This window comes from Tiliqua scincoides, chromosome 3, assembly GCF_035046505.1.
Source record: "Tiliqua scincoides isolate rTilSci1 chromosome 3, rTilSci1.hap2, whole genome shotgun sequence".
In the NCBI taxonomy this organism is placed as follows: domain Eukaryota; kingdom Metazoa; phylum Chordata; class Lepidosauria; order Squamata; family Scincidae; genus Tiliqua; species Tiliqua scincoides.
In genome coordinates this window covers 32114392-33267824 of record NC_089823.1, presented here as the reverse complement: position 1 = coordinate 33267824, position 1153433 = coordinate 32114392, and the positions used below count along the sequence as shown (strand labels likewise).

Here is a 1153433-nt window from a genome sequence, read left to right as displayed (position 1 = left end):
CCATAGAGCTTGCACAGTCCATTGTAAGTCAAGCCCAGACAGGTTGTCAAGGTCTTAACCTTTTTCGCTAGCTGAGCTCTCAGCACTCCGCCCCCCTCTCCCCCAGTTTCTCACAGCAGGTGGCTCATCAGCCATCCTTCCACAATGGATAGTAGTACTTCGTCAGCTTGGCTTTGCATCTCTCTTCCAAGGGCACAACCTGAGTTGCTCCTTCTTAGGTCTTTGATCAGTATGACAGTTCAACCAGTGGACCACACCTCCTGGACCACCACCACCAAATGAAGTTGCCTCAGACCACTGGTCCAATTAGTTTGGTTAGTTTAGAATCTGAATCTCTTCCAGATTAGTTTTATTATTTAGTGTGTATGCTGCAATCTGCAAATAAGAGGCAGATATTGAGGTACGAGTATTATGTGGTCACGAAGACTAAGCAAAGTTCTGAGAGACAGAATATATGTATCTAGGTCTAACACAAATCTCACTAAGCATGTTTGTTACTTTCAGCCAAACCTATTGGGCTGCCCCCTGGCAGAACAAGCAGAAGCAGGACGGGGCAGGGTGTAGGGCAGAATAGGTGGCAACATGGCAGGGGGAGGGTTGAATGGGGAGGCAATGGGATGGGGGAGTGGAAATGGGGAGGGGGAGCGGATAGAGTCTGGGAAGGGGGCGGGTTTGGAGGTTCAAACAGACCCCTCCACACTACAGAGGCATACCCCCAGGTAAAGGCACAAATGTTCTCTTAATCAGAGGAGACTCCACAACTGCCCCCTACAGGATGCAGCAGTGGCCATTTTGGTATCACTGCATCCGCAGAGTGGGGGGGGGGGAGAATAGGATTGAACGTTTTATTTACTAGTGTTACCTGCTTCTTCATGTAAAACAGAAATCACACTCTGCACACAGAATGCGTACAGTGTTGATTTAAACAGTTGCCGTAGCAGCATCCAAGGGCTTGAATATTCCTAGTAGGACTTTTTATTCCTATTTTCTTTGAATAGGAGACCCCACGCTGTATCACAATCTGCTTTTGAAAGTTTGGCTTGAGGTAAAATTTAGGCTAGATCTACACATGCATTAGAATGAAGTGACAGAATGGATTCTACCAATTCAGGTTGCAGGTAGGGAATTACTTTTTTAATGCTCCACCAAATAAAAATAAAATCTCCATGCAAGTAGAAGACTATCACTTAAGTAGGGAGAGTCCACCTCAATCATTTGCTTGGTGTGTTGCTTTCCTACTGGAAGCATGTTTTTAGCTCAGGAGATAATTCTAAAATGTGATTCCTCACATTCTGTGATTTCGATCTGTGATCACAGATTCCCCACAATCCCAACACATTATTCCCCTTCTGAACGTTGTCAGAAGTGATACAGCCCATTCTACTACAATATTCTTTTGCACATAAATACAAAATCTACAGGCCTAAGAATTATTCTTCATAATGTGCAATCTGATATGGGAGACTAAGGCAGCAGTCACAAAATGGTGGGTCGTGATTCACCAGGGGAACAAGAAAGGGTGCACTGACAGTGCCGCAGTGATCACGGTCCTGCAGGGACCCAGGGGCATTTTATCATACCTGTGGAGTCCTGGAGCCTCCTTGAGGGTCCTGGAGGCTTGCAGGCCCTTCTCCGATCTTCCATGTGGCTGACCTGAGTTCCAATAGCTGATCAGAGCTCACTTCCAGTATGTGTGATCTCAATGCCCCTAGACTGCTGCAGCACTGTTGGGGGCCCCCCACTCCCTTAACAACTCAGAGCATTCCCAATTCCCTTAGAGAAGTTCTGGAATCACTGGACTAAGGTGATGGAATTCTGAACCAGAGAACCTCAGGCTGGTAAGGGTGTTGTGTGTGTCATTTTTTGACGATTTCCTTACATTTAAAAAAAAACAAAAAACCACCCTCTTTTCTAGTGACTGTTTGCTGGTGGTATTTTGCGTTTTTTTAGATTGTGAGCCCTCTGGGGACTTTGGGAGCCACTTAGTTATTTGATTTTCTCTATAAACCTTTTTGTGAACTTTTTTGTTGAAAAGTGAACTCAATGGGGTTTACTTCTGAGTAGACATGTATAGGTTTGTACTTTCAGAAAACCTATATGCTACTTTTTCGTCAAGGAAGCATTCAAGAGGGCACATATTGGGGTAGAAGCTTCAGTATGGCCCTCTGTCTGATGTTGTAGTTTACAAGCAGCTGTTTAAGTAGGCAGAGCATTCCTAAATATTATGTATGCACACCTGCCACAATTTGAAAATACACAATATAGAATTCTACAATCTCACTCTAATATGTAGAACAGCTCTTAGTTCATGCATTCACCCCACACCAGAGAAAGAAGATTCTGGTAAACTCACAAAGGAAATGGATGTAGCTCAGTGGAAGATATCTTTGCATGAAGGTGTTCTTGGATTCAGTCTCCACAGAATACTGTGTTCTGGGTGTTGTGAACAAATATCATCACCTTTCACTCCCCCTCACAGCAGTGCAACGTCACAATGGTTTTTGTCAGAAGGAACATGAAATCCCTCTCCCAAATCCTTTCCTTTGCTTGTTCTCTCTCTCTGGCACTACCTTTCCCTACACTGTAGGCAAGAACACCTCATGACAGAGAGAAGGAAGGAAGGAGGGAAAATAAGACAGCAGGGATTTCCTTGTTCCTTCTGGCAAGAACCAGGGAAACACTGCGGGGGGGGGGGAACAAAAGCGACGGCTGAAGTTCTTCCCTTGACCAGAGACTACGGGGAGAAGAAATCCAGAAAGCAGTCTCTAGATGTAAACCAGTGAACACTACAGCTATGTGAGCTTTGTGAAGCTCCTTTCCACATGGTGAGGTGAATGCATGAAGCAATAGGCACTAGCTCCCTGCAATTCTGCATGGTAAATAAGCTACTGAGAGTTCTACAAAAGCTTTCAATTTTTCATGAATCTGGCAGGTAATCTCAAACACCACAATCTGGAATACAATTACAGACCCATTATCACTTCAGATTAAAATCATGGTGGGAGAAAGAATGCCTTTTATTTAATATATTTACTGCTCAATCCTATTCCCTAGCATGTTGTAGCACACATTCACACCAATGGAGAGTGCACTGTATGTTATGGTGGTGGGAGCAAGCAGAGATAAGTGAAAAGCTTTTCTTTTTTTTCTTTTTTTACTTTCAATTACATAAGCTTACAGGCCATCTACAGGTCTCCTTGAACATATGCCAGCCATTTTGGTGGCTTATGGTCAAGGAGAGAAAAGGGGCAGGGAAGTTGTGAAGGGGATAAGGGGATATTATCCCCTAAAGAGGGGATAAGATCCAGTATGCATGACTCTTGCCAGGTCCATCCCCTCCCTTTGCCCTAGGGCTTTCCCCCAACATGCCCCATTACTCACCCTCCTGTCCACAGCCCATCTCTTGCTGACTTACCAGTGCCTGCAGAGCCTCCTGGGACCACTACCATGCCTCTCACCTTTTACAGTAGCAGACTAGCAGCATGTGATAGCAGCCCAGTTTCTGGAGTGCTAGTTCCAGCAGAGCAAGGTCGCAAGAAGATTGAGTCCCAGTTTCAGTCCCTAACATCTCAAGTTTGAAAAAACCTCAGGAAGCATGAGAAGAAACATAGCAAGACCCCTCTCTGTGACTTTGAAGAGCCAATGCCAGTCAGAGCTGACATTATTGCTGATGGACCAATGTTCTAACTCAGTATAAGAGAGCTTCATATGTGTGTGCGCGCATATGTATGGTTTATGATTGTGGGACTCTTTGAATGGCTCTTCCCTCCTTATAGTGAAATGCATAAAACATTAGATGACAGTCAGAAAAAGGCTGACTATCTGCATAGTACTATCTGCAAAGTACATGGATATTTTGACAGATTTGTATTTTATTAATGCCCTCAAAAGATAAATACTGGCAAACAAGAACAGTTAAGAGTATTTGAGATCCCTCTCCTTGTTTTAGGTAGACATCCCTATTGGGGGACAGAAAAATAATTATCTTTAAAAAGCACAGTACACAATGTCTGCATCGGTATAATTAATGACAGTCTTCCCCTTCTCCTTCTTATACAGAAAATCATATAACACATAAAGACAGCTTCCCACAATGTCAAATAACTCTTGTCTCATATCAGGAGTTCTTTTGTTCATTCAATGAGTGTCTTTGATGTTCTTCAGTAATATTTCACGTAAATCCAAAAAGTGGTATATAGTACAAGTCAACACTAATTTTGTGAAAATCTGTCTGAATTAACAAAAACAACATTGTGATGGCTATGTCATTGGTGGGTCTAAGACAAAAACACTTGCCAATATGACACTGACAGCTATCTGATGGGGACTTACACTTGTCTCTCCCAAATATTCCCTTTTCAATTACCACAAGAAAAAAAGCCAGCCATATTGGTGTAACTGACACAGTGCAGCCAAAGAGAAGTAGTAAGAGAAACAGTGATATTTTACACAAAGTGGTTTCTAATGATCAAATAAACAAGGTTACGTCTATATTTTCTATTCTAATCTAGGACATAAATATAGAGAATGACCAGACAACTCCATCAGGGTGCATGTTAGCAGTAATCATTAATCCTCACTGTGCATGCAGTGAAGTGAAGAGAGCTGAACTTTAACTCACTAAATGGGCAAAGGGAATAAGATGTGTCTTGCTCACAATAGTAAAGAGCTTGAAAACTAAATGAGCATCAAACAAAGGGTGAACTAGGCATAGGGCTGTTATGCACAAGATAAACTCAAATCCTCTCTCAAATTCATCCATTGAAGATGTCACTGCCTATTTCCGAGTCCCCATAACTTTGTAAAGTGCCATGTACGTTGATACTGCGCTATAATTTTTTTAAATTTAAATAACAGTGTCCAATATAAACAGAAATAATATGTTCTGTGAACAAATCTTCTCCAAAATCTGTCTATCTTGACAGAGACACCGGTTCAACAAATAATGGAACATATTTGTCTGTCCTCGAATGTAAGCTCCTTAGGGACCTTGTGCCATATAACACTGTAAGGTGCCATGTAAGGTGCACACTACTGACACTATATAAATAACAAATTATAACAACAAATATCAACAATAGTAATAACAATAATGCCTTTGACATCCTGGAAAAATGCATACAGATGAGTTATACCATTCACAACTGTCTGAAACAAAATCAGTCAAGCAATCATTACTTAACATTACTGGCTAACTGTATTCTCCCAATGGTCCATGTGGAATGCAATATTTGATGTTCTACAGGGATCTGCCTTGGATCCAGTATTACAGTGAATTCTCACTTTAACAGACTAATGGAGATGGGGTGTCAATCTTGAAAACCAGTTAAATTTGAATGCACTGAAGTCAACGGAGACGCACATGTGCAAAACAGATATGAATAGTTTTTAATAAAGCAGAAAACTTCCATTGTTCTGAAGCCTGTTAAATTGAGGGTTTACTGTACTCTGCATTTTCATTAATAGCATGAAAGAACGGAATGAAGAATATCATTATCAAATCTATAGATGATATAAGTCTAGGAGTAGTATGACCACTACATAGAGAAGATTAAAAATCAAAACGATGATAAATGGGATACAAGTATTTCAGCAACCCAGTTAAGAGACAAATACAAAAAAGGAACAATTGACTAGGTTCCATCACAGTTGAAAAGGATCTAGAAATTATAATGGATCATAACCTCCATATGAAATCAGTAATTTGTGTCAGTTACAATAAATAGTATGCACCTCAAAGACTAGTATTACTAGAAGGAATAAACAGGACACAACCTGTTCATGTGGCATAAGCCTCAGCTAGAATACATTACAATTCCAGTCAATATTTTTAGGAGACAGAGTGAATCAAGTCAGAGAGGATTCTATGGGAAGCAGCATGGGATTCTATGGGATTCTATGGGATTCTATGGGAAGCAGTACTAAGAGATTTGGATCGAGTGACAGATTAGAAATGACACAAATAGTATATCAGAAAATGCTGAAGAACAGAACATTTTGGACAAAATGCAATGGATTCAGGATGCAGTAAACCAGACTTGTGGTCAACGTCACAAAACACAGTCTAACTACAAATGGAACAAGATGAACAGGGAAGTCGTTGAACATTCTTATTCAATAGAGCAGGGGTGTCCAAACTTTTTGGTAGGAGGGCCACATCATCTCTCTGACAGCGTGTCAGGGGTCAGGGAAAAAAAGAATTTACATTTCAATTTTGAATAAATTTACATAAATGAATATATTAGAGATGTAACTTATATGAATGAATGAAGGTCCTGCAATAGTTCAAAGCCTATAAAAGGCCTTGCACAAAGCAAGGCCAGCCTTTCCTTTGCTACTGCTGCATCCCAGGTGTGAAACAGCAAGCAGTGGAGGAAGTTCTCATCCCACAGCTAACGCAAAAGGTCAAACAGTGGGCTGTCAAGCTGAGAGCAGTTGCATCAGGCCAGCGCGGGTTCCAGCAAGTTTCCGGAGGGCCAGAGCTCATTGGAGACTGGGGGCTCCCTGAGGGCCAGATTATGAGTCCTTGAGGGCCGCAAGTGGCCCCAGGGCCAGGGTTTGGGCAACCCTGCAATAGAGGATAATATGATCATCTAGCAGGTAAAGTTCTATCTTCAATATTCTGCTTCAATATTTTTCAATTAAAAACTGAAGCAAATTGAAAAAGCATTATTCTGCTTAAGACCCTCACTTCCATCAAACGTTCTGTGACTAAAGTCATTTATTTCACTTATGGCATAGACTGTCCCTCCTTAAATCCCTTCATTGACTTCCTGTCTGATCCAGCATAAGCTCTTTGTCCATGCAATCAAACCTCTACCTGGCCTTGTGTGTCCTATCTCTCATATTCCACTACACTTCTGCCTGTGACCTTCACTGTTGAAAATAAATCCCACCTAAAAATGCACATTTTGGTAGAAGCCTTTGGCATCTTAGTCAATTCTTTGCCATTCAGACATACAGGTTCAGCCTATTTATACACGGATTTTTTATACACAGATTTGACTCAACATGAATGGCCCCTGCAAATGAGAAGGAATCCCTGGAGAAGGGAGAAGAGGAAAAATGCTGATCCCTGGAGAAGGGGAAAGATGCATCCCTTTAAAAGTTTTAAAAACTGAACAGTCCTTTAACAATAGCCTCCTTAAAGAGAGAGAGAGAGAGAGAGGGCAGCTGACTGACAATTCATCAATCCTTCTCTCACCTGTGGACCCCTCCCTTCCCCCAGCACATGAAAGAAAGGTGATCATTTTGCATTGGTGAAAGGAGGGGCTGAGTGAAGTGCTGATGAATTGTCTTCTTAATGACTCTTACCTTAGAATCAAAAGGTCAGCAAGGCTGTTTTTCAATCACTGGTGTAAGAAACTTTGTTTTTTAAATTGATTTGCTATAGTGCGTTTTTTTGTTATCCAAACAAAAGTGCTTGGAAGGGAATTAGTCTTAACCTGTACAGAATGTCATTTGCCATTAACAGCTTAAATACATGGAACTGAATTGTATATGCTTCCCCTGTTTATAACCTTTCCTCCATTTCTTTCCTATGCTGTCTCCATTGTGTCAATTTCTAGATTACAATTTCTTTGGTACAGATATGTCTTCTTTTTTTTAAGTCCATATCATTCTCATGCACATGATATGGACTTTTTAAAAGTCTGTATCATTCTCTAGGCCCAGGGCCTCCTAGAGGAATTTTATCAGGAGATACAAAGTTTATTTTGGGCTCCTTCCCTCAGGGAGAGGGGAAGGGATAAACCAGAGCACGGGGGAGGGTAGTGAAAGCCCAGATCTACCAGGCTTCCCAATGCACAACCCAGATCTACCCACCTGCACAGCGCTGACAGCTAGAAAATTAGTATCATATTTAGGCTCACACTAGAATGCAAAGTGTCCTGTGTGTACCAAAACATACTTCTGCAGCAGCTGTAGTCCTGCAGCTGTGCTACTCCTTTATGGTAAGTGGATCACAAGGCAATGAGCTACTGCAGCAGGCCAATTTCCTCCAGATTTGACACTGTGTTAAGGAGTGTTATATATGCATTGCTCAGCCCAATGCGTACGGCTTTCCACAGCAGCAGTCACCATGCACCTGCGGACGTGCCCCAAGCATCCCCCACGGGCAGCAAGTTCAGGTGAGATGGGAAAATGTAAGATCCCAGGAAATTTCCGGGCCCCCTCCCTTGGCACCTGGGCCTCCTTTCTGACCCTGTGTCCAGGAACAAATTATCTCCTATATCCCCTTCTCATGGGCCCTATTGATGGCACTATATACATAAATAAATAAATGTGAGGTTAGAGGAAAAGTCATTACTACTCTATAATTGATCCTAACAGAAAACCTTTCACACAAAGAAAAGTGTACTGCACGTTTGTTAAGTAAGTGCTGTAAATAGACATACTACACCAGGAGCACATTTTGAAAAGGCCTAACAGTGCCACATCTGAACATTCTTGCTTAGTATAGCTAGAGAACTCGTGCAAGGAAAGCGCCCTACAGGTAGACCACAGCTGCGATACAAGGACATCTGCAAGAGGGATCTGAAGGCCTTAGGGATGGACCTCAACAAGTGGGAAACCCTGGCCTCTGAGCAGCCCGCTTGGAGGCAGGCTGTGCAGCATGGCCTTTCCCAGTTTGAAGAGACACTTGGCCAACAGTCTGAGGCAAAGAGGCAAAGAAGGAAGGCCCATAGCCAGGGAGACAGACCAGGGACAGACTGCACTTGCTCCTGGTGTGGACGGGATTGTTACTCCCGGATTGGCCTTTTCAGCCACACTAGACGCTGTGCCAGAACCACCTTTCAGAGCGCGATACCATAGTCTTTTGAGACTGAAGGTTGCCAATATCAATATCAATATGCCTTTTATACTTGAAATAATTCCTAACTCATTCTCACCAAAGAAAGTCCTACTGATTTTGGAAGCACTGATTTCCAAATATACATGTGGAACTGTGATGTTTATTTATTTATTTATTTATTTATTTATTTATTTATTGGATTTGTATTCCGCCTTTCTCCCCGAAGGGCACCCAAGGCGGCTAACAATCAAGTTAAAAAATACAGATAAACATTAAAAATACAAAACACTTAAAAACAATTAAAGCAAGATAAAATGCATAGCAGCAGACTGAAGCACACAATAAAAGACATAAGTTATAAAAACAGCCCTTATGGTGCTTCTAAGGTTTTCTTGAATAAAAAAGTCTTCAGGCCCCGCTGGAACGTTAATAATGAGGGAGCTGCTCTCAATTCAAAGGGGAGGGAATTCCATAGTGCATGTGCCACCACCGAAAAGGCCCTGTTTCTGGTCGCCATTCCCTTCACCACTCTCAATGACGGCACAACCAACAGGGCCCCTGCTGATGACCTTAGAGAACGGACTGGATTATACGGAAGAAGGCGGTCTCTCAAATACGCTGGTCCCAAGCCGTTTAGGGCTTTAAAGGTCATAACCAGTACCTTGAATTCATCCCAGAAACGGATGGGCAGCCAGTGCAGCAGCCAGAGTAGCGGCGTGACAGAATCAAACCGCCAATCCCCAGTAACTACCCGAGCCGCCACATTCTGCACTAGTTGTAGCTCCCGGACCATCTTCAGGGGCAGCCCCACACAGAGTGCGTTATTATAATCTAATCTTGATGTCACTATGGCATGTACCACCGTGGCCAGATCCGCCTGAGACAGGTACGGCCGCAGCTGGCGCACCAGCCAAAGCTGGGCAAAGGCACCCCTGACCACAGCTGACACCTGGACATCCAGGAGGAGCTGCGAGTCCAGGAGAACCCCCAAACTGCGAACCTGCTCTTTCAGGGGGAGTGCAACTCCATTCAGAGCAGGGCGATAGTCCAGCACCCGCATCGTGGATTTCTGCACCAGGAGGACCTCTGTCTTGTCCAGATTTAATCTCAGCTTATTCGCCCTCATCCAGATCCCAACTGCCTCCAGGCAATGCGACTGCCTCCAGGCAACGTGTATATATATACACACATGTGATGGTCTTAAGCACAGTAAACATTTAGAATTAGATATGTTTGGGTAAATGAATCATTACATAAGCCTATGAAAACAGAACTATTTAGGAAGTATTTTAACAACTCTGTTTTACAAAGAGGGAATCTGAGTTACACTGGGACTTTACTCATGGACTCTTTGAAAAACCTGTTCTGAAAAGCCAGGTTGTGTGAGTTTTGTTCTCTAGTTCCTAAAAACCTATTTTCATAACTAAAGCATAATTCATAATCTTCCATTCTGCGTATATTACTGTCACAAAAGACAGGACAGATGAAATTTTCATGATTTTTGCTGCAAAGTTTTCCATTCTGGGACTTCAAAAATATTTCAGCAAAATCCACTACCTTTCATTTCTTTTACACATTTGTTCACACCTATTCACAACCATCGTTACCCCTGTACATTGTTCTTCCAAGGGAGGGAGAGTTCACAAACATTACCAACCTTGATCTCACTGTAGTTACACATTATTAGTTGGGGTACATGGTAGATGTAGTCATGCACTTGGCTGTGCACAAATGTGCACATATGCACGTTTTATTGTAACTAGTGCAGAACAAAGAGGTCTGTGTTCAAATGCAAATGTCATCAATCACACTACTACACTATTCACAATGGTGTGTGAAAGTAGATGTACATTCATACACGTCACTCACATTCTGCCCCACATAGCCAACTAACTGTGACTGAATAAGGGAAAGGAGCATCAGTTGCCTCACGAAAACAGATGTGGTCCTTCTTGCCCCCCATCCTGCTCATCTGCCCCAATGCAAACAGTTTTACATGCTTTGTCAAAGAGTTGTGGCAAAAATCGCCCCAATGGCTGTGCATGTATATTATCTGGGTGGGTGCGTGGGTATGAGAAAACATTTCCAAAATGTACATTCCATTTTGACTCAGAGTTAATAAATAGACCTTTGCAAAAGACCAGCTATGACGTCCTTTTGTTTGCTGACTGTATGAACTATCAGAGCTTCTTTCCGGACAAATACACACAAAAACAAAAGCCTTGAGATTACTTCACAGCGATTACAATTTATTTCTGGAAGCCAGAAGTATAATGTGTTTTTAAAAAAAACATTCATAATATTTTTTTTTCCCTTGTGCTCCATTTTGTGTATCAATAGTGATGGTGGTTTAAATTAGGTGGAGAGGCAGCTATGCATGAGAGACTGCACTCAGCAGGCTCTATCAGTCAGAAGTCAAGGATACATGTCCATGATTTATCATGCTTTTCATGGTAATTAGCCAGAGTGCCATTTTGCTCCAACTAGCATCACTCTGCTCTTTTTTTTTTTTTTTTTACACCTTTGGTCTCTTTTTTTCCCAGCATCACATTTAAATATTTCTTAGCCTCTCATCCCATAGTATGTTTTATTTATGAATACAGACTTCCTGATCATACCTTTAATGTAAAGGAGACTGTAATTAGTGTGTCTGTCAGCTAGGTTAATCCCTTTCCTACATTATATGCAAAGAAGTTAAGGGTAAGTAACAGTTTACAGTCAATATTAGGTTTAATTATGCTTAATGACAGTTACTATCTCTCTTTACTAAGTGCACCTAGGAGTGCAACTCCTAGAGGAGTTTCCCTTCCAACCACATTCTGGTACCTTGTGCCACTGAGCATGGCATATAAAGTACTTTAATCTGTAAAACTTCTTCAGGTGCACCAAATAAGCGAGACACCTGTTCAGCCGAACTGCTGTAGAACTGGTACAGCATCAAACAATGCCATCCTTGTGTGAGGAGAGGAAAGTTCTCTTATCTGCCACATTCTTGTACACAGTGTTACTAAGAAAAATGTGTCCTTCCAGCCTGTGTAGATACTCCCTAAGAAAATCCTGTGTGAGAGATAATCCACACATTGTTAGCTAAATTCTTCCACCATATAATAGTGCTTTTCACCCTGCCTGTCTATAACATTATCTGAAACATAAGTTAGGCCTCCCAGCACTTATTCAGGGAAAGTCAAAGTCATATCCCTGCAGTAGGTTTTGGCCTGTTGTAGAGATGCAACAATGGTATTCTTACTGGAATTCTCTCTTAGCATTCATTTACTGGTGCAAGAAGTTCTAGGACAGTGATGGCAAACCTTTTAGAGACCGAGTGCCCAAACTGTAACCCAGAACCCACTTATTTACCGCAAAGTGCCAACACGACAATTTAACCTGAATACTGAGGTTTCAGTTTAGAAAAAACAATTTGTACATTAACATCTTTTACCTACTATTACTTGTAACCCGTAATGAACTTTTCCTCTAGAAATTTGTCCAATCCCTTCTTAAAGGCAACTAGGCAAGTTGTCATCACTGCTTCCTGTGGCAAAGAGTCCCACAGACTAATTATATGCTGGGTAAAGAAATACTGGCAGGGAGGGGGTGGCTGCAAGACCTTGCCACTGCTCATTTTCTCAAACAAGAAAAAAAATTTTTTTAAAAAGCCCCACCCACAGAAGAGGGTTCTAAGGCTGCAATCCCAGCCACTCTTTCCTAGGAGTAAACCTCATTGACTCTAATGGGGCTTACTTCTGAGTAGACATGCATAGGATTGGGCTCTCAGGCTGCAATCCTAGCTATGCTTTCCTGGGAGCAAGCCCTAATGGCTTTAATGAGACTTACTTCTTAGTAAGTCAGGACCAGCACCATGTGCAGAGCTGGCACCCCAAAGCCTACAGCAGCAGCTTCGCTGTGCCCGCCCAAGGCATCGCACCCTCACACCGCATGTGAGCCACCCGCCTTACCCCAGACAGGAGAGGGAGGAAGCGCTCCAATTAGGCTGCTGGGAAGAGGGGCGGGTAATGTGAGAAACGTCCCCTCACAGAGCCTCTCAGCCGTCCTCCTCCCGGGGTGACCTGGCTAGATGGGGCACCTTGGGAGCACGCCTGGGTCTTTGGTGTCAGCCCCCCCCCCCGCCTGATCTCCCTCTTCCCCCTGCTGTCCATTTCTTTCCCCCCCTTGGCCTCGTCCCTCCCTCCTTTGTCCCGGCTGCTGCCAAGCAGGAGGAGGCTGGTCTTGTGGCTGCGCAGGCTCCTCAGCCTTCCACGGCAGATGCGCTGCAGCTGCTGGCACCTCCCGGGGCTGTGAGCCTATAGGCTCGCACCTGGCAGCTGGGGCAATGGCACGCGTGCCCACAGAGAGGGTTCTGCGTTCCCTCTCTGGCATGCATGCCATAGGTTAGCCACCACTGTTCTAGGATTACCAGTTAAGGTAAAGCTTATTCATCTGATCCTATATTGTTGTCAACTAATTCTAAGACACTGTTTCTTATGTTTCTAAGACACTGTAAATTCATCACCCTCCACACCTGCTTATTCCACCTCAGACTGCCTTTACCCTTGCTGCCTTAGTAAACAGTGATTCTTCAGGTTAACTGAGAGAAGGGTGAAAGGCATGAAAATGAGATAATTATACTTATGTCTTTTATTAAAATATACCAGAGGGGATCATAGGATATGGATTTACCAGAAGACCCACAACTAAACACAACTCAGACTTTGTACACAATTTGAGGGCTATATGTTAAATGATGAAATTTTTTGCTCATTTAAAAGATTTGGAGAGTGTTTTAAGATTTGGAGACTATAAAGTCAAAACCTATAATCATAGGCTGTACTCCCCTTTAGCATTTTTTGTTAGCTTCAAGTTAACACAATGTTGTTTTTTTGTTATGACCCTTCAAAACTATAAGTGTTGTCTTCTTAAGCCCATTGGCCTTTCAGACTGCTCTATGTTCACTATAAGAGAGGAAGCCAGGATATAAAAAATGATCTCTCAATGGCAAGATAAACTGAGTGTGAGAAAATAATCTTAACATAACAGTATATACAAGGTGTGTGTTGCAGAATGGCAAGGACAAAAAAAGAATTCATCAAGTTACTTGGTCATTGAACCTCAAGAGCATAGTGGATACAACAGCCTCAAATACTTTTGATAATCCCAAGTGCATTTACAGTTCAAAACTGTACATTTCCTGGACCCTAAACGAAGGATGCACAACATGCCCAGAACAATAATGAAGATACTGCCTGCTGGGCCTCATCACTAACTTTCACTACAAGTGATCCCAAGCCAAGAGAGGTAACTACTTCCTGTTTTATTCTACACCACAGATCACTGAGGAGTATTTCTCAACTGCTCCAAAACTTGGCATTAGGTTCATGCAGTCAGAGTCCTAACCCATTAGTTACTTTAGACTTTCAATATTGGAAAGACAGAATGCTAGCACTCCTACATTCCTTGACTTGAAACTTTGCAAATTAATTGGCTGCTAGGAAGATACTCTGGGCAGCACTACAACTATGCATATCCTTGAATTCACTCCTGGGGGGAACAAACCTGTTTAAATTGAAATAGAGATTAAGGGAGAGAAAATGTTAACTTCTCTGCACAGTATGTGACATACAAGTTGACTCTTCTGGAACACAATGAAAGAGAACATAAAGGATCTAACAAATAAACTATGACTAGATGAAAAACATTTGCTCCTCCTTTTAGTATTTGCATCCAGCAACTTTATCCAATGACTCCCTCAGTCTTATACACATTATATGCCAGCCAGAGAGTACTAGGTGCATGCTCTTTTGTCAGTCCAGTACTTCCAACATTATCAGCACAAACCTATGCATCTCTACTCAGAAGTAAGTCCCTTTGTGTTCAATGGTACCTACTCCCAGGAAAGTATAGGACTAAAAGCCTGTGTCACACTTTCCTTATGGCCACATTGCCCATCTACCCTATCATGAGCACCAGATGGGCAGTTATTAAGAGCGGACAAATTTCAAGAGTGAGAGATAGAACCACAGTAGCCTGGAGCAGTAAAAATGTGGAAATTATTCATATTGCAAAGTTGTTCATTCCAGTATGTGTCCCAAAGGTCTCAGACACCATATGAGCCAGTGCAACAGACTCCCCACCGCCATCCCAGTCAAATTCCTGACTCACTCAAGAGTGATTCATGTGCTCTTCTCTGGTTTTTCTAACTGGTAACCCGGAATGAGCCATGCTACACTAGTAGATAACAAGTGCAAGGAGGTAGACCAATAACAGAAAAAGTTAAGCAGCTAGAGCAGGGGTTCCCAAACCCAGACCCAGGGGCCATTTGCTGCCTTTGGGGACCCCCAATCTGGCTCATGGGGAGCCCCCAGTCTCCAATGAGCCTATGGCCCTCAAGAGACTTGCTGGAGCCTGTACTGGCCCAACGCAAGTACTCTCAGCGCGAGGGCTGACTGTTCGACTTCTCATGCAAGCTGCAGGCAGAGGGTTCCCTCCGCTGCTTGCCATTTCACATCTGTGAAGCAGCAGCAAAGGAAAGGCCGGCCTTGCTTTGCACAAGGTCTTCTATAGGCCTTGCAATATTGCAAGGCCTTCATTCATTCGTACAAGTTCCATCTCTAATATATTCATTTATGTAAATATATTCAAATTTTAAATGTAAATTAATTCTTTTTCCCAGCACCCAACACAGTATCAGAGAGATTATGTGGCCCTCCTACCAAAAAGTATGGACAACCCTGAGCTAGGGAGTGCCTTAAGCCTGAGAGATTCTATCACTGGGGTTTAGAATCAAGCAACTAGGGATTATCAGCTGGTTGGAGACAGGATGCTCTCTGTTTATGTACTGGGTTGCTATACTCAATGTAAAAATAGAGACTATTGAGTACTGTGCCTATGAATTGCTCATATGTAATCAATGTAATTGCTCATATGTAATCAATTAACCCCTGCTAATTGGGTAAGAGGCACTTTTTCAAGTGGGTGCTCCTTTTTTTAGCAGGGGGAGAGTAATTGGCCCACCTCACCCCAGCACTGACTGTTCTAGTGGCTGTCTGCTGGTATTCATTTGCATTTTTTAGATTGTGAGCCCTTTTGGGACAGGGAGCCATTTAGTTATTTGATTTTTCTCTATAAACCGCTTTGTGAACTTTTAGTTGAAAAGCGGTATATAAATACTGTTAATAATAATAATAATAATAATAATAATAATAATAATGAATGACTAAAACAGAAGAAGGGGTTGGAACTAGAGAATGGGTAGGACGTCAATGATTTATTTTGAGTTAACAAATCATGGTTGTAGAATATCCTCCCCAACCTATCAAGTCAATGAGGCTTTTAAACTCTTGAATTTTAATAATATTAAAACTTTTTCAGTAGGAATTTGGGATTTTCAGGTGTGGCTACAGTATTTTTAAAGTAGATTTTAATAAATGCGAGTTTCTGCAGTTGCAGTCTTACAACAAAGTCACATGTATTTGAAACATACCCAATTTCTAACCTTACAATTGTTCAATCCTTTGCATTCGAGTGAATGCCACTGTAGTTAAGTGTCTAATTTCACACACAGTCCGTGATTACATATTCAAGTAATTGCTCACTGTTTTCTTGAATCCCAGTTATAACAATCCTGTTCGAATCAGATAATAATGCAAAATCACGTGCAGCAGATTAGATAGACACCCAGGAAATCTTTGCCAAGCAACATGGCTAAGGGGGCAATCCATAATATCTACTGCTATGACTGCAGTAAGTGTCTTCTTTTATTTTTATTTTTCAGTTTGACAAAATAAAAAAGCCCCACTATGATACTTTTATAAACAGATGAAACAGTTTTACATCAGACACAGGAGGTGGGTGTCGTTTTTTAAATCAACATAGGAAGTGATTTGTTTCGTTCTGTTAGCTTTACTGGAAAAAGTGCTGAAAAATGTTGTTTATGTGCATATGAATATATACAAATACATTCACACAATGTTGAACTTTGTGACGGCAGTTTGCAAATGGTCGCCCACACTGCCTGAGCAATGGTCAGCTTTGTAACGGTTTCCCATTTCCTCAATGTAATGATTAACTAGCCTACTGGGCTATTATTGTACTGTTCTACTGGGCTTTTATTGTGCTGTTCTACTTGTTGCAGCAGCCACAGCAGCAACACTAGCGGACTCTTCCCATCAAGCAACCCTGCCAATTCTGGCTCAACGTTCAAAAAAAAAAAAAAACAAGCCAAGAGGATCCTTTGCAATAAAAAGCAAAATTATGATCATTCTCTGCAAAGTTTGTCGTACTAGAAACATATTTTGCAGTGGTGAGCATACAGACTAGCTTGCATCATGTTTACAGGATGTTTACATGATAATATTACTCTGTATGTACTATACATAGCAATGTTATTGACACTGCCTTTCTAGAATTACTCAGTACTGCTGCAAGTAATTTACTTTTAACTGTAGTTGAACAGTACTGAAGTTGATACTGCTACTACTTAAAAAAGATGGATACAGAGCCTCTGCTCAGCTGAAGGTGTAATCTATGGATGCTTCCACGCTACATACTGGCTTTAAGCAAAATTCGAGAGGCCCCAGCTTAGGCAGATATATAAAGTAAGTGTTTTGCTTAGAACTGTCATTGAGTAGATATCACAGATCAGCAAAAAGAGTCACCCTGGCTTATTTGTCTGCAGTCTGTGAAAGAGAAGGAAAGTGGTCCAAATGGCAGGATGTTGTAGTGGTTCAGGAGTCAGACTTAGACCTAGAAAGCCCAGGTTCAAATCCTCACTTAGCCATGAAGCTTCCTGGATGACTTTAGGCCAGTCACTATCTCTCCACCTCATCTACTTCACGAGATTGTTGTGAGGACAAAAGGAGGAGAGGAACTATGTTCACCATTCTGAGTTCCTCAGCGGGAGGGAAGTATAACATGAAAATAAATGTAATAGCGCATGGCTTGGCCCTACGTGGAAGAGCTGTGAAGGGACATTCAGGTTTGTGCACTAACTCTTCTCCTTTCACTGTCACTCCATCCCTCCTTTCCCAGTTTCCAGCAAGCCAGAGTAAGTCTTCTTCAACATTTTCCTACGTAATGAGCCATGATGTTTTTAGAAAGTCTCTAGAAATTTTGAAAGGCTAAACTGAAATAAAATAGTATATATCAATCCTAATTTATATAAATTAAAATATTCTCCACGGTGTTTCTGTATGTTTGTCCTCCACCATATCACTTAACATGGTCAACCTTTTCAAAGTACCACCAGAAGTAACTAGTGATGACATCACTAGCACATACTTCTGGGTTGGGAGGTCAGATGCAATGTGACAAACACCAGTAAGATTCTCAGTGTGGACAGGAGGGCTTTTTTGAGCATGGAAAAGCATGCTTTGGAGCCTCCTACCACTGTTTCTTGTTTCATGTTCCTGGTCTCTCTAATGGGCGGCAGGTGTCCAGAGGTCCCATGGTCCCAGGCACCACCACCAACCACTGGTTGAGAAACACTGTTGTACGAGGAAAAGCAGTGATAATGTGATAAGAATAGACATGATACTTCCAAAAGTAACCAGTAGTCTCTTTGATTTCAATGGGTGAGTTAAATGGGCAGGAGGTCTGGTCTAGAGGGTAGAGCCTCTGTTAGCCCAAAGATAACAACAGAAGGTCGCCAGTTTGAGGACACCGGCAGCTCCCTGATCGGCTAAGAATGGCAAGAACTTGAAGCAGTTGACAAGCCCAGCTGAGTGATTCCACCTGCTCTTGGTGTGAGTAAGAAGCGTCTTGGCTGCCCTCCATGGAGAGATGGAGCTGCCTGTCAGCCTGCGTGGGAGAACTGGAGGCCAGAAGTGAGACCAAACCAGGAAGACCCATTCTGAAATGTTGTTGGTTCTTGAAAGAGAGAACCTCTATGATTGTAAAAATCCCCTTGAGAAATTTAGAAACACCTGCCTATGTAAACCACCTTGAATAAAGTCAGAGGAGTAATCCAATGACCAGAAAGGCGGTATATAAATACCAAGTTGTTGTTGTTGTTATTATTTACTACTACTACTATTATTATTAAATACTTGCTGAAATATCTGCCTTTAAAATGAGTACCACAGAACGGTTCTTATCCTTGGCTGGATAATGCCCACACTGTACAAATTACAGCAATCAATTTGTTTCCTACTATTCCCACTAAGATTCTTACTATTAAGGATCTGTTTCTTGACAGTTTGCTTTCAGGCAGACAGTTTGCTAGCTGCGAGTGACAGGCAATGAAGCCCTACCACACATCCTAAAGGTCAGAACCAGCCAGGTAACTCCAATAGAAATCATTGCACGTCAATACAGCAAAGAAGAAAATCTGTCTTCGATAAAGGAGCATACAAGGGAGCAAATGCACTACAGGTTAAGGGCCCAATCCTATCCAATTTTCCAGTGCTGGTGCAAATGTGCTAATGGGGTGTGCACTGTATCCTGTGGTGGGGAGGCACACACAGAGACCTCCTCTGTGAGCTACTGAGGACCTCCTCAAGGAATGGGAACATTTGTTCCCTTACCTCGGGGCTGCATTATAGCTGCACTGCTGCTAGAAAGTTGGACCCTAAGTCTTGCTATTCGCAAGGGTTCTGTTCCCAGAACTCATACTGATGGCAAAAATCACATTAAAGCAAATCCATTTAAAAGACAATGTCCCTTTACCAGGCAATTTAAAAACAGCCTTGCTGACTTTTGTGATGTAAGACAGAGTCATTAGGCAGACAATCCATCTATCAGTCTCTCTCCAGGTGCTTAGAAAGGCTTCACTCCGAGCCAGTGACCACTCCCTTCACCCAGAGTGCAGCACTGAGAAAGAATGCAAAGTGATTATCTTTCTGTCATGTGCATGACAGAAAGTGATTATCTTTCTGTCATGTGCTCAGAAGGAAGGAAGGGGTCGCTTGCCTTGGAGTGAAACTGTTCTAAGTGCCTGAAGGGAGAATGATTGATGGACTGTCAGCCCGCTGCACTATCTCGCATTAACAAGGCTATTGTTAAACAACTTTTTTCCTTTAATTTAAAGGGCTCCTCATTGCGTTGAGATAAAACCGCAGGTGAAAAATCCGTGGATAATTAGGTTATACCTGTATAAGCAATGTAAATTAAAACCACATAAAATATAACTGGCAATTTTTGGAGCACAAACACACTTGACAGAAAGTTACAGGAAAACACAGCACAGAAACATGTGATCAAAATTAGAATACATTTGATACAATTCACCAATTTTGCTATTTCTTTCAGTTTTGCCTGCAGCCCCAGTTGTTTATTATATTTGGTTTATGCATTATATAAGTTAACATGTACATACATCGCCAATCCCTCCTTATAAATGGATTGGTAGAAACCGAAAAATTCTAAAACCAAAAGAAAACGAATTGAGAATGGTTGATATTAGGGGTTTATTGTTTTAAACACTGTTTGCGAAGAGTAGAAAATGTGTCTGACGTCGTACGCCAGACTTTAAAAATACCATTTGTTTTGAGAGCAGAGCTGTAAAAAGCTCTGGTCTGACAATCCAATTGTACTCATCAAGGCTCCTTCAATTAGCTGTATAGGAAATTAAACACCAAGTAAGCCCCATAAAAATTAAACTAAAAAACCATGTGGAATTAGGAGTTTGCATTTTCCATCCCTGCAGGCATACAGAGCTTCAAAGTCATGGGGAAGGTTGATTAGAAGAGGCTGGAAAACTAGAAGCCTTCTTCCCCAACCACTCACATGACAGCTATCGCCTAGTATTCAGTATACACTGCAGCTCAGTTTTAGGATTTATGGTTTGCTCTCTCTGCTTCTTTTAGCATATATTACTTACAAGCAGTATAAGTACCATGGCACCATTCCTGTAATTACAAGTAAATTAAGGAAGAGGAATGAAAGATGAGAAAGCAGGCTGACAGTTCTACATTGTCTTGACCCAACCTGGTACCTACTGTGCGCACCAGTAGTTTCAGAGACATGGGACTTCAGGACTTTGATTCTATGTCAGTTTTGATATTAGGAACTTGAAAGTAATGTTGATGGCTCCAAAACAACTGGAGTCTCTTAAATGCACAGACAAATCAGAACACGGTTATTTATTTAGTACAATGGTTCCCAACCTGGGGCACGTGTATCCCCCAGGGGTACTTACCAGGTACCAAAAAAGGATAGAATCAAAAAAAGTATTGAATAATGGTGGGAAAAGGCAGGTTTGTATTTGAACGTCTTGTGGGGTTGGAAAAGCAGGAAGGAAGGCAGCTAACATGGCTGCAAAATCCCCACCAACAGCTAGTTTTTGGTCATCAAATCATGTATTATCAGATATGGATCAGCAGTTGAAAACATAAATTTGAAATAACAGCAATTATTAATTACAATACAATTGTAATTTGGCTAATATGACGGGTACAATTTATGGAAATAGGCTCCCAAGGGCCATGCAAGTGAAAAAAAGTTAGGAACCACTGATTTAGTACAACTAAACAGAAAAGCCTGGGATTCAGACTACTAAGAAATTATGAATAAGATTCCCATTCTGTGTGCATGAACACAAAAATTGTAGTAGCAAGCTTTTAAAATTGGGCCAATGCCTAAAATAAAACAAAATCATATTTTAAAGGAAAGAACTGTTACACCAGAAAAATTTACTCCGAGGGCTACATTTTCAGGCATAAGCCTATAATAAAGGACAGTACAGCATAATTTGTGTACAGAAGATCACACAGCAAGGTTTCCCAAAGTGTGCATCATGATGTCTTAGGGCAGAGGTTCCCAAACTGGGAAAATACAATGCCACAGCCAGAGAAGCCAAGTCTCTGCCCCCTTAAGGGGTAGAGTGATAGGGAAGGCAGTGACATGACTGCCAGGATTACACTACTGCCAAGGACAAGGTGGGTTTTTTTTCAACTTAATATTAGCAGCCAGCCACCTGGGGAGGTCTGGGGAGCACATGGATGCCTCAGCAGGGCTCTCCAAGGTTTGGAATATCTAAAAATATCACTCCCAGTTTTGCTACTGCAAACTGAAAGTGGGTTGCAATAGCTATAGATATTCCAAGCCTTGGGGAGCCCTGCTGAGGCATCTGTGGGCTTCAGCAACCTCCAGGAGGCTGGAGCTGCTAATGGTAAGTTGAAAAAAGCCTCCCTTGCCACCAGCAGCAGCACAATCCTTGTGATTGTATGGATGCCTTCACCCCTGCCCCGCAGCAACTTACCCTGGTTCCCAAACTCTTGGAGAGTTTGGGAATTGCTACCTTAGGGCACTGTGGCATACTCACAGGTGTGCTGCAGGATATCCCCAGTGGCCTCTCCTACCTGTTCCCCTGGGCACCGCCACCTTGGATCTTGTGAATCTTGTGAAAGATCTTGTGAAAGATCTTGTGAAATCTCATGAGATTTGGGCATTATCATTTTGCAAGAGAACCAAGATATCAGCAGCCAGATGAACCAGGAAGAAGAGGCTGCGGGGGCATTTTGACCTAGGTAACTCTGGGAACCACTGTCCTACAGTCATTACTTTAGCTGATCTGTGTCTTCTTCTGCACTTCAAAGAATAGGCAAAAGGAAAGGAAAAAGGGAGAGAGACTACTTTCCTCCCCCCATGGCAAAATGGGAGATTATTATTTTAGATATTTAAGACAACTTTCATTCTCCTAACCACCTATAAATTGATTGTGTGCCTATGAACACTGACTATAATCTTGCATTATGTTTTCACTAATGAATAGGGAGATTATTACTTTGGCTTTCAGTTGTTCAGCTTGCAATATTGTAAAGATGGGCACACTTGAGGGCAGGGACCCAATTTCCTATACTGAAGGAGTTCCACACATTATGCTAAGATAATTCTTAAGGTAACTTACTAAAAATGATTAAAAAAAATTAAGACCCCCTATTGATTACAGTGGTTCTTGGTTTGGCCAGCATAACATACATTAGATTTTCAACACAAATTCTCAGGCTATTTCAAAAGTAGTATTCTCATTACCTCCCTCATACCTCTCTCAATGTAAATACTCTCATTACTAAAATAGAGGCTTTCAACATTCATTCCTATCAGTAAACAATTCTATAAAAAAGGAAACAGAAATCTAACGCTTAAAAACTGAAGCAAAGCAGTATGGGATATATTTCACAATATTTTGCAACATCACATATACTAATCACCTGCCAAAGGCACAGTGCTTCAGCCAGGTTCTAAAATATGTATTATTACAACACACACAGGAAACTATTCTGCTGCTTTCAATTCAGTGTTATATTCAGAACTGCAATCCAATACATAATCATATATGCTCAAGGCCCGCAGATGTCAAATACATGCCTATTATAAGGAGTATTACAACAACATGGATTCTCTTTGGACAAATATAATCTTGGAATTGTTTTTTTCCTAACTTTATTTGAAGAAGCTGCTTTGAACAACCTGCATTTAATGAGAACTTTCATTAATTGACCAATATCCTGAAGATGTTAAGCACTCCAATTCAGTACGCATGTTGGTAACATACTATTTCTTATAGTGTCTTATTTCAAAGAATGCTCTTGAGATTTGCTAAGTTGTCAGAAAGTTCTCTTGGTGTTTGTGTACTCTTGGCCCATCCTTGGCATACCGGAATGTCTCTGTCCGCAACATTTTAAAATTAAAATCGAACTGCTCTATATAACTTCTTAAAATGTTTAAGCTTTACTATCCCCCTTAAATACTGCCAGAATTTAATTCATGTTACCTTTCTTCTTCGGATTCCAAAAGGATTAAAAGCAGTTCCTAACACTTCTTTTCTGTGCTTCTGTAAAAGAGAAAGAAAGACTTGTGTTTAGGGATCATCTCAAGCATTTTGTTTTCATAACATTCAAATGACTACACATTTAACTGGAAGCAGACGCCTCACTGTGTATGAGTGTGTGGTTGGTCTGTGGAACTCCTTACCACAGGATGTGGTGATTGCACCTGGCCTGGACGCCTTTAAAAGGGGACTGGAGAAGTTTCTGGAGGAAAAATCCATTATGGGTTACAAGCCATGATGTGTATGTGCAACCTCCTGATTTTAGAAATGGGCTATGTCAGATGCAAGGGAGGGCACCAGGATGAAGGGTTTCTTGTTATCTGGTGTGCTCCCTGGGGCATTTGGTGGGCCGCTGTGAGATATAGGAAGCTGGACTAGATGGGCCTATGGCCTGATCCAGTGGGGTTGTTCTTATGTATTTACAAATCAACATATAGCCATCTGTCTAAATAACAAAACAAAGCTGTACTTGTTCACATTTACTCTGTAGGTGATCAACAGGTAAATATGAAGCCCTAATAGTCACCATACCAGATATATAAAATATACAGGAACACACACACATGCACACCCCCATGTTATGACATTGTCAGAAGACCCATAGTTAAAATTACCACTTATTTTTCCGGAGAAGCGAGATCTTTTTCTCTATTATGAAAAAAGTAATTGCTTGTGATAATGAAAATTATACCACTCACTCTAAGTCTAAAGATGCATTTATGAGAAAAGTTACAAGTAAATACTTTTAATAATTTAGGAGCTAAAAACTGCATATTTTTAAAAATCTGAAAATCTAGTATGTGATGCTTTTAGAATATCCTCAAATTACAAGTTGTTTTGAATTAACAAGTGAAACTTTATGAGCATTTCAACATTTTTTTAATATATAAAGGATGATTATTTTAAAAGCATACAGCCAAAGCAAAAGGATAAAGTATTTTTTAAAATACTTACCCCAGAACTCACTTTCCAGAAAAAGACTATGAGCCTAATCTGCACTTTCTTTTGAAATTTTAAATAAATTCTAAGTCACTTCTGCAAAAAAACCCTGCAGTCAGAAACTCAGAATTAAGGACCAGAATCAGCCTGCCTGTTCCAGCACAAGTCAGGATTGCACCCTAAGAAGGATACTGTGCTTGATAGTAACAAAACCCAAAGATAGGTCCAACAGAATCAGTAGTGTTAATTTCTGCCAGAGATGGTTCCACAGGTGGAGCACATGCCTGGGGCTCACTCATGCAAAGACCCTTGCCTGGCCAACCTCTGCAGCAGCAAGGATCTGCTCTGCTGCTGCCCTCTACCACTGCTCACTGACAGCCCAATCCTGAGCTTCCCCACTGCCTTCTGGACCAGTGGTGCCAAAGCAGCTACAGCTGTATCCAGCGGGCAACGGAATGCAGTTGGAGGTCTCTTTGTCCCCTTCCTCCAGGGTAAGCCCCAAGCCCTGCAATGGGGCTTCTTAAGTATGAGTCGGCTATTTTGCCAACGCAGACTTGTGAGACTTGTTGGACCCTTCCAGCCCAACAAAGAGTTCAGGATATGGTCCGCTGATTCCACCCCCTCCTGCCCAGTTCCTCCCCCATCCCACCCTCATTCTGCCTGCCTCCTGCCCCATCCCCCCCCCCAGAGGCCACACTCACTGGTGTGGGCCCAGCACCAGCACTCCTTACTTGCCGGGTGCCATAAACATGCTTTACTGCACATTTACAGCACCCAGCACCAGCTCCAGGGCTCAGCGCTGGGCCACTTTAGGATTGGGCCCTAAGAAGGAGGCCAGTGAGGACAGGCAGTAGCAATGGACAGAAGTTCTTCTTCAAGTTGTTGAAAAACTTCCCTGTAACTGCTTCCCCCATCATTTTTCCTCTTAAGGTCATTCAAGGCAGTTGCCATTCCAAACCCAGGTCAGAAATGACTAGTTATTTTAAAGCACAAGTATAAGAAAACAGAAGTGTAACTATGCTCACTCAGGTAGTAACAAGAACATTACTTTTCTTTAAAAGTGTGCATACGCAGAACATCTGAATTCACATTAAACATCTGAATGCTTCAACTTAACAAATTCTGAGATGGCTGATCACACCCAACTTCCACCACAGTGTATATGCAGTATATATTATAAGGCATGTGTACAGTACTGGGTATGTTACAGAGATAAAAAATGGATCTTCATGAAAAGACATAAGCACACATGGAAACTAACAGCCTGAAGTTATTGTCAACATAAACAGGTTACGTAATGGTACAGCCTACTATTTACACCAGTCATATGTTAGAATAAAAACCAGTGGGAGCCAAAGAGCTATTTTAGGTACAAAATAAGCCCTGTGTTTTTTCCTATGGACAGCTGACGTATCTAACACCAGCTACTTATCAGTGCACAAACTATTTTTGAAAATCCCTCAATTTCAAAAAGAGTTTGCCATGCTGCACTGGAGTTACAGCTTGAGAAAGACATAAATAAGGCTGAAATCCTACACATAATTACCTGGGTCTAAACTCCACCAGGTGGAAGTTACATCTTCCATGTGATCACACTGCACCACTCCTGTGGGTGCACAGAACAAGTTGCATAGTTCTTTAGTTCTGGCAGTTTCCCACTATCATTAGCACACTATAGCTGTTAGTGCCATGAGAGATGCTTTTGGCTCAGCAACAGTGGTTATGCCTTTTTATTTTTCTTTCAACAACAGGAAAATCTGCTGCCATTTTTATTTCTTTATTTTTTTAAATCTATAACCTACTTTGGAGCCGGAGTCCCTGAGGCAGTTCATGGCTGAACACAGTCATGTTCTGGCAACTCCTGCGATGCCGCTGGAACCAACCGTATTGGCTTCTGCCTTTCCATTGGACCATTTCAGCGACGTGGAGAGGGGGGATTTGCTGCATGGGTAACAGCCTATCCTCCATACCTACTTTACCCAGGCTTCGCGCTCTGGAGAGGACACTCTGTTCCAGAACCACCATTCAGAGCGTGACACCATAGTCTTTCGAGACTGAAGGATGCCAACAACATAACCTACTTTGGAGCAAGGCCATCTAAACAAGGGGAGGCGTTAATACTTGCAGAAAAGCTCTCTTAGATATGCCGGTCCTAAATTATTTCAAAAATAGTTTTACTGACTTTTAATATATTTTAATTTCATATTGCTTTATACTTATTATTGCTTTATTATGTTACCTACCCTGAGGGTTTCACAGCGCGTGATCACATATATTTTTAAATAAAAAACAGTTTGTTTCAAAAACTACCATTTAAGAAACAAAAGCCCCAAATCTGTGTTGCTTCACCAAAAGTGAAATGGAAAATGGAACAAGTTGTACTTCTTTAAAAAAAAAAAAATCCTTGTCTGTATATCCTTATGTAATTTAGATTTTTTTTCGTTTACTATTGCCAAAAATAAAGTTGAGTGGCATAATTAAATTGCAAGTATTTATGACCTTTACTTGCAGTACTGATAAAAAGTTTTCTCAACGTATTGCAATTTGACCAGGAGAGATGGAGATAAGCTTAACCTTTCACTTCAAGTATTGCTGTGTTATTTAATTTGCCCTAATATAAGTAAGATATTACTACAGTTGCAAAAAAGTATCTCTGCTCTCCCTTGCCTCCATCATCACCCCAATGAGAACATGAAACATTCTGTATACCAACACTGTATAGGAACTGTATTGGAATAGTCAGAGTCATATTCTTGAAAAATATTCACAAAACTCAAATTGGGTTGTACTCAATACACTGAATAGACAAGCAACTACATATGACTGTAGTCAGAAACTCACTAGTAGTAATGAGTTACTTACTAGTAATTACTAGTGCTATGGACACAATTCAGTACAAGTCACACTTAGGACCTGATCCAATTCCAGGCCAGTCTCCCACATGCTGCCCCGGAGATGGCTGTCATAAGGCACTTTGTGGCAGCTAGAACAATGGAGGCACAGGTGGGGAGGCCAGCGCAGGTGGGTGCTGGGCCTCCATGCCAGTCAGAGGAACCCTGGGAGCCATCAGGTGAGTATCCTGCCAAGCAGCAAGGAGGTGTTCTGAGGCGGGGGGGGGGAAGCAGAGGGAAGGCAGTATGGGAATAAAACTGAGCAAGGGGAGAGTGGGGAAGAAAGCTGTTCAGGCCCAGGTGGGGTGCAGAGATGGTGAAGGAGGCTGCCAACAGATCCTATCCCTCCTCTAGCGCCTGAAAGCAATTGTGTCAGTCCAGATACAAATACAGGTCCAGGCTTGTTATACACAGATTTTTTATACATGGATTTGACTCAACATGAATGGCCACTGCAAATGAGAAGGAATGTGCTGATCCCTGGAGAAGGGAAAAAATGCATCCCTTTAAAATCAGTTTTAAAAATCTCTTTTCTTACTGTTGTAGAGAGAGAGAGAGAGTCATGCAAGCCATTACAGGTATAACCTAATCATCCATAGATTTTTCTCTCTCAATGCAATGAGAAGCACCGTTTAAATTAAAGGAAAACAGCTGTTTAACAATGAGAGAGAGAGAGAGTGCAGCAGGCTGACAATCCATCAATCATTCTCTCTTCAGGCAGCTTCAGCCCAAAACCCCTCCCTTCCCCCTGAGCACTGGAAAGAAAGATACTTTGCATTGGTGAAGGAAGGGGTCGGAGCAAAGCCTTTCTAAGCACCTTGAGATATACTGATTGTTGGATTGTCGTTACTGTATCTTAACATCACAAAGATCAGCAAGGCTGTTTTAAAATCACTGGAGCAAAGAAACTTTGTTTTCTAAATTGATTTGCTATAGTTCGTTTTTTGCCATCCATGTGAGTTCTGGGAATGAAACCCATGCAAATAATGAGACTCAACCTGTACACCCATAGAGGCTGCCAGGTCTCAAAACGAGGTAAGGGGAAAATGTTGCTTTACCTCAAGGTGACCTCCAGCTGCCTCCCTGGCCCATCCAGATACAGCGGTGGGCATTTCTGCACCACTATATGGCAGATCAGGCAGCCGGAATAGGACTGGGCTGTTAAACACATCTATCTGGTGTGCTTAACCCATTTCTACCCATATATGCAACCCATTTATGCAACACTGGGCAGAAATGGCTTAACTAACAGTTAAACCTAACTGGTTAAATTGTGGCCTGTTAAATTAACCATCATGCTAATTGGTATTCGATAAGACCTAGTGGTCCGAAACACAGCCCGTGAGACCAGTTCTAACTTACTCTAGGGTAGCATCCAACCTCTTTGGGGAAGGAAGCTCACACGAAGTTGGCCAGCCTCGTGGGAGCTGTCCCAGCATGCCCCACTTTACTCCAGCTGACAAGCTTGATGGCACTCCAGCACCTTTGCACTTATCAGCTGGAGTGGGGCAAGACATGCTGGCAGCTTTTCTGGACTTCCTGCTGCACTGTTCTGGCTTCTCCTCCTTCCAAATTTCAAAGTCTGCCAAATGATTTCAGCAGGCTTAGATTGTGGAAGTAATTAGGGGTGACTTCATCATGTCACCCTCAATTATTTCCAAGTTGGCCTGCTCTGGCCCAGCCAGGGATCATGCAAGGCTGTCCAAATTTGGGCAGCCTTGAGATCAGGCAACACTATGTGCAAGACTCAAATATAACTGTGATGGGTTTTCTAGTCATAAACTACTGTACTTTAAACTTGGAATACACTGATGAAACACTCAGTCCCCAGGTTGATTTAATTGCTTTGGTTGAGTTACCATCTCTAATTGCTGCCAAATTGACCAGAGATTTCTCAAACACTTTTCAAGAGACATAAAAGGTAGAATGGCAAATGAAAGTTTCTGAAGTTACAACTTCTACCAAGAACACAACAGTTATATGAAATTATTTGTGAACTTCAATGATATATCAATTAAAGAAATGTCCTGGTGGATGTTTGGAAGTAAAGACTCACTGATAAAGCAAGTAATTGGACATTGACTGTGATAAGGTCTCCAAGTTTAGATATCTACTTTTGTTCTTTCCATGCCATCTTTAAAAAGTGTCTGAAGACTTGTTTTGTTTTTGTTCACAAAATTTTTCTGAAAATTCACCTCTGGCACCCTTAGATTATACTGTCTATGTTTCCCTGTTTCCCACTCCTTCAAAGAAAATGAAAGAAAAGAAAGGGTATTTTCCTTTATTTGTATTATTTCTGTCTAAAGCAGCTATACACCGTTTGTGGGCTAACTATATTTATGCAATTAATATTCATTAATTTACTGCTTAAATCAATGCAGAATAGGCTGCAATTTTAGCTAGAAAGTTTGAAAGAGGGGGTACAAATATTTCTACCTTGCAAACTGGGAGTTCATATTCAGTCTATGTCAACAGTAACTGAAAGTTATTAGGTGCTACATATCAAATTAGTTCAGTTTATCTATGTCTAGTTACTAGGAAAAAAAGTATTTACCTGGGAAAAACAAACTGGCCTTGGTTGACCCACTGTATTTGCAGATACAGCATACAGACCAAGTATTAAATGGAGTATACAGAACAAACTACCTTTCAGGCGAGCTCTGCCCTCTCAAACAGTGTGCCAAGTTGCCACTGAGAGAGGCACATGCTACAACTTTTGTTCATGAGGGGGTATCACTCACCCAAGCTATCAGTCCAGGATTACCTCAGCATGCCAAGAAGGGACAAAGAGAGAATATTCTATTACCCCAGTACCTTCTTGAAACCTTAATCCAGTATCTAAATACCAAAAGTGATAAGACACACAATTCTGACTCTATTAAGATTAACAGGATTTATTTTTTTTAATTGCTTTCATTGGGATAGTATTTCACTTATTTGTTACATTAGTAACATGTGCTGCTTTTTAGGAACTCAGTGTAGCGCACATCAAGTTCCTGGCACCCAGATACAGAAGAGGCCTGGTCCTGCTTGGTTTCAATATGAAGGCACCAAAAGAAATTGTACATAATATATTCTTACTTTTTAAATGTATTTAAAATGTGCATGGACCTATAAAAGGTGCAAGTACCTTTCACTGAAAAATTATCTTTAAGGTTTTTATGTGGTATGCTACTTGTTCATAACATATTAAAAATAACATTCACATGCAGAAATTTTTTTATACATGTGTATTATTAATTTAAACTCTGTTTTCCTAGGAACCTCTTTTGCCCTTGAATCTGACCACACAAATGTTCTAACACTTCCCATTCAAGGTAAATGAAGGAAAAAATAAGGCAACTGAACTATTGGGGTTCAATTCTTTATATTCCACTTTTTATTCTGAGTCTCTTCTTAATACCAAGAAGGAATCTTCATTAAGTTAAAAATCAGCACACATGAACCAGAAATAAATAAATAAAAACTCTAAAGTCTATAAAAAGTACACAGACCAACCTGCTTAATTATTAACAGGTAAACACGTCGCATCCTGAATTATTTACTTAATCTTTTTCAACTACAAACCTCAGACTTTTAGAGCATGAAATACGTGCTTTTTTTAAGAATGCAGAAAAATTCCTTTAGAAAGCATTTTTAGAAAGAATACCGGATTTTAGTTAACCCCATGCTGCCATTGTCCAAGCTGCAAGGGGACGAAAGAGGGGGGGAAGAGAACTGAAGCACAGTATTGTTCAGAATCAAATGTTTGCAAGTGCCATTGGGTTTACACATCAAACTTGTTTTGCAAGTGCATAAATTATTTCAGTACAGTCACCCCTTACACTGCATTTGTCCTGAATGCAAAAAGTCTTTTGAAGAAGTGATTTCTTTAAGAGGCCATATAGAAGAAAAGCTTGTCAGAGAGAAATGCTGCAGAATTCAAGGGGACATGAGTTGTGAAAGGGCAATGCTGTATTAATTATTCCAATACGGTAATAATAATTGTATAACTGGAGGGGCCCTTACTAAAGTTCTAGAAGTTTTGTTTTGAAAAACGACTGAATGCTTTTTAAGCTTGTCCAGTTCTATTATGACAAAAGAGAAGAAACCTTATTGTCAATTTTTTTTCTCTATTACAGAGGGTGAATTTTTTTAATCTGTTTGAATTGTGTCAATTTTTTATCAAAAGAAAAGGACCACCTCTCTCTCCCCCTCTTTCTCAGAACCAGACAGAAAGTATAAATGCAACCCTACTTTCTCAACATAGTAGGAAGATATCTTTAGAGAGAGAAAAACCTGAAAGGGCCTGAAACATGCCAGGTTGTTTTTAAGAATTAATCCTTTGATTCTTTTCCTCTTGTTATTGTTGACAACTGATGCAATTGTTCACTGTTGAATATGCCACCTAACTCACCCCCTTTCCCAGATTCTTCACCCTCCTCCCCAGTCCCATTGCCACCCCATTTTATCCATCCCCACCACATTCCGCTTCTTCGCCACCTCCCTCCTGGCCCCTGTGCAGCTTTACCTGAGGTAGTGACCATCCGGTGGACATCTCTGCATCATCCCAGCCGCTCACTGCTTCCAGCAGCGGCCATGCTATCCTCTCAGTGGAGCCACGTTTGTAGCAGCTGCAAAGCGTGCTATGCCAGCGGAATGTGCATTCCACCAGCATCGTGCATGGTTGAGATTGCACCTTCTCTTAGATGAGCTGCCTTTCCAGGCTGATGAGGCTCATCTACCCGTTGGAGAGAGAGAGAGCAGTGTTCAGACACTGCTGAGACAAACCCCTCTCTTCCCCCCTCCCCCCTGCATCCCGTTTGTCTCACCACTACACAGGTCATGGTTCAGGATGTGGACTCACCTCCCTGCATTACAATCTCTGCACATGAACTGGATGTTGTCCATGACTTTGTGTACCTTGGCTCAACGATCTCCGACACTCTTTCTCTCGATACCGAGCTAAACAAATGCATCGGTAAAGCAGCTACCACATTTTCCAGACTCACAAAGAGAGTCTGGTCCAACAAGAAGCTGACGGAACATACCAAGATCCAGGTCTACAGAGCTTGCATCCTGAGTACACTTCTGTACTGCAGCGAGTCATGGACTCTTTGCTCACAACAAGAGAGGAAACTGAATGCTTTCCACATGCGCTGCCTCCGACGCATTCTCGGCATCACCTGGCAGGACAAAGTTCCAAACAACACAGTCCTGGAACGTGCTGGAATCCCTAGCATGTATTCACTGCTGAAACAGAGACGCCTGCGTTGGCTCGGTCATGTCATGAGAATGGATGATGGCCGGATCCCAAAGGATCTCCTCTATGGAGAACTCGTGCAAGGAAAGCGCCCTACAGGTAGACCACAGCTGAGATACAAGGACATCTGCAAGAGGGATCTGAAGGCCTTAGTAGTGGACCTCAACAAGTGGGAAACCCTGGCCTCTGAGCAGCCCGCTTAGAGGCAGGCTGTGCAGCATGGCCTTTCCCAGTTTGAAGAGACACTTGGCCAACAGTCTGAGGCTAAGAGGCAAAGAAGGAAGGCCCATAGCCAGGGAGAAAGACCAGGGACAGACTGCACTTGCTCCCGGTGTGGAAGGGATTGTCACTCCCGAATTGGCCTTTTCAACCACAATAGACACTGTTCCAGAACCACCTTTCAGAGCGCGATACCATAGTCTTTTGAGACTGAAGGTTGCCAACACTAGAGATTGCACCCTACCACACAAACTTAGAGGAAACATTTTGAATGCAGCAGTGTTATCCACAGCTCAAGCAACTTTTGGAAAGGGCTAAGAAGGAATCACTGAGGGCCAAACCACATGTGATGTGGAGTGACATCATCATACCACAGTTTGATGCAATCAATGCATGGGTAATCGTAGTCGGGTCTGAATGAGCAAGAAAAGTACATTGTTTGTACACCAGCAGTGCTTTTAGCTGGGCAAAGGCATCCCAGGGGAACACAGTCTCCACCTACTTTGCCTTTTGATGGGCGGGATGTGTTCTGAGAAAAAATGGTCAATATGAGCTAATATTTATTCTTCAGGGTTCAAACCCCTTTCCCAGTTAAATGTCACAGTGATGGGAAAATGCGTTTTAACTTTAGTACATATGAATGAAAATGCATGCACACAGACATAAAATGTGGGCTGTTTCACTTCCATCTCCTATTCAGTAAACACTGCTGAATGTGTTTGATAAGATTTTCGATAACAATAAGTACAGTCATATGACTGTGAGATTCAGTATTTAAAATATATGAACAGTTATGGTCAGTCGAGCAAGCACAACCTGCTTTAGAAGGCTGTGTAAGACAGGTCATTGAATACAATGTCAATGAAGACAATGGATAGCAGGCAGAGACAATGTATAAAAAGGGAGGGGGACTCCAATTGTATTCCCATTGTGAGAACTGTCCATGTTTTTCTCTCTGAAAAGTTGGATGGTATGACACATTCTTCAAGAAAATAGGGCTTTTCAGGAAAAATTCACAGCACTAGTTTGCTGCACATCAAAGGGACCAATATCCTTCCCTCTGCAGTCGGAAAAGCAGTTTGGGAGCTTGATTTTATGTGGACAAGTGGTAGGGGAAGGGTTAATCAGCCCCCTTTCAAACCTGCCAATGCAGCACATGGCATATACATGACAAGCCTGAAAGTTTTCCATTATTTTTCTTGACAATGTTATAAAGTGAGATATTCCAACAGGTGAAAAGATAAGGTCTTCCCTCTGTTGCTCTCACTATCTACATGCAATTTATACACATACTACAAAACAAGTTTCATTTTTTTTCTTTTTCTTCATTTATTGTCTAAGTGGACAATAGTACTTACAGAAAACAAATCAGTTTCTCATTGCTGAAAAAAAAAATGCCAGTCAATATTTCCTATCATAGATCTATAGGATTGCCTAAATGCCCGTGTGATTACTAAAAGACTTGATCTCGAGTGAAAGAATTCACCAGTATGACTCTCCTCTAATTTCACAGAGTTGAGTGTTCTTATGATTACATAGAATTTATTATTATTATTATTATTATTATTATTATTATTATATTTGTATCCCACCTCTCCCTGTGTGACGTATAATCATTTTATAATCCAAAAACAAATTAATTTTAAAACAACTAAAGTGCAGAAAAATTTGTTTGCAAAGAAAACAAACTGATCAGATTGTCAATCCTGCCAAAGTCAGAACTTAATAACTTGCCCTTCCTGTCCAAATACATGAATATATAGGTGGGAACTCTTATTTGCAGATTCAGCATCCATGGGTTTGACTCCCCGTGGGTTCTGAAACCACAAATTGTCCCATGAAAACTTCCCAGACATAACTGGAACCTCATTCAGGTTGTATCTGGGAGGTTTTCTGAACTTCAGAGAGGCCATACGTAGTAGCAAAGGTCCAGTGGGCCCCCAAACCTCTGATTTTATTATCTGCAATTTTTAGTATCCATGGGGGGGGGCGCGTCTGGGAACAGGACCCCCATGGATAACGAGGTCCCACCTGTATGAAGATGCAGCAAAATTTACTTTAAAAATTTACCTGTATAACTCAAAAAGGGTTTTATAAATTTACTTCATGGTATTACGTACATATATGGCATGAGGAACTCCCTTCTACATTTATCAGTACATGTGCATATTGAAAAAGCACTGCCAATTAAAATATAATAACTGACATGGCAGTACTTACTGCTGTATCAAGATTCTTTTTGTGTCTTACCAATATGCAGGAGTGCATACAGGAGAGTAAAACTCTACAGAAGAACTTTGATGCAACCATATTACAGTTACATCAAGGTTAGGTACAGGGTTTTGTCATTGCAAATGGGTACATTGGAAATATGGGGAGAGAGAGATGCAAATATACTGAAAGATGAGCTGAGGCCACATGACTATGTATACACCAATTCTCAAAGTAAATTTTAGTTATTTTTCTAGTTAAATCAGAATTCAGGAGTGAAGCACGGAACAGAGTAAGCAGAGGAATAATAAGGAATAAAACAGGGAACTCATGTCACAAATGCTATTTGCCACAATAAATGTGTCAGTTTTTAAGATGCTATGAGACCCTTTCTTGTCTTTTGCTACAACGCACTAACACAATATGGCTGCAATCCTAACCTCACTTTCCTGGGAGTAAGTTCCATTGAACACAATAGGACTTACTTAGACCACAATAGGTCTGAGTAGACCTGGTTAGGATTGTGCCCTACCTCTCTGAATGCTGTAAGCAATTAGTTAATTGCAAAGATGCAGTACTTACATTTTGGTGACTGATGGTCACAATGACTGCAATCCCACACACTGCAATCCCACACACACTTAAATAGGAGCAAACGCCATTGGTATCAGTGGTGCTTAATATGCACAGGATTGTGTCGTCCCTTTAATTAATTCACTTTGTAATTCACTTTGATGTCAATTAAGTTTTTAAAGGATGTTTTGATTGCGTTCCAGTATCATCACAGTTAAACTTTTATTTTAAAGTGAACAACTATTGAGACCACACATATTAGACATTTTGGAAAAACAGATGATCAAAAAAAGCTTGCCTTACAACTAGGCAGGGGAAAAAGAAAATATGAACAAACACCACGATAAAAATTAGAAACACTGAACAGTCTTAAAAGTAGAATTTCAATAATGTCTTCAGTCAAACCACTTGCCCTTTAATAACCTAACATTAAAGCAATTACTTAATTATGTGAATATTTTTCATACACTTACTCCTTTTTTTAGTGCAAGTGAGGGAAGTCTCGGCTATTCCTGAAACTTCGCTTCAAACAAATTTAGAGCTGGATAATACATTTTAGTACTCTTGCCACATACGTCATGGGAAACAGTTCACCGAGGAACACACAATGGTATACTGCAGCTTTCACTCACAATAAGCCATTTTCTCACTTCTAAAGGGGATCTATTTGTCCTTCTAGACATGAGCAAACTATTATTCCTGAAGTGCCAAACTCTGAGTGCATGTGCAAAGCTCTCTCCTCCACTCAATTGTTGGCAAAAAGCAACGGTTAGATACATGCTCAAAGCATTCAGGTCAGGGATTACAGAAAAGCCATTGAGCGTGCTGCATTAACTTGGACTTCATGTTCTTGTCACAAGCCTGTTACTAACTGGAGTTGAGCAAAGCCACTTCAAGCTGCCTCACATGATACTCTTTCTATTAAACATAATTTTTTAAAATTTCCAGGTTTAGATATTGGTCGCTCCACAGACATTACCATCACGTCAGAAATTACAGCAAGTATAAAAGGATGATCTCCATTGTTTACATGGGAAGATTTCATTCTACTCTATGGTTCATACAACACCTTTTCATTGCCACAGAATGCTCAAAACAGACTACTTTGAAAAGAATTATCTTTACATACCGGAAGAGTGACATCTTTAAAAAGAAATGAAAAACAACAATACAGTATCAGAACCATATATTAAGAAAATCCTTATTATGGATCTGGATTAAAATACAAAGACAGATGTATGGGAAAATCCCCCAATGGGTGGCACCATTGGAAGCATATACCCGACCAAGTTTATTAGAGACAACAAAAATGATCAGATATGAAAATTTAGTGAAGAAAGATGGAAAATTAAAGACAAAAGAAGAATTGTCAAGGCAAGGTGTGGAGATGGATTGGTGGACTCGCCTATAATTAGATTCAAGATTTGGGAGAGATAAACAAGAAGGTTTTTATATGGAACAGGTGCCATTTGATAGACTATTGCTAGAAACAAACGAAAAATATATCAAAAAAAATGTATGTTTTTATTAGACTGTGAGATGCAAGAAGAAACAGTAAAACAATGTATGATAAAATGGGTGCAAAACATAGGCTATAACAGGGGTGCTCACACTTTTGTGGCTTGAGAGCTACTTTGAAACCCAGCAAGGCCCAGAGATCTACCAGAGTTTTTTTACAATGTTCGTGCCATGATAACATATAACATTTATGTGTACAATGTATGTTGGTGTACCTTGCATAACCGCATGAGCCAATATTGCACAACACAACATAATTAACTATAAACATTTTTTGTAATTACTTGAGTTTACTTTGATGACTTGCACTGAAGTGAATCAGCCAAGGATGCATAGCCCGGACAGTAGCTGCTGACAACCAGCTTCAAGCACACTTCCAAATGTTCATCAGTCATGGTGGAATGGTACTTGGACTTAATGATCTTCGTGTAGGAAAAGGCTGACTCACATAAATAAGTGGAGCCCTTCCTGCCTCAGGTGCTCTTATATCCCTGAGGGCCCTATTGCCTTCAAGTGGCTGCAGCTGTGCAGCACTCTGCTGGATGCCCAGGCCTTACCCTTAAAGGGGCCACTGATGACACCACATCTACCTCCTCACCAGATCTTCCTCGATTCCAATACAAGTGAGGGGGGAGCAGATCTCTATACAGACCAGTGCAAAAACAAGGGAAAGGTGTGGGGGAGGGAAGATCTCTATATAGACATCACAGCAAGACCAGTGCAAAACCCCTTGCACACAGGACCAACTGATGGAAGTTGGGGGTGGGGGCAGATCTCCATACATACCAGTGCAAAAACGGGAAAGGTAAGTCATCCCCAGGAGAGTCAATGTGGCTTACTCCCAGGGATGCGTGGATGGGAGAGAAGCCTGCCAGCGGCTCCTCTCCAGCACTACTCATGAGTCAGCCCCAGTAGAGTCAATGGGGCTCACTCCCAGGGATGCTTCACTCCCAGGGCGGGGCTCACTCCCAGGAATGCGTGGACGGGAGAGAAGCCTTCGATCGACTCATTTTGCCTGGCGATCGACTGGTAGATCGGGATCGACTTATTGAGCACCCCTGGGCTATAATATCACAATAGATCAATGGGAACAGATCTGGAAGTATAATATCAAACTTACTAGAGCAACAAATTTCAAAGAAAATGTAAATAAAATGTTTTATAGATGGTACATGACACCAACAAGATTGGTAAAAATGAAAGAATATATCAAATAGTTGTTGGAAATGTAAATGTACAGAAGGAACGTTTTATCATATGTGGTGGAAATGTAAAAAAACCCAAATTTATTGCAGGCTGGTAAGAAATCTAATACAAGAGATTGTTGGATTTACTATCCCGCTGAAACCTGAATTATTTTTGCTCAATATTACTTTAGATGTTATAGATAAAGAAAATGATGTGTACCTAGTTATTATGATTTTAACTGTGGCAAGGATCTTATAAGCTAGATATTGGAAGAACTTTAGAATACCAATCAAAGATGAATTAATGGAGAAAATAATGAATGTGGTGGAAATGGACAGACTGTCAGAAATTTTGGACCAACAACAAAAACCGACACAAATGGAGCAATGGAAACCCTTCTATGCTTGGTTGAAAATGAAGTTTTAGAAATACAGTGGTACCTCGCATAACGAATGCCCCGCGCAGTGAAAAACCCGCAGAACAAAAGCGGTGTGCGAAGTTTGGTAATTCGCATAACGAATTTTTATGACTTATGCTTCGCATAACGAATTTTTTTTTTATTGTCCTGGTTTGTCTTAAGGGGGGGATCTTCATGTCCCTTTATGATCCCGTTCACCCTAGTAAGGGGAGGATCTTCATGTCAGCTTGCTCCCAGGAAAGTGTGCACAGGATTACAGCCTTCAAACTCCCCACTCAGCATCCCCCCCATTGCTCATTCACCCTCTCACTGCCCCATTTCCTTCACGTTTCCCCCCATGATCACGGCAAAAGCAAGCAATTGAGTGCAGCTGCTCTGTTCTCCCCAGCTTAGAGCACAATCCTGTGCGTGTCTCCTCAGAAGTAAGTCCCATTGTGCTTACTCCCAGGAAAGTGTGCACAGGATTACAGCCTTCAAGCTCTCCACTCAGCATCCCCCCCCCTTTTTGAAATCCTCTGTACAGTATGTATGCCTTTAAAGAGCACTTAATAAACACTTTGTAAACCAAATTTGACTTTGTTCTGACTTTTCTTGCCCATAGGAACGCATTAATTAAATTTCAATGCATTCCTATGGGAAAACACGCTTCGCAAAACGAAAAACTCGCATAACGAAAGGACTCGCGGAATGGAATTTCGTTATGCGAGGCACCACTGTATATGACAGGGCATTTAGATGATTGTATTATATATATACATTATATTTGATATGATATGATAGATGAATGACAAATGAAAAATGATATTAAGAGGTAAATTTAGAAGAGGAACTTGCTTAGGAGATATGTAACGATTATTAATTTTAGTGATATATAATGATATATGATTTCCTGCAGCCTTTTTTGTGTATGTAGTGAAGTGTGTTATTTTTTTTCATGTTATGTGTTATGTGTGTGTTTTTGTATTTGTTTTTGGAAATTAAGAAAAAAACACAATACAGTATCAGTTAGCAACTTCCTTCCCTGCCATATGCTTAATTGTGCATTTATATACTATTATGATATCCATAAGGGAAGAATTTGTTCAAATAAAAATAACTAGAAAATTATTATACTCACTAATTTACAACCTGATCTTACATTTTAAAATAAAATGATCTTTAATAGGGAATGTGCTACTGCTATATATTTGTGAGGATCAAATCTGTATGCTTCTGTACATTTCAAGTTTTTTTTTCAGAAATTTGATCTACAAAAAGGAGGAGTACATGAGATCCTTTCTTGCTTCAAATTTCATATTTTCTGTTAGAATTTCAGAAAGTAAGTTGCAGATGGTTGAAAGTAGGTTACACAAATCTGATGAAGGTATAAACTGAATTACTCTATCATCATAATTTCTTGATATTATATTAGAAACCATTTTCTTATGTAGCTACAGTATTTTCATTTTGTCTGCAATCTATTATTCAGACCTATGTATTTGAAAAGCAAATCTCTCTCAAGGTAACTCAAACTCTACAGCAAGAAAAGCAGGATTTAGCAATCTGAATAAACAGTCCAATTCTATGCATGTATACAGAGCAAGCCCCAATTAGTGGGGCCACCACTAAGTTCAATGGGATTTACTCCAAGGTACATATGTATAGGACTGCACCCTTAAATACATTCTATTCTCTATAATGAGCAGCCTGATCCTATGCTGCTCGCCCAACCCACAGCACAGTGCCACTGTATCCAGTGGGGCAGGAGAAGCAGCCGGAAGTCTCCCTTACCCTGTATAGGTTTCCTTATTTCCTTACCCTGCAAAGGTTCCCTTACCCTGCATAGCACCCCTGCAGCCCCTATGGGTCTACTTTGATCGGCACCAGTGAAATGATGGTACAGATTTGAGTAACCCATGTAGGGTTTTTAGGTGCAGGGCTTTCAGCCTCTGCCACCATTCCCACGCCCCCTCCTGAGCCTGAACCACCACCCCCAGACTGCCCTCCCCCACCCAGTGTTGCCCGCTCCCTGCCTTCTCCCTGCCCAGGAACGCCTCCCTGCCTGCCAGACTATAACTTACTGCCCGTTGCTCCTGTTAGTTGTCCTGCAGGCATGGAGGCCCACTGCCCACTGGCGCTGGCCTCTCCACCAGCACAGTTCCTCTCCTAGCTGCTGTGAGGAGCCTTACAGCACTTTTGAGACAGCCATTGCTGAGGCAGCGTGGGGGCCACCGGCGCTGCCCCAGCATAGAATTGGGCCCCAAAATTATGCCAGGAGAAGGGCAATGAGCGATGCATAGCATGGAAACCCCATCCTCCAGCCACCCATAATCTGAAATTCACCAGGTATTTCATTCATACAACAAAATAAGTATTTGAAATAATTTTCACAGTCATATGTCCTAGGAACTTGTTTGAGGAATCTCTCCCTCCTCCACATGTTGAATTCTAAGCATAACACCAAATTTCCATGCTTGTATAGCATAAATGAATAATCTGAGGCTGTTCTTCACAGATAATTGTACTAAGATGTAGAGTACATCTTTAAAGAACAATCCAGTTTTGTGCATGGCATAATGTTCTCCCAGATCGCCCTCAGAAATAAGGTGACAACAGAGGAAAGAACAAAGGTAAATTATATTCAATACGCACATTTGTATTCAGTGTTTTGCACACAAACCTCACAGTAAACATGGCCAAGGCACTGAACACCAGATGAGGAACACACCCATTGCGGGAATGCAAAATTTGAACAGTAAACCACAAACATAAGATAAGGTTTTCCCTCACAATGCAATGTAAATTTAAAATTCATGGATACAAAGGGCAGGAAAAACAAAGGAAGTGAGGGACACAAAAACTTATTCACCTTTTTGTCACCATGGGGATCTAAATGAACAGGCACATACATCTTTATTATCAAACAAAGCAACTATCCACAGGAAAATTGCAGTTAGCTTCAGTTCATGTGTGTACTAAATTGCAAAACTGCAATACTGGGGCACAAAGTGAATATAAGAACTTATTGGTTTATTCCGAGAAATATTTCCTAGTTTTATCAATTGGAATTTAATGGTTTTCTTCAATGGCAACAAGCTCCAGTCTCAGATACTCTTCACAGCAAGTCATCTGCCTCTGTAAATCTCAGGCCTCAACTGCATGGGAGGAAACCAAACAGCCCACAGTTGAAATGTGGTTGCGATAGTGTGGTTAAAAAGCTTTTGCTGGGATTTAATGCTGTAACTGTATCTCTACATCTGGTCCCACACATGCCAATTACTTAAGATTGTCTGTGAGATACTTACGTGGATTATTAAATGGCCTTTTAGTAGCAGAGGTGGATTCAGGACACTGCCACTTCTGAACTCTGTATATGCAGTTGGACTCTGACATTTCATTTGGATATTTTAAGCACTAGATGTCATTGTACTTTGCAGACCTATATTAACATGTTTAATGTAACAGATGGGGTTTGTTTACTAAAGTAAACAGGCAGTTAGAGAGCAGGTTTGCCCAGAAACGGTGCTTTCCATTGGGACCCAGACATAAATCATCTTTGTGCCCTCCAGAATAAACGTAATCTGAAGCAGGAACATGCAAAAGAACCTGTGTGAAATTTGAGTACAAGCCAAAGGGTCAAAACTGAGAAGATGCAGCTCCTTGATAGAATCCCACCCAGAGGCATTTCCTTCATGCATGGAAAACACATGCTGTGTGCCTTATTATCCCTGGAATCAGTTCCTTTCTTGCTTCTTTCCCCTCCTCTTCACTTAACTGAGCAGCCAAGAAGAATCTCTCACTGTGTGCTGCTGCCTAGGTTTTGTAGGGAGACTGGCACTGGAGCGTCCATTCACAGCACTGAATCTGAATCTTTGAAGTATGAAACCTTAGCCTTAGCCTAAGAACTGTTATCCCATAAATTCATTGATAAGCTAGTATTAAACAGAGGGCTGTAATGAGCACAGAAGTAAATACTTCCCTATGTCATGATTCCTCCATTCCCTCCAAAGTAAATTACCTTCTCCTGGCCATTACTCCTTCTATGCATTCCAAGGCTATAATCCAGCAAGCAGACCTTCAGACAGCAGTTTGTAGGGGATTAGCACTGGGCAACTGTGCATCTCTTAATGAGACATTGAGGAGGATGGAGAGTAGAACAATTCCTATGGTCTTGCAAAATAAGCATGAAGTGGGCTCATCTATCATTGGCTAGACACTGTAATAATACACTCTCACTGTAATGGCAGCTCAAAACAATCACCAACAGAAAACTGCTTATTTTATTAGCTACTTTCTGTTACAGGGGCTTTTAAATCTAATTTCCATGACATAAGTGGTAGTAGGAAGATCAAGGCTTAATTTGAGCCAAGCTCCAAAACCTGTGAAAAAGTGATAAACAGTACCTGTGAGGATCATCTAGCCAAGTATCTCTATTCCCACAGAAGCTCAACAGCTTCCATTGGGAAGCCCACAATTAGTACAGAAATGCATACTTCTCTCTCACCATTGCTAGCCTGCAACTTGTGCTCAGAAGCAAACTGCTGCAGAACCTGAAGGTAACACTCCACCATCAGGACTAGTAGCTGTTGAACTATTCTCCATAGATTTGTACAGTTGCCTTTTAAGTCATCAAAGCCAGTTGCCATCAACACACCTAGTGGCTTCAAATTCCACAGGTGAATTATATAGGGTATGAAGAAGTACTTCCAGTGGATGCCTGGTTCTAGTATTGTGAGGGAGGGAGAAAAAATTTTCCATCTTCACACCATGCATAATTTTCTCTCAATAATGCTCCCAATCACCTTTTTGTAAGTTAAAAAGTTGCAAACGTTGCACCTCTTCTTTATAAGGAAAGATGGCTCCAGACCTCTGATGATCGGGTGACCTTGTTTTGTACTTTTTCAAGCATCTTGAGGAGTAGTAAGGTTTTGTTTTTTTTTTAATTTCAGCAAGGTTTTCCTTTCGATCTGAAATTGGTTTGCAATGTCAGAGCTAAGGAATATTATGAAACAATCACGGAAACACCCTGCCTCCGAGTATGGACAGTGTTCTTAAACTCAAAATTGTGGGGTTTCAGAGCTTGGGGGTTAGTGAATGAGGAACTCACTGGGACAAGAGAGGCTATCTGGATTTTCAACTTTCTCAACAGAAAAAGACCAGTTAGAAGCTACTCCTACTCCTTTCACACTGTTGCAATAGTCGAGCCCTGCCAAACTTTGGGTAATTCCCCAAAAAGCAGGTTTCTTTTATTACAGATTTCAAGTGTTTTCCCACCATATACCACTGGAGGAGTGAGGCAGATCACTCTGTGCCTGTTAAGACAGGGAGGTCAAATATAGGGAATCAAATATGAGGTAAATGACATGACTGCAGGTTTACATATAGAGTTTAGTTCTGAGGCTCTGAGGAGGAAGAGGGTTCAAGAATTAAGCAGCCAGGCTAAATTAAGGGACGCAAACAATCACGAAGTATTTTTACAGAAGTATAACTTTGAACTTTTTGGAATTCTCATACAGTTCCAGCATCAGAAATCACACTAAGCCAATGGTTCCCAACGTCCTCCGTGGGAGGAAGGAACCATGTTAAATTTTTGTGGGGGCTCCAACAGCAATATGATCTCCAGGACTGCACGGCTGCTGGGACAGGTTTTATTTCACTTACCTGAGGTAGCACCGGCCACTGGGGAGCATACAGGAAGCCCTACAGAAGACTTCGCTTCTGGTTTCCAATCACTATTCTTAGTTGATCAGAGGCTTGGGGAGACAAGTGGAGGCTTCTGCAGGGCCCCTGCAGGCACACACCCTGAAGGCCCACACTACATAAGGTAAATGAAGGAAAACCTCTTTCTGGCCTGGCAGGGGCACCATCCTGGGGATCGTGTTGATGCCTTTCCTCGTCCACGCCCCTTAAAGGGGCATTGGCCAACTTTTCCCCTTACCTCCGGGTAAGGCACATTTGCCCCAATGGGTCTCCTTGGACTTGCACCACCTCCTGAGGTGACACAAGTACAAGGAGAGCAGAGCTGTTTCAGGTCGCTCCAAATTCCCTGGGAATGAGGGTTGGGGTCCAACATAACTGCTCCGCCTCCCACTCCCCCGTCCACCCTCAGGGCCGTCCACCACCCACCCTCCCCCACCCAGGAACATCCCTCCCACCTTCTCCCCACCTCTTCCCCACCCACCCCAGAGGCCAAGCCGAGGAAGCCGGCACAGAGGCTTGTGTCAGCCTCCACAGGCTGGCGCACCTCTGAGCGTCGGCCCGGCTTCCCCCAGGAGGCGCAAACGTGCCTTATGGGGACTTGTGCCAGCTCATGGATGCCTCAGAATTGCGCCTAAATTGCTTCATAGGAGATGATCATTACTTATCAATCAATATTATGTAACACCAGTATTAAATATCAATCATCATAGTAACAGAGATTGAATATTGCAGTTGGTGAATATATAAATTGACGCACATAATTGTATTTTCTAAATTGTAGGCTGCTCACTCTCATCACTCTTGGGGGAACATTGCATAACAACATTTATGGAATTCCATTGCTATAGTATTTGGGGATTATTATTAGTTTAGATCAGTGGTTCTCACACTTTTAGCACTGGGACCCACTTTTTAGAATGAAAATCTGTCAGGGCCCACCAAAAGCGATGTCATGACTTGAAGTGACATCATTAAGCAGGAAAATTTTTAACAATCCAAGGCTGCAATCCTACCCACACTTATCCAGGAGTAAGTCCCATTGACTATCATTGTTAAAAGCATATACAGAGTAGCCTGTTAAAAGTACTGATCTGTCACATTTCCCCAATGCAGCCACATGCCATGGTCAAATAAAATCTAATATATAAAAAATTATTGAAATGAATGGGAACCCACCTGAAATCAGTTCACGACCCATCTAGTGGGTCCCGACCCACAGTTTGAGAAATACTGGTTTAAATGATTAGAATTTAAACCTAGAAGAGGGTTAAGGTTTGGGTCATTCCATGGATAGTAAATTGACTTTATGTAGACTCCTTGTCTGCAGAAACATGCCTTTGAATGTCAGTTGCTGCAGCGTGAAGGGATTCTGGCCTTCAAGCACTATTTGTGGTCTTCCCTGCCGCGCAGCAAGATGCTGGACTGTATGGGCTATTGGTTTGATCTAGCAGCGCTCATGTTGATTTCCTAGAACAGTGAATCCCAAGGGGTACTCAAAAAAGAATTTAATAATGGCAGAAAAAGGGAGGTCTGTATTAAAATGCCTTGTGGGGCTGGCAAGGCTGGAAGGAAGGGAACTAGCTGACTGTGAAAGCCCCACCAGCAGCTAGTTTCTGGTCATCACTCTGTGTGTCATCAGATATAGATCAGTAGTTGAAAACATATACATTTGAAGCTACTACAATAATTACAGACATTTTGCTAGTATGAGGGACACAATTTATTGAAATAGGCTGCCAAAGGGTCTGCAAGTGAAAAAACTTTGGAAACCACTGCCCTTAAACTATGAAAGTTTCATCTACTTGCTGTATATCAGATCTGCTGTACTGATCCTCATGACCAAGGTTATAGACCGAAACAGCTAATTCAGTCAGTCTCACTGTCAAATAACATAAAAAAGGAATATTTGAAGGTATATGGGCAAAATAGCATTAGTTAAAATGCAGTTCTTCAGTATTTCTGTCTATCAACTGGGAATTTATGACAGGTGAGCCATTTCTCCCCTTTAAAGATAACAAACCATGTTTTCACCAGCTGCCAGTTGCAAGGCTGCTACCATTACTGGGAAGAAAAGGCCACTGGAGATCCTGAGTACTTTATATAAGCTGCGTCCAAGACCCTGCAATATAATTGAGTGCATTTGCAGGAGGATAAAGACAGTAATAACCACTGTGCGATAGGTTAAGCCTTAAGGTAGTGTTTAACATTATCATTATTTAGAAATAGCTTAATAATTAAAATAAAATTAGTTCACACTGGCCAGTAAAACCAGTCTAACTGTGTTGATTGCAGGAAAGATACCAAGATATTAACACACCACCAAGCACAAGTTTGCAGGAGTATAAAAATGCCTGCCTCTTCATATGCTGCTGAGCCGAAGAGGAATAACTTAGTGAAAAGCAATGCCCAAATTTGTGCCTGCTATTGTTATTTTCAATAGTAAATTCTTCCATAGTTGTCTTATGCTATCTTTTTAATCTGCCTTTTCTTCAGAATTTTCAGCAGTAATAAGTCCTACACCTTTTTAATTGTACAGTTTCCTGCTAACTGAACAAACTTCCATTCAAGTACTTTTAATGATTTTCACATATTATTTTTCCAACATTTAGTAGCTCATGTGATTTTATTTCCATAAAATCTCTCTCTCTCTCTCTCTCTCTCTGTTTGCAAGGAACACAAACAATTGAAAGGTATGATGGATATAGATTTATGCAGCCTTGATGCTTGCCTACACTGCTACTCATTGCAGCTTACCCTATATTTTGGTAGGGCTTACATTTTACCATCTACTCCCTTAATGAGCATGGCATGACAGAGAAATGGATGTCTTGTATCAGGAGAAGGTTAGCTCTAACCCTCTACAAAACACGTGGTGGTTCTTGAATGATGGCACCAGAAGAGATGGCTGACAACACTGGGCTAGACAGGAGCACAAAACATTGTACACGAGTTCATTGTACACGAGTTCATCATTTCCGTGCTGTCAAGTTCTAAAATTCTGTGGTACTGAGTTATCCTTCACCATTAAGTGTGTTGACTGTTGTGGAAACCACTACATTTATTTCAAATCTGATCTACTGATTATTTATTTATATACCACTGTCACAGTCCATGGCACTTCACAATACAAGAGAGGACAGGTCCCTGCCCCAAAAGGTTCACAATCTAAAATAAATACAATGGGGACAAAAGAGGAAGAGGATGGAAATGGTTCTGGGAACAATATGTGTTGATTTTAGCTATACGCATTCAAGCTTAGTTCAGGAAGGTAGAGGAACTAAGGCAGTAGTATTCAGACTGGGGTGTCGCGATGCCACCCCCGCTACCTCCCTCCCCTCCCTTGCAAGAACTTATTGCGCTTACCACAGAACTAGGGGATATGTGCCAAAGGTTTCAGGGGAAAAAATGTTTTGAAGAGGAGCTTGAAGGAAGTAAGACAAAGGACAATCCTTAGGTTCTATCAGAAGGAGTTCCATTCATATAGCATCCCACAGATACATTTTCTTCCTCCTAGTTAATGAGAATGGAATTGAGACTATTACGCTTGATGTTTTATTAGATATCAGTAACCTTGTGTGCCCCACCACATTTAATTCTTTTCCATCCTCTCCAACTTAAATACAACTTAATGTGGAGAATAGGATGGAAAATTGAATTTAGATTTTCATGAATGCTAAAGTCATAAAGGTACACCTGTTATTACCTAGTCTGTTACTATGATTAAGGAGGAAACCATTGTAGCTTTTATTCCATTCAGAACATGTTGATTGACCAGTTCACTCCCATCTCAAACAGTCCCTTTATCATACCAGTATAGTCAGCGCACATCTTGCACACATAGACTTGTGGGTTTTCGACTTCACACAGTTGAAAAACCAAAATAAAATAACTAGCAGTTTAAATAGTAGAGACAATTCTGCTCACCATTCTATTAACTAAATACGTGCCCTAAGGGTAGCCTAAGATGAGAAAATGAAGCTGCTGTTGTCTCTGTGCCCAGTGGTGTATCGTCATTTTTAAGGAGACAGTATACATTTTTCAGATGTGACGAGTTTTCACGACAGTTTTGAGTATATGCAAATTTAGCTATATGCACGAACTCTGGAATATCACCTTCGTGCAACATGCAGGTTGACTGTAGTTTCATTCAACATTCAGCTTCTGCATTAGAAATACTCACAAAGCCATTTAGCAATGACAATTAAACAAGTCCTTTAGGTTCAGAATGAACTTCTGTGAAGTAGCTTTGCCCAACTATGGACAAGACAATTTTCCAAGTGTTGTCTGAACAGACTGAAACAACTAAAGCGGTGGGGAAAGAAAATGTGTGTCTATTTGGCAGTGTTGGAAGAACATTAGTATGAGTGGGTGGATTTGAACGGGATTAACCAACTGCTTTGGTTTCTAGTTGGGTACTGGTGATGTTTTGCTTTTCTACAGATCACAATCTCACAATATGGAGCTTTGTATTTAAAAAATTAAACACAAAAAGATAGAGCATACATTCAAAAGTAGATCAATTGCCTTTACAATACAAAATTCTAGGGACAAAATGTTCCACCAGCAAATCAGATAAGAACCAAAGCCAAAAAAAATTGAATACATTCTCAAGCAATTTACTGCAGTCACCCATAAACTATTACAAGAACATTATGTATTGGGGTTCAAGCCAGCAAGCTATTAAAGAGGACTGCACTGATGTCCTCACTGCAAGGCTACTGAAGCATTTATAAGTCCTCAGGGCATTGCATTCATGATGAAAAGAGCCATCATCTAATCATGTTGCAAAAAATGGTTTTGTGAAGGGTCTATGTGCCTTTCTTCTCTCCACTGATTAGTTACATCTACAAAGAACACTATCTTTTCATGATTCTGTTTAGCCCTCCCCCCCCCCCGCTGCAATTCTATAAACACTTTCCTGGGAGTAAGACCCACTGAACACAATGGAACTTACTTCTGAGTAGACGTGCATAATATTGGGTAGTGTCTCTCTCTGCATCTCACTCTCTCTCTCATGCACACACACACACCCCAAGGTTCATGATGCTAACCAACATTGTTTTGCAGGAACAGGATGTACGGATTGTATTTCCATCCTAATATCTTGCTCTCTGTCTAAACAAAGAGTACATGCAATGTGTACAGACTAACAGAATATGTTCAAAGGGGGTATTTTGAAGTGTTTGGAGGCAGGGTGTTGATTCTTATAAGTATAAAAAGTAACGCAGTGAGCAGGGAATTACTTTAGCAGCATGTTTAAACATATTAGCGTGCAGGATAAAACATGTTAAACGTTTAAATATATAAATAAAGGTATATGCAAAAAGCAATGCCCAAAAGTTAAATTCCACCCATAGGGACATTTTTTAATTTACAAAAGAAGTTCCTCACTCATTTAAAAGGCATTCAATGCTAAATACCAGTCAGCTAATACTCTCACCTCAGCAACCAATATTCTCACTTGGGTGATGAAAAACTAGAATTAATGGCATGTGCCAATCACACCCTAAATGATGCAGCACATGGATGCAAACTCTCTATGGTCTGTACATATATAACAAAGCCAAATTGTCCTACTGGAGGTGTCTATATCGTGGGAAACAGCAAACACACACACACAACTCTTAGCAGTGAATGCAAGGATTCAGTTTGGGTTAAGTCACACAAAAACAGGCTTGATGTTCTATCCCTGGAGAATATAGTATCTGTCCTCATTATAACAAATAAATAATCAGTTAATAGTTCTTAATCACTAAGAGCTAGGTACATTTTTTCCTGTTATATAACCTCCTTCCATGCACATATTCCAATCCAATTTGGAAGGAAAGGAATACTGGGGACCGGCACAAAATTGCACCAGCAAAATATTTTTTCAAGTTTACAATTTGGTTCTGCAGCAAAGGAGAAGTCTTTGAATGGCTGGAATGGCTACAGCATACCAACATTTCTTCAAATAAGAAATTCACTTTTTTGTAGTCATGTATAACGTTTGTGTGTCCTGAATCAACATTAACACCACAATTTTTCAAACAATTTCTGTTAATAGCAAGATTTTTTTGAATATATTATTGAACATTGGACAAACTTAATTCTCCTGATTAAAGTACAGTTTGTAAAATGAGTTTTGAAGGTTGCAATCCTGTTAACCAACAAACACTTCAAGCCACAGAAGAAAGTGGGCAACAGAGGTACTTGGAACCATTTTGGATAAGTCCCTCTGCTTATGGGTGGAAAAAAAATATAACTAATGCATCCCTGAGGTAGCTCCAATCAAGTCCACTGTGTTTTTTCTATAATCTCTTGATTAATGGATGTGTGGTATATTGCTTTTTAAATAGCCGTGCTTATGCATTGTTGTTGTGTTACTTTACCTTGTGTGTAATTAGTTACATTCCAATCAAACTTACATTAAAAGCAATAAGCAGTAATTTCTACCTGTGCTGGTACACAGAACACCTGGGAGTCATTTTGCAGCAACTAAACAGCATCTACAACTAAATCTCTCTTCATACTTTGCAATTTCACAGCAGGGTCCTAGGCTTTGCTGACATCATAGCCGCCAATAAGGTTTTCAGAGAAATGGGTCCCTTTTGACTCTTCCAAGAAGACTGTAACACAAGCTGGCACTACAGAATGTCAGGAAGTTGTTTTATGGAGACCTACAGCACAATGGCGCATCTTTCTCTCCCCACCTCTGAGAACTGGAAAGAAAATGCTCCTGCAGAAACATGCTGCATCCCCAAAACATACTTTGTATTGCTGTGTAGTCCTGAGAGGAGAGTCTAGATCAGGGGAGTCAAACATAAGGCCCAGGGGCCGGATGCGGCCCCTGGAAGCTTTTTATCCGGCCCTTAGGCTCTCAGCTGCTGAGCAGTACTGGGGTGTTACCACTGAAACAGCAGCCCACATGAAAATTGGACTTTCCCATATCTTGAAATAGTATGATCAAGATTTGCGTATTTTCTCTTCTGTCATTTGCAGTTAATGAACTTCTATATGAGAGTAAGGTGCTGATTTCTGGCCATCAGCTGCTTAATAATGTCACTTTCTGCTTGATGACATCATTTCCAGCCCTCAGCAGGCACCCTGAATGCTGACTTCGGCCGGCTATATGAAACTAGTTTGGCACCCCTGGTCTAGACCACCCATGGGCTTTTGCATGCTGAATTATCTGAGTTATCTTCTGCTTACAGCCTGTCACTGTTCACATACATACAAGCACAGGCACACATGCTAGGCATTTCAGCTGCAACCCTTCTAAAAAATTTTCCTCTGCTAACAGGCCTGAACCAATTTTGCTGTCAAGAACAGAAGTGCTCATAAAAATGGACGACAGAACAACACAACAGTCTCACAAGTGAGAAAAGCTTCACTTTTAGGATTGGGGTAAATGAAATTCCTCTCCATCTGCTGTGTATATAGGTCATTTCAATAAGTAACAAAGAGGTCTAAGAACTTCCTGCTACCAGCAAAGTTATTTAGACATCTGTTAAAAATCTGACTTGTTACAATGGGAGAAAAAGAATGGAAATGTCCTGCATTTTCTATCTAAATTAATGCTACTCTTGTTTTTACCGGTCATTTTAGAAAGGCATCACCATTAATAAAAACATTATATTAATCTAGTATTTTGTTATAATGCTCTAGTAATGAGTAAAGGTGGTGGTGGGAAGGGAAACATTCTTGCTACAACAGCTTCGTTTAAACTTTGGCAGGCAGGGACACATTGGCAGAACACAACATGAAAAGAGTAAATATGTTTCATGGCATGTATATAATTGAACATTCTTCAGATTCCTCAAATGGAAATGTCAATACCATGGAAATCCTTGAATCGTGGATAGATAAGATAGATAACTAAGTAAACCCAAACCCTTTCTCCCATGACTTCTTTAAAATGGAAAAAAAAGAAAACGTACTGAACTAAAACATTTTTTGATATTCACTCAACAGAACATTCTTCCGGGGGGGGGGGTGAGAGACCCCCGCGAAATATCTTAGCTGGGCAATTGGAGCTGGCTCAGCAAAAACTACTTCCTCAGCTCCTATAATGTTGGGGTGCCTTGCTGCAGGGATGAAGGATCCTGCTTCCTATAACAGAATCCTGTTCACTTTTAAAAATCAGATGAAAGTTTTGGTGCTTTGATATGCCAAGGACACAAAAAGTAAAAAGCAAGGAACAAATGAGGGTTAAGGAGCACATGAAATGGCATAGTATTCCTGTGCGGATAGCAGTAAGTAACCTTCCTAGTATCTGCTCACTTTCCAGGATTTATTTAAAACAAAACTAAGTACTGCCCTGTTGTAGTAGTGCACTGAGAGGGGGTGCTCCTGGGCCTTTAAAGGTCAACATTATATCAACATTAGAGAGTTCGCAGAAGAGCTTAAGTCCTGGAGGAGTTGTGTCCGTTATTACTCATGACATCATAAATACTAGCCAACAGATTCCAATGACACTTGCACAATCCCATTTTGTACAGCACTTTCACATTTTCTGGGAAACTCAGTATCGCTCCTTGAGTACAAGGAATATGCAATTCTGCAATTAATGTTCTTACTAGGAAGCAACCCCTAGGTCATTTATAACAATCACATTGTCTGGAAGGACTGAGAACCAGAAGTGGACACTTTCAGTTGACAGCTGTAATTTAGGCATAGATAGCGAAATCAAGTACTGCTTCCACAGATGTCAAAATACTACCAGCAGTCTATCAAAAACTCCATCCCCCAATTATTTCATATGAACATAAGAACAGCCCCACTGGATCAGGCCATAGGCCCATCTAGTCCAGCTTCCTGTATCTCACAGCGGCCCACCAAATGCCCCAGGGAGCACACCAGATAACAAGAGACCTCATCCTGGTGCCCTCCCCTACATCTGGCATTCTGACTTAACCCATTCCTAAAATCAGGAGGTTGCGCATACTCATCATGGCTTGTACCCCATAATGGATTTTTCCTCCAGAAACTCGTCCAATCCCCTTTTAAAGGCGTCTAGGCTAGACGCCAGCACCACATCCTGTGGCAAGGAGTTCCACAGACCGACCACACGCTGAGTAAAGAAATATTTTCTTTTGTCTGTCCTAACCCGCCCAACACTCAATTTTAGTGGATGTCCCCTGGTTCTGGTATTATGTGAGAGTGTAAAGAGCATCTCCCTATCCACTCTGTCCACCCCCTGCATAATTTTGTATGTCTCAATCATGTCCCCCCTCAAGCGTCTCTTTTCTAGGCTGAAGAGGCCCAAACGCCGTAGCCTTTCCTCATAAGGAAGGTGCCCCAGCCCCGTAATCATCTTAGTCGCTCTCTTTTGCACCTTTTCCATTTCCACTATGTCTTTTTTGAGATGCGGCGACCAGAACTGGACACAATACTCCAGGTGTGGCCTTACCATCGATTTGTACAACGGCATTATAATACTAGCCATTTTGTTCTCAATACCCTTTCTAATGATCCCAAGCATAGAATTGGCCTTCTTCACTGCATATGCATATGGTTTGCATATTATCCTCTTCTCTGAACACAATTCTATTATTTCTTTCAAAACCTCTACCTGAGCAGGACAACTGAACATAGTTCTTTATAAGTCCTGATAGCAGAATGACAGTAGCAGGGCTACACTAATATCTTGGTGAACAACTGTAGCAAACAACAGGCAAGTAAGAAGAGGCACAACTTCTCCTTCCTCTGTTGTCTCCTCATGTTCAATTTCATATATTAAGATTCTCTGCATCGGGAGGTGTGCCCTTCTGCTTTGTAAGGAACTGTGCACATGGACAGTGCTATTGAATTAAATAACTATGCCTCTATGATAAATGGAATGTTTTGCACACATGAGTCCACTAATTCAATCCACAAATACCTAGGAAGCTAAGGCAAAGCTACTGCTGATAATTCATTTCCGGATGCATAGTCATTTGCCTGACAAAAGTATAGGGCAGCTTCTTACATCTTTGAAGACTATTTGCATTGGCAAGTAAAGGTATTTAGTAACATCCTATTTCTATTCTTTTATTCCTTCAGAAGCTACTGTCACTATAGCTTTCGAATTTTCATTTTCAATTTGTGTTCCAATTTCATGTCTCAGTATGATTTCTTAAAGTTGATTTCCGGTGACTTATAACTTGGGAGTATCTATATAAAATTTAATGACGAAACAGCTAGAGGACCTAGATTTTGGATTCCATATGACTCCAATCCAGCAAAATGTCAGTCTTTATGACAGGTAAAAGCATGTTGAGGTAGGGGTACTGCATGATGCAAGGACGTTAGGGCAAGCTCCATATACAGAATGCACATCATGATGATGATGATGATGAGTTTCGCAGAGTCAGGTAGTTGTTACTGACTCGTTTGTTTTATTCAGACATCGAGTCCTTCCCAAGGACCTGAGATGCCTGGTTTTTATCCTATAAATACCATCACAAAATGTAAGCTGTTCCCAGTAATGCTCCTTTTTGCAGTTGATTGATGGTAATTTCTGGCCCTGATGCTGTTCAGGTGCCCTTTAAGGTGTTTTGAAATAGCACTGAGGGCGGAAATCACCACTGGGATCATTTTGGACTTCTGCCACAGCCTCTCAATTTCTATTTGTAAATCTCTGTATTGTGATGTTTTTTTCCAGTTCTTTTTTTTCCACTCTGCTGTCGCCTGGGATTGCTATATCTATGATTTTGACTTGTTTTTCTTTTGTCTCATCTAGAGTTATGTCTGGCCTATTGTGTGGTAGATGTCTGTCTGTGTCTGTCTGTCTGTAGTCAGAAATCCCATAATAGTCTGGCATCTTTGTTTTCAACAACTTTTTCAATTTTGTGGTACCACCAGTTTCTGGCTGCAGGCAGCTTGTATTTTTTGACAAATGTCTCAATGCATCATTGTTGCTACCTTGTCATGCTATTGTTTGTAGTCTGTGCAATCTTTTTAAATCAGCTAATTAGGCAGTCCACTGTTTATCTGTTTCTCTTCAGAGAAATTACATTTCTTTACATTCTTTACTGTTTGTTGTTACTTTTTCTACTTTTGCTTTTACTGCATTTGTTCTTAATGCCTGTTCTTGTGCAGCCATTATTAGATCCTCTGTTCCTTCAAGTTGCTTTTTTTAAGCCACTGCCAGGTCTTGGTGATGTTTGTGTTTCCATTAATGTCTCGCAAATATTGTCCACGTAGTGGCTTATTTCCCCACTTTTCCGCTTGGTTCTTTATTTGCTCTTTTTTATAAGCCTGCTTTGTTTTGTTGGTACAGGTCCAGCCTATTTATACATGGATTTTTTGTACACGGATTTCACTCAACACGAATGGCCACTGCAAATGAGAAGGAATGTGCTGATCCCTGCAGAAGGGGAAAAATGCACCCCTTTAAAATCAGTTTAAAAAACTGAAAAGACCTTTAACAGTAGTGTCCTTAATGAGAGAGAGAGAATCCTTCTCTCTCCAGGCAACCCTTCACTTCCCCCTGAACAGTGAAAGAAAGGTGATCACTTTGCATTGGTGAAGGGAGGGGCTGAGTGAAGTGTTTGGAGGAGGACCGATTGATGAATTGTCTTCTTAATGACTCTCATCTTAGAGTCAAAAGGTCAGCAAGGCTGTTTTTCAATCACCTGAGCAAAGAAGCTTTGTTTTTTAAATGGATTTGCTAAAGTGTGCATTTTGCCATCCATGTGAGTGCTTGGAACAGAACCCACATGAATTAGTCTCAACCTGTATTAATAACTTCTCATTAACCATTTTAAGTGCATCTTCTTGGCTATCCTTTTTATCTTTTTCAAGGCCTCTTTTTTCTTCCTCTACTGTTATTATTATTATTATTCAATTTTCGCACAGCCACGTTTCTGACTGGATTTTGTATATATCCACCTATCGAGTCCTTTCCAAAGGCCTAGGATAGGCAGCAATTTTTGTTTTTATATTGTTACGTTACAAATATCGCCATGGTATACATGCTGTTCCTAGTAAGGTGGCCTTTTGTAATTGACTGATGGTGCTTGTGCTCATCCCAATGGTGTCCAAGTGCTTTTCCAGTTGTTTTGGAATAGCACCCAAGACCCCTATAACTACTGACACAAGCCTCCGCACCAGTTTCCTCTCTGAGGCTTGCGTCGGCCTGGTTGGGCAGAAAAGCAGAAAAAAGCAAGCAGAAAAGGTAGGCAGGTGGCAAGGAGGCGGTCCTGGGCAGGGGAGGGTAGGCAGTGGCTAGCCCTGGGGAAGGGCGGGCAGGGAGTAGGAGGCGGGGTGGCTTCAAACTGCTCCACTCTCCTCGAACTTGCACCACCTGAAGATGTGGCGTAAGTCCAAGGAGACCCATGGGGCCAGCAGCCTTACCCAGGGTTAAGGGGAAAAGTTTTGCCTTGCCTTTGGCTGAGCCGCTTCTGGCCTGTATCCTACACTGGATACAGTACAAGCCTCTTAGCTTGCCTGTTCCAGCGCAGCAGGATAGGATTGTGCCCACAGTCTCATCTTTTTCTTGGCAAAGTCTGCACTTAGGGGTTTCAACTATTTTCTGGATTTTAACCTTCATTACATTTGTTTGCAGTGCCTGTTCTTGTGTAGCAAAAATCAAACCTTCAGTTTCTGGGTAAGTGTGGGTAAGATTGTAGCCTAGAATTGTTAAAAATTTTCCTGCTTGATGATGTCACTTCTGGTGGGTCCCGACAGATTCTCATTCTAAACTGCGGGTCCCAGTGCTAAAGGTGTGAGAACCACTGCTTTACATAATCACTCAGACCTCCTTTTTCTTCTTCCAGTACCTGTTGTACTTCTAGAAGTTCACAATCTCCAATTTTGCATGGTTGATATAATCTGTCTACATCACTTTTTGGAACAAATGCACAATGCAATGCAAATTTTGTGCATCAATTTCATGTACAATGCATTAATATTTGTGTTTTATGATCTAGCTTTTCTAATTCACTTTGACTCCAATCAATTATTCTGGCTGGATATCGAATTACGGGGGATGGCCCATTTATTAATGGTTTCGATTATTTTTCTTCCATTGAACTTTGATTTCAAGTTTTTCTCACTATTAAAGTAAAAGTTCAATGGAGAAAATACTGTTGCTATTATTATTATTATTAATACTTGTATCCCACTTTTCAACAAGAGTAGTTCACAAAATGGTTACTGAATAAAAGAAGTCAATCAATGGTTCTCTGTCCCCAAATGGCTTACAAACTTTTAAACATTGCACCTCTTAGCTATAATATATTGTTTAAAATACATACACTGTAATTTACAGCCTTCAAAATGCATATAGAAAACCTGCACTGTAACAAAATAAGGATGAAAATTTCACACATTATATTCAACATGTGTGCAATCCAAGGTTGTACATTTAACTATTGATTTGTCTCATGTGCCGGTTATTCACACAAACGTACAACTGTGGCTGAAGCCCTGGAATCTACTGCACATGCATGATGATCATAAAGGAAGTTGGGAGCTATGAGAACTCTTCTTTTATCATTCAGAAAATATCCAGGAAATTAATCCTGTTACTCAAGATTTTAAAGGGAGATACCAAGGGACCTACCAACACATTCAAAAATATTATATGGAAAAATTTATAGGTTTGTCTTTACTAATTCATAATTGCAGGTCTGAATGTGCCCCCACATTTAAGAAACATACACCACCTCATCCATGTAAAGCTAACATATCAGAGAGAAGAGCTAATCTAGCCTTCTGCCAAACGTTTCAATATTCAGTGTCCACTGAGGGCATTTTTAATTAAGGGGAAAATTCATACGTATGATCCTGCAGCTGCTCTGCAATCTGAAGACTATACCACATTTTCTTCTGTAGGTTATATTAGCTCTATCATTCAGTCTTCAAATCTATATTCTTCCAACAAAACTACCTACCATTCATATAATTCCACTCCAGATGCGCACCAGTTTCTGCAACTCCCATTCATCATCGTATTTTAGTAAACCAGCATTTCTCACACTGGACAATATATAAAAGAGCATAGGACAGGGAGAGATTCCTTACTGGTAAGACCACTACAGTCAGTTCGTGTTATCTTCTAGGGGTAGGTTCCTGGAAAACCTAGTGAATACCAAATTAGCAGATACTGAATCATTCAGCCTCTGGGAAAAATGGGGACTCTTTACACTATACACTATATGAACTTTATGAACCTGAATCTTAAGTTAAAATATACAGGGATGGGTGATAGCGAGGGCTCATCAACATTTCCGACATCTGATGCTTCCTCCCCTGTGCTGGATCCCTTGATGCATTGAAGACTGTGGCAATGGTGATGGTGATTTCTTTGTGCTGGCTATCTCTCGACTTGTTGAAGGCTGCTGGCCCAAAAATGAGGCCTCAGAGATTAGCAGTGGAGAGGGGGTTGCTTCACCTGTCCTCCTCCACCTGTCTCTTGGCTCCTTCCCTTGGTTTGCCCCACCCCCAGAGCAACCCTCAGGTAGCCTTCCAGAGACCTCAACATTAGCCTCTCATCATCCCCAGGGTTGTGAAGGTTCAATTGAAATCCCCAAGATGTAACCAAGATAGTGGGACAAGTCTGGAAGTGGACTCAATGTGTCCAACAATCCTCTATGGGCCAATACAGTTGATGCAGTGCCAGCACAGTATTAGCAGATAAAGAGAACAGTTGCAGATAACTAGAGATGGTGGTAATTCTGCCCCTCACAGACAGCAAATTTGCACATAAAGAGAACTGACTGTATAAACCTCAAAGTCTAGAGTTTTCAAAAGTTTGGATTATACCTCCAATGACATCCCTGAGGAGGAGGACGACGATGACTGTAGCTCCCCAAGGGTTAATGCAGCAGGAGTTAGGGTTAAGAACTGGATGGGTATACCACTGAGTAACATACATTTAGGTAAGTGGTATGATTTCAAAAATAACTGTTATTATGATAAAATAATGGCTATCCCTGTCAAATGTCAAGGCCCAAGTGAATCTTTCCAGTACACATGATACTGCACAAATCTGCCAGCAAGTATATCTGCCATGCCAGGATGGCATGTTTGAACAACCTTCCTTTAAACAGCACACAAACAGCACTAGCAAACTAAAAATTTTCCAAGTAGCATTTAGGGAGCATTTTTCTATCAAAGAATATTGGCTTGGGCCCTGTACTAAATTCCTATGATTCTGGCACGTCTGCATCTTTTGTTGTTGTTTATTCTTTAGGACTATTTCTGCGCCAATTAAAAATTCCTTGCTTTAATTTTGCCAAATAATTCTCTTTTTCTCTTTCTCAGAGCCTATTTGCTCAGAAATACAAAGCTATAAACAAGACCAAGTTAAAACTGTAGATCTCTCTCCATAATAACATGAAATAAAATATTATGTTTGCTTATAAAGATCAGTTAGGAATTGATTCATCAGTTAGCCTACAGAAAAATGTGACACCTCAACTAAAGAGTTAAAACCTGAAGCTAATTCACACAGACACAGAGTCCACCACCACAACTGCTAGAATTGGGTACATCTTCCTTTAAATTACAACCCAGTGAGGCGGTCATAAATCCCTTAATCTCTTTATAAGCAACAGTTTTATCCCAACTTCCTCTGTGGGATACACCCACAAGGCCTCCATGCCACAATTTAATAACTCTGTCAGTGATGAGATGTATTAAACAGTTTAAATATTAATCAAGCCCCTCTTTGGCACAATCTTGTCCATCCACACTCAGGTCAGGAAGTACAGGTTTACACTCGCTTGCTGTAGACTATGTAGTGACAGCCTACAGAATTATTCCATGTGCTTATTCCCAAAGACTTTACTGGGGATGATACCAGGACACAAGAGGAGGCAAGGGGAAAAAAAGCAAAGGACCATTTGTGTGGAGTTCTATTCAGTGTGGACAGTCACAGGACCCAGGAGCCAATGTGCACCCAAGTTACTTCTTGCTTCTTCCAAGTCTTTAGAATGGAAGTAAGTTGTAAACATCCTAAAAAGGGAACAAATCCCTTACACAGCATGGGATTCCCACTGGTCTGTGACTCTAGAAATGGCTCTCCTGAGCCTGGGTCCCACAGCCATCTGAATAAAAGCAATCTGTGTGTGAAGACCTATAACTACCTGAATCACTTGCTGGGAGATTCAAAGGAGCCTGCTATGGATCATGCTCTCATTTTTAACTGGATGATGATGATGATGATGATGATGATGATGATGATGATGATGATGATGAATATTAACAGTATTATTGTATTGTATTGTATTGTATTGGCAACCTTCAGTCTTGAAAGACTATGGTATCACGCTCTGAAAGGTGGTTCTGGCACAGCGTCTAGTGTGGCTGAAAAGGCCAATCCGGGAGTGACAATCCCTTCCACACCGGGAGCAAGTGCAGTCTGTCCCTGATCTGTCTCCCTGGCTATGGGCCTTCCTTCTTTGCCTCTTTGCCTCAGACTATTTTGACTATCTAAAACCATGCCAGATATAAAATTCACAACAAAAACAAAATGGTATATTCCACAAACATGTCAGGTGTTATAATGTTCCTCAGTTGTAGAATACATTATTTAGATTAATTTACTGCAGAACACTTAGATGTTAGGGAAACGGAGAACAAATCAGAACTTCTCTAGCAACAAAGCTCTGTTTTTAGAAAAAAAAAATCATAATTGTTTTAGAAGCTAACAAAAAGACATACAAATTAGTTTATTATAATTAATTTCAAAGTGGAGGTTATGAACATTTGGGAGTTGAGAAAAACAATAATTTAAGATGCTGGCCACATTTTTTCCCCTTCTCTAGGAATACAAAGAAATTTAGAAATCTTTTAACTTTTGCACATCATGTTCTCTCTCAAAACAAAAACACACCAAAACTCTTTTCTAGAACATAAAAATGAATGCTTATCAATAAGAATGTGCTGGATTAAGAAGATGAAAGTGTCTGATTACACATTTATATTGATAGAAATTTAAATTGACTATTCACTTGAACATGGATTATTAGTTCTTATAAAGGTTCTTTACTGTCGTAATGTATTGTTTCTATACCTGTTTCTTTGAAATGTGGGAAGCACAATCCTAACCTCAGCCAGCACAGGCTAGGAAGCGAAAGGTTTTTTTGAAGGGTTTAATTACCATCCCCCTTTACAAAATATCCCACTTTCTGAGGTCATCTGAGATGCTTCTTTTTTTCTTTCCAGCAGCAACCGAAGACATATTTCTTTAGCTTTGGGGGATCCGTTTTTTACCCCTCTGTGTTGTACTGCCATATTTTATTTTGTCATTGCTGCCCAATACTATGTTTTTATTGTGCTCTGCTATGTTTAATTGTAATTTTGCTCTTTTCTTAATTTGTTATTGTATCACCAATTTCAAATTATACACCCACATTATACACAACTGTGGCAGACACATGAACAAACAAATGAAACGGCCCTCATCATGCCTAGTTTGGTCCTTACTAACTTTACGGAATTTATATTAGCCCATTTTTGCCTGGCCCGCAGGTGTACACCTGTTGCGTATGTGCAACGTTTGGCAGAAATGTTGAGAATCTAAGTGGAACATTTGGGTCATTTACTGAAAGTCCATAGGAGAAGCAGCTGGCATGAGATCAAAAAGTAGATAGGTATCATTTTTGGCTCCTGCCATGTCCCCACCAGTTATAAGAAATAAAATATTAAGTTACTTCAGTCTTCTTAAAAACAAAATAGCAACACAGAACAAAAAACACTTCTGTACAATTTCTTGTTCAACTCCTTATTTACTAAAAGTATTACTCTCTCAGACTAGGAGTAAAACTTATTTCCGTCTAAAAGTCTGAATGTTCTAAATGGGGAATGGTTTATAGAGGTCCACAGCTGGCCAGATAGAGTTACCTTTGGAGCAGAATGAGTTACACTGGAGGGAGTGAAGAACTGGATCTCAGCAAACTACTGCATGCAGATGATGAGAGAAGCCCATGACTTCCTGGAGGGAAGGAAAGATCTCAGCCCACCCCAAACTTAGGAGTAAGAAGGCCAAGACTGGCTCAGTTCCTCAGGGAAAGTTTCTCACCATAGTCCAGAGTGAGGATAGGATTTGCTTGCTATAATAATGACAACCTTCCAGAAACAAAAGTTCTGAAGTTGGTTTTGGATGTTGTCTTTTTACTCTGCTCTTTCCTTCTGCGCTTTTGAGCATCTTCTCCAACTTCCACCACTATTTTCTGGGTCTAACTAAAATGAAACATTCTGAGACAAAATCTTCTACACCCCAGGTTAACAGTGAGATAGACATGTTCCTTTGTTGTGCCTATTTAGAGATTCCTCAATCCTAAAGCTGCTTTTTAAAAAGTTGATAAATGTACACAGATCTTATAACCAAGTGTTGGATGCTTGGTATCACATCCTTTTATTCTGGAATATTTGGAATCATGTCTTCTTATCTGTTCCAAATCTGTATTTCATCATTAATGCATGTTGTGCCTTTAGAGTTAAGTAGAAAACATTTATCTGCTGACTTTTTTTGAACCTTCAGATCTTGTGCTTGAAATTCAGAGGGAAAGAGCTAGCCATAAACCAGGAAAGCGATATCTGATGGTCAAACAAAAGATGCCAAGAAAATGTAATTCATTTCAGGGATACATGTATTCTCTGTCATAAGTACCTTGAAATATGGCTACACTGGCAAATGTAACTGCCCCATAATCTGCTTTCAGTGGCAATGAATTGCTAAGTGAGAACTATTCAGACTGAAGGTCATCAGGTAGACAAAAGGCCAAGTTAAAGAGAAGAACAAAAGATGCATTTATACCTTTGCATATTAATTAAAAAAACATTATAGTAAAACAATTCCAGCTGCAAACAGTTCAATATTTGAAATTAGGACAATCCTTTTTAAATATTAGGCCACAAATATGTAATTTTAATCTTAAAAAAAAATAAGACAATTTAATAGTGAAAAAAATCTGTTATATAATCTGGCTTGTAGGCCTGACATTTTCTTGCAATCCAGAACTATTAAATTATACCGTCATTGCACAATACTTAAAAAGAGAGAGAGTGAAAGAGAGTAAAACATGCTTCTCAAAACTTTTAGGATTATTCATCAGTTCCTTCTGCAGATCACTAACAGTTCTTGTGACATAAACAGATGTAGTCAGCATTAACCCTTCCAACCTCAAAATTCAAGGCAAAGCAATTCATGAAATTCACCAGGAATCAGGTGTGATACTTTTGACCTCTTAGTTTTAGGATCATCAATAATCTAAGAGGTAAAGGAATCTACAGAGAAACTATAGAAAAAGACTTTCATACAGATTTTCCAAGTAGTTGCAATAACAGAGATAATTTTGTGTTGGCAATTTCACTTATACATTTCCTTCCTAACACTATATTAGGAAAAAAAAAAACTTGATTAAGTAAACAACCAATTACTTTTAAATGCAAGGTATTCAATCCCACAACACAGTCCTGGAATCCCTATCATGTATGCACTGCTGAAACAGAGACGCCTGCGTTGGCTCGGTCATGTCGTGAGAATGGATGATGGCCGGATCCCAAAGGATCTCCTCTATGGAGAACTCGTGCAAGGAAAGCGCCCTACAGGTAGACCACAGCTGCGATACAAGGACATCTGCAAGAAGGATCTGAAGGCCTTAGGAGTGGACCTCAACAGGTGGGAAACCCTGGCTTCTGAGCGGCCCGCCTGGAGGCAGGCTGTGCAGCATGGCCTTTCCCAGTTTGAAGAGACACTTGGCCAACAGTCTGAGGCAAAGAAGGAAGGCCCATAGCCAGGGAGACAGACCAGGGACAGACTACACTTGCTCCCAATGTGGAAGGGATTGTCACTCCCAAATCGGCCTTTTCAGCCACACTAGACGCTGTTCCAGAACCACCATTCAGAGCGCGATACCATAGTCTTTCAAGACTGAAGGTTCCCAACAACAATCCCACAAATGCTTTTGGTAAATTTTTTTAGATTAGATTCTCTCACAAAAATTGCATAAAGGGTGTGATTTTTCCATAAATTGAATTTTCAACAGCTGCAGTTTCCTAAAGGATGCAAAAGGCAGCCATATAATTAATGTATAATTATATAACCTCTTTTAATAATGTACCTGAAACAAAATTAAAGTCGTTTCATATTTTAAGTACACAGGCTTTTTGTAGTATTTTGACACAACATGTTTTTGATTATTCAAAGATAATGTTCTAAATGACATCTGACTCACATAACCATCATATTTTAAACAAACCACAACAAAAAGTATCTTATATTAACTATGGATGACTAGTCAGTGAGTCAGATAATACTTAAAAAAAGAAAGAAACGGACAAGGCCTTCATAAGAAAGTTTTATGTGAGTTTTAAAACTAAGAAAATAGATAAGTATGCTGGAGAAGACCAAAGGACTACAAGTGAGTAGTGGTTTCTCTTTTTATGGGGATCTAGTCATACAGTGTATGTTGAATAGAACACTGTTGTAGACAAGAAACAACGTTTACTAAAAAATTATGATTTATTTTAAAAATAAATCCAAAAGATAAAAATAATCTTTTAAACAACTGTACATTCTGTCTCAAAATTCCATAAGATGCTAACAAGAATGGCATTCTCTCCTGAAAACTGGACAGTTTCAGGGCAGATAGATTCATTTAAGATGATAGTGGTAGCAAATTTGTTTAATGAAAAGGCGACTTGAACTGTCATCTAAAACTATGCAAGTAATACAATTAAAACTATATAATGTGCATTGCTGGCTGAAGGTAATCCAGTAATAGAAAGAGATGCTTACAGAAGCCAAGAAAGAATATTGCCTTTTCATTGCAACTAGGCATTCAGGATTTTTCTTGCACTATTCAGATCATGCATTGATGTCATATGGTCTTGGAGGTGGTGTGGAGGACCCCAAGGCTTCTGGTCTTGGGAGACTTCAACATTCACACAGGGGCCACCATGTTTACTGCAGCCCAGCATTTAACAGCTAGCATAACAACCATGTGCCCATCTCAAATGACATTTGACCCAACACACGTGGCATTTGATTTGCTATTTTGTATGAACAGATATGATCTCCAATGGAAAAGCCTAAATTGGTTCACCTGTCATGAACAGATCACTATTTCTTCAGGTTTCAGTTTATAGCTTCTTCCACCTTTGCAGAGGTAGGATTAGGATGCTGCTTTATATGGCTCCTGCTGCTATAGAGTAATGGGTAAGACCCATTTTGAAGAAACCCAATGGTAGGCACTTGGTCTTCCACTTGTAGGCAAGGTGCTGAAATGCATATTAGGGCGCAATCCTAACCGGCAGTTATGCCGGTATAGGTGGCCCTGGAGGGTCGCAAACGTGCAGTAAAGCACGTTTACGCCTCCTTAGGCGGGAGCTGCGTCAGCACATTCAGATGCGCTGATGGAGACTAGGAGCAATTTTTATCATCTTTACCTGGTTTGCAAGCTGTAGCTCAGCCTGAAGAAACTGGATGAAATGAAATTAGCAACTTCTATCACCACAACCACTGTCAACTTCTGGAGATCCCTACAGTGCACATTTGCTGTATCTGTCTGTCACCTGGATCCAGCCCAGGCAGCTGGGAGCAACCCAGGAACAAGGGTCTCCTCTGGGGTAGAGGCCTACTCGGAAGTAAAACCCGAGTACTTGCAGGACTGGGGTTCCTTACAGAGCACCAACCCGGGAGGAGGAATAAGGACCAGCTGGGGACATCAGGCAGGCACGTGGTTAGGAGGGGTGGGGCTGGCCCAAGAGGGAAGAGGCCTCATAAGGAGCCTGGAGAGGGAGGTCACTCCTCTCCAGAGGGGAGTAAGGTCCAAGGCAAGCAAGAGGGAAAGCAGCTTCCCTGCCTAAGGGATAGGAGAGAGGCCTCCAGAGGCAGGGGATGGGGATCTGCCCTGGAGAGAGGAGGCTGGGGGGAAGACTTCCCTGACCCAGGACCCTCCTGGACCCAGAGGGCGACCCCCAGAGAGACTGGGTTGCGGAGATTGGGCATTGAAGCCCACTATACCCTGAGGGGGCCAGCTGGCTGGAGAACCAGCACAGAGACAGCAGGGGCCCTCCCGAGGCCAGGCAGCCTGACCCCGACCAGTAGTTATATCCAACAAGAGCCCAGACCTCGGGGCAAGGGATGCGGAGCTGAAGCCTGGGGCTGAGAACGCCCAGAAATGGGGAGGGTCAGGTCCAGGGACCATCCAACGTCGTCGCCACAAGTCGGCATAATGTACGTAGGCCTGTGAAGGAACAGGCCTCATGAATGTGAAACGGTTGACGTTATTAAACCGCTTGTATAGAACAACTGCACCCACCTCCCGTCTGTTAATCTGTCGCCGACCATCGCTCAAGGACCGGGTAAGCCCCTCGCGCTCACCTACAACCCCAGGGAAGGGGCCACCTCCCGCTATGGACGTGACACTGTCTTATACTTGTTTGATCTTCTTTATCAACCTAAACATTTTTTAAAGCACCTTTTAAAATTATGGATCTACTATATTTAGCAGAAGGAGACCAACTGCCCCTCTTCACCACAGCAGTGTCTGTTCTTTATTTCTTTAAATGAGTGGTTCCCAAACCCAGAGTTGTGATCCTAACAAGGGTTGTGTGGCTGTTCTTGATGGTCATGGAAAGATGTGGTGCTGGTCAAGTCAGATGCTGAAACAGCAAGTACAGACCACAAAGATTGGTTGGGTGCCACTGGCTGAGCAGAAACAGAAGAACAAACAATGCACAAGAGAAGGAATGAGCAGGAGCAGCAGAGATGGAGAAAGGGGAAAGCAGTGGAGGAGGAGGAGGAGGAGGAGAAGGAATTGGCTCAGAAAGGGAAGAACAGACAAAAGAAAAGGAAACTGGGCAGGGAATGGATGCAAAGAAGAACCTGGGACAGCAGGCTGCTGAGAGGACAAAGGAAAGTAAAGACAAAAGGGCTGCCAGGGAACATAGCATGGAATGGGACACTGAAAGAGTGAAGTCACCATGACAAAGGGTTAAGCAGTATGAAAATATTGTAATACTACTAATATCAATTGTATGTAGGAAAAAAAACCTGCAACTCAGATACTGTAGTTATTGTTTGCTGCACAAGCCTGTGGGGCTGTGTGTGAGTTTTATATCAATTATGTATTTATTTTTCACTTCATTGTTAAGACCAGTTCTTTCCTAGGAATACATCAGTTCCCACAGAATAACTGATGTGTGCATACACCAGATGAACTTCTTCAATAGAAAGAAGACTACCAGAACACAAACTCAGCACCAGTCCAATCCTAAACTGCATCACATGGTCTACACTGCATCCAATGCAGCTCAGGAGGTGGCTGGAGGTCTCCTCGGAGCAAGGGGACATATTTCGATATTCCTCCTGAGTTATCCCTTTGGGACTTCTCAGACCTGGGCCAGCTGTTTAGCTGGCACAAATCCAGGAAGCCCAGTGTAATGCCAGACAGGCTGGGATGTGGGTTAGGACACAGTGGAATACTACTCTGCTAGTCCTGCCCCCCTCTCAGGCCTGATCCATCCCTCATTCCACCCTCCCCCCAGAAAGGTCCCCACCACCCTTCCCATGCCCCTGGGTCGCTCAGCGAACCTTACCTGTTGCCTGACTGATCATCGAGGTTCAGCATCAGCAGGGCTGCACAGGCCACTCTGCCAGCTCTGCTTACTTCCAAGGTGTCACAAACATGTTTTACGTACATGTGTGCAACACCTTCGGCTGATGCAGCAGTCACTGGGCTGGACAAGGAAGAAGTTAAGATTGTACGGTAAATCCCCAAGTTATGTACCAATTCTGTTATGGAGGTTTATCTGGATGTCTAAATATATGTAGGTCAAAACAGCTGGCTCTGGCAGGTCCAGTGCTATGACACTTGCACAAAAATACCACAACAAACAGATGCACCTCTGTGAAAGAACCAATGAGGCCATCTGTAACTTGGCAATCCAGTGTACACAATAAGTAATCTGACCTAACAGAAGCAAGATAACTGTACAGGTACAATCTTAGTAGTTGTTCACTATTTGCTGTCCTATTTATTAACCAAAATCCAAGCAGAAAAATATATGGCTATAGGAGTCCATCAAATCAGCCTGCTGTGCCAATGACTTAATACTCTTCACTCTAGCAGTATTATCTTGTAAGCTTCTGTGCTGATTCATAACAGCTGGCATAAGAAAAAGAAGACATGGTCCAAAGAAGTAACTTGTCATCTCACACCAGTGCAAGAATCAGAATCCAAGCATCAGCAGATGTATGGGGAATGTACCTGCGTGGGTCACATTTGCACACATGTCTCACAGTAACTTATTCCCAGGAGCTCTTGAAACTGCTGTGGAAAATGTTCACATCAATTTAAATTCTGTGAAGAATAGTTTGTTGTGGGACACAAACAAACTCAGTTCCTACAGTGTCTCAATATCTCTCAGGCCAGACGTTTTCAAACTGGGGTGTTGCGACACCCCAGCTTGAGGGCCCTGGCCTCTGCTCCCTTAAGGGGCGGGGGCAGCAAGGAGGCAGGGAGGAGGCAGTGATGCTATCCCCAGGATCGCATTGCTCAGGGGGCTGCAGGGCCTTGGCTGTGCTTACCAGAGCCTCCTGCAGCCTCCTGAGGGTGCGGGGAGCCATGTGTGACTGTCTGCAGGACTCCCTGAAGCTGAAGAAGTGAAAGTGGAGCAATCGCACTCCACTTCCGGTTTTGCGGAGGTGGAGCGCGATCGCTCCACTTTCACTTCTTCAGCTTTGGGGAGCCCTGCAGATGGTTGCACTGGGCTCCCCACCACCCCCAGGAGGTTGCAGGGTGCTCTGGTAAGTACAGCCAAGCCCCTGCAGCCTCCTGAGCGATGCGATCCTGGAGATCACGTCACTGCCTTTCCCCCCCACCTCCGCTGCCTCCCCCCGCCAGGACTCAGAGCAGTTCAAACTCTCCTAGAGAGTTTGCAAACCTCTGTCTTATGCTAATGGCAATCCAAGTTTAAACTTGGGGTTGCTAAATATCTGTCCAGTCTGGTCCAATCCTCACTGTTTGGCCTGGGCAGTGAATAAAGACATTCCAGTGCCACTTCCCGATTGCAGAAGCTTGGTTGCTTGGTAGAGCCCACCAGCTTCCTTCTCCCAGCAGCCAATCCCACTGCTGTTGTGGTTGCTAAAAGAAGGCAGCCCAATTTCCTGTGTTGCTCTTTGCACAAAGTTAGCCATGCAAATTTTGCTATAAGGTGCCACTAGGTTCAACCTCATCTCCTGCCCTTGTTAGAATCTACATGAAACCACTGGCTAAAATAGTAGTAGCAGGAGTAGTGCTATCAATATGCAGATGAACCCACCTCTATTTTACTTTTTCCTACAGTCCAGAGTGGAAGAAATCCTAAGCAAGGGTTTGATGATAATGAATTAACAAACTCAGCTCCTGTAGGTGGGAGTTGCTGATGCCCTGTTAATCTTTCATGACTGCTAGGGACCCAGCAATTATCAGCCATGCCCTATTAACTTCCAGGTTTGATTATTTAATGTACTCGAGGGGGTCCTTGAAGTCCATGAAGAATAGTTGAGAATGCAGCAAGCCAATTACTAGCTTTGTTTAGCTATAGCATATATCTTCCCATAAGTACTGGTTACCAGTCAGTTCAAGAAACTTTACTCCTAAGTGGCTTAGATCTAAGACCTTATAAACTTTAAGACTGCATAATATTTTCTAACTTCTATGTGACCTTTTAGTTATTAATTGCTTTAATCTCTTCCCTTTTTGGGTGCTTTGAGGGCCAACTTTGGTCAAAAAGTGGCCTGAGTTTGTTTTTTTAATGGTTAACTAATTTACTCAATCTGCAGTAGTTTACAACAGTACTCTTGTTGTACTGATGCTCCTTAAGGAAAAATGGAAATGTCTAATTAAACATTTATTATCGTCTAAGAATAAATATTAATTTATGTTATTAGCAGGCACAAAATGTGGCGTCCTGTAGTACGGACCAAAGAGGACCATGGCCATCTCACATAACTGGAATAGTCCCAATTATCTTGGCCTAGTCAGAATGTTAAAATATTGCTAAATCCTGTTCAAATAAGGGCACAAAACAGAATACAGCATAATGAGATATAAAAATATACCTGGATTCTGTTTTGCATGGTTTGCTCTTTTTATTTCTAAACCATTCAGCCACCAAGGTGACAAGATCTGCAGCAACATAGCAGGGAGGGACTAGCCCTAAAACCTTGTATCTGTGCCTGCAACACTCACTCTGGTGAATCCAGCCTGTTTATTGAAAATAACAATGCCTGCTTTTGCAGAACAGGATTATCCCAACTCATAAAATGAAATGTGTCAGACAAAAGGATAAAAGAACCTTTATACTACAGAGTTTAGCCTACAGTTGCCCATGCGTGCCAGAGGGGTGTGCCAGCAAGTATGGGAAAGATTCTCCTCAAAAGACTGGCTGGTGCACACAGCCCAACATCCTTAGTTAGCAAGAGAAGCATTCTTCTGAAACAGAAGGTGAATAACTATGTCTCTGTAATGCAAATTTACAAAACACGCTAAAAGAAGGTGTCTGGGCACAACCTAAGATTCTACACAGAATGCAAACTAATCATAGTGGATAAGCTTCCTTTCAACCACAGTGCAAACACTATGCTAAATCCAGACCACGATCAGAACTTTGCTCAGTAACAACAATTCCTTGCTGGCCTCTCCCCAAATGAGACAAACAACATGTTTGTGCACAAATAGAGATCATTTACAGCAGGGGTGTCAAACATAAGACTACCTAGTCCAAAAAGACTGTTCTAAATAATATCTTATTGTATTTTTTGAGTTTTTACTGGTGGTGCTAGTAGAACAATTAATTCGCCCCTATTTTAAAACACATTTGAGCTTATTAATAAGGACCTTTTAATGTGCATTCACTCATGAGTACATGTTTGAGATTTCCAGAGGATGATATTTTTGTTGGCCAGTTGACTGACTGGCAAATCTCAAACTTTTAACCTTCACATCCACAGCTGAAGCCTATCTAGACATTCAATTAAACTGAGCCTTTCTCATAGGTTCAGAATAGACAGCACTAGCTGAAATACTTATCTTGCTTCAGAAGGGAAAATTATAGGGCTTAGCTAATTAAGGAAGCTAGGGTTGTACCCAAAGGGTCCTTCCCCTTGAAGAAAGAACGTTCGAAAATAGTAAAATTAGTAAAATAATCAAATTCATTGTAACTGATCAATCGGTTTTGGATATGAGTAAATGGTGTAAAACAAAAACCATACTTTTAAAAAAATGTGTATGTGTCTCTGCAGACACCATGTTAGAAGAAACATTCCTTCTGCATGAAAGTGAATGGGGAATGCTTCAAACTGAGATTAGGCCTATCACTCATATTCAAATAGCTAACTTTATAAAAATGTATTTCTCAAATAATCAGAGATGGCTTTTCAGACAAGTGAAAACATTTTAAATCAATTACCTTGATCAGTTCATTCAAAACTGCAGCCCTGAAAAAGTTATGCACAGGACTACAGCCTAAATGTGAAAAAATAAAACTCCTAACAACATATCCAGAACTTAAATTTCATCAAAATGATTGAGACAGATTTCTGTCCTAAGCACATCTACTTTGTAATCAAGTCTTGTATTTCAATTATTTTGCTCACAATCTTTGTTTGTCCTATGGAAAAGTGCTTATAGGACTTAAATGGGTGGTTCCTGGAAACTATTCCTAACATTCCCTGTTTTGGAATCTTCAAAGCAAAGATTTAACTCTGGGAATGAAAGGAAAGAATTAAACAAGACTGTCTGTGAATTATTTATCTATTTTATGTCTCTAAATCAATACCTGGCTGTGTTGGGTTTTGCATTACTTTGTTCTTGCTCTACTTGCCTGCCATCCTGTCAACGAGTTTTCAAAAACAATACATTTCTGTAAGGGAAATAATCAGTAAAAGGCACTAAAATGCACAAAAGGAAGAAAGTGCATTTTCTGCCCAAACTTTCAATGACTAAAATTTTGTCTCAACCACATATGTAACTTTTCAAGCTCAGGTTATTCTTGCTAATCAAGACTTTGCACGGCAACTGAGTATTATTTGTTTATTTCAACATCTAAAGACCTGATCAAGCAAATAAATATTCAGGATTGAGCAAAATTCATGCTGCACCAGCAGAGGAGCAGAACTGGTTGCCTTATGCCAGCATTGCAAGCCAATTTGGGATGCCATGCCAATACAGCAGGATAGATCGGTCCCATTATTCAAAGCCAGCCAACATTGTTAGATGTGTAGTCATGGCACCAATAAAAAATGTTATGTGGCACAAAATGAAGTAGAGGCAGGATACGGTGAGGAAAAGAATGCAGACAGTTTATCTGTACAAACTTCCCAAGGCATTTTGAGCACTGAAGAATTATCCAAACCAGCACAAACTTTCGTACCTAATATACAAAAATAAATTGTTACAGTGGCATTTGTGAAGCAGGGCAAGAAAGACCTGCCTTACTTCCCTTGTCACAGCATCACTGGAATAATGTTTGAATGTCATTTTGTGAAACTGACAAACAGTAATCAGGGTAACATTCCAAGGCTCTCTTTTTGAGGGCCACATTCCAGAAAAAATGTTTTAGGTGCACATCCCCATTTAATTTATAGTACACAAGAAATACTTTGGAATTTTAATGCTTGATAGTCCCAATTTCCTTGTCCTGTGGTATCCCAGACAACAACAGGAAAAACAAACCACCATGTGCAAGAGTGAGCTTTACTGTGCCTCTCATTACAATTGTTCCAAAATCATTCCTATGTTCTAAACCTCATCCCAAGAAGTTCAGGGGGCCAAACAAGTGAGAGCTAGTGCAACCACCTTATAGAAAAATCAGAATCAGCACTATCTCCGGATCCCTTTTGTCAACTTAACCTTATTCACTCCACATGGCAGGTAATAATTCAGTACGCAAACCACAGGTCCAAGATAAGTTTAAAACAACAGAATTAGGTGATGTGAACATAGTAACAATGCTTCATTCCAAACCTACAGATGAATCTCCAACAGTTGTTTTATTTTTTTTTTAAAGTATAAAGGACTTATTTTGTTGTTCAGGGATACCACAACACAGAAGAAGCAGTGCTCTTTGAGCATGAGTAATCAGAAAGGCTTTCATTCAGTTCAGGGGGGCCATTTGTATTCCTGCAAGATTGTATACCAAATGTTCAATGAGACACTCTATCAAAAGGCAGTAATAGGTCAAGCAGGATCCATAGGGTGGCACTACCTTTATCCATTTCCCAAAAAGACTGCTCACCACAGTGACTAAACCAGTCTCTTCCAAAGCCAGGCCAGACGCCGGACTGAAAACTGTATAAGGAAGTATAATCCAGAAAATGATTGCAGAATCACTGCAGCTGTCAGGCAGTATAAAAATGGTACCACTACGAAACCAATACAGTTTAGATTAGGTTTTCATGTACATTTCACAAATCTTTCAAAATAAAATCAATTTTATTTCATTGGCATATGGCAATTCCTTAATCCTAATGTAAATATCTGTTAAACTATAGTTCAGTTGGTTTTGATTGTTGCTTTTGCTAAACAACCACTACAAAAATGGAAGACAATCTTAGGCAGATAATACCCTGAACTGATTGGCTGGAAAAAGGATCTCTAGAGTTTGCCTGGATAATACTTAGATAACTGTTTCTCAAACTATGGGTCAGTATGGAGCTGCTGGGCAGAGAGGCATGGCACTTGCCCTGAATAGGTGGGAAGATGGGACACTGGGAAGGGGGGGAAGGCTGTGTGGCTGGAGAAGGATCCAAGTCTATGTTCTGCTTTGACTTGCAAGTGTGAATGTTTGAATTGCAAGCTATGCAAAATAACAGCACAAGCACACCACATAACGTGGCCTTTAGCTGACCACGGCTTAGGTTTGAAGCCTAAATTGATGGTGTCACTTCCGGTCATGACAACACTTCTAGGTTAATGACATCATTTCTGGTGGGTTCTGACAGATCATTATTCCAAAAGGTGGGTCCCAGTGTTAAAATGTTTGAGAACCATTGACTTAGGGCGCAATCCTAACCCCTTATGTCAGTGCTTTCCAGTGCCAATGGGATGTGTGCTGTATCCTGCCGTTGGGTGTCACTCATGGAGGCCTCCTCAAAGTAAGGGAATGTTTGTTCTCTTCCCTCAGAGCTGCATTGCCCTTATGTCAGTGCTGGAAAGCATTGACATAAGCGGTTAGGATTGCGCCCTTAGATGCATGCCTCCTAACCATAGAGAATCTAAGTCCAAGATGACAAGAGAGTAGCTTATCTTTGAACACACAGTCACAGTAAATAGCGTCAGATCTCCTAGAAATATTCCAATTAGTGAGAAACAATCAGTGTTTATTTGGTTATCTAATTACAGAAAAAAAATTCCACATGCGAGACACTTGACTGAGGGACAGGAATCCATCCTTGCACAATAGTTTTACTGGCTGATTACTGCTCTGTGATGGACAGAGATTGTATCTACATTTACAAAAATTAGCACTCTCTCTGGTACTTTTGTTAAAAGGTTAAAAAACAAAAATTTAATGCAAAAAAACAAGAGAGCCCAGACCTATATACACATTGCTTTGCAAATGAAGAAATCTGTATGGTTCTTTATGATCAAGCGTTTACCCATCTATTTGGTTAATCATTCAAATGGCTAAACAGACCGCTAATTTGAAAATAAAAACCGATTGATGCAATCACAAACAAGTTCTAAAATTGCAGTTTATTAAAAAGAAAAAAAGGAAATCTTGTTCTAATCCAAAACACACTCACAGTTACCTTTTTCTAATCAGAGCATTCATTTCTCCTCATTATGATCTCACAAGCACATTAAAATCTTATTAACATTAATTACTTCTGAGCATCTATGCATGAGCAGCGACAAGCTTGTGTGCCGTGTATGTGTGTGTGTTTCTGGATCATATCTACATTTATATACCTTGCTTCACTTTGCTTATAAAACATGTGAAAATATTGCTGCTAACACCAATTAGCTAATTTCACGCATACACAGATAGTAACCTGCTGTCTTGCTGCACAGCTTAATAAAGACCAGCAGACAGATGGACAGACAAACAGACGCAAAAAGCATCACAGCACTTCCTGATGCAAAAGCTTAAAAAAAAAGCCTGACACCTCCAGGAGTGCAAATTTAAGCCGCCAAAATCTGAAAAAGGCACACTTTTTTTTAAAGTGTAAAAAATGCAACACAGCCAATATCCTGTTTTCTCATAAATGAATGCCATGATAAATTGATAAAGACAAAGGAAAAAAAAACCAGGAGCATAGACAAGCAGCAGGCACACACAGAGTTGAAGAGAAACAACATGGCAACGTAAGGGATGAAAATCTTACCGCTCGGCAATAAGGAAAAGAGGCCAAACCAAAAAGAGACACATTCACAAGCAAAGTTTAATTTTGAGAATCCACAAAACTTTCTATTTAAGAAAAGCATATTAGAGGGAGTAGTACAATGGATTCTACTTAAATCTGCACCACAGTGACTCAAGAACACAACTAGAGATGAGTATATGTTCTCTGTTCCATTATCGTTCCGTGGGTTGGCTTGAATCTGCCTGCCTTCCGGCTTAACTTGGAGATAGTCTAAAATTAATTTTTGAACCAGTTTATGCACAATTTACTGCACATTTTCAGTTTGTGTCTTTTTTTCCCTCTCTCTTTCTTGCTGGCTACCAATGCACATCAGTACCGAAGCTCATTGATAACCTACAATGGGACAACGAGATATGCATGGAAAATGTACACATGCAGCCGTCTAAACAAAGTCTGGAAATCAAAAAGAGAAGAATGTTAGTTTGCTATAAAGTATCACTTCACAAACAAGATCAGGCCATTCAAATCCCCAAAAATTAAAAGAGAAATTCATATGAGGAAAATGTGTTAACATCCCTAACAAGAACAATCTGGACCTCTACTTCTAATGAACCACAGTTTCTCACCCCACTTGTACCACAGCTTTTTGTTCTTAAGTGTTCCATTACTGATTAGTGTTCCTCTTTTAATCATGTTTTCCGGAAACCATTTTCAAATTAAGCTTATGCCTGGTTCCCCCTCCCCCCATAAAACCATGCCTGTGCTTCTATCCACTGAGCCGATGGCTTGGTTCACATCATCAGAGGCAGATAGTTAGACATTATAACTTTAGCATACATGCATTTATCCTCATAAAAGGCACTAGTAAATATCTCCCACACACACATTGCGTATACTGTGGAAACATGGTACTCAAAGCAGTGAATGCATGTAGCAAACATTTAACTACCTCATATGTAAGAAGGTACAAACATTCACACAAGATTATTATTGCGTTCCAACTAGTACTATAACATGTGAAGTGGCCCTAGCCACTCAACCCCATTTTCTCACAACCGAAGCAAACCCTGTGTTTGCCCAAAGCTATAATACAGGGGTGGGCAAACTTGCTTTAAGTATGAACCATATGCAATAAATGTCAGATGTCTGAGAGGCACAATATTTCAGCAACATTTAAATTCTTAAATATATTTACTCACCATGAAAGTAAACTTGTTTTGAGTGGACTCTCAGTTTATACCTGGCAAATAAAATCTGAAAATGTCTTATCTTTTATAATTTGATGCAAAAAAGAGTTCAGCCATCATATTTCTGAGAGCTGTACACTGTATGTCAAAGAGCCGCATGTGGCTCAGAAGCCACTGTTTGGCCACCCCGCTATGATACTTCAGTAAAAATAAAGGTGCTCGTACACTATTCAAATAGTTACGGACTGGCTCTTTTTCAGACATCCAAGAGTCACATAGTACACATAGTACAGATGATCACATAGTACAGATTAGGGGTTCTGTGTTACATGGACATACAGAACCTCTTTCTACCGAGTGACACCACTGGTCCACCTACAGTGCAAACCTACACATGCCTATTCAGAAGCAGTGGCGTCAGCAGGAATTTGCAGAGGTTGTGGGCCACACTAGGTGAGGCGCACAGAAGGGTGACACCACTACTTGCCAAAAAATTTTTAAATCTTGGTATTTTCAAATAATACCATCATGTTATGTCAATTGATGCACAATTTCATGCAGAATGCAATGAAAAAACCGCGTTGAAATATCTCTATTCTATCAAAAGCTACAGCCAAAAAACTAGTGGAGGCAGGGCACTGGCATAACACCATGCCCACTCCCCAAGACATTGCCCCACTCACTGCATGGGAGGATGCCCAACACGGGGGAGAACATGCTGGCCTCATGCACCAGGTGATGCTATCCCTAGTGAGCCACTGTTTAGAAGTAAGATCCATTGAGCACAATGAAATTTACTCCCATAACTGGAGCCCTAGTTCAGTACTGACTAGTCATGGCTTTGCAATATTTTGGCAGAAGTCTTCCTAACCCTACTGGAGATGCCAGGTGTTGAAAAATGAGACCTGCTGCATGCAAAGCATGTGCTCTGCCACTGAGGTGTGGCCCCATCCCCAGACGCACCAGAGTGCCAGGATATAACAAAGACCTCCAGATATTTAATAAACTTTTTCAAATCATAGGATGGATGAGAAATTAAACGAATTTCACCATCAAGGAACCCCACTACACCTGATTTTTATTCACTGGGAAATATCTCAGACTGAGCTAGAGGATGGTCACAGCCATTCAGGCCTGGAGTGCAAAAGCTCAGTAGCCAGAACTGGGACACAGAACAGCCAATGCCAGAACTGCCAGGAAAATGCATATTTGGCTGAGAAAGAGTGAAGGCCTGACTCCTGGTTTTTATACCACACTTGTCTAATTCAGAGGCTTCATACTGAATGCCAACTGCAAGGACTGATTTTGTATGCCCCTACTACGGAGCCAACTGTGCTTGAAGAGAGTTCTGAGGCCTGATTATAGAGTCTGTTGTATTGTATCAGGTTATATCCCAGCCTCTAAGGCTGCCAGTTCAAGCTCTGAACTATTATTATTATTAACAGTATTTATATACCGCTTTTCAACAAAAAGTTCACAAAGCGGTTTACAGAGAAAATCAAATACCTAATGGCTTTAAGAAGTAAATATATTGAGAAATGAATTGAGAAGTAAATATAACCATTGAGAAGTAAATTTAACGTATTCCATCACATTTAAACAACTAGAAAACAGACTCGTATAAAGAGAACCAGAAATAACCGCTTTCTGAACTTTTAGTTGAAAAGCGGTATATAAATACTGTTAATAAAAATAATAAAATAACTCTTGCATTCTCATAATTAGACAAGAAATGCATGGAATACACATCCCGCCTATGTCAAATGACCACAGTCTAAGTGCAAAGAAAATAGCAAAAGGAATACCCACTTCATACACAAGAACAATAGTTCTGCTTTTATCTTCCCAGCCATGCTGTTGAAAAAAGACAGATCAAAAGTTGTCACAGGAAAAGGCCACGTAAGAGAGATTCGTTTGGCAACTTACCCTATTATATAACCTCTATATAATCTCTACGGTAACTAATAAAATGAAAATGTTGACCGATTCTCAATCTGACTTTTATAAACTTCTTGAAGATTTTTAAACAGTGGAGACTACATATACAAAGCTAGTTCAAGATGATATGTGCAGAACTTGGGCTCAGTTGACTGCTGTAGATTGGCCTGAGGGGCACAATTAGCCTGTGCCTTTCATGAGCCAATAGACAGTCAATCTGAGTTGTCTGAGCCAATCGTTATAAAGTTTTGTTTGAGCCAATGGGGTCACTGTTGAGGAAAGTGAACTGAGTACCTTGTAACAAGCCCTTGAGAGTTGGAGGACCAAATGGAAAACTGCTGCAGGAGAGAAGGCTGCAGTACCAGTGGAGGAAAGGTAGAGGCTGCTGTGTGCAGAGGAACTGAGACTATAAAAGGGGCTGCACCAGCAAAGAGAGCTCAGAGACCACCAGGGAAGCTCTGCAGAGAAGGAGCTAGAAGAGTAAGCTGGAGAGAGCACCAGGGAAGAGCTGCAGAGAGGAGCTGAACCCTGAGCTCTGCAGGAGAGCTGAGAGAGCTGCTGGAAGGAGCCCTGGAAGAGAGAGCTTCTTGCTGGAGCTGAGAACCAGAGGGGAACTTCCATCAATAATAATAATAATAACAACAACTTTATTTTTACCCTGCCTTTCTCCCCAAAGGGACTCAAGGCAGCTTACAACAGATTAAAAAACATAATTTAAAACAAATAAAAACATATTAACACATATCATAAAAAACAGCAGTCAGAATTAAAAAATAGGTAAAAAGAGCATAGAGCAGCAGCAAGTCATAAAAGAATCAGGCCTGTAAAAAATATTAAAAGATGTTAAAAAGGCCAAGGACTCATAAGGCTTGTTTAAACAGAAGGGTCTTCAGGCCTCGCCGAAAGGTCTCAAGAGAGGGAGCCATTCTTAAGTCAAGGGGAAGGAAGTTCCATAGCATTGGTGCCACTACTGAGAAGTACCTCCATAGGCTGCAGCACTTGTAAAAAGGCCTTCTCTGATGACCAAAGAGGACGAGCTGGATTGTATGGGAGTAGGCGATCTCTAAGATACCCTGGCCCAGAGCAGTATAGGGCTTTAAATGTCAAAACCAGCACCTTGAATTGGGCCCGGAAACAAATGGGCAGCCAATGCAGCCGCTGGAGCAGCAGACTGACAGGGTCAAACCACCTACCTCCAGTAACCACACGGGCTGCAGCATTCTGCACTAGTTGCAGTTTCTGAACCATCTTCAAGGGCAGCCCCACATAGAGCGCGTTACAATAATCTAACCTCGATGTCACAGAGGCATGGATCACCGTGGCCAGGTCTGCATGATCCAAGTATGGCCGCAGCTCGCGCACCAGCCGAAGCTGAGCGAAGGCCCCGTAGCCACAGCTGCCACCTGGGAATCCAGGAGCAGCTGCGAGTCCAGGTGGACCCCCAAGCTGCGGACCTGCTCCTTCAGGGAGAGCCTCTGTCTTATCCGGATTTAATTTCAGCTTGTCAGCCCCCATCCAGATCCTCACTGCTTCCAGACAGCGCTCCAGGCCCTCAACCACCACCCTGGAGTCTGGAGAAAAGGAGAGATAGAGCTGGGTGTCATCAGCATATTGATGGCACCCCACTCCAAACCCCCGGATGACCTCTCCCAGCGGTTTCATGTAGATGTTAAATAGCATGGGAGACAGAATTGAGCCCTGTGGCACCCCGCACCTCAAGGGCCAGGGTGTCAAACAGGCATCCCCCAGCACCACCATCTGGGACCGACCCTCCAAGTAGGAGCGGAACCACCACAAAACAGTGCCTCCAGCTCCCAACTCGGCCAATCGGCCCAGAAGGATACCATGGTCGATGATATCGAAAGCCGCTGGGAGGTCCAGCAGGGATGGACTCCCCCTGTCCAGTCCCCGGCGTAGGTCATCCACCAAGGCGACCAAGGCGGTTTCCATCCCAAAGCCCGGCCTGAAGCCGGATTGAAAAGGATCCAGATAATCCGCTTCATCCAAGACCCTCTGGAGTTGGGCCACCACCCAACTCAATTACCTTGCCCAGAAACGGAATGTTGGAGACTGGCCGGTAGTTATCCAACACAGGGAATCCAGGGAGGGCTTCTTCAGGAGGGGGCAAACCACCCCCTGCTTCAAAGCGAGCGGCAACGTCCCCTCCACCAAGGAAGAGTTGACCACCCTTCCCGTCCACTCAGCCAGTCCACCCCGGGCAGCTCTTATCAGCCAAGCTGGGCAAGGGTCAAACAGGCAGGCAGACGGCCTCACACTCCAAAGGAGTCTGTCCACATCCTCAGGCTGTACAAGCTGAAAAGAATCCCACAACACTGGACAAAGATTGGCAATTCTCATACATCTCTGACAAATGAGAAAAGTTGTGCATTTCTGTCTTATTCATTGCAAACACAATCTTATGTTTGAATGCAATGTTAAATAAATCAAATATTTAGGGTGCAATTCTATGCACAATCACTTGAGAGTAAGCCAACTCAAGGGATTTAACTTTGGAATAGATGTGCACAGGATTACACTGCTAGTGGATTACAGATATTCATCACCTTCGACCAATGGCACACATGTTGTATGCCTGCACCTTGATCTTTTCTTTGATCTCTGCGTGGACGTTGGGTTGGGCTGGAAACCAGCAAAGTTTTAACTCTAGCATTTTCTCTAAGGAAGATGGAAGCTGAATTTGTAAATCCAAAAGGATCAAAAAGATTCTAGCCAGGATCAAGATTTTTGTGTTAATTAACCCTTGGCTGGTTTTTAGTTGACCATCTGACTTTTACTCAATTACTTAAATGAATACATTCTCATAATACCAAACCTCAATAGACGAAGATAGATACAAAGTTCCTCTTAAAAGTCTGAGAGCTTACAATTTAATAAACAAAAAGTTGATAATGCTGAAAGGTGATCCTTATCTCTTTCACTATTATGAGATTTGCGATACAGAATATTACTTACTAATGTAAAATACTAGAGACAAAAATGGCATAAAAAGTAGTAGTAATCCCATCATTGCTATGGAAGATCTGAATTTTAAAGCTGTTTTGACACTGATTTCATACAACTGCCATCAGTTTCACTTGCCAGTAGTTTTTATTGCTGGAAGGAAAGCCATAGAGGTTTTGCACGGAAATACAAAAATCTGCTAGCTTCGTAAGGAAAAGCCATCTAAGTTGTTTCTTCATCAAACTGGCACAAGAAAGAAGTCATTGCTTCTACGCAGGCTGCATGGCAGTGCGCCCGTCAATCTCAACCCCACTGATTAATCGGTGGGTGAATTTTAATCTGCAATTAAAGCTTGCATTGACTAATCTACTAATTAAATTGATTCAATCTTTGCCATCCTCATTACAGCAGATAGTCCTCTGTACTTGTGAGATGAGAATTCTAATTCATATTTAGAGAAAATCTCTTATCACCACAATTTATAACAGCATTGAAATAATTCTTCAAACTTGGCTTGCTCATATACTTTTCTTCACATTATCTAATTTGAATGTCCAGTTCTCACTTCTGTCCAGTATCACTTCTCATGCTGATCAGTATGTTTTTCCATTCTGCACGTTGGTGAGGAAGAGCAAAAAGATATTTTAAAAAAATATTCTAAATATTTTTTTTACTGGAGCTACGTTCTGGGCCAAAGCCTTCAAAGAGGCTATAAAATATATAAAACATATCAAAAAATATAAAAGAAAAAATGTATCAAAAATATAGTGAAATTATAACATGCCTGCAGTACCAGATTAACTGGAGCCCTTAGTCAAATCTACTGCAAATTTAATAGAAAATATCTACTTTGAACTCATATTTCCATGGCTGTCATTTATATTGTATTCTACAAGCAAATAGTAGGCAAGTAAGGTACATGGAAGAAAGAATGGGAGAATGACTTTTAAAGAAATCTGTGCAAAGGTGGGTATCCACTCCAAAACAAACAAAACAGGAAGGGAACCATTTCCATATTCAACAAGCCAATATTGAAGTTAGCCAAAAGTGTTTTAAGACAGTGGTTCCCAAATTTATTAGCACTGGAACCCACTTTTTAAAGTAACAATTTATCGGGACTCACCTAACTTTATATTTGAAAAAGGTTCACCTTACCAGCTGCTCAAGCCTCTGTTTTTGTCCTTTTTATTATGGGAGGGCACCTTCTGGAACATTTATTGAGCTGCATGTTCATCGGATCAGGGCCATTCTGGTGGCCTTGCATTTCCATTCACCTGACCTTCAATAGGAGCCAAAGCACGTTTGTCTGCTCATGAGTAAACATGTACATGCTGCTTAGTTTCATTTTCCACAGGGCTCAATACATTTTCCTTGTCAGCTTGGAGGAGGAGGGAATTCCTTCTCAGGTGTTTTTGTAGGGGGCTATGTTTATCAGACTGGGACCATTCTGGTGGTATTGTGTTTCTCTCAGCCTGCCCTTCAAAATCTGCTTACTTTTAAGCAGTAAAAAGTAAGTGAGTAAGTGAGTAAGTGAGTAAGTAAGTGAAAAGTAAGTGAGTAAGTGAGTAAGCAGGCACATCTGCTTACTCACAAGCAGTATAGACATAAGGCTCAGTTTTGCTTTCCATAGGGCTCCATACATTTTCCTTGTTTAGCGATCAGCTTGTCAGTCTCATAACTCACCAACAATCAGGTCATGACCCACGGGTGAATCCTGACCCACAGTTTGGGAAACCCTGTTTTAAGAAGATGTAAGCCAAATCAAATGTAGCCCTAGTTAAAGGAATGTCCACAGAGAAGCACTTTGTGTTATTAAATCAATAGCAAAACTAGAGTTACAGAAAAAAGGTATCTGCAAAAAAGAAAATACAGTGTAGCACAGGGTTTTTGAAATAAAAAGGATAAAGTTTTTAAAAAGTTTACAAGTTACCCAGGCCAGATGGCACTCAACAAAGAGTTCTTGCAGAACTCAAATGTGAAATGGCTAGATTATTCCAGTAAAATATAAAACTTAGCACTAAAATTTGCCCTTTCATAAAATAACTGGAAAAGAACTAATGTAACAGTTAAAAAGAAGAAAAAAAGAATTTCAGGATAAAATAACATTTTTTAAACAAAAGATCAAGGAAGATCCAGAGAATTACAAACCTATCTGCCTAACTCCTGTTCCACGTCAACTGGTGTCAAGCATTATTATAAAGGTACTATTGTTTAATATTTAGAAGAACAAGACTTGTTGAACAAGTATTAGCATGGCCTCTGCAAAGGGAAAACTTGCACCAGGCATTTTTAGAATTATTTTAATTAGTCAATAAACATGTATATAGAAATAATTCTGGAGACCAAGTTAAAAATTGGACTTCCAAAATATTTCTGAAGAAATCTCACAGTAAAGATTCCACCTTACCAGCTATGAAATGTTCCCCTTAAGAATCAATAACTACTGAGAAACATAGTAATGATCAGGTTTTTTTCAAAGGAAGGAAAGAAACTCTGAAGACTCTTATTAATGTTAGAACAAATGCCACCTTACTTCAATTGTAAATAACTTCAGTCAACAGAACTGGTGTTCGGTCATCACATAGGAAAAGCAAGATAATCTGAGGAGGAAACCTAGTAATTCTGAATCATTAAGTCACAGATTGTAAAGAGCTCAAAAAGTATCTTCCCAGTCTGGGTAAATGGTTAACAGAATGACAGAGCTAAACGCAAATATTTGATTTCAGTTTTCAAAAACAATATGATTGTACAACATAGAGATAAGCCAAAACAATTAACAGGGAATGGGGACTTCATTTCCCCAATGAAGAAAATCTAAAGGAGTCTGGGTATCTAAAACATAAAGGTTGACTTCTTATTAGCAGTGCTGAGAGATGTATCAACAAGTTTTTATCTCATAACACTGGAACTTGGGATCATCCATCAATGAAATTCAGTGCCATAGAATATTAGGATGGCCACTATAACTTTAAAAAGGGTTAGAAAAATGCATAGAGGATAGGTCTATCAATTTACATTCATATATATAAGCAAAGCACATACAAGCAATTAAATTGATGTTACAAAAAAAAAAAATCCAGCTATAAAGTTTCCTATACAAAGAATGACAGCATAACTAGGATACAACATTTATTTGAATCTATTCTTAGTGTTATTTAATATTTATTACAACCTGTACAATCAGGTTTCTAAAACAGTGACGATACAAGATTTGTTAGCAGAAACAGTACATTTGAATCTATGTGCAGAGCTGTTCACCTTGATGATGCCATATCAAATTTAAAAAAAAAACTCAATGAAGTCAGTTCCAAATGTGTTGTAAGATTCACATTTCCTTCACAGAAATGTTCTTGCCTCAAAATTCAATCAAGATTACACTAGCAAGTTGAAACATAGCAAGAAATTTTGGAATATGAGAAGATGTTCTTGCATACATTGCTTAACTTTACCAAGAGACAGAACATTTGTCTCACAAGTTCAATATGTAAGCGGAAGAAATACTACCGGGTTTCTCATTGAATGCTATGCAAAGATCAACTATGACCAACTACAGGTCCAGCCTATTTATACACAGATTTTTTATACACGGATTTGACTCAACACAAATGGCCCTTGCAAATGAGAAAGAATGTGCTGATCCCTGGAGAAGGGGAAAAATGCATCCCTTTAAAATCAGTTTTAAAAACTGAACAGTCCTTTAACAACAGCCTCCTTAATGAGAGAGAGAGAGGGCAGCAGGCTAACAATCCATCAATCTGTCTCTCTCCTGCAGACCCCTCCCTTCCCCCAGCATGTGAAAGAAAGGTGATAATTTTGCATTGGTGAAGAGAGGGGCTGAGTGAAGTGCTGATGGATTGTTTTCTTAATGACTCTTATCTTAGAGCAGGGGTGCTCAAACTTTCAACTTTAGGGATGCTGGACCTTTAACAAGTGTATAGAAGAGAGAATTGCAGCAGATGACAAGCTACACCTGCTGAAATTCTCTCTTCTATACACTTATTAAAGGTCCAGCATCCCTAAAGTTGAAAGTTTGAGCACCCCTGTCTTAGAGTAAAAAGATCAGCAAGGCTGTTTTTCAATCACTAGAGCAAAGAAACATTTTTTAAATTGATTTCTACAGTGCGTTTTTTTTATCCAAGTGAGTGCTTGGAATGGAACCCACGCAAATAATTAGTCTCGACCTGTAGTTATACTTTTATCTTGTACTATAAAGATACAACACCTGCTTAACAAAGGCAGGTACAATAAACAATATATATGTGCTATGAAACATTGGTTGGTTAAGATGTGGGAAGTGGCAGAGAAGGAGAAAATAATAAGATACAGTAGAACCTCTTTAAGTTGACCACCCAAGGGACTGGAGGAAATTGGTCAACATAGGGAGGTGGTCAACATATGGAAAAAAAGGCATTTAAATATTATCATGTTTCACTCCCAGGACAACAAATGCAAGGCCAAGTTATTATTTAGATTGGATTTTTAAAAAGTTTTATTGCAAATATCAATGAGAATTGATCCTCTTGTGATGCTTACTATTTATATTATCTATATCTATATCAAGAGACAGAGAATAAACAGCCCACAATCAGTGTTTTTAAAAAAAAACCTGAAAATTCATGCTTAAAAAAAATTACTTGGTTTCATAGCAGACAGGCAGACCAATGCTATCCCTTGCCAGCCCATAGCATGTAGCATGTTACATAACCCCAACAGCTAAAACAAAAAACAAAAATTATTTTTACTTAGGCTGCCTAGCTTTCACCGGGTCTCCTCAGATTCACTAAATGCCAGAAGGTGTTTGATACGGTCCCTCACTAAAAGCTGTTGAGAAAATTCCACATTCAGGGAATAAGAGGACAGGTCCTCTCATGGATTGGGAACTGGCCGAAGACCAGGAAACAGAGAGTGGGTGTCAATGGGCAATTGACAAGAAAAAAGTGGGGAGCGGTAGAAAGTGGAGTGCCTCAAGGATCTGTCCTGGGACTGGTGCTTTTCAACATCTTCATAAATGACCTGGAAACAGGGATAAGCAGGGATAAGTTTGTGGATGACACTAAACTTTTCTGAGTGGTGAAGACCGGAAGGGATTGTGAAGTGCTCCAGAAGGATCTCTACAAACTTGGAGAATAGGCAGCAAAATAGCAGTTGTGTTTCAATATAAGTGTAAAGTAATGCACAGGTGATGGGAAACAAAGTGAAAGGACAGTGGCTTCACTATGCACAAGCAACCTCATGTCCCTCACAACTTGGTACATGTTCAGGTACAATCGGCAGCCAGCACAGGTCTGTGGCTATGTGCAGTGTGCCCATCTATAAAAACCCTTTTGCACACACGCTAGCAGGTATAGAGGAGGGATTGTCGTGTGGCTTCTTGCTTTTCCAAGATGGGACAAACCAGACAAAACACAGGCCCACAGTATCGCGTTCAGTGGGCAACTTATGGAGGGTAAATTAATACTCTGTGCAATGGTCGAAGTGGTCAAGATACAACTTAAAGAGGTGGTCAATACAGAGAGGTTGGTCTCCCATAGTGTATATGCAGTGTCTGTCCATACTGTGAAAATTCGGTCAACTTAAGGAGGTGGTCAATATAGAGAGGTGGTGAACTTTGGAGGTTCTACTGTATGTGAAGGTGAGAGATGCAACTAAGGGTGCAATCCTATCCACACTTCCCTGGGAGTAAGTCCCATTGAACTCTATGGAACTTACATCTAAGTAGATATGAATAGGATTGTGCTGTAAATAATTTGTTTCAAATTACATCCTTTTATATTTTGGAAAAATTATGGACATAGTTATGGATCTGATAATTCTGTATTAGATGTTAAAACATTTTAGGACATGTATGGGGGTTCTTTGGTACTGGATAATTGTCAATTCAATAATTTATTTTTATTTTCTCAAAAGGAAGACGGTGATAAGTAGAAGTCACTTCTGAGGGATTCATCCTCAAAGTAGGGAACAAAAAGTTACTTAAAATTTCCATCTTGCACCTGTGTGTATTTATATAAAACTAAAGTATAATTCAATAAGAAAGATGTTGCTTCTTCTGACTCCTAGGCCTATCCTGATCATTTCATTTTGAAAATCACCGAATTCGCCAAAGTCCCTGCAGTACAGATGTGGCAACACTACATCTTTGACACTACCAAGCAGAAGCAGTTGATAGATCCCACCACAGACCATTTCCTCATGTAAAATATGCAGAAGATTTCCTATGCCCACCAGAACTTGTGCTAGGGGAAAGAGTCCCATATTTCCTTTGAACCTTCTGAGCTCCCAGTTGTATGCTGGGAGATGTGGGAAGTAAACTATAGTATAGCATAGTAGTATGCTGTAAGCATGGAAAGCAGCTCTCTAGAACAGGGCTGTCAAAGATAAGGCCCGCAGGCCATATTCAGCCCACGTGATTAGACACTCCCAGTGCCACACTTTCAGCTGCACTGCTACTGTCAAGGCTCTGGAAGAGAGAGACAGAAGGAGGCCTCAGAAGGCAAGGAGCACTACCAAGGAAGGGGCAGACCAAGAAGGGTGAGAGAGGGAGGTGCTGCTGAAGTGATGGGAGCAAGCAATTATCACATGGGCTACCCTTTCAGAAGCACCTGCAGAGGCATTACTTCACAGAGCACCTCTAAGCTGCTGAGCTGCAAAGTGATGCCTTGGCAAAAACAGGGCGATGAAAGGACGCTTGCATGATAATTGGGCTCTTTCATATCTTGAAAATATGATCAAGATTGGCATATTTTATCTTCTGTCATTTGCAACTCTTTGCAAGCTCTTGCAACTCTTTGCAAGTTGCTACACAAGAACAAAGTGCTTATTTAAGAACAAAGAACAAAGTGCTTATTTATGGTAATCATCTGCTTAATGACATCACTTCCTGCTTAATGGTGTTACTTCTGGCCCTGAGCAGGTGCCATGAATGCTATTTGGACTGTCGTGCAAAATGAGTTTGACACCCCTGTTCTAGATGAGCCAGCAGTCTGTCATTGCTACAGCTGACCCTTACAAACCTTGCTATCCCCACACTTGCATATTTAACAACTTGACTTTTTAATGCTTGGATTGTAAAAACAACTATTTGCAGCTAAGTTTCAGTTAAACAAATGGAGCTTATTTCCATGAAAATGGTTAAAAATTGTAGTGTCAGGTGAAAAAGATCTTCTGTTTTTCTTTTTATGTGTAAGGAAAACTATTCAGGGGAAAAAATTTGATTAATAAAAGTGAACTCTGCTTCAGGAAAAAAGTGCTTAGTGGAAGAAATAACTTGAGTGAAAATTTTAATCAATCCTTACATTAGGGGAAAAGGTCTAGATTTTCTCTTACACACATTCTTAAATAATCAGTACAGTTTAGCTGAACATAATGTGAAAAAAACAACAACACTGCAGGCTTCTGAACCAGGCAGGAGCAGCTGCTTTCACAGCAGTGAAACATTTCAGGCCGAACTGTACTGGCTCATAGGACAAATGGTTTAAAGTCTGTATGGCACAGAAAGAACCAGTTTATTTAGGAAATGTCAGTATCTTTAATAATTAAAAAAAAATACCACTCTCTGTGTCCAATTGGAGTGAGCTTTGAAACCTTAAAAACTTGGCAGCAATAGGGTGGGAAGGGGGGAGGATTTTTTTTTCTTTAATGAAATGCTGGAAGTTACGAAACAAGCTGCTTGGACTTCAAACAGTTCACCCGTGAGTCAGCACCAACTGGACTTCTGAAAAAGGTTTCTATTGGTTCTAGCAGTACTTATTGTCAGTTTAATTCTGGTGCAGGTGCCAGGTTAAAGACCTCTGGTGCCAAATCCTTTATTTCCAGACAGAAAGAGCAGCTGGCCAAACATACACCAAACTCTAATTGTGACCTGCAGAGGCACTGAAACAAAGAGAGAGAGAGAGAGAGAGAGAGACTGGAAGGTGGCTCACTCTCAATTGCCATTTATTTTGGGAAATCTGCCCTAGGGGTGGCCCAATTCCATACATCATTAGCTCAGAAGATGGCAGCTCTGTGATGTCAGATTTGCAAATAGGAAATAGGAGAGATGATATTGGCCAAGTGGGGCAATTTAGATCAAATCCCACCCTTGCATGGTTAAGCCTGGCTGCAAAGTTAAACATTCTGTAAGAGTAAGGAAGGCAGGATTATCTTTTTATGGGTTCAGGAATTCAACACCATCCAGATTCTCTAAATGTAGCAAGCAAAATGTTTTTTGAGCAAGAGCTCAAAGGACTATTTCCAAAGAAGACTGTACACAGCAAGACAGAAGGTGGTAGGAGTATCCACATAGAGCCTGCTTTGCTATTAGTTTTTTTTAAGATGTCAGCAAAGGCTGTCCTAAGACCTGAGCTTTGGGTTGACTATTTTTTATTTTTGTAATAACTTGATTTCTAAACTGACTGGTTTAGATTGATATTGTATGTTTTTTATGTAAATGTTTTTTGTAAGCTACCTTGACTATCATTCTGGATGCAAAGGAATCAATTTTAATGAATATTTTAAAAGCTATAGTGGTGGGTTTTCCTGTTTAATTTGTAGTTATCAGCGTCTGTGGCCGCAGATATGTTATGGGGACAATAATTCTGAATTTCCAACTTCAAAAATGCTTGCATCACATTTTGAACATGTACAGAGTTTTTTTCCCTTCCTCACCAATGGGAATAGGTTTTCATTTTTAAAAGGCAAGCCTAATGGCAAGACACCTTTCCTAGCAGGTTTTCGTTTCTTCATTAAACAAACACTTCCTCAACTGTCCAGGGACTTTCCAAGTGTTCTGCTGACTCCAGTATTTTGCACCTCACCGTAAGGTATGGTAGTCCTACAGGCGCTAACATGGTTGAAAACAAGTAGCCATGGACAAAACAGCTGGAGGGGCTGTTGGCTTTTCTGAGCAGTGATGCCTGGGAGGGTACCACACATACATAAACTGTTGGGAGAATGTGTTTTGCAAAATGGCACCAGCCACCTTTTTACACTTAAATGCAAAGGCTTCCAAACTCTCAGGAGGGGTCATTGGGACCTTGTGTTTGCAGGGGAGGGATGGCACCAGTGCTCCCGCAATCATGCTGGCACCAGGGGAAAAAAAGGCTTTTTATGTACTTACCAGAGGTCGCTCTTGCCCTTCAGAGGGTTCGGGGAGGGTGTGGGGGAGCCCTGAGCGGAGCTTCCCATGTGATGGCAAGATCAGATAACTAATTGCTTCAAACCCTATTAAAAAAGAGCTCGGCAGTTATTTTGCAAACTGCAGGAGATGAGATTTTTGCAGAGCAATTAGCAGCCATCTTTCAAACTCCAGGAGCTAACTGCCCCTGCAAAGAGCTCAGCTTCTGCAGTTTGTAAGGAGCTGAGCTCCTAGTTTGCAAGCATATGTAAATATAGTGAGATAAATGTGTCTTAGTTGATTCCCCTAACAAAGAATTCAAAAAAAGAAAAAAGATTTCTTTTTTTTTCTGGTAAGAAATGGGAAAGGAAGGAGGGCATTCATTAAAATTCATTAAGGCTGCCTCATTAAGAGAAATGGATCAAATATTTTATAGATAAATAAAATAAAAATATTATTTCTTGTAAATATATTATTTGTTTCTATATCTTTTTCTTAAAGTCTCATAAACCTAGGTGGCTCCCAACAGAGTGTTGTTTTTAAAAATGGGTGCTAAAATATTTGGAAATCACTAGTCTAGCAAATGTTTTGTGTGTGGCACTATACTATTAGCCACGGATGGGATGTCTGCCTTCAAAACTGACTGAATCATAGTCCATAGCTTCATTTTATGTAGGAACACTGAGTAGCGAGTACTTAAATAATCACGTTTTATGCTGCATAATGGCCCAATCCTACTGTCTGAGCCATCGCGTGGAGGGCCTTAGAACAGTAGAATACAGTAATGCTGTTCTAAAAGCCTCCAGAGACAGTCATTTTAGGTGTGTGCCACATTGGGCAGAAGCACTAGAGGCCCACTGCCAGACCTACAAAAGTAGGTAGTGACAACAGCAGGGGCAGAACGAGAGGCATTGCTGGTACTCACGTGTGCCAATATCATAACCCTGTCCATCTCTCCTACTGTCTTCATTACGTATCTTGGATTTATATCTGCTAAAGAGCAGGCGTAGATCCAGAGTCGCAAGGTGCCGATGGAGGCTTTCCCCAGGGTAAGTAAGAAAACATTCACTTACCCTCAGGAGACCTTTCTAATTCCCCTCCCCAATACAGCACCCATTTCGTTGGCACAGCTGCATTGGTGGGGGAGGGAATTTGGGTAGGAATGAGCTGCAAATATTTCTAAAACCATAGTGCTGGAAGGGACCTTCAAGTGCGTCTAGTCCAACCCCCTGCCTGAAGCAGAAAATCCTCTCTAAAGCATCCCCAAAATGTGCCTATTGAGCCTCTGCTTGAAAACCTCAACAAGGAAAAACTCATCACTTTATTTGGTAATTGGGAAAAAGAGTTTCCTCCAAGACCCAACCTTATCTCGAAGACTTAGTCTTACCTAGCAAGGTAAGTCTTTAGCAAGGACTTAACATATCAAATGTGGAAGCAGTGTTCCTAATTGCTTCATAGTGCTTTAGCAATGCCAGATTTTTAACACCTTAAGGGCACAATCCTAACCCCTTATGTCAGTGCTTTCCAGCACTGGCATAAGGGCAATGAAGCTCCGAGGTAAGGGAACAAACATTCCTTTACTTTGAGGAGGCCTCTGTGAGTGACACCCAACTGCAGGATGCAGCACACGGCCCATTGGTACTGCTATGCCAATGCTGGAAAGCACTGACATAAGGGGTTAGGATTGCGCCCTAAGCCTCTAACTACCTGTCCTGCTTAGGGAACCAGAGTTGTGTGCTCAGGTTTCTAACACCATCAGCAAGCTCATGCTCCAGCTAGAATAAAACGCTAAGGGCGCAATCCTAGCCAACTTTCCAGCACTGGCATAGCTGTGCCATCCTGCAGTTGGGGGGCAGTCACGGAGGCCTCCTCAAGGTATGGCAATGTTTGTTCCCTTACCTCAAAGTTGCATCACCTTTATGTTGGTGCTGGAAAGTGGGTTAGGATTGCGCCCTAACATACACTTGAACTTCAAAAGAACTAGCCACCCCATTAAAGGGGATTGAATTTTAGCGACTAATAAGTTTTACTACCTTACTGATTTTTTTAAAACCATGCTGTGAGCAGCTCTGAAGAATGTTTAGAAAAGTGGAATATAGACTCTTAATTAGAATGCTTAATAATATTTCAATTGTGTATACAAATGTTACAAATTATTAGGGAAATTTTGGGTGGGTTCTAGCTTTTTGTAATTCACAACTATAGTACTAACACCACATTTTAACTGCTGCTTATTAACCTTTGCTATCTTTTTCAGACAATACATGGTCTTTACAGCTTCTTGTAAATCCTGAGACAAAAGTTCATTAACAAGCAATATTCTTATTGCCTAGCCTAGCATCTACAACAAAGGCAAGAGGTTCCAGATTTCACCATCTAGAAATAACAACTTGGTAAACTTTTTTACCAAGTGCAAGAAGAATAGAAGGATGCTTTCAAAAGATATTGCAAAAAGAATAGAATACTTTCTAAAGATATTGATACAATCACTCATTTTTATGAATATAAAAGTCAGGATAGTGTAATGGTTTCGGAACTGGACTTAGACTTGGAAGATCCAGGTTCAAATCTCAGCTCAGCCAAGAAGCTTCCTGGTGACCTTGGGCCAGTCACTATCTCTCAGCCTCACCTATCTCATAGGGTTGTTGTGAGGACAAAAGAAGGAACCAGGTACACTGACCTGAGCTCCTTGGGGGACCGGTGGTATAAAAATGTGAAAAAGAAATAAGAGATGGCTTGATAAAAAGTAATTTGTAGGACTGCATCCTCCCCTCTTGCAAGCAAATTCCCTTTTATGCATGGTAAGCTATAATCATTATTTAGGGTTACATCTGCATCAGGGTGAACTATGATTAGAAGTAACCAGAGTTGCTTGAAAACCATAATCTGAATGCATGGTTTGGGGAAATCCTGGTTAACAGTAACTGCAATCAGATACAATGCAAACATAAAACTAAACTATGATTATAGCAAAGCACAGAATGGAGAAGGAAATTTGTGTAAGTAAAGAGGGGATTGGAAGGTGGAGGTAGAAGTTCAAAAGGATAGTTCCAGTCTTCCCAAATAATGGGTTAAGAGCAGAAATGTCCAAAACAGGCTACTTTGTGTACACCAATAAACTTTATGTGCTGCATATTGCAACAACACTTAGCAGTCAGAGGACTGATTTTAAGTCCTGATTTTTTTTAAGCAGTTTTAAAAAAAACCTAATTTGACAACTGCAATGTGATTCTAACAGAACATCCAGTGGGGAAAGTGGGAACTGATTTTATCATAGGAACACACTGACACGTGGCAATAAAATGTTACTAAATCAGAGCCCTGCTTTGGTAAAAAGAGTGCCAATTTAACTGCCTGATACTTACAGAACTATGTACCTGTGCACAGAGGCAGCAGCAGCAAAAGCTTCTTCCCAATGAAACTGTAAATATAGCTTCCTACTAAGTGAGAGACAGCAGACTCAAAACAGAGTGGGTGACAGTAGACATCCTTCAGACTCATTTAATCACAGCAATGCAACTGGTAGATGGTCATTTTTAGTTTATTTTATACACACCAAACATGGAAAGAGTCATAGCACATGACTACAGTGGCATTATGGATTTGGATCCATTAACTTCTGAAGTTACTCCTGTCTTTCCTCGTGCCCTAAAAAGCTCCAAGTCAGATATCTTTCATCCTGTGCCTGATGAAAGCTAGTACTGTATGCCGATCAGTGTCATATTTTCATCTATTTAATCCAAGATGAATCTGAGAACCTAAAGAAGCTGCATGATACACTACAGTCCTCTTAGCCCTTGCTGGCCCTCTTCGAATCCTGGTGAAAACAAACACTTCAATTAATTATTTTGAGAGAAAAAGGCATGATTATATTAAAGGAACCAATGACCCAGGCTACAGTAGTGCAGGAGAACAAACTTTGTCTTTGACGTTTTTATACATGACTTTTTACTTTAAAACCAGCAATCAGCAGCAGCATTAGTTCCGAGAATGACCATTAGAATACCTAAAAATAAACAGAAATATCCAGGACACATTGCAATTAAGTTGAATTGGTCCCAAAGCCCAAGAAGAAACAAACTTTTGCCTTGGTATGAAATTAGTAAATACGGCACAAAAGCCCCAAGATTTGGTTCAACGTACTACAGCAACATTGTTCTCAAATAAAACCATACCCTATTAGAGGTAAGAGAGTATTAAAACCCAATTTACTGACTAGTTGTTTAATTCGTGTTTACTTGGTCTTGACAAGCATTTTATATGAAGCCAGTTTCACTTTTGTTTACTGGCAGTCTCCCTGTTGCTGCAGGAACTATATTGCCAACTCTGTGCAGAGAGAAGTTGAACAGTTTCCACTGAAATTATTTTTTTAAATAAAATCATTAAAATTCCATGTTTAAATAAACCGAAATAACTTGGAATAAAATATCAATTGTTTGTTTCCTAAAGCTCCTCACAATCGGAATTATATCTGCTGTGTTACCTGAGATAAAGCCCTATAACATTATGTAAGGATAAACCAATCAGAACGTAAGGATAAACCAATCAGAATTTGTCTCATCTTTCCAGAAAAAAGAACACTGCTTAAAACAGTTCTTTTTCAAAGCAGACAATGCTGTTGTGGTATGTAGAGATTGTAGTAAAGTTATCTTGGAACCCTACTGAACTGAACAGAAACAGTGATCTGAAACCTTCCTGTAGATTCTTATTTCTATTATTAGTCTATTTTAAATGTTATATAGCTTTTCACCCTATATGTTTGAACAGCCCCTGTGGAGAAGGAATCAAGAATAGAAAACTTAATATTTATTTACAATCATTTCATGACCAGAGCAGAGAACTGCTACATTTGACAATGTCAAAATAAGCAGAGCTGATTTTTCTCTCTTCCATAAAAGCTTTAGCCAAAGTCCACTGAAGTCAGTGAACTTTGAGACCCTAAAGCCAAATATGGGGGGGGGGGGGAACATTCCTGAAATATACTTTGGTTTAGTAGCAGTTTGGTATCTCCACATTACGGTCCACATTAAAAAAAAAAAAGCCACTGAATAAATTCTCAAAGGGCTTAAGAAAGAATATACATACATCACCAAGCCCCAGTTGTTTTAGCTACAGGGTATGGCAAAGGATGAAATAACTGCTTCAGAGCACTTCCTCATGTGGGTGTGTTAGATAACTGTCTGTTCCACACTAAAATAAAGCATACTATGACCGAACCAACTCTGCTGGAGAATGTTAGGTGGAAAGGGCCTTCAACAATTGCAAGGTGCACAATATATTATGCCTAGTAAGGCTAGCTACATTCACTCATTCCATTGGTGTTCACAGCAAAACATTTCCTTCTTCTGAACTTTATTGTTATTTATTCTCCATGGCTCAACACCAGTTACCATCAAACTTTGCTCTGTTCAATAAGTGAGGTTTTGCAAGAAAATACTTTGCACCAATAATATTTTGAATGGCATGTTTTCTCTTATAATTCAGCATTTTTGTTCTGACTGAGAAAGAGTAAAATCACTTTACATACAGCTTTGGTTTCTGCACTGTGTTTGACTCGCCTAGGGCTTTCATAAAATTAAGCAATATATTTTAATCTTTTTAAAATGGAGATGTACGACAGCTGGCATGGCATCTTCCACCCCACAAATACAGTAAAGCTTGCATTTAAATAAAACAACAGAACAAACCGACAAGAATTTCCACAAGAGGGAAAAAAGAACTATTCTGTAAGAGAGAGCATACCTAAACTGCTTCAAAAGTAAGCATCAGGTGTCTGAACACACACACTTCATATGGAGTAAATGCCTGCTAAACACTGCAGCTGAAACCCACCAAGTTTGTTCACCACATTTTTCGACCTCTGAAGCACTTAATATTTCACACATAGCCCTCCCCACTCTCCCATTTCTCATGCAGAAGTTTCAAGATTGGAGACTGGTGACACAGGAATGACATATGCTTGACACATGAACCTATAGATTCATACATGCATGTTTATTAGAAAGCACATCTGAAGCTTGACAAGCAATTGTTGGCACGCTTGGCTTAAATGAGAAGTGAGAACAGGGGCAGGCAAATGGCTACATGGAGGAACACCATTCCAGGGAGCGAATGCTGCAAAAAGTTGCACTTAGAAACCCAATCCAGAAACATTTACTTTGAAGGAGCTAAACGGCTTTCAATGGAACTTTCTTTCAAGTAGACTTGGGATCAAAATGTTAAGGTTCGGAAACAATGCAATGTAAGAGGTAGCTTGATTTGCCAAGTCTGCTGGATCGAATATGTTGCACAAGTTTACATTAATTTGGCTTGCCCAGAAAGAAGTAGTCTCAGCTCAGGTGGAAAGCTTCTGAGTTAAAAAAAAACAACACACACTTAAGGGTGTGAGTGTTTTAAATACATAATACTCATAGCATCAAAACTTTTATCATAGTGAAATAGATTAAATGAATAAGATGCACATGTGGAACAATCTTGTCCATACTGCTAAGTGGGTTAGAAAAATAGCTTTAAGGCCCCCTTCGTGTTACCAAGAAAGGCCTAATGCAATTTCAAATAAGGACTGTCTCTTCTTACTTAATAATCTTATTTTTTAATGGATTGTTATTGTTGAAAGATCTCCACTGATTAGCATCCATTTTCTATAGTATAGTAATTACTCCTGGATTCTCCAGGACATTTTATGCAACTCCCTTCCACTTTCTCTCGCTCTCCCTTTTGATACAGCCAACAGAGTAGCAGTTTTACTCTGTGGCAGCCCTGACACAAGTTCAGGTTTAAAAGCCCTTCTAAATGGATCAGTTTAACCAGGCTTTAAACTCCCATGAAAGGAAGAAAAACCTGCTTGAAAAGCTCCCTAAACAATTTAAAATGGACTACGGCATACATCACAACCCCTTCCTTGACAAAAAAAAAAATCACAGACCTCTTCAGGACTTGAAACAATAGACAGTTTATGAGAGGAATGAAATAGTTAAAAAAAATTATCAGGCATTTGGGTACACTGTGAAAGGTACCCTCTCTCTCTTCATCAACATACAGCAAAACGCACGGAGAACAACACTTCAAGGGAAAGAGTGGGCAGGGGAGAGTTTTGGGGGAGAGAAATCTGGACTACAACTCCTCAGTTCAAAAGTTGGAATTGTTATATCTCAAGAGATGCCACAATAGTATATTAAATAAGCTAAATAAAAGCAATATTCTCTCTTCTTTCTCTGACAAATTAGCAACAAAAATACATTTTAAAAAAACAGCAGGGATATGGCTGTACAATAACACATTCAAGCACATCTATTCCCAAAATAGGATTTTTTAAAAAATCCCTTTCTGAATAGTACAGCCTGCTTTTCAGGTTGCAATTTATTTTCATATACACTAAATATGGACTTTAAACTTAACAACAGATATGAAACAAAGAACAGTCACTGTAAGCTCTGGTCACCGGCATTACAGTTAAAACTCTCATTGGCAAATACTAACCAAAAAGGAGAGAGAAAAAACATTTAGCAGTAAACAAGGAGAACATGATACATGGACAGACAGATGGAACTGCATAAACAAAAAGAAAAAAGCAAAGACCCACTAACATACGGAGAGGGTTGTTTTAAAGGAGTGAAAGATATTGATTTACTTGGAACTAATGTTGGAAAAACAAACATATTTGTTTCCTTCACTGATTTAAAATTAAAAAGTCATTAAAGTGAATTATTGTAAAGAAGAACATCCTTTAAAAAGTGGGGAGGGGGAATGCATTTGTAGAGGGGAAGGCCTTCTAGAGATGTGCCAAAATTCTAGCTGACACATAGCTCTCACAGAAACTTGCATCACTAAAATAAAAAGCAAGAGGAGATGAGATAATAGAGGGGTATGGGGTGGGGGGATTGTGGGGGAAGGAAAGCAGAATTTTCTCCCTCTTTTTTATAAAAGTTGACTGGCCTACCTTGCTCCCAGTCCTCAGTTTGCCTCCTCATAGCCGCTGTCTCCCTGGAAGTGCAGTGTGAATGGTAATGACTGCCTGCCTCCCTAATGAGTCCATTTTCCTGCTCTTGATGTTGTGTATATACACACACTGCAACCTACCTTACAAACCACAGAGACGGGAAAGGGAGAGAGAGCAAGAGAGAGAGAGAGCAAGCGAGAGTGTGAGACACAGAGAGAGAGAGTGAGAGAGAAAGGCACACACAGACAAAGCCCTCCTACCAGACAGCAGACAAGCCTCCTTTCCCCTATCTAGCAAAATACAACTCGGCAAATGCAGCAACAGGTTCAACGCTGCCAGACTGAGACCGTGCAATAGGAAGGGTATATATAGTGGAGATCAGGATTGCTGGCAAACAAACGGTTTAATGTCAGCTGGCCCCACCTTCCTTATTTATGTTACAGGATGTTGGAATGCATTGTTCCAGGCAGTCCATGTAATTATCATAAATACATTTTTGTGCATATTAGCACCGAGCACTGAAATACATCAGCCACTCTGCTTTGTAACCTGATAGCTTTTAACACACGCATGGAAGGTATAAACATATCTCTTTTGACAGGCAAACTGCACAAAGCCCACTGATGACTGGGCATGAGATCTTTTTAAGAAAGCAACTCCTGAAGATAGATTACCCCAGACAATAGTGGAGCAGGGAAAACTGATCTTGCTGTGGAGGAAGGCTCTGGAAGAGGTTGCCAGTAAACAAATTAAGAGAGGGTTATTCTCCCAGCATTCCCTCCCCCCAAATATATGTATATATTAGGAACCTTCTCAGCACAACAGCTATAATAACGTCCTCTACTTATATCTGAACAGGTGCAACATGTACTATAGTACATAGTGTAATGCTTATAGTACATACCGTAACAAGGACAGAAATAAACACTTCTTTTCAAATTATGAACAGGACCCAGTTATTTAAGCTGTAAGAACTCAGATGTAGCACTTTCAAACCAGCTCATCCTCAGTTTGCTATATGAAGAGGAAAACAATAACTATCATTGTTTGCTAGACAGAGATCAAATGTTAAAACATTGTTTATGTCTATATTGTATTTTATCTGCATACTATCCTAAACCAAGGTAAGCATTTACCTTCCCCTCCCCCCAAAGGCAGGCAGTTGTTGCAATGGCATCCTCAAGGGCAAACAGCAGCCTGAAGGGGAGGAGTTTCTACAGATTCAATGGTGTGGGATTTAAGGGTCAAACTCCCTCTACTTCCATGTCATAGTCCTGATCTAGATTGAGCTTCCTAGCCTGGCTGCTGTTTTAACATTTAGAAAACCAGCACAAATTATACAATGATGCATTTAATGTCTCATTTTGCTTGGCCCTGCATTTTTATCTGAAAAACTTCTAGCAGCATGAATATTTATCTTTCCATTTCCATGCTGAAGGAGCATGGAAAAATTCAAAACAAACTGCACCATCATAATATTTTGCATTCCATCATAAATAAGCATTTCACAGGTAGTAACAATCAAACCTCCTATTAGTAAGCTTGCCAGGACAGCAGAGACAAGCAAGTAGACCACTTTCCAAGATGCATTCAAGCCAATTGGGCTTTGCAAAAAAATTATTTAGGATCAAGCTAAATCCCTTTTCTGAAGATATATTTGATCTTCCTTTTAGGAAAGACACGAGCAGACTTCAGACTTGCAAAATCTACTTTGGGCTTTTGGGATGATTTTTTTTATTGGAACCTCATGGCCTACCAACCAAAGCCTGCAAAACTTCGAAGATAGAGCTATACTATACTCCATAAATCTAACACTGGAATAATCTGCTGATACGTGAACTAATCTACACCTGAGTTACTACAGTCCAAAAACACTAATACAAAACTTTAAAACAGCCAGCAGAGCTGCACAAGGACCTTGTCAAAAGCAACCAATTAATATTCCTAAGGTAAGGAACCAATTAATTTACAGGTAAAGAACATTGAGACTGAGAGATAAACAATTAACAGAAGGCCAGCCACGGAAGAAATTTTTCTTTTTACTTGCCGTTTTACTAGCTATTGTATAGGGAGTCAGACACTCTTGCTGATACACTGCAAATCATGCACAGATTGCCCATACCTTCAGATCTACCTCCTGCCCACCCATTCTAGAACACACAAGTCACACTCTGCTTCAGTGTAAGCCTCATATTCTAATACCAGGAAGCAAGAACAGTCACAAAGACTGATAGCTAGTGGCCACTGAACAGAAAGATACAGACACAGCACCACTCCTAGGTGGTAGAAGATATTCTTGGAAACTTCTGTAGAAGCACACTCATCTAATCATGTGGTAGCCTCTCAGATTGGAAACAGGCCAAGCAGCTTCTAAGAGTACATCCACGTAAGAAAAATATTTATATACCACTTTTCAACCAAAAAAATTCACAAAGAGGTTTACAAAAATACATCAATAACTTGTTCCCAAGTCTCAAAAGGCTTACAATCTAAAGAGAGGCAGAAGATGCAGCCCATTTGTGTAGATTGTGACTACTCAGGACCCAATCCTATCCAACTCTCCACCACAGATGCAGACACAGTGCAACCCTGAGGAATTTGTTCCCTTACCTTAAAGAGGCCTCTGTGAGTGCTCTCCCACCTCAGGATGCAGCACATGCCCCATTGGCATGGCTGCATTGCTGCTGGAAAGATGGATAGGATTGGGCCCCCACAGCCCAATCCTTTCCACACTTTCCTGGAAGTAAGCCCCATTGACACTAATGGGACTTACTTTTGAGTAGATACGCATAGGATTGGGCTGTCAGTCTCCTATACCAAGTGAAAGACAGATGAGCATCTCCTGCTGCAAAATTACTCGTGTGAGTGATTACCACACTGGGGGAAAGAGAGGCTGAAGGTGTTTTGAAAAAGTTTGAAAAGCTTTGCTTATTTTATCAGCTTATGAGAAATCTAGAACAACCTCCGATACAGAAGGGCAAATGAAAGTAACTCTAATAACATTAAAACTCTCTTTCCACCTCCTCAGGATGGCAGAGAGATTAGTAAAACAGCCAGAGGAGTGTACCAACTACCGGACTGCCAAAGCAGGTGAGGAGCACAGCTTGTGGGTCCTGGTGCGAAGCAGTGTTTGCAGGAAATAGCTCCCAGCGCTGCTCACCTCAGGCAAAAGCAAAAGCCTTCTCTCTTTTTCAGGAGACCAATGTAAGCAGCAATGGGATAGATTCCACACATTCCTGCTTTAAGAAGCTAAGGTGAATCAGCTCCAAGGCCACTTCCTTCACAGAGACCTCATAAATTGTAACTAATTTGTTGGGGAAATTGCTTTTCCCCCAATTATAGAGGTGGAAATATGGCAACAATTCCCAAATTTTTTAGAGGCTCCAGCCATTTCGAACCTTTTTCATCTCATGGCACACTGACAAGGTGCTAAGGCACACCACCAGTTTTTTGACAATTAACAAGGAACACCAATTGACAGCAGGGGCTTGCACCCCCAGTAGCCCTAATAACAAATGACCCTCCTCCAAACTCTCGCGACACACCTGCAGACCATCTGTGGCACACCAGTGTGTCATGGTACAGTGGTTGAAAATGGCTATCCTAAAGGCTGCTGCCTGATTTATAAATACCAAGAGGTGTGACTATAATGGTGATTGACCAGCTCCCCCACAAGTAGCCGCTTGTTTAAACCTTAATGCATGTAGCCTAATCTGCCCTGTCAGTTTTGCAAACCATCAAAAATTGAGTCATGACCTACTGGTGGGTCCCAGACCCACAGTTTGGGAACTGCTGGCATATGGTATTGAGATATTCAACATTCTTTTTAAACAGTGATATAGAAGTATTTTATCCTCTGCTGCACCCCACTTTCTTTGTACTTTTTTTTCCCCTTTCTCTTAGTTCAGTGGTTCTCACATATTTAGCACCGGGACCCACTTTTTAGAATGAGAATCTGTTAGGAATTCAGATCACCACTGGAAGTGATGTCATGACCGGAAGTGACATCATCAAGCAGGAAATTTTTAACTATCCTAAGCTGCAATCCTACCCACACTTACCCAGGAGTAAGTCCCATTTACTATCATTGTTTAAAGAATATACATAGTAGCTTGTTAAAAGTACAGGTCTGTAACATTTCCCCAGATGCAGTCACATATCATGGTAGCATCAAGTCTACTATATTAAAAATAAAATATTGAAATGAATGGGGACCCACCTGAAATTGGCTCATGACCCACCTAGTGGGTCCCGACCCACAGTTTGAGAAACACTGTTTAGTTTCTTCTAAATGGGAAACATTTGCATCTCCCTCATAATGGCAACAGACTTTTGGCAGCCACTGACAAAAGTGGCAATGGACACAGAAGCAAAGTTTTGCTCAAATCTCTTGACTTTACAAACCAGAAAAATCTGATCCCCATGGCCAGAGGAAGAAGAAGCGCTTTGCTCTCACCTCCTGGAGGAGGGGTTGGGGAAGCCATTCAGAGGGTCAGTCTCTTATCTCCCTCCCCACCTGCTTTCCCGTGAGTCACCATTGGGAAGACACCTTATTGCTAACCACTGAATCAATGACGCTGAAATAAAATAACAAGAGTGGAAGCCCCAGGCAGGTTCAAGCAGTGCCACCGAGCCAAGGAGGAGAGAAAATGCCACGGGCCCCATCTTTCTCCAGTTCTCCCTCTGAGAATGCTGGCTTTGAGGAAGGGGCACTTCAAGGTACAATTCCGCAGCTCCCCTGGCTGCTTTTGGCAGCTCACCAGAGAGCCACAGCTCACAGTTTCGGAATCAAAAAAGGCAACTCAAGGACTCAACCGAAATCAAAGACTCTGGTTCTAGTTCTGATTCACTCTCTAATGTGATGGTGCGATCTAAAGAAGAACTGTCTTATTTGTCTGACTTCAAGTCCTTTTTGGATTCATCAGTTGCCCAAATATTTATTCATAACATGAACAGTCACAAAAAGGGTCTGGATAATTACTCAGCAAAGCTCTCCAAACCTCAGTCATAAAGTGCAAATCTAAAGTATTATTGGTAATACAAAGAACCACCTGTGAGTTGACTGCAGAGTGAAAGAGTACCTTAGAAGTCATTTTCCATATGAACATGTATTGGATTTGGATCTCTTATTCAAATTCCTCTGAAATGTACTAGGATGGACAGTTTCAAAGCTAAAATTGTGTGTGCGCTGATTGCAATGCCTGACAACACTGTGCTTATAGTTTGGGAAACAAGCAAAAATGTTAAAAATGACTATTAGTAGGTAGATTTAGGTTCTCTGTTCAAAAATGTAAAGAATATAAATGCAGGCCATTCTAATGCAGTTCTTTGGAGATCACCCTTCCAAATACAACTCTAGAGCCCAATTCAGGTGTTACAAGTACAGCAATATTGCTACCAAACACACACCACTGTTGTATGAGGTTCCATGATGCAATCCTCAGGTTGCAATCTTATACACACTTTCCTTGAACTCAATATAAGACTTGCTTGAAAGTAGACATGCCTAGGATTGTGCTATAAGACTTATAACCCCTGGAAGAAACTGATTTTTGGCAGGCATCTATGTCAGCTCTACTGGGGATGCACGAGGATACCAGGCTGGCAGGGATAATCGCCATACAACCCAGCAGATCCACATGGAGATTACTGGTGCTGTCTATGTCACCTGCAGTGTGCATGCAACTTTATTCAAATGGGATGAGGAAGATTCCCAGTGTGCCAAGTGATTCCTTTGACAGTAGCTATGTTACAACTGCCTCAATCTAGGGTTCAGCTTCCAGCTCTACACTGTGTTCAGAAAGAGTGTGAAGGCAGACTCAGCATTTGAAAGCACATCAGAAAAGGATAATCTCAAGTTGCTTCCAGAAAGCTGATGGAGAGGAAACCAGATTGGCCTTTTTTAGGTGGACATTCCAAGTCTCACAGTTGCAAAGAAAAGGCCCTGCACCTCACGGAGATCCTAGCCATATTATATTTTTTAGCAAAGTGTCATTAGTGGATTTTAAATGTCAAGTGGGTTCACATGGGAGGAGGTACGTCTTGAGATAATCATGTTCAGAGTACTACAGAAACTGTTTAGAGTAGCCATTTTCAACCACTGTGCCATGGCACGCTGGTGTGCTGTGGATGTCTGCAGGTGTGCCACAGATGTTTGGGGGAAGATCATTTGTTAGCAGAGCCACTGTGAGATGCAAGCTCCCAACAGCAGTGCAGTGTGCCTTGTCAATTTTCAGAAAACTGATGCTGTGCATTAACAATTTTAGCACCTTGTCAGTGTGCCATGAGATGCAAAAGGTTGAAAATTGCTGGTTTAGGGTACATCCACAGGACACAGAGACCGGCAATTTGGCACACTGAAAATTTTCTAATATACCTTTTCTGTGCATAATTCAAGGCACCTCATTTATATTACTTTTTAAAAAATCTGAAAATGAAACATTTGTATGATTTTCCATGAAAACAAGGGGTTCAAAAATGCCCCCAAAGCATCAAGGTGCCTTCAGGTTCACTCAAGAAACCAAAATTTGGCACATATGTAATCCAAGATAACCAGAAGTCTGAAAATGGGACAATTTCACACCCGAGAGACAAACTGTGGGGCCTGACATTTACCTTGAAGGGGTAACTAAATCATATACAGGAAGGCATGACAGGCTGTGGGGAGCTTCATTACCTCTTCATGTTTGGATTTGGGAAAGAGGACACTTGTAGGAGGAGATATACACACACACTTATGAGTTGCACAGAGCTCATGCATATGCTGAACATCAGAGCAGCATCCCATAGCAATTATCAACTCCATACATTAAATATGGCATCAGTCATGCAAAGCTAGTTTCAAATATATTATGTATATATCCTGCCCAAACAGACAGAAACAATAAAAAGTGCATCTGACCCCATTCTCTCTTGAGCCTGGCTGCAGTCTCACTGTCCTGTTTCCAGAGTGACAGCCTTGGCTATTCAGTTGTTTCTGCTGATGTCCTGCAGTGCGTGTGCAACTTCATTCAAATGTGATGAGAAAGATACCAATTAAACAAGCACAAGAGCCCTGCAGCTTGCCAGTCTGATTCAAATTAGATACCTGTATGAAGTGATTAAAATTGGGGTTTTTAAACCTGTCAAATAACAAGAGGACAGTGTGTTTGATTTATACCAGCAGGGGCCATCCAGAACGTAAAAGCACCATGCAAACGCACCATGTTCTCATAGAGTCGCTAGTTAAGGCGCAAAGAGGATTAAAAGAGAGAAATACAATGTGCTTTGTTGCATTGCAGTTTGAGCAATATTTTACCATTTCCCTCACCTCAGCAATCATTACCTCAGTGTCAGACAGTTCAATAAAACAACACTTTGCACCATTCTAACAGTTTTTATTCAAAGACCTTAGAAGATTTTTACTGGCCTTAATGAAGCTTTTCTTTCTTTCTTTCTTTCTTTCTTTCTTTCTTTCTTTCTTTCACATTGCATCAAGAGAAAGAGCTTCTAGGAAATTAAATTTCACCAGAATTTCTGAAACTTAACAAAACAAAACTGATCACTTAAACTAGGGGTGTCAAAACATAGCAGGAAGCTTATAGTAAACCCTGATACAAGTCACGTAACACCCCATATAATTTTATGATATTGTATGCCCTTAATACAGTGGTTCCCAACCTTCGTTTGGGGCGCTACCCCCTGAAGGACCAGACCAGAGACCCGTAGGTTTTTTTTTAAGTAAAAAAAAACACACAACCTTTTTTACTGACATGCATTTGGCAGCAGCAAAACCCAGAAGGGCTGTACTAACTGCATCTATGGGTCTCCGGTCAGGTCACTAACCTCCTTAAGAGATAGCATCCCAAATGAAGGTTGAGAAAACCTGCCCGAAGGGGGTAGCAATCCCCAGGTTGGGAAACACTAGCTTAGTTGATGAATTATTATTATTAAGAAAATGTATAGAGTACTGAACAACTCAAAATTTCACAAAGAGGTTTACAGAAAAAATCAAATAACTAAATGGTTCACAGCTGAAGGGGCTTATGCATCAGCGGCTTCTGCCGTGTACCATGGTGTCAGTCCATCTGAATTCTATTTTTTAACTAGAATACGGTTAGGAATTAAGGGGGGGAAATGCTGCATATAGGGAGCATGCAGGTCCCTTGATGGAACAACTGAAAAGCTTAATTCAAAGTCCTACTCTTGGGCTTTAAAGCACTAAACAGCCTGCAACTGGAATACCTGAAGGATTGCCTTCTCATACCTGAACCAGCCCTAGAATTAAGATCTGCTGGAGAGACTCTCCTGCATTCCACCAATATCTTTTGGGCATTTGGTGGGAATGCAGCAGAGGACCTTCTCTACAGTCACCACCAGACTATGCAATTCTCTCCCCCTCTTACTGATTAACACAGGAAGTTAGTTTATGCTGAGTCAGATCACTGGCCATCTGGCTTACTGGCCCATCTACACTGATGGGCAGCAAGGGCTCTCCAGGTTTCTTTCAGTGAGTCTTTCTCAGCCCTATCTGGAGATTTCAGGGTTGGATCTGGCCAAGCAGCTTTACCATTGAGCTACTTTTCTGTCACATTAGGCTGCAATCCTATACACACTTACCTGGGAGTAAGACCCTCTGAACTCAATTAGACTTACTTTTGAGTAAACAGGTTTGCACTATAAGACTTTCCTTTTCCACCAGGTTTCAGTATACCTGCAGCTTGACTACCACTGCATTTTAATGGTGTTGGAATGATGTTTTTATACTGAGTGATACCATGATTTTACTGCCACTGGTGACAGGTCTTAAATACTGCTGTTTTCTATGTATTGTTGATTGTTTTATTGCTAACAGTTTTATAGTTAATGATCTTATAAATGTGTTTACCACTTTAAGCATTTGATTGAAAATGGAAAGGCAGGATATAAATATATACTGTATAATAAATGAATACATAAATGTAGAATTTGTGATTGCCCAGTATTAGCAGCCATGAATAAGCAGGAAAAGAACAGAATGGGGGAGGTTTAAATGGGGGAGCCAGAGGGGTAAAAAGACTTGTGGCAAGAATACTTTGTCTAGTATGGTATGTAGAAGAGAAGTGCTAAGACATTTAAGCATATGGCATAAGGGCTGAGTTGATCACCTTCTTGTGAGTAGTTGAGAATAAATTGATGGTTTGGTGCCAAAATTTAAAGCAGGCCTGGTTTTTATTTTTTTATTTTATTGAGTGTGGCCCCTATCCACTTACAGAGTGAAGAGTTTGGGTTTCCAACCAATTTCAGTTTGACACCTTGGCTAGGAGCATCTCCTCTCCAAAAAGTGTGGGGAAGTGCTTGATCAGGTTGGTCCTTGCTAGCCACAGCCTCTAAACTACAACACAGCCTTCTACACTGTTACCAATACATTTTTACATCAAACAGGCCAGCTAATAACCATGATAGGGTTTTTTTTTTTTACTAACTTAGACTGAATCCATGAGAAAGAATTACCGTGCATCTCTGTACTAAACTTTGCTTTCTGCAAGTTGAAATCAACTTTTTAAAAAGGTAACACTGCCATGAAACAAGAGTCACTTCAGTAAGCTGTCACCACTAAATAATGTCTAAATAAGGGAACTGTGCATGGTATAGTTTTAAAAGGTGCTACTTTGCTACCATGCTAGTTCCCTATTGCTGTTGGAAACCAGTCTCTTCCCTAGAAGCTGCATAAGAATTTGCTGCCTCTGGTAGAAAAAGAGATGTGCCATTTTACAACTTTGCTCATTAAGATAGTCTTTTTTCTTTACTGGTCTGTCCAATTTGTTCAAGAGCTGGGCCAACTATCCCAGAACTCATTTGTTAAAAAATGAAAGAGATGGTGCCTGCAGTGCTTTAATTACAGATGGCCAGAGAGGGTGCACTCCTCTAACCTTTTGCTATGGCACTCTTACCTACAGCATTTAGAAGTTTACAAGGTGGCATGATTTGGCTAAAACTATGCACAGTCCAGAGCCGGAATTATAGCTTCATTAAGGACTTTCACCCCTACAATCTGAGCACCAGAATCTGGACTGCTATTTCCCAGAATCTGTTAAGGAAAGTACCCTCCCCCAGTTACACAAGGAGGTGGGATCAATTTCAATAAAAATGTGGAACCCTACAACTTACTCTGTTGGTCACTAGATGCTCTAGAAGGAATTCTATCTTCTGGAAGAAGAAAGCAGACTGTACATTATCTAATCATATTCATTTTGAATCAATAGGCATACCTTTCGGACCAATGGTGAGCTATGATGATATCAAAGGCCCTCTCCCACACTATGCAGTCATAGAGGCATGAACATTTTACAACCCGTTCCAAACTGAGCAAGTCACCTTATACATAATTACATGTTTACCAAAGTTTTCCTGCAACTGATTATTTGGTTTCTTGTGGCTTTTCAAGCAAACCTTTGAAGGACTATAAAATTTAAAACAGTCAACTCTTTGTCACCTGGAACAAAAATGAATCACCCCATGATTCATGATTCTGAATATTTCCAAAGAGTAGTTAGAACCCTTAACACACACAAACATACACAGACGGAGAGAAAGAGAGAAGGTGTACACCTTTTAAAAGTAACACTCAGCTTTGTAGACTGGCCCCTGGCAGACTGAATGAGTACTACCCGAGGCTTCCCAGGCCTCCTAATGCCTTATAAGACATTAAAAACATCACTTCCGGTTTCATAAAAAAACCAAAAGTAGCATTTTTTTTTCTACTATCAGGCTCAGTCTGAGCCTGGCAGAAGCTGCGGACAGATGTCCATACACCCTCTAAGACCCTCCGGAGGTGAGGGGGGAGAGCATTTCCTGGTAGCCATGGTTTCAGTTAACCACAGGGGGTTCCAGAACAGAACCTCCATGGATACCAGGGCATCCTGTATAATACTAAATTATTATATAATAGAATATTATATACAATATTATACATATTATGAGTATTCTCTACCAACCAAACAGCATGGACATTTATTTTCCATCTTATGAAGAAACATTATATTTCCTTGTAACTACCAGTTTATTGAATACTCTGAGCACTTAACAACCTGATTCTAAGCTTGCTTACTTGAAGGCAAACCCACTGCGGGCAATAAGACCGCAGCTTTAGCCTTCAGGTAAGGAATCTTGTGTAATATCCTTGCACATACATATATGCAGAGAGAGAGAGAGAGAGAGAGAGAGAGAGAGAGAGAGAGAGAGAGAGCCAAACAGAAAGAAACCTTATCTTTCAGCTGATATAATTCTGCAGTGCAAAAGGCATTCATTGGCTGCATTACCAGAGGCGTAACAAGGGCAGAGCCTGAGGGGCACATGCCCAGGGCTACACCAAGGGTGACACAATTTTTTTAAAAGGATAAAGCTAAGAACTTTTGCCTCCCAACCACGCAGTGGAGCCTCTACGGCAGGTGGCCAACAAGCTGAAGAGCCGCAAGAGGTTGTTTTTCTGACATACCTGCAGCCCACATCATGACAGTGTGACGTCATGATATCACTGCTCTGGGCATTGCAGCCCCCGGTAATGCTTCTGTGCATAACCATAAGTACAGTAGAATCAGCAATGGTACATACGCACACTGTCAGTACTGATACACTAGTCTGGCACAATGTTACATTGCTCTGCAAAATAATACAGGTGAAAAGCACAAATGCTTTTTCATGGGAGAAAAAGAACAAGAACCCTACACTCACAGAAATTGGTCAGAAAAGCAAGGCTATCCAAGACGTCCCATGAATATCCAAGAGTATGGAAAGGCAGAAGAGAATATTCCGTGAAACTATAGGGACATATCTTGCACTTCTTGCCATGACAGTATGTTATTCTCAAAGAATTTCTACATGATGAGCCCCCCCCCCGCCCCCCGGAAAAATTACTGCTCATTTTCAATCAAAAGATGTTAAACGTGTTTGCATTTCCTTCACCACATGGGGGTGCATTTATAAAAACAGGATTTCTTGCACCAGGTATAGAAATTTTCCATTAAGAAAAGTTTCTAAATTCACTAAAAACCTATTATAAACCAGCTTTTCATCACATTCTGTCTTCAAAAGTACTAACTTACTTATTGTGTTGCTTTTAACTGTGTGACTTGGATCGTTTTTTTTCCAAACTTTGGCATGATTATTGCTGTCAATTCTTGACAATAGTAAAAGATATTGTTATACATTACTTACCAGAACATTCACTGAAGATGAGTGCAATACAAAAATAATTACCATCTGCTATTTAAACAGAGCAATAAGCAGAGAGGTCAGAATGGATAAAAACCAGGGAGATAAAGGAATTATATTCTTGGCTAAGCTCCAAACTCACAATTCAGGATGAAATAAAAATATTTTCATATTATGAAATGGAAAATTTTAAATCTGTTGTGATCATCACATCTGTTTTGCTTGCAGATGTTCAGCAGGAATCATTATTAGGAGTTTAATGAAGACGCTTTCCTCAAACCAAAGTTATATAAAGTTGTGTGCTTCCTATTTCTGCAAGGGATAAGATGTTGGAGCAGTGCTACCCAGGCTTTGGAGGAAAGTTCAGTGGAGACTTTCGGCTTCTTTGTAATATTTGGTTTCTTTACAAATATACAAGGTGAATACCAGGTGGATGTGAACAAGCAAGTTTGCTGCTTCATATCAGATTATTTCCAGAGAGAGACCCTTTGTTCAGCATTCTTTCTTTCCCAGCTTTTCATTCAGTGGACTCTTGTATGCCTGTGAGGCTGCAAACTGCAGCCTCTTTACACTCACTCCTTACATCAGCTCCTCTCCATTAGCACCTCTTCCAGGCTCTTTTAACTTCCCAATGAGTCTCCTGCATGTCTGCCAGTAAGACAGCATCAGTGGCTTGCTACAAAGAATCTTCCTTACAAAGAGATGGTCAGTAGCCATTATAACACATTTTGGGAGTGAAATTCGGGCAATTTCTTGCTCATTTTCTTCTCGTACAGGTAGCAGTCTCTGAATCATTTATTTATTTATTTTAAGAAATTTATACCCTGCCTTTCCCATGACAAAGCAAATGCCCACAGCAGCTTACAAAGCTTTAGAATCAAGTACAGAGTATCACAAGTAAAAACATCAAACAAGGCAGTAAAACATTAATTTTAACATTACATAGTGAAGAATGAATATCAAAAACAGAGCAAAGTTTAAGGGAGAAAGATAAAAAGAACTAATTGAGCCAGTGGGGAAGAGGTCATCAAGTCACAACTGTATGTCAGAGGTGCAGAGGGCAAGTATCTGCTCAGCAACCAAATGCCAGACGAAACAGGTATGTTTTGAGTCCTTGCCCGAAACCCATGAGCGAGGGAACATGAAGAACTCCAACATATTTTTCAAGAGCCTAAAACACTCCTTGCTCTGTGACTTAACAATAACAAATGCATTTCTTCTGTCTTCATAGTGAAAACAGAGGAGATCCCATTTTATTCAGGAAAGATAAAATTCAGAAGCACAAAATGGCCTCAAAAAGCCAGTTTAGGCCGAGGCTGCTTTGAGGCTTCCCTAACGAATCTGTTTCTAGAGAAATGCATTTGTTATTGTTAAGTCACAGAGCAAGGTGTGTTTTAGGCTCTTGAAAAATATGTTGGAATTCTTCATGATTCACAGACCACTACTTGTATTAGAATAAAGTAAGCAAGAAGTTGCCAGAATTGTTGCAGTGGTGTTTGACCATACCAACCCCTCTTCCATCAAAACAGCTGAAGTTACAGGTAATGTAGCAAAGTTTTAGAAACTTGTACTGTTGCAAATGTTCAATATCCTAACTTTAGTGTTAGCAGAGTTGAGCAGTCCCATTGCGGGGCTACTTTGCTTACGCTGGGGGAAGAAGATGAATGTCCCCTTCCGCTGAGGAGTGGTAGCGGCTGCCCAACACACTCAGGATGCCACAGCAGCCATTTTGACACAGCAGCAGCCCAGCACGCCAGGCAGCTCAGAATTGGGCTGCCCAACATTTGATCATAACATAAAGCTGAAAAATATAACACAGGCCAACACACATTTTGCTTCCTTAAATGTCACACCAATTCCTGGTATATTTGGGGTGCTGATTCCAAAAATGGCATCCGTTTTGCCCTATCACGTCTAGTTTTGGAGACACGGCATAGCCTCATTAATGAGGCTATACTATAACGCCAAAACTAGACATGATAGGGCAAAACGGATGCCATTTTTGGAATCTGCACCCCAAATTCATATCAAAGCACCATAAAGTTTGGGAAAAACTTTACTGACCCTCAATTTTGTAGGCCTGCGTAATCAGCAAACAGATGCGATGTAGGCTGCTACCTAGTTAAAGAAAGTTTGGTCACCCATGTGAGTGTACTCAATTAAACATTTAATTAATTTATTAAATTTGCCTACAAATAAAAGCAATAAGTTATGAAGCAAGAAGTATACTTTGTTTATAGATGAAACGCGTGTGTGTCATAGCAGGCACCCTTCCCTCCTGTGTGTGACAGAAGGGGGAATGCCTCTTAAAATGATGCTTGCCATCTGCAGTTTTTAATTGGTACTTGTATTTTTTAGAAAAGTTTTTAATTTGCTACCCAATTCATCAAGAATACCTTTTTAGTCAATTAAAAGTTTTTAAATCAAATTAATGTTAACTGACCAATCAGTTAAGCAGCACAGACCCAACATGATACATCTGTCACTGTACTACTTCAGACCGCAGGGGATCAAATATGTGAAGGCTCCCCCATAAAAAAAAACAAACGGGAGAAGGAAACGGTTCAGAGATTCAGTATCGACCTGCAGCCTGAAGTGGCATAGTCAAGTAACAGATACATCATATAAATCTACTTCTTTGTAATTTGCTCCCAACTAAGCCCAGATCGTGCATTTAAGTTGGGTGTACACAACTGCACGAGAAATACTTCTGTGTGAACTGGGCTGTGTGGGATTACAGTCTTTGGCAAAGATTTCTGCAACTGCAGTGGAATGTTTTATAGCTGCCACAATCCTGACCACTGCAATCTTGATCTTGACCAGTGCTGACCACTGCAGGCTGCATCACCATACAGCCTGTCTCATGAGATAGTTTTCCACATAATCCACAGAGGAATTGTCATATGACCATTGTAGCCAAATATCTGTAAACTTATATCTGTAAACTAGCCCTAAGGGAAGAGACTGTAGTGTTTCACTGTCACTGAATCATGATTGCACTCAGCATCCTTATTCCAGACTTTTTTACAACTTTCCTATAGCAGGAGTTTTTGTTTTAGAACCCGTGAAACTGAACTGCAACATAAGCGACATGACATAAGAATGTTGTAATGTATTTGTCAGCATCAATATCCTCAATATAAGACCAAAAAACAGCCATTCAAATCATTGATGAATTCTTTCAAGATATATCTGGATTTGCAGACTGACAGTACAGAAAGCAAAGGGGAAAGGGAGGGGGGAAATAACACAAGAGCTTAAGACACCAGCCATGGGAAAGGGAGGGGGGAAATAACGGAAGAGCTTAAGACACCTGCCATGGGAATTAATGTAACATAACTAAATAGCAAGTGAGAAAGGACCAGTACTGGTCATAAGTACAATTTTGTCTTGCCATGTTTTGATTCAGCACTATTTCTAAGGAGTTGTCAAATCCTCTCAAAATCTTCATGAGAGAAGTATAACTAGAAAAAAACTTGTCATTTGCTAAAACAACACTGGAGAAAATCTTCTCTACACCTGTTCAATGTTTACTATTGCTTACGTTTGGCAAATGAGTAGTCCAACTATTTTACCATCCTGTAAGAATTCAAGATTTGGGATGTAGAAGATGCATCCACACACATATAGTAACAACTTATGTCATATGTTCAAAGTGTGCATATATTGCAGGGTGTGGCACAATTAACATAATTTAAATGTATAAACCCAAGTCCTGCCATATTCAACAACATAGCAGAGACATCTGTGGTGATTATGGGGGAAAAAAATACAGACTTAGCTATGAGTAAAATGGAACTGCTAATGCTTCTCTGTAAAGCTTTAACTAATTAGTGTTCATAAAACACTTATAGATCTTCATGCAAAAAGCACCAGAGAAGAGCATTAACCTCAAATGCTAAAAAGGCTCAGGCTGTTGCGTGACAAGAGAACTGAAATACCTGTAGTTTCCATGACAGTCAATATCCACAACATAATTTGCAAATGATGAGAGCTATCCAAATAAAATAAATGTCTACTCAGCAGAGTAAACAGAGACAGCTTTACTGGTCCCAATTTAAATGGTTGAGATGATCAATAAGAGAATAGTAGTGGCCACAATGAAACCTGTATTAATTATGAAGAGAGTTATGAAAGAAGTTAATCATTATTATGGAGAACACTGGAGGAATTTAATAACTTTGGCCAGTTCTACATGACTCTTAGGATGCTTGAGGTAAAATATGCTGAGTCTGAAAGAAACTTTAATATTTTCAAAGCTAGCATTGTCTAAATAAGATCTTAGAAGTTCTATAGCTCTGTTCAAAACAATCACCTTCCTTATTCCCAATCATGATACAAGAATGCCATCCCAATAATGGATTTTGGCACACTTTTCAAACGAATATATATAGTAAATTGCTTAAACAAACTAATAACATATTAGTTGAAGTGTATTTTTTTACACTCACTATATCTTTTTCCAAAGTGGCTAGATTCTGACAAGTGTTCATCAATTGTTATGGAACTAAAAAACTGAAACATAACTACCAGCCTATCTCATAGCATAACATTCAAATAAGCAGCACTGTCTAATAAAACAGGCTGAGTGGCAGAACATTAACAGGACATAATCTGCAATTACAAGAATCAAGGCATTCAGTATATCTGATCCCTGAACTACACTGTTCTGTTTTGCTAGAGTAAGTTTCATGAGTCAGAACTAATAACAAAAGAAATTAAGCCATTTTGTTATAAATGCTGTAAGTAATGTTAACATATTTATAAAATTGGGCTGGGCTGTTAAAAAGACAACCGTCCAGCTTATTGCCAAACTTCATACCTACTTGAAGCTGCCTTGCACCAAGTGAGATCATGTCTGTTGAGCTGAGTTACACTGAATGGGAACATGGAGCAGCTGTCCCGACTGCAGACAGGAGTTTCTCAGTCCTAACTAAAGAAGCTGAGAGACTGAACCTGGAACTTTCTATATGAAAAAACATGAGCTATAGCACTGAGCCACAGCCCATCTCCTACACATCAAATATTTCCTTAAAAGTATGCAAGGGACTGCACAGAGAGAACTGAAACCAAGAACCATTTACACAGACCCTATGCTGAACCATATGGTGAGAAACCCCACACCTCCCCTATTGATGGAGCTCATGTTCACTTTTTCCTACATATAAGAATTTGCAGAGGCTCAGGGCCACTGTGATAGACTGAAATTGCTCTTCATGCCTGAAAGAGAAAAAGAAAATACTTCTGTAGTGCAAGGATACTGTTTCTGAGTGCCTTTTGTGCCTCAGGGATATGCACCAGGAAACTTATTTGTGTGTTCACTTACTAAGAGAACAGGGAAGACACAAAAGCCACTTGCAGCCATTCATACCTCTCATGGTATATGCTTTTCCAAACAGGATGTATGAGATGGTACTCAGGGGAAGGCAGCCTTCTTTGATTCTAAGTGTGGAACGACCACACTAAGGAAAGCACGGTAATTTGTCTTCTCATGACTAACATCATTTCTTATAATTGTGGACTGACATTTGTTGATCATGTAGGCAAGCAACCAGTTACATCTGACCTAGGGGATTTTAGAGGAAGGCAACAGATGACAAGGATGCATGCATAGGGTTGAACAGTTTTCAGAGAAAGTCAATAATTTCAAAGTTCCACTGTAACTGCTACTTGACCCGATTACAACTAATATGTATCATTGATTTCAGTGGCGTTTGGTTCCAATTTGTTTTCTTTGGATACAATTCATAGTTATTTGCACAAGAGCTACATCTTCAGTTTGGTCATTACTATTGCAACCCACCAGGAGAACTGGAAATGGGTCATTCTCATTGGAATGGGTGCTTCAACTGCGCCTCAGCAGTCGTAGCACTGTGGGGACCCAGGAGCTTGTACACTTACCTGGGGGGATTGTGTTGGTCTGTGGCAGGGTCAGGGAGGCTTGCAGCCCCCTCCGATGGCTATCAGCAATCGGAGCCCACTTACAGTTTCCAATCAGAGTTCCAACCGGAAACTGGAAATGGGCTCCAATTGCCAACTAGAGTTCTGTGCAGCTGTGGAGAGGTTCGCAGAGAGGGCTGCAAGCCTCCTGGACCCTGCCGGAGGCCAGCATAAACCCCTAGGTAATTGTACAAGCCCCTGGGTACCCAAGGTGCTATGATCGCTGTGGCAGTTCAATAACCAGCAGATCAACAATGGGCTGCAGTAAGTGATGAACAAAAGGGGTTAAACACTATTAGCTCTTATTTCATGTTTCAGCAGCATGTGTGTAAAATGCTATTTTCAGGATAGGAGACCAATCTGATAAAAGAAAAAAAAAAGAAAAAACGAAAGCCACACCCTGAAATCCAAGGGATGTTTTGCCACAAAATGAATGCAGAGAGGCCTAATACAAAGGGTACAATCTTTAATCCACTCATTCTGGTTCCCTAAATTTGTAATCAGTAGGACGCTCTTATAAATTAGCCTACTTAAGTTAATGGTTGGAGAGATCAACATGAACAAAACTGCTATGCTATAAAGGAATCTTCCATTTTTGTTGTTGATAGAGTAACAGTTGTAAATAATAATTAACCCCACCCCACGCAAGAATGTGTTCATGAACAAACATTAAAAAGAAAACATTCTGGAAAATTAAAAGCTTAGTAATTATAAATGTACGGTTCCTTATTTCCTTGGTTCAGTTGAAATTCTCTTTATTTTTATGACTCGGCAAATGGCAAACATCAAGATTCAAATATTTTAAAGACAGGGATAGTAGCATCCTTTGGACAGGCCTTCCTGAAACCCAGTCCTAGTTTTGCCACTGTCACTGGCCTTGAATGACTCTGTTTGAACATCAGTTTCTCTAACACTAAAAAAGGAGACTTGGAGGATTTGGCTAGTAGTTTATGTCTGTATAACTCGTCAAAGAAGAAAAATACAAGCCTGCAGTACTGTTTGGAGAGTTACAGGAATTTCAGGTTGGCCTTAATTTGTATTTGCCTCCCAGAAACAAACACAACATAGTTAAAAATAAGGTAGATAAATTATTGCACTTTCAAGGGTAGAAAGGCAAAACTTCGTCTTACTTTAAAACTGTTAACAAATATTTTAACAGACAGGCAGCCACAGCTCTTTTTATTTCAGTTTTCAGAAGGTCTACCACTGCATAACTCTTTCTTCTTGTCAGTATAACAAGACAACAGCAGTTACTAACTCTTTTAATAAAAAATAATTTTAAAATTGTCTGTTAATACAGCTGGCAAAGTGTCTCAGTTGCTTTTGCACAGAGTACGTGTCAATGTTTGTTTGTGCTTCATTATCCCAACCACAAATTAGGTTCCAACTTTCATTTAGAATTACAACCACAGAGATGAAGACCTTCCCCAACAACTGCAGCAGCATTATCTGCCAGCAACACTCAAGTAACACCCCTGGAATCCTGGTTTATTTGCTGGCACACAAAAAAATCTTAGTATCGGTTCCTTACAGCCTGACCCTAACTGTTTCCTTGGAACTGCCACCAACTTCAGAAGCAATTACTTCAAGGTAAGTGTAGTTAGGAGTGCATTCATAAGACCTAAAATTAAATTATCATTTTTCTTCTAAACCTCCAACAAGTACAAAATATACACTTTCATTATTCCACCTGAAAAGTGAGAGTCAGATGACTTGGCAACCTCTTATACATCTTATTGGCACTCAGAACAGAACCTAGTTGTTTTCGATCCTTTCTTTCAAAACTGCAAATTTGAAAACATCTTGTTTTTCTTTAAAGGTTAGTTCAAAGTGAATAATTGAAACACTGAACAAGATAGTTCTAAAAGAAAAGCTTACAATCAACTAAGTAATTTTGGAATGTGCTGTGCAAACTCAGGAGTGCACAGTGCTTAGTGGATGAACAAGTGATGGTGTGCTGTCTCCCCTTGAATGCACCTAACTCAATGCCCTGAAAAGATGTCTTCTGTTGAGTAAGGATGGATTTTAAAGACATACTAATCTCACATCTCACCTTTTTCTTCTTGGCTTCACAGTATGTCAGGGCCTAGTTTGAACATGTACAACCACAAGGAGAGAAGGTAGGAGGGTTGGGGGAGGGGCAGAACACCAACCTTGTATGCTGTTCAGAGATTCTACCTTGTTAAAAATAACTAAGGTAGAAGACAGTATCTGTGCCAAGTGGCTGGGGGACCTGAGGCCAAGCCCTACCTCCCAATTGTAATAATCCAATCCAAGATGCAACCAAACCATGAGTTGGCTAAATTTGTTTTTTGAAAGAGGCACAGCTGACACTCTGCCAAAGCTGAGCAAAAGCACTCCTGCTCATGGCTGCAATCTGCCCCTCTAAGTGCAGAGTCAGGTCCAGGAGCTGTGCACCCCAAGTTGCACTACTGTTCTTTCAGAGGGAGTGCTATTCCATCAAAAACCAATGGAGCTCCCATTCTGCTCCTTACCATTAGCACCTCTTCTTGTCTGGATTCAGTTTGTTAAGCCATATCCAATTGATCACAGCCTCCAAAAAATGGCTCAGAAAATCTGCTGAAAATCCACTGGGATCATATGACAAAGTGAGACAGTGTCATCAGGAGTGGCCCAACTATGGGGCCACATGAGGTATTGACATGTTGTGGCACCCTTAGAGGGCTGATGAAAGGATGAGCCCCAGCCCATCTGAACACTGCCCTCCCCACCCTGCCACTCCCCTGGACGGTGGAAGAAGGGGGGAAAAAGCTGCCATGGCTCCAAATCACATCTCTTCACCAACTTGGTGCTTTTAATTTGGATACTATCTGTCCCTTCTCTTTATGTATAAAGATTGCTGCATGCTGCTTCCCAGCTCCCCTCTTCTGTTTGTAATAAGTACCCAGCATCCCCTGTGCCTGTTCATTTCAAACAAAAGAGGTGCAAGCTAAGGAGGCTGCATACAGCAATTTTTGTAAGGAAAGAGAAGGGGGAATAGAAGCATGCCCAATTATCTGCCCAGCCACCCTCCATAGGAGAAATGCACATGGGTGCAGCTGAGAAGAGGCAGCAGTGTGTGGCAGATTCAGACAGTGCAGAGGTATGTGCCACTCCTGGGTGACATCCGTGTACTGGCAACACTTCAGCCCAAATCCCCTGTCAGCCTTTCCCAGGGGTTTCAAGTAGATGTGAAACACTGCAGTTGGGTTCATCATCAGATAGAAATCTGTAGCATCCCAATAATAAACACCCTCGTCCCAAACCTAACGAACAGTTTTTGTATCTTGCCTCTCTGCATATACCCTGCACTTCTGGGGCATTTGAACTCTTATACAGGCAATAAAAAGGACTTCTGTGCTCAAAGCATTTCTAAAGTAAGATTGGTGAGCAACCTGGATCACTTATTTAAAACTTTTTCACAAGTGCAGAGAGTGTGCTTGAAAGTAAAATCATCTAAGAGTGGGCTTGAAGCACTCTCCTGAAGCCCTAAACATCACTTCTAGTGACATTAACTTGAGCTACATGTCCCATCGGAGAGTAAGTGTCAGCAAAGTAAATGCATTAGTTAAAGTTTAATAGTAGTTTAGTGTTCAATATCTTGAAATATTAAATATGTTTTTTCCCAAAGTAAACTGCAATTCAGTTTTAATGAAGACATTAACCTGCTTGATTTGTAAGCCCATGTGGGAAGCCAGTCTAAAATAATGTCACAAGAGGTGGGCACAAGTAGCAACAGCTACAAGAGAAAAATCAAACCTATTTTCAATGTTTAAAAAAAAAAAACAGTCAGAAAATGAGCCTCAGTAAGCTCTTGTTTTCCTTTTGGTTTTCATTTTTTGAGCTCCTTAAAATAGTACTGGGTGGGGGAGGGGAAGAGAGACATACATGATCCATAAGTATGTATTGGCAACCTTCAGTCTCGAAAGACTATGGTATCGCGCTCTGAAAGGTGGTTCTGGCACAGCGTCTAGTGTGGCTGAAAAGGCCAATCCGGGAGTGACAATCCCTTCCACACCGGGAGCAAGTGCAGTCTGTCCCTGGTCTGTCTCCCTGGCTATGGGCCTTCCTTCTTTGCCTCTTAGCCTCAGACTGTTGGCAAAGTGTCTCTTCAAACTGGGAAAGGCCATGCTGCACAGCCTGCCTCCAAGCAGGCCGCTCAGAGGTATGGTTATTTTAAAAACAACATAACCACACAATCCTGAATATTTTCCAAAGACCAGTTCAGGATAAAACCAATCGGAAATTGATGATCTAGCCCAGAATTTAGTTGATATTAAAACTCTGAATCAAAAACACCAAGTTTATGTTTTAAAGAAACCACCAAGGTGGTTTCAGTTCCAATATTTATTGCATACAGTTTGGGTTAGAATTGAGGCCTTGTGGGCTTACAAATCATGCCTATTTTCAGCTATTACATCTTATATAAAATAGGCTAAATATTGCTTGACTGTTTCCTGCAAGGTCCCTGTCACTCCACAAAATGTTCATAATAAAAGGGGAAAGTTGGGGGACACACACAAACACACACACTTTGGCGCCATTCAAAACATGGGGGCTGAGAATCAAAAAGTGATAAGCTACAACCATCATAAAAGTGCAGTAAAAAAATGAAATAAAATTTAAAAAGAAATGCTACTTTTTCTCCCCACAAATATGGGCAGGGGGTGGTTTTTGCCTGGTTCTCTCTACACAAAGCAAGAGACAGGTCTTCAGCTGGTTGGCTGGTCTCGTAAATGGAGGGGCTTGGACCATGTTTCTGGTGCAGCCAGTGCCCTTCACCAGTAGTGTCTGGAAGAGGGCATGCCCCAACTCAGGGCCCAATCCTATCCAATTTTCCAGTGCCGGTGTAGCTGTGCCAATGGGGGGGGGGTGCACTGCATCCTGTGGTGGGGAGATAGTCACAGAGGCCTCCTCAAGGTATGGGAACATTGCAGCTACACCGGTGCTGGAAAGCTGGATAGGATTGGGCCCTCACTCACTTAGTAGCATAGTCCAAGATTAACTGGTTACCATTGGGGCTGCGTAGGAATATTTTGTTCCACTTCAGTCTGCCTTGGAGGTTAGGTTTTTCACCTACCTCAGACTGTTCTTAGGGTGGGTGTTAGTCAGGAAGACCATGAGTATCCAGTTTAGTGTGGGAGAGGGAGTAGGAGAGGGAGTAGGAGGATCTGGGGTCTGCACTTCAGTAAGCAAGAATCTGAAGGAAAATTAGAACTGATAGGCTCAGGGATGCAGGCTGGTGACCCCTCAGGTTTGAATTGCAGTGTCTACCTTAAATGCTGGCTGGCTCTGGGTAGGTGGAACAAGTTGGCTTCCTTGATCCCCTTTCCAGCAGTTAGCAATGAAAAGGCTTGGATCATCAAGAGGGTAGCCAGGGTAGTTTTGTCCAAGGGGAATTCTTGGCAGATTGAACTTAACAGTTTTTCAGGCTGGGTACCGTGGTCTAGCTTTTAATGAGCCTAAACCAATCCTAAAACTAAGTTTTAGTTTTCAGTTTTCAAGGTAGTTTTAGTGTCGGTGATAGTAAGCCACGAATTCCAGCAGTGAAAGCCTTAGCATGTTTATCTTGGCAGATTAGCTGTCTGCTGCTGTAGGTGCCTGCTCTTGGAGGGCTGAGTGGGTCAAGGCAGTGGGCAGGACCCACTGCAGTTGATGTCTGCTTTCTGATCAATAAACACAGACCTATTTCATATCAACTTACCTTTCTCATGTGTTTTATGGGGAGATACTTGGGCAAACACCAATGCTACTCTCATTGGGACATCAGTTGCAAGTTGCTAATGGCCATCAGGTAAGTGACTAAAGCCAATGCTGTTTCAAAGCAATAGCTCACTTCTATTTAACAGAGAGAGAATGATTGACCCTCTTCATCAAAATTCAGTGCTCCTCCAAGTGGTTCTTTGCTAGCATTTCCGTGATTTTTTTTTTTTTAAAGATTGGGAGCTCCTTTCAGAAGGGAGCCATCTTCCTTTACTCTTACTTTGCAAACCACTTGGAACACTTTTTGTTGAAAAGTGGTATATCAACATTCTAAATAAACAAATGTCCACTGCAGAAATTGGCTGATAGCTTCATTTCAAGAATTAAGCTATCATCAAGGATAAGTATTGATACTTAATAATACAACTAAAACCACAATTATTATCTACACTGTGTGTCCATGTGAAAAGCTATCTTTATTGAATACCCTGGCAAAAAACCATTAGTTCTGAAAGCACAACTTGCTCAGTCAGGATTTCAACCTTAGTGGCCCAATTAAAATTTGATACCTCAAGGTTCTTCAAAAACCTTTTTTTTAATTTAAAAAAAAATCCAGAAAGAATTAGTATATATGTGTGAGACAGAAGTTTCTCACATCTGTTGCACCTCTAATGTGTCTCACAAAAGTAGATCTATTTTTATTATTTATTTAAATCCAGCCCTATGCTGAGCGTTCACAAAAAAAGTTCTGAATGGGGGCAGAAGAGGCAGCCAACACAATGCTGCATCTGTGCCTATCTCCTCTTTTCTGGTTCTCTCACCCAAGCCAGCTGATGATATAAGTAGGGGCAATAGTCTATGGCAGGGAGGACAAACCACAGCTTGCGAACCACGAGCAACTCTTTGATTTATAATGTATGGCTTGGAGAAATACATTGGCTGAGCACATTTTTGCATCACAATTAATATCAAAGAAATTTTCAAGCTTAAAAATTATTTACTGGGTATAAATTGAGAGTCCACTGGATTAAAACACAAGTTTATGTTAATGGTGAGTAAGTATATTTAAGAATTTAAATGCTTCTTAAATCTTGCAGTTCTTAATTATCTCTTGTGGCTCTCAAACACTTGAAGTTTATTGTACCTGGTTTTCACGTTAAGCACGTTTGGGCACCCCTGGTCTATGGTCTGTGACTATGGAAACCTGAGGTCAAACTCCTGATCAGCCAACAAAACTTACTGACTAGCTCATCAGGTAATGATGAGCCAGTCACACACCCTCAGTCTGACTTGTCTCACAGGCTGTTGGAAATAAAGGTGGGACCATGTGTGCCACCCTGAGTTCTGTGGAAGAAGGACAGAATAAAATGTAAGAAATTATTACATCACCATTGGTGGTAAAAGAGAGAATCCAGCTGCAGCAGGAGTAGATGGTGTCTTTTCCTCCTTTTCGTTTTTACTTGCATGACATGTATAACATCATGTATAACTAACATCATCCTAGGCCCAATCCTATTCAACTTTCTAACACTGATGTAGCTGTCCCAACAGGGTGCACACTGCATCTTCCAAGTCACAGAGGCCTCCTCAAGGTAAGAGAGCATTTGTTCTCTTACTTAAAGGCTACATCGCCACTAGAAAGTTGGATAGGATTGGGCCCTCAATTACCTACAGAGGGTCATGATTAAATGGAACCTAGGAACATGTGAGAGAGAATTTAAATTGCGTTTACGCTAACTGGCATATTTCAGTTTGGATGTCTTTACAAAATGATGACATTTTAGCATAAGGGACATGCAGCTGTGGCTAAACATGGTTTATCCTGATGACATTACCCCTCCATTGGCCACCAAGAAATTGAAATGCAGGTGGTTGGAAATTTCAATCCTTCCCATGATAAGAACATAAGAACATAAGAACAGCCCCACTGGATCAGGCCATAGGCCCATCTAGTCCAGCTTCCTGTATCTCACAGCGGCCCACCAAATGCCCCAGGGAGCACACCAGATAACAAGAGACCTCATCCTGGTGCTCTCCCCTACATCTGGCATTCTGACTTAACCCATTCCTAAAATCAGGAGGTTGCGCATACACATCATGGCTTGTACCCCATAATGGATTTTTCCTCCAGAAACTCGTCCAATCCCCTTTTAAAGGCGTCTAGGCTAGACGCCAGCACCACATCCTGTGGCAAGGAGTTCCACAGACCGACCACGCGCTGAGTAAAGAAATATTTTCTTTTGTCTGTCCTAACCCGCCCAACACTCAATTTTAGTGGATGTCCCCTGGTTCTGGTATTATGTGAGAGTGTAAAGAGCATCTCCCTATCCACTCTGTCCATCCCCTGCATAATTTTGTATGTCTCAATCATGTCCCCCCTCAAGCGTCTCTTTTCTAGGCTGAAGAGGCCCAAACGCCGTAGCCTTTCCTCATAAGGAAGGTGCCCCAGCCCCGTAATCATCTTAGTCGCTCTCTTTTGCACCTTTTCCATTTCCACTATGTCTTTTTTGAGATGCGGCGACCAGAACTGGACACAATACTCCAGGTGTGGCCTTACCATCGATTTGTACAACGGCATTATAATACTAACCGTTTTGTTCTCAATACCCTTCCTAATGATCCCAAGCATAGAATTGGCCTTCTTCGCTGCCACCGCACATTGTGTCGACACTTTCATCGACCTGTCCACCACCACCCCAAGATCTCTCTCCTGATCTGTCACAGACAGCTCAGAACCCATCAGCCTATATCTAAAGTTTTGATTTTTTGCCCCAATGTGCATGACTTTACACTTACTGACATTGAAGCGCATCTGCCATTTTGCTGCCCATTCTGCCAGTCTGGAGAGATCCTTCTGGAGCTCCTCACAATCACTTCTGGTCTTTACCACTCGGAAAAGTTTGGTGTCGTCTGCAAACTTAGCCACTTCACTGCTCAACCCTGTCTCCAGGTCATTTATGAAGAGGTTGAAAAGCACCGGTCCCAGGACAGATCCTTGGGGCACACCGCTTTTCACCTCTCTCCATTGTGAAAATTGCCCATTGACACCCACTCTCTGCTTCCTGGCCTCCAACCAGTTCTCAATCCACGAGAGGACCTGTCCTCTAATTCCCTGACTGTGGAGTTTTTTCAGTAGCCTTTGGTGAGGGACCGTGTCAAACGCCTTCTGAAAGTCCAGATATATAATGTCCACGGGTTCTCCCGCATCCACATGCCTGTTGACCTTTTCAAAGAATTCTATAAGGTTCGTGAGGCAAGACTTACCCTTACAGAAGCCATGCTGACTCTCCCTCAGCAAGGCCTGTTTGTCTATGTGTTTTGAGATCCTATCTTTGATGAGGCATTCCACCATCTTACCCGGTATGGATGTTAGGCTGACCGGCCTATAGTTTCCCGGGTCCCCCCTCTTTCCCTTTTTAAAAATAGGCGTGACATTTGCTATCCTCCAATCTTCTGGCACCGTGGCCGTTTTGAGGGACAAGTTGCATACCTTAGTCAAGAGATCTGCAACTTCATTCTTCAATTCCTTAATAACCCTTGGGTGTATGCCATCAGGGCCCGGTGACTTATTGATCTTTAATTTATCAATGAGGTCTGAAACATCTTCTCTTTTAACCTCTATCTGACTTAACTCCTCGGTCAGGAGGGGCCGTTCGGGCAGCGGTATCTGCCCGAAGTCTTCTGCCGTGAAGACAGATGCAAAGAACTCATTTAATTTCTCTGCCATCTCTAAGTCTCCTTTTATCTCCCCTTTCCCTCCCTCACCATCCAGAGGGCCAACCGCTTCTCTGGCGGGTTTCCTGCTTCTAACATATTTGAAGAAGCTTTTATTATTCCCCTTAATGTTGCTGGCCATGCGTTCCTCATATTCTCGCTTGGCCTCCCCTATCACCTTCTTACATTTCTTTTGCCACAGTTTATGTTCCTTTTTATTCTCTTCATCAGGGCAAGACTTCCATTTACGGAAGGAAGCTTCCTTGCCCTCCACAGCCTCTCTAACTTGGCTGGTTAGCCATGCGGGCACTCTCCTGGATTTAGTGGAACCCTTCTTTCTTTGCGGTATACACCTCTGCTGGGCCTCTATTACTGTTGTTTTAAGCAGCCTCCATGCATTCTGGAGAGACTGGACTCTTTTTACCCTCCCTTTCAACCTCCTTCTAACCAGCCTCCTCATTTGAGGGAAGTCCGCCCGTCGGAAGTCAAGGGTTTTTGTTAGAGATTTGCCTGGTATTCTTCCCCCAACGTGCACGTCAAAACGGATCGCAGCATGATCACTGTTCCCCAATGGCTCAGTAACGTTTACATCTCTAACCAGGTCCTGCGTACCGCACAAAATTAAATCCAGAGTCACCTGTCCTCTGGTGGGCTCCGTGACTAGCTGATCTAAGCCACAGTCATTCAGCACGTCAAGAAATCCGGTTTCCTTATCGTGACCAGAACACAAATTGACCCAGTCAATATGAGGATAATTGAAGTCCCCCATGATTACAACCCTGTCCTTCCTTGTCACCTCCCTGATCTGTTTCCTCATTTCAAGGTCCCCATCAGATTTCTGGTCTGGAGGACGATAGCACGCCCCCAGTATTACATCGCTGCACAAGCCTGGTAATTTAACCCACAGAGATTCTACGGTGGAGTCGGACCCACCTTCAATCTCTACTTTGCTGGATTCTATCCCTTCCTTAACATAAAGGGCCACCCCACCTCCAACACGCCCCTGCCTGTCCCTCCTGTAGAGTTTATAGCCCGGGATTGCGGTATCCCACTGATTCTCCGCATTCCACCAGGTTTCCGTTATGCCCACTATGTCAATATTTTCCCTTGTCACCAGACATTCCAGTTCTCCCACCTTTGCTCGTAGACTTCGGGCATTCACATAAAAGCATTTATACACGGAATGCCCCAGGATGGGCTGCTTATTCGCTCCTTTGTCCCCGCATCCTCTCATTGTGCCAAACCGTCTATCACATCCCATCTCCCTAACTTTCCCAATTTCTTCTCCTACCCTGCCTTTGTCTTGTTGTTCTCTAACCTCCCCATCCTCGTCCCATAGGGATGAGGAGTCCCGAACCGGATGCCCCTCGGCTCCTGTCGGCCTTCCCCCAGGGATCAGTTTAAAAGCTGCTCTGCCACCTTTTTAATGTTATGCGCCAGCAGTCTGGTTCCATTCTGGTTCAAATGGAGCCCGTCCCTCTTGTACAGGCCCCGCTTGTCCCAAAACGTTCCCCAGTGCCTAACGAATCTAAACCCCTCCTCCCTACACCACCGTCTCATCCACGCATTGAGACCCCTGATCTCCGCCTGCCTAGCTGGCCCTGCGCGTGGAACAGGTAGCACTTCAGAGAACGCTACCTTTGAGGTCCTGGCTTTCAGCTTCCTGCCTAAAAGCCTAAATTTGGCCTCCAGGACCTCCCAGCTACACTTGCCCACATCGTTGGTGCCGACATGCACCACAGCCGCTACCTCTCCCCCAGCACTGTCTACCAGCCTGTCTAGACGAGAAGTGATGTCCGCAACCTTCGCACCAGGCAGGCAAGTCACCATGCGGTCCTCACATCCGTCGCAAACCCCCCTCTCTATGTTTCTAATAATCGAATCCCCCACTACAAGAAGCCCCCGACCCCCCTCCCGCCGAGGAGTATCCCGAGTGCGCTCGGATACGGGCCCATCCCCTGGAGAAGGGATCCCCCCTAGGGGATTGTTTCCCTCCTCTCCAGGATGACGTCCTCCAGTCCCGAGACTTCCCACCCGGGCAGCCGAGGAGCTGCACGCCTGAGGTTGGGACGAAGCCTGATCGTCCCCGGAAGTCTCCCCACGGTCCTCCTCTGGCTGCCTGCGCTTCTCCAGGTCGGCCACCAAGGCTTCAAGGGAGCGGACGCGTTCCCTGAGAGCCTGGAGCTCCTTGCAGCGAGGACACACCCATGACTTATGCCCCAGAGGCATATAATCATACATGTGGCACTCGATGCAGAACACTGGATAGTCTCCACCCTGCTGCTGGCTGTCTGACTGCATAGCTTTTTTGTTGTTGTTGTTTTATTTAGGGGTCCTTTAAAAAACCGTACACTGGATAGCAGCCCTCTTCTCAAGGGAAGAGGAAGGGCAGTGTATGGGGCCCTGGCCTCCTCGCCCTGCTGCTGAACTCGCCCAGATGCTAAACTCTCGTGCCTTACCTGGCACTTAGTTCCCGAGGCACTTGGTTCCCAGAGGCCACATGCGTCTGCAGAGAGCCTCACGCGATGGCCTGCCTAGCTTTATACTCCTGGCTGGCTCCTCCCCCTCCTTCCTTCCTGATTGAAAGGGGGCTGGCCTTCCCAGGTGAGTTTACAAAAGCTCAGGAAGGCAAATGGCTGCTGATGGGCGTGACCTACTCTGCAGGCTCCTGAATGGACTGCTTGGATTAGCCTAATGGGGCTCTTAATGGGTTGGGAATTGGCCCTTCCTAGGTCCTTTCCCTCCTAGTTCTGTTCTCTTAGGCTGGACTGTTTTTGTAACCTCAAGCTAGTTTTTATTTGGGTTTGTTTAATTATTTATTGCTCTCTAGATCCTGTGTCCCAATTTACTGACCTGTTTAGGTTATGTTCTAACTTAGATTAGGTTTAACCTGGGTTAAGTATAGGTTTAATTTAAACAAGTAGAAAACCTGCTTTTCACTTTATCCTCCTCCCTTCCTTCGATTAAGTGCTACCTTAGGTGCAGCTAACTTTCAATTTTGATTTAAATGCCTGACCCTTGGGCACTTACTCACGAGTAGGACGCTGCTCTTACTCACGAGTAGGACTCTGCTCCTGCTCAGAGTAGCCCTATGTACCTCCCTTAGGTGCTAACTTTCAATTTTGATTTAAGGTTGCTTTAAAGGTAAGGTTAAGGTTAGAAGACAGGGAGTTAGAAAGACAAAGCGTTACAATGAGTACACTTACCTCCTCCTCCTCCTGCTCCTCCTCCTCTCCTTCTCCAAAACTCAGAGATCTCCTTGCCTTCTCCTCGCCCAGATGCTAAACTCTTGTGCCTTACCTGGCACTTAGTTCCCAGAGGCACTTGGTGTCCCAGAGGCCACACGCGTCTGCATGATGCAAGTGCAGCCCTTTCAAATGTAGTTGCCATTTAGAAAGTGGCTGCATATGGGCATCTACTGGCTATTATCCATAAGTATAGGTGTTTCTGGTAAGATAGGATTACAGTCTGAGGGCCCAATCCTGTGGCCTGCGCCATGCCTCTGTGGCTTGGACCACAGTTGCAAATGTGCCGTAAGGCTCGTTTGCGGGGCTTACCGCTGGGCTCCCGCTGGAGCTGGCTCAGCTCCGGCTGGTGCTGAGCCACCATCTGGCGGGCACCCACGTTCCAGGCTCAGCTCCGGCTGGTGCTGAGCCACCATCTGGCGGGCACCCACGTTCCACGGCTCAGCAGTGCCTGCGACTGCCAGGCTGCAGAACAGGAAATGGGGCCGGGACAGGGGCTTTCCAGGGAGGGGGGAGGTCAGCATGACGCAGGGAGGGGGCGGGAAGGCCGGCATGACGCAGGGAGGGGGGTATGCCAGAGGCGTGCCTGGGGGCGGGCGGGAGGAGGATCCGCAGAGCTCTTTTCCGCAGGATCCTAGGTGTTCATGAAGGCTGCGTGCCTTACATGAGCACCTTTACTTTAGTGGCACCCAAAGGGCACCACTAAAAAGAATAACCCCATTGCGGGGCTGCCTCCCTTACCCGGAGGAAGGGGAAGAACATGCCCTACTCCTGAGGTGTCTCCCATGGTAGCGTGGGAGGCGCTGGATTCCGCAGCAGCCCTCACAGTGCCGCCATGCTGGGGCTTCCCAGGCAGCTCAGGATTGGGCTGCCCATTAGGATTGGGCTGTCAGTCTTACTGAACACTGTGGGTTTACTTTGGTGTAAGGTTAATAACACCATTTTCAAACCTACCCATAACATCTCAACACAGTAGATTATGCAACACCTGTGATATATTAAGTATAGAAATTACTGGAAAGCAGGCCACCTCTCCCTCTCTGATCCTTTTAAATGATAGAGGAAAACCCAAAGTCATTTCCAGGGTTAGGCAGAACACAGCATATCCATGGCTTTAAAGATAAAGATGCAAGCTCTACCATGTTCAACATCTTCCCTGCAGAAAGAGATTGATATGGAAAGATACATAAAGCCAGCACTCTGTCTCGACATAAACCATAGCAAAGGGATAGTGCTATCTTCCTCCTTGGGACTAAGAAAACTGGCTCAACTGCACATGTAGTTAAGATAGGTGCATGTCCACAACCATCACCTCTCTTCTCATAGTAGCTGAACCTATGATGTACCAAATAATTTTACAGCCCAATCCTAACTAACCCCCCCCCCACCAATGCAGCCACACCAACAAAGTGTGCACTGAATCAGGGAGGCAGGCCCACAGGTCTCCTTCAGGTAAGCCTCAACTGCCTCAGTTGGTCTTCTTGGATCTGCACCAGCTATTTTGCTGGCACAGAACCAAGGAGAGTAAGGCAGAGGAATGGAGGTTGTAATGGGGATAACAACTTGGAGAACAGCATTACTGCTGGAATCCATTCCACCTCCTGCCTATCTCCTCCCTGCCCCAAAACACCCCCATTCCACCCTCCCACCCATCACCCACCTCCTCCAATAGCTTAGCTGCCTCAGTGCAGGTCCCCCTCTCCAGCGTTTTGGAAGCCCAAAACAGCCACTGGGTCACACTGTTTGTGATGCTGTAAAGGCATGTACACTGGCATATGTGCCTTTATAATGTTGCAAGGACTAGTTAGGATTGGGCCCTTAGTGTTGGTAAATTGCATGGGTGTTATTCAGTCATGCATGTATATAGATCTAAGTCCTTTAGTGGACAGATGCTAAATTATCCAAGTACTTTTACCAAAGGTTTGTTTCCCCCCTCCTCCTGCCACGTAAAAATTGCTATATTTTTAAAGCTTAAATGGTGGATCTGTGACATTCTGTAATGTTTTTTTTTTTTTAAATCAACAAATTTTAATATACTTGAAATTGTTTCTAGCTGGCTCTGGGACTGCAATGAAAAAAAGTCAAGATAATTTTTAAAAAATGGATGGATATAGACCCAAGACACTAGAGTAGGAGATAGGTGTGGGTTTTTAAGTTTGGTGCAGACACTAGAAGGACATGCAGTAATATAACCATTTTATGCTATTTGCTACAGATTTGTTAACATTATTAAGAACCATAAGGACAAAAGATTAGACATGAAAATCACAACTTCTCTCATTCATGCTCTCTAAAAATTTCTCTGTGTTAGACATCTTGGATTTTCACACCTACAAACTGAATTATTAGATTTAGGATAATGCTAAAATCTTCAGTGATGTTCTTTCTGCATTACAAATGGGCTATTAAATCAGTGAAGTGCCAATCAAGTGCTTTTGTGTGCTGAAAAAAAAGGTTTAACAAAAGGATTTTTGCAGGCCTCTCCTTCTCACACTATAGTCGGTGTCACCTATATATGATAATTGCAACATATTTTTGTAGTAAGAGCAGCCAAAAATTGAAAAGAACATGATTCTTCCCCCCTCTTTTTTTCTGAAGTCATAATCAGAGCATCCCTCATATTTGGGGCTTTATTAAAATGTCTAAGGACATCTAATGTGCCTAAGCAATCCTTTGTGTGAAATTTTTGTTGTAACAAGAAGAGTGAATGTGTTTAACGATTCCAACAAAGAAACGACACACTGGAACTCTGGATTGACTTCAGTGCTATACAGTTTATTCAAGGGCTTCTCAAACTAGGGTGTTGCAATGCCCCAGCCTGAGGGCCCTGGACTCTGCCCCCTTAAGGGGCAGGGGTGGGGGGAGGCAGCAACACGATCCCAAAGATCACATCGCTAAGAGGGCTGGAATGCACTTACCAGTCCCTGCAGCAGTGTCCTGGGGGTGTGGCGAGCCCTGCACGGAGCATCTGCAGGGCTCCCCATATCTTCAAACGTGAAAGCGCAGCAATCACGCTCCACCTTAGCAAAACTAGAAAGACTTCCTGGCCCCATTGTCATCCCCACTCCCCCCAGACTTAGTGGTTCTCAAACTCTCCCAGAGTTTGAGAACTACTGGTTTACACCCTTATATGATGCGACACTACTGAGCTAGGGGTGAACAGACTTCCTCCCTTCTGTAATTCTTCCATGTGTTGGTTCTGCTCCCTTTTTTGCACTACTTTATATCTTCAAATTTTACAAACAGAACTTCCAGATTTCAGAAACACTGTATTTGCAATTTGCTCTTGCTACACTTTCTGTTCCTTTCATTCTTGTGATTTTTAAAAATTTTATTTTAAAAAGTTAGCTTTTAAAATAGACTATGCACATGAACAAGTGTGTGTATTAAAATAAGGACTAAAACAATAACCATGCAATTGTGCAGGTAATTGTATTAGCATTTCTTTTAGATAATGGAAAAGTTCTTACTTAGTGTAGATCTTAGTGTGGATTAATCTCCATTCTTCTTAGTTAATGGAAAGGGTCCAATTGTTAGTCTGCATGCTAGATCTGCATTTTGTGTTCCCTATTCCTTTAAAAGAGCAAAGTTCTTTTATTTATTTATTTGTATTAATTCAAGTGCACATGCACTTGCCTTTTCCCTTATTAAAAGGCTGAGGAGGATGTGGGTTAATCTCCATTTAAAGCCTGACCTGCCTGCTATTGCTCATCTAATTGTCCATTTAAAGGCACCTCAAGGCTCATCTTGCAAAGGAGATAGAAAGAAATCTGGTGCCTATCTTTTTTTACAAGATGAGCTCTAGTAAGCCAAAGAAACCTTTAAATTGTCAGTTTCCATGAGCAATAGGAGGCTAGTTAGGTTTAAAATGGAGATTAATCCACTCCTTGTACCCAGTCCATGTTTTAATTTCTTTTTAAGGGGAAGGGTATATGCATATGCACTTCCATGATACATTGTTTTTAAAGTCTCCACTCCTTTAAAAGAGTGGGAACAACATAGACCAGGATCTGAAGTGACATGTAAACCATTGTGACCACTATATACAACAGGAATAAACTTAAACACGTTACTTTATACTAAAATAAATCATTGGTCCCCTTTAGCCTAGAATTGTCTATGCAAGTGGTTCTCAAACTTTTTGGTCTCCAAAGACCTTTACACTTCTAAAAAATTATTGCAGTGCCCCAAAGAGCTTTAGTGGAAAGGAAACAAACATTTTAGTGAATATTTGTTTATTCGTTAAATCAGCATTTCTCAATGTGTGTTGGTGAAGCCCCAGGGCACCAAGAAATACACACTAAGAAATGCTGTTCTACACTGATTGGCAGCAGCTCTCCATAGTATCAAGATAAATGTTGATGCAATGGTGTTTTAATGTGCACAATTGGTCATGGCATCACTAAGCAAAATAGAAAAAAACAATTGGACAAATAAAAGTAATAGAAAGTGCAGCAAAAACATGTATAGCAGCCTTTCAGATTCTTGAAACCAAATTAGAGGAATGAGAAAGAGCACAGTGCTGAGTTTCAAAACCGCAGTAATTCCTGGCAGGGGAAAGGCAGGGACGAGATCCCCAAGATTAAACCACTCAAGGGGGCTGCAGGGACTGGGGAACACTTACCAGTCCCTGCATCAGCCATCCTGGGGTGCAGGGAGCCCTGTGCGAACATCTGCAGGGCTCCCCAGGTCAGCAGAAGTGAAAGTGGAGCTATTGCGCTCCAATTCCAATTTAGCAAAGGCGGGGTGCGATCACTTCACTTTCATTTTGGAAGCATTTGGGAGCCCTGGAGACACTCACGCAGGGCTCTCCGCACCCTCGGGAGGATGCAGGAGGCTCTGGTAAGTACAGCCAAGCCCTTACGGTTCCCTGAGCAGCACGATCCTAGGGATCACGCCACTGCCTCCTGGCTGTCCCTGCCCCTTAAGGGGGAGGCCAGGGTCCTCAGGCTGGGGCGTAACAACGCCCCAGTCTGAAAACCTCTGGCATAGTGCATTGATGCCACTCCATAACCAGGACATGGAAAAATGGGACTGCTAAATCCAGGGGAAAGTCAGAGATACCTCTTCTAATGGGCAGCCCAATCCTGCACTCCCGTGGCACGCGGCTGCAGCAGCACATGAAACTGCTGCCACCGCATCCAGCACGCCCATGGCAGTCACGGGCAGCACCTCAGGAGAATGGGACTTTTGTCCCCTTCTCTCAGGTAAGGGAAGTAGCCCCATATTGGGGCTACTCGATGAGAGAAGAGCATTCGTGCAGGGTGCTGAGCCCCACACAAATGCTCTGGATCCGGTGGACTGGAGCTCCACTGGACCCACCTCCCTTCCTCCCTGTTCCCTCCCCCTGGCACTCCTCCTTCCCGCCCTCTCCCTGTCTCCCCCCTCCCCGGAACCCCTCTTCCCCTCCCACCTTACCACGGCTCAGCAGTTCATGCGACAGAGGCCAGGCGCCTGCCCGGCACTAGCCCAGCACCAGTCAGAGCTGGGCTAGCATGGGTAATCGCCCGGCAGTAAGCCTTGCAAACGTGCTTTACAGCAGATTTGCGACAATGCACGCTGGCTATAAACTGGCACATCAAGCCCAGGATTGGGCTTTAAGCCATTTCTGCCTAATACTGCATATGTACAACAGCGATAACGTGTATACCTGTGGGCTGGGCGGAAATGGGTTAATGGCCATGATCTTAATGGCACACCAATATCCTCACCAATATGACAGTGCAGCGTTTCAAGCAGGCTCACAAAAGTACTACATATTTTACCACATACATGACTAGTCATTTGCAGCACATCAACAACAGCAAAGAAAGGCACAAACAGTTAGAGCTGCTCCTTTTGAATGTAAGCAATTTTACACAGGCAATCTGGTGAGTTACTGCTTATAAGCCTGGGGCAGTAAAATTTGTAGTGTCTCAGAATTAAGGAACTCTGAAATCTTTTCTCTTTCTTAGGATAAAATATCAAAACATCTAATTAAATATTTCTGCTTTCTAAATATTAAGGTGTGCAATCTAAGTTGCAACCAAGATGCAGCATATTTTGAAAAGCACTCTTCAAAGATTCCTGAGGATATTATATCTCCAGACCTTCTTTAAGGCTGTTTGCCAACTTCATTTGGAGAATACTGGTATGTATCTGTCAAAATGTTCATGTCATTTTCCCCAAGTTAGAATGTATACTTAAATTTCAAAAGGCAGTGAAGATACATAGACAATAGCATCAACCAACCCATGCTTCAGCTTTCTCATCTATTAAAAGGGAGGATATTTTCTACCACAAAGAGCTTTTTCACTTTAATTTATTAATGTTTGCAAAGCCAATTGAGACCTAGAGACATAAATCGCTGTTGAAATGCAGAGTCTTATCCTCTTAATTTTAAGATATGATTTGTATATAAAAAATACACTTCAGAAATTCAGATTCTACTGTAAATAATCACATTTCTGAAATAAAAGCTTTTTCCTCTTCCCATAGCTGCTCTTTGATGTTGAAATTTAGCTTCCGGGGCTTCTCTTAGTTCTAATTCATTTTACCAGCTCACAACTGTTATTGCATCTAAATATGCTTAGATTGTTTCAGTGTTTAAGCAAAAAGAAAAGCTTAATTTTGCAAAAGGTGTTTCTACCACAACTACTTCACTCTACCTCACCATGAAAGCCAGCGTGAGAAGTTAAACCATTAGTTACTAAAGAGGTAAGTGCCTCAGTTTTCCTTCTGTACGGAATGCAGAATCCTTCTCAGTAGAAGGGATTAAATAAGAGCAGAATACACCAGGAAGTGTTCTAAGCAAGCTTCATTGACTTGAACAGGAGTTGTGCAAGTCCACACTACTACTCTCACATGGCTCCCATTCAAATCAATGTGGTTTGCTCATATGAAGTTGTCTAATATTCAGACAGCTGATCTATCAAATTCAGTATTGCCTATGCTGATTAGGAGCAGCTGTCTGATTCTGTTTCTGATTGTGATCTTTCTCAGTATAACTAGAAATGCATGGGAACTGAATCTGGAACCTTCTAGGTACAAAGTTTGGGCTCTACCACTGCCCATCATAGAGGGGCTTTAATAGAAGCTCAAGAAAATATTACATGACAAAGAGGTGTAGGATTATCTTTAAATCAGTAGTTATCAAGTTCAAATATCAAAATAGCTGCAAAAAGTGGACCAATGGCTCTTTAATTCTCCATCTCACTCACTGATGAAAAATCCCCTCGCCAATGAATCAAATTAAGACACATTGGTCTACTTTTTCAGCCACAGTTGCACCTCTTCTTATGTGAGAGTTATGTTCCAAAGTGCATAAAGCTAAAATGGTGTACTGGGGGCCCATGTTATCCACGGGTTCGGCATTCATCCGAATCTTCAGAATCCGCGGGTGCCAAAAGTCTCCCCCCAACCTCCAAGCCCAACTGGAACTATACCCTGGTAAAGCCTGGAGGCTTTCGGACAACTACGGAGGCCACATGTGACTGCCCATGGCTGCTACAGGCATCAGAATGCCCGACTATACAAAAAAAAGCAACTTCCTGTTTTACAATAAAACCGGAAGCATCTATTTTAATGCCTTATAAGGCATTCTGAGGCTCAGGGAACCCTCCGGTTGGGTTTGGAGGTTGGGGGGTTTTCCATATCCACAGGGGGTTCTGGGAATGAAACTCCCACAGATAATAAGGGGCCCCTGTATACTCAAAATTACATTGAAAATCCCTTACATCCAGAAAATACATACTGTCTCTTTAATAATTATAAGAGACAGGTGGGAACTGAGGTAACAGCAACTTTATTCTCCCATCTCAGGCATGTTTTAGTATGTGAAATTGCTTTCACTGTTTAAACTGTGGTTTAGTGTAGCTGAATTCACACAAATCAACTGTGTATAAGACGAGGAGCAACTGAATTTTGATTCAGGCATGACCCTAGAAAAAGGAATAAAAAGAAACCATTTTTAAAAAGACCTTTCCTTCTAACAATTAAGTTTCATTTATTAATTTATACGCCACCTTTATGTACACTCAAGGTGTCTTATGTTGAAATAAAATGACAGTATGTTAATTAAAGCTGTCATCATTTGAAGACACAGCAGAATAAACACACATCCAGGGAGACTACTTTAAAATTATTTTAAAGGATCCTCTAAAGCAGGGGTGCTCAATAGGTGGATCGCGATCTACCGGTAGATCGCGAGGCAAAATGAGTAGATCGCAGAGTGCCGACCCCCCCCCTCCTTCAGGTGCCTCTGGGAGGAAACGCCAGGAGTAAGGCCCATTGTACTCAATGGGGCTTACTCCCAGGTAAGTGTGGCTAGGATTGCAGCCTCACAGCCTAATCCTAGGCATGTCTACTCAGAAGTAAGTCCTGTTATACTCAGTGGGGCTCAAGGTACACCAACATACATTGTACACATAAATGTTATATGTTATGATGGCACGAACATTGTAAAAAAAACTCTGGTAGATCTCCGGGCCTTGCTGGGTTTCAGAGTAGCTCTCCAGCCAAAAAGGTGTGAGCACCCCTGCTCTACAGTCTTCACTTTCCTTCTGACAGCTGTGACGGGGGCAGCTGTATTTCTAGGGAGGCTACTGCACAGGTGCCAAGAAGGTACTGGCCTTCATAGATACTCTCACATTTCCAAATGGAGGTATAACAGGACTCTATAAAATGATCAGTTTATTAAACTGCAGATTATCTCAAAATTGTCATTATACGATATGGGTAATACGCAAATTTATTTACATATAAAAGTTTATGATTAAGTAATTTCTGCCCAAAGTTGCATATACGCAACAGGGACCAAATGTGTACACCTGTGGGCTGGCAAAAATGGGTTAACCAGAAAGTCTTAAAGCTGTTGACTGCCATAATAGTAAAACTTAACCCATTATGTTTTTTAAGATATTATAATATTTCCAATAGGAGAGTACTATACATATATATCCTGAGTGCCAGAACTGAAGCCTAACAGTGCAATCCTTGCATGTTTCCTCTGAAGTAGGTCCTACTGCTTTTAGTGGGGCTTACTTCCAGATAAGCATGCAGTGGATTACAGCCTAATTAACTGTAATCAATTGTAAAAAGAAAAAAAAAATTCTCAAAGTCACCGCAGCATAAATGGCTGAAAGACAATGAGCCATGTCATGAATGAAGAGTGTCTTTGTCTTTGAAAGGCCATCTTTTTATCTAGTCAACTGAAGACTAAGAATAGTCCATACAATATTAACAAATTTCCGAACAGAGGATGAAGACTTTAAAAAAAAAAGCTGATAAGTTAGTATATACTATTTATTACTAAAAAAAAAAAAATACATAGGAAGGGGAGTGAAATGGTCCTGTGGTATGATCCAATGCCGTTTTCAGTATATATACTGTAATCATCTCTTGAGCATTTTATGTGTGTAGCTATTTAAACAATAAGGGTGAAACTTTAAGAATACTGTAAATGTGTTCTTTTAAGAAATCAATAAAAATATAATATACAACCATTTAGCATTTACCTATGGGGAAAATTTTTTTTAAAGCAGAAATTATATCCTTTCAATATTAATATGCTTATACTATACATGGAATGTTTGCCTTCTGAAAGCACAGCTAATCATTCATACAAGATATTTCATCTCCACCGAATTAATGTCTGATTCAAGCATTAGAAAAAGCAAGGGAGCTTCCACATCCCAACATTTTATCCTATATGTGGGATGTTTTACTCCATACTGAAATGGTGACCTCTATTAGAAGAAAAAATTAATTCCCTTTTTTTGGATTGCTTAGTTTTAAAATGTCCTACAGTATTTGCAGATAAACTGAAATAGTATTTATTGGGCCACAAGCATACCAAATTTCAACTTCTTGGTAACCTGGAAGAACATGAACAATTTTGGAATTACATTTCTTGCTCTAGTGATGCTTCTTCACCTCCCTCTGGTGCTACTTGGTGTGTGCAAACTTTTAACACATTCTTGTAAAGGGTTGTAAAGGATTATCAACACTTCCAAATGTTTATCTGATGCCATTTGAACGTCACAATTTCCATGGCTTTCATTCATAGTCATTTATTGGGACAGATAGATAAGTGTTTGTGACAACTCCACATGTATCCCTACATTTATTTAAGGGACTCCTGTGAAGTTCTAAAAATAATTGTGCAAGATACTATGATTTGAGGGGGGATCAGTACCTTCTCTAGGAATTTAAAGGCCCCAGATAAGGTACCATTAATGGAACATAGTGGGGCAAAAAAATCAAAACTTCACATACAGTATAGACTAATGGGTTCTGAGCTGTCTGTGACAGATCATGAGAGATCTTGGGGTTCTGGCTGACAGTATCGACCCAGTGCACGGTGGAAGATGAAGGTTCATTCCAATTCCATGCTCACGATCATTTAAAAAGAGGATTGAGAATGTAACAGCAAATATAATACCATTGTACAAATAGATGGTAAAGCCGCATCTGGGGTACTGCATACAGTTCTGGTTGCCACATCTCAAAAAGGACATTGTGGTGCAGAAGAGAGCAACCAAAATGATTACTGGGCTGGGGCACCTCCCTTATGAAGAAAAGCTACAACATTTGAAGCTCTTCAGACTAAAAGAGGTGCCTGAGGGGGACATGATTGAGATACACAAAATTATGCAGGGGATAAATAGAGTGGATAGAGGGATGCTCTTTTCCCTCTCACAATACCAGAATTAGGGGACATCCACTAAAATGGAGTGTCGGGAGAGTTTCTTTACCCAGCATCTAATTAGTCTGTGGAACTCCTTGCCGCAGGATGTGATGATGGCGTCAGTTGAGATGACTTTAAAAAGGGATTGGACAGATTTCTGGAGTAAAACTCCAACATAGGTTACAAGCCATAATGGCTATGTACAGTCTGAGATTAGCTGGTTATTTAAACCCTCAGATACACACAGTCCATCCCCCGTCCCGTCCCCCACACACAGATCATGTTTAGAATTCAGTGCACATTACGAAAAGAAAGATCCAATGCTTAATAACTCAGAAAAGTCTTGTGCCAAACAAAATGTAATGGTTGATAACAGGTGGACCCCAGTATTAGGTACAAACTAATGGCAAAATCTATCTATCTATATAAATGAATGTCCTGACTGACTCATCAACGCCCAGCCCAAACCCTTGGACATAGAAACATGAAATTTGGGGAGTATATTCCTTCGATGATGTAAGGACCCACTTAGAAGAGATTTTTAGAAATACGACCCCTAAAAAGAATTAAAAGGAGTAAAATGTGTTTTCACAGATTCCTCAATATCTCTTAGGCCGGACAAGATAGCAACTTGGTTTTTTGCTTACAAAGGTTACCCATACAAATGCTAACAAACATAATTCTGTTTTTCGCCCTAATCAACCCCTAAAGGGATGAATCTAAATTTGGTAGTAAATTACAGAACCCTTCCTGTTACTTAGGCCTGGCTGGCTTTTTCCCCTGTGCTACTGCCTGAGAGAGGCCTGTGGACTACATGGCAACTGAGGCTAGGCAGGCCCTTGTAATTTAACCCTTTTAAAGTCAGTATGGCAAGGAGTAGTAACAGTAAAATATCAGAAAAATGGCAGTCATTTTAGTGTTCACTCTGAACAGTAAAATGAAGTGTAGTTCTGGCTCAAAACGAAGTTGTGATACCCCAAGATTTTGACAAGCCTTTCTCCTGAGAACTTGTGCTATCTCCATTCCTTGCTCTGCCTATCCCTCTATTTCAGTGAGAGGAGAGTTAGGGAGGGGCACTAGCTCAAGAGTTGGGTGGTGCAGTCTCGCTTCCCTCACAAGAGGCACTGCTCTGCTTATCCCTATGTTCCAGTTGTGTGGCAGAGCTGTGTTGCCTGACATGGGTAGTTGTGCTAAATTTCAATTGCTTGTGGCAATGAAAGCAACATTTATTAGAGTCAAAATTGATTTAAAGTATAGCGAAGCATAGGTATAATGCTAGTATCCTATATACAGGTGAGGCCACCGTATCCACGGATTTTGCATCTGCAGATCTGGTTCAACATGGGTCCCCCCCGGCCGTGTGTGGAGCCAGACTTGGCCCCATGTGAGCCCACTGGAGGTGACCGGAACTGTGCTCTGGTCGCATCCGGCAGGCTTTCTGGAGGCCCACTGCCTCTGGGGGTTTCAGAATGGTCGTTTTGGCTGAAAAACCAGAAAACTGGAAGTGACGTTTTTATGACGTAAGGCATAGTGAGGCCAGGGGAAACACTTCAGGGGCTGCAGTTAGACTTAGGGTGCAATCCTAACCCCTTATGTCAGTGCTTTCCAGCACTGACATAAGGGCAATGCAGCTCTGAGGTAAGGGAAATAACATTCCCTTACTTTGAGGAGGCCTCCGTGAGTGACACCCAACTGCAGGATGCAGCACACATCCCATTGGCACCGCTATGCCAGTACTGGAAAGTACTGACATAAGGGGTTAGGATTGCGCACTAAATGTACTGCATCATTACAAATGATGGAGTAGTATAACAAAAGCCTTGCTTCACCTTACCAAAGATAGTTTATAAGGTAGAATGATCCAACACTGGAATCTTTCAGTTTCTAGAAGTTATTCCATTAATCAAGTAAGACACAAATTTAAAACAGGATTGGGAAAATAGTCCCATAAAATATTTACTTACTTACAGGATTTATATCTGTTTTTCCAAGAGATTACCAAAATGGGTTACAAACAGAGCAGTAAATAAATCAGTTAACACTGGTTAAAGGATTCTACTGTTAAGAGTGGGAGTACCCACTTTTTTATCCACCTAGTGAACAAAAGATTGATCCAAATGTTTTTTGCAGTATTCTGTGTCTGTTAATTGTTAAACTGAGCGAAACAAAAAATTTCAACAGCAACAGGGAATCAAATGTATGACTAAAGTTTTTCCTGTCCTAACCTGACCACTTATGAAAGCGTGGCAACTTATGCTTCATTGGTGGAGATGTGGTTTTTCAGTTATAATGAAATGAAATCACATAACACCACTTCCTGCACTTCTGAATTTTATAAAAAGAAAAAAAAGAAACACCAAAATCTCACCCAAAAAAACTGTTTTCCAACACCTCTACATATTAATCACTGTAGGATGGTTGGCTAGACGAGGATACATGTGTGTGCATAGGAAATGCATCTGCCAACACTATACCACCTATATCACCTCCCTACTACACTTTTAAAGCAAATACAATTAAGAATTATAATTTATAAAAATGTGCCCTTGGAATAAACACACAACACCACTTTCTGCACTTCTCATTTTTTTGTCAAAAAACAAAATCTGCAAACAAAATAAAACCAAAAAAATCATACCTCTATTCATTAGCAATTGTGCGTACAGGGAACACATTGCCAAAACAAATCTCCCTTTAAAATCATGCTGAGGTCTGTTTCTGAGCAATCTGAATTTAGTAATGGGCTAAGGTGATTTTGTAGCCTGCACAAGACAGTTTGCATCCCATGCATACTCAGAGCAAAGTCCTATATGACATATTCTCAAGTAAGTGTGCATGAGACTGCACACTAAATCCTACTCCCTTAGAATAATTCTAGTTTGTTATCTTTGTGTATCCAAGACAGACAATACTGGACTAATCTTAGGGTCGGGTCTTGCAAATTTATTTACATGCATTTCCTCTCTATGTAACTTAACTCCATCTTGCCCCTTTAGTGCAGTTTGTATCTTCTCTCCCACATACACACAAATTCAAAATCAGGAGTTGGGGAATGACTGTAAAAGACAGGGAGATAAATCAGAGCAGAGTTTCTCTCTCCTACCAAGAAGCTAAATTTTTATGGGTGGTCAGGAAAGAAGGCAAAGCTCTGTTCACAAAACTACAGAGAAATGGCAATTAGCCAAAGGTGAAAAAGCCAACACAAAGAATGTGTCTCCCCATATCCTCCACTCCTGCCTAAACTCACCAAGGTTGCCTCTTGCCCAGACATACAGCCTGAATTCTACCGCCTTGAACAGAAAGTCTATAAAGATCATATGGACAGCTGAAGCAGCCCATAGAAGCTCAGAGGAAGGAAGTTCCCTGATTGCCTGCAGCCAATCTGGTGACAAAGGGTGGGATCACCGCACTCCAGCTTTAACCCCTTTCAAGCTTGCAAAGGCTATCAAAGTCTCAACCAGGGACAGACCTGGTGCTTGGCAGATGATTGCCAAAATCTTCTAGGGCAGAGGGCTCCCCCCCCCCCAACACAGGACAAATGCCTTCCACTGAACATGCGGCTTCCTTTCATTAGGCACCAACTTCAGTTCAATTGCAGCACTTGACACTTTTTTAAAAGTTTGCTTTTTGTACATTTAACACTTCTATGCATATTTAATCAGAAGTGGGACCGACCAGGCTTGCTCCAAGTTAGATGCCCACTTTCCAGAGAGTAAGGCTGCAATCCTATGCACACTTTCCTGGGAGTAAGCCCCGTTGAATGCAATAGGACTTACTTCTGAGTAGATATGTATAGGACAATTCACAGCTGAGTGGGATCCAGCAATCCCACTGACTGGGACTTCTTTCCGAGTAAACACACATGGGACTGGGTTGCTGTTGGTTGACAATGCTACCTAGGAAGTATTCCCCCCCCCCCTGCTTCCCTGCTCATCCTGCAACTGTTTTTTCTTTTTAATCCCTGGACCACATGCACTTAAAAGCATTTTGCCTGAAAGGGAGGCAGCGCCCTGAAGCTATCCAAGAACACTAGGGGGGGAGGCGGCTGGGAGAGACAAAAAAAGCTGGGGGGGGGGGAGAGAAACTCAGGCTGAGGAGAGGAAGAAAAGGGGAGGGGAAAGAGAAACAAAATGCACTTAAGTCCACAATCCTGTACACACTTACCTGGGACTGAGTCCCACTTAAGTCATTGGGGCTTACTTCTTGGCAGGCATGAATAGGTCTGTGGTAATAATAAGCAGCCCCAAGACTTGTTATTCCTTTTGCTCCCCCCCCCCAACTTTACAGTCTGTTTCTCTCTACGCGCAACCGTGTCTGTGTGTGTGTTGTATGTTTCTCCTTGTGTAGATGTCCTGCGAGCTCAAAGCAACAACCTTTCATACATCGGACAAAGCGATGCTACGCCTGGTACCCAAGAGAACCTGGTGCCACAGGAACAGCACAGCGCAGCCCTGGCACGTTCACCTGCTTCCAGTCAGTCCCAATGCCTTCAAGGGGACTTGGGCTGCAAACCTGTCCACACTCACTTGGGAATAAGCCCCATTGACTACAATGGGGCTTACTTCTGAGTAGACACGCACTGGGCTCTGAGGCTGCAGTCCTATCAATACTTACCTGGGAGTAAGCACCACTGGCTATAATGGGGCTTAATTCTGAGTAGACACGCAGAGGATTGGGATCTTAGTGTGCAGTCCTGTCCACACTTTCCTGGGAGTAAGCCCCATTGACTATAACGGGCTTACTTCTGAGGAGACATACCTATGCTTGGGAGCGCCCAGTCCTAGGCATGTCTCCTCAGAGTAAGCCCCGTTCTAGTCAATGGGGCTTACTCCCAGGAAAGTGTGGAGAACTGCAGCCTTACTCCCAAGCAAGCGCGTGTGCTGCAGCCTGAGGCTGTGATGACCCCCACCATGCTCTACCTGGGAGTAAGCCCCATTGGAGTCAGTGGGGCTTACTCCCGAGTAGACATGCCTCAGGACGGTGCTGCGAGCCCTTCCAATGAGGTCTCTGGGCTGCCCCCCAGAGTGCTTGGAAAACTTTCCCCCCTTCTGCCCCCCCGCCTTCTTAACGGTCTCCTCACACCACCTCTCGAGGAGGCGGCGCTACGACCGACCACGCCCCCTCACCCCCCGCTGACCCCGGAAGCGCGCGCTACCTCTCTCATCTTCTGTCAGCCTCCGCGGCAATTCAACACTTCGGTGCGATACCCGTCCGCCACCCTCCCCTCAGGCGGCGCGCACATTGGGCGCCTAGTCCCGCCCACCCGCTCCGCTCGCGTCCCCCATTCGCCGGCGGCCCTGCCACTCCCCCGCGAAGCCGCTTCACCAAACAAAAATAAAACCCTCCCTCACCCGCCAGTCTCTGTCGTCTTCCCATTGGAGCGGCTCCAGCTTTTTTTAATCCGCTATGTCCCCGACGGATTGGCCTGTTCGTCCGTCAATCAAGCAGCACCGACGCTGTCATTGGCGGACATCCGCGCGATTAAGGAGGACCCTCGCGTTTTATTTGTCCGTGCGCAGCGCCGCGGGCGAAATGATTGGCTGAAAGCGATCCCCCGCCTTCCACTGCCTAGCAGGTTAGGTTGCGAGGCTGTCCCCCCTCCCCTTTTCTACGCATTTCTATTTCTCCCTTTATTTATTTATTTTCCTCATAAACTTAAATGACCTCGGAGGGGGCGGGGCCACGTCGGCTCTCTGGTGGGTGGAAACCAATAGCAGGCAGGGTGAGGGAGGAGCCCGGAGGGGCGTCGACCAATAAGAACGGGTCATCGTTTTGAGATTTAGCTAAGTGCCAGCCAATCGGATTGGGCAGCTCCCGGCACGCAGCGGGTGGCGGCGACGGGCGTTGATCACTGTCTGGGCTTGGCGAGGCTGGGCTGTACCATTGACAGTGACGGGGGGATGGCGGCCGCGTCTATCCTTAGATCTACACCGCTAGCAGTGAACAGCTGCAGACTCTGACCCTCTGCCACAACCACCGGGCCACTGGCAGCCCAATCCTGTCCGCATCTTCCTGGGAGTAAGTCCCATTGACTACAACGGGGCTTACTTCTGAGTAGACCTGCATAGTATGGGGCTCAGGGGCTGCAATCCTGTCCACACTTTCCTGGGATTCCTATTGACTATAATGGGGCTTACTTCTCTGTAGATATGCATAGGCTTGGGCTCTAACATGATCATATATTTAAAATATCTATTTTTAAAAAGAGTCGGAGGGAACATTCAGACAATATTTTGATACCCCCCAAAATTGCTTATGTCATAATGTATGTGTGCCCCCTTTATCCGCTCCAATCCCCTCCCCCCCACACTATTTTAAAAACCCAGTAACAGCACAATCCTATGCGTATCTACTCAAAAGTAAGGTCCAATGTGTTCAGTGGGGCTTACTTCTGGGAAAGTGTGTATAGGACTGCAGCCTAAATGACCTGGAAGAGTTCTGCATAAGACTGCTTACTTGAACAGAACAACAAAATAAAACACAACCAGATTTCACTAATGGTAAACAGCTGAAAACCTCCCCAAGAACCACCCCTGGGAAGAGAGCCATCTTCTTATTGATTTAAAACTAGAACTGCTCTGGTTCTAGGCAGTTTTATAATAACACCCCAGCATCAATCATGCTATATCTCCCACAAACAGCCTCACTTCTCTGATTAAAAAAAAAAGAAACCATTTTACAGATAATGAACATGAGGCAAATGATTTGCCTGAGGCTGCAATCCTATGCACACTTTCCTGAGAGCAAGCCCCACTGAATACAATGGGACTTACTTCTGGGTAGACAAGCATAGGATTGTGCTTTTAGGCTATAAAATGAGCACATTATGGCAAAAATAGTTTCTGGGCCAAGTGTTTCCAGAATTAGTTACTATTCAACATTAAGAGTGCTTCTGAGCCTGTACAGAGTGCCTTTCAGTTACTGTCATTAAGTGCAGCATATGTCAATTTAATGTGGGACCACTCAGGTTAGAGCAGTGATTGTCAACCTTTTTCATCTCATGGCACACTGACAAGGTACTAAAATTGTCAAGGCACACCATCAGTTTTTTGACAATTGACAGGGCACACCATGCTGTTGATGGAGGGCTTACTTCCCCCAATGGCCCTACCAATAAATGACCAAACTCCTGCGGCACACCTGCAGACCATTCATGGCACACCAGTGTGCCAAAGCACAGTGGTTGAAAATGGCTGGTTTAGAGCATAGGAATTTTTTTTGTAACTGCCTTAGCTCTGAACACTAGAATGCTGTTTTGTCTGAGATTTTGTAAAAAATTATTTTCTACACATGAGATAATTACTTCTGAGTAGACATGCCTAGGACTGCTCTGCAAGAGGGCAACCTATGATGGGTATGCAGAGCACTGGTAAAGCATCAGTGCTAGATTTTGAAGTATAGGAACTTGTCATGATGCACCCTAATTACACCATAACAAAAGAAAGACAAACTTCAAATTTCTTCATTACAATATTTTCTTCTCCTGCCACATATTTCTGCTTTGAAACTTACTGCATTTAAAGATCTAGTTCATTTCATCCCAAACTTGAAGTGAATTTCAATAGTTTTAAAACAAATGTGTATAAATTGGAATTTAAAATGGGATATAAATAAATATAAATTACAGGTCTAGTCTATGTATGCTTACTCAGAAGCAAGCCCCACTGTGTTCACTAGGACTTACTCTAGGTGAATTTGCATAGGATTGTAGCCTTAATGTACATACTGTTTCTGAGATAGACTTTGGCCTAATTCTTTTCTTAGGCAAATTTCTCAGTTTGCCTCCTGCTGATCTTGATGCTTCTTCATGGTTAAGGTTCATTTGATAAAAGTGTCAAAGGAGTGGGTCTTCTGATGAGGTCACTTCTCCTGCTGTAGGAGGAGTCCTGGTGCCCGACTCTCCCCTTCAGCTACATCCCAGTGTAGAGTAAGGTAATGTTGTCTTTACACACAATGGTTTTCTACCTCCTTTTAACACTTCATACACCAATTTTTCTCTCCTTTTACAAACACTTTGAATACTTGAAAACAGTATACAGATTGTGTTACTGAGTGCACTGATTGGCCAAATGTCCTACATAAATATGAAGTATTGTTGTAGCTGCCTAAGGACCCAATCCTATCCAACTTTCGAGCATTGGTGCAACCTCAGTGCAGCCCTGAGGTAAGGGAACAAATGTTCCCATACCTTGAGGAGGCCTCTGTGACTGCCTCCCCACCACTGGATGTAGTGCATGCCCCATGGGCACAGTTGCACCGACACTGGAAAAGTGGATAGGATTGGGCTTTAAAATGGCAAAGTGGAGCACATTGTCATGGCAAAGGAGTTTTTATTTGTCCCTTGTCCCTTATCTTGTCCATCCTTGCACATATGTGCAGAGCTATGACAGAGAAGAAAAACAATACCGAAAAATTTAAACAGGGAACTACATCAGTGGTTCTATGAAACAAAATAGCCTTAAAAGTATTTTGAATACTTGATTCTATTGCAGGAACCAACACCACACAGACACTTTTTCAACTTCAAGATTATCCCTTTCTGTCTCTTCAAGATTGTCACCAGACATGCTGTCCCCATGATGCTGTTCTTTGGCATTCTTAATTCCCTGACAGGCTGGTGACCAAAATCCAGTGGTTACTTACCCAAAAGCTGAATTTCCAGGCTCAGCCCTGCATGGAAACTATCCTGTAATTCTGGATGTATTGAGACTGGCTATGGTTGCTCAGTGGGGAGAGTTTCTGCATGTACTTCCCACTCCCTTTCATCACTTTTTTTTTTAATGAAGCACTTATGTAGCCCAGGGCCAGTGACAGCATAAACAGGTCCAGGACTAATTCTCATTGAGCTGTGGTTCATACTGAGCTCAACAAAATAAGACACACAAGTTTGTTCAATATGTCTAGCTGGCACTTATTTCGTGCTTCAGAAACCTCCAGAAATCACCCCAAGTACCTGTCCTAAGAATGGCATTCTGTTCACTCATTTATGAAAAGGTCAGGATTGACTTTCCTTTCCCAGACTCTATATTAGCTCTCATAGGAACAGTATGGTTTATTTTAATTACTGAGATTTTATTAGGTTTATATAGTACATCCAAAAATAAAGAATAAGTACAAACAACCATTATGCACACACACAATAGAAAACACAAATAGAAGACTGGGACTTGACCTTTGTGTATGTCATGCAAAGTAGCATTTATTAACAAGAGAAATGGCAGGGGGAAAGATGGAGAGTAATTAACTCAGTGATAGAGTGTAAGGGGATGAGGAGAGGGGAATAGAATGAGAAGAAAAATAAGTTAATGAGAGAGCAAGTATCAGTTCTTCATAACTCAAATATACCGTAGTTCTCATTGAAATAACACGCAAAAATGTAAAAATTTTGGGTTATTCATTTGGCCACTACTAGGATCCATGCTTAGAAAATTAAAAAAACCAGAAACAAACAACCCCATATATTTTTTAAAAACTTATTTTTTTGTTTTAGTTTGAACTCTGGTTCATTGCAGATACATCCTGTACTTTGAGTTAAAGATTGTTGCCTTGTCTGTTTGGCGAACATTGTAGTTAATCAACATTCTTCGTTTTGGAGGAGGAATGATAATACCTGACAGAGGGTGGAATGTACAATGATTAAATGGAAGTGAAGTTTGGAGCTCAATACCCCAGATGTATGGATGCTTTATGTTGTATGTGATAGTCACTTAGTTCACAAGAGTCAAGAGTATATTATAATTAAAATGTATGTGACAATTATATTATAATTATAATTTTGTGTGACAAGAATTACACAAAAAATAATTTTGTGTGTAATTATAATTTTGTGTGACAAGAACTTGGGAACAAAAATACTCCATACATGATGCTGCCCCATAAGTGGGCATACTAGCATTTAATGTAATAGAGACATTATAACAAGAGGAAGAACTTTGTATACTGAAGATGATGTCCAATTTATGAAATGTCTGAGATTTAGGCGTGCAAACCAACAAAGAATTCTAAGGAGGGATTTTGTTAAATAGCATGGTATTTAGCATTAAGAGGTAATGAGCTATTTTATATTATATCAGCTTTTATGGTTTTGTGGCACTTCAGCTTTCCATGTTTAGTGGAACTACCCTTGGCTTCATATATATATATATATATTTACTGTATTTAGATCCCACCCTTCTCCCAAGGAATTCAGAGCACTGTATATCGATATTTATGTATTTTTAACATTTTCTCCAAGTTGCTCAGGATGGTATACATGGCTCCTCTCCTTTTTATCCTCACAACAATCCTTCACTAGATTAGACAGAGAGAGAGAAAGAGTGACTAGCTTCACATGCCCCAGTGAGCTTTATGACTAAGAGCAGAGTTGAACCCAGGAATCCTTAGTCCTAGTCCAACAGTCTAACCCAGGGCTTTCCAAAACCCAGCCCTGGGGCCTGATCCAGAGTTTGGAGAAAGCCCTCCACTCCGTGAGTGGAGCTTACTGTTCTGCCTCCTTGCCCTGCGTATTTCTAGTAGATCTGGGCACCTGGATGCTCTGGGCAATTGCGTCTGCCTGGATGTCCTGTTGCACAGCCTTTCGAGATGCCGAGCAGCAGACACAACTGCCCAGAGCATCCTCGTGTCCAGATCTACTGAAAATACATGCAGTGTGGAGGTGGAATGATAGCAGTTGGACTGCAATCACTAGTTTGGCAACTGCTGGTCTAACTCCACATCAGGCTGGCAGGTATATCGTGTCTACCAAGTTTAGCCAGTTTGTAGTGGAAGTGATCAAAAGTGTTCGTTTATTTAAATTTTTAACCCATCTTATCCCCAAACTTTAAAGGTGCTAACAAGATTATAATAATTATATAAAATTCTAATATAATATGCCATTTAAAGAGTGCCTGCTCACCCATAAGTGCTTGACTGAACAGAAAGATCTCACAGCACTTCCAAATGCTACTCAAGCCTGGCTTCTGTTGAAATTCCCCAAACTGTAGTGACTCCATGTGTGTCCTTGCTCCTTTAATTTGCTACGTATTACCAAGTGCCCATTTGGCAAACTAAGATAGAGTATGTGGAAGGAGACATTTTGTAAGATATATAAAGCTGAAGCTGTTTGAAGCTTCATAAACAAGAGGCAAACTCAACATGTTGAATAAAAAGTGAGAGGAAAAACGATGCTTCATATTCTGCCAAAGTTCACATGAGGCCAAGCCATGCCAGAGAGCACCTGCCAGACACTGGCCAAGCTGATCCCAGATTTGCTGAAATAGTGACCATCAAGATTCCAGTAAATCTGTGGGCAGGAAGGACACATAATTGTTTCCTTCTTTAAGAAGGTCAGCGTGACATGGTGGAACTGAGGCTATGAACTCATCTCTAATTTTATTGCACTGTGTGCTGTAACTTTCAGCCATGAAGCCAAGTGCAAAAGAAACTTTCCATGCCCAGAAGCTGGTTTGCAAATCTGCCATCACTTCACAATATTAGCATCAATACAGTGCCTCATGCAATCACATATTAATTGCTATACCACCCTGTGTTTTAGGGAAATGTTACCCTCATTTGTTTCTAATGCATATATTAGAATTTTAAGATAAATATTTAGCAAGGCCGCAGCTCCATCTTCTCCACTGAATAGCCTTAATGTACTCTCTTATGTAATAAAGGAATACCACAAATAATTCTCCAAAATTACAGTATGCAGAAAGTTGGAGTTTCAACAATGCGGATGTTCCCCCAAAAATGAATATGTTCAGTGAAATGATTTCATCAACACAATAGGGTATTTCTGCAGGGATATACTAAAGAGAAACACAAAGTAAATCTAACCAGCAGCCAAATCAATTTGGGATTTCTTTCTTCTGTCCTTAGATGAGGTAAAAAAGGAGTTTAACAGAGGAAAAGTATTTTTGTTAAAATATGAAGTTCGTGTTTCTTTTAAGACCCATTCTCTGAATTCGTTTTCTCTCTGTACTTCACATCTGCCACTCTCACTTTCTCTGCATGGCCACAGCTCTGTACCACAGCTCTGTTCAGCTCTGTTATCATTGTTTCTCCTTCTCTCCACCCCACAGATCTTCTCGTATCTTAACGTTTCAGCTACACCCATCTTTCAGTTATTTACCATGCAATCTTTTTTTCCTTTCTTTTCACATGGTTAATATTTTGTATCTGCTTATTTCTGTTTAATTCAAGATGTGCAGAAGACTTGCATTTATACATGAGTGACATGCAGTGAGATCCAGGCCAGGGGAGGCAACACACACTCTCCCCCTCTCCCCCCTCCGGAAATTAAAAAAAAATAAAGCTCAGTTTCTGCAACTCTCCCCCTCCAATATTTTTTTTTTTAAATCTCACCTCTTCTTCCCTCACTCAGAGGTAGGGAGAACTCAGCACAGGCCTCCTGAAGCAACAAGAAAACGGCTGCTCCTGGTGCTTTAGAGAGCTGATCCATTCCTCAGGCTCCTCCCTTTTTTATAGTTATTTTTTTTTAACAGAAGAGAAGCAACTCTTCCAGCTGCCTCCCCAGAGCTTGCTGATGCAGGCATCCTGCTATTTTTGGACTGCCTAGAAAGCTGTCCTGCTTTTTCTTTTTAAAATAGCTAGCTACGAATGCAGCTCAACCTGCTGAAGGCAACTCTTGCTGATGCCTCCCCAGACACTGATGACACAAACACTGTCTTTTTTATAATTGGGCAAACAGAGGTAGCTCTCCCTGGTTGCACAGGCATCCCTGCCTATTTTTTTCCACCATAGCAATTGAGCCACCATAGCAATGGGCAGCCCAATCCTGAGCCGCCCGGGGCACCCAGGCTCGGCAGCACCAAGGAGGGCTGCCACCGAATCTAGTGCCTCCTGCACTATTGCAGGAAGCACCTCAGGAGAAGGGGATGTTCGTCCCCTTCCCCCAGGTAAGGTAAGCAGCACCACAATGGGGTTACTCACTTTACCGCAGAAAAGGCGCTTGTGTAGGGTGGCAGCCTTCCCCCAGCACGCCTCCCTCCCACCCCCCCAGCACGCCTCCCTCCCCCCTCTCTCCCCCCCGCCAGCCTCCCCCCTTCCTGGAACGCCTCCTCCTGCCCCCACCTACCGCTCCGCGGCTTGGCTGTCCCGGAGACCTCCGAGTTGCGGAAGCTGGACAACCGCTCAGCGCTGGGCTAGAAGCGCTGAACCAACCCAGCGCTGGGCTAGAACGGGTGGGAACCTTATGGCACATTTGCGACTGTGCTCAGCAGCACAGAACCGTGCCGCCAAACTCAGGATTGGGCTATGAGTTCATTGGCAGCTCTCCTTGTTCTCTCCGTGTGTGTGTGTTGCTTGAAATAGACTGTGTGCTGCAGCAGAGAGAATCAGCTTGGGAAAAGGGAAAAGGTCCTTTTTTTTTTTTAACTTGTTGGGTCCTTTTATTTTTCTTGCTGGGTCAGGTGAGGCTCTGCCTACCCTAACTGTATATCACTATTATACATGTGCACTTGTTGCCTGCCTGGAGAGCAATGGTGGGAAGAGATGTACAACACAGCTTGTAGGAAAAACTGGTGCCAGCCCCAGTGTAACACTTCTGTATCCAGCAGGAAGAACAGTGATGCATAAGTAATGATGCAGGCATTCTCTTGTAATGGAAATGCATAAGATTCCTTGAGGAGATAGGGTGTGTTGTCAACAGTGGCCGCTTGCTCTGGCAGCAAGCATAGGATTAACTCGAAGGCTCTAACTAGCAGTGGGTATGCTGCACATACCCAGCTGCAGCCACTAGAGGCAACCAGGACATTAAGGGACAAAAGCAGCACCTGAAGAAGGGAGAGTTGGGTGGATGTAGTAGGAAGGAGCTTGGAGAGATCGGGAGAGCAGAAGGAAGGAGCTTGGAGGTGAGAGAGTTAAACTGATGGATTAATAAACTGAGGAACTAATGACTGGCTGATGGGCTAACTGACTAATGGACAGATGGGCAAATGGACTTCTGAGGATTACTGGAACAGAGACTACTGGAGGTACTGGAGATTGGTGTGTGGCTGCCATTCCCAACACCTGTTGAGGACCAAGTTGTTGCTGTGGTGGCTGGAGAAACTGCTGGCAGGAGAGGGGAGGAAGTAGGATCTCTGCAGGTTGAACAGGTGAGCTACCCTGGTGGTGGGGCCAATAGTGCTGCAGTACAGAGCTAGTGCTGTTGTTGAGATATACAGGGGAGCTAATTAACTTAAAGTGGGCATAGATTCTCTAGGTGAAGCTTGGACTGGGAATTTGGTAAAACATCTCTCATCCCTACCCCGACTTTTGATAGGTATGGACAACTGTATATGGCCCAACAAAGTGATGGGATTGGTTGCAAATCACAGATATTTGGAGGGGCCAAAAATATTTGAGGGGCATGCATATGTGTCTATAGGATGTATATGTATAGGCCTAATCAACAGCAAAGAGGATAGGTGCTGACACCAGGTTGCTGGGGCTTTGGGACAAAGGACTTCACTGGGCCCCTAATGGTGCATTGGGTACCACCACCACCACCCCCCACTGGCACTGATGGGATTCAGGGAGGCGTGTGCTCTCTGATGGGATGGGCTCTTGTCTAGTGGTGTTTGGCAAGATGGAATTGACAGAGAAATGTTATGAAGTAGTTAGTGAGGGACTTCAGACTGGACTATTAGAGCTACATCACTTTTCCTTTTCCACTAACAACAGAAAGTATCCTCTATTCTGTGTGTACCAGCTTTTTAGCACACCCCTGAAAACCAATCTGAACAGAGCTCAGTGGATGCCAGTGGCAACCATACTGTGCCTTTGGCATGCATGGAATTCATGCTGATTTCATGGGCTGAATGTTTAAAGATATGTACTGACAGTAGTGTGGCTCATCCCTAAATCCCCTCTGCCCTACTAAATAGCTAGCTGTTGGAGGGTCCTGTTATTGTGGGATGCAGCAATGGCGGCAGTAGTCCAGCAGTAACTGCCACATTGTAGAGACCCTGGACGTTTCCAAATATCCTAGTATTGGGCAGATCTTAAATGCTCTCATATGTAGAGTGTTAAACATATTCTTTTGTGAATAATATTTTAATTCTAAAGACTTATCAGTAAAGGAAAATGTGCCTTTCAGTCATGGACTAGCTTAGAAGAGGTATTTTTTCTCCTCAAAACACTGATATTCTATGACTGGTATCCGGTGACATTGTGATCATGGTATATAATAATCCATTTATTGGAAGTATAGATGTAAAATCTATATATTTCCTCCCTTTCTAAAGGAACACTATCTCTTATTATCATTTGGTTGAAAGACGCAAATGAAGTGAAAGGGAAACATATAATCTTGTTGGTAGAGGGAGAAGAAATTGGAAGCTTTTAAAGCTGGCTACATTTTAAACTGTGACCACAAAATAAACCATAGAGCCCCACCTAGTGATCAAATAACAGAAACAACATATAATGGAGTCACAAACACTTGCAGCACATCCCAATTGAGCAATACGTTTATAGGCCATTCTGGTGCAACTGAGGTCAGTGTTTGGCTCCAGATCAGGGAACTGCTTGGTCCCAGAAGAATTTAATAATCACAAATATTAAAAATATCTTATGTTAGACATTAACCAGGCCAAATGTTTAGATAGTATGGTGCCTGTGCTTTATGGAGTGAAACTCAAACAAGCAGCCTTATTTAGTAATAATTAGGATTCTGATACAGTTTCTGCTTGATCCTAGGAAGGAAGTGTTCATCTTTTCACAGTTATATGGTTACTTTGATCAGCAGTACAGATTTGTTCCTTTCAGAAATTGTTTTTTAAAAAATCATCTTGTATTACAGACATTTTACTTTAACATTTGTAGCCATCAGTTTCTAGGACTGCAGCTGGGTGGATCTAAGTAAAAACTTGTAGTTTTTGACGTAGGTGAAAAGTCCATACAGGGCATTTTCCTATTCTCTGCCATGTTTCAATAATGGGAAATTTCTGCTCCTTGTTTGCAGGTTTTCCTGATTTGGGTCGTAAATGTGAAGGTCTACAGTTTGCTTCCAGTACACATGTGTAAGCCTAGTGGAATTGAACACACTTAACAGGATGCAGCAGGGCAACTGCTGCATTCCAAGAAATACTTCTGAATTTTAGATAACAGAAATATCTCATCACCTTTACTTTTCCATATAATCACAAATAATGTTTTAACATGTTATAGTGTGGATGCTTTCAATAAGGAGGCACATCTGGTTTGATTTTTAAATCTCTCAATTGTTAATACTATTTGAAGACTTATAACACATGTGTGTAAGAAAAAAAATCCTGTCTGTTGATTTTCATGATCAAGGATCTCGTTTCTTTCCATGTCTGTTGATAGAAAGAGCTTTTATGTTATTGTGAAAATCTTTAAGTTGCTGATTTATCCAGTTTTATTTCCACTGGTGTCAGTGGAGGTATCACCTCTGCTTCTTCTGCTTTTAACATAGTCATTTTCCAGCCAATCTGTATGAAGTTTACAGACATTTGAGGATCCTCAATGGATGACATCTGCCAAATATTAGACAGATATCACAAAGAGGATCTATTTTAGCAGATTTCATTCCAGGCATAAAAGCATAACCTGATTGCTATCTAAGCAGCACTGAGGGCCCAGTCCTATTTAACTTTCCAGCTACAAGGTAAGGGAGTTACAAGGTAACTTTCCAGCTACAACTTCAAGGTAAGGGAAAAAATGTTCCCTTACCTTGAGGAGGCCTCCATATTTGTCCTGCCATCACAGGATGCAGCACATGCCCCACTGGCATGGCAGCATTAGTGTTCGAAAGTTGCATAGGGTTGGGCCCTAAGGGTGCAGTCCTAACCAAATTTCTAGCACCAAAGTAAGGGGCAATGAAGCTCCAAGGTAAGGGAACAAACATCCTCTTACGTTAAGGAGAACTCCACGACTGCCACCCAACTGTAGGATGCACTACAGGCCCCATTGGCACAGCTGTGTCAGTGTGGGAAGTTTGGTTAGGATTTGGGCTTCCTATGCACATAATGGTTCAGTATTGGTGGCCTGCATGGCTTTAAGTGCCCTTCACAGAGAAAGGCAGGATATAAGTTAAACAAACAGAACAAACATATGTTACTTGAAATAATCAGTTCTTGCTGGCCCAGTACTATTGAGCCTGTGTGAAAGCACTGTAAAGGACTACCTGCATGAAAATGCCAATGCCGCTATCTGTAACTCAGATAACTTGGGAAGCCCATGAAATGTTAAACAGAAATTTTAAGAAAATTCCAGGTGTGGCAGAGGGTATCTAGGCAGTCCCCAAATGTATGATAAACTAAAATACTGAGATTTTGGGAGGTAGAGAACGTGCCATTTTTCAAATAAACAACACTCACACACAATCATATATATCAGCAGTGTTCAAACTGGGGCGTTGCGATGCCCCAGCCTGAGGGTCCTGGTCTCTTTCCCCTTAAGGGGCAGCCAGGAGGCAGCGGTGGAATCCCCAGGATCATGCCACTCAGGGAGGCTGCAGGGGATTGGGTACACTTGCCCAAGCCTCCGGCAGCCTCCCAGGGGTGTGGGGAGCCCTGCACAACCTTCTGCAGGGCTCCCCAGGTCAGAGAAAGTGAGAGTGGGGCTATTGCGCCTCGCCTCCGCTAAACCAGAAGCGGAGCGAGATTGCTCCGCTTTCCCTTCTGATGGGGCTGCTTCCGGTTTAGCGGCAGAGCATGATCTCTCCACTCTGACTTTCCCTGACCTGGGGAGCCCTGCAGGTGCTCACGCATGGCTCCCTGCACCCAGGGATGACGGCTGCTGCAGGGACTGCAGGGTGCAACCCAGTCCCTGCAGCCCCCTGAGAGATGTGATCCTGGGGATCACATAGCTGCCTTCCCCCTACCCCTGCTGCCTCCCCAAACCCAAAGACTTACTGTGGGTTTCAAACTCCCTGAGAGTTTGAAAAATGCAGATATATATGTTTACTTGGAAGTAAGTTCCTCTATATTAAATGGGGCTTACTCCCAGGAAAGCAAGCACAGGGTTGCAGCCGGGCAGTCAAATCCTGCCTAAATCCCTGCACAGCAATGTAGCAGCATTTGTGCAGTCTCCACTGCATTCCATGGGGGATTTCCAGCTGCTGGAGGTTCCCTTGCCCCAGGGTAAGCCCTAGGAACTACTATGGGGCAACTTGGATCTATGCCAGCTCAATCGCTGGTGCAAGTCCATGTTGTTCTGTGCAGGCAGATCAGACCCAGGAAGGGATTCAGGATTCAACATGTGCTGACACCAATCCCACCCCCTGGGCCTTATCCACCCATCTCCCCCCTCTCCGTTCCACCATCTCCAACCCTGTTCCTGTGTCGGGCTTACCTACTGCAGTAGGTCTCCCAATGTCTGCTGGCACGTGCAGGTAGGCTTTGGCCTTCCCGCTGCTGCACTGGCAACTTGGGCTGCTGCAAAGTGGTTTACAGTTGATTTGTAGCAGCCTGCACCAGTAGGATGTGCATTTCACTGGCGTTACTTTCTCTCTCTCTTTTTTTTTTTTTGGATTGGGCTGTAAGGCAAGTACAGACAATAAAGTACACAAGCCTCCAAGATGTTGGGAGAGCTTCTTAGAAATTAGCCTCCAGCATAGTTGGGGTGGTAGGTACTAGAGTGGAAATTCAGTTTTTAATTAACTGCTGTGGATAGAACCAAGACAGAACTACTGCTGACAGCCCACCTTTAAAAATCCCCACAGTGCAATCTCATAGAACTGTATGAGGGCATATGGATGAGGTAGAGATGAGAAAAGGAGATAACACACATTTTGCTTCCTTAAATATTACACCAATTCCTGGGTATATCTGGGGTGCTGATTCCAAAAATGGCATCCATTTTGCCCTATCACGTCTAGTTTTGGAGATATAGTATAGCGTCTTCAGTGAATGGTTCAAGCAGCTTCCTCATGAGGAAGACTACACCATGGCTTCCTCATGAGGAAGCTGCTTGAACCATTAAGAGTGAATAATAATAATAATAACAGCATTTATCTACCGCTTTTCAGCAAAAAGTTCACAAAGTGGTTTACAGATAAAAGTTAAATAACTAATAGCTCCCTAACCCAAAAGGGCTCTCAGTCTAAAAAGATGCAGAAGAACACCAGCAGACAGCCACTAGAAAAGACACTGCTGGGGTAAGGGTGGCCAGTTACTCTCCCCCTGCTAAAGAAAAGAGGAGCACCCACTAGAAAAAGTGCCTCTTACCCAGTGAGCATGGATCCTGCTTATCTCATTCTAGCATTTGTCCTGGAACAACTGCACACCCCTAATTTATTAATTGTGTTGCCATGATTCAGAAGTGCTATTTACATGACATATCTGTGGATAGGAACTTGTGGGCATTCTCGTGGTGGCACCTGTATTGTGGAATTCCCTCCCCTTTGAGTTGCGAACAGCTTCCTCTTAATCTTCCGGTGAGGCCTCAAGACTTTTTTATTTCTGAAGGCTTTTGCCTGATGGAGGGCATGATGGTTGCTTTTTAACAATTGTTTTACTGCTGTATTTATTGCTACTGTTTTATTATCTATTTTATTATTTCTATTTTATATATTTTATGACTTTTAAATGTTGTTAGTCACCTTGGGTGCCCTTCGGGGAGAAAGGCGAATTACAAATTCAATAAATAAATAATAATAAATACTTATTTTTAAGTTCTCTCTGTAGCATTGAGAACCTTGTGAAAGAATACCCAATTGTACAGACAGTGGCTTGTAACTTGGTTTTGTCTGAGACTTTCAGCTGAATGGATGGCAGTTGGGGGTTGGCCTGTACCCGTGATCCTTCTCTTCCAGGTGTTCATACCCACAGACTTTTTACATAAGCAAAGTGTATTCAGAGCATCTCTGCAGTGGAATGTCTATTCTCTTCTATAAGCATGACAATTACTTGTGCAGAGCAATGATTTTCATTAATCAAAGTTGGAAGTACTATACTCTTGATGAGCAAGAACTCTAGAATTTGGTGCATATGGAGTCCAGGACTCTAGGAAAAAAAATGTGAAAACAGGACATTCGTATGTATCTCTTTGAAACTGGGAATCAAAGTATACCACAAAATAGTTAAGGTATTTCTAGGCCACCCAGAAGGCTGAAATTTGGAACATGTGTAGGCCAAGACAGTAGAAAGATCTGAAAAAGGACATTTGTTCTCAAACTGAGAATCAAAATACACTACCAAATGGTTAAGATATTTCTAGGCCACCCAGAAAACTGCAGTTTGGCACACATGTAGCCCAAGATGCACCAATGACTACACAAATCTGAAAGGGGACATTTGTACATCTCACTCTTAAAATGGTGGGCTCAAACTGTGTTCCAAAAATGGTTAAGATATTTCCACACCAACTAGGAAGTTAGAATTTAGTGCACTTGTTGTCCAAGATACTCTGATTACTACAGAAGTCTCAAACTGAGAAGTTTGTCAGTCACTCACTTGAAATGGATGACTCCAAGTGTATCCCCAAATGGTTGAAACTGCTTCCAGGACACAGGGAAGCTATGCAAAGGATGCTGTTACATGCCACAAGATGCTATGTTATGATTGTATTTGAAACACACTAGATGGCACTCTTCCTTTTGAACCAGTTACTAATTTACTAAACTGACAATCTTCAAAGATGGCTATAACTCGCAGTGTCCTGGAAGGACAGAGGAATCACAGATACTCTTTAGTTGTGGATGTTACAATTTTATAAAGATTTGCTTACTGTCAGCTTTGCTTGGTGGATTTCCTACATTCTAACAACTTAAAATATGTCTGCACCTTCCTAGTTACAAAATTGGTCTTCCTGTGCAGTTGTAAATCATGGCTGGTCTTAATGTGACCTGGTGAAGGGAAGCCACATTCTTTTCATAGAAAGCGACATTCAGGTTGTAGGGAGACTGATATTTACACATCAATTTACAGTGCAATCTTGAAGTTGTCAGGTTAACCTTGGCTCAGTGTTAAGGATATGTACGCTTGCAGAACTGTGTATATGTATCTATATATTTAGAAACATACTTGTACAGTAGTGGTTCTCACACATTTAGCATCAGGACCCACTTTTTAGAATGAGAATCTGTCAGAACCCACTGGAAGTGATGTCATGAACGGAAGTGACATCATCAAGCAGGAAAATTTTTAACACTCCTAGTCTGCAATCCTACCCACACTTACCCAGGAGTAAGGGCCATTTACTGTCATTATTAAAAGCAGATACATAGTAGCCTGTTCAAAGTACAAGTCTGTAACATTTCCCCAAATGCAGTCACATACCATGGTAGCATCAAATCTAATATATTAAAAATAAAATATTGAATGAATGGGGACCCACCTGAAATCGGCTCGTGACCAGTGGCGTAGCTAATGATCATGTAACCTGGTGCCAAGTTCAAAATGCTACCCCAGAAGTGATGTCACAATTGGAAGGGATGTCACGCTTGGGCTTTTAAAAAAGTGAAAATTGGAGAAAAACCTGCCTCCTCCCCACAGAACCTGCTCACCACCCACTTGCTCTGCTGTCTCCCCCCAGCCAGTGGAATAGCTAAGTCATCTATCTGTACCTGGGGTCAAAGAAGATTTTGTAACCCCCCAATCAAAAAACAAAATCAAAATTAAGTAAATAAATAAAAAGTATGTAACAATTGGTTAGAGACACTATGCTGGGGTGAAGAGGGACAGTTATTCTCCCTTGTTAAATATAAGAGGAGAACCACTTGAAAGTACCTCTTTACCCAGTTAGCAGGAATAACTGTATTATGATACATGGAAATGAGAGCTAGCACATATTAATACCTTATTGTTTCCATGCTGTATCATAATAACATCTCATTGGCTCTCAGAATAATCAGTCTCATAGGTCAGTTTTGTGTTAAGGAAATCCACTTTTTGTTCCATCAAACAGTTGTGTATTCATTATGTGGTTTCTTGCCTATAGCTTTTGATAGAATATATATATTCCAATAAGGTTTGTTTCATTGCATTCTGCATTAAATTACCTTTCCAGTGATATATAAAATGTATTATTCATACATACCAATTTTTTTCACAATCTTGGTCACTAGTGTCAAGATCAGCTTGTTGCCTCCCTAAAGCTTGTTGCCCAGTGCAACTCCTACCCCCTGCACTCCCTTAGCTATGTCACTGGGGGGGATTCATTCCCACAAAGCCGGGCTGTCAGCTGTAGCCCTCCTCCCCACTTCCTGTTTGAGGGGTGGATGTGTTCTTCTGGGAAGTAAGCCACGTTTACCTGGAAGGATGCCCACTGACTCCAAAGGGGCTTGCTTGTGGGAAGGCATGCCTAGGACTGGGCTCTCAGTCTGCCAGCCTAGCCACGTTTACCTGGGAGGAGGCCCACTGACTCTAATGGAACTTCTGAGTAGACCTGCCTGGGCTGGGCTTTCAGGCTCCAGTCCTGTCCACTTTCCTGAAAGTAGGCCCACTGATGCCAATGGGACTTACTTCTGAGTAGACCTGCCTGGTCTGGGCTCTCAGGCTCCCATCCGATCCACTTTCCTGGGAGCAAGCCTCATTGACTCTAATGGGACTTAGTTCTGAGGAGAGTCAAGATCAGCATGTTGCCCCTCTAAAGCTTGTTGCTAACTGCTGCCCCCTGCACCCTCTTAGCTACGCTGCTGCTTGTGACCAACCTAGTGGGCCCTCACTCACAGTTTTTCTGCAAGTGCAGTCTGCTTACAAGCATTATTTTTCTCTTTCCTTACCACAAACACAAATGGAGGTTTAACACTGAAGTGTTTTAAACTCTGCATTTCCAGAGATGCATTTTAAACCTGTCCAGTTAGAGTGTTCCAGAGAGCACTGATGGAATTATTCTTGAATTGTACAGCTAGACAGCAACAAAAAGTAGAGCCTAATAATAAATAATGTGCATCTGGGAAAGCAGCAGGGTCGGTTTTGAAATTTGATAGGTTTCCCCCTGCTCCTTTACTAGGGACTGGGCAGATTGGAAGACTATCCTGAGAGTAAAGTAACTTCTGTTGAAGAATGTTGGAGGTCCTTGATGGAACCTTATAAGGGCTTGGAAGAATAAGGAAAAATGCGAGTAAGATGGAATTAGTTTAATGTCAGTGTCACACTTCTCAGCAGATACAAATACATTGTGAAATATCCCAAATTAATAAATAGATTTGTATTTTACTACCAAATGATAAACTGGATTTTACAGAAAATACAACATTTCCTCATCCCATTTAGAAAGGCTTTTTGAAGATATGTGAATGGCAAGTGACTAGAAAAGGACTGCATATTTGAGGATGCTGAAAGATGCTGGGAGAAAATGCAGAAGGGCATCCCAATCCTAAACTGCCCAGAACACAGGGCTGCTGCTATGCCAAAAATGGCTGCTGCGGCATCCTGAGCACTAACTGGCAGCACTGGTGGGACTTTCATCCCCTTCCTCCAGATAAGGCAAGTAGCCCCACAATGAGGGCAGCCCTTGAGCTGCCATAGAATCGAAAGCCTCTGTCAGGCCTGCAATCCGATATGGAGGCTCTGGATGTGGCGGAGCTCAGCCCTGCCTCCCTCTGCGCCCTGCTCCCTCCCCAGCACACATCCTCCCTGCTTCCCCCCATGTCCCCACTCACCTCTCCACCACCCATTGGTCTGTGCGACTGCCTCCCCCCCAGAGCACCAGTGACCCACCGGCGCTAGCATTGAGGACTGTGAACGTGCTTTATGGCACATTTGTGACACTCACCACCGGTGGCGTACCCGCAGTACAAGCTCAGGATTGGATTCTGAATTGATAAACTAGTTACATTTTGTTAGGCTACATGAAGTGTGAATATACTTTAATTTCCATCTTTGCCACCTTCATAATTCATATCTTTTTGGGATGTCCATTGTAGTACTGTAGCGCCATGCAGATTTGGCTCTTTACTAAAGGCAGTGCCATTTCAAGGAATCTGTACTGTACATCTCATGTGCAGGGCCTTACATGAAAACTGACGCGTTGATATTGCTGACATGTATGGTGTTCTTTCGTAGAATACGAAACTGATGTAAAAATGCACAATTTTCCCATGTTAGTGTACAGTGGTCCCCCCTATTCACTGTGTGAATAGAAACCCCATAGGCCCAACAAAGATACTGAAATCACTGTTCACTTTCCCTGTTCAAAAGTCTCAATGATGAGGTATAACACTGAGTGCAAAAGAAGCAGGCAGGTGGCTAATACTGAAAATTTCTTCTTTAGGAACTAGCAACTTGCCCCACAATAAACCAGCTCTGTCCATAATAAAACTAACACAGGGAGTTATTCTTACCCTAGAAGGATGAGATGAAGTGTCAGAGCTGGCCCTAACACATTTTGGTATGAGGCAGAAATTCCACACACCACTCCCAGTAAAAAGAAATTACCATTTGTTCACTCTTTTTAAAATAGTTTATTAGATTTTCCATATTTTCAAGAAGCAACGAAACCTACACTCGGTCTATCTACAAAACAACAATAATATCCTTCAAGAAACAGAGGTTTACCTATGGTAGGGGTCTGTTTGTATGACCATACACTGTATGATACTTAACAGTACACACAATACTGTATGACTTTGGTGCATCCAGAGAATCATCATCCCAGGAAATCTTTCCAAAAAGACTCCTGCTGAGCTGATGACCAAGCATTTACCACTCTTTATTAGGAGCCAAAATCTGCCACTTCAGGTGGCTGCCTGATGTTAAGCAATTCCACCCACGAGTCTTGCTGAGTAATGAACTGCTGTGATATTCTGGTAGGAGGTGTGGAAACACCTTTGCTGTATTTTTCTCAATATGCTTGTGCTGAAAGCCTCCAGCTGAAAAAGAGGTGAGTTGTCACACACTCTGTTAATGCTGCTTCTTCCACCTACAGATCACTGTGCTACTTTAAAATTAGTTTCTCTTGATTTTTTTTGTCTATTCCAGATTATTTTACATTTCTTTCATATTATTCTTTCTGGAGAATACTGTTCCCATATTCTCTTTTTGATGGAATCATCAAAACTAGGCAGGACAGCAGCAGTTGTGTGTGTGTGTGTGTGTGTGTGTGTATGAATGTAGGACTGCTTCGATCATGTAAAAAGAAAGGAAAATCTCATTTTAAAAGCAACAGGGTCTCATGGGTGAAGGCAACACTGGACTTTCTAAACACTCAGTGCTCACTTCCTTATAGCTCCTCTCCACCAACTTTTCACCAAGCAAATTTTCTGTAAATGAGCTCTGCTGAAGAGATAAGCACTCAAAGACCAAACTGATAGGGAGGTAGGCAGCAGGTGTAGGGGAGAATTCTACATTCCTTACTCACGCAGCCCTTTACTGTTAGAACCAGATCTCTGCCTCTTCATTCTATGGCAGAAGTCTCCAAACTTTTTCAGTTGGAGGGCCACGTTGTATAGTTTGCACATTTTTGCAGGGCCCCCAAATCATTTTATTTGTCCGACACACGGCAGACTGTCTCCGGACAATCTGTTGCGAAACTGGGTTTGTTATGATTTGTTTACACATCTGCAAAAATGATGCCATTTCCTTACAATGATTGTTTTAAGGCATTGTTCAAAAGTCAACATTTGGAAACCCAATTTCCAAATCGGTAGGGTGGAAGTTAACATTGAATAATTATGGTTTGAGGACAGTGGTTCTCAAACTGTGAGCCGTGGTTCCCTGGGGAGCCATGGAAACCAGCTGGGGAGCTGTGGAGTCCTTGTGAAAAACTCACCACCCTATACAATGTATTGCATCCCTAATGTGGAGCCATGGCCAATGGCCCAGTAGCTCAAGGAAGCTTTCAGTTGAAAAAGTTTGGGATAGCATACGATGAGCAAAGTTGCTCCTTGCTTCATCATACTCAAGTTCAGATTCTTGGTGCATCTCCTGAGAGAATTAGATCACCAGTTCCATGCTTTCATGAACTCTGGAAGACTAACAAAAAAGCTCAAACACATAAATTATTAAAATAGTTGGCAAAACATGGTTAGTGATTAAGGGCAAGAACACACAGCAGCAGTTTCACACACTCTGTTGCTGTTGATTGCCTGATAAGGTATTGGGGAAATTGATTCCCAGGAGAAGGCAGGCTGGACCTGGGAAGTAGGCCTACTGGTTAGCATGCACACTAACCCTTCTGCTTCCCACTTTTCCTTTATTTTACAAGCAGATGAATGAGTAAGCACGTTGGTAGGTTGTATCTCTTGCCACCATCCCAGGCTGTAGAGACCAGGCAGAGAAGGGTCATTGGAGGGGGAACACTCCCAGTAGAAAACCGAACCCCAAGGATTTCTTGGGGGTTAAAAATCAATCCCAGAATAGCATCTGTGGAGTGAAGAGACATGACAATCCACTGAATTATCTATGAATATAGAGACCAAGGGTCAAAATATAGCCAGTTTATTAAAAGTTTAACAATAAAGATTAAACAGAATTGAAAAATAGAGATGAATAAAGAAGATACGAGCTTGGCAGGAAAGATAAAGGGTTTCACCAAAAGATAAGCCTTATGATTCTGACAAGATGATCCCAACTCTAACAGCCCAAACTTATGCATGTCTATTCAGAAAAGGTCTCATTGCATTCAGTGGGACTTACTCCCTCTCAAACTTTGAGGAAGCTTTACTCCCTCAGTAAGTCTTTGTGGGGGAGGGGCTAGGGCAGCAACGCAATCCCCAGGATCACGTCCACATGGGAGGGTGGGGGGGGTGCTTTTCACTCACGTTATGCAGGCAGGGCTGCAGCAGGCTGGAGGAGGGGTGGAGAGTCCTGCTCAGCCCTCCACAGTGCTCCCCAAGGCTTGGAACATTCGGAAACAGCAGGAGCAAAGCACCTGCTGCAAAACAGAAGTGCTTTGTGCCCGCTTTTTCTGAATATTCCAAGCCTCAGGGAACAGGGCTGCGCAGGGCTCCCCGCTTCTCCTGCAGCAGCCCTGCCTACATAAAATGAGTGTAAAGCACCCCCTTCCCCCCCATATGGACGCAATCCTGGGGATCGTTTCCCTGCCTCTCCCCTTCCCCTGCCCCTTATAGGGACAGGGGAACCTTTACTGAACTGGTGGGTCACGATCCACCGCTTTAAGAACCACTGGTGTAGTAAAGGATTCCAGCCTAAGGGCCCAATCCTACCCACTTTTTCAGTGCCAGTGCAGCTGTACCAATGGGGTGTGTGCTACATTCTGTTGTGGTGGGGCAGTCACAGAGGTCTCCTTAAGATATGGAAACATTTGTTCCCTTACCTCAAGGCTGCATTGCAGCTGCACCGGTGCTGGAATGTTGGAGAGGATTGGGCCCTAAGTTACTTATATTGCAAGGAATCACCAGGCCTTTTCACTTGTGGTTGGCAAGTGGGTGCTTCTTGTTGGAGTTGCAACCCTTTGTCTGGTAAAGAGTTGTATGGAACCTTGGATGAGCAGGCACACAAAACAGCATACACCAGCAGAGTTCTTTGAATGCAGTGGTTATATTTCAGAGCAAGGGTTATCACAGGTAGAGTAATCAGTAAACAGTCCTAATCAGCACAATGAGCAGTCAGTCCATAAACAACAAATCCAAATCAGTTTTCCAAGATACACAGTCAAAGTTCATTCCATGGTCAGTAACAACATGTATATACTCACATCCAGCTTCCCAAGTTACTGGCAGCAGTTCAGTAGTCTCCTACTGCTGCACTGGAAGCTCAACAGACCAAACATTAAGTAGTTGGAGTGGCCAATCAGTATAGGCTAAGCCACACCCAGGGTGAGGCAGTCACAGGTGTTTGCTGATCCTGCTGACTCCAGCAATCTGCACCTGTTCCTGAACCACCTTGTTGGCTGTGTTTCTGCCTTATCCAGAACATAGACCTGACACTTCTCTCCAAGCTTCCAATGAATGGGTCACTGGTAGAGAATGAACCCCTTTCTGGTAAGTTTGATGACTTGGCTATAATGACACCATCACATTACCTGGAGGAGTGGAAACTATCTGGTCACTCCTTTCCACTCTTTGGGTCAAGATAGAGAAGGCTACTACCCAATTGACAAGCGCATTCCAATCTCAGCAGGGAACTAGCCAACTCACAGTGCAATCCTAACATTGGCCTGAGCTGGTTTAGCTATCCATACGCTGGCTCAGAGTGTCGCAAATGTGCTGCAAAGCACAACTGCAACTACTTGTGAGCTGGCAGCACTGGCTCAAAGGCCTATGCTAGACCGCCGGTGCTACATCCAGGAGCAGCACTGCCCAGAGCAGGTAGGCTCATGCCAGGTGGTACAGGGGCGTGGGGAGGCAAGAAGGGATGTTCTGGGTGAGCAGAGAGCAGATCAGGCCTGGGAGGCGACAGGATCAGCAGATCCCCATCCCAGCATTATTCCCATATTTGCGCCAGTTAAATAGCTGGTACTGATCTGAGAAGCCCAATGTATGAAGCAACCACCTCCTTCTCCTCCTCAAGGGAGAACCTAGAAGTTACTGTCTTGTTCCACTTGTGGTGCAAGGCAGTCACTTCCAAATTCTCTCTGGAGGAGGGGTACTTACTGCAGTGGCTTTGCACTTCCGTTCTTTCTCCACGGGATAAAGGATGGGGTGCAAAGTCATAAGTGCCTCTAGGGCAGAGCCTGAGGGGCAGTCATGTGTCTCCCATTGGTGTAGCGGCCAGGGCAGATGCCCCTCCATCTCCACCCTAGTTATGCCTCTGTCTCCTGCCTGTACTGTACAGGCTTGTTGACTGTATTTCACTCTTCTGTTCAGCAAGGATTTCGCTTTGTTTAAGAACGAAATACAAAAACTAAGGTAATGGAATAGGCATAGGGGCTGTTTGGTGGCTACTTCAGTATGAATAGTGTCCCCCATATCCACAGTTTCCTTATCTGCAAGTGTGTGTAAGTAGCTAGCCTTGTACAGGGCACAAAATAGCTTGACACCAGCCCTGGGTGTGCCTCAGTGATGCTTGGAAGCTGGACAAATGGCCTATCTGCTCTTCCTGGGAGTCTGACTCATGGGTTGGGAACCCCCCACAAGCCTTTGAAATGTTTCTTTCTAATATTAAATTTGATGATGTGGTGCGTCATGACTTCATGGCAAATCTTCTTGAGCCCAGCTGCAGGGTGTCTGGGTAGGTGCCTCAGATGTCCAGCTGCATCTTTCATTGGGGCATCAGGTGGTGGAGATGGTGGGCTTCCTGATGGACTTGGGATTTCATCCCATGCCAGAGAAGAAGTTATGCTCAAAGAGCAGAGTGAGTCCAAGGATGCTTTTGACAAATGAGATTGGCACCTATTGGACACAAGGATATACTAGGCATTAGAACCAGCTTTCCAGCACTGACCTAGCCACAATGCAGCCCCAGGGTAAGGTAACAAACATGCCCTTACCCACAGAAGGCATCCTTGACTACCTCCCCACTGCAGGATACAGTGCACGCCACATAGACACAGCTATGTCAGTGCCAGAAAGTTGGTTAGGATTGCGCCTTAAGAGAGAGACTGCTCACCAGTCCATATCTCTTTCTTCATTGAGTGCCTGGTTGTGGGTCATTAACCTGATACACAAACGGAAAAAGAATAAAACATTGAGGATGTTTGGGGAGGCAGGATATCTGGTCTTCGTTTCTTTTGAATTCCTATGTTATTTTTCAGTTATAGACTGCCACACACATTCTGCTGCTACTTGATTCTTCGGGGATTCCCCAGATTTGGGGACTACTTTTCATTTGGGGGACATTTTCTCAAGGAGGCTTCCTTCCATGTAGGTGTTCTGCCAAACCCCAATCCAATGGGCTTCGTGCCCGCTTAAGGCTGATCAGTCCCCCTTGTGAAACTCAACAGTGCAGCAAGCAAAAGTCAAAGTCCAGTTCTAGTCCACAGATGCCAAGTAAACCCATCCAATCAATTAGAGTTGCCAAATCAGAGTCCAGAGCCAATAAGCCAAGTTACACTCCAAGGTCAGGTTCCAGGTAGGTCAGTCAAATCCATCAGGGTATCCAAATCAAAGTCCAGTCACAATCCACAGTCAGATTCCAAAGTCAATAAGCCAAGTCACAGTCCCCTCTCCAACCTGCACTCCTTCTACAACCCACACCCCCTCCCTGCCTCAGGTGCTCCTTATATCCCTGAGGGCCCTATTGCCTTCAAGTGGCTGCAGCTGTGCAGCACACACTGCTGGATGCCCAGGCCTTACCCTTAAAGGGGCCACTGCTGACACCACATCTACCTCCTTGCCAGTTCTTCCAGATTCCAATACAGTAGGCTCTCTGGGTGGTGGCAGTGTAAGCTACCTTTTCCCTTTTTGCTCCTGTTAAAAGGGTAAAGCAGGGAGACAGGTATTAGTGATTTACTAGGTGCTCCACCTGCCAGGCCCTTCTCAATTCACTTACATGTGTGAACAGTCCTAGGGTCTGAACCTTAGGAGTTCTTGCAACCCTCCTTCATGGTCCTCAAGTCTAGGCCAAAAAGCTAGTTCTTATACTCAGAACACTAGTGAATAGGTTCAGTTCCTCCTCCTTGGGTGAGGTATTGACAGACTCTCCAGGGAGACCCCCTAAATCAGACCAGGACTCCTAATTCTTGAGACTTTTCCCTTACCCAAGAGTGGTAAACCAACCTAAAACCTCAGATGGTGAAGAGAAACAAGAGCTGATCCAGTCCTGTAACAAAGTCACGGTATGGCATGTCCATCACAAGCGCAAACATGATGCTCCCTTGTAATGAAAGACTAAGAGCTACTGTGACAGTTTCTGGACCAAACCTAGACTCTCCTTGGAAAAGACCTCTGACATCACAAAGAGCCTAGCCCTGATTGGCTCAGGGAACCTTTGTGATGAAAACACAGAGAAATGTTTCCCTCTGCACCATTCATATTGCCTTATTAAGTATTCTTCTGCTCTCCAGCCCTGGTCTGTCTAGTCAACTGTAGCTCTGCTTACCTTCTCTGTTACTCCCTGGTCCTCAGTGGGCCTACTCGGATGTATCCCAGCTCTTTTGCTGGTATAAATCTGGTAGGTTCAAGAGAACATGTTGAGCTGTTGAAAAAAAGTATTGAAATAAATATTTCAATAACTAAATTATTATCTATAGAATCAATAATAATTCATTCCCAAGTGCATGTTAACTCTGTAGTAACCCTGCTTTTGTGAATGTGAAAAGTATAAAATGGGCCTTAGAGCAGTTTAGATTGGGGGAGAGGCTGCATTTGTATTAGTTGCATTTCAGTACTCGCATGTTACAAGAAGTTACAAGTTGCATTTGTATTAGCTGGAGAGCAGAGCCCATGAGATGGGGTAATTTCTGCAGTGAGGATTTGTACCCGGGCCCAGGGTCAAAAAGGGGACACAGGAAACAAAGGAGAGGGCCAAAAAATTTCCTGGGGTCTAATATTTTCCAATCTCACCAGGGCCCATGAGAAGGGGGTACAGGGGACACATCGTACCTGGGCCTGGGGTAAAAAGGGGAGTCAATGAAGGGGATCTGGAAATTTCCTGGGATCTCAGAAAATGTTTGCATATATTGTGTGAAGACTAGCATTCACACTTTGGGTAAGCCCATGTAGTTTTATATATTAAGATTCATAGAAATTATGATCCAATTATCCTATAAAATTATGAACCAATGGAGAAGGGAAAGGGCCCAAAAGAATCTTTGTATGCCCAAAAGAAACCCCCAAAACTTTTGTACCCCCTGATAAAATTCCTCTCAGAGGCCCTGCCTGAGAATCCATGGGAAAGGAAGCTCTCCTGAACATGGCTGGCCTAAGGAGCTGCAGGGCCCATTGGAAATATTTTTTTTGCAGGGTCCCAGGTTCACAGCCAACGGCTGTAGAATCTTAGAGATGTTAATAAAATTTAATATAGACTTTATATCTCTATGGTAGAATGAAAAGCAATCATAATAGTTACAGAACCACTTATGTTAGTGACTGTGAAATGATTTAGTAAAAGTATTAATTTTATTTTTAATTTTTACCCCAGTGCGGTGCCTTCTTAGGAACAGGGCCGAACTGGGAGCAATTGGTCCAACTGGCATAAAGCTGGCCCTGCTCCTAAAGGTTATTCTAGCCCTCAGGAGAACTATTGCTCTCATTTGTCCTGCAGCATTGTGTCCAGCACATTGGAATGCTGCATGACAAGAGACAGAGGGAGAAGACACAGATATCCCTCTTCTCTCCCTATATATGTGCATATGTAGGCACGTGAAGAAGATTGGGTTTTCTAATTTGCATATACATGAGATTGCAAGGCCAGTGATGTATAATGTTACAACACTCTCCTTTTCTCCATTTTTCCATATATTAAACTTCCCACGTACACTGGTTCTCCATCAGCCTGGTGCCTAATTGTGCCTTCCATTATGACTTTGTAAAAAACAAAAATGCTGTGAATTGATATTGTGAGAACTGCTGGAGTGATAATGCCATCATTTTCAATGCGGCAACCATAAAGAATCTTATTCATAACAGCAACCAGTGCTTGGGGTATAGATTTAATTTGACAACCATTCTCCAGTTACGCATTAAAAGTGCTGATGTGCTGAGCCATTTCCGGTCCAATCATTTTTGCATCTTGAATCAGAGCAAGTGCATCTTCATTGTAATTTTCAACATCCTATGCATGTCAATAGCCCTGGGTAAACTAAATTTCCCAGGGCTGCTGGAGCCTCAGTTGCTGAATTAGCACTAATGCTTCAGATGGCGGGGGGGGGGGATCTTCCTTCATACCTTTGTTCAACCTAATACTGCCACCTGAGCACCTGAGCCACCTGAGCAGCAGCAGCAGTAGCAACCAGGTAAGCAGATGGCAGAGAAGGGTGCAGAGACCTATCAGGAAAGATAGTCTCCCTCATGTTCCCCATGATATTGTTGAAGGTGTGATGGTACTTAATCTGACATAAATAGGTTCAGAATAAACCAAGTTTTCCATATTTTGGGGGTGGGTGGGAAATATGTCAGGTTCTTAAGTCTAAATTGTACTGGGTAGAGCAATGTCTATAACATCTCTATTCCTTGCTAAGCATTTGAAGGCACAATCCGAACCCACTTTCCAGCATTGACATAAGGGCAATGCAGCTCCTAGATAAGGAAACAATAAGGAAGTAGTTCTCAATTACTTTGAGGAGACCTCCGTGAGTGACCCCCCAACTGCAGGATGCAGCACGTTCCATTGGCACTGCTTTGCCAATGCTGGAAAGTGGGTTACGATTTGGGCCTGAGAGTTCAAGCAGTCATCAATATTCACCTGAATACTCTGCTGAGTTGATAAAGAATCCAAATATGCCTGAAGGCTGTGGTTTTGAAACTCTCCCGGAGTTTGAAACCTGCAGTAAGTCCTTGTGGGGGCAGGGGGAAGGCAGTGACGCGATCCCCAGGATTGCACCACTCATGGGGGCTGCAGGGACTGGGGTGCACTCACCAGTCCCTGCAGCAGCAAGCCTCTGCAGGGTTCCCCAGGTCAGCAGCAGTGAAATTGAGCAATCGCACTCTGCATCCACAAAACTGGAATGCGATCGCTCCACTTTCACTGCTCCTGACCTGGGGGAGCCCTACACAGGCTCGCGCAGGGCTTCCTGCACCCTCAGGATGCTGCTGCAGGGACTGGTGAGTGCACCCCAGTCCCTGCAGCCCCGTCAGAAGTGAAAGTGGAGCGATCACACTCTGCTTCTGGTTTAGCCCCACTTTCACTTTGGAAGCCTCGGGGAGCCCTGCAGACAGCCGCGCAGGGCTTCCCACACCCTTGGGAGGCTGCAGGAGGCTGTGGTAAGTGCAGCCAAGCCCCTGCAGCCCCCTGAGTGGTGCAATCCTGGGGATCGTGCTGCTGCCTCCTCCCTGCGTCCTGGCTGTCCCCGCCCCTTAAGGGCAAAGAGGCCAGGGCCCTCAGACTGGGGAGTCATGACTCCACAGTCTGAAAACCTCTGCCTAATGGGATGGAAAGCTGGATTTTTGCAGAAAAATTCATATCTAGCACAGAACATTCAATTTCAAGAAGTGTCAAAACTGTAGCTTTGAGGTTTGGAACATAAATAGCTGGACTTTTGTAAACTTAGATACTGAAAAATAGTTTTCACTAGGGAAAATTTGCCAGCCTGGAATGTGAGACTGAGGACCCTGTCCTATCCAACTTCCCAGCACTGATGCAGCCTTGCCAGTTGGGCGTACTGAGGTGGGTGGAGCAGTCATGGAGGTCTCCTCAAGGTACAAGAATATTTGTCCCCTTACCTTTGGGCTGCATTGTGGCTGCATTGATGCTGGAAAGTTTGTTAGGCTTGGGCCCTGAATTCTTTTTAGGGTTGGAATCTGGTGTTGCTGTCCCCAGATTCTGGATACAGGACCAGATACAATTCTCGTTCAAATTGTAATAAATTACTTGATGTAAATGAGAGAAACTTGAATAGGCAGCTTCTTCCAGCCAGTTTTATGCATTTTGTGCACTCTTAATCAGAGACCCAAGATACAGATGTGGTGCAGATAGTTTCCTTCCTTCCAGTAATCAGGAAAACTGCAAGTTATTATTTTCTTATTCACAGAAGAAAGGACACTATTGTGTGTGAGTTGAGTCCTCCAGTGTCATGCTGCTAGTGAGAGAAGCCCCTGCAGGAGCCATTATTTGTGCGGTTTAGCTGACTGCAGCAAAAGATGTACTATCTCTTAGAATTTCATTGTGACTGGCATTTGTTTTAATTGCTTTTTAAAAATAGACAATGCACATTTGTTGTTGGTTGTGCACATCTCCTCTCAAGATTCCAATATTGTTGCAGGAAGATTTACAGCCCAATCCTATCCACACTTTCCTGGGAGTAAGCCCCATTGACTGCAGTTGGACTTACTTCTGAGTAGACATGCTTAGGATTGGGCACTAAGTGCTCAGAACATTCAAAGAACTATATTCTATGCCTGAGAAATGTGATACTTTCCCCACCACAGCACATTTATTGCTATTTATATTGGTGTATATTCTAGCACTGAACATTGTTTGTGACATGATTAGTTATGAATAACATACTGCCTGACCTGCACTATTTTACAAAATAGTGGATCTAGATATGGACTGCCCTGCAGTACATCTGTAGTATAGTATTACTCCTGTAGTAATAATCCATTGAAAAAGAGCAAATAGCAGCAACCTGTACCCCTATCATTTTATTTGCTTAGTTTTATTTGGAGGCCATGCACTCCTTCTACTCTGGAGTTTTATTCAAGCAGATTTTTAAAAGTGGTCCTAAGCTGTGATTTGCTCCAGCCTCTTCCAAACTTCCTGAAAGACTGCCATCCCTCATAGTTTTGTTCTTGGCATCTAAAGACATACATTTGCCATTATCAGAAGTGCAGTTGGGCAGTGATGCCTGAGAGGGTCTTGTCTGTAGTGGCTAAGCTGGCCGAAGACCTCCTAATGCCTAAGCTGGCATGCCAAATGCTGCCCCACTTAACATTGGAAGGGCCAGCCTCTGATCCTCCCACATTCCCTCTTCCTATCTGTTCTTTTTCTAATCCAGCAAGTGGAAAAAGGAGGAGCAGCAGTGGAGGCAAATAGGCAGACAGAGATGGGTACCTCCCACCAATTTGCTGCTTCTGACGGATTGCTTCAATGGGCCCCCTGGATGGGCTGGCCTTGGTAGTGGCACCCAGCCTGCCTTGTGACTGTGAGATCAGATGTCTCCTGAGAGCTTCAACAATTCATAATTTGCTGATGACATTCCTTTTTCCGCATGTTTTTAACTAGTCTGAAAGTTAGGTTAGCTCATTTCTCCAGCACTATTTCTCTATGGTTTTGTTGCTGTGTTTGATAAGTTTCTGATATGGTATTGCCTTTTATTTTTTTCAATTTTATTCACTGCCTGTATTAGGGAAGGAAAAGCAAGAGAGAAGAATTTAAATAAAAAAAAAATAAGCCAACCCTTTTCCTCACATGTACAATACATGTGAAGAATGTTGCATTGAGAAGAAGGATGATGATGATGATGATGTTGCATTGTTGGCATAGACTAGGGACTTGCAGGAGCAATGTGTAAAGTAGGAACATCAAATGTCAAACCTGGCAGCAAGCCTTTTAACTCGGATCCTACAAGTGGCCTGCAGCATCCCTCCTTCAAAATTTCTGAACCAGATTCACCACTAGAAACCAGGTGCCCTTCCTATCCGTTGACACTACCCCTTCCTCCTGGTAGGCAAATTGAGTATTGTATAGGAGAGGAGAATGTAATGCAGAGTGTTTGGTAGTGATGGTGGAGGTGACCTTTTTTAGGTAACTAAAAAAGGGCTGGGTGCCCTTGAGCATCCACCAGGTGGAGAATTTGATCTTCCAACACATTTGATAACACTAGCATAAAAGCTAGGATGAGGCTGGGCAGGAGGTCCTGAAGGTGTTTCTTGCTAGGATTCTTTTTGCATTTGTGATATTTCAGTTTTGGTCAAGAGGGGGCAACATTCTCCCTCAGCTAAGGATAAAAAGGCAAACTGTGATCACAGGCAGCCCTTTCTTTCTAGGAAAAGGCCAGCACTATCAGATGGCATTTGAGAACATGCATTCATTTTAAACCCTCTTTTTATGTGTCTGTTTATGGTGATAGAGGCTGATTTACACCTTTTACTTGCTGGAGGCCGTTTATCACGCACCTTTAAATAAAGGCAAAGCTCTTTCTTTCTGTGCCAACTCATGGTTCCCTCATCTGCTTTTATACCAGCTGATGGGTGTGGCAGTCTCCCCTTTAGAAAAGACAAGACAGCTCTAAGGTAATGGCTAGAAGAAACAAAAGCTAAAGCACCAGATCTGCATTTCTTTTGAAGTAGGATATATTCAAAACACACAGGGGATGTAGGAACAAGTAGGGAAGTGATATTGGGGGCAGGAAGGGAAGAATTTGTGGAAGGATGCTGCACTTTTTTCTTTACTGTTGCCATTACATATGCATGAACATTTAAAATATGGGCTGCTGGAAAAGCAATTGGTTAACGGAAATAGAGGACAAAGTGATGTGTAAATGGGGACTTGTTCATTAAGCAGACTGGTTCTTACATTGTACCCACTTCAGTGGGACTGTTTTTTTTTTTTTAAAACTCAAGTGTGTATTCATTAGCTTTGGTTCCTACCCTGGTTTAGAAGAAGCTAAGGATCCACAACTTGTACTGTGTTCAGTAGGAACTATGGCTTCTTCAGGCAGAGCCACTGAGAGAAATTTTATCAGGGGGCACCAAGTTTTTGGGGAGCCCTTCCCTTCTCCTTTCAATTGTGAATTTGACTCATGGGTGCCTTTTTTTTTTTTTTTTTTTTTTTACTCCTGGATCTCCTTTAGATGAACTTCTTGATGTATCCCCTGCACCCCCCTCTCAGAGGCTCTGTCTACAGACTCCCCAGGGTGGGAAGGGAGGGACACAAAGAAATGGTTGGCAACCTTCAGTCTCGAAAGACTATGGTATAAGCCTACAGCACCCAGTATTCCCAGGCGGTCTCCCATCCAAGTACTAACCAGGCCTGACCCTGCTTAGCTTCTGAGATCAGACAAGATTGGGCATGTGCAGGGTAACAGTTGACTTTGATGCCTTCTCCAGCTGTTTTTTTTGTCCATAGAATAATGAATTTCCTTCCCTTCATGGTAGTCTATTTGGAAGTGCAAGGATTGGCTGTTTTCTCCTAAGCAAGCAATCCCAGGCTGTATCTGCTGGGTTATTTAGGAAGCAATGAGAACACACATAATTCCATCACTTCTTCCACAGGGCCCTGCACATCTTTACCTGGCAGCAGTACACACAGCAGAAGGTTACTTCCTCCTTAATAGGTCTCCTTTGTCTCCTCCTCTTTCACTTCACAGCCTCCCCTGCCCTTCCTTTGAATTTTCTGGTAATGGCTCCTACTGCTCATATCCATAACAAAGCACAAGTGACAGCTGGAAAAGGGTAGATGGGGCTGGAGCCCACTTGCAGGCTGCCTGAAGAGAAGGTGTTTTGCTCCCTTGGAGCTTTCCCACACCTAATTGAGGGGAACTATCCTTAATGACCAGCTACTTGCAGGCTGTCCTTAATAATTCTTTGCTATAATCTGTAGAAAGTCTAATTAGTGCACTTTAACAGCCCAAGGCTCTGAAATCAAAAGATCATCACCAAATTGGATATCAACTGCATCTTAGAAGCCAGGAGATAACTAGATGCTGATAATCCTCAACAACTCTGATGTACAAAGCAAGGATTAAAAGTGCATAAATCAAGCAGGTGTGCTCAGGTGCAGTTATACCCCACCTTTCCCTCTGAATGTGAAACATCTAAATCTAAACATCTTAATCTTAAACTTTTAGCCCTGGGACCCATTTTTTAGAATGAGAATCTGTCAGGACCCCTGGAAGTGATGTCATGACCAGAAGTGACATCATCAAGCAGGAAAATTTTTGACAATCTTAGGCTGCCTACACTTACCCAGGAGTAACTTCCATTTACTGTCATTGTTAAAAGCATATGCATAGTAGCCTGTTAAAGTACAGATCTGTAACATTTTACCAAATGCAGTCATATACCATGGTGGCATAAATTCTAATACAGTGGTTTTCACACATTTAGCATCGGGACCCACTTTTTAGAATGAGAATCTGTCAGGACCTACCAGAAGTGATGTCATGACCAGAAGTGACATCATGAAGCTGGAAAATTTTTAACTATCCTAGGCTGCAATCCTATCTGCAGTTACCCAGGAGTAAGTCCTGTTTACTATCATTGTTAAAAGAATATACATAGTAGCTTGTTAAAAGTACAGGTCTGTCACATTTCCTCAAATGCAGTCATATACCAGGGTAGCATCAAGTCTAATATATTAAAAATGAAATATTGAAATGAATGGGGACCCACCTGAAATTGGCTTTTGACCCACCTAGTGGGTCCTGACCCACAGTTTGAGAAACACTGATCTGAATAAATAAATAATGCGGAAAAATATCAAGTAGCTAGGGCCAAATTCTATCCAATTTTCCAGCACCAGTGCAGCCGTGCCAATGGGACATGCACTACATCCTGCAGTGAGGGGCCAATTATGGAGCCCTCCTCCAGATAAGGAAACATTTGTTACCTTTCCTCAAGGTTGCATTGCGGCTGCAGTGGCACTGGAATGTTGGATAGGATTGGGCCCTAAAGCATCCATAAGTACCTTCACCCAGTTTACAGAGGGGAAGCATTGGCACTGAGAATCTCTAGTTCATATGCCATTTACAGCACCCACTCTTTCTCTTTCTCCATGCCATTCTCTTCAGTAGAGAACTGAAAACCAATGAACGCAGATAACACAAAGAATGGTGCCAAGCCACATATAACAAATTCAGTGAATTTTTAGCAGCAGCTCCATACTCATGCAGAGTAAATTGTTTGAGGAAATGAGCCAACTTAGTCACAGATTCAGGCAAAGTCACAATATAAATTATATGTTCAGTTATTAAGCATCTAGAAAACATTTACCCATTGCACACTGCCCTTCCCCATAAACATATAGAAACAGATTTCACACATTCTTTCATAGGCACACACGAACACACTTTTCATATGCACAGACAAGAAATACAGTTCTCAGGGCCCAATCCTATCCAACTTTCTAGTGCTGGTTAAGCTGCAATGCAGCCCCAAGGAATGGGAACAAACATTCCCTTACCTCGGGGATGCCTTCATGACTGCCCCCCCTACTGCCCCCTGTTGGCATGGCTGCACCAGCGCTGGAAAATTGGATAGGATTTGGTACTCACTCACTAACTTGCCCTCTCAAACATGTTCACACCCTTCTTGGACCCAAAGTTGCTACTGTTTGTGGCTAGTACAGTTTCTAGTTGCTATAGTCCTAAAAGGATGAGCAGGCAGGCAGCTGCAGATGCTGCAGGAAACTTGCACCTCAACCCTAAACATGTTTACTTAAAAGTAAGTCTCAGTGTGTTCAATGGGGCTTACTCTCTAGGAAGAAAGTGTGTTTAGGATTGCAGCCTTGTAGAATTTGAGGGCAAGACTGGATGTGTTGATGAGTGGCTGGCTCTACTGAGTCAGTCTCCCTGATCTTTTCAAAATGTCTTCAACCCACTGTCATCGGGGTCCATAGTCCTCATCCACTGCCAGACTCTAAGCCAGGAAGCAAAGAAGGCAATTGGGATCCAACTTACTCCTTTTTGCAATGGAAGGAAGGCCAGGCCAAGCCAGGGAATTTGGGAGTGGGGTGCAGGAGTTGCAAATTTTTGCTGCCACCACCATACACATCCCCCACTTCTGAGTCTCCCATGCTTCAGCACTCAAGTGTGAAGAATTAATATATCCACAACATAAAATAGATTACAAAATACATTAAATTAAATAAAATAGACAGAAAGCAGGCTTTTGCCTCCCTTGCTTATAACGCAAGGAGGAAACATGCTCCAAAACTAGCCAGGCTAGTATTTAGTGGTGTGCTAAATTGCTTACAGTGAATGAAAAACAACTACATCCAGTCAAAAGCAGGGCAAGGACAGGCTGCAATTGGATCCTGTATGTGAATACAAGTGATCAGCTTCTGGATTTGTAAACTGGGTCCTTGCATAAAGCTGGTTTTGTGCCTCTGATGAGCTAATTGCTGCTTCTGATAAACAAAAGGTTCACATGAAGGTGTAGTTCCATGAGCTGTAGTGCTTCTTTTGAGTAAGGCAAAATGGCTCATGAAAAGAGCCGCTGAACACAGTTTCATGCCACCTTTCTAGAGAATCTTGCAGGTAGAGGCCCTTCATTGACCTCTTTGGCTTTCCTGAAAAGCTTTGATCTTAACCATGTTTAGCAGGAAGATAGAGCACACCTGACACACTCAGTAATCAACTTTTGTAAATACTGTGTCGAAGGTCAGAGCAAAGGCCAACCAATTTGTTTGTAATGCTTTACTGGAGCTGGGAAAATAGAGGATTTGCATATTTGAGACCTGTCTCGGAAGCGAAGAAAATTAGCTTAGTAGGCTTTTTCCCCCTCTGTGTTTCTCTCCTTTATTAATGGGAATGAGCACATTATAGCTACAGAGAAATATCACAGCATCCCTTTGCATTTTCAATGAACTTCAAGCGTTATCTGTGGGTAGGTAATCTTTGCACTGTAGAGATACAGCTGTTATATAATCGGATGTTATATAATCTATGTTTGCCATTTATAAGAGAAGAATATAATTTGTGGTTGATGGACCCAAGATTTCCTGGCTCCTGAAGTGACATGGCAAATGTTGTTCTTCTTACATGGTGATATGCCAACTTCTGCTCCTCTGACAGCTTAACCCACAGCTCTTCTTTCTTCCACACTTCTGCTCTATCCCCTTCTTCCTTTTCCAATCCAGAGAGTGGGAGGTGGAGGATGAACAGTGGAGGCAAGTGGGCGGGCAGAGGTGGATGCTCCTCACAGATCTGCTGCCTGAGGCACCCACTTCGATTGGCCTCAGGGATGGGGTGGCCCTGTTGATGGACTTTATAATCTTGTCAAAACAAACATAGCTCCAGGCAGGGCTGGCAAAGACCCCCTGTTAAAACCCTGGCGAACCACAATCAGATGGAGTAGACATCACTATCCTAGATGGATCTAAGGTCTGAAATATATGGCAGCAAATATATTCCATTTGTTCTGGAATGGTATACCCTTGTGCTCCAATAGGTAGAGCTAAACTTCTGACTCTGAAATCTTATCCCACTGTTGTCCTTTAGACCTTGTCAATGTAGAAAATGTATGTAGGAGCTTGGTATTATAAAACACATTTGTTAATGTGTATGTCTATTAATAGTATTTGTATCTTGATCACCTAAGGGCTGTTTTGCACATTATTAAATTGAAAACTTAACTTGGGTTACCACCAAGCATACATCTTATTGCAGAGGTTCCCAGACTGGTGGATGTGTCACGATGCCCCAGCCAGGGAAACCTTGTTTCTACCCCCTTAAGGAGTGGGGCGATGGAGAAGGCAGTGATGCAGTTACTAGGATCACACTGCTACTAGGGACAAAAGAGTTTTTTTTCAGTACTTAGTGGGACAGAGCTGGCCTCCCAGGGAGAGATGCGGAGAATTTGCAGGTACCTCTGCAGGGCTCCCCAAGCCTCTGAATATCTAAGGGTGCAATCCTACCCTGCGCTGGAACAGGCAAGCCAAGAGACTTGGCCTGTATCCAGTGCAGGATAGGGGCCCAAAGCGGCTCAACCAGAGGCAAGGGGAAACTTTTCTCCTTACCTCCAAGTAAGGCACCCTTGCCCCTATGGGTCTCCTTGAACTTGCGCCACCTCCTGAGGTTGCGCAAGTCAGAGGAGAGTGGAACAGCTTGAAGCTGCTCTAAACTGCCTGGGAATGGGGGTTGGAATCCAGCATAAGTGCTGGAAACCAGCCTCACTTTCCGCTCCCCACCTGCCTGCCCCTGGGGCCGCTCACTGCCTGCCCTCCCCGTGCCTAGGAAGGCCTCCCTCCCACCTCCTCCCTGTAAATCCCTGAGCCCAATGTAAATCCCATTGGCCCAAGTGGGCTGATGCAAGGCTCACTGAGGAAGTTGGCACAGAGGCTTGTGTCAGCCTCCATAGGCTGGCGCACCTCTGTGCGCCAGCCCAGCTTACTCCCAAGGAGGTGCAAACATGCTTTACAGCACATTTGCGACCTACCTGGGCCAGTGCAAGGGACTTGCACTGGCCCAAGTTGTTCTCAGGATTGCACCCTAAAAACACCTATCACGACCCCATTTGCAATTGCAATAGCTATTTTTAGATATTCAGAGGCTTTGGGAGCCCTGAAGAGGCATCTGCCAATCTTTCATTCTCCTGGGAGGCCGGCGCTGCCCCTGGTCAGTACTGAAAAAACCCCTTTGTCCCTGGCAGAAGCACAATCCTGGCGATTGCATTGCTGCCTTCTCCATTTTTCCCTTTCCCTTTGCCCTTCCTCTGCAAGCACAAATATTCTCTTACCTTGAGGATACTCTGGCAGCTACCGCAGCCCTCCAGGATACAATGTTGGCCATTTCGGTGCCGCTGAACTTTGTGGTGGTGCCAGGACATAGGATTAGGCTGTAAGTTTCAACAGGTAACACAGGAATTCCCTGCCAGCTTCAGCATTCCTTTGCTTCCTTCAAGCATGAGAGGGTGTAATGTCCATTCTTGGGGCTGCCTCCCTCCCTGGGGTCCCACGCAGCTTACCCGCCATTATATCTGAAGGGGAACAGAGCCCTCTCCTCCCTGCCCCCCCCGCCGTGAGGAGCCTCTGTGGGCACGTTGCCCCGGTCGTGGGGCACGCCCCCATGACAGAGGGTCTTGATATGAGGGAGAAGGAGTACCACCCACTCACCAAGTTTGTGTCATCCCTAAGTCCACATTTCCCTCTAGCCCAGGGGTGTCCAAAGTTTTTGGCAGGAGGGCCACATCATCTCTCTGACACTGTGACGTGGGCAGGGGGAAAAATTAATTTACATTTAAAATTTGAATACATTTACATTCATTGTATTGGCAACCTTCAGTCTCGAAAGACTATGGTATCGCGCTCTGAATGGTGGTTCTGGCACAGCGTCTAGTGTGGCTGAAAAGGCCAATCCGGGAGTGACAATCCCTTCCACACCGGGAGCAAGTGCAGTCTGTCCCTGGTCTGTCTCCCTGACTATGGGCCTTCCTTCTTTGCCTCTTAGCCTCAGACTGTTGGCAAAGTGTCTCTTCAAACTGGGAAAGGCCATGCTGCACAGCCTGCCTCCAAGCGGGCCGCTCAGAGGCCAGGGTTTCCCACTTGTTGAGGTCCATCCCTAAGGCCTTCAGATCCCTCTTGCAGATGTCCTTGTATCGCAGCTGTGGTCTGCCTGTAGGGCGCTTTCCTTGCACGAGTTCTCCATAGAGGAGATCCTTTGGGATCCGGCCATCATCCATTCTCACGACATGACCAAGCCAACGCAGGCGTCTCTGTTTCAGCAGTGAATACATGCTAGGGATTCCAGCACGTTCCAGGACTGTGTTGTTTGGAACTTTGTCCTGCCAGGTGATGCCGAGGATGCGTCGGAGGCAGCGCATGTGGAAAGCGCTCAGTTTCCTCTCCTGTTGTGAGTGAAGAGTCCATGACTCGCTGCAGTACAGAAGTGTACTCAGGACGCAAGCTCTGTAGACCTGGATCTTGGTATGTTCCGTCAGCTTCTTGTTGGACCAGACTCTCTTTGTGAGTCTGGAAAACGTGGTAGCTGCTTTACCGATGCGCTTGTTTAGCTCGGTATCGAGAGAATGAGTGTCGGAGATCGTTGAGCCAAGGTACACAAAGTCATGGACAACCTCCAGTTCATGCTCAGAGATTGTAATGCAGGGAGGTGAGTCCGCATCCTGAACCATGACCTGTGTTTTCTTCAGGCTGATTGTCAGTCCACAATCTTGGCAGGCCTTGCTAAAACGATCCATGAGCTGCTGGAGATCTTTGGCAGAGTGGGTAGTGACAGCTGCATCGTCGGCAAAGAGGAAGTCACGCAGACATTTCAGCTGGACTTTGGATTTTGCTCTCAGTCTGGAGAGGTTGAAGAGCTTTCCGTCTGATCTGGTCCGGAGATAGATGCCTTCTGTTGCAGTTCCAAAGGCCTGCTTCAGCAGGACAGCGAAGAAAATCCCAAACAAGGTTGGTGCAAGAACACAGCCCTGCTTCACTCCGCTTCGGATGTCAAAAGGGTCTGATGTGGAGCCATCGAAGACAACAGTGCCCTTCATGTCCTTGTGGAAAGATCTGATGATGCTGAGGAGCCTGGGTGGACATCCAATCTTGGGGAGAATCTTGAAGAGGCCGTCTCTGCTGACCAGGTCGAAAGCCTTTGTGAGATCTATGAAGGCTATAAAGAGTGGCTGTCGTTGTTCCCTGCATTTCTCCTGCAGTTGTCTAAGGGAGACTACCATATCAGTGGTGGACCTGTTGGCTCGGAATCCACACTGCGATTCTGGATAGACGCTCTCTGCAAGTACCTGGAGCCTCTTTAGTACAACTCGGGCAAACAGCTTTCCTACAACGCTAAGGAGAGAGATGCCGCGGTAGTTGTTGCAGTCACCCCTGTCACCTTTGTTCTTGTACAGCGTGATGATGTTTGCATCCCTCATGTCTTGAGGTACTCCACCTTCTCTCCAGCAGAGACAGAGGATTTCATGCAGCTCAGTGACGATGATCTCTTTGCAGCATTTTAGGACTTCAGCAGGGATGCTGTCTTTTCCAGGTGCCTTGCCAAAGGCAAGGGAGTCCAGGGCCACGTGAAGTTCTTCTAGGGTTGGTTCACTGTCAAGCTCTTCCAGCACAGGCAGGCACTCAATGTTGTTCAGTGCTTCTTCGGTGACTACATTTTCTCTGGAATATAGCTCAGAGTAGTGCTGCACCCAGCGTTCCATCTGCTGCGCCCGATCCTGGATGACCTCGCCTGTGGCAGACTTCAGAGGGGCAATTTTCTTCTGTGTTGGACCTAGGGCCTGCTTGATACCATCATACATCCCCTTGATGTTGCCCGTGTCAGCTGCTATCTGTATCTCGGAACAGAGCTGGAGCCAGTAGTCGTTAGCACATCTCCTGGCAGTCTGTTGGACTTTGCTGCGAGCAGTTCGGAGGACCTGCAGGTTGCGCTCACTGGGACAGGCCTTGTATGCTGCTTGAGCTCTCCTCTTTTCCTCAATGACTGGTGTCAACTCCTCAGAGTGGGCTTCAAACCAGTCTGCCGCCTTGTTGGTCTTCTTGCCGAATATGGACAAGGCGGTGTTGTAAACGGTATTCTTGAAATGTTCCCATCTGTTGGATGCGTTTGCGTCGGCCGGGCCTGGAAGAGATTCCTCAAGCGCTTGTGCAAATTCCTCCACTTTTCTCTGATCCCGGGTCTTGCTGGTATCAATGCGAGGTCTTCCTTCCTTTTTCGTGTGATACAGTCGCTTTGTTTGCAGTTTCACTCTGCTGCACACCAGGGAGTGGTCAGTGTCGCAGGCAGCACCATGATAACTGCGTGTGATCTTGATGCTGGGAAGGCTGGAGCGTCTGGTGAGGATCAGGTCGAGCTGGTGCCAGTGCTTTGATCTTGGATGTCTCCAAGAGACTCTATGTTGGGGCTCTTGAAGACATTTACATAAGTATACATAAATGAATATATTAAAGATGAACATATGAATGAATGGAGGTCTTGCAATAGCTCAAGGCCTATAAAAGGCCTTGTACAAAGCAAGGCTGGCCTTTCCTTTGCTGCTGTTACTGCATCATAGATGTGAAATAGCAAGCAGTGGAGGAAGCCCTCATCCCACAGCTCACGCGAGGGGTCAAACAGTCGCCCTCATGCTGAGAGCAGTTGCATCGGGCCAATGTGGGCTCCAACAAATCTCTGGAGGGCCAGAGGCTCATTGGAGACTGGGGTCTACCTGAGGGCCGCGTTGAGAGGCCTCAAGGGCCGCATGTGGCCCCAGGGCCGGGGTTTAGGCACCCCTGCTCTAACCTGTGACTTAACTGTAAGGAGTTCCCTAGATCACCACGCATCACAGAACATGGAGCTGTTGGAGGAGAATATCAGACAGTGTTAAAAACCAGCAGCAGATTTGAATGTGTTCAAAGCAGCCAGTTTTCCATGGGTTAGTTTTATTTGCATTTGAATTTCCAAAATGCTGTGACAGTCCTCATTTGTGCTTCAGGCAAGCATGACCAAGAGAGCCTTAGATGAGAGCTTGAAGCAAAGTGAGTGTACCCAGGAATGTGATGAGAATTCACCACATAATGCCTAAAGATGAGAAGTGGGCAGGGATGCCAAGATGAGCAAAAATTCAACTCCCCCAGAAACCCTGCAGTGAAATATTGGACAAGGTATGGTGAATAGCAAACAGGCAGTAAAGTCACTGCAGTAGAAGAAAATGTCCAAAAAAACATAGCTGTCGACTTTGGGTATGCAGTTCTTTGTTTGGGTTGTACTATTAGGGATTATGTTCAATATCTCTTTTCCACTCCTATCAGGAATGGAACAAATTGTAAATGAAGGCACTAGTGGAAACTAGTGGGAACTTTGTTCCCTGGGGGCTGGGGATAAGTAGGCCCTCAGTTTGGCTGTACTTGTAAGAGGCGACTAAACTGCCACCGGGTAGATGAGGCTCGTCAGCCTGGGAAGGCAGCTCATCTGAGAGAAGGAAAACTCTGATCCCAAACCACCGCTGCCTTGTGGCTACATCCAGTTATGGAACAGGCTTCAGGAGTCAACCTCGAGGAAAAATCCAGAGCCGGAGTCCCTGAGGCAGTTCATGGCTAAACATAGTCATGTTCTGGCAACTCCTGCAACGCTGCTGGAACCAACCGTATTGGCTTCTGCCTTTCCATTGGACCATTTCAGCGACGTGGAGAGGAGGGATTTGCTGCATTGGTAACAGTCTGCCCTCCATATCTACTTTACCCAGGCTTCGTGCACTGGAGAGGACACTCTGTTCCAGAACCACTATTCAGAGCGTGATACCATAGTCTTCCGAGACTGAAGGATGCCAACAACAGTGGGAACTTCTCTCTCATGGCGAATAGCAGCTGCAGGGGCCCTCATTCTGGAAAAGGTTCAAGACTCCCTCCCCTGCTATAGTCCCAATTTGGAAGGAGGCTGCATGCAACTGTTATTTACATTTTAAAAAAACAAACAGGCAGACTCCAAATACATCTAGTTTGGCCTTGATTCTCTGATTAGGTGGGTGTTTGAGGATTTGTTTATGCTACAAATAAGGCCCCCATACTCCACTGCAGAGAGGATCTGAAGGAACTGCCAGTTCTTCCAAAAGGATAAGAATCAGTTGCTCATTTACAATGCCTCATTTGCAAGTGTTGATTTGAAACTTTAAGACAGTGTAAAGGTAACTAGATATTTGATTAGAATTGGAGCGCAAACCAAACGGCACTCTGAGCCAGCACAGGCCCCCTGCTCTGTCAGATCCTGAACTCCATGTCCTGACACTGAGACTGCAATCCTAACCACACTTTCCTGAGAGTAATAATAAATAATAATTCAGGTATGTATATACCGCCTTTCTTGGTTGTCAGATTTCTCCTTAAACTTTAATTTAAGGCGGTTTACATAGGCAGGTTGTTCTAAATCCCCATAGGGATTTTTGCAATTGAAGAAAGGTTCTATCTTTCAAGAACCACAACATTTCAGATGGATCTTTTCTCATCTGGTATCACATTCTGGCCTCCAGTTTTCTCCCATGCAGGCTGACAAGCAGCTCCTTCATCTCTCACTTGAAGGGCGGCCAAGACACTTCTTCGCTCACACCAAAGAGCAGGTGGAATAACTTGGCTTGTCAGCTGTTTCAAGGTCTCGCCATTCACGGTGCCAGTGGCCTCAAACTTACGACCTTTTTATGTTATCTTCAGGCAAACGGAGGCTCTACCCTCTAGACCAGACCTCCTGCCCATTGAACAAAATAGGACTTACTTCTTAGACCTGGTTAGGATTGTGCCCTTAGTTTCTCAAGTCTGCGCCGGCAAAATAGCTGGCACAGACTTGAGAAGTCCCATTGCGGGGCTTGGGACTTTCCCCGAGGGGAGGGGGATGGAAGATCACTGGTGGCTGCTGTGTCTTTGGCACCACCTTTAGGACTGAGCTGTTAGGTTTCATTTCTCTGCTGGTATTCCCCAGAACTGTTCTATTTTTGCATATAGACACAGGACAAACTTGGTGGCAGTGGTGTATCTAAGGGGATGCAGGGGGTAGCAATTGCACTGGGCAACAAGCTTTAGCGGAGCAACAACCTGAGCTTGACACTGGTGGCAAAATTGTGAAAACCTTGATTTTTTTGAATAATACCATCATATTACAGACCATGTGATGCAGAATTTAATGCAGAATGCAATGAAAAAAATGTGTTAAAGTATCTCCATTCTATCAAAAGTTATAGCCAAATAACCAGAAAATAAAAGCAATTACATTATGTAACAAAAACTGGGTTTTCTTAACTCAAAACTGTCCAATGAGGCTGATTGTTCCAAGAGCCAATTACGTGTTGTTATGATACAGCTGGGAACCAATAAGGTGTTAATATGGGGGAAGCCTTGAGGGAACCAGCATAGCGAGTGGATGGCAAACTGCTAGGAGAAGGAGGTGGATTTTCCCCCATTTTCACTTTTTTAAAAGCCTAGGCGTGGCATCACTTCCAGGGCATCATTTTGAGTTGGACACTGAGTTACACGATCATTAGCAACACCGCTGCTTGGTAGTTCTATCTGGGCAATGCCAAGGCCCATAGCTTTACCATGGCTCTGCTCGGTTACCACCCATTCCATCCTTGGTTGTGGTGTGACTCCTTGCAGTTTAGTTTGAAAATCTGGAGTCACTGCATAGTGATAGTAGGTTTTCAGACTCATCTTCTGTGAGTCTTACAGTGGCTAGTGGTGTTCTCACAGAAGCCCTCTAGTGCTTTTGGGAGCAATATCTATTGGCCACTAGGGAAGGGAAATAGAAAAGGCAGCCTATACATTTCTTAAAGAAACTCAATAGAATCACAAAGGAATGCAATTTTTTGAAGTTAATTTTTATTTGTATTTTATGTTGCTAGAAACTTTTTCAAAAAGCAATAAAAAAAACTGAAATGGGAAAACTACCTACTTTTCAGTTTTAGAAATTTATCATTTGGAATTTTTAAATTTAGAATTTTGAACTTGAGAATTTTACGTATTCAAATATCAAAACAAGTTTTAAATTTCATGTTTTTTCATACTGACATTTTAAAATTTTATTTCATTTAGATCTGATAATAAATGGTGGACACTCTGAAATGTAGATTTTGACAGTAATTTGAACTGCTGTTGGTTACACATTTCTTTTTATAAAAACTATACTATAATAAAATGCATAAATCAGGCTGATAGAAATATGCTTAAAATGAACTTTTGGGGAGAAACATCTTGAACATCACAAAAATGCTATTACAATGCTTCATTGGATTATCATCATTTGATCTTATCCATTGTGAGTGGCAGAAGTCACATGCTCTGTATATTTTATTTATAGGATCAGTTGGTTAATTCATGAGCCCTATGGTATGCTCTGCTACCTTGTGAAGCTAAGCAGGTCTAGGTCTGGTCAATGGATGGATAGATGGATGATCCCTGGAAACCCCATATATTCTGTTTTGACTACTGTGAGGGAAGAAGGGACAGACACAAATGCATTAGTTATTTTAAGTTGCAATTCTATGCATTGTCATCTGGGAGAAAGTCCACAATGAGACTTTCTTCTGAGTAAACATGCATAGGGTTGTGCTGTTAGTTTCTATTCCATTCACTTAGAGCTCAATCCTGTGGTTGGCGGCACAGAGTCGTGTTGCCGACCACAGTCACAAACATGCCATAAAGCACGTTTGCGGGGCTCACCGCCGGGCTCCCGCCTGTGCTACCCCAGCGCCAGTCGGTGCTGGGCTAGCGCGGGGCGGTCACCCAGGTTCCGTGGCTCAGCTGTAGAGCAGCGAAACGGGAGGCGGGGGTGTGGACGGGGACAGGGAGGAGGCGTTCCAGGGAGGGAGGAGGCTGGCAGGGGGCAGAGAGAGGGCGGAGGGAGGCGTGCCGGGGGGTGGGCGGGAGGAGGATCCGCAGAGCTGCACTCCGCAGGATCCAGAGCACTTGTGGAGGGCTGCATGCCCTACACGAGCACCTTTGCCTAAAGAGAGTAGCCCCATTGCGTGGCTGCTTACCTTACTTGGGGGAAGGGGACGAACGTCCCCTTCTTCCAAGGCGCCTCCCGTGATAGCACGGAGGGCACAGGATCCAGGCTTCGCGCACTGGAGAGGACACTCTGTTCCAGAACCACCATTCAGAGCGTGACACCATAGTCTTCTGAGACTGAAGGATGCCAACAAGATTAGCCTCTATATTGAAGTACAACTGTGGTCCTGCAGTATAAAAATGGAAACAGCATATGGACCCACATCTCTTTGGCACTGTTGGAGTTATTACTGAAGAAACCCTTTGAATTTGTATCCCTGAACAAACTAGTTTAATTACTTCATTGAACTGGGAGCTCTAAATCATCAAGGTGAGCGTTTTGGTGGGAGAATGGAAGAACCGCAAATTCATGCAGATGACTCAAGATCCCTGAAGTTGGCAATAACTTGGCACAAGTACGCTTATAGTCTATATGCAGAAGGTATCTTTGTGTATGTGTGTGTGTACACACACACATATTCAGGAAATAGATTTGGGGCACTGAAGAGCAAGTGTTAGATAATGACTCAGTGGATTACTTAAAATTTATAAGTGGTTGTAAATAATGAATGGATATACTTCAGTTTAAAGCCAGTAGTGTACTCTGTAATTTAAAGCTTCAATCCGAGAGTGTTTATTAAAGTTCAGGAAGCCTCACTCATTCTCTTACTCTAAAATAAAATGTAACATTAAAAATTAAGAGAATCTTTTAGGAGCCATTAGGGGCCCTACAGTAACTAAAATCCCTGTTGCCTAGTATCAGCCATTTGTTTTTGGCACTGCGTTACTTCGGATGGTATGACAGTGTGTCCCAATCTGAGTTGCAAATTAGGTATGGAAGCCTTTGCCTCTGGAAAGATTGTCCTGAGAGGATTCCTCCAACATCTTGTGATTAGAGGTATTGATAAAGTTCCTAAGTAACTCATTCTGACTTTGAATTTGTCCTGTAATGCTCAGGTGTGTTACAGATCAAGTGTCATTTCTCCCAGAAATTCTTCTTCAGCTCAGGATATCAAATATGCATTCAGATCAGCATGAAAGTTGATCAGCCTGCTTTTGTGCAAAGTTCATTAAGGTTAGACTTACAGCACAATCCTATGCACACCTACTCAGAAGCAAGCTCCACCTATTTCATGAGACTAATTCAAAGTAGGTGGGTATAGGATTATAGACTGACAGCCCAGTCGTATTCCTGGCAGCTCCACTTGGTGCAGCGGTGCCAAAACGGGGCTTTTCAAGTCTCCCAGACTATTTTGCTGGCATGGACTTGAGAGCCACTGTGTTGGCCTTTGCAACCCGACATGGAGGATAGGATAGAGCTAGGATAGAGCAGTGGTTCTCACACTTTTTGCACCAGGACCCACTTTTTAGAAACAGAATCTGTCAGGACCCACTAGAAGTGATGTCATGAAAGGAAGTGACATCATCGAGCAAGAAAATGTTTAACAATCCTAGGCTGCAATCCTACCCACACATACCCAGGACTAAGCCCCATTGACTATTATTGTTAAAAGCATATGCAGAGTAGTCTATTAAAAGTATAGATCTGTAACATTTCCCCAAATGCAGTCACATGCCATGGGAGCATCGAGTCTAATAAATTAAAAATAAAATGCTGAAATGAATGGGGACCCACCTGAAATTGGTTCGCAGCCCACCAAGTGGGTCCCGACCCACAGTTTGAGAACCACTGGGATAGAGACATGGTGATAGGATAGACTGGTCCACTGGTCCAACCCCCTCCCAGGGCAGTTCCTACTTCGCCTCGTTCCATCCTCTCCACACCTTTCCCCCATTTCAAAAGTACTCACTGCTGGCCGGCGCTGCAGGAGCGCCAGCCAGCTCTCCCCAAGATGCTGAAACTCAGCAGTGACTGGCACTGGCCCAGTGCTGGCAGCCCTCCTCTCTGGGTGCCATGGACATGCCTTTTGGCATGTTTGCCAGTGCTGGCACTGGAGCTCAGCACTGGCGGTAGGGCCGGATATGATTGGGTCCTCACTCTAATTAATGGCTCAATTCCATCCAACTTTCCAGCACTGATGTATCTATACCAATGGGACTTGCATTGCATCCTGTGGTGAGGAGGCAGTAATGGAGGCCTCCTCAAGGTAAGGGTACTTTTGTATCCTTATCTTGGAGCTGCAATGTGGCTACATTGGTGCTGGAAAGTTGGATAGGATTGGGCCCTAAAACTCTTGTTGATCATGTGAAATTACATGAACTAAAAAAGTTAGCTGCTTTGGCAGATGCACATAATTTGTGTGTGTGTGTGTGTGTGTGTGTGTGTGTGTGTGTGTGTTTGTGTGTGTGTGTGTGTGTTTAATTTCAGCTTTCTTATTCTTGAGGAAACTCCAGTTGATGAGAGCAGATTGTCCAGTCAAATAGCCTTTTGTATGTTAAGTTTTTTCTCTGTGTTTTGGCTAGTTCTATCAATTGCTTCTCACAAATGTTTTATGTGGTTGCTGTCCCATAGCCAGGTCTAAAAACTCCTAGAGTTAGTTTGTTGTGGCAAGGAGGTGTGGCTGAATTTCCAGGCTGCTGTCAGCCATGGCTTGTGCTGAGAACCACAATTCCCAGGGGACAATATCAGAAGGCATGTGTGTTTAGTAGCACCAACAGCATTACATGTGCCAACATTACAAACCAGAAGAAAATTCTCAGAAACAGATGAGCTTTATTGAGCATTGAGAGAGCTTGTAAATACTGAGCTGAGCAGATTCCAGATTAAGCCATTTCTGCCCAATGTTGCTTATAAGCAACAGGGATAAAATGTGTACCCCTGTGGGCTGGGCAGAAATCGGTCAAGTTTAGGATAGTTTATCTATTCCTACTTTTGATGATCTGAGCTGTTTTCAAGTCTCTTTTAGTGAGATGATGATGATGATGATGATGATTAATAACTCGATATTTATATACCGCCTTTCTGGCCATCGGATTACTCCTCTGACTTTATTCAAGGCAGTTTACATAGGCAGGCATTTCTAGATCCCTCAAGGGGATTTTTACAATCATAGAGATTCTCTCTTTCAAGAACCAACAACATTTCAGAATGGATCTTCCTGGTTTGATCTCACTTCTGGCCTCCAGTTCTCCCACGTAGGCTGGCAAGCAGCTCCATCTCTCAGATGACACCAAACAGTATTTGCCAGGAGAAAGAAAGCACCTATGATGTTACTTTTGGTTCTATAGGGTAGTGGTTAGTTACCTGAATGTACTATTGACTTTTGTGTTTCTTTAGTTATCTTATTTGTATCTCACCCTGTGTAATATTAGAGACAGGCAACAACTGACAATCACATATATGCTCTGCTAAACCAACTTTTAAAGCAGAAGATATAAGGAGCAGGATAAGGCACATTGGCCCACTAGTTTGAACCCTGGTCAAAATTGAGTTTCTAATGTATTATTGGCAACCTTCAGTCTCGGAAGACTATGGTATTGCGCTCTGAAAGGTGGTTCTGGCACAGCATCTAGTGTGGCTGAAAAGGCCAATTCGGGAGTGACAATCCCTTCCACACCGGGAGCAAGTGCAGTCTGTCCCTGGTCTGTCTCCCTGGCTATGGGCCTTCCTTCTTTGCCTCTTTGCCTCAGACTGCTGGCAAAGTGTCTCTTCAAACTGGGAAAGGCCATGCTGCACAGCCTGCCTCCAAGCGGACCGCTCAGAGGCCAGGGTTTCCCACTTGTTGAGGTCCATCCCTAAGGCCTTCAGATCCCTCTTGCAGATGTCCTTGTATCGCAGCTGTGGTCTACCTGTAGGGCGCTTTCCTTGCAGGAGTTCTCCATAGAGGAGATCCTTTGGGATCCGGCCATCATCCATTCTCACGACATGACCGAGCCAACGCAGGTGTCTCTGTTCCAGCAGTGCATACATGTTAGGGATTCCAGCACGTTCCAGGACTGTGTTGTTTGGAACTTTGTCCTGCCAGGTGATGTCGAGGATGCGTCGGAGGCAGCGCATGTGGAAAGCGTTCAGTTTCCTCTCCTGTTGTGAGTGGAGAGTCCATGACTCGCTGCAGTACAGAAGTGTACTCAGGACGCAAGCTCTGTAGACCTGGATCTTGGTATGTTCCGTCAGCTTCTTGTTGGACCAGACTCTCTTTGTGAGTCTGGAAAACATAGTAGTTGCTTTACCGATGCGTTTGTTTAGCTCAGTATCGAGAGAAAGAGTGTCGGAGATCGTTGAGCCAAGGTACACAAAGTCATGGACAACCTCCAGTTCATGCGCAGAGATTGTAATGCAGGGAGGTGAATCCACATCCTGAACCATGACCTGTGTTTTCTTCAGGCTGATCGTCAGTCCACAATCTTGGCAGGCCTTGCTAAAACGATCCATGAGCTGCTGGAGATCTTTGGCAGAGTGGGTAGTGACAGCTGCATTGTCGGCAAAGAGGAAGTCACGAAGACATTTCAGCTGGACTTTGGACTTTGCTCTCAGTCTGGAGAGGTTGAAGAGCTTTCCGTCTGATCTGGTCCGGAGATAGATGCCTTCTGTTGCAGTTCCAAAGGCCTGCTTCAGCAGGACAGCGAAGAAAATCCCAAACAAGGTTGGTGCAAGAACACAGCCCTGCTTCACACCGCTTCGGATGTCAAAGGGGTCTGATGTGGAGCCATCGAAGACAACAGTGCCCTTCATGTCCTTGTGGAAGGATCTGATGATGCTGAGGAGCCTGGGTGGACATCCGATCTTGGGGAGAATCTTGAAGAGGCCGTCCCTGCTGCCCAGGTCGAAAGCCTTCGTGAGATCTATGAAGGCTATAAAGAGTGGCTGTCGTTGGTCCCTGCATTTCTCCTGCAGTTGTCTAAGGGAGAATACCATATCAGTGGTGGACCTGCTGGCTCGGAATCCGCACTGTGATTCTGGATAAACACTCTCTGCAAGTACCTGGAGCCTCTTTAGTGCAACTCGGGCAAACAGCTTTCCTACAACGCTAAGGAGAGAGATGCCACGGTAGTTGTTGCAGTCACCCCTGTCACCTTTGTTCTTGTACAGCGTGATGATGTTTGCATCCCTCATGTCTTGAGGTACTTCACCTTCTCTCCAGCAGAGACAGAGGATTTCATGCAGCTCAGTAGCGATGATCTCTTTGCAGCACTTTAGGACTTCAGCAGGGATGCTGTCTTTTCCAGGTGCCTTGCCAAAGGCAAGGGAGTCCAGGGCCATGTGAAGTTCTTCTAGGTTTGGTTCACTGTCAAGCTCCTCCAGCAAAGGCAGGCACTCAATGTTGTTCAGCGCTTCTTCGGTGACTACATTTTCTCTGGAATATAGCTCAGAGTAGTGCTGCACCCAGCGTTCCATCTGCTGCGCCCGATCCTGGATGACCTCGCCTGTGGCAGACTTCAGAGGGGCAATTTTCTTCTGTGTTGGACCTAAGGCCTGCTTGATACCATCATACATCCCCTTGATGTTGCCTGTGTCAGCTGCTACCTGTATCTGGGAGCAGAGCTGAAGCCCGTAGTCATTAGCACATCTCCTGGCAGTCTGCTGGACTTTGCTGTGAGCAGCTCGGAGGACCTGCAGGTTGCGCTCACTGGGACAGGCCTTGTGTGCTGCTTAAGCTCTCCTCTTTTCCTCAATGACTGGTGTCAACTCCTCAGAGTGGGCTTCAAACCAGTCTGCCGTCTTGTTGGTCTTCTTGCCAAATATGGACAAGGTGGTGTTGTAAACGGCATTCTTGAAATGTTCCCATCTGTTGGATGCGTTTGCATCGACTGGGCCTGGAAGAGATTCCTCAAGTGCTCGTGCAAATTCCTCCACTTTTCTCTGATCCTGGGTCTTGCTGGTATCAATGCGAGGTCTTCCTTCCTTTTTCGTGTGATACAGTCGCTTTGTTTGCAGTTTCACTCTGCTGCATACCAGGGAGTGGTCAGTGTCACAGGCAGCACTCCGATAGCTGCATGTGATCTTGGTGCTGGGAAGGCTGGAGCGTCTGGTGAGAATCAGGTCGAGCTGGTGCCAGTGCTTTGATCTTGGGTGTCTCCAAGAGACTCTATGTTGGGGCTTCGTGTTGAAGAACTTATTGCTGACACAGAGACCATGATGACAGCAAAACTCTAGCAGGCGTTGGCCATTCTCGTTCATCTTCCCAATGCCGAACTGACCTAAGCAAGTGGGCCACGAACTGTTATCAGCACCAACTCTAGCATTGAAATCGCCAAGGATGAACAATGGCTCTTTTACGGGGATCTTCTTGATAGTGGTGGCCAGGTCATCATAGAATTTGTCTTTGGCTTCTGCTGGAGACGACAAAGTCGGTGCAGAAGCACTGATGAGAGTGACAGGTCCTGCTGATGACTGAAGCTGCAGGGATAAAATTCTTTCACTTCCCACAGTAGGTGGGATGATGGACTTCAGTAGGGAATTTCTGACTGCAAAGCCAACACCATGTTCCCTGGTTTCGTTTGGTGGTTTTCCCTGCCAGAAAAATGAGAAATTTCTCTCCTTGACAGATCCGGAATCTGGAAGCCTCGTCTCTTGAAGGGTGACGATGTCCATCTGCAGTCTGCTCAGCTCCATGTCGATGACAGCTGTTTTGCGTGCATCGTCTATTTCTTGCAGGTCATCAGAGAAGCCAGGTGTCATTGTCCTAATGTTCCAGGTGCCCAGCTTTAGGGCAGGAGTTTTCTGTTTTCTGTTGCATGGTGCAGAGTTGTCGATCCGCTTGTCGGTTTTCACCCTAAACCCCACGCACCCCGTGAGGTTAACGGACCGTGGCGAGGCAGCACCTTACTGACTGGGGACTGCCCAGCTTAAGGCGGGCGGTAGCTGCCCAATGAGATGCAGTGATCTCTCCCACTGTCGGAAGCAGCCCCTGGCGTCACGCTCTACGCCAATCGAGTGAAGACTTATAACCTGTAAACTGCTGCTTCCCGTGTTGTGCCGACGCCGTATGGCGAAGTTGGAGTGTCCTCTCCAGTGTGCGAAGCCTGGGTAAAGAAGGCATGGAGGATAGGCTTTTACCCATGCAGCAAATCCCCCCTCTCCACATTGCTGGAATGGTCCAATGGAAAGGCAGAAGCCAATATGGTTGGTTCCAGCGGCGTCGCAGGAGTTGCCAGAACGTGACTGTGTTCAGCCATGAACTGCCTCAGGGACTCCGGCTTCTGATTTTGCCTCGAGGTTGACTCCTGAAGCCTGTTCCACAACTGGATGTAGCCACAAGGCAGTGGAGGTTTGGGATCAGAGTTTTCCTTCTCCTAGATGAGCTGCCTTCTCCCCTCCCACCCCGGATCCTCCGTTTCACTCACACATCACTCTTTCCAATTTCCAGGTACCCACAATGCCCTTCCCCTGCACCTTTCGTTTCACTCACACATCACTCTTTCCAATTTCCAGGTACCCACAATGCCCTTCCCCTGCACCTTTCGTTTCACTCACACATCACTCTTTCCAATTTTCAGGTACCCACAATGCCCTTCCCCCCGCATCTTCCGTTCCACTCACACATCATTCTTTCCATGATATTCCCAACTATTACATATACTAAATGTGCCCAAGTTATTCTGCAGTTAGTAACTGATTTAGGGCGCAATCCTATCCTGCGCTGGAACAGGCAAGCCAAGAGGCTTGTGCTGTATCCAGTACAGGATAGTGGCCAGAAGCGGTTTAGCCAGAGGCAAGGGGAAACTTTTCCCCTTACCCCTGGGTAACGGCCGCTTGCTCCTATGGGTCTCCTCGGACTTGCGCCACCTCTGGAGGTGGCACAAGTACAAGGAGAGTGGAGAGGCTTGAAGCTGCTCTGTTCTCCCTGGGAACGGGGGTTGGAATCCGGCATAACTGCCGGATCTCAGCCTCACCTCCCTCTCCCCGCCTACCCTCCCCCCGCAGGAATGCCTCCCTCCCGCCTCCTCTCCACCTCCCCCCGCCTACCTTTTCCACTTGCGTCAAGCATCCGAGGGGAAGCCGACGCGGAGGCTTATGTCAGCCCCCGCAGGCCAGTGCTTCTCAGAGCGCCAGTCTGGCTTCCTTTCAAGGAGGCGCAGATGTGTTTTATGGTACATTTGTGATCCTCCCAGGCCAGCACAAGGGACTTGCGCCGACCAAAGTCCATTCTAGGATTGCACCCTTAGTAACTGATTATGTTAATCTGCAATTCTATTGTATGTATCAATTTTACATACTGTGTTTTTTATTTAATAGAATGCCAAGTTCTGAATACAGCCTTGTGTGTCTGTCTGTCCATCTGTGAAATTTGGATTGCTTGTAAGCAGTCCAGAAGGTATTGTATACCCTGGCTCATTTCTTTTATAAGTTCCCCTTTTCCCATGAAAATTGGCAGAACTCTGTTCTTTGCATTGATGTGCATGGAGAAATGGAAGGGGACTACAGTCAGAGAAAGGCAGAACCATTGTTGGTCAGGGCCCTAAGTGCAAGCATTATGAATACCTTACAGGTGAATTGCGGCTACATCTTTGACTGAGCTTACTGACCTAGGATAAGAAATGTGCTTTGCTGTTTGCTTTTAATAAAAATAGAGATTTTCAGGATGATACAAACTATTGGATTCTGCATTAGAATATATTCCTTGCTCCATGACTGATTCACCTTGTAGATTCCAAGACTGTGTGAAAATTATTTGTTAGCTCTCTGTGCACATTTTATTTATGAATTTGGAAACTATAGCATAGCAGTCTGAGCTCTCAAATTCTTTTCTGATATGCACTGATTTCAGTTGATTTTAGATAGATAATCTGAGATAGCTGTTACGGCTTTGACAGTTCGAAGGTGTAGATCAGAACTGTATAGTGTTATGTTGGCATATGTGTATTATCTGTAGAATACTACTGATATGAATGGAACTTTATAGGGAAATATCTCCATCTGGCCTTTAAGTTAGAAAGCCATTGATAAGATTTTATGGTGGTAAGTGACTGCATGATGAAGAGCTATGAGTTTCACTCTGTACCAGTTTATCTGAATGGAAAGAGCAAAAGAATATTTATCTTGTCAAGTACCATGAATAAACCTGTTAAAGTAATATATCTCTTTGGAATAATAACGCAGAATAGTACAGTAAATATATTAGTTCTGCTCCATTCTGTACTCTTGGCACTTGCATTCACAGACTACGTTATTTTTCTTTCTATCAAAAATATTCAGTTCATTTAGTGCTGTTGAAATGTGCTATATTTGTCCAGAGGCATCGTGTTAGTTATAGAGTGTGTTTGCGTATGTAATCTTAAGCATTTGTAGGCTTGATTTTTATATTAAATGTATGGCTGTTTTTAAAGACACTATAAAAACAAGCTTGGTGGAGCCCCTTAATTGCATGCGGCATGGGGTGGAAGCAGACAACTCCTGAGGAGGGTAGATGTATATCTCGGGAGGGGGGGCAATGTTGAGTAAAGAACATAAGAACAGCCCCACTGGATCAGGCCATAGGCCCATCTAATCCAGCTTCCTGTATCTCACAGTGGCCCACCAAAAACCCCAGGAAGCACACCACATAACAAGAGACCTGCATCCTGGTGCCCTCCCTTGCACTGGCATTCTGACATAGCCCATTTCTAAAATCAGGAGGTTGCACATACACATCATGTCTTGTAACCCATAATGGATTTTTCCTCCAGAAACTTGTCCAATCCCCTTTTAAAGGCATCCAGGCCAGATGCCATCACCACATCCTGTGGCAAGGAGTTCCACAGACCAACCACACGCGGAATAAAGAAATATTTTCTGTTGCCTGTCCTAACTCTCCCTACACTCAAGTTTAGTGGATGTCCTCTGGTTCTGGTGTTATGTGAGAGTGTAAAGAGCATCTCTCTATCCACTTTATCCTTCCCCTGCATAATTTTGTATGTATCAATCATGTCCCCCCTCAGGCTTCTCTTTTCTAGGCTGAAGAGGCCAAAATGCGGTAGCCTTTCCTCATAAGGGAGGTGCCCCAGCCCAGTAATCATCTTAGTCACTCTCTTTTGCACCTTTTCCATTTCCACTATATCCTTTTTGAGATGTGGCGACCAGAACTGGACGCAATACTCCAGGTGTGGCCTTACCATCGATTTGTACAATGGCATTATAATATTAGCTGTTTTGTTCTCAATACCCTTCCTAATGATCCCAAGCATAGAATTGGCCTTCTTCACTGCTGCCGCACACTGGGTCGACACTTTCATCGACCTGTCCACCACCAACCCAAGATCTCTCTCCTGATCTGTCACAGACAGCTCAGAACCCATTAGCATATACGTGAAGTTTTGGTTTTTTGCCCCAATGTACATGACTTTACACTTACTTACTTTGAAACGCATCTGCCATTTTGCTGCCCATTCTGCCAGTTTGGAGACATCCTTCTAGAGCTCCTCACAATCACTTCTGGTCTTCATCAGCCGGAAAAGTTTGGTGTTGTCTGCAAACTTTGCCACCTCACTGCTCAACCCTGTCTCCAGATCATTTATGAAGAGGTTGAAAAGCACCAGTCCCAAGACAGATCCTTGGGGCACTCCACTTTTCACCTCTCTCCATTGTGAAAATTGCCCATTGACACCCACTCTCTGTTTCCTGGTCTTCAACCAGGTCTCAATCCAGAAGAGGACCTGCCCTCTAATTCCTTGACTGTGGAGTTTTTTCAGTAGCCTTTGGTGAGGGACCGTGTTGAACACCTTCTGAAAGTCCAGATATATAATGTCCACGGGTTCTCCCGCATCCACATGCCTGTTGACCTTTTCAAAGAATTCTAAAAGGTTCGTGAGGCAAGACTTACTCTTACAGAAGCCATGCTGATTCTCTCTCAGCAAGGCTTGTTCATCTATGTGTTTTGAGATTCTATCTTTGATGAGGCATTCCACCATCTTACCTGGTATAGATGTTAGGCGGTTACCTGGTATGGATGTTGAGTGAATCTAAATCCAAATGCCTTGTGAGGGTATTGAAAACTCATTTTCTGATACCCAAGTAGGACTATCTTAGGTGCTATGCAAGTCTCACCCCAAAACATGTCTACAACCTTTCTGTTGATGGTTCAGAATTGCATCCACTTACATAGTTGGTGCCTGTTGTGTAAAATTGCTGTTCAAAAGAATTTCTAATGGTTAACATTGCTGTCTCCTGTTGGGTTCCTAGTATTGTCAGAGATGAGGAAATCAATAATCCAGTAGCAGAGTTCCATCCCTTTTAGGATTTTTTACTGTGACAACAGACAGCAAGCAACATAACACTGCAACTTTTCAGTAGAAAAGGTGGCAAGCAGTGTTACAAATTACACTTTGGGTCTTTCAGCAGAAAGGATCCATAGGTTAAAGGGAAGATTGCTTAGATCAGAAACAGAGAAATATTCAAGAAGCTCTAACCAAGTAACAAAACAGCCTCCCCTACTGTTGGAGGAGATGATTCATATGCTTGGTGGCTATTATTATTTATTGTTATTAACTTTATTTCTATTCCACCTTTCTCCCCGGAGGGACTCAAGGCAGCTTACAACAAGGTTAAAACAAATAAAAACATAATTTAAAAACAGATAAAAGCATATTAACAACATATCATAAAAACAGTAGTCAGATAAAAGTAGTCAGGTAAAAAGAGCATAGAGCAGCAAATCAGGCTTGTAAACAGGTATTTAAAAAGATATTAAAAGGTTTTGAAAAGGTATCAAAAAAGGCCAAGAACTCAGAAGGCTTGTCTAAACAGAAGGGTCTTCAGGCCTTGCCGAAAAGTCTCAAGAGAGGGAGCCATTCTTAAGTCAAGGGGAAGGGAATTCCATAGCATTGGTGCCACTACTGAGAAGGCCCTATTTCTTGCTGCCGCCCCACATACCTCCCTAGGCGGCGGCACTTGTGAAAAGGCCTTCTCTGATGACCTAAGAGGACGAGCCGGATTGTATGGGAGTAGGTGATCTCTAAGATACCCTGGCCAAGAGCAGTATAGGGCTTTAAAGGTCAAAACCAGCACTTTGAATTGGGCCCAGAAACGAATGGGCAGCCAATGCAGCCGCCGGAGAAGCGGACTGACAGAGTCAAACTGCCTACCTCCAGTAACTACATGGGCCGCCGCATTCTGCACTAGTTGCAGTATCCGAACCGTCTTCAAGGGCAGCCCCACATAAAGTGTGTTACAATAATCTAACCTTGATGTCACCATGGCATGGGTCACCGTGGCCAGGTCTGCACGATCCAAGTACGGCCGCAGCTGGCGCACCAGCCGAAGCTGAGCGAAGGCCCCCCTAGCCACAGCCGCCACCTGGGAATCCAGGAGCAACTGTGAGTCCAGGTGGACCCCCAAGCTGTGGACCTGCTCCTTCGGGGGAGTGCAACCCCATTCAGAGCAAGCTGATAGTCCAGCACCTGCATCGAGGTTACATACGAATGTAGCTCTCTTGACATGTTGTCAGTTTTCTAACACCTAGCAAAAAAAAATTGAGATGCTGGTAGCAAGGAACAAAACAAATACCATATATAAAATTTATATAATATATATAAAATTTAGAACATTGAAAAGCATGTCAGCTTGGGAACCTGATGGTGTCATATCTCAAAAGTGCTCAAACATAATAATTTATTAACAGTCTTGTGATAAATTTTGTCAAAATGGATACCACTGCATCCTGTGGGGGGGCGGTCTGCATAAATCAATCCTTTACCTGGGGTATGCAGCACAGTCCACATGGCTGGCACAATCTGCATGGACCCACGCCGCAGCATCAGATATGGGAAGGGATGGTTGTCATTGCCACTGAAACCATCCCCTTCCTTGGACCTGTTTCACTCAACTCCACCCTGTCACCACCATATTTCACCCTTCCTCCACCCTTCCCATCTTCCCCTGCTAACTTAACTACATTGTCAGCATTGTCAATGAAAGGCTCTGGTTATTTACTATAGTTTAGCAAGGTATTCTATTCTGACTCCCAATTGTTTAGCAATAACTTTAACAAAAATCTTATTTTTTCCCCAAGTTGAGTTACTGAAACAATGAAAACTCAGGGCAACTCCAGGAGTGGAGTTTTGTGAACTATGAACTCAGTTCTGATACTGAAAAGCTCTTGGGCTGTGCATCCACTCAGAGGCACCCCATTTTTAAAATTTGAACAGCCTAATCCTATTCATATTTACTAAACATAGTTCCACTATGTTCAGTGGGGCTTATGTACTAGTATGTGTAAGATTTCAGTCCTAAGTGCATGCCCCCCTCATTTTGCGCTTAGCTCCAGATGATGGACCTCATGGCTCTAGGAAAATTGCAGCCATAAGTGTCTGTCGTTCCCCCCACCCCCTGCATTTTGCACTTAGCTCCAGATGGGGACCTCATAGCTTTAGGAAAAAATGAAACGGATCTTGAAAACAATGGCTACAACAAGTTGCTGGGATATCCATGACAAGCTCTCGGGTGGGACCCCATGGTTCCCCTGATGACAAATTGAGTGCTATGACTATCAGCCAACTCAGGGATCAGCCTGCCCAGTTGTCCTCTGTGATGAGCCTAAGCCCTTGGCCAGTACCAGATCTGGTCAATCTCTGATGTCTCCCTTGCCTGCATGCCAGAATCCTGCCTACCCATGAGTTAGGTTGTAGCCACAGTTCAAGAGTATTGAAACAGCCAAAGGCACTAGCGGAAATAGGATGATTGGTAGGGAGCCTGATGGTATTCAAATCCCTCTTGATGGAAGCTCATCCTTGCCAAATATAGGATCTGCCACTGTTATCCTTTCAAGAATGGAGTGCACAGTTGATACTGAAGACCATATCACATCTTGGACTATATTATACAGATCCATCACTTAAAGGCCTTAAGCCAAAGATGTCAGAATACAAACACGAAATGTTGTTGCCTGCTAGCAAGGCTCCATTCTCACTGGGTTGGAACTTTCTGTTTCTTGGAAACATTGATTAGTGTAAGTGTAGGTCGATAGAGACATTTGCATTTGCATTTGGACATTAATCAATCACATTTTATTAAAAATTTAATATAATTGTAGGACAGAGAATGTTTTGGGTCTCTTGTACAAGGAAATAAGTGAAAAGTCAATTAATAATGAAATCATCAACTTATTAGGACTGCAGTGTAACATTATAGTAGTGTTCAGCATCTTGAGTGTGATTGTCTTACTGTTTCAGTTTGGATCAGCACATTGTAGTAATTGGATAGGAAATAAAAGGGTTCTGTAGCTATAGGACAAGCAAACCAGGTCAAGACCCTGAAAAGGTTACAGTACCTTTAAAAAGTTTCATAAAACTGAAAATTTCACCATACATACATACATACATACATACATACATATTTATACAAGGCCTTTCTCTGTTTACACAGCATTCATCATCTATGGCTTTTGTCACTATGTATTTTCCATTCTATGCAAATTTTAAAGACAGCCTTTCAGGCTCTCAGCCTGGCAAATTATATACCGGGGAGGGAATTTCCTCCCTGATAGAACACCTGCTTTGCATTTCAGATGCACTAGATACAATCCCTGGCATTTCCAGTTAGGGTTGGGAAAGCTCTCTGTGTGTGACATGTGAGTCTGATAGTGATGCTTATGAAGTGCCTGGAGATCTTTGGATGTAAGGAGCTACAATTTAGCTGTACAAGTGCTAAAGGACCATTCTTTTTTAAAGCTGGATTGGAGGGTTTTAATGGAGATGCAGAACTTTCAGGCTGATCAATGACAGTGACAGCTAAAGTAAAAACTGATGAATCAAAGTGACATTACAGGGAACAGAATGCCAAGGAGGCATAGATTAGTCAGAAGTGTAGGCTAAGAAAGATGGGCGTCTAGGAGAGGCAGATAAGAAAGCAGAACATAAATTCAAAGGCTCAGTGAGGGATTAGTAAACTGAAGTTATAACTGGGGTACATGCAATAAGCCTTTTATTAGGTTTTCCGCTGAATGCGAGAATCATGGATGACTGAACCAAGCAGTGGGGCGAAAACCCTAGAGAGCTAAAACACTTGTCCCATATTTCAAAGGTTTTCGTTGGAAGTCAAGTCTGAACTCTTCAATTAATGCTGGTATTATTAGTTGTCACTTTAGCTACACCTGTGCCATAGGTCTTTGTGCAGAGATAAAGACATTCTGTCTTCTGATTGTTTACAACCGGTTATGGCTTTAAACTCAAACCATAGCTGTATGTAGACATTTTGGCTCCCTAGAAGATGCGATGGGTCTGCTGATCTTTCACCTCTGGATGTGCTGTTCTGCCTTTGTGGTTCAGAGGGGATTTCTCTGTGCTGCGGGGGGAGCACGGTAAGTATTGCAGGTGTTGCAATGTGCCATGTAAGGGGCCCTTCCCACTTGCCATCAGAGCCATTCTGGGCAGTGACGGCAACACGCTGCATGTTGCCGTCACTGCCCAGAATGGCTCAAACAGCAAGTGGGATGGGGATGTTGTGGCACCTGCAATATGTACCGTGCTACCCCCGTAGTTATGCTGCTGCCATGCTGTCTGCAGGTCCTTCCATTCTTGATATGAAGGAAAACAGTGCAACTGGTGATAAAGAAGGAATTTGCTTATGGTTGTACATGCCACAAGACGTTTGTATCTGTCAGCTTTTAAAATGCCATAAGGCTTTTTAGTTTTTTAAAAAGAAGATATCCAACTTTTAAAGAGATTTATATAATGAATATGAGACACTTTAAACAAAAGAAAAGTTTTTTAATGCAGATTCCCAACAGCTTGGAGCCTGCATATTTTGTGCACCCAAATGTCCTGTTGATTTACAGAATGGTGATGTCTTGTGAATGCTGCAGTTCAGGATATAGACCAGTGGTGGTCAACAAGTGGCCCACAGGCCTGAATACAGCAATTCTAGCTGGATACTGGTGGCTCGACCAAATTTTATTCAAAGTCTAGTAACATGCCCTGGGGCATTTGGTGGGCCACTGTGAGATACAGGAAGCTGGACTAGATGGGCCTATGGCCTGATCCAGTAGGGCTGTTCTTACGTTTTGCTACAATTTTACTGCTAAGGGAAAGAAAAAAGCTGCAGCATTGCAGAAATACATTGCAATATTATATTTCTCTTTGGCTCTCTGGGTAATGTCTTTGGCGTGCCTGACTTCCTGTGCTTCATAGTTATGAAGCCATTATTACTAGAAGAGCTGACCACCTAAGAAAGCATTGGATTGTGAAACAATATACAGTCCCAACCCCTTGAGCACTGCCTGGAGTATATCAAGCTGGTTATCTTGGCAATGTAGTTAGATTTGTCCCATATTGTGGTCTTGCATGTGTGTTCCCTTTGAGTTCCTGGGAAACAGCTCCAGCAGCAGAGGACAGGATCTCACCCTGGATTTGTGGGGACTGTCTTGGCTGAGGGGAAGCAAGTTCAGACAACACAAGCTGCTGTTGCTGGATGACTATGGGGATGGTGCTGTTGTTTCATAAAGCTCCCAGGTGCGTTGTTGGCCTTTTCAGGGTTTCCTTGCCTGCTAGGTTCAATATAGTTGCTGTTTTGAGGAAGCCAGAACCCATATCCTGGGAGCTCTTGGCTGTGGTGTTGGCCCTGGGTTGCTTCACCAATTGATAATATAGTCAATGACTCTGTTGTTGAGATAGCTCAATTTATGGTAACTGTAATGAGTAATATATGTAAAGAGCACCAAATGCTACAGTATTGAGCACACTAGAAATAGATCTGGCCAGATTTTGCTACAAGCCAAGCAAAATGATGCAGAAATTTTCTCAGTGAAATCCACACTCCTGTGAAAGCTGTTTCATATTAAGTCTTGGTGACCATTCCCGCAAAAATCACTTACAGCTTTTCTAAGTTTTATGGCTCTCTGAGTGATTCTGAGCAGTCTACCAAATTGCTTGAAGTTTCCATATTTGTAGGGCAAAAGAGGTAACATGGAACTCATTTTCAGCTTTTTTTTTTTTACACGCAAAATTGTACATGCAAAAGATGCAATAGTGTTTCTGAGGGGGCACAGTACTATGTTTTGCAGGGTGCCTCAGCACGCCATGTAAGCTGCCTCTCTCCCTTGCCATTGGAGCCATTCCAGGCAGCAAGAGCAACATGGAGGAGATGTTTCTGCATTGCTCTTGCTACCCAGAATGGCTCCAATGGCGAGTGGGAGGGGCAGCTTACATGGCACTTTGAGGAACCCTGCAAAACTTAGCACTGTGCCTCCTTTCTGGGAACGCTACTGGCAAGATGTACATCTATGCAGCGCCCCCATGGAGCTCAAGTGCAAAAAAGACGAATGACTTTGTATGGTATGAACATAAGTCCATGAAATATGGAAACTAGTGCAATATGGCACAATTGGTCTATGAACAGAGTTAAGGTAATAGTCTTTAGAATAGTTCAGATGATAATCAAATGTTTATATAGTCAGGCTCAAGCCTGACATTACAGTGAGCACACTATCAGAGCTTCATTTTTTTTTCCTAATGGTTAATAGTAGGTGCCAGTTGGGGGGGAGGGGCTGAGGATTGGGGCTAGTTCATGAATAGGAAGTATTTAACACCTAAATTGCTATTCTGGTGAAAATTTCCTCTCCAGTCCTACTATTAGTGGGAAACTTGGAAGCATCTTTTCCAGGGCCAATTACAGCTTTGAAAGCAGTGTGTATGATTTTCATGGAATTTTCAGGGAATGGGTTAAACCTGATCAGACCCCCCCCCCCATTCTTTAGTGTTAAATAAAAAATGGAAACTCCAATGACACATTTAGCACCATGACTTATTCACTTCTCACGCCCCCCCCCCACCCGTTTTATATTACCCTTCCTCCAAGGAGCTCAGAGCAGAGTATATAGAGGGGAAGAGCTCCCCTCTTTTTGTCCTCACAACTGTAACTAGCCCATAGTCACCCAGGAGCCTTCATGGCTGAGCAGGATTTGAACCTGGGTCTTTCATCTGTCCAGTTCTCCAGCCATTACGCCATCCTGGCTCTCATTTGTATCTCATTATTTGACCCCACAATTGGAGCAATATGTAGTGTGTGTGTGTGTGTGTGTGTGTGTGTGTGTGTGTGTGTGTGGACTGTATGCCTTCTCTTCAATATGAGATGATAGATCAATAAGTTCAGGTGACAGTTACCAGTGAACAAGTTTCCTTGCAATGTTATATTCAGTATAATACGATGGCATTGCCAACTCTCTTCTGCCAAGGCAGAATGGGAAGCTGTGTAACGGTGTTGTGATGAGGTGCCAAGAGCTGATCTGTTCAGCATGGGCTGTTCACAGCAAGTACATTGGGTCAGTAGATGGAAGAGTAAGTGAATGTCAACATAGGCTGATGAGAAGGCATTGCTGTCAGGGGCTGAAAGGATTGTGTGAATAGGGCTACATTTTTATGTGCTAAATAGCCATTGTGTATTACTCACCACCTTTTACCTGTCATGGCTTTGATTCCTATACAAAAAAAGATAATGTAGCGTACGTAATTATGGTTGTATACTCTGATGTGGAATGGTAATGGCAAAGGTAAGTAGATTAGAATCGCATCTTTAGAGAGAGAGAGAAAGGAGAGAAACAGATGACAGCCAATCTCACAGATATGTATTTACCTCACACAGAGCACTATGCATATTTATACGGAGAGGGATGCAACTGCTATTGCTCATGTCCGAAATAACCCCCTTTCAGAAAGATATTGCCTGGTGCAGTGCAGAAAATGCCAAGTTGTCCTGGGACCAGGCATAGTATCATTTGGACTCTGATCAACTTTCATCAGAGAAACTGGTCAGTTCTTGCCATTGCTGGGTGCAAAGGATCTCAGGTGGATCTAGCGGAAGGTATGGAGTCCTGAGACACTTTAGAGGTCAGAAAGGCTTTCACCCCCAACAGCGAATGTGGGACTGGGACTCCCAGGATTGTCTTCTTGCCCACAAATTAATGTCTCAATTGAAAATAAAAATCTGCATGCCATATTCTCAAACTGCAGAACTTTGCCTATCTTTCAGGTGTGTAATGCAATGCCCCGGCACCAGGAGCAGTGACACCATGTGACATCATGATGTCACTTCTAGATTCTCCCTGGGGAAGGGAGTGCTTGCTGCAGCAGCTTTGTGCCTTCTGTTCCTTCTCCTGTGTAGGCTCCCCTTGAGAGAGAAGCAACGGGGTTGCAAAGCTGCCAGCGCCTCCTCCATAACTAGGGTGAAGCCTGAGGGTCAGTCATGCGCCCTCCCGGCATAGTGTTCAGGTCAGGTGCTCCTCAGGCTTCATACTAGTTATGCTTCTGATCACGGATAACCATGGTACCTATCAACAGTGTCACAAAGTATCTGTGTGCATCTGTCAGATCCTGGGAACTGGAACTGTTGAGGTGCTGTTGTGATTCTGAGTCCTCTTCTAAGCAGCATGTACTTCAAACCCTATCCTTGAACAGAACCCTGGGCAGGAGGTCTGGTCTAGAGGGTAGAGCCTCCGTCTGCCTGAAGATAACATCCACAAGGTCGCCAGTTCGAGGCTACCGGCACCGTGCGACCTTGAAGCAGCTGACAAGCTGAAGCCGAGCTATTCCATCTACTCTGAGCGTGGGAGGATGGAGGCCAGAATGCGAAGCCAGATTGGAATGAAACACCTGAATGTAGTGGTTCTTGAAAGAAAGAACCTACTTTCAAATTGTAAAAATCCCTATTTAATAAGGGATTTAAATAAAGCCTGACTATGTAAACCGCCTTGAATAAAGTCTTGAATAAAGACCAAGAAAGGCGGTATATAAATACCTGTTGTTGTTGTTGTTGTTAACCCTATCCTTGAATAGAGAGTTAATAAAAATGTATAAAATATAATGTACTTTATACTCAAGGCCAATTCCAAGTTTCAAAGGACTTCTTAGCAAACTTCCCTTTGTGGACCCCTTCCTACCTGGGTGGATCCAGACACTGCCACCCCACTGCCACCACAGGTACTTATGGGCTCAGAGGTGGCATCAGGGATCAGCAGTGGGCTTTTCTGATGGCCCTGAATTCTCAGGAACTACTGATAATGCCAGTGCCTGAAGGCAGTGTTGTTTATACTGTGAGATCATTGGTCATACCTAGATCCATACTGTCGATCCATACCAGGGGGTAGCCAGATTTCAGTACTGCAGAATGTACCTCATGTTTTTACCAGAACCTGAAGTTCTACCAGCTGCAACGGAAAAACAGACATATATTTAGAATGAAAGAAGTGTTCCCACAAACTTCTATACAGTGCCAGTACTGAGCTCACAATCCTTCATACAAATCTCCACTCCTAGTTTTCCCCTAACCTCTTTATTTCAGCAGCCTTATTTAAAGGTGAGAAATGCTTTTTGGTTGTTGCAAAAATGGGAGTCCAAAACTCTTGCTGATCTATTGCAAATCTCCTAGACCTCTACTATTAGATCCCAGTTTACCTTCTGTCCACTCCTGCTCTTCAGTATATGGGAGTGGCTCCCTAAGTTTTGAAACAGGGTCTGAAATACCTTCTGTGTACAAGCATGTGCTCTACCGCTGAGCTGTGGCCACTCCCATTAGTCCTTTCCTATGAAGCGGTGCTTCCCAAGCATCCTCTGCAGTGCATTGTGGCTCCTCACCCCTTCAGTTGTATCCTTCCTCTAACCTGCAGCAAACCGTTTCTAAACAAAGAACCGAGTGTCAAAAACCAGAGATGGATTGACTTGTGACAATGACGCGACAGTGGAGAGGCTGAAATAGATACTCTTTCTAATTCATAGTCTAGCATACAGCTGAGCATGAGATAGATATTCTTTAAATTATTACACATGATAAACTGCTTTCCATTAAAAGGCTATGAAAGAAAATTGTGCCTAACCTTGGGACATAGGGATGATATCAGAGAGAGCATTGCACTACATTCCAGTCTGCCACTGTATCAGCAAGAGGCAGTAATAATAAATGGGCTCAGGGGACTGGAGTCCAAGCACGTTTTATTTAGACTTGCTGTATTGGGAATTAAGCCCCCAAGTCAATGTGAACCCCTCTTCTGGACAGATGCATGATGTATTGCCTGCATTTCTGTAAACGCCCAAAGGATTTCTGTCATATGTTGCCAGCACTATTGCAGCTTGTAACATCTTTAACAACAATCCAATAATTTTTGACTTCAACATGGTATTTTAGTTGATTTTTCTATTTTTTTTCAAACACACAACAAACAAGAAGGAAGAAAAAAAGAAATGTGACCATGTTACAAAGGTATGTAAAAGAAGATACAAACAACACCTCATCTCATATTCTATTTCCAAATGATCACAGTAAGATAGTACTTTTATTATGACCAACTTAAATGACAGTCATGAGGAAGCTTTTGAGTTCTTAAGAATTCTTCATCAGACCAGATGTTAAGCTAAAGTGAGGGAAACTGGACACAGAGAAGCTTCCAAATCTGTATAATTTAGTATAATCTAACCCCTGGGGGCTGGGAGATAAGAATAGGCCCTCAGTTTGGCTGTACTTGTCGTAAGAGGCGACTAAACAGCCACCGGGTAGATGGGACTCGTCAGCCCGGGAAGGCAGCTCATCTGAGAGAAGGAAAACTCTGATCCCAAAACTCCACTGCCTTGTGGCTACATCCAGTTATGGAAAAGGCTTCAGGAGTCAACCTCGAGGCAAAATCCGGAGCCGGAGTCCCTGAGGCAGTTCATGACTGAACACAGTCATGTTCTGGCAACTCCTGCAACGCCGCTGGAACCAACCGTATTGACTTCTGCCTTTCCATTGGACCATTTCAGTGATGTGGAGAGGGGGGATTTGCTGCATGGGTAACAGTCTGTCCTCCATATCTACTTTACCCAGGCTTTGCGCTCTGGAGAGGACACTCTGTTCCAGAACCACCATTCAGAGCACGATACCATAGTCTTCCGAGACTGAAGGATGCCAACAAGGCAAGTACAATCTGAAAATGGATCAGGCGGAGTTCAAGTGGAGTTATGCAGACAGAATTTAATTCATAACCCTAGGTGTTTTGAAAATCTTTGTCCTAAATTCCAATACATTAAAGATCTGAACTCCTGACACTAAAGAAATCCTCCTGACACAAGATTTGATATAAACAACTTTGAATAAGGGGGAAAAAAGAATTCATACAAGAGCACATGTCCAAGTACTTGTGTGTGTTGAAGTAACTCCATTACTCCCTTTCTGGGGGTGGGGGGAAGGGTCTGCACCATTTCTTCTTTCTCCAAGCAACAGTCTGAGTCTCTAGGAGACATCATGTCATGGAGTCATCAATACGAACTGGGAGAAACACAAATACATCTGCTGCTTCTTGGTGGAATCTCCACAACTCATTTTGTGATAAGTGCCATCATGAGTAACTGCAGTTCATTTTTCAACCAGGTGGAAAAGCAGTTAATACATTGCTTGTAATGGTCATTGTCATCAACAGCATCATCACTAGCATCATTACTATGCAGAACTGAGGAAGGACCACAGCCAGTCTGCAACTGAGTTCCTGCCACTAGTCATATGTTCTGACCCAGAGAGATTTAGTTGTACATTAGTCCAGTCAATAGGACCAAAGTTAATTGCTGAACTTCAGCAATTGAACTTCAATAGAAGTTAATATAGGCTGCAATTCTGAACACACTTACCTGGGAATAAGTCAATGGGACTTTCTTCTGAACAGAAATGACTAGGATTACATTGTAACTTGGGTGGGTGATTTCAATGGAACTTAAACACAACTAACTTTCTTTGGATTTGGGCCAGGGATGGGTGAGTCAAGCATGGCTTGACTTGACTTAAGTCATGAGTCTCTGCCTGCCGCTACTTGACTCAAAAACAAGTCCTAATGCCTAATGTTCCAAGCCTTTCAGAGTCACCCAGAGTGTTTTTGTGACCCAAAAAGACTCAAGTCACAAATCTTTCCCTTTAAAAAACCAGCTGCAGCTCCATGGAAAAAAATGAAGCTGCTGCCAGGGTCTGTCTGTCTGTCTGTCGGAGTTCTCTTTAAACACTCCTGGGATGTCTCTATCCCATCTGTAAACAAAGCGGGAGGGGTGGGATGGTTTGCCTGAGAGCCAGGACAGAAGTGGCAGGAGGGAGGAGGATCACGCGCAGAAGTAGTCCAATTTGTGCAAGTCATTTAATAAAGCTTCCAAGTAACCAAGGAGCCATATAGTTGGAAAGTGTGATTGCTATGAACCACTTCCCCCTGGCTTCCCCGCCCCCTTTCTCCCCCTCCCTGGTTTTCCAGCCAATGCTAAGGCAAGAACTCCCTTGGGCTCTTCCTTCTGCCCTACCTCATCCAAAGAAAAAAGATCAGACCATCCTTCAGCCAATGACCATTGGTTCCTTCAGAGATGGAAAAGAGAGCCTTTTCTGCCTCCCCCACACTGCTTCCTGCTTGATGCAAAAGCAAAACATTAACTCTTTCCTGCCTTTTGACTGGAACTTTCCTGCTGCTCACTCGTTCTGAATGATGGCTCCACGAGGTCTTTCACTCAACGAAAAAAGTAAGCAAGCACACCCAGACACAGACAGGCTTGAATCCATGTGTGTGGGGATTGCTGAGTCAATGGCCTCACTCAAATCAATGCCCGAGTCATCAACACAGGTGACTCAGGACTCAAATTAGTCTGCACAAGTTAGTGAAAAACATGTGTTTTTGCAACTGAACTTGAATCACCTGTTGTGTTTAAACCCATTGTTGGGTTGCTCTTGCCATTCATAAACTTTTCTCTTTTCTTGCCCAGGGTTTATTAATTTACAGTGCAAAGCTATACATGCCTGCTTAGGAGTAGAACTTGCTGGGTTCAATGGAACTTACTTCCATGTAAGTGGTCAGCCCTTTCCATTTATTTTAAAGATTTATACTTCACTTTTGGATCTAAAAGAACCCCCCTGAGATTGCTCCAGTACATTATACTCCATGTTATGTATTTCATTTTGATAGAATACAAGAGCACTCAGATAAAATGTTATTGGTTTAAAGAACAATTCATGTTTTGTTTTTGTCTTGGGGATTGTTCTTTCATGTAATGTACCAGGAAAGTCACAGGCCAAAGCAGTGGTGCAAATGTATGTGTTATAGATATTTCTTCTGATGAATTGATAGTTATATTAAAGTTGTCAGTATGTTGAATAATCCTCCCATGTTTTGTAATGTAAGTTTCTGCACCATTTCCCTTTGTAGTCTGTAGGAAATCATTGTGAATGCTCTTTCTGATACTGTGACACTCCTGAAATATACATTTTGAAGATTATTAGCATCTCTTAGTTTGACCATTGCAACCTTATCCCTTAATTTTCTTAAACCCTAATCTCCTAAAATTTTATCCCATGCAACAATTGTAGCTAAAGCAATTTGTTTGATTGTCCAATATAAGATTGCACTAACAACCATTTAGAAAACTGATGCTGTAACTCAATCTCATCTCTACCCCCTACCTCCTGATTATCCCATGAGTCTTTGCTATTACCTGTGTGGCCTAACCATCCCTTCCTTTTGCAACAGCTAAGAGCAGGGGTTGTCTGCTCCCTTTTAGTGACTCTCAGAAACTCTAACTTTGCTGTTGGCCAAGCACGCAGCTAAATCCATTTTGTTTTTCAAGATTGCACCATTGCCACAATAGGATGAACAGTAGTTCTTTCCGGAGTTTCATTGCAGCTCCCTCAGGTAGAGGGAAGGGTAATGTTCCAGACCACCAGACCTCACCCTCAACAGGGCATGACTGCATGTGAACTCTGGTAGAACCATTCTCCCTCACAAACACCAAATATGCATCTTGATCCAGAGATGTGACTGATGCTGTTGTCAATTTCTTGTTACTCTGTGTGTGTTTCTCCTTGCTCCTCACAGGCAAAGACCCCATGAAGTCCCCAAAGGAAGCTTACAGCTGGCCTTCCTGCCTGCCTGCAGTGGCTGTGTGAGCCCAGTTGCTGTGCAGGGAGGTTGTTGACCTTCTCATTCCAGTCAGGTATTTGTGGCTTTGCAAACTCCATGACAGACAGTGAACCAAATAGTGCAATCAGACTTCACTGGCTCATGTCACTTGGCTGTCTGTTGGATAACTTTCAGTGGCACAATTGCCCTGCTGGGAGGAGATGGTTGGTAACCCTACTTGTGTGTTTCTCTTTCAGATGCTGCTCTATCACTGATACAGTGAAATAAAAACTTTGAGTGAATCACATTCACCTCTTTATGAACAGATAAGGATCCCTTTGTCACACACAAGTTGCTTCTTGCCTCAGCTGGCCTCAGGGCCCCTGTGGTGGGGGGAGTGGTTCTCTGCTCTCAGGGTCTGCAGCATCCTCACTCTTTGACTCCTGTTAAATGCCCCATGAGTTGCTCTTCCCCTTTTTCCTGTAGCTCCTATAGGTGTTGGGGTGCTATGGCATCCTTTAGTGTATTTGTTTGGTGTCTTTGGGGCACCTCCCCATGGTTGGTGGGAATGACTGTTGCTATGTTACTCATTCCTAGGACAGGCAGGGTGTGTTACCACAGCAGTGATCACTCATTGGCCCTTTGATTGCCTCTGCTCAGTGCTGGGGATGGATGAACATGGTAAATGTTTCTGTGAACATAGGATCAACAAAGGACAAAGGGTGCACTGATGTCAGGATGCTGCTCCATGGATTACAGACTGTGTTAGCACATTACTGGGAAGGACTATGCCAGTGTGGCATTGCCTGGATGGGCTTAGGATACAGTGGTCGTTGCATTGGCTTCGATTCACTGATGATGTGGCATCTAAACAGGATTGGGCTATAAGTTTCATTCTTGAAAGGTTTCTAATTTATGTTTTCTTTAGAATATAGTATGACAGCACCTCCAGTGCAACTTTGAGTCTACATTTTCATTGGTTTTATATAATGGTATCCTGTTGATTTGTCACTGTTCTTTTAATATCAGACATTGTAATTGCTTTTCAGGCTTCTAGCATTAACATGCTACAAGCACATTTGGATTTTATCCCTGTTACACCCCCGTGTGTGTGTGTGTTTCCTGTGGCTCTGTAATCCTTTTTTGTGCACTCATTATCATTCTATACCTAACACTGCAGACATAGAATATTCAGAACATCATCTCTAAGGGATGAGTCCTAGAAGAGATGATTCTCAGCAGTTGTGGCTTTCTGCCAGATGTCAATAGCTGTTCTATGATCTTTATAGTTGGAAAGCAGTAGCTTTTTTACTACTAAAGTTATCTGAAATAGGAGCATTTGATAGGATGATTGTTTAGATGCAGCCCAACACAGATGCAGTACTGGATGGAGAGTGAAAGGTCTAAAACAGAGGCACACAATGTATGGCAGGTCACCCAGGGACAGTGTGTAGTGAGAGAATAGCCGAAGAACAAAAACAGGACCTTGAAGAACTGCAGCTAATAGGGAGAGGAAAGCAGGGAAAGGAGTTCTCTAGAATGGAAAACAAGAACACAGCTATGTACAGGAAGACAATTGTGGACTGAATTGCAGAAGCAGAGAAGTATGAAGTATGAAGTTGCTGATCTCTTGACCAAAATATGCAACTTTGTCCCTTGGAACGGCCACTGTGCCAGAAGATTGGAGGATAGCAAATGTCACACCAACCTTTAAAAAGGGAAGGAGAGGGGACCCGGGTAATTATAGGCCAGTCAGCCTAACGTCTGTTCCAGGTAAGATGGTGGAATGCCTCATCTAAGATAGAATCTCCAAACACATAGACGAACAAGCCTTGCTGAGAATCAGCATGGCTTCTGTAAGGGTAAGTCTTGCCTCACAAAACTTTTAGAATTCTTTGAAAAGGTCAATGGGCATGTGGATGTGGGAGAACCTGTGGACATTATATATCTGAACTTTCAGAAGGCATTCGATATGGTCTCTCACCAAAGGCTGCTGAGAAAACTCCACAGTCAGGGAATTAGAAGGCAGGTCCTCTCCTGAATTAGGAACTGGTTGAGGCCCAGGAAGCAGAGAGTGGGTGTCAATGGGCAATTTTCACAGTGGAGAGAGGTGGAAAGTGGAGTGCCCCAATGATCTGTCCTGGGACCTGTACTTTTCAACCTGTTCATAAATGACCTGGAGGCAGGGTTGAGCAGTTAGGTTGCCAAGTTTGCAGATGACACCAAACTTTTCCAAGTGGTGAAGACCAGAAGAGATTGTGAAGAGCTCCAGAAGGATCTCTCCAAACTGGGAGACTGGGCAGCAAAATGGCAGATGTGTTTCAATGTAAGTAAGCATAAAGTCATGCACTTTGGGGCAAAGAATCAAAACTTTACATATAGGCTAATGTGGAGAGAGATCTTGGGGTCCTTGTGGACAGCTCAATAAATTGTCGATCCAATGTGCGGTGGCAGTGAAGAGGGCTAATTCCATGCTTGAGATCATTAGGAAAGGCATTGAGAATAAGACAGCCACTGGTGTCACTAGGGTTCGCGTCACCCGGTGTGGGATGCCAGCGCATCACCCCCCATGCAGTGGGCGGGGCAACACCCCAGGTGGTGGGTGTGGTAATGTACCATCACTCCATCCCCATTGGTTTTTTGGCTGTACCATTTGATAGAACAAAGTTAGAACATTTTCTGCATGAAATTACGCATTGATTGATATATAACCTTTTTTCCCCCTCCTCTCTGCCCCCACCTTCCCCCCTGCCTGCACCGCCCCGCCCCCTTTTTCCCCTCCTCCTTGCCCCCACCATTTTTCCCCTGCCTGCACCACCCTGCTCTGCACTGCTGGCTAGGGAGGGATTTGAACCTCCAACCTTGTGCTCCACAGCCCAGCACTCTCTCCATTGGGCTATAGGAAAGCCTATTGTTAAAGTGTTCAGAACTAATATATAAGGTCTTCAGCCCAGCTGGTGGCCATCAGTGCCTCAAGTATTAATTCCAAACACTTTGAGCCTAAGAGCTCTGGTGGCTCAATGGCTAAATTGCAGGTCTGTGGGTTCAAATCCCAGTGAGGAATAATATATTTTTTTTAAGGTGGGAAGGTGCTCCATGGCTGCAAAATATAAAGGCTGGTTGCTAGTTGCCAAAAGGGGGGCCAGTTGAGGCTGCAAAACTCCTCAAAGTTCAGTCCCAGGCAGGCTCTTTTTTGAACTTTTTTTTTTAAAGTCCCAGGTAGGACGTAACCCACAGCCTCCAGCAAGGGGCTCCAGGAGCTTAACTGTGGGTTAAGTCCTAACTGGAACTTAAAAAAAAAAAAGTTCAAAAAAGAGTCTGCCTGGGACTGAACTTTGAGGAGTTTGCAGCCTCAACTGGCCCCCCTTTTGGCAACTAGCAACCAACATTTATATTTTGCAGCCATAGAGCAACTTCCCACCTTAAAAAAAAAATATTATTCCTCACTGGGATTTGAACTCCTAGCCTCTGGCTCCACAGACCTGTAGTTTAGCCACTGAGCCACCAGAGCTCTCAGGCTCAAAGTGTTTGGAACTAACACTTGAGGCACTGATGGCCACCAGCTGGGCTCAAGACCTTATATATTTGTTCTGAACACTTTAACTACTGTATAGGCTTTCCTATAGCCCAATGGAGAGAGTTTCCTATAGCCCAATGGAGCACCTCCCCACCTAAAAAAAATGGGGTGTTTTACTCCAGCTGTGGCAGGAGTGCTTTTGCTATCAGGGAGCTCACACGGGATGGACGTGTGTGTGTGTGTGTGTGTGTGTGTGTGTGTGTGTGTGTGTGTGTGTGTGTGTGTGTGTGTGTGTGTGTGTGTGTGTGTGTGTGTGTGTGTGTGTGTGAGAGAGAGAGAGAGAGAGAGAGAGAGAGAGAAATGGTTTAAAAATAAATAAATAAATAAAAAGTTGTGAGTTCCTGCACCTATTTTTTTTTTTTTACAAAAAAAGCACTGATCAGGACCATTCTGGTGTCATTGGATTCCACTCAGCCTGCCCTTTTCAATTGACTAATGCAAGTTCACCTACTTGCAAGTAAATGTACGATACGGCTCACTTTCACTTTTCATGGGAATCCATGCATTTTTTGTTCTCCAGGTTTTTGGCCATAACTTTTCATTGAAAGGAGAGATTTCACCCTGGGTTTTTGCCTTGCACTCCTCTCGAAATTCCGCATCCAACAGTATATAACGTGATTGGATTACTCTGAACCACTGCGATTTTAGCGCATCATGCCCTGTGCGCGTCACCCCCCTGTGTGCATCACCCGGTGCGGCCCGCACCCCCCTAGCAACACCACTGAAGACAGCTAATATTGTAATGCCACTGTACAAATCGATGGCAAGGCCACATCTGGGGTATTGTGTCCAGTTCTGGTCGCCACATCTCAAAAAGGTTATAGTTGAGATGGAAAAGGTGCAAATGAGAGAAACCAAAATGATTACTGGGCTGGGGCACCTTCCCTATGAGGAAAGGCTATGGCGTTTGGGCCTCTTCAGCCTAGAAAAGAGGCACCTGAGGGGGGACATGATTGAGACATACATGATTGAGGCAAGCTACCTGTGATTGCCAGATGCAGGGGAGGGCCCTGGGACGCAGATTGTGACTGCTGTTTTGTGTGCTCTCTGGGGCATTTGGTGGACTAGATGGGCCCTTGACCTGTTCCAGCAGGGCTCTTCTTATGTTCTTATGACTGTGACTTTGGAAAAACACACAGTCATGATAACAGAAATGGATTCCAGCTTCTTAGGCGTACAGTATGATTCACAATAGTCAGTGTCACAATAGTCTGGTCTTACTGAACTGAACAATAGTCTTTCTTCATGTGGTTGTGTGTCCATCACAGGATAGTATGGAAGAATTTGATAGTGCGAATGTGAACTGATGCCAGAATAGTCAGGGGATGGTTTGGATAATACTTCAACCGCTAACCCCCCTTTGCATGTCTGGACTGTGAGCACATAAAAGTACACACATTTCACCAACTTCCTTTTTAGTTTAAGCATCAAGTTTATGTGAGTGGTTCATTCAAACTGTTTAAGCTGCAAATACTAATTTAAATATACAGTTCACAGCATGTATAGAGAGAGGGGTTCAGATGACATGCATGTGTGAAGAGAAGCCAGTGGATGGAGTATTATGTGAACTGGCCCAGAGATAACATTCTTTTTCTCCAGATGCCAATGGATTTTATTTATCCATAACAAATAATTGAACAAATGCACACATGATTCTTAGAAGTTGGAACTCCCAATTAAGTCCACACATGCTATTATACTACTGCTGTTGCTAAAGAAACCAAGCTGCTGCTGGAAACAGCATTGAGCAACAATTATTGGCCCAACTTGGTAAGTTTCTTCTTGTAAACTTAGTTTCTATTTGTAAACAAGTTTCATCTTGCACTTAATCTGTGATGGACTATATGACCATCCTAAAACATCAAATAATATTAAACCAGTGGTGTACCTGGTGGGGTGTCCAGGGGACCACATGATCCCAGGTGGCAGATGGGTAGGGGTGGCATTCACCCCCAGGACCACTGTCTCCCCCTGAGATATTTTGAGGACCAGGGAGGCCACAAACAACACCCCCAACCCTCAGAAGAGCTTCTGGAGGCTCAAAACTATCACTTCTGGTTTTTGGCCTCCAGAAGGCCTCTCTGTCCAACAGAACACTTCTGAGGTGGAGTTAGTGGGCAAGGGGAGCACCTCCAGGTAGGGAGCGGCAACCCAGAGATTTGCTCCCGGGACCATAGTGGCAAGGAACACCACTGTACTAAACCCGTTCAACAGTACTTTAAAAACATAGCACAAATGATCAGCAACAAAACCAAATGCTGAATGAAATATATTTGCATTTCTCAATTTTTTTTGGAAGAACATCTGTCAAACTGAACAATTGCACTGAGATGCTTTGGGGAACCCCTCCCCTTTTTTTTTTATAACACTGGTGTTGGAAGGAATGGAGTGTGCAGCTATAGTGGATGGGAGCCAGGCAGGCCAGTTTTAAAGCTTAAGTGGCTATATAACCCAGTTATATAGCTATATAACCCAGTTATGGGTCCATGGATTCAAGAGAGTGTTTTTCCTTTGGCTGTCTGCCTGTCATACAGTTCCCCTGACAGGCAGGGTTTATTAGCTTTTCCAACCCACTCAGCATCTTTCATTTTCCCCTGTTCACATCCCTCAGCTGCCTATCTCAACTCTTCCGGTATCTCTAAGTTCCCTAGGGCCTTTCATTTAGCTACAACAGCTGCCCACACTAGCTTCCCCCAGCACTTCCCAACTCTTAACATCCCCAGCATTTGCTACATCCACATCAACAATTTTGCCTCATTTCATCACTGCATCTTCTGTAGTGGCTAGTAGATGCTTCAGATGGGTCAATCGATGGTAAGGCCACACTTGGAGTATTGTGTCCAGTTCTGGTCACTGCATCTCAAAAAAGACATAGTGGAAATGGAAAAGGTGCAAAGAGAGCGACTAAGATGATTACTGGGCTGGGGCACCTTCCTTATGAGGAAAGTCTATGGCGTTTGCGCCTCTTCAGCATAGAAAAGAGACGCCTGAGGGCGGACATGATTGAGACATACAAAATTATGCAGGGGATGGACAGAGTGGATAGAGAGATGCCCCTTACACTTTCACATAACACCAGAACCGGGGGACATCCACTAAAATTGAGTGTTGGGAGAGTTAGAACAGACGAAAGAAAATATTTCTTTACTCAGCGTGTGGTTGGTCTGTGGAACTCCTTGCCACAGGATGTGGTGATGGCATCTGGCCTGGACGCCTTTAAAAGGGGATTGGACAAGTTTCTGGAGGAAAAATCCATTACGGGTTACAAGCCATGATGTGTATGTGCAACCTCCTGATTTTAGAAATGGGCTATGTCAGAATGCCAATGCAAGGGAGGACACCAAGATGAGGTCTCTTGTTATGTGGTGTGCTCCCTGGGGCATTTGGTGGGCCGCTGTGAGAAACAGGAAGGTGGACTAGATGGGCCTATGGCCTGATCCAGTGGGGCTGTTCTTATGTTCTTATGTAAGCCCCCAAACACATAACTACATTTGTCCACAGAAAAGCACTTAATGTTTCAAAAATTATCCCAGTTACCTGCTTCTAGTTGATCTGAACAGTTTAGGGAGTTCTGAAATCCCCCTGAACATTAAATATGTGGAATTCAGAACTGCCAAACATTAGCAGTGTTGTTAAAGTTAACAGAAAATGCACATGCTCTGGACTTCTGAACAAGTAGCCATAATTATGTTGGAAGTAATAAAATGGGTTGATGCCCAATTTTCCTTGGCAGAACTTGTTACATAGGCAGATATGGTGTTCACGCTACTATTATTATCATTCACAAAGTGGTGTATATTGCAAAAGAAATTCAAAGATGGTTCCTGTCTCAGAGAGCTCACAATCTAAAAAAAGATGCACAAGCAAACAGCAACTGAAAAACGTGTTATGCTGGGTGAAGAAGAACAATTTCTTTCTCTCTCTCTGTGCTAAAAGAAGGCCCACCCCTTAAATAGTGCCTCTTTGCCTAGTTATCAGGGGCACTTTCCTTGGAATCCTTATTTGTTCCAATACAGAGATTTGCAGCACAGTTAGCTCCCTTATTTTCAAAGTGATGCCCTGCAACCAATACAGTCTGGCAAGCAATACAGCTGTCAGTCCCATTCAGGGCCTCATTTCAGGACCCTAGACAGTTCTCTCAGAATTTCAGCCCTACCTCTTCTCTCCATTACTACTTCTCTGACGGATGGTCCACTGGATCCAGAGCCCCACATCAGGCCTTCTGGCCTGATACGGGACTGCTTTACTCTGCGCCAGCTAAGTAGCCCCATTGCGGAGCCTCCTCCCTTACCTGGGAGAAAGGGAAAAATGTCCCCATCCCCGAGGAGCCACTGGTGGCTGCCTGGTGGCCACAGAATGCAACAGCAGCCATTTTGGCCCCACTGCTCCTCTGGGCACCAGGCAGCTCAGGATTGGGCCATTATGTAGGTCCTTCTAATGCAGTTGGGTTTTGTTGCGAAACTGGAAGAGGGTTGTTTTTTTTTGTTTTTTTTTGCTTTTTACAGCAATTTGGAGCCATGGGGAGGCCTGCAGGGTGGATCACTGGCTTGCCAGACCCTTTGGACCCTCCATAGCAACCACCAGATAATTTTTAAAAAAAATTCCTTTTGTTCCTGGTGGTTGCACGATTGTGACAATCGCATCACCGCCCCTTCCCCTCCCCCACAAACACTTATCAGGTCCCAAACCCTCCCTGAGATTTTGGGGAACCTCTGCTATACACACTTCCCTGGGAATAAGCCCCATTGAATGCAATGGAGCTTACCTCTAAGCGTTGGATTGTACTGTACGGTATCCTTTTCCTCTTGGTGTCTATTGGGGAATTAACAATTCAAGAAAGGGAATAATCATCTGGTCTACTAGACTGGGTCAAGCTAGATTTCTACTATATTTCTACTATATTTCCTACTGAGAAAAGGACCTTGCATCTTTATCATCCCTGAGGAGCTACAGTTTGTCTTGAGGATCTGAATTATTACAACATTGATGCTTTGAACTGCTGGAAGAAACTATTCTTAATATAGGCTGCAAAATCATTTAGTAATTTTTATTAGAATCTCTATGAATTTATGGCCTAATATCAAAGTAAGGTGATAATTATGAATCTTTGTTTTCCAATTTACAAATACAGTTCTCTAATTGCAAGCACATTGTCTCCCTTGCTATAGTCAGTCTGAAAAGCATTCCAGAATAAGCGTTCTGTATACCTCTTCAAATACTTGCTGTTGCCCTCCCTCTTAACTAGACATGATTGTCTGATCCTCACATTCAACAATATCCTTGTAATGCTCTAACAGTATTACTAATAATCCCAAAGGAAATCAATTCTCAAACATATGATACGAAACTAAAAAAACCTGGTTTTTAGTGTTTGAACAATGTCTCTTTAGATTAACATAAATCAGATAAAATCTGTTTAAACTTTATCAGAGCTCTTGTTAAGTAATTCCCATAATATGTGTGTTCATCAAAAATATAATCCATAAATCCATAAATAAAGACTAGCAGGTACTCACACTGATTATAACCTGACCATTTTTTGTTAATAAAAAGCCTACCATTTATTCCTGTATCAGTGTTGCTGAATATGGACAATGGAGGAAACCTCTTTAAGTGCCACAAATAACTTATAATCCACTTATTGACTGCAGCTAAATCTGTTCTTACACAAAAATGAAAAGATAAGAGAGTGCCAAGTATTCATCCATGGATATTAAGAACTTCAGGTATAGCAGTTATGGGGGGGAAAAAACCCCTTTTATTCAGATTTTCTGTGGAAATGGCTCAGGCTCCTCCTAGAAGCATTTTCAGCAGGTGCCTGTCAAACTTCTGCTTGAAGATCTTCAGTTGGGGAGAATCCACCACCTCCTTTGGCAATCTGTTCCCTGGCTGAACAGCCGTTACTGTCAAGAATTTCTTCTCCAGATAGCATCGCCAGGTAGGACTGGAAAAGACCTCTATCTGGAACCCAGGAGTGTTGTTGCCACTGGAGCAGACAATTCTGAGTCAGATGGACCATTGTTCATATGAAATCACTTTGGAAATAAACATGACATTCCTGGGCAAGTTTCTGGACTGGCTTGATTAAGTCCTTTCCCACAGAACAGCAGGAGACTATGATCTCCAGAGTATATTAAAATAGCTCTCATTAGGTGGGTGGTTTTTAATTTTTTTTTGATAGATTAAAAAATTAGAGATCTCTGCTTTTCAGCTGAGTTCTATCTTCAAGATAACCTGAAAGTACCCACTTGGTAGTATCATTGCCAGTCCGTACCATAGTGTTCCTGGGCATGCTCTAAGATAGTGGTGTAGCTAGAGGGGGTGCAAAACATTAAGATTTGCATGGTACCTACCATGTTGTGCAAGTGGTCCCTCCCCCTCTCCTTCAGAGCCATTCCAGTACACTAGAGCAAAGCTTGCATGCCATGGTAAGGCCCAGTGCAAAACTTAGTGTTTTGCACCCCCTCTAGCTACACCACTGCTCTAAGACATAATGGGTGCAATCCTAACCCACTTTCCAGTTCCAACATAAGGGCAATACATTTCTGAGGTAAGGGAACAAACATTCCCTACTTTGAGGAGGCCTCCGTGAGTGCTATCCAGGATGCAACACATGCCCTGTTGGCACAACTATGCCAGTGCTGAAAAGTTAGTATGGATTTGTGTCCTTAGTATCGTACTACATCAAGGGTACTGGCTCATGACATAAGTGAGTGCCCAATTCTATCCAACTTTCCAGTGCCAATGCAGCTGCAATACACCACAAGGTAATGGAACAAACATTTCCTTATGTTGAGGAGGCCTCCATGATTGCCTCCCCGCCGCAGGATGCAGTGTATGCCCTGTTGGCATAGCTGCATGAGTGCTGGAAAGCTGAGTAGGATTGGGCCTTAAGTGGACTGGCATGAGGTGTGGGTGAAACCATATATAGCTTTTATTGTGAGAATAATACTACAATACCTGAGAGTGAGAATAGAAAGAACACAATGCAAATATTCTCACAAGGTCACTCACACTAAGCACCAGTGTTTTCTAGGGAGGAGAAAGAGGAAATTGTGAAAGCACTTCATTCTCTTCTGGCGGGGGGGGGGGGGTAGGCTTATTCAGTTCCTCTTAACTGACTTGCAGGAAGCTGTTCACACTACTGGACAATCCGTTTGCTTGAGCATTTACAGTGAGGCACCTCACCTCAAGATGAGGCCAGCTAATCTCTGCATAACAGGTGTTTGCTTGTTTTATATTTCTGCAACTCCTTTCCCTGGGAGGTTTGGCAAAGAACAAGCCTAAGTACCTTTTCAGCAGTAAACCATTTTGTGCTCAATTCTATGTCTTTTGCATTTTAAAATGGTTGCTGCTGAATTCTATGTTAAGATTCAAATAATTGTATTGTATTAGTGCTAAATCTGTTTACTTGTCAAAGCTATCGCAGAGACCTGCAGGTGGTAACTAGTGAGACATTTAGATGCCTCATATTATAATTATAATTTAGTTTTTAAACACTTTCCTGAAGCTAAGTATTCAAAGCATTGTACAACAATCTAAAAAGCAAACATCATCATGAAACATTCATAAAATCAGAGCAATGCTCAATACAGTATGAAAAAAGTGCTGAGCAAATTATCTAATTATCTCATCTAGGTTTTCTGTCTGGAAAGACACAGCATTGTTTTAACTAACAGAATGGCCTTCAACGGTGGGAAGGATGGTGTATGAAATGCCAGGGAGGGGAATGAAGACACAATCCTAACCAGGATTACTACTCAGAAGTAAGTCCTATTTTGTTCAGTGGTGCTTACTTATTCAGTTCCTCTTAACTGATCCAGTGCTTGCAGGGAGCCATTCACACTACTGGACAATCCAATTGCTTGAGCATTTACTGTGCGGCACCTAACCTCAAGGCCAGCTAGAAAGTGTGGTTAGGATTGCAGCCACAATCTGGTTGGTTCTCTCTATGTATGAAATCACCCCATGACAAGGGCAGTGTGTGCCCTCATGCAGCCTCCCAAGTGCTGCCACTGCACACATGATTGTGTCCATGTGCACACCTCCCCTGGAGGTGGGCAGGTGAATGGACATGCCCCCAATCCTCCCTTCTCTTTACTCATGAAGAGTGTGGCATGCAGCCTCCCTGCTCCACATGGCTTCTGTATACAAAAAGCAGGTACAGTGTATGTTCGGTAGGATATACTGCTCCCATTCATTTCAAACAGAAGCAGTATGGAACAGGGAGGCTGCACATCACACCAAGCAAGCACCAAAGGTGTGGTGAGAAGCAATTTGAAGCTATGGCAGTTTTTCCGTTTCTTCCCCTTTCTTCCTCCAGCAGCACTGAAGGGGGCTGCTGTTGCTATGATCAATGCCCAGTGGCATGGCAGGCTGGAAAGGGCAGTGGACAAGTGGGCTGGGGGCTCATCCATTCTCAGCTCAAAGGGTGTTGCTCCATGTGACCATTTTAGCTCACTTTATGGCAAGGCTGGCCCTACCCCATGCAGTTCGTGAAGCAGTCTGACTCTTTCCTTCCTGGGCAGGCAAGTCCAGTTGTGAAGAGACATGGATTCCCTTTCCCCGTCAAACTGGTTTGGATCAGCCTGCATTGTGACTATTTGCTGGCATCTTGGAAGGAAAGCAAGGTGGAAAGAAAAACAGACATGGGGCTGAATCAATGAAAAGGTGCATTTTCCTTTTTTGACTCTTTGGATTGCTTCCCCTATTTCTTGATCCCTCTGTTCTAATGGATAACTCACTCCTCATTCTCAGAGGACAGCAGTGCGTACTGCAGTGGAAGGTTATGCATTATCTATTCAACGTTGAACAGTGAACAGATAACCCCTGCTAATTGGGTAAGAGGCACTTTTTCAAGTGGGTGCTCCTTTTTTTAGCAGGGGGAGAGTAACTGGCCCACCTCACCCCAGCACTGTCTGTTCTAGTGGCTGTCTGCTGGTATTCATTTGCATCTTTTTAGATTGTGAGCCCTTTTGGGACAGGGAGCCATTTAGTTATTTGATTTTTCTCTGTAAACCGCTTTGTGAACTTTTAATTGAAAAGTGGTACATAAATACTGTTATTATTATTAATAATAATAATATTCATGGCCCAATCTTATTGGGCCCCACTGCTGGTTGAACATGTGTTCCACTGGTGGCAGCTGTTGTAAAGTGTTCATAAAGTGCACTCCAGGAGTGTACTGAGGAATGTGCAGGCAGAGCGATGGTGGAAAGGCTGGAGCCTTCCTGCGTGCATTGGGAGACTACTGCCCACCTGCTGGAGCAGGTAAGCCAGTGGGAAGGTGGAAGAGGTGACTCCAGCAGTGATGGTGTGCACTGAATCCTATCCCGCCCGGCAGCATCCTCTCTGCCCTCTGTCTCTCCTTGGACTTGCACCTGTGAAATTGCTGGTGCAGGTCTGAGGAGATACACTGTGGAGTAGGAGGCTTATGGTGGTGTAAGAGGATTCAAATCCCCTTTCCCCTCTGAAGCCTCCTGACCCCCTCCCTGCTGCTGGATGCCCATTTTTGACTCTCAACACAAACCTGCAACATGGTTTCTCTCCAAGCAAATGCTATCAAGTGGGGATGTCTGGGGTGTAATTAAGGAGTTAGTGCACAATTAATTCACTGTGCCTGAATACAACACAGTCCAGTGTGACAAAAGGATGAAATCCTGGATGAATGTTATAAATTTGTGCCTGAATACAACACAGTCCAGTGTGACAAAAGGATGAAATCCTGGATGAATGTTATAAATTTGTTCAGGCAGTTCCCTAGTCAATGAGATCCCACCCAAGAGTGGCATCCACCCAAGAGTTATTAAGGAATTGAAGGAGTTATTAAGGAATTGAAGAATGAAGTTGCAGATCTCTTGACTAAGGTATGCAACTTGTTCCTCAAAACGGCCACGGTGCCAGAAGATTGGAGGATAGCAAATGTCACGACTATTTTTAAAAAGGGAAAGAGGGGGGACCCAGGAAACTATAGGCCGGTCAGCCTAACATCCATACCGGGTAAGATGGTGGAATGCCTCATCAAAGATAGGATCTCTAAACACATAGATGCATAGGCCTTGCTGAGGGAGAGTCAGCATGGCTTCTGTAAGGGTAAGTCTTGCCTCACGAACCTTATAGAATTCTTTGAAAAGGTCAACAGGCATGTGGATGTGGGAGAACCCATGGACATTATATATCTGGACTTTCAGAAGGCGTTTGACACGGTCCCTCACCAAAGGCTACTGAAAAAACTCCACAGTCAGGGAATTAGAGGACAGGTCCTCTCATGGATTGAGAACTGGTTGGAGGCCAGGAAGCAGAGAGTGGGTGTCAATGGGCAATTTTCACAATGGGGAGAGGTGAAAAGCGGTGTGCCCCAAGGAACTGTCCTGGGACCGGTGCTTTTCAACCTCTTCATAAATGACCTGGAGACAGGGTTGAGCAGTGAAGTGGCTAGGTTTGCAGACGACACCAAACTTTTCCGAGTGGTGAAGACCAGAAGTGATTGTGAGGAGCTCCAGAAGGATCTCTCCAGACTGGCAGAATGGGCAGCAAAATGGCAGATGCGCTTCAATGTCAGTAAGTGTAAAGTCATGCACATTGGGGCAAAAAATCAAAACTTTAGATATAGGCTGATGGGTTCTGAGCTGTCTGTGACAGATCAGGAGAGAGATCTTGGGGTGGTGGTGGACAGGTCGATGAACGTGTCAACCCAATGTGCGGCAGCAGTGAAGAAGGCCAATTCTATGCTTGGGATCATTAGGAAGGGTATTGAGAACAAAACGGCTAGTATTATAATGCCGTTGTACAAATCGATGGTAAGGCCACACCTGGAGTATTGTGTCCAGTTCTGGTCGCCGCATCTCAAAAAAGACATAGTGGAAATGGAAAAGGTGCAAAAGAGGGCGACTAAGATGATTACGGGGCTGGGGCACCTTCCTTATGAGGAAAGGTGAAGGCGTTTGGGCCTCTTCAGCCTAGAAAAGAGACGCCTGAGGGGGGACATGATTGAGACATACAAAATTATGCAGGGGATGGACAGAGTGGATAGAGAGATGCTCTTTACACTCTCACATAATACCAGAACCAGGGGACATCCACTAAAATTGAGTGTTGGGCGGGTTAGGACAGACAAAAGAAAATATTTCTTTACTCAGCGTGTGGTCAGTCTGTGGAACTCCTTGCCACAGGATGTGGTGCTGGCGTCTAGCCTAGATGCCTTTAAAAGGGGATTAGACAAGTTTCTGGAGGAAAAATCCATTATGGGGTACAAGCCATGATGTGTATGCGCAACCTCCTGATTTTAGAAATGGGCTATGTCAGAATGCCAGATGCAAGGGAGGGTACCAGGATGAGGTCTCTTGTTATCTGATGTGCTCCCTGGGGCATTTGGTGGGCTGCTGTGAGATACAGGAATCTGGACTAGATGGGCCTATGGCCTGATCCAGTGGGGCTATTCTTATGTTCTTATGCTCTTATGTTCTTATGAGATCAAGGCAGCACCCATCACACAACTCCCATCTACTGTTATCTTGCATATTTTCTAGAATGTAATTTCTCCTGAGGGAGAGGTATGAGCAAGAAGAATGGGTTTGGTTAGTGTGGATTTTCCAGCAATTTATCTGCATTTATAAAGTGCTACTGGTGATAACCTGCATACAGTTGCCACTTCCATTGCCATTCAGAAATAGCTTCCATGCAGGAATTTTGCAGTGTGAATGGGCCTTTCTGAATGCATAGCTCATAAAAGTTTCAGTGATGCCTTTGTGGTGTCAGGGAGCATGTCTGTGCGGCATGCGTTGCCTCTCTCTCTTCTTCTTCTCCTCCCCTCGCTGTGCTGTCTTGTCCTCCCGAGGGATTTAATATTGAAGAGGCTGGATAGAAGCAGAACTGCAGCAGAAGTCAGAGTTTAGCTTGACTGCCTTGAGGCTCTGTAGTAGATTAAACACCATGTGACTGACTGATTCTGGTGAATATACAATAGGATAGATGTCTGGAGAGATTAGAACAACACTGTTATATCTTCCTAGCAGCTTATCACTGCCTAGAGTCACTCTAAAGGTAAAACATGTAGTCAGGCCAAGCTGTAGGGGACTGACTGCCAAAAATGCTGAGCTCCCATGACTCTTAATTATTCAGCAGGTACTGGGCCAGCTTGGCACCTGGAAACCTAGACTGGCTATCTTTTACTTTTTTCAATAAATGTAACTGTCTGGGTGTTCAAATTGATAGGAAGCCAGTAGGAAAGTGTTGAGTTCAGGACAAGCCATAGGAATCCTCCTTTAGTTTACCGGCAATCAGTGCCTTTCAGAATTTAATTTTTATTGCAAAATTAGTGACTTTTCAAACATAGAGATTATTTGCTAGGTCTGTGGTCAGTTTGGCTAGCACAGGGATGTCAAACTCATCTCATACAGAGCGCTGAAGTTAGCATTCATGGTGTCTGCTGAGGGCTAGAAGTGACATCATTAAGCAGGAAGTGGCATCATTAAGCAGATGATGGTGAGAAATGCTTTGTTCTCACATAGAAACTCATTAGTTGCAAATGGCAGAAGAGAAAATGTGCAAATCTTGTCTATATTTTCAAGATATGAGAGAGCCCAATTATCAAGCTGGGAGAGCCCAATTATAACAGGGGCCAGATAAATTACTTCGGAGGGGTGCATTCGGCCTGTGGATCTCATGTTTGACACCCCTGTGCTAGCCTAACAGTATGGCAAAAAAAAAAATTAAAAAAATTCCAGCCACCTACTGAGTAAGAAGGTTGAATTCTTTTACACTTTGATCCTAAACTAATTTATTTGAAGGTAAAGGTGATTACTGAAACCCAGGATGAAATTATTATCCCTACTCTAGCATTACCCTACATAAGAACATAAGAACAGCCCCACTGGATCAGGCCATAGGCCCATCTAGTCCAGTTTCCTGTATCTCACAGCGGCCCACCAAATGCCCCAGGGAGCACACCAGATAACAAGAGACCTGCATCCTGGTGCCCTCCCCTGCATCTGGTATTCTGACATAACCCATTTCTAAAATCAGGAGGTTGCGCATACACATCATGGCTTGTACCCCATAATGGATTTTTCCTCCAGAAACTTGTCCAATCCTCTTTTAAAGGCGTCTAGGCTAGACGCCAGCACCACATCCTGTGGCAAGGAGTTCCACAGACCGACCACACGCTGAGTAAAGAAATATTTTCTTTTGTCTGTCCTAACCCGCCCAACACTCAATTTTAGTGGATGTCCCCTGGTTCTGGTATTATGTGAGAGTGTAAAGAGCATCTTCCTATCCACTCTGTCCATCCCCTGCATAATTTTGTATGTCTCAATCATGTCCCCCCTCAGGCGTCTCTTTTCTAGGCTGAAGAGGCCCAAACGCCATAGCCTTTCCTCATAAGGAAGGTGCCCCAGCCCCATAAGGAAGGTGCCCCAGCCCCTTCTCATGCATACCTCTCTCATGCATACCTGAATGGCCACATTTTTCTGTGGTTGTTTGGTCAGCATTTGGGTGAACATGTCCCACATGTGCACACTTCTATGCATGAAGGGCCATTTGCACATGCACATTGAATCCTTAGGTACTAGAGGCATAGCCCACAGGCATGATGTCCCTTTCCATATGTTCAGTGTGCACACAGGGTGGCGTATGTGATAATGCTATTGTGGGTCCAATTCTATCCAAGTTTCCAGTGCCAATGCATCTGCAATGCTGCCCCAAGGTAAGGGAACAAATGTTTTCTTATCTTGAGGAGTCCTCTGTGACTGCCTCCCACCGCATTTGCAGCGCATAACCCATTGGCAGAAGTGCATTGGTGTGGGAAAGTTGGATAGGATTGGGCCCTGAGTTAAAAAGAGAGAGACATGGGTACATCCCTACTCTAAAACTAGGGAGAGGTCTTTGGCCAGTCAATCTCACTACTCTCACTTTCTAGATTATGTTTTTTGAACACATGGAGTATGTGACTATATCTGCTGGCCTTGTCCCAACCACTAGGCATTTAATGGAAGGTGTGCATAGATTTCTACAATTCTCTATGCTCTTTACACACAAAGAGGGTCTGTGATCATACAAGTTCCCCAACCATGCAGAAGTCTACATATGTACAGATGTGTACACGTAAACCCCTCTTCACTCTGTCCACTGAATGGGTGAGAAGGTGAGGCCAATGTGTGTGATTCCAATCCCTCCATGCATACAGTAATGTGGTTAAGAAGGTATGAAAAGGGCTTATAAACATGGCAGGGTCTATATGTTTGTTTTCCTGGTGACACACATTGCATGTGCAAACTAGTTTCCCTTTTGGAAAAGTAGATGAAGGGACTTGAGGCATGTAGAACGTAGTCAGAGAATGTAATCAGAGGAGGGCAACCAGGATAGTTGGAGATCTGGAAACCAATTCCTACAGTAAATGCTTAAAAGTATTTGGTATGTTTAGCCTGGAGAAGAGAAGACTAAAGGGAGATGTGATAGCCACCTTAAAATAACTCAAGCAGAAGAAGGGGAGGACATACTCTGTGGCTCCTGAGGGTAGAATTAGAACTAAGAACACTGTAGTGGTGCCTGCACTGAGCACAGAGTTGGACTAAGGACCTGAAAGGCTCCTTCCAACTTTAACATTCTGTGATTGTGCGATTCATCTCTTACTTAAACCAGACAAACCTAACTTTAGGTTTGTTATGAAGGTGATATCACAAGTGAATTTAGAGCAAGTTTGGTTTCTGATCTCACCTGTAATCATGCAATTAATAGCATGATTTTGCAAATATTCTAATAGAAATGTGTGTGTGTGTTCTTAAATTTAGGTTGTATTAATGAATTCTGTTCTGAATGTGTCTCTATATCAGGAAGCAAGTTAGATACAGTGAAATAAAAAAGATCTTTGCAGTATGATTATTCCTGCTTAGAAATAGAATTGTTTCACAGCTCCTAAGGGAATCAATCAGGCAATCCTCTCTGACATTCATTTGGGCAACAGGCATATTTCTTTCTCTTTGGCTTTGAAAATTAAAAGCAGAGAAGGGAATCTTCTTTGTTCATAAGATTATTGCCTGTGACAAGCAATTTTTATATGATCTCTCCAAATGCACACAAGTCCTTGTCAGACAAGCATTTGGTGGAATGAATACTCATTTATGATTATATGAAGAGAGCCCTACATGCGTACTCTTTTATGCATATAGGATTTGTTCTAAATTTCAAATGAATTCTGTACTATGTCAAGGGTAAGTCGCACTCTTATGACACTGCTCCATCCCGCATGCACATATGCACCCCCAAATGATTGTCTGAAAAGAGCTACAGTTGACTCTGTAAAGATTCCCTCTTGTTTCATTGTTTTGGATGATGTGTGGAGAAGGAAAAAATAAAATTGGAACTAACTTTAGTGTGATAATGTCACCTACTAGTATGATTGGCCTTTAACACATAGACAGTCTTTTTACATCTATTTTTTTTCCTCAGTCACCTTGTAGAGTTCCTAGCTATTTTGCAAAGATATCTCCCATTTAATTTTTTTGCATAGCCCAGCAAAGCTAGCAGAGGTGCAATTCATTCATTCATTCTAAAAGCTTATGTATGACTCTTCAATTAAAAAAATCTCAGGGTAGTGAACAAAATGGCTAAATAGAATGCAATTAAACAATTCTTAAGTGTGCATAGCTGTCTATGTGCACATCTTTTAAAATACTGTGTTTCTGACCTTACCCACCAAACCTCTAACAGCTCAATAATTGTGAGAGGAGCAAGTGCATATATGGGCAGTCAGCACCCAATTACTTTTGGATATGTTCAAGCTGGCACTGACATTGCCTTTCATTCTAATTAAACAGTTGACATACAGGAACATGCTGTTTCTTCCTTTGTGTTCCTTTTACTACTCTCCCTTCTATGTCTTGGAGGCTCAGAATGGCTTGCAGCATCTTAAGAATAAAGAATAAAAATAAACTGCAAAAGTATAATATAAAAATAAGATCAAAAACTTCACAAAAGCTTGACATTATTAAAATGCAGAAAACAAACACATTCCCAGTTACTTCCAACTTTGCAGCCATGACCAATCTAAAAAGATATGAGATTAGTTATGAAGAGCAAGTGTCTGTAAAAATCAAATTTTCCTTTAAAATACATGCGATCACAAGCGTGAACCTTTCTCCCTCATGTGCATCTTAAAAGGAAAAATACACAGTGGGATGTGGTCATAGCACAGTGGTAGAGAGCATGCTTTGCATGCAAAGAACACCACATTCAATCCCTGGCAGCAGCATCAGGTCGGGCTGGGAAACACTCCAGTCTGAAGCCCTGGAGAACTACTGCCATCAACATGGAGCTAAATGAACCAATGATATGATCAGTATAAGGCAGCTTCATGCACATGGCTGCCCTTCATCACTGTATATTTTGAACTATGTGCATTTCATACAAAACAACCTGGATTTTCTCTCTCTGGATTTTAACTAAGCTAGATCTCCATTCACATCTAATCAAGACACCTAACCATGATTCACCATTGGCATCCTTTGTGCCCTGTTCAGTTTTTCAGAAAGAAATCCTAAACTGTGCCTAGAAATCAAAGCAAATCTGCAGCATAGATTTTTGGTTCTGGCATGTGTACTCCTGCCTTTCCATGGTGAGGTGGATTGTGCAGCATCATGTGGTGCTACTTCAGCAGTATAGCCTTGATGCAAAAATAGCACAAATGGCACCTATGGCTACTAGTTACTCTGTCTGATAGGATGGGCCAAGCCATCACTCCAGTTTCCATTAGTGAAATGCCCTTTGGGCTGCAGCCACCCCCTGAAACAGCTAGGAAGCTACCTAATCCCAAGTCAGACCGTTGGCCCATCTAGCTCAGTACTGTCTCCACTGACTGGCATTGGCTCTTCAAAATTTCAGACAGAGGTCTTTCCCAGTCAGGTGTCACTCCAAACACCTGTGTGTGTTTGCTTTTTTCAGTTTCCCCATCTGCTTATTTACAGAAGAATATGGAATACAAGGAAAAGCCATTATGTTGCTTCTTAGCGGAGTATACATATACCTCTGGTGCTTAAGTGGGAGGAAACCTACAAAGTTGATGATGATCTCACTTCCTTTTGCCCAGGTTTGGAGTTTAATGAATGTACATCAGTAATCAGCTCATCATAGCCCTGAATCCCAACTCCCACTCATTCACAACCTGAGAGTTAGAAAAGATAAAGCGGGATTCCAGGTATTCAAGAAATGCTTGTCACAATATTATCAAAACATGATGGATTTATCCAGAGTAGTTGCACCTGGAGTAGCTTTGGCCCATTTATCATGATAGCAACTCATAATTTGATCCATGCTGTGGCTCCTGGTGAAGCCCTAAGCCTGCCCCTTTAGATATGGTTTGATGATTCCAGTCCAAACACCGTCAGTTTTCTGGAAATGGCAAGTGAGACACTTGTTGCCATGGTGATACTTAATAGTTCTGACTCAGATGTGGGGTTGTCATGGAAACTGCATCCATTGCTCCTGGGAGGTGGTGCGGCTTTTTTCTATCAGCAGAAAAAGGCTCTAAAGCCCCATCCCACTTGCTACTTGCTGCACTGCAGTGACTAAGCTTTCAAGGCTCTTCTATTATTCACAGAGTGAAGGATAGTCCTTTTTGATCCTGCACTGAAGAAACAGAATTGTTACTTGATGGCATAAATGCTTTTTCCTGCATATCAAACTGACCCTAGGCACATTATCTGCAAATTAATGCATCTGCTGTCCCTGTGGTTAATTTTTCTATAGTAGACAGGCATGTATTTTTTTTAAAGAAGAGAATAACATACTTCATTGCAGAAAACAAACCATGTTTTCTCTTTCCTCTTATCATCGTGGTCACTTCATGCAAACAGATGATTCTGAGAAAGTCGAAGGCTTACCTGGAACACAGCTAAATGACTTTTAAGCACTGCAGCTACCTCTCTCCTACCTATAGCATTTCAATATATAATACACCACCCAGAGTAATTTCATGTTAACATTACATGATGCATCTGAACATGTTGCTTTATTTCTCTGTGTAACACATTTGACTTGGACATTCATGAGTTCATAACATAGGAGAGACATATGAGTGCAGGAACTGTGCACAGCAGTGTTTTTGCAACATTTTTCCTCCCCACCCCTACCACTTTGCACAGTCCACCTGTTGAAAGTACCACTGAATGTTGCTGGTGATTATGTCATCACCAGTTACTTTCAGATTGGGAGGCCAGATGCAATGAAACGAATACTACTAAGAGGCTGAGGGTGGTTGGGGAGTTTTTTAGACCATGGAAAAAAGCACACATTGGAGCTCTGCCTGCTGAGCCGAGCCTCCTGCTGATGTTTGTTGTGTGGTATTGCTGGTCTCGCTGCCAGGTGGCAGGGGTCTGGGAGTCTCACGTATATCCACCGGTTGATAAATGCTGTTATACAGTATATGTTTGAGAGCACATGCCTCTTCCTGCTTAAATACAAGAGGCAAAAAAAAAACAAGAGTATTTGAGGAAGGGCACATGTGCTGGAGGCAATGGGTGTTTGTGGCAATAAGTATGGGAAGTAAAGTGTATGAGTAGAAGGCATGTGAAAAACAGGCTTGAGAGGTGTGCGTGAATATTGGCCACTCAGCTGTCCCTAGTGCCCTAATAGTGAACAACAAAGGTGAAAGAGAAAGTGGCTGTGGCTGATTCTCTTTACTTTGAGAAACAACGGAATGCATATTTGAGAGGGGAAAAAAAGTTTAGGCAAAGCAGACTTCAGTACATTCTCTCTTCACCTCTTTCCCTTCCTGCCTGCCAAAATGAATTTCTGAATGACAGAGGAAATAGAATAGGAAGTTGGGGAGCATCACCATGAAGCTGAACAATTCATATTAGTTCTTGTGCCATCCCCAGTATACGAGTGTGGTTGGAACAGTAGAACTCCTTGCCACATGATGTGGTGATGGCATCTCGTATTTGAATTAAGAATTGGAATACTGTATAATATCTACAAAATGTTGGATTTCTTTGTTTTTTTTAAATGTCATGCCATTGGTGCCAAGAGCAGCAGTACTCCTGGGTCATGAGGCCGCTACAAGAAGGGGGGGGGAAGAGATTTTGGCTGGACCATGACATGATAGGAAAGGGTTAGTCCTCAGATCAGGTCTCTTCCAGAGACATGCAGTGCAGGGACAGCAGAGGAGGCAGAACTGCCCCATCATAGTCCATGGAAAAGCACTGCAGCTGCCCTACCTGCTTACACCTGAGCAGGCTCTTCTTACACCCAATTAGGGTCTCCGTACAACTGCTTTCTCAGGTGTACGTTCTGCCTCACCTGCTTCCCCCGCACCACACGTCTCTGGTCTCTTCCACTCCCACCACTTATACTATTTCTTTAAAAATGACAAAACTGTTGTGTTGGAATTGCGGAAGATCTGGCGAGGAGGTAGATGTGGTGTCAGCAGTGGCCCCTTTAAGGGTAAGGCCTGGGCCTCCAGCAGAGTGTGCTGCACAGCTGCAGCCACTTGAAGGCAATAGGGCCCTCAGGGATATAAGGAGCATCTGAGGCAGGAAGGGGGTGTGGGTTGTAGAAGGAGTGTAGGTTGGAGGCAGGAGAGGAGACTGATGGACTTGACTTAGGAACCTGACCTTGGACTGTGACTTGGCTTTTTGACTTTGGACCTTGCCCTGGATACTCTGACTAAGGGACTGCTGGAACAGACTGCTGGAGACACTGGAGTTTGGTGTGTGGCTGCTGTGCCCAAGACCTGCTGAGGACCAAGGGTCTGCTGTAGTGGTGGGAGGCTGCTGGCAGGAGAGAGGACCTCTGCAGGTTGAACAGGCGAGCTACCCTGGAGGTGGGGTCCAGCAGGACTGCAGGGCAGAACCAGGGTCATTTGTTGGGGAAAGAAGGGGAGCTAATTTGCTTAAAGTGGGCATAATTCTCCAGGCAGAGCTTGGCCTTGGAATCTGGCAGAACAGCTGTACAAGACATGTTTAAAGTCATATCTAGTTTGCCACTTGTCATTACTGTACAGGATAGTTTGCAAAAGATCAGTGAAAGCTGGGAGTAGGCCAGATAGGGCTACTTGAGAATTGTTTAATGATCCAATCTGATGAGGGCATTATGCTGCCTGAACTAGTGTTCCATCAGTGTAAGGTCCTTTACAGCTGTCTCAAAAGGCAACATGCTGTATCACAGAGCCAGATAGCAGAATGGGGCAGGGAAGGAAAGGGTGGAGACTGGGCATAATGGGACAGAATGCAGCCTTGAAGGGGGTGGTATTGGCAGCAGTGGTGTATCAGTATCCTCTCCCCTTTCCAGGCCTTCGTCAGCTTTCTTAGGTCCACTTGAACTTGCGCCAGCTAGGTTTTCCTTTACCCAAAGGAGACTTCTCGACTGCCTCCCTTCAGGATGCCATGTAAGCTCTGGTGGTGCAGCAACAGCAGCCGGGGAAGAAAAGGATAGGATTTGGCTGTAAGTTTACTTTCAGATGCTATACTTTTCACAGCCTGGATTCTGGTAAATGTGTGACTTTACCATGCATGCTGCACTGTGAGTCATACCTTGGTCAGCTGGGACCAAAGTGGAGATTGCAGTATATAATGGGAAAGAGTGAGATCACATTGGCAGAGATTGCTAGAGACAGATAGGAGTGCCACAAGAGTCTTGGGCTACTCAGGGGGGAAAAAAAAGAACATAAAGAGCTGCCTTAGGCTCTTGGTCTTTCTGGCTCAACAGCATCTACACTAACTGGCAGGAGCTTTTCAGGAGCTCATACAGGGTCCCTCAGTGCCCTAGCTGGAGAAGAGGATGATAATATATTGCACCATTGACATGCAAGGATGAGAGGGCTGATTCCTCCCCTGAGGGGTTTACACAGGCCCATCCATGAGGCCAACTGGACAGTTGTCTCAGGCAGTAGGTTGGTGAGGGCATAACATCTCTCTCTGCCTTCTTTCCTTCACTGTTCCTTTTTCTCTTTCCACTCTCTGGACTGAAAAGGGAAGAGGAGGAAAGAGAAGAAGAGGTAATGTGGAGGAGATAAGAGTGGGAGGAGCAGAGGCTGGCACATCACTGGGAAGGGGGGAGCTATATGGTATACTGCCTCAGGTGTCAGGAAGTCTTGAGTGGACCCTGAGTTTACAGTCTCTGGATAGCAACATAAATGAAACAGAGGTAAAGGGAAAGGAAATGCAGGCAGGGCTAAGCAAAAGAAGAATATACAATTGGCAGTGCAATCCTATGTATATCTACTTAGAAGTAAGTTCCATTGAGTTCAGTGGTGCTTACTCCTAGGAAAATGCACACAGGATTGCAGCCTTAGTTACATGTACTTTAGGCTTGGATACAATGGCAAATGGAGATTACAGCATTGTGTCAAAGGCCAGAGATTGAAGCTTGGACTTCCTGTGTGCAAGGCATGTGCTCTACCACTGAGCTACTGCCCTTCGTGTGAACCTAAGGAATGCTCTTCGGTTCTCCAAAGGAATTCCTTAGGAAAAATATTGGATGATTCACTGTGATTTCCTGAAGGTATGGAACTGACAAAAGTAGAAAGATGGCTGGGGTAGGCCTCAGCAGAATAGAAGATGAGCCATAGTGATAACACTTAAGGACAAAGAAAAGAGCTTGTCTTTATGGGGCTGGAGGAAAGGGCAGGACAATGTGAGGGAGCTGGTCTATCATGGTCAAGGATTGAGTGATGCTACTAAATCTCCATGCGGCAGCAAGATCAGAATTCAGTGTCCCACAATACGTTCCAAGTTTGGCACACTACTGGGCTACAAAATTGTCAGCTATAATGTCCTTGGTTAACACCAGTGCTTTTTTTGTAAAAGAAAAGGTGCAGGAACTCACAACTTGTCAATCTTTTATTTATTTATTTATAAACCATTTTTTATTGGAGAAATAAAATATTTTTTATGTGCTTCCCCCCCTAAAGATGAACTTACTTCTGAGTAGACATGCATAGGATTGGGCTGTCAATCTCCACATCCCCTTCCCCCTAGCTACTTTTTCTACACATGGGGAAAAATACTGTACAGGTGCACTTGTAGCGTGTAGTATGTAGTGTGGCACTACTTCGAGGAGAGGAAGCAGTGAATGGATTCCAAAAACTGGCTTACATGAGTTCCATGTAGTAAAATTACTCTAAGCAACTGTGGGAGTAAGAACAAAAAAGGAATTCTTAAACGAGAGGGGTCCTTAGGTGCATATAGCAACAGCTACGTTTGCAAACAAGCAAGTAAATATGGTTTAATTCAGGTATCAGAATACACTGTGTCTTTGGGAAGGCACTTGGCATGCAACTGTATGTTCTCTGCTGCCCTGAGCAGAGCGCAGGGGGAGGGGAGGCGGGCTGGACTCGGGCGAGAGCTTGGGGATGGGGGCAGGAGCGGGTCGTTGTGCAGTCAGGCAGAGGCCAGGCGCCTTCCCACCCAGCACCCACCCAGCGAATGCCTCTGTTTTGCTCCCCCCCTCCTGGAATGCCTCCGAAGGGGAGGGGCCCCTGCAAAAAGGTGCCGGAACTCCGTTCCCCCGCGTTCCATTAGAAAAAAAGCCCTGGTTAACACCATCAGTAGATCCTTTTGGCAAACAGCCAAACCTTTGTGATACTCTGTGCTGCAACGACAACAGTGGCACTCAACCTAATGAAAGGGGGCACACAGGCTCTTGGCAGCATTTACCTGCACCATGTGCCTCTCACATCTGGTAGACAAGCACTCTGGCTCACTGACAGCTAGAGGGCAAAATGAGTACATTAAAAAGACGGAAGAATTTCCCTCAGGACATCCTCAATATTTGAAACCTCATTTTAAGGTTTGCATTTAATGAGCTCCTGTATACACTTGCCTTTTCCCCCACACAAGTAGAAAGTGCCAGCATTTCTTCTGCTGAAAACTTTGCACAGTGGAGACTTTGATGCTGCTGTTAGAAGAGAATGCTTCATTATCTGTTCAAAGAAGATGACTAAATCATTATGCCAGCTCTGTTACACAGGAGTTTACCTCACAGGTAAATCAGATTTCCCCTAAATTGTGACTCTGTCTCTTGGGAATCTGGAGGCTAGCTTCTTCCAGGCACTAGATGATGATTTACATTTATAGCCTTCTCTTATGCATCTTTACTCAGAAGTAAGTCCCTCTAAGTTCAATGGGACTTTGGCCCCAAACGTACCCAACTTTCTAGCACTGATGCAGCCATACCAATGGGGCATGTGCTCCATCCTGCTGTGGAGGGGCAGTCACAAAGGCCTCCTCCAGGTAAGGGAATTTTTTTTCCATTCCCTTGGGGCTGCTTTGCAGCTGCATTAACACTGGAAAGTTGAATAGGATTGGGCCTTTAGAGTTCAATCCTATACATGTCTACTCAGAAGTAAGTCCTATTATAGTCAGTAAATCTTATTCCCAGGTAAGTGTGGATAGGTTTGCAGCCTCCCTCCCAAATAAGTGAGAACAGAATTGTGGCAAGGCAGGACAATCCTATTGTGCAGAAAAGATGGTCATTATGATGCTAGAACATATACATTACTGGTGTGAATTGTTCCGATCCTATGCACTCCTAGCAGCAAAGTCAAAATTACAGTAATAGCAGAAGAAAGAAAAAAGTGATGTAGCAACAACGGCAGTAGCATCTCTCCCAGAATCCAAAACAACTCTGTCACCACTCATCAGTCGTGTCATTTCCGATGACATCCAATGTTAACCATACTTGGAAAACACCAGTCAACACATGGCAACAGCAATAAAACTATGATTGTGAGCCCAATCCTATTCCTCCCCCCACTGGTGCAGTCATGCCCAAAGCAGGCATGCTGTATCCAGTGAAGGGCAGACAGATTAGGAAGCTTCAGAGGTGAAAGGGGACTTGAATCTCCTTACACCTCTGTAAGCCTCCCTTTCCACATTGGGTATCCTCAGACCTGTGACAGTGAAATCGCTGGCACAAGTCTAAGCAGAGAAAGGGAGTGGGGGAGGCTGTAGAAAAAGGGGACGGGATCTGGCACATGCCATTGCTGCCACATTCATCCCCTCTTACAGCCTCCTTCCTCCCTGTTATGCCTTCTCCCCACCTTGTTTTCCCCTCTCCCCACTCCCACCGCTGTCTTAATTTCTCCAGCAAGTGACTGGCAATTCACTGGCAGACTGGGAGTACTGCACCGCATGTGACAGCACTCCCAAAATGGCCACCAACAGAGCTCTGTGGGCCCACTCCTGAGCAGTGCATGCCGGCAGTAAGCTGGTGCATGCTGTTGCAAACATGCCATAAGAGCTACCACCGGATGGCCACCGGAGCTCTGCCACTCAGTGGTTGTGTGGACTGCCGAGCAGCAGAGAGGTAAGTGGAAGCGTGGGGGGAGGCGGGCAGGTGGCATTCTGGGGAGGCAGGCAGAGGTCAGGGAGAGGGCGGGGAGGAAGCATGCTGGCAGGAGGGAACAGGGAAGGATGGAGGCAGGACTGGTGGAGCTTTGCTTCTCCGGATCCAAAGCCTCCGTGTTGGGCTCACCACCCAACATGGAGGCTCTTGATTCAACTCTTTGGTTGCCGGTGAATCGAGTAGCCCCATTGAGTGGCTACTCACTTTACCCGGGGAAGGGGATGAAAGTCCCCTTTTCTGGAGGAGCCACTAGCAGCTGCCCAGAGTGCGCAGTATGGGGTGGCAGCCATTTTCAGTGCCACTTGACTCGCCACAACTCCTCCCCACTGGGTATCGTGCCCACTTAAGGCTGGTTAGTTTCCTTGTTTAACTCACCAGTGCAGCAAGCAAAAGTCAGACTCCAGTTCCAGTCTACAGATTCCAAATAAGCCAGTCAAATCAGTCAGAGTATCCAAGTCAAAGTCCAAAGTCAATAAGCCAGGTCACAGTCCAAGGTCAGATTCCAGGTAAACCAGTTAGTTAGTCTCCTCTCCTTCAAACATTCACTCCTCCTACAACCCACAGCCCTTCCTGCCTCAGGTGCTCCTTATATCCTGAGGGATCTCATTGCCTCTAGTGGCTGCAGCTGTGCAGCACATCCTTTGCAGAAAGGCCGGCCTTAACACTTAAAGGGGCCACTGCAGACACCACATTCTATCTCCTCGCCAGATCTTGCGTGGTTCCCATACACCACTGCAGCCCTGTGTCCCGGGCAGCTCAGGACTGGGCTGTGTGTCAGCAGCCATTTTGCAACACTGGAACTAGCTTCCACTGTCGAAAAAGGCTGATGCTACAGCTCAATCCACAATAGGATTCAGCTGTATGTCACTTAATCCATGCCACACCCTCATCCCCATATAGTGAATATAGTGCCAGAAAAGCCCACAGTATCTCCTCCAGCCATAACTCAGTAGTTGGGAGGAACAAGCTGAAGGGCTCACCTAGAGCACTATCCATAAGGACTCCAAAGAGACAGTTTGGAACAACCCTTTTGCAAGGGGAACAGCCAGTGTCATACAGAGGACTGTCATTCCAGTCACCCTTGTCAGACGGCTCCCATTGCTGGGAGGAAGCCTGTACCTTGAACAGCAAGGCAAGAGCCTCAGGAGGCTTTAAATTCTGCTTCAGGACCAAAAATTCTGCACAGACAACGCTAATAACATTGGGCACAGCATATCTGTAACAGCTTCCATTTGAGTGGAACAAGTTTCTTGACAGAGAGAGGAAGGGAATCACTTGGAAAAGAAAGGATGTTAACTGCAACAGCAAGTTCAGAGAAGGCAAACCCTGTGAGCTACTTGGTAGCTCTGTGTGGAGAGCACTGTGGGACAAGAAACTGGGGGCCCAATCCTATCCAATTTTCCAGCACCTGTACAACTGCAATGCAACCCCAAGGTAAGGGAACAAATGTTCCCATACCTTTAGAGGGCCTCTGTGACTACCTCCTCACCACAGGATACAGTGCATGCCCCACTGGCATGGCTGCACCGGCACTGGAAAATTGGATAGGATTGGGCCCTGGGGTGGGTGGTTCAGGCTGCACCCCAGGAGGTGGAAATGCAGCATCTACAAGGCAAAATCATATCTAGATGCAATGTGTACCATTTCTGTTGAGCCAGAAAGAGGAGAACAAGGTTTGAATGTCCATTCCTTGTTTTTTCCAGTCTTCCCTTGTGTGGCATGTTTTGGAGGTCCTGAGACAGGGACCCACAGCATGAGTGTTTATCTTGATTTAATGTCTCATCTGAAACACAACATCCCTCGGAATCATCCCACAATGTTATTAAATGAGGCATCCCTTATTTCCTCACCTGTGATTTAAACCTCTGCCCTCAGAGGCCTTGGGCTGAAAAGAAGGGATGTGAATGATAGATATTGACCCATGTCACATGTACAGTAAATTAAATAGTAGGATTTATTTTTAGCCCATTTGAAACAGTTAGAGGGCTCTGCAAAATTGATCCGTGTTCTTGTGAAGGTGACTTGAGATGCCTCCAACTGCAGGTTTGTGCCTCTCTTTCCAGAGGCAGGAAATAACAACTATTTGGAGGCTAGGCTCTCCAGGGCCTCAGGCATAACACTGCAACAGGTTCTTTCCCCTCTCCCCTGCCTAATGTGCAGGTAAACTAGAGCCCAAGCCTATGCATGTCTACTCAGATCTAGTTGGCATCCTTCAGTCTCGGAAGACCATGGTGTCACGCTCTGAATGGTGGCTCTGGAACAGTGTCCTCTCCAGTGCGCGAAGCCTGGGTAAAGTAGGTATGGAGGATAGGCTGTTACCCATGCAGCAATCCCACCTCTCCACGTCGCTGAAATGGTCCAATGGAAAGGCAGAGGCTAATACGGTTGGTTCCAGCGGCGTCGCAGGAGTTGCCAGAACGTGACTGTGTTCAGCCATGAACTGCCTCAGGGACTCCGGCTCCGGATTTTTCCTCGAGGTTGACTCCTGAAGCCTTTTCCATAACTGGATGTAGCCACAAGGCAGTGGAGTTTTGGGATCAGAGTTTTCCTTCTCTCAGATGAGCTGCCTTCCCAGGCTGACGAGTCCCATCTACCCGGTGGCTGTTTAGTCGCCTCTTAAGACATGTACAGCCAAACTGAGGGCCTATTCTTATCCCCAGCCCCCAGGGGAGTCTACTCAGAACAGTGGGGAAAAAACGGTTTTCTGGAAAAGCTGGAAAATATCAACTTCTTGGGGACCAGACAGTGCTTTGCACGCAGATAGGCCAAGCAAGACCACAGAATGAAATCATGGAGAGCAATTGCCTGTCAACATAGACAGTATGGAATGAAATGGTCTGATTTGGTGTGGATTAAGGCAGTGGAATTTACTAAGAACTGCATATAACAGTGGTTCCAAAACCTTTTAGCATTGGAACCCATATAAAAAAGTTTCACTTTACCAGCTCCCCAAGCCTCTATGGCAGTGATTTTCAACCTTTTCCATCTCACAGCGCACTGACAAGGTACTTAAATTGTCAAGGCATACCATCCGTTTTTTGACAATTGACAAGGCACACCATGCTGTTGGTGGGGGGGCTACATCCCCCAATGGCTCTACTAATAAATGACCCTCCCCCAAACTCCCGTGGCACACCTGCAGACCATTTGCCGAACACCAGTGTGCCACGGCACAGTGGTTGAAAATGGCTGCTCTATGGATATGATGGTGATGTGGATATAATGGTGATTGGGCAGCAGTGCTTCCCCCAGTAGCAGGTTGTTTAACCCTGGATGCACATAACCTAATCTGCCCTGTCGGTTTCTTGAACCTCAAAAATTGGGTCATGACCTGCTGGTGGGCACAGACCCACAGTTTGGGAACTGCTGTAATATAGTTTTCTTATGGCCCATCCATTTTAAGATCAGAGGGACTGGGCAGCTTGAACTTTTTGAGTATGGGGATTTCCAAGTCTGATTGTTGCCACAGAAAAGATTTTGTACAGTATGCTTGTAAGCTGAACTTCAGTTAGCGCTGGCACTTGGAACAAACCCTCCCTGGAAGATCTTTGGGAATAAACGAGAGAGGGTAATTTGTTTTGTAACCAGGATTGGGAACTCAAGTCAGTGACTTGTTGCAAAAATGTGTGATTTTGGGTGACTCGGCGGCTTGTGAGTCGCGTGTGTGGAAGACTGAAAAAGACTCGAATCAGGGCCCCCCTGGCTTGGCACTTGTTCCCACATATGCAGACTTGAGTCTGCCTGTGTCTGAGGGTGCTTGCTTACTGTTTTCACGGCATGAAAACCTTGTGGGACCAGCATTCCAATGGACGAGCAGCAGGAAAGTTCCAGCGTGAGGCAGGAAAGGGTTATTGTGAGCAGGAAGGGGGAAGCAGAACTGGGCTCTCTTTTCCCATCTCTGATAGGAAGGAAGGAATGGATGATCATTGGACAAGAGATGGGCATTCAGGAGCAGGAGCCAAGGAGGGTTCTTGTCTTACAATTGGCCGGAAAAGCCCAGGGAGAGGGAGGAGGCAGGGATGCGGGGGAGGGAATTAATATTGATCATGCTTGCCAACCGCATGGAAAGGGAGAAGGAACTCTCATTGAATGACCAGCTGCAGTGGGACTACTTCTGAGTCGGGCTGTAAAGGATCCAGTTTCCTGGTAAGCCTTGCAGCAGCTGCTTGTGACCCTCCTCCCTCTTGCTGCTTCCATCTCTGCTCTCTCATAGTCCCTCCCACCCCTCCTGCACTGTTTACAGATGGATGGGGACATCAGGGGAGTGATTATAGAGAACTCTGAGACACACACACACCTGGCAGCAGCCCTGTTTTTTTCCATGGTGGGCTTTTTAAAGGGGGGTGACTTGACTCGAGTCTTTTAGAGTCACTAAAGGGTGACTCGGTGACATCGAGACAGTAACGGAGAGTGCCCCCGTTAGGAGTCTTTTTCGAGTTGAGTCGCGGGGGGGGGGGCAGTGACTCAGCGACTTAACTTAAGTCAAGCCATGCTGGATTTTCTCATCCCTGTTTGTAACTATTTTTTTTAATTTACCTGTTTATATTTCACTTAAGTTTTTAATAGCACATTAGCCACTACAAACATTAGGGATAGAGGAGAACACAAATAGGCATTTTTTTTTTTATAAAAAGGAACAGCTTGCTGCTTTCTCACTTAACACAACATAACAAGGATACCTAATTCCACCTGACAAATCTTGGAGGGCACATTGTAGTCTTGAAGGAAAGGAAACAAATCTATACTATCTGAAAATCAAGTTGCATGTATTGAATCCATTGTGTTGGGCCTCCAAGGTGCCTGGAGTCAGCCATATTAAATCCTGATTAGAAACATTCTAGGAATTGGATTAGAAGAGCTCTTTTTAATTCAGGCACGTAATATTCTTTGAGGCGCCCTCTTTTCCACCTTCTCGCTACACAATGAAGCAAACCTTCTGCTCATCCATGAGGAGAAAATACTTCTGGTTTCAATGATGAAAGCACAAAGAAAATCAGTCTGAGCCTCCAGAGACTTGCTGTGATTGATGTGATTTGTGAGGAAAGGACAAGACTGCTGATGTGGTAGAAGCAATTCACTCGGGTGGATCTTTTAAAAGAAAAACACTCCCTCCACCCCCAAAACATCCAAAACTAACAAAATCTACGATACCATCGAAGCTGCCTCACTTGCTCAGAACATAAATGTCCAGAATTCAAGCCATTGCCTGCTGTAGCTTATGACGTTGTCTGAGGAAGTGCACATACTAACTTGTGTCAAGCCAGGTTTTTCATTTTTCAGTGCAGGCTAGGGTTGACCTGTCTCTGAAGAGCTGTCATATGAGAGTCACAGTTCACTGCTTAGCAAAAGTCAGGAAGGAAGCTCTCCGTGTAGGAAGGCTCTCTTCCATAACACAAGGTTTGTGTAGTTGGGGCTTATCCTGGAAAATGTCGATGTTCTCTAAAGACTGCAGTCCTCTGCACATTTATTTGGGAGTAATTCCCACTGAACTCTGCTGGGCTTACTTCAGAGAAAAAATCCATGATAATGGGATGAAAGAATAAATTTGCTACCTGCCACGTACTGTATGTTGAAGTTCTTTTTTCACCACTTGCAGCAAATATATGAAGGGGAATCAGAGGCATGTTGTCTGTACCCCCTCCTGCCAATGTGCCCACTTGTCATATTCCCCAGATATCCACATGTATGGTTTTTGTCTGAAAGGACAGCACAAATGTGGAGACAATTTCTTGACATGTTTTGGAACTCTATAGGATCTAGCATTCCAGACTATGCTAAATCTTCCCTGTGTTCAGCACTGCCTTTTTAAGATAAAAGTTGCTGAAAGTATGGATGTCTCAGAAATGTGGCCAGTGGGAACATTGGTATTGGGGGCTAGCTGGTGCAGACTGCAATCCCATTCACATTTACCTGGGAGTAAGCCCCACTGACTATAGTGGGACTTACTTCTGTGTAGACATGCATAGTATTGGGCCTGCACTCTCACTTCCTATGCACTGGGGAGGGGGTAAAAATGTCTGAATAGGCATATCAATTACAGCCTTTCTGTGTGTGTGTGTGTGTGTGTGTGTGTGTTAGTGGAGTGTCAACTGATGGATAGTTGGGATATAAATTTTTAAAACAAGATAATTAAACTTTTGACTTATGCACTGATGGGGACAATAAGGCAAAGGGCTTACATTTCCAATTACAAAAAAAAATTACAAGTTTTTAAAAATTGTCTGTAGATAAATCAAGCCAAAGTATAAGTTGAGGGTAGTTACTAAACATGATAGAATCAACATGATGACAGTCGCAAGACAAGGTCAGATCAGGGTAGATAGCAGGGATGTGCCTGCGCTGAGACCCAAGTTTGGCAAGGTGGGGCTCACAGCGCAGTTTCAAACCACGGGACCTGGAAGAGCGACAGCAGGATGCCCCCCCTTTGGAGCCAGCACAAGCTGGAGGGCTGCTGGAGGGAAGGGAGGTGGCGGCTGGCTAGCTGCAGAGACGCCAGGGCCAAAAAACCTGGTGGCCCGCGGTCCGCTTTTCGCCATCACACCTGAAAGGGTTACTCTAGCCATATGACCACTGCAAGGCTAGAGTGGTCATAGAGTGGTCATAAGGCTAGAGCCGTATGACCACTGCAAGGCTAGGGATGTGATAGACGGTTTGGCACAATGAGAGGATGCGGGGACAAAGGAACGAATAAGTAGCCCATCCCAGGGCATTCTGTGTACAAATGCTTTTATGCGAATGCCTGAAGTCTACAAGCAAAGGTGGGAGAACTGGAATGTCTGGTGACAAGGGAAAACATTGACATATTGAGTGTAACGGAAACCTGGTGGAATGCGGAGAATCAGTGGGATACCGCAATCCCGGGCTATAAACTCTACAGGAGGGACAGGCAGGGGCGTGTTGGAGGTGGGGTGGCCATTTATGTTAAGGAAGGGATAGAATCCAGCAAAGTAGAGATTGAAGGTGGGTCCGACTCCACCGTAGAATCTCTGTGGGTTAAATTACCAGGCTTGTGCAGCGATGTAATACTGGGGGTGTGCTATCGCCCTCCAGACCAGAAATCGGATGGGGACCTTGAAATGAGGAAACAGATCAGGGAGGTGACAAGGAGGGACAGGGTTGTAATCATGGGGGACTTCAATTATCCTCATATTGACTGGGTCAATTTGTGTTCTGGTCACGATAAGGAAACCAGATTTCTTGACGTGCTAAATGACTGTGGCTTAGAGCAGCTAGTCACGGAGCCCACCAGAGGACAGGTGACTCTGGATTTAATATTGTGCAGTATGCAGGACCTGGTTAGAGATGTAAACGTTACTGAGCCATTGGGGAACAGTGATCATGCTGCGATCCGTTTTGACGTGCACGTTGGGGGAAGAATACCAGGCAAACCTCTAACAAAAACCCTTGACTTCCGACGGGCAGACTTCCCCCAAATGAGGAGGCTAGTTAGAAGGAGGTTGAAAGGGAGGGTAAAAAGAGTCCAATCTCTCCAGAGTGCATGGAGACTGCTTAAAACAACAGTAATAGAGGCCCAGCAGAGGTGTATACCGCAAAGAAAGAAGGGTTCCACTAAATCCAGGAGGGTGCCCGCATGGCTAACCAGGCAAGTTAGAGAGGCTGTGAAGGGCAAGGAAGCTTCCTTCCGTAAATGGAAGTCTTGCCCTAATGAGGAGAATAAAAAGGAACATAAACTTTGGCAAAAGAAATGTAAGAAGGTGATACATGAGGCCAAGCGAGACTATGAGGAACGCATGGCCAGCAACATTAAGGGGAATAATAAAAGCTTCTTCAAATATGTTAGAAGCAGGAAACCTGCCAGAGAAGCGGTTGGCCCTCTGGATGGTGAGGGAGGGAAAGGGGAGATAAAAGGAGACTTAGAGATGGCAGAGAAATTAAATGAGTTCTTTGCATCTGTCTTCATGGCAGAAGACCTCGGGCAGATACCGCTGCCCGAATGGCCCCTCCTGACCAAGGAGTTAAGTCAGATAGAGGTTAAAAGAGAAGATGTTTCAGACCTCATTGATAAATTAAAGATCAATAAGTCACCAGGCCCTGATGGCATCCACCCAAGAGTAATTAAGGAATTGAAGAATGAAGTTGCAGATCTCTTGACTAAGGTATGCAACTTGTCCCTCAAAACGGCCATGGTGCCAGAAGATTGGAGGATAGCAAATGTCACGACTATTTTTAAAAAGGGAAAGAGGGGGGACCCGGGAAACTATAGGCCGGTCAGTCTAACATCCATACCGGGTAAGATGGTGGAATGCCTCATCAAAGATAGGATCTCAAAAAACATAGACGAACAGGCCTTGCTGAGGGAGAGTCAGCATGGCTTCTGTAAGGGTAAGTCTTGCCTCACGAACCTTATAGAATTCTTTGAAAAGGTCAACAGGCATGTGGATGTGGGAGAACCCATGGACATTATATATCTGGACTTTCAGAAGGCGTTTGACACGGTCCCTCACCAAAGGCTACTGAAAAAACTCCACAGTCAGGGAATTAGAGGACAGGTCCTCTCATGGATTGAGAACTGGTTGGAGGCCAGAGTGGGAAGCAGAGAGTGGGTGTCAATGGGCAATTTTCACAATGGAGAGAGGTGAAAAGCGGTGTGCCCCAAGGATCTGTCCTGGGACCGGTGCTTTTCAACCTCTTCATAAATGACCTGGAGACAGGGTTGAGCAGTGAAGTGGCTAAGTTTGCAGACGACACCAAACTTTTCTGAGTGGTGAAGACCAGAAGTGATTGTGAGAAGCTCCAGAAGGATCTCTCCAGACTGGCAGAATGGGCAGCAAAATGGCAGATGCGCTTCAATGTCAGTAAGTGTAAAGTCATGCACATTGGGGCAAAAAATCAAAACTTTAGATATAGGCTGATGGGTTCTGAGCTGTCTGTGACAGATCAGGAGAGAGATCTTGGGGTGGTGGTGGACAGGTTGATGAAAGTGTCAACCCAGTGTGCGGCGGCAGTGAAGAAGGCCAATTCTATGCTTGGGATCATTAGGAAGGGTATTGAGAACAAAACGGCTAATATTATAATGCCGTTGTACAAATCGATGGTAAGGCCACACCTGGAGTATTGTGTCCAGTTCTGGTCACCGCATCTCAAAAAAGACATAGTGGAAATGGAAAAGGTGCAAAAGAGAGCGACTAAGATGATTACGGGGCTGGGGCACCTTCCTTATGAGGAAAGGCTACGGCGTTTGGGCCTCTTCAGCATAGAAAAGAGACGCCTGAGGGGGGACATGATTGAGACATACAAAATTATGCAGGGGATGGACAGAGTGGATAGGGAGATGCTCTTTACACTCTCACATAATACCAGAACCAGGGGACATCCACTAAAATTGAGTGTTGGGCGGGTTAGGACAGACAAAAGAAAATATTTCTTTACTCAGCATGTGGTCGGTCTGTGGAACTCCTTGCCACAGGATGTGGTGATGGCGTCTAGCCTAGATGTCTTTAAAAGGGGATTGGACACGTTTCTGGAGGAAAAATGCATTATGGGGTACAAGCCATGATGTGTATGTGCAACCTCCTGATTTCAGAAATGGGTTATGTCAGAATGCCAGATGCAAGGGAGGGCACCAGGATGAGGTCTCTTGTTTTCTGGTGTGCTCCCTGGGGCATTTGGTGGGCCGCTGTGAGGTACAGGAAGCTGGACTAGATGGGCCTATGGCCTGATCCAGTGGGGCTGTTCTTATGTTCTTATGTTAAGGCTGCTAGGGCCCCGCTGCCTCCGCGGGGAAGGGGCGACCGGGCTGGGTCTCGATCACGCTTCCTGGAGGAGCCACACCCTTGGGCCGTGCGCTCCAGGGCGCTGACTGCACGAGCTAACTCCAGCCGGCACAACAGTGCTGGGCGGGACGCCCACTTAAGGAGCGTTCCGAGTGTTGTCCCCCCGCCCGGCTTCAGGTGTAGAGAAGGCTGGCCTGGCCCAGCACATCGCCGAGGTCCACTGGCGTAGCTGGAGGGTGGCGGGCACAACGTTTCGCAGGGAGCCTACCGGCAGCGTGCAAGCAGCTCCTCCCCCTCCCCCTGGGAGCCATCGCTTCCTTCCCCCCCCGCCCAAATGGCAGCACAGGGGAGGGGGAGGAGCTGCTTGCACGCTGCCGGCAGGCTCCCTGCGAAACGTAGTGCCCGCCCCTCCAGCTACGCCAGTGCCGGAGGTCCTCCTCACCATCTGCCACAGCTCCCTGACGTGAGGCACGTGCAGTGTACGGTGGGAGGAGTGGCCTTCCCTTGGCTCTCCCTGCCCAGAATGGCTCCAGTGTGTAGGGGAAGGAGTTGCCTGCACAGCTGGGTCAGGTGCCTGCAAAGCTTCTGGCTGCAAACGTCCCATTTCAATGGCTTTGGAGAATTAACAGTCTCTGAGCGTGTCTACTCAGAAGTAAGTCCCATTCTAGTCAGTGGGGCTTACTCCCAGGAAAGTGTGGATACACTTGAAGTCTCTCTCTCTCCCTCTCCCTCCAGCAAAGTGATCTAACAGCACCAGCTTGGATTCTTCCACTCAGAAAAAGTGCACTTGTAACCAGTAACCATATAGGAGCGATCCACTCCACACTCTGGAGAACCCAAAGCAGCATGAGTGGACAGAAGCAGCAGGGGGGGGGGAGGATCGCCCACAGCAGCCGGTTGGCTTATAACCCAATTCTTTGTGGCAGCTCTACTCAGGAAGTCCCATTGAGGTAAATGGGTGCTTCCTCCCAAGGAAGGTGAATACAAGGACTGCACATTCATTCATTGCAGCCTACAGCGAGGAACTGGCCTGGGACAGAGGCATACAGGCAGTCTGGAGGCTAGCAGATGGGGCTGACTTGCCCCGTTACTTCCAAGATGGACAAGACAGCCTGCTCCCCCTGTTCTGGCTGCCCCCACTTTCTTCAGGTTCCTTCCCCCAGCCTGGTGCAGACTCCCTCCTCTCCCCCACCCCAGGGTACCCCACCCCTTTAGGGTAAAACCCCCAAGTCAGTGCCCAAGACTTTGTCAAATGTGACTTGATTCCCCACAAGTCACTAAAGTGTGTGTTTTTGTGACTTGAGTCAAGTCTGTGAGTCACAAGTCCCCAACCTTGTAGACAGCATGAATCTTCATGCTCTGTCCACAGGTTTGGGGTATGAGTAGAGGCACCAACTTTCTTGGCAACAAGTCTCATCTTATAATCCAGAAGATATGATAAAGGTTTTTTTGTTCAGAGTAGTGAGCTAACTTAGCAGTGTCAAACCAAGTGACATCTATCTATCTATCTATCTATCTATCTATCTATCTATCTATCTATCTATCTATCTATCTATCATCATCATCATCATCATCATCATCATCATTTTGCACAATTATTCGTAGGCAGGGCTCTCAAGCCCTACTGCATGTGTAACATTGCCATGTAGTCTTTTAACCATGGTTAAGACATGGGGAATAGGTAGCAGGATTGTGCATATCCTCCCCTCAGCCCCTGTCATTTTCAAGTCAAATTCTTCCCTCCCCAACATGGTTACAGAATATGTTGAAGGTGATCTGAATTGTAGTTGACGCTAACCAGGGTTTGAGGATGCATAGTAAATTTTGGCCCAAGGTGAATGTGGTTAGTGCAAATTGGTCAGTGTTGGTTCTTACACATTGCTTAACTGCAATTAAGGTGTGAGGAGAAGAATTCACTTTGAACCAGACTAGAGAGAGGTTTTGTGAAACAGTTTCCCTGTTCCTGATTTCGTAACCACAGTTAAGAGAGAACCCTAATGTTAATTTCTGCACCCACTTCCTAGAATATTATGATTTAGTGTGCTCCCCTGTAACTTAGGTTATGATCATGGTTACCCTCCAAATGAAATGGAAAACAACATAAACCTTTTCATTTCATGGGATGTGGGATACAATTTTGTGAATCAACACAGGTCTTATTATTATATTTTAAAAATTGTTTGATATAAGAATATATGATTTTTTTAAACCAAGATTAGTTCCCAGATTGGATTGCAATTAAAATTCCAGTCCACAGAAGTAGATCTTCTGTTGATCTGCCAAGAATATCTCAACATCTGTGATGAAAGACAATACAGTACCTCTGAGAGAGAAAAAGGGAAGTGATCTGCAAGGCCTATTTAAAAAAATGTGTGAAGCCTGGGAGAATGTGTATGATTAGCTAAGATAACTATGAGAAACCCTGTCAAATATTGAGGTGCTGTGGTACATGAGATGAGATTGGTCAACAGAGCTTGGTCCTAGCTAGGGGTGAGCCAAAGAGGGTGCTCCATTTGCAGGCAGTGAAAGTGGGGAAGACATTGCAGAGATAGGGAACATCCCCTGAGCAATTCTTTTAAAAGTTTAGGAGAAACTTGTCAGCTGCTGTCCTTTGTTTTCTTTAAACTTTTGTGAGAGTTGTTTTGCTGCTTCTTTAGCAGTTCTTCTGGGCAGCTGACTTACTGCACACTATGATTCCCTTCTACCTGCCAAATGTACTGGGAATGATACTGTGTTTGAACTTAGCATCATTCCCTGAGGATTAGGAAAAAGCTATGATGGTGGGAACTGGTACTTGAAGCTCCACTGTAACTGCTCTACAGGTGGCAACTGGACAACCAAAAGGAGAAGTCCCACCAACCAGTAGTAAGCTGTTCCTTAAGCTATTAGTACAGTGCTTCTCAAACTGTGGGTTGGGACCCACTAGGTGGGTCGCGAGCCAATTTCAGGTGGGTCCATTCATTGCAATATTTTATTTTTAATACATTAGACTTGATGCTGCCATGGTATGTGACTGCATCTGGGGAAATGTGACACTGCACTTTTAACCAGCTACTATGCATATTCATTTAACAATGATAGTAAATGGGACTTACTTCTGGGTAAGTGTGGATAGGATTGCAGCTTAGGATTGTTAAAATTTTCCTGCTTGATTATGCCACTTCCAGTCATGACATCACTTCCAGTGGGTCCTGACAGATTCTCATTCTAAAAAGTAGGTCGCAATGCTAATTCTAAAAAGTGGGTCCCAGTGTGAGAACCACTGTGTTACTATTTACCTTATTTATGCTCATTTATTTTTTATATATGCTCTTACGTATGCTCACTACTGTCCCTATTTCAGTAAAACATGCTGTTTCTGGTATGGTACATAAGAACATGAGAACAGCCCCACTGGATCAGGCCATAGGCCCATCTAGTTATATTAACAGTATTTATTAACAGTATTTATATACTGCTTTTCAACAAAAAGTTCACAAAGCGGTTTACAGAGAAAAATCAAATAACTAATGGCTCCCTGTCCCAATAGGGCTCACAATCTAAAAAGATGCAAAAGAACACCAGCAGGTAGCCACTAGAAAAGACACTGCTGGGGTGAGGAGGGCCAGTTCAGCTTCCTGTATCTCACAGTGGCCCACCAAATGCCCCAGGGAGCACACCAGATAACAAGAGACCAGCATCCTGGTTCCCTCCCTTGCATCTGGCATTCTGATACATGACCCATTTCTAAAATCAGGAGGTTGCACATATGCATCATGGCTTGTAACCCGTAATGGATTTTTCCTCCAGAAACTTGTCCAATCCCCTTTTAAAGGCGTCCAGGCCAGATGCCATCACCACATCCTGTGGTAAGGAGTTCCACAGACCAACCACACGCTGAGTAAAGAAATATTTTCTTTTGTCTGTCCTAACTCTCCCAACACTCAATTTTAGTGGATGTCCCCTGGTTCTGGTGTTATGTGAGAGTGTAAAGAGCATCTCTCTATCCACTTTATCCTTCCCATGCATAATTTTGTATGTCTCAATCATGTCCCCCCTCAAGCGCCTCTTTTCTAGGCTGAAGAGGCCCAAACGCTGTAGCCTTTCCTCATAAGGAAGGTGCCCCGTTCCAGTAATCATCTTAGGCACTCTCTTTTGCACCTTTTCCATTTCCACTATGTCCCTTTTGAGATGTGGTGACCAGAACTGGACGCAATACTCCAGGTGTGGCCTGACCATCAATTTGTACAACGGCATTATAATATTAGCTGTTTTGTTCTCAATACCTTTTCTAATGATCCCAAGCATAGAATTGGCTTTCTTCACTGCCGCCGCACATTGGGTTGACACTTTCATCAACCTGTCCACCACCACCCCAAGATCTCTCTCCTGATCTGTCACAGACAGCTCAGAACCCATCAGCCTATATGTGAAGTTTTGATTTTTTGCCCCAATGTGCATGACTTTACACTTACTGACATTGAACTGCATCTGCTATTTTACTGCCCATTCTGCCAGTTTGGTACAGTCTACTTATAACTATAGAGCCTCTGAATGCATGTGGACATTTGAGAGATTTTGTTATCTGGTGTGCTCCCTGGGGCATTTGGTGGGCTGCTGTGAGATACAGGAAGGTGGACTAGATGGGCCTATGGCCTGATCCAGAGGGGCTGTTCTTATGTTTCTTATGAGAGTGCCCACCCTCACATCCCTCCACATAGAAAGCTTATGTCAGAGAGACATCATAGGACAAAGGCCCAAAAGGAGTGCCACTAAACATATAGACTGCTGTACCACATTGGAAATGGCACTCATGAATCAACTCCTACAACTGGAAATCTTGAAAAGAATTCCTCTATAGGGACATACTGTGACTTTCCATAGGGAAAGCATTCTTATATACACTGTAGTAAGTTCAATTTCAAAATGAACATGGAAGCTGCCCTTCCAGTGTCACCAGACTTCTAGGATAGCTTATTAAGATCAACCTTTAAACTGTACATCACAGCTTTCTGTAACTGGGTAGCACTAATGACAACCTTTTGCACTGGGTGGTGAATATCGACCATTAAGCTTTAAAATAGATGACAGCTGCTGGATTGTTTGTGTGCCCTTCTCTGGAGCCAGTTGAGCCTCCTTTTGGGAGGGGGAGGGAAGCGAGTCTACGATTCTGCTGGCCCCAAGTACCATGCAGCAAACCTAGGAAGTGGAACGCAATGTCAAGAGCATTGGGGAATATTGAGTGAACTGAAGTGTTAGCAATTTTTTTCAAGAACATATTGAATGGCATTTTGAATCCTGTTTGGCTGAGTGAGCTATTTTCTCAATGGCTCACTGCCAAAACTTCTGGAACATCCATAAAGCAGGAGAGAAGAACCATATCATACCACTCCCAGGGCTGCCACTGCTTCTGCCTTCAGACTGAGGGTGTGAGGTTATATACTATTCCAGCTGGTTGCTCCCTTCCTATTCTGTCAGAATGTGGCTGTGCAAATAGTAGAATGGGGGCAAAGGACTAGCCAACAGATGTATCTGAATGAGTAATTTGGTACCAGGAGAGTTGGAGTTTAGAGTGAAGAACTTTTAGACTGCTGACTAATTTGAACTTCCATTGTGTTCAGGACAACGAGGAAGTGGCTGATTTTGAGATGGAATCCAACTGTAGCCCTCAGAGTCAATCTCGCTTCTAGGTACACCTGTGAAAAGTATTATATAACATTGTGGCTACTGAACAATTTTGGTTCCTACAAAGTCACATTTCTTTCTGAGTGCCCTTTACTGGGACAGAAAGGCGGGATATAAATTCTATAAATAAATAAATAAATAAATTTCACATCATTTTTTTTTTTTAATTTTGCTATAATACTAGTTCTACCTGCTTAGGAAGTTTGAGAGCTAATTCTCAAAGTGACAAATGAGCCTCTTTCTCCATCCCAGGTGGGCAGATTATCAGGGAAAGTAGGTAGGGTGTGTGTGTGTGAGAGAGAGAGAGAGAGAGAGAGAGAGCGAGAGCGAGAGCGAGAGCGCACCCTAAGGTTGGAAGGTTAATTTTACACTATTCTGAAAAAAGATAAGTAGATACCTCTTTGAATGGGAGCCATGTTGTCTGTTAACACACACACACAGCTATTTAATTGCTTTCTTGCAACACCCTGGAGGTTAGCCTGCTTCAGAAACACCTAATTTCATCTGTCCAGACAGGTAGTGAGTGATATTGCTCTTCCAGAGAGATGATGAATGGAAATCATTAATAAGAGTAAATCCCAGAGTCTGGAGATTTTCCTCAAATCTAAATTTAAGTGGCTACATCCTCTGTGGCACAAATGTAGTTCTTTAATACCAGCCACTCCAGGGTTGTTGAATTGTCTTGTTTCCCCATTACACAAGGGATATTCTTTACGTGATGCCATTAAAGGCAGAGGAAGAGAAAACAGAGCAATGAGATTCTGTTTAATTTAAAAACTGCAAGTTAAATCTTATATTAATGACAAGGTCCTTTAATAAAATATATTTTGGCCCAGTTTTTTTTAAGATAGAGTACAGGTGGGCAAGTGAAATGGGGTAAATTCATGGCAGAGGATGGGGGATTTAACATTTTGCCCGACCATGATTCTGATCCTATTGCAGCTCCACACATTATTTACAGTAGAAAAATACGCTGACATTTAAATTGAAGTTTTTTTTTGCCCTATTGTAAATACAGTAGAGTACAGGCCTGGCTGCATGATTCAGAATTATGGAGAGTAAAGTGTTAAAGCCCTCTACCCCCAGAGGCAATTTTGCCCCATTTCATCCCCCAGCACTATTTTTTAAAAATACCAGGAAAAAAACACACACATCTAAAGTAGTGCATGCTTTAGCTATTACTGATTCAAATGATTAAGAGCTACTGAAAAAGTTAATCTGAATACAGGTGGGCCTTGGTATCTGGGGGGGGGGTTCCACCAAAAATTGTGGATAAGGAAATTCATGATCTTCAGCTGCTTAACCCCTTCAAAGGAGACCGGAGCTCCCTTCTGGTCCCCTTCCAGAGAGCTTTCTGGAGCCTGCAGAGGTTGAGAGCAGACACAGACAGCTGTGAACAGACACGCACAGCCTCTGTGGGCTTCAGAAAGTGCCACAGAGGCAACAACTCCAGTTGCCTTTGGAGGTTTCAGATGGAGCCGAGTCTGGTCCAGTGCAGGTCCAGGGGACCTGCGTTGGTTAGATTCGCAGATGTAAAACCCGCAGATAAACAGGCTCCATCTGTACAGTTTCTCTTTATTTATTCCATTTTTACTGATTCTAAAGTATCACAGTTTCAGTTTTTTTTCCTTCTCTGTCATTATAAGTTGTTCTCTGTCCTGTTTTCCTTCTCTGTCATTATAACATATGCTGGAAAACTGGGGTAAAAATAATTTAAATAAAATAAATAATACAAGTTCTTTGCTGTTTCTAACCTTTCCGATATAAGAGAATATTGGGTCCATTGGGTGGTATCCAAAGACAGTTAGTTATGGCTGAGAACCACTGAAATCAATGTAACCAGTTAAGTCATGACTACTGAATTTCCATTAGTTTCATTGGGAATTAGTCATGACTAGTTTTCTTTAAAAACAACCCATTAGCAGTATATATCTGTAATTTAGGGTGCAATCCTATGCATACTTACATGGGAAGACACCTCACTGAGGACAATAGGGTAAATATCAGAGTAAATATGCATAGGATTGTACTGCAAAAACAATCAACAAAATTATTACCTTCCTCCCAAATTAACTTTTGAACAGATCTCTTAGCAATGGCAAAAATCGACAGGGCAATTGCAACCAGAAAAACGTATCAATTTAACATGAAATGGTGATGGAAAATGACAGAAGCCAAGTCAGAATGATCTTTAGCCACATAACTCCCTCCTCCTAATCTTAGCTAGGGAAGGGGAGAATACAAGTGTTTGAGTTTAAGCCAGGCAGATGTTTGATTACACATGGTTTGCATTTTATGCTACTTATGCAACCCTACAAAGAGGATGGAGAGTACTGTCTAGCCACACATTGTGACAAGAGTTAAAATATGCATAATTATGCATTGAATTGTGACTGTAAGACTCTGGGGTTTCCATATATGAAAGCATGAAAGCACCCCCAACTAATAAAAAATAGATACAAAATATACAACTAATCACCCCAAAGGTGGTTCTGGACTGGTTTCACATGAAGGCACAAGGGACCCGTTTCATGAATTATATCCTGAACTTAAGCACTCATCTACAACCTAATCACAACCTTCCTCTACATTTACTGCTTTATACATCATAGAATTGGACTGAGAGTATCACTTTTAAGTTGATCTGGGCCATTTATGTGATAAATGAAAATACAGAGTAATACAGAGTAATGTGGAAACAACATTGCATAGAAACTAACTTTCCTCTGGCTCTAAATGGCAAGAGATTTCTCTCTATATTTTGTCAATAAGGTTAGATGCCAGCCTTAGACATTCTGGCTACCTTGCCTCTAATCTCCCTTGGCTTCTTCTGTGTCAGCTGCCTAGCCCTGCTTGATCTTACCAGTCTCACCACATGTAATTCCTCCAGTTACATATACAATTGCTCCTGCCCTACTGTCGTGGCTATTAACCTTTGCACAGTTTCCTGAGCATGGTAAAAGTAGCTAGAATTGATTTGCAAACCTATCTTCAGCCCTGCAGACTCTAGCTGATGGCTAAGCTCCTAACCCAAACTCTTGACTTCTTGCAACTAAGATCAAGCAATGAAGTATGCTAGGGTGCTAGAAGGATGACACACAGTCTTCTATGCTATGCAACATCTAATGAAGTGATAAGAACTCAGCTCTTTTTGATATCCAACTAATTGCAATCTGGCATGAGCTGCTTTGCCCCTATTATTACAGTAATTGGGTCATCCACACACTGAAGTGTTAGTATTGTTATCACACTGTTGTTGTCATCAAAAGATCATTAAATTCTGAAACGACACATGAATTCAGTGTGACAAAAATACTGCCACTAGAGGGTATAACATTAATGATAATTTCATAAGAAATCTCTTCAACAGGAAGTTAATTGTATACTGACTGTTCCAAACCAGCTTTTAAATATGACGTTTATGTGCCAGTGAATATTCCAAAGAACCTGAAATATGCATTTTAAACTGATCAAAACTGGGCTACAATACAAACAAACAAACAAACAAACAAACAAATAAACATTAGTTCCAAGGTTAGGGATGATAACTGGATAAGAAAGACAATAGATTGGTGTGTGGTTTCCAAAAAGTTGGAGAAAAAAAATCCAACAGAACTATCTTTTGACATCCCTGATAAAAATTATTTTGAAATGTTAAAAGTGAAGTACCAGGAATTACAGACTGATTTTCTTGGAACTGGGAAGCACTCTTTAAGATTATATACAGGAGCTTACACAAGAGGAACCACAAGTAATTGTTGTGTCTCATGAAACTGAAAGTTAACAACTATGGGTCTAACTCTAGCAGGCACAGAAAGAAACTTCTGCAACTTCCTTACCATCTTACAGCAAACTCATCCCCAGAAAAGTCAAAGGTCATGAAGCTCTTTCCCAGGCAACTCAGTAGTCAAGGTATTATTAATTATGGTCCAATCTTATTTGGGCATTGTGCTGCTAGAACTTGCATTCCAGCAGGGCAAGAAAGCTGGGCTGTGGTCACATAGTTCCAGGCCATTGCTTCAGATGGCTAGAGGTGTGGCGTGTGCACCATCGGCTCACAGAGGCTCCACTGCTCATGATAAGTTGGTGGCAGGGACATGTTGTGAGTGGGGAGCGCAGCAGAAGTTTCAGTGGGGGAGGGGGAGAGAGTGGATCGATCCCAGCAGCACCAGTGTATGCCAGGATCCTATCCCCTCATTTCAGACTTGCCTGCCCCTTTTCTCTTGTCAGGTGTATGCCAGCTATATAGCTGGTGTAGGTCCGAAGGGTCCCATAGGCCACCAGGAAGTAAGTTGAGGTAAGTTGAAAATATTTTTAGTTACTTCTGGCAGGCCTCCTGATTGCCCCACCCCACTGGATGTAGCAGGGGGTTGTCAGCGCAGCTGCATCATGGTGGGGGATAGGATTGGGACCTTTCCCAATAAGAATATAAGAATATAGATAGAGATCAGGACTTTTCAACCTTTTTATGTGCAAGTACCACTTTTTCAAACATCACCTTTTGCAGATACCACTTTTGTGCGTACCACCATTACCACTAGAGATGGCAGCTGCGCAAGAGGCAGCAGAGTGTGCCCATAGTAGGGGCTTTGCTCTGCAACCTCCATCTCCAAACCGTGCCTCTTCTGAAGTGTCAGGAAGCTGCATAGCCACATCTTGCCCAATGGGATATTTTCAAAAGGTCTAAACAGGCCTGTAAGGGCCTAGTCCTATCCAACTTTTCAGCCCTGATGCAGCCGTGCCAACAGAGTGCACTGCATCCTGAAGTAGGGGGCAGTCACAGAAACCTCCTCAACGTAAGGGAACATTTGTTTCCTTATCTTGGGGCTGCAGTGCAGCTGTGTTGGTGCTGGAACGTTGGATGGGATTGGACCCGAAGTCAATGAACTATTATGAACTGGCCCATCCCTGCCATGAAGCAGGACGAAGCCGATCAACTGAGGTGGCAGCATGTGTGTCAGTTTGCTTATACAGTAGCTCATCCAGCACCCTTCCCATGGATGACCTGAAATGAAAGATGAAATATTGCCACTGTGCTTTTCCTCTTCCCTTCCTAATAGAAAAGGAAGGAACAGGGAAAGGTCTGAAAGAAGGGATGAACTGGAAGGTGATTTTAATAGAAAACAAAGAGATGGGGGGGAGGGGGAGGAAGAGGTAGTGCTCCATTTCAGTCAGCAACATTTCTGGCCAGCACTGATTATGCACACTTGCACACTGTAATGAATGAAACCTTCCTTTTTAAGAAACTGTGTTACTGGGGAAACACTGAACAGTTGCAGAACATGATAAGTGTATTTTCCTCTTAAAGAATGGTACTATATGAAACCTTCTGAACAATAGATTCTCAGCATTATAATCAAAATTTATAAAGAAGACAAGAACACTATGAGTAACTGCAACTACTAATTATTGTGAACATGTGTCTCTGCAGTAGTGTCTATGTACAATAGAGAAGGAGGTTTGTGAAATATGATGGTAGCAGGGAACTATGTTTCTACTAACTGAAGAGACGATTCAAAGCTTCAGGAATGCTCTGAAATCAGGGCCATGAAGATGGGAGAGAAGGAGCCACAGCCAAACAAATATCACAAGTGTGATTAAAGTCCAGGCCATTTAGCATGGATAACATGGATCACTTACCAATTAACACTGCCTAGTTTAAAAAACTTGGTGACACTGACCCTGTTTACTCCAGGAATAATAAAACCTGGAAATGGAAAAGGTGCAAAAGAGAGCAACTAAGATGATTACTGGGCTGGGGCACCTTCCTTATGAGGAGAGGCTACGGCGTTTGGGCCTCTTCAGCCTAGAAAAGAGATGCTTGAGGGGGGACATGATTGAGACATACAAAATTATGCAGGGGATGGACAGAGTGGATAGAGGGATGCTCTTTACACTCTCACATAACACCAGAACCAGGAGACATTCACTAAAATTAAGTGTTGGGAGAGTTAGGACAGACAAAAGAAAATATTTCTTTACTCAGCGTGTGGTTGGTCTGTGGAACTCCTTGCCACAGGATGTGGTGATGGCATCTGACCTGGACGCCTTTAAAAGGGGATTGGACGAGTTTCTGGAGGAAAAATCCATTACGGGTTACAAGCCATGATGTGTATGTGCAACCTCCTGATTTTAGAAATGGGCTATGTCAGAATGCCAGATGCAAGGGAGGGCGCCAGGATGCAGGTCTCTTGTTATCTGGTTTGCTCCTGGGGCATTTGGTGGGCCGCTGCGAGATACAGGAAGCTGGACTATGGCCTGATCCAGTGGGGCTGTTCTTATGTTCTTATGACCAGCACCTTGTTTTATTAGGGGGTAACTGAATTACAGCATTTTGAATTTGTTGTTGTCAGCATTATTATTATTATTATTATTATTATTATTATTATTATTATTATTATTATTATTATTATTATTAATAATAATAATAATAATAATAATAATAATAATAACAACAGTATTTATATACCGCTTTTCAACTAAAAGTTCACAAAGCAGTTTACAGAGAAAAATCAAATAACTAAAAGCATCATTAAGATTTTACACCAAAAAAGCAACCCATAAACTTAAATTGAATGTGTTCACACAAATAATACTATACAGACTGGGCTGTTCTGTTTACTATTCTAATCAATTTTGTTATGAGAAAAACCGTGGGTGGACACAAGACTCAGCAGAGGCAATGCTGAGAGTCTGAAGAGCCCAACAAGTCTCCCTGCACTGAAACAAAAAAACAAAGAAACTACATGTGGCTATAAATCATTTCCAAAAAGCAAATGAATGAAAGCTTAAAGAAGCTTAAAGGCATGATCCATCCATCTCTGAATTTTTTAAAATCTCATTGATTTCAAGGGGAGAATTAAATGCATTCTAAACTGCATCTCTCTGATTGCAATCCACAGAGCTGCCAGGCACCACAGAACTCAAACTAGGAGAACCAGGCACCAGTGCACCAGGACATCAGGCCAGAAGAGGAAACTACAGCCACTTCCTGTCTATTAGCAGAAATCTCTAGTCATAGCCCCCTTATGCAAGGAGTCAGAGGGGATCCAAGCAATTCTATGTTCTGCTGTACAGTTCCTACAGCCTAATCGTGTGCCTATTCAGAAGTAAGTTCCAGTGAGTTCTATGGAAACTACTCTGGTAAGCATGTATAGTAAGGTTGCAGCCCTAGAGTATGCTTCAGCCTACAGTAAATCACAAGGGAAAGTCTCTGGGTTGCAACGCAGTCACTTGCCAGTGTCTAGCACATGCCCGCATATCTATTCTTTATCTCTATTGCATCCTTCCTTGCTGTACTTTGCTGCTCCATCTCTTACCGTATGAAGGACAGCTTTGGCTTTAGGGTCTTTCTGCCCTAAGATCTTTGCAAGAACCTATCCAGAGCCTGATTTTGTAGAGCCCTAAACAAAGAGTGTAAAACTCAAAAGTGCTTAGTTTTGGATAGACTATGCAAAGTATTAAAATGGGGAAAAGTTTTACTATATTGAATGAACGTATGAATTTGTTCCCTGCCTTTTTCCCGGTGAGGGTACTTTAGATGGCTTACAAGATTTAAAAGTATTACGATAATAAAGCATTAAAAACAATAAAAACAAAAACACCCTCTGGATCACATAAAATTAAACAATTAAAATTCCATTCTATTTCAGTACATCAGCCATCCAAAGCCATCCTCCACAGAAACATCTTAAGGCCCACTGAAAGGTCTCCAAAGAGGAAGAAGTCCTAAGGGGAGGGAATTCCATAATCAGGGTACCACCATTGAGAAGGCCCTATTCCTTGCTCCCATTCCCCTCACCTCCATCAGCGAAGGCATGGTGATAAGGGCCTACTCTGATGACCTCAGAGAATGGGTCAGATTATGGAAGGAGATGGTCTCTCAAATACTGTGTCAGGAGTAGCCAAGTCCAATTAAAGTACTTATAGGGCACATGCTGGTTCATGTACTGAAGGATGTTGTCCTGAGGGGAGGAGGAGGAGGTGGCCACCATCCACCTCCCACTGTTCCAACTGAGGAAGCTCTGCCAACCACCATAGGACTACCAAGAAACCATCTTGCCCTGAGGAGAACGGAGAGGAACAGCCCAGTCTAACAAGCTGTCGACTTTGTGCTTCCACTGTTTCAGTTGATAATTTTACGTAAGCCATTTTGTGATTATTTTTTTTTTGAAAAGTGGTACTTAAATTCCTGAAATAAATAAATACCTGAGATTCTAACCAGTCTCTTATTGCTGAACCCTGCCTTCCCTTTTGCCAGCACTCATATTTGCTGGCCCACAAAAATACAGATGAACCAAGAAAAAAATGCAGCTGAAATATGCAGTAGAAAAGGGGACTAAATCCCAATGGTGCTTCAGAAAATCTTTTCCTTGGAAACAAATTGATGCATGTTAAACATCAATGGCTTGCCTTCAGGGAACTGCAATATAAAAAGGCTTCTATGATAAAAAACAACAACAGTTTTATCCCCATAATCTACAGACTGTATTATTCATCGTGCTTATGTTTTTAATAAAAGATAGTTACTTGGTAATATAATAAATCCACAGATCTTAAATACAAATATGCTTTTTCTCACAGTCCCTCTCTCTGGTATTCCCCAGCTTGGCCTGCCTCTTAAAATGCTTGCAACATAGGTTATATTCTGCTTCTAATTATGGCTGTGGTATTCATATTTTACATTATCCTATTGCTTTGAACCTTGGGAGAGCCAGTACACTCTTACTAAGGGGGAATTTTGGAGGAACAATTTCAAGCAGAAGACACACTTCTTGCCTTGAGAAAACTCCCAGATCATAATTCCATAGTATGTGCAGGCAGTGTGCGCATCATAATGGATAAACCTGTTGAAAAGCACTTTATGGCGCTTTTATGATTGCTTTTGCCGGTGCAGTGGTGGCTGCACCGGTGCTAGCAATCAATAGGATTGTGCGGTGAGTTCATTACTAGAGAGTCGCTACTATCAATTTCCCCAGGTCTCTTTCTTCCCATCTCCCCATTCCCTCTTTCTTAGCTATGACCCATGGCCGGTTGTCAAAATCACAACTGAAGGAATGAAGCATACCTTGACGCTGCAATGGATCTCTGTTCACTTGGTACTCATTCAGCTCATGATGAAAGTTGAATTGAATTAATCAAAATTGGTCCTGTTTTGTCTCATTTTCGCATTCATCCCAAATCAAATGCACACTCCATTACTAAGGGCCAGATTAGCCCACGTTGGGTGTTGAAAGCTGTTGAAATACAATGGACTGTAGGACCACTTATAGAATGTATTTCTGTTTATGCAACCTGTGGAATAAATACTATGTTGCAGATTAATACCAGGATGTGGCTGGTGGACATGTTGTACTGTCTCTGCTATGCCATGTGCATAATTTCCAGAATGAGACTAGAACTGGCAGTTCTTGTGATGTTTTGAAGATGATCACCAGCTAATTGAGATCCCAATTTCCTCCTATTATGGTCCAGCAATTAAAATGTTTTCTCACAAAGGCAAGAGAAAAAGATAGCTTAGAGCATGATGCCCCATGTAAACATGTTTTAGTCTGTTCAAGCCTTGGCAGAATTCCAGCAGTAGTAATTTTCTCTGTGTTGATCAGCAACAATTTGCTCGCAGTTCAGGTTTCATTCTGCACTATCTGCATCTGTTCTTCAGTATGCTCAGGTGAAAAAGTAGGACCAGAGAATTGTCTGCAGGGTTTTAATTTTAATTGATTTTTTTCTTATTCATACTGTAATTTATCAGCAGGAGCCATGGCTTTGTTCTCACTTTTCATTTCGACATTCTTGATATTTTGAAGATTGTTGCAAAATACCTTCGAGTTGCAATCCTCTGGATACTTTCCCAGGAGTAAGCCCCACTGAACTAAATGGGATTTACTGTTGAGTAGACATGCATAGGGTCATGCTGTCACTCTGCCCTCTGGGTTTCCCACGTGCCTGGTAATTCTAATGTGAGTTCTTAAGAACATAAGAAGAACCGCGCTGGATTAGGCCAAAGGCCCATCTAGTCCAGCTTCCTGTATCTCACAGTGGCCCACCAAATGCTCCAGGGAGCACATAAGACAACAGGCACAACCTGCGTCCTGGTGCCCTCCCCTGCATCTGGCAATCAGAGGCAGCCTGCCTCTAAAACCAAGAGCTTGCACATACCTACTATGACTTGTAACCCATAATGAACTTCTCCTCTAGAAATTTGTCCAATCCCCTCTTAAAGGCATCCAGGCAAGATGCCATAACTACTTCTTGTGGCAAAGGGTTCCACAAACTAATTACACACTGGGTAAAGAAATATTTTCTTCTGTCTGCCCTAACTCTCCCAACACTCAGCTTTTGTGGATGTCCCCTGGTTCTGGTGTTATTCGAGAGGGAAAAGAGCGTCTATCCACTCTGTCCATCCCCTGCACCAATGCCAAGTAAAAAACACACAAGCTCATTGCATCCACCTAAAAAGTATGCAAACCTCTCACAAATTGTGAGAGTTCATAATTCATTTGCATCTCCTTGATAAGTGCTCTGCCCACAAGATACCATGTAACCACCTCCTCTTTTGGAAGTGCTCGGTGATGCTTTGCATTCTCCCTGTGTCTATAAATCCTTAAAAACTAAAATGAATGTCTACCAATACTTCAGAGCCTTGGATCACATAGCGGTAAAAGAAACAGTGAAAAGACGAGGACACATATCCACTGCCTAATTCATTTTTAAACGGTTATAATTCATGCAGGAACATTATCAATAATAATTACTAGAAGCAGGCAGTAATTCAAATCAGGAAGATCAGAAGTTTGGCAGAAAGCTTTCATTAGGCTTGCAAATATCACATGTTTATACACAGGCTTCTTGAGCATGCTAATTGCCTGTGGGCAGCCAGGAGACTTCAGCATATAGAGACAGATAAAGAGCTCTGGTATGTGTTGGCCAGGAATATCCTGAGTTAGTCTTACAGCTGCATCAAAAAATTGCTCTGCAAGCAGAAGATGCCCTTTTGTCATTAGGTTTTTTTTTTTTTTAACATATGTGCAGCGCACAGCAGTGTAGTTGGCTGAATTTCAGCAAAGGAAGAAAGGTCTTAGAGCAGAGTCACTGCAAGCATATCCAAGGGTGGCTCTTAGGGCTGTGTCCTACATTAAGAAAAGTAATTATTTTTTTAAAAAAATATAATTAGGGTAATAGCTGGAAAAGGCTAAAGACATGCTAAGAAAGTCATCTGAGCTTGAAGTAAATTCAGAAAATGGTCATGTGAATTGTCCCTTGTTTGTACCTTACCTCTCACAAATTTGCTCTCCTGCTCTGAAATGTAAAACTCAGCAATGTTAACCCATTTCTGCCCAGCTTACAGGTGTATACATTTTATCCTTGTTGCGTATATGCAATGTTGGGCAGACATTTTAAAAATATTTTAGAACTGAAATCTTGCCTAATGATAACTTTCAACTTCTGTATGGGAGCTGCTGAGAAATTTGTAGCTGTTTGAAGCTGCTGAGTAATATATGCAGCTGCTGTCCAGAAATTTGAGGTATGATCCAAAATACCTTACCCAGCTCGATTTGTATGGTACACCTGAATTTGGAAGCACCACAGTCAATTTGGTTTACACCAATGCCTAGAGCTTGTGATTGGCTGGATATGGATTAATAGGTTGAAGCTAAATTCAAACAAGGTGAAACTCCCATGCTCTTGGTGTGCTTCAAGCATTACCCCCCACCAGCATAGTTATAGCTGCTCCACAGCAGCTCAAATGCCACTTCCATCTACTTCTACCTGACATGGATCACATGGTAATCACACTACTGATGTTGGTGCCATTATGGGGAGTTGCTACCATGGTATGTAACTCCTGAGCTCCCCTCACTGTGTGGATGAAAGCTACCTTTCCTGTAGCTGTTCCCTTTCTCTGGAATTTCCTCCTCATGAGACCTGTGCAGCCCCACTCCAGTGGCGTAGCTAATATAGCCTGGTGCAGCGCTCAAAATGATGCCCCAGAAGTAATGTCACAACTGGAAGCAACATCATGCCCGGACTTTTTAAAAATTGCAAATTGGGGGAAACCTGCCTCCTCCCCCCAGCAGTCGACCACCTACTTGGTCTGCCGCCTCCCCCCAGCCAGTGGTATAGCTAAGACATCTATCTGCTACCTAGGATCAAAGAAGATTTTGTAGCCCCCCCCCAAGACAAAATCAAATTTAATTAAGTAAATAAATAAAATGTGTGCCCCTTACTGGTTAGATACACTGTGCTGGGGTGAAAAGGAATGGTTTTTCTCTCCCTACTAAATATAAGAGGAGCACCACTTGAAAAAGTGCCTCTTTACCAGTTAGCAGGAGTAGCTGTATTATGGTACATGGAAATGAGAGCTGACTCATATTAATACCTTATTGGTTCCAAGCTGTATCATAAAAACATCTCATTGGTTCTCAGACAATCAGTCTCATAGGTCAGTTTTGAATTAAAGAAATCCACTTTTTGTTCCTTAAGGCAGTTGTGTTCTTGTTTTCTGGTTAATTGGCCATAACATTTGATAGAATACAGATATTCTAATGTGGTTTGTTTTACTGCATTTGGCATTAAATTACGTTTCCAATGATTTATAACATGATGGTATTCTTTGTACATACCAAGATTTGCACAATTTTGGTCACTAGTGTCACGCTCAGCTTATTGCCCCCATAAAGCTTGTTGCCTGATGCGACGGCTATCCCTTGCACCGCCTTAGCTACACCACTGCCCCACCCTCTAGAAAATGTGTTTCATTGGGTGTTTGGGTTTGATGGGATTTTTAGTTTGATCTCTATTGGTTTTACTGTGCTTCCTGTGCTTTTATTTTGTTTTATTGGTGTATTGAATGCCATTGTTTAATTGGTTTATTGAATGCCCTCAGAATACCAGATGCAAGGGAGGGCACCTGGATGCAGGTCTCTTGTTGTCTTGCACTCTCCCTGAGGCATCTGGTGGGCCACTGAGAGATACAGGAGGCTGGACTAGATGGGCTTTTGACCTGATCAGCCAGGCTTTTCTTATGTTCTTATTGTATTTTCTGTTTTAACTTTTTATGCTGCTTTGGAGACATTGCAAAATGTAACTTATAAATCTAAAATCAGACAATTGATTTGACTTATTGCAACGTCTCCAAAGCAGCATAAAAAGTTAAAACAGGAAATACAATAAACCAATAAAACAAATTATTTTTAATAAAAGTAAAATAAATACAAACATTTGTTCTCAATGACGACCAAAAAAGGTGGTATATAAATACCTGTATTATTATTATTATTATTATTATTATTATTATTATTATTATTAATGGAAGATCAGAAGATCATCAGGTGGATGATGTGGTGTTGACAGCGATTCCATGTTTTGACAGCTGGTTGACAGCTCTGGGAAGGGCAGGGCTGGCTCCACAGCTGTAATAAATCAAGGCCAATGGAGACTCTCGTTATCTGGTGTGCTCCCTGGGGCATTTGGTGGGCCGCTGTGAGATACAGGAAGCTGAACTAGATGGGCCTATGGCCTGATCCAGTGGGGCTGTTCTTATGTTCTTATGATGGACACCTGAGCTTCATTTGACCTTGATGGGACTTTGAATGGACATGGACTGAAGAGATGGCTCACCTGAGCCTCATTTGGACTTAACAAGGGGCTAACAAGGTAGCTCACAGGTGAGCTGCATTTTGGATTATGAGACATCCAAGGATAAAAGGCAGCTTCAGAAGGAGGCAGAACTCACCTGACCTAGAGGGAACCTGACCAGACAGAGCTACCTGTTCCAGACCTACAGGAGTAGGGGACTGCCAGGACCCTGCTGGAGGAGACACTCTACTGGAGAGAACACAGAGGAGGGACTCTGCTGCAGAAAACTGGACTGTGCTTTGGAGTTTAGACTTTGATCTTGGACTGGAGGTTTCAGACCTTTACCCACTGAGTTAAGTGGAGTTTTGGGGAGGGAAAGCCACTGGACAAGAGGAGTTGCAGGGAGTGTATGTGTTTGTAGCAATAAATTTTGTTAATTGCTCAACTGATAAGGAGTTCTGCATTTCTTTGCACACCACAGCTGTTCTTGTAAAAGGAGGGTGTTAATTAGCCAAAAAGTGGGCATTAGAAGGGAGTTGGAATATTTGGACAGGACAGCTTGGAATTGGGGTAGAGATGTCTGCAAGAATGCTGCTGCAAGCAGCATATGAAGTGAGGCTTAGGCCCAAATCCTGACCAACTTTCCAGCACTGACATAGCTGTGTCAATGGGGCATATGCTGCACCCTGCAGTTGGGTGGTAGTCATGGAGGCCTCCTCAAGGTAAATGAGTGTTTGTTCCCTTACCTTGGAGCTGCAACAACAACAACAGTATTTATATACCGCTTTTCAACAAAAAGTTCACAAAGCGGTTTACAGAGAAAATCAGTGCTGGAAAGTTGGTTAGGATTGCACCCCTAGTCTTTTAGGTGCTGCAGAGTGGGCAGGAAGAAGATTCTTTTTCTGTAATTGGAGTTTTGTGTAATTCCAGGACTAGTTCAGGAACTGTGTGAACCAGACATCTGTGAGGCCCAGTGGATTTTAAAATCACTTAAGGCGCAATCCTAAGTGGCAGTTATGCTGGAATAGGAGGCCCTGGAGGGTCGCAAACATGCCGTAAAGCATGTTTGTGCCCCCATGGCTGGGAGCCGCGTCAGTGCATTTACATGTGCTGATGCGCGGAGGCAGGCAGAAGCCTCTGCAGCGGCTCCCATGCCGCAGCTTGTGTTGGCACTCCTGCGCTGACGCAAGTGGCAAAGGTAGGCTTGGGGAGGGGGCGGGAGGTGGTGTTTCTGGGCAGGGGAAGGGCTGCCTCGGGGGTGGGCGTATGGGGACCTGGGGGCGGGGCTGGGACCCAGCGGTTATGCTGGATCCCAACCCCTGTCCCTGGGGAGAGTGGAGCTTCATGCTGCTCTGCTCTCCTTGGACTTGCGCTACCTCCAGAGGTGGTGCAGGTCCAAGGAGACCCATTGGGGCACGCAGCCCTTGCCCAGGGTTAAGGGGAAGAGCTTTCCCTTGCCCGTGGCTCAGCCGATGCAGGCAATGAATCTGTGTTGGATGCAGCGCAAGCCTCCTGGTTTGGATTGCGCCCTTATGCTGCTACCTAGATTGGGTTGGCCTTCTTTACAACTGGAGCTGCAGCAGATTTCACTTTTTGAACTGAACAATATAGAAATGTATTGGGTGAGCTGAATTAGTTCCCTCATTGCATCCAGAGACATGCTACAGGCAACTTTGTCAGACTTTGTGGAGACTTATGTCCCTTTGGCCTTCATGTTTCAACAGCACATGTATGCTTTGTGTGTATGGGGGGAGGGGAAGGGAGGGGTGAAACAAGAGCCAACGCTGTATCTCATATATCCTAATGTGCCAGTGGCCATCTCTTTGCCAGAAGACAGATGTTTGTACTCTGAATACCTCTCCAGAGAGCTAATGGCCGACATGGCATTATTACCAGCTTGCAATGAGCTCCATTTTTTTATGATGGTAATTTGTTACACCGGTTTGCCACACACCCGCTGCTTCCCTGTTAATCCAATAATCTATATGAGAAAAGCAATTTGACATTCCTCCTTCCCATCTGCCACCCATCACCCAATCTATATCTTAACTATCAGTGATTTATTAATGGCATCTGCATTAAGCACATCTCTGCTTTGTTGGCGTCCCGTCCTTCCCCTCCCTCCCTTTCAGACACGCTCCTTGGCTATGTTTAGAGACCAGAATCAGCAAGGAGATAAAAAACAACAATGAGATCAAATGTGCTGCTGTGATTCATTCATATAATTCAGATAGGCATTGGGGGGGGGGGGGGGTCGGATGTACCAGCCAGTCTAGAGGCCTTTCTTCCAAAGCAGCATGCAAGACCTCTCTAGTTCACTCCATGTAGCCCATTATTGCTACACTGAGTTTAATTAACGTTAAAAAAGCAGCATATATTTCTAATATTAGAGATGGCTTTCAGTGTACAGCCACGTGAGCAAAATCAACTCATTATATTTTGGAAATGCAAACTCTGTTGGACAAGCAAATGATCTTAAGTTCAAGTTGCATGTAGTAATAAATAGAATCGGGGAGAAAGTTGTGTCCATTTTGGGCTAGAGTGCAGGAACATGCCAGCTCTCATGGATGCTCTGGACCTTCCGAGGTATTCATATGTAGTTACTTCCTAGGGAAGTAACTGAACCTGTGCTTGCTGAGTCTAATAACAGTAATACACAGACATGCTTAAATATAGAGGCACTGGGGAAAAAAATCGCCTAGAAGGATTCTTGTGAAGCAATAACTTAAGAATCATTATGAAAGAAGGCATGTCAAAAGCACCTATACTTAAATCTTGTACTAATCATCAACTAACTCAATTTTCTGGGTTTCAGCTCTTTACTGGATATATATTAGAAAATATCTGCACCTACTGTGCAAAACTTCTTTTACTTGGGAGAAAAAAAACCATTAACTGTAGGTGCAGTAATAGAAAGCATTTGTTCTCTCCATCCCCCCCCCCCCCAAATGACTCTACATGTGTGAGTGTATTTCGGTTCATTTCTGTATTTCCGTTCTGTTTCATTTCAGAAAGTGATGGATTCACAAATGTATGTAATGGTTTCAATACTATAACGTCTTCCCTTTCGTAGAGAGAATTGTTCTGCAGAGTAGCAGCACAGGCAGCTTCTAGCTATAATACAAAGCCCTAGCACTGTTGGAGACCCATAAAACAAACACCACCAATGACCTTTTGATGGTCATATAATGTGTACAGTAGCGCATAGATAGTAGTATCCCCCCAAACCACCAGAGCCAAACTCATGCAACAGAAGCATTCCTTCTGTGGATCACACAAGGTGGTGGCAATGCTTACCTGAAGTTTGGTGTTCTGGAAGTTTGGGGGTGAAAAAATAACATAGGGCGCAATCCTAACCCCTTATGTCAGTGCTTTCCAGCACTGGCATAGCAGTGCCAATGGGACATGTGCTGCATCCTGCAGTTAGGAGTCACTCACAGAGGCTTCCTCAAAGTAAGGGAATGTTTGTTCCTTTATCTCAGAGCTGCATTGCCCTTATGTTAGTGCTGGAAAGCACTAACATAAGGGGTTAGGATTGCGCCCATAATCACATTGCCCCTGAACTTACAGGCTCTTGCATTGATTTAAATGCAAAAAGCCCACCTCTGTTCTGCAATCTTCAGGCTGTTTTGGGCTCAGCTGCCTTGCACGCTCACTGGGAAGTGTCAAAAACATGCTGGTGTACAGTGAGTCCTCTTTATCCGTGGATTTGGAACCTACGGATTTGACCCACTGTGGGTTCTTAACCTGCAGCTGGAAGACCCTGTGAGGATCTCCCAGATGTGACCAGAACCCTGTTCCAGTCATGTCTGGGAGGCTTTCTAAGGCCCATTGAGGCCGTGCTCCGGCACTATCACCTCAGAACAGAACATGGTTCCTGTCGCATCTGCAGTCCGATAACCAGTCTGGACCATGACCCATGGATTTAATTATCTGCTGGTTTTGGTATCTGTGGGGGGAGGGGGAGTGGTAGAGGGTGTGGCTACCAAGGTCCAACATGTATCTCCATCCAGTTTTTCCATACTATGTATAATTCTTAAACCTTTGTTATATTTCCCTTTGGTTTTTTTTTTTTTCCCCCTAACCAAAAAACCATCATATGCTTTTTGTTTTCTTGTAAAGAATATTCTCTAACCCCTTGATTATTTTGGGGAACCCTTTTTGCACCTTTTCCAGCTCTGCAATATCATTTTTGAGATATTGTGCCCAAACTTGTACACAGTATTTTACATATGGCTGCACCACAAATTTATCTAAAAGCATTACAATATTGGCCATTTTGCGATCCCTTTCCAAATCATCCCTAGCATGGAATTTGCCTTTTTTCCCCCCAGATGCTGCACACTGAATTGATTTTTTCCATTGAATTAGTGACCTCAAGACCAGTCTCCCACCTTTCCCCACCAGTTCAGAACTCATCAGTATAAGTTAGGATTTTTTGCTCCATTGTGCATCACTTAATGTTTATTGACATTGAAACTCTTTTGCCACTTTCTGCTCGTTCAGCCAACTGGAAGACCTTCAATCGTTGCAGTTTGCTTGGCTTTTTGCCATCCTAATAATCTGTATTTTTCACTGTGTGGTCTGGACTTGTCTCATGCTTTTAGTTTTTATATGGTGCCTAGATTTTTGAGGCACTCTACCTCAAATAATATATTGTTATATTTAAGAACATAAGAACATAAGAACAGCCCCACTGGATCAGGCCATAGGCCCATCTAGTCCAGCTTCCTGTATCTCACAGCGGCCCACCAAATGCCCCAGGGAGCACACCAGATAACAAGAGACCTCATCCTGGTGCTCTCCCCTACATCTGGCATTCTGACTTAACCCATTTCTAAAATCAGGAGGTTGCGCATACACATCATGGCTTGTACCCCATTTCTTACTCTCACCCCTTCCTCTCTATTCCTTGCTTCTTTGGTTGAACCAGGAGTGTAGCAGGCCAGTCGTATTAATATGTATCAGCTGTATAAATTGTAAGTGAGGTGTCCAGTGTACATACTGTGCACTTTTCATATCCACACACAGATGCAAGCATACTAGTGTTTTGTTTTTTACTTGAATAGTTTCATTTGATCAATAAATGCTGAAAGTCGTAATTTGATTAACTGAAAGGAGGAGCTCAATTTGTACTGGCTACCTGATGTGTGGGGGTAAAAACTGATGATGGATTGCTTGTCCTTACATGGAATTCCACATGGTGCAAGAGAGCTCATTTGGCATATCTTGCAGCAGGAAGATTTCATTAATGACTTCTAAGAAAATACAAGTGGAATCCAAGAGACAGTCATTTGTGAACAAAATTACCAGGGAAGAGAAAGGATAACCTTGTGACTATTATGCTTTTGTGAACTTTTCCAGCTACATTATTTAAGAATACGGGGGGGGGGGGTATGGGAATCATATGAACTCATGGTACTTGCACGTCCAGTCTGTAATTTAACATATACTTGAATTTTCTGTAGAAAAAAATTCAGAAAAAGTGTGGTTTGCCAAAGAAGAAACTGAATAATATACCATCTTGCTAAAGATGAAAGGAGCCCAGACTCCAATTTATACAGCTGAATGAGTCATCAGTGATATTTCTTCATGTTTGTATTATAAAATTTATCTACTTTAATTTCTTTTTCTTATTTCTGCTTATTATGTTACAATCATTCTCAGGGCTGAATTATATCCTCTCCCAGTGCCAGTGCTGAGCTCTGGCGCCGGGTGTGGTAAACGTGCCATAAAGCACGTTTACGGGACCAGGAGAGCAAGGAGCACTGCTGCTGGGAGAGTTGGGAGGCTGACGCTGGGGGAGCACCAGTGGTAGGGTGCATGGATGGGTGGTGGTGCAGGGTTCTGGGCAGAAGGGGAGACTTCCAAAGTGGGGGGAGGATGGGGAGACGGTGGGGCAGCTGGAGGAACTGGAGTGGGTGGGTGTCATGGATATGTACAGTTCAGGCCTAGTAGCATTGCAAGGCCTGAACCAAGCTAAAACAGTAACACAGAAGTGGCTTGCATTTCCTAGCTGCTAGGATTTACAACTCAATGGAAGGTGATTATGTAGCACCTAGGCAGCGAGAAAGACGCCCATCAAGGATGGAATGCAGCTGCAGATCTTCAGGGGGGAGGGAAGAGCTGAGAGGGCGAGCTTCCAGCCCCACTTCCAGAGGACAGGGTCTTTGTTCCTTGTCTCTGGGTGAGAGAGGTGGTGGGTGCACATCCTGCCCCACCAGGACCATGTGGCCTCTTAGGTAACTGAGGATCTACAAAAGAAGCTGATCCAGGTGAGAGTCAGAGATTAACAGAGTTAGCCAGTTAGCTTTGTTGTTTTATGCTGATATGTTTCCTAGAAGTTTTTTATGCCTCTAGCATTTGCTGCCTTTTGTAACCTTTTTGTAACCCTATGTATTTAATAAAGTAGAAAATCTTTTTACCATGTTGGTTCATTGTCTGTTGGGGACAAAGGTTCAGAATCCTGCCTAGCCGTTCAGCAAGCTACCAAACATCCTCATTGTGGACTAGTAACTTGAGGACTGAGACTTTACGTAAAGAAAGTGCTCAGTGCCTACAAGGGATATAGTTAAGCCTAGAGGGTCTCAGGTTCCCTGGACTGAGGCACTGGCTCTTACAGGGTGGTGGCAGTACTACCGAACAGGGATCTTTGAGGGCTCTAGGGTTCCAAACCAACAACTCTGAGCACCCAAAACCCTGGGAGTGTGAGACCAAGTCTACGACAGTGGGATTGGGACCAGTGGACCCATACTCTGCCAGACCTTATCCTCTGTGCATGGCTGAAGAGCCTGACATGGAACTCCTCCAGTCTGCGCAGGCAAAATAGCCAGCACAGACGGACAGAGCCCCATTGCAGCCCCTGTGCCCTTACTTGGGTGCTGCAGCTGTTAGGATTGGGCTATTAGTTTGTAAGAAAACGTGTTTATCTCCACTTTTCTATTCTTTTGTTCCAAAATTTGTATATTAATTTATATCTTTTAAAGATTTATTCATGTTTTCATCTAATATTCACTGATAATTGCTCCTCTCTTCCTTTTTATTGTGTTATTTCTAACAGTTTCCAAGTAGGGTCTCAGCCATTTGCGCCCTTCCCTTGATATCAGTTCAGTTCAGTAGACCTTTATTGGCATAAAATACAGAGAAAGAACAAAACAAAACAAAAATATACAAAGACACCACAACATAGACATCAGTCTTTTCCTCACATTCCCTTGATATCATGGTCTCATCATGGTCACCCCAGGTTGCCATTATAAATTGGGGGAATGTGTCAGGTGGAAAGTAATGACCATAATTTGCAGAAAATTGTTGTTCCATATTTGTTCCAATCTCTTTGATTGAACATGTCTCATATGACATGTTGAAACCTGAAAATGATACAGACATGCTGGTATCCAAATCCTCTTTTTAAATTTTTATTTTTGGACTTGCAGAAAGAAGTCCACTGGTATGGCACTGGTAGTAGACTGACAGCCCAATCCTAATTTGCTCTGGAATAGGCAGGCCAAGTGGGCTGCACTGTATCTAACACAAGATATGTGCCAGCTGGAGTACAACTCGGGGTAAGGAGATATTTTACCCTTATCCTGAGAACATCTCAGCCAGTCCTATGCGGCTACTAATAGCAGTGCCAGTGATTCTGCTTGAGTAAACCCGAGCAGCCAATGTAAGACTGTGCTGCTGCAGCCAATTCCGTCCCATTCCCAGGCCCGATCCACCTCCTGGACTGCCTTCCCCTGCTCAAAAACGCCCTCTCTCTGCCACTTCTCCAACTTCCCATGACTCTTTACCAACTCCTGCACTGGCCTTTCTTGGCTGGCACATACCACCTCTAGGTCCAGATCCGGGACAGGGAGGCAGGTGCAAGTCCTTGCGTTGGCCTAGCCAACTTGAGAGTAGTCTTGAATGTGCTTTACAGCACATTTGCAACACTCTTGGGCTGGTGCAGCTCCTCTGCACTGACCGAAGGAGTGCTCTGTATTGTACTCTGAGACCGTTCTCTCACATACAGAAAGCAGTACGGGAGCCAGCATGCAATCCTATACTGCTGAAGTATTTTTGTAAATACTGGAACCTGGGATAAAACTAATCATGTGGGTCTTTCCCACTCAGTCTTTGTCTGATGAAGAGGAATGGTACTAGTTAGATAGGAAGACTTATGCAATTGACTCTGTCCATGTGGTTCCAGTATTCACATCAATGCTTAAAGTGGAAAAAAACAGGGATGATTTTGTTTCAAATTAGGCCAGACTCACAGCCTAATCCTACCCTTCTCACCAATGCAGCCTTGCCAAAAAAGTGCATGCTGTATCAAGGGGGAGTTGAGAGGCTTGGGTGGGCAAAGGAGAATTATTTCTCCGGACCCCTCTGTAAGCTTCCTGCTTGTCAATTGGTATCCTCAGACCTGCACCAGCTCTTTAGTGGAAAGCAGCAAGGAGCTTCCAAATAGAGGGGTTAGGATCCAGCTTGTGCCATTGTCACCAGATCCATCCCCTTCCACCGCCTCCCCACCCCCTGTTCCTCCCCTCTCTGCCCAGCTTTGCCTATCACCCACCCCCACTACTACCGTACCTGTTCAGAGGTTGCAGTGGAGTTTTGCAAAAGCACATGCAAAATGGCTGCTGACGGAGCACTGCACACTCTGTAGGCGGCCATTTTATGACAGTAGAAGGCACTTCCACTGTTGTAAGAAGCTCCGCACGACAGCCCAATCCTCAATAGGAGGACTGAGCTGTCAATTGCACCAATGGAATAAAAGTGAGGTATTTTCAGGCCTGCACCTCAGGCACGGATTCACATGCATTCAGCAGTGGTTTGGGAATCACATCACGGCAAATTAGCTCCCATGGCTCTGTGCATGTATGGAAGCATGATGCACGCATAACACTAACTTCAAACCTATGTATTATGAAAACCACCTGGAAGCATGTGTTCACAAAAGTAATTTATGGTCATTTTTCTTGATAAAAGAACTGATAAAAAGGCTTTAAAGATTGAACAATACCTGCAGGCTTGATTGAGCATCACAGTGATTATGACAAATTTGTTGGTATGAGCCAGCATCCCGTCTGTTTGGGGGGGCGAGGGGGGGGTGTTTGTCACTTACTTTTAGAAGGCAGGACTGCAGGAGGTGTGGGGAGCCCTGCACAGCGTTCCCCGAGGCTTGGAACATTCCCTGAAAGTGGGTGCTAAGCACTTCCGTTTTGCAGGAGGCGCTTTGCACCCGCTTTCAGTGAAAGTTCCAAGCCTTGGGGAGTGCTGTGCAGGGCTGCGCAGGGCTCCCCTGCACCTCCTGCAGCCTGCTGCAGCCCTGCCTTCTAAAAGTAAGTCACAAGCACCCCTTTGCCCCCCCTTAGCAGCCTGATCCTGGGGATCATGTTGCTGCCCTAGCCCCTTCCCCACAAAGACTTACTGAGGGAGTAAAGCTCCCTCAAAGTTTGAATACCACTGATCTAGGCTATATAGCAGCACTGAAAAATGCAATACATTACCATCTGGTGACATGGTTGAGGTTATGTTGATGCAGCAGTTAATTGTATACCATGGGAACACACATATTTGGACTGTGTGCAGAAGTGCAGCGTTTGGCTCAAATGCAAAGGTGAACAGATTCTCATTCTGTGTAAGAGGAAGTGTGATAAATAAAAGAACAGATGGAGAAAGGAAACCTCCAATTTGTAAAACTGAATGGAATGTGGAACAAATCAGTAAGAATGAATGGGTGGATAGATACCAGCATTCCCCCTTATTTTTCATGCTGCTGCCCGGAGCATTTCCATGAGTGTGGGGTAGTACGGTGGTTTCTCTGGATGCTCCAGTGATGACATCATATGTCCTCACCAACTTGGCTTGGTGGCACATTTCCACACCTTCTCCACAATTTCAGTGAACATGGGGAGAGTAATTTATGAATGGAATTAGTGTGGTGTACTTAGTAAACCCTAATAATTGTCAAAATGGCAGCTAAGTTCCTTTTCATCACCAGAGCACTATTGATAAAAGGGTTTTTAGCAGTGAGGCGAAAGCACCTGAGCCATATTAGTGGTTCATCATTCATCCGCTGAGCTAGCTTTAGGGAAGCATGGGCAGCTAAAGATGACTGTAATTGTGCACTGTCCTCAGCATATTGGTTTAGATCACGGGTGTCAAACTCGTATCATGCAGAGGGCCGAAGTTAGCATTCAGGGCTCCAGCTGAGGGCCAGAAGTGATGTCATTAAGCAGAAAGTGACATCATTAAGCAGCTAATGGCCAGAAACCAAACCCTGTTCTCATATAGAAACTCATTAACTGCTAATGACAGAAGAGAAAGCACGCAAATCTTGATCATATTTCAAGATTTGGGAAAGCCCAATTTTCACGTGGGCTGCCATTTCAGCTGTAACACCTCAGCAACTGAGAGCCTGAGAGCCGGATAAAAAGCTTCCAGGGGCCGCATCCAGCCCCCGGGCCTTATGTTTGACACGCCTGGGTTAGATGGCAGAATGACCAGTCACCTCTCTGGGTGGAATGAACAACCACTATAACTGTGGTGCATGTCGAAAAACTACCCTGAAACAGATTTTGTGGACAAGTAGTTATCTATAGTTTTTGACCATGCACTGTGCTGAGCATTAGTACTTCCTTCAGCCTCATTTTCTTAGATCTCTAAGCAACTGCGTGAAAGTGGAAAACTCTTTCTGGTGAACAGTTCTCCAACTGTATCAAATGTGTTCAGATAGAGATAAGTCTCATTATCAGAGCTGAGGAAATCAATCAGTTCTACACACTGCAAGGGTCAGTTTTGTTAGCAACTTTACATCAACACTGCGGCCATTGTTACACATGTAAAACAACAAGACTGGATAACAAAGTTAATGAAAAGTCTGATCAGAACAGGAGAGAACAAGGGATTAAAACTGGGAACTGAATAGCTTTGGTGACTGCTTACACTTCTGGTGCGGATGAACACATATAGTACATACCCTCACCCACTGTTACAGTACGAACTAGCTGGCATGCTGTTGCCTCAACTGTCTGGATGCTTCTAATTAAAACAACCACAACAACCATAGGCTGCTGAAAGTGGGATGTACAAGCAGTGAGTTGGACTCATAGGCATAACTTATATAATAAACATCTTATGATGCCCTGAAGTGAAGACAGACCAATTAATCGAATGGCAGTTTATTATGTTATCACACTTTCAGTAGTGAATGTGAAAGGGGGAAGTTTACCCATGGTTTTATAATGGGACACAGTTTTGTATAAAGCTTAGATGGTCTTTGTTACGTTTTCTTTAGCTTCTCTTGGGGGGCAATCCAGATCCATTTAGGTCTGGAGTATGACCAGAAATGGAGCCAAGGGAGCTGAAACTGGAGCTTCACATTCACATGGTATGGCACCACTCAATTCTAGTTTATTCTGGAATTTGGGGGCAACTGCAAGAATGTGGTTGATCCCACATCTGTCTTGTAAAGAAGGAGGCTGATGAAACATGGTTCAGCTATGCCAAGAAAAGCTATAGCAAGCCATTTCATGTTACTATTTCCTTAACTATGGAATTGCCAGGCAACCCATGTTACACTGTCAAATCCTGCCTCAGCTTTCATTTAGTAAACTGCTTCCTTATTCTCCTGTATGCCTTTCCTAAGAACCCTCCTGCACTTTATTGTATTTCATGATCTCATTGGATCATGATCCCACTTTTGCATTAGCATTAGTCATTTAGCAGAAACACTGAGTGCTGTTTGAATAATGCTCGCAATCATTTTCTTCTAGTTTCTTATACATCACTGCTCCCAATTGACTGACTCTCTCTCTTTCTCTTTCACACACACACACACACACACACACACACACACACACACACTATAAAAGTTGAATGCTTTTGTGATTCTCCAGTTGGAATGTTATCATGTCTTCTTTCTTGGCACCTGGGGTCTGTGTAAATCTAGATTTATTTTACTCTCACTGCTATCCAGTGCAGTTTCAAGGTTATGCTGTTGCTCACTAAAGATTAGCAATGTTCTTCAGTTTTGCCTTGCTTTGGGGAATTCAGATTTCTCTAACTTTATAATCCTCGTGGGATTGCCACCCTTTTCATCTTATAAGAGAGTTTTGTGGTTCTTATTACATAAAAGGTATAAAATTGCATAAAAGGTAGCAATCCTAGAAGGGCAGTTCTTCCCATAATTTTATATCGTTGCTGGAAAGAAGTCCCCTGAACATCAAGTCATTTTAAATACTTGTTTTAATAACTGGTGAATTATGGTAAATATCCAAACAAAGCATTTAACAAAATTGTATTGGTTCATGATAATTAAGTACTGCTGACTTGACTTTATTTTTTCCCCCAAAATGTGACCTTTATCTTAGACATCGTACCATTGTGTCAGATGGGGTTATTGGACAGATCTAAAGACAAAGATAAAGTGTATGTCTGGGATCCAGCCCAGGACCCCACTCGCCCATGTTACCTGACATGGCTGAGCTCCTGGCCAATGGGCTTTTCCATGGGGGCAGTAACAGCTACATGGGACCTCCTTGCCTCACCAGCAGGGCTGGTCCCAAGGAAGCAAGAGGTGCAGGAACCCCTTCCCTTTCTCTTTGATCACAGTAGGGCAGGTTCCACTGCAATTGATGGAGAAGCCCAGTTGGGTGACTGCTGTTCTGGGGCAAGGGGAATACAGCTGCAGTCAGCAGGCTCCAGAGAAGCAGATGCAGCAAGTACTTGCAGGATTGGGGCCTCTGAGGTTTATGCAACCCAGCCAGAAGGAAAGGGTGGAGCAAGGGGGTGGAGATACTCCATATAACTTGGGCTAGCTGGTAGGATACTGGCCAGTCAGTGATCCTGAACAAGGCTGCTAGCAGGGACAAGGAGGACTAGTGGGTGACAGACCAGCTCCCTTTGCCTATCTCTAAGGCTACTGGATCCCTTGACAGGCTGGGAGACCGGAGGGAGACCAGCCGCAACCTGCTCCAGTGGTGACCCAATATCAATCACCCTGGTGGGCAGTCATCCCTCCTCTGGTAGCACCAATAGTGTATTAAATAGCATCATGGGAAATTGATTTAAGTTCATTTGCTAAATTATGAGAACAGTTCAGATGTGGAACAAGCTAATCAATTTTTTTGCAGAAAAATGGAACAAGTTGGGTTTTCAGGGAAAAGTTGAATAAGCAGGTGGGAACAAATACTTGTAGGTGTAAGGATACCCAGACTAGGGGTAGTAGGGATGGGTTGCAATGTATTAGATGGACCATCAGGGCTGGCCCAAGGGCTGATGTCTGAGGCAGCAGCTTCTGCTCCTCCCAGTCTCTAATATTCTAGCTCAACACCCTCCTCCCCACCACATTTCCTCTTCCTCTCTGTCCCCCCTTCCTTTTCCAGTTCAGGGAGTACAAGATGGAGGTGGAGCAGTGGTGAAAACTAGGCTGTCAGAATTCAGAGAGGGATGCCATTGACTACACACTGATCCTGGGGAGTAATGTCTAGTGGTTAGCATGCTGCTCACTAGCTTCCTGCCCCCTTCAATTCCCTGTTTGGGTCACACAGCTTACTGGGGAAAAACCATGTTAGACTGAAACTGTTGCTACTAATCCAAGAGATCAGGCTAGTCAGAGGTGTCCCTTGGCAGAACACCTCCTCCTAGAACAATACTGAACCTCAAGAGTCTCTGTCACTTACTTTCACAGTAGTGCCTGCAGAATGAAGAGACGTGACAATTCACTGATTTTTCTTGCAACAAACTACTAGGCAGGCTCAGAGTGCAAAAGTAAAATATTTATTAAAATAAATAGGAGATAAAAACCAAATGAACAAGAAAAAAAACATAAAGAGCATTGAATCTGGTTAAAAAGGGTTTTCAGATGCAATCATACAAACAGCCAGCAGATGGTGCTGAGGCGTTGCAGAATCTCATGCATGCAACTTGCTGGGAGTTTTGAATGAGTGTGTAAGGCACAGAAAAGACAAACTAAAACCAACACAAAATCCTTACAGTTTTTCTGACTAAATACTGTTCCTTATATGGTTTTATCAGGGCAATGGAACCACCAATCTTCCCAAGCATTTCCCACAGGTCCTCTGGGCTCAGCTTGCCTAAAGTTCCCTGCTGGAGCCCATGATCCTGGAGGAAGGGAGAGAGTGAGCTTCTGGTCAGGGACTGTATTTGTTCTTTGGCTAGAATGACATCATCTGTTACCTTATCTCTACATTTTCTCTCCTTTGGGGGGGGGATGAGACTGAAGGGAATGTGAGTAAATATGCTGGCTCATCCCTTAACTCGACATTTCTGTTTTTCAGCAGGAACAGCCATGGAAATGAAGTTCAGGAAACAGAGGATCTATGGAGCACTCTTTGCTAGAAAGAGGTAAGAGGCAGAGGCTATAATATCCACCATTAGGAAATACAGAGTGACAGAACAGGCAAAACTCTACAGAAAGGGGTAAAACATGCATAAAATGTAGTGATTTGGCAGACAGAGATAAGTGCATCCCACCAATCTGCTACTTAAGGCAATCGCTTCCATTGGCCTCATGGATGGGCCAGTCTTGGTGTCCTTTCAGCCTTATAATTTTTCTACCTGTGCTTAAAACGGAAAGGCTGCTAGCATGATTGAGTTCTGCAGTCAAGTGATGACATGTACTTCAAACAGAAGAGAAATCTGGCAAAGGTAAAGCATTCTAAACCTCAGTTTTCCCCATCTTCTTTCTAAACCTTGATCGGAAACAGTGCAACTCAAGCAAGTGAATACTGCTGATTGCGTTGTTTTGGCAGCTGAATACATATATCTTGCCATCATCTTTCACACCTCTTACTTCTTATTTTCTCAACTTATCTGACTCATTACACCATTGTAATTTTTTCTGGATGCTCCGTTCATGTTCATTGTCCTCTAGCTGTTTCAATAACTGTCAAGTGGGCTGGAACTAATTCAGCAGAAAGATTGTGCACTGTGCAGCAACAGCCTTCATCCATAACCCAAAACAAAAGCATTCACATTTATCAGAAACGTCAGCATCAATAACTCCCAGTTCAACCCATGCAGACACCCAGATGGAAGCGAAGGATATCACATACTAGGTTGTTCATATTCACTTGGAATTATCTGAGTGTTTGGGGTGAGTCTAGTACTGCAATTCAATTCGTATCGTTGGCAACCTTCAGTCTCGAAAGACTATGGTATCGCGCTCTGAAAGGTGGTTCTGGAACAGCGTCTAGTGTGGCTGAAAAGGCCAATTTGGGAGTGACAATCCCTTCCACACTGGGAGCAAGTGCAGTCTGTCCCTGGTCTGTCTCCCTGGCTATGGGCCTTCCTTCTTTGCCTCTTTGCCTCAGACTGTTGACCAAGTGTCTCTTCAAACTGGGAAAGGCCATGCTGCACAGCCTGCCTCCAAGCGGGACGCTCAGAGGCCAGGGTTTCCCACTTGTTGAGGTCCACTCCTAAGGCCTTCAGATCCCTCTTGCAGATGTCCTTGTATCGCAGCTGTGGTCTACCTGTTGGGTGCTTTCCTTGCACGAGTTCTCCATAGAGGAGATCCTTTGGGATCCGGCCATCATCCATTCTCACGCAATGCAATTAGGATCCGGCCATCATCCATTCTCACGCAATTCAATTAGGTATAACAGAACCCTCTTTTTCCCCACCACAACATGCAGCCATGCCAAAATGGGCAGTGCTGTACGTTATGGTGGGGAGACAGATCAGGAAACTTGGGAGGTAGAAAGGAAAATATTTTCTGCTACCCCTCTGTAAGGCTCCCTATCACCAATAGGTCTCCTTGGACTTGCACCAGCTCTTTTTGGTGCAAATTCAAGGAGACAAAGGGGGTGTGCTAGCTGCTATTGGAAGGGATAGCATCTGGCAGAAGTTGCCCATGCTGGGTGCCACCCCCTCCTGCCTGCATCATGCCCCAGCCCTTCCCCTTCTGCCCTACCCCTCTCTCCCCCCTGCCCCATTCTGCCCTCCCAGCCAACTTTCCTGAGTCAGTGGGCCTTCCTTGCCCTACTGCTGTGCACAGGGCCACTCCAGCTATTCCAATAGCAGTCCAGAAATGCATAGCTCTCATGTTTCTGGAACACATTTTACAGCACTGTAAAGTGTTTTCCACCAGTGACCCACCTTAAGTCATTTCTGCCAAACATTGCATATATGCAGCAGGGATCAAATGTGTACACCTGGGTAGAAATGGGTTAATAGAATTGGGCCATAAGAGTATGCTACATAATGTTAGGCAAAAGCAATAGGAGAGGTTAGATGTTCCATGTGCAGTTAACATCGCAACAACTTTGACTGTGATTGTCTATTTTTTCTTAATGTATGCCTATCAGACCAAGTTACATGGGATAAGGAAATAGAACTGATGTCAGAACACTGCTGTTTTCTGAAGCTTGCTAATAGGATCAGGCATGTGATCTCTTCCATGTTCCTGGAGCAATGACGGCTAGCCTTTATGCTTCTCCACCTCTCCCCATCATGCCCCCAGACTTTCTTTCCTTACGTTGCTGCTCTGAAACCTGCTGACCCTTTAGAGGCAATGTGGCAACCTTTTCCATCTCTTCTGCAATTGAATTGTAAATTGGGAGATGCCTTGGTGGGAGGTAAGACCTCCCTTTCAGTTCTGCATGCCTGCTCTCTCTCCCCTGAGACAAACTGAGACCCTGAGGAAATGCCGCCAAGTCAACCTTTGTTTACAAAGGCCTCTGATCAGATTTTGCTCCATGCTTAATAAGAGCTTGGTCAGTTGGACCCATCTGCCCCATTTGAGTGTGGGTCAGCTAAAAGCCAAATGCAGGATGCTCAGCACAACCACAGGCTCACTTGGTGTGTTTTTTCACCTATGCATCTCTTAGCCTGAGAAAACTGAAAACAAATAGCTGCTCATCTCTCTTTGTTTCCATCTCTGTTTCATTTCCCTTTTCTTACAGGGAAGGGCAAATAGAGCAGCCAATTAGAGGGCAGATTAGGAATCTTTGTTCCATAGAGTCTCCCCAGAAAAAAATAATCATGATACGATGACCATCCGGAGAATGTTGTCACCTTGGACAGAACACTAGCTGATGTTTTTTAATCAATCAGATTATTATAGGAGAGGAGATATTATGTTGTACCATATATTCCTGTTCTTTATTTGGAAAAAAATAATAGACATGACTCCAGGTGAATGCCTAGAGTTAGCCTGTTGTCGTCTTAGGGACCCCAACATAAATGTGGCCACTCAGAAAGTCCCTTGTGTGTCCATATCTCTCCTTGGAATGGCTGGTTGTGCCCCATGACTATAAAGGGTTGAAGGGTCAGAGGAGGAAGGTCAGACTGTGTCAAAGATAATTGAATATACAAATGGAAGGGGAACTTCTGGCCTTTAGGTGTGGGCTTGTATTAGAGCTTGATCTCTCATTTATTTATTTCTCCCTCCCCTCTTCTTGCTTGCCCTTTGCCCTTCTCAGAAGAAACTCTTGTCCCTTCAGATCTCATGGGATGAGATCTCAGAAGGAGGATGCCACCTGACACTGTGTCTGTCCTCTCCCTTTCATGACAATCACACGGACTGCACACAGCATGACTTTTCAATAGTTTTTGACCTCGCTGCTGCTTTCTGGTCCACAATCCAGCAAAATGAAAGTGTGCATAGTCTCACTGAACACAAGTTCTGGCCCTCATTCCCAAAATTTCTGTTTTACCTTAAAACAAGTTAAAATAAATAGATTCTGGACTGGAATTTAAGTTACAGAATTCTGGATCTGGAAATGGTGAACATCGTCTAATAACTACAGTTTAGAACAAGGGTGACCAAACTTGCTTAATGTATTAGCCACGTATGATAAACTTCAGGTGTTTAAGAGGTGCAATATTTAAGATGCATTAAAATTGTTAAATATATTTTCTCACTGTGAACATTAAACTTATGTTTTAATCAGTTTATGCCCAGTAAATAATCACAAAACTTGAAAATTTATTTGCCCTTTATATTAATTGTGATGCAAAAGGAGCTAAGCCAGCATATTTCCACGAACCACACATATATGTTGAAGAGCTGCTGTTGGCTTGTGAGCAACGGTTTGGCCATCCCTGGTATAGAAGCAGTATCTCCATGTGTAGCAACTATTCCAGAGGAGTAGTTCTGACACACCAGAATGACTATCCAGGGCCCCATGACTACCCAAGGCCCTGAATGCCACCAGCAAAAGCAGACACAGGAAGTAAAACATCATAGGTACCTATAGTGCAAGGACGATTTTTAAGAAGGCAGATGAAGGACTGTTATTTCCTTTATGAACCTGCTCAAATGGAAGCCCAGCAGGGGAAGCTGTTCTCTGAGACCCACAAAGATGTGAGACTCATTTGGTTGAAACACATGAAAGACCTTTCTCTGTGCTTGACCCAAACTCTGGAACTCACTCCCTTAGTAGGCTGATCTTGTCTCCTCACTGCTAATTTATTTCATCTCCGTATTTGAAACGTTCTTATTCCAGAAGGCTTTTAACTTGCCTGTTAGCTGATGTTTTTATAGCTGCTGTTTTAAATATTTTTTTTATGACTGCTGCTAAACTGCTTTTTAGGTTGTTTTAATTGTTGTTTTAGTTTTCAGTGATTGATTATGTCATGATGTAACTTCTGTAAGTCACCTTAAGCATTATTTGAATAACAAAGAAGCAGGAAGGTAGGGTAATAACAACAATAATAAATATTATTATTCATTTATATCTTAGATGAGGGTTACGTTCCAGAGTCAGCGCATAAAACTAAAATTGGCAGTAGTGCAGCTGGGGGGGGGCAAAATGGTAAGTACTGCAGGTTCCACAACATGCTGTATAAGTGGCCCCTCCCACTCACCTTCAGAGCCATTCCAGGCAGTGACAGCAAAGTGCGGGAGATGCTGTTTGGTTCGGCAAGTACCTGCATGTTGCTGGCTGGAGTGGCTCCAACAGTGAGTGGGAGTAGCCACTATGAAAGGGCACCTGCAGTACTTACCATCCCACCCCCCCCCCCGCTCTACTACTGAAAATTGAATATACTCAAAATTACCTGGAAAATCCCTTATAACTGAAAAATGCATACTGTGTCTTTAAAAATTATGAGAGGCAGGCAGGAACTGAGACAACTTATAAATGAGGAAACAGATGCTTCATTCTTTGATCCCAGGCTCATTCTCAGGCATGTATTTAGTAAGTGGAATGGCAGCAGAATTGCCTGCACTATTTAAACTTTTTTTTTTTTTTTGCTGAGTGCATGTAGTTGAATTTGCGCAAGTGAAGTGTGCCTAAGATGGGGTGATGATAACGACAATGACATGAACTTTCAGATCATTCTGTTGGCACACACGGTAATGAACCTGTGCTCATTGCACCCTGGGGCAGGTCCACAACAAGCTAACTCCTCTTCATCACACCGCCGCCCCAGGGATACTCACCAAGGCTCATGGAGCCTTGCGCAGTGCTTGAAAAGCCTTCTGAAGCTTCTTGCATGGTTTTAAACAATAATTCCAGTTCCATGATGAAACCAGAAGTATTGGATAAGACTGCATGAGAAGCCTCCGAAGGCTTTTCATATGCTGACGAGTGCCACATGGGGCTTCGCCTGCCTGTGGAATGTCTCCAACGGGCAGGTGGGGTGGTACAGCGGGTGGAGGTGGCAGCAGCGGAGATGTCGCAAGCGTGGTGCTTGAGGTTTTTGTCCTCCTGCCCCCATCCCAGGTCTGCCACTGGGCACCCATAAGCACAGCATGGTTTTCTCTTTGTTGTCTGTGAGAGAGAAAACAGTCCACAGTGGCTGTGGATTTTTCTTTCTCAAAGCTTTTCTTGGGAATGCCATTCAAATATGGGTTTTGGATCATGGGCTAAGCATCAAAGAAAGTTTGTCGATCACCTGTTCCTCCCCACACTCATTTTCTTAATAATGTATTATCACCACATGTAAGATTGAGCATCATTGTGACTCTCTGATATTCACTTTAGAAGAAGGCAACACACACACATACGGAAAACAACATAACAACATAAGAACAGCCCTGCTGGATCAGGTCATAGGCCCATCTAGTCCAGCTTCCTGTATCTCACAGTGGCCCACCAAATGCCCCAGGGAGCACACCAGATAACAAGAGACCTCATCCTGGTGCCCTCCCTTGCATCTGGCATTCTGACATAGCCCATTTCTAATATCAGGAGGTTGCACATGCACATCATGGCTTGTAACCAGTAATGGATTTTTCCTCCAGAAATTTGTCCAAACCCCTTTTAAAGGCGTCCAGGCCAGACGCCATCACCACATCCTGTGGCAAGGAGTTCTACAGACCATCCACACGCTGAGTAAAGAAATATTTGCTTTTGTCTGTCCTAACTCTCCCAACACTCAATTTTAGTGGATGTCCCCTGGTTCTGGTGTTATGTGAGAGTGTAAAGAGCATCCCTCTATCCACTCTGTTCATCCCCTGCATAATTTTGTATGTCTCAATCATGTCCCCCCTCAGGCGCCTCTTTTCTAGGTTGAAGAGGCCCAAACGCCGTAGCCTTTCCTCATAAGAAAGGTGCCCCAGCCCAGTAATCATCTTAGTCGCCCTCTTTTGCACCTTTTCCATTTTCACTATGTCTTTTTTGAGATGCGGCAACCAGAACTGGACACAATACGCCAGGTGTGGCCTTACCATCGATTTGTACATGTTAGCTTTGTGTTCTGAAGGATGCAGAACCACAGCTTACAAGTTGGTTCAGGGAGCAGGTGTAGATTGCTCAGTCAGCAGAATCAGCAGGCACCTGGGACTGACACACCCTGGGTGTGACCAAGCCAGCACTGATTGGCTAAGCTGACTACATAAGGTTAGTCTGCTGGAGCTTCCAGTGCAGCAGTAGGGGAGTTGATGGAGATAACTGAGGAACTGCTGCCAGTGACTGAGGCGGCTGGATATTGTATGTATATGTTATTACTGACTTATGGACTGAACCTTTGACTGTGTATTGTTGGAAACTGATTTGGATTTGTTATACTTGGACTGACTGCTCTACGTGCTGACTCTTGGACTGTTTACTGACTACTCTACTTGTGATATCCCTTGCTCAGATACATCTGCTGAAAGTACTCTGCTGTATTTGCTGTTTTTCTTGCAACCTGCTCACATTGGGACAAAGCAGGGACCAACACCAACCATCCCATACAAAACATAACCTTAACATGGGTTATGGGCCCAGGAACTACTGACCTGGTCCCTGCAACTGCTGAGTTGATCCTGTGAACTGGTGAGCTACAAGAACTACTGTTGTTACTGTTAAAGCTACAGGTGACTGAAAAGATTAAGAGCATGGAGATGAGCACAGTTGCAGCCTCAGGGTTCCTGATAACCCGGTTGAACTGACATAATTATGCCACTTGGTCTCGTAAAGTCTCGTTATTGTTAAAGCGAGAGGCTCTGTGGAATGTGGTGGTTAATCCGCCTGACTTGGCAGTCCTCAATGAGGAGGACGAAGCAGAACTAATACAAACTTACCAATGGGAAAATGAAAGAGCATTATGTATAATTGGCTTGACCTTGGAGGACCAGCAGCTAGTCCACATTGACGGACTTATCTCGGCGAAAGAATGTTGGGAGGCGCTCAGAGCCATCTATGTGCGAGATAGTGTTGGCGCGCAGATACATCTCATGCAAAAATTGCTACGGACACGCCTCCAGCCAGGAGGGAACATGCTGACTCACCTAGAGTTTATGAAACGGACTCTGGGGGAACTCCAGGAAAAGGAGCTAAATTTTACTGAACTGCAGCAGGTGTACATAATTCTCTGCTCCCTCGATGAAAGCTATGACCAGTTTGTGGCAAATTTGGAAGTAGTACCCCAAGCAGAACTAACAATTGCCAGCCTGACAAGTCGACTCCTTGATGAGGAAAGAAGGAGAAAAGACAACAAAGTGCTTCGAGATCATAAGCAGAATTCCTCAGCCCTGCAAAGAGGGAAAGAACCTGTGGAAAGAGTAAGTGAAACGTGACTCTGCAAAAGCTTACTCTGCCATGAAAAAATGTTATCACTGCCAGAGCCCTTCCCACTTAATCAAAGACTGTCGGTCTAAAAGGGGAGGAAAGAAACCCCTCCGTTATGGCAAAGGAGGAGGGGTGAATTTGACTGTCACCGGAAAACCAAAGGAATGTGAAAACTACTTTGTTATTGACAGTGAGGCTACGGCAAACATTTGCAATGATAAGAGACTATTTCAATCATTTGAGCCTGCAGCAAACCAATGTATTACACTAGCAGATGGAGTCACTGCCCGTGTGTGTGGAAAGGGAAAGGTCTTTTTGCCAGTACTGCACAAAACCCTTGAAATGTTATATGTACCAAACCTGACCCACAACCTCCTTTCTGTTGCCGCGTTGACAAGGCAGGGCTACACCCTGCAATTCCATACGGAGGAGTGTGTAATGAAGAATGCTGAGCACGTAGCAACTGCTAAATTACGTGGTGAATTGTATTTGTTATACTTGACTTCAAAGGAAACTGTGGGGTCAGTGTTGACTAACCAAGCAGCACACTCACATTGTATCCATAAGTTACACTGCAAATTGGGACATGCTTATTTCCCAGCCCTTAAAAGGACAGTAGAACAATCAGAAGGGGTTATGTTGAGATCATGTGGATTGTACTTGGATTGTGAAGTATGTAAGGCCATCAAGTTCAAAGCTACACCCACCAGGAAGCCTGGAAATTACGTAACCAAAGAGGTGCTAGACCTAATATTCATGGACTTAATTGGGCCATTCTCTCCCAGTATGGGAGGAGCTAGGTTTGTGTTGTTCATTGAGGATCACCATTCTCGTTTTGGCTTTTGTTATCTGATGGGCACAAAAGCACAGACCAGCCAAACAGTGGAATACTGGCTGAAGTTTGTAAAGAGGAAGACAGGCAGGCTACCCAAATGCATCATAACTGACCAGGGAGGTGAATTTGTGAACCAAAGGTTTGAAAGATTGCTGAAAGAAAATGGCATCGAGCACCGCATGTTGGCACCTTATCGACCTCAACACAATGTCCACTGTGAAAGAAGGGACCAAACGTTGCAGAATATGGCATTCTGTATGCTTAAAGACAATGGACTACCATTTAAATATTGGGGCGAGTCGATGATGTGTGCTTCGCATACTTTAAATGTGATCTGGCATTCTGGCACAGGACAGATACCATATAAGATATGGCATGGGAAAACACCCTCTCTGGACTATGTACATGTGTTTGGTGTCCCTGCATATGTACACATACCTAAGGCACAAAGGCGTAAAGGACAACAGAAAAGCAGGAAGTTGTACTTCCTTGGGTATGAAGCAAACCACAAGGCGTACAGATTTGGGTACTTGCACTCAAAGGACATTGTTATTAGTGCAAGTGCAAAATTCTTAGAGGACACTACAGGGTGGGAACGTTTGGGGCCATGTGTTGCCACATCCTACCCGATTGCAGATTACAATGGATTACAATCAAAGAAATCTGTCCCTGTAAAACAGAAATCGCCTAAAAGACTACATCCTATACTGAAGGAGGAGCCTAGGGATGAGGAGACATTCCCTGATATGGATGAGAAAGGATTGCAGCCAGAACCTGAGACTGAGATACCAGACCCAGAACCTACTGATGAGACTGATGAGGATGTCAGTATACCCTGTAGATCCACCAGAGAACCTGATGGGAACCTGATCGGTTCAAACCAGGACTATTTGTCAAGTATCCATTGAACCTTCCTCATATGACGCTATAAAGGACATGCCTTTAAGTGAACAAACAGCATGGAAGGAAGCTATCAATGCTGAGTTGAAATCTATGCATGATTTAAATGTGTATGATGAAACCTATCTCCCACAAGGGGAAAAGGCAATTGGGTGCAAATGGGTATTCAAGGTGAAGAGGGATGCAAATAGTCAGACAAAATGTAAGGCCAGACTAGTCACACAAGGATTTGGACAGGATGCGTCAGATTATGATGAACTGTTCGCACCCACTCTCAGAAATTGTTCCTTGTATAGTGCGCTGGTGTTAGCAGCGAAGGAAGGGTATAAGATTAGGCATTTAGATATTAAGACTGCATATTTACATGCGCCACTTAGACACACTGTTTACATGAGGAAACCTTTGGGGACTGCTGAAACTGATAAAGGATACTGGCTACTTAAAAAGAGCCTATATGGACTAAAGCAATCTGGTTACGAGTGGAACCAATGCCTTTCTACTGCACTGAAGGAGGAGGGATTCCAACAAGGCACAGCAGACCCATGTATTTTTACCAGGGGTAAAGGCCAGCTGAAAAGCATTGTACTATGTTTTGTTGATGACCTTGCAATACTATGTAAAAATGCAGAACAAGCAGATGTTCTTATAGAAGCATTGCGAAAAAGGTTTACATTGCGTGACTTGGGGGAAATACACAATTATGTTGGATTGGAGATTACCAAAGTATTAAATGGCTATAAAATCTCACAAAGAGGCAAAATAGCTGCCTTGCTAAGAAAGTTTAACATGGAGCAGTGCAATGGGGTAAAGACACCTATGGAGACTGACTTCGAGAAGGATGAATCACCCAGTCCCATGTTTGACACCAATATGTATAAATCCTTACTGGGGAGTTTAATGTACATTAGCCAGTGGAGTAGACCGGACATAGTAATGGCTTGTAATTTATTGGCCAGAGCATCAAGCCTACCCAAACAGAAATACTGGCTAGCCGCCAAACGTGTCCTGAGGTATTTAAAACAAACAATAGACTTGTCCTTGTACCTTGAACCTAAGGGTGGTCTGAGTCTTACAGCATATGTGGATGCAAATTTTGCCTCAGACACCGAGACAAGGAAGTCAACCTCAGGCATGACACTATTTCTGGCAGGAGCCTTAGTGGGATGGAAGACTATAAAGCAAAGACATGTGTCGCTATCCACATGTGAATCGGAATTTGCAGCGCTAAGTTTGATGTGTTCGGAGCTTATTTGGTACAACCAGTTAATGTTAGATCTTGGCATACAGGTACCTAAACCAATTACAGTAATGGAGGATAATCAAGCAGCCATCCAGATGGCTATGACACCTGGTGTGAGAGAGGTCCAAACACACAGATGTACGCTTCCAAAATGTGAAGCAATGTGTGTCTGATGGTTTAATCAGCCTGACATACTGTGAGTCAAGCCAGAACGTGGCGGACGCACTGACGAAAGTGCAAGGAACTAATAAGAATCTAGAAAACTGTGAGATGCTGGGACTAAGGGTCTGAGTATGATAGATGACCTGAACCAAGGAGGAGAATGTTAGCTTTGTGTTCTGAGGGATGCAGAACCACAGCTTACAAGTTGGTTCAGGGAGCAGGTGTAGATTGCTCAGTCAGCAGAATCAGCAGGCACCTGGGACTGACACACCCTGGGTGTGACCAAGCCAGCACTGATTGGCTAAGCTGACTACATAAGGTTAGTCTGCTGGAGCTTCCAGTGCAGCAGTAAGGGAGTTGTTGGAGATAACTGAGGAACTGCTGCCAGTGACTGAAGAGGCTGGATACTGTATGTATATGTTATTACTGACTTATGGACTGAACCTTTGACTGTGTATTGTTGGAAACTGATTTGGATTTGTTATACTTGGACTGACTGCTCTACGTGCTGACTCTTGGACTGTTTACTGACTACTCTACTTGTGATATCCCTTGCTCAAATACATCTGCTGAAAGTACTCTGCTGTATTTGCTGTTTTTCTTGCAACCTGTTCACATTGGGACAAAGCAGGGACCAACACCAACCATCCCATACAAAATTTAACCTTAACAGTACAACGGCATTATAATATTAGCCGTTTTGTTCTCAATACCTTTTCTAATGATCCCAAGGATAGAATTGGCCTTCTTCACTGCTGCCATACATTGGGTTGACACTTTCATCGACTTGTCCACCACCACCCCAAGATCTCTCTCCTGATCTCTCACAGACAGCTCAGAACCCATCAGCCTATATGTGAAGTTTTGATTTTTTGCCCCAATGTGCATGACTTTACACTTACTGACATTGAAGCGCATCTGCCATTTTGCTGCCCATTCTGCCAGTCTGGAGAGATCCCTCTGGAGCTCCTCACAATCAATTCTGGTCTTCACCACTCGGAAAAGTTTTGTGCCGTCTGCAAACTTAGCCACCTCACTGCTCAACCCTGTCTCTAGGTCATTTATGAAGAGGTTGAAAAGCACCGGTTCCAGGACAGATCCTTGGGGGACACCACTTTTCACTTCTCTCCATTGTGAAAATTGCCTATTGACACCCTCTCTCTGTTTCCTGGTCTTCAACCAGTTCTCAATGCAGGAGAGGACCTGTCCTCTAATTCCCTGACTGTGGAGTTTTCTCAGTAGCCTTTGGTGAGGGACTGTGTCGAACGCCTTCTGAAAGTCCAGATATATAATGTCTACGGGTTCTCCCGCATCCACATGCCTGTTGACCCTTTCAAAGAATTCTATAAGGTTTGTGAGGCAAGACTTACCCTTATAGAAGCCATGCTGATTCTCCCTCAGCAAGGACTATTCGTCTGTGTGTTTTGAGATCCTATCTTTGATGAGGCATTCCAGCATCTTACCCAATATAGTTGTTAGGCTGACCGGCCTATAGTTTCCCAGGTCCCCCCTCTTTCCCTTTTTAAAGATAGACGTGACATTTGCTATCCTCCAATCTTCTGGCGCCGTGGCCGTTTTGAGGGACAAGTTGCATACCTTAGTCAAGAGATCAGCAACTTCATTCTTCAATTCCTTAATAACTCTTGGATGGATGCCATCAGGGCCCGGTGACTTATTGATATTGAGGTCTGAAACATCTTCTCTTTTTACCTCTCTCTGACTTAATTCCTCGGTCAGGAGTTGCCGTTCGGGCAGTGGTATCTGTCTGAGGTCTTCTGCCGTGAAGACAGATGCAAAGATCTCTCAATTAATTTCTCTGCCATCTCTAAGTCTCCTTTTAATCTCCCCTTTCCCTCCCTCACCATCCAGAGGGCCAGCCACTTCTCTGGCGGGTTTCCTGCTTCTAACATATTTGAAGAAGCTTTTATTATTCCCCTTAATGTTGCTGGCCATGCGTTTCTCATAGTCTCGCTTGGCCTCCCGTATCACCTTCTTACATTTCATTTGCCACAGTTTATGTTCCTTTTTATTCACCTCATTAGGCCAAGACTTCCATTTATGGAAGGAAGCTTCCTTGCCCTTTACAGCCTCTCTAACTTGGCCCGTTAGCCATGCAGGCACCCTCCTGGATCTAGTGGAGCCCTTCTTTCTTTGTGGTATATACCTCTGCTGGGCCTCTATTACTGTTTTTTTAAGCAGCCTCCATGCACTCTGGAGAGATTGGACTCTTTTTACCTTCCCTTTCAACCCCCTTCTAACCAGTCTCCTCATTTGAGAGACGTACGCCCGTCGGAAGTCAAGGGTTTTGTGAGAAATTTGCCCAGTATTCTTCCCCCGACATGCATGTCGAAACGGATTGCAGCATGATCACTATTCCCTAACGGCTCCGTAACATTGACATCTCTAACCAGGTCCTGAGTACCGCACAATATTAAATCCAGAGTCATCTGTCCTCTGGTGGGCTCCATGACTAGCTGCTCTAAGGCACAGTCATTTAACATGTCAAGGAATCCGGTCTCCTTTTCGTGACCAGAACACAAATTGACCCAGTCTATATGAGGATAATTGAAGTCCCCCATGATTACAACCCTGTCCCTCCTTGTCACCTCCCTGATCTGTTTCTTCATTTCAAGGTCCCCTTCCAATTTCTGGTCTGGAGGATGATAGCACGCTCCCAGTATTACATCGCTCCTGAGGCCTGGTAATTTAACCCACGGAGATTCGATGGTGGAGTCGAACCGGCCTTCAATCTCTACTTTGCTGGATTCTATCCCTTCCTTAACATACGTAAATGGCCACCCCACCTCCAACACGCCCCTGCTTGTCTCTCCTGTAGAGTTTATAGCCCGGGATTGCTGTATCCCACTGATTCTCCGCATTCCACCAGGTTTCCGTTGTGCTCACTATGTCAATGTTTTCCTTTGTCACCAGACATTCCAGTTCTCCCATCTTTGCTTGGAGACTTCAGGCATTTGCATAAAAGCATTTGTACATGGAATGCCCCAAGATGGGCTGCTTATCCACTCCTTTGTCTCCTCATCCTCTCACTGTGCCAAACCGTCTGTCACTTCCCATTACGCTACCATTCCCAATTTCTTCTCCTACTCTGCCTTTGTCTTGTTGCTGTCTAACCTCCCCATCCTCGTCCCATAGGGATGAGGAGTCCCGAACCGGATGCCCCTCAGCTCCTGTCAGCCTTTCCCCAGGGATCAGTTTAAAAGCTGCTCTGCCACCTTTTTAATGTTATGCGCCAGCACTCTGGTTCCATTCTGGTTCAATTGAAGCCCATCCCTCTTGTACAGGCCCCGCTTGTCCCAAAACATTCCCCAGTGCCTAATGAATCTAAACCCCTCCTCCCTACATCCACACATTGAGACCCCTGATCTCCATCTGCCTAGCTGGCCCTGCGTGCTAGGGTAGATAAGCAGATAAGCTGCTCTAAACCATGTTGCATGTCTGGAAGCACAAATCATAGTATGGGTTCTTAACTATGGTTAGTACAAACCATGGTTTTGTATCATGTTTGAACCTAGCCATTATGTACTTACGTCGCAGTGATGGTGGTTTTCACCATTCTGTTAAAGTGTAGACACACACACATGAGCATTTTAGGCTGGATGTTGAACAAATCCCCTAATCTGGATGAGTGGATGAATAGTACTTTTGGTTAATTGTATCATACCAGTCATTTCGAGTAGAGCTGTGATTGTGGAAGCATATCATAGCATGTCAAAACAGTGCAGTCTGATGAATGTATGGTTTCTACATAATTGCACCATGTTCATTTTCAGCATGCCTTGTTAATGGAAGCTGAGAATATATATTTGGTTTCTTACCACCTCCCATGTGTGCTTATTATCAGAGCTCATGAAAGCAGTAAGTATGATATCAGGGAAGGGGAGCTTATTAGTCTCTTTCTCTTTGTGTTTTATTTTTCATATTGTTCTCTACAACTTGTTCATTTTGTTCTAAAGAATTTTAACCAATGAAGCTGAATGTCTCTTTCAACATTTGATCTGAAATATAAAATGGGATCTTTCTGATATATACTCTAAGAAGTTGATTCACAGCTGATATCAGTGAAAGCTGAATGAACTATTGACATCAATTTTATTTCAGCCATACTATTTATTCACTGAATGAAGGAAACATATCTAACAACACTATCTTATACATATTTACTCAGAAGTAAGCCCCATGAGTTCAATGGAATTTACTTCCAGGAAAACAAGTATAAGACTGCAGCCTTAGTGTCTTGCAGGGTGGCCCACTTAGCAGCCAGATAATTTTTCCACATACATTGCCTTTGTATCTAACTCAAAGTAGCATTCATTCTTCCATTGGCAGCAAAGAAGGGTGATGGTAGCATTTATGACAGTGGAGGTGGCATTTTTCAGATGCTACTGAAAAAGCACCACAGCCTGACTGAGCAGGAGTTGGGTATACAAACAAATGCAGCTGCTTTATACTGCTTGAGACTATTGCTCCATCTGTTGTTTACAGTGAGTGACACTCTAGGGCAGCGATATTCAACTTTTTCATCTCAGGGCACCCTGACAAGGTGCTAAAATTGTCAAGGCACACCATGCTGCTGGTGAGGGGCTAACATCCCGCAATGGCCCTACTAATGAATGACCCTCCTCCAAATTCCCGCAGCACACCTGCAACTATTCATCGGCACACTGGTTGAAAAACACTGCTCTAGGGACCCACAAAGAGGTCTTTCCTAGCTCTACCTAGAGATGCCTGGAATGGAACCTGGGACCTTCTGTAAGCAACGCATGTGCTCCACTGCTACAGCTTCATTCCTCTTGGCCAGAAGGGCTTGGGAAAATTGCACCTCTTCCCACATGGTCCACATCTCAGAGTGGGTACATCTGACCAGAGGAGAAATGAGTTCCCCTTTGAACATGCAAGAAGTGCTCTGGTGAAATTAAAACTGACTGTTCAGAGCAGTGGCATAGCTAAGGACATGCAGGGGGTAGCAATTACACCAGGCAACAAGCTTTAGGGGGGCAACAAGCTGAGCTTGACACTTGGAACCAAAATTGTGAAAACTTTGGTATGTATCAGGCGTGCCCAAACCCCAGCCCGGGGGCCACTTGCGGCCCTCGGGGGCTTCCAATCCGGCCCTTGGGGAGCCCCCAGTGTCCAATGAGCCTCCAGTCCTCCAGAGACTTACTGGAGCCCGTGCTGGCCTGAGGCAACTGCTCTCAGCATGAGGATGACTGTTCGACTTCTCACCTGAACTGTGGGATGAGGGCTCCCTCCACTACTTGCTGTTTCACATCTGTGATGCAGCAGTGGCAGCCAAGGAAAGGCTGGCCTTGCTTTGTGCAAGGCCTTTTATAGGCCTTGAGCTACTGCAAGACCTTCATTCATTCATATAAGTTCCATCTCTAATAAATTCATTTATGTAAATTTATTCAAATTTTATATGTAAATTAATTCTTTTTTTCCTGGCCCCCAACACAGTGTCAAAGCGATGATGTGGCCTTCCTGCCAAAAAGTTTGAACAGCCCTGGTATGTATAAATAATACCATCATGTTATATATCATTAGAAAGGTAATTTAATGCTGAATGCAATGAAACAAACCACATTGGAATATCTGTATTCTATCAAAAATTATGGCCAATTAACCAGAAAACTTTTTATTTATTTACTTAACAAATTAAGACTGCAATCCTAACCACACTTTCATGAGAGTAAGCCCCATTGAACAAAATATGACTTACTTCTGAGTAGACCTGGTTGGGATTGTGCAATAAATTTGATTTTGTCGTGGAAAGGGGGCTACAAAATTTTCTTTGACCACAGGAGGCAGATGCCTTAGCTATGCCACTGCCCATTTTTCACTTTTTAAAAGTTTGGGTGTGACATCACTTCCGGAAGCTACATCACTTCCGGGGCATCATTTTGCACTTGGCATCAGGCTACACTTTCATAAGCTACGCCGCTAGTTCAGAGTTGCCCTTAAAGTGCTCCCAACCACAGCCCAGAAACACAAAAGGTTATAGCTTAGCTTTGCTTTCTGCAAGGGGGAAAGCTTGATAAGCCAGCCATGTATTTCCTAGAGATTTGTCAACCTATTGGCAGAGGCATGTGCTTAGGCAGGCTCTGAGGAAAGCATGTGGGTGTCTTGGCATCCATTTAGCCATATTGTGTGAAATAGATTTGTGTGGAAGAAATGTGCCATTTGTGGCCTTTTGAGCAGTTCAGCCAGAAGGATGCATGGGTGATGGTGTGTATGTATGTGATGCAGCATGCTTCATTTCTATGAGTGACAAGCGCAAGTCAAGTGGAAAGATGCCTCTCTGTTTCTTGGGACTGTGCATATCCTGCTCATGCTACTTGTTGGCACCCCCTGCAGCAGCTTTCCCCATTTCCATTCCTCTGAGGCGCTTCATGTTATCTGCAAAATGACCTCCTCTGTCTCACCCCTCCCCGCTCCCTCGCCTGCAGTCTTGTAGTGGGAATTAACACAGGCGAAAAGACAAACAACAAAGGCACTGAAGCGAACACAGGAAAGTGTGTCACACAAGAAGCTGTAAGGTGCCTGAACCTGCCAAGGCTGTCTCTGGAGGAGGCAGGAATGGGGCAGTTTTGAGTGTTGGCGCCAGAGTGTCAGCAGGGAATTGCACACACTTTAATTAGGAGACACCTTCTTTATCTCATGGGGGACTTGCAGGGGTGGGAGAGCATGGAACATCAGGAGATGAGCTGAGAATGGGAAGAGAGAATGAGAAGCAATAATCTCAGACTGCTTGAATGACTTACTTATGACCTTTCTGCACTGCATGGAGATTGAGGGGAAAGAACCAGTTCTTTCTTTAGGATATTGTCATCGTATGAATGACATCACAACACAAATCTTCTGGTAAATTTACTCAGTTTCATTTAGGTGTTTTGCACCAGAAGAGACAAGAAGAACCCTTGCAGTGCCCCATGCACCAAAGACCATGGGGTGGAGCGGTTGTCCCACAGTACCATTTCCTGAGGCCTGCTTTCCAGGAAGGACTGGAGCCACTGACGCTCAGGGACCATCCCATTCCATCTAAAAGGACGGCTCAGAAAATTGTGTTGTCAATGGTATTCAAACTAGTGACAATGGGAAATATCCATCAACACTGAAATGGTTAACAGTATTGAAATAGTCAATAGTATTGCAAGCTAGTGCAGGATGCATATCCATGGGGCTCTTTCTCCCTGCCTCGTGTCATGCATACTTAAAGTATGCACAAGGAAACCTTGATTGGGCTTGGTTAGGGGCCTGGAACCACACTTGATGGAAAATGTGGACTGAAAGATGGACAGGAGTGCATCCCTGTTGATTCATTTGGGTGCTGCATCAGCTTGCAGTACTGTTGACAATTTCATTTCTGTCAATCATTTTGGTATCGGTGGGTCCTTATTGTCCCTTCAGCAGTTAAACATGTAAATGAAACAACTACAAAATCGCCTTCCAGATTCACTCTGGTCATGCAAATGTATGGTGCCCATTACTTCAAATGTGTGTCCTTGTTGGAATTGGAACAGTGTGTGTTATTTGCTCAGCTGACAAAAGTAAGGACCTAAAATATCCTGTGAAATAAATGGATCTTGACAGTTTACCTAGTATAGCATAAAGGTCTTACTTCTTTCAGCTGACAAGGAGGAACCCCAGAAAGAGCAGCTCTGAATGGCTGTACTTTTTATGATTATAGAGGAAGAAGGAAAAAGCCCTCTTCCTTCTGCCCAATTTTTTTTTATTGGCCTCTAGATGCCCACCTCCAAATAACTTCTAAAGTAAAGATCACATCAATATTGCATTAGTTTCCAATACTAAAAGCTGATAAAGTTTATTGCACTTATAAAATAAATAGAAAGAAATGCTTTGGGTTTCCTATTTATAGATCCCCAGGGAGGTCTCAGGTATGATTTATTGCTTCAATTTTTACAGTATTATTCCCTCACTTACACACTCTTGTGCACATATCTACAAAATTTTATATATCTGGTTTCCCCAACAATTGGTTACCTCTTCCTCCTTACCTCCAGAGTCTATGTGGTTTTCTCTCCGACAAATACAACAATCATCTGCATCTTAATACATTTTCCAGTCCACAGGTTTGTCATCCTCCAAAGTATGGTATGATCTCACCACACCATGAAGTCAGCGGATATTCAGAGTGCTCAGGCATACAGTAGCGAGTCCAGAGTAATTCTTCATTCAAAGGAAAAGATTTGCTAACATTTTCTTTGCTTGGTCAATCAACTTCTGTCTTCTTTTGCTTTTGAGTCCCTCTGTTGGTTCTCTTTGACACATTACAGAAAAATTCAATCTTGTGTCCAGTGGCAGACTATGCCTTGTCCTTCATCTCTGATCATAACTTCTGCTATATCGTTAGTCATACTAGCCTTGATCTCATTCGTCCATTTCCTCTTTTCACTACCTGTCAGTATCTGTTCATGTCAAAGCCTACGGCTTGAATATGTTCCACATTCCGCTAACAGCTTTTCATTCTGATGCTTTTGCCTCTTATTGTACAATACAGAAACCTAAAAGTGGTCAGCGGTCTTTTTGTTTTGAAACACTAGACTTTTTTCCTGCTAATAACCATACTTAATAGATGACTGATTTCAGAAGTTGGCATATTGCTCTCTTCCCACAGCATAAACAATGAAGATTCTTGTGGCACTTTAAAGACTAAGCGGTACCTTATGGCATAAGCTTTCATGGGCCGCAGCCCACTTCATCTGATGCACTTAATAGATGCACATCATTACCAACAAGATTAATGAGCCAATCTATTTAAAAATTTAAGATTAATCGTATCCTGAGGAAAAAAAAAATGCCAGCGTTAAGAGGAAAGGATTTAGTTGGCAACCTTCAGTCTCGAAAGACTATGGTATCGCGCTCTGAAAGGTGGTTCTGGAACAGCGTCTAGTGTGGCTGAAAAGGCCGATTCGGGAGTGACAATCCCTTCCACACTGGGAGCAAGTGCAGTCTGTCCCTGGCCTGTCTCCCTGGCTATGGGCCTTCCTTCTTTGCCTCTTAGCCTCAGACTGTTGGCCAAGTGTCTCTTCAAACTGGGAAAGGCCATGTTGCACAGCCTGTTTCCAAGCGGGCCGCTCAGAGGCCAGGGTTTCCCACTTGTTGAGGTCCACTCCTAAGGCCTTCAGATCCCTCTTGCAGATGTCCTTGTATCGCAGCTGTGGTCTACCTGTAGGGCACTTTCCTTGCACGAGTTCTCCATAGAGGAGATCCTTTGGGATCCGGCCATCATCCATTCTCACGACATGACCGAGCCAACGCAGGCGTCTCTGTTTCAGTAGTGCATACATGCTAGGGATTCCAGCATGTTCCAGGACTGTGTTGTTTGGAACTTTGTCCTGCCAGGTGATGCCGAGAATACGTCGGAGGCAGCGCATGTGGAAAGCATTCAGTTTCCTCTCCTGTTGTGAGTGAAGAGTCCATGACTCGCTGCAGTACAGAAGTGTACTCAGGACGCAAGCTCTGTAGACCTGGATCTTGGTATGTTCCGTCAGCTTCAACTGGATATAAAAGGATATATTTTCTCTCCATTCCAGGATGAAGGGGATTGCAATTCTAGTGAGTATAATCTGGTGAAGAAGTGGAGGACATTGGAGTTAGAACATTGTGGGTATAGCAGAGGCATTATTTTAAAAGTACCTCATGGGTATGCATGTGTATCAGTTGTTAGTTGGAAGGATATACAGCAACAGATATGCTGGACAAAATTGCCAAAAAGAGCAAAGAGTGTGGAGCACATTTGGTTGTAGGGACCTGTGACCACCACTGTGCCAGAGAACATGACAGTGGTTGGAGATAGATGCCTCATGAGGCTAGCTGCAAGAATATGGATGGCACACTAATCCCTGAAGTGTCAGACAAATTGGAAGGAAGATGCAGGAGCTGGTCCTTGAGAGCTGCTGCCAGCCAGGGGTTTCAAAAGGAGAGGATGAGAGGAGGTAGTGGAGCAACAGGGAAAGCCACAAGGATTGGAAAAAACAGATGAGGAAAGAATGACTGGGAAAGGAACAGGTGGGAAAACAGAGCTTCGTTGGGCAGCAAATACAGGAGATAATAGATCAGAGGGAAAGAAAGGGCACCAAGGGACTGCAGGGACGTCTGACTTCAAAGGAGGAGAAGGGACCAACATGGGAGAGAAGAAGACCAGAGACCTGAAAGGGCTAATAGAATGGGGGAAGGTGAGAGTGGCAACATGGGCAAATACAAGGGGCAGAAGAGCCTAGCATTACAATGGGGCGGGTGGGCAAAAAGGGGACTGGTGTCAAGGGAGACACAGGAAAGGATGATAAAAACCCCAGTGGTGGCCTCCATGCACAACTCATCCCCTTAAGACTCTGACCAGAAGAGATGGCTTATCTGTCTCACCTGGATGTTGCAGAGAGTAAATGGAGACAGGTGACCAAACTTGCTATATCAATTTTGTAGGGTTTGTTTTAGCTGTGCAGAAAGTCTGGGCTACTGTTCACATTTTGTCAGGCTGTTGGGCATCAGTTCTTTCAATATTATCAATTACCTGCTTGAAGCAATAGCAGGGGATGTATCTGTAACTTTCTGTAGGCCCAAAGCTACATAAGCAGATGCTCTTTCACATGTATGGTATGCAAAGAAGTCAAACTATCACAAGCGTTAAGCTTATTTGACACAAAAAAGGATAAAATATCACAAGCATACAAATAGTTCAGTACCAAAGACTGCAATATTATGAGATAGATCAACATAGTCCATCTCTTTTCCCAGCTCTGTGAATAGGTCATTTGGTCCTGGTTATGTGATGATTCAAAGGTTCTGCAACAAGTTTCTCACTCTTTTACACCCTCCTGGGGTGGACTCTACCACAGACAGAGGTGTATGAGATTCTGCTTTCATTCTCAGCAGGAGAATATGTAAGACACTTTAGAGCCCTACCAGATACATGATGTAACAGAAGCAAGAAGCAGTGTAATTTTCCTGCTTTGCCTTTTTGGGTAGCGAAGTGTCTGTCTGATAGGGCTTTCCTTCTTCCTGTCGGGAGCTGTGGCCTCAGGTTGGCTTTCTGACCTTCCACAGCAGGAGGAAACATCAGGCTGAATCTACAGATTTGAAGCTCAAGCAAAATGCTGTCATGCAGGGAAAGAGAATATTCAGGCGTCTTTGTGTGTGCTGCTAAGTGGAAAGTGACACTTCTCTCCATCTCATTAAGGGTAGTGCCGTGTGCATTAATGTGTAGGATAAAGTGATGTGGCAAGGTAACCTACATCCCAGTTGTGTTTTAACTTCAAAGAATGATATAACAATGTTAACTCTTGATAGTCTTGGCATCATTTTGTTTCATCATTGCTACCGTGCAGCGCAATCCTATCTTGCGCTGGAACAGGCAAGCCAAGAGGCTTGCGCTGTATCCAGGGTGAGATAGGGTGCCAAAGTGGGTCAGCCAGAAGTAAGGGGAAGCTCTTCCCCTTACTTCTAGTAAGCCACTGCATCCCTATGGGTCTACTCAGACTTGTGCCACCTGGGGGGAGCAGAGTCGTTTGAAGCCACTCCGCACTGCTTGGGAACAGGGTTGGGATCCAGCATAACTGCAGGGAGCTGCCCCACCTCCTGCTCTCCGCCCACCTGTCCCCTCCGCCAACCTGCCCCCACCACAGAACACCTCCTTCCCACCTCCTCCCCGCCCACCCCATAACCTTGTGTTGGCCTAGCTAGGCCGAACCAAGTCTCCTCAGAAGAGAGTCGGTGCGGAGACTGGATGCAGCCTCTGCAGTCCGGCGCACCAATGCGTGCCAGCCTAGTTGACTCTTGAGAAGGTACAAGTTGTGCCTTATGGCACATTTGTGACCTTCCTGGGCCAGCACAAGGGACTTGCACCAGCCCAAGTGCAAGCTAGGATTGCGGCCTTAATCTTTCTTAGAGTTCAATCCTGTTCAGGCACATGATTGGCATAAGTCACTTAGGCTAGCAAAGGAGTATCGCAAATGTGCTGGAAAGACATTTGTGCCTCCTTGCGAGCAGGCTAGGCAGGCACAAAGTTGTGCACTGGCCTCCCTGCGCCGGATCCCCATGGGGCAGGGATAAGTTTGGACTGACTGAGGGTGAACAATGCAGAGGGATTGGGGAGAGTGGTGGGAGGGTGGAATGGGGACACTTTCAGGTTGGGGAGTGCAGAGGGAGGGAGGACCGATGGGTGAACTGAACTGGAGAGGGGGGTGGGACCAACCTGGTTGACCTAGATTGTATCCTAACCCCCTCCCAGCCAGCCCTGCATTATACCAGGCTGTTCAGATCTGTGCCAGCGATTTCACTGGTGCAGATCCAAGTAGCCCCACAGGGATAGCTGCTCCACTACATGTGATAAGAGGAAATACCTCCCCTTACTTGAAGTTGCATGGCAATCATCTCCTACCCTATCTTGGATACAGCGCAGACCAGTTAGCCTGCCTGTTCCCTGCAGGATAGGGTTGGGTTATCCTGTCAGGATAATAGCCTGTCTTCAATAAGGTCAAGTTACACTTATATGACATTTCACTTCTAGTGTTTATAGATTAAGGCTGCAATTCTATATACTCTTACCTGGAAGTAAATTCTATTTAACTTAGTGGGGCTTGCTTCTGGGTAGACATGCATAGGATTGCACTGAAAATAATCCCTGCTCCTACAACGCTAGTAATTTACAGCCCAACTATCTGCCCCCCCTCCCATGCTGATGCAGCTGATGAAGCTGCATCCTGCATGGAATGGGTACTCATTCGGGCATCGTCCAGGCAAAGGAACTCTCAGTCCCTTATCTCATGGTAAGTTCTTTGCTTCGCCAGTAGGTCTACTTGGACTTGCACCAGCTTTTTGACTGGTGCAACTCCAAGTGACCCTGGGGCAAGGTATTGAGGCATGGAAGGGGGATAAGATATTGCTGGAGCTGCAACAGCCAGCAAGAGCCCTCTTTACACTCTTGATACACATCTTTTTTGCCCTGCTCCCTTCCTCCACCTCCACACCCCTTTCCTCACATCCCCTGCCCACCTCCCATGCCAACATACTAGTGCTGGATCATCCGGGATAACCACTATTGTGTGGCTGCTGCCACTTGCCATTTCCAGTTGCATGCAACAGCACACCATATTTTGCAATGTTGGAAACAGTGGCATACCCAGGGGGCAATGGGGGCAAATGCCCTGGGCACCAGGCTTGTGGCTTCGCTCCTGCTGCCACTGTCAGTGCAATTCCTGATTGCATCTGAGGACTGCCCTCCTCTCCTTCCCTTTAAAGAAAGGAAATCCTTTCTTTAACCCTTTAATGGCCAGGTAACTGACCAGAAGTGGCACTCACTTCCTCTGATGTTGGAGGACGTATGCTCTGCTTCTAGCTCCAATGGAGACTTTCGCACTGCTTAGCATTGGAACTTTTTGGCATCACTGGAAACAGTGCCCAGCAAGTGAGCACTGCTTCCAGGAGGCAGGCGGTGCTTGCCTCCTGGGCTCTGCTTCCAGCAGTGTGAAAAAGCTCCAGTGGATCTTTTGTGCCACTTAGTGGTGCAAAAGGCTCCATTGGAACCTAGGCTGCCTCCTCCCTCCCTTTTGCTTTTTTAAAGGGGGAAAAGAGTAGGGGGTGTGGAAGTAATTACGGTGACGATGACGTTACCGCAATTATTTCTGGGTCAGGGGCAGGGGCAAATGGGGGCCGGGCCTTAGTGGGAGAACTGCCAGGACCACCACTGGCTAGAAAGGTTCCTGCACCTCCAGAAGGTTCTGATGACACTGTGGCCTATTAGGATTGGGCCCCCTCTCCCCCCCCCCCCCGCATGAAATCACATTTGTAAAAATGTGGCTCTAGCATTCACTAGTTGGTGTCATAGCTTGAGATTCACACAGGAGGGTGTGTTTCCAAGGAGTATTTGTCAATGGTAATTTTGATTATCTTTTATGATGACATTATAGCTCTGAGTTATGTTCATGGAGAAAATGGAAACTCGATTCTCAATATAATCTCAATCCTTTTGGGCTCAGAGAACCCAGAAGGGGAAAGCACAGGAAGAAGGGGGAGCTGTTCAAAGGCGCTGAACTCATTCTTTCTCCCTTCATCAGCTCTGGAAGTGTGCGGCAAGCTGTGTGGATTCAGAGTTGATAATGATGTGCTACAGGGGCCAAATATAAACTGTGGGGCTCCTGCATAGAGAGAACAGCTCTTCAGCCCTCCTGGCTAAAATACTGCCAGTCTCCTTCCTAACTCCTAAGTATGTTCACAACAACACAAAGAGATAAAGTTCAGAGTCTCATTTCATCTCAACAGGGATTTTATTACTAAAGTGCCAAGGAGAAGAAAAGACCAATTTGTAGTTTTATTGATCTGAGTAAAGGTCAGGGGCAGATGCGTAGGTCATAGCATTGCCTCTGAATAGATTTGGGACCATGCGGCATGCCAACTACTTCCTACTATGGAAAATTACAGAGGGAAGCAGGGTGTGAACAGTGCTTACATCAATTAAGCCTTAGGGATAGTATCTTAATTACACAAGGATCACATCAGGAATTTCTGGGTTAAGAGTAACAAAACCGGCTCTGCCCCTTAGATGTGGAAGAAATTACATAAAAATTGGAGCCCTGCTGGCTTGAGCCAGTTGCTGATGGCAGTGAGGGGGACAATGACAAGAAAATTGGTGCTGCCAACTGCAAAGGATCATTTAGCAGGCATGCAGGATGAAGACTACTAAGTGGCAGCCCCCACTTTCTGGAATTCTCTCCCCTCGGAGGTCGATACTGCTCTGTCCCTCCCTGCCTTCCCACATTTATTTCACCAGTTTATGGGGGTACAGTATAATGATGTGTTCTCTGTTGCTGCAGGTTTGGGTTGATTTTATGCTGCCACTGTAGTGTTTTGATTGTACTTCTTTAATATTTTTAAATTGTGTATGAGAGTGTTTCACAAACTGTGGGTCGGGACCCACTAGGTGAGTCATGAGCCAATTTCAGGTGGGTCCCCATTCATTTCAATATTTTATTGTTAATATATTAGACTTGATGCTACCACGGTATGTGCCTGCATTTGGGAAAATGTGACAGATCTGTACTTTGAAAAGGCTACTCTGTATATGCTTTTAACAATGTTAGTCAATGGGACTTACTCCTGGGTAAGTGTGGGTAGGATTACAGCCTAGGATTGTTAAAACTTTTCCTGCTTGATGATGTCACTTCCGGTCATGACATCACTTCTGGTGGGTCCTGACAGATTCTCATTCTAAAAAGTGGGTCCCAGAGCTAAAAGTGTGAGAACCACTGGTGTATGATATTGTATTTTGTGTTTTAAAGGTATTGTTAGTTGCTGGGGAACCAGAAGGCAAAAGTGACATACACATTTAAAAATAAATAAATACATACATAAATTGATGGAATGATGGAAGGTACAGGGGCTACAACCATACTCAGGGTCTCAGAGCATTTAATGATTTTAAGTACATTATTTAGGCAGGGATCTTGCAACCATAGTACCTCTCCACAACAGTCAGGCAATTACATCACAGTGCTCTGGCACATGACATAGGGCCCAATCCTATCCAATTTTCCAGCAGTTGTGCAGCTGCAATGCAGCCCCAAGGAAACGCAGCAAATGTTTCCATACCTTAAGGAGGCCTCTGTGACCACTGTCCCACCACAAGATGCAGTGCATGTCCCATTGGCGCAGCTGCATCGGCACTGGAAAATTGGATAGAATTGGGCCCTCAAGCAATTAACCCAAGTTTTAATTTGTGTCCTTCCATGAAGACCGAAGCTTTTACTATGGCTGTCTTTGCATTTTGTGCAAAATGTGCATCTTCTCCTGTTGCAATGATTTTGTTTCAGGTTTTTTCCCCCCCCCCCTCACATTTAATCCCATAGGTAGTCACTTTTAAAAGACGTGGGTGTGCTTATATAAACAGTTCTGCAATAAACGTGTCTAACTCGAGGCGAAACTCCCAAACTTCAGAGCCATTTCTGCAGTAGGGGTCACATACAAATGTTGTGCCTGAGAAATGTGTATGAATTGCATTCCTCACATATTCTCAAGTTATTTTCACACTTGGGTATCACAGCCATGTCCTACCATGCAAGAAAGTGACCTTTAGTTATCATACAGAAGATTATACTTACCCTCAAGGGAGAGTAAGCCTGAAGAAGGAAAAAGAGGATTTTCCTTTCCCAACTACTCATTGCATTTCTATGAGAAACATCTTGGAGTACCATCTTTTTCAGCAATTTATCTGTTGACACTAGAGTTGCTGTCTTGAGTTTTTTTCCTTGTGTGCCTCTGCTCCTTTTAGAGCTGAAATGAATCACATGCTTTATATTTTGCTTATGTTGAATGAAAACTGTTTTTTTCATTGATATTGCAGTACTCTTCTTGCAATATTACATCAAATCTGAAAGACTCATACACAGTCAGGAAGCTCCATGCCTTGGCCCCTAAGCTATATAGACCCCAGGCTAGTTCAAAAGAATCAAGTTTAGGGAAGAGTTCATGAAGATGGACTCATGAGTGATCTTCAGTCCATGAAGATGCCCAGCAGAACATCTGCTGCAGTAAAACTGCTGCATTGCATAGCCAACCCCAGTACAAATGACTGTCTTTTGCTGACTCCCATATTCTGTAGTCCCATATGCAAACAACAGATTACTGGTAGTTGGACTTTTCCTAAAGAGTTGCTAAAGGACTCTTTGCCTTAAATTTGTACTTGCTTCACATTCTGCCAGTTGTCTCCTCCTTGAACCTATCCTGGTCCCTCTTCCATTTGTGTTTGCATATTGCTCCTTATTCATCCTTTCACTGGGGCAGTCTTTGGTTACTAGCCCCACCTCACCTCTGATGGTGGTTTGCATCCATGAATCAATTGGACCTATTGCTTTACCGGATTGATCAGCTTTGTCTTGCCTCATCTGTGAATGCAACTGTGCTTTTGCAACTTGCTCTGTGACGTGCTCTGAAGGTGAGGAGGAGGGACCACTGTAAACCAGTGGCAGATGCTTGAAGGAACTTAGCGTTTTGCCCCCCCCAGGCATGCCAGTGATGAGTCTTTTTATTCCTGTAGGAGAGCATTCAATAAAGTGACCCCCTACCTGCAGTCTGAAGTACTACTACCCATTCTATTACATCATGATTTTATCTTCATTCTAGTCCATGTATGGATCAGGTCTTTGTCTCTTATTCTCAGTGCAGAGTGCATGTCTACTGACTCTTGACTGATTAAGCCTTGCTTTTGCCTTCAGCCCATGGCCTTCAGTTGTGCTATCATCAACAGAGGTCAGTAGCACAAGAGCACAAACTGTATAAATTAAAGAGGAGTGAGGGCACTCATTCCCTGTGTACAGTATGTGTCTTTGGCATACTGTACACACATTAATTAAGATGAAAATAGTGATTTAACTGAAAAACTTGTTATTAATTAAATCAACTCAATTGCCTTATGGCTGTCTTCGCCTTATTAGAAAGCTAACCAGAAGGTCTTTCATTTGATTCTCGGAGGAGATGAGAAATATAACATTGTAATGACCTGCAGAAGATAGTTCAACAATTATGGTTTCTTCATTCTTTGGCAACGATCATTACTTATTCTATAGTATCTGATTAATATAATTATTATTGGTGGTGCCTGAATGGAGAAGGAGGAGGGATCGACGGCTAAACTTCAAATGGAACTGAGAACTTTTGCAGTTAGATGAAAGTTATACAAACGGTGTAGTAGTGTTGGTCTCAGAGATAATTAGTGGTTTTCAGATCAGAATATGCATGCCTGGAAATCACAAATGGGTGAATCAGTATTATGTCACGGTTGCAATCAGAGCAGGAAAGCAATGGTTTCCTGATCAGCCAAAGTCAAAAAGGTCTCTGCAGTCATCTATAGTAGCTCAGTAGCAGGTTGAATGACAAAGGCTGCTAAGGAAAGTGCATCCGTTTGACATGTTCAGACCTTCAGTAATAACAGTGATCTTAGAGGACACAGTCTAACGCTGAAGGACACAGTGTTCATTTTATTTCATAGTGTTTGCAGGAACAAAAACATTAAGGTTTGAATGTGCATTTTTGATACGCCTTGCATAAGTATACTTCTGGTGGGTAAGAGGCTTTATTTCAGAGCATTTTCATTGACTGGGAAAATAGGAGTACATGCAAACACAACAAATAGAATGCAAGAGGCTTATATGGAACTGACAGCGATAATGCTTGACATTTTTCAGCTGAGACAGGTTTGAGATGTGGCTGCCTAATAGCCATGCCTATTAGATTGCATGAAATCTTACAATTAACTAATGGTACTGAGTGATGGACATTTGCAGAGTGACATCAGGCAGCAGTAACAAAAGCAATATCCACGTTTCTGTGCATTAAGGGATGATCCGATGGTCAAGTTCTGGGAAAGCAGAATGCAATAATGACTAGAGTGATTTAGCAAGCTGGAGGAGAATGTGTGCAGGAGCAAGAAGTGTGCCCCAATTGCGCGGGCACACAACATTCTCAGTCCCCAGTCTTTGGTATGTTTTGAACAAAGTGGAGGATAACTTTGCTTTAGGAAATAGCCACACGGTTATTTGTTCCCCTGAAACAGACGTGTGCTTCACAACAGGAAAGGGGAGCACACAGCCTACAGAAAGGAAAAACAGAAACTGTTAAAGATCACAAAACAGTGGGAGCAGCAGAAAGGTATCTTTGGCATCTTTTTAGATTGTGAGCCCTTTTGGGACAGGGAGCCATTAGTTGTTTGATTTTTTTTTTCTGTAAACCACTTTGGGAACTTTTTGTTGAAAAGCGGTATATAAATACTGTTATTATTAAAGGTACCCTTATCTTTCTTTCAGCCCAGTCCTATCCTTTCCCCTGTCATTGGTGCAGCAGCATCAAAAACAGATGTGCTGTATGGCGTGGGGGTGGGGTGGGCAGTGGATCAGGAGGTTTCAGCAAGGAAAGAAGATTTGAATCCCCTTGCTTGAGTGTAGAAAGGGGGCGGAAAGGCTGCTGCCAAAAGGGATAGGATCTGGCGCACACCATCGCTGCTGGATCCACCCCTCGTGCAGCCTCCCTGTCCCATTATGCCCACCTCCCCACCCAGTTTTTGCCCCCTCCCTGCCCTGTCTGCCACCCCTTGCCATCTTACCTTCCTTAGTGGGCATGGAGCTCCAACAATATGTGCAGGAAGGTTCTGACCTACTCACCATTGCCCCAACAGTGTGCTGTTGGAAAGTGCTTTATGACTGCCACCAGTTCCATGGCAATGGTCTCCTTGGGAGCCAGGAGGCTGTGCCAGCCATGGGGCAAAGTCCTGCCGGCCAGGAAGAGCCCAAGCAGGCTGAGAGGCTGGTGGGTGCACAGCCCCATTGGCCCTGGAGCCTCGGCGCTGCAGTGCCAAGTATATGCCTAGGGGGCAGGGCTGCAAAGTTGGCCTCACGGCTGAGATGCTGAGGCATGCAGCTGCTTGGCTAGGCCACAGGATGGAGTAAGATCTCAGGCCATTCCTGGAGCTGGAAGGGTAGAGCCAGCCAAGCCAGCTGATGGGCTCATAAGGAGGAGGTTGCTCCTCCTTGGGCTCCTGCTTGGGGAAGATGACAAGGGGAAGTGTAAGTGACCCATGGCCCTTACCACTTCCTGTCCCTGGCCTGGTAGGGGCCAGCTAGCTTGGGCAGGGAGGCCCCTCAACCCTGGGGGAAGAGCTTGCTGGACAACCAGGTGGGCTGCAGATACCACGTCTGGAAGGGGACCCTGGAACCCTGCAACCAAGGTGTGCCCCAGAAGCCATTGGGCCTTCTCCCTACCACGGGGGGGGAATCAGGGCGCCCCACCACAAGGGGACACCTTAGACTGTGGATTGGGGCCCTTGTGGTGTAACAAGGCCCTAATGAATGTAAAAGTGTTAACCAGATTAAATTGACAGTGCAGACCAATCTCAAGGACTCCTTGCCTTCTTCCCAGCTGGGGTAAGTCAATCCTAGCTCCTGCTATTCAGGAGAAAGCCCCGCCCCCTGGGCCCAACCCAGAAATGAATATCACAGGCTGCTTTTCTGCAGCCAGAACTGATGGAACACGTTTGTTAGTGCTTTCATCCCATGGGATTGAGCTATTTGTCTTTTTCAAAAGAAATATCAAATGGCTGTGGCAGAAGGTCAGTGGTTGAGCATGTGCTCTGCATACCAAAATTTCTAGGTTCAATCCCTTGCATCTCCAAATAAGACTGGGAAAGACCCTTCCATGAGATGCTGAGAGCTGCTTCCAGGCACTGCAAACAATACAGACCTTGATAGTTTGACTCAGTACCAGAACTTCTTAGATAGCAACTGTTACCCTGCACATGCCTGATCTTGGCTGATCTCAGAAGCTAAGCAGGGTCAGGCCTGGTTAGTACTTAGATGGGAGACCGTGTGAGAATACCAGGTGTTGTAGGCTTATACCATAGTCTTTCGAGACTGAAGGTTGCCAACCAAGAGCTTCTTATGAGTATTGGGTTTGCACAAAAAAGTGCTCTGAAAATGGTATTTCTACAACAGAAGCAGTACCAAGCAACAACACATGGACAAGTTGTCACAAATGAGAATTTATACAAATGTTTCATGGGGGGGGGGGGAGAAGAGAAAGAGAGAGAGCTGCACACATATCATTTTGGTTGTGTAGGCTTAATTAGACATCTAATTAGGTATAGAATTAACAGCTGCCCTCATTTCAGGTTGCACTATCATTGCGTGGTACCTAGAACTCAAAGTACAATTGAGAAGGTCTCAGGTACAATAACGATCTCTTCCACTGTACCACCATTGCTACTGAGTAATTCTATAGTATAGTGGTTCTCACACATTTAGCACCAGAACCCATGTTTTAGAATGGGAATCTGTCAGGACCCACCGGAAGTGATGTCATGATTGGAAGTGACATCATCATCAAGCAGGAAAATTTTTGACAATCCTAGGCTGAAATCCTACCCATACTTAACCAGGAGTAAGTCCCATTGACTATCATTGTTAAAGAATATACATAGTAGCTTGTTAAAAGTACAGGTCTGTCACATTTCCCCAAATGCAGTTTACATACCACGGTAGTATCAAGTCTAATATACAGTAGAACCTCTTTAAGTTGACCACCCAAGGAACTGGAGGAATTGGTCAACATAGGGAGGTGGTCAAATATGGAAAAAAAGGCATTTAAATATTATCATGTTTAGCTCCCAGGACAACAAATGCAAGGCCAAGTTATTATTTAGATTGGATTTTTAAAAAGTTTTATTGCAAATATCAATGAGAATTGATCCTCTTGTGATGCTTACTATTTATATCATCTATATCTATATCAAGAGACAGAGAATAAACAGCCCACAATCAGGGAATAAGAGGACAGGTCCTCTTATGGACTGGGAACTGGTTGAGGACCAGGAAACAGAGAGTGGGTGTCAATGCGCAATTGACAAAAAAAAGTGGAGAGAGGTAGAAAGTGGAGTGCCTCAAGGATCTGTCCTGGGACTGGTGCTTTTCAACATCTTCATAAATGACCTAGAAACAGGGATAAGCAGGGAGGTGGACAAGTTTGTGGATGACACTAAACTTTTCCGAGTGGTGAAGACCAGAAGGGATTGTGAAGTGCTCCAGAAGGATCTCTCCAAACCGGGGAATAGGCAGCAATATAGCAGTTGTGTTTCAATGTAAGTGTAAAGTAATGCACTGGTGATGGGATCCAAAGTGAAAGGACAATGGCTTCACTATGCACAAGCAACCTCATGTCCCTCACAACTTGGTACATGTCCAGGTACAATCGGCAGCCAGCACAGGTCTGTTGGCTATGTGTAGTGTGCCCACGTATAAAAACCCTATCGCACACGTGCTAGCAGGCGTAGGGGAGGGATTGTCACATGGCTTCTTGCTTTTCCAAGATGGGACAAACCAGACAAAACATAGGCCCACAGTATCGCGTTCAGTGTGCAACTTACAGAGGGTAAATTAATACTCTGTGCAGTGGTCAAGATACAACTTATGGAGGTGGTCAATATAGAGAAGGTTGGTCTCCCATAGTGTATATGCAGTGCCTGTCCATACTGTGAAAATTAGGTTAACTTAAGGAGGTGGTCATTATAGAGAGGTGGTCAACTTTGGAGGTTCTACTGTATTAAAAAAAATATTGAAATGAATGGGGACCCACCTGGAATTGGCTCGCGACTCACCTAATGGGTCCCGACCCCCAAAAAACCCACTGCTATAGTATATTTGCATGGCTATCATGAGCACTTATTGGATAGTGCCTGTGACATCACTGAAAGCCAGAAGCTGTCTGGGATGGACCTGAGAGAACCTTAGGCTGTCCCCTTTGGGAAACTGCCAGAATTTTGGTTTGGAATATCATTACAAGAATGAAAGCTCTCAGGCTCTGGCTTGGATCCCACCTACCTCACATGGCCATTAGATCCTTCTGGAACAGGAAGATAAAGGGCTTTGTCATTGTTCTGGGGCTTTGCCTGATCCACAAAATCTTCTTGGTTCTGATGTGTATCTTTCTGTGACTCCTGGTGTCTATCCTGGTTCTGACTCTCTTATGGTGTCTGCCCATGGTCCAGCTGTGATAGTGTGGATGCAGGCCACAGGCTCTCCCTTGCACCTGCAATTTTGAGCTCTTTATTTCTAGGATCAGTGCTTTTTTGTATTGCAAGACTGTTCTTAAGACCATTTAAAAGGGGGGGAGGGAGAGAGGGAGGGAGAGAGAGGAGTCTCTCTCAGCAATGCTCTGCCATTTCAGAATATTTGCTTCTGTATCTTTTTCTTTTCTTTGATATATTTTTTCCAATTCTGGAACATACATATTCAGTTTGTTTTCTTAAGGAGGAAAATAGGATTTTCACCCTAGCAACAAGACTTCTTCTCCAGTACTTTTGAACCACTGGCAAGCTATCACTGCAGGATGGGAATGCCTATACACGTTCCAGTGTGTATTTATTGCACTAAAGTGGGTTGTGCAGAAAAGCCCTAAGAGGCAGTTACCTGTCAATTTTCCCAGTCTTTGTTTAAGCCAAGGAAAAAGATCTCACAGAACAGGTGTTGTTGCCTCACTGAAAATCCAAACCTAAATGTGAAGAAAAATGTCTGGAAGTAAAAGCTCTTTGGTGCCCGAAAGGAATGAAGGGCTGTGACACATGAACCAACAGCAAACTGCAATTTAATCAAAAGAAGGATATAAACACGTTTACTGCCTGATAGCGGTTCATAGCGGGGACATGGGTTGGATTTGTGTTCCCTGTTTATCACCTTTCAAAAAGCAGGAGTAAATGCATCTGTCAGTAACAGTAGAAAAGATTGCTCACTAAAGAAGACCCTAGGTTAAAACTCAATGAAAATTCAATTCCTTTCTTTGCTCTGGTGTGCCAGAGAACATGTTATGTCCGCACAACTCCAGGCCACTCACTGATATTTTAAAAATTGTTCCTTCTGTGTGTGTGTGTGTGTGTGTGTGTGTGTGTGTGAGTGAGAGAGAGAGAGAGAGAGAGAGAGAGAGAGAGAGAGAGAGATTTCTCACACACAGTTTTGTCTGAAGTTAACTATCTGCCTCACTATTTGACGGTCATCTTGTTCAGTGGATACTGGCTTTTATACATGATAAAATATGTCCCAGGAAACCTTATTTTGCTCTGCTCTGATGATGATGATTGTACGACATCTGAAACAATCTCACATAGCTGATGATCCATATCGTTGAGGAGGGGTTTTTCCCTAAGGAAAAGGAATGGCAAATGTCTTGATTCATTACATGTTACAATTAATGCATGATTAAGAGATATGCTTAAACTCTGAAGCTGCACGGTGGGGGGGGGGGTGTGATCCACACTGCAAACATGGAATGTGGGAAGGGGGAATAAATTTATTCCTCCAGCTTTGGAGAAGGTTTGGGTGTGTCTCACCTACACCTTGCTTTTCCTTGTTTCACAAGGAAACTAACCTGTCATCTCCTATTCCAGCAACATCTCTGAAAGGGCGGAAAATCACTCCTCTTCAGGAAGGTCTCGGACACCGTTTTGCTGCTGCTGTTTTCTGCCTTCCTGCCAATGACTTTTCTCGGTGAATTCTTGGCATCCTCATCACAGCAGCCAGCTGCTTGTGTTATGGTTTCCATGGTGACTTGAGCATGATGTAAAGGTGGTGGTGGGGGGGAGCTGTGGGAGGAAAGGAGTGAGAGGGCAGGAGTGTTTGCTGCATGTGAATGAACAAAAGTGGGTGAGGGGAAGAGGCAAAGGAAAAGAAGAAGGAAATAAAGACAGAGAAAGAGGCTGGCAAACTTATCTGTGTGTCCTGTCAGTAATACCACCATGTTGTTTAGGTTGTACAAATCCAAAAATAAAATTCAAAGGAGGTGGTAGTAAGGCATTTAAATAAACACACTCACTCATGCAAAACACAATTTATTTCAGGATGTCATATTAAGCAGACTGTTTCTAGAAGCTTCAACTATTCTTTCTCTTCCTGTTGACAAAAATAGCTGTCTCTGGGTCAAGGGTAGCCCATGCCTGCTTGTTGCCTGAATCCCCCTCCCCCATTCTTCTGCTCCCTGCCATTTTCTGTGCATGTGCAAGTGTGCATATTCCACCTGTGGATAAGGAGGAGGAAGACAAACCAAGGCTTGTGCTCATTCACTTGTACCCCTCTTTCCCTTCTCTTACCTTGGGCTGCTCTTGGCATGGAGTGTGCTGGAGCATCCAGCATGTTCTGCTCTTTCTGTTCATTTGAAACAGGACTGGCATGGTGGATAGAGGTTGTGCACCAAGAGCAGAGCAGAGAAGAGAAGAGAAAGGCGGAGGGTGAAGGCATGGTCCAGATCATGGTCTCCTTGCTCACTTGGGACATTGAGAGCAGCTGGGTGGTTGGGGAGAGGTGATATGGAATTGTGATGACTTTCCCTCCCCTTCTTCCTTGAGCAGCGCTGGATGGAGGAAGGAGCTGCTGCTAGTCCATGACTAGGTTTTGAATGTGGGTTTTCATGTCTGCTATACTTATTCTGTTCTACTAAGCTTTAGCATCCATCCAAGCAGTCATTTCCCATTAAAACCTCTTGCCCACATGAAGGGTTAAAACTAACTTGTAACATTTTTTTTTTAAAAAAAGAGTACTTGTCCTCTGACAATGCAGGAAGAAATCTAATGAGTTCCTACTTGAGAACAAAATGCTTATTTCTGGTCATCATCTGCTTTTAAGGACCTTTATGGCTCAGGACAGGGTATTTGAGGGACCGTTTCCATTCATATAATCTGACCCATCCTTTGAGGTTATCCAGGAAGACTCTTTAAACCATGCTTCCATTAATGGAAGTGAGGGGGATGGCAGCAAGGAATAGGGCCTTTTCAGTGATGGTGCCCCGATTGCGGTGAAGCATCAGGGGAACATGACTGAGGGCGCAATCCTAACCCCTTATGTCGGTGCTTTCCAGCACTGACATAAGGGCAATGCAGCTCTGCAGCTCTGAGGTAAGGGAACAAACCTTTGCTTACTTTGAGGAGGCCTCTGTGAGTGACACCCAACTGCTGGATGCAGCACATGTCCCATTGGCACCGCTATGCCAGTGCTGGAAAGTACTGCAATAAGGAGTTTGGATTGCACCCTGAGACATACAAAAATATGCCGGGGATGGAGAAAGTGAATGTTCATTTCCCTCACACAACACCAGAACAAGGGGACAACCATTAAAATTAAGTGTCGGGCGAGTTAGAACAGACTAAAGAAAGTACTTTTTTACCTAATGGGTAATAAATCTGTGGAACTTCTTGCCACAGGATGTGGTGATGGTGTCTGGCCTGAGTGCTTTTAAAAGGGGATAGGACAGATTTCTGGAAGAAAAGTCGATCACAGGTTAGAAGTTGGTCTCTTGTGTGCTCCCTGAGGCATCTTGTGGGCCACTGTGTGATATGGAAAGTTGGACTAGATGGGCCTTTGGCAATAAATGGCTCATAGGATAAGGCCTGAGGTATTCAATCTGTGCATCCGGGCTCCCTAGGGTGGCATGGCTAGCCCCTAGGGGCGTCATGAGGCATCTTGGGGAGAGAGGTGGCCACAGCTGCTCTGCTCAGTTCATGCTGCTTCCCTACTTGCTGCTTTTCTGAGGCTGTGAATGAGGTGGGTGAGGCAGTGTGAGGTGGGGAGGTCATGTGAAACATGGTGGGGAGAGGGAGTGAAGGCTGGCTGGGCAGCTGCAGAGGTGCTGCATCTCATCAGCACAGGGCATGCTCCTGGCAGGCTTCAAACTGGGAGGGAAGCCTGAACGAGAGAGAGCTCTTTCCTTCGCTTGGGAAGGAGGGAGCCCAGCCCACTCTTAGTGGGGGAGGGTGTCCAAATGCCACAGCCTGCATTCCTCCGTCTTGTCTGGGGGGAACAGGGGTATCATCCGAGTGTTGGGTTGTATGTGTGTGAGCAGCCCCCATCTACTTTGGGGCTGAGTTGTAATCTTACTTTGTGTGGCTGCAATCCTATCCACACTTTCCTGGGAGTAAGCCCCATTGACTCAAATGGGACTTACTTCTGAGTAGACCTACATAGGCTTGGGGGTCTGTGTCAGCTTAACCAAGGATCTTCACCTTTCTCTTTTTCCTCCCCCTTCAAAAAAGAAAAAAACCACTCTTGATCAGTCAAGCTTTGTCTCCAAAAATTGATTAAAAAATAAAAATACCTGTTCCTTTTCAGCCATCCCCCTTTTTCCTCCTGCCTCTTTTGCAGGGAGGGTACTTCCCATGTTGGCTGCTATTATAAGACAAAAGGCACAATCCTAGCTAGGTCTACTCAGAAGTAAGTCCTATTGTGTTCAATGGGACTTACTCCCAGGAAAGTGAAGTTAGGATTGCAGCCAAACAGTCTCTGGGTCTCAGTTTGCAATTAGCAGATACATACAAACCAAATCTTCCCCTCCCCCAGCAAATTTCAAGAAAGAAAAAATGTCCCTTTCCAAAACTCTCCAGGTGTGCTGCTAACAAACTCAGAGCACAATCTTAACCAGGTCTACTCAGAAGTAAGTCCTATTTTGTTCAATGGGGTTTACTCTCAGGTAAGTGTGGATAGGATTGCAGCCTCAGAGTGCTGGCAGCTCTGCTTGACTTCTCTTGTTTTTTTTTTTGTTTCTAGTGTATAATTAACACCTTCATCCCCATTTTGGAGGTAACTGAGGTTAGGTAATGTAATGGGGAGCCGTGGCCAATGGCCACAAGGATCAGGAGAGCTGCGGGCCGGAAAAGTTTGAGAACCACTGGATTAGGCCATTACTTGCTTGCAATCACTGAGGCAACCTGAACTGGAGGAGTAAGTACATAGATCAAATTCTGCTACCCTGGCATTAGAGAGGCTGATAAGGGTTTCAGGTTGGAGAACCTAGATAATACAGTTTCTGACAACCCAGGGTCTGGCACAAATATATCTTATCATTCTGCACTCCTAGAGGAAGAGGTTTGTCCCCACATTGGAGAGCCTGATAATGCTGAAGAACCAGCAGTATGTTTGGCTCTACCTTGGCTTCAGAGGGCAGGCATATCTTTTGCTCATACATCTCTACTGCCCAGTCATAATTCTTCCTTTCAAAGGTCTCTCACACAGAGTGCTTTCGGAGCCGAGCTACATAGTCTGCTCATGGCAGCATAGTTCCAGAAGCATAATCTTTCCACTTCCATCTCTCTGTCATGGTGGCTTGGAATACACACAGTGCATTGTAACATCACCACATTGTCACTGGTCGTGTTGACAGCAGTGGGGAAACTCACAATGTGATGATACTGAGTCAGATGAGACTGGGTCAATGTCTAACAAGGAACAGGAAAATGAGTCATGGGAATTTTGATTCCAGAAGCAGTCTCATGGTGGGTGTAATATATAGCCAGGCTCTCAGGGAACAAAAGTGATTTTGCATTTTATAATTAAAGGCCCAATCCTATATGGTGATGGCACTTTGGATGAGGGGCTGCTGGTGAAATGTTTGCTGCATCCAACATGCTGTCCCGGTGGAGAGGCCAATTGAGAGGGGTGGGAAGGGAAGGACTTATCTGAATATACTGGCTGCCACATATTATGGGAACCAGGGCTATGCCAGCTCTGTTTCTGGCATAGCTCAGAGAAACCACTGGGGGCATATCCAGCCTGGGACAGGAGTTCAGGATCCGGTGACCACAAGCTCTGCCTTGACCCGCCCCATCCTACCCCCTTCCTGCCCTTTTCCCACTTCTCCAGTGGTGAGGCTGTATAAATGGCTGGTCTTTGCCCTGCTGCCTGTAGTTCATGGCTTTCTGGCTGCTGCAGCAACATCTGTACAGCAGCTGCCAGTGAATTGGCTTCCACAATGGCAGCACTCCCTTCACACCAGTGTACCTGGCAGAATGCCAGTGTTCTGGGAGCACTGTGTGGGCTATAAGTGTGCAAAGAGAAAGTCCCTAGGGCAGTGGTTCTCAAACTCTCTGGGAGAGTTTGAGAGCCACTAAGTACTTGTGTGGGCGGGGGGTAAGGCAGAGGCGCGATCCCCAGGATTGCACCGCCTAGGGGAGCTGCAGGGGCTTGGGTGCACTTACCCAAGCCTCCTGCAGCCTCCCCAGACTGCGGGGAGCCCGGTGGGACCTGCAGCAGGGCTCCCTGCAGCAGTGAAAGTAAATGCGGAGCGATCGCGCCCTGCCTCCGCTGAAGCGGAAGAACATAAGAACAGCCCCACTGGATCAGGCCATAGGCCCATCTATTCCAGCTTCCTGTATCTCACAGCGGCCCACCAAATGCCCCAGGGAGCACACCAGATAACAAGACATCTGCATCCTGGTGCCCTCCCTTGCATCTTGCATTCTGACATAGCCCATTTCTATAATCAGGAGGTTGTACATGCACATCATGGCTTGTAACCCATAATGGATTTTTCCTCCAGAAACTTGTCCAATCCCCTTTTAAAGGCATCCAGGCCAGATATCATCACCACATCCTGTGGCAAGGAGTTCCGCAGACCGACCACACGCTGAGTAAAGAAATATTTTCTTTTGTCTGTCCTAACCCTCCCAACACTCAATTTTAGTGGATGTCCCCTGGTTCTGGTGTTATGTGAGAGTGTAAAGAGCATCTCTCTATCCACTTTATCCTTCCCATGCATAATTTTTTATGTCTCAATCATGTCCCCCCTCAGGCATCTCTTTTCTAGACTGAAGAGGCCCAAACGCTGTAACTTTTCCTCATAAGAAAGGTGCCCCAGCCCAGTAATCATCTTAGTTGCTCTCTTTTGCACTTTTTCCATTTCCACTATGTTCTTTTTGAGATGTGGCGACCAGAACTGGACACAATACTCCAGGTGTGGCCTTACCATCGATTTGTGCAACGGCATTATAATATTAGCCATTTTGTTCTCAATACCTTTTCTAATGATCCCAAGCATAGAATTGGCCTTCTTTACTGCTGCCGCACATTGGGGTGACACTTTCATTGACCTGTCCACCACCAAGATCTCTCTCCTGATCTGTCACAGACAGCTCAGAACCCATCAGCCTATATGTGAAATTTTGATTTTTTGCCCCAATGTGCATGACTTTACATTTACTTACATTGAAACGCATCTGCCATTTTGCTGCCCATTCTGCCAGTGTGGAGAGATCCTTCTGGAGCTCCTCACAATCACTTCTGTTCTTCACCACTCGGAAAAGTTTGGTGTCATCTGCAAACTTTGCCACCTCACTGCTCAACCCTGTCTCCAGGTCATGTATGAAGAGGTTGAAGAGCACCGGTCCCAGGACAGATCCTTGGGGCACACCGCTTTACACTTCTCTCCATTGTGAAAATTGCCCATTGACACCCACTCTCTGTTTCCTGGTCTTCAACCAGGTCTGAATCCATGAGAGGACATGTCCTCTAATTCCCTGAAAGTTGAGTTTTTTCAGTAGCCTTTGTTGAGGGACCGTGTCAAACGCCTTCTGAAAGTCCAGATATAATGTCCACGGGTTCTCCCGCATCCATGTGCCTGTTGACCTTTTCAAATAATTCTAAAAGGTTTGTGAGGCAAGACTTGCCCTTACAGAAGCCATGCTGATTCTCCCTCAGCAAGGCCTGTTCATCTATGTGTTCTGAGATCCTATCTTTGATGAGGCATTCCACCATCTTACCCGGTATAGATGTTAGGCTGACCAGCCTATAGTTTCCCGGGTCCCCCCTCTTTCCCTTTTTAAAGATTGGCATGACATTTGCTATCCTCCGATCCTCTGGCACTGTGGCCGTTTTGAGGGACAAGTTGCATATTTTAGTCAAGAGATCAGCAACTTCATTCTTTAATTCCTTAATAACTCTTGGCTGGATGCCATCAGGGCCTGGTGACTTATTGATCTTTAATTTATCAATGAGGTCTGAAACATCTTCTCTTTTAACCTCTATCTGACTTAACTCCTTGGTCAGGAGGGGCCGTTCGGGCAGCGGTATTTGCCCAAGGTCTTCTGCCATGAAGACAGATGCAAAGAACTCATTTAATTTCTCTGCCATCTCTAAGTCTCCTTTTATCTCCCCTTTCCCTCCCTCGCCATCCAGAGGGCCAACCGCTTCTCTGGTGGGTTTCCTGCTTCTAACATATTTGAAGAAGCTTTTATTATTCCCCTTAATGTTGCTGGCCATGCATTCCTCATAGTCTCGCTTGGCCTCCTGCATCACCTCCTTACATTTCTTTTGCCATAGTTTATGTTCCTTTTTATTCTCCTCATTAGGGCAAGACTTCCATTTATGGAAGGAAGCTTCCTTGCCCTTTACAGCCTCTCTAACTTGGCTGGTTAGCCATGCGGGCACCCTCCTTCCTTTGTGGTATACACTTCCGTTGGGCCTCTGTTACTGTTGTTTTAAGCAGCCTCCATGCACTCTGGAGAGATTGGACTCTTTTTACCTTCCCTTTCAACCTCCTTCTAACCAGCCTCCTCATTTGAGGAAAGTCTGCCCGTCGGAAGTCAAGGGTTTTTGTGAGAGATTTGTCCAGTATTCTTCCCCCGACGTGCATGTCGAAACGGATCACAGCATGATCACTCGGCTCCATAACATTGACATCTCTTACCAGGTCCTGAGTACTGCACAATATTAAATCCAGAGTCATCTGTCCTCTGGTGGGCTCCATGACTAGCTGCTCTAAGGCACAGTCATTTAACATGTCAAGGAATCCGGTCTCCTTTTTGTGACCAGAACACAAATTGACCCAGTCTATATGAGGATAATTGAAGTCCCCCATGATTACAAGTCTCTCCTTGTCACCTCCCTGATCTGTTTCCTCATTTCAAGGTCCCCTTCTGGTTTCTGGTCTGGAGGACGATAGTATGCCCCCAGTATTACATCACTCCTGTGGCCTGGTAATTTACCCACGGAGATTCTATGGTGGAGTCGGACCCGCCTTTAATCTCGACTTTGCTGGATTCTATCCCTTCCTTAACGTAATCGGCCACCCCACCTCCAACACACCCCTCCCTGTCCCTCCTGTAGAGTTTATAGCCCGGGATTGCGGTATCCCACTGATTCTCCGCATTCCACCAGGTTTCCGTTATGCCCGGAAGTGGAGCGTGATCGCTCCGCATTTAATTTAGCTGCTGCGGGGAGCCCTGCTGCAGGCTTTTTGCCGGGCTCTACGCAGCCTGGGGAAGCTACAGGAGGCTTGGGTAAGTGCACCCAAGTCCCTGCAGTCCCTGGGCGGTGCGATCCTGGGGATCATGCTGCTGCCTCCTCCCTGCCTCCAGGCTGCCCCTGCCTCTTAAGGGGGCAGAGGCCAGGGCTCACAGGCTGGGGCATTGCAACGCCCCAGTTTGAAAAGCCCTGCCCTAGGGATTAGTCCTTTATCCAGTAATGTGCAGAAAGGGTCTGCAAGGTGGAAACAGGAGAAGGCATGGAAGCAGTTTCTCCATAACATACTTGAAAGTTCCTTCTCATAAATCATACCTCTTGTTCTCAATTTTGTGTCGTCCCCCCTTCTACACCTATTGGCCACACTCATTCAGCTCACAATGAATAAGGATCCCATAGAATGCTGTTTCCCATGATACTTAAGGGCAGCTTGTTACCTTTTGTACTGAACCTTGCTGCCGCCCTTGATTTTCATAGCAGGGGAGTTATTCAGAATGACTGATGTCACTGCCACAAGCTGATCAGCTGGGGCGGCAAAATCTCTTGGGTTACAAGGAGACCGTTAGATCACTAGCAGCAACGGTAAGTGACGGTGTGTGGCTTCAATCAACGCTGCCATCCCTTAACCACTTTTACTTGGCACTCAGCCTGCTTTTAATGGAATGTGACCCACATCTGGGAATGAGCTCATCTGTAATCCACTTAATAGAGCTGTATGAGTAAGATTCTGATGCTAGAGCTACAGTCTTTTTTTCTCTCCTAGTGATTACTTTGCTTAGTATTGTGGTTGGGGAAGGATGTGAAATCTGATGTGCTGCTTAATACGTTTTCTCACTATTCTGTAAAGAACACATGGAGCTTTGAAGTCATTCCCTGATGAAACCCAGAAGTTTGGAATGATCTTTTAATCATTTTATTTTGCAGGAGTTACAGCCCTATCCTACCTGAACCCCCCTGCCAATGCAGCCATGCCGCTGGAGTGTTCGCTGCACCCTGCAGGAGGCAGGCATTTGCAGAGGTCTTCTCTGATTAAGGTAGTGGTTGCTAGACTTTTTGGCCAGAGGGCCACATCAAATATTTGGCATGGTGTTGAGGGCTGGAAAAAAAATTTAAATATAAAATTTAAATAAATGCATTAGAGATGGTACTTAGATGTATGAATAATGAATGAACGGGCACAACTTTCCAGGATTTCACCAAGCACCCACCACAAAATAAAGCACATACTCAAATGGACTGACATTCCCCCACCACCCAAGCAGTTTACTTAAATATACAGAAGAAAATACCTCAGAACAGTTTCATCACAGGAAACACCCGGAGCATGTTCTGAGGGCCAGGGAGGCCTCCATGATCCTCAGAAAGACTTCAGAGGGCACAGAAAGTTACTTCTGGTTTTTTGGAAAAACCAGGAAGTGATGTTTTTAGACCCTCAGAAACCCTCCAGATGCGGAATCTCCATGTTCAGTCGAGTGGGCCAGTGGCTAACAGGGGACCTGAGGCTAGCCGTGGGCCAGACAGAGGCTCGCCGCAGGCTGCATCTGTCCCCCAGGCTAGGTTTGGAGACCCCTGGGCTAAGGGAACATTTGTTCCCTTGCCTGGGTTAAGCCCTTGTTGTCCCACTGGGTTTACTCAAACCTATGCCTGTGATTTAATTGATGTAAGTCTGGGTGGAAAGAGGATCAAAGCTGAGAAGTGGAATAGGATATTGGTGATACCACTGCCACTGACCCCTTCTCAGCCTTGATCAGCCCTCCTTCCTGCCCTGGTCTCCACCCTGTTCCTACCCCTGCCTGCCCTGTTTCACCCACCCTCACCTCCATCCTGCCCCCTCCTCCATGCTGACCTACTGGCAATAGGAGTTGTTGCACAGCCACTAGTGTATGGTTGTGACCACTGGTCAGTTGCAACAGTAGTCCAGCTGCACAAAACTGTGTGTCGTCTTTTGCAATAGCCATAAAGGACCTTGTGCTGCCAAATACTACTTCCAGAATTGCAAGGCTCTAACAGGATTAGGGCCTAAGTGACATTTGGGTTTTATTTTTTTTTAAATGTAGCTGAGAAGAGAGAGGGAAGGAGTTTTTATGATTAACTGTTAATTCTGGCTTATCTAGGACACCGTAGCTTTATGCAGGCATTTGATGTCCATGTTTAGGAGGAGATTGTGACTGTGCCTGCTGGCAACATGCTTGATGTCCACCTGTAGGGAAGCTTATCTGCACAGAGGCTTACACAACGCAACTGTGTAATCAGTAAAACACATTCAATGTACTGGTCTTTCAATTTGGTTCTATCCATATAGGCCACTGTCATTTTCTACCACTGTGTCATGGCACACTGGTGTGCTGCGAGTGGTCCACAGGTGTGCCACAGGAATTTGGGGGAAAGTCATTTATTAGTAGGGCTAATGTGAGCCTCCCACTGGCAGCATGATGCGCCTTGTCAATTGTCAGAAACCTGATGGTGTGCCTTGACCATTTTAGTGCCTTGTCAGTGTGCCGTGAGATGAAAAAGGTTGAAAATAATTGGTATAGACAGATGGATTCCCCTATGCATGGACACTGGACATGTTGAGGGAGTGGGAGCAGCAAGGAGGTCATCCATTCTCCCTTGCCTCAAATAACCTCACAATGATAACATTCTTATAGCACAATTCTGTTCTGGATTGGACTATCAGGGGCAGGATGTTACAACAGTGGAAGACACTTAAAACCCATAAAATTTTGGGAGTTCTGATGTAATAGGTGGCAGCACTCCCTGGGTGCCACTAGACCTCACCACACCTGCTGGAGAAGGTAAGGAAGCAGGGAGGGGGTGCAACTAGTTGGGGGGTAGAGGGAGGGGGATGAACGGGGGCAGGAAAGCAATGGGAGGTGGTGGTTTCAGTGGCAATGGGGAAAAGGATAGAAGTGGACTCTCAGACCCAGTGTAGTTCTACACATGTTTACTTTGAAGTAAGTAAGTAAGTCCCATTATGTTGGGGCTTACTCCTTGGTAACTGCATATAAGACTGCTGCTTGGCAGCCCAATCCTATGTGTGTCTACTCAGAAGTAAATCTTATTAAGGTCAATGGGGCTTACTCCCAGGAAAGTGTGAATAGGATTGGGCTGTAAGTGAACTAATTTATAAAAATGTTGTAATTGATTTTCTTTTTTTACTGTTAAGATGTACAATAAATCTGGAGAAACAGTACATAGTAATGATTCAACCCACCTTATCACAAATACATCTCCTGTCTTGGACATCCAATTCCTAATTGACTTCTTGCTGAAAGCTATTCCTGTCCCACTCACTGCTTCTGCTTTTATTTCTCTATTATTCTGCCATTTCCACTTTAAAAAGGAAAGAGAAAAGAGAGAGGGGTGGAAATGAGGGGGAGTAGTCATTCACTCTCCAGGCAACATTGTCTGGGCCATTGTTTTCTTAAGAATCACTGTATGTTCTTTTGAAAGCAATTCATAGTTGTTCCCATTCCAGATGAAAATCTTGAGCCATATAGGCAGTTCATGACCAGAAAATTGGGTGTGGTTTGCAGGAGTCATGGACTGGGATTTCATCATTCTATCCAGCTTTATCATCCTTCTCCCTGTACTCATATTGTGACTTATCTCCTTGTGTGCCTGATTGCAGAGGACATTGTATACATGTTCTATATTGATTCCAAATTGATTGATGCTCCAGCCCAGGAAATAGGTGGGAATGTGATTGTACAACTTACACTGTGTCTTTTATGGCATTTGTGGGGATTTTTTTTTTTTTTTTTTGTGGGTAGTGTTAGACAAGCAATACATGCAATCCTTAAGGACAAATATTTCAACAAGTTCACTGATGATTTCCTGATTTAGAGACCAATTCACCATTAAAAAAAGGAAGCTAGTCTAAGGTCTTTTTTTTTTTTAAGACTATAATGAGCCTGTTACCCTGCACATGCCCAATCTCATCTGATCTTGGAAGCTAAGCAGGGTCAGGCCTGGTTAGTACTTGGATGGGAGACTGCCTCGGAATACCGGGTGCTATAGGTTTATGCCAGACTAAAGGTTGCCAGCCAATGAGCCATGTGCATGGTGAAGTAAGAGGATGCAACTCCATCTAGCTCCAGACTGCTTTGGAGTCTCCTGTCTTACCACCTCATCTAAGATGAAGCTCACACAATGGAGTGTGGCTTCTAGCAACTGGTGTGGTCCCTGCAGCTGAGATCATAGGAACACAAGAAGCTGCCATGTGTTGAATCAGACCATTTGCTCGGTATTGTCAACACAAACTAGCAGCAGCCCTCCAAAGTTTGAGACAGAAATTTTTCTCTGTCTTATCTGGAATGCTGGAACTGGAACCTGATTTGAACCCTTGCATGCCCTTCTGTGTGCAAAACATGTGCTGATGCACTGAGTTATGATTCCTCTCCAAATGATAAGGCAAGTGGCAGTGGGCAAACTCACTTCGGTTCAGTAACTACAAACTTTCTTGGTGACCATTTGGAAAGCAGCTGTTTTCTTAGAATGCACTCCTGGCTCGTAGCATTGGTACATGGGAACTGATGGTGCATCATGCATGTGCCATTGGAATAACTCCTGTGAGTTGTAATTTCCAGCATCAACCAAACCAGAGAAATTCAACTACTATCTCCTCCCAAAACAATCACACCTAAGTATTTTTAAAAGTCCTTTAGATCACTAAACAAATAAGTGCTTTGTGAGGTGACCTGGTAATTTAGTTCATAGCAAATACAGAGAACTTCAGCAAGCATGAGGGGTGTCTGATCTGCTGACTGTTCACTGTTCCTGTGCATTATTTCAGTTTACATTCTGGGCTAGAGTAAAACTTTATGAAGGATAATGATGTGTGATTCATGAACAGCTGAGTATTATAAGCTGGACAGGTTTGTATTTCTGAGCCAAGTAATTATGAACTTTGGCAACATCACTAAACACAAGGGATCTTCCCATCAGGATCTTCCAGGATTCTTCCCACCATTATATCCTTGCTTTCCTCCTCTGCCATCCAGCCATCTTCTTTCAACATAATATGCAAACAAAATTGAGGCAACATGAGGAAATCTTATTGAGGCAGAGTAGGACTAGGATACTGAATCAAAAAACAGTTTAATGTCCTCTTTTTCCTTTAATGCAGGTGAAGCTTGTCTGTTGTGTTTTTTCTTGCACTGGGAAAGGCTCCCCCAGAGTGTTTCTCTTAAAATAGTTAGAGCTGTTTGTTTAGGGTGAGTGAGGACCCAATCCTATTCAATTTTCCACTGCTGGTCCTGATGTGTCAGTGGGGTGTGCTGCATCCTGTGGTGGAGAGGCAGTCACTGGGGGCTTCTTAAAGTATAGAAACATGTATTCCTATACTACAGGGCTGCATTGTAGCTACACTGGAACTGGAAAGTTAGATAGGATTGGGCCCTTAGATAGTTTTACAGTCTAACTCAGTGGTTCCCAACATTTTTTCAGTTGTGTAACCCCTGACAGTCCATTTCCAAAGACTGTACCCCTCATATTAGCAACATTTTCTAATGTATATTGTTGCTGTTTTTCAGATTTATATGTTTTCAACTACTGCTCCGTATTTGATAATACACAAATTGATGACAGGAAACTAGCAGTTGCTAGGGCTTTTGCAGCCAGCTAGCTGCCTTCCTGTCTGCTTTGCCAGCCCTGCAAGACATTCTAATACAGGCCTGCCTTTTTCTGCCATTATTCTGTTCTTTTCAAGTACCCCAACTTTCAAGTACCCTTGGGAGTACATGAACCCCATGTTGGGAACTACTGGTCTAACTGAATACAACGGGCTTCTGAGTAAGGTAAATAACACTATTTTCAAACACCTCTAACAATAGCCTCTAAGTTTCACTTTGGGCTCACCTTTAGACCACAATCATAGTCACACTTACCTAGGAGTAAGCTTTATTGCAGGTGGTGGCATTTATAACCAAGTAAATATTCACAGACTTGGGTTGCATAGCTTGCAATCCTAAACACATTTACAAGAGCGTAAGACTCATTGTGCTCAGTAGGGCTTACTTCTGAGTAAACATGTTTAAGGGTGCAATGAACAACAGATGGTGTTGCCTTGCTGAGAGCCCTTTTGAAATGCAAAGGTGGTAGTGTAAATGTGTGTGTTTAAATACACATACAGAAAACAGTAAATCTTGGAGAGATTTGGAGCTGAAAAGAAAATTTAGAAGTTCATCTAAGGTGCCACTCCAGATCTACCATAGTACTTAGAGTTGCCAACTAACCAGAAAAAATGGTGTGGTCTGTTTCTTTCCCTTTAAGCAGTTTGTTCTCTAGAAATCAGCAAATTAAGCTATTTAATGGCATGAAGCATTATCATCTAATCTTAGATAGATAGATAAGACCTTTATTGGAATACATAACAAACACAACCACACAACAAAGAGAACAGTAGTGAGTATTGTTAGCTTTGTGTTCTGAGGGAAGCAGAACCACAGCTTACAAGTTGGTTCAGGGAGCAGGTGTAGATTGCTGAGTCAGCAGAATCAGCAGGCACCTGGGACTCACACACCTTGGGTTTGACCAAGCCAGCACTGATTGGCTAAGCTGACTACATAAGGTTAGTCTGCTGGAGCTTCCAGTGCAGCAGTAGGGGAGTTGATGGAGATAACTGAGGAACTGCTGCCAGTGACTGAGGAGGCTGGATATTGTATGTATATGTTATTACTGACTTATGGACTGAACCTTTGACTGTGTATTGTTGGAAACTGATTTGGATTTGTTATACTTGGACTGACTGCTCTACGTGCTGACTCTTGGACTGTTTACTGACTACTCTACTTGTGATATCCCTTGCTCAGATACATCTGCTGAAAGTACTCTGCTGTATTTGCTGTTTTTCTTGCAACCTGCTCACATTGGGACAAAGCAGGGACCAACACCAACCATCCTATACAAAATTTAACCTTAACAAGTATAAGCCTATGATATATAAGGATACATAACATCTAAATAAATCAGGTATATTTGTCCCAAGTAGAATATACTGGCCTAACATATAGAATATACTGGATAGCCTCTCATGGGTCTAATTGCCACCAGCAGCTACAGATAGACTACCACTCTCTATGTTATAGGACTGAAAACATCATTCAGTCCTTATGGCTTATCACAGCCATCAAGAATTTTGAAACAGTTTTCAATCATCTAATCATGTCAGAAGGTCAAAGTTATGTTAAAGGCACAGTTACAGAGACTAGCTGCAAACTTGGCAACCCTAAATACATTGAACTGAAGATTTCATTTAACTGCTTCATACATGCAAGACTTGCAATGAACAGAGAGGAGACAGCAGCAGTCTACATTTCCCTTCTATTCCCCTAGGAATATGGGGATTTGGCTGCACAAAGATTAGGTTGAAAATAAGCTCAGTATTCAAAGGACAGATGGCCATGGACCACCTGCCATCCCTGACATGCTCATTTCAGAATCTGAAAGTTGTGTGTTTATTAGAGCAGAAGGTTGCCTCCTGCAAATGCCCACCACTGCAAAACAGTGGCTAAAGGAGATGGCTGCAGCCCTGAACACCCAACACTGCCATCACTAGCGTTCGCGTCACCCAGTGCAGGATGCCAGCAGGTCACCCCCCATGCAGTGGGTGGGGCAACAGCCGAGGTGGAGGGTGTGGTAATGTACCATCACTCCGCCCCCACTGGTTTCTTGGCTGTACCATTTGATAGAACAAAGATAGAACACATTCTGCATGAAATTATGCATTGATTGATATATAACATGATGGTATTATTCTTCCAAATTATGATTTTAGTGATTTTGGTCACTAATAATGTCACACACACCCCAGGGTGCCAACTTACTAACACCTTATTGGAGCACTTCTAAAACTGGGACCCACTTTTTAGAATGACAATCTGTCCAAGACCCACCAGAAGTGATGTCATGGTGGAAGTGACATCATCAGGCAAATAAAAATAAGTATAAATAATTAAAGTAAAACATAATTAAATAAGCAGAAGCCAACCCTGTTCCACCAAGTGAATTTGCTCTGTAGCCTGCCTGCTACCAAAATCATAAGGTTTTCAGCCCTACCCTGTTCAATTTAAGAACTTCTGTTTAAACCAGATCACTGTCAGGATCCACCTGGCTTTGCAAGTCTCAAAAAGGTTCACCTTATCAGCTGAAGCCTCTGTTTTGATCCTTTTTAGTGGAGGGGGGAGGCTGCCTTCTGGAGTACTTGTTTAGCTCCAGGTGCATAGGATCAGGACCATTCTGGTAGCCTTGCACTCTCCTTCACCTGATCTTCCACACCAGCCAAGGCACATTTGCTTACTCACAAGTAAACTCAACCGTGAGGCTTAGTTTTCTTTCCATAGGGCTCAATACATTCATCTGCTTGAAGGGAGGGACTTTCTTCTCAGGTGTTTTTGGGGGCTGCATTCATTGGATCAGGACCGTTCTGGTGTCATTGGATTCCACTCAGCCTGCCCTTTTTGATGGACTAATGCAAATTCACCTACTCACGAGTAAATGCACGATACAGCTCGCTTTCACTTTCCATAGGGATCCATGCATTTTTTGTTCTCCAGTTTTGTGGCCTTAACTTTTGATAGAAAGGAGAGATTTCACCCTGGGTTTTTGCATTGCATTCCACTCAAAATTCCACATCCAACGGTATATAATATGATGGGGTTACTCTGAACCACTGCAATTTTAGCGCGTCACCCCCCTGTACGCGTCAGCCGGTGCGGCCCGCAACCCCCCCACCCCTCTAGCGATGCCACTGACCCCCAATCTCCCTTCAGAGCCACTCAGACATTTGGGGACATGGAAAGAAGGGCAGGCAGTTTTATCTTCTAAAATGGTAGGTTCTGGTGCTCAAACTGGTGTGGAATTCAAACTTTGCTGCTGAAGCCACTAGCCATCATTCCAGATGTGTGTGGACTGGTTACGAGTGTTCTGTGCAGAAAGGCACTCTGTGCATGCTCAGAAACAAGTTTTAGAACAAAACAAGTTCTTCAGCTGGCTGCTTCTATTTAAGAGATAAAGCAATGGGGCATTGCAAAATGTAGAAGAAATCAGAAGACATACTTCTCTTTCCAGTTTAAATTCAGAGAGACACAATAATTCTATTCAGAGCTCATAATTTGAGAAATCATTACCTGATTGTGTTTCTTTGTCCTTCATCAAGACACTTTGGAGTCAAGTTTCACTCTAGCACCTATAGTCATTATAAACATAGGTAGATCACGGGGTGGTTGGGGACACAGAGTGGAAGGTTGTTGGCACGCCTCTCCTCCCACTGTAGCAGCAAACACTGTACTTGGGGAAACACCCTCTCCTGATCACAGATGCTGGGCACCCATCATTCAAGATCACAGGAAAGAAAATTCAGAAAGAAAAGCCCAGAAGAACATTTCCAGTGTACTCTCAGTCTTGTCAGTTGCTTACCCTCCCTCCGTTTTCCAAACTTACCACATCTCAGGAATATTTAGGAAGGCAAATGGTTGACAAGATGCCTGACAAAAACTCATCCTAACTTTCCATCTTTCTGCTGAACCTTCCTTGGAAAATGGAGGATATTATACCCACAGTTTCTTCAGTCAGATACTTGTGGGCCACAAAGTCATGACAATATAAATTTGATCCTTCTCACATGCTAAGTTAACGTTGTGAGCTAATTTGAATTAAAAATTGGGAAGAAACCCTCCCCCCTTTACTGGAAGGCCTGGACCAGACAGGTTGTTTTTGTATTGGCTCAATTAATTATTCATGACCAAGAGTTCCTTTCATTTTCTAGGCTGAAGGTTTGCTATGATTTGCTGTTTTCGGATGAATGGCAATACAGGCATGCGCCGCTTAACAACCATTCACTTAACAATGGACCGCATATGTGACTGTGGTCAAAGGACAAAGATGCACTTAATGAGGCAATTGCATCTCCCATAGCCTGCAGCAGAGTGACTGTTTACACAACAGAGAGGCTCTTAATGCAAAGAAGAGGCAATCTATCTTCAGTAGCCTTTGCAGCCAGCTAGTGCCTGGCAGGGAATGTCTGTTACACAACAAAGGCACCTCAGGGTAGTGTGCAGTGTATACCTTCCCTACTTTTTGTCTTCACAACAACCCTGTGAAGTAGGTGAGACTGAGAGATAGTGACTGACCCAAGGTCACCTTGAAAGTTTTACTGCTTAGCAGGGATTTGAACCTGGAGCCTAAACCCAACACCAGAACCACTACAGATGCCCCTTAATAAATATGCTATCCCATGACTTAGAGAATTATGGAATACAGAGTTGAATTACTATCTCAATGGTTCCCAAACTTTTTAGCACTGAGACTTACTTTTTTAAACGACACTGTACCGGAGTCACCTGGATTTACCAGACTTTTAAAAAAGGAAACCTAGAAAGAGATAATATTTTATTTATAAGTAATAAAAAAACCCCAAAAAATGCTCAAACATTTATCTCCCTATATTTACATGTGCTTGCAAACTGCAGGATCTGAGCTCTTTGCAGGGTCATTAGCAGCTACAGTATCTGATTTTTCATTAGCCTCAGAGCTTGAGGCAATTAGTTATCTGATCTTTTCAGCACCCTTTGGCAACCCACCAAAAATCAGGTTGTGACCTACCAGCTGGTCCTGACCTACAGTTTGGGAACCACTACCCTATCTTATATAATCAATGGAAAATGGCTTTAACTAGTATAACAGCAATATCTATGGATCTCAAAATTGCAAAGAATTCAACAAAAATAATTTTCAGGGTCTACTGGACACCATGTCTTCATACTAAGATTAAAGAATCTAATTGGTTGAGTTTCAATTTATCTGGAGCATCATTAAGCATAGGATGTGGTCTTGTACAGTGATATGATCTTTTTTGGGAAGGAGTTAATTTGCCATGTTAATTCTGTAAGACATCAAAACACTGATATTTGATGATACTTACATTTCTTTTGAATTATTTGCCTATTTCATGGAGGTTAGCTGCCAGACAGCTAAAATGGACTCTTCTTGCCCTGTCTATTGCTAAAAGATATTACAACTCTGTAAGGATAACTGCCCCCTATTATTATTATTCAGTGAACTGGGGACCTTTTGATTGTTTTTATTTAGGTTTTTTATAGTTAGTTATTTTTTGCTGGCCAGAATAAATTTGCAAACTAAATAAGGCGTTGACATTCATCCATTTTTTACATTCGTCCATGCTCTGGTTCCTAACTAGATGAAAGTGTATTACTGTATTCCATTTGATATTATATTTTTTTTTTCTTTCTGTGGATTTTAGGCTTTGGAGTTTGTTTCTGTTTGTTCACTAATAAGGAAGAAAGGGACAAAAAATGAAGGCTTCTGAGCATGCTGAGTCACCCTTGTTTGGTTAGCAAAATATTTCTGGATGCCTCATATCCATCAGTCTAAAGTGGTTTTAAAGACTGTGCCTGGGATGCCACCTTCTCCAGGGGCTTTATTGTTTGATAACAAGGCTATCAACTCTTCTGCTGCTACACCTGAGACAGTAAGCCATAAATCAGTAGTGAGAGAGCCATCAGAAAAGTTCAGAAAAGGACTCTGAAGAGCCTTGTTGAATGTAGCTAGAAAATGAAGTTCATACTCTGAATTAGAAATGCTAGATAATAACAAACTATTATACTCATGGCAGCCCTTACTAATTTAATTCCAGAACATTTACTGTCTTTTGATTGCATAGCCAAGTCCAGGCATGGCTATAAATATCTCTGATAAGTAATCGTTTTAGGATTAATTTGCTTAATCAACTTACAAAATAGTAATGGATTGACAGACTTAATTTGAAGCATACTACTTTAGTATTCTGCTGTGAGATACATTGCTGCCCATTTATAGAAAGCTTTTGCTGGAGAGTGTGAGAGAAAGTTAATGGGTGCTTTTTTTATCCTGTGAGATATCCTGCTACTGTTGAGGTACTTTTCAAGTAGGGAGACCACATAGAGTGAAGAACAGAGTGCCCATACCTTTAACCATTGTATAGAAGAGGGAATTTTGGCAGGTGCAGCTTTTTAAACTCTTCCATGTTGAGTGGAACCTGCCAAAATTCCCTCTTCTATACAATGGTTAAAATATAGGCACTCTGCCCCCCTTTGTATTTCATAACCCTATTTATAATACCCACCTCAGACAAATTTCTTCTATGTTTTAATTGGTAGTTCCTGGAGGAGAAAAAAAGTGTCATGAAGCATTCATACAGCCCACATTTGTTTTCTACTGCCAGAGTTACCATAGGGACAGCAGCAAACCTTCCATTGATTCAAAGGGGAAAATGCCCCAGGTGCAGAGTTCACGCTCCTTTAGGACTGCATTGGAAGCCTCACTGAGGTTCCTGACATGGTCAGAAACTGTGCCAGAAGCACAGTTTAAGAACCTGGGGAAGCTTCAGTAGGCTTCCTCAGTGTGCCCTGCAGTCACATGAGACTGTGAGCTCCAGGTAAAGGGGGGGGGGTGGCCATCATGGGCCTTTGCCCCAGGATGCCCTAAGGGGAGATCTGCTACTGCTTAGGGGGGTACTTAAAGATTTGCAACAGTGAAGAACCTGCTAAGGTAGCTGTTTCCACCTGAGCAAAAGCAAACCAAATAATATGTATATAGGTGTTACTAGGATATAGGACAATGCACTTCTTTTTTTTCATCAAGATCACAGTACAGGAAAGTAGACTCCCCACCACTGCCCATTCTCATGAGGATGATCACATTCAGTCATGCTAGAGTTCTTCCATCTTCTTCAGTTTAATGGGAAAGCAGATCGTTCTGTAGTGAAAGAAGCATTATGGGAAGAGGTGGGAAAAGCCCAGCTCTGATAATTTTCCAAGATAGTATTATCTTTATCTTTCCTTTCACTTCCAAAATGTTTACACCCTTCTGAAGCAACTGTCTGAATTATTTTATTTAGTTACCCAGTGGTTTCGCTCTACAGGTGGGTTCCACACCCGTTCCTGGCTAATATGGGACATAGTGAGAGTCTGCTACTACTGCTGCTTCTCTCTGTCAGAGTCAATGGGAATGCTTATTAACCGATTCTGGAGAAGTAGTGTACAGTCTTTCTTCAGTGCTATTTTACAATTCCTAGTGGTCCTTTCTGCTGATGCAGCATCAGGGGCTAAGGCTTCTTGGATCAAATGGCACTGAAGATAGGCTGCTATACAGCTGCTCTCCACCATCATCCAGAGGAGCAAGATGGTGCTCCTCTTTCATTGCTGCCTCTCTAGCTACAGGTGGCAACATGATGGAGGATTTGCATTCATCTACTGCTCAGTTCCTGAGAACCATGGGGAGGTAGCTTGCATACACCCATATCTCCCAAAGCATGGGGGATTGCACCATGGGGGGGGGGGAATTGCAGGGTGTCTGCTTCAGGGTCCTCCCAAATCTGGAACTGTCTTGACCCTATCTTTCAGCCTCTAAAGGGCTAGAATGAAACAGCTCAAGAATCAGCTCTAGTTAATAAAGCCCACTTCTTCAAGAACACAAAAACATCTGCTACTAGTCTTAGATTAGACTTGGAAGAGCCAGGCTCAAATCCCTCTCAGCCATGAAGCTTCCTGGGTGACCTTGGGCCAGTTGTTATCTCTTAGTCTCACCTACCTCACTTGGTTGTTGTGAGGATGAAAGGAGGGAAGGAACCATGTACACCACCCTGAGCTCCTTAGAGACGAGTGGTATAAAAATGTGAAAAATTAATGTTTGTTTTCTATTAAAAGGGTTGCTTGAATACAGTTACTAGCAGACAAACAAGTATTCCACAAATAATTTCAGAAATGCCTTTTTTGAGCCAAGTAAGATGAAATTGTTATTATGTCTTTTATGTTGATGAAATGCTAATATTGCCTTTGGACTCAGGGATAAGCTTAGTCCTCATGCATATGCCTGACTGGCCACTGCCTGGAGCATAGCAGACTCTTTTGCAAACTCTCAGTGCAGGATGGATACATTTCTTGGATAAAACAAGAATATTTTTTAAAAAGAAGCAGGCAAAAATAGCCCTAATAGGTTGTTTGGGTGGAGATAGGTGTACAGGTTACTTGGGTGGATGCTTTTCTTCCATGCTTAGCTAAAATGGACTTATTAATCCAGACTCCAAGAACTTGCAGGTTCCAAAAATCCTTTCATTTCATCAATTTCAATGTAGGTCTGTCCAGCCCCAAATCCCCTGGTGCCTGAGCTGGTGTGCCAAATGTTGCTACCCCTTACCTGATGATGCATACACTTCTGCTCCAGAAGTGGGTTGGAAAAGGAAGAGGGGGGTGGAAGAGGGTGAAGCTTTCTTCAAAACTTCCTCTTCAATTCTATTCCCCTCTTCCTTTTTCAATCCAAGGAGCAGGGGGAGTGTAGTGGAAATGCGCAAGATCCTTTGAGAAGATAGGGTGCGGTATCAACAGTGGCCCCTTGCTCTGGCAGCAAGCATAGGGTTAACCCCAGGACTCTAACTAGCAGTGGGTATGCTGCACTGCTGCAGGCACTAGAGGCAACCAGGTCATTAAGGCAGTGTTATTCAAACTGTGCAGCAAGGCTCTTTAGGGAGGTGCAAGGAACTCAAAGGAGAGGTGAGGATGTCCTCTCAAAGTGATGCAGTCACACCCCTGGGTAGAATACGAGCCTGTCTTCTGCCCTTAGTCTGTGCTTTTTTTAAAGCAGAAGAAATGGGACTTGCTCAGCTGCTCCCTCCAAGAGTGACTGCAATGACTGCTGCCGCCCCACCCTCTTCTCCCTCCACTCAGAGGCTGCCGCCTTCTGTGTTCCCTGCATATCTTTTCCAAAGCTCTTTGACTCCAACCCCCATCTAGCAAGTACTGAGCATGCTCAGCTTGTAGTCCTTAATCCTCACTGCTCCTTGTCTGCTTGGTTCCTAGTTCCCAGCCTGGGATCGATTCTCATCAAAGTGAAATCTCTCTTTTCAACTCCCTCCTTCTTTCACTCCCCTTTTTTGATCTCCAAACCTTCCTGCTTTCCTCCCCCTCCCCAAATAAAAACTTCCTATTTTACCAGTCATCAGGACTCGTAAAGTTGCTTCCATGCAGTTGGCAAAGGGGGGAGGAGAGACAAGCACACACTTTACTTGGCAGAAAAAGGGTACTGTTTTTAAAGTGATTTATTAATCTTGTTTGACTGAAGAGGAAAGGCTGTATTTTTAAAGTGATGAATCTTGCTATTTGAAGGGAATACTTATCAGCCATTGATGAAGTGATTGGCAGCCCAATCCTATCCACACTTTCCTGGGAGTAAGTCCCATTGACTCTAATGGGACTTACTTCTGAGTAGACATGCATAGGCTTGAGCTGTGCATCTCCTAATATAGGAGACAAATCAGCTTCCTAACCAAACCCTTTTTAGCTCTGATATATTTTCATGTCTATTTTTGTTTTCCCCACCAGCTGCTGGAAAAATTTAATTTCATTAAATTAATAAAGGGTTCAGTCCTATCCAAGGAGAATGGGAGAAATGACTAGTTGGATTGGGGTCCACAGGGGTGTGTGTGTGTAATGTTGGTCAGACTGGTTGTTCAGAAAGTTCATTTGATAAAACAATTCTATTGGTATGCTTACAAAGTTTAAAAAAATGAGTCTTCCTGGACCAGACCAAATCTACCTACTCCGGCATCCTGTCTCCAACAGTGATCAGCAGCTGATCATTTATAAAGCATGTATATTGCTGTGTATTAATAATATATTTTTAAGATCTGCATTTAATTAACCACTTTGTAAACCGCTTTGTGAACTTTTAGTTGAAAAGCGGTATATAAATACTGTTAATAATAATAATAATAAATAATGATATGATTAATGTAATTAATATTAATACAGTTAATATATATTTAATATAATATTATAATATTATATTTAATATGGTAGCTAATATTTCTGGCCACTTCCTGTTTAATGATGTCACTTCCAGCCCTCAGGAACATGATGGGGAGTCATGGCCAACAGCAAGGGGGTCAAGGGAGCCACTGGCCGGAAAGGTTTGAGTACCACTGCATTAAGGGATAAAATCAGTACCTGAAGAAGGGAGAGTTTGGTGGGTGTAGAAGGAAGGAGCTTAGAGAGATTGAGAGAGCAGAAGGAAGGAGCTTGGCAGAGAGAGAGAACTAAACTGATAGATTAATGGACTGGCTGATGGACTACTGAACCTTCTGACTGACCGATGGACTAACTGACTAATAGGCAGATGGGCGAATGGACTTTTGAGGATTGCTGGAGACACTGGAGATTGATGTGTGGCTACCACTCCCAACACCTGCTGAGGACCAAGTTGTTGCTGTGGGGGCTGGAGAAGCTTCTGGCAGGAGAGGTGAGGAAGTAGGACCTCTGCAGGTTGAACAGGCAAGCTACCCTGGTGGTGGGGTCCAATAGTGCTCCGGTGTAGAACAAGGGCCATGTTGTGGAACACTGGGGAGCTAAAGTGGGCATAGGTTCTCTCAGCAAAGCTTGGACTGGGGATCTTGCAAAACATGGAGGAGGAGGAACAGGAAGAGGGTTGATGAAGGTAGGTTCCCCCACTACACTATTGATGGAGGCAGCAGTCTCAGTTAACCTCATGGACCTCATGGCCCATTAATAATTAAATTTGGAATTCCAGGAATTGCTCCTTTACACTTTTCTGGAATTGTCTGACCGGTTCCTTCCAGTTGTTGCCCAGGTGCCAGGCAATAAAGTACATATAGCGCTTAGAGCCATCTGCTTTGTGAGCTGCCAAAATAGAGTCTTGATCTTTTAAAATGGAGCTCAGTAATGCCAATCACTGCAATATGAGTCAGGAAGCTCACAACATTATTCTCCATCCTGCAACTGAGCTGTTCAAGCTAAAAGGATGGTATTCAATTGCTCCAAAAAACCATTTTGGCCACCTTTATTGTCCACTCAGCCATTCACTTGCCATATCTATAGCATTCTCACAGGTGTAACTAGGGCGAAACCTGAGAGGCAGCTGCCCCAGGTGCTACGCCAAGAAAGGGTGGGGTGCATGAATGCCCCTCTGGCTCTGCCCTAGTTGCAGAGGAGATGCTGGAGGCTTTGCACCCCATTCCTTCTCCATAGTCTCCACAGAAGAAAGACCAGGGGATGTGAAGCTGCTGCGGTGAGCACTCCCTTTTCCAGGGAGAACTCAGAAGTTACTTCATGATGTCATGTGATGCTGTGATGTCACTGCCCGGACAACAGGGCAGTGCGTTACACCTCTAAGCATTCTCCTATAGATCCTTTCTGAGACGGGGTCTACAATTACAGCTTGAGCAAGCAGAAGAATACATGTAATGCAGCCATGACTTCCTTTCAGTGGTGAGCCATGTCCCATTTTTGTCACTCTTTTGTGTTTGTCTAAAGGGAAAGATCTGTCATGGTGCATTTTATAAAATTGTGTGTACAGTTTTCAATATCTCAAATCACATACAGTGGAGACAATCAACTTTTTATGTTGTGAGGATGTCAGGAATTCCAGGGCTTGAGGTGGGAATCTTAGGTTCTACCACTGAAACATAACATTGTGAGTTACCATGGATTCTCTGTGATCAGGCCTCAGAACCTACTCTGATGCACAAAAGAATAGGTGTGCAAAACTAGCCCCTTTGGCAGTAAATATGAAACCTCAGGACTGTCCCTAGACCTAATGTCAGTACAAAGGATTGTGCTTTCAGTCAGGCCTCAGACTGAAAGGCCAGCTATAGCATCATGGTCTAGGTGAGTTGGGATTGGCCTGTGTGGTTACTGAACAGTGTTGCATTATAGATCTGCCCCAATTCAAGTAGGAGTTCCACTCAAGCCATTCATGCTGACTGAGGAGATAATGTATGTTTTGGTGACATCTAGTGATGGCATCAGGGGTCAGCAAGATCAGAAGGCTGATGGCTCAAACCCATCAGAGAGCCCCACTTGACTGGGCCACCCCCTGAACCTTTAGCACCAGTGGCACTGGTTGCACCCAATTTGTCATTTGGGAGTGGTTGGGTGGGTTCCATGGGACAGGTCCAGTGCAGAGATTTGCTTCAGGCTTCTGCAATCCGATTCCAGCACTGGTGACATCATTTTGGTTAAAATTTGCTCAGCTGCAGTTCAGTCAAAAGTAGGTCTGTGCCCACTGGGAACAGCTGCCACCCCATTACCCATGCACAGTGAGTGAACCATGGTTCCATGAGCAATAAACCTATCTCCATGTTACTACCTCCCTTCCCAAGTTTCTATTGACTTTTTTTCTAGCTTTTTCAGTCTTCCTGTGGTGGACCACTCTCCACCAAATCCTACACTGGAGTAAGTTGGAACACAATATGACTAATCTGGGAATCTATTTACACAGGAGAGATAAATCCCTATTGGTCTGCTGTCATGTCCTTTGCATCGGTCATTCTCTCCTAAGTGCACTAAAAATACTTGGGAGGGAAGTTCACATGGAGGTATTTGAAACCATTGGCAGCTCCAGAGCATAACTTGCTTCACCAGTCCTTGGGTGTTAGCCAACCTGCCATGGTCAGACTGAATTCCCATGCAACTGCTGGCTGCTCAGTTGTGAGCACAGAATAAAATGAAATGTTTGTGTGTGACAATATTATCTTAAGAACTCAGTTTTACCATATACATTTCCCCCTTTTTTGACTTCTCTAAAACTAGATACAAGTTATTGTTTCTCACTGAAAATAACAGCATAGCTGTACATTATGATTTGTTCATATTATATATTCTGATGTGTCAATACAATGTTTGACAAAGGTAAGAATGTAACTATTATTGTATTGGCAACCTTCAGACTCGAAAGACTATGGTATCGCGCTCTGAAAGGTGGTTCTGGCACAGCGTCTAGTGTGGCTGAAAAGGCCAATCCGGGAGTGACAATCCCTTCCACACCGGGAGCAAGTGCAGTCTGTCCCTGGTCTGTCTCCCTGGCTATGGGCCTTCCTTCTTTGCCTCTTTGCCTCAGACTGCTGGCAAAGTGTCTCTTCAAACTGGGAAAGGCCATGCTGCACAGCCTGCCTCCAAGCGGGCCGCTCAGAGGCCAGGGTTTCCCACTTGTTGAGGTCCATCCCTAAGGCCTTCAGATCCCACTTGCAGATGTCCTTGTATCGCAGCTGTGGTCTACCTGTAGGGCGCTTTCCTTGCACGAGTTCTCCATAGAGGAGATCCTTTGGGATCCGGCCATCATCCATTCTCATGACATGACCGAGCCAACGCAGGCGTCTCTGTTCCAGCAGTGCATACATGCTAGGGATTCCAGCACGTTCCAGGACTGTGTTGTTTGGAACTTTGTCCTGCCAGGTGATGCCGAGAATGCGTAGGAGGCAGCGCATGTGGAAAGCGTTCAGTTTCCTCTCCTGTTGTGAGTGGAGAGTCCATGACTCGCTGCAGTACAGAAGTGTACTCAGGACGCAAGCTCTGTAGACCTGGATCTTGGTATGTTCCGTCAGCTTCTTGTTGGACCAGACTCTCTTTGTGAGTCTGGAAAACGTAGTAGCTGCTTTACCGATGCGTTTGTTTAGCTCAGTATCGAGAGAAAGAGTGTCGGAGATTGTTGAGCCAAGGTACACAAAGTCATGGACAACCTCCAGTTCATGCGCAGAGATTGTAATGCAGGGAGGTGAGTCCACATCCTGAACCATGACCTGTGTTTTCTTCAGGCTGATCGTCAGTCCAAAATCTTGGCAGGCCTTGCTAAAACGATCCATGAGCTGCTGGAGATCTTTGGCAGAGTGGGTAGTGACAGCTGCATCGTCGGCAAAGAGGAAGTCACGAAGACATTTCAGCTGGACTTTGGACTTTGCTCTCAGTCTGGAGAGGTTGAAGAGCTTCCCGTCTGATCTGGTCCGGAGATAGATGCCTTCTGTTGCAGTTCCAAAGGCCTGCTTCAGCAGGACAGCGAAGAAAATCCCAAACAAGGTTGGTGCAAGAACACAGCCCTGCTTCACTCCGCTTCGGATGTCAAAGGGGTCTGATGTGGAGCCATTGAAGACAACAGTGCCCTTCATGTCCTTGTGGAAGGATCTGATGATGCTGAGGAGCCTGGGTGGACATCCGATCTTGGGGAGAATCTTGAAGAGGCCGTCTCTGCTGACCAGGTCGAAAGCCTTCGTGAGATTTATGAAGGCTATAAAGTGTGGCTGTCGTTGTTCCCTGCATTTCTCCTGCAGTTGTCTAAGGGAGAATACCATATCAGTGGTGGACCTGCTGGCTCGGAATCCGCACTGTGATTCTGGATAAACGCTCTCTGCAAGTACCTGGAGCCTCTTTAGTGCAACTCGGGCAAACAACTTTCCTACAACGCTAAGGAGAGAGATGCCACGGTAGTTGTTGCAGTCACCCCTGTCACCTTTGTTCTTGTACAGCGTGATGATGTTTGCATCCCTCATGTCTTGAGGTACTTCACCTTCTCTCCAGCAGAGACAGAGGATTTCATGCAGCTCAGTAGCGATGATCTCTTTGCAGCACTTTAGGACTTCAGCAGGGATGCTGTCTTTTCCAGGTGCCTTGCCAAAGGCAAGGGAGTCCAGGGCCACGTGAAGTTCTTCTAGGGTTGGTTCACTGTCAAGCTCCTCCAGCACAGGCAGGCACTCAATGTTGTTCAGCGCTTCTTTGGTGACTACATTTTCTCTGGAATATAGCTCAGAGTAGTGCTGCACCCAGCGTTCCATCTGCTGCGCCCGATCCTGGATGACCTTGCCTGTTGCAGACTTCAGAGGGGCAATTTTCTTCTGTGTTGGACCTAAGGCCTGCTTGATACTGTCATACATCCCCTTGATGTTGCCTGTGTCAGCTGCTACCTGTATCTGGGAGCAGAGCTGAAGCCCGTAGTCGTTAGCACATCTCCTGGCAGTCTGCTGGACTTTGCTGCGAGCAGCTCGGAGGACCTGCAGGTTGCGCTCACTGGGACAGGCCTTGTGTGCTGCTTGAGCTCTCCTCTTTTCCTCAATGACTGGTGTCAACTCCTCAGAGTGGGCTTCAAACCAGTCTGCAGTCTTGTTGGTCTTCTTGCCAAATATGGACAAGGCGTTGTTGTAAACGGCATTCTTGAAATGTTCCCATCTGTTGGATGCGTTTGCTTCGACCGGGCCTGGAAGAGATTCCTCAAGTGCTAGTGCAAATTCTTCCACTTTTCTCTGATCCCAGGTCTTGCTGGTATCAATGCGAGGTCTTCCTTCCTTTTTCGTGTGATACAGTCACTTTGTTTGCAGTTTCACTCTGCTGCACACCAGGGAGTGGTCAGTGTCACAGGCAGCACTCTGATAGCTGCGTGTGATCTTGGTGCTGGGAAGGCTGGAGCGTCTGGTGAGAATCAGGTCGAGCTGGTGCCAGTGCTTTGATCTTGGGTGTCTCCAAGAGACTCTATGTTGGGGCTTCGTGTTGAAGAACGTATTGCTGACACAGAGACCATGATGACAGCAAAACTCTAGCAGGCGTTGGCCATTCTCGTTCATCTTCCCAATGCCGAACTGACCTAAGCAAGTGGGCCACGAACTGTTATCAGCACCAACTCTAGCATTGAAATCGCAGAGGATGAACAATGGCTCTTTTACGGGGATCTTCTTGATAGTGGTGGCCAGGTCATCATAGAATTTGTCTTTGGCTTCTGCTGGAGACGACAAAGTCAGTGTATAAGCACTGATGAGAGTGACAGGTCCTGCTGATGACTGAAGCTGCAGGGACAAAATTCTTTCACTTTCCACAGTAGGTGGGATGATGGACTTCAGCAGGGAATTTCTGACTGCAAAGCCAACACCATGTTCCCTGGTTTCGTTTGGTGGTTTTCCCTGCCAGAAAAATGAGAAATTTCTCTCCTTGACAGATCCGGAATCTGGAAGCCTCGTCTCTTGAAGGGCGACGATGTCCATCTGCAGTCTTCTCAGCTCCATGTCGATGACAGCTGTTTTGCGTGCGTTGTCTATTTCTTGCAGGTCATCAGAGAAGCCAGGTGTCATTGTCCTAATGTTCCAGGTGCCCAGCTTTAGGGCAGGAGCTTTCTGTTTTCTGTTGCATGGTGCAGAGTTGTCGATCCGCTTGTCGGTTTTCACCCTAAACCCCACGCACCCCGTGAGGTTAACGGACCGTGGCGAGGCAGCACTTTACTGACTGGGGACTGCCCAGCTTAAGGCGGGCAGTAGCTGCCCAATGAGATGCAATGATCTCTCCTACCGTCGGAAGCAGCCCCTGGCGTCATGCTCTACGCCAATCGAGCGAAGACTTATAACCGGTAAACTGCTGCTTCCCGTGTTGTGTCGACGCCGTATGGCGAAGTTGGAGTGTCCTCTCCAGTGCGCGAAGCCTGGGTAGAGAAGGCATGGAGGATAGGCTGTTACCCATGCAGCAAATCCCCCCTCTCCACATTGCTGGAATGGTCCAATGGAAAGGCAGAGGCCAATACGGTTGGTTTCAGCGGCGTCGCAGGAGTTGCCAGAACATGACTGTGTTCAGCCATGAACTGCCTCAGGGACTCCGGCTCCGGATTTTGCCTTGAGGTTGACTCCTGAAGCCTGTTCCACAACTGGATATAGCCACAAGGCAGTGGAGGTTTGGGATCAGAGTTTTCCTTCTCCTAGATCAGCTGCCTTCCCCCCTCCCACCCCGGATCCTCCGTTTCACTCACACATCACTCTTTCCAATTTCCAGGTACCCACAAAGCCCTTCCCCCCTCACCTTTCGTTTCACTCACACATTACAATGCCCTTCCCTCCCGCATCTTCCGTTTCACTCACACATCACAATGCCCTTCCGTTTCACTCACACATCACTCTTCCAATTTCCAAGTATGCACAATGCCCTTCCCTCCCGCACCTTCCGTTTCACTCACACATCACTCTTCCAATTTCCAAGTACCCACAATGCCCTTCCCTCCTGCACCTTCCATTTCACTCACACATCACTCTTCCAATTTCCAAGTACCCACAATGCCCTTCCCTCCCGCACCTTCCGTTTCACTCACACATCACTCTTCCGATTTCCAAGTACCCACAATGCCCTTCCCTCCCGCACCTTCCATTTCACTCACACATCACTCTTCCGATTTCCAAGTACCCACCCATAATTTCCAAGAATGTAACTATTAATCATATTTTTAAAGATGCTTGTTATTTGAGTCCCTTGCTACTTATCTGATAAATGGTAGTTAATAGCAGACACAATTCAAGGCAGATACAAAGCTCAGAACTGTGGCTTAAAATGTGTTCTGCTTCTGTAGGGCTGGCTGTTGAGTACCATGAGTTTGAAGACTAAACCAGGCAGGAGAACTCAAGACTGGATTCCCATGGATACATTCATAGTGTGTTAAAGAACTTTTAAAGAATATTGCCAGCAGTTTGTACCCCACTAGAGTGAAAGGTGCTCTTTGTAGAACTCAATTTACAATACAGGTGCTCTTTGTAGAACTCAATTTGTTCATGCCTTTTACCTTGTTTAGTGGAAGTAGAAGTTAAGAGGATGTCGCATGATCAACTGTGAATACTGAACAACTACCTGTAAACTCTGAAAAGTGCTGTTTTGTATGAAAATGACAGGTGACGCTAACAATAAGAAATGGTGTAATTGTTCATATATTATAGTAATTAATTAATTTAATGAATTAATTGATTTAATTAATTATTTGTAATTAATATATACATTTTAAAGAGGTATGAATGTTGGTGCTTTCTCAAAACTATTTTTACTTGGTAAATTCAGTCTACCGCCACTCTCAAAATTGTGTGGTAGACACAAAGGATTCTTGTAAATAGTCCAGCAAGCATCAATATATGTTCTGATTTGAACTTTTGTCCAGGATTTTACAAAACAAGATACATTGAGATTTTGGTGAATTTTGAACTGTTCCAACACATCTAGCAGCAAAGTTAAAGCTTTTTTGTGATTCGCAAACTGCTTAAGGGTTGATAGCAGTTTAGAAAGAAACAGAGGAATATAACAGAACAGAGGTTCAAAACCTGTTCTGTTGCTTAGTGGATATTACATAGTTTTCTTGGACGAAAAACATACATGTTCAAAAATTTTAGGAAATCCAATACCCATTTTCTTCACATACCACTTGATATTGCCTTTTCCCATTATTTTCTGTTGTGCCTGGAAGGGCATTTCATAAAATACCCAATAAAAGTCCCCAAAGAGCAGTCAGTATTTCTCCTAGATATTTGGACATTTCAGAATTTGCTTGGACATATCTAAGGATTGTCCAAAGTCTGAGACTCTTTATAATGCTATCACTGAGTTTTTAGAAATACAATATGTGGTCCAGTATAAAATGTATTCTCCTTCTTGTCTGTATCTGGCTGGAATGCATGGCCTTCTGGCGTCATTTCCACAACTATGTTTGCAGAAAGACTTCAGCAGGTGCTATATCTCCTGTCACAGCAGCACTGGGGTGGAAGAAGTACAGATGTCAGACCTCATTATTAGGCACATGTTATAGAAACCAGCAGTTAGAGCTGGAATTGGCAGGAACTGGAATCAGGAATTGGCAATCCTGCATCAGCATTATGCGCAGAACTTGAATAGTTTTTGTCTTGGACGTTCATGGTTGCAAGTGGGAAAACTCTTTAAACTGGAATGCAGCCCATCCATGATGTGGACAAACATTGTGTGGTGGATTGGGGTTCAAGTGGAGGGGTGGGGAACAGATGCCCACTACCTCTATTCCACTATGGGTGGAGCTGGTCTCCTTGTTGGCCCCTTCCTGAACTGCCAGAGCCTTTCATTGCATGTTTTGTTAAAAGAGCCCACACAGAGGAAAGTGTGAGATCACCTTTTTCTGATATCGGAGCACAGCAGTCTGGCTCCCTCACTGTCCCCACCAGTTGCTTTAAAAGAGGATGGAGAGAGGAAGGTCACTTTTTCCTGCTCGTGGACTCTATAACCAAAGAATGAAAAGTAGAGTCCTCTGGGAGCAATCCCAGCATGTTTCACATTTCCTGCTTTGATTCAAGAGTCCTTGGGAAGAAGAAACCTAGTAAGGGGGGTGTTGGCGGAGCTGGTGGTTGCAGGCATAGCTATGTGCTGCCTCAGGTAGCTCAGTAGCTTCAGCCAGCTCTGTGAACTGCCCCAGTTCAGAAATCCATGTTCCAGTTTGGAGCATGGAAGAAGGGAACTAGACGTAGAAAGCTGAGTATGATGTCCTCTGTGTTCAGTTTGTCAGAGTTTTCTTTAAAAGGGGGGGGGGCTCCAAATGACCCCAATCCTCCCTCCCAGGAAAGCTTGGAAAAGTCTGAGAAAGCCTGGAAAAATCAGTGACATGAACTTTGTGTTTGTGACTGAACCATTTCTTGGTCATTCCTGGCACTCTACTATAGTGAACTTGCCCAATAGTTACAAACTGGAAATGCTAAAAGCATACCATTGTTATGAATATGACTGTGAAGTTTGGATACTAAATACTATGTGTATGTGAGAGCTGATGGGGACCACAACACTGCGGTATGATACGCCTGTGCAGAGAGATTGTAGGCTCAAACTGTTCTCGCATGATGAGACCTAATGTAATTCATTGTTGCTTTCTAGTAATGAGAGTGTATTTCCATGATGTCTGGTCATAATTTTGCATTTGTATGCCGTAGGGTAATTGACTGAACTGACAATGCAATACTGGCTGAAGAAAGGGTACGTGACCAGGAAATTGCTGAGAAACAGCTACTCCAAAAGGCTTGAGAGACACTCTATATCACCATATAAAAATAAGAGTTCTATATGTAAGGGCGTATGGAGGATTTGTTATACGGTAACAAATACAATGTGTCATGAGAGACATGGTAAAGATGTGAGTTAGCATGATCATATGTCAGAGACAGAACAACATGCTCAAGATAAGTTTACATGTAGTGAGATCTACGTAGGTATAAGCATGAGAATTTAACCAAACAACACTTCATAGTTAGATTGCTATACTAGAGACATTTATAGATAGATCCTTCATGGACCTTATCCATTGGAGCCAAACCTCACTGCTAAGGCTGCATTCTCACTAATAAATAATATTCTGTTTCCCTGGAACCATGTAAATACTTTGTTTATTCAATGGCTGTCCTGGTACACTTGGCTAAGCACAATACCTGTGAGACAGAAGACCATATCTGCCTCATTCATTCCCTTCATCTCGCTGCCTTTCCCCCCTTTTGTGCATGTGTGAGAAGTCAGGCTCTAAGGGAGGTGTGTGCTGTGACCCTAAATCAAGCTGCTCTGGAAGGTTGAAAATTACATATTCATGTGTATCTTATTGCCCAGTGGCTGGATCTAATCTTGAGCTTTCTGCAACAATAGGCATCCCATTCTTACTTCCAGTTCTCTGATATCATCATCCAGTAAGTGATCGCCTTGGGACATGGCAACCCTTGGAGTGAAATGTTATGTAGCCAAGGAACATGTGGCATGGTCTTCTAGAAAAACATACTGGGAAAGAAAATACATAGTAGTGATTTGTTTTGTACCTAACTCCATCAAACAAAGCAGCAGTAAAGCTATTGTAAATACACAATTTGGGATTCACTGATAATCTAATAGCCCAATCCCATCCTCGAGATATGCCAGTGAATCTCCCTGTATGCTGCTATCACAACAACCCTGCCAATGTAGAAGCCTGCATGCCATTGGATGCACCATGAATGCTGGCCCAGCTCTGGAAAAACATGATGATGATGCAACTTGGATGTCATTTGGGTGACAACACAACTCCACTAATAGAAAGGATAAAACACAGAGGACATTGTGGTATGACATGGGAGGGACAAAGAAGAGTCGATGCATACCGTATCCTAAGCTCCCTTCAGACAACATATAGACTCCTGATGCTGGAAAAAAATGCCATGCCAGTGACAGACAGACCATAGGTAGGAATAACCCCATTAGGAATAATGGGGAAGGAAAAACAGCAGACAATTGCACCTGCCTGTGCTGTGCACTTTTCTACAATGGAGCATAGCTTACAAGATACATTTGGCAGCCAGCCATGGCACACCAGCCCAGTACTAAAGCCCCTGCCAGGAGAACTCTGTCTCAGATGATTGGACATGTGGCATGGGGCTATTTCTCTGTGATCTCTCAAAGGGATCTTTGGTGATGAGAACCATGGTGAAAGGGCTTTTATTGCACAAAGGGAGCACTATGCACAAACAACATCTGGTAGTTCACAGTGTATGGCAAGTTATTTGGTTAACTGCTGTCATCATGAAATTCTCATTTAGAGTATTTTGTCCACAGACACACCAAACTGGAACCTCTGCCTAATCGCCCCAACAGGGGAAAGAGAGTTAGGAGCAGTGTGTGTATCTGTGTTGATCATTCCAAATGGCTGATAAGGGGGCATCGCCCCAGCATGGGCCACTTATTGGCCTTACAGCTGAGCCCCTCATGCTCAGTTCACCTTGGCAGTGCTTCTCTGTCCAGCAGTGTTGGGGCTGATGCTGTGCTTGGCTTCTTGGACCTCACACTGATCAGTTGGCATCCTTCAGTCTCGGAAGACTATGGTGTCACGCTCTGAATGGTGGTTCTGGAACAGAGTGTCCTCTCCAGTGCGCGAAGCCTGGGTAAACTAGGTATGGAGGATAGGCTGTTACACATGCAGCAAATCCCCCCTCTCCACGTGGCTGAAATGGTCCAATGGAAAGGCAGAGGCCAATACGGTTGGTTCCAGCAGCGTTGCAGGAGTTGCCAGAACGTGACTGTGTTCAGCCATGAACTGCCTCAGGGACTCCGGCTCCTGATTTTGTCTCGAGGTTGACTCCTGAAGCCTTTTCCATAACTGGATGTAGCCACAAGGCAGTGGAGGTTTGGGATCAGAGTTTTCCTTCTCTCAGATGAGCTGCCTTCCCAGGCTGACGAGTCCCATCTAGACATGCTGATATCATGGTGATTACAAACTGATGTCAGGTTGCCACTCATAGGCCATGTTGGTGTTTCCATAGATGCTGAGGTTGTTACTGGGAAGAGTTTTACCAGCATTGCTTTTTCCAGGGCAGGCTTGGCATTTGGCCCTTGTTTTGCTGGTGCCAGTTCACCACCAGATAGGCTTAGGATACGATAGACCATGCCAGAGGCCATGCATTTCAGCATGGCATCTAAATAAGATTGGGCTGTATGTGGTTCATCCAAGGGACTGAGAAGAAGAAACAAGCCAGATACCTTTCCACTTGGAAATTGTCGATTCACTTTAGGTCGGAACCATTCCAAATCCAGATCTGCCAATGTTTTATTCTCAGTGGCCAGGAACCATTAATTCAGTCAGAATTCAACTTGGAGGAACATTCTTGGCTTTAATATGGATATCCCAGTGACACTCCTTAAGGTTCCCTCTAAATTTAGCACTAATTAATTTCTGCATGCATGAGTGCTTCTTTGGTCTATTGGCATTCCATGATTTTCATCTCGGGGTTCTGGATAGAACCAATCAAAGACAGAGGATTTTTAGGGCATTCTCAAATGTGCCTCCACAGTAGGAAAAGGACGTTCTCTTCTCCTTGGTGTTTTGTTGAAAATACTGGGACTGGATATAGAGTGAAATCATAACATCAAAGACTTATCTACTTCCCTGATCATACAAGGTATGTAAATTATGCCTGCTCCATGACCTACAGACCAATGTTTGCACAAATAATTTCCTCCCACAAGGATTCATATGGCTTGCACTCTTCCCAGGGTGAAGAACAGGAAATCCCTGCTGAAGATGAAGCCAAGTTCTACTAGACTGTACATAACATCTTTGTAGCCAACAGCAGGAAGGATTATGAGTTCCTCAGTTGTTTTCCTACACTGATGTCAGAACACACAAAAGCAAATCATTTAAGGATATGCTTGAGCTAAAAGACTCAGGATTTCTACCAAGACCCATAATACTACAGTGGTAGCCAATCCTATCTACACTTACACTTTCAGCCCAATCCTATCTACACTTTCCTGGGAGTAAGCCCCATTTACTCTAATGGGACTTACTTCTGAGTAGGCATGGATAGGATTGGGCTGTTAGTCTGTTGTAAACAGAGTTACCTTAAAGCAGCAATTTTCAATCTTTTTCATCTCAGGACACCCTGACATGGTGCTAAAATTGTCAAGGCACATCATTGGCTTTTGATAAGTGACAAGGCACACCATGCTGCTAGTGGGAGGCTAACATCCCCCAATGGCCCTAATAATAAATGATCTTGCCCCAAGTTCTCTGAGTATACCTGCAGACCATTTGCGGCACACCACTTCACACCACGGCACACTGGTTGGAAATTGCTACCTGAGAGCAATGGGCTCTCTCCTGGGCTCGACACACCGGCTTACCACCAGTGTACACTGTAGCAAACGTGCTGTAAGACACATTTGCAAGGCCTAACACCGGGCCAGCGCCTATGCTAGCCCAGCGCTGGCTGGCACTGGGCTAGTGCTGGGTGGGTGTCCGGCCTCGACCACTTGGCGGTCACAAGGACTGCTGAGCTGTGGTAAGGTAAGCAGGGGAGGGGGGACGTGGGAAGAGGGGGGGAGTCATGTCAGGGGGAGGGAGCGAGGGGGGTCCAGTGGAACTCTGCTCCACTGGATTCAGAGCTTTCATGGAGCCCTACATGAACGCTCTTCCCTCACTACCAACCTTTTGATCTGTGGTGAATCGAGTAGCCCCATTGCGGGTCTACTTCCCTTACCCAGGAGAAGGGGTCGAAGGAGGCTGCCCAAGAGTAAAGTTAGTATTCCTACTGTGTGATGCAGTGAAAAAGATGCTGGGTATACTTGAATCCCATTCAAACTGATAGAATGCAACTAACTTTTAATGAACCCAACACACTTCAATGGGGTTTATTTCTATGACTAGAGGCCCAACACTTACCATGGAAAATGGCAGAGAACTACCACATACTGTACTTCTGCACAAAGACAGCCCTGCTGGTGAAGCCCCTCTGCCGCTAAGCCCCTCTGCCAGCAGGCAGTACACTGATGCCAGCATAACAGCCAGAAATAATGCACCACTGATAAGGGGGTACAAAACAGCTGTTGGTGCAACCCTGCCAGCAGAAAAGCTGCAGCAGGGAGGAGAAGTGGGGCAGGATGGGCATGGGATGGTGTGTTTGCATTGATAATGGATCCTAACCCCCCTTTCCAAGACAGATATGCCCCCAATGGCTGCAAAGCACTATACAAGCAACAGAACTGGAGTAGATCAGAGGAGCTCCATAGGGAGTAATGCTGCAGCTGGAACAAGCATGTAAGCATAACCCACCCCCTTGACCAACCTCTCCACCATGATGGTGCATTGGATCAGGTGCACATCACACCAACACCCTTATTCTCGAAGCACGGCAGCCACATAGAAATGGGCTGTAGGCTGCATCTAAGATATATTCTCTCTTAGAATCCATGTTTCCTTCTGACATAATTTTGAAATTGGTGTTAAGGGGAGAGTAAGATTTCTAGAGAGTCAAATATATAATTCCTTTAATGGTTCCATCTATTCATATGCAGGGCCTAGGAGAGGGGGGTTAAGGGGGTAATTTGTACCCAGGCCCAGGGTCAGAAAGGGGGCCCAGAAATTTCCTGGGATCTTATATTTTCCAATCTCACCCAGATTCACTGCATACACAGGATGCTGGGGGCATTACCTTGGGCACATGGCAGCAACTTCTGCCACAAGCCATGCACACCAGTCCCAGGAATGCATATATTCCTTAACAATGTCAAATCTGGGAGGAAACTGACCTGCTACAGTAGCTCTTTGGTTTGTGGATCCGATTACCATGAAGGAGTGTAGAGGAGCTCAGCAACACAGCTGCATAAGTGCAGCTGCTGCAGAAGTCAGTTTTGGGGTACACAGAACACTTTCCATTCTAGTGTGAGCCTAAATACAATGATAACTAATCTGCAATGATTTTCGTATCTGAAAGATTTTAGAGAGACTTAGGATTGTGTTTGGTTTTTTGCATTACTGTATCTAGCTGCCAATGCTGGGCAGACCTGAGCGCTGCATTGGGAAGACTAGTAGACCTGGGCTCCAAAGACTATTCTGGCTGTCGACACTTTCCCCCCGCCTGTTTTGCCCCCATTCTGCCCACCCCCATTGCCACCCCCCCTACTCTGTTCCACCCCCTCCCTCTTTGGGAAGGGGCCCAAAAGAAACTTTGTACCCCCTGATAAAGTTCCTCTCAGACGCCCTATTCATGCGTGTGCAATTGTATGCACACACACCCTGCAAAGAATATATACAAATACATGCTATTTGCTACAGACACTTCTTAACATGACACCCCCCCTGTGCTGTTTACATATACATGTACCTTTCTCTACCTTAAGTCCACCTTCTTTCTTAATGCAAACAGTTCTCGAATTCTACCCAGAAAAACCCTCCTCCTACTTTTGTCTCCCGCTTCTCACTCCCCCCCCCACTGATGTCTGATGTTTTTGCCTCAGCAGACAGAGAATGGCAGGAAGACAGTGACGTGAGCAGACAGAACAACCAGGGAATAAAACCGAGCTGGTTGAGAATCTGTAATTAGAAGCTCAATTTCCGCTTCCTTCCCAGGCACTTTAAAAATCCCTTTCAGGGGTTTCTTGAATGCTTCAAAATGGAATGTCATTGAGATTTTGCATCTCCTGTTTCCTTGGCAACAGGTTGGTGATGCTTCACCTAGAAATATGCCGTGTCTCCGTGGAGATGCTGGCGTGGGTGTTTTGTGGCAATCACAATGGGTACATAGATTTGCCAGTCCCTCTTCTCTGCATGCATTAGATGAGACAGAAGAAGTGACATTTTTATTTTTAGCCAACTAGGTGTTAGTTTGATTTATTTTCATCATGCTTACCATTAGGACACTAGATCTTAAGACCTGTACACCTCAGTAATTGCATCAGCACAATCCAATCATGGCAATAATAGCATTAATAGAATGCCTGGAGTATTCAATATGCAGCATACGGTCATGGCTCCTTACAACAACCCTGTAAGATAGATCAATATTATTTCCTGTAGATTGACTCCCTGAGTTACCGAAAGTCAAGTTACGAAAGTCCACGTTACAGGTGGCTGAGTTATTTGTGAGGGTTCTGTTCCCAGAACTCATGTGGATGGCAAAAATTGCATTAAAGCAAATCCATTTAAAAAACAATGTCCTTTTGCTTAGTGATTTAAAGACAGCCTTGCTGACTTTTGTAATGCATCAAGCAGATAATCAGTCTCTCTCCAGGTGCTTAGAAAGGCTTTGCTCTGAGGTAGCAATCCCTCCCTTCACCAGGAGCAGAAGCACTGGGGAATGAATGGAGGAGATGATAATCAGTGCCATTTAGCATTCTTCCACATGCTCAGGGGGAAGGGAGGGGTCACTTTCCTTGGAGTGAAGCTGTTCTAAGTGCCTTGAGAAAGAATGATTGATGGATTGTCAAGCCGCTGCCCTCTCTTGCATTAACAAGGCTATTGTTAAACAACTCTTTCCTTTAATTAAAGGGGTCCTTCTCATAAGGTTGAGATAAAACCTCTGGTGAAAAATACATGGATAATTAGGTTACATCTGTAATTACTCAAAATTCAGACTGCAAAGACGTTATTCTGTCCAAGTCACTGTTGTCTTTTCTGATATACAGCCCAAACCTGCCATTTTCAAAATGGCTTTAACCTAATTTAATATGACATTATTTTCTACTGCTGTGATTGTTTTTGTTTGTGTTTTAATTTATTTTATAACCACCTTAAAGGTTGTCTCATGGAAAGGTGGGGTATAATTATGTTCAAAAATAATTTCGTCCAGGTGATCCTGGTAAAAGTAGGATTCTAGGTTGGGCATGTGGCTTACTGCCATGAAGCTACTCTCTCTTTCAGTGCATATTCACCTAGCCCTGTTTGTTCATATCAAGCTGAGTATCCTGTAACTGGTTACAGGGGGTGGGGGTGGGACTGCTCCAGCTAGCTCCCACCCAGAACCAATAAGCTCCATAGTCTTACTCCCTGATCTCCCGGTTTGCCTCGGTAGACAAATGGTTTACCTGCAAGAGTGAAGGCAACACTGCAGTGGAAAGGAAAATGTGAATTGACTTGCAAGTTGGGTACATAGTGAACCAATCTTACTGCTCCCATGGGTCTCCATGAGTCCAAATTAATGCTCAACAAGCCACTTTGATTGTGTGAGTAAACTCTTAAGTCGAAGGGAGTTATAGTAAGAACAAAATGGCCTAGTAGAGAGGTTTCATAGTATTGTGGTGAGGAGGATGCAGCTCTGCAACTGAGTGTTGCAAAGAGTGTTAAAAAGAAGGAAAGAAAACTAATTTCATTTGAAAGATCATTCTGGTTTTTAAATGGATGTTTGAGATGTAACTTTAAGAGAAACCACAAGCAGTAGCTGCTCCACCTTATCACACCGAACAACCATAAACAAAGAGATGAATCACTATTTCGATCATGAGCATCTTTTGTTGTGCACTCAGATACTACACCAGTTGAAATCATATAATCATGTGATGCAGATATAAAATGGTCAACATTCACACCCAAAGAACCTCACACACAAAGACTTCCATTCTTTGATGTTTTACTGCTTTTCTCTCCCATTCAGTGTTGTGCATCCATTCTGCTCTGTAGTAATCTAACACACAGTCCCCCGTCCCCCCTGTATCACACTGTCAGTGCTTATGCTAGTTCAATCTTGCAGATAAATGGCTGGAATAGAGTTGGTGGAGGAGGAAGGTTCAGTTTTTAATCTGCTCCACCGGATTCTAGCCTCCATGCTGGACTGAAAAGCTTGACATGGAGTTTCTTTTGTTTGCACCAGCAACATGGCATAAAAAGCCCCATTGTGGGGCCTGGGGTTTGCTTGGGGGGAAGGGGACAAAAGTTCCTTTCCTTTGGGGAGACCTTTGGTAGCTTCCTGGCACCTGCAAGATACAGCAGTAACCATTTTGGCACTGCTGTTCCTCTGGGTGGCAAGAATCATAGGATTGGGCTGCTACAACCAAAGAAAAAGTACAATTATAAAACCAGTTAAAATTAACAAACAACTGAGTAAGCTATCCAAAATGCAAAATATTACATTGATGCCTCCTGGGCACCTTCTTTAGAGTCTGGGCTGCCTCCTCCCTCCCCCCTTTTTCAAAGGTGGAAGGGAGGAGGCAGCTCACCGGAGGTAATTGAAGTGACGATGACATCACTGCAATTACTTCCAGGCCAGGGAGGGTGGCAAATGGGTGTGTGGCCCCTGGTGGGAAAACTGCCAGGACTGCCACTGGGCCTTAACCATACTAGGTCTTTGAGATTGGGGCAGGCAACAAATAAGCTCAAAGCCTTTTCTGAATTTCAGTCTGGCTGGGGCACCTTCCTTATGAGGAAAGGCTACGGCATTTGGGCCTCTTCAGCCTAGAAAAGAGGCGGGGGGATATGATTGAGACGTACAAAATTATGCAGGGGATGGACAGAGTGGATAGGGAGATGCTCTTTACACTCTCACATAACACCAGAACCAGGGGACGTCCACTAAAATTGAGTGTTGGGAGCGTTAGGACAGGCAAAAGAAAATATTTCTTTACTCAGCGTGTGGTCGGTCTGTGGAACTCCTTGCCACAGGCTGTGCTGACGGCATCTGGCCTGGATGCCTTTAAAAGGGAATTGGACAAGTTTCTGGAGGAAAAATCCATTATGGGTTACAAGCTATGATGTGTATGTGCAACCTCCTGATTTTAGAAATGGGCTATGTCAGAATGCCAATGCAAGGGAGGGCACCAGGATGAGGTCTCTTGTTATCTGGTGTGTTCCCTGGGCATTTGGTGGGCCGCTGTGAGATACAGGAAGCAGGACTAGATGGGCCTATGGCCTGATCCAGTGGGGCTGTGCTTATGTTTCTTATGTTTCCCATTTCAGTTCATCTCCATCCATCCTTTCTTGCAAAAGCACATAAAGCAAATGAGCTGGCATGCCTGAAATATACTGGTGAATAAAAATCTTGTTCATTCTGTTAAGGCAGAGCAGGCATATTCTTGGCTGTCAAAATGGCCCAAGGGAAACATCATAAATTAAGCTTAAACCATGAGCTCTGCTGCATGAACAAAACACAGGTGCAAGGCACGTCTTTTTGCAATAAGATAGCATTACACGTAGTCATGCCTTCACCAATCAAGCTAGCTCATTCTGCAAAGAAAATAATTTCCATCTAATATTTATGAGGCATGGCTTGCATTGGAGGGCACCAATGATTCAGAATTCGCCCTTTCAAATAAATGTTCTGCAAATATTTCCCCAACTGCTCTCTTTGTGTCTTCTCACTGGCTTCTTCACAATCTCCTTTTCTTGCTTGCCATTTAAGAAAACACCTGTAGAACAACTTGTGCAGAAAGTCATTAATGACAGCCTCTAATTAAGACCAGCCGACCTGTTGAATGAGGTGCAGTAAACTATGGAAGATACCAGCCAGGATGGAATAAGGGATGTCTCTTACATCATGCAGAACTTTGGAGCAAGCAGAAGTGTGGGTTTCTCATTCTCATTCTGCTTGCTCCATTGCCCAGCATAACATGAATCCACCCCACTCTTCCCCTGGCCCTCTGTGCATGCTAGAGAATGTATGTGGAGGGAACACGATACACAGGAAGCAGAGGCACAATCACTTATTTGCTCAACTGGGAAATAAAGTTCAGTGTAAATATATCAGTAGTGGGTTTAAACTGGAGTTTAGGATTGGCTGTGGATTAAAGTAATGCACCTTTTAGCACAGAGTCCTGTACTGGTTTCTTGGTAGGATGAACATTGTAGGTAAAGACTGAGCTTATGGTTGTTCATCAACATTTGTGGCCATGCAAACATGTTTCTCATTGGATTGCGAAAATCAGATCTGATCCACCCAACCAATTTTTGGGCTCATTATAAGCAATGGCGAAATTTTTGTAGGCCTGTCCTGAGATTGTGGTGATGGCTTAACTGCTTCCACTTTCAAACTGGGTTGCCAGAACAAAAGAACATGCTATGACTTTAAAATAAGCTCCCCAAAAGTGGTTGTGTGAATTTGTCCCACAGTGACAAAGAATCAGAATACTGTATTGTTTAAAGGTCCAATCTTAAGCACACGGATTAGGGAGTAAGACTCATGGAACGTTAGCATGGACTGCTGAGTGAACAGGTATCAAAGTACAGGTGTGCACCTCTTAACGACCTTCCAGCCAGTGACAGGTCGCATATGTGATGGCTGCCGCTGATCAGGAAGTTCCCCCCCAAGCCTCTGAAGCTGAGACTCTCACATAACACCAGAACCAGGGGACATCCACTAAAATTGGGAGAGTTAGAACAGACAAGAGAAAATATTTCTTTACACAGCGTGTGGTTGGTCTGTGGAACTCCTTGCCGCAGGATGTGGTGACGGCATCTGGCCTGGATGCCTTTAAAAAGGGATTGGACAAGTTTCTGGAGGAAAAATCCATTACGGGGTACAAGCCATGATGTGTATGCGCAACCTCCTGATTTTAGAAATGGGCTATGTCAGAAGGCCAGATGCAAGGGAGGGCACCAGGATGAGGTCTCTTGTTATCTGGTGTGCTCCCTGGGGCATTTGGTGGGCCGCTGTGAGATACAGGAAGCTGGACTAGATGGGCCTATGGCCTGATCCAGTGGGGCTGTTCTTATGTTCTTATGACTCCCCTCTGGAAGCTCAGAATGCTGGAATTGCACAAGAGATATAACTTCCTGTTTCCTCCGGGAAACCAGAAATCATGTCTCTCACACGATTCTAGCATTATGAGCCTCACAGAGACAGCGCATGGATATGTGCTGCCTCTGGGAGGCTCAGAAAAGCCGCCGGAGGTGAAGGGAGCAGAGCTTCCTCTAGTCTTCAGAGGCTTTGCATAGCGCCAAGTCTCTCTTGACAACGGGGAAGCTGGTCTGCATCCCTGTCATTAAGCCGTGCATGGTAGTCTGCTTCTCCCATGCATTTACTCAGATTTGCTCCAAAAGCACCTTGTTTTTGCAAGGCACTGTGACAACAGCATGAACTGTTGCCAGTAAGTTTCTGTCTTGGTTCACCTCATTGATCCGGACCGGAATGTCAACACATTAAAACAATGTTCCTTTGACTTTTCTTCAGCAGTTTTCCTCTACCAAATCTTACAAGTTTTAAAAAATTTGAACTGCAATACCGATTGCCCTTTAGAGTGCTTTCAAATGCCAGATTTACCTCCTGTTTTGGCATTTAGCACAGGGTAAATATGACATCCGCAGAGCAGTAGCACCCTTTTGCTCTCATTTTTCATGGGGCCGTTGTTCAACCTGGAAAATATCTATAAGACTTGGGAACATTTTCTTCAAGCCTGCTTTAGCCACAGGTGGTATGCAGTTTCTATTCTGCCTGTACTGACAACCACAAATAAATTGAACTGGGGTAACTTTAATTCTTCTATGTGGTTGAAGGGACATACCGAGGGAATTTCAGTAGTTTACAGTTGCCAGTGGTTGATTTTTGCGTACCCCTAATGAATTACCTCTAATCATTATTTACAATTGTCTCCCTCTCCTTCTCAATATAATTAGGCCATTGTTTCTCAGATTCTGTGTCCCCTTCTGACCTTCCTACATCTTCCATGTCTTTTGAACCTAGAAACTTTATTAGGTGTACCTCCCCAGCAACTCTTATCCTTAAGAACATAAGAAGAGCCCTGCTGGATCAGGCCAAAAGCCCAGCTAGTCCAGCTTCCTGTATCTCACAGTGGCCCACCGAATGCTTCAGGGAGCATACAAGACAACAAGACACATCCTTTTGCCCTCCCCTGCATCAGGCAATCTGAGGTATCCGACCTCTAAAATCAGGAGCTTGCACATATCTACCATGACTGGTAACCTGTGATCCCATCCTGATCTCCTGAGCTCCTTCATATACTATCTGTTTGCAGTATTTCATCCTGCTAGAGATACAGTAACTGCACCCACAGTAAGCGGGTGCCAGGAGTTTTATCTCCACCCTTTCCTTCCTGACCCAGGGTGGTGTAGTAGTTTGGGAGAGGGACTTAGACCTGGAAGATCCAGGTTTGACTCCCCCCTCAGCCATGAAGCTTCCTGGGTGACCTTGGGCCAGTCACTTCCTCTTAGCCTCACCTACCTCACAGGGTTGTTGTGAGGACAAAAGGAGGGCAGCAGCTATGTAGACTGCCCTGAGCTCTTTGGAGAAAGGGTGGTGAAAAATAAATAATAAATAAAATCATGGAAGCACTTTGATCGTTAAAGGCCCATTCCTAGTAAGTCATTCAGAATTCTTATGGATTCTCCCCATTGGTATAGTAACAGTGGAGAAGCAACCAATTTTTGGTGGAGAGCCAGAAACAGATATCTCAGTACATTATGTACCAGTTAGTAGGGTGGTCAAAGGCAAAAGAAGCCAACGGCCCTGTACCTTTAAAAAGTTAACATTTTGTGTTTGTTTAAAATGCTTATATTCTTATATATAAAATGCTTATATTATATACCCCAAGGGAGCTTACATCATCATCATCATCATCATCATTATTATTAACAACAACAACAACAACAACAGTATTTACATACTGCTTTTCAACAAAAAGTTCACAAGACAAATCAAATAACTAATGGCTCCCTCTCCCAAAAGGGCTCACAATCCAAAAAGATGCAAAAGAACACCAGCCGTCAGCCACTAGAAAAGACACTGCTGGAATGAGAAGGGCCTTTATATCATAAAAACAAAAATTTAAAACAAGAACAATAATCACTATTAATAAATTTACCTTTAACAGTGCCCTGTAGAAGGAAATATTGTAGCAGGTGCAGCTTTTCTCATGCTTGCATGGCACCTCTGCTAAAATGCCTTCTTTTACACAACTATTAAAGGTAAAATAGATAATAAAATCTTTATCTCTGGTTACCCTATAAAAGCAGAATGATGTATGCAGGTGCATGTAAGCACTACATTTTTTGTAGGGGAAGGCTAACTGTAGATTAATACTGGAGCAGAGAAAGCAATTATTATAAGGCACACATGTTATTTCAGGACACATCTGTGAACAGGTAATAAATTCTGAATAGAAATGACTCTGTCTTATTTCACTGTTTGTTTGAGAGAGAAAGTGCTGAAGCAACAACAAAATTGGTTATTAACCATATTGCAAATGGACAGCTCAATCCTATCCTGGGTTTATGTTGATGAACAACAGCACAAAAGTCATACCGTTGTTTTTCAGGCTGTGGCTGCTAGACCAAATGGCAGAAGTCCGTGCACCGGTGACAGTGGCCTGCGGAACCTCCTCCATCCAGCATTGCCACCAGTAAGCCAGTGGGATGATGTTGGTGGTACAAGGAGGATAAGAAGCAGGCTGGGCTGGGGACTGTTCAGGGAAGAGGATCTTGGTGGCAGTGGTGCATTCCAAAATCATTTTCCCTTTTTTGTCTCTGACTCTCCTTGGACTTACGCCAGCTAATAGCTGGTGTAGGTCTGAGGATACCCACTGGAGGCCAGGCAGCCTATGGCAAGGTAAGTCAAAAAGACCCTCCCTCCCCATAGCATGCAGAATGCACTCTGTTAGTGCAACTGCATATAATGAACTAGTGGAGGTGTAAATGTACAAAATCTTTTAAATGTGGACATTCACAAGTAAAGGTTAATAACACCACTGCAAATGTCCAAAAATAGGTACTCCCTCCACTTTAATCAAATTTCATCCATTCACTAAACAACTCAAGATGCACAAAATTAGATAAAATGAAGGAAAGCTTCCAGATTAAATGATGACAAATAACTGTGCAAGAGTTGTAGGAAGTTCTTCTTCTACAGCCCTTTCTTTGTGTGTCATATTGAAATTTGGGACCTGCCCCCAAATGATAGCTATCTCCTGGAACCATCAGCCCTTCAGTTTTGCTATCCCAAGTTTATCTGTTAACTGAGCACCTTCAGCATCTGGGTTGAATTTCACTGAAAATTCCCATTGCTTATTCAGTGTACCTCCTAATTAGAACTTTGCAGGCTTGTGCCAGAATTAGAGTTTGTGATGATTAAATAAAAATCCCACTGTAATACTGCCACAAGCATTTGTTTTGCCTCCAACCTAGTTTAACTTCATCACTAAATACAATATTGGTAAGGAGAAGCTGAGACATTGGCTAGATGCATATAGAGTGGGGGCCTGGGTAGTTACAGGGGCTAGATGCTATGAATCTGCTGGACCACTGCTTCAGCAAGTGCACTGGATACCTATTCACTTCTGGTCCCAATTTAAGCCATTTCTGCCCAACGTTGCACATACGCAACAGGGATCAAATGTGTACACCTGTGGGTTGGGCAAAAACGGGTTAAGGTGCTGGTATGCACCTTTACCTGCCAACCTAGCAGTTCAAAAGCATGTAAAAATGTGAGTAGATAAATAGGTACTACCTCAGTGGGAAGTTAACGGCGTTCCGTGCACTTAGGTGTTTAGTCATGCCGGCCACATGACCACAGAAACTATGGACAATGCCGGCTCTTTGGCTTAGAAACGGAGATGAGCACCACCCCTGGAGTCAGAAATGGTTAGGCTTAACGCCGGGGGGACGGGACGGGACACGGGGACAGGACCTTTACCTTTACTTTATTAACCTTTAAGGCCCTTCATGGTTTGGGTCCAGGCTGAGAGACTGCCTTCTTCCATACATTCCAGTCCATTCCTCTTAAGTCATCTGAGGGGGCTCTTCTACAAGTGCCACCTCTGTCCCAAGTGAGGGAGGGCAGCTGAGGGGCAAGCTTTTTCTGTTGTGGCACCACAATTATGGAATTTCCTTCCAGGGGAAGGAAAAACTACCCATGGCTTTTCGGTGAAGGCTCAAAACACACCTGTTTCATCTGGCATTTGGTTGCTGAGTGGATTTTCACCCTCTGTGCCTCTAAAATACTACTATGGCTTGACTGCTTCCCTGAACTAATTTGTACCCACCCCATATGGGTCAATGATATGTGTTGGCTTTTGCCCTGTTTTGCTTTGTTAATGTTAAAATTAATGTTTTAATGCTTAGTTTGATGTCTCTCTTTTTTACTTATTGCTGCGAGACATGGTACATTTATTATGGAGCTGCTTCCCTGACTAATTTGTCTCCCCACCCCTATGGCTTGATGATGTATATTGGGTTTTGCTTTGCTTTTAATGTTTTTAATGCTTTTAATGTTTTAGTGTTTAATGTTAAGATTTTTTTCAATGCTCAGTATTTTTTTTTTTTTTTACTTATTGTTGCAATACATTGTCCTTTTATTATGGAGCTCTGTAAGCCACCTTGGGCATTTGCTTTGGCATGGAAGAGGCAGGATATAAATTTTTCAAATAAGTAAATAAAAATTACAGAGTTGTACAGAGTCAAAATTATACAGAGTAATACTTCCCCCCCCCCAGCCCTTTCATTGAACCCCTTGCCTGGTCTGACCTGGTGTACTATACAGCAGGAGACAGAGGTGGGTGGACAAAGAAGTGGTGGAAAAATAAGGACAATTTGCAGGTATCTGTTTTAATAGTACAATGTGGAGAGTACAGGAGAAATCTCCAGGCTGTGATCTGGCAATCCTACTTGGAGCAGTTCTCCGAGTCCACTACTTTTCACTAGGATCATATTTGCTGGAAATGCTGGGGTATGACTTTGGAACTTTGAGGATGCAAAGCATATACTCAACTGTTGGGGCATGACTGCTTGTTCTTTTTTATTTTGAAGCCTTCAAATCTTAGGAGTCTGGTAATCAACTCCTATGAGGAGTGGTTAAATAAACTTCATATGTTTAGCCTAGAAACGAGGGAAATATGATAGCCATCTTCAAATATCTGAAGGGCTGTCACATGGAAGAAGGCACAAATTTAGGGCACAGTTCTAGCTGATCTGCAGAATGCACTGCAGAATGCACTCTGCACTGGTGCTAGCCATTACAAAATTGCTGTACAGCACTCTGTGACAGCATAGCAGTTTGGCTCATTGGCAGGAAGGCCAGAGCCTAAACACATCTACTGGCAGAAGGAGTAGTGCATGCCAGATGTGGTAAGTTCCTTCTGGGCAGCATGTGAGTGGGTGGAAAGTGGGGAGGAAGCAGAATAGGGAAGGTGAAGGTTGTGATGGGGAGAAGGATTACAAATAGAACCCGGGAGGGGAGTGAGTTTTTCAGTGTCAGTGTTTGCTGCATCCTTTCCCCCTTCCAGGCCTGATCTGTGAACATGGGTCAGCATGGACTTGTGTCTGTGATTTAGCTGGTGTGGGTCCAAGTAGACCCACTGTGTAGGCTGGGGCTTAACCAGGCTAAGGAGGAGGTTAGTCGAGGAGGTAAGTCGAGGAGGCTTTCCTCTTGCTAAATTCCCTTTGTAGGCTGCAGCACAAGCCATGCTACTTTAGAACGGAGCTACTTTAGAATTTGCACTGGACTTGTCTGTTACTCTCTGTGACTCCTGACTGGATTCAAGGGGTTGAAATGACAGGGAAATAGATTTAGGCTAGACATTCAGGAGAATTTCCTAACTGTATGAGCTGTCCAGAGCTGGAACAGTCTAGCTGTCCATCTGTCAGGGATGTTACAGTAGTTGCGGGTGCTAAGCAGGGGAGTGAACTAGATTACCTCTAAAGTGTTCTCCAACTTTAACATTCTAAGATTCTATGATACCCAGCAGATCTAACATAGCTTAGTGGCTAAGGAACAGAGCTATAAATCTAGGATTTCCCAGTTAAATCTTGTCTCTGCTATCAATTCATTAGGTGGCCTTAATAAAACCACCTTAATAAAGCCACCATTTACCTTCTGCTGTAAGTGCCACAGTGACATGGTAAAAGGTGAGCCACGGTTGTGAGCTTTGAGGCTGCTGGCACAAGCAGCTGGAGGCCCCAGTGCAAGGTGCCAGTGCAGGTAAGGTGGTGGAGTAGGGTGAGAAGGGACATTTTGAGGGTGGGAGGAGATGGATCCCAGTGAAAGCAGTGCACACCAGGATGCTATCTCTATTTTTCTGACCCAATACTTCCCCTGCCTCTTCTCAGACTTACACCAACAAAATACCTGGCACATGCTTGAGGAGACTCATTGATGATCAGGTGGCCTATGGAGGAGTAAGTTAAAAAATATTTTACTTACCTCTCCCAAGATGTTTAGCTGTCCCCCCCCCCCCAATTGCCTGCAACTCCTGCACACTCCATCAGCACAGTTGCATGTAAAAAGAAGGTGGGAGACAGGATTGGGCTCTTTCAGTCTATCCTACCTAAATGCTGTGCTAGTGGAACACACATTCTGCTGGTGTGTGCTGCACCCATAATAGATTTCCCCTGTATATATATGTTTCAGATATGTGCATGCAGGGAGAAACTATGGCTTTCTCACACCCAGTAATGCACCTTAAAGATTATTGACGGAAGCAGTTGGAATAGTCTGAGGCAGAGTTAAAAGAGTTGCCATATGGTTCCCTTGAACAATGATGATCTCATTCATTGGCCCAGCTACAGTGTGAAGTAGCCCAGAGTTATTTTAATTTTACCAACACCAAACAAATGAAGTGACTGAGTGAATAGCTTTGGACCTTACAGTCAACCCATAATTCTCCATTGCAACCATGCCTCAAAATTGGTTATTCCCTACTCCCCTATCTTTCCCACCTACCCTCACATATGCTGATTCCCTCAATCATTTTCTGGTTCACAGTAACTATGAGCCCAATCCTATCCAATTTTCCAGTGCTAATGGGGCATGCACTGCATCCTGTGGTGGGGAGTCAGTCACAGAGGCCTCCTCAATGTGAGGAGCATTTCTTCCCTTACCTTGGGGCTGAATTGCAGGTGCCCCAGCACTGGAAAATTGGATAGGATTGGGCCCTAAATTCCTCGGTGATGTTCAAATCCAGAGAATGATAGTTTGAACTGGGTTTCCAATTCCAATCTTGGGAAACAAAGGGCGCAATTCTAACCAACTTTCCAGCACTGGCATAGATCCAGCACAGCTTCATCTACAGTTGGGGGACAGTCACGGATGCCTCCTCAAAGTATGGCAATGTGTTTCCATACCTCAAAGTTGCATTACCCTTATGTCCGTGCTGGGAAGAAGGTTAGGATTGTGCCCAAAGTATGGTTTGCAATAACCATAGATTGCTCTTTTGTACATCATGAAGGATAATGGGGAGTTGGACTGTGTAAGAAGAGAAAGGAATGGATAAACCTCTATCCTATACTTGACTGCCAAACCATGATTTAACTGTGATGTTGGAAATAGACCATTCTCTGAAGAAATCTGGGGAAAAAGAGAAAGGTGATCAGTGTTTGCTAAAGTTTGTAATGTTTTTTTGATGGTGTTAATTAGAATTTTGTGGGAGGCCATGAAGCACCTGAATAGTATAAGTACCTATCTGGCTTTTATGGATAATTGTATATAGTTGCAGAAGGTGTGGAAATGAGAATGAAGAGAGTTTAACAAAGTGACCCTATTGCAGATTTGAAAAGATGCTGTAGTCCAACAAGGCCACTTGTTCTCTTCTTTGCTTTGTAACATTATAGGACAGTACAAATTGAGCTCACAGTGGAAGGGAAGATAAGTAAATCCATTTAATGTAAAGATTAATGGGATGCAGCTAGGCAACACCTGGAATACCAGATAATGTTCTACGACTGAGAAATAAAGAGAACCTGTATGACTTGGTGAACTCTTTTAATCAACAAGCCTCTCAATTAAAAGTCTTTGGTAGAAATCTCAAGAGTTGGGAGAATAGTGTGCTAGAAGAGACTAACTAAAATTGAAAAAAGTTGGAAATCTTGAAATACTACCCAATTCAAGATAATTTTGGAAAGTGATAGATTCCATTCAGCAGCTGGTGCAAGGAAAGGTATAAGGATGAGTGGAAATAGCCTATCATGTCAAATTAAAGGAGAAATCAACATACATTTTTTGGTTAGTTGACAATGGTGAATTTGACTCTTGGGGTGTATCTACAGTATGTAGATGCATTTGTTTTATACCAGTTAACCATCATGGCTTCCCATTCCGCATATCTTTGGAATTGTAGCTTGATGAGCATAATGAGAGTAGTTGGCATCCTTCAGTCTCGGAAGACTATGGCGTCACGCTCTGAATGGTGGTTCTGGAACAGAGTGTCCTCTCCAGTGCACGAAGCCTGGGTAAAGTAGGTATGGAGGATAGGCTGTTACACATGCAGCAAATCCCCCCTCTCCACATCGCTGAAATTGTCCAATGGAAAGGCAGAGGCCAATACGGTTGGTTCCAGCAGCGTCGCAGGAGTTGCCAGAACATGACTGTGTTCAGCCATGAACTGCCTCAGGGACTCCGGCTCCGGATTTTGCCTCGAGGTTGACTCCTGAAGCCTTTTCCGTAACTGGATGTAGCCACAAGGCAGTGGAGGTTTGGGATCAGAGTTTTCCTTCTCTCAGATGAGCTGCCTTCCCAGGCTGACAAGCCCCATCTACCTGGTGGCTGTTTAGTCGCCTCTTACTACAAGTACAGCCAAACTGAGGGCCTATTCTTATCCCCAGCCCCCAGGAGAATGAGAATTGCATTAGATATCTGTAATCCATAGAACTACTGTACCGCTCCCAGTGTTTCCTGGGAAGAAAGAATGTATTATAACAGTTTTATTTATGTAGCATTTCTGATGAAAGCAGAATGTCTTTAGTAATGTCTTCTAGCTGATGGAGAGAACTCAACCGAAAACACTGTTGGCTTGATTTACAGATCGGTTCTATCTGTTGGAATGCCTATGGCTGGAGATCGTGGTGACAGGCCAGCAGAGAGCACTGTCTGTCAGCACTTGTGAATTGACAGTAGGGGTGGACGGTGGGGCATTTCTGGGTGGGGAGGGGAACTAAGGGAGGAGGTGGGGTGGATCCACTGGCAATAGCATATGCTAGATTCTATCCTTTTGTAAATCTCTCTGCCCATTTCCCCTCATTGGGCATACGTCACCAAAATAAGTGGTTTATATCTGAGAGCCATAGGCAGCCTGAGGGCTTATGTGAAGGAAAGTACAAATGTTTGCTTTCAGGTCACCCCCCTGCACTATAGAATGCAGCATGTGCCTTTTTGGTGTGGTTGCATTGTTGCTGGTAATGGGGGATAGGATTGGGCTGCATGTCTACTTGATTTTGATGGTGTTAAGTGCATCTTGTAGTTTTACCTAGAGTTGTTGACTTCACTTTAACTTTGGAAGCAATGACCACTGCAGTTATGAAGGGTGAACCAGGGCCCATGAAGAGGGTAAAAGTGTTACTTTGTACCCTGGCTCAGCGTCAAAAAGGGGGCCCAGAAGCCAAAGGAGGGGCCCCAGAAATTTCCTGGGATCTTACATTTTCCAGTGTCACCTAGACTTGCTTCCCACATGGGCTTGGAGGGACCGCCACAAACCATAAGCAACAGGCTGAGGAATGCATACATGACACTCCTTAACACAGTGTCAGATCTGGAAGGAAACTGGCCTGCTACAGTAGCTCTTTGGCTTGTGAATTCACTTACCATGAAGGAATGTATAGGAGCTCAGGAACACAGCTGTGGGATTACAGCTGTTGAAGAAGTACATTTTGGTCCACAGACTACATTCTAGTGTGAGCATAAATACAATGATGTTAATTTTCTGCATGGATTTTCTACATTTAAAATATTTAGAGAGACTTAAGAGTGTGTTTGGTTTTCCATATTACTTTATCCAGCTTCTAATGCTGCACGGGCAGGTAGACCTGGGCTCTGCATCAGGAAGCCTGGTAGACCTGGGCTTCAAAGGTTGTTGCCAACATCTCTCACTCTGTTTTGCCCCCTTCCCTGTCCCTGCTCTGCTAATCTCCATCACCATCCTCCCCACACTTTGTTTTACCCACCCCCTTGGGAAGGAGCCCAAAAGAAATTTTGTGCCCCCCTGATAAAATTCCTCAGAGAAGCTCTGGAATGAACAGCTGGGTGTATGAGAAAATCTCAGTGACAGATACTGATGGGCTGTTTATTTATATAGTACTTTTCAACAACAACAGGAAAGTTCACAAAATGGTTTCAATGGCAAAAATATAGAAATTAATTAGGAGAGCTTGAGGAATATGTGTGTGTGGGTGGGGGGGAAGTGATTGTATTGGAACTTTAATTTCAGTAACTCTGAAATGGCTCAGATCCATGAATTTCTTGGCTCAGATCCATGAATGTCTACATTTTCAGAGTAAGTCACTGTGCCTCACATTCTCAGAAGGCACACATAATTGTGTTCTGTCATTGTGTTTTCTGTAAGTGTCAGGATGATGTATGCATGGCAAGCATGTATGAATATTTCCATGCATGCATCTGTATGGCTATGGAAAAGAGATCAAACACTAGCAACCCCAATCCTATATGGCTGCCTTCTTGGTGGAACAGCATTCTGACATTGCTAACTGACTTATGGCCATTGTAAAATGCACTTCAGCACTGCTAGAGCACTGCTAGAGGTGTGCACTGCTAGAGCACTGCTAGAGCACTGCTAGACCACTGCCAGAGCCTTCCCATGCAAACTGTCAGATCACGCTGGACCTGCAGGTAAGTTGACAGGGCAGGTGATGGGGTGAAGAAAGTGGAACAGGTGTTGGAGAGGGCAGAACAAGAAGGCAATGGAGCGGGGGGAGAGTGGATCTCGTTCGAGAAGGGGGCTAGGTTTCAGCAGCTACTGCTGCTGCAGAATCCTAGCACCTTCTTGGACTCAATTCCAGCAAATTTGGCAGCTCTAGTCTGAGTAGACCCCTCCACATGGTGGAGACTTAGAGCGCAATCCCAACCAACTTTCCAGCACCGGCAGGGCTGTGCCAGTGGGGCATGTGCTGCATCCTGCAGTTGGGGGGCATTCATGGAGGCCTCTTCAAGGTAAGGCAATGTTTGTTTCCTTACCTCAGATTTGCATTGCCCTTATGTCAGTGCTAGAAAGTTGGTTAGGATTGCGGCCTTAGAGAGCCCCGCAACTGCCCATCCCCACAGGATGCAGCAGTAGCCATTTTGGTGTTGCTGCATCTGTAAGGGGTGGGGGGAAGAATAGGATTGCGCTGTAGATACATTAGATTCTACAAAAAAGTAAATACTGTACATTCTGAGCTCTAGTAAAACATGTTTAAATAAAGAAGTTCAGATTTTGAACATGAACTTGATCCCACTGTCTGCAAAATTTCGGTTTTGTATTAGGATGTTGTGTATGTGTTTCTGAAATGTTTGTGCACCGCACAAACTAATGTGTGTGCGTGCATTATACAGCCACATACACATACATGAGGGTTTTTTTTGGGCCTGTCTTAAAGACTCTGATCCAGTCCACCCATGTCACCTCGCATGTGTTTGTGACACAGGACATGCATTAGAAATCCACTTCCTAGTTTTCTTCCCACAGATAATAATAACAACTCGGTATTTATATACCGCCTTTCTGGTCATCAGATTACTCCTCTGACTTTATTCAAGGCGGTTTACATAGGCAGGCGTTTCTAAATCCCTCCAGGGGATTTTTACAATCCTAGAGGTTCTCTCTTTCAAGAACCAACAACATTTCGGAATGTTGCAGATCTGTGCCCAAGTGTGCTCCTTCTTTTCCAAAAAAGATCCCCTCTGGTGTGTGAATGGATTCTTTTTCAGAAACCCAGTGGCTGCTGCTGCTGCTGCCGCCGCCGCCCCCAGAGCACCCCACCTTGCCACACCCCCCTGAACCATCCGCAGCATTCCCAGCTCTACAGTGGGGAAGTCGCCGGGTAATTGGGTCCAGATTGGATGGGTTTAAATATTCATGAGGCTGGCTGGCTGGCTGGCTGGCAGGCAGGCAGAGGACTGCGAGGGGGCGGCTGCCTCGATAGTGGTGCTTGGGGGGGTGGGGAAGTGACTAGTCACTGAGAGCTGCCTGTGAACGATTCTGGGAAAGGGAGCGCGCGAGAGGAGAGCATGTGTGATGAGCACTAGCTGTGGACCTTCCAGTCGCTGCTGACTGCCCTGCCTGGTGTATGTGTGTGCGCGCAAGAGAGAGGGAGTGAGTGAGTGAGAGAGAGAGAGAGAGAGAGAGAGAAGGAGGGAGTGGAGAGGGTGGGGGGCGAGATCAGAGAGAGGAGGAAAAAGGAGAGGAGAAGGAAGGAAGGAAGGAACCACAAGGAAGGAAGAAAGGGGATACAATACAATCATGCTGTGCTGTATGAGAAGAACAAAACAGGTAGAGCTTCTGCTTCTTTTTGCTGAGGAGATGCCCAGGCTCTTGGCTGGGCATCTTTGGTGGGCATTTTTGTCGGTGCAGGGGGGAGAGGGCCATTTGGGACTGCCTTTCTTGAGCATCTTCCCTCTGAAGGCTCAGTTCACACCCCTTCCATCAATGCAGGGGTGTGTGTGTGTCTGATTTTCTTTCTTGCCTGTGGGAACCGGGGGAGAGGTGGGGGGGGGGAAAGCAGCCTAATGATCAGAATTGGGGAGGCACTGGGGGATGCCTTCTTCTCCCCCTTAGACAGACACCTGGGGGGGGGGAAGCTGTGGGAAGATGCACTGCATGGGGGATTGCCTATCTTGGATTTGGAGGGTGTGGACAGAGATGGGAGGAGGGAGAGATGCACTCCAGTGGCACTCTCTCTTGAAAAGGGGGGAGCAGTTCTTTTTACATCTCCCACCCCCGGAAGAAAAATATATCAGATGACTCTTGATTGCAATAAGAATGCCTTCTCTCTACGGTGGTTTGCTCTGATAGAAGCTCTGATAAGTACATGCGCTCCCAGAGAGGTGGCAACACGGGTGATAATTTTTTTTCTCTCTCTGAGTACAGCTCTTTTTCTGTTTGTCTTTTATAAACGTGATAGGGACCATTAAAATGGAGTGGCAAATGAATGAATTAGCTACTGGGGGGGAATCGGGGAACTGGGTTGGGGTTTCCTCCTTTGCAACCCCTTTCCTACCAGGAGTGCCTGGGCAACTGTACACCAGCTGGTGGAGAGACAGAGGACCACGCCTCTGTTAGCTCTGATGGGATGGGGAAAGATGGAATAGTATGAACTTGGAGGAAACCAGTTCATCTCCTATTGGTCCCATATGGTTTGGGATTTTTTTGAGGGGGTGGGAAGGTTGAGAAGGCATCTCGTTTTCAGCAATTAAAAAAGGTTTAGCCTAAAGAAAAATGAAAAAGCAAAACACCCATCCTCAGATTACCTCCTGCCCCTCCCCCTGGCACACCTTTCATGTTAACCTAATACATTTGAGAGTGGAAATTCTGCTCCAGATCCTTCTTTGTGGAGCTCTGCATGGGTTGATCTTATGTCATATGGACTGACTCTTGATTTGTTCAGACTGGAACAACATTTTGGCCTCTCATTTCTGGGGAAAAAAAGCTTTTCAAAATATATGTATAGGTTGAATATCTGTTTGAAAAGCAATCTCCACGGAATGTTAGTATTCTAACATTCTTTAGTTGCTTCTTCCAGTATATCTAACACAACGTTCCATAATGCAGTATTCTGAAGAAGAAGAAAAAACCCAAACCTGATGGAAGCTGTGGTGGTTTGAGTGATTACCTTGGAATACTGTATCATTGAGAACACTGAGATGTAGGATGCATTGCTGAACCACCATGTATGTTGGGAAGCTGGTATCGATCACTAGGGTGGGGTTGGTGACTGGGAAATCCCACTTGCATTAGCATTGATTCCCCATGCATGTTTAAGGCACTCTCCAGTTGGTGAGACATTTGCTAGAGACCTGAAGCAAAGTGGACACAGAACATGTTGCAGCAGGCAGCCAGTAGAGCACATTCAGTAGCCATATGGGGGATAAAAAGGGAGGGGGAAAGCAGAGAGAAAGGCATAATGACCGCAGTGAGTGGAGAGACTTAGCAAATGTTCAAATGAGGGAGTATCAATTGAGGGAGTATCCTCTGGAGGTGCTGGAAATGTTAGGCTATGAGAGCCATTTTCACCATCTTTGCAAGACTGAATGACAGCACATGGCTAAAACTCTGCTCACCTTACTCCTTGCAAGCTTATAGTCCTTTTATTTTTACATTTACCGGTTTTCATGTATACATTTATGTGGCAGCTAAGCTTCTAGCCCAGAAAAACACAGACATTGGCATGGTCACCAGCCACACCCCTTACACACACACCCCTGTAGACCATTTCCATATTCAAGCACACATTCAGCAATTCTGCCCCTCAAACTATATGTATCAATATACATTTCAATGCATAGAGTTTTGCAGACACAAAGAGACACACCCATTCACAGTCCCACTCATTCTTACCCATGCGTGTGGATTCATATACACGCAGACATCACTGCACACATGTGCAAACCTCTATTCAGGCACACCCATGCAGCTCCATTCAGACTCTTACATTCATATTGCATGCATACATGCGTGCAAATTAAATTTACAAAACGCACTGATGTCTAAAAGTTAGGAAACTATTCCTGAACAGCTTTAATTGGAAACAGGGAGGAATTTCTCCCCAGCATGCTTGTACTTCTTTCCCTCTCTCTCCACAATCGTTTTGAAAAGGAGAGCAGTGGTGAGAAATGACCGTTATCCAAACAGGGTGTTTCTGAAATATGAGCAGGTTACCTTACCATGTGGAGAATCCTGCCTTGTATTTTTGCCAGTAAAGGACAATTTTGGGGCCAGGGGCTGGGAAATGACAGCAATTTAGGCTGCAGTTGTATGTGCACTTACCGTAAGCCCCACTGAACACAGTGAAATTTGCTTCTAAGTAAACATATATAGGATTGCACAGATCAGTACATCTGTATGTGCATTTGTTTGCTCCTTTTTTGGTCATGTATAATGTGTGTATCTGCGTACAGAAGCACATGCACATTATCTTAGACAAATGTATACTGAAGAACATAAAACTAAAGTTAAAACCATAGATGAGTTTCATCTTGCCTTCCTTCTGAAACTTGGGTCTATAGTTTATACCTTTTATGAGAATGCACCAATAGAATCATTTTCTGGCCTTGCAAAGATGCAATCCAGATTTTTTAGCATCCCCACAGTTGTGAGATTATGTCTTAAAATATATTGTTGAAGTGTTGTAAGATGTCACAGTTGAAAAATAAGAGCCTTTATCTGGAAATATTAAGAAAATGAAACACTGAAGTTTATGGTATACTCCGTTCTTGGAGATGTCTAGATGTATTTCATAAAGTATTGTATGACGTATATATTGAACAGACTGATACTGTGTGGGCAAGTGCTCAATAATGGACTGAATGGGTGATTAAATGTGAACTCACTTTCCCCACTTGTAGTTAAGGTAATCCTTGTTTTGTCCAGTGCTTTCCTGTTTCAATGCACTACTGCTTGAGAGAAAGAGAGGTTTGAACCCTGCCACACCCATGAAATCAAAGGAAGGGGAGGGGTACAAGGAGGAGGTGAAGAAGGAGAGAGCCTGCATTTCTTTCCTCCTCCACATGAGCAGCATGGATAAGTAGGGCTGTATCTATCAAGATGCTGCTTAATGCAACTGGAGAGGAAGCAAGTGTTAGGGGACCATTTCAGTAATTACAGCCAGTGCCTCAATACTAGGAAGGCAGAAAGGTTGAGGAGAAGGGGAAAAAAGAGAGGAGTAAGCAAGGAGATGAGGTTTTATTGCTTCAAGGTGTCTGGGATCTCATTTAAATTACCTTAATTATGCTGCATAATGCAGAGGCTGCAACTTGAAAGACACGTTTGTACCTTTAAAAATGGTGGGGTGTGGATGGGGGTGAAAGAAAGCATGAAAGAGGTGGGGTGAACTGATTTTCCCTCTGGGGGAAAAAGCATCTGAGGCTGATTTTCTTCTGATATAAAGCAGCACTGCAGTAAAACTGACAGAACTGTATCCGTTACCTAGCACCAACCTCATGCAGAGTTTGTCTTTAAGAGTGACGTTGTGTGCTTTTCAAAACTTTTAATTTCAGCCTGTGAGTTGTTTTGTGGCTAGAGATTCTCAAGCCCTTAAACGGGTATGGATATTATCTTTGGGGATTTCTTTTAAATCAAAATGTCTGCATGGAAATGTTCACATTCCCTTCTCCCAATCATCTGAACTTCTTGGTTATTACATAAATGGATTTTTCTTAAATCACTTAATGTAACTCATTCCCCATTGCTTCTGTAAGCTTCCCAAGAGGTGTTTTTTTGTTTTTTTTTGAAAGCAGTTCTTCCATAAAGGAAAAGACAACTATAATGGTTAGTGGAGGATGTCATTCGTACCTAGCCTTTCCATCACTGTTGATAAATGCAGTAAGCATGTTGCATAAGGTGAAAAATCTGCCTCAACAGGTTGAGGGTGTCTCAAGAAACACTGGAAACACTAAATGTTTGTGTGTGTGTGCAAAAGAGAAGGCTGGTTTTCAAATGGAGAAGATGTATGTTTTACTGTCCCATGTTGGGAGAATTTAAAGTTCCTCTCCCCACCACTTCTTCGCAGGAAAAATATGGATCAATCCCATGCTAAGAGGATCTGTGTAACCTGAGGCTGCCCTTCTGTGAAAGGATGCGTTGATGTGATTATCTCAATTGCGGTGTTTGCAGATTATGATGAGTTCAGTGTTCAACCTTTGGCGGCAGCTGTCTTATGCTGTGCTCATCTGTTTTTCATACCAGGTCTGTGTAACACTGAGATCTCTGCCCTCTTTTGCCGTGATTAATGTGCATGCAAAATGTTCTCCATATCTCTAATTGTGGAGGACAGGGCTCTAGAAAAACTGTCAGGCTGTCTTTCTGATCTGGGTTGTTGGCCTTCTCCATGCTGAAGGGTGTGGGTAGTCCAACTCTCTGCTTGTCCGTTTCTTAAGGTGTCTAGCTATCTCTTTTGTGTGTTTATCTAATATTATACTCGCTTTTGCCTGGGTACTCTTCCTGCTTCATGGAGCAATTGTTATTCACAAATACTGAGCTTGTTTTCTGCACATGTTATGGAGGGACAATTATCAAAAAGTTCCTCCCCCCCACACGCTGTCTCCTGCTGTGTGGGATGGTATGTGATAGCTGAGAGTTTTTTAAAATCCTACCTTCAATGAGTTTGCATAGCTTCATAATGTATACCTCCCCTCCCAAAAAAGGATGTTGTGAATCAACATGGTTCTGCCTGACTTCTGCCTTTCAGAACATACATCCAGCTACATGAAAGCCATTTTCTCATGGTGCTGTCTTATTTTTACTGATGTACTCTTTTCTGCATTAATCAAAAAATTGGTATCCCGCGTTTTGGCGCCATACTGGAACCCCAAGGCAACTCGATATACTTCTAGAAACAATATCTAAAACATTAAAAAATAAAAATAAAAGACAAAAACAATCAATAACGAAAACATCAGAAACATTAAAACAAAGAGATCAAGCATGAGCATGATAAATTGCAAGATCAGTTACTGACAAGTAGGTCTAAATAAGTGTTCTTAATTGGCACCTAAAGGTACAGGAGGGAGGAACCAACTAGTTCTTTCACTGAAAGGTATTCCACAGCTTGGGTGCCACACTTGAGAAGACCCCATGCACTGTGCCCACCAATTGCACAGTGGACAAACAGCAGGGTTGTGGCACCACAGCAGCATGGCGGAGCTGATCTCATGAGTCTTTACCATCCAATTGCCTCTCTACTAGGTGGGAACAATACAATAATCAAGTGGAAAAGACCCATACAATCAGCCTTGCCTGCTGGGAGCCAGTCAGATGCTAGTCATGTGACTCAATTCACAATGAGATAAATTCATGGAAGTCTGAAATGCCAATAACTTATACTGTGAAAATATCAGGGTATGTATCCAGGTACTGGGAGGAATTCTTAAAACTTGCAATACTAGGCTCTAGTTTTGTTTATTTTTACAATACAGTGTAAGTCTGTTGATAACAGAGGATGCGGTAGTAAAGGAACAATTTTTAACCACTAAGTCTAGAGTATAAACTCATTAGTTAGAGTGTAAAATTAGAGTGTAAACTCATTAGTTCTGAGAAAGCTAGATTCACATTCCTGCTCAACCTTCCTCCTGTTGAGTTTCTACCGAATACCTTCTTCTATGCATGTCAATCTCTTTCAAAGACTCTGAGATAATGTTTCCTGACTTCACAGGGGGATTTTGAGTTTTAATTTATTTAACATTTGCATAACTATTTTGAATTCTCAGATGGGAGTTCACAAATGTTTTCAATGAGAGTCTTTTGTGGAGGGGGAAAAAAGCCCACAATTTTGCTACCCAGTAATTTACTAAAACATTAATTACTGCAGATATTATACTGCCAGATAGACATATGGCATCATGTGGGATATAGTGAGGAAGAGATGGGCAAAGGTGGTAGCTGAGATGGCGTGTGGGGGGGGGGGGGGAGGAAAAATTCAAGGAAGGGGAAGAGAAAGTGGGATGGAGAGCAAACACTGGTGCATTTGTTTGGTAAAATGCATGAATGTTTTTCCAGGCTACAATTTAGCCACAATGTTTGTTGAGCAAAGGTTCTCTATTTTGGATACAATATTCATATAATTTCTTCTTCCTATTTTCTTAAATGCTACCCCACTTTTCTCTTAAAAGACATGATGCACTTTACAACAGCAAGTCAAAATAACATGATAAAAATAAATGTAACACATTAATCAATAAAATAAGCAGCACCCATGTTTCATATCATATAAAAATCATTAAAACGACATCAGTCAATATTGAAAGCTTCCTTAAAAAAAAGAAGTCATGTTTTGGTCTGAGACTGGAAGGCATACTGAAAAGGAGCCTGTTCTCAGTGGAGAGGGCTTTATAAAGAGCTGGTGTAGTCACTGAAAAGACACTGCTTCTAATATATGCCCATTGAACTTCTGCTTAACTGGATTCCTGGAGGAATGCCTCTGATGATAACCCCAGCATTTAGGGATACATACAGGGGAACAGGTAGTCTTTCAGGTACCCAGATCTCAAACAGTCGAAGGCAGCAGTTCCCAAACTGTGGTTCGGGACCCACCAGTGGGGTGCAACTCAATTTTTGGTGTGTTGTGAAACTGACAAGCTAATAGCTGACAAGGAAAATGTATTGAGCCCTATGGAAACAGAAACAGCAGCATGTACCTCCTAATAAGGAGGTGACTGTGCCTTGGTTCACATTAAAAGGTCATGCCACCAGAATGGTCCCAATCCTAATCCAACGGAAGCAGGTCCCACCAAACTCTCAAGAAGGAAGTCTTTCCCCCCTCCAAGCTCACAAGGAAAATGTATTGAGCCTGGTGGAAAGTGCAACTGAGCCACACATGTGCATTTACTCATGAGTTGGTGACTATGGCTTGGATCTTACACAAGGCCACCTGAATACTCCCAATCCTATAAACCAGTGTCTCTCAAACTACTAGGTGGGTCGTGAGCCAATTTCAGGTGGGTCCCCTTTAATTTCAATATTTTATTTTAATATATTCGACTTGATGGTACCCTGGTATGTGACTGCATTTGGGAAAATGTTATAGACATGTACTTTTAACAAGCTACTATGTATAGTCTTTTAACAATGATAGTAAATGGGTAAGTGTGGATAGGATTGCAGCCTAGAATTGTTAAAAATTTTCCTGCTTGATGATGTCACTTCCAGTCATGACATCACTTCTGGTGGGTCTTGACAGATTCTCATTCTGAAAAGTGGGTCCTGGTGCTAAATGTGAGAACCACTGCTTGTAAACCTCTTATAAAGCTGGGTGGGTCTTGACAGAGTGTTGTTTTAAAAAGTGGGTCCCGGTGCTAAAAAGTTTGGGAACCACTGATCTAAGGCTTAAGGTAAATGCCAGTAACTTGAATTGGGCCCAGGAGCAAACAGGCAGCTACCAATAATATTCCTTTGTATTGTTGATATCATACATCCTCTTGGAGGCAGATGTCTGGACTTACCCAAATGAGAGCACCAAAATAACCTTGGAAGCATGAAAGGTACCTGGAGGATGTGCTCAGAAGCATTGAGCAAGCTCTATAGTGACACTTAAAATTTTATACACAGCTACCCTAAGCCACATATTCAACCCTAAGGTCAAATTCAATATGCTGCTGACAGACTTGGTGCTAAATATTATGCATGGGTAGAGAGGACAGTTGGTCTACTGTCCTGTGATAGATTTGGTACGATGATGCTTTCTCCACTACAGCAGTGCCTGACTTCTCTTGGGATGGTTGGGCTACGTTCTTGATACTCATCTGCTACAGAACTTTCTCCTCCAGTTTCCACTTGGCTAAGCCTTTGTCTCAAAGATAGTATCTCTCCACCCGCTTGTCATCTTTGCAGACAACTCATCCTTCTCGTTCATGGTAATGCTACGTCTCTGGAGGGAAACAGGCCAATTTGCTTATGTGGAAAAATAACATTAGGAAAATATTGATTTAACTGTCTTTAGTGCAATGAAGGTTTTGTTCTTTTTAAATAAAGTTAATAGTGCTATCTCCTCCTGCTCTTCATTTCCTCTTGCATGCCCATCAGGTCTGCATCCTATTTTTCCCCTTGTCTAGTGATTCACATTTTTATTCATTATCCTGCCTGAGAGTCCTGTCTAAATTCCTCAGCCATGTGACCTTTTTCTGTTACTTATGCCCCATCTTTTTCCATTACTGTTTCTTTTATGGCTTGGTCATTTGAACAATCCATTTTCATTCTTCTTTGAACCAAAACTACAGATATCAAAACTACCTGGCCAAACTTTTTAAATGGTTTTTGTTTGTTTCTGGTTTGCAAATGGCAATCATTTGCACCAACAGACTTGAAGCCCAATCGTATTATTTTCCCGCCACCCAAAATTATACCAGAACGGCTGTCGCTGCATCTGGTGGGGGGCAGTTGTGGAGGTCTCCTCTGGCTAAGGCAGCCATTTCAACCACTGTGCCGAGGCACACTGGTGTGCCGTGATTGGTCTGCAGGTGTGCCGTGGGAATTTGAGGAACAGTCTTTAATTAGTAGGGCCATTGGGGGATTTGGGCCCCTCATCGGCAGTGTGCTGTGCCTTGTCAATTGTCAAAAAACTGATGGTGTGCCTTGACAATTTTAGCACCTTTTCTGTGTGCCGTGAGATGAGAAAGGTTGAAAATACTGGGCTAAGGGAACAATCGTTCACTGGATTGGTGGGAAGGCTCTGACCTACCGCCAGCAAGCCTGGCAGCATGCTGAGTAGTGTGCTCCCAGATTACCTTTAACAATGGGTGCTGACTGCTTTATGGCAGTCAGTACCAGCGGAAGCAGTGCTGTGACAATGACTGAAGCATTTAGGATTGGGCCATTAGAGGAACAATTTCACATAATCTGTGATACCGTAACTATCAAGAATCCTGCCTTAGAGCATTTCTGGGGTGGAAGTGGATGAAACATAAGATTTCCTCTGCTGGGACAGACCATGATTCCATGATCTAGCCCAGCATTCTGCTTGCTGACAGCAGCCAACGGTGAGTACTGCATGGCTGGTTTACAAGCACAGCGTGATGGCAATATTCATCAACTGTTGTTAATCCCCAGCATCTAGTAGTGAGGGAGCTACCGCTTCTGAACATGGACACTGCAATTTCAATATTGTGGCTTGCAGCCTTCAATTGACCTTTCCTCTGTATACTTATTTTGTCGGTTAAAGCAATAATGTCCTGTGAAAATGAGTTCCATAGGTTAATTATATGTTGTGCAAAGAAGTCATTCTTTTTATTTGTCACACGTCTGCTGCAGATGGCCTTTGGACCTTTTTGATTTTGAGATTACTGTTTTGTATTTACCCCTTTGCACCAATCATGTTTTTCTAAAACCTCTACCTTGCTCTCTCCCTGTTGTCATTTTGCTTAAGTGAAGCAGCCCTGTTGGTTCCCCTGAACTGTTTACTTGCTTTTGATAAAGAGATCTTTCCTAGTTTCTCTTTAAATGCTATTTCTTTGGATGATATGGGCAATCAGAACTGCACCTAGTACTCGACTGGCTTTATTTTTCATTTCTTTTCCTACTAATTATTTTCTGTTGTCTCTACTGTATATTTGTATGAACACCACTCCCAGCTGGCTGTTCGTGGGGTCCTCCAGGTATGTGTGGTCATTGGAGGCAGGTGAGGCAGAGCCTGAGCTCCCAAATGTGTCTGGAGGTGTTCTCCAGTCACATCCAGGAGCCTTTCTGAGGCCAGCAGAGGCTGTGAGCAACCTCTGCAGGCTTCAGAAAACCCCCTGGAGAAATTTTAAAAGCACTTCAAACTGGAAATGCTTTTAAAACACCTCGGGGGGGGGGGGAGCTTTCTGAAGCGTACAAAGGCTACTTACAGCCTCTGCAGGCCTCAGAAAGGCTCTAGATGTGTTAAGAACAAGGTTCCGGTCAAGTTCGGAGGCCTAGTGTCCTGGAAGTGTTACATCACTTTTTGGTCATGTGGCATTCTGTACCTCACTGGCACAGAATGTCATGTCACGTCACTGGGGGTCTCTGGTCTGTTATGATCAGTTAATGATCTTACGCTGTCCTTGGAATGTGTCCAGGTGTGTGTGATCTTTTGTGGCACTGGCTCTTACTCAGTGGGTGTTGTCCTTGCTTATGCTTTATCCTTTGGCTTGAGCAGTCAGCAAGTCAATGATGCTTTTTCTACACATTGCCTTATAATTTGTAACACAGATTCCTGAGAATGTAAGAATGGCCTTGCTGGGTAAGTCAGAAAACTCTGCAGTCACAGTTTTGCTACTGTGGCCTTGATTTTCCAAACTATCTATTCTGCACTCACTGTCTTGCCTGATTTGTGAATCCTATATTAGTATTATTATCATTTATAATTATATAAATTATAATTATATAATAATAATAATAATAATAATAATAATAATGAATATTTATATACCGCTTTTCAACAAAAAAGTTCACAAAGCGGTTTACAGAGAAAAATCAAATAACTAATGGCTCCCTGTCCCAAAAGGGCTCACATCATGCATGATGTTGTTCAGGATATTGGTTTTGTATTTGTAGCATGCTGAGAATGTGCAAATGGTTTTGCTGGATCAGATTAACAGGTCTAGTTTAGACCAATATTCTGTCCCCCATGCTAGCTAGCCATATGCCCCTGGGAAGCTCTCAAAGATAGCATAATGGAGCAAGCCCTGTTCATCAGCAGTATTCCAGAACTTGCATTTCATAATGAAAATGAATATATGTCCCAAATATCTGGGGAAAGTTTGATCCACCAGTTATTTTCATTATTTGTCATCTGAGTATGCACATATTGGCAACACAAACAGAGCCATTATTAATCAATGGACCATTATTTATTAATTAATTCAGCAAGGTGCTTAAGGTGGCTTCCACTGAATATCAAAATACGTTAAAACCAGCACCTTGAATTGCATTTGGAAGTATACTGACAACCAATGTATACTGACACAGTACAGGTGTGATGCAATCACCATGCCTTGGGTCAGTCCGAAATCATGCAGCAACATTCTGTACGAGTTGAAGTTTCTAGAGAGTCTTCAAGGGCAGCCCCATGTAGAACATATTATAGTAATTCAAATGAAATGTAACCCTTGTTTGGACAACCATGTTCAGGCCTGACTGACCCAGGAAAGGATGCTGTTGGTGCACCAGCGTAAGCTGGGCCATAGCCCAGGCCATAGCCAACACCCAAATATCTAGTTGCAGAGCTGGGTTCAAAAGCATTTCACTTTAATTTTATTATACATACTATGTTATATGCTATCAATTGATATTCTAAGGATTCCAATACATTATAGCATTCATAATGGAAAATTAGCTTCCCTTTAGCTGAAGGAATAACAGTAGTGAAAGTTGTTATTGTCTGCTGATGACCTCTTTATTAATATTAATATTTATTAGCTTATATATTTATAGCCCTGCCTTAACTTATTTGGCAGTTAGACAAAATCTCTCTACAATGTTCATTCATCTACTCATGTTCTTAGCATTCTGTGCTGCCTGACTTCTCCCTTAGACACTTAACCTTTCCACAGGACTTCAAAACACTCTTCAGTCTACATACAGAGAGGAAATTTGTATGGCTGCTTGTGTCTTGGGAGTAAGGACATTTGTAAGATGAGTACATGGACCCTCCATTGGCTGAAGTATGAATGACCAGTTGGCTTCCGGTAGCAACAGGAAAGGTCGCTGTAGTTGGCTCCCTTGACATGGATATACCCTAACTCCGGACAGAGATGTAACCCTTACCTGGTCTTTTAGCCACACCGCTTAAATTAGTAGACACACCAAGGAAGTTCTTAACCTTATACATTCTGGGGTGTGGCATTAACCAGATGTGGGTCTTTCAGTCCTAAAAACAGCTGTACAGCACCTGATTTTAGTGCTCTTCTAAAAAAGTTTTTAAAGGCATTTGAATTCAGACCCTGATATCCGTGGATTCCATATCCGTGGGTGGTGGTGTTTCTGAAACAGAACCTCTATGGGTTCTGGAGTTTGACTGTACAGTGCTCAAGGAACTGCCTATCTCAAATAAAGGGCTTTCTGTGGTTCTCTCTGGACTGGGCTTCATGGCCACTGCTACCACATCCCTCCGTTTGAGTCAGAAACTTTCTGGATGGAGGGAGCAGAGTCTCTTCATGGAGCTGCTTCATGGAGCCGAGCCTGGAGTGGACTGTTGCAGCCCTTCCGCTTCGGTCAGATATTTCTTGACTGGAGCACAGCCTGTGGCAGCAGCTCTTTCTGGAGCAAGGTTCATGCTCAGGGAGACTGGCCAAACAAGCTGCTTTGCTTTGCCAAGTGTTCTCTCCACTTTTTGAATTTATTGGGTTTTCCCCCTTGTCTCTATTAATGGAAAGGGTACTCAGCTCAAAATATTAAATTGTCTCCTTGCTGGGAGATGGCATTTATGTAGCTGAATCAAACTGTTACCTTAGATACTCAGGTTCTGTAAAATTTTTGCCAAGTAATCAAGCTCCAATTATCACTTCGCCTTATCTCCAGGTCAATCAGAGGGCAGAGCCTTTTAACTCTGAAAAGTTTCCTTTCTCCACTCAGGCAGGAACCTCTTGCCCATCAGAAGTGATACAGAGATCCTTTCTGTAGTAACTTTCCTGGGAAATTCCAGCCAAAGTTAACCTTTTATTCTCCTCCATTCCCTTTTGCTGCTGCAACCTGCTTCCTTTTTGCAAATGCATTTGGCACTTTTTTCCCCCAACACCAGTATGGGATCTTCCTTTTCATTAGAAATAAAGTTCCAGGCTACAATTCAGTGCACCATTATTTAAGAATAACTTCCATGGAAAGCAGTGGGTCTACTTCTGAGTAAAAAGGGCTGCAAATATATGCAGCTGCACCTCTCTGCTGTGAATTGAATTGCACACTCTCAGTTATGTGTTATGGGTTGTATGTTAAATGTAGAGCTTCTGGCTTAACACATCAGAAACCTTAAAGGTAGATTTGATTCATGGATCTCCGGCAGTGGTTCCCAACCCTTTTCACTTGTATATCCCTTGGCAGCCCATTTCCATAAATTGTACCCTTCCTATTAGCAAAACGTTTGTAATAATACGAGCCCTCATCTCCTCTATATGAAAGCCCAGACTTCATGTATTTATCACAGTGTTTTCTCTTTTAATCTGTTTGAAGAACAGAAGACTCTGTCTTTGCACTGTTTTGCACCAGAAGTGTGCTGAGAAATTCTGGGTGATTGATCACTTTCCATATTATGTTTCAGCTTTTTTACTGTGCTGGTTTTCAATCACTGGTTCATACATGAATTGATGACCAAAAACTAGCTAGTGGTGGGGCTCACAGCCGACTAGCTACCTCCCTTCCTGCCTTGCTGGTCCTTGCAAGGCATTCCTGTTTTGCAAGGCATTCCGGAGCATGACCTGCCTTTTTCTGCCATTATTCCATTCTTTTTCAAGTACCCCTAAAGGTCCTGTTGAGTGTCCCTGGGAGTACATGAATACCAGGTTGGGAACCACTGTTTTACTGGTATGTAGTTTACAGTGCACTTACTCTGATAGTGTTTACAAAAAGGTGGTGAAGACCACAATTTAAAAGGAATAAAAGTGTATCTTGTGATCTTTTACTATGATTTTAATAATAATAATAACTTTATTTATACCCCGCCCTTCTCCCCAAAGGGACCCAGGGCGGCTAACTTTTAATAAATTAGAGACTAGAGTTCTTAGGTAACAATTAGTGGTAGGTTATTTTTCAGGATCTGACCTTGGGTAAGATAAGTCAAAACTATAGTCAGACACCCCCCCTAAGTTTAACCCCCAACTTATCCGAGGGTCATAGAAAATTCCATGATTTTTGATTCAAAACCTGCCCTCGACTTATCTGTGGGATCGACTTATAGCTGAGTATCTGCAGTGATTCACAGAAATGAGCCCAAATCATTTTCATTTTCATTTATAAATGTCCTCATTTGTGAAGAGAAGGAACAAGGCCTCTAAATTTACATCTATCCTTTTGTAAAGAAGCAGAGCAGACTTCAGAATGGAGATTGCTTAAAACATTGTGGTAGGGATCGATCAGTAGTAATGAAGAACTTCAAGAATAGCTGAAGTTTTCAAAGCCTCAAGGATCTGAGACAACTTAACTTAGGAATATACACTTCCTCTCTTGCACAGAACAAATATATTTTTAAAATTTATAAGCCCTGGGAAACACAATCCATAGTGAAACACTATCCATGTGGAGGGTCTCTGGAGTCATCCTTGTGGATGATGTACATGCTTAGCCCCAATTCACATTCTGGGTCAGGGGAGCGTGGGGCAGGGGAAGGAACCAGGGCAGGAGGGGGATGGGACCGGCGGAGCCCTGCTCTGCCATATCCTAACCTCTGTGTCAGGCTGCAAGCCTGATACAAAGGCTCTCAAGTCTGTGCCTGCAAAATAGCCAGTGCAGACTTGAGAAGCCCCATTGCAGGGTCTGGAGGATTCCCTGGGGAAAGGGGACAAAAGGACATGTTCAGTGGCCTCTGTGGTTCAGCTGGATGTAGCAGTAACCATTTTGGTTCTGCTGTACCTGGCACCACAACCAGGGATATGATTGGGGTGCCCATGAGTGTAACTAGGAAATATGTTTTTATAATTGTTCCACCATATTATTTAAGCATTTTCCATGCTCTACAGACAAAACAGAAAAGAACAGCAAAGATAATGTGTGAGGACAAATTTTCAGCATGTTAACTAATTCAGGGCCAATCCTATTGGATAATTTAGAGCCCAATCGTACCCAACTTTCAGCGCTAATGCAGCCATGCCAATGGGGCATGCACTGTCTCTTGCAGTGGGGAAGCATTCACAGAGGCCTCCTCAATGTAAGGGAATGTTTGTTCTCTTCACTTGGGGCTGCACTGAGACTGCATCAGAGCTGAAAAGTTGGATAGGACTGGGCCCTCCCTCAGTCTCTCTTACAAAATCAAAGTTGATTTTGCAACTTTCACAGGAAAAGTCCTTCCCTGGGCAGTTGTTCTTAATACTTCCTAACATTTTCTAGTAATTATAATCTAAGACCATATTCCTCTATGCAAACATAACTGCATCTTGTCATAGCATCAATTTGTAATTGTTTTCCATTTTCTTTGATGAAGAATATTATCTTGGTATGTTGTATGTGTGATACAGTATGTTTTGTTCTCAAGAAGTTTGGAGTGGTGAGCAGTTTGATGAGGTCCACAGTAGTGATTAAGGGCCCAATCCAGTGCTGTGCATGCTGGCTTACTGTCACAAATGTGCCATAAGGCATGTTTGCAAGCCTTACCGCAAGCCCAGTGCTGGAGCTAGTCCAGCGCAAGCCCATGCTGAACCAGCTCTGGCACTGAGCCCACATTCTGCTGCCTGGCACTCACCCAGACTGCTGGTAGGCAGAGAGGTGAGTGGGGGCATGGGAGGAGGCGGGGGGAGACATTCTGGGGTAGGGAGGAAGGCATGGTGGGAAGGGAGTGGGGCGGGAGGGAATAGACCAGTGGAGCTCAGCTCCACTGGATCCTGTGCCCCATGTTGGGCCATGCGACCCAACACAGGACTGCTTGATTCTGCGCCAGCTCAAGAACCACCACAGAATCGAGTAACCCCATTGCAGGGCTACTTCCCTTACCCAGGGGAAGGGGATGAATGTCCCCTTTCCCCAAGGTGCTTCCACAGGCTGCCTGGCACGTTTTGGATACTGGTAGCCATTTTGGCACCACAGCAGCTTCGTGCACCAGGCATCTCAGTTTTGGGCTGTAAGACGCAAGATGCAAAGGAAGCAGCCAGACAATGGAAAGGTAGTAGAAGGAAGAGCTGTTTTCATGTTATGTTAAACATATAGTTTTGCCCTGCATCCAGGTATAACCTAATTATCCATGGATTTGTCACTCATGGTTTTATCTCAGTGCGATGAGAAGGGCCCTTTAAATTAAAAGAAAAAAGTCTTTAACAATAGCTTTGTTAATGCTATTAACAGAGAGGGCAGCCATCTGACAATCCATCATCTCTCTCCAGGCACTTAGAACAGCTTCATTCCAAGGCAAGCGATCCTTCCCTTACCCCTGAGAATGTGAAAGAAAGGTAATTGCTTTGGATTCTTTCCCAGCACTGCACTCTGGGTGAAAGGAGGAGTCACTGGCTCAGAGTGAAGCCTTTCTAAGCATCTGGAAAGAGACTGATTGATGGATTATCTACCTGATGACTCGGTTTTACATCACAAAGATCTCCAAGGCTGTTTTTAAATCACCTAGCAAAGCGACATTGTTTTTTAAATTAATTTGCTTTAATGCGATTTTTGCCATCCATGTGAGTTCTGGGAAACAAGGAGACTCAACCTGTACTTGATTTTTCTAACTTAAATAGCAGCTGTGGAGAGGGTGATCAGGGCTGGAACCACAATGTCAGCAGATGGAGGTTTTTAACCCTTTCTTGCACCATGATCTCAGTCATGATCCCCTCTACATCTCCTTTTTCTCCCAGTAAGGAGGCTCCCATCATTGCCAATGTGAGCTTCCCTTTCAGATCAAACAGTAGGTGCAAGGAGTCTGATCTGGACTGGGTTCATGTAGGAGGGGAAGTGTTCCTCCTCCATGCTGCGATTATGATCCTGATCAGGTTTCTTCCCAACAGCTGCTGTTTAAGTCAGAACACACAAAAAAATGCACTAGTGCCAAAATACATGTTTAACATAATGCATAGTTTTACCCAAAAACGAATATCAGAGACAGCTTTGTCCACTCTTCAATTTTTTTCTGAAATGATGTTCCTGGTGCCCTTTTGGGATAAAAGTTCATTCATGTGCAAAAGAGCCTGCTGATCTCAGAGGCTTTAAGGAATTTCCTGTTACTACTACTACAGCAACAGAATTTCTGGTTCTTCATTCTAACAGTGTTGTATTTCTTTCTGCTTAGGCCTTCTGTTCACTGCTTCCTGTTCCCTTTTGGTAGACTACTCAGTGCACATGTTTATTTTGAACAACTTAACAAAATGCCTAATTACTCTTCTTGTAAGCATCCTGTGCTTCATTAGCCCCTTCTGCTGGGGTGATTGTTCATTCATTTATGTAGAGCAAGTACGGCTTCAGTAATCAAAACAGGATCTCTGAATAAGATTGGGGGGGCGGCATAATCAGACTTACACACTGAGGCATAAATCCTAATGAGAAATAGGGCTACAAAAAGATATGTGATAAAGAAGTCCTGAACTTTTCAGTAACTCTCCACCGCAGAGTGTATTTGGAAAGCCATGTGTTTGGAAAGCCAGAGTGTATTTGGAAACCAACTGCTGGTATTGGATTTGACTTGAAATACCCAATAACAACTTACATGCATCCCTGCTACTTATTGGGTTGTTTTTGTTTAATCTGCCTGGCATGCTAATAATGCATCAATGCATGGTGGATTTAAGTTGAAGATCAGGAAAAGCAACCTCTTCGGAAGAACGGTGGCCCAAATGACATGTTTTAATTTGTGTGTGTGAGTGTGCTTTGGTGTTTCTAGCTGACTTTTCTCCTGATTTGCTCAGAAAGGTTTTGTAGCCTCACAGTGACCCTGTGCAGCCAAAACTAGGTATTACTCTCCAACTATAACTTTAACCTGATGGCCCCTTCTTTGTCACAAAGCACAAGCAGAAGGAAAAAAAAAATCTTTTGATGGGCGTGAGAAGTGCTTAACCCTTTTCCTGACAGATGTTTCCCCCCTGAAATTCCATTCCATCTCTTTTGGTCCCATATGGTTCCAGACCTACAGCTGCAAGATAAACACGGACCAAGAGAGCTGGCAGAAGAAAAAGCACTGTGGGCAGAGGGGAAATGACTGTCAGGGGAAGGATTAAGCATGCCCTCTTCACTCACCCCTTTGCTTCAAAGTGCCCCTTCCTACATCAAGTTAATGTTCAACAGAGCTGCAGTATAAACTGTAGTTTGGCCCTCCGGAGTGGTTAGGCTAAAATATGTTGCCTAAGGCTACCCAATAATTTTCTTAGCTAAGTAGGGTATCCTAACCTGAGTTTCCCATATGCAGACCAGTATTCTTGCCGATGCATTCTGCTGGCATAGCTAAATTCTGTGGAAGGTTTTGTGAAGAGGTTGGTAAGCATCTTTTAGGAGTGGCTGAGCTATTGTGAAAGGCAATACAACTGTGGCTACATTGCTCTCCACACTTACCTGGGAGTAAGCCCTATTGATTATAATGGGACTTGCATTTGAGTAGACACACATAGGACTGCACCCTAAATTGGATGATGATTCAGATTACTTCTAGTTCTCAATATTTTGTGGACTCACTTTCCTTTTATTCTGCTATTGCCTAAGCACAGACTTTGATGCTGACAAAACCTCAGCTCCCCCTTCCCTTCATACAGAGAGCTAGACATTTCTGGAAAGACTGCTTTCCATTGTTATGTTTTACTGTTGAATCAAAAATGTGGGAGAGATTGGAAGTGGGCATTACTATTGGCATTTGTTAGAATAAGTCTTAAAAGAGTGGTGGAGCAGGGTGAAGCTGATATGATAATGTAAGGGAAGAGAGTCTCTGCTGAAGTCCTGCCCAAGATACAGACAGAGGCCCTCCCTACCCTATGAGGTAGTTGCTAGTCCAAGTCCTGCATGCATTTCAGAAGACTGGGTGGAAGTGGTGGAGCATTCTCACATCTTGTGGGAAGTTTCTGAGGGAAAGTTGTTTATTGTTACTGCTCTTATTAAGACTATGGAAAAGATTTCTCTAGTTCTGATTTTCCTTGATATTCAGCACAGAGGGAGGAATTGCACTTTTCCTGACTGTGCTTTCATGCAGTGGTGTTCCATGATGGGGCTAATGGTAAGTTTTGTAGGCACCTCAGTGCACCATCTATGAGGCCCCTCCCCTTCACCTTTGGAGCCATTCCAGGTGTCGACAGCAATGCAGAGGTGTCTCCTCCACATTTTTCTCACTGCCTGGAATGGCTTTGGAGGTGAGGGGGAGGGGTGCTTACATGGTACCTGCATAACTCACAATTTTGTCCCTGCCCCAGGAACACCACTGCTTCCATACACATAGATGTGCAATTTGGGAGAGAGAGGAGAAAGAGTGGATGAATGCTGGTAGATAGTGTAAAAGCACCTCACCATTTGCGAAAACTCAGTTGATGGGTGTCTTGTCATAATCTTTGTGCTATCTTTTCTGGAAGAGCCTCCTCGTTTAAGCTCTGCACTTGTCATTTTTAATCACGTTGGCATTGGCTGTGGCCATGCAGAGCTTTTCTGTACTATGAATTGGGACTCTTACCCATGGACCATATATGGTGCTTTGCTTCTTCCTGTGAGAGTCAAACCAAAGGAAATATTTCCTTACCCAGCGTGTATTTAATCTTGCCACAGGATGTTGTGATGGTACTTGGCCTTAGGTGCCTTTAGAAGGGTATTGGACAGATTTATGGAAGAAAAGTCCATCAGAGGTTACAAGGGTATATGCAACCTTGTGGTTTTAGGCTATCTCTGAATGCCAGATGCAAGGCAATGGCAACAGGATACAGGTGTCTTGTGTGCTTCCAGAGGTATCTGGTGGGCCACTGTGAGATACAGGAAGCTGGACTAGATACTCTGTGTCAGTACAGATCCAGCAAGGCTCTTCTTATGTTTTTAAAGCGTCTCCTTCAAACCTTTCCTCAGATTTTTGTTTGCACTGCATCCTGACCAGGATCCAGTTGTGTCCAAATTGACATTTCCAAATGAGTTCTAACTCATTTTTTAACTTGCCCTCCTCACCACAGAATCCTTTTTTTAATATGATGAGGTATTTTTTAATTGATAAGAAAATCATTTTCATACGTGTTCTCATAAAAAAGAAGAAATGAACAGCACACGAAATGTAACAACTTATATGGAGGAAAGGTACAGAGAAAATAAATCACTGTAATGGAACTGACACTAATGAAGGAGAAAGGCCAAAGGCCAGCATCCTGTTTCCCATAGTGACCAATCAGATGCCCCTGAGAAGCCCAGAAGCAGATCTCTCTCTCTCTCTCTCTCTCTCTCTCTCTCGCTGTTCCTTGCCAGCAGTCAGTATTCCAGCAACTAGTCTTCAAATGCCTATGAATCTGGAGATAGCATAGAGCAGTGATTCTTACACATTTAGCATCGGGACCCCCTTTTTAGAATGAGAATCTGTCAGGATCCACCTGGAGTGATGTCATGACCGGAAGTGACATCATCAAGCAGGATAATTTTTAACAATCCTAGGCTGCAATCCTACCCACACTTACCCAGTAGTAAGTCCCATTTACTGTAATTATTAAAAGAATATACATAGTAGCTTCTTAAAAGTACAGATCTGTAACATTTCCCCAAGCGCAGTCACATATCATAGTAGCATCAAGTCTAATACATTAAAAATAAAATACTGAAATGAATGGGGACCCACCTGAAATTGGCTCACGACCCACCTATTGGGTCCTGACCTACAGTTTGAGACACACTGGCATAGAGCCAACAAGGCTAGTTGCTCTTGTTAGATATACCACCCGGGCCTGAGGTTTTGCAAAAAGCTCTGCAAGAGAGGGCTTTAGACCTCTTAAACAGTTCAAAATTCTATTTATTGCTTTGGAATTTGTACTCTTTAAATTGGCTGTTTATCACTTAACAGGCGAAGTTGAAAGTCAGGAAAAGGGTGCTGACCTAGTTTTTCCAGAAAAATGGCATAACTGACGGATTCTCACCAGAGCGTTCTGAAGTTTGCTTCAACTGAGCATGCTCAGAAATAATGGGCCAATTGCAGGACACGTACACTTGAAGTTAGTTAGCCACCTTCAACTGGAACATTTCACCTTTTGGGGGCATGTTTTCTCCTAAACTTTTTTTTTTTGCATTTTTCAGGTATTCTGCACTTTTCAGATGTTTTAAAATCCGAAACAAAGTCTAGATAATGTAATTCTAATAAGTACCTCAAACTTTGATCAACACACAACTAGCAAATTGCTATTCTGATACAAGAATTTTGGAAGGTGTCCTCACAATAAAAGCTGAAACCAGTGACGTCACTAGGGTTTGCATCACCCATTTCAGGAGGCCAGTGCAATACCTTGGGCAGTGGGCATGGTGATGTAGCATTGTCCAGCCCCGCCGGTTTTTTTTGGCTATAACTTTTGATAGAATAGAGACATTTCAATGCAGTTAGTTTCATTGCATTCTGCATGAAATTACAAATCAGTCGATATATAACATGATGGTATTATTCAAAAATACCAAGATCTTAAAATTTTTGGTGGGTAGTGGTGTCACCCCCCTGTGTACATCACCTGGTGCTGCCTGCACCCCCCTAGTGTTGCCACTACCAGAAACCCCCCACTTGGTAGTGACTTGAGCAACAGTTAAATTTGACACAACAAATCAATATTGTAATCAGTATCCTGAACTGGTAATAGAGTATTTGTGTCCTTGGTGATTGTATCCTGGACAAATGTGTCCCAGTCATTGGCATTTTTAAAGTCTGGGTGTCATGAATATGTGCAGTTCAGGCCTAGTAGTATTGCAAAGCCTGAACCAAAGTAACCCAGTAACACAGAAGGGGCTTGCAATCCTAGCTGAAAGGAATTTACAACTCCATGGAAGGTGATGGTGTAGCACCTCAGCAGACAGAGAGGCACCATGAGTCTCCAGTGGGGAGGGGGAGAACTAGGAGGACTAGCATCCAGCCCCACTTCGAGAAGATTCTGTCCCCAAGAGTTCTGATTGGGCAGTTTGAAATGAGTAGAGAGTCACACCATCCTCTTGGCATGAGAAGTATAAGAACAAAGCCCAAAAGGGTGCCTTTTGTGTTTGCCTTTGGACTTTGTCTTTTGGCGTGGGTGCACATCCTGCCCCAGGCCAGGACCATGTGGCCTCATAGGTAACTGAAGATCTACAAAAGAAGCTGACCCAGGTGAGTGTTAGGAAATAATAGAGATAGCCAGTTAGCTTTATTATTTTATGCTGATATGTTTCCTAGAAGTTTTTATGCTTCTAGCATTTGCTGCCTTTTGTAACAGCTGTTACCCTATGTAACCCTATGTACTTAATAAAGTAAAAATCTTTTTACCATGTTGGTTCATTGTCTGTTGGGGACAAAGGTTCAGAATCCTGCCTAGCCGTTCAGCAAGCTACCAAAAATCCTCATTTTGGACTAGAAACTTGAGGACTGAGACTTTAAGTAAAGAAAGTGCTCAGTGCCTACAAGGGATATAGTTAAGCCTAGAGGGTCTCAGTTTCCCTGGACTGAGGCACTGGCTCTTACAGGGTGATGGCAATACTACCGAACAGGGATCTTTGAGGGCTCTAGGGTTCAGAACCAACAACTCTGAACACCCAAAACCCTGGGGGTGAGTTCAAGTATACGACACTGGGTCATTTGCATTCCACTAAAACTGGGCAACAGTTATATATCCTAAGCCTTTTATCCCATACCCAACCCTACCTTTGCGTTTTAAAAATAAAAAAATGCATCTAATATAAATATAGATATATTGGGACACAAATGTCTAGGATGCAAAAAGAACAGATGCATATGTCCAATACCTGGAACGCATTTGACTGGAACATAGTTGTTCAGGATGCAGTTGTCCTATCGCTTCCTGCACTACATTCCCTCTTCCTTCTGCTGCCTTTCAGAGCATGGGCAAATGGTTTAGAAGTCAGGCCTGAGTAGTTAATATGCACATAAAGGTGGTTCTGTTGTCTTGGTCTTGTTCATCTTATCTCTGGAAACCAGTGCTATGACTTTAAAAGAATGGTGGCACCTAAAAGGAGTGATACTGAAGCTCCATGTTGCCCCCCTCTGCAGCACCTGCTGCCTAATCCCCTTCTATAGCACGTCTGGCTGTAGATACGCCTCCTGGCTGGCTGGTGCAGGCTGGTCCTCTGGTCTGGTGTCTGGACTGAGGACAGGAAAGGAGCTTTGCCGAAGCAGTCACGTATTAACACATCAGCACACGAATCAATATTCTTCTTGACAAGGCTAATTCCACAGAGGCATGCTGCCGCCAGCCTTGCTGGAAGGGAAAACCCTGCCAGTCCAGGGTAAATGCAGATGTGGATGTCTCTGGGACCGTGACGATTGTGGGACTAAGGCAGCTGGTGTGTAGAAATCCGTGCAAAGCTGTACGGTGTGCTTGGAAAAGAGAAGCTCAGCTCCAAATGTCAGCAGCAATGGTCTTTTCTGGCTTGGTCAGGTTCGTATCCAATTGCCTGTTCTCTACTCTCACTTTTAGCATCTCTTGTCTCTGCAAAACCCTCCCTCTTCACCCTGTTGGTGCTTCTCTTTTGCGTAGTCTCTTTCCAATGTTGCCTTCCGCTTTGTTCCAATTCTGCTTTTTCCTAGTCTTATACCTCCCGCTGCACATCGGTTCTGTCATTCTTTATCTTTGTACATTGACTTCTTGATTCTGGTTTAGTGGGGGGGGGGGCGGGGGAGCTTCTGGAGGCAGAAGGAAGAAAGGGCATAGCAGCTCCTTCATCTGATCCATGCCGGAAAGGGAAAACTTCTCACCGACTGAGGCTCCTGCACAGCCAGAAGCCAAGAACCAGCTGCAGTGCCTGAGCCCATCCGCTAGCTAGTTGCTTTCCAAGCCACTGGGAATTAATTCATTCCCCCCCCCCTTTCTATAATTGCTTGGGATGTTTGTTTGATTTTAGCAAACCCGTAAACACCACCTCCGAAGTTAATTGCTCCTCTTTCCAGTGACATAAATAATAATAATTAAGAAAAAAAAAACCTGGCACAAATTTAAAAACAGGATTGGGAAAGAGAGTTTGCTGAACTCAGCACTCTTCTGTTTATTGGGCTGAGGGGACTAACAGCAGCACCATTGGCAGCAGTGTCTCATACTCAGCTGCACAATGCAAAGTTTAAGGTTGAAGCATCCAGATAAGAACTGTGAGATGTGAGCAGTTTGCTATTCGGTTAGTCGCTCAGGTAAGCTGCAGCAGGTAGCCTCTCCCAAGCAGACCCTGCTGTTCCCCCACTGACAGTTTAGTGGGATTGCTGCACGGAAAATGTGCCCTGATTGTATTTATTTATTGAGACGTTTCACCCCACGTTTCACACATTTCCATCCATGCACAACCTCAAGGACACCAACAAAATCCATTGTAAAAAAAACATAAAACAGGAAAAGAAAAAGAATCATCATTCGAATACACCAATTAACAACATTAAAAAGGAAAGAGAAGCAAGACCAAAAGCAAATCCCATAAGGGAGGCCAAACAGATGGTCAGTCACTGCCCAAGCCAGAGGCACATTGAAATATCGGTGCTCTCTTCACCTGGCGCCAAAAGTGTGGGAGGGGGAACGGACTGATTTGAACAAGGCAAAACATTCTAAATGCTGCAGCCAGAAGTTCAGTGTTTGCAACCAGGATAAATTAGGCAAATGGTGTTATTCATTCAGATGTTTATACACTGGCTCCCCAAATTACAAAAGTCTAGCTGCATTGGCTTTTTCACATAGGAACAGGATGTCTTTCTGTGGAGCTTTTGTGGCAGGGACAATAGCTGGCAAGAACTGGATGTTTCAACGTTAAATATGTTTTGACACAAGTACAGTCCTGACCTGTATTTAAGTAGGGGGACTTAAATTGGCTTTGCTTATCACAGAACGGGGCAGTCCAAAGTTGGGAAAAGCGATATGGAATAAGAACATAAGCAGAGCCTTGCTGGATCAGGTGAACTAGTCTAACTTCCTATATCTTGTAGCAGGCCACCAGACGACTCAGGGGACACTCAAGACAACAAAAAAAGTGTGTCCTCTTGCCACTCCTTGCATCTGGCATTCAGAGATATGTTACCTCTAAAAGCTGAAGGTTGCATGTAGTCATGATGGCTTGTAACCTGTGACAGACTTCTCTTCCATAAGTCTGTCCAGTCCCCTTTGAAAGGCGTCTAGGCCTGGTGGCATCGTCACATCCTGTAGCAAGGAGCTCAAAAGATTAATTACATGCAGGGTAAAGAAATATTTTCTTTTGTTTGTTCTAAGTCTCCTGTCAGTCAATTTTTTGTGGATGTCACTTGGTTCTTGTGTTGATGAGGTTTCCCTTACTTAGACTGATGGGCAATTTTTTAAAAAATAAAACATCTAGCTGAATAATTAAAACCTCAATGCTTAATTTGGTGGAGCAGAAATTTGGTGGAGCTTTCTCCTGGAAGCAGAAATAGAAGCCCCATTGCTTTCATTTGCAGCTGGAAACTGTACCTAGGGGAGATAGACCGGGAAAAACTGATAACGCTTTGTATCTCTTGAGCAAGCTTTGACCATAGGAACAACATTCACTCTGGCATAAAGAAATCCTGTTACTATGCTGTGGAAAGATGGCGAGAGAAGGCACTATCTCCTGTCCTGGTGCCTTCACACCATTTAGCCAGGTTAAGTGAAACTGTTCTTGGTGCTAAATTGCTTCCACGCTTCAGAAGGTGTGAAAGTGTTTTTTCTGCCTCTTGTGTCCATGTTCTGCTATTTCAGTAGATTGGCTGAATGTTTTCTTTTGCACTTCTCGGCTGTTAGCTCTTAGTTATCTGTGGCTTTAAGTGTTACTCCTGCTCCCCTTGTAGTTAGACAACAGAGAAGTATCAGGCTCAAAAAACTTTTAATTTGTAAGTTATTGTGCCCTCAGTTCAGTGGTGGGGTATATTAACATTTAATTATGAGTCTATGCATCTGGGTAAGTCCAGTGATGAAAGTGAGAAATGAGTTACCTCTTTTTTCCTCTCAGTCTGGCAGGAGTGGAAATCCTACAGGGTCTCATTTTCAGTGAACACAGAGATAATGAAGGAATGAGCTTGTGTCCAGCTGGCAACTTCCCCCTGGAACTGCACTGAGCAGGAATTAGGGGACATGGTACCTCTAAGAAGAGATGCTCATTAGAGAAAGAGTTTTGCAGTTTAGTTCCTATGGCTACTCCTTGCTACAGATCAGCATGAGAATCTGATTTAGAAGGATCTCTGAAATCAGTCAGGCAATGGGAATTGGGAAACCCTCTTCCCACCTTTGGTTCCTAAACCTAGGAATTGGCAGAGAATTGGGGGTTGAATAGATCTCACAAAAGGAGCCCACTTTCTTCTGAAGGCTATTCCATCTGCTGTCTTCTTCCAAAGCCAGCTGGGACAGAGCTCTCAAGCCTCCTGAGTTGTGGTACTGGTTTTGGATATTGCACCAGAAGTGTCTGGACAATTTATGCCTGCATAAATCAAATATCTGTTGCACTGTCCAAGCTGGGTTCTGGAAATGCCTGATTCTAAATTCCTTCTTCATTCAGCCTTCCACAGGAATTTGCTCCCTTATATTTTTTCCAAGCTCTCCGTTTCAGATTTGCTCTTTCCCCTCCTTTACTTTCTTTCAGGATCATAAGGCCTATCCTTTTATGATCAATGCCCTCTGCAGTACTTGATACCTCCACATTCATTGTTTGACCCATTGCAGACATGTGTCTCCTAAAAATCTCTAAAACCTCACAAAAATCAAGAGATTGGATTCCTGTATCTTAGTTGAAGTCTTCAGAATATATAGCTAAAAGATGTAAGTGGCGTACAGTGAATGCTTCATTTTCCCCATGTTTGAATGGAAAGAGAGCATCTAATCTAGGGGTATCACACTTGTTTCATACAGTGGGCCAAATAGCATTCATGGCACCTGCTGAGGGCCAGAAGTGACATCATTAAGTAGGTGATGACCAGAAATAAGCACTTAATTCTCACCTAGGAACTCATTTCTGAAAATGACAAAAGAGAAAACAGGCAAATATTGATCATATTTTCAAGATATGGAAGAAGCCAATTATCACGTGGGCCACCCTTTCAGCAGTGGTAGGTACTTCTATTGAGATGTCACTTCACAATTCAGCGGCTGCTAGGTGCCCCGCGAAGTGATGCCACAACTGAAGTGGCGGTGCTGGAAGGGCAGCCCATGTGATAATTGGACTGTCCCAGTTCTGCCCTTTCAGAAACACTGCTTCTGCTAATGCTTCACTTTGCAACTCAGCAGCTGAGAGCAGTCAATGGTGGTGCTGGGAGAGCCCAATTATCATGGGGGCCAGATAAAGAATTTCCGTGGGCTGAATCTGACCTATGGGCCTTATGTTTGATAGCTAGTCTATATGACAGTATACTTCAGCTGTGCCTGCCTTAGCCTTTCTCCACAGGATTAATGAGCTGTGAAGCTCACGATGCTTCTGTGCTGTTGTGGAAAGAATAGTGTCATCTAAGGCACCAATATTATTGGTATACAGTTAGGATGCTATATGCTAAAGCAGCCACTTTCAACCTTTTCCAGCTCACGGCACACTGACAAGGCACTAAAGTTGTCAGGGCACACTACTACTTTTTAATTACATTATTATGTTACAATTAATTTAATTAATATAACTAAGGCACAAGCCTAACCAGGTCTACTCAGAAATAAGTCTTATTTTGTTCAATGGGGCTTACTGTCAGGAAAGTATGGTTAGGATGGCAACCTTAAATCATTACATGACAATGAAAGAAATTCCCCAGAAGCTTGGAGAGGGAGGTGTATGTGGTTTCTGGAAAGGAAGAACAATGTTTTGAAGCAGCTCTGTTCAAACTGTTATCAATTGATGTGCTCTGATATGCCAGTTCCCCTGGGGGCTGGGGATAAGAATAGGCCCTCGGTTTGGCTGTACTTGTCGTAAGAGGCGACTGGTAGATGGGACTCCTTTGCCTGGGAAGGCAGCTCATCTGAGAGAAGGAAAACTCTGATCCCAAACCTCCACTGCCTTGTGGCTACATCCAGTTATGGAAAAGGCTTCAGGAGTCAACCTCGAGGCAAAATCCGGAGCCGGAGTCCCTGAGGCAGTTCATGGCTGAACACAGTCACGTTCTGGCAACTCCTGCGACGCCGCTGGAACCAACCGTATTGGCCTCTGCCTTTCCATTGGACCATTTCAGTGACGTGGAGAGGGGGGATTTGCTGCATGGGTAACAGCCTATCCTCCATACCTACTTTACCCAGGCTTCGCGCACTGGAGAGGACACTCTGTTCCAGAACCACCATTCAGAGCGCGATACCATAGTCTTCCGAGACTGAAGGATGCCAACAAGAAGATATGCCAGGAAGTGGCAAAGAGAGATGAGACTGAGCACACTGGAGAAATAGAAATGTGCTGTGAGGGACAGTGAGGAGATGTGGCTAAAACAAGTGCAGGATTCATTGGGGTGGGGGGAGGAGAGAGAAAGGGAATGGGAGGCACCTTCTGAACTTTGGAAGGTGGTGAAGAGGGAGGGGAGGGGCAGAAAGAGAGGGGTGAACTGCAATTATGATGGGGGATGTGTGTGCAGGAGGGGAGGAGGTGGGGTGGGGGGGGGAGAAAAGCATCACTTGCCTGCTCATTTATTCAAGATAGAATGCAGCCAAGCCTCTGTACTCAGACGTAAGCCCCATTATAGTCAACGGGGCTTGCTCCTAGGTAAGTGTGGATAGGATTGTGGCCCAGCGCCCTTCCTGCCAAAGCCTTACCAGGGGAGGCAACGCAGGCAGGGTCACTTTGGGGCATTGCAGACAAGGAAAAGGGTCTCTCCAGGATCCTTGCCAGCCAGCTGCTTCTGTCTCCTACCTGCTTCCACCTTCAGGCTTGCTCTCACTCTCACTCCCTCCTTCCTCTCGCTAGCCCTCACCCCCTCCATGTTTCTCCAGCTTCTCTAGCTGCCTGGCTGGCTGCCCAATCAGCATGTGGGCCAGGCACCAGCAACAGCAGGAGCACTCAAGCCCCTGTGTGGCTGCCCCTTTCTCTTCTGCTGCTGCTCAAGGCTCCAAGCCACTGCTTCTCCCCTGCGCGCAGCTGCTGCTGCTGCCTGACTCCTTGGACCCGCGGCACACCTGAGGCAGCCTCACGGCACACCAGTGTGCCGCATCACAGCGAAAACCACTGTGCTAAAGTGACGAAAGATTATTCTTACACCCTTAATGCTCCTCTAAGGTACCTTGTGCTGAAACACATTGCTGCTTTCCCCCACTGATTCTGAATATACAAGAAGCAGCAGGGAAGCTATGCTCCATTGCCTTGTACATACTTAATGTTAAAAGGGGCAGACAATGGCAGTAGCCTGGAAGCAATTACTGCATTTCTGTGTGCTGAACAACACAGGTGCCCTGAGCAGTGAATGCTGTGGCAAGGATGGTGCCAAAAAGTGACTGCAGTACCCTGAGCCATGAAATGTTGAAGAATGAATCATTAGCTGTAATGTATGTATTTCATGAACAAGAGGGAGAAAAATTCTAATGGTAAAATTTCTTGATTAGTGTAGACTGGAGAATGGGGTTGACAGGTATGACAAGTTCTTTTGGCAACTAGTATAAGTCAGTCTGGCAGAGGTAGCCAGTGGGTTAGGAGACACAGAAGAACAGATGCTGCCATTTCCTTCCAATACAGGGCTGAAGGAACTCTTGGGAATATATGTAATGAGTTTTTGTCTGCAAGAAGTTAGATCAATGGTGACCTTCTTCTCCCAGGCTGCCAGCATTCAGCAAATGAAATTAAAGATCTTGCCATTTTAGTGTTTTCTTATTGTTCAAGCTCCTAAAATATAAGGTAGTCTTCATGTTTTCAGAAACCAAAAGAGTTATTGCTTAAAGCACGCAGATGAATTATTACTCTTTATAGCTAATTTGATATTGTGGGTGATTGTTGTATGATTTCTGTTTTTAAATGTTACGCTTATTCCATAATTTTATTTGGAACAAAGAAATAGAATGGGGCAGTGTGATTTGCAATCCATAGGGATTCTAAACATGCAGCGCGAAGAACATTTATGCAACGCACTTTGTCCCTCATTTCTTGTGAATGGATTGTCTATGTTCATGTAATTCTTATAACTGAACAGGCTTTTCCTAAAATGGGCTCCGATCCTAAATAGGCCCAGCACTGATGCTGAGTCCTAGCACCAGCGCTGGGTGCTATAAATGTGCCATAAAGCATGTGATGTGCCAGGGCCAGCACCAACCAGAAGAGGATGCACTGCCCCTGGGTATAAATGCAACCGCCGAGTGGCAGTGTGGCCTTTGGGGGCTGGGGGGAGGGCAGGGTGGAGGTAGGAAGTGGGGCGGGAGGGGGTTTGAGCAGTGGAGCTGTGCCCCACTGTATCCTGAACCCCAACATGGAGGGCACAATCTTACCTTCGCTGGAACATGCAAGCCAAGAGGCTTGCGATGTATCCAGCGCAGGATTGGGGCCCAAAGTGGTTCTGCCAGAGGTAAGGGGAAACTTTCCCCTTATCTCCCGGTAAGCCACCCTGGCCCCTGTGGGTCTCCTTGGACTTGTGCCACCTCCTGAGGTGGCGCAAGTTCGAGGAGAGTGGAGCAGCTTGAAGCCACTCTGAGCTCCCTGAGAATGGTGGTTGGGATCCAGCATAACTGCCAGGTCCCAGTCCCGCCTCCTGCTCCCCACCCACCTGTCCCCGGGCCGCCCACTGCCTACCCTCCCCCTGCCTTCCTCCTTCCCACCCACCCCAGAGCCTTATGTCGGCCCAGCTCAGCCAACGCAAGGCTCGGTGTCTCCATTGGCACGGAGGCTTATGTCAGCCTCCACAGACTGGCGCACCTGCCCGCCTAGCCGACTCACGAGGAGGCGCAAACTTGCCTTGTAGCAAGTCATTCTCAGGATTGCATTGGGAGTTTCTCAAGTGTCCACTGGCAAAATAGCTAGCCCAGACTTGAGAAGCCCCTTGGCAGGACTTGGGGCTTCCCCTGAAGAGACCTCCGGCTGCTTCCCAGTGCACCGGATACAATGGTAGCCGCTTTGGTGCCACTGCTCCAGTGGGTGCTGGGCAGCTCAGGATTGGGCTGCTAATAGTATAAAATATAGTGCAAATTTTGTAGACTTCTAATGGACCAGCAGGAAAGACCACTTGGGTGAGTGTTTGCATCTCAAAGACAGCAACATACCATAAGTTAATCATCCTTTTCTATCAATCAGCCCCTCTCCTAACCACAGGAACCTGTGGTTTAACATCCCTCCTGTTCAGACTCTGCACTGAAGGAAGGAAACTACAGCAGCAGATTTTTTCCTGCCGGATTGAAGCTTCCCAGCAGGGATTATAAAACAGGCAAGACTCCTGCCTTGAACTCCTTAGCATGAGAAGATATATTGCTCATCCACTGGAAAGATGGATGCTCCTGTTGTAAGGCCCCTGGAAAGGGAAGATCAGTATCCCTCTTCTATTTCAGCATCACATACTAATGATGGGCACTTTTCAAATAGAGAAGGGAAGAATAAGTCACCCCCAAACCAATCAAGTCATAAACAGCAGTGCCTTCTGAGGGGCTGTGGCAGGTAGGCTTTGGCTGTCCAACTGAGCTGTGATCAAGAGGGAACTAGGCCTTATGTTCTTCCTGGTGTGTGCTGGGCAGCAGAGCTGGAGGCAAGAATTGGGTAAGTCAGCATTGTGCAACTGTTGACATGCCAGCAGCATTGGCACGGCCACATGGGGTAATGTTGACTAGTTTGCAGTTGTGGGCTTGCACAGTACTGACTTAGGGCACAAACCTATGCATTGCTACTCAGAAGCAACTCACATTATGTTCAGTGGGGTTTACTCCCAGGAAAGTGTGTGCAGGATTGCAACCCGACAGCCTACATCTAAACTGCCCTGTCGACAGAATGGGCACCAGTAGAAGTGCACCACCAGTAGAAGTGCCAGGATCCAGGTGGAAGTGCCAGGATCCAGTGCTCATTGTGCAACATCATTGTACTTGCTGATGCCACCTGTAAGTGCAATGAGTGCAAAATGGAGGCTACCCCGTGGGAGGGAGGGGGATGAACAGGATATTTCTGGACAGGGAGGGAGGCGGAAAAGGGAAAGGAGGAATGGGATCAGTGGCACTTGCATGTGGTCAGATCCTATTCTACTTCCCGCACCTTTTCCCTTTCCCTTACCAAGCTAAACAAACACATCGGTAAAGCAGCTACCATGTTTTCCAGACTCACAAAGAGAGTCTGGTCCAACAAGAAGCTGACGGAACATACCAAGATGCAAGTCTACAGAGCTTGCGTCCTGAGTACACTTCTGTACTGCAGCGAGTCGTGGACTCTTCGCTCACAACAGGAGAGGAAACTGAACGCTTTCCACATGCGTTGCCTCCGACGCATTCTCGGCATCACCTGGCGGACAAAGTTCCAAACAACACAGTCCTGGAACGTGTTGGAATCCCTAGCATGTATACACTGCTGGAACAGAGACGCCTGTGTTGGCTCAGTCATGTCGTGAGAATGGATGATGGCCGGATCCCAAAGGATCTCCTCTATGGAGAACTCATGCAGGGAAAACGCCCTGCGGGTAGACCACAGCTGCGATACAAGGACATCTGCAAGAGGGATCTGAAGGCCTTAGGAGTGGACCTCAACAAGTGGGAAACCCTGGCCTCTGAGCGGCCCGCTTGGAGGCAGGCTGTGCAACATGGCCTTTCCCAGTTTGAAGAGACACTTGGCCAACAGACTGAGGCAAAGAAGGAAGGCCATAGCCAGGGAGACAGACCACTGCACTTGCTCCCAGTGTGGAAGGGATTGTCACTCCCGAATTGGTCTTTTCAGCCACACTAGATGCTGTTCCAGAACCACCATTCAGAGCGCGATACCATAGTCTTTCGAGACTGAAGGTTGCCAACAACAACAACAGTCTTTGGGTTTGTGCCAGCAAAACAGCTTGTGCAGAACTAGGAAGACCTGTAGACTAGTCCTGGTCAGACTTTAAAAAGACATTTACAATGGTCTAATTGCAGCTGGTGATTCTGATGTGCATTTGGAAACTTTAGCCTACAGCTTCTGAACTGGCAAGTGAGACACATGCAGAAGCATGCTGATTTCTGTGGCTCTCCTTAGTTGAATTGGGGTGACTGGCTCTAAGTGGAGGATAACAGATAAACTACTGAGTCATGACTGTGTCCAGCTCTTGGATCTACTATAGTTTTCATATGTGATATTGCTCAAATTTCTGATTGTGCCTTATCTGTTGAGGCCTTTGAAAGCCTTTTGCCTGCAGAGCCTCAAGACTGAGGATTGCTTCCTAACTGCCACATGGATACTAGTATCATGGATACTTGGGGAGCGGTCCTACTCTTTGCTTCTCCTCCCATTAACAGTGACCTTGCTCCATGGCAAGCATGCCTTCTTTATAAATGTGGCCAAGCAGAACTTCAGGCAGCAGTGTTGTGCTTACCCAAGCAGGAGTTCCCAGATATGGCCAACTTTGGTGTCTGTGGATGACATCTCTGACCTATGGGAACCCACTGAGTTTTGTTCCCATAGAACAAGTGTCTTCTATGCATGTATACGATGTTATTACCTTTGGAAGTGTGGCCTGCAATTTGAGGACTGATACTGAAAATGGAAACCCCAACACATTCAAAACTTCTGCTTTCCCACAAACCCTATGCTTACTACCTGATTACAATATTAATAGGGAATCATCCTCTCATCAGGATGCTTTTGAGCTGACACCTACTCAAGGGCCAGTGAATAATGAGGAGAGCAAAATGTACATCAGATCAAAAAGAGGCCCATAAGACAATAGTTATATATAGAAGGCCAGAACTGAGTTTATCCATCATTAAACCTCATTCAGGAAACACTTAAAATCAATTTAGTGCTTGAAAATGGCTTATGTTTTGCACTTTGAAGATGCTCTCAGCGTGTACAGTAGGCCAGTTTAATCCAAAAACATAGAGGAAATTGTCTGATAATTGCATCCCTTGGTTGTGAAAGCAACAGTGAGAGGGAGAAATATGTTCAGGTCATGTTACATAAAAATCCAGTGAATTTGTTTATTGGAATAGATATTCAGGGAGGTTTTCCAGAGGAAGAAAATGGTTTGCAACAAGGTATTGCCAGTCAAATATTTATAATTGGGTTAGAAGAAATATTTGGAGCTAGAGTTTCTGGGAGAAAACAATGAGAAAGGCTAGAAGCAACCATTGATGATGATGATGATGATGATGATGATACAGGTATTTCTATACTGCCTTTCTTGGTCCTCAGATTTCTCCTTAGACTTTATTCATGATGTGTATTTAATGGAATAAACTATAGCTGAGTGGCAGATTATTGGCTTTGCATTTAGAAGACCCCAGATTCAATCCCTAATCTCTCCAGATAAGACAGAGAAACATTCCTATTAAATCCTGGGGAGTTGGTGGCAATGTACTGTGCTCAGTGGATCAATGGTCTGACCTGGATATAAGCTAGCTTCATTCGAATGCTTCTCTTGAACTTTGCTGAATGATACAAAGAAGGTGAAAACAATCTTTTCAGTACTACAGTTTTCAAATAGGACCACGTCCCAGTAATGGTAATTGCAGAATGTAGCATTATGGTGAGAAGATTGAGCTATTATTTGATAGCAATCTCCTTTTTCATCTATAATCTCTAGCCCCTTTGTACCGGTAACGGAAGGATTAGAAACTTGAATTTTGACACTGTTCCCTTTTAAGAAACTCTACAGTGTTTGCAAATGCCTTGGGGACTTCCACAGCACACTTTAAGGTTGTGTTATGTTTTTGTTTGTGGTTGACAAACAAAACCTGTTGAACTTGTGTTACAAAATTCACTACTTAGACATTCAGTAAAATTTTTTGAAATATAAGTGAATACTGTGCAATCCTAAGTAGAACTCAATAGAACTTACTTCTGAGCAAACATGCATTGGCTAGAGCTCTAATGTACCTTTTATATTTAATTGAGCTATATTTTAAATAATTTTTATATATTTTTTATAATAATTTTTAATAAGACCACCTGGGAATACCGGGTGCTGTAGGCTTATACCATAGTCTTTCGAGACTGAAGGTTGCCATTTTAATATTTTTAGTAAGTTTTATTTTTAATCCCATTTTTCAGTTTTTATACAATTGTTTTAAAGCTATTGCAACTCAGTCCAAAAATATGGAATGAAATGAGCTTTAATTCAAGGAGACCTCCGAGACTGCACCCCTACTTTAAGATGTAGCATGCATCTCATTGGCATTTGTGTATCAGTGGGGATTGGGGCTTTAATAAATATTTATTTTTCACATTTTTATACCGCCCTTTCTCCAAAGAACTCAGGGTGGTGTACACGGCTGCTCCCCTCCTTTTGTTCTCACAACAACCCTGTGAGGTAGGGGAGGCTGAGAGAAAGTGGCTGGTCCAACGTTACCCAGGAAGCTTCATTGCTGAGAGGGAATTTGAACCTGGATCTTCCAGGTCTTAGTCCACCTCCCAAGCCACAACACCACCCTGTGTTTCAGAAGCAGAATGTGTTTCAAAGCAGAAATTAATTATAAAGGTGTTTTTTTCTTTGCTATAGGATAGGCTATGGGGTGTGGCTCTAAGAACAGTCTTGACAAACTCCTGCACATTATAATGTACCACCACCCCACTGCAAATAAGAAATCAACCCTGATAGAAAATTCTGGATCTGTCACAGTTGTGGTGCAAAGAGAACGGCAACAATGTTTTATGTACTATGTTATGCACTGCATTGCCATGCTTGTTTAAGGGGGAGTGGTAATGAATTCAGTGGGACTTACTCTGAAGCCAGTGTGCATACACTGCAGCCTGACAGTCCTATCCAATCCAGGATTAGGCTGGTGCACAGAGGTCTTTACGATAGCGAAATTGTAAAACTGTTTCTGGCAGTACACTCTATGCGCGGCCGTTGGTTATTTTGCATGTCGGAGGCCCACCGCCAGACTAGGAAAGTTTAGTCCAACAGTGGCAGAGGCAGACCGGGAGGGGAGGGGGGAAATGGGAGTTTCCAAGCTGGACAGAAGGAGGAGCGTGGAATCTACCTGGACCATAGAACTGGTGCAGGTCCAGGTAGACCCACTAGGGTGCCAGAGGGAAGGGTGAAAATGTTCTCTTACTTGAGGAGGCCTCTGGAGGCTGTAACTCTACCCTACAGGACACAGTGGTAGCCGTATTGGCTCCACTGCATCACTGTGCGGGGGGTTACAGAAGATTGGGCTGCCTGTTTATTAATTGGCTTGTACTTTATTCTGTGGGATTCAGGCCCAAGGAAATGTACATTGAATTGCAACCCAGAAAAGCTAAAGCTGCACAGTTATTTTTAGATGACTGGAAAATTCTTGCATCTCACTCCTTTGATTAAAATTCTGTTATAAAATTAACAAGGGAAGGAATAAGATGTGCCCCTACTGCTGGTTCACAAATTCAGATACTGCCAAGCTGTACCACTTTCTCATTACACTTACATCTTTCCCTGAGGTAGGTATGCATAATAACACTTCTGACATTATGTTTCAAGTGGGTGTTATATGCAGGAGGGAGATACAAAAATGTGTCTTTGTAGTCTAACAGCAATGTGGAAATGAGCCATCATTTCTCCTGGTCTCAGGGCTGTCTTGGGGCTGCTTACATTTTTAGTGGATACACAGTGGCAGAACTCTGGGAAGTATCCCCTTAACCTATTTCTGCCCACACACCCTGCAGGTGGCATCTAAATGTTGTGAGTATATGCCCACGGGCACAGCTGGGTTTTAAGGCATGAGCTGTAACCCTGTGGGAAGTACAACACCATCCACATGCACACTTTGTTTGTGGATTTTGGTTCCTTTTCTGAATTCAGCATCCTATGCCATTGGTGCCAATTGTCTGGGTCAGAAGGAAAAGAGGTATCAGAAGCCTTTGGCTCCTAAACGCGATTGAGATTGCTCTGATCAGTTGCAGGAGTTGTTATAATGATGCATAGGATGACCTGTAGTGCACGTATTGGAAGGTGAGCACAGCGTCAGTACATGCACATCCTTGTGGAATGGTGCATGGAACTTGGGGGTGTTGTGCGTGGTAGTGCACTGCTCTTGGGAAGAGAGGTGGCTAACCCATCCTCCCTAATATTTATACTGCATCTTAAAAGTTTAAATTGCAATGCATATCTATGTCTGAGGTTGACTTAGCACATTAACAGCCTAATCCTATCCAAACACCTTCCTGCTGATGCAGTCATGCCACGAGAGTGTATGCTGCATCTTAGGGGAGAGGGGTGGAAGTCCCAGAGCTTTCCTGTAGGTATCAGAATATTTGTTCCCTTGCCCAGAGTAAGCCTATGCTGCTGCAATGCGTCTACTCAAACTGTGCCAGTGATTTTGTGAGTGCAAAACCAAGTGGAACCATGAAGGTGAATCGAGGCCAGGAGGGGTGATAGGATATCGGTGGAGCTGCTGCTGATACTGCCCCCTTCCCAGCACAACACAATCCCCTACCAGCTCTGGTCTTCACCCCATTCCATCCCCTTCCCTCCCCATTGCACGCACCACCCACCCTGACTAACTGGCACTAGGACTACTCCGGAGGTTGCTGGTGTGCAACTCCAGCCACATGCCACTTGCATGCCACTGCACAGAATGGTGAGTTGCATTTTGTGACCACCATAATGCAAGCTGCGCTGCTGGAACACGAGTCGATAGGATTGGGCCATAAATATGGAATGGAAGTGATATATTGAACTTTGGTTGTTTACTTGTGTATTAGTAGTAGCATGTTCATATACCGATGAATTTTGACTTTCGCATTAAGGATAACAAAGAAGCAAAAAGAGAGCCTGGTGTAATTTTTGGTGTCACTATGCTAATGTGTCTGTTGTATTTTTACAACATGTGTGGATATTTTAACAAAGTATGTGGATGCCTCTGTTCTGCAAATTACACTCAAGGCTGCCTATAATATGCTTGGCCAAATATACCAGCTGCTTTTCACTGGATGCTGGCTGTGTCTGAGAGATTTCCAGTTAATTTCATTCCCTCTTCTTTTTTCTTGAAAGGTTGAAAAAAATGATGACGTTGACCAAAAGATCGAACAGGATGGTGTCAAACCGGAAGATAAAGCTCATAAGGCTGCCACCAAAATTCAGGCTAGCTTCCGTGGACACATAACAAGGAAAAAGCTCAAGGGGGAGAAGAAGGGAGATGCCCAAACTGATGTTGACGCTGGTGAGAAGAAAGAAGAAGTCCTTGCCAATGGGCTGGCTGATGGCAAAGCTGCAATTACAGAAGCTGCCCCAGTTGAGAATGCCCTGCCTGCAGAAGGCAGCAAAGGGGGAAGCACCCCAGCAGACGAGAAGCAGGGGGAGGGTACCGCTGACACTGGCCCAGAACAGCCTGTCCCCAAGGCCACTACTCCTGCCGCCTCATCGGAGGAGAAGCCCGCTCCTGCCACCGCCGAATCGGAAAGTGCCACTAAAGCGTCCACTGATAACTCGCCATCCTTGAAGGCCGAAGAAGCCCAAGTCAAGGAGGAACCTAAACAAGCCGATGTGCCTGCCACTGTCACTGCTGCCGTTAGCCCCACTGCTGCAGAGGATGCTACTGCCAAGGCAACAGCGCAACCCCAAACAGACACGGCAGAGAGTAGCCAAACCGAAGAGAAGACAGGTATGCTTGTTGCAGGCAGATAACTGTCTTGTAACAGAGTTAGAGTGGTGTGGAGCAATCTGGAAGTTGAGGCAATGGGTAAACCACTAGGAGCTGTTCATGGGGAAAGTGCAGAAGTAGGTTTAGAGGTAGGGACAGCAAGCAATCCTAAACAGAGGCTGGGAGTGGATTTGTTGTTTGACAAATAACACCCTACAAGGCACTTTCCTTTAGCTTTTCCTACCAAATGGAGGATAAAAATGATTGTTCTTTGTTTCATTCATAGGGAAAAGCACTGGCAATCTTGGCCCCTGTGCTGCCCAGGTCAGGACTGCAGAATGCCCCCCTAGGAGAATGCCACCACGATCCCCACCTCTGCCTCACCACCGCCTTATCTGGGTGGGGAGCTTTCTGAGGGCAAGAGAAGACTGCAAGCAGTCTCCTCTGGCCTCCAAAAGGTCTAAAATGTCACTTCCAGTTTTCAGGCAAAAAGTGGAAGTGGTGTTTCTATGTCCTCTGAAGGCCTTCTGAGGCCTTTGGAGACCAGGGGGGCAGCATGTGGCCTTCCTGACCCTTTGAAGGCCTTCATACGGTGCTTCCATAGAGGCCACGGGGTGGCAGGTGAGGAGTGAATGGCAGTGCGGTGGTGCTTCCTCCAGTGTGCTGCCTGGGGAATTTGCAACTCTTGCCCCTCCCAGTGGGGAAACGAACACTTAAAAATTATGAGAGATAGTGATATTTGACCTTTTAATATTCTTCTCTTTTTTGCTCTCAATGCTCTGAACTGGGGTGGGCAAACATTTTGGCAGGCGGGCCACATCATCTCTCTGACACTATATCGGGGACTGGGAAAAAGAATTTATTTACATTTCAAATTTGAATAAATTTTACTTAAATTTACATAAATGAATACATTAGAGGTGGAACTTGAATGAATGCATCGATTTTACTGAGCTTCTTTATAAAATACACATTAGAACTATAGTACAGGCATGTTTACCACACACCTCCTGCACAGTGAAAACATACAGACCAAGCTGGAAACACATGGCGACAGAAGTTGTTCAGAAGCAATGGAGGGGTGTGTGTGTTAAAATAATGCTCAGGGAAAAGCAGAAAACACATGGAGACTATAAAAGGTCTTGTTCTAACTTGGCCCACAGTTCGCGTCTGGTGGTCGCGACTACCAATCGTGGGCCTGTGTGGGCTCCAACAGTCTCTGATGGGCCAGAGGCTCATGGAGACTGAGGGCTCCCTGTGGACCAGATTGGGGGCCCCCCAGGGCCACAAATGGCCCCTGGGCTGGGGTTTGCCCACCCCCGCTCTGGACAATAGTTACGTAGAGATTTTATTCCAGAGCCTGGGGAAGTTGTACTGTGTTGCAAAACATATCTCTGGCCACCATAAGGATATAAGAGCCCTGCTATATCATACCACAGTTCAACTAGCCCACCATCCTGTTTTCCACAGTGGCCAAGGAGATTGAAACAGGACAAGTAGGCAAATAGTTCTCTTTTATTCCTGCATCTCAGCAACTGGTATTCAAAAGCATTGTGCTTCTGATGCTAGAGGTAGCATACAGCCATCATGACCAATAGTCACTGCTAGGTTTGTCCTCCATGAATTTGTCTCAACTCCTATTGTGGAAATAATGTCTAGACTACTTAGTCTAGACTACTGGTGCTCAAAGTGGTGGGTTATGCCCCAAATCATGGCAAAATGCTGATAAATACCACCTGACAGTATCTGGTGAAAGAGGAGTGTAGTGATACACTCCTCTTTCACCAGACAGGAGTGTATGTGGCAACCTGGAAAAAGAAACTAATGGCCCAGTCCACCACAATTCCCCACGCAGTAATGCTGTGTAAGCCACATCTTGTGGGCGTCAGCTGCATCCTGTGGGGTAATTTTGGCCTCTAGAAGCCTCCTCTGGGTTTGTTCCCTTCCCCCAGGGTAAGCCCCTGCTGACCTAGTGGGCCAACTTGGACTTATGCCAGCAATATCTCTGGTGCAAGTATGTGCTGTCTTGGGAAGATGGATCAGGGCCAGGAAGGAGGTTAGGATTTGGCAGGCACCACTATCACCAAACCTCCCCCTTTCTTGGGCCCAATCCACTCTTCTACCCACCCAACTCCTCCCTGTTCTGCCCTCCCTCCCTCTGTTCTGTCCTATCCTTACCTCCTTCCCAGTTCCTGTGTGGTCTTACCATAGGCGATGGGCATCTGTTGGCAGCTGGTATGCAGAGTTGGCCGCTCGCTGCTTCCAGGGGTGGCTAGCCCATATGCTCTGATGTGTCACCTTTTGCAATGGCCAGAAAGTCTGTTATGCTGGCAGAACACTCGTTCAGCTGCACATGCTGTAATAGTTGCAAAAGAGAAAATTTTAGAGAAAATTTGAGGAAATCTTAGAAGGAATCTACTCCACTGACTTCAGCTACTTGACATTCCCTTTTCTCTGGGAACTTTAAAACTATTGGTCTGTGGAGACTAGAAATTTCTAGTACTAAAGTATATTTTCTAGAAAATGGCAGTTGGGTGGGAGAGTCTTGACTATCAGACTGGTACAATATCCATATAAATGCAGAGTATAGATAGACTTTTAAGACTCAGAGGTTGCTCAATCTACATTTGTGACATAGCAGGGGAGTGCCCATAGTGATAAAGCACCTGCTTTACATAAAGAGGGTCCCAGATTCAATCTCTGATATTTCCAGGTAGGTCTGAGAAAGACTTCTATCCCTGATTAGCTTCTTCTGGTCAGGGTAGGCAATGACATATTAGGCAGACCAACCTAGGCAGCTTCTTCATATATAAATATCTGTGTGTCCTAGATTTGGGGAAACTCCTTATGTCAAGAAGTAAAAGATCTGGAGTGTCACATGAGAAGAACAGCCAGAATAAAACCAATTCATGCTTTTCCTGCTTAATTCCAAATGACTTCAGTGGAGCTCCTGCCAAATAGATCTATAAATCTTGTGAGAAAGCAGTGTCCACTATAAAGCGAGTTACCTAAAACTTTGAGTGAGGTGAGCTAAATAAGCAAGGACATACAGGTTGAATATATTCTCTACAATTCTGACTACCAAAGTTTATTTATTTTGAGCCCAAACTGGAATTTTCTTCCTAAGTACAGGAGAGGGAAAGGCAGGATAAAGAAGATGCTTAGTCCATTTGCAATCAGTAGGCATGTCAAACAGGCTGCAAAGCTCATTTACTCCAGCATAGTGTCATTAAGCTCAGTGGAACTGTGCCATTGCAAATGGGCTGTGGAATATGGCCTGTGAAACAACATTCAGTGTGAATAGCCCATCTCCAACTATTGCACGACCCTCCACTGGTTTCTTATTGCAGTATTCCAGTGCTGTAGCTTATCTTTCCATTTGCTTTATCTGAGCGTTTGTATGCTCTGCCTTTTCACCTCCTAAGAGGCCCTCAAGGCAGCTGGCACTTGTGTAAAAACACAAAATATATCAGAACATCAGAAAACAATAAGCTATCAATTAAAACCAAACATACTGAGCACTATTAAAAACCCACAAAGATCAAGAAAATGAAAATTATATCATGAACAAAAGGGGGGGTTCAACCAAATGCTTGTGTAAACAAAAAAAGTCTTCACCAACTAGTGGGAAGAGTCCACTGATGGCTACCTAGGCCTCTTCTAACCTCTTTTACTAGCCAGGTAGGGCAGAAGTTGAATGGATAGGTGATTGTCAGAATCACCCAGTGGCCAAAAAGAGCCTCATAACTACAGTAACTACAGTGACATATTATGCAAGGTAAGCACAGCAGCCCTGATATGCTGTATACATTTGTGATGATTGCATTATGAATGCTCACTATGCCTTATCAAGCATGCAAAATCATTCTAATGTAGCTTACCATGATGCAGCTTGCTATGGGGTGACAAAAAGGCTTAGGGTAGCATATGACTTTGTACTCTAGTGTTCACCAAATTTGATGCAAATTTGAAAGATCTTGTAGAATTTCAGAGGGGATTTCCATAAGACTAGTGAAATTTCTCAAGAGGTTTTTGCCTATCTTTACTAGGTCGGGTCTAATATTTAATAGTCACTTCTTGCCCTGCACACTCTTAGAAGAGTGCACCTGCCAGTCTGGAGATCAGTTCATGCAGCTAACACTAGATTATGGACCCCTTCCTGCAGATACATTTCACAGATAATTAAATTCATGGGTTGGCCCACACCAGCGACTGGAGGTGTCTCTCTGAAGAATTCAGGAGGCATTCTGAGGCATGGGGAGGCTGCACACGACCTCCCCATGCCTCCCAAATGCAATCAAAAGGCACGTTTAGTCATGTCTGCAAGATCCTTGAGGCCCTCCAGATCTGGGCCTGCATTGAGTCAAATCCACAGGTGCTGAACTCATGAATAAGGAGAGCCCTCTGTATGCATTTTTGTTCTGTGTAATGTTTCTGTCACAAAACCATGGGAATACCACAACAAAAAAGTGGACTCATAGGACTGTTTAGATAAAAAAAAAATGCAGAATATTAGTGGAAAATTGATTAAGCTGATTGAACTAGGAGTGGAGAATTGATATTTGCTCAAAATTGAACTGAAGGGGAAAAAATTCTAGTATTTGCTTAGATTAATTGCTTGGCTCTAGACTAGCATGGTTCTAGACTAACTTCATTGCTTGGCTCATAGACTAGAATTAATCATGAAAGAAAGATGGGGAAAAATTCCTCTACCTCTCCTGATAATGTAATATTGGGAATGGAAGTTGGGGTCTGTTAGCAGAGCTGAGAGAATGAATCAGGGCCCAGTCCTATCCAACTTTCACGTACTGATGCAGTCGCAATGCAACCCCAAGGTAAGGGAACAAATATTCCCTTAGGTTGAGGTGGCATCCATGATTGCCATCCCACTGAAGGATGCAGCGTACCCTTTGTTTGCATGACTGCATCAGTGCTGGAACGTTGGATAGGATTGGGCCCTCGGTCCCACACACAGCAAATCTGAGTTTTGTTAAAAACTAAAGTACCCTGTAATGTGCCATTGTTACATAGGCAGAAGAACAAAACAGAAAAAGAAGCTAGTGAAAAGTCTAACCAAAGCAAAAGAGAGCCACCCACAAGCACTTAAAAGCAGGAACTGAATAGATGACTGCTCCCCCAATTGGTGGGGAAAAACACATAACATCCACACCTACTGTTATTGTACAAATCTAGCTGGCATGCTATCCCTTTTCCAAAGGGTCAAGAACTAGTATATTACCTTCAGGAGAATATTCCACAATTGAGGAGCCATCATCAAAAACAGCCTGTGGTTACAATCCTAACCAGGACTACTCAGAAGTTAGTCCTGTTGTGTTCACTGGGACTTACTACCAGGAAAGTGAGGTTAGGATTGTAGCCTGTTTCATCTAATATGATCTTAGATAGTGGCAGTACTCACAAATAGAGTGTAAGTAGAGTTGGGTAGAGGTTACCTTAGGGAGGGTGGGAACCAAAAATCTATGAACAAAATATGCCTCTCTAATAAATATCAGTACAAAAAATGAATGTGTATGAAGAAGTGAGTACAGCACCCGGGCATTTGATGCAACTGCATTATTCTAATGGGGCAAGAATGCACTGAGCCCCCGTTCTCAGGATGGAAGTACCATGGGGAAGGGGTGAAGGAATTTCAGTTTTCCTTGTATTTTCTCCTACTTTCTCAGAGTGTCTGACTTTCTATTAAAAAAAATGTTGACATTATCATTTTGGTGAGCAAAGGCTGGCACTGTAATTGATGTTGGAAAGCTGCCCCAAAAATAAATAAACCCAATTGGCTACCAGCCAAGTATCATTGGCTGGCTAATTTCCAAGACACACTTGGCTACTGCTACTACAAAGAGTAATTGCAGGTCAGCTTGCATTTTTGCAGCGGTGTTCATGTGGAGTGAATTTTACTACAGATTGCTTCAATCATCTCATCCAAGGACATGATCTCATAGGTGACATTGAGAGCCCTCCTTTCATTTGTCCTAACTTTGGGGAATCTCAGAAAGGGATAGAATGGAGAAACTAGTGTAACATCGAATAGTAGATCCAGATATGTCAATACCTCACAATGGTTTCTTTTTATTTTTGTTAATAGGGCAGTTTCTGATATTGCTCTTCATCTCAGTTCTTAATCCTTCTTTACTGATGGTTTCCAGTGTCTCCCAATATTGACCTTTAAATCGCTTTTTTATAATGGGGTTTGCATTCAGCAGCAAGGGTTGAATTCTCTACCTGGTTAATTCCCTTCCTCAGGAATTATAGGGCAAATCTACTGTGCTATATTCTTTACTCTGTATATATATTCTGTATATTGCTGCCCAGAAGATCTGAAGTCCACATTAGATGAAGAGAAAGTGGTAAAATCAAGACTTGGCAACAGCAGTAGTAAAGCGATAGAGTAGGTTTGGGTACCATTGAAAATCAGGTAAGATGTGTGACTCAGATGTTTCAGGGTATTCTGAGTCTCAGAGTGCAGTGAATCTTGAGAGACTTGGAGAAAGACAAGGAAGTGGCTTGAAGAGGCACAGAACATAACTGAACAGAAATGGTTGTTGCATTGGTCCCACTGTGGTGAATGGGAGCAGCATAAGATCATGTAGGACAGTGTTTCTCAAACTGTGGGTTGGGACCTTCTAGGTGGGTCGTGAGCCAATTTCAGGTGGGTTCCCATTCATTTCAATATTTTATTTTTAGTAGTTTAGAGTTGATGCTACCATGGTATGTGGCTGCATTTGGGAAAATGTTACAGACCTGTGCTTTTAACAAGCTACTATGTATATTCTTTTAACCATGATCTTAAATGGGACTTACACCTGGGTAAGCATGCGTAGGATTACAGCCTAGCATTGTTAAAACTTTTCCTGCTTGATGATGTCACTTCTGGTCATGCCATCACTTCTGGTGGGTACTGACAGATTCTCATTCTAAAAAGTAGGTCCTGGTACTAAATGTGTGCGAACCACTGATGTAGGGGACTTGCACTAATTTTGTACTTTTTCCTTGTAAAAAAAATGGCTAGGGAGCAGGCAGCTCACTTTTTCACATACCCACATAAGGTTTACATTTGGAGATTTGACTATTTGGGAAGATAGTATGGTCAGTAAGACAATACACACCCATTCCATGCTTGGAGTTTGGTAGAACTCTGTCTACCCTATTGTTGGTAGTACCTTCCACCAACTCCCTGGTAAGCCTAAAAACGTCTTTGCCCAGCTATCTTCAAAGTAACTTCTGTCTTTTGTGCATGTACCCACTTTACCTTGTTGCTCCTGCATCAAGGCAGTGGTGGGAGGGAAAAAGGAGTTGGTTTGTCCCTCCTTCCTCCCACTCTGGTACCTTGTACACTTCCATGGCTGTGAGTGATGTGCCAGGTGCTCTGGGAAATGTTGTCCTTCCCCTCCATTTTCACAACTGAAAGTTTTTTCCTCAGGCTGCTTTTTCCTGCAAGAAGAGGGAAAACATTTGTATTTCAGATTTTAAAAATAAATAAATACTGTGATACAATCATCAATAGAGCGGCTACATGTAATTGTATTCACTGCACATTGTTACATGTAAGTGTACAAAGCTTAATTTGTACTCTGTTCCTACTACAAGAAGCTACAGTGAAGCAGTGATGCATGTAGTAGTAGTAGTAGTAGTAGTAGTAGTAGTAGTAGTAGTAACTTTATTGTCATTGTGCTACAGCACAACGAAATTTATGCACCTTTGAGATACAAGCATAAATATGTACTACAATTCCAACAATCACACTCTACACACTCACCCACACATTCTATACAACATGCAACATAATACAAAAACAGTATAACAGACCATAATGCCCAGGAGCATGGTAACAACTATATCGCCTTATTCAACGTAATTATGGCTGTAGGATAAAAACTGTTCAGGAATCGTGTGGTGCATGCTCTGATAGTTCTCTATCGTCTACCCGAAGGCAACAGTTCAAAGAACTTATGAGCCGGATGGAAGGGGTCTCTCAGAATACTATGTGACTTCTGCAGACAGCGAGATGTATAGATGTCCTCCAAAGTTGGTAGATGAAGGTTGATGATGTGCTGCGCGATCTTAATAATTCTCTGCAGAGCTTTTTTGTCCCCTGCAGAGCAATTTCTGTACCACACCAAGATATCATAGGTTAGGACACTCTCAATGGTGCAACAATAGAAAGACACAAGCAGCTGCTGTGACAAATTTAACCTCCCAAGCTTTCTCAGAAAATATAACCGCTTTTGTGCCTTTTTTATCAACATGCTGGTGTTAATAGTCCATGAGAGGTCCTCTGTGATGTAAATACCTAGGAATTTGAAACTAGCAACCTTCTCCACCTCCTCACCATTTATGTATAATGGTGTGCATACATCCCTCTTTTTCCAGAAGTCAATTATAAGTTCTTTAGTTTTTTTGATGTTAAGTGAGAGATTATTTTCTTTGCACCACAATAACAACACCCGTACCTCCTTCCTATAAGCAGACTCATCATTCCCGCTAACAAGCCCCACCACTGTAGTATCATCTGCAAATTTTATAATTTCATTGGTGTTATGTGATGGGGTACAATCATGTGTATACAGGGAATAGACGAAGGGGCTCAGTACACAGCCTTGGGGAGCTCCTATATTTAATATCAGAGTGGAAGAATAAGAGCCCATCCGAACTGATTGTGGCCTATTTGTCAAAAAGTTCTTTATCCACAGACAAATGTCTTCCTGTATGCCCAAACTAGTCATTTTAAAAAACAGCCTGCTAGGTAGAATGGTGTTAAGAGCAGAACTATAATCCACAAATAACAGCTGTACATATGTACCCCACTGTTCCAAATGACGCAGGACTGTATGTAAAACAATAGAGATGGCATCATCAGTCAACCTATTACTCCTGTATGCAAATTGACAAGTATCCAAGGTGGGTGGAAGACCAGACTTAATATGTTTCAACACCAACCTCTCAAAACACTTCATAATTACTGAAGTTAGAGCCACAGGTCGATAATCATTGAGAGAAGCAACTACTGTCTGCTTAGGAACTGGCACTATAATAGATGTCTTCAAGCAAGTAGGAACAGAGCACTGTAACACAGATAAATTGAAAATATTTGTAAAAACTTCAGTCAGCTCTGCAGCGCAGTCTTTAAGTACCCGTCCTGGAATTCCATCTGGACCAGCTGCTTTCCAGACGTTAATATTCTGTAAAAACCCGTCTCACATCATCAGGTTGCAGGTCAAGTGACTGACCATCAGTGGCTGCAGCTGGAATGTTGGTGGCTGCTATCTCCTCCTCAAACCGGCCAAAAAACTGTTTAAGCTGCTCTGCTATGGAATCACTACTGGTGGGCAGACTATTTTTATAATTCTGCCCAGTAAGTTGTCGCAGGCCCTGCCATACCCGGCAGGTATCCAAACTTTCAAAATGCTGCTCAATCTTCCGCCGGTACATGGCCTTTGCATCCCTGATGCCTTTTTTTAAGTTTGCTCTGGCCTCACTGTACTGTAGTGTGTTTCCAGAACGGAAAGCAGCATTCTGGGCTCTTATCAAAAGGCGCACATCTCTGGTGAACCAGGGCTTATTATTAGGAAACACCCGTATTTGTCTGGTGGTAGTGACAGTGTCCATGCAGCTTTTCATATAGAACAGTACAGTTGAGGTATAGATGTCGATATTGTCCTCCGCAAATAATGTCCAATCAGTACGCCTGAATCAATCCCAAAGTTGCTCCAGTGCATCTTCTCCAATGCATGCTATTTACCTAAACATAGATGCTCAGTGTTCCCTCACTGGGAACACTCTAGTGGTACGCCATAATTGGCTGCAAAATCAGTTGGCATTCTGTCATCCACTGCAGCTCTGGGGCAGAGGGTAGATATAATGGGCTATCCTTTGATTCAAGTGGGAGTGTTTTAACATGCCATTTCTTTTGTATGCATAGCTTATGCAATCACAGAGGGTTGGAATAAGCCATGAAGATTCTAACAAGTTTCTGCCCTGGCTACACCCGCCCCCCAATTCCACCCTTTATGCCCATTGTGTTGACATATTTTTTTTAGCAGTATAATGGTTCTGTCAATAGTATTATCTCACCCTTGTAAAGATATTGCTGTGCTGGCATAAGTTTTTTTTTCACTATCATAGCAACTTGGTTGGCATGAGGGGCAGTTATTCTCTCACTCACTCATACTCTTAAACCATTTCTGCCCAAAGTTGCACATATGCAACAAGGATCAAATGTGTACACATGTGGGCTGGGCAGAAATGGGTTAATTATTATAATTAATTAATTATTTCATGGCAAGTCATCATATGATGAAAACTTGAAAAGGCCAACTATTGTGTGATGATGACAGTGGTCACATGAGTAACATGACTATCTAAGGACAAAATATACTTCTGTAGCTGAAAGATTAAATTATATGTTTAAAATCAATAAATGTTCTTTTCTTTATTTAGAATAATGTGAAGCTATACTTTTTGTTCTTGTGTGCTGTCACTGGGCTTGCAATATTTTGATTCCCTTCTTCCACTTCCTGAACCTTTTTAAGGGCCCTTTCTAGCTCAGGAGAGCTAGAATAATCTTCTCCAGTTTGCATTCAATTACCTAGAGAAAATAAATCTTCAGAAATGGCTTTCAAAATTTAAAAGGTCTGTTTTATTTGAAACAGGATAGTGATAAAGAGATACAAGTTATCAACAAGCTGGAGAATTACCTGTGCATGTAAAATTGCCTAAAGGAAGCACTGTCATCTGTAATGTAAAAAATGTACAGTGAAATCTAAATCTGAGAATTAGACAGTGTGGCCCTTGTATCTTTGTATTAAAAACTCCATCCTTCATAGCTGCCATGATACTGAGCAAATTCAACGCCTGTTCCTATTTCACTTTGCATTTAGATCTATGTGCAGATTTATATTAAGTGAGCAAACACTGGCTCCCCTGTGACAGCAGTGGGAGGATTAACTATAATGTGCAATCTAGCTATTCAGGCTAATTTTCATTTTCACTAGTTCTTTATAACATTGGCTGCACATGCATGTACATTTTAAATCAACATAACATAAACCTTTTCTTCTCCTGGGTTAATTGCTAGTTTAACAAAATCCAGTGTGGTATTCATAGTTACTGAAACATGAACTCTGTTTGTTCCTATCTATTCTTTGCGGTCAGGAATGTTATTTAGTTTTATTGTTAATGTTTTGATGACCGCCTTTCTCTATTAGTATGTAGCCCTTCATTTAGCTCTGAAGAGTGTTCTCAGTAGATTATGGTCTTTGCCATATGACTTTTCCTAGAAGCTTGCATATTAATTGGAACCCAGTGGGGAACCAGTATCAGTCACTTACCTGTGATTGACTTGATCAAAGTGTTTAGGAACAAGAGGGTCTAGGAACTCCTAAAAACTGAGTCTGGAAGTTGGCTGGACCTACAGAAATGTCTCTTGCCCATCCTTTACTGAAAGAAAATTCTAAAGTGTAAAACCTTTCCTGTGCCCATGTTCAACTCTTGTGTTCTAAAATGAGGTCTGTATTCTTCCAGGTCCTGATACTGGTCTGTACTATTGGTCAAATAATCATATAGTAATTCAAGCTGTATTTCTGCCAAGGAAACAGAGAAGGGAAATTGATTTCTAACTTCAGAAAATGCAGATTGGCCTTGTTAGACCGTACAGCAGAACATGAATGGAACATCCTGGTTGAGCCATCCCTTGGCCTGTAGGTGGGGGAAGAGAGATGGGCAGATATCTTTGTCTTCAGGAAAGGTGTGACCCAAAGGAGTTGGTCTAACTGAAATATCTCCATACCTACACTTATTTCACATGCTGTGAGATGAACACAAATACCTGTTGCCAACATCTTGATTTAAGGTGCACTCTGGTATAGGTAATAGCTGCCTAGCAGGAAGAGGCTAAGGATCAGCATGATAAGAAAAGCTGTTCTTTCTGACCTACAATTTTCCATGTAGCTCTTAAAGACACAGAAAAGCTTTTAGATGTTGGCTAAGCTAGGCAGCAATACTAACAAGTTGTAAGACCTGACTGCCCACTGCTTCTAATATAGTGAAAGCTACATAGTGCACAGTGGTTACAGAATCCTTTAATACCAGGATCTAATAGGCTGAACATTTCAGCTGAAAACTATAAGCTGCTAGAGTATCGGTTGGGATTTTGTGCTCAAAGGAGCAAATCCCAGGAAACTGTCAAGGTTATGCACCCTGCACTTTGTAATGTGGGTTTTACTTCTTTCAAGGCAGAAAGATTCACGGCAGAATATCCCTGCCAAATACATAAATTCAGCTACACCAAGAACAACCGGTTAGCTAGCAGAACATTCCACAAATATTTTCTGATTTGTGAAAACAAGGGTCAGAAAGGATTAGAAAAAATCGAAGAGATTGACCAATGCTTCTTCTAAACATTTGCAGCAGCTCCTTGACACTTTATGAAATTTTGCATTTGCTTTTCAGAAATCATAATATCACCCTGCAGCACAGGAGCATCATGTTAGGCCAGTGATTTTCAACCTTTTTCATCTCACGGCACACTGACAAGGCACTAAAATGGTCAAGGCACAGCACCAGGTTTTTGACAATTGACAAGGCACACCATGCTGCCAGTGGGAGCTCACATCTCCCATTGGCCCTATTAATAAATGACCTTCCCCCAAATTCCTGTGGCACACCTGTGGACCACTCGTGGCACACCAGTGTGCCGCAGCACAGTGGTTGAAAATGGCTGTGTTAGGCTGTCAAAATAGGTGAAGATAATTTCTGCTTCAGCTTGCAGTATAGAATGTAGATAAGGACTGTTTCCAATTGAAGAAGGCCTAGTTAGCCTTAGTTTCCCCCCCCAAAAAAACCCAATATCCACTTGGTTTAATAGCCAACTGCCCCAGAGCAAGTGGTTTGAGAACAATAGGTATTAACTCTAAGTTCAGTGCATCACAGGACTCCTGATGTTCCATTAAGATCTTGCAGCCCAATCGTATGCAGGCTGCCACCCCACAGTACAGGGGTGCCGAATTGGCCACTGCTGTATCCTGTGGGACCAGGAAGGAAGCTGGAGGCCTCCTCAGAGTAAAGGAACATTGGTTCTCTCACCCCTTGTTGTGCTCTGGTAGCCTCTATGTGTCTACTTGGACCTGCACCAGCTATTTAGCTGGTGCAGAACTGAGGAAACCCATGTAGGGGTCCAAAGCCCGGGAGGGGAGACAGGATGCAGTGGCAGCCTCTACTGCTGTCCCCGCATCCCTCCTGGGCCTGAACTGGGCCCCCAGGTATGCCCCCCATCTTCCTGCCCCCCATGCCATGGAATGCCTCCCTGCCACTTGACAACAGGACCTGGTGGTTGTCCGACCAGTGTAGAAGCCCAGTGCTAATTGGTGCTGGCCTCCCTGTGGGTGTCTTTCTTCCAACTGCTGTGACATGCCTTACGGCACATTTGTGATGGCTGTTGTTGGGACAGTGAATGGAAGATTGGTGCTGCCGGGCAGTAGGAGTTGCAGTAGGAGTTTGTCATATTTTTGTTTTTATGACAGTACATGCCCAATCTTGTCTGATCTTGGAAGCTAAGCAGGGTCAGGCCTGGTTAGTACTTGGATGGGAGACCACCTGGGAATATCAGGTGCTGTAGGCTTATACCATAGTCTTTCGAGAGTGAAGGTTGCCAACCACCACACCTGAAGGCAATGGACCCCACAGGTTCTCATGAGAAAGATAGATTTAACAGTGTTGGATGTAAGTTGTTTTGTTCATTTATTTGGACGTTGAATGGTTACATGTATCTTGGCGCATCTTTTCAGTCTAACAAGTTACACAGTAAATATAGTAGCTTTAACTATATTAAACTATTATACTGCGCTTGTTCTGAGGAGATTTTTTAATGTGATCCCATGTACTACACTCAGTACATGGGATATTTACACTAACTTAGGAATCTCATGAATAGCCTATAGTGTATTCTTATCCATACAGAGCAGTGAAAATGACATATGGAATTCCAAGGGAGGACACAAAGAAGCAAGGGAAAAAGATAAAGAAGGTTGTTCTATGAGTAATGTCAGGAATGCTGCTGAGAGGTGCATGAAAATAATATTTCTCTTCCTTTTCTCTCCATGCAAGTAGGATTTTAAAAAGTGGATTTTAGTTAATTTTTGGACAAAAGATTGTGGTATTTTTACTTCCCATTTCCTATCAATAACAAATGCTCACTTTATTATAAGGTTAAAAAACTTTACACAAAAGCAAATTGTGCACCCTGGCCCTTCCAGTCTTGGTGCAGCCTTTATTCATATTGTGTACCCTTTATCTAGCAAAAAATGAGATGAGAAGGATTGGTTCCCATATCTATAATCCACCTTTCTCTCCAATTTATATCCCATCTTTCTCCCTAAAGGGTACCCAAGGGCCCGTACACACACACATACCCTCCCCCCCCCCTCAAAAACTATCTGGAATATAAATTTTCTGAGACTTATCAGAACTACTCCACAGAGGGGGTTGACTGAATATTCACCTTTATGATGACCTGGGGGCAGTTTTAGATATGAATTTATACATCTGAATTTGACATTTTTAATGCTGTGTGATACTCAGCACTATAAAACAGACATTACCTGCTCCAGTGTGGTCTGGCTGGGCTGTTGGCAGCTGCAAGGAATTCCTGGCCTTTTGTGCTGGTGGTTCTGGAGTATCCAATGGTGATCATCCTTCACACTGCTGTAATGGGACTTATGGCAGCGGATCACACAATCTGCTTCCATAGGCCCAGGATAGGAATGGGCCATTAATTACTTAAAACATATGAAGTGACCTGTACAGCAATTCCTTGCACTTTTGTCTGGTTCAGGACCAATGCATGCATGAAAGTCAAAAATGGATGAATATCTAGCCTTATTTATTTTGGCCAGTAAAAAAGGTGAGTAACTAACCATATAACACATACGAATACATGTGAAACCTCAATAAACAGAAATAAAAGAAAAATAAGCATAAGAGCATTGTGTAATATAATGGAAATCAGACAAAAGAGGAAAGCATGTAGATAAAATTTGACATATAGTTATAAGTGAAAACAACTGAAAGAGCAAAGCAACAAAAACTAAGTGGATTAAAGTGAAGGTTTTTCTGTATTTATCTTCTGGCTGTTTTGCAATGATTCTTATTTCTCTTAGGCCCTCTCATCACAGAATGTCTGCTTACACATCTTTTTGTGCCTTGGGTTGGCAAAGATGGGGGAATGCAGAGAAGCTATATCTATCTTTGTGGCTGCGACTGATAAAGAGGGCTCTCCTTACTATGATGTGGTAGTCCCAGTTGAGAAAAGACAGAGGGTATGAGATAGAGGGTATGAGTTGTCTAGATGTCTTTCCCTATCTTAGAAGTATATGCAGGCTTTTGTAGAAAATGGTTTTGTTAATGAGCAGAGCTGCAGCTTTTCTGCCAGGCATACAGAAATTTAGCAGGTGCAGATTCCATGAAAAGAAATGTGTCACCTGCTAAATTTCCATTTGTCATACAGTTGCTGCAAGTACAGGGGCCCTGCAAGAAAACTATACACACTTTCCTGGGAGTAGGCCCCATTTGTCACAATGGGACTTGCTTCTGAGTAAACATGCATAGGACTGTGCTCTAAGTTGACCATTTTATTAGTTGTTTCAAATCTTGTCTATACTTTGAGTTTCTCACCAAAGCTTCTTTCTGATATACAATACCTCCTCATTTTCTTCCACCACCCCTACTGGTTGGTCACCACTAATTGCATGCACCTGCTAATATGACTCAGAAGTAATTACTATGATATTTCACACCTGGGCTTCTATGACTCAGCATAGGAGCCCAGTATTCCCTCTCAGGGCTTTTGGGTGCAGCATGAGTGAGTGTATAAGACCATCAAAGGCACTCCCCTTTGTGGCTTGGGCATGACAAAAGTAGCAGGCAGAGGAAATGCAATTAAGAGTGTATCCCTTAAGGGTAGCTATACTATCACACTTACGCACTCAGTGCTTTCTTAGTGTCAGGGCTCAATTTGGGACTTATTGTTGTAAAGGCTTAATTCTGGAACTTATTTCTAATTCTAGGGCACAGCTCTGAATAAGGTGACAGATTAATAGTAAGTCAGCCTGCTCTTACGCATCTAAAATGAGTAGTAAAGCTTCCAGCTTCTGGAAAATCTTAAGGCATAGTGCACCTGAAGTTCCGGTATATATTTTTTTAAATATCCAACCCATTGGTGTACATGATAGCTGCTTGTTCTCTTACCTGTTTTCCAACCAGAACCGTTGTCTTCCTCTTCTCCACCTACTGTATGTCACTCATTACAGCAGCAGGAGACTTAGGGCACACCTAGAGTTGTGAGCAGCCAATCCTAACTATATATGCCAGAACTTTTGGCTGTTGTTCATTTAACCTTGTTGTGTATCCCATACCCAGCTGTTATTGCAAAACTGTGTATTTGCCACATGGCTACTACCAAAAACAGTGGCCCACATTTTCTCTCTGCTGAAATATTTAGGAAGGCAAAGCATGTAATGTTTAAATGTTTCCCCATCTCTGTCTCACTTCATTATTAGGGCATGCAAAAAAAAAAAAAAATGTAATGCAGTGACATCATTTCAAGTGTTCTGCCTTATTAATGTTTTGAGTGAGAGAGGAGGGGGAGATGGAGGACTGCTGCTATTTCTGGGTGGTGATGGTGATGGAAGCTGGAGTGTTTCCTACTGATTCTGTAACAGTGGATGTGTTTTCCCTTCTCTCTGTGTTAAGAGCAGCACAGAATAGCAGATGCTCATTTCCAAGTCTTTTTTTTTTTTCCATTGGAAGCTCATCTTGTCTATCTGGATGTGCTACCAGAAAGGAAGCTTAAACTGCAGTTACCAGTACATGTTACCTTAAAGCAGCTATTTTCAACGTTTTTCATCTCATAACACCTGCAGATCATTTGTGGTGCACTTTAGAGTCTGGTGGGGATTCTTGCATTTTGTCTGAAAGTTTGTGCATTAGATTACATATGCATAGGGTAGGGTAGCATGAGTGAGGTTGAAATCCTATCCAGACGTACTTGGGAGAAAGCTCCTTTGACTATGGGGCTTACTTCTGAGTACACATTCATAGGATTGGGCTGTAACGGCCCAATCCTATTAGAGCCACATGCTGCCAGCACAATACCCTGTGGCCATCTCGCATCATAGCACCTAGTGTGTAGCATGATCAAGGCTGGCCAAGTGAACCAGTTTCCTCAGGCAACTGATTGGTGGGGGGGGGGTCTCCACCTGACTGGTAGCATCCACTGATCCTTCTCCTCCTTCTCCCTAGACTGGAAAAGGAAGAGGGGTACAGGAAGTGTAGAAGAGAGGAGAATTGAGGGCTAGAGTGGAGCAGAAGCTAGCAGATCACCAAGAAATGGGGAAGCACATTTGACACACCACCACAGGCACAAGGTTTTGGATCAGCCCTGAGTATGGCTGTTCTCTTTGTGTGAATGAAGTAGTATGTGTATCAGCTGACTGAAGAGTAGTGGGCTACTGGATAACATGGAATCTCTTTCATCAATGGGTGTGGCTGGGCACATAGCATTTTAACATGTGAAGAGAAAGCTTGATCACTTTCTTAGGAGAGTTTAAGAAAGCATCCACATTGGAAAGTTGCTAGGATGCAAGGACTATTGGTACTTCTCAAACACCAATATTTAGTATGTCATCTTTGACCTATAGAAGCCCCTGCACCTTCACCTTCTGGAAGGACTTTGGCAGGTGTGCCTTTGCCAATCACGCGGCTGCAGGGACAGAAGGAGCAACTTTGTTGTAAGTCTTTATGCTTCTTATCCTTTAACAGCAGCCATATCAAAAACTATTGTTAAATCCCATTTAAATCTATTTTTTACCAATGACTTCATCTATCACAATCAGATTAAAAAAATACATCAAAAATATTTCAAAAACCTAAAACACATACAAAACAACAATACTTCATGCAATATATATGACTATATATTTTGTGGTTCAGTGGAACTGCCGAATGGTTGGAAACTAACCAGGGATTGCAGATGACACTCAGAAGAAAATAAGAGCAGAAAAAAATGCAATAAAGGTGCTTTCGGAAAGACTTTCACATTAGCTATTGGTAGATATTGATAGATTGGGCCCAAGTATTATTTGAGCCCAAAACCGATTACCACCAGCATAATAGTTTAAAGCAGTGTTCTTCAAACTGTGAGGTGTGGCTCTTTAGGGAGGCGCGGGATGTCCTCTCGCATCGATATAGTCACACCCCTGGGCAGAATATGAGTCAGTTTTCTGCCCGTCTTCTGTTCTTTTTTTTAAAGCATAAGAAAGGGGAGTTGCTCAGCTGCAAGAGTGGCTGCCGCCGCCCTGCCCTCTTCTCCCTCTACTCCGAGGCTGCTGCCTTCTGTGTTCACTGCATGTTGTTTCCAAAGCTCTTCCACTCCAACCCCCATCTGGCAAGTACCAAGCATGCTCATTTTGCAGTCCTTGCCCTTGCTGACCATCAGAAAGAAACCCTCCTTGATCCTTGGTACCTAGTTGGTTGGTTCCTAGTTCCCAGCCTGGGATCTATTCTCATCAAAGTGAAATCTCTCTTTTCAACCCCCTCCCTCTTCCACTCCACCTTTCAATCTCCAAACCTTCCTGCTTTCCTCCCTCTCCCCAAATAAAACACTTCCCAGGGGTTTTAAAGTTGTTTCCATGCAGTTGGCAAAGGGGGTGGGGAAGAGAGAAGCAAATACTTAACTTGGGCAGGAGCAGAAAAAGGGTACTGTTTTTAAAGTGATTTATTAATCTTGTTGTTTGACTAAAGAGGAAAGGCTGTATTTTTAAAGTGATGAATCTTGCTGTTTGAAGGGAATACTTATCAGCCATTGATGAAGTGATTGCCAGCCCAATCCTATCCACACTTTCTTGGGAGTAAGCCCCATTGACTCTATTGGGACTTACTTCTGAGTAGACATGCATAGGCTTGAGCTGTGCATCTCCTAGTATAGGAGACAAATCAGCTTCCTAACCAAACCCTTTTTAGCTCTGATATATTTTCATGGTCTATTTTTGTTTTCCCCACCAGCTGCTGGAAAAATTTAATTTCATTAAATTAATAAAGGGTTCAATCCTATCCAAGGAGAATGGGAGAAATGACTAGTTGGATTGGGGTCCACAGGGGTGTGTGTGTGTGTGTGTGTGTGTGTGTGTGTGTAATGTTGGTCAGACTAGTTGTTCACAAAGTTCATTTGATAAAACAATTCTATTGGTATGCTTACAAAGTTAAAAAAATGAGTCTTCCTGGACCAGCCAAAACCTACCTACTCCAGCATCCTGTCTCCAACAGTGATCAGCAGCTGATCATTTATAAAGCATGTATATTGCTGTGTATTAATAATATATTTTTAAGATCTGCATTTAATTAATGATTGTTGGCAACCTTCAGTCTCGGAAGACTATGGTATCACGCTCTGAATGGTGGTTCTGGCACAGCGTCTAGTGTGACTGAAAAGGCCGATTCGGGAGTGACAATCCCTTCCACACTGGGAGCAAGTGTAGTGTGTCCTTGGTCTGTCTCCCTGGCTATGGGCCTTCCTTCTTTGCCTCTTTGCCTCAGACTGCTGGCAAAGTGTCTCTTCAAACTGGGAAAGGCCATGCTGCACAGCCTGCCTCCAAGCGGACCGCTCAGAGGCCAGGGTTTCCCACTTGTTGAGGTCCATCCCTAAGGCCTTCAGATCCCTCTTGCAGATGTCCTTGTATCGCAGCTGTGGTCTACCTGTAGGGCACTTTCCTTGCACGAGTTCTCCATAGAGGAGATCCTTTGGGATCCGGCCATCATCCATTCTCACAACATGACCAAGCCAACGCAGGCGTCTGTGTTTCAGCAGTGCATACATGCTAGGGATTCCAGCACGTTCCAGGACTGTGTTGTTTGGAACCTGCCAGGTGATACCAAGGATGCATCAGAGGCAACACACATGGAAAGCGTTCAGCTTCTCCTGTTGTGAGCGAAGAGTCCATGACTCGCTGCAGTACAGAAGTGTACTCAAGACACAAGCTCTGTAGACCTGGATCTTGGTATGTTCTGTCAGCTTCTTGTTGGACCAGACTCTCTTTGTGAGTCTGGAAAACGTGGTAGCTGCTTTACCAATGCGTTTGTTTAGCTCAGTATCCAGAGAAAGAGTGTCGGAGAGCCAAGGCACACAAAGTCATGGACAAACTCCAGCTCATGCGCAGAGATTGCAATACAGGGAGGTGAGTCCAAATCCTGAACCATGACCTGTGTTTTCTTCAGGCTGATTGTCAGTCCAAAGTCTTGGCAGGCCTTGCTAAAACAGTTCATGAGCTGCTGGAGATCTTTGGCAGAGTGGGCGGTGACAGCTGCATCGTTGGCAAAGAGGAAGTCACACAGACATTTCAGCTGGACTTTGGACTTTGCTGTCAGTCTGGAGTGGTTGAAGAGCTTTCCGTCTGATCTGGTCCAGAGATAGATGCCTTCTGTTGCAGTTCCAAAGGCCTGCTTCAGCAGGACAGTGAAGAAAATCCCAAACAAGGTCGGCGCGAGAGCACAGCCCTGCTTCACTCCGCTTCGGATGTTAAAGGGGTCTGATGTGGAGCCATCAAAGACTACAGTGCCCTTCATGTCCTCGTGGAAAGACCTGATGATGCTAATTAATTAATGATATGATTAATATAATTAATATTATTATAGTTAATATTTCTGGCCACTTCCTGTTTAATGATGTCACTTACATGATGTCACTTACACTTACGTCAGGAACATGATGGGGAGTCATGGCCAACAGCCACGGGGGTCAAGAGAGCCACTGGCCGGAAAAGTTTGAGTACCACTGGTACTATCATTTTCAACAGAGAAACTGTAGACTGCATTAACTACCAAAGTGCTACTACTTTTCTTTTTAATGGAGGAGCATTTAAGGACACATGGAAATATGATGTCAGGACCAGTGTGAGGAGGCATCTGTTATTTGGATGAACAACAGATTTTGCCTTAAAAGTATGACAGATTTTATTAAGTTGCTTCCTTGTGGAATTAATTGGTGAAAGAAAACATATTTGTTTTCTTTCACCAGTTAGCAGAGTTATTTTCAGATGGTGTAGAAGACACTTCTTGTTTCCCCTTAATGGGAACTTAAGTCACCCGTGATGGATAGAGACAATACTTCTACACTCTCAAATCTTCTCTTTTGTACCTGGTGACTACAGCAGCTCATTCAGTATTACTGGGAGAAATGGTAGAGTACAACCTCCTCAATGCATATTATGGACTTGGATCTGTTAGTCTGTCCTGGCTTCACATGGACATTTTAGAATTCAGAGGAATATTCTGGTTGTTCATATCTTTTTTATTTGTGCTTTTCCTTTCACCCTAAATCTAGGCAAGAAATAACATTCATGCACTGCACACTGGGAGTGTGTGAATATTTCAGTCATGTATGCAGAATTGATCACATACATTCTGCTCCCCTCAATAGCATCCTGCTGGAGAAAAGATGCTGATATGGTGGGAAACACCCCCATAATGGACCCCACTCACATGATTGAAATACTGACAAGCACACTTCAGTGTTGTGGGATTACAACATATGGGTGTGGTACTTACACCACTGCATTTGTGTGTGAATAGAAGCTCTCTAACTCCACGTGGTAAGCAAAGGATTGCCATTATCCATTTCATCACCAGTGCCATTCATCACCATTTCATCACTGGAGCAAAATCTGGGAAACAAAAACTCAGTACTCCACTGTATCTGAATACATCAAAGGACAATCTTTGCATGGAGGAATGAACACATATTGACACCATTACATATTAGTTCATGATGAGATTTGCCAAAGTAGCCTAGACTGATCTTAGAAAACTGGATTCTTGGTCAAGTTCTGAAATTTTTTATGAAAGTATCTAGCTAAATGAAGGTACTGCACAGATGTCACTTAATTTTTTTTTCCACAGAGTAAGTATTTTCTATTAAAAATTCATGAAGCCCGTTTGATCATAGCCCAAAGCAAGCAAATTATTTATGTCCAAAGACAGTGTAAATAAATAGGCCAGTGAAATCAGTATGCGTAGTCCCAAAAATATTTTGGGACTTCATAAATGACCTGGAGACTCCTCTTCATAAATGACCTGGAGACAGGGTTGAGCAGTGAAGTGGCTAAGTTTGCAGACGACACCAAACTTTTCCGAGTGGTAAAGACCAGAAGTGATTGTGAGGAGTTCCAGAAGGATCTCTCCAGACTGGCAGAATGGGCAGCAAAATGGCAGATGCGTTTCAATGTCAGTAAGTGTAAAGTCATGCACATTGGGGCAAAAAATCAAAACTTTAGATATAGGCTGATGGGTTCTGAGCTGTCTGTGACAGATCAGGAGAGAGATCTTGGGGTGGTGGTGGACAGGTCGATGAAAGTGTCGACCCAATGTGCGGCGGCAGTGAAGAAGGCCAATTCTATGCTTGGGATCATTAGGAAGGGTATTGAGAACAAAACGGTTAGTATTATAATGCCGTTGTACAAATCGATGGTAAGGCCACACCTGGAGTATTGTGTCCAGTTCTGGTCGCCGCATCTCAAAAAAGACATAGTGGAAATGGAAAAGGTGCAAAAGAGAGTGACTAAGATGATTACGGGGCTGGGGCACCTTCCTTATGAGGAAAGGCTACGGCATTTGGGCCTCTTCAGCATAGAAAAGAGACGCCTGAGGGGGACATGATTGAGACATACAAAATTATGCAGGGGATGGACAGAGTGGATAGGGAGATGCTCTTTACACTCTCACATAATACCAGAACCAGGGGACATCCACTAAAATTGAGTGTTGGGCGGGTTAGGACAGACAAAAGAAAATATTTCTTTACTCAGCGTGTGGTCGGTCTGTGGAACTCTTTGCCACAGGATGTGGTGCTGGCGTCTAGCTTAGATGCCTTTAAAAGGGGATTGGACATGTTTCTGGAGGAAAAATCCATTATGGGGTACAAGCCATGATGTGTATGTGCAACCTCCTGATTTTAAGAATGGGTTAAGTCAGAATGCCAGATGTAGGGGAGGGCACCAGGATGAGGTCTCTTGTTATCTGGTGTGCTCCCTGGGGCATTTGGTGGGCCGCTGTGAGATACAGGAAGCTGGACTAGATGGGCCTATGGCCTGATCCAGTGGGGCTGTTCTTATGTTCTTATAAATCAGTATGCGTAGTCCCAAAAATATTTTTATATGAAACTTATTGTAGTTTGAATGATTACATAGACTTCTAAATGCTAACCACAACTTAAGCCATTTCTGCCCAACATTGCATTTACGCAACAGGGACCAAATGTGTAAACTGTGGGCCAGGCAAAAATGGGTAATAAGGATTAGAACCTGAACTGCAAATCCAAACTTACACAGGTTTGTATCTTGACTTCCCCAAGGACTCACCAGATGGCCTTAGACAAGCCACTCCCTCTTAAGCTCACTTTCCCAGCTGCAATATGGGGAAAATAATACAGGGTTGTTATAAGAACTGCACTGAGATAATACACCTGAAGTATTTTGCATGCTCAGAAAGTGCTATATAAATGTTAACTGTTTGATGATGATGATGAATCTTGGATCCTGTAAATGATTTGGGCACACCAAATGCTGTAGAAGTGTTAAAACATAACACATGTGGACCTGACAAGTGTCTAGCTGGTAAGCCACTGAGAACCCAGTATAAACCACTTGGATCTTCCAAAAGAAAAGTGATAATTGGATACAGTAATATATGATAAATAAAAATAATGATACTAAACCATTAGTTATTTGATTTTTCTCTGTAAACCGCTTTGTGAACTTTTTGTTGAAAAGTGGTATATAAATGTTAATAATAATAATAATTTTGCATTCTTCACCAGGGGTCAGGCACAGGCTTAAAACCAAACAGAATGTTTCCTTACAGCACATAAGTAGCCTGTGCTACTTATTCTCTTGGGAACCTGTGAAGAATAACTGTATCATGAGGTTCAAGAAAGAAAAAGAGAAAATGTATAAAGGATATTGTCACAATAGGTTGGAATAAGGAAATTTATCCTTATCCTTGCTTCTATAAATGTTAATATGGGAACATACAGAAAAAAAGAGATGGTTCAATGTATTTCATTATGGTTTATAAAGTGAGTGGGCAGGTAGGGGGACAAGGCAAACAGCCCTGTAGTATTGAGCTTGGCCTTTTCAGCCACACTAGACGCTGTTCCAGAACCACCTTTCAGAGCGCGATACCATAGTCTTTCGAGACTGAAGGTTGCCAACACGGCAGTGGAACAGAGCACGCAAAGCATGCTGGTGGCAGCCATTCTGGAACTGCTACTGCAACAGCAGTGGCCCACTGCCATAGCCAGCAATGCAGGTACGCTGGTGCAGGGGATGGGTCATAGTCAGAGAAGGGTAGGGAGTGGAGTGGATCTGGTGGCAATGGCACACTCCATATCTTATCCCCTCTTTCGAAAACCTCCCCACAACTTTCCCCTCCTCGATCATTCGCACCAGAATTAGTGGTATATGATCAAGGAGCCCATAGGTGGCTTGAGGGTTACACATAATTAAAAACACATTTTTACTCCTGTTTGACTTTGCATTGCCCCCTGAAAGGATGAAGCACATACCTCTTTTGGCGTTGACATTGACACTGGTGGTGAGGGATAGGACTGGGGCTTTAGTATTCCTGAAGAGATAAGAGCTCACAAAATAGAATGTTGGAGTCAGTTGGGTCATTGGCCTAGGCTGGCTTGCTCATTTTACATTTTAGTGGACATGCCTTCTCAATTCATCCTTCCATTTATTCGGAGAAGGAAGAAGAGGGCTCTCATTCTCATTTCTCTCTGCTTTCCTCTGTTATAATTGAACACAACTCGTTTGGTTCAGTTTGCCCTTCTTTTACTGAAATTTTTTTAGATCCATTGTCTTAACTCTACCTGTGTTTGGTGCACTTGCTTCTGATTTAAAGCAAGTTGAAAGGAAACTTCAAACCACTGCTACTTTTGGATGGTCTTTGAATGCTTGTTATTTCCCAGTTATTGCCTAGTGTTCAGTTAGGCTATGCCAGCTCGTTGCCTGCTTGATGCTGGTGTTGGGGTTGGTGGGCTGGTGCTGAAATCCAGTCACTTCAACAGTTGTTTCAGAGCTACCATGAACATAAGAAATTGGATGATTATGGTACAGTCCAAGGCATTTATTTAGTGAGAGAATAGCAACAGTGCCCTCTGCTGTTTGATACTCCAAACAATAGAGGCAATGGGACTTTTCAAAAAGGAAAAACCTATCACTGTACCCATTCAGACCTTCTAGGATTTATGGCAAGATTCAGTTTGTTAAGCAAGTAATTGCATTTTTATTGTACAAACTCTCGGTGCCAATTAAAACAATACAGCTATGGAAGACAGTTGCCCCTTATGGCTATTTGCTTGGCACATCATACACACAAATTCAGGTTTTGGGTATTCTCTTCTGCAGGTTCCAATGTGAGTTGGATTGCTGAAAAATCAATCCAGCGTTCAGAATTATTTCTGGCAGGGTCATTCAGCTAGACAGAACTGTATGCATTTAGAGACAGGTGACTACAGGTGTCTATAGTTTAATACCGTTCATCTAGAAACCGTAACTTGCACTTAGCCAATCTAATATTAAACTATTGTTTGCAGCATAAAATAAATACGAAATAGGTGTAGAAAGCTCCCACTGGTATGAATGAGAGAAGGCTTTTGCTGTGTGTCAGCTATATTTGGGCAGATGTAAACCAGAAAAAGGTGACATAAGGCAGTGAGAGGTGGTTAGTGATGTATCTCTAATGTTTGTCAGGTGAAATTAGATGTGCTTATTTTATGTTCTGTGAAAGAATTGTTAGTGGAGAGCAAGCAGCAAAAAATAAGCTGGCATGCTCCACTGAAAATGTATTGAAACATTCAATTCAGACTGGATCTTATCCTACTACCTGAGGAAATACATGTGTTCTGTGCGCCCACTTCATTTTTTTCTGAGCTATGTTTGCAGAAAGTGCTTTTCTTCCCAAACCTCAAAATTGCTCATGGAAGTCCCTGAAGCTCAGAAAGCAATTTAGCAATTAGGCATACAAGCTTTTCAAAGTTAGAAATTGTGCTGGCATATGTGTACTATATTTCCTTTTCATTTCCTCCAAAAAGGCTGCTAAAAACATAAAATGTATTTGTACAACGGCCATGTGCAACTGTAAAACTCTTGGGCCACATATTTGTCCATTTAGATACCACAGATCTATGTATTCAGCAAGTGTGTCATACATTTTTAGCTGCCAAAAACTATTGCATTTATGATTTGAAGGTTCAGTATGTACTTGTTACCAAAGCAGGAAAGATACCAGACTATTAGGTACACCATGCTTGGAAGATCAGGCTAGTAATTGGTACACATTATCAGCTATTAAGTAGGTGCAATTGGAAGATATTGTTAATGTCTGTCTGTACAGCTGCTTCAGTTCAAACAGAGGTCTGCTACATTTGTTTATCCTTGAACCAGGGCTTTTCAAACTGGGGCGTTGCGATGCCCCAGCCTGAGAGCCTTGGCCACTTTCCCCTGCCAGAGGGCAGGCGACGACATGATCCCCAGGATTGCATCGCTAAGGGGCACAGGGACTGGGATGCAGTCCCTGCAGCAGCCTGACAGGGGTGTGGGGAGCCCTGCGTGAGTGTCTGCAGGGCTCCCCGCAGCTTAAAAAGTGAAAGCGCAGCGATCATGCTCCACTTCCAGTTTAGCGGAGAGAGAGCACAATTTCTCCGCTTTCACTTTTAGAAGGCTGGGGAGCCCTGCAGACACTTTCTCAGGGCTCCCCGTGGGCCAGGGAGGCTACTGCAGGGACTGGTGAGTGCATCCCAGTCCCTGCAGCCCCCTGCAGGAGATCCTGGAGATTGCGTCACTGCCTTCTCCCTGCCCCCAAAAGAACTTACTGTGGTTCAAACTCTCCCTGAAAGCACTGCCTGAAACCTTTCCCTTCTCATTTTTAAAAGGTGGTGCTGTTGATACAAGAGAAAGGAAGGGAAGGGGAAACACAAGTTGACGCAAGGAGTAGCCAAAAAGGTTTTCTTATAGGGAGAGATAAGGAGATACTTGTTTTTAAGAGCAGGACAAAATTAGGAAGGATTGTCCTGTCTGTGCCCTGGAGTGAAGAATTGAACAAGCACAGAAAACTAAACAGAAGAGGGATGCTGGTGACTGATGGCTCTGGCAATAATTAATACAAGTGTTTTAAAATTCATTTAAACACTTAAAACAAGTGTTTGTTCATTCATTTTATCCTGCCTTTCTCCCCAAAGGGCACCCAAGGCAGCAATTAAAAATACCTAAACAACAAAGTACATAAACTATAACTATAAAATACACATTAGGGGGGAAAAAAACCTTTCACCCTCATCAGCAGCATAAATACTATCAAGCATAAAACATGAAATAAGTTACTAAACGGTGCTTACCAGTCTGCAACCATCATGCTCTAAAACCTTGCAGGTTACCTAAGGCTTTTTGAAGTAAAAATGTCTTCAGGCCTTCCCAGAAGACTAGTTACAAGGGGGCTGTTTAAACCAGAGGGGAGGGAATTCCCATTGTTTTAATACCCATCACCATCATCATTCTGCTTTTCAACAAGAAGTTCAGGTGTTTGGGGAAAAAATAGCAGCACAAATGAATACAGATTAAGATTAGAAGGACCTCTAGAGCAGCAACACTCTTGTGAGGAGAGAGGGTCAGAGATTAATTATGCTCACAGTTTATATTAGAGGTTTACCATATCAAGCTCTGAACAAGGACCTACTCTCATCAGAGGTTCCACTGACCAATTGTTATTGTCCAGTTAGCAGATTTGAGAACCACTTAAGTTAGGCTATGCCAGCTGGTTGTCTCCATGAAGCGTTGGTTGGTAGGTAGGTAGGTAACCCCTAAACCTTCAGTGCTCGTGACAGGAGTAGTATGCAATGCACCATCAGGGTGTGGTACACTATGTAAGCCCAGCGCAGGACTTTGCCACAGAGCCCCAGCAACTTAACGCCAGCATTCACTGAACTTCCCACTTTGAATTATAGATATACATTTATGATTCAACCCACATCTCAAAACCCAGTTCAGTGTTCAAATGCTCCCAGTACTTTATGTCCCATCTTACAGTGTTCATTTATTGGAAAATCCAAGAATGACAGTGATCCTGAACTGAAGGTGACATACATAGATATTAGAAACTGATGGGGAGTAGATGCAGGGAGACATTAAACTGTAGCCACAGGAGAACATCAAGTCGCTGTGAAGGACATCTGAAGACCCTGAAATTCAGAAACATAAAAACAATATGAAGAGACTCAATATAAGTAATGCCTGGCTTCCAGTACTCAAATATACTAGAATGAAAACCTTTGAGGAGAAACCTATACGGGAAATTTTGGTAATGATGAACAGGCAAAGAGTGTAAGGACAAGTGGTGCTTCTGTATCCGCGGGGGATCCTGGACTCCCCACCACAGATACAGAAATCCGTGGATAATCAAATCTGCAGATCTCCCCACCAGCTGTCCTCCAAACACAACTGGAGCTCTGTTCCAGTCATGTTTGGAGGCCCTTCTGAGGGCTGAGAAGGCTATGCATGGGCCTCCCTGACCCTCAGGAGGCCTTCTAAGGTCTTCAGAAGGCTGAAACTTCTGGTTTTCCAATTTTTGACCTTCTGGAGGCTTTCTGAGTACTGGGGGTGGGGGCTGTGTGTGGCCGCCCCAACCCTCAGGAGACTTTCTAAGGCAGAAAATTGGCACTTCCAGCCGTCAGAAGGGCCTCCAAATGCAGAGATCTGGTCATGTTCAGAGGACAGCTGATTGGGAGATCCTCAGGTTTGGGACCCATGGTGATTTAAAACCATGAGTCGTGAATCTGTGGATAAAGAGGTTCCACCTGTATGCCTTTAAAAATTCAAGCAGGAGCTGGCAGTTAAGCCTACGGCCAGCTAGCAGAAGAGTCCAATTAGATACTTCCTTGGACTACCTACAAAAAGGGATATTACCCAGAACATCAAGCAGAGGGTTCAAAATTCTCTGTAACCCCTTGAAGATGCTTTCCACAGTTGAAAGTGAAACGGTGGGACTAGATCCTGCAATGTGTTTTAATCTGTGGCTTGAAACCTTAAGTGACATTTTAAATTAACATCTGAAGACGTCCAGCACAATCCTACGCATGTCTACTCAAATGTAAGTAAATCCCATTAAGTGCAATGGTACTTACCCCCAGTAAGTGTGTGTACATGATTGCAGACAGACCCTTTCAGCCTGATTCTATATATGTTGACTCAGAATTAGGTCTCGCTGAGTTCATGCAGTTTGCAACCCACATGGTCTGAACTATGCTCTTATTACTATGATCATTACTGATATGCCTTGGATGTGATGCTCTAGCATGGTTGAAATTACTGCCAACTAGGTCATCACTTCTGTGTGAGGCAGATGGGAAATCCAGAATTGCCGGTGGTTTTACCATTACATTAGTGTTCTGGCAGTCTTTGATTAAGAAGACAGAGCTAAAAGTCTTTGTAACAACTATGGTACAAAGTGTAAGGATGGTATCATCCTTTCTTTCTCTACAATAATACATAAGAAAGAAGAGAGAGGAGATAAGTAATTGTGGTCACCCATCCCCCCCTGTCATTTTTTCCTTCTTAGTATCAATACTATCTCATAGTGGAGGTGGAGCCTCCTCTACCTCCTGTTTCCATGGCAGTGTCTTGAAGCCCAGCTTTTAGGACCTATTAAAGAAGTGTCCCCCGGCATTCAGGTGTCTCATAAATGACTAGTAACTTAGTATGGGAGGATTGCAATTGGTAGTGCTTTTCGTTTGGAGCACAACCACAACAATTTGTTCCATTGTCACTGAAGTGTGGGAAGGGTTGCAATATGCAGGGCCTCTGAGAAGAATTTTACCAGGGGGTACAAAATTTCTTTTGGGTCCCTTTGCAAAGGGGTGTGTGTGAAACAGAGCAGGGGAGGGTGTGTGAAACAGAGCAGAGCAGGTGAGCAGAATAGGGGCAGGGAGGGGCAAAGCAGAACAGGGTAGAGTAGAGGGGAGAGTAGAGACAGCTGGAAAAATATTTGGAGCCCAGGTCTACCCACCCATGTGGCATCAGTAGTGTCCCCAGCGTTCCTAGTCATGGTAATGTCCCTAGCATTCCATATGGGCAACAAATCTGAGTAGATAGGAAAATGTCAGATCCCAGGAAATTTCTGGGCCCCCTCCTTTGGCTCCTGGGCCCGGGTACAAATTACCCCCTTTACCCCCTCTCTTCGGCCCTGGCAATATGACAGTTATGTTCTTAAGTAAGCCACTAAGGCTCCAATCCAAACCCTGCCCCAGCCGGCGCAAGTCTCTTGTGCTGACCTGGGGGAGTTGCAAATGTGCTGTAAAGCACATTTGTGCCTCTGTGCGATTTGGCTGGGTTGGCACAGGGATGTGCACTGGCCTGCGGAGGTTGCATCCAGCCTTCACATTGACAAGAAGAGGAAGATCCGTGCCAGCCAAGCTTGGCTAGCATGGGGGGGGGGGGGGTCAGGATGTGTGGAGGGCGGGGAGCAGGCGTTTTGGGGTGAGGGAGGGCGGGTGGTTGGCAGAAGCAAGAGGTGGGGCCAGGATCCTCCAGTTATGCTGGATCCCAGCCTTGGATCCCAGCAGCTCCAGGCTGCTCTGTTCTGCTCGGATCTGCTTGGATTTCTTTAGGTGATGCAGATCCAAGTAGACAATTGGGACTGCTGTGGATTTTCCCAGAGTAAGGGGAATTTTCTCCTGTTGCCTTGAGCCGAGCCTCAGCTGGCCCAAAACTTGCGCTGGATATAGCGCAGGTCTGCCGGTCTGCTTGTTCCAACGCAAGTTAGGATTGCGCTGTAAGGGCCCAATCCTATACTTACCAATGGCCAGCGCTAAGCCCTAGTGCCAGCACTGGGTGACAAAAACGTGCTGTAAAGCATGTTTACAGCACCTGGAGAGTAGGGAGTGCTGGCGCTGGGCCCCTGCCAGTCAGGCACTGGGTCCAGCGCCACCAGTGGAGGATGTGCCACAGCCAGGGGTGAGACTGTCGGGCAGCAAGATGGCTTCTGAGAGGTGGGGGAGGATGGAATGAGGACTGGCATAGGGGAGGAACTAGGGCAGGTAGGGGCGGGTCTGGCAGAGCCCTGCCAGAAGGCCCAACACGGAGGCTCTTGCATCTGTGCCGGCAAAATAGCCTGCGCAGATGCAAGGAAACCCATTGCCGTGGCTTTCGTCAGGGGAAGGGGACTCTCGGCAGCTTCCTGGTTCCCACTGGATACAACAGTAGGTGCTTTGGTGCCACTGCTCCAGTGAGCGTCAAGGAACATAGGATTGGGCTGTAATATGCCAGCACTACTTCAAGAATCAGGTGAACAAAATTCCTGAGCATCTTGCCTAGGAAAGCATCCCATAGATCTGAAGGATTCTCTGTCTTTCTAACCCAACTCAGATCTGATTCAAATGCAAAGAAACAGAAGAAGTGTTTCTGGACAGTACCTTTCAAATTGCAATTCCAATTGCTGCCACTAGGAGAAAAAAGGAAAAGAAAAAATAGGAACTTGCAGCATTCATCTCATCTGCTTTAACTCAAGCCTTTACGTACATCCATCATGGCACCTTCCAGAGTTTAAAAATGAGTACTCCAAGGGACTAGAAAAAATGAGCTCTGTGAAACAACCACATGGGGTCGAAATAGCTTTTTGAAACTCCTGTACAAACAGCTCCTTGCTGGCTGCCAGATGTCATCCCACAGCTGGAAACTTACCCAGCCCTGCACAGTCAAGCTGCTCAATGTGCAAAATACTTCACAGCTGTGGTGGTGGTGAAGTCAGAGTTTATTCTTGGTAGAAATATCACACAGGTGCTTGTATTTGAGGGAAGGTTCCTGCAGAGTCCCTAACCTGCTCCAGCCTCATATACAGAGTAGTAAGGCTATTCTGAATAAGAAGTCCTTTGTGGCACAGCTCATACCTGCTTTGTGACATTTTCTCCATTGTTTTTTAGTAAATCAACCACTAATAATTGTGAGTTTTTCAGGCATTGTAATGGCTACCACCCTAAAATTAAAGGAGTGGAAAAATGGGTGCTATCCATACAGAAAACACAAAAGTCTGTTCTGAACAAGACCATTAGCTGTTGGTTGTGCAAACAAATAACAGCATTTGCAAATAGTAGAAAAGCAGGCTGATGAGGGGGTACCCAAAATGAGACACATCTCAAGTAGTCGCAAGTTTTAAAAAAAGTGAATATATGCTGTATATCATCCATGTGCTGATAGGATATTAAAATACTTGTATCCCACTTTTCCATGGCTGGACCTAGACCTCTTAGTGCCCAAAGTGGCACTAAGTGCCTGAATGGTACTTTCCCCCTTATCCAATGGTATGCCAGCCTCTTTTCCTCCCGCTCTCCAGTGTTCTAGCTCAGTATTCTCTTCCATGTGTCCTCTTCCCTTCTGTCCCCCTCTTCCTTTTTCAATCTAGGGAGCTAACAACACATTAAAGTACAACAAGAGAAACACAATAAAACACATCAACAAAAGAGATTATAATATTTTATAATAACCAAGGAACAACCAAAATCAGAAAGCCAACCAATAAAAAGGTCAGTGAAAATAGGTATATCTGTGCTGCCTGCTTAAATACTCCCAATGACTGAATGATTTAGATCTCCTAGGGGAGAGAATTTCACAACTTCAGTGCCAACGCTGAGAAGGTCTTGTTTTATGTTCCTGCCAACTGAGGGCCCAAGCCTATTCAACTTTCTCGCCCCGGTGCAGCCGCAATGCAGCCCCGAGGTAATACCTTCAGGAGGTCTCTGTGACTGCCTCCCCACCACAGGATGCAGTGTATGTCCCATTAGCACAGTTGCACTGGCACTGCAAAATCGGATAGGATTGGGCCCTGAGCCTTTCCAGGTATCAAGAACGGAGCAAGGCATCTGCAGTATACAGGCAAGTTCATGTAGGAGAAGATGATCCATCAGATACCAAGCCATGTTGGGCTTTAAAGATCATAATTAGTATCTTGAATTGGGCTAGGAAACATACTGGTAACCAGTGAAGATGACGGGGATTCAGCATAATGTGGTCAGACCAGTGGAACCTTATAAGGACCCTGGCTGCCACATTCTGTACCATCTGAAGTTTTCAAGAGCAGCCCAACTACGTAGTCCAAATGTGATTGGGGTACAAATTCCTGTGGCCAGATTTATGTTCCTCTGGAAAGGGCACTGCTGGCACACTAGCCAAAGTTGGACAAATATTCTCCTAGCCACTGCAACCCCATGATTCACCAGGCCAGTACCAACTCTAGGAGCACTCTCAAGCTGCTTCAGCTTTCTTCAGGGAGTGAGAGATTCTGTAGGGCTATGACACCTGTGATCAGCCTCTGACTGTCTTTATTGGTGTACCTGACCTACAGAATGGCAGGATAGTTTTTGTACTGTTGGTCTGGGATTTAACAGTGGTAGCTGTCTAGATCTGACACTGTAAGGCCCCAATAGAACTGGGCCATCAGTTTCTTAATCTAATGTCAAGGAAGCCTGTGAACTGGAATTTAGTAGTGATAAGCTCTTCCAATGGGAGTTTTAGCCTACATTTTATCTATATTTTATATATTTTTGTAAGTCAAGGAAAGACCTGAAAATTAAAAAAAAATATTTTGCATGTTATTTAGAGTTCAAATTCTCACCACTCTTTGTGGGGTACCTAGAGCCATGATCAACTAGGAGCCCTGAAAGCATATGCGCACTGCGCATACAGACAGTCCTGCATGAGAATGACCCATGCTCTATCTTGCAGGGCTACTTTCCCCTCATCCCTGAAATCCACTCCTTCTGCAGGCTGCACGGCCTCACCCCCAACCTGCTGTACCGTCTGCTCTCCCTCACTTGCTGCTGACTGCACCTAGCAAGGATCCTGATGAAATATGCCTTCAGGATGACAGAACTGCTGTTGGCTGAGTGGCGTGTTATTTTCTCAGAAGCTGGGGAGCGAATGAGGAGGGAGAGTCTGGCATTCATCAGGGAGACCCTTCCCTCTGCGTAGCACTAAATGCACCTGACAGTCTGCCATCGCTTCCCTGGGGTGTTTCGTTTGGTGCAATTAAGGTGTCTGTGTCAGTGAAGGAAGTGCTGATGTACTGAATGTGCACTCAGAGAGGTAGAGATCAACAGGGGAGGGGAGGGAGGCATGGAGAAGTGAGCAGCGAGGCATATCCCAGACATTTTGCTCAGCTGCCAGGTTTGCCTCTGCTGAAAGGTGACAATGGAGAAATGGGTGCTCCTCTTTCCCCTGTCCCCAGAAAGCAAATGCTGTTTTATCGGGGTTAAGGCATCAGATTCACAAAGAGCATCTCCCTTTATTCCCCCCCCCCAACTGATTCCTCTGGAGAGACATTACCACTTTTGCCCATCAGCCAAAAGTTGGACGGTTTCCATGGCAACCAGGCAGCTGGTGTCTAGACACTGTGAGAGCTGCCTTGCAATGGAGCTCTGATTTTAGATCCCCTTCACAACGCCTTACATATGAAAAACACACGCCCCCTGCCTCCTCCCTCTTCCTTTCCATTAACTACACATCCACCCACACACCCCCCCCCCCACACATGATGGAGCTTCTTTTCCACAGCCTATAGCAGAAGGAAAGGAGGAAGAAGGCTACCAAAAAGGGTTCCCATCTATTCAGAGTAATGAAGCGGGGAGGTGGTTGCTTGGATGGGTTTGGAGAGCCCTTAATTGGGTCAGAAAACAGCAAGCCTCTCTTAGCACAAAAAGCTTCTCCCCCCCCCCCCCATCACATGCTCTTCCCTTAGTTGGAGGAAAATACACACACTAAGGAACACCTTTGCAGGAGAGGAAATGAACCGTGTCTCATGCATATTTTGGTGAACACGATTAACATAGTCACAAAATGTAGTTTTTCTGAATGACAGTTTCTCAACATGGTGTAACTCCCCTGCACTAAGCTAACTGTATTATTGAATGTGTCACTTGGGGGAGGATGCTAGAGAAAAAAATTTTCTGCATGCATACGCTGCACTTTTGTCAAAGCCCTCAAAGTGGTTTAGATTTTATGAAAATGGTTTCTAATGTAAGAGACATGATACAAAGAACTAATAGGGAAGAGGAAGATCCCACCAGCTCTTTCATACAGCTCAATCCTATCCACTGGCCTCCACAGGTGGAATTCATGTCCCAGAGGCAGAAGAACCAGGATCCAGGGCCAGAGTGCATTGTGTGACATTGTTCTGGTTGCTGATGCTGCTGACGAGTACTATGAGGGTTGGCTATGGTAGCTGGCTGTGGGAGGAATGGGAAAGGAATTGGGAGGAATGGGGGCATTTCTGAGCAGGGTGGGGAGAAATGATGGGTGAGGTAAGAGGGTGGATCTGCTGGTAATGAGACACACCAGATCTTATTCCCCTCTTTGTAAAACTTCCGTGCTCCTTTCCTCTCCTCAGACATATGCCCAGACAACAGGTAGAGTATGCCTGGGGGACCCAGTGGTGATCATGAAAGCCTACTAGGACAATATATTGTCCAATATATTGTAAGTACAATATATTTTAACTTACCTCCAGTGGTGTTCCCAGAAGGGGGTTAAAACACTACGTTTTTCAGGTGCCTGAACACCCTTGTAAAGTGGCCCCTCCCCCTTGCCTTCAGAGTCATTCACAGCTGCGAAAGCAAAGTAGAGGAGACACCTCCATTTTGCTTTCACAGCTGTGAATGGCTCTAAAGGCAAGGGGAAGAGGCCACTTTACATGGGCGGTCAGGCACCTCAAAAACCTAGTGTTTCCCCCCCCCCCCAGGAATGCCACTGCTTACCTCCTGCAGGCTATCTGAACACTCCCCCCGCCATAGGATGCAGTGTGCATCTTATGGAGAGAGGATTGGGAGAGATAATGGCAGGATTGGGGCCTTAATGAAGTTATATCATGACCAGGTAGAATGACTGCTACATAAGGCAGTTCTGGGAGGAGGAGGATAAAGTGCTAGTTAGTCCCAGCAGGCCATTGGAGGGGACATTATGGTCTCACTTCTCCCTCACATGCAGTCAGGTGGAAGATGGCTGACTCCAGGCCCAATCCTATCCAACTTTCCATGGTTTATTCTCTTACCTTGGGTCTGCATTGTGGCTGCACCAGTGCTGGAAAGCTGAATAGGATTGGGCTGTAAGGCATATCTGGTACATGAAGAAACAAGTGGCATTGCAGGATGGGACCTGAATTAATCCCAAATTCATAAACAGGCCTTCCTTTATGTTGTCATCATTGCAAGGGCATATTTCCGCAATGATGAGGTCTCCAAAGATACTTAAAACACAATACTGGGAATCAGAATATTGAACAAGAATCACTGATCATGACTTAAGTAAATAGAACCAAACAAATAAGCCATTTAATCCGGTCCTGTGTATTGTAACTAGTGCCATGGCTTTCCTACAGCTAAGAACCATGACAAATTTTCTGCTCTTCCACTGTTGAAAAGACATAACATGTTGGAGTGTCCAAATGACAGTAGAGCACTGTTTGAGTTGTTTTAACTGGAAGTGCTGGGATTAAACCAAAGATGTCCATGGGCAAATTGTGTTCTCAACTCCTCACCTGGAGTCTATTTCTTCAGTACTGTACTAAATTATCTCATGGGGAAATGCTTTCTCCTTTCCTGTGGATAATTTTTCCATACAGTATTGAATTCAACATTTAACTCCTGTTTAGAGAAAAAAGCTAATGTTGATATCTTGAAACATCTTTATTTTTATCAGACCAGTTCTTTGTTGTGTGTGAGCCCACATTCCCTGCCCACTTTTGCATGCCAGGGTTACTTTATTTAATCACAATGGAGGGAGGTAGTCCAAACTGCCCCCTTACAGGCATATCAAATAATACTTAGGGCAGTGATTTTCAACCTTTTACATCTCATGGCACACCAAGAAGGCACAAAAATGGTCAAGGTACACCACCAGGTTTTTGACAATTGACAAGGCACACCATGCTGCCACTGGGGGCTCACATCTTCCATTGGCCGTATTAATAAATGACCTCCCCCCAAATTCCTGTGGCACATCTGTGGACCATTTGTGGCACACCAGTGTGCCATGGCACAGTGGTTGAAAATGGCTGACTTAGGGTATTATTAGGGCTACCACCTCTGAGTGAAGCTATTCCTGGAAAAAAAAGTTTCCAACATGATCCAGTTTTGGAAATTCCAGGAAGCCCTGTTAAAAAACCAGGATTGCTTTCAGTAAGCTCCAGGAGAACGATGCTGATTTCTGCAAGCTCCAGGCCAATCTTCTGGGGTTGGCAACCCTTTCTACATGCAGAGAGGCATTTTGAATTCATCCCGGAGATTTAGCAACAGAACCCTGGTGTGCCGGGAAGTAGATGGGACAGGTGTACAAATGAATGAAGAAGGATATATTTTTAATCTGTTATATACAAGAAAATATCAATTAACTTAAAAAGTGTGTACGTTTAAAATAGATCTATCAAAGTAGGTGGATCTGGAAACTGTAATTGTCTGTAATTATCCTGAGCTGCAGATAATTTTGAGTTAAAGGAAACTAAGGGCCCAATTTAGACCTGTACTTGGGCCAATGCAAGTCCCTTTTGCTGGCCCGGGAGTGTCGCAAAAGTGCCGTAAATTACTTTTGCGCCACTCAAAGGGGAGATAGGCTGGCACATGGACAGAGAGCAGAAGGCAGAACCAGGACCTGGCAGTTATGCTGGATCTTGACCCCGTTCCTGGGTGTCCCAGGGCAGTCCCGGGATGCTCAGATTTGTGCCACCTCGTCAGGTGGTGCAGATCCAAGTACGTAGACCCATTGGGGCTGCTGCACACACTGGGTAAGCGGAAACATTTTCCCCTGCCTTGGGCTGCATCGCTTTTGGCCCCAAACTTGTGCTCGATGCAGTGCAGGCCCACTGGCCTGCCTGCTTCCAGCGCAAATTAGGATTGTGCCCTAAGAGGACTATTTTACTGATTGATTGATTGATTGATTGATTGATTGATTAAGACTTTTATAGGCCACCTTTCTATTCCAATAAAGGAGTCACCAAGGTTACTTACAATTTCAGTAAAAATAATGTAACAGCCAAATTTAGCAGAGGACGTGAACCCTTAGCGGTACTGATGGCGATATTATATTGGTTGCAGTTCTAGGGCTGTAGTTCCCTCTTCCCCTTTTGTGTCTTGTTGTCAATACTATCCAAAGAAAAACTATGTTGGTTATTGTTGTTCAATAACCTTGAGGAGGCCTCCATGACTGCCATCCAACTGGAGGATTTAGCAAATGCTCCATTGGCACAGCTGTTTTTTCTGTGTGTGTTCTCTTATCAAATCCTGGAATAAATATATCTATCTCAAGGCCAGATATGCATGGAAGGTTGCTAGCCCCGACTGAAGTTATTCCTAGAAATTTTTTTTCTAACTGTGTAATGTCAGTACCCAATTCTAGTAATTTAGAGCAGGGATCTCCAAACCCCGGCCCGGGGGCCAGATGCAGCCCACGGTGAGCTTCTGTCTGGCCCGTGACCAGCCCCTTGTCACTTGAGAGCCTCTGGCCCACTTGGCTGAACATGACGGGAACTGTGCTCTGGTTGCATCTGGAGGGTGCTCTAAGGGCCAGAGAGGTTGAATGAATGAGCCCATTCATTCATTTATTCAAATATCTAAGTCCCATCTCTAATTTATTTATATAAATTTTATATTTAAATTTTTTTCTGGCCCCCAACACCATGCCAGATATTTGATGTGGCCCTCTGGCCAAAAAGTTTGGAGACCCCTGATTTAGAGTTATCACAGCTGAAGACAATGTCACATGACATAGCAAATGCAACAAGGATATGAATGAGTGCAGAAAGTAGATTGTATTAAGCATTTGGCTAATTGAGCAGTTGTTGCTGCTCTGAGGTTTTGCTTTTTTGTTTGTTTGCTTTATTGATTTGACTAGCTTCTATTTTATGAAATATTTTAACATGGGATTACCACCCTTTTATTTGAGAGGTGAGGTACATATATTTTTAGAATCAATAACTAATTAAAAATGCTTTGCTTTCTGTTTCTCCAAAGAGAGGTTTTGGCAGTTAGTGTTATCTGTTCCAACTGTTCCTATTTTCCTGGAGTAGCCCCTATTTTCTGGTCCTTGCTTTGCCCATTTTATTGCCTTTTAGGGATGCCCTTTTTAGAGCTGCTGGATTTGTCATTCTTTAGGTTTTGGTTTCCTACTGCAGGCCTCCAGAAGTTGAACCTCTGAGTTAGAGAATAGATGCATCTGGTTTCTAATGGACATACATGCTACCACACACTTCAAAGATCCTTATAGCACTGTAAAGCTTGCTCGTGCAGTCCTGTGCACACTTTCCTGAGCGTAAACTTGACTGAACACAGTGAAACATTTGCATAAACTTACGTAGGATTGTCCTATAAGAAATGTCCACAAAAACTTATGCTGAAACAAATAGGTTAGGACCCAATCCTATCCATTTTTCCAGCACTGGTACAGCTGCAATGCAGCCTGGAGGTAAGGGAACAAATGTGACTGCCACCCCACCAAAGGTTGCATTGGCACTGCTGCACGGGCCCTGGAAAATTGGATAGGATTGGGTCCTCAGTCTTTCAAGTGCTCTAAGACGGTTATTTTTGCAGCAATATACTAGCATGGCTGCATGTCAGACTAGCACCCCTTTGGAAACTGCACATACAGGTAAACATTAATGTCTCCTAATGGGCAGAGCCTCTAGTTCATGCAGTTCATTTTGAACTGTTGGCAGCAGATTGTAGGACAATTATGAATCTCTAGTATATGTTTGACCAAAATGACAAGTACTACCAGTTTTTTTTTAACAGTGCAGGATTGAATATTGCAGAGGAAGTGAAAAGAGTGCAGGTAAAACCTTCAGTAATTGCAGGGCACAGAGGGAAGCTGGCTATGAAGCAATTCTTGCTATGATAATGTGAGCATTGCAAGAGTGCTCCTATTTTCATCTGTAAAAATGGGAGGATGTGCTGTCTCCTGAAAGACTAATACTATCCAAAGGCCAGACAAGGCAAATTCTTGACCTGAATGCTCACCTGATGAAATGCAGCAGAATTTAATTCAGTCAACATATTTTCTATGGAAAATGCTTATCATTGTGCCTCTTTGATTCTAAATGCCTTTACAGGAATGTGAGTACCACTGGTTTCAGTGGCACTTGTTTCTAGATGCCCATACGTTAGAGTTATTAAATATGGACCCAGTCCTGAAGTCATTGGTGCCAAAATGGCGACCTCTGGATCCTGTGGGCACTGCAGCTACCACCAGGGTCTCTGTGTTTTAATGGGCACAGAGTTGAGGAGGCCCATGTCGGATTGCCCAGCTCGCGGGAGAGGGGGTTCAGGATTGTGTGGCAGACACTGCCACCATCTCCAGCCCCCTCACAGGCCCGGTCCTCCCCTCCTCCCACCCAATTCCACTCCCCATGCCTTTCCCCCACCCCAAAAAGCTGTGCCACCACCCAGCGGTCTCACCTCCAGCACCTGCGCGGCATCCTCTTTGTGGCACTGAGGCTCAGCACTGACTGACACTGGCCCAGCACTGGTGCTCACTCCTTGCCAGGCACTATGAACATACTTTAGTGCATGTTTATTTATTTATTTACTTCATTTGTACCCCGCCTTTCTCCCTGAAGGAACCCAAGGCGGCTTACAATAATCATTAAAAACACAGTTAAAAACACAAATTAAAACAAGATAAAAAAACACATAATAATAAGAACATTACTACTAAAATCTGGCCTTCTGTTAAGAGACTCATTGTTTGCCACACCTGGAGCGGGCGCTAAGGCTCAACACTGGTTTCAGGACTGGGCTACACAGTTTTTAAATATGCTACCCTTTTTCATGCTGGATCTCAACGCAGTATATGCAGCGTTCTTAGGCACTTTCTCTCCAGGCAGTGGCCAGACCCAGACTTGCTTGGATTCAAGAAGTTGGCTACCTCATGTGTGCCTTCAGATCAGACTTTCTCATAATAGCCACAAAGGTCAAGGTGGAGCACAATCCATCAAGTGACTGATGCAGAATGTCAAAGGAAATAAATGGTTGTTTCTGTATGAGTAGTGTCAGTGGTAAATATAAAAACAGTGCAGGACAACTTGCCTGAGGCTCTTGCAAGCAGTCCAGAGTTCTGATATGATTTATTTCCGTTGGATGTGTGGTTGATAATTTTAAAAACCCACAGAAAGAAAACCAAAAGCCACCAGCCACAAAAAAATGAAATAAAGAAAAAGATTGGTGGCTATGTGCTGTTGTCTCTCTCTCTAATTTAATTAATCTTGGCACGTCAAAGAGAGCTGAGCAGATCCCAAGAGACTGTCTTTTACCCGGAAATTCACTCAACCTAATTTCACCAATGTAGGGCAGTAGAAGGACTTGGAGCAGAGCCTACAAGCCATTAGCACAGAGCGTAGGTGAAGGCAGCTGGGAATGCTGCCCTCTTTCAGAACTGCTGCCCCTCCTGCCTGGCTCCGTTTTACAGCAACCAAGTCTGTATTTATTCACAGCACTCATTCATTTACTGATAAACGGTTATGTGCACCATCCTTGCCCTTTCAAGGAAAGACATAGTGAGTCTGGCAGCAGGTGTTCATAAGAAACTGTGCCAGGGTGGGGGGGTGGGTTGTAGTTTCTGTCCTGTCTGCTCAAGGCCTTTCCATCTACAGTTGGATGCAGAGGACAACCCAGTGATTCTCAGTTGGAAAACAAAGCACTGGTGCTTCAATCCTCTCAGCACTGGAACCTCAGTTGTTCTGGAGGGGCATGAAAATATTTTGTATGGTCAATTTTAAGCTGTGTTCCACAGGCATAGCGTACTTTTAAGCTCTCTAGTTTTCCCTTGTTGCTGTTGCTTCCCAGAATGGCTCCAATGGCAAATAGGAGGGGCTGCTTACGTGGCATGTTTCGGCACCTGCAGTACTTACTCCTCTTCATAGCTACGCCACTGGTTAGCAGCTCTCCAAGATTTCAGATAGACATTTTCCAAGCTCTGTCTGGCAATGCTAGCAATTGATCCTGACACCTTCTGCATATAAAGTATGTGCTCTCACACCAACCTACAGTAGATGACAGTTTTCTCTAGAACAGAAGTTAGTCTGATGTGCAGACATGGAGGAAACAACCCCTTTGTAGTGTAATCACCACGATACCACAAATCGCTATTTGGGAAGCACTGTTATTAATTCATAGGAACATGAGGAGCCCTGCTGGATCAGTCCAAGTGTCCATCCAGTCCAGTATTCTGTTTATAACAGAGGCCAGTCAGATACTACTGGGAAGTTTATAGAAGACAAAGCTTTGGAAAGTATCAAGTTCTATAACAGTATTCCAATAATAGCTGTTTGGTTGCTGTAGCTTTTGTGATGTTTTCATTCTTCCATGAATTCATGGTGGCATACATGGTTCCTCCCTGCTTTTATCCTTACAACAACCTTGTGAGGTAGAAGAGGGAAAAAATGGTGACTGGCTCAAGAACATACAGTGAGCTTCATGGCCGAGTTCGGCTTTGAAGAATCCAGGTCTCCCTGGTTCTAGTCCGCTAACCACTACCTCATACTGTTTCTCTGTAGATAAACACAATGTCCATAGTATAAGATTTCCATGCATTTTGATTGAAAATTCAATAGATCTGTTAGGTTGTAATCTCCATGTGCTCAGCTGAACTGACCGGAATGAATTCTGCAAACAAAAAAGAAGAGTTTTCCCAAAGGACTAAATTACATTAGCAGAGCTGTAAATGCAACCAATGCAAGAAATGCCCCTCTGCTTTAGTTCCGGGAGACTTTTGACTTCTCTCACTTTGATGTCAAATATCTAGTCTCCTCTTATTTAAGCTAGACCACCTCCTAACTTGTTTTATCTCAGTTACTCTACTTATTCCATTTTCTAGATAACACTGAGCCAATCCTATCCATGTCTACTCAGAACTAAGTCCCATTATAGCCAATGGGGCTTACTTCCAGATAAACGTGGATAGGATTGCAGCCTTTGTTACTTAATTTTTCTGTTGTGTTGTGATTGCCTTCTGCATCCAGTCCCATTTAATTTTATTCAGTGCAGTTAATTAATTCAGAATAATTGTCACTTCCAGCTTTGTGTTCACAATAGTGACAGGACCATTGCATCCTGGACAACAGTGTCCCTGTCAAATGTGTCCCAGTATTGGCCATTTGCATCAGTTCTTTTTCATGCCCTGGCCATTTGTGTCCCAATTTGTGTACAATTATATTAGATGCACTTGGAATATATAACATGTGGTTTGTTGAGCTGTTATATTTTGTTTCTTGCCCAGTTATAATGGGATGCAAATGACCAGGATGCAAAAAACCCCAGATGCTAATGTCCAGGGATGCTAATGATCAGGACACATTTGTCCAGGAGACAATAATCCAGGATGCAAATACCCTAGTACCAACAATCACAATTTTCACTGTATCCATCACTATGTCAAGAAAGGGCAAGGTGGGTGGTGCAGCATGGGGTCAGTAGGTCTCATAGAGAAGGGGGCACCAGAATGCTGGCAAAAATGTTTCAAGCTGGGAAAGACTAGACAAGAGCAACCAGGAACTTCCTAAGTCCCATACATTGTGTGCCTTTGGGGATCCTCTATGACAAAAGCCATTAAATTGAATCCCCACCTTTTGTGTTTGTGCCTCCTAGATGCCGTAGAAGAAACCAAACCTTCTGAAAGTGCCCAGCAGGAAGAAGCGAAAGAAGACGAGTGCAAGGCGGACCAAGAAAATGCCTGAACATTAAGAAATGACTCCCTGTTGCCCCTCCCTCCCTCCTCTTTCCCGAACCTTCCCTCCCTTCCTTGTTCCACTCTTACCCTCTCCCACTCACATCTGTGAGTCTGTCTGTCTTCCTTGTCCCCTTCCTGCTCCCACTGAACCCTTTTTCTCTCTGTGTGGCAAACATTTAAAGAAAAAAAAAAAGCAGGAAAAATCCCAGTCAAACAGTGTGGCTTAAACATTTTGTTTCTTGGTGTTGTTATGGCGAGTTTTTTGGTAATGATGATCCAATCATTTTGGGAAAATTCTTGCACTGTATCAGAATTCTTTGATCTGCGCGTGCGTGTGTTTGTCTGCCCACCACGAGTGCGCTTTCTCTCTCTCTCTCTTTCTCTTTCTCTCTCTCTTTCCCTCTCTCTCTCTGTTCCAAGTGTGTGTGCAATGTTACGTTCATCTGAGGAGTCCAAACCTATTGAGTGAGTTAAGGAGGAATAAAAAGAACAAACTTTTTTCTTTTCTCCCTTTTTCAATGTGATGATGGAATGAACTAAAAGAGACAAAAAAAAACCCAACACAAAGCAAAAAACAAACAAAAAAAACCCACAAAAAAGAATGAAAATACAACCCCAGTTTGTTTAAAAAAATAATAAAGCAAATGTGCCAATTAGCGTTATTTGCGACTCCTGGCTCCTTTTTCAAACTGAAGAATGATAATAAAGGAGAATAATTATAATGATATCACTGTGATGCATTTCTGTATTATATTCCAATGAATTTTATTCAGTTTTTTGGGTACTTATCCATACTTAAGACTTAGGCTGAAAACCAAATGTCAAGTTGCATTTTCATGAATGGAGGGGTGTACTTGTATCTACAGATGTGTTTCTGTAAGCAGGCCTGCAGTGGTGCAATTTTCAGTTCAGTGTAAGTATTAGGAAATCAACTGATGATCGGATTTTTGATGGATGTTGTAGAACGAAGATACTGCAAATCAATGAAGCCATTCTTCTAGCACCATATGGATATGGTTTCATACACAAATGTGAACATCTTCCATTTATGAAAATGGGACATGGCATTGAGAAACCAGTTACTTAACCAAACGGAATTTGGTGAAGAAACATCAAAATCTCACAGTTCTGTCCACTGTGATGAACATCTTGCATTTGGTAACCATAGTGTTAAGAGATGAACAGCAGGGAGATGAGCACTGCCCCTAGAGTTGGACGTGACTAAGTTTAACGCCCTGGGGGGGACCACCTTTACCTTTAACCATGGTTAGTCAGAAGTAAGTCCTCTGTGGGTTCGAAGAGTACTTACTTCCAAGGAAGTATGCTTAAGATTTCAGCATAAGTGAGTGGAGATTATGGGCAATCTGGGTTTTGCAATTTTATTTCTGATGATTGTTGGAAAGAAGGGTCTTAAAAGTCATGGTGCTTGTAGAATATGACCGCACATAATCACTAAAAGAAAATCACTTTTTGGATCAGAAAAATGTTCAGTGTCACCAGGGCAGCTAAAGCCTATATTTACCCAGGTGCCAATATAACCTTAAGTGTTCTGAACTGATAGCTCAGTTCAGAATATAAAGAAAATTCTTTTGAACCATAAAGCATTGCGTCCAAGACATCCAGGTAGTGTCTACCTTACAAGATTCTCAAATCTCTAGTTTCCAGGAACCAGACATGAGCTATGGAGGATTCATAGTTTCCTTTAGTACATTTTCATTAAATCCAAGGTTAGGAAGGGTCTTGTCTTACTGACTACTATGACACAACTATGAATAAAATACTGACCACTATCTCCAAATCTTTAGGTAATCTGGCCAGTTATAATGATGGGTTGTCCATCAGATTGGTAGAAGAGATGCTGTCATGCTGAATGCTTCTTCGCATCTGGAAATGTGTGCAGCAACTATAACGGAATCTTTTGGACATTAACAGTGTGCCATTGGTCATCCTTAAGCTATTGTATGAGTGCTGCCATCTTTGATTTCATTTCACCTGCAATTTTCATCTGATAATGTATACCAATCTCAAAAAGAGCCTCATCAGAATTGATTCAGTAGGCTGTGAGTGGGAGGAGGAGAGGCATATGTGAGAGATATTTAAACTACACACTTCAAATGAGGGCTCAAATTATGAATTTAGCTATGGTTCATGGCCCTTTACATGTTTGTATTCCTTTGTATCCCACATTCCTTTCAAGGAACTCAGGTTGCCATACAAAGGACGTATTCCATTTATTCCTTTTTTATGGAACATACATATTTCATAACAACTCTGTGATATAGGGTTTCTATCACTGAAAGACAGCGGCTGACCCAGGGACACCAAGGTGAGCTTCAAGGCTGAGCAAAGCGTTGGATCCAGCACTGCCAATAAAATATTATCTGATTGATGCTTTTATTGGTAGTGCTTAAAGTTATTTGACCATGAGCAAAGGATGAACTAGGGAAAGGAGCACCCAATAACCTTATACTTCTGGTAACAAGAATGTCTAGGAGATGGCAATGTTCTGTGAGCCATTCTCAACAGGACACAGAGAGAGAGAGAGAGAGAGAGAGAGAGAGAGAGAGTGCTGAGAATGGCTGCACAACTTCAGTGTCATCTTCCTGTAGCCATTTATCTCCCTCCACTGGCAGCGTGCTATACTGCAGGGTTGGGGTGAACGGGAAGTTTTGTTCAGGTAATTGGAACAACATAGAAGCTTAGGAACCATACAGGTGATCAAACACATCTGGTTCAACAAAGTCACACCTCCTGGCTCAACTATTAGCAAATTTCCAATATTTAACAGAAGCACATGACCCCTGCAATTGTACAAAAGCCTACCATGAGAATTGTTTCACCTCTGTCTTGGTTATGCACAAGGTAGCATTGGCTCTGAAGTGAATGACTGGACTTGCCTCTCTAAATAAATCAACTGTGGGTGGCCACCTTAATGCTCTTTGCTGGTGTTTGTGGACTCTCAAATTTCCACCAGCATTACAAAATAAGTACTTTGGGGAATACTTGGGGAAGGTCTTGGCCTGCAGAAGGTTCAATATTCAGTCCTGGCATCTTTAGACAGGGCTACGAAAGACCCTGCTCTGAAACCCTGGAGATTGGCTGCCAGTCAGTGTACACAAAATTGAATTAGGTGGACCAATAAGCTGACTCAGTATGGGATCCCCTGGTCTTTGTCCAACCTGAACCTCTCATCTGTGAGACAGCATTTCAAACACCTTTCAGTATCCTACTGGGGACCAGCATCTTGAGTCACTGGAGAATGGTGTCCTACATTGCCTTTAGTGTTCACTGTCTGACCGTGCACTAGGACTGGCCTTCTTTATCTGATGAGACCTGACAGGCTCAATAGCCCAAGGCATGTATAAGCCATCTGTGTCTGCTGCTCCCTTTATTAGCTGTGAGAGCAAACAGTTTAATTGTGTTACTGGAAAACCATTTTTAAGGTCCCTTCTGTAAAAGAGTTCTTAAGACTATCATAAATCCTCCAAGTGATACCCTTTCACTGTCCTGATTAATGTCACCAGTTCATCTGCCAGCCTTTTAATATATGGCTTCTCAGTGAGACAGGAAACAATAGTCTTGGTGTCCTGTAGTAATAGTCTGCAACATCACACTTGATGTGCCAGGAGGGAGACCTACTAACCCACAGTGGAAACACCAAAAATGTGATGCCAGGTACAGAGACGGATGAGACCACAGTGCTGAAAATGATGTATTCTTCTACAGGCACTATGTGCATATGTACTGAATGAATAGAGTGGAACAGATGACATGAAAGTAATATATGAATTTCAGCCTTACTACATGAATGTTCCAGAGGAACACAATATGTTGAATCTACTTCTACTGTAGACAATACTTTCGCTTCTAGCTAAGTAACAACCTTGGTTTAGAAGCCAGAGAGGCTGTCCTTTTTTGGCAGGCAATTAATATTAATATAGAATTAAGACTTTGTGGATCTGCATCCAGTGGGGCTAGAGTTTCTGCAAAGCCTACTTTCATGGGAAAATAGACATATATGTAGACTTCAGCCTTTATGTCAACAATTGCAGCAAGCAAGGCATCTACAAAGTGCAACTAATCAGACAGAATCTATGTTACAGTGACCCAGTGGTATAGGACAGTGATCCTTTTCAGATTAGGGAAGCCTCTCTTCAAGCTGCAGTAGTCTGCCCCGCTCTAATGTCATATAGGGGCAGCATAGGAACCGTAAGAACCTCAGAAAAGTCCTGCTAGATCAGGTCAAAGGCCCACCTAGTCTCAGGGGGTGGAGGGGGTGGAGGCCCACCCAGCTACCTCAGGGAGCACTCAAGACAAGATACCCGTAAAAGGTTGCCACTCCCTTGCATCTGGCATTTTGAGTTAGCCTACTGCTAAAATCAGGAGGTTGCACATATAACCACAGCTTGTAACCTGTGATGGACTTTTCTTCTAGAAATCTGTCCAATCTCCTTTTAAAGACATCTAGGCCAGATGCCATTGCTACACCCTGTGCCAAAGATTTCCACAGATTAATACCTCGCTGGGTAAAGAAATATTTTCTAGAAAAAGAAAATGATAGTAACAGGGATTGCGCTACCCTTTACAACAGAGGAACACAGTTCTGCTGTCATAAATGGCCATAAGGCAGCATGCATCCTATGGTGTCATCTGGCAGTGTTCCCTCTCCCATTTCCCTCTCCCTTAGTCTACTCTACTACTACCTTACTCTACTTTGACTTGTGCCTGCAAAATAGTGAGTGCACATCCAAGGAGTTCCATTGGGGCAGTGGAGGCTTGCCCTGGGATAAGGGAATGAAAGTTCCTTTCCCTTAAGGAGGTCTCTCCAGACTGCACTATACAGTATGTCTCAAAAAATAAAAAAAAATAAAAAAGTACCCACATTGTAATGAGCTCTAATGTATACATACTTCATTGCATAAAACTGGCAACACTCAAACATCAAGGGAAGCAATTGAAGAGATGTGAGGAGCCACCCAAGCGCACGCGCGCACACACACACAGACAGGTGAATCAGTGCAGTTCATTTATTCAACTATGTCAGTGGGGTACAGAGGCAAATGGAGACATTTTTACCACTTCCTCTAATCAATAATCCATCAATCAGTGAGGTCAAGCAACTGCTTCTGTGTACATATGCAGTATATGTTTGATTTATAGTATTATAGTATATGTGTGAATTATTGCATAATAAATTTGACACTAATGCGCGTGTACATTTTCTTGAGAAAACTTCTATACTGAAACACACCCACAAAAGCAGATGAAATAGACTCAATCTAAAATCACAAATAAACCAATTAAAATCACAGTTCTGCAGAGCAAATGCGAGAATCACAACAGGCAATACATCCACATTAAATGATCAAATTCTTGTTTCTTATATACAGAATTCAGTGCTGGGCTTTGTTTCCACAAGGTCTGTCAATGGCTGTTCGTCACAATGGCCACATGGAACTTGAAGGCCATTAGAGGCTACTGAAAGCCAGTTGTTGGGAAGCAGTAGCAGGAGATGGTTGTAGTCTTCAAGGCAACTTGTGGGTTTCCTGGTTGATTAGTGTGGGAGGCAAAATAGAGGACTAGATGCACTTTGGTCTGATCCAGCCCAACTTTTCTTATATAAAAGGAAAGGCTTATATTCTTATACCTATGAACTCTCAATAGTAAGGAATACTTAGAAGAAATGAAGAAGGGGATTCTTCGTCATAATTAGCCACCAGCAATGAAAAAGTTAATCCAGTCATGCTTGGGACACTGAAGCCAAATGAGCACATGGAAGATACATCTTCCCATTGGTCGACTCACTGTCCTCAGCATTGGTACTACATCCTCTCTAACAGCATTACGGCATTTTGTGATGGCGGTTGCCAGGGCAGTGCAGCGGCTGTTGATGCTGCCCAGCAATAGGACTGTACTGTCACAGCCCACTCCTCTGTACAACAGTTCCCCACTGCAATAAAAAGGCCTCTGATGACATGCAATCTGTGTTGCTGGTGGTCATTTTAGCAGCAGCAGCTACGGCCTGCTGCTAGGGCTGGTGACTTGCCCTGGTGCAGGTAGGCTGGTGTGGGGGCAGGGTGGGGAGGAACCAGGAGCATGTCAGGGATAAAGAGAATGGATCCGGCAGAAGTTGCACATGTGGGATCTTATCCCCTCTTTTTAAACCCCACCCCTTTTCCCTCTTATGTCTTATGCCACCAAAATGGCCAGCATATACTTGAGGAGATTCATGGGCAATTGGGCAGCCGACCAAGAAGTAAAAAAAAAAAAAAACCTCCTGCAGAATGTCTGATTCCCCCTTCCCCAGCATACATGCAGCTCCATTGGCCTGGCTGCATGCTACAATGTCGCAGGGGATAGGATTAGAGCATTAGACTCACTTGACAGCTTTCCTGAAATAATAAAATGGGACATTTATATCTCACACTTTTTATTCCAAGACATTTTACAGCCCCTTGGACTCTGGAATCTCTGAAACAGTGTCCGTTTAACAGAGCATAGCAGATTTCAAAAGAAATACCGTAGCTGGTCAACATAGCATAGGAGTATGTGCTGAGGCAAACATTAACACTGGCCCCATTATAATAACCTGATCTTAACAGGCAACGCTCAAAAGAAAAACAAGTCACTGAAAGTGCTTAGTTCAATGATTTTCAGATTAATGGATCCAGTTCCAGATTATGGATTTCAAAAGATCTGACTGCAAGCAAGTTCATTTCAGGTCTTCCAATGGAATACTAGAGGACACTAGAGGAAATGAAGGAGTACTACTTTGTGGTATGCTTGTAGCAAACTACATTCAAACAAAGGCTAGGCCAGACCAAAAATGCTCCCTTTCCCCCAATTTCATAGAGGATTTCCTCCAACCTCATTACAGAAAAAGAAAAAAAGAAAAGCTATTGGGACCCACTTCCAGTTTCATGATTGCAACCTGGAAGTGCATCCCGATAGGTTTTTTTTACTTTCCACAAGCTGCAGGAAGCCCTGCAGAGGACTTTGCAGGGCTCCCTGCACCTCCTGGACCCTGAGAGCAGGTAAGGGACATTAGAGGATCATGTCACTGCTGTTTTCCCCATTCCTGACTTACCTTGGGGCTCAAACTCTGAGAGAGTTTGAGAACCAATGTAGTAGGCTATTTAAACCAATCCTTTATGTATGCAACCTGTAGCCACATATGTGAAATAAGTATTCCTAAAAATAACAGGGCTTCCATTCACGTGGATCAGCCTAGTACAGGTAGATCAGTTAGTACATCTGTACAGTCTATAATGTAGTATATTGAATCTGTTGTACCCTGCCCCGAAGGGCAGTGCCAGTTGGTAGACAGGGGTGAGTCTGTCCAGTGTCGCTGAGACCAAATAAGCAAGACACTGAAAGTTGGAAGGCTATGAAGGCTCTTTATTGTTTCAGCAAGGCAAGCCTGTGGCATCTGGGAGACTTGGCTCAAATCCAGAAGGCACTCTTCAGAGGGGTGGGACACTTTTATACATTTCTGATTCTTTGTCCTAAGATCTAGACTTCCCATTGGCTGAAATTTTGCATCATAGATAGGGCAAACTCCCAATAGGCTATAGATAACATTAGAGACACTTATTCACATCCATCAATCCAATTAAAATTAATTGACAGGTCTTCTTACTAACATCATTAAAAAAGATGACACAATGTGCTTTTGCTGGGTACCACTATCTTATCAGCATACTTTCCCCTTGTGTTAATGTAAACATTGAACACCTGTGGGACCTCTCCGCCAAACTAAGGTTTCCTGTCTTTTATCAAGTATCTCTTAAATTTTTCTAAAATCAAGTAACTTTTAGTCCCCTATGGCCTGCTTCTATTTCAGTTGCAATTCAAACAGTCTCCAAAAGCAGAAGTTTCTCTGGTACTCTTCCACTTTGTCCCTATCATCTTTCCACCCTCTCCTTACTTTCAAAAGGGGAATAGCCTTGTCTCACTTTGACTTGTTCAAGGATGCTTGCTTATCTAATTAAAATGTGTGCTGTCTTCTAAAGTTCATCTCTTGCAGGTGTCTTGTGGTTAGCTAGCTAGACACTTTGTTAGTTTGCCAAGAAACATTGCCAACTGATAGGACTACCTTGACATTTTAGCAGAGCAGTTAATTTAGCAGAGCAGTTAATTTTTAAGCTTTCCCCTAAGTTCATGCTTTCCCTGTCTCCTTCTCCGTTACGCAGTGTTGATGGTTGCTACAGGTTTGGCTATCTTTTCTTTGGAGGGGGTCTGAGACAGGTAAGCAGGCGTCAAATCAATGTCAAGGTCAGGGCCTGTTACCACAATCCTGTTAAGTGCCATATATGTTTGATATACACACATTGGTTGTATGAACAGAATTCTTGTGTGTAACTTTGAGATGCTTCCTACAACCTTCTCCCAGCCCCTGCTGCCTCCCCATGCCCCCGCACTGGGCTAATCCAGGGGTACCCAAACCCTGGCCCTGGGGCCACTTGTGGCTCTCGAGGACTCCCAATCCGACCTGCTGGGAGCCCCCAGTCTCCAATGAGCTCTGGCCCTCCAGAGACTTGCTGGAGCCTGCATTGGCCCAATGCAACTGCTCTCAGCATGGCGGCCAACTGTTTGACCTCTCGTGTGAGCTGTGGGACGAGCGATCCCTCCACTGCTTGCTGTTTCACATCTGTGATGCAGCAGCAGCAGCAAAGGAAAGGCTGGCCTTGCTTTGTGCAAGGCCTTTTATATGCCTTGAGCTATTGCAAGACTTTCATCCATTCATATAAGTTCCATCTAATATATTCATTTATGTAAATTTATTCAAATTTGAAATGAAAATTAATTCTTTTTTCCCCATCCCTGACACAGTGTCAGAGAGATGATGTGGCCCTCCTGCCAAAAGGTTTGGACACCCCTGGGCTAATCCCTAGAGTTCCTCTACATCAGTGGTTCTCAAATATTTAGCACTGGAACTCACTTTTTAGAATGAGAATCTGTCAGGACCCACCGGAAGTGACATCATCAAGCAGGAAAAGTTTTAACAATCCTGGGCTGCAATCCTACCCACACTTACCCAGGAGTAAGTCCCATTGACTATCATAGTTAAAAGAATATACATAGTAGCTTGTTAAAAGTACAGGTTTCTTAACATTTCCCCAAATGCAGTCACATACCATGGGAGCATCAAGTATAATATATTAAAAATAAAATATTGAAATTAATGGGGACCCATCTGAAATTGACTTGCAACACATCTAGTGGGTCCCGACCCACAGTTTGAGAAACACTGCTCTACATAGTTCAAGTTAACGTAGCTTATATTTTAAAAACTGCTGCCCTTAAGAACATAAGAACAGCCCCACTGGATCTAGGCCCATCTAGCCCAGCATCCTGTATCTCACAGCGGCCCACCAAATGCTCCAGGGCACACACCAGATATTTGTCTATATCAGGGGTGGGCAAACTTTCAACTTTAGGGATCCTGGACCTTTAACAATTGTATAGAAGAGGGAATTTCAACAGGTGCAGCTTGTCACCTGCACCTGTTGAAATTCCCTCTTCTATACAATTGTTAAAGGTCCAGGATCCCTAAAGTTGAAAGTTTGCCCACCACTGCTCTATATGAAAGTATACTGTAGGACTAACTTGGAGAAAACATCGCCATCTAGTGTATCTTCAGCATAATGGCTTGCAGCTCCCTAAGGATTTGGAGGCCATCTTCTCCCCTGCAAAGAATTTAACCAGTTCTGCTTAGCCAGCTACAACTGAGGGCAGCATGGTTTGTTTGTGCATTCATAACCCAGTAGCTCACAGCTGAGTATCCCAAAAGCCTGCATGGTTTTGCACCAAGAATAATTAAGAACATAAGAACATCCCCACTGGATCAGGCCATAGGCCCATCTAGTCCAGCTTCCTGTATCTCACAGCGGCCCACCAAATGCCCCAGGGAGCACACCAGATAACAAGAGACCTCATCCTGGTGCCCTCCCCTACATCTGGCATTCTGACTTAACCCATTTCTAAAATCAGGAGGTTGCGCATACACATCATGGCTTGTACCCCATAATGGATTTTTCCTCCAGAAACTCGTCCAATCCCCTTTTAAAGGCATCTAGGCTAGACGCCAGCACCACAACCTGTGGCAAGGAGTTCCACAGACCGACCACACGCTGAGTAAAGAAATATTTTCTTTTGTCTGTCCTAACCCGCCCAACACTCAATTTTAGTGGATGTCCCCTGGTTCTGGTATTATGTGAGAGTGTAAAGAGCATCTCCCTATCCACTCTGTCCATCCCCTGCATAATTTTGTATGTCTCAATCATGTCCCCCTCAGGCGTCTCTTTTCTATGCTGAAGAGGCCCAAATGCCGTAGCCTTTCCTCATAAGGAAGGTGCCCCAGCCCCGTAATCATCTTAGTCACTCTCTTTTGCACCTTTTCCATTTCCACTATGTCTTTTTTGAGATGCGGCGACCAGAACTGGACACAATACTCCAGGTGTGGCCTTACCATCGATTTGTACAACGGCATTATAATACTAACCGTTTTGTTCTCAATACCCTTCCTAATGATCCCAAGCATAGAATTGGCCTTCTTCACTGCCGCCGCACATTGGGTCGACACTTTCATCGACCTGTCCACCACCACCCCAAGATCTCTCTCCTGATCTGTCACAGACAGCTCAGAACCCATCAGCCTATATCTAAAGTTTTGATTTTTTGCCCCAATGTGCATGACTTTACACTTACTGACATTGAAACGCATCTGCCATTTTGCTGCCCATTCTGCCAGTCTGGAGAGATCCTTCTGGAGCTCCTCACAATCACTTCTGGTCTTTACCACTCGGAAAAGTTTGGTGTCGTCTGCAAACTTAGCCACTTCACTGCTCAACCCTGTCTCCAGGTCATTTATGAAGAGGTTGAAAAGCACCGGTCCCAGGACAGATCCTTGGGGCACACCGCTTTTCACCTCTCTCCATTGTGAACATTGCCCATTGACACCCACTCTCTGCTTCCTGGCCTCCAACCAGTTCTCAATCCACGACCAGACAGGTAATCAGGAACAATAAAAAAGAACATAAGAACATAAGAACAGCCCCACTGGATCAGGCCATAGGCCCATCTAGTCCAGCTTCCTGTATCTCACACCGGCCCACCAAATGCCCCAGGGAGCACACCAGATAACAAGAGACCTCATCCTGGTGCTCTCCCCTACATCTGGCATTCTGACTTAACCCATTCCTAAAATCAGGAGGTTGCGCATACACATCATGGCTTGTACCCCATAATGGATTTTTCCTCCAGAAACTTGTCCAATTCTCTTTTAAAGGCGTCTAGGCTAGACGCCAGCACCACATCCTGTGGCAAGGAGTTCCACAGACCGACCACATGCTGAGTAAAGAAATATTTTCTTTTGTCTGTCCTAACCCGCCCAACACTCAATTTTAGTGGATGTCCCCTGGTTCTGGTATTATGTGAGAGTGTAAAGAGCATCTTCCTATCCACTCTGTCCATTCCCTGCATAATTTTGTATGTCTCAATCATGTCCCCCCCTCAAGCGTCTCTTTTCTAGGCTGAAGAGGCCCAAACGCCGTAGCCTTTCCTCATAAGGAAGGTGCCCCAGCCCCGTAATCATCTGCACCTGTTGAAATTCCCTCTTCTATACAATTGTTAAAGGTCCAGGATCCCTAAAGTTGAAAGTTTGCCCACCACTTTCACCACCAATTGATCCAGCAAAAGATAACATCTGATTTATCTTGGGTTTTATATTCAGTGTGATTTGATTACAACTAAACTGGCTCTAGTGGCATGAAAATTAGCAAGGCAGATTGCCCTTTCAGAGAGTAATTGAAATGCCTCCCAACAATTATCCATTAAAGCAAGGCTTAGAAGATCAAAATCACTTTGTCCAAAGCGAAAAGCTCACTTGGGCTCTTGAAAACACTGTTGTATATTAAAAGCGAAGATACTTTCCCCAACTTTGAACCAATATGAGGATAGAAAGTGAGTTTCTTTAATATATTTCTTTAATATAAATTAGAAAGTGAGTTGAGGGAGGAAAAGTCACAAAGACTAGTATTCAGAAATTGATTCCCAATTTCCACCGCCCACCCCCACATCATTGCCTTGGTGGTTTCTTCCTCATTTGCCACCTGCAAAGGTATTAAGACTGTCCTCAAGTTAAGTTTATTCCTGCATGGCAGTATAGGCAGAATGAGCACAAGCCACAGACAGGATCACAACCACAAGTATCAAGTACAGTAGATGGATTTTTCCTCTTTAGTCGTTCTGTTTTTCTGAGGTACTGTGTCTCATTTCTTACACTTGGTGGTCAAGCCTGGCTGTGGCTCCTTTGATCTGTCACTTTCTTTGAAGTGGTGATTTACCCTGTTTACTGTAAGGAAATTGAGGCATTCATAAGACCTTTTGGGACAGTTCTTTGTACTGTTTAACATGTTTTGCTTAGATTTGGTATAGCGTATATGTGCTTAAATTGCTTGCTGAAGTTACCTTTATCAGCTGGTTCCACTCTTTCATCTCCTGACTTGAGAGGAGTTGCCAGCAACTATAAAAGTGCATCTGGGTTATCTTGATGAAGCACTGTGGACGCTATAAGGATCTTGAGCAATAATTTAAGATGTGGAACATCTAGTCAGGACTACATGACTCCAAGAAACAGGGGTATGCAGTGTGGGGGTGTCAGGTGAGGCAGAGCTGCCCCACTGGAGTCCTTCAAAAAGTGTCCCCGCTACTGCCACTGTGTGAGGTATACTAGCACTCACAACCTACCCTAGGTTGTGAGTGTTTGTGCACTTCATACAATGGCAGCAGTAGTGGTGACAGAGCTTTTAGAAGGAATCTGATGGGGCAGATCTGCCTCACCTGCCAAGCATGTCCCAGGTGGCCTGATTCAGCAAAAGAATGGATTTTCTGATTGGACCCCAGAAATGTTGTCAGAACCAGATGTTGTCTATCCTTGGCCAGACCGCCCAGTGAACATAGGAGCAGCCCCGCTGGATCAGGCCATACGCCCAGCTGCCTGTATCTCACCAGTGGCCCACCAAACTGACTCCACCTCTCTCCATGTTTGGAACTCAGAAGTAGGCACTAGAATGTAAGTTAGGTCTTAGTTTAGCTATTGTTGTTTTATTTGCTGTGTTGAAAATGCTTATCCTCTTTCACCCACCACCCAGGCAGTTGTGCCCCTTACTTACTAATGCTGGTTTTAGTTTTTAACAAAACCTATTGTATTTGATGAGCATTTTTGTTTGAATTTGAAGGGGCTTGCTCACTTAAATCCATTGTTCTTTCATCCATACTACAGAAGTGGAAGATGCAGGGGAATGGTGGGGAGAGCATTTGTTATACTTGCACCCCTCTCCTTTAAATCTACAGGGCTGTAAGTGCTCTCCAGCCTCTTTGGAGTGAATCTTTGGCTGTTGTAAGGGATGGAGGCATTACCAGATTGGCACTGCAGGAAAAGCAAATTTTCCTCAGGGTGATTAGTTCAGCATCTTAGCCCACCACACACTGATCACCTCAGCTAGGAGGGAGGTAGCATGGGCTGGAGTTGCACTTGGCTGGGAGTGCATGGAAGCCTATTGGGATGTACTCTCAAGGCAGGGTGTGGCAACCAGAACTGGACACAGTATTCCAAATGCAGCTGCACTACCTGGAGTACTGTGTCAAATTCTGGGCACCTCACTTTAAGAAAGATGCAGCCAAACAGGAGCCAGTTCAGAGGAGGGTGACAAGGAAGATCAGAGGGTTGGAGAACAAGCCCTACAAGGAAAAGTTGAGGGAACTTTGTATGTTCAGCCTGGAGAAGAGAGAGAAGTTGGAGATGCTCTAGGACAGTGTTTCTCAGACTGTGGGTCGGGACCCACTAGGTGGGTTGCGAGACAATTTCAGGTGGGTCCCCATTCATTTCAATATTTTATTTTTAATATATTAGACTTGATACTACCATGGTATGTGATTATATTTGGGGTAATGTTACAGATCTGTACTTTTAACAGGCTACTGTGCGTATTCTTCTATCATTGGTAGTCAATGGGACTTACTCCTGGGTAGGTGTGGGTAGGATTGCAGCCTAGGATAGTTAAAAATGGTCCTGCTTGATGATGTAACTTCTGGTCATGACATCACTTCCCGTGGGCCCCGACAGCTTCTCATTCTAAAAAGTGGATCCTGGTGCTAAATGTGTGAGAACCACTGCTCTAGGAGAATGGCCTGCTACAGGTAGGGGATTGGACTGGATGACCTATTAGGCCTCTTTCTACTCTATGACAGATTCATATAGGGGCATCAAAATACCAGCAGTCTTATTCTCAATCTTTTTCCTTAGCCTTAGCATGGAATGTACCTTTTTTGCTGCTGCTGCTGCTGCATTGCATGGCGTTGACGTTTTCACTGAGTGTGCAGCAGCTGTGAAGACGGCAGATTCCAGCCTCTGTGGTCCTTCTTGGTAGAGAGGGCATTAATAAGGCTTTTCTAACCTGTCACTTCACGCTGCATCCTCTGAAAGCTCTGCCCCTTTGGGCCCATTAAAGGGAGGAACTACGTGTACGGAAACATACAAGTCTGGCAAGTAGCGCCTGCTTTCTTGTCTTAATGCCACCACTACAGTTCTTGCTCATGGCACAGATGTGAAGAGGCCTGAGTAGAGCTGGGAGGAAGGCTCTGTTGTGAAGTCAAGGGAGTTTCATTGTGGGGTGTGGAGAAGAGTCTTGTAAATGCAAGGACTGCTATTGATGCTTTGGAAGAAATGAGGTCTGGGAGTTGGTTTCAGATGAAAGGAAGAATCCAATTTCAATTAGGGGCTGTGATGCAAACCAAAAGTTTCTGCCTCAATAGAAAGGATAGGTTGGTACCTAGTTCCAAATCAACTTATGTGAAAGATAAAAGATTCAGTACTGGAGCCCTGTTCTCATCTCAATAGCATGTGTATTCTGAATCCATAGAGGAAAAAGCAGAAGTTGCATTCTGGCTCTTCTAGACCCAGTCCTGCACTCCATGTGGTCACTGGTCCCATCCATGCATGAGGCAAACTGAAGGGGTTGCCTCAGGCTGCAGATTGGTGGACCCATCTCTGCCCATCTCCTTGCTTCCACTGCTTCTCTTTGCACTCCTTGGATTGGAAAAGGAAGGGGGGGGGCAGAGAGGAAGAGGAAATGTGGAAGGGATGAGAGTTCTGAGCTAGGACATTCCAGAGTGGAAGGAGCAGAACTTGGCATGTGACTAGCATGTTGCCTGAGGCGACAGAGGTCTGGTCCCATCCGAACCCCTAGGCCAGTGATTTTCAAACACTGTGCCATGGCACATGGGTGTGCTGCGAATGGTCTGCAGGTGTGCTTGGGAGTTTGGGAAAGGGTCATGTATTAAGAGGGCCATTGGGGATGTGAGCCCCCGGCCAGCAGTGCGGTGTGCCTTGTCAATTGTCAAAAAAACTGATCTTGTGTCTGACAATTTTAGTGCCTTCTCGGTGTGTTGAGATGAAAAAGGTTGAAAATTGCAACCCTAGACATTTGGGGTAAGGTGAGAACAGGCTCTACAGGTCCATGTTATAGAATATGTACTTGTGACCAGGAACCCTGCTCACACCATGGTTCCTGATGCCACCTACAGCCCCTACATGCATGCACCCATTCTCACCTTCTCCTGACTATGTGGAGGCCAGGGCCAGGACTGGGGCCAGCAAGTGCAATCCTGCTCCCCTCCTCATACTCAGCTTACACATGATATGAAGGTAAGAAGAGTGAATGACAGCATAAAAATGTTTACCAAGGAGCAGCTTACTATAAAGTGAACAGGTGTTGAGAGGGAACAAGTTGCACCAACCAGTACCATAGGAGGAATGAGGTCTTAAATACTTCCCAGGTAGGTAACCCACTCCCCACCCTAACCTCATCTCTCTGCTGGAGAACAGAGACATTAAAGAGGCCTGATGTCTTGCACTTATCTGTCCCTCCATTGTATTCTGTCTGGCTTATTACTGGTGCTGATGTGCAGGCTCAGGAGAGTGTGTGCTATGTGGTCCTGGGTATGGGAGGAGCTTGTTGCACAAGGATTCTGGCTCAGTGGCTCTCTGGTTTCCAGGTCTCTGGAAACTCCTGGGTCGCAGTCCCAGGCTCCAACTTGTGGAGGATTGGGCCTGGGCCTGCTCATTCTGATATTTCCCCCATCAAGCTCTGAGCTACTGCTCAGGGAGATGGGACAGTATGACTGCTTGAGAAATTGGTCCTGCCTGATCTTCCCACACATCTGCACCCCATTTAGAGAAGCTGGAGAAGTCGTGCAACATTCTCCTTAACACTCATCAAGACCATTCCAGACAGCAAAATGACCTCAATAGTACTCATTGGTAGAATCTCTTGGCAAATGGTCACCCGAAGTCTCCAGATTGATGCAGTGCAAGTGAGATGTGGAGCTTCTGCAAAAGGATGTGAATGATCTCAAGCAAAATTGATTCATCTGTCTTAACCTGTACGAAGGCTGCAATAAAATACACAGGAGCAAAACACCCACAGGAGTTCACCCACAGAAGGTCAGGCTGAAAAGGATTTAAGCAGTTGAAATTATTTACCATCTTAAGCCATTTCTGCCCAATGTTGCACATATGCAACAGGGACCAAATGTGTTCACCTGTGCGTCGGGCAAAAACGGGTTAAGTTCTGGATCAGTTGTGAGTGTTAGTTAGGAGAGCTTGTAGAGCATTAAAGAGTGATACATTAGGACAGTGGTTTCCAAACTGGTGGGTCATGACCTACCAGGGAAACCGAAAGCAGGGCATTCCCCCATAAGGGGAGTGGCTCTGCTCTGTTTGCAGCAACAGTACTACAGAGATCACAGCACTCTGCTGCCAAGGGTTTTTTTCTCACTTGGGAGGCAGCGCTGGCCTCTTGCAGCACCCTGGAGGCTTGCAGCCCCCTCCTCCCAGATTGTTTACTAAGCCTTTATTTCCAATAAACAGCTACTTTGGATTTTTGGGGAAACAAGCTGCAGAGGAGATCAGAGGGGGCTGCACGCCTCTAGGACTCTGCAGGAGGTCAGAGCTGCTCCCCGAGTGAGTAAAAAAGCACCTTGGTAGAGCAGCACTGCAATCTCTGCAGCACTGTCACTGCCATCCAATTCCCCTGTAGCAGTTTGGGAACCACTGCATTAGGGCCTTCTATTATGGACTGTAGCTAGACTTTTCTTTCATGTTCCTTCCAGTTTCAAATTGAGTTGTGCTCTGTCTGACAGAAAAGAAGACTGTTTGTTTGGCTGCAATAAAAGTAATAATAAAAAGTGAGTAAGAGTTCCTTCGTCTGGGATACAGGCCCTCGACAAAAGGTAAAATTCTACATGGTAAAATTCTGGTTTCTAACTTTCAGCCACAATGTCTTATCATGTGAAGCCCTGAAATTTGCTGGAGCTTCTCTAATCTTCCAGCCTCTAACGCCATTTATGAAAAGGGAATGGGATTTTATGGAGATTTTTACCTTTGAAATATTCATGGGGCTTTAGTAGGGTGTGCAGTTCATACTCCCCTCCTCCTGTCTTAATGGTGTGCCTGAATTGGAAGAAGAGAAACTCTGCTGGGAGAGGCAGAGCTTTTGTAGCTGGCTGAACTGGACAATTTCCACCCATCATTTTCCTCTCAAATTCAAGCCAGCAGAACTAACATCAGCTCAGCAAATTAGACTTGAACTAGTAAAAGTGAAGTGTGTTTTGCATTTTCTTTATGGTTTATCAGATTAGATACAAGTACACTTGAGTTAGGTAAGACTGCAGGTCATCCTAGTGAGCAACTGGTGCACTGCTTTCGTGAGATCCACTCCAGAGGGCCATCAGGTCCCTATTAGACCTTCAGAAATGGACATTTCTCTGTCATCTGGAAAACATACCATACATTTCAATACTGAAAATATCTCTCTCTCTCTCTCTCTCTCTCTCTCTCTCTCTGTGTGTGTGTGTGTGTGTGTGTGTGTGTGTGTGTTTGAGATAGCAAAATCATGTTCATATATACCAGCTTTCCTGGCTCAGCTGGGTGTCATTGTTGATTTTGCAAGGTCCAAGATGGCAGCACCTAAATCTTGCAAGATCCAAGATGGTGATTCCCAGAATAGCTGGTAGGAGGGGAGACCAGAGACATTCCACTGATCTCCTATGAGTGTTTCACAGCAGCCTGAGATACCACGGTGTGGCATTTGGGAACCACTGCCCTATCATGTCATTTTTCAGAATAATAAAACTCAGTAAGGCTGCAATTCTCCACACACTTACCTGAGAGTAAGCCCAAATGAACACAGTGGAACTTACTTCTGAGTAAATGTGCATAAGACTGTGCTGTAAGGCACTGTAGGAAAATAGGTCTTTTACCAGTCAGATAGTGACATTAAGAAGATAATTACCAGTTTCAATTATGGATTCGGTACAAAAAAGTAACTGTTCTTATTTAACAAGAAGGAATGTGTTTTTGACAGAGGGAGATGTGATCAAGACAAGGAAGTCCAATGTGGTGCAATGACTCTGGAGTGTAGCTATATATCAGTTACTTTGGGCCAAGCAGTGATCTCAAAGCCTGACCTGCTTGTGCGAGATTGCTGTCAAATTCAGATGTAGAGGGGAGGAGAGTGCTGAGCTAGAACACTGGAGAATGTGAAGAGCAGAGGCTGCTACCTCAGTGGGTAATGGGGGCAGCATTTGGCATGCTGCATCAGCAGGTCTTCGGCTGGGTACCAGCATCTCCATTGCAGCAGTGGTTGGTTGGAGGAACTAGGAAGATTCACAATCAGCAGTTCACTAACATTGGCTAGAATCTCTGCTACAGTAGTGGACCTCCTCAGCACTCTGGGGCAAAGATCTGCAATGGTCTCCCCCCATGGGATGCTGCCGTCCCCCCACATGCAAATCCGCCCCCTCCACTTACCTGGAGCGCACAAAGCCTCGTGCGACTCCAGGATGCATCGGGGAAACCTCCTGAAGCTTTAAACTGTGCTTTGGCAAACCAGAAGCACAGTATCTGGTCACTATGGGAGGCTTCTGCTCTGTCCTAAAGTTGTGTGAGGATCCGCACCTGGGGCATTTGCTCCATTCTTTCAATGGCAGGTCTGTAACTCCCCTGTATGCATTACATGCTTTGGAACAGTAGAAAAGCCACCTTTTAAACCCGTGGATGAGTGCCACAGAGTGGATGAAGAGCGTCATGGTGTAACTTACCCACATTCAGCGACAAGTGAGTGCCATTCACTTTTTGGTGTAATGGAAGCCTGTTTCTTTTTCTACATCTTCGCTATATCCTCATTAAAATCTGTATAGGCTGTTACCGTGTTCATAGTCACCTTATTTACTATGTTTATTAAGCATGTTTGACCTTTAGTTTCTGAGGAAAGAAGGAAATAGGATAATTGGTGGGATGGCATTTTTGAAAAATGAAGAATCTCTGGCAGAATATTTGGCAGTGCTCCTGGGAAAATCTAATGAGCTGAGTACCAGACCGACAGCAATATTCATGCTGTTAACATGGGCCTTGATGAAAAACCCATCTCACGGTGTGTACTAATTCTTCTCCCATTAAATTGCTAGACTTTCATACCCAACACTACAATATAGAAATCCAAAAAGAAATAGAATTATATTTTAAGTAATGAAGAAGCAGTTTTTGAACTCCCTTCTCAGGGAATTAAGAACTATTCTCTCCCTTATCGCTTTTTGGCAAGGGCTCAAAACATACCTGCTTCGTCTGGCATTTGGTTGCTGAGTGGATGTTTGCCCTCTGTACTTCTGAAATATTGCTGTGACTTGACTGCCTTCCTGGACTTATTTGTTCCCCCAATGGCTCAATGATATGTATTAGATTTTGTTTTTATGTTTCACTACTTAATGTTAAAATTAATGTTTTCAATGCTTCTTACCTGTTATGTTAATTATTGAGCTTTGTAAGCTGCCATGGGTGTTTGCTTCAGCGTAGGAAAGGCAGGATATAAATTTTCAAATTAAAAAAAAATGGTTAAAATGCCTTTTAAAGTAAGCAAACAGACAATTTTGCTTAGTAAGCACAATTATATGTGTGTTGACTCAGAAGTAAGTCACATTGTTTTGAGTGGGGCTTACTCCCAGGAAAGCATGCATAGGATTGCAGCACAAGTTAAGGTGCAATGCTAAACCGTGGTTTAATGTAGCGGTCCCCAAACTCTGGCCCATGGGCACATCCAGGCCTCCGGAGGTTTTTATTTGGCCCGCAAGTTTCCCCAGGGTCTCAGAGCTAAAACTAGCTCAAAAGATGCACTTCTGGGATTCCCAGCATGGGTATGTACCGTATTCAGCCACTAGAGGTGTTGAATGTAATGCAATGTAATGGAAAGAAATTAGTTCATTGCATTCAATTGCATTCATCACTTTTACTGGCTGAATGAGATGTATATACCAATGATGGGAGACCTGGAATATAAAGTTAATTTCTATGTTAAACTCCCATATGAAACTGAGATCAAACTGGGCAGGAGGTCTGGTCTAGAGGGTAGAGCCTCCATTTGCCTGAAGATAACATCCACAGGTCGCCAGTTCGAGGCCACCGGCACCGTGTGATCTTGAAGCAGCTGACAAGCTGAGCCGAGCTATTCCATCTGCTCTGAGCGTGGGAGGATGGAGGCCAGAATGTGAAACCAGATCAGAAAGAAACATCTGAATGTTGTGGTTCTTGAAAGATAGAACCTTCTTTCAATTGTAAAAATCCCTACGGGGATTTAATCAGCCTGCCTATGTAAACCGCCTTGAATAAAGTCTGAGGAGAAATCTGACGACCAAGAAAGGCGGTATATAAATGCCTGTATTATTATTATTATTATTATTATTATTATTATTAAAAATAGTTTGTGATTTGTGTCATAGGTTGTGTGTTAAGTTTTCAAAATCTATTTCCTGTGCAAGTCAATTTTGTCCGCTGCTCCCCTCCTCCTTCCAACTCCACCTAATTAATGTGCACCACTCTCGGAACATTGGTTTTCCATGTATGTATTATTAATTTACTTTCCAGCCCTCAAAACCATGTCAGATATACAATGTGGCCTTTGCGTTAAAAGTTTGGAACCCCTGTTTTAATATTATGAGAATACACCATGACTTACTCTTGCTTTCTACCCACTTTGACATGTATGGGAAAGAGAGCTGATGCCTCCATTCATAAATTGTAACAAACCACAACTCATGTTTCATCCAATTATGGGAAATTGGCACTTTCAGAACTGAATAAGAGTTCTAATACTAACTCTGATATGTGAAATTGAGAGCTGGCTTATTGTCAGCTCCAGTACCACCTAATGGGTTTCCTGCTGTGTCGTAATAACACTTCATTGGCTTTCAGAACAATCAGTCTCATGTGTTTTCCTTTTTCTGGCTATTTGTCCATAACTTTTAAAAGAATATAGATCTTTAAACGCAGTTTGTTTCATTGCATTCTGCATGAAATTCCACATCAAATGATATATAACATGAAGGTATTTGAAAATACCAAGGTTTCACAATTTTAGCTAGCAGTAGTGTCACCCCATTCCAGTTTGTCACCTGGTGCCGTCTGTACCTCCCTAGCGATGCCACCGCATGGAGAACATAGGTTAGGAAGAAGAGTGTGCAAGGCTGAAGCTCACCATGGCATGCTGATTATATCTGAACCAGGCCGCAGACTGCTGGAAATGTTCAGGAAGTTCGTAGATCTTATGTCTTAGAAAGAAATGGGTTTATCTCTTAAATGTACTATTAGTAGCATATCATCATAGACTTTTCTCTTTTAACGTCCTGCTTCTTTGATGCAGGCTTTTCTTCATTTCTATGTATCCTTTATATCTGATGTAGCCAAACAAATTACTGAAACAAAAACAGTGACAGCACCGAACCTTTGGTTTGTTTTCATATTTCCCAAGGTTGTTGTCCTTCTTCTTTGTCCTCTCAGTCTTTGGGCCTCAGCTGATTGTATTGGCTGCAGTTAGTCACATGGTCTTGTTTATGTGCCCATGACATCAAGATGTAGTATTATAATGATATGGACAAAATTATCAAGGTTCACAGAGCACCACCAATAGGATTAAATGGCCATGTGAACAAATGAGGCTGAGGACAGTGAGGTCGAGGAAGAAGAAAGAAATTGTGCAGAGAAGAACAGCACTGGAACATGAATGAATTTGAAAGCGGTGCCCCAAATCACTAAGGACAGGAGTCTCATTTGATGTGAAAATGAATGCTAAATTAAATAAATTGTGTTTTGAATTGGCTTTCATTCCAATGTTTTTGTTTCTTACTGACCCTGCATGCAAAAAAGTGCACCCCAAAGGGCTTCATTGCTCATACATCTTGTACACCCGCAGAGTGGTTTGTTGAGTGTCAGTGCAGACCACTTCCCCTCTCAGCAAGGCAGTGGGTGGTCTTAGATAAGACTCCTCTCTCAGTTCTTCTGTGAGCATAATGTGAAATAAGAATTGTTAAGCATTTTGGACACTGGAATGTCTTCTGCAGACATATTATTGTGGTATCATCACTCTCGTAGCAGTTTCTTCTGTAGAAAAAAAAAGGAATTATACAGGCTCCTGTCCCCATTCATGAATTTGGTATCCATGGATCTGGTTCTCTGTGCTCCCCCCCTGCCCTCAGTGCCCATTACAGGTGTTTAGCTTCTTTACCTTGGTGCCAAGCAAATACATGTCTTCCTTTTACTGAATGCTAAAACAGGAAGGCAAAAGGCAGGCAGCATGCACACTAGGAGGACACAGTCAGGATGTTAACAAACTGCAGCCTGCCTGCCTTTCGCGTTTCTGTTTTAGCATTCTGTAAAAGGAAGACACAGACTTACTTGGTGCCAGGGCAAAGAAGCTAAACAAAGGTAATGGGCATGTGTGTGTTTGGGGATGGACAGACTGTGGTATGTGGAAGTATTGCACTTCTTCATATAGGTTCCCCTTTTATATGTGTCCTCCTACCGCATATATGTGCAACAAAGGCAACAATCCCATGCCCGCTTACTTATATGAAAATCTCATTGAATTCACTGGAGCTTCTGAGTAAACATGCTGTTTTGCTCCTAAATATCCACATAGTTTTTTCCCCCAGCATTTTAAATGTATGCCTGAGATGCGCAAGCATTAATCATGCTTCCCTTACTCGTACCCGCCCTGGGAGGAGAATGTTTATGGAAATGTTTGCTCTTGAATTTTCAGCATATTCATAAAATTCGTTATTGACAAGCCCAGAATCATCCTAATTACCAGGTATTCATCACCACCCACACATTCTTCCAACACAGCCCTGCACAGCATGACAGTGAATGAGTCTGCAGGTTTTCAGCCTGTTGCCTTTCTGCTCAGATAATCAAATGTTCACAGCCTCTGTGTTTTTTGTTTTTTTAAAGGGAGCAGACTTGTAAAGCAGAGGTAGAGTTACAATCGAAACAGAAAGATGTAGGAGTGCCTGTCATGAACTGTGTCCTCAAATGCTCCCTCTGAGCAGAAGAGGTCTGTGAAAAATTCATGACGACTGCAAAGTGTCTTTGATTTATATTGCGGTTGGGGACACAACTGGTGAGCACCAGTGCAGAATGCTTGGAAAAAATTACTTATTTTGAAAGCTGTTCAATTGGCTTGGGGAGTGTTGTGCTTGTCCATTTTTGCAATGCTGTTAGGGAATTGTAGTGTGGGCAATATCAATGCCAGGTTGCTGGGGTCCCTGAGACACAGTCCTGCACTGGGCTTCCATGGCACCCCCTGCCTGATTCTGTTTATGTACAGGGAAGTACCACTGCCATTTGGTACTGAGGGTTCAAGAAGGCCCTTGACCAGTGCCTGACCTGACCAATCCCTAATGCCACCCCTGAGTGGGGCCCATGAGAGGGGGTGCAGGTGGTACATCATACCTGGACCCAGGGTCGAAAGGGCGCCCCCAGAGCTAAAACAGGGGAACCAGAAATTTCAGAAAATGTTTGCATATATTGTATGAAGACTAGCATTTACATTTTGGGTAAACCTACATAATTTTTATATATTGCAATTCATAGAAATTATGATCCAAAAATCATATGAAATTATGATCCAATGGAGAAGGGAAGGGGGATGAAAAGGAAATTTGTACCCAAAAGAAACTTTGTACCCCCTGATAAAATTCCTCACAGAGGCCCTGCCCCTGAGTGTGGTGATGGGGAAGGGAGCACATGCCCCAGCCTAAAGTCTGAAGGCGTGCATGGTTCACCTGTACATGATTCACAAAACACACAAGCAAAGCAAGCAGCCACAAAGCACATCAGAATCTTTCTGGCAACCTCCAGGGGAGCTTTCTGGGAATGGGATCAAGCACTGATCCTACTCCTACCCCAACCAAGCATAGTACTTGGCATTACCATGTCAACTGATTGATGAAGAGTTAAGGTATTCTGTGAATATGCTCCCATTTTGGAAGTCCATGTCAGCAGTGAAGGCTTATGGGAGACTGGAGGGTACATAATTTTGGCTTTGGAGCTACGGTGCCCTTTTGTTTCCTTCCAGTGTTGTGTTTCTGTTTTGTAATACTGCAACAATCTGAAAGCAGTATAAACTGGGAGAATTCAAAGGAATAGCTTTAACAGTTCCCAAGTTAAACCAGCAAGGAAGTGTGGCTGCTGCGTCACCCACCCCTTTCCCTTTGTACTCCCCCCCCCCCAGCCGTTCCAATTTGTGATGTTGCTCAAGAACACAGACAGGACACAAAATGAAGACTCGGCTCTTCCTTTTCACGTTTATTTCGTTTTTGTTTTTTGTGGGTTTTTGTATTTTTTTTTTAAGACCACAGAAGAGCAGAGCATTCATAGATGTAAATAAACAGAGACACAAAACAGAAGTTAAATACATTGAGAAAAGAAAAAAAAGCTTTTGTCATTTTTTTTTTTTACACACACACTGCGCTTGTAAAATTTTTCTTCCACAGAGCTAGTCCTTGAAAAACTGACAGAAAAAAAAAAATAGAATGGCCGTGTTCTCATTTCATTAAAGAGAAGTTCAGATCATGTCTACGGTGCTGGGGAAAAATATATATAAAGATATAGATATATATATAATATTTATATGTATATAACACTGTTAATGAGGAGAATTCTAACTGCCCAGCAGTGCAGCAAGAAGAGATGTCCTCCCAAAGACCTGGAGGAAAAATTTGGCTGCAGCTGGAGCAATCGAAAGGCGAGGGAGGTGCTGAAGACAACAGAACCATCCTGCCCCCTTTTTTTTCTGCACAACCCTTTCCTTGTTAGCAGGAGCTCACCACAAGCCACAAAGCTTATGACTTTTTATTATACAAAGAGTTTTAAAAGCACATTGAGTGAATCTGTGTCTGGGTGCATGTGTCATAGGGGAGGATGGAGAAGGTGAGTGTAGCCAGGGGTAATAATTGTTTTGGGAGCAGGGTGTGCCATGTGGTGGTGTTTTGATGTGTCTGTGAGTGCGTGACCAACCTGGGGAGCACATGAGAGAACCCAGGCGAAGGAAGACGCTCCCACTTGAAAAGTCTTTCAGTGAAAGGTTGTTTGGTGATCATGCTCCTTACATATCATCATGTTTCATGTCAGTACACACAGAGTCCAATGAGGTACTAGGAATTACAGAAGCAACCAAAGGCAGAAGACGTAGTTGTGGAATCCTACTGATTCTTGCACACATCTTTGGTCACTTTCGCAAGAGACACTTAACCAAAAAAAAAATCTTTTTAAAAATTACTTGCATATCCATGTTGAGGCCATTTTATGTTTTATGACATTTTTATCCCAACCCTTTTTCCAAAATGTTCAGTGTGGTGCATGTGTTCATTGGCCTACACAATGATGGCAGGGTAGATGGCATGTAAAGATGTGAATAGTTCTTAATTCAAGTGCTTTATTTCCAGGAACCATTTTTTTGAATTTAAAGTAGTGAGTTGTTGCAATATGTACCATACAATCGTAATTCCGATTTTTTTTTAATTGGAGGTCATGCATTTTTAGTGTCACTTATGAAAGCTCCCTTTGTGGTGCTTGAAGCAACTGAAGGTATCCCACACATATCAGGCAGAGGAAATAAGGAGAAGTTCTGTGTTATTCTTTGATCCCATGAGTAACTGGTCTAATTGGTTTTCTTGGTGGACAGCCTTGTCTTGAACTGACTCAATCATTCCTTTCCTTCTGAGAAATTCCTTCTCTATTACTACTGGCTAATGTATTCTCAAGTCTGGAGATAGAGAGGCAGACACCATTCAGTGATTCTGGCTTATTTGCTAAGATTAACATCTACAGGAATAATTAAGCATTTAAAATAGCACACATTTCCATCAGGATCACAGTGTGACCTCAGTAGGTTTCAATCCTTAAATGGAGAGATACATCCAGCCTTTCTGTGGCAGACACATTTCTCATTAGCAAGAGGGGGAAAAGTCTCTATATAACCTGTGAGCAGAAGCTCTCGATAAAACAACTTGGGTATTCTTATCCTTTCACCTCTTTGAGCAGCTTATAGTGATGCATTTGCATGCAAGGGTTACAGTCTTGCATAGATGTTGTTGTTTTAAAGCTGAACCCATATTTTGTTATCTGGGATCAAATGCCTTCCTTTGCCAAAAACCTTTCTGATCACCACTCTGAAAAAGGCCAATGTAAGATCCCTTTTCATGCTTTTGTGCATTGGAGTCAAGAAGAAAATAAGATATGTTCCTCTGAACTTCGGAGACTGAAACTGTTCATCTGTTACTGCCCTGTATGGACTACCTTATCGTTTATTTTTGCAGCACATGTGGACGTTGTTTGTTGTTGATGTCAAGCGCAATGATGACATCACCATGGAAGATTGGTGTTAGATGAACTAGATTGTACTAGTAAGCACACACAGGGAGTAATTTCCTCTCCATTCACCTGAATTCTTTCAAGGGGGGGGGATGTAAAGAAAATATAGAACATGATGTACAGAGGTGTCCTTTATTGTGACTGAAAGCAAAGGCAATTCAGCCTGCCTGTGTGTCCTTTTCATAAAATGTTCATCAATCCCCTGGAAAAGCTGGTGATGCCTCAGATATTTTAAGTGGGTCTAACGTGTTCTAGAACCATCATGAAAACATTGACATTTACTTTGTTGATACTGAATGAAAGATGTGATTCTAATTCCACAGTTATCATAGACCAAACTCTAATCGTTTTCACTGGACTCAGGATCTCATCCTTGGCTTTTAAAAACTATTGAATAGGATCAAGTTAGCATGCAACATATTGTGGAGGACAAGTTTCTCTTTCATAATTATGAACCCCAAAGCTGTGGACTGGAAAACCATTAACCTGTCAAGTTACACAGAGACCCTCACACTTCCTTCCCTGGTCATTTCCAGGCTTATGTAGCTGCACCATTTGCCACACAGCAAGACACATACAAATGATGATGCACTTCAGTCATGCTTGGTGTTCACATGTTCCAAGCTGACTGCCTCCATGCTCTCTGGGCACTCTGTGAAAGAGGCATGCCTCCTCCCTCCCCTTAAGCCCCCGTCATTTGGGAAAAAAAAATTGAAATCTGCTAGCAAGTAAGGGGTCATTGTCAAATCTAAGTGCTTCTTCCGCTGCGTGGCCATTCCTGGACATTTCATGTCACTCTCATATATTTACAAACTTGGAGAAGAAATACAATCTTTTTTTGTGTTTTTGTTTTTATCACATTAAATGTTAAACTTCCATCAATCAAACACGATTACACCTACAGTCTTGAGGATCTGGTGTCCCGTTTTGAATCGCCACACAGGCACGGTGACAGGCAGGGCCAGCCCATCCATGAGGCCAACTGAGATGGTAGCCTCAGGATCAAATTGGCAGTGAGCACCCACCACTGCCCACCCATTTACCTTCACTGTTCCTCCTCCTCCTCACTCTGCGGTTTGGGCAAGGAAGAAGGGGGTAGAGCAGAAGAGGACGTGTGCAGGAGAGGAGGCCAGAGCCTCAGAGGCACTTTAGTTCACCACTTTCCTCCACATTTCCTTTCCATTATCTCCTTCCTTTTTCAATCCAGGGAATGGAAGAAACAGAAGCTGGCACATCACCAGGTAAGAGTGGGCAAGATTTGGCAGGCTGCCCAGGGTGCCAGGAGGCTGGTGCCTGGGGACAGGCTGTAGATTTAGAGGGCTGTGAGGGGGGAAAAGGGACAGCATGAGAGGAAAGATGGAAAGTATGGAATGTTTTCACATGGATTGCCCAGAGGGAACTGAAAAGTCATTCACTCTCTTTGACTCCCGGAACACCTATTGGCGTTAATAGTCAACAAAAGTGTTCAACAGCCAGTGAGAACTGGGCGGTGTTCAGCACCTCTCAGGAAGCACACAAACAATTTATGACTCTCTGGAGTATGACAGAAACCTACGTAATTATTCTACCAAACCAAATAGCACCCATAGTTCTCTTATTAAATAGACATTGCTAAAAACTTTACAAAAATTGTGACTCAACATGCAATCTTTCTTTAAAGTGCCACAGTATTCCTTCCTCATTATACAGTGGAAAAGCTTGGGCATAGAATAGATAGGTCCCATAATGAGCCAGTGGCAGAGTGTCTGGGGGAATTTAGTCACACTCCTCTGCTCCAGCCATGAAGTCCAACGCAGTTTTCTTCGGTTTCCTGCTTCAGCCCATCTTATCCTGCCTAAGGAAAACCCTGTGTTTTTTTCTTTTTAAAAATTATTTTACAAGTATACTTTAAAAACATAAGATTTGAGTCTTCTTTTTTTCTAAAAAACACATTTCTGCCAGTAGCACAGGGTTCATCAGCAACCCTACAATAACAACACAGTGCATTCAGCCCAGCATTTGTGAAAGACTCTACCACAGCAAAGCCAAAGAGCCTCTGTGACACTGACAAAGGACAATGTTAGTGATGGGAGTTTTGCATATGGGGGAGAAGGTGAATGTAGTTTAGCTCCTTTTCTTATGCACTCAAAACGCTACTGGGTTTTCATGCTCAACACCCCAGGGAAAGCTGAGAGGTGCCCACACACTCAGAAGAATAGCTAAGTCTGACTCTCTTTCCAGAAGCAGATGTATTGCCTTGAGGTTTCCAAGTCATGTATAGGCGCAAGTCTCATGGTTCATGTTCCTCAACCAGTCCTCTAAATATTTCTGCAGATGCTTGCTAGTATTGAAGTACCATAAATAGCTGAATCCAGATGTCTTTGAAATGACTCCAACTGCCCTTGCCTTTACTTCTATAGCAGAGTCTTCTGTCAATCATTCCTGGGTACACTACAGGTGTGTGCCTCTTAACAATGGTTCGCTTAATGATGGACCACATATATGACAGTGGTCAAAGCACAATAAAGATGCTCTTACTAAGGCAATTGTGTCTCCCATAGCCTGTGCAGCCATCTAGTGTCTGGCAGGGAGTGTCTGTTTACACAACAAAGGCAATAGATTGAACTGAATGTTCACTTCATGACCTAATTGCATAAGAACGGGAATCTGAGAATGTATCTCTGTTGTTAAGTGGCGCACACCTGTAATTTCTTCCTTAAGGTCACTGCAGGGAAGAAACCGCTGACTTGATTTAACCAACTCACTCTGCCTAAGACTTGGCTACATTTGCTAAAATTAACCAAGGATAAGGCATGAGAATCCTATGAGGAGCACATTTACCAATCTTACCAGTTGTTTCTGGGCTTCCTATGTCTAGGCAACCCCTAAGAAAAAGAACAGTTCCACTGGCAGCTGGAAAAGTCACCAGGATATCATTTTTCTCTTCAGCTTTTGACATGGCAAAATGGTTTTATGAAAGTACATGTCATGGTAGAATTCTTAAGTTCCCCTGCTCCGGAAAATGTCAATGGCAATTTGTGGCCTTCCTGCATAGAGAGCTCTTTCAGAAGACCACTTTACTAAGGAAAAAAGGAGGGGAAAAGAGACCTCATGGCAAATTTTTTCCACCTCTAAATTAGCCATCAGGGCTAAGGAAGTGGCACCTGTGTAACCACAGGCCAGGGACCAAGTCCTAAACACACATGTGCATATATACACACTCACAGAGAATTCCCGTTGTGGAAGGGATTGTCACTCCCAAATTGGCCTTTTCAGCCACACTAGACGATGTTCCAAAACCACCTTTCAGAGCGCGATACCATAGTCTCTCGAGACTGAAGGTTGCCAACAACAACAGAGTCATCCTTTCTCTTTCTCTCTCTCGCTTTCTCTCTCTCCCAGGGCAGTCCTCTCACCTCTCCACACACACATTCCCTCCACACCGCTACACAGGGTTACTACTGTCATAACCAAAAACGTTCAGAATAGGATTGCTAAGTGATCTTTTGTTTGGTGAGGGTGTGTAGAGGGTGTAATGTAGGCCTCTGTATGTGAAGGTTGGCATCTATCTCTGCTGGTGCCAGGTCTAAGCTCTGGGATCCTAGAGGAAGGAGGACCCTTCAGATGTGATTGGAAGAGTTGGGCATCTGAAAGAATATAGTTGGGATCCCTCCAGATTATCTAACTTGCCTGGGGACCTAGAATCCATCCAGCCTTGGGCCTTGACTAGCTCGAATTAAGATGGAGGAAAATCTGAGCTGTGACAGATCTCTTGACCTGAAACTTTGAGAGAAATCCAACAGTTTTGCCTCATGTTCCAAGTATGGTGGAACGTCCTCTGCATATTTGTTAAATCTGTGTTATAAAAATAAGTGAAAGGCAAAATACTAGGGGCTCAAAAGCTGAACACCAATGTGCTTGAGTACTTAGAGGGTTTTGTTTCAGGTTCCAAATAAATATTGGGGTGCTGAAAAGGCTGGCCAACTGCTCCTGTCAGCTCCAGTGTGGAACCACTGGAACCACTTGGTTTCTGTGGCTACCCAGGGAGCCACGGCTCACAGTTTGGGAATCACTGGTATAGGGTATTTGGTCTGTGCTGACCCACGTCAAAGATGATTAGTAGTGGAGCAGTTCTGTGTGTCAAGTTCAGGTAGGTTGCTTTTCACAGGGATATTCTGCGATACAGCATTTGGCTATGTGACCAACTGTAAATGCAGGAGTGAATGAAGACACCATTATTTGCGTGAGCCCTAAGGAAGCAGAGCGGAAAAACTAAGCTGTGGTTTGGCAGAGACTCTGACCAGCTTCAGTTTTGTTTTAAAATTCTGCGCAGCGGCTGTTTTTTGTATATCAAGACACACAGTGTATGGAGGGGGTCGATTACTTTGCAAATACATTCCTTGTCAGACCATAACACTGCAATAGGACACAGTTTTGGGAATTCCCCTAAAACTGAACAGCTCTAAATGCCCTTTCTTATCTGTGCTGCCATCACATACACCCTCACCTCTTTGTTCTGCTTCTTGCCTTTACAGAATTCTGCCTAATAGTAAATTGTGAGCCTTGGAAGGATGCTATTGAGAAGCCTGGCTGCCTGCTTAATTGACTGCCCCAAACTGTAAACCTCAGCAAAAATAAATCGCTAAAGCAGCAGGAGGGGATCCTACCATGCTGTTGATCAAGGTGAGAGCTCTCTTGCTGTGCAGGCATGAAGCTCTTTGCAAAGGAGCTTCATTATAGTGAAAGATTTAATGCATGCGCACATGCATATACTCCCCCCCCCCCGTTTCTAGATTTTCAAGCAGAAATTCACCCTTTTGCTAATATAGGGATTGCGTTACAGGATAGTGCCACCCATTCACTTTATCTGCTAACTGATGGCTGATTTGCAATGGGTGAGAAGAGAGAAGGGGATTTTTGTTGCTTAGCAAGCCAGTGGAAGGAAAGCCACTGAGGGAACACCAGCCAATGTAGGCATGGATTTACCTAATGCAGGTTCTGAGTGCTTCCCACAGCATCCCTCATGGATGAGGTAACAATAGTTCTCTGAGGAGAACTCAGCAGTCACGCCAATCCTTTTGCAACCCACATGGAGACTCTAAGACCATGTAGCTGAACAGCAGTGGTGAATCTCAGCAAATTGTGACTAGGGCCAGAATACTGGTACTGTAATTCTCAAGTTGAAAATGCTGAGCTTTGAAGGACACACAGTTGCCTGACATTCTCAAGTGACTGGGACATGTTTGACATCTGGCTTCCTTTTGTACTGAGGCACCACTACAGCAGACACGGCCTACAGTTTCTAAAACCAAAGACCACACACACTGTTGGGCCAGGTATTTTAAACCCTAATTAGGTAAATTTGTTCCTTTCTGAGATATTCAGTACAGTAATTAGGAATTAAATGAATATGTTTAGATTCACATGTGCCCCATTTTGAGTAATGAACCAAGGTGAGTCAATTATTCTACTTATTTATTTAAGTGATTTTGTTTAACACCCCACCTTTCCCAACTCAAAACTGGCACAATCATGTTCCAGGTCACAGCAGAAACGCATAGGTCCCTCCTGGTGGCCTAGCCTGGGACGCATGATTGTCCCTATCTTCATATGCAATTAGTGTATGTCCAATCAGACTCTTGCATTTGGATTCCTTCTGTGATAGGAAGCCAAGTGCCAACAGTACTAAGAGAAGATTAACACTGTAAAATGGGTAAATGAGATACCAGTGGACTCATGACTTTTCTGGCTTGGGCATTTTCTTTTACATTTAGGCCTCTGCTTTAGATTTGGAAAATTATCTTAGACACATTCTGCCTGTCTTTCTGGCTTTTAAAGGGTATACCATTAAAGATTAGATAATACTAGAAATAGGATTTCTGCAGAATGACATTTGCTTTAGCATAGTCATAAGAAGGTTTAATTTTGTTACATGTATGGCCAAGTGCTGGGTCTAATGCCACTTCCTGAGACTGAGTACAGACCTAAATCCTGTTTATCAGAGGAAGGAAAGGACTGTTCCTTTGGAGAACCGCTCAGGTTTGGGTCAAAATGGCTCCCAGCCACAGAATCAACAACATCACAATAGTTGCAAGAAAAAAGAAAACCCGAATGGAGAAGGAGCTCTACTCTCTTTGTACAGGAACCTCCCCCTCTTCCCTTGGTGCTAGCTACTTCCTCAGCAGATGATCCTACAAATCACTCTGTTAGGGCAGAGATTGCCCAGTGAGGAACCCCACAATCCTTTGACTCTGCCCATTGCAGTTGGGGCACAGAAAAACTACCTGGCAAGCAAGTAAAGCATAACTAGGAGTTTGCAGGATCAAGACCTAGTGGCAGAGCCATCAATAGGGCTATAAGCAGCCCAGCAATGTATGCTATAAACAAAAATGGCTATTGCAATATCTTCTGTTGGCCCACTGACAGACTATTCTGGAACTCTTCTATTGTTTCTGTAAGGAATGTCTTGGACATTATTGTCTGCTAACTTATTGTCTGCAGACTTTATTGTCTGCTAACTTTACTCTCGTACAACAGATCCCTATCTGTCAGGTCTTTCTACTAAGCCTTCTGGATCTTATTTTGTTTCCTTACCGATTAGATGCTAGATCCCATGTTTTCCTGCGCAGAATCTGCCTAGCTTTTGCAGAGTCACAACTGCAGCTCTTGCCCCTCCCATGCTTGAGAGACTCAGTATTGGATGGACAATGGGCTGTTCTGCTAAGATACATTTACCAAGCCTTTATCCAAAGCATGATGTAAACTAGCTGTATCGCTCTTTCAGACTTTACTTATTACTTATTATGCATCCATCTAATTAAGGAGCCCTTAGCTCTCTATGGCTAGACAGTCCTGCTTGGATAGAGGAATACTGATGAGTAATGGGGACAATACACATGTTCCATTTAAGTGCTACCCTGTTGAACTAGGTTGTGGAACAGGAAAAGCTTAAAGATCAGCTCCTTAAAACAGGGATCCTATTAAGAAGCCAAGGCAAAATTTGGCTGGGAAAACCATTGTCTGTCTCCTCATCACCTTGCTTTCACATCCAAGCAACTTTCAACCTCATGTACAATGCAAATCATTATCTACAGCACGGTGAGCTTATGTACACAGGGACTGTTCTCTCTGCATGCTTTTGAGAGAGAAGAGACACACACGCACACATGAGAGAGGGAGGGAGGGGGGAGAGAGAGAGAGATCAAGAGGGCAAGTGAGTAAAATTGACATGTTTTAGCATAATCAAAGCATTGTGTAATCAGGGCACAGAGGGATATATGGAGGACTGTAAAGTGAAGGACAGTGAGATAAGGGCCTTTGTGGAGTTTCTTCATGGGACACCAGTTTGTTAGAGAGATCTGCATCACTGTTTGCCAGAAATCTGAAAAGGCTAAGTACCAGTTTGAGAAATGAACCAGCCAGTCAAAAGTATGGCTATCAACACCAAAGCAAAGGCCATCTCTTTCAAGGAAGGAAGGAAGGAAGGAAGGAAGGAAGGAAGGAAGGAAGGAAGGAAATGATATGAGGGAATGAATACAAGTGATTTTCATTGTTGATATTTCTTTTTACAACATCTCGGCATCCTTGGCAGATCCCGTCTCCATAGAGTGATCCGTCTGGTCTCCTTATACTCCTGGATGATCAGTTACTTGACAGTTTGTTTTAATAAATGTTGCTGATTCTTCTTCATTGTTTCCCCCTTTGTTGCGGTGTGCGCAAAAGTTGTGAAAGAAACTGTCCATTCCCCCTTTCTCTCTCTCTCTCTCTCTCGCTCTGTCTCCTGTATGACACATTTTCTTTTTGTTTTGCTTTGTGTGTTGTTCTTGTTGTTGCTGGGTTTTTAATTTTTTTTTCCTTTTCTTTTTTAAAATTCGGATGTTATTAACATTTGCTGAGTAGGCAGAGCAGGGATGCTGCCAACAGCCACAGTGGTACGGCCAGACACATTGATCCATTGCCTGCCATCCCTGTACCGGGTCCTGGGGGGTGAGAGAGGAAAGAGAAAAACAGAAAAGTTTTATACCAAATACATGAAAAGGGGTGTGCACAGGAATAGCTCCCCTCCTGAGCTGTGAGACCCTTGCCTTTTCGGTGCTTCGTACTAGCAGAAACGCACTTGGAGTGGTTGAGATTACAGTATGGTAACTGCGTCCTTTGCCATTGTTTCCGCTCTAGAGACCAGTAGTATGCCCAAAGTTTGGCTGCAACAATGGGCCTAACTAAGAGACAGGACATCGATATCTCCTTTTAGAGCCCCACTTGCCAATCTTAAGCCTTCTATTGGTTTGAACACACCTATAAACAACAGTAGAGGTGGTTCACTTGTGAATGCTTTTAGGAAGAGAGGAAGAATATGTTGCTTGTGAAAGCAAAACCCGGGGTTTCTATACAGGTTATTATATATCTACCTGTTGTATATGCTCTCACACGCCTGCTGTGGTAAACTTCTCTTTACCATTTAGCAGGAAAATGGAGGCAACAATTTTTTTTAGTTTTTTAGTTTTTTTTACATAGGGAAATAATAACTACATAGGGAAATAATAATAATAACTCTACCTACAGCAGCATAACCTTTTCTCTACCACCTCATTCACATCTCATTCTGTTGCACTTATAGACCAGGCCTAAGAAGCATGTCCTGCAAGAAAAGTCACATTTGCTGCTGGAGAAAGAGGAGACAAAGGCTTCTGCTCTAGTAATAGCAACAGGAGACCCGTAGTCCAATGCTGAGCATCCCGGCACCTACTGGAGCAGCAGTACCAAAGCACTGCTGAATCTAGCAGGCACAGGAAGCAGACAGAGGTCTCCTCGGGGGAAGCCCCAAGCCTCGCAGTGAGGCTTCTCAAGTCTGCGGCAGGCATAGGCTTGAAAGACTCTGTGTCAAGCCAGGAGGCTGACACGGAGTTCAGGATCCAGCTGCGCAAAGCTCCCCCAGTTGCACCCCCCTCCTGCCCCTGTTCCTCTCCTTACCCTGCCCTCATACCACCCTCCCCCTGCCCCCGAGAGGCCACATTTCCACCTGGCAGTCTCACCCCTGGTAGTGGGGCGTCCTCTTCCTGCTGGTGCTGGGTCCAGCGCCTAACTGGCGCAGGCCCAGCACTGGCAATCCTTACTCACTGGATGCACTAAATGTGCATGTTTATGACACCCAGTGCTAGTGCTGGAACTCAGCACTGGCACTGGCTGAGTTAAGGATTGGGCCCTCAGTCAGATCCCTTGCACCTGAATGGTAGGGAGTTAATTCCATACCAGTAACCAATTCAAGATCAATTCTTGGTTTCTTTATTTGCCAGGATTTATTTATCAGTTAAATCCATGATTCGTTTGTATTGTATATAGCCCTAAACTGAGAGTCTGCGATGGGTAGCGAGTCTGGGATGAATAGTTAAAACAACCAGGAGTTTAAGCAGCAAAAGGGGATCATTTGCTCCTCAAAGTCACATTGGTAACTATGAAAGTGGTGGGTTCTTGCTTCAATCTGTTGCACTGAGAAAAATCAGTGAAATTTGATGTGGGTGAATCCTGGTTGAATGTAAGTAAAGCCATACTAAAACACCCATTAAAATATAAAATGTTATATTGAGTTATAATCATTCCATTACCAGCTTAATCCTGTTTTGAAAAGACAGCCCAGACAAGATCTTGCAGTGGCTTTGGTGATATGCAGCCTCCCCAAGGCAAGAAAGCAATGATTTCAACTCTAATGAAGAGCAAACCCTTGACTGCCAATAAAGAGCAAAGAGGTGGGAAATGTGGCCCCTTGTATTACGCTGAGCAGGTAGGGGTGCGGGTGGGAAGATTGGCTATCTCATCTGCTGGCAACTAGTTGTGCCTCCCTTTCTTCCTCCATTAGTGACAAACTGATAGGCAGAGCACTTGGTACATTGGTTGGCAACCTTTAGTCTCGAAAGACTATGGTATAAGTCTACAGCACCTGGTATTCCCAGGCGGTCTCCCATCCAAGTACTAACCAGGCCTGACCCTGCTTAGCTTCCAAGATCAGACGAGATCCAGCCTGTGCAGGGTAACACCATAGAGAAGCTGGTCAGCCTTCTCTTAGTGATTGATCTTCATTTCCTGTCAGAGAGTCCTGGTGAGAGAGCTTGAGCACCAGTTCTATGTGAGCTTTCTTCCCCTCCTCCCTCCTGGCTGAAGCGGCCGGGTCCACCTGTGTACTCTGCCTTTGTGTGGTGGCCCTTGCGTGCCAGGACTCGTTACAATTCTGCCCGTTGACGGACGGCCGTCTGCTTTCAGCCAGACACTGGCTCCTTGGGGGCCGATTCATCACAGCACTCTAATCAATAAAACATGGAGCCAATCAGCAAATGCCTTCAGTCCCTGGGGAGGCTGCGCAATTATTTATTTAGTAAGCAGGAGGGGGAATGATTTCAATGTAACATTACGGTCCTGTGGCGCACGGCCTATGGGGAGGAGCAACAGGAATGCCAGCAGAGCTTTGATTTGCACAAGGGTGGGGAATGGCAGGGGTTTACCAGTGCAGCAACAAACAATAACACGGAGTCACAACAGGAATATTAAGTGCTAACATGACGGACGTCCTTTCATTCAGCCTTCCTTTTACCACTCTCCTGCTTGGAGAGATCTCTAGGCAGAGATGATGTTTAAAATGTTTCCTATAGGGATGGGTGGCAAGTGATATATGCCTATGATTCACACAATGTTGTCCTCTGTGTTTTATATATACACAGTAGAATCCAATATAAGCAGGCTGAATCTCAGTTATCCAAAACTTCTACGCACTTATCCATCATCTTCGCAGATGGAAAGGGAAATGAGAGCACAAATGGATGCCGTGTATACAGTTTCTGCGCCAAAGCCAGAGATGCAGGCACACTGCTTGGCCCGAACATTGGCAAACACATGCCCGTTTAGTATAGCATAGTATCAAGAGTTTGGACAAGGGGCTAGATTTACTTCCCTGCCTGATCCTTACTGAACTGCTGATTGGCAGAATTGCTGATAAACTAACAGGGCTGTGTGCAGAGTTCTGGCTGCTGGCTAAACCCATATTTGGATGAAGGCCCTAGTTATGTGAATTCCCTCCCAATTCCTCTTGGAATTGTTTATTGGTAAAAATAAACCAATATAAATAGCACTCCATTTTATTTACTCTTCTGATAATGGCTAGGGCCAGGAAGGCTGTCACGTTATCTGAATAAATGTGCCACCTGCTTCCACATACTCATATGGGGCAGACTGCATATAATCACACAGTACTTAAAATACTACATTGAATAGTATCTTACCTGCCAAATAAGTGCAATTTGAGTATTTGGCCCCCACATGCCTATGTAGCAATGGCTCAAAGGGTGGGGGAGATGTGCATAAATTTGCTTATTGTTGGGTGGCTGGCTGGGCAAAGAATGTCTGAACCAGTCCATTGTAGAGGCAAAATAAAGTGCAGAAAAAGACAATTAAAGTGATTGGGGCCACATTCTCTATGAGGAACTGCTATAGTGTTTGGGGTTTATGAAAAAGAAACTTCCAGACTTCCATTTTCTCATGCATGACCTGGTGATACAAATGCACTAAAGAGGATGAAGCCCTGGAAGTTCTTCAAGGTCAGTATTGGTGGCAGTAGCACTTAATCTATTTTGCTGGCGCAAGTCCAAGTGGACCTGGAAAGGTGGACTGATGCTGGGAAGAGGGATAGGATATTGGCAGCACTACTGCTCCCATCTTGGACTCAATTCCGGTCCCCTCGCTGTCCCATCACCTCCCACCCTCTCCCCTCCCTGTTCTGCTCACCCCTTGCCTGTGCTGCCATTGGACTTATTTTCCTGGGTCCAACTGCTGCACTCCCTTGCTGCTGCTGATTGTGTTAGTGCTCCTAAAGCGGCTGTCAGCAGTGCACTGTGCAAGCTGCCAGAAACCATTTGATGACAGTGGGACTGTGTTTCACTGTTGTAAACCTATGCATGCAACAGCCCAATTGTGGATGGGGGGGGGGATAGAGGGGGAATCATAGTGATGTATAAAATTATGCATGGCATGGAGGACATAGCTAGGGGGTTCCTTCCCTTCTTATAACGCAAGAACTTGGAATCATCCAATGAAACTCTTTTCTAGACAGACCCAAAAGAATCTTTCAAAAAAATAGCAACAAAACTGATGGCAGCAGAAAAATGCCAAAATGAATCATGTAGATGGGAGACACCAAAAGACTACTCCACAGGCAGCTTCGGAAATGGTGGGCAAAGGCTTGCTAGGAAAGGTGAGTACTTTGCTTTGGCTGAAGAGGAAAGGGGAGGCTGCCACAATAGTGGTGTTTGAGCCATTGTGAGTAAGCACTTTGCTTGCAGGCCTGTGCTCATCTCACTCTGTTCTAATGCATTCCAGTAGGGGTGTTCACTTTTTTCAAGCACATCTAATGAAACATTTGTAACAGCATGGGAGACATAAGTCAATAAATTTTTACTCCCCACAGGCCTCCTGGTCCCCAATGGGTCTGTTCACATATACACCAGCTCTTTGGTGATGGAGGCAGGTCTGGGCCAGGAAGGGGGGGATAAGATCTGGTGTGTGTGGCTGCCAAAAGATCCAGCCCCATCCCACCCTGTTCTGCCCCTGGTCCTGCCCAATCCCTGCTCCACCACCAACTTACTGGTTCTGCAGCTCACTGCTGGCTGCACAGGACTTCCTGACTCCTATACCATCATTAGCAAGCTGCAGAACAATGGAGCAGGAGTGGCACCAGCAAACACTGTCTTTATGCTGACAAATTGTGAAAATCCCAGGTAGGATTGGGCCATTGAAAAATAACATTTGGGGCCTGTTTATAAGAATATGAGGACCATTGCCTTGAATATGGTTTTACACCACAGCAGCAGTACAAGGGCTCCTCAGTGTAAAATATTTATAGTGTAGTCTGTGCACATAGATGACTGATGGTGGGGTTTGTGACCTGCATGTAAAAAGCAGGAGGGAATCCATGCCTCAGATCTTTATTGTTGTGCTATGGTGGCACCATAAAGTGTTGGATTCATGCATTCAAAGCGCAGTCCATGAACAAGGATGTGAGCTGTTACATGATGGTGGATGCAGGATGTATAAAACTCATGAGAACAAATGAAACTTTGTGCAGATGTGATTTTTAGTTTTTCCATGGGGGTTTCGGATCATGGCGAGAGGGATCTGGTGCTCTGAGAAGGGCTAGAGGGTTAGGGCGCAGTCCAAACCTGTAGATAGGCCGGCTGGCCTGGGAGGGTCGCAAATGTGCTGTAAAGCATGTTTGTGCCTCCTCGAGGGGAAGCCGGGCTGGAGCTCCAAGAAGCGCTGGCCTGCAGAGACTGACAAATGCCTCTGCACTGGCTTCCCCTCTGGTGCTTCCCCGCAGGGCCAACGCAAGCAAAAAAGTAGGTGTTGGGGGGGCGGGGAGGAGGAGGGAGGGAGGCATTCCTGGGCAGGGGGAGGGAGGGTGATGGGGGGGCAGGTGGGCAGGGACCAGGAGGTGGGGCTGGGATCTGGCAGTTATGCCGGATCCCAACCCTATTCCCGGGGAGAACGGAGCAATTTCAAGTCACTCCACTCTTCTCAGACTTGTGCCACCTCAGGAGGTGGCGCAAGTCTGAGGAGACCCCCTAGGCGCCAGCAGCCCTTACCCAGGGGTAAGGAGAAAAGTTTCCCCATGCCTCTGGCTAAGCCGCTGCTGGTCACAATCCTGCGCTGGATACAGCGCAAGCCTCCTGACTTGCCTGTTCCAGCGCAAGTTAGGATTGTGCCCTTAGAATCATAGGATGAAGTGGAATTTGGGATTAAGGAGCGGGAAATACCACTTTATCACAAAGGAGCCTGTCTGTGCATTGATCTTCATCTGAGCCCGCCTCCCTCCCCCCACCATTCTGAGGTTATGCAAATGACTGCTTGAGCAAAGGTATTTTCAGTGGTGGAATTAAGGAAGTTCCTCCCAAGGCTACTGTCTTCCTATTTTTTAGGAGCCAGGCGACATCCAATCAGATTCTGCTGTGATTTTAATTGATGTTTTCCTCATGCAATTTCCTCCCTTTTAAATCTGCAGTTGTGTTGCTGAGGGTTGTGCATTGTTCTGTTTTTGTTTATCTGTTGCTTTTGTTTTTATTCTTGTCTATTGTTGTTCTGTTACTTATTTTATTGTTTCTTGAGGTTTTGGCTAGAAGCCAAGTGATGTGTTTGAAAATAAGTAAGGATAAATAAAAATAAAATGGCCTTTGGGGATTAAGACACTGGAAGCAGAGACTCACAAGGCCCCTTGATGGTGGACGGTGCCTTCTCTCAGAGAAAATCCTGGCCGCGGTCCTCTAGTTATCCTATTAGAGCTCTTGGCGAATGTTTGCACAGCTGGTGTTGTGGCCTTTGGCGCCACCTGCTGCAGCTTGCCTGCTGTTGAGGCAGCTGAAGTTGTACAGGCGAAAACAAATCCAAGGAGCATGGCAATGTCTACATTTATTTGAGAAGCATATATGGGGTGGCTTTTCCCTTTGCTAGTTCTCATTCAAGAGCCATGGACCCACAGTTTGGAAACTGCTGGTCTAGATATTGACACAAGGGAGACAGCACAGGAAGGAAAAGGAAATGGAGGCAGGTGTAAACAGGGGAAGAGCATGCCATTATTTCTACGGCACAAACTGAGACCAATGGCTCAATCCTAGCTGGGCCTTGCACTGCTAGAACTGCAGGAAGAAGGGGCAGAGAGTGAGGGAGTGGGTAGATCCCCAGATCACAGCACTAGCTTGTGCCAGAAATCCCCTCTGTTTGAGCCTACCCTACCCCATTTCTCACCTTGGATTTACGCCAGCTATATAGGTGGCATAGGTCTGAGGAGACCCATAGATCATCAGGAGGCCTAAGTGGAGGTATGCAGACAATATTTTACCTACCTCTGGCAGGTCTCCTGATTGCCCCTTTCCATGTACAGCGCACATGCTCTATCATGCAACTGCATCTGTGCCAATGGTGGGTGGTTGGATTGGACAGTTAGTCACAACAAGGTATGGGAACTAAAGCAGTCTGCTAAGGGCTTCACAGAGAAGAAAGGGTTTAAATGAAGTAAGAGCCCAATTCTGAGCTTGTTGCACATGCCTTTCACTAGTACTGGGTGTCGCAAACATGCCGTAAGTCATGCCCGGGACACTCAGCGCTGGCACTGACCCCATGCCAGGGCTTGGGGTTTCCTTCCTCCAAAAACTTTCCTCCAAAAAGTTTCCTTCCTCCAAGGAGACGTCCAGCTGCTTCCCAGCACCCACTGGATGTAGTGGTAGCCATTTTGGTGCCACTGCTCCAGCGGGCACTGTGAAGCTTAGAATTGGGCCATAGTTATCACACAGGTGTTCTGGAAGGCAGTTCAAAGCCAGTGAAAGGGGAAGCATCATCTGAGGAAGCAGGAGGTTTTGTTCTATAAACCAAAGCCCACATCCTGCTTTAGTTTACACATGATTGGCATTGACTGGGATTTTAAAAAATAGACCTGCCGCACCACCATCATTTCTGGTTTGTCTCTGAGAGACTGAGCTCTGGACTGGAAAGGCTCCTGCTCAATCAAGCAACTTTGTGAAAGGTCTGAGGGAAATTCACTCTCTCCCGTAGATGCCTGTACAATACCACACGGCTGACCTTCCATACGAAAGTTGTAAGGACTTTGGAACCAGGGCACACGTGAGATATCATCAATGGGACACCCTGTTTTAGAAGTTAATGAGTGGCTCAGAAGTGGCCTCCCATGTGAAATTACTAGCCATACATTCTCAGTTCTCATTTGTTTGCGAGTCCCAGTATAGTGCATGGATCCCAAGCAAACAAACTTGTGATATGGAGTGCTTGGGGTTTTGCACACTAAATCAAAGAGTTCCTCTCTGATACAGTGGCAAATTGATTCTTTTAAATGTTTTCCTGGTACTGCAAGTCTACTAAAGGCAAGTGAGGATGTGTGAGTGAAAATGAAGTTCAATACAATTTATTGATTAATTTCTATGTAAACCGCACTATGAACTACTCTATTGCAAAGTTGTATATAAATAGTCTTAATATAATAATAATAATAATAATAATAATAATAATAATAATAATAATAATGCTACCAAGAAGAAACTACAAATCTCAAAAGACAATGGGGTGCTGGTTAGGGAATTTGTAGATGGTGATATCCTGAGTCCAGAACCAAATGTCTCCCCACAAAGAAACGGAGATTTTTGGGGTTTTTTGGTTATTAAGTGGGTGCTCCTTTTTTAGCAGGGGAAGAGTAACTGGCCCACCTCACCCCAGCACTGTCTGTTCTAGTGGCAGCCTGCTGGTATTCATTTGCATCTTTTTAGATTGTGAGCCCTTTTGGAACAGGGAGCCATTTAGTTATTTGATTTTTCTCTGTAAACCACTTTGTGAACTTTTAGTTGAAAAGCGGTATATAAATACTGTTAATAATAATAATAATAATAATAATAATAATAATAATAATAATAATAATAAAGATGTAGGGGAAAAAATTCACATGAAAAGTGTTAGTAATTAGGCTTTAAAACCTTTGCATTTACAGCATTGCTGTATGTACAGCATTGCTGAATGCATCTATGTGTGAGGATGATGCCTCTGTGTTACATTCAGAGTGGCTCATTCCTTTGTATTAAAAAAATTACATCTCTGCCAGCTTAATCTTGGTCTGCCATTCTGTTTCTTGTATAATTGGTTAGTTCCTGCCATCTAGTGGCACAGCTGTGATAAGACCCTGTACATTAACAAAACTATCACCTTTTTGCCACTAGGTGGCACATCAGCACATATAAGAAACAGCATTAAAGTACAGTACTAATGCTAATATTTTCAGTCAAAAAAAGTGGGTGATCACTTAGCTTAGCTTACATCTTAGCTTGATGTAAGTGCCCTTATGCCAAGTCAGGCTGCTTGAGTGTCTAGATTAGTGCCTACAATGACTGGCAGTGGCTCTCCAGTGCCATCAAATTCTCTTCAAATTGGACTTTTTCTTGCTGTGACTAAAGATGCATTCATATGGGCAAGAGCTGTGCACATGTTCAGTCTAGAATGTCAGTTCTGTCAGCCCAGATTGAGTGTGTACATAGTCCTCTCTATGATTTGTAATCTTTGCAAGTGATTTGGGTTTATGGTAACATAAACCATCCAGACCATGCAATACTGAAGGGCATGAGATTCACCAGGTGTGCATTCACCTGCGCTAATGGAAAACTATAGCAGTTGAGTGAATTAACTCTGAAAAACAGAAAGGGAAGAAACTAAATGGTGATTCCCCCCCCCCCAACCCTTTAATGTAACTAGGCATGTTTGTATTGTTTTTTTTAATCAATAGTAATTCATGCAAGGTTGTATTTACCCTCAGATGACAACTTTCTGAAGTAATCCTGTACCACATATACATATGTTAATTTCTTCTGTGATCACCTCATCACCATCAGTGGTGAGGTGGGTGACAATGGAGTACAGACAGAGCCAGCCCACTGGAGAGTGGGAGAAGCAGAGGCTGGGGGCTCTGCATTTGGCATGCTGCCTCAGGAGGTCTAGCCCTGAGTATAGGGCCTAATGGTGGTGGTGCAACAATGGCTACAGTAGTCTGTTCTCCTGGTGCCAGCTATCTAAAATTTTCAGTGCCAGATGAAAACTCTTCTCCTTGCTCATAACTGCACTGCTTACCCTGGTTGATATTGTGAATTATATAGCCTTGTCCTATCCCCACCAATTTTTTACTTACCTCTCATTGGTCTTCTGGTTGCTCCACCCACTATAGCAAGTAGCATGTGCTCTCACAGCTGCATGCTATAGGGTGGCAGGGCCTAGGATTAGGCTGTAAAATCCACAATATCAACCAGAATAAGCAGTACAGGCATGGATAGAGAACGGTTTTCATCTGGCACTGAAAATATAGGAAAGAACACTTAGGCATTCCTTCCAACCTGCTCCCCACCCCTTGTCCTCCCCCCTCCTTGCCCCCCATCTCCCCCTGAACCATCCATGGTCCTCCTTTGCTACCACATTACCTGGTCAGTGAAGCGTCTAGGTAAATATGGTGTGGATCATGGTGCTGCTGGCTATTTTCGCCAGTGGCTCCATCACGTGTACAACAGTGGCATGGCTTTCACAACACTGCAGCGGGGCCTATGGCAGCAGATTGCAAGATCTCCTGCCGTAGGCCCTTGATAGGATCGGGCTGTTAGCATTTTGTGGTTTTATTTTATGTTGCTCTGGTTTTAAGCTGCTTTTACTGCTCTATGCTTTGTAAGTATTATTTTGGTTTTTATTGTGATAATTCTGCTCATGTTTTATTGCATTTTGTTTTACTTTAAAACTCCCCTTGGTTAATTTCTAGTAAGGTATGGAAGAAATACGCTAAACCCTAAATTTTGGGAAAGTTACTACCTATATCAGTGGCAAACATCATTTGCTTCCCCATCACCTGTCTCAAATGCTCTGTAGTTACTTTTAACCCATTTCTGCCCAGCCCACAGGTGTACACATTTGATCCCTTTCATGTATATGCAGTGTTGGTCAGAAATGGCTGAAGAGCAAGATTTGCAGCGACCTAAATTTCTCACAGTCACCTCTTGGTAGAGAACCTTATACAGAATCAGGTGTAATCTATGCACATACTCAGTGTGACATGTGCAGGAATTTAGAACATTAGAACATCCTTGATGGATCAACTCAAACAGCATTCTGTTCCCCAAGCCAAGATGCCCCTGGAAAGTCCTGAAGTGAGATCTGCAGACAAGGAATCTTCTACTGCTACTGCTGTTTTTCTTACTGTACTGTACTCAACTGTACTGAGATGGATAGTGCCTCTGAATTTGGTGGTAGCATATCCTGTAGCCATCATGCAGCCTTGATAGGCCTGTCTTCCTGGTATTTATCTAATTCCCTTGTAAAGGCATCTAGGCTGCTGGTCATCCCTAAGCAGCATGACTTAATTATGCATTGTGTGAAGAAATACTTCCTGTTTTCTCTGAAATCTCCTGCCAATCAATATGACTGAATGTCTCCAAGTTCTAGTATTTTGAGAGGAAGAAAAACACTTATCCACTTTCTTGACGCTATGCGTTATTTTATAAATCTCTTCTCGTACTCCTGATTCTTTATCTTTTCTTGCTAAAGCAAAGCATCCCAAATACTTAAGTCTTTCTTAATGAAAAAAGTGTTTCAGCCCAATAGTTTTGGTTGCCCCGTTTGCGCTTTTTTTCTGACTCTATAGCAGCTTTTTAGAGACAAGCAAGCAACTAGAACTGTGTGCCGTTTTCCAGTTGTGACTGCACCACAGACATGCATAAAGGCATTCTCTCATTGGCAATTTTATTTTAAATTCCTTTTATAAAATCAGCTGTACTGTAGAATTTGTTTTTTTTGACAGGTGCCGCACAGTAGATCGACACTTTCATTACATTAGCAAGCATGACCCCAAGATCTCTTTCCTGGCTTTCCACTCTTGTTTATCAAGAACCTGTTTTTCCCATTCTTCCCACCCACCCAATGATTAATCTTGCTGCTTGTTAGCATGGTGAGTATGGAAACCTGCAGGTTCCTGAGTATGGAAACCTGCAGGTTGTCTGAGGACAAGCACAAAGAAAAGCTGTGAATGGGCAAAGCAGGCCCCAGTTCTCCTTCCTCCAACAGAGGGAGAATCAAGAGCAGCATCCCACTGAGCAGCTGGTCAGAATTAGTTTTTGAGAATGGACTACGAGTTCTGTCTATAAGTGGAAGGTTCTCTTGTAGTGGTGAGGAAAACCAAATACCTGGGAGTATCAAATCTGGGCTCTGTGTGTGTTGCAAGCCAACCATATGGTGTAAAATGACTCCTGCTCATGTCTTGGGAATGGGGCAGAAGCAGGCAGAGGATAAGATGCCCAAGCTGAAGCAACAACAAAAATTGATATATTTAGACCCTTGTCCCCTCCCCCTGAGGAGCTTGGGGTCTAACACATGCCAGCTCCTCAGCAGGAAGTCATTTTTCTAATCTGTTGACTCTCTTTGTCAGGGTTTCTGAAGATGAAATCTTTATTATCAGGGAGGCTTAAAAGGAAAGAATCCTGTTAATTCTGTTTTCAAGGTCATACTTTGAAAGTTATTAATTTCTTTCTTCCAAGGCTCTGTGCTCAGTTCCGAGGCTTTAGGGATTTGCAGCTGGCTCTTAGTAGGCTACACTTAGGGGTTTTCCCCTCCCCTGCCTTTTTGCTTCAGGAGAAAAAAAACAAAACTCTGACTTTGCTGATAGTAGCAGCAGGTTCATAACATACTTATGCATCCCATTCACAGTGTGTGCTAACAATAAATAAATGAACAGTAATTTCCACAGGGCCCCTGCCAGCACTTTTAAAATTGGGATAGTGGCTGAGGTCATGCTGCTCTTCTGTACAAATAAGAAATGGCCGCCTTCGGGTTCTACAGATGTTTGGTGGATGTTGCATACATAACCTGATCCCAATCTACAGAACCATGCAAAAGGATGCATGAAAATCACAAAGCACAGTGTTACACAGATGCATCAAGGCTTTCAAAATATCACAGGAGACACATCAGACATGAAAATGGCTGTGATGAGTATACCAAGGACTATTCATGGTAAGGATGGCCATTTTTTGTCTTCGGGAGGAATTATATTTTAGAGAGCATTCAATTATTTTGGATTCCTGGATATTAACTTCTGTTAACAAGTCACATAGTCTGTAACATTTATTCCCTTGCCTTTGAATTGCAAGGGTTGCAGCAGGAGCGATGCTGGCACCTCTGCATCACTGCCTGGGAAGTTATGGTGGATTGGGCTAATAGAAATAGTAATGGACTCTGGAAGGAGGTTTTTGGTGCAGGCAAGGAAACTAGAGGAAGAAACCCTTAAAATCACCCTCTGACTTAAAAGGATAGGTCTGAAATCCTAGGAACATGGGTTATGGTTATCACTGGTTAGTAGCTTAGTGGCGATGCACTCTTTCATATACAGTACTCAAAAGTATGAAATCATACATATTAAATTTACAGTTTTGGTTAGAAACCTCTCATAACTGTAGCAATACAAAATACAAAGCATTTTAAAAGCAAACAATTAAAAAGGCATAACACTGCTGGCATCTAAATAACCTGGGAAATAACGTGTTTTTTTTTTAAAAGCATTCTTTGCAAGAGTTGTAGTGGGGATCACAGTCTCTGGCTGCTTGCTCCCTTTGCTCTGGAGGCTTGGGGGCAACTGAAGGGCTTAGGGGGCAAGCAGGAGAGGACTGGCGATGGGGGAGGCAGTAGATTTTTTAGTTTTTCTATTTTTGTTTTGACTGCAGGTGTGATGTCACACTCGGAAGTGATGTCACTTCCAGGTGTGATGTGGGGGGTATCATTTTTAACTTTGCCCCTGACTCCAGGGTGGCTAGCCTAACCACTGATGGTCTGTCATAGAAATCCCTGTATTTTATGTGTAATTCTGTGTCTCTTCGTGGTTTTAGGCATTTCCACCCCTCCCCCTGCAGCTTTTGTACCTCAAAAGGTGGCACAGATCCAAGTAGCCTGGGATCCAGCATATGCAGATCCAGCATAAATGCTGAATCCTGGGCCCCGCCCCCTGCTAAACCCCTGCCTGCCCATGGGCCCGCCTGCCCTCCCCCACACCAAATGCCTCCTCCTCGCCCTCCCCACGCCCCCCACAGACACCCATGCTGGCCTGACTTGGCCGGCACGAACTTACCCCTTCCTGTCAGAGTGGAGGCTAGATCTGTGGGCCGGCAAACCTCTGTACACCAGCCCCTGCTGACTCTGGAGGAGGCGCAAATGTGCTTTATGGCACATTTGAGTCACTCTGGGCCAGCGTAAGGAATGTACGCTGGCCCAGTGCAATCTCGGGATTGCACTCTAAGTCTCAGCAGTGTTACAGACCAATTGAAAGCCAACACTCTGAGTTAAAATGGGTGCCTGATATTACACAGTGCCTCAATGCTATCTGCTGGCTTTGGGTATGATTGCATCAGGTTTTCCCTGCAAGTCTTTCATGTTTGGATTATTGCACAATCCTTTATTTTCTAAAAGCCTTTTTTCCTAGTTATTTACCCTTTTGTGTTTCTCTCTGGTTAATTAGACTTTTAATAAACTTTTTACATTTTTATGAATATGCCTCATCCCTGATATAGGAGTACAGTGGATTGTCATGTCTCCACTCTGTAAGTGCTCTGTAGGTGAGAGTGATTTTGAACCCCGGAGGTTTGGTATTGTAGTAGGTGCTGGTGGCGGTTCTGCTCCAGGAGACCCTCTGGCTAGCCTGATCTCCTGGGTTGTCAACAGTGGATTCATTCTACCAAGGTTTTCTCCATTAAGCTGCGTAGGGAGTGAGTGTGCTAACCACTAGGCTGTACTGCCTTGGATCAGTGTGTGATCACTGGCAGCCACTGGGAGCTGAAAAAGTCAGTTTGTGGTGGGAGAAACAGACACGAACTTGCTTGCAGTATCTCTCGCCATCATTGTCACACTGACACTAGTAAACATCTTGAGACATCAGTGGTCCATTAAAACACATCATATCTCTCAAAGGGTAAAGTGTGTTCCTGCTCATTAGGCACCCAATGGCTCAAACAGAGAGACTGACAGAGCATACTTCTCATTTTTTCTCCTTTATGATTGCCTGTGTTATCCTCCTGTTATCCTGCTTGCTTGACCAACTGGGGGTGGCATTCTGCACATTTCTGCTGAAGAAATTGGTCTTGGAGCTGTTTCTCTCTTACATTTAGATCCCATTGCATTTGCTCAAAGAGCATGACAAAGCTTCAGGGTTGATGAAATCCCTTGGTAGATGGAAGAACGACTTGCACTATGGCTATTCCTGAAGTGAGAGGATGTGTTCAAATCATGCTGAGCTTACTTTAACTTCTCTCAAGGGGCAGGCAGGACTTGGCATAAGTAAACACTTATGTGTCCTCAATGTTGCAGTTTAAAACCCACCACTAACAGTCTTAGAATAACGCAGAGATGAGAGGATTGGTCTGGGAAGGGGGAAAATTTGGTGGAAGTGGTGGCCACTAATCCTGATCCCCTGCCCAGACCTGATTCTGCAGTGCAGGACCATGCAGACCTGCAGCAGCTATTTAGCTAGCACAGGTCCAAGTACACCCCCCCCCCCGCCAAGGAGGCTTACCCCCAGATAAGGGAATGATTTTAGTACCACTGCGTCATTGGAGGAGGGAGGATTGGATTGGGTCACAAGAATTGTGTTTACTTTCCTCTCCATTGTGCCAAAGTCTCTGGCCAGCACACATAATGCAGGTGAGGCTGAGTCAGCGCTGCTGCACCCTGCTGAGGGTAGGACTTGACCATAAGTCTCATTGAACATTTAAGTCTCATTGAATACTGCTTTGGGTCCCCTTAGAGGGAGAAAGGTGGGATAGAAATATGGTGAAAAATAAAAAATAAAAACATAGTCTTAATTCCAAGTAAACATGCCTAGAATTGCTCTGGCAGTGACTATAATGGCACAAGTGAGCAACTTCCTCAGTTCTAGGGCTGAATCAGAAATATACAAAGAGATGGACTGCTCATTTTTCATTTTTTAAGAAACATACTCAATATAATTGGCACTTTATCTGCTCAAGTCTGGCAGATGCCAACCTATGGTTTGAGGACGAACATCTTTTATAATATTTTTATTCTGAAATAGTTATTAAATGTGCTCTCTAGAGTTAGTCAGCCCTTGGGGGGAAAAAACTGGATAGATGGATTTATAAATAATGAGAGCTGGCTTTCAGCCCATAGTTTGGAGTTGCTTCACAAACACAGAAAGCAAAGCTCAACATCTTTAAAAATCTGACCTCATTATGGATTTGACCAGTCTGAAAATCTTAGTGCCTGCCCTTAAAAGAAAAAAAGAAGGTACACTAAATGTTTATGGTCATTACTAGCTAATGGTACTTTTATTCTGTTAGGGCAGGGGTGCTCAAAGTTTTTGGCAGGAGGGCCACAACATCTCTCTGACACTGTGTCGGGGCCGAATTAACATTTCAAATTTGAATAAATTTACATAAATGAATATATTAGAGACAGAAAATGAATGAATGAATTCAATCCAGTTTATGATTCCATCCACCCTAATAAGGGGGGGATCTTCATGCCAGTTTATGATCCCATTCACACACACACAAATGGAGGGGTGGATCTTCCACACTTTCACACACATATACTTGCCTGCTTACCTGCCCCCTCCTTCCCTCTCTTGGGCTGCCTGCCTGCTTGCCCAGCTGCATGCCTACCTGCCTGCCCATGTGCTGCTGCTGCTGCCTGCCTGCCAGCCCTCCCTCCCTGGGGAGGGAGACATAAGAACATAAGAACAGCCCCACTGGATCAGGCCATAGGCCCATCTAGTCCAGCTTCCTGTATCTCACAACGGCCCACCAAATGCCCCAGGGAGCACACCAGATAACAAGAGACCTCATCCTGGTGCTCTCCCCTACATCTGGCATTCTGACTTAACCCATTCCTAAAATCAGGAGGTTGCGCATACACATCATGGCTTGTACCCCATAATGGATTTTTCCTCCAGAAACTCGTCCAATCCCCTTTTAAAGGCGTCTAGGCTAGACGCCAGCACCACATCCTGTGGCAAGGAGTTCCACAGACCGACCATGCGCTGAGTAAAGAAATATTTTCTTTTGTCTGTCCTAACCCGCCCAACACTCAATTTTAGTGGATGTCCCCTGGTTCTGGTATTATGTGAGAGTGTAAAGAGCATCTCCCTATCCACTCTGTCCATCCCCTGCATAATTTTGTATGTCTCAATCATGTCCCCCCTCAAGCGTCTCTTTTCTAGACTGAAGAGGCCCAAACGCTGTAGCCTTTCCTCATAAGGAAGGTGCCCCAGCCCCATAATCATCTTAGTCGCTCTCTTTTGCACCTTTTCCATTTCCACTATGTCTTTTTTGAGATGCGGCGACCAGAACTGGACACAATACTCCAGGTGTGGCCTTACCATCGATTTGTACAACGGCATTATAATACTAACCGTTTTGTTCTCAATACCCTTCCTAATGATCCCAAGCATAGAATTGGCCTTCTTCACTGCCACCGCACATTGGGTCGACACTTTCATCGACCTGTCCACCACCACCCCAAGATCTCTCTCCTGATCTGTCACAGACAGCTCAGAACCCATCAGCCTATATCTAAAGTTTCGATTTTTTGCCCCAATGTGCATGACTTTACACTTACTGACATTGAAGCGCATCTGCCATTTTGCTGCCCATTCTGCCAGTCTGGAGAGATCCTTCTGGAGCTCCTCACAATCACGTCTGGTCTTTACCACTCGGAAAAGTTTGGTGTCGTCTGCAAACTTAGCCACTTCATTGCTCAGCCCTGTCTCCAGGTCATTTATGAAGAGGTTGAAAAGCACCAGTCCCAGGACAGATCCTTGGGGCACACCGCTTTTCACCTCTCTCCATTGTGAAAATTGCCCATTGACACCCACTCTCTGCTTCCTGGCCTCCAACCAGTTCTCAATCCACGAGAGGACCTGTCCTCTAATTCCCTGACTGTGGAGTTTTTTCAGTAGCCTTTGGTGAGGGACCGTGTCAAACGCCTTCTGAAAGTCCAGATATATAATGTCCACGGGTTCTCCCGCATCCACATGCCTATTGACCTTTTCAAAGAATTCTATAAGGTTTGTGAGGCAAGACTTACCCTTACAGAGACATACTGCAAGCTGGGCTGGGCTCCCCTTCCTCCTGATCTCTCTCTCTCTCTCCCTCCCCTGGCTCAGGTTGCAGGAGGGGAGGGGAGGGGAGGGGAGCCGAGCCAAACAGAGATGATCCCAGCCCAGCCCATGGGCTAGAAAGAAGAGACTAGCAGGCAAGCGCGCAGGGTCTTTTATAGTGGGAAGTAACACGAGACCTGCAAGTCTCACATTACCTTCCCACTATAAAAGGCCCTGCACGCCGGCTGGGCTTGTCTTTCCTTTGCTGCCACTGAGCTCAGCGGCAGTGAGGGAAAGCAAGGTGCGGAGCTCGCGTGGCAGACCAGCGCGGGCTGGGGTGAGGGCCGAGTGCCCATTGGAGGTGGGAGGGGCCCCTGGGGGCCGGATGGGGACCCGCAGTGGGCCGCAAGTGGCCTGCAGGCTGGGATTTGGCACCCTTGTGTTAGGATAATAATTGTTGGAGTTGGTACAACTCCATCTGCTGTCCAGAGGGGGCAGGATGTTGTCTGAAGGGGTCAAGCTATGGCCCAGTGAATCTGACCTTTCTACCTGTTCTCTCTGTGATCCTTGTGGGGTGTGGCCCTAACCCTTTATCCTTCCCTTCTCCTCTGAGCACTTCCTCTTGTCCTCTGACCACTGACCTGTTAAGATGGCGCACACCAGGGCTCTGATGCCCAGGCCATCTTGAGCACAAGGCATGCAGGGCAAGGCAGCTCCAGGGCCTTGCTGTCTCTAAGTGTTAGCTGAACCCCCGATCCTAATCAGATGTTGTAAATATACACTCAATCGAACTGTGAGTAAATAACTTCTTTTTTGCAACTTTAACAAGCCATTGCCTCTTTGTCTTTTTTATTGCTTAGCAGTCAGCCGGGTGAGGGAGGTTCCCTGGGGTGATACCCAAAAAGGGGGGGGGGTCTGCTGCTTAAGCTACTCTGCTTCCCCCCCAAAGAGGAAACTATTTTTAATTTCCTCCAACAATAATTAGGTGTGCTGCATTCTATCTCAATGTATAATGATGACCAGCTCCCTTCTGTATCTACATGCCTATAGTTTTGTGAACTTTATTTGTTGAAATGTAGTATCTAAATATTAATAGTAATAGTAATAATTCTGTAGGTGCAGCTGAACATTGTAAGAAACACAGGGGTACTTCACCAAATGACAGCCCAGCTTGAGATCCTACTTCCTAACATGCAGTCCCATAAACCTTGTGTTCTGTGTGTTTCAAGTCTTCATTGCTTCACTCCCCATCATTGGATACCATTGACAGGGACAAAACAAAAACTGCTCAGCATAAAAACATGACATTAAGGGCACCAAATAAGATGGACTGTCTTTTATGAAAGGGAGGCAGGAACTTGATATAGGACTACCATTTTGGGCAGCAGCCTTGTGTCTCTTACAACATATAGTTATGCCTTTTGTGACAGCTCTCATTCTTTATGCTATACCTTCCTAATTGTAGAAATGCACCTTATATTTCCACTTACCCTGCACATGCCCAATCTTATCTGATCTCGGAAGCTAAGCAGGGTCAGGCCTGGTTAGTACTTGGATGGGAGACTGCCTGGGAATACTGGGTGCTGTAGGCTTATACCATAGTCTTTTGAGACTGAAGGTTGCCAACCATTTGGGTGAGAGAAAAACATTTCCCCTTCTTTTTGGACTCTGGAAAATCCATTTTCTTGGATCCCACCAGTAAAAAAACACTGCTGCTTTTGTATAAGGCTAATTTAAAGGACTTTTCTCCTTTACTGTTTTTGTTGTTAGCAAGGGTTTTTCAACAGAAGTATTTTAATCATGCAAGCCCAGCCATGTGCAATGTGCTTTATCAGTGGCAAAGCAGGTGCTGTATGGCAACCAGTTCACCAACAGTCTCAGCCCAGTGTCTGAGTCCAGTAGATAAACTCAATATTTCCCATAATGACTTCACCATCCTGGGCTTGCAAACAGAAAGCCTGTTCGCTTGGGAGCATAACCAGATGGGAAGCCGATTTGTTAGGCAAATTCCTTGATGGTTTGTGATGTGTGGAAATGGTGAAAAGGAAAACAGGTTGCTCTTTGGCTGCCACTGTCTTGGAGAGGATAATTTTTAATTCAAGGATTAAAATGAGAAATGACAGCTCTTTTCTTTTCCTTTCCACTGCCATCCCTTTAAATTTCAGTTTAGCATTTGAGAACAGGAATGTGAAAGGGAACTCAGTGAGGAGTGAAAGAAAAAGGAGAAACAGCAAGAACAGTGGATTTTTTACGTTTAACATTTACAGTGCAATCCTAACCAACTTTCTAGCACTGGCATAGCTGTGCCTGTGGGGCATGTGCTGCATCCTGCAGTTGGGGGGCAGTCATGGAGGCCTCCTCAAGATAAGGCAATGTTTGTTCCCTTACCTCGAAGCTGCATTGTCCTTATGTCAGAGCTGGAAAATGGGTTAGGATTGTGCCCTTAAGGCTTTATGCTTAGTTGCCAATATACAGTAGGCCTCCCACTTTAATTGGGTTCACTTTATGGTGAACTCTCTCTTCATGTTGGACCATCCATGGCTGGCATACATTTTGGTGTTGTGTCACACTTCTTACAGAGCTATACACACAGAGCTAGCCCAACCATGAGACCAACTGAAGTGGTTGCCTCAGCAGCAAGTTGGTGGAAGAAGCCCATCTAAGTCCACCTACTTCTTCCACTGCCCCACCTTAGTTTTCCATTCCCTGGCTTGAAAAGAAAGAGAGGGATAGAGAGGGCAAGGTAAGGTGAAGGAGAGGAGAATGCTGAGCTAGAACACTGTAGCATGGGAGGAGCAGGGGCTGGCACATCATCGGGTAAGGGGTGGCAGCTTTTGGCATGCTGCCTCAGACTTCAGGAGGTCTTGGGCTGGTCATACAACTCTATGAATATCTAGGATTATTTTTGTTCTACTTATATGACTGAGAGTCCAGTCTTCATCAACTCTGTAGCACCAATGAGGCCGTGCCAGTGGGCTTGTGCTGCATACTGGAGAGGGTACTGCATAGCATACTGCATACTATACTCCTCAAAGTAACTTTTGTTCCCTTACCTCAGGGCCGTATTGCAGTTGCATTGATGCTGGAAAGATGGTTAGGACTGGGCTGTGAATATACTTATTAATGCATTTGTCATATAGAAAGGCTTTCAAAAATTCCCTCAAGTCAATCACTGTCTTTGTAACTCAAGGTGAACTCTTTTGTACTATTGTGTCTAACTGAATCCACCTTTTTCCTTTGTTGGGTTGTTCTGGCACATGGGATTGCCCCATTTGATCTTTACACTGTGAGGTATAGGCAAATGAGACTGAGGGTGCAATCTCAACTAACTTTCCAGCATTGAAGTAAGGGCAGTGCAACTCCAAGGTAAGGGAACAAACATTGCCTTACATTGAGGAGGCCTCCATGAGTTCCCCCCACAATGCAGCACCACTGATGGAGTGAGTGTTGCATGCTCTGATGGGGGGTGAGACCAGACAGCTTGTGAAAGGTAAGTTAAAATATTTTTTACTTACCTCCTAGTAGGCCGCTAGCTATTTTACTGGCATAAGTCTGAGGAGTCTCAGTGGGCAGGTCTGGGCCAGGAAGGATGGATAGGCTCTGGCATGCATAACTACCACCATGATCCACTCCCTCCCACCCTCAAACCAACCCCAGATCAACTCCCTGCCCCAATACTCCCTGAAATGCCTCCTGCACCAGCTTACCTGCATTGATGGAGCTTCCAGGTGGTTCTGGAGCAGTCATGGAGCCTCTGGCCATTTCTGCCAGCAGCTCCATAGTGCACAACGGTGGTATGACATTTGCTCCATTGCTAGATGACTTACAGCAATGGATCACTAGATCCGCTGCCCTAAGTTGTTAGGTGAAAATCCCCTTTTGCCTTTTAGTTGTGACTTTCTATCTGGTTATGTACTATGGACTAAGTGTCTCCTACATTCAACAATCAGGTCAAGTCACAAGCTTACACAACCTCCACCTCCCTGTGGTTACACATATAGGCATCTTAAATCCACCTCCCTATGAAGAAGTCTGGCATAGTAAATCATTGTTTAAGTGTCTCCTACATTACTGTATTCATTGTATTGTTTTAACTCAATCACTGCTTAAGTACTGTATGCAAACTGGAACTGCCTTCTGTGTGTTGCTGACTCATTGTATTGTTTAAGTTCCCCCAGCTAGGAAGCCAGCCATTAGACCCCATTGAATTTTGCTGATAAGGGACATCCTGATCTTTTCAATGTTTACCCTGCTGTGTGGTAGTAAGCAAGCTACCATCCAGCTCAGCACGTTTTGCAAACCCCTTTTTAAGAGAGGGCTTCCCCGCCACATGCTCTCTCTCTGGCTCCCCCTCCAAGGACCAACACATCTGTGTTGTGTCAGAGGGTCCTCCACACAGGACTCTCCCCCCCATTCAACTGCTCTACAGGACAGGTAACTATCTTGCGCCTGAAACTCTTTCCCTTCTTTCCCCCCCTTCTCTCCCCATCTTTAGTCAGCAAGTGGGTTTGGCAGTCCAGGGACCCCTAAAATCCTTCCCTACAACCTTTCCTTTTTCTAATTTCCTCGGATGCACCAAATACTGTCCACACGCAACCACCATGAAAGCTAGGTACACTGGATTCAAGTACTAGGACCAAGAAACATATACTTACCATTTTTCCATGTGCATTATGTTTACCTTTGTGCTTCTGTAATAAAACTATAATCTTTTATTAAAAGTTATCTTTCTCTCCGTCTCCTCTTTAAGCAAAAGGGAATTTCTCTGCATTACGCCATCTTGTTATCCAGCCTGCGATCCTAAGTTTCCAATAAGGGCAGTATAATAATTCCCCTAAACAAAACAGCCCTTTTGGTAACAAAGTCCCCCAATGGAATGGGGGAAAACTCCAACTGCTCATTACACCACAGTGGCTCTCCAGTTTGACAAAAGTGTAGTTTACATGGGTAAATCTACAAATGCAAAAGCAGCTGAATGACTATGCCACTAAAGTTCAGAATTACCCTTACTGCAGTAATGGACTTAGTGGTTGGGATACTTTAAGGCTAAGCCCATTCTGGAGTAGAATCCATACAGAATCTGCTGAGGTCTTCATTGAAGCCTAGGCTACAGCCTGTGCAACATGGATTGGATCCTTCCTGCCACATATATCCTGGAATATCTCCCTGAACCTGTATGGCAGTTCTCTGCTCACTCTGAATGGGTTATCTGAGTTGTTCTCCACAAACAGAAGTCACTGCTTCAATCTAAATTTAACCCATATTTAGAAGTTTTGCACTGGTAAGCAGTTTGGTTGTTTCTGCTTGTAGCAAATAAAACAGATGACCTATTTGCTATTAGCAGGTTGTTCACAAAGACTGGCGTATGTGTTTGAGTGTGTGTAAGAGAGAGAGAGAGAGAGAGAGAGAGAGAGAGAGAAGCATGCTCATTGCAAGCACAAACAACATTTACAGAAAAATATTTAAGAAAGCAAATGCAGCCATGCCAATAAGGTGTGCACTGCATCCTGTGATGTTGGGAGCAGTCAAGAGGCCTCCTCAAGGTAAGGGAAGGTTGTTTCCTTACCTGGGCTGCATTGGTGCTAGAAAGTTGGATTGGACTAGGCCCTCTGTCAGCAATTTCAACCAATGTCAACCCCCAGTAAGTAGAAGTGTTTGTTTCCAGTGAGTAAGAGCCCAAATCTTACAGCCCAAATCTTACTGAGCACAATGGGGTTACTTCTGAGTAAAAAAAAAGAACACAATTTTCGAACACCTCTACCATTGAGGTCAGTGAACACAGGCAAAGCTTTGTAATCTTCCCTGATCTTCAGCAAAGGACATCTGTGTGGACACTTGATGTGGATATTGAATCAATATCACAAAATACACATAGGGCTGAATTTTTAGATTTGGCCTCAAATCCAAAGGCATACATATCCAAATGTTCTTCATGTATACTCTCTTTCCCTAGAAGAGTTTTCCAATTAGAAGCTGCCCACACAATATCCCCAAACAACTCTTTAAACTCCCTTGAGTAGAAAAACAAACACGTTTTGGGGAATCAGAGTTTAGAGTGAAACTGTTCCTAGTGCAAGCATGGTATTTTCTCCTGGACTTTTTGCTTCTTATAGCAAGAACAGAACACTTATGTCTTTAGGGCCAGTTAAATGTTTTATGTCCTAGCCCTCCTCTCCTCCTTGTCTGCCCCATAACTTGACACTCTTTTGTAATAAGGTGACATGTAAATCTCAATAATAACAGCCTAATCCTATGCCAGAGTGTGCTGCCAGCCACAGTGCTTTGCTCTTGGGATGCCACTGGACCTTGTCTTGCCTACTGGAGCAGGTAAGGCAGGGCAGGGAGGGGGAAGAATGTGGTGTGGGGTGGAAGGGGGTGGATACGGTGGCAATGGTGTACATTGAATCCTATCCTCACTTTTGGCAGCCTCTCCGCCCCGTATCTCTTCTCAGAATTCTGCCAGCTAAATCTCTGGCAGAGGTCAGAGGAGACACAATGCAGAATGGAGGCTTATTTAGGGGTAAGGGGATTTAAATCCCTGTTCCCCTCTGAAGTCTCCTGATCTATCCGACCACTGAATACAGTGCACAGCTTTTCAGAGCACCTGCACCAATGGATGGTGGTGAAGGTGGTAAAAGAATAGATTGGACTCTCAATAAAATGCTATGTATGGATTCTGGTGGAAAAATAGAATGGAATTTCAACATAATATATTTTAAGAACATGACCATAAGAAGACCCTACTTGATCAGGCCATTTAGTCGATACTCCTGTATCTCACAATGGTTCACCAGATGCCTCTGGGAGCTCTCAGACAACATGATACTTGCTGCCACTCCATAGCATCTGGCATTCAGAGACAGGCTACCTCCAAAACCAGAAAGTTACATAAATAACCTGCTCGTAACCTGTGATGGACGTTTCCTTCATAAATCTATCCAATTCCCTTTTAAAGGCATCTAACCTAGGTGCTATCACCACGTTCTGGAGAAAGGTGTTCCACAGATTAATTGCATGCTGATTAAAGAAATATTTCTTTCTGGGTAAAGAAATATATTTTATATTGCACATAAGAACATCTCTACAGAGAGAGAGAGAGAGAGAGAGAGAGAGAGAGAGAGAGAGAGATTTTGTCTAGCTTGTTATGGATCATTAATCTCACATGCAAGTTATGTTCAGAGTAGATTACATGCAGTTGTACAAAGTGACCCTATAGTAAATGTATCATGAGCATTATGAGATCTGATCCAATTCAAAAGGATGGACTGGTAAAAGCTGTGCCTCTATCACATGATTTGATCAAACAAAGAATGTTGTTATTTTTAAAAAGGCCCTGAATGAACTGTCCCATTTCCTGCAGACACAAAGCCAATGTATGAGGTATTCATTTGCTGAATGAGTATAGAAAAGCATAATGGGATATAACAGGTAGTTCCCAATACAAAGGGTAATCCTATGTAATCAAACTCCATGTTAAAAGATGTAATTTCTTCAAGGCCATTAAAAAAAAAAAGTGGTCAAAGCTTTGTGAGGAAGCTCTCATGTTTGTCTCTTAGATTAAAGCCCCCCTCATCCCACCCTCCCCACAGCCCCCCATCCCCCCATCTTCCAAATGAATGTGTTAGTACAAACTACCATGACTACATCTAAGAACAAGCTAGCTAAAATCTACAGTCAGTGCAGGGCCATTCTCCAATCAGTGTCTGTTTTACATAAAGGGAACTGTTGTCTCCCCTCCACTCTCCAACTTTCTTTACTTGGCTTCTCCTATTTAATGTCTACATCTTGTTCAGGAACATGAAAGGTTGATTATCTTATTTTAAATTTGGTGGTTACCACTACTGTACTGCTGCCTCTGCAGAAAATTAAGCAGGCAAAACAGCTGCAGAACTAGAAGGTAGAAGGAAATTTACCTGTAGGCCAGAAGTGGATGGTAGCTACTAGGGACAGAGTGAATTCAAGAGGTTGATGATGAATAGGAGAAGGCTGCTCCATTCAGGACTTGGGACATCATTCATTCATTCATCTCATCTCATGAGAAAAACCGAGCTTTGACTGACTGGTTTTATAGAGTGGCTTCTATGACTTACTTACGCAGTGGTTGTTGAAGTAGAATGCCTATCTTGTAGGTGGCTACATGTTCACAAAATATGACCTAGTTTTAAAATCATAGTCCAGCACAGAACCTTTCACTGAGGGTGCATTTCTGTGGGGCATTGGGGAGGGAATTACATGTTCTCTTTTTACACATTCAGTCCTTGCAGTTACACAGTTTCTTTGTTTGTTTATGCTGCATTAATCTAATGTTCAGGGGTACTTCAGGGGCTGGTATCTGTTATACTGTAATATCTGTGTTGGGAGACATTTTTTTTTCCAGGTTTCTGCTCTAGAACTGAAGTTGGAGATATGGGAAGCCCCATGTAACTGCACCCTAAATCCTGAATTACATTTGTCAGAAAAAAGTGACCAAGGTAGAATCTGAAAAAATATCTGAACTCCAGGGTGTCACAAATCTCAGTAGCCTTATTACTCGGATAACCATTTTTCTATAGTACTGATGGCTATAAAAGGGAAGGGCTCAGTTGCAGAGCATCTGCTTTACATATAGAGTCCAAAGTTCAATCCCTGGCATTTCTAGGTAGGGAAGAGAAAACATTTCTGCCTGAAACCATCCAGGGCTGGTCTGTGTTATCCATACTGACCTAGACAGACCAGTGGTCTGATATAGTGTAAGACAACTTCCTGTGATGTATGCACCCCAGGCAATGCAGTGGTGGAAGCATTTAAACATCTTTATGATACCTCCCCTTGTTTCTATTGATCTCTTAATGCAAACATACTAATGGTGACCACTTAGGGTCCTAATCCTGTTCTACTGGCAGAAGTGCTACTGAGACGTTGGAAATGCCACTGCAACAGCACATGCAATGAGGCTGCCAGTACATGTTTGGCAGCTGGGTGCACCAATGGAAGAGTCATCCACCACCAGTGCTGGTAAGTTAGTAATGGGGGTGGGTGGTGGGAGGGAAAGGATGGGGTTAGGGTTAGTTTTTGGAGGAACATGGAAGTGTCTGGTCAAGGTGGATCCCAGCAACACCAACATCTGCCAGGATCCTTCCCCTGTTCCCTCTCTCTTACTCTCCTTGGCTTAGTGATGGCAAAACGGCTGGTGCAGATCTGAGGAGACCCATTGGGGCAGAGAACTCTGCAACCACACCCCTGCAAGATGCAGTATGCTCTCTAATGGCAGGGGGTGGGGTTAGTTAGGATTAGGCTGCAATCCTTGACACACTTCCCTGGGAGTACACCCCATTTACATCTGGGTAGACATGCATAAGACTGTGCTGTTACTAATCTGCTCACAATGTATTTTGAGAATACACAGGCTTACAGGGAGGATGGCCTGCCTTTAATTAGAAAGATCCCTAATAAAAAAAGTGAACAAAAACGATCAGAAACAATGCAGCAGTTTTAATATGCAAGCAATTCAGTAACACATTTGCACCTTTAATGCCCATGTGGTCAGCAAATGTTAATTCATATTTTTTTTGGGGGGGGGGGGGAACCACAACCTAAGCTTCGGAAGAGCTTTTTCATGGCTGAGAACAGAAGCCGTGGCTGTATAGTTTAGGGATTCAATAATATTTTTCCTGAGGACCAATCAAAGGTGAATTGCAAAGGCTGAATGAACAGTTAGTAAAGCACCAATACCTGTGCTAATTGCCCATGGCAAAGAAACTGCTGGGACCATTTGGCAGAGAAATAATGTTCTAGATATTGAAATTATATTTGGGCTCTGTGAAACCCTCCTGTGAAATCTATGGATGCGCTGGAGGTAGACTGAGAGGCAGCTCCACCAATATGTGAATCAGAATATCAGAAACTTAAAAATGAATCCAGGCATGAAATGCAAAACTGTACACATCCTATGGACATATTATAGCTAAGACAAAGTAACCAAGAAAATTTTTCAGGCACAGAGGCTGACATTTTAAATTTGTGGAAACAAAAATTTTCTTTTCTCTTATAGTCCTGACAGCCTGAGTACTCGGGGTCCAATCCAGATCTTCATGCACCGGCTCAGCGCCAGTGCACACTGTTGCAAATGTGCCGTAAGGAATGTATGCAAGCCTTACTGTGGGCCCAATGCTGGAGCTAGCCCAGCACGAGCCCGTGCTGGGCCGGCTCCAGTGCTGCGTCTGCAGTCCGCCACTTAGTGCTCCATGTGAAACGCCTGAAGTGGAGAGGTGGGGGGAGGCATTCCAGGGTGGGTGGAGGGTGGGGGAAGGCATGGCAGGGGAGGGAGTGGGAGGGGGTGGGACTGGTGGAGCTCAGCTCTGCCAGATCTGAAGCCCCATGTTGGGCCATGCAGTCCAGCACAGGACTCCTTGATTCTGCGCCGGCTAAAGAGATTGAATAGCCCCATTGTGGGGCTACTTCCCTTCCTTGGGTGCATCTCCAGCAGAGCGGACGATGGCTGCCTGGCACACTCAGGATGCCTCAGTGGCCAGTTTGGCAACAAGAAAGCCCCATGCGCTGGGCAGCTCAGGATTGGACTGCCCATAAAGAAATCTTCATTTATAGACAGCAATCCAGAGAAAGATACAGCGCAATCTTGTATATGTTTACTCAGCAATAAGCCCCAATTTATTTCATATAGCTTATTCCCAAGTTGCAGCCTCACAGCACAATCCTGTTCTGGCAATACACTGGTTCAGCAGTTGCTACGCTGGTGTGAGCCATCCTAAAAGCACTAAACAATGACTCAGTAGCAAGCAGCACTGGTGAGTCTGCCTGCACCAGCCTGCCAGCGTGGAATCTGAGACCCTGACTGCTGGTGGAGGTGTATTTCACGCTAACCAGTGCAGGAGTTGGGAGAGGGTGGCAGGAAGGCCACAGAGGGGGTGTTTCTCAGTGGGTGGAGGGCAGAACAGGGGCAGGATCAGCGGAGGCCTCCTCCACCATATCCCATCCTCCCTCCTAGGCCAGGCAGCCCTACATGGGGCTGTTCGGACTTTTGCTAGCTGGTGAAGATCCGAGAAGCCCCGCAGGGAAGGCTGGGGCATTACTCGCAGTAAGGGGAAAATATCGCTTTACCCCGAGGAGACCTCCATTTGCCTCCTAACCTGTGCTGGATACAGCACAGGCCACACAGCCTAGCTATGCCAGCGCAGGTTAGGCTTGGGTTGTCAGTTATATACTTTCACTGAAATAAAGAGGACTCCGAGTCCCCTTTGATTCAAACGGGATGTAAGTACAACTTACTTTTCCTGGAATGGGGCAAATATAGGTTTACTGCAGTTTATCTGATAAAATTACCAGGTTTACTGCAGTTTATCTGATAAAATTACCAATCTACTATATAACTAGATTACAATGAACAAAACTTATCCTTATGTGTTTTTTGTAAATAAAAGATACAATGGAGCTAAGAATTTAAGCAGAAAGCTTTTGATATGAATAAAATCACAATTTACATCAATGAGAAATGCCAAATTTAAAGCCAAAGCAGGATTTTTTACACTTTGTTTTTGCATTTCTGTACATTTTCCATTTCCACCTCCTGTAATAATAATATTTAATTGGATTTTTTTTTATGCTGGTCTCCCAGTGGCCTACTTTACCGCCTTTCTTGAGTGCTATTTGCAAATAACTAGCTGGGATTTAACATAATGGTAACTTTATCTTGTATATGCTTTCCTTTAACATTATATGTAGATTTGTCATTATTCATCCAGTTGTAGCCAGTGGTTGCAAGAACATTCCAGCTATTTTAAAATTTTCTGCTGAAGCTACTGGGGGTAAATGCCTAGAAGACTGGAGCCAGTGTGTAATTCCGAATCAATTTACAGCACAAGAGCTTAACCTAAAAATATTAACTTGTTTGGAAAATAGCTATTCAATTATTGGGACATATCAATGGTCTGTCACAAGGGACCTGTCTTCAATAGCAGCCAGTGATAAGATATGTTAGTGGTTCCAAAACTGGTGGGTCATGACCCACCAGGGGAACCGGAAGCAGGGCATTCTCCATTAAGGGGAGTGACCCTCCTCCAATGGCAGCAAAAGTGCTACAGAGATTGCAGTGCTGACACTGCCAAGGGGCTTATTTCTGACCTTGAGCTGGCCTCCTGCAAAGTTCTAGAGAGGCTTGCAGCCCCCTCCAATGGCTTCTGTAAACATTCCTTATCTCCGATCAGCAGCTATTGCCTTTTTCGTGACTTTGAGGACATCAGAGGGGGTTGCAAGCCTTCAGGACCCTGCAGGAGGCCACTTCTGTCCCCAAGGTAAGAAATAAGCCCCTTGGCAGTGGCAGCGCTGTGATTGTTGCAGCGCCGTTGCTGCCTCTCTCTCTGCCTTCCTCCACACCCACGCAATACTGACTTGATTCACAACTCCCATGTAGGAGTTTGGGAACCACTGGAAATGCAGAATAACCACTGGGAAGTGTGCAATAGGCAACGTCTGTTGCCACACATCATTTCCAGTAGTCTGCATATAATCACTGCAAGGAGATATGTGCCCTGATTGATCTTCTTGGATAATAATCAAAGTTGTTGCTGTCTTGTCTGCTGGGAGGTTTTTTGTTCTCTCCCCCCCCCCAAATGAAGAAAGTTATTTTGTTGATCAGTGAATTCCTGAATCAATAATGTACTTCATAGGAAAAAAACAAAAAAAAACAAACCCTTTTCTAGTAAGCTTATGGCATATAAATGTTACTTGGTTTTTCTGTAGTATGACTCATAAATGCTATATGGTGCTCAATGCCGAAGGGGGAGGCATGTTGTTATTTCAAAGATCACAGCTACCTAGCAAATGTGCTACTGAGATGATGGATGAGTAACTGAGATGTTGAAGTCAGAATGCTGGTGTTGTTTATGGGAGTGGCGGTGACAGTGAATTTAAAAACGCTCCAGTATGCTGCAGACAATTGTGAGACTGCACTTCACTCTTTTGTGAAGTGTTGGTAATAAATTTTTTTTTTAAAATTGGACTTTGCAGCTTCTTACAATTCATTTGGAAATGGGACATAGGCGAAGATGTGGTAAGATGGTGTAACCTCACTACTTCTCTTTCATATTTAGAACATTCAAAAAGATGGGTGCTAATTTAAAATCTTTACATCAGTTGTGTAGGGAGGCATGCAAGATACTGCGAAGTTGGCACTAACCATATGAATGCTCTTGGATATGCTGAATTACTTGAAACTTAGCAGGGAAAAAACGGACACAACGGTTTGAGAATTGATTCAATATGTCAGGAATCGGGTGGGTAGAAAAGGAAAGAAGAAATCAGTGTGAAGACAAGATGAGGCACCATATTTTTTAAGAATGAACTGTCTTATTTCATCCTACTTTTTCATTTTTTACTTCATCCTACTGTTTCATCCTGGTTCACCCTACTTATTGAATTGATGGAGAATGACCCAGCTCAAGATCAACGGTGACATAAAACATATACTGACCTGGAAAAGGATTGGGAAGTGTGGGTAATATTTTCTCTAAGGGGTGAGAAAAAACAACAAAACAATAAGCAACATGCACTTTCCACATCCAGCAATCAGCACTTACAAATCTGAAGGCCCCCCGCACACGAAATTGCTTTGACTCAAAAGAATATGTGCTCTGCACCAAGACATCTAAATACATGACAGCACCCATTGGAATGGGCAGTGAAGATCAATCAGAAGAAGACACCTAACTGAACAGACAATACTGTATACAGAACGTAAAGGGAAATGTGATTCCTCAACTGAGGCTACATATGCTTGAAGGGCATGATTTGCTTTCCAGACACTATCCATTCAAAACCCTAATGCCTGAAGTCAGTTCCTTGACTGTATCTTTTGCCTGGTCCATTTTGCTGAGGATTCTATAGTGTTTTAACATGTGCTGTTGTCTGTGTGCACTGTGGCAAAGTAATTCTAGAAATTATTCTAGACTTCATACAAATAGCCAGAATACTGAAGAGTCAGCAGTAACATCTTGCTTGTAAAATCGATTTTATGGGAGGTCAGTAAGTTATAATGTTTAGTGAAGGTTAACAAGTGATAACATCCAAGGCTCCCCATTGAACTTTTGCTGTCACTGAACACTGTTTACTAATACTGCATTTTTATAACCTACATTTGGATCTCCAGAGCCTTTACATACACAAGGTGATTTCAAACATCACCAGTGAGAATTGTGGATTTCACTGACCACTTTGAAAGCAATGAAAGTCCATAGTATCTGAACATATGACAAAGTGGGCATTTTCTCACCGGACTTATGAGGAAATAACTCATTCACAGTGCAAATTTTGCAGATAGCACCACTGTAAATTACATGAATGACTCCCAAGCAAACAGCATGTTCATCTATCTACAACCCCAGTCAGCTGGAATAACTTCTTACAAGCTACCATCTGAATTAGGCAGGTGTCTGACTTTACTGGCTGGGAAACTGGGGTTAAAGTGCAGAGATACTTGTACTGTATAGAAAGAGAGAATAGAGTCCATTTTCAAGCAGATCAATTCTATGCACATTTGGCCATAATGCTGAATCTGCATTAATCTAATCTCAAGAAGGGACTCAGCTCAGACTAAAGAAGAGATAACAGCTCAGACTTGTTTGCATTTGCCTGAGTTTTAATGGAAATGGGCAAACTCCTCTTGACTTGGTATGCAATTGATAATTTGTTCTTTAAAGCTAATTTTTGAGCGTAGTTGTGAATCTGAAAATCTGGCTACACTTTAGTGATGTTATCATGCCCACTGCAGCCTTCTCATACTATAAACCCTGCTATGTCACCCATTTCTCTCCTACAGTGAACCTTGCAGTAGTGGCAGGTAAACTGTGGGACAGGAGGAAGATCTCTTGGAGACCTCTGTGCCAGGCATACCTCCCTCCACAGCAGCATCTTAGGCACCAGAGAGCCTGGAAAGCTAGTTGCCCAGGGAGTCTGAGCCAGTAAACTTACATGCCCATGGCAACTATATTTCCCAAGCTCCCTTCTACTTAGAATGCTGATATTGCATTGCTTGAGCTGTCAGTGTGAGAAGCCTTACACAGAAACCCACCAAAAAGTTCTGTCTAGCTGCTGATACTGCCCTGCAACAGCCCTGCAGTTTGGGGGAAGGGAAGAGACAGCCAGGCAATTTGGAGCAAACCCCAACACAAGTCAGGCCTGAATTCAGAAGAGTTTCGGCTGCCCTGGTATTGTTATGAGGCTTTCCAGATTGGGGGGAATTCAGATTCGGAACTTCCCCTTTCTGCATTCATTTCTAGGGCTGCCAGCTCTGACTGAAGCTATTCCTGTATGTATTTGTCCCCAAAATGATGTAATGCCATTGTGCCAGGGAAGTCTTGTTAGATCTCCAGGATTTCATTAGCCATCTGGAGACTGATGCTGATTCCTGGGGATTCCAGGTCAATCCTGGAAGGCTGGCAACCCTATTCACCCATCACTGGTGTTAACATAATAAACTTATGCAACTTGCATCAACTCCAGGCAGCAGAATTGCTAGCCAAGTTAATGTATGCCAGATGTCACTGCTGTGCCTATGGGACCTGCATGAAGCTCAACACAGGTTAAAACAGTTCCTGGAAGATCTTTCAGGGTATCCATTGGCCATTAGTTGTTCATAAACATCTTCAGCCACTGACAGTGCAATGTCCTTTACACAGAACACTCCACGCTTTTATAATCTGACTTGTTGGGAATTCTGTAAGCCAATCAGCATACAGGAGGTAAAATACATCCCTGGGACTAATGACAGGTCTCTCTGCACTAACTGCCTTAATGGGAGCGTTTGAAGTCACAGCAGGCACTGGAAGATATTGCCTTTTTGCTTGGAAAATACACAGCTAGGCTGGAACTTAGTGTTTATGTAGCAATGGGGGCCCATTGTTCTGGGAAAACAGTCAGCTGCAGTGACAGGATTTCCTTGTTATTTAGTGTGCTTAAATAACATAAGCCCATTACCTTTCTCTTACACAGTTGGTGAGACACTTCTTCACAAGCAGTTATTCTACAGTGTTCTCTCCTCATTACCACGTTGCTTTGTAGAAAACTGCCGTCACCTCTCCCTTGCCTGCTGTGAACCCTTCTTACCCCACCTTCTTGTGCTGCCTTACTAATTCTACCTTGTCTTGTTACTCTCTGTGATACTATAGCTCCACAGAAAATGTTTTATACAACCACAAAGCAAGACGCAGGTTAAACACAGTTGGCTTGCCTCAGAGTCCATTTGTTAAATCCCAAATGAGGGCTGATCTACACAGTACAGTCACCACATGAAGACTGCTTCAGTTCGCTCCACGTACCCTCTGGCTCTGTGAATTGAGCCAATCATATGCAGCACAAGGAGTGGGAACTTTTCTCCATGCCACCACTGACTTTTTGGTGACTTGTGTGATAGTGTGGAGAAAGTCACCAAGTTCACAAAGCAACTGCTCCACTCAAACAACTTGCCATGTTATATTAGCTACTATGGGGTGAGGAGTGGTGGGTGAGATTGCCCCAGTTTGAATCACATTGGATTGGAAACAAGCAGAGCTGTTTGCCAAAAGAACAATTCCCTTAGCCCTGCCTCCCCAATACATCCTCCTACTCCAATTCACTGTGCCTGCACTTCAGTAGCAGAGGTAGCTAGCAAACTGAAGGAAGGGAAGAAAGTTTCTGTCTCCCCCCTTCCCACCCCAGAACCTGTAATGCTCCATAGCGTCTACACCAGGGGTTCTCTACCAGTGGTATGTGTACCACTGGTGTACACCAGGGCAGTGTTGGGTGGTACATGCAGCACCTACTGCCTGGCAGTGAGTCCAAGATGGGAGCTTCCAGTGGTGGTAGGAGGCTCAGCCCAGCGGGCAGAACTTTAGTGCATGGTTGTCGAGTGTGAGAAAAAGCCCATCCATGCACTCTGAGCCTCTTACTGACCTTGGAAGCTCCCATCGAAGTCACCAAACCTATAAGCAACTGCTGATGACATCATCACCAGTTACTTCAGTGGTACCTCCAAGTGCAGCAAAAAGTGCTATGTCGGGGAAGCAGCACTGAGAAACTCTTTTCTCCGCTGTTAGTAGCCCTTGGGAAAACTGTATCAGGCACCAGAGGAAGGGAAGGGTGTTTGACCACCCTTTCCTAATCCCATGGCTTCTCACTGCTGATGGAGTGCCAGTATGAAAAGTCAGGTTAGAGAGCAGGAGGGTTTGGGGAGATTAATGGATGGGAAAGTGGTCTGGAGCAGGTTGGCTAGGATGGGTGAAAATGCAGAATTCGTCTATGGTTGCATTAGCACCCAAAAAAGAGAAGAATTCAGGGTTGTATTGCTTGCCTTGAATTTCAGATGAGCATTGCAAGCCCCCAATACTTTTATTTCTTCCCCTGGAAAAGAGTGTCTTGGAAACATCACTAGTGGTTTCAGCTGCCATGGCGAACAATTTAAAAAGGCATTCACCTGGTGGCTGTTACGTGTGTACCTGGATTCATTCCTACAATCTGCCCAGCAGATGAGAAATAATGTTCTTTTAGAGCAGCCATTTTCAACCGGTGTGCCACGAGTGGTCCACAGGGGTGCCACAGGAATTTGGGGGAAGGTCATTTATTAATAGGGCCAATGGAAGATGTGAGCCCCTACTGGCAGCATGGTGTGCCTTGTCAACTGTCAAAAACTTGGTGGTGTGCCTTGATCATTTTAGCGCCTTGTCAGTGTGCTGTGAGATGTAAAAGGTTGAAAATCACTGTTTTAGAGAGTCATGCACATGTGCATGTATAGGGAAGTGCCAGCAATTTTCATGGGACGCTAAAATGCTAAATATAAAGCTAAGTATGTGATTAGTACAAAGCCTTATTGTAAGGTCTCTTTTTTCAAGGGAAACTCACCCTATAAAACCATCCCTGAATTTCCCACAGCATTTGCAGAAAGCATTTCTAAGTTTAATGAGACTGGGACTGTGCAGACACTATAGCCATATAGCATGAACATGCACAGATGAGGGAGTGGGTCACTAGTCTGGCTCCTTCCATTACACATATGCATGCATGAAGCCTACATGCATAGGAATACACATGAGAAAGGGGAAGAAGCCAGTGGGCACAATCTTGCTACATGCTTTCTCTCTCCTCTCTGGTACCTGGTGTACCATTATGTACACGGTGCATAATGTGCAAGTAGGTCTGGAAAGGAAGTTCTCAAAAAACTACAGTGGATATCACTTCCTAGGTGAATTTGCACTTGGAGCACTCCACAGTAGAGTGCTAGGTGCCTAAGTGAGGAGAGATCTCTTCATGCTACCAGCAACCAGGTAAATGGGTAGGGAATTAGATGGGTAGGAAGGATGGGGGTGTTGAAGTTCACAGACAAGAGAGTGGGAGGGAAGAGGGTGAAGGGGGGGCTGGGTAGCTTACTGCAGTGGAATTACCATTTCTTGGGATAGCTGGCCCTTAAAGATTGGTCCAATTACACTTCACTGGGGCACAATGACATCACTGGCGCACTGTGCAGCCCAGTTTGGCTTGAAGTTGGGCTAGAAGTAAACCAAACAATTTGCTGAGTTTGGGATGAACAGTTTGGTTTCCAAAGACCGATAATAAGCCTACCAGGAGAAGGGACAGGAGAGGGTTCTCTCCATTACTAGCTGGCACAGTTATGTCTCTTTTCAGGATGAATTTAGCAGTAATTAATATGTGTTTACAAAGAAGAAAAGTCATGCCAATATTTTGGGTGTATACACTTCCATAGTCCTCAGAAAATTTGGGAAACTTGGTTTTCTGAACTTCTGCTTTTCTGTCTTCTCATCAGTTCTCTCTCCCATTGTATCTGTGATTCATAATAAGAATTTATGAAATATGTGTTTCTTAGGGTTTTTCCCCTTCCCCCCAGTTTCCTGCATCGCTATTATGGTATAATCTGTTTTGGGATTAAATGAAAATGCTCTATTTTTCCTCTGCGCCTTCCACACCTTGTTCCATTGATGTCACCAAAAGCAACCAAATTTGATAAATGAACCTACCACTAGACATAGTTATCAAGCAAGTGACAGAATTATACATATTATCACACATATTGGCAATCAATGCCTCTCAAGGAGACAGGAGCTTGTCTAAAGCAAATGCTTTCTCTCATGCTGTATTTATAGGATCTATCTCTGATGTGTTGATCACTATATTTGCTCGAGATGATAGCACTTGGGCCTTTCTGATCAATTTCAGAGCATGTTCTCTTCCTGCAGTTTGTTATTACTCCCCATGCAGCACATTCAATCTCTTTTCCCTCTCCCTGTCCAGCTCAGTTTCATTTCTTGGGATAAATCCTCCTGTTCCTAAAAGACACTAGGAATGACAAGTATAAATCTCAGCTACAGACAGACACTTCCATCTCCCTTTGGTCTCCCTTCCATCTTCCTTACCCCAGTGTCTTGGGTGTTTAGGCAGGTCTTCCCATTAAGGCTCACCCCTGCCTTTTTCATGCTCCAGCTGGGAACATCAGTCACTTGTTTTTCTTCCTTCCTAAGCCATTCCCCCCCCCCCAATAATTTGCAGGACCCAACAAGTTCTAGTTCTGCACCACCTCTTTTTTCCTCTCATACTTTCTCCCCCTTTTTTACTTGCTATAGGCAAAGCCACAAACATTTCACTTTGTCCCTATTCTGCTGTTGCAATCACGGCTCCTGTCATTTTTCAACCACTATGGAACCTTCTGGCACTGACGTTCCATCTGCCTCTCAAAGGGGGAGGATATCTTTGAACAAATTTGTACTCCATTAAAAAGCAGAAAAAGTCTTTCCCTGATGCTTCAATCCCTTTGATTCCAGAAGAGAGGGGAGGAGGGGGAACACACGCACATTCTCAAAAAGGAAGGGTTGTATCTTTGCTCTAGTTTGTTCTTGGATGTGAGGCCAAGCAAGCTTGAAGGGGGTATTTCAGACTGGCTTGTGCTTCTTTCTTGTTTCTTTCTGAAGCTTAATGATGGCCAATTATAGACTACCAGGCTTCCAATTATAGACTTCTTTAACATGAGAATACTAAATTTCTCTAGTCTCCATGGACTAGAGATGATTTGTTCAAGTTTTTCTATCTTATTTCAAAGTTGGAGAAAAGTGTTCATCTTTGGTCACAAGGGACGGCTGCTTTATTTTTAACAAAGATTTACATTATATACACAGTTAATTGGATGTTGATGTTAAGCAGAACAAAATATTTCTTCATATCTCCCTTGCTTGGAAGAAGCTTGGGATGCTACACTAGCAGAAAGGGAGTAGGTCAGCCAATTGCTGTCCGTTTCCTCATAATTCCTGCTAACAGGACAAAATTAGAAGCACTCCACTATTATTTTGCAGGGGGAGAGCACCCTTTCTTCTTCACCCAAGCAAAGCATCTTTTCTAGTGGCTATTTGTTGGGATTTGGTCTGCATTTTTTGGGAATGTGAGCCCTTTTGGAACAGGGAGACATTCATTTCATTATTTTGCTATGTAAACTGGTTTGTGAACTTTTTTTGGAAAGAGGTATATCCTAGATCTTAGGTATCCTAGATCACCTAAGATCAGTGTTGTATGGTCCTCTTACTGGCAGTGACTCTCCAGAGTCTCAGGAAGAGGTTTTTCTCTTCACCTATCACCTGATCCTTTTAAGATTGAACCTGGGCCTTCTGCAAACAAGGCATGTGCTCTACAATTGAGCTTTGGACCCATCTCCCAGTCAGGAAGATGTGCAAAGCTGTCCCTGAATTGGCACTTGTGCACATCCTGAACTGAGGAGATGTACAAGATCTATTCCAGACATTACACAGAGACACAGAAATATGAAAACCAATTGAATTGGGCCTCCTGCTTCCTTCACATCAGCAGCTAACATTTGAGCTGCTCTCAGCTATTCAGCCTTACTAACTTTGATGTGGCATTTTTACAAGTTCATGGAATGTCCTGGTCTCGTCTATCCTAGGGTTACAATCCACAGGCATGTGTGGTACCTGCAAGCACACACCAAGAGTTTTTCCATGCCATTTTCTCTTGAACAGCAATCCATGTCAAGCCCCCCCTCATCAATGTCATGTTTAGGTCTCTCCCCTGCTACCCCGGACTTATAGCACATGCGGTGAAGTGAGAGACACTGCTATTCAGGAAGCAGATACTGATTCCTGATAAACCAAGAGGTACTGATTCTATTGCTTATTTGAGTTTAAGCTAGTATTACAATTCTGATAAAAGGTTGGATTTTTTTTTAACATCAAAAGAAAATCTCCAGAAAAACCAAAGACTCTTACACTCTCTATCATAAAATTGCAAAAAAATTAAAAGATTTTCATATAACCTTTGTATTCATTTACTGGACTAGATGTCACATACACTATTATCTATTATTGGCTTCTTACAAAACTGCAGCCTTTGCCCCATTATGGTTCTAACCCTATTTTTATATATACATAAATTCACCACCTAGCAATTTATATTTTTCACCTGCTGTATCTTCTGAGATCATCAAAGGTGATGGGTAGTGGACACATTCAAATTATACGTGTTCGTGAGCTTGCCCTGAGGGGTATTTCATTTCAGTAAAGACCTAATAAACTACTGTTAGGAAAAGAAATTCCCCCCTCCCCATGTAATATCCTAGGGAAATTATGGATTGCTGTAACTTTAAAAATTTTATAATAGAAATGTAAACCTTGGGTATTTCAGGTCTGACCTGACAATCTGATGGAAAGTTTGAAACAAGACTGTAAAAACAAGGTGCTGTTTCAGTTAGGAAACCATACTGATTCCTCTTTGTACATATGAATGTCAAAGAATTACGAATTCCTCGTAACAGGAAAATATATCCCATAAAACAGAATCCAGTAAATACTGTACTAACATTCCAGATGGTTTCTCAGCTCAGCAGTGTTCTTTAAAAAAAAAAAAAATGAAGTTGGAAGATATGAACCTGCACCTATATGAAAACTGCGCCACTATTTAGAGATTCAGGTTGATGCCTTATTGTCTACTGGTGTCTTCTATGCACAAGCAAATGCTTAAGATGATTTAATGCTGTTGTATAACACAAATAGAATTTCTTTTTAATAGTTTTGTATGTTGAAGTGAGGGAAAACTAGATTCAGAGCCACTTAAGACATGAATGTCCACTGCAGTTTAGAAAGTCCATATAGGAAAAATGCACACAGCTGTAGTTAGCACTGACTTCCTCACTTTTACATGTGCCATACCCTTCAAACCTTTGCAAATCTTTTTACTTGTATTCAGTTTCTGATTCTGTTCACCCCATTTCTTCTCCTCTCTTCAATCCTTCCTGTCTTCCTATCAGCTTCCTCTTCTTTCTCCCCATTGATAAGCTATGTCCTTCCAGGTGTTCAATCATGCTTTTATTGTACTGGTTGTCACAAAAACCTTCTGGTAGCAAAATTCTGTTTAAATTGATCTTGATTACTTTTCCCATATTCTTTCAGCTGGTTGGACTTTGAGGAACAAAGGCAGATGAGAGTGCCTCATTTTGTTACAATTGAGGTTTGGTTATAAGTCTTAACATGCAGGGGGCTTCTATAGCACTGATGCTGTGTAATAACACTGCCTTGTATTGCACCAGATACTGTGAGTTCTAACCAGTATCTGTCCTACCTGCAGGACAGTATCTAATCTGTCCTACCTGCAGGGCATCCTTATGTGTCACTGCAAACATGCAACATTTTGAGAAATCCACTTGGACTTCTTCCCACTTCCATACTTACTGAAAAGAAATAGGCTAGCATTTGTCATTCCCAGTGTGTTGGTAGCCACACAAGTGTAGTTGCCATAATGTTCATCAGTGACGTTGGCCACCGTCAGGAAGGACTGGCTCCCTGTGCTCCTGATCTCCAGACCATTGGAATTAGTTATCCTAAGAACCAAGAAAAATAATTGGTAAATACAATGACAGTATTAAGTTTCATAAATCCTTCTTACAGGAAAAAAGAGAAAGACAAGAGTGTCCATATTTGAAGGTACATTAACAAAGATGGAATAAGTCAAGGACCAGAGAAGGACAGAAAAAAAGGATAAGAAAGAAAAAAAGGATAAGAAAGAAAGAAAGAAAGAAAGAAAGAAAGAAAGAAAGAAAGAAAGAAAGAAAGAAAGAAAGAAAGAAAGAAAGAAAGAAAGAAAGGAGTTAAGAGTTTGTAGGCACTTCATACATAATCATTATTTCTATTTCATTTATTTTTAATTTTGATTCTGGTACTTTCCTGTCTAAATTAGATTGAAAGCCCTTGGGCAGGGCCTGTCACTTTATGCATTTTGTACAGTGCCTAGTTTTTTAATATGGTTATTAATGTTAGAATAAAGACAATAAAAGGTATGATGATGATATGAGAGAGAGAGAGAGAGAGAGAGAGAGAGAGAGAGAGAGAGAGAGAGAGAGAGAGAGAGAGAGCTTAAACTCATTTTTGCCTGGCCCACAGGTGTACACATTTGCAATGTGGGACAGAAATGGCTTAACAACATAATTGACCAACTCTATCATCTTAGTAAGTTGCCTGGTCCATGGGTGGCTCTTGACTGGACTATGTATGGACGGGATGACTCCCAATCCCAATGTTATTTCTACGTGAAGCAAAATTGAGACCTCTCACATTTGACAGGTTTGGGTGGTGATATATCTTCTGCCTCAACCATGTGTCCTCCAAGCTTAGGTGCTGCTTTTCCTTTGCAAAGTGGAGTTAGGGACCACCACATCCAGCAGAGAACTAGTGAGTGGGTAGGCCCTTGACCCTCCCCTCACACCAGGGACGTGGAGGCAGGTGAGGCAGAGCCTCACCTAGACCAGCTGAACTTGAGCTCTCAGAAAGTTGTATGTGATTCTGTTAACAAACCCATTAAATTACTTTGTCAAATTATTTTGAGATAATACAGAAGGATGCTTTGCTTTATCAGCATCCCCAGGGAAGAGCAGCATTCAAAATGCATTGGGCCTAATCCAAGTAAGCACTTCCAGTGTACCTTTGAGATTTCCTCTCCAATTGTTTCAACCCCTGTGGTGATCCTGCATCAGTAATCATGGGAGCACAGGTGTCAGATCTATGTTTCTGTTGCAAATATAGGTGCGGAAACTGGACTGTAGAAAAAGCAGCTGGTGGACAGCAGTTGGAGCAGGAAAGTGGCAGGTGAGGGGATGATTATTTTTAAACAAAAGTTGCAGAATATTGATTTTTTTGTTGTTGTTAGAGGAGGTTCTTGGGAGCTTTTGAATTAGACATCAAACACAGCAGAAGGGAGAAAATCATATAATTACCTAGTGTCATCTCTGAACCACTCAAAATCAGGCGTAGGCACAGCGGAGGCTGCACACCTGAGTGAAACTTGCCGTCCTGTAGCAGACTCATTGCTCTTAGATTCTGTGATTGTGGGAGCATCTGTAGAAGAGAAAACACACATTGCAGTTTTCTACATTATAATGTATCTTGCAGAAGTTGTGTATTGAAAGACCATGGGAAAAACAAGGAATTAGAGAACTTTCAGAGTTTGCCTTGCCTAGTCACTCAGTGAACCATCGGAAAGTAAAGGTGTCCCTATTTCAGCACTCCAAACGTTTCAGATTTTGGAGCATTAGGATTTCTGGATTAGAATTTCTGGATTAGGGATGCTCAATCTGTTTAAGCTTCCTTTTCCTTATTCAATTTTCTGTGTATAAGCTGTCTCTTGCTTTCGTACCTCAGCGACTCTGCTCTGGCTTTCCTTGGCTACCCTCCGAACTTGAGAGTACAAGAATCTGGCTGGACCAGCCTGGGAATTTTAACAACAACAACAACAACAGTATTTATATACCGCTTTCAACAAAAAGTTCACAAAGCGGTTTACAGAGAAAATCAAATATCTAATGGCTCCCTGTCCCAAAAGGGCTCACAATCTAAAATTTTAAGGCACATCTGTTTGGAGTCAGGATGGGGAAAAGTAGTATCTACGTATATTTTAAGGTAAAAAGTTAAAGGTTTCCCCTGCACATTCGTGCCAGACTATAGGGGGCGATGCTCATCTCTGTCTCCAAGCCAAGGGAGCCAGCGTTGTCCGAAGACATCTTCCATGGTCACGTGGCCATCATGATTAAAACGCCGAAGCACACGGAACACTGTGACCTTTCCACCAAAGTGGTACCTATTTATCTACTTGCATTGCATTTACATACTTTCAAACTGCTAGCTAGGTTGGCAGGAGCTGAGGCAAGTAACAGGAGCTCACCCTGTTCCGCAGCACCTATGCCTCGAACGCTTGGGCCGCCAGCCTTCCAGCTGACAGTCCAGTGTCCTTAACCACTCAGCCACTGCGCCTCATATCTATATTTTAGTATGACCTAAAAGGAAATGTAATTAACTGCCATCTAGAGTGTGCCTGGAATGAGAGCAGATTTCTTGCAAGATAAAATGTTTAGGTAAGAGAAAGATTAATTGCATGATGGATACTAGTTTGGGCAGTTAAAGCAGTGAGTGAATCTGAGGCTTGGGCAGAGGGTGGATGTGGGTTTAGGATTAGGAATAGAAGGAGGAAATAAAACCCCCTATTGTGAAGGTTTTTAGGCAGTAAGCAGGTAATATCATAAGTTCCATTACAGTTGTTAAAAACTCAGTCCAATTCTATTCTTTTCCCCATCATAGCATACAACCATGCCAAAAAAGGATGTACTGAGTGCTATGGTGGGTTGTGGTGGTCGGGAGGCTTAGGAGAGGTAAGGGAACATATTTTTCCTTACCTTCCCATAAGCCTCCAGAATGCCAATAGGTCTCCTTGGACTTGTGCCAGCTGTTTAGCTGGCACAAGCCCAAGCAGAGAAAGGGGACATGTTGGGAGTCAAGGAAGGGGAAAGCATAGTGGGACAGGTTGCCTTGGCCTCTCAGGTTGCCATTGTCACTGTGTCAAAGCATGGGTGTATTAACAGCCCAGTCCTATCTGCTTGCAGAAGTGTGAGGATGCCAGCGGCAGTGACTTTCTGCTGGTGAGCATAACGAGGCCACTAGCACAATGAATGGCAGTCATGCATGCAGGCTGACAGAGAGACCATCATTCACTAACACTGGCGAGTTGGCAGTGGGGTGACCGGCGCTGATGATGGGGGGATAGGATTAGGTTGTAAGGGCCTATTGCTATCCAACTTTCTAGCACTGATGCAGCCTCAATGCAGCCCCCAGGCAAGGGAACAAATATTCCCTTACCTTGAGGAGGCCTCCATGGTTACCCCACCACCAACCTGTTGGCTCAGCTGCATCAGTGCTGGAAAGGTGGATAGGATTGGGTCCTGACAGCCCAATGCTATGCATGTCTACTCAGAAGTAAGTCCCATTTGAATCAATGGGGCTTACTCCCAGGAAAGTGTGGATAGGATTGGGCTGTAAGTCTCCCAACAGCTATGATTTGTGAATCCATTGGGACAATCCTTCTTCCTTAGCTATCAGTGGTAATACTAACACTTTGTCTGAGACTGAATATGAATTGCTTCTCTGTTCCACAGGTCTCCTGGCTTTAGAGAGTGAGCAGAAATACAGACTTCAATGGATCTGTGTTCTCTATATTCTGTGTGAACTGAAGAAGAAAGGCAGTAGATCCAAAACAGGTTCCATTTATAGAACTTATTTGGCCTGTATATCGATGTTTTCATACAAGATGGTGACAGGAATGTAACATGGCCTGTGCATTTAATAAATATTTTATTTCCAAAACAGGACAGTGCTATAAAATAGTCTCTTCAAAAGAAGAGCAGAGGATAAAGAAGAAAGCACAAGGATAGCTCTCTCTCTCTCTCTCTCTCTCTCTCTCTCTCTCTCTCTCTCTCTGTTTGTATGTGTGTTTAAAGCAACACAATGTATGAATCTTTTTTCTTCAGCAGTAAATCTCTTTGCCACTAAAATCTCTTTTGCAGCAAGACAAACCATTTCCGCTCCAGTGGACCCAACACATGAGATGAGTCATGAAATGAATAAATACCTTTCTATAGACCTGAAAGCGATACCACCAGGCGCAGAGATGCTTTGTATTCCTGTTCCCTGCCAAGGAGTTGACTCTCTCACTTTAAGCCACATTTTTACATTAGCTGCGCTCTACGGCACTTTGAGAGAGACGTTTTAGGCAGGCCGCTGGCCAGTTCTGTTGGCTTCAATCCTGATTGGCCAGCTTTCTATCTAAGGAACTCTGGGCCAGCTAATTCCAGTCATTTTTTTTTAAACAGCAGTTCTCCTTCTTTGTGAAGATATAGCAGTGGAAGTTGCAATTGCACCTGAAAATCCCGTATTTATTGTTATTTACCCATATTGTCCTTGGAGGAAGAGCAAATGATGCAAGTACAATAAGTGCTACTCTCAGTTCTAGCTCTTGCCTCATAGCATTGTCACTTGTGCAGCTGGGATGGCATCAGGATGTGGTCAGGCTGGGCATTAGCTTAGGGTCCAAGCTCATCACCCACCCAGGCTGCTCTGTGAATCCTCAGCATCAGTGACAATGGTAGAATCCAGAGTGCCTTCAGGGAGTGGGGAGGGGGCACTATGGGGAGGGCACAGTGCCATGATTTGCTCTGGTGCCTCCAGCAACTTGGTGCCAGCAACTCTGTGCAGCAACCCTATAACGAAGCTGAAATTGGAGTCTGCCTAAGTTTCACTGAAGTCCATGGGACACACTTCTAAGAAAACATGCATAGAGACAGGCTGTATTGTGTTTCATAAATATGACATTTGGGAGTCATATTAATAAAGAAGCTAAGCTTCGTGGATAAAGGGAAGGAAAAGTGAATGGCAGGTGGGGCAGAAAGAAATGTCTCTGCTCAGTTGTGCTGATTGGGATGCTGGTTTAGTTGTGGCAGACCCACAGGTACAGGCTGCTGGGCAGCTTGTTCAACAGTGTGTTGGCTTTCTCTGAAAGCTGGGACAACTAAGTGATGTCCAATGGTTGAAGCCATAAAATTTTCCTTTTGCTGCCCTTTTCATATTCCTTTCATATTCATGAAATGTTCCTTTTGTTGCCCTTCACCTTACCTTGTGATAGCCATTTTAAGGAAGTTTGACAAGAAAGGAATCATGTTCAAAGGATGGATGCCCCAGGCATTTATATAATTTGATACAAATGCACAATGGAGGGGCAAAGAGAGTTTTCACAGTGCTTTGAGTGCAAATAAGGCCTCCTGTGGTTAGCACTGATTTTCCCTATCCCCAGCCTTGCCCAGGAGCCAGATAGAAATCATCCTTGAAAGCCCCCCCTCCCATTTACATGGATAAGTCCCTGCAAAGCCATCCAAAAGTGTGTAGCCAAGAGTAAAGGGGAACTTAGGCAAGGTTCTGACTGAGTTCAACCAATCACAAACAGATAAAGAGTAACTTTAAAAGACTGTATTAAAACATCACAAAGAGTATATGTGGATAATAGAAAGGAGAAAATAATACAACATGCAGGCTTGAAAAATGGCCTTGTCATTGGAAGTGTCAATGTGCAGACCTTAGTAAAAATACAAGAATGTGATTACAAGGACACTTGGAGAAAAAAAAAAACACTTTAAAAAAGGGGGGGGGGACCTCAACCATCTTAGCTCACTGGCCCCTAACTGTACTTACTCAGGGCCTTAGCTTCCCAGATGCCATTATACCTCTCTGATCCCCACTGAGGCAGGTGGAAGCAGCCAGGCACAGATTCACTCTGAGAAAGCCAGATCAGAACACATATGAGAATCCCTGAGCTTGACCATAGGTCATAGGTCAAACCATCAAACCAATTTGATGGTTTCTGACCACCAGGGCATATTTATCTGACCTGATCAGAAGGGCTTGGAAGCCCAATCAGTTGGTACATGCCAATCCCACCAGGTAGGGTGACTACAAACCACGGTTCTCAGGAAATCCAGATGTAGAAGATATACATAGAATACACAAAACAAGATGCCTGCCTCGCCATGCAACCTTTCTAAAAGGGCGCTGATTTCAAAATGTCACAAGGAAATCTGTTTCCTGTTGAAATTTATGTTGAGGCTTTGCTTAACCAAAACATATGGGGGAAAAGAAAGGAGCAAGGGGAGCTCAATCATCACATAGGCTTTCAGTTGTTTTTAACAGGAAAGATGCATAGGCCAGCCAGGACAATCCTGAGCACTGTCATCCACTCATTGACTGCCCTGTTTTAGTTGACCAATCAAGGCTACAGTACATGTAGGAAGGGTGCCATTGAAGATCTACAGTCAAATTCATTTTGCTCCACTTATTGCACCAAGGGGATTACTGGTCTCCTTCTGAGTGTGGTAGCAAATAATTTACGTAATTCTTAATACAAGTGAGTTCTTCTAAACAGCACTGAAACTTACCAAACTACATTGGTAGCCAAATTTGCACTTCTTGCAACTGAGACACAAGGAAAAAAAAATACCCCAAACAACTTTGCTTGCCACAGAAGAAATGGGCTGATTTAATCATGTGTTTATTCTGTACTGTGATGTTATTTTTATTTACTCCTTGGTATGATTTTAGATGAGCTACTGAATTATTTTAATCTGTAGTTTTGTTTCTTAGGGCTTTGAGTAATGGTATTTATGTAAGGACATTAATTGCTTTTTTTATTTTTATCCCCTTCCTAAATACTTCCTAATATTAAAACTGTCCCTTTTCTCCAGTGTAGCACACTGAACAGATGATCTCATTGAAAATTCTGTGTGATTCCAAGATTTTGACTGAGCAAGATAGCTATTTATTTGTCACGTGTGTATCTCATCCATTCTCTTGGGACAGTATGTACTGTCACAACAGCAGTGCTGATGTTGAGCAGGCTGAGAGAAAATGATTAGCCTAAGTTCACCCAAGTAATTTCATAGAGTCACATCCAGGTCCCCCTGATCCAATCCCAGACTGCAACACATAGGGTGTTGTCGTTGCATGAGAGTTCTTGTTTTCAGAGTACAGTTGTCTCTCAGTATTGATGGGGGATTGGTGCCAGCCCCCTCCCCCTGGACACCAAATTTTGTGGATACTGGAGCCCGATGGCAGTGCAAGGCCCTCTAGAAATTATAGTAGCCCACAGTCCACTCCATGGGCCTCCCCCTCAAAATAACTCACAGATGCAACCGGAAGTCACTTCCAGGTGTCTGGAAGGTGTTCTGAGGTCAGGAAAGGCCTGAGTAGTGGGCCACATGCCTCCCCCAGACTCAGAACACCTCCCAGATGAGACTGGAAGTCATGGACGCAAGCTGGAAGTGACTTCTGGTCGCCTTCCCTGGCCTCAGATCACCTTCTGAACATCTGGGAGGCACTCTGAGCTGGGGTTTGGCATCCATGGATGCTCAAAACCATGGGTGCCAAGCCCACAGATAAGGAAGGCCCATTGTACAAAGAGCAAGCAACAGTAGGTTCCTTGAGAAATGGGACACAGTAAATTTTTGCTGAAGTGGGCAAACTACATCCGGTAGAAACAAAGGTGGCACATCCAGAATCATATCCAACATCTTTCCTATAGACGTTGGATTATTTGTTTCATCCCTGTCACAAAAGGGTAGCTGTGTGCTAGATCTGCAATCTGCAGCATTATGTTTAGAGTTGTGCATTTTTATTTCCAGCCACCGCTAAATAAAATGTGCAATAACAGCTCAAAACAAACAAAAGCCTTTAGTGAGAGTTGAAATGTGTGGTTTTGAGTCTATTTTTAATGTAAATTTCCCTGTTTCGAGCCTTACATAAACTTGTTAGGCACTAAAGATGATATCTCTTATTGGAATATTTTAGGACTCATTATCTGGCCCACGGGCTGCACATAAGCAACCAAGTTTTATGGTGCTTATTGAAAGCACATCTGGGGAGACTGGTCCATCAATAGCAAAAATGAATAGACATGATTTAAACAGAAAATAAGGGCTGGGTTGAAAAGAGACAGGGCAGCCCAATTCCTTCATGCTTTTTAAACCCTGACCCTGCTGTTTTATCTACACACTGTAACTGTGTGAGCTCATCAAACCCCATGGCCTTCAGAACTACCTATATCCTGGTAAAACCCAGCACTAACTCTCTACAACTATGGACCCAATCCTATTGAACGTTTTAGTGCTGATGCAGCCCCAAGGTAAGGGAACAACCATTCCCTTACCTTGACGAAGCTTCTGTGACTGCCCCTCTCCCACTGCACGATGCAGCGCATAGCTGCAACAGTGCCGGAAAGTTTGATAGGATTGGGTCCTGCATCTCCAGATGACTTATTTTTACTTGGATGTTTTATCATTAGCTTGAACACAAACTCCTTGTATATTGTCCATATTCATGGAGAACATAACCAACTATCCTGTTGTTCAGTAAAAGCTTTGGTTTATCTTTGATTTCTTCCTTTTCCTTCACACCCAATATGCAATCTGTCAACTAAGCCATGTTGCTTCTCCTTGAGGAACACTAGAAAATGCAGCCCGTCCTGTCTTAGCAAAAACATGCTCCAGTCATCTCTTACCTTGACTGCTGCACCCTTCTCCTCTTTGACTTTTGTTTTCATACTTAGCCCCTTTGCCTCTACCTAGAACACTGATATCAAAATTACTCATGTCTGGCTTCTATCCAATTCTGTAACCAGGACAAGTTTCTTGACCTTACCTTCAAAACTATGTGTCGCCTAGCCTGCCTTACCATACCCATGACATCTTGCCTTTATATCCTGATATATTCCACTCATGTTTTTCACTCCTCCAGCACACCACTTGAAAGACTCCTGCACCTCTTATCAAGTCTGCCCTTTCTTTCTTGCTACCCCTTATGCCTGTAATGTCTTCCCAGAACACTTACTTTGCCTCTTTTTCTTTCCTCCTCAAAATGTACCATTCTGCAGAAGCCTTTGGTTTAACCCCTTGTGGTCCGATCCTATCCCCCTCCCCTGACGGCGTAACAAATTTTGCACCACTGGAGGATGGTTTACGGCAGTTGCAAAGCAGCCTCAGTTGACTTATGCTTTAGGTCCACTGGCGGAGAGACCAGAGAGGCCTCCTGCACACTGGTGAATGCACAGAGACCTGCCAGAACAGGTAAGTCCATGTAGGGAGTTGGAAGGAGGTAGGAAGGGATTTGATGGGGCAGAGAGGAGGGTAGATCAGTCGCAGGAGGGAGGTGGGATTGGCAGCGGCAGTACACGCTATATCCTGACCCCCTTCCCAGGTCTGATCTGTCTTTCCAGGTCAACATGAACTTCTGCCAGAGTGCACAAGGCCCATAGTAGCTGCTGGTGCTTACCCCAGGGCAGGAGGACAAATGTCCCCTTACCTGGAGGGAACCTCCAGCAACCGAAAATCCCCCACAGGATACACAGCTCTGTTGGAACTGCTGCATCACCAAGTGGGGATTTAGATAGGCTTGAGCTGTTAGCCCCTAATCCCCTGCTGAAACTACACTGAAGTACACATAACCCATTGCTTCCCATGTTACCCTTGCCATCTTCTTCCTTTCTGTTGCCTCTCCCTGTACTGAATCTTATAAATGCCTAGGGATAAGGATATATCTTTTCTGGAAAAACTACACACGTTGTAAGTGTTTAATAAAAACAAACATATAATAATAGTTTCCTATCAAAGTCCTGGGTAGAAAAAAGACAGTCTGAGGCAATTGTAGGCAATAGTACACAATGGCTCACAAGTTAGCAAGACACATGGAGTACTGATTTCTGGAATTATCCATTGTAATCTCCTGGATCGCCCAATACTAAAAAATGAATATGGAACAAAAATGGTGACTCAAGATGTGTGTATGTGCATGGAAAATAACTGTTGTAGGTGAGTACTGTCCACTCTGACAGGTCCCTTAAGTTGTAGGAAAATCAAGAAAGAACTAAGTCATCCTGTTCTGTTTATTATGGTAATAGTATGGAATCCAGTAGTTTTGATCTTGGAAACAGGCTATATTCCCTGCTGCTTTCATCTGTCCCACAACGGAAGGGTAAATATGTTCTGCCTATGTGGAAGATCGACTTTTAAATAATGATCTCATTAGACGGAGGCTATTTAATAGGAAAAGGCACTTCATCTCAGAAAACATGGCAAATGAGGGCCATTAGGAGAAAATAAGCAACAAAACATTTGCATACTGATGTGGTCAGTCAGACAACCACAATTACAGCATTTCATGTTTACTTATTGCCATGCTGTTTCTTGCACTGTCTTCTTCATCCTTTAATGTCATAGAATTAGTCCTTCTTCATATGAGAAAATGGCACCAATTTAATTAAAACAATTCAGGCACAACACATGAGTGTTACACTGCAATCATTTAATGTATTAGTGCAACTGATCAATCAGACTGTGCAAAGATATAGACTGTGTTAATTGGATATAGCTGTGCTCAGTTAGTTTCAAAAGGCTCACATTGTTATAATGCTGAAGAAAATGATCTGCTACTGAAAAGGACAAAAGGATGCTATATTCACTACATCCCATGGGTACATCCCATAGCAAAACAGCTGGGTGGGGCAGCTGATAAGGGAAACGGAATCTTGACAGGCCGGAGTGACTTCCATTGTATCTACGAGATTGCTGGTCCACCATCAAACCTGCAGATACAATGGTTAAACACACACACACACACACCCATCCACCAGCCAGGGATTGATGATACATGTCAGGTCTGCTCTTTCAGCCAGAATCAGGCCCTAGACAGTGTCTTTCCATTCACTGACCTGGCACTAAGCAGCAGCACATGCAGATCCAACAAATTTCTGCTATGAGAACCAGCATTTCCAGGACTGGAAGGAGGAACAGTGCAAAATTGGTTTTTAACCCTCTTCCTCTTACCTGCCTCATCCTACTTCCAACATTGTATCTCTCCTTGCTCAGTACTTTCCTAGAGGAAGTGGGATTTTTGAAGGCAGTCATTTAGGCATCACCAAAATTCTAAAATCTAAAACCAAAATTCAGAAGTCATTTAGGCATCACCAAAATTCTACACTAAGTTAAAGCTTTGGCTATCACTCCAAAATCAGATGGAAAAGGTGTGCCACATAACCAGGGCTTTTTTTCTAATGGAATGCGGGGGGACGGAGTTCCGGCACCTTTTTGCAGGGGCCGTGCCAATCTGCAGCATGAGCCTAGGTGTGTCTACTCAGAAGTAAATCTCATTGTGCTCAGTGGGGCTTGCTGCTGGGAAAGGGTGCATAGCCTTGCAGCCTGAGAGCCCAAGCCTAGGCATGTCTACTCAGAAGTAAGTTCTACTGTGTTCAATGGGGCTTACTCCCAGGAAAGTGTCATAGCCTTGCAGCCTGAGTAGACAGGCAGAGGAAGGGCTCTGAGGCTGCAGTCCTCTCCACACGTTCCTGGGAGGAAGCCCCATTGACTCTAATAGGACTGACTTCTGAGTAGACAGGCACAGGATTGGGCCCTGAGGCTGCCATTCTATCCACAGTAAGCCCCATTCACTAAAGTGGACTTCTGAGTAGACATGCATAGGATTGGGCTCTTAGGCTGCAATCCTAGGCACTTTCCTGGGAGTAAGCTCCATTGACTAGAATGAGACTTACTTCAGAGTAGACATAGCTAGGATTGGGCTCTTAATCCTGGCAGAGATATATATCTGCACCCGTTTTCACATGCTAAGGGCAGGTGTAAAGGGATTCTACGTGTGTACAACGTGCTGTCCAGCCTTGCCAGAGATCCTCCTCATCCTTCCCCCATAAGCATGCCCTCTGCCAGCCAGTGTTTGCAGCTCCTCTCCAGCAATGCACAGCAGCTGCTCAGGGCAGCAGAGAACATACAATTGCATGCCAAGCACCTTCCCAAAGACACAGAGTATTCTGATACCTGAATTAAACCATATTTAATTGCTTGTTTGCATACGTAGCTGTTTCTATGTGCACCTAAGGACCCCTCTCGTGTAAGAATTCCTTTTTTGTTCTTACTCCCACAGTTGCTTAGAGTAATTTTACTACATGGAACTCATGTAAGCCATTTTCCGGAATCCATTCACTGCTTCCTCTCCTCGAAGTAGTGCCACACTACATACTACACGCTACAAGTGCACCTGTACAGTATTTTTCCCCATGTGTAGAAAAAGTAGCTAGGGGGGAGGGGATGTGGAGATTAACAGCCCAATCCTATGCATGTCTACTCAGAAGTAAGTTCATCTTTAGGGGGAAGCACTTAAAAAAATATTTTATTTCTCCAATAAAAAATGGTTTATAAATAAATAAATAAATAAATAAATAAATAAATAAATAAATAAATAAAAGATTAACAAGTTGTGAGTTCCTGCACCTTTTCTTTTACAAAAAAAGCACTGCACATAACACACAATCACACAGCAAAACAAGAAACGGCAGCAGCCTGTGTTTGTCTGTGGCCTCATGAAAAATCAAGTTTCCTATTTTACAGATAGGAAACAGAGACTGAAGGAGTTAATCAGCCACCAAGCACGTTCATGGTAGATCAGGGATTTCAAACCACATCTTCAAGGTCCAAGCCTCCACTCTTTCCCCTGGAATATACTGGTTCTTTTTTCAGAAGATCAGGAATTAAGGGAATGTTCTCAGAAGACATGACAGACTTTCCTTCTTGCCATTGCGGCTACACGTTAGGGTGGAATTCGCCATTCTCCACCCTGAGGTAGTAACAAAAGTACTCACAATTCACAGTGACTCGGACTTGTTTGACATCTGCTGTGGAAACCTCATTTGCAGCTTTGCATTCATATTTGCCCGACTGCTCTCGCGTTATCCCCAGGATCTCCAGGAACTCTTCCTCACCTTCAAATTCCCTGCCTATGAGAAGACAAAGAAAGATGCAATTTTGTCAGTTCACTGGCTATTGAACTTAATGACATTCTATGTACAAATTCAAATGAGAGGAGAAACCAAACTATCAGGAGTTCTAAAGAAGAGTTTCACGTCATGGGAAGTAAAAGCAGAAAGACACAGTAGACCCTTTGGCATGTCACTATTGAGGAATTAATTACAATATTAGAGGTGGGGGGAAACGAATACAATTAAAATGCATTTTAATGCATTTTCAACAGAATACATTTTCAATACATTTTATTTATTTATTTGATTTGCAACCCGCCTCTCTATTCAGAAGGCACCCAAGGCATCTAACAGCAATTAAAATACATAAAAATATACATAAAAATTATGAAATACAAATAAAACTATAAAATAGAGAATAAAAGCGAAACAGTAGCAGCAATAAAAACCTTCAGTGAAAAAAAAAATTACTAAAGAAGCAGCCATCATACCCTCTACAGAGCATCAAAGGGCATCTGAAATAAAAAAGTCTTCAGGATTCACTGGAAGGTTAACAGTGAAGGATCTGTTCTCAGCTCAAAGGGGAGGGAATTCTACAGTACAGGCAACACCACCGAGAAGGCCCTATTTCTGGCCGCCATCCCCCTAACCTCTCTTGTTGGCGGCTTAACCAGCAGGGCCGTCTCTGATGACCAGACTAGACTGTATGGAAGAAGGCAGTCTCTTAAATATGCTGGTCCCAAGCCATATTGAATACATTTTCAACAAACAGGCAGAGGTTATACATAAAGGTTGAAGTTTTACAGTTGACTGGAATTGACAGAGGAACCCAAAGAGGTAGGAGAACAGACTCTGAGGAGAGATAGAGAGAGGAGAGCTTTCTGCTGGAAGCAGGGAAAGATGTGCAAGAGGAATTGCAGATCTTCTGTGACCTCAGAGAATGGAAGGCAGGGGGAGAGAGTGCTCACATGTGGAGATGAGCTGGTTTTACATAGGAGGCAAGGCGGGTTTGGGTGGTAAGAAGTTCAGGAAAGAAACTCGGTTTGCACTGAAGCTATGGGGGATTGAAAGGAAACTGTGAGTGATGCCATGAAAATTAACTTCCAGGGAAATTGAAATGATGTAAGCAGCTTTCCCAGGAGGCACAATGGCTATTAGAGCTTTGTCAAAAGCCTCTCCAACTGGAGAGAATGCTTTCCTAGTTTGGTAGTCTCGAGACTCCTCAGGGAACTGAACTATAAACATTCAGAAACACGGGCTGACAGTCTTTTGGCATCCACCCAGCTCAGCAAATAATGGAGAGCATATCTAAGAACTGGCCTGGTCACTCTGTCTCTTGGTCAGGGACTGGAGGAAGGGTTGAGTCCTCTTCCTTGACATCAGTCAAAATGAGGTTGGGGCTACACAAGCTCCACAGGCAGAAGACAGACAGAAAAAGACAGACACGTGTGTGAGAGAGGAAGACAATAGAAGTGGAAAGTAGAAGCAGCTGTATAGAGAGAAGATAGTAGAGATGTACAGAACACATTTCTTTGTGTCAGTTGTTCAGAAGAACGCTCTCTTTTTCCACCGGCCATTCAGAAGGGAACCACTAGCAGAGAAGGCAAGGGCAAGGATTGGTGGTTCCATCATCCATATACAAGCAGATAAGGACCCTGTATGCTACATCATCAGGTTTTTGCATTATTTACAGTTGTCTAAACCCTTCAGCCACTTTACAGACATCTTTTGTTCCAAGCCAATTCAAAACCTCACAGTAAAGCTCTCACCTCATGGGTGAGATTCTGTAGTCTCACAGCCCAATCCTGAGCTGCCCAATGCGTGGGGCTGCCGCGGCATCACAAATGGCTGCCGCACTATCCAGCGCATACTGGGTAGCCTGCTGGGCAGCTCCTCAGGGGATGGGGACTTTTGTCCCCTTCACTCAGGTAAGGGAAGTAGCTCTGCAATGAAGCAATGAGTCACACGTTGGGCTGCAAGGCCCGACACGGGCTCAGGATCCAGTGAAGTTGAGCTTCACTGGTCCCGTCCCCCTCCTGCCCACCATACCTCCTCCCACATCCCACTCACATCTCCACCCCCCCCCAGTGGTTTGGGTGAGGTAGTGGGTGGTGGACCGTGGGCCCAGTGCTGGAGGTGGCCCAGCATGGGCTCACGCTGGGCTAGCTTCAGCGCTGGGCCTGTGGTATATGTTGCAGGCATGCCTTATGGCACCTTTGTGACACTGCGCACGGGCAGTAAGCTGGTGCGCCGGACCCTGAATCAGGCCCTGAGTTACATCTGCTGGCTGTTCATATGATTGCAAGTGATTAACCTTTTCCTACCAAATTCAATGCTTCTTATGTTTTTTTTTTCCTGTTCAATTGATTTTGTCATCTCCCTTTTCTTTATTGGGAACAAGGTACTAGAATGTACTGACAAATTAAACATTAACAAATCACTGGCTCTTAGTGGCACCCACCCAATAGTTCTTAAGAAATTAATATGTGAAATTGCTTGTTTTCGAATGAAAATATGTAACCTATGTTCCAATTCTCTGTGCCAGAGGACTGGAAGGTAGCCAATATAACATCAGTATTTTAAAAAAGTATAATGTGTCACTTCTAGGTAAACTAGTGAAAAGATAATTAAAGATAAAATCCTGAAGCAGCTAGAACACTAAATCTTGATGAAGGAGAATTAGCATGATTTCTGCAAAGGTAGATTCTCCCTCATAAACCCTCATAAACCTTCTAGAGTTCTAGGGAAGTGTCAACAGGCATGTGGATAGAAACAATTCAGTTGTCATGTTACTGTTGGTTGGCCACCTTCAGTCTCGAAAGACTATGGTATAAGCCTACAGCACCCGGTATTCGCAAGCAGTCTCCCATCCAAGTACTAACCAGGCCTGACCCTGCTTAGCTTCTGAGATCAGATGAGATCAGGCATGTGCAGGGTATCTGGCATAATATTTGCCTTCTGAGGTTGGGAAGACTGGGCAAGGCCTCTCCAGCCCTCAGAACACCACTGAAGGGAGGCAGCGGGCACAGGGGCAGGACCTGCAGATGAGGGGCAGCAGCCCTGGAGGGGTGCCCCTGGGCACCACAGTGGCCAGGAACGCCACTGTCTGGAATAGCTCCTGTTTGCAGTCAAATGAATAACAGGGCGGGCAGGAGGGCCCATATCACAACCCACCGTGCTTGGGCTTGCAACCCACACTTTGGAAAGCACTGCTCTAAACCGAGTGAATGGTCAAACAAATAACAATAAAAGAATAGTGCAAAAAATAATAATCCCAACTTCACATATACAGTAATGTGATCTGAGCTGGTAGTGACAAGCCAGGAAAGAGATTATGGGGTAATGTTGACCCAAAGTGTAGGTGCTGTGAAGAGAGCACATTCTGTCCTGCTTGTAGGTTATCCTGCTGGGGAGCTACTGTGGAAAACAGGATACTAGATCAGATGGATCTTTGGCCTGATCCAACAGTGCCTTTCTTATGCTCTTACAAAAAAGGGGAGAAAAATGGCTTTTAAATCATGTCTTAGCTTCAGGTTTTCATGGCATTAAGACTAGGTCAAAAGACAAGTGTCTAGTACAGTCATTTTCAACTACTGTGTCATGGCACATACTGGTGTGCCATAGGAATTTGGGAGAGTGTCATTTATTAGCAGGACCATTGAGGGATGTGAGCCTCCCCCCATTGTCAACACACTGTGCCTTGTCAATTGTCAAAAAACTGATGGTGTGCCTTGATCATTTGAGTGCATTGCCAGTGTGCCATGTGATGAAAAAGGTTGAAAATCAATGGTCTAGTAGTTCCTAATGTGAACATGGGAGTTCTGTATCAGTACTCAGAAATGAAAACTAGTTTTAGGTAGAAATAATTTATTCTGAGTTATAAACAGTTAAAAAAATGTGCAAAAGTCCTAATTGATGTGCAGAAGCTGCTGTAAATTGTGCTATATCTGCAAAGGGCAACATTGTTTTCTATTTCTGAAACTACTAAGGCAACAGTTATGAGCTGCTTGTATCAAATCCCAATACTCCACAGATCAGAGAAATGAAAAGCGTACACCTCCACAAGAAACATTTTGAAAAATAAACATAGGGTCCATAATGATTATGGATATGTGGATTTCTTGCCCTCAGAAATTTTTGCAAGGTTTATTGAATTCCTCAGATGTTTCCCTGAGAAAGACATGACACATTCATTTCTGAGGAGTGGTGAGAGCACAGTTTCAGGTTTTAGGGCAAGGTTCTGATTCCTTTTCCCTTGTCTGGAGAGGGTATATCCATCTGGTTCCCAGAGAGTTCAATTGGAGGGAGCAGTTCTGGGGCACGATTCTCTACTTTCCTACTCACTCTGGAGGTGGTTAATTAGGTGGTGCTATAGCTTGGGGTGCGTATTGATGAGGGTGAACTGATGTGTTATCCTAGGATGGGAGGGAGGTGGGGACATTGCAAGAGTGATGTGTAGAGGAATGATGGGAAGACCCAGGCTATTACAAGAGAAGGATTTGCAAGTTTATGGCTATTTCTTCAGATTTTATTCTCAACTGACTGGATCATAGTTGCTCTAGTCAGCCCCTGTGGGTAGATGATTCATTGACTGATAAAACCACGGGCATCCAGGACTTGATCCTAGATACGTAGGCTGATCTGGCTTGTATCACTGAGACCCTGGTAGATGAAGCAGGAGAGATCTCTCTCACCCAGGTCTGCCCCCTGGGTTTCAGGGTATCACAGAAGTGCCTATTGTAGGGACAGGGAGATGGAGTTGTGGTGGTTTGTTCCATCTCTCTATCATAGTGCCTCTTTTAGCAGTTGTTGAGTTTTTTCTCCTGAAAACCTGTTCCAACCTGTTCCACCTGAAATCGCTTCTATCGGTGTATCATGTCGTCCAGCAGTCTCCTTGCCTAAGCTGCCTGGGTGGTCTTGGGTGTGGCACAGGTGTTCTGTAGGCTATAGTTTTCAATGGTCAACAGGAGGTTCCTTTCTGAGGGCCAGTTCCAGATTTCATTGCCCCTTGCCAACCATGTCAATTCTACAGGAAATCAACCCTGACTGTTCATTGGAAGGATAGATTCTGAAGCTGAAGCTTAAATACTTTGGTCATCTCATGAGAAGGGAAGACCCTGATACTGGGAAAAATTAAAGGCAAAAGGAGAAGGGGTCAGCAGAGGATGAGAAGGTTAGATAGTGCCATGGAGGCAATGAACATGAATTTCGACAAACTCCGGAAGTTAGTGGTAGACAGTGGGGGGCCTGGCGTGCTGTGGTTCATGGTGTCACGAAGAGTTGGACATGACTTAGTGACTGAATAACAACAACAACAACAAAATGGCAACCATATCAGCAGCCACACTTTTGGTGGAACACACCTTCATTCATTTTGCTACACAAACCACTTTATGAATTCTTTGTTTAAAAGCAATACATAAATATTTGAAATATCTTAGAAGGACATAAGAACATAAGAACAGCCCCACTGGATCAGGCCATAGGCCCATCTAGTCCAGCTTCCTATATCTCACAGCGACCCACCAAATGCCCCAGGGAGCACACCAGATAACAAGAGAACATGTGCATACAGAGGGGCAAACTGCAAATGTAGCCAGAATGTCTCTGAAGTTTCTATTGCAGAGGCTGAATTAGGCAGCCAATTTATGTTGCATCTTACCTAAGCAGAAATGCAAGAGACTACTGCAGTAGAAGTTTTAAAGGAAGGGTGCCTTTCGTTGCACACCTAATTCTCTGAATGTGCTTATTAATTCTAACAGTGTTTCACTGGTGCATGCTGTGGCAAAGCACAAGGCCCAGACGCACTAAGGGGAAAACCAGAGCCTTCCTGTTAGTGCTGGCAGCTGTCAGGATGGCAATCATCAGATGAACTCCTAAGCAGTTAAGTGCAGCTAAATCGTAATCCCCCTGTCCTGGCCCGGACCCAGCCCCAGAGGCTCCTCTGACTTATGCCAGCCAAACAGCTGGTGCAGGTCTGAGAAGACCCATTGGAGACCTATGGAGAAGCAAGGAAATATTTGTTTATTTACGTCTCCGAGGCTGCCTGGTCTCCTGGAGGCCCATAGCTATCAGCACACACTGTTTCAGGAGTGCTGCATGCTGTGGGCCAGCCCTGGATAGGATGTGACCATCATTTACATATATAGGAGTGATGTATATGTGGAGGCAACCAGTAGGCACTTCTATACAGCAGTAGAATCTGCTCTGCATCAAGTTCTCAGAGAACACCCCAGTGTCCCCAGTGCGCTTTTGGCTTACTCAGAACCTCTCTCTGCTTCTGCCTCCTCCTAAACTGGATAGCTGCTGTTTCTCAGACAAAAAGTCTGCAAGCCCTCCTCTCAGGCATCACCACTGCAGCTGAACTATCCATTCAAGAGACTGTCCTGAGCTACGAAGAAACATTAAAAGGCTTTTGTCCAATCCCAGACTCTAAGCAGACATCACTGTATAGACCCATTGACAATTATTAGGCAGCAAACACACCTCTATGGCAGAACCCTGGCAGTTCCTGGTTTTAAAGTAAAAATGAGGGAAATTTAAGCCACCACGAGGGGAAATGTGACTACGCTATCAATAACAACATTTAGCATTTATATACCACGTTAAGAGCATTCAAAACATTTCACATATACTTCCTAAGGAATCTATACAGCAAGCCTGTAAGGGATGCGGGTGAACCAGCTAGCGAGTGAAGCTGAGATGCAGTACCTAGGCGTCTCCACCTACTGCCCCAAAGTAGCACAATTTGTTGATTTATTTCACCATGTAAACTGCTTTGTGAGCAACTCTTGCAGAAAAGCAGTATATAACTATTCTTTGTCATCATCATCATCATCATTTCTTACATCATCTTAGGTCTCTACCACCTCAATTTGCTTTCTTGCGTGTGTACACCAGATCCTAGTGTTGGAGGAAAGGAACCATTGTCACTGGGTGATAGCAGCAGACCTTCTAGGGTGTCTTCTAGGGTGCTGCATGAGTAGCCTAGTAGACTTCTAGTAGCCTTGATCCTCAATTAACACTGATTGCGGTGACAGCACATTCCAGATTCTAAATCCATTTTCTTGTCCTGACATGCCCCCTGCCTCTTCTCAGACCTATGCCAGCAAAATAGCTGGCGTAGGCCCAAGGAGACCCACTGATATCCAGGTGGTTTATGGAGAAGTATATAGTATTTTTACTGACTTCTTCCTGGCCATCTGGTCACACACACCCCAACATCCATTAACACAGCTGTATAGCATTAAATGGTAGGAGATAGGACTGGGCTGTGTGTCTGGAGCAAGACAAACTTGCAGTTTAAACCAGCACTTAGTCCCAAAGGGAGCCAAAATCAAGACAGGAAAAGAAGAATTTGATAAGAAGAACACAGAGGAAGATGACAATAAAATACTTTTATAATTTCAGGAAAACAACATTTGTTTGGAGAAATGAAGCTTTGATCAATATACTGAATGATAGCTATGAAACACAACTCATACTTAGCCTTTCTTTTTTCTGCCATGGCTCCAAAAAGCAGAACTAACTTTATTTTTAAATTCACTCAAGTATGAGGCCATATCATAGTAATAAGAAACGAAATAGGTATCGTCAAGCATTGTGTGCCAATTCACTTCCGTATGCAGGTGATGGGGGTCTTCCGCGCTCTAGTCTAAAAGTGATCAGAGGCTATCTTTGAGGAAGAGGGAAATGAATGGTAAGAAGAACAGAGTCTGTCTGCAGGGAGGCATTAAATTGTCAAGCTCCGGAAAAAAAGAACCAGCAGGGAGTTTGTTTGTTGCTATTTTACTGCAGTAAAAGGAGCTGGAGGAAGGTGGACATTGTGGACAATTTCCAGAGAAAGTCTCTGTATTTGCGCTATTTTATTAGCAAGTTGGGAATACCACCTGCTTACTGGCATTCTCCATTGCAATAGCTCAAGATGGCTCCCCACTGTGTATTCTCCAAATGTTTTCTTAGTTTAGCTTTATGTATCCCAAGTGATGGGTGTTTCTTCAACTAAGGCAAAGACTATCCTGCATACAAATATAGTTGCCCTTTACAGAACTGACCTTTTCTTAGTGACACGCCATAAATCCTGGTTAGACAGTTTTGCTAGTTCCCATTACCTTGGGGATTATATCCTTCAGAGACTCCTTCGACTAATAATTATCACAGCATCCCTTAGGTGTTGCCAAGCCCAGCTATCCTCCTTCCGTCTCTTCTACAAGAAAACGGTGCTTCTTTTCAGCCAGCATAAAGCATCGTGCTCTGGAGGCTCAAGATACAGAGCACTGCCAGGCTTAGCAATCAAATCTACAAAGGCCAATCTGGCCGAGAGTGCCAGCTGCTTGCAGCCTATACTTTTAGGGGGCTAAAGAAGCTTTGCCAGTGCAGGGATCCCCTCATGAGAGACTGAATGTATAAATGACACCTTAGAAGATGCTGTCACCTCTTATGCCTGGTTTTGGTTGCTTTCTAACTGGACTTTCTAAAATGGTTATGTATCTGTGAGAAAATAAAATTCTGTGTGGTGGTCTAGTTCACATACTCGGTACACATCCAGGTGGGAACAGATGCACTGCTTTAATACTTCTGATGTTGGGGCGCTGCAGCCTGTACTATCAGCAGTCACTAAGCTGGAGGGGACCAGCATGCGCCCAACAACTAATCCCAGAGGTATACTGGAGAAAAAAACTTTTTTTTTTTTTTTTTGCTCAGGAACACTTGCTGCACTCATTGGTCATGGATTACAGTGCCCATCCAAGAGGCTGGAAAGTTGCCCTCTGGAACTCAGATATGCAGAATTCTGTATGTGTACTTAGAATCATCATACTTGGGAGTTCTCATTGCAACATATCAAAACATACGCAACAAAACTTTTTGTGTAAACGTATCCCACAACACTTCAAACTTGATACCACTCTCAGTGGTGTGAGATATGTCCATAAGCAGAAATATAGCCAGCCCACATCATACAAGATGGTCACGTTTCGAGATTGGTGCAGAAAGTCAAAATCATATACAGTTGTGTGTCGCTCAATGACATTCTGCCTAATGATGGATTGCATATACAACAGTGGTCAAAGCACAGCAAAGAGGCTCTTAATGCAAAAAAGAGGCAATCTATCTCCAGTAGCCTGTGCAGCCAGCAAGTGTCTGGCAGGGAGTGTCTGTTTACACAACAAAGGCACTAGATTGGGGTGAATGTTCGCTTAACGACCTAATCACATAACAGCAGAGAATGCATCCTGTCATTAAGTGATGCACACCTGCATACATTATTCATAACTGCCTTGAAAATCCCTGACATCTGGAAAATGCATAAGGTCTCTTTAAAAAGGATGAGACACAAGTGGGAGGGAAAAGCAACATCATTCTCCAATCTCAGGCTGCCTCCATGGCATGTATTTAGTAAGTAGAGTGGCAGACAGATTTGCCTGCAGTATTTAAACTGCTGGTACTCTGATTTTAGTTTGTAGGCTGCATGAAGTTGAATTTGCGCAAGTCTATTGCATGCAAGATGCACGCAGACTGTACAAATTCAAACAAGTACTCCAAGACAGGCATTACCCACAATAACCCACATCACTATGCATCAGCAAACATAGTTCTGCATTTTGCCCCCACAATATTCTTGCACTCTCTCATACCTCACTTAATGGACTATTTCCCAGATTACTGGTTTCTCTTGTGGGCTAGCTATGTCTCTCTTGTACTGTCTGAAAAGCATTTGCATATTTGAAAACACTGAGTAACCATACCTTGGGAATCTGTGACTGGTCATGAATCCTGGGTTCACCGCATGCTTTCAGATATGCAAATACTCTTCAACTGTAACGGAAAAAAATGTGATTCCCTGGCCAGGAAGCAGTGGCTTACCTGGAAGGGTGGTCCACAGGTGCAAGTAATCATGGGTTCATGCCACCCCAGTGGACGCCGGTGTCTGCTGCTTCCCTGTCCAGAGGCCTTCTAAGGGCCGGGGAGGCCATGCACAGTCTCCCTGATCCCCAGAAGGTCTTCTAAGGCCTCTGGAGGGCATTCAAATGTCACTTCTGCTTTCTCAGGAAACTAGAAGCGACGTTTTCAGGCCCTCAGAAGGGCTCCAGAATGTCGCTTCCAGTTTTCTCTGAAAAACTGGAAGTGATGTTTAAGGTTGTTTAAGGATCAGTGAGGGGTGGGGTACTTTCCTAGGTGGGGGTGGCATTTTGTGGTCCTGGTTCTTAGGTGGCACAGGTGCCAGGATCGCCACTGGCAGGAAGCTGGGAAGTAGTGTTTTGCTTAATGTATATGCAGCACTTTGTGGCTTTAATACTTTTTTCCCTGTATATTGAATATAGGTTTTCTCATGAACCATGATGAAACAATGCCTTCTGTTTGTTTTGTTGAATCAAAACGTCGTTGTCCCTTCTGAAAGTCCACAAGCGACAGGATATAATGTTACTGTTATGGTCTGTTCATTCCAAGGCTAAAGACATGAGCCTCAGCACATACAAATCTTCCTAGGCACATCCCTCCTGAAGCTGATCTGACTTCAGCAGCAGTCCAAATTGTGCTCAAATGGCCTGGTACAATGATGAGCTGTTGCTCAGTCTATAGTAAGGAAGCATCTCAGAAAAGAAGGATAAAAGCTTTGAGGTCCAACAGCCAAATGGGGATTCTCTCTGTAGCATCTTGAAGTTTCCACTCACATTGGACTGGAACCCTGCGCCACCCCTGAACCGCACTGACTGGCCATCAGTAGCAAATGGGCAACTTTTGGGAACTATAGAAAAGTCTTGGCATGTGTGGGTGTGCACATCGATATATCTGATGTGGTGCTGCCTCCTACATTATCTCCTACATTGAACTCTGCGAGTTATTGCCACAATATGCACATCACATATGAAGTGGCCTTGAGTGCAACATGTTATGTGCATGAAGGAACACACACACACATATCCCAGAGGTGCAAAATATCATATGACTATGTTTTTTAATAATTATGCCTTTCCTTGCAGGGTACTGATCTCTCAAAGTGCTAAATGCACATGGCTTGCCATCAAAGCACTCCTGTAAGTCCAAATTAAAGGAGGAGGCTTCTGCCAGAAGAGCAATCTAGTGGTAGCATCCTTATCTGCAGGTAAAGATAAGAGAATCAACTGCACACAGAAGCAGCCATTTCATGTTCATTTCAATGTAATCTGTTGAGGAGACATTCATGCAATTCCCTGGTAACCTCACAGAGAAACAGGGCTCACTCCCCTTCCTTTCACATATACAGACACAATGCCCTTGCACACACAAAATGCCCTCCCAGAAGCACACATACAATACCCTCATTCCTTTCCTCACAGGCACACAAAAATGCAATGCCCCCTCTTTCAAAAAGTGTCCCCTCTCATGCACACATACAAAACCTCACACAAAATGCTCTTCACACACAAATACACATACAATGTCGTCTCATTCTTTTCTCTCACACACACAAATACACTGAGCTCCCACCTCTCTCACACAGACACGTGCATGGCTTTGTTTTTGTTGCTTCTCCTTTTTTTGTGTACTTACACACTGACATCCCAATCTTAACTAACTCCCCGCACAGCAACGTCATGGCACCAAACTGGCTTCCGTTGTATCCTGAGGGGGAGTTTCATCCTCTGGAGGCACCTTCGGGGTAAGGGAACATTTGTTCCCTTGCTCTGGAGTAACCCCCAGCAGCCGCCATGGATCAACTTTGAACCTGTGCCAGCTTTATAGCTGGTATAAGTCTGTGTTGATCCGGGAAAGTGCATCAGGCCTGGGAAAGGGGTTAGGATTTGGTAGGCACTGCCCCCTTCCTGGGCCTGATCTGCCCATCCCCACTGCTTCCCTGTTCTGCTCCCCCGCCTTGTTCCACCCCTGCGCCATCCCCCACCTGACCCCTGTGCAGGCTTTCCTGCTCCAGCCGCTATCCGTGATTGCACAGACCTAGCTGCTTGCAGCAGTAGCCAGGCTGTGTGAACTGGCACTGTGGTGTTTGTGATACTCGTAAAGGCCCCTTAGGATTGGGCCATAAGATGAAGTTCACATTCACCTAAGTATGTTTATGTAGAGAAGGGAACGAAGTAGCCAAACCCTCACTGCTTTGTTTGTTTTCTTCAAACTCCTTTTGTAGATGTGTGGAGTGGAGAGCAAAAGGGGCTGCAGGATCATGTTGGGCACCCTCTGCCAAAAACAAGATGCAAAGGGATGAAAAGAGTGCCAATCAAAAGATGCCATTTGAAGTTTTCTGTGGCAGCTTCCAGCGCTGCATGGAGGGCTTTTTTCCCATTTGGTTTTGTTCTTCCTGCACTTTTCATGTATAGTCTAAGGTCTTGCTCACCGAACTCTCTTCCTGGCTCACCACCTTGAATTCCCAGGATGTTAGTTCAGAAAAACAAAAATAGCCGAGGGAGCCTTTGACATCATTTTCTTGTTTTACCTCCAGCTGGGCATTTTTTTGTTTTGTTTTCATTTGCAACTTTGAAACCTTCATTTATCAGTCTTTTCTTCTTTACCCACCACAGATTTCTAGGAGCTTGGCATTTTTATCTGTCCCTTAGTTGAAGAGACTTCAACTTGTTTTAGAGTTGTTTTAGAGAGACTTGTTTTAAATTACACACACACACACACACAAGATCAGTGGAGAGTGGCAGATGGTAAATGAGTAACAGGGTGGAATGTGCTAGAAAGTGACAGGGAGCTGCGGAAGTGGAAAAACAAGAAAGACTGGGGAGATAGGAAACATGAGAAGATTTCAACAAGTCAGGAAAAAGTGATGGTGAAAGGCGGAGATAATGGAGAATGGGAAGGAGTAAGCTGGGTAGAGGTTGTTGCTCAGGGCAGTGAAGTTGAGATGTAGCTAACATTGGTATGTTGCACTCCTGGCTGGGAGTCATGACGTTGAGTAGTGTCCATGTGGAATGACACCCACATTCATGTAGGTATATGTAACAAACACTGACAATTTATAATTTGCCCCAAGCCCTCTCTCTTATAGTAATGTGTTTGGTTTGTTCAGTTTTTCTGACAAAATTGTTGTTGTGGGGGGGATTCCGACTGGGACCTTTGTTTTAACCCTTTGCCCTGCTATGGCCCAGGATGGGAGCTCCACTTCCAGAGCGCACGAGAAGGACATTAGGGCAACTAAATCCATCAACAAAGTGGGGAAGAAGCCTAGGCATTCCTCTGAGATCACATGGCTGCTCTGCCTGAGAGGGCTGTCAAGTAGTTGCCTCACTCCAGCTCTGGCTTGGTTGTCTATTAAGTTGAGGATCTGAGCCTCCAGTTTCTCCTTGGCGGGTAAGGATACCTTAAGACCTAGCTGACCAGTCAGGACAATCTCAGGCCTATCTATGCTGGCAAGATCAGTCCGCCCTGTGAGAGGATTACACAGGAAGGCCTGCCTGAGGCCTTGTTGGGACAAGTAGGATACCTGTCACCCTCATATGGGATGGCCCACAGTGGCTTCGCTCAGGGTTCTCTTTTCTCCTTTCTTCCGGAATGGTTTCCAACTTTCCCCTCACATAGGCTCTTCCTTCCTTTCCCTTTTTTCCCCTGCACTTCTCCAGAGTCCAAGTTCCCCACTCTCTTGTCTTTTCTGCCACCAGTCTTCTATCTGCTTCTTTCTTTGTTTCCCTCAGGGCTTACTCTCTGCTACCCAGTTCTCCTCCCTTCTGAAAGGCAAATACCAGACACCCAGGACCTGATCAGAGAGATCACTGCCAACTGTGCAGCTGACAGCATCTCTCCAATCCAGAGCACTTGGCAACCATGTCACTTCTGCATGTCACAAAAGCTGGCTGCTAGCTGCGGCTTCTCCCAACAGCCTCCCCAGAGTTGCCTCAGGTCCTGAACTCTCTCGATCTGTTCATAAGAACATATAAGAACATAAGAACAGCCCCACTGGATCAGGCCATAGGCCCATCTAGTCCAGCTTCCTGTATCTCACAGCGGCCCACCAAATGCCCCAGGGAGCACACCAGATAACAAGAGACCTCATCCTGGTGCTCTCCCCTACATCTGGCATTCTGACTTAACCCATTCCTAAAATCAGGAGGTTGCGCATACACATCATGGCTTGTACCCCATAATGGATTTTTCCTCCAGAAACTCGTCCAATCCCCTTTTAAAGGCGTCTAGGCTAGACACCAGCACCACATCCTGTGGCAAGGAGTTCCACAGACCGACCACGCGCTGAGTAAAGAAATATTTTCTTTTGTCTGTCCTAACCCGCCCAACACTCAATTTTAGTGGATGTCCCCTGGTTCTGGTATTATGTGAGAGTGTAAAGAGCATCTCCCTATCCACTCTGTCCATCCCCTGCATAATTTTGTATGTCTCAATCATGTCCCCCCTCAAGCGTCTCTTTTCTAGGCTGAAGAGGCCCAAACGCCCTAGCCTTTCCTCATAAGGAAGGTGCCCCAGCCCCGTAATCATCTTAGTCGCTCTCTTTTGCACCTTTTCCATTTCCACTATGTCTTTTTTGAGATGCGGTGACCAGAACTGGACACAATACTCCAGGTGTGGCCTTACCATAGATTTGTACAACGGCATTATAATACTAGCCGTTTTGTTCTCAATACCCTTCCTAATGATCCCAAGCATAGAATTGGCCTTCTTCACTGCCGCCGCACATTGGGTCGACACTTTCATCGACCTGTCCACCACCACCCCAAGATCTCTCTCCTGATCTGTCACAGACAGCTCAGAACCCATCAGCCTATATCTAAAGTTTTGATTTTTTGCCCCAATGTGCATGACTTTACACTTACTGACATTGAAGCGCATCTGCCATTTTGCTGCCCATTCTGCCAGTCTGGAGAGATCCTTCTGGAGCTCCTCACAATCACTTCTGGTCTTTACCACTCGGAAAAGTTTGGTGTCATCTGCAAACTTAGCCACTTCACTGCTCAACCCTGTCTCCAGGTCATTTATGAAGAGGTTGAAAAGCACCGGTCCCAGGACAGATCCTTGGGGCACACCGCTTTTCACCTCTCTCCATTGTGAAAATTGCCCATTGACACCCACTCTCTGCTTCCTGGCCTCCAACCAGTTCTCAATCCAGGAGAGGACCTGTCCTCTAATTCCCTGACTGTGGAGTTTTTTCAGTAGCCTTTGGTGAGGGACCGTGTCAAACGCCTTCTGAAAGTCCAGATATATAATGTCCACGGGTTCTCCCGCATCCACATGCCTGTTGACCTTTTCAAAGAATTCTATAAGGTTTGTGAGGCAAGACTTACCCTTACAGAAGCCATGCTGACTCTCCCTCAGCAAGGCCTGTTCGTCTATGTGTTTTGAGATCCTATCTTTGATGAGGCATTCCACCATCTTACCCGGTATAGATGTTAGGCTGACCGGCCTATAGTTTCCCGGGTCCCCCCTCTTTCCCTTTTTAAAAATAGGCATGACATTTGCTATCCTCCAATCTTCTGGTACCGTGGCCGTTTTGAGGGACAAGTTGCATACCTTAGTCAAGAGATCTGCAACTTCATTCTTCAATTCCTTAATAACCCTTGGGTGGATGCCATCAGGGCCCGGTGACTTATTGATCTTTAATTTATCAATGAGGTCTGAAACATCTTCTCTTTTAACCTCTATCTGACTTAACTCCTCGGTTAGGAGGGGCCGTTCGGGCAGCGGTATCTGCCCGAGGTCTTCTGCCGTGAAGACAGATGCAAAGAACTCATTTAATTTCTCTGCCATCTCTAAGTCTCCTTTTATCTCCCCTTTCCCTCCCTCACCATCCAGAGGGCCAACCGCTTCTCTGGCAGGTTTCCTGCTTCTAACATATTTGAAGAAGCTTTTATTATTCCCCTTAATGTTGCTGGCCATGCGTTCCTCATAGTCTCGCTTGGCCTCCCCTATCACCTTCTTACATTTCTTTTGCCACAGTTTATGTTCCTTTTTATTCTCTTCATTAGGGCAAGACTTCCATTTACGGAAGGAAGCTTCCTTGCCCTTCACAGCCTCTCTAACTTGGCTGGTTAGCCATGCGGGCACTCTCCTGGATTTAGTGGAACCCTTCTTTCTTTGCGGTATACACCTCTGCTGGGCCTCTATTACTGTTGTTTTAAGCAGCCTCCATGCACTCTGGAGAGATTGGACTCTTTTTACCCTCCCTTTCAACCTCCTTCTAACCAGCCTCCTCATTTGAGGGAAGTCCGCCCGTCGGAAGTCAAGGGTTTTTGTTAGAGATTTGCCTGGTATTCTTCCCCCAACGTGCACGTCAAAACGGATCGCAGCATGATCACTGTTCCCCAATGGCTCAGTAACGTTTACATCTCTAACCAGGTCCTGCGTACCGCACAAAATTAAATCCAGAGTCACCTGTCCTCTGGTGGGCTCCGTGACTAGCTGATCTAAGCCACAGTCATTTAGCACGTCAAGAAATCCGGTTTCCTTATCGTGACCAGAACACAAATTGACCCAGTCAATATGAGGATAATTGAAGTCCCCCATGATTACAACCCTGTCCTTCCTTGTCACCTCCCTGATCTGTTTCCTCATTTCAAGGTCCCCATCAGATTTCTGGTCTGGAGGACGATAGCACACCCCCAGTATTACATCGCTGCTCAAGCCTGGTAATTTAACCCACAGAGATTCTACGGTGGAGTCGGACCCACCTTCAATCTCTACTTTGCTGGATTCTATCCCTTCCTTAACATAAAGGGCCACCCCACCTCCAACACGCCCCTGCCTGTCCCTCCTGTAGAGTTTATAGCCTGGGATTGCGGTATCCCACTGATTCTCCGCATTCCACCAGGTTTCCGTTATGCCCACTATGTCAATATTTTCCCTTGTCACCAGACATTCCAGTTCTCCCACCTTTGCTCGTAGACTTCGGGCATTCGCATAAAAGCATTTATACACGGAATGCCCCAGGATGGGCTGCTTATTCGCTCCTTTGTCCCCGCATCCTCTCATTGTGCCAAACTGTCTATCACATCCCATCTCCCTACCTTTCCCAATTTCTTCTCCTACCCTGCCTTTGTCTTGTTGTTCTCTAACCTCCCCATCCTCATCCCATAGGGATGAGGAGTCCCGAACCGGATGCCCCTCGGCCCCTGTCGGCCTTCCCCCAGGGATCAGTTTAAAAGCTGCTCTGCCACCTTTTTAATGTTATGCGCCAGCAGTCTGGTTCCATTCTGGTTCAAATGGAGCCCGTCCCTCTTGTACAGGCCCCGCTTGTCCCAAAACGTTCCCCAGTGCCTAACGAATCTAAACCCCTCCTCCCTACACCACCGTCTCATCCACGCATTGAGACCCCTGATCTCCGCCTGCCTAGCTGGCCCTGCGCGTGGAACAGGTAGCACTTCAGAGAACGCTACCTTTGAGGTCCTGGCTTTCAGCTTCCTGCCTAAAAGCCTAAATTTGGCCTCCAGGACCTCCCAGCTACACTTGCCCACGTCGTTGGTGCCGACATGCACCACAGCCGCTACCTCTCCCCCAGCACTGTCTACTAGCCTGTCTAGACGAGAAGTGATGTCCGCAACCTTCGCACCAGGCAGGCAAGTCACCATGCGGTCCTCACATCCGTCGCAAACCCCCCTCTCTATGTTTCTAATAATCGAATCCCCCACTACAAGAAGCCCCCGACCCCCCTCCTGCCGAGGAGTATCCCGAGTGCGCTCGGATACGGGCCCATCCCCTGGAGAAGGGGTCCCCCCTAGGGGATTGTTTCCCTCCTCTCCAGGATGATGTCCTCCAGTCCCGAGACTTCCCACCCGGGCAGCCGAGGAGCTGCACGCCTGAGGTTGGGACGAAGCCTGATCGTCCCCAGAAGTCTCCCCACGGTCCTCCTCTGGCTGCCTGTGCTTCTCCAGGTCGGCCACCAAGGCTTCAAGGGAGCGGACGCGTTCCCTGAGAGCCTGGAGCTCCTTGCACCTAGGACACACCCATGACTTATGCCCCAGAGGCATATAATCATACATGTGGCACTCGATGCAGAACACTGGATAGCCCCCACTCTGCTGCTGGCTGTCTGACTGCATAGCTTTTTTGTTGTTGTTGTTGTTGTTTTATTTAGGGGTCCTTTTAAAAACCGTACACTGGATAGCAGCCCTTTTCTCTAGGGAAGAGGAAGGGCAGTGTATGGGGCCCTGGCCTCCTCGCCCTGCTGCTGAACTCGCCCAGATGCTAAACTCTTGTGCCTTACCTGGCACTTAGTTCCCAGAGGCCACACGCGTCTGCAGAGAGCCTCACGCGATGGCCTGCCTGGCTTTAGACTCCTGGCTGGCTCCTCCCCCTCCTTCCTTCCTGATTGAAAGGGGGCTGGCCTTCCCAGGTGAGTTTACAAAAGCTCAGGAAGGCAAATGGCTGCTGATGGGCGTGACCTACTCTGCAGGCTCCTGAATGGACTGCTTGGATTAGCCTAATGGGGCTCTTAATGGGTTGGGAATTGGCCCTTCCTAGGTCCTTTCCCTCCTAGTTCTGTTCTCTTAGGCTGGACTGTTTTTGTAACCTCAAGCTAGTTTTTATTTGGGTTTAATTATTTATTGCTCTCTAGATCCTGTGTCCCAATTTACTGACCTGTTTAGGTTATGTTCTAACTTAGATTAGGTTTAACCTGGGTTAAGTATAGGTTTAATTTAAACAAGTAGAAAACCTGCTTTTCACTTTATCCTCCTCCCTTCCTTCGATTAAGTGCTACCTTAGGTGCAGCTAACTTCAGGTTCAGGAATCCTAAGCTTGACAAAGTTTAGCATGTTATTATGTATATATTAATAATTAATATAGTGGATCTGGATGATGTCATCTGGAGGGAAAACTACTATTCTTGTGAGTTAATTGTAATAAAATACTTGGACCAGCCAGAGCAGTAACATTGTTCCCAACATACTTTTATTACCTGTGGAAGTTTTTGATTTTTTTGTTTTGTTAAACATGGGAGCATACTTAAAGATAGCACCCTATTTACTGCCTAAAGTGGTATACCTGTAAATCATTCTACTACTCATAGTCCTATGTTGCAGGTATAGATCTGGCCCTTGATTCCTGGCATCACTCCACCAATCATTTTTTACACACAGGTGGCCAAGACCAAACTAGGACATGGTTATACAACAAGACCTCTCATTCTGGGGCAGAAAGAGGTCCTTGCACCTTCTTCTGGCAAATGCTGTAGAAAGCAGCAGCGTGGAACTTCAGAAGTAAAGGCAAGACTTCTGAAACTCCTTGAATTTCCAAAAACCAATAGAATTGCTTTATGATTATGAAAACAATTCATGACATACATACACTAGTTGAAGAAAGAAAATGTACCAACAGAACCATTATATACATTGAAAATAGAGCCCATCTTGTAAATTTCATTTCTTTGGTTCAAGATATCAGGAGGGGGAAGAGATAAAATAAAGACAAGAAGGATAAGAATGGGTTCACATTCCCATTTTATGTATTTTTCTGACACAGGCTTTTGACAGTAAAGATACTGTAGTTCATTATGCTTGGGAGCCTGATAGTTCCTTTCTACCTAATTGATGGCACATATTCTTTCAAATTCCTTTGAAGTGGGGCTCTTTGAAATTCAACACCTCTATTTTGACCCAGCTCTGGATAACGGACAACAAAAGGCATTTGGTCCAGCTGTCTAAATATGAGATTCCTTTAGACAAGAATAAAACAGAAAAAGTGTATAACCAAGACTTCCCAACATTGTCCTAATAAAGGTAATAGAATACCAAACAGCAAAGCTGCCAGATTTTGCAGAACTTTTAATCAATCAGATGGTAATCAATAGGACAGAGTAGGGAAAGGGGAAGACATGTTGTAGGAGCCCAATAGCCGCTACATTACCCTGCACATGCCCAATCTCGTCTGATCTTGGAAGCTAAGCAAGGTCAGGCCTGGTTAGTACTTGGATGGGAGACCGCCTGGGAATACCAGGTGCTGTAGGCTTATACCATAGTCTTTCGAGACTGAAGTTTGCCAACCAAAGATGGGGGGGGGGGGAGATTTGATAAACATGCAAGCCAAATCAAAATGCAAGAGAGTTTCAGTCCACACACAGTGCTGTTTAGACAAATAATGGTTGAGCTCCCACTTCTGAAAATACAAGTTCTGAAAGTTAATTTAGTCCACTCTGAAGAGTAACCTCAAAACTCAAGTTTCCTTCCCTGATAGAAAGTGCTTTCCATTATTTGAAACTGAAACTACTTATCCACCCTGATCTTCCAGGCACAGAGTGACCTACAAATTCCAATCAATCAAAACTATAGTTTTACAGAAGCATCACATAGTCTAAGCATTTATTTGCTGTAAAAAACAATTGTTTTGTGAAGCTATAAGATGCAACTGAGCAAAAGCACATTATGTAAGCAAGTTTCATTCCACCTTCAAGATCCTTAGTTCTTATACAAAACTAGTAATGAGCATGCTGTCGAAGATGATCCATGCTATGTGTTATGTAGAGGAACCAGTGGAAAGTTTAGCAGAGAGTTCAAACTCCCTACTGTGTTCTTGTGGCTTTTCAGAGCTCCTATATATTGACTGCCATGCTTCAGCCTTTAAGCCCACAGTGTCTTTCCAATCCTTGCCTGCATTCGTTCCAATGTATGACATTGTATAGAATGATACAGGGCGCAATCCTATCCTGTGCAGGAACAGGCAAGCCAGGAGGCTTGTGCTGTATCCAGCGCAGGATAGTGGCCATAAACAACTCAGCCAGAGGTAAGGGGAAACATTTCCTTTCTCCTCTGGTAAGGGCTGCTGGCCCCTATGGGTCTCCTCGGACTCTTGAGGTGGCAAAAGTATGAGGAGAGCAGAGCGGTTTGAACCCGCTTCGTTCTCCCCGGGAATGGGGGTTGGGATCTGGCATAACTGCCTTGCCCACCCGCCCCTGGGGCTGCCCACCATCCGCCCTCTCCCGCCCAGGAATGCCTTTTCCCCGCCTCCCTTTGCTGTTTGCGTGGGCCCAGCTGGGCCGATGCAAGCCTCAGAGAGGAAGCAGGCACAGAGGCTTATGTCAGCCTCCGCAGGCCAGTGCTTCTTGGAGTGCAGGCCTGGCTTCCTCTCCAGGAGGCACAAATGTGGAACCTAGAATGTGGAACGTCTGGAACCTAGAAAGGCCAGCTTGCTTCTGCAGACAAGTGTTAAATGTGGAGAGAATAAGAATATAGCCATGCAGTAAGCACAGAGGAACATGGCTAGGCAGTATGCTAACATACCCCTCTACCTGCATCCACTACCCCCAGAATTGTAATGCCTGAGTAGAACTCATGACTCATTCCTTTCCACACTATTAAAGGAATGACATGATTTGAATTCAAGAAGACTGAAAAACAGGAGGATCAGCTAGAATGTTATTTGTTGCTTTGGGAAAACTCTAGTAAAGAAGAGTGAAGCACTGAATTCAGATGAAGAAAGCTTTTCCCCATACCTACGATAAAAGGAGAATACAATTTCTGAAGGTACAAAACAAGCCTTTCTGGAAATGTTGGCAACCACTGTGTCTCCCTTCCTTGGTGATACCAGCATTCAATAAGAAGGAAAAGAACTGGGAATGGAAGATTTTTCGTTTTGGAGGGGGGCGAAAGGGGGAAGGAGAAGGAACGGGAGAGGAAATCAGTTGGTTTGTGTTACTGGTTATATTCAGTACAACAGCCTAATGGAGCCTAAGACTTGCTTGGGGGACTTCCTTGCTATGCAAGTGCTTGAAAGGCAATTAAAGCAGAACGATACCCAGACTTATTCTCCAGTGACGCTGGGAACAAAATCTCACTCTTGCTAAACCGTATCCATGTGCCATTTAGCAAAGACAATATGAACAAGGTATAGAGAATGAACTGAAGACCTGCTTCATCCCCTAGTCAATCAGACCAAGAAAAATGGACAGACATAAGCTTGATTTTGACAAGTACTTCTGTTGATTCCCCAGTTTTAGTTGAGAGGGCCAAATCCTATCCAACTTCCCAGCTTCAATGCAGCTGCAATGCAGCCTAGAGATAAGGGAACAAATGTTCCCTTACACTGAGGAGGCCTCATTAACTATCTCCCCAACACAGGATGCAGCACATGCCCCATTGGTACAGCTGCATTGGTGATGAAAAGGAGGATAGGACTGGTCCTTAACTGTAATATGCAGTGAACCTCTTAACATAAGAGCAACCTGAAACAACAGAAGCTGTATATTTAGACTTTAACTGATATTCCCAGCATAAAATGCCCTATGATTATCTTTGGTTTTATTGTTTACCTTTTCAAATTGTTTTGATAGATGTTAGCCACCCTGGGAGGACTTTTCGTAAAGGGTGGGGGTATAAATATTTAAATAAGTAACTGGTTTATGGATTAATCTACGCCATTCCAAGTATTACCTCTCTTGCTGTATAATCCTGTACATGTTTACGGTGAAGTGATTCCCACTATGTTCAACTGGGCTACTCTCTAAGCAGCATGCATTGGGTTGCAGCCTGAGAAGTGAAACTTACTATCAATAAAGTAAGGTCTGGAGGAGGTCTGGTCTACAGGGTAGAGCAGTGATTTTCAACCTTTTTCGCCTCATGGCACACTGACAAGGTACTAAAATTGTCAAGGCACACCATCACTTTTTGGACAATTGACAAGGCACACCTTGCTGTTGGTGGGGGGCTCATATCCCCAACGGTCCTCTTAATAAATGACCCTCCACCAAACTCCTGCGGCACACCTGGGGACCATTCGCGGCACACCAGTGGTTGAAAATGGCTGGGGTAGAGCTTTCGTTAGCCTGAAGATAACATCAGAAGGTCGCCAGTTTGAGGACACCGGCAGCTCCCTGAACGGCTGAGACCTTGAAGCAGCTGACAAGCCCAGCTGAATGATTCCACCTGCTCTTGGTGTGAGCAAGAAGCGTCTGGGCTGCCCTCCATGTGAGAGATGGAGAGAGATAGGAGAACTGGAGGCCAGAAGTGAGACCAAACCAGGAAGATCCATTCCAAAATGTTGGTTCTTGAAAGAGAGAACTTCTTTGATTGCAAAAACCCCCTTGAGGGATTTAGAAACACCTGCCTATGTAAACCACCTTGAATAAAGTCAGAGGAGTAATCTGATGACCAGAAAGGCGGTATATAAATACCGAGTTATTATTATTGTTATTATATTATAATATTATAATATTTGGAAGGGTGTCTGAATGGATTACATTATTACATTCTAACTTTTGCTAGAGCCAATATGTTGTGCTGTGGACTTCTAACTTCAGGAACTGCTCATGGTGCCCACAAAGGAAGTCACTAAACTTAAGGGAAATATGGGAGTGACATCATAGTACAAGGAACTGTGACTGGAACACAAAATTGAGGATATCTTGTGCGTAGAGAAATGTTTGGGCGAATACATGGGACTCTGTGTACTCTGGCCAATATTTGCATTTCTGCGCTGGTGGCATAATATTGAGCAGTTAGATCTGATAAGAGAAATATGGGTTCTATGCTGCAGCATTTGATTGGTTCCCTAGTTAAATAACATGTATTGATGCTGAAAAACAACTGTTCAGGCCTAAGATAGAGAGAGAGATTAGAGCACTAGGGGGAAAAAAAAAGATTTTAAGAGAAATGCTGCAGAAGAGAGAAAATATTGGATCATTAGAGAGGAAAGCAGGATTGTAAGAGAAGAAAAATTAGACATTGAAAGGTAGTGCAGAGCAGACAAGATGGCTGATTAAGAGAAACAAATGGAGAAAGAGAGTAAAAGAGATAAAAAAACTGTAGTGAAAAATAGAAGTCTAGGGAGAGATAAGGTAAAAAGGAACGAAGCAGAAAAATAAATCAAATAAGGGATTCTAAAGACTGATGGGAAAAACGTTGTACCTATAGAGACCCATGTGTCTCTAGTGAGCTGATAAGCACCCTGTTTTGCCATGCACTACTTATCAACATTGTTGAATACACAAAATATTGGCATCCCACAAAAAACTGCTAAAAATACTTCAGTTGTAGCCAGGATTCATCTTGCAACCCTGGGAGTTGGGATTTTGCTAGGGTCTTTGTCAGCCTGTGCCCATGAGAGTTGCCCAGTTTGTTACAGTACTGTGCTATGTTGCACCTGGGGGAAACAGTGGATTTTACTGAAGTGTGGCATTGCCCCTATGAGAGTATTGTAATACTGCACAGATGACACTGGATGAATAAGCCAGGAACACAAGACAAGGCAAAAGAGAACATGCCATCTTTCACCCTATTCTTGGTTTCATTTTCCACTGAGAAAAGAATATGGCTGAAAGAAGAAAATAGCTGAAAAGAACGATGATGGGTAGTGGACTTCAGACCTTCTGTAAACATAACCATTATATAGCTAGCTATAACAATTAATGTTTTCAGTGCTGAGATTAAAACATGCCTAAGTAACTGCTTTGGTTTCTCCCAGTAATGAGGGGAGAGTCAGATAACTTGGAGCCTTAAGGAAGATGTTAGGAGGACTGCAAATAGGGGCAGAGTGAGATTTGGAAAGGAGAAGTGGCCGTCAGCAAGGGGTTAAGCATCCCCTCTCCTCCTGCACCACCACATAAAGTCATCTTTTCTCATCAGGCTTTCACATTGCACATATGCATATCACATGTAGCTCTACCAAATGTTCAGTGTGAATGATATTTTTAATGATTTAGGTTCTTTTCAAAATCATATGTTTAGTCCTGAAGTCAAGATTTTAGATATAATGTGGGAGGTCGATGATTAGGCCTTCCACAGTTATTTTTAACTAATTCGCAGTTTAATATGACTACTTAGAATTGCAGTAAGAATAGTTGTTTGACCCTTCCTTCCCTTGTCTTTCCTTGATATAATTTCTCCCCTCCACTCAAGCTGCTATTAGCTCTATGGGGGGGGGGGGGAAGAGAGAAGCATGATTGTTTTTCCATGTTCATTCACAAGAGTTGGAAGACTCAGGAAGACTCAGGAAAAGGAGACTGCTCCACCATGTGACTAATGGTACCACAAGACCAAGGACAGCAGTGAAAGCAATGCAATAATTCTCTTACTCCCTGTTCCGTAGTATATGGGAGGTAGGCACATCAGTCCCTGAAATGAGGCACTCAGGCAGGTGGGTAGAAAAGCTGCCAGCAGGCCAGGAGGCCAGTGGGCCAAAGCTTAATAGGAAAACAGCAGCGATTTGTCTCCACTACTATTTATATTTCAAGCACATGACAGGCTGTCAGTGAAAGAGAGAGCTGCTAAATTTACTGCCTTCTAGATCCTGCCACAGTCATGCACTTGACAAGTCACTTCGCTTAAAAGCCTGTGTTTGACTGGGCCTCCCTCCCCATGCCGGCTTCTCAAACACAAACAACAAATAAGCAACCATGAGTGCGTAATTTTTTTTTATACATACTTAAACAAGTCCTCTAGGGCTGGGCTAATCACAGTGTGAGTTTCGGGAGGGTGGTCCACTAAGACCTTTGCACACTGTGATTCACTTTCCAGGTTCCACACTGATAGTTTCTTGCATGAAGAAGCAAACGGGAGTCACAGATGAATGGGAAGAGTCCTGATTAAGGGCAAGACATCAAGAAGGTAAAATAGTGAGAGCGACCATGTGTGTAGTATAATGGAAGAGGACAGGTACATGGATTGTGCGGAAAAGAGATGTTTCATACTCACATTTATATTTCACACATTAGACACCCACTTTTTAAAGCCACCAGTGCAGTAGTAGAAGAGATGGCACCTGCAGAGACCCCTATGCTGCAAAGGTATGCTGCAAAGCAGGGAGGGACAGGAGCGAATCACCAGTCCAGTGAGGAAACTGGTGAGAGGGCCCAGTGAGGATCTGCAGCTGCTGCAGCTGCCTTACCTAACACTTTGTTGGGAGAAAAGTATACTGGTGTCTTGGGAAAGAAGTGGCAACCCTAGTACACTGGGCAAAACAGTACAATAGTTTATATTATATATTACTAGTAATGGTGCTTTAATCAGCAAGATTTCACTGTGGTAGAACAACACAGCTTAGGGCACAATCCTAACCCACTTTCCAGCACTGGCATTAGGGCAATGCAACTCTGAGGTAAGGGAATAAACATTCCCTTACTTGAAGGAGGGCTCCATGAGTACCGTCCAACTGCAGGATGAAGCACATGTCCTATTGGCACAGCTATGCCAGTGCTGAAAAGTGGGTTAGGATTTGGGCCTTAGTTTGCCAAATGGTTGGCAACCTTCAGTCTCGAAAGACTATGGTATAAGCCTACAGCACCCAGTATTCCCAGGCGGTCTCCCATCCAAGTACTAACCAGGCCTGACCCTGCTTAGCTTCCAAGATCAGACGAGATTGGGCATGTTTTCACATATGACACAGATGTGCTGATAAATGTGAGCAAGGCACACCGAAAGTCAGGCACCAAAAGTGGCAAGAGTGGTGAAATTGGGTCAGCAAAGTAGCAAGGAAGGCTTTTCTCTGGAGTTGTCACTGAATTGTTCCAAAAGAGATCTACTGCATTTCTAGAATGTGAAGAAGCCTGATGTTAAAATCAAGAAACCATCAGCACTGTTCTTTCCCTAAACCCCTTTGTTCAACATCGCAAACCAACTGAAAATGCACAGAACTTGTTCTGGTACACTGGGTTTTTGGTTTAGCACTATGAACATTTGTATTCATTTGAACAGTATTTTCTCTGAAAAATGGGAAGGAAAAACCCATAATGTTTTTTTAACAGATTCCAAGGAGATACTCTAGTGATCTCTCCCACCAGCCATCTCTGATTATAACATATACACATACATCTCACACTATTCTCCCTTCTACTGAGAAAAGCAAAAACAAGCAAAGAAACAAAAGCCCCACCTAATATACTAGCACCTTCATCATCCAATTCATGGACAATTCCTAACCCCCACCCATGATGGATCCAGCAAAATGTACCCTTGTAGTTGATGAGACTAAATGCATCATTTATGGTTACATAATGTCAGTGACAAATGAAAAAGGCTGTTAATCCTCATGTTTCAGAGCCTATCACTCATTGTGTGAGCTGAAGTGACAAACATCTTTGCCATCAACAGGAGGTGCAGCATGGCACAATTTAGGTCTGCATTTTCAGGCAGACCTTGACATGAACAACATGGTCTGGTAGTGCAAAAGTGATACTGAGCAAATTGCACCGCTCCGGAAAAACACTGCCTTGGACAAACTGAGGAATGAAAGAATGAATTGTATCAATTTTCCCTATTGGCCATGTAAGAACAACACACCAGACTTCCTCTGATATCTGAACTATTTATTGCCTACAGCTCACTGAAAAGGCCTAGGGCAGAAAAACTTACACTGGGGAAACAAGAAGTGCAACTTATCTCAGGACTGTCTATGACTAGAACTGTTCAGGTCCCTGAAGGCAAGCTCAACTCACACAGACGTCCATGGCAAAAAATAAAAGTGCTTCCTTCTGTTCAATACATGGCCTGCCTCATCCTGACTTGCACTGGAACAGGCAGGCCTGCACTGTATCCAGTGCAAGTTTGGGGCTGGTTGAAGCTTGGCCCAAGCAAGTAGAAAAAATTCCCCTTACCTCGGGGAGAATTGCAGCAGCCCCAAAGGGTCTACTTGGTTCTGTGGCACCTAAAGAGGTGGTGCAGATCCAAGCAGAATGGACCAGCCTGAAGTCGCTTCATGTCACCTAGGAACGGGGCTAGGATCCGGCACAACTGCTGGGTCCTGTCTCCACCTCCCGCTTGCCGTCTGCCCCTCCTCCCAAGAGCCTGACCTCCACCCACCCCCACCCTGAAACGCCTTCTCCTTGCCCTCCCCATGCTCCCCCAGACCCCTCACCAGCTGAGCTCAGCCATGTGAACTCACCTGCCACCGCCGTGGATACAGGATCTGATCTCCACAAGCCAGTGCATCTCCATATGCTGGTGCGGCTTACTCTGAGGGAGGCGCAAACATGCTTTATGGCACGTTTGCAACCCTTTTGGGCCAGCGCAAGGGACTTGCGCCGGCCCATGGTGCACTTAGGATTGCACCCTAAAAAAGACAGCACACAGCATTTCATTCCCTCCTTCTCTTTACAGCTCTTTCATCTTTTCATTCACAGTGGCTGATCCACAGCACTGCCTTTGCACTGCTCCTTCACAGATGTGTGTCACATTTTGGCATGGATGATGGCATTAGTAAGGTTGGCCCATCTATGAGGTTGACTGAAGCAGTCACCTCAGGAAGCAGTTTGGCAGGTGGTGCCTGAGTCAGTTAATCCACTTGTTCCACTGCTCCTCCTGCCACTCCTTGGTTTGGAAAAGAGGGGAATGGAGCAGAAGAGGAAGTGCGGAGGAGAGACTCCAATGCTCCAGCCTCCACACTTCCTCTTCTGCTTTGCCCTCCTCTTCTTTTTCCAATCCAGAGGACAGGAGAGTCAAATGCCATGTAAGCAAGGGGGAAACATTTGGTACACTCCCTCAGGTGCTACGAGATCTGGGGTTGGCCCTGGGCATTGAAATGATGGTCCCAGAACAGTTTTCAAATTAGGATTGTGTTATTGCTAAGATTTTAATGTTAGAATCTTCGCATTTTGCAAAGCCAATTTGCAAACCCCTGCTAACTGGGTAAGAGGCACTTTCTTCAAGTGGGCGCTCCTCTTTTTAGCAGGGGCAGAGTAACTGGCCCTCCTCACCCCAGCAGTGTCTTTTCTAGTGACTGCCTGCTGGGGTTCTTTTGCATCTTTTTAGATTGTGAGCCCTATTGGGACAGGGAGCCATAGATTATTTGATTTTTCTCTGTAAATCGCTCTGTGAACTTTTTTGTTGAAAAGTGGTAAATAAATACTGTTAAGGATAATAATAATTTCAGGTGTACAAGTGGCTATTCGAGAGCAGTCAGCAAAATAAACAGAAGCAATGTTTATAAGAAAGGCAACTCTTCCACCTGCAATAGAATAGGGGTGTCTAGGCCCAAATCGTATCCCTTGCTAGCAGCACTGATGCAGCTTCATCAAAAAGACACATGCTGCATCCAGTGGAGGGAGACTTGAGGGCAAACAGAAAGTTAAAATGTTTTTATTTACCCCCACATAAGCCCTGGGGCTGCCTATGGGTCTCCTCGGACATATCCAATCTCTTTCAGTGGCATATGTCCAAGCAGAAAAAAGAGAGGGGAGGTTCATAAAAAAGGAGAAAAGCTCCAGCGTGATCGCCACTGGCTCCTCCCCCTCCCACCTCCTCCCCGCCCCCAGTTCGTCCCTGTCCAGTTACACTCCCAGTCCTCCAATTTCTTCCCCATTTACCCTGGCCCCCCCACTGTTGCCTTACTATCAGCAATTTTAGGATAGCAGAAGACCCTTTCACTGTATAAAGCCCTACCCACCCCTGACTATCCTATGGAGGATTGGGCTGCTACATTCTTTTCCCCCAGCCTAACACCTGCTTCTCTTGTATACAGACCTTTGAAACCAAGCCACTAACAGCCGGAAGACTGGACCACGGCTGATGTGGCTCAATATTATTGATTTTTAGAGTGCTTTCAGACAGGACTCTTTTCCTGGGATAGTTGAAAACTGACTTTTTATCCCTGCCTTCAACTTGATCATAGCTACCTTGGGATCCATTGAGGTGAAAGGCAGGGAATCAATGTAAATAAACAAACATACAAAGCTGCTGTATGCTGAGTCATGCCATTGATCCATCTAGCTTGGTATTGTCTGTTCAGAGTCTCAGGCAGAAGCCTGCCCCATCACCCGCTGCTACATGAACCTTAGTTGGCAATACCAGGAATGGGCCCTGGGACTTTCTGCACTTAAAGTATGTGTCCTAACACTTAGTGATGGCCCCCTCCCTACCTTCTGCTGCTGGAAGGACCTATTGTATTCCTGTTTGGGGTGCATCATACTTGCTGCAGGAAAGACAAAATGATGCTCATAAAGGACATTCCTGTGCCATGACTTTCCTCTCCAAAAGGGAACATTTCTCACAACAACGTTGTACCGCTGGCTGTTTCTGGAGGCAATTTTAAACACACTTTCCTGGGAGGAAGCTCCATTGAACAAAATGGTACTTACTTACAAGTAAACATGTACAGGATTGTGCTGTCAATAATGCAGTAGCAGGCAGAATTTCAGATGTGTCCTTCATGATCCAACACTTGGCCAAAACAGCCCAAACCTGCTGCTGAGAATTTCTTTTATTGGGCAAGTGGAGTGTGGCCAAAATTACCACTCTCAAGTGCACATCAAGCACCAAAATGACTAAAAACCCCTTTCCCCCATCACTTATTTTCTTCTTTTTTGAGCTGCTGTCAGAACTGCTGGCCTTGTGCTTTTGAGTCTAAAAGCCAAATAGGATGCTGGGTTTGATTAAAAACAACTTTCTGGCTTAGAGGTTATGCCAATATCCTGGTGGGATTTTATGCCATAAATCTCAGCAGCTTGCCGTTTCAGAAGAGGTGGAGTGGGAGGCATTATATACATTAAAAGTGGCAAATTTACCAACAGATTGCATCTTTTTTCCTCCACTTTGTAGAGCAGTTTCTCAGGCAATTTTGAGTAAATGCAGCCGTGCTCATACCGTGAGCCAGGGGAAGGAGTGAGTGAGAAAGATAAGAGCATGGAAAAGAACACAGAAGTGGAAGAAAGGAAAAAGAGAACAGAAAAAGAATAAGAACATGAGAGAAATGGAAGAGAAAGTAGTAAAGAAACAGACACTAAAACCGATACCAAAGTTTGTCTCCTGACCTTTCTGCACGTCTGAGGCTGAAAAGTACACTGTACATTGCAATCTTAAGTATGTTTATGCATAAGCAATTCCCACTGAAATAAATGGAGCTTATTCCCAGGAAGCAGAGAGTGGGTGTCAATGGGCAATTTTCACAATGGAGAGAGGTGAAAAGCGGTGTGCCCCAAGGATCTGTCCTGGGACCGGTGCTTTTCAACCTCTTCATAAATGACCTGGAGACAGGGTTGAGCAGTGAAGTGGTTAAGTTTGCAGACGACACCAAACTTTTCCGAGTGGTGAAGACCAGAAGTGATTGTGAGGAGCTCCAGAAGGATCTCTCCAGACTGGCAGAATGGGCAGCAAAATGGCAGATGCGCTTCAATGTCAGTAAGTGTAAAGTCATGCACGTTGGGGCAAAAAATCAAAACTTTAGATATAGGCTGATGGGTTCTGAGCTGTCTGTGACATATCAGGAGAGAGATCTTGGGGTGGTGGTGGACAGGTCGATGAAAGTGTCGACCCAATGTGCAGAGGCAGTGAAGAAGGCCAATTCTATGCTTGGGATCATTAGGAAGGGTATTGAGAACAAAACGGCTAGTATTATAATGCCGTTGTACAAATCTATGGTAAGGCCACACCTGGAGTATTGTGTCCAGTTCTGGTCACCGCATCTCAAAAAAGACATAGTGGAAATGGAAAAGGTGCAAAAGAGAGCGACTAAGATGATTATGGGGCTGGGGCACCTTCCTTATAAGGAAAGGCTGCGGTGTTTGGGCCTCTTCAACCTAGAAAAGAGACGCCTGAGGGGGGACATGATTGAGACATAAAAAATTATGCAGGGGATGGACAGAGTGGATAGGGAGATGCTCTTTACACTCTCACATAATACCAGAACCAGGGGACATCCACTAAAATTGAGTGTTGGGCGGGTTAGGACAGACAAAAGAAAATATTTCTTTACTCAGCGTGTGGTCGGTCTGTGGAACTCCTTGCCACAGGATGTGGTGCTGGCGTCTAGCCTAGACACCTTTAAAAGGGGATTGGACAAGTTTCTGGAGGAAAAATCCATTATGGGGTGCAAGCCATGATGTGTATGCGCAACCTCCTGATTTTAGAAATGGGTTATGTCAGAATGCCAGATGCAAGGGAGGGCACCAGGATGAGGTCTCTTGTTATCTGGTGTGCTCCCTGGGGCATTTGGTGGGCCGCTGTGAGATACAGGAAGCTGGACTAGATGGGCCTATGGCCTGATCCAGTGGGGCTGTTCTTATGTTCTTATGTTAAATGTGCACAGGACATTTAAGAGGTTGCAGGCCCTACTGACCTCAGTGGAACTTCCTTTCGAGTAAATATGCATAGGCCTGGATCACACAGATGCAATCCTAAGTATACTCCCAGACTGAACCCCTAGCCATTTTTTCTTGGTTTATCAGTTTCAGCTTTTCTTACCTCCAAATAATTGCCTTGGGTTGTAGCATTTGTGTATGCCTATACTATTACATTTTAAACCCATTTCCAACTTAATTGTTAAGGCTACCAAATCCCGGGAAATGGATTTGCCAACTCCTACCAAATCCTGGAAACTATAGTTCTGTAAATGGGTTAAAGATGTCTAACAAAACAATCAAACACTCAACAAACTATGACTCCCAGCATTCTTGGGCCACTGGGATTCAGACTGTAGTATTTTATTTTGTAATGTAGATGTTCCTTTGCTTAGAAGTAAGTACAGGTATGCGCCGCTTAACAACCTTCCGCTTAACAACAGACCACATATACCACAGGGTCAAAGCACAACAGAGAGGATCTTAATGAGGCAGTCAGCCCATAGCCTGCAGCAGAGTGTCTGTTTACACAACAAAAAGGCTCTTAATGCAAAGAAGAGGCAATCTATCTCCAGTAGCCTATGCAGCCAAGCTACTTTCCTTTGGGCCCCTTTGCAAAGAGGGAGGGGTGAAACAGAGCTGGGGAGGATGGTGATGGGCAAGCAGAACAGGGGCAGGAAGGGGCAAAACACGGTAGCGGGAGGGTAAAGACAGCTGGAAAAGTCTTTGGAGCCCAGGTCTACCAACCCATGTGGCATCAGTAGTGTCCCCAGCATCTCGTGGAGGCAACAAGTCTGAGTAGATAGGAAAACATAAGATCCCAGGAAATTTCTGGGCCCCCTCCTTTGGCTCCTGGGCCCCCCTTTGGACCCTGGGCCTGGGTACAAATTACACCCTTTACCCCCCTCTCCTAGGCCCTGACTCTACTTATGAGGAAATGTCCTGCTGAATTCAGCGAGCCTTCCTCATTGAGGAAAGACTTTTAGGACTGACCTGCTTTCAATAAATAACCTCACCAAAAAACAAGTACACCTGACAGATATTTGAGATGGATTAATGTGACCTATAAAGAAGAGAGAGATTTTGATTCCTGAACTGTGCCCATTAGCAGTCTGCTGGTTACTCACAGAGCAGCTGATGGCTACCCAAATAGGCTGAGGGCAAGAGTGATGTCTTGTTCCATTGCCAGTAACCCTCCATGGAGCAAGAACATCAACCCAAACATTTTTCTCATGAAACTTCTCCATGTAAGGAATTGTTGCCATTGGTCATGACTGTGACTGGACTGTTTTCTTACTTGGGAATAGGATGGAGGAAGATTGAATACTGCAGGGGTGCTCAATAGGTGGATCACGATCTACCGGTAGATCGCGAGGCAAAATGAGATCGCGGAGTGCCAACCCCCCCCCTTCACGTGCCTCTGGGAGGAAACACCAGGAGTAAGGCCCATTGTACTCAATGGGGCTTACTCCCAGGTAAGTGTGGCTAGGATTGCAGCCTCACAGCCTAATCCTAGGCATGCCTACTCAGGAGTAAGTCCTGTTATACTCAGTGGGGCTCAAGGTACACCAACATACATTGTACACATAAATGTTATATGTTATGATGGCGCGAACATTGTAAAAAAAACTCTGGTAGATCTCCGGGCCTTGCTGGGTTTCAAAGTAGCTCTCGAGCCAAAAAAGTGTGAGCACCCCTGGAATACTGGGTCACAACTGTATTAAAACATGATCCATCCTATGAAATTGTTTGACAGGTTTCAGGCTGAATATTTTGAGAGAGAGAGAGAGAGAGAGGAAAAAGCAGGCATCAGCAGACACCCAGCCCTGAAATACATCTGAACACAGCAGGACTCCTACTATGCTAGGTTTCCATACTTCCCTGTCAAGTCTCCCTTGCCTTTCCCTTAATTTTCTCCCTCTAGGCTCCTGCTGTGTACAAACCCTGGTTCTCACCGAGGTAAGGGGATGAAAGCGTGACTGCCAGGCGGCTCAAGACAGATAGGATCACAGAGGGGGGCTCTTCAGCTGCCTCTCGCTGGCATTTCTCCTGCACTCATTCACTAATCTGTTCTGGCGGGTGAAGGCTAAGGTATAAACCCTGCCGTGTCAAGTTGTCACGCAGTTGAGCAGGGCCGTCCAGCAAGTAAGAAGAAATGAGCCCATCACCTCCGCCATTGTAGGATGCTCCTAGAACAGGGAATTGGAACAAAGCTCAAACTGTGGGGGCCAGAGGTCTGCTAATTAATCATGACAGGACAGCATGGTTCCAATCTGGACCCGATCCTGCTCCATGTACTGCTTCAATAATTACTTTCCCATCTGCTATGCATGCTAAGAATTAGACTGCCTGCATTTCTGATGAAAGACATTTCCTCTGACATCCTCATCACCTCCCATCTATTTTGATTCTGGAAAGTGGTGTGGGGAGAACCACACATGGTAGGGACATGAGAAGATACTATGGGAGCAACAAGTGTACAAAATTCCATCACTAGAGTGTGAATCATTCAGGAACAAGAGGGCTGGCTGTTGAAAGTATTAACAGGCTGAGAAAGAGAGAAGCACCTGTCCAAGCGTACATAGACTGAAGAGTCTGCTATGTTTCCCAGGTTGTGTTTCTGGATTAAAACTGGCAACACCCTTCATTATTGCCCTGATATTGCAGTGCCAACATGCAGCCACCATATCTTGCAGGGGACTGTTGGCATCTGGAAGCCTACTCAAGAGAGGGAACAGTTTTTTCTTGCCGCGGGTAAAGCCCAAGCTAGGTTGCTGAGTCTACTTTAACCTCAGCCAGCACTAAAGCTGGCACAGGTCCATGTGGACCTGAACTGGGGATCAACACTGGGAAGAGCGTTAGGATTTGGCAGATGCCGCTGTTGCTGAACCTGCCCCCTTTCCAGTCCTGATCTTCCATCCTCCCTGCCCTTGTTGCCACCCTGTTCTGCCCAACTCACTCCCAGGTTAAGTGTGCACACTTACCAAGGTCAGCAGGCATCTGTCATCTGCTGGTGTGCAGAGTCAGCTGCTCACTGATTGCAGTGGTAGCCAGGCTGCACGCTCTGATGTGTCACCTTTTACAACAGCTGGAAAGCACCTAATGCCACTGGAGCACTTGTTCCAAGGCATTAGATGGTCATAGAATTGGGCCATGTTTTCTTTATCATGATTACTGTATGAGGCATCCCCCATTTTCCCCCATCCTTGTGATTCAGCTCCTTACAAACTAAACAAGGACCATATCTGTTTAGTTATGTACATATTTCTGCTTCTTTTTTCAGAAATCCTTTGAGAATTACTTTTCTACAGCTTGCCTAGGTCTACAAGACACACTCATGTCTCTGGATTGAATCATAGGATTTGATGGGCTTATACAGATTTGTTGCTTCCTGTTGACCCATACAGATGTTTGGTGACATTCTTTGGTACTTCCAGAAAAAGGCATTGGACAGCTTTAGTGAAGGTCAGAGTGTTCTGGGAAGTCTACGGTCCTTGTGTACCTCTTGCATAAATGTTATCATGTGCAATACCTCATGCTATTGCTATTTCTAACCTATGGCAGAAATCTGTGCTCTACAGATTTATTTGTGGCACAAAGTTCTGTTACATTTGTTTCTCTCCAAGGAATGAAAATAATAATGCAATATATCCTTAAAAAAATAAGGAAACTGCATGTTTATTTCAAGTAAGAGAATTGGGGGGGGGGGGGAAATTGACCATGCCTACACTTTCCCCTTTACCAGGTATAGGACTATGGGAAACTGCAGTTCCAAACCATGCTTGGCCTACTAGCAGGCAGAATGGAAAGCAACCTTAATAAACGATTTGGTACCTTCTGCCTCTTCTAGCCAGTCAATGTGGCTTTAAGCAGCCACTGCCAGGATTCAAGGGCAAGGTACTAAGTAGTGTATCAGTGAAGGTACCACACTACTTTATTCACAAATCTCTTGGTCTTACACTTTCTGCCAGAAGAAATAGTAAGAGAAAAGAAGCAGGAATGAACGTAAAGCGGGTGCGGGCCGCTTTAAAATAATGTTTAGGAATAATACCATCATGTTATATACCGTTGTATGCGGAATTAACAGCAGAACACAATGAAAAAACTAGAGTGAAATATCTCCTTTGTGGCAAAAGGTATTATCAAAAAACCAGAAAAGAAAAAATGCATGGAGCTCTATGAAAAGTGAAACTGAGCCATGCTGTGCATATACTCGTGAGTGAACTTGCCTTAGTCAGTTGGAAAGGGCAGGTTGAGAGGAATCCAACAATACCAGAATGGTCCTGATTCAATGAATGCAGCCCCCCAAAAACACCCAAGAAGGAGGTCCCTCCCTCCAAGCTGGTGAATGTATTGGAAAGTGAAATGAAGCCATTCGGTCACATTTACTCATGAGTAAGCAAACGTGCCTTGGCTTGTGGTCAGGCCAGGCAAAGGGGAATGTGAGGCCACCAGAATGTTGAGCTCCAGCTGGAACTGGAGCTCAACAAATGGTCCAGAAGGCAGCTCCCCACCCCACCAAAAAGAATAAAAACAAAACCTTCAGTTGGTAACTTTTTCTTTTTGAGACTTGCAAAGCCAGGTGGATCCAGGCAGTGATCTGGTTTAGACGTAAGAAACTTAAATTGAACTGGGCACTGGGTAGGGCTGAAAATCTTACTGATTTGGGGGGAGGGGTATTGCAGGCAGGCTACAGAGAAAATTCACTTGGTGGAACAGGGCTGGCTTCCCCTTATTTATTTGCTTTATAATTATTTTAATTTGCTTTATGATGTCACTTCCAGCCAAGACATCACTTCTGGTGGGTCCTGGACAGATTGTCATTCTAAAAAGCAGGTCCCGGTGCTAAAAGTTTGAGAACTGCTGCAATAAGGTGTTAGTAAGTTGACACCTGGGAGTGTGTGTGACACCACTAGTGACCAAAATCACTAAAATCACAGTTTGTAAGAATAATACCATCATGTTATATATCAAACATTGCGTAATTTCATGCAGAATGCAATGAAACAAACTGCGTTGAAATATCTTTGTTCTAACAAAAGGTACAGCCAAAATACCAGTGGGGGCGGGGAGATGGTACATCACAATGCCCACCACCTGGGGTGTTGCCCCGCCTACTGCATGGGGGTGACGCGCTGACCTCCTGCACTGGGTGACATGAACCCTTGTGATGCCACACATGTAAAGCAAAAATTTAAAAAGTCAAAAATAAGTCAGTCTCAGGTGCTACCAAGACAAGAGTACCTAATATTAAAATTCCTGGAATGGTCTACAGTGGTTGAACTATGTGGGGAAAGATAAAGAGATGTTCAATAAAATGCATGTTGCATTCCCCAGTCTCTTCCATGTTTAGCCAAAACATGTATTGCCTTCCCCCACCTTAAAAAAGCAGAACAAGGGATGCGTAGGTAGCAGAAGTGGCTCCACAATTGAGGCCTGGGTCCACATCCATATCTTCCTAACTCCTGATGACAACAACAGTTTGTTTCTGCTATTCTCCACCACCCAGCATGGTAGGACTCATGGAGATGCTTACTGGGCAATTGTGAGTGGTAGTGGCAACAGCAGATAAATTCCCAGTTGCCCTGCTCTCCAATGCTGAACCAAGGGATGGGGCATCTAGGAACTGTTAAATAGCACTGAGGAAAGAACAAGATTGATTTGCTGCTACTTCCCCCAATGTGGCCCAGATGGGCAAAAGTCCTTTTTTCCACTGCCACCACTGGACTGGCATCTGTCTACTGTGGGGTTCCCCAGGTACCATGGAGGAATAAGTTTGTACACATGTGCTTTCCAAGGCCAAGGGAAGTGTGCTCTTGCCCCCTCCCAGCTGGAGGTGCCAGCGGTGGGCGGGCTCTCTGCAATTTTAGCACTGGATTAGAAGCACTCATGTAATGCAGTGCAGTGCATCTAATCCCGGAAACAGTCAATGAAAGCTAGGTGCTTCAGGTCTAAGTTAACTGGCAAATTTACAAAAGCAGCCTGAAGTCCATCATAGTTCTTCACATGACTGTTGGAAGGAACTCCAGAAACAGCACAGGTTGAGAGGGTACCATCATTGAGGAAAGAGGGCACACCTTTCCAGGGATACCACCCATGTCTGCCATTTTGCACTACAGTGCAGAACCAGGAGCTGCTGCATGACCACGCTCTCATGTGTTTTACTAGGAAACTATACAGACTTGTTCTGGAATCTTTTCTAGAACAAATATAATCAGAGTTTAACTAACTAATAACTGAGCACTTGTTTCTCTCTAGAAGAAAAATAGCCCAAGGCATTTCCTTGGCCTGTACAAAAGCACTGATCACAGACCTGCACATTACACAACTGTCTCCGGGTCCCTTCAGCGGGGGAAAAAGCAATTAAACAAAATCACACATACACTTTCAACATCAGATAGAAAAGATTTCCCCATACACAGATGGAGGCCACAGCTGTTTCAGCTTAAGAGACCAGAAACTGTTATTTCAAAGCAAGTGGGTACATTTTGCCCTTTGAGAGCACCATAAACTTTTCTCCATTCCTGTGCTGCTTTGCTAGTTTCTAAACTGAGAGGTCCTAGAAAAGATGAGATTGTATTCTCCAAGGTTCTGCCCTACCCATATTCTGACACCTTAAATATCTACCTTATTTTTCCTGCTCGTCCCATTTACTCTACCTCCACATGTATAACTCACTTTGCCCTCTGAGGCAGCACTTACCCATCTTTCCAGCTGGGCACAAAGGAATCTGGGAAGGAAAGTGAGACAACTTAGGGCCCAATCCTATCCAATTTTGCAGTGCTTGTGCAGTTGTGCCAGTGGGGTGTGCACTGCATCCTGCGGTGGAGGGGCAGTCACTGGGACTTCCTCAAGGTATGGGAACACGTGTTCCCTTACCATAGGGCTGCATTGTGGCTACACTGGAGCTGGAAAGTTGGATAGGATTGGGCCCTTAAAGCAGTCAGACTCACTTTTGCATACAGACTGCAAAAATGGCATTGACCTCCTGTTGTTACCCTCAGCAAAAAGTGGATTAATTAGAGCTTGCCAAGCCATTCTTGCACAGGTGTACTAAAGTGCAGAAGCATCCTTATTCCACCTCTTTTGCAAGAACACACACACTGACTCCGCCCCCACCCGACTTCTCTTGTTCTCCATTACCCTCTCTTTAACTTTCTATTCCATTCTCTGCCTTTTTCTCTGTCCATTTTGCTTTCACCATAGCAGAACCTAAATTGTAACTCTCTTGAAAATTTTTAGATGCATGCTAACAAGCTCAGAAACAGCCTGATTAGGCCATTAGCGACAGTAGCAGATATCACTACCTCACTCAAGGTATAATTTTTTTTAATTGAACTCTCCCTCCAAACTGTGCTACGTATCTACATATCACCAGCAAAGAGCAGTCATTTTACTCAGGGAGAATAAAATAAAATACTCCCCTGCCCAAGCAAAAGAGATCTACAACGGCTGGTGTAGTTACTAAGACTGCAATTCTATACACACTTACCTAGGAATGAGTCCTATTTAACTCAGTGGGACTCACTTCTGAGTAGACATGCATAGGCTTGCATCCTTGAGCCACAAGTTAAAATTTCCCTGGGTGAATCTTTCTCTGCTATTTCAGTTCCAGCTCAGTTTCTAGAAAGCAGCCAGGGCCAGAGAGCTGGTAAGCAAAGTTGCAAGCAAGTGGGTTTAACATGAGAGTTAGCGGGGGTGAACCAGAAGCATCTGGCAGCAGCTTCCAAGACTCTGAAGGCTCAAAGGAATATGGCCTGCATGGAAGAAGCAGTGCTTTGCACAGAAGGTGGCATTTTCCTGTTTCTCCCTGCAGGTATGGAGAACTACACATGCAGTTAAGTGCAGGCTGGTGGTTCTTCTGGAAGAGAAGGTGAGTAGCCTGCAGACATGTCTAGTCACCCTTGAACTCATCAGGGAAAATGAGGAGTTTCTGGACAGAACAGAGGAAACGTGTTGAAGCATTAGAGAACTTACAGGCTTCCACAGAGGAGGATGATAGTCACACACAAGATACAAGCCTGTGGAGGAATGTCATGCAAAGGAATAAGCCTGCAATGAAGGCTTTTGTGGAACTGGAATTGAGGAATTCCTTCCAGGCTCTTTCTGTTGAGGAGTATTCAGGCAGACCTCAACTGGAAGGAGGGCTGACTCCCACTGTTCCAGGAACCATGGTGGAGGATGCTGAAGTCCCAGCACCATAGCAGATCATTACTGCTACCCCAACACAAAGGAAGAGGCATGGTTCAAGCTACAAAACTTGTACCATTCTATGCATGTTTACTCAGAAGTAAATCCCACTATGTTCAACAGAGCTGGAAGGGCAATAAGAAAGAGGGGGTCAGGCTCCTGTCCACCACCTGAAACCCCACTCGTATAGGGACCTATGTAAGTTCTCCAGAGCCACACCCACATGGCTTGTCTCCTTAGGGTGTCCTCCTCTTCCTTCCATAGGTAGAGGCAGCAAGGAGGTTTACAGCACTTTGCTCAGCCTCCAGGTCTCACATGGCTCTGGAGGATCCCGTCTAGCTAATCTCCAGTCTTTTCTCATCCCTGGTCCTGGGTAGCACCTCCTCTCCCTTTCCTAGTTCCACCCACCCAGACTACTTGCATTCTGAGTCCTAAGCCTACTCGGTTGGGAGGTGGGCAGGCTCCTGGAGACACTTGCCGTACCTTGCTACCACTCAGCTGCTCCAGTGTATGCCGGGATGCTCTACTCAATGAGCCGATGGCCTGTGCCCATTTCTTCTGAGGTCTTTCTGGGCTGCACCTGGCCCTGTGCCCACTGCACAGGCCATCACCTGGGTCAGGTAAATCTGACTAAGGGCAGGAGCTTATTCCCAGATAAGTGTGCAAATAAATGCCTGCAGCTTTAATATGGTAATGACAAGGCTTAAAAATTAGGGCTGCATTCTTTTTTTCACCTTCTAGTGCTAGGGAACGTTTTTTTTTTAAAGCTTCCAGTGTGCTTGGGTCACATTTTTTTTTTAAGATTTTAGCATGCTAGGCATACTAGAATTTCTTCAGACAAGCTTAGAACTAGAAAAGCTGGGTGCCACCATCCGACATCATGTCTACCAGTTTTCTATTAAAATGAATGGAGGAACCTGTCAGGAACATGGCAGCCTCCATAGTGCGTGCAGCGTATGGTTACAGCATGGTGACCTCCATGCAATAGATTTCATTGAGGGGAGGCCATTTTGCTGTTTCTAAAATAACCGTGCTGGAAGCATGCTAGCACCATGCTGGAAATGTCACTTCCTCATGTTTTCTAGTTAAAAAAAAGAATGCAGCCTAGCTCCGTACTAGGTCATGGGACGTTCTGCAATTTCTAGTTGAAGGACAATACAGCAAATAGCTCCAATCATTCAGCAGGGCACATAATGCATTCATTCCTTTGTGGCAGCATATCATGTCAGAATGACATTCATGTGGAGGATCTCATATTTCAGTGCAGAGCTCCTGCATTTGCAAAACTAGCAAGTCAAGAAAAAGTTTCTTAGACCCACTTTCCTTCAGGCAGACCAGCTTTACATATGCAAGCAGAATTCAACTTGCTGGAATATTCAAAGACGTGACTCTTCTATATGCATTGAGGAGTTATAATCCTATGTGAAGACTGTACCACCTCAGAAAGGCACATGCAAAACTAGCCTTCCCTTAGTATATCTTGGCATCACTTGGATGGCAATGCTGGCAACGTTAAGCATATTAACTTCGAAGTAAATCTCATCGAAATAAATTGGATTTCCTTCCTAGGAAACATGGTTAGGCTCCGGCTGTCAGTTTTCCACATGCTCTTTTTCGCTCCGCTTTTCTTGCTATACATGATGACAGCTGTTATATTTAAGGAACCCATTGTTAGTCATCTATAATAGTGAAGTACTGTTTCAAAAGGATTCCACTATCCCTTTCACCATCAGTAGAAAGTGGTTTAATTTAAGTTCTTCTCTCTCTCATCCCTTTGTGCCATTATTTCCTCTTCTTCTTGCCACGAGGCAGAAGGGAGCATTTTAAGACTGGTTCGGCAAACACAACATTATTACTATTAATGAGGAACACAATTCTCATGAAGCATTCAAAAATAGCACTTGCTTTCAGGATTGGCTAATACTGTGGCTGGGAAAAGGACTTTTTTGGTTTCAAATGATTTAATTCGCCATTTATGAACTGATGGCACAGAGAGAAAACCCGAGACTCCAACCAGAGCTGCACTGTCAACACCATCACCAGAAAAAAGCACCATTTGAGAGACTTGTCAGGGAACGCCAGACCCACTTTGCTACATTCCAGAAACAAATGGATGTGTAAAAACACTGAAATGTGTTCACAGAAGATAAATTATTTATCTTGGATTTATGGTTTCCGAGGCAGCCTAACTCTCAAATACATCGGCATATTTTATACACTGACAGGCTGTTTCAAGCTGAAGAAGGTGGCTTCCCCCCCCCCCCCACACACACACACCGATCCCTTTCATAGACATTTACATTAACAAACCTGGGTTACTGGGATGGAACAGCAGTTGAATTTAATTGTAAGGGTGAAGCAAAATCTCCTATAGGCATAGCACTTCTTGACAAGGAAATCCCTCTTCTTCATAATTCTGGCTATTTTAGTTACATAACCAGTTAGGAAAGAATGGGTAAGATCGCATAAACTATCCTGCTGGATTAGGCCATGTTCTCCACCAATCTGGCATTTAGCTTCTGTCTACAGAGTTCCATTTAGCTATCATGGCTAAAGGCATCAATAGCTGCTGATGACTTATCCTCCATGACTTTGACTACTCTTTTCAAAAAACAGGCTAAGGGGGTAGCCATCACCCCCCATCATGTGATATTAACTGCCCAATTCTATCTGTGGGAGATGCTGGTGGCTGTCATGATCAGCCAGCACATTGCATGGGCCTGCACTGCGCAACCACTCTGATGGTTTGTGGTTTCCCAAAAGCCACAAATCTAATAATACCATTATTAGGACTAACCGAAAAGACAGAACATCTTAAGATGCAAACTTGTGTCCTCCAGGATTCTTCATCTGTCTGGATGTTCAAAAAAGGAAAAGGACAGAGAAAAGAGAATATGGAGTCCCAGCATCTACCTGTGGCCACATGCAGAAATCTTTAGCATAGGTCCAAGGAGACCCACTGAGGAGTAGGAGGCTTAGGGCACATTCCTAAGTGCTGGAAAGCACTGACATAAGGGGTTAGAATTGCATCCTTACAAACGTGTAAGGGGATTTAAATCCCCTTTCGCCTCTGAAGCCTCCTGATTTGCAACCCCCCTCTTGGCTGGAAATGGCGTGCCTGTTTTTGGTGCGACTGCACCAGTGGGGAGGGGGACGATAGGATTGGGTTCTTAGTATCTTTCATCCCTGCCTTTAAATAATTGTGATGCACAACTTATTTCTTTTATTTTGTGTACAACAACAGTTCAACATAACTGAAAGGATGAAAGTAAAGTCCATTTTTATACAGGACCCTCAGAAGAATGTTCTCCCATCCCTCATTTGTCAAGGGCATCCCTCATTCTGTCCCCCTTACTGTCTTTAGGACAAGGTGGCCAATCAGCTGTAGAGATGACACAGGAGTAAGCATTGTTGTGGTGCATTGATCCCAAATATGAAATGGAAATTTAAAGCAAAGGAACAGCCAAACCTGACCCAGAACTGCAGGAAAAGTCTGTGCAAGGTCAGAGATCTCTAGACCCATTTTCTCTTGTGAGTAAAATAAGGGAAATTTTGTGCTCAAAAAGTAAATAAAAGTAAAAGCAGACAAACAAAATAAGAACGAACCTCTGTCTGGACCCAGTCCAGCATTCTCCAAAGTAATTGTGCTCTTATTGCTATACATCCATCATGAACATAGGATTCCATTAAAAAAGCAGCTCCTTTGATTTAAGTGCAGACGGTTCTTTTGTTTCATCTTGGCAATAGCATCTGCTTCTCTGTTCTTTATTTCCAATGAACATCCAGGAATCAGTCAAAGAAAATGCTGCACATGTCCAGTTCCTCCTGGCACATGGGGACATATGCTGTTTGCTTCAGTGATGAATGGGGTTTATTTCTTCAGATGGGTGCACAGTCCGACACACAGCCTGCCCACACTTAAGGGGCTTAAGCCCTTTTTAACATGGACTCAAAAAGTTCATTGTCTTAGATCAGGCCTGCACAATTGATGACCTAGAAAGCAGAACTCAGCCCATAAAGCATTAAGCCCTTTTTAACATGGACTCATGAGCCAGATCACTAATCTGTCTAGCTCAACTTTGTCTCCATTGATTGCTATCAGTTTTTTGGGTTTTAGAAGTGGTCCTTGCCCAGCCCTCCCTGCAATTGAACCTGGGACCTTCTGTATTGAAACCATGTACTTGACCACCGAATTATAGTCCCCATCACCAACCGCACAAATGGGATTTATTCACCCCCTGGTGAATTCTGCATTCAGCCTGGTTTATAATGAGCTACACAAATGTGTGTTAGCCACTGAATGTCTAAACTAGCAGTCTACAAACCACGGCCTGCTGCATGCCAGGTATATCCAACTGGGCATGGTGCGAAAGAAAGGCTTTCTGTTCTACATCGCAGCCTCCTTTCTTTGAGCTTGCTCTTCACACACTCTCGCAGTGGGCAGCTGCCTCCACTGCCTATCACCCCAGAAGGCCCTGCACCCTGATTTCCTGGGGAAAGTGGCTGCCTGGTGTGAGGCTGTGTGAAGATTAGGGTTAAAGGAGACTATGACATGGAACAGAAAGCCTTCACTGTGCCTGGATAGATATTGTTGGCGTGCCAGATCCAGCCCGCGGGCGATTGTTTAGAGGCCCCTGGTCTAAGCACACAACATACCAAACTGCCCATACTTGATCAGATGCAATCCTTGAAGCAGAAACTATATTGTCTCAGGATACTTATGTCTCCTTGAAAGCTCCATGGCAACCCATATCTTCCTTACCCAGCTGACCAGCTTTCAGGAGTGCAATGTCCAAATACAGTATTCTGCTAACTCACTACTAGTCGACTCATTTCAACAGACTGGAAATATTTTAGAAGATTTGCTGCAAACAGTTCCTTAGGTGAGCCTTTTGTTATACAAGAAAAAAAATCTATTTGCCGCAATTCCCTCTGAGCTACAGCCTCCTGTGTCATATGAGTCCCTTGACTTTAAGGAGTGGCTTTTTGGAGGGCACAAGAGGTGACAGCAGGATGGCAGTGGGTGGGAAAGCATGGCCAGAACTCTGCCTGTTGTCAGCTGGATTCACAATAGAGTGATTTCATGTTACTTAAAGGCAGCAACTCATTGGAAAGCAATATATCTGGGACCACCTTAGTTATAGCCTAGAGCAGGGGTACCCAAACCCCGGCCCGGGGGCCACTTGCGGCCCTCGAGGCCTCTCAATGCAGCCCTCAGGGAGTCCCCAGTCTCCAATGAGCCTCTGGCCCTCTGGAGATTTGTTGAAGCCCGCACTGGTCCAACGCAACTGCTCTCAGTGTGAGGGCGACTGTTCGACCTCTCATGTGAGCTGTGGGATGAGAGCTCCCTCCACTGCTTGCTCTTTCACATCTGTGATGCAGCAGTGGCAGTGAAGGAAAGGCTGGCCTTGCTTTCTGCAAGGTCTTTTATAGGCCTTGAGCTATTGCAAGACCTTCATTCATTCATATAAGTTCGTCTTTAATATATTCATTTATGTAAACTTATGTAAATTTATTCAAATTTGAAATGTAAATTAATTCTTCCCCCCCCCGGCCCCTGACACAGTGTCAGACAGCTGATGTGGCCCTCCTGCCAAAAACTTTGGACACCCCTGGCCTAGAGAATGGTATGAGCTGATGCGCCATATTTATGAAACCTTCTCTACACTCTTGTATCAGGTTGCAATCCTACATAAAGATTCCTTTCAATATATTACAAGCTGCATTCCTCCTGTAATAGGTCAGCCTTTGATTGGGTTATATTGCTTCAGACTCTGTGTGTGTGTGTGTGTGTGTGTGTGTGTGAGAGAGAGAGAGAGAGAGAGAGAGAATGCTATCTCAACACATAAAAACCCTCCACACAAAAAAATCAGGGGCCAGGGTTCTAGTCTAACTTTCTTCCTGCTGCAGAAGCTCCCCTACTTAAGAACATTCCACTTAAAAACTTTCAAGATGAAAGTTGGCCTGGCCATATGTCCACAGATGGTATAAGTGCCCGCAGATAGAAGTACTGTACTGTAGGTGTACTGTAAACACATTTTGTGTTTCGTATTTCACATCATTGTTTGCTACTGATAGTAGCGTGTTGATAATGGTGTTGGACTTAGGAACAAAACCATTTACAAACAGGGCTCTAGAACCTAACCTGTTCTCAAGGAGAGGAGCTCCTGTGCTTAAAACCATAGGTCGTCGCAATACAATTAATATACTAGTTTTCTTGATGTGCAGGGGATTTTTTTGTATGAATCAGTTGTGTAATCTTCCACCAATAACCTGAAGCGACCCAGCCTAGGCTTACCATCTCTGTGAGAACTGGGCTTAAATATCCTTTAGGTGCACACTTTCCCATTCCAACTGGAGATGCTACACCCAGCTGAATGTTCCTTTCTGTGCTGGTCCCCACCTTCATGTTCATTGCTTAATCACTGCAACAAAATAGTTATTTTGTGGGTGTGGATGAGGCATCACAGAACAAAATTCACCACATATAGAACTTTCAAGTGACCTCCCAGCAGAGATAGTCTGCACTTTCAGCTACAAGCCATCAGGTAATCAAGCAATAAGAAATGAGGTGATGTGCATGAAGGTGTGAGAGCTCTGAAACTCAGAATCTTTGCAGGGTCTCTGGACCCAGCACCTCAGTACCACATGATGGCTTTCTCAGTGGTGATCCTTGAACATCTTATCTGGTCACAATGAGCTGCACTTCAACATACACACACTACCTATCAATCCATTCTGTAACCACCAGTCCTTTCTATAGTTAAAAATTAAAAAGAAAAGTGTTTTGAATAATTCTATTTCTAGCTCATTGTAACAAATCTCAAAAGCTCTTCAAGTTCTTTTCATTGCTCTAAAGGCAAATAAATGCAGGTGACAAAGAGGAAAAAAAGAAAAAAGCACGCATGCACATGCACAGAGATATCTCTGAACTTTTACAAGTCTCAATCTACTGTTACATTCAGAAACTATTATTGCTGACTGCCAAGATAATTGTGCATTAATATAGATTTTTGTCCTTGAGAAAATCAGGTGGCCTTCCTTCTATCTTCTCACAGGAGAGTGCTGTTGAAACACTTTTTCAGTGGTAGAATGAAAGCCTTTCTCCCAGGCTAAAAAACCTGGGCTTTGTTCCCATGAGCATGTTAAGTTATTAGATAATTGGTGCATTTAAGACTACTGGTTGCCCAATATGGAGGCTGACTTAGGGCCCAATCCAGACCCATGCATTCTGACTTACTGCCAGCGCTGGCCCCGCAGTCTGCTGCCCAGTGCTCCATGCAAACACCGGGTGGTGGAGAGGTAAGATGAGGCGGGGAGGAGGCATTCCAGAGAGGTTGGAGGGCAGGGGAAGGTGTGGTGGGAAGGGGGTGTGACTGGCGGAGCTCAGCTCTGCCAGATCCAGAACCCTGAGTTGGGCCGCGTGGCCCAACACAGGACTCCTTGATTCTGCACTGGCTAAAGAGCCACTGCAGAATCGAGTAGCCTCATTGTGGGGCTACTTCCCTTACCTGGGGGAAGGGGACAAATGTCCCCTTCTTCTGAGGAGCCTGCGGTGGCTGCCCACCATGTTTAGGATGCCACAGTAGCCAGGAAGCCCAAAAAGAAAAACTGTCAAAACACCACTCAGAAAGTTGGACAGCTAGTTTAAAGCTGGACATCTGAGAACTTTTGTGATAGATCAAAGATTCCCAAACTGTGGGTCAGAACCCACTGGTGGGTCATGACCTGATTTTTAGTGGGTTGCCAAAGGGTGATGGAAAGAGCCGATAACGAATTGTCACAAGCCCTGAGGCTATTGAAAAATCAGATACTGTAGCTGCTAATTACCCTGCAAAGAACTCTGCTTCTGCAGTTTGTGAGATAGCTGCTAACTGCCCTGCCAGGAGTTGAGCTCCTGCAGTTTGCAAGCATGTATAAATATAGAGAAATAAAGTTAGAGAGTCTTTTTTTTGTTGTTATTAGTTATAAATAAAATATTTCTTTCTAGATTTCCTTTTTAAAGTCTCATAAACCTAGGTAAGTCCTGACGGAGTGTCATTTTAAAAAGTGGGTCCTGGTGCTTAAAAGTTTGGGAACCACTGTGATAGATGGTGTATTCCCTAACCTTACTCTCATGCATTTTTCAATATTCAGATCCCACTTTTGACTTCAAACTCACACAACTGCAGCTCTGATCCGATCTGGGGTTCAGAATCAGCTTTCATTTAAAATTAACAACTGTGCAGTCCAAGACTAAGCAGGCTTACTTGAAAGTGAGTCCCACTGTGTCGAGAGGTTCCTTCTAGTTACGTGAGCAAAGGCTTGACACTTTAATACATTTATATACCTAGCCTACCTCCCTGGGCATCCATTTAACATCTTCATAAAGAGGTTGTTATGCCAAAGGGATGCACAGTTTGGCTCTATGCTTTTGGTACACAGACAGAGTAGTTTCAATTTTTGATCCTTCCCTTTAAACAGGCATTTACTGTGGTTAGAGAGTATAGAAGCTTTGATTCCGTAAGACACTGGTAAACTTTTCTAGCCTAATTTTTCAGTAATGCCAGCTAAATCTATGTGTTCTAGAGAAGCATTAATAAATAAGGTCTACTGATTAGATAAGTGTAAGAGACAGGAGATTTCTGTTCCTATTTTATTTATAACCCTGGCATTTACATTAGTCCAACCGACCAACAGCTTGAGTGTTTTTCATATATAGAGCACCTGCAGTTTCCCTCTTACTTTCTGTCATAGCTCAATCAAGCTCATTCTGGGATGGTCAGTAGGGAAAGATCATATTTTTGGCAATGGGATGCAAAGGTATGGAGCGCCTGCCAAAAGCCACACATAAGAGGTATACTAACTTACTACACCCGTTGCACATCCAGTGTTATATATGCATATTACATAGTCTGGATTTCATGAACTTGGAGTAAGGCAAGTCTAAACTCTTTGTGACTGAATACAGTATTGAGTTTTCTTTCTTCATGCTTTAAATGTTTTGTAGGGCCCGATCCAGAGCCATGCGCGCTGGCTTACCGCCGGTACACACCTGCACTGGGCCTGCATTCTGTGGATTTTGGACACAAGCTGAAGGAGGGCTGATCCTGTACACTCTCTCCTTTCCCCTCCCCTTGCGCTGAAGGACTGCTGGTTAGTTCAAAAACAGTTCCATTCTTGAAAGAACCTGAGAGATGTAGCTTAAAATGAAATCTGATTTGTACACCACAGTTGAACAAGAGCCCCCAAGTTTAGGTGACACAGAGAGCTTTGGTTTAATAAATCAGGATTCTTACATCACAGCTTTGGGAGTACACAGGAGGGAGCACACAGGCTCCATTCCCCTCCAATTTATATTCACAACCCAACAAACTATGACTAGTAGGAACATCTGCACCAGGGTTATGTCTTTATTAAGTTGGCAGGAACAAGGAGCCTTCCTTTTTCAACTGCATGAAGTACATAATGCAAAGAACTTTGCAAGCTACAACAAACTAGAACTGACTTTTGGCATTAAAACATAAACATGATAATAGCAGAAAAATCTAGGCATGGCCATAGTATCTTGAGAGGGTTATGTTTGTCCCGGATCTGTACATGTGGACTTGCTGATCATTTTGAAAAGATTTACAAGTATTTAGTTCACATGCTATTTTATATATGATATTTATAAGCCAGAGCTCAATAATCCACCCAGTTTTGTTTTGCAGGTAGAAGGCTTTCTCAATTCCCCAGTTGGAGTTTATCCCAGAGTGCTTATGTATTTTATTGAATGCTTGTCTCTTCAATCAGTGGTACATTGCTGCATATGGAGCTTCTTTTAAGGCCATTCATTATTGAATTATCTACAGCACACCCACAGAATTCCCAATCGCTACTTCCTGTACTCTGCTTTTCAAGAAAATTGAGACAGAAACCTGTGATTTGTGTGTGTGTGAGAGAGATTTCCTTATATCAGATAGGGATATTTAATTATCTACCTTACTAACCAATTACTAAAAGTAAGGGGGCTTTGAAACCTCAATCCAATTGGTAATAATGGGAAAGAAAATAGGGGAAAAGTATATGATTTAAAAACTTCTTGCTCCTGTACTATCATAGCTTAATTATGACCGTAGTACTTTTATCTGTACTGAGCAGGAAAGGGGATTGTTCCCCAAGTGTATGGTTTGCAGGGGACTGGTGTACCCAAGATACTTCTGGTTTTATTGGTACAATCTATCGAAGTTTCATTGACATGCATCTGCCATTATGTCTAGTCAGACTTGTAGACAGTCATATGTAACTACTAGGATGGTCAGCAGCCATTCTTGGAGGACTGTGCTCTATGTTTATATTTACTAGAACTGCACAGTTTCATTGAGCACATCATCAAGGAACTGAATTCTTAGCTTCTAATTACCTGCTGTACTGAGCAACACTGTCTAAACTCCTTTTAAACACTTGTTTGAGCCAACTGAGTTTCAACGATAGCCTGAGGGCTTTTACCCTTTGAATGGTGCTACAAATTGGTGCTTTGAATTGGCTGTTCTTATGTTCTTATGGACAAGTTTCTGGAGGAAAAATCCATTACGGGGTACAAGCCATGATGTGTATGCGCAACCTCCTGATTTTAGAAATGGGCTATGTCAGAAGGCCAGATGCAAGGGAGGGCACCAGGATGAGGTCTCTTGTTATCTGGTGTGCTCCCTGGGGCATTTGGTGGGCCGCTGTGAGATACAGGAAGCTGGACTAGATGGGCCTATGGCCTGATCCAGTGGGGCTGTTCTTATGTTCTTATGTACAAACATGGCCAAATAAATATTTCCGAAGAGCCACCAGTTGTCCCTTGCAATCTGAGATTATTTGTGATGGGGGGGGGGTCGGGTCCTTTTGGAGGAGGTTGGTACAGTTTACTTCTTGTCCATCACCCCCAGCAATAAATTTTGTGCTGCTTGGAATGGAGTTGTCATTTGTATTGATGATGTGCAAGACACAATAGAATCTCTCTCACACTCCCACACCTGCATTGACCTTCTTAGGGCTAGCCAAGGTAAAAGCTTATTGAAACCGTTGCAGTGACTCATGCAGAGAGATTGATAGGTTTTGTGTACACATGACCAACTTCAGGCATCTAATGAACCTGACTCCATCATCCTTGCAACTTCTCAGATCCAGCAACTTCTAACTTTCTCTGCTCACAAGCTGGTCTGTAATCCCTTTAGCATCCTGTAAAGAATATATTCATTAGAGAGGCCTAGACAAGGCTTAATTTATCCCAGAGCTCTCTATGGCTCATCCCCTACAATGCCAGTGACCAACCCTCATGGAACATACAAAGCAAGAAACAAATGAAAGTGTGCCTGAGCAAGTACAGACTACATTTCCATCACCACTGAGTAACTACAGTGTGCCCACATAGCAGGGTGGGTTTCATGACTTCAGCCCCAATAACTTTTTCTAAAAATAAAGCATTGACATTACTAGACTAATAAACCCTGGGGTCTGGTAGGCTTCTCTATGCAGTACAGCTTTGTAATAGCCACATGGGTACATCTTACAATAGTGTCAGCCTAGAATCTAACACTTTTTATGCACTTGCAAAGCTATGCTAAGCATACAAGTAGATAAAATGATGCAGGACGAAAACAAACCATACTTTGGGGGCATTTAGAAAAATAGCCCTGCACAAGACCCTCATTTTTCTGGTGAAAAAAACACAAAAGAATCACACCCTCTCCTGCAATGAATGCTTCCTCTTAATGAAGAAATTGCAGCATCACCCACATCTATTCCTCCAGAAGCAGTATTCAGCATTTCCTCTATCCTGTTCCTTGCTACTTTGCAGCTGAAAAAATAGAAGAGGGTGAGCACGAATGACAGGACAGATTAACTTGAACACAGCAGCCACAATTGGAACAAGAGACAAAGAATTGAAAAGGACGGAAGCCTCAGAAGAGCTTTGCTTGGGAAATGGGCTGTAGAGAGTGTGTATTTGCACACGCTCATATTCAGTATGACAGAGGTGGCTGTTTTGCCAAATTCCCAGTCCAGGTTTCACCGAGAGAACCTATGTCCACTTTAAGCTAATTTAAGCCCTGTGTTCCCCAACAGTGGCCCTAGTTCTGCACTGCTAGACCCCACTATCAGGGTAGCTCGCCTGTTCAACCTGCAGAGGTCCTCCATCCTCCTCTCTCCTGCCAGCAGCTTCTCCAGCCCCCACAGCAACAACTTGGTTCTCAGCAGGTGTTGGGACTGACAGCCACACACCAATCTCCAGTGTCTCCAGCAGTCTCTGTTCCAGCAATCCTCAGAGTCCATTTGACCATCTGTCCATTAGTCAGTTAGGTCCAAATCATATTCAACTTTCCAGCTCTGGTGTAGCTGTGCCAAGGGGGTGTGAGTTGCATCCTGTAGTGGGAGGGTAGTTATGGAGGCTTCCATAAGGTAAGGGAACATTTGTTCCCTCACCTAGGGGCTGCACTGCAGCGGCACCAGCACTGGAAAGTTGGCTAGGATTGGGCCTCTAGTCTCTTAATCCATCAGTTTAGCTCTCTCCTGCAAGCTCCTTCCTTCTGCACTCTCAATCTCTCCAAACTTCTTCCTTCTGCACCCATCCAACTCTCCCTTCTTCAGCTGCTACTTTTATCCCTTAATGATCTGGTTGCCTCTAGAGGCTGAAGCTGTGCAGTATACCCAGTGTTAGTCAGGGCCCTGAGGTCAACCCTATGCTTACCCGCCAGAGCAAGGGGCCACTGTTGGCACCACACCCAATCTCCTCGAGGGATCTTGCGCATTTCCATGATAGTGGTCAACCCGTGGCACATGTGCCACTAGTGGCACACTGACACATCCTAAGCAGCACACACCAAGTTGCCTGCAATGGCCATACCAGCCGATACAGGGCTCTATGGCAGCAAGTGCACAGCGCTTCTTCCAGCACAAAACCCAGAAAAGGAGAAACAAGGCCTGGGGCAGGGCAAAGATAATTGAGTGGAGGCTCAGCAGATCAAAACCACCTGAGCAGGTCCAGGGAGTGTAAAAATTGTGGAGTGGCACATTCAAGATTCTGTATATGAAGAATGGCACATGGCATGCTGAGGGTCGGCATACCCCTGCAGTATGACGTAGTGGTTAGAGCACCAGAGGTGGCCCTGGGAGACTCCCGTTCAAATCCTTACTTGGCCGTGAAGCTCACTTGCATCAGTCACTATCTCTCAACCTAATACACCTCACAGGAGAATGCTAGGAGGGGACATGTGGGTTTTTCTAGGATTGCACCCATGTAGCAGTGCAGAATGGGCCAGGGTAGGTAACTAGGAGAGTATCTTCTTGTTCACTAGCTGGAGGAAAGAAGAGCAGTGACATTTAAAGTGAGAAAAGCAGATTTGTAAATGGTGGTCATGCGCTTTAATCGAAATGGGGAAGATTCCCAAGTGCTTCTAAAGTGAGTACTTTAAAATGCACGTGCAATTTTGACCCTGTTCCTGAGATGCCTTAAGACTGTAAACAGTCATGTCCTGTGGTCTTCTTAATACAGCCCTTGACAGAGAATATCACTGCACTCCCAGGCACGCTTACTAGAATGTCCCATCAAACTCCACGTGGACTTGCTTCTTCAGGTTCGGGTTTATGTTATTTGTGATCTTTCCCATTGATTTGAAACTGCTGCATGATCTGGGATCCTAATCACTTAACTAGTTAATGAGAAAGCTTCTGAAAGACGTTTTCCCTGGTGGATACAGACTGGAAGCACACATTATGCATTTTAATGTTGAGAGTAAAAAGGATTTGATAGCAAAAAAAAAAAAAAAAAACCTGCTCAAGCTGCTTAGCATACGCAATCATGAAATCTTAAAATCTACATATTATTTTTAGCCATAGTATACTTCGTTTCTCACTACAAACTTGTCAGTTGGATGGGCAAGTTCTGCATGTGTGCTGGGGAACAGAATGCTCCAGGGAAGAGACAACATATGATGCCTCCGACAACTGGGATCATTTCAATTATCAAGTGGAAAGCTTGGGCATGTGAGCTAACATTACAGCGAGTTTCATTGCCTGCGTAGGGCCACTTCTTATGCAACTGCACAAGAATAATTTGCCCTTAAAGTTGGTACATGCAAAATAGTCTGATTTTCCTTTAACAAGTGGTTGCTAAAGCCCATATTTTGGTTCAGGTACAGAACAATCTAATTTAGCAAAAAAAGGTGGGACCACATCCAAAGAGAACAAGTTCAGAAAAAAAAAAACAACTATGAAAACAGCATAGCTATGAGGTGACAATGACACAGGGCTATGTTGTTCCTACTGAATCTGAATAACCAGGAGAGCCAAGGCTTTCAGAACATATTTTCCTGAATACACTGATCCTTGCTTCATTTGCCTCAGGCATCTGCTACGGTCTACAGAATTCATAGCAAGCAAATGATACGAGATCAGGTGGCTGGGCTGATGGTGGAGACAAAACGCACAGGAAAAAGGCAGAAAGGAGGCTGAGAAAGGAGAGAAAAGAGGAGACAAGTAATGAAGAGAGAATAACTGAAACAAGTTGCAAAGGCAGAGGGATGAAGGTAGCATTTCAGAGCTCCATAGTGCAGGAAGAGGGCGCTCTTTCCTCACATGAAAACTCAATGGTACAGCGCATGCTAACATCAGTTATTCCTTCCCTGCCAGCGAACAGCTTAAAAACAACAACACTGACAACTGTCTTTGCTGTATCAGGACTGGGACTTGTAGTCGCATTTCCTGGTTTGGCTGCCACCCAGGTTGGCACAGAAACATGTTCCAGGACCCCCTTCCTCTGTAGAGGCTGCCGCAATGAATGGGAGAAGGAGAGGGAGTGGGCAGTGGGAAAGGGAGAGCCCAGGACTGGGAAGCAAACATGTTTGAAACAGTGGATGCCGTTTGTTTCAAACACCCCAGGAGGCAAGTCCCAATCAGTTCTGAAGGAGGAGGAGGCCTGTTTTGATGCTACAACTTAATTGGCTGCTCCAAGGCAATAACAGGCTGCTGTATAGAACAGCACAAGAGTCTTTTGCTAATAGGAAACTCTCAACACATCACAGGGTAACATCTATATCTTGGTTGTGGGGACTCTGCCTGACTAGGGGCTTGCTGAAGATTGCTAGTATGTGGCACTCCCCATGCGTTGGTCTTGCTGCAGCAAGAGGAAACTTGTGGGGATTACTCTTTCCACATAGTAAAGGTCCATCTCAGGTAGAGCTGCCAACGTTCATTAATTAATTGGTTAATGCAGCAGTTCTCAAACTGTGGGTCACAACCCACAAGTGGGTCGTGACTTGCTTTTTAGTGGGTCATGGGCCTGGTGCAACCTGAAAGCTGCAAGGCATTCTGGGTCACATTATGTCCTAGAAAGCCTTGTGGCTTCCTATCTGGCACACAACCCACTTCATTGGCTCTGTCATGCTCCAGAATGCCTTGTGACCTGGAAGCCACAAGGCTTTCTAGGTTGTGATGTGGCCGAAGCGGCTGATGAAGTTGGTCGTGGCAAGAAAACATTTGAGAACTGCTGGGTTAATCCATTAAAATTTTTTTAATTTGACCAAAAAGGCATCCCAGAAAAACTGAACAACACCCTTAAAAATAAGTACATTATTTTTGTACAGTATATTTCTTATGAGACTGATCGCCAGAACCACAAGAGTACTTCACTCTCACACAGGAACAATTGATTCTTTTCGACTGATGCAACATGTAAAATGAAGACAGTGTTTCCCCCCAATATTATTATTTTAGTCATATGCAAATTTGTGCAGATGTTATCAAGTAATTAATTTTATTTGAAGTAAATTGGTTAATTGATTTACATTTCTTTATATCCGAGGACAGCCCTTATCATAGGGAATAAGGTTATCACAAGCAGATCAAATTCAGGAGCAATGACACTAATGCATAAACCTAGAACAACTTTAAGTACTCTCCATTTTTTAACAGTTTGTATATATCAGTTTGTACATATCTGCTAATCTCCCAACTTCGAAGAGAGGGAATATTTCTTTTTAATAGCAGCTTTGTTTCAAATGCAGAAACTCAAGTGCAAAGATTTTCACCGCCTGGGATCATCAGACACTATTGATGTAAACTTTCAAATCCCCTCTCAGAGCTCACTTCCTTTGCTAGGCCTTTCTCTCATGTCTCCTTCTCTCTTGCTGCTGTTTACTTGCAGATAAGGACAGATTCACATGACCATCTGCAGGCATAGTGGGAAAATGGCTGAGCATCCCTGTACTTGGAATGTAGTGTTGGTGAATGTTGTACAACAAGTGTCAACACAACTCTCAACTTGTCTCTACCTGTAAGTTTCTGCATTTGAGTTTCTGCATTTTTTTGGTAAACATAAGAACCTAAGAAGAGCCCCACTGGATCAGGCCAAAGGCCCATCTAGTCCAGTTTCCTGTAGTGGCCCACCAGATGCCTTGGGGAGCACACAAGACAGCAAAGCTGTATCCTGCAGAGATGTGCAGTGAGGTCCAGGCCAGGGGAAGCAACACACACTCACTCTCCCCCCTTAAGCTCCGTCACTGAAACATCCCATCCCCCCCCCATGCAAATAAATAACACTGGAGCACACTCTCTTGCCCCTGCTCAATAATTTATTTTTTTTTAAATTCACATTCCTCCACTCACAGATAGGGAAATCTCAGCACAGGGCTCCTGGTATTTTGGAGAGCCAGCCCACTGTGTAGTCTCCCTGCTTTTTTCATACTGCCTCCCCAGAGTTTAATGACACAGATGTCCTATTGTTTTTTGATGGGCTAGCTTTTATTTTAGCCCTGCTTTTATTTTTCTTTCTTGAAGCTAGCAATGAATATAGCGCTAACCTGCTAGAGGCAGCTCTTCCTAATGCCTCCCCAGAGACTGATGACACAAGCACTGTATTTTTATATTACTGGCAAATGGAAGCAGCTCTTCCTGGTGTCCCTCCTCTCCAGTGTTTAAGTGCATTGGTGTTTCTTCCTATGTTGTCCCCTGCAAGCCACCATAGAGACTGGGATGATTGTCAGCTCTCCTTATCCCCCCCTCTCTCTGTGGGGGGGGGCATCCAGGTGAGATGCCATCATCAAATCCTGTGGCAAAGAGTTCCACAGACTAATTACACGCTGGGTTAAGAAATACTCACTTTTGTCTGTTCTAATTCTCCAAACACTCAATTTTAGTGGATGTCCCCTGGTTCTGGTGTTGTGTGAAAGCAAAAGAACATCTCTCTATCTACTCTATCCATCCCATGAGTAATTTTATATGACTCTATCATGTCCCTGCTCAGGCAACTTTTTTCCAGACTGAAAAAAAATTCTTGCATTCATGCTTTGCTTTCTGCACAGCTACTGGACCAGGAGTTGTAAATGCAAATAGTAATCGTTCAAGCTGGAGCACTGCAGTGGTGAAGAACTTAAAGAGGCAAAAAGTATTGGTATTGGAGTAAGCACTAAGCATGTGCCTCAAAGTTTTTTGGATGGTGCTCAGGCTCTCTAAGTTGTGCAAAAATGCAAGAAATAGAGGGGTTCTTCTGAAGCTAGGATAGTAGCAGCAATGGTGATGAACAGGGTAGGTGAGGATCAGCTATATGAAGCACAGAAATGGAGTCAGGGGTCAGCAGTGGTCTCTTCAAAGAACAGTGGGACCTTAGCAGCTGCCCAATTATGCCAACTCTTGACACTGGCCCTGAAACTCACTCCTCACTCTTGATTGGCTCCTTAGTGAGAAAGGCAGGTTCACAGGAACACAAGAAGCTGCCTTTATGCTGAGTCAGACCTTTGTATCATCCACTTAAGTGTTGTTGACACTGACTAACAACAGCTTTTAAGGGTTTTAGTCAGGAATCAGCCTTTGCCCTATCTGCAGCTGCCTGGCATTGAACCTAGAGTTTCTGTTTGCAAAGTAGATTCAAGAAAAGATACCATCTTGGACCCTCAACATTTCTCAACCCACTTTATCCCTCAACATTTCTGCATTCACAAGTAAGTCAAATTTGGGATTCTACATCCCACTAAAGCTGCTCTACACTGTGAGCTGTTTGGGGCCAATTCAACTGAATTGGGGGACTCCTGGCACACCTGCGATCCCTGGAAGAGAAGCCTGGGGTTTTCAGAATGGGTGACCCACAGGTGGAGTGCTACTTCTTATAATTGCAAGTTCGTTACATCTTTCTCTAGGAATGCACCAAAGCAGCAGGATAGGAAGGATGAAAGCTGAGTCACCTGTTGCTTTTCCTTCACATTCCTTTCGGGCTGGTAGGCTTGCTGCTGCATTGAAACATGTGGGGGCTCTGTCTGAAATAAAAATTGAGGGCACAGTGGGGGGTTGACAGGCAGGTGGAAGAAAAAAACAGATGTGAAGGCAATGGGGTGTGAGGGCTGCGTTTGACCTGCAATATATCTAACAACAAAATCAATCTACCAACTGCAGCAATCCATTCTGTCATTCCCACACTTCCCACCCATGGTCTGTCTCACTGCTGTGCTGGCCTGTTAACGCCTCCACCCCTCTTTCTCAGACTCCCTTATCTGCCTCTCCATCCCTTCACTCTGGGTTTGTCCTACTTTATCTGTTCTTCCACCCCTCTACAGTATCTTTTTTGGTATCTTTCAATTGTACCTGCCTCCCTCTCATATTGATCCATGCCTCCATCTCTGGCATTGATCTTTTCTTCCAACCTTCTATTGTCGTGGTTAGCTACTCATGCAGTCTGTCTACTTTATAGTGAATATCCAGTTTGTCTGCCAGCCTAAGCCCTCCCTTGCCCTCCCAAATGGCCCTCCCCACACATCAGTATGTGCAGTAATGAGCAGGCTGTCCTGTTTGGGAGCCTGGTGAATGAGCAAGCTCCTCTACACCGTCTGCCTCGGATGTGTTCTTGCTTCCTCATCTGTACCAGCTGGGGCCTCGTTTAGTCCTGGACGCGGTTGCTTTTAGTGTATATTATTAAGAAGGCTGAGAAACCAATCATCCTGCAAAAGGCAAGGCGGAGAAACCATTAGGAGCATAAGGGCTCTCTGCTAATGATTACCTGAGACTTGCCCACGGCTGGCAGGCAGGAAGCGGGTTTATGATTGCATCCCATGGCCCTCACTGTCTTACATGAGGATTTTTCAAATGCTTCCCTGTTTTTGGACTTTTACAGGAAAATAAAGCATTAAGTCAATGGCTCAAATAAGACATTTCAAAAATATGTGTTCCGATGTGAAATTGAAATTCGTCAGCACCCATCACAAGCTCTCAACAAACCTATGACTGCACCACTCCACCTGATTGTTTATTACTTTAATAGCCTGCTATATCACTGTTGCCAGAGGGCACATCTGCACATAATGTTTTTATGGGCCCTCATCTTCATTGGATACAGTTGGATGGGCATTTGATCCCTGCAATCCACCATGGTTTCTTCTCCAGTGGCCCTGTGCATGTTGATACAGGAGAAGTGGCAGTGCAGTGTCTGGGAATAAATGCAGGCACTTGGAGGCCTATACATGCACTATGCATAGAAATGTCACTGAATTCATGTTCTCACGCTTGAAAATATGCATTTCAGCAGCTTGTAATGCTCAGCTCAAATATGAGCAAAGGGGTTTCTCTCAAGCGCTCTAATTACAGGAAAGCCAGAAGGAGGTTTTATTATAGCCCCCTTAGCTACTGTTTTTAGAAGGCTATGGGGGGTGATATGGCTAATATTGGGGGGGTAGAGATATTGGATGGGATTTGGATTTTATTTGGACCCTCTACCTTTCTCCCCAAGATTGCAGCACTACTCTGTATCATCTTTATAACTGTAAGTGTAACTTTTACTTCAGTAAGGCACAAATATATGCTAATTATTAATATGTGATTAAGGGTTCAATCTTTCCAGCATCAAGGTAAGGGCAATGCCGTTCCAAGATAAGGGAAAAAACATTGCCTTACTTTGAGGAAGACTCCGTGACTGCCCTCCAACTGCAAGATGCAGCGTATGCCCCAATGGCACAGCTATGCCAGTGTTGGAAAGTTGGTTAGGATTGTGCCGTAACAGTCAAATCCTATCAGGTTCATTATGATAAAGGAACAGAGTTCCACTGTTGTAACAGGCCATATGGCAGTGAGAGTAGCATACTACCGCTACCCTTTTTGGAATCACCACTGCAAACGGTGGCAGCCCAGTATCACAGCAGGTATCCTCCTCTGGAGCAGGTAAGATGGTCTGGGAGACGATCATGGGTGGGTAGGAGGTGAAACTGGATGTTCCATGGACGGAACTGGGGGAGGGGAGAGGTCAGATCTGGAAGCAATGGTGTACGCCAGATTGTATTCCCTCTTTCAAAAACCTCCCCACGCCTTTTTGGACATGCACCACCAAAATAGCACATGTCCAAGGAAACTCATACAGTGCTAGTAACTTTTACTTACCTCCAGATTGCCTTTGGATCACCCCCCCCCCCCATCACAGGATGCAGTATATTTTTTTTTGGGTTGTTTTTTTTTTTTGGGGCATGGCTGCATCGGCACTAGTGGCAGGGGATAGGACTGGGGCAAAGTAGTTTTCTGTGTCCACCCATTATCTCTTACAATGTAAGCTATATATTAAGGCCAAACACGGTATAGGAATATGCAAGCATTGACTAATAAGGCAAATACATTGGAGTGGGAGGGAGGGAGGGAGGGAGGGCACAATTCTAACCCCTTATGTCAGCTCTTTCCAGTACTGGCATAGCGGTGCTCATGGGACATGTGCTGCATCCTGCAGTTGGATGCCACTCACGGAGCCCTCCTCAAAGTAAGGGAATGTTTGTTCCCTTACGTCAGAGCTGCATTGCCCTTATGTCAGTGCTGGAAAGCACTGACATAAGGGGTTAGGATTGCGCCGTGAGTGAGTGAGTGAGTTTCATTTGGAAAATGGCACAAGGGGAAAGTGTTAATCACCCTCCATCCAGCAGTGTAGTCCCACACCCTGGCAGTACCTCTCTGCTTCATCTCATTCCATAGATACATCCTCCCTTTCTATACTCCCACACCACAATAGCTTCTTCAAAGCATCTTATGAATTCCATTCTACAACAGCTGCCTCTAGCATAACTTTTCATTTTCTACGATGACAATGACCTAAATCCCCAGTGGGAGCTCAGGAGTTAATGCTTCAACATGCTTAGAGATTAGGGCTTTCAAAATGGGTTTGAATTCTCCTGTTAAAAATTTCCCTGAAATATCATGACAAGCTTTATTTATCTTATTAAGTACACTACATTAACCTTGCAAATATGCTAATACGGACAAAAGTGCTTTCTCGACAAGTTTCTAGAACTGAAAATTAACTGCATTCATTACAATATATAATTATTGGTCATTTCTAGAAACATTCTGAAAAGTAAATATCCCTTCACTGGGGACAGGAGGCAAAGAGGCATGTACGGTGTTGATCCCGGCTGCTACCAGACAGAAGCAATGCTTTCCAAAAGAGTTCCTGAGAAAGTGCACATCTCCATCTGGAACACAAATTGCATGTTGTTGAATAGGAGCACATTGCAACTGGTACAGAGCAATAAAGAGCAATGTCCCCAGACACTGAGATGCTGTTCCAGGAAATAGGAGGTTCCAGGCATATTGGTGTCAGTTGGAGCACAAGTTAGGCAAACAAAACAAAGATGCTGGCCTAAGAAAAAGAAACAAAACTGAACATGAAGTGTTCTGTTATGGCTGGTCTAAAGGACTTAGTGCACAATCCTAACCCCTTATGTCAGTGTTTTTCAGCACTGACATAAGGGCAATGCAGCTCTGAGATAAAGGAACAAACATTCCCTTACTTTGAGGAGGCCTCTGTGAGTGACACCCAACTGCAGGATGCAGCACATGTCCCACTGGCACTGCTATGCCAGTGCTGGACAGCACTGACATAAGGGGTTAGGATTGCGCCCTCAACTACCTAGGCACAGCCACTTGGGGGGGGGGGATTCCCAGTATCTCTGATCTGTGTTTTTGCTTCTGCCATTATTCACACATAGGCAGGCAGGAACATATAAATGTAACTACAATTCATTCAAAAGTGAAGTGATATATTTGTGTTTTACAAGGAAATCTCACCCCAAGGTGAGAAATCCTTGTATTTTCAATGGCTATTCATGGCCAATTCTATGGGCCTTTTGAAATATAGGATCTTCTGATCTGCTGGTGCAAAGAGCCCAGTGATGATGGAAACATCTTGCCACCATTGCACAAGATAGAGCCACTGGGGGAACCGGCTAGCAATTCCCATCATGTTCCAATATTACCTGGACACTCTGCCAACCCAGGTAAGTTGGCAGACGGGTGATTTCTGGGTGCAGAGAGGAGCTTCAGGGCAGGGAGAGGGAAAGCAGGAGGTGAGAAGAAGGCTGGAGGGGGTGGGTCTTAGAAGGAAAAGTAGAACTCCAGATCCTATCTACCATTTTCCAATCTGCCTCGCCCCCTTTCTCTCCTCAGACTTATGCCAGCTACATAGCTGGAGTGGGTCAGAGGAGACCCACACAAAGCCAGAAGATCTATCCTTTTACTTTTTACCCAAGTAAGGGCGCAAACCAAACCTGCGCTGGAGCAGGCAAGCCAGGAGGCTTGCGCTGCATCCAACGCAGTTTCGTTGGCTGCAGCAGCTCAGCCAGAAGCAAGGGAAAGCTCTTCCCCTTACCCCTGGGTAAGGGCTGCACGCCCCAATGGGACTCCTTGAACCTGCGCCACCTCTGTAGGTGGTGCAAGTCCAAGGAGAGCAGAGCAACTTGAAGCCGCTCCGTTCTCCACAGGGACGGGAGTTGGGATCCGGCATAACTGCTGGGTCTCAGCCCCACCCCTGGCTCCCCGCGCGCCCACCCCCAGGACTGCCCATCGCCCGCCCTCCCCCTTTCCAGAAACGCCCCCTCCCGCTTCCTCCCCCCCATGCGTACCATTGCTGCTTGAGTCGGCGCAGGTGCGCTGACACAAGCGGCGGCAAGGAAGCCACCGCGGAGGTTTCTGCCAGCCTCCACACGTCAGCGCATCTGGATGCGCCGACATGGCTTCCTCCCACAGAGGCGTAAACGTGCTTTACGGCATGTTTGCGACCCTTCAGGGGGACTTATGCCGGCCTATGTGCCGGTTAGGATTGCGCCCTGAATGTGTTTTGCTTACCTATGGTTGGCTTCTGGTCACCACCACCTCCAACACCACCAGATGCAGTGTACACTCTGTCAGTGTGGCTGCATCATATACAATTGTGGGGATAGAACTGGGCTATTTGTCCTTTAAGTTTTCCCGCCCAGAAAGATAATTTTCAATCAAAGAAATGCCTTTATTTTATTTCTCCTTCTTCCTCTGGGGACACATTAGCAGGAACTAATTGGCTATAAGTTATATGGCATTCTCAACTTGTGGCCAGATCATTCTGTAAAAGCGATCAGCCCCGAACCTCTGTTTTCACCCAGCAGTTGAAATCTCTTACAGCTATGATAGCATTGTGTTGTTCATGATGGACAGGTATCTTTTACTTTCAGTTGCTCTACATGCGAAAATGTGAGTCAGAACAGTCTGCTTGAAGAAGAAAGAAGTTCCGAGTTTAGAAAAAGACCAAATGTGAGGTGGTGGACTGGCCCATATTATGCTTTACATCATAGTAAAGAGCCCACTTTGGTAGGGCAGTGGCTTATTCTGCAGTGTTCTAAGGACATGTTTTAATTCTGGCCAGTATGGTTCAGTAGTGTTTAACTGCCACAATAACTAAAAATATCCAGAAAGCAGAAGTTTGGATAAACTGGGTTGCTATTTCTGCAAAGGATGCACTAATGTAGCAACAACATTCAGGGGTCCTTGTTATCCACAGATAATGGGGACTGATATATTGACTTAGTTAGTGATCAGAAGTTAGTGGGGTTTTTTTTCCTACACAAAAAATAAACTCCAGGGTGTTCAAAGCACATGAGATAATGATCATACTTTCCCACTTCCTACATTTAAAAATTTCCAATTTCCTATCAAAGCTACAGTTGGTATGTTTCCTCCTAGCTCCTGTGCTCTTCAAATTCACTTTAGGACTCAAAGGGTAACAACGTTCCACATAAAATATGCAAGAAACAGTTTGTAATACTTACTGCACTCCCCATGCAGTTCTTTATTTGCAGAAGTGCAGGGTTTCTGGTTTGATTTAAAGGGATTGCACAAATGACAGAGCTCCTTCATTCATATGTGGTTCTTGTAAATAAAATCAGAAGAACTGCACTTCCGTGTTTGAAGAAATTGTGCATGGAGAAAGGTAAGAAGGTTGGTGATCCATTTTCTGCTCTCTTTTAGTGAGTAGAAAGCTGGTTATTGTGGGTTGCATCTATGGCAGGCTGGAGGGAGGAAATTGTGGTGGCAGACTCAGGGCGAAGAGCACCCTGAATCCTCTGCCCTCTTGCCCCTGCAATCTGCCACAGATACAGCCCACCTCACCTCACCTAATGGATGGGTTTTTCCTGGTTTTGAACATTGGCATGGCAACATGGAAACTGGATGCACAGTGGGTCTGTGCAGTAAGAAACAGCATTGTTTGCATGATGTGGCATATGGTAGCAAGACTGGAAAGCACAGTAATGTTGAAAATCCGCAGAAACTCTAGGATCTCATTTAAGGATTCTCATAAGTGTAGGGAATTTTTCCTCAATAAATTGAACTCGTAACTACAGTGCAGGGAGGTGATTAATGGAGATGTGGATAGCAAGAACTGCCTGTATAAAATATATAAATAGTATTTATACTATTGCAAACATCTAACTCTCTATGGGCGCAATTCAAACCTGCACTGGAGCAGGCAAGCCAGGAGGCTTATGCTGCATCCAACGCAGGTTCATTGGCTGCAGCAGCTCAGCCAGGGGCAAGAGGAAGCTCTTTCCCCTTACCCCTGGGTAAGGGCTGCACACCCCAATGGGTCTCCTCAGACCTGCGCCACCTCTGGAGGTAGCGCAGGTCCGAGGAGAGCGGAGTGGCTCAAAGCCGCTTTGTTCTCCCCAGGGACAGGTGTTGGGATCCGGCATAACCTCCAGGTTCCAGCTTTGCCCCTGGCTCCCCATGCGCCCGACCTGGGGCCGTCCATCGCCTGCACTCTCCCCACCCAGAAACGCCCCCTCCCGCCTCCTCCCTGCCCCCCCATGCCTACCTTTGACACTTGTGTTGGCGCAGGTGCGCTGGCACAAGCGGCGGGGAGGAAGCCGCCATGTAGGCTTCTGCCGGCCTCCGTGCATCAGTGCATCTGGATGCACCAACACAGTTTCCTCCTACGGATGTGCAAACGTGCTTTATGGCACGTTTGTGACCCTCCAGGGACTCCTATACCAGCATAACTGCCGGTTAGTATTGTGCCCTAAGACTCCATGTCCCCTTGTTACATGATTTCCAGCAGTGTTTCAAGACTTATTTTACTTGGCTTTTGAAGAGGGAGGAATATTTTAGGGACCCCCTTTTAAATTTCTTTTGCTGCTTTAATGTTATAGCTGTTTTATACCTTTATCTGCTCTTGTATCATTTTAAATAGTTATTAATGGTTTTATTCAAATATTTTTATCTACTGTATTTTTGATTCTTATGTCGTACACCAATTTCAACAGTGTAAAAATGGCACATCAAGGTCCAGTCCTATACTTTATTGGTTCTCAAATTGGTGGGTGGGTTGTGCCCATTTTCCCTGTCCCTTTAAGTGGCAGGAGGAAGTGAGAGGCAGTGACATGATCCCCAGGATCACGTCACTAAGGGCTGCGAGGTGGGGGCGTGCTTTTACTGACAGATGGCCAGCGTGAGGTCCAGGAAATGTGGGGAGCCCCACACAGACCTCTGCAGGGCTCCCTGATGCTTAGAATGTAACGGAGTGATCAAAAAGCACTTCCGGTTTCCAGGAGATGCTTTTCAATCACTTCAATTGAACGTTCTAAGCATCGGGGAGCCCTGCACAGGGCTGCACGGGACCCCCCAAACCTCCTGGATCTTGCGTTGACCATCTGTGAATAAAAGCACCTCCCCTTCACTGCCCTTAGTGACATGATCCTGGGGATTGCGTCGCTGCCCTTGCCCCTCCCCTGCAAAGACTTAGGGAGTAAATCTCTCTAAAAGTTTGAGAATCATTGCTATACTTACCTAGCACCAGCGCTAGGCTGAGCCCTAGTGCCGGTGCTGGGTGCTGTAAATGTGCCATAAAGCATGTTTATGACACTTGGAGAGCAGGGAGCGCTGGCGCTGGGCCTGCGTCAGTCAGGTGCCTGGACCAGCCCCAGCAGGTGGAGGACGCACTGCTGCCGGCGGTAGACCACCACCAGTGAGACCACCAGGTCACGGTGCAACCTCTGAAGGAGCGGATGGAGGGTGGAATGAGGGTGGGGCGAGGGGAGGAACCAGGGTGGGATCAGAGGAGTCCTGCTCCGCTGGATTCTGAATTCTGTGACGAGCTAGAAGGCCCGATATGAAGGGCCTGGCAAAATATGAAGGGCCTGGCATCTGTACTGGCAAAATAGCTGGTGCAGGTGCTAGGAGATCTATTGCCAGGGCTGGGGCTTTCTTCGGGGGGAAGGGGATGAAATCCTTTGGTCTGACTGTAGAAACTGTGATGAAATGTAAAGTAAGGTGGCAGTCCCATTGTCATACACAATCTGATATGTTGTGTTAACTCCTTTCATTACCCTATTTCTTCCTGCATGTTACCATTTCCTAGTTGTGTTTTGTCAACCGACACAGCAAGGGTGGAATTGTCATCCCTTTCATACTATTTGCAGCATTTAAAAAATATTCATACTCTCTGCGCATCACCTTGGAACAGAAATGTTGTCTCTCTCAGTGGTAGCTTGCTACACAAAAGCAACCATTAGTTCAGATTTGCCACCCACAGAAACCAACCGGCAATTTGTCACATCAGTGTTGCAATATTTTGGGCACTACAGCTTCTGAATATTTTGCAATGGAAAGGCACCCATCTGTTCTTTCTACATAGAAGACCTATTCTATGGCATTCTTAAGAGAGATGATGCATTGGCTAATAGGCTATATTTTTGACCCCAAATTGGATAGCGTCACCTCAGCGAAGTACTGCATGATCCTATCACATACTATGGTGGAAGAAGCATCAAAAGTGAAAAAGCAGAGGGACAACAAATGCTGAGAGATTTCTATATTAGATAAACTTTTTTGTGATGTGGTCTGACAGTACGTGCTGTTCGACAAGCAAGATGACCTAGGTCAGTGGTTCTCAAAGTGGTGGGTCGTGACCCAGCATTGGAATAGAAAAGGATCATTTTCCCCTTAAGGGTAGTGACCCATAAATGAGTACCCCAAAGGTGCAACAATGATCATGGCGCCATGGGCCATGTAAATGCACCAGGCATTTACACATACCTGGGAGGACTGTGGAGCCCCTGGAGGGTCCTGGAGGCTCGCAGCCCCCTCTGTGAGCCTCCCCTCCACTGGAGTGGGCTTGGATTTGCAGTTGGAGCCCACTTCTGGTTTGTGGTCAGAGCTCTGGAGCGCAGAGTTTCCAAAATCAGAAGTGGGCTCCAACTGCAAACTGGAGCCCACTGCAGTGGAGGGGAGGCTCACAGAGGGGGCTGTACGCCTCCAGAACCCTCTGGGGGACTGCACAGTCTACCCCAGATATGTGTAAATGCACCTGGATGCATGTGGTGCCATGATTACTATGGCACCATTGAGACATCCCCCCAATCCCAGGCCCCACAAGCACTTACCCCCAGTTCTCAGACTCCTGGAGAGTTTGAGAATCACTGCCCTAGGTCAAATAAAATTTTCTTAGATCACAGTAGTAATTCTGAACACAATAAAAGAAGGATTAACAAAATATTGGTAAAACCTGAGCAGAAACAAGAAAAGAAGGAGCTATAACTTTGAGATGGATACAGTGGCGTCACTAGGGGGTGTGGGCCACACCGGGTGATGCGCACAGGGGGAGTGATGCACACTGGGGGGTGACACGCTAAAATCACGGTGGTTAGGAGTAACCCCATCATATTATATACCGTTGGATGTGGAATTTCCAGCGGAATGCAACGCAAGAAACCAGAGTGAAATATCTTCTTTCTATCAAAGGTTATGGTCAAAAAACAAGAAAACAAAAATGCCTGGATCCCTATGGAAAGTGAAAGTGAGCCGCATTGCGCGTTTATTCATGAGTAGGCGAACATGCCTTAGTCCATTGGAAAGGGCAGGCTGAGAGGAATCCAACGACACCAGAATGGTCCTTATCCAATGAATGCAGCCCCCAAAAACCCCTGAGAAAGAAGTCCCTCCCTCCAAGCAGATGAATGTATTGAGCCCTACAGAAAGCAAAACTAAGCCTCACTGTCGCGTTTACTCGCAAGTAAGCAAACGTGCCTTGGCTGGTGTGGAAGATCAGGTGAAGGAGAGTGCAAAGCTACCAGAATGGTCCTGATCCTATGCACCTGGAGCTAAACAAGTACTCCAGAAGGCAGCCTCCCCCCTTCACTAAAAAGGATCAAAACAGAGGCTTCAGCTGATAAGGTGAACCTTTTTGAGGCTAGCAAAGCCAGGTGGATCCTGACAGTGATCTGGTTTAAACAGAAGTTCTTAAATTGAACTGGGCACTGGGCAGGGCTGAAAACCTTACTGGTTTTGGAGGGGGGGTGTTATTGCAGGCAGGCTACAGAGGAAATTCACTTGGTGGAAAAGGGCTGGCTTCTGCTTATTTATTTGTTTTACTTTAATTATTTATACTTATTTATTTTAATTTCCCTGATGATGTCACTTCCACCATGTCATCACTTCTGGTGGGTCTTGGACAGATTGTCATTCTAAAAAGTGGGTCCCAGTGCTAAAAGCTTGAGAACTGCTGCAATAAAGTGTTAGTAAGTTGACACCCTGGGGGTGTGTGTGTGTGTGACACCACTAGTGACCAAAATAACTAAAATCATAATTTGGAAGAATAATACCATCATGCTATATATCAATGCGTAATTTCATGCAGAATGTGTTCTATCTTTGTTCTATCAAAAGGTACAGTCAAAAAACCAGTGAGGGCAGAGTGATGGTACATCACCACGCCCACCACCTGGGGTATTGCCCCGCCTACTGCATGTTGTCCATAACTTTGTGTACCTTGGCTCAACGATCTCCGACACTCTTTCTCTTGATACCGAGCTAAACAAGCGCATCGGTAAAGCAGCTACCACGTTTTCCAGACTCACAAAGAGAGTCTGGTCCAACAAGAAGCTGACGGAACATACCAAGATCCAGGTCTACAGAGCTTGCGTCCTGAGTACACTTCTGTACTGCAGCGAGTCATGGACTCTTCGCTCACAACAGGAGAGGAAACTGAGCGCTTTCCACATGCGCTGCCTCCAACGCATCCTCGGCATCACCTGGCAGGACAAAGTTCCAAACAACACAGTCCTGGAACGTGCTGGAATCCCTAGCATGTATTCACTGCTGAAACAGAGACGCCTGCGTTGGCTCGGTCATGTCGTGAGAATGGATGATGGCCGGATCCCATAGGATCTCCTCTATGGAGAACTCGTGCAAGGAAAGTGCCCTACAGGTAGATCTGAAGGCCTTAGGAGTGGACCTCAACAAGTGGGAAACCCTGGCCTCTGAGCGGCCCGCTTGGAGGCAGGCTGTGCAGCATGGCCTTTCCCAGTTTGAAGAGACACTTTGCCAACAGTCTGAGGCTAAGAGGCAAAGAAGGAAAGCCCATAGCCAGGGAGACAGACCAGGGACAGACTGCACTTGCTCCTGGTGTGGAAGGGATTGTCACTCCCGGATTGGCCTTTACAGCCACACTAGACGCTGTGCCAGAACCACCTTTCAGAGCGCGATACCATAGTCTTTCGAGACTGAAGGTTGCCAATACAAATACTGCATGGGGGGTAACACGCTGGCAACCCGCACCGAGTGATGCAAACTCTAGTGACACCACTGGATGGATATACACCAATAGGGAATAGCCTCAGCAAAAGGCCTTTTCGGTACTGGCACCTTGCTTATAAAAAATAATAATAATAATACAGGTATTTATATACCACCTTTCTTGGTCTTTATTCAAGACTTTATTCAAGGCGGTTTACATTGGCAGGCCCATTTAAATCCCCGTAGGGATTTTTACAATTGAAAGAAGGCTCTATCTTTCAAGAGCCACAACAATTCAGATGTTTCATTCTGATCTGGCCTCCATCCTGGCCTCCATCCTCCCACGCTCAGAGCGGATGGATAGCTCGGCTTCAGCTTGTCAGCTGCTTCAAGGTTGCACGGTGCCGGTGGCCTCGAACTGGTGACCTTGAGGATGTTATCTTCAGGCAAACGGAGGCTCTACCCTCTAGACCAGACCTCCTGCCCTGTCCCCCCAAAAGCCTGCCTGGCACTTTTATTGTTACAGTGCTAGGCAAAGACCCTTTTATCTGCCAAGACTTTGATTCATTTTTTAATCTGTTATCACTGAAGGGGAAAAAAAAATCTGCTTAGTCAGTTGTTTTAAAATTTTCACTGTTAATTAGAGGGCTAGTTTGTTGCCTGTTATGAAGTGCCGTGGGAGGTGTAATTTTTGCTGAAGAGCAGGATATCAAATTTTATGAATGAATGAAAGGAATAGAAATGAGGCTGTAAGGTTGCAGTTGGACTCTGTGTCCCCAATAAATAGCACTACTTACACAAGAAAAATACCCCCCCACCAGAAAATGTCCCACCACATTGCAAAAACATCTGATAGAAGAGTACCCATGAATACATGACACTAGCTTATCTGCAGTCAGCCACTGGTATGTTCTGGTCCAGTACTATTTCCTCCAAAGTGGCTGCAGGTCTCCGAGATTTCTTTCCCATCCCTTCTACTTACGACCTTTTTAATTGAAAAACTGAATGAGCTTTCACAGTACAGCCTTATGAGAATGGAGGAAACCAGATAAGCTCATCAGGGAACTGCCAAGGGAAAACGTCCATCTGTTCTATGTGTTCTGTCCATTCAAGGAACTAGGCCATCCCCTAAATGTTAAAAATAAATCTCATGTCTGGATGGTGCAACTAGTTTTTCTAAAGGCTAAAAACACCTGTCAAACAGGTGAAGATACACATCTTGCACATCCAGGTGTAGTGTCAGTGTTAGATGAATGTTTGGTCTCTAGGATTCTTTGGATTGACTGAAAATAAACTGTAGCTACATGCTTCAGAGGTTCAAGGAGCAGAGGTTGCCTGTAAAGAGAAAACAGTAAACAGTGCTTCTTCTTTAAAGACTCTTATGTACAAATGTCAGAACACACAAGCTACTGCTGCCTTTTCAGTGTGGCTTTATACCTATGAACTGTGATTCAGCCACTGAAAGCAAAGACCCTTTGTTTATGGCATGTTCCAAGGGAGGACTCTGGCACAGCACATTAGGATTTGAAATGGTGTTGCTTTGTTTCGGTGCTCAAAACCTAGGAGGAGTCATGAACGAGTCCCTTGCACCAAATGATTGGATAAAGAACATGTTAATGTACTTATAATTATTGTATTGCACTCCAGGGAACTTGTTTTTGAAAAGCAGACTGTAAATTTTTAAATAAAGGAACGGCTGCGCTCATGCCTACAATAAAAAACCCCTCTACCAATACCGCAATGAAGAAGCAATGTTGGAGTGTATAGAAATGGACTGCTACAACCCTTGCGCTTGGAGGAGCAAGTGTGGGTCAACCGACAGGTAAATTTACCCCTCGTCTTTTGGTGCAACAAACCACTAAACATGACTACCAGCCCAATCCTTCTATTGCCAATGCGGTTGTGCCAAGGGGGTGCGCACTGCACACTCCTCCTCAAGGTAAGAGCATTTTGTTCCCTTACCCCAGGGCTGCATTGCAGCTTCTTCAGCCCTGGAAAGTTGATGAGGATTGGGTGGTACATTTCTCTCTATGTTTTGGGTATCAGTGGATTAACATTTACAGATCATACACCAATGGCAAAACAGTCTTATTACCTTAAACGCACGGGGGAATGCTGTTGAAGTAGCCCAGTATTGGGTGAATGATATCTAGTTTTAACCTTTTTTTTTACGTATATTACTATTTTATACATATAAAATTACACTTCTGAAGGTGCTTGTCACACAAATAAAGAAAGACCTTAAACGCAATACTTTTCTGTCAAATTAGCTTACACATCCAGCTGTGAGTTCCCGAGTAAGATACCTGAATGTGCAAACTAATCCTACAAGTATAGAGTATATCAAGGAATCAAGTAAGGAGTCAGTAGAGTTTGAATGGAGACTAGCAAAAAAGGTGTGTAAGTGGATTCCCTAAAGGTGGATTCCCTTGGGAGTACTGTTGGCTAAGGCTTACGCTATTCATTAATTCATCCATCATCATCAACAACATTTATATACTGATTTTCAACAAAAAATGGAACAGTTTCTATAACTTACTAGGATGGTTCGCACCTGGGCACATCTGTTGTTAGTTTCTGCCAGGATACAGCTATTCACATGTGGTATCCCTGGATATCACCCTGTATCACTGGATATAGTTATTCACATAGAATTTGGTGCAGTGCACATGGATGTGCAGTGCACATGGATTTTTAGTTTGTAAAAATGAACTCGGGGGCAATCATTCACACAGGAATGTGTCCCATGTAAGGTCAGCTGTACCTAAGTACAGGCATGCTATGGGTACAGCATAACATGTAAACAACCCTTTGGTCAACTGACAATCACTTTGTTATTGAGCAGGAGATTAAGGAAGTCATTTGTAGATCCCTTCTTTCTCTGGAACCTACTTCCCTACCTGTTTTAGCCACACAGTGATGTCAGTTCCCACAGGCAAGACATGAGCCTTTCCCCACTTTTTAAAATTTAGACATGTGTGATTATGAATTGTGAAAGACTTTATACCTAACAGATCTGTTTAATTGTGGGATTTTCAAAGGCCCACTCAATGTGCTACCTAGGAATCCATTTATGTTCCACCAAACACAGCAGGGAGCACTGCTGCTGTTGCGGGATGAACCAATAAAATGTAAAAGAGCTTATATCTTCATAATATTCCTAATTCCATATGGGAACATATCTGCATACAGCCTTCCCTGCAAAAGGAAGGCAGGGCTGTTGGTATCTGTGAAGATTAAGAAAATGCTCGGCTAGGAGCAAAAGATTCAACAGTTCCATTTAAAAGGGGGAGGCCAGAAGGCATCTTAAAGGAAGCCTGCATAATGCAGCCATCATTATTGAGAACAAGGGAAAAAGAGCGTGACAGGAGCTGGAGCGTGATCTCGGGGAAAAAAAAATTTAAAGAAAAAGGAAGAGGGAAAAGAATGTGATGAATAAAATATCAGATCATCCATTTTTTATGCCAAAGCATGGGACGCTCTGGCCTGCTGTTTCCTTTTGGTTTAACATGTTAACTGGTGCGGTTCCCCTGCGAGATCTCCACTGCTTGCAATAATTGTGCCAAGCACTTGATTGCATGCAGCAGCTTGCTGGCTAGGTAAGACACAGGGAGAGGTGAGGGCAGGGAGAAAAGGAGCCTTCGCCGTCCTGAAAGGCAGAGTCATCAGCAGGAAGCCAAACCAAAGTTAGACAAAGAAAAGGGAAAAGGTAACTCCTGAGTAAGAAGCAGCTGGGAAGGGAAGATGGGCCAGCAAGAAGCTCTGGGGAGGGCAGGCAGCTGTGCTCTTGGAGATGAGGCATTCTAGAAACACCAATTGGAAACTGGCCACAGACCACTCCACTTTGATCTCTTCCATACATCCCCACTGTCCCAATCTACGAGTAGTAAGAACAATTCCTATGTTCTGTTCCCTGTTCCTTGTCAATTACTATCTGCTTTTGGGGGGATCACTTGTTAAAAATTTGTTAGTGTGAGTTGATAGAGTCATCATTCTGCAGAGCAGGGCAGGTGCTTAGGGTCAACCAGGGTGGACACTGCCAGGGGGCACAAACAGCTAACCTCTGAAGCTCACCAGCGCATCAGGCAGTAGTAGCACACGTCAGAGGCGTCACTAGGATTCGCATCACCCTGTGCAGGAGGCCTGCACATCACCCCATGTAGTGGGTGGGGCAATGCCTCGGGTGGGCGTGGTGATGTACCATCACCCCGCCCCCACCGGTTTTTTGACTGTACCTTTTGTTATAACACAGATATTTCAATGTGGTTTGTTTCATTGCATTCTGCATGAAATTATGCATTGATTGATATATAACATGATGTTATTATTCCTCCAAACTCTGATTTTAGTTATTTTGAAAACTTGTAGAGTCTCCCCCCCCCCGCCGTCAACTTACTAACACCTTATTGCAGCAGTTCTCAAACTTTTAGCACTGGGACCCACTTTTTAGAATGACAATCTGTCCAGGACCCACTGGAAGTGATGTCATGGCCAGAAGTGACATCATCAAGCAAATTAAAATAAATAATTATAAATAATTAAATTAAAATAAAATAATTAAATAAGGGGGAGCCAGTCCTGTTCCACAAGTGAATCTACTTTGAAGTAAGTTCTATTGTGGCCAATGGGGCTTACTCTCAGGAAAGTGTGGGTAGAATTGCAGCCTGTGAGCCCAATCCCATGCATGTCTACTCTGAAGTAAGTTCTATAGTGGTCAATGGAGCTTACTCTAGAGTCTGCCTGCAATAACAATCCCCCAAAAAGAATCAGTGAGCTCTTCAGCCCTCCCAGTGCCCAGTTTAAAGTTCTTCTATTTCAGGCACATCAGAATAAAGACCCACCTGGCTTTGCAAGTGCAAAATAGAAAACTTTCCCCCTACCATTCAAACCTCTTTTTTGTTCTTTTTAGGGGGAGGAAGGCTAAGCAGCTTCTGAGCAGCTCCATCAGATCAGGACCCTTCTTGTGTCCTCACATTCCCCTTTGCCTGTCCTGACCACCAGCCAAGGCATGTCTGCCTACTCGTGAGTAAACGCGACTATGAGGCTGCTTTGCTTTCCATAGGGCTCCATAAACTGGGAGGGAGGTAGTTGGGAGGGAGGAACCTCCTTCTCTGGTGTTTTTGGGGGCTGCACTCATTCGATGAGAACCATTCTGGTGTTGTTGGATTTCTCTCAGCCTGCCCTTTCCAACGGACTATGGCAAGTACGCCTACTCACGAGTAAACGCGCGATACAGCTCACTTTCACTTTCCATAGGGCTCCATGCATTTTTCCTTCCAGTTTTTTGGCCATAACTTTTGAACGAAAGAAGCAATTTAAATTCTGTTTTTTGCACTGCACTCCGCTGGCCATTCCGCATCTAAAGGTCTATGGCATGACATGGTAGCTCCTAACCCCACGATGTTAGCACGTCCTCCCCCATGGCACGTCACCCCCCAGCGCGTCACCTGGTGCATCCCGCACCCCCTGCACCCTCCTAGCGACGCCAGTGGCACACATCACTGCCTTTGCCTTCTTCCACCCTCTTCATCAGCAATGTGGCGTCCTCAGAGGCCCCTGCCATGAGGTCTGAGGAAGCACTTGAACACAGGGTGGGAGATGAGACTGCTGAATGCTCCGCTGGTGCCAAGCAAGATCCAGAAATTGCTCTCCTCCCCTTTCCTGACTCATTAAGATTGGGAAAGAAGTGTGCAGCAAGATTTGGTTGGCTGCTCCTCTCTCAACACATGTCGCAATAGGAGTGTTCCAACCATGCAGGGGGGGGGCATGTCCTTGTGTACACATGACCACATGCAACTGCTCATATAAATGCCACAGGGTGCACAGCACAACACAGCTCTTGAACTTGACGCTAGCACTTTTTCCAGTCTCAGTTCCCTCCCAGAGAAGGTGACAGTTTAAATCAGGTAGGTTTGCATTTGGCTCTTTCCTTTTTTAAGGCTCTGCTTTCTGGTGTCTCTCATATCTTTTTTTTTCCTTTTAGATGGTGAATCCTTTGGGAACAGTGAACGATCTTGTCACTTATTTTGCTATGCAAATGGCTCTGAGGATTTATATGTGTAAAAAAGGAATATTTAAATATTCTCATGGTTAATAATAGCAACAATAATAGTGCACATGTAGGTAAATGCACGTGTATGAACACCAAGGCACCATGCAGCGCACCATCTGCCACTTCACGTGCTCCAGCTGCTGAGGTATATTTTGAACTGTTAATGACATAGTGTAGGACAATGGTGTTTTTTTCTAGTATATCTTTTAACAAGAACTATCATCCACTTGGCATTCAAATCAGTGGAGGAAAGGGTGATGGCAGAATAAACAGGTTGAGCCTATAGCCAGGTGGTGAAGCACCTTTAGCAATGAGGAAGTGGGGTCTGCAAGATGAGAATTGCTACGAGCATGTCCCTCTTTTCATCTGTCCAACATCAAAGGGTCTGTGCTCCACAATCTGATCAGACACTGTGCTTAGCCTCAGAACTGCTGCAGGTCCTCAATATATGCTTACCGGCATCTCTCTCTTCTCCTTTGGGATTTTGCTACAGCTCCTTGGAAACAATTTCACACTTCCTCCTTTATTGTTAGTTGATTGGACAGACACTTCTGTACTGGTCCCTGTTCATTTTAGGTACTCACTGTATCTCTGAGCTGCCTTTCATTCTTACTTGCTTTCTCCTCTGACACATTCCTGTAGTGCCCATTACAATCGTATCTAGCCTAGATTGACACATGACACTCCACAAAAGTTTCTACCCCTGTCTTCATGTTCTGATAAGAAAAACTCTGTAAATCCTGACTGGCACCAAACATCAGGCCAATGCAAAAAATAAAAAACACTTTTTGCGAATAGGAATACTGAAGGCTTACTCAAAGGGAATGAGTGCCTGACATCAGAGGAAACCAGGGCAGTGACCATGCAAATCTCTCATCTCCTCTCTAGCCCCTTTGTCTTATTGGCAATGCTTGCTAATGATGCACCCAGTTGTGATCCACAACATAAGGCGTAATCCTAGTCTCTAGATAGGCCAGCATATTCCTATTTACACTGGTGCAACAAAGCATGATGTGGGAGGGACGTAGGACTGACATGGGAGAGACAAGGAATTGGTATTTACCATATCATAATCCCTGTTCAAGGCAACAGATGCTCCCCAACTCTGGAAAAATGCTACGTGAATGACAGAGCAGTTGTAGGTAGGAGCAAAGTATAGAACAGTGCGGTGAAATTCTGTCACCTCTGCTGTGCCCACTTTCCTACTACAGAGTGCAAGATACTGACTACATTCAGCAGCCAGTCACAACATATCAAGCCCAGTAAGAAAGCCCCTGTTGATCAGATGCATGGCATGGGGCTATATCTATCCAGTCTCTCAAAGGGTAACTTTGGTGTCATGAACCATAGTCAAAGGGTACACTAAAAGAGTACTTTGCACAAACATCTTGTTCCTGCCATTAGTGTTTCTGGTTGGCCATGCAGAAGGCAAATGCTTTTCTGGTGAGACCAAGTCCCTTGGCTGGGCTCAAACCTGTCTTGCCTGGCTACCAGACTGTGCCTTTGTGCAATGAGCGATCAGCAACCTGCTTTGCCTGAGTACTATTGAGATTCCCCTTGAGACTTGTCCCAGTCCCTAGCCTGGCAAAAGGGTTCTTTTCAGCTGGCGGGTGTCTAGCTGTGCATAAAGTAAGAAGAGTCTGCAAACTAGAATCAGTAGGTCTGCAAATCAGTGGGCCTTACTCCCAGGAAAGTGTGTATAGGATTGCAGCTTGAGTCTATGCATATAGTAGTCCCTTACGTAAGGCTTACGAGAGGCATAGCTTTCCGAACGCTACCAGTGGAACTATAGATGTGAATGATCCATTGTTGATATATGCTCCCTCTTAGACATTTGAAAAAGTGCAGTACCCCTGTGGGGAGCTGTCCTGAGGATGGTGAATCCCGCATCTTCAGAGATCACTGAATAAAGTAGTTATTGTGGCACTACTGAAACATTCTGCTACTGCAGCTCTGTTTCCTCTCCCCTGGAAATCTGAATGCTACTGTTTGTGCTCATATCAGGAGTCAACACAGGGCGTAGTAGATAACCAACACAATGTTAATTATATGGTTACTATTAATGACTTTTTAATAAGCTCTTCATATGCAACTGATTTAGCAAAAGCAAACTTCTTTGCCAGCTGTGTGACTCTCAAGCAAATGAATCAACAAATAGGATGCTCTCACAAAAATGGGTCTCCAGAGGGCAAGGCAAGATTTCTGATAGTGGTAACTGTCTGAAGTTGTGCTGCCTGCTCCCTTTCTCATGCTGTTTGCAAAGGAAGCAGTTTTGTGTAGATAATGAGTGACACCTTGGCACCGGCAGATATGTGACAGTTGCAAGAGGGACAAAAGACTGGGAGGGGGGGGAGGCACAGCAGAATGAGGCTTCACATTTTAATGTTACTGACAACATTTCAGTTCCGAATTAATCTTAGATCTGGTATCCTGATACCAGGTGATGAATGCATTAGAAAAGCATAGATTCAACAGAACAGATAAAGACAAACCAAACCAAGTGCTGAGAATGAATGGATCACACACACATGACGACCGAAGCAGGTTAGACAAATGCAGAAAGAGATACAGATTCACCACCTGAATTGCTCCTTCATTGACATTTATTTTTCAAATCATTACTTTTTGATTGACAAGCTAAGGAAGAGGCTAGCTAGTGCCTAGTGTCCCTAAAACCAACCTACTAGGAAACTCTAGAAACACAGATAGTGGTGGTAAAATAATTGACTAATAAATAGAAAATAAAATTTGTAAATAAAAATTGTAAATTTTTGAAGCCATTGCTAGTCTATTAATTTACAGAATCGTGCCTGGATACAGTAGCATCGCTACAGGGAGGGGTGCAAACAGTAAGTACTGAGGATGCCATGTAAGCAGGCCCCTCCCACTTGCTGTTTGTTGGAGCCATTCTGGGCAGCGAAGGCAATGTGTAGGAGACACCATTTGGTTTGGAGAGCACCTGCACATTGCTGTTGCTGCCCAGAATGGTTCTGACAGTGATTGGAGGGGCTGCTTACACAGCGCATTGCAGAGTCTACAGTACTTACCGTTTTGCTCCCGCTAGCTACGCTATAGCTGGATCCAGGCTTGATGTGTCCTATAACATCCACACTAGCAATTGATCAGCGGTGGGCTTCCCCAGCCTCACACCCTGGGGCAAAGGTCCGAGATGGCACCACCCCCACCGGATGCTGCCAGCTCCCCTCCCACCACAAGCAAATCCGCCCCTTCACTCACCTGAGGCTTACAGAGCCTCACACAACCACAGGCTGTGTCAGGGAACCTTTAAAACATGCTTCCATTTTTCCAGAAGCACAGTTTCTGACCCCATCGGGAGTCTCAGAGAGGGTTCCATGGGGTCCTAAAAGCTTGCACTTGAGGCATTTGCCCCATTGTTAATAATGGGAGGTCCACCACTGCAACTGATTGAGATTTCAAAGGAATACCTAGTATGATGAGAGCCCAAGACTAGGATTCTGCATAACTTCTATGCCTAGAGAAAATATTCAGATTTATTTATCCCAAAAGCCCTTGAGCCTTGTGTTCATCATTAACAAGGTACTTGGTCTTTTTTCTGTCCTACACCATGAGACACAACTGATTAAACTGCATGATTCCTGGAGGCAGAGAACTCTTTGCTCATGAAATGCTGTAAACTACAACACACAATGAAGGTGCTATATAAATATCGAACAATATGTATACATACCAAATTTTTAAGAGAAATTTTCTTTCTGACAATATGCATGTTAGATCGGTTTAGGCTTTGTCTGAACTAGCAGGGACATAAACCACCCCCACCGCACATTCGTATGATGTTTCTTCTACAGTTTATACAGTGAATGGGTCAGGAAAAGTACTACTTGAAGCTAGACACTTACAGTTTCTGTGACCCTTCCCTCCTAGCTGCCCTTTCTGCTGCTGAATTAATACATAACCCATATGCCTTTGATAACTAGCCTACTAAAAGAATTTTTTTTCCTGGCAAGTTTGGATTAATCTGCTACATATGCCGTGCGTTTCAGAACGATTCTGAAACCATGACTTTTGCTACAGCTGTAGTGTAACCATTTGAAAACAACCGAATCCAGATCCCTATGTGGACCCAAAGGTCCATCCAGGTGAGCATTTTGCTTCCCAGACTCACCAACTTGATGCCAAAGAGGCAGAAATAGTCAATGAAGGTCACAGTCCCCTCCCACTGTCAATCTCCAGCAACAGATATTTTTGACATCTTTCTCTGATCATGGAGGTAGCATACGGCCATCAAGACTAGTATCCCCCATACACCTATCCACCACTGCTTCCTCCAATCTCCTTCCAAAACCACCCAAGTCAGTGGCTCCCAAACGTCCCAGTGCCTGGTCCTCTATGGTGGGTTACAATGTGCTACGAGGCCTTCTTGGGAAGGCCCAGAGGCCTCTTCCTGGTGGTGCTGGGCCAGTGGCCCACTGTATTAGCCTCCACAGGGCTCTGAATGGCCTGCAGAAGCATCTGGAAGCAACTTCCAAATTGGAACTTGCTTCCAGACACTCCTGCGGGCCATTTGGAGGCCCACAGAGGCTGAGTGGGTTGCCGGCCCAGCACAACCCAGGAGAGGCTCCTGAGCCCTTCTAATGCTTCTGTAATGGCTCCAATTTGGAGCCAAGTGGAAGCAAGGGAGTGGGAGAGCCCAGCCAGCGACCCACCACACATGGAGTCGTGACCCACCAGCGGTTGTGTCCCACACTCTTGGAAAGCCTGATCTAAGCTATTGTCACTAAATTCCAGGGCCTGAATTATTTTGCGTGCCTAAAGCACTTCTTTTTGTGTGTCCTGAATCTACTGGTGCTTTTGATTTTCTCTACATGTCACAACATGGTAGTGGGTCCCTTATCAGAGGAGCACAGGGCCTACATTCCGAATCGTCAGAAAATGTCAACCCCTAGTAGCCTGCTCACACTGAGCTTCTCTATAACAGCACATTTCAGGTATTGGATTTGTGGAGCCTCTTTCTGTGTGGCATTCCAAGCTGTGGCGAACTGGCAACAAAGACAGAAGGATCTGGTCTAGACAGCTCAAAAATGAGACTGAAAAGACAGCATGAAAAGGTGAAAGGAAATGAAAGAAAGGAAGACAGCGGCTTTCCAAACAATATTTAGTTTCTCTCTCCCTCGCGCACACAGGAACAGAGTCTCTCTCGCATTCCCCTGTTCAGCGGTTGCTGCTGCCCAGCTCCGAATGAATGGCTTTTTATCTTGTCGCTTCTATAAAAAGAGCCTGCCCCCTCCCCCCCAGTGAGTATGCAGATAATAATTTGGCATTGTCCAGGACCATTATGCTGTCAGCTCTCAAAGAAAATAGGGCTTGTAAAAATCCTGTAGTCAGACAAAGGCGGAGTGAACACTTCAGGACGGTTTGTACTGCAGCCTGCTAATAACCATTCCGAACAATGGCAAACATGGAAATCTCTCCAGCAGAACATGAGACTCCTATGCAAACTTCATCTCCGCTTATGCACCAGCCTTGTTCGAGCTCCAGGTCTTCACAGAATGTCATGTAATTCCTAATCTGTGTCTAGAGCAATGGTGGGAAAAAAGAAGTCCTTCAGTTGGCAAAATCCCTCTCTGTCCAAGAGATCATGGTTGTTTATTTGCCCCAAGTGACCATTTATTGGTGGGTGGGGTTTGAATGAGCATGCCCTGGGGTACATAAAAAGACATTTCCAATGCACCCCTGTTGGTGGAGCATGGTATTAAACATGAGGTTTAAAAAGAAGTGCCAGATCAATTGTTTAAACATTGATTACTATATCTGCACAAGATAAAATATGATGCCATTCTTTTCAGGTTGCAAAGCTAACCAAAATGCCCTGAGCAAAACAATTCTTATAGGGAGCACTTGTGAGGGCAGGGGTATCAACATAGCATGGGAAATACCATGTCAGACAGTGTACAGTGTGTGCTGTCATGTCTGACCATGGAAGTAATGACCTCTTTAGAAAGAATGAAATGCATTGTCCCCAGCTCCTGCTTGTACAAACTTCTAAACACATAAAGCCGCAATAATGAATAGGAGCTTTGTGCATTGGACAACTGACAGAGAGCCTGTGTGGAAGATTTGTCAGTGTTGTTGTTGGGTATTTTCTGAGTCCCCTGTCATTGCCCCCCCCCCTTCTAACAAGAGAAATGAACTGGTTTGGGATTTCACTCACTTTTTCAGGGAAGAAAATGTTGTCTGGTTGAGCTGGGAGTATATGATACAAGCTGGGATGACATTGCAGATGTAGGCACCAGTGTTCCTGCCACTAGCGTATGGGAAGCTTGTGATTTATGGGATAGAGAATGGGATGGCACCAAGGGAGAATGTCTGTCTACTCAACAAAAGTAAGACTCACTCAGCATGAACATGCTCAGAACAAGTCCTTGGTGACAGAGAAAGAGGAATGACTATACTGGAACTTCCCATCAGTTCCATCATGAAGCAGACTGCATCCTCTGCCTATGCCTGATCCTTGCCATAGAAAAATATTGTGTCCTTGAAGGCAAGATATAGTACTCACTAAAGTGGGAGTCATAATTCTACACTAATGCGTGTCTCCATTTTTACAGCTTAAATACAACAAGTATTTTCTACTTCAGAAAATGTTAAGTCATTCAGATAAAAAATGGAGCCCCTTGGGCATCAATCTGTATTGCTATTCAGTCTGAATGTCTCAGACACTTCTCATGATGCAGTTTAGAAGTGGTGCCATACAATCCCCGAATACTTCAGAAATTAGCAATTCTGCGGATGTCCATGGTTGTTCTAGACAGCCATCTCCTACCCCTCAGTTGAAAGCTGGAACCTAATAATTGCCCATGAAAGCTTCTGCTACAATAAAATAATTAGTCTTCAGGGCTGTAATTCTATACACATTTAGTTATGAGAAAGGCTGACTGAATACATTGAAACTTATTTCCGAGTTATTTCTGAGTAAACATGCACAGGGCCAGGCTGCATGGTGCCACAGGTCTTGATTGATATGCGTAGTCTGCTGGAATCTAACCAATAATTGCAAGTTTAAGAACTCAAACATCTAAGAGATGAAATAAAAATTATCGGAGAAGAAAGTCGCAGTTCTTAAGATCATCACTTTGTAGCCATAGTGTCATAAAAATATCTAATGGAACAGGAAAAGGAGAGGGGGCTGTGCTTGTAGATGGGCAGATGCAGGATGCAGCACCTAGGAACCGGCACCCACTTCCAGCCTGTCTTGGTCTGAAACTGGGTTTAAACTGGAACAGTAAATTGTTGCCACCACCCAAGGGTGACCAGACAGAATAAGGCTGCCTTTGAGAAACTGTCGTCCCAGAAATGTGGGGAGCTCGAAAATCCTCAAAAGTCAGTGAAGATGGGGCAAACCAGCTCCCTCCTGAAAGAACTGTACCAGGCAGATAATAAAATAGAGGAGTTGAAAATGCACAAAATAATGGAAGGAGAATTTTAAAAAAAGAAAAAAAAGAAGCAGAATCACTTGCAAGGGTGAAGCAACTGCATGGGTAACAAAGTGGAAGGGAGGTTGGCCAAATGTTGGTATGATTAATGCCCTGTTCTTTCTCCCTGTGTTCTGCCTAGTTTGCCTTATTGTTGGACATTCCTAACACCCCAGAGGCTTCTGTGCAGGTCTTGCAGCCTAAAAAGCTGCTGGAGCATCCTTTTGCAATTTGCCCTTTGTTTGAAACTCCATTATTCAGCAGCCATGTGCATCCTTCACAGAGCTTGTCTCCTTGTGTGGAATAACCCCCCACCCCCACCCCAAGGATTAACATGCATCTCCCTTTGGGTAGCCAAACTCGCCTACCTAGGTAGAGGGATGGGATGGAGCAGCCAGGTGGGTTCTGCTCCTCCACTTAGGTAAGTTGATGACATCATCAAACTTAAGCTACTTTGATCCAAGCACAGGTGTGCTCTATGTGTTTTCTGCCTGACCTGCCATGGAAATCTAATGCTGGCACATGGAAGACACACCCACTTACTCTCCAGTAAGTGCAGAGGTCAAGCATTCCTGGGACAATGTAAGTGGCTAGCAATAAGGACTGTATTCAGGGAATTTGTGCTTTGTTTTTGGTCCAAGCAGGTTATAACTTCATGGGTTTCGCCAAGTGACATATTAGGGGTTTCTGTGTACTTTGCTCTTGGGTAGCATCCCAGCTCCACCTGCTAAGCATTACTAGTTGCTGTTCCTCATTTGATCAGGCATTTACTTTGTTTCCATCCTTCTGAGTTCAGGCATTTCTCATCAGCCTGTTTGTACTTTTTTCCTATGCCCCCCAAATAACTTTTTTCTTTTGGATTTTTAATAAACTAGGTTCATTTTGACTCTTTGCTTGTCTAGTCCATGTTCATGGGTAATTCGGTGGACTGTCATGTCTGATCACTCTTGCAGAAACCTTTATGGTTTTGATTTTTTAATAAGAACCCCCTGGGGTTCAATGCTTTCCTGGGAACGGTGATTTTCCCAGACAGCCCCTTTCTGCTCGGTCTCTGTAGGCTGGGATGGTGGCAGAGGAAGGAAACTACCAGAATTCTTCTAATTCAGCTGCTGACCCAGTAAAAAGGGAAAGTGGAGAGCAGGAGGGGTGTGTGAGCATTTACTACTTCCCTTGGTCAGCCTGCTTTCTCCTGGTACCTTCCCTTACAGCTGTGTGGAAGTTAAAAGGCAAGCTGAAAATAATAACAATAACATAAAACACTAGAAAAAAAAACCCTATGTGGACGGCCTCAAGTCTGTAAGACTCTCACTCATTGTGAGAGGCAGTGAGTAAAATGTTATATAAATACTGTATAACAGAAGTGCAGACATGACTTCCATATTGGGAAGCCCAATTCTAACTTGCATTGGAACAGGCAGGCCAGCGGTTCTGCGCTGTATCCAGCGCAGGTTTGGAGCTGCTCATGGGTCAGCCCAAGGTGAGGGGAGGCTTTACCCGTAACCTTGGGGAGAGCCACAGCAGCCCCAGTGGGGCTACTCAGATCTGTGCCACCTAAATTGGTGGTGCAAATCCAAGCAGCCCAGGGCTGCACAGGGCCACCCGGGAACAGGGCTAGAATCTGGCATAAGAGCCAGATCCTGGCCCTGCCTCTCACTTCCTGCCCGCCTGCCCCTGGGAATGCCTGTTGCCTGCCCTGCCCCCACCCCAAAACACTTCCACCTCCTCCCTGCCCTCCCCACACACCTCCAGACCCTGGCGCCAGCTTAGCTAGGCCGATGCAAACTCATTGATCCTGAGGCCCGCATTGGTGCAGGGGGGCCAGCGTACATCCATGTGCCGTCCCATCTCCCCTTGTTGGCAGGAGGTCTGGTCTAGAGGGTTGAGCCTCCATTTGCCTGAAGATAACATCCGAAGGTCGCCAGTTCGAGGCTACCGGCACCGTGCGACCTTGAAGCAGCTGACAAGCTGAGCCGAGCTATTCCATCTGCTCTGAGTGTGGGAGGATGGAGGCCAGAATGTGTGACCAGATCAAGAAAGAAACATCTGAATGTTGTGGTTTCTTGAAAGATAGAAACCTTCTTTCAAATTGTAAAAATCCCTACGGGGATTTAAATTGCCTGCCTGTGTAAACCACCTTGAATAAGGTCTAAGGAGAAATCTGAGGACCAAGAAAGGCGGAATAGAAATACCTGTAGTATGTAGTAGTATTGGCGTGAAAGTGCTTTATGGCACTTTTGCGACGAAGTTGGGCCAGCACAAGGGACTTGTGTCGGCCCAAGGACACCTCTGGATTGTGCCCCAAATTACTGAAGACTCTCTTCAGGATGCTGAGGCTGCACAGGTGCCTCCAACGTTAGAGGATCTAAAATAGGTAAAAACATAAGACAAGAACAAGAAGAGGAGAAAATCAGGGATTTTCACCTCAGGGATGCTGGAAGGAAGGAAGGAAGGAAGGAAGGAAGGAAGGAAGGAATCAGAGCTCAGATCAAAAGCTAGTCAGCAAAAGAATGGATGGCCCTATCTTCCCAGGGCACTCATTCCTGCTGCAGTCCCATAATCTCCACTGAAAGCTTAACCTTTGACTAGAGACACAGAGTTTGAGCATAAACCATTCAGTAATGTTGTCGCACTGATACAGACTGTTGTGCTAGATGTGTCCCTGGTGTCCCTTTGGTTTAGCTAGTGGAGCTGAAAAAAAAAAACTGATGAGACCCACTGACCCCAGCAGCATTTCTAGTGGAAGGCTATCCATATACTTCAACAAGAGAAAAATAATAATTGGCCACAGTTTTGTTAGTGGATTCCCTCAGTCTGGATGTCATTCAGGGGACTCCAAGCTTGAGAAAGCAAACCACAGCCCAGTGCTGCAAGTTCCTGAAACACTGTTGACAAGACCAAACTTCAAGGAATCCGGATTGAGTGACGAAGACTAAAACTCTCCCTCCTGATTATGTGCTCACAAACCCAGGTTTGCATCACTGTTCTGTATCTCTGGGTATCTAATTAGAATAACCATGTTCCAACTAGCTTCTCTGTATTATATTTAAAGGCATTTCTTCATGCCTTGAGGGACACAAGTATGACAACAGGATGGATATTTCCAGATTAAGAAGGTTACAGGAATATTACTGCAGATTAATCCCTGTATTTTATTGCAGATAAAATAACTTTTGGTGTGTTTCCACAATGAGCCATGTATATACCTTGGGCAGCAGTTACACTCTCAGACTGAGTAGAGAGTTGGAGGCCAAGACTTCATCAGCCATGTCAGTCTCCAAGGGTTTTGCCAACCATGACTTCTTCTACATCATTCTTTCATGATTAGCATGGTCAGTCCAACTGGGTCTGCTGCCTGAAGCCAAGTTCCCCCTCTAAAAAAACAAAAATCCCAGAGCATCTTCATCACACTCCATTCATGCATAGGGTTTAAAGTTAAAAGGGAACACATCCTTTTAAACACCATGTGAGGATGCAGTGAGGAAAGAGGGAATGAAGTGCTGTTACGTGAAAATCCCCTTTTTGCCTGTTAGATGTGATTTTCTCTCTTATCTGGTTACGACACTCTTTCTCTCGATACCGAGCTAAACAAGCGCACCGGTAAAGCAGCTACCACGTTTTCCAGACTCACAAAGAGTGTCTGGTCCAACAAAAAGCTGACGGAACATACCAAGATCCAGGTCTAAAGAGCTTGCGTCCTGAGTACACTTCTGTACTGCAGCAAGTCATGGACTCTTCGCTCACAACAGGAGAGGAAACTGAACGCTTTCCACATGCGCTGCCTCCGATGCATCCTCGGCATCACCTGGCAGGACAAAGTTCCAAACAACACAGTCCTGGAACGTGCTGGAATCCCTAGCATGTATACACTGCTGAAACAGAGACGCCTGCGTTGGCTCGGTCATGTCGTGAGAATGGATGATGGCCGGATCCCAAAGGATCTCCTCTATGGAGAACTCGTGCAAGGAAAGTGCCCTACAGGTAGACCACAGCTGCGATACAAGGACATCTGTAAGAGGGATCTGAAGGCCTTAGGAGTGGACCTCAACAGGTGGGAAACCCTGGCCTCTGAGCGGCCCGCTTGGAGGTAGGCTGTGCAGCATGGCCTTTCCCAGTTTGAAGAGACACTTGGCCAACAGTCTGAGGCTAAGAGGCAAAGAAGGAAGGCCCATAGCCAGGGAGACAGACCAGGGACAGACTGCACTTGCTCCCGGTGTGGAAGGGATTGTCACTCCCGAATTGGCCTTTTCAGCCACACTAGACGCTGTTCTAGAACCACCATTCAGAGCGCGATACCATAGTCTTTCGAGACTGAAGGTTGCCAACAACTATGGACTGAAGTATCATGCAGGTTAAACCTCAACACACAGGTCACAATCAGTCACACAAGTCTGTGACACACAAGTCACAAACTTACACAACCTCCATTTCCCTGAGGTTATAGGCATCTTAAATGCACCTCCCTAGGAGGAAGAAGTCTGGCATAGTAATTCATTGTTTAAGTGTCTCCTATTCATTGCATTGTTTTAACCCAGTCTCCTACATTACTGTATTCATTGTATTGTTTTAACTCAATCACTGCTTAAGTACCTTATGCAAAATTGAACTGCCTTCCTGGGTTGCCCATTCATGGTATTGTTTGAGTTCCCTCAGCTAGGAAGCCAGCCATCAGACCCCATTGATTTTGCTGATAACTGACAAATCCACTTCCCTATGAACTTATTCCCAAGTAGCACCCAGCTCAGCTCTGTCGCAAAAACCCTTTTTAAGAGAGGGCTTCGGCCCACATCTCTCTCTCTGACTCCCCGTCCAAGGACACAACACATCTGTCAGAGGGTCCTCCACAGCACTCTCCCCCCCCAACCAACTGCTCTACAGGACAGGTAACTATCTCACATCTGGAACTCTTTCCCTTCTTTCTCCCCCCCCCTTTTTTTCTCCCCTTCTGTCCCCATCTTTAGTTAGCAACTGGGTTTGGCAGACCAGGGACCCCTAAAGTTGTTCCCTACAACCGTTCCCTTTCTAATTTCCTGGGATACACCAAATACTTTTCACATGCAACCACCATAAAGCTAGGTACACTAGATGCAAGTACTAGGACCAAGACTCATCATTTTTCATGTGCATTATGTTTACCTGTGTGTTTTTGTAATAAAAATATAATCTTTTATTAAAAGTTATCTTTCTTTCAGTCTCCTCCTTAAGCTAAAAGGGAATTTCTCTGCATTACACCGTCTTGTGATCCAGCCTATGGTCCTGAAGTTTCCAATAAGGGCAGTGTAATTATTCCCCTATACTAGACAGCCCTTTTTGGTAACAGTGCTCCCTTTAAACTGTGCTCCAAGATGGAGGGAAGCAGATGATCCAGTTCCTGCTTGCTTTCAGTGAATGAGAAGAGGATCATTGCAACAGGGGTTTGTGATGGATTGGAGGGTGGCAGCAGCAAACTCAGCTTGAAGACCACCCAGAATCTGCCGCCCCCACCCCCCACATCTGCTGCTGCTACAAGCCACATTAGCTCATTTCATGGCTGGGCTAGACCTGATCTCTAGGCTAGCAACTGGTGATCCATGTAGCACCCTCACTGTATGGATTTGGTCCAGGAGCTTCTGGTTGCTGACCCACAGCTTATTAGAAGAATTCCCCTAACTCTTTGGAAGAAAGGGGAAAAAATAAGCCTTGTTCCCAAGTTATGTCTCCTATGATTCCATGTACATAGAGGAAAACCTGAGTGCACCAAAAAGCCCCTCTGCCACCCTCCCTGTGATTAGTAAATGCTGAAGAGTTCCTTTCTGTGATTCTCACCTTGAAATGTAATTGGGTCACCAACTTAGTACAGCTAGGGTCTTTAACAGCAGTCTGATAGGCAAAAAGTAATTTAGTGAAATGCTTTCAGAACAGAGATGAAATTACATAAGGCACCTTCAAATACCTTCCATTCCACCACAAGAATCCTACTAGACAAATGAGTTGGCCCCAAACTGTGCGGACAAAAGGGTGACTCGGTTGTATTCATGTTCAACTAAACTGGGCTATAGCACACACACAAAAAATAAAGTTACTTGTGACTTAAGTCCCACTGAAATTAATTGCACTTACAATACTCACAACTCACGTGTCTCATTGATTTCAGTTGTGCTTTATTCATGACTAACTGTGTTTGGGTACAGCCCATTGTACTAAATCAGTGGTTCTCGAACCTTTCCGGCTCATGCCTCCCCTGATCCTTGTGGCCATTGGCCATGGCTCCCCATTACAACACCTCCTCAGTTACCCCCAAAATGGGGGGGAAGGTGCTATAATTATACACTAGAAACAAAAAACAGCCGCTAGCACTCTGAGGCTGCAAACCTAACCACACTTACCTGAGAGTAAGCCCCACTGAACAAAATAGGACTTACTTCTGAGTAGACCTGGTTAGGATTGTGCCCCGAGTTTGTTAGCAGCACACCTGGAGGGTGTGGGAAAGGGAGGGGGGAAGTGATGAATTTGCTGAGGGAGGGGAAGACTTTGTTTTGTGTGTATCTGCTAATTGCAAACTGATGCAAACTGAGACCTAGAGACTGTTTGGCTGCAATCCTAACCCCACTTTCCTGGGAGTAAGTCCCATTGAACACAATATGACTTACTTCTGAGTAGACCTAGCTAGGATTGTGCCTTTTGTCTTACAATAGCAGCCAACAGAGTACCCCCCCCCCAAAGGGGGCAGGAGGAAAAAGGGGAATAGCTAAAAAGGAATGGGGATTTTTATTTTTAATCAATTTTTGGAGACAAAGCCATCAAGAGTGGCTCTTTTTCTTTTTTGAAGGGGGGAAAAGAGAAAGGTGAAGATCCTGGATTAAGCTGACACAGACCCCAAGTCTATGTAGGTCTACTCAGAAGTAAGCCCCATTTGAGTCAATGGTGCTTACCCCCAGGAAAGTGTGGAAAGGATTGCAGCCACACCCAGAAAGATTACAACTCACCCCAAAGTACGAGATGGGGGCTGCTCACACACATACACCCAACAAGCAGATGCCACCCCTGTTTCCCCAGGCAAGACGGAGGGATGCAGGCTGTGGCATTTGGACACCCCCCCCCCAAGGAGCAGCCTGGCTCCTTCCCAAGCAGAGGAGGAGCAAACCCTGTGCTGATGAGATGCAGCACCTCCACCCTCTTCTCTCCTCCAGTCTTGACCAATCCCAGGATGCCCACGGCAAGGGGCACACTGGGAAATGTAGTCCCTGGGGTGAGGTTGCACATGGAGAGAGCTCCATGATGAGATGCGGCACCCCTGCCTGCCTGCCTGCCCACCCAGCCTTCTCTCCCACCTCCCCCCACCAGGTTTCACATGCCTCCCAGCCTCAGGCTGCCCCACCCACCTCATTCACAGCTGCAGAAAAGCAGCAAGTTAGCAGGCAGCACAGCAGAGCAGAGCAGCCTCTCTCCTCGAATGCCTGGCGATGTCCCTGGAGGCTAGCCACGCCTCACTAGGGAGGCGGGACGCACAGATTGAATACCTCAGTACTAAATGATATTTTTAAAAGAAATACACTGCACATATCTTGTGCTTATTAGCCTAGCAAGACAAACTCAATTTCCTACATCATCATCCTATCACTTGATAAAATCACTGACAACAACTCTTTGAGACTTCTGAATACAGACAAACATCTAAAACACAATACACCAGATATAAAAGTAGTTGATAAAAAGAAAGTCAATATTATGTCAATTGTCATTGGAGCCCTTGGAGCACTGCCTAGAAGACTGAAGAAACATCTTGACATTCTTGGCCTTGAGCAATGAACACCAGCTCAGCTCCAGAAAACAATGTTGCTTGGAACAGCAAGAATCCTTCAACAATATCTCAGTGATTCCCAGGACCTTGGCTAGATCCCAAATGGAAGACTATAAGCAGTCCGGCATAGGCTGTGATGAAGTAGCATAATATCACAAAAAATAAAAGATCTGGGAATTGAAATACAGTGCCTTTGGGGGAAAGAAAACAACCACCACCCTTATTGTCACTGGTGCACCAGGCACAATCTTCAAGGTCTTTATGAAGTATTTGGCCAGTATAGGTATAGAGAAGATCACAGTTGAACAACTTCTATGAGCTGCAGTACTAGGAATGTTAAACATTATACGGCAGTATATCACCAGTTCTTAAACTCTTAAGTAGAGTTTGAATTGGCGAGAACCCAAAAACCCCAGTCCAAATATCTGATGGGCTGTGACATATTGAAAATATTTATTTATTTTGGGCAGACCAATCCTGTCCTGCACTGGAACAGGCTGGCTGGCTCTTCTATACTGTATCCAGTACAGGGTTGAGGCTGTCTATGGCGCAACCCAGGGCAAGGAGATCACTTCCCTTACTTCTTGTCTCATGGCAGTGGTCTGAATGGGGCTACCCTGATCTGCACCACTGAAAGAGGTGGATGTTCTGCCAAATTCTTGACTCCTGCCGACCACGGCAATTTGTCCCGTCCAAATATCCCAACTTCCTTTTAATGCCCGCTTTTTGGCTAATTAACACCCTCCTTTTCCAGGAACAACAGCTGCAGTGTGCAATGGAATGAACACAGAACTCCTTATCTATAGCAAATAACAAGAATTTATTGCTACAAACACAGACATTCCCTGCAAGTCCTCTTATCCAGAGGCTTTCCCTCCCCAAAACTCCACTTAACTCCGGGGGTAACGTCTGAAGCCTCCAGTCCAAGTCCAATCTGGTCTCCAAAACACAGTCCAGTCTTCTGCAGTAGAGTTCCTCCTCTCCAGCAGTGTGTCTCCTCCAGCAGGGTCCTGGCAGTCCTCTCTTCCTGTAGGTCTGGGTCAGGTAGCCCTCTTGGTCAGCTTCCAGCTGGATCAGCGTCCTGCTTGGCCAGCCCTTTGCTCCTTCTGAAGCTGCCTTTTATCCTGCAGCCCCTTGTTAAGTCCAAACTCAGCTCAGCTGTGAGCTACCTTGTTAAGTCCAAGTTAGGCTCAGCTGAGCCATGAGTCCATGTCCATTCAAAGTCTCATCAAGGTCAAATGAAGCTCAGGTGTCCATCCAGGACTCCATTGGCCTTGATTGATTACAGCTGTGGAGCCAGCCCTGCCCTTCCCAGAGCTGTCAAACAGCTGTCAAAACAGGGAATCGCTGTCAACACCACATCATCCACCTAATGATCTTCTGATCTTCCATTACAGTGGAGCAGATCTGAGCGCCCGGTGCTAGGCCTGGCCACTTGGGAGGCCTAAGTGCACCTGGCACCAACCCCTCCTGGGCCTGGTTCACCCACAGGTCCACCTCCCTCCCTCTCTTCCCTCATCCTAGATCGTCACCATTCCACCCTCCCCCTGCCCTCCCCAAATGTCTACACTGGCTGAGATAGGCCGGCAAATACCTACCCATTTGTTGGTGCAGCGGGGTCTGTTTTGGCCTCTGGAGGCCAGTGCACATCTGTATGCTGGCCTACCACCTCCCGCAGTAGTACAGATGTGCTTTATGGCACTTTTGCAACACAAGGAGGCATTCTTTGCACAGAGTCTTGTATTTTTAGATGCTTAAGGGTGTTTCTACTACACTCATTGAAATAAAACCAAGGCTGTTCCTGTTCACGCTTTCCTGGGAATATGTTCCATTGAACACAGTGGAATTTACTTCTGAGTAAACTGTAGAGCCAGGATGGGGTAGTGGTTTAGGAACTGGACTTAGACGTGGAAGATCCAGGTTCAAATCTCTGCTCAGCCATGAAGTTTCCTAGATGACCTGGCTATCTGGGTGACCTGGGTGACCTGGATAGCCAGTCGCTATCGTTCAACCTCACCTACCTCACAGGATTGTTGTGAGGACAAAAGGAGGGTGGGAACCATGCACACCGCCCTGAGCTCCTTGGAGAAAGGGTGGTATAAAAATGTGATAAAATAAACATGAACAGGCATGCAGCCTAGAACTATGTTTCTTATTAGGATTCTCTACCCCGTTGCTCCACCCTGTGGACAAAGGAGGTATTCACAGTTATACTATTTTCAAGTGGGGAGGCTGGTTTTGAGATTCTGAGCCAACAGAGCGGGGGGGGGGGGGAACAGTCTTTTACAGCATAGAATATTAATGCAGACATTAATGTTAATGTCTGCAAGCTAAGTTAAGGGCACAGCTACAGTGGGTCCGTGAAAAGCTGGTAACCCTCAATTCTGCACTTGCTATTTTTTCTATGGGAATGTTTGGGAAAACAAGAGATCTCATAACATAAAGCAGTGTTTCTCAAACTGTGGGTCAGGATCCGAGCCAATTTCAGGTAAAATATTCATTGCAATATTTTATTTTTAATATGTTAGACTTGATGCTACCCTGGTATGTGACAGCATTTGGGGAAATGTTATACATCTATACTTTTAACAGGTTACCGTGTATATGCTTTTAACAATGATAGTAAATGAGACTTACTCCTGGGTAAGTATGAGTAAGATTGCAGCCTTGGATTGTCAAGAATTTTCCTCCTTGATGATGTCACTTCTGGTGGTTCCCAACACATTCTCATTCTAAAAAGTAGGTCCCGATGCTAAGAGTTTGAGAACCACTAACATAAAGGGGGGATAAAGAGATTTCCAGCTGTCTTCTAGCTTTATTGTGATTCATCATCATTCCAGGTTCTTCTGTATTTAACAACCTATGTAAATTGTTGTCTGCTAGGCGCCACCTCTATATTTTAAGCAAACTAAAACTACTGTAAAACCAGAAATGCACAAATAAGTCCAGCCTACAAACCTGAAATTGGTTCTCTGTTGAAATTTTGCCCCAGGGAACAGTTAAGAGGGAGAACTGTTAAGTACTCATGTGCTTAACAATCTCTAAACAAGAATTTGGTTCCTTCAGAGAAAACATGATAATTTAAACCCACTTAAAGATAGTTTGTTTATAGCACAGATGTGCCTAGAAAGAGAATCCACATGTGTATAGAGTCACAAACAAAATCTTGCCAAATGCAAGTAAATACACACAGTGTGTTAACCTGCACCAAGGCATAGCTAGGGTGGAGCCTGATGAGCATGTGTCCCAGGTGCTATGTCAAGGGGGGGGGTGCATGATGTTCTGCCAAATCCCAATCCACTGGGCCTCATGCCCACTTAAGGCTGATCAGTCCCCCTTGTGCAACTCACCAGTGCAGCAAGCAAAAGTCAGAGTCCAGTTCCAGTCCACAGATGCCAAGTAAACCAGTCCCATCAATTAGAGTTACCAAATCAGAGTCCAGAGCCAATAAGCCAAGTTACAGTCCAAGGTCAGGTTCCAGGTAGGTCAGTCAAATCTGTCAGGGAGTCCAAGTCCAGTCACAATACACAGTCAGATTCCAAATTCAATAAGCCAAGTCAGTCTCCTCTCCTACCTCCAACCTGAACTCCTTCTACAACCCACACCCCTCTTCCTTCCTCAGGTGCTCCTTATATCCCTGAGGGCCCTATTGCCTTCAAGTGGCTGCAGCTGTGCAGCACACTCTGCTGAAAGCCCAGGCCTTATCCTTAAAGGGTCCACTGCTGACACCACATCTACCTCCTCGCCAGTTCTTCCAGATTCCAATCCACATGACTACCCCTCAGGTTCTGCCTTAGTTACAGAAGAGGTGCTGGTGGCTTTGCGCCCCCTGTTCCTTCTCCTTCAAAGAGGATCCTCCACAGGAGAAGGAATGGGTGCCAAGCCTCCTCCTCCAGGGAGAACCCAGAAGTCACTACCTTGCACTGCTTGCGGAATGAGAAGGAACGGAGGTTCAAAGCCACCGCAGTGAGCACTTCCTTCTCTAGGGAGGACCTGGAAGTGACATAACAATGTCATGTGACACTATGGCATGACTGCCCCAGGTGCCAGAGCAGTGAGTGACACCTCTGTGTACAGAGAGAAATGTTGCTATAGAAGTGCAGCCTTTTGTTTCAGTACATTAGGCCACTAACATGAAGAGTGCGCGTGGTATTTACAGATGATTATTATTTACTGAGTGATAATTGGCTCCCTGTCAGTCATGGCACTGACAACAGTGGATCCAGGGCATGCTAGTCTTTTAGCCAAGCTGAAGATAAAACAGAAATGGTATCAGCTCAGATCTCATGTCTAAATGTGTGTTAAAAACAAAACATTTGAAACATGTTTCATAGTGCTCTTAAAAAAAATTCAGAATGTAGCATTTCAGTGCTACTTGAGGAGCAGCTTGAGATGCTGCTTTGGTGTGGCAGAGAAGCCATGGCAAGAATTAGACAACAGACACAAGTTTCAGAGAGGTGCAAAACGGCTGTAAGCAGGAGCAAGAATGAAATCAAGGGAGAAGTGAAGTGTCTCCGAGCTCCTGACCCAGCTTTTTATTAAGTCTCAAAACACATGATATAAGGCTACGTAATAGGGAAATTTCTTAGAGAATGCTGAGAGTCATACTGGCTGTAACCAGCCGGCTCTCAAGCTTAACCACAAACACATTCCATAGATATGATTCTTCATAATATTTTCAAGGCTAGCTCTTTGTATAACCTTCTACTATTTTCCCGAGCACTGGCTTTTCAACACTCAACATATCAACAAAGTGTGTGCACAGTCGCAGGTGTGCCTGCCAGGTTTGCCAAATATGCGAAGACATCTCAAAGCTCAGTGCCTGTGCTACATCAGAAGAATTCAGTTTGCAGTACAGGTCTGTTAATATGTCCTGGTGGAAATCATTTTATAGCTCACCTCCTCCAGTTTTTATCTTACGTACACTTGCAGGAAGTGCTTACAAAGAGTTCTGATAAGAATTCGGTCTATGGTGAACTCGGAAGAAGTGATGGATAATTTCCAAAACATGGATAATGCAGCAGAATAATCATAGTCAAGAGAAGGCACGCAAATTAAAATGTGCAAGCATGCACTTTCTGGTGTTGAAGGGCTTTCAAAGTGTTGCTGTGGGGCAGTCACATAGCTAGTGATGGGTGGTAGGTGGGGCCAGCAGCCGTATGTCACTGAGTCAGGGATAGATCCAGTGTTTGCTTTGGTGCGGTCATGAGCACCATCTGAACGCCAGAGCCCAGGTCAACCAGGTGGGTAGACCAGGGCTCCCTGTTGAACTTTGGCCTCTGTAGGCAAGGTTTGCTGGGCAGGTAGACCTGGGCTCCCGACTGCACTTGGAGCCCAGATCTACCTGCTGGGTAGACCTGGGCTCCCATTACAACTGCCCTCTGGAGCCTCCTATTCCAGGCAGGTTGACCTTGGCTCCTGGTTGAACTTTGGCTTCCATGACTAAGGTTTGGTGGGCAGGTAGACCAGATTAATTAATCTGGCCCCAGATTTGCAGCCCAGATTAATTAATTTTTGTCATATGGGAGGTGTCAAAACTTTATGGGTCCTGGGTGTCAAATAACCTAGCTATGCCACTGCTGTGGAGTTCATAGTTTACCCCCCACTTCACTGCCCAAGTTTGAAAAAATTACCAGGTGGATGATTTGTAAAAAGCAAAAGAAAGAGGGAGACAGTAGTGGTATGTACATACACTTCATCTCTGCCATTTCACCATACAACTACCAGAAGTACACATGTACATAAAAGTAGTAAGTACATCAAACGAATGAAGTTGGCACATCTCAAAGGGAGGAGGCTGCTTCTTTGAGCACATGCACCTACTGATGTATACATGAAACTTTCTTATTCTGAGACAGATACATGGCCCATTTAGCTCAGTGTAGTGTCTTCATAGACTAGCAGTTCTCTAGGTTTTCATGCACTGGTCTTTCCCAGTCCTATCAGGAGAAGCCAGAGATTAAACATGGAACCTTCTAGGTACAAAGCATCAGTTCTACCATTGACCTGTTCTTAAGAGCTCCATTCCACCTTCACACAAGCATCATTTCAGCTGCAATGAGGGGCTTGCCAAATCACCACTGGGAAAATTTTTAAGGGGGCAGAATAATGTACAATGGCAAATAATAGTTAAACTGTCCCTCACAACCAAACTCCAGATTCAAAATTTCGGTCCCTAGGGTCAACACTCCCCCGCCAACTCTTGCAATCACCCATCTCTTGCAACACTGACAATGAATCATCACAAGCCCCCACTTATCATTTTCCACTCAATGAAGGTTTAATGTGAGAAAAATCTTGACTACTAGACTTTCACCTCAGAATTTGTTTTCTCTTCTGGTTCTCTGCCCAGAAACAAGTATCATAATAGAGCGCTTAGAACATATGCAGATGAAGGTTACCAACCATAAAAGCCACTATATCACTGTAATTAAGAATAAGAGAATTTCAGCCCCTATCATTCTATCAATTAAGCCCTGCCCCTGAACTAGTACATGGAGAGAGTTGGGAATACAGGCAGTGTCAATTCAAAATGTCAGCGATCGCAATCAGATACTGACTCTTTAAATTTTGCAGCAATTTCTGCTGTTGAAGTGGTATACCACAAGAGCCAGCCAGATGTCAGATTGGCCTAAAGGCAGAATGAATTGCACCAATTTACATCAGAGGAGAATCTGGTTCAATTTACTATGTTTCTTTTGCAATCCCAGAGGGTTCATTTACACTGCTCTCTATGACTGAGTAACTGCACACAAACAGATATATCTATGTATGGATACACACAGACTGCATGGACATATGGTTTATGGAAACATTATGGGATGCAGAATCTGTGATAATGAGAGGAAATCCATCCTCTGGTTAGAAGGTTATAAACACTTGCAAGATATATCATTGCAAAGGGACAGGAACATAGGATCTCTGGGGAGAGAATCCAGTATGGTTCATCATTCCCTTGCCAATAGCCACTCTTCATTAATTGACGACTAATGTCATTTTGACAGAATGTGGGCAACTGAATTCGTAAAGACATTTGATGCAGATACAGAAATATGAGCTGTAAAAAGAATGCCTAGTATCCTCTAAGCCAAATGTGTAGAGCTGGCTAGTTTTTGACACTTTCTGCTGGGAAAGATCCAATGTATATAAAGCAGTGTTTCTCAAACTGTGGGTCGGGACCCACTAGGTGGGTCACGAGCCCATTTCAGCTGGGTCTCCATTTGTTTCAGTTTTTTTATTTTAATATATAAGACTTGATGCTACCCTGGTAAGCAACTGCATTTGGGGAAATGTCACAGATCTATACGTTTAGCAGGCTATTACGAAGATGCTTTAAACAATCATAATCAATGGGACTTACTCCTGGGTAGTGTGGATAGGATTGCAGCCCAGGATTGTTAAAAATTTTCCTGCTTGATGATGTCACAGATGCTGTAATGAGAAGTTAACTTCACCAGTTGTATTTCTGGCTTTCAGGCAGCCTTTATATCAGTGGTTCTCACTCCTTTAGCACCAGGACCCACTTTTTAGAATGAGAATCTGTCAGGATGTACCAGAAGTGATGTCATGACCAGAAATGACATCATCAAGCAGGAAAATTTTTAACAATCTTAGGCTGTAATCCTACCCACACTTACGCAGGAGTAAGTCCTATTTACTATGATTGTTAAATGTACTCGTATATTCATAATAGCCTGTTCAAATTACAGATCTGTAACATTTCCCCAGATGCAGTCACATACCATGGCAGCATCAAGTCTGATATATTAAAAATAAAATATTGAAATGAATGAGGACCCACCTGAAATTGGCTCGTGACCCACCTAGTGGGTCCCAACCCACAGTTTGAGAAACACTGGTCTAGTGTGAGTATTCCTGTAATGAAAAGAGTTAAAACCACAGATGCCAATATTTCCATTAGACATTGCTCTGTCTCTGTTTTGCCCTCAAAGCATCATAGAATAAAAAGAAAACATAAATGAAAACAGCATTTCTCTCTCCTTCAGATGGAAACTTTTTCCCTGTTCAACTGCAGCCAGAATACAAGACTTATCAAAAGAAAGTCTCCCATTAACTGGTAGTTCAGGTGCCCTTTAGATGTTCCCCTTTAGATGGGTCCCTTTGGGGAGAAGGGCGGGATAGAAATAAAGTTTTATTAACTATTATTATTATTATTATTATTATTATTATTATTATTATTATTCTCTCAGCCACATGGAAACCACTTATCTGTGAGCAGCTCCTATGTGGATGAGAGACCATTTGAATGAAACAACTACAGTTGCCTGGATGGGGACCAGTCACAAGGGCACATGTGCGTCTTTCCTGTTCTCATTTTTGAGCAATGGGATTTGATGTCTAGCTAAATGAACTGTACAAAATGGGACAGAACTCCCTCTCCCCTTTTCTTACTTTTCAAATTGAGGAAGGGGTTATGCCATTTAATAGAGGGCATATATATATTTCCTTATCTTCACTTTGCACAAAAATTGTCTCTTGCTTTTAATATATTCTTGCAGTACAAAGTTAATAACCGCCATGGGTGTGTACACATTTATGATGGTCTTTTCCCCTTTGTAAGTTCAATGTAAGAGGTCAAAGTACAGCAGAGTGTTTGACCTCTTTCCAAGTTTATCATACATCAGTACTTGAGAGAGTTTTTTTTTTTTTTTGGTCAGCTCCTTGTCTTGGTCTGTAAGCATTTGAAGCAGTGCAGAAGGCTGGTGACTGAGCAGGAGTGCAAGAAGGAGAGAGTAATAATGGCACACTAATTTTCAAAGACTACATTTGCAAAGAACAGATAAACTATGATGATGCACTCTGTGCACAGCTACCTTTGAAAATGGTTCCACTTCAGCTAGTGAAGCATGTGATGGTCCACCTATTGACAGGTGAGGTGACCTGCTTCCTTATATTTCACCTGTCCTAACCAGAAGCAGATACACTGGTCACCACTTTGCTTCTGGAACCAGTTAAAAAAAAATTAAAGCCCTTAATGGATTTATTTTGGAGAACAGCTTCTACTGCGTGAGACCCCCTGATCTTTTAGATCTTCTGAAGAGGTCCTAAGTTAGGCTCAATTCTATGTAGAAGCTAGATTATAAGGAGCAGGGCCTTCTTCTGGGTAACCTTGATGCTCTGAAAGTCTCTCCCAAGATAATTAGTCCATCCCTGCTGCCTTTTCAGAGATGGCTGAGACATTTTCAGATGACTTTTGATTCTACTTGACCACCTTCTTTTTCTTGCAGTGATTATGCTGGAGATTTTTTTTTTTTTTTTGGTAATTGAACTTGATTTATAGGTTAATTGATTTGATTTGTCTGTTTTACTGAATGTTTTTCTTGTTTTTATTTTGTAAACCAATAAAAAATTTGATGAAAAGCTGTATTTTTAAAAAAAACTTCTAAAAAATGAAGTTTAGATCTCAAATGTGGCTACGGAAGTCTGACAGCCCAATCTTATGTTGGGTGAGCACCACCAGCACTGGCTGTCATAAAAGTGAGGTAAAGTTCTTTTTGACAACCCGCAGGTGCCACATCTCGCCCAATGGGGCAGGTAAGTACTGTGCCAGGCAGTGCAAAAGGTGGGGGAGGGTATTCTGGACATGGGGAGGGTGTGGTTCAGGCCCAGGAGGAGGGTGGGGATGGTTGAGGAGGTCTCTGCCATATCCTAATTCCTGTCCTGGATCTGTTAGCCCTACATGGGGCTACTCAGTTCTACACCACTGATTTAGCTGGTGCAGATCTGAGTAGCCCCATTGGGCAGGCTGGGGCTTGACATGGGGTAAAGGAACAAATGTTCCCTTACCATGAGGAGGAGACCTCCTGCCTGCTAAATTCCAGTGTTGGACATAGCCTGCTGTGGCAGCACTGGGTAGGATTGGGCTGTCAGTGTATTCATGGCGCTGTGTATGCTTGTCATAATCATGCTGCCACACATGCACATTTATGTGCAGAAGCCCAATTGGCTCTGAAAACACCAATTAACTTTTATTGGACACTGTGTGAGGAACTTCATGCTAAGGGACAACTAATGTAGCCTACGAACAAACAAATGAATGCAGCAGTTCATCTACTTTAGTCCTAAACACTTGGGATCAGAGGACATGAACTGCAATGCTGATAAGATGCACCTAAAACACCAGTGGAATATTATTACCTATACACTGGTGAAATAATTGGTTCATTGCTGTCATTCCTTATCTACAGAGGAAACTGGGTTCACACCCCTGCTCAAATAGAGACTCAGAGGGTAATGTTGAGCTATCCACTACCCTTGTGCCAAAGTTATCCAGCTGTAAAATGAGAATATCAATAGCTCACGACCCTGAGATGTTGCAAGTATGCATTAATCATCTGTGGGACAACTTTCTGTTGCCAAATGATTTCTTGGACTCTACTCTTGAAATTCTAGCCATGAGAATGTACCATTGAAATGCCATTTCTCTTGTCCTGTTTGCCACTGAAAGATATCTTGGCATGTGGGGTCTTCTGAGTGTAATTGTCGATACTTGTAGCAGTGACACAGGGAGACTGGAATTTATTTCATATTTATACTGCTGGGAAGAAAAAAAAAAATCAAGGGGGTTCCCAGATCTGCCTAGATATAAAAAAAGGGGAAGAGCAGAATTTGGTGTCAATAGCAAAACTCTATTGAGACTCTGGGCTGTTCTGTGCTGATGTTGAGAAGTGTAGTGTATAACTCTGTTATAAGAAGGAATGCCATTAACTGCAGTTAGCTTGGATTTTATGTTTCATTATTTGGAAGCCATCTTCCAATTTTTTTTATTTTTTTATTTTTTGGTTTAGGTGAAAGGCAGGATATAAAAATGAATTTTATAAAAATGAATTCCAGTTTGGGGATATAGCAAATTATGATCAGAACACAAATTTCAAATTTGGAATCAGACTTCCACTGATCTTTAATTACAACTAACTCATGATGCATTCAGAAGGTACAAATACTTGCATTGATTACTATGCCCTTTCTACAGATTACCCTTGCTTTGAAATAATTACACATTAGAAACTACCTCAAAATGTTCTCCTTGGGAAATGTTGATCTTCTCTATAGCATCACCCATCCTACAAGTTCTAGGCAATTTAGAAACATTCAGCATTCATTGTTTCCTACTAGCTGCTTTCCAAACAACAGGTTAGTGTGTTTAAAATATTCTCATAACTAATGTTGCCCTTCAACTGTTTACGCATTATCTGTGAACATGCAGCAAATGTTATGGGGTTGCTCAAAATATTATGATGGAAACTCTTCAGATAAGAGTTCAGCCATTCATACTGAGTGACTGACAATCGTAACAGTTTTATGATATGGTTATTTAAGCTCCCTGATAGAATGTCAGTTTGTTCAGTTTAGTTTAGAGGGCATTTTATCATCATGTTGATGCCAAACAGTAAGAGACAACATGAAACAAAGTGAATTCTTTTATCAGATCCTCAGCTGAGAAGAATGTGCAACATGTTGTCAATTCGCATGAAGTATGCTTCTGTGAAAACTTGAAGTTGGAACAAATTCACCAATAGAGTTAGATCCAATAAAGGAACCACCCAATCCATTTTAAGATGCTGTTCAATCAAAGTGCAAAGACTTGCCAATGATATCAAAGTAGAGTTGTAAAGCAATTAGGGTGTTGTGGCTCAGTGGCAAAGCATGTGTTTTGCAAGTAGAAGGTCCCATGTTCACTCATCAACATCTGCAGGTATGGTTGGGAAAGACCTCTGAAGTCTGGATAACCCATCACTAGTTAGGCAGTAGGCAATACTGAGTTCAATGGTCCAGTAGTTTGACTCAGCATTAGACAACTTGAAGTGTTCATATCTTCCTTCCAAAATGCATTTTAAACCGTTGGCTCTGATTATTCTTAAGAATCCTTCTGCACTTCTTCACTTTCCTAACCAACTGGAGACCACTTCATAATGGAGGCCACTTCTGTGAAGGGATTAATGTGATCATCCCATATGCCAACCTACGTTAATGGCTCCTACGTAGAAACATAATACGTAACATAAGAAGTGGTCTTCAGTATTCAAAGTTAAGGTTATGGTCACTAAAGAACGGGTCTTGACTAGTGGCTAGGGTCAGTTTTGGAATGAGGACAAAATGAAGTTTACTCCAGGCAAGAGCTGGAAGCATGGACAGGTTACAGCTGTCTCTTAAAAATGAGGTACACCTTGCGGGTACTTTTAGATTCAGCCCTGCTTCTGGATGGTCAAGTAGTAGCTGTAGGAGTGCCTTTTACCAGCTTCAGCTGCTGTGCCACTGCTCTCTTTTCTTGAGAAGCTTGGCCTGGCAAGGGTCTTTCATGTCCTGGTCACTTCCAGGCTGGATTACTGTAATGTACTCTCTGCGGAATGTAGCTATTCCTTCCAGCTATTATTTATAGTACTGTTAGTAGCACTTCTACTTTATACTTATCAAGGGAAGTGTCTTTCTAAATGTGTCCTTACAACTTGAAATGATTGAGGTTGCAGTGCAACCTTGAATCGAGGCTTAAGATCTAGATCAGGGTGACTCAGTTTATACAGTGGTCCAAATAGTATTCATGGGGCATGCTGAGGGCTGAAAGTGAAATCATTAAGCAGGAAGTGATGTCATTAAGCAGATGATCACCAGAAATAAGCACCTTGTGCTCACATAGAAATTCATTAGCTGCAAATGACAAAAGAGAAAATATGCAAACCTTGATAAGGTTTTCAAGATAAGGAAGAGACTAATTATCACTTTGAGCTGCGCTACTTATGTTAAAGCATCACGTCACAGCTGAATAGTGCTCAGTGAAGTGGTGCATCAGCAGAAGCAGTGCTACTGAAAGGGAGCCCACGTGATAATTGGACTCTCACAGTGCCTCAGCAGTGTCCTCTTTGTACCTCTTTCATTCTTCTTCCACGTGCACCAATTCCTTGCCTTCTGAGGCCTCCTTTTTGTCCTACCCTCCCAGCCCCTTAGCAGAAATGATGTTGCTGAAAGGCCAGTACTGGGGAAAGCAATTATCAGGTAGGCCAGATAAAGAGATTACGTGGGCTGCATCTGGTCCACAGGCCTTGACACCCCTGATCTAGAAAATCATGCCAATATCTGACCTATTATATTCAGAGATAAGGAAAGGTGACTTAGGATAGCCAACAGTAAATCATGAAAAACAAAACCTAGTAATCTTTAACTGTATAATATGATATTCATGAATTAGAATATGAATTTAAAAATTAGCTCACTGGGAAATAAACTTTTTGCCATTTCTATGACAACAAAGGTATAAAAAAATGAAAACAGAGGAGTTCGAGCTGCTGCTGGAAGGAAAGGAGACACTTAGAAAAACAATGTTAATTAGTACCTTTACATACAGAAGGAAAGCAGAACAATTTTCTTTAAATCTTTATCTACCTTCAGAGCCTTAAACCATTTCTTTTTTTTTTTTTCCTTCCTTTTTTTCCCCATGCCATCATCATTAAATTTGTCTATCCTCTTCTAAATCCATCTCAATCAGTGCTGGCAATTTCCTCTAAATTAGTACACCAGACCACCCTCCTGCTGAGGAAAATAGTTCTGCTCCGAGGATAAGCTTCACTACAGCATGCATAAAGACAGCAGCAGACTCACCCCTTTTCTTTAACATGAGCCTGGTGGAGAACTGCATTTGTTGGAATGCAAACACACCAAGGCATCTCAGCAGAAGGATAAAAAAAGAACACATACACACACAATATCCCATCTTTAGTTATTGGTCTAGTGCAGGGGTGGCCAAACTGGTTTAACACGAGAGCCGCATACAATAAATTTTAGATGTTTGAGAGCTGCAATATTTAAGAAGCATTAAATTCCGAAATATACAGGTTGAGACTCCCTAACTTAGTTTTAACTAACTGTTTAAAACTGTTTAAAACACAGTTTTAACTAACTTTGAGTTCCAAATCCATGGTGGAATCAAGACTGAGCTCCAAAATGCCACTGGTGATGGTATCTGGTGGTATCCAAGAGCCTTTCTGAGACCAACAGAGGTCACACATGGCTACTACAGGTCTTGGAATAGCTCCAAACACAACTGAAGCAAGGTTCTAGTCACATTCTGAGTCCCTGTGGGCTAGAACCTGTGGATTTCATTATTCGCAGGCTTAGTATCTGTGAAGGGTCTGGGAACGGATCCTATGTGGATACCGAGACTCTATCTGTATTCATTCACCATGAATATTAAATTTATGTTTTAATGAAGAGGAGTCTCAGTTCATATCTGGTAAATAATTATTAAGTTCAAAATTTCTTTTATTCACCTTTTATATTAATTATGGTGCAAAAAGCAGCTCTGCCAGCGGTTTTCCGTGGGCTGCACATTATATGTCAAAGAGCCATGTGTGACTCTAGTGCAAGAATCAACAACTCTGCCCCATCTATTTTTCTTTCCTTTTCTAACACAGACCAATGGTGGCAGTAACGGACCTGCCCCTCTCCGTACCCCAGGGTAAAGGTCCACAATGCTGCCCCCCCCACACCACATCGTCGCTATACTTACCCCAGTGCAATGGAGCCTTGCATGATGCCAAAGATAACTCAGGAAGCCTTGTGAGGCGTCCCAACCATCTTAAGCAGTACTTCTGGGAAACCGGGAAGCAGGACTTCCAGGGAGTTCACGTCGGGAGCCTCACAAGGCTTCCTGATCTGTCTTTGGTGCCATGCAGAAGCAGCACTCAGGGCATTTGCCCCCTGTCCCCCTCCAGGCCTGCCATTTAATGGTGGGGGACATAGAACGCATTGTATGAGAAGCTGTTGACAAAGTGGTTGGCAATGGGTGTTGCAGAAAAAGAGGCACAAAGAACTAAAGGAATTTCATTGCCAAGAACAGAGATGGAAACTAATGGAGGGGGTCTTGAACAAAGGAAAATATCTCAGCCAGTCTGTTTGACCTAGAGTTGTAAACACATGCCACTTGCTTCCCCAAGTTGGTGCTGGCAGTTGCTGCAGTAAGCCTCAACCCCTCTTTGACCATGCACAGACTACTTCTTTATTATTCGTCTTGAAAGGAAGAATTGCACTAAAGCAGAGTTGCACTATATATGGCCTTTAGCAGAAGCAGTCATATATGCCATACATCGTGTGTTTCAACACTGGTCTCTAGTATCAAATATCTTCCTCTGGAGCCCGTCCTTCAGAGAACAGTGCATCCAAACAGGCATTTTTTCACACTGATTACTTATATTTGAACAAGGCAAGGCATCACAGACACGAAATCCTGCAACCTGTTCCTGCTTAAATTCCTGGGTGGCTTCCCCAAAGCTTCCCCTTACCAAAGTTTGTGTCTCATTGAAGGGTTGAGGTGTGCTGGATTGATAAATCCTCAGCAAATTTGACAAAAGCACTGTGAATTTGGGAAAGGCTGTGAGTACCTTTGGAAAAAGCACCATTTTGACTGAATTACAAATTTCAGTTTTCTAAGAATGGATAAAATCAAAAGAAAATTCCTTTATGAACTCAAAGAAGAAGAGCATGGAGGGCAGCATCGATGAATAGCAGAAACAAGGGAACCTAAGGAGTAGCTAAGGCAAACGGCTTGCTATGATGAATTGTGATTACCCAACACATGGGCCCTTTATGAGGGCTAGCTCAACTAAGACTGCAATTCTATCCACACTTTTCTGGGAGTAAACTCCATTGACTAAAATGGGACTTACTTCTAAGTAGACAAGCATAGGATCAGGCTTTTATTCAGCTGTGCCACACCGTAACGTTATAAGCTGCCTTTACGGCTGCAAAAGTAAAGGTGTTTTGTGATACCACTGAATATTGACTTCAACCAGCGGTGTCACTAGGATTCGTGTCACCCTGTGCGGGAGGCCTGCACATCACCCCATGTAGTGGGTGGGGCAACACCCCAGGTGGTGGGCATGGTGATATACCATTGCCCTGCCCCCACTGGTTTTTTTGGCTGTACCTTTTGTTATAACACAGATATTTCAATGTGGTTTGTTTCATTGCATTCTGCATGAAATTACACATTGATTGATATATAACATGATGTTATTATTCCTCCAAACTCTGATTTTAGTGATTTTGAAAACTTGTAGAGTCTCACAAACACACACACCCATGCCAACTTACTAACACCTTATTGCAGCAGTTCTCAAACTTTTAGCACTGGGACCCACTTTTTAGAATGACAATCTGTCCAGGACCCATTGGAAGTGATGTCATGGCCAGAAGTGACATCATCAAGCAAATTAAAATAAATAATTACAAATAATTAAATTAAAATAAAAGAAATAATTAAATAAGGGGGAGCCAGTCCTGTTTCACCAAGTGAATCTACTCTGATGTAAGTCATATTGTGGTCAATGGGGCTTACTCTCAGGAAAGTGTGGTGGGATTGCAGCCTGTGAGCCCAATCCTATGCATGTCTACTCTGAAATAAGTCCCATAGTGTTCAATGGGGCTTACTCTCAGGAAAGTGTGGGTAGAATTGCAGCCTGTAAGTTCAAGCCTATGCATGTCTACTCAGAAGTAAGTTCCATAGTGGTCAATGGGGCTTACTCTCAGGACAGTGTGGGTAGAATTGCAGCCTGTGAGCCCAATCCTATACATGTCTACTCTGAAGTAAGTCCCATAGTGGTCAATGGAGCTTACTTTGTAGCCTGCCTGCAGGAACTCCCCCCCCCCCCCAAAAAAAAAAGAATCAGTGAGATTTTCAGCCCTCCCCAGTGCCCAGTTTAAAGTTCTTCTATTTCAAGCACATCAAGATAAAGACCCTTCTGGCTTTACAAGTGCAAAATAGAAAACTTTCCCCATACCAGTTGAAGCCTCTTTTCTTTGTCCTTAGTGAGGGGGGGAGTGGCTGCCTTCTGGAGCATTTGTTGTGCTCCAATTCCATCAGATCGGGACCCTACTGGTGGCCTCACATTCACCTTTGCCTGGCCTGACAAAAGGCAAAGCACGCCTGCCTACTCACAAGTAAACTCGGCCATGTGGCTGAGTTTGCTTTCCATAGAGCTCAATAGACTGCAGGAGAGTGGAAGGGACTTCCTTCTCAGGTGTTTTGGGGGCTGTGTTCATTGGATCAGGACCATTCTGACCCCCTTGGAGTCCTCTCTGCCTGCCCTTTCTGATAGACTATGGCAGTGGTTCTCAAACTCTCTGGGAGAGTTTGAGAGCCACTACGTTCTTGTGTGGGCGGGAGGGGGAGGCAGCAGGGGCGGGGGGGGGGAGGCAGCAGCGCGATCCCCAGGATCGTGCCGCTCAGGGGGTATGCAGGGGCTTGGGTACACGTACCCAGGCCCTGCAGCCTCCCAGGGAGTGCAGGGAGCCCCCTGCAGCAGTGAAAGTAGATGTGGAGCGATCGCGCCCCTCCACATCTACTTTCACTGCTGTGGGGAGCCCTGCTGCAGGTTGTGCCAGGCTCCCCACACCCCTGGGAGGCTGCAGGACTTGGGTACGTGTACCCAAGCCCCTTCAATCCCCCTGAGCGGCGCGATCCCCAGGATCCCCTGCCTCCTCACTGCCTCCAGGCTGCCTGCGCCCCTTAAGGGGGCAGGGGTGAGGGCCTGCAGGCTGGGGCGTTACGATGCCCCAGTTTGAAAAGCCCTGGACTATGGGAAGTACACCTACTCGCAAGTAAACGCGCGCTACTGCTCACTTTCACTTTCCATAGGGATCCATTCATTTTTTCTTTCCGGTTTTTTGGCCATAACTTTTGAAGGAAAGGAGCTATTTCAATTCTGTTTCTTGCATTGCATTTCACTGGACATTCCACATCCAACGGTTTAAGGCATGACGGGGTAGCTCCTGAAGCCACGATGTTAGTGCGCCCCCCAGGGTGCGTCACCCCCAGCGTGTCACCCTGTGCAGCCCGCACCTCCCTAGCAATGCCAGTGACTTCGACAACATTGTCACGCTTGAAAAAGATACTTTTTCATACACTAGGTATATTGGGCCACAACATTTTATGGTAACAACCTGCTCCTTACTAGTTTTGTCAGATCTTTCCCTCTCTACTTTTAACTTTTCAGGCATCTAGCCATGCTCAGTTGAACAAAGAGAGGACAGACATAGGCCCTGGCTGGAATCCCATGGTCAAAGTGGAGGAAGGGGGCTCTCAGTGTCTTCAAGCTGATTCAGGGGAGTAAAACCTGGTGGTTAGAGTACTCCTTTCCTGCTTCCCTCTAATGGACATGCAGCTGAATGGTGAAAATCCTCAGTAGACTGTATCAGCTACTACCAACTCAGGTGACCAGGCCAGACAGGAAGATCTTCTGGTCAAAACTCACTCACAGGAAAAAAAACTGAGAACTCTTATATAGTTGAAAGCAGGCTGTGATGAGAAGGTTGGAGAGATTAGCTTCTGAGCAGAGTGACCAGATACAGTGGAGGACAAAGTGCCTATACCTTTAACCATTGCATAGAAGAAGGAATTTTGGCAGGTGCCGCTCAACGTGGAAAGATTTAAAAAGGTGTACCTGCCAAAATTCCCTCTTCTATACAAGGGTTAAAGGTATAGGCACTTTGTCCTCCATTGTATCTGGTCACCCTGCTTCTGAGGGAAGAAGGCAGCCCAGTGTTTCCTGATGGAGAGGGCTGGCTCTCACTCCACCCAGTGAAGAAAATGCCCAGGCCAGCGGAGGAGAACGACAGGGTGAATTAACTCCCTTCCCATGACACCCTCTGAGACTTGAGTAGGAGCCCTGGTCACCCTGTCTGAGTGTAATAAGTGAAAGGTCCCAGCTACAAGCAAAAAGGAATCAGGGAAATTAGTAAGGCAGAGTCCAGTGGGACAACCAGCAGGATAGCTTTGTGCATGGAGTGTACAAATAGTGCATAATAAGTTATGTGCATTTATGATGAATCAATGTGTGAAAGGAGAGGTGGGTCAGCAGGCGGAATCCTAACCCCTTCCTCTCCAAGTGTTACTGTCTCCTCTTTTGGATGATTGAAGAGGCCTTCTTTCCACCTGCCAATAATAAAGGTGGGGTATAAGCTAATTTTTTGTTGTTGCATTTTTTATACATACATCCCGTTTGAAATCACCCAAATTATTGCAAATGTGAAAAGTTCTAATGCCTTATGCAGAATTTTGCTGTTACTCATCTAGTCTGTTGCTAGACACGGTGCCTGCTTTAAGCCAATTGGATGAATTGCTTCCAACTGGGCCCTGTGCCTAAGGGCCCCTGTCCTAGGGTAATCTACTCTAGTCTTGTCAAATATACACAACAACACATTGCAACAGACACCTAACACCCCCCAAAGTGCAGGTTTCATACAGAACAGCAATGATTTTAATTTTCTTCTGAATTGCTTCTGATTGTTTTCTATTCTGTCATAGAGATATAAATCTGTAATAAATTTTATTTATATCTCAAAGATTCTACAGTCCTTGGGTGTGAACCTGAGGGTCAAAAAAATGTTTTCACTTGGGCCCTGTAGCTCCCAAGGCCGGCCCTGACTAGACAAACAATATACTGCATGAAAACCTTGACCTTGAATGGCATTTTAAACTGAGTTTTTATTTGCAAATCCTGATTGAGGTATTGGTTTTCCAAACACCAAGCTCTCATCTTAGCTAAATCTTAGCATCTCAAATAGGTAGAGGAGGAGAACGGAAGGAGCAATTCTCCTTGAACGCAGATAGTTAAGTTCACAGTAAATGAACATCTTCTGTTCTCCAGTAAATTAATCACCGAATCTTTTTGTATTTTTCAGAGCTTGCTGTTTACTCAGTCGGGAATAAGTCAAACATCCCTGAACACAGCAGGTAGGCAAAGCAATTAGGAGCTTGGCTTGATTCACAGTGCCTGGTGATGCCAATGTCAGAGTACAGTGCTGTTGGTGTCGGAAATCAGTCAGAGTGAGTCCCATATGCAATTCACAAATCACAGCCCACCTGAACCTCTGCCTCCTGCTCCTGTTCTATTCAGACCGACCTCATCTCCCAGCCATTACTCACCTGTGTGCATCACCATAAATCTGTGCCTCGACATATGGCAAAAGGTAGTTTAGGATGACACAGTATCTTAAGCAGAGAAACAGGCACTGTAATACAGTTCTTGATTTTACTGCAGGAATTCTTGGGCCTGCTTTGTTCAGTGATGAGTGGAATTCCAGAGCTCTGTAGTCAGTAGGAAGATATGTTTCTGATTTACGGCTTGCTTGGGCTGCTACCTCCTAAGAGCACAAGGACTAATATGTAGGTGATGGCTGAAGGATGGGAGCAAATATTACAGGCGATTTGCAGTGACTTTTTAAGGTTTATAGTGCTTTAATGTTACTACACTTAAAAGAACATGTTTCCCTTATTGTGACCTTGTTCTTAAGGGTACTATGCTTTCTCATCTGCCAGAACTCAAAACTCAACACACGCACATGCAAGACTCAAAAGCACGTTTGCACGCGCGCGCACACACACACACACAATCCTTATGCCTCTATTACCTGGAATCTAAAATTAATGTGACTTGAAAATGTGTGACAAAACCCATGTGCATCCAAATTTCATAAAAATGTATTATACATCCCTGGTTTATGTCTAGAGAATCTTTCCTTCAAAATAGGAAACTGGATTTTCATTCCATGTGGAATCTCTATTTTCTTAATCTCTCTTTTTCTCGTCTGGTGTGCTTCCAACTTCTCTTTGAATCTATATTTGCCACCTTCTCCTGTCCAATACTTGTCATTCATCACCTACTTATCAAGTCAACCACGATCATTTTCCCAAGCATGCAGTCAGGCAAGAAAATATTTTAAGCAAGGAGAGAACATATTGCTATTTTTATAGAAAATTACTTAACCATTCAAAAGAATATATGCATTATCGGTTGCCCCAGATTTTAAACACTTTGGACAAATGGAAGTGCCAAACTTATTGGTGATGCTTGTCGGAGAAAGTTTACAGACTGTAGGTAGCCTGAACTATTGTTAGAACCTGGAGGCAAGGTGACCATTAAAAGGAATTGTTCTGCTTCAAAGGTCTCCTAGAAGAATGACATCTCTCTTGGAGTCCTATCTCTCCAGCAGCTTTCGATGTCATGGTGAGGCTTTGATTTAATACTCTTCTAATTCGCACACTGTGACTCACTCAACTTTGAGAAAACTTCCTGGGTTTTTTTTTCTCCTTCAGGGCTGGCCTCTTCTTTCTGACCACAAAATGGAATTCTCATTGCATTTTTCCATGTTCCTGACATTGGGGGTGTTTATGGTCTTCCATGGACCCTTTCCAATTAATTGCTGCATACATAATTTCCCTTTTCATAACATAATATGCCTAAAAAGGAATGATCTCCTGATCTTGGGTACTTTACACAACAGACATTCATTATAATACCTTCTTGTGACCTCAGTCTTTCAGGGCAATGGAGTCATGTAGGGATTCAAAAGCTGCTGATATCTTCTTGGGTGTGTTTCAAGTGTGGAAATGTAGTAACTTCACAATATTTAAATTTTTTCATAGACAGAGGTTATGTCAGAACTGGATCAAGATATGTTAGAGCACTTATGATTCAGACTTTTAATCAATTCTTATATACACACTGGATATATCTTGTTATGTGGTGTTACTACATTTGCTTTGATGATACATGTAAAAGTGTCTACATATGAGCCGACAGCACACAAAGTGTCTAAGGACCTTTGATGGCTGGCCACAGTGCAGACTAGTAATGTAGAGAGGAAGCGTAGGAGGGAAAGAAGGGACCTGGAGCCCAAATTGGTCCAGAAGAATGATAACAAATGTATTGATTATTTACGATCAGCAGGGATAATGGAAAAGCAGCATGTAAAATCAACACAGCTATCAATACCTGTAACTGAACAAGAGGTGATGCCACTTGGGACAAAACAGAGGGAAGGGATAATCACACTTGCAGGGGATTAGGAAGGGTACACTTGAAGGAAGACACAGAACATATGTAAAATACTGAATCTCCCAGGAACACACAGAGGTTCTAGAGGAGGCAAGGCTTGAGGGTGTGCGAGAGAGGGAGAGAAGAAAAACTTAAGGGGAACTGCAGGTAAATAGGAAGCATGGCTGGGATTTCAGAGGGAGAGCATGGCAAGTATAAAAGTAATTATACATTGGAAGGATGGGGACTCTAGGATATACAGCAACATGATTCAATAACATTATTACTGCAGTCACAAGGCATCTGAAAATTGAAAAGATTTTCTCCTTATCAACTCCAGACTGTTGTTTAGACAGGGGCCTCCCCAGCCACGTGAATGCCATGAGTAAAGCAAACCCAACTCCTCTACACCCTGGTATTACTATCATTCCTACCACACCCCTCCTCTCCATCAAGGCCACCCCTCTTCATCTGTTGCAAGAATGGACATCTGTTGCAAGAATGGACATGGCTGGAGATTTGCCAAGGCCCTTCCAAGAAAGCTTTTGAAAACTTAAGAGCACTACTTGTGTCATATTTATTATGTTTGTAGAGAATTGTAGAACTGGGTGAGTTCTGGCTAAGGAACTCAGCAAATTAGTTCTGGCTAAGGAAGTCAGCAAATTAGTATGAGCGAGAGATGCAAGATAAGCTGTGGTAGAACACTGGAGCATGATTTCCATTTTACAGATGCATAAAAATGATGGCGTGTCAGAGGCAAAGATGGAAACAGAACTCAGAAGTCATTACTCATACAGTCGAGTAGTTTGACAAAGGCCATCCCATTTTCAGGTTCTAACAATAGCTCATTATAAACACATCTCTTTATATAAAAAAGTTCTCCGAGATCCAGAGATGAAAAGAGCAAATCTTTGTTGAAGACAATTACCAGATTGTTCATCTAATCATAGATTACTGACTCCATGCCCTTTGTATTATCTTCATATCTGTGATCTGGGTTTTGGTTTTGTTTTTTACAGTTTCTAATGAGAAGCCTGGATTCCTATAGAGACAAGTCTTTTATTCTGTTTTTTTTTCCTACACTTTACAGAACACTGAATACTACTGGCCCTTCTAAATATAAGGAGTCACCCAATCATCAGTGCTGATTGCGCAAGAGAAGAAGAGAGATGTGAGCCAAAACCAGGGGAACATCTTTGGGTACTTCTGACATCGATTCCATCCCCAAGTAACACATCATTGTGTTCATGAAAGGAGAACACTTGCATGCATTGAAAAGGGGAAAAAATACATGGCCAAAAGCAATATATGCGTCGATGGTAGCCAGGTGTTCAGATGGTCTTGAAAAAGAATGAGTTCTCTTTTCTTCTCACTGACAAATGTAAGAACTTATGGATTTAGAGCAGAACATTTGTAAAGCTAAGAAAACCAAGATGCTCTTTCCACAGAAAAATGAAATACTCTACTTTAAAACGTCTGGTATTTGGCCCAGCGCTCTTTGCTTTCCATTTTTGCCTCTGCTGTTTAGTTCTTTTCCGGTAGCCCAGGAGGAAAGTCGGTGGGAACACAGATTATGTGCACTGAAAGAGATTTTGTGAAACAATATGCTTAGTGGGATAACTTTTTTTGGGTTAACTTAAACAAGATCTTCAGATAGAGTAAACTCCTTCTCAGGGCCAGCTGAAGACCTGCCCCAGCATCTGAGGCTGAGTACCAAATGCATTCCCTAACCCAGTGTGCCAGCATTCACCATGGCTCCTCTTCCTTCTCCCACTTCCTGAATTTGAAAAGGAAGAGGGGAACAGACCCTTTTCACTAGGGCCTTTTCTTGGGCACTAATTTTCTCCTCATTATTGTACTAATGAGCTCTTAAAAGAGGAACTGAATCTCTGTGTGTGTGTTTTAAATTATACCAGCTATATCAGCTTCAATAGAATGTGATGCATCCTGTCCAAATGATGCCTTTGCCTGGTGCTTTCAACAGCTACTACTGCAGTAATAAGCAGCAACAGATTAAGTGCATGTGTGTTTGTACATGCATATTTAAATATGGTATGTGATCACCTATGGCAGTGTTTCTCAAACTGTGGGTTGGGACCCACTAGGTGGGTCGCGAGCCAATTTCAGGTTGGGTTCCCATTCATTTCAATATTTTATTTTTATTATATTACACTTAATGGTGCCCTGGTATGTGACTGCATTTGGGGAAATGTTATAGACCTATACTTTTAACAAGCTACTATGTATATTCTTTTAACAATGATAGTCAATGGGACATACTCCTGGGTAGGTGTGGGTAGGATTGCAGCCTAGGATTGTTAAAAATTACCCTGCTTGATGATGTCACTTCCAGTCATGACATCACTTCCAGTGGGGTCCTGACAGATTCTCATTCTAAAAAGTGGGTCCCAGTGCTAAATGTGTGAGAACCACTGACCTATGGGATGTGAACAAAACTTGCCATTTTGCACTTATAGGCCTTTCAATAATCTTCAAAAATTCATTGTTGTGGATGCAGCTAGACTTGTTGAACTTGTGCCCAACCCAACTCTGTAACATGATTATAAGATAAGTTATAAGTGGTCAGATCAGATGGTGGTTTCACAACCTTACCTTAGAATCCAGCTCTATAGTATGCTTTCTTTCATCTGTTCTGTGACACTGAGTGCTAACTATTCACATAAAATGAATACTGATTTGCTGCCATCTACATGGTACAAATTCTCCCAGGCTGTTTACTCAAGAGCATGAAGGTCACTCACTGAATTGTTTTGTATTTAGTCAATATTGTCCCATGTGTTTCCACTGCCCTGTTTTTGGAGAAGTTGATCTCATTTAAAAGCAAATCCTTGCTTCATGATGCCAGCTATGAAGCTAGGTTGCAACAACTGGAAGTGTTAATTTCTTTGACTTGGAATGTATGCCATCAGTCACACTCTTCTTAAAGCCCACAAGATCTTATTAAGGAAACACGTAGGGATACAGAAAGCAGTGTGAATGGACAATGAGCATTATTATCATGAAAGTTGGACAAACAGTGCAAAACAATGCATAACTTTTGAGAAAACTTGGTTACCATTCAATCCCCTCTAAATCTTTCCCCATAAATTGTCTTGGATGTCTTCTGATGGGAAATTTCATAGAAACTGTACATGTTTTAAGGAGAATTTTGGAAAAGAAAATGCACAAAGTTGATTCCCAAGATGGATTGCTAAATTCATTGTTCAAATAGGAGATGATTTGTGATCCTGTGAGCAACTGTAAGTCAGCTAAATGAGTGACACACTATGAGTTATCAGAAAACATTTCCTTGAAATTTCAAAGTGCAAGTTGTGGAGAAGCATTTTCCAATTTCTGATGATTGTAGCATCATCATAATTTTGGAGGGGGGCTGTTAGAAATATATTTATCAACTTGCATCCCATTCTAGCTTCTTATTGTTTGTCATCTTGGGAAAAATGAGCAGTAGATAAGAGGACAACACAGCAAAGGTAGCATCCTTAGATCATTCCTAAGGCTACTGAGGACAAGGAACATCTATCCATTAAATTGCTATCGCCTTCCCAAAAATGCATCCCACTGGAAAGAGATGAGATACTTAGGCTTCAATCCTATATACAAGTAGTTTTCAAACTGGGGCATTGCGACGCCCCAGCCCGAAGGCCCTGGCCTCTTTTCCCTTAAGGGGCGGGGGTAGCAAGGAGGCAGGGAGGAGGCAGTGACGCGATCCCCAGGATCATGTCGCTAAAGGGGCTGCAGGGACTGGGATGCACTCACCAGTCCCTGCAGCAGCCATTCCGCGGTGCGGGGAGCCCTGCTCGAGCATCTGCAGGGCTCCCCAGCTCATCCAAAGTGAAAGTGGAGCGATTGTGCTCCACTTCCAGTTTTGCAGACGTGGAGCGCAATCGCTCCACTTTTACTTTTAGAAGCCTGGGGAGCCCTGCAGGCACTCGCGCAGGGCTCCCCGCACCCCAGGACGGCTGCTGCAGGGACTGGTGAGTGCATCCCAGTTCCTGCAGCCCACCTGAGCAACGCGATCCTAGGGAATCATGTCGCTGCCTTCCCCCCGCTGCCTCCCCCCACAAGAACTTACAGTGGTGCAAACTCTCCAAAAGATTTTGAAAACCACTGCTATATACATTTTCTTGGAAGTAAACCCCATTAAAAACACAATGAACTTACTTCTGAGTAGACATGCATAGGATTGTCAGTTTACCAACCCAGGACTAGTACTACTGCAGAGGTTTCAAGCTGTGCAGTTCTATCGGGTATTTTCTTCATGAACATTTCACAATGAATGTGTAGATGCTAGAGGTCAAAGCCAAAAGCAATTAAAACTGTACTAAATTCAGTGAGAAAGTAACAGTAACTGTTCCAAGCAACCCTAGCATTCTACATTGCCCAGTCTTATGGGCATGCTGGGCCACCAGAACTCACTTCCCAGTGGCACAGTGTACTCTACAGCTGTCATAAATGGTGACAGGCCATTTTGCACAGTCCAGCTGCCACAGCAAGTAGCTATGTGTCAGCAGACTCCCCAAGAGCCCCAGTGCCAGTAAGTCACCACAGAGGGTGGGAGAGACACAGAAGGAGGTGGAATGCTGTGGGGAGGAGGCAGAATGGAGATGAGATTGAGGCCAGGAAGGGATGGTATCAGAAGCAGTGGCACTGCTGATGTCCCACCCACCTTCCCAGCCTTGATCCACCTTCCTGGGTCCACTTGGACTTGCACCATCTAAATCTCTGGCACAGGTCCTTGTAGACCCATTCCAGCAGTGGAGGCTTACCCCTGGGTGAAGGAACAAATGTCCTTCACCTGGAGGAGACCTCCAGGACTGCATGCCCTCCCTGCAGGATGCAGCATGTGCTCCGATGGTGCAGCTGTGTGTGTGTGTGGGGGGGGGGTTTGATAGGATTGGTTTGTGTCATTTAGTTTGACCGTATTGGATGATTGAGGAGAGAAACAAGCACTGAGGATACAAGATACCAAAATAGTCCTTTAAGTCTGCAAATTTTATCCTAGTTATGAATTGTTACACTGTGAATCTAATCGCACTCCTTTCACTTTTAGTATTTAGTACAATTATGGGCCCAATCCTATCCAATTTTCAGTGCCAGTGCTGCTGTGCCCATGGAATATGCACTGCTTCCTGTGTTGGGGAGGCAGTCACAGAGGCCTCCTCAAGGTATGGGAACATTTGTTCCCTTACCTCGGGGCTGCATTTGTGGCTGCACTGGGGCTGGAAAACTGGATAGGATTGGGCCTTATGTCATTTAGAACATGATGTTCCATTCCGGAACCTCCCCGCCCCTGCAGATATCTGAATCTGCTATCTACTATCCCCCTACCCACCAGAGGCTAGCAAAGCTGCACTCCCCTCACCTCCAGAGAGTCTTCTGAGCATGGCAGAGGCTGCTTGCAACTGCCTGTGGCCTCTGCCGGGCTCAGAATGATGATTAGAGTAAAAAAAGTGACTTCCAGTTTTTTCTGAAAACCAGAAGTGACTATTTAAATGCCTTATAAGGCATTCAGTGACCCAAGGAAGCCACTGAGGACCCGATCCATGAATAAATGAAACTGTGGATAAGGGATCTGCAGATATGCCCCCCCCCCAGGAATTCAGAATAATAGGGCCAACGACTTAGTGTAAATGAAAACAAGCTTTGAATACCAGGACTGTATCTCAGTCAAGAGATGCCCCAGTATCTTCTAAACAGGAAATGAGGAGTTCAGATAGGAGCAAGTATGATATGTCTCCCATACATTGCTGATAGGTGCCTTAAGAACACTAAATAATTGGTGAATTTACTAAGGAGAATTTACAATGATCTTTTCAGACAAGACAAGGAACTGTTTTTCATATATTTCCACTTGGATATCAACAATTCTGGCTAGCAGGTCCTACTGGAAGAATCAGATATGATTCTCAAACAGCCATTGCTCAACTTCTTCTGCATTGGCTAAAGGGAGAACAAACTGTAGAGCGAATGCAACAATTTTCATTTTTCTTATTCTGGAAAGTGTAAAAATACAAAGTCAGAAAATCCAGATGATTTCATAATTGGTTATTGATGAGTTCCTGGGGCAGCAGTGACTGTGTGTGCTGATATAAAACTCTCTTACAGCGCATGAGGTCAGTATTAATCTCCTTTACTAACACAGGGAAACATCATTCCACCACCAGTCCCAGGAAAACAGAGGTAATTACCACCAAAAAGCACTGGGCAAGAAAACAACTGACCTTCTTGGTTAGCAAAACAAAAGCCAGGTTGTTTCTGTTGTGTACTAAGATGGAGGAACATGTGCAGGATATGGGTGGGTGCCAGATCCCAAACCCCCTTCAGATGATGGACATGCCCCCAATGTCAGGAAAATGCTATACCAATGATAGAACTGACTTAAGTTAGAGAAGCTCCCTAGGGAACAATAGGAAGTGAAAAACAGAGGAAAAGCACAATGCATTTCACCCCTCCCCCAAACAACCCACTCCATCACAACAGAGCATACCACATCAAGCAGCCAATCACAGTGTATCCAACCAAGCACTTAAAAGTTGAGCCTCATTAGTCCAAGCACTCAGGTGGATGGCAAAAAAATGCACTAGCAAATCAATTTAAAAAACAAAATTTCTTTGCTCCTGTGATTTAAAAACAGCCTTACTGACCTTTGTGATGTAAGATAAGAGTCATTAAGAAGACAATTCATCAATCAGTCCTCCTCCAAGCGCTTCACTCAGCCCCTCCCTTCACCAATGCAAAGTGATCACCTTTCTTTCATGTGCTCAGGGGGAAGGGAGGGGTCCACTGGATTCTCAGCCAGCTGCCCTCTCTCTCTCATCAAGGAGGCTATTGTTAAAGGACTGTTCAGTTTTTAAAACTGATTTTAAAGGGATGCATTTTCCCCTTCTTCAGGGATCAGCACAGTCCTTCTCATTTACAGGGGCCATTCATGTTGAGTCAAATCTGCGTATAAAAAATCCGTGTATAAATAGGCTGGACCTGTATGCCCCTGTCAGATCACCTGGTATGCGGCATAGGGCCAGACCTTCCCAATCTCTTCTCCTTTGACTTTGGTGTCAGGAACCAGGGAAAGGGCACTTGGCGCACAAAAGGAGCACTCTGCACAAACAGCCTCACTACCCGTATGTCAAGGTATTTTGTTAACACTTGTCTCCTCAGAATGTTTACTGAAGGCATTCTACCCCAAGAGGTCTCCATACCAACCATGTCTCTACTCCCACCTCCAGACAAACCCAGGATGATCATATGTGTCTCTGCTATCAACTGTTTTGTCTAACAATCCCTTCCTTTTGAAATAGCTAAGAGTAGTAGGAGTGGTATTCCTTTTAGGTAAATGTCAGGGACTTCAACCATTGGTACTGCTGGCCAGTCACTCATCTGAATATCTTTTGTTTTACAGGACTGCACCATTGCCACCTCACAGGGCTGTTGAACACTGGTCCTCTACAGAGTTCCACAGCCCCTGCCCCGGCAAAGAGGGAAAGGTGATGTCCAAGCCACTATGGTATCACCACCTATAGGACACTACTTCATGTACACTCTGGTGGCACCACTGTCCCTCACAAACACATCTCAGGCATGACAAAACAGAGAACAAGTGTGACTGATGCTGTTGTCAAGTCTCTCTCTCTCTCTCTCTCTGTTTCATCTTGATTCCCACAGACAGCTGTCCCATAAGTGAAGACACTGCAGATCCTAAGGGAAGCCTAAGGGAAGTCTGCCTGAAGTGACTGGTGTAAGCCCCCATGCTGCTTGGTGAGACTGCTGACCTACTTGTTTCAGGTCTACCCCTGTGGCTTTGCAAACTCCATGACAGATAGTGAATCAATTGGTATAGCCAGACCTGACGGACACTGCATCAGCATCCATCCAAATAAGATTGGGCCTGTTTTTAAGACTATTTGACAGCATTATGAGGTAGTAACATTTTATTTTCTGTGAAACATTTTTTTTAATAAAAAGAAAAACAAAATTGCAAAAACAATGTGAAAATGGTATATTCCATAGCTGATGGGGTTTTTGAAACAGTGGAAAGGCAGGAACCATCAGGAACTCAATGTTTCAAAACCTCTCTCTTCATGCGCCTCTGAAGAACTTAATGAAAGGTGGTGGCCTCTTTCCTTTCTCTAGTTCTCACACAGTATTTCATGTTGTTTCTATTTCTGCATTTTGAACATGTGTATCTCTCCCTGCCTTTGGGTGTTTATTTTTTACCTTCACATATAACATTTTCTCACAATTAAAATGCAAACCATTTTAGATGTACCTATTATACAAGTGGCAGGTACAAGACTTTTCAACTGCAGGTGTCATACTGTGTACATTCTGAAAAGCCAGAATTGCCTTGCCTTGTGCACTCAGTTGGAAAACATATGATTGCCATCAAGTGCCATGTGAAACGGCCTTGGGGGTTGTCTCCCATTTACCTTAGAGAACTCTGGTTATGTGTTTTAACATTTATGAAGACAAAGAAGGGTAACATGTCCCAGAAAAGTAATGTATAGGACATAAATCACCTTTGTCTAAGAGGTGCATAGCTCATGCACCTATGACTTCAAAAAAACTTTTTTGGAAATACAGGTTAGCTCTCGGGATCCGTAGGGGGTTCCATTCTCAGAACCCCTGCGGGTGCAGAAATCTGCAGATAATTGAATCAGCAAATTTCAGGCCCCTGAAAAGTGACCAAAAAGTGAAGTTGTCCAAAGGTTGTTCTGAGGCCCGCAGAGGCCTCAGAATACCCGTTTAGGGCATTGCACTTCTCATGGAAACTAGAAGTGGCAGTTATGTGCCTTTAAAAAGACACTCTGAGGGCCAGGGAGGCTTTCTCTCAATTATAGAATTCCCTTCTGGAGGAATTAAGAACTCCCCCCTCCCTCATTCCCTTTCAGTGAGGGCTCAAAACATTCCTGTTTCATCTGTTATTTGAATGATGTTTTATTCTCTGATGCCTGCGTCTCTGTAATAATGCTGTGGTTTCAATAGTTGCCATTGTACTTCTTATGACTATTTATTGGTCTACATATTGTACATTTTAATCTGGTATTTGTAAGTTGCCTTGCACATTTGCTTCAGCATGGGAAAGGTGGGACATAAATAAATAAATTCACTCTGAAAGTAGGAACCTATCCATATGAGAGGGCTTGTACCAACATAGCTTCGAACCCTGTGCAAATTCAGAGGCATACTTGCAACATTATTGATGGTCTACAGCAGGGGTGCTCAATAGGTGGATCGCGATCTACCGGTAGATCGCGAGGCAAAATGAGTAGATCGCGGAGTGCTGACCCCCCCCTTTCAGGTGCCTCTGGGTGGAAATGCCGGGAGTAAGGCCAATTGTACTCAATGGGGCTTACTCCCAGGTAAGTGTGGCTAGGATTGCAGCCTCACAGCCTAATCCTAGGCATGTCTACTCAGGAATAAGTCCTGTTATACTTGGTGGGGCTCAAGGTACACCAACATACATTGTACACATAAATGTTATATGTTATGATGGCGCGGACATTGTAAAAAAAACTCTGGTAGATCTCTGGGCCTTGCTGGGTTTCAAAGTAGCTCTCGAGCCAAAAAAGTGTGAGCACCCCGGGTCTACAGTTTCCTCCCAATTATGGTTAACCAAGTCAGCCCTTCAGCAACAGATGAATTGCACTATGGCTGCTGAATGTATTTTTAAAATTAGAAAATAATTTTAGGTCCTTCAACATGGTTGCACCCTGATGGTGCAAGCTGTAGTATAGTTCATTTTACACATACCCACAGATTAATGCAAGTGCTTGCAATGTCCAAAAGCAGTGGTTCTCAAACTTTTTGGTCTTTGCAGCCCTTTATACTCCTAAACAGAGTCTCAGAGAGCGCTGCTAGTGCATGCGTGGAGTGTCAGGGAGTCCTAGTGCGCCAGCTCATGCGTGGTGTGTCATAGAGCTAAGCAGATGGAAGCTATTTATGGTGTGCTTGTGGAATAAGGAGATAAGGAAAAGATAAAAAGATCAGAGTTCACCCGACTGAAATGGTATACATGGAAAAGAAATAAGCAACCAGCTTTCAATAGCTGAAATGATTTTTACTTTCGTTTTCCCAGCAAGAAATTTCGATTCAGGCCTGGTCATTTAAAGTCATATTAACTTAATTTGACAGTGTTTTTGACCTGGATTACTGACCCACCCTTAAGAAGGGATGCAAGATAATAAGACTTGGATGACTCTTTAAGTGTTTGATTGATTTGATATTGTTATTGATTTGAAGTGGAATATTGATTTACCCCTTTTGGATATAAAAATTGGAAATTACCCTTACAAGAAGCTGAAACAAGAAAATGAGGCCATTAAGCCAGCCCTTATTAATGGATTTGTTATGGGACTTCAGAAATGAAATGAAGCAACAGGTCAGAAAACTATCGGAACAAATGAAGCAAATAAATTTCTCCCTGACAAACAGGAAGGAACGGATTACAAATAACAGACAATCAAAAATAATGGATCAAGTGTCAGATGAAAATAAAATAGAGATTTTTGAAAGCAGACAGGAGATGGAACAAGCAACTGTTATGGTCAGAATCAAGAATTTCAAGGAAGAAAAAAGAGGGAATTTTCAGAGTGCGTGTCGTTTCAAGAAGAGGAAGAATTTTTGGATTGAACCCAAAAGAATAGAATGAATAAGGAAAGAAGAAAAGAGAGGGATTAAGCAATTTAAGAGAGTTAAGAAGAAAAATAAATGGAAGGAACAGTGGGAGGAGTAAGAAAGAAGACATCAATAAGACAGAGAACAAAGAAAGTACTAGGGCAAAAAGTTAAAATGGCTGAGCAAGAAAAAAATTTTTTTTCCTAGATAAACTTGGAATACAAAGATTGCAAAAATTAAAGTGATATTAAAATGTTTAAAGGTATTAAAGTGATATTAAGATAATTATGAGGGTTATATTTTAAAGAAAAGAGAATTATATAGAATATTTTATGGAAGGCATTTAATTCCAGAGAAAATATTAAAAATATATTCTGGGTCATCAAATAAGTGTTGGATAAGTAAATAATTGAGGGAACTTTGTATTATATGTGGTGGATATGTGAAAAAGCAAAGAAATATTGGAAAATGATATATAAATTGTTTAAGAGATATTGAAATTATTACCATTCAAATTGGAAACATTCCTCTTAAACGCAACATCAGAAATTAAGAATCAGATAAGAAATATTGTATTTTAAATATTAGTTTAGTGGTAAGAAGAGTGTATAAGTAAAATTTTAAGCCTTTTTATGATTGGATAGATAGTTTTAGATAAAGAATATTGATTGTTTAGTTAAAATATTAATTAGATTAATAAATATGATAATTTTTGTATGGATGAATGATTTTGTTTTTATATATTATTAATTTTTTTTTTTTGGGGGGGGGGCTAATGTATGTTGTAATCAATGGCCAATACACTCATGTGTAACCTGTGTAGCCCCAGTCCTAAGTCTAACCTATTTACCTTTCCTGTATCTGTAATAAATAAAATAAAATATTAAAAAAAGAAAGACAAACACTGTCCTAAAGAAAGAATGGGAAAAGAGCCCTCTCTTTCTCTTTATCTCTGAATTTGTGTGTTCTGTCTCTGATTCTTTCTTGGTAAGTCTCACTTTTCTTACCATCCCTATTCTTTTTCTGTCTTCCACTTCTCTCTATTTTCCTTGGTACATTTTTCTCTCTGCTTTTTATGGTGCTCCAGTTAATGGCACAATTTATTTTGCGTGTTTTTTTCCATTTTCTCTTTTTTTTTTTACACACAGATCTCTCTCTCTCCCCCCGCATTGTTCATCTATGTATATTTGACTGTGTTTGCACTTTAAAAAAACACACCTGATCTTTTCAGCTTAGCTGGCTGTCACTTAATTCTCCTGCCTTTGCCTCACATGGCCAGTTCCTCATTATCTCCTTTCAGTGTCTCAGCACATCATTTTCATCAGAGGTCATTGTTGTTATTATCTACTTCAGAAAAATGTGGTCAACAAAAATTTGAGGATGATGGGAATAAAGATGGCTGTAACTCAGTGGTCAAGAAACAATTAAAGAAAGAATGTAGAATCTCACTGCAGTCTAGACCAGAGGGAGGACATTTAAAACTATTAAAAGGATGTAAAACCATAGAACCCTCATTAAATTCCTCACATGCACATTGGCAAAGATTCTCAGTGCTCCAGCTCCTGCAGATCAAACCTAACGTTAGAGGAACGTGTCTCCCTCAGTTTCCTTCCACCTTTGAACTGTAGAGATTCTTTTCAATTAATACACCCACATAAGAATCCCATTACAATGATAGGAATTTTGAATGAAGGGGTTGCTGGGATGGCAGCTTCCAGCAAGGATAAAGAGAGAATAATGAGATATACAGGTGGAATCATGGGTGAAAATAAGACAGAGTTTGAAAATTAAAAGAAGGTAATGCCATAACTTTCAAATGGGTGTACAGGGGACATCAGAGGGGTTCCTTTGGTAGTTCCCTATACTGATTTCCAGGAACAGACACAGCTCTTTGAACTTAAAGGAGAAAGTCTTGGTTTTAGTACTAAGGGGATCAATTTGTAATTCCAGTTGAGTCTAGGAAGGAATAAATGCTGTAAGTAAAAATGGGGAACAGGGAGAAATTAATTTTGGAGCTTGCCAGTAGGCTCCAATTGACAGAATCTTTGTCTGTGATCTTCAGGATAAGGCACTATCTATGTGTTTGATTCTCTTACCAGCCCTTGAGTACATAGCCTTCCTTACACTGTATACACTATGAAGTGTGACAGTTCTATATCACCACGGCACGTATCAGCACTAATCCCGTTGTCACAGTTTACTCTAACACCATCTTAGATAATAGGTTTTCATGAATGGATCCCTTGGGCAGCCACCCTGCTTTCAGGATAGTGTATACTTGAGTCTCCCCATATCATCTCCCACTATGGCCAGATTCTATGTCCCAAGACCACTTATACATTATGTATCTATCAGTAATAGATTTTGGCAATATGATACCAACACCACTTCTGATGTTTCTGGTATTGCGTCCTGTGTTGGTGGTAACAGCCCACTGTAGTATCTTGCAGAGTGTAGTAATACAGCATGGTTGTCATTATACTTTATCTTTAATTATATTTGCTGATGCTGCAGAAATAAAATCAACCATTAAGATATTTGCACAAAGTTAGATTTATGAACATGCAAAAATAAGACGTCCAGTGGCATTTTCTCCTGATAAGGTAACCAGAATCAGAACAGGTCAGAGCTCTGTTACCTGCCATGACTGTATAGAAGAAAGTAAGTATATCAACTGGTGCAGCTTGACATACATAGGTGAGAGAAGTTGCAGCTGCTGAAGTTCCTTCTTCTGAAGCAGGGGTGTGCAGGCAGTAGAGCAGAATATACAGGTAAATTGAGATATCCAAATAGATTTCTGAATGATTTTCCATTGATCTGCAAAGATGTCTAGTAATAGCAGCAGCAAAAGGAGTTTTTATTGTTTCTAAATTCAGTTGCTGAGGCAAGGAAAGTTTGAAGGGGGGGATCATCAGTGGGTTTTTGTGTGAAAGTGTTGTTAAACTGAGGCTGCAATCCTAACCACACTTTCCTGAGAGTAAGCCCCATTCAACAAAATAGGACTTACTTCTAAGTAGACCTGGTTAGGATTGGGCTCCACCAATTCTTAGGCTGGTTATGCCCTTAAAGACACCCTCTTCTGTAATTCTAAGTGCATGCCTGGCCCTCCCCTTCAACACCATTTTGTGCCTGGGTCAGTTGGTGAGCACTGAGGTTTTTGTAAAAAAAAATAAAAAAAAAGGTACATCCCACAACCCTGAAATTATTCTCTTATCTTAAATACTTATGCATTCTACAGCTTTAATACTAACTTAAATGAATGTCCCCCTGGATTTTTCCTGTAACCTTGTAAGTATGTATTATTTGGAGGTATTTTAGTAGTGCATTGTTCCATTTGCGTCTAGACTAAACTCTCAACACAACTCTCACTTGTAAATTGACCTACCTGCCCCAGAGAATACCCCCTACATTGTGGTGAAAAGTAACACAGCTATGCCTTACAGCAGTGGTTCTCACAACTTTTAGACCGGGACCCACTTTGCAGAATGACAATTCGTCCGGGACCCACTGGAAGTGATGTCATCAACCTGGAAGTGATGTCATGGTCGGAAGTGACATCATCAAGCAGGAAGTGACATCACTGTTCTCACCCAGTAGTTCATAAACTGCAAATGACAAGAGAAAATAGTCCAGCTCCAAAGCTTGTTTCAATTCTCACCGCATGCCCCCCATTGCTACCAAGCATCCCACCTGCTCACTGTATTAAAGGGAGAGTATCTCATGGTGTTTTATTAGCTTTTATTGGGTTATTTCTCAGCCATTTTCCAATAGCAAAGTATAAGGAGAAAAAACCCATTTAATTCTTGACACATATTTAAACCTATTTAAACCTCCCCCATTTCAGGGAACTGCTGAGGTTTAAGTGCCTGGAGGGGGGTGGGAAGGGCAGAACTGGGCTGGATGCAAGTGGGGGAAGAGGGGGCTGGATCACAGAGCAGAGCTTGAGCTGGAAGGAGCTGGTGAAAGAGAAAGCAAAACAAAAAAGAAACAAGCGACCCGTTTGCAGGGAGTGGCTGCAGCACACCTCAAGATAATCCAGCAAGGCTCCCTGAGACACTCAGCAGCCACACTCACTTCTGTGTGCCTGTGCAAGCCGCCCTTTTGCTCCTGGGAGGAGCTTTGAGTACACACAGGCAAGCTGAGGCAAAGGCAGTTCCAGCTTCCAAGATGGTGCCGGCTGCCTAATTCTCCAGTTTTCAAGATGGCCACCTGCATCTTTCCACGACCCAACTGAGCTCAGGTCGCGACCCACCAAGTGGGTCCCGACCCACCGTTTGATAAACCCTGCCTTGCAGGCTTTCTAAATTACACAAAATCACTTTCTGTGTTTCAGAGACTTGAATAAATATAACAATTCCCTTACCATATCAGTTATAAAAGACAACTCAATCAGCATTTTAAAGGAAACTGGAATTTGTGGGTGAAGTTTTGGCTTGTGTTATAATGCTGGGTAAATGTCCTGAAAAAGAAATGCAGTTGAACTTTTGATCCATAATGTGTTCCAAAGTATTCCTTCCAGACTTTACAACTTTGCAGAAAAATTACAGTCTGTGCAAAATTTGAGAATGCACAAGTCAACATATTTGGCAGAGTCAGATTTGTGTCTGCATACAAATGAATGCAGACGAGTTTCAAGTGGGAAGCTAACACTTTGTTTATTCTTGAAAGGATGGTGCCTTATTCAATTCCTCATAAAAATAATGAATTGTTAGGTGAATTGCATCCTAATAGGATACATGAATGGAAGGAAGCATGGGGTTGATCCATGCACCCCTTTGGAGGACTGCTTTTCCACACTGATCGCTTTAAATGTTAAATCAGTGGATGACACTCGTTTGCTAACTTTCATGTATGTCAGAATGTGAGAGGGTCCCCCAGAATTTGGAGCTATTGAACCTATTCAGGGTCCCGTTTGGGCCTTGCTCTAAGCTTATGCAGAATGCTTGGCTAAAAGAAAGCCCTATACTTGGCTGCTTGGCTCAGCTAAAATGCTTGAAAATACCTTGTGTCAGGTTTAAAGAGGAAGCGGTGTTGCTAAAATAGGCTTGACTGCAAGAATTTGTTTTGCAGAGCCTTAGCCTCAATAACAGGAAACTGCTAGCTTAACCGCAACTGGGCAGGAGGTCTGAGGATACTTTTTACAAGCGTGCTATTAGCCAATGCAGGGAGGAGGAGATGGGACTTTTGCAGCTTAGAAAGATTTCACATATTTTAAAATACCATATATGGTAGAACATGCTGAGCAGAAAATTGAGTAGTGGGAGATGTGGGCAGAGGCAAAGCTTCACGTGATATGCTGTTTGCCAATCAAGAATGTAACCAATGCTTTACAATGAGGGTTTGTTCTGTATATCAACCCAAAGCCCCGAGAAATCGGGTGTCACAGCTTGTGGAAGCTATTCTTCTGTGACCAGCAGCCGGCTGAGAATAAAAGCTTGTTTTCCTTGAACCTCCTTGGTGTCCAACTGCATCCTTGCCTGAACCTGCAACATTTCTGGGGGCTCGTCCGGGATGTAAGGTGAGATGGTGAATTTCTCACCGCGTGGTCCAGTGAGGCTGCCCAAGGGGGAGTGCCCGTGTGCTCTGCCCTGTAATGGAAGATCAGAAGATCATCAGGTGGATGATGTGGTGTTGACAGCGATTCCCTGTTTTGACAGCTGTTTGACAGCTCTGGGAAGGGCAGGGCTGGTTCCACAGCTGTAATCAATCAAGGCCAATGGAGACCTGGATGGACACCTGAGCTTCATTTGGCCTTGATGGGACTTTAAATGGACATGGACTGAAGGGATGGCTCACCTGAGCCTAATTTGGAGCTAATGAGGTAGCTCACAGCTGAGCTGCATTTGGACCATGAGACATCCAAGGATAAAAGGCAGCTTTGGAAGGAGACAGAGCTACCCTGACCCAGGACCAAGAGCGGGACGCTGACCCAGCCGGAAGCTGGACCCTGACCCAGAGAGAGGAAGCCGAACGCTGACCCAGAGGGAAACCCGGCGGACCCACACTGGGAGAAGGGGACTGCCAGAACTCTGCTGGAGGACACAGAAGAGAGGACTGCCAGGACCCTGCTGGAGGAAACACTCTGCTGGAGAGAATACTGCTGGAGAGGAGGAACTCTACTGCAGAAGATTGGACTGGGAATACTGGACTGGGAAGACTGGACTGTGCTTTGGAGACTGGATTGGACTTCGACTAGAGGCTTCAGACCTCTACCCACTAAGTTAAGTGGAGTTTTGGAGAGGGAAAGCCTCTGGACAAGAGGACTGCATGTGTTTGTAGCAATAAATTCTTGCTAATTGCTATAGATAAGAAGTTCTGTGTTTATTCCTTTGCATACCACAGCTGTGCTTCTTGGAAAAGGGGGGTGTTAATTAGCCAAAAAGTGGGCATTAGAAGGGAGTTGAGATATTTGGCAGAACATGCCCCGGCGCCACCAGACCCCTTGTCCGTGGAGACAGCGCCCTGGCAGTCCGTCCCGAGCAAGTCATCACTGTTACACCCTGAACCATTGAAGGAGGCAAGGACCAAGTCTACCAGGGGACCTTCCAAGGATGTCCGGACAGGTGAGAGTTTGGGGATAGCAGACCAGTCCTTCCCAGTAAGGAAAGAAGAAGGGCTTGATCACCCCCTGGGGACCTCTAGTAGCCCTGGACAAGTGGCCATGGCGAAGCAGTGTAACCCCTAGGAATTTGGAAAAGGGTGGGGGTGGTAGATGTGTAGAGTGAATGAGTGTCTGAGATGTACACCGTGCAAGTCTGTACAACATACGAAGCGAATGTAGACCTCCCTATGTCACGTTTCCTGACTGCTCCTCGCAGGGCCAGGCTAGTATGGGAGGGAAGTGTCTAATTTCCCTGCTTGTTCTGAACTTCTGAACCCCTTACCAGTTGTTCACCCACCCCTCCCTATCTGTGTCTGTCTGTCTCTGATAGAAAATGGGAGGGGGACAGTCTAAACCCACCCCACTAGACTGTATGTTAAAGCATTTTAAGGGTTCTCCGGGGACTATGAGGGAGACCCCATATACCCTGGGGTCCTCATAAGGCTCTGCCAACTGGACTGGAACCTTTTTAACATAGGGTGGCCGAGCCAGGGGTCATTTCAGCTGGACCTAGCTGTCCGAGTCCACATAGTGGTAACCGGGGACCCCAGACATCCAGACCAGTACCCTTACTGGAATGCAGGAATGCAACATCAGCAATCGTCACGTTGCGTGAAATCTCCTGAGCTCAGTTCAGTATGGGTCACAGATTATGTGTCTCATTGGAGAACTCAAAAAGACTTAAGCAATGTGTCTTGTAGCACCTTAATGGCTAATGAATTCCTTGTAGCATAAGCTTCCATGGACCATGTTAGTGTGATGCATCTAATCAAGATGATGTTGATGTGAACTATAGCCTAGGAAGGTGTGGAGGAATGTGTTAGTCTTCAAGGTACCACATGATTCACTACCGTTTTTGCTGCTACAGATGAGCAGCCCAATCCTAAGCTGCCCAGCGTCCAGAGGAGCAGCAGCACCAAAATGGCTACTGCTGCATCCTATGGGCGCTGCAGGAGCCACTGGAGTCTCTTCAGGGGAAGGGGATATTCATCCCCTAGGCCCAGGTAATGGTGCAGGCCCCACAATGGGTCTCCTCTGCCTTTATTTTGCCATTTGAGACTGAAGGAGCTCTGTGTCAGGCTTTTGAGCCCAACGTGGAACATAGGATCCAGTGGAGCAGGGCTCCGCCGGTCCCACCCCCTCCTCCTCCCCCCCAGTTCTTACCCCCACCGTGCCCCACAGGATATAGCAGTAACCATTTCAGCAAAACTAATCAATGAAAATTATTAGCTGTTGAAGTATTAAGAGTCAGACAAGTTGATAACCCTGCAGAAGTGGAATGCTTTAATCCCTCAGCTCTTCTAACAAAGTATTTAATTGCTAGATGTCGTGCTGTAATGAGCATTTCATCCATTTTTTTCCCCACTGAAGTTCTGCCCAGTCAGCTCAAAGCCAAGTACACACTGCCCAAGGGTGATTTTTAAAACTGCTGGGGCTATAGAGGAAAATCTAATAATGTTTCATATTTTGTGAAAAGGAGCTGTCAGACTCTGATCTTGTCTGACCAAGCCTTATGAAGCTTCTCAACCCAAACAACCTACGACATATGCTTTAGGTTCTCCCCTGGCGCCAAGACTGTCCTTTCTTGATCTTTTTTGCTTACTGGGAGATTTTCTTCCCAGAAGCCTCCATGTTTTTCATTTTGAGATACAGAAGAAATTCTCAGGGAATTGTTGTTTGATTTATAATATCTCTTGAGTATTACAAACAAGGAAAACTTGAATTCCAAACAGGAAATTACAAACTTTAGTGACATCACAAATGTTGCTCATCATTTGAGGGAAGAAGATAGAAGCCACTGTGAAGACAAACCATATGTGAAGCGCTGATGGGGCTGTCTTCAGTTTAAGTTTAAAAGAAAGAAAAGTACTGCCATGCCAATGCAGGTATACTGCCCATCCAAAACCTGATATATTTTGTGAGCATACAATTTTCATTCCCTCATCTGGAACTCTAACCTGAAAATGGTAGAAAATGTTGTCATGAGAACATTTTAGTCCAGCACTAACTGAAACCATTGTGGGTTCTGTTCAGTTGGTTTATCTTTCATTTGATGATATATCAAACCCATTTTTAATTATAGCATTAACATAAGAACAGCCCCACTGGATCAGGCCATAGGCCCATCTATTCCAGCTTCCTGTATCTCACAGCGGCCCACCAAATGCCCCAGGGAGCACACCAGATAACAAGAGACCTCATCCTGGTGCCCTCCCCTGCATCTGGCATTCTGACATAACCCCTTTCTAAAATCAGGAGGTTGCGCATACACATCATGGCTTGTATCCCATAATGGAATTTTCCTCCAGAAACTTGTCCAATCCCCTTTTAAAGGCGTCCAGGCTAGACGCCATCACCACATCCTGTTGCAAGGAGTTCCACAGACCGACCACACGCTGAGTAAAGAAATATTTTCTTTTGTCTGTTCTAACTCTCCCAGCACTCAATTTTAGTTGATGTCCCCTGGTTCTGGTGTTATGTGAGAGTGTAAAGAGCATCTCCCTATCCACTCTGTCCATCCCCTGCATAATTTTGTATGTCTCAATCATGTCCCCCCTCAGGCGTCTCTTTTCTAGGCTGAAGAGGCCCAAACGCCGTAGCCTTTCCTCATAAGGAAGGTGCCCCAGCCCTGTAATCATCTTAGGCGCTCTCTTTTACACCTTTTCCATTTCCACTATGTCTTTTTTGAAATGCAGTGACCAGAACTGGACACAATACTCCAGGTGTGGCCTTACCATAGATTTGTACAACGGCATTATAATTTTAGCCATTTTGTTCTCAATACCCTTCCCAATGATCACAAGCATAGAATTGGCCTTCTTCACTGCTGCCGCACATTGGGTCGACACTTTCATCGACCTGTCCACCACCACCTCAAGATCTCTCTCCTGATCTGTCACAGACAGCTCAGAACCCATCAGCCTATATCTAAAGTTTTGATTTTTTGCCCCAATGTGCATGACTTTACACTTACTGACAGTGAAGCGCATCTGCCATTTTGCTGCCCATTCTGCCAGTCTGGAGAGATCCTTCTGGAGCTCCTCACAATCACTTCTGGTCTTTACCACTCAGAAAAGTTTGGTGTCGTTCGCAAACTTTGCAACCTCACTGCTCACCCCTGTCTCCAGGTCATTTATGAAGAGGTTAAAAAGCACCGGTCCCAGGACAGATCCTTGGGGCACATCACTTTTCACCTCTCTCCATTGTGAAAATTGCCCATTGACACCCACTCTCTGCTTCCTGGCCTCCAACCAGTTCTCAATCCATGAGAGGACCTGTCCTCTAATTCCCTGACTGTGGAGTTTTTTCAGTAGCCTTTGGTGAGGGACCGTGTCAAACGCCTTCTGAAAGTCCAGATATATACTGTCCACGGGTTCTCCCACATCCACATGCCTGTTGACCTTTTCAAAGAATTCTATAAGGTTTGTGAGGCAAGACTCACCCTTACAGAAGCCGTGCTGACTCTCCCTCAGCAAGGCCTGTTCGTCTATGTGTTTTGAGAACCTATCTTTGATGAGGCATTCCACCATCTTACCCGGTATAGATGTTAGGCTGACTGGCCTATAGTTTCCCAGGTCCCCCCTCTTTCCCTTTTTAAAGATAGGCGTGACATTTGCTATCCTCCAATCTTCTGGCACCGTGGCCGTTTTGAGGGACAAGTTGCATATCTTAGTCAAGAAATCTGCAACTTCATTCTTCCTTAATAACTCTTGGGTGGATGCCATCAGGGCCCGGTGACTTATTGATCTTTAATTTATCAATGAGGTCTGAAACATCTTCTCTTTTAACCTCTATCTGACTTAACTCCTCAGTCAGGAGGGGCCGTTCGGGCAGCGGTATCTGCCCGAGGTCTTCTGCCGTGAAGACAGATGCAAAGAACTCATTTAATTTCTCTGCCATCTCTAAGTCTCCTTTTATCTCCCCTTTCCCTCCCTCACCATCCAGAGGGCCAACTGCTTCTCTGGCGGGTTTCCTGCTTCTAACATATTTGAAGAAGCTTTTATTATTCCCCTTAATGTTGCCGGCCATGCGTTCCTCATAGTCTCACTTGGCCTCCCATATCACCTTCATAGCATTCATATCATATCATATCACCTTCATATCATAGCATTAAACCATGTTAGACCACATTTGTCCCAAATCTGCATTAAATGGCCAAAACAAAAGAGATGCAGAAAACTGATTTTTGGGTCTCCTGACATGTAAAAAAATATATTTTGAAGGAGTGGTTGGGGATTTCAATTTTGATCTGAGTAGTGGTACTTGGGGACACTTTGTTAAATTCTCTCCCCTTGTTATCTAACTCACTCCCTCTCCCACAGAGTTGCAGCGTGGGATCTAACCCCTTCCTTCTCCCAAAGAGCTGCTATTACCTGCAAAGGAAAAAAGTACCAATACTGTGTGGGTATTTTCTAACTAGAAGTCCACTGTTGGCTAATGGCTTGATGTGATAAAAGGCAATGGTCCATCATAACTGTTTCATATGATCTGGTAAACCAATGATACTTGAAATATTATTGAATGGATGACAGAATGTGTATACTCTAGGGATGGTGATAGAATAGCAAAATTCAACACAAAATTGTGACTGAGGCAATTTGGAACATAGTTCTGTAAATTCTAGTACCTGTACTGACATCTTTTTATAGATACACTGTGTCTCCATGTTGTTCTCAATGCTGTCATCTTCAAGTCATCATGATCATTCCATAATCTTACAATATCAGTGTTCCCTTTTGGACTACTAAGACAAATTTCAAAAACAAACAAAAACCCTTTAATATCCCTAATTCAAAAATGCAGTTTAAGGAGCAGATTCAATAAGATATTGTCAACTTGAAGAATTGGGCAGCCAAGTTCTAAGCTTTCCAGTACCTAGAAAGTGCCAAAATGGCAACCGCTGTATTATGCAGGCACCAGGAAGACACCAGAAGGGACATTTGTCCCTTTCCCCTGAGTAAGTGTTCAGGCCCCACAATGGGGCTTCTCAAGGTTTACAAACCTGAGAAAACTCTGTGTTGGGATTTTCAGCCTGACGTGGAAGCTAGGATCTGGTGGAGGAGGCTTCTGCCAGTGCAACCCTCCTCCTGGACCAGTTCCTTGCCCTGCCCTTCCTTTGCCCTGGAATGCCTCCCCCCACCTGAAAGCCCAATCACCGTCCAGCAGTCTCACCTCTGGGCAGCATCCTTCTAGCACTGGACCCACACCCTCATCCCACAGTGCCATAAACATGCTTTACGACACCTAGTGCTGGTGCTAGAGCTTGTTGGCAACCTTCAGTCTCGAAAGACTCTGGTATCACACTCTGAATGGTGGTTCTGGAACAGCGTCTAGTGTGGCTGAAAAGGCCGATTTGGGAGTGACAATCCCTTCCACACCGGGAGCAAGTGCAGTCTGTCCCTGGTCTGTCTCCCTGGCTATGGGCCTTCCTTCTTTGCCTTTTTGCCTCAGACTGTTGGCCAAGTGTCTCTTCGAGCTTAGTGATAGTGCTAATGGCCCATAGGATTGGGCCCTAAATTCCTTCATATAGGTTGATTTTGCATTCTAATGGATGCAGGATAACACCAGGGACTTATATTCTACTGAAAACTCTACTGAGTTGTGGGATCATGGATGAAACCAAAGGAAGAAAGGAATGGCAATACATACTTTTCACATAAATATGAAGTTTGGGACCAAACAAATCAAAATAGTAAAACTTTTTCTCCCTTGAAAAATATTACTTTCCCTAGCAGACTCAGAGTTTAATCCTGAGCTTGGTGGCACCTGCGCACAGTGTCGCAAACGTGCCGTAAGGTATGTCAGCGACAGTTACCACCGGGCTACTGCCTGCGCTAGCCTACTGCTGGCCAAGCGCCGGGTTAATGCATGGCGGGTACCGAGCCTCTGCTGCTCATGGACCGCTGAGCCGCGGCACGGTAAGCAGGGGCGGGGAGGGGGTGTTCTGGGGAGGGGGGAGGCTGGTGGGGGGCAGGGAGAGGGCGGGCAGGAGGCGTGCCGGGGGAGGGAGTGGGGGATAGTCGAAAGTCCCCTTCTCCTGAAGCGCCTTCTGCGGCAGGCTGAGGCGCGCAGGATGTGGTGGCAGCTGTTCTTGGCGCCGCTGCAGCTACACGCCCCGGGCACCTCAGGATTGGGCTGTCACACTGGGAATTTTGTAATACTAAACACAGTGGAGCAAGGTTAACTAATTTACACATAATGCTTTAAGCAGGCACAATCAAAGGGTAAAGGGGTGCTTTATACTCCATTTACAACAGTGGAAATTATTCTGAAGATAAAACTGGATTTCCACCACTTAAAAAAAAAGAGAAAAAGGTGATCTTGAGGTATTTTTTCACAAATTACTTACAGCTATAGCTCTGTAACATTTTCCAGAAATGAATGATGACAGTACTTGAGACACTGTTTCCAAGACCAAAGACGGCTCTTCCTCCTGACCTACAAATCCATATATCCGCTCAGACTCCCTGCTAATGGAGAAAACCACATACACAAACCTTGATTTTACACACTGCAATGAACCTTCCTCACGTTTATTGCCTATTTTTAAAATATATGTTTGAAGTGGTTCTGTTGGCTTTGGTGTGTGTTTTATTGTGGGCTGTGGCTTTGGGTTTTATTCTCTTGTCTAGTTGGATTGTTCTTTTTCTTCTTTACTCTCTACCTTGTTTACTGGCTTTTTTTGTTTGTTTCATTGCATTTGATTTACAGTTTTGAACCCTTGTAAGCTGCCTTGACTGTTTAGTAATCTGAAAGGCAGGATGTAAATGCGTAAAAATATATCAATAAATAAGAAAAATATGGTTGAGTGGTGGCGAATGGGGGGTCTTGAATACAGCTGATTTCAAAGGCACAAAGAATCAAGTCAGAAATTGCAGAGGAGAAAATGGAAATTGGTAGAAAAGAAGGCTAAAAAAAATCAGGGGAATATATGCTTTCCAGTCCAGACATTGAAGGAGGAAGGTATATTCAGGTCTGGCCCATCCACAAGGCCAGCTGAGGTGATTATACCAGGTTATGAGTAGTGGGGGATGCCTGCCATCCTCCCAGCTCCATTAATTTCTGGTGCTGCACTTCTTCCTGCTCTTTAGATATGAAAATAATTCAGGAAATGAGGCAGAAGAGAATAGAGGTAGGCCAGAGAATCTCTGACACTTTAACCCACCATTGTGTTCTCCTTCACACTTCCTCTATCACTCCAGTCCTCTTTCCCTTTTCAAAACCAGGGAATGGGGAGAGGGCAGGAGGAATGGTTGTGGTGGCTGGAGTGCCACTTGGTAAGAGGGAGCAACAGAGGGGACATCGGTGTGTCACCTCAGGCATCAGGAGATCTTGAACCAAAGCTGGAGATATGCCTAACACCATTACATCTCCAGAGATCTTTCAAGTCAAATAAAAATATAGGATTTTGCGTGACTCAAAATTTTATCCAAAATACACCTTGAAGAAAAACCAACAATGCTTCATTACAAATTAGGAATCCAGAGAATCTGTCTTTTATGATTTAAAGGGGGAGACTTAATGATAAGCTCAGATCTCTGCCATTTGGTTCCCCTTACCTGATCTATCAAAGATTCCAAGAATAAGAATTAATGCTTCCAGTTGACTTCTATCTTGGAAGCCACAGTCTTCAATTAAAAGTACTTGGAAGGGGGGAAGAGACAAGCCTCCCCACCACAAGAGAGTGAAGTGTTTTACTGCCCATTGAGGGACTCAGGGCCCAATCTTATCCAACTCTCCAGCTCCAGTGCAGGCACAATGCAGCCCCGAGGTAAGGGAACAAATGTTCCCATACCTTGAGGAGGCCTCTGTGACTGTCTCCCCACCACAGGATGCAGTGCCTGCCCCACTGGCATGACTGCATCAGCACTGTAAAATTGGATAGGATTGGGCCCTCACTCTTTGCTTTCAGTCCTGGTTCAGGCTACTGAGAATACAGACTGGTTCAGTACTGGTACTGGTTCAGTACTGGTTCAGGCTACTGAGAATACAGACCCAAGCCATGATCATATCCTGAGACCAGAAGCATTGGTGTTTTTTCACTTCTCCAGTCTTCCACCTTTCCCCCTCCCTTCCCCCTCCCTCACTACTGCATAACCCCTCATTCTTCGATCCCTGTTTCCCCTGGTAATTTCTCTGATCTAAAATGCTAATAGCCTACTACCCCTCTTTTCTTCCCTTCTTCAATTTGCACTACAACATGCCTCTTTTTCTTGTAAGGGTTTCTTTTTTCTTTCACCTGCCTAAAAGCTCTTGATGCTTAGGGCTTCATTTTGTGACTGAGTGTGTGTGAAATATTGCATTCCATTATGTTTGTGATTCCCATTACTGGTTATTGTACTTTTATCTTCACAATAAAACCTATATATTGTTGCACCCATACTCTTGCCTTTCGCCTCATTTCACTTCAGTCTGTTGAGCTGTGCAATGAAGCACTGCACTTGGTCCTTGCACATGTTGTCAATTTCCCCTGTGTGCACGTTACCCATGTCTTGTGTTACACAGCATGCCCACTAGCACAAAAGGAACCGGCCTCTGACTTTAGATCGAACACTGTGTTTCTCATTCAAGAAAAGATGCGCTGTATTTTGACTGTACTCTGTTTTTGCCCACACCTGACTATTTTTGCCACTGGGAATCTCTCTGTTCTGGATTTGTCAAAAGCATTGACTGATTCTGCATTTAGTGCTACGTTTTGTCTTGAATATTGGTTTGGGGATAGATTGCAAGGGTAGCATATAGACTATTCGTTGGCATAATGAAGAGATATGTTTGACACTGTGGCCTTGTTATCACAAGTAGTTGTTCTGTTTTAAAAGCTTTAATGCCTCCATTGTTCTTGCTTCAGCTTAATGAACGCTTAACAAGCTTTAACATTGATTCTTGCTGAAAGCGAAGAAAGCAAGAGCTTGTGCAGCACTCTGCAGAGGATTACATATCTCCCCCTGCCCATTCCACCAAACTGCACCCATTACAAAAATGCTTCAGCCCCTCTTAAAGTGTAAACAGCCACCATAAAGAGGGCGGCTGGTTCGCCTCAATCCAACTCTGAAGTTGAGACAAGGTAAGCGATGAAAATGTAGGACAATATAAGTGCTGCTTTCATAGTAGGTTAAGAGTGCCATCAGTGAAGGCTTTATGGGAGGGCCTGTTGCCCAGTAGATAGTTTTGCATGTAGAAGGTGCCCAGATTCAGTCCCTGGCATCTTAACAGGTCACTATCAAAGACTGTGGAGAGCCGCTACCCAGTGGTGTAACTAATCCTGGCCTAGATAAACAAATCGTCCAACTCAGCATAAGGCCACTTGGGAAAGCCTGACCCTGTAAAGAAATTCTGTGAAAATGTCATTGTTATCAGCACTATACATATAAAGCATCTGTGCTGAAGCTCTCCTTTTAGTTACACTGAGCATAACAATGAAGCATCACTATGACACAACAACAATAGTAAAAAATAAATCATTTATTTATATCCCAATCCTATCCAACTTTCCTACGCCAATTCAGCCAGGCCAACAGGGCATGCACTGCATCCTGTAGTGGGGGGGGGGGGGGGCAATCATAGAGGCTTCCTCAAGGTAAGGGAATGTTTGTTCACTTACCTGAAGGCTGCACTGAGGCTGCATTGATGCAGGAAAACTGGATAGGACTGGACCCTTATTTATTAAAAAGTTCTAGTAATTATCTTCTCCCTTCGGCTTATTGTTTCCCTCAATGCTTTAATGGGAAGCAAATAGTCAAGCTAAACATTTGTATGAGGAGAAGAAAAATTCTAGCATTTATTTTATTTAATTAACTGAGTTTTAAATGAGGGCACAGAAATGAAGGGCATTGATTGTCAGGAGCTGCATCCTAGGGAGAATGCGGTAGTAGCAACATACAGCTTTTCAGATCTGCTTTTAACGGTTAAGCTTGATTGACTGCAGGAAGACTCAACCAGAAACTCAGACTAATCCCAAACTGGAAGAGGGGAAAGTTAGTGTATAAATATACATCTGAGAATGGACCACAATGTTGACTTAGCAACAGAAAAGTCAGTTTTGAAACTTAAGTGAAGGTTTAGTCTTCAAGCTTAGTCTATAGCTAACAAACAGTGCATGTTGAGCTCTCATTCCAAAGGTTTAGGGATATCCCTGATAACCTGAAAAGGGATTGTGGAACACTGACTAAAAGTAAGCCACATCTCTTCATAGGTGAAGAGCTCCCCACTGGAAATAAAGGGGAGGGGGAATAAATGCCACTTTGCTTGAACATTGCAGAAATAAAGCATTTATTTCTCACAGTAACCACTATAGAGGCATCACAGAGTAGGAGTAAATATATGGTAATATGTTACCATTTGCCTATGGGAAGATGGCATATGAATGGGAAGATGGTTGTGAATGCAACCTCAGTGTATGGATTTCCTTTTTCCTGGTAAACATCCTCTGCTGATCAAGGGCTTAGAGGAATTTTCTGGTCCTTGAATGATACAGTAGTACAACTTCTGCTTTTGAAACATCCTGGCATCACTTCCTCTTTGAGATAGAAAGCAGCCTAGAGATGAAAATACTCTTGCATTCAAGCCGTATTTTTCATAATTATGCATCTTCAGGGTTTCATAACGACCAATTTAATCACTTTTGCTGTTTAGAGGGCCATAACAGCCAATCACGATAATGGCTTTGGTATTTGGTAGGAACCATTTAACGCCCAAGAGCTCTTGTTCGGAGTCACTTGATGCCACTTAAGTTTGATAGACAGCTTCTCATTAGCACAAGTTGCAAAACCTCCTGCACAAAGCTCATTCCTTTAAAACAAACTCCATTCATCGATCTACAAAATCTCCAAGGCCCTGGATTTGACGCGCGCGCGCGTGTTTATGTCAGCCACAGCCAATCAGGGTTTGATTCCCATTGACATCCCATTAATTACTTTTCTACAATTTACTTCCTACATACTTTACCTAGGATACTAAAGAATTTCCTGTTATTGATTGATATGTTTCTGACCCCATTCATCATTTTTTTAAACAACAAAAATCATAGTCTCCTTACTAACTAGTTTCTGATATTCTGCACTGATGGCCCTTCCTCATTGGCTAAGAGGTAGGCATTCCTGCACCTGCTATAATTCACGTCAGAAACCTTCCACAAAGTCCATTAAATGTGAGTTTTAACAATAATACAGTACTAAGCATTTACGAGTGTTACGTATATAACATTTTAGAGTGTTCAAGGTAATTCATACACATTTTTCTCTGGAATCCTTACAAGAAACCAGTCAAAGGAAGTCTTTTTTTATGCTCACCGTATTGTAGGCTGGAAGATTAAGGCTGAAACATAATATCTTGCAAGAGTGATATCATGGTGGAGAGATGAGATGCAAACAAGGAACTTCGCAGCTCACACCCCTAAGCAGTGATGTAGCTAAGGGAGTGCAGGGGATAGCAATTGCACCAGGCAATGTTTTAGGGGGGCAACAAGCTGAGTTTCACACTAGTGGCCTAAATTGTGAAAACTTTGGTATGTATGAATAATACCATCATGTTATATATCATTGGAAAGGTAGTTTAATGCAGAATGCAATGAAACAAACTGCATTGGAATATCAGTATTCTAACTAAAGCTTTGGCCAATTAACCAGAAAATGAGAACACAACTGTCTTATGGAACAAAAAGTGGATTTATTTAACTCAAAACTGATGAGACTGATTGTTTTGAAAACCAATGAGATGTTATTATGATACAGCATGGAACCAATAAGATGTTAATATGAGTCAGCTCTGACTTCCATGTACCATAATACAGTTACCCCTGCAAACTGGGTACAGAGGCACTTTTTCAAGTGGTGCTCCTCTTATATTTAGCAGGGAGAGAATAACCATCCCTCTTCACCCCAGCACAGTGTCTCCAACCAATAAGGGGCTCACTTTTTATTTATTTCCTTAATTAAATTTGATTTTGTCATGGGGGAGCTACAAAATTTTCATTTCATGAAAATGGTTTTATTAAAATATGGAAGAGGGTGTCAGGAAGAGAGCAGAAGGCAATACAGTGCACTATTTCAGCTCTTGCTGTCAATCCAGAAACTATAAATAATTTCCCATGCCCAGGAGAGTTGTTCTTCAATCAGAATTTTGAGCTAGATTATTCTTGGTCTGATCCAGCAGGCGATCTGTCATGAACCAAATTCCAGCAGTGGTCTAGATACTGACACAGTGGGAAAGGAGCCTTGATACTGAGTTAAGTCCAGCAACCATGGACTCCCCCCCCCCCGACCTCTGGGCCAGGAACGGCCGTGGGGGGGCAGTATCCATACCAATAAGGGCCTCATGCTTCATGGAGTCTATTCAGAGAGTGTACCCAAGAGATAATGGAGAGTTGACAAAGTGCCAGGTTACAAGACTAACCAAGGCTGCAATCCTGAATGCACTTAACTGGGAGTAAAATCCATTGAGCAAAATGGAACTTACTTGCAAGCCAACATGTTTAGGATTGTGCTATAAGTCCCTTGGCAAGGGGTAGAACGTGGTCCAGGGAGAACACAAGGACTTAGCTGTCAGGCAGGTCACGATATTCTGCATTCTTCCAGAACCTGTTTAGGGTTCTGAAGATTCAGCCTCTGTCCACACCTGATTCCTGGTTCTGGTTCTAAACCTTGCAGCAAATGTCCCAGCCCACCATTTGCTTTTTTCTCCAGAACTCTGTCTGACCCAATTCCTGTAATTTCACCCATGGGCTCAGTATCTCCTGCACTGGAACATAAGGGGGTATATGTTGCCATGCTTAGAGGCCATTTGCCAAGCAGCAATGAACCAACAAGCAAAGCATAATGGGTGAACTGGTTCTCAGAGTAGCATAAATTATTAAAAGATGCTACACCCATCTGGGCAGTAGCCTCAACATTTTAATTTTCAGGGGGTGCAGCCAGGATTGTCTCTCAGTGAACTGCATAAAGGGAGCATCGTTAGCAATGGTAGGATATCCATTAGCACCTTACCTTTGTGTAACATCAGGTGGAGAATTTGATACTTCAGACATCTGCTTGGCTCTATTCACCTTCAATGCCATAGCAACATTGTAAAATGAAAGCACATTCTTTGATTCCTTTTCTCCACTTCCTCGACAAGTTAGCACACTTGAAGAAAAACCTCTTTTGGTTGATAATTAAGAAGATCCCTTGATGCCGCTGCTCACTAATCTTTTCTCTCTCTCTCTTCCTTTCCATAATTACATTTGCCTACTTGAGTTAGCTGTCTTCTTACCTAGGCTACTTGGGTCTTTCAGGAAAGCCAGTTCATGTCAGATGCTTTCTCTTTATGGCTGAATGCAGACATAGCACCAAACTGTGGTTCGCTGTAATGAGCACAAGCTGGCAAGAGCCCTAGCCTTGCATGTTCCCCCTCCCTTCATGTTCAAGGGGAGATGTAAAGCCGCCTGTCTCACTTTAGAACAAACCATAATTTGTCATTGCGTCAGAGCATAGCAGACCATGTTTTGTTAAACTGTGCTTTGAGCAGGTCAAGAATTCAAACCATTAAATTAATTTCACAGATGGATTTCCCAGTTTTGACCCTCATGCTTGAAACCTCATGCTTGGGATATGACCACATGCTTAAGATATGACCTGGTCCACAGTTCTGATATTTCACTTCTACGTGGTTTGATGCCTGAAGCTGCAATTATGATTGTGTTTCTGGTCAGGGGATCATGGTGGGGCAGGGAGGAGCCCTGGTATCCTTACCTTCCTTTCTAACCCAGATCTGCTCCTATGCCAGGGCCAAATTGACTAGTCCCGGCTACCATCATAAGGACACATACCCTCTAGTTTAAAAACAAAACACTGGCCCAAATCCTAACCAATGTTCCAGCACTGCCATAGCACACGCCCAATGGGGCGTGTGCTGCATCTTGCAGTTGGGTGGCACTGACAGGGGCTCCTCAAAGTAAGGGAATGTTTGTTCCCTCACCTTGGAACTGCATTGCCTTTATACTGGTGGGTTAAGATTGCACCCACTGTCAAACAGTCCACTCGTATAGAATTCCCCCCCCCCCGCCGCTGATGTGGCCATGCCAGAAGCAAGAGCTGCATCCATGGGACGGGAACAGTTGGAAAAGTCTCCACGGGGTAAGTTAATTTTTGGGAAAGCCTCCATCACTGCCATGGGACTCCTTGGATCCCTGTTCAGCAGGCGTTAAGTCCAAGGCATGTCACGGTGGTGGTAAGGGAGGTGGATGGGGACAGGATATCAGCACATGCAAGTGCCACTGATACTATCTCCAGTCTGCTTCCCTCCCTGCCCTCTGCCTCACTGGGACCACCCTTGTTTCTCTCCCTCCCCACCAGAACCCACAGCCATTGCACCTACTTTCACTGATCTAGCGGCTGGCCTCCTGCAATGCTGCCGGTTGCAGCAGCATGTGCAAAATGACTGCCAGCTGTGCACTATCTGTGCAGCCAGAACCCTCACATGTCCTACCCTGGATAGAACTGGGCCATAACCCTGCTGTGCTCAGTTTAATCCAGTCCTCATCACGTAAAGTCAACAGCAGAACTCTGAATCGCTATAGCTAAGTTTGGCAAAGGACAAGCACAAGGGCACACACTGTGATGCATTTCACACATGCACACATAGGTGCCTTTTAACAAGGCTTTTTTTTTTATCAATTAATGCATCTGTTTCCTCTCCCTCCCATCTTGTTAGAACGTTTATCTTACCTGCCTCTCCTTGGCTGTGTCCCAGAGTGTAAACTCAAACAAGGGATTGATTTTGTGAAATGCCCAGGAAAAAAAAAAAAAAACCCAGTACTGAACAGGGGGATGTCCTGCCTCCAGGATGTATTTGCCTTTCCTAACTCACCTTCCATGAATCCGGTCAATAGTGGAATAATCAAACTCACTCTTGATCAATAGATCAGTTTTTCCAAGGTCTTCATTAACAACAGCTCCTGAACATACAGTTCCCTAACCACTGCAGCCAAATCCTCATGCCATTCCTTCTATGGATTTCAGCCTAGTTCTCACCGAGGGCATAAACCTATGCCTGGAATATACAACTTCAGAATGGTATATATTCTATCACTTGACAACATTTTCAAAATGATTTCTTTTACCCAGAAAACATAATGATAGAGAGAAGGCTAGTCCAGAATTCTTTCTGACAACAAGTATTCTGTGCAAAGGGATTTTTTGCACCTGCAATCTAAAGTGGGTGCAACCTGGGCAGAGGTTTAACCCACAGTGAGAACTAGGCCTTCAGCACAAGGCCCATTCACAGCAGGGAGCAGGACTGTGCATGCTGGTCCCACTTCTGACCTCAGCAGAATGTGTGAACAGAACCCTGTTGTGGTGTTTGGAGCTCCTGCAGATTGCAAGTTGGGGCTTCTGTGGTGCTGCTCAGCCTTGATGTCACTGGGACAGTAGAATCTCATGAGACCTGGTTGACAGCCCAGACGGCTGCAGTTTCGCTGATCGGGAGCACAGCTGGGAATGGGAAATTTAAGGCAAAGCCAAGAAGGAAAGAGGGGAGGAGAAGCATGGGGGAAGCAGACAATGGGGAGCAAGAGAAAGAGAAAGGGTTGGTGCCACTTGGTGTGGGAAGCAGCACACCACCCCATGATGGACCTCCTCCCATGCAATGGGCATGGCAATGCATCATTGTCCCACCCTGATGGTTGTTGGGCTATAACTTTTGATAAAATAGAGATATTTCAACTTGATTTGTTTCACTGCATTCTGCATGAAATTACACATCAAATTGATAAACAACAGGATGGTATTATTTCAAAAGACCGCAATTTTAACCATATTGGCCAGTAGTAGTGTTATCTCCATGTATGTCACTCAGTGCAATCTGCAACCCTCCTAGCAACACCACTGCAAGCAGGCTTGGAAGGAGGCTACAGAAGAGGAATGGCAGGACTGGAAATGAGGTGGAGAAGACTAGAGTGGGCAGCAGATACCCACTCTCGTAAAAGATACCCTTCTCTCATAAAAATGAGAGAAGAATGAGGGATAAGAATGGGGAAGGGCGAGGGCCTCACACATGAATCCCCGGGAGCAAGCAGCCTATCTCCCGGAACCAGCCGCCATCTGGGCTCCATCCCTTGGAGATATTAGCTGGAGAATGCCCTAGCTTCCTAAACGGGCTGCTGTCCTGCACCTGGAGTTATCCTGTAGGCAGTTCTCCAAGCAATCCCTGCATAGCATGCAGATGGAACATCCATGAAGGGCGAAAGGGTGTGGTAGACCAGTGGCGGACCTTTTCTCCAGGTGCCCTGGGGTAAAGCTCCATGAAGCTGCTCCCCCCTGTGAAGTCGCCTCCCCGCACTCACCTGGACCAACACGGAGCCTTGTGCGACTCCAGGACCAAAGAAAGAAGCTGTCTAGAGGCTTCCCTGGGGTCTGAAACTGTGCTTCCTGAAAACCAGAAGCAGTTTCTGACCGCGTTGGGGGTCTCATTAAGTCTTTCCAGACAATCCTATGTCTGGGGCATTTGCCCTGTTCAGCTAATGGGAGGTCTGCTGTTGGGATAGACTCTGAGCAGAGCTGGGGAAGAGGTTAATAACCGCCTTAACAGAGCATCAAGGAGACAACCTTTTCCCGTTTTATACCCCACCATGTCTCTTCCCAACCCATATGATGCTGACCTGCCCCTTGTGAGGATCAAAGAGTGGGTGTGGACATTACACTCATCTTCATAAATGTGCGTAAGTGCATCCATGCAGTTGAGAACCTGGATAAAGGCAGGTGTGCAGAGCCTGTACTGTATAGCAGTGGATGCACAGCTGTGTTCAGACTTCAGCTGAAGGTGTAGATATCACAGGGAAGGACCAGAATGCACAATCACCTCTCTATGGGTTAAGTGAATGCAGTTTTGTTGCCTAGGAAGGGACTCTTGTTACTGCTGTAGCCTCACTGTACATAATGCTGTTTTATGACTAGTTTCTTCTCTCCAGAATTTAGTTAAGTAGAGAGGGCTGTAGCTGAAAACAAAGGCAATACCCCAGGGAAAAAATTGCTGTGCTTGGTAAAATGGGAAACAATCAAAAAAGTACCCCCACTCCTTTTATTTATGTACATGAAATGGAGAAGAAAGTATAAAGTACACTAAATACAAATATGCCCCGCCAAGCCACATTGTTCCTCAGTTACTAATGAAGCACCAATTAAAAATCCAGGAGAGGAATAGAGTGGAAAAATAAAGTGGAAGGAACTGGGGAAGGGGAGACAAACAAATACAGTATAATCACTCTTAATCCTCACTTCAAATCCTCACTTCAAATCTGACCACTCTAGTAACTCCCAATGAACGAGCTGTCTTGTGCCATCCATCTCTATTATGGGGGGGGGGGGAGGAGAAAAGAGCATTGGCACATTTTAATCTTGCAGGTAATGTAAATATTACATAATGCTTCAATTTCAGCTTCTTTTGTGGCTTTCCTGCTCAAGTGATCTAGCAAGTGCGTGTTGGGTGCGCCACCACCACCAGCTCTTTGCGTGTGTTACACCAAAGGCTCCATGCTGATTCTCATTTCTTTTCCTTGTGAGAGGCTACCGGTGATACCCGATTCGTGTGTGTTAAAGCCTAGGACAGTTTCTGCATCACTAATTGGTCTATTTGGTGTTCACAGTTCTTCCTTTCTGCAGGCTGTCTCCAGGAACTGTTCCATAAGCCCAGATCATGGGGACAGTCAACCCGTGTTGACAAAATTATGCAGGGGATGGACAGAGTGGATAGGGAGATGCTCTTTACACTGTCACATAACACCAGAACCAGGGGACATCCACTAAAATTGAGTGTTGGGAGAGTTAGAACAGACAAGAGAAAATATTTCTTTACTCAGCGTGTGGTTGGTCTGTGGAACAGGATGTGGTGATGGCATCTGGCCTGGACGCCTTTAAAAGGGGATTGGACAAGTTTCTGGAGGAAAAATCCATTACGGGGTACAAGCCATGATGTGTATGCGCAACCTCCTGATTTTAGAAATGGGCTGTCAGAATGCCAGATGCAAGGGAGAGCACCAGGATGAGGTCTCTTGTTATCTGGTGTGCTCCCTGGGGCATTTGGTGGGCCGCTGTGAGATACAGGAAGCTGGACTAGATGGGCCTATGGCCTGATCCAGTGGGGCTGTTCTTATGTTCTTATATGACTTTGCCCTGTGAAAAATAGATGAGAGGAGGAGTCCCCTGTCATGCTGTGTTTTTTCTGACTAAGGTCTCAGCAACGGAAACAAAAGAGCACTTCCCATCTCCAGGCTCCTACAAGCTGCCCTATGTGACAAATAAAGTTTTATTTCTCATTAGTTCCATATAACCGACTGTAGCATCCTGAAATGAGGGCATATTTAGGAGCATAGTTTAGAGAGGGATGGGGAAGCTGGTGAGTCATAAATCAGAGCACGCCTTAGTTCTCCAATAGGAAGGGAATTAATCTTTCTGTCTTTCCTCTCTCTCCGCACCTCAGAGACTTCAGAGTCCAGCTCAATTATTTCTGAATCCTGGATGTATTCAACAAAAAAGAGCTTCCTGCCAACCTGTTTCCTAGCCAGCATCAGACCCAGCAGGCAAACGCCAAGAAGGTTTATGACTCGGGGTGCTAGTGGGGTGGGAATGGGGAGAAATGGCATGGGAGAAACACACAGCCCTAAAAGTTTGGCAGCAGTATATGAGACTTGCTGGGCACCTTTCCGGAAGACCTTCACTGTGGCACTTGCCAGGGCAAGGCTATCGCTACCTTCCCTGATGTCCAGGAAGGAAAAAAGCCAGGGAAAAAGAACAAGCCCCTGCTTTGACACAGGGAGAACTAATCAGAGACGCAGGAGGAGGAAAATGAAATAAAAATGAAATGATTTTTTTTTATTAAAAAAAGGGAAAGAAAAGTCTGCCTGGAGCTGCTATCCTAAACTTTTCATGCTTATTATTACAGTACTAAAGTTCATCTTCCCTTCCCTGCTGTGAAAGGAAAGACTGCTAAGTTCAGGCAAAATGGGGAATGTGTTAACGATATGAAAAAAACGCAGCCTCTCCATTTCTTTTTATGGGAAACCACTGGAACACACATAAATGGGAGCTGTTAAATACAGGGGATGTGTTTTCCTTGCTTAATTTGCCCCCTACTTCTTTACAGAATGGGAGCTTAGGAAATGGAAGTGTTTTATATGCTGCTGGGTTTAAAAAAACAAAAACCTCTTGGTCATCACAGAGGGTACTGACTCAGGAATCTTTTACCCCAAATGCACACAACACTGCTCAAAGAGTGGGCGTTTTAGGAGTGCTTAGAATTGCTTAGGTTGGCAAGCAGAGGGAGATGTACATTATATACCTCCTGTTGAGTGGGTCTGTACTCTAAGCATTTTGCAGATGTTCAGTGTGCATACACTGAGTGCACATGGAGGGGACGGGGATGATTAGGGTAGTGGTCTCCACCCTCATTGTGCTGTCTGCACAAACCCTCTGCACAAACATGAGCTCCATACACACAAACCAGACCAAAAAGCAAGCTTCCAATCATGTTGACAAACCTACATGCATACAATTTGCAGTCATACAGAGTATGCAAAGGCAATACAGCATTGAGGTAAGGTGAGGTCCAAACCTGGGGAGGCACACCCACATGAATACACTCTCACTCTCTCCCTCCCTCTCCCTTAAATTTTCTCCTTCTCTTATTCAGTACCTTCCTTGAAAAAGTCTCTCTCTCTCTCTCTTTCTCTCCCCCCCCCCCCGGAAATACGTAAATAAAAACCTCGCCTCTTCTTCCCCCACGCAGAGCTAGGGAGAGCTCAGAGACACACCCTATGAGGCAACTGGAAAATTGCCTCCCTTACTGCTTTAGAGAGAACTGATCCTTTACACAGGGTCCCTGCTTTTTCGTGGAATTTGTCAAACAGAATGGAAGCAACTTTTCCAACTGCCTCCCCAGAGTTTGCTGGTGCAGATATCCTTTTTTTTTTTTTAAAATGGGTAGCTGGCCATGATTACAGCCTAACCTGCTGAGGCAAATCATCCTGCTGCCGCCCCAGAGATTGCTGACACCATTTTTTTTTTTTAAATGGGAAGCTAGCCATGACGGCAGCAAATTGGCTGTTGGTTGCTTCCCTGTGCATTGTAATGCGTGTGTACTGCTTAATTCACTGACTCTGCTTGAGAAGAAAGGAGCAGAGCAGAAATGCAAGGAACCTTTTCTATCTACTTGCTGGGTCCTTGGGCTTTTTTTTTTTTTTTTTTTTTTTTACTTGTTGGGTCTGGTGAGGCTCTGCTTCCCTGGCCTCCCCTGACTGCATGGTACTGAGTACAGTACACCAAATGAATGCAGGTCAGGGGTCTCTCCTCCCATATCTGTTCATTGAAAATCTGGAAGGATCTCTAGTCCTCAACAGTTCTCAAGAGACCAGTCATAAATGTGGGTTGAAATAATTCAGAATCCTTGCCGGAACATTTAGCAGCAGGGTACTTTTGCACCAGGCAGTGAGGGTGGCTAGCTAGTCCTGCAAGTAGAGTCAATGAAATGATGTCCTCCCATGGACAGAAACAACCAAGGGCTAGAGAGCCCTTTTGTCTGTCATCCCATGGTCCTCTAGACCAGGGGTGCTCAAACTTTCAACTTTAGGGATGCTGTACCTTTAACAAGTGTATAGAAGAGAGAATTTCAGCAGGTGCAACTTATCATCCCACAGATAACAAGCTGCACTTGCTGAAATTATCTCTCCGACACAATTTTAAAGGTCCAGGATCCCTAAAGTTGAAAGTTTGAGCACCCCTGTTCTAGACAAACCAATCTGCATGGTGGGGCCAGGGGAGTGGGAGAAAGCAAAGCAGGGGAGAAGAGCCAGAGGAAATAAGAGCAGTTGCTTGTGCAAGCAGCCATAGCATGTCAGCAGCACAGAGGTGAACTAGTTAGTGCAAAGTAAGTAGGGGAGTAAATTGAGCATTACCTAGTCACATTCTCAGCGTTATGGCTAAAGCCATTCTCTTTTAAATACATTGAGGGGGAGTACTGGGGTTGTGTGCTTTCTTCTTTTTTAATTTCCTCTAGGACCCTACAATGCAGCTTCATAATAGCACAAAAAAAAAAAAAAAAAAAAAATTACCATGATAAAATCCCAGCATAAATGGTGCATAACATCTCCCAGGAGTGCACATCCTCAGGGATTCCACAGTTCATTTAGGAGCTGATCGGTGATGAATATATGGATGCTTCACCCTTATAAAAACATTAGGGGCATCTTTCATTCCAATTACACCAATGCAGTAATAATTATGATAGGAAACTTGCTCTCCAAAACAGATGGTGACAGGGCAGCAATTAAATGTTTTGCTCCATTTCCTTTCTCTTTTGTTATTATTATGGAAGCCTTTAGAGTTCCTTCATAAATATCCTCTTCTCATCTTAAAATAAATTATGCATTGCATCTAAGAACTCTTTGTTTATTTTGCAACTTGCATGGTTTGTCTTCAGCTGAATCTTGAGTTTTAGATATGTATGCGCATGTGTATGTGGGGGGTGGGGTAGAAATTTGGAATTTTGGTGGTTGAGATGAATGGCATGGAAACTAACAAGGAACCATATTGGAGGGTTTACACCTAAACAGCATGCATTAGCTCTAATCCTGAGCACTGAAGTCTTTTCCATGTACAGTCTGCTTTTTAATCCTTTTGTCTGTAGCCATGAGGGTCAGAAACTTGTTTAAAAAAAAACAGAAGCAGTGTTTATCAAAGGCCAGGTGAAGAGGAACACAAGTCCACCAGAATGGTCCTGATCATGCAGCTCAACAAATGCTCCAGAAAGCAACCCTCCCCCATAGCAAAAGGGATAAAAACAGAGGTTTGATCTAGTAAGGTGAAACATTTTTGTTTTGTCTTGTGAAGCTATGTGGGTCCCGAAAGAGCAGTGGTTCTCAAACTCTCCGGGAATTTGAGCCCCACTGTAATTAAGTGATTGCCTGGATCATGCCACTTTCGAGGGATGCAGAGGCTTTCCTGCACTCACCAAGGCTGCAGCAGGTTCCCAGTGGTGTGGGGAGCCCCACGCGAGCCTCCGCAGGGCTCCCCAAAGCAGGCAAACTGTCAAAATAATGATCATGACCCCATTCCGATTTCACAACCAAAAACTGGAAGTGGGTCGCAATTGTAATTTTGAGTGTCTGCATGCTTTGGGCGGCCCTGCGGAAGCTCACACAGGGCTCCCCACACCCCAGGGAGCCTGCTACAGCTTCTTGTGATGCAGGAAAGCCCCTGAGTCCCTCGAAGGCAGCGCGGTCCAGATGATCGATTCGTTCCATTCCCCCTCCCCCGCCCCTTAAGGGGGCAGAAGTCAGGGCCCTCAGGCTGGGGCATCACACTGCCCTAGTTTAAGAACCACTGCGACAGAGTATCATTTTAAAAAGTGGGTCCCAGTACTAAAAAATTAATGCTTTTTATGATGATCAGAAAATAATTCTAAAACTCTCTCCTAGAGTAGAGAGACAGGTTTGTTTGCCATGTCAGAGCAGAATGTGTTCCCCAAATGGTTTCTGGAAAAAATATATTTCCGAACAAAACTTTAATAAAACTTAAGGAATATCTTGACATCTTTTCAGAACATTTTGGTCCCTGCTGTCTATACTAACTGTATGACAAAGGCAAACATTTCACAGAGCTATCTCTGCCAAATCTCTTGTGTGAAATGTATTTCCTGTTAGATTTCTACTGATTTACCTGGAGGGACTGAAAACTCTGCAGAGTTCCTCCTGTGTCAAACTCCCTTCTACTTTTTCCCAAACTACCTACACTCTCACCATGCGTAGGTAGTTTGTGTACACTCTTGGAACCCATAGGCACAGAGCTTGTTCAAATATTACCTTCCCAGTGTAAGCGCTATTCTTCATGGTGGTGATCTCACATTCCCAAAGAGTAATGGCTCAAAGCTCTGTGCTGCGGACATAGACCCAAATGCGTGTAATGTTCACATGTCAGTATCACTGGCCCCCAGGAAAATGCATTGCCATTGTGTGATGCTGCAGACATTTGAGCAAATGTACACACAGTAAGGTCGGAGAGCTAGGTTGATGTAGTGGTTCTGTAGTTGAACTTATTGCTGGAAGATCCAGGTTCAAATCTCTGCTCAGCCATGAAGCCTCCTGGGTCCCCTTGGGCCAGTCACTATCTCTCAGCCTCACCACAGAATTGTTGTGAGGACAAAAGGAGGGAAGCAACCATGTACACTGCCCTGAGATCCTTGGAGGAAGAGTGGTATACAAATGTGGAAAACAAATAAATATATTTCAGTGTGATAGTGGGCATGCTGGTCAAATGAATGAACGAACGAACAGTATTTGTGTGCTGCGGATTGATGGACCAGTGGACCTTTTGTATATACATTAATATTGCATGTGTCAGGAAACAGACCAATATTTAAATGAGACACCAGCTACTTAGAGCTCTGCAAGGGCAAGTCTCTTTTCCACACATGGAATCATGTTTCAATTGGGCTGAAAAAAGCTCTCTACTGTTACTGTTTCTGCATAGTGGGGTGTCAAAGGGAAGAGCTTTTCAACAGTAATGCTGGGATTGGCCTTTGTGGAAAAGGTATTTCGCCAGTGGTACATGGACAGGCAGTTCTTCATGTTGTCATAGTGAGATAATTGCTGTCAATGTTAAGATGGCTCAAATATATTCAATTAGACCTCTTAGGCAGAACAGTTTGATTTGCCCTGTATCCTTTTCCCCAGGCAATCAGGTACAACTTCTGTCCTATTTCTGATGATGCATGAAATGGAATTGGGGTGAAGAATGGAAATGGAATCTCATCATTCAAGGGGGAAATGCAGCAGCTGGCCATTATATTGTGGGGAAACCGAAGAAGGGTTTCCAGTCTCTATTCTGGAGTATACACAGAATATATGTGAACTTTTTCATCTCTTTTTATAATCCTAGATAGGATTGGGCCAGAAAAGTACAATTGTATGCTTCTCTACTCAGAAATATGCTTGTCTACTCAGCTCCCATTGTCTTCAATGGAGCTTATTATCAGGAAAGGGTGCATAGGTTTGCAGCCTAAGAGCAAAACACCTCTATATTAAAAGCATGTATGATTGGGACAACCATATATATGTCAGATAAATGCTTCCCCTTTTGACCTATACAATCTGTATATATGGTCCATTTTGTATGAGTACGAGAGTGAAAACTGCCTTGTCTGCTGCCTTATCTTGCTATGTCCAGCTAAATTTAAACAGATTTCCACCCCCACCCGCCCAACTTGGCTTCGTTACTGGAAGTGAGCCAGGGAAGGAAAAAACAGCTTCAAGGAGCTGAGCATTGAGGGGAAGGCAGGAGGAGGATACTTTGCTCCTCTACCCAGTGGACTCTTTTGGCATAAATAGTAGACTGGCCTAAGCCCCACTTTATAGGCAAATGAGGCATGTACATGTTAAACAAATGGGTCTTAAACATTTAATTTCCCATTGACACTTGGTCCTGTGGATATATCTAGTGGAGATATATATATAGATATATATATATATATATATATATATATATATATATATATATATATATATATATATATCTCTAGTGGATATATCTGTGGATATATCTCCCAACACTCAACTTTCATGATGTCTCCTGGTTTTGGTGTTGTGTGAGGGTAAAGAGCATCTCTCTATCCACTCTGTCCATCCCCTGCATAATTCTGTATATCTCAATCATGTCCCCCCTCAGGCGCCTCTTTTCTAGATTGAAAAGCCCCAAATGCTGTAGCCTTTCCTCATAAGGGAGTTGCCCCAGCCCAGTAATCATTTTGGTTGCTCTCTTTTGCACCTTTTCCATCTCCACTATATCCTTTTTGAGATGTGGTGACCAGAATTGGACACAATACTCCAGGTGTGGCCTTACCATCTATTTGTATTTGTATTCATCCACAGTCTTTTAGAACACCAATTTAATCCTGTGACATTAAGCAATTGGCTATGATAATAATTTGAGGCTACAATTTCTCTTCTCAGCAAACTACGCAAGCCAAAGGGAGACCTAAAAGGAATGTTGCTCCTCAGTGTGGTACTGAGATGACAGGTCTTGCCTCAGACAAGACAGTCCTGCTTTCTTTCCGCATGAGGTTCCTCTGCTCTGCCCCAATCCCTAATATTTCTGAAGGTGTCCCCAACTCCTTATCACTTAATATTTTCTTTTTAATTGCTCATATTCTGAACATATATTAAAATGGACATGTGACATCCCAGTCCCACCAGACAATGGGTCATACAAATTGCCAAATTGTTCCAGGGTGAGCCCTCTCATATCAGAGAAGCATATTCATTTGTATCAATGAGTGGTACATATCATTAGTACACATCGTCTACAGATGTCTGGTAAAAGATGGTAAGTTGTTTGCTAAAATTGTCATTAAGATGGATTCACATGCAGCAGAGTCATACATTTTCAGAGGAACGTCATTTCGCTCAAATTGTGGGTGGTGATGGTGAGGGGAAGTTTTGGAAAGCCAAGCTGCCGCATTCACCTGTTTTTGATGCCACATCTGCTGACTCAATTATTTTCCTTGCTGCTAGGTTGCCTTTTTTAAAAGATCCTTCTGTTTCTCCTCCTCGTCAGACAGAAGGCATGGCTCCTAAGCCTTCATTTACTCCATTTTGAAGCCAAATCAGAGCGAGGGTAGATTGCACTGCTTCTTGCTCCTGGCCTCGCTCCAACTGGGCTTCAAGACAGACACCATCAGAGAGAGGACAGAATTAGAAAGCAATAATTCCTGTCTGGAGAGTAAGAGGATCAGAAGGATCTTTACTCCACCCCCCAAAAGTGCCCAGGAGCAAGGATGCTTAACAGCACTGTCAATTAAGTGGGGCAAAAACTTTAACCATATTTGCATCCTTCCCAACATCACTGAAATGCCTCCCCAACCTCCCATATGCTAATGGGGATGTGAATTGGGGGGGGGGGATTTCAACTCAGTATTGACTCAGTTTCTATCAGAAGAGAAAGTAACACAAAGCTGGCAAATCATTATGGAGTTCTAGCAAAGAATGTAACAAAATAAAATCACTGACATTTATTATTGACTTAGATAAACAGCAAAGCAACCCAAGAATTTGGGGGGAAAATCCCACATACAATCTATTTTTATCACTAATTAGCAAGAAAGAAGTGGTTTTCCTTTCTCTTTAAAAAAATCCTCCACATTAATATTGTCTTTTTCCTCTTTGTTGCAGCAGAAATGGTTTCAAATACAACGTCTTTTAAGTGCTATATTTAATGCCATGTCTTCAGCATCCTGAGCAAGAGCAATCTACTCTCCACCCTTTTGCTGATTCTCAAAGGACAGTGCTGCCATTTGAGCTACAGGAATACTGATGGTTTGGTCAGGTTAGGCACAGCAAGCAATCCTTCTGCATGGCAGCAGAGATGGCCACCCTAGCATTGCCATTCGCCAGTCGGGATTGCAAAGACGGCAGCGGTTGTACGGAGAAAGGATGGTTGTTTTTCTCTCTGCTTGCTCATCCCAAATCCATCTGTTTATTGTACAACAGTGGCAGAAAAGTCATGAAGAATGAATCAGGGGCTGATGTCATCCTAAGAAATGGCATTTCAGCTTTCATTACCAGAATACCTCCAAGAATTAAAGCTGATTTGCATTGATATTTGCCGTGTGAATTATTAAAGGGTTTCTTTTCCCATACCTCTACTCCCCTCCCTTCCTCTTTCCCCAGGCTTCAGTACTATAGTCGACAGCTACTGTGACAATTTAACTATCTCACTGGGGAGAAAACGGGCTTGCTATTGGCAGCTCCTGGGCTTAGGAACTGGTGGCTGATATGAGAAAAAAATGTCTTATATTTCTGCATATCTAGTAGAACAGAAGGTAAGAGAAGGAAGCAAAAGTCTGCCTTTGGAAAGAAATATTCTTTACCTTCTTGCATCCATCTTCCAGTTGATGGCAGAATAAAAGCATCATTTTGGACAAAAGGGAAGAAGTGTCCTCTCAAAATGTGAACAGGGTTCAACATTTTCATAACAGATGGTTCCATAATACAAAGTAGTGAACCCAAGAGCAAGAGCCCTGGGAAAAACAATGGCCCCAAACATTAACACATGTCCCTAAGCAAATTTCTCAGTTTGTCTCCTGCTGAGCCTGATGCAGGCCTTCTCCCCAGCTCAGGTCCTTTGAATCTGCTGGTGACATCCTGCTCTAGAAGTCCCAGTACACTGCTTCCGTCACCTCCACTTTGACATGACCCCAGGCTACAATTTCAAACTATCCAGGCTTCAACATTAACTACTCTCATCCACTCGCCCACATAAATATCAAGAAACTGCACTGAAAAGCTTCAGCCGGGAAGGTTAATCCTTCTTGCTTTGAATTCTCTATTGCTTTACTTTATCGGGGATAGCACAACCGTAACCTGAGTTGGTGCAGCTAGTCCACATGGTCTGAGCTGTATCTGAGAGGTCTCCTCAGGGTAAGGGAATATTTCCACACTCAGATCACTGGCAAAAGTCCAAGCGGCCCTCTGTAAGGCAGCCTGGCACAAGAAGGAGGTTAGGATACAGTGGAGGTGGCCTCTGCCGATTCCACCCCCTCCTGAGCCTGATCTGTATAGAGCCCTACTTGAACTTTGGGAATGATGTAACTGTTGGCAGGGGTGGGGCAGGAGAGGCTCAGATTGTGCCACAATGATTGTAGCAGATGGGGACACTCCCACCTGGGGGAGTAGCACTGGCTTCTGGCAGGGTCCAGGAGGCTCGCAGCCCCCTCTACGACCCTCCCCGGGGCTGCACAGAGCTCTGATCAGGGAGGCGGGCTTCCTAGACCCTGCCAGCCAGAATGCCCTCCCCCAGGGAAAGTCAAAAGCCCCTGGGTCCCCACCCTGCTGTGGTCACTGCAGCATTGTCAGGGCACCTATTCCTGGGCCACTGTCCTTCAGGAGGAATGGCCAATTTCCGGTTCCCCTGGTGGGTCGCAACCCACCGGTTTGGGAACCACTGGTATAGAGTCTTTCCTTTTAGTAGGACTTTATTCCCACTTCTAAACATTATATCTTATAATATAAGATATTCAGCATATATTGGGGACTGAATATATATATTCAATATATATTCAGCATATATTGGGGACTTTCCATATTCTGTGCAGGTCCTGCATTCTGAATATGAAAGGTACAGAGAGGACCAATAATGGAGACTTCCTGCAGTCCATTTACAAAGCAATTAACATTTGCTTAAATCCAGTGCACCATGCAGAATATTGGATGAATTCTCTTTTAATATTAGGAGAAATTACTAGATAGCAATGAAGAGTGAAACGCCAACAAGCAGGAAGATCAAACACTCCATAAGATATGCCCTTCACAGTAAAATTATGTCTTGGAAGTTAGCCGATTGCAAGTACATAACTTAATTACAATGGGAAAAAAAAATGGGACATATTTCCAAGCACACCTCAGTGGCTGGCACATTTACACCTAGTACTGACAACAACAGAAGGGAACAGCCCGGCTCTTCAGAATTCATTGGAGGAAACAGTCTCACTTCCTGGCTCAGCTCACCATTGGCTTGCTTCCCTCCTTCCGCCCCTATTTATTCTTGGCAGCATTTTTCTCTCTTGCTTATTGTTATTGCTGTTTCCATCGGGGACAAGATCAAGCCACAAAGCACAGTTTGGGATTTTATTTTTTTTCTATTATTAATAATTATAATTCTTATGCATATCAGCTTGAGCATGATGAGCATCTGTACTATAAATATAAGACAGAGGGACATATCAGACAAGTTCATATCCTGCCCCTCTTAGGTTGCTTCAGAGCAGTTGCTTTTGTTGGCAATTTTTTTTTTTGAAAGGCCTCTGTACCTGATAGTTGTATCAGGCATAAATACAACAGGTATAGGTTTTCCTTGCATGCAGAAATAGTGGTGAGCGAAGCTAGACTTGCTGACAAACCCAAGGGATAAACTGGAAGGGATAAACTGGAAAGTTCGGCTCACAAATTGATAATCCTCTCTCTGATTTAAGAGTAACTGAACTAAGATAATCACTAACTGTTCCATTCCTATCATTTGCTCTTCTCATTTCTGTCTGTGTTTCCTGTTTAATTTCACCGTATTTCTTGCTCTAGATACTTCAGTGGCAGCATTAAGCTCCTCTGACACCTTTGCTCCCAAGTATGTTGTCAAATGTCCTCTTTTTAAGTGGATGGACTCCCAATCTCAACACAGTCTGGACTTGATTCAGTGTCCCTCACTAATCTGAATAGAACTTGATGCAATCCCCAGAGGAAACCACATATGAAGAGGAGATATTTATGTATATTTTGGGTCTGTCTTAAGTAACTGATACGTTAAGTCGCTGTCAAAATTTAAAAGAAGAAGAGGAAGATCTACCCAGTAGCTGAACAGGAACATCAACACTAAAAATATCTAGGAGTTGGGTAGTTGCCCTCAGAAGTTGAATTTGCACTGTTTTTGCTACATTCCCTAAGAAATAACTATTTTTGCTAAAATGTAACTGGAAGGAAGTATATTTACGGAAATTATATTCCTTAGAGACTGAGAAAAGCAAATGATACAGTTCAGGGCCAGAGTTAGGATAACAGTGACGTAAAAGACAGTTACTTATCTATGTGGATGTGCGGTCCTAAAATTGGAACCTTCTCAAAAGAAATATGATGGTGATTAGAGCTGTGATAGACAACAGATTATCTCAGCACTGTAATTTTATTAGGAACCATTCCATTCTAGCTAAAAACCAAAACCAAACAGGACCATTGTAATTAAGCATGGCATTTACTGGTCAGTATAAGAATGTGCATTGCCATTGAATGGGGAAAGCATTTTATGAAGCCATCAACATCCTCAACCTTTTGTACATGTTATCTGCCATATTTGTATACTGACACAATTCTTCTCCATTCAATACTGAGAAATGTAAAATTTAATAAAAGCCAGTGGAATCTGTGTTATTGTCCTAATGGTTGTCCCAGGTGGTTATTGCATATATCCTTCCCCGATTGCATATTTCTCTGTGCGATTTTTCTGTCAGCATTTTTTTATGAGCTGTTAGTAAAAAAAAAAAAAGCGCCATCTATGAAAAAGATGGCAACAACCCCTGTCAATGGTGGGTGGGAAAGCACAACAAATCACATAGGCTGGTCTCGGCTTTTCAGCATGGGATATAGCTCATTCTTATGTAAACACAGGTTCGGTTTTCTGACTGTCATTCTAAGTATACAGGTGTGTGCCCCTTAACAACCTTCCAGCCAGCGACAGGTCACATATGCAACAGCTGCCGATGGTCAGGAGGTCGCACCCATCAATCCTCCAAAGCTGAGGAGAGCTCTGCTCCCCTCGCCTATGGAAGCTTTTCTGAGCCTCCCAGAGGCAGCACGCTCTGCATGTTGCCTCTGCGAGGCTCAGAATGCCAGAATCACCTGAGAGATGTGATTTCCAGTTTCCTGGAGGAAACCAGAAGTCATGTCTCTCGCATGGTTGGGGCACTCTGAGCCTTGCAGAGGCAGTGCACAGATGCACATTGCCTCTGGGAGGCTCAGAAAAACCTCTGGAGGCACAGAGAGCAGAGCTTCCACTCACTTTTGGAGGCTTCACATAGCATCAAGCACCGCCTGACAACAGGGATGCCGCTCCGCAACCCTGTCGTTAAGCGGCACACAACTATATATGGGTCAGACAAAACACAAAGGTGATACAAGCCAGGTGAACCACCAGAGCCACACTTCCACACATTACATTCTTGGTAGACACCCAAGACTATTTAAGCAAAGTCTCTAACAGCTGTTTGAAAAAAAGCAGATATCCTACTGCTATAGTCCTGGGAGACTGGCTGTAACCCTCTGTTGCATGAATTTAAGAACATAAAAAGAACCCTGATGATCGGGTCAAAAGTCCATCTAGACCAGCATTATGTTTCCAATACTAGTTAACCAGACACTCCTGGGAAGCGACGAACCCTTTGTATTGCCATGAAGAAGACTTGAAAGCAGTTATTTTTCCAGTTTATGACAAATGCTGTAGGGATATACAAGGTGAACCAAAAGTAGGTGGACAGTAGGTGGAATAGGGTTTGTGTTAGGGTTATACTATAATGATGGTGTTCATTATAACTATGGTGTTTGTGTTATATTATATTACATTTTATAACTAAATTTATTTAAATTTAATATTTTTTTCTTTTCAGATAGTTCAGTTAACCCATAATGGCAAATAATTTAAATACTGATGCAAGAAAATGTTATCATTTACTGTCCACCTACTTTTGGTTCACCCTGTCTAATCAGAAATCTTTCCTAATGGATTGCCCCATGGGTCAAGTTAGTACCACTGCCCTTTCCAGGGTAACCAAACTTTAAACTATCCAGAGGGAGAATTAAATGGTGAATGGGCCCGGCAGGCTCTTCAGTCATTGAACTCTCACTAACATCTCTCAAACCCAAACAGAGGGGGAAAAGAAACAAGGGGGGGGGGAAACCAACCTGTTTTCCTCTTTGCACAAGAAAGAAACAGTCTATAGAGACTTAAGGCTGCAGGTAAGGACTAGCTATTGGCACCATCCTAGAAGCCAATTTGGTGGTTTAGAAAGGCTCAATTCAAACTTATTATTAGAAGGGCAAGGCCTTTTCTTTTTGTCTGGCACTAGTGATGGGTTTCCCTTATTGCGATAATGTCTCTGCAGTGACAAAGACGGCTGATTGTTAGATGAAAAGAGTCACTCACATGGAAGCAGAAAGTACTGGCGTCGAGAAGGAGTCTGGCACAGACTAATATAGATGGTCCTTGGATACTTTGTCAACACATTGAACTTACCATTTTTCTAGCAGTTCTGTGCACTAAAACACTCTTGATGCATCATAGAGCAGGAAACTATGTAAAGCATTTTGCATACAAGACCATTCATGCTACGGACCAAAGTTTCCTACCGGTAGGGGTGAGGTGTCTCCAGGTGATGACAGGTTCAGGGCGTCCATTTGCCATACACACCAGGGTCACATTACTACCTTCATTCACAGTGACATCTGAAGAGATGTTCGAGATCTTTGGTGGAACTATGGAAGCAAAGAAAGGGTGGACAATGTTAGCTCATCATGAATGCTCAGCGTTTCCATCTTCTGAGGAACATGCTTCAAAATGCTGAAATAAAGTATTGGAGATAAAGATTCAGATACCCATGCTGTCCTAGGGCTGATGCTAGGACCTTCCATTATGGAGGCAATCCATATCTTAAAATTTGGATAGTAGCAAACAGCTGGAAAGAAGTGAAATGGTGATCTATTTCAAATGGAAAAGTGGCAGATGGGAAGAGAGAGGAATGAACCTAACCTCACTCCTTTTTACCACCTGCCTTCTTTCATCATCCATTTTTTTCCTAGACAGGCTCCAAAACTAGGATGCCAGGATGGTGTAGTGGTTTGGAAGTTGAACTTAGACCTGGAAGATCCAGGTTCAAATCTCTGCTCAGCCATGAAGCTTCCTGGGTGACCTTGGGCTATCTCTCAACCTTACCTACATCACAGGGTTGTTGCAAGCACAAAAGGAGGAGTGGAACTATGTACGCCACTCTGAGCTCCTTCAAGGAAGAACAATATAAAAATGTGAAAATAAATAAAGGAGAAATAAATACAGCCAGGAAAAAAGAGGCTTGGGGCAAAATATTTTAACCAGGTTGGACAGAGATAAAAGACTTGGGCAGAAAAAAGTTTGAGCACCCCATATTCTGGTGTCCCTCTTGAAATTATCCACCCCACCGTTTCACAGCTCTTCAAGTTTCACAAGCCTTCTAAGATCAGGCATCTGCAGATATAACATCTATTGGTCCCACAAATCTAAAATTGGAGAGCCTGTATTCATGAATGTGAGAATGCAGTTGCTCAGAGGATTTTAATATATCTACATACCACACAGTTTCAATTTGTACATAAGATTGCAGGATCTTCTTTGGCATGACAGGAAGCGGAATTTGCTGTGAAATTCCCCCTACGATGCATATTTTTGCTTCAGAATTTGAGCTTCTACTTCAAAGAGTCCTTGTGATTCCACAAATAATCCTGAAAATGTGAACTGAGTGCAAACCAATGCAGTGTGTTGTGCCAGTACTATATTTAGCCGCAGTGGTACAGCTGAGTAAAGAAAATGTATACAATATTTGCTTGGCTCTTTGGATTTTGCCAGAGCCATGAGTCAGCTTCCAGAGCACAAGTAGAATACAAGAGCATAGAGGAAACTGAATGGCTTTGATTCACTATGGAGCCCAAAATAACCACCCAGTTGAATCATCTTAAGCAGGAACTTCTTAGATGAATCTCATGCTTCAACCTGTTTGGTTGTTTAGTAGCTAGAACTTTCACTGTGCAAGTAAAAAGTTTTCATTTTCCATTTCATCACACACATGAGCATTATAGTCCTTTAAAGGTTAAGCTACAATACATAAACTAGCCTTTATGGTACCAGAAGACTCTATTATGTTTGCTGCAATGGACTAACATAGCTACTGATTGGAAGCTGCTTTCCACATAATTTGACCCAATCACAGAAAGACTCTCTATGACCACTTTACACAGCCTTAGTGGCTGCTGGCTTTAGCATACAAAGTCTTGGTGTCCAGAGCACTGTCAAAGTGGCTTTCAGTAGTCTTTACTACATAAGAGTTGTGCATTCACATGCATGTGAAATATAAGCATATAAAGTTCATATGTTTAAATGCCTTAGGCCCAGATCCTAAGCCACTTTCCAGCCACTGGCATAGCTGTGCCAAAGGGATGTGTGCTGCATCCTGCAGCTGGGGGGCACTCATGGAGGCCTCCTCAATGTAAGGGAATGTTTGTTTCCTTACCTAGGAGCTGCACTGCCTTTATGTCGGTGCTGGAAAGTGGATTAGGATTGCGCCCTTAAACTGAATCAGAACATTAGTCCAGGGGTCTCCAAATCCCGGCCCGGGGGCCAGATGGGGTCCACGGCAAGCCTCTGTCCAGCCTGCAGCCAATCTCTTGTCCCCTGAAAGCCCCTGGCCCACTTTGCTGAACATGACTAGGACTATACTCTGATTGCATCTGGAGGGTGTTCTAAGGGCAAGAGAGTTTGAATGAATGAGCCCATTCATTTATTTATTCACGCATCTAAGTTACATCTCTAATTTATTCGTATAAATTTTATATTTAAATTTTTTCCCGGCCCTCAAAACCATGCCAGACATTTAATGCGGCCCTCTGGCCAAAAAGTTTGGGGACCCCTGCATATGTCTATCAAGGCGAATATAGTGAATGCTGACTTGCAGGAGCCTTCTAGGATTTTCAGGCAGGGATCTTTTTCAGTCCTACTTGAGATGTTGGGGACTGAACTTGAAATTTCTGCCTGAAAGGCATGTGCTCTATCACTGAGCGGCAGTACCTCCCATAAATACCCCCCCCCCCCCCGCTCAGAGATTTAACTTCTATGACCTATGATAGGGGGCTGAAGCCTGAAGAATGGCAAACCTAGCCACTCCCACTGCCAATTTAACATTTAAAGACAAAGCAAAGGATGAACAAAGGATAGCAATTTATCAAGGGCAGAGACCAGAAAACAAAAACTGAAGGTGGTAAACAGCAACAGTTGGAGTGTATATATTTGTGGTTTTATGAGTAGATATCTGTGAGTTCCATTTTTAAGCCTGCTTCCTTGTTGATTGGAATTTTCTGCCTTCTACCTTTGGAATTCTAATACTGAGCAATAATCACATCAGATGGTCAGAAAGTAATTTTTTTTCCAAGGTGAAATTGGTTAATCCAGTTCTAGCTTGGATTTTTAAAATTCACCTGCAGTGTGTGGCATTGTGTTTTTACATGACATACCTTGCCATATTTTCTCCATTCATTACTTTTCTGCAGTGCACCAGTTCTTCCCTTGTGACTGTAAGATGCTGACAGTTTCAAACTCAGAAGGGGACTTTGGCAGTCACCTTATCCTTGCACCACTGGTGTAGATACATAGGTTCAGAAAGGTCTTGGCAACATTGTAATACCAGTTCCAGTCCGATGGTGGAACCTGGCAGCTCACACAGAATGTTCTGTTCATGTCAGATGTTCAGCTATTGCATGATCAAACATTTGCAATGTGGGTCTATAAATAAGATGTCTGCCAACTGTAGGGTGCACTTATGGATGGAAGGTCTTGTGTCACATGACAGAGCTCATTGGTACCTTCAACTCTATGAAGCATCAACAGCCTGACTGTACAGGCAATTACACCTCTCGGCAGCAAAGACTGCACAATCTGATTGATGCAACCTGTGGGTTTGTGCAAGTGTCAGCACAACCAAAGAACAATGCATCATTGGCTAGAAGATACAGTATACTGCATGCTGAATACTAATTTCAGAAATCTGGTTCCAGTCTGGGTGTAAGAAGAGCTCAAGGAAACTTCATGCTGCTAAAGGACTGAATCCACAGTGAATCCAAAGTGCTCCTCCTTCCACCTTTGGTTATCACACTACATGCTCCAATGATGGAAAAAGCTTTTGAGGTCAGCCATTTGTGGCATTTTGTCTCAGAAGAAGACCAGGGCTCTGACGGCAAAGCTGAATCATGGGTTGTCCACGGGCATCAAAGTGAGTACAGCATCGTAATGATAGATGATACCAGCTTATTGACAAGGCTGTGCATAAGCTGGCAGGCAACCAGTTCCTCCCATGACACCTCTAGCAAATCTCAAGCTCCTGGTTTCATGACAGAAACAGCTCACATCAATGTAAATAATGAAAAGAATGAGATACAAAAACATACTAATGTCCCCTGGTGCAATCAGGGCTGCACTCAAGATGAAAGCAAGTGATTTGTTTCCACAAAACATTAGCATGGCTCCTCAGCACCAATGGCACTTGTAACAAAGGGGGGAAAACAGATACAGGCAAAACAGCTGCTGCATGACACATATACTTTATACAGAAAAGCCGTCGCTTCGGAATGGCTCTCTTGACACCTCCTGGTTTAACACAAACACATCTTGTGGGGTGTCAACATCTCTCGTGCCCTGACTTTATGGACAAGCTGCACTCTGGCAGAGCACTGGTAGAGAGGCCATAGAGGCCCATTGTGTGCTGGAGGATGGAGGAGTACCTGCCAACGACAATAAGTTGGTGGCAGGGGCAGGACGGGGCAGGGGGGAATGGAATGGAACAGGGAAGGGAAAGAGGCGTGTCAGGAGGAAGGAGGGGGTGGCAACCAGGCAGGATCTAGCACAAGCTTTTTGGCACAGCTGCATCAGTGGGGGAGGGAAGGTAGGATTGGGTTATTAGTCATGTCCTCCCTCAGACATCTTTCTAGACTGAACAGCCCCAAACATTGTAGCCTTTCCTCATAAGGGTTCCCACAAATAATATTAGAGCACAATCCTAAGAACATTTGCACCTCCTTAGGAGAATGCTGCACTGGTGCATGGAGATGCATGGGACTGTGGAGGCCAACTCCAGCCTCCATGGCGGCAAAGGAAGGTAAGTTCACACCAGCCAAATTTGGCCAGTGCATGGAGGCGTGGGGAGGGCAGGGAGGAGGCATTTTGGGGCAGGTGGACCAGTGAGTGGGTCGGCAGAGCAGGAGGTAGGGCCAGGATCTGGCAATTTTGCTGGATCCTAGCCCTGTTCCCAGGTGGTGGAAAGCAGCTCCAGGCTGCTCTGTTCTGCTTGGATCTGCACTTCCTCTTTAGGTGGCGCAAATCCAAGTAGACCCATTGGGGCTGCTGCAACTCTCCCTGGGGTAAAGGGATTTTCCCCCCCCTGCTTCAGGCCAAGCCTCAGCCGGCCAAAACTTGCACTAGATACAGTGCAGTCCTGCTGGCCGGCCTGTTTTAGCGCAAGTGGGGATTGCACTGTTAGTTGCTCTCTTCTGCACCTTTTCTGGTTGTCCTTTTTGAGATGCGGCAACCAGAACGGGACACAATATTCCACATGTGGCCTTACTGTTGATTTGTGCAATGGCATAATAATATTGGCCATTTTATTCTCAATCCTTTTTTTTATTATCTTGAGCATGGAATTGGCCACCTTCACAGGTGGTGCACACTGGATCAACACTTTGATCGAACTGTCCACTACCACCCCTGTTTTGTTCTCAGGTCCATCAGTTCAGAACCCATCTGTGTATATGTGAAATTTTGATTTTGGGCCATTTTTCTGCCCATTCCCACAGTTTAGAGAAATCTTTTGGGATTCCACCACTTGGAAAAGTCTAGTGTCTAATTCAGGGGTGTCCAAAGTTTTTGGCAGGAGGGCCACATCTTCTCTCTGACACTGTGCTGGGGGCCAGGGGAAAAAAAGAATTAATTTACATTTAAAATTTGAATTAATTTACATAAGTTTACATAAATGAATATATTAAAGATGAACTTATATGAATGAATGAAAGTCTTGCAATAGCTTAAGGCCTATAAAAGGCTTTGCACGAAGCAAGGCTGGCCTTTCCTTTGCTGCCGCTACTGCATCACAGACATGAAACAACAAGCAGTGGAGGGAGCCCTCATCCCACAGCTCACATGAAAGGTCTAACAGTCACCCTCACGCTGATAGCAGTTGTGTCTGGCCAGTGTGGGCTCCAACAAATATCCAGAGGGCCAGAGGCTCATTGGAGACTGTGGGCTCCCTGAGGGCCGCATTGAGAAGCCTTGAGGGCCACAAGTGGCCCCAGGGCCAGGGTGTGGGCACCCCTGGTCTAATGTATGAACTAAGGCTTCTGTGGTCAGAATTGTTACCAAAAGAGAAATTTATTTGTGGGTTCTCAGGCCATGTTCAAGAAGTTTAAATAATTTCCTGATATTTCACCCCAACTATGTGGGGCTTTCTCAAGAGAATGAAATAACTATAAGGATACTCAAAAAATTCAGAACAAAGTATCACACTCTACTGCCTCATATATAAAAAAAATTACAGTAAGTATCCTAGCCAAAGATTACTGCAGCATCCAGGTTATTTGCCTGTGTGAATGAGTATCAAACATTACCAAAAAAACTGACTTAGGATTTACATCAGCTGAAATACAATGGCTTTCAACTAAATCTATTTACATATTCAATTCTGAATAATCATGTCTGAACCAAGTTCCTCTCAAACAATCTCTCCCCCCCCCCTTACAGACACCAAAAAGCAAAATGCTCTCCGTCCCATTCACATGTTGTTTCCCAACTACACTTCTGGATTCTGGCCTCCCATCATCCTCTTTGAAGTTCTTCTTCTGCCACTTCTTGGGTGAGGAAAATGAGTAATGTAGCTCTTTGGAACCCTCAACCACACAGGGAAAGCGCAAACCATTAAAACCTCCATCTGAAAGAAGGAGTTTATTGCCATAAAAGGCTCCACAGGAACTTCCCAATTAAACCTTGAGAGTTGTAATTTCCTTGTCCCCAGCTCCTAATTAACAACATTTTGCAACAAATACAAAGAAACTAATCAGCCCCCAGGTGAAGATTAAAGGGAGGGGGACATGCTGGCCATCACACAGACATACACACACATGCACCTTGAGCAGTGTAGAGCTGACATCTTGCCTGCTACAATTAGCAGTCCTTTCCTAGGGCAACTAATTGGCAGCAAATTGGTCTCATTAGTCATTGTTAAGTTAAAGTGAATAGAGGAGTCTGAGAAAGGAGGAAAGGGGATTTAAAGAGGGGGCTGAACTGATAAATAGGGCTGAGTGCCTAATTTCCCTCTTCTCCTCTTGAGCTGCAAGGCTAATCACTGCTCTTTACACCTAAAACACGAAACAGCAGGATCTCACTTCTGTCCATACTGGCAACAATATAAGCAAACTCTCTAGCACTCTGGACAAAGCATGCCCTAATGTTCGCCTATTTTCTGCTTAGTTTTCACCTACTATGAACTTAGGCACTTCTGAGGCTTCTGTGATGCCTCAGCATCCTGAAGGGGCTGCTGAGTCATTCAAAGGCAGACTTCATGTTTACCTGATTATGCCGCTTATTGTTTGAGCATCTTTGATTTCTCCTACTGATCAGTAAACAATTTGACTTTGAGCCAGTTCACTGGATGGCGAAGCCCACCTGATGTGCCAGAGGGGGAAATTTGGGAAAGCAGGTGATACAGTCCCACAGGTGAAACATGGTTATTGACCACAGATTAAAAAGGGGGGGGGTCATGCACACCCTTTGCACATATGACCAGGCTCAACATTAGAAGCATCTGGTACTTCAGGGGGACACACCTGCTCATCTGGCTGCAAGTGTTGGGGCTAGGACCAGGCCCTGGAACCACAGGAATAAATAGGGTAGAGAAAGTAAGACTGTACATTGTACAGTGTTTTTGTTTTACTTGCCACTTGCATTGAAACATCCTTGCCAACTTTTGCTGCCTGCTCCTTTTTCTCCTTATGCTAATTGATCAGTGCTTTCTTCTTCAGATCCTGTGCATCTTTTCTTCGATTGTTTTGATTTTTCAGCCTGTCAATACATTTCTTTTTCTTTTACTGTTTACCTGCCTGGTCTCAGTTCACTTGACAGGGAGTGGGTTGCCACATTGCCCAAATGGCTTGTGTTCTGCTGCTGGTTGGTTTTAAGGGGATCCCCTGAATTGTGGGGCTCTCTGCTTGGGAGGATGATTTTCCCCAAGGTGCCTTCCTTCTCTCTAGCTTTGGATGGTAGCAGCAAAAACTACCTTTGGCTAGTCCAATTCCAGTTTATGCAGTAAAAGGGATGAAATGGGGACTAGGAAGGTCAGTACTTCTGCTAACTGCTAGGAACTGCACCCACTTTATTCTCCACCTTTGCTTACAAATGCTAATGTCTATGAATCACTTTTAAGATGTAAAATGCTACATAAGCATTCAATTTAAATTTTGCATGAAAACTTCTTGTATTTTTTTTGTAAGATCAGCTCACAGGAAAACAAAAGTACCAGCTATGCAGTTAGTTACTAAAACTAGACTTTCTTAGAATATAGAAATGCTTACATGTTTCATAACAACATGACTCTGATTTCAACTACCTGTTTTACATTTTTCTTTAATGTAAAATAAAGGTTTCAGCAGGAGGGGTGTAAGTAGACAGAGGAAGCAATTTTCCACAGCTAAATTGGGGCTGTATTAAACTAAAGGAGGAAGTAGAGACAACAAAAATTGGAAACAGGTGAGGGATCCCAGGTGGGACAACTGTGAACCAAAGTTCTTAATGTGTTTGCATTATGTTGTTTCTAAAATGGTTGCTGCAATGAAGCACAATATTTATTCATTTCATTTATTTACCCTCTCTCTGCCAAAGCATGTGCGACAAAAATCCTTGAGTGTGTACCCCCATTTTTGTCTACTTTGAACTTTTCTAACATAAAAGCAGGTAAGGCATCTTCCTGCAGTAAGTCTTGTTTTTTTGAATCCTTCGCCATTATAGAAGGGCCACATGACATCCCAGATAAGTACTATGTGAACTTGTTGTCTTCATGTCTGGGATGCCCCAGAAACTAAGGATGCTGGCCAACCCTCCTGCTGAGATTGGCATGTGCTCACTGAGTGGGCAGCCAAACAACCTGACTAGTAAAGCGGTAGGATGGCAGTCCCCATGTGACCACTCTTCCAATTGTCTAATCCCATGGCATCATCAAATCTAGGTTTTTTAAGGACATGCACAGAGCTGCTCTTCATTGTCTCTAGTCTGTCATTGAAGGGTCATGTCCACACGTTAACAAACAGTTCACTTACCTCTCAAAAAGAGGTGTAGGAAATGAACTTGTTCCCCTTTTCTTGGACTCTGTGAGTAGCTTAGGATAATGTCCAACAACTTGTGTTTATGGATTTTATTTTGTTTCCCACTAGCTGTTTGAGCTCTGTGGCCATTTTGCCAAATTCTTTTTAGGGGCAGCACTGTTTGCCCTTTGATCTGTGTCTTAGGGTGCAATCCTAACCCCATGTTAGTGCTTTCTAGCACTGACATAAGGGCAATGCAGCTCTGAGGTAAGGGAACAAACATTCCCTTACTTTGAGGAGTCCTCCACAGGATGCAGCACATGTCCCATTGGCACCGCTATGCCAGTGCTGGAAAGCACTGACATAAGGGGTTAGGACTGCGCCCTTATATATTCCTCTAAAAAGAATGTCTGTGTGTGTGTGTTTAAAATCATCATCGTCATCATCACCTTTCCTTCTCGGTTATTTTGAGAGCTGTTATAATGACAGCTCACATTTTTCCCAGTAACTCCCAGTCTGACCAGCAAGAGAAATGGGGGACAGAGTAAGGAAAGAAGAGTTGACATTTACTACTAGGTGCTATGCTTGTTTGACTTCTACCAGTCAAGACAGTTTAGCCATTGTATAGCAATGGCTTACAAACTAAGAGACTACGAATGGAGAAAAAGAAATAGGGAAGAGGAGAATACACATGTACAAACTACCACCCACTATTATATAATGCAGTTGCATTACACACTGGCCAAGTAGAAAGGTCATTGCAGGAGACAGTTCTGGGAAATGAGGAGCTAAACAGCAGTCGGTCTGAGCCAAGGCAATGGAAGGAGTGTTGCTCTCTAATTTCCCGGGTTGGGAACTCAAATCAATGGACTTGAGTCGCGAAAATGTGTGATTTTGGGTGACTCGGTGGCTCATGAGTTGCGTGTGCGGAAGACTGAAAAAGACACAAGTCAGAGCCCCCCTGACTTGGCACTCATCCCCACACATGCTGACTTGATTCTGCCTTTGTCTGGGGGTGCTTGCTTACTATTTTTGTGGCACGGAAAAATACTCCAGGTGTGGTCTTACAATCGATTTGTACAATGGCATAATATTAGCCATTTTATTCTCAATACCTTTTCAGAACCCATTAGCCTATATGTGAAATTTTGATTTTTTTTGCCCTAATGTGCATTACGTTCATTTACACTGAAACGTATTGAGAACAAAACAGCTAATATTATAATGCCATTGTACAAATCGATGGTAAGGCCACACTTGGAGTATTGCATCCAATTCTGGTCACTACATCTCAAAAAGGACATAGTGGAAATGGAAAAGTAGAGCAATTAAAATGATTACTGGGCTGGGACACCTTCCTTATGAGGAAAGGCTAAGCATTTGGGACTCAGTCTAGAAAGGAGGCAGGGGGGACATGATTGAGACATACAAAATTATGCATGGGAAGGATAGAGTGGATAGAGAGATGCTCTTTTCCCTCTCATACAATACCAGGAACCAGGGAACATCCACAAAAATTGAGTGTTGGGAGAGTTAGGACAGACAGAAGAAAATATTTCTTTACTCAGCGTGTAGTTGGTCTGTGGAACTCCTTGCCACATGATGTGGTGAAGGCATCATGCCTAAATGCCTTTAAAAGCGGATTGAACTAATTTCTGTAGGAAAAGTCCATCATGGGTTACAAGCCATGATGTGTATGTGCAACTTCCTGATTTTAGAAATGGACTATGTCAGAGTGCCATAAGCAAGGGAGGGCACCAGGATGCAGGTCTCTTCTTGCCTTGTGTGCTCCCTGAGGCATTTGGTGGGCCACTCTGAGATACAGGATAGATGGGCTGATGGCCTGATCCAGTGAGGCTGTTCTTATGTTCTTATGCCATTTTGTGGCCCATTCTCCAGTTTGGATAGAACTCCTCACAATTTTTTCTGATCTTCACCACTCAAATAAGTTTGGTGTTGTCTGCAAACTTTGCCACTTCACTGCTCAACCCTGTCTCCAGGTCATTTATGAAGAGGCTGAAAAGCACTGGTCTCAGGACAGATCCTTGGGGCACACCGCTTTTCACTTCTCTCCATTGTGAAAACTGCCCATTGACACCCACTCTCTGTTTCCTGGTCTTCAACCACGTCTCAATCCAGGAGAGAACCTGCCTTCTAATTCCCTGATTGTGGAGCTTTTTCAGTAGCCTTTGGTGAGGGACCATGTCGAACGCCTTCTGAAAGTCCAGATATATAATGCCCATGGGTTCTCCCGCATCCACATGCCTGTTGACCTTTTCAAAGAATTCTATAAGGTTCGTGAGGCAAGACTTACCCTTAAAGAAGCCATGCTGATTCTCTCTCAGCAAGACCTGTTCGTCTATGTGTTTTGAGATTCTATCTTTGATGAGGCATTCCTCCATCTTACCTAGAACAGACATTAGGCTGGCTGGCCTGTAATTACCCGGGTCCCCTCTCCTTCCCTATCTAAAGATTGGTGTGGCATTTGCTAACCCAGAAGCAGCATTCAGAGGATCCTCTTTTCTTTCAGATTTGGTTTCCTCAGTCTTGATGGCATAGTGCTGTACATTGCCACCCTGTTTTTTCCTCACTAAGGAACTTCAGGCTACATATAGATAAATAGTAAGAGATACCTCAGCAGTCCTCTAAGAACCAACTGTGCTTTAAGGCATAAACTACCACTTTTTGACAGTCAGATTGAAGTACAAGACTGTACCACAGATGATAATTAAATTATTGGGCTTTTCATCTGGGCGGAAATATGTGGCAAATACTTCACAAGGCCAGGGAAGGAGCAAAACCAAACCTGTTCAGTCTTAATAACCTTGAACCTTTGAAAAAGTTAAGATACCTATCTGGGTGCTTGGGCCTCTGTCTAAATATTTTATTAATTCCCCCCCCCCCCCACATTCACTTAGTAACCAAGAAGGCATTCTTCAAAGAACATCTTTGAAGTGAGATCATTTAGTTTTCTGATTAGAAGAAGAAAAGGGGGGAAGAAGACTGGCCTGTATCTCATACCAAACCAAAATCTTTTTCAGCAAAGTTAAAAGAACGTTCCATTCAAATGAGAAGGGCAGAGAAAGGTTCTGGTTGCTAAGAACGCAGCACAAATCTGCAAATGGGACCCTTAACCTCAGAACTACACCCTACACGCTCATTTTAACAAGAATAATAAAATTCATCAGCTTGAAACTGAATATTGGGCCAAATTTCATCAGCAAATGTCTGAAATTCCATTTGGTTGAATCAAAGGGCAGATTTTTATGCAAATTCTGCATCGGAATCCACCAACATTTTCTCATCCTGACTATATAGTGAACCCTTCCTTTACCAGACTAATAAGGGGGACCAGACTAATAAGGGGGATGGGGTGCCAAAATTCCATTAAATCAGAATGCAATTAAGTCAGTGGATACGTGTGCAAGCAAATCATATATGAGTAACTGTTAGTGTGCAGAAAATGTCCTTTGTTTCCGAGGTCTATTAAATCGAGATGTGTTAAATCGAAGTTTCAGTGTACTGCTGGTTGAATTTCAGAGGCAAAATATTAGCTTTGCAAATGTAATAGCAAACCCTCTTACAGTGGTGAACTGCCTCTCCATTGGGCTCAGTGACTGAGTATCAATCGTGGAATTTCAGAGCTGGAGGCAAAGACATTGGAGGCAAGTATTACAGCGTCAACTGTCACAAATTTCTGTGATTCTCTGCTTTCAATGCAAAAAGAGCATATTCAGTGTTGCAGAGAAGGATGTAATGAATATGTGTAACAAAACACCAGTAGATGTGTGTGTGTGTGTGTGTGTGTGTGTGTGTGTGTGTGTATATATATATATATATATATATAACTATTCAGCAGGGGGCAATTTGGAGTGGAAAAGCAGCAGGGGTGCTTAACCCTTTCCCTGTCTGCCTCTTCTCCTCCAAATTGCCCCTTTCAGCTACTTTCTCTCTGCATGGTTCCAATCGTGCCTTCATCTTTATAAACATATGGTTAGATCTCCACTCCAGGAAGCAAAGGGGGTTAGCGATTTGAAGTTGTGTATAGCAGAGCATTTTTAGGCCTTGAGCAGGCAGCAGGTTTGACAACATTGTTGATTCTGTGACAACAGATGGTAGTTGGATGTACAATATATCTTGCACAATTAAACAATATTATGTTAAATAACATCTGGGTGGTGTGCAACAATTATTCACAATGTACCTTAGTGCCAGAACCCATGCTGTGCATGCAGAAGGTTTCAGGTCAAAAGGTTCTCTGCTAGCAGTGCTGAGAGAGACCTTCTCTAATTGGAGTGCAGTGTACACTATTGGGCTAAATGGACAAATTTTTCAATTGGATCGGCACTGTGGAAGCTGGAAATGTAATTTTGCAGAAAAGTGTCCTGAACTTGCAACAGCAGCATACACAGAGGCATAAATATCCATAGAAATAAAGCAACTGGTGAAACACATTTCTGCAGGCACGTGACTGAGGTTGATCTCTTCCCATCCTTGTTTGTGCAGGTAAAGTATAAATCTCTGTGTTTTTATAAATAACAAATTCCATATGTTTATCAGCAGGTGGCATGGAGTTTAACCAAACAATGAAAAGGAAATATGAAATGATATAACACATTTGTGGCGAAGCTCTAAAGAAGTTGGCTAAAGCTTAAAATGTATTGAATCCTTTAAAATCTGGTTTAAAAGAATCACAACAAAATGTTTTATGTATAAAATAAAAGCTAAGTAAGTTTACTCGCAATAATCTCTGGATTCAGCCTACCAATTTGATACCAGCTACAACTATCTGAACCATAGACTTAAAGAGCCATGTTCTGAAGAGCACATGGCATTATTTTTACTCCATGTTTAAATTACATGAAAAAGTGTTTCCTAAATCCAGTGGATTAACCCCTAGGATGCGGGGACAGAGAGGTAAGTAAAAGCGTTTTTGCTTACCCTAATCTGCACCCACATGGCCTCCTGTGGGTCTACTCCGTTATACGCCAGTTATTTTGCTGATGCAAGTCCAAGCAGACCCAAGGGGGTGTGTCAAGGGCAAAATGGTAGTCAGGATATCAGTGGAGAAGGCTTTGCTGATACTCACCCACCACTTGCCCACAACACACTCCCTGAGGCCTCAATCTGCCCAAATCCCACCTCCACCTACACCAGTTGTTTACTGGCTCTGGCGGGCATGGCAGACTCTGTCAGTGAGGCTGTGGCAACACTGCCTTTTCCAGCAGCATGCACAAAATGGCTGCTGATGGACCACTGAGCACACCATCAGCACCCATGTTATGATGGTAGAACACTGTTCCGTTGTCATCAATACCTCTGCTTGCCAGCCCATTAGTTAAGATTAAGTTGTTATACTGCACTTGCTCCAGACCAGGGCAGCATGGCACATTTTCCTATGAAAAAGGGTTCTCTGCGCAACATGAACACCAGAGGATTTGGAAGCCCAGAAAGGTAGAGGTCCATTCAGAAGCAATTGAATAATCTGTGGCTAGGAGAGAAAGTACTTCCTTCTGGAAGGCTGTCTTCCAGCATCATCCCTGTGCCAAGTGTAGCTTGTTCTCCAGCTTCGAGTTCGAATGGGGAGAATTATATTTGAAACCCACAATATAAGAACATAATCAGAGGCCTGCTTGATCAGTCCAAAGGCTCATCTAGTCCAGCTTTCTATAGCTCAAAGTGGCCCACCAAATGCCTCACACACAAGATACCTGCAATCTGTTGCCACTCCTTTGCACCTGGCATTCTGAGCTAGGCTACTTTTAAAACCAGGAGGTTGTACATACCCATCATGTTTTGTAACCTGTGATGGACTTTTCTTCTGGAAATATGGCCAAGGTTATTGAGGCTGCATCCTAGGGATATTTATTTGACTCAGCAAAATATTTCCAATGTACTCCAGTGCATTTCTATTAGTGAATAAGCAGTATAAAAACAATGACAGCCTTCATATACGGGTTCTGGTTGCTACTTATAAAAAGCCAGGGTATCTGTCAAAAGGATAAACAAAGATGGTCCTACAAAGCTCAAATTAGTTGCCAATGAAAGGGGCACAAGAAATTCTGGTTTTCTAATTATGACACTAAGTATGAGAAAAACTGGAATTCTCACATTTTGAACTAGAAAAGGAGCATTTCTGTGTAGTTTCCTGTGATTGAACATAGATGCAGTCATCCACTGGATGTGGTATGTAAAGAGGGAGATCTTGAGGAAATCTTGTAGTGATTTGCAGGCTGAACACTCCTCATTTATAAATGAAGAGTATTCAGGCTGCAAGTCACAGTATTCCTCATGATATTGTTATGTGTACCAATAATTACCATAATTATGGGCAAAGTGGTTTTACAGCAGCCATTTTTGCACTTCATGCATAAATGGGACACTCACCAAACGCTTCGCCATTGTTCCATCTGATTACGCCCTGATTACCTTTAATATCAGATAAGAAATCCAAATGATGCAAAGTTCAGATACGTTACAGCACAGAAGTGACCCATAACAGTCTCAAAATCATTTCTGAAAGTCAAGACTCACACACAGTTGAAATACATAGGAACTTGTTTTGCAGAGGTTTCTCTGAAGTACTGTAAGTCGTGCCTGCAGAGATAGGATCATAACCTCGTAATTTGGTTTACCAGAGTGACCAGAAGTCACTTATGTGGTCAAGTCACAACTTTTTCAAGATGCAAAATAGTAGGGATAGGAACTTGAGAAAGGTGACTTAAGTCCGAGTCACAAAAATCAGCATTTTTCATTGACTCGTGTACACTTGAGTCACACACATGGAAGTCTTAGCAAAGCATTCAAGTCAAGGGCTCCTAACTCAGCACTCAGGTCCCAAACATGTAGACTCACACAGTTTCATGTAGCAACAGGCAAGAGAGTGGTTCTGCAACTAGCTTAATGGATATTCCTCTTACAGAATTCAATTCAGCTAAAGTCAATAGGAGACTTTACTGTGAATTTCAGGATGAGTAATCCCAGTCATTTGGTTTACACATTTTTAATATTATCATCTGCCTCAAGGCACAAGACACAAATCAAACCATCAGATGCACACGGCTAGCTCCCAATGACTTATGTGTCATAGTAACTCAGCATTTCAGGAGACAGTTAAGAAAAGAAAATGCCATCTGTAGGAAAGGTAGAAACTCAATTAGGAGTTTAGAAGACTGGATAGATTGCTAAACTGAACGGAGCAAAACCAAGGCATCAATCACGTTGCTAAAGCATTGCAAATGTACAGAAAATGAACCCCAATAATAACAATGGCTGCAGGGCATCTGATGCTTTTCAAAAATGTACTGATCAATACACATAAATTATATTCCTTGAGATGACAAAAGTTTGATCCTATTGGTTGTAGATGCTATGCAATTCTGCTCAAGAGAAACTAAAGCACACAATATATGAATTATGGCCACTTCACCTGAGATGAAATTTTCTACAAAAAAGTCACTTACTGATGAAATTCATTAAAAGTTTGATTCAGGTTGAAATCTGTACTTTTATCAATGTGAAACAGTACTCAGATCTATCTCTCTCAGTTTCATTAAATCTACTGCAGATTCAGTAAAGCGGAAACTTTCTCTTTGCAGTATTCTTTGTTGTCCCAATATCTTCATATTCTTACCACGTTTTACTTTTTACTTCAAACCACTTCCTGTAACCATAATGTTCCAGAAAGCTGATTATGCAGTACATTTTTGTAGCAACCTCCAATTAAGATTCTTAACATTTATTCCTCAGTTCCCTTGATGGGCTGTTGCTGCTGTTTTAGTACTACCATAGTGCAGTGCAATCTCGAGATACTGAGGTGTGAAAGAATGACCGTGTGTTTCATGACTTTAAGACTAGAAAACCCATGATACATTGTGACTCTTACCTAAAATACATCTGTTCAAACTTCCAGGGAGTAAGATTAGAGTGATGATGAGAAACAGAGTCACATGAATTTTCAATTTTGTAATGGATTTTCTGCAGTAGTTCATTATCAAGAGCTAAGAAAATTAGAACCTACTGAAGGGTTGTGTTTGAGAATTGTGTTTTGTTAATATTTTCAGCAACTTTCTGGCAATTTTGCAGTGTGTGATAAAAGTGGCAAAAAGTCCTCACTCATAAAGAATGAGAGCAATCTGTGGTTTGAGTGACTGGGATCATGCATACACCTTGCACTCTCTCTTAATTGACTTTCTTTGCTTTCTGTGTTGTTACCATGTAGGCAAATCAGGCGACATAGTGCCAAGACACCATAAGAACAGCCCCACTGGATCAGGCCATAGGCCCATCTAGTCCAGCTTCCTGTATCTCACAGCGGCCCACCAAATGCCCCAGGGAGCACACTAGATAACAAGAGACCTCATCCTGGTGCCCTCCCTTGCATCTGGCCTTCTGACATAGCCCATTTCTAAAATCATTTGATTGGTTGGGATTTCTTAAAAAAGAGAAGACATGACAGTAATCTGAATAAAAAGCCACAACCAAGTGACACCACAGAGGAGAAACAGAAGGATTTTTCAGTTCTCTTTTTAAGCCATTTCTGCCCAACGTTGCATATACGCAACAGGGACCAAATTTTTCCCCCTTGGGCTGGGAAAAAATGGGTGAAGTCTACATGGGCAAATATTTGATGCACACCAAACAAAACAAAATTAGCAAAACATGATCCACAATATAATTAATCACAATGGATGGTTTGCGTATCAGAAAAAAAAAATCAGTTGAAAGTTATCAAAGTGTACAATGTTTACAATCCCTGTGTTGAACTACTAAACTATGTACCCAGCTAAGCCCTGATGGAAACAATCCAACAGGCTTAGGGTCCAATCCTAAGTGGCCCTAGTGCCGGTGCTGAGCTCCAGCACTGTTGCTGGATGTAGCAAACGTGCCTTGAGGCACATCCGCGACACTCAGAGAGGAGGGGCCGCCAGTGCTGTGTAGATGGCTGGTGCTTGCTCCTCCAGCACTGGCCAGTGGTGAGTATTTTTGGGACATGGGAAGGTGGGGAGTTGGCAGAATGGGGCAAAGGGAAGGCAGAGGAAGCGGAGGATCAAACCTGGGAGACGGGTGGAGATGGTGGCAGAGTCTGCTGCTGAATCTTAACCTCCCTTCCAGCTTGAGTAGCCCAACTACTCAGCTCAAAAGCAGACACAGATCCAAGGAGACCCATTGGTGTTGCAGCTGCATTACATGGGATAAGGGAGCAAATGCTCCCTTACCCTGAGGAGACCCCAGTGTTAGCCTTGGTACTCACAGAATGCAGCAGTATGCCATCAGGCTTAGGATTGGGCTGTCTGGCACTTGATATTTCTGTACACATCTGCTTTGCACCCATGGACACCTGGTTGCATACAGCTCCCATGAACACAAGAGTTTGGGGTTTTGGGTGGTGCAAAACTATATTTTCATTGCTTGGGTGTGACATGCTAAATGACCGTTCCTGAATATAGTGGTGGCAACACATGAGAAAGAGCCACCTACAAGGAGATGTTATGTGACTGAGCTTTATTAATGTGCTATTTAATAATTTGATTCATTAAGCAATAGAAAAAGTCAATGTGAATGGAACCAGAAGACACCCCTCCAGCACAAATTCTGAGTCAGTGGGGGAAAGGAAAAATTCCACGAAAGAGGCTTGTTTCTGTGATACATGAGTGACTGACCATGGCTAGGATATATAAAAAACACAGCTTTTGATAATCTAGGTGTTATATTAAATGCCTTTTAAAATAAGGAAAATAGAAAATGTAAGACCCAAGGCAAAGTATTTATTTTTGTTGATTTCATTTGATTAGCAACTGCCATAAGAAATGAAGGCGAGGACAGATCAGTTCCAGAATTTAACACAGAAGACTGAAAAAGCTAAGAAACAAAGAGGCTTCAAATCTTATGGAAGGGAGAAAACAGAATTAACTGAGACACTGCTAGAGGGAAGGAAGATGACGCAGTGCAGAGAATTGGACAATGTGACACAGTGTAGTTATTTCACCTTCTTGATTGGTCATGGAATCACATATACACTCTTCAATTTAAGGGTGCCCAACACACTGGAGCACCTCTTTGTCTCCTTCTCCACCTTTCATTCTCCTTTGGTCACATAGGAAATGTAAATAAAATGGCCTAAGCAAGTCAGAAGGCAGACAGTTCATTCCCAAACCCTGAAAAAAAAAAACACGGAGCCATCTGATGTGTGCTGTAGAGACCAATTGCCTTTCCCCCTCTGGTGAGCAGCGTGACTGACGTCTGTGTTTGTCAGCAGAGACAGCTTGTCTTGAATTTGAGATCGCTAACTATCACTTGGGGAGACTATTAGAGGCAAAGAGTGAAAGAAAAACCAGAGGGAGGCAGGAGAAGGAGGAAGAGGAAGAAAAGATGCAGGGAAGAAAACAATACATTTTGATATATGAACTTCCTGACTTGGAAACACCTAAGTTAATAAGTAAAGGTGTTTGTTTCCAGTGAGTAAGATAGGATTACAGCCTACTTACAATGGGCTTACTTCTGAGTAAAATAAGTTACATCATTTTCAAACTCCTAGTAAGTGCATCAAAATTAATGAATGAGCCGAAATTCCTCAAATTACATAACATTAGGAGCCACAGAAGGAATTGAGAAGTGGGCTTTTAGATATTACAAGAACATCTTCAAGATGGAGAGAACAATGCTATTGTTCTTCCTGCTATTTATGACAAGAAAGATGATTCACACTCAAATGAGTCATCGTGAATTCAGCATTTCTGCAAGTTTAAGTGGTCCAAAACACTAGCAAGAGTTGGGAGAGCAAACAGTAAACCATCATCTTCAAACCTGTAACACACTATAGTATGCTGATGTCACATTCACAACTCCTGCAGCATAGTGACCATTACACACTCTCTCATACACTTACAATGCAATCCTAAGCATGTCTCAGACATATATCCCATTGTGTTCACTGAGGCTTACTCCCAAGAAGGTATATTGGGTTGCAGCCTTAGGCCCAAATCCTAATCAACTTTCCAACAGTGACATAGCTGTGCCAATGGGGCGTGTACTGCATCCTGCAGTTGGGTGGCAATCACAAAGGCATCCTCAAGGTAAGGGAATATTTGTTCCCGTACGTTGGAGCTGCATTTGCCCTTACCTCAGTGATGGGAAGTTGGTTAGGATTGCACCCTTAGACATACATACACTTGTCCACATGGACATTGCATAATGTTGCACTGTCCGATTTGCAGATAATTTTATAAGGAAATGAATACTGTTCAAATGCTTGATACTTTGTTAGTTCTTCATATTAGTCCATGTTACCTGTGCTCAGACTCTCAGAGAAGTCAGTTAATTGATCTCTTCACAAGAAATGAGACTGAAGAGCTTCTGGGAGTGATTTTTAAAGGTCTAAGAACTTCTTGCAATCTCAGAAACTTGGGAGCATTTCAAGTTTCTTGGGCTTATGTATTAAATACATCTTCAGGTTTTTCACTTCAACCAACAGCTGCACTTCACAATAAGGAAATTTGCTGTGGAATCTCTTATTTCATATATTTTCCCTTTGGTGTGATTGGATTAAAACGTTTTCACTTAAAGGAGAATTGGTCGGTCCACTGCCTTCATTAAACAAAAAAATGTGGACTTGCTAAGTGGACACATATCCATTAAAATACTACTCTTACCATCACATCACTGAAAAATGATGTGATGGCCCCAATGTATATAATAATCATTCTTAGTTGTTGTAACTAATTTGTCCCAATGATTTCAACAGGACTGAAGTGGTCCGGGTTGCAACCACAGTAAGTAACACTTCTTTAAAGTCTTATTTGGATAACACTTTGAAAGATGCCAGATCACTTTACATCTCCTCACTGTCCAGAGAAGATGGATTGCCTTAATTTTCATTAACAGGAGAGCAGAAAAGAATGCTCAGAGTTCAGATTTTGCCTGCCTGAATGAACAATGAATTCTGAGTTCTCAATGGCCTGCAAATTCAAATTTGCATATTTTCCAGAGCAAATGAATGTTCCAATTTGATTCAGGAACGTAAAAAAAAAACAACACCATGTGAGCCATAGATATGCTGTCTAATTACTGTAATTTTCCATTAAGATTTAATTATCTTGGAAACGTGTGTCTTACAGTTCTTTGATTTGCTCAGAAAGGGAAGAGGGTTTATTACAGGCCACTTAGCTAGAAAAGAACAGAAATTAGGAGACTCCAAGCATGCCAATACTTGGTCCCCCTTTGCAGTTGATGCAGCTTGGTGATGCCAGAGAGAAGGCTGGGAGGATACACCTTGCTATATCATGAAAAACCTGTTTGAGAGGCAGAGACGCCTCAAAATTCAGGCACTAATTGTTCATAATTGTGCCATCCATATCTCAGTTTCTGAACTGTGGATCTCTGTGAATAGGAAAAACAAGACAAGAAGTTCTGGCAACACAACCGCCCTCTGAATGCCAGGAGTCAAGAATGCGAAGCAGCAGTACTTAGACTATATAGGGGGGCTGTGGTATCCACGGGATTCCGTTTTGGACCCCCCCCCCACCGATACCCAAAACTGTGGATATGCAGGACACTCCCTGGCATCTTTAGGCCTCACAAGGTGAGGGGAACTCCAGAGGCTCTTCTGAGCCTCTCTCCCCGTAGCTTGTCTGCCTGCGGCCTCTGTGGCACAATTACTTCAATTCTCTGGTTTGCTGAAACAATAAACATGCATGAGAAGGCATCACCAGACTTTTTCAAAGGCTGAGACACCAAGGCACTGAAAGGGGAAAAAAATGGCAATCCACTGAAGCTCACTCCTAGATTTCTGGGGAACAATGGTTCTCTTTGTATGATATATCTCAGCAGAGGCATAATAGGATCACATTGTTTTGAACTAAGATAACCACATACAAAAGAAGACAAGATTTCCCTTCTTTTTACGGTCGTGTAGAATTGAAATTTTCTTCAGCAGGTGCAATTTGTCAGGTTACACTGCTTCAGGGTTGGAAAAACCACCCTTCCTTGCCCTTCTGAACTGGGCTGAGTTGTGTCACAGCTGAAAGTTGTGACACAACTCTAGTTCTTTAATTTACTAATTCATTAAAAATTGTGTATCTTGTCTGTTGGGCCAGAACAGGATCCCTAAGGTGACTATCATATAAATGAAGAAACAATAAGATAAGAAGATTAAACCCTGCTAACTGGGTAAGAGGCACTTTTCCAAGTGGGTGCTCCTCTTTTATTTAGCAGGGGGAGAGTAAACTGGCCTGCCTCACCCCAGCAATATCTTTACTAGTGGCTGTCTGCTGGTGTTCTTTTGCATCTTTTTAATTTGTGAGCCCTTTTGGAACAGGGAGCAGTTAGTTATTTCATTTTCTCTGTAAACTGCTTAGTGAACGTTTCGTTGAAAAGTGGTATATAAATACTGTTAATAATAAACAAACAATAGAAGAGCAGTTAAAACTGAACACATGGAGTAGACCAAAATTCTTATTTATTTAGCACCGTCAACGTACATGGTGTACTATGCAGAGTGAAAAAATACATCTCTGCCCCAAGGGTTTACAATTTAGATACTGACACAAGGGAGACAACTGAGAGAGGGAAGGAAAACAGAGGCAGGGTTAGCCAGGGGAAACATCTGTGATTTGCTTCGGTTACACATACTTAAGCTTAGTTATAGTAGGGAATGAGGACTAAGGTATGTTGTCAAAAGCATTGCAGAAACGGTTGGTTGAAGATGGGATCTGAAGGAAGTGAGCAAAGAAATTCCTCCCAGTGCTGTTCTTGGAGGAATTTCCAAGCACATGGGTCAGGAATGGAGAAAGGGCATTGTTGTTTAAGGGAGGAGGAGACTTTTGGGTGGTTGAAAGGGATAGAGCTGGAACAGGCAAGTCAGGCATAGCTCTACATGAATGCTTGTTGAAATAGCAAAGTTTTTACTTGATGGCGACAAGCTACGGGGAGAGAGGGAGGGAGGGAGAGAGAGAGAGAGAGAGAGAGCATAACTAGCTGAGCCTCCTGCGGGAAAGAGTTACAAAGGCTGGGTGCCTCCATGGAGATGTTTCTCTCCTGCATACCTACCCACTGTACCTTGGTCAAGGGGGGAACACCAAACTGGGCAGTAATTGCCAATTAGCCATAACCCTGGATATGTTGACTCCCCCAGTTCAGATTTGTAGAGATGTTTGAAAGTATGAGCAGCACCTCCCTCTCTGCAGAGATTTTCAGGGTAGTCCAGTCAAGCCATGGTGATGATGTACCTTCCAGGTTGATAGGGCAAGCTATCTTTTAGGAATTGGTTCCCATCACCAAAAGCAATGTATATTTTTCAGCTTGATGACTTCAGCCACAAATCGCAGCAGACACTTCCTCATGTCACTAAGCAGACAAGAGAATCAATGTTCTTGAAGCTGAGCCAATTTCTCTAGCCATGCAGTTGTTCACCTCTAGAAAACACTGCATCCCATTCACGCATGTATCCTGCCCTTTTCCCCATTAGCTTAGGGTGACATATAGTTTCCTCTTCTATTTTATTCTAACACCAACGCCATGATGTAGGTTTGCTGGAACACAGAGCCCAAGATCACATAGAATTTCAGCTAAGCAGAAATCGGAATCTGAAAATTGAGTCTAATATTCTGTCCATCACATCACACTAGCTCTCTAGCTGTTTACAGCCTGTGTCATAATCTAGTTAAACACTTGGGATGACACTGCTGTAAATTTCTGAGAAGCAACCAATTATGTGCTGGCATATTAAAATACATCATCTCCCTTTGAAGCCATTTTCAGATTGGGCTTACTTCAAGGTTCATGCAAATGCTGTCCTAGATAATTACCCTAGCTCAGAGCAACTCGAGATGGCTCCTTTTTCAAAGACCAGGGACTCTATTGTGGGATGCAAGGCTGGCTCTCAGGAACAAAGGAGATCCTTCCAGGGGAAAGGGTTCCTCACTTTCACTTGAAAACTTCCTGGTCATGTACCACAGCAGCCAGCTGGAAGCAAGGAAAGCTGCTGCCAGAAAAAAAACAAATCTCTAGAGCACGGGTGTCCAAACATTTTGGCAGGAGGGCCACATCATCTCTCTGACACGGTGTGGGGGGCCAAGAAAATAAAGAATTAATTTACATTTACAATTTGAATAAAATTACATAAATGAATATATTAGAGATGGAACTTATATGAATGAATGGAGGTCTTGCAGTAGCTCAAGGCCTATGAAAGGCCTTACACAAAGCAAGGCCAGCCTTTCCTTCACTGCCAGTGCTTCATCACAGATGTGAAACAGCAAGTAGTGGAGTGAGCCCTTGTCCCACAGCTCACGCGAGAGGTCGAACAGTCATCCTTACACTGAGAGCAGTTGCGTCGGGCCAGCACGGGCTCCAGCAAATCTCTGGAGGGCCAGAGGCTCATTGGCGACTGGGAGCTCCCCGAGGGCCTGATTTGGAACCTCTGAGGGCCGCAAGTGGCCCCCGGGCCGGGGTTTGGGCACCCCTGCTCTAGAGTACACACTTGCAATTCTTGATTATAATGTGCACTATGTTACCCAGAAAAGACAGATGCGCTGGAATGTCTCTGCACATCACAAAATTGCATCCCGTGGGCTATAACTGACCCAGATACCAGAGGAAATGGTCACAACTCTTAATCCGCTGATAAGTTTTCTACCACTTACTTGCTAACACAGTGGTTCCCAAACTTTCAGACTTCACAACCCATCTCATTGCCTGTGGTGGCTCGCAGCCTGCTGCTGGTAACCAGACTGCTAGACACTATGGGGCACATTGTGGAAGTTGCTTCCGGGTCATGCTGGTGCATAACCCGCATCATTGGGCATGCTGCATCCTGTAACGCAATGTGTTCCCAAACTGCTGCAACCAGGAAGCTACAGGGCAACCCCTGGCACAACATGGCGTGATGCAGCCAATGATGCAGGTCGTGACAAGGGCAACCTGGAAGCGATTTCCACATCATGCACCATGATGCCAGCTGGTTTCCTGGTGGCAGCAGGCCATGACCCACCAAAAATCAGGTTGCAACCTATTGGTGGGTCATGATCCACAATTTGGGAAACACTGTGCTAACGGATGTTTTCAAATGAAGGCAGTGACTGCTGCCTTCTTTCATACCCTGCAGTTTCAGTTCTGCAGAAGTTTGAACAGCCTAACCCAGCGCTTCCCAAACTCCTACAGGGGAATTGGGAGCACTGTAAGTTGTTGTGCGGGAGGGGGGAAGGCGGCAATGCAATCCCCAGGATCATGCTGCTGCTGAGGATGGGAGGGTATTTATTTCTTTATTTATTTTACTTACCTGCAGCCAGCGCTGCAGTTCTGGGAGGTCCAGGGGGTTCGCGGAGGGCTCCCCTTGCCTGCAAAAGTCTTTAAAAAAAGGGGGGCACTTCCCTTTTGCAATTCCCAGCAGCAGTGCAATCCTGGGGATTGCATTGCTGCCTTCCCTTTGCTGGCCCTTAGAGGGGCATGGACAATTGCTTTCCTGGCTGGTGGGTTGTCGAACCACCGGTTTGGGAACCACTAGCCTAACTTCATAAGGCAATTCACAATTTATGTTATATTCATTACAATAAGTAGCTTCTGATGGTACAGAAGGGAGGAAAGATCACCTACAAAGGCAACCAGGTTGGTACCGCTTAACATTTAGATATTGCAAAAAGGGTTCAGAACAAATTTCAGGATAAGGAATGTTATATAACGGCATAAAATATATGAAAGGGTTAATGTTCTGGAGCGCTTTCACCAAGAAAGAGAAAATCACTAGGTAGTAAGTGCGCCCATTAATAAATGAAAGAGAGGTGACATTCAAGATGATTTTTAAACAACTGAGATGCCAACCGGCTTGTTAAAAATATCACAAAGCCTTTACCAAGGAAAATACAGAACAAGTGAGGTGGGCAATCAGGAAATGATGGTGATTTAGTAAATATAATTATTGATATAATGCAGGCAAGGAAATGTTTTGGAAAAAAAAAAACCCAAGACTCTACAAATCATCAGCTAATGGATTAAATGCATCCAAGGGTGAGAAGGAAATTAGCTGATCAATTCACTCAACAACTGCTAATTATATCTGACAAGGTAGGGAGAAATGGGAAGGAAGAGAAGGATTGAAGGAAGCAAATGTGAAACAAGACTATAAGTCTTTCTTGCATTTTTAAGATAATATGAGCTGGGGCAGACTGAGGAGTCTCTAAGAAAAGGTGTTGTGGCTGACTGAAAGGCATATCAGCCCCCATTTCAGAATGTTTTAATGAGTGCAAGATTCACACAGCATCTTTTAAATGGCATAGCAATCTCTCTCTTCTGTGCCATGCCATTCAAAAGGTGTTACATAAATTGGTTTCTGACAGTGCAAGTTCAATGAAAATGGGAGATCCTGTTCAAAACCATATTCTGAGATCCTTCACCTTTCTGGTCCATTTCCCATTTTCTTTTCTGCACCGGTGCGCTCTCTCTCTCTCTCTCTCTCTCTCTCTCTCTCTCTCTCTCTCTCTCTCACACACACACACACACACACACACACACACACAGAGAGAGAGGGGGGGTTTACCATAGTTTCCACATCATGTTATGCTTCCATCTGAATTCTGCAATGAGGAAGGGCTGATTCACCAGGGGAACCACATCCTGGTAGTGTGGTTTAATACAGTGGTTCTCCCACATTTAGCACTGGCACCCACTTTTTAAAATGAGAATCTGTCAGGACCCACCAGAAGTGATGTCATGACTGGAAATGACATCATCAAGCATGAAAATTTTTAACACTCCTAGGCTCTAATCCTACCCAACTTACCCAGGAGTGAGTCCCATTTACTATCATTGTTAAAAGCATACACATAGTAGCCTGTTAAAAGTATAGATCTGTAACCTTTCCCCAAAAGCAGTCACGAACCATGGTAGCATCAAGTCTAACATATAAAAAATAAAATATTGAAATGAAATTGGCTGGTGACCCACAGTTTGAGAAACACTGGTTTAATACCACCCTAGCACACATATGAAGGAACTGCATGAGCAGGATAATGACATAATTTCTTCCTGCATGAAGGTTGCCCAATTAGAAGTAAGGTTAGCATTTGCATGGAAAGGAAGCATATTATCAACAATAAAGGGAAGTGAATAAGCACATGGCACATACTGAGATACTAATCAGCCTAGAGAAAGTAAGGAGTTGTATATGGGTCCTCTTTATAGACCACAGAATTTAGCATAGCTGTTAATCTGAATGTGTTTCTTTTTGGAGAGCTTTAGTAAGCAATGCTAGCCTGAGTCCACATATTTCCATTTTCTGGAAATAACCTCCATGTTGTAAAAGGTGTGCATCTCAGTTAGGAGGAGCAGTGTATTTTTCTTTCATATGAAATATCAGACTGTTGCTGCACATGATGGTCATTCCACCCAGGCAGCTGCAATAGAAAAAAGAATGCTTGAGCTGTCTTTAAAGCCATATGACATTCATGATTTTCTTATGCAGAGTTAAAGGTCAATGAGGGCCAAAACCAGACCAAATTGACTGTGAAAATGGGATTTCTGTGTAATGAATATTTATTTAAAAAGATGTATATATCACCTTTCCTATGCTCATGATATGACATGTTAAGTTTTTAATCTCTGACCAGGATTCCTATCATATCAAATCTTTTGAGTTACAAACTCACATGAATGGCCAGGTTGAGCTAGTTTAGGTCTCCAGTGGGACTCGAACTTCAAATCAATGAAATCAACTATTTGTAACTCAGTATTGTGTCATCCTTTAAAAGATTAAGGTCCCATTGAAAGCCTCAAAAGTCAGGGCTGGAGTCTAAAATGCCCATGGTTGGCAACCTTCAGTCTCGAAAGACTATGGTATAGGCCTACAGCACCCGGTATTCCCAGGTGGTCTCCCATCCAAGTACCAAACAGGCCTGACCCTGCTTAGCTTTCAAGATCAGACAAGATCAGGGATAACTCATTTCAACATAGAGGAGGAATCTCTGCACTATGAAAAACCTATCAAAAGCCAACATTAACATCAATGGAAAATGAATGCAGTACAATAAAAAAAAAAATCAGCATACAGTATTATTATCCCAGCTTGCAGAAAGAAGCTTCAAGCAGTGGCGTCATTAGGGTTTGTGTCACCTGGTGAGGGAGGCCTGAGCATTACCCCATGAAGGGCCCCCTCCCATGCAGTGGGCAGGGCAAATACCCCAGGCGGTGGGCATGGTGATGCATCATTACCTTACCTTTTTTGGGGCCATAACTTTTGATAGAATATAGATATTTCAACATGATTTGTTTCATTGCATTTTGCATGAAATTACACATTGAATGATATATAACATGATTGTATCATTTGAAAATACCAAGATTTTAAAATTTTTTGGCAGTAATGGTGTCACCTTCCTGTGTGCGTTACCTGGTTTGGCCCACACTGCCTGCACATCCCTAGCAATGCCACTGGCTTCAAATATAAGATTTAAAGACTATACTGATGCCATCCATGGAAAGTGCACTAAGAAGGGCATTGCAGGAGAGTTTTGCTGAATCGCAGCCAGATCTGAAACTGCAGCCTGTGTGTACAGAGCATTTAACTCTTCCCTTGTAGTTCCCGAATATGTTTAGAGTAGATTGTAACTTCTTACAGAACAATCCTATACATTTTACTCAGAAGTACGTTGCTCTATGTTCAGTGGAGCTTACTCCCAAGAAAGTGTGCAGAGGATTGAAGCCTCAGAGGAATGATCTCTATTAAGCTGCATAGCGGGCTGGAGGAATTAGCAAAAATCAAAAGATGTTTAATGCACAAATTCTCTTTCCATTATTTGCTTGCTCCTGAACCAAGTTTCACCCTTACCTCACAGTGTGCTTTGCACTGGATAGTTTAACTCTTTTCAATATAGGAAGTTGAACATTTGGAATTCTGGGTCTGCAGTATCTATCCCCCTCTGTCCTCCTTTTTTCCATTCCTAATCCAACCTAATGTCCAAATGCTGACTGCTTCCATCTGACATCTGGCAAAGGCAGCACATTTCATATCCTCCTGCATTTCACAGATGAAAACAGTGAAATAAGGGTGGCTTGCAATGCCCTGATGCTCATACCAAAGATCACTTCCCAAGCCCCTCTTACCCCTCCCCCATCACTGTTCAGCATGCAGAAGGTCCCAGGTTCAATACTTGGCAGCTCAGTTAAAAGAATCAGGGTAGCAGATGAAGGGAATGAAAGCCACTGATAGTTCATTCAAGAGAAAGACAACAATAGGAGTAGCTGCGCATGTAAGGAAAAATCTAAACATAGCCATAAACCAGGACAATTCATTGAAGGCCTATCATCCCCTGTAGCATCATGTTCCTGCACATGTCAATCAAGCCTTGCTTAGAAGGGGTTAATTATTTTGACAGTTGCTAATCCCTCCCTTATTCTTTCTAAATGTTCTTCCCCATCTCTCACAAAACTGCAGGTTGTAATTACAAGCAATCAGTGGTGACAACTGTATTCACCTGTGCTTATCTTTCATTTCTTTCCCTCTGAGGTATTTTACTTGTTTTTATGGGAGGAAAACAAATAAAAAAGACTATACACAAGAGGAAAAGACTGACAAATGCTGAAGGCGGTAATATGTGAGGAGAGAGATTAGAAATAGTACAACCATTAATGCTCCTTCTTGTGTTCTCCACTTCTTACAGAAATGCCCACCTGAGTTGCTCTGCAAAATGTGGGACTCCCTTAAAGGATCCCAGCAATCCATCTATTTGGGGCGATTCCAGCAGGGCCAGCCCAAGATCTCCTGGTTCTGAAGCAACGTATCCAATGCTGCTCCTCCCAGTGCTGCTCCAGTTTCTGCTCCTCCCACTCTCTAGACTGGAAAAAGAAGGTGGGGATGGAACAGAAGAGGGAGTGTGGAGGACAAGAGCGTGGTGGGCTAGACAGTCTCTCATACAATTTAGCTGTACTCTCTCTTCTCCTTTCCAGTTTCTCTTCTGTCCTGCCTTCCTCTTCCCTTTCTAGTTCAGAGTGGGAGCAGCAGTAGTATTGGAGACTAGTGGGCAGACAGAGGTGCGTGCTACTTGCCAATCCGCTGCCTCAGGCAACTTCTTACTATATATGGGAAGGCACTCCAGCATGAAGACCAGTGTATATCACTACAGATAAAGCTATACTAGGCAAGTGGGGGAAGAGCCAAGGAGTTCTGTTCCACTTGCTACTGCCAAGCTCAAAAGTTTCCTCATACAGCAGATCTGACTAAGCAGCAGCTAAAGAGTAAGACCAAAACCTACCCAAGGGGCTGCCCATTTTGCTCTCTTCTTTGTAACACTATTCTGTTTCTTTCTTGCTTGCCCCAGTGGTGGACCTCCCCTGCCCCGCATCTGTGATGGTGCCCCCTGCAGGATGATGCTGCAAATCCATCCCCCCCTTACCTGGAGCGCATGGAGCCTCATACGACTCCAGGACGCACCAGGGAAGCCTACTGAAGCAGTTTCCGGCTGCATCAGGAGCCTCAAAAAGCTTCCCATGTGGTCCTAGAGGCGTGCGGGGCTCTGCGCCTGGGGCATTTGCCCCATTTATTCAATGGGAGGTCTGCTTCTGGCTTGCCCCTCCTCAATCCTATGCCGCGTGGACACAGCAGTATGCAATAACACTTAGCACATATATAGCTCTGTGCAATAATACTTAACACTTAGATAGTATATTTCAAATATTTAAAAGCCTGTCATATACAGTACATGATTTCAGTAATCCCTGCTACAGCCCTGTATGGTAGGTTAGGCTCCAGAACAGTGTGTGCAGGAGTGCAGATCTCTCTGACATTGGGACCTTTATTATGGATTCTGTGAGTCAGTAGCAGGATCAGACTGTCAGATGTATAATGAACACATGCCCATGTTGTGCATGGAAAATGCTACTGCTTTGTACAGTACAGTCTGATTTACTATAAGACAGAAGGCAACAGTATGGATATACCATGAGGTGATTACAAAAGGTCCCCTAAAGACAGAAAAAAAAAATGGTTGTGTGAATACAGCCTTAGCATACACTTCAATTGTAGCCAGTTCTAGTGCCTATTTTTCATTTTATGTGCAGTTCCCTGGTGTGTCCTGAATTTGTATTTAATACTGGAGCTAACCTGCAAATAGCACCTGTGTGGCTAAAGCAACACCGACTCGATTTGCTTGAAAACAGGGTCCCAGTTGTGGTGGTACTAAAAATGGACTGATTTATAACATCCAATACATGAAACTGAACTTCCTTGGTTGCAGGGAAATGTATGCTTTGAAGTTAATGTTTTGAAATTACTTGGCTGGACATGTGCCAGCTGCCTGGGGAAGTGGTTCACTCATTAATTAACAATTATCAAGGTATGAATCCCTTGTGAGCCTAATACAAAACTAACTTTCTTCTATCAAATGTTCTAGGATGTGCTTTAGGTGCGCGGGTGGGGGGGGAAGAGGAGGGAAAAGGAACCATTCAATTTCCTCTCTGGTGCAGTGGGGAAAAATTCAGCCAAATTTGGGCACAAATAAATACAGGCATCCCCCACTCATTTGAGAGGTTAGGGGCCAGAGTACTGTAAAACGGGAAACAATAAAAAAAACAGAACTCAGTCTTTTTTTAGAGTGCAAATGCAAAATGGCCACCAAAAAAGGTACTATCATTTGTGAATGTGGGCAAAAGCCAAAATAATTTTAGAATTTGATCAGATGGTTGGTTGGCAACCTTCAGTCTCGAAAGACTATGGTATAAGCCTACAGCACCCGGTATTCCCTGGTGGTCTCCCATCCAAGTACTAACCAGGCCTGACCCTGCTTAGCTTCTGAGATCAGACGAGATCAAGCATGTGCAAGCTATTTGATCAACTGTGGATCAAAAATATTTGAAAAAAAAAATCCACAAAATTCCAAAATTTGCTGCAGAAAGTGATCCTCTCACACACATCCCTATGCTGGCAGGCTGCAGAAAGCACTCCACACACTCCTTGTATGGTGGGCTGCATAACAAAACAGGTCAAAATAGTGAATCCGGCATTGAATGTTTGACTTCCAAATATAATTGAAACATGTTGAAAGAGCAGACCGTCAAAAAGCAGGGGATGCTTGTAAGTACGACATCTAATACAAGGTAACATTCAGAAAACCATGGAACATTCCAGTGTCTCAGGGCAACCTACTTCTCTGCAAGCCACCACTTTGCAAAAAAGAGGATTCAGAGAGAGACTCCAGCATGAAACTGTTTAGGAAGAAGGAATCAAGGTGTTTGCTCCTATTCTATCAAGACAGTTGTATCCAATAGTTTTACAGGTGTTAATTAAACTTTAATTAACTAGGGCTGCAATCCTAACCACACTTTCCTGAGAGTAAGCCCCACTGAACAAAATAGGACTGAGTAGACCTGGTTAGGATTGTGCCCGAGGAAAATTTTGTTATCACCAGTTATCATTTTGCTATCACCAGTTATCATTTATGGTACGGTTATTAACATTTCAGTCTCGTTCAGTCATATAAGCATTTAAGTTTTACACAGAGTGGTCACAGGCTATACCTTTTGCATTTCATGATCACTTGATCTCACTGTCTTTTCCTACGGCTATGAGTATATGCAGGTGCATATAAGCATATATATCAGCCAACTTAGGATACCACTTCATGCATCTGATGGACTGGACTATAAGAAGTTATGAAGTAATAAATGTGCTAGTCTTTAAGGTGTCACAGTTCATTCGGTTGCTTTTGGTGCCACAGATCTATGGCCCAATCATGACTAAAGGAAACACTAGCGGAATGCGTGTTCTGTTGGTGCTGACTGCCACAGAAATGCTGTAAAGCACTTGTGGCTGCACAGGGAGGCAGGAATGGCAGAGTGATGGAAGCCTGCCAGAGCGGGTAAGCCCTGCACAGGGAGTGGAATGGGGTAGGGGAGATCATGGGGGAGATGGGGCGGCAGGTGAGCAGACTGGGCCTGCAAGGTCCTGATCCGCCTGCATGGTGGATTCACCATTCCGGGGCCTGATCCACCTGCATGGATCAACTTGGACTGGTGCCAGTGATAGACCCATTGTGGCTGTCGATAGACCCAAATGTTCCCTTACCCCAAGGAGACCTCCAGCAGCCAAAAATCCCCTGCAGGATGAAGTGTAGCCAGAGCTGATTTAGGTAGGATTGGTAACACAGGAAAACGTGCAGTTAGTTGCTTCTTTCACAGAGAAAAGGCAAGGGTGGAAGGGTACACTTGTTTTGTTTCTTGGGATAGGAATGATCACAGAGGACTTGGGGGTGGGGTGGGGGAATCTTCATTCTTCTCTGTTGGCAAGATACTCCAGCAGCTACTTTTCCCAATTTACAATGACTTGCATTTTGATGCTGGTTTTTCATAAACTAAAAAACAAGGCCACCTGGCCCAATCATTAACAACATATAGCCAGGCAGTATGATAATTGCTATGCGTTCCTGTGGAACCTTTTTGTGTATTTTGCCATCTGCTTTCTTTCATTTGTCTGTAAACTCTGATTTTCTTTAATAAGTCTAAGACTACTTTTAAATACTACAAGCCTGTGCTGCGCAATTAATTTCAGCACAAAAATTGTACCTATCCTACTGCAAGGATTCAAGAACGGAACCCACATAAGTAAAAAAGGGGGTTCACCTATAAGAGACCATGGACTCCTCACAAGTTTCAGCTCTTCTTACAAAGAGGTCTTACTAGCATCAGTCTACACTGCAATGTGGTGGCAGTGGTTGAGGTACAGGGAGATTTGGGGAGTGTGTGTATGTGTGTGTGTGTGTGGGGGGGGCGTTCTGGCCCCATATTTGACACAGGATAAGCCATCTCTAAATTACACTGACACTGTAGGCTGAAATTTGTGTTACAGCTGAGGGAAATGAGAAAAGCACTCCTAGTGTCAAAAATGAAAAAGCCATAAAAGAATGGACAAAGCTAGACAAGTGACATTCATTTCAGATCCTTCTGCTCCTTCAGTAATGAGTCTCAGCTGTCTTCCCTAACTTCAGCATCATGTGCCAGGGGTTGAAATGACCTGCTGGTTTCAGCTTGCCAAGGGAAGTGGAGCCCACAGTACTGAACATGGCTTATTAAAGTAACAAGAGTAAATTGGCTACGCTGGGATTGGCAGGTGTGCTTCCTCACCTGAAGGCAAGTTAGCAATTTGTTTCCAATGACCAGACTATCTTGAGGAAGTTCACTTTTTATCTGCTTCCCACTTGCTCTCAACATTCATCCCCAATGCACCACACTATCCCCTCTCCATCATGTTGTGCTCAGGGCTATGGCTACCTCTCACACTGCACCATCACACACACACACACACACAAATCTGCTTCTCTTTTCTTCCTCTTAATCAGTTTTTCCTCCTTCATCATGGAGGTGAACAAAGCAAAAGCCTGCTGTCTTGTAAACATTAAAGCTGATGCTACAGGATAACAAAATGAGTGAGGGTCTGGGGGAGGAGAAAACGGGGCATTATTCCGCAGGAATGATTTCGTTCCACCTGGATGCACACAAAATGAGGACTGAGATGGTCCCTTCTAAACCATCTCTGGGAGCATTTTATATCTCGGTGGACAGGAAACAGACACTTCAGAGCTCTCTTCCCTCCAGAAATGAGCCTGCTGTGGAGTTTGCAAAGTCCCAGAGGCCCATCAAATTGATGACATTTGGCTTGGAAAGCTGTGTAAATAGCACAGGCTTCTGCAGCTTGTCAAAGGTTTGGTTCCAGTGATCTCTGAGGACCCCAGGCAACTGACCAATTTAGTGCAGGTATTTCGAATCCGAAGGAGCAAAAAGCTGTCACCCTGCCAAACTGGTGCAAAAGATCGCGAAGAAAAGCAATCCTTCCTCAAGGAAGGAGAGGTATGCTATTGCCAAGGAAGGAGAGGCATGGCAGTGTCAGAAATGCTGGAAACACTGGCAGCCACAAGGGAAGGAGAAAAAAGGACCTCTACGTACAGTTACAGCAGTATATCCACACTTTCTTCTCAACACACAGACATATTAGTATCGCTGGTACAGAGGTTGAATAGCAGCATGACACTGAGGCTGTTGGATGTTAGACACAATCATGTTACATGCAGTTGATACTACTATAGCCATGTCATATAAAAAGCTAATTGCAGAAAAATGAAACAAGGAGGAAAAAGGGATTTTACAAATCCCCCACAGGATATAATTTCTGAAACACGGTTTTCCTGAATGCATATGAAAGGAAAACAAGATTTTTTACCTGTTTCCTTTGGTCTCTTATTCTTTCTCAGTGTGACACAGTCCTAAACCTGTGGATAATTCAGTGGTCGGTACCCTCACCTGATTTCTGGACATGACTGAAAGTGCCTTGCAATCAGGTATGGAGGTGTTATGAGCCCCCCCAAGGTGTCAGAAAGGCACTTCTTGTTTTCAGAAAAAACGAAGTGCATTTTTGACACCTCCAAGAGGTGTTCTGAGCACCGGAGAGGCTGCACAAGGCCTCCCCAGGCCTCAGAAAGCCTCCTGGATGTGATTGGGAGGAGCTTCCAGTCACATCCAGGAGGTCAGGTGGGGCCCTCCAGTGTGGGTTCAGAACTCACAGTGAGTCAAATTCATGGGTTCTGAACCTGCAGATAAAAAGGGTCCACCTGGACATGGTTATACAGATATGATTCTCATCTAATCTGGCTTGGGAAGCCTGGCCTTCAGAAGATTTTTCCATGCTTTCTACTGAGCAATAAAAAAGTTCATGTCTAGTTCAAAGCCTTGACTCACAACCCCCTGATCAATAAGGTAAGAGGTCTGGATGTAATTCTGAAAAAGAAAAAAAAAATTAAAGGTGCTCAAGTTCCTCTGAAATCAAACACACAATGAAGCACAGATCTGCTGTTGATTTCAATGAGGCTAAAGTGCACTTAGCTTTCCTCTGCATCTCACTCACTGTGTGCTAAGGAACCTCCCAGTGATGGCAATTTCTTCTAGCTCCCCAACAGCAGAAATAGTATGGGAAAAAATAACTGAGGGTGACTACTTAAAGGCCCAATCCTAACCCCTTTTGTCAGTGCTTTCCAGCACTGGCGTAGCGGTGCCAATGGGACATGTGCTGCATCCTGCAGGTGGGTGTCACTCACAAAGGCCTCCTCAAAGTAAGGGAATGTTTGTTCCCTTATCTCAGAGCTGCATTATGTCAGTGCTGGAAAGGTATCAAACTCATTTCATACAGAGGGCCGAATAGCATTCATGATTCCTGCTAAGGACTGGAAGCGATGTTGTTAGGCAGGAAGTGATGTCATTAAACAGGTCTTAACCAAAAATAAGCACTTTTTCTCACTTAGGAACTCATTAGCAGCAAATGACAGAAGAGAAAATAAGCAAATTTTGATCATATTTCAAGATATGGGAGAGCCCAATTTTCATGTGAGTTGCCCTTTCAGCAGTAACTCCTTAGCACTGCTCAGCAGCTGAGAGCCTGAGGGCCAGATAAAAAGCTTCCGCGGGCCGCATCTGGCCCCAGGGCCTTATGTTTGACACCCCTGGTGTACAGGATTACAGCCTTAATGGTGTATCCTTCCAGTTCATAAGAAACAGAAGGCAGGAGAAAATTTTAAGTCTCTGCCCAGCTCACAAGTGTACACATTTTATCCCTGATGTGTATGCAACGTTAGGCTGAAATGATTTGAAAACATCATTTCCAGTGTCTCTGTGAAAACAGAAGTCATCTCTTTTTTACCTTCAGAGTTTGGTATGAGCTTGGCAGAGGCTGGAGACATTGGCCTCTGCTGAGCTCAGAAGCTCCTCCAGAAGTGAGGGGAGTGGAGCTCCCCTTGCCTCTGGAGGGGGTGCACACGGGGGTGCATGTAATGGGGGGCTGGACCCGATCCGTAGATAAATGAATTCACAGATACAGAATATATGGATATGGGGACCACCCTGTATACTTGATTCCAGGAATCTCTTCCATCAAGCTATTTGAATGTGATCATCTTCTTCCTAACTCACTGTAACTCAACACAGAGTTACAAAGCACAGAGCTTCAAAGCATTTTTATACAGTGTGTGTGTGGCCTACTTATGAGTCAGTATCAGCAACTAGAGCTGACTTGCCCTTTCCTAAAGCTTTAGTTCGGACAGTCGGATGAAAATGAAGTGGAGTTATTAGTGCGACTGAAGGGTGCTGCTATTTGGTGTCATGCCCCCTAGTTTGTCCTCTATCAGTGCTGTTTATTTCTTCTCCCTAGATGAAGGACATTATATTTATTAGCACCACCTTGCCCTCCTTGCCCACAGCCACAGCTGTTCTGAACTCCCCAATTCACTTTCCAATTAAATTCACTGCTCCTGAGAAATGGCTCAGCAGGGAGCTTCTTGGTCCTTCCCTGTCCGAGTGTGGCCGATCAAAATAGCCTCTGAACATTTCTAGCTGAGTCCTAAGCAGGGTGATATAAATTGGACTATGCTGAAAGGATAGGCACTTCATTGCAGTTAAAATAGCAGCTCCCCAGGTTCCAGAGTGCCAACTACATTCCCAAAAGGTTGAGTTTGAGCCTTAAGACTTTATGTTATCAGCGAAGTTCAAAAGAGGCTTTAAAAGCCTGAAATATACAATATTCCACTTCTGCGATACACACACCCATGTATGCATGGGTGTTCACACACACTCTTTAGATTACACATGTACTGAGACTGATCACCAAGATGAACATGCTAAATACAAATGGCTTATTAAAAAGGTTGCTTCACAAGACAAAGTATTTTTGATTTTTAATTGTGCAGATGAAAAACAAAAACTGTAACATTGTTCCAAAGTACAAAGGAACAATGGCCTCCAGGTGTTCACCCCTCCACAACACTGTGGTGGGGGTGGTTTCTTTGAAGCGTTTACAATGAGGAAGGCTGGCAAAGTCACTAAGATGTCTTGCCCCATCTGTAGAACTCCTTACCTGAAAGCCACAAAGAATTTAAACCTTTTCAGCTACAGGGAAAGGTGAGGAAAGGTTACTAGAATAACAATTACTTGTAAGAGAAAGAGCAAAACAAAGGAGGGAAACAGCATGGTGGCAGAAGACTTTCTCTCTTCGAAAAGTTTTTTCCTTCAAACGTGTTCTCTTATAAATCTTAAGGATAAATTTTTAACCAGATCTGCTAAGTTGGCCCCTCTTACTCTAGTGTCTTGCCATGTAGGAGCCGGTGTCATTACGTGGGCAACCTTGTGGGGAACTTGTACCTCTGTCCCCAGAGTCCTCATAGACCTGGAGCTACCTCATGGTCAGCCAGTTATTTGGCATGCCCTGACCACTTGGAAAGGTCAGCACAAGACAACTGCAACAATAGACTGAGCCAGTCATCCAGGGCTACATTCAGACCTGCGGTAAAATACATTTTACTATACCATCACTACCTGCCTGTTCAAGAACAAGGCTGTAGGAGGGGCAGCATTCTTGAGAACATACTTAAAGAGTCCAGACATCCAGAATAACAGGTGTTTGAAAGGGATGGACAGATCACAGAGGAGCTGAATGCGAGGACAGCAAACAGATCATTTTTTGTTAGGGAGAGGAAAGTCGCCCCCCCCATGACTTACAGAAGGTTAGCTCAGAAATAAATGTAGTTACCTCCTCCAAAATCAGGAAAGAATTTGGATTATTTCAAGCCAATTTGATTTTCACCTTTTAACTCTCCTGTTGAAATAAATGGAGACATCACTGTCTCCAGTGACATCAACAATGAGATTTTAAAGACAGCACACCTCCAAAGGCAGCTGGTGAGGGCAAACACCAACCCATCACGGAGGATTCTTGGTCTTCAGTGGTGACTGCTGTTTGCCCCTCATCAGCCATGGTGGGCAGGGGGGGGGGGTACAGCCTTTCTATTTCCTTATCAGCATCAGTGTTTCCATTGAGAAAGAATGATGCTTTGTGTAGCCTGAACGAACGAAACATTTAATGATCGGTTTGCAAGTCAACTCATTGTTTGTCTGGGTCAGTCAAGAACTCTTCATTGGTGCTGACTTTAATCTGAGCTGCAGAAGAACTAATGGTCTTCTAATGGTTGTTCCTGAAGCCTTTTCCTGGGTCCCAAGTTCAGCATGCTTTAACTATATGTTAGATGTTGGTACAGCACAGGCGAGGGGATTATCAAACTCTGAAATGCTGCAGAAGAAAGATGCATAACCGAACCTCTATCTCTCTGGGAATTATCAGCTCATGGTGATAAACACCAACATGATAATACAATTACTCTGATCCTGTGTCATGATAATACAATTACTCTGATCCTGTGTCATGCACTCTGGTACTGCTGGTGGTCAGTTGGCATGCCCAATTGTTACTTCTGAGTCTTGTCTTGTGGGATACTGCTGTCCAAAGCTATTTCTGGAAAACCAGTCACTGGTACATCTGAAGATGCTCTAAGGCAAGAAATCCCAGAGAGTTTTAACTAGGTATTTATATACTACCTTTCTGGTCATCGGATTACTCCTCTGACTTTAGTCAAGTTTTAATTTATCGTAATGGTGGGGTCATGTGATTTTGCCTTCTCTTCAGTCAAGAAATTTGCACAAGCATCTTCTTCAGTAACGGCTTTCCAGAAAAGCCAAAGGATTAGAGGTTCAGGAGTCTTGGGCCTAGCTGACACCTCAGACTCCTCCTTCCTCAAAAAGGCAATTTCCAAGTATGTTCCTAGGTTCTGGGGCATGATGCCACCATGAATTTCTGATTGGGGGTGTAATATGTTCTGCTTTGCAAAGTAGCCAGGTACTGTACTGTGAATGGTTTCTCTCAGAGTCCCCCTCCAGCACTGCAGTTGCTGGTGCTTAGCTGACCACTTCAGAAGGAACTAAGCTCTGAATCACTCCCAATTGACCATGAGCCTTTCCTCTTATTTGTATTGGGGAGGCAGATGGGAAAGCCCTAGACATCTGAAGCGGAGTTTTGGGGGGACAGTAAGCAGGTATTGTTACTAGCCTCTTTTCCACAGGAAAACAGTAAAGAAATGAGGATCATTGGATTTCTCAGAGTCCCAACTGTCCACTTTGGTTCCCTGCCTGCTTTCTGCTCATGAGAGATGGTCATCTTCTCCAATTAGCCTTCCTCAGCTGAACTCCAGACTTGATTGGACTGTCTGCAATGAGAGTTGGGTGAAGTAACTAGCTTTCTAAAGTCCTCAAGTGGCTTTGTACAGTTTTTGAAGTGCTGCAGTGCAGCTAATCTAGTCCAGTCTCGTACAAGAGCAATTTACTCCTGTGCTCAAGGGCAAGGAATGCAATAGATGCTTCTTCTTTCTCAGCTATAGAGATCTTGCAATGGGTGGCATGGCAAGATCTCTATTTATTACTTAATTATTTGACTTATTTAGTCAAAACTATGAAATAGATATTACTTGTTTTACTGGCACCTGTACAGTAGTGTCTCTTTGCCTTCATTCGGTTCTCTCCTGATTCTATTCTATATGCTGGCTAATATAGGCTAATCTCTTAGCACACTTACAGAGTGCACTAGATGATAAACGCCATAACTGTTGCTTAGAAAGTTATTTTTTATGTGTTAAATTCCACCTAATCCCTATGCTGATGTCTACAAGAATAACTTGCTATGATTGAGTATCTTTTCAGTGCACATTTGCATTGTAATGTGACTTTCCAACCCTGGATCTTACTTCACAGGTTTTGCCCTCCATCTCAGGAATGTTTTTGATCTCTCTATAAATTATTTCTGATATGCTCTCAGCTGGCTTGAAAGTGTGACTGCTAGACTTGAACACCATCTTTTAGCAATGGGCTCACCAGCACAATGTGCAGGAGCAATATAAATTCAGCCAGCTATTTTTTTTAATAAACAAAATGCTCATGTTAGCACTGACTGCCATGTTGATAAACTTTAGGTTCTTGAGAAAGATGTTATCTACAATAAGGGTCAAACTGCATGCTTGGTTAAACAACTAACGGTGTGGTTAGAGGCTTACTTTTACCTCTGTTTAGCCATGTGAAGTTCTGATCCAGTTTGGACTATGGTATGGAGATAAGGGGTGTTTAACCTTTAAAACACAACCTCTAATGTGTTTTACCACTGAAAAGTGCACCCCAAATGGATTTTTTTAACCTTCAAAGCACTATGTACTACAGTGAAACTAATAGTTAAACACGAATGGTTAGACAATAATGGTTAAACATGGTGGAGGCACAAATCTTTGTGGAAAAATGGTATGGAGGTGAAGGGCTAAAGACTGCTTGCCTTTGCACCACAGTCCAGATCTGAAAGGTGGCCACAAGAAACTGGTAAATGTAAAGAAATACGTATAAACCTCTAACCACATTATTACATGCTTAAAATAACATGCAGTGCAATCCTGTTTTGTGCTGGAACAGGCAGGCCAGGAGGTCTGTGCTGTACCCAGTGTAAGACTGAGGCCAGAATCAGCTCGGGCAGAGGTAAGGGAAAACTCTTTATCCCTGGGTAAGCCACCACAGCCCCAATGAGTCTCCTCAGACCTGCACCCCCTCAGGAGGTGACACAAGTCAGAGGAGAATGGAGTGGCTTAGAGCCACTCCGCGCTGCTCAGGGAATGGAGTTGGGATCCGGCATAACTGCTGGGTCCAAGCCCCGCCTTCCGCTCCCCACCCACCTGCTCCCAGAATGCCCTCCGCCTGCTATCCCCCACCCCAGAACACCCTACTCCCACCTCCTCCCTGCCTTCCCTAGACCCCCATATCAGCCAAGCTCAGCTGGCATAGCCTTCCCTCTCCACATCAGCCCAGAGACAGAATGTGATTTCTGTGGGTGGATGTGTGTCCCTGCTGGCCTAGCTGGCACACAAGGAGGCGCAAAGGTGCTTTATGGCACATTTGCGACCCTCCTGGGCCACAAGTTCCTTGTGCCAGCCTAACTAGTAGTTATGATTATGCCCTTAAGCACTCAATGGTGTGATTTGAGATTTACTTTAACACAGTTAGTTTGACCCATTCGCTGGTCTTTTTCTAAATCACCACTTCTCAAGTACAAAATGAGCCACTAATCACCAATATTCCCTGTATGATGCCTACACCACTGCACAGACCCATTCGCTTTCTGTGTGGTGAGGCAGGGCATGTTCTGGTGTTCGGCGATGACATCATATGTGATTGCTAACTTCTGGTACAACTAAGCTCCAAGCTGAACAGAGCTGGGCTTTAAGTTGCACAGCCACAGGCTGTACAACTTACTACGAACAATGGCAACCAATGGTCAAGATTAGATGGTTCAGATTTCTACATTGATTGTACAAATGCTACAGTCAGAAAATCCAGATAGAGGAATTGGAACAAATATTTTCAAACTTGCATACATGTATGTGATTTTATGTATTTATTTCAAATACAACTTTTCTGCAGAATGAAGACTTATGGGATAGGAATGTGTGTGATTAAGGGACACGTGGCATGCTGCAGAGCAAAATCTGCTTAGGAAACTGCTGATGATGATTTAGGATGCTGCAGAAGAACAAAAGTGAAATGTCTTGTGACCACTGAAATCTCTGGTGATACTAGAAGCTAACAGAACAGCTCTGTTGGATATGCTATAACAGCTGATAGTGAGACTATCGCAGGTCAAGAATGGTGATGACACGAGTGTGAGGGGTCGTGACAGAGATTGCTTGGGGTGGAGTCTTACAGGAAAGACGTCACAAAGAGGAGTGCTCTGGGAGTCAACCTTTTGTCATTGTTTCAGATCCCATTTCAATTAACTATATATAGCTGACTTTTCAACTCCTACTGAACTTAATGCATTCTTACTTTTCAACAGTGGTGGGGGATGCTTTGTAGAGTCCTTATTCCAGCCTCTCAGAATGTCACTAGTTAAAGCCCTAATCCTAACCAACTTTCCTGCACTGACACAGCTCTGCCAATGACACGTGTGCTACGTGCCTCAGCACCTCAGTTGGGTGGCAGTCATGGTGGCCTCCTCCAGGTAAGGGAATTTTGTTCCCTTACCTTGGAGCTGCATTACGTCAGTGCTGGAAAGTTCATTAGGACTGTGCTGTAAGTCAAATAACATGGGTTTCTACCTTCTACCTCTGTATATCCAACTCCCTGAATGGAATAGTAGGCAATTTTTCTATAGTTTAGCTAAGAGGACCAAGGGAGCAAAAGGACTAAGGTTAGAAATCAAAAGTCCTTCTCTCTGCTGACCTTACAGAATATCGTTTGCAGGGGGAGTTTGGCCACATGCCTCTCTTACAAATGTATACTGGACATATGTATAACATATACCAGTTCCTAGTGTTTTTCCTCTTGTGAAGCAATTCCCACCCAGAGATTTCACTTTCCTTATTAACTAATCTCAGTGCCTTTGCATTTGCTGCATTTGTTTAGATAATTCTTGTTTCCTTCCATTTAGCACACAGGAAAAAGCATTAGTAACACTCTTGGTTTTAAATGAACACTATTAATATCAGCCTCTGCAAGGGACTGTGGGATAATTTTGATAAATGTGACTCAGAAGCCGATGTGACAAGAGTCTAGAGCAAAGCTTGCATGTTCATAGTCCATCTCTGCATATATCAGTAGTTGCACGATAGGGATGAAAGACAACACAGAGTTAGGTAGATGAGGAGGGAGCTGGGATGGAGAAAACTGAGCGACTCTATATGTTAAAACTCAACCTACTTTGAAGTGCCTAAAGGGATTAAAATACTGCTGCAGCATTTAAAAATAGAATGCAGTTTGTTGCACAGTAATGCAATGAGGGGGAAAGATCTAAAACAAGAGATGATAAAACACTACTTGCCATGTTACTTTTCAAACACTGGCATATGCTCTTGCAAGTCCGTTACATTAAAACACTACTTAGAGACTGCAATACCTTTTTCAAACTCCAGAGCTATTTCTAGAAGCTTTGTGTGTCTTTACCTTCTTTCAGAAACAGGCATGGGCACACCTTTCCTACAATACATACCCAACTGTCTTGAAAAAGACAAAGTCAAAACTGTCCTTGAGTGAGAGGGAGAAACTCTGGATGCAGAAATGAAAAAAAAAAAAGTTTTAAGAACACACACACACAGAGAATGGATATGGATAGGGACTAGAACTGTGACACTGAGAGTCCAATTGAACTTGGGTGAGTCACTTCATCTGTTTATCTCCCACTTTTACCTTTGCCAAATGGATTGTTAGCAATTCAATAGTAATATGAGATATTTGGATAACATAGCCCAAGGACCATAAATCTTAAATGGGCAGAACGTGTATCTTATAGATAGCAGCCAATCATTGTGAAATGTCAATGTGGGTGGACATTCTCTATGACAAGGATGGACAGCTTCAGCATCATAACTGTGACCTGGAGAAATCATGATATTTGTACCTTTCATTGGAGGTAAGTAATATAATTTTACCTGTATAATCATGCATATACAGAATCCTACTGAACATATGCACATTCTTTTTTAGTTTTATTCTGCTATGTCACAAGTATGTTCAGTTACCTCCCTCTATAATCACGAGGGCTAGAGGTTTGCCATAATTCAGCATTGTAGATGAAATGCTTGGATTTCATGTAAGTGTGGATGAGCTCATATCAGGGCCTAGGAGAGGAGGGTAAAGGGGGTAATTTGTACCCAGGCCCAGGGTCAGAAAATTGGCCCAGGAGTCAAAGGAGGGGGCCCAGAATGTTCCTGGGATCTGATTTCCTATCTCAGCTGGGCTCCAAAGACTATTCTGGCTGTCACCACTCTCCCCCTGCCCAATTTTGCACCCCGTTCTGCCTGCCCCATTGCCCTCTCCCTTTTTGGGAAAGCCCTCCCCCCCCCCAAAAAAAACACCTTTGTACCCCATGATAGAATTCCTCTCAGAGGCCCCGGGTCAAAAATGCTTCAGAGGCCATACTACCCACTTGTGCTGTGACAAAAGAATAAAAAGACTTTGAATAGGCTGATTCAGCAAAGCATGAAAGGTAACGGATGTTTCAAATGCAAACATAAGGCTGTTCGCATCACTAACAACCATCCATGTCATGAAACCTGATTTGGGGCTTGGATACATCATTGCTGAGCTTGGTACCTGGTAGATGCAATGCAAAATGTCAGGGAAACCAATGATGATGCGGGATGACTTTTAGTACCAGAAGAGTTTCACTGTGTTGCTCTATTTAAAATTTTAAATGGTGACTTGCAAAGATGAGGAGAGCACTGCATTCCCCAGATGCTTAAGAAGTTGCTTCCATGTGGGATATGTCCACATCATCCTGGGAATAGCTGAATAGCAATTTGCATTTCAAACACAGAAATATCTTTGTTGAGGGCTCCACTTCTGGGTATTATTTTAGGGAAGCTACTAACTTCCCCACAATGCTCATCACCATGAGTAGAAATAGAGTGGCCCAGAAACCAAAAGAAAAAAGAGAAGAGAACAAGGACACTTTTCCTTCTATTTAAGAGACCTATAACTGGGTGTGTGTGTGGGTTTTTTTTTTTTTTTTTTTTAAACTTTATCTATTTATTGAAAATATCTATAACCTTCTTTTCCAGTATGTGGTTCAATGCAGCTTGCAACAACAGAGGGGGGAAAATACAATCATACAAAATCAATAAAACAGATTTTTTTCCCCCTTGAAAAGGCAATCTCTAGAAAAGGTATTCACCAGTCAGGAATGTTGCTCTAGGGAGAAATCCCAAAGGCAATTAAAAAAGGATATTTGGCAACCCTTGTGAAATGCAAGCAAAGAGGAACAATTCCTCAGTTTCCATGCTTTTCCTCCAAAGGGCTAACAGCAACTTGGGAAGGACGCCATTTAGAATGGGGAAATGAAAAGAAAGGATTAAACACAGTCTGTAATCAGTCTGACTCCACTGCCACCATAAGACCGAACCAGGTATCCTTCAAAGCCTCCCTCTCGTTGCACGTAGAATTCTCCCAAAACCTAGCCAGTGACATGCAGTCCAGAGTTAAGGAGTCCTGGGGCCACTGGCATCGTTAGGGGGGTGCAGGCCGCACCGGGTGACACGCAGGGGGGTGATGTGCCCTGGGGGAAGATGTGTTAACATCGCGGTATTAGGAGCTAGCCTGTCATGCCATACACCGTTGGATGCGGACTTTCCAGCGGAATGCAATGCAAAAAACAGAATTGAAATAGCTCCTTTTGTTCAAAAGTTATGGCAAAAAACCGGTAAGAAAAAAATGCATGGAGCCCTATAGAAAGTGAGCAATATCGCACATTTACTCATGAGTAGGCATACTTGCCATAGTCCGTCGGAAAGGGCAGGCTGAGAGGAATCCAATGACACCACAATGGTCCCAATCCAATCAATGCAGCCCCCAAAAACACAAGAAGGAGGTCCCTGCCTCCCTCCCAGCTGCGTCTATTGAGCCCAAAACAAAGCCACGTGGCCGTGTTTATTCGCAAGTAGGCAAACTTGCCTTAGTACAGGCAAGGGCTGAGAGGACTCAGGGCAGGCTGAGAGGACTCCAAGGATGTCAGAATGGCCTGATCCAATGAATGCAGCCCCCAAAAACACAAAAGGGAGAAGGAGGTCCCTCCTTCTCAGCCCTACGGAAAGCGAAGCAGCCTCGCGGTTGTGTTTACTTGCGAGTAGGCAGACAAACCTTGGCTGGTGGTCAGGCCATGCAAAGGGGAATTTGAGGACACCAGAATGGTCCTGATCCAGTGGAGCTGGAGTGCAACAAATGCTCCAGAAGGCAGCTTCCCCCCTTCCCACTAAAAAGGACAAAAAAGAGACTTCAACTGGTAAGGGGAAGTTTTCTATTTTGCACTTGAAAAGCCATGTGGGTCTTTGTATTGATATGCCTTAAATAGAAAAACTTTAAACTGGGCACTGGGGAGGGCTGGAAATTTCACTGGTTCTTTTTGGGGGCTTGTTATTGCAGGCAGACTACAGAGTAAGCTCCTCTGACCACTATGGGACTTACTTCAGAGTAGACATGCATACAATTGGGCTCACAGGCTGCAATCCCACCCACTTTCCTGAGAGTAAGCCCCATTGACCACTATGGGACTTACTTCAGAGTAGATTCACTTGGTGGAACAGGACTGGCTCCCCCTTATTTAATTATTTCTTTTATTTTAATTTAATTCTTTATAATTATTTATTTTAAATTTGCTTGATGATGTCACTTCTGGCCATGACATCACTTCCAATGGGTCCTGTACAGATTGTCATTCTAAAAAGTGGGTCCCAGTGCTAAAAGTTTGAGAACTGCTGCAATAAGGTGTTAGTAAGTTGACGGGGGGGGGGGGGGGGAGACTCTACAAGTTTTCAAAATCACTAAAATCAGAGTTTGGAGGAATAATACCATCATCTTATATATCAACCAATGTGTAATTTCATGCAGAATGCAGTGAAACAAACCACATTGAAATATCTGTGTTCTATCAAAAGGTGCACCAGGATGAGGGCACCAGGATGAGGTCTCTTGTTATCTGGTGTGCTCCCTGGGGCATTTGGTGGCCGCTGTGAGATACAGGAAGCTGGACTAGATGGGCCTATGGCCTGATCCAGTGGGGCTGTTCTTATGTTCTTATGTGCAGCCAAAAAACCAGTGGAGGTGAGGCGATAGTACACCACCACGCCCGCCACCTGGGACGGTGCCCCGCCCACTGCAGGGGTGACATGCAGGCCTCCTGCACTGGGTGACGCGAATCCCAGTGACGCCACTGCCTGGGGCAAAGCTCTGACTGAGTTCAACCAGGCACAGGCAGGTAAAAAGTTAAAATGTAGAAACTGTAAAAATACAAGTTGCATAATACAAGGGTTCAAATGAAAAAAAACAAGCAGACTGGGAAAATGTACTGGCAGGTCCCAGGTATGGATCTTAACAAAAATACAAGCAGATATCACTGGTCCTTTCAATTGGATGGGATTTCAGTTAGATTCAATTACAGCCACCTGGGAATCCCTACCTGCCCTTTGACCTTGTCAAGTGATTACAGGCAAACGTAAATGCAAAAATAATTTTCTAACGTATCTAAAAGCCAAATCCTACCTAACACCCCATGTGGAGTATCCCATGGGGGAGTTTTGGCCTCCAAACGCCCTCTTAGAGTAAGGGTTCCCTTGCTCCAGGGAAGGCCCCTGTAAGCCAGTAGGTATACTTAGACCTGTGCTGAAAATATAGCTCTATATAGCTGGCACAAGTCGAAACTGATTCATGAAGGCAGACTGGGACTGAGAACGGGGCTAGAATTTGGAGGATGCCATTGCTGCTGAACCCACCCCCTTCTCAGGCCTGATCCATCCTCCTTCCCACCCCATTGTCTTCCTGTTACAGCCAACCCCACCATGTTTCACCCCCTTCCTGCCGCTCTTCTACCACTACACAGTCTTCTGTAGTGGCGGGCATCCCCCGTCCATTGCCATGCAGATCCAGTCATTTGTTGTTTCTGGTGGTGATCAGGCCGAGCTCTCCAGCATGTCATGTTTGCAACAACTGGAAAGAGCATTACACCAGCAGAATGCATGTTCTGGTGGCATAACTGAAGAATAGAATTGGTCCATAAATCTTAGTGTTCTCTCATTGTATTATTCTGAGGTCAGCTTGAAGAGTTGAGAGCTTGGCCCCACATAGAGGTTATCTCTGCAAGTACCAAACCAAAACACACCAAGCATCCTTGGGATGGACCTTAAGAGAAAGGTTCAATGATATCACTGGTCCTTCCAATTGGATGGGATTTCAATTGGATTCAATTAAACAACCTGAGAATCCCTACCTGCCCTTTCACCTGGTCAATTGGGCTTGGATGCTGAATCAGCTGGTTCATTCCTATCCCAGCAGGAAGGCTGACCAGGGCTATCTTCCTGCCAGAATGCAAATGAAGAAGATAGCAAATCCACCTGTTTGCTTGGCCATGCAGTCTTTCTTCAATGACACTGATTTCAAATAAATGATTTCAGGGAAGCCTCTTTCCTTAAAACTTATGCTGAGGCTTTTCTTAAGGGAATAGATGGGAGGAGAGAAAGGGGGCAAGGGTCACTCAAGCACAGCACACACCCTCCTCAAGCACCATTGCTTTGATCAAATTTGGACACCCCCCCCCCCCATGGCTGCATTAAATTAAAAGCAAAATTGCTGGATTACTGAGGCAAAGATTTCCTGCATCACGTGTGGACTGGTTCTGCAAAGTTCTTCTGGAAGCAAGTGGCTGACTGACATTTGCCATTGAATTGCTGCTGCTGTTTGCCCACCAGCTGTCGGAGCTGTCTCCATCTGGTAGAAAGATCAGAATCCATTAAGTAAAGAGGAGAATTGTTTGGGAGAGGAGTTCACAGGAGCAGGCAGGCTCAAGCTGAGCCAGTGCAATTTCACCTTTGTAGGAAAAAAAATGACACCACCAACTGCCCCCTCCTTCCCAAACCCAACCACAGCCTATTGAGCAATTGTTTCTGCACAGCAGCTCCAATCTAATTGGTCTGGACACCGCAGCTAATTTTCCCTCAGACATCTGTTAACACACATTAGTGTATGTCATTAAGTAGGGAAGCACAGTTTAAATGGAAGGGGCAGAGCTCAAAGGCCCTGTGCTTGGGGAGGTAAGAATAGACAGGGGGAAACAACAACAGGGAGATGTTTGTGCAATGATGTAACATCTGGGGAGTGAGAAAGAGTGACTAAGATAAGGTTTGGTGGTTCTATGCAGCTGCCTGACCAATTCGGCTAATGTAGCCCTGCCATAATCACCCTTCACTGCAGATGAATTTGAGCACTGAAAATTCCACAAACCATAAATAAAACAGCCAGCTACTGATGAAATTTAAATCAGTGCCATTTCTTGTTCTACCTTCCAGTCATTGCAGGTGGTCACACAGGCAAAGATGACAAGCATTTTAGAGTATCCCAAGCACTTCACATACACATACACTTCACTTCACATACATAGAGTATCCCAAGTACTTCACAGCACTTCATAATCCTAAAACAACTCTAAGATTAAACCAGTAAAATTTCTCATAGGGCAAAGCCTGAGTGGTTTCCCTATGACATGTAAGTTAGACGATGGAGATGTGAGACTTCCTTCCTAGATCACTAGCTTCTCCACTTAAATAACTCCTCCCCCCCCCACACACACACAGAGGCTAATTTCTCATCCAAATTTGGAAAGCCAAAGTAGATTACAGGTCCAGCCTTGTTATACATGGATTTTTTATACACGGATTTGACTCAACACAAATGGCCACTGCAAACGCGAAGGAATGTGCTAATCCCTGAAGAAGGGGAAAAATGCATCCCTTTAAAATCAGTTTAAAAAACTGAACAGTCCTTTACAATAGCTTTGTTAATTGGGGGGGGGCAGCTGGCTAACAATCAATCAATCCTTCTCTCTCCAGGAGACCCCTCCCTTCCCCCTGAGCACAGGAAAGAAAGGTGATCACTTTGCATTGGTGAAGGGAGGGACTGAGTGAAGCGCTTTTTGAAGCTCTTGGAGGATGACTGATTGATGGATTGTCTTCTTAACGATTCTTATCTTACATCACATTACATTACAGTGCTTAACTCATAAATCCATTGATTCATACATTTTATTCTAAATAAAATAGTTTGCACCTGTCTTCTATGTAGAGAAATTGAGATGCTCTGGTAGATCACCCTAGGTTCAGAGCAACAGAGTCAATGACATCCATAGCATGGTGTTCCCACCTGACTTAACTACACAGGTAGGAGGACTGTAAGTAGGAATACATGTTTTCTCCAAACTGAAAAGCTAGCAAGATTTTCTAGGGGCAAGATCAGAGTAGAAATTTGCTTCTTGATCCCTGCAGCAAACCAGCTGCCAGTCACCGATTCAAATTTTTAAGCACCAGCAGCTACTGGTCACTTGCATGTTTGCATTCCTGATCATAAGGGAGGAGGTATTTCACCAAGTGTCTCTGGCCTAAGCCACTGAGATCTTTAAAGGAAGTTTCCAAAATCCTTAGCTGTGCCTGGAACAATTCATTAACAACCAATAAAACTTATGCAACAGAGCTTTTTTGTGCTCCAGTTGTCCAAAAGGAGCCAGGCTGCTAAATCTTGCAAAGGTTTCCAAGGTAGACCCACATTCATTGTCCCCTCAGATTTGTAGCTTGAGGGGTGGCAATCATAGAAGTTGTGTTCTCCAGAAGGAGGCAGTCAATTTCTAGTTACTCTACCCAGTCAATTTCCAGTTACTGATTCAGAACCTGCAGCATGGATCCCGGATTTTATGTAAGTGAAAAATAGAACCAGGTGCCACCAGCACTTCATACTTCCAGATTATCTTTTCAGAGTCTTAGGGCGAAATCCCAACCAACTTTCCAGCACTGACCCAGCTGCAATGCAAACATCCCTTACCTTGAAGAGGCCTCCTTGACTGTCTCCCCATTGCAGGATGCAGTGCATGCCACATTGGCACAGCAATATCAGTGCTGAAAAGTTGGTTAGGATCGCGCCCTTAGATGTTAAACAAAATGGGTGAGTGGCAGATCCTTGAATAACTCAATGGGGTGGTTTACAGAATGATGAACATCAGTCACCTTACTATCTGATGCTATTAGTATAGGAAAACTAGACTGATATCTCACTCTTCAACCCAGCTCCAAATTTGGCTCCACATGATCAGTGGTGCCAAGACACTGAGAGGTCCAGAAGGACCAATATCGTCACACTCCTATTAATCTCAGATTACCACCCCCAGATTACCGTTTATTTTGCAACTCAGATGGAAGCCCAAGTGAACTGGATTTTGAAATCAGCTTTGTCTAGAAATTCCTTTAATTGTGATGCACAAGCAAGAGTGGGTTTGTTCAGCTCTTTGCCTTCATCTGGCTTTCTATACTGTCACACATCCAGCTTCGGTTTTAAGACTGGAATGTTTTGGAAAGAATAACCAAATGGCTCCATTCTAGCCAAGATCTGTCATGCCATTCCTGATTTTTTTTTTAAATCACAGTTTTCATTCAATTCTTGGTCTCATTTGCGTATAAATCAAACAAACAAAAAGCTTTCACGGTCACGAGCCACAATTTTGCACAGGCAACAGAATCTGTTGTTAACAAGCCCCCTTAAACTCTTCTCACTTCAAATTGCATTGCTATTGATGCATGTTTATTTGATGTTGTGCCTGCTAGTCTTTACTTTGGGGGGGGGGACTTAAAAAAAATCATTTAAGTGATTTAACTATAACTGAATGGCAGAAATGCAAAGAAAAAAACATATCTCACTCTTCCCCACCAAAGCTATGTTTATGAACTTCACAAACACCCACTTCCTGGTCTGCTACAGAACAGCTGGATGCAAGTTATGAATAAATGCTGGGAGTACTGCAGCAGGGGTTAGAGATAAGAACAAAATCCATCTGCAATCTTTTTTTTTTTAAATATGGACTGCTCAGCAAATGGGGACTAGATTTCAGTTGAGCTGAGACTGGTAGCAGCCAAACATCATTTGCCATCTCATGGCTGCTTAGTAGCCTATCAGGCAGAAATACAGCACAGCAGTCCTGATGATCTTTACATGGGAAAGCATCAAAATCTCAATGATGCTTTGAGCCATCTAATGTTCTTGTTGAGCAGCCATGGAGGATTATGGTGTTTCTGAAGTTCAGAGTGTACCACATCTCAGATGTGGTAGCATGAACAACACCTGCATTTCACATTTCTCTTAATTCTGAGTAAGCATAACTGATTCTCCCTCTATGTGATACCACCAAGGTGCTCCTTTGCAATTCATCTCAATAGTTTCTGGGTGTCTTACAGGGAGATTAGTCCATTCATTCTCAACATTCCTAGAAAGACAAAAAGGTCAGCACGACTACTCCCATTTGAAAAGGGGGAAATGAAAGCAGTAAAGTGAGATTTGAACCCCCTCACATTTCTTATTGGTGGTTCACCCTTGGTTGCCTTGGTGAGCCATTTGGTTGCAAAGTTGTCCTATCTTATAACTGGCCAGAAAATGCTCTCAATCAATTTGTAGACCTCAGAGCAGCTTTTTATGAGCATGCTGCAAGAACCACAATTCAGTCAGTGCTCAGAGCAACAGTGAAAACACAAGAGTTCACTGAATTATATTAGTGAAGTGATACTTTTCATAGCTTCATTGTGTTCTTCTAAGACTAGCATGGTGTTAGCATCCTCCCCTTATTGGAAAGTGAAGAACAAGAGAAGTTGGTGCCCTCAAAGGCACCCATTTGGGTTCCATTCTCACATCTACATAACTTCATGGGATACACAGGAAACTACTGCAGTCTATTTGCCCTGTATACAGCTAGTGCCATGTCTGGTCCTTCCACACTAGTCCACAAGGAGGGGAGGACTGTATTTCTCCCAGTGTCCTCCACCTTCTTCACATAGGATGGGAAATGAGTAGTGAGCACATCAATGATGAATTTGTTCTGGCAGGACTTTGCCAGAGCATGTACAAAGAGCATGTGGGGGAGAACAAGGTTCAAAGCCTTGTGAAAACATACCACCACAGATACCAGCCCTAAAAACATAAAACATGAATTTAAACAAGGAATGGCCCCAATAATGGAGGGAGGGGAGGAATCCAAACTTAAAACCAAATGGGATGCAGAAGTGAAAATGTCTGAACACTCCACTTCTATAATTCTCTAAACATTTACCTCAGGGAGGGTTACCTCTAGTGTTGAAGCCACAAATGGAGAAAAGGGTCAAGGGAGAGGACTCTCAAGAAGGTAAATAAAGTGTGGATAGAGGGGCACGCCTCCCCTGCATGCATTTGATTTTAAAATCTCTACCAAAATTCTTGCCAGTTCTATTCCTCCCCCAAGAACTGCAATTCTACTGAACTGTGAAACACCTCAGCTAAGGGCAGGTGAACTTAATTGGCACTCAGCCTTTGAGATGTGTTCCTCAGGGTTTTCCACCCACTATTCCACTCATTAAGTATATTTATTTTTCACATTTTTATGCTACCTGTCCGCTAAGGAGCTCAGGGTGGTGTACTTGGTTCCTTCCCTCCTTTTGTTTTCTCATTAACCCTGGGGCAGCCCAATCCTGAGCTGCCTGGGGCGCCCAGGCTTGGCGGCACCGAGAAGGGCTGCCACCGGATCCTGCACCTCCTGGGCTACTGCTGGAGGTGCCTCAGGAGAAGGGGACATTCGTCCTCTTCTCCCAGGTAAGGTAGGCTGCCCCGCAATGGGGCTACTCACTTTAAGGTAAAGGCACTCGTGTAGGGCGCGCAGCCCTACACAAGTGCCTTGGATCCTGCAGAGCGGAGCTTCACGGGCCCACCTCCCATCCCTCTCCAGGCACGCCTCCAGCCTGCCCCCTCTCTGAGTCACACCTCTCCATCACGCCTCCTCCCCACCCTCTCTCCGCCCCCCCTGCCAGCCTACCCACTCCCCAGAACGCCTCCTCCCTGCCACCGTCCCCGCCCCTGCCTACCGTGCCGCGGCTCGGCGGTCCGGGAGACCGCAGAGCTGCAGAAGCTGGGCGACAGCCCTGCACTAGCCCAGCACTGGCCGGCATTGGGCTAGCACGGGCAGGAGCCCAGCGGTGAGGCTCAGAAACGTGCCTTATGGCATGTTTGTGGTAGTGCTCGGCAGCACGGAGCCATGCTGCCGAACACAGGATTGGACTCTGAGATAGGTTAGGTTGAGAGACAATGACTGGCCCAGGAAGCTTCATGGCTGAGCAGGGACTTAAACTTGGTGCATACAGATGGCGGCCCTTGTGCACCAGCAGCTCCTGGACAACCTGCCGTAGCAGGTAAGGTAGCAGCAGGGGTGGTTTAGAGATGAAAGAAGGATCTCAGCAGCAATAACACATGCCAAGCTCCTCTCCCCCTTTTTCTGGTCCACCATGCCCCTTGAGACTCCTCAGATTTACACCACCTAAATAGCTGGCACAGCTCCAAAAAGATCAGTTGGAGACCAGGCGACCTATAGGGTGGTAAGTAAAAAAGATTTATACTTACCTCTCCTGGGCCATCTGGTCACCCTCCTACCATAGCAAGCAACACCTGCTCTCTTGGCAGTGATGAATACTATGACTAGGAGGGGGTGGGAAATAGGACTGGGATGTCAGTGAGACAAATCATTTTCACATGATCTTATTACAGGCTGAGTCTCATTATTTGCAAGGGTTCTGTTCCCAGAACTCACTTGGATGGCAAAAAACACATTAAAGCGAAACCAGTTAAAAAAATGTCCCTTTGCTGAGCAATTTAAAAACAACCTTGCTGCCCTTTGTGATGTAAGATATTAAGAAGACAATCCATCAATCAGTCTCTCAATCAGATGCTTAGAAAGGCTGCACTCCAAGCCCACCCAGAGCAAAGTGATGATCTTTCTTTCACCTTGCTCAGGGGGAAGGGAGGGGTCCCTGGTTCAGAGGAAAGGGAAGGGTTGCTGGTTCAGAGGGAAGCCTGGAAAGAGACTGATTGATGGATTGGCAGCCGGCTGTCTCGCATTAAAGAGGCTATTGTTAAACAACTGGTTTCCTTTAATTTAAAGGGCCCTTCTCATTGTGTTGAGATAGTGAAAAATCCATGGATAATTAGGTTATACCTATAATCACTTGCATGACTGTCTCTCTACAGCAGTAAGAAAAGCAGTTTTTAAACTGTGATTTTAAAGGGATGCATCTTTCCCCTTCTCCAGGGATCAGCACATTCCTTCGCATTTGCAGTGGCCATTCATGTTGAGTCAAATCCGCGTATAAAAAATTCGTGTATAAAAAGGTTGAACCTGTATTTCAGTCTAACAGACTTTCTTTTTAATTGCTTCCTTGGGCTGAGTAGTCTTTCCTCTGCAATATAGTCTGACAAATCTCTTCTGCATTGTTATTCTTAAACCCTTTCTCGCATCAGTTTATCACCCAGTCCTGTCTGTCAGTCACATTTCAATTGCAGGCAGCCCCGAAATGTGGGCATCTATACGCTGAGCTGCACAAACACCGCACTCATATTAGGATTCACCACCTGGGAGCAGTAGGCATTGATATTGCCATAGTGAAAAATGGTACATCAAAAGACAATTTCCTATGGTGGATGAACAGAAATTGCTCCATGGGGAATACCAGGCAAACAGCAGCCATGCCCCTAACAGCTTCATACTTCAGGTGTATATAGGAAGAACAAGTCCAAATGGGAATGGAGAGAAGTTAAAAGAAAGAGAGCTATATCAATTAAATTAGAAATACAGGTGTGCCCCAGTATTCGCTGAGGTTACATTCCAGACTCCCCTGAAACCGTGGATACTGAGCATACCTTTAAAAAGGTAGGAGAAAGTTTAAAAAATCTTGGGAAAATAAGATTTTTTAAAAAATGTTCCCCTATCTTTTTAAGAGGTGTACCTGGTATCCATGGTATGCCTATATTCGGGAGGCAGTGAGAGGGCTGTGTATTCAAGGGGTAAAATGTTCAGTCGGAATGCTCCATAGTATTTAAACTCCATTAAACAAGCAAAAAATTATACTTTCACTAGGCAGGAGTTATAAGGCATCATGGCTCAGTTACACAGAAGGCTTTTATAGAGGGAATGCCGATACATTATGACGGCAAAATAAGTTTGTTGTAGGGTATGATCCACCCTGGAACCTATTTCACATCTCATTGGGTAGCTGAATGAGATCTGATTTATACATGTTTTCCTGTTTCTTTCCCTTGGTGTCCCAAGATGATTGTTTTTGAAGTCAGACACCAGTTCATTAGAGGAAGCTAAGGAAGATGAAGAACTGTGCTTGCTTCTTGTTATTCTAACATGCTTCTTCACCTATGAAGAATGTTGGCTGAGGACTTCTGGGAGGAGGAGAGAAGGATACATATTTTCAACTCTCTTGTTCTTTTCAGTTTCCCTACAGGTTCGAAACACATGAAGAATCCTGAAAATGGCCTTCTTATTTTATCTTCAGCCAGGGCAAAGGGTGCCATCCTGTTGTTTTCAGACTTTATTGACATGATGCTTCTGAACTGGCTCTGTCCACCCATGATTAACGGCATACACTCGTGATTTTCAACATTTTTCATCTCACGGCACACTGACAAGGTACTAAAATTGTCAAGGCACACCATCAGTTTTTGGCCAATTGACAAGGCACACCATGCTGTTGTTGGGAGGGCTCACATCCTCCAATGGCCTTACTAATAAATTACCCTTCCCCAAACTGCTGTGGCACACCTGCAGACCATTCGTGGCGTACCAGTGTGCCACGGCACAGCAGTTGAAAATGGCTGCCATGCACCTTCATGCTGGCAGTATAGTGAGTCCTCATTACCTGCGGGTTTGGTGTCTGCAGATTTGACCCAGGTTCTGAACCTACAGTTGGAAGATCCACAGAGGATCTCTTGGACAAGACTTTTGGTCATGTCCAGGAGATCCTCTGTGGGTTGGACCATGGATCCACGGTTTTCAGTATCCGTGGGGGTTCCAGGAATGCTGATCTGTATTTGCAGATGCTGCGGACCTGCAGATGCTGACCTATATTTAAATTGTGTGTGAGATGGCAAGTCGAAAGCATCCCTCACACAATTATGCAAACCAGACTGGTATGCCAGGAGGGGGGAGCATCCTTACTCACATGTAGGCAGAGTCAGTTCAGATGTATTGTTTGAACCAGCCCCCTCTGCCAACTTGTAGGTCAGTTATTTGTCTGATATAATGTTATTTGCAATGTAAGAGAATTGGCTGTTTGCTTTTGGCAGGCAAAACAGCATGGATTCCATACAGCATTCCTACAAATGCTTCAGCTTGCATCTGCATGGCTTCACATGAAGCATATGTGTGGTTGTGCACACATAATTATGGGCTCAACCGCGCAATCAGAGTTATTGTGTGAAGGTGAAAATAATTATCACCAATCTGCAATCATGGGTTTGCAGATACTGAAGACAGAAGTGCACATGTTTAACTTAAGGAAAAGAACTTTACAGAGGGATACAACAGTGATCTTCAAATATCAAAAGGGCTGCTAGAAAGAGAAAGCCAAACAGCTCTCTTGGAGGGAAGGACAAGATACAGTGTTCAGGCTGCACCATAATAAATTTAGGTTGTCCCAGATAAATTGCTGGCAAGTTCCATCTCATCCTCTTTGATTGGTCAGGCCAAGTAGCCAATTCCCCCAGCCAACATAACCTAATTGCTTGTTCTACCTGTTTGTGTTGCCTTTTGGGTTGTCCCCACTGTCATTACTTTGCTGACCTTCATGAAGTTTAACTACCCACCATTGCACATAACTCACAGATGTACCAAACAGCCTCCTGTGAAGGTAAACACAGCTTTTGTGTCCATAGTTGCTAAGAGATTGTTGAACCAAAGCAGTGTGCTGATATGAGAGCTATTATGATATAATGTTTAATCAGTCTTGTTATGGACACTCATGGCACTTATTAAACTTTAGATGACTGTGGGCAAGAGAGGAGATGGCTATGGCTTAGATTAATTTCTGCTGCGTAAGTTGTGCTTTGAAACTTATTTACGTACAGTGTCAAGGGAAAGGTGACAAGAAAGGTCCCCATCTGTTGTTGAAATTGCTGGTGGCCCCACACATTCCCACAGGTGTTGTTAGGAGGTAGTGAGGTGGGCCTGGATGACTTGTAACTGTGAAGTCAAACTGACTCCCCTGGAAAGCATTATGTTTGGGAAGTTATGAGAGGATGTGAAAGCTCCATTGGTAACAGATTAAACGTAATACTCTATTGGTAGCATATAATCTGTAATGGCTTACTCATATAATTGCAGTTAATAGGTGAAAAGCATACTGTGGGAACAAGTTTTCAACATTTGTCCATATGCATTTTTCTCAGGTTTTTATAGCTTGCATACCAACCCTGTCTTCTTACAGCAGCAGGGTCATCCAACCCATTATGGGTTACAAGCCATGATGTGTATGTGCAATATCCTGATTTTAGAAATGGGCTATGTCAGAATGCCAGATGCAAGGGAGGGCATCAGGATGCAGGTCTCTTGTTATCTGGTGTGCTCCCTGGGGCATTTGGTGGGCTGCTGTGAGATGCAGGAAGCTGGACTAGATGGGCCTATGGCCTGATCCTGTGGGGCTGTTCTTATGTTCTTACTGTGGCCAATATCCATTCATTATGATGGTGCAAATGTCTATGCATGCATTTGGAGTATGGAGACACACTAGGATGCAAGACATGAGAAGACAAATCAAATGGCCCAAATCACATTTCTATAAGTGTATTTTCATGGGCAGGTTTTGTTGCTGGATAATTGCTGGAGCTACTAGTAGATGAGATTCTATAGCCATAGAGTTCAGAGCTGACCTGAATTATCCTGCCATTAAATTACTACTCAGAGATCCCAGAGCAGTATACTTCTGTTTCCCTCAAATGTTTGAAAGAGATGGTGTGGATGTGAAGGGCAGAAATAATTGAACAACCCTTGCCATAGTCAGTATTTTTCATTCTTCCATTCTTCTTCAGTTTTTATCCTGACTTTCCCATCATGGTGGAAATGAAGGCGATGTACATAATTTCCCAGAAGGTCTCTCACCTAGGTACCAGTTGGGCAGTAACCTAACTGAAGTTTGCTTATGATTGCTACATTCTGTGCTTTTAGACCATATTTCTCTGCATGGGAGGCAAAACAAAGAAAACCAGCGGTTCCCTATTGCACACTGAACTGGCTGTGTGTACAGTGAAGGGCTCTGCTGTCATAGTTAGCGCTGGTGTACAGTGGCATTGCTAGGGGGGTGCAGGCCACACCAGGTGATGTGCACCAGGGGTGTGTGTGATCTGCACTAGTGACCAAAATTCCTAAAACTGCGGTTAAGAATAGTATCATCATGCTGAATACCATTCGATGCGTAATTTACAGCAGAATGCAATAAAAAAAAAAAACTGGAGTGAAGTATCTCAATTCTGGAGTCAAATTTCTCAAAATTTATGGTCAAAAAGCAAGAAAGCAAAAATTCAGCTGTCTTATGTAACAAGAAAGTATGTTTCCTGAATTTAAAAACAAACCAATGAGTCTGATTATTTGAAGAGCCAATGAGATGTTATTATGACACAGCACAGAACCAATAAGGTGTTAGTAAGGTGACACACAGGGGGACGACACCACTAGTGACCAAAATTGCTCATCACAACTTGTAGGAATAATACCATCATGTTATATACCATTCGATGCATAATTTACAGCAAAATGCAGTGGGGGAAAAAAAAAACGTGTTGAAATATCTGCGTTCCATCAAAAGGTGTAGCCAGAAAACCAGTGGAGTGGGGTGATGGTACTCCACCATGCCCACCACTTGGGTCATTGCTCTGCCCACTGCATGGAAGGAGTTCCATCATGAGGGTGTCACGCTGGCCTCCCACTCCAGCTGACGCAGACCTTAGTGATGTCACTGCTGGTGTAAACTACTAGAGTAGCTATTTTCAATCTTTTTCATCTCACAGCACACTGACATTGTCAGGGCATACCATCCATTTTTTTAAATAACTGACAAGGTACCGCACACCACTAGGATTGGGCTCACATCTCCCAATGGCCCTACTAAAAAATAACCCTCTCCAAATTCCCACAAGGACCACACACCTGTGGACCATTCATGGCACACTGATGTGCCATGGCACACTGGTTGAAAATTGCGGTACTAGAGTTTGAAAAAGGACATGCAAAACATATTTTGACCACAGTCCATCATGGTGATTTTGGACATGGGTTTTAGACAGATGTGAAAATTTAGACTAGTGGTTCCCAAACTTTTTTGACGGTGGTTCCCTTGATCTACTGGGCCACTGGCCGTGGTTCCCATCAGACTACAATCCTACACATTGGATAGGGCAGTGGGATTTTTGCAAGGATTCCACAGCTGCCCTGGCTGGTTTCCATGGCTCCCTGGATAGCCATGGCTCAAAGTTGGAAACCACTGACTTCGACCAACGCTATTCTGGAGTTTCTGAAAAACAGTGGTTCTTAATGAGAGAGTGACAAGTTTATCTTGACTCACTAGAAGTCTAAGGATATTACTTTTTTTCTCACTTACAGAAGTGCAAATGTACACCTGTGCAAGTGAGAAGACTATTAGAGTCAGCTGAAATAGGGAGGTGTGAGTCTTCTCAGTGTTCCAAGTCTGGAATCACTTGGGAACATAAACAGTTTTGTCATTTACTCATCAGCTATAAATTGGATTTATAAAACAACTACCAACAGTACAATAACTTACTTTGACCTGATCTTCTATGTCCCTGAGAACAATAACAACTTAACAAAGCAGTCCCTAGGAATTACACTTTGCTTCTGCTCAGCAGTCCTGGACAGCTGGTGTAGCAATACTATCTAAGAGACTGAGCTATGAAACAGGAAGTTACTGGGCTGAATCTTATCTGTGCCACAAATTCACTTACAGCCCAATCCTACCTAAATCCCAGCATGCTTTACAGCTGTAAGGGCACAATCCTAACCAGCTTTCCAGCACTGGCTAAGGGCAGTGCAGCCTATGTGGTAAGGGAGCAAACATTCCCTTACCATGAGGAGGCCTCCGTGACTGCCACCCAACTGAAGGGTGCAGTACATGCCCCACTGGCACAACTATGCCAGTGCTGGAAAGCTGGCTAGGATTTGGGCCTAAAGAAGCTTCCACTGGCACAACACTAGTTATGCCAGTGGGGGAGGGGGTAGGAATGGGGCATTAGTGACCTTAGCAGGTCAATGCCTTTCTCCCCTTTTTCCCACTATGGCAGTGGTTCTCGAACTTTTCCAGCTCGCGCCTCCCCTGATCCTTGTAGCCATTGGCCACGGCTCCCCATTACAACACCTCACCTCAGGTACCCCCAAAATGGGGATGAAGGTGTTATAATTATACACTAGAAACAAAAAAACAGCTGCCAGCACTCTGAGGCTGCAATCCTAACCACACTTACCTGAGAGTAAAGCCCCATTGAACAAAATAGGACTTACTTCTGAGTAGACCTGGTTAGGATTGTGCCCTGAGTTTGTTAGCAGCACACCTGGAGGGTTTGGGAAAGGGAGGAGGGAAGAAGTGATGAATTTGCTGGGGGAGAGGAAGACTTTGTTTTGTGTGTATCTGCTAATTGCAAACTGATGCAAACTGAGACCTAGAGACTGTTTGGCTGCAATCCTAAACTCACTTTCCTGGGAGTAAGTTCCATTGAACACAATAAGACTTACTTCTGAGTAGACCTAGCTAGGATTGTGCCTTTTGTCTTACAATAGCAGCCAACAGAGTACCCCCCCCCCCCCCTAAAAAAGGAGGCAGGAGGAAAAAGGGGAATGGCTAAAAAGGAATGGGGATTTTTTATTTTTAATCAATTTTTGGAGACAAAGCCATCAAAAGTGGCTTTTTTCTTTCTTGAAGGGGGAGGAAAAAGAGAAAGGTGAGGATCCTGGGTTAAGCTAACACAGACCCCAAGCCTATGTAAGTCTACTCAGAAGTAAGTCCCATTTGAGTCAATGGGGCTTACTCCCAGGAAAGTGTGGAAAGGATTGCAGCCACACAGAGCAAGATTACAACTCACCCCAAAGTAGATGGGGGCAGCTCACACACATACACCCAACATGCAGATGCCACCCCCGTTCCCCCCAAGCAAGATGGAGGAATGCAGGCTGGGGCATTTGGACACCCCCCCCCCCACTAAGAGCAGGCTGGCTCCCTCCTTCACTGAACTTACTCTTCCCTCCCAGTTTGAAGCCTGCCAGGAGCGCACCCTGTGCTGATGAGATGCAGCACCTCCACACTCTTCTCCTCTCCTCCAGCCTTGACCAGTCCCAGGACACCCAGGGCGAGGGGCACACTGGGAAATGTAGCCCCTGTGGTGAGGTTGCACATGGAGAGAGCTCCATGATGAGATGCGGCACTTCTGCCGATGCCCAGCCAGCCTTCTCTCCCACCATGTTTCACAGCCCTCCCAGCCTCATGCTGCCCCACCCACCTCTTTCACAGCTGAAGAAAAGCAGCATGTCAGCAGGCAGCAGGTGCAGCTGAGCAGAGCAGAGCTCTGCAGAATCAACTGCAGCCACCTCTCTCCTCAGATGCCTCACAACGCCCCTATCGGCTAGCCATGCCTCCCTAGGGAGGCAGGACGCACAGAGTGAATACCTCAGCACTGTTGGGATAATAATACCGACAAACACTGCAGGGTTGGTGTACATATAGCTGAGATCATGTATGCAAGCATATTAAACATTTGAAAGTGCAGGATAAAGAATTATCACCACTTCTGTGTTTCAGTGGGAGTTTTGTATGCTTTCTCCTTGCTTCCCTATATACAGAATGCTACTACTAAGCATTTATACAGCACATTTCAAGAGTTCGGTATGCTCACATACCTTATGCCATAGTCCTTTTCCTATCATTACAGTGTAGGTCAGATTGCTATTTCCATATTGTGTGTGTGTGTGTGTGAGGCAGAGGGGCAGAGACAGAGGTTTGCCCAAAGCCAAGATCTGAATTGCACAAACTTCTTTTTGCCCAAGGTTTAGGAACAATTTCTGGTTCAATCCAGAGCTCTTTTAAAACTTAATGGTTTGGGTTGCTTCTGAAGCACAATTGTGCCTGCCACTTGAACTCAACAAAGTACTCTGAAAATTAAAAAAAAATACTTCTTTTTATTGTTACCCAAACCTCAAAAAACCTATTTGGTGAGAAAATGTTTCCTCTCACTACTTAAATAGGCTTTAACACTGACAAATGAGAATAGTAGGGGTGTTCTCATATAATCTGTCATTGTTATAGTGTTAAGATGGCAGGAGGAAGAGTTATTTTGGTACTCATAAATTTACTCATAAAAGATGCAATCTATTGAGGAACGGTTCGGATTATTTGCAAAACATTTCAGAGCAAACAAAAGAAAATGCCCTCCATTTCTAGTTCTGAGTCTACTGAAATAGCACCTGTTCAGTTCCAATACAGGCCTAAAACATCTGCCCAGCTACAATCCCAGTTTTTTTGCCTCCTCAGCAACAATGGAAGGTTCAGCTTCTTCAGTTATTTGTGGTCTGGTTCCTATATTGCTTCTTGCTGCATGGCAGTATGTAGGCAGCTGGGGCATTAAGAGCCCAATCCAATGCATGACTACTTAAGTAAGTTCAATTGTGTTCAATAGGGTTTACTCCCAGGAAAGTATATACTGTATAGGATTGCAGCCTAAGAGTCCAGAGCTGTTCTCTGTTTAACTGTGGGAACCAGCCTAAACTGTTGACTGGATACATGTGGGAGTCCTAAATAGGTTTCAGAAAGGTGGTTAAATAGGCTTCAAATGAAGATTATTCAAATGAAGACCCAGGAAGATGTTGAGATACTGAGGAAATTATGCTGGTAATATCCAGAACTATGTAAAGCTCTTTGTTAGAATCATAAAACATGTTCTAGGGTAAGTTGACTGCCAAGGTGCAAAGAAGCATTTGACGCTACTACAGCACCAACTGGACAACATTAATAAGTATGGCAAAACCGAGGATGACTCAAAAGACCTTCTTGATGAGGTTAAGTCAAAACAGCTTGATCTCTTCGGACAAATGGATGAGTTGTTCATTCATCTGATTAACTGGAGGTGGTCACTGAGAGTAAAGCCAGAAAATTTGAAACGCACTGTCCAGTATCCTACATAGTCATCAATCATATCCACAGATAATAGTTTCTACATCTGTGATTATATATATAAAGTGAAAGACTTTCCTATTGAATTTAATGCATGCAGGCTAGCGCTGATAGAAAAGGTACATGAGGATACACTATGTGCCTTGATTCTGGAGTTCTATTGCAAAAGGCATCCTGAGAGGTTTTGCCAATGTAAATAAGGACTGCCAATTAAATCACCATCAACAATCACCAAACAGACAAAGAAACAGGCAGACTGGATAGGCAGATTGTGTAAGCAACTTTTAACAGGTTTAGAGTTTCTTGTTAGGGATATATGGCTTTACAGACAGGTGGATATAAGGGATGTAAAATAAATGTACATTTCTTACAAACAGAGCATTAGAAGAGATACATGTGAGTACAAGGCATTTTTAAAAGGTGCCGTTCTGCACTTAAAGATCATTTAAAGAATGATTGCTCTCCAAATCTACAGAGGATAAGAAAAAAAGCAATGGATTTCAGTTACATGAATCTAACTTCTAGTTAAATAAATACACTGCAGTTCACCAAAATAATAAGATGACTGGAGGGTGTGTGGACCTTCTCCTTGAATGTTTTCAAGGGAATTAACTGGGCACCTTTAAAAATGGTGTCCTTTTATATTTAGTAGGGGGACAGCAATTGTCCTTCTTCACCCCGGCAGTGGCTACTGCTGGTGTCTCTTTTCTGTCTTTTAGTTTGTGAGCCCTTTGGGGGCAAGCACCCTTTTATTATTTGCTTAGCTTTGGAGACTGCTTTGTGGACTACTTTTTGTTGAAAAGTGGCATGCTGCAGCTCTGAGTGCCTCACTACAAGGGGCACCAGCTTTCCAGTTCAACTTCATTTGATCCTGGCCCCTGAATATGGACCAATTATATTAGCTTTAGATATGAAGCATCATGTCTTGGACGCAGAAACTGGAATCTTCCTTCCAACTCTACCAGGTCACACCTAATTCAGTCACATGTTTCTGCTTTGCCTTTTTCACAAAGCCACAGCAGTCTACTGGAGAAAGCTCCACTGAAACAAATGTAGCAACACAGATGCTATGTGAAGGCTGCATCAAGCCATTCCATGTGGCATCTCATTTTATAATCTGGCAAACTATTTTTATACAAAGAAGGATTGGGCATTACAATTTTCCAATATCACTGCAAATACCCCATCTGTTTCTGGAACGTCTGCAGTGGTGCTTAGGGTTAGGACAAAAAGCCTCAGTAGTAGTGATTAAAAGCAGCTGCCACACAGCACACGTGATGTCTGTCAAAGGAAAGTGCTTCAAGGCTGCAAACACACTTTCCTGGGAGAAAGCCCCTTTGGAGACTTACTTCTGAGTAAACATGCATAGGATTGCGCTGTGAGACTCCTTGTTTAGACACACATTCACTGAAAGTTTTACTCTTTCAATAAGACATATAGGTGAATCATATTTCCAGCGCATTCAACTCAAAGGGCAATCAATTTTTGAGAATTTTTCATTTGGCTTAAGAGCACTTGAGGAGTAATGTAGCACAGTGCCTCAGCTGTGCACCAGGAAGTCCCAGGTCCAAACTTGGCTCTCCCATCAACTCACTAGATGTGCAGAGCTATCATCTATCAGCTGGCTCATCATCATCTCATCTATTCTTAGCCTCAGTCTTCTGTGAGCAGCATGAGAACAATAACAAAGAACTTGCTTACAGGTTCATTGTATGAATTACTGAGATGGTGTATAGATGAACAAAGCACATCAAACCCTCAAGAAGTTCAAAGAAAAAGCTAGGGATGCTGATTATGACAATGAACATCTTGAATACAAAGTCCTGTGATGTTTGCCTTAGTTTTCAACAGTGAGACTCACACATACTTGAGCCTTAGATAGTAGATGATACTGCTTCTGGCTTAAATGTTAATTTACAAAATTAATAGAAAATTGGTTATTACACTCGATTGGTGCATTAATATCAACAGAACTGTCATAGTATGTTACCCATCCAGTACTGTGATCAGTAGGAGATTTCTAGAACTGAACAGCAAGAGGAGATCTTTGGTTTATGTGCTACTTCACTTTTAAAATTACTCTTAGCACTGATTCACTTTTCTTTTCCTCCACAAAAGTAGTCTCAGTTATCCCTAGCTAAGTAGTCACAAGGACACAGGTAAAACGTGAACCAGGTATATCCAGCAACAAGTCCTGTGGCTCCGGTTGGCGGACATGCTGTGTGATTTGCTGGTTCTTGCGTGACTTTGTCAGTGTCAGTCCCTGTCTGAGGAAAGCCAGGAATGCTTATGTGGAAGGGAAAAATAATATGTTGTATGAAGCAGTTTGCAGTTGCCTTCCTTGAAGTTGACAAATAGATTATCCTTTCTTGAAAAATTTATGAAAGAGAAACTCCATAAAATGATACTCCTTGAGCATACTGTTGGCTTTGTACTGAGTCAAGGGCGTAAGGTCTTCAATTGAGATGGCTGGTTAGCACCTCTTGCGGGAAAATAATCATCTTTTCTGCTGATGGTAATTTTATCTTTGCAATTAGCAGCCTTCACAAAAGGCATTATTCACATGTGTTCAAAAGGAACTTTGATTATAGAAAGCTTTGGTAGGCCAGAGATGCTGCAGCTGAGGTGCAGCTGAAAGCGTGTTGAAATTTTTCTTTCACTTTCTCATTTCAAATTATTTTCCCTTTTATGACACTCCAGTCCCAGCATATCTTACACTGCCAATTATTGTTTCCTTTTAATAAAGTTGTGAATAAATTGGAGGAAGCAGAGAACTGGGAATGCCAGGCAGGAAACTGTGCAGCTTTTACTTGGGGGCTCATTTTTATGTTTATTCCTTGTTAGCCACAACTATCACACGTTAGCTTGACTGGGTGGAAGTGCTATCACACATTAGCAGTCAAAGATACAGCTTTCTTCTCAGTGCAAAGAAGCACAACATTGTTTTGGGATCGGTTTATGACTTGATAAATGCTCTTGCAATTCATCATGGGAGTCGGCCTCAACACTTGTCAATATGGATCTGCAGCACATGATCGGATTTCTAGTCATGGCTGTCATATACATCTTTATTAATTTTGCTTGGTCCTTGGGGGACTTTGAATACTGGATTATTTATTCAAATGTTTTCTATCACAATTTTCCTAAGTTTTATCTTACATAAAACAGTCCATTGCAACTAGAGCTTGGAGACTGTAGATCTTGCCCACTGTTGGTCCTTATGAACCTGCTTATGAACCTGGTGGTAAAGATATGGACATAAATGATACGACATGCACCTTCAACTGTATCTCAGAATTTTAATTAAGGGATGAAAGAGCCTACAAAGATCTTAGGCACCATGAGCAGCAGAAAGGTCATGTCTCTGCACTGAGATGTCCACAAAGTAGAACTCTTTACGGAATTCTGCCTACTGTACTAACTCCTCACAAAATGAAGCAGTAGTGTGAAATCAGTCCCCAGTCATAAGAACATATGATGAAGCCTGCTGGATCAGGCCAAGGAGGTGCTTCAGGGTAGGGAGAGGTCGTATGGCAGGGTGAGCCTTTGGGCAGGCGGCAGGAGAGTGGGGCCAGGATCCTGATCCAGTTCCTGGGTAGCACAGCGCAGCTCTGGATCTGCACCACATCTTTAGGTGGTGCAGATTCAAGCTGACCCATTGGGGCTGCAGTAACTCTCCCCAGGGTAAGGGGAAATTATTCCCCTTGGCCCAGGCTGAGCTGCTTGCAGCCCGAAACTCGCTTCGGCTATGGAGCAGGCCTGCCAGCCTCCCTGTTCCAGCGCAAGTTAGCATTACGCTGTAAGTTGTGTCTGATTAAGTGAACTGTAGTTCACAAAACATTATGATGAAATATGTTGGTTAGTATTTAAGGTGCCTAAATTCTAGTATTTAGAATTCTTTGTTGTTCAGGATACTTCTGGTACTATTCAGTGTGCTCTAGTTCCCTGAGATATACTGCTTGTTTCTCTGATTCTGAATGTAATGTAATGTAATGCTCTTAATTGCAGCAACCTTCTCTAATATATACTGTCTTGGCAAAACTGAAACTCACTACCATTCTTCATACACAATGGTGCCTATGTTTGCAACTAAGAGATCATCTTTGTACAGAAAGCCTGATGTAGGAAGGGACAAAAGTGGTTTGAAAGGAGAACAGATAAATCATAGTTCCTAAAGTGTCAAATCAGAGTAATCCAATGGCCGAATCTTAATGGGGCAGGGTGGAAGTGGAACATGCATTCCGCTGGTGTAAAGCAGCCAGTGCCTGCTGTAAAAGAGGTTCTGAAAACATGTGAACCCACAGGCCACCTAGCAGCCAGAAGAAGCCACTGACAAATGTGGTGGTGGAGGTGGAATGGGATTGGGGGAGGACTGAATGGAGCAGTGACTAGGCAGGGGATGGGCAGATCAGGTCTGGGAAGGGGGCAGGTTCGGTATCAGCAGCAGCAGCCGAATCCTAACTCCTTTTCTGGACTGATTCCACAGTGTGGGTCCGTGAGGACCTGTACCAGTGATTTTGCTAGGGTGGGTCTGAGTAGACCCCCCCTGCACCATGGAGGCTTACACCCAGGTAAGGGAATGAGGAGACCTCTGCAACTGCCGCCCTGAAGAATGTAGTGGTTGCCATTTTGGTGCCACTGCATTGGTGGTGGTGGTATGTGTGTGTGTAAGAATTGGATCGGGACAAAATATTCTGATTGGCAGTGACTCTCACTCAGGAAGAGCTTTTGCCAGCTCTGCTATCTGAGATGCTAAAGATTCAACCTGAAACATTGTACAAGCAAAGCATGTTCTCAACCAGTGAGCTATGCCCCTTCCTCTGTCTTGGGATTGGCATTAATTGGGATTGGCATTCCGGTGGAGGCAGCTGAAAAGGATAAGACAGAAATTCAGCTCTTGAACTTCATCTCCTTTGAGTGGAAGAAAGTTGTTGGCTTTTTTTTTTTTTTTTTTTTTGGGTGGGGAGACCTAAGTAGATTGTACTTTTAGTTGCTTGCCAAAAATAAAGGGTGGGAATAGGTGTTATTTTTATACTTGAGATTCTGTTTAGTGGCTGTCTGCTGGTATTCTTTTTGCATCTTTTTAGATTGTGAGCCCTTTTGGGACAGGGAGCCCTTTAGTTATTTGATTTTTCTCTGTAAACCGCTTTGTGAACATTTAGTTGAAAAGTGGTATATAAATACTGTTGTTGTTGTTGTTGAAATCAAAATAAATAAATGAATGAATTAGTTGCATTAAATGAATGCACTCAAACTGTCTAGCATTGGTCATTATCCAAAGCTACTATCGTTATACCAGTCACATCTGACTAATCAAGGTCACAGGGAAGAAAATCTGTGATCAATATAGCATTACACTGTGGAAGAAAGAAGGAGATTTCCATTATTGCCACAAATCAGCACCAAGAACTCACTAACAACTTCCCAGGGGACTAAAATGCATAGCTAGTTTTCATTGAAGATGGACCCAATTCTAATGGATCTCAGATCTGAGTAAAATGATCTCACTCTCAACACACAAACAAACTTAGAGCTATTGCCAATGAGCTCTCTTTCCAATATATGCGTAGTCTCTTCTAACTCAATTTCAGTTTCTTAGCTGACATTCTTAGAATCCAGCAAGACCATTGCCCTAGAGGGAGAATGGTATGGTAAGGCTTTCTTAGGAAAGGTCATGATAATCAAGGGCCATTCACTGGAATGGAATGGAAGGTTGCAGCATTGCAGGGTATCTGTGTGTCACCTTTTCTCTAAGGTCTCACAAATGTGGGTTTCTCGCTTTGACATAATTTTACTTGCAAGTATAAGTCTTACTGCATTATAAATTAAATACCTATTGCCCAGTAGCCAGGCCACCTCATCACATTCCTGGAAAAGATTCCTGGAGGAGGAATCTTTTCAGATTCCTTCTCCAGGAAACCTCTCCCACAAATGACCTAAGCATACTTTGTGTCCCTCAGGAACCTCTCTGATTGGGGTGAAATCAAGTCTTTGTGTCCACCAGGAAGGACATACCTTAACACAATCAAGGCCAGGAAACTTCTAGATGCACACCCAGGAGATATTCCAGATATTACTGTTCACCCAGGAATTACTTTGTATTCTTTGTCCAAGGTCCTATAACTACCCCTGCTCTGGCATTTTCCATTCTTTGAAGGTATCCATGCTGTATGTTTTGGCAGTCTTTTCTACAGAGACTCCCTCTGGTTTGTGGCATCTTCTTCACCACTGAAAGTGTCCATGCTGTCCGTTTTTGTTAAGGTTTGTCCCATTCAAAAAGCCTCTTGCTTTGATAAGTGCCCTCACCTCTGGAGGAGCTATTTTTGCCCAGCCAATCAAGGGGCACCATTTTGGTGGTTGTGTTTTTTTGTTTTGTTTTTTGCTTTTCTCTACAACCTGAAGCTGAGCAGCCCAGTTTTGCTGCACAGAAGAATACTATACTCCAGTCTACTCACCAGCTTAAGGATAGGTACCGTAATTTCTCTTTCTTCCCTTCCCTTCCCATCGTAACAGCTTTTCCTCCATCCTCAAAACCTCTGTTCCTTAATGCTTTTTGAAATCTCCCACTAAATTTCTCTCTCTCTCTCACATTCTCTTTGGGTCATCTCTGGCAGAGGAAAATCAGTACAGCAGACAGCCTGACTCTCACTCTTGCTTCCCCCTCTCTCACTTAACCTGTGCCTGTTCAAACAGAGTTATTTATATGCCTCTTCCCTTATTTTTCCATATTGCTTTATTGATTTGTTTATTTATTTACAGTATTTTTATCCACCTTCCTCTTCAAAGGGACCCAAGATAAAATCTATCTTCTTTGGAAAACTCTGTCCCATGGTTACTGGGAGCCTAACGGGGAGCACTTTGAAGTTGTTCAGTCTGCTATCCAGTCTATGATCCCAAAACTGTCAGATACTGCAGTTTTTGATCTCTCATTCTACATTGCTAATTCCCTCAATTTGAGTTTAAACCTGGTCCAGGCAGATCCAGACTCGAGATTGTATGTGCAATGTCCACATATAAGGACAGACACATCTGTGTGTGAACGAGCAGTGTTGGTAACAGAGTTTATATACAAGTACATTTCCAGAGCACTAAAAGGCTTTGAAAAGAAGAAAAAAAAAGTACACTTAAACAGCTTGCAAAGTTTTCAATACCATATTTCATTAAAAAAAAAACAAATTGATGGCTCCTCAATTGTTTTGTAACTGCAGGAATACAGTCCCTTATTTTGCATGCAAGCCCTTTTTATTGGTGAAGAAAAATGGCTGCGTGGTTGATCACTGCTTCATGATACATAAAAAGAATACCTGCAACTAGACAGACCTGCTTTTGCAATTTCTATCCTGGACTAGATAAATGGTTTCTCTAGTTTAGTATTCTGTCTTCTGACAGCAGCTAATCAGATACTACAACTAAGTTCACAAATAGGGCATGATAGTAATAAACATCTTCTATAGATAATTGTCAACACCTGGTAGTCAGATGTACATGGACAGCATACTGCTTCTGGCTAAAACAACAGAGAGACACAGAGCCCAATCCTATGGCTTTCCTGCCATAGCATACAGCCACACCAAAACAGGCTGCATTGCATGCTGTGGGGGTGAGGACAGGACAGGAGGCTTGGAAGGGAAATATTTTCCCTTAGCCCTCCATAAGCATCCTGATTGCCAATGGGTCTCCTCAGAAGTGCACCAGCTCCTTAGCTGGCACAGGTCCAAGGAGACAAAGGGGTGTGTGTTGGCTTCTACCAGAAGGGATAGCATCCAGTGCAAGTCACCCACACTGGGAGCCAACCCTCCTGCCTCCAACACACCTCCCAACCTCCCCTGTTCCACCATCCCTGGCAACTCACCTTCATCAGTGGGTATTCCTTTCCCCGCAATCGTGTGGGGGGACCATTGGCCTCTCCAGCAGTGGTTTGGAAATGCATGACTTTCCATGCTTCCAGAGTGCCATTTATGATAGTTGTAAGGCATCTTCTGCTGCCAGAACACTAATTCAAGCAGTGGTAGAGCCAATAGGTTTGGGCTGACTCTCTCCGAACCTGTAACACCTCCCCTACTTCCATCAACCATGCCTTACCTTGAACAATCAAATGCCTTACCTTGAACAATCAAATAAACCTGGGAAGTCTTGGGATGATGCAGTGTTTGCACTGAACATGTGTATGAACCCTCATCATAGACATCCACTTTCTGAATCCGGAGGCTGTATTCCAGAGCCGAAAGCTGCTGGAGCTCTACCCGTGGATCCAGGGACCACTTGTCCTGACCAGCAAAAATGATGCCAGAACGATTTAACCAAGCCACCTTGGAGCTTTTGTCTTCTATAAAACACCTGCATGGAATGAGAAAGGAGATGTTGGTTTCTAAGGAATCATTCTGTTTGGTCTTTGTCATACTCTTCAAACTTGCAAACTTTCCTTGACACAGACACATCCATGTTGCAATCTACTCGCATTTTTCAGTTGCATTGCTTATTTTGATTTGCCAGTTTTTTTTCCCAACTATTCTTGGGTTCTTACAACTAGTTAGGAGATGAACTATAACAAGGTGGTAGAAACCCACCCTTTCCAGAAAGGTGGTTCCAGGGTCAACCCAGGTTCAGTCATAAGGCAGAGCTGTGAAACACCCCTCTCTGAAAAGGTACACAGCCGTTTCGAGTGAGTGCAGGCAATACTGACTAATGGTCTGATTCAGTAGAAGGTAGCCTCACATATTCACCTTTGTTACAGTTGTTCCCTTTTCACTGACATGTAACTTGTGGCCCAATCCTACACTTACTGGCTGATATCGTAGCATCTCCTCCACAGGCGCTGACTGTCATAAAGCAGTCAGCACCATCATAAAAGGTGCTCCAGTAACACACTCAGTACTGCGCTGCCAGGAATGCTGGTGAGAAGGCTAGTGTCTTCCCACATGTGTTGTCAGCTCTCCTGCTGCCCACCTGAGCAAGTAAGTCAGTGAAAGAGGCAGGAGAAGTGGGGGGAGGGTGTACTGGAGTGAGGAGGGGGCAAAACCAGGAGGGAGGGAGGTATAATGGGGAGCAGGGGGTCATTCTGGCAGCAATGAGCAGAGCTAGAATCTATCCTCCTTTCTTGCATCTTTCCGGTCCACTTTCTCTCCCTGGACTTGTGCTAGCAAAATCACTAGTGCAGGTCTGAGGGGACCCATGGAGGGTTGGGAGGCTTACAGAGCTATAAAGGAATTTGAATCCCCTTTCACCTCTGAAGCCTCCTATTTCACACTCCCCTGCTGGATGCAGTGTGCCCCTTTATGGTGCAGCTGCACCAGCAGTGTGGAGGAAGGATAGGAAAGGGTCCATGGATAAGATGCCTTTTGAAGAACTCGGGTTTTCCAGCTCATAAACCATGAACCACACTGCCTGAAATATTTGCATTGTTCAACAACTTTCTCACTCCTGTATGTTTAGGTTGAGCCCACTTGAACATATGTCACATTCCGGTTTGCATTTTGCAGCCAGAAGAATCCAGAAAGGTTCAAAGGTCTATTTAAAAAAAAAAAAAAAAGTCTTGTAAAATATATTACTGTAAAAGAATATATTACTCCCAAAGATGACCTGTAATTCCATGATCAGAACTATCCCAGGAAAGTGTATGAATGCCTGCTTATCTACTTTCCTCCCACCTTCTTGGACTAGGGTCCAAGCACTGAAATTCTCCATTATCTGCCTCTTAGCCACAAGCTTCCCTCTGGAACTACATGAGCATCAAATAAAAACATTTTCTCATTTGCTCACCGTAAGTGCTAAAATGATGGATGTCAACTCAGCATATTCCCAGCTTCTTCTCAGCCTTAGGAGTGAGAGGTCAGGGCTGTGAACCGTATTTTTGGTTTGTTCAACAAATGCAGCTACTGCACTCACTACTCCTGGCTCCTGCCAGCCCCTTACTTTAGAACCATGTGCAGTTTGCTCCCCCCCATCACCATACTAGACAACTTTTCACCTTTCTTGAAAGCTAGATGTTGTCTGCCCCCTAGCCAACCTACATCCTGTGTGTTTTGTAGCCCAGACAATGTAGGCAGTTTGCTCAGGCTTTACCAACCCCATAACGATTGCTGAATGTCCTTAGAAAGCCAGGTGATACAGAGGTGAGAGCAGCTAGGGAAGGGAGGGAAGTGGGGCACGCAGAGAAAGAGTATGGTTTTCCACCTGGCGTATCCCTCGCTGCAGCTGTCAGTGACAGCAGGGTGTCTCCTAGCGGGAGGATGGACTGACAGACCTCGCAGGGCTGCATTAGTTATTCAGTCCTTGTATGCAAAAGTACAAAGAAACTCTCACAAAGTCAGATCCAGCTTTAGCAAAAGGATGAAATCGACCCATGAGGATATTACACACAGCATCACATCCTTTGTCCTCCAGATTAATTAATCTGGAATAACTGCTACCTACGGTTCCATCAAATTTGGGCAGAATGCACTCTCTTAATACCACATATGCTTTCCAGCTAGGGCCATGTGATTGTAAAGGCAAGAGAAATTACACACTGCCCCCCATTGGGACCCACAGGAAGAAAGGCTATTGGACATTCACTCTCCCTCTTGGCAAGAATACCAGCAAAGATCATGTCTTTCTTTTTCTTTCTAACGTAAATTTTAAATACTGTGTAAACCACTCAGAGCTTGTAGTACAGAATGAGATAGGAACTTAATAAATGAAATAAAAGCATTGACTATGGGTTATTTTATATGCATTATTGCAAACCATTTAACAAGCTAGCATCCAGCAAACCAATGAGGCTGCAAACCAATACTTGGAGTAAGTCCCTCCCTCCCTGCGCCCCCCCCCCCAAAAAAAGGCTCACTGCCAGCCTCTGGTTAAACTTGCCACTGGAGGCTCCAGTCCCTTGTCTTCCCAGTGCTGAGGTCCAGGGCCAATTGGCACTGGGCCTCAGAACTGGCCCAACACTCTTACCACCAGCGCCAGTGTGCTTATAGCATTTTTTTACAACACCTGGAGCCGGCTGTAAGTGTAGAACATGTGGGGTTATCCCAATAGGATTGGGCTTCCCAGCAACTTGCACACCCCCAAAAACAGCAGCTGGACAGAAACAGGAGATAGAAGATCCCCTGTGATATGTGTACATGTATTTGCCACCCAGCAGCTTTTATCTTGTGTGCAGGCTACTTAAGTCCCTCTGCTGAGTGTAATTAAATGGCATGCCTTTAATAAATGAAATAGAAACATTTAAACATTTACCCTGCTAATTGGGTAAGAGGCACTTTTTCAAGTGGGTGCTCCTTTTTTTAGCAGGGGGAGAGTAACTGGCCCACCTCACCCCAGCACTGTCTGTTCTAGTGGCAGCCTGCTGGTATTCATTTGCATCTTTTTAGATTGTGAGCCCTTTTGGGACAGGGAGCCATTTAGTTATTTGATTTTTCTCTGTAAACCGATTTGTGAACTTTGAGTTGAAAAGCGGTATATAAATACTGTTAATAATAATTAATAATAAACAGCTTAAAAGTCTCCCTGAACAGGATAGTTTTTTGCATCACCCCCCAAAAGTTTTCCTGAGCGCAGCCTTTCCAAGAAGCACTGAATAATCCGGGGGGGGGGGTTATCTGGGGGGGAATAATCTGGGGGGGGGGAGAAACCACAGGGACATTCCCTGGCTTTATGGTCTTGGCAGTCATTTGGATCCTAGGGCAACCGCCCAGCACCATGCAGCCTGGAAAAGTCTCAGAAAGTGGAGCCATGCTGCCCACTCAAGATCAACTGTTCCGAATAGGACTTTCAACTATTTGAGCAGGCCATCCTTGGTTTTAAGTGATTTTAATCTCTGCATCAGTCCTCGTCAGAGTGCATGCCTCAGAAGTTGAGCAATGTCTGTTTAACTGAGTACCAGGGATAGGAACTTAGCTCTTCGGCAAGACTTGAGTCCAGAGTCTCCACCCCCGCAACTCAACTCATGTACCAGTCTTAATGGTCACCCTCTGCTGACCCCCTCCCCCCAAATTCCTGAGTCATTTTGACTGGAATCAGTGTCTTTTGGGTCAGGCATACTGGGATCAGGCACTTCAAGGCATGGAGCAAAAGGGAGGCTTCTGAACTCAGTAAGATGTGGTGGGATGGACAGTGGGAAGGGACAGAAAGTGGCAAGTGGGAGAAGGGTCACGTAGCAGCATCTGGGAAGCTTACATTAAGAGTATGTACCCAATTCCTTTGCAGCTCTGCTCAGAAATAGTTCCATTGCCTGTCATTCAATGAGGCAGCAGCATCCTCTCAGGTAACAATGTTTGGTGCACTTTCTGGCTTCCTGGCCTCCTTTTTCCCCCCTCCAGCCAAACCTAAGAAAAGAACCCCCAACCCCCCCGTGGGCTCCTCCTTCTGCCCTCCCTTGTTGGGGGGGGGGGAGAACCACCCATCCTTTGTCCAATGATCATCAGTTCCTTCAGAGAAGGACAAGAAATACTGCTCCTGTCTCCCTTCCCTGCTTCCTGTTCAATGCAAAAACATTAACCCTTCCCTGCCTCCTGGCTGGAACTTCCCAGTAGTTCAGCCCTAAGGTGACATTATGCTGGCCCACTCTTACCAGCAGGTCTGTAAGACTTACTTGAAACCAGAGATGGACAAATGCCATGCTTGCCCATAATACTGTCGCTGGCTAGATATTTTCCTTGGCTATTTTGTCCCTGGAGGTCTAACTTGTACCCTTTGACTTTTCAGAGATTAAGGTTCTATTCTCTAAGTAGCAGATGCATGCCATTCCTTTCTTCTAAGAAGCCACAACTTTCAGCCAGATAGCCATTAAGGTCCAGGCATGCAACATTTATTTATATTTAATTGAATTTTATTTTTTGCTCTATGCCCTGTGAGGGGTTTCATAAACTAGTTTAAAAACTAGCTTCCGATATTTTTAATGATGAACGGAATAAGAAGCGACATTTTGCTTGCTCCCTATTTCTTGTTCTATGTAACTAAATGAAAGCCTCTAGTCTCCAGGGCTGTTGCTCTCTCACCTTTTGTCAGCTCTATTCACACAAGTGTATTTTGAGAGAGAAAGAATGAAGATTGGAGCCTAAAGATAAGAAAACTATTTGGCAGGAGGGTTTCAAATGGCTTCTTGGGGGGAAAAGTCAGACATTTACAGAGCTCCTCAAATGGAATGCAGGTCAGATCCATATGTTGAGATCGCAGATCACTCCCTGACTAAAACATTTTCATCCTTCCTCGGCTTGCTGTCCCCATTGGCAAACAAACTTATACTTGCTTTCTGGAGTTATATGGAAATTACTTCTGGTCAGTAAGCATGCTGAGACATGAAGGAATACTTGGAAGGGACTCCATTTATGCTTTCAACCTGCTCTTCTTCCAAGGAGTTTAACAACATGGGGTGCTTCCTGTCCTCCCCCCCCCCCCGCTGCTTCATCCTTAAAACAACTAGGGGCACAATCCTAACCAGGTCTACTCAGAAGTAAGTCCTATTGTGTTCAATATGACTTACTCCCAGGAAAGTAATTACTCAGGAAAGACTTACTCCCAGGAAAGCTAATTGGGTAAGAGGCACTTTTCAAGTGGGTGCTCCTTTTTTTAGCAGGGGGAGAGTAACTGGCCCACCTCACCCCAGCACTGTCTGTTCTAGTGGCTGCCTGCTGGTATTCATTTGCATCTTTTTAGATTGTGAGCCCTTTTGGGACAGGGAGCCATTTAGTTATTTGATTTTTCTCTGTTAACCGCTTTGTGAACTTTTAGTTGAAAAGCGGTATATAAATACTGTTAATAATTAATTAATAAGTAAGGCTAGGATTGCAGCCTATGTGAGGTGGGTCAGGTAGAAATAGACACAAGGCCGGCCCAGTCATGAAGTTGACTGAAGTGACTTCTTCCCATTCCCTGTACTGGAAAAGGATGAGGGAGACAGGATGAAAAGGAACTGTAGGTGAAAGAAGATTGGTCGGAGTAAAGGCTGCTATGCCACCAGGTAAAGAGGAGAGGCATTTGGCATACCAAGTCAGGTACCAGGAGGTTATAGGCAGGAATCCCCCCAGTTCTAGTTTGATACTATATCCACTGTACCACAACAGTTCTATGTGCTGCTGTCCAAACCAGAAATTTGACCAAATGGCCTAGTACAGTTCTCAAACTTTTTAGAGGCCCTAGAGGCTACTGTCTGATTAATAAATGCCAAGGGGTATGGCTGTGATGGTGATTGGGCAGTAGCACTCCCCCCAAGTAGCAGCTTGTTTAATCCTTGATGCGCATAGCCTAATCTGCCCTGTCATTTTTGTGAACCACCCAAAATTGGGTCACAACCCACTGGTGGGTCATAGACCCACAGATGGAGAATTGCTCACCTAGTATATACCCTAGACCAGGGGTGTCAAACTCATTTCATACAGCAGGCCAAATAGCATTCATACTGCCTATTGAGGCCTGGAAGTGACATCATTAAACAGGAAGTGATGTCATTAATCAGATACTGGGCAGAAATAAGCACTTTGTTCCTGTAGAATTGTAGAGGGGATGCAAAGCACTGAGTTTTGCAGGGAGCCTCACTGCAGCGTGGAAGCAGCCCCTTCTCAACCACTTCAGAGCCATTCTGTGGGGAGGGGGGGCAAACGGAGGAGGAGCCGCTTGCACGATGCGGTGACGCTCCCTGCAAAATTTAGTGCTTTGCACCCCCTCTAGTTACACCATTGCTTGGTTCTCATACAGAAACTCATTAGCTGCAAACAAAAGAAGAGAACGTGCAAATCTTGATCATATTTTCAAGATACAGGAGAATCAAATTATCATGCAGGTCACCTTTCAGCACCATTTCTGCTGAGGCATCACTTCGCAGGTCAAGAGTTGAGAGATGCTCTGTGAAGTGATGCCTTGGCAGTAACGGCACTGCTGAAAAACTGACCCACATGATAACTGCGCTCTCCCAGCATCTCAGCAGTATCTCTCACCCCTCTTGGCCTGCCCCTTCTCCTGCAGCATTCCTTGCCTTCTGATGCCTCCTTCCATCAATCGCCCCCTAGAGCCTTGGCAGAAATGACATGGCTGAAAAAGCAGTGCTGAGATAGCCCAATTATCCTGTGGGCCAGGTAAAGAGCTTCTACAGGCCGTATCTATGGGCCTGCTCTAAATAAAGATTCCATCTACTATTCTTCAGATGTCTTCTAGATAACTTCAGATGTCCTAGTGCTAATATCCACATTATCCTGTTCACGTATAAACCCTATTGTACCTTGCTACTGCACAGAAATATGGGTGTAGGGGAAGTACAGAAAGATCCATTACAGTCTAGCAAAATTTCCATTCATTGTAATGGATTTGTGCATGGGAACTTCCTGGTGGATTATGTCTAAGTGAAAAGTGTTTAAGCTGCATTTTTCCCTTTGAATCATTGTTCTTCAACCTGTATGTGGTGACCAGTGGGGTCGCGAAACCTCCTATGGGGGGTCATAGCAAACTTTCAAAGCCTGTGTGAGAGGGCTTGGATCCAATCCAATAATGGTGCCGCAGTCTCAAAACTGAATTCTTGAATAATCTTGCACAGCCTCTTCTCACTAGCTTACCCTGCAGTTTCTAAGGCCAGCCCTGCTCAGGCTGCTACCTCATAGACACAAGATTTAGGGGAAAATGAGGTGAGCAGGGATGGGTGGCAATGGGAACAGAGGGGTGGGTAGATTGAGTTTTGGGAGGGAGGCAATATTGGTGGTAGATCACCAGTCTCATTTATTTATTGGGGTTGTGGCACAAAAAAGGTTGAAAACCACTGCTTTAAATCATCGTGGGGGGATCAATGGACAGGTGAAATTCCAAGTACATCAGCAATTGCGTATAACACTTGACCTTATGATCACAATTTAATAAAGTTTTGTGTAAAGATGCTCAGAGGGTAATAAGTGTTAATTCATTACTAACATTGCTAACTATTATCTGGCAATTTAGTTCATGTCCAGACAGCTACACTGCAGCACCCATCAGGCTGTAAGCAGCAATAAATGTTTGTTAATAATCAATGCACATAATCATAATCACAGCTCCACACTGTCTGTATTTAATCTGCAATTGTCAGCTTAACTGAAAGCTGCTGGAGAACTAAAAGACATCTATATTTTCTGAGTCAAAATGTGCTTTAAGGGGAAACAGGACATGGAGCATCACACTGAAAACAGGGCTCAGAATCTGCAATGGAGTAGTACAGTACTACAGATCAAAGCCATATGATACCTGGTTTAGTCAGCCCTGAGTGTCCCCGTGCAGGTTGCAGGCCTACTTCATGAAAAATCAGCAACATCATAGAAGCCACATCTGAGTGGTGCAGTCCACTGAGTGTGTATATAAACATGGCAACTAGGTGGTTGGGGCTCACTGTATGTGCCTACATGATCAGGGTAACCAGATAGAATGGAGGACAGAGTGCCTATATCTTTAAACACTGTATCAAAGAGGGAACTTAGACAGCTTTTTCCTCAGCCTGAGCAGGAATCCTCAGCTTAGATTTAAATTTAACTTTATATGAAATCAGTTGGCAACAATGCTTGCAACATATAAGCCTGGAATGCCTGTAAACTTATATGCATGTAAATTTATAAGAGGTCTAGCTGTCACTGTTATATTTATTAAACTACTTTCAATTCCTGCAAGTCATGATTGTCATCTTGTGCCGACTTGCCCATGTGGCGTGATTCATCATCTGATAGGGGTATGAGGTAGCCTCCATATGATCACTGTAAGTATACCTTGACCCTTGGTAAATACTTTCCCAGCTGGGCTCATGTGCAGTTTTGATCCAAACATGCCTCCAGCTTCTGATGATAAAAGCTAGTACACTTGCTTTGTTATATGAATACCAATAACAAAAATGAATATTTCAATATTCATATTTCACAATCCAGTGCAGTCAGCTTACTGACTAACCAGAAAGCACATTATCAAAAGGAGGTGATAGTGCGCTGTTCTGTTACAGCATATGAGTCTTTCACAATAGCAGAGTTTTTGTAATTTCAAAATGAAGTACAAGACTGCAAAGTTGTGAAGGTCACTTCAGTTAAGACAGATAGTATCATGCCAGCTTAATAGGTAAAGTTGTGAAGTGTGTTCCAGAATTAGGTAGAAAGTCAACACACAGTTCAATGTGACGCTCACAGTGGAAATGTGGTCCGATACCTAATAAATTGGTACTGCTACAACACATGCTTCAGGAGATTTTAGAAAATCAGTCTTTGCAAAATGCAAGCAGAAATGGAAAGTGCATTTAAAAATAGTTTGAATTGGGCTTTGTGCATTCTTCTCCAAAACGCAATCTGTCTGCTTCCAAGAGCAACGCAACTTGCTAAAGCCTCTGCACAAACTCTGCCTTCCCTGAAGGATCACACCACCGCAAGTGCTGATGAGCCAGCTGTAATCTTGCCATTTCACAAGCATTTGCAGGCGGCAGCTAACAACTTCCCTTGCCATTCATCCTAGCCCCCTGCAACCTCCAGTGCCGGCAGCAAAATGGCAGAAAGGGAAATAAAACGGGATCAAATGCTGCTTGTTCAATGCAAAGCAATGCTGACTCCCCGGTAGCAGGCATAAACAAGCCAGGCAAATTCTCTAATGTGTTGTAAAGTGTGATCCTGGAAAGCAAATGCGGTTGTTAGACACAACACAGACTGGGGCAGGGGGACCAGGTGAGACGCAGCATCCCAGCAAAACATACAAAGATGGTTTTATCGATGCTTCTTATTCTCTACAGCATTCTCCTGCCAAGTAATCGATGCTACCTGCTGTTATGAGGAAAGGATAGCAAGAAGGAAGAGGTAACATTTTAGCCCACTTTTAATGTAATATGGGAATATGGGATACCAGAAACTCTGGACACATGCACTGTAGAGCATGCTCCTTTTGGAGTTGATTTGAAAGGGATGCCAAATAGGCTACTGTTATTATGTTGAAGCCCTTCTGAAACTGCTTATTGCACAAAACCCAGGCGAAACATGTTATCTGGTCACCTCAAAGAGGTACTGGAGCAATGAATTGATGAAGACCAAGGACCTAGAAGCCAAGCAGAGTTGTCATGGCAAGCTGAGACATGGGGTGAAACATCTGAAGAACTTCAAGGAAACCTTGCAGCACTCAGCTATTCACATTTTCTCAAAAATGTGGCCTTATTCAACAGGCCTAATTCCCAGGTAAGCGTGGACATTCCATTGGTTCTCAGGAACTGTGTCCTAAGGTGATCAGCAACACATCACATTTACGTGAAAACTAGCACAAGGCCAGGCAAGCACAAAAGCATGTTTTTAAAAATGTGCATTGCCCTCACAAGATATGAAGTGATCAAATTGTCGTAGCCTCACTGCAGATTACTTGCTTTATTCGAATAAGCAGAACATATGCAAAAAAATCTGCTTCTTAGCATGAAGAGTTTTTTTTTTGTGAGAAACTGTCTCTCGGAGAACAAAGCATCTCATTCTAACATAGTCCCACGGGACTGCCAGACTTCCTATTCTTCTTCTAGGCAGATAGCTTAGCTGCCTAGCCTACTACAGTGTACATAACATCTTGATTTGGGTTGTTTGCTGACCTGCCAAAGATCCTCACAAGATCTTCAATCAGACTCCTGCTCATAGAATGAGAAAGACAGGGCAAGGGAGGGATAATAAGGTCTCTCCAAAAACAGCATCAATTCCTTCAACTTTCTAGGTCAACAGAGGATTCATCAGCTTCTCCTTTCAGTCCATCCAAACAGGCTTTGATCTTCATGCATACCGATTGGGGAATGGTAAGCCACTTCGGATCACACCAGTGGAATGAATTATTCAGCCAAGAACAGAATCCTACCTTGCCATTGCTACAGCCTGTTCTTCCAGCTCTGGTGATATCTTTGCAAAGACATCCCCAGAGTTGGAAGAACAGGCTATATATGGGAGAGAAATAAAATGGATTGCTGAAAACTTTACTTGTTTAGGGGTGCTGGTCTGGATACTAGCATTGAGGAGCCAGAAACGTTTCAAGGATCATCTGGTTCAATTCTGTTATACTCAGGAAGGATCCATTACATCCATATCAACATTGACAAATTGATAGCCCAATCCTAACTAAGAGTTACAATACAATGTAAATGATCATATGATATCATGCACAGCGTGTTGCCGGCAGCCATTTTGCAACCATCCCCACAAATGGTGACAGTGTCAATGGCCCACTGCCTTTACCACCTACCCATGAGAATGCAGTTAGGTTGGCACAGGTGGTGGATATTGGGGGGGAGTGAAGGAGTGTCTGATTGGGGGAGGCTAATGGGAGATGAAACAGGGAGAGAATGGATCCCAGCAGCACTGGCACACACCAGGATGCTATCCTCTCCCTTCTTCTCTCTGCCTTACTCTTCTTGGTTTTGCATTAGCAAAATGTCTGGTGCAGATCTGAGGAGATCCATTCAGGCAGAAGAGGTTTGCCCCAGTGTAAGGGAATGAAAGTTAACTTACCTTGAGGAGACCTCCTCCTGTCCCCTACACCATAGGATGCAACATGTGCTCCATAGTTGTGGCTGCATCAGTGGGGGAGGGATGCTTTAGTTAGGACTGGGCTGTAATCTCTCTAAGGGGATTCTTGAACTGTGTCATGGTGTACCTCTATATAACTGTACAAGAATGGCAAAATTTTACTGAAGCTATTTGCCTGGCAGTATTCACACTTATCTTTGCGTTAAAGGCAAGCATGCTACAGAAGGTGTCTGGAAGGTGAATTCTAGCAAAGTCAACCAGGGACTAGCAAAGGTGCCACAATAACAAGAAAACCCTCTTTCCTTGTGGAAAAAAAAAAATTCCTTCCTTCTCCAAAATATAATAAGCATCAAGATGAAGAATGAATAAATGTGATCCATCAGCTCAGCCTCCAAGACAGCGAACTGTTCCACCTAGGTCTGGTCTAGAAATTTCAAAGAATGAAATTCAGAAAGAATATCAGGGTTCTTCCCGAGTAGAGAGCATTTTCAAGAGAAGCCAAACAAGCTTCTGTAAGGCAAGCAAAGTTTCTAAGTTGGAATAATCTTAGGGTTGGCACCAAGATATGAAGCAAATCTCAGAGCTCCTTCCAGGAGGAACACATCTGAATGTTCAAGAAAAACTACATGGGTTTCCATAAACAATATTATTGGGGGTTTCCGCATATCACCTTTCCACCACAGCAACAGACGCTGTAATCCAGTGTCACAATCTTTAAACAAAGGAGTCTCAGATATTGATGTGGTCAGAGCAGAGAAAGACGCAACAAGACTTGGCCATAGTGCCCTATCAGTATGAATTTGACAGATATTACTTTAATTTCCCATATCTCAAGGATCTCAAGATAATGTACATAAAGTTCCCAGAGGGTCTCCCATTCAAGCATTGACCAAACTCTGACCTGCTTAGCTAATGCACAGTTGCTGCATGATGCTGCATCAGACCATACCCTGAAAGCTTAGGGCTCTTCAAACTAGGATACTGACTCATAATTCATCTGGAGGGAATTTGGATTAAATTCCAAATCTCCAGGCAACGTCCGAGACTTTAATCTGGTTTCCCTAAACTAATTCCAAATCAAATCACATGAGTTGTCCATCCCTAAAAGAAATACCCATACACATGTACATTTTTATTTGTGAAAATCATACAAATGATTATTTTTGGTCATACATAGACTTGTTCATTTTGAGGCCAATACTCAACTGCCTACAAATATTGTAAACATGGCTAAACAAACACATGTGGTTTTCACCCACAATGATGGCATACACTTTTCAGCTATACTCACATAGGAAAACAGAAAATAGTACACACTTACCTGGGTTTAAGTCCCATTGAATTTAATGAGGCTTAGTCCTGAGTAGATTTGCATAAGATCGTCTGATAACATATGAAGTAGCTTCTACTGTATAAATAGCTGTGTAAATACTGTAGTAAATAGAATATTCAAATTGGAACACAATATGTTTGTGTTCAAAATCCTTGAGCAGCCATCAGCTCATTTGGGTAGCCTTAGGAAAATCATTGTCTCTTAGACACAGTTCTCCATGTCCTTAAAATCAGATTCATAATCAAATTACTTTGCTGTGGGCACCTCTGTGGCAGAAAGGTGGTATATTAATATTAAAAATAAGTCAATTATCCTGAATGTACAAATAAGGCTATAAACATATGCATACTTTCCTGGCAGTAAGCGTCTTCAAACATAGTGTGAGACTCAAGTAAACCTGCTTAGAATTGGGTTGCCCAATGTTTAATAATTTAAACCACAGATCAATTCTGAAATCATTTTTTTTAAATCTCAGATTTTAAGGCACAGTTCTGGTGAGAGAGGTGGCCCAGTGGTTCTGAAGTCCTGACCATAGATGGCACCTGTATTGAAGAAATAAGGCAAGGAGGTTTCACTGGAATGCCTGCTTGCTTGCTAATTATCAATCCTACCAAAGCAATCTGAAACATTCTGTGCAGTATCATTGAATTACAGCACCTGGAGCCCTTAAACCAGATAAAAATAAGATGACAATCAGGCAGATGGAGGAAAACAGCAATAGATCACAGTGAATGAGGGGGAGGCAAGCGATATCAAGGCACCTTGATGCAGCTACTGTTGAATTAGCTAAAGTCAAAGATTAGTAATGCAAAGAAAAAATGTTGGTAAAAAGGAAGAAAAATGAGGGCAAGTTAGAGACATGGAGAGGTGAGAAAGAGGGGGAATGAGAAAAGAAGAAGGAAGGAGCAAAAAATAAGGGACAGAGAAAGGGAAAGAAAGAAAAAAGATGCTAAGGGGGACTTCAGAGCCTGTGCCTTGCCTCTCCCAAGACCAAATGGCATTCTACAAAGATGGGGCTGATCAATGGACAAAGGCATAAGCAAAGCAAGTTACATTACTGAAAAGGAATAGCCAGATCCTATTCTAGCCTTAAGGCACCAGAACAAGTGTCCTGGTGGTGTGAGACACTTTCCAGCTGTTGCAAAATGGCAAGTGGCTGTTCCTGTACACTAGCGGCCTGAGGATGCCCAGGATGTACCAATAAATTCACACAAGCGATTGAAGGGAGGCAGGAAGGGGGCAGAACTGGGAGGAGATGGATTGGGACCTGGAAGAGGGTTGTATCACTGGCAGCAGCACATGTCAATATCCTAACCCTCTTCCCAGCCTCCATCCCATGACCTGGGTCTATGTGTTCTTGTGCCAGTTATAGAGCTGGTACATGTCTAAATAGAACCAGTGGGGCCTGATCCTACTCCAGGGCAAGGGAACAAATGTTCCCTTACCATGAGGCCTCCAAATGCCAAAACACTCCTGTGAGATTCAGCAGATGCCATATTGGCACCTCTGCATCACCACACAGAGAAGTGCATAGCATGAGCTGTAATTCAGGGGTTCTCAAACTTCTCAGGAGTAAAACTCCCCAGGAAAGTCTTGGCGAGGGGAGAGAGAGAGGGAGAAGGCAGCAATGTGATCCTCAGGATAGTATCACTAATGGAGGCCAAGGTTTTTTTTTTAATCTACAGGGGCTGCAGCAATGTTCAGGAGGTGTGCGGAGTTCCACAGAGCCTTCTACAGGACTCCCCAAGTTTTAGAATACTGAAAAAAAGCAATCGGAAACCACTTCTAGTTTCATGATCGCAAACCGATAGTGGTTTTTGGTCAATTATTTTCAGTATTCTAAGAGCCAGGCAGAGGGCTCTGTGGGGCTCCCTGCACATCCTGGACTTTGTGGTGGCCCCCAGTAAGTAAAAGAAACCCTCCTTGGCTCCTATTAGCCAACGCCATTCATCCAACTTCCAACTCCCTCATCCCTTAAAAGATCAGGGGCTGAGGCTCTCAGGCTGGGGTGTTGCAACGCCCCAGTTTGAGAACCTCTGGCTGTAATTCACTTGGCATAATGCACACCGAACCATATCAGTTCAAAACATTGTGAGTACTCACAAAAACATTCAAACATTAGCAAGGACTCCAAGGGAAAGTTTGCAAAAACCCATCTGATTGTGAGGCAAACAAGAAGCTCACCCATCCCTAGCGAAAACATTCATTTTTTGACTATTAAAAATTTTTTTTAAACTGGAACATCTCACTCTGTGATTAACAGATTTGTGCTATTTGTTAGATTTTACCTGTTCCATTTACAATTTTCTGTGTTGGCACTCTGCTAGTTGTGGCAAAGGTGAAAGCGATATTGCAGATGCCATGGTAGTAAAAATACAAGCATTTGTTATTGTTCTCAGTGGTTGGGCTCCTCTGGTGGTAGAAGCACAAGGAAAAGGGAAGAAAAATCTAGCATTGACAAATCCTTTGAGGAGCTTAACCCACCCCTTTTGCTTCCCATATCTCACTCCTACTTGAAACCCCGACCATGTGCGCACACACACTCATTTCCATATCTAAGGCCAGCTCAGAAATACCATCAGCAAATGATGCTCTCGGAGAAAGAGACCAAGTGGCAGATTTGCTCTCAGCTGTTCTGCTTCTGTCATTTTAACAATGATTATCACCACAAAAACATACACAACACCTCTGTTCCATTTAGGGAAGCCTTATTTCCAGAAAGATACAAGAAACTGGAGATAAGTTTCTCCTTTTCTGAAGTGATAAAGCAAGGGAATAAAAGACAGGCTTTGAAAAACAAAGTTTAAGGTTATAATCCTTGCACACTTACCTGGAACTAACAGCCTTATCCTGTGCTTCCCAGTACCCAGGGCTGCAGCAGCGCCGAAATGGCTACCGCTGCATCCCATGGGGCTGGGAAGCAGCGCGGGGTCTACTCGAGGTAAGCAGCTTATGCCCTGATGGGTTTCTTTGGATCTTCACCCGCTATTGAGCGGGTGCAGATTTGAGGAGACCTGTGTTGGGTCTCCCGGGTTGGGGGAAGGGATAGGGTATGACGGCAGGGTCTGCTGCCATCTCTGCCCTCCTCCTGCCCCACCCCCTCACCCCCACCATGTATTCCCTGCTTATGTTGATCATTTGAATGATTTTCTCATGACTTCAACATGCACAGTTACTAGGTATTCTGCAAATTCTCTATTTACGGTTTGTTAATGTTCAGTATAGATACAGATAGATGGGAAGGCACATATTGGAGAGCCAATTTCTTTTACACATATTATTTCTCAGCAAAGAAGACATAAAACAAGAAATCTGGTACTATTTATATTGGCAGGGCACTAAAGTCCCTCCCCCTTCTGAAGCATCATGGAGTTTTCTACATGTCGTGGATGTGTCACTTTTGTCCAATATGGGCTGTGTGAGGGAATTATTTGAAAAGGGCTTGAAAACAGGAAAGGAGAAAGAAAGAATGAATGCCAGGCGTGAGGCCTCTTGGGAGCTTTGATCTGAACGCACCTTCATCCCTGCACCCACAATAAGCCTTTCTAAAGGAAATACAGTTATAAATAAATAAGCAGTGGAGAAAAAAGAAATGGCAGGGTTTGTTTGATGGAACCTTTTTTTCTGACAGCATGAAAGTTCGAAAGTGATTTATAACTGATGTTAAGGAGGAGGGATGCAAAGACTGAAAGGATCAATTGCTCCTTCGATGGGCTATGTGGACAGTGCCTGCTTCTGCTACTAGCCTTCACTGCCATTTTAACAGACACAGGGCCCAATCCTATCCAACTTTCCAGTATCGGTGCAAATGTTCTCTTATCTTGTGGAGGCCTCCATAATTACCCTCCTATCACAGGATGCAGCGCAAAACCCATTGGCACGGCTACACCAGGGCTGGAAAGTTGGTTAGGACTGGGCCCACAGTCCCTTGCCTTTCTGCTATGGCTTTCAAAAGAGCTTACAAGTTGCATTCAAATTCAGTGCTGGAACTATTTTTTCCACACCAGCTAATTGTCCAAGAGGCAGAGGCCGAGTTCATGTTCCAAGGACTATGCTGGAAAGATAACTAAAATATTTGGGGGGAGGGGGTGGCAGAAACTTCCTGGCTAGAGGACTGCAAGAGGAGGTGGGAGATTCACCTTCCTGCTCTTCACCTGGGTAGTTTGGAATAGGCTGTGGTTATTCATCTCGTAGCATTGCTAATCCATGCTGCTATGACCTCAGGAAGAGAAAAACACAGCTCCATTCCTAAAAAGCCTTCTCAGCAACTTAAAAGCTGCTGGTGGCATAAAAGCAGTGATATAATGGGCTCTCTCACACACACACTCAGTTTCCCCTTGACAGTGGTTTAGCACCACAGGAATTTAAAAGTCCTTTTATCTCTCTACTTTATTTAACTGGTGTAATTAAAATAAATTGATTTCCCAACCAATTAGTTATCAAATATCTGTAACTACTTTTAAGCTCTGGCATTATTGCTTAATCTCAGAGGTCCCTGTGAGCTATGCTAACCTGCTGTCTCTTTACCTGAACAACTCTTGCTATTAGCTTACTCCCAGGTAAGAGAAGCCTGAGGTGTGAAATCTGCAAGGAAGGGAGAAGAGAAGAAAATTGATGTTGCTTGCCTGGAATATTAATAAGTACATTCTGCTGGCCTTGATAGGAGCCAGTGGGCAATGCCAGCTCAATAACACCTGTTAATCAAGGTATGCAAACCAAATATAGTCATCCACACACGGCAGCATGAACATCAGGCAGGGATGCTGACTAAAGCAATGCTAAAAACAGATGGTGCAGGCAGCAAAGGACATCAGGCCATCATGTACCAGCTTATCAACAGCACATGCCAGACATTACACACACACACACGCACACGCGCACACACACACGATAATGGCCTCAATCCAGTTGTAACATGTTCACTGTGAGTGGCTACATGTAGATGCTCCTAGGATGAGAAGTTTGATCCTGGAAACTTCCAGATTCAGTACTCCCCATGATTCCTTATATACAGGTATCATTTGACCCTAGTTAGATTAAGGTGGCAGAGTTCAAGAACAGCCAACTGTAATTGTAAAGGACATCAGAACAACTCTGGCTGCACAGAACTGGCTTTCTAGCAAAAAAGCTAGCGCCATCTTCTTTCAGCTGGATAATTGCATTTCCCATCCATGCATTAGCAATGCCTTCTTCATTTATTTTAGCTACAATAAACTCTCATCCATGGTTTCAATTAGATGGTTTCAAATGAGATTGAAGATAATGCATCTCATGATTTTTCATGCTTCCCTTTTGGCAAACTAAGGCAAAGTCATTTCCAGGCCAAAACATGGCTTCTTCTTGATTGATGAGGCTAATAAAGAGACTTTATTGTGATATAAATAGCCTTAAAAATGTCCAGGAGAGTCAATAGCAGTGCTTGATGGCCTCATGCATACAAGGTCCTTGTCTTAAGTAGCACTAAAGCTTAATGAGTTATGCTTCAGAGAAGTTTTTTGTTGGGTTTGAGTATTGATTTGGGAAATTACAAAATGGCAGAACAGCTGAGATACTTATAGATGGAGGGAGCTAAGTGCTCCAAGAACGTTGTACAATGTTGTTCTCAAGTAGAATTCTCCTTCGTCTTCTAATCTGCCTGATCCACCAGCTCAAAACATACAAACTGGCTCAGCGCAAACCTATCTCAATCCAGCACACTTCTTGTTTCGATCCGCCCACAATCCTCCCCTGAACTGCCCCCATTGGTGACTTATCAGTGATGACAGAGACTGAGGAAGTTCACAGCCCAATCCTATGCAGGTCTACTCAGAAGTAAGTCCCATTAGAGTCAATGGGGCTTACTCCCAGCAAAGTGTGGATAGGATTGGGCTGTCAGTGTGCTGCTGTTGCCTTCATGCGGCCTCTGGCTGTTTGCCCTGGCAGCCATGGCCCACTGAATGAAGGAGCAGCTTTCTCATTCCCAGACTGCATGATCTGTCAGCGTAAACCCTGAATAGAATTGGACTGTAAGTCTCCTTATCTCAGAACTGTAAAACCTGTGACAGAATCATGAGGACACACACCCTTCTAAGTGCTATCACAAATTTCACTGGGTTCTGTCAGCACCTCCAAGAGGAATTTTATCAGAGGGGCACAAAGTTTCTTTTGGGTCCCTTCTCCATTGTATCATAATTTCATACAATCATTGGGTCATAATTTCTGCAAATTTTGATATATAAATCCATATAGATTTACACAAAATGTGAATGCTAGTCTTCACACAATACATGCAAATATTTTCTGAGATCCCAGGATATTTCCAGCTCCCCTCCTTTGGCTCCCGGGCCCTCTTTTTGGCCCTGGGCCCAGATACAATGTATGCCCTGCACCCACTCTGATGGGCCCTGGTGAGACTGGAAAATGTTAGATCCCAGGATGTTTTGGGGGCCCCTCCTGTGGATCCTGGATCCCCTTTTTGAACCAAAGGCCTGGGTACAATTTATCTCCTGCACTCCTTCTCATGGGTCCTGAGTCTCATAACTCTGATGGAAAAATGGAGTACAAATATGTGTGGGGGTGAGTGGGGTGTATTTAAAGAGGATGATAGTGCAATCCACCAAGTTTAGAAATGTATGGCTCTGAGACCATAGGAAAATCCAGCTCTGGGATGTTTAACAAACTTCTCTCCTCTCCAAAATAGAGCAAAATAGACATGCAAGCAGATCAACAAAAGGCACTTGCTTCTGTGGAAGTTTCCTCTTCATGCTGGTTGTTGGTTTTGTTCTAAGACTGTTTGTCAGAATAAAACAAGAGGAAATAACAGGAGGAGAAAGAAAAACATGTTTGACATTTTAAATGATTTCAAAACTGAAGCAGCCTGTGGAAAGAGCAGGAAGGGTAAGATGGATAGTCAGCTGGCGGAACATCTGAAGATAGCCATTTAAGTTATGTCGGTGTCGTTAGGTCCCTTGTGACATATGACCCAGTCATCTCTTTGAAAATCCAGTAGACGTTTCTCTTTCAGTCTGATTTTGGTTCAATGCTTATGCCACATAGAGAGAGAGCAAGCGAGCAAGCCCTGGTGATTTCTTAGGTTGTATGTATACAAAAGAATCACACCGTGGCCTTTGAAAGATTCCTATGTATTGTGTAATATTTTCTAGATTTCCTTTTAGACGTGACACAGAACTGAGCCTTCCTAGAAAGTAATAAGCATGCTGATTCTGCCTCCTCTTGCAGGCCAGGACTGTATATTCTTAAACAGGGTTGGATCGCATTCTCTTCTCCCTTTTTATTTCATAGTTTTCCTGTGCACTTTTTCTGAAATTTGTACCTTTGCATCCATGTTGTTGTTGTTCAGTCATTAAATCGCGACTCTTCGTGACCCCATGGACTACAGCACACCAAGCCTCCTTGTCTACCACTAACTTCCAGAGTTTGTCCAAATTCAAATCATTGCCTTGGTGATACTATCTAACCATCTCATCCTCTGATTACATCCATACAGTTCTGCTACATTTGATCCATTTTTCCAGGGCAAAGGGGTGGGTGGGAGATGACTGTTACCCATGATAGTTAACTGAACTCATCATATTCAGAGGCAATGCACCTCCGAGAAGCAGAGAGCTATTGCCTTTATGGCCTGCTTCTGAGTTTTCTATCAGTATTTGTCAGACCACAGCAGGAAACAGAATACAGTACAGGAAATGAACCCTTTTCTTCATCTTCCATTCTTGTGAGATGAGTTTGTGGGGTGGCCAGTCTCCAGGTCTATGCTAACAATCGCATATACTCAGGGTCCAATCCCAACTGGTACTTGGGCCGGCACAAGTCCCAAGCTATAAAGCACTGTTACACCACCAGCAGAGGAGGAAGGCCAGCACATGTCTGTGCACCAGCCTCTGGAGGCTGAGATGGTTTGCGCCAGCCGAGTCGGGCAGGCATGGGGGCTTGGGGAGGGCAGGGGGAATTTGGAATGGGGACATTCTAGGGTGGGTAGGCTTGTGGGTGCACTGGGCCTGGGCAGGGGGTGGATCCAGCATCCAGCCCCTGTGCCTGATCCTGACCCTACTCCTGGGCATCTCGGTGCAGTACTGGGCTGCTTGGATCTGTGCCACCTTAATGAGTAGCACAGTGACGCAGATCTGAGTAGACCCATTGGGTCTGCTGCCATGTTATCCAGAGTAAGGGGAATGAATTCCCCTTGCCCTGGGCTGAGCCACAGGCAGCCCCAATCTCATGTTGGATATGGGGCAGGTTGGCCAGCCAGCCTATCTGTTACAGCACAGGTTAGGGTTCCCCAAGAAATGAGTAGATAGATTGGGGTGCTCAATTCACTGTAATGGTCCAAATTAACTGTAAGTTGGGATGCACGGTGGAATACATTCAGTAAATAGTTGAACAAAACAGGAAAAACAATCTAGTAATTTTGGGGATGGGTGTACAACCATGGCCAATGTGAGAGACAGTATGAATGTTCTGTACAGATCAGTTATGAAAAACAAACAAGGGGTGTTTTTGGGGGGGGGGGGGAATCAAAACATGAAATCTACACAGGGGATGGATCCTAAACATCTAATCTTATTATGGGACACTGTGTGTCTAGGTGAAAATTGCTTTTCTCTGAGGGCAGGAAACTCTAGCCTTAGCTAATGTTCATGTTTACATGTTAAAGATGCAAATTGAAAATTGTCAAGGCCCTGAAAATGAAACTGAACTTTGGCCAGCCTGATAAATTAAACTAGATGTCAGCCTTAATGTGGATATAGCCTTGGGCTGCAAAGAGGAAGACAATGTGGTTAGAGCCCTAGTCTTGTAGATGGACAGATGGATGGATGAGCATCCAAACATTTGTCCATTTGCCCCATGTGTACAATCACTTTTTGGATGCCATTTTTGTTTCTGTGTCACTGAGACCCCTTAACCCTCCTTACTGGATTTGTGCAGAGTTCAGCACAAAGAAGGCTGGAACTCTGCTGGGGTTTCTGCAAGATACTATCGTAAAAGCAATACTAATATTCTCTCTCCCCTTCCCCTGCCCCAAAAATTATAGACCCTTTAAAAAAAAACAAAAATCCCTTTACAGTAACTCCCACTCCCTGACTTCCTGAAGGAGTGTGAATTTCACAGACAACCTGCTGTGTGAAAAAAAAACAAAACACAATTTTCTTTCAAATGAGCTAAATTAGGCTGCCATTAACATCTCATGGTGACCTCTTGTTCTAGTATTAAGGGACAATATAAAAAGAAGAAGTGATCACATTTCATAATCTCCATCACTATTTTAGAAACCTCACTTATGTTTATGGGCCCTTTAGTGTTTTTTTTTTTTCCTTTTCTTTCTATCTTACAGAGAATAAAAATGGCAGTGGCCCAGTATACTTTCGGCCCAATCCTAGGGGCCACTGTTGTAAATGGCCCTGTGACTGCCATTGTGCATGATGTTGCACTGCCATTGTGCATGATGGAGTCACTGGTGGAAATGACCAGTGGCTCTAAGTACATGCCACACTTCCCCAGACACTCCACCAGCTCTGTTAAGGCAGCACAGGCATTCATGAGCAGTTTGGGGCAATGACAGGGAAGAGGAGGATGGTGGATCAGGCCCATGAGGGGGTGTGATCAACAACAGCAATGCATGCAAAATCCCAACCCTCTTCCCGGGCCTGATCTGCCTTCCCGGGTTAATGTGGGCTTGTCCCAGTAATCAAACTGGCGCAGATTCAAGTTGACCCTTAGCAGCTGGGTCTTTCCCCAGGGCAAGGGGACAAATGTCCCTTTATTCCAAGGAAACCTCCAGCAGCCAAAGCTCCCCAAAGCTAGAACTACTGCATCTCTGTGCGGGTGGTGGTGGTGGATAGGCTTGGGCTATATTTGTTTGTGAATTGTGAGTGATCCTGTTAAATTCACTTTTTATTCAGATAAAACTGCAGGTTTTATACTTCACAAAGTCTTTACTGGTATTTTGTTTTCTTTCATAAAAGTGATAATATACTATGTCGTGCCTCTTGCATCTCAATGGAATTTGCAAAGACAAATGATATTTTGCAACAGAACGTGTACCCTGCCGTTTATTTATTTTCCACTGATGAAAATGAGTCAGAGAATTAAGTGATGGCAGAGGTTACGCAGTGATTAAGTGGCAGAACAAGAAAAAGAACGTGGGAGCCCTAAATGCCAGTTCAGTTCTCCATTCACAAAAATAATTGGATGGGAGTGCAAGAGGGAACAGAGGTGGCTGATAACGGATGAACTTGTGCAGAGTGGAGAGAGAGAGAGAGAGAGAGAGAGAGAGAGAGAGAGAGAGAGAGAAGATTTAGAAGTGGAGAAACTTCTGACTTCATTGTTCTCGAGTTTAGCATGTCTTGCATGAAGAATAGGGCCCCACAGCCATTGGCCGACGCTAACTATTGTTTCCAAAGGGTGCATTCTAGGCTATTATAACAGAGAAGCCACTTACTAGACTTCAGAATGGTGAATTTAATATTCTGCACATCAGGAATGGAATGCACTAGGGCAGGGGTGTCAAACTCGTTTCATACAGAGGGCTGAAGTTAGCATTCAGGGCTCTAGCTGAGGGCCAGAAGTGATGTCATTCAGCAGAAAGTGACATCAGTAAGAAGCTAATGGTCAGAAATCAGACTCTGTTCTCATATAAGAACTCATTAAATGCAAATGACAGAAGAGAAAGTACACAAATCTTGATCATATTTCAAGATTTGGGAAAGTCCAATTTTCATGTGGGCTGCCATTTCAGCTGTAACACCTCAGCAGCTGAGAGCCTGAGGACCAGATAAAAAGCTTCCGGGGGCTGCATCCGGCCCCCGGGCCTCATGTTTGGCACCCCTGCACTAAGGTTTCTTAGAGTGAGGGGTGGGCGATGGCTTACCATTTTGGACAGTAAGAACCAGTCACAGAGGGGCCAGAGAGGGGCTGGCCCCCTTAGCCTTGTCACCCCCCTCTTAGCTTCTGTTTTAAGGGACTACAAGAGCGGTTTTATTACAAGAGTGACTTCATTATTATCATTATTATTACATACTTTACACGTTGGCAACCTTCAGTCTCGGAAGACTATGGTATCGCGCTCTGGATGGTGGTTCTGGCACAGCGTCTAGTGTGACTAAAAAGGCCGATTTGGGAGTGACAATCCCTTCCACACTGGGAGCAAGTGTAGTGTGTCCCTGGTCTGTCTCCCTGGCTATGGGCCTTCCTTCTTTGCCTCTTTGCCTCAGACTGTTGGCCAAGTGTCTCTTCAAACTGGGAAAGGCCATGCTGCACAGCCTGCCTCCAAGCGGGCCGCTCAGAGGCCAGGGTTTCCCACCTATTGAGGTCCACTCCTAAGGCCTTCAGATCCCTCTTGCAGATGTCCTTGTATCGCAGCTGTGGTCTACCTGTAGGGCGCTTTCCTTGCACGAGTTCTCCATGGAGGAGATCCTTTGGGATCCGGCCATCATCCATTCTCACAACATGGCCAAGCCAACGCAGGCGTCTCTGTTTCAGCAGTGCATACATGCTAGGGATTCCAGCTCGTTCCAGGACTGTATTGTTTGGAACTTTGTCCTGCCAGGTGATGCCGAGGATGCGTCGGAGGCAGCGCACGTGGAATGCGTTCAGTTTCCTCTCCTGTTGTAAGCGCGAGTCATGGACTCTTCGCGAGTCATACTTTACAATGCTCAAAGTATATATATAATCTCACTAATCCTCAACTCTGCAAAGACCAAGGAACCCACCAAGCAAAGAAGACATATTTCTCTGGGGAGAGGAGATACAGAGGGGAGAACTCCATACTCAAATCAGTTTAGGTTCCGATTAAACAGTACAAAGATGGAAATCCAAGAGTGAATTCCAAGACTGATTTTTGAGTGCCTCATCCTCATAAAGAGCTATGCAGAACACTGGCTGCTGAGCATATTGTCCTTTCCATATCATATTGAGAGTTACCATTAAGCATTTTTGTAATAAGAATGTTCACAGATTACATAAACATAACAGGAAAAAAGCCTGATAATGCTACAGATGGTAACTCATTTTGTAAGAGAATTGAAAGTGATTTTGAGAGAGTCGTCACTTTGCATGGCAAATAGTGTTTGCAAGTCTTGGAAAGAAACTGAAAACCTGCAAAACCTGTTCACCAGAGGCAGCTAAGGGATCAGAGTGCATTCCGCCAGCACCGATCCCTGATAAATAACCCCAGCGGTCCAACACATCAATTTTTCCCAGCCTAAGTTTGCTTTCTAACATCATCATCATCCTTGCGAGTTACAAAAGCCTTCTAAGCAGCCCAAACTTCCATTTATTTGCTGCAACCTGTGCCCCATCTTCCCCTGGGGGCTGGGAATAAGAATAGGCCCTCAGTTTGGCTGTACTTGTCGTAAGAGGCGACTGAACAGCCACCGGGTAGATGGGACTCGTCAGCCTGGGAAGGCAGCTCATCTGAGAGAAGGAAAACTCTGATCCCAAACCTCCACTGCCTTGTGGCTACATCCAGTTATGGAAAAGGCTTCAGGAGTCAACCTCGAGGCAAAATCTGGAGCCGGAGTCCCTGAGGCAGTTCATGGCTGAACTCAGTCACGTTCTGGCAACTCCTACGACGCCGCTGGAACCAACCGTATTGGCTTCTGCCTTTCCATTGGACCATTTCAGTGACGTGGAGAGGGGGGATTTGCTGCATGGGTAACAGCCTATCCTCCATACCTACTTTACCCAGGCTTTGCGCACTGGAGAGGACACTCTGTTCCAGAGCCACCATTCAGAGCGTGACACCATGGTCTTCCGAGACTGAAGAATGCCAACAACATGATGTGCCCCATCTCTCCTTCACCATAAGGGACACTCCAGTAGTTCTGCAGGAAATGTACTGCTGAATAGTGCCCTAAATCAAGAGTTACTTCCTCCCTCACAGGCACCAAAACAAGCTGCTCTAAAAAGCCGTCATTTATGATGTCAGTAAATTGCCTCTCCAAATCATGCCCAGATGTGCAATTGAAAGCTCAGTCACCTTGTCTTTTTATTCCTGCCTACAACGCCTCATGCATGCCCGTGTCATTCTGTACATCATAAATCATGCTCAAGTACATTAAATGCACCTGTTATTATTATTATTAATTATGATTATTGCATCAGCAGTTTTAATGGCTTTCATAATCACTGCAGCATGCTATAATCCACATTGCTTTTCTATTTGGCATCCACGGCACTGGAGGTGATGGCAGTTCCACAAGGCAAGGATCTTTGCTGGATCTCCTCCCAGCATATACTGTTAGCACTTCAAGAATAATACGCAAGCACTCTCATAACTCATGCCATTAGCAAGGATCAAAATAGCTTGTCTGGACAGACTGCTTCGCTTATGTACGTGCAGCGTGTTTACTACCAACAAGGATGGAGGCATGCAAAATGTAGAAGGAACAAATGCAGGGAAAGCCACCTAGCATAGGAAGAGCTTGGCACATTCACCTAAGTGCTACACATCAATGGATCGACAAAACTGGAATGTCCTGGGATGAGCAAGCGGATTTGTGATCTTACAGCCAAGCTCACCCATGTACTGCCATCTGCTGTCAGTCACATTGTAAAATGGTACCCGGATACAATGATAGATATAGACAGCTGGCATTTTCCATCCAAATGCCTGCTTTCTCATCTACTATTCATTCTTTTCCATTGGCATTTGTTGCCAATGGGATAAAAACTCATGTGCACTCATTGTTAAAAGAGCGTATTTTGATGCATTTCCCCAAATGTGTACAATTCCTCAAAAGCAGATTTATTGCTTCAGGAAGTGATTGTAAGAGAAAGGATGGTCCAATACTCTTGAAGATCAATAATAATAATAATAATAATAATAATAATAATAATAATAATAATAATAATAATAAAACTTTATTTCTATCCCGCCCTTCTCCCCAAAGGGACCCAGATCAAATGACTCTTTGACAGACATTTCTGCAAAAAACCCTATGGAGAAAAAAGGCTGACGGAATACTTGTATACACTGGAATCACTCTATCATTCAATCATTACAAAAAAGCAAATGTTCAGTAATGGACAGAGTTGAACAGGACAGACAGATATGCTTCAATGAGATGGTGTTACATCATCGTGAGCCAATGGGAAACTGATTGGTCAAATTCACATCAGAACAATGTTTCCTAACCAGTGGTACAGGTATCACCAGTGATGCGAGGTGGTATCTGATGGTACACATAGGACCCCGGACACCTGCTGCCCAGCATCAAAAGCAGGAACACAACACAATAAACAGCAGCAGAAGACTCGGCTCAGTGGGCAGAATTCCGAAGTATGCTTTTCCACACTCAAAAAAGCCCTCCAGTCCACCCGGAAGCCTCTTACAGGTCTTGTTGCATCTAACCTCCCAATCCAGTAGTAACTGGTGGTGATGTCATCACCAGTTACTTCCAGTGGTCCTTTACATAGATGGATCATGTGAAGTGGTATGGCGGAGGACAAACTTTGAGCAACACTGCACCAGAACATACCAAACTTTATAGTACACATACTGTAAAGCTGCAGTGTAAAGAATCTACCTCAAGGGCATATACTAAGCATATAATCGTGTGCTTTCAGAAATGAAAGATATGCCTGAAGAAAGGAAATACAAGTGAGTCATACTTTCTGTGTTCATATATATAATTTATGCTTGAAATTAGGACATGCATATCTCTCCCACAGGGAGGTGTATGTCCTGAATCTTCTTCACGAGGATGTACTTCTGTCTGTGAGGAAGACTTCCCACTTCAGAAAATGACATATTTGAGACATCACACTCTTGTGGTTCCTGAGTTTGTACATGTCAGAAGTTGTTCATGGAGCTGGTCCAGTCCCCAAACTTCAGAGAGGCTAGCTCACATCTGTTCAGCCATTTCATGAACACTTCTCAGGAAGGATCCATATTAGCCATGCTGATTCATTAGAACAACACAAAGTCAAGTCAGAGAAAATCATTTACTGTATTGCAATCAACCAGTGATCTCAATGCAATATATTCTCACAATAGAGCACATAACTATTCCTTAGGTGGCACATTTCTGCCCAACATTGCATATATGCAACGGGGACCAAATATGTACACCCATGGGCTGGGTTAAAGAAAAGTATTTTAAAAATTCTGAAAACTAGATGGTTCTGAGCAAGAATATAATGCTAAACATCACTTATTCTTGTCTGCAGAATTTTTCAGTCTTGAGATAGAAGTGGGAAAAGTACATACAAAGCAAGAAGGTAATTCCAGAAGGTCCCTAAGCAATGACAAATTGCAGAAATCTTTGCAGAAAGGTATAGTCCACCTGGTAGTGAACTTTCTGGGGATAAGGTACTGTTTATCCATTTTGCTAAGTAAACCACTTTGAGAACTACTTTTTGTTTAAAAGTTGTATATACATCTTAATAATAATAATAATAATAATAATAATAAATCTGATATTAAATCACTGAAAATAATGAAGCAAAGATTTTCTAGGACTTCAGATTACAGACAGATAAACCTCTAGATTAGAACATAATTGTATTGGCAACCTTCAGTCTCGAAAGACTATGGTATCGCGCTCTGAAAGGTGGTTCTGGCACAGTGTCTAGTGTGGCTGAAAAGGCCAATCCGGGAGTGACAATCCCTTCCACACCGGGAGCAAGTGCAGTCTGTCCCTGGTCTGTCTCCCTGGCTATGGGCCTTCCTTCTTTGCCTCTTAGCCTCAGACTGTTGGCAAAGTGTCTCTTCAAACTGGGAAAGGCCATGCTGCACAGCCTGCCTCCAAGCGGGCCGCTCAGAGGCCAGGGTTTCCCACTTGTTGAGGTCCATCCCTAAGGCCTTCAGATCCCTCTTGCAGATATAGAACATAATAAGCCAGATATAACAGTAGTTGACAAAAACAAAAATTAAGTTTGGCTCAATGGTATTGCAGTCCCAGGATACAGTAGAAGTGAAGATCAAGAATATGAGAAGACCAGTGGTGTGGCTGGCACATGGGATCATGATGTTGCATGTCACCCCCAAAAGTGTCTTGACTTGGTAGTAATTGCAGTGATGTGATGACATCACTATCAATCACTTCCAGATTTACAGCACCTTTGAGCAGTTGTGAGCTACTCTGAGCAGCCAACAGCTTTTTTCACTTTTTTCCTCACTGGAAAAATATGGAAAAGCGGTCAGCCACCCAGAACAGCTCGCAACCGCTCTGAGTGCCCATGAGAGAGTGGAGGAGAGGTACTGTAGTGGTGAAGAGATGTCATTGCTGCTACAATACCTTCTCCTGCACCCCCGTCGTGTCACAGACAGGGAGACATGGGGGACAGGCCAGCTCTGCCTCCGCCTAACCTTGGAATCTACCATCAGGGGTGCAAGTTGGCATCCCCTCAAGGCATGTGGCAATGTACCCCCACTGACACCCCTTAGCTATGCCACTGGAAAAGATTACAAGATATCAAGACCTGTGAGTAGAACTTGGGCATTTGGGAAAAGAAGGTCAATATTGTGTCAGTTGTCACTAGAGCCCCGGGAACAGTGCCTAGAATTCTAAAGAAATGCCTAGATGTTTTTGGCCTTGAGCAAATTACACCAGCTCAGCTCCAGAAAACAATGTTGCTTAGAACAGAAGAATCCTACAATGATACTTCTGTGATTCCTAGGAACTCGGCTAGATCCCACATTGCAGAATATAACCAGCCCAGGATAGGCTATAATGATGATGATGATGATGATGATGAATTTCATCCAGTGAAAGCATGACAAATATGAACCAGAAGAAACTACTATAAGTTGGCTTGAGTTTTAAAAGTACATTCAAATTAAAATGGCAAGGATTTAAAAGTTATGCCCAGCCCTGTGTGAAATGTATAGCAAGCCTTTCATAGCAATGACATGATTGTGCTATTGCATTCTTTGCTTTCTTTCTGCCACTTGCTCTCATTGTGTGTAGAGAGGACAGTGTTTGAGAGAATGGTATTCAGCTGTGCCATGCCAGAAGAAGAAAGTAAGGCCTTGCTATTCTCCAACATCACTCTACTCTGATAAACTCAGGTTAATTGAAAGGTAACAATGCATGGGACTCATCTGTCAAAGTGCCCGCTCCTCAGCTAATGACAAAAGGCAAAATTATTAGCCTGCTAAAGGAAAGAGCCATTGTTAATTCCTATTGAATGCCCTTTAAAGGTCAGGACACGGACTCTGGATCATGACTAGCAATGTCATGAAGATTTGTCAATTCTTTTTTATCCCCAAAGTAGAAATTTGGCTGCAGATCGTTGAAGATTTCCAAAGCGGTTTCCCAAAAGTTATTGCAGATCCATGAGAGGGAGAAAGAATCTGGGGGCATTGCTCGTGATTTTGTTTTTATGCAAAGAATGATTTTGTTTTACACAAAAAAGAATGCAAAACCACAGCCAGGTCTCTTGCAAATGCAGAAATATGAGCAAAGAGCTCATCAAAATTATGTTTTTAACTTGTTTTAACCTTGTTTTGTAAGCTGCCTTGAGTCCCTTTGGGGAGAAAGGTGGGGTAAAAATAAAGTATAATAATAATAATAATAATAATAATAATAATAATAATAATAATAATAATAATAAAAGAGCCAGCATTTTGATTGGAGTAGGAAAGGAAGAGCAATAGTCACTGATTTTCAATGCCAGAAAATGTGCAATTAAGGGCCCAATCCTATCCAACTTTCCAGCACCAATGTAACCTTGCCAATGGGGTACGCTGCATCCTGAACCCCTCAAAGTAAGGGAAAATTTATTCCCTTATCCTGGGGCTGCATTGCAGCTGTATTGATGTTGGAAAGGTGGATGGGATTGGGCCCTAAGCCACTTCACTCTGCCACCATGCACTCCAAACAGTTCTGAATGTCAAAAAACAAGTTATTAGCACATGTGCACCTTTGCAACAGGATAAGGCTGTAAGGATCAGAGCTGCATCTCTTTCAGAAATTCTGAAAAGTAAGACATGAGCATTTATTTTTCTTTTGTTGTTTCTGAGGGAGGTGGGAATGCCATGCATTTGGGGTAAGGAAACTGAAAGAAATGAACAAGTTCCAATTAAGTCCAAATTAAACGATATCTTCCACTTCTGCAATGGGAAAATGTTCTGTAATTAACTCATAAAACACTGGAATAATTCCTTTCATTTTTATGAATAAAATAGTAGCAAATATATGTAGCCCTAGCCGTACACTAAAGTACCTAGATTTTTCTCTTTTTGGGGAAATAAGAAGAAAATAAAATGTATGGAATAGAAAGCATCAATATTGTTTTAAACAAAAGGGATGGTTATAACCTTTGGGCTTAGGAAGAGTGAATAAACAGAGGTGCCATGACATTATTATTGCAACATAGCAGAAGCTCTTTTTTTCCTCCTAGAGAAAAGGCTCAAGAAATGAATGTACTGTAGTGGCTGTAACCTGCACTAAGTTCTGCACTTATAAGTCTTGCTGATACAACTTGTGCATGGAAGCTTGCATGCTAAAGAAAACACAGGATTTAGGGTTGACCAAAAAGTTGGGTATACATCCAAAAATTATAATAGTAGCAGGAAACAAAACTAGTCTGAGACCATGTATCCAACACAACAGTGTTTCCCAAACTGTGGGTTAGGGCCCCACCAGTGGGACAGATCTGATTTATGGTGGGTCAGGAAAAGGTTTTGAAACACTAAAAAAAAAAAAACTTTGCAAGAACTCTTGCCCAGTTTGTAGAAGATAACTGTTAGCTGGAGTGCTAATCTTTGGTATAAGGTAATTTTCATACCCCCAAATTAAAATGTCACATTTCCCAATTTTTTCTAGTAATTGGTGTACTGCAGATCATGTGTGAACTCAGTTTCAGCCTTTGGTCTGGCCTAGAAGTCCCTAACTGCACATCTTGCTCTCCAGATCAGCTTTGTGGGTGCCCTGAAATGACTGCAAAGATTTGGGGGAAACAGTCCTTGAAACCTTAAAAGATTTGAGAACTTCTGCTCTACAATAAAGTGTTCCAAGCTTCACTGAAAGTTCTGTTGCCTGCTTTGGTGGCATGAGTATCTAAGGATCCACTGGAAAGCTGAGAGAAAAGAGAAGCCAATGCACTGTGTTTGGGGAAACTCGCTCATTTCAATGCGTGAGAAAACCCCAAGTGTACTTTCCTTCTAGGAGTAGCTTGGAGTAGTTTTATGGCTCAATCCTGTTTGGGCTTTGTGCCACCAGAACACTTGTCCAGTGGCATAAGGCCCCTTTATGGCTGTCGCAAAACATGATAAGCCATTCAGTGCTTCCTGGCCACTGCTGCAAGCGCCAGCAGCTAGAGGACACCAGCCTCTTACAGGACACTGTAAGTCAGTGCAGGGAATGAGAAGAGATGGGGAAGAGACAGAACAGGGTGGGGAACAGAAAGGGGCAGATCGGGGTCAAGAAAGGGGTAGCATCGGCAACAGTGGCACATGCCAATATCCTGTTCCCCCCTCCTAGCTTCAATCCTCCAAACCAGGTCTATGTGTACTTGCACCTGTGATATAGCTGGCGCAGGTTCCAGTAGACCCAGCAAGGCAGCATGATCTTACAAAAGTTCCTTGCCCTGAAGAGGCCTCTAGAGATCAAAACTCCCTGCACCACACTGATAAAGCTGTATCTCCACATGGGGAGTTGAGAAGGATTGGGCTGCCCATCTTCTTTACCTTTGAGTCATCAGCAGTCATTAAACCAATCCCTGCTCTCAACAGAGAAGGGAAGAAGGCATGCCTCCTCATCGCACCTCATGATTTTGACAAATATGCTTTAAGTCCTTATGCTTTAATATGCCTTCATCCCCTAGTGGCAACATTTTTTTCTTCCTTGCCCTTTTTCTTGGGCCACTAGTGATCAGCACTGTGTTGTGCTAAAGATCATACAGTATGTGACAGCTCCACTTACCAAAAAAAATAATAATGATCTGAATGCAGCCCAGAGAAAGTACTGGCATGAAAATCGAAGTGAAGAAGCTTGACCAAGGTCAAAAAGGAAGCCTATGGCAAACTCAGCAATCGACTCCAGTTTTGAGGAATGTTTTAACTGCTAAAGGAAGAAGGACTGGGGTGAGAAAAGGGTAAGAAAGAGAATGAAAATAGGGATATAGTAGAATGTATAGGAATATGTGACAAGAAACCTGTGAAGAAGCGGTCTGACTGCCTTGAAATCTACATGGGCAGCTTGTGTGCACAGAGACAGTCTAAATGAATAGCCCACAGCAGGGCAGATTATCATCAAATGAGATCACCCCACCCGTTTCCCCTTCTCTAATTTGTACCTTCCCAATTCTTCTTCAGGGGAGTAAAGAGGCTGTATCTTCAGCTGCTCCCCACCATCTGCGTTTCAGCTTCCAGTGACCAGCAGCCCTCCCAGAATGCACTGGAAACAGACCAGGTCTGCAGCGGTGCTCTCCCCTACTACTGCTCACCCCTCTTGTTTTAAATCAATAGTTTATGACATGTACAAGGGGAAACTGTAAATTTAATTTTGTCCCCTGCAGTGTGATTCATATCTTGTTTGCTGGGAACATAATGAATATGTTTGCCCTCAAGACCCCCTGCCCAGTCGAGCAATTGAAGGATAAAGAAAGAGAAAATAGCAAAGCACAATTAAGGAGGCGGATTAATGCTGGATTAATCAGCAGCTCAGCTAAAGATAGCACTGTGCCATTTGTGTGTATGGTGGGGTGGATGGAGATAGAGGGACAACATTCCCATGGGAGCAGTAGAGGAAATCAGCTACTTTCTTTTTTACTAAGAAAAGGTGACGCTTGGGAGAGGTGCCGGAAGAATCCTGGAACCCTGCCTAGTTCCCTTGAAGGTCTTCACAGCACACACACAACTTGTATTTGCCAGGGCCCAAACAAGTACTTCTATAGCTCAGAAAACAGAAGTCAAAATGCAGAACTGAGGGAGTTGACATCTGAGGCTTATGTTTACAGGTAGCAATTGTCTCCATAATGAGTTGGACCAAATCTACATCTTTACACTTAATTTTGGCACTCCTTCGAAACTTCAGGGCCAAGAGCTTACATTCACAAACTTCTGTTTCCGAGGTGATAAAGCCATTACAATTGTCCCCAAACTAACATTTGAGTGCTGATTTGTGAACTCTGCTCAGCTTGAATAGTAATTGAGTTGCAAATTGCAAGCATCATTGTCAAAAGCTTGAAAAAAGCAATCTTTCCACCCCCAAGAGTTCTAAATTGGCTCACAGTTTTGTGCATGCACATTCTTGCAAAGCCACATGGGAACTGTAGTGCAGAGGTGACAGGAAGCAGCATGTTTCCTAGAACAAAACACACAACTGCAAGGGATCTTTTGTACACACACAAGGAGGCTTTTGTACACACAAACAAAGCAAACAACTGTGAATTAAACACACAAGAATCATTCTGGTAACCTCCAGGGGAAAGCCCTGGTAGTGGGACTGAAGCTGGAGAGAGAAGGCCATACGGATCCACCATCAGCTCCTGATCAAACTTCTAAGACATGTGGTAGTCCTGAACTAACTAATTCCTGAGGAGTCAAGGTATTGTTCTTTAAATATATTCCCATTTTACAATCTATTTCAGAAATGAAGGACAATTTCTCATAAGAGTAAGATGGTAAATTAATCAACACCCGAACATGCATTAACAACATCTACTAGCTTTAGACACGTATGACCCAATCCTTTGGGCCTTGTACAACAAGCGATCTCTTCTGATCTACCTAGTGGACTAGTGATGGAGCTTTTAACAAAAATGGCCAGTGGCTACCCATGCACTCCAGAACTGCCCAGATTGTGTAAAAGTTACAAGTAGGTGGGCAGATCATGGGTGGTTCAGGGGAGGTTTGGGGTAGAGAGAAACCGGGGGTGGTTTGGGGCGGAGAGGGGGTGGGTCCTGGAGGTAGGAACTTGCACAGGATGCTCTCTACTCTTTTATTACCCAACATGGGCCCTTCCTCTCCTCTGACTCACACCAGCTACTTAGCTGATATGGGTCTGAGGAGACCTAGTGCCATCCAGGCACCTACCGAGAGGTAATTAAAAACATTTTACTTACCTCTCATTGGCCTTCTGGTCAAGACCTGCCACAGCATGAAATGTGGCTGCATGCTATGGAGTGGTGTGGGATAGGATTGGGCTGTAAGTCTGGTAAGTGCGAACCACATAGCTGCAAAACTGTAAATATGCCCATTACATACCTTGCTTTGAGCTCATCCTGCAATGCAGTCAATCTCTGTGAACTGGGAATATTCTGTATTTTGGGATCATTATTTCCAAACTTCAGTAGCACCATTAATTTCCAGTTTAGGTTTGCTTCTTATATATATATATTTATCTATTTTGGGTCCTCTTTTTTTCCCTTTCTCCATCTCTTGTCAATTGACAAGAAATTAAGTTTCTTGAAGATGTTGAATTGAAGACATTCAAATTAACATGTTCACTGATATCACAGTATTTCTAAATCATGTGATTATATCCCATAATGCAATATTTTGTCTTTTCTTGCTCTGCGGAGATGAAGCTCATAGGAGACTTTGGGGAAGAACTGCACACTGTACTAATTATTATTTTGGGAGAACAGTTTTTGTGCATAAAACAATGCATTCTCTAAGGATCTCTAAGGGAACAATGTGGTGGGAGAGACAGAAGTGTAGGAGAGAGGAGATATCTGTCCTTGGGCCATTTCCCCATCAAAAATTGTCCTCACCAAATTATTTACTCCTGCCTGGAAAGCTGCTGGTGTCTAATTCGTGATGAGGCCTCAAAACAATAACTTCTATTGTATTAAAACCACACCTATGGAATAATCTTACTTTTGAAAAATACAAGAACTTTTTATAACATACTTTAAGTACATTCAATGGAAGAACAAAAGCACAAATAAACAGTTTTGCACTAGGATCTTGCATCTGGAACATCAGTATGTCAGAATTTGAGGTATACTGTCCTGTGTTGTTGTAACAGTGAGGAGAACTCATCCTAAGCATTTATTGGCAAGTCTTGTTCTTCTTTACTTCCTCTTTTACCAGTTCTGGTGTCGAGGGAGATACAAAGTTCTGATTCTTGCACTTCTAGTGGCCTCTTCCAATGTTATTTGATGTTGTTGCAATATATCTTTGCTGTTGTTTCTCCATTGTCCTCATGCTCCTTGCCCTTCTCCTCTCTTAATATATGCTTTATACAGTATAGAATTCCAAGGTATTCTCTCTAGGTGACCAAACCACTTTATTTGCTGTCTTTGTATATAATATATAGTTGGTTCTATTCCAATTCTGTCCCTTATTATCTCATTCCTGATTTTATCCCTTCTGGTTACTCTGACAGCTTTTCTCAAACATCTCATTTCCGTAATAACTAACTTTATCTTTTATTGTAAGTGTCCATATTTGACACTGGTAACATAAAATGGGGATTAATATACTTTGTAAATGTTGTTTCTTTGCAAGTTTGTTTTTTGCAAGTTGCCATAAGTTGCACGCAACTATTTATTTGCAAGTATAGCAAGGGTAGTCCATAAAGAAGTAGCAAAACCTTGGCACATCATCATTAAACTGAAGGCTGCAATCCTATTAACACCTGGAAGTAAGGGCTATTGAACTCAGCAGGACTTACTTCTAAGTAGATATGCAAAGGATTGTGTTTTAACCCCTTTACTGGGACAGAGGAACCCGTTTTCTCTGGGATGTTGCTTGCTGCAGAAAAATAGCTAGAAACTTATCCAGATAGATCAATGGATTTTAGATCATAGGTTTCTAGCCCAGTCAGCCTACTGAAGTCAAAAAGTGTGTGGAAATTTTAAAAGCAAACACAAAAGGTAATTAAACGCTAATTATCTTCCCTTCCAAAGATTTAGTTGAAAGGTCAAGTGGCACCTCCTTGCATTTCCTGATCTTCCCATCACTGCTGTGAAATGGTTCCTTTGCTTTAAAAACTTTCTCTCACATTAAGCTTCCAAGGAGATGTCTTGCAGATAGACTTCCTGAGATGGATACAATGTGATCTTTACCTGTGGCTGTAAATTGGTTCTAATAGCACCTTTACATGTCAGATTTGCCTCACCGCGCTGCACAGAAAGCAGGCAGGGAGGCAAAAAAAAATGCTTTACAAATAAAGGAAAACCAAAGGAAAGACTGCAAATACAATAGCTTTTCACCTCTTCTCTGGAAAGATGACAACCATAACTGATAGTGTGAGATCGGCTTGACATCTTGGCCCCCACACCCCTGCCATCCTCTCTCTTTCAAATATACCTTTTTTAAATATGCTGAGGGTTGAAAGCAGTATTTATGATATGTTGGGCTGGAAAATCCACTAAGCATGTACTCGTACTTCATTCATAATGATCTATGGGAGACTCATCAGGTTCAAATTCCCATTCAACCATCAAGCTCAGTGGATGACCTTGATTAGTCACTCTCTCTCAGACACACAATGTTGTTGCAAGAATGAAATGGATACAGAAAGACTGGGTAGCTATAGCTCTATTATACCCCATGGAGATCCTTCTGAGCACACTTTTACTGGAAGTTAGCTTCCTGTTTTTGTTTTTTTTAAGCAAGTTCAAAATTCAAGTTGGGATGAACTTCGAAGGCAGCAGCAGAGGTCAAGGGTCTGTATGTTTAGATATTGTTGGCCTATCAACACTACATCTCTAAACTGTAACTCTTTCTCCTTAGAAACTGTACCTCTGTTTGGGAAAGCAGCAAACGCTCAGGACACTTACAAACAGCCCAATCCATTCTCTTCCCCTCCCCCCACGCTGATGCAACTATGCCAAAACACTTTTTGCGCTGTATCCTTCAGGTGGAAGCAGTTACATAGATCTCTTCTGGGTGAGGGAACATTGGGTTCCTTACCTGTGGGTAAGCCTCTGAGACCCAGAAGGGTCTACTTGGATCTGCACCATAACAATCACAGGCACAGGTCTGCATAGCCTGGGCCACAGGATCAGGTCTGGGAAGGGGGTTTGGAGTTGGTGGCCACTGCTGGTGCTGAACCTGCCTCCATCCTGGACTTGATTTGCACTCATCCTTGCCCCCATCGCCACCCTCCTTCACCCCCTCCCATTCCACTTTTGCCCTCCCTGCCAACTTACCTGGGCCAGCAGGCCTCCATAGAGCTACTCCTGTATACAGGGCTGCTCTGGCCTCCCCACCAGGGCTCTGGTAGCATGTGGCTTTGCACACTGCTGAAAAAGTGCTTATGACTGCCATAAGGCAGTCTCTGCTGGTGAAACTGGGTTCTGCCAGCAGAACCGCCCAATAAATTACAAATTCCAGGATTCTTTCACCAAGGTAAGGAAGTGAATCTGGCATAAAACCAACATGGTTACAGCACAGATCTACCCGAAGACCAGCCTTAGAACTGGCCTTAAGAACATCAGCTGTAGTTCAGTGCAAAATCAAGCAAGCCTAGTTTGACTAATTACAGTAGAGGTGAACTACACTTAAGTACAGTCTAGATTGCCCAAAAAGGTGCATTACAAATGGGTAAGGTAGAAACACAAGATTGTGATTGATAAGGTATCTTTTTCCTTAGTCATACTTTTTTTGGCCAATACTCCAGCTTACCATTTCTCTCACTCAGTTACTTAAGATATCTGAAGCAAGGTCTTTTCCTGTCTGTTTAAACTGTACTTCATACCATGGGGTTGCAAAGCAGTGACTTTTTCTTCAGAAGACCAACGTCCATTGTGGTAACAATATACAACATTAAAGGCACATTACATATACTTGATAATAAAATTATAGAGCAAACCTACACGTCTACTCGGAATTCAGAAGTCACACCCACTGACTTCAATGGAACTTGCTCTCAGGTAAGTGTGTACAGGATTGTAGTAGTGCAAATGTGTCCTTGCTCTGGGGTGAAGTCAGGATTTCTGATTGCCCAGTAACATGTATGCAACAAAAGTGTTTGGTAGGAGCGCAAAACTGGCTGAGAGGTTGAAATAGAATGTAGATTTAAGAAGAAATGGGGGAGGGGGAGATGGATAGGCTTTCTTAAAATTGGGGCACTCATTGTGGAATTCTCTACCTTGGGGGAATTGGATGGACCTCACTTTGTCTGCCTTTAAGTGGCAACTGAAAACAATTTTGTTCAGGTGAGCATTTACCCAGAGTAGATTATAGTCTGATTTGTTCTTTTCCATCCTTTACCCTCATGAGACTGTTGCTGATTTGATGTGTGTCCTTTTTTATGGTGGGTTATCTTGTTTATAGTTTTCTTTTTCAAAAAACCAGAGCTTTTAAGACACTTGGGGGCTCCATCTTGAGTTGAATGGTGGGATTAAAAAAAAATGTTTGAATTTGGAAAAGGTAAGACTAAGACCATCCTATATGTGATGCATAACTGTATTTTCCATCCCCTGGGTACTTGAATGAATGAAAAAGCCTACAGTGACAAATATTTAACACAATTTTAAAATACTGTAGTTTGCTTTCACTTTGTGTTATACGTTAACAATCACAATTGACTCACTCCCCAACTACAGGGTGATCTTGGTGTCATGAAAATACATGAAATGGCACATACTCCTCCTCTGCAGTAATGGCCAGGAATTAGACGCGGGGAGGAAAGCCTCACTTGTGTCATGTCTTCCCATTGCTCTGTGTGTCCCTTGTGTTCCCTCCATCTTCATGCTGCAATTACATTTTGGAGAGTTTTGCAGATTGTCCTTATAGGACAATTTGTCTCTTGCCCTTTTGGAAAAGGAGGGGGGGAAAAGAGCTGAACACTTTGATTAAACACTTTTTGGACTTCAGTGTCCCATACTTTTCAGCAGTGACAGTTTAATTTCCAGACTGAAAACTTTTCTGAATCAGAAAATGCCAGTTTTGTGCATTGTCACAGGTAAAAATCAAAGTGTTCCCATTTATTTCCAGGAGGCAGTCTGAAGATTTTTTTTCTCCCCTTTATTTTTTATTAGTTTTCCCAAGATTATTTCTCAGTATCTAAGACAGCAAAGGCTGCAGTACATAAATTCCTACTGTCTGTGGTGCAGGCACTTTCTATATCATTCAGTAATTAAATAATAAAAAATCATTACAGTCCTTTCACTTACAAAGCATCGCTGCATTCTGAGGGATTTTGAAATTGTCTCACTGAATTTATATGGAAAGAATTTACTTCATGTGCTGCTGACAGGATGCAACTCCTTCAGAGATGGAAGATGGTCATTTTTACAGTATTGACTCATACTACACAATGCAAAGCAAGTGAAAAGAATTAGTAAAAGGAAACCATAAGGGATATGTAAATATATGGCCCATAGAAGAGCTGATGTAGTGTAGTAGTTAAGAGACTGATAGCCCAATCCTAGCCAACTTTCCAGCATTGATGCAGCCATACCAATGGGGTGTGTGCAGCATCCTGCAGTGGGAGGGCAGTCATGGAGGCCTCCTCAAGGTAGTGGAACATTTGTTCTCTTGCATCGGGGCTGCACTGTAGTTGCATTGGCACTAGAAAGTTGGTTAGGATTGGGCTGTGAGAGCCCAAGCTTATCCAGGTCTACTCAGAAGTCCCATTATAGTCAAGGAGGCTTACTCCCAGGTAAGTGTGGATAGGATGGCAGCCTGAGTCAGGAAGCACCTGGTTCAAGCACCTGGTTCACCTTAGCTCTGCCCCACATCAGCAGCATGAATAGCTGAGAATAAATATTGTTTATTTTTCACTGTATTGTAAATCTTGCAATACTGTAAGATTTTTTAAGGATCACTGTTACTGATTACACTTTCATCACCTTTTTCTTCCACCACAGAATGCAAGGCCATGTACATGTAGTTATATGTAGTCACCCATCCAATAGTGACCAGACTAAGGATTTTCTCTCTCTCTCTCTCTCTCACACACACACACACACACTTTATTGCTTCATTTAGTGGTCTGATTTGTTTCATTGGTTCATTTCAACAATTTTGCTTCATTTCATAGCCAATTCAGGCAGTTGCTTTGTTTCATACTGATTCACTTTAATTTGAATTTGTTTTTAAGACTTCCCCATAAATTTTAATGGACACATTTCAATTCACTGCAACTTTATAAGATTAATTTTTCACAAATGGACAAACTACAAATTGAGAGAGTGAGGCTGGGTCCAGGGAACACACTGATAAATAAAATATACATGCATCACACAAAGAAATAAGAAAATTGGATAGGGAGAAATGGATAATTCAAGAACAGTGGAAAAAAGAATGAATTGATTTAAACACACAAAAGGTCCTGAAACAAACTTCACTCCAAGAAAGGACTCACATAGCGTAGAGCAGGGGTGCCCAAACCCCGGCCCTGGGGCCACTTGCGGCCCTCAAGGCCTCTCAATGCGGCCTTCAGGGAACCCCCAGTCTCCAATGAGCCTCTGACCCTTCGGAGATTTGTTGGAGCCTGCTCTGGCCCAACGCAACCGCTCTCAGTGTGAGGGCAACTGTTTGACCTCTCGTGTGAGCTGTGGGATGAGGGCTCCTCCACTGCTTGCTTTTTCATGTCTGTGATGCAATAGTGGCAGCAAAGAAAAGGACAGCCTTGCTTTGTGCAAGGCCTTGTATAGGCCTTGAGCTATTGCAAGACCTTCATTCATTCATATAAGTTCATCTTTAATATATTCACTTATGTAAACATATGCAAATTTATTCAAATTTTAAATGTAAATTAATTCCTTTTTTCCCCGGCCCCCAACATGGTGTCAGAGAGCTGATGTGGCCCTCCTGCCAAAAACTTTGGACACCCCTGGTGTAGAGGAGAAAAAAGCCCAAGACCTATATATTTTCACATTTTCCTAGTTCCTGCTCAAGAACCAAACTGACTGCAAGAGGAAACAAAGTAAGAACCAGCTGACAGGTTTTATTCCGCTGCTCTAGATCTCAATGGCAGCTCAGAACTGTCAATCATATTGTCCCTTGTCTAAGCTCTCCTCCCCTAACTGATTGTAAGCCTCCTTATGGAAGAAAAAGCTTTAGGCAGTCAACGATAGACAAAGAATAGGAGGAGAAATGCCAAACAAAACATTTGCTTCAGCCATCTAGATTTGGTTCAAAATAATTTGGAGGGACCACTGCTTTGGAGGGACCAATACTTTGCTGGCCCAACCATGAAGACAATCAATGCAAACTGCATCAGCAGCAGGTCGCAGTATTATATATGTATTTATTTATTCACATTTTTGTACAGGTGAAGGGTATCCCAAATCTGCAGCCCCCTCACCTGTACTGTACAGGTGAGGGGGCTGCAGAGTTGGGATACTCTTTACAGATCAGTTCAGTGACAGGGGCTACAAGAAAAATTATCAGCACCTTCACTAAATGACATATTGTAGGATTTTTTTGGAAAAAGCCATGACTATTAAATTGGCACAAAGTGAGTCTGAGTGTGTAGTGGTCTGTAGTGGAGGCACGGTCTGGTGGCTGAGCTGAATGCTGCCCAAAGAAAGCTAAGCAGGAGCAGTCCTGGTTGAAAATTGGAAGGCAGATTGGACAAAGCTGTTATGAGAGGACAGAGCCAGGAGGAGTCGCTGTTGTGATCTATGAATGTGTATAGGATGACAGACTTGCAAGTGATGCCACAGGAAAGTGGAGGACTATGGAGAGTCAGCTTCCAAGAAAGAAAGAATGATTAAGAGCTGGAAGTTCAGAAGGCATACCCAGATGCCAGATTTGATGACCACACCATGAAGGATTCCATCTGGAAGTGAAGGCTCTATGAGTGTTCATAGACCAATTATTGTAAAAACTCCTTTGAAATAAAGAGGAGTTTAGTACAGCCTGCCTATGCGTGAGGCCCAAATCCTAACGCGCTTCCCAGCACTGACACAGCAATGCCAATGGGACGCCTGCAGTTGGGTGGCACTCACAGAGACCTCCTCAAAGTAAGGGAATGGGTGTTCTCTTAGCTTGGAGCTGCATTGCCCGTATGTTGATGCTGGAAATAGGGTTAGGATTGTGCCCTAAGACTCTCACAATCTGCAATGAGAGTCAGTGAGAAAGGCAGTATACAGATGCTGCAATTATTATTATTATCATTATTAGTGTAGTTATACCTTTGGTGTAGGATAGCGGTGGGTGCTATTGTAAGAATTCATCTAGAATGCCAAGGTCCTTATGGCTTTTCCATCTCATTTAAGCGACACCATCATGCTTCTGCAAATTAAACCACACACATACACAATCCCATCCCCCACTGAGACTGGCTACTAGGATTCACACAAAGGTGACAAGCTGGATGTCTTTCATATTTTGCTCATTCAGTGGATAATGAGACTTTTTTCTCTTTAAGTAATAGTAGTAAGTTTTAATCATAGCATTTCATGTTATAAGAGCATTTTGCCTTAACAAATTTATTTATTGTGTGTTTGATTTATATTCAGGATTGGTAGTCCATATCTTCTAATTCAGCACATTAGAAATTATTGCCAGAAGGCCGCAACCAGTAAAAACCAACAGTAAAAATTCAGTTTTGGAGCCAAGCATCCATCTTGGGCAAGGACAATCTCCTGCTCAGAATGTATTTTTCTTTCTACTTTTTTTTCATTACTCTTGGTAATCAGAAACTGGGGGAAATAAAGCCTCCCTCACCTCTGGCATTGGGGCAGTGGTGTAGAGCCAACTCCGAGAGAAGAGTGATGTGAAATATTCAATCCATCAGGTACCTTAGCCAAAAAGATTTAAATGCAAGCACTAACATTGCTTCCTCGTGTGTCTGCTGTGACAAGACATATTTGAAGGATAGGAGATAGCTAAAGAGTAGCACAGCAACATGACAAATGGATGAATCCTCTGGAGGCTAGAGGGGCACAGGTGACTAGCATTCCATCACTGGTTTGATGTCAGCCTATTAGACTGAGCTACACTGGGAAAGAAGAGGAACATGTCTGAAGTTAGAGACAAGCACCTCATGCCAAGGAAAAGTATACTCCACTGACTGCTGGTGGGCAGAATTCTCAGGGCTAAAATAAAAATATCTGGAAACATTTCTCATTTGTGAATTTAGAGGTATAGATGTTCATTTATTTATTGTGGTGTGCAAGTACCCCTAAGGTAAAATGATAATCTGTAATATTTTGTCATGTAGCATATATGTGGTACTATATGTAGTTAAATATAGGGCTGGATGAATGGACTGTGAGCATTTTTGGTGATGTTGCCACATTGCTAACTCACTGAGAGTGTGATCCTACCCAACTTTCCAGCACTGGCATAGTTATGTCAGTGGGGCATGTGCTACATCCTGCAGTTGGGGGAGAGTCATGGAGGCCTTCTCAAGATAAGGCAATGTTTTTTCCTTTATCTCTAGGGTTGCATTGTCCTTATGTCGATGCTAGAAAGCAGGTTAGGATTGCATCCTGAATACAACAATGTGAGATGCCTGCATTCCCTGCATGATCCCTGATTGGCTGGGATCACAGGGGAAGATGAAAACCAGGTTTAAAAAAATGGTACCAGTGAGCCGATGGTGGCGAAGGTGAGAATAAGCACTAAATGTTGATGCAAACAACAGCAAAAAAGGTACTATTTGGGATGGAGGGGTGGGAAATTCTTAGAGAGTGAACATTGGGAACACCACTGGTGAAATGGTCATCCATTTCAACCCAATATACAAAGGAGCAATAACTAGGACTGGCAAGTAAAGGTGATGTGATGCTTATGTGCACATTGATACAGATGCAATGTACACATTGTGTATAATTGTATACTTAAGGGTAAAGGACCCTTCCATTGCCCCATGAAATGAGATGACGTGTGTGCGATATACAAAACAAAAACTGGGATATCAAAAACAAAATGTCAAAAGTAAGTAAACACATCCATAGTCACATCCAGGCAGATGCGCATTATGCACACAGCCACTGATATGATAAGAAAGTTACTCTTTGGTACATTTTGGAAGCTAGGATCCCTTGGGAACACATGTTCAAAAGTCATGATTCTTGAAGATTAATATACAGTATTGTAGATATATCTGAGATGAGCACAGACACTCATGGTGTAGTAGAAAAAGTCATATTCATTCACCTCTTTTTCTGTGCCCTGACATTCATCTTCTTGGTGTTTTGCCTGGATGTAGTAAAAAAAAAATACAAAATTGGCCTCTTCTTTTCCTGAAGCATTGTGTTCATCTTAAATACTGCTGCTGCTGCTGGAAATCTGTTCCTGTCCACATGTCATTTGTTTTTGAAAATCATTCCACGAAGCCTCCATCCGAGGCAGTGACAGGAAACTCCTGGTGATTAACTGATATCAGACATGTGACTCATCATCAGACTACGATCAGTCTGCCAGCCATGTATTGTGTCCTGCCAGATGCTTAAGAACATAAGAACAGCCCCACTGGATCAGGCCATAGGCCCATCTAGTCCAGCTTCCTGTATCTCACAGCGGCCCACCAAATGCCCCAGGGAGCATACCAGATAACAAGAGACCTGCATCCAGGTGCCCTCCCTTGCATTGGCATTCTGACATAGCCATTTCAGGAGGTTGCACATACACATCATGGCTTGTAACCCATAATGGATTTTTCCTCCAGAAACTTGTCCAATCCCCTTTTAAAGGCACCCAGGCCAGCTTAGGGATGCACAGATCTTCAGATGTTTCATGATATAATCCAAGCCATGAGAATTGAGTCTAAGAACATAACTATCTTTACTTAACTATCCCTCTGCTTTTGTAGACAGAGACAACTTGCAGCACAAGGAAGATCACTGAATCCCTGGCGAGTCACACTGCACATCTAGTGGACAGTGGACATGGTTGTGCAGATCTGGTTTCTGCATGCACACAAATCAAAGTATACATTCTCTTACCAATTCTTTGAGTCATGCCAGATTTGGGGACGTGTGTTTCTGTCACTGGGTCTGAGACTAGATAAGGAACACCTCAAAGCCTCCACCTACAGCCCTAGAACCAGATTTCCCTCTCACGATACCTTTAAAAGTTATAACTGGGCAAAGAATTGCTGAAGATAGTTTGACTTGGAGAGCAAAACCTGTGACCATGGGAGAAGAAATAAGGCTTTGCCCTTCAGATAAGACAGTGTACCTTTCCATAACAAGACACCCTGATGGAAACCTCTGAGAGAATTCTCTAGGCCCTCCCTCCCCATCTCCATCATCCTCTGGCCATCAAAGTCCTTGGGATTTTATTAAACCAGTTTTTAATCTCTTTACATTGCATGTAAAAGCTCTGAGCCCTGATGGCTCCAATGAATGAGCAAGCTACCAGGCTTTTACTAGTTCATAAAAGCACTCCTCTGGCAGCAGTCTCCTCTCATTGTTCCCTGCAGCATGACCTCTGTGAATGCTTCACGGATCTCAGACATCTCCTTAAGGTTTTTTGTTGTTTTTTTCAAACTAGAGAAGGGTAAGAAGGAGGGCATTCACATCATCAGTCTCATGCCCTGTGGATTTGGGATCCTTGCAAACCACCTATGCTACTAATAGCTGCTGGTGATGATCAAACTCATTTTCACACCCATGACCAGAGTTTATTATACATTGCACATGACCACCCAGAGTGGGTAAACCAATGTGGCTAAAGTGGCAAGGCCACACAAAGAGAACTGGCAGTGCAATCCTATGCATGTGTACTTTGAAGCATGTTCCATCGCACTCAGTGTGACTTACTCCCAGGTAAGTATGCATAGGATTGCAGCCTGAGTATGCAGCGAGGGTGGTTCAGATCCCCAGGTTTCGACAACTAAAAGTGTTGTTCCTTCCATGTTACATCCAAATGGATGAGAACATTTGTTCACTGAGCCAAGATGGTTTAATATTTATTTTTGTTCTTAGGTGTTTTTTGAGCCAGCTGTCAGGATTAATATATGTGTGAGTGAGTACATATTGATTCGAGGATACGTACTGATGGATCTCCAGTTGGGTCAGTGAGTTGCATGCTTGAATGTGTTGCATTTTAGCACACAATTCTGAAAAGCTGCATTAACTATTATATGCTAAAGAATGGCTGCTGTCAAACTGGAGCCCATACTGTGGCATTGTGATGGGTGGGGGGTTCCCAAAATAGAGAGGTGTGATGAATATGATCCTTCTTCAGTTTCAAGCATTTCCAGGACTGCTTCCTCATCATTTGAGAGGAGAATGGTAGCTTTGCTCCCCTGCAAGAAAATTCAGAACACTGGCGGCCTGGTCAGCATAATCAACAAAACACTGTTCATACAGAGCAGGTTTTATAGTACTCTATCATTTTATATAGCACTTTTAATTTGTTCTTTATCATGTTGATGCCTCACAACTCTGTGAGTTGTGGCTATCAGTTCCATTTTCCAGTGGGAAACTGAAGCAGAGCTAATGGTTTCTCCAAGGCTACACAACAAGACAATAGCTGAGTGGAATCTGAACCCTGGGATCGGCTGATAAAGAAACCTGTCATTTATTTGTCACATTCAACCAGGGGACCAGGGGACATCCACTAAAATTGAGTGTTGGGAGAGTTAGAACAGACAAAAGAAAATATTTCTTTACTCAGCGTGTGGTTGGTCTGTGGAACTCCTTGCCACAGGATGTGGTGATGGCGTCTGACCTGAACGCCTTTAAAAGGGGATTGGACAAGTTTCTGGAGGAAAAATCCATTACAGGTTACAAGCCATGATGTGCATGTGCAACCTCCTGATTTTAGAAATGGGCTATGTCAGACTGCCAATGCAAGGGAGGGCACCAGGATGAGGTCTCTTGTTATCTGGTGCTCTCCCTGGGGCATTTGGTGGGCCGCTGTGAGATACAGGAAGCTGGACTAGATGGGCCTATGGCCTGATCCAGTGGGGCTGTTCTTATGTTTTTATGTTCTTATATTCGTAAAATCCCAATGTTTTTCCAATATGCTCACACTATTTTGATGCACACAGTGCCCCTTTTGGGTACCATAGGCTGAGAGACAGTGTCTGGGCCAAGGTCACCAGGCCAGGTGAGTGGAAATTTGAACCTTCCCCCCTCTCACTCTAAGCCCAAGGCATTGCAACATCCCTTCTTTTCAGGAAGTGACACAGGGAGTAAATGAGAATGAGCAGCATGGTGTATGTTTGCATATTTGTTGGCATACATTTCTATGTGGACAGTGACAAAGACATATCAGAAACACTGTCATTATGAGAAGCACTCAAGATGTCAAGAGAGCCAACCATCAGTGCCCACCATTATGGTTCCCTAGTCCTCCCAGCTAAAAGGCTGTCAGTTTCTCACAGAATCAGAGCTATGCGCAAGATGGCAAGTTAACTCAGGGCCTGTTGATTGCACCAGAAGACACAAGCCTTCCTTTCATGCAATGGTCAGTAAATGCAAAGAGGGCAAAATTGGATCATGCCTGCTGACCCTGCCCCTTGATGGCAAAGCACCTGCTGATCATACCCTGCCATGTATATACCACATCCAGAACACTGACTATCCAGAGCTCCCCCCAGCATGGAGTATGCGGGCATGCCCCATTACTCACAAATGCCAAACATGTGAGTCCTGGTAGGCATGGCCAGTTGGTGCATCAGTGATAGGTAGGCAGGCTAGCACGTTCAGTCCCATTCTCCAGACATACGGAGAAACAACAGTGGCCAGCCTGCCTTCCACATGGGATTATCCTGAATTTAGGCCTCATTATTTTTTACAGTCAACTACCAATCTTACAACAGAAGCATATGCAAGTAAGGAATGGAATTGCAAAACTACTGCTAACATTTTCAGACATGTCAGCGAACATCATTAACTAAGGAAGTGGTTTCCAAACTGTGGCATCCTTGGGTGCTGTGGCAAGCTTACAGGGGTGACGCAGGATGTCCCAGGCAGCCTCTTCTTACTGACTCACCTGGGCGCCGCTATCTTGAATTGCACAAGATTGCATGAGATCTTACTTGATTCAAGATAGCAGCACCAGGTAGACCTGGGCGATGGCACCACCGCAAAAGAGTACTGTGATAGCAGTAAGTTTGGGAACTGCTGGACTAAGGGCATGGTTATGTGAGTGTGTGGGCATGTGTTCACATATGTTTATGAATTAGGGCGCAATCCTAACCCCTGGGTTAGACCGGTGCAAGTCACTTGTGCTGACCGGGGGGTGTCACAAACATGCCATAAGGCATTCCGACTTAGGAGCTGGGGAAGCCTGTGTTGAGTTGCTCTGGCCTCCCTGTGCTGGATCCAGGCCTGGTGGGGTTTGTGCTGGCTGAGCTTGGCTGACTCAGGGGTCTGGGGGAGCATGGGGAGGGCAGGGAAGAGGTGGGGAGGAAGTGTTTCGGGGCATGGGGAGGGCAAGCAGCAGGCATTCCTGGGGGTGGGCAGGGAGCGGGGCCAGGATCCAGAAGTTATGCCGGATCCTGACCCCATTCCCGGGCAGCACAGCACAGTCAGGGCATTTGGTGGGCTCTCGGGCAATTGGTGGGAGATACAGTGGACTAGATGGGCCCTCAGCCTGATCCAGTGGGGCTCTTCTTATCACTCCGTTTTGCTTGGACCTGCGCCACCTTGTCAGGTGGTGCAGTACCGAGTAGTTCTATTTGGGGCCACTGCAGCATGACACAGGGTAAGGGGAAAGGTTTCTCCTTGCCTCGAGTTGTGCCGCTTTTGGTTCCAATCTTGCACTGGATGCAGCACAGGCCCGCTGGCCTGCCTGCTGCAGTGCAAGTTAGGATTGGGCTGCCCGTGTTTCACACTATTGAGGTTCAAGGTCATAGTTGCACATGTCCACTTCTGAGTATGAACAAATATTTCATGGAATGCAGGTTCATTTTTGCAGAAATAAGCTATATAACACAGAGCTGCTTGCAGTTGGTTGGAATGTTAATCTTGTTCACAAATGTTTTCCACACCATGATACCCACTGTGGTATCGTGCATGAAGATTCAAAAGGCTAGAAACATCTATCTTGGTACCAGGGATGGGGAGAGAATAGTACATTGTGGGTCTAAGATACGAACATCTTGAATGAAATCCAGACTTGTAGAACTTGAACTGCCATTCCAACCTTCACCCAGGGTGCTTTGTACTCCAATTTCATCCTGGAAAGCTATATGATTTAGAGGGCATGCTAACCTAATTATCTTTCTGTTGGTAGCTGAGGCAACAGCTGCATAACATGTGTGAGCCCAGGAGGGTAAAAAAAAAACACCAGGAAATGTGTGTCTTGTAAGATGCCTGCTCTAAATGACAGAACACACCATTAGGTTGTCTTCTTGGCACCAGTTTGGACAGCTGAAATAAAATCAGCCTGATGTGTTGAGATTGTCTCATTGATATGGTCTGTCCCTGATAATCAGTGACCTTGCATTGTCTTTTAGCTCACAGTCCTGGTTCAGTCATCATGCAGAACCTTTGTTGAACCATGGTTCAGTGCACTATTCCCGCCCCTCATTATCCCCCCCTCCATCTCCACATGTAAGAAAAGTCTTAAACTTCTGATCCTGGTTTAGAAAAAAAAAAAAAAGTCCAAATTCCGGCTTGTTTTAAACAGAATTTAGGAATAAGCCAAGTTATTAAACTAGACCTGATTTAGCTTAGTGACTGAGCTTTGAACCTATATGTCATAGGTTTGAATCCTATGGTTTCATGCCCTCACTAGCTGGCCATAGGCAAGCCTCTTGACCTCAGCTGCAGTATGGGATAATAAAGCCCTAAGTTACAGGGTTGTTGTCAGGATGAAAAGATAATACATATTAAGTAATTTGCACATTTGAATGTGCTATGCAAGCTATTATTTACTCATGAGAAGAACAACAGAATCTCACCCAAAGTGAACATCACCCAAAACCACATGGCTCTAGGTAACATCTGAACCAGGCCACAAGTGTGCTACATAATTCCTACTGTGCTCATCTTGTGGGCAGAAAAATGAATGCAAAGTGGTAAGCCGTGTTTAAAGCAAAATTATGTTTGTTGACTTGTTCTTAGAGAACACTAGTTTTCCTCCCCCCCCCCACACTTTTAGCCCAGTAGCATCCTGAAAAGAATTTGAAATAGTGATGGTGACTGTAAAGCATTTACAAATTTACTGGCCTTTGCACAGGGCTCTGCACAGGTTTATATGGCATTAATCAATACAGCCTGCTTACAAAACTCTGTACCTAAAAGGAGCCAGAGGTCCCAACATGGGGACTCTCCATCTAGAACTCAGGAGCCTTCCATTCCGCACATCACGGTGGCTTGCAGAAGAGGAAGTTGCTGGCCTGTTCTCTTCTGTGCCTCTGCACCAGCAGTACAGATGGTGAGAGGCTTCTTTGCAGCTATCTGCTCAGCAAAGGTCAATGAGGCTGCACTTCCATCTGGTCTCAAAACACTGTGAACCTTGCCTGGGTGCTTTGGTAGAAATGACTTTTTGCACAGGATCAGACTGAGCAGCTTCTGGACTGCCTGATCCAGTACATAGTTTCCTTCTTGCTTAGGTGTTTTGGTGCTTTCCGATTCAACTTCCAGGTTGCCTCCAGGCCCCTGAGCCCTGGCAATAGGGACAACAGACATCTTAGATGCTTTACAAACCAGCTCTCCTACCTAAACATATTTAGTGACAGCTATGGTTTCATTGGAATAAGACAATGGGGTTTCTTTTAATTAGAAAGAATGGGCTATGTAAATAGCTGAGTTTGCCATAACTCCAGTATCCTCAAACAGTGAAGTACTTTATTTTCTCACAATGATGGCTCCTTTCTATATGGTTAGATATTCTGTTTGGGAGCCCCAAACAGTCAGTGGGATAACACAACTGCAAATCACTCTGCTTCTATAAGTGACAAATGTCTTTGCAAGCAGCAGGGAGGCACACACTGAAACATTCCAACAACTTAGGAGGAAATGAAATAAGCTATGTTGAGGAACACATAGCTGCTCCCTTGCCGCTTGAATGAATTTATGAAGTTTCTTTATATGACATCAGATCTTTGGCCCATCTAGGTTAGTATTTTCTACATCAGTGCTTTCAACCAGTTGTAATAGTACTGCTTGTGATATTTCACAGTCTGGCAGATGGCACTTGGCTCCACTGCCAGGATGACCACATGGTAGTGCCCCACCTGCTCCAATCTTGCTGGAAATGAAGATGGCTAGGAAGGTGGTGCACTATTGAGCAAGATGTGGCTGTGCAACTGCTTGGCCAATTAAAAGACTTAGGGCTTGTGGAAGGAGAGTGAAGAATGAAACCGTAACTGTTGAGCAAGCCACCAGCTCCTAGTTCACAGCTGCCATCTTCAGTGCCAGGTGCAATACCCACAGTTAAGTGGTATCCACAACACATGGTACTTGAAAAATACAAAAGATGAAATGCCCTGGTCTCCACTGATTGGCAGGGTTTTAGTTCAGCATATTTTCCAGCCTGTCTTGCCAAAGATTCACCTGGAGCATTCTGCAAGCAAACATGTGCATTGAAACATGGCAGAGTGTATATGGAACCCTTCTACAGGTAGGACCTTTACTCATGTTCTGCTTCTGCCTGTTTTGGCCTTACAAGAAGCTGGTTACGCACTCTGTGCTCTGACAAACTGAGCGGTTGTGAGTGTGTTTCAGTCCAGTGCTGGCTGTCTGAGTCAAGCAAGATCAATGGTCGTTGGAAGACAGAATTGACCCAATGATGTAGAGAGGGAAAGGGTATGATATTGACAGTAAAAAGGGCACATGGGTGAAGCATGCAGAACCCCATGGCCCACCTGCATTTTACCTCCCTGCACTTCCCTCTTAAGCGCTTCTCCCAGCTGGGTGAAAACCACTTAGGACAAGAGGAAAGCTTAGCAGGAGACACAGAGAGGGTTCAGCATGCCTTGTCACATGCTCAGGTCACTATTTAAAACCTTAGAAAAATACCGCAAACATTTTGAAACACTAACAGTGCTTTGCAAGATGGTCAGGTTTTCTGTCCAAGATGTTGCAAGACAGCTGGCTGAAGAGTATTTGTTAAATGGGGACTCAGCATGTTTTTGAAGAAAATGGTGACAAGTAATAGAGTTTGTAGTTAGGAGTGGGTGACATTTAGGAAGTACTGGTCATTAGAATGCAGCATATTCCTTCTACTCTATTCTGAGCAGAAACTTGCATTCATTTCTGTATCTCTATCTAGCTGTATACATTTTGGGGGGTTTATTGAAACACAATTGGCTTGCAGTCATCAGAAGCTCTGAGTAGGCTGCTGCAGCCCTGACAATTCACGTAAAATAGTTCTGCCTCTTGTCAAGTTATGGATTTTCTTGTGAAGCATGAAAAGGTGTTTCCTTGCCTTACCATTATTTGTACCACAGTAGTTGTCATGCAATCTACTAAAGGAAGAACAAATCAATGCTCACCATCCTGGAGGCCCTAAAAGGAGGATTCTATCTATCCAAAAGTTGTTTTCATCATGAAATTTGAATTTAAAGCTAAATTCCACAAAATTCAGTGACAGGTTTTCCAAGGAGCTCCCTTTACACAGGCTACATTGACTGTGTAAAAGAAAGAGCACAATGCCTTGTGTTCTCCTCCATGCATACCACTGACTGTGCAGATAGAAGTTGGGAATTTCTCCCCATCAATACTGGAAAATCAAGATTCCCAATCATGGGAGTGAACCCACTGAGCTCACAGCAGTACCTGTATCTAAGATGCAGGGTATGACTCCACCTTCCATGGCACCTTCCTTCACCAAAAAGCCTCAGTGGTGGACCTCCCATTCATTTGATGGGGCAAATGCCCCTGGCACAGAACCTCGTGTGCCTTTAGGACCCTGAGGAAGTCTTTCTGGGGCTCCTGAAAGCGTTGGAAACTGTGCTTCCAGTTTTCCGGAAGCACAGTTTAGCATCAGAAACCTCAGAGAGGCTTTCTCAACACATCCTGGAGTTGTATGAGGCTCCATTGCACTCTAGGTAAGTGGGAAGAATTTGCCGCAGGAGCGGGGACATCCTGCAGGGGGCACCATGGCAGACCTTTGCCCAGGGGTGTGGGGCTGGGGAGGTCTGTCACTGAAAAACCTACAATATCCTGCAACAGAAGGCACCATTGAAACTAATAACTTCTTTAGTTCTTCCTCTCTTCCGTTTTGAAAAGAAAGTAATGATCTTGTTCTGGAAGCAAATCAAAGGCTGTAGTGACTACCTAAAACGTCAGCTCTTTTAATTTATATATATGTGCGGCAGTTTCTTTAATCCTTGGAGTTTAAAGGCATACACAAAAAAGATTAATGCGTAAGAAAATGAAGAGCATGTGACTTTATCAAAGAAAGAGACCAAAGCAGAGCAAGGCTGTTTATATGTATTGGCAGAACCTTGTTAGTAGACACATTAAGGGAACCCAGATGATAGACTGAAGGCTTTATGTAACAGAAGGAAAGCTCCAAAAATCCCTTTCATCTTTTACCTATTTTTCCCTTAATTAGCAACACAATTTTGCTGTCCCCTCCAATATTTTCCCATTTGCTTCCTTCTGCCCAAGCGACACTTATCAACTAGGTCCTGGAAAGAGAAGCCTTGACCATGGATTCTCACTTGGCCTAGCCTTTTTTTTTTTTTTTTTTAAATCTTCTAACATGTTAAAAGTCAGGTCAATTAAACTGTGGCTGGAAAGATTCAGATTCCATATTTGCATATTAGAAGTTGAAACATCAGAACACTTCATATGGCCATATTTTAAGTATCTAAAATAGACTGAAGTCTTTTCTTTTCTGAAGTCTTTTTCATTCTGCTTTGTAAATTTGATTTTTAAAAAATCTTTAATTCAACTTAAGTAAATTAAGGTCACAAAGTGATCAGCAAAAGAGTGAGGCTCTTGCACTCTTGGCAGGCCTTGCAAAGCTTATCTTGCTTATCCTATGTCATTTCAATTGTTTAGGAAATCCCAGTGTAAACATTTTTTTAAAAAGACAAAGACAAGAAATCACAATTCCTACACTCCAGAAAATAGCAAGTGCTTAGAGCTTCTGCAGTCAGCTATGGAACCTTAAAGTTACATATGAGACCTATTGTTTTTCCATTTTAGCACAGGACTTTGTCCTTCCATAACTACAAGAATTCTGTTTGCTTGTATCCTTTTAGATTGCAATACAGAGAACTGTAAACAGCTATTGCAATTTATTCACCTAGTTAAGTCTCTGATATCAAAGGAAATCTGGCATGTTAGTCTTAATTTGTACACATTAAAACACTTGGTGAAACAGACCAGAACAAAAGAAAATGTCAAGGCTGCAGATATTATCTAAAAACATTAAAAAGGTTAATCAGTCCTTAGGTGGGTAGATCAGCCCACCTTAATGGAAACTTATTGTTCAAAGAATCAGAATCCATCTAACTACAAAGGTTTACAGTTTTGTTCCATTAAAAGTGACTGCAGTATTTTAAGCCCTATTCTCCATTGCTGGATCACATGGGAAGATGGTTGCTGGACATTGAGAGACCAAGGATCTGGATGCATTTGGTAAGAGGTTTCAATTTCTGGATCTGTGTCACTCACAGTAAGGGGTATTGTGGAAAGAGACTGGAAGAGAAGCCAACCAAGTTAATTCTCAAAATTATCATATTCAAACCATGCCATTATTTTCTTGTTAAATACCTATCCCAGAAAGTGGCACCACTGAAAAGGAACATTAACAGGGCAATTCTACGTAAGTCTACTCAGAAGTAAGTCCCATTGGGTTCAGAGGGACTTACTCCCAAATAGGAGCAAATAGGATCACATTTTCCCCTGGGGGCTGGGGATAAGAATAGGCCCTCAGTTTGGCTGTACTTGTCGTAAGAGGCGACTAAACAGCCACCGGGTAGATGGGACTCCTTTGCCTGGGAAGGCAGCTCATCTGAGAGAAGGAAAACTCTGATCCCAAACCTCCACTGCCTTGTGGCTACATCCAGTTATGGGAAAGGCTTCAGGAGTCAACCTTGTGGCAAAATCCGGAGCCGGAGTCCCTGAGGCAGATCATGACTGAACACAGTCACGTTCTGGCAACTCCTGCGACGGTTGGAACCAACCGTATTGGCCTCTGCCTTTCCATTGGACCATTTCAGTGACGTGGAGAGGGGGGATTTGCTGCATGGGTAACAGCCTATCCTCCATACCTACTTTACCCAGGCTTCGCGCACTGGAGAGGACATTCTGTTCCAGAACCACCATTCAGAGCGTGACACCATAGTCTTCCAAGACTGAAGGATACCAACTGTAGGATCACATTCTAAAAATTTCAACTCTTTCCTTTTCCTGGTATTGTTGGCCATTTCACACATTGTCAAGATTTGTGATGCATTCTGCAGTGATCTGTGGCCAGTCTCTGCTCTGGGATGCATGTATAATACGTGCATCTTCAAACACCTGTTTGTCACATTCACACTTTACATTTTGAGGTGCACATTTACAATTGTAGCTATACACATAAAAACATAATGTGTGAAGCAGCTTTCAGATACAATTTCTTTCTCCCTTTCTTCTCTCCTATCTTCAAATTCTTACATATTGGTAAAAGTACTGTTTATATTGGTGCCTTTTATAGCTAGATTTCTCTTCCCTTGCTACAAAAAAAGGAGTGTCGTATGAATAAACATTTGCTCAGTATCAGTGCATTGAGCTCTCCCTCCTACCTGCCACCTGATGCCACTGACATTGGCTTTTAGGATTCATGGGCCCACTGAGGACTTCATATTACTCTGATGAGTATGGTCCCTCAGCCAGTGCCTGGCCTGCCCTCTCACCCAGTCTTTTAGGGTTCATCCAATTGTCTGCACAGACCACATCTATGTACAAAAATGGCACTAGGACCCACTTTTTAAAACGACCATCTTTCGCAACCCACTAGACCCCCCCCAAAAAAAAGGAGATATAGAAAATCATCATCATCATCATCATACTTAGGGTCCTAGTATCCCAAGGCTGCTAGAGACCTTAAGTATACTTTGTATGTGTAAACATTTGCTAGCCTCTCCCTAGAAACTGAGTTCAAAGACTGTGCTCCCAGACCTTTACAGTCATTGCAGGTACACAGAAGGCTGAACAGGAGAACAAGATGTGCAGTTAGGGACTTCCAGGCCAGACAAAAGGCTGAAACACTTAATCTACAGCATGCCAATGACTTGAGAAAATCAGAAAACGTCACATTTTAATTTGGGGGGTATAAAGATTACCTCATACTACAGGGTTAGCATTCCAGCTAATTATTTTCTTCCGACCTACAGTTTGGGAAACACTGATGTACATTAGACTCTCAGTGTGTGCATGATTTGGAGCCCTGAAAAATGCAGGCTGCACATAGAAAGCTTGCACATGTGGAACTTGTATGCGTGTAGGTTTTATACAGACAATTAGGTGAACATGCAGAGGTTGGGAGCAGGGATAGCAAGTGTGTCCTTGATTCCCCCCTCCTGTTCAGTGGCTTCAACTACGCTTCTTTCATTTGCCTTTCCTTATGACTGTATAGTGACAAGAGTAGAGAACAGTAGAAAGCTGAAAGTGGCTCTGTGCTCCTTGACTCAGAGGTCTTTGTTTCCCATTGTGTGACTGGGGATGTGACTTTTGTCCCCTTCTCCAAGGAAAGCCCCAAACCCCACAATGGGGCTTCTCAAGTCTGAACCGGCTATTTTGCCAGCACAGACTTGAGAACCTCCATATTGGGCTTTGCAGCCCGACATAGAGAATACAATACAGCAGAGCAGGGCTCTTCCAGTCCCACCCCCTCCCGCCCTGGTTCCTCCCCTACCTCATCCTTCTCCCTGCTCTGGAAAACTTCCCCCGTCCAAAAAGTCCTTGCCACCACCCGGAGCTCTTTCCTTGCTCGGGGCAATGTCCATCCAGCACTGGGCCAGAGCTCCCTCCTCTCTGGGTGTCATGGAAATGCCTTGCGGCACGTTTGCGACACCCAGCACTGGTATTGGAGCTCAGCTCCAGTGCTAGTGGCCCATAGGATTGTGTCCTAATGCAGTTATATGGTTTCATTTTTTTTATTTCAGCTTAAGATGAATGCTGGAATCAGGAAGAGTGGAATCTACATACAGATCCCATTCAAATTTTGAATGGCAGTTCACCTGATGTCTTATTTATTATGCTCACAAAGTAACATTGAATCAAGGTGTGTGTTTGTACCCTCCAGAACTAGCACTTCAACATGGAATTTGCAGCATGATTAGCGACGATGCAACTTTACAAAGAAGCAGGGCACAGAACAGGATGGCCTGGTGCAAACATGATTCCAGAACACATGCCTTTCGGACGGGTCACAGTGGAGTGTGTGCATGTTGGTGTGGTGTGCATAGCTTATATTAGAGACACTCAGCTGACACTCAGCAGTCTCGCTGCGTGGTCCAGAACACAAAGAGTAGCCATGGATCAACAAGTAATTGATGTTACACTAATGCTCAGATTTTCTGCCCATGTGTACAGTCTTAGAGAAAGATTTCATTTCAAGACAGTAGTTACTGAGAGCAAGTATAGCAAATATTCCATTTGGAATTCTGTTTGCACTATCTCCTACCACGTCCCAATGTTCATGCGTATGTGCACATTCACTGCCTCCGTCACGCAAAGCATTTGAAACCATTGATACAAAATGGTCAATTAACCTGGCCCTGTTTGTTCCCATTAGCATGCAGGTACATGCTTTTTATTTATCTCGCCCCAGGAACAAGCTGTGAAAAGTGTTAGTGTCGGGGGGGGAAATAATAACAATAATAATGTATTAAAAAAGCCAAGTGTTGATTCTACATTTTCTGGGGCCCAGTAAGTTCTTTCGAGCGTGGCACTCCAGCACTTTTCTCAGTGGGGTATAATTACTCATAACTGGAAGGTTTCATCACTCAGCTGCCTCTAGTAAATGAAGAGAGGAAGGAAAGCAAATCTTGTGTACAAGATGTAAGATGGTTTAATTAAAGATCACATTTAATTGTTCAACCTCAGGATTTATGATTGCGGAATTCCAGATATTTTTAAATTGCTGAAAGGGAACTGTAAGAGCTGAAATTGCATAGAAGACAATCACATTGTCAGTATCTCTCCAGCAATAATACCATTGTCTAACCTTGCAGTTTGGAACTGTCTTGTCTGTAGTTTTAGTCCATTTCCATTGGTGGGCACTGTCACATGCTGGGAAAGATTTCTCTTTCCCTTCCATCTACCCTTCCTCTTCCATTCCTTAATTTTGTTACTGTTTTCTCGCCTGGCTCATGCGTCGGAATTCAGAGTTCACTGGTTTTCTGCACTGTGTCCCTTTACTCCTTGTTCCTTTAAGAGGGCAAGGTAGATCTCTGGACTATAATCATGTTCCTCTGTCCCTCTCTGGTGCCTTCCATTCAGCGCTCCTGGAGCACTTTACAAGCATTAATAATTTAAACCTCCTCCGCCTCCCCCCGTGAGATAGTCCAATTTTATTATCCTTGCAATGTAGTCAGCAGTCCCTTCCAAGGCTGATAAATCCTGGCTAAGAGGCCTTGTGTTTTCAGTTGTACGTGCATACACTTGCACACGCACAGAGCTGAAGGCCACTTGCCTTTTCTTCCAGCTTCAAACTGACAAAAGAAAAAAGGGACCATTTCAGGTCAATGAGGCCTTATGGATAGCCCCATTCCCTTTCTCCCCTTACCCACACCAGATTGCTCTAAATCTAGTTCATTCTTATACCTCAGACCCATGACAATTTGGTTTTTAAATGATCTTTTACGAAAATGGGAAGTTCCCCCCCACACACACACATTTGCAAAAAGACAATTTTCCACTTCTTAGCTGACAGAAGCAAAGCAGACTCTACATTTTTAATCTAAAGGCTGATTTTCATATATTACCAACAGCAGCAGGGAGTTGCTTCCCTGTGGCTTTTTCTCATGCCATTACAGTAATGCTGGGATCAAGGAATTTCATGGGCAAAGTCCACAATACTGATGTTATCAAAGTTTGCAATTTCCTAGTTCAAAATCTGAATTTGCCTGGCTCAAAATAGTCACATGCATTACAGATCAAGCCGCCTCTCTTGAGAAGTTCTTGAGTTGGAAAGCTCATTCAGACTAGCCCAGGGGTGCCCAAACCCTGGCCCTGGGGCCACTTGCGGCCCTCGAGGACTCCCAATGCGGCCCTCAGGGAGACCCCAGCCTCCAATGAGCCTCTGGCCCTCTGGAAACTTGCTGGAGCCCACACTGGCCTGACGCAAATGCTCTCAGTGTAAGGGCGACTGTTTGACCTCTCTCGTTACCTGTGGGATGAGGGCTCCCTCCACCCTTGCTGTTTCACATCTGTGATGCAGTAGTGGCAGCAAAGAAAAGGCCAGCCTTGCTTTGTGCAAGGCCTTTAATAGGCCTTGAGCTATTGCAAGACCTTAATTCATTCATATAAGTTCCACCTCTAGTATATTAATTTATGTAAACTTATGTAAATTTATTCAAATTTTAAATGTAAATTAATTATTTCTTTCCCCAGCCCCCAACATAGTGTCAGAGAGATGATGTGGCCCTCCTGCCAAAAACTTTGGACACCCCTGGACTAGCCCAAGGACCATGTAGCTCGATTTCCTCAAAGCTTGGGAACATCCCTGGGCTTACCACCAGCCTGGAGCCTTGTAAGTCATCCTTTTGGGACGTTTGCTTACCCCCTCTTTGGGCTGAGCACCTTTGTGGCATATTAGACCCCAAAATATGAAATTTTAAAGCCATCAAATATAATACACCACAAAGGCAGCGTAAGATCTCCTGGCACCTGAAGCAGTGTGCCAAATAACTTTCTTTCCTTACCAGGTGGCACTGATCTAGACCTTGATGTTCCAGCCCACTATGCTCCTTTCCTGCACACTTCCTCTTCTGCTCCATTTTTCTCTTTCTTTTCAAACGCAGGGTGGATGATGAGGAGCAGAAGAGGCCAATCTCTCACCTGAGGCAAGATTGTGAGACAATTTACGTAAGATGCTGAAGGAACATGGAAGAATATTATTTCATAAAGAATTGTTCTCCAAAAAAAGTTCATACATTATAATTGCTGACCCAATTCTAAACTGGGATGAGGAGATTTTGCACATTGAACAGCATGGCACCATCCAACATCACTCTTTGATGTAGGAATGCAAAAGAACCTTGCAGCTGAGTCTGATGAAGGCTTGCTTAGGTGCATAAACTATCCCTTGCCATAGGAAGTAGGAAGTGATGTCATCTTGCCTAGATGCCTTTAACAGGGGATTGGACAAACTTCCGGAGGAAAAGTTCATCACAGGTTACAAGTTATGGTAGGTATGTGCAAGCTCCTGGTTTTAGAGGTAGGCTACCTCAGATTGCCAGATGCCGGAGAGGATACCAGGACGATGGGTTGTGTCTTGTTGTCTTGTGTGCTCCCTGAAGCATTTCATGGGACACTATGAGATACAAGAAGCTGTACTAGATGGGCATTTGGCCTGATCCAGGGGGGCTCTTTTTATGACATTCTTGTGCATGAATGGGGAATGGAATAATGTCTGCTGCCTTTGCTCTCAAGCTCTTCTACAGAAAGCATTTCAGCAAGGTTCTCTGTAGAGAATCCATGCAAATAGCTCTGTGTGTATGAATGAATGGACAATGAGAAAGCATAGTAACCACAATCAATTTGCACCCTTTATGTTTTGATTATCTGCACATTTCAAGGCATCTAAACAAGACAAATGTCAGACTACTGACCAAGGGCCCATGTTCATTAGAAGACCCACCTAGCTAGGCTACCTCCTGAACTCTCATTATCAGGGGCAGTGGCAGTGCCCAAATTGGGGGGGGGGGGGCTTCACGGGTGAACCTAATGCATAGCTTTGCCCCAGGTTCTCCAGCTACCTAGGGTTCCCCATCCAGCATTGATTCAATAACAGAAATTCATTCATTCATTCATTCATTTAAAAGATTTTATATACTTTACCATAATTTCTAATACTCAAAGCGGTATACAACAAGATGATAAAAACATAAAGATAAAATCAAACAGAAAGACAAGCATACCCTGCCATCCAAGAAGCATGCTGCTTGAGAAAATGAGGCACCAAAATCAGTCTAACACTTTGTGTGGACTGTGGCCTCTGTGCTGGCCCACAACCCTACAACCTGCTTGCAGTGAGTATCCCTCCCCCAAATTAGTGATCACCCTCCCCCAAACTAAAAGGCTGGGAAGGGAAACAGCCTGGACTAATAATGGATACAGGAAATCACTAAAGTTGGTTACACGTTCTCTTCCCAGGTCGGCCCAATGCAATCATGCCCTAAAGTTTTACGCTATTGCAGTGTTTCTCAAACTGTTGGTCAGAACCCACTATGTGGGGCATGAACTAATTTCAGGTGGGCCCCCATTCATTTCAATGTTTTATTTTTACTTTATTAGATTTGATGCTACCAGGGTATGTGATAGTATTTGGGGAAATGTTACAGATCTGTGCTTTTAACAGGATACTATGTATCTGTCAGTTGGCATCCTTCAGTCTTGGAAGACTATGGTATCGTGCTCTGAATAGTGGTTCTGGAACAGAGTGTCCTCTCCAGTGCGCGAAGCCTGGGTAAAGTAGATATGGAGGATAGCAAATCCTCCCATGCAGCAAACCCATGCAGCAAATCCCCTCGCCACATCACTGAAATGGTCCAATGGAAAGGCAGAAGCCAATACAGTTGGTTCCAGCGGCATTGCAGGAGTTGCCAGAACATGACTGTGTTCAGCCATGAACTGCCTCAGAGACTCCAGCTCTGGATTTTGCCTCGAGGTTGACTCCTGAAGCCTTTTCCATAACTGGATGTAGCCACAAGGCAGTGAAGGTTTGGGATCAGAGTTTTTCTTCTCTCAGATGAGCTGCCTTCCCAGGCTGATGAGTCCCATCTACCCAGTGGCTGTTTAGTCGCCTCTTACAAGTACAGCCAAACTGAGGGCCTATTCTTATCCCCAGCCCCGAGGGGTTCTACTATGTATATGCTTTTAACAATGATAGTAAATGGGACTTACTCCTGGGTAAGTATGGGCAAAATTGTATCCTAGGATTGTAAAAAATTCCTGCTTGATGACGTTACTTCTGGTCATGACATCACTTCTCATGGGTCCTGACAGATTTTCATTTTAAAGAATGGGTCCTGGTGCTAAACGTTTGAGAACTACTGCGCTATTGATTCTGTTTCTGTTGTTAGCTTTTTAATGAAAGGATTTTTCTTCATTTTGAGACTAAGCTGGATTCCTGACACAGGTGAATGCCAACCAAAACTTTCAGCCCACTTTTTCCCCCCTTGCAATATCCTCTCCCTCCTAATTATGCTGCCTTCTACCACCTTAAAACAATTTCTAGCTCTTCTCAGTGTTTACCCTTCAAATCCCTGCATTCCACACTGGCACTCACATGGGGAAGATCTGGCAGGCATACAGAAAATGGGAAATGCTTTGCAGGAAAATACAAAATGCAACTCTTGTAATATAAATATCTCAAGCAGGGGAGGAGGAAAAAAAAAACCCTCCACAATCCAGCAGAAACAACAACAAAAACCCTTGAGGGATTGAAATCTGAGACACTCTCTTCCCAATGTGCTCATCTAATCTCGCTGATGCTAGTTTAAACACACACAGGAGCTGATTCTGAGGACCATTAATCATATCAGAAGAGATGGAGAATGCCTGTGATTCTTAACAAACTGCAACAGCAGAAACTCTTTACAAACAATGCTCAGTGCCTTGCAGGATAAGGCCTCAAGTGCACCTGGACTACTCCAGTGGGAGGAAAAAGGCAATTTCACACTGAATATTGAAGGGTGTTTTTTTTAATATATATATATATATATATATATATATATATATATATATATATATATATATATATATATATATATAAAAATATATTTTTCTACCTGCTTGGCAGCTGCCATTCAAGTCATGATCAGCTCTGGCCTTTTGTGAAAACGCAAGCTCATTAAAACAGGTGTTGGAATGGCCAGAATGTCTCAAAGGAGAGAGGGAGGAGGGCATGGCTGAAACAAATGCTCAGCTAGCAATTTTTAAAAAAAAACAAAAGCAGCAGCCTACAGTTGAAAGTGGAGCGAGTCTGTTGAGTCGCTCTAGCAGTAAATCAACATGGAACAGCCACTAAATCAAACCAGGGTGAGTAAGTAAGAAAGAGAAGGATTAGGCAAAAGGGGAGATAATAGCACTGTAGCCGGCAGAAAAGAAGTGCCACTTTTCTTTCTCCACTTGCTAGGCAGGGGGACAGAGATGAGGATTTGGGGGTAGAAGAGATAGTTGAATTGTCAAGGCTGTCCTGCATTTCCTCTTTAGTAGTGAAATGTAGGGGCGGCAGGGGAGAAGATGGATCATGTGGGAGGAGCATCAAAATGTGCTCTTGTGGCCACTCAGGTCTGAGTCACAAGTCTTGCCATCCTGGTTTCACACACAGAATTTGGTGGCTACTTCAATATTCTGAGAGTCACTGGCCAAACCAGACATGCAGCAGGGCAGCTCCATGCATTTAATGCACATTTCTACACCCCCTCCACAATGATGGGTATTGAACCACCTCGCATGCTAGAAATGACAACAGCAGATGTTTGGGCAGAGACTTCCTCTTCTTATGTCGTGCCTCAGCTACTCACTTCCAGATACAAGCACTGGGGTCATTAATCCCATCCTCCCCATTGTGAACAACACCAAAGAATTTGCCAAGGCTTCTCCCCTTATACCCAAGTCTTTGCTTGTGACAAGGGAAGAACTCAGAAGGAGTGTTTGTTGCTGTGCATCCCAGAGCTTGTACCTTGGCTCATGCAGTAGTGAACCTAGGTGCAGAGCCTTCAGCCCCTGCAACTAAGCTAAAGTGCATTTACATGAAATACTATTCCTCCTCCTTTCCTCGGTTGTCCCTCTTGTGTCACTATCTAGATTGCGAGCTCCACAGGGCAGGGACTTGTCCTCTCACCTGCTTTGAAGCACCAAGTATCTACACCATCTCTGCATTATTGAATGTACTGATCCTTCTGTTGCTTCAAGGTAGTAGTCACTTGGTCCATGAACTATCATTCACAGAATGGACTACCCCCACCCTGATCTAGATCCCAGCATCACACTTGCACCTGAGCATGTTTTTGTCTATGGCCAGGTTGGGAGGAGATACTTATAGTGTGGGCAAAAATGAGAAAGAAGAGTCTGTGGCATGAAGCGTGGCTTGGCCAGATTTCTGGCGCATACGTGGGTGTCTCCCCTCTCTTTCTCTAAATTCCTTTTGTTTTTAGGTAAATATGCAACCAAAGTCTTTCCTGTTAAGCAGTCCGTGTTCCCTCTGCTTTGTCAAGTTCTTCAAGGGAAACATTATCGCCTTAATTGCTTAATTCCAATTTGCATAATACAGCAGTCTGACAGTCTCCAAAACCAGGATGCAAAGGGAAGATTAACAAGCCATGGATGCACACTGCCAGACTCTTGCATTTGGGATAGCAGAAGTGGGGAACAGTTCTTGGATCAACAATTCTACTGATTCACCCACCCTACTTTCTTCACTTTCCCATATCCTACCTATGAAATGATTTCCAAGCTTTATTTCTGAGAAAACGTAGCTTTGAATGCATCAGGTTGTGTAAATGATGTACTGGGTGCCCTCTAGTGGTGTTTCACATTATAGTACTTTTGATATATGAGCATGCACCATTTGGCCTGGGGCCAGGGTACTTGAAAGAGCACTCCCTTACAGTTATACTTGATCAATACTGTGGGCTGTGTCTATTTTGGATTGATCCTCAATAAAAACGTGGAAGGGAAAGAGAGAATTGAGCAAATAATCAGGAAGCAGCCCCCCCACAGACTAGCGTGACAGTAATATTATCAGATTCACTCATACTTTCATTCACCGCATATACTAATTACAATTTATTTTGTTTATTTAAGAATTCTATTCCATGCCTTTCTCTCTCAAATGCCAGGTGTCTGAGGCAGCGAAAAAGAAGAAACAAAAAACAGCACTCAAATCACGTAAAAATATCAATAAAATAAATAATGCTAGAATCATATTACGTCAAATCAGGTGAGCAGCAGATATAAAAACACTAAGCTATAATAAGAAATTAAGGGCGCAGTCCTAACCCCTTATGTCAGTGCTTTCCAGCACTGAATAATACTATCCTGAATAATATCATCATTCAATGTGTAATTTCATGCAGAATGCAATGAAACAAACCATGTTGAAATGCCTCTATTCTTTCAAATATTCGAGACAAAAAAACCAGTGGGGGTGGGCCAATGGTACATCATGCCCACCACCTGCGGCATTGCCCCATTGTCCCACCCATTGTATGGGAGAAGGTCCATTACGTGGGTGCTGGCCTCCCACACCATATGGTGCAAATCCTAGCAACACCGCTGCTTGACCTGCTGAATTTCTTGAGATGGTGAGAGAGGCTGCTCCAGGTTCAGGGTCCTGCAGAAGCCATAATCCTGGAAGCCTTTCTTTTCCCATAAACCACTTAAATATGAGACGACTGGTGAGATAGCGACCTGTGCTACTGAACAATCCAAAAGAATCCTGAGATTAACTTTGAAGGTGTAATGTAGACTCCGTCTGAATGTGATTTGGGCTTGGAAAAACAGGAGCTCCTAGTCTGAATTTGGTAAAATAACTGATTGGGATTGTTACTAAGCAGAATAAAGCTACGGAAAGGAACATGTTCCCGGAGGCAGGATTTTGCTTCTTCTTGACATAGTCTGTTGAAGAGTTGTGATACAGCCAGAGGCTATTTCAAGTGTAGTCCCCCTGGGAACAAATGAGTCGTGTAGCCTGTCTGATAAAGAGGGTTCAAAGATGCAGAAATGTGCATGAGAGCAGTTACTGACGGCAAGAATACAGCACTGCCTGAAAGTACTCAGGGGTAGGGGGGGGTCAGCAAACAAAAGGAGAACGTTGGAGGAAAACGAAGACAAGAGCAGCAAGTTCTCCAAGGAGCCCAGGTGGTGGAAGAGAAATGAGGAGCAGCCGAGTGGGATGGGGTGGCTTTCGAGCTAATAATGAAATTCATTCTGCAGCTCGGTGTGCAAAAGAAAGAAAGGGGAACGGAAATCAAACGTGGCTAAGTCACAATGTATACAGCAGCGTAAGCAGAAAGCTTTTAAGAATATACAGAGAGCCCCAGAGGAGGAGGAGGAGCAGGAAAAGGATGAATATGAGCAGAGGCAAATCAGAGCGATAATGAGCGGAGCCAAAGAAGAGAGCCTGCGCACGTCAAACTAGGGAGATTATGCCAGATCACAGCAAAGGGATTTTCCTATTACAGGCACAGAAAATGGAAGGTAAAATTGGTCCCCGAGAAACTCTTGTGTGAATGCGGGACCATCGTTTGGGCTTGCTCTGAAATATGCATGTTATAGTTCTGCCAGCTCAGCGAAGGAAGGAGGAAAAGGAAGATCTGCCTAGCTGGCTGGCGTTTTGCTAATACGTGGCACAGTTTACGACTGAGTCTCTCAACACTGAATGGCATGGCAGCTGTCCTTTGCTGTGAATCCAACAGATAGAAGGCACGTGCAGTGGCAGCTGCATGAAGACTGGTAGATGAGTGCAGAGAGTGCAACACATACGTCCCCTATGTACGCCCAGCACTGTGAGTAATCTTGCTGGGCACCACCAGAAGCATGCAATCCAATGGCCATTGTCTGTCCATAGCCTCCCTCTGGATATGCAGGTTAAAATCAACCTGAATGGCAGCTGCTATGCCATCACGGGTCTTGAATAGCTTTCCTTAGTACAGAGCTGCTAGACCTTGGACACACGTATCCTTTAGTCATGTAGTTTTGGTGTTCAAGCCAAATGCTTGCCCAAGTCTCCATGACATGGCTGCCCATTTCTCCATTAATACACCCTTGCACTTTACCTTGTGACTCCCGTTCTTTGCCTCAAAACTCACAGGCTCCTTGTAACAAAACTTTGCCTTACATTCTGAGGAGACAGAACAGACTGTACCACATCACACTGGAGGTAGGGAGGTCATATTTATGAGTGCTCTCCGCTGTAAAACTAAAGTCCAAAAATGAAAATTAGAACAGGGAATGCATAATTTGCTGATGGGAGGTACTTTTTTTCCTTTTTTTTTTTTTTTTTACAAAGGGGGGCATTCAAATACCTGTATGAAATGGTACAGTCCACCCAAGATTCTTACAATGCTCTTTGTGTAGATCAGGAGCATGTGCAGGGCAAGCTTCTGCCACATGGACCAGTGTAGTGGATTAGGTAAGGTGTTAGCTCAAGTCATGCAAGGATCTGATTCGAGTCTCCACGGTATCATGAAATAACATCTTTTAGCTTTAGCTATATCTAACATGACAGTAAAATTTTTTTAAAAAAAACCCAACATCTATAGAAATGATATATTTATGACCCCATTCAGCTCAGATATGTTGCGTATCAGTTCATATCAGTTCATATCCATCTGCAGTGAGTTCTTCTTTTACAGATGCAAAAAGCCCAGTCCAAAACAAGCCCTTCTGTTCACAAGCTTGGCTTTCCACACAATCTGCCACCTGATGAATAGTGTGCCATGCTCTAAATCCATATGCCGCACCTGGGCAGAGGTAAGGAATGGCAGCTTTTAACTTACAAGACCTGAATTCCACACACAGTTGTGTGCATGCATGATGTAACAGTTGCTGATGCAAAGATTTCTTTCGGAAAAAGGCATGCACAGAATTAATATAGCATTGAAATAAAAAATAGCTGCTTCAAAATATGCTGCCATAGGCAGTAGTCAAGTTCGCCTACAGAGAGCGGCTTCTGTCCTCATATATCATCCTGTTTTCTGCCTGAAGCATAGAGGGACTGCCCTCTGCTGGGTTACCTTATCTCAGACCACTCCTGGAGCAGAGCTAAGGGGAGAGGGAAGGGAACCCTAAACACAAAACCTCTGTAAGGCTTAGACCTTCCTCATCTGCACCTGTAGCAATGCAGCCTCACAGAAGCCCGAATCCCCTCTTTTGCTGAAACCCCCCTCCTGAGGCAAAGCTGCTGACTCCACTTTACAAATCTCTGGTACAACAACACGTGCTGGGCTGTAATAACTTGCAGTGAAAAATGCCCTGTCTCCAGTGTGAGACTCCCGGAGTCCTATACCTACCTCAACGTGCAGCCTCTCCTCCAGCCCCTCCCCTGCTTTCATTTTCAAAAGGGTGTAATCAGTTTTCAGCTCTTTAACCTTATTCTGAGTGCTCTCCTTTTTAACAATTTGCTATTCCACCCTAAAGCACTCCATGGAAAAGAAACAGACACATTTTAATTAAATTTTGTTCCATTTTCCCCCTTTTCATTTGCATATGTACTTTTCTGGGGGGAAAATAAATAAATAAAGAGGGAGAGAAATGTGGAGCAAAACTTAAATGTGTACTGGGGTAAGCAAGCAGTTCGGCACTTCGGGCCCCATTAGAAATACACAATAAGCCAAAAGGCCACCGCTAATTTTCATCTTTTAGGTGCATGTAATTAACATAATTTTGAAATCTTTTTTTTTTTTTTCCAGGAGCATGACAAATGCCAGATGACAGCTGGTGGGCATGTTGTACTCCTTCTAAAACATTCTCATTTTGAAACTGTTACCCCCTAATGCTGAAAATGGGATGGAGTCCTTGAAAAACTTGATACGCAAAGACTAATAAATAATGAGCATGGGGAAAATGTAATTTATTTGGGGCTCCTTTTTTCCTGTCTGCTTGTTTCAAATATTTTTCATTAGGGTGGAGTCGGTGGTTTTCTTTGTAATTTTCAAATCTCTCTCTTCATTCACGCATATCCCCTAATGGAGAAAAATAGACATGTTTTACATTAAGAAACCAATTCTATCCTTTCCCCCTCCTGATGCCGAGATGCCAAAAAGATATGCACTGTATCCAGCAGGGATCTGTGTGTGTGTGTGTGTGTGTGTGTGTGAGAGAGAGAGAGAGAGAGAGAGAGAGAGAGAGAGATCGAGAGAGAGATCGGGGGGGGGGCTTAGCAGGGGAAAGGGGAATTATTTCCTCTTACCTTTCTGTAAGTCTTCCGCTTAGTTGCAGACCTGCCATAAGGTTCGATGGGCAAAAGCCCTGGGCATGAGCCACTAGGAACCCACGGAAGCCTCTCTGAGGCTCCTGAAGGGAGCGGAAACTGTGCTTCCTGTTTTCCGGAAGCACAGTTTATAGCATTGGGGAACCTCAGAGAAGCTTCCCCGATGTGGGTAGAGATCACGAGAGGCTCCGTGAGTCTCAGATGAGTGGGGGGGCAGTTTTTTGTGGGGGGGGCAGCGACAGCCTGCGGGGGGGGGTCCCATCATGGACCTTTGCCCTGGGCACAAGGCTGTGGAGGTCCGCCGCTGCTCCTACTAGCCAATGGGTTTCCTTGGACCTGCATCAGTTCTGCAGCTGGCACAAATCTGAACGTGGCGGGGAGCCTCTGAATGGAGGGAATAGGATCCAGTGTGCCATTGCTACCGCATGCCATTGCTAACACACATGGTGAGAATACAGGTTCTAGAGCAGTGGTTACCAACCTGTGGTCCATGGAATACAGGTTTTCCACAAGACCCTGAGGAGTGGTCCACGAGGTCTCAGGAAAAAAAGATGACCACCTTCTATCACTTCCAGTGCCTTGCTGAGCAAGTGCTCCCCCATGGACCACTGTAATGTCGGTTGTGGGTATGGGTGGTCCTCTGCCCTCTCTGGTAGTCCATGGGGATTGCTTGCTCAGGAGATGCTTCCCCACAGACCATCAGAGAGGGTGGAGAATGGACCACCCATAACTGCAGCTGGCACTTCCAGTGTCTCACTGTGTGGTCCCCCAGAGTACCAAATTTAGTTGCATTCTTAATATGCAGGGGGTGGGGTTGCATATGGTTCACAATGATTCCAATTTTTGTCTCAGTAGGCTCTGAAAGGTTGGGAACCACTGTTCTAGAGTTTTAAAGAGAAAGAGTTGGAGTATAAGCCATGAGGGCTAGAAACTTGTTGCACATTAAGGCGTCAACCTAAATTAGCAAACAGCATCTTAAATTAGCAAACAGCTGTTAATACCACAGCTAAAGGGAGACTGGCAATTCTGTTATGCTAATTGGTAGTCAGGTCTGCATTACAAGATGGAGGGTCATGTCACTACACTTATTGCTGCACTGAAAGATGAGAATGCGGGACATTTTATCAGCAATGATGGCCAAATCTTTCAGGTCATGGCATCAGTCTGAGTTGTTTTGCTATATAATACAACTATGTTTATCCACAGAGCTTTGCAAGTGTTCATAAGATTGATGGTTTAGAGGAGGGGGAATGATATTTGCCCAGGAACATATAAGGCTGCCTTCCACTGAGTCAAATCTGTGCTTCATCTAAGTCAGAGCTATTTATGCTGACTGGGGTTTTGGAGTGGGATCTTTCTAGCCCTTGCCAAGGACTGAATCTGGGACCATCTGTATGTAGAGCATGTGGTCCAGTACTGAGCTACAGTCCTTTCCCTTTTTAGGTGGGGCTAATCAACATAAATTCAAGATTTATGGCACAATCCTAATCTTTGCAGTGATCGCTGTGCACCTTAAAACAGTGTAGGAGTTAGTGATGCTAGCAGGCTGGTCTGTGCCAGCTGGTTGGCACCAGTGAAAGGATGAACGCATGCAGTGCAGGGGTGGGGGCTGAGAGGGGCTGTAACAAGGCGAGGAAAAAGTTGGGGATGTGTGGATCAGGTCCTGGGAGGGGGCAGGATAGATTGGTGGCACTGGTGTGGGCCATATCATATTCCCTCTCTCCAGGCTTGAAAGCCCAATACAGCTTCTCTGGGACATGTACCAGTGAATTAGCAGGCGCAGGTTTGAGTAGAACCATTGTTCAGGCTGGGGCTTTCCCTGGAGCAAGGGGATAAATGTCACCTTACCTGGAGGAGAGCTCCAGCCTGCTTACTGCCACCACAGGACGCAGCACAGCTAAACTGGCCCCCACTGCATCAGCATTGGTTAGGATTGGGCTGCCCGATGATCAGTATTTGGTTCTCTTATGCAGTCTTAGAACTTTATAGCAATTTTATTTCTCAACTGGCTGTAGGTTCCTTGGACTTTTAATGGAGCTTTTTTTTCCTTTTCTTTTTTTTAAGACAATCCTTGCTTCCTTCCCCACACTGCAGATTCCCAGAGCACTCTTTGACCCATTATTCTCTCTGGTTATGACTGAGCCAAAGAACTTATTTCGCTTCCCCACAATCTCTTTATCTTTCCTGACTGTGCCCTTTGCTAACTCTCCCCTGGGCTTCTTCCTCTTGGTACTTAAAGAATTTATTATTATTGGTTGTGTTATCTCTGGCTGCTTGTTCTTCAAATTTCTTCCTAATTTCCATTTACATCTCACCTGCCAAAGTTTACGTTGCATTCCATTAGGCTTTCTTGCATTGAATCTCTAATTTGAAAGGAGTCTTCTTTGGCGTTCATAAACTCATGTGTCTACCATACTTGGCTCTTTCACCTCTTTCTTTTTGTTCTCTTTCTTGCTCCTGGCTTTTTAATTTAAAAACAGGAGTCTGAGGCTACCTCCTGTGATTTTAATAAGTTATTTTTTCAAGAAACAGCCTTCCTGCTGATATATTTTTAACTTTTCCTTCCAGATAGTTTCCAAATGACTTGGGACACAATTCAGTCCCACACAGGTGCAGCCACCAGTCTGCTAAGAGATAGGCATAGGCTTCAATGGAACCCTGTTTCCCACCCTTCAACGATGACCCATTATCAGGAATAGGAAGCATGTATACACCTCCCATATCTCCATCCAAGCTACCCTTTCAAACCAGGTACAAGTCACTCAGAAGTCCCACTGTGTTCAGCAGGGCTTATTCTCAGGTAAGCGTGCACAGAACTGCAGCTGGGGATGGCTAACCCTGTAGAATTTGCAAAAATGGAAGGGTACTTCACCATCCTAAACAGTATACATGAAATGTTTTGAAATACTATATATAAAGTGGTAGTGGCAGTATCATTCACAAAGACCAAAAGGAGGAGTCTTTTGAGGCAGAGCTTACCCTTGGGTAGGGCAAGCCCTGTGACCTGGGCAGTGCGGGGGGGGGGGGGGAGGAAAGCACTTCAGGTTGGGCTGGCAATGTCTCCATACCAACTCCTTCAGCAAAGCTGCCATGATCACAGCAGCAGCACTAGAGAAGTTGGGAGGAACCAGCCTGAATCCTGTTCCAATCACTGCAGAAAAACTGGAACATGACTGCAGGCCCCCTGCTGTGAACATCTCATCTTCCACTGCCCAATTACCTCAACGGCCTAATTCTATGCGCTGCTGCTGCTGGAAAGTAGTGCTTTGCAGCCATCACAAACAGCAATCTGGATGCTTTGCACATGGTGGCAGGACAAAGAAAGCCCTCTGACAATGGTAAGTGGGGGGCAGGGAGTGGGAATAGCGGGGGAGGTTCTTAGGGCACGTCAGAGGCAGGAGGGGCTGGCACTTGGCGCAGGCAACTAACCCTCGATGCTATCTCCTCTAACTCATGTTAGAGTTAGCTAACATGCCCCCTTTGTCTCCTCGGACTTATGCCAACTAATGGTGGTCGGTTCTCAGAACTGCAGACGGTCCTGGACCTGGGATCAGGGGGAGGTGGGAGGCAAGCATCCAGAATGGATTTAGCCTGCCCACTATCACTGAGCTCTGGCCAAAGGAGGAACCTGAGAAGAGCCTTGTCAGACTGCAAGACCCCCCTGAACACTAATAAGGCAAAGCCGGACTTATTGACCTCTGTTTCCTGTGCAAACTTTCAAGTCAGAACCAGAAGCTACCTTGGCTGAAGTGAAAAAAGGATCTAAGCTCCTCATCAGAAATTCACCTCCCTCAGCACTGCCTTTGACAGCACCCCATCTCCTCTTGGCCACCCTCACTTAATACCATGGACTGCTTACCTCACAGATCTCCAAACTGATCTGTCAACCACTGGGTATCCCACCACTGCCCTCCAGGTACTGGCAAAAATAATATCCACAGAGCTGATATATATACACACATCATTATTTCTCCTTTGGTTACAGTGAAACCCCATTATTCCATATTGTTTTCTTTTTCCCCCACAGGTTTCTCATGGCCTCATAAATATAAATAATTCTCCACTACTATCATATTTCTTTCAGACTTCTAGATAAGTAATGTTATTGCAATGCCTACCTTCTATCAAGAGTTCATCTATGGTTATGGGTCTCTCCTTTCCTGTCACAGCAGGGACAGGCCTTTGGACTATTACCATTCTCCTCATCTTTTCTACAATATTCCATTTTCTTACCATGCTTTTTTTAAAAAAAAACTCTTTTCTCATTGCTTCACTCACCATCAAACTTTTTCCCATTTATAAAATACAGAACTGGGAATATGGCACAATACCTGAGTACCATGCAAAAAGAAAACCCAATACATTTTTAAAACAACATTGGCATATTAAAATGTAAATCTGCAATACCAGAGATCAAGAAGTAATTTGAACAGCATATGCTAAAGATGTAAAAAGCTAATAATCACTGCTTAAGTACATCTAAACTAAGGAACTGGTCAGAGAAGCAGTGGCAGAGTCAGAGAAGGCTTTTCAAGAAGCACTTGGAGAAACAGTGCAGACAGTGCAGGTAAATTAATTCTTTGCATTGAGCTCCATGGCAGAAGGTCTTCGTATAATAAGAGAAAGCATCCAAGAAAAGTCAACTTGGTGTGCTTTGCGTTGAAAAAGACAAACAGCGCTTTAGGAGTTGGAAAAAGAATTGGAAATAAAGCAAATAGATTTATGGTGCCATTATATAATTCTTTATTTTCTCAACACAGGGAACACCACATGCCATCCTGGTCACTTCACTTGAAATTATAGCGGGGCTGTAGCCGAAGGTATAGAAAAGAACTGCAGTTAAGTAGGGGTATCAATCATTTTCCTCAAAAAGAAAGCATTAAACAGTTGACTGGTATTTAAAGCAAACAGGGGAGGAGTGTAGCTCTGTGATACAGCACATGCTTGGCCTGTGAAAAGTCCCAGCTACAGCTGCAAAGCAGAGCAGGGAAAAATTCCTTCTGAAACCCAGGAGAAGCTGGGGGGGGGGAACAATAAATACTGCAGGTGCCGCAACATACTGTGTCAGTGGCCCCTCCCACTCGCAGGTGGAGCCATTCCGGTAAGTGTCTCCTGAGCATTGCTGCTGCTGCTGCCTGGAGTGGCTGACAGTGAATGGGAGATGCCACTTACACGACATGCTGCAACACCTGCAGTACTTACTGTTTTGCTCCCCTCTCGAGCTATGCTACTATAAAAGTCTGATTTGGGACAAGGTAGCTGCTTACGGTAGATATTTTTCAAAATAAAAGTACACTGTATTCTGAAGGGTATGAGAGGTGCATTGAAAATGAATATGACACATTCTTCCCTGTTTCCAAAAAACTAGGATCACTGAAGGAATTGCAACTCTTGAAAGCTACGGAGTTTCAAGCAATGGAGGTATTTCTTTACACAATACATACTATACTAGTCCTTTTCAGATATTATCACCAGGGTCAGTCGTCAATAAGGCTGACTGAGCCAACTGCCTCAGGAAATAGCTTGGCAGGGGGCACCACCTCCACCCACAGGCAGCCCAATCCTATGGTCTGGCAGCACCCAGTGGTACAACAGCACCAGAATGGCCACCGCTAAATCCAGTGGGCTGGGGTAGCTGCCGGAGCCTCCTCAGTATAAAAGAATAGTTGTTCCCTTGTCCCAGAGGTTCTCAAACCAGGGTGTCGTGACACCCCAGCATGGGAATTTCTGATCCTGCAGCTTTAAGGGGTGGGGAGACCTTGCAGCAGTGCCAGCAGTCCTGCGATCACGCCAGTGCTGGGGACACTGAAGTTAATTTTAGACTTACCATGGCCCACAGGTGCCCTTCAGAGGGCAAGGGACCTTGGCAAGCCTTCCTGCACCTAGCATTGTTGAAAAATGCTCGTGTGACCCACTTCTGGTTTCATGATGAAAACTGGAAGTGGGGTCACACGAGCATTTTCCCACAATTCTAGGTGTCCCCAATGTCCCCAGCACCGGTGTGACTTCAGGAGTGCTGGCACCACCTCCTTCCCTTCCCCACAAATACTTACCACTGCCTTATCCCATGTCAAACATAATCGTCAACAATGGGTCACCTCAAATCTGAGCCCACTATTTAGTGCGTGCAGAACCGAGGAGGCCCATATTGGCCTTACAGGCTTGGGAGGGGGCACAGTTTGCCCTCCGTCTGCCCAGTTCTGCTCTCCCTCAGCCCCAAAACACCTCATCGTCAGCCGGCGGTAGCACTCACAGCTGTTGTCTTCCCAGCGCCATATTCCCAGCTGTTACTTACAGCTGTTACTTACAGCTGTTGTCTTCCCAGCGCTGAGCACTCAATGCTGCTGTCTTCCCAGCACTGAGGTCCAGCGTCAACAGGCACTGGCCTCTGTGCCGGCACCACATCCTTTCCACTGACACAGGAGTGTACTTTTGCAACAGTGGTTGCCAGGGCAACAACACACCGGTCCTGGTCCTGGTCCTTAGAATTAGGGCCTTAATCACCTACATTACTCCTCATCTCACTTCCTGGATTGGAAAAGGAAAGGGAGGTGGAGTTAAAGAAATGAGGGGTAGATCTGCCACTGTTTCAGGCAGTGGTTGAGCTTGGGCCACTTCTGTGCTCCGAGTCTGCATTTGTGTGTGTGTGTGTGTGTGTGTACACACACACACACACACATATATATATACATACATCAGGATATAGAACTTGCCTCTGCAAGCTACCCTCACACATATTCATTGAATGCAGCAGTAATGACTGAAAAGGGCTCATTTGACAGCTACTGACATTGGAAAGAGGCTTTGAAGAAGGTATAACATACTCAACAGAAGATTGGTCTATTAGTATTCAGAAATTAAATCTCCATGGGCAGATACTGCATGACCAGCCTATTTATACACGGATTTTTTATACACGGATTTGACTCAACATGAATGGCCTCTGCAAATGAGAAGGAATGTGCTGATCCCTGGAGAAGGGGAAAAATGTGTCCAGTTAAAATCAGTTGAAAAAACTGAACAGTCTTTTAACAATAGCCTCCTTAATGAAAGAGAGAGGGCAGCTGGCTGACAAATCCATCAATCCTTCTTTCCCCAGCGGACCCCTCCCTTCCCCCTGAGCATGTGAAAGAAAGGTGATCACTTTGCATTGGTGAAGGCAGGGTCTGAGTGAAGCACCTTTGTAAGCGCTTGGAGAAGGACTGATTGATGGATTGTCTTCTTAATGACTCTTATCTTACACAAAGGTCAGCAAGGCTGTTTTTAAAGAAACTTTGTTTTTTAAATTGATTTGCTATAGTACTTTTTTTGCCATCCACATGAGTGCTTGGAATGGAACCCACGCGAATAATGAGGCTCAACCTGTATATACCTCTGATTATTGTTATCCAACTCCCCCATATATGATAACCCTTATCATATATGGCTATCCAATATCATTTGTCCATATATGACTGCCTCTGACCATGGAGGTTTGGTCTCTGTGGTAGCAAATTTCAGAGAGGTTTCATTTCAGTTCAATAAAAGGGAACTGAGCTGCTTCTTTTTGTCATGTCTGCTGTAAAGTGGAATTTGTGGATTTCAGTTGCAGTGGACCCTCAATGTTTTTTGGAGCTCATGGATTGTATTAAAGTTGATCTCACATTGGGCATTACATCAGAAGTCTTTCCTCCCTTCTCTGCAACAGGGAATCATGTCTCGCTCAGCCATCTGTCTCCATCAGCAGCTATGGAACATTGTAAGAGGGACTGGAGCCTCCGGGTTCAGATCTGAATGTGACTCTGGGCCTGGGTTACTAAGAAAGTTACATTTGCTTGTGATGTCACTGCCTTTTCCCTATTCAGAGCCTGCTGAATCAGAGATCCAGGGCTGCTTAAACTTCTAAGGGAAGCTGATCTCAATTACTCATCCTACTGGACCCTGCCCATGGGGCACACAATAAGGATGCCCATCTCATACAGACACAGCTTTGCTTTCAGATGTCACATGGGTTCGGCAGCCTTCCGCTACATTTTGCTTCAGAATTCTCAGGCTCCCTTGCCAAAGAAAGGCTCCTCCATTGTAAAGCTGCTAATGAAAGCCTTTGCAGCTGTCATAGCTGCTGACTGCCTCAGTGCCCGCAAACACCACTTGGCTCTCGTGCGTTGATGCATTTACTGTGCTGGTAATTAATGCCGTTAGCTTTGTAATTAAAAAAAACACAACTTTTTTTTTTTGCCTTTATACTTGGGGTGATAACGCTGCAAGTAAAAATTAATTAAAATGAGATGAATTGCCTTCAGTTGAATGAAATGGAAAGGGAGGCAGAGAAACTGGGGGTTGTCGAGGGGAGGGGCACCAGGGCCCTGCTAATGAAACAAAATGATGCTGTCTGCTTCGGGGAGGGTCTTCCCATGTTTTTCTTCTCTTCTGGTAGGTTTCAGCTGAATACAGTCTACAAGCACCCGCTGGCCAAGAGTCAAAGCAAGCCACGGTTGGATGTCGCTCAGGCCATGGTTGACCATGCAAGACACAAACACAACCGCCCATGTTTGTGAAAGCCACTCCCTCCCTGTTTTTTTTATTTTGTCTTCCCTTTACCTTGCTGAGTGGAGTAATGGGCTGTGAAATTGGCTTTTCTTTTATTATTATTATTATTTATTAGATCCGATGTTGGGTTTTTATTTTTCCTATATGAGTTCAGGAAAAGGGCTAATTTTTTAAAAGAGAGCTTAGACCTGGAAGTCTGCACACGTCACGTGGAACGGAATTGCTGTGAGCAAATCACAAACGGCTGGTGTGTCGTCTCTTGCCTTAGCAAGTCTGCTTCGTAACACTGTTCTTCTTGTTGCTTAACCCTTGGCTCTGACCCTAACACTCCCTACACTTTTCTACTTGGCATCTTGCCTCAGCAGACTAGGGTGAAACCACAGGCAAGTAGAAAGAATTACACCAATGGATAAAAGGCTGAGACTGGAGAAAGTAAATAGAAGCAGGGATCGGCAGCGAGCACCAGAAATCCAACTGGCAAACATGATGGTTGGAATCCAATCAGCACCAGCAGAAACATTAAGATTTTGCAAAGCTAGGATTGAACTATAAAACCTCAATTAAGTCAGCAACAGTGTGAAATCATAAAGAGAAAGCCCGGGTCTCCAACACGTCCTTGGCTGTGTGAGCTTCGGCTCTAGCACATCTTCGACGTGCGCATAGCCAAACAAATCTCTGTCATATAGCATGGATTATGATGCTGCTCTGGAGTTCATGCAGTTTTAATCCTCAGAATCTGTAATTCAGCTTTTCAGATAGCATGATGTCAGCTACAGCTTTGGTTATACTGCACGCTACCTTGATTGTGGCATTCATTGTTGGAAAAACAATGTTGTGTGGCTTTGGATGGGAAGGTATCACTGAAACCACCTGGCCTAGAATGCTGTCATGCACCCTGACCTATAAAAATGCTACAAGATAACATGGAAGTGAACTTGGATGCCTAATGCCAACACTGCTGTGCAGGAGGAAGCATTATTGAAAACAGAGTAGCCTACTGGATATTTCTGAATGCCTAAGGTGTGGCACTCTGGTATTGAACTTTTGCTGCATTTTAGCACTCTGCAGATGGGAAATGCTTTGTTAATAACAAAAAATCAATATGTAAGTACAGTAATACTAATACAAACTCTTTGGAACTTCTTTTGAAAGAAGCGAGAATCAATAAACTGCTTTTATTTTTCTTATTTGTGAAATACAGCAAAAAATATTTATCCACCTCAGTAATTTAGGGCTAGCTCATATATTATATGGGACTGTAGCTTGGTTTCTGTGTACACGCTTTGCATACTGAATGGCCCAGGCTCACTCGGTATGGAGGACAGGGAAAAGAAAAACAGCAAGAACACGTGAAATCCTGGAGAGATTGATGCTGATAACTTTTGATGCTGATAAAAATCTTCCCCACTACAGTTCAGGCCTAAGGAAGTACCTGTATGTCACAAATATCCATGGCTTCTTTTAATCTAAACCTCAGGTAGTGTTTGGAAAACAAGGCAGTACTTCTATACACGTTTACTTGTAGTGAATCCTAGTCAGTGCAAGTTACGTCAAGTAAACTTAAAATGCAGAGGATCTGGCTGTATAGCAGCAATATAAGGCTGCAATCCTATGCACTGTTACCTGGGAGTAAGTTTTACTGAAATAAATGGGACTTATTTTTGAGTAGACATGCATAGGATTGCAGTGTTAAGCACATTTATACCCCAACCTACCCACCACAAGCCAAGGGGATGCAGCAGAAGTCAACAACACGCTTGGGAAAGGGAGATAGGATCCTGGTGAACTTAACTGCCACTGAGATTCCCTTCCCAACCTGGAACCAAACCTTATCTGCCCCGCTCCCTCCCCATCCTCCCCTGAATCACCCACAACCTGCTCCCATGCCACCTCACCTACTCTGGAGCATCCTGGATGTGCCATTGGTACATGCATGGGGCCTCTAGGCATTTGTGCCAAAGGTCTCACAGAGAATGTCATTGTATACCTTTTACAATGCTGCTTTCGGATTTGTGATAGCAGAGAGTGAGATTTGCCACTGTAAGCCCAAAATTGGATTGGGCTGCCAATAGTTAATTATAGCAGCAGTCATTCTAAATTATGTGGAATGTAACAATGCAACAGGCCTTGAGGAATGAGTCCAGTGAGGACCTAGGTGATAAAACAAAAGGCACAAAAGTGCATTGCCCCTAAACAATGTTGGCACAACCACAACCTGATGGCTGATTTCATTTCTTTGCAATCTGCTGAGTGCTATCTCAGGTTTTTGTTTTTTTTCCTGATCTGATCTTCCCTCAATTTCTTCTTGTTCCCAACAGCTTCTCCGAATCACTGGTGGAATAAACAACTGTTGTTACAGTGTCAGTCCACCTTCAAATGCATAGAAAGGCACAGTTAAAGGTGCTGTAGATCACAGAATTCAGATTCCCCCCAGGGAAAAGGTCATTAAAAGACAGAAAGTAGATGCCCTGGCTGAAAGAAAAGAGCATCTGTGTACACTGAGCCAGCTCCACAATGGTTGTGTAGCAACAGGGCTTCATTACATTAATATTACACATACGTCTCTACCTTGGCCATTCTGACTGACAACAGGGGTTATTTCAAGATTTTTCACTACACTCGAGTCTTTCCTGAGATCTTTGGAAAAACAAGCAAGAGAGAAACCACATGAGAGCTAAAAACATTGTTCATGACTTTTAAGATCTTGTCCTATTATCAATTTTGAGTTTGAACACATACCCTGAGCCTGCTCTCACCTGGGATATTTATACTGGTGTAACGGTACTGAAGTCTGTAGTCCTCCCAGTTTACAGTAACATCAGTAAGAGGAAGAGGAGACTCTTGCCCAAGGCACACAACCCATTCTCTAGGCTGTCTTTGCACCATGCAGGTGAACAAAGAGAAACATGTGGCCAAGAGGATCAAGGAGAAGGGAATAACTCACCATGTGTCTGTCTGCATGGAAAAGTGTAAGAGGGCATTTTGTGACTGTGAGTCTGTGTTGAAGCAGAGTTAGTACTATAGCTATTCCAATTCAACCTTTTCCCCTCCACAGAAGAATACTGAATGTGTTGCATGAGATAACAATGAAGCATCCTCATAGATTTTTACAAATGATCCATCAATAAGATTCTTGACACCTATGCAGTCTTGATTATGAGTACCTGTGCGCTTGAAATGGCATGATTGTGTGTCAATTTACACATAGCATTTCCAAATGCTATTTCTTCCATGTGTTTTTTTCTCTTTAGAGCAGAAAAAAAGTTACATCACTCTCCATCCTTAATATTTATATTACTCAACAGACTGAAATAAAAAAGGAAGCTGTTCTCCCAGCATGATTCCTGTTCAAGTGGCCTTACATGCTTGTCTGTGGGACCTACAGCAGTAACACCGGAGTAAGACAAGTATTAGCATTTCAAACCAACCAGCACCACGAATTAACTCTTGGGATCCAAAAATCCAGCTGGTTCTTGCTGCCTCTTACATCAGCCTCAGTAACAAAGATTCTGCAGATGGATCATCGCTGGCAATTTTACTGCTGATGCATGAAGTAAAATGGACTCCGGCTCATTCTCCTTAGCTGTGTCAGCTCCTGCAGGGCTGTGCATAAGGAACTGTGACTTGAAGCAGCACATCCTTTGACCAAATTCTGGTTCCAATTCCTTTCCGACTGAAAAGTTATACAAGGCCTGGTGGACTAATCATCTCCTCAATTAACAATATCACCATTTGCTGCCGTCAGCACAGCAGTCATACTGAAGTGTGGAAAGGTGGTAATGAGGGTGGCTACGTTTGAGTGGTGCCCATGTAAGAGATGCCTTAAGGAAGGGCTGACCACATCCAATTTGTACGTAGACCAGTGACACTCTCTCTCTCTCTCTCTCTCTCTCTCTCTCTCTCTCGTTTAGCTCAATGCTACTTTTTTGGAAGGTTAATATTTGCAAATATCTGGATATCAGAGTTTTTCTTTCAAGAAGATGGGGCAAACATTTCTTAGGGTAATTGTGAACCAGGTTGCCATGCAATGAATGCAGAGCTGGGGATAATTGCTAAAATGCTCCCATATCACATCAAGCATGAAAAGACTAGAGCCAGGGCAGGAGGGTGCCCTGCATTGTGTGGCAACCAACAGGCGGCAATGCGAATGCTCTCAGGACTGCGGAGTTGCAAACATGGCAAAAAGATGTCCCCGGTTTTGTCGACAACAAATGCAGCGTGGCTGCAGCTGAAAGCTGAGCCCATTAAATAGAGAAGCTGGATTTTGCTGATGGAGGCATGTTGAAAAACATGGCCGTTTCATAGATGAATTAAAGGTGCTATTTTAAGAAAGTGCAAGAATGTATGCAAAAAGGAAAGAGTTTAAGATCTCCTCTGAGATTCCATATAAGCCTGATCCAACCCAATCCCTTATAAGCTTACCTACCTGTTCAGATCTATAAGACAGGCTCTCCTCTGTCCCCCATCAACGTTCAACTTTAAAATGGAAGCAACTTTAAAATGTTATTCCTTCAACCACTGAACACTACAAGCATCTTAACATTAGACATCCATACTGGAAAAAACATTTAAGTAAATAAACAAAAAATAAGAACATAAGAACATAAGAACAGCCCCACTGGATCAGGCCATAGGCCCATCTAGTCCAGCTTCCTGTATCTCACAGCGGCCCACCAAATGCCCAGGGAGCACACCAGATAACAAGAGACCTCATCCTGGTGCCCTCCCCTACATCTGGCATTCTGACTTAACCCATTCCTAAAATCAGGAGGTTGTGCATACTCATCATGGCTTGTACCCCATAATGGATTTTTCCTCCAGAAACTCGTCCAATCCCCTTTTAAAGGCGTCTAGGCTAGACACCAGCACCACATCCTGTGGCAAGGAGTTCCACAGACCGACCACACGCTGAGTAAAGAAATATTTTCTTTTGTCTGTCCTAACCCGCCCAACACTCAATTTTAGTGGATGTCCCCTGGTTCTGGTATTATGTGAGAGTGTAAAGAGCATCTCCCTATCCACTCTCTCCATCCCCTGCATAATTTTGTATGTCTCAATCATGTCCCCCCTCAAGCGTCTCTTTTCTAGGCTGAAGAGGCCCAAACGCCGTAGCCTTTCCTCATAAGGAAGGTGCCCCAGCCCCGTAATCATCTTAGTCGCTCTCTTTTGCACCTTTTCCATTTCCACTATGTCTTTTTTGAGATGCGGCGACCAGAACTGGACACAATACTCCAGGTGTGGCCTTACCATCGATTTGTACAACGGCATTATAATACTAGCCATTTTGTTCTCAATACCCTTCTCAATAAGCATCTATCAGAACTGATTGGTTATCCATAAGTCACCCTGTTAATTCAGAAGACCATCCAGGATAAGTTACATTATCAACTTTTGTCTAGTTGTATCGTAATAAAGAAATAGTATTTTTTCTTGAGTATTTGTAATTAATGGCATTCCTTACTAAACAAGGGTTTGACTACATATGCTCTATTGTGAATAACAGATGCAGCTGCACCAGTCCTAACCCTGAAGTGGGTCCAGTGTTTCCAAAGACGACCCATGTGACTCCCTATTCTGAAGTCCTCCCCCAAGGAGTTATTAACTATAGGATACACGACGCAACCTGTATGACAAATGGCTGATTGGCTTCTGAGTGTACTTTGCTCTAAATTCTGGTTAGTGCTCCATTTCTGGGTTTAGTAGAGGGACTATGTGTTCTTTGAAGAGGAATATTGTTTCCATGCAACAGAAACATTGGACATGCTAGGTAGGATGGCTCTACTCGTGTTTTATGGATAGCTGCACCAAGGACTTGATGGAGCTACATGGAACAGCATTCTTCCCACCAAGTCAGTCTGCCGCTGTTTTTCACTAGGTACAGATTGCTGTAAAAAGAGCTCTGTTTCAAGCACAAACTGGAGCTACCACCAGCAATGGTTCTTATCAGTGAACGTCCCAGGTCACTGTGAAGTAGCCTATGCAGACTGAGGATGGGAGATGAAAGCAGAAAGTGCTCATACAGTTCAGTTCCAATCAAGGGGATGCTTTCTGGGGGACACTCTGGTGTACATTATGGCAAAGATCTTATGCATTGCACCTGATTTGGATCACAGTACCTCTTTATATCTACAGCTCCACACTCACATATGAAGACATAAGTCCTTTGTGTTACATAACAGTGAGATAGCAGTGGGAACAGATTTGTGGATTGGCTTATGCATGCATAGAAGAAAAAAATACAGTAGTGCAGACATGACAAGGTTACAGAACAGTCTTCCCTGTGTGTGTGGCCTGCACATATATGAATAACATTGGAATCGCCTGAAAGATGTGGTGAGACTAAGCACTAGATATGAGTTTTAGATTTAATTCCCAAGTGTATGATATGTCTTGGGACAACCCTCTTTCCTTTATGTAAAATGCTGCTGAACATGGCAGCACACAGAGCCTCTGCACAAGAGTTTAGAATGCAAAGAGAATCACAAACCTTCATTTAATTAAAACAGCAGCTTGAGAAGGGGATGTGGAATTAAAATGGGTTTATTAAAGAGAAGCAAGTTTATTCACATCTAATATGATACTGCGGGCTCCGTGTCTGGAGGTGCCCCACTGAAATCTTTGTGTGCGTGTTTGTTGCTAAGTAGGATGTATACCAACCAATGAATGCGTTCTTCAAACCCTCTAACCTTTTCCAGAGCCCATGTAAATGAAGAGAGGTTGACACACACTTTGCACACATTATGGAAGTGACTGGTGAGAGGTAATGAGAGAAATGTTACCCCATGCTGCTCTTATCAGTTACTTTCCAGTCACCTCCTGACAGTGACTTCCATAATGCATGCATAATGTACACCTGCCTCTCTTTGTTTACATGGGCTCTGGAGGAAACGTGGGCTTTCAACCAGCAGTCGAGAATCTCAGGCTCCCAGTTCCTTCCCCTAATGATTAGTACTATTCTGATAGAACTCTACGTATCCAAGCTGATTTTCAGTTCTTGTCTCATTTATCCAACCCTTTGAAGGATGTTAGGTGATCTAGTGACTTCATTTCACGACTCTTAACTGTTTGAGTTCATACACATCAAAGCCACCCACTTTTCCACTGCATTGTATTCATTTCTTTTTCTTTCAACCTTTATGTTACCATGAGAACATAACATTAGAAGAGCCCTGCTGGATCAGACCAAAGTCTATTGTCCAGTATTTTTTTTTGCCCTGCAGTGGCCAACTAATGCCTTTGGGACAACTGCAAGCAGAAGATGAAGGCATGCTGCTTTTCTGCCATTGATCCCCTGCAACTATCCTGAATAAATGAGGCTGCCTTCTGTGGAGTGACTGGTTCCATCTATCCCATCTACAGTGGCTGAGTCCATCTAGTCCAGTTTAAAAACAACAACTGTGCACTTAAAAATATGTAACATGAACGTGGCTAGCATGAAATTTTAAACAGATACACTTATAAGGAGTTAGGATTGGTTGTGCCTCCCTGTTTAGGGCACACTTGATGGTGAACTTGAGTTGTTTCTGTGTCATGTGTGAAATGATCTATAGACAACAAAACATAATACAGGTATACTCAAATCATCCACAGATTTTTCACCCACAGTTTTATCTCAATGTGATGAGAAGGGCTGTTTAAATTAAAGGAAAAATATCCTTTAACAATAGTCTTACCATTGCAACAACAACAAGCAATCAATCTCTCTCTCCAGGCACTTAGAACAGCTTCACTCCCAGGGAAATGACCCCTCTCTTCTCCCCCCCCCCCAGCACTTGAAAGAATGCAAAGCGGAAGGGATTATCACCTCCTTTTTGCATTCTTTCCTCAAGCTTAAGGTGAAGGGTCACTGCCTTAGAGTGAAGACTTTCTGGAGAGAGATTGATTGTCTGCCTGCTGTCTCTGTCGTGCATTACAAAGGTAAGCAAGGCTATTTTTAAATATCCAAGCAAAGGAACATTGTTTTTTAAATGGATTTCCTTTAATGCAATTTTTGGCATCCACGAGGCTTCTGGGAACAGAACCCTCATGGATACCAAGACTCAGCCTGTACCATCAAAATCTTCAAGTGCAAATCTCCAAAATAGGAGTCCCAACACCACACTGCTTCTGATCTCACTGCACTTGCAGGAATTTTAAGTTGAAGTTTTGGCTATATCCCAAACAATTCTTGCCTTCCTAACCACACAAGCTACTTAGTCCTTGCTGTCTGACATTAAATAATTTCAGACATTAGTGACCCAATCCTAAGAGGCCTTTATGCCACTGTAAGGAGCAATCGAGCAGCATGAACCTCTGCTACAAAAGCAACAACACTGACAGACACAGACTGGCTGCTGCCGTAAATGGCAAGTGGCTGGGTCCAACAGACTGGGGGGCGGACTGGGGGCTGCTGCAGGTAAGGCCATGAGTGATAGGAGAAAGAGAGGGAGGAAGGGGTGGAGGATAAGCAGAGCAGGGAGGGGATGGGTTGGGGAGGAGGGTAGATTAGGCTCAGGGAGGGTGTGGGTTAGGTGGCAACAGCACCTGCCAAATTCTAACCCCCTTCCCGGGCCTGATCTGCCCATGGGTCAACATGGACTAGTGCCAGCTACAGAGCTAGCACAGGTCCAAGTTGACCCATGGAGGCTGCTGGGGCTTACCCTGGGACAAGGGAACAGATATTCCCTTATGCTGAGGAGGTCTCATCATGCAATCCCCCCCTCCCACAGGATAGAGCTGAAGTCATGCTGATGCTCCTGCATTGCCATGCAGGGAGTTACATAGGATTCGGCTGTCCCTCAAAGCAGGGAAAGTGGATGTGCAAAAGTCTCCCCTGAACATTAGTCAGGGCCTAGGAGAGGGGGGTAAAGGGGTTAATTTGTACCCGGGCCCAGGGTCCAAAAGGGGCCCAGGAGCCAAGAGGAGGGGCCCAGAAATTTCCTGGGATCTGACATTTTCCTATCTACTCAGACTTGTTGCCCACACGGGATGCTGGTGACACTGCCATGAGTATGCGGCTGCAGTTACTGCAGCTGCTGTCAAGTCATAGGGCTGAGGAATGCATACATGACAGCCTTAACACAATGTTAGATTTGGGAGGAAACTGACCTGCTATAGTAGCTCTTTGGCTTGTGAATCTGCTTGCCATGAAAGAGTGTATAAGAGCTCAGGGACATAGCTGTGGGGCTACAGGGGCTGCAGAAATATGCTTTGGTGCAATCAGGACACTTTCCATTCTAGCGTGAGCCTAAATGTGATGATGCTAATTTTCCGCCTGATTTTCTATATTTAAAAAATTGTAGAGACTTAGGAGTGTGTTTGGTTTTCCATATTACTGTATCTTGCATGCTGATGTCACACGGGTGGGTAGACCTGGGCTCCAAAGATTTCTCCAGCTGTCTCCACCCTCTCGCCACCCTTTTTCACCGCTCCCTACCCCCATTCTGTTTGCCCATCACCACCCTCCCTGCTCTGTTTCATCCCTCCCCCTTTGCAAAGGGGCCCAAAAGAAACTTTGTAGCCCCTGATAAAATTCCTCTCAGAGGCCCAACTAGGAGTGCAAAACACAGATACAGACGTCTGCCACACACATGCGCCTTCCCTGCTTTGCTGTGCATTGATATCTGAAGCTGTTCTAACTGTTCTGTTGGTTCGTGCCTTGTTGCCTCTAAAGCAATGAGGGGGAGGAGTGGGGGTGAGGAAGGTACAAAAAGAAATAGTAGGATAAACCAAACTGCAATGGAAAAAATGTCCAAAAAGCCAGCCTGGAGGACAGGGGAGAATCGAGGCCTCCACAGATGAGTGCTTTTAATTAGGAAGAGGGCTGAACGGCAAGGAGCTTATGCTAATGAGGAGCCTATTTTAATCAGCTTATTTTGAAAAAAGCAGCATTTTGTAACAGTCAAAACAGGTCTGAAAAATGGTAATTATCAGTAATGTGTTAACAGGGAAGGGGTGTCTCTGTGGGCTGAAATTAACGAGGTTCCTGTTTGACAGCAGTACATACAGGACACAGCAGCTACCAGGCAGGAAGGCTTAGCCAATATGCTGGCAATTCAAAGATTAGACATAGCCAATAATTTGCAGTTTCCCTTAGCCTAAAATGTCGACCTCCCTTCATTCAATTCTCTTTTGAGGTAATACCTTTTCTCACTATCTATCCCCATCCTTCCATTGTATTCAGGATTGGGCTGGTCTGGCTACTGGATATGTCAGGGAGCCAACTTATGACCTCGACTTAATTTTGAGTGCTACTCAGTAGCTGGTGTATGATAGGAGTATTGTCAAACTCAGCATATGTGGAAGTGAAAAGTTGACCAGAAAGTCCAGTGTTAAGCCACACACCGTTCAAAGGCACCATGTCACAGGTGGAGTTAAACTACACATTCTGAAGATGAGAGGCAAAGGGACACTGAATAGCAATAACTCCATGTCTCTTATTACATTTAATTTCTCTGCATATTATGGATGCTAACTCCCTAGCAGATTGAGTATTGCAGGTTGCAACTTGTCCTTCCATCCATAAAAAAGTAGCTCCAGAAAACAGCACAGGTGTCCAAGATGAACATCTGCCCTTGAATCCAATACAACCTGATTCCTGAGAGCAGCATTTCTTTCACACACTTAAAGAATCATGATGTCTTCCCAATGTACTCTTCAGTGTTGTCCACAGTGAAGACCCAGTCAGGTTGGAACTCTTTAATTTCCCATCATTTTAGCTTCTACATACATATCACATTGTTTCTCCCCACCAACCTGTCTAGCTGCTGCCTACATCCCTGCTCTTCCCTGGTTCCTACACATACACCTGCCTCTTCATCACCTTGAGGTAACTGGATGCACAGCAGCACTTATGACCCTAATCTTCCATTTCAATGATCTGGCAACCCCGAGTCTTCAAAAAATTGACTATTTATAGAGCATTTACCAGTAAGACATACAGAATATTTTGCATCCTCCCTGCTGAGATGCCATGTGTCCCTAGAGGAGTTCACCACATGCTCTGTTTGAGAAATACAATGGTCTTACATAGGGTTCTGAACAGCTGGATGGGAACTTCAGCCCGATTTCTTTTGTCACTGAATAGGTGGAGTTCCTGCTCCTTATAGTCTCCTCTTATTGCTCCACTTTTGGGGACCTTTAGGATTCCAAAAGCACTAGTCACTATGGACCCAATCCAGAAATGGAGATGGGCTGGCACATGTCCTTTGTGCCAGCCCAACAGTATCGTGAAAGTGCCATAAAGTACTTTTGCACCACCTGGAGAGCAGGGAGGCTGGCACACAGACGTCTGCCAGCCTCCAGAAGCCGTCCCAAGCCCTGTTGGGCCACTGTAAAGGTAAGCCTGCACCAGCTGAGTCAGGCCAGTGTGGGGATTTGGGGGAGTGGGAAGGGTGGGGAGGAGGTATTTCGGGGCAGGTGGAGAGCAGGCAGCAGGCGAACCTGTGGGTGAGCGGAGAGTAGGGCCAGGACCTGGCACTTGTGCTGGGCAGATGGGTGGCGCAGATCCAAATAGCCCCACTGGGGCTGCTGCAGCATGACATGGGGTATGGGGTAGTAATTCCCCTTGCCCCAGGTTGAGTCACTTTCGGCCCCAACCCTGCTCTGGATCCAGGGCAGGTTCGGATACTGCTGTACCTCATTCTGTCAACATTATGGTGAGCCAGTTCTTTTCTCTAATAACTGAAAATAGAATTTTGTAATACTGGTATGTGCTGAAATAACTGAGCAGAGTGAATGCCAGTTTGCACAGTCCTGGTCTGCATTAAAGAAGCTGTGCCAAGAGTACAGATGCCATCTGCTACTATAAGAGCTGCCATCCACATTTTTGTAACATGTGTGATGAAGAACCCTACCGAACATCACTTTTCAACAACAACGCTGAAAACAAGAGAGGGTGGAGTACGCTGAATATGCAGCATTAGACCGTGCAAGATAAGGGCAGCTGGAAGGACAGACTGGCCAATGGACAACACAACAGAGGGAGTAAATAGCTGGACCTGTAAAGATTTTCTTACCCTAAGAAGACCTACCACCTGCTCAACTGCAGTGCTGGATACAGCGTGGGCCTCGCAGCACCGCTGCACCAGCGCTGCATAGGATTGGGCTGCCCTACAAGACAAAAACAAGGAAAGATTGTGGAACTTTGATAAGTCTGCACTGAGGACCTCAGTTCCTTCTTCTGCAAGGCTTGAGAGCATTATACTACAGGGGCCGTGGAAGCAAGACAGCCTGAGCCAAAAGAACCCCCTTTGATAAAAATGGGGTTTCACAGACAGAAACGGGGGCTATGAAGCAAGCCCTTGCATTCACTTGGGCAGCAGCTTTAACCAAGGGAGAAGCAGAGCAAGGGAGCTGAGCTGTTTTCCCAGAGGGAAAGAGACGCTTTGAGAGGTGGCCCACCCAAGTTAGCTGGCCAGCCTGTGCTGGCTCAACAGCGTCAGTTAGACTTGGGGAGAGAAGGAGAGGTTGTTGCACAGTGGCTGGAACGGGAGTGACTTACAGCAAAATCCTAACTTGCGTTGGAACAGCCTAGGGTAACTTGCCGGCTAGCCTAGGGCAAGGGAAAACACTTTCCCTTACCCCGGGGAGAGTCGCTGCAGCCTCAAAGCATCTACTCAGATTATGGCCACCTCAAGAGGTGGTGCAGAACCGAACAGAACCAAGCAGACTGGAGCCGCTCTGCGCCGCCCAGGAACAGAGTCAAGATCCGATATAACCCCCAGCTTCTTGCCCCATCCCTGCTCTCCTGCCACCGACCTATGGGTCTGCCCACCACCCACCTCCTCCACCACAAAATGCATCCTCCCTGCCTCCTCCCCACCCTCCCCACACGATCATGCTGGCCAAGCTCGGCCAGCATAGACTCACCTGTCTCCCCCAGTGTGGAGGTTAGATTCGGCCTCTGAGGGTTGGCGCATGTCTGTGTGCTGGCACAGCTGACTCCTAAGGAGGTGCAAATGTGCTTTATGACCCTCCCAGGCCGGCGCAGGGGGCTTGCAGTGGCCTTGGGCACAGTTAGGATTGTGCCCTCAATGTAGCACCAGTAGGTTAATGTTCCGTAGACCAACAGCAAGTCAAGATAGTGGGCAAGATTGGAGAACAAAGAACAGCCATGTTACTGCTCTGGCCCTTTACTCTCCAGGCAGTACTTACTGTGCACCAAGTATGCATGTGTAGATGAAATGCTCTGAAATAAAGACATTATCTTACACTGAGTTACACTATTGGTCCATCTAACTCAGCAGCTCCTTCTTGGAGAGGTTGGAGTTTGAATCTCGGATCATCTGCATGCAAGGTACTCTACTAGCTCCACTGACTACCAGATTATTACTGTCATAATATTTCTCTGATTATATTCTTATTTCAGGACTAGAAAGGAAAAGGCTTTCGACCTGGTCAGCAGGGAAGGCCTCTTCAAGATTCTCCCCAAGATTGGATGTCCACCCAGGCTCTTCAGTATCATCAGGTCTTTCCACAAGGACATGAAGGGCACTGTAGACTTTGATGGCTCAACATCAGACCCCTTTGACATCCAAAACGGAGTAAAGCAGGGCTGTGTTCTTGCGCCAACCTTGTTTGGGATTTTCTTCGCTGTCCTGCTGAAGCAGACCTTTGGAACTGCAACAGAAGGCATCTATCTCCGGACCAGATCAGATGGAAAGCTCTTCAACCTCTCCAGACTGACAGCAAAGTCCAAAGTCCAACTGAAATGTCTGCGTGACTTCCTCTTTGCTGACGATGCAGCTGTCTTCTCCCACTCTGCAAAGATCTCCAACAGCTCATGAATCATTTTAGCAAGGCCTGCCAAGACTTTGGATTGACGATCAGTCTGAAGAAAACACAGGCCATGGTTCAGGATGTGGACTCACCTCCCTGCATTACAATCTCTGCGCATGAACTGGAGGTTGTCCATGACTTTGTGTACCTTGGCTCAACAATCTCCGACACTCTTTCTCTTGTTTCCGAGCTAAACAAACACATCGGTAAAGCAGCTACCACATTTTACAGACTCCCAAAGAGAGTATGGTCCAACAAGAAGCTGATGGAACATACCAAGATCCAGGTCTACAGAGCTTGCATTTTGAGTACACTTCTGTACTGCAGTGAGTCATGGACTCTTCACTCACAACAGGAGAGGAAACGGAACGCTTTCCACATGCGCTGCCTCCGACGCATCCTCAGCATCACCTGGCAGGACAAAGTTCCAAACAACACAGTCCTGGAACATGCTGGAATCCCTACCATGTATGCACTGCTGAAACAGAGCGTTGACTTGGTCATGTCTTGAGTGCCCCACTTGGAGGTAGGCTGTGCAGCATGGCCTCTTTCAGTTTAAAGAGGCACTTGCCTAACAGACTGAGGTAAAGAAGGAAAGCCCACAGCCAGGGAGACACACCAGGGACAGACTACATTTGCTCCCAGTGTGGAAGGGATTGTCACTCCCAAATTGGCCTCTTCAGTCACACTAGACACTGTTCCAGAACTAGTTTTCAGAACGTGATACCATAGTCTCCCGAGACTGAAGGATGCCAATGATGATGATTCTTGTTTCTTCCCTGAGCACTTGTGTGAGATCTAGACAAGGAGTTAACGTACTGCCTGCAAGTCATGCTAGACCCTGTCTTTACAGGAAGAACCAGCAGCTTCAGTGATAATAAATGTGGCTGCCAATAGAAAATAATGTCTTCAGAGCTCTTCAACAGTGCTTTCACTTAATCTACAAGCCTGCCACTGTTTCAGGCAGTTGCGGAAACTCTATAAGCATGGTTACCATTATGTATCAACTTCTTCATTTTAGCAAGCAGAAAATGTTTAAAAAAAACCCAAAACAATTATAACTTACAGACCATCTCCTATTCTTCTTCTTCTGAAGTGTTTGGCCCTTGATGAAAAACGACCAGCTGCAGGCAGCTTAAACAGGCCAATGTTCATTAAGCATCTTTCTCAACCCTGAACCTCATGAATTGTTTAATGTACATCACAGACAAAACCTTTATTTCTTCATGTGTCAGCTCTTGTTAAGCGCCTCCCTGCCCTTCTTGCTGCTGGCAGTAAACAGGATTAACAAGCCCTATACTTAGACATGCTATGTCTACACGTGGTTCTCACACAGGCAAAGGAAAATATGTACCACCCAAATGCACACAGCGCACATAGGAAAGCATGCATATAATGTATCCTAGTAAATACAGCTTTTGTTCGTCCTGCAAAATGGCAAATGTCCATTACATGAACAAGATGCAATTCCATCAACAGAGACAAAGGCAAACATATTCAGAAAAACTGCATGCAGCAAATGACCACATGAAAGTCTGATTTTCACTACCACTTTATGCATGGTGGAGCACTTATTTACAGGTGGAACCTTGGTTTTCACTGATTTGGTATCCACTGATTTAACTCAACACTGATATCGAGGTCTACCTTCAAATGCCTTATAACAAGGGAAAAAGCACCAAATCCAATTTCCCACCTTCGTGCTGTTAAATAATTATGATTTCATTATTCACCCCATCTAGTGGCCGAATGCAGTAACCCAGCCGCCCTGGGTCCCTTTTAGGGAGAAGGGCTGGATACAAATAAAGTTTATTATTATTATTATTATATTATCTAGACCAGGGGTGCCCAAACCCTGGCCCTGGGGCCACTTGCAGCCCTCGAGGACTCCCAATCCGACCCTTAGGTAGCCCCCAGTCTCCAATGAGCCTCTGGCCCTCCGGAGACTTGCTGGGGCCCGTGCTGGCCTTATGCAACTGCTCTCAGCATGATGGCCAACTGACCTCTTGCGTGAGCTGTGGGACGAGGGACCCCCTGCTTGCTGTTTCACTTCTGTGAAGCAGTAGCGGCAGCAAAGGAAAGGCTGGCATTGCTTTGTGCAAGGCCTTTCATAGGCCTTGAGCTATTGCAAGACCATCATTCATTCATATAAGTTCCATCTAATATATTCATTTATGTAAATTTATTCAAATTTGAAATGTAAATTAATTCTTTTTTTCCTGGCCCCCGACACAGTGTCAGAGAGATGATGTGGCCCTCCTGCCAAAAAGTTTGGACACCCCTGATCTAGACCAATGCATTCTGGGGTGACAATAGAGCAGCAAGAAACCTGGAAGTGGGTCTTTAAAGCTATTTTTCCACTGATTTGGTGTTCACTGATTTTTTTTTTTTAATCCACTGGGGGCTCCAGAACAGAACCCCAGTAGATAACAAGGCACAACCTGTATTTAGTTTGGGGCCAGATTGCTATTATTTTTTTCACACAGTAATAAAGTGATTATGTAAAGCTTCCATCATGGACTCAATGTACAACATTGCAAACCTTTAAGAAATGGGTTGGGAAATAGTACATGCCCTGTGACAAAAATAGTCCAGCCCTGTGACAAAAATTTCATATAGCCACTTCACCAACAGGAAAAAAAAATGCAGTTCCAAATTTCTAAAATAATGGGAACACCCATAATGATCTGATACCAAGAACAATTGGGAGGCAACATACCACTTAAACTGGAAAACATCCAGAATATGACCCAGTGTTTGAACCATGCAAGCAAACAGCAGTAGAGTGATTAGAGGGATGTAGTGGAGAGATCCCACATCTCTGTTGTTCATCAGCATGAAACCAAAGTAATTCCAAACTATGGATTTATATCTCAGCAGACTAATCCGTGGGTGACAAAGACATGAAAAGCCACACAAAACCAGCACATTCTTTGAAAATCTCTATAAATCCCTTAAAGGCAAATTTTTTACAAGGGCTAAATTATTTATTGGATTTTCCCCACCTGGGTAACGATGTTATACCTGCAGGAGGAGTGTCCATATGCTATAATTCTCTATAGTGAAGATGGCAATTGGCAAACAGACATGGACATCTTGAAAACTGCATCTGTTCACTGGAACAGGAAAATGCAAGTCCATATAAGTTCATTCAAATTTAAGAGCTTTAGTTTTAGAAGGTGTCATCCAAATTAAATGTAGCTGCTTCCCACCTTACCTGAAACATTAGCTGTATTCACAAATTCAAGCAAAACAAAGCAACCTGTGAAAAACCTTACCTTACATCCACACAAAATTGTGTCAAAGAACACACTTCCAAATGCTCCTACAGTCTTGCCTTGAAGCATCCCAGACATGCATCCCCAAAGCAAGTAAACTCTCTGTGAGAATTCAGATGCAAGCACACATACAGATGCCTAGATAACAGTGCTATAGTGTAACAGTGAATTCACTGCAACTCAGTGTAGGAACATTTTTCAGGGTCAGCTTGGAACCAGGTAAAAGTTCTTGACTTTTGTCATTTTTCCCAAGGGAGAATGTGATAATGGCCGAGGTGAACAGGAGCCCTTCACTTGCTCAGCCAAGCCTCTGTCTGTGTTTAAAATGAAACTGGTGGTTTTATGGCATGTGGGCAGCTCGGCTACTCTGACCTCTGAAATCCTCATGTCCTGTGGAGGGCTCAACAAGATTGTGCACTGGGCAGTCCCGGTGTGACTGACACCTGTCCCTAATAGAACAATAGACCAGGAAAGACCCACTGGAACATTGCTGGGTTTTGCTCATACCTGTTCATTGAATAAGCCTACCCACCTGGACATGGTATGGGGAGGTCTGGGGATCTGAGCAAAGATTTCCCGCGAAAGGGGTTGCTAATAAGCAAACAGAACATCTCTTGATAAAAAGGGGTGGTTGGTTTGAGAGGTTGCACATATGATTTTACCTGATTAGTCTTGGCCTCCATCCCCATTTAAAAAAAAAAATGTTTCCCATATTTTTAAGCAACTACTTGTCTCACTAAGACAAGAGCTCTAAGCTAATTGCTGAGTTCTCTCTCTCTCTCTCTCTCTCTCTCTCTCTCTCTCTCTCTCTCAGATGGAAAGCTCTTGCTCTCAATTAGACAGCTCATATGGCCAAATACTGTAAGATCCTTGAGCATCTATGTGTGAGCATGCAGAGAATTGGGCAAGCCTGGTCAAAGTACCATATACTTCCCCAGCCATTAGCTTCTGGTAAAGTACTGGTAAAATACCATATACTTCCCCAGCCATTAGCTTCAGTACTGGGGAAGCCCACGTTAAAACTGGAGGAAACACTCAAAATGGAGCCAAGAATAGGTATAGGTTTCATTTTTCAGCTTCCAGTGCTAGAAGAGCTTAGAGCAGGGGTGCTCACACTTTTTTGGCTTGAGAGCTACTTTGAAACCCAGCAAGGCCCGGAGATCTACCAGAGTTTTTTTTACAATGTTCGCGCCATCATAACATAACATTTATGTGTACAATGTATGTTGGTGTACCTTGAGCCCCACTGAGTATAACAGGACTTACTCCTGAGTAGACATGCCTAGGATTAGGCTGTGAGGCTGCAATCCTAGCCACACTTACCTGGGAGTAAGCCCCATTGAGTACAATGGGCCTTACTCCCGGCGTTTCCTCCCAGAGCCACCTGAAGGGGGGGGTCGGCACTCCGCGATCTACTCATTTTGCCTCACGATCTACCGGTAGATCGCGATCCACCTATTGAGCACCCCTGGCTTAGAGAGTTGGTTTCCCCCACCACCACCACCTCCTTCAAGCACCCTAGGGTGGAGTTCGTTTTTCACCATCTAGCGCTCTTGCCATGCTAGCAATCTTTCCTGAAAGCTCGGTGCTAGAAAACATGGCCTGCCTCTATAAATAATGTTATCATGCTGCTCTGTTCCAAGGAAACTGGGCACAGCCACCTTGTATGGCAACAAGGGGAAGCGGTGGAGGAGGGGTTTTTGGATCTTGGACAACAGGAGCCATCAATTCTTGTGATAGTAAAAGCATTATACATCAGTTAATAACTTTAAGATAACTTTAATAACTATAAGGCAATGATTAAACAATATGAAGTACATTCAACATAATTTTCCTTCCATTTTTTTTAATGAATCACACTTCTAGCATGCTAGAGGCATGCTAACAACTTCACTTCCAGGTATTTTCTAGCTGAAAAATGAACGCAGCCTATCTCTGGGGGCAGGTAAACCTACCCCCAAGGGGTTAAGCTAGGATATATGAGCAACAACCAGGACAGGTTATCATGGTATAGTAAGCTTGCCCTTCCATCTTCCCTGGAGGAACCCGAGAGTGTTTCAGGTGAAGCTCGATGCACAGGAGACATGCTGGCAACCCCCATCACTACTACAGTGAAGAAGCCTATTACTCTTGAACTGAAGACAAGCAGGTTGCCTTGCTATGTTGCAGTCCAGCACTTAAGAGGATTCTCATCATTTTAAGCAGTAAACGCTGCAGGAAAATTTCCAAAGCGCATATATGTGTGTGTGTGTGTATACACACACACACACACACACATATATAATTAACTTCACAAAGTTCAGCAAAATAAGTACATAAAACCCAGAAACCTGAAACTCAAAAAGACTCTCAAGATGTATTAAATAGTGAGGACGAATTTAGAGTGTGAACCAAGGTGGCAAAAGATTTTCTTAGTCTCCAACATGAAATATACAAGAGGCTAACCATGTAACAAACCACAGTCCAACAGAAAATGGATCCAAGTATTCTCAGATGTGTTACTGGTGTGTTTTGGCAGCAAGTACTTCTTGTCCTCTGATTGTAACTACTGAGCTTATTGAAACTGGTCTTTTTTATTGTAGCATTTGCATATATCTAGAGTTGTTATAATGTGCATCATTAAATGATCCACAAAATGCCAGTTATATATGTGGCAGTAATTGCTGCAATGTCAAAATGTTCCCAGTTGGACAGATACAGAGCCATGCTATCATGAAAGAGAAAACGGGCCATCTGATTCATGCAAATACCGACAGAGTAAATTGTGGTTTTTACAATTTAATGCTACAATCAAAATTTGTTTTGGGGAAAATGTAAAAGGAAGGATGTTTTTTATGGTATTGCTATTATTGAGGATGGTAATAGCCTTATTTTCTAGATTGCCCCAATCAAATCTATGCCTAGGACAATTTTTAAGAAAACAGGTACCATTTACCCCCCCCCCCCAACACACACATGCACACACAGAGATTGCACTGTAACTCTAGTTGGTTAACAAAATTCTATTTCATGTGTTCACACCTAGCACAGAGCTGTGTTTTGTTTTGAAGTGTCAATAGAAGCTTCCACTCTCTTCCTTTTGCATGCAAAAGAGGAGGAGAAGGGGAATGTCTCAGCCCAAGTCCACAGTTTAAACCCCCCAAACCAAGGGGCTAGGAATGGAAGCGGAGTGAAACTGAAGAAATATTTGTACAAGCCTGTGCCTAGAAACATTCTAAGCCCTGACCAGCTGTAATCACAAAACTGGCAAATGAATGTGCCTGTCACAACCAGAGGCACAAGATAAGCTTCTATGATTTCTGCGGACATACCTTTGGTATATGCAGCATGCATGTATTTTCATTGCTCTGGCCTTTCCCCCCCCCCCCCCATAAAATGTTTGACTTGAACATACTTGAACGAGGTGAAAGGAATTGAGTGTATTTGTGTATGTTCAGCATGCAGGAAGAATGTGATATAAAAGTCTAAGCACCCTCTTTCAATAACTCATATGACTAGTGCAACTGAGACAGGGGCTGTTTTGCTGAGGCTCGCGCAGTAAGGATGGAAATTTTTCACTTGTTATTTTTATATTTGCCATCAGACACTGCTACGCTCCATCAAGCTTAGAGGCTTAAACGCCAAAGTTGGAAAGGAGAAAAGAAATCCATCCAGCGTTTGAATGTGTTTTGACGGCTGCATAAGCATAAATGCCGGATAGAATTCTGTTGCAAAACTGTTTGTTCTACCTGTCTCTAGGTCTGAGAGGAGAAGCGAAACAACATGCTCACTACCATTGGAGACAGCATGATGCATTTTGAGGGATATATGGATTTAGACCTTGGTGATCTTCGCATCAGATACTCCTGGGGTTTCCAGGTTGAAGCATTTACTCAGTTATGATGCCTTTGGCCTTGGCCTAGTTGCTAATCAGCCTTACCACTAAATTTATTCTGCCAGTTACCCCATAGGGTTGGGGTAGGTCTAAAAAAAGACAAGCATTTGCAAAGCTCTTTCTTGATTGAAAATGTGTTACAGATATGATAAATAGTAATGAAAGCAAACAGGTGGCTCCAGGAAAGCATTATCTTAAAGCTATATTACCATTTCTCGTCTCTGTATACTCAAACAAATACTTCCAGGGTAATGAAATAAAATCAGTTATTTCTGTTCCCATTGCTTGTAAATAGTACCAAAGCTATAGTACGTTGATTTGTACAACGGCATTATAATATTAGCCGTTTTATTCTCAATACCTTTTCTAATGATCCCAAGCATAGAACTGGCCTTCTTAATTGCTGCCTCACATTGAGCCGACACTTTCATCGACCTGTCCACCACCACTCCAAGATCTCTCTCCTGATCTGTCACAGACAGCTCAGAACCCATCAGCCTATATGTGAAGGTTTGATTTTTTGCCCCAATGTGTATGACCTTACACTTACTGACACTGAAGCACATTGCCATTTTGCTGCCCATTCTGCCAGTCTGGAGAGATCCTTCTGGAGCTCCTCACAATCACTTCTGGTCTTCACCACTCGGAAACGTTTGGTGTCGTCTGCAAACTTTGCCACCTCACTGCTCAACCCTGTCTCCAGGTCATTTATGAAGAGGTTCAAAAGCACCGGTCCCAGGACAGATCCTTGGGGCACACTGCTTTTCACTTCTCTCCATTGTGAAAACTGCCCATTGACACCCACTCTCTGTTTCCTGGCCTTCAACCAGTTCTCAATCCATGAGAGGACCTGTCCTCTAATTCCCTGACTGTGGAGTTTTTTCAGTAGCCTTCGGTGAGGGACCGTGTCGAACGCCTTTTGAAATTCCAGATATATAATGTCTACAGGGTCTCCCTCATCCACATGCCCTTACAGAAGCCATGCTGACTCTCCCTCAGCAAGGCCTGTTCATCTATGTGTTTTGAGATCCTATCTTTGATGAGGCATTCCACCATCTTACCCGGTATAGATGTTAGGCTGACTGGCCTATAGTTTCCCGGGTCCCCCCTCTTTCCCTTTTTAAAGATAGGCATGACATTTGCTATCCTCCAATCATCTGGCACCGTGGCTGTTTTGAGGGACAAGATGCATATCTTAGTCAAGAGTCTGCAACTTCATTCTTCAATTCCTTAATAACTCTAGGGTGGATGCCATCATGGCCCGGTGACTTATTGATCTTTAGTTTATCAATGAGGTGTGAAACATCTTCTCTTTTAACCTCTATCTGACTTAACACCTCGGTCAGAAGGGGCCATTCGGGCAGCAGTATCTGCCCGAGGTCTTCTGCCGTGAAAACAGATGCAAAGAACTCATTTAATTTCTCTGCCATCTCTAAGTCTCCTTTTATCTCCCATTTCCCTCCCTCACCATCCAGAGAGCCAACAGCTTCTCTGGCGGGTTTCCTGCTTCTAACATATTTGAAGAAGCTTTTATTATTCTCCTTAATGTTGCTGGCCATGCGTTCCTCATAGTCTCGCTTGGCCTCCCATATCACCTTCTTACATTTCTTTTGCCACAGTTTATGTTCCTTTTTATTCTCCTCATTAGGGCAAGACTTCCATTTATGGAAGGAAGCTTCCTTGCCCTTCACAGCCTCTCTAACTTGGCTGGTTAGCCATGCAGGCACCCTCCTGGATTTAGTGGAACCCTTCTTTCTTTGCCGTATACACCTCTGCTGGGCCTCTATTACTGTTGTTTTAAGCAGCCTCCATGCACTCTGGAGAGATTGGACTCTTTTTACCTTCCCTTTCAACCTCCATCTAACCAGCCTCCTCATTTGAGGAAAGTCCGCCCATCGGAAGTCAAGAGTTTTTGTGAGAGATTTGCCCGGTATTCTTCCCCCGACATGCACGTCGAAACGGATCGCAGCATGATTACTGTTCCCCAACGGCTTTGTAACAATGACATCTCTAACCAGGTCCTGTGTACCACACAATATTAAATCCAGAGTCACCTGTCCTCTGGTGGGCTCCATGACTAGCTGCTCTAAGGCACAGTCATTTAGCACGTCAAGGAATCTGGTCTCCTTTTCATGACCAGAACACAAATTGACCCAGTCAATATGAAAATAATTGAAGTCTCCCATGATTACAACCCTGTCCCTCCTTGTCACCTCCCTGTTCTGTTTCCTCATTTCAAGGTCCCCTTCCAATTTCTGGTCTGGAGGACGATAGTACGTCCCCAGTATTACATTGCTCCACAGGCCTGGTAATTTAACCCACAGAGATTCTACAGTGGAGTCGGACCCGCCTTCAATCTCTACTTTGCTGGATTCTATCCCTTCCTTAACATAAAGGGCCACCCCACCTCCAACACGCCCCTGCCTGTCCCTCCTGTAGAGTTTATAGCCCGGGATTGCGTTATCCCACTGATTCTCCGCATTCCACCAGGTTTCCGTTATGCCCACTATGTCAATGTTTTCCCTTGTCACCAGACATTCCAGTTCTCCCATCTTTGCTCGGAGACTTCGGGCATCTGCATAAAAGCATTTGTACATGGAATGCCCCAGGACGGGCTGCTTATTCGATCCTTTGTCCCCACATCTTCTCACTGTGCCAAACGGTCTATCACATCCCATCACACTACCATTCCCAATTTCTTCTCCTACTCTGCCTTTGCCTTGTTGTTCTCTAACCTCCCCATCCTCGTCCCATAGGGATGAGGAGTCCCGAACCAGATGCCCCTCGGCTCCTGTCGGCCTTCCCCCAGGGATCAGTTTAAAAGCTGCTCTGCCACCTTCTTAATGTTTTGCGCCAGCAGTCTGGTTCCATTCTGGTTCAAGTGGAGCCCGTCCTTCTTGTACAGGCCCCGCTTGTCCCAAAACGTTCCCCAGTGCCTAACGAATCTAAACCCCTCCTCCCTACACCACCGTCTCATCCACGCATTGAGACCCCTGATCTCCGCCTGCCTAGCTGGCCCTGCGCGTGGAACAGGTAGCACTTCAGAGAACGCTGCCTTTGAGGTCCTGGGTTTCAGCTTCCTTCCTAATAGCTTAAATTTGGCCTCCAGGACCTCCTGGCTACATTTGCCCACGTCGTTGGTGCCGACATGCACCACAACCGCTACCTCCTCCCCAGCACTGTCTACCAGCCTGTCTAAATGAGAAGTGATGTCCGCAACCTTCGCACCAGGCAGGCAAGTCGCTATGCGGTCCTCACATCCATCGCAAACCCCCCTCTCTATGTTTCTGATAATCAAATCCCCCACTATAAGAAGCCCCCGACCCCCCCTACATAAGAACATAAGAACAGCCCCACTGGATCAGGCCATAGGCCCATCTAGTCCAGCTTCCTGTATCTCACAGCGGCCCACCACAGCGGCCAAGGAATATCCTGAGTGCATTCAGGTACGTGCCCATCCCCTGGAAAAGGGGTCCCCCCTAGGGGATTGTTTCCCTCCTCTGCAGAATGAGGTCCTCCAGCCCCAAGACTTCCCACCCAGGCAGCTGAGGAGCTGCATGCCTGAGGTTGGGACGAAGCCTGATAGTCCCCGGAAGTCTCCCCACGGTCCTCCTCTGCCTGCCTGCGCTTCTCCAGGTCGGCCACCAAGGCTTCAAGGGAGCGGACGCATTCCCTGAGACCCTGGAGCTCCTTGCACCGAGGACACACCCATGACTTATGCCCCAGAGGCAAATAGTCATACATGTGGCACTCGATGCAGAACACTGGATAGCCCTCACCCTGCTGCTGGCTGCCTGACTGCATAGCTTTTTTTGTTGTTTTTATTTAGGGGTACTTTTAAAAACCCTACACTGGTTAGCAGCCCTCTTCTCAAAGGAAGAGAAGGGCGGCATCTGGGGCCCTGGCCTCCTCGCCCTGCTGCTGAACTCGCCCAGATGCTAAACTCGCAGTGCCTTACCTCGCACTTAGCTCCCAGAGGCACTGGGTGTCCCAGAGGCCACGCACTCCTGCAGAGAGGCTCACGCGATGGCAGGCCCCAGCTTTATACCCCTAGCTAGCTCCTCCTCCCTCCCTCCTTGCTGATTGAAAGTGAGCTGGTCTTCCCAGGTGAGATTACAAAAGCTCAGGAAGACAAAAGGCTGCTGATGGGCTTAATCCACTCTGCAGGCCCCTGAATGGGTTCCTTGGATTAGCCTAATGGGGCTCTTATCACCTCCTAAAGGTGGCGATGCTAAATTGCTAAAATGGACTATGCTAGATTGCCTGGGTGGTTGGGAACTGGCCCTTCCTAGGTTCTTACCCTCCTAGTTCTGTTCTCTTCGGCTGGACTGTTTTTTAAACCTCAAGCTAATTTTTATTTGAATTTGTGAGTTTGTTTTTTATTGCTCTCACCTAGATCCTGTGTCCCAATTTACTGAACTGTTTAGGTTATGTTCTAACTTGGATTAAGTTTAACTTGGGTTAAGTATAAGGTTAATTTAAAGCAAAGTAGAAAAACTTGCTTTCCACTTTATCCTCCTCAGTTTTATTTATTTTCCCAAATGCCTGACCCTTGGGCTCTTACTCACGAGTAGGACTCTGTTGCTGCTCAGAGTAGACCTATGTACACACCAACATATTTATTTTTATTGCCCTCACCTCGCTGGACCTTAGATTCCCTCCCTTAGGTTAGATTAGGTGCTACCTTAAGTGCAGCTAAATTTCAATGTTGATTTAGGGTTGATTTAATGTTAGTTAGAAGACAAGGAGTTAGAAAGACAAAGAGTTAGAAAGAGTACACTTACCTTCTCATCTACCTCTTCCCCTTCTCCAAAACTCAGACAAACTTTTGTTTGTTTGTGTTTTGTTTTACCTACTTCAGATTGTTTGGGTAAAAGTATGTTTATATATCCAGGTAGGTCACAGCTGGCAGGTTTTGTGCAAGCATGGGGTTAAGAATAGGGATCGGCACCCTGAGATTAGCTGGTTGCTTAAAGGGGACCCAAGACCAACTGGTTAGGGAGTTCCCATTACAGATTTGATTATTTCAATAAACTGTGGCCTGTTTTAACCCTTGCCACCTTGTCTTGTGTATTTATTGGGGGCATGTGGGCAATTTACAAAACTGATGATGTATCACTGGTTTCATGACTCCTGTAAAAAAAAATAAAAATGGTTGTGTATGTGAGGTCCATGTCTCTTTGCATTTGTCATAATACAATGAGACCCCCAGACAGTAATAGTAATAAAAAAATACTGAAAAACTCAAGAGCAATTTGATTATTTATGCCCAAATTGCCTGACCACTGGCTACTGGCAAGCAGTGGAGGATGGCAGACAAGGAAAGAATGTGACATCTCATCAGTACATAGCAAAGTATCTTGAAGAGAGAAGAAAGGACAGGCCGGGAACCTAGCAGGCTGCTTCTGAACCGCTGGCAGCATTTCTTTGACCGTTCACTGGGACTCAGCCTGGTTCTTCTGTCCAGTTTGAAGGTTACTTACTTTAGGAGTAAATTTCGTCTTACTCCTAAAGCTCTCAAAAGGAAGCGTAGTGGACCTCGTTCCCACTCACCACCTTTTGCTTCAACAATATTTTATTTTAATGTTTTAAATAACACTTCTGTTGGGGGGGGGGATGTACACTTGACAAAACACATCAGAACCCCCAAACAAAATTAAATTTGGTGGGGAGCAGAAGAGCATTTGGGGTGGCAGGGAGAGTGTCATACAGGGGACTTTCAGAAGTAAATCTAGTGCAGTTACCCCTGGGGGCTGGGGGATAAGAATAGGCCCTCAGTTTGGCTGTACTTGTCGTAAGCCACGGCAGCTATTTTGGCTCTGTGGCAGCCCTGCATGCCAGGCAGCTCAGAGTTGAGCTGCCCCTTGCCAGAAGGCAGCTCAATATATGATTGAGCAATTTGACAAGCATGTTGTTTATACCTGTTTGTTCTCATCTAATTTCTGGGGACAGCAAAACTCTCTTCCCTCTGATGCAGGACTGTCATGATAGAGGAGTGGGGAAGATTCACACACATAAGAAACTGGGATCCAAGCCAAGAATCCAAAGCACTGCACCAGGATGTATATGTGTATTTAAGCACACTGTATAGCAGGCGAGGAATGGAGAATCAAGGTCCTCAAGCTTAGGATGCTCTTGAAAGAGGTTCTGTTTTTCAGATTTGGTGTGGTTCTGAAAGAGTTTCTAACACTTCAAAGACTCAGTACTGGAGACCAGTCTTCTGTGATGCCTAATTTGCAGTGTTCTCGACCTGGCACACTCAGAAAAACCATGCATCTAACCTCCAAACAGAGGACAAAGTTGAAAACAATGAGATTTTATACAGCAGTAAATCAGCAGCTGTCTGATAGACTCCTAACTTTTCAAACTCAAAATTCCAATTTTTTTCTCTGCAAATACAAGAGCTAATATGGTCTCTCTCTCTCTCTCTCTCCCCCTCTCCTAAAAACACAAAGATAGTGGTAATAAATAATCGAATGACAGCAGGAACTGAGGCTTTAAGCAAATTACCACAAGAATCACAAAATGTGCTAAGCCTCTGCGAGAAATCAATGGGATTTATTTCCACATAATATGTTTAGAATCAGGGGGCCAGAGCCATGCTATATTCTTCAGGCTTTTCATTGTGGTATATCTTCAACCACATTTACAAGGGCTGTGTTCTCATTTACCCTTTTCTCCAGTGTAATGACTTCTAAAATGACTCCCATAGTAGTTTCTGTAATAACTACTGTTTCACCTGTATAGTGTAATTTCTCTAGAGCCACTTTCTTCATTATAGAATTATAGACTTGAAAAAGAACCAGTTGATCATCTAGGCTAGCCCACTGCCTTGAGACAGGCTCCTGTTCCTAAAGCATCCCTGACAGATGCATTGCCTGTACAACTTTGACTTGGTTCACACATGCATGGGCATTACTGGATAACTGCACCAACTTTACATTGTTCAGATTTTCAATCATGATCAAGAAATGTATGGTGGTAAGGGAGTGGGACTGCACCTATTAACTCCTTTCCTGACCTCTGCATTTAGCAAAATGTGTGAATGGAGCTATGGATGACTATGCAATTGAGACCTCGGGATGATTAAGGTTCCCAATTAAGTATACAGAGCCTATGAGCATACATTTGTTCATGTGTGCAGCTCCATCTACACCTTCCACTAATTGCACAGATGCCAGGTGTGATCAGGGCTTCTCCACCACACATTCAGTGAATGTATTTCAAAGGTGTGAATAAGGAGCGAGAGATGACTTGCATGTGTGAATGGACCATCACAGATACAACTTCCATATCACTTTTCAACACCTGGATCAAGCACAACATTTTCACATGAGTCAATTCACACATTAAACCATTAGTTGAAGGCAGAAAGACAAAAAAAAGTGAAAAATCACATATCTAATTAAGGACCCAATCTTTTTGTGGCCTTGCACTGCTGGAACACATGCAAGGCAATTTACAGTAGTACAAAAACTGGGCCATTGTCACATCCTACCAGGTGGGGTGCATGGTAGCAGCTCCAGGAGGCTCTACAGACACCAGTATGTTGATGGTGGGGGCAGGAAAGGGATGGTTCAAGAGCATTCCAAGGCAGGGAGGACAGGAAGGGGAGGGTCTTGGTGGCAAAGATGTACACTAGATCCTATCCCCCATTTCTGGCCCTTCCTCTTCTCAAACTTAAACCAGCTATATAGCTGTTGTGGATCTGCAGAGACCCATAGACCACCATAAGACCTACTCAGTGGTAAATAAAAAATATTTTTACTTACCTCTTCCAGGCCTCTTGGTTGGCCTTACAACACTGGATGTAGTGCATGTTCTGTAAGCATCAACATCAATGAATCAATATCAATGATGGAGGACAAGATTGGGCAGTAATTCACATGCCCTCAATTTTACTCATATGATTAGTGAGTAAAATTGGGCTCATGGTTTAAGGATCTGGGACAGCTGTTAGTAGGGAAGCCTAGGCCCTTGCCATGATCCTCTGTCAAATGAAGGACATATGACACCAGGACTGCATCTTCCTCACCCAGGAGCCTATGATGCTGAGATCACAGTGAGAGTCCATGTTCTAGGATATGTATAGTAAAAAATAGCAGAAGATGGAAAGAAGCCTCCACCCTGGTCTCTACTGGTATGGCCCAGTACAATTGGTCCAGACAGCTACCTAATTTAAATGAACCAATCATAGGTGCTCCTTTTAAACAAGGAGTCAGGAACCACCTCCAGCAGTGGGGTGGGAGTCCAGGTAATGATGAAGATACTTTATTCTTTGTAGTCTTTAAACTGCCAATAGGAGCCATAGATTTTGGTGGACCCACCAACTTACCTATCACTAAGCAGTTCCCACTGTGTTCCCAGGAGAGGGAATTATAAGGGAGGAGCCCATAATGCTCACAATGCACGTATGACTTGCCATGCCTTTCATGAGCAGACAGGGGGAGAGTGTCAACAAGGAAGGTCAGCTAAAGGCTTCACTGCTGTGATAAGAAGGTTTTCAAAAAGGCCATGTGTGTTGCTGAACTTCATTCCTATAGGGGGAGGGAGACAACCGAGACACAGGAGAAAGTAAGCTAGAGAGTGCCACCAGACCCCTCAGCAGCTACCCAATAGCTTCCAGATGCTCAGAAAATAAATAAATGCTGTTGACATATATGAAATCAGACATGTGGATAGGAAAATGTTCTTAATGGGCAGTGTCTGCTAGCTAGGAACATAATGGCCCAGCAATTAAAAGTGAAAGGAAACTGATTACTATCAGGGAAAACTGACTCAAACTGCATGTGGAAAATTTGCATTTTCACAGCACTTGCAACACTCCTTAAAGGAGAAGGTAATTGGTGAATGTGGCCAAGATAACTCTCCCTATATCTGTTACAACAAAATATTAACATCATAATCAGAAATACCTATCAGTGATGCAATCATATCCTGAAAGCTTAAATCAATCGATTTAAAAGCCAGGGAATAAACAAACACATGCCACTATAAATACAGAGTGCACAAAATATTGACACCAAATCTTGCAAAATACCTAAATCCCTGCAGGGGGGAGGGGGATAGAGAGAGAAAATGAACAAACTCAGGTGTGTGCAGAATCCCACAGTTCTCCACATAGCCATCTTAACACTGGGGCATTAGACTCTGCCAGCTATATTCAGACTAGAGCTTTCACTAGAGCAGGGCTGGACCAACTGATCCAATGCACGATGCCACCCCCTAACTTGCCACTGCCACCTTTGCTGGGGGGGGGTGCATCCCTCCCTCCAAAAAAGCTGCTTCCCTCCTTGCCATGCACCACTAATGCACAGGATTAAAGTTTAAATGGATGCATGTCCTTAAAACTAAACACAATGCATGAAAGGAATGCTTTGCTACCCCTTCCCTCATTCCTTCCTCATTCCAAAACTCTTTTTGAGTTTAAAGTTTAATAAAAGGTACATGTCCCTTTAAACACCAAGTGAGTATGAAGCAAGAGGAAGGGGTAGCAAAGTGCTCCTACCATGCAAGGGGTTTAAAGGGATGAGTTCCCTCTAAATTTTAAATCTCTTCTGAGGACAGAAAGCAAGAAGGGAAGAAGAAGACTCAATTTTCACTTACTTTTAGTGAGTAGGGAGCAGTCCACAACAGACTGGAGGAGGTAGTGGTAGACTCAGGATGATGGGCACCCCGAATCTGCCTCCCCACCACTATTATGGCTGATGTAAGCCAGATCAGGTCACTTCATGGCTGGGCCGGTCATGCACTAGCAGTCGCATGAAGCCTACAATGCAACAGATACTTAAAGTAACTGTTCAAGAGCAATTTGGTGACAAACTGCTAACGAGGTCTAGCACTGACCTGGAGTTTTACTGCAATGTTTGATGCGGGAAAACAGGCCAAGTTCCGGGGTGCAGGATGAAAGCCTAAAAATTCATCATCATAGTGCGCGCTGAATAAAAATGGTGCCATCACCCACAGAGGCGCAGTATGAAACAGTTTTTAAGAAACAAAAATGGAGAGTTATTGCTACCATTAATTAATAATGTGTTCTCAGAAACTGTAGGTAATTTCATCCTCCATCTTTGAAAAACTCTCTAACAGGCTACCCCTCCCCTTATTTTTGCCTGAGACAAATAGGGCAGCAATAACGGAAGGACCAATTTGGATCAGGCACTAGTGTGTATTCAGACTAGTTCAGTGGTAGTCAGATTTATCCAATACATTTTGAACTTTGGAACCCATTTTGAAATACACAAAGTAACCAGAAACAGTAAAATGGATGAATGCTGCATAGTAGTATGAACTGATGTGTTCCCAAGCTGCTTCTCACTGCCACCATGTGAGCAAAGGCCCAATGCTTCAGCCCTTACTGAGCCACATCTGGTGCGCGGTCAAATTTTGACAAAAATTGTATTTAGTGTTTCACCATAAGCCACTGCACGAAACAATATTCTGCAAAGGGGGAACAGGCATGTGGTCCTCCTACCAGACTGAAATATGTCCGCTAAAATGTAGTCTCAGACAAAGTTAACAGATATAGTAAGAAGAAAAACTGGCTATCTCACCAGCACATAAACTATACATGTTATGATTTAAATACAAAAATCAGAAAAGAATAATGATCTCACAGATGAAACCCTGAACATTTCCAGTCCAAACAATACTTTTGGTGAGAGGTCACATTTATAACTCTAGAAATTGATTACAGCCTACCTCTCTTGTGTATTTTGCAGAGAAAACATGCAATTTATTACATGCATTCAATTCCTGAGTACAAAAAAGTGATGTATGTTGTCCACACCCTAATTACTCTCTCTCTCTCTCTCTCTCTCTCTCTCTCTCTCTCTAACACACACACAGACCCCTCTGGGGGGCTGCTGGGCATACAAATTTGTCCTGAGCGGAGTTTTCACCATAGCCCTGCAATCCACTTTTACAAAATTAAACTCTCCTGCATGGAACATTTCCAATCAGGAAAAAGATCAGAGCAAACCAACCAGCAAACAAAACCCCCAGCTGCGTCAGCATTCTCTAGGCGTGCAAACTGCAAACGTAGAAGATGCGTAAAAAATGGTCACCCTCCAAAAATGGTTGCATGGGCCGTTTGCTGGTTCAGTCTGCTCACTCGGCACTCCCCTGTTTATCCGATCTAATGCAATAAAATGCGTAATTAATTTCTAAACGCTTCTGTTGAGCGGTGCAATTTGTCAAGTCGAGTTGTTAATAGAATTAAGCTTTTTATCAGCGATTAGCAAAAGAAGGTAAAAAAAATTAATTATGGAATTGTATGCCTCCCTGCTTCAAAGCCAGGTTTGGGATTAAATGTTTGATAAAGGTTCCTTGGCACATTATAAAACATTTAGTAAAATCCGCTCCCCCTTTCAGTATTTGCTCAAAACTATCTCTGCTCACAAGAAAGTGGGTGTAGAATGAGCATTTGAGCACATGTATGGGTTGGATTAAAACTGGACTCCGATTTCTGTCACAAACATTAATTATTTTTAAAGTTTTACTGTTGTCATATTATTTCTTCATCATGGTTGGGGTCTCTTCACAAACAGTGTCATGTGGACATACATATCACACATATCAGTCATGACAAGCATTTTGGTGCGTAAAGTATATCTCTGAGCTTCCAGAACCATGGAAATTGCACTTTTCACAGATATTGAGAGATAGTACCATGGTTAAGGGAATGTGAATCAGGATTTTCCCAGTTTGAAAATCTGCCATATTCTCTCCTTTGAACCAATGTGGAAAACACGTCTCTCCTTCCTTGCTGATTACATCCTTCAAAAGCATCTAGGTGGTTATAATCCCGCGCATTGCATGCATCACCATTAGTGCAGTGATCACCATGGATGCAATCAGCTGGTTGGTCAGTACAGGGGCCATGTAAATGTGCTGCATTGGGGCCCCACCACTTCTGGGACTGGCCCTGCTAGTTGGTCTTAGGCTCATTCAGCCACAACCCCCATCTGCAATACAGGGATAATAATACTGTATTGGGATGTGGTGGCAATTATGACATGATATTATATGTTAAATGCTTGGACCACTGCAGAGTACTGTATGGATGCTAAGTGCTATTCTTCACAGCCACAGACTATATAGACTGTGTATGTAGACCACTTCCATGAGCAAAGAATGTGACTGAAAGTACTATGTGAACAAGTGTTTTCACAGTATCGATTGGACACCGCATGCCTTGTTAAATGACTACTCTACAAGCAGGGCAAGAGCATGATACAGCCAGCTTCCTTAATCAAAGGTTACTTATCCTATTAGCAAGATGTAATGACGTAGGTTATCATACATTTATTAACAGATTACCTGGAGGAAGTTGTGCTAGATCATTGTGCTTTGCAAGGAAAGAAACGCTAATGAGAAGACTCTTGGGAATTGATTGCTTAAAACAGCCTCTCTTCCAAAGCTTCATATCCACTCCACTGCTATCCCACTCCCAGGAGGCCAGCCAGCAGCACTGATCTCATAGGGGCATCAGCAGCTTATATAGAGCTAAAGATTGCACTACCAATAAAACAGCAGTAGGCCAATCTAACACTAACAATAGCAAGAGCTACATTTAGCAATTGCACACCTCCAGAGAGAGGCAGGAGGATCTTTTTGAGACGAATTATGTGGGGCATGATCCAGCGAGAGTTATGTACCTTTAGCTGTCATTTAAGCATGTCCTTATATCTCTCTCAGTGACTTAAAGGAGCATACATCTGGCTGGACAATGCCACTTTTGCAGCCCAAGCCTATGAATGTTTACTCGGAACCAATTCACATAGAATTCACTGGGATTTACTTTGCACAGGATCAGAGCTTGGAATACTGGGATAATGGGCTTGTTTGGACACAGTGCACCATGTGAATAAAACCACCTTTGATAACTGTACCAGATCACTTTCCCTTCTTGTTAGTTTTGTATCTCTTAAATGGTTTCCATGAAGGGCATTTTCAGTGGACCTTGGACATCTTAATGGAAAATAGGAAAGAAAGCTTGGGTATGCAAATTGGAAGTGCCTGTAAAGCTAAATATGCAGATGGTATTTTGTGCTTCTATAAATGCACATGGGCACCAAAATCAAGTGACCAAAATGGTGCCATTTTTCTATTGGAAATGTTCCTACTATCTCATTAGATGCTGCCCAATGCTTCTCAGGATGCCATATTCTCTCCTTTGAACCAATGTGGAAAACACGTCTCTCCTTCCTTGCTGATTACATCCTTCAAAAGCATCTAGGTGGTTATAATTCATGTCCCGTCTTAAGTTACCATTTAGCCAACCTAGACATATTTAGTTCCTTTAATCTTGTTCCCTAATAAGTCAATCCCTTGAGCCCTTTAATCATCCTTGTTGCCATTCTCTGCATTCCCTTCAATTCATCTACATCTGTCCACTGTGAAGGTGCCCAGAAGGAAAAACAGTATTATAGGTCTCATTCAATGAATGCTGCATAGTGATATATCCTTTTCCTTAACATGAGACTTCACAGTGTCTCCACTTGATAACCTTGTAGGAATTCTCTGATGAACTTTAGTGATTCTCCCATGTTTTACACTTGTTTTATTGTACAATAAACTGAATTGCTCCTGAAGGAGGAGGCAGATGAGAGGCACATCTGTAGTATTCAACCACTTGGTAAAGTTTGTCATGTCCCTATCCCTATACATTTTGGACTGATTATCAGGCTGTAGTTAAAATTAGTTGATGTTATGGCCAGATATAGCTCACCATCAATTTATATGTACATTGTATTGACTTTACATACAGCCAACATGTGGTAAATAGTCATCTGAATCTATTAAAGCTGTCCTTTTCTTTTAAGCTTACTAAACCTCTGCAAAACACGTAAGGACAAAGGCTGCAATCCTATACGCACCTTGATCAGAGTAAGCCCCATTGAACACAATGAGATTTATGTCTTAAGTAGACATGCATAGGATTATGCTGAAAGTATGTATTCCCAGTCCAGGCTACGGAACTCTCTTCATTGAGAGGCTTATTTGACACCTTCTCTATCAACTTTTAGTACATTAGTGAATAGCTTTCTGTTTCAATAGACCTTGTTAATTGCCCGTGTTGCCTGGTTTATACTGTGCATTACTGCTGTTACAAACTTACTAAGGCTTTCGTGGCTGGATGAGTTCAAAACATAATTTGAAAAGTTTCTCAAAAATGTTTTTTTTTCTCTTTCCGCAATTCCTTACTGCTGTAATTTTATTGCTGCTTTGAATTCTCTTGTTTTTATTGCTGTATTTTACATTTATTTTGCAATAAATACATTTACTGGGGGGGATTAAAAATGGATTTCCTTAGGCCCTGCCTGGAAAATGTGAGATCCCTGTAAGATATCACACAAGATTAGGGCTGCTAGATCATGCTAAGAAAGAGAGGTACTTTCTGGCATTTTTTAACAAATGCCTTATTTAGAAGAAGAAAAAATGACTTGCATTAGAGATCCAAGTTCCTGGAGAATGATGGCAGCTTCCTTGCGGATTCTTTCCTAAAGAAACATTTGGGAGGCGCTATGGCATGTGCACATGTAAATTTGAGAGCAAAGCAACCAAAAGTGAGTAATCTCAGCTCACTGTGAGGGGGCTGAAAACTGTTAGGCTAAATCGGGATGGAAAAAATCCTGAAAATAACCTAGATTATGGCATGTAGTTTTGGTATGAAGGTAAAACAACTCTCTTACAACACACATACCTTCCCACCCTCAACAACTCTCAACCATAGTTAGAGGAATAATAATATGTAGCTTTGAAGTAATGCTTTCATGTAGTCAAAGCACTTCACATATATCCACTTGATATAAAGAATCATTATCTCCCTATATTGCAACTGAGGCTGGGAAGGTGTTAAATAGTGGGTCTCACGCATCAGTAGACTTGAATAAAAGTTCCATCATAGTTTATTCCTACTCCAAATGAGTTAAAATCACACTCCCACATACACAAATACCCCAGATATATATACAACTCCAGCAAGCCTACATCCCTCATGATTGGACAGCCAATCACATATAACCTGTTGCTTTTTCCACAGGTGATAATACTCACATACATAACAACCCTTCCCCCCCAAGGGTTGTTTAGAATTAACACACATAGTCCTCCAAATATCTAGGTCATGTACGCTCTCGTACAGAGCGACGCAACACTGGGACTGAAGCCTCAGTCTCCCTTGTCAGCTCTTGAGTATTCTCTGGAGCTGATAATGTCACTGTAGGAGGACTCTCAGAAGGTGCCCTAACATCAGTGGGTCCAGGTGGAACTGGAGAAGGCTCCAATTCCTGAGATGTAACGTCCTGACTGGCACCTGCAGTGGGCACATCTTGTTGTTGATCCCTGGGGACAGGGGACAATGTCACTGGCGCTGAATCGGACACTCGACGACGCATCTGATCCAGATGACGACGATAAATCCTCCCATCTGGGATGGCCACCTCATATGAAACTGGACCCATAGCACGAGAAACAGTCGCTGGAATCCATGCCGGGCCATTTGCATAATTCTTGATATAAACTGAATCATCAGGACTGAAGCTGCGTACTAGCTCCTTTGTGTCTCCGCAGTTGGCAGCTTATCAGTCGTTCTATCAGGATGCAATCTGTCCAAACGGGTCGTCAAACGCCGTCCCATTAAAAGTTCAGCTGGACTACCACCTGTAGTAGTACAAGGGGTCACTCGCTGGCTAAAAAGAAATGCTGCCAGCCGATGATCCCAATCACCCTGGATAATACGAGACAGAGATTCCTTAGTAGTCCTCACCATCCTCTCTACCTGGCCATTCGTGGATGGATGGAAAGGGGCTGATGTCACATGGCGAATCAAATACCTGCCTATAAACTCTTTAAACTCTGCAGACATGAACTGTGTAGCATTATCTGATACAATAGTATCTGGTAGTCCATGGGTAGCAAAAATCCTACGAAGGGCCCTAACAACTGCCCGAGAAGTCATAACTGTGACTGGTATAACTTCCAGCCACTTAGTATATGAATCAACTAATAAAAAGAAATTCTGGCCTTGAAATGGCCTTGCAAAATCTATATGTACCCGGGACCAAGGAGTGCGAGTGGTCTCCCACTGCTGCACTGGTGCTCTCGGGGCTTCTGGCCGGGACTCCTGGCATGTTCTACAACGATTTACCCATTTTTCTATGGCAGCATCTATTCCTGGCCACCAAACATAACTCCTTGCCAATGCCTTCATTCGCACGATACCCGGGTGATTTTCATGTAAAGCCTCCAGAACTTGATTTCTTAATTTTGGGGGGATAACCACTCGACTACCCCAAAGCAGACAACCCTTATGGGCTGAAAGCTCAGTCTGGCAGAGTTTAAAGCATATGTTACTCGCATCTATATGGCCTCCTGGCCACCCCCTCCAAACCCAGTTAAGAACACGGGAAAGAATACGATCTTTAGCAGAATACGAAGCTACAACAGAAGCATGTAATGGTGGTTCTGGGAGGGATTCTAGAAGCATAATACCATATGCTGGAGCCGGATCTGGTCCGGAAACAGGCAATGCCAGACGACTAAGAGCATCTGCATGTCCAATAGCCTTCCCTGGTCGATAATACAAAGAATACTGATAAGCTGACAAAAAAATAGACCACCGCAATATGCGCGGGGACAAAATCTGTGGTGTGTGCTTATCAGGGGCAAAAAGGCCCAACAGGGGCTTATGATCTGTTATAATGGAAAAACAACGACCATACAAATAATCATGGAATTTTTTAACCCCTGCCACTATTGCTAAGGCTTCTTTATCTATTTGAGCATAATTTCGCTCAGTTGGGGATAAGGTCCGTGAATAATAAGCTACAGGCGCCTCTCGGCCATCCTGCAGTTTATGACTAAGAACTGCACCAATACCATAAGGGGAAGCATCACATGCCAAAACCACAGGCAGTGACTCATCAAAATGAGCCAATAAGGAATTAGAAGTAAGTAGTCTCTTCCTGGTGCCACAGAAACCCCAAATTGAAGGCGCTTAACTTTAAATGCACCCCGGTGCGTCACAATGGTCTGGGCTTCTGCCGTATCCTCATCAACAGGCAACTGCTGATAAGCTTGAGCTAGATCCAATTTCCCAAAAACCTTAGAACCTGCAAGAGAGGTCAAGAGATGGCTAACAACTGGGACTGGATATGCATGCTGCTGCAGGGCCTTATTAATAGCACATTTGTAATCTGCACAAATCCTTACATCCCCATTTGGTTTAAGGGGGGTGACAATAGGTGTCTCCCATCATGCATGAGACACGGGTTCCAAAACTCCCTGCTCAACCAGACGGTCTAGTTCTTCCTCTATCTTGGACTTTAGTGCGAATGGAACTCGCCGTGCCTTCATACGTATGGGCAACATAGCTGGGTTTAACTGTAAAGACACTGGGGGACCTGTATAACAACCAAGAGTTTCCTCAAAGACCTGGACAATCTCTTTACAAACTGCCTCTAGATCCTGTTGGCCCATACTCTGAACCCCAGTTACCTGAATACCCAATGGGCCAAACCAGGCCAATCCCAGCAGGCTAGTACGGCATCCTTCCACAACAACCAAATCCAAAAGCCCATCAAATTCTTTATAACGGACTCCATGTTCGTTATAAATGATTTACAGCTGGCTTAAGGGAGGGACGTAATTGTTCTGTAATGCCCTCAGCTTTTTCGAAGGACAAAGCTTCTTTGAGAGCTCCTTGGAAGGTCAATTCCTCCTTTGCAAATAACTTCTGCTGTAGTTTTATATCTCTTACCCCACAACAAAATTTATCAAGGAGTGACTCCTCCAAATTATGGAACTCACACCTCCGTGCCAACTGACGAAGAGCACCTACGAACACAGGGATGGGCTCCCCAGCTGCCTGATCTCTTTTGTAGAAGGCATGACGCCATGCAATCCGAGAGGGTAGAGGTGAAAAATGACTTTTTAAAAGAGTCATAATGTCTCTATAGGAAGTAGTCCTTAATTCATTTGGTGTCACCAAACTTTGGGCAATTTCAAATGTGGCAGCCCCACAAACACTTAGCAGAGTTGCCCTTTTCAAAGCAGCCTCAGTAATTCCTCTTGCTTCTAAAAAAATTCCAAACGTTCTGCATAATTGTCCCACAGTTCAGGGAATGCAGGGTCAAATACCTCCATCTGTCCTTGAACGGCCATCGTTATATCTCGTAATAATTCTAGTCGCTCAGACTGAATCCCACCTTCGTCGCCAGTGTTATATAGTGGGTCTCACGCATCAGTAGACTTGAATAAAAGTTCCATCATAGTTTATTCCTACTCCAAATGAGTTAAAATCACACTCCCACATACACAAATACCCCAGATATATATACAACTCCAACAAGCCTATATCCCTCATGATTGGACAGCCAATCACATATAACCTGTTGCTTTTCCCACAGGTGATAATACTCACATACATAACAGAAGGTGTGGCTTGCCAAAGGCCACTTAGAGTGCAATCCAAGAAGGCACTTGAGCTGGCGAAGTCCCCCTGCCCCAGCTCCTGAGTGTCGCAAATGTGCTCTAGGGCATGTTTGCACCAACTCAGGAGTCGGCTGGGCCGGCTGGTGCAGATCCAAACCCTGCACCAGCCTGACAGAGTGAATTTGTACTGGGTGATGCAAGAGGTGAGTGTGTGCGGTAGAAAGACATTCTAGGGCAGGGGTCTCCAAACTTTTCGGCCAGAGGGCTGCATCAAATATCTGACGTGGTGTGGAGGACCGGGGGAAAAAAATTGAAATATAAAATTGAAATAAATAAATTAGAGATGGAACTTAAATGAGTGAATAAATGAATGAATGGGCTCATTCATTCAATGTCTCTGGCTCTCAGAACACCCTCCAGACACAATCAGAGCACAGTTCTGGTCATGTTCAGTTGAGTGGGCCAGAGGCTTTCAGGGGACAAGAGGTTGGCCACAGGCCAGACAGAGGCTTGCTGTGGGCCGCATCTGGCCCCCGGGCCAGGGGTTTGGAGACCCCTGTTCTAGGGGGTGAGATGGGGGATTTGGGGACAGGGGGAGGGCAGAATAGGAGGTGAGTCTGGCCCAAGAGGAGGGATGGGATCGACCGCAGCAGTGCAGACCACATTCTATCCCCTACTCTCAAGCCCAGGCAGCATTATACAGTTGCTTGGATTTCTGTCAGTTAAATAGCTAATGCAGATCCAAGTAGCCCCATAGTGGTGGCTGAGGCTCATCACGGGGTAAGGGGAAAAAATATCCCCTTACCCTGAGGTGACCTCTAGCCTGCATTTAACCTGCACTGGATACAGCGCAGGACACTGTGGCATGCCTGTTCCAGCACAGGTTAGGATTAGGCTGCTCATGAGTTTACAATAGAGCTGACATTCAAACCAGTGAGTTCCTGCTGGCTCAGGGCCCAATCCTATCCAATTTTCCAGTGCTGGTGCAGTTGTACTAATGGGGTGTGAATTGCATCTTGTGTTGGGGAGGGAACTACAAAGGCCTCCTCAAAGTATGGAAACATTTGTTCCCTTACCTCGGGGCTGCATTGCGGCTGCACCAGTGCTGGAAAGTTGGATAGGATTGGGCCCTCAGTGTCCTGGCCACTGCACTACATCAGCTCTCCATGGTGCAAGGAGGAACAGAAGTGCACATTTGCACAAATACAGTTGAAACAGTCGTCTGGGCAATGCCATTTGCAAACTTCTGAATTACCAAACCTCCAGAAGACTGATAAGCATATGCTGCCAATTACCTTTATGACGCTTTCACATGCAATTACCCAATGATTATCGTCCCCTGAAACTCTTGGCATTCAGAGTTCAATTAAGAGACTTTCCCTCAATCTGGTTTTTGACAATTTTCACTGGCAAATGAATTTTGATGTAAAAATATGACATCAACATTCAAATGTCATCGCATCTGAAACTTGTGCAAATTTTTCTTTGAGTCCTGACGTGCTTTCTTTGCTAACAAAACATCATCTCCTGTAATGGTGTATGGAAATCCCAGGTAACCTTTTATTTCTACAGTTTTTGCAGCAGCTCATGTATGTAAACACAGAGTTCAACATTTCATGGCTCATGCATAACATTTACTGAGCCTGTCTGCATAGTAAGTTGATTTCTGTCATTAGTATTTCATTAGATTTCTTTTTCTGTCATTAGTATTTCTTAAACTGGGGAGCAGTTGCACCATGAAGAGGATATATTAACTGAAGCTAGCCCACTGAAACCACTATATATTTTAACTTGAAATTAGAGCATATTACTGATGCAATAGATTAATTATTTGGCCACTCACAGAAGATTTTCTAATAATCCAAGACTGGCACCCAGGATCGCTGTTGTAAAGTCTGGGTGTGCTGCTCATGAGCTCATGATGCTCATGTAGAAGGTGCTTTTCTAGCACCTTCTCTATCCATTCCTTAGGCTGGAAAGACAGAACTAAGGCTAAGGAGAGACAGAGGGAAGCAAATATAGACAGTATAGTGATCTTCTCACCTACTGAAATGTCTTGTTATGGTTGAAAGAACCAGGTCCTCTAGAATGAACATCCTCAAAGACTTTGTTTTTGGGGTTGCTGAGTTCCTTAAGGAACATATGAAACTCTTACTTGAAATGTTTGTTGACATCACCCTAGACTAGGTAGATAAGAATTGCCACTTCCTGCCTCTGCTCCCTCTCTCTTGATTCCACTGGCTATAATCTGTGTCACAGTGGTCCAATGTTACTCGTGCATTTGAGTCGGTTATCATACCCCTCTGGGTACCATTGGCTTGGCTGCTTTGATGCCACATCCATAGCTGCTCTAATATCACAGAGGACTTTGCAAGCAGAGCCCACGCAGCTCAATGCTGAAGCCATGGGGAAATCTTCACTTCTGAATTCCAAAGGCCAGGGGAAACTTTAGCCTGAATGAAACTGTGCTGAAAGTATAAACAATGCTTTTTCAGTACTGATTTGTTACCAGGTCTCAGAGAGTTCCATTGGAAATCAGCAAACCTTGTTGCTTATAAGATCGTGTGACTGGAAGACAATTAATACTTCTGTTTCATAATCAGCTGTACTGGTTCATAAGCTTCCTTGACCTAAGAGAAAGTCACTGGCGTCACTAGGGGGGTGCGGGCCGCACCAGGTGACACGCCGGGGGGGTGATGCGCTAACATCGCGGGGTTAGGAGCTACCATGTCATGCCATACACCGTTGGATGTGGAATGGCCAGTGGAGTGCAGTGCAAAAAACAGGATTGAAATCACTTGTTTAGTTCAAAAGTTATGGCCAAAAAACCAGAAGGAAAAAATGCATGGAGCCCTATGGAAAGTGAAAGTGAGCTGTATTGCGTGTTTACTCACAAGTAGGCGTACTTGCCATAGTCTGTCAGAAAGGGCAGGCTGAGAGGAATCCAGCGACACCAGAATGGCTCTGATCCAATGAAGGCAGCCCCCCAAAATACCTGAGAAGCTCCCCCCCGCTTCGAGTCTAAGCCCTAAACGAAGCCACATGGCCGTGTTTACTCGTGAGCAGGCAGACTTGCCTTAGTCGAGGCAGGCTGAGAGGCTCCAAGGACGTCAGAATGGTCCTCATCCAATGAGTGCAGCCCCCAAAAACACCGAAGAAGGAGGTTCCTCCCTCCCAGCTGCCTCCCTCAGTCTATGGAGGCAAAGCAGCCTCACAGTCGCATTTACTAGCGAGTAGGCAGATGTGCCTTGGCTGGTGGTCAGGTCAGGCAAAGGGGAATGTGAGGACAGCAGAAGGGTCCTGATCCGATGGAGCTGGAGTGCAACAGAAGGCAGCCTCCCCCCCCCCCCCCCTAAAAAGAACAAGAAAGAGGCTTGAATGGTAAGGGGAAAGTTTTCTATTTTGCACTTGCAAAGCCAGGTGGGTCTTTATCTGGATATGCCTGAAATAGAAGAACTTTAAACTGGGCACTGGGAGGGCTGAAGAGCTCATTGATTCTTTTTGGGGGTTGTTATTGAAGGCAGACTACTGAGTAAGCTCCATTGACCACTATGGGACTTACTTCTGAGTAGACATGCATAGGATTGGGCTCACAGGCTGCAATCCTACCCACACTTTCCTGAGAGTAAGCCCCATTGACCACTATGGGACTTACTTCAGAGTAGACATGCATAGGCTTGGGCTCACAGGCTGCAATCCTACCCACACTTTCCTGAGAGTAAGCCCCAAGTAAGTAATAGGACTAATACCATCATGTTATATATATCAATCAATGCATACTTTCATGCAGAATGCAATGAAACAAACCGCATTGAAATATCTGTGTTATAACAAAAGGTACAGCCAAAAACCAAAACAAGTGCTGGAAAAGCCTATCATAAAGCATTTGATGCTTGGCACTTGCACAACCACTTAAAAATAAGGAGTGTGATGCGGATGGTGATATAGAGTCACCAACAAGTCAGAAGAGACATCATTACTCAGTGTAACAAAACTGCCCCCCCCCCCCCACAATCCACTACTAACATGGATGCAGAGTTAGTTTCCCAGGTTGGAAAGATCAACATCTCTGACATCCAAGTACCAAAGAGAGGAGTAGACCAGATTTGTTTAAAGTGTACGTTTCACGATATATAGAACTCAATGGACAAATGGGCAATTTTCCCTTGGCTTTTAAGGTGGCTTTTGAAAGGCCTCTCCCAAGATTGCCATCTGTGCCTCCACCTCCAAAACAGACAATTTACCCACAACATTTTAAGACTCCTCTTGGCTTCATTTCCTGATCAGTAATTGGGGAGCTATTAAATGGAAACAATTTTGAGCAGATTTAAAGGAAGCGGTAGTTGCTGAGTTCATTATGAAATTGCGTTTGGATTTTATATCCTAACAAACTTGCATCTGCCTCTTCCATGATACTGTAACCCTTCAAATTCACACATGTGCCAGGATGTGCATGGCTCACAGAATCACCATCTGCTTCCCACTCACAAGCAGCCCAATTATCTGCACACTGTAGAAAACACAGTGGTTTGGTTGCAGGCTTTATACTATGCTCCCCTGACTTTTTTTGCCTGAATGACTGTCACCTTTCTATATTCTATCCCACAGGCTAGTGCAAAACTGCCATCATTTTATATGTGCTAGGAGCTTGTCGCTGTAGCTTTAATATAGAGGATCATGCAATGCCTGAATTCTCATTTGTATTTGGAAATGGTAGAGCCCTACTTTTTATTTATTTATAGTTATTTTGTAGTAACTATTTACCTAGTTACCTACTTAACTTTTTCCCTAGTTAATTGAACAGGAAAGATGGCAGTCCCTGGAGAGTCTTTACAGAAAGCACAATCTAGAGGGGATAGAAAAGACCATGTGCTCTTGATATGTACTACTGAACGTATACAGCTGCTGGTCATCGCTTCTGCCGTGGCATCAACCTACATTGCTTTCAGGGACCAGCTGCAGTACCTGTGCAATTTGCTTATCTGTTTTATCCAGTGAAATTGGTGGGTAACCTGAGGGGAAGAGGGAAAGCCCTCCTTTCACTAAGACACCTCCTGCACGCCTAGTTTTGTAAGTCCTGATCAGCAGCAGCCAGTGCTATAACATCACACTGATCTTTCAGTGCATCTCTGCTCTGATGTGCCTCTGCAACATCCATGCATTCTACTCCTAGGCTTCCAATATGCATCTCTGTCAATATACCTGCATCCTGAACTCTGGCAGTCCAGCAACAGGCTTCCAGCACACAGCCTCTATCATATCAGGAGGCTGATATAGTCCTCCTGCACTCAGGGCAGGAGGTCTGGTCTAGAGGGTAGAGCCTCCGTCTGCCTGAAGATAACATCCACAAGGCCGCCAGTTCGAGGCCACCGGCACCGTGCGACCTTGGAGCAGCTGACAAGCTGAAGCCGAGCAATTCCATCTGCTCTGAGTGTGGGAGGATGGAGGCCAGAATGTGAAGCCTGATTGGAATGAAACACCTTGAATGTAGTCGTTCTTGAAAGAAAGAACCTTCTTTGAAATTGTAAAAATCCCTATTTAATAGGGATTTAGATAAAAGCCTGCCTATGTAAACCGCCTTGAATAAAGTCTTGAATAATGACCAAGAAAGGCGGTATATAAATACCTGTTGTTATTATTATTATTATTATATCCCTGCACTAACTCTGAAATTCTGGCCAATGATGCCATACAAAAGACTTTGCACAGATCACTTCCTTCTTATCTGCAGCACTCTTTGCATTACTAATCTTACAGCCCTATCTGACCTAAATCCTTGCACAGCAATGCAGCAGCACCAATGTAGCTTCCGCTGTATCCTGAGGGGGATTTTTGCCTGCTGGAGGTTTCCTTGGCGTGAGACCCAGCATCTGCAATGGGTTAATTTAGACCTGTGCCAGTGATATCACTGGTGCAAGTCCGTGTTGATCCATACAGGCGGATCAGGCCCAGGAAAGAGATTTGGATACAGTGCATGCTGGAGCCACCAAGCCCATCTCCCTCCTGGGCTTGATTCGCCCACTCTCCACACCTGTCACCACCCAATTTCACTCTTCCCCTGCCCCATTCAACCCACTCCCCTTGTCCTCCTTCCCCCTTCGCTAGATATAGCTGCTCTGGCGAGCCTCCTGATGTCCACCTACAGCAGAGGGAAGGTTCTGGCCTTTCTGTTGGTATGCCTGAGCCTCGTGCTGTTGAAAAGCACTTTACACCGCTTTTGCTACAGCATGCGTCAGTGGAATGTGTGTTCTACCAGCACAGTCCCTTGATAGGATTGGGCCATTACTTGATGTGTTCTCAAGCACTGCTTTCTAGTGCCATGAAAACATATTATTCAATACCCCTCCTTCTGCTTTCTTTCTATCCCAGACAGCTGTCAATCTCGGTAAAGTCTGACCTCACCCTTAGCCCTTCAGGATTTGAGACTCTGAGTGTTTCATTTCAGGGGAGACTTCTATTACCCTTTGAGACTTGGTAAGGGGAGGGCGTAGAGCTGAAATACATGCTGGGGGGAAAGAGCCTAACAAAAATATTCCCCTCCCTTCCCTTAGAGAGTTTGAATTTTGCAAGCTGCTTCTCTCCAGGGTCACAATTACTTAGAATGTTAAAACAACTTCCACCATCTCTCCCTGAGCAACTCCCACCCCTCAGCTCGGTAACAAGAGGAAAATTGTAGGGAAACGCTACTTAATTATCACACCACGTAACTAATTAAAAGCAGAACACTTGTGTGTGTTATGCAAATGGGGCATTCGAGATCCCGCATGCTCTGGTAAGGAGGCATGGGCCCCTCTTCTCCCCTTCACCTCACTGCAGGGGCTTCAGGCTGACAGGCAACTATGATGAGATGGAAATTTATTATGCTGCATTTCTGCTCAGGACTTTTACAAGAGGCCACGGAGGTCAAGCAACTTCATTGATGCAGGGGGAGAAGAAAACACCTGGGCAGGAACCAAGAGAACGGATCTTTGCTGCAGAAAGTTATAAGCTATTTCCTAATGCTCAGTAAAGGAAGGTTGGTTCCTTCCTTCCTTAAAGACCTGATGGGAAATAAGAGAACTCTCTGGGTAAAGGTCGGCTATTAATTTCTGAAGTGGGTATCGCTAGGGCTCCAACCTGCCTGCACATCCTGCCCTCTGACCTGGAAATCCTTCTTCCTTATTCTATATGTGCACAGGCCTGTCATCAGAATGAGGGAGAAGGGGGGAAACCAGGTCAAATATGGATAACTCCTGCTCCAAAAATTATTGCATCCATAAAACTTGTTGCAATGCTTTCAATGAATCTACTGCACTGCACAGTTACCCTGAATCAGGACATTTTCACGACTCCTACCAATTAAGCACAAGAAGTTTTAGCAGTATAGGGAGGCCGCTGTATCCGCGGATCCTATATCCGTGGATTCACTTACCTGTGGATTCACAGAGAAACTGGAAGTTGTGTTTTGTTGTTTTTTTTTACTGCTGAGCTCAGAGGACCCTCTGGAGGTGAGGCAAGTAGAGCTCCCCTCAGCTCCAGAGGGTGGGGCGAGGCATTTGCCCATAGCCACAGTTTCATGTATCCATGGGGGGTTTCAGAACTGAACCCCCACAGATATGGGGGCAGGCCTGTATCTCCATCCCCATTATTTTAATTGTTATGCTTAAAACTATCTCAGTGTTTGCAATATTTCAACTCCCTCATCCCAAACTATCTCCCATAATACCCTCAAATTGTACAATGCATACTTTCTGCACCACTCCCAACTGTGTACTGTGTATACAAGAATAGTGCAGTGGTTACTCTCTTCGGATGAAATTTGGATGGTTGAGCACAGCCATGTGCTTAATATCACTAAAGACTACAAAATCTATGAAGAAGTCTAGGTCTAGCTGTTACAGACATTTGAACACTTGGGATCTCGATTATATCAAGAAAGAAATGAACTAGGGCAGAGCACATGAGAGGGAACAAATTTTGAAGTGGATTGTTTTGGAATTGGGAAAAGATAATGAATATCAGAATTTCTGCTCCAGGGTTTAGTCAGAACTAGATACATGACATGAGAACTAGTTGTAGTCACTGGTGAAAGTAGTATTATTATTGTTTCACATTTATATAGCAATTTTTGAGTGGTCAGGGCACTTTGCACAAACATAACACACTTTTTCAATGCTATTGATGTTCTTGGGTAAAACCTAGGAACATAGATTTGGGGCTCAAACTGAGAGATGGTGAAGGCAGAGACTAGAGTTCATTTTTTAAAATTGACTTTAGGGTGTACAATACAAGTTTCAATGCCTTCATTGCCTGGTTATTGTGTACTGTATAGGCCTAGAATGAGTATATTGGCTTACTGCCTCTTGTCCTTGCTCCTGTTTAAGCTATGCTTTAATTAGAACATGTCTATGTTACATACAGTGGAGGATCTATAGCTCAGTGGAACAGCATCTGCTATGCATACAGAAGGGACCAGGTTCAAACTCTAGGTAGGTCACAGAAAAGTTTCCTATCTTAAACCCTGGAGATGCTGTTGTTAGTGTCAATAGTACTGACTCAGATGGTCCAATGACTCAGTACATGACAGCCACATATGTTTATCCTCATCACATGATGTCTACAGAACACATTTACACACACACACACACACGAACATGTCAACCAAGCTGCTTAGCTACTGTATTTTTGGGAAAATCTAGGCCACCATCCCATAGTCTTGCTATTGTGAAAGTATGCCCAAGGGTAGGGGTCTCCAAACCTTTTGGCCAGAGGGCTGCATTAAATATCTGGCATGGTGTGGAGGACGGGGAAAAAATTTAAATATAAAATTTAAATAAAAAATTAGAGATGGAACTTAGATGAGTGAATAAATGAATGAATGGGCTCATTCACTGAACCTCTCTGGCCCTCAGAACATCCTCCAGACATAATCAGAGTACAGTTCTGGTCACGTTCAATTGAGTGGGCCAGAGGCTTTCAGGGGACAAGAGGTTGGCCGTGGGCCAGAAAGAGGCTTGCTGCAGGCTACATCTGGCCCCTGGGCCGGGGTTTGGAGACCCCTGCCCAAGGGATATAAAAATGTAGTTGAATCAGCAGCATGTGGTAGAAAGTGTCTGTACTGCATGCATAACAAACTAAAAAGAAAAGGGACCTTAGGAACAGAAGGTCCTTCTGCTGGGACATGAAGGATAAATCCTCTCATACACTGAAATGGTATAAAAACAAAGTAAAATCATACATGCACAACAATCACACACAGGAGGAGACTCACAAAGCATATTGTTAATTGACTGAACATGAGACAAGACAATAGAAAGCGGAATTGAGGGTTGATTGTTAGGCTTTTCCAAGGACCAAGAAGAACTATCTGTTTCTGCTGCCTTGTGTGTGGGATTTATAGGGCTAGGTTGCCAAGACCAAGCAACCTCCCGGGTTGAAAGTTGGGTGCAAAAGGAATAAAAGGCTTTAAATTGGACCCAAAGGTTAAGCTGAGGCCACAGTTACTTGAAGGAAGAGCAAGGGGGCCAAAACAGGTTTTCTAAGAGAAAGGAGTTTGTTTTGAGGTGGCCCACAAACGATAGCTGCCAAGCATTTGACAGTTCAACCATTCTTTGCTCTGGAAGAGTGCCTCCCCAGCAGTTGCCGAGGCAGCAGTTTTCTTGGAGAAAAGAGGGAATAGGAAATGGATGGAATGATGTAAGCATCGGTGTAAAGGGGGAGATTACCCAGAAGATAGGAGGACTGAAGGGGAAACAGAGGGTTGGGGAAACAAGAGAACTGGAAGACTAACAGTCCAATTCTATCCTTTCCCTCTCCTCCTTGCAGGTGCACACATGCCAAAATGAGGTGCACTGTATCCAGTGGGTGGGGGGATCAAGAAGCTTCAGAGGGGAGAAGGGACTTAAATCCCCTGACCTCTGCATGAGCCTTCTGCTCCTTGGACATGTGCTAGTGATTTTGCTAGTGCACATCTGAAGAAAGAAAGGGGATGGGGAGGCTACTTCTGGAAGGGATACGATTCAGCAGGTGAGCCACCCCCTCCTGCAGCCGCCTCACCCCCTTCTCTGTTCCTTCCACCCCAGTTTCGCCTCTCCCTACCCCATTCTCTTGAGGGCATGCAACTCCTTGATTATACCAGTATTCTGCGGACAGATGGGATGGTTTGGGGCAAGGAAGTTTCCATGAGACTTCTCCATGAAAAGAAAGAGATGGGGGGGGGAGAGAGAGAGAAACGGACCTGGAAGAAAGAAAACCTGTGCATTGACTTGAGGTTTGAGAACCCCAGACTTGGTCAATAGCACCTAAGTGTTGTCTGTACACCATGCCAGCCTGACACTTACCTGGGCAAGAGACATGTGTCAGAGCCTACCCTCTCCAAACAAAACAAAAGGGATAACCTCATAACAATACTGGGCTTTTCCACAGTTTTGCAATCCTAACCAACTAGGGTCAGTACCTTCAGATGCATGAGGCTGTATGTTAAAGGCTGCTGCCTTTACCTGATGATGAGCCAGCCTCTTCTCCTCCCACTCTCCAATGTTCTAGCTCAGGGTGGCTCAACATGCAACCTGTGAGGCCTTTTTTGACAGCCCTCAAAACCCCTGCCACAGCCACCACCCATTGCTTCCTCCCTCCTTGACACCAGGGTTGTGAGCCCCCCGGCTAATACAGGTTGGACCACCCTGTTCTACCGCAAAACTCTCCTCCCCTCCACATTGCCTCTTCCTTTTCCAATCCAGGGAGTGGAAGGAAAAGGCGTAGCAATGGAGGCAAGTAATTTATCAGAGATGAGCGCCCCCCCCCCCAACATGATGCCTGAGATTACCACTTCAGTTGGCCTCATGGGCAGACTGACCCTAGGGCCAACATTACTTTTTTAAAAAAGAATATGATGCAACAGAAGTAAAGATAGCTACACAACACTCTCAGAAGATGCCACTATTCAAGTACACCATTTACCCTCATCCTAAAAGCCACTTCTGGATTTGTCCTTTAGTCAACAAAGAAATGGAGGAACATCCTTTCCACCACTACCACAAAGTGACTGGGTTGCCACCCAGCCAAGGGAAGAGAATTGCATATCACAAGCTACTTTCCAGAGGAGACTCTATTAACAATTAGCAATTATTATTATGAAGTACACTTACGAGTTTGTTGGTATAAGCCATTTCAGAGTGAAATCTACTGTGAAAACAAGGCCTTGCCGTTTAGTTCCAAAACCTGGCTTATTCATTTTTTCCCCCTGTAGAATTCCTTATTAGCACTTAGCTAATAGATGACATTTGTTATAACAGACAATATTTAGGTATAGCGCAGAATAGCTCCACTGATTCCGGTGCCTTGGGAAAAATTTTAAACTTTCAGATAGCCAGACACGGGAATAAACAGTAATGATATTTACTCATAGATACAGAGGAGACATCATTTGGATTCAGATAACAAGGTCTTGTGTACAGTACAATTTCAAATAACAGGGCTGCACTGTGTTTCTTATGGGGAAGGAAGAGGGGGCAAGATGGCTTCTGAAGAAATAAATGCATGGAGGATTGAAAGCAATTGTGTATAGCCGCCCTGGGTCCCTTTGGGGAGAAGGGCGGGATATAAATAAAGTTTATTATTATTTATTATTATTATTAGTCGCTGATAGTTGGCGTTAGCCTGATGCTGTCCCATTCATGAGCTTTCTAGTTTAGTGTACTGTGAGAAGCCTGAGATGGTTCTTTCTGGTAATTTGTAAGAGATCATTAGGTTCCAGAGATGGATGTGTTAGTTGCCCTCATTTTACCCAAAGAACTGCTGCAGCGTTTGTGCGTTTGGAAATTAAGATACAAGTGGAGAGATTGCATGCTCATCTTTTGGATGTGATGATTGCAAATATCACACAGCTGCCTCAAATTGCAGAAGAGTACCTGCAATACAACTGGCTGCAACAAAAACCGACAAAGAATTCTGTGACGTCTTAAAAGACGAAAGCCACATCAGCGCTATAAGGTTACATCCATTTTATAATCCATGTTAGAACTGTCAATAGCATGACAGTCAACAGCATGACCATTCACCCTCCATTGCATGGTGAAGTGCTAAGAACAGTCAGTTGCAGTGGTTCTCACTCTTTTAGCTCCGGGACCCACTTTTTAGAATGAGACCCACTGGAAGTGATGTCATGACCGGAAGCAACATCATCAAGCAAGACAATTTTTCCACAATCCTAGGTTGCAATCCTACCAACACATATCCGAGAGTAAGCCCCATTTATCACTGTTAAAAGCATATACAGAATAGCCTGTTAAAAGTACAGATCTGTAACATTTCCCCAAATGCGGTCACATATCATGATAGCGTCAAGTCTAATATATTAAAAATAAAATATTGAAATGAATGGGGACTCACCTGAAATTGGTTCGTGACCCACCTAGTGGGTCCTGACCCACAGTTTGAGAAACACTGAGTTAGAGCTCCCCACTGTACTGCTTAGGAGGAGGACAGAGAATGGAAATCATTGGGAGAGAACCACATGATAATTTTCACACTTGTGGATCAACAAATGAATAATGGGTCCACCCCAGTAAACCCCACCTCTGCTGCACAGAAGCACATAAGATGCATGGAAGCCTGAAATAGCTTGAATGGCCACTTGATATCGAAATTTGAAAATGCCTTATATTCACACACTGGTGAAAAGAATTGATTTCTAGCAAGATAATAGCCTATTGTTATGAGGATAACAACTGAACTTGTGTCCATGCTTATCCTGAGAAAATTGGTTTCAAAGCATTGTATGAAAATGTAACAGTGAAAGACTATCTAAAAGCCATTTGCTAAGCCTGGCTCTGCTCGTGAGTTCACAAAGGTATTCACAATATACTCACAATATAGAACAGGTCCGTCCCCCGTCCCCCCAGTCTCATCAGAGCATTACATTTTTACATTCTGGTTGATGTTTGCTTAAGAGAACCTTCTGGGTGATAGCGATTCAGTTTAATTCAGTGAATGATTATCAGCATGACAAGCTGTGGTGAACTCCCCCTTTCTGTTCCCTTTTTCATCTCTCCCCCTCAAGAGAACCCCGAGGTAGCTTTAACAAGGAATGGGCTCATCTGAGTCATTCTGGGCCCTCTGCCATTAAGGCTGACCGCATGGTCTATCTTTGTCAATTATTTTGCCTATTGCTGTTCTTCTTTGTCCAGCAGCAGAGAAACAATAGCTCCTAGTAAGCCCCCCCCCCTGCTGAGATTAGGCTCAATTTAGACAGGAGTGGGCTCCACCTTCCCCTACATTTAGGGTTGCAAATTCTCCTTTCTGATGACAACGTTTCTACCAAGATTTTATTTTTGAGTGCAAATGTTTTCCAAACACACACACACACACACACACACACACCCCTCTCTGTGAACCATAAGGCTGTACTGGATCACTACCTGGTTGGCAGAGTAGTGGGGATCTGAACCACAGAAGTAGCTCTGAGTAAATTCCCTGCCAGGTTGCCTTTTTTTCCTTCTCTCTTTCCTCTTTTTAGAGAAGACATACAATTGGAATGGAGGGGAGGTGTGTGTGTGTGTGTGTGTGTGTGTGTGTGTGTGTGTGTGTGTGTGTGTGTGTCAGAGAGAGAGAAAGAGAGAGGACATGACTTGCTCTCTCTCTTAACATTGGGTTGCAAATTCTCCCTCCTACTGATTGGATTTCTACTGAGGATTTTGGGTGTAAATATTATTTTCCTGCTACCCACAAGTGGGCAGTGAGACCAGCACACAAGCTATAGAAACACTGAAGTTTCAAACTAATACAGAGGGGAAGAAAAAGACTGGCATTACTGGGATTTCTCAGATATGGGTAGCACCCAGGAATGATAGGATATACTGTACTTAGGGATCTTTCAGTCTGCCCAAAACAGGGGCACCAGCTTTAAAGAGCATAGGGCTGCTGTAAAATTAGGCATTGACTATTCCATCTTGAATCTGAAACTGTCCTCTCTACCTCATCTGTCTCCCTTTTCCTTCCAGACCCATGTTTAATCACAAGTCTCCTTCTCCTTAATTACCCTTTGAAAAATGGATGTTTGGACGTTCATTTGTGTCTAGCATCTGGGGTAAAAACATTAATCACATGCAGCAAATAGCTACGCCAATACCCTGTCGGAGGCTAATGCACTGGGGTCTTGCACTGCCCTGCTGTGCAGGGCCCCTTGGGGAATCCCAGGCAGTGCAGCTTTGTCTATTGGTCTCACGTGGCTCTGGGTGGAATCTGTCAGCTCTTCTTTCTTCATCCTCCCTGCTACAACATTGAAGTCAAAATGTATCTTCATTACTGGTTCCTCTGTTGTCAGGCCTTCCCTAGGAGGCAGTGGTGCAAAAGAAGGAAGATGCATCCATTCCAAGTAAGCCGCTGTTTGTGTGGGCATGAGCACACTGCAGTCATTAGAGAGAAGACTGTACTGTATATCTCAAAGCACCTGAAATTAGGCCGCTGACTTACTCTTATTCAGAACTCATGCAAGGAAAGCGCCCTACAGGTAGACCACAGCTGCGATACATGGACATCTGCAAGAGGGATCTGAAGGCCTTAGGAGTGGACCTCAACAGGTGGGAAACCCTGGCCTCTGAGCGGCCTGCTTGGAGGCAGGCTGTGCAGCATGGCCTCTCCCAGTTTGAAGAGACACTTGGCCAACAGTCTGAGGCTAAGAGGCAAAGAAGGAAGGCCCATAGCCAGGGAGACAGACCAGGGACAGACTGCACTTGCTCCCAGTGTGGAAGGGATTGTCACTCCCGAATTGGCCTTTTCAGCCACACTAGACGCTGTTCCAGAACCACCTTTCAGAGTGCGATACCATAGTCTTTTTGAGACTGAAGGTTGCCAACAATATCTCAAAGCACCTGAAATTAGGCCGCTGACTTATTCTTGTATCCTGCTGTGGGCTGGGATATTGTCAGCTACTGTAAGCTGCAAGGCTTCCAGGGAAGAAACACTACATATTGCATGAAGAAGTGGTAGAGACTAAGAGTCCATGTTTTCCTCTTTCTGAACCCAAGACTTCAAGGCCTGCAGAGACTACAGAGGGGGCACAATGAACATTTTGGAGTCTCTCCAACGCCCTAATTCAGGCAGTAGTTAAGGTGTTATAACTAGCACCCACCTGGCAAGGGTAGGCTAGCTGCATAATTAAGAAAGATAAATGAATATTCTAACCTTGCTGCACAGATATTAATTAAACAGGATTTCACCCCAGAGGTGGAGGCATTTGTGTAATTAATGTAACCATCTGTGTACGTGGAGGTAGTTTTGCAAAGCACTTAGAAATCCGCTGAGATACAAATGTGAGATGGTGATGATGATGGTGATGGCAGTTTCTCTAATAATGGGTTTTGTCTTTGAGCACTGCATCAAAAACTAACTCACCTGCTGAAGAGAAGGATGTTACACCTTGGTGACCTTCACAATATTTAGCCCATCCATATAAAGTTATGCTCCTTATCTAAATAGAGAGTGCATAAAGAATGTGGCCTTTATGTTCCATTCATATGGCCATGACTGCAGTGACAATAGGTAGGGTAATGACAGATGATGTGAGATCTACCAACAAGGTCTGTGTTCTGAAATGCATGAAGACTGGCAAGTATGATGTTGACATTCAGGCCACAGAACAGATACAATGATAGCTAAGAACAAAAGATGGAAGCAACCCCCCTAAATCAAATGGTTTGAAATGGAGATTCTGCAGGTAGTTTGAACATCTGTTGGACCCAAAGAAAAGCAAATGACAGAGTCAGTAAAGTTATACCTTTTGTCAAATTGAAAGCTTGCTGAGAGCATTTACATTTGTGGTTTGATTTACCTTCAGTACATCAGGTTTTAGAAGAGTTAGAGACAGAATTCACTGTTCGTACTTTTCTAAAAGGTATGTGCCATCTTGCTTACAGCCCAATCCTAATTGGCACTTTACACCACTGGAAAATGCATTCTGAAGGCATAATATGGAACGTGCAGCATGGCCACCACCACAAGTGGTGAGCAACCAGGTTTGCACCGTGCCAGATGCCCAACATTTAAGTCTGTGCAAGGGGTGGAAGGGAAGCGGGGAGAGGTGGAATGGGGGTGGGTGGATGGGGAGGTGATGGAGGTGAAGAAAGGGCAGATTGGGCTCAGCAGGAAGAGGGCAGATTCAGCAGCATCAGTGACCACTGAAAACTAACCTCCTTTCTGGACCTGATCCACCTTCATGGGTCAACGCAGGCGTGTACCAGCAACATACTGTAGCTAGGTTCAAATAGACCAGTTGGGCCAGCATCAGCCTTCCCCAGAGCAAGGAAACAAATGTACCTTTACCCGGAGTGGGGGGCCTCAACATGCCAAATCTTCCCTGCAGTTTACATGTTGGCATCATTGCATCATTGCACATGGAGTTGCCAGGGATTGAGTTGTTACTGTGGCACTGGCATCATACTGTAAAATGATTTAAAAAAAAAAATAGATGACAGATAACTTCTGCAAGTTTTGGGTTTTTTGCAAGGATTAATCACCACTTATAAGAACCAAGAAGGTCCACATGAACTGCAGCTGTCAACCATCAAATAGAATCTCTGTCCAGGCGATTTGAATAGTGCTACATATTTTGGATTCCCACAATATACCTTGATGGTACTCATGGGGAAACTGTGAGAGGAGGGATACAGAGACATGCTCATAGGCCAGACACTTGGCTGAAGTGGGAAAAAAGCAGTAATCAAAATGTCTCTGAAATATGTTGTTAGCTTTATTACTGCACCTCTAACCAGGTGCTTTACAATTTCCAACAAAATGCCCTATGCATCTCTCCCATTGCGGAAAGTAGTTTTGGAAGGGTTCATTACTGGTTTGAAGAAGGAGAATTACGAATCTACAGTAGAGCATGCAAGGCTCCGATAGCTGAGAAGGCCATCGCTCAGAGCACATGGTTTGCATGCAAAAAAGGTTCTTGGTGAGGGTTGGAAACAGGCCTGCCTTAAACCCTGAAGAGTAGCTGTTACTCATCATAGACAATGCTGAGCTAAGTGGACACGGGGTTCTCTTTCTGGAATTTCACTTTCTTACTTTCAAAGCAGGAGGGATTGGATTTCATCTTCTTGGTCTATCTGCACCTACCACTCTGTATCCTGGAATTAGTACACTCTAGTCAGCCTTATTAAAGTGACATCAGCACTTGCAATTTTTGTTTGGCTCTTATCACCATTTTATCATCTGGTCCCCCTGGGTTGGCCCTTTTTCAGTCACCCTAGTTCTGGACTCAGGTACTCAGCGGAGGCATTTGACAGCCTCCCAAAACAACATACGCACCTGTAAAATTGTGATTTACGTGTCTTTCTGGCTGCTGGACATCCACATTGCATTTGGCTTACTAAGGATGTGACTGTGTATGGAACAGTCTTAGAGACACCCTTCCTCCCCAATCTACCTCATCCTCACACCATCAGTCCTACTTTACAGGTCTGCCCAAAGCTGCCGACTGTCAGAACAACTTCAGCAGCAGCAGCGATGGGCCCCATGCCACCAGCAGCATCCGTGGCCTTCCAGCGGCTGACAAGGACTAATTAGGAAATGAAACATTAGTTAAGTCGCTCTCAATTAGGGCCAGGATAACGTTTTCCTGGCAGCACTGGGGCGCTTTAACTGCTAGTCCCAGGATGACTGTGAGCACATCAGACTTGCTGAAGGAGCTTTAATGTTTAACATATGTTGGAGGATTACAGAAAACCTTTCAGCTGTGACATTTCTGTGTGCTCCCTGCTTTTTCTATCCCCTGCAGCAAGCACTGAATTGTGAGAGCTACAGCACAAGAAAGATGCTCAAAGCAATTGCCAACAAGACAAAAATCTCCACATTTTAATGGTTGCTTGTGACAAACAGCCCCCTCCTCAGCCCCCCATAAAAGCATGGAGGACACGAACAGTTTCTCTGGTTTAAAAGGAATCAGAAGCTTCAAACCAAAACCAATTTTAGATCTTTTTTCAGTTACCAAAGCATAAAAAATGTGGAGGTCAAGAGGGAGGTGGGTTGAAATTTCAACAAATAAAAACCAGATTTGTTTGGGAATCTCAAGGGGAGAGAAAGCAATAAGTCAAAACCTAATCTCCACCAAATCACAAAATGAAAGAAGAGAGGTTTAAAAGGGGCATGTTATCTTAGAGGAGAACGCTGGAGGAGGCTGCCACAAAAGCAATGTAAAGCGGCAGAGGTCTGCTGGAACAGGTAAGCCCTGTGCAGGGGATGTAATGGGGTTAGGGGAGGGGAGGGAGGTAGTTGTAGGGGCAGGGAGTAGGCAGAATGGGGCAGGGTGGGTAGGTCAGGTCCGGGAAGGGGGCAGGTTCAGAGACAGTGGCCCATGCCAAATCCACTCCCGTTTCCTGGGTCCGATCTGCCTACATGGATCAACTCTGACTTGCACCAGCGATGCCACTGGTACAGGTCTAAGTTGACCCATAAGGACTGCTGAGGCTTACCCTGGGCCAACATTACAAATGTCCCTTTACCCTGGGGAGACCTCCAGCAGTTGAACCCCCCCCAAGATGCAGCACAGCCCGTGCCGGTGCCACAGCATTGCCACACAGGAATTAAGTTAGGATTGGGCTGCCCATCTCACACACCACAAGATTAAATCTAAACAGTAATCTAACTAGCACAATATACTGTCTGCAAGTGAATACTTTTGGAGGAAGAACATAGCAACATAGCATGCCGTGATCTAATTTCAGCCTCATTGATCACCGACTGCTTCTGGAAATCAACTATGAGGTTTTCCCCCTTTTATCTCCCAGTCTCCCTCCTCTTTTGTCCCATGTTTATTTGTTTGCAATTATTTTTTTAGATTGTTAGCCTGCAGAATGATCCATTTATTTTATCTGAACACAGTAGCATAATTTTAATTGCTTTTTTACAGATTGATAATGATGATAATGGTGATGGTGCAGGAAGATCAGCAAGTGTATATGTCACTCTCCTATGGCCAGCTTATCCTATATGGCCAGCTTATCCATGAGGCCAACTGCGACCATCACCTTGGGCAGCAGGTTGGCAGGGCACATCCACCTCTATCTGACCACTTGCAGTCAGTGATCCTTTCCCCACACTCTGGCTTAGAAAAGGAAGAGGGTAGCAGAGCAGAAGAGAAAGCCCACCACTTCCCTATTCCCCATTCCTCTTTTTCTCCCTCTCCCTCTTTCTTTTCCAACAGTGCCCACTGGCACCACCTCAACATCCATGTTCAGTGGTCCTGCAGTAGAGCTGTGCAGAGGCTTTGTATCAAGGATTTGTATCCTTCATTTTTTCAGGGTACAGACTGTGCAGATAGATTATATATGTGCAGGGCCTCTGGGAAGAATTTTATCAGGGGGTACAAAATTTCTTTTGGGCACCTTCCCAAAGAGGGAGGGGATGAAACAGAGTGGGGAGTGGCAATGGAGGTGGGCAGAATGGGGGCAAGGCATGAAGGGGGCAACAGCCAGAATAGTCCTTGGAGCCCAATGCAGAGTCTTCCAATGCAGAGCAAGGGTCTGCCTGCCTGCTCATCATTGGTAACTGGATACAGTAACATGGAAACCAAACACACTCCTAAGTCTCCCTAAAAACTTTCAAATATAGAAAATCATTGCAGGAGATGAGTATCATTATATTTAGGCTCATATTAGAATGGAAAGTGTCCTGTGTGTACCAAACATACTTCAGCAGCAGCTGCAATCCCACAGCTGTGTCACTGAGCTCCTCTACACTCCTTCATGGTAAGCAGATCCACAAGCCAAAGAGCTACGGTAGCAGGTCAGTTTCCTCCCAGATGAGACACAGTTAATTCCTGGGCCTGGTGTGTATGGCTTGTGGCAGTAGTCGGTGCCATGTGCCCTTGGTAATGTCCCCAGTATTCCACATGGGCAGTGAATCTGCATGAGATTGGAAAATGTAGGATCCCAGGAAATTTCTGGGCCCCCTTCTTCGGATCCTGGGCCCCCTTTCTGACCCTGGGCCTGGGTACAAATTACCCCCTTTATCCCCCTCTCCTAGGCCCTGTATATGTGTATATAACTTGTATGCACCTACACTCCAAAATCAGGGGAATGCTCACAAGTTAGCAGGACCTAACCTTCATCATTCTCCATGGATTCATTCTCCCTAATATGACATCAGCACAGAGCTCTGCTTATTTCTGATTTATATGGAGCAGAGAATGACTGCCATTCATACCTTCCTGAGGTTCTACAACCAAAATGCCAAAAATATATTGATTGCATCAAGTGCATTTAAGATACATTCCTAAACAATCCTGAAAAAGGAAACAATATACTTTAAACAAGTTTAAGATTTCATAAAGGACCATCTCCCTCCATATGGATCTTCCCACCCTACAAGTGGAGAGCCCTTCTTGCACATTAAACCCCTGTGCAAAGTTCAGTTGACAGTGATTGATGAGATGAGAGATCCTTCTTCAAGTTGGCTCCCAAGATATGCAACTCCTTGCCACAGGAGATCTACTTGGCACCCAGCCTGTCCATTTCTCTACACTGGATTTTTAATTAGCTTTGTTATGAGTGTATCTGCTAGTTCTTCATCACTTTGCTGCTCTTAACTTTTTGTGCTTGATTTGTGGTACATTTTTATGATGTTGTTTTCTTTGCTTTTAGTTGTGAGCCACTTTTGAGCATTCCTATGATTGGAAAAGCCAGGTACAAATCTTAAATTATGTAATAAATGAATCTAACTCAGATCTTAACAAATCTTAAACTACGTAATAAATAATAAAACTCACAGCCCAGTCTTATCCAGGTCTCATGGTAATGGATTTCACAGTCTGCCACTGCAAGTCCCGAACGAACAGTGCAAAAGCTGTTCTGCAGTTTGGTGGGCCATAACTGCCAGCACAAACATCTGGAAGCCATGCATGGGAGAAAGCAGCCCACTGAGCCTCTGCTATACTCTGCTGTTGCCAGTTTGTTGATGGCAGGAGCGGACTGCGTTGGAAAGCGGACGAGGCTGGGATCTGTTCAGGAGTAGGAGGGGGAAGCAGTGTCCATGCATGCCAAGATCTTATTCCCCTTTCCCATCCCAGATTCACCCCAGGATGGCTTGTGTAGGTCTGAAAAGACCCACTAGAGACCAGGCAGCCTATAGAGAGGTAAGAAAGCTTTTTACTTACTTCTTCTGGTGCCCAGATGGCACACAGCATACAGCATGTGGTTCACTGGTGGCGCTGCACCTCTGGGCCATCGACTGGGCTGTCAGTTGATAATGTTTCATTGGACTGAGATTACAATACAAACTCAGAGACTTTGCTTCAAGCGTGGAAGTTCAAAAAACCACAGTAGATTTTGAATGCCACAAAACCATGTAGTTCACATTAAAACACACACACCCCAGAATCATGGTTTCCAGAAATGGATCCTGATTTGGCAAGTATATATTTTCTTTTGTGTCTGTTCCTATTAGACCAAACTGGCAGACACATAAAGAGAATGAAAAGGACTGAATGTGGTCTGTAACATTCCAAACAGGCAAATCTTTCCTGAGGATCAATTACAGAATAATGAGACAGGCATTTGTGTGTGTTTGTGTGTGTGTCCCCACACAAACATGCACAATATTTAACTAAATTTAACCAAATTTGTCCCAAAATAAAAATGCCAAGGGACAACCTCACCACAGGTGCCAGCTGATAAGTACATTATCCAGGAGGTTAAAAGTGTTCTCTAATACAGGAATAAATAAATTAGAAGAGGAAACCAGGGAGGGGGTCACTCTCAACTCCATTTTCCCCATTAATGATGCTCAATTAAGAACGAGTGAAAGTCTGCTCTCCTGCAATTGTTCAGGCATTTTAGCAGCTGCTCTCCTATCCTGAAACAGGCCTTTTCTGGTTTTAACAAGTATCATCTTTCTCTTTGTTAAATGAGGTTTGATTTACTTATTTATTTAGGACATTTATCTGATTTTGATCAGATGATCCTCAAGGCAGCTAAATATAAAGTGCAATATGAAATAATTTATTTTATTGTATTTTTAAGTATGTAAATAATGCAACATGCATTGAGAGCCAGTATGGCGCTGTAGCCAGAGTGTGAAGACTTGGACAGGAAGACATGGGTTCAAATTCCCCCACCTCCCGCCTCCCCGTCATGCCTCCTCCCCGCCCTTTCTCCACCCTCTGCCTGCCTCCCCCTTCCCCGGAATGGCTCATTCCTGCCCCCACATCATGCTGCGGCTCAGCCGTCCATGAGACTTCTGAGCAGCGGAGGACGGGCACCCGCCCAGCGCCAGCCCAGTGCCAGCCAGCACTGGTAAGCCTCGCAGGCCTGCCTTATGGCACGTTTGCGACAGTGCGTGCTGGTGGGAAACTGGCGTGCCGAGCTCAAGATTGGGCTCTTGTATAACTAAAAGTACAACTTCCTTAATTCCATAATGTTATTATGTCACAGCATGGAACCAATAAAGTGTTAGCAAGGTGACACCATGGGAGTTGACTCCGGGGTTGGATCCAGTGTTTGTGTTTGAGGGGGTATGAGCACTACCTTAACTCCAGAGCCCAGGTCAACCAGGTGGGTAGACCTAGGCTCTTGGTTGACCTCTGGCCTTTGGCCTGTTCAAACTTGGAGCCCAGATCTACCTACCAGGTAAACCTGGGCTCCCATTCTCTGGAGCCACCTCTTCCAGGTTGGGTACACTTGGGCTTCCATCCAGACTTGGAGCCCAGATCTACCTGCTGGGTAGACGGGTTTCCATTCTGACCTCCCTCCGGAGCCCTTTTGAAGACAGGTAGACCTGGGTCCTATCCTGGCTTGGAGCCCAGATCTAACTGCCGGGTAAACCTAGGCTCCCATTTCTATCACCAACTGGAGCCCTCTTCTAGGTTGGTAGACCTGGGCTCCTGTGTGGACTTAGAGACCAGATCTACCTGGTGGGTGGACCTGGGCTCCCATTCCGACTGGTGCTTAATTTCTCTGCCCATCCTGGTAGGCGCTGCTGACAAATTAATCTTCTCGTATGCGGGGGGGGGGGGATAACAAAAATTTATGGGCCCCAGATGTCAAATGACCTAGCTGCACCACTGACTTGGACTAATTACTATCTCTCAGCCTAATTTACATTACAAAGCTATTGTGATGATATAAAGAAAGGGAAGAGCCAAGCACACCACCCTGAGCTCCTTTGAGGAAGGGTAGCATTTAAATTAATAAATTAATCATTGAAGATTCTTTTCTTTTTTACTTTCCAAGTGACTCCAAATCTCACAAATTTACTTCCCAAAAAATTCCAGCTCATTGTGGAATAGATTTATTAATTACACACACACACACACACACACAGGGTGACCCAAAAGTAGGTGGGCAGTAAATGATAACATTTATTCCACCTACTGTCCACCTACTTTTGGGTCACCAAAAAGATATCTACATATGTAGATACACATTTAAAACAATAAAGTACAATAAAACTTGGGTCCCGATTAAAATCCATTCATAAAAAAGTGCTGCCCCCCCTGCCCCCCCGGTGTCAGCATAAAAAGACTTCCCTGAATAATAAGGTCTTAAGATCCTGCCTAAAGGATTTTAAAGAGGGAGCTGTTCTCAATTTCAGGTGGAGAGAATTTCACAGATGGGGTGCCACCACTGAGAAGGCCCTATTTCTTGCTGCCATCCCCCTCACCTCTGCTGATGGTGGCACAGTTAGAAGGGCCCCTCTGATGACCTGAGAGGACGGGTTGGATTGTATGGAAGGAGGCGGTCCCTCAAATATCTTGGACCTGAGCCGTATAGGGCTTTAACAGTCAAAACTAGCACTTTGAATTGAGCCTGGAAATGAACTGGCAGCCAGTGTAGTCACTGAAGCAGCGGCCCAACTGAGTCAAACCGATGAGCCCCAGAAACTACACAGGCAGCCGCATTTTGCACTAATTACAGTTTCCAGACAATCTTCAGAGGCAGCCACACCTTGCAGTGATCTAATCTGCATGAAGTAATCTAACCTGGGTCACCGAGTGCAGGTCTGAGTGACCCAGGTGTGGTCACAGCTGGCAAATCAGCCAAAGCTGAGCAAAGGCTCCCCTGGTCACAGCCGGCACCTGGGAATCCAGAAGCAGCTGCTGATCCAGGAGCACCCTCAAGCTGCGGACTTGCTCCTTCAGAGGGAGTACAACCCTGTTCAGAGCAGGACAATAGTCTAATACCCGAGTCTTGGACTTCTGGACTAGGAGAACATCTGTCTAATGAGGATTTAATTGCAGTTTGTTTGCCCACTTCCAGATCCTGACAGCCTCCAGATGATTCAGGACTTTGACTGCCTCCTCAGAATCAGGAGGGAAGGAGAGAAAGACCTGGGTGTCATCAGTATATTGATGGTGCCCTACCCCAAACCTCTGGATGACCTCTCCCAGTGAGTGCATGTAGACATTGAACAGCATGAGGGACGGAATTGAACCTTGCAGCATCCCACCCCTAAGAGCCAAGATGCCAAACAAGCCTTCCCCAGCACCACCTTCTAGGATCTGTCTGCCAGGAAGGAGCAGAACCACTGCAGAACAGTACTTCCAAGCCCCAACCTAGCCAGTCGACCCAGAAGGACACCATGGTCAATGGTGTCAAAGGCAGCTGAGAGGTCCAGCAGGACTAACAGGGACACACTCCCCTTGTTCATTCCCCAGGGCAGGTCATGCACCAAAGCAGTCTCTGTCCCAAACCCTGGGCTGAAGCCAGACTGGAACAGATCTGAATAATCAGCTTCCTCCAGGAACCTCTGGAGCTAGGATGCCACCACCCGCTTGATCACCTTGCTTAAAAATGGAATATTTGAGACTGGCTGGAAGTTGTCCAAATTAGTGGGATCCAGGGAGTGCCCCCTTTCTTTAGGAGGGGGCAAGAATCACTGCCTGCTTCAAGTTTGGCGGCAACACCCCCTCTCTCAGAGAAGAATTTACCTCCTTGTTCACTTGGCCAGCCTGAGTGGTCTGCTTTTTGCTCTGCTGTTATCCATCTATCCAAAACAAACCCTGTTCTGTGAGCATAATGAATAGTTCTAATCTCACTTCCAGATCATTGGGATTACCGACTTCACACCTTAATGAAGAATCCTTCTCCCTCTTCCCTCTTTCCCATGACCTGCTGTTTAAAGTATTATATTTAGGAATGATTAGAAAGGAATGAAAAAAGCACTCATTATTAGCACTCATGGAAAAAGCAGTTCAAATGGAGGTGGAAGGTTCCAACTTTATTTTTATTTTAGTTTTTAAAAAAATCCCTGCTACAGTATGTTATGTTGCCTGGAGCCAACCATGTATAAATTAATTAAATAAATAAATGAGCAGTGCTATTGAAAGGTTAACTCTTTTTATTTCCCATGATGACTAGATACCAATCCATCACTGGAGGCACTTTCAACCACAGCCACTTATTCAAACAAATAAATTGGTTTTAGTTGAAGCATGGCTAATGGGAACTGTAAATTAGCTCACTCAAGAATAGCCACAAAGCCTGCCAGATGGGACACTGAGAAAGAAATGAACATGTGTGTCATCATGTACGGAAATCACATCAGGAGGCCAGCTGCAGTTGCAAAGAGATAAAGCACGCCACTAATTGTCCAAAGGCACTATATTCTACTGGAACTTGGTTTTAGAGAATTTTTTTTTAATGCTTTCCACAATTTTGTACAGAGCAAGGGAATGGAGTGACATTATTTCAGTTTCCACAAACCAGCCAAGACCTTAGATCCTCATATTGAGGTCCTCAAAGAGTTCATGGAAGAAAGGCAGCTCCTACAGGGAGACCAGCTCACCAGAATCAATCCACCAACCCATGACATGAGCCAAGCATGGAGGCTTGAGAAGATACCCCTGCACAGCTGGTGGAGAGCTCAGTATCAGGAAAAATGAAGAGTATGGGGCTCTCAGAGAAGATCAGAAGAAGGGAAAGAGAAGAAGATTAGCTGTAGTTGGTCCAGACGGTAAGAAAGGCATATTTCTGTGTTTCATTTGATGCATTTCATATATGCATAACACTACTTACAAAAACATGATGGGAAGCTTCACATCAAATAAAGCATTGATGGAGGGATGGCTTGTTCACACTGCTCTCATTTTGGAGACTGGCAGCCCAATCCTATCCACGCTTTCCTGGGAGTAAGTCGCATTGACTCTAATGGGACTTACTTCTGAGTAGACATGCATAGGATTGGGCTGTAAGTGTCCTGACTTAAAGGCAGTGGTTCTTCATTTTTCCACAAAAATGACAAGTGTTAGAAAAATCAAAGTTTTTTGGCTTCTGACACAGCATAAGAACATAAGAAGAGCCCCTCTGGATCAGGCCATAGGCTCATCTGGTCCAGCTTCCTGAATCTCACAGTGGCCCACCAAATGCCCCAGGGAGCACACAAGACAGCAAGAGACCTGAATCCTGGTGCCCTTGCTTGCATCTGGCATTTGACTTAACCCATTTCTAAAATCAGGAGGTTGCACATACACATCACGGCTTGTAACCCCTGATGGACTTTTCCTGCAGAAATTTGTCCGTGCTAGGCCAGGTGGTATCCTTGTCACCAAAGAACAAACACAAATTCATATTATGATCAGTGGCAGAGGTAGCTAGAGGGGGTGCAAAGCACTAAGATGTACAGGGAACCTCACTGTAGCATGCAAGGAGCCCCTCCCCTTTGTACACCTTCGTTTTGCTCCCACTGCCTGGAAGGGCTCTGAAGGGAAGGGCCCTTTGCATGCTGCAGTGAGACTCCCTGCAAAGTTTTGTGCCCTCTCAAGCTGTGGTACACTTTTTTTTGGGGGGGGGGGGCATTTCAGAGCCAACCCTCACTTCATGCAACATTGGGGTAGTGATTCTGGCATTGAGCTTAGATATGGAAGACCCAGGTTCAAATCAAGGTTCAAAGCTCAGCCATTAAACTTCCTGGGTGACCCTGAGCCAGTTACTACCTCTCAGCCTAATCTAACTCACAGGGATTGGGTTGTTGTGAGGACAAAAGGAGGGAAGGAGCCAGGAACACCACCCTGAGCACCTTGGAGGAAGGCACACCTTCCAGCTATGTTGCTGGCTGAAATTATCTAATTTGGCATTCTTCAGTCTCGGAAGACTATGGTGTCACGCTCTGAATGGTGGTTCTGGAACAGAGTGTCCTCTCCAGTGCGTGAAGCCTGGGTAAAGTAGGTATGGAGGATAGGCTGTTACCCATGCAGCAAATCCCCCCTCTCCACGTCGCTTAAATGGTCCAATGGAAAGGCAGAGGCCAATACGGTTGGTTCCAGCGGCGTCGCAGGAGTTGCCAGAACGTGACTGTGTTCAGCCATGAACTGCCTCAGGGACTCCGGCTCCGGATTTTGCCTCGAGGTTGACTCCTGAAGCCTTTCCCATAACTGGATGTAGCCACAAGGCAGTGGAGGTTTGGGATCAGAGTTTTCCTTCTCTCAGATGAGCTGCCTTCCCAGGCTGACGAGTCCCATCTACAGTGGGACTATCCCATATACAGTGGCTGTTACACATTAACATAACAATGAACACATTATTGCCCAAATAAATATCCAATCTTGTTTTGAATCCTATTAACCATTTAACTTCAGCTACATCTTATAGCAGTGAATACCACAGCATTATAAATTGTATAAAAGAGAATATTTCCTTCACACCATTGCATTTTTCATTATCAATTAATTAAATCAGAAATGTTAAAATTCTGATTTAATTGATTGCCCCCATTTCTGTTCTGCTAAGAGAAAAGAAAAGCTGGTGATTGACCTTCTCGATTCTATTCATTAATTTCACACCTCTATCACGTCCTCTCTTATTTGTCTCTGCTGAAGTAAATACAACTAATCTTTTTAATCTCGCTTTATGAGGAAGCCTTTTAAAGACTCTAATCATCTCTGTTGTCCTTTGCTGGGTTATTTCTATTTTTACTGTCTATCCTTTTGGGGACGAGGGTGACCAGAATCTAGCACAGTGTACAAAATATATTCCTCATTCATATATTTATGAATGGATAGCCCCACAATCCTTCTTTTCCCCATGCACCAACTCTGTGTTTTGCAAATGCGCCCTAAGTGTAAGGTAAGTGTGGGCCAGGCAGCGCAGAGGCTGGGAGAGAGTGGAGGGAAGGTGGAATGGAGGCAGGAAGGGGTGTTTTGGGGGTGAACAGGATGTGAATCAGGCCCAAGAGAGGGGTGGTGGAGGCACACACCATATCCTAACACCCAGTCCCAGCCTGGGCAGCCCTACATGGGCTTCCCAGATTGGTGCCAGCTATGTAGTTGGTGCAGATTCAAGAAACCCCACAGGGCTGCCTGAGGCTTTACTCGGCATAAGGGGAAATATATGCCCTTACACCAACGTGACTTCCAGCTGCCTCCTAAGCTGCTTTGAATGCAGAGAGACCATGGGGCCTGGCTGCGCCAGCGAAGCATAGAGTTGGGCTGTTACTAATCTATACATTTTATAATATAAAAAAAAATCTATCAAGGCTGCATTGTGTATTTCCTGTGGTTTAGCACTTACTGCAATGGGACTAAGTTCTACTTTGGATCTGAACTGAAGTGGGTTCCTGAATTTTACAATCCCCTGATTTAGGATATAAACTTGTCCAGCTTGTTATAGTCTTTCGAACAGAGTGTCATTTCCCCAAGAACTTCCTCTTCGGTTCAGAATGTAGCTGTAGTCCACACGACTACACAGACACACGACTGGCTTGGCTGGGCTGGGGCTTTTACTAGTCACTGGTCATATGAGGCTAGGGAGAGGGTATATAAAGGGAGCATATAAAGAGATTCTGACTAAACATTACCAAGCTTCATCAGGCAAGCTCAGAGACTGCACGACTCTTGTTCCCAAGGCTCAGGAAATTCACTGAGCTGTGCACTGTCAGTAATGCATGGGCAGCACAGTTCCCTGAATCCTTAAAAAAAAAAAAAATTGCCTTTGAGAACTTTTGCACAGCCCTGCCTGAGCTGTGCCTCCAATTCAAGGGCGAAACTACACACTGATGCATCGTTAATTAATAGGGTTAACACAGGGGACTGGAAGTGTCCCTTTTTATCATCACACACACATAAAAACAACAAGTGTCTGAGGTCCCTGGCGTATAGCATGGTGTTTTGTTTTTTTAAAATACTCTCTCCCCCTTGCCATAAAGTCCTACCCAAAGTGGCTCCTTTTCTCTGAAGTGAATTACTGTAGCAAATGCCTAAGTGGGAGGATTTTTGTTGAGAAAATGATGTAGAGAGGGCTATGGTCGCAAGCTAGATTGGACCCTCTGCTGTTTGTTTTTTCTTAATTAACTAAAGAAGGGTTCAGTCCATCACCTCTGTTAAGCCTATCAGTGACAATGAGATTTATACAATATCTGGTTTGGTTCCAAGACTTCAACAAAATATTGTTGGAACATTAAAAACTCATAAATATGAACGTGCTTTTCAAAAATAACAGAAATAAACACAAACCTGAACATCCTGTGGTTAGCTCCACATTATTATTAGAGTCAGTTCTCTTGATTGTTGCTTGCAAAGAGGTGCTTGCCCTCCCCCCTATGGATCAAAAATCCCCTCTTGTTCCTGAGTATGTTTGCTTTGAGTGGGTTGGTGTTGGTTAATCTTCCAAGCCAGTGTTTCTCAAACAGTAATAGGGGTACCAGCAGTAGTATGTGAGGTGGTATCTGGTGGTACTCGTGGGACTTGTGGACCCCAATGCCTGGCAGCAAGACCAGGAATGCAACACAACTAACAGCGGTGGGAGGCTCTCAAGCAATCTTTTCCATATCAAACATGCTGTCCCGTTCACCATGAGCCACTTCAGTCTAGAAAAGAGGCGCCTGAGGGGGGACATGATTGAGACATACAAAATCATGCAGGGGATGGACAGAGTGGATAGAGAGACGCTCTTTTCCCTCTTGCATAACACCAGAACCAGGGGACATCCACAAAAGTTGAGTGTTGGGAGAGTTAGGGCAGACGGAAGAAAATATTTCTTTACGCAGCGTGTAATTAGTTTGTGGAACTCTTTGCCACAAGTAGTAGTTATGGCATCTTGCCTGGATGCCTTTAAGAGGGGATTGGACAAATTTCTGGAGCAAAAGTTCATTACGGGTTACAAGCCATAGTAGGTATGTGCAAGCTCTTGGTTTTAGAGGCAGGCTGCCTCTGATTGCCAGATGCAGGGGAGGGCACCAGGCTGTTGCCTTGTGTGCTCCCTGGGGCATTTGGTGGGCCATGTGAGATACAGGAAGCTGGACTAGATGGGCTGGATCCAGTGGGGCTCTTCTTATGTTCTTATATCTGGCCTCCCAACCCAGAAGTAATAATAATAATAATAATAATAATAATAATAATAATAATAATAATAATAATAATAATAATAATAATAACAACAACAGGTATTTATATACCGCCTTTCTTGGTCTTTATCCAAGACTTTATTCAAGGCGGTTTACATAGGCAGGCTTTATTAAATCCCTATTAAATAGGGATTTTTACAATTTCAAAGAAGGTTCTTTCTTTCAAGAACGACTACATTCAAGGTGTTTCGTTCTGATCTGGCTTCACATTCTGGCCTCCATCCTCCCACGCTCAGAGCAGATGGAATAGCTTGGCTTCAGCTTGTCAGCTGCTCCAAGGTCGCACGGTGCTGGTGGCCTCGAACTGGCGACCTTGTGGATGTTATCTTCAGGCAGACGGAGGCTCTACCCTCTAGACCAGACCTCCTGCCCTGATAATGATGTCATTGCCAGTTACTTCCTGTAGTACTTTGAATAGGTAGACCATGTGAAGTGGTATGGCAGAGAACAAATGTTGAGAAACACTGTTCCAGGAAATGTCTTTCTTCACCACGGTGCTGGGAACAACATTTATTGGGGGCAATATGGGACGTGCACCAATGACATGTACAAACACTACCCTAAGATGAAAGAGTTCTCAGTATACAGATGAGCTTTGTCAAGCTGCTCAGATAGTCTGTAAATACGGATTTCAAACTGAGCTGAATGAAGTCAAGCTATCACTATTGAATTGTGGTGTGCTTGGCAAAATCACTGGCCACTAATACCCCAATTTGTGTGTGTGGGGGGGGGGGGGGAAGGAGAAAGATTAATTCTTGACTTAGAAGAAAGGCACCATTTAGGTAAGATAAACAAATACAAATCCAACTGTTTTCAATCAAAAATGCTTTCTGAATATCCCACTCTCCTACTGAAATCAATGAGTTGTAAAAGTGCTTAGCTTTAGCAAAGACATGCAATTCAGTACTGCAATTTCTCAATGCTCAAATTTTGGGAACAAATGTAGAGGACCTTTAATGAAATCAACAAGTCCCACCTTCTCTTCCATCTGTTTTAGCCAAATCTTGCCCCCATAACCTTTTAATTAGAACTGGAGAACATTCACAAAAAGTAAGGAGACAGGGCCCCTCTGCTTCCCCTAATTCAAGCACTACACCTTTCTCATGGTTGCAAAGAACAATATGAGGAAGCACTTGAGCTCTTACAACATACTTAACTTCCTGCCACATGTACACTATACACAAATTTATGACCTCCCATCAGTAAAAAGAAGCAGAGTGCCAACTGAAAATTGTAGCTGATTTTGAAAGCACATTTTTAAAAAAATGCAATCAATGTTTTTCTTTCCTGACTTTCAAATGTGGGTGCGCTCTGGATGTTTCACTTTCGAAAATAAAAGCTGATAACCAAAAATGCTTGGTTTCCAGCCAGGGGAAAAAAAAAAATCTAGTACTGACAAGCCTTGGTTTCATTTATCACAACTTGCTTCTCTTTTTTAGAAAATGGAAAGATTTTTATCAGAATGGAAATCTTTCATGATTTTTTATTTGGAGAAATGATTGTTTGAAAAAAGGAAACTGTTTCCATTACAAAACTTTTGATAGACTCATTGTGGATGGGCTCAGTTAAGTAGCAATACACTTAGAAAGAAGCAATACATTTAGCAGGAAGCCCGAAAGGATAATCAATCTAGTGGTTGGTTTATCAGATGAGAGTGCTAGTCCTGTGTGCATTTATGGGGGTTAGCACGCCTATTCAGTATTTTTCTCATGATGTCTTACCCAGCCCCCATGAAATTGAACAACTCTGTGATCAATGTATGCATCTTAGCTTACTCAGCTCACAAATACCTTGTTAACAATAACCCTACTAATCATTCTAAGAACTGTTTCCTACCCCACTTATCCACTCTATACTGTGCATAAGTGAAAGCGAAGATTGTTGTTTATAACCGTGTAACACACACACACACACACACACACACACACACGGGGGGGGGGGGAGAGAGAGAGAGAGAGAAAATATCTTTGTTTCCATCAGACAATGTAGTTTAGTATTTCCACTATTTTTTCCAAGGGCATGATAGAAACAAGTCCTTTACATACACTAATTGCACAGGGAAAGCATATGCTTAGATGATGGGTGGCATGTTTCTCTCCTGACCCCTGCACATCCATTTCCACAAGATTAACATTTTGTAAAGGGGTAGAAAAGTAGATCATCATCAATAAAGGCTCCAATTGTTACACACAGCCACTGCACAGTCAAAACCTGAAAGCTCAATGCGCATCAAACAGTGCAAGATTAGCAGCCCAAGCCTATTCAGGGCAAGCCCAGAGCATGCAGTGACACTGTGCACTACCTGTTATGGTCCAATGGGGACCAGGCAGCCCAGGAGAGATAAATACTGTAATGAACAAGTTTACTTGTCTCTCCATAGGCTGTCTGGTCTCTAATGGGTCTCCTCAGACTTACTCCAACTCCAGCAACTGGGGACAGGCCTGGGTAATCTCATTGCGGTGGCTGGGGCCTACCCTGGGGCAAGAAGACAAATGTTCCCTTACCCCTGAGGTTCTCAAACAGGGGCGTCGTGACGCCCCTACCTGAGAGCCTCAGCCCTTAAGGAGTGGAGGAAGGAGGAATCCCCAGGATCATGTCATTAACAAGGGTGAAGGGGGATTTTTTACTTACAGGGGGCTGCCGCAAGGTCCAGGAGGTGCAGAGAGCACCCTGGAAGTGGTTTCTGATAGCTTATTTTTAGTATTCTAAGACTTGGGGAGCCCTGCAGAGGGTCCGTGGGGCTCCCCGCACCTCCTGGATCTTGTGGCAGCCACCTGTACGTAAAAAACCTCCCCTTCACTCCCGTTAGTGATGCAATCCAGGGAATTGAGTCGCTGCCTTCACCCTCCCACCCCTGCAAAGACTCACCTAAGGCGTTTTACTCCCCAGAAGTTTGGGAACCTCTGCCTTACTCCGCAGAGACCTCAAACAGCTGAAATCCCCCCATAGAAAGCAGTAAAAGCCATACCGGCGCCGCTGCATCAGTGCAGGGTTGGACAGGGCTGCCTGTGTTATATAAGAGATTGACTGAGGGCATGACTTAACTAGGCATGACTTAAACCCATTGTTGATATGTAGGTTGTGGGGTGTGTATGCCTTTAAAAGGCAACTGCTTTTTCAAGGTATTTACTTGAACCTTCTACCTGTGCACCAAGTGCAATGCTCAAGGATAACATTCCTAACATTACATGGAAGAGAGATCTTGATGTGCCCTATTGTATGTATGGGGACGCATGTTTGCTGACCAATACTTTTCAGGATATTTTTCTGCTGAAATTCCACTGACATTCCTGAGATGCGGTTTTCAGCTCTTGTGCACTTGGGCATCTTGCGCAAGTCCTACTCTTTGAATAGAACCTTTAAGAGGAAAGGCTCCTGGTGGAATGTGTCAAGGGAATTTTAAGTGAACATTTGCCTAGAAGTGCCTGCTGGGAGCTGAAAAACACAAGCATTTAGACTGAAGACTTGGCTGAAAGAAATGTCCTCTTGGGAAGCGACAGAAACATTGCCATGGGATTTATGTGTTCACTGCACCCACAAGGTTGAACTCTGAACTGCAGCAGCTTGCCCAGAATAGCTTGTGAGCCATCTGAAGAGCAAGTGGGGAACAACAAAATCACAGAGTGAATCATTTGTGTCTGAGAGCAGTGAGAAGAAGACAGCTAGTGAGCAGAGCAATCTGCGGGTCAAACTAGATGTTACATTAAGTCCATCATTAACGCTGATGGGCTTAACGTTTCTTTGGCAAAATGGCAGTCTCAGAGGTTGTTGGAGAGTGTTCATGTTCTAGGGCCAATGGAAGCTGTTTTCCTTGTCAAACTGCAAGAGAGTTGAATACAGGTCTGGACTGTGGTGGAGGCAAAAAAAATTAGAGCTGTTATTTTTTAAAGAAAAGTTAAATGTGTCAGCACTAATGACAAGCTTCTAATATAACATGCAGTGGCCCTAATGAATGCTTTCCTCATTATTCCCTCAGGCAGAGCAAGAAAACGAGAGATAATATGGACGGGAAAGGGAATGTGCGGTTTCAGTCTGGTATAGGGAACTGAAATGTTGATGGGCTTCCCATGGAAGTAGATTAATGTATTTATTTAAAAAGATTTATATCCCACTTCACTCTCAAAGATATTCAAGGCAGTGACCAACATAATAATACAATCGTTTTTAAAACAATGCAAAACATGATAAACAACCTAGAAGAGATAATGGAGACAAACTCTACTAAAGATAAACAAGAAAGGCCTGGCTAAATAAATGTGTTTGTAAGGAATGGCGAAAATGAAAAGAAAAAAAAAGAAAGGAGAACAACCTCCAGGGGGTACAATCTTCTTTTCTACACACACACCCTGAGCACACTTCAGAGACTCACGGGATATGCGAAAGGGCTGTCAGTTATGGACGTGCCCCCTGTTGCATCCTGGGGCACAGGCTCACGATGCTGCCACCCCCTCCGCATCACACCATACTTCCCTGCCCAGCACAAAAGAGCTTCATGCAGCATTCAGAATCGCTTGGAAAGCGTTCTGAGGCTTCTGACCCAGTCTTAAACAGTACTTCCAGGAAACAGGAAATACTGCTTAAAACTGCATCAGAAGCCTCAGAAGGCTTTCCAAGAGATCCTGAGCACTGTGCAGGGCTTCACCTGCCTCCAGAACAGCTCCGAAGGGCAGGCAGAGGTGGCGCGGCAGGCAGTGCAGTGGTGTTGCACACTGCAAGGCCCATGGACACTGCGCCCAGGGCTTTTGTCCCCCATCCCCACTCCAGGACCACCACTGAAGGCCTCTCTCTGGAAGACTTGGGGAATTGATAGACTTATGAATTTCATTGACTGTTGGGGCCCCTCCCAGATGTCCTGACCCCCGACTTACCCTGGAGCAGGCACCCCATGCCCAGGGTAGGGAGGCTTCCCTGCCCTTGAAGGGGACAAACCAGGTTGGCTCACCCCAACCAGCCAGAGGGGGCTAGCAAGGCAAACAAGGAACACTTCAGGAAACAAGCCAGGAACAGGAAAGTCCTTTTCTGCCCCACCTGGAGGAAGGGGAGGGGCCAAAGGGGGCGAGCTTGCTCCATAAAATAGGGAGGCCAGGGATGAGAGGCAGTCAGTGTGAAGCAGGGAGCTGTGAGGTAAACAGCTCCTGCTCCTAGGCCAGGTTTGGTAGCTCTGCTAGGGAGGAGGACAAGGGTGCTGGAATCCCTTCAGCCAATCTGAGGCCTCCCTGGGGGTGGAACAAGCCTGCTCCAGGCCCCTCCAGGGCAGGGACCCTATATTGACCATCATAATTGTTTCAGGTTTCATTTCACCTGTTCATTCTGCCTCCGTGTGGCTCCTTCTCCTGGGTTTATCTGGGCTCTGGGATGCCTGGGCAGTTGTGTCTCCCAGATGTCCTGTTGCATGACCTTCTAGGATACCTGACAACAGACACAACTGCCCAGAGCATCCTAGAGGCCAGATCTACCCAGAAGAGGAGCCACGCGGAGATGAAACGAAAAGCTGCAGTCTGGACAGGGACTGCATTTTCTGAACACAGTGGTTGCGACTTTGGGTGCTGCTGCTCTAGGTTTCTCTGTTCCACAAGCACTAGGAACCTCTGACCACTCAGAAGATGAGTAATACTGGAAACTGTGAGTAAAGTATTTCTTTACTAGTAAAGTACTTGACTAGACCAGGGGTCTCCAAACCCCGGCCTGGGGGCCAGATGTGGCCCGCGGCAAGCCTGTATCGGGCCCACAGCCAGCCTCTTGTCCCCTGAAAGCCTCTAGCCCACTCAACTGAACATGACCAGAGCTGTGCTCTGGTTATGTCTGGAGGGTGTTCTGAGGGCCAGAGAAGTTGAATGAATGAACCCATCCATTCATTTATTCATGCATCTAAGTTCCAGTTCTAATTTATTTATTTAAATTTTATATTTAAATATTTTTCGGCCCTCAACACCACATTAGATATTTGATACAGCCCTCTGGCCAAAAAGTTTGGAGACCCCTGGACTAGACCCCACTAACTTCACTTCTAAAGGCTGATGGATTGACTACATTGTTTTAAGTTGGCCATTTTGTATTTATTATATGAGTTTGACCTAAAAATACTTATATATATAAAGAAGCTTCATAGGAAAATAGATCCTACAGATCAGACCTCCAGTTAGGGAGATGACATCTCCTCTGGTTAACTTTTATGTAGCTAGGGGCCTGATTCTAACCAACTTTTCAGCACTGACCTAATGGCAATGCAGCCCTGAAATAAGGGAAAAAAACATTCCCTTACCTTGAGGAGCCTCCATGATTGCCCCCCAACTACAGGATGCAATACATGCCCCATTGGCAGAGTTAGGTCAGAGCTGGAAAGTTGGTTAGGATTTAGACCTAGATCACTTTCAGAGATGGAAAAGTAAAATACTGTACCCAGTTTCAGTGCTTAATATAAGGCAGGCAAGCCAGAATCTGATTCAGAAGCAGAAGATGGGGAAAGGAGCTTATGGGCCCCATTTTATGTATTAGTTGAAGCAGTTTTTTTCTGCACATGGAATTTGATTAAAGAAGTGATTGTTACTCTTTATGTTACTCTATCACCATGGCATCACCATGTCCACATGCATTTGGAGCTACCACACAGGTTGTCAATGCAAACATACTCTCAGAATCTATATATAAACAAATGAGCTGACTGACTCATCAACTCCCAACCCAAAACCCTGGACCTAGAAACATGAAATTTGAAGAGTATATTCCTTCCATGATGTAAGAACCCACTAAGAAGGGATTTTTAGAAATCTGACTCCTAAGGGGGTGAAAAGGGATAAAATGTGTTTTCAGGGATTGTTCAATATCTCTTGGGCTTGATGAGATATTGATTTTGCTTACAAAGGTTACCCATACAGATACTTAAAAAACATAATTCAGGATTTCACCCTAATCAACCCCTAAAAGGGCAAATCTAAGTTCAGGAATGAATGAACCCTTCCTATTACTTAGGCCTGGCTGGCTTTTCCCCCTATGCTACTGAGAGACGATTGTAGTCTACATTGCAACTGAGACCAGGCCAGCCCTTTTAACTTTACCCTTTTTAAGTGGGTATGGCAAGGGGTAGTAACAATAAAATTACAGAAAAATAACAGTCATTTTCGTGTTTACTCTGAACAGTAAAATGAAGTGTATTTCTGGTTCAATGCAAAGTTCTGCTTCCCAATATTTTGACAAGCCTTTCTCCTGATAACTTATGATATTGCCAACACTTGCTCTGCTTATCCTTGTGTTCCAGTGACAGGAGAGTTGGGCCACTGGTTCAAGAGTTGTGTGATGATATTTTTTTCACTACCATCTTCTCTTTATTTCTTCATCAAATGTTCTATTTCAAATTTTACTTCATCATTTTTCTGCATCAATACATTTCACTTCATTCATACTACATATACGTTTTCTTAATTTGTTTTCCTTTACTTTTGTGAATACCTTCACGAAGCATGGGTATTATGCTATTATAGCATAAAACCAATTCAAGATACAAAAATAATTTATTAAACAAAAAAATTTGATGGAACCATGACAGTCAATAATTATAGGGTGTTGCCTGACATAGGGTAGTTGTGCTAAATTTCAGTTGTCATTGCAATCAAAGGAAAGTTTATCGGAGTCAAAATGGATTTAAGTAGTTAAATAACATAGTAGAGCACAGGTATCACACTAGTATCTTCATATATAACAATAAAGTCTTTCACTATGAGTCAGTGTTTTATGAGTCCTGCTTATCTATTTTTTTTTTATCCTGATCATATTTTGCCTGAGATGAAGTAGTCATATTGTGTTTTTGGGTGTCACTATCAAAGAAGCTTTGGGGACATTTTAGGTGGTACTCCTGCTACAATTGGAGTTGGTGGTAGAACTCTGACATGACACCTTACAGATACATTGGATCCATGCCAAAAACTAACTTCAGCCCATCATCAGCAAAGTGATTGTGAGAATCTAGACTACATGCTCAACAGGACACCTGGACGTGAGTTCCTTCAGGGCTGACTAAGGAAACATACTTTCCTTGAAGCTAATGTGGTTTAACTTGCCTTGAAAGCAGCACACATGCTTAATAGAAATGACAGTGGTAGTCAAGCAACCATTTAGCTGCTGTTCTCTTGGGGAAAGCACAACCTATTGATCTCAGGGTTAAAAAAGACAAAAAGCTGTATGGATGTTCCAAGGGCGTGCGTCCACTCGTAATAATAGCTCAAAACGCTAGGCTTACTTTCCAAAATCTTGAAAAAAGAGCAGCAAGCACAGGGTGAGTCAAAATAAGGAAAGCTTAAAATGGATTCTGAAACTGTCTTGTGTGGGAAATGAATGCAGTGAGGTCAAGGTTTGGAGAGGCAACAGGTGCTCAGGCCAAAGCCCTGTAGGCTACAGGATGAATTTCATTATCGAGCAATTAACACATTAGGGTTGCTCAGGAACAAAAGGACTTTAAAAAAAAATGAAGAGCACAAGGCAAAGCCTGGTAACTCTTCTCAGCAGTTATGTGGAGGTAGGTGATGCAGTTAGATGAAGCAGCCATCTGCAGTACTCCTATACCTTCTAGAAAGAGGTTAACTTGCAGTGTTGATAATGAATGTTTACAATTGGCAATTGAGGATCCATTGTCAAAAGTCCAGTGATATTCACAACTGGCATATCTGTACAATACACATCCTTGCTATGAACTGTATGCACAGAGCTAGTCCTCAAATAAAGATTGCATCCGGTTGCACCTGTCTCACCAACACAGCAAGGTGACACATTTCATCATGGTGCTTTCAATTACCACTTGCTTGTCTTGGATGCATGGAACTGTTCTGTATGAAGTTGTCCTGTGGGTAGTTCACTTGGGCAACTTTATCTAGCACTGGGATACACCTTGGGAACTCTCGCATGGGTTGGCTATCACCTTTACATTATTATGTCATTCCTCACATGCACTCTTATAAATTCAGCCCAAAGAAACAAAACTATCTTTGTCAAAATTTCCCTATGATCCTGCTGTTGACTTAAGTAGTTCTTCAGTGAAAATACTCTTATGAATTTTCATTCTGAATCAACACAAAAAAAGCTGTGACAGCTTTATTAAGCATATTACATACTGAACAGCTCTAATCAGACCTTTGGACCATGTGCCCAGTGCTGTCTACTCTGACTAGCTGTTCTCTAAGGCATCAGGACAGAAGTCTTTTTCTGTTTTAACTGGAGATGCTAGAATGGAATCAGGGACCATTTAAGCTATGACACTGACAGATGGCATTTAAGCCAAGCATGAAGACAAGAGTGGAAATGAGAGTCCATGCAGCCCTTAACAAGCATATACTGTACTGGTGTCCAGTTCTTTCTAACACAGTTTCCTTAAGAACTGGCTCCTTACGTGCTACAGGTCACAGAAGTTTACAGAATATTGACAGGGATGTCAGTGCCCCACCTCCTGCTCGAGATTTTGAATGCAATCACACACTTCCATTGATCTTCACAGACAGTACAAGGATGTGCAACTCCAGGACACCTAACAAAGGACACCGCAGTTCAGAACACACGTCTCTCCGTAGGTTGGACATCAGACACTGTATTAATCCCCACACCTTCTTGGGAAATGAAAGTCCTTGACTCCGGCAAGAATGTTACTGGCAAAGTTCCCAATACTGTCAAGTAACCTACCAACAGCCACCTCACTGTTTCATGTATGCATGTCTTAGCTCACTCTCTGCATCTTTCTAAGGTCATTACACCATAATTCAATAACGCATTTCCCTCTCAGTATGCACAGACCCAAAAATAGCACTATAGCTTCAATCTGAGGCATGAGCGGACAATGCAAACCCAAACAGAACAGAAATGAGCTCAAGTACTTATAAAGAACTTCAGTGAGGGATACAAAGGTCGGTGGTGACCCTGGGCGATGTCATGCCCAGGGCCACAACTGCAGAGTGTGCCCCCCCCAAGGGTGGTGCCGCCCCCCCTCCCACTACCTGGGTGCTCCAGAGCCTTGCACAATGGAAAACCGAAAGCACTGTTTAAAGGGCCCTCCAGAGGCTCAGAAGGCTTTCCAAGGGTTCTTGGATACCACGCAACACTTCACCATCTGGCACCATGTGGTCCCCTGGTTTTAATGCAAGGGATACCACTGACAGGTGTCCATCTGATGTCCAGGGCTGCCTTGCACAAATGTTTGTTTATTCATTTACAGCATTTGTGCTCTGCCCTTCAGTGGACAAAGCTCCAGGCTGGCTTACATAAAATCATGGGAAACCTGTAAAACAGAAAAAGGGGGTGGGCCTAGAGATGTGCCTTGTTTCCTCCTCCTCCTTATAGCGGAGTGTTTCTATGGCCACTGTGAAGGAGGGACACAGTCTAAGCTTAAAGTTGGTGGTGGTATTAGTGGTTCTTTGCCTTGCTGATTTACTTTCTTCTTCTCTCCACTGAGCAGCTGATGGCCCTATGACCATTGCAAGGTACTGGCATCACTAGGGGGTGTGGGCTGCACCGGGTGACATGAACAGGGGAGTGACACCACTACTCACCAAAATTTTTTAAATCTTCTTATTTTTTTAATAATACCATCATGTTATACATCATTCAATGTGTTAGAATGCAATGAAACAAACAGCATTGAAATATCTCTTTTCTATCAAAAGTTATAGCCAAAAAACCAGCAGGTATGGGCCATGGTGTATCACCACTCCCACCACCTGGGGTGTTACCCTGCTCATTGCATGAGAGGAGGTCTATAATAGGGGTGACCTCTCATACCGGATAATGCAAACTATAGTGATGCCACTATTGCAAGGAGAGAGAGTCACAATCCCCTCCTCCCAGTAAAGCCTGTTGCCACCCAGTTTGAATGCCAGTGGCTTTGCCAAAGGAGTGTCATCATAGTCTGGTATACATCTGAATCTGCATTTTCCACTCCTGCCTCTATTGGCTTTCTAAATAATGCCTACTTTTTTCCCAAAAGAGAAAAACTAATTAGACTGGAAATTGCTTTCAAGAACAAAACATTCCAGGGTTGGAACAAGCAGGTGAGACATTTTGTTGGTGAGAAGGTGTTTCACCTTCCCATCGGCAGGTCCAGTCACAGCTAAGTACCTGAGCCTGCTCTTTAAATACAGACTGCTTTTGCATGCTTTTAAGGGGTGATTCTCTAGCACAGGAGAGTCAAACTTGTTTCACACAGAGGACCAAAGTTAGCATTCATGGTGCCTGCTGAGGGCTGGAAGTGACATCATTAAGCAGGAAGTGACATCATTAAGCAGATAATGGTCAGAAATAAGCACTTTGCTCTCACACAGAAATTCATTAGCTGCAAGTGACAGGAGAGACAATGTGCAAATCTTGTTCATAATTTCAAGTTAGAAGATAGCTCAATTATCATGCTGGGAGAACTCAGTTATAATGGGGGCCGGAGAAACTGCTTATGGTGGCCGCATCTGGCCCATGGGCCTTATTTTTAACACCCCTGCTCTAGCATGATGTCTTCCCAGAGAGCATGAAGAGTACTATATTGGGAGCCAGTACCTCTTTAATAAAACACTTCCCTCTCTGTGACAAAACATGCAAGTGGAGCCCTAATCCACCCCCACACACTCTTCCATTGTTCTGCAGATAACTCTGTCACTTTCCTGCTAGTTTCCTTCCCATATGAAACAGGCTCTGCATCACCCAATACAGCCTCTAAATGTACTTTTCATCAATTGGCCACAGCTCTAAAACCACAAGCAGGCTGCTGCTGACCACAATCATGTTTAATGGCTCTTTTGGGATGGAGAAGAGAGCTGAATTAATTTCCATCAGTTTCACAGTGGAGACAGATTAAGGCACAAAATCTTCCATGAAGTTTATATTTGATGTCCCTTGGTGGCTGTGTTTTGGAGTTAGAGAATCAACCTCTTCGTCTTCCCCTGGATCTCATGGCCTTAGTGGTAAATTGAGGCACTTTTGCAGAAAAGAGTAAGATAAAATTAATAACGTGCAGAGCTCTAAACACAGGGGCAGTTCGGAGGCTATGCTGTGCTTAAAGGACAGTCCACAGTTAATTATGGCACCTAAATGCATCATATGGGTGGATGACCTATAGAATTGCCCATTTATCACAAATGACCCTGTTTCTCCAGCTTTTTTCTTTTTCTCTCTTTTTTTTTAAGGTGAAGCTTAATATCAAACAATTTTGACCACTACTCGTCTCCACCACCTTTAATATTAGGCTCCACAGTAATACAAGATCCCTCTCCCCCATTTCAAGGATTGGCAGTATTATGACACTGCAAGGCTCATCTTCAAATCTTAATTTCTGGATACAACTGACCTGACAACTCTGCAACAATCACGCCAAGGTTAAAATGATATGAAGCTATGCCTCAATATATTTACTGTACATATATATGTGCTACAATCTGCGTAACTGTGATGGCTTGATGAAGGACGGTAACAATTGCGTATTGGCCTGGCGCATGTGTATGAAACATTTACGACCCACAACATAAATCTGTATTTGTATGAAATCAGACTGATGGGAGAACCCATTCTTAGCAGAAATGGTTCACTTCAGTCCTCACCCTGATATGTTCCTACCTAAATCCTTTTTGGGCCTAATTTCCTACTGAAAGGATTGCAAGCAAGAAATGAGCATCTTGCAGTTGCTGCAACCACTTCTCAAGTGGATGTAGAGACCTGACAGCCCAACAAAATGACCCACTTCTTGCAGACTCAGACAGAAAGGCTCCGCTTAGGCCCTAGGAAAGTGTCTCTAATAAGGCAATTCGTTAGCTATGTCGGCTGGGCCCCTCTAAGCTATCCTTCATTCCTTCTCTCCCTCCCTCAAGCTAGTCATTAATGCAGCAGGAACAGAGGAAAATGAAGCCGTTGGGCTTGGTATATATTACCGAGCTTGGCGTAGTGAGTATAAGACCATTATTTAGACACCCAAGTCCCCAGTGTGTTTTCATCACACCAGTCCAGCAGGACAGAGAGGAAGAGCTGGCTAATGGGCTTGGTAGCTAGAATACATCTGTACACTCTTGAGTCTCTCATTTTCTCTCTCCATCAAACACACACACGTATACACACACTTATGGGAATTGATTCATGGTTTGGGATTATCCTGGATCCAGACTTCCTGCTGGATGTTCAGGCATGAATTTAACTATAAGAGTTTAACTTGTATTAGTTTGCAAGCTAAATTCAAAACGTTGGTTTTACAGTGAATTTAGCCTGGGTTTTGGAAAACCAGGGGAATGCCTTCACCTACTCCTTCCCCTTCACCTCCCCCTGAGTGAATCTCCCAGCTGTGAACAGGGAACTGAAATTGAAGAAAGGGCATCTTGTCTGGAAAACACCCTAGCTTGCACTCAATCAACATTGTTCAACACAGACCTTCTTTTTCATCTATTCCTTTATTTCTAAGCCCTGCTCTTTGTTCCCTCCTTGCTTTTAGTCACAAGACAAGATGTTAGCATATGCACCTCGATTCCCTGAATTATGCAGTCAGTTTAATGATCAAGCATTTTAGAGACAGTTTCCAAGAAAGTCAAAGAAGGTTGTGTGGCATAGAGCTACAGGCAACCATCAAACCAGCTCACATGAAGAACGGGAAAAAAATTTACCTCACATATCAATGTGAGCTAAGCCAAGGAAAGTGCAGACTGATAAATCCCTTTTATGGGCTGCTCTAGCATCTGGAGGTGGAGGATTTTTAAAGTCTGCCCATTCTCCTCGGTGTCAAAGCCAAGGGCAACATTTGAAATTCTCTGGTGACAGGGAAAGACAGAGATGGAGAACTGTGGCCATGTGTTATCAACCCAGAGGACAAGACTGAAGTGGGGAAGACAAAAGATCAAAATGTCGGTGGAGCTCCCTAAATAATTCAAAAAGAAACAAACGCCTCACAAAGCCATTTAAAAACAATGCCAGGCACACATTCGTGGACTGAAACGCTGAGATGATCACAGCGTACTCTGTTTCAGAGAGCTGATGGCACTTTCCACACTGTCATTCCATGGCATGGAATCTCCATCTGGGCACTGGTATCCAAAAGCTGTTCCAATGTTTTCCAAACTGCCCCTTGCACCCAAGCAGCTGGTCTGTGTTTTCTTGTATCACAAATGCAGCAAAACTAAGCCCGATACCTCCTGCACATAGCAAAATGGAGACCTGCAGTTTCACAATACTGTTTATTACAAAGAGTTGAAATGCTCGCATGTGCAGGCATGTGTGCATATATACAATATAAAATGTTTTTCCCATCATCCAATCTCTCCCCAAGGTGTACACCAGTTATACTGACTCACTTTTCCAGCTGAATTTGGTTTTCAGCCCTTGTTCCTACTAGCTCTGGAGGGGGAAAAAACTGTTCTAGAAAGCGATTGTGATTCCATTCTGTCAGATTCATTAACTACAGAACTGTTAATTAAATCCCAGGTATTGATCAAGCAGAAGCTGGAAAGAACCAATGACTCTCAAGGCCAAGACATGTGTGACACAGATGATCTGTGAAAAGAACTCCTAACTTAAAAAACAAAACAAAAAACAGGCATAGTGGATTTGGTAAGAGGCACTTTTTCAAGTGGGTGCTCCTCTTTTTAGCAAGGGGAGAGTAACTGACCAACCTCACCCCAGCAGTGTCTTTTTCTAGTGGCTGTCTGCTGGTGTTCTTTTGCATTTTTTTTATATTTTGAGCCCTTTTGGGACAGGGAGCCATCAGTTATTTGATTTACCGCTTTGTGAACTTTTAGTTGAAAAGCGGTATATAAATACTGTTAATAATAATAATAATAATAATAATAATACTTGTAGGGGCCTTCCCCTGGAGGGGCCTGGAACAGGCTTGTTCCTCCCCAGGGAGGCCTCAGATTGGCTGGAGGGAGAGGGGGTTCCAGCACCCTTGTCCTCCTCCCTAGCAGAGCTACCAAACCTGGCCTAGGAGCAGGAGCTGTTGACCTCACAGCTCCCTGCTTCACACTGACTGCCTCTCAACCCTGGCCTCCCTGTTTTATGGAGCAAGCCTAGCCCCTTTGGCCCCTCCCCTTCCTCCAGGTGGGGCAGAAAAGGCCTTTCCTGTTCCTGGCTTGTTTCCTGAAGTGTTCCTTGTTGGCCCTGCCAGCCCCCTCTGGCTGGTTGGGGTGAGCCAACCTGGTTTGTCCCCTTCAAGGGCAGGGAAGCCTCCTCACCCTGGGCATGGGGTTCCTGCTCTCAGGTAAGTCGGGGGTCAGGGCATCTGGGAGGGGCCCTGACAATAATAACAATAATAATTAATTTCAAACTTTGATTGGGGGGATGGTGTTGCCATGCCATTTTCCCAATTTAAATATGAAGCTTTCCCCCATATTCATAGTAACCCCATGGGGAAAAATACAGAGATACTATAAGATTATGGCTGCCACCCTCCCCCTTCCCCCACATGGTTAACTGCAGCTTTAGGGGGATTTAGATCAAGAAAACGGCAAGAGGTGCAGATTTAAATTCCCTCTCTCCCCAGTTCCACTAGTATGATGAATCTGGAGTCTTCCACTGCCCTCATCAGAGATCTTGGTATCTGAATTCCCAGTCTCTCATCTGTGATAGGATCTTCTACTGACTATATAATTCTTTTGCATCATCTGTCTCTTGTGCCAGTTGCCTTTCCATGGGTAAGAGCAGGAATCGTAGTGGGAGTTTCAAAGAGGCTGAGGTCAAACTAGACATATGAGTTCAGCAACTAGATGTCCCAATGTCCCTTTGTTTTTCAAGAAAGCAGCCACAGGGGTGGGAGATCTTTGGGTTCAGGGATGTGGGAGGCGGGGTTAACTGTGCTACTTTTCTAGCTTACCTCACCCCTCAAAGCTGCTATTTGCCGCTGATTTAAAAACAAACAAACAAATCTGTCTTGTGCCTTCCCAATTTGCACTGCATCTGGTCCAGTGACTGCCTACTCTTTTGTCTCAGGGCTACTTTTGTGCTTGAAAGAGTGCTCTTTCATGGAAACATGCATTAAGATTAAGGATCTATGCAGTTTTTTTCCAGAGTTGGGTGGTATAGTGACTCACACGAAGGACAATGAAGGAGCAGTGGTTGTAAAATAGCACTGATGGCTGGGATTCATGCAAAAAAAAAAGATATAATTTTTTTTTCAAATAAATCAATAAATTGTAGTGTATGTGTAAAGTGGAAATCACACAACACCACAGCTATCAGATATGTGTGTGCATTTCTGCATTGAAAAATGGGATGGTTAGGCAGGCATACCCTCATTCATCCTCCATTCATACTCATGTTCATTCAGTTCAGTAGATCTGCCTTCCCATCTGTGAGAAATACTTGGTATGCTCATGTCTTTCTGTGCAATGGAGGTCAAATCGCTTGCTCTATCCTTTCTTTTTCCAGTGCAGTGCAATCTGGGACTGTCTGTCTTGTATAACAAGGGTCCATCTAAACAGGCAAGTTGACTAAGAGTAGGATACTCCTGTTATAACGCCATCTGGGCACTAAAGCTAAGGAGGAAATTCAGGACTAATCCATCCTCCAATTTAGAGCCCAAGCTCAAACTCTTATCACTGGTCCACTACTGGTGCTGAGTGTCGCAAACGTGCCGTAAGGCATATCTTCAGCCCTCAGCACCACTGCTAGCTCAGGGCCGGCTGAAGCTGAGCTAGCGCTGGTGGACTGCCGCTGCTCCACTGCTCTGTGGCTGCTTGAACCGCTGAGCAGCAGAGACATAGGAGGGGCATAGGGGGAGGCAGACAGGAGGTGTTCCGGAGTGGGGGGCAGGGGAGGGCAGGGAGAGCACAGTGAGGAGGTGTGCTGAGAAGAGGGAGCAGGCCGGGAAGGAGGCAGTATTGGAGGAGCTCCACTCCTCCACACTCAGAGCCTCAGATTACAGGCCCGACATGGAGGCTCTTGATTCTACAGCAGCACAAGGGTTGCCACAGAATTGAGAAGCCCCATCATGGGACTGTTTGCCTTACCCAGGAGAAAGGGATGAAAGTTCCCTTCACCCAAGAAGCACCGGCGGCTGCCCTGTTGTGTACAGGATGCTGCAGCAGCCATTTCGGCACCACGGCAGTCCCGGTGCAACAGGCAGCTCAGGACTGGGCTATTAGTTGCCTTCTTCCTTTTCCCTCCTCTGTGCACTTCCCACTATGCACTCAAGGCACTTCCCATGCATTTCCCACTATGCATGCCTCCCCACTATGTGAAAACATGCAGAGCAGAAGAGAATGATTGGTCTCTGCAGACTTCCCTTTCTTACAGTCTGATAGAAAAATATTTCTTCCTTTTATCAGCCAGAGAACTGAGGGGAGAAAAAAGCAACAAAAATAGCATTTATTTTAACCCTTCTGATAAGACAAAGAGAAAAAAAAAAACCACCTCATCCCATCTGGAAGTTTCTGCTTCTCTTTCTTTTCTTAAGATGCACAGCCAAGAACCTCTTAAGGTCAGGCTGTAAATCATGTAAAACAGCTTTATCTACTCAAAATTGTTCCAGTCCTTATTCCTCCACCTCCCCCAACAGCAAGGACTTTTGAGATCATCACAATCTAACACAACTGCATTGACAGGAGGTGGAAGCATTTTTATGGGCAGAGCTCAACCCCCGGAATGGGAGACTTGCATACTGGAGGCCAAAGAAACTAAGAACTGTGGCAAAAATCATACCTCTGGATCAATTACTATTGATGATATGTACATCTCATTTTCATTACAAGGACAGGGCAAAGCCTTGAGCGAAGCACCATGTGTACCAGGTATATGACCTTCATCTCCATACTTCTATTGATCCATAGCCATCATAGCCTGTAAGCATATTTTGATATTCCGTTCTGCCGGCTTGCTGTCGCTGCTGCCAAAACAGCCGGTAGACAGAATATAGACAAGAAAACAGGCGATTTGACTAAAATTGGACGCTCACTGACTGGTTAGGTTTTATAGCAACCATATTAGAAACTGAACACTTGGGTTTTTCAACTGAACTGGGGATCGGTTTGAATTCATAATTTACAGAGGTTTATTCCCTTGCAGTCCAGACCAGTTGCTGTCAGAATAACAACTGAGTCCTGCAACAAAATGATGTAGTAGGTACATCTTCCTGAGAGTAAGTCTCATGGGACTTAACTATTCCAGAGTAAAAGCGCTCGGGATTACTCTGTTAGTAGAATAGTCAGCCTTGCCTTTGCCTCACTCTGAATCAATTCTTTCCAGTTTGTTCACATTCTCTTTCTGTGTGTGTGTTTTGTTTCTCCTTCACAAAGCTGCAGTTCCTTCCTTGGAACAGTTTCTCCCCCACCACAGGAAGAGTGACATCTCTCTAGAAAACATCCTTGCATGCTGTCCTTTTAACTTTAAACTCCCCAGGAAGAAAAGTTACTTTGTACCCCTGCTTTTTTTAAAGTTTCAAACCTCTGGAGGTTAGCGAGTACCCAGAAACCTCCATCTTATTCATGGATTGTCTTTTTGGCTACAAACCTGTCAAACAGGGGAGATAAAATCTTAGTTGCTACCCAACACCCCGTGCCTTTTCCACAGCACACTGTAGGGGGTAAAAAGCCCGTCACCATACTCCTCGTGTAGTTTCCTCAAACCCAGAACTGAGGGCCTTTGGTTTTATTTAAGTGGACTAAGGAGTGCCTTTGTTTGCCTGGCCTTGTAACTGAAACCAGAAGTCCCACATTTTTTTGGTTTGAGGAAGCGGCGCAAGGTAAGGAGGCAGATGATCCCACGAGCAAGAAGCAAATCAATGCAGTTTGTGTTTATGGCAGGCTGGAGGGAGGTGGCAGCAGACTCAGGGTGAACAGCACCCTGAATTTGTCTCCCTTCACAATTCACTGCTGGTATAGGCAGCTTCGGGTTGCCTGATGATTGGGCCACCCCTGCTGTCAACATGGGGGAGACTTCAGACAGAAGGAGAGAGACTCTTATGCTGAGGATAGAACTGTCTACGCACTGCTCAACCTATACACGACAGCGTGGCTATGCTCATTATTCCACCCCTGGGCCTATATTCAACATGGCTTATTTCCCCCTCAGGCAATGATTGCTTTTCTGTAGACCTCCACATAGCAAGAACTACATGGATCATGGTAATGTAGAAGGTGTATTCCATTACGCATTCAGTTGCTCAGCTGAAATGTATTGGGATGGGTTTTTTTAAAGACTTGTTTGAAACATGGTAGCTACCCACCCAAAACCCTTTACATCAGCAGTTCTCAAAGTTACCAGAGCCATGACCCACCTCAGCCTCCAGCACTGCTGTTGTGATCCACCACGGGCTCAGGAACGCCTTAGAATGCAACTAGAAATTGTATTCACAAAACTGGAAATGACCCAAAAGTAACTTCCAGAGGCATTCTGAGGCCTTGGAGGCCTCTGGATGCTATCCTGGGCCCAAAATGTCATGACAGCGGCATCCAGAGGTGGATCGTGACCGAAAATGGTCTCTGGTTGTGTCCATTTGGCTCCAATTTGGAGCAAAATGGAGGCAAGAGCGAGCAGGCAGGCCTAACTTGCGACCCACCTGGCCTTGCCTGCGACCCACCAAGTGGGTTGTGATTCACAGTTTGAGAAGTGCTTCTTTCCCTCATATGGATTGTAAAAAAAAGACAGAAAACGAATTGTGTGTATTGCCTTTTAGTTGCGGTCTGTGAAGGTTCAGTCATAAAGGATATCATAGTGGTGTAAACTCACAACAATGACGCTTCACATCCACAGGCAGCATTTTTAAAATGTTTTCACTGCATGCTTGTAAAAGTGTCAGAGTCTGACTGAAATTATTCCTGGAGATTATTTTTTCTTTTTTTTTTTTTCCCCAACATGAAAAAATGTTATTAAGTCAAGGATGGCTTGTTGAAGAAGAAACAGAATCTCCAGGATGCTTTCAGCAGCCACCTGGAGAACAGTGCTCATTCTATGAAACTCTAGCCCAGACCAGGAGGGTTGGGAGCCTTCTACTGCATCCTGTTTATTAGCCTCCTAACTGGACACTTGTTTTCCAAGTGGCACTCCTCTTATTATATTTATCAAAGGAAGAGTAACTGTCCCTCTTTACCCCAGGGTTGTTGCTGGTGTACTTCTGCATTTTGGGGGGCGGGATGGATTTTGAGTCCTTTTGGAACAGGGAGCCATTTAGTTATTTGATTTTTTTTCTATAAACCACTTTGTGAATTTGTTGAAAAGTGGCATGTAAATGTTCTAAATGATTATAATAATAATAACAAGAGCATTTATTGTGATAGCTATAGTGGGTGTGTGGAATTCCTCTTGAGACATTTAACATCAGATCACCTATTGTTCCTTGTCATCATACACTAGATCAGCCATTTTCAACCACTGTGCCATGGCACGCTGGTGTGCCGCAAATGGTCCCCAGGTGTGCCGTGGGAGTTTGGTGGAGGGTCATTTATTAATAGGACCATTGGGGGATATGAGCCTCCCACCAACAGCATGGTGTGCCTTGTCAGTTGCCCAAAAACTGATGGTGTGCATTGGCAATTTTAGTACCTTGTCAGTGTGCCATGAGACGAAAAAGATTGAAAATCACTGCACTAGATATATATGTTCAAAAGGCTGTGCAACATGTTAAGCTAAGCATGTCCCCTTCCCAGTCATGCCTCTCATCCTCTAAGCCAGTGGTTCCCAAACTTTTTAGCACCAGGACTCACTTTTTAAAATGACACTCTATTGGGACCCACCTAGCTTTATGAAACATTCACTTTACCAGCTGCTCAAGTGAAACAGTTTCACTTTACTAGCTGCTCAAGCCTCAGTTTTTATCCTTTTTGCTATGGTGGGGGAGAGGAACTGCCTTCAGGAGCATTTGCTGAGTTCCATGTTCACTGGATCAGGATTACTCTGGAGTTGTTGCATGTCCCCCTGCCTGCCCTTCGAAGTAGACCAATACACTTTCACCTACTTGCAAGCAAATGCACACATGCTACTCTGTTCACTTTTCATAGGGCTGAATGCATTTTCCTTGTGGGTGGTCAGCTTGTGAGCTTTGTGACCCATCAAAAATCAGATCCCAACCCACAGTTTGGGAACCATTGCTCTGAGCCCTTTAACGCGAGGCAAAATGGCTGAGATTTTGCATGGCTAGTCTACTAACAAACTGTTCATAAATAAACACACAGAGCTTTTCCTGGCTCGGCTAATGTGCTCTCAGCATCCTGGAGCACATACAGGGAGCCACACCTACTATATGCATAATGTTACATAGGAATTCTCATGTGTTTGCAAACATGGCCATGTTCCCATACATATTTCATGCATCTTTGAAAGAGATAAAGTAGCCTTCCAAGAACATCTGTGTCACTGCAGGACAAGAACCCAGGTCTCTTGTTGAATTGACCTACTTTTACATTCTGTCCTTGGCTCAGATAGGGAGGCAGCAGGACAGGAGGGATGTCAATAGACTCTGTCAATAAACCAAAGCAAGGATCTTGGCTGCTCTCATCTAACACACTTTAATTTTTAATCCAGCAAAGCAGCAACAAGGACATGGGCGGCAGAGATCCGACAGCAGAGCAAATTGGTCAGGACAGAGTGGATTGATCTATCTGGGAGAAATGAAGACACAGCAGAAACTCCGTTTTAAGAGTGGGGATAGCTTTTGGCCTCTCTTGCTTTTGGCTGGGAAACACAGGAGCATACCAACAGCAAGGACACTACTGCAGTTCAGCTGCTGTACCATCAGCAAGCCTAGCAACCAACAACTTCACTAGCACAGCGGGAGCTCTGCCCACAGATTTGTTGCCGTAATGGGACAGTATGCACAGCAGAAACAGCCAACAGCATTTAAGGCTGAAAGACTAGATCTGCATCCACAAGGGCAAACACCATCACACAACCACTGCTGTTGTTCGCAGGTCATCCTCCCTTCCCGTGCCTACAGACTGCAGAGATGTTAAGTGAACACAGTAGGAGGGCACATCGATTGTGTACATCATCCCTGCTCCCATCCCAGCTATCCATTCAGATAGACTCTGTATGTACTATGAGGGGCCTTGCCTTTTTCACGCATACAAATAGAACCTATGCTCTAGTCCAAGGGTGGCCAACCTTTCAACTATAGGGCTCCCGGACCTTTAACAATTGTGTATAGAAGGGAATTTCAGCAGGTGCAGCTTGTCACCTGTGAGATGACAAGCTGCACCTGCTGAAATTCCCTCTTCTACATAATTGTTAAAGGTCCAGGAGACCTAAAGTTGAAAGGTTGGCCATCCCTGCTCAGACCTCCAGATGAAGGTGTGGAGATCAGAAGCAGTGCTATGGGGCTGATCCTGATTGGTGCCACCCTATATGCATTGTGAGCCCAATTTCTGCATGTCTATGCAGTAGTGCCATTATAGCCAATGGGCCTTACTCCCAGATAAGTGTAGATAGGATTGCAATCTGTGAATATCTGCAGTGGATCTGACTGCAGTATAAACCATAAATGGTACAGGTGCAGTTTAAACATGGATGGGGTATTATAGCTTCCTATCATAGCTCCCCAAACCTGACTTTTATCGAAATGGTATTTCATTATTTTTCCCCTTCAAAACTTTACTCACTTGTCTTTTGACCAACTGTCAGTCATCACAGAAGGCAACTTCATAATTTCCTTCATATATGTAACCTTTATGTGCTTTTTTAAAAAAGCTCTTTCCATGTCTCTTCTGTGCTATTGGGGTATTGTGGCATTTGATACAGGTGTTTTATTCATCGTGCCATGTCTTACAAATCTAATTGGCATTTTAAAATATCTGATTGATACAACCAAATACTTCACTCATAAGAAGCTACTCTTTATGTTACTGCATTGGTTGGTGTACTTCTGTGAAGAGTCTTTTGTTCAGTGTTGCACACCCTTTCCACTTGCTAAACTGATTTCCTGTATTGAACCAACATTACCCTATTGGCTCATATTATCTTATGACTCTCTATCTGCCAGCTGCCAGATTTTCCTGAGCTCCACAGCTTGCTCCACAGCTGTATTTTGTATCTGGCTTCCTTGCTCTATGTGTGGCATACTCCATTTGCTTTGATAACTCTTCACCCTACTTGTTGCCAGCTCGTCGAGATATTTAAGCATTCCACCCTTATTCTCTAAAAAAGTCAGTATTCCTTCCAAGCCTTGTGGCATTTGAAAGTCTGAGATCCAAGTATCTTAACTCATGTTACAGATGAAAGTCACAACATTTAGGAAAACAGACAACACCTCAACATTCCATTCTTGCTTCATCTTGGTATGAAAAATGAACCAAACATTAACACATATTTATTCTGTATGAGGCTGTTGTTGTGACCTATCCATTAGACATTCCAATGAGCCACCAGAATGTCAGTGCTTTAGTAAAATCACATAATATCACTCTTACCTATCGCAACATTTATTAATAAATAAATATCTATTTATTAAAACAAGCATATTCAGCCTTCCAGGCACACGAGGGCCCCTTGGGACTGGGGGAGGATGGAATGAGTCAGCAACGGGGGCAGAGTGAAACAGGGCAGTGTTAGGGGTAAGGAAAGGGCGGATCAGGACTAGAAAGGAAACTGCAGCAAAAGACAGCAGCTATAGCCACCTGATCCTAGCCCCTTTCCAGCAACTAAGCGCCTCCAGCAAGGTCCACATGGACCTGCGCCAGTGAATTCACTAGTGCAGGACCAAGTAGACCCCTCTGCACTGAGAAGTCCAGGGTAAATTCCCAGAGGAGACCTTTGCAACTGCTTCCGCTTCTGACTACAGCAATAGCCAATTTCGTGTCACTGCATTGGTGGAGAAGAGGGAAGCATAGGATTGGGCTGGGGTTTTTGTTTTTTGTTTTTTTGGCAACCTTCAGTCTTGGAAGACTATGGTATCACGCTCTGAATGGTGTTTCTGGAACAGTGTCTAGTGTGGCTGATTCAGGAGTGACAATCCCTTCCACACCGAGAGCAAGTGTAGTCTGTCCCTGATCTGTCTCCCTGGTTATGGGCCCTCCTTCTTTGCCTCTTTGCCTCAGTCTCTTGACTAAGTATCTCTTCATACTGGGAAAGGCCATGCTGCACAGCCTGCCTCCAAGCAGGACTCACAGAAGCCAAGGTTTCCCATCTGTCAAGGTCCATTCCTAAGGCCTTCAGATCCCTCTTACAGATATCCTTGTAACATAGCTATGGTCTACCTGTAGGGCACTTTCCCTGCACTAGTTCTCCATAGAGGAAATACTTTGGGATCCGACCATCGTTCATTCTCACAACATGACCAAGCCAACGCAGGCATCTCTGTTTCAGCAGTGTATACATGCTAGGGATTCCAGCTCGTTCCAGGAATCTGTTAGTCCATGGGTTAGTGGGCTGTTAGTCCATGTACTAAGTGCAATACACTTAGGCTTTATTGCAGTAAAGAATCTACACAAATTGGTTGTAGGGGTAAACATATGGAGAAGCATTCAAATCTGCAACCCTCACCTGTAGGTTGAAATGGTACAACCCACAGGAGATCAGCCTACCCCACTGACACCTTTATGGAGGGTGGAATAATGGATCATCCTCAACACCTTCTGCTGTAATAGTGAAATTCATATTTAACATTCTTAAGAAAATACATTACAGAAACATAACTGGAACAATTTCAAAACATTTTGGGAGCTCCCTCATTATTTGGAGGTCAGTGGGACATCACCTGCTTTCCATGCTGACAGGTTTAGGTTCACACCCTGGCACTTCCAGGTAGGACCCGTGCCTGAAACTATGCTGACAGTGTAAACAATACAAGCTAGATCAGGGGTGTCAAACTTGGTTCATACAGGGGACTGAAGTTAGGCACAATTCCTGGTGCCTGCTGAGGGTCGGATGTGACATCATTAAACAGAAAGTGACATCATTAAGCCGATGATGGCTGGAAATAAACACTTTGTTCTGGTAAAGAAACCCATTAGCTGCAAATGACATAAGAGAAAATCTCCAAATCTTGTTCATATCTTCAAGATATGAGAGAACCCAGTTATCACACTGGGAGAATTCAATTATAACTGAGGCTGGATAAATTGTTTCCAGGGGCCGCATTTGGCCTGCGGGACTTATGTTTGACACCCCTGAGTTTAAAAGCCTTACTCAACATAAGGCAATGGTCAGTGTTCCCATCTAGTTTCACTGAACACCTCTGGATTTAGAATACTGGAGGAAAGAAATGAAATACTTCAGTCACACTTCTCCTTTACCTCCACCTTAGCTGTAGAAAATTGGTTGAAATTAATTTATCACCTCACAGATGGAAACAAATTAGCAGAAACTGCGGCAAAAGACAAGAATCGCCAACAGAATTTGAATTCATTGTGTTCGCCAAAAAGGGTGCACGTGCGTCTTCCATTAGGCTCTGCAATCTTTGCTCCCTGTCTAGGAGAAATTACAGGTGTTAAATTAGTCACAGGAGGGCTCCCCCATTGTTCCATCATGACAACAGAAACACTGAAAATTGGAAGGGCTGAATTAAGATTCTAAACGGGAACATAAAAAGGCCTAATTCTGCTCTCAATTACCTGGTAAACCCCATTTGTTACACATCATGAGTGAACGTTTTACTGTATTACAGACAGAAGCTGGTGTAGAGCTTGAACAGCAAATCGGGACTTATTTGGTCTGAATCTTGCTTCTGTTATAAACTCAAGAGGTGCTGTCCAGTCCCCTCTCAGCCTCAGTTGCTCTATGGGGATAATAATACTTATTTGGCAGAGTTCTTGTATGGATATCAGGATAATACACATGAACTATATGGATGCCAAATAGTAACTTGCAGAGTCCCTGTGCCAACAAAGGCACTCCTATGATCAGGAGTAACACAGGAGTGACTCCTATGATTAGACAGCTAATTCACCTAAGTGTCCCTTTGTGCATACAGATCAGACTTCTTCAAGTGAAGCGAATGAGGAAGCTCCACATGCAAATCAAAATCAGAGAGCACAGGCTGTCTGGTCCAAGGCAATTTCTTGTCGTCCAGGTTCAGCAAATGTGTACCAGTTTGATAGTGAATTTCAGCGGCCAGGGTCTTGCATGAAGAAGCACCAGGTCAAATTCAACACTATGCTGAAAATTCCGGGGGGGGGGGGGGAGGAATCTGGAACATGATCTCTGGGGTGCTGATGGTCTTTAAGTCTCCCGGCACCTGTCTGGGAGTGAAGAGTACTCAGCTCTTAGCAGGATTGTCTCCAAGGCTTTGCCTTGAACAAAGGGAGTTGCTTTGCTATTTTTGTTAAAGGAACTGCATTTTTGGCTGATAAAAATAATTAAGTACTGAAAATGTAGTGATCCATTTGACACAGTAAATAAAAGATATGAAGTATTTCTAATAAAAACAGAACTCCCACTGGGACTTGAACTTGCTGCCTGTCTTTGCAGTCTAAGCAAAGCACTGTGTTCACTAGGCTAATACTTTCTGTTTGTTCTCCACTGTTGGAATTTATAACTGTGATATTGGCTGCACACACTGGGTTCCCCTGTTGTTCTCTAAAAACAAAATAAATATACTGTATCTTGGATACTCTATGAGGAAATAAATAATGTGCTGAGTTTTAAAAATATATATATATATAGAAATGAACATTCCCGTTATAAAGTTCCAGCACTCGTTCTCTTATTTGTGCCAAGATCTGTAGTAGTGTGTTTTAATTTTATTGCCCACACATTTTTTTTTTCTTAGACGGAAAAAAGCGGGCAAGGGGGTTTCAGATTCTTGAGGCATCCACTTCTTCATGAGCAATCCTGGAATGAGCCCAATGCTGGATACATTTAAAAGGAGTGGGTCTGCACAAGCTCATGCCAATTAATAAAGGCTGCACTGCTCCATATGGTCAGTGCATTTGGCTATTGCTCAGGTTCCCTGTGAAGCTCACCCTGCAGAGATGAAGACAATGCTACTTCTGTCAAACAGGGAAAGACTCAGTTCTGTAACTCCTCAAAATGCCACTATAAATCAAATCACACTACCTTTTCGAAATTCATGTGCCCACATAAATTAAGCCTATTTTTCAAATTATAGATTTTTTTTGCTTGTACGCTTAACAAAGCATATGCACAGATTCCTATCTGATATGTAGCTGTCTCTGGGGAAAAGAGATCAGCAAACATAAATCTTTGCAATTTGCTCCCTTAGATTGATTGTTAGTTTTTAATAGTAAGCTCCAATAATTAAGGGACCAATCCCAACCAACTTTCCAGTGCCGGTGCAGCCACAATACAGCCCTGAGTAAAGGGAACAAGTCTTCCCTTACCTGGAGGAGGCCTCCATGACTGCCCCTCTACCACAGGATATAGTGTATGCCCATGTGCATGGCTGCACTAGCACCAGAAACTTGGATAGGATTTGGCCCTAAAACATTTAAAATCTCAAAGAATTCACTCTTACAGATGATATTTTATTTATATCATTTTTTCCCCCACCCATGTCTGAAAACCCATCTCGGGTAGTAGTAATCTCATAATACAACTAAACAGAAATTAGAGGTGAATATTTTATTCAGAGAAAACTAGTGCTATTCTGAATGCAAACACAGAGAATCCATTCGGAGTTCTACTCAGGAAAAAAAATCTAGATTCATTACTGTGCACACACATTCCTTGCAGATACATATTCAGTGTGGGATTTATAGTGCTTAAGAATGCAAAAAATGTTAAAGTCACTGGCTGCAATCCTAACCACACTTTCCTGAGAGTAAACCCCATTGAACAAAATAGGACTTACTTTGAGCAGACCTGGTTAGGATTGTACCCATTGTTACACATGCCTATCTACTGTACATGAGTGCTTGATCAAGGTTCAACCGCGGCACAGGATTTATAATGAATCTGACATGAAACCACTGTTTCATTTTATAACACCTACACGTATGTTTCAGTTGAGTGCAATAATACAGAATGACCACTGCAGTAGCATGAAAAAATAGGAAGTTCCTGGGTAAATGTCCTGCATATTTGATAAAACACTGCATGTTTCATAAAGACTACTAGAGTTGACAGAATAATTACATTATTCAACCCAAATTCCATTATTTTTTGATTTAAGCAAGTTTACCAGGTAAAATATACACTTACAGCCCAATCCTACCTGGACCAGGCAATGCCCATACTCCCCTGGTGCTAATTGCCATAAAGCAGTTGGTGCCAGTTGTAAAAGGAACTCTGGCAGCGGCCAAGCCATGAACTGCCTGAGCACCACAGGAAGACCGGAGACTTCCCGTGCACTCCATAGCAGTATGAAGACAGCAAGGTGGCAGGGGAGGCAGGAAGGACACTGCTCCGGTGTAAATGGATGGAATGCCTCCCCCACCCTCCCACCACCCTCCCCACATCCCTGTATCCACCAGCGCTTACCTTAGCGGTGGCAATGGCCAAGACCTCTTCTGTGGTGCTGGCAGGGTGACGAAGGCCTCCCTGCTGGAGTTACTTGCTCACAGGATGCCACAAACATGCTTTACAGCACATTTGTGATGCCCAGAGCCAGAGGTACAAGCATACTGCTGTTGCTAAGGCCCATAGGATTGGGACCTAAGGCTCCTGTGTTTGTGTGCCTCTCAGCAGCTATTGCTGGGGGGACAAACAGAAGAGAAAAGATGTTGCCTACTTGTGAGTTGTGCAGAAGCACCTGGCTAGCAATCGTTAGACACAGGATACTGGACCAGATGAAAACATGGTCTGATCCAGCAGGATTCATGTTATGCTGTTTGTGTGGGTAAGAAGGTATAACAATCATTACTTGAGATAATATTATGACATAACAGTTATTATGTTACTCGCATATTCAGCATTTTGAATACATCATGTCTTTCTATTTCAGTTTTACATAATCTTGAATTGCTCAGACCCAGCAGCCTTTTGAAATATGGAGTGCAGAAGAGGTTGCCATACGCAGGGTACTTGCCACTTGAAAAAAAAATGATGTTACACAAACACATGGTTGTGTGTTTGTGCATATGACACTCTTTCTGTGTTTATGCCTGCTAATGGGAGTGTACAGTAATTGAAATGTGAACAACTGAAATGATATCCCATGCCAACCTGAAGTTGCTAAGCTACAAATCCAGTATTGTACTTTTATAAAAGCATTTACAAATGTGTAATACCACACTGTCGCAGATATAAGACATTGTTTAATTTTGGCATGGGAGAACTATAACTATGGTTGTGGAAAGGTGGGGGCTGAAATGTTTTATTAACAGTTGAGACATTGCAACAACGAAAAAAGAACCCCTGCAAGTCCATGCTGCCAACAAACATGTAAAGTACAAGCTGAGCCTCATTATTCGCGTGGGTTCCTTTCCCAGAACTCACGTGGATAGCAAAAAACTCACTATAGCAAATCAATATAAAAAACAAAGTTTCTTTGCTCCGGTGATTTAAAAACAGCCTTACTGAGCTTTGTGATGTAAGATAAGAGTCAGTAAGAAGACAATCCATCAATCAAGTCCTCCGCCAAGCGCTTATAAAGACGCTTCACTCATTCCCTCCACCAATGCAAAGTGATCACCTTTCTTTCACTAGCTCAGGGGGAAGGGAGGGGTCGCCTGGAGAGAGAAGGATTGATGGATTGTCAGCCAGCTGCCCTCTCTGTCTCTCTCTATCATTAATGAAGTTATTGTTAAAGGACTGTTCAGTTTTTAAACTGATTTTAAAGGGATGCATTTTTCCCTTCTCCAGGGATCAGCACATTCCTTCTCATTTGCAGTGGCCATTCGTGTTGAGTCAAATCCGTGTATAAAAAATATGTGTATAACAAGGCTGGACCTGTATAGGACATAATCATAACATTTGCAAATGTGATACCTGATTATCTAGTCAACATAAACTAGAGAACCCACTACATACTACGTAGTCTACATACTACGTAACAGAGAACCCACTCTGTATGGTTCCAAAAGAGTGTCTTAAAATAAATTTTCTAAAGTCACAATTATAGGCAAAACAAGCAAAAGAAAAGCAGCACAAATTAATACCTTGTGTAGTTCCTGTGAATATTTAGTCTACTTCACAGCTAAAAGGAATTTCCCCACTTTTTTGAGACAGTTTCAACAGGTGAACTTTAGAATATGGGTCACTTGCCCACTGTTTGTACTTTGAACTTCTATAGCAATCACACATGTGACTGCAACTCATAGTCTTAACCTATGCATATTTACTCATGAAAGTATCCCTCTTCAATGAGATTTACCGCAAAGTCAGAGTATATAAGACTGCCATCTAATACAGGGCTGGTCTATCCATTAGGTTGGATGAAATGTTCACCTCAGGAAGTGGGAGATGGGAACCAGTCTAAAAAATGCTACGCACTGCACATGGTTGGTTTTCCCTAACATGTTATTCTCGATCTCGGATGCAGTTTTGATGCAGAGCATGCTTTTTCTTTGGAGTATAGATATTTTAACAAGAATTATGCAATTTGATTTGTGCATTTTCATGTTAAAGGTTTATATAATGAGAACTATGAGCAACAACTGCAGTTGTCTGTGTATGAAAGCATGCAGTTCTTGCCTTTCCCCTCTGGATCCACCTATTGTAAAGGTCAGCTGGCTCTCTTCAGGTTTAATTCCTTTCTTGCTGTTACTGTTTAGAGGTTAGTAGTCACTTTCATATTAAAAATCAAAAGCAGGGGTGCTTGTAATCCTCCTGACTCTGAACTTCTCAAATAAATGGAAAGCTCAGATCTTTAAATCTTATTTTGGACTCCTTGTCTTATCAGGTCTTAAATCTTTACTGTAAATCTATACAAGGGGACTAAGAAGGTTTGTGTTTAAGACCCTAATCAGGACTTGCCTGAAATTGTATGCAGACGAGGTCCTACTTGTTTGTTTACAGAGCAGATTTGACAACTCTTTATATAATAGGATCAGAATTTTAGGGAGTATGTTTACAAACCTGCTTCATTTGCATTCAGTGCAAATATGAACCAACCAGAGGCCAATTAAAAATGGCAAAAAAGGAGGAACTGGATTACAGCCCAGACAGTTAAGCATACTCCATCCTTCAAATCATCATCATATGAGAACACCACTCAAAATATGGGGTTGACATTATCCTAGTTGGTTGCAAAGATGTTGCAAATCAAGTGGAAGGAACCCCAAGGAACTCTTACTCATAACTGACACTGCCTTTATTAATGAATTAATTTATCTGCCATTATTGTCTTGTAACTCCCAGTGTTGCATGTAGGTAAAGCAAATCTTAAAACAGCTCCTGCGCTACACTGATAAATCAATAAAATAAGCTGCTGACTGCTCTAAAGTGTAAGGAATTCTCATGAGACCCAAAGCAGTAAGAATGCCAAATCAGGTATCTGGAGCCCACAAGGGATAAAGACAGTGTGTTCAAAGAGTGCCTGTGAGTGCAAGACAAATAGGAAAGAATGTAAAAACAGAAGCAAGAGAAGTGTTCTGTTGCACAGCCCAATCTTATTCATGTTTACTCAGAAGCAACTTCCACTGAGTTTGATGGTGCCTTGTTGGAGCAATTTTGTTCATCATAACAAGCCTTGTGAATTAATGCATTGCCTCATTAGGGGCCCAACATTTCTATTTGTGGTGGACCCTCTGCATTGAATGTACACAGAAACATTTTGAGACCAGGAGTGGAGCTGGACAAGAGATCAAGACTGCTCCCTCGATGCCTGCTTTCCAGAAGGGCCTTAAGACATTTTTATTCAGCCTTGTCTTTAAGTAGTATTGTTTTGGCCTTGTTCCTTTTATTGCAGGTTTTATTATTCTATTTATTTGCTGTGGTTTTATTGTGTTTTTAACTGATATGTAAGCTGCCCTCAGCGCCCAGGAGGGCAGAAGGGTGAGCTTTAAATGTTTTGAGATAGAACAATTAAAAATTTAAAATATTTTACTTGGCATAAAATGCTAGGGATTGAACTTGGGACCTTCAGCATGCAAAGCATGATTTCTTCCAGCTCCCATCTACCTGTCTGTATTCCTTCATTTATTGAAACATATTTGATTTGGAGAGTTAGGGGTTTTAAATGGTCAGTCAAATTTTTAAGATTGTAAATCACAGCTTCTGATCAAAAACATCACTTTAACTTTATCATAACTTGAGCCCACCCTGTAAGTCAGGCCACTGGCCCATACAGTCTCCAACCCCAATACTGACCTGCAAGGTGCCATCTTGGGACATCCATATGGAAATGCCTTATTGCAATGATGCAGCAGTGTAGTCCAGAAAGGAGAGCAAGCAGTACTAGCAGACACAAAATCAGGAGACAACATTCCAATCCATCTGAGCAAACAGCTGGAATCTTCTGATGAACTACCCCACAAACTGTTTAGCACTCCATCCCCCAGGTGGCTGACTGAGAAACCATGGAGCACAAGACAGCTAGGCTCTAAGCCTGGATAGCTTGGCTCGAAGCCTTTCAAGGGTTTACCCATCAAGGAGAGATGGGGCTTGGGGCAGACATGGCAACTCACTCTAGGATATCTGGGGTCAGTTTATCTTACTTGCTGTAGCTAGTTGTTCGACTGCTGACTGTGTTTGGCTGGTTCTGCCTACTAAGGGCTTCCTCTGATTCCCCCCAAAGTTGTTGAGCAGGTCTTTGTTACCTGTTAGCTTCTGTCATGTAGACCTTTCGGATGGGATTTTGCCTAGGCACAGTTTAAACTGTTGCTTGGAAATAGGGACACTACAAGCATAAAAAAAATAAAACTGACATTTATTAGGTATTATTGTGGGTCTTGAGATTTTTTTCTATACAAAGAATCATTACTCTTGTCTTGTACACTTTTATTTCTGTTCTTCCTGACTAGTGTCTTTTGTGGTCTTAGATTTTGGAAATTTCCCCAAATGAAGGACTACGGAGATGTGAATGTCCGATATGGAGTGAAGTTGAATTGGGCTTGTAAAACACCTTTAAATAGATATAAATTCTGGGTAAGATTAGGGATGGTTATCACCCAGATTATCTTGTTAACATGCTATCATCCTGTTTGTGAGTGCTATGTAGGTTAACAAGATAGAACTGAAATAGCTATACCAATGAGATGTTTATTGAACAAGAAGAAGGTTGAGTACAGAGGGAAAGTAAACATGTTTGTTTCCTGCTCTGGCTCCTTGAAGATGTCAGACTTTTCTCGGGACAAATTAAAGAGAAACTACGCATTAATTATGTAACAAAACCCCAACAGTCACTTCTGTTAGGGCAAAGCTGCTATGGGAGACACGATTTAGAGTGAAGAAACTTTAGGGATGAGAGAGTCCTTAACACTTCTCCTTATTTCTGTTTTTCTATGCAACCTCTGCCCCTTTCCCTAAGGCTGCAATCCTATGTACATTTGCCTGGAAGTAAGCCCCACTGACTATAATCAGACTTACTTCTGAGTAGACATGCACAGGATTGGGCTGTAAGCTGCTGTTTCCCATGTTGGGTTCCAGACACTGATTTGCGAGCCCTATGGGAAGAGTTAAAACAGAAAAGGAGAAGCAATCCACCCCCCACCCCCACATGTATTTTTCCACTGCCTTTTGTGTTTACTTTCCCATGAGACATATATTTATGTGAGCCATTTAGTTATTTGATTTTTCTCTGTAAACCGCTTTGTGAACTTTTAGTTGAAAAGCGGTATATAAATACTGTTGTTAATAATAATAATAATAATAATAATAATAATAATAATAATAATAATAATAATATGTGTACTGTAACAATTCTGCCTTAAAATGTGGGAGGGAGAAAAGAAATGGCTGAGCACATAAAGCAGTGACAATCTTTTAACTCACTCTGCTGGTCTGATGGAGATCACTAATCACTTGAATAAAAATCAGCTGTCTGGTGATTACCCTGAGACTCTTAAGGTCATGGAGAACACAATATAACCAATATTATAATATGTTGGAACACAATATAATGAGGAACACAATGAAGGACACTTTCTAGCTTGATCCTAAGCAGTTCTCACTGGAATGAATGGAGCTTACCTGAGAACAGCCTATGGCCTGATCCAGCGGGGTTGTTCTTATGTTCTTACAGTTCCACCATGCTGCTCCTGTGACCTGAACTTGTCCCAAGGACACTCTGGGCAGTCGCGTCAACTTGGTTATCCTGTCACAAAACCTGCTGGGACTACTGGCAATAGATGCAACTCTAAAATGTCCTTGTGACGAGATTGAGTGCAGGAGTAGCAGCAGCATGGCTGAACTGTAAGCACTGGCTGGGATGGAGAGGGCTTTTCGGCTGCGCAACAGTCTCCAGTTTGGAGACTGCTGGTGAAGACCCAGGAAGACACCAGGCTGATGGAAGGGAGGCTACAGAAGGGCACATGCTTTGTATGCTGAAGTTCTCATGTTTAATCCCTTACACCTCCAGGTAAGCTGGGAAATACCTCTGCCTTGTAGTCAGTGCAAACAATACTGAACTACAAAACCAGCTGGTCTTACTTAGTATAAGACCTGTTCCTATGAATGTGGATAGAACCTGTGTCTCAGTGCAGACTGCATGGGATGGTTACAAACCACACAAACAAGGTGCCCAGGTGACACCAGTCCAAGCACTGACTCACTGAAGTTCAACCTTGATGCTTTTACAGCTAAGAAGACCATGATTAGGAAGAAAGAGCCTCCAGTGTTTAGCAAGACTATCAGCTGGTTCATAGCTGCTTATTCTGGCACATGGGTTTTCACATGCACACAAATACTGCTGGTGGCAAACACCCTTTCTGATCTGAAGGGTGAATCAGCGAGGTGAAGCCTTGGGTTTTGTGCCCCAAATTACAAACTTTACAAGTTTTCACTAGAATTTTTGCATGTTCTATGATGGAGATTATATACTGTGTTAGATCAGCCAGTCCTGAAGCAGATATATACCAGCAGTAAGCTATCAGGGAGTCTTTTCTTGCAAGAGACTTTGGGCCCAATCCTATCCAACTTTCCAATGCCAATGCAATCGCAATGCAGCATCAAGGTAAAGGAACAAACGTTCCCTTACCTTGAGAAGGCCTCCGTGACTGCATACCCATTGCAGGATGAAGTGCACACCCTGTTGGCAGGGTTGGATTAGCGATGGAAATTTGGGTAGGATTGGGCCCTTCACCAAAGGAGTGCTACGGTTTCCTATTACAGTCATAGCCCTGGGAAGTGTTATTCTTTCTGTAGGGGTTGGGAGGATGGCTCTTTCTTGCATTCTCACACTTGGCAGGAACATCACAGTGGTACTGAAACAGAGTATTACGGTAAGCCTTTCCAAAACCAGCACCCAGTCAAACTCTCTCTTCCACATGCTTTGCTGCATCCCTTTTCTTCCCACTAGTTGTCCCACAAGCCTTGGAAGCCAGGCCATGCTGAACTCATTTCTTCTCTTGCTGCCAGTCTGTTCTCTCAGCTGGCCCAGAAGTAGGAACATGCCCTGGCATTATCTATCCCATTTAGGATTTTACACTCAATTAAATCCCCTCTTAATGGCCTCTCTACCTCCTCCCCCTTCATTGGCTATCAAGTTTTGGGTTCTATTTTTAGCCTGCTCTCTTTGCTGAGGGCACCCCGCATCTTGCATCCCATTTGTTGTCCTTCCCTGAACCTCTGCAGTCTTGCCAGTGCTGATGGAGCTCATGATATTAAGTGGGGTGAACAGTCTTGATTCATTGCCTGGCACTTTCCCTTATGCTTAGGCTCCCGTGCCACAGTGGGGGTGAGTTGATCTGCCACAATATATCAATTCCTTCACTGGTTGATACCTACTCACTTTGGATTAAGAATCCATTGCCATCAGTCCACCTTCCCTGCTCTGGATCTCTTTCACTGTAACCCTTAAATCCCCTCCCTTCTTAGAATACGTATGTGAAAAAGAGGTTTTGTGCATTTAATTTGTTTTAAGGAAACTAAATATAGTTAGGTTTGATCTATATGCAATATTTTTGTCAGAAACTGAAAGTGAACACAGACAACTGATTTAGCAAGTTGTAGCATCACAGTGTGCATGTAACAAGCCGTTACATGCACTAAACCTTTTCTTTTTTACATATATGTATTCTGAGAAGGGAGAGGATTACCAGTCAGCTGTAAAGTTCTACCAAGTTGCGGGAAAGGAAAGCTTTCTCATACATCTGCAGCTGATCTTATCCTGGGAAAACAAGTGAATAGCAGAATAAGCATTACAAACTACCAGCTTTTCACGTGGTTACACGTATCCTGTGGAACTTCTTAAATGGCCAACTGTACTTATCCGAAGTCTGTTCCTGCACAGGTGGGCATCCGGAATGGTGAAAGCATGGGATAACTCCATGCTTCAGCCATCACAGGGATACCAACACATATTTGCTCCTGCAACCATCAAATGATTTCATTGCACCTTGGCATGCATCAGGTATACATACAACCCATTACAGAGTGCAGGTTACATTAGCTGCTTAAAAAATAAGCTGCTTCTTTTCCTTATAATTCAAGGCAACGCCATGCTGGTATCCCCACTCTATGTAGCTCAGAACAGTGCATTGTCACCAAGATAGCTCTGCTGCCAGTTTATTTGATTGACACAACAATGAGGGTTCCATCAGAAGCACTATATGTGAAGTAGTTATGGTCAATTTTACTTCAAATGACAAAAGAACATGTAACTTGAGATACTTTAAAGGGTACCAAGCAACAAAAATATGGAAGCATCTTGTACTCCCATTGAATTTAGCACTTTAACTCAGTATAACTTAGTAATATTTATTCATTACAGTTATCTTTTCTTCCATCATAACATTCATAGTGAAGCACATTGAGTTCTAAATGTGGCTTTTTGTGGAGGGAAGAAATAGCCTCACCAATGTCTCCATTGACTTCTCCACTTTCTGTAGGATATGAAGACAAGGTCTTTCTTTTTACAGTGATACAATTCTGGTAATAATGATGGCTGCCACTTGGAGATATGTAGCTTCAGTAGTAGGAAGCAACTCTCTGGGGTGACTTGCCAGGTGGTTACTGATTTTGGCAATTCCCCAGGCTCAGGCAACCAAATATTTGCGGTTACTACTAAGGGTGCAATCCTAACCCCTTATGTCAGTGCTTTCCAGCACTAGCATAGCGGTGCCAATGGGACATGTGCTGTATCCTGCAGTTGGGTGTCACTCACGGAGGCCTCCTCAAAGTAAGGGAATGTTTGTTCCCTTCCCTCAGAGCTGCATTGCCCTTATTTCAGTGCTGGAAAGCACTGACATAAAGGGTTAGGATTGCACCCTAAAGAAAACTGTAACATGAGAATTCCAGCTTGATGGTATTTACAGGCCTGCTAGGAAGAGACATGGGGTGAACTGGACAGCCTTTTCCTCAAATTTTGTCATGCTCTGTTTTTAAAAAGGCACTAGTTGTCTCATGCCGCAGCATCCCACCAGTAATGTTAGTTTCTGTACCAGCAGATTTTGCGGTGGAGCCAGTGACAAGTTGCTAACTATTTGCTTCTTTCAGTTAGTGTTTGAAGAATCTAGGATTTGTCTGTCTGACACTGTTATCTGGAAGTTTGATGAATTAACCTTGGGTTGGATCTATCCAGATCAATATGTTCCTTAACAGAGCTGGAAACACGGTGATCCATCTTGCAGATGAATTCTAAAAGCATGGCCATTGCCATGTGTCACCTTATCATTAAACATCCCTTAGGGCTTTTCTTCATGATCTTGGAAGTCAGCTCGGAGCAAGCATATATTGAACATATATACATAATAAATGTACTTAAAACTTGAATTTCTATTCTGTCCTTTTCCTATAGATCGTGAGACAGGTAACAACTAAAAAAGAGGAAAAAAATTTAGAAGTTCTTGATGAAATCTAATGATATATAAAATTCCATCTCAATTTGAGACTCAGTTAAGGGCCAAACAAAATGTGACTGATATGAGACATCCTAGTTATATCTTCTGATATTATTTTAGCCTTAATGATAACGGGAGTGTTATAGCACTTAGAGGGGTTTTTAAGGGCCCATCTTTCTAGTGCTGATACAGCCACAATAAAGCCCCAAGGCAAGGTAACAAATGTTCCCTTGCCTTGTGGAGGCCTCTGTGTCTACCCCCACACCACAGGATACAGTGGTGCACCCCACTGGTCCAACTGCACCAGCATGGATTGGATTTTGGATAGGATTGGGCCCTAAGCCTTCTTGCTGTTTCCATGACCAAAATCACAGAACCCCATCAATAGGAAACAAGACAGGTTAACTGGATTTCACCCATCTTTCTCCCTGCCTTTCATGGACAATAGTCACTGGGTGAGACTGTAACTGGGAAAATGGGTGGGAGTAGGGGTTAATACCGTCAATCCCATGTGCCCATCCAGTTTGGACATTCCCATAAGCTGCTTTCAATTAAGTTGGAAGATTTTACGCATTTCTTGCATCTTTCGAATTTTGGTCCTGAAACCAGTACCAGACTGCAAATAAACACTTTGAATCACCCTACATCACACCATTCTTTCAGAAGACAGTCAAGCTCATATTTTGTTCTGTTTTCAAGGGATGAATGAAAGCAATAATTGTGAAGCAACTATCAAAAACTGGTCATATGCAATTCTTGTATATTCTTTTATATTGTATGACTATTATATAACCAAGAAGGCACTCTTGGGTTATTATAAGATTATGAGGAAGACACAGAGAGAAGTGCTGGGTGGTGGACTTTTAAATTCACTTGAAATTTATGGTAGCTGCACATATTTCTGTATGGGTTGGTACACAGTGAGGCTCAACTTCTTGTGTCCCAGATGACACTTTTGCCCACAACAGTATATTGCACTTGAGAACTGGAAAATATGATTTCTTCCCCCCAGGACACATTCTTAAAGAAAAATATCTGACTCCTGTACAAGAAAAGAGCAATAACTGTGTATTTGTTCAACCACAAACTGGTAATTCAGAAAGGCCCACAGAATGAAGCCTTCTCTAGGCAGCAAGGAGGCACAAAGAGATCTCTAGAAATGGACAACCAGAGTACTGGGTGGCTTGAGGTCTTCACAGAATAAGACAGGCAGCCAAATATAACTACTAATTCAAGTGCAGATATAATAGAGAATTCAACTGTGAGACTGGACATTTGAATTTTCTTTTTGCACTCCAGTCCAGGGTTTGGAAGGTTGAGGGAGATTGACCTTTCTCTCTTTCATGCACAGATGTTGAGTAAATAATTTCTTAAAGAAATAAACATTCTGTTTCTGGTTACAAGCACCTACATTCATTTTGCTCCAGCTTAATAGAATCTGTGCAGTATATTTTCTGTATGCGTGGGTGACAGAGGTGTCACTTAGGGGTGTTGAGGGATTCGATTTTATGTAGCAAGACAGCCTTCTCTCTGTCATCCTTCCTCTTACTCACGGTGGTTTTTAAAATGTATTCTACACAGACAAGTTTGTTCTCTGTTATGCTGGGAGACGTCCAAAGGAAGAAATTTGACTTAAAGGGAAATTGATGTAGGAGAGAAAGGAGGAATGCTGTGTATGAAGATTTCTCTCTTTCATAGGGTAAGTGCTTACGGAGAGATATTACACAGGCATGGCAATATTTTCTGATTGTCAGAATATGCCAAAACCTGTGGCCCAACACAGCACTACCACTTTTGTCTCTGCTGTTTGTTGGGACCATCACAGGCAAGATTGTTAATCAAATGTCATTATTATTAAATTATAAAATTAAATATATTAAATATATTAAATTATAAAAATAATGCTGGTCAGGAGGGGTCATAGTTCAGTAGATCACGCACTTTGAAAAAGCTTCCTGATTCAGGGCCCAATCCTGAGCTGAGCCAGCACCACTGCTGGGTGTCATAAACATGCCATAAGGCAAGCCTGCAACACACTGCACCGAGTCGTCGCCGGTGTCAGTACTGGCCCAGCACAGTTGGCACTGAGCCCAGCACTGGCTGAAGGCCACCCAGAGCTAGATAAGAGCTACGGGCAGTGGTGAGGGCTTCGGGTGGGGGAGGCGTTCCGGGGCAGGGGGAGGGCAGGATGGGGAGGAGTAACTGGGGTGGGAGGGATGGATCTGACTGAGAGTCTCTCAACACTGCACCAGCAAAATAGCCGGCACAGACTTGAGAAGCTCCATTGTGAGGTTTGGGACTTTCCGCAGGGGAAGAAGACAAAAGTCCCCTTCTCACGAGGAGAACTCCAGCAGCTGCCACAGTGCCACAGGATGCAGCGGTAGCTGTTTAGGTGCTGCTGCACACGGCGGTGGCACAGCCTTTAGGATTGGGCTGTTAGTTACTGATAAGGCGCCAGGCAAGAACTTCAAAGGATCCAGAAAAAGAGGAAGGCTAAGAAAGACCTTTGCCCAGGTTTTTGGAACACTACAGTCAGTCAGCTTAGATAATACTGAATTTGATAGACCAATAGTCTGATTTAGCATTAAAGCAGCTTCAGTATGGAATGAGAAAATGGGTACGTGTGAAATATTTGGTCAAGCCAACAAGGTACAGAACCCTGAGTGTTTGAGTTAAACCTGGAAAACGTAGGCTTAAATCCACAAGCACCTTTGGCAAGCCAGTTTCTGGTCTCCACCTGTTTAATGGAAATGGAAATTTAATGGAAATCATAATGAACTTCCAGGCCTCTTGAGAAAATGTGGCATTGCACAGAGCAATGAGATCCTTGTGAGAAGCCCTAAGCAATTTATTACTACATTAGGTGGGTAAGGAATATAGAGCTTCACATGCAAGCTTGAGGGACACTCTGCCAAGGCCATCACCTCCATAACGGCCCAATCCTACCTCCGCCACATTATAGCATGCAGCTGTGCCAACACTCCTTTCTGTGGAGTTGCACAAAACAGTCCCTTACTAAAAACAAGACTCTTGTGGATAACAAATTAACCTCCATCTGCTTACTATGAACTTCTCACAACTTCAAGCATTCCCTACTGGCACAAACTACAAACGAAATTAGTAGGCCATGGGTCAAGCAGTCCACCCAATCTGTTATAGAACTTCATTATGAAGGTCTGGGCATTGGGGCATCACAAAACTAAACCAACAGTCATTTATTAAGTTGTTGCTTAAACTTGGGGAATTTGAAAATGGAGCAAAATTGAATTTAATCTTCTCTGGGAGAAAAACTGGCTTTCGGATGTTCGTATTTTAAAAGATACAGTACTGGTGTTCCCACTCTATGGAAAGGCCTAGGTAAAAGATGAGAATAGGCTACTTCTCACTGATGTGGCATGGGCTGCTTTTCACTGATGTAAGCCCTGTCTATCTCTGAGCCAGGGCTGTTATCAGCACATGTCCCCTAAGGCAGTTGCTGGGGTCCAACCATTCTGATGCCTGCCTGGCAACCTTGGTAGATTGGACGCTATTACTGTCATTTGGATATTCCTAAACTAGTATTTTGTGACTAGCTTCCTGCTGCCAAGAGGCAGCAGAAAGTGGATTCTTCCCTCACCGGTGCTGCGCTGGTGCTGGAAAGTTGGCTAGGATTAGGCCCTTAAGTTGGCTATTATCCATCAATCACCAGTCAAGGTACAGGGATGAAGAACCACCAAGGTAGAAGGGACCCCCTCCTTGCTAAGGCTTCTCTTAAACTTGGAGCCAGACTTGGTCTGTATAGTACCATGTCAGAGTACCCACCTGGCAAAATCATCCTCCGGTTATGTAAACACATACACCAAACCAGAACGCAGAAAGATAGATTTGGGAGAGGACCATTTGTATTGAGGCACATTCATTCAAATGTGTCCCCACATGCAGTCTGAAGTGGATAAAGGTTTTTCAACTCAATCACAAATGCACCTCATGCTGTTTAACAGAACTTCAAACTAGTGTAAAGTGTGTCTGTAAGGGCTGTGTCACACATTACTTCTTAAACCAGGGGTGCCCAAACCCTGGGGCCACTTGCGGCCCTCGAGGCCTCTCAATGAGGCCCTCAGGGAGTCCCCAGTCTCCAATGAGCCTCTGGCCCTCTGGAGATTTGTTGGAGCCCACACTAGCCCGACGCAACTGCTCTCAGCATGAGGGCGACTGTTTGACTTCTCGCTTGAGCTGTGGGATACGGGCTCCCTCCACTGCTTGTTGTTTCACGTCTGTGATGCAGTAGCGGCAGTAAAGGAAAGGCCAGCCTTGCTTTGTGCAAGGTCTTTTATAGGCCTTGAGCTATTGCAAGACCTTCATTCATTCATTCATATAAGTTCATCTTTAATATATTCATTTATGTAAACTTGTGTAAATTTATTCAAATTTTAAATGTAAATTAATTCTTTTTTCCCCCAGCCCCCGACACAGTGTCACAGAGATGATGTGGCCCTACTGCCAAAAACTTTGGACACCCCTGTCTTAAACAATAGGAATGTATTTTGCCATACATGTCTCCTGAATATAAAGTCAAGGCTGTTGCCATTCAGATCCATAAAAATAGACAATATCATATACTATTGTCAAATATGACAAGAGGCAAGTGGAATAAAGTGGGCTATCTATTACAAATAGAAATAAGAGTTGAGTGTTCATGAAACATGTATCTGAAATGTTGAAACTGGCTACAGCACTAGGTACAATCACAACAAACAAATCGTTCAACTCCGACAACTGAAGAACATTCATATTTTGAAGGTCACACAAAACCAGCGGCATTAGCATAATTTAAAAATATTATCTTTGATTCTAGGTTGCCCTTTCTTGTCCAAGGTCTAGATGCCCTGATCATAGCATAGTGTAGAACAGTGGTTCTCAACTTCTAGTACCACAACCCACTCATTAGAACAGGGGTCTCCAAACCCCGGCCTGGGGGCCAAATGTGGCCCTTGGCGAGCCTCTGTCCGGCCCGCGGCCAGCCTCTTGTGCCCTGAAAGCCCCTGGCCCACTTTGCTGAACACGATTGGAACTGTGCTCTGGTTGCATCTGGAGGGTATTCTAAGGGGCAGAGAGGTTGAATGAATGAGCCCATTCATTCATTTATTCACATATCTAAGTCCCATCTCTAATTTATTTATATAAATTTTAGATTTAAATTTTTTTTTCGGCCCTCAAAACTGTGCCAGACATTTGATGCGGCCCTCTGGCCAAAAAGTTTGGAGACCCCTGCTTTAGAATAAGAATCTGTCAGGACCCACCAGAAGTGATGTCATAATTGGAAGTGACATCATCAAGCAAGAACATTTTAACAATTCTAGGCTGCAATCCTACCCACAATTACCCAGGAGTAAGCCCCATTTACTATAATTGTTAAAAGCATATTCACAGTAGCCTGTTAAAAGCACAGATCTGAGAACCCAATCCTGAGCTCCCAGAGGCACACAGCTGCGACAGCACTGAAAACTGCTGCCGCCGCTACCTACATACCCACGGCAGCTGCAGGTGGCCCCTCAGGAGAATAATAATAATATAATAATAATATACAGTATTTATATACCGCCTTTCTTGGTCTTTATTCAAGACTTTATTCAAGGTGGTTTACATAGGCAGGCTTATTAAATCCACGCAGGGATTTTTACAAATTGAAAGAAGGTTCTTTCTTTCAAGAACCACTACATTCAAGGTGTTACACTCCGATCTGGTTTAACATTCTGGCCTCCATCCTCCCACGCTCCGAGCAGATGGAACAGCTCAGCTGCAGCTTGTCAGCTGCTTCAAGGTCGCACGGTGCCGGTGGCCTCGAACTGGCGACCTTGTGGATGTTAATCTTCAGGCAAATGGAGGCTCTACCCTCTAGACCAGACCTCCTGCCCAGACTTTCATCCCCTTCCCCCAGGTAAAGGGAGTACCCCCACAATGGGGTACTTGATTCACCGCTGACCAAAAGGTTGTTGCTTCATTGCTCCACCGGTCCCACCTCCATCTCTCCCCCCCGGCACGCCTCCCCCCAGCCTCTCCCCACCTCCCGCCTTCCCGTCACGCCTCCTCCCCACTCTCTCCCCACCCTCCACTTGCCTCCCCCCTTCCTGGAATGCCTGCCCCTGCCCCCACTTTCCTCTCCACTGCTTGGCGGTCCGTGCAACTGCCAAGCAACAGAGGCCGGGTGCCCGCCTGGTGCTAGCCCAGCGCCGGCCAGCAGTGGGCTAGCACGGGCAGTCACCTGGCATTAGAACTTGCAAACATGCCTTACAGCACGTTTGCAACAGTGCACGCTGGCGGTAAGCCGGCGCGTCAAGGATTGGGCTCTGAGACATTTCCCCAAATGCAGGCATATACCATAGTAGCATCAAGTCTTAATATATTTTTAAAAAATATTGCAATAAATGAAATTGGCCACCTGAAATTGGCTTGCAACCCACCTGGTGGGTCCCAACCCACAGTCTGAGAAATACTGGTGTAGAATACTGAAGATTCATTTAAGCATGATTTCTCCAGTGTGCCATTTCAGTCCAAATGAATGGGCTTTGGTGGATTCTAGTTATTTCTAGATCAGCCAGAGACTACATAATCCAAACTGTGCTGTTTCTTTCTGACACCAAAATAAACCAGGTCACCTGAAGCCCAGTTCAGTCTAGAGTCCAGTGAGGCTGAATGAGATGTAGAAATCCCCCTGTAGTATGTACCTGCCAGCAATTTGTAGTCCTTACCAACAGACATGTTGCATGGACAAGGTTAGTTGTGTTATAATGTTGACAAGCTGCAGCCAAACCAGAACCTGTGCTTAAAAGTCATCTTGGTCTGAATAATGCTTAAATATAGACGCAGTTTCAAGTCCTCTGCAAATTGGATAATGTTTAGATATGCAGAGCTGGTTCTATGACTTCTAGAACCCTGCTGAAGGACGAAAGGCAAAAGAGATCCATACATCAAATTCATGACCTTGCACTGAATACCGGCTGTGGCTCCTGCCAAATCTATGACTTCATCACAGGTCTCATGATATTTGGAGTTTATCCTGAGCTATGGATTTAAGCTTGCATGATATTCTTCCCTTCGGGTCTGCATGCTAAAGTTTTGTAAACAGGGCATATGAAATGCTACAGGTTAGCCTATTAAGCGTAATATGCTGGTGCTGAGGGGTGTTTTTTTTTTTTTTAATTAGCCTTTTGTTTTAGAGAAATTGCTTGATCCCTCCGGGTTTAAAACCATTGGCTTGGAAAAAGATAACTGAACCTCCTGTGTCAAGCACAGGGAGAATCTCCAAAAGAGTTGGAATTAGGAATTAAAAATAAACAGGCCATTCAATAAAATGCAAGTTGGTCTGTCTTTTTTCCTGAAAAGGAAGCAACTGATGGAGGATCTAGCAACCTCCTTCATGAAGCTGCTACTGAGGCTCATGTGTGCCTTTGGCAAATAGTTTGCCCTCCTGAAGATCTTAAGGGCAATAATAAACAGAATGGAGGTAAAATTACTCCATGCAGCTCTTTTAACAGAATGAACTGGTGCCCTTCAAGAGTATCCCAGCATTAATTGCTTTGAGATTAGCCCTCTGACTCACAGTGGGAGAAGCTTCTCCCTCCCCTTCTCCCTCTATCTACATATAAGCAGCAACATCAATTTCAGTTTCACCTCAACAATGAGGGGAAATGATTACAAGATGAAAGAAAAGAGTCCAGTTCTTCCACACACCTATTCACAAATCCAACAGGCGGCCTTGTGAAGAAATACGAACAGCAAATTACAGGCTGTCTGAACTTTGCTGTGAGATAGGAAATCATTTAATACATCAATAATACTAGCAATAATCTTAATCCTACTCCCTCTGTTTTGACTTGGGCACTCACAGTTATAAAAAAATCTCTGTTGCATTTCACTGGTCTGGGCGCTGTGGGGAGAAATCATAAGAAAAGGTCATGGCTAGAAAACAGGACAGTTTGTACTACAGTTGTTTGAAGGATTCATATCCTAAATCATACACTTGTGGGTGGTCCTTTTTATACTTGTCATTCTCTCTCTCTCTCTCTCTCTCTCTCTCTCTCTCTCTCTCTCTGTGTGTGTGTGTGTGTGTGTGTGTGAGAGAGAGAGAGAGAGAGAGAGAGAGAGTGCAGCACATGTGTTTTTAATTTGTAGAATAGATGCACAGAGCACAGACTTGGCAACCGCAGATATTCAATTTATTTTTTATAGAGTACTTTATCTTTTCCAAATGCCTCTTTGACAAAATCAATTGCAAAACTGTATTAATGAAACGAAACTGTTCTTGGGGTGAAATAGAATGTACTGCTCTGAATCTGATACTGCCTCAGTGGTGCAGAAAAGGAAGAAAATGTGTCACTTTTTAAGAAGCAAAAGGTTAACAGGCACCCCCAGGATCTCACCAAGCTGTTTCATGTCATCTTTAACAGTCCATGAAAAGGGTAAACACCGCAGACACAAAGTGTGCAAGTGGCACAGATTTTGAATTATTTCTTTATAATGCCAGCACTAAATCTATTCCCATAAGTCAGTGGTCCTCAAACTTTTAAATGATTGTGGGGGACAGGGAATCCCACTGTCAGAATTTTGTTTTTGTTCAGTGCCCAGCTGTCTAGCATGTAGTCTCCCTTGCCCAACTTTGGGATATAATTCTCATAAGCTTCATAACATCCTCAAAACATTGACCGTTATTTGATGCTTTGGACTTTGCCCCACTACCAGTTACTTCACTACTCATACAGCCGGCCCGTTCATGAGGCCCACTGCAGCAGTTGCCTCAGGAAGCAAATTGCTGGAGGTAAGCCATCTCTGTTCACCTACTTGCCTCCACAGCCCCTCCTCCTTGTTCCACTCCCTGGATTCAAAAGGAAGAAGGGAACAGAAGGGAAGAGGAAATGTACAGAGGAGGAGAGTGATGAACTGGAGCGCTGACAAGTGGTAGGAGCAGAAGCTGGCCCATTATGGGTAAGGTGGGGGGCAGCATCTGGCACGCCACCTCAGGCATCAGGATGTCTTTGGCCAGCTGTCACTGCTCATATTGTATACTATCTCTTCTTTGCATTCCTTAGCCGCCTTTCTGCTACTCTTGTTGTCTTCCCTCTGAATTATGGCATCATCTGAGATTATACTCCCCTCCCACATATCTTCTGTTTTGACCTTGGATGATTCTCATGACGCAACGTTTTAGTAGCTAGTCTATCTGCTTGGATCAATCAGACTGGGACATTCTGGATTGCACTGCATCCTGGTAATGTTTGTCATGTATGTTCCACAATGGAACACAGAAATTAGGTCAAAACGTGACTTGTATTTATGTAGCCAGAGATGTATGGAGGCCAAAAACTCACGGAAAAGACTAGCATTACCCAAGTTGATCATTGGTCATGTTACAGTTTGACACTAACCTTTCTCAACAGCACAAACGAATACAAAATCTGAGTGATAAATGGAACAGAAAGAGACACATGACAGAAAAGGTGAACAAAGAAGAAAAAGATTGGGGTATTAAGAAAGAAAGGCTGAGGACGAAGTGAGTAGATGAAACTAGGAAGGAAAATAGCTGCTAACCCAAACAGGTGACAAATTTCAAGGAGTAGTAGCACAGCTTCAAATTAGGGGCTATGCAAGATGCAGTCTCTTGTGGTTTGGGGAGGAAATGGTCTGAAGGCATATGATTGAGAGTGCAATACTAACTGGGAGATGGGCCAGCACAGGCCCCCTGCACCATCACAGGAGTGTTGTGAACATGCTGTAAAGCATATCTGCTGCTACTCAAGAGCCAGCTAGGCGAAAGGGTATGTACCAGCCAGATTCAGCTCCAAATGGGATAGGTTTGTGTCAGGGGGTATTTTTGGGTGCGGGAGGATGGTCCTGGGGTGGATCAGGTCCAAAGGGGGGAATGGGACAGTGAAAGCCATATGCTAACCCCCACTCCTGGTAGCCTTACTTGGGCAGCTCAGATTTGCGCCAGCGATTTTGCTGGTGCACATCCAAGTAGGCCCATGGGGTGGCTGGTTAAATATCCCCTTATTCCGAGCTGCCCTCCAGCCACCTCCTAACCTGTACTGGATACAGTGCAGGTCACTCGGCCTGCCTGTTCCAGTGCAGGTTAGGACTGGGCTGTCAGCCACTTCACAGAAGTTAAACTATTGGGTGCCAGGATCGGTGGCTTCAGAACTCAATGTGCTTCACTATGAATGTCATGATGGAAGAAAAGATAACTGTAATGAATAAATATTACTAAGTTGGTTGGCAACCTTCAGTCTCGGAAGACTATGGTATAAGCCTACAGCACCCAGTATTCCCAGGCGGTCTCCCATCCAAGTACTAACCAAGCCTGACCCTGCTTAGCTTCCGAGATCAGATGAGATCGGGCATGTGCAGTTATACTGAGTTAAAGGGAACTCCCAAGTTAACATGCATACAATTGCAGCCTAGGCTACTGAAGTGGGAGAATATGGCATCTGAGAACCTTTGGGAAGGACCAGGAACTGAAGAGACTTACTGTAGAATTAGCAAGTTCTTGATTCAAGTCTTGAATTTGAAAATCACCATATTGTTGACCTTCATGTGTATTTTTCTTTTCTCAAATGAAAATTGCAACCTGTGGTGTGTGCAGGTGTGTGTGTGTGTGTGTGTGAGAGAGAGAAGGATCAGAACTACAGTGAACTCTGTGCTGTAGTCCTGACAAAAATACAGTACTCAACTTCAGTGGCTGCTATTTGACATTGGCTCATGGACCAGGGACATGCTTTCCACTCAGCCACTAGATAGATAAGCTATTCTCCCTATCTGTCTCATCTCCCCTCACATTGGTAACATAAGGTTAATATTGGCCTACTTTGCAGGGTTTTAGTAAAGATTACTACAATAATGTGTGTGAAATGCTTTTAACACTTCAGGAACTTCCACTTTCAATCATGCTGTGGGGAGACTGCATCTTACACTAAGCTGTTCAGAATCACATAAGAAAACCTCATGGCATTGTGCTACAAAAAGCCATTGAAATGTGTCCGGTAAAGTAAGCTTCATCTCACAACAGTTTTTGTTGTTGTTGTTCCAGAGGCTGGCTAGTTTTAGGATGGCAGACTCCATTTTAATGTGGTCACCATGGAGTTGGGGGGAAAGGTTTTGTGTGTGGAGCTCCCTCCCTTCCCTTTTCTATGCCAGCATTCAGTCTAGTCACACTGCAAAGGGGCTGATAATGTCCTCTCCTTCACTTAGGAAGCACCAGGAGAGCACAGCTCACTGAACTAACAATATCTAAAAGGGTCAGAACACAACAAGGAAAGCATTTAGAGTGGTGAGATTGAAGTTGTATCTTCATCTCCTGCAACAAGCACTTCCCCGAGAAAAGAGGCCAAGTGGATCACTGGCCCAAATCCAACAACTTCAACAGAGTGAGTCCAGAGAAAAAATGTATTGAAGATTGGAGTGAGAACAGATGTATGTCTTTGCATCCTTGTCACTCTGGCTTGTTCGCTGAAGAAACAGCAACTAGAACAGGCATTTCGGTTATTGCCAAGCTGTATTAAGATGAATTTACCCAGCATGCCATAGTTTTAAAATTGGTATTTCATTCCAGATGCCAGCAGTCTGATTTTTTTTTTAAGCTGCACAATGTCAAATAAAAAGTACATTGCAGCCTGAAGGAAGGAGCTTGTTCTCATGAGTTGGGCTGAGTCAGCACCAAAAATAATTATACTTGTTAATAGTCATTGCACTGGTACCTTCTGTCTTGAGATGAGTAATAGGGCAGCAGCTCTGAAATGTAAGGTAGTTCCTTCCCTTCCTCCCACTGAGGTGGTCATTCAGGGAAGATTTGGAAGCAGGTATTGTGTAGAGGGTAGACTTGGACCATGGACAGCTGGGCTCAAGTCTCCACAGCCATAAGGGCATATGGCAGTCACTGTCTCCCACTTTTCCTATCTTAAAACTCATCTGTGCCCATGGGTGTACATACAGGTGCTGCCTGTAGGGCATGTGGGCAGATATGGGTTATAAAGTGTTGTTATGAGGATATCATGGAGGTGAGTGGGAAGAGATTGATAACCATCACCTTAATGGATAGCCATCCTTGAGGGAACAGTGGTATGAAAATATAATACATGTATCTCCTCTGCTTTACAAGGACATCCTTGTATCCTCTTGCGATACAAGGACATCTGCAAGAGGGATCTGAAGGCCTTAGGAGTGGACCTCAACAAGTGGGAAACCCTGGCCTCTGAGCGGCCTGCTTGGAGGCAGGCTGTGCAGCATGGCCTTTCCCAGTTTGAAGAGACACTTGGCCAACAGTCTGAGGCTAAGAGGCAAAGAAGGAAGGCCCATAGCCAGGGAGACAGACCAGGGACAGACTGCACTTGCTCCTGGTGTGGAAGGGATTGTCACTCCCGGATTGGCCTTTTCAGCCACACTAGACGCTGTTCCAGAACCACCTTTCAGAGCGCGATACCATAGTCTTTCGAGACTGAAGGTTGCCAACAAAAACAAACAAAAAAACATGTATCTCCTCTGCTTTGCTCTCACTGCCTGGAATGGCTCCAAAGGCGAGGGGGAGTGGATGCTTACATGGTGCACTGAAGTGTCTGTAAAACGTAGCACTGTGCCCCCCCCTCTGAGAATACTATTGCTCTGTTATTCTGCTGAGGGTCAGGTTAAAACATACTGATATGCTTAATTAGATGACCAGAGAAGAAGGGAAATAAAAAATAAATAAATCTTGCCTTCAATGACCTTTCTGGAGTCTAAGTTTTGTATTGCCTGGAGTGATAGAAGCAGGAGTCAGAAATGTCAATTCTACAAACCATTTATTAATTGGGTACTGTGTTTTAAGATTTGCAAGTGATTAAAATAATTGTTGGAAAGTATACAGTTGCTTCTCACATGGAGTATAAGCTGTCGGGTCTTTAGCTCAATTAGAAAGACCTAATTTATTTTTACTTTTCTATGCTTCTCTTAGTTGTTAAGAACTCCTCTGTTTTAAAGAAGTCTAGATTCTTTTTACTGTCTCATGGCAAAATGCCGAATTAAGGTGATGATGCTCTGATGCCCATTAAGGAAAGAAAATGTTCAATATAGTGTTTTCCTGATGCTGGTCATTTAAATGGTTGTAATCTAACTTTTAAGACCACAGTTAATTACATTTTTCTGCTATTCAGTTTCTCTGCATTTTTTTAATACTATACCTCTGTCAGCTACTAATGATGCAAATGCATACTATATTCAAATACTTCCAAAAGATGAAGGTTACTAGATGACACTATTATCAGGTGCTGGAACATGCTGTCACTTGAAGCATTGCCTGTACACACACCCAATAAACTGTGAGGCAAGCAGTTTGGATTTAAATAGGCCTCAATTTATTAAACAATATAAACAAAACTTGCAGCCGTCCAGAATAACTCTACCCCTTTTCAGTGCAGGTTCCCTTCCCTGGGAGAAACAGCCAGCTACTTTCTATCCCCCTATGGCTGTTCCCATCCTGGCTCTAAGCTGGTAACTGTCCTTAGCAATCACAGTTTATCAATAACAACCCCTCAAGGGCAACAAGGAAAATCTGGATTGCACTTTCCCCAAAGCAAGCAGCCTCTGAGGTTGATTTTTGTAATCCTTGAGTTCCTATGCAGATCTAAGCAGCCTCTTGGGACTGGTTGTCGCCTTTACTTACTTCACTTCCTTGTGATGCAAAACAATCCCTAAACCTAATTGCTACTTCCACCATACTTGCCAGTTGTGTCCATGTGGCTAAGAAAAACAACACCTGACCTGTTTGGTCAGTCTGAAGTTGGCAAGAAAAGCTGTTGGGGCCAGGGTCAGTGCACAATTGAACTTGGAGCAGTGATGAACATCTTGGCTCTACAGCTTTGGTGCCAACACTGCAGAGGGGGTGGCCTTGAGGGCCACACCAGACATGTAAATATCCATGTGCAAATGAGCATTTTCCATGGAATAAGTGCATGTTTGGATTCAAAAACCACATGATTGCTATAGCCATGAGATTCCTATAGGATTATTTTTTTTTTGCCACAGAATATCCAAATATCTATTTTCATTTTTTATTCTGTGAGTTCCTTGTGGGTTTTGAACAAGTGGTGGCTGTAGTGGAAATGCGGAAGATCTGGTGAGGAGGTAGATGTGGTATCAGCAGTGGCCCCTTTAAGGGTGAAGTCTTGGGCATTCAGCAGGGCATGTGCTGCACAGCTGCAGCCACTTGAAGGCAATAAGGCCCTCAGGCATAAAAGCACCTGATGAAGGGAGAGTTTGGTGTGGGTAGCAGAAGGAGGAAAGCTGGGGACTGGACTGAGGAATTGGTGGCTAATGGACTGATGTGTGAATGGTCTTTGGAAGCTGCTGGAGCAGAAACTACTGAGACACTAAGACTGGTGTTTGGCTGCTGTGCCCAAGACCTGCTGAGGACCAAGGGGCTGCTGTAGTGGCAGGAGGCTGCTGGCAGGAAGGAGGACCTCTGTAGGTTAAACAGGCGAGCTACTCTGGTGTTGGGGTCCAGCAGTAGTGCAGGGCAGAACCAGGGTCATTTCTGAGGAAAGAAGGGGAGCTAATTAGCTAAAAGTGGGCATAATTCTCCAGGTGAAGCTTGGACTGGGAATCTGGCAGAGCAGTGGCAAAACTTACATGGTCTTCTATATGTATGGGTTTTGAGTTCTCAGAGATGGGGTTTACTCCCAGGAGTTTGTGCATAATTATGTTTGGAATTGAGATCCCTTTTCTGCATGACCCTATGCAGGTGTCTTCTTTTGGCTATGGCCGCTTGCTCAGAAGCCCCAAGGAGTGGCCAGCAGCTTGCTCCCACATGAGCAGATCAGCCCTCCTTGCACAGTGGCACAGCAAACAAATAGCATGAATTCTGCTGTCACTGGAATGAGCAGGGTGCTCACTGCCTTCAGAAGGAATAAAGCTCAGAGGGAAGCTCCCACACCTTTCATGTAACAAGTGCTACTGGAATACATGCAGACACAGGAAGTATGCCAAAAGATGACTGGCAGCTGAGTCAGAGGGATTAATACAGTTTTTGCTACAAAGAAACCCCTAGATTGCACTGAACTTATGGTCACAAATCCCCAGATGGGCAGAAACTCATGGATGTGTTTTGGCATGGAAGAACTGCATGCCTGGGGCAGGCCTGAGTTATAGTTAGGTACTGTTTAACATCATTAGCAGCTCATTACATGTTTCAATAAAGTCATCAACTTTTAACTCAATCCAATACCTTGTGACCTTTTTACTGGGTATGCTGGCAAACTTCTTTTATAGTTTCTGGGGCAAGTCTCTGAGCTGGAAGCATTTAAAATGTTGCAGTGAATCCATTTTAAACACTTTATACATTTTACACTTTATACACTTTATACATTTTAAAACACTTTTTAGGATCAGATAGGGACTGCATTCCTGAATCCAGGTGTAGCATCGGGTTATTCAAATGCTAATCTCCAGTTTGCTTGTTTATGGTGGCTCTCTAATCCACTCTATCCAGGTGGATAACTGCTGACATCTCTAGATCCCCATTGCTAACTGTACTTTCCTGTCTGGAAAACTTGCATTTCATAAGTAATATTTACCACAGACATTTTCTAATTTATTCAGTACATAAGAGGGACAATTTGAGGAATATCTCAACACCTGTGGTCTGCCACCTTTCTAAAAAAAATATCTAGACTGTCTCAGGGCGCAATCCTAACCCCTTATGTCAGTGCTTTCCAGCACTGACATAAGGGTAATGAAGCTATGAGGTTAGGGAACAAACATTCCCTTACTTGGAGGAGGCCTCCATGAGTGACACCCAACTGCAGGATGCAGCACATGTTCCATTGGCACCACTATGCCAGTGCTGAAAGCACAGACATAAGGGGTTAGGACTGTGCCCTCAGTCAGTTTGCAATGGCTGAAGTAGCTCATTATCATTGATCTCAAATGACCTCATTTCCATTCCGATGGTTTTTTCATGGTAAGAGTTGGTTGCTGCAACAGACTGGGGGGGGGGAGTAGGTCATGTGTCAGTGTTTGTCTGGCTCTTTCTGAAATGTTAGCATTCTGGTGACTTGAGCTATTCAGTGGCCATTGTTGCTGAATAATAAATATCAGACACTTTCAGTTTAGAACATAAAGCTTCTTTTCCACAATTTATGAAGTCACGTTAAGACACACACACACACACACACACACAATTCCATTCCAGACATGATTTTCTCCAGCCCTATGAAGATGAACAGTGGCATATTATTATTATTGATGATGATGATGAAGATGATGAAGAAGAACAACAACTCAGGACTTTTTGTATATGCTCTACCACTGAGATATGGTCCTTGGCCTTTTGTTTTTCTTAATGATGATAATAATAATAATAACAACTTTATTTTTACCCCGCCTTTCTCCCTGAAGGGACTCAAGGCGGCTTACAACATATTAAAAACAATTTAAAAACAGATAAAAACATATTAACACATCATAAAAAACAGCAGTCAGAGTACAAAAATAGGTAAAAAGAGCATAGAGCAGCAGCAAGTCATAAAAGAATCAGGCCTGTAAAAAATATTAAAAGATGTTAAAAGGCCGAGAACTCAGAAGGCCTGTTTAAACAGAAGGGTCTTCAGGCCTTGCCGAAAGGTCTCAAGACAGGGAGCCATTCTTAAGTCAAGGGGAAGGGAGTTCCATAGCGTTGGTGCCACTACTGAGAAGGCCCTATTTCTTGCAGCCGCCCCACGTACCTCCCTAGGCGGTGGCACTTGTAAAAAGGCCTTCTCTGATGACCTGAGAGGGCGAGCCGGATTGTACGGGAGCAGGCGATCTCTAAGATACCCTGGTCCAGAGCAGTATAGGGCTTTAAAGGTCAATACCAGCACCTTGAATTGGGCCCGGAAACGAATGGGCAGCCAGTGCAGCCGCTGGAGAAGCGGACTGATGGAGTCGAACCGTCTACCTCCAGTAACCACGCGGGCTGCCGCATTCTGCACTAGTTGCAGTTTCCGAACTGTCTTCAAGGGCAGCCCCACATAGAGCGCGTTACAGTAATCTAATCTCGATGTCACCGAGGCATGGATCACCGTGGCCAGGTCTGCACGATCCAAGTACGGCCGCAGCTGGCGCACCAGCCGAAGCTGAGCGAAGGCCCCCCTTGCCACAGCCGCCACCTGGGAATCCAGGAGCAGCTGCAAGTCCAGGTGGACCCCCAAGCTGCGGACCTGCTCCTTCAGAGGGAGTGCAACCCCATTCAGCGCAAGCCGATAGTCCAGCACCTGCATCGAGGATTTCCGAACCAGGAGAGCTTCTGTCTTATCCGGATTTAATTTCAGCTTGTTAGCCCCCATCCAGATCCTCACTGCTTCCAGACAGCGCTCCAGGCCCTCAATCGCCACCCTGGAGTCTGGAGGAAAGGAGAGATAGAGCTGGGTGTCATCAGCATATTGATGGCACCCCACTCCAAACCCCCGGATGACCTCTCCCAGCGGTTTCATGTAGATGTTAAATAGCATGGGGGACAGAATTGAGCCCTGTGGCACCCCGCATCTCAAGGTTAACTATGGTTACATTTACATTTGCCAGGGGAAATGTGCTGAAAGAGTTCCCAGCTTGATGCTGACAATCTGCATCAGCCTATCTGCGACTTGTCAAATCCTGTCTGCAAATTGTCCTGATGGAACTTCCCTTCCATCAGCACAAGGCCTAGGCTGCTAGTGCAGATGCTCCAGATTTGCACCAGGGCTGTCAGCGCAAATGGCTGGAAGCCCAGGTGCACACCAATGACATGCCCAGCCCCCACTGGAAGAGGTGAGTGGAGGAAGCATTCCAGGGCATTTGGGGAAGGATTGGGGCAGAGATCAGGGCCTGTTAAGGACATCTAAAAAGCAGGCTAAAGGCAGATATTGGAGGCAGCAGCTCCACTGATATTCTATGCTCTTGGGCCAGACCTGACAACTCCTACCCCAGACCCACTCTTATTCATGCCAGCCAAAGAGCTGGTATAGATCCGACTAGGCCCATTAGGGACCATGGCACAGCAAAGAAGATAAGTAAAAATGTTTTTAACTTACCTCTCTGTTGTTTCCTGGTCCCCAGCTTGCCCATAGCATGCAAGGCCCATAGATGCCACTGCATGCTATGGGCTGGCCCAGGATACAATTGAGTTGTGTGCTTTTGGACATTTTTCAGGATAAGATGATGGAGAAAACCATGATCCTAACAACTGCTTGACACTTCAGCAGAACATACCAATTCCCACTGTACACTCTCTATGGTGTATCACAGAGTGGTGCCAAAGTAGGTGTGTGTAGATGTATTTGAAATGTATCATGGGGATACAGTTCCTGCTCTACTGTCTTTGGTAAATTCTGTTTGGGAATTCTCCTTTCTTCAATATTCTATCATAATGTCCACTGGGGCTTTTAATAACTGCAACTCCAAAAAATTCTGGTGTGTAGATGAGGCAGAAAGATTACCACAATCCCACCCAGGAGTGGCTGTATTTCACTGATAAGTGGTTTGGGATTCTCTTGGATGGAAAATGCTACATAAATATCAGTTATTAATATAGTGGCCTGTTAGTGAACTAACTCTACAGCTATATTTTCATCCTGGGGTTTTCCTGAACTGATACATCAATGCTTGTGATGCTGCATAAACCTGTGTGAAAAACACAATCTTATATAGTACAGCTGGGCATTCAGAATGCTTTACACAAATACATCATCTCATTGCTGCCTTCCCTACAAAAACAGCAGCTTTCCAGCTTCAAGGAGCTCTGTCAAGGAGTTAAAAATGCAGCACAGCCCCACTGCTTTTGATTTAATGCAGGTGAGGAAAGGGATAGCTTTCCAAGGCTCAACACTGACAAGCGACCCTGTATATTATTTCCTTCCTCTGTGCTTGCCATACTCCCCAAAAGCAGCACTAGAAAATTAAATCAAACCAATAAAGGCAGCCCAATACAATAAGATTAGAAATTGTAATGATCTCACAGCAGACCAATTAATTTGGAGAAATTTTCAAGATGAGCACACACACACACACACACACACACACACACACACACACATGATTTATGGAAATAAGGGCAAAGTCCCTTGTTGCATATGGCAATTTAAAATTATGCACCAGAAATCTTGGCTTAGTGCAGGAGGCACTGTAGATTTATGTGCTCAAAATGACAACAGGTTCAGAACTGATCACAGACCAGTGTCACTCAGGCACCAGTGAGGAGACAAGTCCTTGTACTTGAGCTTCATCAGCAACTTGGCTGCTGCCCTAAACACACGTCTTTGCAATATGTCTTACTGGATATCCCATGGCGTCATGCTTTTGCCCTAGAAGTGAATCCGAGATTCACAAATGTCTTTGCATTAGCGAAATGGGACTGTCACTATTCCAGACTCTGCTCTGAACAGTTTGATATGTCATTCTCGGGACTAGACTGACTTTTAAAATTTGCAGATGACAACCCATTGTCAATGCTAAAGCCTAACTTCAGGTAGCTACCACCATCCCAACCTGAGGGGCACTTAAGAGTATTCAAGGATCCCCAAGCCCTGGAAATAATGTACAATAGCTATGAAAGGCTTATTTCACGTGCTAGCTAGAAAAACATGTCTTTTCAGCAATCGGAGATGAAGTCACAAAATATGTTAGGAAAATTAAAAAGGGAGAAGACAGAAGAAAATAGAGAGAAAATGATGAAGCCTTCAACCTGTTACTTAATAATTGCTCCAATCTGGTTAGAGATTCTATACCATCATCTGGACATGTCCGCGTAGAGGTTGCTTCCCCCCCATCATGCATTCATGTCAGACACACATGTAAACCAATCCTGAGAACAAATGAGGAAGAAAGTACTTAAGGAAGGAATAATTAGCACTTTACAAGTGTAAAGCACTTACTGGGTCACAAATCAATCAATAGACTTAATTTAAATGGAAGGAAAAAAGGGACAAAGAGGAGGAGCAAAAGGACTGACAGGCAGCCACCTCAATCCATGCTCCGCCTCCTTCCAAACCAGCGCTGCCCTGGGCCTACTTGTGCCAATTTGCCCTAACAATAATTACCTGGAGTTCCCTGACAGATCATTATGAGAACATTAGCAGGGTATTAGAGAGAATTACCCATTTTTCACACATTGATTACATGCCATTGCCAGCTCATTAGCTTATCAGCTTTTAATAGCCCCATTCTAACTAGCAGCTTTCTCCTTCAGCTAGCTTCCAAACCCACTTAACCCGGAGCAAGCAGCAAGCACACACTTCCCTGAATTAAAGAAGATGCCCAGATGTATTTGCCTTGCTCAAGAAAAACCTCATTAATCTCTTATCTGCAGTTGTGCAGTAATGCAACAGCAAACACATTCTACAAGTCTGGTTCTTTTGCTTGAACACTTATGTATGTGGTCTGCTGTATCTGTCAAACTCCCCCATAATTAAAATACTGCAGGGCTCATGGTTTGGGAGGGGCATCATCCCAGCAAGATTATTTAGTGAACACACAGTGGAGATGGGTGGAGTTACAAAACAGTTGGATTTTGGATGCACAGCAAGAAAATGGGTAGATAAATCCCAGTGTGAATGTCTGCTTGATAGTGTTGACCTCAGGTTTGCAGTTGTTAGAAAATAAACCATATACTTTGGATCCCTGGACCCAATCCCTGTGCCTTGGCAGCATTTTTCAGAGTGGAGGAAGAAATGAGGTCCAAACAGGAAGCAGAAGTTTCCCCTTACTCTCATGGATTAAAATATAATGTTAGTGATGCAGTGCTATGCTATGGGTCTGAGAGCATCTGGGAGCATGACTCCCTATGTTAGGAACAACAGAAGGACCTACTACATAGAAGTCCTGAGCTGAAAGCTAAGTAGGAAGGGACCAATGATTACAATGAAGAGTGTGGGAGGGGAAGGGAGGGGAGATCCGTAGCACAGCTAGTACTTACAAAACAGTAAGTACTGTAGGTGCTGCAACCTGCCATGTAAGCAGCCCCTCCCAATTACCAGCAGAACCATAACAGACAGCAACAGCAATGCATAGGAGACACCATTTGGTTTTGGTGAGTGCCTGCAATGGCTCCAAAAGCGAGTGGGAGGGGCCGCTTAACCAATGCACTGTGGTACCTATAGTACTTACCATTCCCCCCCAGCTATGCTACTGGGGAGGTTGTTGGACACCTATTATTTCTCATCAAAAACTGCCTTTGTCCCAACTTGGAATCTCTGTATTTTTCTCCATCATAGCTACCCAGCAACCCATAGTTAGAAGGCTTCCCTCTGTCTCCTTTACTCATTCCCCAATGCACTGTCTGCCTCCAGCTGAGGGCAAACTCCCACTCAAGATTTTAAAGCAGAGATTCTCTCAGGTTGTTACCTGAAGAGCTTGAGACAGAAACGCTCCTCTCATTCTCTAGCAGTGCTCAGCAACAGTTCTCCATTGTCACTGTTTTACTGATACCTTTCTGGGACAGACACAATGGGCTTTCAGATTCATATATTTCCAGCTCAAAAGGACATTAGGGGAACCCAGGACAGCAGGCTTATTTCTCCTGCAGCGGTCAATCTCTGTATTGTGCCTCTGGAAACAAGAACAAGGCTAAGCAACAAAAGGTGACTTGTAATAGAGGATTTCAACCCCCCCTCCCCGTGCCTTTCCTGATACAGTCCCACCACCTGTCTACCTACGCAGACAGCAAATTTCATTTGAGTCATATGTTTGAGAAGGTAAAGCAATCCTCTTAACCCCATTATGCAACCAATTGTGCCTTCCTAATCCAGTAAGGCCTAGCAAAGTTACTGTGATCAGGAGGTTGTATTCTTTCCCCTTTCTCATTTTAAAGCTGCCCATCAATGCAGACTGGAATATAAGAGGTGAATTATTGAGGCATCACAGGCTGAGCACTCAGCGGGGATGGTGAGATTACAAGACAATCGAAGGTGCAGGTCCTGCAGGGGAGAAAAAGGTCAAAAAGCAAACAGCCTTTGGTCATAGCAGAAATGCACAAAAAGTGGCTGGGGAAGAAGAAGAGATGAACAAGGGTGGAGATTCATTTCTTTCTAAGAGCCTCCTCTGTTCCTTGGTGAAGGGATAAACTTTGACCTGCAAGAAGGAGCAGGAAAGGTCAGCAGAGTTGCCTGGAATGACAAGGACCAAAGCAATGATTGTAACAGCCCCATTAAGCTAGTGGCTAGAAGGGAGAGAATGAATTGCAGTTTTTAGGTCTCATCAAGTGTAGCACAGGAAGTTCCTCAGGCCGTAAGACCACCCAACTGCAATCTGGCACTGGAAGTTGTCCGTGCAACATTTTATGATGTTACTGTGCCCTTTTGTAATGAACCACCCTGGAGATATTTACTGATGGGCAGTACATAAATGTATAATACAAATAAAACCGAGGCAGTTACTCATCACAAAGAGGCAGGTATAGAAATTGTGACTGTGTGACCTGAAACAGGAATGAGATCCAAGGGCAGGTGCCCACCCAGTTTCCCAAGTGCCTAATTTAGAACTTGTAAGTGTATGTGAGCTCTGAAGATTATTGATCTGTGCCTATCTGGTTCGAAGAAAAGCAGGTACCCCTGAACTTTTACTTGATCCCTTTTAACTTAAAAAAAGCATCAGCTTCTTGCCAAAGGAAAGGCATGCTTCACAGAACAGGATGCAGAAATAATGCATCAGGGCAATTTTCCCAGTCTCTCCCCCTGTGCTCAGCCAATCAGAGAGAATGGAAAAAAAGGCTTTTAATTTTCAACATTTTCTCTCTCCCCACATAATACCTGGCCACAAAAGCAACTGGGGGGGGGAGAGAGAGAGACAAGGGTAGAATATATAGGGTGTCCCTTAGAAGAGGCCCCCCAAATGTGCCTTGACAAGGGCTGTTCCACCAATCAACACTGATGAGAACTAGGGCTGTAGTGTTGACAGGTATGAACGCAGTGTGCCATTTAAAGGTAAATCAAGGCTGACAGTGAGAACTTGAAAAACAATTTAGCAAGGTGGTGAGAACACAGGAAGGCAATGGGCAGATGGACCTCTTTATGAAGCATGAGACTGGACATGGTAAGCTGAGCCTAGGCAGGACAGAGACCAAAAGTCCAGGGGGGACAAGCAGCAACAATACTGTTAGTTCTAATCATAGACCATAAATCCACAGATATCAGGTAGGGCATTCGGGCTGCCATGCCAATCTTGGGCCAAGACAATCTTCTTTTTCACTGGCAACTACTGTAATCCACTCTGTGAACAGATGGCACAGAGAGGAAGATATAAGAGCTACAAATAAGTGCTCTCCAGTAGTCATATCCAAAACTGCCAAATCTCCAACAGAGAAGCGTTGGATGCAGGAATTGAGAAAAACATTTGCCTCTGCTGATTCTGTGATGGAAAATTACAGCAACAAATGCTACAAAAATGGAATCTAACAGTAACTCTTTGGGTCTTAGGAGTAACTTTCAAATCCTGAGCTTTAATACGGTCTTCAGGTAGATCTTGAGAGGTTGCCACTCCTTCCCTACCTACTACTGCCATCAGCAGTTCTGAGTTCCCAGCCAAAAAGCAGTGGATATGGCACTACTTTCTCCCTTTATTACATGGTGAGTAGTTTCCTATCATCACCATCACTATGTGATTCAGACACAGGAACTTTCAGGTGCAAGGCATGTAGTACCAGTGATTGATCCCTATATTGCATGTGCAATGCTCTCGGTTTTCCCTAGTGTGCACACTCCAGTACAGTAATGGATTTGTCAACTATTGGTGATAATACCATGTAAAACAAGGAGGGGTTTCACAAGTAAGCTGAAGGATACACCTGCTAATGAGTGTATATATTTACTCTGTACAAAAGCAAAGGGCAGTTCAAACATTTAATCAGATGTTAAGATTCTGTGCATGGCTGGAATGTGCCTTCCCACCACTATACAAGGAAGTTAATTAGGCATACACCTGATTATTTTGATTTGTTGAATAGCCATGATCTTCCCTACTCCCAAAATCAGTTACAGAATCATGACATACCTGCTGAATTGTGTATATGCTAACATATGTAAAAGTCCAATATTGTTATACGTCATTTACAGAGTTGTGTGTATGCACATTTACAAAGCTCAGGTCCATTCCCAAACATATTTAGTACCATAAAGCTGGGCTAGATGTCTGAAACAGCTCTAAAAGAGTTATGGTTCAATCCTAATAGGTTCTGGCAGTGTACAATCCTTCACAGCTGTTGCAGAGTGCAACATGCCATTCTGTGTGGCCTAGCCATCACTGCCATAAGCAACAAAATGTAGTGGTAGCACTGCCACTGATATCCTATTCCCCTTCCCAGCAATGATCTGCCTTCCCGGGTTCACTTAGACTTTCACCAGCTAAATCGCTAGTGCAGGTCAGAGCAGATCCAGGCAGGCAGGCAGGCAGGCAGGCAGGCAACGGAACAAATGTTCCCTTACCCAGAGGAGACCTTCAGGGCCTGACACTCCCCTGCAGGTCACATCCTGTTGGCGCAGCTGCATCACTATGCAGGAAGTTATGTAGATTGGGCTGCCCAATCACCATGCCATGCCATTTCAGGAAAAAGTAGACTAACCAATGCAGATTAGTAAACTGGTATTTTTGTTCTCACTTTATTTACCTTCGCTGATTGACAAATGTATATGTTACACATACTGTTCTCTCACCATTTATACTCCTTATCTGCAGTGCCTGTCATATTTTAGCTCTAAAGTCCTACCTGCCACCAGCTATGCCGATGCACATCCATCCTTCTCTAGCAGAAACACCTGCTAACTCATCCTTAAACCCTGCTCTGCCAGTTATTCATTTTAGTGTGGACCATTTCTTTGAAAATGAGGTGGTCTGAAAAAGGATACGGTGCCAAAAAAAAATGGTCCCTGTTTGAAATAAATGTCAAGGCCACAATAATTTAAGCATTCAACTCAAGTTCAGACAGGCTGGTTAGTTAGGCTCACTTGGCAATTGCCAGGCGCAGGAGAACTGCAAGAGCTGTGTGCATTTCTCTCTTTTTCTGTATGTCTGATGTTGCCATTTTTTGGATCTCTACTAATTACTGCATTTTTGTTCCACTGAAGTCTAGTCATGTTGATTCTATGCTCCAGCGTACTTGGGTAGGACAATGCATAGGAAGCTACAGGAGTCCCTATTGCCTCTTGTAGATATTGTCAGGTTTGGCTTACAACCAGAGCTTTAAATTTGATCCTGAGGTATCCTGAGTATCTGTGGCATCAGAGCCTATCCGTTTTAAGCAACGCGAAACATGCATGTCACACGTACACATATCCAATTATTCAGTGTGCCAAATGCCTCTTTTTATTCTTCCCACCTTTTCTTTTTCTGTCTATTCACAGCTTTTATCATTTGTTGCACTAGTTTGTGCTGTTTTCCTGCAGATCTTTGCAGTAAGAATAAATCAAGTGTTGAAATTAAAATTCCCTCACCCTGTTTCCTTTCTCCCTGTGTTTTAACCTGTGAGTTTGCTGCTTCATTTAAGTTCTTTAACACAATATTATTTTGTATACATACATATTTCCAGGACATCTAAACATGGCAGAATGGGGATGCCAATTCCTTTGCAGTCACCTCTCCCTATGTCATTCGGGTCCTTTCCTCTTTTAAAGATAATATTCTTAGTTTTCTCCATTATCCTCAGGGTTCTCTCTAATTCTTTTATAGAAGAATTGACACCCCTGTTCAGGGCAGAAGCAGTCATTTTTGCTGACTGTGCAAATAGCACATTTTTGCTGACTGTGTACAATCAATCATATATGATTTGATTACAGAATCAACTTGATCACCATCACCTATTACCTCATTATACATATCTCATTATATACATCTTCTATAAGAAAGTACATCTTACACAACTTACAGCCCAATCCTATGCATCCTGCCACCAATGTAGGTGTGCCAAAATGCCTTATACTGCATCTTGTGAGAAGGGAGGTAGCTTGGGAGGTCTCCTCTGGATAAGGTAACATCCCTTACCCAGGCACAGAGGAGTCCTGCACTGGTAAAATGCCTGGCAAGGGGCAGCATGAACCAGGGGTCATAGGATCAGGATCCAGGAAGAGGGCTAGCATTTGGAGGCAACACTGCTGCTGAAGCTGCCCCCTTCCCAGAGGCAATCTGCCCACCCTGTCCCACCTCCACTGCCAACTTTGGCAGTTGGTCCTGTGCACTGTCAGAGTGCTTTTGCATATAAGATATAAATCCTTATACACATTCCTACATCCTTATCCATCTCACAGAAAGTTCATCTCTAATCTCTCTAAACAAGTAGGACACTAAATTTCAGTACTCTTATCCATCTTCTTTCACTTTTCAGCTTAGTGCCTAAGGCTAATGTATACATTTACCATTACTTAAAAACATGATCTAAGATGGCTTAAGGAACAACCATCTAACTCAACTGAAAGGAAAGGCATATGGAAGTGTAAAGTCCCAGGATGACAGACAGACCAAAAGAGAGCCCAGTGATATAAACCGCAGTAGAAGGGCTCAAGTACATGCAAACCCCCAGAGAGTAACAAAAGTGGATTCTAATACAAACAAGTCACACATCACTTGACCCATGCTGTAACTCTTTTACCATTTTGGATCTACTTCAATTTCATGAAAATAGAGTACAAACGTTCTCAGAATTTGTGAAATTCTGATGATACTCCTTTATGGGATCAGCAGAACTGATTGGAGTTCTGATTGGGATTGGAGACAAGCAAGATTGATAGGTTTCCATTGCTATTGGATTGAGTTTCTGGAAAACAGCACAATTCAAATCATGAGGCATCCCCTTTTCATCTCATCATATATTGCAAGAATTGTGTTCAGTAGTAGTAGTAGTAGTAGTAGTAGTAGTAGTAGTAGATTCCACGCTGGGGATTCCAGCTTGTTCCAGGACTGTGTTGTTTGGAACTTTGTCCTGCCAGGTGATACCAAGGATGTGTTGGAGGTAGCGCATGTGGAAAGCGTCCAGCTTCTTCTCCTGTGGTGTGCGAAGAGTCCATGACTCGCTGCAATACAGAAGTGTACTCAAGACGCAAGCTCTGTAGACTGTTTCCAGACTCTTTGCAAGTCTGGAGAATGTGGTAGCTGCTTTGCCAATGCATCTGTTTAGCTCGGTATAGAGAGAAAGAGTGTCGGAGATAGTTGAGCCAAGGTACACAAAGTCATGGACAACCTCTAGTTCATGCGCAAAAATTGTAATGCAGGGAGGTGAGTCCACATCCTGAACCATGACCTGTGTTTTCTTCAGGCTGATTGTCAGTCCAGTCTTGGCAGCTTTGCTAAAACGATCCATGAGCTGCTGAAGATCTTTGGCAGAGCGGGCATGACAGCTGCATCATCGGAAGGAAGCTGCGTGAGGAAGTCACGCAGACATTTCAGCTGGACTTTGGACTTTGCTCTCAGTCTGGAGAGGTTGAAGAGCTTTCCATCTGATCTGGTCTGGAGATAGATGCCTTCTGTTGCAGTTCCAAAGGCCCGCTTCAACATGACAGCAAAGAAAATCCCAAACAAGTTCAGTGCGAGAACACAGCCCTGCTTCACTCCACTTCAGATGTCAAAGGGGTCTGATGTGGAGCCATCAAAGACTACAATGCCCTTCATGTCCTCGTGGAAAGACCTGATGATGCTGAGGAGCCTGGGTGGACATCCGATCTTGGGGAGAATCTTGAAGAGGCCGTCCCTGCTGATCAGGTCGAAAGCCTTCGTAAGATCTATGCAGAGACGCCTGCGTTGGCTTGGTCATGTCGTGAGAATGGGTGATGGTTGGATCCCAAAGGATCTCCTCTATGGAGAACTTGTGCAGGGAAAGTGCCCTACGGGTAGACCACACCTGTGCTGCAAGCATATCTGCAAGAGGGATCTGAAAGCTTTAGGAATGAACCTCAACAGATGGGAAACCTTCGCCTCTGAGCATTCTGCTTGGAGACAGGCTGTCCAGCATGGCCTTTCCCAGTTTGAAGAGACACTTTGCCAACAGACTGAGGCAAAGAAGGAAGGCCCATAGCCAGGGAGACAGACCAGGGACACACTACCCTTGCTCCCAGTGTGGAAGGGATTGAAGAAGAAGAAGAAGAAGAAGAAGAAGAAGAAGAACAAGAACAAGAAGAACAAGAAGAACAAGAAGTGCTAGTATGAAATGGTGTTAGTAGAAATGGTGTTAGTTATGACAGTCACAAACACATAAAATGAAAATATTTCATCCTTGGAAGATGGCTTGATCATGTGTAGTCATTTCACTTTGCTCATAATCAACAAAACACTGCTGTACCCTAGAGTCAAGTGTAGTAAAACAGCAAGCAGAATTGCAATATAATTTAATAACCATTGCCCACTTCATTCTATTGCCAGTTACATGCAAGAATGGCTTTCAGTGTAAAAATATCAGCTTCAGAGCATGGTGTGTATAGATCAGAGGTTCTCAGATTTTGTCATAGTGGGCCTTTACAAATAATATACCATTCACCCACCAGCACAACTTCCATCTGGGTGACAGAACACTGACATGCATGGAGCACTAACATCTGAATGAGCAAATACAAATAAAAGTGCACAGGTAAAAGGCCATTTAATTGTGACACTGGGCCTCACAGACCCTGGCTTTCTGTGTGACCAGTGTCTAATTTTGAATGGGATGAATGACACATTATATCCAATTAATTCTTCAACAATCCTGGCAATCATTTTCTAAAATATACTTGCTGCAAGGAACTTACTCTGTAGTAAGTAACTTCAAATCCAGGAGACCCGCCTTTATTTTATAGGTTTTGTAGAATCTTCATGGTATTATAGGCTGAAGTGCCCACAACAGTCTTTAAGATACTGACTTCAGAAAGGGAAAAAAAAATAATAAAAGTCTAGTTATGGAATTTTTTTAAAATTGCAATTGTTAAGTCCTTGCAAGCTTGAGCCTCTCAAGTCTGGAGGAAAATGGTCTGGAATGGACAGCAAGACATCAATGGGCAGGGACTGCATACCTGCTCAATGGTCAAGAATGGGAAATAAGAAAATACAAGTGATCAGAGACAGTCCCTTCAGGACCCTGGACAGGTCCCAAGGAGCAGACACCCTGTTTGGACATGAAATCGCTGACAGATGCATTCAAAGGAGCAGCTTTCTAGCCTAGCGGGAGCCTAGCACTACAGTGTCTCTTGCTGGGTGTGCTGTCTGCATTGGCAAGTGGGGTCTGTGGAGTGTGAAGCCTATTAGGTGAGGCTGCAAAACCTCAGCTGCACCTTGCTTGGTTGGGGCTTGCAATCTCTAGGGTTAGTGTCTTTGACTACTGTGATATTGATGAGTAGGTAGTAGCAAGGCAGTGATTAGTGACCGACTCTAAATGATGAATGACCCCAAATGAGGTTGGAAATGTCTGCTTGAGAACCAGGCTTGTTAAGCCAAGTCTTTGGTATATTTTTCAACATATTGTTTAAAAAACAAACATCTGCTGCATATTTTTTCCTAGATTAGTCCCTCCATTTTTATTTTTTCTGCCCTTTAAAATGGATTTCTTTGCTCTCTTCCTTTATTCTCTCCCCCGCTCCATCTGTCTGTGTTCTCTCGTACCTGCAACCTCCCTTACCCCACAGTCATGTGTACATTAATTCTGCTGTCAGAAAATAAAATAAAGACCTCAAGGGCTATGAATTACCTGTCCTGGTTTAATAATTAAAGATGAATACTCAGCCAAGGCAGCTTAGGCATTCATCTGAATGTTCGCATAATAACAGAAATGTCTTTTGTGGCCTCTAGTGAAATATATCAAAGTGTTTCCCACCCACGTGTACACGCAAGTTATCCTCACCCTGCCCTGGAACTAGCACTCAGCAGCCATTCAGCTTTGTTGGCCCGAATTTGATTGGGATGACATATTTAGCTTGCTGCAAGGGTTTGATAGTCTGATAATTCATGACTTAAAGCAGAGGAAAAGCAGCTTATTATTACATGCAAATAAAACAAAGTGAAGTCTGGCTGTCTGGGTGCAGATAGAAATTACACAAAGCCTATAAGCTACTCTAGAGATCTTAACTACTGGGGGACATAGCCTGGGAACTGGAACTAATCATAAATCCTTGCTTTCAAGGGGTTGTGACCAATGTTATTTCCCAGGACCCCAAATACATATGGACTGTTAAGAAACAAAGGTTCAAGTGCCATATAAAGTTTTATTTCATAGAAGAATGTACATAAGACATTGAAGAACAGAATACCCATACTGATTTTGCAGCAAAGATCTCTGAGTACAAATGGGGAGCAGCCTAGTCTCCTGCTTGAGGATCTTCCCTCAAAAACCCACATGGGTTTTGCATTTCAACAAAGGAATGGTTCTTCATATGTACTCCTCCCTGGGTATCCTTCTGTGAAGGGGAAAAAACTACATCACAATCATTTGGTACAGTTGAACAAGTAAGAGTGACAAGGGCCAAGATGACATTAATTGAAACATTCTGAAATGTCCCAAAATGCTCTTTTATGTATAGCGTGAGACCAGCCCTGGACTGTCTAGGTTCTAGGGCTTCCGAAGTTCTGCTTCCATTCCATTTTTCTTGCCTCCATTTATCTAGCAACAGTTTTCCCCATCCTTCCTCACATGCTCTCTGATGCTCTCAGTGAGCTGATTTCTTTGATCCTCCATTCTATTTATTATTTTATTTTTATTTAAGTTATTTCCATCCTACTTCCCATGCAAGACAACTAAGTGGCTTACAAGAAAGTAAAGAAATTCAGACAATAATCGGTTTTACTGCCATGCCTTCCATACAAATCAGTAACATTCCAGTGAACAGCACTCTTGCGACCTAGTTTGACCTGAATGACGGCTCCAAGAAAAGAGGTGTCCACCGAATGGCAACAGAAAGCAAGTGTTATTGTATTCATTAAATCATTCGAAGGACTAGTAGGTTCACTCCAGCAGGTTATCCTCTGAGAAACCAGCAAGATGTCTTAGAAAAATAAAGACCTGCTTTTCTCTATTTACTGTAGTTGAGTACTCTGCATTCATATTTTCAATTTACTGACACAAACACTGCAGTTCATTTTCTCACTTTCTTTGTCCTTTTCTTTCACACTTCTCCTTTTTAAAAATTCTGACCTTGTAATCCTATCTTAACCTTCTAATCTTCACTGTGACTCCCTCTTCTTTCCCCCACCCTGATCATCTTGGTGCCACATCAGTCTTTCTCCTGCCACAATGACTGGTGCAAAAGAATAGAGAAGATATTTGCCAAAGTATTACCATAAAGATTACAGCCAACAAATATCACAGCTCCCTCCTTTTCTTCAGCCCCTGTTTTGATGTTTTTTTTTAAAAAAAGAAAAACACACGCTCTCCTCAAAAGCAACAAAGCCTTGTAATCCCCAGTGGGGAGAAATGAGAGAAGGAGGAATAGCATGATTAAAAAGGTAATAAAGGGAAAGAAAACATTTGGAAAAACAATACTTTCTAGCTGTCCAAGAGCTTTGCAAAGTTATTTCTACCTTCACATTAAAGAGCACCAAGACTGAGGCACGGAAGGGTGAAATGATTTGCACACAGCCACAGAGCACACAGAAGAAGAGTCACTTGGTTGCTGTACCAGGGTCTAGACCCAGATGCACACACATTTATCAGACTGGCGTGGGGGACACAAGACTGATTCACGACAGCCATTTGCAGAAAGGAAATAGAAGTCATAAACAAACAACAATAAATGATGACCTAGATGCAGCAGGCCAACCACAAGACCCCAAGCAAAGAAAATGATGTTGGTGAGCCAACAGCCAGAGGACCTGCAGTAGAAAAAAAAAAAAAGATGATGATGATGCTGGAGAAAAAAGAGATGGGATCCTACCAGGAAGGACAGAGCAGTGGGGTCAGATCAAATTGGCAGCTCCTGCCATGGATAAATGATTGCCTTCAGGATTGTGGGGAGGGCACTGAGCCAGGAAGATTCCAGTACATGAACAAAACTGCCTCCATACATTCTAAATGATTCCTCATATGGTTGCTTTGGTTTTCTTTGTATTTCACAGTAGAAACAGTACAAACCGTTGCCCTACAATCTTGCCCCACTACCTCAGCTGACACACCATGGGCATCATACAAAAGTAAAGGATATCTAAACACACCAAGCCCCCTCTCTGAGTGAAAATAAACTTCCCCACATTCAGTTGCCCTTTTCAGACATGCAAAATGAATGTTCATGAAGGGGGCAAGTGGAGGAGGGAAATTAAATCACAATTAAGCATGCTCATTTGACGATCTGCATAGAAAATTACACACCCACATCTGTGCACATGTAGGCTTTTTGTGCAGAAGCAGGGGCTGTAACATTTGCAGAATTCCTGATCACATGGAGGGAACTCTGCTTGTATATAGTTGCATGTGAACCAGCTCTAGATAGACCTGCAAATGAATGTGCCTAGGTCTGCCTCCCCCCCACCCTCCCTGCATGTTCCTGGAATGTCTGAAAGAGGTGACTATCTGGATGTCTAAAAGTTCAAAACCTTGGTCTGCAAATGATTCACCAGATGGCCATTTTGAGAAATGTCAGGGCCATTCCCTTCATGCTAACAAGCCCTATTGGCATAGCCACTACTCACTGCTAGCCCAAGCACCTTAGTTGCCAAAAGGACACTAAAATGGGGGGGGGGGGGAGCTATGTCCACAGTTTGCCTAAAAATGTTGGGGGTAGGCAGTAAGCACAGCTGGCTAGAACTATCCTGTGTATCAGATGTAGGATGTTGCTTTTCGTCTATGTCACCTGCTATTAGCAGTCCTGCAGCTAAAATAGATGTACTGGATCAGGCTGCCAGTGAGTATACAGCCCAGTAGCTTTGCAAACTAATCCATCAGCTCTGACAACTTTGAAAGAATCAAGGGCTGACCATCTGCAAAGTACACATTTGGGTCATAGCCCGGAAGCTACTTACTCGCTAGTAATCCCATTGTGTTCACTGGGACTGAATTCTGTGGCTGATTTATGGATTGCAAGCAGAGATTTTATTACCCACAAGGGTTTTCCCATTTAAAAAAAAAAAATGAAATTAAATGGTTTGAAACTGGAGAGCAGCTTCAGTCCCCAAAGGCTTTTTTTCAGAACTTGGGATTCTGGCTGAACTGCAAAAAAACTGTGTTCATGCATCAGAAGACACTGCTAACATACAGGAAAAACCTGAAGATAATGTAAATTTTTCATTTTTTAATATTTAAATGACATCTGATTAAATTATTGAAACAATTTCTTCTGGGATGAAAAATGTAATCTATTTATTTATTGTGGAATTGCCTTCTTGAAAGCAGGGGTATTATTTATGAGCACAAGAAATTCTGAACCTCGCTTACAAGAATGGTCAAAAGTAACCCAGATTACAGCCTGTCACAGAGACAGCCATGGGGAGAGATGACAGTCCTATTTTCATATTGTTTCCCATTGTTCAGTAGTTGCCAACAGAAGCCAGACGTTTATGAATATGATGATCAACATTATGTTTAAGGGTGTTTCATTGGCTGATTCTGTCAAGGGATGGTTCTAAAGCACTTATACTATATTCCTCTAACCCTCAACCTCACTGTCCTACAACTGACCTGACAAAGCAAAAATTGTGGGTTGTTAATCTTAGCTAATTCTTCATGGGAACCAAAGTGATAAATATTGGAGTAGGGTTGGAGAGACCCTGGTTCAAGTTCCCTTTCAGTCATGAAGAAATAAATTTTTTTACTTACCTTCCAGTAGGCCACTTAGGGCCCAGTCCTATCCAATTTTCCAGAGCTGGTGCGTCAGTGGGGTGTGTGCTGCATCCTGTGGTGGAGGGGCAGTCACTAGGGACCTCTCAAGGTATGGGAACATGTATTTCCTTACTACGGGGCTGCATTGTAGCTATACTAGAGCTGGAAAGTTGGATAGGATTGGGCCCTTAGCCACCAATGGGTCTCCTCAAACCTGTGTCAGCTATTTAACCGGCATACAAGGAGCCTCAGGGGACAGGTTTGGGTCAGAAAAGGGGGAAAGGATCTCAGCATGCACTGTTGCCACTGGGATCCATCCTATCTTACCCCTGAACTGTCCCTTGCCCGACCCATGCCCTGATCCTCTCCCAATCCTCTCCTGAACAGCCCATAACACACACCCCCATCACCACTTTACCTAATCCTGCATGGCCTGGATAGGCTATTGGCATGTGCATGGGGCCTCCAACCATTTACGCTGAAAGTCCTGCAGTACACAACAGTGCTGCCTTGCCAGCGCTTATGCCAGGAGGATCAAGAGATCAACCACTGTAAGCACCAACACAACTGGGCTGTAGGACTGTAACTGTAACCCTATGTACATTTTCCTGGGACTAAATTCCATTGAACATAGTGGGACTTCTGAGTAAGCATGGCCAGGATTGAGCTGTAAGAAACTTTCCTGATCTCAGCTCACTGTAGGTTACCTAAATTATGACTCAAAATAGACTCACTTTCAAGCTAAATTTGCTTAACAGAGGTCAAGTGAGTACACATTAGACGGTACTGATATAAAGCAAGTGCATTCAGTGTTTTTATAAATTCATGATCTCCTACAGACAGAAGGTTAATCTAAATGGATATTAAAAACTTACTCTACAACCTCCCCTACAATTATCATACATCAAAGCATTGTTGGGAGATGGACTGGCATTAGGACAGTCCATATTATGTTTGGGCAGCAATCGAAGTGGTGTCTATTCCCCTAGAGCTAGCTCACATGGAGAATCCTTAAGCATCTTATTCCTTTTGTGTGTTTTGCAATGATAGGGTGGTCTCTCAAAAATGTGATGATTCAGATACCAGATCTACCTCCTGGATCAATACAGTAGCAGAATCACACCCCCTTTGGAGACAAAGTTGATACTAAATTAATCCATTTGAGCCTATCATTATGCCTTAGAAATCAATTTTATTGTCTCATCTTTGTTTTTCCTAAACTTACACATGGCACAAACCTGTCTAGGGCTGGCCTGCACAATACAGTGACAATGAAGCAGCCTTCACAATCTCCCACAGGCTGGCTGAGGCTCAGGCAGTGGCGGAGATGTAAGTAAGGAATTTTTTTTTATTTACCTCCTCTGCTGCTTCTTAGGATGCAAGGGAGCTAGTTAGATCCATGCCGGCTATTTTGCTGGCATAAATCAAGTAGCTTCAAGAAGGTGTTGTGCCCAGGCCTAGAGCATAGGATCTCACATGCACATATTCTGGCAAGATCTGCCCCTGACCTGGCCTGATCTCACCCCATTCTTTCCCGAAACAGTCCCCTATACCCCCAATCTACTGCAGCAGAGGTTCAGCAGCCCGCCACTGCTGGCACAAGGTTTCCCAGCTCCTGTGCATTTGGTAGAGAGCCACACACTGTGGCTCTCATGCAGCTCATGCAAAGGTGGGCCCAGCCTTATGCTGATGGATCATAACATCCATCAGTGTAAGGACCTGATAAGATTGGGCCCTAAAGACATGAAGCGAGAAGGGCTATAGGGAATGTTAATGAACTTGTTATATAGTTAACTGGCCTTGGATGCTGCTGCAAATATGCACATGGCAGCATTCATGAATGTCAGGAATTATGGAAACAATTTTTCTAATGGCTTCCAGAGCCTGTGGCTGCTCAGATGATGAAAACTACATTTCTTATGGTTCCTGGTAGCACTCAACAACAGCCTCTGGGTCAGAAACTCTGAGGTCTCACTACAACCAATGATCCCGGGAGCTGCCCTGACTTGCCCTTGTCTCTGATATTTTGGGAAAGGGTGCTCAGGTAGATTTTCAACAGGAACAGATTTATATCCCACTGCACAGTCAATGACATAATCAGAAATGTAACTGGAGCCCTTATCAATTTGTAATGGGGTTCAACATAAGTCAGTTTAATTTAGGATTTCCCCAGGATAACTCACCAAATTAATCCAATTTAAATGAGTCAATTTCAAATCAGACAAGGAACAAGGGAAATTCTACCCATTGCTAGTGATGTAGAAATCTGAAAGAATGTGATAAAAGTGCATAATGCAATTTTGAAATTCAACAAATTACATAAATTTGTGGTAATTTAAACTCATCAATCTTGAAAACTTGCGCACTTGGGCAACTTAGATCATGCCTTGGGGAAAGATTTATCCCTGTACAAACATGACTGTGAAGAAAAAAAAAAACACCCACATTATATAACAGCATTATTTGCGACTAAAGAAGAATGTTTATGGATACAAAAGCATGATAGATCAAAATTTGCATACTTGAAGAGGTGCACATTTCGCAACCTACATGCATGTAACAACTAGTAGTTTGGGAGGTGGACTTAGACCTGGAAGATCCAGGTTCAAATCCCCCCTCAGCCACGAAGCTTCCTGGGTGACCTTGGGCCAGTAACTCTCTCTCAGCCTCACCTACCTCACAGGGTAGTTGTGAGGAAAGAAGGAGGGGAGCAGCTGTGTACACCACCCTGAGCTTTTTGGAGACAGGGCAGTATAAAAATGTGAAAAAATGGCTGCTCAGAACTACAGTAAGTCCCATTATAATCAATGGGTCTTACTCCCAGGTAAATGAGTATAGGATTTCAACCTCAGTTCTCCATAGTTAGTACAGAAAATAATATCAGCTATGATAATCTGAAAAGCTGCAATCCTAGCCACACTTTCCTGGGAGTAAGTTCCATTGACTATAAAGGAACTTACTTCTGAGTAGACAGGGATAGGATTGGGCTCACAGCACCCAAAAAAATTCACCAGAACAGTCATGTCATGGCCATAACCATTACTCCCCAAATTACCCATCTTTCCACCAATACCGCCATCCTCCTCCTCAGCAATGCATTTACACTTTTCAGCGACAGCTCTCAGAAGAGGATTCTCAATTGGTGGTGCGGTTTTCTCTCTCCTAAACCGGAACAACAAATGCTTTTCAGAACTCTTCATATCCTACAAGAATATCATGCCATTCTGAAGACTGTGCAGTAAACGCACTTGATGATGTATCAAAAGAAACTGCCAGCTCCCTGAAGGCCACATCAGGTATGTTGCCTCTACTCTTCAAGTACTATTCAGAAAGCAAGATTTCCATGGCAGTCGGCATTATTTGGTACAGGTACTAACATGAATTGAAGTCTATCACTGAAGTAAATTCTCTGAATGATCCAACAGCCACTACAGTATTCCAGATTCTATGAGGTGATGAGGCCCCATAAATTCTTGAGAAGACCATTTAGATGTAAAATCCTTGAAAACGAATTAAGAGACCATCAATCTGTTGGGATTCTCAAGCTTGTGTTTCAAGGACAACATCTCAGTCACAGGATTGTATAATATCACTATGTGAGTCTGATCACGTTACTGTAAATGTGCTGTGCGTGGAGCATTGTTTCTGCAACAAAAGCAAGGAATGCTAGAGAGATGTAAATCGGATTGAATGTTCCTCCTGCATCTGTGTATTCAAGTCCTTCAAATCCTACTACTCATGACACATACTAGCTATGAATGTGAATGTGCTTTGGCCTTTAGACTCTTCCACCTTTAAGATTTTTCTATAAAAACACAGGACCTCAAAAACTGAGGGTGCAATCCAGAGGTGCCCTTGGGCTGAGGCAAGTCCCTTGAACCAGCCCAACTTCACTGCAAAAGTGCCATAAATCACTTTCACACTGATATAAGGGGAGATAGGCTGGCACGTGGTTGAGCAATGGCTTTCCCATGCCGACACAGGCCCTGAGGATGGTGAGTTTCCATTGGCTAAGCTCAGTAAGCACAGGGGATCGTGGGGAGGGCAGGGAGGAGGCAGGAGGGAGATGTTTTGGGGTGGGAGAGTTTGGGTGGCGGGTATTCCCAGAGGTGGGTGGGCAGGGAGTGGGAGGAGTGGCCAGGATCCAGCACTTATGCTGGAGCCTAGCCCCCTTCCCACACGGCCCAGGGCAATCTCAGGCTGCTCAGATTTGCACCAACTCTTTAGCTGGCGTAGATTCGAGTAGCCCCATTGGGTCTACTGTGGCTCTCCCTGGGGTAAGGGGAAAAGCCTCCCCTTGCCTTGGGCTGATCCATGAGCAGCCCAAAGTTTGCACTGGATACAGCACAGGCCCACCAGCTTGCCTATTCCACCACAAGTTGGTTTTGGGTGTAAGGAATATACCTTCCTGCAGTCACAGCACAATGTCCTTTAGTTTTGATTTTGATTGTGCTTAGGTGGAAGTCTCCCCCTTTCTTCTGTACTGAGGTTAACAGAGTCTGTTGTAGAGAACCTCTTTTGCAATAAAGTCAGCACTATGGATTCCGATGAGCATGGCTTCCTTCTTAAGAAGATTTGCATAAGCCATGTTGCCATTGGCATTCTTTGCTTCACATGCGATTAATGTTTGTTTTGAATATATGTGCTTTATTTCTTAGAACAGAAAATACCTCCATTTTAAAATGTCTTGGTAAAGGCAACACAGTGTGAGATTATCTCATCTGGAGAGAAGCGAAAGGTGGCTGATTGAGGGCCAAACTCAAGACTTGACTCTCATGCACTTGATTTTTCTTCTCATGGTTAATGTAATAGATAGTTTAGCTCTCGTGCTGATGTTTATTAATGCATGCAACAGCATCTGAGGGTGCATCTGAAGTGCAAAGTTTTGAAGTTTGAGACTCCTCATGGGCATTTAGGCTTGTGGATGTGGCACTCCACAAGTCTGTGAACTCTGTGTGAGAGATAAAGAGACATGATGAGCCATGTCTTCTGCCTGTTTTCTGCCACAGCAACCAACCTTTCAATATTTTATTTTATTTATTTATTTACTTCATTTGTACCCCGCCTTCCTCCCTGAAGGAACCCAAGGTGGCTTACAATAATAATTTAAAACACAGTTAAAAACACATGTTAAAACAAGATAAAAAACACATAATAACAAGAACATTACTGCTAAAAACTGGCCTTCTGTTAAGAGACTCATTGTATGCATCTATGAAGAAAAGTTCTGATCAGCCACAATATTCTATTATGAAAAGTGATTCAAAAGAATTGATGGGGCAGGATCAGGCAGTGTGCACCCCCTAACCCTAATTGACCCCTAAGGAGTCAATTGGCTTCTTTTTTCCTGTGGCCAAGCTTGGAATGAGAGATACAGTACTTTGCATTTTGTACTGAAAAGGTATGCAAGACCTGGAAACAAAATGGCACAGATTTCAATCATGTATCTTTATGGGATGAGCAACGATAAAGCTCATCCCTCATTGTGAAAAAGGTGTCCCATTGGGAAGCCCCCTCAATACAATAATATTAGACATCATATTTATTATGTTGAGGCACATTTCCACAGAAAATAGTTTTGCTATCAGTCATATGGGGGCATTTTGAGGACGTCGAGTTTGTTCTAAAATTGCGTCCAATTTTAAAATTATTTGCTAGGACACATTTCTACACAGAATGGCACCAGGACATTAGGAGGCAAATCAAAAGTACTTTGAGAGTTCTCAAGGGTAAATGCCTATATCCAAATGTCTAAAAGTTGCTTCACAAAACTCCTGTTTTGTGTTGCACTTGTGAGAAAATGTATGTTTTAAGGTACACAGCCCTTGAACTTTTAAGTTGTGCCAATCAATGTATCTATGTGCTATTGTGTAATCTGCAATTATGGATACTGAATTCTTCTTAAAAAAAATTGCTCTTTGATCTGAAATAAGGGACTTTCTCTTCGAAGAAAAGACTCTGGCAACTCCAGGTGGCAGCCTCATTAAATTGGCTGAACTATCTTCAAGGTGCTTCCCTTTCCCCTATCATATAATTACTCAGAATTAACGTATACATGCAGTGTGATGTTGGTGGAGACAAGGCAGGTTAGAAAGGCAGTTAGGCCTGTTGAGTTAATAATTAATTACCAGGCGTTTTCAATCGCAAGCCATTAAACACTTACCCTTTAAAATGGTAATAAATAGTGGAAACGTGTCTAATTAAGGACCCTGTAAAATATTTTGGAGTGTTGAGGACACAGTGAGAATAAGAGAAAGAGCTTGTTTACAGAGAGAAAAAAATCTGCTTTGCAAGAATGAGAATTCGTAGCAAGGAAACACTGGAATTATGCAAATCTGCTTTAATGCACAAGGACAGCTCTTACCAAAATATAGATATGGAAGACACATCAAAGGTCATCTAACGGATCAGGGAAATTTGCAGCGAAATAATCTCTGCTTAATTCTTAGTTAGCCTGCACTGACAGCCCTAAATTGCACTGCACTGCATTACTAAATTACACTTAGGAAAACATCAGCAAGAAAATGATTGGCGGGAGATTCAAAAGAGACAAAAGAAAGCATTTCTTCACACACCACATAATTCATGTGTGGAATTCATTGCCATAGGATGTGATGATTCTTGGTAGCTTAAGGAGCTTTAAGGGAGAAGAAAACAGAGGATAGGTCTGTGGAGGGCTGTTAACCATGAAGGCTACATAGAACCTCCATGCTCAAAAGCAGTGTGCTACTTAATATCAGTTGCTAGAGGGAAACAGTGGGAAGAGCATATTGCCCTTGAAGTCCTGCTTCTCACTTCCTGGAAGCATGGCTGGCCACTGTGTGAAAGAGGGTGCTGCACTAGATGTACCCTTGACCTGATCCAACAGGACTCTTATTCAGAGCAAGTTACCTCAACAAGGCCTAGATCTCATAAGAACATAAGAACAGCCCCACTGGATCAGGCCATAGGCCCATCTAGTCCAGCTTCCTTTATCTCACAGTGGCCCACCAAATGCCCCAGGGAGCACACCAGATAACAAGAAACCTCATCCTGGTGCCCTCCCTTGCATCTGGCCTTCTGACATAGTATCTGGCCCTCTGACATCTCACCATGGGGTGTTCACAAAAACTGCTGAAAGGAGTATAAGCAGAAAGAGAGTAAATGCATGAAGGAGATTAGAGGAAGAAAGAGACCATAAGCCAGGGAACTAAGGGATTTTCAGTGGTGCAAAAGCAGCAGAAACTCTGAGAGGGTCCCTGGATTGCTATGTGTAACAGGTCACTTCTCAAGTCACGTTAATACCTGAGAAAATTCTCTCTTCTGTGCATCTCCTCCTCAAGGTCTATACTTGATAATCTGCTAGGGCAGCCAGGCTCAAGGGGCAGCATGAAAGAGCGGAGCAGTAGTACCCAAAGGGGGGCAAAGTGCTAGGTTTTCCAGGGCACCTTAACATGCCATGTAAACTGCCCATCCCCTTCACCGTTAGAGCCATTCCCAGCAGAGACACTTCCGCATTGCTCTTGCTGCTGGGAATGGCTCCGATGGCGAGGGGGTGGGGCAGCTTACAGGGTGTGTTGAGCAACTTAGCGTTTTGCTCTCTCTCTGGGAATGCAACTGGAGTGAAGCTTGATTATCATGTATTAACAGGTACGAAACCTGTCAAATTTTTGGCTTCAGATCTTTAATTGACTCAAATATTAGAGCAAATGTTTCACAGGGTGACTTATTTTCATAAGACCACTTTTTTCTGCACCTGGTTTTGGGACGATATATGACTTGAGCATGATGCCACTGGCAACAGTAGGAATGCAACTTGTGATCTTGCTTCGCCAATGATGTTTTGTGATGTGTCATTTCTTATAACCATGCCTCAGTTCCCATATCTGTAAAATGGCAAAAATGAATGTTGACAACCAGGCAGGAGGACTACATAGAGATGTGAGGGCCTGGAAAAAATGGGAAAAATTCAGAAAAAAAACTGGTGTTTTTTCCGTTTCTTTTCCTGAAGCCTTTTTGGTTTTTTCCCAAAAAATTGAAAAAAGAAAAAAAAAATTGATTATGGAATGTATATTATATAACATGATGAATAAAATATTTTAAGACAAGGTGTTCAAATATTTTCCAAATCATTTCTAAAAAATATGTATGGTATCAGATTATTCTAATTTCTGCGCACTGAGAACAAGCAAGTCCTAGGTTACAAACTGAACTCTCCAGTGCATAAATGCAAGAATACTTTAAATTAACTCACAATGCAAGAATACTTTAAGTATATACTTTCAGGTCCTTTTTATTGCTCTGTATTTTCTTCCAATGCTTTGAGGCCTAGTGAAGAGGACAGAACAGAACCAAACATACCTAACCATATGCAAAAACAAAACAAAACCCTTTTTCTTTTCTTGTGACAATAGCAGCACCTCCTAAAGGAGGAAATGTATCCTTTAGGAGGTGAGTGGAAACACATTAAATCAAGAAATAAACTGACATGTGAAAGGTTAGAGAAGCTTGTTTCAGGGGGGTGGAGCTAACACTCAGTGAAGTAGCAGGGAACCTTGGAGGGCTGGGGGGGACGACTGCTACATAGATGTGTTTTTCAAGGACCTCAATAATGAGGTCCTCTTCGTTGCCAAAAAGAAGGAACGAAGGCTGAGAGCTTGAACGGGGCAATCTCTTGAGACGGCAGTTTCAGAGATATTTTCCCCAATATTGCTTTGTGCTGAATTACATCGTATCCCAGAAGCCATCTTCAGAGACGATTCGGACAGCTGAGGACTTCCCCCCACCCACAGCCTAGATAAAACAGGAAAGCGAACAAAGCCTTTAACTGTGAGTAACCAGTTCATTAAAAGGCTACAAAAAGTATTGCAATCAAGAGGTTGGAAGGAGGGAAAGACAACTTTAAGGTTATTTATGTTGGCTTGCAGCCACCCAGAGGGGAAAAAGAGTGAATGTGAATTTAAAGAAGCCCCTGCTGGAGTAGTTTTTTCTTTTTCTTTTTTGTAACAAGGATGGTTGGAAGAAAAAGCAAGAAACAAGACAAGATAAATAAGGGAAGATAAAGGATCACCCTGTTGGAATGGTATGCATAGAAAAGAAATTAACAATTAATCTTTAAAGGATGGAATAACTTTCACTTTCATTTTTGCCGCAAAAGGCTTTACTCAGGCCTGAACAATTAAAGGTATACTAACTTAATTTGACAGTGTTATTAACTTGAATTGGATTACTGACCTACCCCTTTTGGATATAAAAACGTAAAGATTATCTTTGACAAGAAGGGATGCAAGATAATAAGAATTGGATGACTCTTTAAATGTGGGAATGTTTGGACACTGATATTGACTTGAAATGGATTATTGACTTATTCCTTTTAGATATAAAATTTGGGAATTAGCCTTACAAGAAGGTGAAGCAAGATAATGAAACTTGGTTGATTCTTTAATTGTTAGACCATTTTATTTTTATTTTTTATAGCCAGAGTTATATCGGCTTGATTTGATACTGATAAGAATGAAATCAAAAAATTTGAAGGATGTTAGCGAAAGCCAGACCTCATTAATGGATATGTTGCAAGAATTCAGAAATGAATTGAAGTAAGAGGTTGGAAAACTATCTGAACAAATGAGGCAAAAAAAAAAAAAAAACTCCTCCCTGACAAACAGACAAAGAAAAGTATGGAGGAGATGGAAAAAAGAATGGATCAAATGTCAGATGAAACTAAAGATTTGGAGATTTTTGTAATGAGACAGGAGATGGAAAAAGCAGCATTTAGTATTAGAATTTTCAGGAAGAAAAAAGAGGGAACTCTCAGAGAAAGAGAGCGCATCCTTTCAAGAAGAAGAAGAATCTTTGGATTAAATGCAAAAAGAATAAAATGGAAAAACAGAAGAAGAAAAGAGAGGGATCAAGAAATATAAGAGAAGAGGAAGAAGAAGGAGTGGGAGGAGCAAGAAGGAAAATATCAACAAGACAGAGAACAAAGAAAATACTAAGACAGGAAGTGAAAATGGCTGAACAACAAGTGGAATTTTTTGGTAGATATTAATGGATTTAATTCTCCTCAGAAGTGAGGAGTATTCCATTAATTATGTCAAATCAAAACAGATGTAAATGAAAACAAAGTCGGAACAAAAATATTAAGATAATTACAGTGGTATTTTATATAAATTGTTTTATAGTTGAAAATTTAATTCCAGAGGAAGTAGCAAAAATGTACCCTGGGTCATCAAATAACTGTTAGATATGCAAAGAGATTAAGGAAATTCTTTATTATATGTAGTGGATATGTGGAAAGCAAAGAAATATTGGAAAGTGACATATTGTTACAAGAGATATTGAATTGTGTAGTACCATTCAAACCAGAAATATTCCTCTTAAATGCAATATTAGAAATTGAAGATCAATATAAGAAACATTTTATTGTACATATCAGTATAGCAGCAAGAATACTGTATGTGCAAAACTTGAAGCCTTTTTATGATTGGATAAATAATTTTAGTTAAACAATATTGATTGTTTAGTTAAATCATTAATTAGTATAATGACAAATATGAAAATTTTTGTATCAATGACTATTTTTCTTTTCAGTCATTGTTGATTTCTTTTTTGGATTAAGACATGTTGTAATCTATGGCCAATACCCTCATGTGTAACCTATGTAGTCCCAGCCCTAAGTTTAACCCATTTTTCTTACCTGTATCTGTAATAAATAAACAAACTTTGAAAAAAAAAAAAGAGAAGCTTGGTTCAACCCAGGCAAACCTTCAGTTTTTAGAAGTCCATAATAATAATGACAGACGAAACAGAGTAGTTGCAGATGCAGAGACTGAAACCGATACTGATAATTGCAGCTCAGAAAATGATTCTGATTAAATTTCATGCCCATTCATTGAAACTTAGTCCAACTCCCTTCTATACACTTTCCCCTCTTCAATTCTTTTTATGAGAATGGGTTTTTTATTTTTATTTAATAATGTGGAAAGGAGATATGAATAATTGTTACTTCTGGATTTTTAAAAATTGTTTCGTGGAGTTTTTGTTGTCTGTTCCACATAAACTAGTAAACAGTTCAGGAGATTGTTGCTCCATTGGATTGTATGGATTGTTGCTCCATACAATTACAAATAAATATTGTAAAAAAAAAAAAAAGTAAATTCTGTTGGTAATAATTGTTTGGATACACTGTATTTTTAATATGCTAGTTGTGATAATTTTATGCCAAGTCAAATTGTCCATAGTCATATTTTATGTTCCTACAGTAACAGAATGACTTTCAATCTGGAAAAGAAAAAAAGTGCTAATATAGCATTTTTTTTTCAATTTTTCCAAAATTTTCCATTGTTTTCTTTAGAAAAAAAACTGGGTTTTTTTCTGAGCTTCAAAATTTCTGGAAATTTTACATCTCTGACTACATAAGGACATCACCAATGTTTGTAAAGTACTCTTCTGGAAAGTTGATCCAATAACAATTTTTAATATACTCTAATAAATGTAGGCACCACTACCCTTTCAGCAATGGCAGACCTCCCATTCATTTGATGGGGCAAATGCCCCAGGCACGTGCCTTTAGAACACTGCAGAAGACGGGGTCAGAAACTGTGCTTCTGTTTTTCCAGAAGGAAGCCTCAGGAAGCTTCCCCGACACAGCCTGGGCTCATGCCAGGTTCCGTAAGCTTCAGGTAAGTAGGAGGGGATTTGCACACAGGGCACAGTGACATCCTGTGGGGGGTACCATCGCAGACCTTTGCCCCAGTGCGCAGGGCTGGGGAGGTCCACCGCTGCCTTTCAACTGAGTTCGAAAAGTTTCCTATAAACCTATTTTCAGCTCCTCTAAATTACAGCAGAAGCCTGCAATATACATCACAGCAGAATACAAAATCTGCAATTCCTGTAAAGGGCCTTGATGCTGGCAAAAGGCACTCAGTAACTCAATAAATTAGAATAATAAAAGCGAATACGAAACCTCAGAGCAAGAGGAGAGTACAAACAGGAACACACACGCATTGGTGGACCGTGTACTATAAGCCAAAGTCAGAGAACACAGAGTCAAAGTCTAAGCTAAATTAAGGAGTTCTTTTAACTGCGGTAGCTGGCAGCTCCAGTTCAGAAAATCAATATACAACCCCAAATAAATTATGTGGCCCCCCATAAATCTCGCATAGACAAATTAATTCAAATACCAAGCTAAATCCCTGAGATACCACTAGGAAGATATTTGGCTGCGAAGCACATTACAGAACTTGTAGTACCTGAAATATGTGAACATTGACAGATGCAAGCAGAAGACCCAGAAACCACATGGGCTACCTGGAATTACAGAGGCTCTGAAGCTGGAGTGGCCATAACTTCTTCCAGCAAAATGGCACCTATGTTGAGCCAGGGATGTGGAAGTAGCATCTTCTGAATGGCTTAGAGCCCTTCACATAACTATCTCAGGGCAGAGTTTGCCCACAGAGAGAATAGGCCTGTCACAGGGCTCCCATTTGCTTCAGTACACTGTATGTATCATTCCTGTAGCAGTAAATCAAGCCCACTGGCGAAGCAAGCATCCAATTCTGGGCAAGAGCATTTGTCTCTTTTAGGAATGATTCCTTCATTGAGATCTTAACCTATGTTGCTGAACCATAGCAGTCACTTGCATTTTTGGAGATATATTTATTTTCTTTAAGGTGAATTCTTGCTTTTTTGAGATATAGTTATTTTCTCTAAGCTGAATTTTATGGCTCTGCTAAGATTGATGTTCTCAAAGACAGAGAGAGAGAGAGAGAGAGAGAGAGACCATACTCTGCAGATAGTACTCTTGCACGCATGCAGATGCACACCTCTGTGCCAGTCCTAAGTGCCTCCTGGATCATTGCCAAGAACAGCACTCAACTCTTTTCACTCAGAAAGTGCACTTCAGCCTGAGGGCACTGCCCTCTACACTGTACTGTTCTGTCCTCCATTTCCGTTTACATTAAGTGGGCTTGGACTAGCTGCTATCACAAGGGCACATCCACATCCAGATTCCGGCACTACCAGCTGAATGCTGCTACAGTTGGAATTACGGGATATGACCAGTGAAAAAAGCAGGTATCTTTTTTTTCACCCACAACAACCCTTCACTCAAAACAGGAAGTCAGTTAAGAGGATTGAAGTGGTCTTGCTCATGGACTTGTGTGTTCCAGGTGCATATCTAGACTGAGTTACCTCAAAGTCTGTTCTCATAGTCAAGAATAAGTGTTCCCTTACCCAGAGGAGACTTCTGGGACTGCTCCCTCACCACAGGATGCAGTGTGAACCTATTCGGCACAGGTGCTTAGTCAGGGGGAAGCATAGGATTGGGCTGATAGTGTCATCCAAGTATCTACTTGGAGTCTTCATATGCTCTCCCTCACACCTAAAATAATTAGAAGGGGTACAGGGTTCCCCCTTCTCTGCTCCTGAGAAATTCTTAGCTTTTCTAACTCCATTTCTCCAGTAGCTCCACCTTGAGAAACCAGTCTGCAAATTACCAATTTACAGCCCAATCCTATGCATGTCTACTCAGAACTAAGTCCCATTAGAGTCAATGGGGTTTACTCCCAGGAAAGTGTGGATAGGATTGGGCTGTTAGGCTGCAATCCTAACCACACTTTCCTGAGAGTAAGCCCCATTGAACAAAATAGGACTTACTTCTGAGTAGACCTGGTTCAGATTGTGCCCTTAAACTCATATAGATTATTTAGGTGTGGGATTAACAGTATGGTGGAGAAATGCTGAAATCTGACTACACATGGATGTGCTTGTGAGATTATACAAGAAAATATGGGAAATAAGACCAACACAAGACCTCACGTCCATTAATACAGACCTGATACCAGCACTGCAATCTGCTTGTGGCCATACAAAACTGCATTGTGCTACTTTTGGTGTTCAGTACTCTTGGACAATGAAGAGGAAGATGATGAAGAAGATGAATTTGGGGGGGGGGGATAAGGGCTGGAATGAGATGTATGGAAAGGGGAAAAAAACCCACAGTGCTTATAATAGGGGTTTCAGCTGACAATCAAGTATACCTTTGCCTCCGAGACCATCTTCTGCAGTTGTTTGCAGGACTGGAACAAAACATGTCTTTACACTGCAAGAGTAAATGCTGCAGAGGCAAGGGAATACAAAAGTTGTTTTGAGAGCTTAGCTTGGATCAGAGGAGATTGGAAAGCTAGAAGTAGTAGAGAGAAGAGACCTATGAGGCAATGAGGAAGAGATTTTTGAAAAACAATAACGAACACTACTTGAGTTGCACAGATGGTTTCTCTTTATTTCTGTTTTTGTCTGTAAAGCACATGCAAATCCCTCTGCATATTCCTCTGGAGGCACTTTCCTGTCAGAATTTGGCCTGGAACTCATATATTTGGAATGAAGCAGGAGACTCCATAGTGAGTTCATAACAGAGAGACTATTATGTTAGAAACAGGAAATCTATACAGGTAATAAAGTATGTGTATACTGTTCAAAATTCCACATGTCTGTGCACTTGTGCACACACGATGCCTGATTTTCTGCAGCAGCCTCTCCCTTGCCCAGCACATAGTTAGAGAGCAGAACCATCCTACTGCAGCTTCATTGCCCTCAATAATATCTGTTTCCTTGTCTTTCTCAGTCTTTTGTCTGGAAACTATAGTTTACTCATTTGGTATTTCCATATGCTAGCATCAGTTAGATGTAGTTGCAAACAGCAAGAAGTTCAGTGACAGTTCCTTTTGCCTAGGAATAGAAGGATCGAGGGTGCACAGAAGATGGTGCACAGAAGATCATTTATTCCCCAACATACTTTGAGTATTGCAACACTTCATAAAGGGGTGATTCTAAATCGTTTCTTCCAAAGAGAGATGAGAACTGTCTTCCACAATATGCCAGGTTTCGCTAATAGTCTCCCCTTAGTTCCTGTATTTGTTACCTTCCTTTTTCTCTTGTTCATCCCTTTTACCCCAATACCCACAGGCAGGCAGCCAAAGCACATCAACCCCACACCAGAGGCGTACGTGGGGTGCCCATGGGTGCAAATGACCCCAGGCAGCAGGGCTGGGGGGCACCGCCCCTCCTTGCCACCCCTAGCACTACCTTCACCGGCTGCCTCCCTATCCACAGCCCTTCTGAGGGTCGGAGAGGCCACACACAGCCTCCCTGGCTTTCAGAAGACTTTATAAGACCTTGGGAGGGCCTGAAAAAGTCACTTCCAGTTTTCTCCAAGAAACTGGACATAACTGCTTAAGGCCTCCCTGAGCCTTCAGAAGGCCTCCAGACATGGCTGGTGGGGGGCAGCATTTTCCTTGGTGGGGGTGACAGCACTGTGTAGCCTTGCCCCCAGGCGGCACAGGGGCCAGGATTGCCACTGCCCCCACCATAACTCCCTTCAGTTGTACATTGAAACCTCCACTGCATATTAATTGCCAGGGTTAGATGAGCTTACACAGCACATCAGATCCCAGACACCCATGCCCATCATTTTATATGCAAGAGTACCTGTACATAGGCAAGAAGTTGCTATTGTCTAAATAAAGTTCCAGTCTGATTTAGAAACAATTATAGTTCTTCCATAGGTAAGAAGAAACCAGTGGGCTGCAAAATCTCATTCAAAAGCCTCGAGATAACTCACAGTTCAGGGAGCTCTGTGATCTACAACCTCGGTAGCTCACCAGGCACAGTTCAGAGATTTGAGGTTTCTCAGGTCAAGCAGTACCACTGGCGACAGTTTTGCAAGCTCCCCACTTGCAAAGTCCCTGCTATTTTCCCACTTGCAAAGTCCCTGCTGTTAAAGTCACTTGCACTTGGAAGTCCCTGCTATTTTCTTTCAACAAATGCCCTGCACTGAAGATCACACCCCATACCACATGGTAGCAATGATCCTCGATCTAGGAATAGCCCTTTTTACCAAGTCAGTATCTGTTTTTATACACACTTGCTATATGCAACAGTTGGCTCAAATAAACCACATTAGGCTAATTCTGACAAAAGTCTCTTTGCAGCCCTGCACCAAGAAGGATGCTACCCAAGCAAAATAAACACACGGTGGAAAAGGCAAGGCTTGAAGATTTATGACGGGGCAGCTGTTTCTTTCCCTTCTGTGAAGCTGAGCAGAATGGCAATGCTCTGAAATTTGGCTGGGCTGTCCACTATGCAGTAGGTCACCCCATTTTAGCAAGGAAAAAGATAAATCAGAGTGAGGCAACGTGTGACAAGAAATTGACTTTGGCTCAGGCCATGGTCTGACTGCACTTCAGAGCTGGGTAATATTCAGCTTGATTATCTCTTCCTTGCCAAGATGAAGTTTCTCTCTGTGCTTAAAAAAAAAAAATCTCTACTATGAGCCAGGGAGGAATTGATCTGCTGGAGTGAAATGCTGACAAGAAAACAGAAGTCAGAAATAGGATGGGAACAGACAAGTGAGAGAGAGACTGGGTCTGGCAATCTTGTTGGGCAGGTTTGCAGCCAGCCTCATGTCTCTTTTGGACACAGATGGAGTAAACAAGAATATGGTCCTGATCCATTATTCAATGAAGCCTCTCTGCGCACCTTCCAGATGAATAGCTTCCTCCCACCGTGATATTTTAATCCATTGGATTGGTTAGAGAGTCAGCTCAAGAACACAGCTGAAGTTCAAAGCATCATCAGCATTGTATGTAAAGTGACTCAATGTACTGTAATATAAAGGCTTCCTCCTGATTGCAAGGCCTGTTGGTCCCCCAAGCCACTCTCATTAGATATGCTTGTTTGCAGTTGTCACATCTAATTGTGAAGGCTTTGAATCCATTTGGCTGTTTTGTTGTTCCTGAAAGTCTTATTGTTTTCCGTCTAAACCGTACATTTCCTGATCTCTAAGGATCAGCTGCCATCCCTTGCAGCAAGTCTATGGTCTGTAACAACACATCATAGATCTGCCATTGCTTAGTTCCCCCAGGACTGACATTATACCTATCTCCATAGCTGTTTCTGATTCTAAAACTAACTCATGCTGGAAGATATCCCTACAGAAGAGAGAACAGAAATGCTATTTTGCTTGGATTCTCAGGCAAAAGTCAGGTCAGGAAGAGAGGAAATTAAGATGCAGAAAAGCAAAGAGTTAAATTAAAACATACGCTCCTTCAACTCTGCTGTATGTCAGGTCTGTGTTAGCTGCTCACATGTTGGATATTAAGGATGAATGGAACTTCTTTGTTCCAGAAAGGGATCAGAGGGAGGAAGACGGCAGAACAGGGTGGGGGGTGAACTGAATGGGGGGAGAAGGGGGCAAGGAGGAGGGTGCATTGGGCCTGGGAAGGCAACTGTTTGGTAATTAGTGACACCCACTAATTCCTGACCTTCTTTGGCTTGATCCACTTTCATGGGTCAATGCAGACTTGCACCAGTAATATCACTGGTATGGGTCCGAGTTGACCCATAGGGCATATCCCAGGGCAAGGAACAAATAGCTCCCAAAGGCAAAACTCCCCCACCAGATTCAGAGGATGCTGTATTGGTGCCACTGCATTGCCGCACAGAGAGTGGTGGTGAATTGGGCTGCTATTTAGTCTTTATGCGCCTTTCTTCTCTGTGGTAAATTGTGAAATGATACAGAAATTTCTCTGGTAAGATGACACAAAATCCAGTTTAATTATACTAATCATGATTTGTATCATGCTTTCTTTAGTCCTTACAAAGAATCTATAAGGTAAGTATTGTTATCTCCATATTGCAGTTGATTCAGAGAGGACATGCCTATGGCCAACTCTGAAAGTAAGTGGTAAGTGGTAAGTACTCAGTGGTAAGTTTCAAACCAGGGAAGTCCTGATTCACAGTTCACTCTTCTAGCCACTATACTACACCAGGTCTCAATTAGTAAAAGTTAACAGTGTAGCAGCAAGAGTAAGGGTGAGCATGCAGCCCTATTTGAGAATTTTACCTGAATCAAGGATGCATCTCAGGCCTACAGCAGGGCATAGAAAATGTCCTTGCAAATTGAGGACACAAGAATTGTTTTATAGAAACATCTCTTCCTTGTCTCATTTTCTTTACACAACTGGGCTCCGTCCCCCTCTTTCACGCCCTCTTTTGTAAACCACTTTGAGAACTACAGATGAAAAGTGCTACATTGAAGGTGTGTATTTTTATTATCACTACACCAGATTTTGTTGTTGCTCTTAGTCCATCTGTCTCATAGATACAAATGCAACACTGGCAGTCACAGGTGGAGAGGAAACTAAGAGGGACTCGTGCATGTGTTATTTTGCCAAGGGCCAGAACAAGAGATCAACCTCCAGGAGGGGAAAAAAGAAAATGTCACTAAAGGACAGGGAGTTTATATGACTCAGGATTCCATCTGGGTCTTAATTTCAAAGATGGCAAGAGTATACAAATACCATATTATTATTGGATGACATATGCATTTGTAAACGATCTATAGTAAATTGGCAAAGAACAAGATCAATAAATTGGAAACCATTGTTATTATTGTGATTGGAGGGCAATTCTAGGCATGTCACCAACAGCAACCTAAACAAACAGTTTAACGGGGGGGGGCACTTTCATAGAAGCAGGTTTGAAGGGGTATTGTGCAAAGTGCCTTCTGACCTATGTGCTTGGCTCCTTGGGATTACTTGGTGACAGAAGAAGCAGCAGGTGGTGAGAGGCGTGTTCCTCTTGCTACTGTCATGACCATGGTTGGGTCCACCATGCCCAGCTTTTTAGGTGCTGAGCAGTGGCAGCTACAGGGGCCAGTGGCAGCAGTCCTCTCAGAGGTGGAAGCAATGGAAGGTTTGTTGGGCAGGAAATAGCAGCACCAGAGTGTCACCCTTTCCACAGACCCAATAAGTCCCTGGAGCAACATTATGTTGGAAGCATGCACTGTGGGGGAATTAAAATGGTGCTGAAAGGAGCACCGGGAAAGAAAGAGACCAGCAGTACTGCAGTTGATGGCACCAGCCCTAGGCCCTTAGCACTTGCTCAAAGGTGCCCCATATGTTATTGATGATGGGGCTGGGAATAACCTCCCAGAACTGCTCCTTCACACAGGCAATCTGACTGAGAGTTGTCAGATCAGGCCCCATACATTTCAACAGGGTTTCCATGACAGAAATTTTTGGCAGATTATGCCTTGTCCCCTTCATACATGGCCATGGAAAAACTAGCTCTCAGGAAAAGATCTTGCACTGCACAAACCTCTCTCTCTCTCTCTCTCTCTGTGCATGTATTCCTATCTCACTAAGAATGTGGCTGTTACTACACCTTTCCCTACACTGAATTTTTATGTCAGTGGTTAAAAACCAGCTGCTAGAATTAAGGAGCGGATGGCTTAGCATCTGATGAGGTGAAGCCCCTCTGTCACCTGAATGCAGAGCTCAGGGCTGGCATGTCTCTGGGCTTAGCTCCACACCAAACCAAAATAACCACAGCAGACATACTTCGCACAGTTATTTCAGTTCCAGTTGTGATTGTGGAAGGCAATGCTTTGGTGTCATTGCATTAATTAAGCTGGTCAGGAATTGCCTTAAGTTCCCTTTGAAGAAGGGTGCTCTTATTACACCTCCACACAGACTCGACCCAAAATACCTCAGGGTGTGAATTAATATGACTGTGATTCGTTACTGCAGTTGCTGTAACTTTGTAGAATCACCAGTTCCATTTGTCAGAATTATTCCTAAATGTTGGAATCCGGCATAAGCATAGTAAGTGGTGAATCATCCTTCTCAACACTGTTTGCAGGGATGTTTGCTATCCCAACCTACTGGAGGAGGACCTGTGAGGACCTTTTTCCATATTTCACAAAAAAGATAAAGTGGAAATACCTGCAAAGAGGGGGAGAAAGATAAGAGAAAAGCCTGTTCCACATGAGAATGCTTTACCCCTACTCACACATTACTGTTCTGCCAAGCTAGGAGTATAATTAAAACTTGGGTTCCACATGGCTTTATCCAGGAATGCCATCCCCAAGACCATGATCCTCCTGTGATCTTTACTCCCAAATAAGTCGCATCCATCAAAGACCCCTAACAAATTCAATTTATCACTTAGTGCTCGAAGGATCAGCTCATTTTCTTGCTTCATAATGAGCATGGCTAGGGGACTGGTGATGAAGAACCTGTTGATTGCCCCTTGAATAGCCTCTCTTAATTGCTCCAGTGTCAGTTTCTGTCCCTGCATATGGAACTGATTACTGGTTTCCTCTTTTCTTCTTCTTCTTCTTTACAGCTTTTAAAAAAGGAAAGAAAAAATAAAGAGGAAATAAGTAGTGAAATCTGTTCCTACTCACCTGTTCACAAGAACATAAGAACAGCCCCACTGGATTCGGCCATAGGCCATCTAGTCCAGCTTCCTGTATCTCACAGCGGCCCGCCAAATGCCCCAGGGAACACACCAGATAACAAGAGACCTCATCCTGGTGCCCTCCCTTGCATCTGGCATTCTGACATAACCCATTTCTAAAATCAGGAGGTTGTACATGCACAATTATGCACAATTATGGCTTGTAACCCATAATGGATTTTTCCTCCAGAAACTTGTCCAATCCCCCTTTAAAGGCATCCAGGCCAGACGCCATCACCACATCCTGTGGCAAGGAGTTTCACAGACCAACCACATGCTGAGTAAAGAAATATTTTCTTTTGTCTGTTCTAACTCTCCCAACACTCAATTTTAGCAGATGTCCCCTGGTTCTGGTGTTATGTGAGAGTGTAAAGAGCATCTTTCTATCCACTCTGTCCATCCCCTGCACAATTTTGTATGTCTCAATCATGTCCCTCCTAAGGCGCCTCTTTTCTAGGCTGAAGAGGCCCAAACGCCATAGCCTTTCTTCATAAGGAAGGTGCCCCAGCCCCGTAATCATCTTAGTCGCTCTCTTTTGCACCTTTTCCATTTTCACTATGTCTTTTTTGAGATGCGGCGACGAGAACTGGACACAATACTCCAGGTGTGGCCTTACCATCGATTTGTACAACGGCATTATAATATTAGCCGTTTTGTTTTCAATACCTTTTCTAATGATCCCAAGCATAGAATTGGCCTTCTTTACTGCTGCCGCACATTGAGTCGACACTTTCATCGACCTGTCCACCACCACCCCAAGATCTCTCTCCTGAACTGTCACATACAGCTCAGAACCGATCAGCCTATATGTGAAGTTTTGCCCCAATGTGCATGACCTTACACTTATGGACATTGAAGCGCATCTGCCATTCTGCCGTCCATTCTGCCAGTCTGGAGAGATCCTTCTGGAGCTCCTCACAATCACTTCTGGTCTTCGCCACTTGAAAAAGTTTGGTGTCATCTGCAAACTTTGCCACCTCACTGCTCAACCCTGTCTCCAGGTCATTTATGAAGAGGTTGAAAAGCACCGGTCCCAGGACAGATCCTTGGGGCACACCGCTTTTCACTTCTCTCCATTGTGAAAATTGCCCATTGACACCCACCCACTCTCTGTTTCTGGCCTTCAACCAGCTCTCAATCCATGAGAGGACCTTCCTTCTAATTCCCTGACTGTGCAGTTTTTTTAGTAGCCTTTGGTGATATTGCATCCTGTTCATCAGGATGCAATATAATGACTTGCAACTGCAAACAGGAAGTGGTTTGCTTATTCGTATTGGACAGGCTGGTGCTACAACTGTGTTTTATTGCAAAACATATTATTGTCAATCATATCTGAAAAAAATGGAATGACAAACAAACCACAGTGGGCTTCATCAAGTAGATAGTAACATTGCCTGGATGCTCTGTAAAAAGTGAGTGGCAGTTCCAAAGAAAATGGCTATAGTGAAAGCAACCAAAGTTGGGTTATACTTCATGACTGTAACCAACATATCAACATATCTCTCTTGGCATCTAGAAAAGCTGATGGAATGAAGGGGAGGGCAAGCACATCCATGACCCTGACTGAAGGAATCAGCTCTGGGCCCAATCCTATCCAGCTTCCCAGCACCAGTGCAGCTGCAACACAGCCCCAAAGTAAAGGAACAAATGTTCCCTTACCTTGAGGAGGCCTCGGTGACTGCCTCCCCACCAGAGGATGCAGCCCATGCCCCATTGGCACTGCTGCACAGACACTGGGAAATTGGATAGGATTGGGCCCTCAGGTAGCAGACTGGTAGAGTCAATTTTTGTCTGCCCATTCATCTTCATTGCTTCTTCTTCTCCCATTCCTTAGATTGGAAAAGGAAGAGGGGGATGAAGTGAAACAGGAGTTGTGGAGTAGAGGATGAATTTGATGCTTTAGCCCACAAATATCCTCTCCTTCACACTTCCTCCTCTGCTCCATCCCCTCCTCCTTTTCTAGTCCATGGAGCGTGTAGAGGAGAGCTGGAAAATCAACAGGGAACTTCAGCTGTCGGGAGGTCTTGGGCTAGTCCGGGGAGAGAGAATATGAAATTCTGAAAGCATCTCTGTTCAGTCCTACAGGGAAAAAAGAGGTCTATTGGAAATTCAACCCATGCTTTATCCTCCCTTGTATCCACCTATTAACACCATGATAAAAGGCAACAAGACAAAGAATGCACCAGGCATTCACTATAGCCAGAGTAGAAAAAAAATTACTTAGTCCACTGATCCGACCCTGCTTGAATCAACAGTGTCAGCTGAGCAATAAACTTCACTAACTTTGACAACTGAAGTAACAGACATGTTCCATTTCCAGTGGAGCTAAATGTTCCATGTTAATATATTTAACAAATACACAAATGATATTTTAAAAAAAATGCTTTGGAAGGAAGCAGTTTAGAGCAGAGGACTGGTAGAGGTAAAGGGGCATAGAACAATCCCCACCTGTCACTTTTGACTAGAACTTCTCCTCTAGTCATTCCTTCCCTTTTGATAATGCATTGGACACTTGTCTCTTGCCGTTCCAATTCAATAGTGAAATATCTGTTGGTGTACTGCTGCTCTCAGATATATACTGAGGTCTCCTGCATAAATTCAAGAAGCAGGTACAGTCTTGGGTCATACATTCAAATGAGCTGGGCCAGGGATGGGAGAGCTCAGAGGTAGCATGTGGAGTGTTACAAATACATTCTCTTGACTATGCAGGTAGATCCAGGGTGGACGGGAACAAGCAACTGGAGTCTGATTGTGTTCACATGATCCCCACCACCACCAAAAAAAGTGTGTGTGAGTGAATGAGTGAGTGAGAGAGAGAGAAACTGTACAGGCCTCCACGATATCAGGCACTCCTTTGGAAATCCTGCGCTCATCATCTGCATGGTGGAGGACAGCAACTCATGCTGTTCTACCACTGCAATATTTCAAAATGCTTCCAGCAGTCCCCAGTAGAAATTTCAGCAGCAGAAATGAGTTAGACTTCATTTAGTTGCCCCTGTCCAAACAACACACAAACATTGTACACCTAAGAAATAAGCCTTGCCAGAATTCCCAGGTGAACTACAAGGATTTGTATGCTGCTATATTTGTGTTTTGTTTTGTTGCCTCTTGGCTTGCCACACCAGTTTTTCATTTCCCTTCTGGGTAGTGACAACCTTGTGTTTAAGTGGTGGCTAGAGGAATGCATTAGGGCTTAGGCATTAAGCCTGTATTTTAGCTACTGTGAGTTTAAATTAAAAAAAAGAAAAATAGTTTTAGAAGATACATAGAATTGCGGTCCAGGGGGGCGGGGCCTGAGGTGGCTGAGTAGCCGTGTTTTTCTGAGCTCCTGGAAAGCTCTTGGAAAGCATGCTATTTCTTCCCAGAATCACGGGTCTGATGACATCCGAGGATCAGTGGTCAGGAGAGGCCTTGATCCTACAGATGGTGTACAGTTTCAGAGAAGAAGGGTCCAGCCAGTTACTGTTTTTTCTCTAAGGGAACCCAGCCATCAATGTCGGTGATGGTGAGGATTCAATGTTGAAATTAAGTGGAAGGCTCCAAGCCGGGAAGGAAGCTGAAAGAAGTGAGTGTTGTCCCATTGTGTGTGTCTGGCATTAATTGACTAATTGACTACCTGATTAAGCTTTTGCCCCAGAGAAGGAGGAGCAGGCTTTCCCCCTCCTGGGAGAAGAGGAAGGAGGGGGGGGGGGCTTTCTCTGCTTATTTGTTTGTTGATGTGAGAAGAAGCTTTGGAGGAGCTTGTTATGGAAATATGAGTGCATAACTCTAACTTCATAAATCTAAAATTTGTTGGATTACAAATTAACTGTCTTGGAATGCAATTATTATTGTGGAGTGTTCAGTTTCGTTTTACTGTGGAGAGCTTGTAGAGTGCCTGTGGAGAGTGGCTGGAGACCTGAATTTTTTTTGTTTTGCAAAAGTGCTTGATTGTTTACATTCCTTTGATTATGGCTTGGAAAAGAATGCTGTTGACATAGAAACAAATATAAATAACAGAAATAAGATATAAACAACAGAAATAAGAACATCAGGGACATCTAGTGGACCAAAAAAGATACTACATGGACAGGAACAGGACTTGACAAGTGAAGTAAGAAGAAAGAAGATATAAGAAGAAAGACAAAGGATGACAGGAAAAGGAGCAAAAGTTAGGAGTTCTTCTGCCCCGGAGTTCAACTTGGGAAAACTAACACAAGAGGAACTGAAAGGTAAAGAATGGAAGCTGATAATACAAGACAATATAGAGAAATTAGTGGCAATGGGATAGCAACAAACAAATCAGCGTGTGGTTGGTCTGTGGAACTCCTTGCCACAGGATGTGGTGATGGCGTCTGGCCTGGATGCCTTTAAAAGGGGATTGGACAAGTTTCTGGAGGAAAAATCCATTACGGGTTACAAGCCATGATGTGTATGTGCAACCTCCTGATTTTAGAAATGGGCTATATCAGAATGCCAGATGCAAGGGAGGGCACCAGGATGAAGTCTCTTGTTATCTGGTGTGCTCCATGGGGCACTTGGTGGGCCGCTGTGAGATACAGGAAGCTGGACTAGATGGGCCTATGGCCTGATCCAGTGGAGCTGTTCTTATGTTCTGTTCTTATGTAAATCAATATCTGCGGGTTCAAGCTAGTTTGGATGCGTTAACTACACAACTAAATGATCTTAGTGTGCAACTTAAAGATGTTATATCCAAATCACATAAGAAAAAACAAAGGATTATGGAAAAAGTACTGGAAATGGGAAAGCAGCAAGTAAATCGATATTTACAAATCCAATTAGCCTGGAAATGAGACAAATGAGCCTGGAAAATTAGCCTGGAAAATTAGACAAATGAGTCTAATAAGCAACAAACAGGAGAGGATCAACAAAAGAGCAAAGAAATGGAAGATGAATCCAAAACACTGGAGACAGGACAAAGCAAACAATTGGAAGAGACAATGTTAATGGAGATAGCTTGGAAGATAAAGACTCAAAAGTCACCAGACCAGAAAGGAGAAGAAATACTTCGACTAATTGATGCAGATTGGATTGATCAAGTGAAGGAAGAAGAAATACTTCAACCAACTGACATAGATTGGAATGATCAAGTGAAGGAGATGACTCATCAAGATGTTGATTTAGCAAGAAGAGCGAGTACATTAAACCGTGATCTGTTAAGATGAACTCATGTGAAATTTATTAGAAAAAAAAGATGGAAAGTTAAAGTCTAGAGAAGAGAAGAGATTTGGCAGACCTGTGGATATTTAGGTTGGAGACAGGGGAATAGATAAAAAGAAAGACAGTAATGTGTTAATTTTTTATGTTAGAAATTAAAGCTTATTAGATGTCAATGAAAATTTATATAAGCTTTATAGGTGAAATGTAATATGTATAAAAATTTTAGTTAGTTTGATATTAATAGATGTTAGAATTTTAGAGAATAATTTTAATGAATTAGAATTAATTTTAGGTGATTGTTTTGGATATTTACGTATATGTTTATGTATTTAGTCATGAGGATATATTAATTTTGGATGTTATAGATAGAGAAATGATATATGTAATTATTAGGATATTAAAAGTTGTTAGAATTTAGTATGTTAGATATTGGATTATGATATTAATTTTTGTGTGGATTTTATATGCTAGATATTGGAAAGACATGAAGATCCCAATGAAAGATGAATTAATAAATAATGAATGTGGTGGAAATGGACAGATTTTTAGAGAGCTTGGATCAACAGTGAAACCAATATAGATAGAGTAATGAAAATTATTTTAAATAAAATAAATTTTATGAAAATTTAATTTATTTTATGTTTGGTTGTAGAAGTATAAGATAGGGCATTTAGATGAATGTATTATATATGAGATATTTGATAGATAAATGATATTAAGAGGCTAACGTAGAAGTGGAACTGGATTAGGAAATATGTAATGATTTATTAGTTATAGTGATCTATGATATCTTGCACCCTCTAATATTGTGTTTATGTCTTGTATGTATTGTATTATGTGTTACATGTGTTTGTTATTTTGTTTTTGGAAAAATTAAAAAAAATTAATTAAAAAAAAAAAAGAATTGTGGTCCACATGGTTTGGCTCACTTTGATAGCCAAGACAAAAACGATGACAACCACAGCCAAACTCATCCTCTTGTCCCTGACCTCATGCTATAGGTTTGCGACAATCCCCAGCTCCCCTCTCTAGCTCCTGCTTAAGAGCTTGACAGAATGGGGGGCAGTGGTGGTCCTGGGGGGTGAGGGGGGCAAAAGCTACCTATGGGGACGGCACCACTGCGCTGTCACTGCCACTTCCACCCACCCTCCGGAGAACTTCCAAGGACTGGGGAGGCCACATACGGCAGCCACCGACCAGCCAAAAGCCTTCTGAGACTTCCAGAGGGCCATTAAACAGGGGGCCAGAGGGCCAGCTGGTTTCCGTCAGAGGACATCGCGTGAGGCTCTGTAGCGGAGATAAGTCTCCTCTCCAGGGGAGCAGCATTTTGCGGTCCTGTGCCCCCGGGCAGCACAGGGGCCAGGTCCACAACTGATGGGAGGTACCAGATCCTCACAGCATCTCAGCAACCCTCAACCTTCTTCCCAGCCTTTCAGCTGAAAAGAAATTGGAGGAATGCTCCTGCCCATCCCAGCAGCTTATAAGTCTGTGGCTTACAGTTGTAAGTCTGGGGCTCATCTCACCTTCCAAAGGGCAGCAGCCCACTCGTCATGGCAGGGGTAACAAGTGGAATTGGTACAACCATGGAGAGAGATCTTAATTTGCAACTCATGGCAATTCTCATGTAACCGAGGGAAAATGAGGCAAACACTTAAGGCCTAATTCAGCTTACCAACAATTTTCCAATCCAGAGTATCAGCTTCTTAAGAAACAGGTCAGTAAATATTTTATTTATTTATCGAATTTAAATCCGATAAATTGTTGTTCTATCCCAACAAAGGGCACTAAATGCAGCTAAAGATAGTGACTAAAGCAAAGAATCCAAGAAATATATACAATAGGAAGAGGGACTGACCAGAAATTTAAACAAAGGGCCAAAGTAGTTTTGTAGAGAAGGGTTTAGAAAGCAGGGACAGCATGAATGAGGATGTAGCCTGGGTCCACCACAGCTTTCCACTACTAAAACAAACAAACATAAAAGTCCATGTGCTGTTTTGCAGTTTTTGCAAACTAAGAAGTGTGGAACTTTCAATTTTATTTAAAGGGATTGTGCAAACAAAGGAATTCCTTCATTCACGCAGTATCTGTGTAAATAAACCTATAAATTTCGCACTTCCGGGTTTGCAAAAATCATGTAGTAGACTAGAGCATGATAAGGCATCAGATCAATGCATCTCACATTCAAAATGAGACGGAGGAAGGTGGTGGCAGACTTGGGCTGAAAAGCATCCCGAATCCACCATCTCCTTACACCCTCATCTATCACTGACACAGGTCATATCAGATCACCTCATGGCTGGGTCAGCCATGTATGAGTGTCTGATACTTTCACTTATGAAGGCTCTTCTGTTCTTAAATAACAGTGTAGAATATTCCTGTAAAGCAGGGATGTCCAAACATTTTGGCAAGAGGGCCACATCATCTCTCTAACACTGAGTTGGGAACTGGGAAAAAGAGAATTAATTTATGTTTAAAATTTGAATAAATTTATATAAATGAATATATTAGAGATGGAACTTCTATGAATGAATGAAGGTTTTGTGATAACTCAAGGCCTATAAAAGACCTTGTGTAAGGCAAGGCCGGCCTTTCCTTCGCCGCCGCTGCTTCACAGACATGAAGCAGCAAGCAGTGGAGGGAGCCCTTAGCCCGCAGCTCACACAAGAGATCAAACAGTCGGCCCTTGCGCTGAGAGTAGTTGCGTCGGGCCAGAGCGGGCTCCAGCAAGACTCCGGAGGGCCAGAGGCTCATTGGAGACTGAGGGCTCCTCACGGGCCAGATTGGGGGTCCCCGAGGGCCAACAAGTGGCCCCTGAGTCCGGGTTTGGGCACCCCTGCTGTAAAGCAATGGATGATTTGGAGCCACACGGTATTGTACTGATGGAGGAAAAATGTGTCTGTAAGGGCTGCAAGTGGAGTTGACTACTTGGGTCACAGCATTCTTGGCCTGGTGGTTGAATAACAGCATTACTGAGAGAAGGACAACCAGAGTAAGCCTAAGGAATTTATGCAGGGTTTTCAGTTCAATACCAAAGGGGAAAGGAGCCCATGCGAAAATTGGCAGGGGACTGCATGAAGTGTGTTTCCCACAATAAGAAAATGGCAGGCTCATGGGATGGTGGGTGAAAACACTTATTATTAACAGTATTAACAGTATTTATATGGGGACCCATATGGGGACTTATGGGGACCCAAAAACTTCATTCCCATCTTTTCCTATATCTCAGCCAAAACACTGACCTTGGAGGCTCACAACCTTCCTTAGATAACATTTAATAAAATCTTTATGCTGCCTTGAGACAAACAGCAGATCTTTGCACACTGTATGCCTGAATGTCCCATGCTCTGGCTAAGTAACGGGGCTGGTTGAGCAGAGTTAACCACAGTACTCATCTGAGTATATGCAATCACCCATAAGCTGGCAAGCCAGTTGACATTAGCCCTGCATGTTATAGGAAGAGCATATCACCCGGAGACCCATTGATCTCGTCTCCCAACTGCTATACACCCAGCAGAGGTGTGTGAATAATTTTGCACTGCATAATCATTCAGTGAATTGTGTTTCTTCCTGTGCTCAAACAATGCTCTCGGGCAGCTGGCCATTTTCTCAGATTGATTCAATATCTGAATTCACTCAATGTAATTTGGCAGAAGTGGTGATTTCCCCCCCCTCTGTTTTTAACAGTGGGATGCCATTACTGCGATTATGGGATGCTCAATGTTCTAGCTGGGCTGGTTAGTTATGTCTGCTTGCATTTAGAGTCACCACCCGGTCTAGTTAAACTGGCTGGATTGGGGGGGGGGGAATACCTTTTCACAAACTCAACCTTAAAGCTAAGCCATTGGCAATTAAACATTTGCATACTGTACATTACTTTTTTTCCCCTTTAGAAAAAATGACAGCTGCAGTTTTGTGTAGTATATCACAGTCTTCTGTTTCCTGATTGGCTAAGTATAACAACTTTTACCAAGTCTGTTATGAAAACTACTGAAGCCAATGGAAATACATCGATTGTCTAGAATGGGGCCGGAACAGAGATCAGAGACATAATCAAGAAAAGGGTGTTAAGGGAGTCCCTGGAGCTGTGACTCCATCAGGGAAGAGAAACAAATAAGGGCTTTAGAATTATTAACCTTTCCTTTTCTGGGGTCTCACAGACCCTGCCTGAGGCATTGTTCCTATTAAAATCAGGCTTCCAGAACATTGGCTGGGTGCAGTGTTCGGAAGGTAATTTTCTCTTGTCACATTCACATAAAATAATTGCGTGTGCAATCCAAGTTGTGATCAGAGCCACATCTTGTTCACTTAATTGCCTCGGTTACAGGGCTACTATGAAAAAGGGAAACGATCACTCCCCCCCCACCACACGAAGCAACTTACATATGCAATAAAAAATATCACACAGGCTATCTGGTGACAGTGCTAGTCATTGATGGAAAGTATTTTCGTTTCTGTGCGTATATTTGTGTGTCCATATGCATGTGTGCTGCCAGCTGCAGAAGACAAAGTCGGATTGTTTACTCATCTATTGATAGTTTTAAAATGTGATTTCCATGAACATTAGTCAAGTTAAAAACTCAGTTGCTCAATTATTCTGATGCAAAAAAAACACCAACACCAACAACGAGCAGAAATATACAAAAGAGCCACAGCTGCAGCCAAAGTGAATTCATTTTTGTATTGGAACAAATATTCATGGAGCATATTTTTTTGTAGAATTTGTCCCTCTCTAATAACAGGTCCTGTGCTATGGCAAATACTACTAAATCTGTGGTGCTCAGATATTTGTGATGCATTGCTTACGAGCTATCAAAATCTCCCTGTTATTATATACTAACAAAATGTCCATCATTATGACAGCTGGAAAGTGCATGAAGGGAGAGCCTGGATATTACAGAGACCCCATGAGTTGTTGTTGTGTGTGTCTGTGCATCCAGCTTATCATGAATGAGTGGCAGCCATTCATTTATATGGGAAAAACAAAGGGATGCAGGAGGTTATACTCACCTTCTCCGTGTGACTTGAGTGGCTGAAGTGTGGGTCAGGTTTTGCCCTCTCTCAACTGTCCCAGATTGCAGCTTGCTTACTTTGTCCCATATAATTCAGTGGGAGCCTGAGTCAGCTCCATGTCTTGCTATGATGCTAGAGGGTGGTGGAACTGGGAACGGTTTTACCTTTTCTAAATATAACACCAGGGCTAAATCAAAATGGTCCCCAATTTTTTGTCAACCCACTGGGAGCATGTAAAGTGGGGGGGGGGGGTGTGCAACTGGAGGTAAAGTTATCTTCAGTGGACCGGGTTTTCTGGTACCCAGCATCATTCTGAAGCTACTCATAATGAGGATTCTTCCCCTCACTCTAGGGGGCAAACATTGGGGGGAAACAGTTACCAAAATGACCAGGTGCACAACCACCATGACCATGAAATAGATGGCAACAACAAATAGTGGTGAGCTAGAGTGCATGTGTGTCTTCAGTGAACACACAGACACAGACTCAGACACAGAGAGGGGGCATGTCTTCAATGAACACGGGGGGCATTCCCAGAGAGGGGACAAATGGCAAGTTTTGCAGATGCCTCAATATGCCTCCCCCTCACCTTCCGGTGTGTGTGTGTGCAATCCAAGTTGTGATCAGAGTCGCATCTTTTTCACTTAATTGCCTCAGTTACAGGGCTACTATGAAAAGGGACACACACACAGGCGTGCGCCTCCAAACACCTCAATTTTCAGCCAAATTTGTCTTAAGAGCTGGAGACTGCAAAGTCTTATTGACTATAATGGAATGTACATCTAAGACAGTGTGTTTGGGGTGACAACTTTAGCTTGCAAACTGCTGTTTGTCTCGCCCATCCCAAATCTTGAATACAACAGGCAACTGTTGCTCCCATCTTACACGACCAGAGATGAGACCAAAAGATTTTGTGTCTTCCATTTGGCAAAGTAGAGATTTGAATACAGGACTTTATTCACCATTGTAGCTACTGAAAGATGCTGACTTTCCTGTAGTACCTGCTCAGTTACAGAAGATCCCAGTGCGCAATCCCAGAAGATGTGATAACTATATGACATCTGGGAGAAACAGGATCCCCACGTTTGTAATACTGACACATAGCATATTGTTAAATAGCAATATAATCAATTTGCAGAACAACCATTGCTTACCTCCAGTTCCTTAATTCTCTGTACCAGCTGCACTAAGTAGCCATGCAGGTACATAGAATTAGCATAGTGTTTTATTACTTACCAGTGGCGGACCTGCCACTGAATGAAAGGGGCAAATGCCCCAGGTATGGAGCCTCACGCACCTCTAGGACCATGTGGAAGCCTCTCTGAGGCTCCTGATGGGGTCAGAAACTGCACTTCCAGTTTACCAGAAGCACAGTTTAAAGTGTCAGGGAAACTTCAGGAGGCTTCCCTGACGCGTCCTGGAGTCGCATGAGGCTCTGTGCATGCCAGGTAAGGGGGGGCAGCATCACATGGGGGGCACCATCATGGGACTCTGCCCCAGGTGCAGGGCTGGGGAGGTCCGCCACTGTTACTGAACTGCTTCTCCAGCTTTTGACTGCATAAAATATTTTACGATTCCTATTGCCTCTCACTTTGCAGCAACCCTCCTGAAGTAGGTGTGGCTGGAAAGAGAGTGATTTGCCCAAACCCATCCTGTGAGCTTTACGACTGAGTTCAGATTTGTAACTAGGTCTCCAGCACCAAAACCTAATAGCTGATATTTAAAGATGCATCTCACTTTATATAACAGGCACACTTCTAGTTCTGCCAGTGCAGAAGGCAAACCTAATGAAAAGACTTGGCCTCAAGTTTGTGCTAAAATAAGTTATAGCTTCTGCTTTCTACAAAATACTGTCCTCTGTGCCTGCTTTCCTTTGCTTCCCACCCCTTTCCCCAGTTTTCATTTGTATCTTTCCCTGGACACATGAAGAGGGGAAAAAATGCCACAGCACACCAGGGAGACTCAGTTGAAACCCCAAAGACAAGAATTGTTTGCGAGGCTTCTTCTTTCTTCATAAATACAGCTGAGACTATGACTGGGTAATTGGCTAAGTGCCTGTCAGCTTAATAACGGAGAGGGAGAGGGAGATTTGTACTTACTATTCAAAGCCATGGATGCTTCCTGCCAGTGGATTTTCAACATGGGTTTTGTTTTGCTAGGTTAGCAAAGAGAGTGAATAGACACAGGGTTCCAAGGAGTTGTCTCTCCTGCCCTGTGCTCACACATGATGATTGGTGTGGAAAAGTACAGTGAGAAACAGCCAGCATGGAAAATAGTAGAATTCACCTAGGCCTTATGCTGTCATCTGTCACAGTTCAAGTTAGCCAGGCAGTCCCAAAGCCATTACTGCTCCCAGAACTTCAGGATGCAGTGATGGCTAGGAATTTACAGGTGTCAGCACCTGATCCTGAGGAGCATTACTTTTGGCACCTTTAAGAGCTGCAGTATAGGGAAAAGTTTATCAGATGCACATTCTCTCATCACTGAAGCTCTATAGAATAGAAAATAACCTCAGACCCCCCCCCGCCCCCCGCCCATCCCTCAGCTTCTGAATGCACAGCAGTGCTCTGTGGATCAAGAAATGGCAACCTACAGGAGCATTTTTTCACCAAGTACATTTAATGGGAAATCAAAAACACCCCTCCTCACACACCCACACCACAAAAAAAAAGTTATTGTTTCATCTTACTGGACAGAGAAAGGATCATATAGAAGTGGAGCTTCAAATACATGTTAACTTTTTTAAAAAACTGATTGGTGTGTGCATGTGTAGCTACCTAATTGCAGCCAAATCCCTCCTTGAATTTAAGAAGATACAACTTTGCTGCAAGTTTAAAGGAAGCTAATATGAAGCCAGTCTTGCCCTCAAAACCCTCTGTAAAGCTCATAGTTTCAGATGCTCTTCAGGTACCATATGTGGCTGGCTATATCAATTTTAATGCCAACTAAGTAGGGAAACATATGGTTCTTTGCTGCAAATTGAAGTGCGTGTGCAGACTCAGGGGAGCACGTTGAACCAACACAATCTGACAGTTTCTCCTCCTTCACTTTCTTTAACATAAGTTATAGATTTGGTATTATAATTCTGCATGTATATCAAACAGTAAAACCTTCTTTTGTTCTTCCCCATGCAAGTGTCACCTGTGATTTGTTAACATACCTACTTGGGTCCCTGAAAGTATACAGATTGTGTTGATGTGTACATTATTATGTGCATATATTCAAAATTCAAGGCAGGTGCAGTTTGCAACTCCCCCCATTACAAAATTTATTCTATAAGTTTCTCTCTTGCCAGGGCTGTATATTTTGCAACACTCTGTCTCCCTAGGCATATATATTTAAAAATCTGGAATAAAAGTACACAGGGCATCAGCAAAAATATAATATACTCTACAGCATGATCACCAAGACCTTTATTCCTTGCAGTTTGCACACATTAGCTATTATCCAGAGTCCCATGCATGTGAGGTCTTCCATTTCTCTTCTCTAAAGAGAAAATGTGCATGTATATTTCCCAATGGGTTTGCAAAAGCTGAACTCTGAGGTGGGCTATACATATGCAGTTCAGGGCATGGTATCAGATGGGAAAATTGTAGGCATAATACTATGGTGTCTTTGGCTGTTGAGACATTTGGTTGCAGTCCTAACCACACTTTCCTGAGAGTGAGCCCCAATGAACAAATTAGGACTTACTTCTGAGTAGACCTGGCTAGGATTGTGCCCTCTGTTGCTTCTTCATGTTAACAGAGGTGTGGTTTTCTGCTTATGATATACTCAGCTATCCTTGTTGTTGCCATTATACTCAGCTACCTGTTTTTAGTGCAGAACAATATTTAGAGACATTCTCAGACCCAATCAACTGACACAAGGCAACGTGGACTTGCACCAACAATTTCATTGGTACAGGCCCAAGTGGTCCCATTATAGCTGCTGGGGCTTAGGCCGAGGCAAGGTGACAAATGTCCAATTACCCTGCAGAGACCTCCAGCAGTCAAAATTCCTGTGCAGGATGCAGCGCAGTTCATGCCAAAATTACTGCATGGGAACTTAAGTAGAATTGCACTGTTTATGTTTTTATCACATATATATGTCTCAATTCCTCCAGGGAGCTCAGGACAGTGTGCATGTGGGTTATTCCCATTCTATCCTCATAGCAAGCCTGTAAAATAGGCTAAATTGAGAGAGAAACTGGGATGGGCCCATGCCACAGTGAGCTACATGACTAAGTCTCCCTGATCTCAGCATGCTCTAATGCACATCTAAGCATAAGAACATAAGAACAGCCCCACTAGATCAGGCCATAAGCCCATCTAGTTCAGCTTCCTGTAACTCACAGCGGCCCCACCAAATGCCCCAGGGAGCACACCTGATAACAAGAGACCTACATCTTGGTGCCCTCCCTTGCATCTGACATAGCCCATTTCTAAAATCAGGAGGTCGCACATACACATCATGGCTTGTAACTCATAATGGATTTTTCCTCCAGAAACTTCTCCAATCCCCTTTTAAAGGCATCCAGGCCAGATGCCGTCACCACTTCCTGTGGCAAGGAGTTCCACAGACCAACCACACGCTGAGTAAAGAAATATTTTCTTTTGTCTGTTCTAACTCTCCCATCACTCAATTTTAGTGCATGTCCCCTGGTTCTGGTGTTATGTGAGAGTGTAAAGAGCATCTCTCTATCCACTTTATCCGTCCCATGCATAATTTTGTATGTCTCAATCATGCCCCCTCTCAGGTGTCTCTTTCCTAGGCTGAAGAGGCCCAAATGCCATAGCCTTTCCTCATAAGGAAGGTGCCCCAGCCCAGTAATCATCTTAGTCGCTCTCTTTTGCACCTTTTCCATTTCCACTATATCCTTTTTGAGATGTGGCAACCAGAAATGGACACAATACTCCAGGTGTGGCCTTACCATCGATTTGTACAACGGCATTATAATATTAGCCATTTTGTTCTCAATACCTTTTCTAATGATCCCAAGCATAGAATTGGCCTTCTTTACTTCCACCGCACATTGGGTCGACACTTTCATTGACTTGTCCACCACCACCCCAAGATCTCTCTCCTGATCTGTCACAGACAGCTCAGAACCCATTAGCCCAGGGGTGCTCAATAGGTGGATCGCGATCTACCGGTAGATCTTGAAGCAAAATGAGTAGATCGCGGAGTGCCGACCCCCCCTTCAGGTGCCTCTGGGAGGAAACGCCGGGAGTAAGGCCCATTGTACTCAATGTGGCTAGGATTGCAACCTCACACCCTAATCCTAGGCATGTCTACTCAGGAGTAAGTCCTGTTATACTCAGTGGGGCTCAAGGTACACCAACATACATTGTACACATAAATGTTATATGTTATGATGGCGCGAACATTGTAAAAAAAAACTCTGGTAGATATCCAGGCCTTGCTGGATTTCAAAGTAGCTCTCGAGCCAAAAAAGTGTGAGCACCCCTGCATTAGCCTATATGTGAAGTGTTGATTTTTTTGCCCCAATGTGCATGACTTTACACTTACTTACATTGAAACGCATCTGCCATTTTGCTGCCCATTCTGCCAGTTTGGAGAGTTCCTTCTGGAGCTCTTCACAATCACTTCTGGTCTTCACCACTCAGAAAAGTTTGGTGTCGTCTGCAAACTTTGTCACCTCACTGCTCAACCCTGTCTCCAGTTCATTTATGAAGAGGTTGAAGAACACCGGTCTCAGGACAGATCCTTGGGGCATACTGCTTTTCACTTCTCTCCATTGTGAAAATTGGCCACTGACACCCACTCTCTGTTTCAAACCAGGAGAGGACCTGCCCTCTAATTCCCTGACTGTGGAGTTTTTTCAGTAGGCTTTGGTGAGGGACCATGTCGAATGCCTTCTGAAAGTCCAGATATATAATGTCCATGGGTTCTCCTGCATCCACATGCCTGTTGACCTTTTCAGAGAATTCTAAAAGGTTCGTGAGGCAAGACTTACCCTTACAGAAGCCATGCTGATTCTCCCTCAGCAAGGCTTGTTTGTCTATGTGTTTTGAGATTCTATCTTTGATGAGGCATTCCACCATCTTACCCTGTATAGATGTTAGGCTGATTGGCCTATAGTTTCCCGGGTCCCCCCTCTTTCCCTCTTTAAAGATTGGCATGACATTTGCTATCCTCCAATCCTCTGGCACTGTGGCCATTTTGAGGGACAAGCATGCTCTAATCATGCTGGCTCTTCTTCTGTATGAAGATATTTGGCATCTTAAATCTCTTCTTTTTCAGCTGAGAGTCTGTATAGCTTAGTGCTAGGTAGAAATTTGCTCCAATATGGGCTAATTTCCAAGGACAAGTCACTCATTCTCCATATGTAAAGAAGAACATGTAGCACTGATGGCAGAAAATAAACCTTCCTAAAAAGGCCTTTTTATACAGTTAAAAATGCTATATAATCATTAGTGGACAGCACATTGAAGAATCTATCCATTATTTAATTTATGACCCCTCTTTTCCCCATGGAAATCAAGGCCATGTGCTTGTAGCTCCCAGGTGATCCCCCATCCCAACACTGAGCAGACCTGAACTTGCTTAGCTTCACCATCACTGCTATGTCATTTGCATTCAGACCACAACTGCAACTGGTATTAGAGGGCCTCAATGACTTTGTTGAAATGACTCTACAGCCAGAGAACAAACATTTTGACTAGCAATAAGTAATAAGCATCTAACGACCGGCTGCATATGATTTAAGCCAAACCCCTAACCTTCAACCCAAACAGATTTAACACTTGCCTCTAATGGGACCAGCTGTTTGCGTTCTATATACACGTTGTATTGTGTTCTTCAATATAAACAAAATCTCCTTGCTTGCATGGTAACACCTCAAGTAGTTAATTTGAACCAAGTTTGCTTCTAAAGCTATGCTTTTTCCACCCCTGCACTAGTGCTAATTGTAAAAGGGATAGGAATAGACAACACAATTTGTCTTCAGTGGCTGATGTGGCAGGCATGAGTAAAGACAAGTGTAAATGAAAATCATTTCTCTTGAAACAGTTAGAGGTAAGATGCTTGAGTAAACTAAAGGCGGAAGCCAGCCAGAGATCGAAAACCCTATTGTTAAGTCCAAGAATGGTCAGCATGTCAAGACATCAAAAGAACATCAGTCTCTGCTTCTAATCACCTCCTGAATCTCACTGTAGCAGAAAGGTGGCACATTACTTAAGACAGTTAAAACCACAGCTTCTCCCTTTATTTGTGCCTTCCTGTAGAAAAAAGTTCCTAGTGGTTCTCTGGTCCTACATTCCTCCCAGCATGAATGCATGAAGAATCTGGAAGTTGAGCTGTGTTAAAAGAATGTCAAATCAGACGTGGTCAGGAAGCAGCAATAAGACCATAATAGAACAAGGGGAAGGCAGGGATAGTGCTGTGGGCAAAGATGCAGCTGCAGAGGGTTTAGTCTTTCATGCGCATCAGAACCTAATACACACTCTGCAGAAAGTTTTCTGTCTCCAGGTCACCTCCTATACAGGGACCCTGCCCAATCACTTCTCAAATGGAGTTGAGTTGAACCAACCACAACTTGTCACGTGATTATGTGCACTGCATGGCACTGTGCAAGCAAGTTACTGTCCTAGGATGGCAGGAGATTGTCCTACTCTTATTGCACAGCAGTACTAATTTTTATATAACATATCAGTTTGATTTTCTGATTTCAGCCTTTCCAGGTTATTTTTATTTTTTTACCTCAGATTAAAGAATGACACATAATTGTAAAATACAGTTCCTTTGCATTTGGTTTTCAGTCATCCCAGGGAATTGAAATTCAATACCACTACTTGCTTCTATCAAATTACTGTATTTCGCTCCACCCTATTGCAATGAAAAGGTCATATATTACGAGATGGCATTAAGACCTCAGCCACCATCTGCTCCCACCTGTAGAAGAAAGTTATCTAGTGGTACATAGATCCTGCATTCTTCCCAGTATGACAGGAATTAAGGCTGTAAAGAACAGTGAGTTTCATATTTGTGAATGTACACTTTAATGTATAAAGTATACATAGCCTTGATGCTATTCACATTCCAATTTACATTCCTAAGTATCAACACCAAGTTCACTATTCACTTCAATTAATAACATTGGTTCAATTACTGTGCATTTTGTCACTCCGATTAGCATTTCATTATTGTTTTAGGGTACCTTTAAAACTATACTAACAGCCCAATTCTACCTAACTCCCCCGGCACTGACACAGCATAACACCACCTTGGCACATTATTCCACTGGGGAGTTTTGAGCCATAAAGACTCCCTTGCCCGGGTAAACCTTCAATTGCTATTTACGACAACTGTAAAGCACACTGTGTTAATGAAAGACATGTTGCAAGCAGTGCAGAGGCCCAGTAGGATTGGCCATAACTGAAACAATCATCTCCTTAGAGCAGGGGTGTCCAAAGTTTATGGCAGGAGGGCCAAATCAACTCTCTGACACTGTGTTGGGGGCCGGGGGAAAAAAGAATTAATTTACATTTAAAATTTGAATAAATTTACATAAGTATACATAAATGACTATATTAAAGATGAACTTATATGAATGAATGAAGGTCTTGCAATAGCTCAAGGCCTATAAAAGGCCTTGCACAAAGCAAGGCTGGCCTTTCCTTTGCTGCTGCTACTGCATCACAGATGTGAAACAGCAAGCAGTGGAGGAAGCCCTCATCCCACAGCTCACGCGAGAGTTCAAACAGTTACCCTTATGCTGAGAGCAGTTGCGTCAGGCCAGTGCGGGCTCCAACAAATCTCCGGAGGGCCAGAGGCTCATTGGAGACTGGGGTCTCCCTGAGGGTCACATTGAGAGGGCTCGAGGGCCGCATGTGGCCCCAGGACCAGGGTTTGGGCACCCCTGGCTTAGAGCAATATTTTTCAAGCTGTGGGTCATGACCCACTGGTGGGTTGCGACCTGCTATATGGTGGGTCATGACCTAATGCTCCCAGTTGCAGAGCAAAGCATTACCGGGAGCCACCAGACGCTGCTTCTAGGTCACGCTGGGCCCTTGACCCACTCCCTTGGCCCCAGAATGCCTTGCAGAAACTCCTGGAAATGACTTCTGGTTTGCCAGAAACTTCTAGTTTGACTTACCATGTGTTGGGGCCTGCGGAGGCCAATGGAGTGGGTCACAGGCCCAAGCAGATGATTGTTTCAGTTATGGCCAATCAACTGGGCCTCTGCGCTGCCAGAACCTAGAAGCAGCCTCCCATGGCTCCAAGTAATGCTTTGCTGCATGACAGCAAAGGGTCATGACTCAGCACTGAGGACGAGGTGGTTCATGGAAGTACAGCATTTCAGAACATACTCATGCACTGTTCTTACCTGATGTGAAATACAAAAATGTTACACCGGTGTGCTTGTATACAAGTACAAAGCCTTTTATATGAAGCAAGCCTCACTCACCATACAACCCAACATAAAATATTTTGAGGTACCAAACTGCAAAACAGAATTGTAGTTTTATTACTTGTTAGATGCAGACTTTGGAATTAAAACTTGAGACTAGAATCCAAACTTGAAACCTTTAGTAGAATGTTTGGCTTGTGTTCAAATTTTATTATTTGCCAAAAGAAACAGAACAGAACTTGAAATTTATCTGTTAATATGATGAGTATCATTCATTTCAACTCTCATTGTGCTGGGTCATGAGATACAGATTGCATATTCATGGTCTTTAGTGTAACAACAAATTTGGAGAGAGACTTTGCGAACTTGGTATGCAAAATTCACAAATGGAACATTGACACAATTTCACTTGTTGAAAATTAATGAGATTAGGAGAATGCAATCTTCATGTTGAATAATAATAATCTCTGTTGGCATATAAATGTAAAGAGGCTGGATATACTATCTGCCCTTCTATCCATAATTGCTAACACAGGCAGGCTACAGACTACCAGTACAATACCCATCCTTGAAAGACACATATAACTACATCTTCTAGAACAGTAGTTCCCAACCTCTAGGAGCCCGAGGACCACTGAGACAAAAATTGGAATTGGCGTGGACCACATTCAATCTGTGCCTCCAAGAGGAATTTCATTTGAGCATACAATGTTTCTTTTGGACCCTTCCCAGATGAGGAGGGGAATGGTGAAACAGAGTGGGGGTGGCAACAGGGGTGGGCAGCACAGGGGTGGAGAAGGGGCAAAAAAGAGCAGGGGGAGAGTGGCAACAGCAGGAAAAGTCTTTGTAGTAGTAGTAGTAGTAGCAGCAGCAGCAGCAACTTTATTGTCATTGTGCTACAGCACAACGAAATTTATGCACCTTTGAGATACAAGCATAAATATGTACTACAATTCCAACAATCACACTCTACACACTCACCCACACATTCTATACAACATGCAACATAATACAAAAACAGTATAACAGACCATAATGCCCAGGAACATGGTAACAACTATATCGCCTTATTCAATGTAATTATGGCTGTGGGATAAAAACTATTCAGGAATCGTATGGTGCATGCTCTAATAGTTCTTTATCGTCTACCCGAAGGCAACAGTTCAAAGAACTTATGAGCCGGATGGAAGGGGTCTCTAAGAATTCTACGTGACTTCTGCAGACAGCGAGATGTATAGATGTCCTCCAAAGTTGGTAGATGAAGGTTGATGATGTGCTGCGCGATCTTAATAATTCTCTGCAGAGCTTTTTTGTCCCCCGCAGAGCAATTTCTGTACCACACCAAGATATCATAGGTTAGGATACTCTCAATGGTGCAGCAATAGTAAGACACAAGCAGCTGCTGTGACAAATTTAACCTCCCAAGCTTCCTCAAAAAATATAACCGCTTTTATGCCTTTTTTATCAACATGCTGGTGTTAATAGTTCATGAGAGGTCCTCTGTAATGTAAATACTTAGGAATTTGAAACTAGCAACCTTCTCCACCTCCTCACCATTTATGTATAATGGTGTGTGTACATCCCTGTTTTTCTGGAAGTCAATTATAAGTTCTTTAGTTTTTTTGATGTTAAGTGAGAGATTATTTTCTTTGCACCACAATAACAACACCCGTACCTCCTTCCTATAAGCAGACTCATCATTCCCGCTAACAAGCCCCACCACTGTAGTATCGTCTGCAAATTTTATAATTTCATTGGTGTTATGTGATGGGGTACAATCATGTGTATACAGGGAATAGAGGAAGGGGCTCAGCACACAGCCTTGGGGAGCTTTTGGAGCCCCAGTCTACCTTGTTTCCCAATGTGGAGGCCAGGTCTACCTGCCCACACAGTGTCGGCAACTAGATACAGTAATACAGAAAATCAAACACACACAAAAGTCTCTAAAACTTTTTTTACATATTGAAAATCATTGCAGAAAATTAGATCATCATATTTAGGCTCACACTAAAACAGAAAGTGTCCTGGGTGTACGAAAACGTACTTTTGCAGCAGCTGTAGGCCCACTGCCGTGTCCTTGATACACTCTTTCATGGTAAGTAGATCCACAAGCCAAAGAGCTACTGTAGCAGATCAGTTTCCTCCCAGATTTGACAGTGTGCAGGACAGTAGGCATTCCTTGGCCCAGCACATAAGGCTTGCCACAGCCACCATACACCTAACATCCCATGTGGGCAGAAAATCCTAGTGAGATCAGAAAATAAAAGATCCCAGGAAATTTCTGGGAGCCCTCCTTTGGTTCTTGGGCCACCCTTCTGAACCTGGGCCCAGGTACAAATTACCCCCTGTACCCCTCTCATGGGTCCTGCATACAACCATCACCCCTTCACACAAAAAATACAATTAAATTTGTAATGATTAGAGAAGATTTATTAGAGATTTATTATTTATAGTGAAATTTTGTGGGTTGCTGCTTTTGTTGCTGACTGTGGGTAGCTCATTCTCTGCCCTCTGTGGTGGTCCATGTAGGAGCACACTGAAAATAACCAAAGGCAATCTTTTCCTGAGACTTCACGGACCACTGTCAGGGTCTCGCAAACCACCTGTGGTCCCTGGACCACAGGTTGGGAACCAGTGTTCTATAACTAAGATCTGGACCCTTTCTTCATACAAGCTGGAAATTATTATTTACTAGAGTGTTGATAAAAGAGTGCTGTAAGAGAGTTTACCAATATTGTTGCTAAAATAACACATGGGTTTACTTCTGCCCTCAGTTGTCACACAGGCAGCTGATCAGAGCCTGATCCTATTGTTGGGCAGCGCCAGCACTGAAGTTGCAGCGCCAGCACTGGGTGTCATAAAAGTGCTGTAAAGTGCTTTCCGACACCCAGTGAGCAGCAGTGCCAGCAGAAGACCTGTGAGACCTTGTGGGTTCTGCATCACATCCAGTGACTGCGAGGGAAGATAGGTGCGGTAGAGGGGCAGGGGGGGAGGGCATTCCAGAGGTGTTTCAGGGCAGGGGAGGGTGGGGAGGCAGGTTCAGTCCCGGGAGGGGGTGGGGATGGTGGAGCACGCCTCTGCTGCATCCTAACCCCAATACTAAGACTGTCTGTGTTACATTGGGCTGCACAGTTCTACACCAGCTAAGCAGATCAGCTAAATAGCTGGCACAAATCCTAGTAGCCCCATCCAGCAGGCCAGGGCCCTACACAGGGTAAGGAAATAAATGTTCCTTTACCCCAAAGAGACCTCCTGCCTGCTCAAATCCAATGCTGGATCCAGCATGTGCCAGCATTGGATAGGATTGGGCTGCCTGTCTCAGAGGCTGGTAGTGATGGCCCAATGAAATATAAGAGGGTCATTTTACTTTTTATATTAAAAATTCTTCTCCCATAACTTGCAGCTGAGAATTTGTTCTAAAATGAATCTCATAATACATCATGATAGGTAGTGTGAATCAGAAGGGTATTCGAGTCTTTGGACACAATTTTCTACTTAAGGCTACAGATACTGAATATGTTAAAAATGTCTTCAATTAATTAAAATAGTATGGTCTGGTTCAGGCATAACAGGGAACTAATCCTCTCAGATACCTAAATGAGTCCTATGAGAACATGAACTCTCTCTTCCCCTTTCACATACCAAAAGATGCTGCCCAAATCAGAAATTGAAATTTTCTGCTTTTGATTTTAAACTAATCACCGCTCCATATTTTGTTCAAAACAGTTCTGCATGATGTTCGAACTTGATAGCTGGTATATCAAAAACCACAGTTTCAGAACAAACCAGGAACTGAAACCTCAGTTCGATTCAGTTTTCTTTTTCCTTAACTGTTGTTTGAAGAAAACCATAATTTCCAAGTTCAGATGTAATGTAAAGTACAAGATTTCCCTCTTCTCCTCTTATGAACGAAAGGGGCAGGGAGTATACAAGCCTAGAGTTCACTCATGTAGCAGTAAACTATTATTTCATAAATGAAATGATCCTCTTGCTGCTCACTGAAGCAGATTGTGGATGGTGGGCCAGAGAGAGGTGGTAGGCAGATAATCTGGTAATCACACAGAAGAAGGAGAGGAGTTACTCTCCATGTCTCCTGTAGGCAGAACTAGAACCAATGGAATGAAACTAGAAGGATGTAGGCTAGACAAGAGGAAGAATTCCTTAACTGAGAGAGCTGTCCAACAATGGAACAGTCTGCCTTGAGTAGTAAAGTGCTTTCCCTCACTGGAGCCTTTCAAGCAGCACCTGTCAGGGATGCTGTAGTAGTTGCCTTCACTGAGATTGCTTCTATTATGATAGTACAGTTGTTCTCAGCAAAGAAACTATATACAAGGTGTTCTATATAAGAAACCTCAAACCTGCAAGTCAACTAGGTCTTTTTCAAGAGCTTGTCCTATGGGCAGAAAGTTAGTTAAGGACTACCAGTACCTCCAGTTGGTAGCTTGTTCACCCATCAAGAAAGACTTCTCTTGCTTACCTGGCCAGCCATCATGCCAAGAGCCAGGCTTCCTCATCCCCCCCAAAAGCTGTCAGACCTGTCCACTGAGCACACAGGAATGGTCTTTGCCTCAGCCTCCTCAAGAGAATAGGATCCACTTTCTGTTTGCTTTCAGCAGGCGGTAAGCAGATCAGTGTGGAAAGCAGAACCAGTAGGCTGGAGGGAGGTGTGGCAGATTCAAGATGTAGGACACCCTGAATCCACTGTCTTCTTGCCCTCCCTGCAATCCGTGCATGATGCAACTCACCTCATCTAATGGATGGACTGCCCCTGGTGAAACTTCTTCCCTCACTGCAAATTCTGAGGCCACACCCAAAGATTTCCATTTGATGAACAGGCCAATGGTCTAGATAGGATGCAGACTCTTCTTTCTTGGTAAGACAAATGAGGGAGGATCCTTAGAAAAACCCCTGAACTTCACAAAGCTCATATCCAAAAATCCACAGGAAAACTACCTGTTCCACAACTCTGTGTGGACATAGCTCTGTTTAGGCATTTGTATGGGTAGAAAAGAACCCAAGTCTCTTTACTCCACACCCAAACTTCAAGGGTCCCTTTTGCTCAGAGCATACATATATACACCCAAATGCATGTAGGTTCCTTTATGCACAATCAATACCCTCCATTGTGTAAGGGGAGATATGCATGAAGGCTGTGTGCAAATGGGATCCTTAAATGAGTGGAGGAAAGGGGGATCAGCAGAGCCCTGTTTCCCTGGTCCATGTATTTGTTCTACCCAAATGAACACTTGCCTAGGGCTAGAGAGGGCAGCCACACTGGACCTCCTGTTGGCTACACAAATGGGAAAGAGAAGAGTGAAAAGACTACAGAGGTGGTGCTGCCAAGTGCAGAGGCACCAAAGGGGCTACTGCTACATCCTGAGGCTCTGTGGCAGCCTCCAGAGGTAACCTTGGGGGAGGCCCCAAGTCCTGCAATTGGGTTCTCAAGTCTGCACCAGCAATTTTGCCAGCACAGAGTTAAGAGACTCCATTTCAGGCCTTCTGGCCCACAATGGAGTTCAGGATCCAGCTTAGCAGAGCTCTGTCAGTTCCAACCCCTCCTATCTGACTCCTCCCCCTGCTCCACCCTGATTCACCTACTCCCCACCTTCCCTCCCATCCTGATACTACTTACTGCAGACTGACACTGCTGGAGCACTCACTGGCCCTCCAAGTGACACTGAGGCTCAGCACCGACTGCTGCTGGCCTAGCACCAGTGGCCCCTCCTCTCCGGATGTCACAGATTTGCCTTAAGCCACATTTGCGACACCCAGCGCCAGTACACTCCTGTCACTGGCACGAAAGAGTCCAATGGGGCTCCCAATCTCCCATAAAAGTGGATGGCAAGCCTCAAAGAGTGCATCCTTTAAATAATTGCCTTAAGTGAGAACATTTATGTGCAACATGCTCAGAAACTCCTGACAAAGACAGATCAAGCTTGAATCAGAAACTTGCCTGTGGCAATTTTACAAAGCATGGAGGCCCTTTGGAGTCTACGATGCTGAAACTCTGGTTTCAACAGCTAAATCTCCAGTTGGTTGTATTACTTAAATTGAAGGGTATGAAAGTTTGCACAGCCTTGGTCCAGCAGACTTTGCAGCAACACAATTATAGCATCGCTTCTGCCTGCATAGTGTCTCTTCCTTCCAGGAACAAAATACAATGTGCTGGATGCCAAGATACTAACACTTTGCTAAGTAGACAAATTCCGGTCCCTTGCACAAAAGGATGGGATCAGTACACGCACGTTCTCTGTCACCTCCAACCTGGCTACATGCACATTTTCACAGCAAATGCATCCTGAGTACAAAATATCTCTAGATAAACTCCAAGGCTGCAAGGTTAAGTGGGAAATAGAAATCCAATGACCCCTAGCTGGGTAAGTGAGCTTAATGACTTCGCTGCTGCCATATGTACACAGCGGAGCTGAGCATACCCCCTCCTGTGCCTCACAGGAAAGGGAGAGGCCAAGCCAGTAGAATTACTGTACCATACATTTTAAAGGGGAAGGAGTAAAGTAAGCAGAGGGAAGCCCGGCTGAAAAGGGTTAACAAAGGCACAGATCCTCACAGGGCTGGAGGACAAGAGATAGGAGGACTCCTGAGTCAGAGGCAGTATCCACTGTGGGTATTTCTAGCTCAGCAAAAGCTTTCCATCCGTAATGCAAGGCAGATGAATTACTCAGTAAATCCTATTACTCCATGTGGATAAACCTTACGTGCAAGTTAACAAGTCTGGAGAGCTGGGAAATGGATTCTGCTGAAAGGATATTGGAGGATCAGAACACACCCAGCTCTTGAGAGCTGAGGAGAGAAAAAAACCAGTCCCTTTGGCCTTGCCCTTTGGTCTCCTAGACAGCTCTCCCCACAACACTAATATGATGGGTTTGAAATGTGAGGAATAAATATGCTATGCTCTGTCCTTTTACACCCAGCATCTTTCGGAATGAAAGTGAACTGATTTGATTTCTAAGGAAAGATAGATTCCCCTTTAATGACTGTCAGTGTTATTCTTTGATGACCCCCTCCCATGCAATAAGTATAAGAAATATACTTCCAATCATTAAACATAGGGGAAGCAAAAAGAGCACTGGGGTTTACTTAGCAGAGCTCAGAGGAGCCTCTCCTAGCTTCCAAGACAAATTCCAAGGAATCTGGAATAGCGTGAAAACTTTGCTGCTGTCATTAGCTTTGCCAAGCAACTGCTCCCTGGGTATTTCAGGGTTGTGCACCATCAGCTCTTTAAATAGATTACACACTTATTCTAAATCACATCCAATAGTTTTATTGCCATAATATGCACAATGCACTCACGCACCTACACACAGATCAGACAGAGCAGTTTCCTTAGCAAGGCAGTTATGCTAGGTTCGACTGAGCAGATTACAACTGTACCAGGGTGGGTTTAAGAAAAAAATGAATGGGGGTGAGTTTTCATTGACTGACAAGACTGAAAGCGGGCTTGGATGACCTTACACCATTCATGCAGCCCCAGCTTTGAGGAGATGACACAAACCAACACTCTTCCAGATGCAGCATCCCCCCCACCAGCTGCACAAATCACATATGTGGGTAAACAAAACACACATCTTCTTCCAGGCTAAGCAAGAAAACCAACAGAACAAGCATAAAAACTGAGCTGTAACTCAAAGGAGTCACCCAACAAAGAACCACGCAGCATCCCAATTAAAAAGAGACTCAGTTCAAACTATCCAAAAGTCCTTGTATTCAGTTCTGTTATCAAAAAGAGGCATGAGACAAGGCAAGGGATTTAACCAGATCAAGGGAGGAGGGTGGCATGCAACCAGCACGTAGGTATTAAAACATTATGAGGGATGGGAAGGAAAATAATAGATTTCCATGACTCCTTTCCCAAGTAACTGATCAAATGAATATTTCTCTCTCTCTCTCTCTTTCTGAGAGAGAAAGAGAGATGCTTTTTTAATGGTCCTTTAATGTGAGTGGTACTTTGAATACTTTTTCATGTGTACCCATCTTCACTGAAGGGCACATTTCCCATTTTATGAATGACTTATTTGGAATGCGTTAAGGGACAAGGGAAACTGGTAGAGATGGGCTGGGGAAAAACAACAGCAGGATGCTCCTGGTGAAGAAGGGCTCCATCCAAGCCACTCCCAAGACACAACTCACAGTATATGTAAGGACATCACTTAGGAAGTGTGGACTTCTAGTTACTGTAGCAGTCTAGTATAACAATGGCAGTGCCATTCTATGCATATTTACTTGGAGGTACGTCCCACTTATTCAGCAGGGCTTATGCCCTAGTTAAGTCTGTTTAGGATTGCCACTTTACGTTACAATCCTACTTTCCTGGGAGTAAGCCCCATTGACTATAATGGGACTTACTTCTGAGTAGATATTCACAGGATTGAAGTCCTATGAGCCTCGTGAATAATGGTGGTCTTATATGACCCCTTCTCATTAATCATAGTCATAGAGTCCATATCAGTATATTTGAAATACAGTGTGTGCGACTGCTATGTTTGGGTTGGGGGGGGCTATGTGAGGGGCTCAAAACTCTATGAATCGCAACTCCACTTGGGGATTAAGTGCATGAGGAGAACTCAAAATCAGCTTTATACCCGCATTTTCCAAGCCATCATCACGTTCACACAGAAGAGACACGCGTCCCGTTCCCCCCCCCCCGTTCAACACCACCGAGCGAAAGAGCCAAGAGACTAAGGAAAGAAGAAGAAAGTTGGCCGATCGCCCCCTACCTGAGGATGGCTGTGTCCCCTTGCCTCACCGTGATGTTGTCGGTGCCTCGGTTATAATCCACGCTGCGGACCGGCAGCCCTGTAGGGAGAAGGCAGAGCAATCTCAGTAGGACCAGCGGGAATTGTCTCCGATCGGGCTGAGCCCTTCCCACCATGGCTGGAGTTGCAAAGGGTGGACTTTTTCTCCCCCTCTCTCGGTGCTTGGATGGACTGGACACCCAGGCAGGCTGCGATGCTGCAGCGGACAGGAGGAGGTGAGAGAGGGGGCGGCACGGGGAAAGGTCCGACTCTGCCTTCTGGGAGCTGGGCAGGCGCTCTCTCCCTGCCTGCCTCGCAGTGCGCTCCCCAGTCGAGTCCCGGCGCCTGCCTCTTGCGCTGCTCTCCTCTCCCCGCCGCAACAAAGTGTCTCTTGCGCCTCTCCAAGTCCGAATGGAGAGCCCCAAACCAGCGGGGACGGAGAGAGGAGGGCAGAGGGAAGCAAGACCCAGCCGCGGGGGGAAGCCCAGACCCGGCGAAGCAAGCCAGTCCAGCCGCCCTGCGGGGCTCCCAAAGGGCAAGCCGGGCCCCCTAAGGCGAGGGGCTGGGACTCTGCTGCCTGCGTCTCCTCCTCCTCCGCGCCGGCGGACGGATGCTCTGGCTCGGGCGAGCGGCTGAGCAGTCTCTGAGCGCGCGGTTCCCTTCCTAACCCACTTTCCCAGGCGGAGCGAGAGGAGGAGGAGCGGGGAGGGCGGGAGAGCGGCTCGCTCGTAAAACAGAAGCTCCGCACTGGAGGAGGGGAGAGGGTTTCTCTCCTCTCCTCCCAGGGGTCACTCCTTCCCGCGCACTCCCGCCCAGTGGCGTAGCCAGTGGGGGGGCAAAGCACTGACTATTGCAGGGGGTCTCTCTTCTCCTCCCAGGAGGGCTCTGGGGTCACTCACTGAGTTTTGCAAGGAGCCTCTCTCCTCTCAGGAGGGGTTTGTGGTCACTCCTTCCCACGCACTCTCGCCCAGTGGCGTAGCCAGAGGGGGGGCAAAGCACTGAGTTTTGCAGGGAGCCTCACTGCAGCGTGCAAGGAGCCCTTCGAAACCATCCGCCTCCGTTTTGCTTCCCCCCACCCGAAGAGGAGGGGAAGGGGCCTCTTGCACTCCTTGGTGGGTCTCCCCGCAAAACTTAATGCTTTCCCCCCCGGCTACGCCACCTCTCCCGCCTTGGGCTCCCTCAGCTTTTCTTGTTTTCCATTGCTTCTCTCCCCCCCCCCCACCACGGGGCTTCACATACAACTGCCCCCTTTAGCTGACCCCCCCGCCCCAATCAGAGGCTGATGCTCTTCTTGGAGGTTGTCACGACAACAGCTTCATCGGAGGCCTGGCCGGTCCCCTCCAGCAAAAAGGGGCTACCGGAGGCAGGCCGTGGTGATGGGGGGGGGGTGTTGCAGGAGGGAAATTGGAAAGGAAGCAACCGCAAGGGGGGCTGGAAGAGGCTGGAAGTTGAGAGTGTGGAGGGAAGCCAGATAAGGGGGGGAGAGAAGTGAGAGGAGCTCAGAAGGGAAGATGGAATGACTGAGGGGGGAAAAGGGGGGATGATCAGGGGAATGAGTCCCTCTCTTATGGGCGAGGGGCAGTGTCAGAAAACGATGCAAGGAGTTTAGGAGATTACATAATCTTAGTGTGCTCTTGGTGGCCTTCCCCGCATGCCCCATGGCAAGTGAATGTGCAGTGAGTTCTGCAAGAGACCCTGCACCAGGTACAGTACTTGACAGCAGCATGAACACCACCTCCTTGTGGCCAATGAGTCAGCCAAGTGGCTTGCTCTGAATGGTGGGGTGAAAAAAAAGGGGGGCCACCATCACCTCTGCGGTAGTTAGAAGCTGCCTTCATCTAAGGCAGGGGTGCTCAAACCCTGGCCCGGGGGCCACGTGGGGACTCCAAATCTGGCCCGCAGGGAGCCGCCAGTCTCCAATGAGCCTCTGGCCTTCCAGAGACTTGCTGGAGCCCACACTGGCCCAACACAACTGCTCTGAGTGAGGACAACTGTTCTACCTCTCACATGAACAGTGGAACAAGTCCCTCCACTACTTGCTGTTTCACGTCTGTGATGCTGCAGTAGCAGCGAAGGAAAGGCTGGCCTTGCTTTGTGCAAGGCCTTTTATAGGCCTTGAGCTATTGCAAGACGGTCATTCATTCATATAAGTTCCATCTCTAATATATTCATTTATGTAAATTTATTCAAATTTGAAATGTAAATTAATTCTTTTTTCCCCCCAACTCAGTGTCTGAGAAATGATATGGTCCTCCTGCCAAAAAGTTTGGACACCCCTGATCTAAGGACACAAGAAGAGCCCTGCAGGATCAGGCCAAAGGCCCACCTAGTCCAGCTTCCTGTATCACTCAGTGGGCCACCACATGCCCCTGGAAACATGCATGACAACAAGAGACTTGCATCCTGGTGCCCTCCCTTGCATCTGGCATTCTGAGGTAGAATCAGAGAACATTCAAGCTGGAAGGGTTCTTGGAGGCCAACTAGTCCAACCCTCAACTCAATGCAAGCAACTGCTATAGCATCCCTGACTGCGTGGGGTTCCAGGGATGTGTGTATTAGTCGTGCCCTGAGTGTCATGTGCTCATTGGGACTTGTGTGCAGAGCCTGTGCGCATTCAGAGCCTGAGTGTGTACAATTCCCAAACTGAAAAAAAATATATGGATTACATTTACAAACAACCTATATTTGGTTGGGCAAAAGCTCTATATATGCAGATCCTTTGAATGCATGGAGATCAATGGAAGGATCAGCAGATGTGATCCCAAGTTCACCCTCCACATCTTCTATCCAAACAGCCTTTCCTTCCCACCATTTTCTTCACCCAAGAGAATGATCTTACTTACTGGCATGTCCAGTGCCTCACATGAGCCAGATCTCACCACCTTTCTACCAACATTCAAAATGAAGTGATAATCAAATTCAGGAATGTACTACTAAGTGGGAAATCACATTTTTTATTCTCTTCACATAAAACGTTTGCTGCAAAGAAAGAGTTAGTACCCCAGAAAAAGAATTAAGATGAACAGCCCAATCCTATTCAGCACTGGCACAGCAGGGCCACATGGTCTACTCTGTATCCAGTGTTGAAACTGGGCAGGCTGAAGGTCTCCTCAGGGTAGGGGAACAATGAGCCCCGGCCTGCCCCATGGGATGACTCCGATCTGCACCAGCTAAATCACTGACGCAAGTCTGATCAGTCTTGTGTAGGGCTTTCAGGCCCAGAATGGGGTTGGGATATGGTGGAACCCTGCTCCCCCACCCACTACCCTCCCAGGCCTGAACCACCCCCTCCGTGCCCTCACCAGCCCCACAACACCCCCTCCCTGCCTCTAATCCACCTTCCTGCCAAACCTCTCTCCCTCTCTTCACCCTGCAGCACAGCACCTACTCGGGGCAGTGACTGTCAAGCTGGATGCAGCACCAGAGGGATGGCTCAGGCCTTCCCATCAGCACTGCCTACTTGCAAGTCATCAGAAATGATGCAAAGTTTAGGATTGGGATGTAACATTATTCTGGCTTAATTCATGCAGGTAGCTTTTTACGTGGATGAGTATTCAAAATGAACTCCCCTGCAGTTTGAAGTGGTACAGTCCAGAACTCTACCACCTCAGCTTAATACTTCATTTTAAGTAATGTGTACAATGGTGTAACTGTTACTGCAGCTATCACCAACACTTTGAAGCAGTGGCACAGTGAAGGGCCATGACTTCTGCGTTTATACTGTATGCTGCTCATGTGTTCAGACCAAACAAAAACTTCCAAAAGCAGCCCAAATAAATATGTGTGCCCCAAACTTAGAACTCACTGAACTTCCATCTTCCATTACATCCCAAATGGCGCATGTAGCTTGTTCTCCCTCTGTCCCCTATTTCCCCATTCCTATTTTCCCTAACTTGACGGTATTCCATTGGAAGCTGGTCTATTATTAATAAGTATCCAGAAATCTTCCTGAAATGTAATTGCAAATAATACTTGTTATCTTTAAATAGCTTTCTTTTTTCTTTTGCAATATGGTCAACATATTTAATGTATAAAATGTGGAATTTCCACATTTAATTTCCAAAATGTGGAAAGAGGAGGCAGGAAATGGCAAAAAAAAAAAGAGAGAAGAAAACCACCTGAGGGCATTTTAGGTTCAGATCTTGCTCTTTTCTTCCTCTTTTAAGGTTCCTTCCCTAGATTAAACAGACCCAGCCGCACCCTCAGACCAGCCCCTTCCTCTTGCACTCTCTCTTCTGTGCCCTGGGTCTGTGAGGGTCTAATTGGAGTGGAGACAATGATGGCATTGAGTTGCCTGCAGTGTGAATGCTTGGTCTGTCCTTCTCAAATGCCAGCATTGGCAGCTGAGCCCCAGATCCTCACAGCAGCTTTGCCGACTTGACCCAAGGAGCATTCGCAGAGCAGCTCAGCATCATTGCACAAGGAGGGAGCTTAATTAAGCCAGGAGGTGGGCGACAGTTCGCCTGTGATGATGGCTCAATCAGTAGACATCTTCCTCCCTTCCTCACATGTATGAAGCAGCCATGCGCAGGGATAGTTTTAACAGGATGTCAGAGTCTAACAAAATGCAAAGGAGTGGGGGGGGGGAAGAATAAGAAAAGAGTCAATTTTTCAGTTAAAGGTCCCAAAGCGACTGGCGATTTCCTGTGAGTTGTTGCCATTCCACTCCTCCTTAAAACTGATAAAAACATTCATCAGGTCCTGTGTTGTTGTTGTTTTTCAGTCTTAAGAGATATAATTAAAACCCTAAGTGTCATGTTTGCTATATATTTTAGCTGCTGTCCTTTATCCAGAGCTGGGGTAATGTAGTGGTATAGTAAGCTGCAATCCTGTATACACTTTCCTGAGAGTAACTCCCATTACATTCAATGGAACTCAGTAGACTTGCATCGCATTGCACGGTAAGAGGCGGAGCTATGAAGCAAGATTCCCCCCAGTTTAAGCCATTTCTTGCATATACGCAACAGGGACCAAATGTATACATCTATGGGCCAGTCAAAAATGGGTTAAATCTCACCCCTTCCACGAACTCACTGGATGACCTCAGGGAAGCTAAGCCTGAGATGCAATACAGAGATAATGATACTTCAAGGTGGTTGGAAAAGTTATATCAAGATAACACATATCTAGTGTTCTGCGGGCTCAAAACGTGCTATACAATTAACAGCACAATCCTATTGAATCACTGCACTGCCGGAACATGAGTTCTGGTGGCACAATGTGCTTTACAGTGGTTGCAAACATGACCTGCCATTCTGCACAGGTGGGCCACTGCTGCAAACAGTAGCCAGGTGACTGTTGCCTCCCTGGACCCCCTAGCACCAGTAAGGCAGTGCAGGGGCAGGCCATAGGCTAGGAAGGTAAGGGAGTGGACAGGAGGCAGGAGGGGGTGGATTCAGCAGCAACGGTACACACTGTATCTTATCCCCTCTTGTCAAAACCTCCCTACCCCTTTTCTTTCTTTGGGCATATGCCACCAAAATAGGTGGTGCATGTCTGAGATGAACCATTAGCAATCAGGCAGCCTACCAAGAGGTAATTGCAAAATGTTTTCACTTATCTTCTGCAGGTGGTCCAAATCCCCCCCCCCCAATGCAGTGCATACTTTTTGGCGCAACTGCATCAACACTGGTGGTGGGGGTTAGGATTGGGCTGTAAATAATACCATTGTTTCAACAGCAAATTATTGAAGGGTAAGATATAATGCCTGAATGCTGGAAAACTAAAATATAAAAAGAGGAAACTACAAGAGATTGTCACCTCACATTTTCACTTCTAATCAGAACTTGGTATGCAGAATTGTTACCGTGTCACCACCAGACCATAACAGAAATAGAGGAGACAATGGCTGTGAGCCAGCATTACTCATAGGCAAGAATTGGTAGCTATAGATGGTGATGCAAATTCACATCCAAATCAAAACTCGCCCAGCCAATTAATTGGGGCATAGATGAACACTGCAAGTGCAAACATGCACTGAAATGCGCAAGTGCACATCTGTTTTGATTGTGTGTTCTTAAGACAGCTTATGAATGTACATCACCCTTGCTGGACTGGAGTGAATATCTTTTGTTGGGCTCATGTCTTCTTGATGTAGGAGTCTGCAATCTGTTGATTTACACAGGATTATTTGTCAGACAGAATGGAAAAGGAGCTTCATTGCAAGGAGAAACAAATGTTGCAAATAGATTTAATGGTTTTTAATGCTTTCCCTGAAGGAGCGTCTGCTTCGTATCAACCATAACTACTCCAGCATAGAACTTTGCAAATTTTGAAATTTGGATTTTGAGATTAGGATTTCCACATGCACACACTTCTAAACTGAAATATTTTAGTAAAATACAGGTATAACCTAATTATCCACAGATTTTTAACCTGCGGTTCTATCTCAACGCAATGAGAAGGGCCCTTTAAATCAAAGGAAAAAAGACGTTTAACAAAAGCCTTGTTAATGGGGGAAGAGTGCAGCCAGTAGACAATCCATCAATCATTTTCTCTCCAGACACTTAGAACAGCCTGATTCCCAGGCAAGTGACCTGTCCCTTCCGCCAGAGCACATGAAAGAATGCAAGTCATTCTCATCTCCTCCATTCTTTCCCTGCACTGGGTTCCCAGAGAAGGGAGGGGTCGTTGCCTCAGAGTGAAGCCTTTCTAAGCTCCTGGAGAGAGATTGATCGCTCCTGTGTGCATTACAAAAGGTCAGCAAGGCTGTTTTTAAATCCCTGAGCAAAGGGACTTTGTTTTTTAAACGGATTTGCTTTAGTGCAATTTTTGCCATCCACGTGAGTTCTGGGAACAGAACCCTCGTGAATGAAACTCAACCTGTACGTGCTATTTAACTTATTTGAAAGCCCTGTTCATATACATACACTGACATAGAAGGCATTCACCAGTCCTGTGTTATAATTTTTCAGTCTAAGAGATATAATTAAAATCCAGGACTTGATTTTCCAGTATCTGATATATACACACACACATGCCCCTAATTCCACATTACCCCAAATTCAGAATTAACTGTTCTTGCTGATATCAGTTGCACAATACTGGGCCCTTTCCTCTGCTGCAGTTTTAGTTCATATAAATCCAGTGTTCAGCTGACAATTTAGATCTTCTCTATGTTTTAAATACATCCCCCCCCCCAATCTGCAACGCTACTGTGCTTGGAGTCATGGCAGGGAAGCAGATCACACTATGGAGATCCCTGTGCTTTATTCTGTTTTGATAATGAAGCTTTCTCCTCCCTTGTCCAAGATGACCTTGACAAGGACACTATTGTGAAGGAGCTCATAGCTTGGATGAAGCTTACCACTGTGAAAAAGTTGAATGCAATCTGAAACAACCTACTGATACCAGGCGTACCCCTTTCCACAGCATCATGTGAGCTGTTCATTTGCAGTTAATAAGTTATTATATGTTAATTAAATACCAGTGGAGTAAAGAAAACATATTTGTTGGAGATTAACAATTATGCAATACGAGTAGCATCTGCCACACAACTGCTAAATCTGGCTAAATATTTCCTTATCTCAGAGTATTTACTTAGGAGACAGTTACTATCCTGTTAAATCTAAATTTAATGCCTAGTTAAATATATTTAGGGTGCACTTCATGGAAAAAGGCATCAGTATGTTTTATATGGAGAATAAGGGAGAGCTTTGCAAGATGAAATAAGGCAATAAAAGCTTTCCGCAGGTTCCGGTAACCATTGAATGCCAGAAGGAAATACAAATGACAAGAAAATTCTTTTCCTCTCAAGGGAAGGCAGAAGACTAAAAATTACCTTGCTGTTTTGGTCACAGAATAAACCTCAGATGTGGAAACCTTCGGCTCCCTCTACCTCCCCCCAAAGTAAATAATTGGAAAATATCTGGTGAGGAAGGCAGGATGAAAAAGAGAGAAGCAGCAGCCTCTTTAAAAAATAAAAGTCAGAGAAACACCTGTTAGGAACACTAAAGAGCAAGCATCTGAATCTCGGTTTTTCAGGGCTTGGCATTACCACAGTGCAGTCTGACCATGACTGGATTTTTTTAGACAAGCCCATCATCCTGACATCAGCAAGAGCCATCAAAACTATAGAGGAATTCCTTCAGATTCTTTTAGACACACACACACACACACACACACACACACACACACACACACACACACACACACACACACAAAGTCTTGATCTGTTGCAACATCCCGCTACTTTTCTGTCTCTAGAATGATCCTTACCTCCTGCCTCATCCAAACTGTCAAACTGGCACATTTTTTTTTTCCAATTGTCTTCTTGTCTCTACTTAAATCTTTGCTGCAAATGATCGACCTAGATATGATTTTTAAAGGGTTTTGGAATACCATGCCTGGGTTCTCTCTTTTTGAAAAGCTAAGGGCAGTTGGAGGAAGAGGAGAATACAAATTGGAACTACAGCTCTTTCCTCTGCCTTATTTTCCCATTGAAAAAAAGTTGCCATGAAGCTGCACTGTGTCCCTGAAGCTGCTGTTTTGGCAGAACTGGATGGACCCCCCCTTTCTCCCATAGCTGCTATTAGGAAAGAAAAAAGGAGAATTCCTAAATTCAACAAACGCATTTAACATCACACCCAGTTCAGCCCTAAGATTATCACCTCCCTGCATTACAATCTCTGCGCATGAACTGGAGGTTGTCCATGACGTTGTGTGCCTTGGCTCAGTGATCTCCGACACTCTTTCTCTCGATACCAAGCTAAACAAACACATCAGTAAAGCAGCTACCATGTTTTCCAGACTCACAAAGAGAGTCTGGTCCAACAAGAAGCTGATGGAACATACCAAGATCCAGGTCTACAGAGCTTGCGTCCTGAGTACACTTCTGTACTGCAGCGAGTCGTGGACTCTTCACTCACAACAGGAGAGGAAACTGAACGCTTTCCACATGTGCTGCCTCTGACACATCCTTGGCATCACCTGGCAGGACAAAGTTCCAAGCAACACAGTCCTGGAATGTGCTGGAATCCCTAGCATGTATGCACTGCTGAAACAGAGATGCCTGCGTTGGCTCAGTCATGTCGTGAGAATGGATGATGGCCGGATTCCAAAGGATCTCCTCTATGGAGAACTCGTGAAAGGAAAGCACCCTACAGGTAGACCGCAGCTGCGATACAAGGACATCTGCAAGAGGGATCTGAAGGCCTTAGGAGTGGACCTCGACAGGTGGGAAACCCTGGCCTCTGAGCGGCCCGCTTGGAGGCAGGCTGTGCAGCATGGCCTTTCCTAGTTTGAAGAGACACTTGCCCAACAGACTGAGGCAAAGAGGCAAAGAAGGAAGGCCCATAGCCAGGGAGACAGACCAGGGACAGACTGCACTTGCTCCCAGTGTGGAAGGGATTGTCACTCCCGAATTGGCCTTTTCAGCCACACTAGATGCTGTTCCAGAACCACCATTCAGAGTGCGATACCATAGTCTTTCGAGACTGAAGGTTGCCAACTAAGATTATCCATTTTGCTCAGTATACTGAGAGCAAGCCTTTTCATTTCCTACATTTTCTAAGACACCTCATTTAAGATAGTTGTCCTTACTTTTCAAGACCTTTCACTACTCTGCTTTTCAACTGTTATTTTTCACTATACAGGCACCTCTTGATTTATGCAGTCTTGATTTACACATTTTTGAAATAGCATGATTTGCAAATTAATACCAGGAGTTGAATTTACGCGGGCAATGTTTGAAATAATGTGGTCAAATAGCTCCGAACAAGGGGGAGGTGGAGTGCGGGGAGTCTCTTCTAAAATTAGAAGATAAAAAGATAGAGAAAAATATTGCATTCACATAGCTGCTGCTTAGTGCTTTTTCAGTTTCCTTACTGGCACCTTTTTTTTATCCATTGCTTTCCCAGCCATCAGTAGCCACTCCCACCCACAGAAGCCTCCATCTTCAACCCTCCCCAATGCCATCTTGGGCAAGCAGAAGTCAACCAGTTATCAGTGTAAGTGTTCAATTACTTTTCCACTAATATGTACCATTTACATAGTTTCCTAAGGGATTTTTTTTAATTTATGCATTTTTAATTTTTGTGCTGATCTCTAAGAAAGTAACCCCTTCACAAATCAAGGGGCGCTTGTATTCCTGACCAAGAACTTTGCTCATAGAGTCAAGAGCATGCTATCATCATGGGCTACCCATCAAAGGATCTTCTCTTCCTGCAAATGACTTTGGGTGCAATCCTAACCCCTTATGTCCTTGCTTTCCAGCACAGACATAAGGGTAATGCAGCTCCAAGGTAAGGGAACAAAAATTCCCTTACTTTGAGGAGGCCTCCATGAGTGACACCCAACTACAGGATGCAGCACATGTCCCATTGGCACCACTATGCCAGTGCTGGAAAGCACAGACATAAGGGGCTAGAATTGCAACCTTTACCCATTCCCTACAATGAGTAAATAAGGGTGACAAAAAATCCCTTCAACTTTTGAGTAAAGCTCTAGTGAGGGATATATAGTAGTCAGCTTCCATTGTCTTGCTCATTTTTCAAGTCTGCTTAAAGCTATGCATTTTTATGAAACCTAACATGTTTTGTTTCTATCCCTATCTGTACTAAGATCAGGTATTCTGGAAACTGGACTGACAATTACCATCCTATAGCAGGGTATATATCCTGTAACATGCAGTTGAGTCGCCTGAAAAAGATCCTGAGAATCTCAACTTTTGCAAAATAAATAAATCTAGTTCTCTGGCTATGTACTCCGAACATGTGTTGGGAGATTCTGTGTTTGCAAAGTAAACTTCTGGGTTCTCATTTGTACTGGTCAGTGTGGCGATCATCTCTACAAAGCAAAAATATCACCAGCCACTGATTTTTCACACGTCGGGTGTAGTCACCCTAGACTACGCTTGCTTGAAGGATCAGAATAGACAAAATATGGAATAAAATCCCAATAAGTCCTTGACTATTGCATGCCAAAATGCTCTCATTGTGGCTTAAGTTTGACCTTCAAAAGCCAGCTTGAATAGGAGGTACGGTGAGGCTTATTGATCTTGGAGTCTAGTGTATGACATATTGGAGACTGTATTAGTTTCATTTATGTAAAGCAGCAGGTGCCAAACCCCAGCCCATGGGCTAGATCTGGCACCATCTGCGATCCTTCCCATAGGTCAGGGCTTTTCAAACTGGGGTGTCATGATGCCCCAGCCTGTGGGCCCTGGCCTCTGCCCCCTTAAGGGGCGGGGGCAGCCTGGAGGCAGGGAGGAGGCTCAGGGGGGCTGCAGGGGCTTGGGTGCACTTACCCAAGCCTCCTGCAACCTTCTGGGGGTGCAGGGAGCATGGTGCGCCCTTCTGCAGGGCTCCCCATAGCTGTGAAAGTAAAAGCGGTGCAATCGCACCCCACCTCCACTAAAGCGGAAGTGGAGCACGATCACTCCGCTTTCACTTTCATAGCTGTGGGGAGCCCTGCAGAAGGTTGCGCCGGGCTCCCCGCACCCTGGGGTGGCTGCATGAGGCTTGGGTAAGTGCACCCAAGCCCCTGCAGCTCCCTGAGCGGCACGATCCTGAAGATCGTGTCACTGCCTTCCCCCCACCCCCGCTGCCTCCCCCTGCCCCTGCAAGCACTTACAGTGGCTCAATCTCTCCACCAGAGTTTGAAAACCACTGCCATAGGTGAATGGAGCTTACAACCAGGGGCCTCCCTTTTGTGGCACGGATCGCCCCCAATCTTTGTGCCGGCCAGCCATGCATGCCTGGAAATCCAGGCACAAAGCCTGCTGGGATGACAGACCTCAGAAGCAGCAACAGGTGATCTGCTGCATATAAGGGAGGCTCCTGGGTGAAATGGTAAGCTCCAGCTGCACTGGGGATGCTTTTACTGACATGCAGTGGTCTCTACTTTGGAGACCGATGATGTAGAGTGAGCACCAAGTCCCATGTTAAGAGGTTTGGAAGTCACGACTAGGACCTTCAACCATGCCCTAGAAGCTGTGTGAAGCCCTCATATGCACCAAGTATACTTCCCATGAGTGAATCCTATCAGGATTTACCTGGCCCCTTGATCTGCACGCGTTACATAAAGTAGCCATGGCACACAGAGATACTTCTCAGGCATTCTTTACCCCAAGTCCACTATACAAACTTGTATATAACAGTGCTACAGCATGTGAAAAGAGTTCTCAAATACTGGCAAAATATTTTTTCACGGGCCTATTCAAAATTACTAAGGCTGGCTCTTCCTAACAAACGCCAATGGACCAAAAAAGACTATTTTGATACTGACTATTAGTAACGGATGAAGAAGCTGCAATGTCTTGCTGAAATGAAAAACGGGCCATGTATCCATTTCCCACTGTAAAATGTGTTTTTTTCTGAATGAAGAAGGCAGCACAAGGTTGTAGTTCCATGCATTTCCCTGGGCTTACCCAATATAGCGGTGGCCACAAAGCTCTCCAAGGTGTCTTATGAGGCAAGAAAATAACTCTCAGGATTCTTTAAATTGTACCAGTAGAAAGTGAACTGTCCAAAAGCCTTAAATATGATAGTCTGATAGATGAATTTGTACATAAAAAATTGGCCAGGTCCAGCTGAAACTATGATAGACCTCAATTTCAGATGTTGGAAAGAAACTCACAATAGTTTTTGCAGCTTGAGACCCTGTGTTTATGGTTATTTATTTATTTATTTTTAAACACACATTTATAAGATGAACTGGTTTACAAGGAGAAAGATATGACACTTGTCCAGGCTTGCATTTTTGTTATGGGAGGTGAGGTAAAGAGTAAAAGGAAGGGACCAAGATGGAGAAAAGGAAAACTGTCTATTCTATTGTGACTAGTCCATGCAGTCATTCTGTGCTTTTCTTACCATTGATTTTAATATCTTTATTTATTCCTTTCCCACATTTTCTATTATCAACTCCATTTTCAACACTTTCCTTTCACACACAGGAGTGATTCAGGTGGCCATTTTTTGACTCATTTTTCAGATTGCAAAAGACCAAGTTAAAAGTGCCACAGAGTGCATTGTTTTCAAACATGTCTCCCAATTTTTCACTCACCACAACCTAGGAAATTTTTTCACATTTTTATACCACCCTTCTTCTTCTAAGGACCTCAGTGGTGGTTCCTCCCCTCCTTTTGTCCTCACAACAACCCTGTGAGATGGGTGAGGCTGAGAGATAGTGACTGTCCCACACTCAATTTAGCAAGAGACAAATGTTCTCAAATGTTCTCAAATGCTCATCTGTCTTTAATATTCCAAAGTAGCTAATCATTGCATAAGAGAACAAAGGGCAAGTTTCTTCTTCACTGAGCTCTGCCAGTGCCTCTCCATCTTGGATGGCCACATATGCTAACTACTGTATGTATTAAATTATACAAATATTAATGCTAATGCTAATTACAACATTTGTCATTATCCCCAGAACCTGCCAATCTACCACACACCCAGTGACAAGCACCTGACTGCTTTTTTCAAAAGCACAATCAGGGATGCGGTGATTGTTCTCAAGGTTATTCTGGGTTGTAGCTCTCCAGAATCCACAACCTCACCTTTGATTACATTTTATGAGTGGGAACAGTCAGGAAGCCTTTCGCCACACAATCCTGCATGCTTCCTTGAGTAAGAACTTGCCCACAGGACAAACCAAAGTTCTATCTAGCCCAGCATTCTGTTTCCAGTAGAAGGCAGCTAGTTGCTTAAGTTATTGCTGTCAGCTCTGAACTCTGTGCAACATTCTTTACCAGTCATTTACCTTGAGGTGAAAATTAGAGATATTGAAGGAACTTCTACAGCACATTCCTTCACTTTTCATTTGCTTCAACCTCCGATTTACCCCCTTGGTCACATAAACAAATCTAAGATTGAAGGGAAGTAAAGGTTTATTATTGCAGGATAAGTGGCTATACAATTATCTCTTCTCTCAATGACCAGCTCAGGGAGAAGGCATTTATCAGCAAAACCAAACATTGCTGAAACAACAGAGGAAAGACAATGGTGCAGAAATGTAGGAAATTCTATTGGCCAGGCTTTAATGTACTAGAGAGTCTTGCATCAAAAGAAGCTTTTTACTGCTTTCAGCTGGACTACATATTAAATGACCATAGATTGTTATTGCAAAACCTTTGCAACAGTCTTTTGCATATTTTGCAACAATCCTCTGCTTAGGAGTAAGTCTGATGATTGCAAGTGTGTAGGGCAGCCATTTTCAACCACTGTGCCATGGCACACTGGTGTGCCGCGAGTGGTTCACAGGTGTGCCACAGGAATTTGGGGGAAGGTCATTTATTAATAGAGCCAATGGGAGATGTGAGCCCCCACTGGCAGCATGGTGTGCTTTGTCAATTGACAAAAACCTGATGGTGTTCCTTGACCATTTTAGTGCCTTATCAGTGTGCCATGAGATGAAAAAGGGTAACAGTTTTTGCTTGCTTTCTTTAGAAAACAAGTGAGAAAGAGGAGTGGCTTACCTTCTTCTCCAGTAGCACTGCCCAAAATCAGAGCCATGCACCTGGAAGAGAAGGCAAAGCACCATCTGGAAAATTGCCCGTTTTTCACTTCTCCTGCTGGCATCTGTTCAGAACAGGGCAGTGCAGGGAGGATCTTTCCTATGAACCCCCCCCCCACCCCCAGGAAGATGTGTTGCTGAGAAAGGAAGTAAGGAGGGGACCACAGCAGTAATGGTGAGGCAGGGGTGCAGGGGTAGTGTGTATAAAAAAAGCATGGAGGTGCAGGAGAATTGGCTTGTTTTGGGCAGCAGGCAAGCTTCAGCTGGCCTGCAGTGATGGGACCTGGAACTTTCAGCATGATTCAGAACATGTACCGTACCACTGAGCTATGGCCCTTCCTTCCTCTATGTCAGGGGTGTCCAAACTTTTTGGAAGGAGGGCCACATCATCTCTTAGACACTGTGTCAGGTGCCAGGGAAAAAAGGAGTTAATTTACATTTAAAATTTGAATAAATGTACATAAATTTTCATAAATGAATATATTAGAATTGAAACTTATACAAATGAATGAAGGTCTCACAATAGCTCAAGACCTACAAAAGGCCTTGCACAAAGTAAGGCCAGCCTTTCCTTTGCTGCCGCTGCTGCTTCATAGACGTGAAACAGCAAGCAGTGGAGGGAGCCCTCGGCCTGCAGCTCACATGAAACATCACCCTCATGCTGAGAGCAGTTGTGTTGGGCCAGCATTGGCTCCAGCAAACATCCAGAGGGCCGGAGGCTCATTGGAGACTGGGGCTCCTCGGGGGTCGGATTGGGGATCCCCGAGGGCCGCAAATGGCCCCCGAGCTGAGGTGTGAACACCCCTGCTCTATGTTAAAAAGATGGGGGCTGTCATCAAAATGAAGCTTCCTTTTTTTGTCTTTAGAGCTTATTTACTCCCCTACTTCCAATCAGAGGGGCAAGAAATATTTATTCCAGAAAGGAAACTCAAATTCACAAGGAAAGGAACACTGTGAGAGAAAATGTAAATAACTAAAAAAAAACACCCCTAAATGACTATAATCAGCAACTGTGAGGATGAAAGTAGACTCCGGTTGGAGAGAAATATGTGATGGTGTTTCCATGTTTTAATGTGAGCCAATCTGTATTCCACAAGAGCATTCAACTAGAATGCTTTAAATTTTAAACAGTCCCTTCAGCAGTCAATTCAGGAAGAACATGGACACATAGCAGCTCGCCAGGAAAACTTTTACTAACTTAATGTGCTGTAATTATAAAGAGCCCTCTTTTCCTGTCATTACTCATTGAATGCCCAGGCATCAAAAGTCAAGCCAGGCAAGCTATTAGCAATCCTTCTTGTACGATCCAGAGGTGCATAAACATGGGCATAAACAGGGCAGGGGTCTGACCACAGCAGGCCCACCACCAATCTATGAACGGTCAGAGGAACAGAATAGAACCTATGAATAAACTATGTATATGCACGTAGGTTTGTCCACCTGATTGGGAACCTTGCTTTCTGCAGAGTTCCCAATCAAACATAAGCCTCTTTCTGTCTCCCCCCCTCCCCAGCCTGTTCAGTAAATAAGTGCGGGGGAATTGGGGTTGTCGCTGTGCCTGCTGGTTATGACTTTTTGATGCTGATGTGCCCTTCGACCATACTCCCAGTGGCCTGACATTTGGCATTTGTGTGAAAGCGAGCCTGTGTGCATAGATCTCTCCCATGTGATTCCAAAGCCTGGCCAATTAATACTGGTCAAATACATGCGTAAACAAAACTAACCTTACTTACACAGGCAGAGCTGGAGATCTCTAGCCCCCTTTTCATAGTTCTGAAACGCAATTTCCAAAAGCAGACATAGAAAATGGCCCTCTCTGGGTTGCCTAGTGAAAATCAGCTCTTTGATTGAAATGGTCCTGTTCAAGTTTACAGTGACCTTCAAGAATCTTTCGGAGAGTGGATGAATGTATTGACAGAAGTTCCTGTTTCAGTATATCCTCCAAAATAGCCACCAAAATAACCGAACATATTTAGTTATTATCAGTAACGAACTCATGCTTCCCACTCAATGGCTTATATTAAACACAAGATAACCAGATGCAAAAGAAGGCACAATCCCTATGCCTTTAACATTGTTTTATTTGTATTTATTTCCATCACATATTTCTACCCAATGGGCCCACAAAGTGTATAACTATTGTGCAGGAGAAAGGATTTGGGGAAGTGCAGCTCATCACAAGGTGAGGAAAGAGCGCATTTTATGGCCGCTTTTTGACAGCCAATGCTGGAAGAACACAAATTCCACCAATGCGGCAGTCTGATTGGACCAGGTTGCCCATTTTGCTTGATTCCACCATATGCAGCTTTGCACACTCACTCTTAATGAGACCTGGAGCCCAATCCTATCCAACTAACCAGTGCTGATGCAGCTACAATGCAGCCCCAAGGTAAGGGAACAAATGTTCCCTTACCTTGAGGAGGCCTCTGTGACTGCCCGTCCCCAAGATGCAGCGTACACCCTGTTGGCAAGGCTGTGTCAGTACTGGAAACTTGCATAGGACTGGGCCCCTAGCCAGACAGCATCCTGCATGCTTTCTTAAGGAGTTCAGCACCAATATCACAAATCCTAGAACATGTCACAACTTGAGCTCCTAGTCAAGAAAGATTTTGTGTGTATGTGTGTGTTCTGAGTCATAGTGCCCCTGGTCTTAAATTGGTAGGGGCACAATTACCCACCCTGACTTGAAGTGAACTGCCCTAGTAATGTCACCAGCATTTTAAAAAGTTTTCCAATTGGACAAAAAGCGGGGTGTGGGGAGAAAAAGAAAGAGAAATTTCTTTTGAAATTTGCCAACTGCTCAGAAAAATTGCCTGACCCACTCCTGTGGCTTTAATAACAGTTTTATGCACAGATAACACATCAGGGGAAACATTTCATAGCATTGAGATAAATATTATCACAACCAGAGTGGAAATGTTGGCAGACTTAAATGAGAAGGAGACTGTAGGAGAAAAGGATGCAGACAGAGAGACGAAAAATGACAGACAACTATGGTACCAAATAATAGACTTCGTATTGCAGGTTGGGGTTAAAGGTGAATCCTGAGTCTTGAAAGGTTGAAGACCATGGCCAGAGCATATTAGGGTGGGCTGCCCTCGTCAGTTGGATTAAAAGAATCAGTGGAGCTGTGTAGCATGCACCTCCTGATTGGATTTGCTCTTACAGCTTCATTAACTTCATAATTGCAATCTAGCCAATAAAGATATCTATCTCCCTGTATTCTTAAAGCCATCCATCTCACCATACATCTGTCCAAACACATGGCAGGTTTATGAGAAGATATTATAGGGACTGGAAAAAATGAGGCCCAACTCCATCTTACAAGGGTGTCCGTTGCTTTGTCCATTCAATCAATTAGCAATGGGATGTGCTGGGCATTGTCTTTCAGATGGGACAAAACCTTGTCCGTGGTGACAGAAGGATGAAGGACAAGAGATGAAGGTTGACTTGAAGGTGACAGGGTGGAAGCCAAGCTCATCCACTATGACAGAAGGCTAAAGGACAAGAGTTTAATACAAACAGTGCAGTGGCAGCATGGAGGAATCAGGTGGAGAAAGAGACCTTTGGGAAAGTTGGGCTCATTCATAGGCAGGAGCAAGCCCCATGATTTCTTTCTGTTTTAGGTTCACTTCCTTTGGTTCTTCTTCTTAATATCATACCTATCAGGAAAAGGAGATATTCTTTTCTGAATTTCCTATCATCTGGTGAGCTTTTTTCACAGAGATTCTTCTCCATGGCACATGGATCATTATGTCAAATTGTTTATGTTTCCTTACAATGGCACCTGTCCCTTTGTACACAAGAATATTTTCTGCCTCCCAGGCACCTGTCTTTTTTCTGGTAGCTATAAAGCCTGGCATATCCATACTGCAGTTTTACCATGAGTGTTCTAAGCCCCAGTGATAGAAATGGGAAAGCCCTGAAGATCATCCAGTGTCCAACACCTTAAGCAGAAGCCAGATTTTCTATAACAAATCACTCCTAATATACTAGCCCAGTGGTTCTCAAGCCAGGACCCACTTTTTAGAATGAGAATCTCTCAGGAGCCACTGGAAGTGATGTCATGACTGGAAGTGACATCATCAAGTAGGAAAATTTTTTGCAATCCTACCCACACTAACTCAGGACTAAGTCCCATTTACTATCATCGTTAAAAGCATATACATAGTAGCCTGTTAAAAGTACAGAACTGTAACATTTCCTCAAATGCAGTCACATAGCAGTCTAATATATTAAAAATAAAATATTGAAATGAATGGGAACCCCCTGAAATTGGCTCAGGTCCAGAACCCACAGTTTTGGAAACACTGTACTAGTCCAAATTATGCCATAAGCAGAGAGGGCTATGTGACGACCAAGCCCTTTATGGTCGTGTAATCTCTTTATTGCCCTTAGGGTGATCAAGTAGCCATAAACCCCTATGATCACTTGGCACCCCGTGGGTCTCTCCAAGTCCAGTTACCAATAACTCTGAAACCGTAGAGCTTCCAATTCTGGTAGCCAGGCTAAATTTGGGGAACCCTCCCCTGAGCCGTGCTCCAGCCTGAACCCCCTTGGGTTCGACTTAAATCTTGGAGCAGGCTCCCAACACTGGGCCTCCAGGGTCCACCCCAGACACACTGGATTGTCTCCCACAACCAGTCCCTTCAACTTCACCAGTCCCAATAATCCAGTCAGTTGTAATAGATAGGATTTAATGATTATATGTTCAAAGAATAGTTATACAGACAGCATTGCATCAGTCAAAAGTTTAGGAATTTAGAATAGAGCACACCAATACAATACAACACTCGGCACTAATAAAACAATAAAGAGATAACTCCTAACTCTAACTATCACTCACCAAAGTCTTAGCTTTCCAAAGTCCAGTCTAACCCATCTTGCTGCAGTCAAGTTGGGTCACGCTGGATGCTCAAGGATCTCAGGCCCCTTAGCCAGAGGCAAAGCTAGAACAAAGGAAACTCTTTTCCCTCACCTTTATAGGTCTCCTGACCCATCCACCAACCAGAGTTCGGTTCCAACCGACCATTCTAGGGGTGGGCGTGCCACAAGCCTTCTTACTCATGGTGGAATCCCCCCTCCCAACCCGAAAAGTTCTCAGCTGAACCCTGTTGTTAATCAAGCTGGCCTTGGAGCCCACTTGGTAGCTTGGTACGATATCTGCGGGCCCTGTGAAGCGGCCTCCTCCACAGTTCTCCCAGACCTGGTATGCACTAATTAGAAGTTGGTTACAGCTGGGGACCTGCACTTGAGCCTAACGACATGGCTACAAGCAGAAACTTTCCTTGTTCAGATGTTACCTGGTCATTGATATTCCTCTTTTTGTCACAAGCTATGACAAAGGTACCGTTGATCAGAAACACTGTACATTTAATGGAAAACAAATTAGGTTGGCTCTCGCAAGCAGTCCTAGATACATATTACTATGGCTGGAAGTAGCAGAGTGCAGGATAACCAACAGAGGCAGGGGATCAATTCTGAGTAAACTTCAACTATGTTTATCCTGCCTAAGGCAGGGGGTTGAACTAGATGACCTACTAGGTCCCTTCCAACTCTATGATTCTATGATTATCAGGTGGTAGAACTGTATCTAAACATTACTGCACGCAATGCCGCACAAGGTCCAAGGCCACCACTCTTCCAAATTGGCGTTGTGAAAAGGAGAACTAGTCACTTAGAGCCACTACACAAATGGCACACATGGAAAAATTGTACCTAGATTGGACCACTACAGGCTGCGAATAGGTGTATGATTGAATGCATCCTCATATTAAAACACACACACACACACACACACACACACACACACACACACACACACACACGTCTGCAATGATAGATAATCTCTGCAACTTCAGTGTCAAAACTCTGAAATGTGTCCATAGGACACTAGTGATCAGGAGCAAAGTAGGTACTTGTATATCTTTTTTTTTTTGCATTGTGCCTTAAGTGTTTTATTGATGTAGATGTTGATATTTGCATTTTTAAAAAGCAACCTGATGCTGTGTGGAAAAGAATGGCTAGGTAAAGTCTGAACTGATCAACAATTTGCAAATTGTTGAAATTCTGTTGATTGAATTATGTTTTCTGCAACCCAAATGTCATGTTTGCAGAATAAGTGGCCGTTTCTAGTTCGGCAGCCGACTCCTCCTTCGCATTGTCATTCATTTTTAATGTGCTTTTTGAAGTAGGGTAAGCGGTTGATTGATGAACTCAAATGGTTTGATGAAGGGGGAGTAGCAAAGCTGCAAAAATTCCAAATGCTGAAGGGAGGTCATGCTAAATTTTGGGCAGACTTTCCAAAGGTCACTCATTTAAATTCAGATAGTTGTTAAAGCACACATATACCAAAGTTCAGTGTATGAATTTGAAGTGGACTATTTATTTCATTGTTGAACAGAATCAATGAATGCCTGAGAAAGGAAGCCATCCAGCCTGCCTGCCTCCTCATTCTAAGTTGGGAAGAAGAGTTTGCCTAATCAGGTGCTGGGATTTTTGCATTATCTACCATCTACTGAGGGCAGAATGACACTTTACAGAGAACATGAGGCTGCTGCCGAAAATGGGTGTTTCACTGCCCCCGCTCCACATCATTAGCTGCTGCTGGCAGGAACATGGACATGCATATCATAATGACATCAGGCAATTGAACTAGACATTATAGAGCGAAAGGGAGAAATTCAATGCACCAGACCGGATGCTACTTTTCCTCAATCTAGCCCAGTGTGCCTGCCCTTCTTGCTCGCTCAGGGTCTGGCTCTGCCATTTTCTCATGTTCCCATGAGGACTGAGTGTCCAAATATAGCCCACATGCATAAAATACAAAACATAGGAGGGAAAAGCTGCATGAACAGTAATTGGACTTTTCCCAGGAAATCGGTTGTGGATTTTTGGCCAATGTCCATTGGATCTTACATGCATAGGCCATTTTTGGACCTTCTGTCCCTGCAAGGATGCACAGAAATTGTGGAGGCAGGGATGCTGCACTGTATGGATGGGTGGCAGGCAGGCACTCGCTTTCTTCTATGCAATGAGATCAGATGTCCAGCCTGATAGAACTGCCACTGTTGGCAGTATCTGGACATTCTTTGCAATGCACTGGTCCTTCCCCAGTTGCCATGGGAAGACAGTCTGCTGAGGGCACACCATTGGAGCAGTGTGGGAGACAGACAGGGTTTGTTCTCAGGTGTTGTTATAATGAGATCATTTCAGAAGTCTGACATCCATGCTCAGGCACTTTTCTCACATAGCCCTTACTGCTGACATTCCATGCAGTGCTTCCGAGCTCTCAGTGTGTGCTGGAAAAAAAAGCCTTCTAAGAAAAGGTGACCAAAAAAAGTCATGCAGCTAGTGCAGCTGGCAGCTCTCTGCTTATTTCCTCTCCTTGGATGCAAGTTGTTATGTTTATTAAGACAAAGTCTCCCTCCATTGCTGTCATCCTCACTGTTTAAATCTCTCCATATTACCTCTGGAGTATGCCTTTTGCTCTCTCCTGAGTTTATTGCCTTTCTAATTGCAGCTCTGCCAACTCTCAGCACTAGAGCTGAAGGGCCACACAAGGGGCATGTCTACAATTATTACTAAGTGTGGGTCAGGGGCAGTTTGCTGCATCTGCCGCCCTTGTTTGCACTTCTGCAAACAACTGATCTATGCCTGACAGATGGAGAAACCTTCTTAGCCTTCTTAGCACTTTATAAAAATTGAAGACCACACTGGTGGGTGGAGGGAGTTTCTCTGCTTCATCTATCCACGACACAAAAAGGCATACGGCCAGAAAGTCTGTAAACAGATATGACAGCTACTGATTTTCATGACTTCTCCAGGTTCACAAAGTAATGTTTGCAGGGTGTTTTTCTTCCTTCATTGTACTGTATGCAAATGCATGAACTCAGAACATTTTCACACATGCTACTAAAAGTGTCCTTGAGTTTCTCTTGGGCTGTTTGTTCCTACGTATAAATTACTCTTTGATGCAGTCAAGCTATGCAGTTTTGTTTGGCTTTTATTTTAAGGTGATTGCAGGCCGTGGAGGAGAGTGATTTTACAACTTGACTTTTCAAACTTCATGTCCATGTGGTGGCACCTGTGGAATAGTTATGCTCTTTCGGTCCTCAAACCACAATTGCCACAAGTGAGAGACTGTCTTCTCCTGCACTATCTGCAGGAGGCATTTAAAACTGGAGGTGACTTTACTTGTAAATGAAAGAAAAGCAAATGAACTGGAGCAGTGGTGACAAGCTGCATTATAATTCAAGCAATATTTAAGGGAAACATGAACATACCCTTCGAACATGTCCATGATGAAAAATATTGACAAGTTATGCAATCCTATTCCTCACTACTCCATAGTAGTCAGCTGCACCAATGAAACACACACTGCATTCCATAATGGGGGGCAATCAGTTGACCAGTGAGCGATAAGAAATGTTTTTACTTACCACCTGGTATGTCGCCTGATCACCTATGGGTCTCCATGGACCCATACCAGCTATTTTACTAGTGTAATTCTGAAGAAGGGGAGGGAGTGGGTCAGGTTATAATATCAGGGATAGGATCCATTGTTCACGCTCGTCACCAAGATCCAACATCTCTAGTCCACTCCCTGCCCCTTGCCCTCCACACTCTGAACCTCCCCCAGTAGCTCCCTCCACCACCTTACTTGGGCCAGCAGAGAGTCCAAGAGATTTCTGGTATACATGCAGAGCCACTGGCCACTTCCACCAGTGGCTCCATCATGCACAATTAGTGTGATGTGAACAGATAGATCTGCTGTTGTAAATGGCTCATATGATTGAGCCATAAATGAACCAGTCATTATTGCTACCTAGAAGTGTGCAAATGCACATTTCACCCCTGATGTCTTCACTGGGGGGATCTTTTATTTGGTGGTGCACCTCTGCTGTTATCATTTGGGAACCAGGCTACGTCTGTTCTACTCATCTAAGCTTCTAATTAATGCCAATTATTTTTATGGGTTTTACTCTGCTGCTTTTATCCAGTATGGCTGGTTTGATTAGCACTGATGTTTACCTTGGTAATGCTTGTCCTGGGATTGTAGTAGTGATTTCAGTTTTTACATAAACCACCAAGAGGACTTTTATAGTGGAAAAGATGTTCTGAATAAGCAAGATAGGAGCCAGTTCACATACCAGATCTCAGATCCTCAAACTGTTTTTAGTTATAGGGCTAAGCCATGTAATGTGAAACAACAATAACAATATTAACAAATGGCAATGCCTCTGATCGCACACAGAGTACCTTGTGCTCTTCCTAGAGTATTTATATCTAACATTAAGGGGGGGGAGGTGTCCAAATTAGCTTCCAGATGGCTTGGGTGCTGACACATTTCATTTTAGAAATGTATCCTTGGGTCATGCAAAACACCTGTCAAATAACATATCCTGGAAATCATATCTAAGGAGACCCTAGCTGCCACAGTGTGACTCAACTGCTTGTAGATTTAGGATGTGATTTGAATATGGGAGCAGACATTTAGACTTAAAAAAAACCCAACAAATTTAATGTCATGAGTGAACATTGCTCCAACAGACAAGTTAAACTACACGGCAGCTCTGTCCCAAATTCTCCCAAGTTAACTATTCCATTCAGTAAAGAAATAGCTGCTCTAGGCCAGTTTCTCTCTAACGGAAGTCATTTATTCCTTCACCAGCACAGAGTGGCTAATCAATTGTTCTTGGCCAGTCTCTGGAATCAGCCTACAGCAGCTCTATGTAAAGCAAACTTGGCCTGATTTAGAGATCACCAGAAGCACAGTAGCAATACCCCCCCCCCCCACACACACACAAAAGCAGAAGGGTGTCATGTCTTGAGCTGAACAGGTTAAAGGATGAGATTGCCATACAAGCGGGTCACATTCAATTGGGTCACATTCAATCCATATGAAGCAAAAACTGTGTTAAGGAATTGAGGGCAAAGGCAGATTTATTGCAAAAGACAGTGAAAAGAAACCAAATATATCTTGAATTATATTCAGTTCTTCTTCAAGGGGATATAGACAAACAAATCTGAAACAGTTTTAGTGGCAGATCGCTCACTGCTCATTCTCCTGGTTTTTATTGATTGCATATATTTGCCACCTTCCAAGGAGCTCAGACTGATGTGTAAGGTTTTCTTTCCTAATTTCAGCCCAATCCTGAGCTGCCTGGTGCCCACAGCAGCAACACCACCAAAATGGTGACCACTGCATCCTATGGGCTTCAGGCAGCCACTGGCAGTTCCTTGGGGGAAGGGGACATTTATCCCCGTCCCCAAGGGAAGGCCCAAGCCACGCAATGCGGCTACTCAAGTCTGCGCTGCAGATGTTTAATCCCTTGTCAAGTAACAAAGTCTATGGTGATTACCATGATGGTGCTATTGCTATTAATGACCACATCTGCTGATGGATACGCTGTGATTTGTAACCTTGTGTGCATTCCGTCTGTTTCAGAAAGTAGCATGTCTGCTGCATGTGGATATGTAGAACGGAGAAATTTGTCCTTTAGATGAAGCTTCAGTACCCAGAATCTATGACTGCATTTGGTCACATTTCCAATTAAAATAACTAAAATAACTTGTCGATGGCAAACAATGGGATAGATTGGCCAGTTGAGAGACGCCTTCCTTGGCAAAAGTCAGCAGCCCTGTTCAGAATTCTCACTGCAAGATTAAATAGCATTTATTGAGGTAGGTGCTCTTTCCTTTCTCACATTACCATATATCACGGAACTTCTTTCTTGTTTGAGAGTGCACTCCAGAGTTACATTTAAGCTGGCTGGCTTCTGGGTGTCGTAAACGTGCTGTAAAACACGTTCCCACCACCACGGGATTAGGGAGGCTGGCACAAGGACGTTCACTGGCCTCCCCACGCTGGAGCAAGCCCTGGCTAAGGTAAGTTTGCACTGATGGCGGGTCAGCAGCACAGGGTTTGGGGAGGCCAGGGGGAAGACATTTTTGTGGGCATTGCGGGGCATTGGGAGTAAAGGCAGTGGGTAGGTCTGTAGGCAGGCCAGGCCCAGGAGAGGGAAGGGACCAGCATTTGGAACTTAGGCTGGATCCTAACCCCCCTCCAAAGCAGCCCAGCCTGACTAGCAGATCTGAGTAGCCTCACTTTGTTGGTTGGGATAGTGCTTGGTGCTAAAGGGAAAAATATCTCCTTGCCCCGAGTTGTGTCACAGCCACCTTCAGTCTTAAATTGGATACCACACATGCCAGCTGGCCTGTTCCAGCACAGATTAGGATTGGGCTGTCCGTCACCTGGCAAAACTGACTCCTGAATCCTCCGTTCCAGCAGCAGTGATGGCACCCAGTCCACCATTGGTGGGGAGCAGGTGAGTCGTGTACCTAGTATAGGGCTTTGCCCAGAGAGACCAGCAAGCTTGTAGCTCATTTATTTCAGCACAAGTTTTGATGGACAACAGTCCCCTTCATCAAATTTGCGATTATGTGTTGTCGTCCCCCCCACACACACTCACCCACATGTGATTAGAGAAAAAGAAACATTGTAAAGCATGAGGTTAAAGAGTTCTTGGATGGAAGAGACACAGTCAGTGACCATTATTAGTTACAGTACAGTGATAATACACCGTGTTAGTAGGAATTCAAGCGGTTGCCCTGGCTATGCTGAGTTAATTCAACTCAAGTACTGAGGGAAGAACAATGGTTTCCTATTACAGCCGACATGGGGCATTGGCGAACAGGGTCAGTAATGAAATGGGTGCAGAAGCTTCCACTTGTACAGAACTGCTTGGAGAATGGCCGGGGTCAATTTTAAGTTTCATACCAGGTCTACATGTTTTGCAGAAAAAACAACAACAACCTTCACAAGACAAATGATCACACAGCTAGAGCCAATGTGTCAGATTTGGGAATTTCTTTATCATCTATAAACTGACTGATTGTTGTACCCTGGTACTGACAGCAGTACTGACCAGGAATTATGACTGACCTTCAGTTATTGATAAATGGCAATCCATTCTGTGCATATGTGATATACCATAACAGTATCAGCCAAAAAAACCTGTGTCAAAACCTTTATAGTAACGTGCTGGAACACCGTCACCTTGTGGTTGCTTTGAGACATGAAAGTGAGCAAGCAGAGACTGTCTCGGATGTGCCAGAGAAGATTAACTCTTTCCGCACGTTAGATGATCAGAGCACACCCTGGACCTTGGCAGCCTGCCTGAGTCAAAGCCATTGCATATTTTTGCCTGTCTGCAAAACAAAACCAGCTCCTTAACAATTCAGGGAGCCAGGAAAGCCTGAGTATTCAAGTGTTCAAAGGCTTGCCACAATTCTGCAAAGTATGAAGAATGCGGTTGGGAAAATAGGTGGGTGGAGCAGATTTAGCAAATGAATAATATAAAAAAGAACCACACTCTTGAACTTCAAAATCCTATCTGTGTTGCCTGCAGGGTCAATTTCACTGAATAGTGCTGAGTCCTCCGAATAGATCCTCCCACTCTTGCCGGATGGAGAAAAGGGAGGCTTCAAGAAGGACACTGGGAAGAAAGTTTAGATATTTTGGTGTTCTTTTGCTAACACTAGTTAGCAAGCCAGTGCTGTTAAAAGAGCCACTGCACTGCACAGAGTGGAAAGCTAATGGGTGTTAATTAACCACCAATTGACAAAGGACATATTTACGGTAATTTAACCGCTCTGCAAATAGATATAAAGCCATTGTACACATGTTTAAACCTTAATAAATATATTTGCAGTCTTCTGGCAGCCTGAGCTGATATTCCGGCAGCCCCCCTCCTGTTAATGCCAGTTGAACACATTTGGTTGCAAAAGTTATTGCACATTAATTAAACATTTGTTCATTACAGAAAACAAATAGGCTGATGTTAAATGACCATTTTCGTCAATAGCAATTCCCGCGTATGGCAGTTAAAAGGACTGCTTTGGATTCTAAGACAAACACAGATCCATCCCCCACTCTCTGTGCACACATCTGCGGCACCTATGCCAAAAGAATCCAAATTGTTGCTGGTTGGATGTGTTGCTATTCGATTTGAATAAAAACACTTTGCCAAGTGAATACATGAGAGATCGGTGGCAATACAGAACCATGATCTCTCACATTTCTTCTCTCTGTAGTTGATGGCACCAAAATGAATGAAAGAACGAATCTTTTCAGAAGTAGTTACCAAAAACAAAAAGTTTGCTGAGTTCTGTAAAAAAAAAAAAGAAAAAAGGAAAGTAAACTAAAGAACAGCTCAGGTGCATACTGTCGCTAGGATTATATCTGATCTCTCTCTTTAAAAAACTTGGCCCTTACTATAGAAGTGTCCAGGGAATCCCTGTTCTTCCTCCAAAGTCACTCTGAAGCTCCTGTTTGCCAATTTTCCCTGCCTCTCAGTACAGCATTGTTTGACCATTTTAACTTTCTGTGGAGGGAAGCTGTAAGACTTGAAAGGAAAGCATTAATTACGAGAGACTTCAGGGCCAGCCCTAGACATCCTGTTGCCTGAGATGGCATGCCAAGTGCTGCCCTCCCTTACTCAGTGACATGCCAGCCTCTGGTCCTTCCACTCTAGGATTGGAAAAGGGACAAATGAAAAGAAGTATGGAGGGGAGGAGGAGAGCAGGTGGCTAGAGCAGTGGTTCTCAAACTAGTGGGTCATGACCCACCAGTTCGTGTAATGCTTCCCCCGTCCCTTTAAGGAGTGGGGGAAGGGGAGGGAGGCAGCAATGTGAGGCCTGGAACCTGCCGCTGAGGCTCCCGCTGCCAACAGAAGTGCTTTGTGCCTGCTTCTATTGCAGGTTCCAAGCCTTGGGGAGCACTGCAGAGGGCTGCACAGGTCTCCCTGCACCTCCTGCAACCCTACACCATGCCAAGTAAGTCACAAGCACCCCCCGCCTCACTCCCTTAGTGGTGCGATCCTGGGGATCGTGTCACTGCCCTAGCCCCTCCCCCGCAAGAACGTACTGAGAGAGTAAAGCTCCTTCAAAGTTTGAGAAACCCTGGGCTAGAGAGTCATGCTCTTGCCCTCCACTCTCCTTTCTTCCACATTTCCTCTTCTGCTCTATCCCCCTCTTTCATTTCAATTCAGGAAGTGGGAGGAGGAAGAGGAGCAGTGGAGACGAATGTGTGGGCATTGAGGCAACCACTTCAACAGACTTCATGGATGGGCTGGCCCTACATGCCTTTCATTTAATGCAGTGTTCTCTAACTGCAGACTGCTGCATTTGGAAAAAGCTGTCCATGTGCTGCATGACACTTTCTGTTCCATGCTTCAGCCTCTTTCCAGCTGAGCTACTAAGAAATTTGCACCAGGCAGCCACTTCTGCTGCCCGTTGTCCCGTAGGGTTGCACTGGCCAAGATTTGCCAGTGTAGGGGTCGGGGAAGGGCGGGGTGGAGGCATTTCAGAGAAGAGAGAGGGAGGTGTTTTGGGAGAGGGAGGGCAGTGCATGCTCCTGGGATGGGCAGGTGGGGAGCAGGAGGCAGGGCCAGAATCCGACACTAATGCCGAATCCTAGCCCTGTACCTGGGCAGCCTGGGATACCTCTGAGCTGCTTGGATTCGTGCCACCGATTTCAGTGGTGCAGATCCAAGTAGCGCCATTAGGGCTGCTTCGACTATGCCCAGGGTAGGGAGCAAAGTTTCCCTTGCCTTGGGCTGAGCTTCAGACAGCCCGAAACCTGCGCTAGATACAGCACAGGCCCTCTGGTCTGCCTGTTCCAGGGCAAGTTAGGATTGCACTGCCCATGCTGCTTTTATGATTTTTACTTTTATAGGCTCATATAATATTGTTGTTTTGGACTTTAATATAGAGTGTTTTTAGTATTTTAATTTATGATTTTGTATGTCACTTTGAGCCATGGAAAAATGGCATAAAAATCTTTTAAATAAATAAAAAAGATTATTTAGAGCCATATCCTATCCAATTTTTCAGCACTGGCGCAGCTGTGCTAACAAGGCATGTGCTGCATCCTGCTATAGAGGAACAGTCATGGAGGCCTCCTCCAGGTAAGGGAATATTTGTTCCCTTTCCTTAGAGCTGTATTGGGGTTCCACCAGCACTTGAAAGTTGGACAGGATTGGGCCCTGAGGCATGTAAAAATGTTTTAGAATGACACCCTAAAGCAGTGGTTCCCAAACACTCAGGGACAGTTTGGGATACTGTATTTGCAGGGGAGGGGGCAGCAACACGATTGTGCTGCCACAGGGAACAAAAGGGCTTTCTAACGCTTCCCTGTGGGTTGCTACGGCTCTCCAAAGAATCCGGGGAGCCTGCAACCCCCTCTGCAGTCCTCCCCGGGCCTCCAAACCCCTGCAAATTGTGAAAAATGCAATTTCCAGTTTCACGATGAAAACCGAAAGTGACTTTTCCTCATTACTTACAGGACTTTGGAGGAACAAGGAGGATTGCAGGCTCCCTAAACCCTCCAGAGAGCCATAGTGATCCCCAGGTAAGTTTTAAAAAGCCTGTTTGTTCCTGGTGGTAAGTTTTCAAAAGGCTTCCCCCCCTCCCCCTGCAGCAGTGACAGAGGTTTCCTGGCTGGGGTGTCACAACACCTGTTTGGGAACCTCTGCCCTAAAGTATACTGACTAGATAAAGGTAGAAAAGAAGTCCTTTGGCAATTCATACACCAATGAGACCCTGTCTGGCATGTGCTTTTGTGGAGATTATGAGAAACCATCCTTGGCTCTTTATAATCACATTGATAATCCTCTTGAGTATAATTGCAAACATGCTAAAAAGCAAAAGAACACAAGGGGCCACACTACACGTGACATGAAATGCACCATTGAGTGGTTACAAGGTTAGGTTTACTCATGTGTTGGAGCCACAGTGGGGGGGATGGGACGGGGACAGGACAAGATTTGGATCAGGTACACAGTGGAAAAATAGAATGTATTTCACTCTTTACCACCATCCCTGAAAATCCTATCTAAGAAATGTCAATTTAACCATAAAAACACTATTGTAGCACGTGGAACATTTAGGGTTAAATGATGCATTGTAGTGGTGATTTTCATCAAGAAAACAGGGTGGAGATAAAGGGTTGAATATCGTCCACCTTCCTGCTGTACACCCAATCCAAACTTCAAGGTTTAGTGGGTTTTTTTTTTTAGACAATTGATATCCTGAAATGTCTGTGTGACCCATTTACACACCTAGCCCTTTGATCATTATTCCATTCAGCTTGGAGTTCTCTGGCAGGCAGGACTCTTTAGAAACGCATGGATTCTACTTATCTAGGTCCTTTCTCTTGTCTTGCAATAGAGGTCAACCCTTCATGTTAAGTTTTTGCGCAACTTGTACTAGCGGCGGAAATGCTTTAGATTGGTATAAAGTGAGAGCAATATGAAAGGTTCCCCCATTTCTTCTGTTGGCACACCTTGGCAAATATATGGAGGTTGGTTGGTAGGTAATCTTCAGTCTCGAAAGACTATGGTATAAGCCTACAGCACCTGGTATTCCCAGGCATTCTCCCATCGAAGTACTAACCAGGCCTGACCCTGCTTAGCTTCCATGATCAGATGAGATCGGACACGTACAGGGTAATAGTTGCTGATAGAAGGTCTGAGGAATTCATCAGACATTTCAGAGGTTGCTTACTGGTTACTGGCTGCAACGGTCTATTTCTCCCCCCCCCCCTTAAACCTTTTTCACCACCTCTTTGGTTAGTGGGATCAGCAGTGGTGTTCTTGGCAGCTACCTCCAGCCATGACCCATTATTCCCTCTTAGGTTACCCATAAGTGATGGAGCATCCTAACTTAGCAAAATTCTGAGGAAAACTATGGCAGCTGCCAAAGTAGGGTTGCCATTTTCCTCCTGAAACCCCTTCATGAGGATGTTACATCATGGTGCCAATCACTTGGCATCCTGGAGGGAAAATGATGGCATATGATGGAAACTAGCCCCCAAAGAGTGTGGCTTTTACTACTGCTTCTGCTGCTGTTGGAGACAGAAAAAAGAAAGACAACAAGGACAGTTATTGCCAAGTTGTGATGTCACCTGAAAAACTTTGAGAGAATTTCTCAGCCTTCACCAAAAGTACCCCAGTTTTACACACACACTGAATTTCCCCATACACTAGAACTGCAACAAAAATTGTTGGCTGAATACCAGTAGCCCCAAGGGCAGATTCCCTCCCAGCAAAAAGAGCAGCCATAGCATAGCTAAAGCATCCAGCACCTGGGGGCACAAATTGTTTTAACACCCCACCATACAACAAAATCCAGATGTAACTGCAGTGATGTAATGACATCACTGCCAATTACTTATGGTTACTGTGCGCTCAGAGCAGTTGCACATAGCTCTGAGCGGCCGAGAGCTTTTTTTAACCTTTTTTTTCTTGAAAAGTTGGGGGGGGGGCGCATAGGTCACCCAGCGAATCATAACCAACATAAAACCAGTGACCAATTTGATGAAACTCACACAACTGAATAGGAGTTAATAGGAGTTCCAGTACTAGCTCTGATGATGATGATGATGAATATTTATGTACTTTTCAACAAAAAAGTTCACAAAACAGTTTGCAGACAAAATCAAATAACTGAATGGTCCCTGTCCCAAAAGGGCTCACAATCTAAAAAGATGCAGTAGAACACCAGCAAACATCCACTAGAAAAGCCACTGTGCTGGGGTGAAGAGGGACAGTTATTCTCTTCTGCTAAATATAAGAGGAGCACCACTTGAAAAAAATTCCTCTTTACCCAGTTACTAGGGGAACTGTATTATGATACATGGAAATGAGAGCTGACTCACACTAACACCTTATTGGTCCCTTGCTGTATCATAATACTTTGTTGGCTCTAGGAAAAATCAGTCTCATTGGTCAGTTATAAGTTAAGGAAATTCACTTTTTGTTACGTAAGGGTCCAATCCTATCCAATTTTCCAGTGCTGATAAAGTTGTGCCAGTGGAGTATGCACTGCATCCTGGGGTGGAGGGGCAGTCACTGGGGCCTCTTAAGAAATGGGAACATTTGTTCCCTTACCATGGGGCTGCACTGTGGCTACACCGAGCTGGAAAGTTGGATAGGATTGGGTTCCAAGTCAGTTGTGCTTTCCTTTCTGATTATTTGGCTATAGCTTATGACAGAATACAGATCAGCAGTTCCCAAAGTCCTACTCAGACTTGGGACAGCAGTAAGTCAATGTGGAATGGCAGTGATGCAATCCCTAGGATTGCGCCGCTGCTGGGTCCAGAAGGGAGTTGTTTTCACTCCCAAGAGCAAGTGCTGGCGTCCTGGGGTGCAGGTAGCCCCGTGGACACCTTCAGGGCTCCCCAAGCCTGTAAACAGTGAAAATGTGTGATTGGAAACCACTTCGGTTTCATAATTGCACACTGGAAATGGTTTCCTATCACACTTGTTCACTGATGAAAAACCAAAAGTGCCTCTCAGAAGCCTCTGGGGAGGCCTTCTGAGGCACTCAGGGAAGCCGACACAATGTCCTTGCACATCAGAAAGCCTCCCAGAGGCTTATGAGAGGCACCTCTGTTTTCAGGACCCCTGTGACTCCTATCTAAAATTAAGAACCTCAGCCCACATCATAATGTGTAGTTTGTTACTTATTGTCAGGATTCATTTGACCCTTAGCCTACAGAAATCTCTTACTTTGCCTGCCTTCCTATATAAAATATGTGCATTAGCAATAGGTCTGCTGAATAGGCAAGAGCAACAGGCAAAGTTTTACTACTATTATTTTTGATAAAGTATATATTAAAAATATTGTACAAAACAATTTTGAATTTTATCATACTTTCTTATGGACTGTGCAGCTCTTTTCATGGAAGGAGTCCAATGTAACTAACCAAGTAGCCAGCTGTCTAAAGAAAAAACTTACTTAATTAAGTCTTTGTCTCCTGCTTTACAAAGGACATCTCAAGAGGGAGAGGTGGTAATCAGTGTTTAACAAAAGGCAAAGACCCGAGTAAAGCAAAAGGGAGTGAAGCATTTTCAGACTTTGCAAAGAGCAAAAATTAGAAAAAAAAACTGAAGGATGGGAAATGCAGATTAAATTGAAAATCATAAGCTTTGCTTTGCTCTCACAATGACGCAACATTATTCAGGAGACACATTTAGGGCAAAATCCTATCCTACTTTCCATTGTGAATACAGTGGCAACACAGCATCAAGTTAAAGCAACAAATATTCTCTTACCTTGAGGAAGCTGGCATGTTTGCATTGGCATTGGAAAGTTGGATAGGACTGGGCCCTAACAGCTGCACTAGATCACCTTAGGGTGCAGTCCTGACTGGCTGACCGGCTGGCAACTTGCACAGACCTATTGTCATTGTGAAATGCCGTAAAGCACTTTTGTACTGACATAGGTGGAGTTAGGCCAGTGCACAGATTTGAGCCAGCCTCACGCACCAACGCAGGGTCCAGTAGGGAGTGAGTTTGTGTCAGCTGAGTTTGACCGGTGCAGGGGTCTGGAGGGGCATGGGGAGGAGGCATTTCAGGGCAGGGGAGGGTGAGCAGCAGGTGATCCTGGGGGGTGGGCAGGCGGGGAGCAAGAGGCAAGGCCAGGATTCAGCACATATGCCAGATCCTAGCCCCATTCCTGGGCAGCCTGAGGGAGCTACAGGCTGCTCAGATTTGTGCCACCAATTTTGGTTGCACAGATCCAAGTAGCCCTGCTATGGCTCTCCCCAGGATAAGAGGAAAAGTTTCCCCTTGCCTCAGGCTGAACCACAAGCAGCCCAAAATTTGTGCAGGATACAGCGCAGGCCTACCTGTTCCAGTGCAGTTAGGACTGGGCTGCAGCTGCCCATCATTTTTACAGCCCAGAATCCTGCCTCTAGCATTAGGAAAACCTATATATTTGAGGCACTTGTAATTGCATAGAATGCAGAGATCTTTGGGTCCCTGCAAGGCTTGCTTTGGGTACCTGAAGGGGGAGAAAAAGGCAGGATAAAGTGCAGTAAATAAACAAATAGTAGTATGTAATTTCAGGATCTGTCAGTTAAGACATTTAACAGAACAATCCTATAATAAAGGTTATAAACTCATAAATAGGACCCGTTGAGTTCAATGGCACTTACTCCCAGGTAAATGTATTCTGTATATGATTGCACTATAGGCACACTTCAGAATCCTACCTTAATGATGAACCTAACTTACAAATATGTTCTCTCTCTCTCTCTCACTCTCACACACACACCTTGAGTGTTTTGGACTACTTATCCATCAAAACTTACAGTAAGCAGAGAGTCTCATGTGGGAGGCATTTCTAAAGCTATTTCTGCCCAATGTTGCATATATGCAACAGGGACCAAATGTGTACCCTTGAGGGCTAGGCAAAAATGGGTTAATTCTGTTTTTCAAATGGCTTCATGATGTATTCATTGGCCATTCTCTAGCAAATGGTTTAATTTGATCTCCGTTCACTTTTCCAACACATTAGAGTTTTTACAGCTGCTGCACTATAGACTACAACCTACGTGAAAGTTGTCCTGCATAAACCCATTCATTGAATGAGACATAGAGAACGCCCAGGTGTCTAGTCTATATTTAGCTATCCCTTTTTAAACAGATTGTTTTTAGCATTTCTGCACATGGAATAGAACACATTTTATATTCTGATTTTCAGTTTTTGAATCCAACGTGTCCTTTTTGGGAAGGGGTGACTGAATATTCAACATGGGGATTCACTATTTATATCTATTGGGCCATTATGGAACGTTCTGCTATTCTTTCAATTATTTTCTCCTATTGCTTTCCCTAATACAATAGTGCTCATTTTTTGTCAATTTGGTTGCCACAGCACACTAACATCTCGCTTGCAAGGAGTTTTCCACCTCATCTTCAAGAACTCAGGGACCATTAGGACCTACAAAGTAATTTGCCTGATGATAGTTCACTCTTGCCTGGAAGATAGTTCACTCTTCCAGGAGGCCAGCACCAATGACCAGACAGACCAATGCGGAGACTCCAAAGCTATAACGTCCATAATACACTTTTTAATGAGGCTAGTGTGTGTAAGAATCTATACGATGGGTTTCATCATATAGAGAAGGTAAAAGGTGGAGAAATGGTGAAACAAGGAGCAAGGGGAAAGGGAAAGGCAGTAATGAACTGAGAAACAGATAACAGAAATTCCAAAAGAAGCAATAGAAAAGAAGGAACAACAGCTGAAAAACAAAATCTCAAGTAATAGCAAAAATACCAAAAGTACCTTTGAGTACTTTTAGATTTTGAGTACATTACTCAAAATCTAGTACGTTAGATTTTGAGTGGCTCTTCCACCCATCATTTTGTGGTTCATTGTCTATCAAGAAAAAACGGACCTCTTCAACTCAGTGTAAAAGCCTTCCTTGAAATATCCTTGCAAATCAACAAAATCAAAGCAATTTTAATGATGTTACAAAAAGCTACCAGAAACAAATAAAAACCTTTCAGGCCATGTAAGCCTGGACCATTTTCACAGGCTGATGTTAAGAATTTTTTTTTTTTTGCTTGCTTCTAATGTAGATTTGAAGTTGTTTGGTATTAGAGAACTTGAGAATATGGGTGATGAGGCATGTAATTGAGGAATGCAACCATTTTTAAAAGTCAAATTATTCTAGCCTTGCAAAATGTAGCTTTTTTAATTAAAATGATCCAGTGGACAAGTGTCATTTTCTTTCCTTTTGAAAAGATGCACTCTAGTGATGCACATTCACTGTCTGCCAATTGCCATCTTTATCACAGAGAACATGTGCAGTGTATTCCTTGGATGGCCGACTGTCTCTTTTTATTTCTGGTGACCCTGAAAGCTCTGTTTGAGCCTTGCCATGCCTTGCATGCTCTGTGTCCAGAATTGTAACATTTATTCTTCTATCTGTTCCCTGTAAAAGAGGATTCTTTTCTGCTGTGAAAACACTGTCATGCAGGTGGGCCATGGAACTTAGGAGCAACAAATCCTTGTCTTGCCACAGCTCCTACCCACTGGGCCTCATGCCTGCTTAAGGCTGATTAGTTTCCCTTGTGAAACTCACCAGTGCAGCAAGCAAAAGTCAGAGTCCAGTTCCAGTCCACAGATTCCAAGTAAACCAGTCCAATCAATGAGAGTTGCCAATGATTTGTCCAGAGCCAATAAGCCAAGTTACAGTCCAAGGTCAGGTTCCAGGTAGGTCAGTCAAATCTGTCAGGGTGTCCAAGTCCAGTCACAATCCACAGTCAGATTCCAAATTCAATAAGCCAAGTCAGTCTCCTCTCCTACCTCCAACCTGCACTCCTTCTACAACCCACACCCCCCTTCCTTCCTCAGGTGCTCCTTATATCCCTGAGGGCCCTATTGCCTTCAAGTGGCTGCAGCTGTGCAGCATACTCCCTGGAAGCCCAGACCTTACCCTTAAAGGGGCCACTGCTGACACCACATCTACCTCCTCGCCAGATCTTCCACAATTCCAATACAATCCTGCAATGGCATATTTATTTACAATTATTTACATGTCTTTCTACAACTTCTGATCCTCCTTATTCCACATCACCAATCACCCCATTCCAATAACTGTTGTCAGTTCTCAGTTCAGTGATAACAGAAGCATCTGTTAGATGTTTGGTGATGCGTTCAGTGAATGTGTGCAGTATGGGCATCAAAGTTGCACATTTTATTATGTATGTTGCATATGTGATCTAGACTAGAGCATGCTGTAGAAGCAGATACTTTAGAAAGGAGAGAATGATACCACGGTTTCATCCCCCATCCTAAATATGTTCACTAAACATGCATGGTCTCTTCCTTGCCCCCCAACGGAAAGGGATTCTAATCTAGTTCTGATCTGAACTTTCTCATCTGCCAAAGTTCCTTCTTGCATTTTTATGTGATGGTCACATGAATTCGTTGCGGCTAGAAGCGCCTACCTATTCAAGAGTTTTAGCCCTCTGGTTTCTCTCAGTTTGTCTGTGCACCTCTTGTTCATCAAGCATCTGACTGTAATCTAAGAACTGTGGCACCTCAAACTCAAAAGTATGTCTGCATGAGCTTTTGTGGACTAGAGATGCATCTGATGCATCCGATCTTCAAATGAAGTAAGCAGATATGTGTGTATACATATTGTCTACATACACATGGTATAGGAGGAAAAAAAAACACAAATAAAATTTGAGGCCAGGACTGTCAAATTGCAGGAAATTAAAGTTACCTGCCTGCCTGCCTGCCTGCCTCTGTGTGTGTGTGTGTGTGTGTGTGTGTGTGTGAGAGAGAGAGAGAGAGAGAGAGAGAGAGAGAGAGAGAGAGAGAGAGAGAGAACAAAAGCACAGTTTGGAAAGAAAAAAAAAGAATAAAGTTTTGAGACTGGCAAGGAGGTGAAATTGGCCTCATGAAGAGAGTGATAAGTCCTTCATCAAATATGAAAAAAAAGAATATTGCAGCAGCCCTACTCTAAATTTTGCATTTAAATCAGTCAAACAAGACAGGGCTGCAGAGTTGCAAAGTCTTTGGTTTGTGGCAGTATCACTCAGAAGGGCACATGAGCACATGGAGAAAGACTTAGCCTTCGACCATGGAGTTTCCCAAGGTAAAAGATGTGATGGTTAGGTATGAATCAGCTTATAGAGATGTATGATGCAAACACAAACTTAAGTGTCCCTTACAGTGGCGTCACTAGGGTTTGCATCACCCGGTGCAGGATGCCAGCGCGTCACCCCCCATGCAGTGGGTGGGGCAACACCCCAGATGGTGGGTGTGGTGATGTACCATCACTCCGCCCTACACTGGTTTTTGGGCTGTACCTTTTGATCGAACAAAGATAAAACACATTCTGCATGAAATTATGCATTGATTGATGTATAACATGATGGTATTATTCCTCCAAACTGTGATTTTAGTGATTTTGGGTCCTAGTGATGTCACACACACACACACACACACCCCAGGTGTCAACTTACTAATACCTTATTGCAGCAGTTCTCAAACTTTGAGCGCTGGGATCCACTTTTTAGAATGACAATCTGTCCAAGACTCACCAGAAGTGATGTCATGATAGAAGTGTCATCATCAGGCAAATTAAAATAAATAAGTGTAAATAATTAAAGTAAAACAAATAACTAAACAAGCAGAAGCCAGCCCTGCTCCACCAAGTGAATTTCCTCTGTAGCCTGCCTGCAATGACAACCCCCTCCAAAACCAGTAAGGTTTTCAGACCTGCCCAATCACTGTCAGTCTTTGCAAGTCTCAAAAAGGTTCACCTTATCAGCTGAAGCCTGTTTTGATCCTTTTTTGGGGGGGGGGGGCGAGGCTGCATTCTGGAGCACTTGTTGAGCTCCAGTTCCATCAGATCAGGACCATTCTGGTAGCTTTGCACTCTCCTTCACCTGGTCTTTCACACCAGCCAAGGCATGTTTGCTTACTCATGAGTAAACACGACAGTGAGGCTTAGTTTTGCTTTCCATAAGGCTCAATATAAGAACATAAGAACTGCTCCACTGGATCAGGCCATAGGTCCATCTAGTCCAGTTTCCTGTATCTCACAGCAGCCCACCAAATGCCCCAAGGGGCACACCAGATAACAAGAGACCTGCATCCTGGTGCCCTCCCTTGCATCTGGCATTCTGACATAACCCATTTCTAAAATCAGGAGGTTGCACATACGCGTCATGGCTTGTAACCCATAATGGATTTTTCCTCCAGAAACTTGTCCAATCCCCTTTTAAAGGGGCCAGTTACCATCACCACATCCTGTGGCAAAGAGTTCCACAGACCAACCACATGCTGAGTAAAGAAATATTTTCTTTTGTCTGTTCTAACTCTCCCAATACTCAATTTTAGTGGATGTCCCCTGGTTCTGGTGTTATGTGAGAGTGTAAAGAGCATCTCTCTATCCACTCTGTCCATCCCCTGCATAATTTTGTATGTCTCAATCATGTCCCCCCTCAGGCGTCTCTTTTCTAGGCTGAAGAGGCCCAAACGCCATAGCCTTTCCTCATAAGGAAGGTGCCCCTGCCCAGTAATCATCTTAGTCGCTCTCTTTTGCACCTTTTCCATTTCCACTATGTCTTTTTTGAGATGCGGCGACCAGAACTGGACACAATACTCCAGGTGTGGCCTTACCATCGATTTGTACAATGGCATTATAATATTAGCCGTTTTGTTTTCAATACCTTTCCTAATGATCCCAAGCATAGAATTGGCCTTCTTCACTGCCACTGCACATTGGGTCGACACTTTCATTGACCTGTCCACCACCATCCCAAGATCTCTCTCCTGATCTGTCACATACAGCTCAGTACCCATCAGCCTATATCTAAAGTTTTGATTTTTTGCCCCAATGTGCATGACTTTACACTTACTGACACTGCAGCACATCTGCATTTTGTTGCCCATTCTGCCAGTCTGGAGAGATCCTTCTGGAGCTCCTCACAATCACTTCTGGTCTCCACCACTCGGAAATGTTTGGTGTTGTCTGCAAACTTTGCCACCTCACTGCTCAACCCTGTCTCCAGGTCATTTATGAAGAGGTTGAAAAACACCGGTCCCAGGACAGATCCTTGGGGCACACCGCTTTTCACTTCTCTCCATTGTGAAGATTGCCCATTGACACCCACTCTCTGTTTCCTGGCCTTCAACCAGTTCCCAATCCATGAGAGGACCTGTCCTCTAATTCCCTGACTGTGGAGTTTTTTCAGTAGCCTTTGGTGAGGGACCTTGTCGAACGCCTTCTGAAAGTCCAGATATATAATGTCCATGGGTTCTCTCGCATCCACATGCCTTTTGACCTTTTCAGAGAATTCTAAAAGGTTTGTGAGGCAAGACTTACCCTTACAGAAGCCATGCTGATTCTCCCTCAGCAAGGCCTGTTCATCTATGTTTTTTGAGATCCTATCTTTGATGAGGCATTCCACCATCTTACCCGGTATAGATGTTAGGTTGACCGGCCTATAGTTTCCCGGGTCCCCCCTCTTTCCCTTTTTAAAGATAGGCGTGACATTTGCTGTCCTCCAATCTTCTGGCACCATTGCCAATACATTCATCTGCTTGGAGGCAGGGACTTCTTTCTCAGGTGTTTTTGGGGGCTGCATTCATTGGATCAGGATTATTCTGGTGTCATTGAATTCCTGTCAGCCTGCCCTTTTTGACAGACTAAGGCAGGTTTGCCTACTCATGAGTAAACGTGCGATACAGCTCACTTTCACTTTCCATAGGGATCCATGCATTTTTTGTTCTCCAGTTTTTTGGCCATAACTTTTGATAGAAAGGAGATATTTCACTCTGGTGTTTTGCATTGCATTCCGCTCGAAATTCCACATCCAACGGTATATAATATGATGGGGTTACTCCTAACCACGTGATTTTAGCATGTCACCCCCTAGCGTGCGTCACCCCCCGTGTGTGTCACCCGGTGCTGCCCGCACCCCCCGCGCCCCCTTAGCGACACCACTGGTCCCTTAGGAGTCTTTGCCTTGCTTCTTCCCCTGTGGAGCCCTTCACTTTCTAGAAGAATCGCACCAAACCAAAATTGGCCTGTGCAAGAACTTGTTCATTTCTTGCCTTTTGCATCAAAATACTGCTATATTGCATCAATTACATAAGATCCTGTAGTTCCTTGATTTTCTTTTCAGCTCAGAACCTTTATCCTCCCAACATTCTGTTACTCGTCCTAATCTAACAGATCCACCACTCTGCCTTATCTCTCCAGGAGAGTCTCTCTGCTTCCCTGCCCCTGAAACTCTGCCTTTAGGTGTCTGACTGCTGTCCTGCAGCATTTATAAGGCTGTTGGAATCACAAAGCAAAATGTTATGTCTGCAGAAGCTGGATGGTGAGAAATGCTGACACCTGACTGGACCCCTGGGACTCAACCTGTTTTAGTTCTGATTAACAGCTCTTCTTGCACACTAGGTTTTGGTAATGTACTTCATCATTTAGACGGTTCCTTACTCTTCTGATTGCAGTTACTCGCTATTTGAGTCCATGTAACAGAACTACCCTCATACTGCAAACCTACATGCATTTACCTGGGATTTAGTCCCCCTGAGGTCACTGGGACTGCCTTCTGAGCAGACGTGCCTAAACTTGCATTGACAGTGAGACTGGGAAAAGATATTCCAGACCAGACATAACACAGCAGCAATGAGCACCAGCTCAGTGCTGAACACCACTTTTTTTTGGAATGGGGTGATTCGATCACTTGGGGAGGGGCTCAGCATGTCCTTTGACCATGAGAGATGAGTAATCCTAATGGCTATTTAACTAATGAGTAAACCGAGGCAGTGCCAAATGACATAATTTTTGGGAAATATAATTATACTTAGTACTAATATAGGGCTTCTTGATGTAGAACAGTGCAGATATACTGAGGTAATTCTTATAACTACCCAAAGTAACATTATCTAGTTATCCCTGCTGGGGAGCTGTGACTAAGAAGTGGCTTGTCTAAGGCCAATGGGTGGTGATGGGATACCGGACAGCCTGGGAGAGGTAAACAAAATATTTTTACTCATCTCACTCTAGAAGCTGCTAAGAGGGCATGAAGCAAGATGCCTGACTTGCCCCCCCTTCCTAAATTTTCCTACATACCAGATGTTGCTACAATTTTAAAACAAGTTTTTGATTGACAGTTTTAACTTAGCACAAGCAAGACTGAAACTAAATGAAAACATTTATCAGAATGGGATAATTTCCTTACTTTGAGTAGTGCTATTGACTTTCTTTCCTTCTACCTCAGCAAAGTCCTCCTCGTTTGCTTTTTCTTCTTCCAATAGTGCAGCTGCATCCAAGGACTGGCTTTCACTCTCTCCCTTGTTATTAGGTGCTGATTTTGAAACAAGCCCAGGTGAAAGAAACTTCCCTTGCCTTTTAAAATTTCTCTCTCGCTCCTGTGCTCCAGACTTATATTTGTACTCCATAGAGCTAATTTCACCTTCAAACAATGCCAAAACACATGTAGGCTTGATCCAATGCTATGTGTTCTAGACACGCACTAAACTGGAAGAAGGGATGGAGCTGACTATTGGGACTTGGGAATTCTGTGAACTGAACTGGGTGACCTACTGCTGAGGTCTAGTAGTTCTGGTCTGGAGGTATTTCTCATTCTCATGTTTTTCTCACCTTCTCATGTTTGAATTGTACTAATTTATGTTGGTGCTTATGGAGAAGTCCTGGGCTGCATTTCCACTACGGCTTTAATTCGCTTTCAATGCACTTCTATTCCCCCAAGCATTCTGGGGGAGACTGTAGTTTGATAAAGAATCTGAGACCTGTTAGAGCTATCCTTAACAACCTAGATTCTCCAGAAGACATTGAGATAATAAAAGTGCGCTGAATGTGGATTAAAGTGTAGTGAGTTTGAGGTACCCACATTTTGTAATAAATTTGTTTTGTACTATACAGTTTGTTTTGTCATAGTCTGGGCAACCTGGAAGCCTGGACCCTGGGGATTTTGCTCCCCTGGCCCCCCCAGCCTGCTCTGTAGGCTGACTGGCCATCAATGGGTCTTCTTGCATGTAAACCAGCTATTTTGCTGGCTTAAATCTGAGGAGAGGGAGGGTGTGTCAGGCTGGGAAAATGGAGTCAGGATCCTGGCATGCGTTGCTGCCAAGATCCCTCTCACTACTCAACCACCATCTGCCTAGCCTGCTCCCCACCTCAAACCTTCCCCAAATCACCCACAACTGTCTCCATTGCTATCTTTCCTGCACCAGCATGGCTGAAGCCATTGGCCATGCAAGGAGCTGCCAACCATTTGCACTGGTGCCCTTACAGTGCACAGCAGTGGTGTACTATTTATGACAAATGTAAGAGGGCTTATGGCAGCAGATTGGGAGATCCACTGCCTTAAGTCCTCAACAAGATAGGGCTTCCTGTCTCAATCACATCCCCCCTCAATTGTCTGTTTTTGAACCTAAAAAGTCCCAAATCTTTGTAGGGAACATGCTGCACCTCAGAATTCCAGACGCAGGGGGCACCAGGATGCAGGGTTGTGTCTTGCTGTCTTGTGTGCTCCCTGAAGCATTTGGTGGGCCACTGTGAGATACAGGAAGCTGGACTAGATGGGCCTTTAGCCTGATCCAGTGGGGCTCTTCTTATGTTCTTATGATCAATTTGGTTGTCTTCTTCTGCATGTTTCCTGGCTGTACAATATCCGTTTTGAGATGGGGTAACTTGAAGCGCCCACAGTATTTGAAGTGCAGCTGCAACATTGATTTCTATAAGGCTTTATGATATCAGCAGCTTTATTTTCAGTCTCTGGCACAGAATTCACCTTTTGATTTTTAGATATTTTCATCTAAAAGCATCAATGATGGCAGCACAGCTGCTCTTCTCGTAGACAAATCCTGTATATGGTGTCTGGATGATAAATGATAAACTGATCAGCCATTAATGTAACTACTTAATGTGCCTTAATGTATCTGCTGTTGTCAAGCAGCCATGAAGGGCTCTTTTACTATAGGGGCTCTAGATTAAGAAGTTGTTTTTAGTGAGATTTAGGGCGCAATCCTAACCTGCGCTGGAGCAGGCAAGCCAGGAGGCTTGCGCTGCATCCAACGCGGAATTGCAGTGAGCAGCGGCTCAACCACGGGCAAGGGGAAACTCTTCCCCTTACCCGTGGGTAAGGGCTGCGTGCCCCTATGAGTCTCCTTGGACCTGACCACCTCCGGAGGTGGCGCAAGTCCGAGGAGAGCGGACTGGCTTAGAGCTGCTCTGCTCGCCCTGGGGACGGGGGTTGGGATCTGGCATAACCGCCGGGTCCCAGCCCAGCCCCGGCTCCCTGCGTGCCCACCCCCGGGCCCACCCTCCCCCTGCCCTCCCCGCACCCTCCCCCCACCCAGTAATGCCCCCTCCTGCCCCCTCCCCACTGCCCACGCCTACCGTTGTTGTTTATGTTGGAGTGCTTGCGCTGACACAAGTGGCAGCGTGGGAGCCGTGGCGGAGGCTTCTGCCTCCGTCTGCGCATCGGCACATCTGAATGACCTGATGCAGCTCCTGCCTAAGGTGGCGCAAACGTACTTTACAGTATGTTTGCCACCCTCCAGGGTCACCTATACCGGCATAACTGCCGGTTAGGATTGCGCACTTAGATGCATCTATCTGGCAGTGTTGTATTGTTTAGTGTCTATAAGCACAGGACTTCCCAACACCAGTTGCTAACTGCTACTTTGGCGACTGCATTGGCTGCTCATTTGTTTCCAGGCTCAATTCAAGGTGCTGGTTTTGACCTTTAAAGCCCTTCACAGTTTGGGGCCAGTTTATCTGAGGACCGCCTTCTCCAATATGTTCTGACCTGTCCTCTTAGGTCATCTGAGGGGGCTTTCCTGCAAGTGCTGCCTTTCTCCCAAGTTAGGGGGATGTCAGTATGGGGGACAGCCTTCTCAGTAGTGGCATCATAGTTATGGAACCCCTTACTGGGGGAAAAGATCTACCCTCTCCCTCATGGCATGTCAGCGAGAGCTTAAAACATTTTTGTTTTGTTTTGCTTTTGGAATGTGCCTCAATAGCAGTTCCTTGAGTAGTTTTGCCCTCCTCCATATTTTCCCCACTGTATTTCCTTTTTCTATTCTTGTATTGTATTTTCTATTTTTTTTACTCTATTTTATTTTTATTTTTATTTATTTATTTATTTATTTATTTTAATCTATAAATTGTAAACTGCCTTGGGTTATCTGCTTTCTGGGGAGCAAAGGTGGGATAGAAATCTTTTAAATAAATAAGCAAGCAAGCTTAGCTAGCAAGCTAAGATTATGGTTGTTCTTATTTCCAGACCTTCTTATCTTTTAGGTCAGTTTCAACATTCGTCAATAGGTAATTACTTGAAAAAAAATAACTTACGGAACAATGGCTGAAGAGTGTGTGCCCCCCTTTGCCTCTATCTCGCTCTCTTTCTTTCTCAGGGAAGAGAAACGTAAACTCAAAACTTCCTAACTCATGGTCATAAGAGTCAAATAAAGCCTGCTGGCTACAGTGACAGAGACCAGCATTTCAAAATTCAGCCATCTCCCAAGATTTATGATAATCCTGACAGTGTCTAGGTAGGGAGGGGGTCCTTCTTTGTCCCCCTTGGGAATCTTGCTGTCAGTGAGAAAGCAGCATTTTTCTGGCCAGTTAAAAATGCTTTCCCCAGAGAGGCCTGTATACAGCTGCAAGGAGAGGTGTGGGATGGGAAGGTGTATTGTTGTTTCCAAGAGACTTGCACATAATTAGCTTCTCGGGATGTGCCTTTTGCTGTCTTTTAGCCATTTCTCTGCTCTGCAAAAGGTCAGGACTTGCAGTTTCCCAGGTGCCAGTAAATTCAGAAACACCTCCCTCTCATTTTTCTTCTTCCCTGTTGGGGTCACAGCTGCTGACACAATACTATTCAGATTCAAGAGGGGTTATTAGTGTCTCAGGGGCAAGGGCTCCACCTGTACTGTCCCCACAGAATGTCCTATAGGTGTTCATTCTTTTTCTTTCTTTCTTTCTTTTTTTAAAAGCATAGATGCATACTTGAAGTCAGCAGGCCAATATGATTGCTGGTAAGTTCCTGTGGTCAGCCTATCTGCTTTCTTCTTTTGGAACACTGAGGTCCAGATTAGGGATGTCAGCTCTTTTACTAGCCTTGTTCCTGTGCCATGAACAGCAGCATGATATTTAGAAGGTAACTTTCTAAATATACCTGGTCTCCAGGTATAGGTAACCTTGTTTCCAGTATGGAATAAACTGATGGAGAAAAGCTTGAGCTGCTTGATTTGTGTTTCAGACTGGCATTCAAGGCGAAGGAATCAAAGGCTGGCTCTGTACTGCCCAAGCTTTTTCTTTTTTGCTATATGCAGGACAGCTCAAAGGGCACTCAAAGAATTCAGAATTCTATGTACTTATTCCGGTAGTCAACTGCATTGCGATGACAACCCTCTTTGAGTTTATTAGTGCTTTCCTGTATTGTTGCTACTGCTGCTGCAATTGATTGAGTCCTGACCTATGTAGTTACACAAGATCACTGCACGGTTGAAAGCTCCTCCAATTCCTCCTTTGTTAGTGTCTGTTTTATATTATTAATTACACATCCCCATCAGTTGGTGGATGTAATTGCAAGCCCAGTTCCTCCTCTGTCCCAGTGATTCCCTTGCAGTTCATTAAGGTCTGTTACTGCTGTTGAGCTGCTCTGTGTTGCCAACCGAGATTTAATTCCAAATGAGGTTACGAAATAATGACTTAATAGCAAATGTGCGGTAATTTATATATCAGAATTAAAGATTAAAACTTAATCTTAATTAAATCTTGGGAAAGTTCAGCAGAGCTGCCTGAATTATAAAAATAAAAAAGATGTATTGATTATTTAAGAAATTGAAATCACATTTAATAAATATGGGAGTGAGCCATTAAGGGAACGGGGAGATCAGAGAAAGTACTAAATGGTGATTAAAAGAAGATAAATATTTATTAAATGTTTGCTGTGATTTATTAAGCTGTGATGTGCTAAACAAATGTAATTTGATATCTGGATCATATCTCATTCTGATACAGCCTTCATTAAATTTGAAGTCTTGGCTTTAAATGGGTATCATATGTTCCTTTCACTTCTTAATCTCTTTGAAATATCAGTCTGATGATGCCGAAGAAGACATTTAAAGTCAGAGACTGAATCATCCTGGAGTACCAATGAGACAGAATTGCTTAGCAGGTGGGGAGGAAACTTATCCCTCTCTTATACTCTCTCCCTTATTCAATACCTGCGGAGTTGTATTCCCTAGCCTGTCATTCTGTTCAGCTCATCAGAATAGGGTAGAAAAAAGCCCAGCAACTTTGAGAAACCCTTATATAAATTAGGCACCTTTTCATTTCTGCACTCATTCATTCAGCCTTCATGTCCCATCCCCCCACAAAGTCCAGTTTTTGTATCCTTAACAACAAACTAATATGCAAGCATTAGTCCATTAGTCCAGTTTTTGTATCCTTAACAACAAACTAATATGCAAGCAATAACCAGGTGAGGAAGCTTTCCCTTTCAGTCTCCATATCAGGAAATGTCATCTGCTAGACTTCTGCATCTCAGGCTGCTATTAAAGGCTCTGTAAGCAGGGGCCAGTAAAAAAGTTGGCAGCCCTGCTTGCATTCTCTGGCTCATGTGGCTTTTCTATCTGCACTTATTGGGCCCACTAGGTGTAGCCATGGGCAGGTGTAGCAGGCACCCCTGCCCATTTAATGCCACATTGAAATCTGCATGGTTCATGCTAAGCAGACCCCCATTGTAGAAGAACTTAATAGCCATGATCCTTTTGTAACCAAAACAGAAAATTTACTATATTTTTGAATTGTGTGAGATTTTAAAGGAGCCCAGCAAAGGCATTTATGGGTCCATTCACCACACAGAAATATTAACATAAAATCAGTACAATAAAATGTTGCCTGGGCACCTTTTTAATCTGTGAAGCCTGACCCATGTGTATGTGCATGGTGCTGGAATACCTGCCAGGGGAGCATGACCCTGGCTTGAAATGTGACTTTAAAGGAGGGCTGATGGCAAGAGGACTCAGATCTTGGTGTCTGTATCATTTCCTCCTTTTGTGAATGCATGTGTATGCAGGTTTATTTTTAATCTAGTTTTCACTGGTGTAGGGGAAGCCTGAGATCAGCCTAAGGCCTCCACTGAACAAATCCCCTGAACCAATCCATCAAAGACTCTGAGAACAAGGGGAAATCACCATTGCCTGTTGGAGTTCCACTTGGAGGTTTAGGACCTTGGTTAAGTGGGATTATCGGTGGGAGAGACCAGCTCCCCCACCATAAATGAGTGAATTGATTTCATGGCCAACCAAGAGATTCACTCCTTGTCTTTAGCTCTTAGTTCAAATGGCAGAGAACTGTGATCCAGCCTCTGCCTTTGCCGCATACTGAACTCAGGAACCATTCTCTCTCTCACTCTGTTTCTCTTCTCTCCCCTTCCTTTCCCACTCCTGCTAAACTTCCAGTTCTCCAGGAAACTGGAGGAAACTAATTTCCCATGTGCTTCTCTCTTCCCTTCTTTGCTCCCTTCTGTGCTTGCGTCATCATGCATCCTTTTCCTCTTTTAAGTATTTCAGCTTGCTTTCATTTTTCTCCTGTACATAGCAACTGCTTACAGTTAGAGCCAAGCTGCATGAATGACTGACAGCCATTGAGTTGCTTTTTGTTTTGAATTCCCTTCCTTTGCACTTGTAAAATTTTCCCCACAATACATGTTTGTTGCACCTCCACCATCACCTTCCTCTTCCTTCCCCACTGAGTGATAGAGTAGTGCTATTATCCACTGCACAGGTTCCCAGCACATGAAACAGATTTCCTCTGTATGCGTATGTTAACATGTATCTGAAAAGCACATCTGGTAAGGACAATCAATATAACTGAGCTTCTAGTCCAGGGGTCATCTGGAATGACAAGTTGCACCTGCTGCGATTTTCTCTTCTGTACACTTGTTAAAGGTCCAGCATCCCTAAGTTGAAAGTTTGAGCACCCCTGTTCTAGTCTATAGTATTGTGTAACCCTGATTTATCTTGCTCCATTACCAACCTAAACTTCAGATAGTCCATTAGCTCTTGTTGAGTACTTTCCAATTACATCCTGGTTGAATTCTACTCCATGGCTTTTACTTAATTTGCTACCATTCTGAATCTTTCCCTGCCCTTGCTCTGTCCAATATCTGATGATCGAGTCCTAACAGACTGCTTTCTCCATCTGCCTCCTCAGTCAAATTCCTTCTGTGTGTTTTGCAGATATTTGTTTTGTTTTACAGTGTGCCATATATTAATGAAATTGTCTAAACTATCATCTGTAGTTGGAAGTTGTCTCAGTTCCTCCAACTGAGTTTGACAAAGAAAACAGACTGCAAGCTGGTGCGCAGTTGATGGTGCCAGCCCATATCCAAATCCTATCCACAGTTTCCTGGGAGTAAGCCCCATTGACACTAATGGGACTTACTTCTGAGTAGACATGCATTGGATTGGGCTGCCAGTCTCTCCTTCGATACGCCTTAAGTACACCTCTTTGCCAATACAGAAGCTCCTCTGGTGGTATGTCCATAGACGGTGTAAGCACCTAGTCCCAGCATTCCCAAATGTTCCCCATCTTATTCCAGCCAGTTCCAGCAAGCCTGGTTAGCCTGCATTTCAAATTAAGACCACACAATATCAAGTACTGTACTGCAGGTGTTCTTTAAACACATTTTCTGTTTTATATTTCACATGTTTGCTACCAATAATAGAGATGTTGGACTTAACAACTTACAAACAGACCCCTGAAAGCTAAACTGTTCTTAAGTAGAGGAACTTCTTTGTAAATAAATGATCACTATTTGCTCTTAAGAGAAAAAGTAAAGTGCCAAGTTGTCAAGTAGGACATTTAACAGTAGGACACTATCTGCCCACATGCCTAGGCAGTGGGTGGTCCAGTCTGCACTGATAAAGACCTCTGCAGGGCAATTTGTGATCCTTATGGAATAATTACAATATCTAGACCCACCCTTCTCACAAATTCTGTCCAGCATAATGAAATGACATTTCAGTTGTTAATCATTTTCAGGGTTTTCCCCCATGAGGGTTTTACAAGGGCTCAGGGCTGCTGTGAGCACACAAGAGGATGAGAAGAAGAGATAGAGATCCATTAATTCAGCTTTACTTCAGCAGATTGTGGAAGCAGAGGCCCCCCCCACCCCCAAGACACAGTCCCTCTCTAGCCAATCAAAAATCAAGTAATTGCATTTGGGCTAATGCAACATTAAGGCTGAGATGTTAATCATGCAGTTGTCAATACATTCATGGTTAAAGATCATGGTTATCCTGTTTTCTGGTTTTTTTAAATTTTTTTTATAAAACCTTATTTTATAGCATTAGTAGAGGATGATTACCAATTTATTCTGTATATAAATAAAGAAAAACTACTTTATGCACATTTTAAATTAAGGGGAAAGACCCAGCTTTCAGGGTCTTGGCATACTGCCTGCTTAGAAAAGCTGTGGAGGAGACAGCACCAGCTTCTCCTTAAATTATCCTGTTGAATGACCTGATTGAGCTAACTGCAGATGGCTAACAAATTTATCCCCCACTTTTGGCTGAAAAGAGAGGCCTCTTGTGCGGAGTTATTCCTGAAAATTAAATTGTACTGATTGTTACAATCTGCAAGTAGAGGGGTAATTAATTCCATTTCTCCACGATTACATTCCTTCCCTAACTAGGTTTCCCACTTCCTGGCAGTAACTCTGTAATCATGTAGAAGTGAGCCCGGTTCCTGCGCATCGTGGGCGATAGAAGCACCAGTCATTTACGGTAAAACATCTCAGGGTATGTTGTTGCTGCACCAACACTGCATTAATATGGCTTTCCTGTTTTGTGTCACCATTTTCACTTCCTTTTTAAAAGAAATAGAGGAATTGTAGGGGCAGGGTGACATTCATGCCCTCATCGGAAGGTCAGGATTGGAAGGAAATAAAAGATCAGACAGTTCTACAATTGAAAACTGTCTGCAGAAACAGGAATGCCTCCTTCGCTCAGTCATCTCATGCACACTGCCGTTCGAAACTATCCTATGGCCAGATCCCAATCTGTGCAAATAGACTTTGTTTTTAGCCTTAAAACAAAATGACTGTAGTATTTCACTGCACATCATAAGAGCTTTCAGAGGTTTTCCAGCCAAAGCCCAGTTGATAAGGGCTGAGGGCATAGACACTATAAACATGAATCAGTTTTACAAAAGCTGGAAGGTCATGGCTTCTTCCAAAGTATTCCAGGGAGGTTGTTGATAATTCCTTGTTAACAACCCCCTCACAGAACTGCATTTCCCATGGGGAGAGGGAATGACCATTAAACCATTTCTGTGGCGAGGGCAATGCTTGGAGGCTATTTTCACCTCAGGAGAATCGCTCTTGAAAAATGATTCATTTATTCTTGGGAATGATTCATGAATCATACACTTGAGAATCATTCTGTCTCCCATTAATGTCATGTTTCTCAGAAAGTGCCTCACAGGCCACCATATGTCTAACGAAGACTCTGCTACAGACCAAGCTGACACCCAATCCCTGCGCCTCTTTCCCTTCTAATGTAAACTGCAGTTTCCCTTACAGTTTTCCATGCTGTTCCCACAACCACAGGTGTCCCAATGCTAACTGTCACATTTCATTATGCCATTGGTCATCAGAGTATTTATGCATCAGGTGTCTGTGGCCCTCAGCCTATAGTTCAATACAAGCATTCCACATACAGCAGTGGCTGAGGACAATAGGGAGATATTGTAGTTGGAAGCTCTGATCACCGTATGATTTTTTTATAAAGATAGCTGATCTTTCATAGGAGCCTTGCTATGAGTACCTTACTGGGTCACATTATGGGTTGAAGTATATTAATAGAAGACTACCAGGGCAGCTCTATAATGTTCTTTTTTGTTTTGTTTTTTGTTAAGTTCTCCCTACCTCTGTAGGCAGTAAGGAACAAGTCCAGGGGGTAAAGAGAGCATCAGACAATCTGTAACTACAGAAGTCTGGATGATTCCTGTCCCCTGCCACAGCTTCTTCGGAGAGATGAGAAAGCCCTACATCCAACCCCCACACACAATATGTTGTTTAGTCAAAAATACAATGCTTAGTATTTTGCAAAGTCTGATTCCCAGATATATAGCTGGATTTTTTTCCCCCAGATGCACTCTTGGCTTGAAAATGAGTGCAACCAGTTGCAGTCCTGCAGACAATTGTCTCATAGAGTTTATAAGTCACTGACTATGGGAGAGAGCAGAGCTAAGGAGGAAAGGGTCACCTGAAGTAGAACCCTTGTCAACACTGCTAATGGATAAGTAGGATGTAAAAAAAAACAAACACAAAAACCCACCCTACAAAATGCCACCAGCTGTGACCATTGCATGCAGAGTACAGAGAGGCAACCAAGTGAGGAAATAACAAGGGGAGGATTAGCATTATTTGGGACACATTCATTCTAGGAAGAAATGAAAATCAGGTCTCTCTGCGGTCGAGGGCATCGGAACTGCTGAGATAAAAGGAGCATCATTACTTCCTAGCACCCTTGATTCTGAATCTGGGCCTGTGAGCAAGGCCCTGGGGGCTCTAATGAGATCTCATTTCTTTAAATAGTACCAACTGCAGGCTAGAGGCTGTCAAACAAAAAACAGACAAGGTTTTCGTCCTCAGACTCCAGCAGCTGAGAAGTGACCCAGCGCAGTTTCAATCGACAATTTTAATGAAAGCCAAAAGGCTGTGAAGGGCCTCTCCTTTATAATAGCCAGCCCTAAAACCGGCATCTTTTATGATGAATGGTGATAGAAAGAAGACTGAATATTCACTGAGCGCCTACTCATGAGGCTGTTTTTCCCTCTATCTAATGCTCATTATAAGATGCACAGGGTTTCAGGTTGGCCAAGGCCCCCCTCCTCCCAGAAATGGTTCTCTCCCCTTCCCACACACACATATTTGAACACTGAAGGGAGGGGGATATTTATATTGATGGGCTTTTATTGTAATGATCAGCATTGAGGTTTATTTTTGAACATTTACATAAGAACATAAGAACAGCCCCACTGGATCAGGCCATAGGCCCATCTAGTTCAGCTTCCTGTATCTCACAGCGGCCCACAAAATGCCCCAGGGAGCACACCAGACAACAAGAGACATCTCTCTATCCACTTTATCCTTCCCATGCATAATTTTGTATGTCTCAATCATGTCCCCCCTCAGGCGTCTCTTTTCTAGGCTGAAGAGGCCCAAACGCCATAGTCTTTGCTCATAAGGAAGGTGCCCCAGCCCAGTAATCATTTTATTCGCTCCTTTTTGCACCTTTTCCATTTCCACTTTTCAGCCACACTAGATGCTGTAAGGGTCTGTAAGGGCCTTTTCAGCCACACTAGATGCTGTTCCAGAACCACCATTCAGAGCGCGATACCATAGTCTTTCGAGACTGAAGGTTGCCAACAAACAAACATTTCCACTATGTCCTTTTTGAGATGTGGTGACTAGAACTGGACACAATACTCCAGGTGTGGCCTTACCATCGATTTGTACAATGGCATTATAATATTAGCCATTTTGTTCTCAATACCTCTTCTAATGATCCCAAGCATAGAATTGGCCTTCTTCACTGCCGCCGCACATTGGGTCGACACTTTCATCGACCAGTCCACCACCACCCCAAGATCTCTCTCCTGATCTGTCACAGACAGCTCAGAACCCATCAGCCTATATGTGAAGTTTTGATTTTTTGCCCCAATGTGCATGACTTTACGCTAACTTACATTGAAACGCATCTGCCATTTTGCTGCTCATTCTGGCAGTTTGGAGAGATTCTTCTGGAGCTCCTCACAATCACTTCTGGTCTTCACCACTTGGAAAAGTTTGGTGTCATCTACAAACTTAGCCACCTCACTGCTCAACCCTGTCTCCAGGTCATTTATGAAGAGGTTGAAAAGCACTGGTCCCAGGACAGATCCTTGGGACACACTGCTTTTCACTTCTCTCCATTGTGAAAATTGCCCATTGACACCCACTCTCTGTTTCCTGGTCTTCAACCAGGTCTCAATCCAGGAGAGGACCTGCCCTCTAATTCCCTGACTGTGGAGTTTTTTCAGTAGCCTTTGGTGAGGGACCTTGTCGAACACCTTCTGAAATTTCAGATATATAATGTCCATGGGTTCTCCTGCATCCACATGGCTGTTGACCTTTTTAAAGAATTCTATAAGGTTCATGAGGCAAGACTTACCCTTACAGAAGCCATGCTGATTCTCCCTCAGCAAGGCCTGTTTGTCTATGTGTTTTGAAATTCTATCTTTGATGAGGCATTCCACCATCTTACCCGGTATAGATGTTAGGCTGACCAGCCTATAGTTTCCTGGGCCCCCCTCCTTCCCTTTTTAAAAATAGGTGTGACATTTGCTATCCTCCAATCTTCTGGCACCATGGCTGTTTTGAGGGACAAGTTGCATATTTTAGTCAAGACATCAGCAACTTCATTCCTCAGTTCCTTAATAACTCTTGGGTGGATGCCATCCAGGCCCGGTGACTTATTGATCTTTAATTTATCAATGAGGTCTGAAACATCCTCTCTTTTAACCTCTATCTGACTTAATTCCTTGGTCAGGAGGGGTCGTTCAGGCAGCGGTATCTGCCCTAGGTCTTCTGCCGTGAAGACAGATGCAAAGAACTCATTTAATTTCTCTGCCATCTCTAAGTCTCCTTTTAACTCTCATTTCCCTCCCTCACCATCCAGAGGGCCAACTGCTTCTCTGGTGGGTTTCCTGCTTCTAACATATTTGAAGAAGCTTTTATTATTCCACTTAATGTTGCTGGCCATGTGTTCCTCATAGTCTCTCTTGGCCTCCCGTATCACCTTCTTACATTTCTTTTGCCACAGTTTATGTTCCTTTTTATTCTCCTCATTAGGGCAAGGCTTCCATTTACGGAAGGAAGCTTCCTTGCCCTTCACAGCCTCTCTAACTTGGCTGGTTAGCCATGCGGGCACTCTCCTGGATTTAGTGGAGCCCTTCTTCCTTTGTGGTATACACTTCCGCTGGGCCTCTATTACTGTTGTTTTAAGCAGCCTCCATGCATTCTGGAGAGATTGGACTCTCTTTACCTTCCCTTTCAACCTCCTTCTAACCAGCCTTCTCATATGAGGGAAGTCCACTCATCGGAAGTCAAGGGTTTTTGTGAGAGATTTTGTGAGAGATATTCTTCCCCCGACGTGCATGTCAAAACAGATCGCAGCATGATCACTGTTCCCCAACGGCTCAGTAACATTGACATCTCTAACCAGGTCCTGAGTACTGCACAATATAAAATCCAGAATCACCTGTCCTCTGGTGGGCTCCATGACTAGCTGCTCTAAGGCACTGTCATTTAGCATGTCAAGGAATCTGGTCTCCTTTTCATGACCGAAACACAAATTGACCCAATCAATATGAGGATAATTGAAGTCCCCCATGATTACAACCCTGTCCCTCCTTGTCACCTCCCTGATCTGTTTCCTCATTTCAAGGTCCCCTTCCGGTTTCTGGTCTGGAGGACGATAGCACGCCCCCAGTATTACATCGCTCCTGAGGCCTGTTCATTTAGCCCACAGAGATTCTATGGTGGAGTCGACCCACCTTCAATCTCTACTTTGCTGGATTCTATCCCTTCCTTAACATAAATGGCCACCCCACCTCCAACATGCCCCTCCCTGTCCCTCCTGTAGAGTTTATAGCCCGGGATTGCGGTATCCCACTGATTTTCCGCATTCCACCAGGTTTCCGTTACACCCAATATGTCAATGTTTTCCCTAGTTACCAGACATTCTAGTTCTCCCATCTTTGCTTGGAGACTTCTGGCATTTGCATAAAAGCATTTGTACATGGAATGCCCCCGGATTGGCTGCTTATTAGTTCCTTCATCCCTGCATCCTCTCGTTGTGCCAAACTGTCTATCACATCCCATCACGCTACCATTCCCAATTTCTTCTCCTACTCTGTCTTCACTTTGTTGTTCTTTAACCTTCCCATCCTTGTCCCATAGGGATGAGGAGTCCTGAACCAGATGCCCCTTGGCTTCTGTTGGTCCTCCAGGGGTAATTTTAAAAGCTGCTCTGCCACCTTTTTAATGTTATGCGCCAGCAGTCTGGTTCCATTCTGGTTCAAATGAAGCCCGTCCCTCTTGTACAGGCCTCGCTTGTCCCAAAACATTCCCCAGTGCCTAACAAATCTAAACTCCTCCTCCCTACACCACCGTCTCATCCACACATTGAGACCCCTGATCTCCACCTGCCTAGCTGGCCCTGCGTGTGGAACAGGTAGCACTTCTGAGAACGCTACCTTTGAGGTCCTGGCTTTCAGCTTTCTACCTAATAGCCTAAATTGGCCTCCAGGACCTCCTGGCTACACTTGCCCATGTCGTTGGTGCCAACATGCACCACAACCGCAACCTCCTCTCCAGCACTGTCTACCAGCCTGTCTAGACGAGAAGTGATGTCCGCAACCTTTGCACCAGGCAGGCAAATCGCCATGCAGTCCTCACATCAGTCGCAAACCCCCCCTCTATGTTTCTAATAATTGAATCCCCCACTACAAGAAGCCCCCGAACCGGCTCCCGCCGAGGAGTACCCTGAATTTTAGTTGATAATTCCCCTGATAGATACTTTTTACCCTTCCCTATCATGCCTTCCTTTAGCTTTATTTTCTTCTCAGTACAAGGAGCAAAGGCAGGCTGTGCTCTAGTGCAACCCCTCCATTGGACACAGATGTCTTCTCTGATGAAGCGGGAACGCTTCACCAGCTCACATTCCAGAGTCCACAAAAGCTATTCTGAATGAGGACTGCTGCCATTATGTGAATAAGTCATGCATGATCCTTAGGTACATTATCAGGCCCCTCGTGGAACATTTTTAGCAATGATGAAATGTTATTGTTGTCGGTGTCAGGCACTCAGTCTTTATCAGTCTCCTTTGTGACAGGCCTCAGGCAAGTCTTTGGACGTCTTCAAGGGGAGATAATCTGATCAAGGTCAAATGGATTAGGTTCCTTTCCTTTCTTTTGCCTAGTCATCCTATCCTTTGAAAAACCGACTTGAAGGAGAAGAAACCCATAAATCCTCTCTGAATCAGAGTTGATAATGTCCAGTTTTCCTTCTTCAAAAAACAAATTGTTTTTTCTAGGCAAAAGAGTAGCATTTTTAGTATATCCTTGGGAGTAGCACTAGGAGAAATAAAATTGCATTGCCATATTGCAATGTGTCTGGCTCTGGGGACATATTTTTAAGATAGCTGAAGAGACAGAAAGGTCTCCTTTTGAGATGAAGGAGGTTCCACTGTACAATGGCCAAGTGCTTTTGGGCCAGCCTCCAGCACAATGGCCAAGTGCCGCAGGCTGGAGGTTCTTTTAGGGTTGGAGAAAGGAATATGCCAGGCTAGCGGACAAAGTACTAGGATCCTTTAGTTTTTAAGATAAAGCATACAAAATAAACCAAAGAAAGACTTATGAGGTACTGGATAAATGGGCTTCTAGAGTGGCACGGTGGTATGTAGGTGGTGACAAAGGTCAAGTGTGAGAGCTGAGCTAAATTAGTTTGTGGTTATATTGGTGCTAACTGGCCAAAATAACTGGTTGTCAGCCAATAATAGATATGCCCAGGCTGTTGCCAGTGTTTTCCCCATCTTATCAGGATGTCAGGACATACACAGTCTGGTGTGCAAGAGAGAGAGAGAGAGAGAGAGAGAGAGAGAGAGAGAGAGAGAGAGAGAGAGAGAGAATGTGTTGCACCACAGGTGCAGCATAACTGGACAGGGCTGGAGGTGGTGAGGATGGCCCTGGTCATAGCATCCAATCCTTATAATATCAGCAGCATCTGAGGCTCTTGGGTTGTATCCAAGTTCTTGCTACAGCTAAGCAAAAAGCAGACAGCTTCCCAAGGTTGGAAGACCATACAAGGGCAGGTGGAGGGCAGGTGCCAAGCCTGGCCCCGGCTGTCATACCAAGAGTAGCAACAAGAGATGGGAATTAGATAATAACTATTGCTGAAATAAGGGCTGAAGATGGAAGAGCACCTGTGCACTTATGTGATTCTACAGATGAGTATTCAGGGAGGTGAGGTGGGGCAAGCTTGGTACTAGTCTTGTTAGAGTGGTCCTTTGCAGGGTGCACAGAATTTGGGGATTAAATAACTTTGAACTTTGTGCAGTGATTGCTCCAGGATTTTAAGAACCTGCAGATAGGGCACCCTCAGTTGGCTTGAAGAGAAGGGGTGTGTACACTGAGAATTATCTCATGCCATATCTGACTTTCTTGGGTGCTCTATCAACATGGGCATTGTGGCAGTATTGGAGATGGAGGCACTTCTTAGTTGTGTGGAGTCCTGCAGAATGCCCAATCTTGTCATCCTATGGAAATGGTCCTTTGGACAGGGTGTTGTCTGCTCAACCTTGTATACTGAGGTATTGGTAATACCTCAGTATACAAGTGGTAAGTGTTGGTAATATCTGATTTATTTGCAAAGTTACACTCTGTACAGATCCATAGGAGGGCTCTGAACACAGGCTTGCCCTTTGATTTCTCCAAGTCTAAAGGATGAGAGGAAGAGGGAAGACTGGAGACAAGGTTGTGCTTAAGGTAGAGCACAGCTGAATTGAGTATCCTATGTGTCCTCATTAGGATGATTATGTTCCTATCTCTTCCCTCAACCATTTTTTGAACACAACACAATCAAGAGGAAGGTGAAATGGGCAAGCTGTATAAAGAGATGGCCTATCCTGCTCTATTTGAAGGTACTCCCTTCAAATATCAAAGGGTATATCAAATATACCCTTCAAATATACACCCTCATTCAAAACACAGTGGCAGTTCCCTTATCACATGATAGGAGTGCACTAGTAATGCATCTAATTAAAATATTTGACCTCTGCTCAGCAAGAACAACATGAATTGTTCTTACATTATGGCAAATGTGGTGAAGAAGTTAGTGTGGGGCACATGTATAAAAAAGAGGCTCACCTGTCTTTCAGTGTTAATTAAAGGAAAAGACAGTGTTTGTGTAATATGGGGTCCCTATAGCTCCCAATAGCTCTTATGATTTAGACAGAAACATCCTTCTCTTCCCTATGCTATGCAATAAGATTCCAATGATTGGGAGACTAATTGTGGATGGCTACTGATTACGTGGAGTTCATGCTGTGCTCATATTCGTTCTTCATTAAATATGTTCAGGCTATGAAATGCAAAAGTTCAGTGTCTTGTCAAATTGTTATGGGAGGATGTTGGGAGTGAGGCTCTTTTTTGCAGCAGCTTTGGACATATTTGAGTGCCTGATGTCATTTAACTGCTGGTACGAGGAGAAAGACATGCAGAGTTCCAGTAGCTCCTGAATTTTTCAGCCCATTCTTTTGACATTTTATCAATTCTTCACCAGCCAACTCTTGAAAGCCTTGTGGGAAGCACACTGGGAAATGTCAGCCTGTACTGGAAAACAACAGCAACCATCCAAGACCTTAATACAGTTTGAAGCAATCACCATTCTCTATCAATTGTTCCTTCAGTTTAGTGCCTTTTCAGGGGATGTTCTCAGTGACGAAGGATGTGTCAAGAGATGTTTCTGGCACCCGGTGAGGAACAGCTCTGGGGAAATGGAGAAGCTACAACCTGATCTTATAAGAGGCTCAGATATCCTCTATGGAATATGGCAACTTGTTATCCGAAAGCCCTACTTCTTAATGTAGACCAGGAGTCTCCAAACCCTGGCCTGGGGGCCAAATGTGGCCCACAGCAAGCCTCTGTCTGACCTGCAGCCAGCCTCTGGTTCCCTGCAAGCCTTTGGCCCACTTGACTTAACATGACCAGTGCTATGCTCCGGTCATGTCCGGAAGGTGTTCTGAGGGCCTAGAAACAACACTTCCTAGTTTTCCTGAAAAATTCTAAGTAATTTTTTGTGCCCTCTGAGCAGGCTTTCGGGGGGGGGGGGGTCAGGGAGGTCTCCCTGGCATTCAGAACATGCTTCGGGTGTTTCCTGTGATGTGCTGGTTCTGAAATATTTACCGCTGTATATTTAAGTACGCTACTTCGGAGGTGGGGGAACAGGAGTCCATTTAAGTGTGTGCTTTATTTCTGTTGGTGCTTGGAGAAATCCTGAAAATTTGAGCCCATTCATTCATTTATTCATTCATCTAAATTTCTTCTCGAATGCATTAAATTTTATATTTAAAATTTTTCCCCTGGCCCTTGACACTGTGCCAGATATTTGATGTGGCCCTCTGGCCGTAAAGTTTGAAGACCCCTGATGTAGACCTAGGAAAAACTTCAGACACTGACAGTGCTATTCTATAATTTAACATCATGTTAAGGGTGTGAGGATTTATGTTCATTTCCTCTGTGGCTGTCTCCTCTTCCATTTCTTCTTGTGGACTCTCACCACTGATTACTGCGGCTGCCTTCATTGGCCACTCCTAACTCCTCGACAGCTAAGCTTTCGAATGCAGCCATCAGTCAGAATTCTTATTTCCAGAAGGGGACAGAACTTTTGACAATCCACACTTGAAATGCTTTGGGAGATGGAATGGAGTCAGCAGGAGGGCTAAAGATTCATTTGAACACAATATCTTTTAACAACAGTTCTGTTACTGGGGTACTTGCTGTTTCTATGACACCCATAAAGGAGTTCCAGTTGAGATATTCTGCTCTAAGTAAAATGACTTTGTCCTCTGATAGCCAAGAAGAAATGTAGTTTTATGGAAATTGGGGGGGGGGGGGAGATTTGAAAGCAGGGCTGATTCAAGACCTTTCTGATACCTGAGGTGGCATGCTAAATACTGTCTGTCACGCTTACCTGATAATGTGCCAGCCTCTGCTTCTCTCAATCTCCTATGTTTTAGCTCAGCACCCTCCTCCCCTCCACATTTCCTCTTCCTCTCTTTCTTCCATTTCTAATTCAGGGAGGAAAAGTGAAAAAGGAGCAGTGGAGGCAAGAAGACAGAGATGGGCACCTCCCTACATTCAGCCACACCCACATGCTACCTGAGGTGACTGCTTCAGTTGGCCTCGTGGATGGGCCAGCCTTCAGCAAAAAAATGAAGACGCGTGTCCTTTTCCCAAAACAGATCATTTAATAGCCTAACTAGCAGCCTAATCTTAGTTGAGAACTACAAGAATCAAAGATTGCAGAGGGGAAACTGTAGTTCCAAGTAGCCCTGTTTCCTTCAAGAAACGATCAAAACTTTGACTTCTCATCAATTTTCTCATGTTTTATTTTCAACTAAAATAGTTGAAAGTTTCACATTGTTTTAAAATGAAATGTTGGTGGCAAATCTAATGGAAGCCCTGCTTTAAGAAGGTCTGGGAATCATACAGTGCATCATGTATCATTATGAGGAAATAAGATATAAGATTAACTTCTCCATATAGTTTGGCGATTCTTAGGGTCCAATTCTCTCCAAGGGATATGCCTGTGGACCATCACAGTTGTCTCTCCAGTAGTCTGTGAAGCATGGTCGCCAGTGCAAAGGCCAGGAGGGCACACACCAGCAGCAGTGCTGCACAGACCACCCGTCAACACAGGTAAGGTCACAGCAGAGGCAAATTGGGAGTGTTCCCATTGTACATCAGATTGTGGGTGTATTGTAGTGGTTAAGCAACTGAGCTGCAACTCAGGATTTCCCTATGTGAATCTCACCTCTGTCATAAGCTCACTAGGTGGCCTTAGGCAAGCATCTCAGCCTCAGCATCCCCAGCTGCAATATGAGAACAATAATACTTCCTGACCTTACAAGAGTGATTTTCAATCTTTTTCATCTCATGGCACACTGACAAAGCACTAAAATGGTCAAGGCACACCATCGGCTTTTGGACAATTGACAAGGCACACCACACTGACAGCAGGGGCTCACATCTCCCAGTGGCCCTACTAACAAATGATCCTCCCCCCAAAGTCCCATGGCACACCTGCAGACCATCTGTAGCACACCAGTGTGTCATGGCACAGTGGTTGAAAATGGCTGCCTTACAGGGTTGTTGTAAGGACAACATCAAGATAATACATGTCACAAGCCCTATGCCTATTCAGAAAGCATGATATAATTGTTATTTATTGTTGAGGCTCCTAAGCACATTTTTATGATGTATAGTTTCATTGGTCCTTTCCTCATTTTGTTCATAATCTTTTGATTCCATGTTGGTTGAATGCATGTCATTATTTAGCTCCTAGGTTCAGAGCTATAAAAGGCAAGAGAAATTGCCTAATAAGAATTTCCTTGGCGCAAAGTGGGTTGGTGCCACAGAGCAGCATCTGCTTGGGGAGGAGGAAGTAGTGAGCACATTAAAAGAAAAGAAAGATAGGGGTCTACTTTACCAGTGCATCAAACAGGGCACCGTTTTCCTTTTCTTCTAGACGTGCAGGTACTGGTGCTTACAGCATAAGAAAAATTACCCTCTCTTGAGTTTCAAAACAAGGCAAAGATTGCAGCTTGACTGAATGACGATGAAGAAGCCTGGATCTATCCATTTACCTGCTGACTAATGACTTAATTTCCCATTAAGCTGTAGGGTGCTTTCTGACTGATTTAATGATAGGCTGTTAAAGGGATGATTATTATCATCACCATTGTGAACACCACCCTATCTTGCCCTGCTTGGATCTTTAAGAAAAAGAACAGCAGAGCTCAGAAGCAGATGACCCCAGTACTTGGGACTCTGGGCATCCGAGGCTGTAGGTAGAAGGAGACAACAGAGGTATTGCTTCAGCTTTGACTGACCCCTCTCAGGATGAAGGTTTCACAGTTTCAATAACTGTATTTATTTAGTCAATTTCTACCCTGCCTTCTCTCCCCCCCAAAAAGGTGTGCTCTACCTGCTTACAAAACAATAAATACAAAATACATATTAGAAACAAGATACACGAACAATACAAGTATAGATCGTATAAAATAATACAAAATCAGCTGTGCCCAAACAGCCACTAAGAGAACAAGCAGCAGCCTAAAAATATAAAACAGCAGGAATCACCATATAGAACAGCAGTAGCTACAAATGAAGACACAAGCACAGCAAGGTAGGGATTGTGTGCGGCCACCTCCATCCTGAGTTTTGAGCAACTTCTTTTGAGGAAAGATTCAGTACTTTATAGGAATCCTATGAAACGGTTGCAGCTTCCAGAGGGGTGGCTGCCTTAGTGTGTGGCAGGGAAAAACAACAACAAAAAAGTGACTTGTAGTAGCTTGAAGATGAACCAATTTATTTCAGCAGCAGCTTTCATGGATTGAGGTGCATCTGAAACTTTACAAGTGGATGTTGTAGTCCACAAAGGTATTGATTGATTGAGTGTATTGATTGAGTCATACAAAGGTATGAATTGGTCTGTCTTTAAGGTGCTACTAGACACATTTGTACAATTGTACAATTTGTACAATTGAATTGTGCATGCACACAATGGCATGTTTTCAAATTAGACCAGGATATGTTTTCATATTAGACCCAATTGAAAACATTTTTTTTAGGGTCCCAGGTTTACGACCAAGGTCTTTAGAATCTCATAGCGCAATCCTATCCTGCCCTAGAACAGGCAGGCCATGAGGCCTACACTGCATCCAGCACAAGATAGGGGTCTGCAGTGGCTCAGCCAGAAGCAAGGGGAAACTCTTCCCCTTACTCCCAGGTAAGCTACTGCAGCCCCAGTGGTTCTCCTCGGACTTGCGCCACCTCTGGAGGTGGCATAAGTCTGAGAAGAGAGGAGTGCACTGCTTAGGGGCTTGGATCTGCCATATCTGCCGGGTCCCAGCCCTGCCTCCTGCTCCCCACCTGCCCGCCCCTGGGACCACCCTCTGTCCACCCTCCCCCACCCCAGAATGCCTCCCTCCCACCTCCTCCCTGTCCCCGCCCTCCCCAGACCCCTGCAATGGCCAAGTTCGGCCGACGCAACCTCTGTGCTCCAGGGCACCTTTGTGTGCTGGCACAGCTTGTTCCTGAGGAGGCACAAACATGCTTTATGGCACATTTGCAACTCTCCTGGGCTAGTGCAAGGGACTTATGCCGGCCCAAGGACACTTTAGGATTGTGCCCTTAGAGATAGAAATAAACTTTGTTATCTACTTTACGTATCAAAGGTAGAATGGAAAGTCATGAAAATGTGTGCTTAAAAAGTGCATGTGAGTTCATGGACCAAATGGATTTAAGCACGTTGTAATATAAAATTGCATGCATATAAATCTACAACTAAAAAAACCAAAATGTGTAGATTACCTTTGAAAAGTAAATAGTTACAAGACCATTCGTTTTAATCATGTTAAATAATTTAGTAAAAATATTAATTTTGTTTTCTGTTTAGAAAAAAAAATTCAAAATATGTCCATTGCAATGTGATGTTGTGTGTATTTGACAAGACTATCCTACCTTTAGGCATGGGGCCCAATTGGTCCAATTGGCTTAAAGCCAGCCCTGGAACAGATGGAAAGGAGGGTGAGGCTTGGAGACAGATGAAAGAGAAGATAGATGGGAAAAGGGGAGAGAAGGAGAAGGCAAACAGAGAGTAGGCAAGTGGAAGAAGTGCTGGGAAGCACAGAGGTCAAACAGCAAGGAGCAGGTAGAAACAAGAAGGAGCAGTAGGTCCACAGAGACAATGGTTGGTGAGTTGGAGAAGGACAGAAACTGGGGGCAGGATGGGAAGACAGTAGGGGACAACTCAAAGGCTGGAGGGCTCCTTAATTTTATATCAGTTCATACTTTCTGTCCCTATTCCCCCTTCCCCGCCCCAAGGATCAGAACTCCCATTCATACAGGTCTTCTCAGTGTAAAAAATGTAAGAATTCCAACATTTGGTGTGCATTCTGAGTACATCCAAATTTGGTGGGTATTCATATCCCAAAGGTTTTGATGCAGGGCTGAATCTTTTTGTTGTTCTCAAAAGATATTTTGGCCTCACTGTAATAGAGATTTTTTTTTTAAATCTCCCTGAGTCCTGGGCTACGTAATTTATTAAGATAGTCTGAAGTCACAAAGCCTATTATAATATGTCCAGATAAATTTTGGTGGTTGTTGTTGTGGAGCTGCAGCAATGGAAAATCCTCCCTGGGGAGATGCAACAGGTTCCTGTTCTTCCTATGCTCTGGCCAGCTCTGAAAACCCTTTCATTTTTACAGGCTTTGCTTTTCCCCCCCAGCTAGTTTGAGTGTTGATGATTGCTTGATTATTGCCTTTTTAGACTTCTTACTGCCTTAGTATTGTTTGGACTTTTGTATGCTACTTTGAGTCCTGCACAAAGGCTGCACATTCCCTATGGTACAGCTATGCTGGGGTTTGGTGGGAGCCATTCTGCTTGCTTCTCTGGCAGCTGGCTCCCTAACAAAACACTTGGCCATGGTAACTATTTTTCTGATTGATTGACAACCCTACCCTGATTTGCAACTACTATTTATTTTGAATTGAGCCAGGGCTGGACTGCTCACTGACTCCTGACTCCTCTTACCAACTCTATAACCCTGGGACACAGGCAAACTCCTTCGTCTCCTGAGAGAAAAGCAAAGCAGGCTTTGGAAGGTCTTTCCCTTCATTATCCCCTTTTGTTGCTCACTCCCCTATGCTGGTTCCCCACTGGTTGCATCACAGACGAGGCCTCATCATTTGTCATACTGGAGATACGGCTTGGCATTTTGTGAAAATTTCCATGGCATTCCCTTCTATTCAGCCTTGCTATATCTCTCCCTAGCCCTTGATTCTGATGCAGTTTCATTGCCAGCCCTGGCCCATCCATGAGGCCAACTGAAGCAGTTGCATAAGGCAGCAGATTGATGGGGGTCCCACTTTTGCCCCCCCTCATTTGCTTCCACTGGAAGGAGCAGAGACTGGCAAATCACCTGCTAAGAGGAGGGGCAGCATTTGGTACACTGCCTCAGGCACCATCAAGTCTCAGGCTAGTCCCATCCACTGCCATCTCACAGCAGAAAATTCATTTCATGAAGTGTCCTTCCTTTCCTTGTTTCAGATATTGCTCATTCCCTACTGGGCTTTATTTCCACTTACAGCTAGTAGAAACCACACTCTATATACAAAGTGTGCTTCACCTAAAGTTTTCATATTATTAACTGAATAGACATGATCAATTATTTCCTTAAAGTTTTTAGTGTCCCCAACTTCCTGCAACCAATGTTTAAACTACGATTAGTGTCTATGAATGATCCACTTTTGTTAAATGTTACATCATGGAATGGATTCTGAATATGGTAATGCAGAGAGTATGGCAAACCTCATTATATTGCAGTTGCTCTTAGTGCTTACCCAGCATCCTGGGTAAGACATTGGACCTATGGAAGTACATCTCTAGAAATAGCTAGTGCAATTCTTGTTCCCTTTCTCCTCCAATTCTTCAAGGTTTTGGGATCTTCCATGTAGCATTTTTTCACATGCAGGGGTATAACGGGGGGCAAGGGGGACAAATGCCCCAGGTGCCAGGCTGGGGGGGTGCCACCATGCTGCCACCCATGCCCTACAGCACTCCCCCCCACGCCACTTAGGCACTCAGTCTTTCGCCCAGTGGTGCCTCCCCAACCCTCCAAAGGCCTTGTAAAAGCCTCAGACCACCAAAAAACATCACTGGGGAGACTTCCCGAGCCCTCAGAAGGCCTTATAAGCACATAAAAGTGTCACTTCGAGTTTTCTCTGTGAAATCAAACATGATGTTTTTTGGCCCTCTGAGCAGTTACAAGGCCTTTGGCGGGTCGGGCTGTGTGTGTGCATGGCCTTCCTGAACCTTCAGAAGGGAGGCAGGGGAAGGCAGCCCTGCTGGTGGGAGGGCGGCAGCCTATGGTCGTGGCAGTACCAGGGCTAGGACAGCTACTGTTCTCATGTGCAGGAAAAGAGTTGCATGAAGTAGGTTTCCCTTTACCTGTGCGACTAAAGAGCAAGAATCTCCATTCAGATATTGCACTAGATTTATGAAAAGTGCTCATTTGTGAAATAAGCAAACAAAACAAAACACAATTGCTTGATTCATGGAATGAGCAATGTTATTTACTTAATTTGTAAATTAAGCAAATTTCCTTTCCAGTTAATAAAATCAGCAGTGCCGCTACCAAAGTCATGAAGCTGACAATGTCTCTGTGTGATTCAGGAAAGAGGTGGTGCCTTTGCCCAGTTCATAAATTAAGCAAAGTTGCCCAGCATATAAATAAAAGCGTAACACATTCTGCATAATTCACAAAAGGCTTCAAGGCTCTGCTATGATTCAGAGGAAGAAATCATTTTCCACAGCATATATTTTTATTAAGACCATTGAAAAGTACAGTCATCAATATTTTGGGCAACCAAAAGGTTACATCTTGACACACACAAATGCTTAATAATGGTGATATTGACACTAGTTTAAAAATCAGCAAAAACAAAAAAAATGCTATAGCATTGGGACAAACAGCCTCTGTACTTACTGTGATAAGTGGTAAACAAGGTACTGTTTATAATTTTAATAGCATTTCTAAGCCAGGAAGTGTGCATTGTAGGTGGTAAATGGACCATTGCCAATATCTTCAGCAATCTGTGACTTACCCTGATAAAGCATTTCATTAGGTGTGCATTAGCTCCGGTGCACCCACAGAGCTGCAAGAGCTTCCTCTTCACTTCAGTAGAAGGTCTATTCTATATATGCAAAAGAATGTGCATACAGAGATGAATGGAAGGATCCACTCACACAGAAGACCTGTGTGCTCATTGAAATGAAAGTTCATCAGAACGCACCCAGAAATCTAAAATGGGAGTAGCTTTTGGAGTGATTACACCCATAATCTGTGCCAACACCAAGTTGTGGGTGGGGGTAGGGGGCTTGGGTAAAGCCCCAAAACAGATCCTCCAGGACCCCCTTCACCCATCCTTTGATGCTACTCTACATTGGGAGTGACCATTGCCACTAGTACCAATAATACCTTCTGAGTGTGCCGAGAGCTTCACACGTATTACCTGGATGCTGCTCTTACAATAACCATGGAAAATAAGTATTATTATCTCCATATTGCACCTGGGGCTGAAAGGAAATGCCTTGCCTATGGCCACCTGGTGAGTTCATGGTAGAAGCCAGATTCAAGTCAGCAAAACCTTGAGTTTCAGCTCAATCTCTTAGCCATGATGCTACACCAACTCTGACACTGAAGGTTCAGCAGTGAACCCAGTCTGATTGGGCATGACCCTCATTCAGTGCTTGACCTGGCTGAACTGTGTTGCCCCCCCCCCCCAATTCAAGTACTTAACACACTGGTGGTCAAGATCAGAATTTGCTACATTCAAGAAATCAACCAAAGGCACCTGTTCCCCTCCTCTTTTGCTAGCTACACAAATTGGGCAGAACCCTTGCTTAGTGAGGCTTTCTTTCTGAGACTATTTGAGCTACTTACTTGGATCTTTAACAAACTTGGGTGGGACAAGTTCAAATACCTTCCTACCGTAATGAATGATATTTTCATTCAACAATTGCAACCCAGAACACAGACCTAGTCGGAAAATCCTCAGTCACCCTTGGATGGGAGGAACCCTCCCACCATCCCAAGGAAGAGGAGATGTATGGAGATGGTAACTCCCTAGTGAGAGGGACAGGAGGAGCATGTGTAAAAAGAATCTAGGGATCTTTCTGCAATGTGATGCAGCTTCCCCCCAAAGTAAACGCAATAATGTGCTGCAATAACAGAAGCATGGAGTTCAGATCACAGGTAGTAACAGTTCCGCTCTATTCTACCCTAGTAAGACCTGTTCTGAAATACTATATGTTGTACTAGTTGCCTGCACTGAGCAGGATGTCGGACTAGATGACCTCCAACTATAGCATTGTATCATTTTATGAAATTACATCAGAGATCAACTTTGTCTCGAAAATTCAGTTTAAACAATGCAGATGAGGAAATCACAATGAGAAAAGGTAGGACAAAAAGCACAGAAAGATAAAAGAAGAACGAAAGGTTCTGGGGAAAAAAACCAGAACTGTTCCTTCCGAGGCAACCCAGACACAGAGCTTTGAATAATGCATGTTCCATAAATCTCAGAGTCCCCGCTTGCCACATTTTAGAACCAGGAGCAAAAATAATAGCTACTGTCCAAACTTATCACCAATAATAAATTGCAGGGCTCTTGTGCGTGGCAGCGATTAATGCAAAACGCAACCCAAAACACATAACTAAATAAATAGATAGTTTGACTTTCCTGTGGGTTATCACTTTCTTTCTCCCAGCCTCACACTGGTTGTTTTTTTCTTCCATGGAAAAAAGTATCTTGAATAAAAACTGAGCACTCCAGCCTACCTCCGGGTGAAAGGCATGTGAGCTAATCCCACAATTGCCACTTCTGTTGTGGCTCCCAGCTTGCATGTGCAGCAAATGCCATAAAGAGAACAAGAGTGCTTACACAGCACTGTGAACCCACTGAAATATGACATTGTAGTGGCCCGGGAAGCCATCAGCGTATGATCTCTGCTGCAGACAAATGACTTTCCGGCTGCCTCAGATTTACCTGTACCTATTTGCTGTCTTGCTCATAGGATACAGACCTGAGCTGTTCCCTTTAACACCCACATCCCAATGCCCTGCATACAGCCTCAAGTCATTGTTTTGAATAGTGATGTCATAGCTCCTTTGCCTTGCCCTACCTCAGTTTCCTCCACTTCCACTCCCCCAGCAGCCTCTGTACAGGAAGCAGGAAGAAACTGCTGGCAGGCTGGTCAATAACTCCTACTTAGTGTCTTGACTTACTTACTGAGTTGTTTCTCCTGCCCCGTCCCATTTGTCTGTGTGCAATGAGCTTTCTTCTAGGTCCAACTGAACTTCTCATTTTGTTACTTGTTCCTTCACCCTTCTCCTCCTCCTAGAAATATGCACTAGGTTTTGCCTGGTCAATTAAGGTCTTTTCCAGGTGATAGAATTGTATATATTGTACTGTTAGTACTAAGGTAGCATGACTGCAGTCTGGCCCAATGGTGAGAAGGTGATACTTTCCCATCTGTTTCCTATGCATGGATATTGTAAGGAATTGGTGTCTTGCTACAACTCCTCCACACTGGGCCTCATGCCCGCTTAAGGCTGATTAGTTTCCCTTTGTTGTCTCACCAGTACAGCAAGCAAAAGTCAGAGTCAGTTCCCAGTCCAATCAACTAAAGTTGTAAATCAGAGTCCAGAGCCAGTAAGCCAAGTCACAGTCCAAGGTCAGTTTGTCAGTCAGTCAAATCAGTCAGAGTATCCAAGTCACAGTCCAAGGTCAGATTCCAAAGTCAGTCTCCTCTCCAACCTACACTCCTTCTACAATCCACCAACCCTTCCTGCCTCAGGGGCTCCTTATATCCCTGAGGGCCCTATTGCCTTCAAGTGGCTGCAGCTGTGCAGCACACTCTGCTGGATGCCCAGGCCTTATCCTTAAAGGGGCCACTGCTGACACCACATCTACCTCCTTGCCAGATCTTCCGCAATTCCAATACAATTGGCGCACTTCAGGGTGTCTAGATGTCAGGGCCAGGTGCCTTACATCTTTGGCTGCAACACTGTGACTCACCAGCAAACCCACCTGACATCGCAATGGAAAGATATCATCTAGGCCAGTGATTTTCAACCTTTTTCAGCTCGCGGCACACTGACAAGAAACTAAAATTGTCAAGGTACACTACCAGTTTTTTACTTACATTAAATTACTACATTACAGTTCATCTTGAATTAATAAAATTAAGACAATTAAATCATTCCATGACAAAAAAAAAAATTGACAAGAAGCATGAGGAGGGAAGTATATGTGGTTTCTGAAAAGGAGGAAAAATTCTATGTCCAAATTCTTATCAGAAGTATCAGAAAGTGTTGGCAAAGACAGGGCAGGTTGATCACATAGTGGAGAATGTGGGTGAGGGGCAGTGAGGAGACATGATTGAAACAAGTGCAGGATTAAACTGGGGGTGGGGGAGAGAGAGAGAGAGAATGTGAGGCAGTGATTCTGTATGTTTGGAAGGTGCTGACAAGTGAGGGGAGGGACAGTAAGAGAGTTGCTAACTGTAATTGTGAGATTTGGGGGTGGTGGTGGAAATATTCCTGGGGAAGGGGGTGGGGTGGGGTGGGGGAGAAGAGGAGAGAGAAGTTCCTGCTTGTGTATTTGAGAAAAAAGAGTACAACCAAAAGCCCAATCCTATGCATGCCTGCTCAGAAGTAAACCTCATTATAGTCAATGGGGCTTACTCCCAGGAAAGTGTGGATGGGATAACACCCCCAGAGCCCAATCTTATGCATGCCTGCTCAGAAGTAAGCCCCATTATAGTCAATTACTCCCAGGAATGTGTGGATAGGATTGTGGCCCAGCGCCCTTCCTCTAAAAGCCCCAAAGTGCAGGGTGGGCCACTTTGGGGAGTTGCAGGTGAACTGGTAAGGAAAAGGGACTTTCAGGGACCCTGAAACCTTAGGTTAGGGGCCTCAGCAGACTCACTCGCTATGTACCTGCTTGCCTGCTTCTGGCTCCCTCTTCTCACTCACTCTGCAGCTCCCACCTCCTGGCTCCTCTTCTTGACCAATCAGCATGCAGACAGGCAACAACTGCCTTCTTGCCCAACCCTATGCATGTCTATGCAGAAATAAGCCCCATTGTAGCCAATGGGGCTTACTCCCAGGAAAGTGAGGATCAGGTTGCAGCCTGAGTCGTGCTCAGTAGCAGGAGCAAGCTCCAAGCAGACTCTTCAGCTGCTGCCTGTGACCAGCCCCTTCCCTGGCTGCTCCCTAACTTGTGCTGCCTGCTGCGGGAGGCTCAAAGCAGCTGCTTCTCCTGCACGTGGGCACACAGCTACTGCCTGCCTCCTCTGATCCTGCGACACACCTGAGGCAGCCTCACGGCACACCGGTGTGCCGCATCACGGCGGTTGAAAACTGCTGATCTAGGCTCTGGTTAAATGACATCAAGACCCACAGGCCAAACTTGGCTTGCCTAGGCCAATAAAGCCTTGGTACAGAGCTGATCCATTAGTCCAAACAACTCATCATGTTAAGTAGCAGCAGCAGCAGAACTCTCCCCTCTGTTGCCAATGACCTCACTTTCCAAAACATGCACAGTCTCTCCTAACTCTGCCTTAGTTCCTTAGGTGACAGTCCTGATAGTCAGCCAGGACCTCACTCCTTCTCCAGAATCTCTCCCACCAATGACCTAAGCAGCTCAGATCCTGCTATACTTTTGTTCCTGAAGAACCTCTCTAACTGGGGTGCAATTAAGCTTTTGTTCCCTCATGGGAGGACATGCCTTAACTCAATCAAGCCCAGGAAACTCCTGGCTGCACACCCTGGAAATGTTCCACATATTGTTATTCACTTAGGAACGTCTTTGTATTCATTGTCCAAAGTCTATAACTACCCCTGCTACAGGAACAGAATTTTGGTGTTTTCTTCCCCTCTGAAGGCATTCATGTTGTCTATTTTGGTAAACTCTCTCTCCAATTAGAGGCTTTCATTCTATTTGTTTCTGGTAAGGTGCTTCCCACTTGGAGAACCTCTTGCCTGACCTTATCGCTGGAGGACCAAGGGGCACCTTTCTGGTGGCATTTTTACTTTTTCCTCAGGATTCAAAACCATGCAACTCAGTCTCACTTCATAGGTGGACATGGTGCCCCAGACTACCCTGCAGATCAAGGCTATGTAATTTATCTTTTCCTCTGACCCTCAATTCCTTGCTGTCTGTTTTAAACATTCTAATTTTCTCCTTCTCTCCCATTGGGTCATCTCTGGTGGAGAAAACTCAGCCCAGCTGGCAGTCAAACTCTTGCCCTGTCCCTTTCCATCTTTCACGTAACCTGCTGCCTATCCACACGGAGCTATTTACAAGCAGTGGTGGGCCTGTCAGGAGCAGGGGACAAAAGCCCCAGGTGCCACACCTGTCGTGCCCCCACCGCTGCTGCCACTGGCCGCTGCGCTGCAGTGTGCCGTGACACCCCCCCCCTGCGGCCCATTGGAGTCATCCTGCGGGCAGGTGAAACTCCACATTGTGCTCTTCACAGTGCTGGAAAAGCCTTCTGAGGCTTCCAGTGCACTGTTTAAGAGTACTTCCTATTTCATTGGGGAAACCGGAAGGACCCTTGAAGAGCGTGGTAGAAACCTGAGAAGGCTTTCTAGCAATGTGCGAGGCTCCATTTCACTTGGAAGTATCCCCTTGGGGGGTGGTGTGATGCAGGGGAGGGTGGCATGTTGTGGCCCTTCACCCCAGGGCGCCATGGGGGCAGATCCATTACCGTTAATAAGTCTCCTTTCACACACAACCACTTAAATCTCTTGAGCAACTGATCTTATAAGCAAACATAGCCTTTTCCTTGTTTTTCTATATCTCTTAAATGAAATCTATATTCTTTTGGGAAACTCTGTCTTGTGGTTCTTGTTAGCCTAATTGGAGGCACTTGGAAGTTGTTCACTCTGCTATTCAGTCAATGATCTCAAAACAGCCATAAGTTGCATTATGACCTCTTGCTTTATAAATTCACCAGTTGAGTTTAATTCCGTGCCAGGGAGACTCAGACCTGAGACTGTATGTATGTACACATGTAGTGGTAGACATGAGTGTGTGTGTCTGTATCTATGAGAGCCGTGTTGGTTCCCATCCCCAACTGTCTTACTGGAGATTCATCCATTGCACTGGCCCAGTGGTAGAGCACTTGCTTTTCATTCAGAGGGTGACACCTCCAGGTTGATCTAGGAAAGACCCTTGTTTGAAACCCTGGAGATCTACTGCCAGTCACTATAGACAATATTGACCTTGACGGATCAATAGTTCAACTCAATATACAGCAATTTCCTACATTCCTATGACTTTACCTGCTTGGACTAAAGTCTTGTTTCAGCATCATATCCTGCCTCCCACTTCCTCTTCAATGCTGGACAAATGTTGGTGCAACTTTGCAGGTGTATCCTTGCTGCAGGTAAAAGTCCTGTGCTACACGATGCTTTCTTTAAAGGCTACATGATGCATATATGTGATTCAATACTGGATAAGAGGTGCATATGGCCTAGGACAATGAATATCTATTGAAGTGTTGCTGCTAGAGTGAAGTACCTGGAACATTCTCTTCAAACGAAAAATACATTTTAAAATATTTTAAAGGCTCTGGATAGTGCTGAAAATGGCATGGGTGTGGGTAGCTCGAGGTGTATTCTTTGTAATGTCATGTCACAGGGTGTCCGTGACACTTGTGTAACCACAATGATCCCAGTAATTTAGGCTGAAGTCCTATGCAGGATTGAACACAGTGGGACTTACCTCTGTGTAAACACGTATAGGATTGCATTGTAAAATGCTGGGAAAATGACATCGTCCCAGAAAGAACAACTTGTGGTTTGAATGGTGATAAATGCCTTTCCCCATAACCCAGATACTAGTATGAAGAATGACATCTGAACACTGAATCCCTTAAAATAGTATAGTCTATATATGCATCCTTGTCCGTTGAAGTAATGATCTGACAGAAAAGAAAAAAATAATGCAGTGTGCCATTGGTGTTTTCCCTTACTATCATGTGAAAAGTGAGCACCCGAAAATTGAAGTTAGTTCTTCATTTTGGCATGAGAAACAATGGCTCCTCATACTATATCTTTGCAACATGTTCTGTTTTCTAGGCCAATTTTATACAGACTTTTATGGTGTCTGAAAATACCCATTGTCCATTTTTTCCTTTTTTTTTTCAATTCATGTGAAGGGGAGATGCTTGAAAGGCAGTTGCTGACTTCACCCATACAGAAAACTAGCAAGTCAGAAGGGAAGTTGGAAGTGAATGAAAAGGTAATAGCAAGTGGATATAGCCTGTTTTATTTTAACATAAGCATACTGCTTATTAAAGAATAATCATTTTATATTTACGTTGCTATCTATATTACAGCACAATCATGTGTCTACTCAGAAGTAAACCCCACTGAGTTCAGTGAGAGTTGCACAGAGGTACATATGCATAGAATTGCAGCCATATGGCCCAATCCTACTTGTGCAGTGCGCTGGCCACTGGTGTAGCTGCCCCTCTGATATTCTGTGACAGCAGCCTGCAGATCAGCCATCAACAGATCCCAGTCAGTGGTTAGGTAAGTTGGGGGGGGGGGTGTTGACTGGGCTGGAAATCAGGTGGGGCTGAGGTGGATCTTGGAGGGTGGGATGGGGTGGATCTCAGCAGTAGTGGCATCTGTGCCCTTCTGAGTGTGAAGGGCGCCATGAACCTGGTAAGTCAACTCTGTATCCTATCCTTGCCACACTTTAATTCTCACTTTATATAGAGCTGGCGTGACTTCAAGTGCTTCCACCATGTCTAGTTGTGCCCTACAATAAGGGCATAAATAAAATAACTTATCCCTTATTTTCTTCCCTTGGCCAGAATAGCTACCCCTTTCTATTTATCAAGCCCTAATTCTTTCCTATCATTTTATCAATCTTATGCAAAGGGAAACACCAGAATTTGAAAGCCACAGGAGGAGAGGCAATCTCCAAGGCTGTGCTTTTTTTGCATGCTTATTCTTGCAAAGCCTCCTGTGAGTTGAACAAAACCTTCAGGAGCAATGCAGAATGATATTCTCTTCCTGCTAGGAGAATTTACTTAGGAACCTTTCTCTAGAAGTAACTTGTGGCTCGCACCTCTTCTTGAAATCTGCCCATCTCTATAATGCAAGGAATATTCACATGTTCCATTGTACACATGTCAGGTCTGTGTACACAGTGCACACAGATTATCAATCTGTACATGTGTAGAGTTAGGCCACAATCCTAACCAATTTTTCAGCACTGACATAAGAGCAATGTAACTCCAAGGTAAGGGAACAAACATTGCCCTACCTTGAGGAGGCCTCCATGACTGCTCCCCAACTGCAGGATGCAGCACATGCCCCACTGGCACATAAGAACATAAGAAAAGCCCCACTGGATCAGGCCATAGGCCCATCTAGTCCAGCTTCCTGTATCTCACAGCGGCCCACCAAATGCCCCAGGGAGCACACCAGATAACAAGAGACCTCATCCTGGTGCCCTCCCTTGCATCTGGCATTCTGACATAGACCATTTCTAAAATCAGGAGGTTGCACATGCACATCATGGCTTGTAACCTGTAATGGATTTTTCCTCCAGAAACTTGTCCAATCCCCTTTTAAAGGCGTCCAGGCCAGATGCCATCACCACATCCTGTGGCAAGGAGTTTCACAGACCAACTACAAGCTGAGTAAAGAAATATTTTCTTTTGTCTGTTGTAATTCTCCCAACACTCAATTTAAGTGGATGTCACCTGGTTCTGGTGTTATGTGAGAGTGTAAAGAGCATCTCTCTAACCGCTTTATCCTTCCCATGCATAATTTTGTATGTCTCAATCATGTCCCCCCTCAGGCGTCTCTTTTCTAGACTGAAGAGGCCCAAATGCCGTAGCCTTTCCTCATAATGAAGGTGCCCCAGCCTAGCAATAATCTTAGTCGCTCTCTTTTGCACCTTTTCCATTTCCACTATGTCTTTTTTGAGATGCGGCGACCAGAACTGGACACAATACTCCAGGTGTGGCCTTACCATAGATTTGTACAACGGCATTATAATACTAGCCATTTTGTTCTCAATACCCTTCCTAATGATCCCAAGCATAGAATTGGCCTTCTTCACTGCCGCCGCACATTGGGTCGACACTTTCATCGACCTGTCCACCACCACCCCAAGATCTCTCTCCTGATCTGTCACATACAGCTCAGAACCCATCAGCCTATATCTAAAGTTTTGATTTTTTGCCCCAATGTGCATGACTTTACACTTACTGACATTGAAGCGCATCTGCCATTTTGCTACCCATTCTGGTTCTGGTATTATGTGAGAGTGTAAAGAGCATCTCCCTATCCACTCTGTCCATCCCCTGCATAATTTTGTATGTCTCAATCATGTCCCCCCCCCAGGCGTCTCTTTTCTAGGCTGAAGAGGCCCAAACGCCGTAGCCTTTCCTCATAAGGAAGGTGCCCCAGCCCCGTAATCATCTTAGTTGCTCTCTTTTGCACCTTTTCCATTTCCACTATGTCTTTTTTGAGATGCAGTGACCAGAACTGGGCACAATACTCCAGGTGTGGCCTTACCATAGATTTGTACAACGGCATTATAATATTAGCTGTTTTGTTCTCAATACCTTTTCTAATGATCCCAAGCATAGAATTGGCCTTCTTTACTGCCGCCGCACATTGACTTGACACTTCCATTGACCTGTCCACCACCACCCCAAGATCTCTCTCCTGATTTGTCACAGACAGCTCAGAACCCATTAGCCTATATGTGAACCTTTTAGCCTATGGCACAGCTATGCCAGTGCTGGAAAGTTGGTTAAGATTGTGCCCTATATCACACTATTCTCAATACAAGTACAGCAGCATGCACAGTCTCTAGCTAATATTTAGGGGGTCCAGCCATCAGGTTCACATTTTATCAGACAACTGTACATGTATACAGTGGTTTACCCTAAATACAGATCAATACAGATACATTGTCCAGAATTCAAACTAAGAGAATATGTCAAATTCGACTCAGGTCAAATGTACCTTCTCTTCAGGGAGAAGAGCATCATGCAACAAGTCTTGTAAAAAGGCAAACTTTGGTTCTTTGCAGCAATCCCCAGTTCAGTGAAGCCTCTAGTAAAATTCCACAAGCAGGCGCACATCTCCCTGCCAGCCTATTGAGACCTGCAAAACAGAGTCGTAGCCCTGGGAGCTTCCTGCCTTTAAGATAAACAGAATCAATTGGGACCATAAAAGAGAGAGGCTCCGGCTTCTTGCCTTCCCTTCACCTTTGACAACTCAGTCGGAGCCTATGCCAATTGTATTTATTTATTTATTTCAAATATTTATATCCTACCTTTCGTCCCATAAACTTGGAATGCCCAAGGCTCATAACAGAGATTACAAGCTCATTTGGTAGCACACTGCAATGTGTTAAGAGCCCTGCAGATTGCCAATGATCAGGGCAAGAACAGTGTGGCATCTCTACAGGCAATTGTGTTGGCATCCTTCAGTCTCGGAAGACTATGGTATCGCGCTCTGAATAATGGTTCTGGAACAAAGTGTTCTCTCCAGTGCGCGAAGCCTGGGTAAAGTAGATATGGAGGATAGACTGTTACCCATGTAGCAAATTCCCGTACTCCAGGTCGCTGAAACGGTCCAATGGAAAGGCAGAAGCCAATAGGGTTGGTTCCAGCGGCGTCGCAGGAGTTGCCAGAACGTGACTGTGTTCAGCCATGAACTGCCTCAGGGACTCCGGCTCCTGATTTTGTCTCGAGGTTGACTCCTGAAGCCTTTTCCATAACTGGATGTAGCCACAAGGCAGTGGAGGTTTGGGATCAGAGTTTTCCTTCTCTCAAATGAGCTGCCTTCCCAGGTTAACGAGTCCCATCTACCTGGTGGCTGTTTAGTCGCCTCTTACGACAAGTACAGCCAAACCGAGGGCCTATTCTTATCCCCAGCCCCCAGGAGAACCAACTACTAGATGGTTCGATTAGTCTTTCACCCCTATACCCAGGTCGGACGACCAATTTGCACTTCAGGACCGCTACGTACCTCCACCAGAGTTTCCTCTGGCTTCACCCTGCCCAGGCATAGTTCACCATCTTTCGGCACTATGCATACATGAAAAAGTAGCTATGCTATTGAAATGAACAGCCTGATCCAAACATGATGTTGAGCTGGTGCAGGCCCCCTGTGCCGGCTCCTGAGTGTCACATACATGCCGTCAAGCGTAATTGGGCCAACAAAGAAGTTGGCTGGGCCGGCATGGAGGCCTGCACTGTCTCAGCAGAGCTGCATCCAGATCCTGTGCTGGCCAGAGAAAGTGAGTTTGTGCCGGATGGTACAGAGAGTGGGAGACAGTGGCATGAGGGTGTTCTGGGGGAGGGGAGGGGGTGGTTTTTTGGGGGTGGGCAGAACAGGGGGAGGAGGATGGACCCAGGAGGGGGCAAAATCAACAGTGGCAGTGCACACCCACTCTTGGCCCAGGCAACCTTATATGGGCTGCTTGGATTTGTGCCAGCTAAATAGCATGTGAAGATCCAAGCAGTCCCATACAACAGGCTGGGGTTCAACACAGGGTAAGGGGAAAAATATCCCCTTACTCCAATGTGACCTCCAGCAGCCTCTCAACGTGCACTGGATACAGCACAGGCTTCTGTGGCTGGCCATACTGGCACAGGTTAGGATTGCACCCGACGATTTATCCAGGGCATTTATTTCACCACCCTGCATAGGCTAAATGTGTAGTTCAGTCCTCTCAAGAATTTATTTGGGATTACTAGATCTTTTCTGCCATAAGTGAGTTGTCTGAGTGTTAAATTGTCCCAGATCATAATTTTGAGAGAGCTGACAAGTCAAGTAATAAAATGGCACTGAGGGAGGTTAAAAACCTCCTGCTGTCTCCAGAATCTCTTAGCGGTGTAGATTTCCTTAGTCCCTTGTTTAAGATGATGTATTGGGAAAAATTAGATTAACAATATCTTGGCACCACAATGTAATAAATAAATAAACGCCTCAGACAATGATTGACATTTTAGATTATGCTCTTCCAAAATGTTCGGAAAAAAGGCCAATTAAACGGCCAAATGATTCATCGTATGCCCTTTCCTAAATGGAACTTCCTCTACACTATAAAATTGGGATAATACCTTTCCACCTACCTCATAGGCTTGCAGCTTTATTAGATAATAACATATGTGAAGTGCTTTGAACATGACATCATTCTACAAGTGCTAAGAACGATGTGAATTTTAAGAGCGCATCGGTGACAGCAGGTAGGCCCATTCTAATTTTTTCTCTTTAAACTCCCACCTCTTTGTCAAAAAACCCAATACATTGCCTTTGGGACTTCTGAATGTTAAACACACTAATGGAAATGCTAAACAATGAGGAGCATGTCTTGAATCTCAAATAGATAACTTTGAAAATGTAGCCGGTGTGCCAGCAGAGAACTCACATACTATTTATATTACTGTACTGGGCTGACAAATATTCATTGTGCTACTGCAGAACTGAACAGATTCATCCATGGTTTGAGACAGAACTGCCCAGCCTGCAGTTCTGTATAACCAATATTATCTAACATGCAGCTACAGATGGGATAAGGCAGAAATTAAGAATGTAAGAACAGTATTACAGGACTGCTGCAGATTATATTTCCTCCAGACCTTCTGCATCATGTACAACTGGTGCCTCTCCCACACATGAACCACTCCTCAAAGTGTGAATTAAATAGTACTTTGAAGAAGCATTTCTTTCTTACATTGACTGGTGGTTTGAATGAACTGCTCCCCATGCAATTATGTGGCAGGACGTGTTGGGAAGAGACATGTGTATACCCATTCCTCTCTCACATGACTTTGAGTGGCCAATGAATACATCATCTGGCCTGGACCACTGAGACAAATGAAGGTTCAGTTTAGTTCAACATTTCTGACATCAAGTGATACTGGACAGAAAAGTCAGTTTACACTGTCTCAAATACAGAAACAGGACCATACCACCATAGCGTACCTATGATAGCATTTGCACCAATATACAATGTAAATGTGCAAGGAAATTCATACACAGGAGAATAAATGTGTATATATACACATATGTGTACGTATGTATGCAAAACCTACTGCACACAGAAAGTTGTACAACTGAGTGTGGAGGCTCACACAAGCCAGATTTCCACATTTAGAACGATATGAACCATACTTTAGTTAAGCTATAATTCACACATCTCATATATGATGTGACAGAATGGCATACGTGATGAAGGCTGTCACTGGATCCATCAGCCTGAGCTGTCTTTCAATGCTGCAACATGGAGTCCTTAAGGTACTGGGACACCATTGGGAATATACATGTGCACTGATGGCAGGAAGTGCTACCTACTCAGATCAGTCTAATTATTGATAGGACTCCACAGACTGGTCACAGCTGGTTAGGGTTGCAGAGTTATGTCTTTCCCAGTCCTATGTGAAGATGCCAGGAAGGGGACCCAATTGCTTCAGGGCATAATCCTAACCTACTTTCCAGCACCGACATAAGGGCAATGCAGCTCTGAGGTAAGGGAACAAACATTCCCTTACTTTGCAGAGGCCTCCATGAGTGCCACCCAACTGCAGGATGCAGCACGCGTCCCCTTGGCATGGCTATGCCAGTGCTGAAAAGTTGGTTAGGATTTGGACCTCAGTCCCACCCGTAGACAATACTTGGATCAAGGAGGCCTGAGTTCAAGTCTCCACTCAATTGTGAGGTTTATTCTGAGATCCTAGGCCAGTCATTCTCTCCCAGTCCATCCTGTTAGGATAAAATGGGGCAGGACATGTAAATAAACATTTGCTACTTTGTATTGCTGGACTCCTCTGTACTGAGATGTCTAACGGGATGAGCCTACCAAGTGGTGGAAAGTTTGGCCTCCTTAGGCAAGAGGAAAACTCTCCCGCTCTGCTCTTCAAGTTTTTCTTGAGCTAACCCCCCTCCCCCTCACTTCGACAAGGCTGAAAGGATAACGTTTCAGGTCTAGCCACACAGTAGTCTATTCTGCCCTTCAGGGATAACAATTGTCACTATTAGTATCAACTGAAGTTTTACGAAAAATAAGTCTCTTCCAAATGTATAGACATGTTCTCTGGAGTGTAACCTTATGCTTATATAGAGTCCCTCTGGGGTCAACTCTACAAAAAATACTGTTGCATTTGTTCCTAATTGGATCATTGCGCAGGGGGAATACCTGAATGTAGCAGCTTGAAGGACTGAAGCTTAAAGCTCAAGTAAAACAATTATAGGTATTTTTCTTCTGGGGTTCTTTTTCTCTCGTTAATTCCCTTTGGAAACTGCCTGGCCCCTTTTGTCTCTACAGTTCAATAGTCTGTGGAATCATAGCTCATGAAAGAAGATTAAAAGAAGAATCTGGGGGGGACGGGACACATCCCAACAGTTAAACGTTCAAGTTATTAGAGTAATTTGCAGAGGGCTATTGGAACACAGGCGCATGTTACATCCAAATACTCAAATCAAAGGAAGGTAAATCTTAAAAAAAAGGTTTGAAGTAGATTTTATAATGAGTGGCAGGTGTGTCGTGGGGGCATGATGTGCAGGGTTTCATGCAGTCAGATCCTAGTATGATAGTGATATCTGCATCACATCTTGTAATCTATTTTTGTCTAGGAGACTTCACTTTTGTGGCTAGATGTTATATGAAACTTGGTACTGGATATGACACATCCCCAGCTGACAATCAGAATCACCAATGAGATGGTAGCCCCAGGAGCCCAGGTGTGCCTACTAGTCTTGCAGGACTCCTGAAGAATGCATCCTTAATGCGAGTAAAGGGAGACCCCCCCCATACAGGGAACATGAGGAACCTGAGCAATGCAAACCTAGCTCCATATTCCATGGTCTCAAAGTTACAACAGTGCAAAGCTTTCTTGATATGTTGCTAACATGAGCCTAGGGGCAATCATTCTAAATCACCAATTTTAAACCAGTGTTCCGTAGCTCATTGGTGTGCCACAAATGGTCCGCAGGTGTGTTGCAGAAGTTTGGGGGAGGGCCATTTATTAGTAGGGCCACTGGGGGATGTAAGCCCCTCACCAGCAGCATGGTATGCCTTGTCAATTCTCAAAAAAACTGATGGTGTGCCTTGACAGTTTTAGTGCCTTGTCAAGTGTGCCGTGAGATGAAAAAGGTTAAAAATTGCTGCTCTAAGAGTTTGCAACTGACAAGGCCTTTCCGGATAGAGTTATACCAAAATTGGTAGCTCAGTGAAAAAGAAGTAAGTTCATTGTGTAAAGATGCATTTGAACACCAATTGAGAAGAAGGCCAATTCTATGCTTGGGATCATTAGGAAGGGTATTGAGAACAAAACGGCTAGTATTATAATGCCATTGTACAAATCTATGGTAAGGCCACACCTGGAGTATTGTGTCCAGTTCTGGTCGCCGCATCTCAAAAAAGACATAGTGGAAATGGAAAAGGTGCAAAAGAGAGCGACTAAGATGATTACGGGGCTGGGGCACCTTCCTTATGAGGAAAGGCTACGGCGTTTGGGCCTCTTCAGCCTAGAAAAGAGACGCCTGGGGGGGGCATGATTGAAACATACAAAATTATGCAGGGGATGGACAGAGTGGATAGGGAGATGCTCTTTACACTCTCACATAATACCAGAACAAGGGGACATCCACTAAAATTGAGTGTTGGGCGGGTTAGGACAGACAAAAGAAAATATTTCTTTACTCAGCATGTGGTCGGTCTGTGGAACTCCTTGCCACAGGATGTGGTGCTGGAGTCTAGCCTAGATGCTTTTAAAAGGGGATTGGACAAGTTTCTGGAGGAAAAATCCATTATGGGGTACAAGCCATGATGTGTATGTGCAACCTCCTGATTTTAGAAATGGGTTATGTCAGAATGCCAGATGCAAGGGAGGGCACCAGGATGAGGTTTCTTGTTATCTGGTGTGCTCCCTGGGGCATTTGGTGGGCCGCTGTGAGATACAGGAAGCTGGACTAGATGGGCCTATGGCCTGATCCAGTGGGGCTGTTCTTATGTTCTTACCATTATGTACGGCTTTGGCCTGGTTTTGGCTGTTCCCACCTGTTACTTCCTTACAAACATTGATCTGGTCGATCTGGACTTTGATGGACAATCGGCAGTTCTTCAGTTGCGTGGAATTCAAACATTTCTCTCCCAGGTAAAATCTATAGGATTTATCAAAGGGATTGCGCCTCTCAGATGGCAACCCATTCAGTTTTTCTGCTCCATGTATTCTGATCAATAGCTCAGTAATATGTACCATGAGCAGAGAAGAGGCAAAACAGCAAAAAGCGTAAACGTGTCATTCTTGGATTGGCACAGAAAGAATAGGAAACTACTGAGCAGAACCCAAGTTTTTGCTTGCTCTGCCACCAGAGAGAGAGAGAGAGAGAGAGAGAGAGAGAGAGAGAGAGAGCTGCCAGCAAAGAGGCCTGTGGCAGGAGCTTTAAAATAATAACACAAATATGCTTCAGCAAATTGCATTTTGTATTGGGTCATTATAATCATGGCAACAGTGAAACGAGAAGAGCATAAAAACATTTTGTGGTCAGTGCAGAATGAAGGTTGAACTCAGGCAGTAATCCTACGTACTCTGACTTCAGAATAAGCCCCGCAGAACAAAGTAGTCCTTAATTGTTAGAAAACATGCTAACTTTCAGACTTGGTCTATGTCTGTTAGAGATTAGTGATCCTTCCATGGTTTACGTTGACTTTTATTTGGAAATAAACTGAGCTGCTCTCCCAAGCACCAACAATTAGATTGGCTTGTTACTAAACTGCATTAATTCCCTGCCCCATTAAACCCAACCCCCTCCCTCCTACACACCCACGGATTTCCCTCAAACTTACCCTTCCTTTCTCTGTAAACTTCATTTGCCAGCTGAGCTAGAGTTGGCTGCAGTCGTATTGCTCCAACTACAAAGAGATGTAAAGGAGGAGGTGTCTCCCTCCTGTCAGTAGCAGTGGCGTTGCTAGGGGGTGTAGGGGGTGCGGGTCGCACCGGATGATGCGCAAGGGGGGTAATGCGCACTGGGAGGGTGATGTGCTAAAATTGTGGTGGTTAGGAGTAACCTCATCATGTTATAAACCATTGGATATGGAATTTCCAGTGGAATGCAATGCAGAAAACGGGAGTGAAATATCTCCTTTCTATCAAAAGTTATGGCCAAAAAACCGGAAAACAAAAAATGCATGGACCCCAATGGAAAGTGAAACCGAGCTGTATCACACGTTTACTCATGAGTAGGTGACCGCCTTAGTCCATCTGAAAGGGCAGGCTGAGAGGAATCCAACGACACCAGAATGGTCCTGATCCAATCAATGTAGCCCCCCCAAAACACCTGAGAAGTATTGAGCTCTATGGAATGTATTGAGCCCTATGGAAAGCTAAACTAAGCCACATGGTTGCATTTACTTGCGAGTAAGCAAACGTGCCTTGGCTCCTGTGCAGGTCAGGCAAAGGGAACTGTGAGGCCATCAGAATGGTCCTGATCTGATGAAACCGGAACTCAACAAATGCTCCAGAAGGCAGCTGGGATGGGGTTGGTAATTCATTCATAAAAAGAATGAAACAGAGGCTTGACAGGGTAAGGTGAATTTTTTTCTGTTTTAGACTGCAATCCTATCACACTTTCCTGAGAGTAAGCCCCACTGACTAGAATGGGACTTACTTCTGAGACATAGGATTGGGCTCTCAGACTTGTAAAGCCAGGTGGGTCCTGATAGTGATATGCTTGAAATATAAGAACTTAAATTGAACTGTATAGGTGTGAAAATCTTACCGATTCTTTTTTTTTGGGGGGGGGAGGGGGTGTAATTGCAGGCAGGCAACAGAGAAAATTCACTTGGTGGAACAGGGCTGGCTTTCCCTTATTTATTTATTTTACTTTAAGTATTTAAAATTATTTATTTTAATTTGCTTTATGATGGGTCCTGGCCACACTGTCATTCTAAAAAGTGGGTCCCAGTGCTAAAAGTTTGAGAACTGCACCAATAAAGTGTTAGTAAGTTGACACCCTGGGGGGATGTGACCAAAATCACTAAAATCACAGTTTGTAAAAATAATACCATCATGTTATATATCAATCAATGTGTAATTTCATGCAGAATGTGATGAAACAAACTGCGTTGAAATATCTTTATTCTATCAAAAGGTACAGCCAAAAAACTAGTGGGGTGGGCGATGGTAGATCACCACGCCCACCACCTGGAGTATTGCTCCGCCCACTGCATGGGGGTGACGCACTGGCCTTCCGCCCCAGGTGACGTGAACCCTAGTGACGCCACTGGTCAGTAGTGCCAGTTGCACTGTATGGTAGTACACTGGGATGAAAAACCCCAGATGCTTTAGAAAAATATAGTTTTCTTAAGGGCTACTATTTTAGACCTACAAGGGTCTTCTGGGCCTTTCAAGATTCTGCCCTGTTGCATAGTGTGCTAGCCACTGTAAAGACGAAGGAGAAAACTTCCTCTTTCCCCTTTCTGGTGGCTGGAGCATTAGTGCTGCTTCTTTCATTCTCATAGTCCAACTGATATGTGGGGTTTTAAAGGAAGGCAAGAGGGAGCCTGAAGGGCTGATTGGGTAGGAGGTGAGATAGTAAAATGAGACTCTTTCACCAGCTCAGATCTGTCTAAGCTGCAGGTGAAATTGGCTCATAACGCTCACCTCTTGCATTAAGTGAGTATGATAAGCCCTTGAAATTCATATCTGGAAGGTGGTTTAATGAGTTTAAACCATTAATGAATTTAATGACTTAATGAGCTTCTAGTATCTACCATATCTCACCAAATACTGAAGAATAGATGCTTCCAATTTCCATAGAAACTATCTCCCCACACTCATCTCTTTGGGGACAAAGAATGACCACTGAGACTGAAAAGTTCATTTTGCATGTTGAAGGAACAGTTGTTTGATGGACTTTTGTAATGGAAAGAATGGGGGAGGGGAAAGCCTTCCAAGTCTGAAGAACCCTTTTCATGATATTTTCTAATAACAAAATATATTTGCATATATGAGACAGGTTAAAGACACGCTGCTTCATGAATCATTGGGTCACCTCAGTTGCTTACTTCATATTCCAATCAGTTTAACTTTTGCAGGGCCTGCTGTGTCCTAACTTTGTTCAATACAGTGTGTTTAGTTCATAAAACATAATTTTGTTAGCTGCTATTTCTCAGGTTAAGACAAGCCCTTGCTGGGTGAGCCTTGGGTGTCTTCTGAAAAATACTGGATTCTGTGCACTTAGCAACATTTTTTTCCAAGTCTTGGATTGTATAGTTTAACTCTTCAAGCTGTGATTGCTTAAGGCTGGAAGCTTAATGAAAGTGTTCCCACGTTCCCATCACACTGCCAGTACCTGACTCCTATAGGCTCTAAACTGGAAACGGTACTAAAGGCCTGGGGCAGATAGAGTCAACTCTGTGCAACACTGTTTGTGTTGAATATCAGCAAATAAAACAAATCCTATTCATTTGCTGGTCCCTGCATATGCTCCTCATTTTGCCTGAAAGTCACTGAATTTGTGGACGCAGTGCTTAAAGCTGTCTGTGGGCTGGTTACATGTCAGTGAGGTACTGAAACTGAGCAGTCAGGCTACAGCTTTCAAATGTCACACACATTCTTAGCAGAGGATTTTTAGCTTTGACTCATTTACCCATATTATTTACCCCTACCTCATTTTCCCTTGTCTTCCCCTTTGTCCTCAAATCAAATTATATGTTGCAAGCCCCAAGGGATAGGAGCCTGGTAAAGTGTCATGGATAGAATTAGAGCTGTTTACAGATCTGGCACCCGGTTTGAATGAGCTCTTGGACAGAGTGACCATATACCATGGAGGAAAGAGTGCCTATACCTTTCACCATTGCATAAAGGAGGGAATTTTGGCAGGTGAAGCTCAACATGGAAGGGCTGCACCTGCCAAAATTCCCTCTTCTATACAATGGTGAAAGGTATAGGCACTCTGACCTGCATTGCATCTGATCACCCTACTCTTGGAAATCTCCTCTCCATGATCCCCTTCTAGGCGAGTCCCCCCAGTGCTTGTTTGTGGTATGGCGTTCAGCAAACTTCATCAAGGCCCTCCTCCTTCTCTCTTCTCTTTTACCCCTCTGTGGGCTTCACCCCACCCCAGCACTTTACCCCACCCCAGCACAGCTGCCTCATGATTTCTCTGTCTTGGTTATGTTCATTCTTATGTTGCTATTGGCACCATCTCATTGCTTGTGGCACACTGGAGTCTAAATTATGCAGTCTGAGCTGTACAGAGATTGATCAATAGATGGGCCTGACGCATAGTAGGGTGGTTCCTTTTCACTCTTTGAGAATTTCCACTCTGCAAAGACATCACTGACTAGCCTTGTGTATGGGGTGATTAGAAGCTGTATGAAATCTTGATCTGTGGTGCTTGATCTTTGATGACCAATTTGCACATGTGAGTAACCACTCCCTTATACAGCAATCACACAGTCAACATGTGAGTGTGAACTGGTTGTATGAGTCTATGAATCATGTACTGAATCTCTCAGGTCTGGATTCATACCAGAGGGCAAGGTAAGAACTGTTAATGCCAACCAGCATTCTACAAAAAGCAAGTCAGGTAATAACAGCTTTCATTGGCCTCCTACAAGGCCAGAGGGGATACATGCTCACAAACCAGTTTGATTATGTTTGACAGAAGGCAGCCGTGTACACTCCCAGTAAGCGCTAGCAATTTTGTTCTGTGCTCTGCAATTCTGCAGGTGCACTATTTCCAATTCAAGAATGTCCTCAATGTTTTCCTTCTGTGCTATTCTCTCTTGCCTGGAATTTTTGTGTCCTAATTTTCCTCAGGATAAACAGAACTTCTGCCAAATCAATTCAATTGTCCCCAAAGGGATTTGTTTCTGTGATGTAAATAATAACTTTTGTGTATCAGTAGTCCGGGAAGACATCTCATCTATCGCTGGTGGCAACACTTCCTACTAAATCAGGATCAACTTATTTTGAGGAAGAAGCACATGTAGAACAATAATTTCTTCATCACAGCAATTGGTTGTGTTTTGGGTGAGACAGACATTCTCTTTTCCCACCCATAGGTTATCTTATAAAGGACTAGGAAAAACCAGAGAAGCAGTGCACATGCCGATTCTATATTCATAAAACAAGGTTGTCCATTTTTGTTTACTGGGGATTTTCGGATGCTTTAAAAAATTAGCCTTCAAGTCAACATGAAGTGGCCCACAGCACAATCCTATATATGTCTACTTAGAAGTCCCATTAAATTCAGTGGGATGTATTCTAAGGTAAGCAGGATTGCGGGGACCTTCCATCCTATGACAACTCTGCAGCTAGAGTTGAAACTGTAGTTCTTACATTACAGATCAAACTTTCATTTTGTTTGGTATCCTACATGCAGCCTCCCCTCAAAAAGATGTTTTTGTCATGAAAGTCCTTGATTTTCTCATTATTTTTAGAATCTTCATTCCCCCTTCTCTGATCTGAGTGATTCCCTGGGGCACCAATCATGAATTTCCCCTTATACTTTGCTCATTTGTCCTATTTTTGGATACTTAAAACACCCCCAGAGGCTTCTGTGATGTCTCAGCACATTAAAAACTGCTGAGACATCCTCCCTCGGTAAACTTTGATTTTTTTTTGAAATCGGAGCCATTACTGAAAAACCACATGGCATCCCAACATCCCAGAGAAGTGTTATGAGGGTTGGGTGTGTTCTGGGCTGGATTTCCCTGAGACAAAGGATTCTAGCCACTCTTCCTACTGAACTGGCATGCACCCACCAATTGTACAGCCAATTCAGTTGATTGAGATGGGACAGGATGTCCAAGTGGTCCTAAACTAATCCAAAAGGATGGCCCTATGATATCAACAAGTTCACACACAGGGATGATTGGGGTTGTTGACCCTGGTTCTTTGAAGATGCACTGCCTTGGTCAGTGCTTTTAGATTCACTGCATCTCCTACCCATTTCTTTTATTTTGCCTTCTTTATCCAGTCCTTCAATAAACTCAATTAAGGAATTGAAGAATGAAGTTGCAGACCTTTTGACTAAGGTATGCAACTTGTCCCTCAAAACGGCCATGGTGCCAGAAGATTGGAGGATAGCAAATGTCACGCCTATTTTTAAAAAGGGAAAGAGGGGGGACCCAGGAAACAATAGGCCGGTCAGCCTAACATCCATACCGGGTAAGATGGTGGAATGCCTCATCAAAGATAGGATCTCAAAACACATAGACGAACAGGCCTTGCTGAGGGAGAGTCAGCATGGCTTCTGTAAGGGTAAGTCTTGCCTCACCAACCTTATAGAATTCTTTGAAAAGGTCAACAGGCATGTGGATGCAGGAGAACCCGTGGACAGTATCTATCTGGACTTTCAGAAGGCGTTTGACATGGTCCCTCACCAAAGGCTACTGAAAAAACTCCACAGTCAGGGAATTAGAGGACAGGTCCTCTCGTGGATTGAGAACTGGTTGGAGGCCAGGAAGCAGAGAGTGGGTGTCAATGGGCAATTTTCACAATGGAGAGAGGTGAAAAGCGGTGTGCCCCAAGGATCTGTCCTGGGTGCTTTTCAACCTCTTCATAAATGACCTGGAGACAGGGTTGAGCAGTGAAGTGGCTAAGTTTGCAGACGACACCAAACTTTTCCGAGTGGTGAAGACCAGAAGTGATTGTGAGGAGCTCCAGAAGGATCTCTCCAGACTGGCAGAATGGGCAGCAAAATGGCAGATGCGCTTCAATGTCAGTAAGTGTAAAGTCATGCACATTGGGGCAAAAAATCAAAACTTTAGATATAGGCTGATGGGTTCTGAGCTGTCTGTGACAGATCAGGAGAGAGATCTTGGGGTGGTGGTGGACAGGTCGATGAAAGTGTCGACCCAATGTGCGGCGGCAGTGAAGAAGGCCAATTCTATGCTTGGGATCATTAGGAAGGGTATTGAGAACAAAACGGCTAGTATTATAATGCCGTTGTACAAATCTATGGTAAGGCCACACCTGGAGTATTGTGTCCAGTTCTGGTAGCCGCATCTCAAAAAAGACATAGTGCAAATGGAAAAGGTGCAAAAGAGAGCGACTAAGTTGATTACGGGGCTGGGGCACCTTCCTTATGAGGAAAGGCTATGGCGTTTGGGCCTCTTCAGTCTAGAAAAGAGACGCCTGAGGGGGGACATGATTGAGACATACAAAATTATGCAGGGGATGGACAGAGTGGATAGGGAGATGCTCTTTACACTCTCACATAATACCAGAACCAGGGGACATCCACTAAAATTGAGTGTTGGGCAGGTTAGGACAGACAAAAGGAAATATTTCTTTACTCAGCGTGTGGTTGGTCTGTGGAACTCCTTGCCACAGGGTGTGGTGATGAGTTCTAGCCTGGACGCCTTTAAAAGGGGATTGGACAAGTTTCTGGAGGAAAAATCCATTATGGGGTACAAGCCATGATGTGTATGCGCAACCTCCTGATTTTAGAAATGGGTTATGTCAGAATGCCAGATGCAAGGGAGGGCACCAGGATGAGGTCTCTTGTTATCTGGTGTGCTCCCTGGGGCATTTGGTGGGCCGCTGTGTGATACAGGAAGCTGGACTAGATGGGCCTATGGCCTGATCCAGTGGGGCTGTTCTTATGTTCTTATGTTCTTTTTTATTGTTCCTGATTACCTGTCTGGTCTCACTTTGTAAGGAATGCGTTGGTTACACTTCCCCAGACCTTCTTTACTGTTTGTTTTGGTTTTTGCAGAAGTGACAATCTCCTGAATTTTGAGGTGTCTCTCTTTAGATCAAGTTTTTCCAGTATGGCCTTTCTCTGACTGCCTGTCCAGACTTGGGGTTGGTGATGGAGACTTATCAAACCCTGATACCCCCAGACTTCCCAGAGGGAGAATACACCAAGTAGGTTACTAACTGTCCAATCCTATCCCCTGACTGTGCTGCTGGAACTTGTGTTCTGGCTTATCAAAATGTTATGCACTATTGTTCACTGCCAGGTCACTGCTCCAAATGGTGACTTGTACCAGTCAAATGGCAATGTCTCCCCCAGCACCAGTAGGTTGGTGTCGGGGGGACACAGAAGTTGGGGAGGGGGGTAAAGGGGCATAGAGGGTGACATTTGAGGTGGAGACTGAGAGATGTGTCTGGAGAGGGCAGGGGATAGATCTCAGCAGCAATGGCACTGCCAATATCATATGCACTCCACTTGGTTATGCCATGCGTCCTAGGCTCCACTCAGGCTTGTGCCAGTGAAAGTGGTGGCACAAATCTGAGTAGAGGTAAGGGGATGAAAATTCCCTTACTTTGAAGAGGCCTCCTGATCATCACCATGACCAATGCAAGCAGCATGCACCACCATGGTACAGCTGCAACAGCACTAATGGCAAGGGATAGGTTTAGCACATAACTGGAACCTGTTTTGCTGAACATATTTCACAGTGCTTAAAATCTCCACTAGATTCCTGTTAGTTTCCGGGCATAGTTTGAGTATCAGTTTTGACTTATGATGTTCTAAATGTCCTGGAACCAAGAAACCTCAAGAACATCCTGCTTGCACATGAACCTGCTCAGGTTTTATGTATTATGATATTCCATGTAGGCTCAGCTTTGGACATCTCCCACCTCTGAAGATTAGGTGCATATCTTCAAGGAACATTGCCTTTCCTGTTGTGGGAATCCAACTGTAGAGAACAATCCCCCAACATGTTTACCTGGTGGCCACATTACTTCCTTTTAGGTAGCAGGTAAACACTGTTTTGTTTCCTCAAGTTTCTGGCTGCATAATTTGTCTGCACTCTTAACATGCAGATGCTTTTTTGCTGTTGACTTCAGTTATTTTATGTGGTTTATATTTTATTCTGGTATTTTATATATTTAAAATATTTGTTGAAAACTTAGTTTGTAACCTGTTGTAAATGACCCTGGAGATCATTTGATTGAAAGGCTGGGTATGAATAACGAAAACAAATAAAAAAAGTTCTAATCCACAATTATTTCTATGTTTGACCATCATGTATTTTATCACCATTTTCTACTGGTTATATAGATATGTAGAGTCTGCACTGTAAAAAAATTGTCACCTTTACTTATTGTCCCTCTGGAACACTTTTTTTCCTATGCTCAATGCATAAAAGAGTCCCCTTTACATTTGAGTACCACCTTTGCTAGTTTCTGTTGTCATAACCCTGTCTACACAGCTGTTTAACTTTTTCTCCCATGATAGGAGTGATGAGATGTGCATTCCCCCTGCTATAGTTGTACTTCCAGATACTTCTTTAAATCATTTTTCTGTTTCTCTTGCTTGGTGTCATTACAACAGCATGCTAAATCAGTAACCACTGACAGAAGTACCACATGGTCAACAAAGCATGCCCACTTTATCAATGAATTTATCACTTGTATTGAAATCAATGGATGTATACTATTCAATGTATACTATTAGAGGATGCAGGAATGATCCTAATATCTATGGGTCATGTAGCGAACATTAAACAGAAATGGGAACAGATGTTGCAATATAGCATGAGTACTTTGTAGGTCTGGACAAATTTATTGTCTGGAAGGATCCATATTTAGGTCTCCCACTGCAGTGTTTATCACTGGGGCATGCCATAAGTGTATAGTGCAGATGTAATAGTCTCATCAGTCACAAACATCTCTGGAGCCATTGCCACCTAGTGTAGTTACAAACAGTAATCAGCCTGGTATAGTATATAGTGACCCTAGAGTCGGTACGGCCAATCTAGTCTATCCATAAACACTAAAGGAGGTATAAATCTCTTTGGTGCCCTAGGTTGTTCATGGAAAAACTCACAGCCCAATCCTAATCAGGGCTAGCACCTGCACAGCAACTGCAGATCTGAGTAGCCCTATTGTTCAGGTTGGGATTCTAAGCAGGGTAAAGGAACAAATGTTTCCTTACCCTGAGAAGCCTTCCAAGCTGCTCAATTCCAGCACTGGATGTGCTGCACCAGTGCTGGATAGGGTTGGATCACCTTGTTAGTTGTGGTAATGAATCTTCCAACTCTGTTGAGTTGGATGAATGCATGGAACAATTGATTTTGATTTTCTTAAGAAAAAAAGTCAAATGCAGAGGGTATATCTTGAATGGTATTTAGAACAAAGTTTATTATTATTATTTTTTAGTTTAAAAAAAATAAACTGTTCTCAAACATCAGGCAGAAGATTTTTCTAATGCTATCAGAAGACTCCAATGCTTTCTACTCTGAAGGGATCAAACGCTGGAAAGGATGCCCTGAACTTTCACACCAAGGAGAATGCTGTCATAACTTAGGAGCTGTACATATATCAATTTGCTGCCCTGTTCCCTTGAAGAAAGGCTGAAAGTGTGACCTCTTACGTTCAGTTTAGAAATTACGAAATGGAAAGAGAATGTTTGTATATATGATCACCATAAGTGTGGCAGAACAGAATGATTCCTTAATATACATAATCAGGGCAAACTCATCATGGATGCATGAAGTCAGAGCCATGTAGGAAGAAGAAAACCACACACCCCTATCAGCTTCCTGAAAAGTGAAGCCTTTCAGAGTCCCAGAAATGCAGTGCTATTGGACTGAAGAAGATAAATTTGCCACCAAAACTAGCTGATTTCTAAATATTAAAGCCTGGTAGCCCAAGTCTGATCCTGCCCAGAACTAGCATTTCAACAGCGAGGAGCAATTTACACTTGGCATAAATGAATTGTCACAAATGGGGGCATGGAGGAGGCAAAACTGGGTGGGGAGGGGGGAAGACTGGGGGGGGGGTTAAATCCCCTTTCCCTTTCAAAGCCTTCCCAATCAACCACCACCCACTACTGGATATGGGTTGTTAGATGCAAAAGACACAATTAAATCATCTTTCAATTTTGTCTAAAATTAAAGTTCCTTTTCAAATGTAAAAACACATACAGAGAGAGAGAGAGAGAGAGAGAGAGAGAGAGAGAGAGAGAGAGAGAGAGAGAGTCAACTTTAGTTATACATTCTGAGTCAGCTTAGCTTAAATATCACAAATACTTTTCAGTCCAAATGCACTGCTGCTGAAGAAAGAATGGGAATATTTGAATCACAGCCTTCAAAGCGGCTTTTCAGTAATAAGAATTTTTTACATGGGAGACCATTAGAAAAACCATCCATCCTGCACTTGCAGTCTGAAGTAGAACAGTCCACTCTACTTCAACAGAATTCTGCAACCTCATTCAGCTGCATGTGTAGATCAGATCTCACACATTTCTTAAGACAAAATCTCCAGATTTGCTTCAAGCATCACTTTAGAAAAAAACCTCATGACAAGTTTGGGGTGCGTGGAACCCCCCAAGCACTCTCACTAGCCTTTATCAAAACTCTTTTCCCCCTTCTAGTCAGAATTACTTGGATTTTTGCCTGAAGCGGCACCACCAAATTTGTCTCAAATTTCACTGTAGGCAAAATTTTGAGAGCAGTACTAGACTTGATAGTGGTTCTGTAGTATTTTATCTGTGTGCTTGGCCAGCAGATTCAACATCTGTTCATTACTTGGCTTTCATGTGGAGATTAAGTAGGGTTGCTGAAGAGTGCTACATCTACCCTACATTGGGTTGATACATGTGAAGAGCACATGGGGAGTTCAGGGTTTTTGTTAAGCAGCTACAATGCTCTTAACACAGAGGAACTGAGACAGTCTCTCTAATCCAGCTTCTAATCCCTGTGCCATCTGTCTCACCCAGATTTTATCCTTATTCATGTTTGATTCTTTTTATTTAATGGAAAAATCTACCTGAATAGTAGAGACAAAGGCATTTTGCCAGTATTAATGCCCAAAGAAAAAACCGTTAGCGGACATTCAGAAAGGGTCATTTGTAAAACTGTTTAAGGCTAACACTTCTTCTGAATCTGCTTTCAAACAACTCTTCTGCATGCCTTCTCCATAGGCATACGCAACAAACAACTGGGCCACTGCTGTGGTGAGGTTTGACTCTTTAACCTACCGTAGTCATAAAAGCATTCCCCTGGGGGCTGGGGATAAGAATAGGCCCTCGGTTTGGCTGTACTTGTCGTAAGAGGTGACTAAACAGCCACCGGGTAGATGAACTCATTAGCCTGAGAAGGCAGCTCATTTGAGAGAAGGAAAACTCTGATCCCAAACCTCCACTGCCTTGTGGCTACATCCAGTTATGGAAAAGGCTTCAGGAGTCAACCTCAAGGCAAAATCCAGAGCCGGAGTCCCTGAGGCAGTTCATGGCTGAACGCAGTAACGTTCTGGCAACTCCTGCGACGCTGCTGGAACCAACCGTATTGGCTTCTGCCTTTCCATTGGACCATTTCAGTGATGTGGAGAGCAGGGATTTGCTGCATGGGAAACAGTCTATCCTCCATATCTACTTTACCCAGGCTTCACGCACTGAAGAGGACATTCTGGTCCAGAACCACCATTCAGAGCGCGATACCATAGTCTTCCAAGACTGAAAGATGCCAACATGAAAGTCATAAAAGCAGCTTCTACATTCAGCACCATGGACAGTAACCAAGGCCTGCTACATTGGAAAATGCTAACAGTAAAGGCTTGGTTATATTAATCCAATAGTCCCTTTTTCCTTCACACAATTGACTCATCAAACAACTTTTAACACATTCGGAGGTCCCAAGTAAAGTTAGATTGGGAATCACTCTTTTCAATATGAAAACAGTTGACTTTTAGTGCACAATATTGTATTTATGCTGTTATGCTGGGTTGAAAGGTAGTGCTAGCTGAAAACCTTTGCTATTGTCTCTAGCAGTAAGCATTTGAGTGTGAGAGAGTGTGAAAAATAAAGAGTATTTGCTTTTCTCCTTTCTCTGTGTTGTTTTTGTCCAGTGAAAGGTTTTCTGCACCAATGCCAGGAGAATGATTGATTTTGCTGTCAAAAGCAGAGAGTGCTGTATGAGTGGTGTACATGTGGGGAAAAATATTTTGGAGAAAACTTTGAGTTGTAGCCTCTGATAACCTGTCTTAAGAACACAGCAAATGAAGAGAGGAGGGAGGGAGACACAAATAAAGAAAGTCAAGATGCAAGGAACAAAAGTCATACTGGGGAAAAATGCAGAATCTGCCTTGACCTTTGCAGGCCTTCCAGGCTTGTATGAAAACACAAAAGCTAAAAGAAGTCTTAAAAGAGTCAGCATTGTCAAGTTGAAACACCTCTTACTGCTCCTCTATCTATAGTCACCACTATTGCCACTAGCCATATCTACCTTTGTTTGCTCACTAGCTATATTTTAATACAGGCTTGTTTGTTGGCATCCCCTTTGGATACCCTGCAGTACTGACTCAGATTTTCTTTTATCCCACCAGTGACAACACCAGACACCTCAATTCATTTTTCAGCACTTCAGCCTAAATGCATGTATGTTGGGAAATCACTGAATTGATCTGCATATCAGTCCTCTATATAGGCCACTGACTACGTTGTTGTTGTTTTTTTAAAATCATTATTAAAAGAAAACATAAAGCTAATTATGACCCAGCGAGTAAAGAAAGCTCTCTGGTACTTAATTGGTACAGCATCTTCAAAATATGAGCATGCAGACAATACAAATACAATGTCAAAAATAAAACAAGCATGGGGTTATTTTTCAACTACAGTACAGGTGTGCCCCCATACCTGTGGGGGTTCTGTTCCAGGATCTCTGCATTTAAGTGAAACTGCGGATACGAGTGAACGCCTCTCCCCACCCTCTGGAGCTGAGGGGAGCTCTGCTTCCTTCACCTCCAGAGGGTCCTCTGAGCCCAGTAGAGGCCACAGATATTCTTTTGTAGCCTCTGCTAGGCTCAGTCTGAGTCCGACAGTGAAAAAGCCTAGATACAAGGAGCAAAATTCATCCTGGGTTACTTTCTGTTCTGATTTCCTTACAATCCTGAACCTTGTTCAGTTTGCAAACCCATTTGGCCAGTAAATGTGTTTTAGTATTTGTGTTAATTATTCAGGAGAAATTGGATACAAATCTTTCCTGCATGTCTTCTTCCAAAAGAACACTGCCAATCCTTTTCATGTTTCCTGTGTATGATCATCAGTGACTTGCTGCCAGAATAGAAGAAAATGCCACAACCGGGGAACCGTGAAAACAGCAAAACAGATGCAATCGAAGTAAACCACCACCTCAAGACTTCGGGTCTAGTGATGCTAGAAAACTGTAACCAACTTGTACTACACAGCTGCAAGAGCTTGTATTTTTGTACCAAAATATTACTTAAAATTTTTAGCAGAAAAAAAAGAAAAACAGTTATCTTTCTGAATTTGCCTTAAATACCCCCCCAAAAGTGGTCATGTGAATAAAACTAAAACATTTTCACTCAACCTCCGTCTTATCATTCTCTCCTCTAAATCAGTGTTTCTCAAACTGTGGGTCAGGACCCACCAGGTGGGTCGCAAGCCAATTTCAGGTGGGTCCTCATTCATTTCAGTATTTTATTTTTAATATATTAGACTTGATGCTACCATGGTATGTAACTGCATTCGGGGATAAGTTACAGACCTGTACTTTTAATAAGCTACTATGTACATTCTTTTAACGGTGATCGTCAATGGGACTTACTCCTGGGAAAGTGTGGGTAGTATTGCAACCTAGGATTGTTAAAAATTTTCCAGCTTGATGATGTCACTTCCGATCATGACATCACTTCCGGTGGGTCCTGACAGATTCTCATTCAAAAAAGTGGGTCCCAGTGCTAAATGTGTGAAAACCACTGCTCTAAATAAACCTAAGTACAAATAACTGCATTCACATTTTTTTCTAATCACACCCTTGCCTCTGTTCTCCCTCTTTGTATTGAAATGTAAATGGTAACGTCCGTGGGGGTAGAGAACTTTCATTTTATATGATTCCTTAAAGTGACATTTATATTCCTAATGCAGTGGTTTTCAAATTCTTGGGGAGAGTTTGAGCCACTCTAAGTTCTTGCGGGGGCGGGGGGGGGAGACAGCGGGGGCAGAGGAAAGGCAGTGGGGCGTTACCCAGGATCGCGCCACTCAGGGGGGCTGCAGGGGCTTGGGTCCACTTACCCAAGCACAACCTTCTCCAGGGCTCCCAGCAGCTTTGAAAGCTAAAGTGGAGCAATTGCGCCCCACCTCCACGGAGCAGGATCATTCCACTTTCACTTCTGAAGCTGCAGAGAGTCCTGCAGAAGGCCACACAGGGCTTCTGGCACCCCCAGGAGGCTGCAGGAAGCTCAGGTAAGTGGACCCAACCCCCTGCAGCCCCCCTGAGCGGCGCAATTCTGGGGATCGCACCGCTGCCTCCTCCTTGCCTCCTGGCTGCCCCTGCTCCTTAAGGGGGCAGAGGCCAGGGCCCACAGGCTGGGGCAGAAAAGCCCTGTCCTAATGCTAAAAGAACAACAGCATACAGCAGTGGTTCTCAAACTTTGAGGGAGCTTTACTCGCTCAGTAAGTTCTTGTGGGGGAGGGGCTAGGGCAAGTGCTTTGCGCCTGCTTTCAGGGAATGTTCCAAGCCTCAGGGAGCGCTGTGGAGGGCTGCACAGGGCTCCCCTCACCTCCTGCAGCCTGCTGCAGCCCTGCCTTCACAAGCACAAGCAAGTCACAAGCACCCCCCACCCCCATATGGACACGATCCTGGGGATCGCTTCCCTGCCTCTCCACTTCCCCCATCCCTTAAAGGGATGGGGGAAACTTTACACGAACTGGTGGGTCACAACCCACCAGTTTGAGAACCACTGGCATACAGTATTAGATATATAGTCTAATTTCAAGAAAAGCATAGAACAAACACCTCAGAAAGGGTTTGTGTGTAGCAAACAACCTAGTGTTATAGACAATTGAGAAAACACAGGATCTTTACAACAGATGCATATTTATTGTATTAGGGGGTTCCATTGTTACAGAAGTCTGTTTGGGAGGTGGGAGGAGTTCAAGCAAACAGATTCTTTAATAGAAACACATCTCCCTCCCTGAAAAGTTTTAGGATCGGAAAATGTAAGGGGAGATAATTCCCCTTTAAGGAAGAAGGGAAAAAGGCAAAGAAGGCACTGCTTCTGCTCTCATTGAAGTTCAGGCATCCAAACATTTGCACTTGAAAGTCTTCAGGCACCTTTGAAGTGAGAAGTAAAAGATCTTCAGGCTGCCTGGAGGAAATGGCTTTGAGAACCCCAATCCTCCCAGGGTGGCACCTACAGTTATACCCTCAGCATTCATTGTTCACTCACTGTCCCAAGCAGATGACTGGATGAGCAATTAACTTCTCTGATGCTTATTAATGTCTGGTGTCTAGACAAGAAGGTCATTTTCCATCATACAAATTGCAAGGATGGATCTGATTTTGTTTTATACACTGTGGTTCAGAGGAGCAAATTTCTGGTGAGAGTGTCCCTCCTCCTGGTGCTGATATTTCCCCTCAGCTTTGAAGGAGTAATATGGTCCTGTGAAAGGACCACACAGGATCAGATGGCTAATTATTACCTTGTTGAAAAAAAAGAATACAATTACACAGAACTGAAAAACAAACATTTTCCAGGATGAGGTAACAGCCACAATGAGAGTATCACAAAACCATTGTGCCACTAACACGGAGAGGAACAATCACTCCATGGTGATTTGTCTACCACAGCAATGTTTGTGTAATCAGTCTTTTAAAATGTAGAGCTGCATTTTTTTCCTTTTACTCCTTTCCCATTCTTCTTCAGCTGCCTCAAAATATGCTAGCTTTACTGAAATCTATGTCTGGCATCTGTTTTGATCATACAACAGAACACTTGACATGCTGAAGATATGCTCACCCACATCCAAGCAACAATGATGAGATAGCAACATGTTTTGGCTCAAAACCTACCCTTGACTTATCTGTGAGATTGTCTTATAGGTGAGTATCTGCCATAACTCCCTGTGTGGCAATACAGCTGTGCCAATATGGCATCCGTTGAGTCCTGCAAGGGAGTTTCAGCCTCCAGAGGCCTCCTCAAGGTAAGGGAGCATTTGTTTCCTTGCTCTGGATGCAGCTCTATAGCTGGTGCAAGATTGCATGGACCCAGGTCGGGGGATTGAGGCTGGAAAGGAGATTGGGATACTGGCGTGCACTGCTGCCACCAAAACCACTGATATCCTAAGTTGGTGCAGGTTGTGGACAATGGGCAAGATGAAGGAGTAACAGGGCAGAGGGAGGCACAGCTGCATCAGTGCTATTGATGGGGGATAGGATTGGGGCGCAAGGGTACTAGCAGCTTCAGAATGGATTCAGAATTGTTTCTCCTCTTAGAGAGGTTAGAATTATCAAAGTGAATCATACATTAGTTTAACACATTTGATATCCTGCCTCCAGCACTGTCTACGATCTGTGTGTGCTTGCCATTCCTTTCTTGTGCCATGACATGAATCCATTACTGCACAATACTCGGTGTGAAGGATTCCTTCCTGACCTCGCTGGAGCCATGATCATACGCAGAAGCCTGGGATTTAACTGCTTGTATCGAATTTGCCGCATTCTTTAAGCCACAAGTGTTTTTGAAGAGCCATAAAATTATCACAGCCCTTTTAAAAAAGCCCAACCATGCTGTTTGATTTGCTGACCTCCTGTGGCACAGCAAATTCCACAGGTCCTCTGATCACCACAGGAAGACATATTAATGTATTGGCAGGTATAACCCACAATCTCTTTTGCAGAGGCCAGCTGTGCTGGATAAATAAATCACCTGCGGCCATTTATGTGCAAATAACACGTGCCGAGGGGCCTTTTTGGAAGGCAAGCCTTCGATCTGTGTTCAGAACAACAGAGTTGTAACGGGAGCAAATAAACATGCACGTGCTCCTTCTCACTTGCTCCCTTCCCACTGTGCTTTTGTCACACGGCACTTTGCCTCGCCGAGTTAAAGTCAGGAAGTGGCGTTTTGCATTAAGTAGATGGCTGGTGCGGAGGAGAAAGAGCCACAAAGTGCACTTAACAAAACTCACCGTGGTATTGGAAGGTTAAAACCGGAGCTGAAGTGAACAAGGCTCATTTCCTCATCAACAGTGAATTCCCCTGACAGGTCCCATTAAAAAGCCAACAAGGTCTAGGCCCCCATTTCCCACAGGAGCTCCACAATGCAGCTATTACATAAAGTACATTGCCTTGCATTGTGAACCGGCTGATTAATGTAAGTACAGCACTTAGGCGACAAGGAGAGGGGGCAAGAGGGAGGGTTGGCATCTTTGATCTGTTTTGATGCCTTCTCCCTTCCTACACTGCAGCTCCTGATGTCCCAGCTTTAGAGAGGTGGAACCTGGCCTGAACTTCTCTTCTTCTTCCTTTACACTCAAACATTTCATTCTTGTTTTCAAAACCTTTTGGTTCGCTGCTGTTATATATGCTACAATCAGACCTCATCCCTTGCCACATGGTGACCAGATCAAAACAATGGCTTTTGTGCTCACAAGAGCCTCTTATTATCTTATCCATTTGTTATTATTCCTTCCAGGAGTGCAGGGCAGCGTACATGGGGTTATCTCATTTTATTCTCACAACAACTCTGTGGAGTAGGTTAAGCTGAGAGGTAATGGCTGATGGAAGATCATACAAGGAGTTTTATAGCTTAGCAGAGATTGGAAAGGTACAACATTCAATCCACTATAACTTGCTCTTTTCTTGAGTTGGTGGATCCTTATGATACATAGGATTTAGTTTGAAAGAGGGCATAGCCCCCTGGCAGTTTAAAGTATAAGACCAAAACCTGGAAAATATTGAATTAGTGCCCCTTTGAAGACTCATAGATGACCATCCTTCACCACTGAATAACCACCACCAGTCTCAAAACAGGCTGTGGGCACAATCCTAACCGGAAGTAAGTCCTATTTTGTTCAATGAGGCTTACTCTCAGGAAAGTGTGGTTAGGATTGCAGCCTGTGTATTATAACCAAACAATTGTACTGTCTTCAAAATGTCAAATACCTGACATGCAGATAAGTACTGAAATAACTCACTAACACATTATCAATTCTCTGTGTTTCATATAAAATGCAACTGCACACCACTTATTGGAAGAATCAACGGCCTTGGGCAGACCCAAACTGCAAAAATGTGGGGAGCTGAGTTGAAGAACTGTTCTGTAAATCACTTCATCTCTTTTGAAAACCACAGGCTTTTTTGGGCCAAGTGGCTTTATAACACTTTTTAAATTAACTTTGTTATAACAAAGAAAATTGGATATAACGTCTGACATCCTGAACTTCCTCTTTTCAACCCATTATAAACAAAGACCGTTGGTCTACAGAATGATTTTCAATTGAGTGGCCCCTGGAGAGTTGTTTCTAATGTGTAACGTGTTTTTATAGCAAGGCTAGGTTCCAAATTTGGCAAAACTATTCTGCCAATGGGGCATTTCTTTTTTTCCTGTAAAAGGATAAAGTAGCGCTTTTTTTTTTTTGCTTTGTTTTGAATTCAAATGATTCAACATTCATTCAAGATAAAGAAAAGGCAGGGATGAGATCAGAAGGAGTAGAGCAAGGCAAAATTCTCATAAAATGACTTTGGTCCTGACTATGAGCAGATCCAGTTCCTTCACTCCTCCTACTCTGATTGGTCCTCACCCTCTTTTTTGTTCTCTGTATGCAAACTGCTAGTGTTATGTTTTTGTGTAGCTCACAGATTCTGGTCCTTGATCCAGTCCTATCTATTCCTGCTTCACCTTCTTGACAACACAAACCTTTTCCTGATTCAATGAGCCTACCCGTCGCAGTATCCGCTCTCTTCCCCATAGCTGCCTTACCCATCATGACTATTTTCTGGGAATTGACCTTTTCCTGCTTTTCTGACCAGCAATGTGGCCTCAGTCTTTGATT

General features: G+C 43.8%; 2 protein-coding genes and 5 pseudogenes across 2 annotated transcripts; 4 read left to right on the top strand and 3 right to left on the bottom strand.

Annotated features, from left to right (window-relative positions):
- Positions 1–317743: 317743 nt before the first annotated feature.
- LOC136646660 (5S ribosomal RNA) lies at positions 317744–317860 on the top strand (annotated as a pseudogene).
- Positions 317861–332914: 15054 nt separating this feature from the next.
- Positions 332915–333036, top strand: LOC136646532 (5S ribosomal RNA; annotated as a pseudogene).
- Positions 333037–377940: 44904 nt separating this feature from the next.
- Positions 377941–460401, top strand: GAP43 (growth associated protein 43). Its single transcript, XM_066622279.1, has 3 exons — positions 377941–378005; positions 415948–416557; positions 460266–460401. Exons 1-3 carry the CDS (start codon positions 377976–377978, stop codon positions 460352–460354), a joined length of 729 nt encoding a protein of 242 aa, XP_066478376.1. The 5' UTR covers positions 377941–377975; the 3' UTR covers positions 460355–460401.
- A 34570-nt stretch (positions 460402–494971) lies between these two features.
- On the bottom strand, positions 494972–1050544 carry LSAMP (limbic system associated membrane protein). Its single transcript, XM_066619991.1, has 8 exons — positions 1050390–1050544; positions 782778–783010; positions 710529–710654; positions 548283–548417; positions 536989–537109; positions 535451–535599; positions 526213–526248; positions 494972–495069 (listed from the first exon to the last, which is right to left on the bottom strand). Exons 1-8 carry the CDS (start codon positions 1050542–1050544, stop codon positions 494972–494974), a joined length of 1053 nt encoding a protein of 350 aa, XP_066476088.1.
- LOC136646614 (5S ribosomal RNA) lies at positions 497013–497128 on the bottom strand (annotated as a pseudogene).
- LOC136646700 (5S ribosomal RNA) lies at positions 551233–551349 on the bottom strand (annotated as a pseudogene).
- LOC136646913 (5S ribosomal RNA) lies at positions 568165–568283 on the top strand (annotated as a pseudogene).
- Positions 1050545–1153433: the final 102889 nt, after the last annotated feature.

Excerpts from the sequence above, each read along its gene's own strand:
- GAP43 (XM_066622279.1), top strand. The coding sequence starts at position 377,976 with ATGCTGTGCTGTATGAGAAGAACAAAACAG. Across the intron at positions 378,006-415,947 it reads GTATGAGAAGAACAAAACAG|GTTGAAAAAAATGATGACGT; the intron begins GTAGAGCTTCTG and ends TTTTCTTGAAAG. Across the intron at positions 416,558-460,265 it reads CCAAACCGAAGAGAAGACAG|ATGCCGTAGAAGAAACCAAA; the intron begins GTATGCTTGTTG and ends TGTGCCTCCTAG.
- LSAMP (XM_066619991.1), bottom strand. The coding sequence starts at position 1,050,544 with ATGGTGGGAAGGGCTCAGCCCGATCGGAGACAATTCCCGCTGGTCCTA. Across the intron at positions 535,600-536,988 it reads TGGTTCAGAGATGACACTAG|GATAACTAATTCCAATGGTC; the intron begins GTAATTATATGA and ends CTTGGTTCTTAG. Across the intron at positions 495,070-526,212 it reads ACTTCCCAATCCTTTTCCAG|GACCCGGTACAGGGATGGCA; the intron begins GTCAGTATATGT and ends CTCACCCCCCAG.